Source organism: Lissotriton helveticus, chromosome 2_1 (genome assembly GCF_964261635.1).
Source record: "Lissotriton helveticus chromosome 2_1, aLisHel1.1, whole genome shotgun sequence".
Taxonomy (NCBI): Eukaryota; Metazoa; Chordata; class Amphibia; order Caudata; family Salamandridae; genus Lissotriton; species Lissotriton helveticus.
In genome coordinates this window covers 1,103,991,971-1,105,145,403 of record NC_136059.1, presented here as the reverse complement: position 1 = coordinate 1,105,145,403, position 1,153,433 = coordinate 1,103,991,971, and the positions used below count along the sequence as shown (strand labels likewise).

Sequence of the window (1,153,433 nt, the reverse complement as noted above, 5' to 3'; positions counted from 1 at the left end):
AGCCTATTGGGAATATAGGAACTACACTACAAACGCATTATGGTGATTTCGCCTATCCCTGCTTTAGAAGCAGTGACTAAGGCCAGTGTACCAAACTCTAAAGCTTTACATCCCAGTTGGATACAATGGACTATTTCTTTGACATCAGCTGATGTCACGTTTATCTTTTATCCTGCCCTCTAGACATAGGATTTTGTACAGTATGAACATGTTCATCCTCCTTCATTGTCCTTACTCCCTTTGGATGAGTACAAATCCATTAGTTACACTGATGCATTGGCTCAACCGGCCATCGGGTCCAAACATGCCTATTCAGCTGCTCGCGCTATTGTTGCTTGTTCGATTGTAAATTATGGATTTAAGTCTTCCATAGTACATACACACGCACTTGGCGGACTGTACAGTGCAATTAGCTGAGCTCCGCGCTCTGATTCTAGCTCTCGAGTTTGCGGATCCTAATGGGAATATTCTTATTATGTGCGATTCCTACTACTGTGTCCAGTCTTTTAATGACAACTTATTCTTCTGGTCTCAAAATGATTACGAGACTCAAAAGGTCACGCAATAAAGCATAAAATGCTCTGGGTTTGAGTGGCAGATCTTAAAAAATGTCTGCCGCTCACACAGGTTAGTCATACTCTTGGCTATCAGCATGTGGGAGCACATGCTGTTGGTAATTCTCTGGCTGATGAGGCAGCCAAATCTGCAGTAGCCATGTGCTCCGGTGCAGCAATTTCAAGGTCCATGACTAAGATAGATAATGAGATCCTGGCAGCTATAGGTGCTATGAAGGATGGAACTGCTTACCAGCAGGACTTCCCTTCTAAGTATTCTTATCATTTATCACTCTAACAAGTTCCTTATGCTTCAATTCCGTCAATTGGGGATCGGATAATTCTCAAGATGGGCCGCAGGCTGCCATTGATCATAGCAGCACATGAGGGTATGGTTTCTCCTCATGCTGTAGTGTATGCAACAGTGTCTATTCTACAACAACATTATTAGAGGCGTGGTTCATATAAACAAACCCATAGTTATGTGCTTTCTTGTAACTTTTTGTGACATTTGTCAACAAATCAAACCTTCTACAGTTTCACGTCCACCACAGACACAGCTATGTTTATCCGATCAGCTGTTCGGCTGTATATATCTTGATCACTGCGGTCCTTTGACTTCTGATACTGCATATATATCTTTGTTGCAGTTGATTTGTGCACTAAATTCCTCTGGGTTTGGTCACAATGCAGTGCTGATGCAGAGTTGGGAGGTGGCTAGATAGGTGGGCAGTTCTCGGGATGAATAGTGAAAGCACAGCAGACTGGAAAGTGTGGCTAGGTAAACAATTAATTACAGATAGCGGCAATACCACACTATAAACATGATCAATGCGAATTTAACAGTACAATGCGATAAACATATGTAATTCTAGGACAGTGTTGGACAGATTCAGCACTGTACATATCCATGCACAAGTCACTTTGCGCCGTCCACGCTGACCACATTGTCACCTGCGTCGCTTCCGTGTTTTTCACTCACACACTTGAGCACCTAGTACAATTTGGCTTGTTTTCAATTTTGTATACCTGCAGTGCTGATACAACGGCTAATTGTTTTGACCCCTAATCTGAATTGTTTATATAAATGATGCCATGAGCACATGCTACAATCAAATAGAGTCGCCTTGTCTCACTTTGGATAATGTTGTATTCATATCCTTACTAATTGTCTTCAAAATTATAACAGTTGGGACACCATGTGTTATATATAATTCTCTACCCCAATCCCAACACGGTTGATGGGTTTATACTCCTGTGTTGCAATACTAGTTTATTTAATGGCATCCTTTTTGCTACAAATGATATGGATGACCTCTTGGAATGGGTTGCATTCGTAGGTTCAGGTACTTTGATGGATTATCCACCTCAGAAATAATCCCGTTCCCAGTGAACAATGACAATTTATACGCCAGAAATTATTTAATTTTATTCTCCAAACATTTGTTTTTTTGCGCCTTTTGACTCTGCTTACCTTTGGAAATTGTTTGGTTCTTTTTGTCTATATCCTACGACTTGGCCAAGGGGAGGGTTATGTAGTATGGCCGTTAGGGTCATTGTCGACATTGCTAAGTTAGCATGAACTCTGCTGCCATGATGCTGCTTTTGCTCACGTTACTACATGACTTTATTATGCAAGACTCTGTTTGTGCCTTTCACATGAGAACTGTCTGTTTTATGCTTTCTCTGCCTGTTCCTGGAGTTTAGTCTGAACACGGAATACAAGGACAATAAACAATGCCCCTTGTTATTCTGTTCTGGTCAGTTCCTAGGACTTAGACAAAACATGCTACACAGATGCAGTTGCTTGAAACTCGTGCTTTGGTATTATGGGGTTGCATGTTGATTTATTACACACTTGGAGTGGGACCTTTCCAGGGAGAAGAGCTATGTTCTTCCTATGATGTAAAACTACAATCTAGGCACTAAGGTATAGGGTCTGCTGACAAAGCCCAGAGATCTTCCTTTATAAAATAAAACTTATTCTTACCAGGATGAGGGTGGTTAGGCCTTATAGTCCTTTATCCACTGTCAGTATAAGGTGACATCCCCTTTCATAGTCTATTGTCTTGCTACAATGCTAACTGTTTTAGGTTTATGTGTTTTGTTGCTGGTAGTGGCTTGTATACTGCATTTTATAGCACTATAGTTAAAATAACCTTTTTGAACTATAACAGTGACTCTGTTTACTCTTATTGTGGACAAGTACAAGTGAGTGAGCGAAAGGGTATGTCTTGCTACCGCAATTCCTGAGAGAGTTGGGAAGGTTGTGTTCTGGGTTGTCTAATCATTTGTAGCTTTTTGATTATGTAGAAGAATGAATGAGACACTATAGCTAGTCGGTTCTGGGATTTTGGTTACTGAGGCCGTAGGAAGGCTTAGCCCCTACACACCAAGGTCCTGTTTTCATGCCTGTGCATAGTTCTGTGTATGTGAAGAATCCCTCCAACAGTATCCAGGGTTAGTAGTTCCTCTTGAAGGGACTGAGAAAATAGCCAAATTATTGCTTAATTTGTTTTTTATTGCGGAAAAGGGGAGAAAAGTGCTGTGCAAGAAAGGATATATATTTTTTTTAATTGCGTCAACTAAAGGTTTGCTGTGCTTGGACCACCAACTTCCCAGTTTTCAGGAACAAGCACAGTTGTATGAGCAAATACACTCTTTACCACAGTTTCTGCATTTTTCTTAGAGGTAGTCCATTTTACCTACTTTTTGTATTTTCAACCTACTTGCAATTTGTAATGGAAACAAATGTTGAATCTATAAAGTTATACATTTTGTAAAAGTATACAAAATGAATTGAGCATGGAGTTGTTTTTGTAGATTCCTCAATGTTTTGCTAAAGAAACCAATTGTTAAAATAAAATAAATAATAAAAATGAGTAGGAAAAAAACATCTCTTTGCAACATTGCCATCTGTAACTTCTTGTCACAATGGCAGATTTACAAAAGCAATCCAGCGTTATGTCCAACTGACCATTCTAGTTGAGGTGATATAAAGGGTTTATAGGTTCCCCAAAAAATGCGATACCCAGAGCCCCCCAACTGAGCTGACATTACAATCATTTTTCATTCATTGTGTACATATTAAGCAGCAATTCATATCGTAAAATCTAAGGAATAAATAATGAGTATGAAGGAAACCTATGTACTTCTGAAGTTTACACAAGATACTGAGTTTAGGAGTAGCGGTTATTTGTACACTTCTACATTTTTGCATAATCATGCTGTTATGTGATTCAGAGTGTATGTTGCAAAATGTCTTCTTTCTTGCACACTGGCTTACCTTTGAAGCCACAAATGTATATAAATCCAAATTGCAATAACAAATTGTCTATTATTCTGTGTGCCTATATGGCTTCCAATAAAAATGGTGCCTACGTGTCTGTAACACAAAATGCCACCTGAAGACATATTTCAGACAGCTGAATCCATGCCTTTTTTTTACAAAGTTTGTACCTGCTGATTTTAGGACCTAGATCAGCTGCCTCCTTCTCTATTAAGCTATAAAATCATTGGAAAAAAGATACCAGAGTTCTATCCACATTCATACCATATGGCTCTATGTGATATAATCTAGTTGGAACTGGAGCTAAAAACAAAAGTGACCAATACTGGGTTTGAAAAGGGGGTTAATTTATCGTCACAATGATACATTTCAGAGTGGTAAAGTATACTAAAACGGTCTTATGAATTATCATAATTCATTTTTAATTTTCTCCTTTAAAGGTTTATGCAGTACTAGCTGTTGCTTTCTCTCTTCCCAGCAGTCAGTTAATAGGACAGGTGAGGCTTTGGCAGTCTCCTGGGGTGCAGGTGAAAATGCAGCTAGTTGTCAATTCAAAAAAGTATTCATATCAGACTGTTCATTTATAAGAGAATACATCATAAGAAATACCAAACCCAACCTTATAGGGTATAACAACAGATTTTTATAAAGTACTTCATTTATAAATACCCTTCAGGGGTGGGGGAATCCTATCGCCCGACGCCCGAACCATGTGGTTTTTATTGACGGGCAAGAAGATTTAATGTCTATTTTGTCCTACGGACAAGCAGACATTAAATCACGTCAAGAAAATAGGCTGTGCGCTTGCAGAGAGCCTTTGGAGCCTTTGGAGCCCTCTGATTGGCTAGCAGCCCATGACTTCACTGGGCTCTAGCCAGTGATTGGCTGGGGAGTGAAACGTCACTACTCTCAGCAAGCAGTTGAACTTCGGGACCTGCGCGAGCGAGGAAATTCCATTTGAGGTAAAATTAAAGCACTGCCAAGGCGCCCGCATTATCACTGCTAGTGTTATTTTTCCCTGCATGGATAGAGATTCCACTGAAATATTAGACTAGAACTTTAATGTCTGCCTGCTGACGGCCCGTCGCTAATGCAGCATCATTGTGGCTGCAGAAAGCGCGGGCTGACTCGTCACTTCTCTTGCCGACTGCGCACGTTTCTTTTGGTATGCAGAGTGGATTAAAAGTCCCTTTCATACCAGACGTCTGACAGTGATTGGGCAATTTCTCTCACAAATGAGCGATATCTTTCCCATTTGTGAGAGAAAATGATCAATTTGCCAGTGCCATTTTTTCGGGATTAATTTAGCCTGTTGTGCGCATTTTTTTTTTAAACTGCAAATGCCTCAGCATCGTCGCTGCAGTGTATCTTTAATAATTGTAAAAGGAGACTTAACTGTTCCTTTGAAAGTTAGTTAATTGCGGGCAGCATGAGCACTGCACACATCGCCAGTTCCAGGACTTCATGCGGGGGTTAAAAATACATTGATTTTGGAAAACGAAAGTAGCCGCCTCACTGTTCTAATGCTGACGGTGTAAAAGCTCTTTGTGACCGGGATTAGTATTTCCACTGAAGAACGCTCCCTCCATCGCAAAAGGTCATGAAAGCCTCTCCAATTCCACCACCAAGGAGGCATGTAGGGCGCCTGTGTTTTGGCTGGGCAATTAATCAGCTTAATGTTCCGGCGTGATAAAGTGAGACAGCGGTGCACTGGGGGAAGAAAGAGGCGCGAATACAGTAGCAGATTAAAAACCTCACAAGGAGAAAGTAAGAGAAGGTGGAGACAAAAGGAGAGCATGCAGTGATATCGGGCATGATCTACAGTGGAATAAAGTTATCTGCAGGCGTGTGCTTATGTGGTCGGAAGGGCGCTGCCTAACTGAGTATAAGGGGAGCAACTGTCACAGTGAGCCACACATTTTTTTACTTAATTTTGCAACTTCAGCTGCGCCGCGCTCCAAGTGTAGCAGAGAATGCCTAAGGCGGATCACAGGGAGGCACCTGATGTACCTCTAGCAGCCACTTTGTTTTTCTCTGTGAAGACTACAATTTTCGCGTTAATATTGTATTGGCGTCTGCCAGAATAATGTCCCCTCTGCATAAATTCACATATCATTTGATATTTCTCGTGCAGCTGCCAACAGTGATACACTCAGAAATAAATAAGTGTCCTTGTAGTAATGTAACTGGCGCTCATCAACGCTCCAATACGTTCAGGTAGAGTTTGCGCTATTAAACTACAAAAAAATGCATTCTTTTATTAGAAATGCACTTTCAGTGAGTCTCAAGGTCATATGCAAGTGTAGTCATGTCTTAAAATAACTCGGGCTAGAATATTAGAAACAAGTGAAATCGGGAAGTGGTGAGGAAGATATGAAGGGTACTAGCATTAAAGAAGAAAGAAGAGAAAATGCTGATTTCACTTAGCAGGAGTTCAATTCTGGTGGTGTGTTCATTTGATATGTGCTACTTTATACAAATAGATTTGCAGAGCTCTGCCAATGAACACAACTAGATCAGTCTGACTGTGTGTGTGTGTGTGTGTGTGTGTGTGTGCTTGTGTGAAACAGGGGGGCTGGGCCTCTATGAACAGCTCTGCAATGCACTTCAGTTCTGCCTCAAATAGCTCTGCAAATGCACGTTCACGTTATATTATTTAATCATAGTCCAGGGTTCTTTTGGTGATTGTATCTCTGCAGTCTTACTTGAATCATATGTTTGTGATGACTGTCCGTTATTTGTGATATGTCTGCATGCTCTGGGATAGTTCAGTGTTCTGGATAGCTGTGGCTTGTTGGCGACAGATGTTCATTATTAGTGATCATGTTGTTTTTAAAGCAGTGAGTTAAGTAAGTACTGGTTGCAATTAGTTGTGACCTTATGCAACATCCTGGTTGAGTGCAGAGTTTATTTACAGTAGTTATCTGCTATTTGTGATGTGGCAGAATTCTTGACAGTCTGGAACTATTTAGATACTCTTTGTGAAAGAGAACCTGTTCTGGCTTGATAAATTAAAAAAAAAAAAAGCTTCCATGCTTAAATTGTGTGATCTTAGGCAAATATTTTATTTCAACCAAACTAACTTTTTCTTTTTAAATAAGACTCCCTGCTTTCCATTTTTACTGATTTTTACAGATAAATACAGACAGAAAACCATTTATTTTCGTATCTGTATTTATTTTTAAATATGGATAAAAACTGAAATTGGGTGCTTTTTGAGTGATTCTAAATACACTTTTTCATGATTGCCAGGCCAATAACTGTGTGGATTGATAGGTCAGGGGTTTAAAAAAATGAACTTTAGTAAAGAGGCTAAAACAGCAGTAGATATGCACAAAGCTGATACTGAAATGTGCATATGTTCACATAAGTGCATTGATTTATCTTCTGCATGTGTTCATATCTGAAGCATGGCAGGCATTCAAGCATGACTGCATTTTTATTGGTTAAATAAATGCGGAAATATACCAGTTTCAGCTTTTTTTTCTTCATAAAACTCATAATAAATATGGATAAATTAAATACAGATAAAGTTGACAAAAAATAAATATGGATAATATACAGACAGAAATGTAAAAAAAAAAAATACCACATAAAACCAGGAGCCCTATTCAGAATGGAAGCACTAATGTTTCTCTGTCAGCCGGAACCCTTATGTTTGATGTGGCACGGGAGAAGGTGGGACAAGTGGATTTTACAGGACATGTAGATCTCGGTGGCATTTTGTCCCTTGGACAAGTAGATTATTTGGAAAATTCCACACCCCTGACCCTTATTTCAATATGTTCAAGGCTGTACACAGAACATGGTGGTGCATCATGTGTGAAAAGGTGACATTTAGTGCTCAGTGATGTGCGTGACTGTGAAATATATAAGGTGAAAGTTTTAAAAAAGGGGGGAAGAAACAATGGGGAATTGGCCAGTAATGCTTAGTTTTTTAGATAGTTCTGCGGACCATATGAGTTGGTCTCCACGCAGAGTCCAAAAGACTGGTCCAAAAGTTTCTGAAGTCGACATTTCAACCCTGGAAAGGCACTCTTAAAGTGTCAAAGCTTTCCAGATTGGTCTGAATGACAGGAACCATGTGGTATTCAGATCTTTCAAATGAGCCAAGCCAAGGATCTGTGTTATTCTGTCACGGTACCTCATCGCCTGTAGGTATTTTCCATGCCGGCTGGGTATCGTTGGTGGCCGGATTTGCCATAACGGAGCAGTAGGAATAAAAATTAGATCCCTGCTACGAGTCCCAAAATGAGAGCAGGCCTCCGAACACAGAGTGGACGAAGTTAGGGAAAATGCCCAGGACTGCTTCAAAGGGTGTTAACAGTCCCGAAAAAATCGTCTTAAATACATGTGCAATACCGCTGGTATCAGACATGTTAAAGATACGACCTAACATTTCTGCAAAATGTATTGGGCAGTTTGTTGATAATAATGCATGTATCTCTGCAGAGGACCTTGCAACTTGCAGATCATACGTCTCTCTGGACGAGGTCAGTGGCACAGTTTTTTGTAAAAGAATGGCTTTCATTCTGCTTAAAGTATCAATTCGTATAGAAGAGATGTTCAGTGAAGGCCATAGTGGCGACTCCCCGCCTGTCTTGGTTTTAGGAAACAATACTTGCATACAACAAGTGACCCTGGCTGACACAGTAACGAGATAGCTTATTCCTGGCACCATTCCACAACAGCTGTGATCATTAAGCATAACGTAGCTGCCATTGGAAAGCTGCCTGAAAATTGGATCTATCACCGCTATGGGCAAACCTTCCAGGTGGCAAGAAAGGTTATTAGAAGAACCTTTGCGGTCTCCATGTACATTAATACCCTGAAACAATAGTGTACCGCTTAGTGAGTTTTCACAATTTTTACCACTAAGAAATACTTCCTTTCCCCCACTCCAACATTTGTGTGTGTATGGTAAATCCCAGGTCAACTTAATGTATTCTTTACCCAACCTTTCATACAGGCCTGCTGGTATATGTTTTAAGCAATACTGAAACTGGAAAGTCGTCACTGGTATCGTGATGGAGCCATGTATTATCCATTCAACTGATGGTTTCTCAGAAACGGTCAATGGTAATCTCTCCAGTTTTTCTATGCTCAGCACCGTATAGTCTGCCCCCCCTCTGTGCCAATGAGATTTGTTTATCAGTAAGGTTAAATAAAGTAAACAGTGACGTAGTGTTGATTAGACACCAAGGCACATAGCCAGAACGAAGGTTTTGTAACGTCAAGCCCAACATCATTATAGAACGTAATTGAGACTGGCCATGTTGTAACATTAGCAAGTCCTGTTCCATTATGTGAGGATACAATGCTGTCCAAAGAATAAATTCTGGACGACAGAGTTGTTAACCCATTTTCAACTACAGAGAGTGATTTCTCTAGATTAATACAATCAACTTCTCATATACCTTCAGCTGTTTCCATTTTCGTGACTTTCCAAGCTTCATTGTAAGAAGCGTATATACCAGCGAATATGAAACGTTTATAACGTGGATTACGAGGACCTAGTAAGAATTCTCGTAAATCAACGCCATCTTTAAGCAAAGATAAGTGTTGTTTCATGTCTGAAAGTGTGGATCTCTGTAGCCACTCAAGGCATAGTTTTCCTACACTATAAGTTGTCATTATCCCTGGATGTTGTCTTTATTGATATTGATATTGATATTGATATTGAAATGTATTTGTAGAGCGCTCGTTCGCCCGGGGGCTTCATGGCGCTATAGACAGGAACACATCGCAACAATCAAAGGAAGCATAGAGGAGCTCATCAGAACGCTTGAGAAAAGAGCCATGTTTTGAGGGAACGTCTAAAACTAAGAATGTTGTCGCACATTTTGAGGTGTAAAGGAAGAGAGTTCCAGAAGGTGGCTGCAAGGTGGTCAAAGCAGCAACCTCCAAGACGTTTCCTTTTGTAAGAAGGGACAATCAGAAGGTGTTTATGCATGGAGCGAAGATTCCGGGGAGGGTCGTATTTTTTTAACAGATCTCTAATGAATAGGGGGCCGGATTGATGTAAGGACTTAAATAAGATACACCCGGTCTTAAAAGCCACCCGTTGCTCAACAGGCAGCCAGTGTAGTTGTTTTAGGCCTAGTCTGACGGACTGCCTCTTAGATAGATTAAGAATTAATCTGGCGGCCTGATTCTGAATCAACTGGAGGCGTTTTAACTCGCCAACCTGGAGTCCAAGATAAAGACTGTTGGAGAAGTCCAGTCTGGACAGAACCAGGGAGATGACAATCTGTGTGAGCGCCTCCAGAGAGAAAAAGCGAGCAATTTTCTTGATTTTCTTCAGCTGAAATAGGCTCGAGGACACCACTGCACCGACCTGCCTTTTCAGAGAGAGATCTTCGCTGAGGTGAATTCCTAGGCTCTTGACTGAATGCGACTTAGATGGTGGGGCTCCCATGCTGGCTGGCCAGAAACCAGGGTTCCAACTCAATGCACTCTGCCCAGGCAAGACCAGCTCAGTCTTGCCTGGGTTGAGTTTCAGGTGACTGCAGCTCATCCAACTCAGGATGTGAGACATGGTGTTTTGAAACACTACCACTGAGTCCTCGGTGTTTAGAGGAAAGATGAGCTGCAAGTCATCTGCATAGTTGAAAATGGTTACTCTGGTGTTCCTGAGAGAGTACAGCAGGGGGCATAAGTATAAATTAAAAAGCAGCGGTGACAGGGAGGAACCCTGAGGGACTCCGCAGGTGGTAGGAATGGTGGGGGCAGTAAAGGAACACAGTCTCACAGATTGGGTACGGCCAGTAATGAATGAACGAATCCAGCTCAGCGCAGAGCCCCTGAGACCAGCCTGTTCGACACGGTTGACCAAGATGGTATAGTCAACCGTGTTGAATGCCGCCGACAGGTCTAATAGCACCAAAGCCTGATGGATCCCCTCATCGGCATTCCGCCTCAGAGTGTTCTGAACTGAGACGATGACTGCTTCAGTAGAGTGAAGGGGGCGGAAGCCAGCCTGATTAGGCGCAAGATACTGTGAGTCTTCCAAAAATTGGGAGATGCTGTCACAGACATGGGCCTCCAGTAGTTTGGCACAGTACGGCAGCAAAGAGATGGGCCTATAGTTAAGGGGGTCCGAAGGATTAGCCCCAGCATTTTTCAGCAAAGGGATGAGGAGAGCTTTTTTAAAACTGGCCGGGACTAAACCCTGTGAGAGGGATCCGTTCATCATAGAGAGCATGCTCTCGGGGATGGCGGTTCCCACTTCGCGCAGGATATATGGGGGGCAGACGTCCTCAGGGGAACCCGATTTAACTTTGAGAAGGAGTTTAGATAGGCTGTGTTGGACTTGGCCCGCAGGGCTGGTTCACCCCTGAACTTTTTGCCTTATGTGTGACCCTGTGTCAGTGATTTTTGGGTCTCTGCGCACTTTCCCCTGAGTCCCAGAGTGAAAGTGCGTGCATGTAGCATGGCTGGCCTGCCCTCCCATAGGAATGCATGGGGAATGTGTGTGTCCCTGTTAGTTCCTGATGCGTGGGGAGTGCAGGCTCGAGTTTAGTATGTGTAAACTCGTGAGAGTGAATGCTGCGAGATGGTGTCTTCGGCATGTATGTGTCTAGAAGGGAAGTGCTACTTCTGGACATTGAGATATGTGTGCGTGTGCTGTGAGGGTGCTGGAGCGTGATTGGCTGGAGCTGGCTGGCATGCCAGGCTCCAGGAAGTCTGGATGGGTCTGCCCGGTGGTGAGTGGGAGATTAGCATGAGTGATGTGAGGGAGGAGTGTACCTGTGTCCTGGATGGGCTGGGTTTTCCCCACACAATGCTGGCTCCGCCCCCCCTGTGGTGTGTCTAACGACCCTAGCCTCCCCAGTGAAAGAAATGGGTGGTTGGGCCATCAAGAGTGCTCCAGAGCCAGCTGAAACTGGTTTTCCCCCCACCCTGCACCTTGAAACAAAGGATTTTACAGTATAAAGAAGGGGCTGTGTCCCCTTAGAAATTGTTCTGCTTTTGGATCCTGCCAGAGGGGGCTGTTGCTGCTGCTGGGGCCAGGAGGACCGCCACTTGGGGTGTCTCCCTGCCTGGAGACCCAGTGTGCTGGCTCTGGCCCAGCCTTGCCCCCCTGCCTGCCTCCAGACCCTGCTGGAGCCTTGTCCTGTCCTCCAGTGCTGGGGAGCACTGAGGATTCCTTGCCTGCAGCCTGAGAGCGCTGCTCTCTGCCCTTCAGCGCTGGAAGCGCTGAAATCGCCTGCCTAGCGCTTGAAAGCGCTTGATTTTGGCCATAGCGCTGTGAGTGCTGTATTTTGTCCTGGAGGCGCTTGGGAGCGCCTGCCCTTCGTTACTAGCGCTGCTAGCGCTTGGTGTGCACAGCCGGTGCCCACCCGGCATCTGACTGCCCCGTGTGGCGAGTTAGCGGCGCGGGTGCCACCCCGCTCATTGCCGCTTTGTTTGGCCCGTTTTTGTTGATCCACGAGGGAGCCCACTCCTCGGATCATGGGAGCCCGTCTGCCTGCCTAAAAGCGAGCCGCCGCGCTCCCCGCGGCGACCCGGAAGCACTGGGCCGGCTGACCAATTGCAGCGCGGCCCGAGACAGGCAACCCGGAAGTCCCGCCCCTCGCAGCAGAGAAGCTGCCGGCCGGGTCCCCGAGGCTCCCCGAGTGGAGAGGAGAGCCCCGGGACGAGAGAAGAGGAGCCCCGCCGCCCAGGAAGAGTCCTGGACCTTCGAGGCCCCGGAGGCGAAGTGTGGAGAGAGCCCCCTTAGGAGCGGGAGTTCTCGTGCAGGAGCCGCCGCCCGGGAGTGAGGAGCCCAGCAGCCGGTGAGTGAAAGCCGGCCAGGGAGAGAGGCGCGAGGTCGCGCACCCTCTCCCCCCCCCTGCCTCTACTCGAGCGGCCCCACGTGACAGCGGGCCGCTCCACCAGGGTGCACAGTTGTTTCCCGAGTCCCCCAGAGGTGGGGACTCCCACAGAAGCGCCCCACGTGGTCGAGGGTCCCCCGTGAGGGGCCCCGACGCCCACATCATTGTTGAAGAGCCCAGAGAGGCTCCTGGGGGCCATTTGTTCTTTGAGCCAGAGAGGCTCTGAGGGTGCCATTCCCCCGTGAGGGTCCCCAACAGCCCAGTGAGGCTGCACCTTTTTGGTTTTGAGCCCTGAGAGGCTCGAGGTGGCAGATTGCTTCGTGAGCCCAGAGAGGCTCATTGCCCATTTGTTCTGAGAGTCCAGTGAGGCTCCGCAGTGCCACAGTGGTGGTTCTTGAGCCCAGAGAGGCTCCAACGTTGCCCTAACTTTCCCTGCACCAGTTGCCCAGCACTTTGTGGGCAACTGCTACGTTTAGGCCCTGACATTGGGACACAGGGACAGTCACAGGTGGTGACTTGTGAGTTTGGCGCAATTGTTATTGATTTTACACCTCTGGATGTATTGTAATGCATCATGTGTTTTGTCTTTACACCCCTACAGGAATCGAGATGTGTAGGTGGTTGTTTTTCTCCCTAGTACAGGTGGTGCTAGTGAGGTCCTGTTACCAGTGATTACTGGTTGTATGCTCTACTCTTATATTGTGTGCTACACTGATTTTACTTTCTAAGGTGCTATTTCTGAAAGTATTATTTCTAAAAGTGCTGATACCCCTGACAGTGGTCCAAGTGGCCCTGTCCTGTGCAATATCCCTTGTAAATTCCGCCCGTGCCTGTTGGCACAGTGTAACAAGATGTGTGTTTTATCTGATGTATATTTATTATAATACAAAGGCTATTTTTATATAACCTTGTGTGGAGTTTTCCTTTGTGGTGGGCCTTTGGTTGTTGTTGCTGGGGTGCGTGCGCAAATACTTAGCCTACATCGCCTCCAAGTTTAGCCTTGCTGCTCGCGCCACGTTACCTAGAGGGTGAGCAGGGGTTATCTTGGCGTGTAACTCCCTTGCCCTGACTTGGGTGTGGTGGTCTCTGACTGACTTTGGCGAAAGCCCTGGCCAGCCGGGGATCCCATTTCCAACAGGCTGGCAGCATCAATGGGAGGGAAAGATTCCAGGGTAAGAGGGTTGTAGTAGAGATCAGTCGGGGGAGGGAGGGGTGAAGTGATGGGAATACTTTGCTTTATAGTGCAGATCTTATTGAAAAAGAAAGTATTTAGTGTATTGCAGAGGTCCTGGGTGGGGGCCACAGCTAAGGAGGTTCTGTCGCTGCCACTAAGACTCTCCACAATATTGAACAAATCTCTAGATTTGTTGCGTGATTGAAGGATTTTTTCGGAGAAATAATCGGTTTTATATTTCTGAATGAGTTTCTGATACTCCTTACGCGCCCTACAGTAGTCGGCTTTGTCAAGTTCTAAGTACGCCGTTCGCCACTTTCGCTCCTTTTGACGGACTTGTAGTTTTAAAGCTTTAAGATGAGGTGTAAACCACCTGTGAGCGTCTTGGGTGCGGGAGCGGGGAAAGTTGGAACAGGGGGCATGAATATTGGCTGCCTGAAGTAGCCAACTAGAAAAGGTTTCTTCGATCCCTTCAATGTCCTGGTCTAACAGGGGGAGGGATGAGGTTAAAGTGTCAATAAAGGCAGGGAGGTGAGCATGCTTCCAGAGTCTGACTTTCCCTCCTTGCTGAAACGGCTGTTTCCTGCTCACAGTGATAGTGATAGAGAAGTCGATCAGAAAATGATCCGACCAGATGCATGGAGTAATGGAGTTGATAGTGAGAGGGATATTCTGTGACCAGATCTGATCAAGGCTATGTCCTTTTTCGTGGGTGGGGAGGTGTACCTGCTGGATGAGGTTCAGATCTGAAAGAGTTTCCTTCAGTACAGCTGCCTGCCCAACCAGCTCAGTGGAGTTCATCCAAAGATTAAAATCGCCCAACAGCACAATTTTCTGATGACCGATTATCAGCGGGGCCAGGTGTTCTGCTAAAGATAAAGCGAATGTGGGCATGCTATGAGGAGGGCGGTAAATGAGGACCATAAGTAGAGATCCACTATTAGTGTCCATCCTAGAGATCATACTATCCGATCCTATAAGGTCGAAGGATGGAAGAAGAGAGAAGATGCGAGTTTTAAGAATAATCGCAGCAACTCCTCCACCCCTTTTATTGGCGGGTCTGTCCTCATGCTAAATATAATAGTTTGAAGGGACTGCAGCCAAAATATCAGGTAAGGAGTCGGCGTTCAACCAGGTCTCCGTAAGGAGTAAAATATCCGGTCGCTCGGCCTGAAGTAAAAGAAAGATGTCAATATGGTGTTTCACCATAGACCTAGTGTTTAGGTAATAGCATTTAAAGGTTGTCTCAGCCCTCGACGGGGAAACAGGGGCCGTGGAAGGGTTGGGACGCGTGGAGGTATCAACCCTGAACTTAGGAAGTAGAATGCCATGGGTGGCAGCTCGCTTTAGAACGTGCGCGGGTAGGGTGGGCCCATTGTTATCGGAGATAAAGCAGTTCAGGGGAGGAATAAGAAATTATTTGACCAGGGGTTCTGGCCCCAGGCCCCGGTCTACCGCGGACGGGCGCAGACGGGCTTGACTTGTGCGCGACTTCGGCGCGCATTCGTCGCGCCCGCTGCGCTCGTCCGCTGCGCTCCGGTGGACACATTGGTTATGTAGCCTCTGTCTCGGGGGGACTAGACCGCTAAATCCGGTCCAGCCCTACCCAAGATGGCGGCTCGCCTCACCCTCCACGCAAACGGCACCAGCCGCGATGGAACAGGGCGGGCAGCAGTAAGTAAATCAGTGCGTTTTAGTAGACGGTAATTAAACAGTGAATATCACAATAAAAATTTCTGTTTTTAAAATTATCAAAGCGCTGGCGCCGCAATCGCGCCAGAGCACCAACAGTTGCTGTCCTTTGCTGCGCGTGATTGTAATGTAGCACAAAGTTCCCAAAGAGAGCCAGGCAGCTGCCACCAGCCTAGCGTTCTCGGTAGGCTCTGTGCCGGGGGTTGTTTTGTAGCCTCTGTCTCGGGGGGACTAGACCGCTAAATCCGGTCCAGCCCTACCCAAGATGGCGGCTCGCCTCACCCTCCACGCAAACGGCACCAGCCGCGATGGAACAGGGCGGGCAGCAGTAAGTAAATCAGTGCGTTTTAGTAGAAGGTAATTAAACAGTGAATATCACAATAAAAATTTCTGTTTTTAAAATTATCAAAGCGCTGGCGCCGCAATCGCGCCAGAGCACCAACAGTTGCTGTCCTTTGCTGCGCGTGATTGTAATGTAGCACAAAGTTCCAAAAGAGAGCCAGGCAGCTGCCACCAGCCTAGCGTTCTCGGTAGGCTCTGTGCCGGGGGCTGTTTTGTAGCCTCTGTCTCGGGGGGACTAGACCGCTAAATCCGGTCCAGCCCTACCCAAGATGGCGGCTCGCCTCACCCTCTACGCAAACGGCACCAGCCGCGATGGAACAGGGCGGGCAGCAGTAAGTAAATCAGTGCGTTTTAGTAGAAGGTAATTAAACAGTGAATATCACAATAAAAATTTCTGTTTTTAAAATTATCAAAGCGCTGGCGCCACAATCGCGCCAGAGCACCAACAGTTGCTGTCCTTTGCTGCGCGTGATTGTAATGTAGCACAAAGTTCCCAAAGAGAGCCAGGCAGCTGCCACCAGCCTAGCGTTCTCGGTAGGCTCTGTGCCGGGGGTTGTTTTGTAGCCTCTGTCTCGGGGGGACTAGACCGCTAAATCCGGTCCAGCCCTACCCAAGATGGCGGCTCGCCTCACCCTCCACGCAAACGGCACCAGCCGCGATGGAACAGGGCGGGCAGCAGTAAGTAAATCAGTGCGTTTTAGTAGAAGGTAATTAAACAGTGAATATCACAATAAAAATTTCTGTTTTTAAAATTATCAAAGCGCTGGCGCCGCAATCGCGCCAGAGCACCAACAGTTGCTGTCCTTTGCTGCGCGTGATTGTAATGTAGCACAAAGTTCCCAAAGAGAGCCAGGCAGCTGCCACCAGCCTAGCGTTCTCGGTAGGCTCTGTGCCGGGGGTTGTTTTGTAGCCTCTGTCTCGGGGGGACTAGACCGCTAAATCCGGTCCAGCCCTACCCAAGATGGCGGCTCGCCTCACCCTCCACGCAAACGGCACCAGCCGCGATGGAACAGGGCGGGCAGCAGTAAGTAAATCAGTGCGTTTTAGTGGAAGGTAATTAAACAGTGAATATCACAATAAAAATTTCTGTTTTTAAAATTATCAAAGCGCTGGCGCCGCAATCGCGCCAGAGCACCAACAGTTGCTGTCCTTTGCTGCGCGTGATTGTAATGTAGCACAAAGTTCCCAAAGAGAGCCAGGCAGCTGCCACCAGCCTAGCGTTCTCTTAGATATATCTTGGATCTGGCCGAGTTACTGTAAACCCTTGTGTCTTGTTCAGGAATCTATCTTGATAGTTATTCGTGTCTGTGGGCCAGATTAACCATTTTTTCCATTCAGTATTTGTTCTGTTCTGTTGTAAAATATAATTTACGTCTACCTCCTCATCTGAAGTTAAATTACTATCAGGTGTTGGGCTTAGGTATGGACGGTGTGTTTAAATCTTTTATCTTAGCAATGCCAAGACAAGATGTCTGCTGAACAGTGTCATTTAGGAACATCATTTGTTCTAGGATGATGCAGGCTCTAAACAATGCTTCTAACCCTTGTACCTGCCAGTCTTTTGTGCCCCAAACAGTTTTTGTTTCAATGTTGTCTTTCCAAAAGTCAAAGCCTAAGGTGGACAATTAAGCATAAAAGGCAGCAGAATAAATTTGTTTAGTATTTGTCAACATACTTTTCATGCCTGTCTTATTCACATGTTTAAAGTAAAAACTTTCTGGGTTTGTAACAGTAAAACCTTTAAAATATGGACATTTTCCAAGGAACGTTTTAGAACTTCCTTTTGGAGGTGTTGGACAATGTTCCCATTGATTATAAGTTAAAACATTTCTAGGGTTTGCAGATTTATGCAAGTAATGATGGCCAAAATTATTAAAAAGTCAAAGCCTTAGGTGGACAATTGAGCATAAAAGGCAGCAGAATACATTTGTTTAGTATTTGTCAACATACTTTTCATGCCTGCCTTATTCACATGTTTAAAGTAAAAACTTTCTGTGTTTATAACATTAAAACCTTTAAAATATGGACATTTTCCAAGGAACGTTTTAGAACTACCTTTTGGAGGTGTTGGACAATGTTCCCATTGATTATAAGTTAAAACATTTCTAGGGTTTGCAGATTTATGCAAGTAATGATGGCCAAAATGATTAAAACAATACATTTCTTCATAATTGTATGAGCCTTCTAAGTATTCATGTTTTGTAAACTTTGCTGACATTTCTAAGTCTGCCATCATGTTATTAACAGTCTCAAAGTCCCAATCATCAAAAAATGTGCTAGGTCAGACAAAATCACTCAAGGAGACCTTAAATTGATGAGGAATCAGTTGTATCCCATGCTATTCCACCAGGTAGTGGGACCGCTGTGATGTTCGCTGATGACAGGTCTCGTTATTCACGATGAGATGATTTGTGTGGCTTTAGGAGTAAGTTGATGTTCTTACTTGCTGTGTCCATTTTAATGTGCTTTCCATGTATCAACTTTCCCAAACTTAACACAAGAATGAGCCATAGCAGGAGATAAAGTACACCTAACACAATCCAAAGTTCAACCCATGGTGAAACCAGATATGTATTTGTAAACTCTTGACCAAGTTCCTTTACTTTTTCCTTGAAAGATTTGTGTGCTGGAGTAGTTTCAGGTTCACTGGGATCCTGAGAAAAGTTATCGAAGTTGAAAAAATAGCCAGAGGCAGTTCTGTCAATTGTTTTAGTAGCATCCGGATTTTTCGAAATCGCTGGAGTTGCTTGTTCCCTTGACATGTTTGTATAGTCAGATGCTACATCATTGTAGACGGGAGCTTCTTGACGAACTGTTATTTGGGTATCAAGAGGCAAAAGTTTCATGGCTTTGTTGCATAGTCCTTCTTTTCTCACTGCAGGTTTATCAAAGGTGATAAGTCTTTCAGTTTGAACCTCTTGGATTGTAGCAAGATTTGTTCGTCTGCTACATCTTGGGAGTCCACTGGGCCTACTATTATTATCGGCCACATGGTGTGGTTTTACCAGGTCAATTGACACAGACCGGTTCTCCTTTTTTCAAGCAAGAGGCGGCAGTAGTACTGTTCTTGACCCGTGGATTGCTAGTACAGGTACTGGTTTTCTGTAAGAAGGCACAAATTCTTTCGTGTCCGCTAATTTCTCCTTGACCAGATACCCAATCTTTGGAATCCAGACAGGTCTTGCTGGGACAGGTGGTTTTTCTTCAGTGGTCGTTGGCTTTTCGCTCGTATTGCTTAGACTTCTTTTTATTTCATTTAAGTCCTGTGAAACAGAAAAACGATCTTTGATATCAAAGGGTTTTTGTTCCACCACTGAAGTGTGATGATCGAGATCTTCGGCCAATATTCTAGTACCAAAAAGGATTTCATATGGAGTGATTCCACCCAGAGAATTTCTTGGCAGGTTATTAGGACTACTTTGGACATTTATTAGATGTTTGACCCACCCATTACCCGATCCTAATACCCTAGTTGTTATAGATTGCTTTATGTCCCTCAGGATGGAATGGACTCGTAACTCGCAATGCAAAGCCCAATCTGGCCATGGCCTCCTTGTAAGCCCTAGACCTAAATGCAGGACCCTGGTCAGAATGTAGCGTGCCGATTGCGTATGTGCCGATAAAGACTCGCAAATCTTTTATAACAGTTCGAGCGTCAGCTGAGCGCTGGGCCACATCCAAATGAATCTTGAGCATGAATCCACTGCGACCATGATATATTTAAAATTGCCATCCCTTTGTAAGGGACCAGAGTGGTCTAGGTAAACACACGCTAGTGGTTTATCTTAAATCAGAAGGGGTGTCTGCGCTGGCCGTTTCACTGTTGAAACTTTCATTTTCTGGTATATTTCACATTCCAAAACATAGTTTCTGGTTTGTTTCCTTATGTGTGGCCACCTGTAACGTTGTTTTAATAACAAAACTGCGGCGGAAGCACCTGCATGTGCAGAGGCAAGCCCTTCATGTACCGCTTAGATTAGTCCTAACCTATGTTCCATTTTTGGGATTACTCTATCCCCCACTCCAGGGATTCGAGCAAAAGGAACATTATTCACATCAGTTATATATGAGTACTTGAGTGGATAGCCCTTTGGTAGTGTTTTACCACTGTCTTTTATTGAAGCAGTGATTGCTTGCAATTTTTCTCTGTCTATTTTCGTCTTTGAACCAGTAATAGCAGCTAAAAAAGCCATTTGCACAGCTGCCTTTGCGGCTTCATCAGCCAATGAATTCCCTTCAACGTGAACGCCATCACGTTGATGACTCAGTGCATGAATCTGCAAAAGAACTACTTATTCCCAAAGCATTTTATGCTTGATTGTGCCACCTTTTGCGTCTTTAAACCCATTCTGAACCCAGGTCTGCAGATATTCATTGTAAGACTGAACGCAGTAATACGAATCGCACACTATGAGTGTGGGGAATTCGCGATCGGTATTTTCCAGCGCCATCTTGAAAGCCTGTAGTGCAGCTCGTTGAGCTGTACAGTCCCCGAGAGATTGAGTTTTTGTGACCATAGGTCTGAATTTAACATTGTGCCAGCGACCTTTAACAATCGCGCACGCAGCACTGTAAGCTTGTTTACCCCCAATCGCGGGTTGTGCTGATCCGTCTGTATATATTATACAGCCGTAATGTTCTAGAGGTAGAATTTCAGTAGGCAGAGGACATTCTTGTTCGTATTAGAGACATTCTTGTGTCTTCAAGTTAGGGTCAAACACGTATTCAACGTCTGATGCAGCAAGATAATTAACCCATTGTATCCATCTAGGATGTAGAGCTTTTGCATTCGAATGCTAGCCTTTGTTACTGCCTCTAAGGCAGGTATAGGTGTAATGATTTTAATGCGTTTACCCTGTGCGAGGGCTCTCTCCTTTGCTACAGCAGTCTGAACCGCTGTCAGAATTTATTCTGTTGAAGTGAATTTCATTTCAGCTTTTGTGTACAAGTGTGACTTGTAAGCTATTGGTACCTTTTCACCTTCGTTAAAGGTTAGGTATGTGAATCCGCATCTCCCTGGGATGATTCAGATTACAAGGTTGCGTACATTGTCACGTGTTTGTGCGTGTGTTGTTGCCAACATGTCTGTTTGCACTGAACGCAAAATTTCTGTTTGTTTTTTAATCGAATTAGTAGGTTTGAAATCAGGTTTGATTAATTCGTAGAGAGGTTTAACCCTTTCTGCGTAATTCAGAATGTAAGTTCTTCCAAAGTTTATGAATCCTATAATTGACTGTAGGTTTTCAGCGTTTTGGAGTTTGGAGCAGAGCACATTTTTCTAAAAAATTTGCTGCCAGGCTTTTGCCTTCACTCGAAAGTTCGTATCCTAAGAATAGGACATTGAGGTGGGCAATTCGTGATTTCTTAAAATAAAATGTATACCCTTCTGAGGCGAACCCAAGTATTATGGTGTTCACCCTGTTCAAGTGCATGTCCAAATCATCATCTGTAAGATCGATGTCATCTACATAAGATAATGCCTCATCATCATACATTTGTAGTAACTCTGTTACTCTGGCTGAAAATAACCCTGGACTGTTCTTGAACCCCTGGGGGAGACGACAGAAGTGCCGATGTGTCCTCATTATTGAGAAAGCGGTCAAATGCCTGCTTTCAGGTGCAATCTTTTGACAGGAGAAACCGTTTGAAATAGCTAAAGTAGTTTTATATTTCTTTCGAACGATGTTATTCATTAGTGCTGCACTGTGTGAATTTTGTACTGCAAAAGTATTGCAACAAGAGTTTAAATGTCCGTAATCCAAAACTAGACGAAATGTATTGTCTAGTTTGGAGACAGGAAACAAAGGATTGTTCATTGACGAGGTGCATGTTTCAATCACCCCTTGGTATTCAAGTTGATCTAAGATCTCTCTGACTTGTTTTTTTTAGCTTCCTGCTTTACTGGATACTGCCTCTGAGCAGTAGGTTGATTTTTTAACTGGATTTTATGGTGAGAATCCTCATCCCTTCCCACATGATTTTTATATAATGCTGGAGCCTGGGCCACAGCCCATTTTCTGGCATAGGTGTATTTTTTATGAATAGGAATATGATTAGAGAAGGCTGGCATAATGATTTCTTCGCCATGTGGGCACTCCCTCACAAATTCAGGTGGCCAGTCTTTTTTAGCTAGAAGGATGTCATAACCCTTACATAGTTTTTCCCAAAAGAGTGCTTTTATTTTCCTAGTTATATCCCCCTCTATTCAGAGCGTTACTTCATATAACTTAAGGGGTACACTAACCCTGGTGTCGGCAGTTTCAACCTGAATGTATTCATTCAGATCCACTGTCTACAGGTGATCCTTCAGGATCCTGCGAGCTATGGTGACCTCTGCTGTGCTGTCCAGCATTGTCTGGGCTCACTCCCCGTTCTTGAGTTGTGACCTCAAGATCCTCGGCATGTCTGATTTTTAGACTTGCTTCTTTTTGGTGAATTGGGTTTTACTTATTTTTCGGAACGTGTTGATCATCTTTGGACTTCACGCGTTCTTCTTTTTGTTCTGATCGTCATCTTCTTTCGGATTTCTGCGAGGAAGTCTGAATGGTACGAGAGGATTGTGTATCAGTATCTTGATATCTATCAGGTTTTCTTATATTATCCCTATTTCTAAGGTTATATCTCTTCTCAGAGGGCTCCTTCTGAGGAGAACTTCCTCTGGACTGAGAACGCTTCTTTTTAGGAAGTGTCTGTTTAGAGTTCTCCCACTTCTTTTTAGGAGTAGTGAGATTATTTTTGACAAAAACTTTTTCAGGATTTTCTGTTAGTTCGGGCTTTACAGGTTGCCCTCCCAAACCATCTCTACCTAGTTCTTCAGAAGATTTTTCAATAATTCTGGCAAGTTCATATGGTTGCTCAGTAATATCTGTCTCTTTTAGCTTTTTGCGGTTTGCTCAGATGCTGCTTCGCCTTTAATGTTGGCTAATAGTATAGCCGAGACCTGTATGAAATCTTTCAGTAATTTCATACCAAGATTTAAGGTCGGTTCTGGACCGTATTCATTTTGAATCTGTCTCAGAACGTCTGGTATTACTGCCATAGACGGGAGACCATGTGTTTTCGTGTAGATTGAAGCAAAGACTGTACCCCAAGTGTTGCAGTCCTCTACGTGTGGTGCAATACCCATTGGTAAACAGATTGTTAGAATCCTGTGTTTCTAATGAGGTGTACTATCGGGAAATACTGCCTCTATTTGAGTCATTTTCTGGGCTAACCAGAATGGAATTTGTTCCCTTTTTGCTGGCAACTTACCGATTACTGTATGTATAGTCTGTGGTGTGATTTTGTTTTTGTTCCCCTGATGAGGGGTGTGCTGTGGAACTCTTACAGCTGGTTGGACTGTTAAAGTCTGCATGACATATTGTACCAATTGTCTATGTATTTTAATTAATTGTTTTAGCTGAGCTAACAGTTCTACATCTGTCATTCTTTCGATGTTAGGATGTGGTGTATAGCTGTCTAGCACCGGCCATGTAGCTCCTGGTCTACCTAGTGGACCGAGCCTGGTAATGTGATTTTGATGTTGTAGGGCGCCATTAAACCAGAGCAGATGCTCTTGGTAAGTTAGTGGAATTTAAACATCCTCGAAAGGAACGTATTCCGCTAGAGGTTCCTCCTTTTTATAGTAGTGGAACTCATGTGTTACTGGATTTGCTTGTGGAAAGACAATCCATGAATAGAATACCTCTGTCTGCTGATATTCATGTGCCTCTATCACAAATATTACTTTGCCACCTCTCGATGATACTTCATTATTTATTAGTTTGTAAGTTATAATTTTTCTTACATTTGCCGGGATGTGTATAACATCCGGGTCATTTTCATTAAAACCTGTAGTAACTAGGTTTTGTGTAAGTGCTGCTGCTGCAGCTCTAGCCAACTCTTCGTCACTCTCCGTCATTTTTTATGAAGGTTTGCAGAGCAAGTTTCAAGGAAATAAAGATAAGGTGCACAATATTTTGGAACACTGTATCCTTCAACGTTGAACAAAACCAAAAACTAATACATAGGATTTTTCGTCCTACTCAGTTTGAGGCAGATATTGTATCCTTTAACCCACTCCAGACGTCTATTGGAGTATTTTACGGGAAAAAGGGGTCTCTGTGAAAAGCACGACTGAGTTACTCTAGTATCCAGCGTTAAATTAGTGCCTTACCAAACGTTGGGCGCCATGTAGTGCAGTTCATTTATTCCCAATAGGCTCTGCACATTGGAATAATATATCCTGTAGATTAGACGTAGGACTGAGGTCGACTAGGTCTCTACCGTGTATACTAAACTTAATTGTGTGTGCCAGCTAGCTCAGAGGTCACTAGAAACTTTCTCGAATTCACAAGAAGGGATTAGTCTCTGACAACCGCATAAACATGACAACTTTGTTTCCCCAAGATAAAACGTATCTTCAGAGTCGTGGAAACAATAGATAGATATTTCACTCAGTCAATCGTGCATGCACCGTTTCACTAGAGGTGCAGAGAAATAGATAGACAGGCGTTTTCAATAAAAAGATTTATTGAACAGTCTTCTTTCTCAAGCATAAGAAATGAACTGCTACAATCGTAACACAGTTTGTAAAATATAATGCGTACAGTGTAAATAGTAAAATAAATTAATACTGTAAGAGCATTGGATGGTTCCTAAATCGAAAAATATATACATAAATAAAAGAGGCTAAAAGTACTCAACTGGTGCTTCTAAAATACGCCTACCCCGGTGTACCTAACCTAAGCTTAGTACAAGGGAAGAAGTAAGTGAGGTGTAGCATAAATGTAGTAACTTTTGCCAAGAATCTGCCCAAGATTTCTCTAAGGGTCTAATCAGCTCCATACCTTAGTTTAGAATGGAGAAGGCTGGTCTCGGGACTCAATATCCCAACAACACGCAAAGGTAGCTTGGAAACACTGGAGCTGGATTTCTCGGCAGGAGAAAAGACAGCGTCTCTCTCAGTGCATATGCTGGAGGGTTGGCTTCCTTTGGCACTTGCTGTAGCAGCTGTGTCGGGTAAGTAGATAGTCAAACTGCTCCAAACCACTGTGTGTTTGCTTGGGCAAGTGTGGGCATATTTATACCTTGAAGGTGCCTGGCTTGACGTATGGTTGGACATAATAAAATCATCAAAGAGTCTCAGTTCTTTGAAAACTCCATGAGTTCCTGGATAAATCAGTGCTCAAGCAAATGGAAGTCCCTGACTGCTGAAGGCGGGTTTTTCCAAGAAATCGTTGTGGATTTTCGTAACTAGTGGAAGTAGCCCTGCTGTATTTGGACTGCATGAGCTATGCCTAAATATGGTTATGATTTCTATGCCTATATAAAGATATAGTGATTTATACCTATATAAGGGCATGAATCGGGAAACTTACAATAGGGTCCTAAAATAATACATAACAGAACTTTCACCCAAGACCTCATCGCCAGCAAGCTAGTCTACAGGCAACGCACGCTATGCCTTAATCAGTGCTCAACTGATCAGAAGACTTCAGGTTATACAAAACTCAGTGGCTCACCCTCCATCTCCCACCCAGTCCTCATCACCCCACACATCAAAGATTGTACCTGGCTCCAAATCCAAAAACGAGCACTCTTAAAACTTGTCAATGCACATATACAATATTTTTCATAAGATTGACCCCATGTACCTTAACAACAGAATACATTTCCACACACCTACCAGACACCTCCACTCAGCTGGAATCCTACTTGCACACACTACCTGCATATGGAACAGCATGCCCCTGCACATCAGAGCTGTCTCCTCAGTTCTTGAATTCCACAAGAAACTGAGGACCTGAGTTTCATCAAGCCCTGGCTTGGCCCATACAGCTCTTGCTTCAGTGCCAGAATACCCTTCCAGGTGAGTCATGCACTATACTAATGAACATGAAATAAGGCAACATAAAATAGCATAGCATATCATAACATAACATATCAACATTACATTTTATTTTCAAATTCAATATTCATATTCCCTATATTTTGTTGATATGAACTAAAGAAAGAAGGAGACTGGGGATCTGAAGATGTTCATAACTTTCATTCTGGCCACCGTACTAAGATGTTTGCCATTTCATTTAAATAGTTATTGTATTTATAAGGCTTTCCAATTTTGATTCACCTTGGTTAAACAGAACTCAAGTTAAACAGGAAAGGCCATTTAACAAATATGTTTAATGCTGGGTTCAATGCCCTATGTGGTGAGTGGGTTCAGATAGTAGCCTAGTGACTAGAGGAAATGGGTAGTTTAGTTACAAGAGACTGTTCCAATGGTCCAAGCATATGTCTCTGTTAAGACTTGTTATACCTGGTATAACGTGTTATACAATATAAAAGTAGTACAGGGAAAATACATAGAGAAAAAACAGGAGACAGCGAGAAGAGAAGAAACAGATGACCTTAGTAACTGGGGAGCTTAGACAATCAAATGAAAAGCAAGGGATGTCTGCCTTCTTTCCTGGCATGACTAAAGTTTGGAATAAGGACATTTCTCATGTGTGGGCTGATGCTGCTGGTTTATCAACTTTATCTGTACACCTAGGCCTGCAAATCAGACATCTGTGCCAGTGTTCTAATCCATTACAAGGTATATTTCAAATTGGCTATCCCAATTGGGCAAGGGCTGACTTACTTATAAGTCCTTAGTATATGGTACCCAGGGGACCTAGGACATGTATGGCAGAGTGTCCATGCAGGGCTACAGCTCTGTTTGTGGCTCCCTGTGTGTGACAATGTATCAGAATCAGAAATACTTTATTTCCAAGAAATGTATTCTTATAGAAATATTACACACATTTCTCATTCATAATAAGAAGGAGCAAAGCTAAGAACAGACAATTTTAGTGAACTAAAAGAACAATTTATGGTTGTATCCTTCTGCCAACACTAGTTTTAAATTATACCATTTCAACTCTAAAAATATCAAAATGTTCTCTACCCACACCCATTGCAATCTACAGTCCAAAGTCTCACATATATTTTGAACCTTTCACAAAAAATAGTGAAATTGATCAATATAAGAATAGTTCATTCAGCCCCAAAAGCATTTTCAAGCGCAATGTCTGTTTAACCAATATGCATAGCAGCTTTCCACAACCATCCTATTAGAGTATCCACTCATTTACTTGATGGTACCTTACTGAGTATAATTACACTCATACAGACCTGGATATTAAACCCTATGGAGAAGATACTGCCAGTCTTTATAATTTGTCACAAATATTGACCAACGGCTATAGCCATATCTTGGAATTTAGGATGATAAATTAGCTCTAGCCCCATTTCCCTAGCTTGAATCCCGTATTTTCAAAACACAGGTCGAAGAATCTTTTCCCCTGCTTCAGTGAAGAATATACAATCCAGCAATAAATGGCTCACTGAATAGTTCCTACCTCTCCTACTAGAGCACTGGTTATTGTTCTTTACAACCTCAGTTTTTAATCCTGTGATGCACCACCCAAGGTCAATTCCCACCCCCAAGCACAAGTCTTAATTCTGCAAGCACTTGTCTGGAATATTATATATGTTTGTGAACACGTCCATACTTTCCGGTGAAATTAAGAAAGGAATGGCTGAGCTCTTAATTATGAGCTAATGTAAATCCTCTTTTCAACTGTTTCTATGGCACTTTGTGTGAGTGTGTGCTTCATCTGGTTAATTGAAGCCACTTCCCCTCCTTCTATATAACTCTCTGCAACATTAAAATGCTTTTGCATTATTGTCACCTGGTTCCTTTTCTCGGAGAAGGTTGTCATTATCCCCAGTAAGATTTGCTCTGACAATTTGTTGCATGTGAGCCCATTTGTAAGAGATAGATAGAAGTACAAGGGTCTGGCATTAGCCAGTACACTCCAAGCTACAGTTCTCAACTCCCTACTTACAGCTTGGATCATAGCATTTTTAGGGAGATCAAGAATCATTTCCTTCTAGCCCTTCCCATATCACTCATCTGTCCAGAGCCAGTGCCCCTCTCCCTGTAGGGCCCATGGAATCAGTTTACCCTGAATAACTTTACCTAATGGCTCCAAGGTGTGGCTGCTAAATTTATGGACAACCTTTTTCACACCATTCACTACTGCAGACAGAGCAAGCCTCCGAGTAGCCATTTGTTAATTTATCAAAGAACCATGCAAATTTCCTTTTCCTCTTAGCGAAGAAAATAGTTTTTTCTTATCAGCATTTATTGTAAGTTTATTTTCAACTTGCAACTTGGGCATTTAGTTTCTGTTGCAGCCAATGGGTGTAAGATCCATCACCACTAAATCATCTGTGTACATAAGACAACAAATGTGCCTACCTCCAACTGTGGTGAAAAACTGTGGGTAGCACACAGTGTCTAAGGAAGGTCTGCAATAAACAGACTGAATAGCAGGGTTGCTAGAATGCACCACTGTCACAAGCTCCTCTCCACTGGAATTTTCCTCGTCAGGTTCCAAAGCCCGTCAAGATCAAACGGAGCTCAATTTCCACTATGGAGCTTTATCACCCGGCCCAACAAGGCCTTAAATATATTCCTTTGCTGTAATTTGGGCTATAGTAATCTCTAGCCATCTTATCGCATGTAAGTCAACGAAGGAGCAACAAAGGTCACCTACCGACTCCATTGACTTACTTGCGGCTCCCCTTAATGTAAGACCGTGAGCCATGGTGGAATGCTTCAGCCTAAAGCCTCCCTTTTCTATTGGAATGAAATCAGTATCAAACGCCCAGGGCGCTAAGTTCTTTAAAAAAGTTTGGGCATATCATATGGATGGGTTATCTAAGAGCAAGAGCAAATGGTAGTAAACTGGTTGATCCATTGTGCCCTTTTTATGGAAGGGCTGCACTATTGCCCCCTTTCAAGACTCTAGAAGGGAGAAAATAGTTTTTTCTTATCAGCATTTATTGTAAGTTTATTTTCAACTTGCAACTTGGGCATTTAGTTTCTGTTGCAGCCAATGGGTGTAAGATCCATCACCACTAAATCATCTGTGTACATAAGACAACTAATGTGCCTACCTCCAACTGTGGTGAAAAACTGTGGGTAGGACACAGTGTCTAAGGAAGGTCTGCAATAAACAGACTGAATAGCAGGGTTGCTAGAATGCACCACTGTCACAAGCTCCTCTCCACTGGAATTTTCCTTGTCAGGTTCCAAAGCCCGTCAAGATCAAACGGAGCTCTATTTCCACTATGGAGCTTTATCACCCGGCCCAACAAGGCCTTAAATATATTCCTTTGCTGTAATTTGGGCTATAGTAATCTCTAGCCATCTTATCGCATGTAAGTCAACGAAGGAGCAACAAAGGTCACCTACCGACTCCATTGACTTACTTGCGGCTCCCCTTAATGTAAGACCGTGAGCCATGGTGGAATGCTTCAGCCTAAAGCCTCCCTTTTCCATTGGAATTAAATCAGTATCAAACACCCAGGGCGCTAAGTTCTTTAAAAAAGTTTGGGCATATCATATGGATGGGTTATCTAAGAGCAAGAGAAAATGGTAGTAAACTGGTTGATCCATTGTGCCCTTTTTATGGAAGGGCTGCACTATAGCCCCCTTTCAAGACTCTAAAAGGGAGCCCATCAGCGTTACCCATTGGATAAATCTGCTTAGGATGGACCTCCACTTCCTTGGGTCTTTTTTTAATATCACTGATGGACAACCATCTGGGCCTCCAGCCCTAGAGGCTTTCATATTACAGATTATCTCTCACAGAATTACTGCTGTCTGTGTATTAGCTATCATTTCAATATCAACTTCAGAGCTAGCCTGCATCACTAATCTATTCTCTGTGTTTCTACTTCTATATAAATGTGAACCAATCTTCTTCAATTATTTAAGCCTCTAGTGAAGATGGTGAAGTGAGAGTTACGCCTCCCAGTTTAACCTACAGTACTCCCTCATTTTATGATCACATAAGTTCTGATAGGCAGCTTTCAAGGCAAGCATTTCTGTTCTTAAATTATCTTTACAACGGGCTACCAGCACTGTAATGCCTAACACACATCTCCACACCCCCTTCACCAACACAGGCTTGGAGGAATTCCTTGTAGGGATGCGGGAGGAGAGAGGGAGTGCACTGCGCACTACACCAGACGCACCAGGAGCACCAAAGGCAAAACAGGCTTAAATGGGCTCAGATGGGCTCCTTAACTCACCCTCATTTCGGTGGCTCTGGGGTCGTTTGATCACTCCGACACCTGCCTCGGAGCATCCTCTCACTGCCTCCCTCTGTCGCCAACCTTTCCCTCCAAGATGCCCATCAAGATATCCGCAGCCGATGGAGGTGTGAGCATTGGGTATCCAAGGGGGGAGGAGAACGTTGGAACCATTAGGCAACTGCAGCAACTCGGCACCCTCCAACCAGTCACCTCAGGTCCTCCGGCCCCAACTGCAACTGGTGCCTTGTGATACTGTATAATGATTCCGGCTAGAAGAAAGATTACTTTTTCCACAGGTGCTGGGCTGATTCATGGGATGTATATTGTAAACAAGGTGCAGTGGTGCTGAAACAATTTTCAGAGTAAAGATGCTGCCATCAACATTACATCACGAAAGTTATAAGAACTCTAAAATATCCAAGCATGGCAGAAAGAACAAGGGCCGTAATTTAGTCACCCGCTTTCAGTAAGAAAGTATAGTGTATTTTGGAGCACACTGTCACAAATATAGTACTAAAGCATGGTGTGGTAGCACACTGTCATTTACAGACAGCACATTCTTCATTGAAATAGCCGCTGAATTTGTAAAGGCATGCAGTTTTACTTATAAAACTATTTAATGCACAAATGATAGTGTTTGAAAATCGGGTTTCATTGAATATTTGTCAATTGCGCATCAAGTAAAGTGTCTCAATTTGTTATGACCCGATTAAAATCTTTACTTCCATCATGCATCATAATTACAAAAAGGGCTTCATTTGTGCTTTCTTAACTGCTGATATATTGTGGACCAGTTCTGCTGTTCATTGCTATGTATTTGAATGTTATTGAGTATTAGAAAAAATGACATCCTACAGCTTTCCTTTCACACCAGCAAGACACATTCCTCTCACGGTGCAGTCAGAGAAAGAAAACTAAGCACATATTTCATTATGAAATTAGTAAGCAGCAATATGCTAGAAGACATAGTCTGACATCTGATCTCTTTCTTTGAACATAGAGCAAATGTGACAAGATAAAAACTAAATTTACAACCATCTTTTTTGCTCATTCCACTTCAGAACTCCAGCATGGTTATTGATGCAGCACTTCAAGCCCCACCTTTAAGCACCTATGTGCAAGGGGAGGCGCAAAAGTTGGTTTGATGATTTGACACCTACAATGAATTTGTGAAAGCTTTTAACTGGCAAGTCACATAATACAATAAAAGCATCTTCCCAGTACCTTTCCAGGTAATCTAAAAAGGAAAAGGTAGCATAATGAAACAGTCCTTCTCATGTCAAGTACCAAGTCTCTGGAACCACCTACCAGCTGAACTAAAACTCAGCTGAGACCTGCTCTCCCATGCATGTTATTCGTTTGGTGCAACTATCCAACATAGAATTAATTCAGGAATACATACATGTGTAAGATTTAGGCATGGTAAACTTTTATGCTAACACTAGCCGCCCGTCCCGACGTTGTCCGGGAGCAATTAGGCTTCAGGGACCCCGCCCGCCCCGATGTTGTCAGTGGGTCCCCCAGAGCCTTCCTCCATATATTGCAGTATTATACCTCTATGTTTACTTTGTATGCTTTTGTAGCAGCCCGTCCCGACGGTGTCAGGGAGCAATTAGGCTTCAGGGCCCCCGCCCGGCCCGACGTTGTCCGTGGGTCCCCCGGAGCCTTCCTCCATATATTGCAGTATTATACCTCTATGTTTACTTTGTACGCTTTTGTAACCTGCACACGTAACTTTTTCCGCCTGTAATGCACCGTTTGGCTCACTTTTTTAATGCTCCGTTTGCTTCCTTTTGCTAGCTGCACGCGTCACTTTTTCCTCCTATACCTGTATGTTTACTTTCTACGCTTTTGTAACTTGCACACGTAACTTTTTCCTCCTGTAATGCACCGTTTGGCTCACTTTTGTAATGCTCCGTTTGCTTCCTCTTGCTCACGATGTCCGCTTTTGTAACCTGCACACGTAACTTTTTCCTCCAGTAATGCACCGTTTGGCTCACTTTTGTAATGCTCCGTTTGCTTCCTCTTGCTCACGATTTTCATTTTTGCTTCATTTTTCCGTCGCTCACCTCTCCTAAATAAATAAATAAATAACCTACCTCATCTGCCGCTCACTGCGCCTGTCCGCCGCTTCTCACCGCCTGTCCGCCGCTCCTCACTGCCTGTCCGCAGCTCCTCACCGCTCCTCCCCGCGCCATGTCCGCGGTCCTTCTCTCGCGCTCCTGGACGCCGCTCCTCCCCGCGCTCCTCACGTCAGGCACGCACGTTGCTGCCGGCGCTTCTTCAAAGGGACTACTTTTTTTCGGTAAATTTTTTAAATAACGTATATTTATTAAGTTTATATAGCCTATGTCCATCTGCACACCCTGACGATTACAACGATGTATCGGGTGTGTGGATTGGCGCTGTGGTTCCCGAGTTTACCCGCCTCAAAGGTTCAAAGTTCTTCCTTTATAATAGTAGTATAGATTAATTTGCACATTTGAATAGTTTTTATTTTCTTTCCTAGGGAATAGATGCTTACATGAAGCAACTCCTTCCTAAGCAAAACTTAACATGTTGTGTTTTAAAACCACCTACCCACACACTTAAACCCTGGAATGTCATGCCCCCCTGCTTGCGAAATGATATATTTGAATGCATAGTCTGGGTGGGAAACTGCTTGCAGGTGAAATGTTTGTAATGGGCACCTATTTCTTTTTACAGCTAAGACCTATTAGAATTGCTCACAAACCCGTTGCTATCCCTTAGGATGCTATTATGTTAAAACCACCACCACAATTTCATTATTTCTGCTTGTGTGACTCTGACTTGCAACATAAACATTCTACCCGCCCTATTTATGTGAATCTTGGAATGTAATGCTGCCCTTAGAAATGGATCTGATTTGATCTGAGTGAAAACATGTTAAAACACAGGGCTGGTGAATGGGCCATGAATGAATGAATACATGAATTAATCAGTTGGCATTTATAAATCACAAACAGTTACTTCCAAAGAAGTGTCCTAGTACTAGTCAGGTTACTGAAAGCCAAATTGTTCAGCATAAAAGGTAGTGAAAAGATGACCGTTCTGCATAAGGAAATGTGAGGGCTTATGTGTGTAGAAAGATGGGTCGCAAGACGCAAGTCCAAAATGTGACACAAGTCCACCTTGCTTGGCCTCGTTTGCTTCATAAATCTGGAGTAACGCGACGCAGAAATGCAACTCCTAGTATTTACCAAAAGTAGTACACCTGGTAAGGCACCAAAAGATATGCCTTCTCAGGGGAAGAGTAACAAGGAAAAAGATCTTTATTTCTCCTCTTTACTTCCTCTTTCTATGTGTGCTGCATTCTGCAGTCTGCCTTTGTGATTTTGTGATTTGCTTTCTGCAGCCCTCTTAGAAAGAGGAATATAGTAAGCATGGGCCAAAAATCCGTTCCGCTCGTGAAATTTGCGGATTTTTTGCAATTTGCGATCCGTGAATCCTGCGAAATTGCCGCAAATTTGCTCGCGGGCGGATTTTTTTTTTATGACCAGCTCACTCAAGGGACCACAGTTACAGGCACACACGGTCACTGGAGGCAAATCTTCTGGTCCTTTATGCAGCTGCAGTGTAGGAAAAGCACTATACATTTACCCAACGAGGTAGCACTTACTGGATTAGCCAGTAGAAAGTACTCCAGTTGAGTAGAGGCATTGCACAAAACAGGTGGCATCTTCGTGGATAACTATGCAGGGCAGGATTCATTCTGGCACGAGGCTCCTGTCACAAAAATTAAACCTCAACAGGAAGCACTTACAGATATAAATAAAGCAGGTGCCCGAGTTAAAGCTCAAATTCAGTAACATTTTAATCAGCCCAAAACTGACTGGGCAAGTGTGCTTTAACCCCATATCTGACGTCGAAAATTAGCTGTAATACTTGAGGGAGGTCTTTGCATCCAAGAGTTTCTCGAGCGCAACCCAGTGTAGTTTCTGTGACCAGGAGGCTGCTTTCTCCTCATCTGCTGCCCTGCTCTCTCTCTGATCCTTTACACAAGAGGCATGTGAACACGCATAAAAGCCCCGGGTCACTCTTTCATCCATGAGTTTCTCGAGCACAACCCTCGCGTAGTTCCTGTGACCAGGAGGCTGCTTTCTCCTCATCTGCTGCCCTGCTCTCTCTCTGACCCTTTATACACTAGAGGCATGTGAGCACGCATAGAAGCCCCAGGTCACTCTTATATCCATGAGTTTCTTGAGCGCAACCCCTGTGTAGTTCCTGTGACCAGGAGGCTGCTTTCTCCTCATCTGCTGCCCTGCTCGCTCTCTGACCCTTTATACACTAGAGGCATGTGAGCACGCATAGAAGCCCCAGGTCACTCTTTCATCCATGAGTTTCTCGAGCGCAACCCCTGTGTAGTTCCTGTGACCAGGAGGCTGCTTTCTCCTCATCTGCTACCCTGCTCGCTCTCTGACCCTTTATACACAAGAGGCATGTGAACACGCATAGAAGATTGTCTAGATTCACAATACAACTTGTAAGGTAGAGTATTGAGGAAGCAAACCAAGATACTAGTTCAGACACCAACCATTATTTCAATATTGTTCTGACACAAGCCCATTTTTTAACATCCCCTTAGAATGAAGGGCCATTAATACCTTGGCATTATGAATATCTTACTGTGTATTGTGCTGTTGATATGACATTTGGAGGAGTTACTATTGAACTAGCATGATATTTCCCTTTTGTTTGTTTCTCAGGTTCTAGGCCCCAAAGTTGGAGTGATCTCAGTTTGCAAAGGCGCAGAGATTGGTTTGTCCATGGCGTCCTACCTGAAGCAAGTGACTGCAACTGTGTCTATCAATGGGCCAAACTTCATCCATGGAAACTCACTTCGTTATAAAGACATCTGCATCCCTGGTAGTCCCTACAGAGCAGAAAGTCTTTGTTTGAATGAGTCTGGGACTATTACTTTCTCGGACATGATAGGAGATTCTCAAGAGAATGAAAAGAGTTTGATCCCAGTGGAGAGGGCACAGGGTCACATCCTGTTTGTGGTTGGTGGTAAAGATGCAAACTTTAACAGCAAGGGGTTTGCAAATGAGATGTTGGCGAGGATGAGGAAGCACAAGAACATGAGAGGCCAGCTCCTGCTCTATCCAGACGCTGGCCATCTTATCGAGCCACCAGGCTCCCCGTTCTGTCCTATGTCAATCAATCCCTTCTTCCCTTTGCCTTTGATGTGGGGTGGGGAACTTGCAGCTCACGGGATGGCACAAGACCATGCCTGGCAGGAGGTGCAAAGGTTTTTAAGAACCCATCTCGAACTTGCAAACGCTTCTGTCAGCAGACTCTAGAAACATGTGACACTTGGAAATTGCAAAGGAAATGAGATTCTACTCGTTATTGCAACAAAAGTTAATGCCTTGATATATTTTAAATATAGGAAATAAAAGATATGGATACTGCAATTAAGGAATACATGCCAAATATAGTGTTCTCCTAGATTGAACAACTGACGTTTAACTAATTGTGAGCAGCCATGAGGCGACATGCTTGCACTTAGTAAAACCTCTTAAATAAAAAAATTGTATTTTTATGCGGTGTTATTCTTTTGTTTGCACATTTGAAGTTATGCATGTACTTGCTTAGAGTTTATGCCAGAGCACAGCAATTGCAAAACAGCTGTATCGGAAATGTAGAAATCTGATTAATAAATATAAAATGCACACCTTAGACCATAAAGGGTCCAGCGTGACTCTTTTTTGCTAAACTGTTCCCTTTGCACACTTTAATCAGTATTTTAGACCTTCTTTTAATTTTTTTAAACTGAGTTTTAATGAATAGGAAATAATGTTTAATTAATTTTGAATCTGTGCGAACTCATTTACGATTTATGAACTACACTTGTAAATCTCTCCTATCTCTCCGAGTCTACTACTTGGTCGGTTGGCGTTCTGTGCTTTTTTTTTATTCTTTAAGATCGTGCCTCTGGAGCTGCCATTTTGATAGTATGCTCTCTTTGCTTTTTGGCTGCCACCCGCTCTATTTATACATGACCTTGGCATGGATGCAAGCAACGGGGACGCCGCTGCTGCACTGAAGGTGCACCGATGACAAACCTGTCTGCACCTGCATGCACCCAGTTGAGACCAGAGGCCAGCAAGCCACTATGCCTAAAATCTTGTCTACACCTCAGAGTAACTTAGAGATTTCCATTCAGTGAAATATTCCCTTTGCCCCTGGTTAATAATTTAATTTAAAGAATCTGCCCCTTTCATAAAACGTGTGAAGATGTCAAATGTTTGGAACAAAGGGTAGTGCACCGCAGGAATATCACTTTTTTTGAAGTTTCTTGTGGTGCACTGTGCAGACCCATATCTACAAGGCCACTGATACTCATAAGTAAGCCCCCATAGAAACAAACTGCCTCCAGCTGAACACAGACAGGATGGAAGTCACCAAACAAACCTCACCCTACGACTACACCTGGTGGCCCGCCGAACTCAGACCCACACTCCTGTAGTCAACCTACGCAAAGAACCACAGAATAGTGACCGACAACCAACTCACCATGACTGGCCATGTGAATGCATTCTCTGTCTCCTGCTTCCACTCACTCAAGAAGCTTAAAACATCTTCAAATGGCTTCCCATCAAGACTTACATAACTGTCACTCTAGCCCTCATTGCAAGCAAGGTAGTCTACAGGCAACACACGCTATGCCGTAATCAGTGGTCAACTGATCAGAAGACTTCAGGTTATACAAAACTCAAAGGCTAGACTCACCCTCCATCTCCCACCCAGTTCCCATCACCCCACACCTCAAAGTTTTTCACTGGTTCCCAATCCAAAAACGAGCACGCTTAAAACATCTCATGTACATATACAAAGTTTTTCACAAGATTGGCCCCATGTACCTCAACAACCGAATACATTTCCACACACCTACCAGACACCACCACTGAACTGGAATCCTACTTGCACACACTACCTACATATGAAACAGCATGCCCCTGCACAGCAGAGCTGTCTCCTCAGTTCTTGAATTCTACAAGAACCTGAGGACCTGAGTTTCATCTAGCCCTGGCTTGGCACATACAGCTTCTGCTTCAGTGCCAGAATACCCTTCCAGGTGAGTCATGCACTATACTAATTTACATGAAATAAGGCAACATAAGATAGAATAGCATATCATAACATAACATATCCACATTAGATTTTAATTTCAAATTTAATATTCATATTCCCTATATTATTTTGATTTGAACCAAAGAAAGAAGGAGTCTGTGGCACATGGGGATCTGAAGATTTTCATAACTTTGATTCTGGCCATCGTACTAAGATGTTTGACCTTTCATTACGAATAGTAATTATATTTATAAGGCTGTCCAAATTTGATTAACCTTGGTTAAACAGAACTCAAGTTAAACATGAAAGAGCATTTAACAAATATTTTTAATGCTGGGCATTTATGACTAAGGCAGAAGGAAAAGGTAATGTTCAATGCCCTATGTGGTGAGTCGGTTCAGATAGCAGCCTAGTGACTAGAGGAAATTGGTAGTTTAGATACAAGAGACTGTTCCAATGGTCCAAGCATATGTCTCTGTTAAGAATTGTCATACCTGGTATACATAGAGAAAAAAACAGGAGACAGAGAGAAGGGGAGAAACAGGAGACCTTAGCAACTGGGGAGCTGAGACAATCAAATGAAAAGCAAGGGATATCTGCCTTCTTTGCTGACATGACTAAACTTTGGAGAAAGGAAATTTCTCATTTGTGGGCTGATGCTGCTGGTTTATCAACTTTAAGAGTGCATCAAGGCCTGCTAATCAGACCTCAGGGCCAGTGTTCTAACCCATTACAAGGTATATATCAAATTGGCTATCCCCAGTTGGTAAGGGCTGACTTACTTATAAGCCCTAGTATATGGTACCCAGGGGACCTAGGATATGTATGGCCGAGTGTCCACGCAGGGCTATAGCACTGTTTGTGGCTCCCTGTGTGTGACAATGTATCAGAATCAGAAAAGCTTTATTTCCAAGAAATATATTCATATAGAAATATTACACACATTTCTTGTTCATAGAAAGAAAGAGCAAAGCTAAGAACAGACAATTTTAGTGAACTAAAACAACAATTTATGGTTGTATCCTTCAGCCAACACTACTTGTAAATTATACAATGTCAACTATATAAACATCAAAATGTTCCCTACCCACACCCATTGCAATCTACAGTCCAAAGTCTCACATATATTTTGAACCTTTCACAAAAAATAGTGTAATTAATTAATATAAGAATAGTTCATTCAGCCCTAATAGCATTTTCAAGTGCAAGATGTGTTTAACCAATAGAATTATTGAACTGAAACCCGAGATGTCGGATTAGAGGAACTAGTCATAGGGTAAGGATAGGGCATCCGATCAATGCGACCAGATATTGCCTTTAGGAAAGAAAAACTTCTTTCTTGAGTCCCCTCACTCACCTGGGTTCCCCACAGTGGCATGCTTCATCACTGGGGCCATCCCAGTTCTCTACGAACTGGGGCGTGCTGCGACTTGCGGAAATACGTAGGAGCACTTTAAGTGGAAGACAATGTGTAGTGCAGAAAGTGTGGTGGAGTGGGCTACAGTGATTAAAAATACCTTGCTAGTGGGCTAAAATACTTTATTATCGCTCCTAGGTTGGTATGTCTAAAAAGGGGTTATACACGGAAAAACTAACGATAATGGGTTAGAAGTTCAGTTTAAGATCAACATGTTTCGAGCCTACCCCAAGCTCTTTGTCAGGACCACACAGGGACCAGCCCCGTGTATGCCACTCCTAATAAACCTAAATATGGAAGTAAAGAATTACCTCAAGAAATAAACGCTGCAACTAATAAAGCATGCGTGGTTATACATACGATCACAATGTATCACATAGTATGTTTGCAAAAATAGAAAAGACATGGTTAGGGGAAAGAAAGCCCCCTCTCTCTTTCAGAGTAGGTGGGTACATATATAATGCATTTCCATGCTCTAGAGATGCTCCTTAATGGTGCGTGCAGTCGTCCAGCTCAGAGTGGTTTTAACCGATATAGGTATAAACATGCTGGCTAAACCTGCTGCGTAGTGAATGGTCATACATTAAAAACAAAACATACACAAGGTGATTTACACACAAAACACACAAATAGGGCTTGAATGGTTATGCCTGAAGAGTAACACATACATTTTTGAGAGCAAAACTGTGCTTCATGGACACGCGGGAGGCGGGGTTTCCCTGAAAGTATTATCTGCAAAAAATTGCGGATAAATGGGGAGGCTTTGTTAGTGTTGGTGGATACACCCGTATTAGAAATGGTCTCTTGTCTCGCCGTACCATTCCTGTGGAGGATAAAGCACTTATTTCTGTTTTGGAAGCCTCGCTTCTGGATTCTGGACATCTACTCATCTCCCCGTCGGACTGCATCTTAGCGTGTCTGAGCGGGGGACAGAATAAATGCTTCCTGCTTCGTCCGCGTGGAGGTCTCTAGAGACTGGACCACGCGCAAAGCTTCACAAGATGGCCGCCGCCAATGGCAAAGGTGACTGCCATATTGGAAGGAATGCCATATTGGAAGGATACGCGAGTGGGCTCCGCGTTATCCTTCTATTATTAAAAAATTCCTGTATGAAAGAGGTGAATTAAGTGTTCTTAAAAGCAAAAGAAATAAATATATGTATTATATTTCTCAAATACAGACCGGGGAGTAATTAAAAACCAAAATGGTAAAGGTATATTTTTTATATATTTATATTCAAGACTTCCCTTTCATGGTGGTAAAAAGGATAATGACCAAACGCGTCATTTCAAAAGTTTAGTACTGTGAAAATGAGCACACCTGTGTATTGGGTTACTACAGAGGGTGAACGTTGTCAAAGGGTGGTATTGGATCATGTTAGCAGATCCTATGTATGGCGCAGCACAGATGTGTTCGCCACGTAGTTTTCTAGAGGGAGGATACTCACTGATTGTGAGTGTATGATTAACCCTGATAGCCGCAGATCAAGAGGAAATGTGTCAGCTATATTCAAGTGGGTCACACTCCCCCTACGTTCTGACGGCTCATGGCTATAGTGCATGTCATTTAATATTAACATTAACAGAACTGGCCCAAGGGGATGTCATCATTTAGGCCTTGGGTGTCTGTACGTAATTTGAACACCCAGCGTTGTTCTTTTTCATGTAATTGTTCTCAATGTTCTCCTTGGTTTTAATGTGTTCTAGTACCACCCACCTTTGTCTCGTTTTACCGAGTACATGATTACGATGCCTCGATGTTAATACTGCTGTTTTAAACCCTGCTGTGTATTTTAAAACTGTGTTACTCTGCGCTTTTGCACAATTCCTGTTGGCTCTTACCTGTCTCATGCTTTCCTTAGTAGTTATGTCATCGATGCATGATTACGATGAATCGATGTTAATTCTGCTGTTTTAAATCTTGCTGTGCATTTTAAAACTGTGTTACTCTGCGCTTTTGCACAATTCCCGTTGGCTCTTACCTGTTTCACGCTTTCCTTGCCAGCGCCCCGGTCCACCACGGGTTTTCCAGATTGCTGTGGAGGGCGCCGGCAAACAGTTGTTGTCCCTGCCCTCCAAGGCTTCAGAGGGTCACATGGGGCGCGACACTCAGGCCCAACCCTATTGTAAGCTTTATGGCTTTCTCCGCGCTTACCGGACGCGCGCAGCGGGCATGCACCGAAATCGCGCCAAAGTCTAGCCCGTCTGTGCCCGTCCGTGCCAGGGGCCAGGCGGGCTGGCCCCCAGCTCTCCATATCTCAAGTATGCTTTCTCTATTCCTCTCATACCTTATTGTCCCTTAAACCTCCTAGGAAACCCTACCATCACACTTTTTCCCCTGATGCCCTTCCTCATCTACACTGCTGTATGTGTTATTCTGACCACTGCAGTAAATCGAATGTCAGGAGGGTACCTTTGGATACCGGGGTGTCTGAGTCTACTCCCCTGGAGAATGAACTAGGCTTTCTTGTTGGGGGGCGTGGCTACGGAGGCGACCAAGATGCCCGCATCCGCATAGAGCTCCGCCGGTCTGGCGATTCCAGCAGCCCTTACTTGGCGTAGAGTGAGCAGATCCACATGCTACCATCTCCCCCCTGTGTGCGCGGAACTCTGCTGACGGAAAATGTACTTTCAACATGGCTGCGGCGCTCCTGGGGACGGCGATTGAACCTGATGCTACCGGGCCTACACAAAGGCATTGCCTGCATCGCGCTGGGGCCATCGGAGTCTGGGTGAGTCTTCACCTGTTTGTCAACCCGCCCGCGCGCCTCGTCCTGCCCGCTGCTGCTCTGGTGATTGTCCCCGCGCCCTGTCTCCTGGCTGCCCCTCCCTGCTGGGCCCCCGCGACCATTACGGTGGTTCCGGCCTGCGGGCCTACAGCGTTTTTCGACCCCGGGGCCCACAGTAGGTTTGAGGGCTGACCTGGAGTGCACGTGGTGCGGGTGCGACGTCCTGGGGTGGCGGAATGTCAGGATGTGGTGGTGTGTCGATGCGGTGAGGGCGATTGTGCTTTTCCCCCCCTTTTGACACCAGGGTGGCGCTCTGTGACCGGCAGGGGTGATTCGGCCTCGTTTCCCACCCTCCTCCTGTCCCAGGCCCTCCCTTGGCTGCGCCTAAGCGATTGGCACACTCGGCGGTGAAATCTGTGACCATCTTTCCCAATCTAAGAGCTGCCCCTGGCAGGGGACCTCTGTGGGCTGCTCTTCCGGATCTCACCAGCATCTTGTCGTCTCCTGACCGTGGCCAGCCACAGTGAGCCTGCACTTACCTTTTCTCTGAGGACCCGCATTGGCGCAGTGACTCCTCTTGGTGCTGCGTTGTCCTCGACGGCCTCTTTGCCCTGGTGACGTCCCGGCTGGGTCTGGCGCGCTGGTCGCTCTGGGGTCGTGGTCCTTGGTCACGATCTTGCCCACGACTGCCCTTCTGCACCCTCCAATTGGCCCAAGGACTCGACTCATCTTCAGCTGGCCGTCTCCTTTGCACGCTTGCACGCCACTAACCACGTCGCCCTCCCTGGGCACCAACTCACCCTCCACAATGGTCAAAAAAGACCCGAGACAGCCTAAACTCCAATTTGAAAATCCTCCTGGGACCTCGGCAGACCCTGCAGCGGACCCTGCCGCTGCGGCTGCTCCCCCTCCAGAAGAGTCCGATTCGAACCCACTGGCTGCCGCCATGTTGGCCAAAATGAGATCTGGCTTCAAAGCCCTGGACGCCCGCTTTGATGACCTGGATAGGAATTTTGCCAACATGAACGCGAAAATTCAGGGTCACGACCGCAGGCTTGACGTTGTGAAGTCCAGGGTTTCTGACCTCAAAGATGCCGCCTCTTCTTCCCTGAAACGACTGGAAAGAGTCGAGAAGATCCTTAAGGAAGTGGATCTGAAGAACAAAGATTTGGAGGCAAGGGGACACCGCAACAACATACGCCTTCTTGGCGTTCCGGAGACGACGGCCACTGGTCGACTGGACATGTTTGTGGAACAGCTCTTGTCGGACCTTTTTGGTAGGGACACCTTCACCGAGGGCTTCGTGGTTGAGCGAGCACATCAGTCCCTGGGCCCTCGCCCCAAGCCGGGCCTGCCCCCCAGACCGATTATCGCAAGGCTTATGAACTTTCGTGATCGGGACGCTGCCCTCCGGGTGGCCCGTGAGAAAGGTGACATCCAGTGGCAGGGCAGCAGCCTGTCCTTCTTCCCGGACTTTATGATCATGGTGCAGGAAGCTAGACAAAAGTATCAGAGCGTCAAGGCCATGCTGAGAAATTTGGGACTCCGTTATGGTATGCTCTACACGGCCTGACTCAGGGTGGACATTGATGGCAAATCGAGAATTTTTGATACCCCACACGCAGCACAGGAATTTTTCCGCGACTTCTAGAACAACAAAAGTGGTTCGCCTGGTGGCTCACGGTCACATTCCCCTCCACTGCAGACCTCACAATCCAGCATGGACCTCTTTTCCCAGTCCAAGAGTGGCTGAATGACTATCTTGTTCTATTCATTGGTTCACAATATGACTGGTGGTTTTTTGCTCGTTCGAATGCATATTTACCATTCTACTGTTTTAGTTATTTGAATGCTGGCTTGCCCGACTGGCGTGGTGTTGCCATGCCCCATGGTGAATACCTCCATGGTTTGTTTTTGTGGGAACGGTATTTGGGTAATCCTCTTTCTGGGTAGGGAGAGGGTGGGTGGTGGAGGTTTTTTTTGTGTTTTTTATTTTTATTTTTGCTGATTATTGCAGTTTGCAAAGTATGAGGATGCTTTTGAGTGCTATGATTTGCCTATACATTGACTCCATTTATAGGATATTGCTGATATGGTTGTGCTAGGAAATATGCCCGGTCCCTCCGGACTGTCATTGTTAACTTGGAATGTGCGGGGCCTGAATGATAATAGGAAACAGAGACAAGTCTTGAAGTATATGGCATGTCATAAAGTAGACATCCTTTTTATGCAGGAAACTCAATTTGGCAGACGCCACGACTGGTGGCCTAGCATCGGGGTGGGGTCCGCATAGGTGTTTCTCCTGTTATAGTTCGAATTCAAGAGTGGTTGCTATCCTTGTGCATAAGCGCATCCAGTTTGCACACTTTGCCACAAAATGCTACCCTGAAGGACGTTTCTTGATCGTCACTGGTCAACTGCTGGGTCATAGGATATCACTGGTCTGTGTCTACGGCCCGAACACTGACACTCCCTCATTTTATCAATCCCTTTCTTCCCACCTCCTTGCGATTGACACTGGGCTCTTGATTATTGGTGGGGACTTTAACCTTCTCATGGATCATGATAGGGACAGTACCGCTTGCTCCCCTGATTACAAACCCCACACCCGCCAGGCCCTTCGGGAGATCTGCACACATTATTCCCTTGTAGACGTTGAGGCACATTTACATTCTATCTGCCCTGTTTTCACTCACTACTCTGGGTTCCACAACACATGGACCTGACTAGATTACTGGTTGGTCTCCCCCGTGATTGCTAGCTGGTTGGAATCAGTCAACACTCTCCCCCGCACTCTTTCCGATCATTGCCTGGTTCTTCTCCAACTGCTTATCCCAAGAGAGGGGGTAACGAGAGATGTTGGCGCTTCCCTGGACGGGCATTGCTAGACCCCGTCTTCACCGAGGAGGTGCGACAAGCTATAGAAGATTACTTTGATTTGAACACTGGCTCTGTTGACACCTGGGCGGTCCTGTGGGAGGGCTTTAAGGCATATATCAGAGGGGTTTGCATTTCAAAACATGCAGGGGTCCTCCGAGACCTGCGCTCCACCTTAGACAAGATGGAAGTAGAGATTGCCGTGGCGGACCGCGAACTGCTTACTGCCCCCTCAGACGCCCTTTCCGCCACTCGTTTGGCGCTTTGTGTTAAATTTCGTGACACGGCGGATAGGGAACTTTAATTTCTTAATAAGCACTGCGTGGCACGGCGTTATGGAGAAGGCGAGCGCACTGGTCACCTATTAGCAAACACTCTGCGCCCCCCTGGAGCCCAAACTTGCATAATTTCTATGACTGGTCTAGACGGCTCTCCAGTACAGTCTACCCCGGGGGTATGTGAGCTCTTTCTCATGTACTATAAGACCCTCTATGCTTCCCGCCTTTCCGGGAATCTGGCCGACCAAGAAGAGTATCTATCAGAGGTTGACCTGGTGTATTTGGAGCGTTACATGCAAGAGTTCCTTCTAACCCCCATCACCGCAGACAGCATCTCAGAAGCCATTGATACCTTGCGTGGTTCTTCGGCCCCCTGACTGGACGGCTTCTCTGCCGACTTTTATAAAGCATATAAAGACCTTCTGGTGCGTCGCCTGGTTGAGGTCTATGCGGAGGCCTTAGATGTGGGCGTCCTCCCCCCTACATTTCGTGAAGCGGTGATCATTCTATTGCCCAAACCAGGGAAAGACCCCATGCTCTGTGGTTCATATAGACCGCTGTTATTGCTGAATACGGACTGCAAAATCCTAGCCAAAGTGATAGCAGTCAGACTGTCGCTCCTGATGGAATTTATTATTTCTACAGTGCAATCGGGTTTCGTTCCACATAGGTCTACGTCCCTTAACCTCCGCACCTTATTCACGGTCCTACACCGTATTGACCCCGTTACTCCGGCCGCGGCAATTTTATTGGATGCAGAGAAAGCATTCGATTCTCTTGAATGGCCCTTCTTCCTTTCTGTCATGCGCCGTATGGGTATGCCGGAGTGCTTTATATACCAGGCCCTCCGCTCGGCTGCGCCTTAATGGTATCTTGTCAGATCCCTTCCCTCTATCACGGGGCACGAGACAGGGTTGCCCCCTCTCCCCACTATTGTTTATTTTAGCTCTTGATCCCTTGGCCCGGCAGTTCCAGGAGCACCACCTCCAGCGCGGGTTGCAGTTTCGAACTGGCCCTTTCTTGATGTCCATGTACGCAGACGACATGGTACTATATGTTAGGCACCCCCTGTCTCCACTAATACGGGAAATTATACGTTTCGGTGCATTCTCAGGGCTTAATATTAACTGGCACAAATCTGTCATTTTTCCACTCACTACCAGCACTACACCCTGGTCTTTTGACTTTCCGCTGGAATGGTGCGATGATTCCGTTAAATACTTAGGAATTCATATCCATCTTGACACTGCATCGATGATACGCTCAATTATGGCTCTGGTGTCTCCGCGTTGGAATCACAGATTAACCGCTGGATTAGTATACCCCTCTCCATGGCCGGGAGAGTTGCAATCATTAAAATGGTGGTGCTTCCACGTTTTCTATATTATTTTAATAACATCCCGGTTCCCCTAATCGAAGCCTTTTTCAAGCAACTTCGCTCTCTTCTGCTTCGATTGGTCTGGGGTGACTGCACACCACGTGTCAGCTGGAGAGTCTTGACCATGCCGCCAGATAGGAGCGGGCTGGGTGTACCGGACTTCTATTTGTATTATTTAATTGCTCAATGTACCTATGCTTATTCTTGGTTCCACCCGGACGCACGTATTCCATATTTACGTCCAGAGGCAGACTTGGTTCTCCCTAGACAGCTTCTCACAATTCTTCCCACTGGCTTCCCTCGGGACCCGCGTGATATTCAAACTGTATCCACCACATGCTGAGCCTTAATTAAACTGCACAAGCTTTTAGGGCTAGATACGCTTTATTCTCCGGTATTGCCCCTTCCTAATGCCTCTCTTCTTCCCATTACGGAAGAGACACTGGTGAAGCGCACCTTGCAGAAATTTACTATCGGCACCCTCGGGGACCTTTTCCCCGATGGTCATGTATTCTCTGTGACGGAGGAAGCCCGGTTCACTGACCGCTCCTTTATGGACATGTTTTTCCTCACCTGGCTTCGCTTAGCATTGAGGGAGTGTTTCCCCTCCTTTCCTCTAGCCCCGGAGGAGGCCCCCCTCTTACTTCAGTGATACAGAGCCCAACCAATGCACACCTGATCTCCAAATTATATAAACAATGCGGAACACTTAAACCTTGTGATGACTCCAAACTCAGGGCCGAAAGGGAGAGGGACATGGGCGGGCCCATTTCTGATGAACAATGGACATATTGCTGTAAGGCCACGACGGATGCCTCTCTGAATAGTCGGCATAAGTTGCTTCAGTTTAAATTTCTCCGGCGGATGTATTTCACCCTGGCCCATGCACATAGAATAGACGACTCCCGGCCCCACCACTGCCGGAAATGTCTTTCCCCTTTTGCAGATTTCGCACACTTGACATGGACTTGACCCAAGATACATCAATACTGGTTAGACGTTCATTCTACATTGGGGGATATACTCTCTGTGCCACTCCGGCCTACCCCTGAGATTGCATTGCTGGGTTATGTCGTAAATTTCCCTAGGAACATTCGTAAGTTGGCAGTGCTTGGCTTCATGTTGGCCAAGAGGGAAATAGCATTGCTCTGGGGTAGTAGGTGTGTCCCCACTCTCCGCTCATGGTTAAGCAGTTTAGCATTCGGAAATACAAACTGCGAAGAGTTCAGTACCTTGCTCCCCCCCACTTCCAGGCCTACGGATATCTGGGACCCTTATCGAGACTACATCTCCCGGCAACGAGTGGCCCAGGAGTCCCTGACACAATCTGGCATCACCCCGACCGGGGTGGGTTGAACCCCTTCAATTTTTGCATTGGGGCAGTACGGTGCCGGTGTTTGCACCACTACTTAGCTGTTATCTTCCTGTTGGTATTATTTAATGTACGTAATTGTGCCATTGGAATGATGTTCGTTCAGTACGATGTCTTTGATATAATCAATGTTGAGATATCGTGGTGCTCTCTTTTCAGATTTCATTTTGGTCCTCGTCATTTGTGTTCATATTTCATGGATATGCTTTGCTGCCTTTCTGTTATTGTTATGATTCGATATCACATTGTAATGCTATTGCTTGATTATGCTTTTACTGTTTTAAAAAAAAAATTATTATGTTTATTCTCTTAAGTTTTTTCATTATTTCTTAATTTTTGTCATTCGTATTCATGTGAAATTTCAAATAAAGGTTTAAAAAAAAAAACACTAGGCTTTCTTGTTAATGCAAGATCCCTGATTAAAAATAACATCGCTTTCAGGGATTTTGTATCATTGAGGAAGCCATCCTGGGTATTCATTACCGAAACCTGTATTTTCGGAATCCTCCAGTCCTGACCTCGTAGAGGCAATTCCTACGGGCTATGCCCTCACCAGGATGGATAGAACAGGACGAAGAGGAGGTGGGTTGGGAATACTGCACAAAGGCTCCTCCATATGCCACAAATTTAATATCTCTCCACCTCCTCAGACTCCAAAGCCATGTATTTTTCTATTAACTCCACCCATACAGTCTCATTATCGGGTATCCTATTCTATAGGCCTCCAGGCCCTAGAACCTCTTTCAGTAAAGATCTAATGAGGTTAATAGAACCTTTGATTGACAGACCTAATCTTACTCTTTTAGGTGATTTCAACTTTCATTTAGAGAACCTGACCTCGAGTGACACTCTGTCCCTGATAGAAACCTCGAGTGCTTGTGGCCTGACCCAACTCGTGGATAGTCCCACTCATTTAGCAGGCCATACACTTGATGGTGTTTTTTCTAATGACCTTAGATTAAAGATCGGTATTCCGATTCCTTTGGCCTGGTCAGATCATATGGCGGTGCCTATTGAGCTTAAAATCCATCATACTGCCCTCTCCCATTCGGACCCCAAGAAATGGGAACTCAGAAGAAACTTCAGGGATATTAACAATGAAGCACTTGCTCCGTTTATGAATAGACTCAGTCACCTTGTTAAGAAGGACAACAATTATGCGGCAGTGGATCTCTTTAACACAATTACTGAGGCTGTAGACACCTTAGCCCCCGCCAAGCAACACTACTCTGCTAGGAAGAGCCCTTCCGCACCTTGGTTTTCGGATAGACTCAGACGGCTGAGGCAGGGCTGTAGAAAGCAGGAGAGGTTCTGGCGTGCCCACTTGGATTCTACCGAAAAGAAACAACGACATAAATTTCTCTTAAAAGAATATAAATTAGCAATTATTGAGGAAAAAAGGCCTACTTTGTTGATCTAACTGCTTCTTTGAAATCTTCCTGGGATCTTTTTAAGATCATTGATTCCCTTTCTGCTCCCCAGACGATGGGCTCCATAGTGGAATCTCAGGAGCTCTGCAATAAAATTTCAACTTTTTTCTACTCTAAAATTGCTGATATTTACAGTTCTTTGGAACTCCTCAACCGGGATCTAGATCCTTCTCCTCCTCCTTCCCCGGCCGTAGCAGGGTTTCAGGTCGTTGAACCCGGATCTAGCTTTCTCATTTTTCCTCCGCTCACTCTAGATGAGACTGACCGCCTCCTTGATAACATCAAATTTGGCTCCCCTCTGGACCCCTGTCCGTTGAAAATGCTGAAGACCTGTAGGGAGGTGGTTTTGCCCCCCTTTTAGAGGTGATGAACCTTGCAATTACAGAGGGGGGGTTTTCCTCTCTCCAGGAAATTGGCGGTCGTTAAACCTCTCCTGAAGAAAGCCTCCCTGGACCCCGGGGTCCTGAACATTTTTTGACCAATTTCTTTGTTACCGGCCCCTGCCAAAATACTGGAAGTTTATCTCAACCACCATCTTACCACCTTTTTGGAGGACTCGAATTTGCTGGACATCTCACAACATGGCTTTTGATGAGCCCACAGCACTGAATCTGGCCTTACTGTGGTGATTAATAACATCCGCTCGAAGGTCGACAAGGACCATACCACTCTCCTGGTCCTACTCGACCTTACGGCAGCCTTCGACACCCTGTCTCCCTCGGTCCTGGTTTCCAGGCTCAGGGAGATAGGTGTTGGAAGCTCAGCCCTTAGTCTCTTAGCCTCCTTTCTCCATCAAAGGGAACAGAGAGTGAAGCTGAGTGATTTTTTGTCCCCTTCCAAACCAGTGCAGTGTGGGGTCCCCGAGGGATCTTCTTTGAGTCCCAACCTTTTTAATATCTACGTGGCCCCACTTGCCAGGGTAGTGAGAGCTTTTGGGTTTGAGGTGTTGTCGTATGCCGACGACACACAAATCATGGTCTCCCTCACTCTGCCTGTGAATGACTCTGCCCTCAATTTTAGATCTTGCATGGAGGCAGTATCCCGCTGGATGATCCAGAACTTCTTAAAACTTAACGGTGAAAAGACCGAGGTCTTGATCTTCGGGGGTGGTCCCGACATTTGGTCAAAAGATTGGTGGCCGGACTCCCTCGGGGACTGCCCTCTCCCCTCCCATTCTGCTAGGAACCTGGGGGTCCTGATAGATACCTCTCTTTCCATTGACCGGCAGGTCAGTAGGACCGTGTCCACCTGTTGTGGTATCATCAGGATCCTCAGAAAGATTGCATCTTATCTCTCCCCTGACGCTAGGAAGCAGGCTACAGTGGCTCTTGTCTCCTTGAGACTGGACTATTGCAACGCACTGTATGTGGGCATGACCAAGAGTCTTGTTCATCGCCTACAGATGGTCCCGAACGCCGCAGCCAGGATGGTCCTCAATCTCCCTAGGCTTTCCTCAGTTTCCCTGGCCAGGAAAAATCTTCACTGGCTGCCCGTCCAGACCAGTATCTCCTTTAAGCTTCTTTGCCTTGCTCACTGGGCTATCTATGGCTCTGGATCAGAGGGCAGTAGGTCTCTCCTAGTTCCCTATCTTCCTAGTAGAGCTCTCCGGTCTTCCACCAAAAATCTCCTCTTAGTCCCTAGATTTGCAAAAGCAAGATGGGGAGGTAAGGCTTTTTCCACCTTAGTACCTAAGCTCTGGAACTCTCTCCCCCCTGATCTGGTAGGACAATCCTCTTTGGCACATTTCCGCAAAGAACTGAAAACCTGGCTCTTTCTAGAGGCCTACCCGTAGCCATGGATCCGGTGATCTGAGACTTGTTATTTTGATTTTGTTTTGTTGGGCACCTTGATGCCCTTGGGCTAAGTTGCGCAGTATAAGTCTTCCCTCATTCACTCACTCACTCACCTCATATTGTTAGCGGTGTGTTATTTCTCGAGTAAATGGGTGGTCATTCTTGTTGTCGCACGTTTACAGCGTATGTTACTCCGGTGTTCCACTATCCTAGTGCTGACTTTCCCAATTGTCATCCCAACGTAGTGGAGATTACATGAGCACGTGATCAGGTACACTACCCCTGTCATGTTGCAGTTTGTGAAATTCCTCAATTCCCAAGTGGTGTTGTTGTTCAGATTTACTAATCTGGTGGCCAAGGTGAGGTGGCAGACGCTACAGTTACTACATGGGTAGTGTCCTGGGGGTAGTCGGTGTAGTCTCCGTGCCATCCCCTCATCTTCTGCGGCTGCATTAGTGCGTGTGTGTACCAGGTGGTTTTTCAGGTTTTTGCCCCTCCTGTGGCTGAACATGGGTGTAGGTATGTTCAGGCCCCCACTATTAAAGGTACGCCAGTGTTTCTTGACTATCTTTGTCACTTTGTCAGATACAACGTTAAATGTGGTGATGCAGATTGGTCTCTTAGTCTCTGCGGTGTTTCTAGAGTTGTGCTCTAACAGGGCTTCTCTATGGTTATTAGAGGCTCTCTTTTTTCCTTTTGACACCAGATTTTGGGGGTAATTTCGCCATATCAGTTTTTTATTCAAATCTTAGGCCTGTGAGTTATAGTCTTGTTTGTTGGTGCAGTTCCTCCTCAGGCACAAGAATTGCCCAAATGGGAGGTTGTCTTTAAGATGCCTAGGATGGAAGCTGTCATAAATGAGAAGGCAGTTTCTGGCTGTAGGTTTAAAATGGGGTGTGGTTGCTAGTGATCCCTGTCGTGCAAGTATATTGAGATCAAGGAAGACAAGATGTGACCTGCTCATTGTGAAGGTGAATTTTAGGTAGGGGTCTTGTTGGTTCAGCCAAACCACAAAGTCAGTCGCTTATGTCTCAGTGCCCTTCCAATTGAGTAGTACATAGTCTATGTACCACTTCCACAGTTGGACATGTTGTATGTGGGGGTTGTCGTTATTTAGTATCCTGGGTTTCTCAAGGTGGTGCACATAGAGGCCGGCTACGCTTGGCGCAAAAGTGCTCCCTATACTGGTACCATTTTGTTGGCAATATAGGTTATCTTCAAACCTGAAGAAATTCTCAGTTAGTGCCAGTCTACAGCATTCTAGGACTACATGTCTGGGGGTGTGGTAGGTCCAATCATTCTCAAATAATACCTCCTCTAGGATTCCAAGGGTTTCTTTATGTGGGAGGCTAGTATAGAGTATAGATTCCAAGGGTTTCTTTATGTGGGAGGCTAGTATAGAGAGTCTCCACATCTAGGATGTGGGGTCAAAAGGGAGATCTTTTAGTAAACAAATGACTGCTTTAGTGTCTTGTAGATAAGTGTCCGTCTTTTGTATTATAAAACGTAAAAATGCGTCCCCAAACTTGGAGAGTGGTTCCAGAATGGACCCTATTCCTGACACTATTGGTCTTCCTGGGGGTTTTTCCAGAGACTTATGAATTTTGGGAATAGTGTAGAAATAGGGGGTGATGGGATTGGTGTTCTCCCAAAAACTGGCTTCCTTTTTGCTTAACCAGTTGTTTGTCAAGTATTCTTCAATGATACTCGCGATGTCAATGCGTAATCGTTCCGTGGGATCCTCTTATGTTGGTATAACTTCTTTTATCAGCTAGCAAACGGAGGCATTCGTTCCAGTAATCAGTTGTGATCTGTAGTACGATGGCTCCTCCTTTGTCCGCCGGTTTTATGGTTATTGATTTGTCATTGGACAGTTGTTGAATCGCCTCTTGTTCCTTGTTACTGGTGTTGTGAAGCACTTTGATGGTCCTAGGGTTTATCTCTGCGACCTCCTTCAGTACTGCCTTTTCAAAGGCTAGAAGTTCCACTGGGAGGTTGGTTGCTGGTGGTGTGAAGTTAGATTTCGTCTTCAGTCCTGTGTCGTTCCTTGATTCCTCAGTCGGTTGTTTGTCTTTGAAGAAAACTTCAAGTTTGAGTTTTCTAATTAATTCTTTTAGCTCACAGCAAAGTTTAAATTTGTCCATTGTGGGCGTAGGCACCAAACCCAGTACTTTCTGTAGGAATGCTTGGGGGCCGGGTATGGGGGCCAGGTGAAATTCTGTCCCCTCTGGTTCCTCATGTGACCTCCACGTGGTCTTCTGTATCTCTGGCTGTTGTTGCGGTTGTAGTTGGTGATGAAATCTGAATTGTCTGAGCCTGAATCTGATCCATCACTATCAGTGTTGTAACCCGGGTTCCTTCCTGTTGGTATGTAATCTTCCCTTGATTAGGGGTACATTTTCTCATGTGTAAAAGCCTTCTGATCCTTGTTCAGTTTCACATATTTGGTGTCCTTAAGCCCGATCTTGAATTCGGTCATTGTTTTGTTCCACTCATCCAGTCATTTTTTTAACTCCGTTGTGCTCTGATATGTTTTGAGACGGATCTCTAGTGTGTGTATCTCCTCTTTCATTTCCTCTGAGAGTCGTGTCTCAGTTTATATTACCAGTGTGAACCAATCCCTGGTGAGGTGCCAGGAGATTAGCGACCAATCTTTTTTGAAGTTCTTATCTTTTTGGAATATAAAGAGTTCATTTCTCACAATCAAACCTCTTGGGATGATGTTGGCCCCTAGGTATTCGGTCATCATTATGCCGTGAACTAGTGTTTTGATTTGGTTATGTTTTAATTCCGTTATTTCATCCCAAAATTGGCTAGCCTCATTACTGTCTCTGTTTGGCGTTCCTGCTAGAGGTAACACGGATGCAATGACTCTATGTACCTCTTCTTCCGAGAAGGTTAGTCCTGGTATTTCTGCCATGGTTGGTGTTTGTTATTTTAAGTTGCTACTCGTGTCTATATGCGGGGTGTGTTGTAAATCACGCTGAAGTGTAGGGGGGAGAAAAAAGGGGGTCCTCCTTTGTTATGCTTTAACTGAAACCCGAGATGTCGTGGTAGAGGACCTAGTCATAGGGTAAGGATAGGGCATCCGATCAATGCGACCAGAAATTTGCCTTCAGGAAAGAAACATTTCTTTCTTGAGTCCCCTCACTTTCCAGGGTTTCTCCACGGTGACATGCTTCATCATTGGGTCCATCCCAGTTCTCTACGAACTGGGGCATGCTGCGACTTGCTGAAATACATAGGAGCACTTTAAGTGGAAGACTATGTGTAGTGCAGAAAGTGTGCTGGAGTGGTCTACAGTGATTAAAAATACCTTGCTAGTGGCCTAAAATACTTTATTATTGCTCCTAGGTTGGTATGTCTAAAAAGGGTTATACACGGAAAAACTAACTATAATGGGTTAGAAGTTCAGTGTAAGATCAACATGTTTTGAGACTTCCCCAAGCTCTTCGTCAGGACCCCACAGAGACCAGCCCTTTGTATGCCACTCCTAATAAACCGAAATATGGAAATAAAGAATTAACTCAAGAAATAAACGCTGCAACTAATAAAGCATGCGTTGTTATACATACGATCACAATGTATCACGTAGTGTTGTATGTCGTTTTAGGATCTGATTGAAATTTCCCGATTCTGCCCTTATATAGGTACAATTCACATTGCCCTAACATAGACATAGAAATCATACCCTTATTTAGTCATAGCCATGCAGTCCAAATACAGGCATGGCTACTTCCACCCGTACCAAAACGTCACAACCATTTCTTGGAAAATCGGCTTAAATAGTAAGGGACCTTCCCTTGCTTGAATATTGATTTGTCCAAGAACTCATGTACTTTACAAAGAACTACTATTCCCTTCGGGTTCTTCACTGACGTTATTATGCCCAACTTTACGTCAAACTAGGCACCTTCAAGGTATAAATATGCCTTCACTTGCCCTAGCAAGACACGGTGGTTCGGAGCAGTTCGACTATCTAGCTACAGCAAGTGCCGAAGGAAGCAGACCCTTAAGCTGATACACTGATCGAGAAGCTGTCCTTTCTCTCGATGAGAATCCAGCTTCAGTGTTTCCAAGTTCCCCTTGCGGGGTGTTGGGAAATCGAGCCCCGAAACGGAGATACCAGACCTCCTTCATTCTAAAATAAGGTCTGGAGCTGATAAGAACCTGAGAGAAATCTTGGATAGATTCTTGGCAAAGAAAACCAAACCTATGCTACACAATACTTACTCCCTCCTGCGTACTAGACTTAGGTTAGGTACATTGGGTAGGTGCATTTTAGAAGCACCAGTTGAGTATTTTAGTCATTGTTATTTATGTAGGTATTTTTATGGCTTAGAAATGATACAATGCTTTTACAGTATTATTTCATAATATTATTCTCGCTGTGCCCATTATACGTTGCAACCTGCATTACGATTGTAGCAGTTCATTTCCTTAGCATGAGAAAGAAGACTGTTCAATAAACCTTTTATTGAAAAACTCCCATCTCTGTTGAAACGAAGCATGCACGATTGACTGAGTGAAATATTTATCTATTGTTTCCGCGACTCTAGAGATACATTTCTTATTTTTGGGAAACAAACTTGTCATGTTTATGCGGTTGTCAGAAACGGATCCCTTCTTGTGAATTCGAGAAAGTTTCTAGTGACCTCTGAGCTAGCTGGTACTCACTATTAAGTTTAATATATTCGATATAGACTTAGTCGACCTCAGTCCAACGTCTAATCTATAGGATATAGTATTCCAATGCGCAGAGCCTATTGGGAATATAGGAACTACACTACATGGCTCCCAATGTTTGGTAAGGCACTAATTAAACACTAGATACTAAAGTAACTCATTCGTGCTTTTCTCAGAGACCCCCTTTTTTCCCGTAAATACTCCAATAGACGTCTGGAGTGGGTAAAAGGATAAAATATCCGCCCTAACTGAGTAGGACGAGAATCCTATGTATTCGTTTTTGGTTTTGTTCAACGTTGAAGGATACAGTGTTCCAAAATATTGTGCACCTTATCTTTGTTTCCTTGAAACTTGCTCTGCAAAACTTTCAGCCATCAAAATGACTGAAAGCAAGAAGGGAGGGACTGCAGCAAATCCAGTAGCCTTTGACGTTACAGGTTTCCAAGAACCCGACCCGGATGTTATAATCATCCCGGAAAACTTACGAAAAACCATCACTATAAAACTTATAACAAATGGTCTATCATCTAGAGGTGGTAGGGTGATTTTTGTCATAGAGGCACATGAATGTCGGCAGACAGAGGTATTCTATTCATGGATTATCTTCCCTTAAGCAAATCCAGTAACACATGTGTTTCACTTCTGCAAAGAAGAGGAACCACCAACGGAATACACTCCTTTCGAGGATGTTGAAATTCCACTAACATACCAAGAGCATGCGCTCTGGTTTAAAGGCGCCCTAAAACATCAAAATCACATTACCAGGCTCGGTCCACTAGGTAGACCAGGAGAAACATGGCCGGTATTAGCCAGCTATACACCACATCCTGCCATTGAAGAAATGTCAGGTTTAGAAGTATTAGTTCAACTGAAACAACTAATCAAAATCAATAGACAATTGGTTCAATATGTCATGCAGACTCTAACAGTTCAACCTCCTATAAGGATTCCACAGCACACCCCTTATAAGCAGAACACAAATAAAATTACACCACAGACTATACAATCAGTCATTGGTAAATTACCCGCAAAAAAGGAACAAATTCCATTCTGGATAGCTCAAAAAATTACTCAATTCGAGGCAGTATTTCCTGATACTACCCCTCATGAGAAACACAGGATTTTAACAACCTGTTTACCAATGGGGATCCCACCACACCTGGAAGACTGTGACACTTGGGGTACAGTCTTTGCTGCAGTCTACACAAAAACACATGGTGTTCTGTCCGTGGTGGTAATACCGGACGTCCTGAAACAGATTCAAAATGAATACGGGGCAGAGCATGCTTTGAATCTGGGTGTGAAACTACTGAAAGATTTCAAACAGGTCTCAACAATAATATTAGCTAATATTAAAGGTGAGGCAGCTTCTGTGGCGATCCACCAAAAGTTAAGAGAATTTGAAGTAACTGAGCAACCATATGAACTGGCCAGAATAATTGAAAAATCCTATGAAGAACTAGGTAGAGACAGTTTGGGTGGGAAACCAGTTAAACCCCAACTAACTGAAAGTCCTGAAAAGGTCTTTATTAAAACACTCTTACTCTTCCAAAGAAGAAGTGGGAGACCACTAAACAAACTTCTAAAGAGAAGCGTTCTCAATCCAGAGGTAGGTCTCCTCAAAAGGAGCCCTCTCAAAGGAGGTATACCCTCAGGAATAGGGATAATTTGAGAAAACCTGATAGATATCAAGATACTGATACAAGTTCCTCTCGTACCTTTCAGACTTCCTCACAGAAATCGTAAAGAAGAGGACTGTCAGAACAAAAGGAAGAACGTGTGAAGTTCAAAGACCATCAACACGTTCCAGAAAATAAGAAAACTCAATTCACCAAAAAGGTAGCAGGTCTAAAATTCAGACATGCCGAGGATTTTGAGGACACAACTCAAGAACGGGGAGTGGGCTCAGACAATGCTGGACAGCGCAGCAGAAGTAACCATAACTCACAAGATCTTGAAGGATCATCTGGAGACAGTGGACTTGAATGAGTACATCCAAGTTGAAACTGCTGATACTAGGGTTAGTGTACCACATTAGTTATATGTGTTTTTTTTTTTAGATTAGCATTTGCTGCTGGCCGTCGCCACTGTTGGGACGAATTCGAGAGACTTCTGCTCGCAGCCGTAGTGCTTGTCTCTGTGTCTTTCCTGAAGCTGCCTGGAAGGAGAGTGCAATCCGTGCCGTGGACCCTGGGAAGAACACCTTGCTAACTGTGGACTGTAGGGGCGGGACTGCGAGTCCCAGCAGGAATTGCGCCACATCCATCTGCGCACCTGCGTCTCTTCCCGCCCCCTCCTCCCTCATCTGCTCATAACGGCTCGCGGTCCCCGCTTCGCGGGGGCCGCTAGCAGCCGTAGTGCTTGTCTCTGTGTCTTTCCTGAAGCTGCCTGGAAGGAGAGTGCAATCCGTGCCGTGGACCCTGGGAAGAACACCTTGCTAACTGTGGAATGTAGGGGCGGGACTGCGAGTCCCAGCAGGAATTGCGCCACATCCATCTGCGCACCTGCGTCTCTTCCCGCCCCCTCCTCCCTCATCTGCTCATAACGGCTCGCGGACCCCGCTTCGCGGGCGCCGCTCGCAGCCGTAGTGCTTGTCTCTGTGTCTTTCCTGAAGCTGCCTGGAAGGAGAGTGCAATCTGTGCCGTGGACCCTGGGAAGAACACCTTGCTAACTGTGGACTGTAGGGGCGGGACTGCGAGTCCCAACAGGAATCGCGCCACATCCATCTGCGCACCTGCGTCTCTTCCCTCCCCCTCCTCCCTCATCTGCTCATAACGGCTCGCGGCCCCCGCTTCGCGGGAGCCGCTCGCAGCCGTAGTGCTTGTCTCTGTGTCTTTCCTGAAGCTGCCTGGAAGGAGAGTGCAATCCGTGCCGTGGACCCTGGGAAGAACACCTTGCTAACTGTAGACTGTAGGGGCGGGACTGCGAGTCTCAGCAGGAATCGCGCCACATCCATCTGCGCACCTGCGTCTCTTCCCGCCCCATCCTCCTCCTGATGACATAGCCCACGAGTATTTAACCCCCCGTTGTTCCGCGAGCGCGGGACGCGCGCGGGACGGAACACGGGGCGAAGCCCGGGCAAAGGGCGGGCCCTCTAAGGCCCTCGTAGGCCGGAGTAGGCTGGGCTGGGCCTACTCTCTTGTGTTTGCTGTCGGTGCACTGGATCAAATCAGCCCTTGTTCTCGTCACGGGTATTAGATACTCGACATGCCATCACCAGCCTTGGACGGATCTATTGTGAAGGTGGGGGGTGTTAAAAACAGGACTCTGGACAATTATTTTTCGCGCCCTACGGGTGATGGGGATGGGGATAAGGAAACCTCTCTGGCGGAGCGTAGGGCCGAGCGCCGCCGCTCTATTGAAAATCTGAAAAATAGGCCCCTGGTAGATATCTCCATCTCCCTAGAGGGTGCCTCTTCTAACATCAGCGAGGAGCCATTATCCCAGGATGGCGTCCCGCTTTTGTAGAGGGATTGTATTATAAGCCCCTGTCTACCCATCGAGCAGGCCCTTAAGGTTACCCACCCCACCAGCCCTAGTTGTACGGCCGTTGATCTAACTTCTCAACCCATCCCAGCATCTAAAGCTAGGAAAGTTAAGCCGAAGCTAGTTGCTGTGGCGGAGTTGCATGCCCCCCCCCCCCAATAAACGAAGAAGGAAGATGAGGGGAGGGCAGGGTAAAACCAAACTCCTCCACTCCGATTTTGGGAAACCCTCTAGGCCCGCCCCAATTCCCGACAGAATGATGGTGGATGTGCGTAATTCTCCCCCCGATAAGGGTATTAATATTACGGATCCTGCAGATGCCCCCGGGAATAATCCGCCTAATGCATTACCCCCGGTTGCTCCTCTAGGGAACCTGGAATTCATACTTAGATCCTTGCTCCTGCCCATCAGTGAGAGCATAAAGAAAGTGGAGATCAGACTCACTATTCTAGAGGCTACATTAAGTAGTCTGAAACTATCGGTTACCACCCAAGGTAGATCCTCTGAGTCCAAGCCCCCTTCTACCACTCACCCTACTCCACAAACCCCTCTAGTCAACTCGGGACCTCCCTTGGTGACTACTGCTATCCCCTTTTTGCAACCTCTTATGGCTAATCTAGCCCGACCCATCATAGTAAACCTATCATTCCATCATCACAACCTTCAGGTCTAGCCCCCCCTGTGACAATCTCCGGTGGGGCTACACTCACTGACAGTATTCCCCCCCACCCCTCGAGAAATCTGCTTCCAGACCCCGGAGACCTGACCTTCCCCCCGAGGCTAATGGTTTTATGGTAGTCATGGCCGGTGTTCCCCCCCTTGAAGTGGGTGAAGGTGAGAACTTCCGTTCTCTCAAAAGCCAATCTATCAAATGGTTGAACTGGAACAGACCCCTCCCAGCGCATTTTAACAATGAAATTATCATGGTGAGAAAGGTACCTTGGCTGGGTAAAACCAGAAAATCAATAACAGGGGATTGTATCATGCTGAGTTTTCGAGATACAAGGACTGTTCTTCACATATGTGCCGGGTCGAATAGATCTCTTGATTCCACCATCCGGACTCTGCCAGTGTCTTTTTTCTTTCCCCCTACACATATGTACCATGACCAAGTCCAAGGTAATTGGACGAGGGTTGTTCGGGGGGGCAGACATTGTGGGTATACAGCACGACCGGTTTTCCAACCCCCAATGACACCCTACTATGATCACAACCGTTTTAGTTGTTTAAACGGACTGGATGGTGTAGATTGACTGCCCCCAGCCCCAGTTCCCAATCTTCCCTCCTCTGACAATGGGTCTATTGTAACGTCTGGCAGTAGTTCCTCTTCTATTCCTAGTCCTGTAACGTCCTTCATTGCCCCGGTGCTCCCCGCGGTTCTTCCTGTCTCACTGATTCCCCTAGTTGCCAACAACCCTTTAATTACCACTGAACCAGCGCCCATTAAACTTTCCCCCTGTTCTTCTGGTTTTAAGTTTGCTAGTTGGAATGTTGCAGGTTGGAGTCGGCAAACGTCGTCCTTAGGTTGGAGTGAAACCTTCTCTGACTTTGACATCTTATGCTTGCAAGAGACCTGGGCAACTACTGACATTAACCTTGATGGGTTTGTGTCATATAACAACTCGGCACTAAGGTCAGGTATGGGTAGGGCTAAAGGGGGGTTAGTGATCTTACTATCTGTGAACCTCCCAGTCTGTATGAAACCACACCAGCCTGTGGGTAACCACTCACAAATTCTAATATTAGAACATGTAAAGGGCCATGTAATAATGGTGATTAACCACTATAATAACCTGTTTGATGCTTCTAATACTGCGGGGGTGGGGGAGTTGGGTTCTGCCGTGAGCGACTTCCGAAGAGATATCCACAAACCAATTGATATCATATGGGGCGGGGATTTCAACCTTCGTACCTGTCCCCATTCATTTACTAGAATTTGTGGATACGACGGGGACAATGGGGAAAATCGGGCACATTTTGTTCACTCACCCTATGGCGATTCCCTTAATTCCCTCATGTTAAGTATGGACCTTATGATTCATCCCCCGGCTGTTGATGCTGATGGCAAACCTGCTCCAACTTTTGTAGGACTTAATTCGGCCTCTGTCATTGACCATCTATTGGCCTCCACGCACCTTGTTCCCTTTTGTACGGTCCCCATTGTCGTTGACCTTGGAAGTAGCGACCACAATGCTATTACCATGTCCATTTCTGTTTGGGGGCCATCAGCCAATAGTGATCATCTGTTAATTGAAGATGTCACCCCCTGTAGACAGAATGATATCCGTATAAAGTGGAGCCTGGACAACTCTGAAAAGTTGCAAGCTAAAATCTTAGAAGTTGGGTTCGCCGAAATTTACAAATGCTTAGATTCAGAGGCCTTCTGTGGTTGCATCATAACTAATTTTGTGGCACTAGGCATTGTTATAAAAAGGTGTCTTACTATTACTAAAGCCCGAATTAGGAAGCAAAATGTGGGCTGGTTTGATAGCATGTGTACCAAATCTCTGCGGGAACTTAAGCAGGTTTTAACTAAACTTCCCAGAGACAGGGCGGCTATTAAATCCCTTAGACTTACATACAAAAACAATCTCGTACGTAGGAAGCAAGAGCTTAGGGAACTAGCCTGGGATGCCCTGAATCAAGCATCAGTATTACGTGACAGTAGGCTTTTCTGGTCTACGGTCAACAGTCCCTTTCTTGCTAATGAAGAGCTCCCCTTACTGTCAGCACAGGTTAGTGAAGCAAATTGGGTTGCCCACTTTTCTGGAATTTTTAACCAGCCCAGGGAGGACTTTGTCAGCTCTCCTATTCTGATGTCTGAAACTAGGTTACCCTTGGATATTACCCTATCAGAGGTGGTCATTTCCATAAGTCGGAGTAAAGGGGGAAAGGCACCGGGTCCCGATGGGGTCCCAGTTGACCTGTACAAATCTAACCCGACTCTTTGGAGCCCACTCCTGACGCAGGTGTTTAATGCTTCAGTTTTGGAGAGTACACCACCTACTTGGAGTGAATCTATAATTCTACCTATCTACAAGAAGGGAGATAGAGGAGAGGCCAAGAACTACCGCCCTATCTCCCTTCTTGATTCCTCCCTGAAGATTATGAGTAGGGTTCTCCTGATGAGGCTGGAGGAATGGGCAGAGGAAAATAAAATTCTGGCTGAATCCCAATATGGCTTCCGCAAAGGACTGGGGACAACAGAGCAGTGCATTAATCTTGATCTCCTCATTGGAAAGTACACAAGAGCGAAACAGGGTTCTTTATTTCTCTGTTTCGCTGATCTTTCGAGTGCCTTTGACCTTATTGGGTATGGGTGCCCCCCAAGCAATTATTCACTTCCTGGCCCGACTTTACAATAAGCTATCAGCCCAGATTCGTTTTGGTCGGGCAGGTGAATGCACAGAGAAAATTAAGGTTAAATCAGGCATAAGGCAGGGCTGTGTGCTGGCCCCCCTGTTATTCTCCCTCTTCATTAATTCTATAGAATCGGAACTGAAGATGGTACAGGCAGATTCTCCCCAGGTTGGTGGCCACTCGGTACCAGTCCTGCTTTATGCCGATGACACGGTATTGCTCTCGCGTACTCCAAATGGGCTTCAAAAACTAATGAATATTTTTTATAATTTTATTAACGAGAGAAAACTGAAAGTTAATAACTCCAAGACTTTTATTATGGCTTGTGGTAAACGGATGAAATCCTTAATGCCGTTCCATTTTAATAACCATAAAATTGAGGTTGTGGACAGATTCTGCTACCTCGGAGTTACTTTTAACAACAAAGGGACTTGGGCACAAGAGATTTTAAATGTTAACGGTAGGATGGCTAAAAGTTCCTCCGGAATTTTTCGATTCGCAGCAAAGCTAGGGAGTCGCCGCATACCAGACATGTTAGATATCTATAGGCATAGGTGTGTATCTATTGCTCTATATGGTTCTGGTATTTGGGGCTACTATCAGCATAGGGAACTGCAAGTCACTGAGAATGGGTTCCTTAAAAGACTTCTTTGTTACCCTCGGCATCCACTGAACTGTGTCATAGTGAGGTGTGCTTGAATTACCTATCGGACTTGATGGGATTGAGACCTTTAATGGTATGGAGGTCAATTTGGGCTAAAGACGAGACTGATTTTACCAGGCAGATTATCCTAGATTGCCTCAATTTGGACAAAGCCTACAAGATCCCCTGGTTAAACTATGTCTCTTCTTCCTATAGTGATGTTTTTAATCTAGACATCGTTAATGACCCACATTGTGCTTTTACAGTATCAAAAAAGGAACTCAAAAATGTCTTTATTGGAACTAAATTTGACTTTCGCAGGGCGAAGTGCAGCTCCATGTCTACTCATGTATTTTATTATTCTTGGAAGACAAGGGCATGCCTATGTACCTTAAATTTATAACCAAGCAATCGCATCAGTTTGTTCTTACGAGGTTTAGACTTGGTATTGTTCATAACTTAGTGGCCTTCCCAGTGATGAAACTACATAGCCAATCCCCCTGTCCCTGTGATGGCCAGTCTAGGCAAAGCACTTTGCACTTTATGCTTATCTGCCCACTGTATATGTACCTTCGCCGTTACTACCTTAGACCTGTGTTTCTTAAATACTCTGTGTACACTACAGCCCAAGCCCTGAAATTGTTATTTGCACTTGATTCTGCGGATATCTGTTTTTTTTACCGCTACCTTTTTACTTAAAGCTGTTTTGCAAAGGAAAAGTCTGGTGTTTTAATACTTTTAAATATTCATACTGCTGAGTTAATGTTCTCACTGCAATGCTTGTATTGTGTGTTTTTTTATACTGTATGCTTTTGTGATTGTTTTTAGTAATCGAATAAAGCTTTGAAAATAAATAATAAAAGAATTAACACTCCGGATGGAGGGGGATATAACTAGAAAAATAAGAGCACTCTTTTGGGAGAAGCTCTCTAAGGGTTATGACATTCTTCTAGCTGAAAAATACTGACCACCTGAATTTGTCAGGGAGTGCTCACATGGCGAATACATCATTATGCCAGCCTTCTCCAATCACATTCCGATTATTTTAAAATACACCTATGCCAGAAAATGGGCTGTAGCCCAGGCTCCAGCATTATATAAAAATCATGTAGGGTGGGAAGAGGATTCTCCTCGCCATAAAATCCAGTTAAAAACTCAACCAACTGCAGAAAGGTAGTACCCAGTTAAGCAAGAATCTAAAAAACAGGTAAGGGGGATCTCAGATCAACTTGAATACCAAGGGATGATTGAAACATGCACCTCGTCAATGAACAATCCTTTGTTTCCTGTATCTAAACCAGACAATATATGCTGTCTAGTTTTGGATTACAGACATATAAACTCTTGTTGCAAAACCTTTGCAGTACAAAATGCACACAGTGCAGCACTAATGAATAACATTGTGCGTAAAAAATATAAAACTACATTAGATATTTCTAACGGTTTCTTCTGTCAAAACATTGCACCAGAAAGTAGGTACTTGACCGCTTTCTTAATTATGGGGACACAGTGTCAATTCTGTCGCCTCCCTCAGGAATTTAAGAATAGTCCAGGGTTATTTTCAGCCAGAGTAACAGAGTTACTACAAACCTTTGATGATGAAGCATTATCATACGTCGATGACATCTAACAGACGATGACTTGGACAGGCAATAGAACAGAGTGAATACCATAATACTTGGCTTCTCATCTGAAGGGAATAAATTCAATTTTAAGAAATCACCAATTGCCCACCTCAACCTCCTTTTTCTGGGATACGAGTTATCAAGTGAAGGCAAAAGCCTGGTAGCCAACTTTTTACTGAAGTGTGCCCTGCTCCAACCTCCAAAAACGCTGAAAAACTTGCAGTCAATTCTAGGTTTCCTGAATTGTGGAAGAACTTACATTCTAATCTACGCAGAAAGGGTTAAACCTCTCTACGAACTAATCAAACCTGATTTTAAAACAATTAATTGGACTCAAAAACACACAGAAATTTTGCGTTCATGCAAACAGACATGTTAGCAACAACACATTTACAGACTCGCGTAAACGTACGCAACCTTGTAATTCGAATAATTCCAGGAAGAAGCGAATTCACGTACTTAACCTTTAATGAAGGAGAAAAAGTACTAATAGCTCATAAATCACACAAGCTGAAATGAAATTCACTTCTACAGAAAAAATTCTGACAGCGGTTCAAACTGCTGTAGCAAAAGAGAGAGCCCTTGCACAGGGTAAGCGCGTAAGGGTCGTTACTCCTGTACCTGCTCTAGAGGCAGTGACGAAAGCGAGCATTCAGAATGCAAAAGCTTTACATCTGAGATGGATACAATGGGTTAATTCTCTTTCTGCAACAGACGTTGAATACGTTTTTGACCCCTATTGAAAAACACAAGAATTTCTACAAAAAGAACAAGAATGTCTTCTGCCCACTGAGATTCTGCCTCTAGAACAGTATGAATGTATGATTTATACAGATGGATCAGCACAGCCCGCAATTGGGGGTAAACAAGCTTATAGTGCTGTGTGCGTGATCGTTAAAGGTCGCTGGCGAGATGGAAAATTCAGACCTATGGTCACAAAAACACAATCTCTCGGAGATTGTACAGCTCAGTGAGCTGAACTACAAACATTCAAGATGGCCCTTCAAAATACAGATCGCGAATTCCCCACACTCATAGTGTTCGATTCTTATTACTACGTTCAATCTTACAATGAATACTTGCAGAACTGGATTCAAAACGGTTTCAAAGATGCAAAAGGTGGCACAATCAAGCATAAATTGTTGGAAAAAGTAGTTCAGCTAAAAAAGAACTACAAAAACTCACGTGATCCATACACTCAGTCATCAACGTGATGGTGTTCACGTTGCAGGGAGTTCATTGGCTGATGAAGCCGCGAAGGCAGCTGTACAAACGGCTTCCGCAGCTACAATCACTCGTTCAAAAATTAAAATAGACGGCAAAATAATGCTAGCTGTCAATGCCACAAGCAAAGGCAGCGGTGCAGCGTTACCTCTGAAATATCCACTCGAATATTCATACATAATTGATGCCAACTCCGTTCCATTTGCTCGAATTCTTGGAGTGGGGGATAGAGTAATTCCAAACAGGAAACGTAGAGTAGCTTTGATACATGAAGCACATTTTTGAGAGAGTCCAATAGATCAAGGGATCTCTAAATCTATATTAGAATTAAAGGAGACGTACTGGTGGCCAGGGATGAATGCTCACATTCACAAATTTGCAATAAATTGCCATGACAGTAACAGAGATCGCAGCACAGAACGCCGCCAGATGCCTGACTAGAGTGTAGCCAGCCCAGTACAGACACCACTGTTAAACAGCATTAGACTATCTACACGCAGACGTCCCTATGGACAAATGCGTTCCAACAAATATTAAGACAAGAATCATTTGGATGTGGCCTCAGCGCGCGGCTGATGCCTGAATTGTTATAAAATATTTGTGAGTCTTTATCGGCACATACTCAGCCAGCACGCTACATTCTGACCAGGGTCCTGTGTTTAGCTCAAAAGCTTACAAGGAAAAAAACGGGACATAAAGTAATCTATAACATCTAGGGTATTAGGCTCGGGTGACGGGTGGGTCAAACATCTAATAAGTGTCCAACTTAGTCTTAATAATTTGCCACGAAGTACTCAGGGTGGAATCCCTCCATATAAAATCCTTTATGGAACTAGAATGATTGTCCAGGATCTTGATCGTCACATTAAAGTGGTAGAACAGAAACCTTTTGATATCAAAGAACGTTTGGCTGTTTTGCAGGACCTAAATGAAACAAGGAGGAGTCAAAGCAACACATTGCAGAAGCCAACGACCACTGAAGGAGAACCACCCGTCCCAGCAAGGCCTGCCTGGATTCCGAAAATTGGGGATCTAGTCAGAGAAAAGATTGCGGACAAGAAAGAATTTGGGCCTTCTTATAGACAACCAGTACCTGTGCTAGCAATCCACAGATCAAGAACAGTGTTACTCCCTCCCCTTGCTGGGAGAAAGGAGAACAGGTTCGTATCTATCGACCTGGTAAAACCACATCATGTGGCCAATCATAAGTAGTAGGCCAAGTGGCCAAAGATGTAGCAGATGACCAAATCTGGCTACTATCCAAGAGGTTCAAACTGAGAGACTCATCACCTTTGAAGAATCTACAGTGCGAAAAGAAGGACTATGCAAAAAAAGCCATGGAACTTGTGTGATTTATTCCTATAGGTTCTGTATCGATCCCCCTATTCCTGACCCAATTCTGGTTAACAAGTTAACTAGCAGCCATCCCATGATGCAGAAAACCCCCATGATGCAGAAACCGTTATCTGATTAAGCCACACTACGGCACAGGAACGTGCTATCTGATTAGGTCATAACGCTTGCCATCTAATTAGACAAGCGATATTCCTCCAGCCCCTGATAAGGCATACGGAGTTCTCAAAACAAATCAAACCTATGACAACCTGGGAAAAACCCTGCGGCCATTGTTTTGATTTCATCGAGAACTTCAGCAAAAGAATGTGCTAACGACCAGGTCGTATGACATCCTTATTGACGTATCTATGTCCATCCTTACGTCAATCTCGGCACCTTAAAGGTATAAATATTACCGATATTGCCCTATGCAAACACACGCGGTGGTGACGAGATCGGAGCAGCCAGACTTGCCGAAGCCCAGAGCAGAGCAGACCCCGCTGGCGCAGCCCCGCCTTCCTGACGCGCTGAGAACGAGACGCTGCTTTCTCCTGCCGAGAAATCCAGCTCCGGCGCTTCCAAGCAGCCCTCGCAGGCAGCCTGGAATATCGAGACCAGAGACGAGAGATACCATCCCTCATTCATCCTAGATTCCAGGTACAGAACTGAATAACCCCTCGCAGAGAATTCTTTAGTCAGTCACTTGGCAAAACAAACTTAACTTAAACTGTAACTTTCTATCCCCGCCCACGTATTAGGCTTATATCAGGTACACTGGGGTAGGCGTAGTTAGAAACACCAGTTGAGTACGATTAGTCAAATGTATATGTGTATGTATCTATTTTATTCATTTTAAACCATCATATGGCTTAGAAACCATATCAATGTTTTTACAGTATTATTTTATACTTCTGCTTTTAATGTATGCACTTTACTTAACCATAAGTATTGCAATAATATCGATCCATTTCTCTTGTATGAGAAAAGAGACTGATCAATAAATACCATCTTTTATTGAACACGCCCGTCTCTTCCTTTTCTCTACAATCTGGTGAGACTAAGAATGCACGTACTGACTGAGTAAAATAAGTCGTCTTTTGTTTTCACACGACTCTAGAGATACACTCTTGATTAGGGGAGAGCAAAGTTGTCATGTTCTATGGTTGTCAGAAACTAAATCCCTTCTTGTCTATCCAGGGAGGTTCAACTCCTCCTTGCCTATTCGAGAAAGTTTCTAGTGAACTCTGAGCTAGCTGGCAAACCCAAAACTTTAAGTCTAATATCGACAGTAGTAGACCTAGTTAACGTCTGGTCTAGGCCTATACTATTGAAGGTATTATTCCAATGCGAAGAGCCTATTGGGATAATAGGAACTACACTACATGGCGCCCAACTCGTTTGGATAGGCGATAAAACTAACGCAAGACATTTAGAGTAACTCAGTCGTGCTTTTTCACTCCGACCCCTTTTTTCCCATAATACTCCAAAGACGTCTGGAGTGGGTGAAAGGTCATATCCGCCAGACCTCGCAGGAGGAAACTCCTATGTATGGTTCTTGGTTTAGTCAACGTTGAAGAATACACTGTTCCAAAATATTGTGCATCTAATCTTTGTTTCCGTAAGAAACCTGATCTGCAAACAAAAGAAATAACCTTCTGGACAGTACAATGTCAGACAGTGAAGGAGATAGAGAGGCAGTTAGAATAGCAACTGAACTTGCAGCAGCCGATAATGCACTGCAAGAAGCAGACCCGGATATAATAATCATCCCGGTCAACACAAGAAAATCTATAACCTTAAAACTTATAGAAAATGGACTGACACCTAGAGGTGGCACAGTCATATTCGTAATTGAGGCACACGAATATCGGCAGACAGAGGTATTCTACACATGGATAAACTTTCCAGCAGCAAATGCTGTAACAAAGTACTTCCACTATTACAAAACAGAGGAACCTCCTGATGCGTACACTCCTTTCGAGGAGGTGGAAGTACCACTTAAATTTCAAGAGCACCTGCTCTTATTTAATGGCGCCCTAAAACACAATAATCACATCACCAGGCTCGGTCCTTTAGGTAGACCAGGAGCAACGTGGCCGGTCCTAGCCGGATACACACCACATCCAGACATTGTAAAAATGCCTGCACCAGAGCTTTTAACACAGCTAAAACAATTAATAAAATTACATAGACAATTAGTCCAATATGTGATGCGGACTTCAACAATCCAACCAGCAATTAAAATTCCACAGCTGACCCCTCATCAGGGGAACACAAATAAAATTACACCACAAAACATACAGTCCTGCCTAGGTAAAGTACCAGCTAAACGGGAACAAATACCATTCTGGCTAGCACAAAAAATCACCCAAATAGAGGCGGTGTTTCCAGACACCACCCCGTTAGAAAAACACAGGATTCTGACTATCTGTCTTCCAATGGGAATCGCACCACACGTGGAGGACTGTGACACTTGGGGTACAGTCTTTGCTTCCATTTACACAAAAACGCATGGCGTTCCATCCATCTCGGTAATACCAGATGTGCTAAAACAAATTCAAGACGAATACGGTCCAGAACCCGCTTTAACTCTTGGTATGAAATTACTGAAAGACTTCAAGCAGGTCTCGGCTATATTATTAGCCAACATAAAGGGAGAAGCAGCAAACGTGGCGATCCGCCAGAGGCTAAAAGAGACAGATATAGCAGACCAACCAGCTGAAATTGCCAGAGTTTAGGAAAATCCTATGAGGAACTAGGTAGAGATAGTTTAGGTGGAATACCAGTAAAACCACAACTGATTGAAAGTCCTGAAAAAATATTTTTTAATAATAATTCAACATCACAAAAAAAGAGCTGGGATGGAAACAAACAATCCAATCCTAAAGAAAAGAAATTCCAGTCCAGAGGAAGGTCACCTCGGCGGAGAGAAAAATCTCCGAACCAAAGACACAGGTCACCCCAAAGTGACCCCTCTGGGAAAAGATATAACCTTAGAAATAGGGATAATATAAAGAAGCCTGATAGATATCAAGACATTGATACACGTCCCTCTCAATCTTTTCAGACTTCCTCGCAGAAATCGGAAAGAAGAGGACGATCAGAACAAAGAGAAGAGCACGCCAAGTCCAAAGACAAGGAACCTGCTCATCTAAAAAAGAAATTACAATTTCCAAAAAAGAAGGTAGCCAGCATTAAAATAGTTAACAATGCCGAGAATACTGAGGACACAACTGAAAAACGGAGAATGGGCTCAGACAATGCTAGACAGCGCAGCAGAAGTGAGCATAGCTCGCAAAGTCCTTATGAATCATCTGGAGACAGTGGACACGAATGAATATCTTCAAGTGGAAACTGCAGACACCAGAGTTAGCAAACCTCACAAAATATATGAAATAACATTACGTATAGAAGGGGATAAGACTAGAAAAATAAGGGGACTATTTTGGGATAACCTCTCCAAGGGCTATGACATCTTTCTAGCTGAAAAAGACTAGCCACCAGAATTTGTCAGGGACTGCCCTCATGGCGAAGAAATAATTATGCCTGCCTTCTCAAATCATATCCCAATTCATAAAAAATACACACTTGCTAGAAAGTGGGCAGTAGCTCAAGCTCCTGCTTTATATAAAAATCACGTAGGATGGGATGAGGAATCTCCGCCTCACAAAATCCAGTTAAAATCACAACCTACTGCACAAAGACAGTACCCAATTAAGCAAGAAGCTAAAAAACAGGTAAAAGAAATCCTAGATCAATTAGAATACCAGGGGGTGATTGAAACTTGCACCTCACAAATGAACAACCCTTTGTTTCCGGTCTCCAAACCAGACAATTCATATCGTCTAGTTTTGGATTACCGACACCTTAACTCATGTTGCAAAACTTTTGCAGTACAAAACTCGCATAGTGCTGCACTAATGAATAACATAGTGCGCAAAAAATACAAAACAACATTAGACATCTCTAATGGATTCTTTTGTCAAAACATAGCACCAGAGAGCAGATATTTGTCTGCGTTCTCAATAAATGGCACTCAAAAACAATTCTGTCGGTTAGCCCAGGGGTACAAGAACAGCCCGGGAGTATCCTCAGCGAGAGTAACAGAATTACTACAAACATATGATGACGAAGCATTATCTTATGTCGACGACATATACCTAACAGATGATGACTTGGATACTCACTTGAAGAGAGTGAACACCATAATACTTGGGTTCGCAGCAGAGGGTTACAAATTCAACTTTAAAAAATCCAGAATTGCCCATCTGACAGTCCTGTTCTTAGGATATGAATTATCAAGTGAAGGCAAAAGCCTGGCTGACAAATTCCTAGAGAAATGTGCCGTACTCCAAGCACCTAGAACACTAAAAAACCTACAGTCAATTCTAGGCTTCCTAAATTTCGGAAGAACATACATTGCAAATTACGCAGAAAGGGTCAAACCCCTTTATGATCTAATAAAACCAGATTTTAAAAGAACCAATTGGACTCAAATACACACAGAAATTCTGAGATCCTTACAAACAGACATGTTAATTAAAACAAAATTGGAAACACGTGATAACACACGCAATCTTGTGATTCGAGTCATCCCAGGAAGATGCGGATTCACATACCTGACCTCTAATGAGGGAGAAAAGGTACCAATTGCATTCAAATCACACTTATACACAGAAGCTGAAAAGAAGTTCAGTATTAAAGAAAACATTGTTCATGCAGTTCAAACCGCAATAGCTAGAGAAAAAGATAAAGCTGACGGTAGACATATCACGGTCAGAACAGCAGAACCAGCCTTTGAGGCATTAACAACACCATGTAATTTACCAACAATAACATTGAATCCGGAATGGATACAATGGGTGAATTCAATTACAACGGACAAAGTATACTACTATTTTGATCCAGAATTAAAAGAATTAAAAAATCTAGAATATGAAAGAACATTCCCTCTGCCAATCGACATTCTGCCCTTACGACAATACGCTTGTGTAATCTATACAGACGGACATGCTCAACCCTCCGTTTGGGGAGAACAAGCATACAACCCCACATGTGAGATTACAAAAGAAGTGTGGCGCGGAGGTAAACTAAGACCTCTATTAACAAAAACACACTCAGTAGAAACTAATTCAGAACAACAGACTGAAATATTAGCATTGAAAATGGCGCTAGATAATGCGGATCGCGAATTCCCGACACTTATAGTGTCCGATTCATATTACTGCGTCAAATCATATAACAACGATTTGCAGACATGGATTCAAAACGGTTACAAAGATGACACAGGTGCAACAATAAAGCAAAAACTGCTTTGGGAACAAATAGTTCTGTTACAAAAAGAACTACCAAAGACTCACGTGACACACTCACTGAGTCATCAGCGTGATGGCGTTCACGTTGCAGGGAATTCATTGGCTGAGACAGCCACAGCGGTAGCAACTAAATCGGCTTCCGTAGCTAGAAAAAAGCGTACAATAAAATACATTGACGGTGAAACAGTGCTGGCGGTGAAAACGTCATCAAAAGGCGACTGCTCAGAGCTACCGATCAATTATCCACTCAATTATACATACATAATCGATGCAAACTCCGTCCCTTTTGCTCGAATCCCTGGAGTGGGGGATAGAGTAATTCCAAACATGGACAGGAGAACGTTGTTAATTGCAGACGCACATATGGGCGAGGGTCTCGGACACCTCAAACTAAAAGATTCTCTGGAAGAATTACAATCAAGGTACTGGTGGCCAGGCATGAGCCTGCAGCATCACATTTTTGTAAAAAAATGCCCTAACTGAAACAGAGATCGCAGTGGCGAGAGAAACGGTATACTACCGTGGCGTTTCACTCCAGAAAGAACAAACAGTAAAAAACAGAGCGTCCGATTAACATATACAGGCTAGTTTCCACTTATAATGTAGATCCCCAGCACTCGGCTGACGTCTGGACTGTTATACAAAGATTAGCGAGTCTAAATGGCATATACGCTAGGAACATGCTACGTTTTACCAATGTTTTCACATTAGCCCTCAAGCCTGTGGGGAAACATGGCCAAATGAGCATAGCACAGCGGGATTCTTCTCACTTCCTTCCTGAGGGATACGGGATGGTGTAAAGAAAAAACCAAGACAGAAAGCAATCTATAACGGAAAGGGTATTAGGTTCGGGAGCTGGGTGGGTCAAACATCTAATAAGTGTCCAACGTAGTCTAAATAACCTGCCAAGAAATTCTCGGAAGGGATTCAGTCCGTACGAATTATTATTTGGAACTAGGATGTTAGTCTTAGATCTCGACAGTCAGACTTCAGTGGTGAAGGAAAAAAGCTTTGATATCAAAGATCGTTTGGCTATTATGCAGGACTTAAACAAAACAAGAAAAGACCTGAGCAACATAAAGTTGAAACAGCAGCCAACAACCACTGAAGAACCACCACCTGTCCCAGCAAGACCTGTCTGGATTCCAAAAGTCGGGGATCTAGTCAGAGAAAAGATCGCGGTAAAGAAGGAATTTGGGCCTTCTTACAGAAAAGCAGTTCCTGTCTTGTCTATCAACGGGACAAGATCAGTAGTACTACCGCCGCTTGCTGGTAAAAAGGAGAACCGAGTTGTATCCATCGACCTGGTAAAACCACAATCATGTGGCCGATAACAAATAGTAGGCCAAGTGGACTCCCCATAAGTAGCAGAACACCAAGGTTTGCTACCAATACAGAGGTCCTAACTAAGAGGCTAATCACATTCGAAACGCCTACAGAAGAACAACAAGGACTATGCAACAATGCAATGGAACTTAAACCTCTGAAAACCCAAATAAAAACATTTAGCAGAGACACACCGACGTACAATGAAGTAACAAACGAATATGCAAGAAACAGTAATCGTGAAGCAATTGGAACAATTGACAGAACTGCATCCGGCTTCTTCATAAACTTCGATGATTCCTCTGAAGGCTTCAGTGAATCAAAAACACAGCCATCAACAAAAACCTTTAAAGATAAAGCTAAAGAACTTTTGAAACAACTGAAAGAAACATATCTGATTTCTCCATGGATCGAATTTTGGGTGGGTTTTGGTGCATTTATCCTCATACTTTGGCTCATCATGGTACTAACTTTGGGACGCTTCATTGAGGGAAAATATGCTAAAATGGTCACAGCAAGTCAGAAAATCAACTTGATCCTCAAACCACACACATCTTCACACGTCGAGAAAAGAGAACTTTCTTCAGTCAACTTCACAGCCAATCCTATACCGGGTGGGGTAGCATGGGACAACACTGACTACGAAATCTATGGTCCGGTTGAAATCCTGAAATATCCACACCAAATCAAGATCTCATTGAGTGACTTTGTAAAACCAAGCTCATTTGCTGATGATTGGGACTTTGAAAGCATTAATAATATGATGTCTGACTTAGTGATGTCTGCTAAATTTACCAAACATGATTATTTGCAGGGTTCGACTAATTATGATAGTATGTACTGTTATAACCACTATGGTAACCATTTTCTACATAAATCTGCACAACCTAGAAATGTTTTAAATTATAATCAATGGGAACATTGTGCAACCCCTCCAAAAGGAAGCTCAAGAACCTTTTTTGACAAGTATTCATACTTTTCAGGTTTTAACACAAGTAATGCTGAAACATTTTATTTCAAATTGTCAAATAAGACAGGGACAAAGACCATGATAACAAACACAAAATTGATATATTCAGACTCATTTTTTGAACAAATGAATACTTTTGGTTTCGATTACTGGGACAAAAATGTTGAAGTAAAAAGTGTTTGGGGTACAAAAGAATGGCAAGTACAAGGTATAGAATCTTTGTTTAGAGCCTGCATGATCCCAGAACAAATTATATTTTTAAATGACACTGTTCAACAAACTACCTGTCTTGGCCTAGCCAAAATCAAAGACTTAAATAAACCGTCTATTCCAAAACCAACAATGAACAGCAATAGCTCTACAGATGAAGAGATAGACGTAAACTATGTATTAAACCAAAACAGAACACATCCTGATTGGAAACAGTGGTTGATCTGGCCCACAGATACTAATAACTGTCAAGACAGATTCCTGAACAAAACACAGGGGTTCAAATTGACCAGGCCAGACCCTAGATATTCCCAAAGACAACACCCAGGGATAATAACCACCTACAGTGTGGGCAAATTATGCCTTCAATGGCTACAAACTTCCACACTGGCAGAAATTAAGCAACACCTAACTTTACTTACTGATGGTGCTGACTTGCGTGATTTCATTATGGGACCACGCAAACAGCGTCAAAAACGTTTCATAGCAGCCTCTGTATATGCAGCATACAACGAGGCCTGGAAGGTGACTCAAATTGAAACAGCAGAAAGAATACGGGAAATTGACCGTATTAATTTGGAAAAATCACTTTCTTTAGTGGACAATGGGTTAATGACTCTGTCCTCCAGAATTTTTTCTCTGGACAGCATTGTGTCTTCAGCAATCGACATAATATCGCAAGACTTACTGTTGTTACAACACGGTCAGTCTCAATTGCGTTCTATAGTACAGCTTGGCTGGACGCTACAAAATCTGCGTTCAGGCTATGTGCCTTGGCGTTTAATCAACACAACGTCACTATTCAATATCTTTAACCTTACTGATAAACAAATCAGTATGGCACAGAAGGGTGCTGATTATACAATCCTGAGCATTGAGAAACTCGAAAGATTACCAGTGACAATGTCAGAACGACCTGTCAGTGAATGGATAATACATGGGATAATTAATATTCCAATATCTACCTTCAGGTTTCAATACTGCCAAAAATATATACAGGCTGGCATGTACGAAAAATTGGGAAAAGGGTACATTAAAACAACATGGAACTTGCCCTATTCACATGCATGTGTCAGTAATAAAGGACAGAAAGTGTTTCTTAGTGGCAATAATTGTGCGATGTCACTGAGCGGTACACTTCTGTGTAATGGAATTAGTTTGCATGGAGCCTGTGAAGGAAACTCAAATAACCTTTCATGTCACCAGCTAGGCGCACCTGCAACAGAGATAGAACCATTCTTTCAAAGACTCTATAATGGGAGTTACATTCTAATTGTAGATCGCAGATGTTGTAGTCTTGTGCCCGGGACTCCTTATCTCGTAACTACGACTGCGAAGGTCAAGTGCTGTGGACACTCATTGTTCCCCAGCTCCTTTCCAGACAGGGAGGCAAGGCCCAACTTGAAAATTACTTCTATTCGAATAGATACTTTAGGCAAAATGAAAACAGTGCTTCTTCAGACGCCGACCAGGCTCACCTCATCAAAAGAAACGTATGATCTCCTAGTCGCAAGGACGACTGCAGAGATTCACTCTTTGTTATCAACTAATTCCCCCATACATTTCGCAGAAATCCTGAATGAAATCTTAAATATTTCTGATACCAGTGGAGTCTCAAAGGTATTTAAGACAGTATTTTCGATGGCATTAACACCATTCAAAGCCATACTCGGTATTTTTCCAGATTTCGTCCATTCGATTTTTGGCGGACTTCCCCTCATTTTGGGACTAATTGCAGGAATCCTATTCTTGGTCCTAATATTTCGTTATGGCAAACCGTGTCACAGACAAAACACCTGCGACAAGGGAAGAAACAATCCGAGCCATTGGATACCGGGACCGGATATCAAAAATCCTGGGACTATCCCGGCTTAGAGACCTGAACATGACTTGGTTTCTATCATTTCGACCAATGTGGCATCGATGTGTTTTACCTGTATTAAGGTGCTTGCTATGCGGAGAAGAATGCATGTTAGACACCTGTCTGATGCTACAATCGGATGCGCCAATGGATGCAGAAACATTGTTGAGTCCAATAAAGGCTCATGCTTTGTGCTGCCCTCAACGGCTACCAATCCTGATGACGGCATTCGTGGAAGCTTCACCACTACGATTAAGGGGTAGTGAAGTTCAAGATGAAAGCAGCATCGATCAGGTACGACCTTCTGTCAGCAATACTAATCAAAACGTCAATGGAGACAATCATGCGCACGAATGCATGGTTACACCTTTTTCCGAGTTAGTGGAACTCTCCCAGGAAGCTGTTCACAGCTTTTTCGACAGTCTAAATGATATGATGTTCTCACCAGAGCAGAAATAGTGACTTTTGAGCAAGCTAGCACACGGCGTTCCCTGAATTTGGCCTTCAACTTTAATAATAAAGTCACATGAACAATTTTCCCTCCAGTTCACGGACAGCAATTTTTTCAGCAGCCCCAAAATATTTTTACAATTTTTCGGGACACTTATCTTCTGCTTAAAGTAAGAACTATTCTTAGAGAACTAAGATTTCTATTTTTAGATACTTTATAGACATTAGCTGCCCGCTGGTATGTTCATAATTATTCTTATTCTGCGATGAAATGGTCTCGAACCTTTTTTCTGTATTAAGAGCCATTTCATGTGTAAATTCTCATATATACAAATTAGTGATAATGTATAGATATGCGTGATTACTTTAGCATTATTCTACAGCTTGAGTGCATATAATACATGTGACTGCCTTTTTCCGTATATTAGATAATTTCAAAATGCATTTATGTATTTTGGGGTGGTAAGGTGTACACAATACTCTACAGTATGTTTTACTATGCCTAGATTCGTAAATATGTCCATAGTTAGCATGGAGTGGGTGTGATGTATTCCTATAGGTTCTGTATTGATCCCCCTATTCCTGACCCTATTCTGGTTAACAAGTTAACTAGCAGCCATCCCATGATGCAGAAAACCCAAATGATGCAGAAACCGTTATCTGATTAAGCCACACTACGGCACAGGAACGTGTTATCTGATTAGGTCATAACGCTTGCCATCTAATTAGACAAGCGATATTCCTCCAGCCCCTGATAAGGCATACGGAGTTCTCAAAAAAATCAAACCTATGACAACCTGGGAAAAACCCTGCGGCCATTGTTTTGATTTCATCGAGAACTTCAGCAAAAGAATGTGCTAACGACCAGGTCGTATGACATCCTTATTGACGTATCTATGTCCATCCTTACGTCAATCTCGGCACCTTAAAGGTATAAATATTACCGATATTGCCCTATGCAAACACACGCGGTGGTGACGAGATCGGAGCAGCCAGGCTTGCCGAAGCCCAGAGCAGACCCCGCTGGCGCAGCCCCGCCTTCCTGACGCGCTGAGAACGAGACGCTGCTTTCTCCTGCCGAGAAATCCAGCTCCGGCGCTTCCAAGCAGCCCTCGCAGGCAGCCTGGAATATCGAGACCAGAGACGAGAGATACCATCCCTCATTCATCCTAGATTCCAGGTACAGAACTGAATAACCCCTCGCAGAGAATTCTTTAGTCAGTCACTTGGCAAAACAAACTTAACTTAAACTGTAACTTTCTATCCCCGCCCACGTATTAGGCTTATGTCAGGTACACTGGGGTAGGCGTAGTTAGAAACACCAGTTGAGTACGATTAGTCAAATGTATATGTGTATGTATCTATTTTATTCATTTTAAACCATCATATGGCTTAGAAACCATATCAATGTTTTTACAGTATTATTTTATACTTCTGCTTTTAATGTATGCACTTTACTTAAGCATAAGTATTGCAATAATATCGATACATTTCTCTTGTATGAGAAAAGAGACTGATCAATAAATACCATCTTTTATTGAACACGCCCGTCTCTTCCTTTTCTCTACAATCTGGTGAGACTAACAATGCACGTACTGACTGAGTAAAATAAGTTGTCTTTTGTTTTCACACGACTCTAGAGATACACTCTTGATTAGGGGAGAGCAAAGTTGTCATGTTCTATGGTTGTCAGAAACTAAATCCCTTCTTGTCTATCCAGGGAGGTTCAACTCCTCCTTGCCTGTTCGAGAAAGTTTCTAGTGAACTCTGAGCTAGCTGGCAAACCCAAAACTTTAAGTCTAATATCGACAGTAGTAGACCTAGTTAACGTCTGGTCTAGGCCTATACTATTGAAGGTATTATTCCAATGCGCAGAGCCTATTGGGATAATAGGAACTACACTACACTTGTACCTCTTGAGACCCAAATAACAGTCTGTCAAGAAACGCCTGTCTACAATGAAATAGCATTTGACTATACTAATAGGACAGGTGTCCAAGTAGCTCCAGCGATTTCAAGTAATCCTGATGCAATACCTAAAAATGACAGGACTGACTCTGGGTATTTCATTAACTTTGATACATTTTCCGAGGATCCCAGTGAACCTGAAACAACGCCAGTAAAAAGAAGTTTTAAAGAACAAGCAACAGAACTTTGTCATCAAATGGAACATACTTATCTGGTTTCATCATGGATTGAAATTCGGATTGTGTTGGGTGTACTTTTTCTTCTACTTTGGTTGACTCTTGTACTAACTTTAGGAATGCTGATAAATGGAAGATATAGTAGAAAGGACACAGCAAGTAAGAACATCAACTTACTCCTCAAGCCACACAAATCATCCCATCGTGAACAACGAGACTTGTCATCAGTGAACATCACAGCGGTTCCTATACCTGGTGGTATAGCTTGGAACAGAACTGATTATGACATATTTGGTCCTGCAGAGCTTTTGAAGATTCCACACCAATTCAAGGTTTCCTTGAGTGACGTTGTTTCATCTAGTACCTTTTCTTTGATTGGGACTTTGAGACTGTTAATAATATGATGTCAGACTTAGAAATGTCTGCAAAATTTACAAATCATGAATACTTAGAAGGTTGATCAGATTATGAACAAATTTGCTGTTATAATCATTATGGTCATCACTTCTTGCATAGATCTTCAAAACCTAGAAATGTACTAACTTATAATCAATGGGAACATTGTCCAACGCCACCAAAGGGTAGCTGGAAAACATGTTATGACAAATCCCTGTACTTTTCAGGCTTTAATATTTCCAATCCAGAATCTTGTTACTTAAAATTTTTTAATAAGACAGGACTGATAAGTATGTTGACTAATACTAAGCAAATTTATTCTGCGGCCTTTTATGCTCAGCTGTATACATTAGGTTTTGACTTTTGGAAAGACAACATTGAGACAAAAACTGCCTGGGGCACGAACGACAGGCAGGTGAATGGATTAGAAGCCCTATTAAGAGCCTGCATCATCCCTGAACAAATATTGTTTTTAAATTACCCTGTTCAACAGACATCTTGTCTTGACCTGGCTAAGATAAAAGATTTAAACAACCCGTCCATACCTACACCTACACCGGATAGTAAGAACACTACAGAGGGGGTGGTCGGTGTAAAAACTATTTTATTACAAAACAGAACAAATCCTGATTGGAATAAATGGTTAATCTGGCCCACAGACACAAACAACTGTCAAGATAGATTCCTGAATAAAACACAAGGGTTTACACTCACTAGGCCAGATCCAAGATATGTCCAGAGACAACATCCAGGGATAGTGACAACATACAGTGTAGGGAAACTGTACCTTGAGTGGCTACAAAAATCCACACTCAAGAGGTAAAACAAAACTTATCTTTACTTAAAGATGGCGTTGATTTAAGGGACTTCTTGCAAGGACCTGCAAAACCGTGTCATAAACGTTTAATATGCGCTGGTATATATGCCATTTATAATGAAGCTTGGAAAGCAACGCAAGCAGAGACTGCAGAACAAATATGAGAAATTGATTGTATTAATTTAGAGAAATCACTCTATGTAGTTGACAATGGGTTAACAACTCTGTCATCCAGAATTTATTCTTTGGACAGCATAGTATCCTCTGCCATTGACATAATAGAACAGGACTTGGTCATGTTACAGCATGGTCAGTCACAATTACGCTCTATAATGCTTTTGGGCTGGACGTTACAAAATCTTCGTTCTGGCTATGTGCCATGACGTCTAATCAACACCATGTCATTGTTTTCTGAATTTAACCTTACAGATAAGCAAATCACTTTGGCACAAAGAGGAGCAGACTATACGGTGCTGAGCATTGAAAGAATGGAAAGATTATCATTAACTTTTTCTGAAAAGCCAGCAACAGAATGGCTAATACACGGAGCAATCACTCTGCCTGTCACAATTTTCCATTTTCAGTACTGTTTGAAACATATACCAGCAGACGTTTATTAAAGGTTGGGTAAAGATTACATCAAGTCAACCTGTGATTTACCAAATACACACAGATGTTGGAGTGGGGGAAAAGAAGTATTTCTTAGTGGTGCACACTGCAAGAACTCACTAAGCGGTACACTTTTGTGTCAGGGTATTAACTTACACGGGGCCTGCGATGGTTCTTTGACAAACTTATCCTGCCACCTGCAAGTTTCTCCAGCTGCAGTGATAGATCCAATTTTTAGGCCGCTTTCTAATGGAAGCTATATTATGTTGAATGATCACAGCTGCTGTGGCATGTTGCCAGGAATAGCCTATCTCGTAACTGTGTCAGCCAGGGTCACTTGCTGTATGCAAGTATTGTTTCCCAAAACCACGTCAGACTGGGAGTCGCCATTATGGACTACACTGAACATCTCTTCAATACGAATTGAAACTTTAAGCAGAATGAAAGCCATTCTTTTACAATAAACTGTGCCCCTGACCTCGTCCAAATAGACGTATGAACTGCAAGTTGCAAGGACTTCTGCAGAGATAAATGCCCTTTTATCCACAAACTGCCCTATACATTTCTCAGAAATGTTGGGTTGTATCTTAAACATGTCTGATACCAGTGGTATTGTACATGTATTTAAGACAGTTTTTTCAGGACTGTTAGCACCTTTTGAAGCAGTCCTAGGCATATTTCCAAACTTCGTGCACTCTGTGTTCGGCGGCCTGCCTCTCATTTTGGAACTCGTAGCAGGAATACTATTTTTGTTCCTTCTGCTCCGATATGGCAAGTCAGGTCACCATCGACACCCAGATTACTTTAGAAAACACTCTCCTGGCAATGAAGTGTTGTGAGCGCATGATACAGATTCTGGGCTTGGTTCGTTTAAGAGATCTGAATACCACATGGTTTCTATAATTCCGACCAACCTGGCAAGATTGCACCTTACCTGTTCAACGATGCCTGCTATGTGGAGAAGAATGTGTGCTAGGCATCTGTCTGACACTTCCATCAGTCCTGCCAACGGATGTTGATACTTTGCTTGGACCAGTAATGGCTCATGCACTGTGTTGCCCCAAGTGGCTACCAATCCTGACGATGGCATTCGTTGAGATCTCACAGACGCAAACTGCAGACGGTGAGATAAGTGAAGCGACAGGCACACAGGTACCATCTACTTTGAACATTGCTAATGCGGCTAACGCTGACAGTGATACTTCTCATCTTTGTGCAATGGATCTGCTTAACGAGGTAGTCCAACTTTCACCTACTGTAGTAGAAGAGTTCTTTACCAGCTTAGAAGATTTGATGTTTTCTCCAAACAATGTGACTGACTTTTGAAGTTGGCACACTGTGTTCTGAGGGACTCTGAATTCAACCTTCATTTTGCAAAACAAGATTCAACTTTGGAACTCTATTTTTTCTATGATCTAACTTTTTTTCAAAATGTATATTTTAATTTTTTGGGCACAAAGTACTCTGCTTAAAAAAGTAGAACTATTCATAGAGAACAAGATTTCTTTGAAATACTTCCAAGAGACTAAATTTGACCTTGTCCACAACCAAGCGAATTATATATTCTGTCATGGAATGGTCTCAACCTTTTTTCTGTATTTAAGAGCCACTTCATAAATGTATTTTAGTGATTCATTCAGATATCATTTCTAATGTCATACTATATGCGTTGAATGTAAACATTGCTTATAAAATGCGTACAGCACAAATACTCTTTTTGAGTACATTGAATTTTTTTGTATTTTGGGTGGGGTTTTAACAGATCATGTTTTGAATATATTTTATGTGCTTAGAACTTAGTAATGTTGTACATAATAAAGTGGAGTGGGTGTTGTATGGCGTTTTAGGATCCGAGTGAAATTTCCCGATTAATGCCCTCATATAGGTACAATTCACATTGCCCTACTATAGGCATAAAAATAATACCCTTATTTAAATATAGCCCATGCAGTCCAAATACAGGCATGGCTACTTCCACCGTACCAAAACGTCACAACGATTTCTTGTAAAATCGGCTTAAGCAGTAAGGGACCTTCCCTTGCTTGAATATTGATTTGTTCAAGATCTCATTTACTTTACAAAGAACTACTATTCCCTTGGGGTTCTTTACTGACGTTATTATGCCCGACTTTACGTCAAACTAAGCACATATGCCTTCACTTGCCCTAGCAAGACACAGTGGTTTGGAGCAGTTCGACTATCTACTTGCCCGACGCAGCTCGCTACAGCAAGTGCCGAAGGAAGCCGACCCTCCAGCTGAGGCACTGATCGAGAAGCTGTCTTTTCTCTCGCTGAGAATCCAGCTCCAGTGTTTCCAAGCTTCCCCTTGCGGGGTGTTGGGAAATCGAGTCCCGAGACAGAGATACCAGACCTCCTTCATTCTAAACTAAGAATATGGAGCTGATTAGAACCTAAGAGAAATCTTGGATAGATTCTTGGCAAAGAAAACCAAACCTATGCTACACAATACTTACTCCCTCCCGCATACTAGGCTTAGGTTAGGTACATTGGGGTAGGCGTATTTTAGAAGCACCAGTTGAGCATTTTAGTCATTGTTATTTATGTATGTATTTTTATGGCTTAAAACCATACAATGCTTTTACAGTATTATTTCATAATACTATTCCCGCTGTGAGCATTATACTTTGCAGCCTGCATTACGATTGTAGCAGTTCATTTCCTTAGCATGAGAAAGAAGACTGTTCAATAAACCTTTATTGAAAAACGCCCGTCTCTCTATTTCTCTGCACCTCTGTTGAAACGAAGCATGCACGATTGACTGAGTGAAATATTTATTTATTGTTTCCGCAACTCTAGAGATACATTTCTTATTCTTGGGAAACAAAGTTGTCATGTTTATGCAGTTGTCAGAAACTAATCTCTTCTTGTGAATTCGAGAAAGTTTCAAGTGACCTCCTAGCTAGCTGGCACTCACTATTAAGTTTAAAATATTCGATAGAGACCTAGTCAACCTCAGTCCTATGTCTAAGCTATAGGATATATTATTCCAATGCGCAGAGCCTATTGGGAATGTAGGAACTACACTACAGTAGTATGTCTGCAAAAATAGAAAAGACATGGTTAGGGGAAAGACAGGCCCCTCTCTCTTGCAGAGTAGGTGGGTACATATATAATGCAGTTCCATGCTCTAGAGGTGCTCCTTAATGGTGCGTGCAGTCGGCCAGCTCAGAGCGTGGTTTTAACCTATATAGGTATAAACATGCTGGCTAAACGTGCCGTGTAGTGAATGGTCATACATTAAAAACAAAACATACACATGGTGATTTACACACAACACACTCAAATAGGGCTAGAATGGTTACTCCTGAAGAGTAACACATACTGTTTTGAGAGCAAAACTGTGCTTCATGGACACGTGGGGGTGGGGTTTCCCTGTAAGTATTATCTGCAAAAAATTGAGGAAAAACGGGGAGGCTTTGTTAGTGTTGGCGGATAACCCCGTATTAGAAATGGTCTCTTGTCTTGTTGTACCATTCCTGTGGAGGAAAAAGCACTTACTTCTGTTTAGGAAGCCTCACGTCTGGACACCTACTCGTCTCCCCATCAGACCGCATCTTAGCGTGTCTGAGCGGGGGACAGAATAAATGCTTCCTGCTTCGCCCACGTGGAGGTCTATGGAGACTAGACCGCGCGCGAAGCTTCACAAGATAGCCATCGCCAATGGCAAAGGTGACGGCCAAATTGGAAGGATACGCGAGTGGGCTCCGCGTTATCCTTCTATTATTAAAAAATTCCTGTATGAAAGAGGTGAATTAAGTGTTCTAAAAAGCAAAAGAAAGAAATATATGTATTATATTTCGCAAACACAGACCGAGGAGTTATTAAAAACCAAAATGGTAAAGGTATATTTTTTTATATATTTATATTCAAGACTTCCCTTTCATGGTGGTAAAAAGGATAATGACCAAACGCGTCATTTCAAAAGTTTAGTACTGTGAAAATGAGCACACCTGCTGCTTGGGTTATTGCAGAGGGTGAACGTTGTCGAAGGGTGGTATTGGATCATGTTAGCAGATCCTATGTATGGTGCAGCACAGATGTGTTTGCCACGTGGTTTTCTAGAGGGAGGATACTCACTGATTGTGAGTGTATGATTAACCCTGATAGCCGCTGATCAAGAGGCATTGTGTCATCTATATTCATGTGGGTCATACTCCCCCTATGTTCTTGACAGCTCATGACTATAGTGCATGTCATTTAATATTAACATTAACAGAACTGGCCCCAGGGGATGTCATCATTTAGGCCTTGGGTGTCTGTATGTAATTTAAACACCCAGCGTTGTTCTTTTTCATGTAATTTTTTCTCAAGGTTCTCGTTGCTTTTAATGTGCTCTAGTACCACCCACCTCATTATGTTAGGGGTGTGTTGTTTCTCGAGGAAATGGGTGGTCATTCTTGTAGTCATACATTTACAGCGTATGTTACTCCGGTGTTCCACTATCCTACTGCTGACTTTCATAGTTGTCATCCCTACGTAGTGGAGATTACATGAGCACATGATCAGGTACACTACCCCTGTTGTGTTGCAGTTTGTGAAATTCCTCAATTCCCATGTGGTGCTGTTGTTCAGATTTACTAATCTGGTGGCCGAGGTGAGGTGGCAGACGCTACAGTTGATACATGGGTATTGTCCTGAGCGTAGTGGGTGTGGTCTTTGTACCATCCCCTCATCTTCTACAGTCCAAAGTCTCACATAATTGTTTAACCTTTCACAAAAAATAGTGACATTGATCAATATAAGAATAGTTCATTCAGCCCGAATAGCATTTTCAAGTGCAAGGTGTGTTTAACCAATAGAAAACAGTACATTTTACCCACTTTGGGATTCTAAAGTCCAATATGCATAGTAGCTTTTCACAACCACCCTATTAGAGTATCCACTCATTTACTTGATGGTACCTTACTGAGTATACTTACACTCATACAGACCTGAAGATAGTGCCAGCTGAGTCTTTATAATTTGTCACAAATATTGACCAACGGCGATAGCTATATCTCGGAATTTAAGATGATAAATCAGCTTTAGCCCCATTTCCCTAGTTTGAATCCCATATTTTCTAAACGCAAGTCGAAGTATCTTTTTCCTTGCTTCAGTGAAGAATATGCAATCCAACAATAAATGACTCACTGAATATTTCCTAACTCTCTTACAAGGGCACTGGCTATTGTTCTTAGCAACCTCAGTTTTTAATCCTGTGATGCACCACCCAATGTCAATTCCCACCCTCAACCCCAAGACATAATTCTGCAAGCGCTTGTCTAGAATATTGTATATGTATGTGAACAAGTCTATGATTTCCTGTGAAATTAAGAAAGGAATGGCTGAGCTCGTAATTATGAGATAATGTAAATCCTCTGTCCAACTGGTTTCTATGGCACTTTGTGTGATTGAGCGCTTTATCTGGTTAATTTAGGCCACTTCCCCTCCTTCTATATAACGCTCTGCAACATTAAAATGCTTTTGTGTTATTGACACCAGGTTCTTTTTCTCAGAGAAGGTTGTCATTATCCCCGGTAAGATTTGCTCTGACAATTTGTTGAATGTGGGAACATTTGTAAGAGATAGATAGAAGCACAAGGCTCTGGTATTACCCAGCACACTCCTACAGCACTCAACTCCCTACTTACAGCTTGGATCATAGCATTTTTAGGGAGATCAGAAATCAATTCCTTCTAGCCCTTACCATATCACTCATCTGTCCAGAGCCAGTGCATCTGCTCCCTATAGGGCCTGTGGAGTTAGTTTACCCTGAATAACCTTACTTAATTGCTCCACGGTGTGGCTGCTACATTTATGGTCAAACTTTTTCACACCATTTACTACTGCAGACAGGGGAAGCCTCTGAGTAGCCATTTGTTTATCCCACCTCAAATCATCTGAAAAGGTTAGCACTAGATATTTATACTCTCTTACCTGCTCTAATCTTACATTACCAAAGAACCACATAAATTTCCTTTTCCTCTTAGTGAAGAACATAGCTTTTTCTTATCAACATTTTATTTATTTATTTATTATTAAGTTTATTTTCAAGGCAGTAAGCACTTTGGGCATTTAGTTTCTGTTGCAGCCAATGGGTGTAAGATCCATCACCACAACAACATCTGTGTAGATAAGACAACTAATTTTCCTACATCCAACTGTGGTGAAAAACTGTGGGTACCACACAATGTCTGAGGAAGGTCTGCAATAAACAGACTGAATAGCAGAGTTGCTAGAATGCACCCATGTCGCAAGCTGCTCTCCAATGGAATTTTCCTACATAGGTTCCCAAGCCCGTCAAGATCAAACTGAACTCAGTTTCTACTATGGGGCTTTATCACCAGGCCCAACAAGGCCTCAGATATTTTCCTTTGCTGTAATTTGCGCCATAGTAATCTCTAGCCATTTTATCACATGTAACTCAATGAAGCAGCAACAAAGGCCACCTACCGACTCCAGTGACTTCCTTGCTGCTCCCCTCAATGTGAGACCGTGAGCCATGGTGGAATGCTTCAGCCTACAGCCTCCTTCTTCCATTGGAATTAAATCAGTATCAAACGCCCAGGCCGCTAAGTTCTTTAACAAAGTTTGGGCATAGAATTTGGATGGGATATCTAAGAGCGAGATCAAATGGTAGTACGCTGGTTGATCCATTTTGCCCTTTTTATGGATGGTCTGCACTATAGCCCCCTTTCAAGACTCTAGAAGGGAGCCCGTCAGCGTTACCCATTGGAAAAATCTGCTTAAGATGGACCTCCTCTTCCTTGGGTCTTTTTTTAATATCATTGATGGACAGCCATCTGGGCCTCCTGCCCTAGAGGCTTTCATATTAATAATGTAATGCCTAACACACACCTACACACCCCCTTCACCAATACAGGCTTGGAGGAATTCCTTGTAAGGATGCGGGTGGAGAGAAGGAGTGCACTGCGCACTACACCAGCAGCACCAGGAGCACCGAAGGCAACACAGGCTTAAATGGGCTCAGATGTGCTCCTTAACTCACCCTCCTTTTGGTGGCTCTGGGGCCGCATGCATACTCCGACACCTGCCTCGGAGCATCCTCTCACTGCCTCCCTCGGTCGCCAAGCTTTCCCTCCAAGATGCCCACCAAGATATCCGCAGCCGATGGAGGTGGGAGGGGGGAGGAGAACGATGGAACCATTAGGCAACTGCAGCAACTCAGCCCCTCCAACCAGTCACCTCAGGTCCTCCGTCCCCAACTGTAACTGACCGGTGCCTTGCAATACTGTTGAATTATACCAGTTTAGAAGAAATATGACTTTTTTCCCCATGTGCAGGGCTGATTCTGTATATTTTATACAAGGTGCAGTGGTGCTGGAACAACTTTCAGAGGAAGGATGTTGCGATCAATGTTACATCACGAAAGTTATAAGAACTCTAAAATATCCAAGCATGGCAGAAAGAACAAGGGTCGTAATTTAGTCCCACACTTTCAGTAAGAAAGTATAGTGTATTTTGGAGCACACTGTCACAAATATAGTACTAAAGCATGGTGTGGTAGCACACTGTCCTTTACAGACAGCACATTCTTCATTGAAATAGCCGCTGAATTTGTGAAGGCATGCAGTTTTACTGATAAAACTATTTAATGCACAAAGGATATTGTGTGAAAATCGGGTTTCATTGAATATTTGTCAATTGCGCATCAAGTGAAGTGTCTCAATTTGTTATGACCCGATTAAAATCACGCATCACGCATCAGAATCAAAAAAAGAGCTGCATTTGTGCTTTCTTAACTGCTGATATATTGTGGAACAGTTCTGCCGTTCATTTATATGTATTTAAATGCTGTTGAGTGTTAGAATAAATAACATCTCACGGTGCAGTCAAAGAAAGAAAATTAAGCACAGATTTCAATATGAAATTAGTAAGCAGCAATATGCTAGAAGATATAGTCAGACATCTGATCGCTTTCTTTGAACATAGAGCAAATGTGACAAGATAAAAACAAAATTTACAAGCATCTTATTTGCTCATTTCACTTCAGAACTCCAGCATGGTTATTGATGCAGCACTTCACACACCACCTTCCAGCTCCTATGTGAAAAAGGAAGGGGTGCAAAATTTGGTTTGATGATTTGACACCTCAACTGAATTTGTGAAAGCTTTAAACTGGCAAGTCTCATAATACAATACAAAGCATCTTCCCAGTACCTTTCCGGGTAATCTAAAAAGGAAAAAGTAGCACAATGAAACAATCCTTCTCAGGTCAAGTAGCAAATCTCTGGACCCACCGACCAGCTGAACTAAAACTCAACTGAGACCTGATGCCCCATGCATGTTATTCATTTGGTGCAAATATCCAACATAGAATTCATCGAGGAATACATATATGTGTAAGATTTATGCATGTTAAATTTCCAACGGGATGAAAATGTTACATACAGAACTCTTATACTAACCTTAACTTTCACATTTAAATATTTTTTCTTTTCTTTCCTAGGAAATAGATGCTTTCTACATGAAGCAACTCCTACCTAAGCAAAACTTAAAATGTGTGTTTTAAAACCACCAACCTACACACTTAAACCCTGGAATGTCATGTTCCCCTTCTTGCGAAAGAATAAATTTGAATCCGTAGTCTGAGTGGCAAACTGCTTGCAGGTGAAATGTTTGTAATGGGCACCTATTTCTTTTTACAGCTAAGACTTCTTAGAACTGCTCACAAACCCGTTACTATCCCTTAGGGTGCTATTATGTTAAAACCACCACAATTTCACAATTTCTGCTTGTGTGACTCTGACTTGCAATTTAAACATTCTGCCCACCCTATTTATGTGAATCTTGGAATGTAATGCTGCCCTTAGAAATGGATCTGATTTGATCTGAGTGAAAACATGTTAAAACACAGGGCTGGTGAATGGGCCATAAATGAATGAATGAATGAGTTGGCATTTACACATCACAAACAGCTACTTCCAAAGGAGTGTCCCAGTACTAGCCAGGTTACTGATAGCCACATTTTTCAGCATAAAAGGCAGTGAAGAGATGATCATTCTGCATAAGGAATTGTGAGGGCATATTTATGTAGGAAGATGGGTCGTACGACGCAAGTCCAAAATGTGACGCATGACCACTTTGATTGGCCTCAAGTGGCTTCATAAATCTGTAGTAACGCAACAAAGAAATGCAACTCCAATGATTTACCAAAAGTAGTAGACCTGGTAAGGCGCCAAAAACATATTCCTACTCAGGGAAGAGTAACAAAGAGAAAGATCTTTATTTCTCCTCTTTACTGCCTCTTTCTATGTGTGCTGCATTCTGCAGTCTGCCTTTGTGATTTTGTGATTTGCATTCTGCAGCCCCCATAGAAAGAGGAATATATCCCTTCCTGCATAAAAACAATCCTGCATGCAACACAGGCACCCTTGCACCATGGTGCAAGGCTTCCTGCGATGGCGCTCGGCAGCCAAAATGGCTCCAGAACAGGGAAAAGGCAATAATGTGCTGTATTCTTTTCGATATGGAGCATTCCTGCCCTTTGACTGTCAAGCAGTGTAGGAAGTTGACTTGCTGCACTCCCTCACTTTTTTATAAATATGGCCCGTGATGTACATACACTAACAGGGTTGAAAAGGATAATGGGGGCTCCAAGCAGGAACAGGGGTGCGGTTCCAGAGGGAAGCAACATGTGCCCTCCCTGCATGCATCCCCAAAGCCCAGGAGTGGCAGGGGCCCTGTTAGGGCCTCCTTAGTTGCCTCTCTGCCACCCTTTTCATGATGGGCTCACCGCTGTGAAATGGCCGGTGAACAGAAAACTTAGAATATGCTTGGCAGTGCCGCAGTGGGACCCGCCAGCGTATTCCTGCTCCTGGCTGCTGCGAGATGCTGGATGCTCGGTGGACACAACTTTCCTATGGCGATCCCACCGCTTCACTCGGGGAAACAGCCTTTACAACGCAACTTTTACCACGCAGTGCCTTTACGACGCAACTTTTACAACGCAAACCATTACAACGCATTGCGCTGGGGGGCGCTCTAGGATAGGGAATAAGTTTAATTTACTAGCCAACACCTTCCCTAGTGTCCACGGGGACTGGAGTTGGAATAGTAAATTAAACTATTCACTATCCAGCACCCCAAAGCGCTATGCGTTGTAAAGGTTTGCGTTGTAAAAACTGCATTGTAAAGGCATGCGTGGTAAAAGCATCCGTTGTAATGTCATACATCCCTTCACTCGTAGTACTGCGGGCGGGCCTGCATTGTGGCAGTAGTCGGACTGCTACCGCATACGGTGGTACTAAGGACAACCAAACTTGTAATAAGGCCCTGTGTCTAGATTCACAATACAACTTGTAAGTTAGAGTATTGAGGAAGCAAACAAAGATACTAGTTCACACACCAACCATTATTTCAATATTGTTCTGATGCAAGCCAATTTTTTAACAACCCCTTAGAATGAAGGGCCATAGGGGCAAGATGGCGGTCGCGTGGACGACCGAGTGAACTGGAGCTCGGACGCTCTCCTGGATTTTCCTCCCCCTCCTCGTCAAGATCAGGTACAGATCAGAGAATGATCCTTTTTCAAAATGTTGTGGCAGTATAGCCTTTTTCACCTGCAAAAAACTGCACGTACCAGGCATTACAGTTTGCTGCACCCCGCTCTGCTTTGTTTGATGAGTCAGCGCGGTCCGCGCTGTCTGTGTTGGTGGCGTGCTGAGCATTCTGAGCTTTTGCTGCGTTCTCCGGAGGCTCTTGCTGCTACAATGGCTCCTCCTAAGACCGTAGCTAAAGGCGCCAAGACCCGGGGGGGTCGCTGCTGCTACATTCTCAGTTTCCTCGGCTTCTGCCTCCTCCCCCCTGGTGAGGTCGAACACACCCGGCCGAGGTGGAGATGATGGAGTGCGCCGAGGAGCTAATGGCGCTTCTCCTGGTCTGCAGAAAGGTGGCGGCACTACGAGGAAGCCACAAACTGTTCCCGGCATTTTTAGGAAGCAGATGGACAAGGGTAAGAGCCTGGTGGAGGCTGAAACTACCACATCTTCTATGAATTCTGGAGAAATTACAGCGCCTATTCTAAGTAGCAATGTATCTACAGTTGTAGCAATTCAGACATTAACAACATTGTCTTTGCATACCGATGGGGGAGCTCAGGGGAGTTTGGAGGATGTAAATAGAAATTTGTGGAACAATGAGACTGTGACTCTAGCTGCGGGGGTAAATGTTTTGCAACCTGCCACTTCGCAGAGTGAGGTGCCAGCACATGGAAATACAAACCCTAGTATTATAAAAGAGCCAGTAAAAGAATCAGAGATGCCCGTGGCACCACCAACAGCATCATTTTCTGTCCAGACATCGAGGTACCATCAGGTTCTGGAGGAACGAAATTTAAATATAGGCAATCTGAATACTGATGTTAGACAACAGGCAAAACGGGATAAGACTAAGGCTCCACAAATTATCGGTCAGGTAAACAAAGACACTGCTAAAGACGTAGATTCGGGTGATTCACGGGGGAAGTTCTACTCCATGCCGGACCACTCTAACTCTTCCGAGAATGAGAGCCTTGGGGGTGACTGGTTAGATGACAAGAGCGATATAAGCAGCAGCCTTCGGGATGAAGAAGAACTGGGTCTGAGGTCTCAGTAAATAAGGGGACAGTACTTAAGCTAAGAGAAATTCACAATCCTTTGATGAAAGAGACATTGGAGTAGCTGGATTTTTAGTGTGGGATTACTTGTTTTCTCCTCAATTTGACGAAAATACAGGACAGGGAAAAAACCCCGGTAGTAATCCTGGTGAAATTGTTAGTGTGGACACGGCTTCTGATAGTGAAATCACCCTATCCACCATATATTTAAGTATAAGGGCCCACTGAGAAGAAACCAGGGCGGTGGGGCTTAGGATGCAGGGAGCCGTTCGAAAACGGCAAAAAACGGTGCGCCGAGTCGCCAAACCTTGTAGAGAGATTTCTACGAGAGTTGGGGAAGCAGAGGGAAGGATATCGCTATGGAAGATGAAATAGTGCAACAAAAGGCTACAATAGCATCTCTACAAGCTCAAAAAGACGAAACCTCCTGGAAACACACGGAATTGGAAAACCGATTTAGAAGGAACAATTTACGTATATCTTGGAAATAGCCCGAAGGACTGGAAGGCAAAGACACAAGGCAGTTTGTTATCAAATTATTTTCAGACAGACAGACCATGCACGAAACCTGGGCGTCATCCTGGACTCCTCCCTCTCCATGACCAGACAAGTCAACGCCGTCTCCTCGTCATGCTTCAACATCCTACGCATGCTACGGAAGATCTTCTGGTGGATCCCCACCGAGACCAGAAAGACCGTCACCCAGGCCCTCGTCACCAGCCGGCTGGACTACGGCAACGCCCTCTACGCCGGCACCACCGCCAAGCTCCAGAAGAGACTCCAGCGGATCCAGAACGCCTCAGCCAGACTCATCCTCGACATCCCACGAACCAGCCACATCTCCGGACATCTGAGAGACCTTCACTGGCTCCCCGTCAACAAAAGAATCACCTTCCGCCTCCTCACCCACGCACACAAAGCCCTACACGACCAAGGCCCGAGCTACCTCAACAGCCGAGTCAACTTCTACGCTCCCAAACGCCACCTCCGATCAGCCAACCACGCCCTCGCCGCCGTCCCCCGCATCCGAAGAGCGACTACAGGAAGAAGGTCCTTCTCCTACCTGGCCGCCAAGACCTGGAACTCCCTCCCTCCCAACCTGCGCCTGACCCAAGACCACCTCTCCTTCAGGAAGAAGCTGAAGACCTGGCTGTTCGAGCAGTAGCGGCACCCCCCCCCCCCCCCCCCCCAGCGCCTTGAGACCCTACGGGTATGTAGCGCGCTTTATAAGTGTCACTGATTGATTGATTGATAGAAGCCTTTCCAGAACTGAAACAATGGATATTGGAAGCTGAGCTTCAGAGAGCGCATAGGTTTCCATTTAATCAGCGAGCTAGAGGAGGTGGGGGGCCAACAGAAAAACCAAGAGCTATATTGATCTGTCTTAGCAATTTTCTGCTGCGAGAAGCATTATATGATTTAGCACAGCTGGATAGGAAGAGAAGTGGTAAAGGATGTGAATTCTTCTTTCGCCCAGATTTCTGTCAGGCTACGGTTCAAAAGAGGTGGCATCTTCGCCAACTGATTCCACTATTTCAGGCGAAGGGTGCACAGGCCTTTCTACTCAATCGGGCCAAATTAAAAATCATATATAGGGGAAAAAAAACATTTTTTTGTTTCTGAAATTGTAGCAAAGGATTTTCTGAATACAATTTGAGGGGGATTGGTTCAAGAGATAAGAGGACAATTAGCGGTTAAGCCAATAAGAGGGGGATCCCTCCTTATGAATGACTTTTGTTTTCTTATCTTTGCTATTTAATTGGTGGGGGGAGGAGCTTCTGGGAGAGTGTTCTTAATCCGCTTCCCATCACAGAGGACTCAGTCCTTATGCCTCAATTGGAAGGGGGAGGGGTGGGGTAGCTCGGGGTAGGCAAGGGGTGGTTGTGGTGTGGGGGGAGGCATTGTCGGCGTCTGATTTCTATATCGCATAATGGTTATGGTACTCATTTTTATCAGAGAGAGTATGTTTTTTTTGTTTTTACAGGACTTAATCCAGGGCTGGGGCTGGGCAGATAGGATTTGATAGTTTCTTCGCCATGACAATGATCGGTAGATTATCTATTTGTACGTGGAATGTATGTGGTGTAAATGACAAAAAGAAAAGAGTTTAGTTGCTTTTTCGGGTATGAATTAAATGTAGACAAAACTCAGATGCTTTATTCAGGTACAGATCCCCCGGTAAATTTGCCTATTGTCCCCGAAGCAACTTATCTGGGCATTAAAATCACTTCGGAAGTCGGTAAGATTCCCGACCTGAACATCTCTCCAGTGATGGAGAAGTTGAATGTAACACTGGAAAGATTAGACCATCTTCATCTCTCCTTCATGGGAGATGTAATGTGTTAAAAATGTCAGTTCTTCCGAAATTACTTTAGAATTATTCCCTTAGAATGTTCCTCTACATGTTTTATTAAACTAGAGAGGATACGTTCTAGGTTTCTTTGGGGGTATCGAAGACCAAGAAGCGCATATCAGAAAATTATTTTACCCAGACAAAGCGGGGGTTGGGGTATCCCATATTTCAAGTTGCATTATTGGGCCGCTATGATGCAATATATGGGTCCCCTTGTAGTCGGGCTAAAGCCAAAATCCCCCTTTTTCAAAGACCATAAATTTATGAATTTGAGCTGGGAGATGAGACCAACCGTTGCTTAGTTAGGTTAGTAGAGGCCCGTTATTTAAACAAAACAAAGTTTAAGATTCTAAAGGCCGCATTCTTAGTCTGGAAACAAATTATATGCAAAATTAATGTTTTAAATCTAAATGCCTATACTCCTTTTTCTTCTTCAGGAAAGCTCCCTATCATTTTCTGGGATCAAGTAACATTTAGATGGGGTCAAAATGAATTGTCGGGTTTAGGGGATTTATTCGACAAAGGCAAGTTTTTGTCATTTATAGATCTGCAGGAGAAGTATAGTTTAGGCAGAAAGGATTTTTTTAAATACCTCCAAATTCAGAGTTTTCTGACTCAGATAGGGCCAGATATTGGACAACAGTTTGAAAAAATCCCCGTAATTGAAAAATGAGGAAAAAAAAAACAATAGGTCAGATTTATCAACAACTACTAGAAATATTCCCTGACGATCTTGGCTCGTGGAACACGAAATGGGGGAGTAAACTGGGAGTGTAAATATAGAAACATCTCTTGATCTTGCAAATCAGGTCTTAATGATTGGAAGATTACAAAGTCCGCATTATATGGCCCTTTTTGATCTTTATTATACCCCTGGAAAGATAGCAAAATGGGGGGGCAACGACGGGGGATAGGTGTAACACGTGTGGACTATTGGCCGCGGACTCGATTCATATGTTCTTTTCTTGTCCTAAATTGGGGCGGTTTTTTCAAGAGATAGGAAAGTTTTTAGATACATTATTTAGAGCCCCGATTACTATTACAGGAGGATTAGTAGTGACCGGTATAGGGTTTGATAGGGAGGCTAATCTAAGATCAAGACTTACAACTGCATTTGTATTTATTGCTATGGCAGTGGTACATGCCTGTGTTACCAACGAGTGGATCAGTCCTGCCCTCCTACTTTTATCAACTGGCGGTCAAGGTTATTAGCTATGTATAATCTTGAGCTATCTATCTATAAGACTAAAGGGAGAAGAAAGAGAGCTTTGGGATGCAAAATCTGGTCACCAATGTCACATTGGATTCAATGAAATTGGAACTGATATTTGATGAAGTAAAATGTAATTTTTTGTTTGTTACTATTATCCAGTCCGCGAAACCCAGCCATTTTCATGTACCTATGGGCCTGGGGGCCCTGACAGGATGTTCTTTTTTCTCATTTGTTTCTATTGTAAACTTGGATGTTACGAATGTTTATGAGATGTACCATAACCATGCTATTCTTTATTGTGTACTATATGCCGGACTTAAAGGGTGTAAAAATCAGTAAAAATATATTTTTTTTAAAGAATGAAGGGCCATCATTACCTTGGCATTATGAAGATCTTACTGTGTATTGTGCTGTTGATATGACATTGTCCATGATGGGAGGAGTTACTATTGAACTAGCATTGTATTTCCCTTTTGTTTGTTTTCCAGGTTCTAGGCCCCAAAGTTGGAGTGATCTCAGTTTGCAAAGGCGCAGAGATTGGTTTGTCCATGGCGTCCTACCTGAAGCAAGTGGCTGCAACTGTGTCTATCAATGGGCCAAACATCATCACTGGAAACTCACTTCACTATAAAGACATCTGCATCCCTGGTAGTCCCTACAGACCTGAAAGGCTTTGTTTGAATGAGTCTGGGACAATGACTTGCTCCAACATGATAGAAGATTCTCAAGAGAGTTTGATCCCAGTGGAGAGGGCACAGGGTCATATCCTGTTTGTGGTTGGAGGTAAAGATGCAAACTTTAATAGCAAAGGGTTTGCAAATGAGATGTTGGCGAGGATGAGGAAGCACAAGAACATGAGAGGCCAGCTCCTGCTCTATCCAGACGCTGGCCATCTTATCGAGCCACCAGGCTCCCCGTTCTGTCCTATGTCAATGAATCCCTTCTTCCCTTTGCCTTTGATATGGGGTGGGGAACTTGCAGCTCACGGGATGGCACAAGACCATGCCTGGCAGGAGGTGCAAAGGTTTTTAAGAACCCATCTCGAAGTTGCAAACATTTCTGTCAGCAGACTCTAGAAACATGTGACACTTGGAAATTGCAAAGGAAATGAGATGCTGCTTGTGATTGCAACACAAGTTAATGCCTTGATACATTTTAAATATAAGAAATAAAACATATGGATACTGAATTAAATAACACAATAAGCTGTAACTGGTCGTTGAAATGCCAAACAAATACTAAAAATTGGAATGTTTGGCACATTCTGTCCACACCTGACTCCGCCCACTGATCCAATCCTTGGGTTATCCCCACCCTCGGAGTCTCTGCCCACAGTTCCCCTACTTTTTTCCCCCACTTCGACCACAGATTAGAAACCACCTGACCTGTCCATGATGACGTTCATATAGTCGTAGACGTGCACAGCGCAGATGTCTACACCTCCGCGTCTGCGCGCTGGGGTTATACAGTTAGTTTTACCTTAGGGTGGGGTCTCTGCTGCCTGATGACGCTCATCATGACATGCGCATTGGGGCTCGCGCATTAAAAAGTGCGCGTGACTCTGATGCAGGCATCTCAGAGGCCAGAGACAGGACTGGGAAAGAGAGGCCCACAGGTGAGTCTATTTAATTATGACTGGACTCCAGCCGTTTAAATTGCATGTAATGCAAATGCAATCCAGTATAGCGTTTATGCCGTGCCAAGCCAAGCAGGAGGCAATGAGACTGGCACAGGCATCCGGTTGAGACAAACAGCGTCATTGTTGTGGCTTGCTGTGTTTTGTTATGCTGGCTTTGTAACAGGTCAGCATGGCCCTACCTTCAGAGCATAATGAAAGGACTGCTTGGCAAAGAGGTGTTCAGTTATAAAGGGATGTGCGTCACATCAATATATTCAATGTATGCAAAATGTCACGCATATTAATGAATTTTAAAAAAGCTTTTGTATACGTTTTCATTTATTTTAATGATTTGCATAACGCTGGCATGACGCTTTTATGTCTCTCTGCAGCCAGGGGCCCAGAGCAGGCCCTTGCGGTGGTGTCATTCCACCTTTAAGGGCCCCCAGTTCAGCCTCCATACTGAGAATGTGTGTGAGGTATGAGAGTTTCAGGTGCCCCTCAGCTCATTTTGCTGGGGGAGGGGGGTTTGCGACACACCACTATCTGCAACTAGGTCTGTGTGACCTTCTTACAAACTGCTAACCCTCCTTCCCCCTTAACCGGCCCCCCTTCAACCTCCCTTGACCACTCGGAAAAAGCTCTTAACAAGGACAATCAAACCTACCTCCAGCTAAAAAACAATGCGCATTGGTCCGACTTTGAGCTAATGTCAGTTAGCGAGGTCTTCAATATAATTTCTAATCTAAAACCTTCCTCCCACACTGTGGACCCCCTCCCTTCCACAATTATAAAAGAACTCAACCACATCATCTCCCCTTTCTGGACAAAAATCATCAACGCCTCTCTCACCTCAGGCTGTGTCCCAGACTCCCTTCAACTAGGACAAATCCCACCCATTCTCAAGAAACCTGGGGCTGACCCTAATGATCTTAACAACCTCAGACCTATCTCTAACCTCCCATTCCTTGCAAAAACATTGGAGAAATGTGTTCTCCTCCAACTCAATAAACACATTGATGAGTTCAACCTCCTCGACACCTTTCAATCTGGTTTCAGAAAAGGCTGTAGCACGGAAACAGCTATGCTCAACATCACCGATGATATTCACAAGGCCTTAGATGAAGGTGATGCCTGCCTACTCATCCTTATTGACCGATCTGCGGCATTCGACACAGTAAACCATCCAGCCCTTCTGGAGACCCTGTCGAAACGTTCCGGCATAAATGGCACAGTACTAAAATGGTTCACCCCCTTCAGCCCTATGTCAATCAATCCCTTCCTCCCTTTGCCTTTGATATGGGGTGGGGAACTTGCAGCTCACAGGATGGCACAAGACCATGCCTGGCAGGAAGTGCAAAGGTTTTTAAGAACCCATCTTGAAGTTGCAAACGCTTCTGTCTGCAGACTCTAGAAACATGTGACATGTGGAAATTGCAAAGGAAATGAGATTCTGCTCATGATTGCAACACAAGTTAATGCCTTGATACATTTTAAATATAGGAAATAAAACATATGGATAATGCAATTAAGGAATACATGCCATATATAGTGTTCCCCTAGATTGAACACCTGACTTTTAACTAATTGTGAGCAGCTGTGAGGCGACATGCTTGCACTTAGTAAAACTTCTTAAATAAAAAAATTGTGTTTTTATGCAGTGTTATTCTTTTGTTTGCACATTTGGAGTTATGCATGTACTTGCTTAGAGTTTGAGCCAGAGCACTGCAATTACAAAACAGCTGTACCGGAAATGTAGAAATTTGACTAATAATTATAAACTGCACACCTTAGACCATAAAGTGTACAGCGTGACTCTTTTCTGCTAAACTGTTCCCTTTGCACACTTTAACCAGTGTTTTAGACCTTCTTTTAATTTTTTTAATCTGAGTTCACGTAACGACTGCACCTTATCACAGGTGCCGCGGACTTGCATTATCCTTATTACGGATGAAACACCTAGAAGGTGGACGTCGGGTCTCTGTAAAGGTGACGCACACACCTCCCACCTCCCGTTTCCAACCTTTGGAATAGCACCTCATGATAGACAAGCCCTGACGAAGTTCCTGTGGCACTGGGGGAACGAAACGCGTTGGCTGTGCCGTTTTTCATGAAAAGAATAAAAAAAGAGAAGAACTTTTCACACAAACCTCTTGCGCAACTGACTTTATTGGAGTACACCTCCCTCTTCCTATGAACATTTTGTTTCTTATACAAACTGTGGCAGCGGGTGTTGGGAGAAGTAGCACCAACCAGACCCTCCAGCTTATCGCGATTTCGCGATTTGCAAAAAAATCGCGAAATCGCGCGATCTCCGCAAATGCCGCGATATTTGCCCTAAAGCCCGCGAAATTTGCTGTTTCCGCCCGTCGCCCCCGTTTCCGCCTTAAAAGAAGGCGCGAGGCACCCATTCAGTCATTTGCGGCGAGAGAAGGAGAAGACGGCGGCCGAGCGAAGGGAGAAGACCAGCACCACACCAAGAGGGGGAGGAGAGAGCACGAAGCTGCAGCGACGACACGAAGACTCTTCCTCAGCAGAGACCGGGGCTCGGAGCAGGAGGAAAGCCGGCCGGCAAACAGAAGACAGGTAAGTCCAGTCCGTCCTACGCTGGTGGGGCCCCGCCGCACACATAGGGGAGAGCGCTGCCCTGGTGGGAGGGGGGCAGCGGAGATGTGGCCGACCGGCCCCGGGCTGCGGAGATGTGGCCGACCGGCCCCGGGCTGCGTGTTTCTGTGAGAGCGCTGGCCGGGTGGGAGGGGGGCAGTGCAGGGAGGCGCAGGGAGTAACAGTGCCACAAACTGTGTAAAGCGCTCGCACATGTTTTTATCTTTGATACTTGCTCAAGTGCCACTTTGCCTACATAACGCTTGTTCGTGTGCCTGAGTGTCTAGCACCTTTTGCAGTATTACGCCTCAAATGATACTGTGTTCTTGTAACTGCACATTTGTCACTTTTTTCTTCCTGTGCACTTTTTACTACCTCATGTATTTTTGGCTGCTCACAATTCTCACTACCTCATGTATTCTGTGTGCTCACAATTGTTACTATTACCTTTTACTTTACTACCTCATGTGTTTTTGGTTGCTCAACATTCTCACTACCTCATGTATTCTGTGTGCTCACAATTGTTACTATTACCTTTTACTTTACTACCTCATGTGTTTTTGGTTGCTCAACATTTTTACTACCTCATGTATTCAGTTTGCTCACAATTGTCATTATTACCTTTACTACCTCATGTATTTTTGGTTGCTCACAATTTGTGTTCCATTTATGTTCCTTTTGTGAAGCGCTCTGACACCTTCGGGTAAAGTCCGCGCTATGAGTCACAGTGGGTATCAGGGTTGCAAAGGGATTTTCTTGCCAGGGAAAGCTCTGAGCATTTGCAATCCCTGCCATGCTAGGAAAGATACCAAGAATATTTCTCTAATTTTACGTGTGGGAAATTTTGTATGCACCTGGGAAAATGTTTGCGGATTTTTTAAAGTTTATCTTTATTGGCTGAGCTCTTCTGTGCACACTGCCAGAAGAACACCATGGCCCGATCACAAAATAGCAAAAAATCCCGATTTGGGGAAAACTCCTTTTTGCGTTGTAAAGGCACTCCAGGGTCCAGGGGAGACACAAATATTGGGAGGAAAGAATGATGCGCTATTTGTGCACCCTGGTATACTCTACAATACCTGCTTGTTTTTCCCCATTCCAAACTGTACAGCCCCACATTGTGATGTATGTCATTCCATTATTTGTTGTAACTGTTCTCTATGCAGGGGATAGTGTTGGGGTGGGGGAGTGTGTGTGTGTGTGTGTGTGTGTGTGCGCGCACCCTGCTGCTGCCTGTGGTGTACCGGTTATGCAAGGGATGCTTGCACTGATGCTGTCTGTGCTATATCTGCTCTGTGTGTGAGGGAAGCTTGCACTGCTGCTGTCTGTGCTGTATCTGCTCTGTGTGTGAGGGAAGCTTGCACTGCTGCTGTCTGTGCTGTATCTGCTCTGTGTGTGAGGGAAGCTTGCACTGCTGCTGTCTGTGCTGTATCTGCTCTGTGTGTGAGGGAAGCTTGCACTGCTGCTGTCTGTGCTGTATCTGCTCTGTGTGTGAGGGAAGCTTGCACTGCTGCTGTCTGTGCTGTATCTGTTCTGTGTGTGAGGGAAGCTTGCACTGCTGCTGTCTGTGCTGTATCTGTTCTGTGTGTGAGGGAAGCTTGCACTGCTGCTGTCTGTGCTGTATCTGCTCTGTGTGTGAGGGAAGCTTGCACTGCTGCTGTCTGTGCTGTATCTGCTCTGTGTGTGAGGGAAGCTTGCACTGCTGCTGTCTGTGCTGTATCTGCTCTGTGTGTGAGGGAAGCTTGCACTGCTGCTGTCTGTGCTGTATCTGCTCTGTGTGTGAGGGAAGCTTGCACTGCTGCTGTCTGTGCTGTATCTGCTCTGTGTGTGTGAGGAAACTTCAGTTTCAAGAGCCATTTGGCCCAGCTGCCGCAGCGCACTGGTAAGTTTGGTGTCCTGGGCACCTGGTGAGTATCCTAAGTCTTTACTTGTGTTCTTTTGCAGAGCATCACTGGGAAGAATCTGCTTTTGCAAGAGCCAGAATTGGGTCAGCTGCCGCAGCGCACTGGTAAGTTTGGGGTTGTGGCCACCTCTGGGGAATTTCATAATTGTTTGTTTTTGGTTCTGGGGAATTGTTGTGTTCTCTGGACTGTACTGCATTTTTTTCCTGAATCTTCACCCTTTGGGCTGATTTTTTACTGTCACTGTTACTGATTTTTTTGTCCTGAATCCTGACCCTTTGCCATTGATTTTTACTTGCCATTGGGCCAGGTGCCGCTGCGCACTGGTAAGTTTGGGGTTGTGGGCACCTGGTGAGTTTCCTAACTCTTTACTTGGTTTCTTTTGCAGAGCATCACTGGGAAGAATCTGCTGTTGCAAGAGCCAGAATTGGGTCAGCTGCCACAGCGCACTGGTAAGTTTGGGGTTGTGGGCACCTCGGGGGAATTTCATCGTTGTTTATTTTGGTTTGGGGCAATTGCTGTTTTCTCTGTGGGGCAAGGGACTGCAGCTTCAAGACTCATTGGCCCAGCTGCCGCAGCGCACTGGTAAGTTTGGGGTTGTGGGCACCAGGTGAGTTTCCTAACTCTTTACTTGGTTTCTTTTGCAGAGCATCACTGGGAAGAATCTGCTGTTACAAGAGCCAGAATTGGGTCAGCTGCCACAGCGCACTGGTAAGTTTGGGGTTGTGGGCACCTCTGGGGAATGTCATAATTGTTTGTTTTGGTTCGGGGGAATTGTTGTGTTCTCTGGACTGTACTGCATTTTTTTCCTGAATCTTGACCCTTTGGCCTGATTTTTTACTGTCACTGTTACTGATGTTTTTTGTCCTGAATCCTGACCCTTTGCCATTGATTTTTACTTGCCATTGGGCCAGGTGCCGCTGCGCACTGGTAAGTTTGGGGTTGTGGGCACCAGGTGAGTTTCCTAACTCTTTACTTGGTTTCTTTTGCAGAGCATCACTGGGAAGAATCTGCTGTTGCAAGAGCCAGAATTGGGTCAGCTGCCACAGCGCACTGGTAAGTTTGGGGTTGTGGGCACCTCGGGGGAATTTCATCGTTGTTTATTTTGGGGCAATTCTTTCTCTTTCTTTGCACGTGGCTGACTGGACACGTTTTGGTCGAATTTGCACCACCCATGTAACCGTTGGCATGTTACATTTTCTATTTTCGGGCACTTAATTTGAGCTTTTCAACAATTGCTATGGCTTTTTCCCCCTGCGCTTTTCACACTGTCTGTTTGCTCAACACCGTTCGGGGACTGGCATTTACCATTGCAGTTATGGCCCAACACGTTTGTCACTTTACTTGTGCCTCAGGGTGGCATGCATTTCTTATCGTTGAGCACCGGCGCTTTCTGAACTTTCCTTTCAACAATTGCCTTTCCCCCCTTTGAGGTGTCTTTAGTAATACCAACTATCTTTGTAGGTGAGTTAACTGACTGCGCCACAACCGGGAGATCTTCTGTTTTACAAGGGAGCAACAAGCCACCACAAGAAAAGCAGAATGGAGAAGTTTATGCAGCCTGCAAAGGGTGTGAAGCACAGATCACATCTGCCCACCCAGATAACCGCAGCAGACCGGGCCAGAGACTACAGCAATGTGATGCACGCTGATGGTGGGGTGCTGTTTTGCAGTGTGTGCAATGTGGCGGTGGACCACATCCGGAAACACACTGTGGATATGCATGTGCGGTCCCAAAAACATTTGAAGCGCTGTTCAGATGATCCTGACCTTCAATCTTCGCCGAAACGTGCACGCCAGATGACAGTGAACTCGCTATTCACCAAGAGTACAGCTGCCGGTGCCGCAAACCACGAAATGATAACTGAGTGGGTTAATGTCTGCACCGCGTTGAACATTCCGCTCAGCAAAACCGACCACCCTGTGTTGCGCAAGTTCCTGCACGAGCGAGTACGGAATGGTGGAGCGATACCTGGGAGTCATCAGCTGCAAGAACGGTATCTCCCAGAGAGATATACAAGTGCCAAGAACGAGCTGAAAGAGCTATTGAAAGATCAGAAGATTAGCGTTATCTTTGACGAAACACCAGATGTCGAAGGGCGGTGTGTTTTGAATGTGCTAGTTGGAGTAGTCTCTCCGCAGGGTGACCGTCAGATCCAAACCTACCTGGTGGACACAGTCTTCCTATCCCAGTGCAACCATGGGACTGTAGCGCAAGCTGTTGTAAAGGTGCTCACAGAGTACAGCATAGACTTCCAGAACGTTGTTTCCTTCAACACTGACAATGCGGCATACATGCTCAAGGCATTCAACACAGTGTTGAGGAATCTGTACCCAAACTCCATCCACATCACCTGCTTGGCACACATCATGATTCTTGTTGGGGAGTCATTTAGGAAGCCTTTTGTGGAGCTGAATGCTTTCCTGCTGTACTTCTCCCGCATCTTTTATATGGCTGGCAGCAGAAAGAGAAGGTACCTGCACCATCTTGCAGAGAACCATGGGATGAAGGCACGGGTGGCACCTGACCCTTGCAGTACCCGCTGGAATTCTTGGTTCGCCGCAGTCCAGTACCACTGCAAGCACTTTCAGGCCTATGCTGGGTTTGTGGAGTCAGAGATGCAACTCAGCAAGTCTCCTCCAGATTCCCTTGAAAATCTACAGAAGATTTTTAACACCGACCAAAGGGAGTGCATTAAAGTCCAATTGGACATTGTGGCAGAAAAATGCCAAAGCATTTTAAACCTGATGGAGCTATTCCAGAGTCAGACTCCAGTTACCATGAAGGTATACGATTATTTGGAGGACCTCCACATGAACTTACCCAACAATCCAGTCCTCACTGTGGAGTCACTAGAGCCGTTTGTACAGACCACTGCAGGGGCAAAACTAAGCCTGGCACAGAAAAAAAAATTTACAGCCCAGCTTAATGAAGCTTTTGAACATTCATTAGAAAAGGTGGCCAAATACATGGGGGAGGCCCAGCCAGGCATACAATTCTTGAAACAAGTGCGTCTCTTCAACCCTGCGCGACTCAGCATCCTGCCTAATGAGAAGAGTGCCTATTCAGCAATCCCTGGTTTCAGCGAAGTTCCCGATCAGGAGCTTCGCCTCTACTTTGACAATGTAGGGCCAGAAGCAGTGCAGGTGTCTGTTTCTGGACTTATTGACACCGACCTCTTTTGGCGTGGGCTGGCTGACCGCCTTCCAGCTCTTTCCCAACTTGCAGCTGTGTATAAGGACTGCGTCACAAGCTCTGCAGATGCTGAAAGGAGCAACAGTATATACAAAATTATTCTCTCTTCCAGACGACGGTCCCTTTCAGAGCAATCAATCCGGGCATTATTGTTTTTACACTACAACCAGCAGCACAATACTGGTCTTGATTTGGAGTGCTCGGAAGAACTTACCGTACTTGCCCAAGATTAACATGCCTTTTAATTAAAACAAATGGGCTGAATTGTAAATAAACAAAATGTACATAGCTCCATGTTGTCAAATAACTCAAACAGTAAGATATCTGTGTTTGGTGTTGCAAAAACCACAAAATAAAATGCCGCTAAATGCCGCTAAATTTCCATTTTTGTGCCGCTAAATTTTCATTTTTGTGCCGCTAAATTTGCCTATCCATGCCGCTATATCCTGGGGGGTCTGACCAACGTACAAATTGAAACTGACGGAATTTATGTGCTTGACCTTGGTCTGCTGCTGTGCTCTTTGTCTCTAATTTTGAATCTGAGCGAACTTATTTATTATTTATGAACTGCACTGTTGTAAATCTCTCCTCTCTCTCCGAGTCTACTACTTGGTCGGTTGGCGTTCTGTGCTATTTTTTTATTCTTTAAGATTGTGCCTCTGGAGCTGCCATTTTGATTGTATGCTCTCTTTGTTTTTTGGCTGCCACCCGCTCTATTTATACATGATCGTGGCATGGACGCAAGCAACGGGCACGCCGCTGGTGCACTGAATGTGCACCAAAGACAAACCTGTCTGCACGGGCATGCACCCGGTTGAGACCAGAGGCCAGCCAGCCACTATGCCTAAAATCTTGTCTACACCTCAGAGTAACTTAGAGCTTTCCATTCAGTGAAATATTACCTTTGCTCCTGGTTATTAATTTAATTTAAAGAATCTGCCCCTTTCATAAAACTTGTGAAGATGTTATTTCTTTAGAACAAAGGGGAGTGCACCGCAGGAATATCACTTTTTTTGACGTTCCTGTGGTGCGCAGTGCAGACCCATATCTACAAGACCACTGTAAGCCACTCTGCGTGGCTTTTCATGGCCTGGTAGATATGATGTTAGGCAAAGCAGCGCTTGTGGTGCACTGCCTCACAGTCTCGGGAGGTGTGCCATGGGCATTGCTGAGGGTTCTCCCACTCAACGCCCATGGTTTTTGACGCATTGCCAGATTTACAACATACCTTAATTCAGGGAATGCGTCAAAACCATATGCCTCCCCAGGGGTGGCATAACACTTCTATTTGTGAAGGAAGGTGTCCCTCCTTGCACAAAACAGCCTGATTTCAACGCAGGCACCCTTACGCCATGGTGCAAGGGTTTCTGCGTTGGTGCTAGGCAGCCATTTGTGCATCTGCGCATTGTAAGAGGACAGGAATGTACCATGTCTCATAGCTATGATACAGTCCTGCCCGTTTCTGATGGTGCACTCTATCGATAATGTATCTTAAAACATATTCCTTGGTAAAGTGTAAACTGGAGTTTTTTCATTTGTTAGATAAAGACATTTCTGATATCTTTTTTATTTCTGAAATGCGGTTAAAGGAGGAATCCTGATATTCTAACTGCTCTTCCAGACAATATTACATTTTCCAGTCTAATAGGCTGACTCATAAGAATTGTGGAGGTGCAGCTTCTTTTATTCTCAAAAACGTTAAATCATCTATCCTTTACTGCCATGGAATCCATGGAACTGACCTCTTAGCTATAAAATTGGAATCCTTCAGTCAGTCTTTAATTTGCACTCCAAATTTCATGCTTATTTTCCCTCAGGAATTTTACGAGATGGTTTCTTATTTTCTTGCAGACCATACAAAATGTATTATTCTAGGAGTTTGCAATCACTGAGTTGATGAGGAAAATAGTTGTCAGAAGTCCCGAAACGTAATAGTTTTTTCAAACTGCTTCAACCTTGAACAATATGTGAATACACCTACACACTTTAAGGGTCATACGCTTGAACAAGTTTGGGCAGTGAATCTTTCTTTAAGAAAATGTAGCAGTCGTACCTTGTATTTGATCTGGCCACTCTCTCATTTACTTTAATCTTCAAGGGATACAACAACGCAATCCTGAATCCAGATTAAACAAATATTTCCGGAGCTGGTCTAGAGTGAGCATGGGCAGTTTTGGTACCACTCTCCTGGCTTATATGTCTGCTTCTGCTCGAGATGCCCTTTTAATGGAAAAGGAAAAGGAATTTACCCTTTGGTTACTCAAGGCCAGTTACACACACGTCCCTCTGTCAGAAATTGGGTTGTTGGTTGAATGGGGTGAAAACCCTGTTCAAGTAACAGCCAAAATCCCCATCATTGTATACCACAAAAGTAAATAAATGAACCTGTTTTCATCCTTCTGATAGCTTGGCACAAAAGCAATGAAGCCTAAATTAGAGGTAATGTGTAAAGTATTTACGCAGAACACAAACATTAACAATGTGAAAACACAACACAAGAAAAATCCCACAGCAATTTGGAAACATGGAGTACATTTTTATAAATTATTTGAACCGGTGTTATGAAACGTTAAAGTTTAAGGTGAATTCTTGAGCCTAAATCATCAAAGCGCCAACCGGAGATGTTTAGTCATGCAAGACCAGGTTAAAGTCGAAAAATATGGGCAACTGCGACAGAGCGTTGTTTGGATACAGAAGTGGAATGGGCCCAGTCAGCGCTTACCTTCAGACTCAGAATTTGTAAGAAAATTTTAGGTGTAGTTGAGCAAGGCAAGGCTGCAGGTGGTGTCCGATGAAGGATCATTATTGTCAAGGAGTTGCTGAACAAAGTTGCGGCAAAGATTTCTTCATTTGGACTTCCATGAAGCCAGATTCCTTTTTGGTGAAGCACCACTGAACAGCATTTGCTGTTGCAGAGAAGAACATTTTGGGAGCTGGGGTAGAGTCAGGGCCAACCGACTATGTACCTTGGACAGACAAATGAGCAGGTTGGTCCGGGTCTCCTCTCAGAGCAGTTTTCACCTATCTGAGCACCTTTAGGACCACCACCGAGGGTCAAAGCCTGGAGGGGTACCACTTGGGGGATAGGACTCACTCAGGCTGGGTCCAGGTTCAGGTTCAAGATAGTAGGAGAGTTTTCTGTTCCTGAGGTTATGATCAAGAGGCCAGCCAACTAACCTTTGGAGTTCCTCTGTTAGTGCTGGGTCCGGCAGTCGAACAGGTACCGGGCTGCGGAGCACACCTCTGAGGATTCAAGGCAGGTTTACGGTAGCAAAGTAGTCCTTCCAGGTGCAGCAATGAAGTCATCTAATGTGCACAATAAGCCACAGAATCAGACAGCCTTCTGAAAGTCCTTCTACAGGTCCAGAAAGTGAAATGAAGAGTGGGCCTGAGAGTCCTATTTTGATATCCGGTGCCTCCTTAGAAGTAGAAGTTTATAGAAAATTCCCTTTGAAGTGCTTAAAGTAACCGGACTTCTCTGCCCTGGCTACATGAACAATGCAGAGGTGACAAGTCCTTTGTGTGAAGGCAAAGAATACCTTATGCAGTTGCACGTGGGGCTGAACCCAGCTCCACTCCCCCATCCTGCCAGTGAAAGCTCATTCAAACACACCTAATCCCTCTATTGTGTGGCTGTCTGGGAATATTAAACAAAGCACAACTGTCTGCTACACACAGTCATGTGACCCAGGAACAGGCTGCAGGCACCAAATAGGGAAGGAAAATGTCAACTTTCTAAAAGTGGAATTTTCAAACTTGTAACTTAAAATCATTCTTTACGATTAAAGAGGATTTTTTAAAAATAATTTCCCAGACACCAAACACGAAAAGTCCACCTATTCCCAATAAAAACTTAATTAAATGTAATAGGACAACCCAACGTTGTCCTATGGGAGAGGAATGCCTCACAGTGGTGAAAATGAATTCAGGAGTTTTACACTATCAGGTGTCTTGCTTGACACTCCCAAATAAAAGAAATTCAGCACTCCCTAGCAGAGACATTCGATAAAGCAAGATAACACCTGGAAAAAGCTTCACCCACACCAAGTGAGGTACATCAAGAGACAGTTTTCAGAATAAAACATGGGGTTTTATTATGCAACACTCTCTAATCGAAAGGCTTTCCCAGATGTCAAAAGTAAACAACATGCAAATGTATATGTGCATCACAGGTTCAAATGCATGAGATAAAACACAAGCAGATAATTATGGTAAAACACATGCAAATAATGAGCACTTACAAGTCAAATAATAATAACCGATCAAAACATAAGCCGAACATAATAATTCAAAATAAAGAGAGCAAATAAAATAATAATAATGGACGTCCAATTAAAAAAACTAGCACTGTCAAATGCAAGTACTCAAAGTCAAGGAATAAACACTATCAAATGAAAGAACATGTATACACAGTATCGAAGCGTATAAAATATATACACAGATTACATCAGATAATGCTAATGAACAAGAACAAATAAATATAAATACTTCCCAGGTTGGTCACTGAGCACGCAAACAAAAACGCATGTGGATTGAACTTCATATCCATATACAATTCTCAGTACTAATGATCAGAGAAAATACCTCACCGACTGCAACATCTTCATCTTAGACCACACAAGACTCGGAGATTCTAAATCACAGTCCTGGGGTCAAGAAACTCCTCATGCTGGGAAATGCAGCACTGAGCAAACGCTTCCGTCTCTCAGGAGAAATTCTGCTTCCGCGCCAAGAACCCCGTTTTTTAAATATTCTTATGCATGAGAAGACATACTGTACATTGAGGAAACTTACTGGTGCTGGCCGTGCTCTATCCAAGCATTTCAAGGCAAAGGAGTTCTCACGTATTCTCCTGCGCTCCCACACAATCCAGCCCCTTATTTTAGTGAAGCTTGCGATAGTAGTAAAACATCTCCAAAAGTACCCAAAACAATTCTGAACATGAATAATCTAAATAACCTTGAGTAACCTGGGGCCTGCTTGTGTGTGTGCAAAACTCAAGCTAGACAGAGTCAGAAATCAATATGGAGTTTACGACACATTAAAGCTCATAGGTAAAACTTCATTTTACTATGCAAAACCTAATGCACATTTGTGCACCACTTCCTATAACACTATACTCTGAGACAGAGAAGTACATTCCACACATTTCTCTCTCTCAAGCTTTCAAACACATATCCCACATTTCCTATTCCTCGCAAGGTTAAGGCAGTGCTACTCTGTGAAATACTCCCATAATGAAGCTACAAGGAGACACAAGATGAAATCACAAGACAAAATGCAAGTGAAGAAAAAATGACATCGTAAATTCAAGAAACAGTAAATTAAAACACATACAGTCAATTAAAACAATGGTAGTCAAAGGTCATCACATGGTCCCAATACACAAGAGTGCATGTAGCAATACATTTCACGTCGGTGTACGTTGAAGCTTTTCCGATGACGTTGAGTGGGATCGCGTGTCGTTGATTGGACAGACGCGATGAGATAGATATTTGAAGATGCGTGTAGGAGATGCATAGATGTCTCTTTGAAAATCGGAAAGAAATTGATTGAAGCAGAGTTTTGAGGTATGTTCAAGAACGTAGATTGAATAGATTTGTACCATGCAAGGAGTTGCACGCACCGGGATTCTAAATTGAGGCTTTGTTGTTTCAGCATAATCACGAGTCGGGAAGATCATTTTTGGACCGCTAGCAGCGAGTGAGGGTGAGTATTTGTAAGCACATCATCGTGATAGGAATGTGGTAATTATTGGGAGAGACGTTTTCCTTTACTTTCATTATTGGTTTAGATTCAAAGTTGGAAGCTACGAATTACCAGAAGGGTAAGTTTGTTGCATGTATGGACTTCGGTAGTAATAACAGGGAATATTGGGCACTTGGTGGAGGTGTCTTCACATTTTTCTTTTATGTTCTTTTTCGTTTTGAATTTCATGGTCATTGGTTTTGGTGCAAAAGAATTGTCTATGAATATATAATGGCCCTTGCTTGTCAGTTATTTAATGCAGAGTGTTTTCATATGTTTAGATTTCAGGCCCCAGAAGAAGAGCCATTAAGGGCTCGAAATGCATCGGGCAGCCATATGAAATTGATGAAATGTTGAAATGTTTTGAATCCGTGTATTGCTCAATTTAGTACTGCTGATTGTTAATTGTTCATGAATAAAATGTACAAGTAAACGAATGTTTTTGGAAGTTCACAAAATAGGTACAGAGTTACCAAACGCATTTTGAATAAGAATAAAACTTCAGTTTGTATACATTAATTTAAATAGTGTTTTTTAATTTGAAAATTGGAAAGAATTTCCCTGCAACAGTGCACAGAGGTCTAGTGTGTCAACATTCGAGGTAGGAAGGTTTAGTTGCAGGCACGTGAGGGCAAACGTGTCACCACTGTAGCACGCATTGAATAGGTACAAAATCATTTTTTTTTCGGGATTATTGAAAGTTCCACAGCATTAAAATTCATAAAGGAGTGCTTCTCAACAGAATAATTTCCCCATTGTTACTTTGTCCAGTACAGAGTAAGCACCCAACCATGTCATTTGACACAATTTCAAGTACAACAGAGCACAGGGCAAGTACTCTAGCTTTTACACCGGAACAAGCATCTGATATTTATTCACTAATTGAAGAAGTCAAAACAGCAGACACGCAAGGGACCACCATTATACAACAATTAAAACAACTGGAATTTTTAGCAAGACGGGACATCAATCAGAAACTCCACGCATCGACGTTGGTGCAATATCACAGAGTCAAACGGATCCCACGTGGTTTAAGGTTGTCTATCAAGCCCATGCTATTTAGGTTTCATCTAAGTAAAGAATTTATGGATCGTTGGTACTCCATTTTAAATAAATGTAGTTTGGACTTGATCTTGTTATTGGTTGAAGAACGAGCCAAAACAATTAGAGACTTAGCCAAAGAAATTGAAGAAATCAAAACAAACTTAGACGAAAGAATGGACAAGGTCGACTGGGACAAAGCTCTTGAAGACATCAACATGAGACTAGAGAAACACACGAAAGAAATTCAAGAAGGAAAAATAAGGACATTTAAAAGAGATACCTTGGATTATAAATTGCAAGAAGTGTACACTTGGGCAGAAGTGTATGCCCAGCGACGAGTATATCCTAAGAGGAAGCCGAACATTTCATCTGAAGAAAGTTTGGTCTCAGATTCAGAAATGACAGCAAATAGACCGCCAGCTCAAACTCAATTGCCTGGAGAATCAACAACTTCAAAATCATCAGATACAGGAGGGGCTCAAGCCTCTAGTTCTAAGCAATCTTTTTTGTCCAATGCTGCGGACACCAGTTGCCCACCAGGAACATCAAAGCCAATAGGAAAACAAGGCGAAGCAGCAGAAAAAGCTCGCACAAGGAGCCAGAAGTAAATTTGGTGGTCAATATTTCAGACACCGAACTGACGCCACAACAGATGAGAGTTTTAAATAAAGGTTTAGACTATGTTCCAACTTATTCAACGAATCTCTTTAAAAGTGAAATTGCTCTGTTTAAATTCATGAGAATTCTACGATTGAGGCATTTTTTCAGCAATGTAATACCCAGCCAAGCTCAAAAAGTTGAAACAGAATATTTGGAGTTTCGTCCAAAATCTAAATTTCAAGCACCAGTTTCGCACAAAATCTTGGACGCCTTTGAGAGATCAGTTCGTAATGATTTTAAAAAAATTAACATGCAAAATGTGAAAAGAAAGAACCTTTCGAATCAAGACAGAAACACGTTGAAATCGTTACAAGACAACACGGAGATACTGATACAGAAGGCAGACAAAGGAGGGGCAATCGTTGTGATGAACATCAAATTTTACATTGACAGAGTTGAAGAACACGTTTCAGATACATTGACCTACCTACAACTTGATAAAGATCCCACTGAAGATCTCAAATTAACCATTCAAAAATTTTTGGAAGATTGTTTTGATTTGGGACATATTTCATCATCTACCAAGCTGTTTTTAACTGTGGATTACCCAAGGAGACCACGTCTCTATATGCTCTGAAAGATCCATAAGGATTTGAACAATCCACTGATGAGACCAATAGTAACAGGGTGCAGTACCATCTTTGAACCCCTTGGGCACTATATAGACAAATTTCTTCAACCATTCGTCCAACAGTGGCCGTCGTATGTAAAGGACACAACAGATTTTCTTCTTAAACTTCAGACAATATTAGCAGACCAGGAATGCGGCTTTGTACCATAGATGTCAAATCTTTATATACGTCTATTCCCCACCAGGCTGGTCTGGAAGCTGTCAAATGGGCTTTGCTGAGTCAACCCACCATAAGAGCAGACAAAGTTTTCATTTTAAAAATTCTCCACTTCTGTTTATATCACAGTTACTTTCAATGGCAAGAACGGTTCTTTTTACAACAGAATGGAACATCCATGGGCTTTGCAGGGGCTCCTGCATATGCGAATACCTACATGGCCAAGTTTGAGTCAGACTATATATATACTCATGAAGATTGAATCAACCATGCAGTGGTCTACTGCAGGTTTATCGATGATATTTTTGTGCTTTGGAATGCAGACAGACAATTGTTGGAAGACAAATTAGCAACCTTGAACCGACATGATGAACACATTCAATTTACACACAATATCAGCGATACTTGGATCTCATTTTTGGATGTGGCTTTACGCCTAGATGACACAGGTCTACACACAGAGGTTTTTCGAAAAGATACTGATGTAAACAACGCATTATCATGTCAAAGTTTCCATCCCCAAAATCTTAAAGAGAACTTACCTTTTTCACAATTTATGAGAATCAAGAGGATTTGTTCAACAAACAACGATTTAGATAAACACTTAGATATTCAACAGAAAAAATACATTGAAAGAGGGTATCCGAATGAACTACTGATCAAAACGAGGGAAAGCATAAAGGTGTGTGACAGAGTAAATCTGTTGAAACAGAAACCAAAGAAGACGATTGAGAGACACATTTTTGTCTCAAAATATTCCACGAGTTCTCAAAAGATAAAGAACATTATCAATTGCCACTGGGAACTTCTCCAAAAAGAGTATGATTTTCAAGGCATCTTTGATATAAAACCCATTTTTGCTTACACTCGGTCATAAAATTTGAAAGAGATTGTTAAAAGCAAGATGAAGCAAAAACAAATTTCAATCTTTAAAGGAATGAAAAAATTTGGCAATTGTGTACAATGCAACAATGTCATGGTAGGTTCATCTCTACATCATCAAACTGGAAAAACTATATCATTGTTTCATAACTCAGATTGCAATTCTAGCATGTTGATTTACTACATCAAGTGCCCATGTGGAAAATTGTATGTCGGTAAAACTGAGCGCAAATTGAAAGTGAGAATTTCAGAACATAAAAGTACAATAAGAAACCAAAATGTTAAAAGTTCGTTAGCCTCACATTTGTTGGAGGCAAAACACAGCATTGCTCAGCTTCAGTTCTCAGTTCTAGAAAAGCTTCAATCACAACCAGGAATGGATCTCAGTAAATCCCTTCTGCAGAGAGAAACCTACTGGATTAAAAAGTTAGAAACCCTGGACCCCAGGGGTCTAAATGAAAAAATAGACTTTTCGTGTTTCCTATAATAGGTTTTCAACTAGGAAGCACCTATGAAATGTGTGAAATTCTGGTTGTTTTCTCCAGTGCTGTTTATTATTTCCGATTATGTATACATTTCACAAATGTTTTCTGTAATGTATCATTGACCTGATCTCATTTGTCTTATTGATTACAGAACAGTTTTTTGAACACTTTCTTTTTATTTTTATTTTCAAAAACACGGGTGGCCACGAGCATAGGAGGTTGGATAAAGTTGTAGAAGTTCAATCCCCGGATTTCGTTCCGATTGAGCCTGTGAGAAGAGTCAGTATACGTTGTAGTTTTTCCCGATGACGTTGTGTGGAATCGCGGGTCGTTAATTGGCCATATGCGATGAGGTAGTTACGTGACGAGCATCGGTGTACGTTGAAGCTTTTCTGATGACGTTGAGTGGGATCACGTGTTGTTGATTGGACAGACGCGATGAGATAGATACGTTAAGATGGCCGACAGTATTGGTAGTAACCACAGCGTGTAGGAGATGCATAGATGTCTCTTTGAAAATCGGAAAGAAATTGATTGAAGCAGAGTTTTGAGGTATGTTCAAGAACGTAGATTGAATAGATTCGTACCATGCAAGGAGTTGCACGCACCGTGATTCTAAATTGAGGCTTTGTTGTTTCAGCATAATCAAGAGTCGAGAAGATTATTTTTGGACCGCTAGTAGCGAGTGAGGGTGAGTGTTTGTAAGCACATCATCGGGATAGGAATGTGGTAATTATTGGGAGAGCCGTTTTCATTTACTTTCATTATTGTTTAGATTCAAAGTTGGAAGCTACGAATTACCAGAAGGGTAAGTTTGTTGCATGTATGGACTTCGGTAGTAATAACAGGGAATATTGGGCACTTGGTGGAGGTGTCTTCACATTTTTCTTTTATGTTCTTTTTTGTTTTGAATTTCATGGTCATTGGTTTTGGTGCAAAAGATTGTCTATGAATATTTAATGGCCCTTTATTGTCAGTTATTTAATGCAGAGTGTTTTCATATGTTTAGATTTCAGGCCCCAGAAGAAGAGCCATCAAGGGCTCGAAATGCGTCGGGCAGCCATATGAAATTGATGAAATGTCAAAATGTTTTGATTCCGTGTATTGCTCAATTTAGTACTGCTGATTGTTAATTGTTCATGAATAAAATGTACAAGTAAACGAATGTTTTTGGAAGTTCACAAAATAGGTACAGAGTTACCAAACGCATTTTGAATAAGAATAAAACTTCAGTTTGTATAAATTAATTTAAATAGTGTTTTTTAATTTGAAAATTGGAAAACATTTCCCTGCAACAGTGCACAGAGGTCGAGTGTGTCAACATTCGAGGTAGGAAGCAATACATTTCACCCCATGACCTTTGACTATCATAACATACATATCTAAAATCAACTGTTTGAGTGAAAGCATTATTATAAAATTAAGCACACATTAAAACAGTGACATTATAAAATAATGTAACATATTACTTCATTTAACATAGCTCATGTATATCTGATAATAACTCAGCTACTGAAATAAATGTGTGATGAACAGAAACACAGAATCAAACATGATAACTTATTAATACTCCTAGTGTTGCAATGGCTAATGGCTAACCCTGGAACTTCTACTATTGAGGCATCCATATATATTTATATATATTTTGCCTAAAACAATAAATAAATCTTAAATTTATTTTCATCAAGCTGAACAATTTCTCCTGTAACACTGTGAATATGCAATACTGGATTGAATAAAAATATCCTGCATCAGTTCTAACTGTGTGAATGTACACATGCCTCCTGTTCTATTTGAAACTATATCCTTTCACATTTGTCATTTAAAAGTATGCTTGCAATCGTCATTCATCATTTTCAAGATCAGTCTAAGTTGAGCACATTTATTATGATCTGTAAAAAACAGTCTCTGCTATATCATCTCATTGGTTTCAGTGAAGGGGACATCAGCCAATGTGTCAATCTACGCAGTCAAGTAGTCACTTTAGGGTTGGGGGCTCCCGCACCCTCCTGACCCCACTCAGACAAAGGCAGCCACAAACTGGGGGAGGGTATCCTAGACACCAACACGTTGCAGTATGATCTAGGAAAGAAACAAGTATCACTCTTCTTGAAAGAAACCTTCTCTGTAAGTACGTGTTCTCCTTTTCCTACCTTCCGTGATCTGATGACAATGTATTGTGTTTTCCATCTGCAATTATCTTTGCTGGTTCTGGAGAATTATTTGAGATTTCCACCCACACTTTGGTCCCTGGGTTCTTATTAGTGGAGTCAAACACTCCATCCTCTCGCATAGTAACAAGGGCTGGGGCAGTCCCTTTCCTGACTATCTCTCCATGCACTGCAGAGTCGTGTACACCCTCGATCATTTGGCATAAGCCTAATGTCTGATCAATGTTCTCTCTACATATGGACCCTCACCATCAGTAGGACTGGTCTGTGCTGTGCATGCTGACAAATGAGAATCACAGTTTTACTCAGGTCTAGGGCAATATGCATCCCTTCATTCTCTGCCCACCTGTTAGTGGCTCTCTCTCCCAGGTGTCCACATTTTTGGTATTCCCACTTAGCCATGCCCACCAAATTAGAATTTTGCATCACCACTTCTGTCTCCAAGATTTTGGCATTTTATCTGCAAGGGAATTAAACCAGCATTCCAGAGAAGTGGTAGGACAGTGAGCTTCTTCATGAAACACAGTGGCTGCGCTTTGCAGTAACATTTCCCAAAATTTTTGCCACAACTTCTTACCCCAAAACACAGGGGACTCCTGAATTTCAGACATCTCATGCACCATCCCTGGATCCTCTATAGAGGCCTGCACGACCTGCTCATGCAACACTTCAGTTTCTTTCTGTATGTACCACTTGATCACATTTGCTTCGTGTGCATTACCTGTTCTTTATGACTCAAGGAAATTTGTCTTCCATTGCTTTAGAGAAATTTCAAGTGTCAAAATCACATTATGTCTTATTTTCATCTGCCCAGTGTCTGTCAGCTTGCAAAAACACAAAAGCAACCATATCTGCCAGTGTCTATCAAAGCACAATAACACACAAACAACTGTATCTGCCCAGTGTCTGTCAAAGTGCAGTGAACCACTGGTAACTGTTTTTAAAGGGTATAAACCACTCTCCAGCCTCTGACAACATGGTAATCCAGAAGCCTAGGAGCACCTTCTTCTTTTCTTGTTTTTCCCACATACTCTAAGTAGCATACCACCCTTGAACTGTCGCATGTAACTCAATGTCTCCTTTCTGTATTGACCACACATCTACATCATATTGTACAGCCTCTTTTGGCAAATCAAAAGCACATTGTGACTGCTCTCCCCACTCAGAATCATGTTTAAAAATAGCATTTTTTATCTTTTCTGCCTTACGTTTCTGCATATTGTCTCTAATGTAAACCAAAGTTTGTCATTTACTGGCCAGTCTGACTTGTGACTGCACCCGGCAACCGCTACTTGTAACATGCTGATTTGTTAATCTTCTTTGTAATTTCAAAAATATTCCTGCACATTACAGTCAAGGCAAAGTGCACAAAACTGTGCAACATTTTCTTGATTGAAATCACTTCAAAGAAACTGTCCAAAATTCTGTCACTCTCACTTGAAGTAATGTCCTTTTAGAGAATTAATTAAAACCACCTGTGAGCAGTGTGAATTACCCTTCAGTGGCTGTGCATTCGTTTCATTTGACTCACCCTAGCTATCTAGAAAGTCTTGTAAGTTATCTTAAGTCACACACACGGTATCTTGCTCATGCGTTGTATGGTACATTTGCAACTTGTTTTTTAAAGAATTATAGTCACACATCAGCATATTAGACTTCTTTGAAAATTCAACAAACTGCTACTGTATTTCTTTACATTCTTTTTCTAAATGTGCACATTTTTCATACATGCTACAAAAAGTACTGAAAAGAATCCAACTTTTTCTCCCTGAAGTGCTAAGCAACATTTTCTCTTCAAATGAAACGCTTTGCAAATATGTAAATATTTGTGCTTGCCCATGTCTGTTAAACATGCATAAGAGGCACCTTCCCACCCCAATATCTCAGTTGGCATCTGGGAATCCACAGCTGAAAACATTGTCTCTTTAGAAAACATTTTTCCCATTTCCCTTTTGAAATTGTACCCCACTCCTGATACAAAAATGTCTTGCTTTAGACTCCCAAATTAAAGAAATTCAGCACTCCCTAGCAGAGGCATTCGGTAAGGCAAGAAAAAACCTGGATAGGGGGCTTCAACCTCATCAAATGAGGCACATCCAGTGACAGTTATCAGAATAAAGCGTGGGGTATTATTAGTGCAACACTCTCTAACAGAAAGGCTTTCCCGGATGTAAAATGAAAACATCATGGATATGTATATATGTGTTAAGGGTGCAAATGCATGAGATAAAACACAAACAGATAATTATGGTAATACATACGCACCTAATGAGCACTTACACGTCAAATATTAATAATGGAGCAAAACATAAGCAGATTATAATAAAGAAATACTCCTAAATCAAATGCAAGAGAGCAAATATAATAATAATGGATGTCCAATTCAATAAACCAGAACTGCCAAATGCAAATGCAAGTAATCAAAGTCAAGGAATAAACACTATCAAATGAAAGAGCATGTTTACGCAGAATAGAAGTGTATAAAATATATGCAAAAAGAACAAATGATGGACGGAATGCTGAACAATGCAAACATTAACTCCCAGTCACAAAGATCTGGGTTTAATCCACTGTTCTTTTGCTCATCACTCCAGCCCGGTTTGGACCTCGCGATATGGAAATCGGTCTTGACCCTGTTACTCATGAAAACAGTTCAGCTTGAACTGCCAAACCTGGTCCTCCCTGGGATGACCTGGCCTGGCAGTTCGGGTATGGACTGTTCCCATAGGGAGCAGGGTCAAGACTGATTTGCATATGGCTGGGCTCAAAGTGGATTGGCAAAGGGAGCAAAAAAATGATGGATTTAGGCCCAGATCTCTTTACTGGGGTGAATGTATGACATTGTTTTGCATTCTGTCCATCAATTGTTCTTTTAGCATATAAAATATATACACAGATTACATCAGATAATGCCAGTGAACAAGAAACAATGAATTTAAATGCTTCAAAGGCTGGTCACTTAGAACACAGACAAAACACATGTAGAAATAAATCTATATCTATGCATACCTCTCAATACCAATGATCAGAGAAAATACATCACCGGCTCCATTATCTTCATTTTAGCTCACACAAGACAGGGGGATTCCAAATCTGTTGTCAAGAAACTTCTTATGCTGAGAAATGCAGCACTGAGCAGACGTGTCTGTCAGGAGAAATCCAGCTTCTGAGCCAAGAAACCCAGTTTTAGAATATTCTCAATGCATGAGAAAACATCCTCTACAGTGAGGAACTTAGTGGTGCTGCCTGAGGTCTATGCAAGCATTCCAAGTCAAAGACACTCTCACGTATTCTCCTGCACTCCTACATGTTCCAGCCCTTTATCTTAGTGAAGCTTGCTAACGTTGAAAACATCTCCAAAGGTGCAGAAACCAATCTTGAGCGTAAATAACCTATATAACCTTGAGTAACATGGGGGCCTGCTTGTGTGTATTAGAAACTCAAGCTAGACAGAGTCAGAGTTAAAGATGGAGTTTAGGGCAGGTTAAAGCCCATAGGCAGAATTCCATTTTACAGTGTACAACCTAATGCACATTTGCACACCATTGCCTACAGCACTATACTCTGAGACAGAGAAGTACATTCCACACATTTCTCTCTTTAATGCTTTCAATTGCACATCCCACACATTCTGTTCCTGGCAAGGCTAAGGCTGTGCTACTCTGTGAAACACTCCCACTATGAAGCTACAAGGAGACACAAAACAAAGTCACAAGGCAAATTATAAGTGCAGAAAAAATGATTTACATTCAGCATAGAGTAAATTAAAACAAATAAAGTCAATTAAAACAATTGTAGTCAAAGATCATCGCGTGGTCCTAATACACAGGAGTGCATGTAGCAATATGCCAGATCATGTAAAGCCTAACCTATATGTCTAACCTTTTAATTAGGATGCACCTTGCCCTACCCTAGGCTACCTAGGGCTTTCTTTAGGGGTGACTTATATGCAATAAAAGGGGATTTTAATGTTTGGAAAGGAGGTTTTATTGGCAAGTCAAGTTAGCAGTTAAAACTGCATTCAGGCTGCAGTAGCAGCTTGGGACGTTTCAATGGGCTACTTAAATGGGTAGCACATTAAGTGCTGCAAGCCCACTCGTAACATTCAATGTACAGGTCCTGGATGGATGGTATATCACTTTACTAGGTACTTATAGGCAAGTTAAATATGCCATTGGGTATAAGCCAAAATTTACCATGTTTTATGAAGAGAGCACACACTTTAGATCTGGTTAGCAGTGGTAGATTGCACAGAGTCCTAAAGATAACAGAAATTAATTCAGCAACATAAGAGGGTGAAGGCAAAATGCCTGGGGGAATACCACCCTAAGGCTGATAAGTCTAACACACTCTTTGTAAATCTAAAACCTTCATGCAGTCTGAGTCTTCCTTATGGTTCACAGAGGATTTCTAACTCGCTACTTTGGAGCTCCATCGATTAGAACATATAGCTGAGCACATGACAAAAGTAAAGTGCAGCTCTCCAAATGATTCTTGTCCTCCCAAGTTTATTAACGCATTTTTTTGCAGACATCTCAAGACCATTTTTGTCCCTATTAAACACCTACCTGTCTCAAGGAAGTGCACCAATGCCATTTAAAGACGCAGTAGTAGTCCCTTATATAAGAAGTAAGGTGAAAACCTCCCCCTTCTGAAACACTATCAACAAACTTCCTTGCTGCTTTTTCCCCTTAAACTGTTATTAAACCATGCACTAAGAATTGGACAAATGTAATAGTGCTGCCTTACTCTGTCCCTTTACTTTCATGAATACTTTCAAACCCTTGTCAACAAGGCAACCAGATGATATGTTGAAAACAAACACAACTGTTGAAAAAAACACAAAATATGGTAGTCAGACAAAGTCCGGGCAAGGAGTTTGACTACTACATTGAAACTGTTTAGGAACATATTTAATCCAACGTTTGTCTTAGCTCTCTTCCATAGTTTTCTGTTTTCTGTTTTTTTTTATTCTCAGCCACAGGCAGTTTTAGAGACCTTTGTTTCTAATGCATTATGTGTAGGCCTGGGCTGTGAACTCCGCTTTATTTGTGGAGTTTGCAGAGTTTTCTGCACTCCGTGCTCCACGGAGCACATGGGAGTTTTTCCCTTTATCGTGCTCGCCAATGTAAGTTGGTGAGCGTATACAAAAAATTCACTGCTAGACCACCCCTCTGCGAGATTTCTGAACGCGGGCTGCAGCAAATGGTCGCAGAAATGTTGTGACCGCTCTCATTGAGAAACCTTTTGTTCGCATTGAGGAAGCGGCCTCTCGAGAAAATCTACTCAAGCAGAAGGAAGAAGCAGCGCCCTCTTGCTCTGCGCATAGTTCAGTTTGTGCTGAATTTCCAGTGCGGGGCAAATACCAGGCGCTAAAAATACATGTGAACCACACGACAAAACGCACTCCATGGCTATGCAGAACTCTGAGTAGGCAGCATTTTGTGTCCTTAGAGTAGCTTTATTGTCTGTCTAACTGTCCCTGTCCTGACTAGATTACTTTTCTACTTTTCTAGTACTTGTCAAACCCATATTTTGACTAGATGTATGTAGGAAGGTGGATATCTGACTATGGTTACCCCCAAACTTTTTGCCTGGTGTTTAGCTGGTTTTTGACATAGTTGGCCTGGGATCCTGCTATTCAGGGCCCCAGGCTAATTGCTCTCTCCTTAAAATGGACTCCATGTACCTTAGGTACAAACACAATTGGAACTGGTTCACCTTATTGGCCCCTGTAACAGTGTACTCAGGTACCCAGGGCATAGGTGCTTCCAAGGCCTACCAGGGGCTGCAGCATGTATTGTGCCACCCCTGGCCTGGCCTCCATATTTGACACAACTGGCTGATCACTCAGCTGGGGTAAGTCGGTGTAACCACCCCTTACTTAGGTGTAGTATGCCTATACCTAACCTAAAATGGACACATATGTTCCTATCAGCCACTCCTATGGAAGGCCTCATCAATCCTGGAGGCAGAGTGCTTGGAAATATGTGAGATGGTGCTCTGGCATGAGCTGAGCCTGTCTGCAGCTTTCGGAACCATGTCCTTTAGCTGTTTCATGATACTGTCATACCATATACTCTTAAGTGCATTATAATCCTCGTGGTTAAATGCTATCTTAGGTTTGGCTTTATCAAAACATGTCGAGTAAGGTGTCATACGAATTGGAATACTACCCCCTCGCCAGTTCTGGCGACGGGGGTAGCATTCCACCCTTCTAGAGGGACACGACATGTACCTAGCCTGAACCCCGGTTAAAGTTAAACAGAGCCTCAGCATCACAAGATGGATGCTGCCATCACAGACACAAGTCTGACCTCCTGCTGCTGGGAGTCCTTCCAGCGAGGGCAGCTTGGACAAAGGGTTTCCTGCCTGGGGAGGTGCTAGCACCACCCCAGTCGGATTTTGTGTATTGGGTAGGACAGGGCTGAATAGAATCAGACATGCCTGGGGCACACAAGGTGTCCCCGTGCATAGGCCAGTTCAAACCGGTGCTGGGGCTTGCCTGCCCCAGTCCTGGCGCGAAACTGGACAAAGGAAAGGGGGTGTAACCACTCCCCTTCCTGGTTCCACCCAGAGGAGGGACCTAGTAGGTGATCCGGCCCCCCAGATTCGAATAAGAGTGGGAGCTGTGTCCTGAGACTTCAGATCATCCTGAATCAACTTGAAATACAGAAGAAGACTGGACTTCGACATTCTGCTGCTCAGAAGATGGAAGAGAATCTCCCTTGTGGCCAAGGAGTGACCACCCTGTGAACACAGGCACCAACCAGCAACTCGACGTCTGCTTTGCCGCCGCCTCCCGCCGGAGCCCGAGCCCAGAGCCTGACAAGACCCAGACTCCCAGACTTCTCACCGCCCGATCCACAGTCCCTGCAAAGAAGGGACCCGTGGAGGCACCGAGAGACGTGGGACCGGACATCTTGGAAGACCCCCGAAACGCTGACTGCGCAGCATCAGAGGCACCCTCGATGCTGTGCTTTGGGGTTTGAGAAGCCCTAACCTCGAGCAGCCCTTGCACCAAAGATCAGCCCCCCAGCATCTCCACGATCTGCGTGGGGCCCTTTTGCACTGTGCCACTTGACGCGCCATCCCGGCCACTTGCCACGTGGCTAGCAGCCATCTTGGCGACAAAACCTTCAACTTTCACTGCAGGTCTGGTTGTTCCAGACTTGCCCTTGCTCCTGTAAAAAGGAGCACCCGCTCTGACCTTGCTGGTCCGAGTAACAAGCCTTTTTTGATTCCTGCGTGGCTTGCCTTAGCCAAGGCCTGTTTGCTTCCATCCAGTTGCCGACACCGCCAACAGCGAGAAGTCTGCGTGGGACAGCTCGTGACCGACTCCTGGACGTCTTCGACCCCTTGTGTCCACGTGGCTGCAGAGAGAAGCTACACCTCGACGCCTGTTTGCACCCGACATCGCCTGGTTCCACTCTGGTTCCACGGTAGTCACTGGCTAGTGACTTTGAACATTGTCCCCTCTGCTTTCAGGTCTTCACCTCTTCAGATCCACCCTTGGATCCACCGGAACTCTTCACATCGAGCCGCCTGCAGCATCTTCAGCTCCAAGCACCATCGACCTGCGTGACGAAACCCGACACTACATCGACCCTGTGCACCCGCTTCCTGTGGGTGAGGTAACTCAGCTCCGCCAGTGTTCCCACACTGGTACACACCTCTAGGGTCTGTGTCTAAAGTTTCATCCTTCTAGGTCCCTCGGAAGGTTCCTTTTTAACTAACTTTGTAACTTTTACGCACCATTGACATTGCATTGGTACTGCGTGCACTTTCCGCACTGCACCCGAGTCCCGCGGGCCTTTCCCGACTTCTTCACTGCTAGTCCCGATCAGCTCCAGCGATTCCCCAGGCCCTAGGCCTCTTCACTTTCCCCATAGTGGTTCTTATACCACTATTTTTGTATATGGTTTAGGTGGCCCCTAGGGCTCATCCATATTCGTGCAACTTTTGTGTATTTAAACTGTGTTTTGTTTTAACGCTTGTGCTTCTGTGCTCATAAAGAGTATAGGGTATCTTTTGAGAAATAAATCTATATATATTTTCAATATATATCTGTGTGGTGTCCTTTCATTTGGTATTCAAGGGATTGTGTATGGTAAAACAGCTTGCTTCACATGCCTTTACAGAGTTTAGCCTAAGACTGCTTAGTCCATGCTACCCCTAGGATAGCTTGTCTATAAGGTTGACTTTACAACCTGCACCATAAGGGTTGCTTGGCATGGTACAAGGTGATCGCTAGAACTAGTGAGCAGCATATACCAGGCCAACTTCTCACATTGGTGAGCAGCGGATTGGGATTTGAGCTTGCTGTTGTTTTACCATTACAATCTTTGAAAATATCATTTGAAAGATCATACAGGTACCTGATAGGTACACTAAAACAAGACTAGATATACTTAAGTTCTACTGAACTTAGTTGTTGTAGAGGATAGGGAGTAGCACACCCCGACTACAACTACTAGATAGGTTTTGTAGGAAAACACAAGTGTAGGTAGATTGCAACACATCCACCACACTAGAGCAATGTCTGGAGCAGAGGGATCCACTGGACCCATCTCTGTTGAGAGTGACCCTCCAAGGGCACCATCCAAATTTGCTATCTTTCCATGTAAGGAACTGAGACAACTGTGTTCCATGAGAGGAATCAAAACAGGTCCTACTCCTACAGCAGGACACCTCAGAGAGCTATTAGACCAGTCTGAAGCTCAAAAGAACTCCAAACCAGGCCCCTCAGGGACTGGTGAGGAAGTTTCACCTTCTGAAGATGATAACCCTGATGCCCCTGCCCCTGTCATCCAGATAGATGAGGAAGACCAGACCCCTGGGAATACTCAGCCTGAGGAAGAAGAAGAGGAGGAGGAGGAGGAAGAAAGTGACTCTGATGATGGTAGAAATAGCCAGGTGTTAGTCAGCAGGCTTAACCAGGCTAACTTAAGCTTATTTGGGACTGAAGGTGGGTCCAAACCATTCAGACCCCCAAATGGACTTAACCAGGAGCATAGGAGGAGGAGGAATCACTCAGGTGAATCCAATACTTCCCATGTTTCTAGAGGTTCTCATGGCAACTCCAGAAGGGAGTTGACTAGCCCTCAGAGAAGGGAACATGAGGCCAAAATGATAGAGGCTGAACTTAGGATCCAGAAGCAAGAATTAGAAGTTGCCCTGGCCAAAGAGAAACTTGCTAGAGCAAGGCAGCCTAGAGAGAGTGGATTAGGATCCACTGGTGGCAGCACTATCCCTAAGGATAAAGACAGGTCCTATGACAATAGAAACCTGAGTACGATTGTGCCCCCCTACAAGGTTGGGGATGATATCCACAAGTGGATCACTGCACTTGAGAGAGCTTGCAAAGTACAGCAGGTCCCTCAGGAGCAGTGGGCAGCAATCTTGTGGCTCTCCTTTGAAGGTAGAGGCCGAGACAGACTCCTCACAGTTAGTGATGGGGATTCTAGAAACTACCTGGTCCAGAATAGTGCTCTGATTGATGGGTTAGGCTTAACCACTGAACAGTACAGGTTAATGTTCAGAGATACCCAGAAGACACAGACTCAGGACTGGTCTGAATTTGTTGAATGTGCCACTAAGGCTCTGGAGGGCTGGTTGCTGGGAAGTAAGGTTACAGACTATACAGGATTGTATAATTTAATTATGAGAGAGCAAATCTTAAGTAATTGTCAAAATCAGCTTCTACATCAGCACCTGGTTGACTCTGATCTGACCTCCCCACAAGAATTGGGTAGGAGGGCAGACAAATGGGTCAGAACCAGGATCAGGCCTAAGAACCAGGGTGGTGACCAAAAGAAAGAGACTACCAAGCCTCAAGAGAAGGGTGGGGATAAAAGTAAGGAAAAGACTTCCCCAGGGCCCCAAAACTCCAAGGATGGGGGTGGGTCCCAAGACACTTCTTCAACCCAGAAAAAGCCTTATTGTCATGTCTGTAAACAGGTTGGGCATTACAAAACAGACAGCTGTTGTCCCAAGAATGGCAATAAAGAGAATATACCTCCAAAGCCAGCTCCAACACCTCCTGTTACTGTCAGCAGTAATCCCCCAGGAAGTGGGAGCACACCCAGGAATCTGGGTGGGTTTACTTTTGGAGGACAGATGGATTCTGGCCTAACCAGGTCCCCTACCTCAGATACTCTTGTCTATGAGACTGGCATGGGGTTTGCCAATTTCACTGCTTGCCCAAACACTTTGAGCAAGTATAGACAGGAGCCCCTCACCAATGGCTTGAAAGTTGAGGCCTTTAGAGACACAGGGGCTAGCATCACCATGCTGGCTGAATGTCTAGTCCCCTCAAGGCAACTTTTACCTGATGCCACATATCAGGTGACAAACATTGATGGAATAGAAACCAATCACCCCATGGCAGTAGTAAATCTTAGCTGGGGAGGTGTCACTGGCCCAAAGAGAGTGGCAGTGTCATCAAACTTGCCTGTAGATTGTCTACTGGGGAATGATTTAGAAATCTCAGCCTGGGCTGAGGTGGAACAAGAAACCCATTCTAAAATGGTAAATCTCCATGGAAAGGTTAGTGGGGCCGTGATGGCTGCAGCCCCAATCCAAGATGTCCTTCCTGAAAAGGTTGGTAGGGCTGAGCAAACCTCAGCCCCATCTTTAGCTAACTTCCCTCCTGAAAAGATTAGCAGAGCTGTTATGATAACAGCTCATACCCAAACTGAGTCTCCTCCTGAAAAGGTTGGTGGGGCTGTGATGGCCACAGCCCAAACTCAAACTGATACCTGGGTAGTGAAGCCTGAAATGATGGATCACTCCACCCAAACTGAGAGCATTGAGGAGGAAGAGAAATCTCCCTCCCACCAGACTTTAGGAAAGGATCAGCCTCCTCAGGGAACTGATCTTACCCCTGATGAAGGAACTGTCCCAGAGGTTGTTAGGCCTGGCCTGGCAGAGCCTCTGATGGCAGTGGACCCTTCACAGGTGGGACCCAGTCTGGAGCAGGTAGCCTGCCCCTCTCTACCTTGCCTTAGTCAGCCCAGGGCTGCAGAGGACAAGAAGGGCAGTGAGCCCCAAAGGGCCCCCTGTCAAATAAAGCACCCCCATCAACAGATTAGGGGCACCGTAACTAGTAGCCCTAGTGAGGTGAAAACTTTAAAAACTCCTGAGGGAGCCCCCCTAAAAGTAGTTAGGGACCTCCCACAGATGGATTCTGTTGGGCACAGCCAAACCTGGGACCCCAAGGGCCCAAACCTGAGCTGTCCCTCCAGTAAGCCAACAAGAGGGACCCAGCCTCCAGCTTTAGGTAGCCAGAGGTTGACCCTGAGAGCACAGTGCAACTCAGTCAAAGAAAGAAAGGCACACATGGTGGAGAGTGATTGGAGGAAGCTGAGTCCTACAGAGGAATCTCACTTCAGTACTCCATCCCAACACCAGCCTTTAACTTTGCAAAGACACACCACAGGTAGAGATTCCCTATGGTGGAGACCCTCAGATACCCTTAGGGTGAGGGATTGCTTAGTGGACCATGAGACAGGGGGTAACCAAGCCAGAGCTGGTACTTCCTTATATGGCCACTTAGGCAATATAGGCTTACCTGGTCAAGGATAGCCTTATCTCCTTTCGTTTGGGGGGGGTTATGTAGGAAGGTGGATATCTGACTATGGTTACCCCCAAACTTTTTGCCTGGTGTTTAGCTGGTTTTTGACATAGTTGGCCTGGGATCCTGCTATTCAGGGCCCCAGGCTAATTGCTCTCTCCTTAAAATGGACTCCATGTACCTTAGGTACATACACAATTGGAACTGGTTCACCTTATTGGCCCCTGTAACAGTGTACTCAGGTACCCAGGGCATAGGTGCTTCCAAGGCCTACCAGGGGCTGCAGCATGTATTGTGCCACCCCTGGCCTGGCCTCCATATTTGACACAACTGGCTGATCACTCAGCTGGGGTAAGTCGGTGTAACCACCCCTTACTTAGGTGTGGTATGCCTATACCTAACCTAAAATGGACACATATGTTCCTATCAGCCACTCCTATGGAAGGCCTCATCAATCCTGGAGGCAGAGTGCTTGGAAATATGTGAGATGGTGCTCTGGCATGAGCTGAGTCTGTCTGCAGCTTTCGGAACCATGTCCTTTAGCTGTTTCATGATACTGCCATACCATATACTCTTAAGTGCATTATAATCCTCGCGGTTAACGGGCTTGAGAGTTAACTGGGCTAAATCAGGAGCTTACTCCTTTGATCCAAATACTCCAGAGAGTGAGATAACCATCAGCGGTGTGACCCTGCAATGGTATCCCACGACGTTCCGGTATCTGGGGATCCATATCTATCGGGAACCTGCGGATATCCTAGGCGGGAATCTGCAGCGGGCAATTGCATCCATCCGCTCGCAGATTGGATTCTGGAAAACACTGCCGCTGAACGTTCCCAGTCGTGTAGCCCTGACGAAAATGATCGTCCTGCCGCGCCTTCTATACTACTTTGCTAATCTTCCCACATATGTTCCGAACCGGGTGTTTCGGGACCTCGAGGCATTAATACGGGACCTCCTCTGGAACAAGGGCCGCCCACGCATCGCTCTGGCGAAACTATACATGCCAACCGAAGCGGGAGGCCTGGCTGTCCCCCATCTGGAGTTGTACTATCTGGCAGCGCAAATGCAGTGGGTGTCGGGGTGGCTGGGCGGGAGGGACTTGGGAGACACGGCCACGGACATTACGGTCTGGACTCAGCTACAGGTCCAGGTACTGTTCCACCCTCTAACCAAAACTCCGCGTCCATCACAGCTGCATCTTGCGGTGGCGCGCAGATGCTTCCTTCACTGTCTGCGCCTAACGCGGGCAACAACGCCATATGCCCCGGTACTCCCCTTACTGGGCACTCCGACTGCGACGGGGACGCTAACAGCCGCACAGCTTGATAGCTGGACCACGGCAGGTGTGGAAACGTTGGGAGACCTTTACTCCGACGGCGCTCTCCTCCCCTTCGCCACCCTCGTCGAAGACACGTCTTTACCGGCTGGGCAATTCCTATTACACGCGACCCTCACGCATACGCTGACCACGTCCTGGGGAGACATCACTGATGAATTACCCACCCACAACTTCCTACAGTACCTACACGTCATGAGTAATGGCACACACATAATCCACTGGCTAGCGCAAGCTCTCCTACTCCATGCACATCCCGCCACAGTGCAATTGAGGGAGAAATGGGCAACTGACAGAGGACGAGACTGGACAGATAAGGAATGGGCAATGATTTTGGTTGGTCCGGTCAATGTCCCCCGTAACCCCCGCTTTAAAATTATACAGCTATACATACTACACCGCGCCTACCTCACTCCGGACAAGATTAATAGGTACTTCTCAGTCGGGGATACGGCCTGCAATCGCTGTTCCCAGACCGGAGCGGACCTATTACACATGCTCTGGCACTGTCCTGCCCTCCAACAGTATTGGGATGGGGTGACCATGATACTGACGCATTGCACAGACGAACGAGTACCGAAAACGTGGGAAGCCTGCGTGCTGAGGTTGTACAAACGCACGCGCCTTAATAAAGTTCAGGACCGGTTCTGGGATCTTGGACTCATCACGGCGAAGCGGCTGCTCACCAAGCGGTGGAAAGCTGGCGCGCCTCCACACCTCCGGCACTGGAGCCTTTCGCTGGCAAACTGGGCCCGGGCGGAGAACGCAGCATTGTGGCGTGAGGAAACAGCTGGCCTAAGAAAATTCCCAATTGCACAGTACTGGGACGCTATCCTCCAGTCCTTTCAACAGAAATGTGTGGAGCAAGGGATTGCATGACGGACTAGGGACCAACCCCCCGCCCTCACGCAGCGACGAACAACACGCGCAGTGCTCACTCCTAGTGAGCCTCTTCCGTGCACCCCCCCCCCCCTCCCAGGCCCTGCTGTGATGCTAAGACGTGACTGCTATTATACCACTTACAATACCCCTAGGGCCTCTGGGTCACAGTCATTACACACTACGCAACTGACTGTCAGGTGGTGGCGGAAATGCAGTCTCTCCCATACCAGTGCCCTCCCGCACACTACCATAGATAGGGGTCTTCCTGCTGTCCATGGACGGAACAGTACTGTCCACTTATAACTGCCCTTCTGGATCTGACGCGCAGGCGAACCCCCTCCCGCTCACCCTACCGTATTGCCACTTGCACATAGTTGATACCCCCCCACCACATGGCTAACTCTGCCCCACTCCCCCTCTTCCTTCCATACATGCTTCCCTGTTTGCAGTTACAACTGTTTTTCCGACCACTTGGTCTCCCTAGCCCAGACCACATTCTTCCTTGCTGCTTATCATACACACCACGCCATGGGGTCTTAGCGGTCACCTGTCAGGGCTGAAGTTTAACTACCCGGCTTCGACAATGGATGCCTGACATCCCTAACGAGCTGACCAAGTTATCTGCTCTCCAATGACTACCACGCTTGCGGCACTGTGCGATTACATCTCATTTACATGCGCCCCCACACCCTACTAGGGAACGGGACGTCTTCTTCTCCTTCATGTGCCTCGCAAGTGTTCTGGCAAGCCAAGACTAGCAGACGGTCACTGATGAGCACACCCACAGCACTGAGTTCTTCTCTAAGCTAGATTAAGAGCATAAAAGAGAAAATGAAGACCTACAGACTCACAGTCGTTTTCTCTCACGTTGTATCCTTTTATTGCTGAATGCACACATGATTGCGAATTCCAGAACCAGAATTAATCACTTCAACGCCGCCGGACCTCCGGGTTGTCGGCCATGTGGCTGTGTCATTTCCTTTCTTTTCATGCAAGTGCTACGAATTTGAAGATATGGGTTAAATGCTATCTTAGGTTTGGCTTTATCAAAACATGTCGAGTAAGGTGTCATACGAATTGGAATACTACCCCCACGCCAGTTCTGGCGACGGGGGTAGCATTCCACCCTTCTAGAGGGACACGACATGTACCTAGCCTGAACCCCGGTTAAAGTTAAACAGAGCCTCAGCATCACAAGATGGATGCTGCCATCACAGACACAAGTCTGACCTCCTGCTGCTGGGAGTCCTTCCAGCGAGGGCAGCTTGGACAAAGGGTTTCCTGCCTGGGGAGGTGCTAGCACCACCCCAGACAGGATTTTGTGTATTGGGTAGGACAGGGCTGAATAGAATCAGACATGCCTGGGGCACACAAGGTGTCCCCGTGCATAGGCCAGTTCAAACCGGTGCTGGGGCTTGCCTGCCCCAGTCCTGGCGCGAAACTGGACAAAGGAAAGGGGGTGTAACCACTCCCCTTCCTGGTTCCACCCAGAGGAGGGACCTAGTAGGTGATCCGGCCCCCCAGATTCGAATAAGAGTGGGAGCTGTGTCCTGAGACTTCAGATCATCCTGAATCAACTTGAAATACAGAAGAAGACTGGACTTCGACATTCTGCTGCTCAGAAGACGGAAGAGAATCTCCCTTGTGGCCAAGGAGTGACCACCCTGTGAACACAGGCACCAACCAGCAACTCGACGTCTGCTTTGCCGCCGCCTCCCGCCGGAGCCCGAGCCCAGAGACCCAGACTCCCAGACTTCTCACCGCCCGATCCACAGTCCCTGCAAAGAAGGGACCCGTGGAGGCACCGAGAGACGTGGGACCGGACATCTTGGAAGACCCCCGAAACGCTGACTGCGCAGCATCAGAGGCACCCTTGACTCTGTGCTTTGGGGTTTGAAAAGCCCTAACCTCGAGCAGCCCTTGCACCAAAGATCAGCCCCCCAGCATCTCCACGATCTGCGTGGGGCCCTTTTGCACCGTGCCATTTGGCGCGCCATCCCGGCCACTTGCCACGTGGCTAGCGGCCATCTTGGCGACGAAACCTTCAACTTTCACTGCAGGTCTGGTTGCTCCAGACTTGCCCTTGCTCCTGTAAAAAGGAGCACCCGCTCTGACCTTGCTGGTCCGAGTAACAAGCCTTTTTCGATTCCTGCGTGGCTTGCCTTAGCCAAGGCCTGTTTGCTTCCATCCGGTTGCCGACACTGCCAACAGCGAGAAGCCTGCGTGGGACAGCTTGCGACCGACTCCTGGACGTCTTCGACCCCTCGTGTCCACGTGGCTGCAGAGAGAAGCTACACCTCGTTGCCTGTTTGCACCCGACATCGCCTGGTTCCACTCTGGTTCCACGGTAGTCACTGGCTAGTGACTTTGAACATTGTCCCCTCTGCTTTCAGGTCTTCACCTCTTCAGATCCACCCTTGGATCCACCGGAACTCTTCACATCGAGCCGCCTGCAGCATCTTCAGCTCCAAGCACCATCGACCTGCTTGACGAAACCCGACACTACTTCGACCCTGTGCACCCGCTTCCTGTGGGTGAGGTAACTCACCTCCGCCGGTGTTCCCACACTGGTACACACCTCTAGGGTCTGTGTCTAAAGTTTCATCCTTCTAGGTCCCTCGGAAGGTTCCTTTTTAACTAACTTTGTAACTTCTACGCACCATTGACATTGCATTGGTACTGCGTGCACTTTCCGCACTGCACCCGAGTCCCGCGGGCCTTTCCCGACTTCTTCACTGCTAGTCCCGATCAGCTCCAGCGATTCCCCAGGCCCTAGGCCTCTTCACTTTCCCCATAGTGGTTCTTATACCACTATTTTTGTATATGGTTTAGGTGGCCCCTATGGCTCATCCATATTCGTGCAACTTTTGTGTATTTAAACTGTTTTGTTTTAACGCTTGTGCTTCTGTGCTCATAAAGAGTATAGGGTATCTTTTGAGAAATAAATCTATATATATTTTCAATATATATCTGTGTGGTGTCCTTTCATTTGGTATTCAAGGGATTTTGTATGGTAAAACAGCTTGCTTCACATGCCTTTACAGAGTTTAGCCTAAGACTGCTTAGTCCATGCTACCCCTAGGATAGCTTGTCTATAAGGTTGACTTTACAACCTGCACCATAAGGGTTGCTTGGCATGGTACAAGGTGATCACTAGAACTAGTGAGCAGCATATACCAGGCCAACTTCTCACAATGTATACTTCCACTGCTGATGTAAGACCATGCTTCTTTACCATGCATGCTTCTTTTCTTCTCCATCTCTCTCACTCCCTGCGTCCCTACAATTACATTAATAAAACAAAATTCGTTCCGTGCCCTGCATCGCATTTTGCGATGCAGTGCACGGAACAAAATTCATTTTATTAATTTAATTGTTTACTTACCTGCAATCATCCAGATTCCGGTGTTTATCACCCCCACCCTGACCCTCCCCCGCTCCGCCTGCCTGCCCCACCGCAACTCCCTCCACAGGCCGCGGCTGTTATAGTTTAGTAGCAATTGTTAGGTTTGTAGGGAAATAGGATGGAAAGGATCTTTATTTTTTTTATTAATTGTTAATCCTAATTATTGCTTATTGATATTTAAGTATGTAAAATTTTAATTGGTTAGTTATTATTAGTTTTATTTATTAATCTATTGTTACTAGTCTTTAATATTCATATTTGTCAAATGTATTTTTTACTTTTTTATTTTTATTTTGTCAGTTAAGTGGTATTTTCACAGAAATTTTTTTTTATTTTTTATTTTTTGGGTGTGTGTGTTTTTTTGGGTTGTAGGGAGGGAAGTAAATTTAAATTTTAATGAGTTTATCTTTTATTATTTATATAGTTTTTTAGTGTTTTTATTGTATGCATTTTTTATATAAAATCTGAATAAAAAATGAATTGTTGGTAAATATTTCAAAACTTTCTAGAAAATAATTTGGAATTGGAATGGTATATATAATCTTTATGAAGTTCAGCACTTTCCCTACTGTTGCATATATTGGAACTGAAATAGTAACTTTAACCCCTCTCTGGTCCAACACGCTCCCTACCATTGTGTAGACTTGCGTGGAAATAGTAAATCAAACCCCTCTTAAGTCGTAGACTTTCCCTACTGATGCTTAAACTGGAGTGTGACTAGTAAAAGTTACCCCTCCAAATTCCAACTTTATCCATAATCTTCTTTAGATGGACAGTTTTATCAAAATAAGAGTCACTAATATTCATCAGCCATCATTTGCCAGCTGTCAAAGGAAGTTAAAAGTGTCTAAAGAAAGTGCTTGCATGAATGGCCGGCAGTCTCTCTTCCAACTGAAAAATATTTTGCTTTTTTATTTAAATAAAATTATTAAACTTATATGGTTTATTAAAGCCCAGAGAATTTTGGAGGGTACACAGGGAGTACCAGTGGATTGTGAAAGTCACAACTGTGGCAACATTTTAACAGTCTATTTAAAAAGTCCAATATTTGGATTAAAAGACTTGTGGCGCATTTGTGCCACTCCTGTTGGTAGACTGGCAGTCCATATTTGATAAACTGGTGCTGTGCAGGTGGAAAGGCAGAGTTGACGGGAGCAGCCTTTTACCAGCTACTTTGTTAACAAAGCCCCAGGCAGGGGACTCCAGTCTTTGATTGGCGGAAAAGAACTTGAATACAACTAAGGTACATTAAAGTATAAGTTTAATTTTCAAATGGGGAGGCAGAAACTCCCCCAGACTACTATGAAAATAATAGCACTGGATTTGGAAAGATTGCCTCAAATGGAAGGCGAGGCTCAGCTTGTGTCCTGCAATGACATAAAGGAATGGGTGACACGTTCTATAAAAGGGTCAATTAGGAATTATTTTCGGGCTACCAGCGTGAGAATGGATTTTTCCTCAGACAACGGTGCCCTGATCATGGTTTGGACTAGTACACCCCCTCTTCATCTTTGGAGTCTAACTTGCACAGCACCAGTCATAATTAACCTTTGACAGTGGACACGAATAACCAGCGTTGGCAATCATGCCCGAATTTGACAAATGAACTTTCAATAGGCGGTAAATCAAGTTTCCAACAAGTGGAGCAGAACACCTTGAATCCTGCCATGGCCTCCAGCCTAATTTACAATGGTGATAAACGGGACCAAGTACTCACCTCCCTGTCTCTGCTTTCTAAGATCAGCAATAACGAAGCTAGTACTCAAATGGCTGAATCAACTAATAATAAAATCTTAGTAGCTTCCCAAGTTCTGCAAACTAATGATTCAGGGAGTCATTGTGCTTCACCTTTCTCCACAAAAGTGAAACCCCCTTCAGAAACTAATTTATTGGTAAACACAGCTACAAACTCTCTACCCGTTAAGGAAGCTATGATTGGAAGTGAAAATTGTTGGGTCTTATGTTTCTTTAATGGATGAGAGTGTATTTATAAATGTAGCACATGCCACCATGACTTACGTTCCATCTTGGAATGGTGGCATGTGGAATGTTTGAGAGTCAGTTGCTGTTTGCTGTCCCTCTGGCCAGTCGCTTTATTGGATGTAACTTATCTGCAATAAAGAAGATAACTATAATTGGAATCAGCTTCTTCTTTTCATTGGCGACGATTGGGAGAACTACCCTGGACCAGCACAGATCTTTTTAAAAGATTATTTACCTTTTTGGCAGCACTTGCATTTTCTGCGGAGTTTAAATGAACTCAAAGCTGGGTAAGAACTTTAACGTTGGATTACTACGTTATTTATTGCCCTAGCAACGAAATTCTTCCTTTACTCAAGCTTGTTGCAGAAGCATTTTTAAGCACCTAGACATTCCTGTGTTTCTCTGTTTACATCTACATACTGCATCTTAGCATGGAGAAAAAAAAATTGTCTTTTCATTAAGTCTTAGCTAATATTTGTTAAGCGTGAACAAGCGTGACTTTATTTTATTATAAACAGCGTTTATTATTGGATGAGTTATCGTTTTGATTTATTTGAGTGCTCTGTGCAACCTTGAATTCAGCGTGACCTTGAAAGACAGAGATCTATACTACTATTATAAAGGAAGAACTTTGAGGCTTTGAGGCGGGTAAACTCGGGAACCACAGCGCCAATCCACACACCCGATACATCGTTGTAATCCTCAGGGTGTGCAGATGGACATAGGCTATATAAAGTTAAAAAATACGTTATATTTAAAAAATTGACATTATAAAAAAAGTAGTCCCCTCGAAGTATTTATTTGTTTATTTATTTATTTAGGAAGTTTTATATAGCGCTGTCAAGACCCGGAGGTAGCAGAGCGCTTTACAGTAATAGAATGACAGAAATCTGTATAAACATATACATAACATAAACATAAACATGAACATAACATATGTAAGGTATAAGCATTCAATGAGTGACATTGTAAGCGGAACATGGGTGAGTTGCCGAGCTTCTTTGGTTATGGGATTCACTGTAGTCACATAGTTCAGGGGTTGCTTGCTGACCCCGGTTATCCACAGCCAAGGGAGCGGATCAGGAACAAGGATTTGAGTTGCCTTTTAAATTCCACAAAAGAAGGAATAGTTCTGATGTGCGGGGGGATGGAGTTCCAGATTTTGGGGGCGTTTCCAGTGAAGGAGCAGTCCGCTGTTCTTTTCTTTCTGGTTTTGGGTAGGATGAGCAGGAAGGAGTTAGAGCTTCTCAGATTCCTGGCTTGGCCTGCTTTTTTGAGTTTATTTGCCAGGTATTCGGGTTTGCCGGTATGGAGGGCTTTGTGTGTTAGGCAGGCTGTTCTGAAGTTACTACGCATTTCTACTGGGAGCCATTTGAGTTTCTTGAGCGCTGGGGAGATGTGATCCGATTTTTTGATGCCGGTAATCCTTCTAGCTGTAGCATGTAGTGTTGTTTTGATCGGTGCCAAGTTCGATTTCGGGATGCCTGTTAGGATTGCGTTCCCATAGTCTAGCCTTGACAATACCAGAGATTGAGTGGCCAGTTTGAGATCCTTGTTAGGAATGTAGAGTTTGATCTTGTTCAACAGTCTGAGGTTAAAGAAAGCACCTTTGGCTGCATTCTTGATGTGTTTTACCATGTTTAGTTTGGGGTCTATGATGATGCCAAGAGATTTAACAGAGTCGGCTAGAGTAAGATTTCCTTAAAGCGCATCGATAGCTTTTAGCCATTCGGTGATTTGAGGGTTGTCTTCCTTGTTCGAGATGAGGAGTGTCTCAGTTTTGTCTGGATTCAGTTTCAAGTGATTGCTTGTCAGCCATTGTTGAACATCTTTCAGGACATCATTTAGTCTATGTATATCAGTGAGAGAGGAAGTTTCCAGATAGATTTGAGTATCCTCCGCGTAGAGGTGAAAGCGGATGTTGGCTTTTCTGAGTAGCTTGGAGAGTGGTTCCATATAGATGTTAAAGAGCTGAGGCGAGAGCACCGAACCTTGGGGGACGCCCTTATTGACCTGTTGGATTTCGGAGGTGAAATTCTTGATTTTTATTATTTGTGTTCGGTTGTGTATGAATGAGGAGAACCATTTGAGAACTACTTCGCCGAGGCCAGCTCTTTCTTGAAGAGCCTTGGTGAGGAGATTGTGATCCACCGTATCGAATGCTGGAGAAAGGTCAAGGAGAATGAGGAGACAGCATTTGTCTGAATCCAGAGATCCGTGGATATCATCTATGATGTTCAGCATCGCTGTTTCTGTGCTGCATCTTTGTCTGAAGCCAGACTGGAGGGGGTCTAGAAGATTGATGTTGTCCAGATGATGAGTCAGTTGCAGGAGTACACAGCGTTCCAATGTTTTGGCTAGTAGAGGGAGGTTAGATATTGGTCTGAAGTTGTTCAGGTCTGTTGAGTCAAGACCTGTTTTTTTCAGCAGGGGGGTAACTTGCCCAATTTTTAGGCAGTCAGGGACCACTCCGTTTTTTAGGGAGCTGTTTATGATGTTGCCCCATATAGGTGCAAGAGAGTGTTTCATTTTCATGATTAGTGAGGGAGGAATGGGGTCAGAGATATGAGCTGATGGTTTGGAGGACGAGATCAGCGAGATTATCTCTGCGTCTGTGATGGGGCGGAAGCTAAGCCAGGGGGTGCTCAAAGAGCCGGGAGAGAGAGCCTGAGGAGCAGCCAAACTGGTCTTATTGGGGTGTGAATTGTTGGGGTCAAGTGAAAGTTCAATTTTTGTGATCTTTTCGTTGAAGAAGTGGGCGAAATTGTTGCAAAGGTCTTTGGACGCTAGCACAGAAGAAGACAGTGGTTTGGACGATTGTTGCCTGATGATGCTGTAAAGTTCCTTCGGTCTATTTTTGGCTTTGTCCAGAGCCTCGCGGAAGAAGCTGGATTTTTTGTTTTTGATGTGGTTGTTGTATTTCCTTCGGGCTGCTTTCAGTTGATCACGAAGGATGGCCGTTGGGTGTTTCTCCACTTTCTTTCCTTGGCTCTTAGAGTTCTCCTTTCTGCGTTGAGGTCAGCGTTGAACCACGTTCTGGAAGGGATAACTCTGCTTCTTTTGAGCTTTAGTGGCGCAAGTTTGTCGAGTATGGACACTAGCTCGGAGTTGTAGCAGTCGATGAGCTCATTGGTGGAAAGGTGCGCTTTATTGGCCGGAAGAAGAGAGCTTAACTGATCATCCAGGATATCCAGGGGTACTTGAGAGAGGTTTCTTGTCCATTTGGGGGGCTCTTGCTGGGGGTTTATGTGAGGTAATGGGGTGATTGATATGAAAGAGGATCATGTGGTGGTCTGACCAGTCGACAGGAAGGATGTGGTTGATCGTGATTGATTTCTTTTGTGAGATGATAGCATCCAGTGTGGCTCCTTTGTAATGAGTCTCCTCGGTGCAATGTTGTTGCAGGTTGTTACCTGCGTTAGAACTGGCTATTTCTGGTAGGCTAAGGCTGACGCTAAAGCCAGGCAGAAACCACCATTCTAGTAAGGGCAAGGAAGTCACACGCCAAGATAACCTCTGCTCACCCCCTTGGTAGCTTGGCACGAGCAGTAAGGCTAAACTCGGAGGCAATGTGTTAAGCATTTGCGCCAGCACACAACAGCAACAACATCCTAGGCACACCACAAAAGGAACTCCACACAAGGTTATATTAAAATAACTTTTGTATTGTCAAAACATATCAGATAAAAATCACACATGTACATTGTGCCAACTGGCACGGGCAACATTCGTAAGGGATTATGTACAGGACAGGGCCACGTGGGCCACTGTCAGAATCAACACTTTGTAGATATAGAAATAGCACTTATAGAACTTAGAATATGTATAGCAAAAAGAATAACAGTTGTAAATCACATCCAGTAACTACTGGGGACAGGTAAGTAGCGCCGGCCGCGACCTGCGTGCTGACGTCAGGAGCACGGGGAGATGCGGCGTCCAGGAGCGCGAGGAGGAGCGGCGGACATGGCGCGGGGGAGGAGCGGTGACGAGCGGCGGACATGGCGCGGGGGAGGAGGTGAGGAGCGGCGGACCGTCGGGAGGAGCGGTGACCAGCGGCGAGGAGCGGTGAAATGAGGAGCGGCGGCTAAGGTAAGGCTCCGGGGGACAATGTCGGGCAGGCAGGGGTCGGGGCTGGCGGGGGACGGCGACTTACACCAAAACAGAAGGATAGAATTTAGATCGGCTGAGGTAAGGCTCCGGGGGACAATGTCGGGCCAGGCGGGGGTCGGGGCAGGCGGGGGACGGGGAGTTACAACAAAACAGAAGGGTACAATTTACATCGGCTGAGGAAAGGCTCCTGGGGACAATGTCGGGGCAGGCGGGGGACGGGGACTTACAGCATCTGCCATTGAGATTTATGCAGAGCGCCTCAACACTGGGCCTTTGTGACATCCGGGGGACAATGTCGGGGCAGGCGGGGGTCAGGGCAGGCAGGGGACGGAGCGGCCGGGGGCCCGGGCTGCTGGGCAAAGTCGGAGCAGGCGGGAGTTCATGTCGGGGCAGGCAGGGGTCGGGGAAGCCTGATTGCTCCCGGACAAGGTCGGGACGGGCTGCTAGTTTATAATAAACAGACTTTGTCCTGAAGCTTGCGCCCAACGCACCTCTCTGCACGAAAGAAAGTTAGCTTTGTGTTTTGAAATAACCAGTGTGTGTTCAGCCAAGCGAGGAAAGGAATGTCTGATTAATGAGGTTCAAGCAAGTTCAGCCAAGCGCGAAAGAAACTTAACCATCAGCTTTGAAATAAACAGTGTCTGTTCAATTTACTATTAAATTCGAGCCTGGAACAGTGTCTGTACATCCAAGAACAAAGAGGAATATTATATTAGTTTATCCTTTATTTTGTGTGTTATTCCTGTGTTTTCTCACTCGTGAAAAGAATTTTCTATGAGCCATGGATTTGTCAATTCAGTTGTGAAAAGGAATTTTCTAATGCGCCATTGCTTTGTCATTTGCGAAAGGAACTGATTTAATATCCAACAACTAAGGCATTTCACTTTGACAGCGCTGTTGTGTCATGCGCAAGGGGACAGCGCCGACACGAGAGGGGCAGTGAAAGGTACGTGGAGCCAGGGGCCTGATTTACAAGAACCACAGGAGACTGTATTGGGATGTAAGTCGTGGGTATCGTCTCCGTCGCCGACTGGCCGACGTGAGCACGCCCCATTATTTATTTACTGTCGGTCACATGACCCTTGCATCGTGACGAGGTGCTGACATTACCTCTCGCGACATTACATTCCTTCCCAACAAGATTATAAAACAACATGACTTTCAAAAACTTCTATTAAGATCAAACAGCTTTCAATGATTAAACTCCACATCATCCGCACCACCAGGTGACGGATGTTCAGCATACACAACAATACTCATGGAACAGTCTTACGTGACATAGTCCCTCAGTCTGGACGATGGCTCAGGGTTTCTTCGCAGGTGATACTGAGACAGACCTCGACCACGGTGAGAAGGACTGGCTACATCGGGGATCACCTCGGACTGACGGTCATCCAGCAGACTTGGAGCATCGGCACCGTTGTCATCGTCAGTGCGCCCAGCCTCAGCTTCATCCAAATCCACATTCTCAGGGGCACCGCTGACTGGCGTAGAAATCCTGACTTCTCGGCCGCTAAACTCCAGTCCTGAAGCCGAATCAGCAGGGGTGACCGGAGTCACAGGTTTAGCATGGAAGAGTTTGAAATGAGACACGTTGCGGGACACGGTTTCCCGTCCCGAGTGGCAATAACTCTGGTTCCTTTTATCTTCAACACTGTCCAAGGTGATTTCTCGTAGGGTAATTGAAACTTGCCAGCATGGCAGCGATTTTGTAGCAGGACTAGGTCTCCTTCCTTGATCCGGCTCTCTTTGGCACACCTACTGAGACTCACATGTGCGTGGGTCTCCTTCCGTGGAGCATCAATCCTTGGGTCATCCGGACTCTTCAGCTGCCAGCGAGGATGATGGGGTATTGTATCGGTGACGACCCGACCCATCAGCAGGTGAGCAGGTGCCACCCCAGTGGTGGCATGAGGGGTCTGTCTGTAGCTCCGAAGGAATGAAAAGATGGCCAGTTCGAGGGATTGTCTCTTGTCATGAGCGATGCGAATCACTTTGTTAAGAGTTCTCATGAAATGTTCGGCCTCACCGTTAGCTTGAGGCCAACGAGGCATGATTTGACAATGGCATATACCCAGGGCTGTAAGGTATTCAGATAGATCCTGTCTCTGAAATGGGGCCCATTATCTGTTCATAGCTCTTGTATCAATCCATGGGTTGCCATTATTTTTTATAACTTGGGTATCACCTCGGCGGCACTGGGAGATCCCACGATCTCCACCTCAGGATATTCCGGATAGTCATCGATGGCTACCAGCGTGTGTCGACCATCTGGTAGACTGCCAAAATCCATGCTCACGCAAGGCTAAGGTGACTGTGGTCGTGGCTCCGTGATGATTGGGGCAGGGTGTGGCAAATCCCCCGTAGCTTGACAGGCAGGCCACGACCTGACCATGCTCTCCACCAGCTGGTCCATGAGGGGAAACAACACTTTTGTCCGAAGACAGGACTTGGTCTTGACCATGCCCTGATGTCCCACATGGGCCAACTGTACACACCGTTCGGTGAGCGCCGTAGGGATAACTAGGCGATGTCCTCTCAGTAAGCATCCGGTCGGATCTTCGGTGAGCTCATCCTTTACGTGATGGAGGCTTTCCATTATCCTTTGAGCCTCCATGGTCAGAATTTTCCAACCCTCTTTGGCTTTGTGCCAATTTCCATGCTGGAGAATTTTCTTGGCTCTCTGAAGACATTCATCTCTGGCAGTGGCCTCGGACAGATTCTGCATGGACAGAGGGATGGGACAGGACCGGGCAGTTATACATCTGACGTATTCTTCAGTGTCCGCAGCTTCCTCCATTTCTTTGTCAGTAGCCTCGCGACGATGTCGTGATAAGTAATCCGCTGGATTGCGGGACCCCGGTTGGTATTCCACGCGACAGTTGTAGTCTTGAAGTTGTAGCATCCATTTCTCAATTCGTGGCAGGGGTTTTGTGGATGTTCCTGCAAATAAGGCCACCAGAGGCTTGTGATCAGTTCTGACCACAAACGGTTTCCCATACACATATTGGTGGAAATGGCGACACCCCATATGAATGGCGATTGCCTCCTTCTCTATTTGAGAGTACCGCTGTTCCGTTATGGTAAGGGATCTACTTGCAAAGGCTACTGGGGCCCAGTCTTCTTCCTGTCGTCATTTTTGTAGAAGGACTGCACCAAGGCCAACCGGGCCCGCATCCACGGCGATTTGAGTCATTTTCTCTGGGTCGAAGAAGACCAGTGTTGTGGCTTCAGAGAGAGCATTTTTTATATCCTTGAAGGCCTTTTCCTGAGGCGGGCCCCACTTCCAGGGGACCGAGTCTTTGGTCAGTTCCCTTAGTGGCAATGTAAGGGTGGTCAAGTCCTTGATGAATCGCCCGCAATAGTTGACCATTCCCAGAAAACTGTGAACTTCAGTCACACTGGCAGGGGCAACCGCACTCTTAATGTCTCGCACCTTATCGGGATCCGGGTTGACCCCCTCCGTGGAAAAGGTGTAGCCAAAAAACTGTAGTTTGGTCTTTAGGAATTCGCATTTTTCCCGATGCAGCGTGAGACCAGCATCTCTCAACCTTCGCAGCACTTGCGTGAGCCGGGCATTGTGTTCCGGCAGGGACTTGGCATGAATCATTATGTCATCACCGACGTTGATGACCCCTGGGATGTCCGCAATCAGCTCCTGTATCACATTTTGAAATACCTCGGTAGCTCTGGAAACCCCGAAGCTGAGCCGGGTGTAGCATCGCAGCCCCACATGAGTTGAGAACATAGTTATGTTTCATGACACCTCATCAAGGACCAGTTGATGGTAGCCAGATTGTAGGTCAAGCTTGGAGAACCAACAGGCTCCGGCCATTTCTCCAACGAGGTCATCAATTGTCGGGGTGATGTGGCGCTCATGCTTTATGGCAGCATTGGGAAGGCGCATATCAACGCAAATGAGCACTGCTCCGGGCTGTTTGGGTTTTCGCGTGACTACAATGGGGGAAACCCATGGCGTTGGACCCGAGACCTATTCAATAATCCTGGCAGCCTCCAGCTTCTTCAGCTCCTGTTCAACTTGTGGTCTCAAATGGAAGGCAATTCTTCGATGTCGCAATGCAACAGGTTGAACTGTCGGGTCTACATGAAGATGTACTTCTTTTCCCTTGAACCTCCCAATGCCTTCAAATACTTCAGCAAATTCCTCCTATAGATGTTGTATGGACTCCTGATGTACGCTGAAGGCAAATGAGGCCATGCCTAGGTCTTCGGCAGCTCTACATCCTAGGAGCATGCCCTGGCCATCCTCGGTGACATATATGTTGGTGTGGATCCTTCGTTCTCCATGGGTCACCGTCGTCTTGAAGCGCCCCAGTATCTTCAGCGGTGTTTCCTGCCCATAGGCGAATTCTACGATCGCCGATGGCTGCAGCGGGGGTGCAGGTCGCAACATGCGGTGTAGAGCCACAGCCATAATGTTAATGGTGGCTCCAGTGTCTACCACAGCCATGACTTCGTGGTCCCCTACTTGGATGTTGCATTGGGAAAGGCGTTGAGCTTTTCGCGTGGCCGCGCCGATCATGTGCACCTTATGCACCACTCTCTCTTCCTCCTCGTCATCATCCATGTCGCTGGGTGATTTGTCACCCTCCTGCACCGCGTTGACTCCCTGACGTGGCCTTATGTACTTCTTGGCCCTGCACACTATTTCAAAATGATTTAAACGTCCACAGCCTGAGCATCTTTTTCCTTTGGCAGGGCAGTCAGCTTGCTGGTGTGGTGGTCCACCGCAATATCCACACATGGTGGCTGGGGTCGTTGGAGCATTGCGTGGTGTTTTCTTGGTCCATTTCGTTGCGGGCTTCATAGTTACTGCGTTGACTGGCTCCGTCTTCCCGGGTCTCGAAGGGCCGCCTCCATGTGAGCTTCTCGAGCTTTGGACAGCTCCTTAGTACGCCCTAGAGTTAAGATTTCATCTAGGGGATTGCCAGACTCTTCGAGGATCCTTTCCCTAAGTTTGGCAGAAGCACACCCTTGTATTATCTGTCCCCTTATTTCCTCCGTTGCGTGCAGGAACCCACATGTTGAAGCTAGATTTTTTAGTCGTGCATGGTAGGTGTCCAATGACTCCTCCGGAAGTTTCCGTGCCTGGCGGAAAATAAATCGCTCATAGTCCTGGTTGGCCATTGGCTCGAAGTGAGCGTTGAGCGCATTTATCAGGGTGTGATGGTTTTTTGGCGTCGCTTCCACGATCGTTTTGGCGATGTTGTGTATGTCCTTCCCACCTAAGTGGAGCAGCATCGCTCGTTTTTGATCCTTGTGTACCTTGGTAGCCTCGAAGGAGATCTGCAAGCGGTCCACCCAGTCTTTCCATTTGGGCGCAAGGGATGACGGCGATCCTTCTACTATGAAGGGCTCAATTGGGGGTATCTGCGACATGATGCAGTGCTACGTGCGAATGCTGTGGTCCTTTCTGCACGCTTCCTGTTGCTAGGCCTTCCTGCGCTGACTTGTAAGCTGGGAGGGGCGATGTGCTTTATGCGGCACTAGTGATCCCCTCTACAGGAGGTATTGTAGCGTCGTAATGCAGCTGGGGTGCTGCCTCGCCAGTGCGCCAGGGATGCTGACTGTGGCGGTATGGTCAGGAGACGTGTATGTGGTTCCACTGTTCTGTGTACGTCTTGTGGTGTTCTCCCTTGTTGGCAATTATAGGCCTTTCTGCTCTGCCACGTGTTGGTGTGCCGGTATGGCTGTACTGATATCCCTCCCCAAACGAGCAAGGCAGAAGTAGTAGTGCTGGCACCGGTGGCCGGATCGGGAAACACTTCCTCAGTCCAGGCGAGCTGCTTAGGGGCCAGGATGCAGGTGGTGATGGCTCGCGCAATGCCCTCTCCCCGCACCGAGTCCCAAACGGTGCGGGCCAGGCACTCCGATGTGCTACATGTGCTGCGGGTAGCCGCACGTGTATTCCCCGGCCGCGCGGAGCAAATTGCGCGGTGATTGTGAAGACGGGGCCACGCCGGCCGCCTCAAGCACCACACAGGCGCAGCAGGCACGCCACCCACCGCTGCCGGGGCCGCGCTTGCGACCAGTGGCACCCCGGAGCCTTACACTCTGCAGGCTCACCTGGCGGCCACGCCGGGCCTCTTCACAGGATCTCAGCAGCGTCCCACAGGGTCGGCGGACCGGGCGCCAGACCGGGGCAGCGCCGGTAGAGGGGCACGAACGCCGCGAGCTCTGTAACACGCTCGCAGCCGCCACACAAATTTACGAGGGCACCACCCTCGTCGCCAAATGTTGTGTCGTGCGCAAGGGGACAGCGCCGACACGAGAGGGGCAGTGAAAGGGGCCTAATTTACAAGAACCACAGGAGACTGTATTGGGATGTATGTTGTGGGTATCGTCTCCATCGCCGACTGGCCAACGTGAGCACGCCCCATTATTTATTAACTGTCGGTCACATGACCCTTGGTTGTGATGAGGTGCTGACATCACCTCTCGCGACATTACAAGCGCTCACCTTCAAAAGTAAACACAGTGCGTGTATTCGTGCGTGCATTCGCGCTGTGAAAGCCATCTCTCTTCTTCAAAAGTAAACACAGGTTTCAGCGAAGGCCATCACAGCCGGCTGCGTTATTACGTCAGTGCTTTGCTTGTTTCCCAGGCAACCGCAAACATTTATTTCTTTGGCCTTTCTCCTGACAACGGATTTATGCGTTTCAAGCCTCGTTTGCACATTTCAAGTTCAAGGCATTTTTTTTACGTTTTTATGTAATTGTAATTAGCTCATGACCATGGAATAATGCTGTTTTCTTTCGGAGTTTTGGTAATTCTGTTTTCTTTCTGCTGATTAACTGCAATTCCATATTTTACTCAATTTTGAGATTATATGTGCATTTCTGTGATGCACACACTTATCTGAACATATTCCAACAGATTTATCATTGAATTTCATCGTTTTGGGACTGTTTGTTTCATAATTCACTGCAATTTTACACAATATATTTATATTGTATCCTGATTATATTTTGCACTAACCAATTTATTTTTTCAACAGGGACTGTACATTTTTCTCAAGATTCATTTTATTCGTAATTCATGTTAATTATTATTATTGTTATTTTCCATAATGCAACAATCTATTTTACCACCTCCGCCATTTCTCTCCACTCCTGGAAATCCTCCTCTTGAGTGGGAATTATGGTTTGAGTGTTTTGAGGCTTCCTTTAAGCCATTGAAGCAGATGTATTTAGGCAAAAGGAAAAAAGAAAAAAATTGCATTACTACGCCATTCTTTTTGTACTGAAGGAAGGAAAGTTTTAAAGCATCTTCCTCCTGCGGTCGTCATGGATTAGGATGACACTATTGATGAATATGCTTCAGCTTTAAAAGTTTTAGATCTTAGATTTAAAAAGAAGCGTAATATTATTATGGAAAGACATAAATTTTACATGAGAAAACAGTTACCTAGCGAATCTATTGAAACGTTTGTAAGTGATTTAAGAGTGTTAGCTGCTGCATGTGACTACAAAACTTTTCATGACGAAATGTTGAGATCAAATTGTTGAAAAAACTATTAGCAAAAAAATTCAAGAAAAGTTGCTAATTACAACTGCTGTTTTTTTTATCAAATGGCTTTAGACACTAAGACACCTACTCTAGCTATAAACAAATATGTGGTTAAAAAATAAGTCAAGTATGATAAACAAAAGAAAGTCTTTGAATGTTACATGTGTAGATGCAGGAATCATTTGGGAAAAGCTCCTTTTTGTCCTGCTTTAGACAAGTTTTGTGCAAAGTGCAAGAAGAAGGGTCATTTTTCGAAAGTTTGCAAATCGAAGCCAATGTATACTTCTTCCAAGTCAACTTCCAAACCTACCTCTAAGAAAAGTTTGGCCATTGGGGCCAAACCTGAGTCAAATTCAACTTCTGACAGTGACGATGGAAATGAGATTATGATGTTGTCTAAAATTTGTGTTACTGAGTCTCAGAATACTCCATCTACGTCCACTGGTGATGAAAGTGTTTCACATATATTAAGATTACAATTATCAAATATTAAGTGTCCTCACTGTCAAGTGGAATTTCATGGTAAAGAAATTGGTATGATTGCCGATTCAGGCTCCTTTTTCACGTTAATTGGTCCTGAAGAGTGGCGGAATTTAAAATCATATGGTGTTTCTTTAAGGAAGTCATTCATCAAACCTGTGGCTTATGGTGGTAAACCAGTTGATGTTTTAGGTGAATTTGACTGTACTTTTACCTTAAGAAAACGTTCTGTTCCAGCTACAGTGTATGTTGCTGATGATAAGTATTCACTGCTGGGTTGGTTAGAACAGAAAAACTTAGGTATTATTCTTGATCCAATCAGTGAGTCAGTCAAAATAGCTTTATTCGATCAATTACAATCATAAAAGCATAGAAAGATGCACAGTATTACAAAAAGATAAAATCTATAACATTCCATAAGCAATGAAAAATAAAATTCAGGGTTAAATATTTCATGTTAATAGTGTTAAGCATAACAGAAGAATCTACTACACAAATGAGTAAAACAATTTAAAAGCAACAGTCAATAGAGAAATAAGAATTAGACACATATTAGAACAACCGTATAAGGGTTTTTTTTTGCTTCTTACTCTGACTGCTGCAACTAAAAAACTAGCAATATTAAAAATTTCCCAAGGGCTATTCAACAACTGCAGGTACACTAAGGCTGGTCGAACATTGCAAGAAGCCCTTATTTTTATAAAATGGGGGAGATAAAACGCTTCCGTAACTGCAAGTAATGAACGCGAAACATTACATAGTGCATGGTGTCTTGCCTTGAAAAACTATCACAAGAACAGGGGCCCAAGACCTCTGGCCGGCTCCAGCCCAAGGGCTTAGCCAACAGATAATGTAAAAGGTTAAACCTCAACCTGGTCAATAAAAAACGATGTCTAGGTTTAGTAACTACATCCAGGTAGGTCTCCATCACGATAGAAGTTTTTTAAATCTGATGAGCTCGTACTGTAGGTTTTGATAGTTCAGCAACCTCTCTTTCTGTGGATGCAAGGCGCAAAAATGCTGTCTTTCCCCAACCCACATCCTTGTTACATAGATTTTCTGAGTTATTAAAAACATCGGGCCGACCCAGCTCCCTTGTAATGTTTTTTACATTACTAAGCCATGGAATCCTGCCTGCCCTGTCCAATAACATACAATCCCTAATGATTTTGCAGTTTAGCTCCAGTTCTGGGTTACACCATATAGAGATCCACTTAATAAAAGGTGACATTTTAATTACATCGGTCACATAGCCAACACCCAGTTCCTCATGTATAATATACGACGATGTAGACTAAGGCACTGAAAGCAAGCTTCTTAAAAATGTGTTTACTACAATTTGGATCTCTGGACAATTTGTGAACCCCCAGATATCAGAGCCATAACAAGCAATAGCTATACACTTAGATTGATAAATGTTTAACATTGCCTTCATTGGTTTAGCACCTAGCTTTCGTGCGAAGTCAAGTATCGAACCTGTGGAGCGAGCCATGGCTAATCTTTTTGCCCTTCTCTGTGCAACCCAGGAGCATCTCTTATCAAATAAGACGCCAAGATATGGAAATGAGGCGACCCTGCTTATTTCGTTCCCATCACAGCCAAACGTCTTGGTTTTGCTGGTCTTTTCTCCTAGACCCCCAAGCCTGTGATTTGGAAAAGTTGACGTTTAGGTCCAGTGCACCCATAAAATCAGCAAACGACAATAACAGATGTTGAAGTCCCACGGCAGTACGTGCCAATAAGGCTCATCATCTGCATAGAGCAGAGCTGGAATCAGTCGATCCCCCACACGGGCAATATCCTGAGCAGCGCCGCACAATATCAGGTCTAGATTGTGGATATAAAGGGTAAATAGAAGAGGAGCCAGAATACACCCCTGTCTGACTCCTGTTGTCACATCTATCTTCTGTGTCAGGTTGCCCATTTGGTCGTATCTTACTGCAGCCGAAAGATCCCTATGCAAGTCTGACAAAAAGTACACAATATTTTTGTCCATACCCATTTCTAATAACAGAGTCCACAGCTTGGATCTATTTACTCGGTCAAACGCCGAGGATAGATCCATAAACGCAATGTGGAGGGATCCTTTTTTGGCTACGGTGTACTTTCCTATTATAAGATACAAATTAAGACACTAATCAAGGGTGTTTCTGCCTTTCCGAAAACCGTATTGGATGTCGGACATATACCACGTTCATCAATCCATTCGGTTAATTTGTTTAGCACCACCCTTCCCATCACCTTAACCGTGGAATCAATCAGGGATATAGGCCTGTAACATCCTGGATCCCCTCGATTACCCTTTCTAAAAACCGGGACTATAATTGATGTGGACCAGGATTTAGGCAGTCCATATTGACATGCCTTGGTTGGCCAGTAACTTTGCCCATAGAAGAACATCTTTTTAAAAAGATCAGCCGGAAGCCCGTCCGGGCCAGGAGCTTTATTGCCCGTCATTTGGGTAATGGCTAAAGCCACTTCTTGTATGGAAAAAAGCAAACTGTATTCAGGTGTCGGACACAATGGCCCTGTGTTCCTCCTGTCGTTGCAACTATCATAGATATGATTAAAATGGTTAAGCCATAGTTTTTCTGAGATGTTACACTCAACAGCATTGCTCTTGAGGCCAGAGAAAAGGGGCCTATTTACTATTTCCCAGAATTTTGAGCTGTTCTTGATTATGTCAACAGACACAGACAGCAGGTTTTCTCATGCTTCTTGTTTGATTTGCAATTTGCGTGTATGCCTGGCCTGATTATACTCCGCCCTTGCCCTGATTATTAAACTCCTATCCTGGGGGTTCTGTTTCAAGGCACATATTAATTTCTGATGGGTGGAGGTGCATTTATGTTCGAACCACCTCTCTGCTTTAACAATACCACTTTTATTAGGTAAGGAGAGGGCACTGGCTACATGCTTGCATATCCTATCAAAAGCTGTGGCAATCACCACACCCCTATGTGAACTATCTTGTGAGATAGCTATCTCGTTCCCTATGGTGTTTAATAGATCATGTAAAAAAAGATCTGGCACCACTTTGGCCCATTTCAGTCTATGGCCTTGATTCTTGGTCTTAATTATGGGAACCCTAGTTCTTGAATCAACCCTTTCTGTAAGTTTTAAACAGTCTTTTAGACTGATACAAATAGGATTGTGGTCACTATAAGAGGACCACCTTGCCGTATAATCCAGGACCATGGGAATCATGGTAGTGTTAACAAATATAAAATCAATAATGGAAAACAAGCTCCTGCCTTTGAAAGAAGGGATGCTCGCTTCTGATGTATTTGGCAATGCCAGCCCAAAGTCCGCTATCATGTCCTCTAAAAGTCCCCCTTGTGGAGAGTGTTCAAAATGAATATCCAAATTGCTCCCTGGTCCCAATTCATCAAAAACCTGACACTTCTTGTAGCACAAATGAATGTTAAAATCACCAAGTAAAATAATAAGAGACTGATTAATTTCCTTCGCCCTATATTGATCCAAAAAGCGATTAAGACTGCATAACTGTTCATTTACAGAGACCTTCTGAAAAGAGTTATAAAAATTGAGAACCAATATTTTCTGGGCTTTTATGGGACTAATCTCGACCGCTAAACAGTTTTCTGTCCCTGTTTCCAATTTTCGGTGGCTACCATTCACTTTTACCGAAATCATCCTTAATAGACCTCCCCTAGCGCGACCAGCAGCCGATGTTTGGGCCGTCTCATTATAGGAGGTATACCTATCCAGCCAAAAGCTATTTTCAGAGTCCCATGTTTCCTGAAAGCCCAATATATCATATTCCTTCAGTGGGATAGTCCACCCAGGGTCGTCTTCATTTGCTTTAAGATAAGCTACATTCCAGCTTAAAGATTTCAAGATATCTGCCCTCTTTACCATTGCCGTTATTGGAGTGCTCTGGGCAGTAATGGGCTGACTCTGGGACGTCTGCGCCAGTGAGTCATTATGACTGGTTAGTCAATCATTGGTGTCTAACTAACTCAGTTGGGAAAATCTATTGGCCAGATCTAACACAGCCCCCCGGGATCTCAATTCAGGAGCTGTACCTAATATCGGCAGAGTTACATGATCTTGATTTTGGGGCTGAGAAAAAGTATATTTTTCTTTTAGCTGATGCGTACTTCTCTGCTCAATATGTGACCCATCAGGATTTACTGCAGGATTCCTCCATCGCGATGTAAAGCGCTCAGTTATGTTACTCATGGGTGGGCGATAAAAAAAACCCTGGGGAAATGCTCGAATATTGCCATTTTCCGGCGTGCCAAACTCTTTAAACAATGATTTTGCTACAATGATGTGATTAAAATTGACAACAATACAATCTCCCTCAAATGACTTTACTCCCTGTCCCACCCACCCCACCCGTCTCGTCATAATGATGTGTGATGCAACATTAACCCCTTCCTCAGAAAACTTTGAGCACCAATACTTTACCTTACGAATTAGGTCATCTGGGGATTTGGTCACGTTACATTTCAAATAAGGGACCCCTACTAACACAGCAGATAAAGGAGTTGCCTCTGGGGGTAAGCGATGTCTGCATTTATTTTCTTGTACATTTAGGGATTGATTGGGCTGCATATTACTAACAGTAACTAATGGCTGTATACACTTTGATTGTGGCCCAATAAAGTTACGAGGGACTTCAGAGAGGGGTTTGTCAATTTTAATAGCCAAATCATTGGGATCTAAGCTAGAGCTCCCAGCGTGCGCAATCTGACTTTGAGCCCCAGTGGTGGACTCTACTTCAAATGAGCCTGAAACAACTTGGGCCATCCTCCTCTGCACAATGTCAACATGCATCCCCCCTATCAACCACTTTATATTACTCAAATGCTCATCTATAGAGGTTAATTTGATTAACAACGGCTCCAAAGAATTTTTAAGAGAGTTCAGCAAGTCTACTTTAAATGTCCTCATAACAGTCTCAAAATATAATTCTGCAGTTTTATCCACAGTGATGGCGAGGTTGGCTTCAGACCGATCTTTACTCCCTAGTGGGCCACAGCACCTTCCAGGCCCGGATTCTTCAGTGTTTATCCCCGGTGTCAAACCTTTCAAACCTTTCCTACGTTTCCTTTTTGGTATGTCTCTGTTCTGGCAGAGGGAGTGGTTCCTCTCTCCCTTTCATCATGAACTAGTCCGTGACCCTGTTCTTCTGGCTGGGTGGCGAAAGTCCCTGTGACAGGAGTTTTCACCCTCTCCACGAAATCAGTGATGTAATTGACATCACTAAGTGAGTCAGTAATAATACTGTGTGGTTACACATCTATTCCTGGTACTCCCCCTATGCCCAGCTGCTCCTCAACCACATGTATTTCTTCATTTATGGCCCCCACAGCTGTCATCAAATATGAGATTATGGAGGCACAGTTCCTGGATGTTTTCGCTTTTACTTTTCCCCCCTCTGAATTGGGCGGTAGTTTTCGCTTACCCATGTTGGAGTGCAGGTGTTCGGGACCTGGCCCAGTCCAGTCTCTCCAAAACAACAATAGAGGAAGTGTAGAGGTAATGATAGAATCACCCTCCTGACTGATCTATATAAACAACGGGATTCTATCAATGTGTACAAGTGAGTAAACTTAATAATGGTGATGGTGGGTCTAAAGGTATGGCCCTTTCTTGTGATGACAAGATGAGGGCACCATGTGCTTTTTAAAATACCCCTCACACACTAAGAAGCCCCTTAGTTTCATGCTTCATCATCGGGGTCTTCCCGACCCTCTACGGGGCGGGGCATGCTACGACCTACGAACTACGTGGGAGCACTGATAGTTGTGACGATAGGCTATGTGTGGTGTAGTGTACGTGATATAAGTGAAGTGTAGGGACCTATTTAGTGATTGTAAAAAAGTTAAAATTTCCCTGGCTAGTAGAAAAAATAGAATTTATTAGGTTCTCTAGCTGGGAACGTTAAGAAGGGGTTTGTGTACGTAGGGCAAATTGCTTACTACCAGGTCGACATGTTTCGTAAGTAGTCCCCTACTACTTACTCATCAGGACCTCTGATGGTCCCTACAGGAAAAATAAACTCAGTTTTGTAATCTAAAGAGTATATGCCTATAGTCCTATAACTAGGTAGCAAAAATCGGCTACCTGGTTAGGCTTCCGGGCTTGAGTGGGCCCTTAGGGAAGCTTGGAAAAATCTGACCGGATCTGGTCTCTGTAATGAGAAAAGGGAAAAGGGGGAAGAAAAAGCACAAAGGACATGTAAAACAATGCTACATTTATCCATTCAGATGATACTCGATGCCTATTTACACAGTTATCATATTGTCATTGCGTGGCCCTATCAAGTATATGCCCGCTAGATTGATTGAATGTGCACCGGGACACAAAAAATGGTTGTGTCAATCGATGTCGCTAACAAGAAAGGGCCATACCTTTAGACCCACCATCACCATTATTAAGTTTACTCACTTGTACACATTGATAGAATCCCGTTGTTTATATAGACCAGTCCAATCTCTGCCAGGCGCGGACGGGCGCAGACAGGCCCGCCCTTGGCCCGGGCTTCACCCACGCGTGTCCCGCGCTGCTGGAGCCCGCAAGGTTTTTACAGCGCCTCCAGGCGCACAGGGATTGCGTTGGCGGCAGCGCCGGCCACAAATGAGTCTGGGACTGGAAGTCCTGGTCCTTGCCCCCCACTGCAGTAAACAAATCTTGATCCAAATAGTGAGGAACAAGTTCTTCTCAGAGATCAATTTATACCTGTTTGCAACATAAATTCTTACGATTGGATATCGGCTTTTCCCACTGTATTTTCTAACACACTGGGTAAGATCAAAGGGTTTTCTCATCAAATTATACTTAAACATGATGCTCAACCAGTGGGACACAAATCCAAAAGGGTTCCTTTAGCCATGAGAAAAGAGTTAGCCTTAGCGCTAGATTCCCAGTGCAAACAGAAAATAATTGAACCTATTGAAAGTTCAGAATGGCTTTTGCCAGTTGTTTTGGCCAGAAAAAGACATCCTCTTCCGAACATCACGGAAATGTTATGTTCCCTTGAGGATGCTAAGGTTTTTACCACATTGGATATGTCATCACCAAATTTCTCTTAAGAAGGACAGTCGTCACCTTACCTCTTTTGTAACTCCTTCTGGTGCCTATCGATTTAAGAGAATGCCCTTTGGGTTAGCCTTGGCATCAGCGGTGTTTCAGAGGGTTATGGTGTCTTTGTTTGCCAATGTACCTAATATTAAATGTTTTCAGGATGATATGTTGATTTATGGTAAAGACATGGAATCGCATGATAAAACTCTGGCCTCTGTCCTATCCATTTTAGATTATCGTGGTGCAACTTTAAAGGCTGAGAAGTGCAAATTTGCAGTTCAAGAAGTTAGTTATTTGGGTTACAAATTATCAGCAAAAGGGATAGAACCTAAGGAGGACATGATTTCTGCTATAAAGTGTTTTCCCAGTCCTCAGAACAAAGATCAACTTTGCTCATTTTTTGGTATGTTAGAGTTTTATGCCAGATTTATACCTAATTTTAGCAGTAAAACACATGGTTTAAGGTCACTCATGAAAAAAAATCAACAATTTGTGTGGTCAAACGATCTTGAGAATGAATTCCAATCTATCAAACTGGAGTTAAGTAGTGCCATTCCTTTACAGAATTTCAACACACAAGACCATTCTATTGTTGTCACTGATGCTAGCCAATATGGTCTAGGTGCGGTATTACTCCAAAAAAGGGGTGATAAAGAAGAGGTTGTAGCTTTCGCTTCACGCAATTTGAGGGGTGCTGAATCAACTTATTCAGTTGTAGAGCGAGAAGCTTTAGCTTGCTGGTGGGGTGTGAATCACTTCAGACAGTATTTATGGGGTTCTGAATTCACGTTACTAATGGACCACAAACCTCTTGTCAATCTGTTTTCGACCAAAGGTGCTGGGAATGCTACCCCACGCATAGCTAAATGGCATTATAGACTGATGGAATTTCAATTTCATTTAGAATTTATACCTGGAGCGAAGAACATTTTTGCTGATTGTCTGTCTAGACTCCCTTTAGCCACAGGACATTATAGTGAGTCAGAAGAGGAAGAATTTTGTATTGTGACCTCCTTAGCGGATTCTGATTTTGCGTGTATCTCTGAGGATGAGTGGAAGTTGGCGGTTGCGCTAGATGTGGTGTTTAAAGAGATTATTTCAATGCTGAGTAAAGTTTGGGCATCCAAAAGTGAAGAAACTGATGCTTTCAAACATGTTTTTTCTGAGTTGAATTTTGAATGTGGTCTACTCAGGAGACTGGATTTATTAGTTGTTCCATTTTCTCTTCAGAATAGAATTTTGGAGATTGCTCATGAAGGTCATATTGGTATGAGAGCAATGAAAAGGAGACTTAGGGCCCGATGTAGGTAGGCAAATACCGGTCGGAAACGGCCGAAAATACCGATTTTCGGCCGTTTCCGGCCGGTATTTGGATATTGAGATGTAGGGGCATGTTAAATTACAGAATCGGTAATTTTACCGAATCTGTAATGTTTCCGATGCGCTAAAATACCGAATTTGTAAAATTACCGAATCTGTAATTTAACATGTAGGTAGCACTGTAATCAGTGCTACAAGGGTTTAAGAGTTTGTTCTTTACCACCAACTAGAAGTTAGTGGTAAATAATGAAAACCCTTCAAAAAGCATTTTTTTTGTACTTTAAAACATGTGCCATGTTAGATCCCCCCTAGCCTTTTGGCAGTTCCAGCAGGTGTCCCTGTCTCTGAAGCCACTTTCAAACGTTGGTTTAACTGGGTGACCTTCCTGCGGGGGGTAGACAACATCACCGCAAACCACCAACCGGCCAACCATACAGCAAGAAAGGAGATGTGGGCAGCCCTAGACGCTCATCTGGAACAATAACCCCCCCCCCCTCTTTCTTCTTTCTCTTTCTTCTCTGCCTAAAACCAACAGCCAAGTAAATGTTTCAAACTGTATTGTATTGTATATGCAAAATTTTATTTTCAATAAAATACTTTGCAATAAAAAAATGTGCCATGTTGCAGACATACATGCCCTAAGGGCATGTATGTCAGCAACATGTGCACCCATGCACAATTGAGGGGTGCAACAGGGTGTCAAAGTGGCACCCTGTCCCCCTTTCAAATTCGGTAATTTTGGCATTGATTCCTATGGGCCTCAAGGCCCATAGAAATCAATGGCAATTACCGAATCGGTAAATACCGATTCGGTAATTACCGAATCATTCCGATTCGGTAATTTCAAAAGTAAAATTACCTACATTCCATTTACCTACTCTTAAATACCGAATCGGTACGATTCGGTATTTAAGAGTAGGTAAATCGAGATTACCTACATCGGGCCCTTAGAGTGGTATTTTGGTGGCCTGGTTTGGATCGTTCTGTAGAGCATTTTGTAAGGGATTGCATCTCGTACGCCACTAGTGACAAAACTCAGGTGACTTTTCCTAGCCCTGTTGAAGCCAAACCTGTGCTAGACAAACCTTGGATCAAATTAGCGATGTCATAGGTCCTATGTATGTGTTGGAAGAGAGGTCTAGATATGGTTTAGTCTTCATAGACTATGGGGCAAAGTGGCCAGAAGTAAAATTTGTGAGGGCTGCAACTACTGTGGAGGTTGTTTCTTTTCTTCAGTCATTATTTTTAAGGGAAGGTGCTCCTGTGGAACTAGTAACAGATAACGGGGTACAATTCATGGCTAAAGAATTTCAAGAATTTCTGTCTCATTGAGGTGTTAAACACATTACTACTTCGCTTTATCACCCTCGCAGTAATGGCCTTGTAGAGCACTGTAACAGAGTTATGAAGGATAACATACAATTATCTGTGGTAAATGGGTTGAATTGGAGGAAGGAGCTTTCTAATTTACTTTGTGCATTACGAACTACTCCTAATGCTGCCACCAAAGTTTCTCCTTTTACTTTATTGAAAGGGATGTCAGCTTCTTCGAAGTTAGTCAGGCCTTGGATAAGTAAAGGCTAATAGTCTGATTGCTCAGGGCAAATACATTACTAAGGAATCGATTAAAGGAAGGAAACAAGTTTGTTTCAAAGAAGGAGATTGGGGCAGCGTTAAGTTTCCTGGTTACATTGCCAAGGGCCATTCCAAGTTTTCTTGTCCCAAACAAATTGTTTCTGTTAGGGGGAGGTCAGTGATGTTAAAGGATGGTAAATGATGGAACATGGAAAGTTTGTATAAACAGAATGTGCATATTAACTCTAGGACTGAACCTCAAAATGTGCCTGTTCCTGTACATCATGGAACTGGCTCTGCACATGATAAACCTGTAATCCGGGTTTCTGAGAGAGTATGAAAGCTTCCTGTTAAATACAAAGATTATGTATAATCTTTATTCTGATTTGTGATGATATTTGTTATGTAAATATTTTGTTTCAAATGTAAAGGGGGAAGATGTGTTGGTCTTATGTTTCTCTAATGGATGAGAGTGTATTTATAAATGTAGCACATGCCACAATGACTTACGTTCCATCTTGGAATGGTGGCATGTGGAATGGTTGAGAGTCTCTTACTGTTTGCTGTCCCTCTGGCCGGTCACTTTATTGGATGTAACTTCTCTGCAATAAAGAAGATAACTATAATTGGAATCTGCTTCTTCATTTAAAAAAATGTTACCCCTCCAAATTCCAACTTTATCCCTAATCTTCTTTAGATGGACAGTTTTATCAAAATAAGAGCCACTAATATTCATCAGTCATCATTTGCCAGCTTTCTGTACATAGTTGGACGTCCTAGGTGGGAGGGAGAGGATGGACTTAAAAAATGAGTCCTCAACTCCTTGCATGTTGGGCCATTCCCCATAACCCTGCAATGTATAAGGCCACAGCCACTACTTTGCTGATATATATATATATTTAGAAGTTCCCTCAACTTGATTTCTTTGTAAATGAACGTAGCCCATTTATGGCCTTCTCCATTTGTGCACATCTGATGATTATCATTTGAGTTGACAGGTTCTAATCATCAAAAAATATCCCCAAATAGAAAAATGTAGAAGCTTCAGTCAGCTTTTGCGCTTCTGCGAAAAAAGTGGGTTTTGTCTTTGGTTTGGCCCCGGTTATCATAATGTACGTTTTGGAGGTGTTTACTCTTAAGTCCAGGTCCGCCATAAAAATGATGTAATCGTTTATAAGAGCTTGCAAGCCCTGCCTGGTTCTAGCAGTTAATACAGCATCGTCTGCATATACCAGGACCAGGAGAGAGTGGGAGCCCATCATTACTGTGTCTCTGGTGGATAGAGCTAGGCAGGATTCTACCCAATTTATATAAAGGGGAAAAAAAATGGGGCTAAAACGCAGCCCAGCCTAACCTCCAGAGTGTTGTTAAAACTGCCTGAGCACTCACCCTTCCTGCCAAAATGGACCTGGGTTTTGCATCTGCATAACGTTGCCTTATAAAACTAATAATCCATGACTCAATCCCCATCTCCTCCATGTTATTCCACAGCCTTGAGTGTGAAATGCAATCAAAGGCAGAAAGATCAACGAAGGAGAAGTACCGTGACCCCTTCTTCGCCACTGTATATTTCACGATAATAGTGTTTAAATTTAAGCAAAGGTGTACAGTACTCAAACCTTTTTTTAAACCATATTGTGTGTCTGCCATAGTGTTATTTTCTGCTGCTCATTCCTCCAGTCTATTAAGTAGAATACACCCCATGACTTTGGCAGTAGCATCCAGTATTGATATTGGGAGATAGCTTTGTGGTAAAGACTTGTTCTCCTTCTTGTAAATCATGATTATAATTGAATTTTTACCAAGAACTAGGTGGTCCTAGGGCTATAGAGGCATTATAGACATCTGTGAGCAGGGTAGCCTAAATTCAGGCGTCTCTTTACATAGGTCCACGGGGGTATCGTCAGGTCCAGGGGCCTTCCCTTTATTGGTCTCCTCTAGTGTTCTTTCCACTTCATACAGTGTCACAGATTGAAGAGGGTGGTACAGAGTCGTACTATTTTGCGGTTCTACATTTGTGTGCTGTGTGCATAGTTGGCCTCTTTTGATGGTTGCGCAACGTATATAACCAAAAATTAATTTACCCTAGCATCTTCTGCTACATGGACCTCCACCGATGGCCCTTAAAGTAGCTACTATTAATTACTCTCAGGTATAGTTTGCTATCCTTTAGGGCACTAGACCGTGTCAGTTACTCCGAGGTTGCTTCTCTAATATGCTTCTTCCTATCTGGAATCTAACTGCATGCACATCCTTTGGATTCTGTTTTAGTGCTTGCTGAAGGTGTTGTCCTGCACATGTACACTTTGAGTCAAACCATCCTCCTCCTTCGCAAGCATTGGTCGGGAATTTACTGTGGGTCAGAACTTGTTTCACGCTGCGGGTGATAGCACAATATGAATTAATAATATTGTGAGGGTCGGCTTGCGGATCAAGGCATTGGGTAATCTCCGGCATAGTCTGCAGACTGACAGATGGTAGAAAAGTAGGGGGATCAACTTTCTCCCATTTGATAGTAAACCTGTTTCTTTCAAGATGATTGAGTTAAACACTGGCTTAGTTCTCTCCATTAGCCTTGTGAGTAAGAGCATTCTGATCCCTAGCACAGCAAGGCCACTGTACCCCAAGAAAACAACCTTGAAATCACTCATTTCTGGATCTAAGGGTTCTGACATAATAAAACCTATAGTGGACTCGTAATTGTTCCTCGAAAAAGTAGGGGCTAGGGTATTACTCACATTTATCTCCCTATTTTGTATTCTCAGGTTAGTTTTATCATTAGAGTATTCAGGGCTGTGCCATATGTGTCATGAACAAAATTCTTAAGGGCTTCATCTTTTATGTCTGTGATACCACAGATTGATTTACCCGAATGTGGGCAGTGATGAGTGTTAAAATCTCCAACCCAGGTAAAGCTTACTAGGTTTTGGTGGTGATCGATGATTTCTTGGATAGCAACATCCAGGTCTGTTACAACTTTGCTTCTTGTATTATCAAAACAGTTAGTGTAAAAATAATTAATTATAAGTTCCGACCCTTGCCTTTAGTACATATTAAAAGATGAAAATATGGAGATTTCTTAACACATTTTCAGAACTCTCTACATAAGTCCCAAGCCCCCCTTTTGCCCTGACTCTCGCAGCAGGTACTGATTGTGTAAAAAAACCTAGGTGACCGTCAATGTAGTGACCTAACAATTTCCATGTTTCTTGCAGGCAGAAGATGTCAGCATCTGTTAGCAGACTCTGCAAATCTGGAAGCCCAATATTGTTTTAAAGACCTGAGATGTTCCAGGATCTGAGCTCCACCACATGTTTTTTTTTTATTTCAGACACCCCCGTACCCAGATCTGTGTGGTCCCTCACCCCTGGGCACACAACAGTCTTTATTTGTGTGAGATCATAATTTAAAGTTAGAATTTCACCCTCACTTGTTAAAAAAGTTGCAGGGGATTCCTCGGCATGTAAGTTGAATCAGTCCTGTTCGCCTAGCTCTGAGAGGGACTCAAATCTATTACGCGCCCTCCAAGACTCCTTCAAGGTTCAATAAATCTTTGCCTGTATAGTCCCTCACAATCCCCTAGTGGATTCCTCGAGTGACCCACAACACTGCCGGCAAATGGCAGGCTCTACAGGTCTATAGAAAAAGCCCAGTGGGATCGCTGTGATTTTGTTGGACTCCAGTACTGTTGTACTGCATGCATGGATGACTATCCCAGCTGTTATAGGGGAGCAAAAACTTTGAATTGCACAATCCCCTGCAATGCTTTTTGGCCCTCTACCCACCCAGCGTGCTTGCTTGACCATTATCACATCACCGCAGGTCTCGCTGACCACCTTTTGACCAATCCTTTCCCTAATCCAGTGCACACATTTGTTTTTTAATGCCCCCAAAGATTTCTTATCATTTCGGATTGGACGGACCCCTACAAGGACTGCCACATATGGGACACAGTCTGGTGATAGGTCTACTGTCTTAGAAGGGGCATTCCCAGCTTTGCCGGACCTGCGACGTTGTTTTATGTGCCTCCGGGCACGTAGTGATGACTTTCTGCCCTCAGTGAAGTCTGGAAGGTGAGGTCCTTGATGGTAAGCTGTGCAAGTGGTGTGGAGTGTGTTCCCAGCCTTCCGGGACTGGCAACGTTGTTTTATGCTCCTCCGCGCGCGGCGGTGATGACCTCCAGCACTCTGTAGTCTGGGAGGTGAAGTCCTTTGTGGTAAGCGGTGTGGAGCGGGTCATAGGTAAAATATGACCCTCCAGGTTTGAATGCCACAGGGGAAGCCTCGAGAACTACATGGAGGAGTGGTACTTTGAGAGATGCAGTGTGAGGTGAAAAAGAAATCTTTCATGACTGGGGGATTGAACTAGTGAAATCTATACCCCCGAAGTACCCGTATGTTTTACTAAACCCACCTATTGGTCAGCTAACTCAAAGTAATTTCTTAGGTGCACACCAAGTGGAAGCAGAAGGTGTGAATCAGAGGAAAAAAGAGAGCAAGAGTACTGATGATTGTACATTAGCAAAACCAGTGAGAGGTGAGATTTAGATCTGAAAAAATCATTGGGCAGGAGGCAGGGCAATTGATGAATACCACACATGGATCACTGGGCCTTATGCGGTTGCCCTGCCTTAGATCATCAAAGGAGACTATTGTTAAAGCCTATTTTTCTGGCAGAAGGAGTTCATTCTTGTGCGCATGCATCTTCGTTTTGCTTCGGTAGTAGATCACCTGTTGGGCTGGGGAGATATGCCAAATTTGTGAATATTTTAAATCAATTGTTGTTGAATACTCAGGCGACAGCCCTTCCATTGAAACATCAGTTATCAATTACATCATTCATAATAAGCATTGTTCTACCTGCTCAACAGTCGGGGTATAACTAAAATCGGATTTGGAGAAGGGTGTCCCCCAGGATGGATGGTGCTTGTTTGTCGGGTTTAAACCTCCTTAGAAAGAATGTCTTTGCATTTTAGTTGTTCTTAAAGAAGATTATGTTGAGCACTTTGGTGAGCACCCTTGCATTTTTGCATTAACCCTTGGAGACAGAGGCACAAGCAGTGCAGACCTGAGGTAATGGGAGGGACAACTCCAGTAGGCATCAAGCATAAGCGGGTATATTGGAGACACTTTGTATGATAATTATTGTGCAATAATTATTTTGTCTCCCTTTATAGTACTGCTCCATTGGTGCACTTGGAATGGCTTTAGGTATTAAAGTATTGTTGTTCACCGTATTCACAAAACAGTCTAGTGTATCTATTGTCGACCTCATATTGTGAAAATGTTTATATTGATTATAAATGTTAGTGGTTATATGATTATGTTTTATCTTATGAATGAAATTGTTCATTTTAGATTTAGTTATATCCATACACTTAGCACTTTCACTAAGGTATATTGCGCAGACTACGCAAATAATGGAAATTTGCTCATTTGTATTGTTATTTAAGTATTTTGGAAAATTTTGAGTATCATGTTGATTTTCTTTTAAATTGTTATGGTTTTAATCAACTATACAATAAACGTATTACTTACTTACTTACCCCTCCAAAGTCCAATGTTATCCCTAATCTTTAGACCGAAGCGTTAATAGTAAATCGAACCGCTTCAAAGTTCAACTCCTTCCCTACAGTTCCCTAATGTTGGCCAGAGTGTGTTTATATGGTTTTTAATATCGTTGTTTCATTTTACTATTAGGTTTTTAAATTAATATATTTTTTAGAATGTTATAAATTCCTGTTTTATATTTATTATATTATTTTAATTTATATGTCCTCCTTGTTTGCACTATGGTGTGGTAAAAGAATAAAAAATACCTTAATCCTGAAGAAATCGCGTTTGGATTCCATTTGTGCTGTGGTGTAGTCGAACTGCTGCGCTAGGGACAGGAGCTCGGCTGGGTTCGTTCCTTGTTGAGAAATATATATAAATATATACATGTGACCAAGTCCTCTGGGCAGGCGGAAACTTTATGCTGGTGGCGAAGAAAAAAACCGAGTACATTATTCACCTTAAGCTTGGGTCGGCTCTCGTTTCCTTCTCTGGTGGAGTCCTTTTCGAGGGTGGATTGCTGGAGTTGTCGGTTCGAGTGTTTGCTGCATATATAAATATATATACATACACATATCTATATATCTATATATATATAGATCTATGTATATACATTCATTAGAGTGCTATAATAAATATAAATAAAAAATACAAAACCTTATAAAATAATACAGACATTTAAAAAACGAATAATACAATTAAACAAGATATATCCTTGCCATGTATTTTTTGTGTCTGTTAAAAGTATTTATCACATTTTCTTTAAATGTAAAATGTTTATGATGTTTGTTTTGTGAAAACAACATCTTTTTTGGCATTGACACCACATAAAAGTATGATAAACAAAATATAATCTTTAATGCAAATCCGAGGTTAACACAAATCCGCATATTACACACTTTGAAAACCAGAAATTCCAGCCATTGTGTTTCAATCAATTGACTGTCTGAAAGGGTCTCACTTCAAACAGGAATGCCTTCAGAAGACTAATAGGTTAACACTGTACAATATTACAAGTCTGTTTGGTAGCAGATGCCAAACTGGGGGACAGCCTGTGCAAAAATCATTTGTGTAATTTTCCTCCATTGGCCATCTCAAAAATTATAATCGGGTGCGAAAACACACACAAAACCATGCACAAATGGTATGTGAATAATGGCTTTTGCACCAGATATAACCAAGCTACTTCAAAATATGTGAGTGTAGAAGTAACTGATATAACCTCAGAACTAAAAAGGAATACTTTCAATGGGGAAAACAGTGAGGCGTTGGCCAAACCATTTTAGTTGCTGCATATATATTACAGAAAAGAATGTTACAACACCTGGTAAATAAAATATACCCATGTGAATGTCCTTGCTTGAAACATGGAAGTGATTCAATGCAGATTGTATAAACTTAGTTGGTTGGTTTCAATATTTAAGTTTTTGAAAAGATCACAACTTCACTTATGATAAATAATAATTCTGTGATAATGGCATTGCTTTAAACATTTAGATAAACGTTCTCTTTGTAAATATTCTAGCACCACACTTGATAAGGTCAGAAATGCACTGTAGCTCCACCTGATAGATTTTCACCTAGACATCCGTTTGTAGCCTAGAAAATAACCATAACAATGGAAAATCTACATATGCAAGGATTCTGTGTGGATACTGTCTAATGGAAGATACTGTTGACATAGCAGTAAAATACTATCTCACAGGGGTTGAATAAATACACAGCATGATAGACATTTTTCTTATGCATTGTTCCCCTACTCCATGTCACAGTGTCCTCTGCAAATCAGTGCTCTGTCACTTTAAAAATATTCCCTGAGACAAAGGAGTTTTATTCCTCTAGCAGCTCTCAGGAAGCTATCCTTCCTGTATCTTTCCTTGGAGATATCTTAACAAACCACTAGTCTAGGACCTCTTGGTCTGTCTGTGCATAGATCTCGATTCTCTGATGAACTGTAGCTCATATTAAAGCTCACTTTAGATATACATTCTCCCAAAACATTCTTAGCTTTTGAACACTGCCAAAGCATTTCATCAAGTAAATAGTGCATTCAGTGCATTCAGTGCCTTTAAACCGGTCTCTTTGCTTCAAACTCGTGAAGCTATCTGTAAGGCACGGGTAATTTCTAGCCTTCCCCTAGATCAAAAGTGACTATAATCTACTATTATTTCAGTCTTAGATACCTTTTCGTTTATTAATAAGGCTTAGCTATGCGCTTTGACAGGGTTTAGTGCCTTTTTACCGTTAGTTAGGCCTGTAGGCCCAAAACCAGAGAGCAGCCATTTTGGATGGCTGTCGCATCCATTTTAGATAGCTGCCTCGTCTGTGCGAGGCGCTTCCAGAGTAAGAATAATATTTAGATCTAACCTGTTATTCGCTAGCGGGAAAACTGGCCGAGACCGGCCCTTATTAGAAGAATGTATTTTGTTCACTGGTGGAAGACGCAACACGCAGGTGGCCACTGCCGATGGCGTGAGAAGCCAGAGACTGGTACAGGAATTTGGTGGGAGTCGGCCTACGGTTGGGAATTTCCATGGTGAATGCCAGAGAGATATTAACGAAGAGCAAGGTGTAGATAGTGAGAGAGCAACGTGCGGAGCAGACCGATGAAGTTGGTCCGAGAGCTGGTGATTAATTGCTAGCTTTTACTGAAGAGGAGAATCCTGTAATACCAACATGCAGGAGTGGTAGAAACAGAGCGAGTCCAGAAGAGGGTTCGAGTTTTGGAACCAAGGCAGCGTAGATGAGGCGTAGCGGTGCAGACGTGTATTCGTGAGCCATAGTGGGAGAGCAGGGTCCCGAGCGAGTGAAGACCCAAGACAGAGAGAGAGGGACCAGCCCCGCTGCTGAGATGGAAAGACACACGTTTAAGGTGAGGCGTTCTAAGCTAGTGTAGATGACCCATAGTTAATAATCCATCTTTCCTCCTTTGTTAGGTTGTAGGTGATGGCTAATTGCAACTATAATTATCTTGCTATTGATGTGTCTAATTGTATAAATAAATGATGTTATATCCAATCCATATTTGAGTGTTGTTTCCATGACAGGACTAACCTTTCTTTTTAACCAGACACTGGCAGGTTAGCAGGTGAGTAGACCCTTCTAGCAGGTAACTGAGAAATGAGAGATTGTGTAGCCTATGGCTGGAAGGAACTCCCAAATGTTCTAATGAGATAGCTCTTCTAAATTGAGACTCGTAAATATCGTCGGTGCACCTTAGGTGTACCGCCGACCCCTATAGAACACCCCATTGGGGAATAACAGGTTCACCAGTGGGAAGTATAGATGCTATTGATCCTAAGGGTTAGGGAACCGTCTGGCGACGTTAAATGAAAAGTCTGACGACTCTAAATCAAAAGTCTGGCGACGTTAAATCAAAAGTCTGGCGTCTCTAAATCGAAAGTCTGGCGACGTTAAATCAAAAGTCTGGCGACTCTAAACCGAAAGTCTGGCGACGTTAAATCAAAATAAGCTGCCCTCCGACGCAAGAGGGGGTAGGTTGGTCCAGGTCAGCTTGCTGTGGGGCTATAACATAAGAATCTTCACAAGTTGACCTCGCACACCAAAGACTGTATAATCAACACGATGTTAGTGCTTTATAAACATTTGTTTTTTAACACAGATGGAATCCAACTGTTCTCCCAAGAAAATTTCAAGTCAGTTTTCTTCGTTTTATTCTTTCTTTTATTATTCAAAAACTCGCAGATAAAAATAGCCAACGCGTTTCGTCCGAAACCGGACTTCTTCAGGGCTTAACGCAGTGTATTTTTATGCTACACGTCCCATCCGTCTTAGTAGGTGTCTGAACAATAGGTTTTATAATTTGTGTAGTTGGCAGATCTAATAATCATCCATTCATTGAGATCCAGTCGAGAAAAAGAAGAATAAAGTATATGCCATATGTTCGGCGTCGTCGTAGCGTATGTATGCGGTCGTCTGGTCTTCCGATGAACATAACATAAGAATCATAGGATATAAAACATGGAATTCCTTAGCTATAACTCTAATTGTATAGGCTTGTAAATAAGTCTCTTTTCACCTTCTCAGGTGAGTCTTCTAACTGTCTTGTAAATAGCGGCCTGAGAAGAGTGTGTTTGCGTGACGACTGGGTTAGCCACGGCTGGTGGCTGCCTATCTTAAAAATCCGGTCGTTACACTATCCTTGCTTGTAAATCTGGGGCTCCCTCTGATTCCTGTTCCCCACCAGTCTATTGACGTAGTCAATCCCATTATTACCGGGATCGTCAATGCCTCACTTAGCACAGGTCTGGCCCCGTCTGACTGGAAAAAAGCAATAGTCAAACCACTTATGAAAAAACCTAATAAATCCACTACTGACCTTTCCAATCTACGACCAATATCCCTCCTTCCAGTTGTGGGTAAGATAACAGAACAGATGGTCCATCAAGAGTTAAAAAAATTTGTTGAAACATCGAATATCCTTCATCCTCAGCAATCGAGCTTCCGTTCTAGGCACTCGACGGAAACGGCCCTTATTGAGCTTACCGACTCCTTAAAATTTTTACAGGATGAAGGTAAAAACGCCGTTCTGATCTTGTTGGACCTAACAGCGGCGTTCGACACCATCTCCCACAAAATATTGATTAACAGGCTGAGAGATATAGGTATTACAGATGTGGCCCTGGCTTGGATAATTTCTTTCCTGTCAGACAGATCCCAAACTACCGCCCTGGGCTCCTTTCTTTCTAAGGAAAAAAAGGTTTTATCTGGAGTTCCACAAGGCTCTATTTTGAGTCATTTATTATTTAATATTTACATGGTTCCCCTCATTTCCTTAATAGAGTCATACGGCATACTTGTAACATCGTATGCCGATGACCCCCAATTGATAGTACCTCTAGACAGGAACTCCACTGACGCAGAACAGAACTTAAAGAACTGCCTGACGGACGTTTTCCTGTGGATGGAAAACAACCATTTAAAATGTAACGCCAATAAGACGGAGATTTTGCCCTTGGGGAAAAATTTCCACTTTTGCCCGAGTAAATGGTGGCCAGAGGATTCTCCCGCTCCGCCCCATTCCGTGGAATCAGCTAGAAACCTGGGGGTCGTATTTGACTCTGCGCTTTCCTTTGACCAGTATGTGAGGAATGTGGCAGGAAGCTGTTTTAGCATTTTTAAATCTTTAAAGAAATTTTTCGACTTCCTCCCCACTGACTCAAGAAAGGCGGTGGCAGTGGCCCTTATACTCTCCCGTCTAGATTATTGTAATGGCCTGATGGCCGGGGCTAAAAAGTCCACGTTAAAGAAACTGCAGAGTGTGCAACACGCTGCTGCCAGATTGGTACTGAAACTACCAAGGAAATCTTCTGCATCGGCTGCCCTCAAAAACCTGCATTGGCTACCCCTGCATAAGAGGATTTTGTTCAAAATCCTGGTGACTACCTTTTGAGCTCTCAACAACACAGGTCCGAGGTATCTTACTAGGCGATATACTCGCTACAATCCTCTCAAAAAGTTGAGGTCATCTGATGGCAACCTGATTAACATCCCTAGATTCCACTACAAAACAAAGGGGGGGAAGACCCTAACTGTCTTGGCCTCTAAGGCTTGGAATGCCAAGCCCAAAGATCTCAGACTCCTGGACCAAGATAGCGTCTTCAGAAAGCAATTAAAGACCTGGATTTTCAATCTGCCGGATGCCTATGTAATGGCTGCAAATTGGTATCTCTATAAGTATTGCACACCTTTTCAGCGCCAGGATGCTCCTTCCGGAGCGGCAGTCGCGCTCTACAAATACCGAATACAATACAATACAATTTCACATAGGGTATAAAATCAACAAGAGGAAAATCATTGAGGGACTAATTACGAGTCTGGCCATCCTCAGACGGCCAGACTCGTGGTGGGGTGGCAGTCTTCCGACTGTCAAAATGCAACCTTGGCTGCCTTGCTGCCCTGGGACTGCCTACTCCATCAGGGAACCGCCATTCCCTGTCGGTGGCGTGGCAGTCTTGAGGCAGTAATATGCTTGGCAGGACCGCCGCAGTCCCACCAAATATATTACAACTACCTGCACAGCCACTGATTTCGTGAAGGTCTTTCCTCCATGAAAACCGTGGCGGTGTGGAAAGAAAGGGCTCCCTACAGGGACCCCTTGTGCCTCACTCTGTGGAGGCACTCAGGGGAGCACAATGCCTGCAAATGCATACAAAAGTCATAATACAGTGGCGGTTCTCATGCGTGTTTGGCGGAATGGCAGTGGGGTGGTCCTGCCGCAGCACGCCAAACTTTTAATCGGGCCCTTAGAGTTTGAAAAAACTCTGGGCCTTCACTCCGCTAACTAGCATCCAGTGAAGAAAGCAACGTAGTAAATTGCTTTTTAAATATGGTATTTGAGCAGACAGTACCCCTATGCACCAATTGTAGGCCCTATCTCAGATTCGCTAAGTAGTGGTACACTATGAAGTAAAAGCAGGGAGATTTGGGACAATGAGAAGATGGAGTTTGTCCAATCTGCAAGATATGCTTCAGGTCTATGAAAAAGCGGCAAAAACACAATAAATTCACACTGCATCAAAACAAAACTAGGATCTATGACAGTTCAAAAGGTGACCAATTAAACTCCCTCTATGTTCAAATTAGTCAAAGAGCTTGGAAGCCTTTCAAGTGTATTTCCTTCTTTTCCTCCTTCCCGAGAAATGTGTTACGGACTATCTGTGTTTTTACTGAGGAGATATATCTTTTAAATCTCAGTATAACATGGCTTTATAATTTTAAGTCAGTAGGGATGAATCCTCCCTATCTTCTTCTTAAAGCTTTGGTGGAGGCTGTAACAAAAAAGGTACCTGTTATAATGAAGACTCGTGAACCCAAGTAAGTTAACTCTTCTTTATTGATGTTAGCTAGTATACACGATCTGTAAGTGCCCTCAACGGACCTTGCAGCTGTTGTTATGGCGGAATGACAGTCGGCGCGGTGCTACACTGATTTATGAAGTACCAGCTAAGCCGAGAGACCTTCGGGATCTGTGCCGTGAGTAAATGAAGGCATGGGGAGTGTGTGACAAACTCCGGCCAGCGCAGAAAGAAGGAGTGAATGCGACGTGAGAAATTAGAAATAACAATTTAAACGGGTCAGCAAAAGAATATTAATGCTATAGTAAGAAAAAGACCTGTAATCTAGAAGCTATTATAAGCCTGGTTACACGCTTGCCGAATCTATCTTCAGTTGGGAAAGGAGAAAAATTGCGATTCTGACTGACTGGAACGTGTATACTAGCTAACATCAATAAAGAAGAGTTAACTTACTTGGGTTCACGAGTCTTCATTATAACAGTACCATCTGTTTCTGACCATCAAACCTGGATTTCTAGATGACATCTGTCCTTCTCATTGGGCATTATTCCTAGGGATTGGAAGAGGAGCTTTGTGAAATTTTTATTGAAGAATGTAGGAAAATGCTCCCTTATTGTAAGGATGTGGCGTGACCACTCACCTGAAATCTCAGGATATCTGCAGGAGCGATGAAGGTGAATGCTCCCAATACCTCTTGAAACCCCTCTCAGTGCTACGACTAGAATGCTGCCACACTGGGAATGGGAGGAGGTGTGGCGCCGCAGCCGGGGCGACTGAAGCTGGAATCTGGGGCCCATGGTTCGATCCCCGGCACCGGCGGCAGGTCAGCCCTGCACCATTTGACTCTGGGCAATAGCTTGCTTAATCTTCCCGATGGCCCCCCAGCACCGGGATGCCTACGGGTAACTGTTCACGCTTTACAAATACGGGATTTACATTTACTGGCAGATCTTCCAAAAAGGGTGGGGAAGTGGATGAGTAAGAAGAGAACCACACTGCTTCTTCACTCAGCCTGGTCCAGCCGGGCACCACGTCTTGGGTCTCTGAGGAATATACAGCATTTGTGTAATACTGTAACGGAAAAAATAGTACGGATGAGTACAGTGTGGTATATAAATAAATAATACCGGATCTAGGTTTTACTGGACATAGCAATAACAGATAGCTCAATAAATAAGAGTCAAGATTCGAGGTAGTAGGAGTTTGCAGGTTTAATACAGCATAAAGGACGGGAACAGGACAACCTGCACGGGAACAGGATGGCAGCGCTGCCGGGGGCAGGATCAGGATCGGCGTAACATTTAATAACAGTGCACAAATATATATACTAAAACAGTTACATTACAATGAATTACAGTAGGCGGAGCAGTGGGTGTGGTCAATAGCAGTCGCGAAAGATAAGGGTGAAAATGGGTGTAACAGGGGCGTATACATAGACATGTGATGTAAACGTAACAGAATATGTCATAAATGGGGCGGAAACATGGAGGGGGCTACCTAAGGAGCCGGGACCTCTAACCTAATGGTGCGCGCAAACTGACAATGACGTGTTACTAGGAGAAGCTGGGGGCTATGAACTCTGTGCTAGGAGCAGAGACTGAAGTCTGGAGAGTCAGGGCGACATGTACCTAAACAGTATCTAGTATCTGATGTTTAGAGAACATGTTGATAGAATCCAAAAGTTATCGGGGTAAAGGCTAACGGACTCTAAGACTGGAGCATGCATTACTCTATATGTAGTGCGTGATGAAGAATATTAAATGATCATTAAATGCAGTATTTCTCTTACATGGAGACGTAAAGGCTAGACAATGACGGAAACTATTGATGCGATTCAGTAGCTTAGGAATGCAGAGAAGGAGGGCTGGACTGATAACTAGAATCATAACATACTCTTGGCAGACTCAGAGGCAGAGCCAGGCTGAGCCGGGCACTGTGAGGCAGGAAGTAAGTGAAGGGTCGAGGATACAGGTGGGGGCTGTATCGCTCCTCAGCGAGGGTTCAGGAGACAGGAGCTGAATCTAGTGTCTGGGCCCTTTTGAGGCCTAGAAACGGGGACTTTTCAATGAAATAACGTGCACACTGAGAAACGTGGCAACGTAACTTTACATAGGCCTGATATTCATAGTATTCACGAGAACTGGAAACTGGCATACTAGAGATGGACACAACTGTAATTGCGTCTTTAATCAAACATGGGGATACATATGCATATTTAATCATGCACACATAACATAAGATGGAGGACACGTAGGGACACAGAACATGGCAAAATTTACTTTTCCATATTCCCTCCTTGTCACTACGTTTCCATCAGGAAACATCAATATTCATGATACCATCTATCATTTCATACAGTATCATTTGCTCGTCTCGAGTTTTCTTGGAACTGGATTTAGGACGGGACTTGGGACTAGGAATACAAGATGTAGCACAAATGCCGCAAATCGCAGGGCCACATTGTAAACAGAGGCAGCAACTGAATATGATCGCTACTGCAATACCCAGAAATGACAATACTTTCCATCCCCAGGCGGAAATTATATTCCAGAACCAACCGGACCATGTCCAGGTGCCTGGATCTTGGTGTAACATATGGGCAATTTTATGGAGTCTGGTAATAGCTGAATAAACAGACGGTGCGTTATTAGGAATGAAAATGCAGCAACTAGATCCGATGACTCTACATGCCCCGCCCCTATCGGCCAGTATGACGTCAAGGACGAGACGATTCTGGAGCACGACAATTCTCATAAAGGATTGTTCTTCGGTTAAGTTACCTAGAGCAGAAGTAGTCTCAATCACTACTGCTTCAAGTGTTCTGGTTAATCTACGTATCAGTTTACTATTCACGACAGTACCTAAGTAGGGGAAGACACCTTTATTGATATCTATGTATTGTTCTAGAGCAGTTTCAGTATAATCGACAATCGGGAAATTTCTCTTGTGTCTAGTATGTACTAGGTGGGAATTCCTATGATAGTCAGGTGGGGCTAGGAAAACTGGTGGCAGTAGGAAGGCAATGTAACATGTACCATCCCAATCAAGGGGCAGACGAACATATGCGGTCTGACCACAAACAAAATAAGAATGACGTGAAGCTTTGAAAATAGATTTCCTACTGTCACTATACTTGACAATAGTAGTACAATCACTATGGCCTACATGTACGGAACCATTATTTCGGACACATAATTCACCTTTGACTGGTAATACTGACATAGCAGGTAAGTCTGGAGCAGAATCAGACTGAACATTCAGGACCATAAAATTCGAAGAATAATTACCCAAATTATAAACTTCATTTTCTAGATCTAACCCTGTTCTGTGGGGAAGACCTTGCTTGTCTGGGAAACATGTACTGTTCAGAAAAGACATATCTGTTGAGGATGACGTTAACGTGGACCATGCTCCACACGAACCATTACGTGAAAATGGATAAGGAAAGAGTGGCAGAACTCCCTTCGGTGTCTGGAAAGGGGGGAGTCGACCACACACCCAACAATTCGTGGCATTGCTGGTCTGGTGTGAATAATGTAACATGCGGATAAAGGAGTTATTACGCATAGCAAGACGATATGAGAGTTCATGAGGAGGCAGATCACTAAACGTGTGCTCTACTGTAACATTAGCAGACTTATTTACATGAGAAACTGAAAAACACAAATAAAATGCATAACTGGTGCAGGAAATTATAATGCTGAAATATAGCAGAAAACATAAAATAATAGTGCAACTTCTAGAGTTCTCACTAACTCTCTCTCTATGGGGGTCTATTATATACATGTCAGAAACCGGTCTAACCGTTTCACCTAGGGGAGGACTTAGACAATCAAACTGGCTGACTTATTTTACTAGACCTTAGTTTAAGCTTATACTCCTGCTGCGGAGTTTTCTCTAACAGGGAAGGGTTCGTAGCAATGTCTTTTGCGGGACAGTCCTTAAGAATAGTACTTTGGCAATCCTTAAGATCCTCGGAAATGTTCTTTGAAACAGGCTTCAGTCCAAAAAATCTTTTCACATGTGACAGGTGGACCCAGCCCTTCCTGCCTTCCAGCTTGACGGCAGTACGGGTGGCCAGGAGGACCTGTCGGGGTTCCTTCCAGCGAGGCTCCAGCGGACTTGAACGATCAAAATTCCGGACAAGAACCATGGATCCGGGAACGATTTCATGCGGTGCCACCTCGGTATTGTCTGGAAATGCGGCAGCAACCTGTGAACGACAAGAGTTGAGGGCAGACATCAAGGAAGCTAGGTAATCTGTCAGCATATTACTTGAAACATCGGTAATACTTCGAGGTCTAGGTGTACCCCACATGTTAGGGGGGCGGCCGAATACGACCTCATAAGGGGACAGACCTGATCTGGAATGTGCGACCATGCGCATATAAAATAAAGCAACTGGCAGAGCTACCAGCCAGTCCACACCTTTCTCTTTACATACTTTTGCAATTCGGATTTTCAGGGTCTGATTATGTCTCTCTACGAGACCGGCTGCTTCTGGATGGCGTACACAATGGAACTTCCACTGGTACCCTAACAACAGGGAAATATGTTTCATAAGCTCGGATGAGAATGGTTGGCCGTTATCAGAATATACGACTCTTGGGAGTCCGTAGCGGGGGAAGAATTCACGAACCAGCTGCTTGGCAGTGGTCGCGGCTGTGTAATCTGGGACTGGATATGCTTCTGTCCACCTGGACAAAGCGCATACAACTACGAGGACATACTTGAAACCTCGACATCGCTCCATCTGAATATAATCCATCTGGAGGACTTCAAAAGGGTGGTCAGGGGGCTGGAATCCACCTTGTTCCACCGGAACACTTTTACCTGGATTAAACTGACAACATATCATACAGGTACGGACTTTCTGCTTGGCTGCAGCTCGTAAATGCTTGTTGAACCAAATGTTCTGGATACTATCTAACATAGCTTTTTCTCCTAAATGTGCTGGACTATGTGCGGTATTGATAATGACTTGAACCATAGAATCGGGGAGAAACCATGTGGCTTTACCCTTCGTTACCCATCCCTGATCTGTCTGGACCCCTCCTTGTTCGGACCATTTCTTGATTTCCTCGGGAGTAGCATGTAACTGGATATCTATGACATCTTGAGTGGGGTCCTTAACTGTCATACATGTAGTCTGTTCTAGAGTGGATGTCGGTGTCTTGTTAACTGGAATGTCCTGTGTCTGTGCTGTAAGCTTGGCTGTGCGATCTGCTAGATCATTACCTTGAGAAATAGTGTCAGTAACTTTCGTATGTGCTTTGCATTTCATGATAGCAATAGATGTCGGTAAGTGTATGGCATCTAACAGAGCTTGAATAAGGAGACCATGCTGAATCATGGTTCCATGAGAAGTCATGAAACCTCTCTCCTGCCAGAGCACTCCAAAGTCGTGTACGACTCCGAATGCGTAACGTGAATCTGTGTAAACATTAACTTTCAGGTTCTTGGCGTGTATGCAGGCTTGAGTCAGAGCAACTAGCTCTGCTGCTTGAGCAGACAGGGTGTCAATACGGTGTGTTTCTATAACTTCAGTGTCAGTAGTCACTGCATACGCGGCTACTAGTTCTCCTGTACTTGTTCTCATACATGAACCATCCACATAAAGTGTCAGGTCGGGATCTGGTAATGGAATATCTGTCAGATCTTGTCTTGGCTTAGTCATAATGTTAACTACTTCCACACAGTCATGTGTGGCAGGATTTGAAGTAACTGACGGTAACAGTGTAGCAGGATTTAAAACGTTGCAGCGTCTGATTTCTATGTGTGGCTGGAACAGTGTCAATTCATAACCTGTTAAACGTGCAATTGTCAAGTGCTGAGTCTGTGTTCGGTTTAAAAGAACTTCCACGGAGTGTGGAACTTGTACTGTCAGGGAATGTCCTAATACTATGGAATCACTTTGTCTGATAGCTAGTGCTGTGGCTGCAACTGACTTGAGGCACGCAGGCAGAGCCTGGGCTACAGGATCTAGTGTGCTCGAAAAATAAGCACAGGGCTTGTATTGTCCTGCTTGATCTTGTGTGAGAACAGATAATGCTGTACCTTCGCGTTCAGTGACAAAAAGTGTAAAAGGCTTACTGTAGTTCGGTGTTGCTAGAACTGGAGCTTGGCATAGAGCTTTCTTTAATTCATTAAAACTAAGTGTATGTTCAGATGTCCAAGGGAGGACAGTCGATACGGCTGCCTCCTGTGTCGTTAACTGTATCAGTGGCTTAGCTAGAAATGCATACTGAGGAATCCATTGTCTGCAGTAAGAAGTGAGGCCGATAAAAGCACGTACCTCCTTCTGGGTCTTGGGCTGAGGAAGACTCGCTATTAACTGGATACGGTCAGGTGTCAACTGCCTACCCCTCTTGGACAGTAAGTGGCCTAAGTAGATCACTTGCTGGAGACAGAATTGAAGCTTAGAAGGGGACACCTTGTGCCCCATCTCGGCAAGGAAATACAAGACTGTAAGGGATGCTCGCTCGCAAGCACGTTCAGAACGGGCTGTGATCAGTAGATCATCGACATACTGGAGCAGGGCAGTGTCAGTTGGCATGTGAATATTGTCTAGTTGTCTCTTAAGTGCTTGACTGTAAATACTAGGACTTTCTGTGAAACCTTGAGGAGCTCGTGTAAACATATAGCTCCTTCCATTTAAACAAAATCCGAAAAGAAACTGGCTGTCTGGATGAATGGGGACACTAAAAAATGCGTTCTTGAGGTCTATGACTGTGAAAAATGAGGCTTCGGAATCAATGGCTGTCAATAGGGAAGAGATATCTGGGACAACTGGGTACTGGGGAATAATACATTTGTTAAGCTCTCGAAGGTCAATCAATAATCGATATACTGGGGGTGCATTTGGATCAGTACGTTTCATGACTGGAATGATCGGAGAATTACATACATTGGAGTCAGTTTCTACAACTACTCCTTGAGCGATGAGCTCGTCAATAATTTTGGATAAGGCTGTTACAGCCTCAGGTGGCAATCTGTACTGTCTGATTCGTGGTAACACTACACCTGGCTTGAGAGTCACACGATGGGGTGTGATTTGCATATAACCAACATCAGTTGGACCTTGTGCCCATAGATGCTGCGGAACATTAGACAATCTCGGATCAAAATCTCGTAATACATAGTGACCCTTGAAGTCACGTAGGAACAGTCGTATTCCCTCTGGGGAACAGCAAATAACTGCACCTAACTCTTTCAGTGTTTTAATGCCTAATACATTTTCTGGACATGACTTCGTAAGTAACAGATCAGTAGTGCGGGACAATGGACCTACTTCTAGAGTAACTGGCTTAGATATCTCGTTTACAATAGGCTTTCCTGAAAATCCAAGGGAAACATTTCTAGAGCCTGAGAGCGGAGCCCCTGGAACTTCGGCGTGACTGATGGTGGTCCTACTTGCCCCTGTATCAATCAAAAACTTTCTGTCTTTCCCTAATACTTGACTATGAACATAGGGACCCTCTTGATCTACAGGTATCTCGATGAGAGGCAAGCCTACCTCCCTCTCTAGGCTGTTTCATGAATATGGCTGATACTCTGGATACTCAGACTGCGCATACTGGTACATCTGCTGTGTAACATGCTGTGTTGCAGCAATAGGCTGCGGTGCTGGAACTGTCTGTTGTGCATTCTGTGGCTGAGAAGTCTGTGAAACTTGTTCTTGTCTAGGCGGACGTGGTCTTTCTTTAGTTTTACCGGTAGCTATATTGTGTTTCAGAACTGCACACTCGTTTATAAAATGACCTGGCTGTTTACAATAATTGCATGTCCCTTTAACGGGAACTGCAGGATGACTGACTTGATTCGTACCCCTCTTCTGACTGTCTTGTGGAATAGATTGTGCAACCAGTACTTTCATTTTCGTGTCTTTCATACGTTTCCTTTCGTGATCTTGTTCTTCTCTGATTCTATTCTGGTGATATTGAAGCATCTGTAACATCTGGGACGGGGTATTAGCTTGCCAGGTACTTTCGACTTTCAGAACTCGGTTCTTAACTTGTGGACTTGAATTCTCGACTAGTTTAGTAACAAAAAGATGAGGGTATGACTCGCTACTTGTCTTGAGGCCACTGTTGATACTAAAACATTTCTCGAATCTAGAATAAAAATCACTAGTGTCTTCGTCTTGTTTCTGTTTACAGGCTGAGATTGCATCCCAGTCTTCCTTTTTAGTGGCTAATAATCTGGGCAAAACTTGTATTAACAGTTCTGGTAATTCTTTACATTTCTCTCCTAGACCGGTACCTGGTACTCGTATCTTGTCTTCGGCTTCTAGGACTGCCCAATCGATCTTTTTCTCTCCCACCTCCCAATCTTTTTCCTTGAGTTTCTCGTATACCCCTGCGGGCAATAAGACTTTTAACATTTTAATTATATCTGGATACGTGTATTCTCCCATACGGAGCATGTCTTTTAATTCCCGGTGGAACCCTGCTGGATCTTTATCATGACAGGGAATTAACTTTTTCATCTCTAAGAGTTCCATCTTTGTAATCGGAGTGTAAACAAACACTCGTTGCATTTCACCATCTGTTGTCCTAACTGGGTGTACTTCTCGTAACGGATTCTGTCTGTCTATGTAAAACGGTTTACTTTCTGGGGGTGAGACATGAACAAAATGCGGGTTCAAAAACGTTCTATATTTGTGGCGCTGTTCTAAAATAACACTAATTAAATCGGTACCTAGACCTTTCCATCTATGCTGGAGTAACTCGTTCAGGACATCGTGTAACGGACCTGGATCAGAATGTTGACCCTCATACAGAGTAATGAGGTGCTGGATCATATACATACCCACCAGTCGTTGCTCGGCTGGGGGCAGTTTTAGAAACATTTGTGCCACTATTTCGTCTGGAAAAGTGGTAGAATCAGTAATCCATCGGACTGCTGATCGGGCTAGTTCTTGTTCATGCATAGTACTTAACTCACTGTAACCGATTCGTAATTTCAGAATGTGATCGGTAGCTTGAAATACTTGTTCCAGAGAACCTTGTTCTGGTGCTGGATGATGTAAAACTGACTTGTGTTCTAGGCGCAAATGGCGATCTGGAAATCTAGATTTTCCTACATACGCTATTCTAGTGGGATTCTCGTCCTCTACCTCTTCAGTAGAGTCATTTTCTTTCTCGATTACTTGTGCTGCTTTACGTTGTTCGTGTAACTTTAGTATTTCCTTACGAATTTTCTTGTACATACTCTCTATACTACTGATAGTCTTGTGTTTACCCTCGGCTATATTATCACTCCACCTTGTCAGGATTCTCATTTCGGCCGGATCTTTAGTCGGGTAGTCTTGTTCTCTTATTAGACAATTAATCAGAAACTTTAATATCATGAGCTGGATCTCAGCTTTCCTTTGGGACATGGCTTCACCAATACTTTCTGGATCATCCCCTGTACGGATGAAACGATATATTCTGTCTAGATCTCCTTTCATATCTGGTAGGGTGTCTAAATACCCGGTCACCCGTCTTACACGGATGGAATATATAACTGTACTATCATCACCTGCAACTGGATCATAGCGGCATTCAGTAAGAGCTCGTCGGATTTCTGCAACGGACTTATATTTGGGCGTACGCTGTAACGCACATTCATGTAACTCGGCCAACGTTCTACGTTGGTGTGGTGGCGGGGTACCAGGAGGACCTCCTCCTGCGGCCCCTAAACTGGAATCATCGACTGATACTCTTCGTACTAGCGCGGCGGGAAATTGTAATGTAGGCTGGACCGGGGGTACCGTAGCGGGTACTGCAAAAGGTGCCCCGGTGTCTGGGGGAGCAGGAATTGCCTGATTTACAGGGACTGGCGGAACAGGATTTGCATATTCTGGGACTGTGTCGTCCAAATAGGACGAGATGAAAATATCAGCTGCGGTCGGTTTGTGACGTAGCTTAGTCGGAACTAGTGGTAGCGGAAAATTACTGGATGCCTCCGGGGTCGCTTTTGGCAAGCCCTCGGCAAGAAGAGGATACATACCCTTAATAAGGGCATGCCTCTGTCTGTCTGACTGTTCTGTTTTAACTTGTTCACCTATCTCGATTAGTTCCCTTTCTTGGGCTCGTTCTAAGGATTCTCTACTTAGTTCTGACTTTCTGATTTCTTTTTCGGTTCTTTTATGAGATTCTTTGCGCCATAACTCGATGGCATCCTTCTGTGACTGTCTGGCTTTCTTCTTCCATAATGCTTCTTCTACTCTCATGATGCACTCGGCATCCCATGTGCCTGATACAGGCCATCTATACTTTTCTTCTAACTGTTTGGTATACTCTACCCATAAATCTAGATATAATATGGCACTTATGCCATGCTTTTGATACATAAAATGACCTGGACTGTCCCTAGGCGGGACAGGAACTGCTGCTTCTAGCAGACCTTTTCTGGTTTTTAACTGACGTAATTTCGAGAATAAAGGCATGACTGAACTGTAATCTAGACACAATACAATACACAACGAACACGATAACTACACTACTTTCATACCACGACATTAAAAATACATGAAGAACATTTAAAATAACAGTTCGAACAGAATACTACCTGGAATACTCAGAATACATGAATTTTCTCGAGAACAGAACTGACTAGAACAGAAACTAGATGCACTGCTGAAACAGTACGAAACTTACCGGTCTCATAAAGAGACACGTCAGGACCCGCATCCACCGAAGTGGACACTTCGTTTGTGGGTCTGTGTACCACCAACCCACGGACCAGAGTCAATTAGATTGACCCTGTCTAGATACTACCCCAGCAATGGTACTCACCGGGCAGCAAGAACGGAAGGCCTCGGACTGGACTGGACTGCTTCGACGCCGGACGGACGAACTTCGGACTTCAGTTACGGGTGGGCCTCCGGATACCTCGGACCTTGGACTCTCGGCTTGGGCTCTGGTCGGGACTCGCCGCGTTCCTCCACCGCCTCGTCTGGATGCTGGACCGCCACCTCCGTCTCCTCCGTGGGCCTGAGGGATACTTGAAGCAGAAATATCTGCACGTGCACGGTATGGTTCCGTCACGGCTGCAGAGGGTCAGGGGGCCGGCGTGGCTTCACCGGCGCGTGGGGAAAGGGCAAGTCCCTGTTCAGGCGCCATTATGTGGTATATAAATAAATAATACCGGATCTAGGTTTTACTGGACATAGCAATAACAGATAGCTCAATAAATAAGAGTCAAGATTCGAGGTAGTAGGAGTTTGCAGGTTTAATACAGCATAAAGGACGGGAACAGGACAACCTGCACGGGAACAGGATGGCAGCGCTGCCGGGGGCAGGATCAGGATCGGCGTAACATTTAATAACAGTGCACAAATATATATACTAAAACAGTTACATTACAATGAATTACAGTAGGCGGAGCAGTGGGTGTGGTCAATAGCAGTCGCGAAAGATAAGGGTGAAAATGGGTGTAACAGGGGCGTATACATAGACATGTGATGTAAACGTAACAGAATATGTCATAAATGGGGCGGAAACATGGAGGGGGCTACCTAAGGAGCCGGGACCTCTAACCTAATGGTGCGCGCAAACTGACAATGACGTGTTACTAGGAGAAGCTGGGGGCTATGAACTCTGTGCTAGGAGCAGAGACTGAAGTCTGGAGAGTCAGGGCGACATGTACCTAAACAGTATCTAGTATCTGATGTTTAGAGAACATGTTGATAGAATCCAAAAGTTATCGGGGTAAAGGCTAACGGACTCTAAGACTGGAGCATGCATTACTCTATATGTAGTGCGTGATGAAGAATATTAAATGACCATTAAATGCAGTATTTCTCTTACATGGAGACGTAAAGGCTAGACAATGACGGAAACTATTGATGCGATTCAGTAGCTTAGGAATGCAGAGAAGGAGGGATGGACTGATAACTAGAATCATAACATACTCTTGGCAGACTCAGAGGCAGAGCCAGGCTGAGCCGGGCACTGTGAGGCAGGAAGTAAGTGAAGGGTCGAGGATACAGGTGGGGGCTGTATCGCTCCTCAGCGAGGGTTCAGGAGACAGGAGCTGAATCTAGTGTCTGGGCCCTTTTGAGGCCTAGAAACGGGGACTTTTCAATGAAATAATGTGCACACTGAGAAACGTGGCAACGTAACTTTACATAGGCCTGATATTCATAGTATTCACGAGAACTGGAAACTGGCATACTAGAGATGGACACAACTGTAATTGCGTCTTTAATCAAACATGGGGATACATATGCATATTTAATCATGCACACATAACATAAGATGGAGGACACGTAGGGACACAGAACATGGCAAAATTTACGTTTCCACAACAGTTACACTTCTCCGCACGCATACACACTCAAAAGTTTAGATATATTAATGTCATATAATAAACGTGTATTAAGCTAATGCCGGGATCACTTGCACCCTCTTAATATCTCAATACAAAGGGGTGGTAGATGTGAATATAATATGATTTAGCTTTAAAGTATACTTTGTACTTTGGTTTAAAAGTATAGTCTCTTGTTCCAACAGGAGTAAGTATATCAAAATAAAAGATTCAGAGGAAAAACAAAATAAGTCAGAACTGAACAATAAAAGGACTACCATTCATAACGTGCTCTCATGTTTCAAGAACAAATATCACCATTCATAACGTGCACTGGAGTTTCCAATTTCTGAACTTGTCGCAGGAAAGTACAGCACATTATACCACAATATTAACAATAAGAAATACTGAGTACAAACACTGTTTGTTAATTCCTAAAGGGCGATAAGCACACTAAAAGTTTTTGTTTTCTTGTTTTCTTGTTCAAAAAAGTCTCATATTTGGGTGTTAGACAGAAACCATAAAAATGGCCATCAAAACCAGTGTTGCCACTTCAGAGAGTCACTGGGTAATGTTCTACACCGAGCGCGAAAGAAGTAGCCAAGCGCGAGGTGAAGAAGTCACAGACATGATGAAAAGACAAGTGGAAGAAATGTGCAGCATGTAGCTTGTCCGATCCGTGAGGAATCCGCTTGAAAGCCTGATCAAAGACGTCGGATAGGGCGTTGGCACTTGACAGCCGGAGAGATGCTGAGGCAGCAACCTGAAGCAATCCAGGAAATAAGCTGATCACTGGCATATGCAGGGCATGCCCATTTATAACAAACAGGACAGATGCTTGTAAACATGAGGCAAATCACATCCTTTCACATGAGGCAAACCACGCCCCTCCACATGAAGGAAACCACACCCCTCCACATGCAGTTGCACAAGTCTGGCCACACCCACCAATATGACAGTTGGCTATCACATGTCATAATGAAGGCAGTGCAACAAGCATTGCTATAACTAAATAAGCATTGATAATCACAGGTTGAATTAAACAAGCAATGCTACAACTAAGAGAATTCTGCAGTAGTGAATGTAGAAGCAGTATTCAAAACCCTATATAGGATAATAAAGATGGGCCAGCAAGGAGCCTAGTGGGTGGGTGCAAATGAGACATGGGGGGGCCTGGGACCGGAGCTGTTCCTTGACACTTAAGTCCATTTTTGCTTGGTTATCTCTTGTATTTGCTAAGTGATTTTTGGACTTTGGCTACTGGGACACTACTGTCCAGTGCCCAGTCCATGTGCTCCATGTTCCCTCTTCTAAAAGGCAAAGAAGAGGGCTCCCAGGGTCAGATGACTGACTTCTCTCCTGTGTGGCTACAGGGAGACAGCAAGCATTTTCCTAAAGTACCCATCTGACTAGTTGTAACTGGACATAGATTCAACCCTGCTGAGGGTCTTTGCTGGAGTAAATGCGGTCCATCAGGTTCCGAGACCCCTGGATATGTCCAGCTGGCCTTCTCCAAACCCTCTGAAAAGCTGGGCCTTGTAAAAGAAATTTGACTTCCAGACCTCCTGAGGCCCGGGACCAACCATGCAAGTCAATCCGCCCAAAGCACAATTTTGCTAGGCAAGAAATTCAAGTTGATTTTTCTTGGAGCTTTTTGCAGGTGGAAAAACATGTTTAGAGGGACCAGTAGAGGAAGTCTATCCAACTTCTGTGTGACTTTCCTGGGTGCAGGGAACAGCCTACAGCCTTTCCCTGTTGGAGGATTCTGATCGCCCAAAAATAGACTAAGAGGCGGATCTAAAATGTTATCTCAGAGCAGTCTCCTGCCATGGCAACAAAGAAAATTACTTTGTTGTCCTGGCAGACCAAATTTTGAAATGTCCGTCAGGCAGGTGGACATTTCAACCATTGACAAGAACTGCCATAAATGCAGTGCCTGCCAATGTATTTTACCTTTGCCATACAGCTCAATCAACCATGACACAGCCGTATAGCAAAGGTATATTCTACAATAATAAAATCCTAAAGCAGGATATTGTTTTTTAAAAGAAAAGAAATGCCACCATCGCAATGGGAGTTGTCTCCCATGGTGAGGGGGCCATTTTCCAGGTTTTACTGGCACTTATCACCAGGGTTTTCCTGGCGATGATGGGCAATGAAATCTACCTCTATATCCAGCCACCTAAATTAGATGGATTGACATACAGGTCAACCTCTGATGGCACTTTCTCTATAGGAAGGTCAGAGTTCAGAGCTGTGTCAAATTTGGCAGACTAACACTCCAGCATTTCCAAACTGCAGAGATACTCCGTATTTACAAAATGCACCTCTGTATTTTCCCTACCACTGGCACTAAAATTAGCTGTGATAGCGCCTACACAGGCACCCTTGCACTATAGTGCAGGAGTGCCCGAGTTGCAAGGAATTATTAATTATGTGCAGGAAGGTGTCCTTCCTTGCACATAAACAATCAATAATGGTGATCTGTTATTCTATGTGTGCTGCAAAATGCACACATAGAAGTAGCAAATTGCCATTATTTAATGATTGTTCATGTGTGCATGAAGGGACATCGTCCTGCATATAAACAATTTTGTATTGTTTTATCCTCTTTCTATGTGTACTGCAGACTGCAGCACGCATAGAAGAATAAAAAATGAGGAGAAATACAAGTATTTCACTTGTTTCACCATTCTAACACCTACTATTGCATGGTGTTAGTTTTTGTTGCTCCCTCAGATTTACACATCCTTGTTAATATGGGGCAGTGTAAAAAAACAATGGGTGTTACAGTGGAACATCCCCAGCAACACCCTTTGCATGCCGCTTTCACACAAAGTGATGCGTGTACAGGGGTTGTATTTACAAAGAGGCGTTAAGCCACAAAAAAGAGTAAATTAGGAGAAGGGCATAGCGCCACTAGAACATTGCTAAAAGTGAGGTTCAATTGGCACGATCCCCATGTACATATACCCCAGAGTATTCTATGCTGTCATTACACCAAAGGTACTTCTACATTTAAATCGGGTGGGTCGACTATTAGGTTGGCGGAAAGGGTGCTCTGTCATCATTACGATGGAGTACCATTTAAGTCAACATATAAATTAGACCCAAAGTCCAAACAAAGATATCTTGAAATCTTAACCGAGCGAAGGTGCGCAAAGTATCTGACCAATGGCTTTTCAACCACCATAATCAGTGACTTCAGCAAGTCCTTTTCCAATGCTTTGACAGATCTTTTCTTGGGTGCAATCCGCAACGTTGCCCTGCTGGTTGATTTCAACTTCCATCTCAGAGACTGTCGGAAGGTAAATTCACAATTGTTTTTATAAATGAAATAAAAGGTATTCTAAGTATGTGTAAATAGGAAGAGGAGTGAAAAGGATTTTATGCCTCTAAAGGCAAGTATTTAAACAAATATTGGATTATATAGGGGATAGCTTTTGAAATTAGTTATTTCTTCTTTCAGCTGGCAGACTTTGAGCTGGCCAGGTTTAGTCAGCACCACCTGCACAATAATGACCATTGTTTGAAATTACTTGACTACAGAGTCAATAAGAACAATATTAAAAACCAGACAGCAACAGTTATAAACTGCTAAGGGCTACTCCCTTGTAAAAGACTAAGGGCCTAATTATGGGTTTTGTGGTCCATAGTACTGCCAGAACGGTGGAGGCCTGGTGGCTACCACCGAACTGATAGTATGACCACAGTTTTAAAACTTCGGCGGTCAGACCGCCATGGGACTGCCGAAATCATTGGGGATCCGCGAACCCTCGGGAGTGGTGTGGTGGTCTGGGGTAGCAATATGCTAGTGGTGCCACTGGGGCACCACCAAAAATATTACAACATCCCTGACTTCCACATTTTCATGACAGTGAGCCAGCTATGAAAAGGTTGGAAGTCAGGAAAGTGGGGAGGCCCAATAGGGCCCCTGGTGCCCCTTTGAATGGGGGTGCATGCAGGGGGACACATGGAATGCCCCCCCCTTTGTGCATTCACCCCAGTTCCTGCACAGCGTGGACTGCAAAGTCCATGGTGAGCAGGAACTAGATTTGGCATCTCTTCACCACTGTGGTTCAGCTCACATATGAGCCTTTGAGCTGCACGGTCGCAGTGCCCCGCTCCCAAATTGCCAAAGTCAACCACCACCCACCCGCAGAGTACGAGTCATTTTGTGATATTGCTGGGCTTCCACAGTACCAGAGTCAACTGCCGCCCGCCCGCCCGGCACGGCAGTCCTGAGGTGGCGAAGTTCGAAGGTTCATATGTGAGCCTTTGACCTACAGTGCGAAGGAGTGCCAAAGTTATTTCCTGCCTCCATGGGCTTTGCTGTCCATGCAGTGCAAGAATTGGGGTGCATGCACAGGGGCAACAGGCGGCCATGTAGCCTTACTTTCCTGACCACCTCACTTTTCATGGTGGGCTCACTGCTAAGAAAAGTGTGCCAACAGGAAATTTGTAATATGCCTGGCAGGTCCACAGCTGCATTCCCAGCATATTGCTGCCCCAGACTGCTGCGCCACCATCAAGGGATCACAGATCTCCGGCAGTTACGGCGGTCCTACCACCGAAGTTCTAATATGGCAGTCAGAGCGTTGGTGCGGCAGTACCTGCCACGCCATTGCTGGTTTGGTGGTCCTGTGGACCGCCAAACTCGTAATTAGGCCTTTAATTCATTTGCTGTGCAATGGCTCTCTTTTAATGAGGAAAGAAGCATCTACAGCAAGAATTTATGATCTCCTGGATTAACTATTAATTATAAATTCCTAAAATAAAGGAGGAATAAAAAACATTTTTGGAAAACAGAGAACAGAAAAAAACAGATCAGTGAAAATATGTCTTCCAAATGATATATAGCTGGCATTTAATGGTCGGATTTTGGATTTTCACCGTTTTTGCAAAGGCCTCCTTGAAGTAGAAAATGAAAAACATGTAAAAGAGAGTAGGAAAGACCATAAACAATGCATTTGATTTCAAAATGCTTAAATACGTTTATGTGACTTTCTTTAATAAATGTGTAGAAGAAATCATCAGTTAAGGTTGGGTCAATATACTACAAGCAGTTGCCCGCCGAATATAACTGGGGTACTTCAACTAGGCTTCACCAAATGCAGGCTTTACTATGTTAATACACAGATTATATCCAGTATGTTCAAATATGCTGGAATTTCTTGGAAACAATAGGTTAGGCTCTGGACAGCAGTTTATAAACAGAATACAACCAGGGCAACTTTTTATCTTAGTAAATAATGACATTAACAATTAATCTTCATTTCTAAAAAGACAAATCAGTGCATAACCTTTTCTCCCTTTAGCTTAAACAGTAAAGCGCAAACCATGCTCGAGAGCAACAGAGCACTGAACAGGGGGCATGGCCCTCTGGAAGTTGCAATTACTGAAGGAAGGCCAAGGGTATATTCTCTGGTTGGGGGTATGCTCCTTGAAAAGATGGTCTTCAGTTTTATGAATTGTTGGAGAGTTGGTGCTGACCTGATGTTTTAAGAATGCTGATACAAGTATTAGGGACTGATGGGGTAATCCAAATAATGTCAAAGGACCTGGGTACAATGTATTAAAGACAAAAGATTTTCCCGATGTCCCTTATGTGACAAAGCCAAACAGGGGAGACAACAGATTGTGACAACTCAAATTAATTGATTATGTCACCGTCACAAATTTTCACATATATTTTAAGAGTAATACATCCTCTAAACATCACACCAGAGTGAAAAGACACAACTCCTGTATTCTGGAGACAAAATGTCATTTATATAATCTTTTTTTACATAAAAATGAATAAAGCATTCAAATGTCAATGATATTAATATAACAGTTGCTCGGAGCAAGTGAGGAAGGGAAACAGTGCTCATGTGCAGGGTGAGGGAAAAAAGTAAAAGTATCAAAAGGAATAGATTAAAGAAAAAGGTAGGCCAGTGCCCGATTGACCTGTCTACAGAACAATTTAAATGTATTCTCCCATATTATTTTATTGGATAGAGGCTCTTGCGTTCAGAATTCATCCTGCAGATCAGGTGAAGGAAAATACAACATAATACAGGTCTTAGGCTGAGGAGCATCGATGTTTCAATGCTTCTTATGAACATTATCCTTGCTCCAAGCAGAAACTCTTTATTAAACTGAATTAACCATGCATGGGTTTATCAGTTTGTTTTTTCAAAGTTACCCTGTTCCCCCAAATTATTCGCATTATTTGAAGTGAACCAGACACTGTCTTGTGTTTATGGTGAAATATTTATATTTCAGGTTATCCATTTTTGGAAGCTCTGTACTGACCAGGTCCACCATTCTGGGTGCCTCACACTGTCAGTTGACCCAATACTTTATTTTGATTATACCGTATCTCACAGACCAGACAGGCGTTACCTAACTTCATTATACTTGATTAAGGCTGTGTCACATTTTCTCAATGTCCCGATGAAGACCCGCATGTGGAGTTTCAAATTTAGCCCCTACGCCTAAGTTGGGCCAAAACGTCGACGCTCCTCAGCCTAAGACATGTACTATGTTGTATTTCCCTTCACCTAATCTGGAGGATGAAATCTGAATGCAAGAGCATCTCTCCTATTAAATAATATGGGAGAATACATTTAAATTGTTCTGTAGACAGGTCAATTGGGCACTGGCCTACCTTTTTCATCATCCTTGCAGCCAGTGTTCACCATATAGAAATAGGATACTGATTTCTCTAGTCTATTCTTTCTGATACTTTTCTTTTTTCACTCACCCTGCACGTGAGCATTTTTCCCTTCCTCACTTGCTCAGAGCAACCGTTATGATTAATATCATTGACATTTAAATGTTTTCTGAATTTTTATGTCAAAAAAAGATAATATACATGAGATTATGTCTCCAGAATACAGGAGCTGTGTCTTCTCTATGCTGTGATGTTAGGAGGATGTATTACTGTTAAAAAATATGTGAAAATTTGCGACGGTAACGTAATCAATTAATTTGATCACAATCTGTTGTCTCCCCTGTTTGGCGTTGCCAAATAAGAGACGACTGGACCATCTTGTGTCTTTGATACAAGTGTTGGGAGCATTAACAGAGAATGCTTGCATGCTATCTCTTTCATTATGACAATGTTTTGTCTCCAGTTTTGTCTTCAGCATGCGACTCCATCTCGTGGTATCCCACCGTTGGTTTGCCAGGTAAACTGGGTTTTGTGGTTGGGGTGTATATAAGCAGTACAGCTCATCTTGAACATGATCTGGATGTGGAAGGGGCATTAAGTGTGGTTCTTTCAACATGGTTGAATTTCTTTGAACCCTTTTGAATGTGACCTATATTTTAGGGGTGCTAGGGTGGTGTTGGGGAAACAGCTGAGCAGGTCCTTGTCTTTTTTCAGATGGGTGAGGGCTATGGTTTGCACTGTTCTTTAAAGGTCATCCAGGAGAAACTGCTCCACTTTTCTCGGGAGGAAAATTTGGAATCAAGATGTTTTGGTCTTCCTTGCAATGTGCTACTTCAATGAGCAGTCTGCGTCAAACTAAATCTCATAGATTTTATGTGCGCTTTGAGCTATGGAATGAATGTTTGCTGGTTTACTTAGGAGAGCCAGGTTTGAGTCTGTAGCTGTTGATGCTGATGACAAACAGAAGCAATTTTAGGCCTTGTTTCGAATTTGGTGGGTGGCTTAGTCCATCACAAATGTGACAAATACCCTGTCTGGCATATTAAAAGTGCCACTGGATATAATGCACTTGTGATGTGGTAGATGGTCTGTCACGTTTAAGACAGAGTAACCTGTATGCAGAGTCTAAACCAGGCCCACCTGTCTTTGTTGGGTTTAGCTTCAAGAAGCTACTTGACTTCCAAAATTGGATACATTAGAGTCAAGATTTGATCCTCTGTGTATTAGTGGGTGAGGATATTTTGTGTTAGATGTAGGAAAGTGGAATATTATGTGGGTGAGTACCCTTACCATGCAAAATTACCACAATGCTTCAAAGATGATCCTTGGATTCACAACAATAATTCTTAGCTCAGTCCTCGTAGAGTGGCAAAGAAAAGTCAGGCAATACTGGAGGAACATGTGTTAAGTATTTTACAGTACCATAAGGGTTTATAAGTAATTGACAAGTCCCGGGCAAAATCTAAAACCAATTTATAAAAATTGAGTATATTTTTATATAAATTTAGACATCAAAATGAAGTAAATAGCATACATATAACTGGGCATATGGATTTCCAAAGCACTAGAAAATAATTGCATTAAATAGTGAAGACATTTAGCATTGCGGTTAATGGGAAAATCTGCTAGTGACAATCGGCCACTTAGGGGTCGTGTTGTGGTGTACCCTCGCAGAGTGGAGGTCTTTAGGGTCCCAGGACCCAAGAGTCAGTTCAATTTTACCTAACCCATGGAGTCCTTGTGCAGTGGTTGTCCGGGCTGTCAGTGGTCTTTAACCCGTAGTCAACCACAAGCTGCTTTTACCATAGAGACGATGCCACCAGCAGAAAGGGGATGCAAATACACAAGAGTGGGGTTATTGCTGACATTAGTTGTAGGTGTTGTGAAAAGCCCTTTTAATGCAGTGCTGAGTTAAGGGGTCAGTTACCGTACTGGTGAAGAACAAGCCTTGGGAGCTGTAAATGTAATGAAAAGGAACTTTGATGTCTGAAGGCCCAGGGGAGTGCAGTAGCAGCTTGGAACTTTGGTCAAGGCTGGATTGCCCTTCCCACAATACACCACACCATTTACTTTCAGGCGATCTCTGAGAGGGTCCGATGGCCGTTGCTACTTTGGTTCCAAAGCATTATTTTACTTGCGGTTTGCTAGAAACTGATCCCACCAATCCAGGGGAGTCTGAGAGTGCTTCTGGCTTTCACAAGAATCCCTCACTTTGGGAGTGTTGAGTTTAAGTCAAGGATGATGGTTGTTCCCTCAGTTACACAATATCTCTTGTTTGCTTTGTGTTGGTGGGCAAAGTCCTGTAGTCGGTGACACAGGCCTCCTCTTGGTCCTTCTTTGAAGTAAATTGATCTGAGGTTCTGCTTTCAGGGGGAGTCCCTTAAATCCTGGAATTAGTGAAGCTAGGGTTATGGTAGCTATTGGCCATTGGGAAGTTGGTTCCTGCAGCTAGCATCTCCTGAGGTGACCACATTCGGTAGTGTAGGTCACATTTTTTACCCAGAGCCCCATATTTCTGCCCTCCTAATAATGACAGAAATTATCTTTAGGTGTACATATCAGGCTGCTCACACTGGAGGTGTGGCCAACCTTCCTGGGGATGTACACCTCCTGCATACCTAATTTCCCAGCTGGCCAGTATCCAAGCATGCATGGGAAAAGGGGAGGGCTGCATCTTCCTCAGGAGGACAACCTAGATGTATATCAGAGGTGATGCAGCCTTTGAAGCTCACAGCAGGGATGTGTCACTTCACTAGCCTACTTGGAAGAAGGGAGATCCGACCTCCTTCCTGCCCATGCTGCCTGGCAGGAGGTCAGAGGCCTGTCTTGGTGGCAGTTGGGGTGTGAAAACCTGCCAGCCAAAGCACATGTCATCTAGGGTACCCAGGTGGGCAGCCACTAGGTAGCCATCTGGGTCCATGCCAGCCTACCCTTGGTACCAGAATAATGTCAGAAGAGAGAAGATATGTTGTTTGACACCAAACTCAACATATTAGGTGGTACCATAATGGAGCTAGCAACTCGGGTGTGCCTGGGTGCAAGTCTCATATTATCGGAAGGACCGCCTATTTCGTATAGTGTACTTTATTGGTAAAAGCCACTATAGGGACATATAAGCTTGCACTTACATGTCTACACTCTTAGTATAATCACCCTGCCTCTTGGGCACAAGAGACCTTCTCTAGGGGTGACTGACATATACTTAAGAGCAGTGCCGTGACCCTGCCACACCTGGTGAGGACAAAGTCGAAATGGAGCAGTGAACACTATTCCTGTAATCTGCAATGGCAGCTGGCCTGCTGTCATCTGTTTACCTGGGTCACTCAGGGTGAAACAACTAGTGCTGAAGGATCTGAGTACCCTTTCCCACTCATGTCCCGAGTACCAAAGTACTATCTACCAGGGACTTACAAGGGGGGTATGGTTTTTGTCAATTGGGGATGCCGTTGACGCATGTCACTTTTAGGGTGATGGCATTGGTACCGGAGCCTTGTTAGCAGACTTCAGTGTACTGTCAGAGATGAAAACCAGCATCAAGCCATCCAATTGGGGGAAACAAGTTGGGCGACATCTGCCCTGTTTTCTTACAGTAGAGTTTGATTTTAGCTGCGTTTTTATGAAACTTAGGGCCAGATGTAGGAGCCCAAATACCGGTCGGTAACGGCCGATTTCGGCCGTTACCGACGGGTATTTGGGTTTTGTAATGTAGGGGGCCTTTGATTTACAGAATCGGTAAATTTACCGATTCGGTAAATTTACAGAATCGGTAAAATACCGAATCGGTAAATTTACCGATTCTGTAAATCAATATGTAGGTGGCACTGTAATCAGTGCCACAGGCTCTTACCGAATCGTTATTTACCATGGAATACTATTCCATGTTAAATAACGAATTCCTGTGTACATGCACATCTGTGCATGTACACCTGTGCCATGTGACACACATACATGCCCTTAGGGCATGTATGTGTGCCACATGGCACACAAACCAGAAACAGGGGTGCAACAGGGTGTCAAAGTGACACCCTGTCCCCCTTGCAAAATCGGTATTTTTACCGATTCGGTAATTACCGAATCGGTATTTGCTATTGATTCCTATGGGCTTCAAGGCCCATAGGAATCAATGGCAAATACTGATTCGGTAATTACCGAATCGGTAATTACCGAATCTTACCGATTCGGTATTTTTACCGATTTTTTTACCTACATAGCAATTACCGATTAGTAAATACCGAATCGGTAAAATTCGGTATTTACCATTCGGTAATTTGCTATTACCTACATCTAGCCCTTAATGTGCTATCTTCACAAATGGATTCTAAAGATTCCATGTAGAGGTTAGAGTTGATGGGAGAAAGGAGGGAGCCATGGGGTATTTTACAGTAGATGGGCAGTGTCTGAGACATGCTTCTCCGAGTAGCTCGTGAGCTACTGGTAGCTCTCCAGCTACCTGTGAGTAGCTCTCCAGTGCGCATTCCAGTCTACTAAATTAGAAACCTTTTTCTTGGTTGAAATAAATGTATACCAAACTTGGGAGAGTGTATTTCAGATACAAATTTTACATTTTCAGAACTCATAGATTAAGGTTTGATGAATCATTGCTACATTTCCAAAATATATTTAAAGGTGATATTTAAATGATAAATAATGTGATGTGGCATTGTGAAGACATACTTAATATTATTACGTTAGTGCCAGGTGCACTGCAGCTATGGGTGTCATAATTACCCATGCAGAGGCATTCCAAATTGACAAAGCCTTTTTACCTTATTGCTGGCAATCCTTCCAGATGCACTGAGGTGATCACTGCTGGAAATCTTGCTTATGGTTACCACTGATGTAATTGTGTCTGATGTGGTCACTATTACAACACTAATAATGTTAGTAGCTCAGGATGATTTTCATTGAACATTCATCGAGCAGATCTGAATATAAAAAAAGGTTGTAGACCCCTAGTCTGAGATCTAGTAGAATCTATTTGCTTGAGCTGGTATCTGTTGGTGAAGTAGAATGTGCTCCTGTAGCTCTGTGGGCACTGCTTTCTCATTGATTGTCCCTTCAAATTGCAGGTTGGTAATAGAAGTTGATGAGGATAGGTAGCCCCACAATTGGTTTCTTTAGTAGGGGAAGGATCTGACCTGTGTTTAAGGCATCTGGGAACATTGATTGGCCTAGGTCGGCATTGACAACATGAAGAAGGGGTATGAATGCCTCCCCTTTTGAGGCATTTGATGATGGAAGAAGGAAGGGAGTCAGCTTCACAGATGGTTTCCTTGAGAAAGTTCAGTATATTGGAGACATTCATGTGAGACACTGGGTTGGAGGGGGAGTATTTGGTAGTAAGGCAGTGGGGGTCTGGAAGTGAGTAGGCTGGTACAATTGTAAAGATAATGGGTTGCAATTTGTTGACTTTTTGATGAAGAGGCTGATGGTGATGCATTTGTTATGGGTGGGCGGAGCTGGTGTAGAGCCTCTACGCGGCGCTCCATAGTGTTCTTAAAAAGACTCTGTGGAACTCCGCTCTGCGCCGCTCCCTTCCCCTCCCAAATTAATTAAAAATTAAAAAAATAAGGCACTTACCTGCATGGCTGCCTCCTCCTCCGCCTGGGCACTCTCCTTCCTGCTCCTCACTACTACTACACTGTACATCTTGCACATGCACAAGCGCAAGACGTATAACGTAGGGTTCTTTCATAGACGAAGGATGTCGAGGAGCAAGAAGAAGAGCGACCAGGCAGAGGAGGAGGCAGTCACACAGGTAAGTGTCTCGTTTTTATTTTTTATTAAGTTGGGAGGGTGGACGGGCTTGCTAACTCCGCTCCACCACGGAGGGGGGTTTTGCCTAAACTCTGCGTCCGCAACGGAGCGTGGAATAGGCAAAATTCTGCAAACTCCACTGGCGGAGCAGAGTTACCCACCTGGGGTTAGCATTTGTCACGGAAGTATGTGGGTCTCTGATGATGGATCAGTGATTTGAATGGAGTGTTTTAAGCAGGGTAGGGTCATGTGGGAGTTTTGATTGACTCCATACCTTTTTCCTATGCTTCTGAGTGTACAAGAGTCCTGAGAGGTTTGGCTTGGTGGACTGGGTTTTCAGTGGAACATAACAGATTAGCTCTTCTATGTGTGCATTGATGCACATAACAATTGATATGAGTACTCACATTTGATGTTGTAGATGTTAAGGCGAGTATTGGCATTTGTGGAGGGCAGGAAGTGCTCTTGCAGGCGGTTTAGTTTTTCTTAGATTTTTGCAGATAAATATTTTTGATGAGGCAGAATCTTTATCTTCCTATTTTCATTGTGTGCATGATGCTGTGATGTAGTATATGTGATGGTGAAAGCAATGGCAAAGTGGTCGGTACAATCCAAGGCAATTGTTGTCTGGCAGTGGCTATTAGGAAACACTTTTAGGATAAGGGCCAGTGAGTTGTGTGGAAAAGTAGTTGGTTTAGTCCAAGGCAACAGATGTGTGTTGGTGGATATTAGAGGACACTTTTCAGAATGAGGTCCAGTTTGTTGCCTTAGGAATGTTTTGAGTTATTGATGAGTTACTCTATTTCCAATGTATTGAGAACTATGTAGAAGGCTTCCTTCATGTATTTCATATTGGTGCTGCATGGGCGGGGGGATGGGACAGGGGTTTGAAGTTTCTGAGGACTCTGCTGTAGGTGTGTTGGATAAATGCAGAAGTGGTAGGGTGAGGTTTCTTCTCGGAAGTGCTTTTTTGGTTCGGGTAGTCTATTGATCAGGTTTTGTGGTTGATGCAGGAAAGTGTCTGGAGAGGAGCTTGAAAGTCTTTGTTCCAGTAGAGTTCCTACAAATGAAGTTACAGGGTGTTTTGTGTGTAACTGCAGGTCCCCCTCCTGTTTTGACTGTGCAGACTATGTATATGATGCTATGACCATGGGAAGAGGGGACATCCAGGGTGCGTGTGGAAGAGGGTGTAAACTAGTTTCATTGATGAAAAGTGCATCTAGGTTGTGTTAGGAGATGAATGGGGTAATGTCTGGAGTGTGCATGACTGCTGAGCGTGAATTGATGAGGAATAATTGAGTGTGTTGTTAGGGTTGTGTGTTCTAGTGAGTGGTATGTGTATGAGGTCATAGACATCAGATGTATGAATGGGGTGAATGCGTTTGCATGGTCTGGCTATAAGCGTCAGAATGACGTGGATAGTTTATCAGGTGGTGGGATTCTGACCCTATGTTCTTTCAGGTTCGAACAACACCAACCTGATGATGCCCATGTCTATATCTGCCCATAGCTGGGGATGCCAGGGTGTTGGAACATTATGAAGAGTAGACTGAAATAGGGGGAGGAGGAAGGAAATAACAGGTGGAAAATAGTGAAATTACTTTCTGTAGAGTTGGGTGCATGTAAATGTAGTGATGTCCCTTTCTATGAGATGAATGCTGGAAAATCTGGAGATGGTTTCCTATTGAGATGGATGCTGGAAAATGAGGTTTGCATTACTGGCTTCTTTATTTAAAGATGACTTTGACAAGAACTAGTGATGTTACTCCCTCTATAGATAGATACTGAAATTTAGTGTTGTCAATTCCTGTAGCGATAGGGGAAGGGGAATCTGAAATACTCTAGTGGTTGAAATGGTTGTTTAGGCCTGAGGTTCACTTGCCTGGCTTTTTGCTTTGAAGTTGGTATTGGCAAAAACACAGTTCTGTCTCATCCTGAAGAGATGAATACTGGGAAATTAAGTGATGTAATTTCCTATAGAGATGGATGTTTGTAAATCTAAAGATGGAAAAACATGGTGATGGAAAGATTGCTTGAATTAGTCTCAACCACTGGTGATTATACAGGACACATTCCAGACCATCATTTTCACAAACTGTGTCATTCTAGACAGAGACTTGCCTTATGTAAATAAGTCATGATTCTGCCCTACAAGGAAGAGCTCAGTCTGAAATGCCAGGCCAAATCCCCTTCAGATGGAAACACAAGCAACCCCAGACTACTTTCAATCTACTTAGGTGTTATCAGTGAGGTACATAATGAGTCCTGAGGCATAGTGAGCACAAGTAGGAATGCTTGAATTATTCCCAACCACTGGTAAACACTTGTGCTGCATTCTAGACCATCAGTGTTTGCCCAATGTGCTGTGCTAGACAGAGACCTGCCTTCTGCAAATAAGTTGGGGTCCTTCCTCAATAGAAACAGTCTAGGATGAACTGCCAGTGCAGGTTCTCTCCATATCGAAACACAAACAACCCCAGACCATAATCAAACTACTAAGGTCTCATCAGTGAGGTACAATATGAGTACAATTACACAGTGAGCATGGAACTCATGTCTGGGAGGATGTACGTCATGACAACGCGGGCTTTTACACCGCGCTGCCATTACGACGCATCATTTACAACGCAAGTCATTACAACGACTTGCGCTGTAGGCGCTGGATGTTGGAATAGTATGATGTACTATTCCAACTCCAGCCTACGCAACAGTAGGGAAGGTGTTGGAATAGTAAATCTACTATTCCTTAGTCTCTAGCGCCATCCAGCGCAAGTCGTTGTAACGACTTGTGTTGTAATGGCAGCGTCGTAATGGCAGCGCGGTGTAAAGTCCGCGTTGTCATGGCTGTCTCCCGTCTGGGAGAACTCGTCACAGCTAGGACTTTTGCTGCAAAAACAAGGTGATGGAAGGAATGCTTACATTATTCTGAACCACTGGTTATCACTCTGGTCCCCATTCTAGATCATGTTTTTTCACCCACTGTGCCAAAGATCTGCCTAATGCAAATCTTTCTTGGTCTGCCTCCAACAGGAACGGTCGTGCCTGAACTGCCAGGTTAGGCTGTCCAGATGAAACCCTAGACCATCATCAACCTAAGCGGTTCTCATCAGTGAGGTAAAATGTGAGTCCAATGGCATAATGATATAGTGAGTCCAATGGCATAGTGGCATAGTGATGCCCAGGCCCAGGATCTGCGTCTGGTGGGCATACTCGTTGCACTTAGAACTTCTATTACAAACAAGGTGATAAAATGAATGCTTGAATTTATTTCAGCAACTGTTTTTTTTCTGGGCCTCATTCCAGACCATCATTTATCACTGTACCCTTTTTAACAGAGACTTGCCTTCAGCAAATTCATTTTAGTCCTAACCAATAGGGACAGTCTTGTCCAAATTGCTAGGTAGGTGTTTTTCTTTGTGATGTACTAAGCGCAATGGGAATGCCTAAATGTGGGTAATGTGTGTAATAACAGAAGCCAGGTACGCACATGGGTTCTTGAAGATAGATTTATTAAGCACAGGGTAAAGAAAAGCAGCCTAACAGCCACCCTGTCCCTTTCCACCACCAACCGCTAGCCGCCATTCTCCCCACACCGACATTTCCTTCCAAAACTCTCTTTTTTTAGCTTAAATATACGTATAGTAGTCAATAGAACCATAAACACCATTAAAAATTACAATTCAAGGCACAATAAGCAGGATTAAAATTGGGAGAAGAATAATCAATCATATTCAAACTAGTGCAACCATGTGGATTTTCTCTCTTATTTGGTATGGGGTAGGAAGTAAAGTTGAATAGCCCTAATTCTACCTAGCATTCCATAGCGACCTGCAGTAATACAGCTTTGACAGGTAAATATACAATGTGAATAGAATTAAAAGTGCACAAAAAGCTGGTGAAGGCCTATACAATATACAAAAGTATACAAAACATGGGAAAATGCTAATATGTTATCATAAGTACATTGCAGGTAACATCAAGCTGATGTCCAGCCTTGCGTTATAGATAAACAACAAGGTTGCATAGTCCCTTGCAGCCCAACATAGTGTAAGTTGATTTCAAAGGTTGTTATCTGGGACCTTCTTCACGATCCCTCATGATCCCCACCTGAGTCTATGGATCTGCTTTGGCAATTTAAAAATGTCCAAGTACTGTCAATCTAATGGTAAGCATTGTATTCTTTGGATCTAATGACTCAATTGGAGCTGATCTGCAGGACCTAATCTCTAGTTCATTGAATTCTTTTTCAATATGCTTCTTCGCAGTGAGGCCAGAGCCGGGCATATACAGATGACATGCAGCAATGTTTTGCTTGCCTGATGACATAAACGGCATTTCTGGTCCTCCCTTTGGCCATCTTTCTTCGAGCTTTGGAAAAACTCCAAGATTGGAATATCACCAAATCATAATGCCAATAATCTATGTTTAATCTTCAGGGTGTAAGTGGCCTCCTAGAGGGGGGACTCCCTTTGAGCATCGTAGGATTTCAGTACCAGCCATCCATGTGACTACTTGGCCCCTTTGTCTTTATCGTCCAGCTAGTTTTGCAATTTAATGGATTTATTTGCTGCTCTTCTGAAAGCTTGACCAGATGTACTAAGGTTCCTTAAGTCATATTCCCCCATTGAAGGATGATATCACACCATACTACATAAGCCAGTGTACCCTCAGCAGCTAACCACAATTTGTGGCAGCATTTAGCATATGCAGCAGGCCTGGCAAGTGACTGCTTTATCAATAAGAACTCCAGAATGACTTGGGCGGGAAATGCAGATCTCAGTAGCTGGAAGACTTGCTTATAAGATCTAATCACGATTTTATCAAGGAGGCTTGCCTCTGCATCTATCATTATTTCCGACCAATATGAGAGGGCAGGTAACAGTTTAGCCTTTATTACTGCTACCAATGACTTGAGATTGTGCCCCGAATGGATCTTGTAAGCATTGTAAAGGCATAGTCGAGTGCCTCAGCTTTTCCCTTAATCACCTCTCTTTGAGGCGCATACGTAGCCCATGCACCTATCTTGATGCATGAACACAAATATGCACCAATTGCGTCTCCGCTAAGGTACCATTTGCGTTGCACTTCAATGCAGCGATTAAGTGAGATGACTTTTGTCTTTTTACGATTTATTTCCAGCCCATTGTCCTCTGCATATGCTCCAAGGCAGTTCAGTAATCTCTGGACAGAAGGGGGATGGGAGCACACTGCTTCACCTCCCAGCACAGTTCGCCCCTTTGCATCCTGGTGAATGCAGCTCAATTTAAATGCTTACTTGAAATTTTGAAGAGTGTTTCACCAACGTTGGTGCAGGTTAGTGCTGTTAATCTCTAAAAACGAAATTCTTCTGGGGTTTGCTGAGAAAGCTGCCACAATCCTCTCAGGTCTCTGTACCTCTCCCTGGCGCACAGGTGCATCTCCAATAGCTCGTCAGCCCAGTGGCTCAAGGGAGCCTTTTTAAACAGAAGGGGGATGGGAGCACACTGCTTCACATCCCAGCACAGTTCGCCCCTTTGCATCCTGGTAAATGCAGTTCAATTTAAATACTTACTTGAAATTTTGCAGAGTGTTTCAACAAAGTTGGTGCAGGTTAGTGCTGTTAATCTCTAAAAACGAAATTCTTCTGGGGTTTGCTGAGAAAGCTGCCACAATCCTCCCAGGTCTCTGTACCTCTCCCTGGCGCAAAGGTGCATCTCCAAGAGCTCGTCAGCCCAGTGACTCAAGGGAACCTATTTAAACAGAAGGGGGATGGGAGCACACTGCTTCACATCCCAGCACAGTTCGCCCCTTTGCATCCTAGTAAATGCAGTTCAATAGACCTGAGAGAAAATTGGCAGCATTTCCAGCAACCCCAGATAATTTTTCTTTGCTCTCTAATACTGCTGCTCTCTACTGAAGACGGGCTCAACCCAGAAACACGTGTCTAGAGATATACAGCAATGTCTGCACCAACTTTGGTGAAAAACTCCAGCTAATTTTGAAGTAAGTTTGAACTGTGTACTGCATTTACCAGGATGCAAAGGGGCGAACTGTGCTGGGACTGTGAGGCAGTGTGCTCCCAACCCCCATTCTGTTCAAAAGGCTCCCTTGAGCCAGCAAGCTGACGAGCTTTGGAGATGCACCTGTGTGCCTGTGAGTGGTACTGTGACATGAGAGAAACTTGGCAGCATTTCCAGCAACCCCAGATTATTTGTCTTTGCTCTCTAATACTGCTGCTCTCTACTGAAGATGGGCTCAACCCAGAAAAAAAGTGTCTAGAGATATACAGTAATGTCTGCACCAACTTTGGTGAAAAGCTCCAGCTAATTTTGAAGTAGGTTTGAACTCTGTACTGCATTTACAAGGATGCAAAGGGGCGAACTGTGCTGGGACTGTGAGGCAGTGTGCTCCCAACCCCCATTCTGTTCAAAAGGCTCCCTTGAGCCAGCAAGCTGACGAGCTTTGGCGATGCACCAGTGTGCCTGTGAGTGGTACTGTGACCTGAGAGAAACTTGGCAGCATTTCCAGCAACCCCAGATGATTTTTCTTTGCTCTCCAATACTGCTGCTCTCTACTGAAGACGGGCTCAACCCAGTAACACTTGTCTAGAGATATACAGCAATGTCTGCACCAACTTTGGTGAAAAACTCCAGCTAATTTTGAAGTAAGTTTGAACTGTGTACTGCATTTACCAGGATGCAAAGGGGCGAACTGTGCTGGGACTGTGAGGCAGTGTGCTCCCAACCCCCATTCTGTTCAAAAGGTTCCCTTGAGCCAGCAAGCTGACGAGACTTGGAGATGCACCTGTGTGCCTGTGAGTGGTCTTGTGACCTGAGAGAAACTTGGCAGCATTTCCAGCAACCCCAGATGATTTTTCTTTGCTCTCTAATACTGCTGCTCTCTACTGAAGACGGGCTCAACCCAGAAACACGTGTCTAGAGATATACAGAAATGTCTGCACCAACTTTGGTGAGAAACTCCAGCTAATTTTGAAGTAAGTTTGAACTGTGTACTGCATTTACCAGGATGCAAAGGGACGAACTGTGCTGGCACTATGAGGCAGTGTGCTCCCAACCCCCATTCTGTTCAAAAGGCTCCCTTGAGCCAGCAAGCTGACCAGCTTTGGAGATGCACCAGTTTGCCTGTAAGTGGTACTGTGACCTGAGAGAAACTTGGCAGCATTTCCAACAACCCCAGATGATTTTTCTTTGCTCTCTAATACTGCTGCTCTCTACTGAAGACGGGCTCAACCCAGAAACACGTGTCTAGAGATATACAGCAATGTCTGCACCAACTTTGGTGAAAAACTCCAGCTAATTTTGAAGTAAGTTTGAACTGTGTACTGCATTTACCAGGATGCAAATGGGCGAACTGTGCTGGGACTGTGAGGCAGTGTGCTCCCAACCACCATTCAGTTCAGTAATCTCTGCAGGCTTTTTCTGGTGTTACTGAGCAGTAGTAGTTCGTCTGCATACAGAATATTTGATAGGAGCTGGCCACCAAGGCTTGGGCGTGAGATTTCTAGTATTCTAAGTCTGAGGAGAGGTCTGCTATATATAAATTAAAGAGAAGGGATGCTAAAACACAACCTTTTTCTAGTACAGTTTATGTTGTTACTTCCCTTGATAAGTTGGTACCATCCCCGATCTTAATCTTAACCCATGTGTCTGAATAGAGCAACCTGATGGCCCTAAAGAAATTGGGTGGCATTCCTCACCGTTGGAGTTTTGTACAAAACCTGCCACGCGGGACACAGTCAATTGGTGCCCTGAAGTCAATGAAACACATATATATAGGGGTGCCTGTGGCTTTTGCTCTACTGAGGATCAGCCCCACTGCTAAAAGATTTGTCATTCCACCAATCAACATTCCAACCCTTAGGGCGGTAAAGACAATATACACTCTACACAACATATCTCCCCCTTTTTTCTTCTACAGTATGACATGAACGTATAAACACAAAAAAGTTAACTAAATAGTTATATCTATATGAACATTATCTTACAGTAAGCAATATAAAAAAATAAGAAGCATACAAGATATCTATGAATACTTTCACACTGTACATTCAGCAACTAACTGTTCTCAAAGTCTTAAATTTTATCAGGACATTTTCTTTTTCTTTCACTTTTTCATTGAACTTGGCTATTCGACAGAAAACTAACTATCCGAAAATTGTTTACACTATCATTGACACTTTCACTCCCAACATCAGATTGTGATGATTTCTCGCTATAATTGTGGGATCTAGCCTTTCCTTCCAGAGTCAAATTCTTCATTTGACGCTTCATGATAGCCAACATTTTGTTTCCATCATTTACCTGTGCACCAAAATCCATGAACACTTTTTCACAACCATAATCCGTTTACTTCCTTGTCAGAGTTTCAAGCTTCCATGTGAACATCAAAATTATTTTACGATTCCACATTTTTCGATTTTCCACATAAAGAGCCTCACTGAATGCTTCAATCTCCTTCACAGGGTCAGACCATCTCGGTAGACTCTTTCCCACATGCATAGGTAGCTTTCTTCTCACTATGTCACCCACAGTCAATCTCAAACTTATGCGAAACCTCTGAATAGATTCACCATTGCTATTCATATTTTCCTAATATATATTATTTGTAACTTTTGTAAAAATCAGCCTCAATTTCATAAGCCTTCTTCCCTCTTAGCTAGCATTAAATCAACTTAATTCCTGGTTTCATGCCTCTCAACTTCTCAAATGGAGACAATCTGTAACTGAATTTGGTGAAGTTCTCAAAATCAGAAACGTGGCATGTAAACTTTTATTCCACGATAAACCACTCTTGGTTGCCAACTGTATAGAATCATTGACCACTCTAATACATTTTTCCACCTGACCCTTTGGTTGAGAATTATATTTAAAAAATCTCTTATGAAGAAAGCAGACAATTCTTTACCAATGAATTGTGGACCATTGTGCAGCACTTACTCTTCGGGCGTGCCTTCTCTACAAAAGACTTCATCCAAAAATTCAATCACACAATTAGTATCCATCTTCTTCTCTAGTCTTACCACTGGCCACTTTGTAAAGTAATCAACTAAAACAATGGCAAAAGCTCATTTCTTGGACAGTACAGCAAAAAGCCCAACAATGTCCACATATAACCTCCTCCAAGGTATATCATAATGTTCTATTGCCTCCACCCCAACAACACGTTTTTGCAGATTTATCACAGAAGACACATGGCACACACACCCTTACCCAACAAATATTTCTTCAGACATGGTGCCTCAACAATTTCTTTATTCAAGCACTCACAAAGTTCTTTGTTGACTCACACCCCATTAAAATGTCACATTGTTCTTCAACAAAAATCTTATAGGATCAACTTTAGTGGCATGGCCTTGCATAAACCAAGCATAAAATTATATTAGACCAAGCAATGACAGCAACTGGTCCTTGGAAATCGGAGCATTAGCATTCAAATTAGCTTCTACATAATTCTGTTTTGGCTTAATTCCACTTTCGGAAATCTCATGACTCGGATACTCCACTTTCCTCTTTTGAACTCACATTTAGACAACCTTACTATTTTGACTGGAGTTTCTCCTGTACAATAGACACACAAATTATTATCATGTTTCTCATATGACTTTCCATACACTATAATATTGTCATGGAGAGCTACAGCTACTGTTACTCATACAGATGCAGCACTAGCTAGCACAAAAGGTATCTTTAATAACTGGAACACTCCTTTTGGAGTCAAAAGTGCTGTAAGGTATTTAGATAATTTGTGAGGCTCAATTGGATGATAAGCACTTACAAGATCAGCAGTTAAAACACTGTTCTGGCAAGAGTTGACATAATTTCAAGTAAATTTGGCACCGGATACCTGTCAATCCATATTTCATTATTCAAACTACACAAATCCACAAACAAGCGTAATTCACCAGAACTCTTCACAGAAATTACCTTAGGAGATAACCATGCGGGTCACTCAGTTGGTTAAATTATGTTTTCTGGCAAACATTTCTCAACATGTCTTTGAATTTTTCCCGATAGGCTAGGCACATTCCGAACTTTATGTCTTATAGGTACTGTTCCTTCTCTGAGAATCATTTTATACTTAAAGCTCTTGGACATTGCCAATTCCTCTTGAAATAATTTAGGATACAATTACTTTATTTCAGACACAAAATCAGAACCCTGCATTGCCTATGTAATTCCATGCACTGGAGAAGATGCAATACGATCAAATTTCAGCCCAAACTCCAGTTGATGAGGCCAACCCAAATGGGTTTTTCACCATCTCCACCCTAAAATACCCTTCCACATTAATCTCATGGTATGAGTACCCACCAGGTTGTACTTCTAGAGGCAATAAATTCCTATCCTACCACAATTTCTGAAATAATGCTTTCAAGTCAAGATGGCTTCTGAAATGTGCTGTGCGATCATTAAACAAGTACACCACCTTTCACATTACTCTGTTCTCAAACCAAGATGGCCAATTGAATTACATCACATGCACTCGCTCTGCAACCCTGGAAAACTCTGCAGACAGCATGAACACTGGCATTCAAATAGCGTGAAACATAACGGTAGTAAAATGTTATTTTGATTACATTTGATTGAAATACATTGACCTTGACAACACTCACTAGTGTCAATACACAGGCAAAGCTGATATGGCATAGTGCATAGCACAAGTCATCACCAAGTACTGCACGCTAAACATTTCTAAACATTATGGGGACCGATGCTCCTGGCCAGTCTTCCTCACACTCGTCACCACCTGTATTAACGGAAGGCAGGTCTTCACACAGGTACTTGAAAATAGATTTAATAAGTCTCTGGTAAATAGAGTCAGCTTAATAACTATCCTCCTCCTTTCCGCCACCAACTGCTTTCATTCAAAACCTTACAGTAGTGAGGACTATCTACACAGTATACAACACTGTGCTCACTCTGCCACTTGACCCAACCTGCATTTGAGTAACAGGCCCTCAAAGGCCAACACCAGTCTTGGGTTGCTTGTGTTCGGGTTCAGAGAGGACATTCCTTGGCAGTTCGGTCTGGACTTTTTCAATTGGTGCAGGACCAAGGCTCATTTGCATATGGCTGAGTACCTAATCTGAAGTGGCTTGGAGAACAAAGAAAATGATAGACTGGAAGGTAAATAGGTAAATACTAGTGACTAAAATACATGTAAGAATTCTCTAACTTACATTTTTGTATTCTTCCTTGGGAAGTGAGAGATAGCTTCAAGTGGAGTTCGAGGCTATGGGGGCTTGTGTAGATTGAAAAGGTTATGTTTGAAATTAAAGCATGACAAATGCTGCATGTGAAATGTTCTAGCCTCATCAGGTCCTCAAACCAGGATGCACGCCATAATTTAGAGTGTCAATGAATATGATCAATGTTTCAATCCAGTTTCAAAATTGTTTCTATTTAATCCATAATTTAACAGACTCCATTTTCATCAACAAGTTCAATGAGATGCCAATCCGGGCTTTTCTCCCCAGCAACTGGCAATTCACCATTCCTCATGAATCAGCATCGATGATTGAAACCCAATGCATTTAGAGCAAACTGCCCTTCCTCAGGGCTAACTGCGATACAAAAGATTGCATCAAAACCAGTGGTACCCAGGACATGATACAACATGTCATTGTAACCATAATAGTTGCCATATGCATAACGTGTCGCTATAAGATGTTTACAAATAAGCCCTTCATCAAACATATCTAAAAAATAACGTCCCTACTAATGCGGGAAAATAATAAAGTATCAAAAGAACATCATTCAAAATTAAACCAACAATATTGTGCCGAAGGTCTGCAAAGGAAACCAAGCGTATTGAGTGAAAAAAATTAAACATGCGAAATACTACAGATTACGGAACCAAAAACATACTCTAAACATACCTGCAACTGTTGGTCAGACCTAGATTCATCAATCTGTTAGTAAATATTCCGTTAAAGTCAGCCGGTCTGTCAACTATTCTTAAGTTGTGTCAAGTGGTTAATTTAAAAACACGTGCCGATGCCCCGAGGCTAGTATTAGGTTGGGTGCCCGCATTGATGTTCGCGGACGACACTTTGTTGTTGTCCAAGACATCAACGGGCATCCAACGAACCCTGGGCGGTTTTGCTGGTTTCTGTGCATCAAGGGGCCTGGAGATGAGGGGCGTGGTTTCAACGCCGATCGGGATGGCCGCGTGAGCGAGTTGCTCCGCGCCAAGTCCCGTCTCTTCTCCTGAGAAATCCAGCCCCTGACGCCCGGCAGCTGAGAACGGGGGTCCGGTGGGGTCGCTGGCCTGGAGGAGAGCGTCTGGCCCCCGTCGGGTCCCTGGACGCCGCGTGGAGACGGACCTGACTGCCGGATCAGCCTCGCTGGCCGTGAAGACAAGATGGCGACGCTGACGACGTAAGGCTCCGGAAGCTGAGAGGAGAGAGGTGCGGAGCAGTTTGGAGGCTCCGGGGGGACTCGCGAGAGGCGGACGGCCGGGGGACAGACGAAGGGTGCTGATCCCGAGCGGCGGCGGTGGAAAGCGAGGTGACCGGGAGGTGGCGGCGCCCCTCCCCCACCTGATCTCCCTGGAGCTCTGGACCTGGAATCAAGCAGCGCAGACGGAGGTGCTGCGGGGCCGCCCGGCCGCTGAATACACCGCAGCGGGACCCGCTGAGGCGCAGTGAGGAGGGGCGGGCTGTCGAGGTGCTGGGGGTGCGGCCCCCCGCGGCGCTTGGTTGATCCGGGGAGCGAGCAGGCCGGGAGGTGGCTGGAGGCCTGATTTTCAAAGGAGAGCCTGCCCAATGGAAGGCGAGGGGGCGCCGGACCAGCCCCGCGGCCTTTAGACTCTGAGGAGCACTGTGGCTAAGGTGGCCGATACATCCCAGCCCGATTGGGGGCAGTTTACACACTTGCAAGGGGGGCCGCGTCTGTGCTGCAGATGGTGGGTGCGTTCACCAGCTGGACTTTACAGGGCATGCAGTAGCACCAGAGACTGCCATTTTTGCCCCGTGGTTTGCCGATTGCCTAACTTGATTCCTAAGGGGACCGGCTGACTGTCCCTGCATTGTACAGCATAGCATACACCTCCCTCCATTGGCGTTTGACCCTCCTGAGTAAGGGGGAATGGCCTGACTCTTTTGGACTTTGCTGAAGACACAGATTGCCGCGGGGCCTGCCCTGACACACAGGGGCCGCCTGGTCACCTTGGCAGGGACCCACAGGGGTCGGTGCTGCAGGGAGCTGAGGGCTCGGTCTATCCGGAGACACGGACTTCCGGCTGCTCGCCTCTTCGGAAGGGCTTGCGACATTTGGCACGGCCCTGCATGGTCTCGCTTGGCCTGGAGGTAGGGGGGCTACGCTTGCTCGGTTGTCTCGTTGGGCGACACGGGGCGGGCCTCGGATCGGATCAACCGGAGGAGCTGCCGCCGCCGGCCACTGGCAGTGGGGGCTGCTCGGGCGGTGGGGCTCCCGCGCTCAAGATGGCCGCGCAGGGAGCTGGAGCCGCCGCACCGCCGGAGCGGGGAGACGGGAGATCAGAGGAGGCGGATGGCGGTGTGGCGACAGGTCCCTCATCACAGGAACAGAGGCTAAATCTCCGCCTTGATGCGATATTGGCCGCAATCACTACCACAAAGGAAGAGCTGCGCCAGGACATAGCGCAGGTGGCGACGGGGCTTGGCCTGCTGCGAGCGGACCACGCCAAGCTCTCTGATAGAGTGAAATCAAACGAACAATTGCTCCAGGAACTGAAGCCAGCCGTGGTCACTGCGGAACATAAACTTGAGGACGTTGTTCGCCGTCTGGCGGTCCTAGAGCGTCGAGCGGAAGACGCGGAAGGGCGCAACCGACGGAACAATGTGCGGGTGGTGGGGCTTCCGGAGAAAATCGAGAAGGGTGATGCGGTGGCCTATATGGAGGACTGGTTTCGGAAAGTGGTGGCGCCGGAGGGCCTATCCCCCTTCTTCTCGCTGGAGAGAACGCACAGGGTGCCTGCCAGGCTGCCTCTGGAGGGCAGACCGCCCCGACCGATGGTGGTCAAACTGCTGCACTACAAAGATCGGGATCTGCTGATCCAAAGGGCGAGATCCCAAGGGCCTTTCCAGGTGGATAACAGCAAGGTGACGATTTTTCCGGACTACACGCAGGAGGTGCAGCGGGGCAGGGCTTCCTTCCTGTCGGTGAAGAAAGAGCTGAGAGAGGAGGGGATCCAATACTCCTTACTTTTCCCGGCCAAGCTGCGGATCATTGTTGATGACAGGACTCACTTTTTCCAAACGCCCGATGAAGCCTGGTCGTGGCTTGAACTGTATCGTGCAGGGACGGATCGGGTGCACAGACCCGCCAGGGATCGTCTGCAACCGGTTAAGGTCAGGAAATCACAGCGCATCCGCTCCCGGAATCGGCGCCAACGGGCCGAGCGAGAAGCGCAAATGCTGGCCGACAGACAGAGTGCGTTAGAGGCCACGGCGAGCATCACAGGATCGCAACGAGAGGACGCTTCCAGAGACTCGGCTTCGGACGGAGAGGGGGAGAAGACCGGTGATGATGACTCGGAGGTGGGAGGAGTGCAGGGGCCGGAGGTCACCCCACAGACATCAGATGGTATATTTAATGGGTGAGGGTTGTGGCCGCTGAACGTTTTCTGAGGACTGGAGGCGTGGACGCTCCTGACTTCTATTGGACTGCCAGGTATGGGGCTGCTCTAGCAGTGTGGGACTACGGGCGTGGGGTGGTTGCTCTGCCGTCCTGGTTTGGGGTTCCACAGCCTTCGTTAGACCCTTAAGGTCTTCTGTGGTGACGACCACAGGTTAGTGTGATGTGTTGGGAGTTTAAGGTTTGGAACGGGGCTGAAGCTGGGTTACTAGGCCCTGTCCTGGGGAGGGGGTTGACGGGTGTTAGGGGATATGTTTTTCGGGGACTGTTCAATTGCTGCTATGCGGGTGGCACTTACTGGCTGGCGCCATTGTTGGGTTTGATGCTTTATGGGGGCGTTACCTAATCTGAAATGTGTCACATGGAATGTCCGGGGTATTCGTACTATGGTGAAGCGCCACAAGGTTCATGCCTACTTAGTGAGGCGAGGCGTCCAGATTGCGATGCTTCAGGAGACTCACCTGACGCAGCAGGAATGCGGGGCGTTACAGAAGAGATGGCGGGATCAGGTGTTTGGCACGACATATTCAGCATTCGCCAGAGGGGTGTTGATATGGATTAGGGCGGGCACGCCGTTTCAGGTCACGAGTCAGAAAACGGATCCAGAGGGTCGTTATGTAGTAGTTGAGGGACGGCTGTATGGTAGGGAGGTGGTGCTGTGTAACGTCTATGCCCCCAACATTGATCAAGCGCGTTTCTTTGAAGGATTATCGCGCTCACTGGCGTCTTATTTAGCGGGCCCGGTGTTGCTGGCAGGGGATTTCAACTCCATTTCTGATGTGCTGTTAGATAGATCGCACCCGCCCCTAGTGGACTCCCCAGTGCGTCGCTTGGCGACTCATAGGCGGGACTGGCAAGATCAGTGGGGCCTGGTGGATGTGTGGAGGGCGCAACACCCCGAGACTAGGGACTACTCTTACTTCTCCGCGCTCCACGATCTACATGTACGGTTGGATACAGTGCTCTGCAGTAATTCTCTAGCGAGTGTGGTGACTCACTCTGAGTACTTATCCAGGACCATATCGGATCATAACCCCCTGTTGCTCTCTATGCAATGGCGGCTGGCGAGGTCGGCGGTCCCCTCGTGGCGACTTCGTCCGGAGACGCTGGAGGATCCGGCGTTCTGTGACACGGTCCGCCAGGGCATAGATGGCTATTTTACGGTTAATGCTGGGTCCACGGCGACTAGAGCGACTGAATGGGAGGCTATGAAAGTGGTGGTGAGAGGGGTGTGTATGGGACGGTTCCTGACTGTGCGAGGAGCAGTGCTGAATGACCTGGCGAAGGCAGAGGAAGTGTTGAGAGGGGTGGAACGGCAGAGACCCGAGAGGCCGGAGTTGCAGGAACGATTGCTGCAAGCTAAAGAGGCGGTGGCGACTGAAACGGAAAGACTGAGATGTTATGATTATAAATTGTATGCTGTCAGAGTGCATGAGGAGAGGGACAAAGTGGGCACGCTCCTTGCCAAGCTGGCTGATCCGAACCCTAGAGGGAGTCCGATCATGAGTATCAGACGTGAGGACGGGGAGGTGATCTATTCGCAGTCGGCGGTCCTGGGGCGCTTTCAGTCCTACTATACGGGACTCTATGCCAGCCACCTTGAAGCGGCTGATCGAGAGATAGGTGATTATTTAGATCAAATTACTTTACCGCTACTGGATGTGGAGGAGGCCCGGGACATGGGGGGCCCCATCACCCTGGGGGAAATTAGAGGAGCAATTAGTCATATGGCGCGGAACAAAACCCCAGGGGTGGATGGGCTACCGATCGAGTTCTACGCTAAATTTATGGACGTTTTAGCACCCAGGCTGCAGATTGTGTATGCGGAGGCGAGCCAATTGGGGCGGTTGCCGGACTCTATGAGGGAGGCGTTGGTAGTGCCGCTGCTGAAGCCGGGCAGGGATGCGCTGGATGTCTCTTCTTACCGCCCATTGTCTATGTTGACTGTGGACTACAAGATCTTGAGTCGTATCCTAGCTACCAGGCTCCTGCCGCAGATGACCTCGTTGGTGCATAGGGATCAAGCGGGATTCATCCCGACTAGGAGCACCTCGATGAATATTCGTCGATTGATCGGGGTCATTGATGATGCAGCTACGGCGGAACGGGGCCCGGTGGTGTTAACGGTAGATATCGAAAAGGCGTTTGATAGCTTGGAATGGGATTATCTGGATGGCGTGTTGCTGAAGTTTGGAGTTGGGGAGGGGTTCCGGAGGTGGACGAGGGTGCTTTATTCCTCGGCTAAGGCGCGGGTGCGGCTAGGGACTATGGTCTCTCCGGCTTATCCGGTTTGTAGGGGCACGAGGCAGGGCTGCTCACTGTCCCCTCTACTATTTGCCCTAGCAATGGAACCGCTGGCGGCGCAGGCGAGATCGGGCGTCGTCTATGACGGAATCGTGCGGGGGCTAGAGTCCCACTATATATCGTTATATGCCGATGACCTGTTATTGTACTTGGCGGATTCCGGGAGGGCGTTGGAAGGCGCGGTGGACATGTTGGGCAGGTTCGGGAGGCTGTCTGGCCTCAGGGTGAACTGGACTAAGACTTGTGTATTCCCGTTGCGGGAGACCACGCACTGCCCGCAGCTCACACGACCGGTAGTGTGGGAACCCTCATGTTTTGTCTACCTAGGAGTGCGCATCTACATTAAGGCAACAGACCTCCTTGAGGGGAATGTGGGGCGCTGCATCCAAGCACTGAGGGGCAGTATGGACTTCTGGTCCTCTCTCCCACTTTCCGTCCTGGGTCGAGTGGCACTGCTGAAAATGGTGGCGCTCCCGCGACTACTCTATTACTTTAGAACGTTGCCGATATGGATCCCGCAGAAACTCTTTCGGGAGGTGCGGTCGTTGGTGACCAGCTTTCTGTGGGGCCAGGGCCGCCGGAGGGTGGCGTTGTCTACCCTGACGAGACCCAAGAGTGAGGGAGGGATGGCGGTCCCCGACTTCGAACTATATTATCTAGCGGCGCAGCTTCAAGTTCTGACATAGAACGTGGCTAGAGAATTCAGGGGGCCAGATAACGACCGAGGGATCGGCATCCAGAGACATGTCTTGTCATCTATCGTTATGCAACAGAGACTGGCTGGGAGGGATCTTACGATGGAGGAACGGACGCTTAGATTGTGCTGGAACAGGAACCTGAAGAGGGCTGGGAAGCGCCGGCCGTATGCACCGGAGTTGCCGTTAGGAATGCTGACTGCCTTGCCTCACGGAGGGGATTGGTCCCAGTTGTTGACGTGGGAGGAACTGGGCTTGCAGATGTTGGGGGACCTTTATACGGACGGGACGCTGGTCCCATTCCAGACCTTACAGGAACAATTCGGCCTGCCGGGTGGCACCTTCCTGTTGCACGTGGCAGTCGTGGCGGCGATGCAGCGGCATTGGGGGGGGGGACTGGTGGAACCGGAGGTGACGCTGGTGTGCCAATATGTGGTGATGGCTGCGGGCACCGTCAAGGCGGTGACTTGCCTCCACAATAGAATGTTGCATGAAGGATTGGTGCCTCTGGTTGACTTGAAATCGCGTTGGGAGACCAGCATAGGTAAACAAATCCCGGATTCCGTATGGGGGCAAGTGTTACACAGGACCTGGAAGGGGACGAGGAATGCTAGGTTTCAGCAGGTGCAATTTTTCGTGCTGCATCGGGCATATCTGACCCCGGAGAGGTTACGCAGACACTTCCAGGTGCTCGATGCCGCGTGCCCGAGATGCCTAGTACTAGAGGTAGATCTGGACCACATGCTGTGGGAGTGCCCGAAACTGGGGAACTATTGGCCGGAGGTGGGAGATCTCCTGAATACTGTTACGGATAGAGAGGTGGACTTTGATAAAGCGGCGTGCCTGCTCCTTTGGTTCCCGCACACCAAAAAGACCAAAGTGACAAGCAAATTCATTGGGTTGGGTTTAATATTAGCACAGCGTGAAATCACTTGGCATTGGAAATCTAAAGAAGGGCCGTCGGTGCGGAGGTGGAGGAATGAATTGTTGAAGTGGTCTGGATGCGAGAGTGTGCTACGGATGCGTCAGGCGACTAGAACTGGTAATGAAAAAAGCTTGGAATTGGCGCGTTCCTGGGAGCTGGTGGTGCAGGCTTTAAGGGACCACATCACTGAAGGCGAGGGGGAGGATCTGGAATAGGAAGGGATTCCATGGGGCTTACGTGATTGTCTGAACTTCCTGGTGGATGTCATACCGCAGAGCAAGAAGGACTGTTAGGGCCCGCATTAGCAGCAGTTGGAGGGGGGGAGGGTATTAGGGGGGAATCGGAGGAGGGGGGGGGCTACCGCCATGTGGAAGCTTCCCGGAAACGGAGGGCCCTGGGAGGTCGTCCTAGCGCTTTCTGAGACGTGAAAATGGAGTGGCCTAGGGCTAGATGGTGGAAGGGTTGGGTTGGTTGTTATAGCATAAAAGCGGAGACGATGTTATTTCCGACTTATGGCCCGATCAGGGCAAGCACTGAGGTACCTCCAGCGTTCTGGTTACTTGAAACGCCGCCCAGCCTCCGGGATGTGGGCTAATTGGCTGTGTATTGGATTGTCATATTATCGATTGTTGGGGGCCGCCAGTGTATAAGTTGGCTTATTGAATAGTTTATTTTTGATTCTGCAATAAAAATATATTTTAAAAAAAAAAGGGCCCTGGAGATAAATTTAGATAAAACTCAATTTATGATTTTCAATCCTCCTAGGCAGACACGCCCAAATCCACATTTGTGCGGCACTCCACTGGAGCGAGTAAAGACCTTTGAGTACTTGGGCGTTACTCTTGCAGAACATCTGGAATGGGATACCCAGTTAGCAAAGGCTGCTCTTAAGTTAACCAAAGTAGTGGGGAGGATTCAGAAAATGCACAGAGTCTCTGAGTTCAAGCCTGCTGCCCCTGTCATTGAAATTTACAAACTACAGGCTAGAGCGGCCTCTTTGTATGGGGCAGAACTCTGGGGACACCAAAGGCCTATTAACCTCATGAAGGTAGAACACACATTTATGAGGAATTTATTGGGTCTTCCAGTACTCCGTTAGTACCTCTCCGTATGGACCTAGGGCTACTCCCTATTGAGGAGGAAGTGGCACTACGGCCACTAACGTATTGGAGAAGATTGTGGTCAGTGCCTGAACTTGTTTGCTATATAAACACATTTTGGGAGATCTGGCCTGCATTGAGAACAAGGAAAAGTCTGTGGCTAACACACATTAGGGCAACTTGCATTACAATTGGCCTACCTGAGCTCTGGGAAACACCTGATGCAGCTTGCCCAGCGCTACCCAGGGTTGATTTGGTTCGCCATTTTAGGCACCACAACTTATTGTCTCTCCATGCGAGTTCCACAGTGGGAAGATTGACTATTGAGTTTCTTCAAGTAAAAGAAGATTATAAAAATGAAGAATTCTTAGATTTGATTTATCCATCACTGGCCAGGAAACTTTACATGCAATTCAGGATGGGTAGTCTGACTCTCAAGGTGTTTACCAGCAAATGGGACAGTAATAAGAACACTGAGTGTCCAGTCTGTAAACACAATCTTGAAAATGAAATTCATGTCCTGTTTTTCTGCCCAGCTTATCAGGCTGTACGAAAACGTTGGGTGACACCAATTTGCAGAAACTTAGTCTTTAGTCAGTGTGTTCAAGCTTTTAGTCTTAAAGTATGACCCGCACCCTCCCATTATTTTTGCTGTCTCGCGTTTTTTTAAATGGTATGTGGCACAGACGCAGAAAATTTCTTAATGATTCAACTGGATAGTAGGAATTATTTGCATATAATGTAATGAACTCTTTCGATAACTAATCCAATGTTTAATCTGTTTTTATGACTGATGGATTAAGCCATAGTTTTAATCTTGTAAATAATGTGTATATATATGATTGAGCTTGACTTTGTATTGTTCTATGCTATTTTTTTTTTTTATCTTGTGTCATGTATGTATTTTATTCTGCACTTTTATGGTCCGTTGTGACCGAAAATAAAGTTATCGAATGAATGAATGAATGAAAAACACTTGCCACTAAAACTAACCAAGTGGGCTAAAAATAAAAAATAAACTCAAAATGTACTGTGCGTGTCATGTAACACAATAAAATAAAAATAAACAATGCTTATTAAACTCAGATTGTGCTGAAATAACCCATATGCTTTAATAAACCATGAACATAGTATTTTTAATTCCTGCAAAGTTTTAAAAAAAACACTGTGCAAATTAAAAAGCAAACAATGTATAAACAGCATTTAAAGGTGCTTATAAATGTAGTAACTACATTATTGACAATTCAAGCGATGTATAAAGTTGTCTCTCAATATTCATTGGCTGTTGAAATGTGATGGGAATTATTCCTGCTGGTGCTCCCAATACGTTGAAACTTGAAATAAATGAACCTCTGGTGCTGGTAGAATACATTCACGGTTACAACTGGTCTTTTTTAGGTCAAGCCTATAGCAGCAGAGCAGCAGCACACACGTGCTGCTCGCTCTGCGAGGCATGCAGTAATGGAGTATGGAGTGGAAGCTCCGCCCACTCTCTGCCATGTTTTTTATTGGCTTGTGTCATTGTCTTTCGTAAATGCTGCCTTCTGATTGATTATGAGGCTTATTAGTCCACCCTTATTATGGCCTTGTCGTCATTTGTACCCTCCCATGGCCCTTTTACTTCGAGTGTTACATGGTACATGTTATTTACACTGTGAGCGCTACTTTGTCTGTGCCTTCTCACTTCCTTTTCCCCTCTCCCCCTGCCCGCACTCCCGTTATCCGTGCTTCCCACCCCCCTCCTGTTGTATGTGATGCAATGCAATAGGTCTTGTGTGAATGCAAGTCCTATTGCATTGCAAATGCTTGTTAAGTACAGCCTGTGGCCATGTTTAGCCACAAGTACCTGTTCCAGTCTGCTCTCTCTATCGATCTCCAACCCCAGTACGCAGCCTTTCAGCTGCCGAGGGAGAGATCTTTGAATCGCCCACTGGTAACTCGAATCCAGGCAGACGTGTATACATCAGATCAGGTAAATGCCATCCCTGCAGATAAACCCACATTTCGAGAATTATATGTGCAGCATTACGATATAGAGTGTTATTTCCCAAACTGCACATGCATTGAGGGAATGGGTAATGGAGATGATGAAACCGATTTCCAGCCATCTGTGCTGCTGTTCAATTAAAGTATGAGGTCACCAGGTAGCTGGGTATTTCTCCCGAGGCCCTGTCCCTCTCCCTCCATCCGACTGCAAACGAGGCTTGGATTTCCCTGTAATGGGCTAGGGAGAGATGAAAACTGCCTTCAAGGCTAAACCCCTCGTGTCCATGCAGAGAAAGAGACAGGCATCCTTCGACCTGGATGCCGATGTCAAACCTAGATGCCGCGGTGAGGCGGCCTCCATGTTGGCGTCCACGTAGGCGCGCTCCAGAGGCTGACACCGGACATCAGGAGTCACCGAGGACAGTCATGGTGCAAAAGAAGGACCCGCTCACTATCCCGCCCAACACCCCAAGAGCGCTGCTGGCTGAGGCTGCTGTGGACTTTAGTACGGATGCGGGTTATGACTCGGTGGGTTGGTCATGGCAGCGTAAAGGCCGTTCTTCTCTTATTTCACCGTATGTGAGAGAGTGAATACATGTCTATTGCTCTCCCGTACTGCACAAACGGATGGGCGTCCCACAGACAGGATTTCCATGTTTAGCTGTCTGGGATTCATTGTGATCTTTTAATTTTACGTGCTAGTGATCCCGCAGTAAGGTCTTGCAGAACCATTGGCAGATTGTCAGTAAATGCACTAAACCTCTTGAAACCTACAAGCTTTGACCATAGAAATGTACAGTTGCCACGTTGGCTGACATGGCTTGGTTGTGATTTCTAGTGGCATCAGGCAGAATATTGATAATGCGTTTTCCTCCTCTTCACATTGTTAATAGACTGTATTGGTACTGTTACCTGTGCTAAGAAACCATACGTGGTACTACATTTGTGATCTGGAGTGAGGACAAAAATATGATGCATTTTTAAGGAGCCTGTTGTTGATATAGATGATGGTGAGAAGTAGTAAATCTGATAAAGCTGCTTTTAATATCGCTTAGTTCATGTGATGCAACAGCCTATGCCACAAGTGACACCTAAGTTTCTCTTTTAGTCTGTAACAAGGAAGAGGGGAGGTCTTCTGTGTCTCATTTGATGCTGGACCCTTTACGAGAATTGCACACCTACTTCCATCATTATGTGGTGAAAATGAATAAAGGAGACTTGCACTACATCACCAACAGATGCCCGATTCAGCTTATACCAAAAGTTAATTCAGGGCAAATAGTATTGATGCAAAAACGTAACATAAAACAGAACATTATCTCTTCTAATAGATGCACACACCTTCTTTACCATTATCTTTGCACCATTGTTGTGCATGCAACCACATTTAGTGCAACTCAAAACCAAATTTCTGTTTTGAAGCGGGTTCACCCCACTTCTCATTTCAAGGTGCGTATGTGGGCTGCAACATCATAAAATAAAATGAATAACGAAGTGTTGAAACTTTTCAAAAATCTATCTCCAGTCACAGGTGTGGGTTAAATCCATTGTTATTTTGCTCGCCACGTCACCCCAGTATGGACCCAGCCATATGCAAATCAGTCTTTACTATGACCCCATGGGAACAGTCCAGCCCAAACTGCCAGGCCATGTCCTCCCTGGACCTGAAACAAGTACCTGAGACCAGTTTTGGGGTAACACCACTCCTCAGCCAGGCTGGCTTTTATTAAGTGGCACTGCGAGCAAGGAATCCACGTCTTGGCATTACCTTTTTTGTGTCGAGCCTAGCGGCAGCGCACATGCACTGCTCGTTTAGCGAGGCATGCAGTAGTCAAGTATGTTGTGTAAGCCTTGCCTTCTCTCTGCCCATATTTTTGATTGGCTGGTGTCATTGTCCTTGGTAAATGCTGGCCACCCATTCATTATGAAGCTTGTTAGTCCCTCCTTTTAACCGCCCTGTCTCCAATTGTGACTGCTAATGACGACTGTATCTCTTACTTGGCTCCATACATGGTCAGCTTTATCTAGGGGGTGAGCACTATTTTGTTTATGGCCACTTATGGGGACAATGGCGGCTGCTATTTTTTTTTATTTGTATCATGAGCAATGCGCCCACTTTGGGACACTGCCCTCAGTATATTTATTTATTTATTTTAATGTAATACTTAGCGCTGCATCCACTTCTGGGACACAGCACTCTGCTTAAGTATTATTGTTTGTTACTTTTATAGTGAGCGTCGTGTCGGCTTCAGGGACACCGCGCTCTGCTTGTTTGTTTGTTTTTTAACTGTAAAACTGAGAGCGGTCCCACTTCAAGGACACTGCACTCGTTTTTTTTTTTTTTTTTTTACTTTAACAGTGAGCATGGCGCCTGCTTCAAGGACACGCGATCAGTGTTAAAATGTAAAAAGAAAAAAAAAAGAAACCAAGCGTGGTGTCCTTGAAGTGGCACTGCGCTCAGTTTTACACTTAAACATGTATTTGCAATGCAATAGGTCTTGCATTTAAGCTAGTTTAACCCCTTCCATGCTCATGACGGAACGGTTCCGTCATGAGCGTCGGTTGAGCTGTGCTCATGACGGAACCGTTCCGTCATGGTTCCATACGCTCAATGGAACGTTCAGTACAGCGCGAAAATTCGCGCCGCGCTGAAGCGGTTAAGCTATTGGCATTGTAAATCACAATGGGGCATATTAACAACAACTAGCGATATTTATCGCTAAAGGAGCTTAGCGACATTTTTTTTATCGCCAAGCATCGTCGGATTTTATTGCAGAGATAACGTGCCATTAGCAACGTTTATCTCGTATGCGTTAAAATAACCAGCGATAGCGGCGAAATGCATGAATATCGCTGGAAAACCAGCGATATTCACGCATCATCGCCAATAGGGTCTTAGCCAGAATATCCACCTCCCATTGGATATAATGGCTAAGAACTGGTCTGACAGGCGTTAGTTTTTAGCAACATTCGCGCTTAGCGCTAATTTTTTTATCGCTATGCCTGCCTTGCTAATAGGCAATAGCAACGTTAGCGACTGCTTTCAGTCGCTAACTGGTTGGATACGCCCAATTTGCATGTCATTAGCGATAAATATCGCTAACATGCAAAGCGGGCCCCAAACCGCTCGCTATCACCTAAAAGCTGTCGCTAACTGATGTTATTGACAGCTTGCTAATAGGGCGATGAAATTATCGCCGCCTTGCGGCCGCAAACGGCTGCAAAAGCGGCGGTAATTTCATTTTGCCTGCCTTGATCAATCAATCAATCAATCAAGAACATTTATAGAGCGCGCTACTCACCCGTGAGGGTCTCAAGGCGCTGGTGGGGGGGGTGGTGCTGCTGCACGAATAGCCAGGTCTTGAGTTGTTTCCTGAAGGAGAGATGGTCCTGGGTCAGACGTAGGTGGGTGGGGAGGGAGTTCCACGTCTTGGCAGCCAGGTAGGAGAAGGATCTTCCTCCGGTGGTGGTACTGCGGATCCGCGGGACGGTGGCGAGGGCGAGGCTGGCGGAGCGGAGCTGGCGGGCGGGTGTGTAGAACTTGAGGCGGTTGTTAAGGCATTCGGGGCCCATGTCGTGGAGAGCTTTGTGTGGGTGGGTCAGGAGCCTGAATTTGATCCTCTTGTTGACGGGAAGCCAGTGTAGGTCTGTCAGCTGGGTCGAGATGTGGCTATGACGGGGATGTCCAGGATGAGTCGTGCCGATGCGTTCTGTATGCGCTGAAGTCTTTTCTGTAGTTTGGCTGTGGTACCAGCGTAGAGGGCGTTCCCATAGTCCAGACGGCTGGTGACGAGGGCCTGGGTGACCGCCTTCATGGTTCTGTTGGGGATCCAGCGGAAGATCTTGCGGAGCATGCGAAGGGTGTTGAAGCAGGAAGAAGTAACGGCATTGACTTGCTTGGTCATCGTGAGGGAGGAGTCAAGGATGAATCCCAGGTTGCGTGCGTGGTCTGTGGGCTTGGGGGCGGTGCCCAGAGCCGGGGGCAATCAGGAGTCATCCCAGGCGGAGGGGGACGGTGCGAGGATGAGGACCTCCGTCTTGTCTGAGTTCAGTTTCAGACAGCTGAGCTTCATCCATTCCGAGACGTCCTTCATTCCTTCCTGGAGGCTGGCTTTGGCTGGTGGCGGGGTCGTTGGTGAGGGAGAGGATAAGCTGGGTGCCGTCTGCATAGGAGATGATGTTGAGGCCGTGTTTGCGTGCGATGGCCGCGAGGGGACTCATGTAGACATTGAAGAGGGTAGGGCTGAGCGAGGAGCCTTGGGGTACGCCGCAGATGATCTTGGTGGCCGCGGCACGGAAGGGCGGGAGACGGACTCTCTGAGTTCTGTCGGAGAGGAAGGAGGTGATCCAGTCCAGGGCCTTTTCTTGGATCCCGGCATGGTGGAGGCGGGTCGTTAGGGTGTGGTGGCAGACTGTATCGAATGCGGCAGATAGGTCGAGGAGGATGAGGGCGGCAGTTTCCCCGTTGTCAAGAATGGTCCTGATGTCATCGGCTGCTGCGATGAGGGCGGTTTAGGTGCTGTGGTTCGCTCGGAAGCCGAACTGCGATGAGTTGAGGGAGCCGTTCGTTTCAAGGAAAGTGGTCAGCTGTATGTTGACGGTCTTCTCGATGACTTTTGCGGGGAAGGGGAGGAGCGAGATGGGGCGGAAGTTCTTGAGGTCCGTGGGGTGGGCGGTGGGTTTCTTCAGGAGGGCGTAATCTCTACGTGCTTCCAGCTCTCCGGAAAGGTGGCGGACGTGAGGGAGTTGTTAATGATGTTCCGGAGGTGGGGTGCGATGATGGAGTCGGCCTTGTTGAAGATGTGGTGTGGGCAGGGGTCCGCTGGGGAGCCGGAGTGGATGGTGTTCATCACGTGGGTGGTGTCTTCGGTGCTGACGGGGGTCCAGGTGCGGAGGATGGCAGTGGGGGGCATTGGTTCGATGTTTGGGTGCGTGGTCTGGGCACCGAAGCTGTCGTGTATGTCGGCGATCTTGCGGTGGAAGTACATGGCGAGTGAGTCGCAGAGGTCTTGCGAAGGCGTGATGTCGTTGTTGCTGGCGCTCGGGTTGGAGAGCTCTTTGACGATGCTGAAGAGTTCCTTGCTGTTGTGGGTGTGGTTGTCCAGTCGTTCTCTGAAGGATGTTCTTTTGGTGGTGCGGATCAGCTGGTGGTGTTTGCGGGTGGCGTTCTTGAGGGCTGCCATGTTTTCTGTTGACTGTTCGTGGTGCCAGGCTTTCTCGAGGGTACGACAGGCTTTCTTATAGTGTTTGAGGTCGTCGGTCAACCATGAGGCTTTCTTGCTGCCGGGGTTGCTTGGCGGGGTCTTCAGTGGAGAAAGGGTATTGGTGCAGTCGGTGATCCACTGTGTGAGGTTGCGGGCGGCGTCGTTGGTGTCCGTTGTGTTGGTAGGTGGGTTTTTGCTCAGGGACGTGGTGAGCTGGTCGGTGGTGATCTTGCTCCAGCATCTTCGGGGAACCTGTTGCGGATGGTGGTGAGTCGTGGTTTTCCTGAAGTTGAAGTGGACACAGCTGTGATCGGTCCAGTGAAGTCCGGTGGCGTAGCTGAAGGAGACGTGGTTGCTGGAGGAGAAGACTGGGTCAAGCGTGTGGCCGGCATAGTGGGTGGGGGTGTTCACCAGTTGCTTGAGTCCGAGGTTGGCTAGGTTATCCAGCAGGGTGGTGGTGTTGTTGTCATTGTTGTTCTCCAGGTGGAAGTTCAGGTCCCCAAGGAGGATGTAGTCCACGGAGGCGAGGGCGTGCGTGCTGATGAAGTCTGCGATGGCTTCGCTGAATTGTGTGCGTGGTCCAGGGGGTCTGTAGATGAGAGTCCCTCTGAGGGTGGTCTTGGGGTCGGTGTGTATCTGGAAGTGAAGGTGTTCGGCGGCGGTGAGGGCGTCGTCAGAGTTAGTCGTGATGCGGATGGTGTTCCTGTAGACGATGGCGATGCCTCCTACGTTTTGGTTGATGCGGTCCCTCCGGGTGATCTTGTAGCAGTCCGGGATGGCAATGGCGATGTTGGGGACTGAGGAGGCGTTCATCCAGGTTTCCATGAGGAAGGCGACGTCCGGCGCTGTTGTGTTGAGGAGGTCCCAGAGTTCGACGGCGTGTTTGTGGACGGAAAGGGTGTTTAGCAGGGTGCACTTGAGGTGGTTGTTGTTGGCGCTTGGTCTTGCGGGCGCGGTGCAGGTCCGGAGGCAGGTGAATTTGCAGGCTTGGCAGGTGAAGGGTCCGTGGGAGCGTTTTGGGGTGGCACGGTAGCAGGCAGGTGATCGGCCGGTGTTGAGTGCGATGAGGGCGGAGGCGTCGTATCTGAGCCTGGCTGCGTCGGGGGCCAGGGGTACTGGTGCTGGGCACGGTCCAGGCGCGGACGGGTGCAGACGGGCTTGCCTTAGACGCGCCTGCTGTGCGTGTTAAGAAGGGAGCGAGGGAGGGAGGATCAGCAGGGGAGGGTCGGGCAGCGGATCAGGCGTGGGGGGGCGGGGCCGCAGGGGAGGCAGCGGTGGGAGGAGAGCGGGAAAAAACGGCGGGAAGAGGCGGGAGGGGAGCGGGAGTGACGGCGAGGCAGCGAGGCAGGATGAGCAGAGGCATTGATAATATGCCCCTATGTCATTTATTCACGTTTTAAAAAAACTAGGCATTGTCATTTACAATGCCAATAGCTTAAACTGCCGTAAATGCGAGACCTACTGCATTGCAAGTACTTGTTTAGAGGGCGCAGGCTCTCCAAAGGACAGAAACAAATTATTATTTCAGTAATGACAAGTGGCAGAATGCACACCTAATTTCAAGAGTTAAAAAAGTTTCATAATGCTCAAAGACCAAAAAATGGCGCGCAACCCTTGAGCTTGCTCAGTCCGTGCACATGTAAATAAATACATGTTGAAAATGGGAGACATTGATGTATTCTTTGGCACTCTACATTGGGATGTGCATCCTGGTTTGGGAACCTGTAGAGGCTCCAACTTTCGGCATGTATTTACACACGCACGGACGGAGGAGAAGAGAACACTTACAAAATGTTGGTAAAACCCATTTACACCAAATTCCAGTAAGCAATGTGGCCTGCCTCTTTCTCCAGCTAAAATTACAATAATCGTTTTTGTCACTTACACACTCCCTGTTTTTAGTAGATCTTATTATTTAATGTAAGTATTGCTTTAACTACTTACTCAGATTGTTAGCTGCCAACAGGATATTAATTGTTAACAAAAACATTTAATGCATGTCAACATTTAATTGTAACACAACATTAATACCTTGAAAACACTGATATTGTCAGACATTGAAGTGAAGCATCCACATGAGATGTCAATATGTCTATCTCACAGACACGATGGCCAGGAAATACAGAACCAGCATTGTGAAATGTTATAAGCAGCAGCTAGTTCCCCAAAATATATGGCATCGTGAGCATCATGTTTTAGTTGTTACACAGAGAGAGTGTTGAAGATTTGTACCGCGTATTGCTGATACAGTATACAATAATGAAACTTTATTTTTGTGGTAACTTAAAGGGAGAGCATGTGAGGTTGTGTTTATTGATTTACAGAAATGTACCCGCTATAATAAGAAACAAACTTGAACAAAGCAAACAAATCCTCATGATCCCAACAGAGCACTTGAATCCACTAACACCAGCCCTCCCCCATCACCCCACCTCAAATACTCACAGTGGAGCCTTCCATATCGCTTGCCTCTATAATACACCAGTGAATGTCAACATATGCCCCCATCGTAGCGTCACTGGGGCGAGTGATGTCCATGTCATTTTAGGATGTGGTAGCAGTGATCGGTCGTGAGACGTTGTGCATGTAGGTATTTGGCAAATGTCAGTTCCCTACACTTCAGTGCGAAGAAAGCAATGCATGGACCCCAGGTTTTCTCTAGCCACGTTTCTCTCACCTCAAGCGTAGCCGAGATCCTCCAAATAAGTGCCAAAGGCAATGGAATCACTCCCTATAAACCTGGAGTAGTATCTTTGCCCAAGAGGGCCACGGTGGCCTGTTTGGCTGCGCATATACCCAGGGCCATCGCTTTTCCTCTTTGTGGGTGTAATGGGAACGTGAGTGCATTGAGTAAACCTGAGCTAGTATAGGCTGAATATGGATTGATATCGGTGTGGAATATTTTGTTAATGCTATGGAGAACTGCTGTCCAGTATTGCTGGAGTCTTGGACTGTGCCACAGGAGATGTGTGAGGGTGCTAAGCATCCACAACTCATCAACAGAATGGGTATCTACCCGGGGACCAAGAGTGTACTTGGCCTGGAGTCAACTTTAACCATGGCCTCTCCACCAGCTGCACTTGATGCTGTTGTGCAAGTGCAACAAAATATCTCCTCCCAATGCCTTATATGAGAGCATGCAATGCAATGCATTCTCCCATCAGTTTTGCGCAACCGTGCACAATAGGGCAACAGCTTTCTGGAGCAATTTGTATAGGTCTGAAATCATGTGCTTTGGTCAGTGGTGTAACAAAACTTGAGGGGGCCTCCCTGCAAAATACAGGGAGGGTCCCTCCTCCGGGCACACTGAGGAGCTCTCAGGCCAGTGTACTGTGTTGAGGGGGCCCTTGGAGCCCCCCCCCCCCCACAATGCAGGGGCAGCGTGGGCCTTTGTTACGCCTCTGGCTTTGGCCTACTTTAGGGACATATCAGCAACAGCCGGTGATAATTATCGCTGAGCGCACTTAGTGTGCGGATAATTGTCACCGGCTATAGCTGGATTTAATCGCTGTGATAGTGCGCTATTAGCGACGATTATCTCCAAAGCGATAAAAATCCAAGCAATAGCTGCTAAATGTGAGATTATCGCTGGAAATCCAGCAATAATTGCACAGCGATCGGCGATAGCTTGATGATAGGGCAGAGCAGACTTAGTCATAATATTCAACTTCCATTGGATATAATGGCTAAGTCAGATTGAAACCAGGCGTAAGGAAAGTTGCGATAAGCGCGGTTATCGCTACTTTTCTTATCGCTGTGCAGGTTAGCGTGCAGATTAAAAGGAGAAATGTCAGTTAGCGACATTTCCCATGTTATTCTGGTGAGGAACGCCCACTTCGCATATCAGTAGAGATGCAAGGCTGGGCGTTAAGGGAAAGGGTGCTGAGGCATGAGAACACGCACTAGCGTGTCTTTGCTGATAGTGCAATAGAATTCTCGCCACTTTTCGCCTAAAAACGGACGCTAAAGAGGCGATAATTCTATTGCGGCCCCTTGCTGATATGCCCCTAAGTGATGAGCCATTTTACAAATGGGCAGGTGGTAAATTTCTGAAAAGTAGGGTGCGTCACCCAGTGATGCATCTGCAAGTAGCACATTCATTCTATCTCTGGCAGGTGAAACTGCTTAAAGGACCACAGATCATCATGGTAAACAAATCCCCAATTCATTTACAATTTGCTAGCCGCCATGCCTGGAACTCTGCAGTCTCTTGCTGGTGAGAACTTGGGATTGCCTATTATCAAGTGCCATTGGAAAAGGCATGGATGTTAGGTTCAGAGGACGAGTGGCAATATCCCAGGCGATGATATTGACCACCAGTATCGAGAAGCTGTATACTCCCCATATTCTATGTTTTTTGGGTAGCAATGGAATATTCCACACATGCATGCAGGCAATGCACTGGTCCCTAAAGCATATGTTTTTCTTGAATGCCGTAAAATGCCCCTTCACAGTATATTTTAGTTAGGTGGCTATAATGTAATGCTTGAGCCAAGGGATCCCCAATCCTCTGTCCTCTGGCGGTGCATACTGGTATTGTTTAGGTATCTCAGCTTTCTTCTTCTTCCAGACAAAGCCCTCTGTTAGTTTCTGTATGGCTAGTAATGAGCCCTGGGGTGGCTGTAGGGGAAGGACCTGCATAGTGTATAGTGTTTTCGGTAGAAGGGTCCCCCCATCTGCCACTTCTGGAAGTCCCACAGATAATGTGCAGGAGATCAGAGTACTTTTTTTTAGCAGTAGGGTCCATTGCAGAACATATTTTAATGCCTAAATAAGTGATATATCTTTGCACCCATGCAAGGGGCAGTTTTCCTGCTTTCTTGAGATATTGATCCCTAGAACCTGTGATTTTTATGTGCTCACTTAAAACTCTGACACTAGGACAAAGGCTTAGAGTTCATGTATCAGGGCTTGGAACGTGGTTGTTGGGTCTGTAAGCATCAGAAGGACATCGTCATCATAAAAGGGTTATTTTATATTCTATTTTGCCAAAGGTCACCCCACAAATCTGAGCTTGCTTGGTGGGTGGCTTCAGCAAGGGGCATCAGGTAGAGGGCAAATAGGAGTGGGGACAGAGGGTATTCGTTTACGCATTCTTCTCTTTATCCTTATGGGGCCCGATGTTGTGCCATTCACCTGTATGCTAGACTCTGGGCACACATACCCACTTAACACCGATTTCCTGAATCTTGGTCCCATTCCAGTCTTACAAAGGACCTCCTGAAGGAAGGGCCATTGGATGCTGTTGTGCGCCTTCTCGACGTCTATGGATTACAGGAAGGTTGGAATCTTATTACGTGTGGCCTTGTGAATGATGTGTAGTATGCACTTTGTGTTATCGGGACATCCACTTTCGAGGAGAAATCCCATTCAGTCAGGGCCCACCAAGTCCTGCATTTAAAGGACTAACCTCTGAGCCTTAATGACTGCAAAGATCTTCGCTTCAGTGTTGAGTAAGGAGTTTGAACTGTAGTAGGTGCATTTGGCATGGTCTTTCACAAGCTTTTGTATGAATGTGATCATGGCTAACTGCATCATAAGAGTGAGTGATTCAGTCTCTCCAAATGAGTTATAGAGTTTAGTCGACAGGAGGGCAAGCTTTGCGCAGAATAGCTTATAAAAGGCTGCTGTGTACCCACCCGGGCCGGAAACTTTTCCTGTGCGGAGGTGAGAGATTACTTCTGCTACCATAAATCCTTTGTCTAGTGTGTTGGACTGTTACGCGGTGAGATTGGTAGTGTGACCGTATCAAGGTAAGCTTGTGTAATCCCAGTGGAGGGTGGGTCTAAGGTGTATAGTTCAGAGTAACAGTTTTGGAATCCCCTCTGGAGTGTGGTTTCTGCTAGTAGGGTGGCACGCTAGCAAGCCAGATGTCCTCTGACCCAAAATCTTTAAGCCATGCCTGCCCCATATTTGAAAAGGCTCCCTTTAGATCCACCCTTTAGACCTAATGGTCAAGGCTATACTCCATCAACATATTAAAATCTCCCCCGATAAAAATCTCCAGGTTTGGAGCGGACATCTTTTGGGAGATTGCCCAAAACTTTTTTGATTGTCATTTGGGGCATACACTTTGCAAAGTGTAAATGTGTCTGATTACTGCTCCATGTGCACCACTAGCATCCTGCACAGAATTTTGGCAATAGTGTTTTGTATCTTGCCTTTAAATTATTAACCAGTACTGTAGCTACCCTCACTTCTTGTGTAAGGGCAGGAAAACAGAAGTTGTTGAGAAAACCAGCAGGTGCGTAGCTGGCTCTAGTCTTTCCTTCAGAGATGGGTTTCTTGTAGAAGACACATTTCACAGTCAGAGTATTTGAGCACATGAATCAGGAAGCCACGCTTTGCTGGGGCATTGAGGCCCAAAGTACTGAGGCTGAGGACCTTCAGTAGTCTGTAAATTTAGTCCCAATGAACCACCCAGCTAGAGCCTGCACTGGTATATTGTTTTCCATTTTGGTAGAGGATGTGAGAAAGTGCTGTGAGATGGTGTGGTCCCAGAATTTCCCCCTAAAGTTATCTACTGAACCTAACATACAACCACTCTCACAAAGTAGACTGTTGGGGCGGAGTACCGGGGATATACCTGGGGCTAAACCGGAGCGGAGAAAGGTGCTGCTGGTCCTGCACTAAGCCCTCTGGAGGCAGTTTTCAACTCACGGGTGTTTGCTTTCCCCCCTCTCGCCGCCGCAGCTGAGACCTTCGCGGCCGCAGTGCGGAGGAGGGGACTACACCCCCCACAATCCTCAGCGCCGGCAGCGGAAGCCGCGCACAGCCATCGGCGCCCGGAGGCGCATAAAGCCCCACCTCCACCTCGGCAGAGCGGGCGGAGTACCGGGGACATACCTGGGGCTAAACCGGAGCGGAGAAAGGTGCTGCTGGTCCTGCACGAAGCCCTCTGGAGGCAGTTTTCAACTCACGGGTGTTTGCTTTCCCCCCTCTCGCCGCCGCAGCTGAGACCTTCGCGGCTGCAGTGCGGAGGAGGGGACTACACCCCACACAATCCTCAGCGCCGGCAGCGGAAGCCGCGCACAGCCATCGGCGCCCGGAGGCGCATAAAGCCCCACCTCCACCTCCGCGTCGCGGGACGCGCACGGACGGCAACGGGCGGAGCCCGGGCAGAGGGTGGGCCGTCTGTGGCCGTCCGGGAACGGCTGGGAACGGGACAGGCCACAAATCTAAGGCTTTTGATTTGAAAAGATACGTTCATCTCAGGTATCGACAAAGTGTACAACAGAGGGTGGAAAAACATCAAGCGATTAGTGAAATACCGAGCAGACCATTGCAACAGCAAGGCATATATTAGCAACTGATTTAACCATGGCTGCAAAACCAAAAACCCGTTCCACAAAAAATAAACCAGCTACACCGGCGAGACCAAAGAAGGCAGGGGTTGAAAATGCTACCTCGGGTCCCCTCAAGGGCACCCCAACTGTAATAGATTTAATGTTAAAAAAGGTGGCGGGGGAGATAGAGCGAACGGAAAGACGCATATCTATGTCATTAATTACAGTCCCAATCTCACCCACGCAGGCGAGGGACGGGAATTACAGACAGATTTCCATTAGGGACACACAAAATGATTCAATTAATGAGGTCCCATGTGCCCAGTTACCCAGGGAGGATGAATCCCTGTTAAGCGCAGGGGAAATCTTATCCACAAGGAAGGAGGCTAGAAAAGGGGGGATGAAAAAGATACAAAGTCGACGCCGGAAGCTCCCGGATAGGAGTAGTAAAGGAAGAGTTTGGGAGGATGTGCCCCCCACTCCAGAACCTAGGGCCTATTTTGTCCCACCAGGCTGGATAAACGAGATAGTTCTAGATCTGCAAAAGCACCTAGAAACCTTCATAGTCAATCAAATTAAACCCTTGATTAGTAGACTGGATAAAATTTCACATGAAATCCAGAAGCAGGGTAAGGCTAAGGGCATACAAACCGCAAATCTACTATTTAATTCTAGATTAGACCCCACTGCCTTACCACAACAATCCCGACAGATAAATAATTGCGTGAGCAATGCTCAATGCAGCATTGCACAGGTACACACTGAACCTAATACACCATCAAATGGGCCACAGAAGGAAGCAAGGAAAGTGCAGGATATTGGGGGTAATGATATAACATCAAGCCAGGGAAACCCCGTGTCTAGGCCACAAGGACCCCCCGTACACTAAACTATGATTTTGAACATTACGATAGACACCAAGCCCATCTTCCTTATGTCAATCTCCCGCCGGAAGCCAGCCCGCTTACAGTTATATTCACAGGGGTCCCTGAACTCAGGATAGGGCAGAGAGAATCCCAGATGGAACTGAAGGGGAAAATTGTCAATTGGTTAAACTTTCATAGACCATTGCAGACTGAAGAGGAGGGGGAAATCCCAAATGTAAGAAGGGTAAGCTGGGTGGGCAGTAGACGAAAAGATAGAGAAGGCAACTGTGTTATTGCAAACTTTAAGAATCCAAACCTAGTACAGCATATACTGGAGAATCACAATAGGAACACCACGAGCACAATCAGGACAATGCCATTGGGTTTTTTCTACCCTAGAAAACCGGTTGCCTATCCCCCAAACCCTAAACAGGTGACTAGAGGAAGGATTGTGGACGACCACTGGGTAAGGCATAGTGAGAGCAGTGCGCAGTACCTCTCACACCAAGTAGGCCCCCAGTGGAACAATAGATATACCCCCCTTTACATGTTAGATGGGAATGAATGACTAGGGCTGCCATGTAGGGATGAAGTGGGCATAGACAATAGGGGGAGAATCAAGGACCTGGCACTTGTGGAGCAAAGAAATGCCCTAAAAATGCAAGTTCCAGTGAGCCCCGAACACAATACTAGAAGGGAGGGGTTTGGGTTTCAGGCTAGTCCACCGCACCAGGGTCCAATGGTAAGTGATGCTCGGGATGATAATATAGGAGTTATTTCCTGGAATATAGCAGGGATAGCGGGTAAATTTGAAGACCCAGATTGGAGAAAAGAACTTCAGGGCTATAGCATATTAGCCTTCCAGGAGACCTATGCAGTGGCCCCGGAACTGTACAAACTAGAAGGTTTCAAGTGCTTTTCTGTCCCAGCACAGGAAAGTAGAGCAGGGAGAGCGAGAGGTGGGTTATCCATTTATGTTGATATAACTCTAGAAGGTAAATGGACAGCCTCATCCTGGACGTCGCATACCCTGCAGGCAATTAGTTATATAGGTAGAGGGCAGAAAATACAGTTCTTTAATTTTTATAACCCAGGGCCCTCACAAGGGGATCACGTAGCACTATTGGAATTAAGCAACAGATTAAGGGAAGAGACGGAACAGAGAAGCAAGGGGGGGAGTTCAATCATTCTATTATTGGGTGATTTTAATTGTCACCTTTGTCCAAACATTTCCACTACACAAGTAGATTGGGATGCCTGCCCACTACGAAAGGGGCCGCATTTTGAGCATACACAGGAGGGTACGTTACTATCCACTATGCTAGATACCTACTCACTAGTTCACACTTTGGACATGATAGCCCAGGAGAAGGAGGATTCATATGTTCCTTCATTCAAAGGCAGAGGTCAATCAATCAATCAATCATAGCATTTATATAGCGCACTACTCACCCGGAGGGTCTCAAGGCGCTGGGGGGAGGGGGTCTGCTACTGCTCGAACAGCCAGGTCTTGAGCTGCTTCCTGAAGGCGAGGTGGTCCTGGGTCAGGCGGAGGTGGGTCGGAAGGGAGTTCCAAGTCTTGGCGGCCAGGTAGGAGAAGGACCTTCCTCCTGTGGTGGCTCTTCGGATGCGGGGGACGGCGGCGAGGGCGTGGCTGGTCGATCGAAGCTGGTTTTTGGGAGCGTAGAAGTTGAGGCGGCTGTTGAGGTATCCTGGTCCTTGGTTGTGTAGGGCTTTGTGTGCGTGGGTGAGGAGCCGGAAGGTGATTCTCTTGTTGACCGGGAGCCAGTGCAGGTCTCTCAGGTGTCCGGAGATGTGGCTGCGGCGGGGGATGTCCAGGATGAGTCGTGCTGAGGTGTTCTGGATCCGCTGGAGTCTCTTCTGGAGTTTGGCGGTGGTTCCGGCGTAGAGGGAGTTGCCGTAGTCCAGACGGCTGGTGACGAGGGCCTGGGTGACCGTCTTCCTGGTCTCGGTGGGGATCCATCGGAAGATCTTACATAGCATGCGCAGGATGTTGAAGCACGACAAGGAGACGGCGTTGACTTGTCTGGTCATGGAGAGGGAGGAGTCCAGGATGAAGCCCAGGTTGCGTGCGTGGTCTGTTGGTTTGGGTGCACTGCCCAGGGCGGGGGGCCACCAGGAGTCGTCCCAGGTGGAGGGTGAGGATCCCAGGATGAGGACTTCCGTCTTGTCCGAGTTCAGTTTCAGGCGGCTGTTCGACATCCATTTGGCTACGTCTGTCATCCCTTCATGCAGGTTGGCTCTGGCGGTGGCGGGGTCGTTAGTGAGGGAGAGGATCAGCTGGGTGTCGTCGGCGTAGGAGATGATGTTCAGGTTGTGCTGGCGTGCGATGGCTGCGAGGGGGCTCATGTAGACGTTGAAGAGTGTTGGGCTGAGCGAGGAGCCTTGAGGAACGCCGCAGATGACTTCGGTGGCCTCCGATCTGAACGGGGGGAGGCGGACTCTCTGTGTCCTTCCGGCGAGAAAGGAGGTGATCCACTCCAGTGTCTTCTCCTGGATTCCGACGTTGCTGAGGCGCTGTACTAGGGTGCGGTGGCAGACAGTGTCGAAGGCCGCAGAGAGGTCCAGGAGGATGAGGGCCGCTGTTTCTCCGTTGTCGAGCAGGGCTCGGATGTCATCGGTAGCTGCGATCAGGGCGGTCTCGGTGCTGTGGTTGGCCCGGAAGCCAGACTGCGAGAGGTCGAGGGAACCGTTCGTCTCGAGGAAGGCGGCCAGTTGCTTGTTGACGGTCTTCTCGATGACTTTGGCCGGAAACGGGAGCAGCGAGATGGGGCGGTAGTTCTTGACGTCGGTTGGGTCTGCTGATGGTTTCTTGAGTAGAGCGCTGAGTTCGGCGTGCTTCCAGCTCTCCGGGAAGGTGGCGATGTCAAAGGAGGTGTTGATGATGTCCCGCAGGTGGGGTGCGATGACAGCGTCAGCCTTGTTGAAGACGTGGTGAGGGCAGGGGTCTGTCGGAGATCCGGAGTGGATGGAGTTCATCGTGCGGATGGTGTCTTCGGTGCTGATCGGGGTCCAGGCGCGGAGGGTGGTGGTGGGGGGCGGTGGTTCGGTCGTGGCGTGCGTCGGTTGAGTGCTGAAGGTGTTGTGTATGTCCGCGATCTTGTTGTGGAAGTAGGAGTCGAGGGAGTTGCAGAGGTCTTGCGAAGGGGTGATGTCGTTGTTTCCGGCGTTGGGGTTGGAGAGCTCTTTCACGATGTTGAAGAGTTCCTTGCTGTTGTGTGCGTTGTTGTCCAGTCGTTCCTTGAATGCGGTTTTCTTGGTGGCGTGGATCAGCTGGTGGTGTTTTCGGGTGGCGAGCTTGAGGGCAGTCATGTTGTCCGGTGTTGGGTCTCTGCGCCAGGTTTTCTCGAGTGCTCTGCAGTTCTTCTTGGAGCTCTTGAGTTCGTCGTTAAACCATGGGGCTTTCTTGCTGCCGGGTCTGCTCCGCGGGGTCTTCAGCGGGGCGAGGTCGTCTGCGCAGTCGCTGATCCATTTCGTGAGGTTGGTGGCTGCTTGGCTGGGGTTTGTTGTGCTGGTGGGAGGGTTCTTGCTCAGGGAAGTAGCGAGCTGGTCTGCAGTGATCTTGTTCCAGCTTCTGCAGGGAGCCTGTTGCTGGTGATGGTGGAGCGTGGTCCTTCTGAAGCTGAAGTGGACGCAGCTGTGGTCCGTCCAGTGGAGTCCCGTGGCGTGGTTGAAGGCGATGTCCTTGCTGGAAGAGAAGATCGGGTCGAGTGTGTGTCCGGCGTAGTGGGTTGCTCCTCAACGATTGATTACATAATCATCTCTTCCTTTGCTCTGTCAAAAGTTAAGAAGGTAATAACAAAATGGAGCCCTTTTAGTGATCATAATCCACTAACTATAGATCTAAACCCCGGGGGCCGTAGAATTAATAGCATCAAAAGGGAGGGCAGCTTGCACCCTGTAGCTCAAGGAAGGCGCCTTAAGTGGACCAAAATAAACCCGCAGCAATTCTATAAAACACTAATAGTGGAAGGCGGGAAATATGTAGAGGAGTGTTTAGATCTCCAAGTAAAAGGCCCAGACCTAGTAGCCTCTTTTGAATCCCTAACAAAATTAGCGAATAAATTGCTGGAAATAAAAGGCCCCATTAAGAAACCAACTTATCCTCGTTGGTTTGATACAAATTGTTCCAAAGCACTAAGGAACCTAAAAAAAGCCCTCAAATGTAAGCCAAGGGATACGGCACTCTTGGCCAATTGTAGACAAATCTACAAAGCTAAAACAAAGGAGAGGAAGCAGGTACTACAGGCAGGGGTATGGGCAGACCTGAGAGAGGCAGGTGAGAACAGGGACTATTCCGAATTCTGGAGAATTGTGAATAGGCCCTGTTTCCAAGACAACACTGCCCCAGTTATTAGTGCAAACATCCTCCCTGATCAGTGGGTTAGACATTTTGAGGGCCTGTATAATAACATCGAGGGGCCTACACAAGAGGGATTGTGGGAAGGTGACAGGAGTGTAGACCTAGCCTTTACACTCGAAGAACTCAAACTAGCGATACAAGGACTCACACCCAATAAAGCACTAGGCCTCGATGGCACACCGCCGGATTTGTATAGAAGCAACATAGACCTATGGGCACCTATCCTAACAAGGGTCCTAAATGCGGCGGTTAGGTCTGGCCTTCCACGTTCATGGTCCACCACACTGATAGTACCCATTTTCAAGAAAGGGAGCCGAGATGTTCCTAAATGTTACAGGCTGATCTCCCTAATTGATGTTTCAGCAAAAATCCTAGGGAGGGTGATATTAAATCGGCTAACGGAATGGACCGAGGAACACCACACCCTAGTGGACACTCAGTACGGTTTTAGATGTGGTAGATCAACTAGCGACCAGTGTTTGAACTTATATCTGCTAACTGCCAAATATACCAAAGCCAGCAAGGGCACTGTTTATATGGGGTTTATGGACCTGGCAGCCGCATTCGACAATGTCAACAGAACTAAACTATGGGCGATGATGGTTACGATGGGCACAGAAGTGGAGCTCATTAACATCCTAAAAGAGCTCCATTGGAACACTACGGCGAAAGTGAGATTTAGCCCAGAGGGGGGATGTACGGAAGCTTTTCCTTGCTCAGGAGGAGTAAGGCAAGGTTGTATCCTTGCCCCGTTCCTTTTTTCCTTATATATTAACGGCCTAGAAAGCTTCCTCATTTCCCTTGCCCAGGATTGCCCAAGAGTAGGATTGCGGCAAATCCCAGTACTTTTATACGCGGATGACGCGGTGCTGCTGGCCCGTACACCGAGGAGTCTACAACGCCTGGTAAACGGTTTCGTGGAATTTATGGCCAACCTGGATCTTGCAGTAAATCTAAAAAAGTCTTTTGTCATGCCGGCAAAAAAACACCCAAGAAGCCAGTGTTTAAGATAGGGACCCATACTCTTGAAACGGTTAACACCTTTCCCTACCTGGGCCTTTTGCTGGATAGTGACATGCACTTTAAAACGTTACTGGAAGAACATTGCTCAAAGCTTGTATCCTCCAATGGGGCAATTTTAAGTTTTGCAAACAGACTGGGTCGGTGGTGTCCTGAACAAATAATGACACTTTATGCCTCAATCACCACCTCAAAAGCAGTATATGGAGCTGAGGTGTGGGGATTCAAGGACCCGACTAAATTACAAATTGAAGAAGACAAGTTCTTCCGTAGAATCCTCAAAATTCCAAAAACCACCTCCTCACTCATCGCACACCAAGAATTGGGGATGGGTTACATTTCGGATGAGGTGAAGATTAGGCCCATCACCGCCTGGATTAGAATATGGACTAACCCAGAGGCTGAACTATCCAGGGAAATTGCAAAAGACTGTTTGCTAAGGGATAATGCACTCCTAATCCCCTGGTTGAAATATGTTAATGTTACTTTGGCAACTATTCACCAGTCTCATTTGTTTCTTGACCATGCTTTGATTACAAACAATTGTAAAATGACAGTGAAGAAACTGTTACTAGAAAGCTTTGCAGCCGCCAGACTAAAAGCAGGGTCACTTAAGAGATCAGTAATAGCGCACAATCTAGTAGACAATGGGGTGGGCATGGAACCTTATCTGTTTTTAATGTATAATCAACAGGACAGATTTTTAATGTGCCGTTTTAGGCTCAATCTTTTACCTAACATTTTAGCCTACCCTTCAGGGTTTACTGTCACGATTGAGCAGAAGGGTGCCTGCGGCTGCGACAATAGGTCTCCGCAGGACACCCTTCATTTTGTACTTTTATGTCCATTTTATCAATTGCCTAGGCATCGATTTCTGGTCCACATACTTAAAAGCCAGAAAATACGACATGCGAAATCAGCCCTGTTGTTTCTACAAAAAGCAAATGATATGTATACCCTGTGCGCTATTTCAAGTTTTCTAAAAATAGCTGTTAGATTAAGAAACACAAGAAATTAACCTTAGCATGAACTCTATCGTTGAATTAAGATCCATGTACAATGTGCCCAGGCAATGTTTTTATTTAATCTTTTTTAATACAAGAATAATGTTCAGAAATGTATTTAATAATATTTTAAGGACTGTTTAACATGTATTTTTATGATGATTTTTAATTATCGAAATAAAAACGAACTGAACTGAACTGAACTGACTGTATACTACAGTATCTGGGCCCTGGGGTTGCCCATTGGGTCCATGATCCATTTTATCAGTCCAATATTTGCCAGCAACATTACATCTTCAGTTGTGTAGCTGTGTGCCTTCTGTCCCTCACTGCAGGTCTGTGTTGAATAAAAGGCAGTTGGACATAACTTCAGTCTCAAGACTCGAGATTGTCCGTATTTAGTTTATCCAAGTACACCTGTCTGTCCCTCTGTATTTCTTCCTCAGATGGTCTCTTTGTTGACTTTTTCAGTGAAATATTAGTCCGTCTACCTGTTGCCGTGGAGGCCGCTTCGTTGCCAATGGGGTCTTTTTGGGAGACCGTCTCTGCCGGTTCCAGGATTTACAGGATCCACACTGCCTCAGTGAGAGAAATTAATTCTTTGCCTCTTCATTCCAGGTGAAGAGCAGGTTGAAGGAGCTCACACAATGGTATTTCACAGCTCTGCAAGATTGTGGTGAATGTCTTTAGCTGTCAGTGGTGTTGTAGGGTGCCCAGCGCTAGTTTTTAATAGAGACATATGATGACAACTTCAAACGGAACAGAGCCCACTTGGCGGTCTGCCTCCAAAATGGCATCCTTCTGACAAAAATAGTGCAAGTATGTCAAAATATCCAGGGAGGCATTTCCAGGACCCATGAGCCTTGGTCACTCTATAGGTTCTATCTATTTGTATGGCAGCTCTGGCCAGACCATGAGATGTTGGTTGAATAGGCATTTCACGTATGCCTCAATGTCCCCCATTGCTGCCTTCTGCAGGCCTCTCCACATATGAATATTGAATTTCAGGGATCTGCTTTCTAAATCTTCCAAGTGGGCATGAGGTGTGAAGTGTTTGTCTCATAGCTCCACCAATTCACACATGAATGAGTTCAGACTCTCCTCTTTCATGTCACTAGTGTTCTCAAGGTGGAGATACACTGTCCCAGTTTCCTCATTTCATGGCACATGTCTTTCATGTCTTTCAAGATCTTCTCCCTTAGCAAGGAGATGTCCTTGTGAAGCTTGCCAAAGTTCTCCATGAAGGCCCAGGTCGGGGAGTTCTACCTCCAATGGTGAGGATCTCTGCAGGAAGGGCTTCGGGTTTTCTCCCCTGTTAGTACTCTGTTCGTGGTGCACCGCCGATCTCTTAGCTGTTGACATAGTAGGCCTGTCCTCGAGGGTGGAGTCAATTTTGGTTTATGTTTCATTGCGATATGGGGGATCTCTGGGCCCAGAACTCTCCAGTGTCCACTCAACAGCTTCACCATCCAGGGGGCCCGTTCAGGGGCAGTGGAACTGGTGGGCCAACCCATTATTTGCGTGCATATGGAGTCACGGCTCCCCACTCGCTGCACTTGTCCCTGATGGGGGGGCAGTCAGTCAACCAGGCTAATCAACTCCTTTTGAGGCCAGCTCAATAACGGTTGTCACCATTAGATGGGCAAGTCACCAACCTTTGATTCAGGAGTGCCCTCTCATGATGCTCTGCTGGCCTTTAGCACATTCCAGGTAGCAAGGGGTGAGAAAAACCTCACTGTGGTCTGGGTGCCATCAGTATTGGGGCTTGGAAGAGACCGCAAAATACTATGCATTCTCTGCCACTTCCATCCAGGCATGAATTGGCCAGGCTGTATTCACTTGGGGCCTGTCACCTCGTGAAATGGCCCTGGTGGGCCCAGCACAGTCCTCAGTAGCAGGCCACGGAGTCCCATATGGGAGAGAGTGTATGGTGTGGTTTCTCTGTGGCACAATTACCCTACACCCAAAGCTCTGTGTCCATCCAGGAGGCAGGCCACTGGTCATTTGCTTCTGCAATTTGTGTACGGATTCGTTTGTTGGCCCCAAATACAATCCAAGCAACCAGGGTCCATGAGGTGCAAGGCCTGTCGGGCCCGTCCGGTCTTGAGGTCTTGACTATGGTCTGATACTTTGTCCAGCAGCTTGTTGGATCTGATGTAGTCCTACAGTGGCAAATCAGGGACCTCCCGGAAGGCAAGACATGTTGCGTGGCTCCACTAAGTTGCAACCCATATTCTTCAGGGTGCTGTGTGAGTCCAGATTTGAGCCCGCCAGCCACAGCTCGGGCTGACTGGCATCTGATGTAGGGTCATCCTCCCTCAAAATCAGGGTCACTGTAGCTCAGCTGGTCTCTTAGGCAGTCGTTTGTTTTCCTCCAATACAGTATGGGCATCTGAGACAAAGGAAGCCTCCCTGTGAGGTGGGCGGCACCCCTCACTGGCTGCACCTCTCTGGCTGCAAGACTCTGGGCACCTATGGCCCGCACCTCATGGTGTCTGCTGAGGCCTGTCAGCTCTTGCCCGTGGCCCACTACTTTGTCCAGCAGACCCCCTGGGTCCGATGCAGTCCTCCAGTGGCCAATCAAGGAGCTCCTGGGACGTAATAGACAATCTGTGGCTCTACTGTGTCAGGGCTGCTGGTCACAGCTTAGGCTGATTGGCAGCTGCTTTAGGGCCCGCCCCCCCCCTTTTTCCAACCTCCCCGGGCTTAGGGTCACAGTAGTTTCGCAGGTTGTACTTGGCCTTAGCACCTTCCAGGGATGGGTCTTCGAGTTCCGGGTAGGGAAGCGGGGGCACTTATGTGGGAGGCCGGGCTCAAAGTGAAGGAGAGGTTCTCCTACTATAACTAAATGGACAAGCTGAGTTCATCAAGAGCTATATGTTTTTAACATCTGTTAAAACAGGATTTAAATGGTTAAGAGATTCTTAAGTGACAATGTCCAGGTGGAGATCATAGAAAATGTTAGGACGGAGAGGAAAGGCAAAAAGTTGTTTGGGGAGTTGATGATTATTAAACGTAGTGGTGTGCAAAATAATAATTTCCATGAGGAAGATATGTAAAAACTTTCCAGCTTCACAAAGTGTATTATCTTCAAAGAGTGTATGTGTAGTAGGAAATTCAAGTGGAAAAGATTTTGCAGGAGAAAATGTACCTGCTAAAAGTGTTTTTATTTTAAATGAATTTTTCAGTAAAATCTACCTCACCTGATATAAAGTGGCTCTCAGTTAATGTCTAACAGTATAAATACACGTTATGGATTTTTTAATGCAGGAATGATATGAAACCATCTTAAATAAAAAATAAAACTTCAATGGTTTTATATTTTCCAGCTGACACACAGGGCCTGATTCTAACAGGTTTTTTCTGCACACCAGAAATTAGACCCTATGCAGGATGTGCCTGACAAATCTACCTTTGAACACATTGCTTTCTGACATCATGCCTAGTTACAAAAGAATCTATATCTGCAGGTGCATCTGCACTGAGGAGAGCACATTAGTGAAAGAGAGGGCTGTGGTTTGAAAAAGCAGCTCTTTCCTTCACTGAGGGGGTTCTGGCCTTTGAAGTGCTGGCTGGCTGAGATGTCCCTCTGATCAACTACACCCCCAACCCAAGGAGTGCCTTCGGTGGAGCACTGACTGCACACCAACCCTATGTGGCTGAATCAGCGCACCTCCTCACAAGTCCTTTACCTCTGGGCCCATGTTTGTAATGTCTTACAATAAGGAGTTAGGTCCTGGGGCGTGGAGTTGGCTGGACCGTTAATACTTGTACAAAAAAGATTGCCAACCTCACATTTCATTCACTCCTTACAATTGAGGAAATCAAACCAAAATTACTATATAGTTTGTTCGGTATATACACTTCATACCTTTTTAATTTTTATTTCATTATTTTTAGGTATTTCTTGTTTGAAAAAAACACAACACATTAACACATTTGACACTTTCTACATAAATTACCTATACAAATACATCAAAATTCCACAATACATATATATACACTACACATTTCGCAGTGGCTTTTATCCACAATAAATTTGTTTTGTGTTTTTTTCAAACAAGAAATAACTAAAAATAATGAAATAAAAATTAAAAAGGTATGAAGTGGATATACCGAACAAACTATATATTAATTTTGGTTTGTTTTCCTCAATTGTGAGGAGTGAAAGAAATGTGAGGTTGGCAATCTTTTTTGTACATGTTTGTAATGTGGCACAGGTGCAAAGGCAAAATGTTCCTTCTTCTTCTCGGGGACAGGCCTTTATGCAAATGAGGGAAGGCCCCTTCATGATTGCACCGGTGCAAATGCGCACCAGCACGGTCCATGTTATAGAAGTGGTTGAACAAGCAAGTGTGGCTCCTTCTACAATACCACAGTGCTTCATAGGAGCAATAATCAGACTCAAATTACTACTGTGCCCCTGGAGCACCTCATGTAATATGTCCCCTTATGTGATCAGCAGACCAGAAATTTGAATCTTGTCAAGACTAACCCAGCCCTTTATTCTTTGGAGGTCAATAAGCTGAGGATTATTACGTTGCTAACAGTTCCGCATGCATTTAAAAGCACTTCGAAAAATGCCACATATAAAACAAAAATGCTAACTACAGGGACAGCAGAGACACAATCATACAGTTGCCATAAATACACTGAAAATAAAAACATATTTTTCCGATAGATAAATGATACTTTCTAACGTATACACTTGATGATAGTTAACATTAATCCTCAGTGACAAATGGTTAAAGTTCAAAGTCATAATTTATTGTATCCTTGATAAAAACTATCACAATGTATAGAACAACACAAATAAGAAAAACAATACAGCCAACAATAAATGAAACCATTTAGCGAAACATATTGTCCTTTATACACTCAAGGAAACATGTTAGTCGCTGAATGAAGTTGGCCTTTTTGATCCTGAGAGCAAAAAGGCACCTTGAAAAGTGCCATTTAGTTCTGTAGTGATTACTAAAATAACAGCTGCCATGAACGAATTCAACAAATCCATTTAAAAACTGCACATATTTGCAATTAAAGCATGTACATTTAGCTTGTGCGTACAACTATTCTTCTTAAGGCAGGTTTTAAACAACACTTCTTTCATTCATAACATAAGAAATTTACTTTTTGTTAAGATGTGAAAATCTAAAGCTCCTTTCTGAAATTCTTGGACACCTTCAAGATTGGTTCTACTCCATTACGGAGAAAAGGTTAAACCTTATAGGCATTTGGTTGACAGATAATAACAACTTGGAAACGTATGGCTGTAGTTTATTGGCCTTACCCATCCAATACAGTGCCAGCGTGCTTTTTTTGTCAGACATTGCTTTATGTCTGCAGAATCTGACATAATTCTCAATTGTTCAGTTGCAATTATTTAAAAAATGTTATGATTCAGTTTTGACTCCCAGTAGTCCCTGGTGGTGGATGCATATAAGGAGGCCATTGAGAATAGCAGCCAGAGTTGTCAATGGAATGCTTGTGGCAGGGTAGCACTTTCAGAGATTTTTTACTCACTACGGTTAATGCGTTGCCAGTTGTGCACTGTGACAGTTCTTAAAGCTAAGGACTGTCGGGTCAAACAAACTTCCAGCCATAGCTACTCCCTACCTTTTGACTACCTTAAATTAAATACAGATCTAAATCAATTACATTGTTCCCAAGCAAACCATTTTGACAATTTACCTGCAAAAACTTGGGAGTGGGAATAACGTGGACCTTATTACCCTCAAGAGAGGAACAAAATAATATCCTGGGAATTCTTTTAAAAGGCTCACCCTTGCCCATTTATGTGAGGCTGCCTTTCTTTAAAGATTTTACAAATGCTGATATAGGCCGTCTCTCTCCTGAAAATTAACTCCTACATATTTATAAGGCCGTACGTTTGCGCTTGCATTTCCATTCAAGGGCCATCACCCTGTCTTTTTAGGTTTTCTCCTGATTATAAGGAACGTCGTTTTATCAATGTTAGTTATGATTTTATTCTGCAGAAAGTATAACTGTATCTCTGATAACTGATGTTCCAGGCTGATGCTGGTCTCCTCTAGAAAAACTTTATCATCTGCATATTGGAACACTGGGATTACCTTGCCTCCCATTTTCGGGGGGACACAGGTTTGAGAGATCATAATCCCTGGTCTGCCACACAGAGGTTATAATAGGGCCACAAAAAGACCTCTTATAAAACATTATAAATGAATAAATAAATAAATAAATATCTATCTGTGTAGCTCCTGTGCCAATGATATTAATCTGAACCCAGGCTTCTTATTAAAGTTGGCAGATGGTGCACAATAACATAGGGCCAAAACACCAATTTTGTACCTTTTGCCATAGCGAAGGTCTACCAGTGTTGTAAATTGCATTTTTAAAGTATATGAACCCAGCATATATTAACTGAGTAACTGAGTGAACAGAATTAAACAACAGCATTGAAAGAGAGATCGCTTTCTTTATGGCACTTCATCAGATCTGAGACTCGCATGCAACAGAAGGAGATTGTTGTTAAGCACTCAGCCATTTAAGTCTTCAAGCAGGATATTTACCCTCCAAACCATATAAAGCAATCAATCTGTAGCTCTTAGGATATTCCTGGGCCCTTTCTTAGACAGAGGCTATAAAAACAAGCCTCCCCATGAGTCTGGGACAGTACCTAAATGCAAACAGTGATGGTAAAGGGTGAACAAAAATGTGTCTTGTTTAAATTTGGCAGCAGAAAATCTGTAGGGATCTGATGCATCCTGGGACCTGGATGTTGATCTCAACTCCTTAATTGAATCTTGTTTGGTAGAAACTGAACAGTCATGGTTATCCCCTGATGAAGACCACTTGCTCTACTTGCTTGATGGAATCATGTATAGTGCTTAAGTAGACAAGAGAGAAGGTCTAGAGAAGGTGATCGCTCTCTATACTTCCCATGATAAGAAAATCTGTTATCTGCTGTATCCCTTAATTTTCTGTCTACTTTTGTTTTGGTGGGCCTAAGAGCAGATATTTGGAGAAATTGTTCATCTAGGATGGTAGATAGATTGCAGCTAGGGAATTACCCTTCCATAAAATGGTTGTAACAGGCTATCTGTCCTTGTCACCTGCTTGTGGAAAGGTCTGTGTGTATTAATATATATCCAAAACTGTCAGTTCCCAAATGACAATGATTTACAATGGGCTGAATGATAATTTTTGGGAGCAGCGGAGTAGTCAATGACATTCCCTGCCCTCATTTCTACTTTAAATTATTCTGATAATGTTGATTAGTACATTATTAGCTAGTGCAAATTGAATAAAAAAGGAGCTCATATAGACCTTACACTAAACACAAGAATGTGCAGAAAATGACCTTGAACGTTACTTACTGTTATTACTCCATAATTTCAAATTGTTGTGATAATTGCTGAGCCAGACACTAATTCTACTAATGTCACTTCGTGAAGCCTACATTTATATATTCCAAGAAAATGGTAAAAAAGAATTCCATATGAGCTGGAAATTGAATGCTGAAAAAAACAGGTAACAAATCAAGCCTAACTCGAGATGATCCCAACAGTGTCATCAATGACAAGGCCACTTTAAAAAATGTTTTAAATAATTAACTGGAACTGTAAGGCTGACCAATGACTCCAATTCTCTATTCCTTGGCATTCGCATCACTTGAGGTGATCCCTCCTGCTGTATCTTTTCAAAGATGAAACCCAGTCTACACACTTCTAAAGGTGACAGTGCATAATTTGAGCCAGTGGTTTCCTATGGTCTACACTGGCACTTAATCATCAACACCAGAGCTTCTCATGAGCACCAATTAAGGACACATTCATTTTTGGTAGGCACAGGGAGATTAAGTTATTTGCCTAAGATGTTGAGCCGGCGGCCAGACTCAGACTCAAATCTGGTTTCCCATCTCCAAAGTTGGCAGCTCTGGTCATTACTCCACATCTGGGCCCACTTTCAGAGTTAGTAGTTGGATCTGTTTTAGGAGCCGCATACAGGAGGAATGGCCTGGTGCAAGCTGCCTCCTGAGGAGAGCCCCAGCACTTTTTTTTTTTTTTACAAATTAACCACTGAGGTGATATGTATTGTGCAATCCACTTATAATGGTAATTCACATACCTGTCTTGAATTTCAAGTGGAGCATCTGTATATTCTAGAGAATCAGAAGTGGACTTAGTCCATGCATGGCTTATTCCAGTTTGAAACTACTAGATAAAACCAGAGAGCTGTGGACAGGAATGTTCTGCTGAGTTGATTGTGGCCTCATGCAAGTTCAGCTGGAGATGTAATATAGTCAAGGCACTGGAGATAACGGATAAGCATCTGGTAGCAGTACACATTGAATAACTAGCATGAAAAAGAAAAATGCAGCTAGAAGGGAAGCTCTTCTCCCGAGTCCTCTTCCTCACTGATTGATAGAGAAAAATACAGCAAATCATACAAGTCAACCAGGAAGGTACCAGAAGAGGTTGCAAAAGACATGGTCAGGTCCATTGCAGATGAGCTTCAGAAGAAGGTCTTTGTCAAGAATAGGCCCAAGCACATCAAGTTCCTCAAGGAATTTGTCACATTCTCTGATGTATCAGATGACTCATCATCTTGTACTCTGGAAGAGGATCAAAGCCTAAGGGGGCATATATTGGTGGAGGTATCCTGGCATCATTGTTGAAATGCATTAGTGCTCACATGTATGTTTAGTTAAACGTATTTATAAAAGTTACAGGTGCCTAAGCAGCTGAGCCATTGCCATGCACAAATCCATCCTGGATGCCAGAAGGAAAGATGTGACTCAACTAGACAAGCTGTTGGTCCGTACTTTCATGTCTAAGCCTACCCACTTCAGGAGTGCAAGGACTCCTTTCAAGAATTACTGTCCCGTTTGAAGGGAGGCCATTCATTACTACTGATCAGGGTATTACATAGCTACAGAACGAAGGCATCCTTACAGAAGATCTACACAGTCTTTCAATTGACCATCAATCAAAGTAGTTATTGTTCGGATTGGATGGATTTCAGTTCTACCTTTAAGGCTATAAAAGGAGGACCTGGAAAAACTAGTGGAATTCTGAAAGAAGATTAAATTCTATAGGGTGAAGGCATCACACTTAACAGCAACATTTTCAGTAATGGACTGATGACTCCTGGACTAAAGATTGGATACTAACTATAAGAATGAAGCTATATAACTTTTATTCCAAGGAGTTAACTCTTCATGCTTTAGCTCTGGGAGAATATTGTCCCTCTATTAAAGGAGAATACAATTATTATTTCTTAAATGGGACAACCTATTGTCAGTCAATGAAAAATAAAAAATACATTTGTAAGCATTCCAGAAGGCATTCTGGGGCTTCAAGGCATCACCTTTCCTTTAGGGACAGACTAAGCTTCTTCTGTGATACCACAATGTACACTGCTAAAATCACTCTGCAACAATGTTTACTATGGAAGTATCAGGAGAAGTTGATATTTTTTTTTTAGAGTTTTATATAGTGCGAACTAGACCCGAACCAAATCGGGTATCAGAGCGCCTTACATAGCACCAGTTACGTTACATGAGGACACACGTTCATTTTAGGCACGGGGAGATTAAGTGATTTGCCCAGAATCACAGGAGGTTTTGGCGTCGTTACGGAGGCTCGAACCCATTCTTTGGAGGGAACTAAAAGGCTTTATTTCCAATCAGTGGGACATCCATGTATTCCCTCAGTGTCATAAATGAGAGTTTTTATCACTCCTCACAAGAACCTACAGAAGGTAATTATAAATATATACCATCGGATTTAATGAAGGTGGATTCCTTAGGGAAAGATGTTCAGGATCTTATGTTCCCAGATCTTCAAAGAAAAAATGGCCATAGACTGTAGCCAATTTTTCCCAATTACTTCAAAGGGCTATAGCGTGGTCATAGACTTCCAGAGGACAAACACGTAATTGAGAGCTCTGGATTTCAAGATGGATTCATTGAAGCTGTTTATTTCATTATTTTCAAACTGGTACTTCATAATATAGTTAGATTAGATGGACATATCGCTCCATACCCACATACACCCAGCACACCATCATTAACCACTGTTTGCTCGCCAGGAGGACCATTACCAGTTTGTGGTTTTTCCTTTCAGCCTGATCATGGAGTCTCATATTTCCAGAATTGCTCTGGCATCAGTACTTGCTTTATTCTACAATGAGGAAATATCCATCTCCATTCAGAACTCAATAATGCTTTCTTTACTTGTCTTCAGCAGAAGGTGGGACAGTGAGAACTGACAGTGATTAAAATAACTCTTTTTTGGCAAGGACTCCTCATTACCCCCCAGAAATCTATTATAACATGAACATAGAAGATCACATTCATTGTATTCAATTTCCAGATAGTGCAAATGGCCACGTTTTCTTCTGGACCATAGGCCACTGGGGCTTCAGTGTCTTCTGAAATTCCTCACGTAAATGAAGTAGGCATCAGTCACTCAGTGACTTTATTTGGAAAGTTACATTTGCATTACTGTGGGCTAGTTTCACCAACAATTGGTGACCACTGATCGTTCAGAGTCAAGGATATTGGTTTATAGCATTGGAGAATTTTGATTTAATTACTCGTTTACTAATTCATAGGCTTGGGATCAGTAGAGCCTGAGAACTTGAAGAAGAAAATACCATTCCATTCCCCCTAGCCTGTGGTAATAACAATAGGAATTTAAGTAGTGGCTCATGGTGCCACCAGGATGAAGGAGATTTGAAATCTAATTCAGTGATGTCCTGAGGAAGAGTGTAATAATTGAAATAGAAGGAGCTTATAGTAGTGTTCCAGCTTCAACAACCTTATCTCAGTGTATCAAGAACAAATGGTTGATTGTTCTGGGACAATGCAGAGTGGTGATGTCACTGCTCAGTATCCCAACCGCATAAGATATTAACCCTGGCATCAGTTGTCTTGGCTCTAGGTCTGGGAGCAAAAATGCACCTTCCTGTTTTTCAATGATAGGCATGAAGGATACACACACAATCAAATGGATAGATAGAGTGAGCAGGATTTTCCAAGTGAGCCAGAACCTCGCATTGGCTCTTAGATTGTTTCAGGCATTATGAAGCAGGTTTGACGTGTCAGGGATAGACTTGTTTTCCGGAGCTTCTGATATATTACTAATATTTTTGACACACCTAAGCAAGGTCAACAGATGCATTGCCTCTGGTGTGACTACTATCTCTTATTTTCAAGTTTATTATTAATATACACCAGGACCAAATCAAGGTTGTTCTAGAAGTGTCCTACCATTGCCAATATTGCTAACCAAGTTAATCTTCCTAATGTTGTTTCAGAAGGCAGTATGTTTAGTGTGGAGATTATCATTGTTGTCAGATTAGACATATTGTGTTTGTATATTTAGAGGATAATTCACTGAAGAATTTTCATGTTGTGAGTAGAGGCTGAGCGGACAAAGTATTCAGGAGTAGTTAGAGGGAAAACTTAGCCATCTTAAAGGGCCTCTGAGTGAAGATATTTAAGAAACATTGGGGTAGGTTTGTAAAAAACATCCTGAGAGGTAGTTTGCACTCGTTTCAATCATTAGTTTGCACTCGTTCCAATCATAGCTGTCATTAAAGCCCACTGTTGCTGCTGTATTCCAGTTGACATGCTTCTCTGTTGAATCCCTGTAATATCTGCCATGCCTAGTATAAAGAGGACCAGGGTGAGAATGAGGGACATAGGGGTAATTGCTCAATTTCCTACTCATAATAATAATTTATAATCCCACTCGGTCTCATCGCATTCCTTTTAGCTTGATCAGCCTTCCAGAATGATGCAAAGGAACTCTGTACCTCTGAGCATCTCTACTGTAGTAAATTAATGTGTATATGTAAATGTGTGTGTCACCAATAAAATGCACTGTTGGCAGTGTTTCTGTAGTAATCAAAAATAGCAATAGCTTTGTGTACATAATTAACAATTGTACTTCCTGCTCTGTTTACATATTAAGCAAAGCAATCTGATATAAAATGTTCTTTTGTTAGAAACACATACACACACTTTGGTGGCTGGCATCACATTTGCCTCTGATAATGAGAAAGAAGAAAAAATATACAGACAGATTTCATGTATATTAACAGCACATCTGCTGTTCAGCAGCATTTGGAAAATGTGAAAGTCTGAAGAACAAAATATTGGACGTGCGCCACAGCTAGAAATGCCAACACATTTGGTTGTTTGCTCGAAGATTTTGCTGTACGACGGTCACTTCCTGCAGTGTCACACGGTACCCTGGGTGCATGCTTTAATCCAATGCAAAACCTACATTTGGAAATAATACTGGGGTTTGGGTTTTTGTAACCTTTTTTCTTTGGCAGTGATTTACCATTTTGCTTATTTTTCAATATCCAACATCTCTGTGACGATGGCAGGAGACAAGGGAAGTAAATCATAATTCCAACAAACTATTTGAGAAGGTGTTCGAGCTCTCCTCTGTTTTTTATACGTGAATCTGTCGCTTTTCATTAACAAAAAGAAGAAGGGTGCCTTAGAACTCGCAGAAATCACTCGTCAAACCTGGGATCCATAAAACCACCTCTTGTTAAAACTGGGGTGATTGCTTGCTGGTGTTGGACTGCTGTAAAGTCTTTGCCAGGAGAAAATGTGAAAGTAAAATGTAGCTTTCCAGCCGTGCACAATATAGCCTTACGTCTTCTACCAGGGACGAACAGAAGCAAATTAATTATCCGAGCATGGAGGCTCTGTACTGTATTCAGTCTTTGAACTATCTACGACCGTTCTGGAGATGGTTCATTGGATAAAGTCATTGGCCTCGCTGTGCTGGATTGCAAAGATACAACAGCATTCCCATTGTAGATGATTTGAGAGGACTTCTTTTGTCATACGCCCTTTCCTAGTTACTTGAAACTAGTCTCAAACTTGAAGTTAACTCCACTCATCTGTTTCATAATTCTGCTTGTTGATGCCACCTGTTTCTTAATTGTGCATGTTGATGTACTTCCGGTCGAGTAGAGCTCCCACAGTTTCAGTGCTGATTTGCTAATGGCTCACAATGCTAATGGCCGTTCATATGTCCTGATTTAGAATATGGCGGATTGGTTCTCTGTCACAAACATGACGGATATCCTGTCCCTCTTATTGCAAATGAATTTGGATACAATGCACCTACAATAAGCCAGTCGGGCTGTCCAGCACATTTGTGATGGAGCAACTTATCCTTCCAACTATAAATAAGGTCCATAGTCAGAACCATTCAGAACATGCTTCAAGAATTCAACCCCTTTAATGGCCATCATTTTACTTCATCTTTGTGCTATTTCACCATGAAGCGGCTTCTAGGCAACATGTAACACACAATAAACTTCAAATACACACTAAGAACGTTGCATAAATCACCACTTTGAAGTGGTTACATGAGAGACAAAATCAAACAATATTTATCGATGATATATATAGCTGCGTCCTCCCTGTTATTCAAAGTGGTATACTGTTGATGTAATTACATGTGTACCACCTCCAAAATAACATCCCAGAAGGGCTTGCAAACGTTGCTGATAGTCACTTTATGATCTACTGAGCAGTGTCACAAAACAAAAAGCTGGCTTTTCTGCCCTACTTTGATATTTGTGGGTATTCCATCAGGTTCCAGAGGACAAGAAGTGCATTTCCGTGTTTACTGCAGCACCAGTGGTGTGCCCAACTCTCTGCTTGAAGATAAAAGGGAAGGCCTTTTTAAAAGACTTCCGAAAATTCGCCCCCATGAAAGCATACACAATGGGGTTGAGAGAGGAGTTAGAGTAGGACATGCAGTGAGCAAAAATCTTGAGCTTGTAGGTTTTGTAATTCTTCTGAAAGGTGGAGTCAAAGGCTTGAAAAAGGATAAACAGTTGGATGGGACCCCAGCATATTAAAAAGAGCAAGACAATCACAACCACCATCTTGGAGATCTTTGTCCTCATAGCTTCTGACCTTTCTGCCAACAGCTGCACCTGAAAGACATAAGAACACTGTGAGTTCCTGAGAAGTTGTGTTGCCGAGGACCCAAGCTTAGTGAGGGTTGATCGTTGGAGAAATGTTAATATTTGGGCAGTATGAACTGGGATGCCTGCAGCAACATGCATAGGATAATTTGTAAGAAACAGTTACAAAATGTTTTTACTGTGATAATATGCACTCAAAGGATTAGCATTGGTCTGTAAACCACCATTTACATCTCCTGAGCCTCCTAGTCTAAACATATATTCTCCCCATAATCTTGGTGGACACTTTCAGTACTGAACTCTGTACCTCTGTACCAGTGAGCCACAAAACCCTTCTGAGGAGGGATTTGGGAGGGGAAAATGGTTCATCGCTTAAATCTTTATCAGGACAACCTTTGTCGCCTTTGGCAGGAGGCAAGACAGCCCTTGAGATCAATGGCCTTCTGAGTCTGTTGTTCTCTCACAAAGGTCTTGATGGGAAGGAAAGATTGGCATGGTAGTGGAGATTTACGTATTTGCCCTTGAAATACCACCAGCAAATGAGGAAACTCCCCATAGTGAAATTAGTGCGCCCTTATGCAATATTCAGTTATAACACATAAAGGAAGATCGACAAACATTTTCCCAGATTTGCATTGTAATGGCAATTTAGGGCTCATTTGGACCATGTGGATGGCTTGCTAACCCACTAGGTAAGCAGCAGCAATAGCTACCGCTCCACTGCGGGAAGGCCACCTATCATATTTAGGGAAACCCAATTGGCAGGTATGGATATCTGTGCCTTTAAATTGGGCTGTCGCTGTGGCAGCTTGTTGAGAAGGAAACTCAGTAGACAGGTCAGATGAAAATAGGTAAGTGGCTTTATTTGCAGCAACAATACAGACCAGACTCTTCCCTCTGCTGGCCAGTAAGCAACAAACAACCAGAGAACATTCACCTTCAAAAGACTACATGGAATCTCATGGCCATTAGATTTCACTTGCCCTGCTGTGCAAGAGAACAGTGCCTATGTGTGAGGTACAATTAATATAAAGTGTAAAGCGTACTACAACACATCCCCTTCTCTCCATCATACAATAACAATATAAACTAAACCAGTGCAGCTTACAACAAATGAAGAAAACATTAAAGAGAAAGATGTGTGTTGCAACATTGTGGTTAAAACAAATGAAAACCTTAAAGAAAAACATGACAGCAAATTAAAACATTGCAATACAATAGTTGAACCAGGAATAAGAAAGGTTAACAAACATAGTCCTAAGGACTTCATATATGTAAGAATAACAGTATGTACATAATATTAACAAACATAGTCTCGTAAATATCCTGGTGGCCTACGGCCCCTCACACTTCCTCCACTGACCTCGATAAATAGGTACATCTGTAAAAGTATATGAGGAATCATTTGTACTCCCCCCCCCATTTCTGGAAACTTGTACACCTACTACCACTCACAAAGTCACCATCTTTCATCAACATATATCCACTGCACTCCTCGACACTTTGAATAGGGCAATCGCCACCTTTCTGATACGATGCAACCCAGCATCGATTCCACTGTTCACCATTTTCCAACAGAACTTGGAATTGACACATGCACACAGCTCTGAACGGCCCTTTCAATTTCATCAAATCTCTTACTATCCTGACCATTTTAATGTTCACCCAATCATCCTCAGCAATCACACCTTTTGAACTCAAAGCATCCTTCATTTGCACTAGCCTTCCAATCACCGCTACTTGCTGCCCACTCCGTCATCCAAGATGGCACCAACTTGGTACCCGGAACTTTTTCCCTCATTAATTGAAATGGGGATTTTTTAGTAGCCTCCAGCTCAGTGGTGTGATACGCCCACACCAACTCTTCTGCTCTCCCTACATCTTGTCCTCACCCCACAGCCATTTGGATCATGCCCTTCACCAATCGGTTAGCTCTTCCACCAATACAATTTTCCTGTGGATTGTAAAGAGAGTTGCAATGGTGCCTGACACCTTGTTCCTGCAAAAACGTCCCGATTTCATGAGAAACCAATTGCATACCATCATCAGTTATAAGAAAAGACAGCACACCTTCTTCTAAAAACATTTCCCTCATAATGTGAATAGTTGCTTAAGTGGTGGTCTCCTTCATACATTTTATGCACAACCACCTTGAGTAAACACCCACCAAAGCAAACCTACACTCACTATGTAGCCCACTCATCAAACCAATAAAATCAATGCACACACTATGCCAAGCTTTCCCAGGATTTATATGTCCTATGACAGATTGTGCACCAAATCCAAGTCTTTTTCCCCTCCTTACAAATTCCCCACTTCTCAGCCCATGCAGTAACTTGGTCATAAATACCCAGCCACCATATTTGTGCTTTGAGCTGATGTTTCGACACACTTTGGACCAAATGGCCCTCATTAGCCATACCTATAAGTTTGGACTTCAAACCCAACAGTGGCACACATCTATCACCTCTCAATAATACTTTATCCCCACACAAGGAAAACTTCTCCAAAATCTTCACAAAAAGGCTGACACACAACTCTCTCTTCTCTTTCCTGAAAACACCATGTTTATAACCTCCGTTAGAGTTTCATCAGCGACCATTTCTCAAAACCACTCTTCCACTAAGTAAGCACAAGCCCCTTCCAACACAACATGTGTACCAAAGCATATTCCCCTTCATCATCAACAAATACCACAGGACCATCAACAAATTGCCAATCCACCATCATTCTAAACAAGCAGTCAGCCTAAGTATTTTTCCAACCCTGAATATGCTCGATAGTGTAGCAATACTCTTGGACTCTGGCAGCCAGTTTCGCCAACCTCACTGAGCATTACCAGCAGCACCAGGCAGAAGTATTTTGACAAGTGGTTTGGGATCAGATCTCAGGATGAATTGCGTACCCCACCGATACATCCAGTAATATACCACACCCCAGACAGCAGCCAAAGCTTCTTTCTCGATAGTTGAGTAATTTCTTTCAACACTCGTTAAAGTCCTTGAGGCAAAAGATACAGTTTTTTCACAACCATTGTGTTACTGAGCTAGAATAGCACCAACACCCATTGCTCTTGCATCAAGAGTTATGACTGACTTGAGCTTGATGTCAAAAGGAACTAAGATCCCTGCCTCACAAATTTCTTTCTTTTAAATATAAAGCACTCCTCCTGTTCTTGTGCCCATGTAAACCTCTGTCATTTTCTCAGTAACAACTTAAAAGATTCTGTTTTGTACACAAACCTCTGTACAAACTTAGCATAGTACTCTATAAAACGCAAAAAGGATCTTAACTGCTCCTTGGCTTGGCGTGCAGGAGCCAATTCAATTGCTTTTAACACTTCTCTTTTTGGTTTTACCCCATCAGTCGATAAGGTATACCCCAACTACTCCACTTGCTCCTGCAAAAAAACAACACTTGTCCTTATGCAATTTAAGACCCACTCTGTAAGTCCATGTTGAGTGTGTTTTAAAACAATGTTGTGATGCTCTACGGTTTTGCCAAAAATCAATATGTTTTCTTGAAAATACAAAAAAAGTAACAAGACCTTTAAAAACTTCAGAAATCATACATTGAAAAACGCTTGCTGCCGCCAACAGTCTGAATGGCATACAAGTGAACTGAAAGGTGCATTTCATCGTTATAAAAGCTGTCAATAGCTTAGAATCCTCGTGGAGCTTGAATTGATGGTCACACGCTCTTTAAGTCTAATTTGGAAAATACTCCCTCCCCCTTTAACAGAAGAACCAATTCATTGATGTTGGGCAAGGGAAATGTATCAACCACAATATTCTTGTTCAGAGATCTCAAGTCTACACAGAACCTTAAATATCTATCAGTTTTTTTGTATGATCACTGCAGAAGATGCCCAATTGAACACCTCAACAGGTTCAATGATCCCTTCTTGCAATTTTTTTAAAATACATTTCTATACCTCTTCCCGAACAATAACTGGCACCCTCCTTATTCTATGTTGAAATGGAACAGCTCCCTTTTTGATAAAAATCTTGTGAATATAACCCCTCAACAGCACTAGTTTGTCATCGAAAACATGTTTGAAAGAATCAAAAATATTGCAATCAAATTCATTTTCCACCACCATTACCTGTGAAGGAGTTCTTTGATTAAAAATGATATGCAGATCGTACTGGTGTACCCACCCCAAAATTGGGGGACCCTGTTCTGCCACATACACCTTCCCTTGTATATCCCTTCCTTCAAATGAGGTGCTGCATCCATAAACCCCAAGATGTTGATGGTTTCCCCTTGATATCCACCAGGGGAAATATCCTTGGGTTATAATACAGTGCCACACAACTATTCAAACATCAATCTGGGAAAAATGGTGCACATGGATCCTGAGTCCACCATTAACTGTACACACTGTCCATTTATCCTACAAATTATCTTGGGCCAATTCGTTTTTTCTACCCTCAACTACATCATCTTCACCTCCTACACTCAAAACTATTTCAGTCATATTTGATACACTCAAAAAAGTTTCAGCCGCTATGGCTGCCTTCCTGCACTTGCCAGTGTCCCATCCTCGTCGCCAAATTTGTTGAGAAGGAAACTAGGTAGAAAGCTCTGATGAACCCAGGTTAGTGACTTTATTTGCGGCAACAACACAGAGTGGACCCTTCCCTCAGTTGGCCAGTAAGCAACTGAGCACAGAGAATGTTTGCGTTCAAAAGACTACATGGAATCTCATGGCCATGAGATTCCACTTGCCCAGCTGTGCAAGACAAAGGGGCCTATGCGCAAGATACATTAATATGAAGTGTAAAGCTCAATACAACACAGCTCTATTGAAGATATGGATTCTTTGCAGACCAGGTGGCATGTTTGAGGTGATGGCTCAGCAAAATCTTTTGTTTTCTGATAACAAACTTTAAAAGTGGGAGTTTGTGTTCAGGAAAGATAAATAATGGCTTGGACCAGGGTGGGCTGCTGGGTCAAGGGATTACACCAGCAGAGCCATTTAAGCATCCCCCAGTGTAATCCAGTTATTGCAATACCTCAAATTAGAGTTGATAAACTACAAGTTTAACGAAAGGAGCATTTGAGAACTGGGCTGCTGCACCAGCTCAACCAAACTCTAAACTCTAAAGGAGCACCCGTTAAAACAAAAGCACGGAGGTCCAGCAATAGGATATGCTGTTACTAGTAACTTCAATGTCTGCAGTTTTGCGGAAAAAAACATTTGTTTTTTTTACTCAGATTTGTGGTCTGCAAGATCATATTATGTGCAAAGAATGAACGTGGCTGACTGACTCTTAGTAGCACTCAAAAATGCATCTCCTGGAAACAAGTTGACAAGTAGTAGAAAGGAGCATTCAACATGCATGCATGGAGATAAGTCTATGGGCCTGATTTAGAATTGGTAAAGAGTTTACTCCATCACAACATGATGGAAAACCTGCCTGCACTATTGCAAGTGCCATAATATATAATCCACTTGTATTATGGCGGATGGGATAACCGTCACATTTGTTACAAAGTAACCTGACACCCAAACTTTGAAACAGGCCCTAAGTCTTTTATGATATGTAGTCTATGCTGGGATGTCAGAGACAAGACATCACAATGTTACATGAAATCTGATGAAAGCCAAGCCAGTAGAAGTCAAAGGCTGCCAAGAGTTTGTACATACATGTCAGTCATTCTCTACCTGAAATAATGCAAGCATTGTTTGCAGAATGAGCCCGAAGTTCACGTCTTAACATTGAAAATCTGGACCTGTTCTCCTACATGCCCCACATGCCACCAACAAGGTAGAATTGAGAGATGACTGCTTAAGGAGGCTCTAGAAGCATCCTACTATCAAAAATGCTGGTATTGAAGAGATCTGCCCCATTAGCCTTTTCTGAGCCATTGAGGAGATTGTGGTAAGTTTCCTGAAAACCTGGACACCTTTTTTGAAGATTTCATTGAACAATTGTGTTTTCATTACATTTGCAGGTACCAGAGAGGGTGAGAAAACCCCAGTATATATGCCAGGGTACATGAAAAGTGGCAACAAAGATAACCACAACAAGAATTTGGTCAGCTGTCTTGACACAGCCACCTGGGAAAAGCCTAAACTTCTCTCCATACTGATTTGTGACTTCTTTAGTTTGGTGAGAATCGATTTGCACTACCAACTAAGCCTTTTACCTATATTGGAAAGTCAGGTGCTTAGGCTGTGATACAAAACAATACAATGCTTTGAATTGTGTGAAGCTTTAGAAAGTGAGAAAGAATAGAAATAGGGACCTCTAGGGGCACAGGAAATTCCTTCTAAATAACATTTGCAAAGTGAGGTCTTTATTGGTTATTACCAACAAATGGCTCTCATGACAAATGTTATCCACAGATATCTTCGGAATCTTCTTTTTGGTTCAGAATGACAGCTCTGAGGTTGTCAGTTGATGAGTACAAGTTACCTGTAGCTGCAGAAGCATGCCACGATTGTCTTTGAGTTTCCATGTGTCCAGTGTGGAAGGACTGTGACTATTTGTACAAATGGAGCAAGTTACCACGTGCCATGTATGCAAGTGGTTTGAGTACTAGTTCCCTGAGCTCTCAATGGAAAAATATATAACTCAGAGGATGACCTGCATGACATTTAGAGCACGTTACCCTGTGCTCTAAATGGAATAGTGTTAGTCATAAGGATCAAGTGCCCTGGGAGGAGTGAGATTTAAGTACACTTGCCAAGATTTACTTTTGTAATGTAAATCCAGGGCAAATGTTGTGGTTGTATTTGCTATCCAATGAAAATTCTGATTTGCGTTGGAAAGTTGGCCAAAGTAAAACAAAGTAGCACTGTGCATCAAGGGGGTGCTACATGGGCTTTTACCCAAATGTCTACCTACTAAAAGTGGTTGTCAGGGATTTGTGCCGAGTTTGAAAACTCTTGACATTTTTCAACTTTGCATGTGTGCTGTACTCTACAGCAGACATCCAAAATGGGAGAGGTATTAAAGCATATTTTTTTACTGGAAGACTAGCCTTCCAGTAAAAAACCTATTCTTGACAGAAGGCACACACCCTTGCACGGTAGTGCAAGGGTGTGCACATTAGTGCAAGTCAGCCAAAAGTGGGCCAGCACCAGGAGAGAAATAAACAGCACAATGTCTTAGTGGCTATGGCATTGTTTTTCTCTCTTTGAAGAAACACAGTGCTGCAACTTTGATTGCTGTGATACATTGCACCAAAAGTTAGTAATTATGCTTCAATATGTCTATGCTGGGAAGGAGAAGGACTGCCTTATCTACTGTATGGATGAGGGTGATTTTCTTTTGGGTACCTTAAGCACAGTGTGAATGGGGTTGTGGATGTTGACCCAGTCCCATGTTTGTCAGTACACTCTGACAGCAGTGGAATGGTACTGTGAATACTTGTGCTTGTTATTGTTCTAGACAATTTATTATTAAGAGATTTTCATCAGTATGGAAGTTTTATGTAATTAGAAATGTGTGTTGTAGCCTATGTTTGATTTTTTTAAAACAGAATGCAAAAGTAAAGTAGGGTGTAGTTATGGAACAATATTGATTTTTCGCATCTTCTAAACTTACGGACAGAAGCTTTTCTGGTCACAGATAATACGGGCAGCGCACAAAACTTCTTGGCCTTTTTAGTATTTCAGCTACTTTGTGTTGTTTTCTAATTTGCATTTCTTTTTTCATGCCACAATAAACAGTTAGGACCAAATTTATCAAGATTTTACTCTTCACAGCAATACAACTTGCTGTTATGTATCAAATGGAGAGGGCAGTAATGGGCCATATTTACTAATATATGGACCATTCCTGCTCTCTCTCTGTGTTGGTGCACTGAGTGCAGCATAGCACCAATGTAGGCACCCTTGCACCATGGTTCAATGGTGCCTGCGTTAGGCCCACAATTATTTTTGTGCAGGAAGGGATCCTATGAGCTTTTTCACCTTTTTAAATATGCTCCAGCACACTTCAATGGTGTAAAAAAGTAGAAGAAATGAAGGTAGTTCTCCTTGTTACACTTCCCCTGGTTTACTTGTATTAGTAAATCTCAAAATGTGCCAATATACATGGGTGGTTGCGTGGAAACACCCACGCTCCGCCCATGTAACGCCTTCCCAATGAAGGGTAACACAAGACAGCTATTCGGCTATTTTTCACAATATCAATGATACATGATAAAATGTAATCAAATCCGGAATCAATCCGCAGTTGACTTGCAGGGTATCCATTAACTGCTTTTTTTAAATGCACTCTTTGTTATACCAGCAGCAAGGATTTAGGAAAAGCCAGGAACTAGGAACCATAAACCAGGGAGCAGCAGCATAGCTCCTTTGCTATCATTTTTACCTGCTTCCTCTATTCTCCCTTCCCCTTATGTCCTCTTCCACTTCTCCCCATTCTACTCCCATCCATTCCCTCTCTTCCCCTCATTTCATGTCTAAACCAGGAACCAAGAGATAGAAAGTACTGTTGTGTTTCGATTTAGATACCCGTACATAGGTTTCCCGAATCATGTCCTTATATAGGCACAACTCACATTGCCCTTATTTAGGCATAGAATCCCAGTCCTTATTTAGGCATCAGTCATGCTATCCAAATACAGGCATGGTCACCTACATCCGTCCTTCCCACGTCACGAGTTCTTAGAAACCAGACCCTTAAGCCATTGGGACTTTCCTTGCATGGATTATTTATTTCTCAACAAACTCATTTATTATGCATGAAGCGCTATACCCTAAGGGTTCATTCATGACGTCTTCCCATGCCCGACCTTATGTCAATGCTAGCATTCCTAAGTACCTTCCAGGTATACATGTACCTTCACCTACCATGGCAAACCACTGCTCGGCGACACAGCTCGATACGGCTCGCCACGGCAAATTCGGAAGGAATTTGAATCCCCACCTGACGCATTGACCAGACGCTGTCATCCTGCTCGCAGAGAATCCAGCTTCCAGTATCCTGACTTCGGGGGGTGTTAGGGATTGAGATCCGGAAAGAGATTTCCACCTCTCTCATTCTAAGGTATGGAGCAGACTAGAACCTAGAGGGACTCTTGGCATAACAAACTATAGCTTACTATACTATAGAAAACAGCACCTACTTCTTACCTCGTACTACACTTAGGTTAGGTAGACTGGGGTAGAACTATTTAGAAGCACCAGACGAGTATTAACATTTTAGTCAGTGTTATTTATGTATGTTTATATGAAATATGTCATAGCTAAAAGACCATGCTATTGCAGTAATATTTTTTCTTACTGATCAGGCTGTAATTTTTATATCAGCATTCTGTCTTGTGATTGTAACAGCTCATATCTCTTGCATGAGAAATAATACTGTTCAATAAATCCTTTTATTGAAACGCCGTCTATCTATTTCTGTGTAACTCTGAAGAAACTAAGCATGCACGATTGACTGAGTGAAACTGGTATTTATTGTTTCCACGATTCTGAGAACGGTTCCGATTCTAAGGGAAACAAAGTTGTCATGTTTTTGCGGTTGTCAGAAACGAATCCTTTCTTGTTTATTCGAGAAGTTTCTAGTGACCTCTGAGTTAGCTTGCACACAAAATAATTGAGTTTAATATACTCGATAGAGGCATACTAACCTCAGTCCTTTTTTTTTTTTCCCCTCATATACCAATAGTGGGTATTCTAGATAGGGAACCTCCTCCTCTCCTTTCAACGTTGCGATGTTCCAGCGTGGAAAATTTGATTCCAAAGGAGAATGGAGAAGGAAACCCCTTCCAGACTTAACTGTTTGCTTTATCCACTCCAAACCTTTTAAACTGGGAGGCCCTTGGTTAGGTTGGAGACCAAGGGCCAACAGTACCCAGGTGAAATCATCGGAATTACTCTCATCTGGTCCGCCACGCCACAAGGGCCGCCCAGATCTTATCTTGGCTGGAGCTGTCGCAAGCTATGTCAGATTCACTGATGCATATGATATAATTCAGGCAATTGATCAACTGCAGATCACTGAGTAAGCACGCCATTGACATCTGGCAGTCCCTTTGGGACAACAGCTGGGACCTGCTTTTCCTTACGGAAACTTGGCTGAATGACACCACAAATCCTGCCATCTCCCTTGCTCTGCCGGAGGGCTACAACATTATCTATGCAAACAGACCCAACGGTAAAATAGGAGGCGGTGTTGCCCTAATTCACAATTCCAAATGGACTCTTACCCTTCCCCCATTTGAACAAATTGATTGTATCGAAGGCCTACCCTTCAGCGTCCAAACCTCCCCCTCCTCCTCTTGCTCTGGAATTCTTATCTATCGTCCCCCGCATTCCAACACCTCTCATCTACTGGCTCTGGCGGACTATCTCATCCAGCTTAGCACACGCTACGTCAATTTCACCGCTTTAGGAGACTTTAATCTCCACGTTAATAACGATTCTTGTTCACACAGCAGCAATTTCATCTCTACGCTAGCTATTTGTAACCTAGTCCAATTAATTACCTTACCCACGCATAAAGCAGGTCACACTCTAGATCTGATCTGCTCCAATCTTCCTTCTATCCGAACCTCTCCCCCCACTCCGGTCATTTGGTCGGATCACTTCCTTATTCCTTTTGAGATTGACATTCCCTCCCACATCAGACCCGTTATCACCCCCAAATCATCAGGTAGAAACTGGAGTCGCATCACCCCTGAAACGCTCCTGAAACATCCAAAAAAAACCCTACCCCCATTGTCATCTGACCTGGACTCACAGATTAACAACCTGGACGCATGGATTAATCAGGCCCTAGATGCACTAGCCCCGCTGAAACCCACCAAAACCTTCAGGGCGGCACCATCTGCACCCTGGTACTCAGACGAGCTCCGGCAGAAAAAGGCCTCCGGTAAATCCCTCGAACGCCTCTGGAGACAAAATTACTTCCTGGATAGTAAAACCACCTATAAATTAGCCCTCAAAGAATACCGGAGAATGATCGAGAAGCACAAACGGGACTTTCTGGCCTCCAGAATCAAACTAGCCAGCAATGGCGCCAGGTAAATTTTTAATATAGTGAGATCTTTCACAAACCCCAATGCGCTGACTCGCACCCAGCCCGCCTCCCAGTCGCTCTGCGACAAACTCTCCCAATTCTTTGAGGACAAAATTGAGGCTATCTACTCCTCCTTCCCCACCCCTAACATAGAAGGGCGAAAAGAGGAACTCATCACTCCCTCGCCCCTGCAGCCTTCTCTACTCGAATTTGCCACTATATCAGAAGCTGATTCCATGGTAGAACTCCTCAAGTGCAAATCAGGCTTGCCTAACGACCCTTGGCCAGCCAAGCAATACAAAAATCTTGCACCCGTTCTTAACCCCCACCTCAACCTCATCTGGAACGACTCCCTCAGAACAGGCTGTTTCCCGTCCAAATGGAAACATGCCTCCCTAGTCCCCATCCTTAAAAAACCCAACCTGGATCCAGATGACCCCAGCAACTACAGGCCCATCTCTCTCCTGCCCGCCCCAGCCAAGATCCTGGAAAAACTGGTACATTCTCAGCTGTCCAATTACATTGAAACCAATGGGCTACTCCACGACTCCCAGCATGGTTTCAGATCAGGCCACAGCACCGAGTCGGCCCTTGTTGAAATGGCTGACACGGTAAGATGGACGCTTGACCGAGGGTCAAGGGCGGTGTTAGTGCTGCTGGACCTTTCAGCAGCATTCGACACCGTCTCTCACAACATCCTGCTGAAAAGGCTGGAGAACATAGGGCTGGGTGACGCTGTTCTGAAATGGCTCTCTTCCTACCTCTCAGACCGCACACAGCAGGTCTTCACTCCCCCGTACACTTCCCCTGCCAAACCACTTAAATGGGGAGTTTCACAGGGCTCCTCACTGAGCCCGCTCCTTTTTAATGTCTATTTCACCCCCCTGGCCGAATTGATTGCCCAGACGGGGATCAAATCCACCCCCTACGCTGACGATATTCAGCTTCTCTTCACCTTCGACTCCCCTTCCGCTTCGGCTTTTGACCCATTGAAATCCTGTCTCAGAGATATCTCAAAGTGGATGGATGCCAACTCCCTCCGACTCAATGCTGGGAAAACAGAGATCCTATTTTTTAATTCACCATCCCCTCTAGATTTTAATATGTGGTGGCCGGAAGACCTGAGCCTAGCCCCCACCCCCAAATACTCGGTAAGAAACCTTGGAGTTCGTTGGGACAACCAACTTAGCTTTAACAAGCAGGTACAAACAGTAGCAGCCTCCTGCTTCGCAAAAATCAGGACCATTAAACGACTCATCAACTACCTGCCGGCAGACTGCCGTAAGAATGTGATCCAGGCATTGATAATAGCCCATCTTGACTATGCCAACGCCCTCTACCTTGGTATCACTGCAGGCCTCTGCCATAAACTGCAGACGGTCCAGAATGCCGCAGCTCGGCTGGTGGAGAATATCCCTGCTAGGCACCACATCTCCCCCCACCTCCGCAAATTGCACTGGCTGCCCATAGCTAAAAGATGTGTGTTTAAGGCCATGACACTGGCCTTCAGAGCATCAAAAGGCAGCGGGTCGGCACACCAAAAAAACATTCTGCGACCTTATGCCAACTCCAGGACTTTACGATCCAACACTCTTCATTTCCTGGAAACTACCCATTTTAAACGTTCTCGTGCAGGTGGAAAAACCTTTGAGGTCTGCACCTCTCAGCACTGGAACAAGCTCCCTCTAGCCTTACGCACTTGCCAGACAGAATCTGCTTTCCGTAAATCCTTGAAAACACATCTTTTTTCCTCTTAAATCTGGATTTCGGACCCCGTGGCCTCTATTTTCAGAGTTCTCAGCGCCGGGACGGCCCGTTGGGGTCGCTGCGCGCTTTACAAAATTCTCAAATAAGAATAATATTAAATAAAGTAGGGGCATTTTCAGACTTCCAAGCCTTGCATATTTCTCGCCTAGCTAAAATCATTACATAAAAGATGAATTTGGACCTCATATCATTAAGATGATACTCTACGTCTAAGCCAAAAACAATCATCCTCGGTGTAATCACAAGGTGCATGCCCAAAACTTCCACTATAAATTCTTAAATTTTAGACCAAACGGGTATAAGTCGTGGGCACTCTACAAACATGTGCAGATCATCGGCAGCGGAAAATTTGCACCGTGGACAGCAATATTCAAGGATTATGATCTTTACCAGTTTTTTCGGACATATATACGCTCTATACAAAGTGAATAGATGTTTCCGTTTTAAGGGAACGGACTTCACTACTGTATTTAGCATGCTGAAAGAATCCCCCCACAGGACCGATAAGTTATTACATTGCAGACCTTCTGCCCCCCCCTACACCTTATTGAGTTCTTGTTCTGTAACTTCATCTTTCTCAATTAAGGCCTCATACCAAAAGGAGATCTCTTTTTTCCATTTCCCCTTTCTATTTACCAGGTCAAATTTAGGGTTAGATGTAAAATCCCATGATGTAGTAGACCACCAGCCGGATAGCTGGCAGTATTTAAACCTGGTAAGAGTCCCACCTGTCAGCCTAGAAGGGGAATCCCACCCCAATAGCTGTGAGTTATCAAGTAAGTCCTGCCACTGCATAATACCGGCTGCTTTGAGGGGAATCAACAGTTGGTCCTTGAGACATTCTGGTGTCCCCGGGGAATCCCATCTAGGGGCCTGAGGAGCGTAATACGGGATTCCTAGCCTTTTTCTTACATATACCCAATTTTTCAAAGCCGCACCTAACACCTTTAATCTTACCTTCTTGTAAAATCTAGAGTCCCCGAATTTAAATAAGAAGAATTCATGTCCTAGGGGAATACCATGCAATAATGCCTGAAATAGACGACCCAGGGAAGAAGTATCAGCTTTATCGGCCATTAGTCGGAAATTTTTAAGATGAAAAGAGTGGCAATAAAGGAGTATGTCCGGCACAGCAAGTCCTCCTGTTTTCAATGTTCTCCTCAGTTTTCTCCAGGAGATTCTGGGCGATTTTGAATTCCAGATAAATGATCCGATTTTCCCCTGTATTTTGGCTATATCTTTTGGACTAAAAGTTAGGGGTATTGAATTAAACAAAAAAGTAACCTTCGGTAAAATAACCATCTTTATCAGGTTCACTCTGCCAAAGATATTTAATGACAGCCCGGACCAACGATGCAGGAGTCCGCAGATATCCTTATAAACTCTATCAAGATTTACTTTAGATGTCTCTGTGATATCCTGGACCAGATGTATTCCCAGGTATCTCATCCGAGGCTTTGCTTCCGGGAGTACACCCTCCTGATTCCACTGCAAGAGCTCCGTTTTTTCTTTATTAATTTTATACCCGATATCTCCCCGAAAGCTTCTGCTTGATCAAAAAGTCGAGGGATTGCTACTTCTGGATTGGAGGTTCTGGATTGGAACATTAAAAGATCGTCCGCATATAAAGCAAATTTTAAATCTAAATCATTTATAGGAAAAGGTTTAATTAAAACATCAGATCTTAACTGACTAACTAAGGGTTCTATGTATAAGTTGAACAATAAGGGGGAGAGGGTACACCCCTGCCTAGTGTCGCGGGATATTTGAACCCAATCTGTGAGTAAGCCATTAACGAGAAACTTAGCCTTAGGATTAAGGTAAAGTGCCTTTATAGATGCTATAAAATTTGTTGGAATACCAAATCTAGATAATGCTTCCCACAGATACAACCAATTAACTTGGTTAAAGGCCTTGGCGGCGTCCATTGCTATGATGGTTGAAGGAAGTTTCCCATCTGTAGCAAAATCGAGAGCAGCAATAGCCTGAAAAGTCAGCTCGTTCAACTGCCTGCCTGGCATGAACCCTCCCTGATCCTCGTGTACTACAGATTTGATTACTTTAGCCAATCTCGCCGCCAGTACTCCTGCAAAGATTTTATTATCAGTATTCAGCAGCGAGATTGGCCTATAAGACTCGACGATCAGGGGGTCCTTATTGGGCTTCAAAACCAGCGCAACTGTGGCCTCCAACCAAGTTTGTGGGATGGGCTCATCTGCTAGATGTATTTTTTTAAATAGAGACGTAAGAACAGGAACGACTATATCAGAGCCTATTTGGTATACTTCTGCGGGGAGCCCATCTGGGCCGGCTGCCTTTCCTTTGGCCATTCTTTTCAACTGATTATGGACCTCCCCCTCTTTAATGGCAGAACTCAAAAGAGAACTATCCGCCTCAGTTAGCTGTGGAAGACAGAGCCCCTCTAGCCAATTAACTGCACCTTGGGTTGATTTATCATTATTTCCAGTATATAGATTCTGCATATATGATTTAACTTCTTCAGAGATCTGGTCATTGTCGTACGATATTGGATTGGATTGGATTGGATGCGGATTTATAAAGCGCGTGGTTACCCTGGAGCGTCCCAGCGCTGCAGAACCCAGACTACTGAAAGCAGAAAGTGGAGTTAAAGGCCCTGAGGGAACAGAAAAGTTTTTAGGAGCTTTCAAAAACGAAGAAGGCTAGATGTATTTTTTTAAATAGAGACGTAAGAACAGGAACGACTATATCAGAGCCTATTTGGTATACTTCTGCGGGGAGCCCATCTGGGCCGGCTGCCTTTCCTTTGGCCATTCTTTTCAACTGATTATGGACCTCCCCCTCTTTAATGGCAGAACTCAAAAGAGAACTATCCGCCTCAGTTAGCTGTGGAAGACAGAGCCCCTCTAGCCAATTAACAGCACCTTGGGTTGATTTATCATTATTTCCAGTATATAGATTCTGCATATATGATTTAACTTCTTCAGAGATCTGGTCATTGTCGTACGATATTGGATTGGATTGGATTGGATGCGGATTTATAAAGCGCGTGGTTACCCTGGAGCGTCCCAGCGCTGCAGAACCCAGACTACTGAAAGCAGAAAGTGGAGTTAAAGGCCCTGAGGGAACAGAAAAGTTTTTAGGAGCTTTCAAAAACGAAGAAGGCTAGGTTCAGCTCGGAGCTTGAGCGGTAAAGAATTCCACAAGGTTGCTGCATTGATGGAAAACCGCCGTCCACCTGATCGCGCCCTTTTCCCTCTGTGGACTTTGGCTCGACACTCATGGTCTGAGCGAAGGGACCTATTAGCTTTGTAGGGGAGCACTAAGTCCTTCAAAATAGGAGGACCCTTGCCTTGTAATGATTTGTGAGCAATACAGAGGGATTTAAACTTTATCCTTTCGCGGACAGGCAGCCAGTGCAGCATTCTAAGGGCTGGTTTTGCTGATGACCTTGCTCGAGTACCTGTTAGCAGCCTGGCTGCTGAATTCTGTATGTATTGTAGCTTATTGATAGTCGCTTCAGGAGCGCCCAGATATAAGCCGTTGCTGAAGTCAAACCTTGAAAGGATCAATCCCTGAATCAAAAGTTTCCTTGAGGGGGAGGGAAGAAGGGGGAGAACCTTACGAGCTGAATGAAGCAAGCCAAAGCAGATGCCAGCAGTTTTCTTGGCTTGAACTTTAAATGAGAGGTCCTGATCAATCCACACTCCCAAAACTTTTGATTTCACTTTTAGGGAGCGGGGGGTCACCCATACAGGCCGGCCAAATGGCATCAGGCAATGTTGTCAACTTATGCCCCAAGAGCATTAGCTCGTTTTTTTAGCCATTAAGTTTGAGTGCGGACTTACTCATCCACGTATGTATTTCGGCAAGGCATGAGTGAAGGGTTCCAGAACTTTGGTCCCGTTGGGTAAGTGAGACGACAAGTTGAGTGTCGTCAGCGAAGCTCACTATTTTTATCCGGAATGGAGCGACCACCTCCTCTAGTGGAGACATGTACACGTTGAATAAGGTAGGGCTCAATGAGGAGCCCTGCGGTACACCACACTGGAAGGGGATCAGACTAGATTGTGCATTTCCTTCCCAGACTTGATAGGTCCGATTGTCAAGGAAGGAAGTTAACCATGCCAATGCCATGCCTGAGACTCCGATGTTAGATAGGCGCTGAATTAAGATACGTTGGTTAACCGTATCAAAGGCTGCACTCAGATCCAGGAGGATCACCGCCACAGATCCTCCTGAGTCCAGAATGCACCTCGCCTCTTCCATAACTGCAATCAGGTCGGAAGCCTGTCTGCGAGCTCCGACGTAGCTCGTTAGATTCCAGAAAAGAGGATAGTTGCTGATTCACCATCTTCTCCGCAATCTTACTAAGTCCTGGTAACAGTGATATGGGTCTGTGGGATCCATCTGAGGCTTTTTTAAAAGAGCTTTTACAATTGCGCCTTTCCAGCTGGGGGGAACAGTGCCTTGACAGAAAGAGGCATTAATTAGACCAGTGGCAGGAGGTGATGTGGTGGCAGAAACCTGTTTAAGAATGTACATAGGTGCGGGATCACTCGGCGATCCGCTTTTCATAGCTAATAGGCTTTTTTCCACTGCTTCCACTGCAACTGGAGCAAAGGTATTCATCTGTGGACCTTGTGCATGAGACTTATTACTCAGGTCTGGAGTATCCCCTAATTGCGGCAAAGTTTGTAAAATTTTCTGAATTTTAGAATAAAAAAACACCGCGAGCTGATTACATTTCTCTCCCGAGATGTCCGGGGCCAAAGGGGGGTCAGGGATCTTTAATAATTCCTTAATGATCTGGAAAGTTTCTCTCGATGAGTTGGAGGATGTCCTAATTCTCTCTTCAAAGAATGCACTCTTGGCATTCTTGAGGGAGACTTTATAGGCTCTAATAGCCACCCGGTAGGCTATCTTACTCTGGTCCGCCCAGTCCTTCCACCAGATACGCTCAAGTCTCTTACACTTTTCCTTTGAGCCCTGAGTTCTGGGGTGTACCAGGAAGATTTGGACCCTCTGCCCTTTTTCTCAATTCTTTTCTTCGGCAGAACTACATCCAGTGAGCTAACAAGCCAGCTCCTGAAGTTTTCGTCCGCCTTCACTGGATCAGGGTCGTGAAAGGGAACAGTCTGTTCCAATTTGTGCATCCAGTTTTCAATGGATAACTTGGACCAAGCTCTATCATAAGTGTATAGAACCGGGGTTCGAGAAAGATCATTCCTGACCTGCCAAGAGAAAGGGACCAAAAAGTGGTCGGTCCAAGGGAGGGGGACTGGAGAATTAGATTCAAGCATCTGAATGTTGGCAAAGATCGGATCCAGAAGGAAACCCTTATTATGTGTGGCCTCCGTGGCGGTCACTCTCAAATTATAAGATTTTAAGGTCGAGTAGCAGGTCATTCGCTATTTTGTCCTGAGGATCATTGAAATGTAAGTTCAAATCTCCCAGCACCAGGAAATTAGAGGCAGTCGAGGCCGATACCGTCACTGTTTCCAGTAGGGAGCTGACAAATTGCTTTGGGCAGCCCGGTGGGCGGTATACCAGCAGGCCTGTTATGGAAACGGTGGAAGATATTTGTATTGCGAAGTGCGCGCTTTCGCTATTAGATATGCCAATATCCGTCATCCTACAGGTAAGGTGTTTTCTGTAGAGTATGGCTAATCCACCCCCTCTACCAATGGGCCTATCTTGAGATTGAATAAGAAACCCTGTGGGGAGCGCCTTGACTATATCTGCCTCTGAATTAGAGGTAAGCCATGTCTCCGTCAGAAACAGTATATCTAGATTACTGTCCTGGATCAAGAAGTTGATCTCTACGGAGTGTTTGGGTAAAGACCTACAGTTCAGTAAGGCCATGCGAAGATGGATCATAATTGGTGTACCCTGCATTTTTATTTGTTGGGATGAACTGCAAAGGTTACAAGGCGTATACGTATCATCTTGTCTGTGCAGGGCATGACATTTATGATGTTTAGTGGGTCTTAACTGTAAAAGGGCCTTACGCGTATAACTAATGGGGTGAGCTGCCAAATCGGGCAGAGTTGCTGGCCCTCGGCCCGTGAGGGCGCGGACGGGCGCAGACGGGCTTGCCTCTGGCGCGCTTCCGGCGCGCCATCAGCGCGCCCGCTGCGCGGACGGGAAGTGGCGTGCATTTAATGGTGCCTGGCCCTAATCGGCCTCAGCACTAGTGCGCTCACCTCACCCTCCCCTAAGATGGCGCCTGTGATTCTGCGCCGGGGAGCTGAGGTCCACCACCACCACAAGGAATGCTAGAGCGGTCCCTGGGAGCAGCGCGAGTCCCGAGGGGGACAAGGAAAGTAAGGGGCAAAGCTGCACAAGTATATTTTTAAAATAAACAAAAAGACAAAAGGTCGGTGATTTAAAAGTTACAAATAGTGCTAGATCAAAGATTCGTAAATTATTAACAAAAGTGCCCTACTCCCGGCTTCTGCCTCAGGAGTCAAATGTTCTAAGAAGAGGCGCTGGTCACCTGCACCCAATTTGTAGTGCCTGGCCCTAATCGGCTGCAGCACTAGTGCGCTCACCTCACCCTCCCCTAAGATGGCGCCTGTAATTCTGCGCTGGGGAGCTGAGGTCCACCACCACCACAAGGAACCCTAGATCAGTCCCTGGGAGCAGCGCGAGTCCAGAGGGGGACAAGGAAAGTAAGGGGCAAAGCTGCGCAAGTATATTTTTTAAATAAACAGAAAGACAAAAGGTCGGTGATTTAAAAGTTACAAATAGCGCTAGAGCAAAGATTCGTAAATTATTAACAAAAGTGCCCTACTCCCGGCTTCCGCCTCAGGAGTCAAATGTTCTAAAATATAACTCCAGTTCTCTGTACCTTTAATCCACTAATTTGATTTCTTGCTCTATCAGACCTAGCCTTCCATGCAAGGAGGCGTCCACATTTTTCTCCATAGGAGAAAATCTGTAGCTTACTTGCATCCCACCTGTCTTTAAGGATTTTATCAAGGTTGGCCTGATATTTGGCGTTTAAACTCTCCAGCTCTTTCTGTATGGCAGCCAAATTAGCCTGCTACTCTACTGAGGCCTTCTGTAGCTGTTGCTCTTTTTGTTTTATCCTAAGTAGGGAATCTTCCTCAATTTTCCTCCTTATCATACTTCTCTTTATCGATATGGTGGTAAACCACCCTCTTAGGTAGGACTTGAAGGCTTCCCATATAGTTTGGTCGGATGCACTGGCACTATTAAACCTAAAATACTCTACCATATGTTTTAACAGATCATCCTTTACCTCTTCTTGTAGGAGTATAGATCTATCTAAGGTCCATCGTCTGACTTGTGTACCCGGCGAGAGTTTGACTGTTAATTCCACCATTGAATGATCAGATAATATGGCTGGAATATGAGAAGTGGACAGGACCTCGGGGAGTAGCCCTTGATCAATAAGGAAGAAATCAATACGTGAATGATGCTTATGTCTATGGCTATACATTGAATAATCTCTATCTTTAGGATTCTTAACCCTCCAGACATCCAATAAATTAAAATCTCTCATTATATTTTTAAACTCTCTCTTTGATTTATGTAATGGAGAGGAAACGGCCCTGGAGGTGTGATCTAAACTTGGATCAAAAACTAGATTGAAATCACCTCCTAAGATAATAGGTGCATTGAGATCGATAAAACTAGTTTTTAGGCTTAACAGGGCCTCTGGAGAATCTTGATTTGGCCTGTAATATGTTGCACATGTCAGGCGTGTATTATTTATGACTAACGATGCAGTTAACCATCTGCCTGTGTGGTCGGTTTCAAACTTCTCGACTCTTATCCCACTATTGGCTCGGATAATTATTGCCACTCCTCTGGTATTTCCACTTTGATTAGAACAGAGGAGGTCCTGGATCCACTTTTGGTTCTTAAAAGCAACCTTACATTCTTGCTGCTCAAGATGATTTTCTTCTAGAAGAAAGATATGGCCCCCTGATTTATTCATAAATTCACAGATTCTGTTGAGCTTCCTACTCTCCCTCAACCCGTTCACGTTCCAGCTTACTATTTTTATTTTATTAGAGCTATTGGTCATGATAGAAGGAAAGGATATCTAATGCGCAGTTCAATCCTAACTCTTGTGTTTTCTCTATTTAAAATCTGCTTCATAACTATTTCAGACTTTATGGATACATGAGAAAACATTTTTCTCTTTACTAACCCCACCCCCCTCCACCTCCCTCCACCCCCCTTGAGGAACCTCCCTATTGGAACCTTGGCGATTGTATCGCCTTTAGAGAGCCCTATCCCTAATCTGGATTCTGCCCCTAATTAATATCAACAGTGTGGTGTACCCGCACCCCTATTTCATCTTTTATTTTTATTTTTGTTCCTGTTTTTTACATGTATATATATATAAATATATACACATATATATTATTATTATTGTTATTTTTTTTTCTTTTTTCCCTTTTATAGTGATAAGTGTTCGAATCATGCTAGCCCAGTGTACTTTCAAAATCTAATTTTTATGTTTTATTGCACAATGCATACTCCTCTCATACAATTTAGTGTGGGAGGTGACTATCATTGAGCTTCTTTCAAACTTAGAAGAAAGCTATCAACCTCCTGAGTGGATGCAAAGTTATATGTTTTATTTCTCCATACCACCCGCAATGACGCTGGGAATTTCATCATGACCTGTGCACCTAAACTTCATAATTCCTGCATCCGAGACCCCAACTCCCACTGTCTTTGAGCTGTGACTCTGCCTATGTCGGAGCGGATTAAATACTTGGAGGAGTCAATCTGGAGTGATGAATCAACGAGAGCCCTAACTAGGATCAGCTCTTTTACTGAAAACGGGAGGAAATTTGCCAAAATCTTCCTCGGGGCACTAGTATCTGGGTGACGTCGGAAGGGGTCCCTATGCGCTCGCTGAATGTCACTCTCAAGATTGATATCAGGTCTATCTTTTAAGACTCCTTCTTTCAATAGCTTACAAACTAGGGACTTCACGTCCCCATTTTCCGCTCCTTTAGGAATTTTTAGAAATGTCAAATTATTCCTTCTGGCATGGATCTCTAGACGTTCCATGTCGAGTTGCAGAGACCTATTCTGCGTTTTCAGCTCCGATATTGTTTTTGAGTGACTAATTGTAATGCTCATAACCCATTCACCGGTCTCAAATTGTGTGATACTCTGCAATTATTTTATGTCACAAGACACATCTTTCTTCATTATCACAGAAGAGAGCACCTTCAAATATGTGAGTTCAGCATGACTGCTGTACAAAAAGCTCTTTTGTTCGATTTAATGGATTAAACCTCTGCTTCATGTATAATAGGAATCTAGCCCACACATAGGGTTCACATGGCCCGACAAGCCTCCTAGTTTACTAATAGCATTATCATCAGGGTGAGGGCAGGAATATTTTTCAATTCATGTTTAAAAACTCTGAGGTAGATCTACAAGGAAGTGCTGCAGCGTGGCACCGGAAGCCCTTTGGCTGCCCCACCCTGCGGCAATTCCAAAGCACAGGGATGCAACATATTTTCAAGAATATATTCAATAATCTTTATTCGGATATAAAATATCTATGAAAGCACAGGTCAAAAATACCAGCAACAGTACAATTGTTGTTATAACACAGTATAAATACAGCAGATAAGAATGTCGCATCTCTGTGCTTCCCCCTGGGCTGGCGCACAAACTGCAGCTATGCGCTGGCGCAGGCACCCTTGCACCATGGTGCAAGGATGCCTGTGTTGTGGGGAGATTGTTTTTGTTTTGTGCAGGAAGGGGCACCTTCCTTCACAAAAGCAATCACTACAGGCATTTTGCTCTTTCAATGCATGCTGTAGAATGCAGCATGCATTGAAAAAGAAAAATACGAGGAGAAATGAAAACATTTCTCCTCGTTGCGCCTTGCTACGCCACCTCTAGGGTGGCGTAGCATTCAGACGCATCTCCAGATTTACAATTACTCGTAAATCTGGAGATGTGTCTTAGTCCATGGTTGTTTCGTTGGAACACCCACAGCAACACCCATGGAATGCCCCTTTAACGCAAAGTGCTGCTTGTGAAGGGGCCATATTTACAAGGAGAGGAAAAGTCATGCAGGGTGGCTTTTCCTCTCCTTGTAAATATGGAGGCACCCCTTGAGCCACCAGTACGTCATGAAAAGGGACGTACTGGTGGTACAGGTGGCTTCTAAATCTGCCTCTCACACTTTTAATAAGTATATTACTGAAGCATGTTGCAGTGGAGCACTGTAATTTACAAACAGCACATTGTCTAGTGAAATGGCCACAAAAATTATCACTGACATACAATTTTACTGATAAAACTATAAAGTGTACAAATGACAGGACGTGGAGATCTGGTTTCAGCAAATGTTTATCATTTGCACATCCCAAAGTAAAGTATTCAGATTTATTGTGATCCTGAAAAGCTTTGTTCCTGTCACACTTCAGAACCACAAAAAATCTGCTTTCTTAACTGCTGATATATTTTGATATATTTGTACAGTTAATTTACAAGCTATTTAAATGTTGTGTTAGAAAGAAACTGAAATCCAAAAGCCTTTGAATTCACACTCCCTGTATCCCAGGATGAGTTTCAGACAGTTCAGCTTACAAAATCCTCTTACATTGCAGTTAGAAAAAGAGGAGTAAACATAAATCTCGGGGATAAAATAAGCAGCAATTTTTAGGAATACATAAGCTGACATTTGACAAATGTCTTTAAACGCACAGCAAATGCAACAAGATAAAAACAGAATGAAAAGCATTGTTATTGCTTTTTCACCAGTTCTTTGTTAGATGGAGCACTCTCACCAGGCCAGTAGATGCTAAAAATAGCTCACACTGATAAAAACAGACAGGCCTTGGAGAGCAGCAGTAGACCTCTGTTTCCATCGGATTTTCACCCTTATAATTCTATCTATATATCTATATTTATACATTTCGACAGAGAACAAGCACCTGTCTGCATGGAGTGGGATTAGTACACCCACGAAGAAAGATATTCTGTTTTCCATCATGACTGGTAGAGACACTACCAACAAGCATCACTTCAACCTTGCCCATGGCCACAATAAATATTCCACCAGCCATAAGCATCAGATTCACATTTTCTACAGTCTGCTCACTTTCAAAGACAGCTTTCTGAAGAAGCTGATGCTGCAATTCATGACATTGCAGGGCAGTGGCAGCACCACTATATCAGTTTCAGGATCATGCAGAGTAGGAAGCGGAAAAAGTAGCTGATGTTGAGCAGGAGGTCATAGGCTAGCCAGCCCACTTTTAAATTTTGCTTTAACAGCCCCATCACCAGTTTCTGCTACATCTACTCTGCACCAACGCTGACTTACCGTAAACAAGTAATTCCATATCCAGTGCCAGCCACAATTGACAAAGTGCTAGATGAACAGTGGAACTTCAAGTGTCCCAGTCTTCTTGAAGTGACTGGCAACAGCACCGGAAGCACTAGCGGATGCATCAGCACCAGCAGTGACATTGGCACCTGCAGCTGCACCAGCAACAGTTGTAACACCAGTACTTGAAGCAGCACCTGCACTACCACAAGCAACAGTCAAGGCGACAATACTAGTAGCATTATTAGCAGTATCAGGCCCAGCAGTAACAAAATAACCACCTGAATATCTGATGACAGTACAGTCCTCGACACAGCAATACTTCACTGTGCCGGAAGTATTGACATCATGGGTCTTACCTACAGTGACATCCTTGGTGTGTAGGTGACAGCTAGGTCTCAATTAGTGGAACAGTTTTGAGGGTAAACAGCCTGAATCCATGCTAATAGTGGTGCCCAAATCTTCATACCCCTATTCCGCTTAGCCCTTCCTTTGTTTCTATAGATTGCCATCTCCAGGCTGCAGGTCGCAAGCAGCCGAGCTCTCCATTCCAAAAATGATGGAGGTAGCGGATCTATCCATGCTGATGCGACACACAACCTGAATACGGCCATAGCTACAAAAATCAGCCCTTGTATTTCGTGTGGTCGGGTGATACTGGTTATACCCAGTAGAACTTCTTCGTTGTTAATATCAACCCTACAATGGGCGATGTTTGAAAGAAAATCAGAAACTTCGACTAATACTTTAGCCAACATAGAGCACGAGGCGAACATATGAGTTATATCTGCGGTGGGAAATGCGTAGCGTGGACAGGTTGTTCCTTTCCCAGTCCCCCATTTAGATATTTTTCCAGGTGTGTAATAGAGTTAGAAGAATGTCTTACAAAATTGTGCCTGGAGTTTCATGGACATTAAGCAGGTGAGTGACATTTCATGAGCATCGAGAGACATTTGAGGAGAGATCCCCAGCCTAGTCTGCCATGCCATCCCGTGTTTATCCATATCATCGGGTAGTAATGTATTTAACCCTTCATATATCTCGCCAATTTTCGGAGTTTTAGCTAGTCTTAGTTTATCAATAATTTGACAAGGTTGGAATTTAATACGGCCACCTACTTTCTTTGATAAAAAGTCCTGCACCAGGAGGAATTAAAAAAAGTCCCGATTCGACAAATCCAACTCTACTTTTAGTTCATCTAATGTTTTTAGTCCATTAATAGAAAAAAGCACCGAGCTGTGCAACACCTGATTCCACCCATCGTTTCATACATCCTGGAATATATCTGGGAGATCCGTATTCTGTGACACGGGGTACAACAAGAATAACGACCTAAACCAACTAATTTTTTAACATTGCCCCATACTTTAAAAACATTGGAAATTGTCTTGAATTTTACCTTTTTAAAGTAGTCATCATTAATATGATGCCACAGACAGCCAGCGCTTCCGTCACCCAGGATAAGTTCCTGCGGAGTAGGTATGTTGCTATCCATCGAGTTAACCATTAACAGATTAGCGCTGTAATTTAGAACTGTAGCCCAATAATATAGTTTAAAATTGGGTAGTGACCATCCACCTCTATCTCTAGGTAAGGTAATCCATCTAAGTGCCCTGCGTGGTCTGCTGTATCCCCAAACAAAACTTGAAAACATGGTATCTATGTTTTTAAAAATCGGTGGGGAGAAATTTAAGCATATAGCTCGAACGAGATATAAAAACTTCGGAAAAAATAAAATGTTGACCACATTAGTTCTGCCCCGATGGATAAATGCAAATTATGTAGCCACAGTAGTTCCTGTTTGGTGCGATGTATAAGGGGTTTGATATTGTCTTCAACAACATTTTCAATTTTAGCGCTAATACTGACCCCTAAATATATCGCCCTAACACATATCCTCGGGTCGTTCATCATGATTTTATTGTTCAAGATTATCTGAGTTTTACTAGAATTCAATTTATATCCCGATACACACCCAAAATCATATGCTTCTTTTTCTATCAGTGCTATAGCATTATTAGGGTCACCAGTAACAACAGCTATGTCATCTGCATAAGCAATGCATTTAGTTTCTAGATCCCGTACTTTAATTGGAGGGATTAAGGCATTATTTTCTAATCTATGTATAAATGTGTCAATATAAATGGCAAACAGGAGGGGGAGCAGGGACAGCCCTGTCTTGTACCTCTAGTGATGGCAAAGCTTTCGGAGAGAGCCCCATTGATCATAACACAGGCACTCAGTTTTACATAAAGCCGTTTGATTGCTGTTATAAACATTTCACCGATCCCGCAGTTTGTCATGGCTGCACACAGGTATTTCCAGAAGACCCTATCGAACGCTTTCTCTGTGTCCAGCAGTATAAGGGCCATAGGGTCTCCTGTCACTCCTGTGTAATCAAAGAGAGAGATAGCTCTTTGTATATGATCTATTGTGGATCGTCCGGGAACGAACCCATGCTGTCGTTCCGAAACTATTTTGTGAATAATGGGGGCCAACCGTACTGCCAGTATTTTAGAATAAATTTTCGAATCCCCATTGATCAGAGTAATGGGGCGATAAGAGCCCATTTCTTTAACATCCTTATTTTTTTTTAGGGAAAACAATTATTTTAGCCGATGACCAGGACCTGGGTGGATTCCCCCCTGAAAGATATATTGAAAGAGTGATGTTAAGATGGGCTTGAGTTGGTGAGTGAATTTAAGGTAAAATTCGGTGGGAATCCCATCCATACCTGTTGCTTTTCCCTTGGCCAGGCCCTTAATTACTGATAGTATTTCCTCCCAGGTGATTGACCCATACAAGAGTTCCTGATCTTCTGTTCCCAATTGATCGGGGTGGGTAAGTCCAAATAAGTTTTAGGGTCCCCAAGTTCATTATCATCTTCATGATATAGATTCCTATAGAACCTCTGGAAGGCTGATCTCATTTCCGCTGGTTTGGATCTTAGCCCCAAATCTGGATCCCTGATTTCTTTTATAAGTGCAGATGACGTCTCTTCTCGAGTTCTCACGGCTAATTGATGTCCCACTTTTTCACTTAGCTCATAAGTTTTTTCCCTATTGATGCTTGCTCTAGCAACTGCCCTCCCAACAAATATTTCAGAGATGTAATTTTTAGCGATTGACACATTGCGCATCTCAATATCTGCCGGCCTTCCTTCCTGTACCGCCTTAATCAGTTTCTCTTCAGCTCTGCTCAGGTCAAGTTCTAGCAATGCCATTTTTTGTTTTTCTGTTTTATTGTATTCAAAGGAAAATGTCATGGTTTCACCCCTAATACAAGTCTTCAGAGCATCCCATACCATGTCAATTGAGGTAGATCCTGCATTATCTTCTAGGAAGGCTGGAATCCAATTTCTCATTAGTTTGCAATATGCGTCATTATGCAATAATGCCCTTTCAAATGTCCAAGTTTTTATTCCGCATCTCGCGGGGACATTCATGATGCTAAGCTCCAACGGGTTATGATCTGAGACAATTCTGGGTAGTCTATTGATTTGATAGGATGATCTCAGGGAGTTAGACAAGAGCATGTAATCTAATCTTACATGTCTTAAGTGAGGGTATGAGTAGTGGGTATAGCCCGGGTCCACTGGATACTTTGTGGACCAGCCATCTATTAGCCCATGGAGCATGCATAAATCTTTTAAAGCGTGAAAAACTTTTCGCTTCCTACCCTGGAATTTAAAACCTTGGTCTGTAGACCACCCATTAGGCAGATGAATATTTAAATCTCCACATATAATCATCGGAAGAGGCCAATGTGTTAGTTCATGAGAGACCTTGATCAATACATCCGGGTCGTCGCTGGTATTACCATATATGGGGTACATATTGTTAGCTTGCCTTCCCTGTTGTTAAGGTGACATTCTACTATTACAAAGCGTCCAAATGTATCTGCCATGATCCGTGGAAATTGTAACCCCCACTTTGTGCTAAAATAGCTACCCCCCTGGTCCGTGTCCCCTGCGTTGTGGCTGCTATGAGTCGATATCCTAAGGTTTTAAGTAAATATTGCTGCGCCCCCCAATATGTGTCTCTTGAAGGCAGACGACATTTGCTCCAGAGACTTTAAGACTTTTCAACACTTTCTGTCTCTTCTTTAAATCGTTAAGGCCACATATATTCATAGATAATATATTGATCTTAGCCATAGATATTTATCAAAGCCATCACCAAAAGCAATGTGGTTTTCTTAGTCTTTCTTTCTTTACGATCTCTACATATTTCATTTTGCCCTAATGAAAATACCGAGCCCTGTTCTCCCCCCCTGTCTTGTAAGCCCCCCCTCGTTCTCCCATCCCCACTGAGCCCCACCACCCCCTCCCCCCTTCCCATCCATAGAGGCACCCTAGGTGACAGAGTACCCAGGTGTGGGCGTCCGTACAATCCGTCCACCACATCCTCCCCATGCATCCCGGCCCTATATACCTGGTATGTGTGATTTGAATTATTTACGTGATTCAACCTTTCCTACAGCTCTATCCCCCCATTTTTTAATGTTTGTTTTTAGTTCTTTATTTTTTTAAACAGTTTGTGAATTGCAGCATTTAAAATTCTCCCCCCCCTTTTCTCCACTCTTAATTGTCCCACTATAGTCAAGCGATTGAAGTTACAGGTTCATATTACTTATGGTTCATTTTCTCTATATATTTTTTGCCAGTTTTCCAGAATTTCTTGTCCCGGATCTGTTATTTCTTTCAGATAGTCTTGGGCTTGGATTTCACTAATGAAGCTTTTCGTTGTGCCTTTATATATTATTGTTAGTCTTGCCGGATTTTGGAGGAAGACTGTTGCTCCAATTTTTTCAAAGGGCGTAAATATTTGCTGCATCCGCCATCTTCTCTCTACAGTGGAGTGTGCAAAATCCGGTCTGACAAAAAATTTGAACCCTTTATATTCTCTCTGAGTTGTTGGTCTGGCTAAATCGTATATTGATTCTCGAAGAAGGAAGTTCCCAAAGTTAATTAGCATGGCCCTGGGATATTGCTGTGGTTTCTGAGAGTGCTTAGGTAGCCTCAGACAGAATCGGTGTGCCCGCTGCACTTCCCTCTCCATGTCCCAGGCATCGAGTTCCGGAAAGGCAGATTTAAGAAGTTTGATCATAGATCCTTGTGGATAAGTTTCCCTCAAAACCTTCGGGAATTCCGATATACCTCAGGTTATTCCTTCATCTATTTTCATGATCCTCAACTTTAGCATGAGGTTTCTTATGATCCCATCATGCGCCTTTTCCACTTTTCGCAGCTCTGTAACATCCGTTTCCAAATTTTCTGTGCGCTCTTCAACTAAAGCCATTCTATCGGAGATCTCCGTACATATGTTTCCGCCTTTCTTAATTGCACCTTGTAGTGTTTCAATAGCAGTATGATTTCTTTGGCTATCTTTTTTAACATCCTTATGAAAGTTCTTGATAGAGCTCAGAACTTCGCTCAATGTGGGTTCTGCAGGCATTACGGCGCCCTTTGCCTTTGATCTTCCCCCTTCTGTCTCCTCTTGACTATAATGATGATTTGCTGTTTCTGCCCCTGTTTTTAAGAGTGGGCCTTTCCGTGTAGAATTTATTCTTGCTTTGACATGATCGGTATTGGTGCCTGGATCTGTAGTCTCCTCATTTGTATGATTGCTTTGCTTTTGACGTTTCGGCCTTTTTTCCCCAATTTTTTCCTAGAGTTCATGCCGTGGCCAGTTTTGTCAGATTTTCGAGAGTCGAGGGAGCCTAAGTCCTCCGGGGTTATGTCGTCGAGTATACCATCACTCGTTTCGCTCGTATCCGTTATTTCACTAGCCTCACTAGAATCACTTGAAATGGACATCCCTGTTTCGTATATATCCGAATCAGATTCCTCTGCGGTGGCCACATTGTTTACTAGCAGTCGTTGAGTCTCAAGTGAGGAGGTTGGTATACTGGTTAAAGAGAAAGTAAACTCTTGGCTTATTATTCCAGATGAATGATCCTCTTTTTCTTTAATTTGTCCATTTTGCCCAGTGATCGTTGTATTTGCCAATAATGGTGCCTTGATTTCATGCGTGGTGGGCTCTATGGTCGGGCTTCCTAGGTCCGGGTTCTGATTATTTCTCCCTGCCAGATTGGTTTGCTCCAAACCCACACCAGTTGCCATATTGATATCCTCGTTGGTTTTTCTCGAATCGCTACTTTGATTGCAAGGCTGTTTAGTGCAATTGCCAGAATTGCACAGACCTACTTTGGGTAGCGGCTAAAGATGGTTGAGATACTAGGCTGAGAGATTGTCGATAGCCCTGTATTTTTTGCCGCGCCTTTCATATTTTTAATTGTTTGTAGCCTTTGTGCTTTCTTAACCAATAGATCCAAATCAGAATTTTCCTCTATATTTCCCATCTTTACGTCCGCGTTCTCTTTCCGTTTCGTCCTTGCTTTTTTCTTCTCCTTTTGTGAGTTTTTTTCCTTATGCTTCTCTTTAGTCTTGATTCTCTCTTGACCTTCATGTCCTGTATTTCTCTCGGCATTATTCTCCTTAGCTTTGGATCCTCTTGTTTCAGGCCCCTTCAGTCTGCCCTTATTTCCTTGAGAGGCAGGCGCAGTTTGTACACTCAGGGTGCTTTGGAGGTCTGTTTTATCTTCCAAGCTTTCCAAGTTCTTTAGGCCGCCAGCATTTGCAGGTGTTGGTATTGGTATGCCCATCGGTTGTGCCCCCTGTAGACCTTCCTCGCTCCCCTCCCTTTGGTTGGGTGCAGTAGGGGCTTGTACCACTACTAGTTCTGGCTGCATCACAACTCCCATGTTATTATCGATCCCGGCGTCAGCCATATCCAGTAGTTGTGTCTGTATCGGTACCCCAATTCGCATCAAATTCAATTGAATTTTCTTCGGCCCTTTGACGCACCTGGCTGATTCTGGTGTCCTTTTTGCTATGTTTTACGTATTCGGGCCTTTTAGTTCTTGCACCGCATTTAAAATGACTTTTAAGATTGCGCTATCTGCTGCCCAAGCACTCTTCTTTCGCTCTCCACTTGTGTGTATGCCCTTCTGTAGGCAATAAGAGAACCAGCCTATATTGGCAGTATAAATTACGACTAGGAATTTAGCAGGACCTAGTTTCTTCCGTGTCTTCCGTGTCCTCCGTGTCTCCTTTCGTGACTCTTTCAGTCCTGTGTTCGTAGTACTCTCAGTTTTCCCCTTGCTACTATTCAGCCCCTTTACTTTCACTTTTCTCCTTTTTAAATATGTATAAGGGGTTTGATATTGTCTTCAACAACATTTTCAATTTTAGCGCTAATACTGACCCCTAAATATATCGCCCTAACACATATCCTCGGGTCGTTCATCATGATTTTATTGTTCAAGATTATCTGAGTTTTACTAGAATTCAATTTATATCCCGATACACACCCAAAATCATATGCTTCTTTTTCTATCAGTGCTATAGCATTATTAGGGTCACCAGTAACAACAGCTATGTCATCTGCATAAGCAATGCATTTAGTTTCTAGATCCCGTACTTTAATTGGAGGGATTAAGGCATTATTTTCTAATCTATGTATAAATGTGTCAATATAAATGGCAAACAGGAGGGGGAGCAGGGACAGCCCTGTCTTGTACCTCTAGTGATGGCAAAGCTTTCGGAGAGAGCCCCATTGATCATAACACAGGCACTCAGTTTTACATAAAGCCGTTTGATTGCTGTTATAAACATTTCACCGATCCCGCAGTTTGTCATGGCTGCACACAGGTATTTCCAGAAGACCCTATCGAACGCTTTCTCTGTGTCCAGCAGTATAAGGGCCATAGGGTCTCCTGTCACTCCTGTGTAATCAAAGAGAGAGATAGCTCTTTGTATATGATCTATTGTGGATCGTCCGGGAACGAACCCATGCTGTCGTTCCGAAACTATTTTGTGAATAATGGGGGCCAACCGTACTGCCAGTATTTTAGAATAAATTTTCGAATCCCCATTGATCAGAGTAATGGGGCGATAAGAGCCCATTTCTTTAACATCCTTATTTTTTTTTAGGGAAAACAATTATTTTAGCCGATGACCAGGACCTGGGTGGATTCCCCCCTGAAAGATATATTGAAAGAGTGATGTTAAGATGGGCTTGAGTTGGTGAGTGAATTTAAGGTAAAATTCGGTGGGAATCCCATCCATACCTGTTGCTTTTCCCTTGGCCAGGCCCTTAATTACTGATAGTATTTCCTCCCAGGTGATTGACCCATACAAGAGTTCCTGATCTTCTGTTCCCAATTGATCGGGGTGGGTAAGTCCAAATAAGTTTTAGGGTCCCCAAGTTCATTATCATCTTCATGATATAGATTCCTATAGAACCTCTGGAAGGCTGATCTCATTTCCGCTGGTTTGGATCTTAGCCCCAAATCTGGATCCCTGATTTCTTTTATAAGTGCAGATGACGTCTCTTCTCGAGTTCTCACGGCTAATTGATGTCCCACTTTTTCACTTAGCTCATAAGTTTTTTCCCTATTGATGCTTGCTCTAGCAACTGCCCTCCCAACAAATATTTCAGAGATGTAATTTTTAGCGATTGACACATTGCGCATCTCAATATCTGCCGGCCTTCCTTCCTGTACCGCCTTAATCAGTTTCTCTTCAGCTCTGCTCAGGTCAAGTTCTAGCAATGCCATTTTTTGTTTTTCTGTTTTATTGTATTCAAAGGAAAATGTCATGGTTTCACCCCTAATACAAGTCTTCAGAGCATCCCATACCATGTCAATTGAGGTAGATCCTGCATTATCTTCTAGGAAGGCTGGAATCCAATTTCTCATTAGTTTGCAATATGCGTCATTATGCAATAATGCCCTTTCAAATGTCCAAGTTTTTATTCCGCATCTCGCGGGGACATTCATGATGCTAAGCTCCAACGGGTTATGATCTGAGACAATTCTGGGTAGTCTATTGATTTGATAGGATGATCTCAGGGAGTTAGACAAGAGCATGTAATCTAATCTTACATGTCTTAAGTGAGGGTATGAGTAGTGGGTATAGCCCGGGTCCACTGGATACTTTGTGGACCAGCCATCTATTAGCCCATGGAGCATGCATAAATCTTTTAAAGCGTGAAAAACTTTTCGCTTCCTACCCTGGAATTTAAAACCTTGGTCTGTAGACCACCCATTAGGCAGATGAATATTTAAATCTCCACATATAATCATCGGAAGAGGCCAATGTGTTAGTTCATGAGAGACCTTGATCAATACATCCGGGTCGTCGCTGGTATTACCATATATGGGGTACATATTGTTAGCTTGCCTTCCCTGTTGTTAAGGTGACATTCTACTATTACAAAGCGTCCAAATGTATCTGCCATGATCCGTGGAAATTGTAACCCCCACTTTGTGCTAAAATAGCTACCCCCCTGGTCCGTGTCCCCTGCGTTGTGGCTGCTATGAGTCGATATCCTAAGGTTTTAAGTAAATATTGCTGCGCCCCCCAATATGTGTCTCTTGAAGGCAGACGACATTTGCTCCAGAGACTTTAAGACTTTTCAACACTTTCTGTCTCTTCTTTAAATCGTTAAGGCCACATATATTCATAGATAATATATTGATCTTAGCCATAGATATTTATCAAAGCCATCACCAAAAGCAATGTGGTTTTCTTAGTCTTTCTTTCTTTACGATCTCTACATATTTCATTTTGCCCTAATGAAAATACCGAGCCCTGTTCTCCCCCCCTGTCTTGTAAGCCCCCCCTCGTTCTCCCATCCCCACTGAGCCCCACCACCCCCTCCCCCCTTCCCATCCATAGAGGCACCCTAGGTGACAGAGTACCCAGGTGTGGGCGTCCGTACAATCCGTCCACCACATCCTCCCCATGCATCCCGGCCCTATATACCTGGTATGTGTGATTTGAATTATTTACGTGATTCAACCTTTCCTACAGCTCTATCCCCCCATTTTTTAATGTTTGTTTTTAGTTCTTTATTTTTTTAAACAGTTTGTGAATTGCAGCATTTAAAATTCTCCCCCCCCTTTTCTCCACTCTTAATTGTCCCACTATAGTCAAGCGATTGAAGTTACAGGTTCATATTACTTATGGTTCATTTTCTCTATATATTTTTTGCCAGTTTTCCAGAATTTCTTGTCCCGGATCTGTTATTTCTTTCAGATAGTCTTGGGCTTGGATTTCACTAATGAAGCTTTTCGTTGTGCCTTTATATATTATTGTTAGTCTTGCCGGATTTTGGAGGAAGACTGTTGCTCCAATTTTTTCAAAGGGCGTAAATATTTGCTGCATCCGCCATCTTCTCTCTACAGTGGAGTGTGCAAAATCCGGTCTGACAAAAAATTTGAACCCTTTATATTCTCTCTGAGTTGTTGGTCTGGCTAAATCGTATATTGATTCTCGAAGAAGGAAGTTCCCAAAGTTAATTAGCATGGCCCTGGGATATTGCTGTGGTTTCTGAGAGTGCTTAGGTAGCCTCAGACAGAATCGGTGTGCCCGCTGCACTTCCCTCTCCATGTCCCAGGCATCGAGTTCCGGAAAGGCAGATTTAAGAAGTTTGATCATAGATCCTTGTGGATAAGTTTCCCTCAAAACCTTCGGGAATTCCGATATACCTCAGGTTATTCCTTCATCTATTTTCATGATCCTCAACTTTAGCATGAGGTTTCTTATGATCCCATCATGCGCCTTTTCCACTTTTCGCAGCTCTGTAACATCCGTTTCCAAATTTTCTGTGCGCTCTTCAACTAAAGCCATTCTATCGGAGATCTCCGTACATATGTTTCCGCCTTTCTTAATTGCACCTTGTAGTGTTTCAATAGCAGTATGATTTCTTTGGCTATCTTTTTTAACATCCTTATGAAAGTTCTTGATAGAGCTCAGAACTTCGCTCAATGTGGGTTCTGCAGGCATTACGGCGCCCTTTGCCTTTGATCTTCCCCCTTCTGTCTCCTCTTGACTATAATGATGATTTGCTGTTTCTGCCCCTGTTTTTAAGAGTGGGCCTTTCCGTGTAGAATTTATTCTTGCTTTGACATGATCGGTATTGGTGCCTGGATCTGTAGTCTCCTCATTTGTATGATTGCTTTGCTTTTGACGTTTCGGCCTTTTTTCCCCAATTTTTTCCTAGAGTTCATGCCGTGGCCAGTTTTGTCAGATTTTCGAGAGTCGAGGGAGCCTAAGTCCTCCGGGGTTATGTCGTCGAGTATACCATCACTCGTTTCGCTCGTATCCGTTATTTCACTAGCCTCACTAGAATCACTTGAAATGGACATCCCTGTTTCGTATATATCCGAATCAGATTCCTCTGCGGTGGCCACATTGTTTACTAGCAGTCGTTGAGTCTCAAGTGAGGAGGTTGGTATACTGGTTAAAGAGAAAGTAAACTCTTGGCTTATTATTCCAGATGAATGATCCTCTTTTTCTTTAATTTGTCCATTTTGCCCAGTGATCGTTGTATTTGCCAATAATGGTGCCTTGATTTCATGCGTGGTGGGCTCTATGGTCGGGCTTCCTAGGTCCGGGTTCTGATTATTTCTCCCTGCCAGATTGGTTTGCTCCAAACCCACACCAGTTGCCATATTGATATCCTCGTTGGTTTTTCTCGAATCGCTACTTTGATTGCAAGGCTGTTTAGTGCAATTGCCAGAATTGCACAGACCTACTTTGGGTAGCGGCTAAAGATGGTTGAGATACTAGGCTGAGAGATTGTCGATAGCCCTGTATTTTTTGCCGCGCCTTTCATATTTTTAATTGTTTGTAGCCTTTGTGCTTTCTTAACCAATAGATCCAAATCAGAATTTTCCTCTATATTTCCCATCTTTACGTCCGCGTTCTCTTTCCGTTTCGTCCTTGCTTTTTTCTTCTCCTTTTGTGAGTTTTTTTCCTTATGCTTCTCTTTAGTCTTGATTCTCTCTTGACCTTCATGTCCTGTATTTCTCTCGGCATTATTCTCCTTAGCTTTGGATCCTCTTGTTTCAGGCCCCTTCAGTCTGCCCTTATTTCCTTGAGAGGCAGGCGCAGTTTGTACACTCAGGGTGCTTTGGAGGTCTGTTTTATCTTCCAAGCTTTCCAAGTTCTTTAGGCCGCCAGCATTTGCAGGTGTTGGTATTGGTATGCCCATCGGTTGTGCCCCCTGTAGACCTTCCTCGCTCCCCTCCCTTTGGTTGGGTGCAGTAGGGGCTTGTACCACTACTAGTTCTGGCTGCATCACAACTCCCATGTTATTATCGATCCCGGCGTCAGCCATATCCAGTAGTTGTGTCTGTATCGGTACCCCAATTCGCATCAAATTCAATTGAATTTTCTTCGGCCCTTTGACGCACCTGGCTGATTCTGGTGTCCTTTTTGCTATGTTTTACGTATTCGGGCCTTTTAGTTCTTGCACCGCATTTAAAATGACTTTTAAGATTGCGCTATCTGCTGCCCAAGCACTCTTCTTTCGCTCTCCACTTGTGTGTATGCCCTTCTGTAGGCAATAAGAGAACCAGCCTATATTGGCAGTATAAATTACGACTAGGAATTTAGCAGGACCTAGTTTCTTCCGTGTCTTCCGTGTCCTCCGTGTCTCCTTTCGTGACTCTTTCAGTCCTGTGTTCGTAGTACTCTCAGTTTTCCCCTTGCTACTATTCAGCCCCTTTACTTTCACTTTTCTCCTTTTTAAATCTGTTTTCAGTTGCATTTGCCGCTTTTACCACTATTTGCCGCTTAATTCCGTCACTAGCCAGCAGGGCGCGCCCCCCTCGTGTCTCCTAGCATCAGAGGACGCTATCCACTTTGCGCACGCAGATGACGTGTTGTTGGAATGTGTACAGACGGGCGCTGGCAGTGAGCGGCAGTGAATCGCCTTTAGCCTCCCGCGTTTATGCCTTTATGCAGCGAAGCCGCGGCTGCTGAGAAATCAGAGGTAGGTAGAAGATCTGCTTTCGGATAAACCCCCTCCAATTATATGCAAAGAGTGCGGCAGAAATCGCGCTTTTTTCCCAAAAAACAATTGCGGTTTGCCTTAGCCAGTGCCTTTGCCAGTATAAAAATAATAATATGTAACTTACCGCAGCTGATAATATCACCGGATTTCAGTTTTGCAGATCCCAAGTCTCAAGGTCCATAAAAAAGCTCGTAGTTTTGGGGGCACAGAGCTCAAGAGCACACGGGCACACAGCAGTATTGCAGTATCTATAGTTGCGGTAGTCGATATCCACGGGCACAATCGCAGTCCGTCAAACACCGCAATCATGGAGTTTTCACCCCCAAGTCCATATTTTCCATGCTGTATTGTAGAACCGCTTACGTGTCGAAATGTGGGCACGATGTTGATCTTAACGTTAAGCGACTCTAAGGGGGGTGGGGGGGGGGCGAGAGCTGGTCTCTAGTTTCCTTTGTCCTGCACGTACTCCGCATGTGTTCCGTCATAGTCTCCGTCTTTAGAACGTTTTTTTTCCTGAGTTCACCATTTGTCAGTGGCTGCTCGATAATAGATATGTGGTAAATACGTGGGTAGATGATACAAGTGCAAGCCCGTTACAGAAGCAGGCCCCCTTTCCTCCCTTTTCCTCGCTGCATCTTCACAACCCTCACAATCCTCACAATCCGATCGTATCTGGGGTATCTGGGGTAATTTCTGAGTGCATCCAGGACCGGGACCCGTGGGACGAAGCTGTTGTGACCTCTCATTCAGACGCCATCTTGCGTAGGCCCACTTCCATTGGAATAGTTAATTTACTATCCAAAACCTTCCCTACTATCCACGGGGACTGGAGTTGGAATAGTAAATTAAACTATTCACTATCCAGCACCCCCCAATGCAAGTCGTAACGACTTGCGTTGTAAAAGTTGTATGGTAAAGGCATGCGTTTTAAAAGCATGCGTGGTAATGACATACACCCGCTCTGAGTGTCCACCTACAGTGGCATCTCAATTTTAAGAAGTCTGCAGTTGATGCCACCTCCTTTGCATCACTGCTTAGAGCTTCACCACTGTCATTCCTATCAGTACAGCAATATCTGTTACCACCAAGCAATAAGTATCAGGAAGATAAGTGTAACCACTTGTATTATTACTGCAGTGGTGAGATCTGTGTTTCCTTTCATGCACCATGATCTACTTGGGTAGAATACTCACAGTTCCAGCCCCTACAGAGAGCGAGTAATTCTTGACCCTTGGTGTCAAGTGCTGGGTATGTTGGCTGATAGTGCAATGTTGAAATGATGCCCATGATACTTGCAAATGTACTGAGAAAGCATTCCAGACATTGTCACTAAGTCCATTTGCGGTCCTTATGAGAGGGAGATCCAGACAGCCAGCACAAAATTAAACAGCAGAACTAGCAAATCAAGCTGCATGCATGCTAGAAGATATTGATGAGGAGCATGGTGGTGGAATTCATTGCAGACATGCAGTTGGATAGAGGGAGCACTAAGCTATGCATGGTAAGTCGAATGATAGAACATGTTTAACGGTTTTGTTGTATTGTTCATACTATTATCTTACACTCTACTAACTGTGCTTCACTATTTTGCTGTACATCATCATCATGCTTTAACTGTTGCTCATTGGTTGTACATCTTTCTTTTTTTATTACTTGCAGGATCTATGGATGGGTGGCTGGAGTGTGAGTTGTGGAGGAAGGCCACAGAAGGGAATGAAGGCAGATGTGGCTTCACTCAAAAAGTGGTGACAGGAATTCATGTTCTCTTTTGTCGCAACTCTGAATGCATTGCTACAGTTATGATGGCAAGAGAGCGCAGCAGAGAGGCACAAGGGGAGATGTTGGGGCTCCACTCAAGAAGAGGCAGCTGGAATTTAATGAGGCTCTCTGACCTGCTGTCGTTTGTCTTAAAGGATCTCCAGGCAGATGGGCAAAAGAGTGGTGGTGGAAGTAGACAGCAGAGTGGAGAGATGGGAGGTGATGGGGCTCAAATTGAGAATAGATTTCAGGTCCCTGACTTCCTGTCTCTGTTCTGTTTGGTCTATGTTGTCTTCCAGGATCTCTGGATAGATGATCAGTGCAGTGTTGCAGTGCAGTGCTGATTGAGGAGGACGGCTGAGTAGACTGAGGCAAATTATTTGTGCTCGACTTGAGAAGATGTAGTTAGAATTTCATGGCTCTTCACAGTTGACTCCCCTGGTTCTTACTTTTTTTCTTGTAGGTTTTCTGGAAGGAAGCATAGAGCAGATGTGGTGGTGTAGAAAGGCTATAGCATGGTAAGAGAGAATTTGACTTGTTGGGTGAGAATATATTGTTAATAGTGGAAAGTTGAGTTGGGTGGAATGCAAATAAATATATCTCCTTCTCCATAGCTATTTCTCTCTGTTTTCATTGCCTCCTAGGAAGAGTTGCACCAGTTTTTCTAACCAAGTAAGAATTGAGGGTTTGTCTGATTCACATTACCCCAGACACCCTACTTGTTTTGCATTGTTTCAGTGTGTTTTTCCTGCCATGCTATTGCTTCACATTTTAAAAGTAAATATTTCCCAATCATTACTGGAAATTTACTTAAAAACTGTGGACAAGGATGTATTCATTGTTACTGCGCTTTTGTAATAGGATGTTTTACTTTTCTTGTGGTTAGTGGCAAGGGGAATTGTAGTAGCACGAACAGCGTGACTTAACACATCCCTCCACTTGTGGAACTCTGCGGGGTGCTGCAGAGTTTTTTCAGTACCTTGCAGATTTCCACATATAAGAAATCCAAGAACTCCTCCCAGGCCTACTTAAAATACCATGCTGTATCCATGGCAAGTCTATCTATAACTCTAAATCATTGTCTAATTTTTATATTATGGTCAACTACCTCCTTAGGAGGAATAATAGCCCCTAAAATGTCCATACCACTTGCCCAAAACTTATCTTTCCTCTTCTCAACCTATGACCCTTGGTTACATGAAAAATTCTAGGAAACAAACTAAAGCTATATAACATTAACCTACACAATATTTTGGCAAATTAAAATAAACAGTCTTCCCACAAAAATAATAAATTCCCCTCAACACAGGTTATCCCTTAGTTAGAATCTCTCCACTAACATCGTAGCTTTTGTCACATGTGCTTTCACCAACAAACTCCCACTTGGCTCCTTCCATAGGACTACACCTTACCATACACGTTTCACCTTTCTTTTCTTGTTCCATCCTCAATCTTAGATACAAACTTGAAAACTTAAATTATTCTTCTTCCTTGATTTCTTGATTTCTTCCATGGCAATCTCATGTTCTTCTTGAGTTTGTATTACCTTTATACCTTTCTTGTTGCATTCCAAAATAAAACCACCTTGCTTAATAAACACAAATAGGCAGCATCAACGTTAGTTTAAGCACCAATGTGTACAATCTCTTTTAAATACTTAGCATTGTTTATCATTTTATCATTTTCACTAATGAACACATTTTCTAGTGTCATTTTAAAATTAGTCAGATATAGAGAAAGAAACTCCTCTTAATTAAAGATAGCGTCAAACACATTACCGGAGAGTGAGTACAAAAGCAACAGTTATTCATATGTTGTCCCTTCCCCAGAAAAGCACACTAAAGACAGTCACCAACTCACATGATGCTCATGTATTCCCTGATCATTCTTGTATATACATTATCCCTTAAAACACTAACTATTTGTTTATCATGTACTGGTATTCCAAATTGTTTATTTTTATTTCTAATTGCAACATCACTAGTTATGTGTTGTGGAAAATTTCCCACAAGAGTTCATCCAATACAACATCTCAAAGTCTCTATTTTACTCTCAAGGTGCTTCTTCCTTTGTATCAATTTCAGATTCTAGATCTTGTTCATTCTGACAGAAATCATGGATCCTGTTCACTGTGAAATAATCATATTCATTTGTATCATCCTCTGATATTGTAACAAGAAATACCCACTCTGGTGAAGCATACTTTCGACTGAGAACTCTCTTTCTAGTCAATCTTTTGCCAGTTTATGTTTTCCTCTCATAAGTTTTCCACGCAAGTGTTTTCCTGTCCTTAACTCTGGCTCACAATGTTTCAGCTTACAGCCTATTTTTTTGGGGACTTCTTCCGCCCTAACTTCTTTAGTGAAGTCTATAATTCTTGAACATTCAGAGTCCTGGCTCTCATTTGATCTCAAATATTTTTCAGGGTTTCTACTGTCAATTCTTCCTACAGCAAATTTTCTTTCCCAGTGGGGTCCTTTTAATTCAGATTTTTAGCTGCCACTTATCATATTCATCATTTTGATTGGAGTCTAATTCTTCTTGTTGCTACCTATGCTTTGCTCTTTTGCATGACATTAGTACATCACACTAATCATTTTGTAAGTGGACTTTTGTATTTTCACACTCATCAACTGAACTCTTATTCACTTGGAATTGTCTCTTTAGGTTTGTCTTTAAAGTTTTAACCTAATTTTCCCCTTGATTTTTACCAGTTACAAAATAATTTTCTTTACTTGCCTCTGGATACACGCTGTGAACTTTGCCAGGACTGTTACTTAAACTATCACTTTGTTCATCAGTGCCTTTTCAACTGCGTTCACTCTCTTTGTTTGAGCAGCATGGATCCGTTGAGGCACGCCTGCACATTTGAGTCAGTGCTCTATTGGTTGTCAAGATGACATGAAAAGAGGCACTCTAATGCTCATTTAAAAATTCCTTGTGGATACAATCCTCCCTTTGGGTGGTTGGGGGATTCAATTTCAGAATTGCAGAAAGGTGTTCTTTTGCGATTTTTTGCACATCCTTTTCAATATGGTGTCAGAGATAGATAACTTATTTCCCTCGATACTGAATTTTTGTTGGGAATACAGTATGCAAACTTCTCACTAAATGATTCAACAACACAAAGGTATCAAACCTGCAATCCACTTTTGTCTTCGATGCCAGTAAAAGGTCATCGATATAATTCACTAGAACTATATTAAATGGCATTTTCAAACTCTCTAAATGTGTTTTTAAGATGTTGGAGAAAATCATAGGGCTCTCTGTATACTCTTGGGGATTCTACACCACACCAAAATTGGGACACAAAATGGAACTGTGAATCCTCATGCAATGATATTGATAAGAATGCTTGGCACAATTCTATGACTGTGAACCATTCTGCTTCTGCTGGTATTTGGAACAGGATTACGGCTGGATTCAATACCACAGTACAACATGGAACCATGATTGTATTATTCTTTCAGAGGTCTTGAACAATTCTCTATTTTGCTGTTGGTTTCTTAATTCCTATTACAGAAGAATTGCATGGACTGCCAAGAACCTCTAGATGGACTCCCTACTCAGTCATTTTCTCAAGTATTTATTTCATTCTCTCTTCAGCTTCTTTGTAAAGTCTGTACTGTCTAGATCTCAATATAATTGCATATGATTTTACCTTTATTTTTTTACTGATTCTGCTGTATTAATCAATCCAATGTATTCCCTCATGAAACCCCAACCTCTTCTCTGCCTCTAAATCTCAAACCAGGAGGGAGATCTTCTATTGTTAACACTGGATACACAACCTTTGTTTATACACTTTGGGAATGCACGACTCTCCAGAGATATTGGGAGGCAGTAGCGAACCTTATGGAAGACGTGTTGGGGCAGCACATAGATTGTAACAATAAATTGGCTCTCCTAAACGTCTGGGGTCCTACCGACCTAAACTCCAAGGAGCTAATATGGGTTACCTTGGGGCGGATGGTGGCGAAATGTAATATTGCAAGGTTGGGGAGGGCTCAGAGCCCACCGAGTATTGAGGACTGGGGTAAAGATATGGTCTGGTGTATGGTTATGGAAAAGTCCATATACGAACCCAGGGGGGGCCCAAATAAATGGACGCAGGTTTGGGGGCAATAGAACACTCACAGAGGAGAGATATGTGAACCCCTAAGATCGAGAGAAGATATTGTAGATGGGATCTGAGTATGTCTCAAAGGGGACTGTAATTATTGTCTTGTGATCACTGTGTCTTGAGTAACTTTTGCAACGTAACAATATTGCCAATGCATGTGTAACGTGATTCTTTCATCTGTCATGCCTCGATTTCAATATAAAAAGATTTATTTAAAAAAAAAATTGGATACATTTCAGCACTGGATTCCTCTGTGCTAAATTTAAAAAGTGAATCCTCATCTTGTGTTTCTACTGTAACACCGTCCTGTGCACAGTAAATAATCCAGTTCATGTTGCAAAGAAGATCTGCTCCAAGCAAGTTCACTAGACTTGAGTCACATAGAATAAATTGATATTTATCCCGCATTTTACCACTTAGAACTGGTGCGTCTGCTGAAACGTGATTTACAATTTATGCAATACTGATCCCTACAACTTGGACTTCTTTTCCCAAGAAGCGTAGGTTCAGAACTTCTACAGAACAAATTGTAGAATGGGTGACCCCCCCTATCAATCAGAAATTAAATGCAATATCTATTACCTTCTCTTTCAATATATGGGTCTGTTTGATCTACCTCCAAAACTGCTCCAAGTAAGCAATCTCCCTCTCAGGCACCGTCATTGTGAACTGGTGCCTGTCATCTCATCATTGATAACTATGGCATTCTGTGAATAAGTGAAATTATGTGGCATTTTATTTCTCATGTTTTGCTGCATTACTGGGGCTGAAGGTGCTGGCTGCAGGAATTGGCATTCAGAATGTTTTCTGATACTGCATATTTGGCATTGCATTATTTCTCTGCACCGCTTTTGGAATATTGTCCTGAATTCTGTTTAAATTCCCTTTGCATTTTCTTCCAGCACCCGAACAATCCACACAAATGAAAACTGTAGTTCTTTTCTACATTTCCCATCATACCATTTACTTCATCACCTTCCACCATCAGATTTATTGCATTTAACCTATTTGTCCCTCTTCTCATAAAATTAATATTTGAGCCCATCTGACACCTTTCAGATAGCTTTGTCTTGGCAATCATCAATTTTTCTTTTAGCTTGTTCAGGTTTTTTTTCAAGATAATAACTACTGTTCTTTGCCAATTTTAGAATCTCATCAACGCAGAAATGAAATCCCCAACAGCATTTCTCTGGATTTTTAATGCACTGACTCCTTAGGCTCCTGCGTTGTTCTCAAAATCTTTTCTCACTTTATATCCTTATTTAGAATTCATTTTTCAAGTGCTGAATCACTGCCTTATATTTCTCAGCCACGTCTGCTGATGGTGCATTGTTAGGACCCTGTCTAGGTGGTTACTGCTGAAAGGATGCTGCCCCCACCTGATATGGTCGGCCTGGCAATTCCTGATGAATCCTGGTGTTGGTATTGCTGGCCGGGCCGGGTCAGGGGAACCCTGGAATTGCTGAAACTTCAAGCCAAACACCGGCACTGGAACTGACCCGGGACCACTCGCTGATCCATGCTGACTTGCCGGTGTTGTGTAATATCAGGTATCCCCTCGGGATCGTGTATCCCCTTCGCTTCGGCAGATTCCGGACGCCCTGCCGATTAGAGCGCTCGGACGAGCCCCCAGTAGCCCCGCCCACCCCAAGAGAGAAGCACCTCGGATCCAGCAGGCAGAACCAGCAGCGCGCCGACCAGAGCTGCTGATAGAAATGCACGCATTGCAGACGGGTGATTCTTACACAGCCATAAACCCTTACGTCTTGGAGACAGAAAAGGAAATAATTCACGGTGCAGAAATTAGCTCATAATACAATTATTTTCTGGGCAAAGTCCAACTGCTGACTAAGATATTACGATCCCGGATAAAGAGTTATTTTAGGAAGCACGATAAATGTGTGACATTTTAATAATTTCAGTGAAATTATGAGTGACATTTCAACGAATATGTGTGACACTTTTTCGCAAGCAAAAATCAAGCAATTAAACATACAGGGAAACATATAAATATATGAAATTACACCCATTTGAGCACCAACAAACTCTAAGAAGTAATTGAAGTAAACTGCACTAACGGGGGTGGGGGGTGTAAAAAGTGACGGCAGGCTAATCTGCCAATCAATGCGCCCTTGCTGAGTGGTGGCCTGAGTAAAAGCATTCATAAAAACTGAAAGTAAGCCAAACATAAGCAAAGGCTCGATTTACGATATGTGTAGAGAGAAGAGCCAGTGTGGAAATCAGTATATTCAGGACAATGTCTGCAATTTAGCCACCCATTATACTACCCCTAATACAAACAACGTTATCCTCCAAGCAAAGTGATAGTCAGCAAACTCGCCATAAACAACAAGGGTGGAAAAAATAATTTTAAACATGCGGTGGAGTTAATCCAGAAACATGTGACTGCAGGCTGAGCCAAGGAATTTAAGAAATATGTGACTCTCTTCAGTTATACTATGCCCATTCACCATGTTTACTACATGAAAATGAGACCAAGCACAATGCAAAGGAAAAGTGATAATCACAATTGTAGAAAGCCCAAAATACAGTGATTGCTGCTTAAATTATCAATAAATGATGACCTTAAACCTGATGGTGCAGAACCCTCACAATCTCAATTTAAAATATAAACGATGAAAAGACTTCGGTAGTACGTCACATACAAATGTTTAAATGTACCCTTTCTTTGAAAACAAAACAAAAAAGAAAAATGAAACAATGCCCCATGCATAATTATTCACCATTTGCTGTTGTATTAGGATGACTCCTGCTTGTGCACAGAGTACAACTCGATTTTTCCAGGAGGCCTCTGATGTTTCGTAATATATGTACTGCGATTTCAAATGCTCAGGGTCATAACCAGGCGGGACAGAATACGAATGAATGATGGTCGAATATGCTAAATTCTTTTCTTACATGCTCGAAGGCACACATTTCAGGAACTAGACCCCAGCATGACTTTCGGCATGACTTGTAGTGCGCCCCCAGAGCCTCCAACAAATGAGCAGATGAATCATAATGTTCATAAACCTGCGAGGGACAGTTAAGTGTACCCCCCTGAGCCAACATGCGAAGGTCTGGATAGGAGAATGATGAGAGTGTGGGTGGGACGCAATACACGTGTGGACTCCAAAATGAAAACTAATACCCCCCTCCAACCTCATAGTCGACTTGTCCAAAGGAAGTTTGCCAGAGACGGGCAAGCTAAGAAAATAAAACCTTGCACCCGCCTCCTAGGAGGCCAACTACCCTGCATGCAGTAATCACAAGGGAAGCGCACCTTGAATAAAACAACGACGATAAGCTGCAATAGACAACTTGGAAGTGCTGTTGATTATTGTTTCATCACGCTTCGCTGCGCTCCAGTTCACCATCTATTTAAGTTCCTGACACGGTCAGACACAGGCACGCTTTCTATAGCACAGTAAGTTTGCTGTTGAAGCTCCTTGTTACAGCATGCCTGGGGGTGTTTGGGGGTCCCTAATTTGCATATGCTGTCCACTATTCTAGTGGGCACCTTGCACCAGTCTAAACAACCCTTATGGATGGTAGGTTTAAAGACAACCTATATAGAAATCTATCCTAACGGTAGCTGTGGAGAGCAGCCTTCAGGCTAAGTCTTGAAGTAATGTAAAGCAGCTTGTTTTACCAGTCTATAATCTCATGAATGACCAAATGAAAGGAGGACCACACCAGGTATATACATAAAATATATGTATTTATTCTAAACACATCACCCTAGTCTCTTTATGAGGGTAGAGGTAAAAGTACATTCAGTAAACTTATTTTGTACACAGTAAATTAGCACAATATACGTTGAGACCTAGGGGCGTACCAAACCATATATTTAGAAGGTGGTATAAGAACCACGACTGACATAGATACAAGGTCTAGCGCCTTTAGAACCGCTGGGGCCACCATGAACCACCCAGGGTAGTGACACAGGGGACCCACGGGGGACGTGCGCAGTGTCTAAACACAGCCATGAATCATCAATAAAGTCTAGGACGGAAAGTCGCGATTGGAAAATTACAGATTAAGGACACTTAGAAGAGGACTTGGAGCAAACCCCTTTAGAACTAGGAGGTTCTAGAGTCAATACCCACGGGAGCACCAGAGTACTCAAGTTACCTCACCCAGGGAAGCCGGGTGCATAGGTGACTTTTCGTGTCGGGTTTCATCGTCGATTTCAATGGCAAGCTGCTGAAGAATGCTGCCGGCGACCAAGTGGAAAGTGTCCGGGTCGATCCAAGGGTGGATCGGAGATCTGAAGAACCTGAAAGCAGAGGGGATATTGTTTGGGTCACTAGCCAGTGACCAGGAAGGCGATGAACAGATGCCCACCGATGTCGGGGAGTCAGGGCACGTCTGGTGCAACCAGGGAAGCCAAAGATACAGGAGAGTTACATTCGTGGGGACCTACCAGTCGATAGACCAGGGATTGCGAGGGGCCCTCGTGCGGAAATGCTAGAAGCAGGCTCGCGGAACACTCGTGGAGTGTAGGCCCACAATCTTTGGTGCAAAAGGTGCTCGGGCATGGACTACAAGCAGCCTAATACGCAGATTCTGGAAGCTCGGGAAGTCGATGAACTTGCAAATATGACGTGTCCAAGAATTCCGGTCCCACGTCACTCGTGAGGGCAGCGGGTCTCAGCTTTGCTGGGATCTTGTGTCGGCCTGGAGAAGTCTGGAAATCCGTGTCCTGAGTCCCAAATCCATCGGATTCCAGTGGGAGCCTTGGGAATGCAGACAGGCAAGATGCTTCTTTGGTGCCTGTTTGAACAGGGGAGTTGCTCCTTGACCCCAAGGGAGATTCTTCTGTCTTCTAGTCAATGTAGAATGTCGAAGTTCCAGGATATATGTTGCAGAGTTTCGACCATGTGTAATCTGAAGTCGTAAGGACTGGGATCCCATATTTAAGCTAAGTTAGGGGGTTGGGCATACTCTAGGGACCCACCTATGGGAGTTTCCTTTCCTTTGTCCAGTTTCATGCCAGAGCAGGGGCTGAGTGCCTCTGCAACTGGTTTGAACTGGGGTATGCACAAGGACACCAAGTGTGCCCCCAACACTGTCAGAAAAGCATTCTATGAAGGCACCTACCCAGCCCCAATACACTAAAGCCTGTCTGGGAGGTGGTTACACATCCCTGTGACAGGAAATCTATTGTCCAGGCCTCCCCTGCCAGAGTTTCGTCCAGCAGCAGGAGGTCAGACTCATGTCTGTGGCTGCAGCATCCATCTTGTGATGCTGGGGATCTTTTAAACTATTACCGGTTAGGAAAGTGTGTACATGTCTTCTCCCTCTAGAAGGGTGGAATTCTACCCCCGCCGTCAGGACTGGCGGGGGGGGGGTATGATTCCAAAGTGTTTGACACCAAACACGACATGTTTCCATGCAGCCATTCCAAAGTTAGCATTAACCGTGAAGTTATAATGCACTTAAGAGTATATGGTCTGGCTGCATCACAGAACAGCCTCAGAGAATAGATGCCGAAAGCTGCAGAGGGGTCCTGCTCATGCATGGGCACCCTCTCACACAAAACCAAGCACTCTGCCATCAGGAATGATAAGGCCTGCGATAGGAGTGACTTATAGGTTTATCTGTGTCAGTGATTAAAGGTAGATATAGGTTACCTATATCTTAGTAAGGGGTGCATGCACCACCTTACCCAGACTGTAGTAGCAGACCTGTGGTGCCCTTTTGGAAGGCTTCCCAGGGGTGGCATAACAAATGCATCAGCCCCTGGTGGCATCTGGGGTACCTATGCCCTTGGTATCCAAGGTACCATATACTGGGGACTTACAAGGATAACCCTGTAACCAATCTGGAGTGTACCTAATGTACATGTAATCATTTTAGAGAGGAAGCAGCTAGGCCGGGTCCTGGTTAGCAGGGCCCCAGCCAGACTGAAGTAAAAAAACTGTGAAACAACAGTAAAAAGTGGGGCTAACCATAGTAAGCAGATCCTACTCTCCTACACTGTGTTGTTTTTGCACTGGTGTAAAGTTATCACAATACAGCCCTCGATAACCTAAACAAGAACCTTCCCGTTGGTTAAATGCCAACCTTACGTGTTATAGTGACATAATTCATAGTTCTTTCAGTCATGTTTGTTGGGGTAAATAAAATAATAAACAGTGTAGGAACTAAAGATCACTTGCCTCCTTCCCATATTTACACTCTCGCGCCTCACCTCACCTCGACTGATGCTTGCTTGAGTTTGTCAGTACTCTTTTCTATAATTTAGTGTCATTTATTAAAGCTTTGGGGAATGGGCGGTAATATTCATTTTGTGTAAACGTAATGTCCATTTAAGTGCCAGACTGGAGCCCAGGTCATGTGTGGAATTGTGAAAGCTGCTGTCCGCATTCAAGGTAATACAATATTTAGTTAAACGTGAAATGTAAACAGAACTCTCCCTGACACTGATTACCTCAAGGGCCACACTGAACCACAGTCCCTGCTGCACAGTTATTTGTTGTGCGGGCTCGGCTGGTGCTGCGTCACTGCTCGCAGTCAGAACAGTCATCCGACCTGAAGGAAAGAGGGCTGAGCAAATAACAGTGAGCACCTCGAACTCCTCAGGCCAGTTCTGCCAGCTTGCCCCCTGCAGCCCGCCTTTCGGCTGCACAATCATTGGACATATCCTTGCAGTCAATCTCATGAAGTTGGGTCACGTGAATCAGAATGTTGGGACCAAGTAAAATGTATCCGGAGCGGAGCGCAGTTGAGTCTTCCCCCAAGCTGTGAGCACCGCAAACAAGGGCTGCCAACTTTTCTCAGACAGACACTGTGAATTAATATATTGCAGTGCTCCTGCTTGACACTGGGGAAGCGCTATAATGCTTTATGATTATTTTTAATGCAGTGATGCGAGCACTTGCCTTTAAATGCCTTAGGATCACGCGTACTGTGTGGCACTTGGCAGGGCTGCAAATACCTGCCTTTGCTTGTTTCTGTAAGCTTCAGTGCGTGTACCTTTGTTTTTCATGGCACGTTTCTGTGTGTTTGCATGTGTGCCTGTTTGTGGTTGCATTTGTGAGGGAATGCATTATGTGGATGTGCATGTGTTTGGGCACCTGAATGCTTTTGTTTTGTTTGTTCGAGTTTATGTGTGTGTGCCCTTATCTTCCACAGCAGTTTGCTGTGCTGACGTTTTCAATTGTGTGGGCATGCAATGTGAGTACGTGTGTGGTTTCATGTATGCCTCATGTACAGACTTGATTGCTGCAATGTATCTTTCAAAGTCAAGACATAAGATACTAAATTGCATCCTGAACTGTCATGTTCTGGTAAATAAGAGCAAATACAACAATCTAAACAGTATGAGTCTCATTTAAAGTTGTGAAATGGATGGAGACATGCAGGTTCCTGCTCTCCTGAAAATGAGCTGTTCCACACAAAACCAAATGAGATGCATATTAAATGTATCATATGGAAATGATGTAGATGATTGGTATGAAAAGAGTTGGAAAAGATAGCTTCCTGTTTTTATCAAGTATGTTAGTGGCTCTAGGTGTTGTGCTCACAGAGTTTCTTGTGAATTGATTGGGATTTAGCCATGAACTTGTAATAAGGGCCTTTCTTGTCTCTTGCAAAGATAAACTTGTTTTTTCCGATTTTCACTCTCTCTCTTAAGTTTCTCTGGGAAAGCCCTGCTCCTGTCACACTTTAAGGGGGTATTGGATGACTGCCTCGTTCCTAAGCATCCACTAACTAGGAATATTTTGCAATCATAATACTGACCGTAACAGGCAAAGCACCAATATATCCCAGGGTAAATTCATCCCAACCTTTTCACTTAAATTTAGTCGCACCTGGGTGGCAGCTAGCACGGTCATATAAACTTCCTACTAATACCTAATGATGGACCAAGGGAAGGAAGCAGCAGAGCTGTTTGAGAGTCTAGCGAGAGGGGAGACAATTACAACCTCCTTAGCTAGTGGTAACACTAATAAGAAAAAAGAGGGATTGCAGGAGAAATTCCAGAGATTGGAAAAATTAAGAATGGCTGAAAACTCTAAATGGTGGGATGGAGCTACTTTGGAACAATATATAAGGAGAAGTGTGGCTCAGGGGTTAGAGGCGGCAGACCCGGAAGCTGAGATTAGCCCTGGACCAGGGTTCAATTCCCCGCCTCGGAAGCTGAGATTAGCCCTGGACCAGGGTTCAATTCCCCGCCTCGGCGGGTCTTGGGCTCATAAATTTCACGGACTCGATAATTCTCGCTCCGGTGCCCTCTCGACTCAGGGGTTCACACTCTGCGACTCTGGGTAATAGCTTGCTTAATCTCCACAATGGCCCCTCGCGGCGGGATGCCTGGCTTTCACCTTGTGGATACCCTCCTGGGGTTATCTCACAGGGGAATACCAGGACGGGTTCCCTAAGCAAGCGCTTAGATACCGACCTCGGTCAGTGATTTGCGCTATATAAATACATGTACATGTACAAGGCTAAAAAGAAATCATAGGGGGATTCGCTCTCAAATACTACCTACTATCTACTATTATCATGGGAAAAGGAATTGACCTCTAACTCAAACAACTTAATGTCAATTCTAATAGAAAATACAGTTAGAAAAGTAAAGAAATTACAGACTGATATAGCACAGATATAGCTGGAGATTAAGGAGCTAGACCTTAAGGAGGCAACGGATAAGAACTACGAGATACTCAAGGAAGTTCTCAATAAACACCAGGAAGATATTAAGCAAAGGAAAGCCCACAAGCTCAAAAGAGATGAGATTGATTATTCACATGGCCGTATCTTCACATTTGCGAAAAAATATGACCATTTGGTAGAGAGGGACAACAAGAATGATAAACTAGCGGCCACGAATATGTCATCTGTGAGCTCTATCTCGACATCTGTGGAAACCATACCAAGTGAGAGTGAGACGGAAGGAGCCTCTAGTGGCAGTAACCATGATATTGGTTTTTTAAGAGAGGTGAATAGGATAAAACGGGGGAACAGGGAGCAGCCAAGACCAAAAATAAATACTGTAAGAAAACAAGGAGAGGAAATAGAGGAAAGGGTAAAGGAGCAGGACAAACAAGGGATGAGGTTAAGATCCTGGAAGAAACCGAGTCAGAACTAAATCAGATCAAGGGAGTAGAGGTTATCAATTTGAGTGACCAGATTTTGACCACGGACATGATCTTGGTACTAGAAAAAGGAATGGGTTTTTGTCCCAGGGAGAAGAGTGATATGTACAATACTATGGTTAATTTGTTCAAATTTACGAGGAATTTAAAACTAAAGAAGTTTTTTTAATGCAACCCCAAACCGAATAAAAGCATGACCACTACCATCAGTGAAATGTCTCATGATGTTATAACTATTCAAGACATTAGAGATGCAGAACTATTGTTATCTATTGCAGATGATGATCGTGACCATATGTCTATTGATGAATTATTGTGGCAACATGATATAGCTATAGACACTAGTATTTCCAGTGGTTTGAGGAACAAATCCAGATGGACTCCAATATTACCAAGTGGCAATAATGTAGATGTATTCCATAAATTGGTGACCGCGGATATGTATTAACACCTTAGACATGAGAACAAACATCACCAGAGACTTTTGGATAATCTATCTAGGAATGACCGAAGGGCCTTAAAAGATTTAAGTACACTTGACAATATTATCATAAGGGAGGCGGACAAAGGGGGGAATATTGTAGTCATGAACACTAAGGACTATAATATGGAAATACTGTCACAACTTGAGGATACAACATACTATGATAAGTTATCAGACAACCCAATGGAACCACTCACCACTCTAATCAACACGCACCTGAGAGAATGGTTGAATAGTGGCCTAATAAACCAAAATGAATACTTCTATCTCAAAATTGATAAACCGTGATTCCCTTGCATATACACCTTACCCAAAATTCATAAGAGCCTAGAGACAACACCAGGTAGACCTATAATCTCAAGCATTGGGGGGCCAACAGAGAAATTGTCACAATATGTGGACACATTCCTACAACCGATGGTTCAAAATTTACCGGCATGCATCAGAGACACGAAACATATTTTGAGTATCTTATCTGATGTGTCATGGGAGGAGGGCATGATATTGGCCACTTTGGATGTGACCTCCCTTTACACCAACATTAGGACTGAGCTGGGTATCAAAGCTGTGACGAAATTCCTGATTAAAAGACCGGAGAGTCACTGGGCGCATGCTGAAATGATAATCAGAATGATTGAACTTATTCTAGAAAATAATGTGTTTCTCTTTGATGCAAAGTGGTATAGGCAGAAACAGGGTGTGGCCATGGGCTCCAGATTCTCTCCTTTGTATGCTAATCTCTTTATGGGATGGTTTGAGGAGGAGTGGATCTGGGGCCCTAGGGGTATACCTTGGAATGAATCCATTATATTTTGGGGTTGTTATATAGATGACTGTATACTGATTTGGTTTGGAAGTATGGCAGACCTTACCCAATTTTGTGAACGATTGCATAATAATGATATGGGTATACATTTCACACACAATCCGTCCCAGTCCCACATAGAATTTTTGGACCTGAACCTCTTTATTGAGGACAATAGGATACAGAGTAACCTGTACCGCCAACCAACCTCATGCAACGCGTTACTGCATGCTTCCAGCTCGCACCCTAGGCACCAGATCAACTCCATACCTTATGGTGAATTGACTTTGGCAAGGAGAAATTGCAGCAAAGACGAGGATTTCATTGTCTGCAAAGACTACATGAGGCAGAAATTTATAACCAGAGGTTATAAATCTGAGATAATCAGAAAAGCAGAACGCAAGGTAGAGAGTATGGCAAGAAGTGATACCCTTAAAGATAAAGCACGTGATCCTAAGGCTCAGTCCCATGTGAGACTTGTAACTAATTACAATGAAGCAGCTATCACACTTAGGAACAGTATGCAAACCCATTGGAATATACTTACAAGTGACAAACCACTGAATAAGTATATTGCTAAACAGCCCCTAATTACATACAGACGAGGCAAAAACATTAAAACATTGATCAGTCCGAGTTACCCAAAACAAAGCATGAGACAACCAAACTGGTTGAAACAGAGATGTGTGGGATTTCACAAATGTGGGTGCTGCATGATAAAATGCATATGTGGAAGCTTTTAAATAGGCAGCACGATCAGGTCACTGAAAGAACGAATATATGAACATTTGAGGGCCATTAAATATAAGGATACATGGTATACAACTGCATCACATGTCAATGATTGCCCAGCACAAACGGGAAACAAAACAATTGCATTCTGTGGCATAGAACAGGTGAATCCAGACCGGAGAGGTGGCAATCATGAGTTACAACTCAGACGGAGAGAGGCTCTCTGGATTTTGAAGCTTCAGGCAGTAGAACACGGCATGAACTCTGACCACAAATTACACTACTTCCTGGGGGATTGAATGAATGAATGACTATAGTATGAATATGAGATTTTAAGTCTGCTGAATATGTACTATGTCTGTGTATTGGGGGGATTACAACAATGATTACTGAGTTTAAGAACAGTATAATGCCTGATCATTACATTGTGTGACCACTGACTCAGACGCTTATGAACAATGTAATACTGTGACGGGTTACTTACATCTGTTGACATATATTGGAAGTTGTAAATAAGGGCTTTACATGTTGTACTGGAGCAATTTATTTAGATTTTTTATGTGTCTATAATTTTTGATTCCCACCTAAAAATACTTTCCTAAAATTCCTCCTGAAAGATGTTGGTTCCGACTGATCAATGATGGTCTCACTATTAATGAGCATTGTGTAGCACCCTTTTCCAATTACTCTACAATTCAGAACATCACGATACACGGGGATACTTTTGGAATCCACTAGAATATGACAGCAGTTTTACAGATTGGGAATTAATCATACCTTAGATTTTCTATGATCATGCTGGGACATGGAGTAATAACGGATCGTGAGACCCCGGTTAGCACATGCAGATTATATTGTAGGTAATTTTACCGTGGATACGAATTTTGAACAGGGACTTTGCGAAGCGGCAGAGAAAGTCGAATAATTATAGTCCTAAAGATTTGTGATATATTTGGCTTTGCAAATGTACCGGATAGAGATAAATCCCACGGATGAGACGAAATATACTTTAGATGGACACCTAATATGGCGTCCCTCTACAAGACGCGTGACCATGGTGTAGGCGGTCTAGTTTATTTGCGTCATACCGGGTCGTGGGATACTTGAGACCACTTCCGCATTTGAGGTGCGGACTCGCTTTCACAACACGGAGACGCCGGATAAGGGTGGACGCTGCTTGGAGGTAGCCGAATACAGGTAGGTGGTGACAACACCTTCTCGTAACTGATCGGTTGATGTTGCTGATTGCAGCCGGTAACATTCTTGGCTAACGGTATCCCCGTTTTGTCTCTCGTTTCTTACATGTAGCGCTACGGATTTACAGACAAACGTGTTGGAAGCTTTATAATTCACGGATATACACAAGTGAGTGATTATTGTAGCATAGCTTTAATTGGAATGACAGAGGTTTTGGGCTGTGTGACCCAGATCAGGGTCCAAGGCAGGTTGAGAGATGTCGAATTGTTTTAGTATAACGATACGATAATTTGTAACATAGAAATTAGTAAATCGAGTATAACTTATGGAGTACGTTTCCTGATTGCATCCATTATATTTGGTTACCGATACTGAATTCAAATACGACGAACTTGCTTTTGATTTACCCGGTGTGTATTAGGCTGGGACAGAATTATAACCAGCCAGAAGGTACATTTTTGAGATCTTATGATATTTAGATGGCATTAAGATATAACAATCTGTTAGGAGGACTTATTGTCTGTTCATTTTATATGATTTAGGTGCAAAAGATTTTGCTTATGACCAACAAGGTAGGCCTGAGGTACGCCTCAGTTTTTATACGTTAGGCGCGCTGCACTTTTGTAATGAATCTCTTCTATGATTACAATTTTGCGATGCATTAGTAGACCACAACCCCTGTCCCCACGACAGTTAGACACACGTGGTGAAAATAGCCGACCAAGTTTGCTTCACTATACACGGCCATCATTGATTATACTATTCTCGGATGCACATTGCGGAGCTGAATTGGTCTGTTGGGATTTGTTACACAATTTTCCCATCTTTTAGAGTAATAGTATGCCACCTGCACTGAGAGGTACCACACAAGCCATAAGCATAATCATGTGAAATGTTGGAATATATTGTGAGATACGCCCACTATATCTAGGGCTTACACTATATCATTTGTATATGTTTTTCCAGCCCTGAGGAAGTTGTGGGTTATTATCCTAAACGACGAAAAACGTGTCAGCTGGAGTTGGAACATCTTGAATAACATTAAACAACTTTGTCAAAAGTCCATGTTGATTCTGAATGACAAACTAATCTGTTGTGATATGTACTGTGGTGTGCTAGGCTTCTTCTGTTGTAAATTATAGGATCGGCTGATCTGTATGCTGGGGTATTGGATGACTGCCTCGCTCCTAAGCACCCACTAACTAGGAATATTTTGCAATCATAATACTGACCGTAACAGGCAAAGCGCCAAAATATCCCAGGGTAAATTCATCCCGAACTTTTTCACTTACACTTTAAGTGCCCCTTCACATGTGGGCCATATAAGAGGGCCACATGGCAGCAAAGCCCAGCTATTTACAATATGCGGGAGGAATTAATGAGAAAACCCTTTCATGCTGCACAAAGCTTTCTCATATTTCAGAATGGTGGGAGCTGGTGTGAACCTGGACCTCCTTGGGCATGTGCAAAGCCAAGGAGTAGGGTGCTTTAGGTGAAACTAGATATTCAAAGGAAGTGCTACCTGTTGCAATCCGATATGGTCGGCTAATGCACCTGCAAAAGAAACTTGTGTATAATAAACAAATAATGAATTAGAATCAAGTCGGAACTACTAAACCTTGTATCGTGGTGTCTGCACTGTTCGAAGGCATTGTGCAAGTCAATTAGTCTGGCTTACTAAAGAAAGTACCTCTATGCTTTCATCCATGCAGTCACTCATCCGCACTCACATGAAAGTAATCACTCTTTATCATACCATCAAGCATCTGGCCTCACCTTAGCAACCTATGAAAACCTCATGATAGGACAGTGCTGCACAGCTCAAAAGCCCAGATCACTAACAAATGAAGAAGGTGCTAGATGTGCGTGAGGGCTCACTTTAGGAACAACCTGGACCCTTTTTATGAGAAACCTGGTAAAGTGCCTTCAGTTCAGAAACCACCTTAGAACCTGCTTTTTCAAAGATGCATTCAATGTTCACCCTTTAAAACTTAGTCACTATAAAAACCAGACAAAAATGTCCTTCAAGACCTTTTTCTAGGATGACCATTTACTTGTCTCCTAATGTGTACCATAACCAGGTGGTCCAATTCCTTTTCATCACCATATAATTCTATTCCTTTCACGTTCTTTACTTCCATAGTGTTCTAAAGTAATCATAGGGCAACACCTAAGAGCTTTGTAAAACTATTAAATGCATAAACACATCTGTCCTTTAGTTTCGTTTACATACCTAAATAAAAGGATATATGTCTTATTTGTTTTACTTGCAGTGGGGCTCAGACTCAGTAATTCAGTACTTTGCTTGATTGGCCAACAAGTGTGGAACCTGCTTTGTCCATGCACCATTCATTGCTGTCAGCCTGGTTTATAGAGCTGGAACTGCGCTACCAACAGTCATCCATTCATGGTGGTCATGTGATGACTGCTGGTGTCACTTACATAGGCTGGGCCAGTGCAGGAACAAGGAAAGTACAGGTATTCCTGCTGACAGTCCTCAAGCACTATAACATGTGACACCAATGTGTGCTGCCTCAGCCTTCCCAGAAGGCACAATTGACTTACCGTCGTTGACACTTTTCATCGTCCCTAACGAGTGTCACCATCCATCATAACATTCACTCAGGAAATCAAGGCTGAGCCCAAGTGCATGTCTGTGCAGCACCTGGTGAATGCGATGACTGGTCTGTTGGTGTTGAATGGATAGGAAGCAAGCTGGCACACAGGCACCTAATGATTGACAGCACAGCAGAGCAGTACAAAACTAAAATTATTATTTTAAATTGGTGCTGATTTTACTACTGAACTTGTAGGCTGCATGGGCTGAGCCTTATGCACAATGACAGTGCTCGGACAGGAAGAACAGAGGCGTCCCAATGACCACCAGCTTCACCCTCGTCCATGGTGACCTGTGACCCCTGCTGAGGGTATAACACTGGTGTGTCATCAGCGCAAACATAGTCATTCCACACGTGCAGCAAGTGGCGCTCCTGTTCAAGGCAGATTACATCAATCATTGTGGAGATGCAGATGCCCCATCTAAATCACGTGAAATTAACCTCCGGAAGAACGGTCCAGCATATTGTTTTTTCTTTCCAAATGTGTCCAGCTACTTCTACTGCTGCACTGTTCTGTTAAATAGCATCCTTTATTCGCATGTTCATTTCCAATGAGTGTTAATGTTAACCCATTTGCAGTTAGTAGCTTATATTTGATTTGAAAGGCTAACTCTGTCCTCTCATCTACTTGGCTGTTGATGCACTGCAAGAAAAAAGTCAGTCAGGATGTAATTTTCCTTTTTGCATTTCACAAGCCTGCCAAGTAGCACTATGACATATGATACTATCAGCCATTCTTGGCTTTTCAGACCACAGCATTGCTGGCCGTGTAGTTTTCCTTTTTACATTTTCATTAAGGGCTCATAATAATAGCATTCAAAGTGCTGCTGACTAAAATGACAGAATTGGCCCAGCGTTTTTATACATGACCTTGAGACACTTGTCAGCTATGTTTAAAAATAAAATAAAAGCAATTTATTTTGTTTTTTGTATTTTTTTGTATTTTTTTTATTGGCATTTCAAAAAGTGATACATAACAAATTGCGCCACGTCTGAGTGGCGTACCATCTCATAAAGTCACTGCATTACAGCACTCCTAGACCAGCATATTATATACATTTGTAAACCAAAAAATATATGCATTACTACAATCAGGGTACATTACAGTTGTACATCAGGGTCCTTTAGGTATTCGATTAAGAAACTCCAAAAGTTTCTTGGGCGTGATCGTATAGGCTGTTCTTCTTCGTATGTCAGCAGGGTATCTTTGCAATATATCAGGTCGTGGATCCAACATTTTACCTTAGGACTCTGTTTACTGCCCCACCCAATCGAGACCCTGCGTTTAGCCATGAGCAGAGCTATTACACAAAATGTACGTTTCAGCGCACGAACTCCCGGCAATATTCCCAATAAACATGCCAGTATTGTGCAATCTATGGGAGAGCCCACCATGTCTCCCAACATACACACCACCTTTGCCCAGAAGTCTGCTACCCCTTTACAATACCATGCAAGATGGATAAAATCTGCTGCATCAGACCCACATCGTTGGCACCGAGAGTCCTGACGAAGCCCGAATCTGTGCAATCGAGCTGGAGTATAATAGGTTTGATGTGAATATTTTACGTGAATTAGTCTCAAGTTACCATTTCGTGTCAGTAAACCCGTTATTGTGCCGGCTGTAGACCATTCCTCCTCTGTTAGTGGGTCAGTTAGACATTTGTTCCACTTCTGCAATGCTTTATCCGTCGTTGTCCCTATCTCAGCCTGTAGTGTTGTATATAATCTAGAAACCAAGTGTTTGGATGCAGGCGATGTGAGGAACAACTGCAAGGTAAATAGCACCTGAGGTTCAGCAGGGTATGTTGGATATAGTGACTTTATTGCCCTCTGCAATCTGAAATATGTGAATTTAAACAGTGGTGTTTGATTTTGCACATAATTGAAATCTTCTAGTGTCTTGAACACCCCTTCTTGAAATAAATCACCCAATTTGGCAATGCCCACACGTTGAAGTAGTTCCATTCCCACCTTCTCTTGTGTTACGGAGATGTCTAGATGGAAGTGAAGTGGCAGTTCTGGAGAGTAAAGTGGCAGTTTATTTGTTTTTTGGCCTATCCGCCTCCATGCTTGATTCGTAGTATCGATTGTATTTATATCTTGTTTGTGCAGTGGAGCCCTTTTGTGAGTTATAATTGCATCCAGTGGGACTGGTAACGCCTCGCCCTCTTCTATTGCCACATGTGGAAGATATGGGACCTTATGGTACCAATAATGCGCATATTGGGCTTGAGCACATAGATAATACAGATATAAGTCAGGTGCCTTAAACCCACCCTTCGAATACGGTAGTGTTAGTGATTGTTGGTCGATCCGAGCCGATTTGCCCGCCCAAATGAGTTTTAATGTCATTGTGTTTAGTCTGCGAAATACTGCTGCTGGTGGCGTAATAGGAATGTTGTTGAAGAGATATAGCAGTTTGGGCAGGACTACCATTTTAACAATAGCCAGCCTGTCGGCGAATGACAAGGGAAGCTGGATTCATCGTTCTATCTTGTCCTCCAGCGCCGAGACCACTCTGCCGTAGTTTGTATGAATGACCACTTCAGGGTCTCTTTGAAACCAGACCCCTAAGTAGCGTTCAGGGTCCGTCTGCCACTCTAGTGGGAAGTCGATGGGGAAGCTATGTGTACTGTCTGTTAAATGTAGTATCGCTGATTTATTACAATTAATCCTGAGCCACGACTGCCTCCCAAATTTAACGTATTCCCTCAGCAGGGGATTTAAATTTACTTCTGGGTCTCGGACATATAACAACATATCATCAGCATATAACGATATGTGAAGGGGCCGTTGTGGAAATTGTAACGCCGAGTAATGGTGTCCCTGTCTTAGTTTACAGGCCAGAGGCTCTAGAGCAATGGCAAAGAGCAAGGGGGACAATGGACACCCTTGTCGCGTGCCATGAGCAATGGGGATTATCTCTGATATGTAACCATTAACCCGTATATGCGCTGTAGGAGCCGTGTACAGTAACTTGATCCATTGCAGGAACAGCGTCGGGAACCCCATTCTTCGCAGTATTGTGTGCAGATATGTCCAAGCTACGGTGTCAAAAGCTTTAGCAGCATCCAACACTACTGCAGCTGCTTTGGTCTGGGGCGTCAGGTAATGTGCCAAAGCAAACCGAGTTCTAGTGTTATGGGATGTAGAGCGTGTGGGTATGAAACCCGATAGATCAGGTAGGACCAACTTTGTCATTAGATATTCAAGCCTGTTAGCCAAGAGTGATGATAGTATTTTGGTATCCACATTCATCAATGACAAGGGCCTATAAGATTCACAGCTTTCCGGATCCTTATCCGGCTTCAGAAGGGCCAGAATCATCGCTTCTCGCAATGTTTGTGGCAACATCCTTTTTCCATGCGCATCTCCAAGCATAGCTACTATGTGGGGGGCCAGCAAATCTGCATACTTTTTATAAAATTCCCCAGTGTACCCGTCCGGTCCGGGGGCCTTACCATTAGGGAGTGCCCTCATAACCTCAGTTACCTCCTCAACCGTAACGGGTAATGAGAGATAAGCTCTCTGTGCGTCTGAGAGCCAGACAAGCGCTGCATCGTCACAATATTGATCTATCTCGGTAGCTGTGGCTGTGGTCTCTTTCGCGTACAAAGCCCCATAGGTTTGCATAAATGCCTTTAAGATACCCTGCGGAGTACTTTGCGGGGCACCCTCTTCATCACACACCACTTGAATCACTGGTGGCGGTCTCTTGGAACATATTTTGGCCGCTAATAGTGCCCTGGCCTACCTCCCTCACCATAACTCCTCGCTATCTGGCGCTTAGAGACATATTTCAGTTCGTCCTCCGCACTTTTTTGATATTCCGATATTTCAGCTCTAATTTTCCCTAAAAGCGTGGGGTTTTGCGTTTGGGTGTATTCCTTTTCAAGCTCACGAATTTTACCCTTACGGCACTCTAGTTGCTGACACAAGTCTCGTAGAATACCCACTTGAGTGCTTATACAGACTCCCCTAATAGTAGCTTTAAATACCTCCCAGAGGAGTCTAGGGTCGTCTGTGGTAGGTGCATTTATTTTGAAGAATTCTACTATAGCTTTCCTCAGAGTTTCTGAGTACAACGGATATAGTAACGCTCTACTGTTGAATCTCCAACTAAATGGAGGGGGTACATAATGTGGGAGCTTGATCTTGAGCAGCACCGGGTTATGGTCAGAGAGGGTACGAGGCTGATGTGACACCTCTTCTACCCATAATGACACCTCCGCAGATTCCAACCAATAATCTATTCTAGACCAACTACCATATGCCGCGGCAGTATGTGTGGCTTCTAATTGTGTGGCGTTTCTCAGTCTCCAGAGGTCATGTAGGCAGTTTTCTTGCATGATGTTGCATAGTTGTGTCAGTGCACGTTTGTGTGGTTCTGTTGAGGTTGTAGATCTATCAACCTGCTAGTTAAGTGCAACATTAAAGTCACTGCCCCATATCAGCGGTACGTCAGGGAATTCAGCTATGATTTGCCAGAGAGAATGAAAGAATTCAGGGTCATCTGTGTTTGGGGCATAAATGTTAAGTAGATTAAGTATCTGCCCTCTCAAGGATCCCACAACCATCACATAGCGCCCTGCTTTATCTGTTTTAACCTGATCTACTGTAAATTGCAGCCCTTTTCGAATTAGTATGAGTACCCCACGTGAGTATGAGGAGTAAGCAGCACCATGGACAGATTCCGCCCATCGTAGGCTTATACGATTCGATGTGCGAGGATCTATATGTGTTTCTTGTACGAATGCTATATCGACATTCAGTCTAGTGAAATAGGCTAGTACTTGACGGATTTTCTTCGGGTTCTTAAGGCCCCGTACATTCCATGTCATAAATGTTAGTTTATCTGATTGTGTCCTGCTGGTCATTTCGTGCATATCTTGATATGTCCTTGCCCCTTAGTGCACCCTTTAGGACCCCTTGTTAGCTCAGAGAATGACGAGATTGCAGTGAATTTGCAATAACACCTATGTTGGAGTTCGGCAGTGCTTCTCAAATGCAGTGTATTATTAGCAATTCCCTCAAACTTTTCATCCACCCCCCTCCCACTTTGGCAACCCAATCATGCCAAAGACATAACCTAAACAAAAAAAATAACAAGTCGTAACTTTGGTAGGGGAACACCCTGTTGTGGGGTCTATCTAGGTCACACATCAGCATCCAACATGGGTGTATGTGGCCAGGTTATCAATTACATCCTGTTGTACCTGCATTTCGGCTAATAAAATCCATAACCATGGCTATTACAGCAGTCTGGTCATGGGTTACACAGTGTCCGGTTACCAATATTACCTTACGCACTACTCACTACTGATCTATAGCAACGTGCCCAATCTCTGGTACAACCCAAAATAGGTCCATATCAGCAGTGAGAGTAGTGTAGTTTAGGTCTTTTTGTCGGCTATGCAACCTCTCACCATGCCACAAATTATCTCATCGCTTCCATGATTGAGCATGAGTTCAGGGACGGTAGTCCACACTTGGGGCCGCATTGCACATAGTCCCTCTATATTTGCGACTTTCAGATGTGTCCCATGCCACATTACCGTTCACACAGCTCATCCCCAGTTACCTTTTCAGTAGGTGAAGCACACCCTCTAGCGTTTCCGCTAGATTCTCAGGCAACACAGCTCAGTACATTGTGTGTAGTGTCATTACCCACTCAGGTCGCAGGTGCACCATCACCTCTCGATGTTGCTGTATATTTCTGGAGTCCAGTCAGATATATTTCAGTCCGAGTCTTGGTGTTGTTCAGCACGTCTCTGGTCCCGTCGTCGCTAGTTGAGACGTTTAATGAACTCTTGCGCTTCCTTCAGTGTATGGCAGATGGTCGCCTTGCAGTCCTTCGAGATCTTCAATCGAGCGGGGTACAACATTGCATACTCCAGTCCCAACTCACGCAGTTTCTGTTTCATGGGTGCAAATTCTTTACGGGCCAGTTGCACGTTCTTTGTGAAGTCTGGGTAGAATTCTAATTTGTTGCCCTGATATTCGATAGTTTTCTTTTCTCTCGCCATCTTCAGAATAAGATCCCTGTCACGGTAATTTAACAGTCTGGCGACAATGGGACGCGGTGGTGCCCCTGGTTTTGGTCTGGGGGCGAGTGAGCGGTGTGCACGCTCGACGATAAATACCGACGAGAAGTGCTCCGCTCCGAATATGTTCTTGATTAGATCTTTTATGTAGGTCTCCATTTTACCAGTGTTGGTGGTCTCTGCTACTCCTGCTATGCGAACGTTGTTTCTTCGGGATCGTGCTTCCATATCCTCAGACTTAGATTTAATGACCTCGAGAAGTTTCTCCATATCAGAACATCGCTTAGTGGTGGTATGTGATTCATCTTCCACCGATGACAGGCGCGCCTCTGCCTCCACCAGGCGTTCGTCGTGCTTATCCAGCTTCGCTGCCATGTTATCCACCCTTAATGTGATAGTGTCCAATTTGCCATGCACATCCTTAGACTTTTTTGTATATCCTTGAGAACTTGCTCCAGCCCGGTGGGCGACGTAGCATCGTCTCCCATGTCAGCTTCTGATTGAACTGTAGCTCCTTTCGCAGCTTTTTTTGGACCTTCAAAGGTAATTTTGGTCTGTATCTTATCCGGTTTGCCCATCGCAGTTGTAGGCTCAGAAGCTCGTGTGCGGGCAGAAGCGGTGGCCGCCAGTCCTTTGCGTGCAGGTGGGGTAGCCCCTCTTGCCTCGTGGTATGTGGTTAGATCCCGCATTCACAGCTCCCAGCCGCAACCTGCAGTATCCCACGCCCCGTGTAAAGTAGTGCCCAGGGACTCCTTTGTATCGTCAGTGTCTCTCCCTGTTCCAAGCCCCGATTTTTGTGGTTTGCAGCGTCATTCGCTGTTGTCGCTGATCTTTACGCCTGCTCTGATTGCGGCAATATGTGTACTTGTGTGGTGGACTGCCGTGACCCATGTCGCTCCGTACTGCAAATATCAGTCCGCTCTATATGTTGCACCCCGCGTGTGAAAGTAAGCCAGCTGCTCGCCTTCAATGGACCTCAGCATGCATCACTGTGTGCTACGGTGAATAGGTCTTCCTGTGATCACCAGCACTCAACATCATTGTTTACCGTTGATACGTAGGTCAAAGACACCCGCCTCTAGATATCCCGCACATTTTGAAGCAGAGCTCGGGGCGCCGCCATTTTAGGTCTCCGAACGGTGCCATTTAAACGTTCTCGTCAAATGCAAACACTGGGGTCGCCGTTATACGTCGGTGTACCAAACGCCTTTAGACCAGTCATAGTTCCAGACACCAGGCTTTAGAGTGTTATATTCAGTGTCCGGGTATGGACAAGGTTGTGTGCCCATGTTAGCGATTCTCGAAGTGTTGCCATTTTAGTTCAGTCCCAGCCACAGCTCCGGTTTGTCGCGAGCGCCCGAGGCACTTGTTTATAAGCATTTATCAGCCCTTATTTACAGCCCCTGTGTTCATATCAGTCTCCGATCGTTGCCAGTGGCACCCTGGTGTCCTCCTAGCGCGTCTTTGTAGATTGGAAGCAGACGAGAGGGTTCTCCGGTGTCTGATCGTATCAGCCGCAGGGCGCCGCCATCTTAGGTTGCTCTGGGGTTGTTTCGCTCCGTTTCAAACAAACCCAATTATTGTTCGCAAAAGGGCACGAACTTGTCCGCAACCATGCCCAAACTGTTCACGCCGATTCCCGATCACTTTACATGCGTTCCGTGATCTCGCAAGTACACTGTAGCCGTTGATTCTCGCTGATCATAAACCTGGCCGGCGGAGCAGCCTTAGGAAGCAGCAATTCCGCTGTGCGCCATTTAGCGCCCCCCCCCCCTTGTTTTTTTGTATTTATTGAGTTTTATATAGCGCTGGCTAGACCCGTAGGTATCAGAGCGCTTTACATAAGGAACAACAGCGAGTTACAAGAATAATAATTTTAAACATTTTACACGTAAATTAAAAGTGAATGACAAATCATAAAGAGGCAGAAAGGGAAAGGGGGACAGGAGTATGAGTAAAAGGATATGTGGGGGGAGGGAACCTGAGGGAGGAGGGAGTAAAGGCAGATGGGCGAAAAGAGAAATACTTTAGACTCAAGAGTTAAGGAATCATGGCGATTAACAAAAGGTCAATGTACAGTAAATTAAAGACAGAGTTACGTTACAAGTTGCATCAGTTACAAGAGCATAGCAAAGTACAGTATAAAATCAATGTTGTGAGAGTTCATGGGAGGGAGGGAAAGGAGGAATGAGCCAAAAGCTGGGAGATGAGGAGGAACTGTGTCCAAAGTCCGGCTGGGTAGGTGACGGTCGAGGGGGATACCAGGGCCAATCTCCTTTTTAGCTGTCTAGCATCTCCAACGGGCATCAGCCATGTTGCTCAGGTCTCAGCGTTCAGGTATAAAAACAGATTAGACCCGAAGGTATCAGAAAGCTTTGCATGAATTCCACATCAGTTAGAGGAAACATATAAATATATTTGAGGAAGATGTCAAAGGAGCCTAGAGGGTAAGGGGTAGGGTAACGGGATAGGGGGGGGCGATACGACAGAGAGACGGAGGGAAAAATCTGCCCAAGGTCCGACTGGGTAGGTGAAGGCTGAGGGGGAAGTCAACAGCCCACAGAACAATATTTAAAAATCGTAGAAGACAGGATGAATGGGTGGTGGGTGAAGGGGAAGGTGGGAGGTACGACAGAGAGATGAAGGAAGGTTTGACCAAGGACCAGCTGGGTAGGTGACGGCTGAAGGGGAAGTCCACAACCCATCACCTCTTTAGCTATCTAGGAGCTCCACCGGGCCTCAGCAAGAAAGCTAGGTCTCCGCTGTCGGAGGAAAGATCAACAAGGTCAAAGTGCTGACGGGTAATCATGATGGGGATAGGTTTACGGTTAGGTCAAAGTTTGGTTTATGTCCTGGGGCACCTCCTAAATCCCTCTTACTCTACTCTTAAGGATAAATTAGCCTCAACAAGAATGAGAACAAGTCTTGAGGCACTGTTGGTTAAAAGTAGGTGGAAGGCAGGGTAACAGCGGGATATAAAAATGCTAATGAACCCGGCCGTGGGAGCTACTGGTCCAGCTTCAGTTCGTCGGCCATTTTGGTACTGTCTGCCTTAGTGCTGAAGTCACAATGGACCAACTCTAACTCTAAGTTGCAGTACTGCTGTGTCTCCAGAACCATATAGTAGCAATCTAACAGTGGAGCATGATCATGGCTACCATTCTCCCAAGCAGCTTTGACACAAAATACCTTGCTTGGTCCTCGCAATAGGTAGGGACGCTTCTCATCGCCTCTCAATTCGTTGTCCTGTGCTGCACTATATAATCAGGCCCAGCAGTCTCAAATCCATGTAGAAAAAATGAAGTGTGTGTCGTCTGTGGCTCTTCGTTGCTGTCCCCGGGGCCAACATCTTAAGGACAGGCAACCGGGTATTCCTGTTGCTGTCCCCAGGGGCCGCCATCTTAAGTTCAGGCAACCGGGTATTCCTGCACCCCGCATAGCCGTTCCTGAGGTCAGCACTTTGGCTGCCGCTAGACCTGGGACCCGGCGAGTAGGCCGTCTGCTTTACTTCTGAGGTACTCACAGCGTTGTCTTAGATTCGAGCACCAGCGCTGGGCGGCAGCCATGAGCAAGAGGAGGCCTCGCTCTCCGTCGCCCCAGAATCAGTCACTGATTATATATTTTGCACCACTGACATTACACAACAGAATCAAGAGCGCATGCTTAGCAGTGCAGAGTCTAACACAGGATGCAGGAAGCAGAGGCAGGACCTTGGAGGGCGCAGTTAGAGTGTGAAGCTTACGTTGTTTACAGCAGCTGAGGTGAGGCTAAGGAGAACGGTGCCACGAGAAGCAAGTGGCAGCACAAGAGACATATGCGGCTCACAGGTGGTCAACCCGGGGCTCCCAGTCCACAAAAGCCTCTGGAGCTATGGCCCCCAGACTGCGGCCCACTGACACAAGTCCCTCACAGCTCTTGACTTCCACATCACTGGGGGAGCACATGAGTTTCCACAGTATTTCCACAGTATTTGATGGTTGCTAATGCCAGTGATCAGTATACCTGCCAAATAACACTGCTTCACCCCACCAGCACTTACCATTCTGGTGCTTTTGTCCCCCTGCATTACCACTGAACATTAACCACCATGCCAGCTGGTGGGGTGCTTGTCGCTCCTTGCAGCACGGAGGCACAATGTCAGACAGAGACACATACTGTGCTGCAGCCAGTTCCCAGGAAGGGGAGCTTACTGCCAGAACTACCAAGACCTCCCGCATAGCTCGCAGGCCTGTGTCTGCCTTGAAGGTCAGCATAGTACCCATTGGAGATACTGAGCCTGCAAGACAACAGGGCTGCAAGTGGAGAAGGTGGCAAATCCCACATGGAGAGCGGTGCAAGCCAAGGTCTAGAGAAGCTCCAAGGAAGAAGGAAACTAGGCTGGCAGAGATTGCTGAGCTCTGGCGTGGCGGGTGGTGTGTGAGCTAAGGTAAGGTAAGGCCATAAAGGAAGAAAGGAAATGTCAAACGCTCAGGACTGAGAATGGGATCCCATAACAACTGTTCAACTCCACCTGGTCATGCTGTGGCCGCGACTATCCCCCCACCGACTGTGCTGAGCCCTCAGGAAACAGTCAACAATTAAGTTGGTACTGACAATGAGGACAAACAAACTCCAGCCCAAAACCCAAAAGGAAGCAAGAACTCACAAGGGGCCTTATTGTCAACCATGTTAAGGATTCTGCTCGGCTCACAAGAATTACTCAGTTTTCAAGCAAACAAAATGGACATACAAATTAGCCTCCTGAACACTCTAGCAATTTACGTGTGAGGCATTGATGAGAAAATTGCGAACCAAAAATTGTAAAAGAGAGCACAAGCTGACACGCAGGGAATAGGCTAGAGGTGCGGGTGCTCCCCTGTCTTAGACAAGCTCTCAACACTTCCGGTGACAATGTCGAATCTACTGGTTGACCTCAAACATGTGAATATAAACAGGCCCCTCAGAGGCACCACTTCCAGTAGAGTCAGAAGGGCTGAAGTGTGGCTACCTTTTTGGCTGCAACAATGAAGGCTTGGGGACTGCTGGATCCAACACTGGGGTAGCACCTTCACCAATGGCAGGTGTTGGACTTGGCCCTTTCTGCAGGGTCATCCCTGAACTTTTTGCCTTCCTCCAATATTCTCTCTGACCTCTGGAAGAGGTGTGGCACCGCGGCTAGGGCGACTGACTCCGGAATCTGGGGATCAGCGTTCGATCCCCGGCACCGGCGGCAGGTTAGCCCAGCACCATGTGACTCTGGGCAATAGCTTGCTTAATCTTCCCGACGGCCCCCAGCGCCTAGAGACCCTTCCGGGTGATTGTGCGCTTTACAAATGTGGGTTATTATTATTATTATTATATTTTTAATGACTGTAGGAGAGTGGGGTCTGCAATCCTATGGTCACCCCAGATTTTTGCTTTTTGCTTCACTGGTTTACGACTTTCCCTGGCTGTTTGCCTGCTAATCAGACCCACAGCCTAGCTGTTCTCTCTCTAAATTGAAAACCATGAACCTTAGGTGCATTTACCAATTGGTACTGGGCCACCTTATCAGTCCCTGTACAGTATACCATAGGTATCCAGGGCATAGGTGTACCCAGGGCCTACCAGGGGCTGAAGCATGTATTATGCCACCCCCGACGGGCCATCTAAAACAGACACAACTGGCTGCACGACAGCTGGGGCAAGGTGGTGTAATTACCCTTTGCTTTAGATATAGTATACCTATATCTAAACCTAAAATGGGCACATATATTCCTATCAGTCACTCCTATGGCAGGCCTTATCAATCCTGAAGGCAGAGTGCTTGGAATTATGTGAGATGGTGCTCTGGCATGAGCTGAGCCCATCTGCAGCTTGCGGAACCAAGTCCTAATAGCTGTTCCATGATAACGCTATACCATATACTCTTAAGTGCATTATAATCCTCGCGGTTAAATGCTAACTGTGGTATAACATTATCAAAACATGTCGAGTAAGGTGTCATACGAATTGGAATACTACCCCCTCGCCAATTCTGGCGACGGGGGTAGCATTCCACCCTTCTAGAGGGATACGACATGTATGTAACTGAGAACCCCGGTTAAAGTTAACTCGAGCCTTGGCATCACAAAATGGATGCCACCACCACAGACACAAGTCTGACCTCCTGCTGCTGGGAGTCCTTCCAGTGGGGGAGGCTTGGACAAAGGGTTTCCTGCCTTGGGAGGTGCTAGCACCACCCCAGACAGGATTTTGTGTATTGGGTAGGACAGGCCTGAAAGGAATGAGACATGCCTGGGGCACACAAGGTGTCCTGTGCATACTCCGGCTCAAACCAGTTGCTGGGGCATCCCTGCCCCTGCTCTGGCGCGAAACCGGACAAAGGATAGGGGGTGTAACCACTCCCCTTCCTGGTCCCACCCAGGGGAGGGACCTAGTCAGTAGTGCAGCCCCCTTTAGGAGAATAAAGGTAGGAGCTGGTCCCATTCCAAATTAGATTATCCTGAACACATTCTACAAGAAGAAACTCTGGACTTCGACGTTCTGCTCCACAGAAGACTGAAGAATCTCCCTTGTGGGCAAGGAGTGTCCACCCTGCACAAGCAGGCACCATCAAGCGTCCAGCGGCTTCACTTTGTCGTCTTCCCTCGAGGATCCAGACTTCAGAGCCCGACGAGACCCTGATTCCCAGACCTCTCCGACCTCACCCTACATCTGCAGCTCAGCAGAGATCTGTGGGTGCGACGAGACACGTGGGACCGGCCATCTTGAAAGAACCTGCACTTCGCTTTCAGCACGACTCCCGAGGTAAACTCAACCAAGTGCTTTGGGAACTGAGAAGCCCCAACCCCGAGCAGCACCTGCACCGAAGACCAGCCCTCCAGCATCCACGAGATCTGCGTGGGGCCCTTCTGCTTGTTTACTGCTTGACGCGTTGTCTGGTCACTTGCCGGCTGGCTAGTGGCCTCCTAGACGACGAACTTCGAAACTTCCACTGCTGGTCTGGTTGCTCCAGGCAGGCCCTTGCTCCCTTCCAAAAGAGGGGCACCCGGACCCTCCTGGTCCACTCCAGACACCGTTTCAACTCACCGCGTGGGTTGCCTTTGCCAAGGCCTGTTGACGCCGATCCCAGATCCAACACTGCCGACAGCGAGAGCCTGCGTCGGACAGCTCGTGCCTCCATCCTGGTCGTCGAAGACACCTCCTGGTCCACGTGACTGCAGAGACAAGCGTCCACTCTTCACCTGATCGCGACGACGACATCTGGTTCCTTCCTGGTTCCACTCCAGTCACTGGCTGATGACTTTGAACATTGTCCCCTCTGCTTTCAGGTCCTCTTCTTCACCTATCCACCCTTGGATTGCACCGGACATCTTCCTCCTGGTCGCCTGCAGCATCTTTTCTTCCAGGCTCCATTGACTTCAACGCGAGAACACAACACACTTTGGCACCTATGCACCCGCAGCCCGTGGGTGAGGTAACAAGAGCATTTCGGTGCTCATGGGTAGTTTAACTGTCTGTGTCCAGTTCCACAGTCGTTTTAGTCCTAACTAGTCAGGATTGTCCGTACCCACTTTTTAACGTGAACTGTACTGTCCATAGACGTTGTTACGCATCTCGCGTGTGAGTTCACACTCTGCACACACGTCCCGTGGGCCTCCTATTACTTACCTAAGGTGAAAATAGCGTAGTCCTAGCGAACCTCCAGCCTCTGGACAGCTCCATTTCCTCTATCGACTTTCACATTCCACTTACTTAGTATATGGTTTGTCGTGCCCCTAGGGCACCATTGTAAGTTTGTGCAACTTATCGTATTTTTCCTAAGAGATTTTCATGTGCTTAGCCCTCTGACCTCATAAAGAGTTCAGAGGTGTTTGTTATTAATAAATATATTGTTTATTTTCATAACAACCTGTGTGGTGTCCTTTCATCTGGTATTCAAGGGGTTATATTGTGGTAAAACAGCTGGCTTCACATGCCAAAAGAGTTTAGCCTAAGACTGCTTTGTCCATGCTACCATTATGATAGCTGGTCTATAAGGTTGACTTACAACCAATCACCATAAGGGTTGTTTGGACTGATACAAGGTGATCACTAGAACTAGTGAGCATCATATATCAGGCCAACTTCTCACAATGACTCTGGGCACTTTACCACTACTGACCAGTGCTAAAGTGCACATGCTCTCCCTATGAAAAGTGTATATGTGATTGGTTTCTATGATTGGCTTGTTTGGTTTACTGTCAGACCCCAGTAAAGAGCCCCAGGAGTGCCAGGGCTTGTAAATGCAAATACTGCTAGTGGGCCTGCAGCACTAGTTGTGCCACCCACAGAAGCAGCCTTATAAAATGTGTCTAAGGTCTGCCATTGCAGAACCTGCGTGCAGTCTGGTACTGTCATGCTGACTGGGCAAGTGCACCCACTTGCCAGTCCCTAAACCTTCCCTTAACTTCATATTAGTCACCCCTATGGTAGGCCTAAGGGCAGGGTGCATTGTAAGCATAAGGTAGGACAAGCCCTGATGTGTGTGGCATGTCCTAATAGTGAATTACAGCAATTTTAGTTTTTCACTATTGTAAGACTACCTGTTCTCATGGGCCAGAATGGGCTGCTGGAATTATTACACGCTAGAATCCCAGCGGACTCAGAGAGCACGGTAGAAAGTCAAGTTTAGTATGCCTGAACTCAGAATAATAAAATACTTCTTTTAGTAAAGTTTATTTTAATATCCTGTGTTTGCAAATACTCCTTTAGAAAGTTAGTATTTGCTTGCCTAACCATTTCAGCCCGCCTCTGCTAGGATGTGTATCTGCTGTCTGGTTTCTGTGAGTGACAGGGCTGGGGATGACAGGTGGTGAATAGAGGGATTACACCAGGATGGGTGGGGGGAGTGCCCCTTGACTCTGAATAGGGCTGTGCTCTACCACCTGAATACTGGCTCCGCCCCCTGGGGAGCGTCTGATGTCTCTGCCCCGCACCTTGTGAAGAGAGAGGGGAAGACTGTCAACAAAGAACTCCTGGACTGTACTTGTCACCACAATGCTGGCTCCACCTCCTGCGGAGCATCTGATATTCCTGCCCTGCTCACTGAAAGAAAAGCCAGAGCCACCCAAAACAAAGTGCTCAGGAACTGGACTGGATTAGGCAAAGGCCCCTCTGGCCTGCAAGAACAAAAGAAATGGTGTATAAAAAGAGGAGCCCTGCTCCTAAGAAATTAGATCCCGTTTACGCCAAGAAGAACCTCTGCCCGAAGAGAAGGAAAGCTGCATGGAGGGAGGACTACTGTCTCTGACCTGAGAGATTGACCTGTGGTGGGTGCCTTGCTGCAAGAAGGACTGAGAAAGACGCCTTGAAATCTACTTGTGCATTTTTTAAAACGATCTCCAAGGGCTTGGAAGCGGCTTGCCCCCTGAACTGAGCCCCAGGACCATTGGGCTCTCCTCCTGCCTTCGCTGTCTGCTGTGGACCTTTTGCTTTTCCCCCGCCGGAGTTGTGATCCCCAGTGCACCCCGTCCCTTCCTTGGGCCGTGACGATTTTGTGCCTGGCCGCCCCCGCCGTGTGTGAGCCCCGCTCGAGTTCGAATCGCTCACCGTATGTCCGGCTGGGCCGCCCGCACTTGCACACCTCACCCTCTCTGGTCGCATCGCACTGAGCTCATCTCGCCCCTCCCGCCGGAATCGCACCAGACGTGCTACTTGAAGCCCCGGACGGCCCGTACAAAGCGTACCTGGCAGCCCCGCTCTGCACTCTGGATTTCTGAGGGCCGCGCCGCACACCTCGAGCCTACCGTACGTTGTGTACTGGTGGCCTCGTGCAGTGCCTGCCTGCATCTCACCACAGCACCCGCAGCGAAGGTACGGCGCGTACGCCGTGAACACCGGCGCATCCCGCAATGCTTGCCCCACTCCCAGAGGTCCGCCCGCTCTTCGCCGCGTACCAAGACGCAGCCGGAGCCGGCCCCGCCCTCAGGAGGAGCCGCCAGCCACTAGGGGTGCCTACCCGGGTGAACACCGCCTGCAAACCGGACGCCGATCCTCAAAAGGTACTGTGCCCCAGTTCGTGCCCCCTGTGCACACACTCCTGACCCCGAGGTCCGCAACGACCAAACAGTAGCATTTGACTTTGTGAGCCCAGCGCAAGGAGTCGGACCAAGAGTGCACCGCGCGCACAACCCAAAGAACTACGCAACTATCTTTAAGAACGCTTGCCTGAAACAATCTTGTGGCTCATCTTGAAAACGTTATCACGGTCTTGTATTAGGCCTGCATAGAGATATATCTATATGAAGTCTACTTATTTTTACAAGCACTCGACTGGTGTCCATTTGTGGTGTATTGCTATATTACTGTATGTGGTCATAAATGCTTAACTAATAACGCCCTGAAGTTTAGCCTTGTTTGCTCGCGCCACACTACCTAGAGGGTGAGCAGGGGTTATTTTTAGGAGTAAGTCCCTTGCCATGACTAGAGGAGAGGGTCCCTGTTTGTCACAAGTGCATACCTGTGCCAACCAGAGACCTCCGATTCTAACAGCAGGCTCACCAGATTTAGACAGGACCCAATAAAACAAGGATGAACCACCAAAACAGCAGAAAGCAAGGAAGAGAGAGGGTCAAAACAAAAAGCGCCTACGGCCTAGCAGACCGGCAGCCTACTCAGCCTTCAATACAAGACTCAGGCCACACTCCGCACCCAGGGATGCAGATCTCTATGAGAAACTGACGGTTCAGGACAGGGAAGACGTTGAAACATTAATGACTACATTTAAACAAACCAGCCTTGCGAACAGATTGAGGTAAAATCCTCAAGCTCATTCGGACAATAGATGAGATGGGGAGGCCGCCTCATATAATTTAGTATCAACTGAATATATTGACCCAGTACTTCTTGTGGTAGTGACCATGCCCTTCATATTTCAGGTCAGCAAGTTATAGTGTGGGGTAGTGTGGCCTGTAGGGGTGCCCATTAAGTATGGTGGTAATGAGTGATGCATCATATTCCACAATTCCCATTTCCCCAAAACTCCAGTGTGAAGGCCCCCGCAAACGTTTGATCAACGATAAAGAGAACAGTGCAGTACAGGCCCATGCCACAGAATTATATGTAGAAAACTTAATCTGTCCATCAAAAGAAAACACAAGATGTGTAACGCCTCCGACAAAGACTCTGCTGAGTGACTAGCATTAACCATCCAACAAATGAACAACAACCAAAGAGAAATATGTAATAAAATACATGTCCTCTTTATAGAGATCAGGGCTCACGGACACAAGGGTCGTCTCCAATGATCTGGGCGTCCAATCCTCTCTCGTGAGGTTCTAAGGTGTCTCCAGTAGGTACTGGTGAGCAGTCCACACCACTTCTCACACAGCAAAGACCATACCCCACCCTTCATAGCAGATTATCTGCCAGTCATGGCGTCAACACCTGCCCCTGGGACTACTCCCAAGCAGAGGCCATTGTTGTGTAGTTCCTACAAATCTATATAGGATCTGCATGTTTAGATAACATAAACTATGGGATTGGTGTCCAGACTGATTCCAGGCACCCCAAAGGTTATGTTAGTTTGTGGACCAGCTAGCTCACAGGGCCACTACGAGCCCCTCTTACCAAAGAGTGAATAGTTTCTGGCAACTATTCAACATGACAACCCTGACCTCTCAGGGATCATAAAAACTGTACAGTACTTTTCGCTCAGTCACTTGTGCTTACTTTGCCTCAGAGAGATACACAGAATAAACGGTGGGGACGTTTTCAATAAGTATTTATTGAACCAACATCATTCTAGTATAAAATATGTCTGCTGCAACAACCATGAGACCGAAACAAATATATACGATTATGAGCACCAGTAGAGTAAAGAAAAGGTAGAATTCTACCATAGTGCTAAAACAATGACAATATGCAGGCATATAGATACATAACAGTAAAAATGCATACTCCTACGAAGCAAACCCTAAATAGATGTACCTAAGTGTACCTAGCATGTATGTTGGTTAATAGCCAAGAATCCCCATTTGGATAGAGCCAACACCATTACCTGATGTAGGAGCATGAAGGACCCCGTCTTGGTCTTGAGATGGCCATCCTGTAAGAGATCTGTGAGACAACTGCGTGCTGCAGTGTCCTGCTTGCAGGGACCTCAGCGTCTTGCTTTAGAATGTCAGAATGGAAGTCTGTCTCTCTGGTTTACCCAGTGAAGATGTAGCACTTATATACCTGAAAGGTACCCTCAGGGGTTCTTCCTAGAAGTATACCATGGGCCTGTTGGGCGAAGATGATGACGGAGATTGCCCTTATACAGAGGTATTATGAAGAAGATGAGAATCCTGCTGTGATGCTGAGAATCTTCCTGCATAATACATGAGGCAACTTTTCGGAGAAAACCACATGAGTCATGTAGCACCTATCCAGGTAAAAGGTCAGTGCCAGACCTGTTATGTAGAACAATGGGAGGACAGATGTAGGTAAAAGGTTGTGTAACTATCTAGGCCTATATTGGGGTACATTGGGGTTCATAACACCATGGAGCCATTAGTATCCTACTGTGAGAGGCACGGTCTGACCGTAACTCCTCAAAAGAGTTCTGACCATATTTCTGCACCACTTGCCCGTGCTCGCACCCTGGCCGCCTGTGCCATGAAGGGGCGGCTCTGGGTCCCCCGCTTCTCCTGCGCCTCAGTTGCAATGTCATCTGTTTACCAATGTTCCAGTTCTTTGATGTGGGCTTCGCTATTCCCTTGGCATGTAACCAGGCTCATGCGTCTCCAGGGGTCAAGAAAGAATGGGCTCACTCATCATCCATCACCTTAAGTTTAGCAAGATAGAGAAGAGCATAGTTAAGGCCTAGCTCCTGAAGGAGGTGCTTGACCATAGTGTGCGACTTGCGAAGATGCTGCATGTCCACAGTAAATTCTGCCGTCAAAGTGCCAGCGACCTTTCATCCAAAACAACTTCAGAATAAAGTCACTCTCTCTATCATTAAGATGTTTTGCAATTACTTGACTCGTATGGGCCCCTGTTGGCAGTGACCTTCCAGGTAGATAATGTGCTTTCTCCACAGAGATGAATTTGGGTACATTGCCTGTCAGCACTGTGGTCATTGGCCACTGATTGAGGAAGAGTTCTGTACTCAGACCCACCCCCCAGCATGCCAGAAATCCCAAGAAGTGGACAGTATTATTCCACGAGCCCAAATCTGCATCCTCTGATGTGAAGAGATCACCTCCACCCTCATGTCCTTCAGCTGGGTTTGTAGCTCTTGCAATGTGGGTAACATCATAGTTAATGTGGATTCATCAACATGCACATATTCCACCAGTTTCCTGTGGTCCGTACAGAGCAGGTTCACATCCAAGGAGACTGCCTTGATCTTTAACTTCAGCGTGGCTTGTGTGTCCAGAATTGCCTGCAATATCTTTTTTAAACTGTAAAGAGTGACTGTAGAGAGTGGCCCAGAGTGCCAGCCCCATTATCAGGAGGGGTGGAGTGCCCCCTGTATCCCCAATGACTGAGATGGGGTTCTTAGCAGATTTTGGCTTCACCATCATACCCACATTGTTATCAACCCCAAGTGGATGCACCAGCAGGTTCTAGACAGTGTGCCACCGCCCCTGACTCGCCACCAGGTTTGGGCCGCGGGTAAGCTCAGTGTAATGCTGGGGCAGCACGTGGTTTCTGCCAGGCCCCCTCATAGGAACTGAATGTAAAAAAAAGTTGGTGGCAACTTTAGGTGGTCAATTGCTAAAGGGTAACCCATGAAAAGAAGGGGTTTTGAGATATTACAACCAATGCAAAAGCTGTAATATTTGGCATCCCTATGTTAGAAAACTCAAGAAAGGGTGCCAGATGGCAGACAAGTACTATGCTCACTAAGCCAACATAAGACAATGTCCAATTGAATCCTGGTAATTTATAAACCTTGATACAAAATATTGATACAAAATATTATAGTCGGTATGGGCCATTAAATCTGGTATTCCCCAAAGAAACCGGATGTGAAAGTTTGCGTGATGACATAAAAAATGTGAAAAGAAACTGCAATCTGGTATAAAACCAAAAGGGATTTCCAGTTGATCAATGGCTAAAAGGTAACCCTTGAAAAGTTGTAAAAGGTGTTGGAAGACTCACGGAAGGGTGCCATTTGGCAGAGCAATACTGTGCTCACGCAGCTAACACAAGACCATATCACATTGAATCCTAGTAAGATCTAATCCAAGAAACACTTGGATACCAAATATTATAGCCGGCATAGGCTACCGGATATATATTTGGTATTCCATGTAAAAAATGTGAAAAGATACTGCAGTCTGCTATCAAATGAAAGACAATTTGAAGTGGTCAATGGCTAAAGGGTAACCCATGAAACGTAGGGTATACGAGATATCACAACAATGCATGATCCATTTGTTTGGTATCCCCATTGTAAATGGTGTTGGAAAGCAAAAGAAAGGGTGCTATTTGCCATAGAAATACCGTGCTCATCCATCCAACATAAGACCATGTCAAATTGAAAACTGGTAAGTTCTAACCCCAGAAACACAAAGGGATACCAAATATTATAGACGGTAAAGGCCATTATATTTGGTATCCCCTAAGGTAACCACATGTCAAATCTAGTGGAATCATGTAAACAATGTAAAAAGCTGCTATCAAATAAAAGGCAACTTAAAGGGGTCAGTGGCTAAAGGTTAACCCATGAAACTTAGGGGATACAAGATATTACATCAATGTGTGAGCAAAAATATCTGGTATTCACATTATAAAGAATGTTGGTAAGCAAAATAAAGGGTGCTATTTGGCATGGAAATATTGTGCTCACCCATCCAAAATAAGCCTATGTCAAATTGAATCCTAGTGAGTTCAAACTAGAGAGACACAGGGGATACCAAATATTATAGTTAGTATAGCCCATCATATTTTGGTATCTCATAAAGGAACCAGGGGCATATTATCAAGAAAGGCGATAAAATTATCGCCGTTTCCTGCCGCTAAAGCGGCGCTAATGGCCTTGATAATATGTCCTTGTGAATTCCCATAACAGCCCAGGTTAACACCAGAACCTGGGCTGCTATGGGAATTCACAAGGGCATATTTTCAAGGCCATTATCGCCACTTTAGCGGCAGTTTCCTGCCGCTAAAGCAGTGATAATTTTATCGCCTGTCTTGATAATATGCCCCCAGGTGTAAAATGTGGTGGAATGATGTATAAGATGTAAAAAGATACTGTAGTTTGCTAACAAATATAACGCAACTTCAACTGCTGAATATCTCAAGGGTAGCCCATGAATACGAAGTATTACAGCAATGTGTGAGCCATAATATTTGGTATCCCCATAGTAATCGATGTTGGAAAGTTAAAGGAAGGGTGCTATGAGGCATAGAAACACTGTGCTCACCAATCCAACATAAGACCATGTCAACTTGAATCCTGATAAGTTCTAACTCGGGAAACACAGGGGATACTAAATAATATAGCAGGTATAGCCAATAATGTATGGCATCCCGTAAAGGAACCAGATGTAAAATGTTGTGGAATGATGGTCAAAGTCTGTTATCAAATAAATGGCAACCTCAACTGGTCAATGGCTTAATGGTAGCCCATGAAATGTATGGGATACGAGATATTACAGCAATGCGTGAGCCATAATATTTGGTATCCCCATAGTAACCAATGTTGGAAAGCAAAAGGAAGGGTGCTATTTGGCATAGAAATACTGTGCACACCCACCTAACACAAGACCATGTCAAACTGAATCCTTGTAAGTTCTAACCCGAGAAACACAGGGGATAGCAAATATTATAGATGATATAGCCCAATATATATGGTATCCCATAAAGGAACCGGGTTAGGAATGTTGTAGAATGATGTAAAGGTTGTGAAAAGATACTGTAGTGTGCTAACAAATAAAAGACAACTTCAACTGCTGAATGTCTCAAGGGTAGTCCATGAAACGTGGGGGATACGAGGTATTACAGCAATGTGTGAGCCATAATATTTGGTATCCCCATAGTAACCGATGTTGGAAAGTTAAAAGAAGGGTGCTATTAGGCATAGAAATACTGTGCTCACAAATCCAACATAAGACCATGTCAAATTGAATCTTGATAAGTTCTAACTCGGGAAACACAGGGGATACCAAATATTATAGCTGGTATAGCCAATAATGTATGGTATCCTCTAAAGGAACCGGTTGTAAAATCTTGTGGAATGATGTATAAAATGTTAAAAGCGACTGTAGTCTGCTATCAAATAAATGTCAACCTGAACTGGTCAATGGCTGAATGGTAGACCAAGATATGAAGGGGATACGATATATTACAGCAATGCGTGTGTCGTAATATTTGGTATCCCCATAGTAACTGATGGTGGAAAGCAAAAGGAAGGGTGCTATTTGGCATAGAAATACTCTGCTTACCCATCCAGCATAAGACCGTGTCAAATTGAATCCTGGTGAGTTCTTACCCGAGAAACACATTGGATGCCAACTATTATAGCTGGTATAGCCAATAATGTATGGTATCCTCTTAAAGAACCGGATGTAAAATCTTGTGGAATGATGTATAAAATGGTAAGAGCTACTGTAGTCTGCTATCAAATAAATGTCAGCCTCAACTGGCCAATGGCTGAACGGAAGCCCATGAAATGCAGGGGATACGAGATATTACAGCAATGTGTGAGCCATAATATTTGGTATCCCCATAGTAACCAATGTTGGAAAGCAAAAGGAAGGGTGCTATTTGGCATAGAAATACTGTGCTTATCCACCCAACATAGGACCATGTCAAACTGAATCCTGGTAAGTTCTAACCCGAGAAATACAGGGGATACCAAATAATATAGATGATATAGCCCATTATCTATGGTATCCCTTAAAGGAACTGGATGTGGAATGTTGTGGAATGATGTATAAGATGTGAATAGATGCTGTAGTGTGCTAACAAATAAAAGGCAACTTCAACTGTTGAACGTCTCAAGGTTATCCCATGAAACGTAGGGGATACAAGCTATTACAGCAATGTGTGAGCCATAATATTTGGTATCCCGATAGTAACCGATGTTGGAAAGTTAAAGAAAGGGTGCTATTAGGCATATAAATACTGTGCTCTCCAATCCAACATAAGACCTTGTTAAATTGAATCTTGATAAGTTCTCACCTGAGAATCATAGGGGATACCAAATATTATAGCTGGTGTAGCCAATAATGTATGGTATCCTCTAAAAGAACCAGTTGTAAAATCTTGTGAAATGATGTATAAAATGGTAAAAGCTACTTTAGTCTGTATTAAATAAATTTTAGCTTCAACTGGTCAATGGCTGAACGGAAGGCCATAAAATGTAGGGGATACGATATATTACAGCAGAGCGTGAGCCATAATATTTGGTATCCCCATAGTAACCAATGTTGGAAAGCAAAAGGAAGAGTGGTATTTGCCATGGAAATACTGTTCTCACCCACCCAACATAAGACCATGTCTAATTGAATCCTGGTAAGTTCTAACCCGAGAAACACAGGGGATACCAAATATTGTAGCTGATATAGCCCATTATAATTGGTATCCCCTAAATGAACAGGTTGTAAAATCTTGTGGATTGATGTATAAAATGTTAAAAGCTACTGTAGTCTGCTATTAAATAAATGGATCACTAAAAGAATATCGACGGACAGAATATTGACCTACAGAAATATCGACGCTGGAATATCGAAGGCAAGTATATCGACATCCTATCTACAACATTGTAAGTACAAAAATATCGAAATAAAAATATCGATGTTAAAAATATCGTAATTAAAAATATAGTTTTTTTCCATAAAAAAAGTAAAATAAAGTAAATAGTAGTTAAAAATAAAATAAACATATTTAAATATATTTAATAATGTTTAAAATTATTACATAATTCATATTTCATAATAAAACTTTAATTAAAAATATGCATACAATATATAATGTATACTTACTTAATAATTTTTAATAATTATTTTAATTAATTATACATTTTAAAAAAATACTATAAATTACAGATACATCTACACACATCAAATAAAACATAAATAACAATACATAATTATATTCAACACATTTTAATAATTAAATATACTTTCAATATTTTTAAAGTTAATTAAATACAATATTATCTAAATAAATACAAAAAAAAATGAAATACATAAATAAATAAAACTACTATTTAAAGTCCAAACAAAACTACAGTAATGAAAACATTGGATAGCGTAGAACATAAAATTACTATTCCCACTCCAGAAAATTCAACAGTAGGGAAAGCGTTAAATAGCGTAGGGGTAAAAATCACTATTCCCACTCCAGAGAGTGCAACAGTAGGAAAAACGTTGGATAGCGTAGGGGTAAAAATTACTATTCCGACTTCAGAGAGTGCAACAGTAGGGAAAGCGTTGGATAGCGTAAGGGTAAAAAATACTATTCCCACTCCAGAGAGTGCAACAGTAGGGAAAGCGTTGGATAGCAGGTGGGTAAAAATTACTATTCCCACTCCAGTGAGTGCAACAGTAGGGAAAGCATTGGATAGCGTAGGGGTAAAAATTACTATTCCCACTCCAGTGAGTGCAACATTAGGGAAAGCGTTGGATAGCGGGTGGGTAAAAATTACTATTCCAACTCCAGAGAGTGAAACAGTAGGGAAAACGTTGGATAGCGTAGAGGTATAAATTACTATTCCCACTCCAGACAGTGCAATAGTAGAGAAAGCGTTGGATAGCGTAGGGGTAAAAATTACTATTTCCACTCCAGAGAGTGCAACAGTAGGGAAAGCGTGGGATAGCGGGTGGGTAAAAATTAATTTTCCCACTCCAGGGAGTGCAACAGTAGGGAAAGCGTTGGATAACGAAGGGGTACAAATTACTATTCCCACTCCAGTGAGTGCAACAGTAGGGAAAGCGTTGGATAGCGGGTGGGTAAAAATTACTATTACAACTCCAGAGAGTGAAACAGTAGGGAAAGCGTTGGATAGCGGGTGGGTAAAAATTACTATTCCCACTCCAGTGAGTGCAACAGTAGGGAAAGCGTTGGATAGCGGGTGGGTAAAAATTACTATTCCCACTGCACTGAGTGCAACAGTAGGGAAAGCGTTGGATAGCATAGGGGTAAAATTACTATTCCCACTCCAGTGAGAGCAACAGTAGGGAAAGCGTTGGATAGCGGGTGGATAAAAATTACTATTCCCACTCCAGTGAGTGCAACAGTAGGGAAAACATTGGATAATGTAGGGGTAAAAATTACTATTCCCACACCAGTGAGTGCAACAATAGGGAAAGCATTGGATAGCATAGAAATTAAATATAACATACTTATAAATAATTTTTGTATTTAAAATAAATAATAATTACATTTTTAAACAACTCAACATAATTTACGAATACCCATTATTAATTATAAAAAACATAACTACAATTGAATAATTAATTAACAATAAATTAACAATAAATACCAATAAATAGTAATTATTAAATATTAGTTACCCCAAAAAATTAAAAAAAAAGATTTTTCTAAAAAAACATTTTAATGAATAAAAATGGATTAGCAATTAAACAATAACATTATTTTTATACCAAAATATACTTTTTATAAAACATTAATTACCAATTAATAAAAACAAATTTCTAAATAAAAATAATAATTATAAATTAAAAAACTAATTACCAATTAAAAAAACCAATTACCAATTACAAACATTAATTACCAATTACAATTATTAATTACCAATTAACAAAATTAATTACCAGTTACAAACATTAATTACCAATTCAAAAAGTTAATTAACAATTAATAAAATGTAAATGCCAATTATTAATTAATTGAAAATATTTTAATTATGAATACCGAAAAATAAAAATAAATCATTACTTAATTACAATTAAAATACTTCCCACCCAATTCCCCTATAAACCCTCTACCTGCTACAGAACTTACATCCAAAAATTAATTACAATTAATTAATAACTCCTAAAAATTAATAATTCATTTACCCTTAATAAATTACTTCCCACCCTATTCCCCTATAAACCCACAACCCGCTCCGGTACGAAAACATAAAATTTGCTTAAAAATAACATTATTAATATATAAAAATAGTACACATATAATTTAAAACAAGTAAAATACTTAACAAAAACATTTAACACATACATATTAAATACATATTAAAATACATAACAAAAGTACAAAAATCGATATTAGTAACATCGAGATTAGTAACATCGATATATTTGATAGCGATAATATTGACTTCGATATTACTTACATCGATATAAAAAAATCGATATTACTTACCTTAGGGTCGATATTCTGTCCAACGATATTCTTGACCTCGATATTCTGTACCTTCGATATTAAAAACTCAATCTTTCTGTAGGTCGATATAAAAAACTCGATATTTAGACTGTGCACCCAAATAAATGTCAACCTCAACTGGTCAATGGCTGGACCGTAGCACAAGAACTGAAGGGGATACAAGGTATTACAGGAATATGTGAGCCATAATAGTTGGTATCCCCATAGTAACCAATGTTGGAAAGTTAAAGGAAGGGTGCTATTAGGCATAGAAATACTGTGCTCACTAAGCCAACATAAGACCATGTCAAATTGAATCCTGGTAAGTTCTAACTCGGGAAACACAAGGGATACCAAATATTATAGCTGGTATAGCCAATAATGTATGGTATCCTCTTAAAGAACTGGATGTAAAATCTTGTGGAATGATGTATAAAATGGTAAGAGCTACTGTGGTCTGCCATCAAATAAATGTCAGCCGCCAATGGCTGAACGGAAGCCCATGAAATGCAGGGGATACGAGATATTACAGCAATGCATGAGCCATAATATTTGGTATCCCCATAGTAACTGATGTTGGAAAGCAAAAGGAAGGGTGCTATTTGGCATAGAAATACTGTGCTCATCCACCCAACATAAGACCATGTCAAATTGAATCCTGGTAAGTTCTAACCCGAGAAACACATTGGATACAAAATATTATAGCTGGTATAGCCCATTATATAGGGTATCCCCTGAAGTAACTGGTTGTAAAATCTTGTGGAATGATGTATAAAATGTTAAAAGCGACTGTATTCTGCTATCACATAAATGTCAGCCTCAACTGGTCAATGACTGAATGGTTGCCCATGAAATGTAGGGGATATGAGATATTACAGCAATCTGTGAGCCATAATATTTGGTATCCCCATAGTAACCAATGTTTGCACTAGAAGGAAGGATGCTATTTGGCACAGAAATACTGTGCTTACCCATCCAACATAAGGCCATGTCAAAATGAATCCTGGTAAGTTCTAACACAAGAAACACAGGGGATACCAAATATTATAGCCGGTATAGTCCATTACATGTGGCATCTTCTAAGGAATCCTAATGTAAAATGTTGTGGAATGATGTATAAAATGGTAAAAGCTGCTGTAGTCTACTGTCAAATAAATGGATAATTCAACTGGTCAAAGGCTGAAGGGTAGGCCATGAAACGTAGGGGATACGAGATATTACAGCAATACGTGAGCCATAATATTTGGTATCCCTATAGTACCCGATGTAGGAAAGTTAAAGGAAGGGTGCTATTAGGCATAGAAATACTGTGCTCACCAATCCAACATAAGACCATGTCAAATTGAATCCTGATAAGTTCTAACTCTGGAAACCCAGGGAATACCAAATATTATAGCAGGTATAGCCAATAATGTATGGTATCCCCAAAGGAACAAGATGTAAAATGTTGTGGAATGATGTATAAAATGGTCAAAGACTGTTATCAAATAAATGGCAACCTCAACTGGTCAATGGCTTAATGGTAGGCCATGAAATGTAGGGGATACGAGATATTACAGCAATACGTTTGCCATAATATTGGGTATCCCCCATAGTAACCAATGTTGGAAAGCAAAAGGAAGGGTGCTATTTGGCATAGAAATATTGCGCTCACCCATCCAACATAAGGCCATGTCAAATTGTATCCTGGTACATTCTAACCCCAGAAACACAGGGGATACCACATATTATAGGCAAGAAGGCTATTGTATTTGGTATCCCCTAAGTGAACCGGTTATAAAGTATTGTGAAATAATGTAAAATATGTGAAAAGCTAATGTAGTCTGCTAATAAATAAAAGGCAATTTCATCTAGTCAATGGCTAATGTGTTACCCATGAAACATAAGGGATACAAGATACTACAGCAATATGTGAACCATAATATTGGGTATCCCCCATAGTAACCAATGTTGGAAAGCAAAAGGAAGGGTGCTATTGGCATAGAAATATTGTGCTCACCCATCCAACATAAGACCATGTCAAATTGTATCCTAATACATTCTAACCCGAGAAACACAGGAGATACCACATATTATAGGCAAGAAGGCCATTGTATTTGGTATCCCCTAAGTGAACCGGTTATAAAGTATTTATTTTTATTTATTTTAGCAATTTGTATAGCGCCTGGTGACCCAAGGGCATCCCCGCGCTGTAAGGAGATTGTTTTGTGGTATTGTGGAATAATGTAAAAAATGTGAAAAGCTAATGTAGTCTGCTAATAAATAAAAGGCAATTTCAATGGCTAATGTGTAACCCATGAAACATAAGGGATACAAGATACTACAGCAATATGTGAACCATAATATTTGGTATCCCCACAGTAATTGAGGTTGGAAAGCAAAAGAGATGGTGATATTTGGTATAGAAATACTTTGCTCTCCCATCCAAAATAAGGTGATGTAAAATTGAATCCTGGTAACTTCTAACCCGAGAAACACTGGGAATACCAAATATTGTAGGCTGTATAGGCTTTTTATATTTGGTATCCCCCTAAGGGTAGCGGATGCAATATCTTGTGGAATGATGTACAAAATGTGAAAAGCTAATGTAGTCTGCTAACAAATATAATGCTATTTCAACTGGTTAATGTCTAAAGGGTAGCCCATGAAACGTAGGGGATACGAGATATTACAACAATACGTGAGTCATAATATTGGGGATCCCCATAGTAACCAATGTTGGAAAACAAAAGGAAGGGTACTATTTGCCATAGAAATATTGTCCTAACCTGTTCAAAATAGGACCATGTAAAATTGTATCCTGGTACATTCTAACCCGAGAAACACAGGGGATACCAAATATTATAGGCGGAAATGGCCATTGTATTTGGTGTCCCCTAAGTGAACCGGTTATAAAGTCTTGTGGAATAATGTAAAAAATTTGAATAGCTAATGTCGTCTGCTAACAAATGAAATGCAACTTCAACTGGTGACTGTCTAAAGGGTAGCTCATGAGACGTAGGGGATACGAGATATTACAGTAATACGTGAACCATAATATTTGGTATCACCATAGTAAATGATGTTGGAAAGCAAAAGAAAGAGTGATATTTGGCAGGGGATGCAAGATAGTACAGCAATGCCTGAGCCTTAATATTTGGTATCTCTATTGTAAAAGATGTTGGAAAGCAAAAGGAATGGTGATAATTTGCATAGAATTACTGTGCTCACCCATAGCACATAAGACCATGTCAAATTGAATACTGGCAAGTTCTAACCCCAGAAACATCAGGGATACCAAATATTATAGACGGTAAAGGCCATTATATATGGTATCCCCATAGAGAATCTGACGTACAATCTTGTGGAATAATGTAAAAAATTTGAAAAGATACTTTAGTCTCTTATCAAAGAAAAGACAACTTTAAGTGGTCAATGGCTAAACGGAACCAATGAAACGTAGGGGATACAAGATATTACAGCAATGAGTGAGCCATAATATTTTGTATCCCCTTTGTAAACAATGTCGGAGAGCAAAAGGAATGGTGCCCTTTGCCATAGAAATACTGGGCTCATCCATCCAACATAAGACCATGTCAAATTGAATACTGGTAAGTTCTAACCCCAGAAACACTAGGGATACCAGATATAATAGCCAGTATAGGCCATTATATTTGGTATCCCCTGAGCGAACTAGACGTAAAATCTTGTAGAAAGATTTAAAAAATCTGACAAGATGCTGAAGTCTGCTTTTAAATAAAAGGCATCTTCAAGTCTCCAATGGTTAATGGGCAACACATGAAAAGTAGAGGATACGAGGTATTGCAGCAATGTGTGAGCCATAATATTTGGTATCCCCATTGCAAACAATTTTGGAAACCAAAAGGAAGGGTACAGTTTGGCATAGAAATACTGTGCTCACCCATCTAACATAAGACCATGCTAAATCGAATCCTGGCAAGTTCTAACCCAAAACACACAGGGGATACCAAATATTATAGCTGGTATAGGCCATTATATATGGTATCCCCAAAGGGAACAGCTTGTAAAATCTTGTGGAATGATGTTAAAAATGTGAAAAGATACTATAATCAGCTATCAAAGAAAAGAAAAGTTCGAGTGGTCAATGGCTAAAAGGTAACCCATGAAACATAGGAGACACAACATATTGCAGCAATGCGTGAGCCATAATATTTGGTATCCCCATTGAAAAGGATGTTGGAAAGCAAAAGGAAGGGTGCTATTTCCCTTAGAAATAATGGGCTCAGCCATCCAACATAAGATCATGTCAATTTGAATACTGCTAATCTCTAACCCCAGAAACACAGGGGATACCAGATATAAGAACCGGTATAAGCCAATATATTTGGTATCCCCTAAGGTAAGCGGTCGTAAAATCTTGTAGAACGATGTAAAAAATGTGAAATTATACTATCGTCTGCTATCATATAAAAGGCAATTTCAAGTGGTCAATGGCTAATGGCTAACAAAAGAAAAGCAGGGGTTGCAAGATATCACAGCAATGTCTGAGCCATTATATTTGGTGTCCCCATTGTAAAAGATGTTGGAAAGCAAAAGGAATGGTGCTATTTGGCATAAATGTAAATGTACTTGTATAGCGCACGACTACCCGGAGGTCTCTCGGCGCTTGTACGAATACCGCTGAGGAACCCTTCCTGGCCTTTCCCTGTGAAGTGTCCACTCCTGGGCACCCCCAAGGTGAAGACAGGCATCCTAGCGTTGTTGGGGCTGTTTTGGAGATTAAGCAAGCTATTGCCCAGAGTTGCAGAGTGGGACTCATGATTAGAATAGGCACCGAGGCAAGAATTATCAGGTCAGAGTAAATTGAGCCGAAGACACGCCGAGGCGGGAATTGAACCCTGGTCCCAGGCCAGAATTCTGCATCAGGGTCTGCCGCTCTAACCCCTGAGCCACACTTCTCCACTAGAAATACTGTGCTCACCCATAGCACATAAGACCATGTCAAATTGAATACTGGCAAGTTCTAACCCCAGAAACACAAGGGATACTAAATATTATAGCCATTAAAGTCCATTATATATGGTATCCCCATAGAGAACCTGACGTGCAATCTTGTGGAATAATGTAAAAAATGTGAAAAGATACTTTAGTCTCTTATCAAAGAAAAGACAACTTTAAGTGGTCAATGGCTAAAGGGAACCAATGAAACATAGGGGATACAAGATATTACAGCAATGTGTGAGCCATAATATTTGGTATCCCGTTTGTAAACAATGTTGGAGAGCAAAAGGAATGGTGCCCTTTGCCATAGAAATACTGGGCTTATCCATCCAACATAGGAGCATGTCAAATTGAATACTGGTAAGTTCTAACCCCAGAAACACCAGGGATACCAGATATAATAGCCGGTATAGGCCATTATATTTGGTATCCCCTAAGCAAACTGGACGTAAAATCTTGCAGAAAGATTTAAAAAATCTGAAAAGATGCTGTAGTCTGCTTTCAAATAAAATGCAACTTCAAGTCTCCATTGGTTAATGGGTAACGCATGAAAGTAGGGGATACGAGGTATTGTAGCAATGCGTGAGCCATAATATTTGGTATCCCCATTGTAAACAAAGTTGGAAACCAAAAGGAAGGGTACTGTTTGGCATTGAAATACTGTGCTCACCCATCTAAAATAAGACCATGCTAAAACGAAACCTGGCAAGTTCTAACCCAAGAAACACAGGGGATACCAGATATTATAGCTGGTATAGGCCGTTATATATGGTATCCCCAAAGGGAACAGGATGTAAAATCTTGTGGAATGATGTTAAAAATGTGAAAAGATAATATAATCAGCTATCAAAGAAAAGAAACGTTCAAGTGGTCAATGGCTAAAAGGTAACCCATGAAACATAGGAGACACAACATATTGCAGCAATGCGTCAGCCATCATATTTGGCATCCCCTTTGAAAAGGACATTGGAAAGCAAAAGGAAGGGTGCTATTTCCCATAGAAATACTGGGCTCAGCCATCCAACGTAAGATCATGTCAATTTGAATACTGTTAATCTCTAACCCCAGAAACACAGGGGATACCAGATATAATAACCGGTATAAGCCAATATATTTGGTATCCCCTAAGGTGACCGGTCTTAAAATTGTGTGGAATGATCTTAACAGATACTGTAGTCAGCTATCAAATGAAAGGCAACTTCAAGTGGTCAATGGCTAAAGGGTAACCCATTAAACGTAGGGATACGAGATATTACAGCAATGTGTGAGCCATATTTGATATCCCCATTGAAAACGACATTGGAAAGCAAAAGGAAGGGTGCTATTTGGCATTCATATACTGGGCTCACCCGTCTAACATAAGACCATACCAAACCTAATCCTGGTAAGTTCTAACACAAGAAACACATGGGATACCAAATATTATAGCAGTTATAGGCCATTATATATGGTATCCCCTAAGAGAACCAGACGTACACTATTGTGGAAAAAGTTTATATACTGTAGTCTGCTATCATGTAAATGGCTACTTCAAGTTGTCAATGGCTAATGGGTAACAAATGAAATGCAGGGGATACAAGAAATTACAGCAATGCGTGAGCCATAATATTTGGTATCCCGTTGTAAAAGATGTCAGAAAGCAAAAGGAATGGTGCTATTTGGCATACAAATACGGTGCTCACCCATAGCACATAAGAAAATGTCAAATTGAATACTGGTATGTTCGAACCCTAGACACACAGGGGATACCAAATATTATAGCCGGTATAGGCCATTATATATGGTATCCCCATTGTAAAAGATGTTGGAAAGCAAAAGGAAGGGTGGTATTCGTCATAGAAATACTGTGCTCACCCATCTAACATAAGACCATGCCATAACGAATCCTGGCAAGTTCTAACTCAAGAAACATAGGGGATACTAGATATTGTAGCTGGTATAGGCTATTATATATGGTATCCCCAAATGGAACCAGATGTAAAATCTTGTGGAATGGTGTACAAAATTTAAAAAGATACTGTACTCTCTTATCAAAGAAAAGACAACTTTATTGTCAATGGCTAAAGGGTAACCATTGAAACTTAGGGGATACAAGTTACTACAGCAAGCCTGAGTCATAATATTTGGTATCCCCATTGTACAAAATGTTGGAAAGCAAAAGGAATGGTGCTATTTGGCATAGAAATTAACCCTGGGTGAAGCACTACGCTACGCTCGCGTAGTTTGCGAAGTTTGCGCAACTTCGCACTATGCGAGCTGCACGTAGCACAGTGCGAACACGCGTAGCGCAGCGTAGCGTAGTGCAGCGGTCATTTTTTGCTTGTTGCGGTCCTCAATGTCATGTTCGCGTCCGCGAGCAAGCAAAATGACTACCCGGCGAGACTCTCAACGCGGGGAGGTCAGGTTTCTCATTGTGAGTGGTCGTGCATGCTCGCGACCGCTCGTGATGAGAAACTACCAGTTTGCGTTGAGAAAGCTGCCGCTCGAGTAAAAATCTACTTGAGCCGCAGAAAACTACAGCTCGCACTGTGCAAGATGCAGTTTTCAATGATTGCATAGTGCCTGATGCTTGTTCGCACTGTGCAATCATTGAAAATGCATCTTGCACAGTGCGAACATGCTACTATGCAGCTTGCAGTTCGTGTAGTGCGAAGTGCACTTCGCGTAGCTTCTCGTAGCACTACTTCGCGAACTACGCCCACCCTTAATAGAAATACTGTGCTCACCTGTAGCACATAAGACAATGTCAAATTGAATACTGGTAAGTTCTAACCCCAGAAACACAGGGGATACCAAATATTATAGCCAGTATAGGCCATTATGTATGGTATCCTCATTGACAACCTAACGTACAATCTTGCGGAATAATGTACAAAATGTGAAAAGATACTGCAGTCTCTTATCAAATAAAAGGAAGGGTACTATTTGGCATAGAAATACTGTGCTCACCCATCTAACATAAGACCATGCCAAATCGAATCCTGGCAAGTTCTAACCCAAGAAACATTGGGGATACTAGATATTATAGCTAGTATAGGCCATTACATATGGTATCCCCAAAGGAACCGGAAGTAAAATCTTGTGGAATGATGTACAAAAATGTGAAAAGATAGTATAGTCTGCTATCATATAAAAGGCAACTTCAAGTGGTCAATGGCTAATGGGTAACAAATGAAACGCAGGGGATACAAAATATTACAGCAATGCCTGAGCCATAATATTTAGTATCCCCATTTTTAAAAGATGTTGGAAAGCAAAAGGAATGGTGCTATTTGGCTTAGAAATAATGTGCTCCCCATAGCACATAAGACCATGTCAAATTGAATACTGGTAAGTTCTAACACCAGAAACACTGGGGATACCAAATATTATAGCCAGTAAAGGCCATTATATATGGTATCCCCATAGAGAACCTGACGTACAATCTTGTGGAATAATGTAAAAAATTTGAAAAGATACTTTAGTCTCTTATCAAAGAAAAGACAACTTTAAGTGGTCAATGGCTAAACGGAACCAATGAAACGTAGGGGATACAAGATATTACAGCAATGCGCGAGCCATAATATTTGGCATCCCCTTTGTAACAATGTTGGAAAGCAAAAGGAAGGGTGCTCTTTGTCATAGAAATATTGGGCTCATCCATTTAACATAAGACCATGTCAAATTGAAAACTGGTAAGTTCTAACGCCAGAAACACAGGGGATACGAGATATAATAGCCGGTATAAGCCATTATATTTGATATCCCCTAAGCGAACCAGACGTAAAATCTTGAGGAAAGATTTTAAAATCTGAAAAGATGCTGTAGTCTGCTTTCAAATAAAAGGCATCTTCAAGTCTCCTATGGTTAATGGGTAACGCATGAAAGGTAGGGGATACGAGGTATTACAGAAATGTGTGAGCCATAATGTTTGGTATCCCCATTGTAAACAATTTTGGAAAGCAAAAGGAAGGGTACTATTTGGCATAGAAATACTGTGCAAGAAATACCTGGCAAGTTCTAACCCAAGAAACACAGGGGATACTAGATATTATAGCTGGTGTGGGCCATTATATATGGTATCTCCAAAGGGAATGGGATGTAAAATCTTGTGGAATGATGTAAAAAATGTGAAAAGATACCACAGTCTGCTATCATATAAAAGGCAACTTCAAGTGTAACTCTGGGCGTAGTTAGCGTAGTAGCACTACAAGTAGCTAATCGAAGTGCACTTTGCACTATGCAAGCTACGTGAACTGAGTAGTGCACTGTGCAAAATGCTGTTCGCAATGATTGCACAGTGCCGGATGCTTGTCCGCACTGTACAGTCATTGCAAACGGCATCTTGCACAGTGCAAGCGGTCGTTTTCTGCCGCTCGAGTAGATTTGCACTCGGAGCTGCAGTTTTCTCAACGTGGACTGGTAGTTTCTCATCGCGAGCGGTCGCGAGCATACGTGACCACTCGTTATGAGAAACCTGACCTCCCCACATTGAGAATCTCACCGGGAGGTTTATTTTCCACGCTTGCGATCGGCAACTTGATGTTGCTGATCGCGAACGAGGAAAAGGTTTCGCCAGAATGATGATTTTGCTCGTTCGCGGTCGCCAACTTTGGGGTCGATTCCGATCCGGTAAAATCCCCGTCCGTACGAATCGTATCCGGAGCCGTTTCCGTACGACTCGTACGGATGCCGTACGACCGGACGATTCCGATCCCGATCGGCCGACCAGGACGCGATTCGTACGGTACACGTCGATTCGTACGGAAAAGCGCACGATCACCTACACACCGTACGGCGCGTACCCCCCATGATCGCAGGGGTACGCGCCGTACCCCTGTGATCATGCGGGGTACGTGCCGTACACCCAGCGTACATGGGGTATGTGCCGTACACCCAACGTACATGGGGTACGGTGCGTACCCCATGTACGCTGGGTGTACGGCACGTACCCCGCATGATCACAGGGGTACGGCGCGTACCCCTGCGATCATGGAGGGTACGTGCCGTACCCGGGGGGGGCGTTCCGTACCTTTTTCGGCACGAACTCTGCGTTTACGACTGTTTTCAGCTCCCGTAGGAAAAGGGTCGTACGGTGCGCACCCGACGCGAATCGTACTTGCTGGGTCATAAAAAACAGCCGCGAACCGTAGTGATGTCGCGTACAGCGGGTTCCGAGTGAGACTCGTACGGAGATTTGATTCGTACGGAGTCCTGTACGACTCGTACGGAGTCCTGTACGACTCGTACGGAGTTCGGCTCCTGGTACGGATCGTACTTCGTCGTACGTACGGGACGTTTACGGGTACGATTCGTACGGGGAAAAAACGCTCCGTACGACGATTCGGAGTGCATTTTACCGGATCGGAATCGACCCCTTAATGTTGAGAACTGCAACCAAGCAAAAAATGCCCGCTACGCATTTTTGCAATGAATGAGCCATAATATTTGGTGTCTCCTTACTAAGAAATGTTAGAAAACTGAAGGAAGTGTGCCAGTTTTGCAGAGAAACACTGTGCTCACCAAGCCAACATAAGACCATGTCCAAATGAAGGCCAAGATTTTTTATCCCCCAAAACCTACGGGATACTAAATATTATAGTCTGTATGGGGGATTATATTTGGTATCCCCAAAATGAATTTGATGTGAAAGCTTGTAAAATGCATTCAAAAGTACTAAAATTCACTGTAATCTGCACTCAAATAAGAGGCCATTACAACTTGTTAATTGCTGAAAGGTAAACCTTGGAAAGTAGGAGATACCACATATTATAGCAAAACATGAGCTGTGATATTTGGTGTCCATATAGAAAGAGACTCTGAAATACACAAAAAATGATGCAATATGGCTGAAAACACTCTGTTCACCCTGCCAACTTAAGGACATGTCAAATGTTGTCCTAGTAAGCTTTAACTCTAATAGCATATGGAATAGAAAAGATTACAGCCCTTATTACCCATGATATTTGATATCCCCAAAGGAACAAAAGGTGGAAGCTTTTATTATGCAATTACAAGTGCATGTACCATAATGTTCAGTATCCCTGTTGAAAGAGACGGTGCAAATTATAAACAAGGGTGTGATGTGTCAGAAAAGCACTTCAAGACCATGTCAAATCATAGTACGTTTTAACCCAAGAAACAGGGGATACCAAATATTATAGGCCATATGAGCCATTATATTTTGTAATCCCTAATGAAACCAGAAGTGAAAAGCTTGTGGAATAGTATCAAAAGTGCTAAAAGATACTGTAATCTCCTATCAAATAAAAAGCCATTTCAGTTCATTAATAACTATAAGGTAAGCCTTTAAATGTAGGGGATAGAAGCAAAAGAAATAAATGAGCCACAATATTTGGTGTCCCTGTAGAAGAAGATGTTGGAAAACACAAAAAAGTGTGTGACTTGGCAGAAAAATACAGTAGTCAACAGGCCAACATAAAACTGTTTCAAATCTTATCAAGGTAAGCGTTTACTTTTTGTTTTTTTTGTTTTTATTGATAAAGGTTGGCAACCTACAATTATACAACAGTGACACATGTGATTAGCAAATTACATCCATCAGCATGCAAATTACAGAGGTTGAAAAAACAGATATTTCAAATAGTTATGCCTCTGTCCACATTTCTACGCATATCCAGGTCCACCATGGGTGATACACAGATCTCTCCCCTGTAAATGTTCCATTTCGATCATTTTTATCCCATTTCTTCGGGCACCCCCTGGTTACAAACACCTCCTTCTTCGTAATCATACACCTACCCAATTCTTTCAGCCATACCGATACAGCAGGCGGTGCCGCGCCACACCATCCTTTGCCAGTTCTCTTTTAACCAACGTGTACCCAGCGTCACCAGTTGTTGTTCAATTTCAGTCAGGTCCGAGTCCGCCCATATGTTTAGCAGGCCCAGGCGGGACATCAGGTCTATCGTCTTTACCAATGCCGACTGCATATGGTTTGTGGCTCTATCCCAGAAACCGCGTATCAGCGGGCACTCCCATATCATGTGATAGAAGGTAGCCGGCTGCTTGCAGCCCTTCAAGCATAAATCATCCTGCCTTGCCCCTATTTTTGCTAGAGTTTTTCCCATCATATATGACCTACGGAGGATCCTGAGTTGTATCGGTCTAAATCTGAGCATGATGGCTGCCTCCCTAGGTGACATAAGAGACTCCCGCCAATCTTCTTCTTCGTTCAGCCCCAGGTCTCTCTCCCACTGCTCTTTGAGCTTGCCAAAACTGTCCGGTAAATTATTACTACGTTTTTTGTACGTCGAGGATATTGCTTTAGACTGCAGAGGGCCATCAAGTAAGCGATCCTCTAGTGGCGACGAGTCTGGTATGTCCTTGCAGTTCGGGAAGGCCGCCTGTAAGGCATGCCTTATTTGTAGGTACCTAAATACCTCCCCCGGAGCCATCTGGTAACTCTTTCGGAGGTCTTCAAATTTGAGTATTACCCCCTTCTTTGTTTGTTTGTTTGTTTATTTTTGTTTAAAAAATTTATAGAGCGCACATTCACTATGCAGTTTCTTGGCGCTAGAGGATTCCTGGGCTGGAGAGGACACAGGGGACTATAGGCTAAAAGCTTGTTGGAACAAGAAGGTCTTGAGGACTTTGCGGAACTCAATGTAGGAGGGGGAGAATCTAACAAGGGGGGAAGAGTATTCCAGAAAGTTGGCGCAAGAACCGAAAATTTCTGGCCTCCCGATCTTTTTTTCTTGAAACGAGGGATAACTAATAAAGATTTACTGGAGGAACGTAGATCTCTGGAAGGGCAGTAGTTGGTAATGGCAGAATTGATGAAAGCAGGGGCAGTGCCCGCCCGGGCTTGAAAGGTAAGGCAACCAAGTTTGAAAAGGGCCCGTTGTTTGATGGGGAGCCAGTGAAGGGCAGTGAGAAGGGGTGAGGAGTGGTGATATTTAGATAGGCCATGTACCAAACGAGCTGCCTGGTTCTGCACCAGCTGAAGGCGTTGGAGTGCATAGGCGGGAGCACCATTATAGATAATGTTCCCATAATCGATCTTAGATAAGACCATGGCCATTACAATCAGTTTGAGTGCAGAGGGAGAGAAGAACCGGGATACTTTCCTAATAATACGCAGGGTAAAGAAACAAGAAGAAACAACAGAACTAATGTGGGAGTGAAGTGTCAAATGATGATTAAGTGTGATACCGAGGGTCTTAACTGAAAAAGAGGGGGTGGAGGGTGAGCCAAGAGAGGGGGGCCAAAATGAGGGGGACCAGGGGTTGCCACTGCCTCCAGTCAAGATCAGCTCTGTTTTATCCAGGTTGAGTTTAAGGTGGTTAGCATTCATCCAATCCCGGATAAACAGCATGACGGACTGGAAGCTAGTGATGCCTGATGAAGGGGAAGAAAAATTTAAAATGAGTTGGAGGTCATCAGCATAGTTGTAGACTGTGACCTCCAATTGTTGCAGTGCAAAAATAAGAGGGAAAATGTAAAGGTTGAATAAAAGGGGAGAAAGGGAGGAGCCCTGGGGGACGCCACAATTTCACCCTGCGAGGCGGGGCAGAGAATTCAGCACGGTGGACCGCCTGGGTACGGTCAGCCAGGAAGGAGCCTATCCAGGTCAGTGCCTGTCCCCTATGCCCGCCGCCTTGACACGGGACAAAAGGATGGAATGGTCCACCGTGTCAAATGCGGCGGACAGATCCAGGAGGACCAGGGCCTGAGGGGTGTTGGTATCAAGTCCGTCCTTGAGTTGGTCCATGACCGATATAACCACCTTCTCAGTGGAGTGGCGGGGGCGGAAGCCCGCCTGGCAGGGTGCAAGGTAATTACTGTCCTCTATGAAGGAGCTGAGCACCTGGGTGACATGGGACTCAGCTACCTTTCCCAAGTAAGGGAGAAAGGATATAGGGCGGTAGTTTGCCGGGGAGGAAGGGTCGGCGCCCGTTTTTTTTAGTATAGGAAGGATTGTGGCAGTCTTGAAAGGGGCAGGGATAAAGCCATGCGTGAGGCAGTTATTCAAGAGGGTAAGGGCAGGGGATGGGCAGTCAATAAAAATCTGACAGAGAATGCGTGTCGGGCAGATGTCAAATGGGGAGCCCGACTTGACACGCCTAAGTAAAGGGGGCAAGGATTCTCTGGTCAGTGCGGGAATAGAGGTGAGGGACCGATTATTGCCTGGTGGCTGCGGGTGAGTGAAAGTGGGCGAAGTGGAGGGGATGTTGGCTTTGATGCGGACTATTTTCTCAATGAAAAACTCGTTGAGCGAGTCGCATAGGGCCTGGGAGGGGGGAATCTTGGGCAGAGTTCTGTCCGATGATGCCAGCTCGTGGACGGTCTCATGTGGCTGGCTTACTGCAGCTGAATGCGCCCCGAAAAATATTCTGTTTTAGCTGTCAAGATGGCTTGTTTATATTCACTAAGTAGGGTGATGAAGTGTTTTCTTTGGATCGGGCAGTATGCCCTTCTCCAAGCTCGTTCGGCCTGCCGTAACTCTAGTTTCTTGGCTTTAAAGCCAGGGCTGAACCACTTGTTAGCATTGTGGGTGCGGTTGATGGTAATACGCTTCAGGGGAGCCACTGGGTCGCAGGCTTTGGTGAGCCAGCGATCCAAGATGGTAGCCTGAGAGTGTGGAGCTGAGCCCGATAGATCTGGGCAGGTGGCAGCTAACGAGTTACACAGAGATGGAATATCGACTTGAGTCCAATTCCTTGCCCAGGTGTTTTTGGGGAAGGAAGGTGTTATTTTATGGTTCAAATCCAAAGAAAAGGCGAGCAGGGAATGATCCGACCATGGGCAGGGTGAAATGGTAGGAGTGGAAGTCGGGATGTTTAGTGTCCAAATCTGATCAAGGATGTGGCCCCGGATGTGAGTGGGACTATGAACGTGCTGAGTGAAGTTAAGGCTGAGAAGCAGTTGAGTAAAGTCTTTGGAAGTGGTGTCCTCGGCGGGGTCAGTGGGCCAGAAATTGAAGTCTCCCAGAACGAGGACAGAGGCACTATTGACTACTAAGGTGGCCAGTAAATCCTGGAAAGCGGAGAGAAAGCCAAGGGTTGGCTGAGGTGGCCGATACGTTAATAGGCAGGTGATTGGAGTCTTGAAAGAAGTGGACCGTACTACGAGGCAGTCAGCTGCTGGTAGCCTGGGCGATGCAAGTATCTGAAAATGGAATCCCTTGCGGGCAATGAGGGCTACACCTTCTTAACCAAGTCCTTCACTGCCGAGATGCCAATCATATCCCACATATCAAACCCTAGTTGATACAATAGCATGCCTAGTTTCTGAGTTTACCACAAAGGTGTTGCCTTGGTGAGAATGCCAGCCTATCCCAGTTGTGAGTTTGCCAAATGCCAAATTTGTATTGTGTGTTGTGTGGTCTGTGGAATGCAGTAACCAATTTAAAAACATAGTAGGGGAGCTAATTCAGATTAAAGGCCTAATGCCTACTCTAGTAAGAGCAGTGGAAATTCAGGAGGATATCGAAGAAGATGGGGAGGTCGATTTGGTAGGGGAGGATGAAAGGGCGGAGGAGCATGGAGTGGTAAGGGAAGAGGAAGTAGTGAGTAGACCTAAAGAAGAGGAACCGACAGTATATATCTCCCGTTGTCCTATGATTATAAAGAGATGTGGGGACAGGAGGACTTTAAAACAAAATATCCCGAGGCGGCGAATGGGAAAAAAGGCCCCATATAAACAGCACCCGGCAAAGCAACAGGAGGATGGGAAGGGGGCACCCCCAGCTACAAGGGCACGAGACAAGGCGGTGTGGATAGAATCTAAAAAACTAACCTTTGTAGATACAAGTGAAAGAGCCCGTAGTGCTGAGGGCCAATATGAGAGTGTAGCAGGGAAAAGTACAATAAAGAACACCAGGGTCCCCAGGAGGAACTATTCAGGATGGAAGGAGGATGTAGAACTAGAAGGTTGGATGGAATCGCCGAGACGGGTGGTTGGAAGATCCCAAACCCCACAAATAGTGGATACCTGGCTATTTCTAGAACCCTTGGGTCAGGAAAAGGGGGGAAAAAGGCAAAGAAATTAAAGCCCCTAAATTGGTCCCAGCTCCTTGCTTCATTTGCAAACTGTCCTAGTCTAAAATATGTAAGCACAGAAGATCTCAAAGAAGTAGGGATCCTAAATAACATCAGCGGGGATGAAGTAACAAAAGTCCTCCTTCACTCAGCATTAATAAAAGTTGCTTTGGAAAAAGCAGAGGCTGAGATGTTAAGGGAAGGTATTAGAATATTGAATATAGAGGAGGCGATGAGGGTGAATCAAAGGAAAACATTCCTGAGAAACCATGCGGGGTTGGGTGATCGGCAAATAAAAATTATTACATCAGGTCGGGGTACAAAGGAAGCTCTTGAAGTCACGATAATCCCCAAAATGATGATGTTCTGGCGGGAAATAGATACAGACAATTGGCACACATGGGATACGAGGAAGAGGGATACCTGAGTAATAATGATAAGGAATCTGGGTTGCCGCACAGCCTATCCATCTTGTCCTGGAATGTAAATGGTTATAAAAGAATAGCGACAGAGGAAGGGTTTAAAAATATCCTTGGGAAGACCGACATTGTTTGTCTCCAGGAGACGTGGCTGTGCGACAATACCCTAATTATTGAAGGCTTTGCTCACCATGTAAGGCCGGCAAAAAAGAATCAAGTAGGTAGGCCATCAGGTGGCCAGATGACCCTAGTATCAACAAGGATAGTGAAAGATCTACAATCCCTTCAACTTAGATGCAACTGGGCATTAGGCAGTAGAGTACTATTAACAAATAATAATGCGGGTAATGGAGGAATCTGCATTATAAATGTGTACATTCAGAAAGGGAAAATATAGGAGTATAAAGTAGAGTTGGATTGTCTAAAGAAGGATTTGGAGGGATTATATGAGATATACCCTAAAGATGTGTTTCTAATATTGGGTGATTTTAACCATAGATTAAATCCCCAAAAAATAGACTCATGGCAGAGTGACTTGTTAAGAGCCCATAGTATAGAACGTGCGAAATTCCCCCATAGTGATATCTCCACCCAAGACTCAAAGCTTGGGCAGTTGTTGGGAGCCATGGGCCTGATTTGTATTAACGGAAGGAAAGAACCAGATCGGCCCGCTAAACGTACCTTTAAAATAGGGAAGCAACTGTGCCCCATAGATTATGCATTCATTCATGTATGGTGCTTCCATCTAATAAAACACTTTGAAATACTTGGTTTACAGGGTAGTGACCACTTCCCATTGTTAATAGAATTAGAGGTAAACAGGGTCCTGCCAAGACAAAGAGTGTTACAAATGGATGTTGAATACCCAAGACGGCTTACAACCCGGATTAGTGAAGAACATTTAGAGAAATTGAGAGCTCTCCAGTTATTAATTGAGTTAGAAATCCCCCTACCAGGGGATATAATAAGACGACTGGTAGAGTGCCTTAGGATAAAAATCAAACGGGGAAACCATGGGCTAAAAAGTAAAGCTTGTGCACCTCCAGTCAATAAACCCTGGTTTGATGATGAATATCGGAATGCTAAGGCCGCTATTAAGAAACATGAAAGAGGCCTTAGGCGTAGCTATAGTGATACATCATCCATAGAATTAAAGAAAGCGAGGTTAAAATACAAGTCAACAATTAGAGAAAAAAAAATACCAGAAAGTTGGAAAGGGGCTATTGTTAGACCGATACACAAAAAAGCGATGTAAATTTCCCAAAAACTACCGCCTAATAAATCTCCTCGACATTAGGGAAAAGGTATTCTCCAAAGTAATCCTAGGCCTGCTAAAGGACTGGGCAGAGGATAACCAAATAGTACCCCCAGAACAGGGGGGGTTCAAAGAAGGGCACTCGACGGTGGACCACTGTTTCTCTCTCTGGGCCATCGCGTGGAAGTCGATAGATCAGAGGGGTAATCTATTCTGCTGTTTTGTGGACTTCCGCGCGGCTTTCGATCTTGTGAGCAGGGAGCAGCTATGGTCAACCCTGGAAGGATACAATCTACATGGAGACTTACTGGCGATTATAAAAGCCTTACACACGGAAAACTGGGCCCAGATAATCCTGGATGAGGAGGGTGGTCTATCTGGGAGGATACAGATCGGAAATGGCTTGAGGCAGGGGTGCGTACTTGCCCCTCTGCTTTTTTCCCTGTTTTTGTCCGACCTACCAGCAAAATTAAGAGAAGTAAAAGGGGCTAGCCCAAAAGTGGGTGGTAAACATGTCTCGTGTCTACTATACGCAGACGATCTAGTGATTATGGGCCTAACGCAGATAGGTCTCCAGAGAAAACTAAACATGTTCAATGAATATTGCCTAAATAAAAAGCAAATAGGGAACATGGAAAATACCAAAATGTTATGCTTCGGTAAGAACAAACCTCGGTTCCCTTGGCGTCTAGGCACAAATTTGCTTGAAAGGGTGAATCAATATAGATACCTAGGAATCTGGTTTATGAGGTTTATGTATGGGGCAGAAGTGCTTTACCTAAGTGAGAAAAAAGGCTAGGACAAAGAAGAAGGAAATATCCTAAAAAACGTATTCTCACTGCCAAAATCCTCCATGGTACAAGCTGCAAGACTTGAGTTGGAAATTACCTCTTGGGCGGCAACTGCCTGTATGGCACTAATTCACTTTTGGCAGAGCCTAGGGTCTGAAGAGCACTTAAAAATTTCCCAGTGGTGTAAAATGGAAATTGTTACTAGTGAACTGAGCTGGCCGAAACAGACAAGAGCCGCACTAAGTGAAGCATATGGAGAGTTGGGTTTAAAATTATGTCCGCAACTGAGCCACCCAAGCATAGCTAAGAAAGAATTAAGAATACTGGGAGCTGAGACCTCCCGAACATATGTTAGAGAGTACCTCTTGCGGAAAGTTTCGGTGTCACATATGACTCTGGCTTGGGAATCTAATAAACAGTACCCCTACCTAGACAGATTGCCGAGCTTCCTTCCAAGACGGGAGGTACTAAAAGTGCGAATGGGGATAAACCCCTGCTATGGGAATATTGAGATCAAAAATGTTATGTTCCATAGTAATGGTACCTGTACTTGTGCGTTAGGTAATCATTGCGACATTGATCATATTTTACTAGATTGTACGAAGTTTTTAGATTCTCGGAAAGAGATTTTATGCCCGATATTTAAAAAATATATGATCAGAAATAGGATGCACGCCGTTAGCCTTCTAGTTGAAATGAAGAACCTAGACATTGCTTGTGCTATTGGGAAATTTATGAGTAAGGTCAGGGTGTTCCTCAAGTGTACAGAGTAAAAAACTTTTATTTTATATGAACACTTGGGGTAAGATAATGCTGTGCATGTAAAAGGTAATGGTACGGCTTGGAATTCCTTGGCGGATTCTGAGGAAGATGAAAGACATTTGTATCTTACATGAAGTTAAATGAGTATTTTATGATATGTATTTATACCATGTATCTAATATGATTCTGGCTATATTTTAATAACAATTTTATGTGTAGGGTACACTTTTATGGTTGTAACCAATCAAATAAAGTTTTCTTACTGACTGACTGTGTTGGACCAACAAATCTCTGTCTCTTTGTGCGGGAATACAGGGCGCCCAGATAGCCCAAGCGATCCATCTGGTATCTGTCCAGGGCATAGTAGTATAGCCTGAGATCAGGCAAAGCTATCCCCCGTCATACCATCCTTTTGTTTGTTTTTGAAGCGCTATTCTAGGGGCCTTACCATCCCATAACAGTGTGTGTACCTCCCCCTCAACCGCTACAAAGTATGCATCTGGAATTCGGTGCGGGCAGTTTTGGAGGATATATAAAAATCACAGGAGTGCCAACATTTTAAAAAGGGCAGCACGGCCCACCAAAGACAGGGGCAGCGACCTCCAATGTTTAACGTCTGCTCGCAGTCTGGCCAGCGGGGTTGCCAAATTATGGCTGTAAAAGAGGGCCAGATCTGATGTAACGAAGATTCCCATGTATATGAAACCATCTACTGCGACCACTAGCGTGCAGTCCTTGGGGAGACGTGGCGTCTGCCCATGAAACACGAACCGCACAGACTTACCCCAGCTAATGGCATACCCCAAGTATTTCCCAAAATTTGTGAAGATATTAAGAACAGAATGTATGGACTTGTATGGGGAAGCATAAGCGTTTACTTTTTAAACAAAATATTACAGCAGTGTACAGGTATCCTGCAGAAGAACTGAATGTGAGGGTTCATTAAAAATACCAAATGTAGACCTGCTGATAGACCATGCCAAATAAAATAAAAAAACTAATTTCAAATGGTCAATGGCTAAAAGGTAACCATTGAATAATAGGAGATACAAGATACTATAGCAATGTGTAATCCATAATATTTGGTATTCCTATAAAGCAGAGTGGAAGTTACTACGAAGGGTGTGACGTGACAGATAAATACTCTGCTAAATTAGCCAACAAGTGAATAGCTTGTCATATTCTATGCCGGTAAGTGTTAACACTTGGTACGTAGGTGCTACTAAATATAGCCAGTTTGGGCCATTTTTTGGCACACTGCTAACTTAGCTTATATGGCCACGTTGTGTTATCTACTAATTTTGAATTTTTTCAAAATGTCAAATACTCAATGCTATAGTGCAAGGCAAGTGTGTGCTATAACCAGTGGAAACCAGGCTTGCCGCCATTAAATAACACGGCACCATAAGCAAACCGAATAGACAATGCATTCAACATCAAAAACCAACAAGAGATCTAGACTACTGATTTTTTTCTCATTGATTTTGTTTTTATTTTGAAATGTTTCCCTCAAATTCGTATGCACTTCTCTTGGCTTCTTAGGAAGTCATCTAGTACACCTGTGCTTGCAACAGTGCACAGGTGTACTATTGTACCTGTAGCTATTTTGTGTTTGACTGAGGTTTGCACTGCAGGTGCCTGGAAAGTACTGATTCTCTTCAAGTTGTTGACTAATGCACTGTTGATGCCCACAAAGCATATTCAATGTCCTTCTCATTTAGTCACATTACCACTTTACTTGCTATCATTTTTCACCTGTGCTGTCAAACCTAAAAGAGAAACATTTCCAGTCCCAGAATGCAACATGGTGAAATTAAAAAGTGAAGACTGCAATCTCACATAACATACAGATACTTGATAATCGGGTTACACTAGAAAAAAATATAGGTGGAAACAAGTTTGTAAAAAATAGTAAGTCCACATTAGTAAAAATCATGCCTCCATTTCCTTTATTAAGTATTAAAAAAATAGACACTTTTAAATGATTTATTCACATACATGCTGTTTTCGGTTTATATGTCAAAAGAAAACCTACAGAATTGTATACATTTGCTTTGGAGCTCTCACCTAGGCATAGCAAGCGCTGTGAATTTGAGATCTTTTGTTTTCCAAGAGTGGGCTTAGAGCCCGCTCATTGCTTATCATTCGTTGGCTTTATTGTGACTCTCTTTTGTTAGATTTTTATTGGCAAGATTCAGTAGGCTTCCTTTGTTTTTGCATGTTTGTCCTTCCACCCGGGCATGGACACACTACTTGTATCCTTCCACTGATCATGATTTTTTATCCTTACTTTTTCTATGTGTTTAAGCGCTATACAAGAGTGTGTCTTCTTCAGCTGGCTCCCTCATGTACTTCTCCCACTTATGGTTCCTCACTCATCCATGTTGTGTACCCACACTCCCTCCTTCCAGTGTTGTCCATGTTGTTGCTTGCCCTACCCATCCAACTTCCTTTTGTTTTTGCCTGCTACACCCACCTTCCCATCTGCCGTTGTTACCCATGTTGTAGCTTCCTCTACCCACTCTCCTTCCTTCCTTCCTTCCTTCCATTGTTGCAAGTTTTGTTGCTTGCTTGCTCCCACCCTCCCTCCTTCCATTGTTGTCCCCATTATTGATTGCTTCTACCTGCCCACCCTACTTCCATTGTTGCACTTGTTGTTGTGTGCCCTGCACCCTCCCTCCTTCCATTGTTGTCCATGTTGCAGCTTACAACATCCACCTCCATCCTCATTCCTGTGTTGCTTGCTTACACCCACCCACCCGTCTTCCGTTGTTGCAACAGTTATTGTTGCTTTCCTCACCAATTCTCCTTTCGTCCATTGTTGCCTGTGTAGTTGCTTTCAACACCTAACCTCCTTCAGTTGTTGCCTTTGTTGTTGCTTGCCTCCACCTACACTACCTTCTTCTATTGTTCCTTGTGTTGTTGCTTGCAATCCCACCCACCCTCACTCCTTCCGTTTTTCTTGTGTTGTTGCTTTCCCCACTCACCCTTCTCTGTTGTTGCCCATATTGTTCTGTACCTTAATCCACCCACCCACCCCCCCACTTGTTGTTGTCCGTGATGCTGCCAGTGTTTGCTTCTACCCACTCCCCCACCATGCATTGTCAATTTGCCTGCTCTGAGCCCCTCCCTTCTATCATCCATTGTCTGTGTTGCCCCACTTACTCATCCACACACCCAAGTTGCCTCCATAGATGCTTATGTGCTGCGTATGTGTGACATTTAAATGGTTTAAACGTACTTATGAGTGACAGTCAATGACCAAATATGTGACACTTAGAGTGCCACTTTCTCTTGAGTAAAACCAAGCACTGAAGTGCAAGGAAAGTGAAATGACAGTCTTTTGAGTAATGAAAAGCTCTAAACAATCTTGAAACAGCTGCTAAGTACCTCAAATGGAAGGTTACTATCACAACCGTCCTCCACTATAAAAATGTGAGAAACTCCTGGACTGGCCACTACTTACCAGGGCAGCTCTTACCCTTGCCGGACTGTGGACAAATAATGGCATTACCGTCTCTGAAAAGTGCAAAATTGTCGGGCCATGATGTAATTTAGCTATATAAACACATCTTTTCTCACAACTTAGAAACTAGATTTTAAATCTCCTTTTCTCATTGTTTTAGAGAACCACAATATGACATACAAACATGATCACCCCAAAAAGGCACAGTAACAGACAGATCACTTTGTGTTTCTCTTAATGGTTGCCCTGCCTGAAACTTACCAAATCCCACTGCTGGCCTTCTGCATGGTGACTCTCATGTTTTTTGTTTTTTTTAACACTTTATTTTGCATTTAGGTATAAGAAGAACAGTACACTGGCACAAAGTCAGTTATTTAACATGCACAGGCAGCAAAAACATACATCACAGGTGGCTCAGTCCGTGACGCATTATAACCATACATGACTTAAAGCGGATCCCCGAGAGTCCAACCTTACTCTGACCCCAACAGTCTCCAACACCGGACCATCCTGGTGGCTTACCCCAGCACGCAGTGGGCGCGCAACAACTGTAGTGAGAAGGAGAAAGTACAGCTCCTAGTGCAAGCGTGTAACGCCACAAATCTTGAGACAATTCAGCCCACTCCAGTAGGGTCTATGCCCTGTTCCTGCTGTGTGGGGGGGGGGGCTCGCTGCTGCGCCAGAAGATAATCCCTGAAAGGGCACCAAATATCCTTGGGCCTGGAGGTGGGGGGGGGGAGTGTTGTTGCGTATATGTCACTGTTTGTGGTGCAGGATGCCATTGTCCTCAGCCATGCTTTCACCGAGGGTGATGTTTTATCCCCCCAATGTATGGCTACTTCCCTCTTGGCCAGGAGTAAGCTAATGGCCACAAACCTACAAGTTTCCTGTGGGAACTGGTTAACATAACCCAGCAAGGCGATCTCAGATAGAGGGGTTATTGGAACCTTGATCATGTCGCTCACCATCTTGCGTATAGCTACCCAGTATGAATGTATGTTCGGACAGGTCCAAGCGAGATGAGCGAAGTCGGCATTTGGAGCGCTGCATGTGGTACAATGGTGTGATCTGGCAGGGTCTATCCTGTGGAGTCTTGAGGGGGTAATATACATCCTACGGAGAAATGCTGACTCTCATGTTATAGCTGCTCCTGTGTGCTGATGGTGACGATGTGGAGTAAGAGTAAGTGGAGACCTTGTACTCTCTCTCATGGATGTAGACAGGGAAAAACTCCCTGCGCATTGACAGCCTGCCACACTTGACAGCCGCCCCAGCTTTTTGAATCATTACAGCGTGGCACATGTCCCTGCCATGATATGACACAAACAGATTGCCATCCTGTGCCTTCCCACATGCGGATGCCTATTGAGAGCAGCATGTGCGACATGCGCGATTTGTTGTTTATCGTGTCACTAGGTGGGCCCCATGGGCCCGTCCACTTGCAGCGATGCCTTCCTGGGGAGTGGCAGGAGGATTTTGAAAAATACATTTTGGTGCCAGTCTTCAGTGTGCTGACACACTAGCACACAAGGTAGTACAAACAAAGCACTGTTAATGAGGGTGGTGGTCTGTAGCGATACGTGGTCTGAGAGGTGCTAACAGCCCCACTCACTCTATGCCTGCAGAGGAGCACACAACATGTAGCAGCGTAAAAACATACTTTTGCCCATCAGTTGCCGAGTCACTGGCCAATCATCCAATCACTCACTTCGTGGAATTGAATTAACTGTCACTGACGGTGGCGTGCAGGAAGCATCAGTTTTCAAAATACAACAGGGCATGTTGCAACCCTCTGGATGCATCATCACTCTCAACCTCAGTCTGCGCAAGGGGCAGTGCACAGCTGATTAGTCTCAGTGTTTTTACTACTCTGCAGGGAGGATGTAATTATCAGTGGCGGCTCCTCATGGAAGGGCTGCAGGGTGGTGGGCGAGGTGTGGGAGGGGAAGGGTGGGGGTAGTAAACTCCAGCTTAAGGCCGAACGGAGTTCTGTTAATAAATAAATAAATAAATAAAACGATTTTCATTGCGAGCGCTACATTGCATCGCTGCAAAGCACTCCCACAAGGAGCCGCCACTGGCAATTGTCTGTCAGTTTAACAGACTTAGCCATGGCATGTCACGTGGCTGAGTACCAGAGGCTCTGATTCATTGTGCACTGCAGTCTGAACCTGAGACTGCATTATTCCGTGTGATGACAATTTGTGTTCATTATTGTTAGTGAAGAAACGCAACCTTGAAGGCGGCACTGTATAATGCAGGCTCACTGGCAGCACAGTTTGCACAGCACTGCCAGCAGGCAGCCGGCTGCTTGCGCTTTTGCAATGGTCTGCTCCTATTCGCAGTTTCTTATGCCTAGCAATGCCGCTGTGTTAGGAGGTGCTATAAATGCATGGTTAAGCATTTTAGTGTGGTGATGAGGACTTCCACGCTAAACTGCATTGGTCTAACCACTGATGCATGAAACTTGGCAGAGCTGTACCTCCAGACTGAAAAAATAAAAAGGTGCTTTAATTACCAACCCCTTCACTGTCCATGGTGCCCCCGACACCCATTCATCCCTCCCTCCTTGTATCCCCAACTTTCCCTCCTACCCCGCCAGCAATTAAAAAAAAGGGTTACGGCTGTGTCATATCTCCTTTTTAGGTAAAGCCTAGAGACAGCATGCATGTGCTGCCCTGCGAAGCATGATGTATCTACAATATGGGCTTTAACCAAGGCCATCGATTGTCATTCGTTCTTTTTTGTTCCTATCAAAAATGCTTCCTTTTTATTAATGCATTGCTTGTAATTGTCCCTTCTTTGGGTACTTGGTTCAAGCCCAGGTGATTTCACTAATTGTTCCTTCGGATTGGCTATCGCGTTTCCTCCTGGTAAAGCTGTGGCTCTCCCCCGGTGCTAGGTCCCATAAAGTAAAGTAGTGCCCACGCTCCTCACCTCCAAGGCACAGTTGTAGCACTCACAAGACGCTAGGGCTGGAGCGCAGGCAGGCAATGCTGGGCCAGATCAGCAGTCAGTGGGCACTCATCAGTACAGGACAGCAGCTCCTAGAAGCAGTCATCTCCCATAAAGTGGCACTCCTCCTGACATAGCAGTCTTCACTCCAGCAAAAGCTCTCACTGGCCCTGTGGACAGCAGAAGGGTACAGATGGGCTCAGGGGCCAGCAAACAGGCCCTTGCGGCGGTACCTCCTGGCAGAGTGTCCCCTCTCGATCAAGTCCATGCTCAGTCTGAGCACATGGAGGCACAGCCCCCCTATATATACCCCCTCATCTCATCTACCAGACAGGGCTAGAACCTTCTAGGAGGCTCCTGGCAGTTCCAGTCCCAACTGTCACTGTGGGGGAGGTGTAGGGCACCCTGTCACTCCGAACACTAGACCGCGAACCCTCCTCAGGCAGGCGGCACAAAGCACACAGCAATGGCGTCCATTTTAAAAGTGACATTTTCTTCCATGGTGAAGTTAAACCTCTGGACACCATTGCGCAGCATGTATTATTTCTAGTGCAACCACAAAACATACATATTTATTGTGTCTCATTTCGAACCACCAATTCTATATTAGGTTAAAAAAACTAGGGGGAAGGCAAAAAGTTCCGGGATGACCCTGCAGGTAGGGCCAAGTCCAACACCCTCACACTTTAATATTCTTTCCATATTGATGTGTTTTACCCTTTTAGGTTTTTTAGAATGAAATCGTTTTTATTGGCAGTACACACGGCAAACAGAATACAGAGCGTTAGCGCCTACAACCCTGTGGGCCGGCAAATTAACAAACATGTAGTAGAGGGCATAGTACATGGTCCAACCAACAATTATACCTTTATGTAACACAGCAAGTCACCTACAACCCAACTTGGGCCGGCTGCGTAAGACAACCTGAAAGAATTAGCAAGCTTAACATTGTAAAGATAAAAACAATGCATGGCCCAGGGCACCACACCTGCTTAAGTAAAAGCACCAATCTAACACTTCGTTGCACATGCAGAGCAAGTCTGCCTACCTTTAAGGGATAAGAACAACAAAAGGGGAAAAAGGAAAATGGAGAAAAAAGAGAACAAATCAAAATTTGAAACATCTAAACCTAGTCCCCCCACTCCACTCTTCCTCCCCCCTGGTGAACCACCCGCTACCTAAAGCCTACACATGCGTGCCTTTAAGAAGAACAGTCCCCTTGAGAAAAGGGCGGATATGTTAGGGGCGGTCGCCCTCCTCTGCAGCGGTCCCCTCGGGAATCAATTTCAGGAGACGTAAATAGACAGGACAAGTTAGTTCCCGAAATTCAAAAGACAAAATCGCTATGAAAGGAGCCCAAATATTAGAGTATTCTATCCTAGTAAAGCCATGGATAAACGCTCCGTACCTAGTAGGGACCATAACTGGAGCAGCCACTGGGAACGGTCTGGGATCATGTCAGTCTTCCAGGCTAACAGGATAACCCAGTGCGCAGCATTCAAGGCCAGGGTAATCTGCTTGCCTTTAAGTGAATGCAAGGGGAAGGTCAAGGCCTTGGGAAGTCCTAGTATAGTGTAAGCGGGAAACCTCGGATTAGTAGTGTCAAAGGCTCTATCAATCTCATTGAGGATTGTGTCCCAATATCGTGTTAGTTTGGGGCAATTCAATAGCAGGTGAAGGAGGGTCCCGGGACTTCCGCAGCCACGCCAGCAGAGGCCATCATTCCGGGAGTTCCACTTAGCCAGTCAAGCCGGGGTATAATACCAATAGGAAACTATTTTATATGCAGTCTCTGTGTGCCCCATTGAGTGTGCAAAATGATGTGATCTGTAGAAGATGTTCTCCCACTCCTTGTCTGTCAAGGTACGGCCAATCTCTATCTCCCACCGCTTCTGTCCCACAGAAAGGGTCCCCTTTGACCAAGACGAGAGAAAGGCGTAGAACTCTGAAATAAGCCTGTGATCATCCTTTTTCTGGAAGTGCCACTTCTCTAATGGAAGCATCGGCCTACTGAGCAAGGGCTGCACCAGGGGGCCCGATGTCCAGTGGCACATTTGGGCATGGAGGAAATCGTCTGAGTCTGTTAAGTAATAGTCCTCACAGAGTACTTTAAAAGGGATATGGCCATCCAAATCAAACAACTGCCCCACTCGCTTACATCCTCCCTCCACCCAGCGAGAGCCTGCACCTCTGTCCATGCCCGGAGGGAAATCAGTATTCGAAAAGATGGGAGACATGGGGGAGGGGAAAGTGGTGAGATTGGCTCATCGAGACACCTTCTCCCATGCTAACATGGTAGGGTGAGTGACTGGTGAGGAGTAAAGACCCCATGCGTTTGACAACCTAGGTAACCAACACTCTCTCCAAATATGCCTACCAGCTACCGACTGATCCATAAATACGCAGTGTTTCTCCGTCATGGGACGGTTCCACTCCACCAGGTAACACAAAATCGAGGCTTGGTAATAATGAATGAGATTAGGAAAGGCCAACCCCCCTTCCTTCTTAGGACGTCATAGTAAGGTTTTCTGCAGCCTGGGTGACATAGGACCCCAGATAAAGAGCTCAATTTCTGCCTGGATTCGTGTGAGTGCAGTCGACGGGGGCAGCAGGGGAAGGGTGTGAAATAATTAGAGAGCCTGGGGTAGAACATTCATTTTTATCGTAGCCAGTCTGCCGAGCCAAGACAGGGGTAGCCATTTCCTGTGGGCGAGGTCTTTCCTAATGCGAGAGAGTAAGGAGGCGTAATTTGCTTCCGCTGTCCTAACCAAGCTAGTGTGCAGAGTCATTCCGAGGTAGGTAATGCCCCCCGTCACCCAGTCAAAATCAAAGTGGGCCTGCAGATCCGCCACTGTAGAGGGCCCCACAATGAGATTCAGTACCTGCAATTTTTTTACATTTATTTTAAAACCAGAGACCTGGCTGAAGGCCTGCAGAGCTGTCACTACGGTCGGCATAGAGGTTTGTGGGTGTGCCAGTGAAAAGATAACATCATCATCGTAGAGGCTGATAAGGTGACGATCCACACCGAATGGAATCCCCTGCGCCTGTGGATGGTCCCGAAGCCGCTGGGCAAAGGGCTCCATATATAAAACATAAAGCAATGGGGAGAGCGGACAGCCCTTTCTGGTGCCTCTCTCCACCCTAAAGCTTTTGGAAAGTACGCCATTGACCCAGACTTGCGCTGAATGGGCATTATAGATACTAGCCACCCACTTACGAAATGTCGGTCCTATGCCAAAGCGCTCTAACGTGGCAAATAGGTACGGCCATTGCACTCGGTCGAAGGCTTATCAATTAAGTGGCAGATCCTCTTCGTGTTATCCCTGCACTGTCTCCCCAGGATGAAACCCGACTGATCCCTGTCTATTAAGCTGGGCATAAGAGGGTTGAGCCTATGGGCTAAGATGTTCGAGAACAGTTTAGAGTCCAAATTTAGCAGGGAGATGGGGCGGTAGGAACTGCAAAGCACTGGGTCTGTCCCTGATTTGGGAATGACAGAAATTGTGGCCTGCAGCATAGAGGGCGTAAGAGTGCCTGTGTCCAAGAATGAGTTGAACAGTCGGGTGAGCACTGGTGCCTGTTCCGTACAAAATGTTTTATAAAACAGGGCACTAAACCCATCCGGGCAAGGTGCTTTCAGAGGTTTCAACCGAGATATGGCGGATATCACCTCTTCGATTCTAATGGGGGCCTCCAGTCCTTCCGCTTCCTGCCCTGGGAGGGGGGTTACTGCTGCACCTCATACGTACTCTAGAGGATCTAGAAGGCCTGAGGTCTTGGCGGAATATAGCCCCGCACAAAATGTCCAGAAGGCTGTGGCTATAGCAAGATCATCTGTCGCCTCTGACCCCTGGGCTTCTTGGATCACTTTCACTGCCTGGGCCTGGTGTTGGCAATGAAGACAGTGTGCCAGCATGCGGCCGCCCCTATTAGAATAAACATAATACTTATGCTTCAATCGTAGTACCGCATATTCGGCTCTATCCAGATCTAAGCGCTTCAGCTGTCGCCGCCCCTTCTCCAACAGGCGCCAGATACAAGGGGCACCTGTGCGCTAGTGAATGGCTTAGTGTTCCCTCACCCGGCCTTCAAGTTCTTGATGCTTCTCACGCCTGATTTTATTATCGTAGGCCGCCGTAGAGATAAGAGCCCCCGCGCAACTAGCTTAAACACCTCCCAAACGGAAGCTTGGGGAGTGGAGCCATTGTCATTGAGTTTCAGGTAATCTGTCAGGGTACTACGGAGGCTCTCCACCACTGACGGGGACCTCAGGAGAGAGTCCCGTAGCCGCCAATGAGGGTAGGGCGATTGTGTGTGTGGAAGGCTTAGTGTGAGGGTGATTTGAGGGTGGTCCGACAGATATCAGGCTTCTATAGAGGAGGCCTGAATGCAGTTCCATGAGGCATGAGTGACAAGGAAATGATCCAATCGGGCATATGTCTTATGAACCGCGGAGTAGAACGTATAGTCCCTTTCATCAGGGTGCAAACACCGCAAAGCATCTCTAAGCCCGCAATCATCCAGCCAAGCCCTCCCCTCCCCCGAAAGAGCACCTGCGCCACTTGTGCGTGAGCAAGAGCGATCTACCTGTGCATCCATAACCAAATTCAGGTCCTCTCCTATCACCACCAGAGAGTCAGGTGCGTGCAGTACTTCGGCCAAAGCATTAAGCAGGAATTTCTCTTGGTGAACATTGGGAGAATAGAGGGAGATTATTGTGATAGTGGTGGACCCTATACAGAGTCGTTCTGCGAGTAATTGCTCCAGAAGTTCTGCGACTGCACCCACAACCGAGCCTCTAAAATGCGTGGAAAGCAAGATGGCCACACCTCCTGTTTTCCGTTTCCCCGAGGACCACAATTGTAGCGGGAACGCCCTGTGTTGCATGCGATGTGTGTCACTGAGGAGGAGGTGCGTTTCTTAGAGTAGGCACACATCTCCCCGCGTGTTCTCAAGTAAAGATAGCACAGCATTCCTTTGAGTGGGATTATTAAAGCCCTTGACATTATAACTAACAATCTGAACTGTCATCAGTAGTGAAAGGACCGTTAGACGCTATAGTGAAGGTCCCAGAGACCCCGTAAGGAGTAGAGTACTGCAAGGACAAAGGGTATATGTGTAGGCAGGTAAAACTTATCTCAGCGTACATGACTAAAAAGCTCACCATAGGAAGGACCCACCCACCCCCAGAACAACAAATAAAAAAAAACTGCAGACCACCAAAACAGCACATGGTCCAACGTGAAGGTTGGGCAGTATTCAGAGGAGACTGTCAAGGAAGTAAGGGTCATCTGCACCAGGTGAACAAAACCTCCCGCACGCCCCCACCAGGCGCACAAAAGTGGTAGAAACCCCAGACACATCACCCTCAGTCATTAGCATCCAACAAATCCCCCCCGGTGCCCGTCAGGGATCAAAGAACAGCAGAACGTTCCTTGAAGATGGTGTCTGGGTCAGGGCAAAGGCGGTCAGCGGTCCAGGCGTTGCGAGGACCGTGGTTTCGAGATCTCTGTGAAACCTGAACTGCAGCATCTGGAGGAGAGGGCAACTCGTCGGGAGACAACTTCAATACTCTGCAAGCTTCAGAAATGGAAGAGACCTGTATGAGCTTCCCGTCTAGATGGAAAATGAGGCAAAAAGGATGGCCCCAGGCATAAGAAATGTTCTGTGAGTGGAGATGATTTGTTATTGGGTAAAAATCTTTCCTCTTCTGGAGTGTGCTAGCAGCTAAGTCCTGGAAGATCTGCGGAGTATGATCCCTGAAATGGAGAGGTTTTATGGAATGTCCCGCTCTGAGAATCTCCCCCTTCACTATACAGTTATGGATGCATATCAGGATGTCCGCAGGGGGACGATTCGACTGGCGGGGGGCCAACCCGATGGCATTGATCTATCTTAATGGTGGAATCCGATGAAGAGCCCAAAATCTTGCAGAAGAGATCCTGCACATAACCCACGAGGTCCCGACCCTCCGCCCCCTCCGAGATCTGTTCTTCAAATCCTCTGTGTGTGTTTGGAGGTCTAGATGTTGTTCCCGCAGTCTCAGGACTTCTTGTTGAAGCACTGTGATCTCCTCATCCCTCACCGCCGTGGAGTCTTCCAAGGCAGCAACGTGCTGTCCCAACCGCACCCACATCGTGCCTGACCTCCGGGAGAGCCGCCTGCAAATCTGTCTTGATGGCCAGGATGTCCTCCCTCTGAGAGGCAAAGAGAGACTCCAGAAACTCCCGGGTGACGGCGCTGTCCGGACTGCCCTCGCCGATGCTGAGCCAGAGCCCGATGCCCGCAGCTTTCAGTAGGAGATCCCGCACCGACCTGTCCTTTCTACCTTTAGCGGCAGCCATTGCTGGAACCGCAACCAGCGGGCAATATAGGCAACAGCGCCTGATGCCAGTAGTAGCAGCAAGAAGACCCAGCCATCCCCCTGTCACCACAGCCGCCATTGACTGCTCACACCTCCTGCGATGATATCAGCCAGCCAGCTCCTCTCCAACCCCTAGTAAAATGCTTGCGAAAGAGGATTATCAACCGGGCGGCCCAGGCTGAAATTCTGTTGTGCCGCGATGCTGTGGAATAATGTCCCTCTACTCTACCACTTGGGCCCTCCACAGGCCAGTCCCAGGGGTCTGTCAAACACTCGGGGGGCCAGCAGGCGACCCTCACCGCAAAAACCACGGAGACCCCATGTGATGTGCACCGCAGGCCTGTAACTGCCAAGGGTGGAGGCCTCCTCAGGGCGCAAGAGCACCTTGTCACGCAGCAGACCACAGGTAGGCCTCACGTAGGCTGCAAGCCAACTGCCAGCAGGGGGACAAAGAGGCACAGGAAAACAGAGCGGGCCCTCAATGGGACACTTGCTGGCTTAACGAAGTCCCGATGGCGCCAGCCACCGCCTCAGGCCCGGGGCGGCAATCTCAGCAGGCTGGCGGTATCACGTAGAACAGCGCCGCCTCTTCTGGAGTCAGGATCGGGCGCCTCCGCAGTGCTGCACGAAGCCCTGGTGCCCCGCTAGGTCCGGTGCGAGGGCGTGAAATAAGCTCACAGGCCCCCCAGCAGTACAAGGGGCAGGGTGAATCTTGTGCCGTCCGCCGTCAGGGCCAACCACTGTTTTCCAGCTCCGATGCGCCCTAGCAGGCGCAGCAGTATGGCCGACTCTTCGCCAGAGCCGTGGGCAGCTCAGGGAACTCTCGGGAAGGCTCGTCGGGGGTGGGGAACACGACCCTGTGCTCTCCGCCTCGTCCGCTGGGCAGGTCCATGGACCTCCACTGGTAAGTCCGTGTCCAGGTGTTCAATATTCAATGCTGTGGGACCGGCGGGGGCGGAGCACAGAGAGGACACGTCCACTCACTCTGCCATCTTCGCAACACCTCCCCTTTTAGGTTTTTTAATCTCTGCCATTGTTTCCCTCTGCTCTGCCAAGTACCACGCATCGAATGTTGGACTAACACATTTCAGTGTGATTCTCCGCATCACCGCACTGAAATTGAAAGTCATGCATTTGTAGCGCCCCAGGATCAAGCCAGAGTGCTTTTAGTTCTCTGTTAGAAACTGAAATCCAGGTTGCAGCGCCCTGTCCGCGCTGCTCGTGCCGGCTTTGGGCGGCTGGCTCAGCTCGTGACAAGGCTTGCTAAGGCAGGCGAGAGCAGAGGCTACAATGTAACAAACTTTATACACTTCCCCTTGACTCCGGTAATCCATTCAGGTTAACTGTGTGACTCACTTTGAGACTCGTCACGTGATGGCACCTCACAGTCCGGGCTAAAATTATGGCCAACAGCTTTTATCAAGAGACTCTTTATACATTGGCTGACCAGCTTGGTGCGAGGGGGCTATGCGGCAGTCACTGACTAATGTGACAGGCTTGTGACACATGGCCGGTCCCGTCCCAGTCTAGACAGGCACGGGATTGGTGGTCTCTTACAGGCTTAGCTGCAGCCATGCAGCATCACCTCAGAATGCATGCCGTGGCACAGCAGGAAAGGAGTCGTCAACTCAACTCCTGGAGGAGCACGGCTGCAGCCAACTCTGAAGACAGCAGCACCCAGGAGGGAGAGGGTGAGCCTACACCAGCAGCAGGTAATGGAACCCGTGGTCCCACCTTGACACTTAATCTTGCTCCACGTGGGCCAGTACTAGCTTCCCCGGCCGGTTTGGTCTTGAATTCTCATAGAGCAGGCCAGGAGCACAAGTACTCACGCACTCAGCAGGTAATGGGAGCCACAGGGATGAAAGGGTCTGCACTTAGCACCTAATCCCGCAAATGGCTTGATGCCCCATCAGCGCTTCACAGCATATAAACGGCAGTGATCTGCAGTGCCACAGAACGTAAGGGACCCTATGTGAGACACCTGCCTGCAACTGGAATCTTTACCCCACGCCCTCCAAAAACACCAGAGAAACCCATACACTCACCCCCCCTCCACCCAGCATCCCTGCTTCCATACTTCCCTTCCACAAAGGACTGCCTGGGTACACCCTGTGCATACTAGGCTGCCAGAGGGGAGTGCGGCCTACACATAAACAAGCTGGAAGGTGAGCCCTAGGAAGCAGTCACCAGGATAGATGCCGCCTCCCTAGGGCCTCAGTCTGTTGGCGCATGCCTAGCGAAGTGACTCTGGCCCCTAGCATCGACAACTTGATACTATCGTAATCATGGGCAGTGGTAATGATGCTGGTCCAACTTTCAGCATGGCCAGCAGCTTTGTCACTTACGAGCCTGTTGTTTTTAGTAGGTCTGTGACAGCTGTAGCCTGCTGGTGTGATCTGGTGCTGCGGGGTGGGGCAGGTAGTGGTGTGCCAACCGGGGCTGACAACACTCAGCTAAACTCCTCAGTTATCATTTTTATTAGGATTGATTACTGTCTTTGAAATCAACAGCTTTCTGGCTGGCTGTAAAGACTGCGCCTCACTGTCCTGAGCCTTGCCATTGCCCTGGTCTTTCTGGGGCGGTTTGCGAGTTCTAGGTTAGTGCTCTTCCATAACTGGTGACTTGCAGTAATTTTAGGATGTTCTTAGAGTTTCTCTTTCGTGAAATGGGTGTCATTTTTGATATTTATATGCTTCCATCACTTTATTACTTGACTTTGCTTTCCAGAAAGTGTAACTCCTTGTTGTTGAAATATCACTCATAATGACACTGAAATGATATGAATGTCACACATAGCAATATAAAACCTTACAAGCTATATTCCCTTCTCTGTCCTTCTCTCTCCCCATGTTTTAATTTACGTCATTCCATCTCTTTGAAAATAAAAATTCCATTCTTTCACTCCGACTTCGTGTATATGTTTCGTTTTCATTTATTTCACGTTTCCTTCTTTGTACTACTTGCGATTTGCATAAATAATAAAAAAAAATGCCATTCTTTCACTCCCAGTCCCTGCGTGCATTAATTTAATTGTCATTGATTTCACCTTTCCTTCTTTGTACTAGTTGGGATTTGCCTAAAAAATAAAAAGAACATTCTTTCACTCCAACTTCGTGCGTGTATTTATTTGCCTCTCCTTCTTTGTACCAGTTGCGATTTGGTTGGAAAATAACCATTCCATTGTTTCACTCCGTCTCTGCATTTATTTTTCATTTATTTAAGCTCTCATTCTTTGAGCTACTTTTATTTGCTTCCTGTCACGAAACGTCAAGTAATTTATAGCGTGTGCTCGGTCTGGTGTCCATGATATCGTGTATCCCTGCACTCAGCCCGAGCAGAGATCGACTGCTTCTGTCTGATCCTGCCCGGGCTGAGTTCATTCTCCGAAGACGGCCGAAGTGGAGGGGATACACGATCCCAAGGGGATACCTGATATTACACAACACCTGTTCCAACCCGGCAACAGCGTAGGTGGTTACTGTGTCAGCCACCCTGCAACCACCTTAGATTCCATCCACAAATCCCCTGGGACAACAATTCCAAACAACAAATTCAAATCTGTCCATTGCATTGGAGAGAGACTCATTAATTTATGTAACTCATCATACCACTTTGCAGGGTCTTCTCTAAGCTTTCGATAATTTTTCGTAAGGGCAAACAAATCTGCCTTGTCCAACGTACAATTTTTCATAAAGGCAAACAACTCTGCCTTATCCAAGGTACGTGCACCAGATTCCCTCTGTGTACTTCTCTTACAGGAAACTCACCCACTGTACCGTTCTTGCTTCTGAATCACTTGCTATATCCGTTCTCACTTCTGCTTTACTATTCTTCATCTTTTTCTTGTTCGCTATTCCCTTTCTCTACTTTTCTCGATTTTTGTGTTTCATTCCAGTCTTGTATTTCCTCACTCAGTTCCTTAATGTAAGCTCTTAATCTAGTGAGACCCATCTCTTTGATTTTATCATGTGTCTAGTCTAATTTGTAATTTCTTTTGACATGTTTCATCCAAGGCCACTGGAATTATGCAGCAAGGGAGGGCCAATTATGTGGCAGGGTGATAACATTATGCAGCAAGAAATGGCAAATTATGTGACATAAGCTGGAACAATTTGTGATTTTATTACTTCATCATTTTATCATTTTTAGACTTTTTAACACTGTGAGGGCATAGGTTGCACCTCATTAGTGCTGGTTAAACACCCAAATATAGCAATAAGGAACAGAAGGTTGTGATGTATTCCTATAGGTTCTGTATCGATCCCCCTCTTCCTGACCCTATTCTGGTTAACAAGTTAACTAGCAGCCATCCCATGATGCAGAAAACCCCCATGATGCAGGAACCGTTATCTGAATAAGCCACACTACGGCACAGGAACGTGTTATCTGATTAGGTCATAACGCTTGCCATCTAATTAGACAAGCGATATTCCTCCAGCCCCTGATAAGGCATACGGAGTTCTCAAAACAAATCAAACCTATGACAACCTGGGAAAAACCCTGCGGCCATTGTTTTGATTTCACCGAGAACTTCAGCAAAAGAATGTGCTAACGACCAGGTCGTATGACATCCTTATTGACGTATCTATGTCCATCCTTACGTCAATCTCGGCACCTTAAAGGTATAAATATTACCGATATTGCCCTATGCAAACACACGCGGTGGTGACGAGATCGGAGCAGCCAGACTTGCCGAAGCCCAGAGCAGAGCAGACCCCGCTGGCGCAGCCCCGCCTTCCTGACGCGCTGAGAACGAGACGCTGCTTTCTCCTACCGAGAAATCCAGCTCCGGCGCTTCCGGGTAGCCCTCGCAGGCAGCCTGGAATATCGAGACCAGAGACGAGAGATACCATCCCTCATTCATCCTAAATTCCAGGTACAGAACTGAATAACCCCTCGCAGAGAATTCTTGAGTCAGTCACTTGGCAAAACAAACTTAACTTAAACTGTTACTTTCCATTCCCGCCCACGCATTAGGCTTAGGTCAGGTACATTGGGGTAGGCGTAGTTAGAAACACCAGTTGAGTACGATTAGTCAAATGTATATGTGTATGTATCTATTTTATCCATTTTAAACCTTCATATGGCTTAGAAACCATATCAATGTTTTTACAGTATTATTTTATACTTCTGCTTTTAATGTATGCACTTTACTTAACCATAAGTATTGCAATAATATCGATCCATTTCTCTTGTATGAGAAAAGAGACTGATCAATAAATACCATCTTTTATTGAACACGCCCGTCTCTTCCTTTTCTCTACAATCTGGTGAGACTAAGAATGCACGTACTGACTGAGTAAAATAAGTTGTCTTTTGTTTTCACACGACTCTAGAGATACACTCTTGATTAGGGGAGAGCAAAGTTGTCATGTTCTATGGTTGTCAGAAACTAAATCCCTTCTTGTCTATCCAGGGAGGTTCAACTCCTCCTTGCCTATTCGAGAAAGTTTCTAGTGAACTCTGAGCTAGCTGGCAAACCCAAAACTTTAAGTCTAATATCGACAGTAGTAGACCTAGTTAACGTCTGGTCTAGGCCTATACTATTGAAGGTATTATTCCAATGCGCAGAGCCTATTGGGATAATAGGAACTACACTACATGGCGCCCAACTCGTTTGGATAGGCGATAAAACTAACGCAAGACATTTAGAGTAACTCAGTCGTGCTTTTTTACTCAGACCCCTTTTTTCCCATAATACTCCAAAGACGTCTGGAGTGGGTGAAAGGTAATATCCGCCAGACCTCGCAGGAAGAAACTCCTATGTATGGTTCTTGGTTTAGTCAACGTTGAAGGATACACTGTTCCAAAATATTGTGCATCTAATCTTTGTTTCCATAAGAAACCTGATCTGCAAACAAACGAAAAAACCTTCCTGTCGGTAAAATGGTAGATAGTGATGATGAAAGAGAGACAGTTAGAATAGCAACTGAACTCGCAGCAGCTGATACTGCTATGCAAGAAGCAGACCCGGGTATAATAATCATCCCGGTCAACACAAGAAAATCTATAACTTTAAAACTTATAGAAAATGGACTGACACCTAGAGGTGGCACAGTCATATTCGTAATTGAGGCACACGAATATCGGCAGACAGAGGTATTCTACACATGGATAAACTTTCCAGCAGCAAATGCTGTAACAAAGGTCTTCCACTATTACAAAACAGAGGAACCTCCTAATGAGTACACTCCTTTCGAGGAGGTGGAAGTACCACTTAAATTTCAAGAGCACCTGTTCTTATTTAATGGGGCCCTAAAACATAATAATCACATCACCAGGCTCGGTCCCTTAGGTAGACCAGGAGCAACGTGGCCGGTCCTAGCCGGATACACACCACATCCAGACATCGAAAGAATGCCTGCACCAGAGCTTTTAACACAGCTAAAACAATTAATAAAATTACATAGACAATTAGTCCAATATGTGATGCGGACTTCAACAATCCAACCAGCAATTAAAATTGCACAGCTGACCCCTCACCAGGGGAACACAAATAAAATTACACCACAGAACATACAGTCCTGCCTAGGTAAAGTACCAGCTAAACGGGAACAAATACCATTCTGGCTAGCACAAAAAATCACCCAAATAGAGGCGGTGTTTCCAGACACCACCCCGTTAGAAAAACACAGGATTCTGACTATCTGTCTTCCAATGGGAATCGCACCACACGTGGAGGACTGTGACACTTGGGGTACAGTCTTTGCTTCCATTTACACAAAAACGCATGGTGTTCCATCCATCTCGGTAATACCAGATGTGCTAAAACAAATTCAAGATGATTACGGTCCAGAACCCGCTTTAACTCTTGGTATGAAATTACTGAAAGACTTCAAGCAGGTCTCGGCTATATTACTAGCCAACATAAAGGGAGAAGCAGCAAATGTGGCGATCCGCCAAAGGTTAAAAGAAACAGATATAGCAGACCAACCAGCTGAAATTGCCAGAATTATAGAAAAATCCTATGAGGAACTAGGTAGAGATAGTTTAGGTGGAATACCAGTAAAACCACAACTGATTGAAAGTCCTGAAAAAATATTTTTTAATAATAATTCAACATCACAAAAAAAGAGCTGGGATGGAAACAAACAATCCAATCCTAAAGAAAATAAATTCAAGTCCAGAGGAAGATCTCCTCGGCGGAGAGAAAAATCTCCGAACCAAAGACACAGGTCACCCCAAAGTGACCCCTCTGGGAAAAGATATAACCTTAGAAATAGGGATAATATAGAGAAGCCTGATAGATATCAAGACATTGATACACGTCCCTCTCAATATTTTCAGACTTCCTCGCAGAAATCGGAAATAAGAGGACGATCAGAACAAAGAGATGAGCACGCCAAGTCCAAAGACAAGGAACCTGCTCATCTAAAAAAGAAATTACAATTTCCAAAAAAGAAGGTAGCCATCATTAAAATAGTTAACAATGCCGAGAATACTGAGGACACAACTGAAAAACGGAGAATGGGCTCAGACAATGCTAGACAGCGCAGCAGAAGTGAGCATAGCTCGCAAAGTCCTTATGAATCATCTGGAGACAGTGGACACGAATGAATATCTTCAAGTGGAAACTGCAGACACCAGAGTTAGCAAACCTCATAAAATATATGAAATAACATTACGTATAGAGGGGGATAAGACTAGAAAAATAAAGGGACTATTTTGGGATAATCTCTCCAAGGGCTATGACATCCTTCTAGCTGAAAAAGACTGGCCACCAGAGTTTGTCAGGGACTGCCCTCGTGGCGAAGAAATAATTATGCCTGCCTTCTCAAATCATATCCCAATTCATAAAAAATACACACTTGCTAGAAAGTGGGCAGTAGCTCAAGCTCCTGCTTTATATAAAAATCACGTAGGATGGGATGAGGACTCTCCTCCTCACAAAATCCAGTTAAAATCACAACCTACTGCACAAAGACAGTACCCAATTAAGCAAGAAGCTAAAAAACAGGTAAAAGAAATACTAGATCAATTAGAATACCAGGGGGTGATTGAAACTTGCACCTCACAAATGAACAACCCTTTGTTTCCGGTCTCCAAACCAGACAATTCATATCGTCTAGTTTTGGATTACCGACACCTTAACTCATGTTGCAAAACTTTTGCAGTGCAAAACTCGCATAGTGCTGCACTAATGAATAACATAGTGCGCAAAAAATACAAAACAACATTAGACATCTCTAATGGATTCTTTTGTCAAAACATAGCACCAGAGAGCAGATATTTGTCTGCGTTCTCAATAAATGGCACTCAAAAACAATTCTGTCGGTTAGCCCAGGGGTACAAGAACAGCCCGGGAGTATTCTCAGCGAGAGTAACAGAATTACTACAAACATATGATGACGAAGCATTATCTTATGTCGACGACATATACCTAACAGATGATGACTTGGATACTCACTTGAAGAGAGTGAACACCATAATACTTGGGTTCGCAGCAGAGGGTTACAAATTCAACTTTAAAAAATCCAGAATTGCCCATCTGACAGTCCTGTTCTTAGGATATGAATTATCAAGTGAAGGCAAAAGCCTGGCTGACAATTTCCTAGAGAAATGTGCCGTACTCCAAGCACCTAGAACACTAAAAAACCTACAGTCAATTCTAGGCTTCCTAAATTTCGGAAGAACATACATTGCAAATTACGCAGAAAGGGTCAAACCCCTTTATGATCTAATAAAACCAGATTTTAAAAGAACCAATTGGACTCAAATACACACAGAAATTCTGAGATCCTTACAAACAGACATGTTAATTAAAACAAAATTAGAAACACGTGATAACACACGCAATCTTGTGATTCGAGTCATCCCAGGAAGATGCGGATTCACATACCTGACCTCTAATGAGGGAGAAAAGGTACCAATTGCATTCAAATCACACTTGTACACAGAGGCTGAAAAGAAGTTCAGTATTAAAGAAAACATTGTTCATGCAGTTCAAACCGCAATAGCTAGAGAAAAAGATAAAGCTGACGGTAGACGTATCACAGTCAGAACAGCAGAATCAGCCTTTGAGACACTAACAACACCGTGTAATTTACCAACAACAACATTGAATCCGGAATGGATACAATGGGTGAATTCAATTACAACGGACAAAGTATACTACTATTTTGATCCAGAATTAAAAGAATTAAAAAATCTAGAATATGAAAGAACATTCCCTCTGCCAATCGACATTCTGCCATTACGACAATACGCTTGTGTAATCTATACAGACGGACATGCTCAACCCTCCGTTTGGGGAGAACAAGCATACAACCCCACATGTGAGATTACAAAAGAAGTGTGGCGCGGAGGTAAACTAATACCTCTATTAACAAAAACACACTCAGTAGAAACAAATTCAGAACAACAAACTGAAATAATAGCATTGAAAATGGCGCTAGATAATGCGGATCGCGAATTCCCGACACTTATAGTGTCCGATTCATATTACTGCGTCAAATCATATAACAAGGATTTGCAGACATGGATTCAAAACGGTTACAAAGATGACACAGGTGCAACAATAAAGCAGAAACTGCTTTGGGAACAAATAGTTCTGTTACAAAAAGAACTACCAAAGACTCACGTGACACACTCACTGAGTCATCAGCGTGATGGCGTTCACGTTGCAGGGAATTCATTGGCTGAGACAGCCACAGCGGTAGCAACTAAATCGGCTTCCGTAGCTAGAAAAAAGCGTACATTAAAATACATTGACGGTGAAACAGTGCTGGTGGTGAAAACGTCATCAAAAGGCGACTGCTCAGCGCTACCGATCAACTATCCACTCAATTACACATACATAATCGATGCAAACTCCGTCCCTTTTGCTCGAATCCCTGGAGTGGGGGATAGAGTGATTCCAAACATGGACAGGAGAACTTTGTTAATTGCAGACGCACATATGGGTGAGGGTCTCGGACACCTCAAACTAAAAGATTCTCTGGAAGAATTACAATCAAGGTACTGGTGGCCAGGCATGAGCCTGCAGCATCACATTTTTGTAAAAAAATGCCCAAACTGCAACAGAGATCGCAGTGGCGAGAGAAACGGTATACTACCGTGGCGTTTCACTCCAGAAAAGATCAACAGTAAAAAGCAAAGCGTCCGATTAACATATACAGGCTAGTTTCCACTTATAATGTAGATCCTCAGCACTCGGCTGACGTCTGGACTGTTATACAAAGATTTGCGAGTCTAAATGGCATATACGCTAGGATCATGCTACGTTTGACCAATGTTTTCACATTTAGCTCTCAAGCCTGAGGGAAAACATGGCCAAATGAGCATAGCACAGCGGGATTCTTCTCACTTCCTTCCTGAGGGATACGGGATGGTGTAAAGAAAAAACCAAGGCATAAAGCTATCTATAACGGAAAGGATATTAGGTTCGGGAGCTGGGTGGGTCAAACATCTAATAAGTGTCCAACGTAGTCTAAATAACCTGCCAAGAAATTCTCTGAAGGGATTCAGTCCGTACGAATTATTGTTTGGAAATAGGATATTAGTCTTAGATCTTGACAGTCAGACTTCAGTGGTGAAGGAAAAAAGCTTTGATATCAAAGATCGTTTGGCTATTTTACAGGACTTAAACAAAACAAGAAAAGACCTGAGCAACATAAAGTTGAAACAGCAGCCAACAACCACTGAAGAACCACCACCTGTCCCAGCAAGACCTGTCTGGATTCCAATAGTCGGGGATCTAGTCAGAGAAAAGATCGCGGTAAAGAAGGAATTTGGGCCTTCTTACAGAAAAGCAGTTCCTGTCTTGTCTATCAACGGGACAAGATCAGTAGTACTACCGCCACTTGCTGGTAAAAAGGAGAACCGAGTTGTATCCATCGACCTGGTAAAACCACAATCATGTGGCCGATAACAAATAGTAGGCCAAGTGGACTCCCCATAAGTAGCAGAACACCAAGGTTTGCTACCAATACAGAGGTCCTAACTAAGAGGCTAATCACATTCGAAACGCCTACAGAAGAACAACAAGGACTATGCAACAATGCAATGGAACTTAAACCTCTGAAAACCCAAATAAAAACATTTAGCAGAGACACACCAATCTACAATGAAGTAACAAACGAATATGCAAGAAACAGTAATCGTGAAGCAATTGGAACAATTGACAGAACTGCATCCGGCTACTTCATAAACTTCGATGATTCCTCTGAAGGCTTCAGTGAATCAAAGACACAGCCATCAACAAAAACCTTTAAAGATAAAGCTAAAGAACTTTTGAAACAACTGAAAGAAACATATCTAATTTCTCCATGGATTGAATTTTGGGTGGATTTTGGTGCATTTATCCTCATACTTTGGCTCATCATGGTACTAACTTTGGGACGCTTCATTGAGGGAAAATATGCTAAAATGGACACAGCAAGTCAGAAAATCAACTTGATCCTCAAGCCACACACATCTTCACACGTCGAGAAAAGAGAACTTTCTTCAGTCAACTTCACAGCCAATCCTATACCGGGTGGGGTAGCATGGGACAACACTGACTACGAAATCTATGGTCCGGTTGAAATCCTGAAATATCCACACCAAATCAAGATCTCATTGAGTGACTTTGTAAAACCAAGCTCATTTGCTGATGATTGGGACTTCGAAAGCATTAATAATATGATGTCTGACTTAGTGATGTCTGCTAAATTTACCAAACATGATTATTTGCAGGGTTCTACAAATTATGATAGTATGTACTGCTACAACCACTATGGTAACCATTTTCTACATAAATCTGCACAACCTAGAAATGTTTTAAATTATAATCAATGGGAACATTGTGCAACCCCTCCAAAAGGAAGCTCAAGAACCTTTTATGACAAATATTCATACTTTTCAGGTTTTAACACAAGTAATGCTGAAACATTTTATTTCAAATTGTCAAATAAGACAGGGACAAAGACCATGATAACAAACACGAAATTGATATATTCCGACTCATTTTTTGAACAAATGAATACTTTTGGTTTTGATTATTGGGACAAAAATGTTGAAGTAAAAAGTGTTTGGGGTACAAAAGAATGGCAAGTACAAGGTATAGAATCTTTGTTTAGAGCCTGCATGATCCCAGAACAAATTATTTTTTTAAATGACACTGTTCAACAAACTACCTGTCTTGGCCTAGCCAACATCAAAGACTTAAATAAACCGTCTATTCCAAAACCAACAATGAACAGCAATAGCTCTACAGATGAAGAGATAGACGTAAACTATGTATTAAACCAAAACAGAACACATCCTGATTGGAAACAGTGGTTGATCTGGCCCACAGATACTAATAACTGTCAAGATAGATTCCTGAACAAAACACAGGGGTTCAAATTGACCAGGCCAGACCCTAGATATTCCCAAAGACAACACCCAGGGATAATAACCACCTACAGTGTGGGCAAATTATGCCTTCAATGGCTACAAACTTCCACACTGGCAGAAATTAAGCAACACCTAACTTTACTTACTGATGGTGCTGACTTGCGTGATTTCATTATGGGACCACGCAAACAGCGTCAAAAACGTTTCATAGCAGCCTCTGTATATGCAGCTTACAACGAGGCCTGGAAGGTGACTCAAATTGAAACAGCAGAAAGTATACGGGAAATTGACCGTATTAATTTGGAAAAATCACTTTCTGTAGTGGACAATGGGTTAATGACTCTGTCCTCCAGAATTTTTTCTTTGGACAGCATTGTGTCTTCAGCAATCGACATATTATCGCAAGACTTACTGTTGTTACAACACGGTCAGTCTCAATTGCGTTCTATTGTACAGCTTGGCTGGACGTTACAAAATCTGCGTTCAGGCTATGTGCCTTGGCGTTTAATCAACACAACGTCACTATTCAATATCTTTAACCTTACTGATAAACAAATCAGTATGGCACAGAAGGGTGCTGATTATACAATCCTGAGCATTGAGAAACTAGAGAGATTACCAGTGACAATGTCAGAACGACCTGTCAGTGAATGGATAATACATGGGATAATTAATATTCCAATTTCAACCTTCAGGTTTCAATACTGCCAAAAATATATACAGGCTGGCATGTACGAAAAATTGGGGAAAGGGTACATTAAAACAACATGGAACTTGCCCTATTCACATGCATGTGTCAGTAATAAAGGACAGAAAGTGTTTCTTAGTGGCAATAATTGTGCAATGTCACTAAGCGGAACACTTCTGTGTAATGGAATTAGTTTGCATGGAGCCTGTGAAGGGAACTCAAATAACCTTTCATGTCACCAGCTAGGCGCACCTGCAACAGAGATAGAACTATTCTTTCAAAGACTCTATAATGGGAGTTACATTCTAATTGTAGATCGCAGATGTTGTAGTCTTATGCCCGGGACTCCTTATCTCGTAACTACGACTGCGAAGGTCAAGTGCTGTGGACACTCATTGTTCCCCAGCTCCTTTCCAGACAGGGAGGCAAGGGCATGGCCCAACTTGAAAATTACTTCTATTCGAATAGATACTTTAAGCAGAATGAAAACAGTGCTTCTTCAGACGCCAACCAGACTCACGTCATCAAAAGAAACGTATTATCTCCTAGTCGCAAGGACGACTGCAGAGATTCACTCTTTGTTATGAACTAATTCCCCCATACATTTCGCAGAAATCCTGAATGAAATCTTAAATATTTCTGATACCAGTGGAGTCTCAAAGGTATTTAAGACAGTATTTTCGATGGCATTAACACCATTCAAAGCCATACTGGGTATTTTTCCAGATTTCGTCCATTCGATTTTTGGCGGACTTCCCCTCATTTTGGGACTAATTGCAGGAATCCTATTCTTGGTCCTAATATTTCGTTATGGCAAACCGTGTCACAGACAAAACACCTGCGACAAGGGAAGAAACAATCCGAGCCATTGGATACCGGGACCGGATATCAAAAATCCTGGGACTATCCCGGCTTAGAGACCTGAACATGACTTGGTTTCTATCATTTCGACCAATGTGGCATTGATGTGTTTTACCTGTATTAAGGTGCTTGCTATGCGGAGAAGAATGCGTGTTAGACACCTGTCTGACGCTACAATCTGATGCGCCAATGGATGCAGAAACATTGTTGAGTCAAATAAAGGCTCATGCTTTGTGCTGCCCTCAACGGCTACCAATCCTGATGACGGCATTCATGGAAGCTTCACCACTACGATTAAGGGGTAGTGAAGTTCAAGATGAAAGCAGCATCGATCAGGTACGACCTTCTGTCAGCAATCCTAATCAAAACGTCAATGGAGACAATCATGCGCACGAATGCATGGTTACACCTTTTTCCGAGTTAGTGGAACTCTCCCAGGAAGCTGTTGACAGCTTTTTCGACAGTCTAAATGATATGATGTTCTCACCAGAGCAGAAATAGAGACTTTTGAGCAAGCTAGCACACGGCGTTCCCGACACCCTGAATTTGGCCTTCAACTTTAATAATAAAGTCACATGAACAATTTTCCCTCCAGTTCACGGACAGTAATTTTTTCAGCAGCCCCAAAATATTTTTACGAAATTTTCGGGACACTTATCTTCTGCTTAAAGTAAGAACTATTCTTAGAGAACTAAAATTTCTATTTTTAGATACTTTATAGACATTAGCTGCCCACTGGTATGTTCATAATTATTTTATTCTGTGATGGAATGGTCTCGAACCTTTTTTCTGTATTAAGAGCCATTTCATGTGTAAATTCTCATATACAAATTAGTGATAATGTATAGATATGCGTGATTACTTTAGCATTATTCTACAGCTTGAGTGCATATAATACATATGACTGCCTTTTTCCGTATATTTGATAATTTCAAAATGCGTTTATGTATTTTGGGGTGGTAAGGTACACACAATACTCTACAGTATGTTCTACTATGCCTAGATTCGTAAATATGTCCATAGTTAGCGTGGAGTGGGTGTGATGTATTCCTATAGGTTCTTTATCGATCCCCCTATTCCTGACCCTATTCTGGTTAACAAGTTAACTAGCAGCCATCCCATGATGCAGAAAACCCCCATGATGCAGGAACCGTTATCTGATTAAGCCACACTACGGCACAGGAACGTGTTATCTGATTAGGTCATAACGCTTGCCATCTAATTAGACAAGCGATATTCCTCCAGCCCCTGATAAGGCATACGGAGTTCTCAAAACAAATCAAACCTATGACAACCTGGGAAAAACCCTGCGGCCATTGTTTTGATTTCACCGAGAACTTCAGCAAAAGAATGTGCTAACGACCAGGTCATATGACATCCTTATTGACGTATCTATGTCCATCCTTACGTCAATCTCGGCACCTTAAAGGTATAAATATTACCGATATTGCCCTATGCAAACACACGCGGTGGTGACGAGATCGGAGCAGCCAGACTTGCCGAAGCCCAGAGCAGATCAGACCCCGCTGGCGCAGCCCCGCCTTCCTGACGCGCTGAGAACGAGACGCTGCTTTCTCCTGCCGAGAAATCCAGCTCCGGCGCTTCCGGGTAGCCCTCGCAAGCAGCCTGGAATATCGAGACCAGAGACGAGAGATACCATCCCTCATTCATCCTAAATTCCAGGTACAGAACTGAATAACCCCTCGCAGAGAATTCTTGAGTCAGTCACTTGGCAAAACAAACTTAACTTAAACTGTTACTTTCCATTCCCGCCCACGTATTAGGCTTAGGTCAGGTACATTGGGGTAGGCGTAGTTAGAAACACCAGTTGAGTACGATTAGTCAAATGTATATGTGTATGTATCTATTTTATTCATTTTAAACCTTCATATGGCTTAGAAACCATATCAATGTTTTTACAGTATTATTTTATACTTCTGCTTTTAATGTATGCACTTTACTTAACCATAAGTATTGCAATAATATCGATCCGTTTCTCTTGTATGAGAAAAGAGACTGATCAATAAATACCTTCTTTTATTGAACACGCCCGTCTCTTCCTTTTCTCTACAATCTGGTGAGACTAAGAATGCACGTACTGACTGAGTAAAATAAGTCGTCTTTTGTTTTCACACGACTCTAGAGATACACTCTTGATTAGGGGAGAGCAAAGTTGTCATGTTCTATGGTTGTCAGAAACTAAATCCCTTCTTGTCTATCCAGGGAGGTTCAACTCCTCCTTGCCTATTCGAGAAAGTTTCTAGTGAACTCTGAGCTAGCTGGCAAACCCAAAACTTTAAGTCTAATATCGACAGTAGTAGACCTAGTTAACGTCTGGTCTAGGCCTATACTATTGAAGGTATTATTCCAATGAGCAGAGCCTATTGGGATAATAGGAACTACACTACAAGGTTACCAGGCAACCTTTGCAAATGGTGTTCCACTGTGCAGCAACACGTTGCTGCATTTTTGGTAACTTTTGAACCATGTGGCCTAGATTTTTTTTTCTGATAACATCTGCAGATTATGCAGCAGATGATCGATTATGTGGAAAATATGGCAAATCCATAATTGTGCACAAAATGATGCAGCCTCACAATCACGTGTGTTTTCTGCACACACGGAATAAAAGAGCATGCTGATGCGACAGCGCAGCGTGTAACGTGGTTGCTCTAACCTTGTTTCTGAAATTGATTGGAAGTGCTAGATGGTGTGATTGCAAATGCTTTTAAATTGTTTTTAAACTGCACCATTGCACTTTGGCTCACAAATGACTGACCGCATTTGCACTTCTTCCTCGACCTGCAGTGCCCGTTTGTAAAAGCGGGTCCACCTTTCACAAGGTCGGCGTGCTAGTTGTTTTTTGCATGTAGGGGATAAAAGAGCATGCTGACGTGTCTGCGCAGCAGGTGCACCACCGGCGCGCCAAAGGCAAGCCCGTCTGCACCCGTCAGCACTCGGGATGCACCATGCGCCAGAACCCCTGCCTGTTTTCCCCTCCATGTCTGCACTGGGGAACAGCTACCTGCTTGCAATAATGATAAGTGCAGTAATTTCCATTTATGGGTGGGGAAAAGGGACAACCTCCCCTTTCAGAGTAACTCCTGTACCAGTGGAGAGGTGTGGCTCACTGGTTAGAGGCGGCAGACCTGTAAGCAGAGAACAGCCTGGGACCAGGGTTCAATTCCCGACGCGGCAGGGTCTTAGACCAGGTTCAACGGACTCGATAATTCTCGCCTCAGTGCCTACTCTAACCAGGGAACACACTCGGTAACTCTGGGCATTAAGCTTGCCTCATCTCTACAACGGCCCCCCACAGACGCCGGGGATGCCTGGTTTCACCCTGGAGATACCCAGAAAGGGACCATCTCACAGGGAAACCCAGGACGGGTTCCCCAGCGGTCTACAGCGCCAAGACACTTGGGTAGAGTAACAGTGCGCTTTACAAGTATCCCACATTTACATTTATTTACCTTCACCTTAACGGTCAGGGATACAACTAACACTCCCTTAGTCAAAATCTCTCCAAGTCCATCTAAGAGGAACAACAACTTCATAGACTTAGCGACTGTAGCCACCTCCATATCAGCGTACTCTCCTAAAACTTCAGAGAGGGAAAATAAATCCCACAACCTTGTTGGGAACTTGATAAACTGCATTTTGCTGAATACTAGATCCCTGTTCAAGCACAAATATGAGTCTGAGTGCCTGATGGAAACGTTTAATCCTGACCTGGTTTTCCTAACGGAAACATGGGCTGATAAAATGTCTAAGCCTGACTGGATTACAACACTACTTGCAGGCTGTGAACTGGCCAGTGTGGACAGCAAGAGGGATAAGATTGGTGGCATAGCAATTATATGTCATTCTTCTTTTAAAGCCACTTTTGAGCCTACTCAGCAGCTTGGAGTAGAAGCTATGACCTTTAATATTAAAAATCACTAACACTGTCCTTCTCTGGTCTCCTCCTCTACCGGCCGCCGGGGCCGAGAGCCCCGTTTATACAATCCGTGCAGATACTTATGGATTCATGCCTATATTCCCCTACCTTCTAAATACTTGGTGATTTCAATTTCCAACTTGAATGCGGAAATAGCGCCAATACATCCATTTGGCAGGATTCGGGCTGACTCAGATTATCTCAGAGCCCACGCACAGGGCCGGTCATACACTGTATGGCATTTTCACCAATAATTCTAACATTACTCTGTAAAAATACTGCCCATAACATGGACTGACCATAAGGCCATTTTCTTCAAACTCCCGCACCTGGAGAGAAATGTGCCACCTCCAAATATGCTGCCTCATGTTAAGACTCTTGATAGGAGCCCTCCCCTGCTAGTCTTAGACAACAATAAGGCTGCTGACAATCTTGACAGATGGATCAGATCAGAAATTGACCAGTTAGCAACAGAAAAATAAACAAACAACGAAGAAATCAAGCCTCAGCTCCCTGGCACAGTTCAGAACTTAAAATTATAAAATCAAAGTGTAGGCAGCTTGAGCACGCTTGGAGGACAGATTATAGTGAGCAGGGTGAACTTGCTTACAGATTTGCCCTAGTTGAACATGAGGAAGCAATTAAAAGTGCAAAAATTAATTATTTCTCAAACAAAATAGAGGTGGCAAAAAACTCAACTAGAGAGCTTTTCAAGACTATCTCATCTCCGCCTTGTCCAAATTGCAGCGAGAGAATCAATTCGCACCAGATTAAGCCTTCTGTAACAAAGCGGCTAACTTTTTCCAGATCAAAGTTCAAGCGGTCTACAATGTACTTGCAGGGAGATCCCCACCCATGTCTAAAATGATGCTAACAGCAGACACCATTCCTTAAAAGTTTATTTCCTGCCAATTGTCTGTTTTCTCCCTTTCAACCAGGGAGAAAGTAAATAACCTGCTACTATCTAATAAATCTCTTTTCCCGACAGACCCCAGTCCTCCTGCCACACTCAATCTGTCCTCGGACAGGGTTAGTACCCATTTGGCTCCACTCCTGAAAAACGTGATCACGTCAGGGAACTTCCCTATTTCCTGGAAGAAAGCCTGCATCAGGCCAATTCTGGAGAAACCCTCTTCAGACCCCACTGAAGTAAAAAAGTTACCGGCCCATATCTTCCTTTAGCTTGTGGCTAAGATTTTAGAAAAATCCATCAAGCAAGAACTAACCGGCTACCTATAATCGAACAACCTCTTAGACTCCACCCAACATGGCTTCAGACCACGTCACATTTTTTTTTTTTTCCACAGAATTAGCCCTAGTTATGGCCACCGAGGAGATTCGCAAACAGCTGGACTAAGGTGGAGAGTCATCTTTATCCTACTTGACCTTTCAGCAGTGTTTGATACGATCACCGTTCTAGTATTAACGCAGAGGCTGAAGGCAATAGGTATGAAAGAGACGGTTCTAACCCTACTCACCTACTTCCTTACCTCCAGGGAACAGAGGGTGTGCTGAGATAATTTTAAATCTGAGGTTTTCTCCCTCCCATGCAGAGTCCCACAAGAATCAGCATTGTCACAGACACATTTTACCATCTATGTTACTCCTCTAGCAAAGCTAATCAAAGTTCAAATTTTCTCGTTGGTCTCCTACGCCGATGACACTCAGATAGTTATATCTATTTCCTCGAGCGTATTAATGGTGGCTGGCAGATTTCACAACTGTCTGAAGCACATCATGGGGTGGATGCATCTCTATTAGCTCAAACTCAATACAGATAAAACGAAGGTTGTGGAGTTTGGAAAAGGACCATCCCTGTGGAACCAAATATGGTGGCCAGCAGAGGCAGGTCATTGCCCTGATCCGGCTACAAAGGACAGAAACTTAGGAATTATGTACGATGATCAGCTACATTTTGCAGGTCAGATCAACCTCCTTACTTCCTCCTGTTTCTTTCTCCTAAAGATCCTGCGCAGAATTCTGCCTTTTATTCCCCAGGATCTCAAGAAGATTGTAGTAGTCCCATTACTTCTTTCTCGAATTGACTACTGCAATGTGCTTTTTCTGGGCATCGACAAGCGCCAACTAGTAAAACTTAAATCTCTACAGAATGCTGCAGAGCTGGTGCTGCTTAACCTCCCTAAATACCATCCTATTTATAACAGCCTCATGGAGCTCCATTGGCTTCCGGTCCAGCAACGCATTGAATTCAAGGCTCTGTGCCTGTTGCATAAAGCACTATACAGTGGGGGATTGTTGGACATGCAGAAACTCTTCCTCTTTTGCTGCCCATGAGGGATCTTAGATCCGCCAATATAAGACTAGTTCAGACCTAAAAATTCAAAAGGCCAGATAGGCGTGAAGAAGTCTTACCCATCGGGTGGCCAAGCTCTGGAATGCGTTGGTGGTTACCACTAGACTACAACCTAACAGACTCCTGTTTAGGAAAATACTTAATGCTGGTTATTCCTCTCATAGTAAAATGGAACATTCCCCCCTCAATCAGCTCACGTTACATGTCACACTTAGCACCAAGATGACTCGGCATTTGCACGCTCTACAAATGTATTACTTACTAACTTACTTTCATTCTACTTTTATCAACATCTTATTCATCAGTGAATTCTTCCAATTTGTTATGTACTTCATTGGCACATATTGATGCTTCTTTGATCAGATATCTAATTATATCAATATTATATGTCAAATGTCTGTTTAAATCTACATTGCCCTTAAGTATTTCTCCAAATGTTATCTTCGGGATTCCAATACAGACTTATTTAGGTGGTGGCTGTATCACCACTGTCTCTGCAGCTTGCTCTATGTCACTTGTGCTAGGCACTGGCACATTGACTGACGTTTCGAAAGGGGAACTCAGTACAAATCCAATAGAAACTTGCTCTGCCCTCGTGTTTCCCCCTTCATAAACAGCAACAATAGTCAGGGTCAGTGCTACCTGTTCATCCGTGTAGGGAGGATGTCTTGAAATCAGCAAGTCGATAAAGAATTGTCACCATCATCTTCTGACTCTCCATCATTTCTTTTCTCTTTGGACTTGCCTGTCTTGCCCTGTTCTGTTCCTATAACTTTAGCAGGAAATGGTTTGACCCACTGCCTTTTATTCACTCTCCGTGCCTTCTCTTTCCTGTCCATTCTGGCCTCTTACCATCTCTGAAGGATTTCTCAATAGAGCTGCCTTTCTTCTCTCACGCTTTCTCAGTTGCTATACGACCCCATTTATTGAGCATCACACATGGTCTCCCTTAGAAATTCTGATTTCTCAAAATTAAAAGTACCCTCCATAGTAAACTGTAATCTCTCATTGTGTGCTGTATATTTAGAATACAAGGACCCTTTTAATACCCAACCTCTTCCACTATTTCAAATGCTGGTGTGTCCTCTTTTATCATTCTCGGGCCCTCCTTAAGGTTCTCCTCTTTTTATGTTTAAGATTGCTACATACTCCTCCCATGTTTACATTTACTCAAGCTCAAATCAACCAAAAAATTCAAAACAACATCGAAACAAAGTTAGTGAAAAACACCCAATTGCAGCTTAACTCTGTCAAAATTAAACCTGTTCCAGACAACCAACCAATCGGAGGATAACTAGTTGTGAGTAATCATCAATCACAGTGCAGCTCCCTGGCTGGCCAGCCAACCACAGTGCAGCACCTCTCTGAACAGGGAAACAACTACGGACCTCAAAAAACCTTTAGAAATGAATAAACTCCTTTTTTTGTTTACTCTTGAAAGGAAAATAAAGTATTTCACAAGTCAGAATCCTCAAAAGCAAAGAAACTTAATTTTGAGTGAATGAAGGAAATCCAATACCAGAATACAAGATTAAATCTTGGAACAGTCTAAAAAACTTTTGCTAGGCAAACCTCCTGATGAGCAGGCCACTTGTGTAAAATGTACTACACCCTGTGTACTCAGGGTAAGCACAGTAATTCAATTTAATCTCTCAGCCTGGAAACGTGTTACAACAAGTCCCTATCAATGTGCAAATGATGCCTTGCTCTACACACCACAATACAGACAAGGTAACATTATCTTGAGATCTTTTACCTATAAACAAATAACATCAAATGGGTACACAAATATGAAAAACACATCAAGACAGTAATCAACACTACAATTGAAGCCACAATAATTATTTCATAACTAAACAACTCACCCCAGAAACAGAAATCCATCATTATAGACCTCATGCATTAACATTTTCCCTATTCATAACTTACAATCTGCACAGCAATACAGCTTGTCACCCCGGAGGACTATCCAGCATTGATCGGGAAGTTGGCAAAACTCCATAACTCCTCCCTCCTGAGATTTAAAGGCTTGAATATTCTCCAAAAATCTTATGGGGATCCCTTAAAGAATAGGTGCTCTAAAGCTAACCCTCTGCTACCAACTTTGTGGGAGCCTAAACCCAATAATCATCAGTATTCCCAATATATTTAATTACACGAATATTTACCAGGATAATTTGGCTCCGGAATTTCCAATTGATCTAGTTGAATGGAATAAAAATATTAGACTTGAATATTCTCCAAAAATCTTATGGGGATCCCTTAAAGAATAGGTGCTCTAAAGCTAACCCTCTGCTACCAACTTTGTGGGAGCCTAAACCCAATAATCATCAGTATTCCCAATATATTTAATTACACGAATATTTACCAGGATAATTTGGCTCCGGAATTTCCAATTGATCTAGTTGAATGGAATAAAAATATTAGACGCATAAAAGACTGATTTCTAGATCAAAAATAAGTGAAAATGATTTTTATTACAGAGTTATCAAAAGGCGGTAGAAGGGGGCCAAAAGCAGTAGTACAGTAATATTGCAAGATCATAAAGCCCCTAGTTAAGCACATTCTAAGCAAACATTATAAGTGTCGGACTCATGAAGAGCACCAATAGCATTCCAGGTCACCTACAAGGAAAGGTGCAAAATAATCCCATAAATCACAAGGTCCCAGAGGTTCTAAAGGAAAAACACACACGCTAATAATAGATTCTGCAAACTAAATTCAGCATGGTATGAGCATGGTTAGGGTCGCATTTGTCAAATCAGGAACAATAACATAAACATTAGAAACTATGCTATATTCCATATATTATATATATTCCATATATTTCAATCCAGGATCTAACTTCTGCTACTGCCCTTGCTACTGTTTTTTGCTGCCCTTTACCTTAGCTGGTAGCTGGCTTCTCTGCTGGTCAAAGCGCCGGGACGCCCCTTTGCTGGGGCAGCTGCGCGCTATAGAAGTTTAATTAACATAACATAACATATTATTGTAGTACTAGCTTATTTTAAACAGTAGGGGAAATCTTCCATTGCTTCCGCTGCAATTGCACTCCCGAGATGTATAATACAAACTAACCATTTCTTGAGCAACAGCTCATAGAACTAGCACATCTTCAACAGGGCTGCTAGCTGCTGAAGTCGTTGTAAAAGATACTTTTGGTACATCATGGACACCTCATTCTCTTTGTAACACGATATTATACGACAATAATATATTGCTGTCATTCGCTTGATGCTCTGCGGAACAAGAGGGAAGATGGCTTTGCAGTGGGGCAATGACTGGGAGTGGGAAATGAACAGGAGAAGATGAACAGAACAAAAAAAACTGCATCCATTGTAAAAATAATTGCGTACTACATTAGAATGTGGCATAAATATTTATCCCATTATTTTGACTTCTGAATGACCTAGGTAACTCAGTCCAGGTAAGGTCATATTTTATTGTTTGGTTACTTAAAACCTTTACAATTTCCATATAAAAACATAATAGCAAAAGAAATAAAAATTCATATTCTAAAACCATTTAAATTAAACATGTAAAACTGTCATGAATTATATTGACATACACCGGGCAGTAGCAGCAGAGTTCCTATTCTAAAACCTTTTAGATAAAACATGAAGCCTTCTTAAATTGTATAACAAACACAGTGCAGTTTGTCAGTAAATATTTACAAAGTCAGTAAATTAAGAAGGCAGGACTCAATTTTCAAAGTTAGTTGTTAGCAGTAATAAGAGAGAAGATATGCAGTTAGCTTTAAGGGGCCACTTGGCGCCGTGATTAAGCAGACTGGTTACTTGATGCAAGACCTTTTGCCCCTGCCACATCTATGAATTGAACAACGCGACACGCTAGTTGTACATCTCCACCTCCAAAACATGCCTTCACAGCTTGTCTGCAGGATCTTATCTGCTTACTTACAAAGAGCGGCTTTAGAAACTGTCACCGTTCGACCTGTAGATTTCTGCAAATACATAGCAGATGTAAAACACTTTTGTCGGCATCCTCGCATAAGCGGCATATTGACTGACCATGCAGTAGCTTCCATGGGGAAGATGCGGTAAAGATGGTAAATTGCCCAAACTCTTTCTATTGAAGCCCGTGCCTAAGTATGGTTGTGGGGACGATTTATCATAACTGTGAACCACGAACCATCCGTGGGCTCTTTCTTTTAGTGTCGCCTTGTCTTCTGTTAATGATAACTTTTTCACTGTTTTGTTAAGAATTTGTTTAAAACAGGGATAAGTTCCCGAGGCTGCCCAGAGTTCCTTGAGTCCCAAACGGTCTATAGATGATGTCAAATAAGACCTTGCTGCACACTCATTTTTTAAATGTATTTCTTCCCATAAATATGAGTTCAATGTGCCTGCTACCAATTTTTTTTATCCTGTACCAGGCCTTAGCATAGGATCCTTTACGGGCTATTTCTTGGCTTTGCATGCCGAATTCTAGCCTTATTTGGGCTGGTGAGACGTACTTTGGTAAATTAAATATTATTCTATCAGCTCTAGACACAGTTCTGCCCAAAGTCAATGCATCTCCTCCCCTCAGACACTCACTCCCATAAGTGATATCCGGGATGAGTTTAACTTTCCAGACTTGTTGCAGTGGGGTTAGGCTAGGGCCGGCCGTTTTCTGTTTGATCAATTTTATGGCTACCACAATCGAGTTGCCTCTTCTTTTTATTGCATCTTTTTGCAGTTTGAAAGTCACTTTATTATCAATGATCACACCTAAATACTTATACTGGTCCACTACTACGATTGAAGAGTCTGCTATATGCCAGCGGTATTTAGAGGTTTCCTTTTTCAGATGTATCCTCATCACTTGCGTTTTGTCATAATTAATGGTTAGGCCATTTGATGTAGAGTATCGACTAGTAGTGTCCAATAAGCGTTGGAGACCGATGGGGTCTGGCTGACCAGTATGAGATCGTCTGCGTACAAAAGGTTGGGAAGTGGGAAGCCTCCCAGCTTAGGTGGATGAGAGTTACAAATACCCAGTTCTGTTGATAGGTCAGACACGAATACGTTGAAAAGCGTAGGGGCCAGAACGCACCCCTGTTTAAGCCCCATGTTGGTTGGAATTTTCCTGGACAGGTACTTTCCATCTCCTAGCTTTACTTGGACCCAAGTATTTGAGTGAAGGAGTATTAATTGATTTAGGAGAGTAGATGGTATTTTCATTTGCTTGAGTTTGTACCAGAGCTTGTTTCTATTGATTTTGTCGAAAGCCGACGAATAGTCGATGAAGCACATGAATAGAGGTAGATTTGCTATCTTAGCCCTGTCTATCAGTAGGGATAATGCCAGAATATTAGTAGTTGTCCCCATGCCCTTGCAGAAGCCTGTTTGGTTGATTGGTATAATTGTTTGATCTCTGATCCAGGCTGTTAAGTCGTCCAGAAGGAGGCCAGCATAATATCGGTCCAGGTGAAACTTCATCAGTTCATCAGGTATAGCTCTATGCATCATGAAAACTAAAACATCCCAATGTAATTTTCACATGATATTTGCACATTTTGCACATTTCAAAAACATACTCTAAACGTTTCCCCTTTTGATAATTCTAAATAATCACTAAAACCCATTATTAGCTTTATTTTTTAATTTACACATTAGTCTTTGAAGTCTTCTGTTTTTTAGTTCTCCAGGTATCCCCCTCCTATTATCTCATCTGTTGAAACGTCCGATCCCAATAGTCATTCATTTCGAAATAGTCCCCCAACCCCCTCCTTTTTCCAAAGTTTTAACACCTTGACCGGGGCACGAATTACGCTGCGGTGCTGGACAATTATTTATTTATAAAGTTTTATATAGCGCGAACCAGATCCTGAAGGATATCAGAGCGCTTGACATGAGGATCAATTGAAACACAAGTTACATATTACATCCAAGCATAGTAAGACACAAGCACAGAGACAATGTATGGGGTATTCGTCGGAGAGACGGGGAGAAATGTTCCCAATGTCCACCTGGGTTGGTGACGGCCGAGGTGAGAGACCAGGGCCCATCTCCTCTTTAGCGGTCTAGCAGCTCCACTGGGCATTAGCTATGTTGCTCAGGGCTCAGCAGTCAGGAAGAACAAGAATAGCAGATATTCATAGATACAATCATTACAGTTGGATAGTCGACACGGTTATGTAGTGCTGGCTAAACCCGGAGGTATCAGAGCGCTCTACATGAGGTTCCACAATGTTACAAAATTACGTCAGTTACAGGTTACATCAGTTGCAAGAAAGAAAAAAAACATTTGAAGAGCATAGAGGATGAGGTAAATGGAGCAAAGAAGAGTAAGGGGATAGGGCGTAGGAGGCAGATGCAACACAGAGTCGAAGAGAAAGTCTGCCCAAAGACCGGCTGGGTAGGTGACGGCTGGGGGGGAAGTACACTGCCCATCTCCTCTTTGGCTATCAGGTAGCTCCACCGGGCATCGGCTAAATAGCTAGGTATCAACAGAGAAACATTAAAGGAGCATAGCAGACGGGAATTAATTAGTGGGTGGGGTCAGGCGGCCCCCGGACGTCCTCAACACACACCCACTGTGACGTCGGATGGCCGGGGGCCGTCTGCAGCATGGAACGTATTAAATCATCTTGTTTATTTTCTTTTTATCACCATATCCTTTCACTGTACATGTTATTAGTTTAATAAAAACAAAAAGAAATTGCACAAATCAACATGATGATTTGAGTCTTGTGTTAATCATGGACAGGACCGATCTCATTCAAACCTTTTTTTTTAATGTCATCTTGAAACAGACATTTACTGCAAGTCATATTCTGCTGTTTATTTGAAATGTAAAATAAAGATTTAAACAAAACCATCAATGCTGCTGATCCGCAAACCACATTTCAATTTTGAACAAACCATAGGAACCAAATGAACAGCGTAAATTCAAAAATGTGCAGCACTTTATCGTAAATGTCTCCAAAATCAATAAGAACTAAGAAATTATGCCCAGTGGACTGTATGCGGAAAAGGTGGATAAATCCATACTACAGGCTAAATTGATCCTACTGTAATTTTGACAGGCTTCACTTTGTAGCAAAATATTTCACCCACCTTTGCCTTTTATAAGAATGGGTGAAAAAGGCTCTTCCATATTGAAACAATTGGCTGAGTTGTTTTCTTTAGCATCCTTAGACTGAGGTAGTCTACAACCACATAGGGTATAGTGGCTTCTGCCGCACTATGAAAACATTCCCTCTTTTCCCATTACAGACACTGAATTTCTTAGGTTCAAGGAGTTGGAATATCTTCCTCCAACCAAGATACTGAACCTGAGGTATGACCTATCTTTGGCCTTGCACCTTACAAACATTGGTCAGGGACTTATTGGCAGTTCAAAAGGGCCAACTTGCCTCCTTTGTTTCTTTTGTCTTTTGCAGACTTCTTATATAGTCCATGATCTGATATCTGTTGAGCTTGTGGTATTCAGCTTCAGAGCATTATGAAGAGGCAATACTTATGCCCCATAGGGTGGTTCAGAATCTGCAATTTGATAAGCACTAAAGATGCTAGGCTGTCAGTGTCAGGCGAACATTGTTTAGAGTAGGTGGACAGTGCAGGAAGCACATCACTCTTTAAATTGGAGTAATCATGTCTTTAGTTACGTTGTAGCCCCATATTCAGAAATGGAAGGTTAAAGTCTAGAGTCTAGATTAAGAACTCCACTGAAATGTGTTACCCTAACAAGCAGGTGATAGCCCTAAAGAATCCTGGAAGACCTGAAGTAACAGAAAAATATGTGGTCGAGTATATTATGAAATTAGAAGCAATTATAAAAAGGAAGTCAGGCCCATTGACTCAGCATGGTCTGCACATACTGTTGCCTTTGCCAGTAGGTTTTCATGGTGTTCATTTGGTTTTGGTTGCACACCCAAGATCTATTATTTGGGGAGTAGATCCAATGCCCTTCACTTGTTCAGGGGTCCCCTATTATCAATTAACAAGACTCTTTGATCAGGAATGTATTTACCAAGGTCAGAAGGAAGGGTCAATAAGTTCTTTTTAGTTTAAGAATGCTTTATTGAGAAAAAAAGTATTTTAAAGTAATTCAGAAATTATATGGCTTCAACAAAAATCAGAAAACAATAGAAAACTACAATAATGAGTTCATCAGGATGTACTAGAATTATAAACAACACAATATAATTATTGCTTGCCTTCCCACTAACTGGTACACCTAGCATGCAAACTAATATATGAATCAATAGGGTAAGCATTTTTTAAAAAGAAAAAAAAACAAGTAGATAAAAAAAAACTAAAGGAAAGAAGAAAAAAAAGAAGGCCTATTCATAACAAATGAAGATGATAGTAGGCGAAACAAGATTATATAATAAAATATCAGGAAATATGAAGAGTTCGAGAGCATGATGAACTGAGAGTAACTAATTCAAGTTATAAATATAGTTCAAAGAGGTTAAAATCTATCAGCAACTATAATGATCTTACTTGCAGGCATTGAAAGGAATGAAGTCAAGGGCATCACAAGCAATTATCTTTTTGTAATCATTTGTGTGGATGGTAAATTTAATTTAACCAATCTATCATTGAAACAGATCATATTCTACCATATAGCGAAGGTAATGCTATTGGTATTCTTCAAATACATATAACCACCTGTAGAGGAGTACCAATATGGAGTGTTACAAACATCCTGATTGTAGGAATGGTAGACCATATGTTGGGAAGAACCACCAAGGAAAATTAACATTCCATCAAATGCTAGGGGTGCTGCTAATTCAAAACATTTCTCATTGGCTGTGGATTACATATTTCCCATTGTCCACCAAGATTCTGCCCTGAGGTTCCAGTGTAGGGCAGGCTAACAGCACCACATTCCATTCCCTAAATATCGGGATTCTGCACACACCCCTGTCCTGCTCTCTCTGACTGCCTTTCTCTCACAGTCCACCCACTTAAGTGCTTCCTTCCATCACCTGTACAGATCAGGGTCTCCAACCTATTTCTAGCTCATCGTCAACTGTCTACAAGTAAGGATGAGTGCCAAGTCTGTGAACTAATAGGTTACCTTGCGAGCAACGCTGCTTCTATGGAGGCCCAGGAGACATGGTTGTGGGGTGCTTTCAAAATGCCTATCCGTAGCTTGACGTATAACCTGATGTACCATGTCCCAATAGGAGGTCAGCATGGAACAGCTCCAGACCATGTGATAAAAATCAACATCAACAGCACTCCAGTGGGGACATGCTGATGAGTTTCCAAGTAACAGGGAATGGATTTGTGGTAGGATGAGGTATGCATGTGCAAGAAATAAAACTGGGTCAATTTAAAACTAGCACTGTGGGATACTTTGGGGGTAAAAGCTAAGCTCTTTGTCCAACCGACATCATTGAAATAGGGCTTGAGGTCTGCCATCCACCATTGATGCAGCGGAGCTAGGTCCATCTAGACCCTTTCATCTAGGCCCCTTTCAGAAGATCCCAATAAAGAAGTCAACAGACTTGAGGGAAGGGATGGTTAAAATTATGAGCTGAAATATAGCAGGACTTATTTCAAAGCGAAAAAATGACGATTGGCTTAAACTTATTGACCAATATGATCTATTGTGCCTGTAAGAAACATGGAAAACAGGGTATATTCACATAAATGGATATCGTTCAATTCAAACCCTAGCTACTCCTTCACGGTCACGTAGAGCAAAATGGTGGATTACTGACCCTGTTAAGGAATACACTATGTGTGAAGGTTTATCAGACTGATGTACAGTCCACTTATTTCCATATTATAGTCTGTAGTGGCCCAGGGGAAGAGGATATTATGTTAATTAATTTCTATGATAATTATTTTGAGGGGAATATGTCACGGGTAATCGAAACATTAGAAGACGCTATGGATAGGGCCATAACTACCCATAACTACCCCCTGAATATAATATTGATGAGCGATTTTAATGTACATAGTTGCACTAAGATTTTACAACCTGTATGTGGCATGTTGGATGATGAGGGTGAGGTCATCTTACACTTTTCACACACATCTTATGGAGAAGTACTAAATAGACTTTTGATAGTTCGCAATTTGGCCATACTTAATCTGTTTGATGAATCTTCTGGTATCCTGGAAAAAATATTTGGTGACTCTATATATGGCTCTACGTTAGATTATTTGTTTGCATCATCCATATTATAATCGTTATTTAACCAGATTAGATGGAATAACCTTTTAAGCCAGGCCGAAAGAAAAATGTTATTGTCACAAATAGCCGGAAGAAATGGTACAGTACTTAAGGGGGCTAAGGTAGATAAGAACATAGTCATCCCTAAATTAATTGGCTCTACTCAATACAAAATTAAAACCTGCCTTAACATGACTAGTGATTCTGCGACTATTGTAGATGCCTTCGTCTGACTGCTAACGACAGCGGAAAGGCATCTATGTTCGTTTAATAAGAAAACACAATCTGCAGAGCAGCTTTGGCTTGATAAGTCGTGCACAAAAGCTCTTGGCAATCTACATAAAGTATTAAAAGGGAGACCAAGAGATAAAGAACTGGTTGCTTCCACCCATGCGCACTTTAAAGGACGAAGACGACTTAGACTGCAAACATTAAAAGACAATGCTTGGGCCACCTTGCATTCAGCGGCTCTGCTAAAAGACTCAAAACTATTTTGGACTGTAGTGAATTCCCCTTTTCTGCATGAGGATGCAGGTCCCGCACTAGAGTCCCACGTAGGAGAGGCTGAATGGGTGGAGCATTACTAAGGCATTTTTGGCCCTGCCCAAAATGGGGAAAGTTTAGAAGAAGCTGTTTTAAACTTGGATGTACCCACTCCTATCTCTTTCTCTATGGCAGAAGTGAAATACGCCTGGTCGCAATGTAAGGGTTTCAAAGCCCTAGGACCGGATGGGATCCCAGTTGACCTTTTCTTTGAGACTCCAGATCTCTGGGTCCCGCTCCTAACTAATTCTTTCAATGCAATCATCTCAGCGGGCCCTCCGGCCTCATGGAAAAAGACTACTATTGTCTCAATTTATAAAAAAGGGGATAAATCCCTAACTAAGAATTATCGGCCCATATCACTTTTAGATGGAACCATAAAGTTAATGGGCCGTCTGCTTTTAAATCGGCTAGAAGAATGGGCAACTGAAAATAATATTTTAATGCCGGTGCAGTATGGTTTTAAAACAGGGATGGGCACCTTAGACCAGAGCCTAAAACTAAATCTAATTGCAGCTAAATACACTTAAATTAAGGAAGGGACTATTTTGATGGGGTTTAAGGACCTCTCGGCACCTTTTGATCCTGTGTTGCATAGTAAACTGTGGAACATTCTTAAGGATATTGGGGTTGACGATAGTATAATATTATTTATTCGTCAATTGTACTCCCAATGTACAGCCTGTGTGAGGTTTGGTAGTCAGGGCTAATGCACTAGGTCATTCCCTGTCCTTAGGGGGGTCAGTCAGGCATGCGTGCTGGCCCCCTTCCTGTTCTCCCTGTACACAAAGGGTATCAAAACAGCAGTTGATCAATCCACAGTGGATGTCCCAATGATTAATAGAAAACGGGTCCCCATTCTGCTTTATGCAGACGACACAGTTTTAATTGGAAGAACGGGTTTAGCTCTGCAAAAGCTTTTAAATAACTATATATCGGGGGAGGAGCTACGCTAGCACGCAAGATGGCCGCATAAGCTCCCGGCTCCGCCGACCTCCGCCAGCAGCTGGTATATCCTGCAAGTTATCCTGTTTTCCAACCGGACTCCCGTATATATGAGGAGTGACTGACTCTGAAGGCGCAATCCCGAACTTTTTATCACACCGGATGACGGAGATACGCCGTGTTTCATTTTCGGCCTACCTGGGAGTGGAAGCCGGGGCCTCGATTTCTAACCCATCCGGGCTGGAATTGAACAACATCGGCTGTGAACCTTGGGCTTTGTCCGGTCTCCCGAACGGGGAAATAACCTACCTGTTTTAAGCGGCGATTTCGTATCCTGCCTGCAACGCACACGCCACGGCGTGACACATCGTTTGCTGCCGCCCTGTATCCGACGCCCGGAGACATAGTAAGCTTGTCGGGGGGGGGGTGCAGACGGGAGCCCCGACCAGCGGCGAAGGTGCAAAATTGTGAGGTGAGAGCGCCCGTGGTTGGTGTCCGCTCCAGATTTGCCTGCTTCCCCGGAGTAGCCGGCCTCCGGGGTCTGCATCCTGATCTGTTGCTTACGAGAGGAGATGGAGGGGATGAAAGACACACCATCGCTGCGCGCCGTAATGGCGGCCATTAGAGCGCTCCACTCACAGATCATCGTCAACTACCAGGCACTGTCGGTAACAATGGATGATCTTTGCCGGAGACCGGACAGCAGCTTTTTGCCATCATCGCAGCCAGCGGTGCCACCAACGAAACATCGTGTATCCAACTTCGAGGTCCCTGTGCAGACGCCGGATCCCTTTCGCGCTGCTGATTCCTATGAGACAGATCGCGCGCCCGTGGACATTGTCAGCATCCCTTGCTTGAACCCTATCTCGCTGAATATCACTATGGACAACCTTGACTGCCTTAACAAGATCACCTGTGACTATTGGAAAGTTTTATCATCCTTCCACGCTTTTCCTCGCTTGCTCTGTGGAGATCGTGAACTTTTATCCTTTATTTGGCTTGCTCATACTGACTTGAACTTTCATGAAAACTTTACCTCTCTCATTGTTGCAGTGGCCTGGGTTATAAGTGCTCCAGTGGACATTCGTACTGGCCAGGGTTAACTTGTGGGACTTTTTAGGATACGGGAAAATAATTTAATCTGCTGCTGGGATTGTGACCTGTGAAATGCGGGAGTCGGGTGGTATGTTTCGTACTGATTGTGCATCTCGCTACATTTATTTTGCACTTGTTTCCGGGTGGTCGCGTCTGGTGGAGGGTAAGGGAGTCCGGGAGTGTGTTTTTTGTCTCTCCTCCTCCGCTTCTTTCTCTCTTTCCGGGCGACAGGCACGCTGCTAGTGGGTTAGGCCGTAGCCATTGCAGGGGTGCAGGGTGGTGGGGGGGTTTGTTATTTTGCCTTTGTTTTGTTCTATGGCCCCTTCTTTCTTCTCTTTCTCTCTCTTTAGGGTATTCCTCTGGGCGACAGGCACGCTGCTAGTGGGGTAGGCCGTAGCCATTGCAGGGGTGCAGGGTGGGGGGTGCGGGGGTGGTTTGTTATTTTGCCTTTGTTGTGTTCTATGGCCCCCTTTCTTTTTTCTCGCAGGGTCCGGTAGCGATACTTTCGATCTCATCCTGCAGCATATGAGTGGGTGGGGTTTGGGGTGGGTGGTTATGATGATAGATTGGTAGCTTTGTTCTTCTCCCTTAGTGAACATACTGGCGCTTGCATTTTTACTGTTGGTCTATCTTGATCCATGACTGCCTTATAACGCCTACCCGCATTTTTATACCTCCAGTGTGTAGCTCCGGATATCCTGTATCTTCTTCTCTATCTTGTTTTTGGGGGGGGGGGTTAAATATAAAATGAAACCTTAGGCATATCCTTGATCTCGAAATGTTTTCAATACATCGTCTATCCTCTACCGCTGCCGGACCCATGGGTTGTCGGCTGAAGAGCTGTGTTATTGGATTTCCTGATACGTTCGCATACATGTGGTGACCGGCCCCTGTCGATGCAGGGCTACTTCTGTATTTTGTGTTGAACGATATATTAAATGTTTTAAAAAAAAAAAATAACTATATATCTTACATGGCTTCTTTGCAGTTAAAAGTAAATTAATCAAAAACTTTCATTCTGATAGCAGGAAAGCAACCCCCAAAACTACCCTCCTTCCTTATCGCGGAACAGAAAGTAGAGATTACCAAGTCCTTTTTATATTTGGGTGTATTTTTTAATAACAGGGGTACCTGGACTAACATGATATTAAACAGATGTAATGCTTTGGAAAAATGTATGGTCGCGATGTTTTCCTTTATAAAGAAAACTGGGAAGTAAGCCACTAGAGCCAATAAAGACAATCTATTCTGCTAAGGCAGTTTCTTCTGCTACATATGGAGCGAAGATCTTGGAATTTTCATAGGTTGATCATCTCCAACGTCTAAAAGATCGCTTTTCAAAAAATTATTGTCTTTACCTATTAGCTGCTCAAGTTTTACAATGCACCAGGAATTAAATGTACCATATATTTCAGATGTCATATCACTTGCCCCAGTTCTATTATGGCTAACAATTTGGAAAAGGGATACACTGGGCCTAACCCAAAGTATTATTAAGTATTGCTTGGCGTCCGAAATGGCCCAGGAGGTACCTTGGCTCAAATATGTAAGAGAAACATTAGTAAGCCTGGGCTTAGAAACTCTTTATAACAACCCTTTAAATTGCCAATCAACCCCCCAAGCTGAAATCAAAACCTGCTTTCAAACTCTTAGGGAAAATAATAGATATGTATCTAATGGTAAAAAAACTATTTAATTAAATAACTATACCTGGGTCTTCCTACTGTGCCCGAAGGTTTACACTCATATCTGTCCATGGTGACTAATATGCGTCATCGATACGTGCTAGTTTGCTTTAGACTTATCCTCATTCGTTGTATGCTGGGTTTACCTGCAGGAGCATACACAATGAGTGAACTACCAGGGTGTCCGTGATCCCATCGATGGGACTTGCAATGGGAAGTTTGGTATCAGGGAAGGGATGCACAGTCAAGGCGATGCCCCGATTCTGATGAGCAGTTCAGCTGTGATGAGCAGTTTCTGCATCATCGTCGAGGCTGCCAATGACAAGAGAAGCAAGGATCAGCACCGGAAAAAGCATTGTGCAGTGGCAGTTCCAAAGATGATGCATCGTCCCAGGATGCTGGTTGCAGCAGTGATGCAGGTCTTTTGGGATGGGTCCAATCCATGCAGCGGTGCGTCGGTTCTGCTCAGGGATGTGGCACTCAGCGGAGGAGATGCGTTGGTTCTGATCGGGGATACATCGCTCAGAAGAAAATATGCGTTGGGTAATATGCTTAGGCCGACTTTCAAAGTTCCAGGACTGGGGTGGCACCACTTGGCAGGGTAGACTCACAGATGGCAGCCTTCAGGTGCATAGGCAAAGAATTTGAAAGCCTGTAATGTCCCTGAGGCTGAAGATCAGGAGACCAGCCAACTAGTCCTTGGAGTCACTCTTTGTTCTGGGCTCAAGAGATGCAGGTTCAGTCCTTCTCACCTAGGCAAGAGGGCAGTAGGCAGCAGATCAGCAAAGCAGGAATCCATTAGGGTGCATCACAGCAGATTGGAAAGCCTTCAGTAGCACAGCAGTCCTTTTGCCTGGTAGAGAATCCACAGGTCCAGAAGTGTACTGAAGTGGTGGTGTCTGAGGTCAAGTACTTATACCAAGTTGTGCCTTTAAAGTGGAGGATACTTCTAAATGCATGCCTTTTAAGTGCACAGATGTCCTGCTTTTCCTGACCGGCTCCAGACTAACCACATGGTTATACAGGACACAGCCTATTCAGGTGTAAGTGAGGCTGGGTTCAGCTCTTCCATCCCATCCTGCCAGTGATGGCCCATCTAGGTACACCTATGCTCTCATTGTGTGTGGCAGTCTGGGAGAAATACTCCAAGCCCACTGCCAACTACGCCCAATCAGGTGACCAGATAGAGGCTGCAGGCAACAAATGGCTAAGGCAAACAAATGCCTACTTTCTAAAAGTGGCATTTTCACAAATGCAGTTTAAATTCTGACTGCACCATAGGTTCAGATTTTAAATTATGATTCCAGAGACACCAGACTTGAACCAATTAAATCTTACATTTGGAAATTACACTTTTAATAGGTAATAAGGCAATCTCAATGTCATCCTATCTGAGATATAAGTCTCGCAGAAGTGAAAAGCAAATTTAAGAGTTTTTCACTACCAGGACGTGAAAAGCTTAAAAGTAGATCCTACGTTTTAAATACATTGCACCTTGCCGTCTGGGCTATCCAGGGCCTATCCTACGGGTGACATAATTATGTATTAAAAGGGAATGTTGGGGTATGGCAAAAGGTTTATTTTTCCAGGTTGAAATGGCAGTTTAAACTGCATTCACAGTCTCTGCAATGCCAGGCCTGTAACATGTTTACAGGGCTACTTAAGTGGTTGGCGCAATCAGTGCTGCAGGCTCACTAGTAGCATTTAATTTACTGGCCCTGTTTTCACATAGTACCACTTTACTAGGGACTTAGAGGTAAATTAAATATGCAAATTGGGTATAAGCCAATATTACCATTTAGAGGAGAGATCACACACATGTTAGCACTGGATAGCAATGGTAAAGTGCTCAGTGTCTTAAACCCAACAAAGAAAATCAGCAAAAAGTATGAGGAGGAAGGCTAAATGCTTTGGGGTGACCTTGCAAAAAGGCCATTTTCAAGTGAGACTCAACAACCAAGTCAATGACGAGCTGCTGTACGTTGGCTTACAGGGCAGAAATACATGACTGATCTGGAAAGAAACACAGTTATAGGGAGAGAGACAGATGCAAAAAATAAACCAAGTGCAAGGAATCAGGGAAACACCAATGAAGGGAATGCTGAACTTGGAAAGAGAAAGACTAGCAAGCCCCAGAGGCACAATACAGGAGACAGAAAGTCAGGAACAGAGTACGGATTGATGACAAGAGAGTGAAAAGTCAGGAAGGCAGAAATAAAAGGGCCAGAAAAGCCCCGGGATACAGAAATTGAAACAGAGAATATAACACCACCACCAGGATGTGATAGGGCAGTGTTTGGAGGCAGAAAGACTACAAGGACAACGACACATCGGCAAGATGGTTTGGAAGCTTTGATTGGATATGAGGTGGGGCTGAGAATGCAAGATGTTGTAAAGATTTTTGTTATATTCTGGTGTCACATAAGGACCCCACAGGCCGCTTGTGAGTGTCATCTGATGGCAAGATAACTGAAACATGACAGTCTCCTAATATTGGGAATTGGTTTTCATGAAGCATGCACTTGTCCACTCTGTACTGGATGGAGATCAGAGAATCATCGAATATATTACAACTTTTAATATCCAGGGCCGGACTGCCCATAGCGGGCACCGCGCAATCCCCCGGTGCGCCGCACGGGTGGGGGCCGGTTTTGGGCCCCTGGGGGCTGTTTTTGTTAAAGGGCCGCAAAATCGGCCCTGCAACAAAATCAGCCAAAAACCGGCCACGACAAAGCGCTCGGCGGCACCTCCAAACCCCCCGAGTTGGGAGGGGGGTCCGGCCGAGCACTTTGCCAGGGCCGGTTGTTGGTCTCAGTCGGGCACTGTTAATATCCTTACTCATTACCTTTACTTTATCTGACGTGATCTATCTATACTTTAACAAGTTATAATTGACTATGAACTTGCGATTAGTTCATCCTTTTGACTTTGCCCTACCTTCACATCACCTCCTTCCCTAAGTCCAAAAACCATAATGCTAACCATTTAGTTCATCTTCTTTTTAATATAATTACATGCAATTCTTTTAAAAAAGACTATCCAAAAGCACATATAAAATGATTTTTGTTACGATAAACAAACACAGGTTTGAACCTTAACCTTTGTTTTTTATTCAAATTCATTACGATTATAAAAAATGTAATAATGGTATTTTCACCCTTGTACGAACTCTAATCGTATATAATATTAAACGCAAATATTTTAGTTTGATTGTTAATAACTATTATGTTATATGTTATATGCTGTTTTCTAGCACGCTCAATTACTGCCAGAGTATCCTGGCGCGGAAAGAAGAAAGAAATGCAAATGGCCATAGCAAGAGAAAAAAGCAGCCTAGAATGCAAGTTTGAACAGATAAGTTTTCAAAGCTTTCTTAAAGAGAGCAAAATTCGGATTGGGCCGAAGAGTCAAAGGAAGATCATTCCAAGCAATCGCAGCTTTCACCTCTATTGACTGGCCCCCCCAGCCGAGAGCGCCGAAATCGTGGAACCATCAGTAGATGCTGGGAGGCAGAGCGCAAAGACCGGTTGGGGAGATAACGGGTGAAGCGTTTCATTAAATAAGTGGGGCCTTGGCCATAAACAGCTTTGTGAGCAAAGGTAAGTGTTTTAAAGATGATACGCTGCGTCACAGGGAGCCAATGCAGGTTCCGCAAGTGGCCCCGGATGCTCGTTCGCCTGGAGATGTTGCATAAAAGCCTCGCTGTCGCGTTTTTAATTATCTGGAGACGGCCAACCAAATAGGCCGGTGAGCCACACAGCAGAGCATTGGCGTAGTCAAGACACGAGAGAATCAATGCTCTAGCCACTGTCTCTCTGGCTGCATTTGGAAGATAGGGAAAAATCTTCGGCAGAGTTTTGAGGGTGCCGAAAAACCCACCGGACAGTTTCATGATATGGGCCTCAAATAAAAGATCTTCCCCAAACCAAACTTCCTGATTCTTAGCTGGGACGTTCACAGAACAGGGCAATGGAAAGCCGGCCGGCCATAACGATTCTCTGAACCGGGGAAGAAACTGACCATAGAGAAGAATTTCCGTTTTAACCTCATTACATTCCAGCTGGGTAGATGCCAGCCAGTTGAAAACTGAGGACAAACAGGACCGAATCATACCCGTGTCCAGGTCAGCGCCGGGCCAAGTAAACAACAACTGTGTGTCGTCCGCATAAGCTATTATTTTGGCCCCTAGTTATTCAGCCAGCCTGATCAAAGGGGTCAGATTCACATTAAATAACAACGGACTCAGCGTTGACCCCTGAGGGACCCCCGTCGAAAGAGGCTTGGCTGAAGATGAAAAAGGGGGTAGCCAGACCTGCTGAGTCCGAGATGAAAGGAAGGAGCCAAGCCAATCAAGAGCCAAGCCAGTGACGCCGATGCCTGCCAGGCGTGACAGTAGGAGCTGATGGGGTACCATGTCGAACGTGGCAGAGAGGTCCAATAAAATTAGAGCCCCCCTGCCGCCGTTGTCCAAGCAGTCCCTAATGGCGCGGAAACTTTGACCAGAGCTGATTCCGTGCTATGTGCGGCACGGAATCCAGATTGGGCAGAATGTAAAGCCACAGATGTTTCCACAAAAGCGTTTAATTGTCAAAAGGCCATTTTTTTGAAAACCTTTGCCATAGCTGGTAGAAGTGATATTGGCCTATAGTTAGCTGGAAGTGACGGGTCTAGCCCGGCCTTTTTTAGTAGAGGCAAAAGCTTGGCCTGCTTCCAGTCGACCGGAACAGTAGCCAAACTGAAAGAAAGGCTGATGATTTGTGTGATCTCCTGACTAACCACCTCAGCGACACCACCAAGAACCCGCACAGGACAAGGGTCGGTGGGTGATCCAGATTTCAGGGATTTTACGACCGCAAGGGTATCGTCAACAGACGGCAAGATAAACTCCTCAAAAGTAATGGAAGAGGACTCGAAAGATGCCAGAGAGGAGTGCATAGTGGCTGCAAGGCTCATACTGTGACTGGTGGTCCGTAGGCTTGCTTGAATCCCCGCTATCTTTTGCTCGAAAAACGAGGATAAACCCTCACACCAGACTGCCGAAGATGGCACTGTAGGTTGCACGGCACAGGGGGAAAGAGAGCTATTAACAATAGAAAAAATGTCCCGACTGTTGTTGTTAGCCTTATCAATCCAATCCGCAAAGTACTCACTCTTCGCTGTTCTAATACAAGCATAGTAATTCCTCAGAGCAGCCTGCAGGGCCTCCTTAGCAGTGGGGCAATATGAAAGATGCCAGAGCCTTTCAAGTTTTTTACAGGCAAGTTTGAGCTCACGCAGGGAAGATGAGAACCAAGGTTTAGAAGGGGTTGAGCGGGTTTTGGGTCTACCATTCCCCTTGGAGGAACAGTCCACCCCCGCCGAGATCCAGGAATTAAAAGTCTGCACCGCATTGTTCAGCTCCTTTCCCAGCACTGGCCGGCTGTTGCTCAAGGTAGCAGATAAGATATGCAAATTAATCTTGTGAGGGCACATAGACATCTTAGCATTGGAGGTTATTTTATCGGCAGACCACGCAGATCTGATCAGCCGGTGGTCGGACCACGTGAGGGCTTCAGGTGCACCTACAGAGAGAGGAAAATTCGAGCAGATCACATCAAGTGTATGGCCACCTGAGTGCGTAGGAAAAGTTACCCATTGTGTGAGTTGAGCCAGACTGAGACACTCCAACAAAATTTTGGAGTCCGATAGCTCGGCCACCTCTGCGTGAATATTAAAATCTCCCAGAAGGAGGAATCTAGGAAACCTCAGGGCACGCTGTACAATGGCCTCAGACAGAGCCTTAAAAAAGGGACCAGAGGGCCCAGGGGGTCGATAGATCAATGTACCACCTAAAGTGAAATGGGGTGATAGGGCAAGGGAAAAATTCAACACTTCCCCCTCTCCTACCTCATCAGGGGAATCAACGTGCAAAACCCAGGAATCTTTATAAACAATTGCCAGCCCCCCCCTCTTCCCCGTGTCCGATCCTTTCTACTGAATTTGAGACCTCTGGGGATATCAAGTTCGATATCAGGGGCACTAGCGGCATTTAGCCACGTTTCTGTTATAAACAGAATATCCAAAGACCCATCGGATAATAATTCAAAAATGCCGGCTGCATGTTTGCTCATAGATCGAGCGTTAATTAAAGCCGCCAAGATTGATTGAGGAAAGTTCGTGTGATGGGTGGGCGCAATCAGCGTTTGAGCAGGGGCTAAAAAAGTCATTGATCCGTGGCGACTGGACAAAGCCAGAACAATCGGCAGGTTTAAGAGATAAAAGCTTCTCACGGGTGTAATATATCCCTGCCGCGATCGGGGTGTAACTGGCTAGGCAGCAAGGTTTGCGCCAGGCGCTCCCGAGGCGCGGAGGGGCGTAGACGTGCAGACCTTTGACTTACCTTCGCGCGCGAGCCGCGCGCCCGAAGCGCGCAACTGCTGCGCGTTCGAAAGGGCATGTTCAATTTATGGCAAGAAATAAAAATACACAGGCTCCATAGCGCGAACCTCGAAGACATGAAAATGAATAAAATCGATTTTTAAAATCAGCAAGACATTCAGAGGTTAGGTATAGCCACAAAGCAAAAGCGGGTCTGTATGGGAGCTGCCACCACCCACACTAGCCGCCAAGATCTCTTACTGCAGCTCAATTTATGGCAGAAGCTCCCTCCCCCAGCTAGAATGCTGCCACTGGTTCAGCCGGGGCCCGGGGTATAATCTTCAGTCCGAATTCTATATATCAAAGAATTTTTGGAGTGTGAAGATAATTATACTAACAAGCAATGTTATTCTAACACTGAATTTAATCCTTACTTAATTTTAAAGCAGTAATTTTTCATTGGAGTAATCATTTAAACTCTAATGCCAAATCATTGTAACACGAAGAGTTGTTTTACTGAACTTTTAGGCAAAGTGAGGGTGTACCTTAGTAAATGTAGGCAAAGTGAATATGCTGTTGAAGTAAAGGTAGGGAAGTACATTTCAGATGAAATAAAAAGTTCAAAGTAAAGGTTAGACGGTGTTTTACAAAATAACGAAAAGTTACTTAGTTTGCAATAGTGACACGGATGGAGATGTTCAGAAGCTCCTTGCAAGTGCTCTGTCGAGTAAATGTTGTAATGAATATAGCGTTGTTGCATGACCTGCACGTTGATCACAAAATTAACACTGCAAAGTTATCATATGAGGGTTCCAATCCGGTAATGGCAGAAGTGCAATTATGTGTATTATGTTTTTGTGATTTTCAATCATACTACTATTATAAAGAGAGAGCTGAAACCTTTGAGGCGGGTAAACTCAAGAAGTACAGCACCAATCACAACACCCAATACAGCATTGGAATGGGGAGTTGCAGCAGATGGACATAGGCTATACAGGTGGCCACCATATACATTAGAAACGTCAAAGAACCTTAGGGGTAAAATAGTCCCTTGTGGGCGTGGGCTTTGGCATGTGCGTGTCGGGGCGTGTTCGTGGGCATGTCAAACTACACACATTTTACTTTGTGGCCGTAACCGTTGTCAGAGGGGCGTGGGCCAGTCAAACTATACACGCTGTGGGCGTGTCGGGGGCGAGGTCGTAGCCATGTCAAAGTACACACATTATACTTTTGCGAGAGGAGCGTACCACAACAGCGTTCTCAGAGGGGCGTGCCACAAATTTTATAACAAAAAAATGGCCGCGTCATTCAGTAGCGCGCCTTTCCATTCACGAGTTATAATCACTTCTCACACGTCCGTATAGAAGACACAAGGTGCGCCGCATTCACGCACATTGCCATTCGGGTGCCGTTAATACCATATGTTGCGAAGCAACGTTTGTGGGTATAAGCGTTACCGATCTCAACTGGGGATAAACGCAGGCGTCTCAGAATTCACAGGCACACACGTCTCAGAATGCACATGCCCACACACAACGCTGAACAGCACGCACACCTCACGACGTGCACGAACGCTAATCTCACTGTGATGAGATTAGCGTTCATGCACGTCGTGAGGTGTGCGTGCCCTTCAGCGTTGTTGTGTGTGGGCGTGTGCATTCTAAGACGCCTGCTGCATTGGAAAGCGGTGGGGTAGCGTTCGGTAAAGTTTGCCGTCCTTCAGGTAAATCTTTTTTATACCCGGACAACGTCGGGATGGGCAGCTACTACACAATAAAAGTCTTCAAAGCAGATTAAAAATCAAGCAAAATACCCCACTTGAAGTATAGTCTGATTATCAAAAGTATCAAGAATATCCAATGAAAATGCATCTTGTAACATGAAATTGATCGCACAATGGAATTCATAAACAAATCACAATACCTCAATAAAGTGATAAAATGTACCTGATAATTATTGTCAACTGGTTCCACTACTGGCCTGCTCATTCTTTTCAGCATGATGGCGTAACAAACGCATATTGTGATTAGTGGCAAAAGGTACACAGCCAGAAATGTGTAGAGAATAAACATCTGTTGGTGGTACACTGAGGGGAATGCTTCCATGCAATACGTCTGTGGCCCATACCACTCCCCAGTGTCGAGCTTCTGATATATTGCAACAGGAATAGACAAAACAAAGGAACCTGTAATGTAAACATATGCATTTATCTAGAAATTCAATGAAATTACACGACTGTATTACATAGCAATATCGATCTGAAAGTCCAACATTTCATCACCTATTGCAGGTTTCCTTAGGATTTAGGGCCTAATTATTGCCAAGTCATGCAGCGCTGAGCAGGAAGTCACCATGCTGCGCTGCACTGCGTGACAGGTAAAGGGCAGGAATGTGCTGTATTTAAGGCAGTATGGTGTGTTCCTGCCTTTTGCCCTGTGCTGGAGCCCTTTTGCTTGCCTAGCGCCAACCCAGACACCCTTGCACCAGGGATGTCTGCGTTGGAAAGAGGAGTGAGTGCTTTTGTAGAGGAAGGGGCACCTTCATGCACAAAAACAATCCCTTGAAGCTTTTTCTTTTCTCTATGTTTACTGCAGAGTGCAGCTTGCATAGAAAGAGGAAAAAACGAAGAGAAATAAGCAATACATCTCACCTGGGGAGGTGTAGGTTTTTGGCACATTCACAGGTCTGCCACTTCTGGAAAATGTGGGAATGCATCAACATTCAAGGATGTTATGTGGGAACACCCATGCAACGCTCATAGAAACACTCCCTGGCTCAGAGTAATTCAATCCAGCAAATTGCACTGCGTTACATTAGAAGAGAGCGTGGCTCAGTGGTTAGAGGCGGCAGACCCGGAAGCTGAGATCGGCCGTGGACCAGGGTTCGATTCCCTGCCTCGGCAGGTCTCGGGCTCATAAATTCCACGGACTAGATAATTCTCGTTCCGGTGCCTACTCGACTCACGGGGTCACACTCTGCGACTCTGGGCAATAGCTTGCTTAATCTCCACTATGGCCCCTTGCAGTGGGATGCCTGGCTTTCACCTTGTGGATACCCTGCCGGGGTATCTCACAGGGGAATACCAGGACGGGTTCCCTAAGCAAGCGCTTAGATACCGTGTGGGTGATTTGCGCTATATAAATACATGTACATTTACATTTACATTACTCTAGATATGTGAAGCCACTTAGGGTGAATCTAGGCGGACTTGACTGACTTCATAAATTATAATTTGTAATATGACTGCTCTTTCATGATGTTGCGTGGTGCAAGGGTGACGAAAAAGGGCACATATATATGCCCCTGTGTTACTCTACACAGCTGTTACCGGCACTATACTCTGTGAGCTTCTTTTCAGGATTTTGAATGCAAACATTAACTGGAAATATCTTTGAGCTTGTGCATGTTTTTCTAACAACAGAGCTCGTAAACCCTGATAAACAATTACTGCCCTGTGCTCAACATTATGGAATGTAAACTACATCAGGGTACAGGAATACCGAAATCAATGTTTTGTTGAGCTAAGATACAGACTACTGCCCTTTCCAAAATCATGTAGATGAGTAGTTCCAAGGGTCGCAGTGTAAGGTTTTATTACCAAGACTTTTCTTGGATGTCTGGATAGGTGCGTGTTAGTGGGGTCTGGAATTGTGATATTTTTGGCACAAAATTTAATCATTTTCTGAAAAAGTGTGTGCAATTTAGCATATTCCACCAAATATGCATGCAAATAAAAGCGCGTAGCTTTCTTTGCATGCAAAAGTTACACAAGATGTCATCACGAGATGAGTTGACGCACAAAATCTATTTTTGCTGCTGTTTTACAGTTCCTACAAGATATTTCCTAAGCAAACTACTCTCTTGTTCCTGAAAATTTCACTAAATAGCAAAACCACAAAATGAAACAAACTCAATGAAATGTGCATTATCTGAAATAAACAAATGTCGATACATTTATCCCATGTAACAAATATTTTGCCTAGGCCTGGGTTAACTGTGTGTCTGTGTTTGCCTAATGCAGACTATCCAATAAACCATCCCAGCAATGGGACGCTTCCTAACATGAAGGCACTCACCATAGTAAATCATGCCTAGTAGGTCTCATCTTCCTAGTGTTGGTTGAACATGAAATACCTTGAAAAAACAAGAGACAATGGCTATTTGGCAGAACAGGACCCGTTTGTTTGATTAAACAGAGCGTCCAGGAGAACAGTTACAAGCCCAGGGTCTGAGGACTGTTTCAATTTACCATTGGTCTGACGCCTCTTTTTATACATTTCATTTTTTGCAATAAAGTGTTTCCAGAGGTCCGTGTAAGGTAAGGAATGTTGATGCTGCCTTTATAGTCATAAATTAATTGTCTAATGGAAATTATAGGTGGGACTCAACCTTCCATAGACACAATGTGGCCAGTGGGTAATGTGTCCAGATGTCCAGCATGGGGAGTGCGTGGTCACTGCATGTGCTGTGTCCTAATTGGCTGTATATTCCTTACGCCTTTATTGGGCCGACTACTGCCACCCCACCTGTGAGCTATCAATCAGTGACTTTGGGCCTATGTCTCAGACCCTGCCTGACTATGTATGTGCTAGTTGGTGTTGATGTGGAGTTCACAACAGAAAAATTCATTAATATAGTTGTGATTTTGTTCTCATACATGAATGTATTGTTTTTCATATTCATAATCAAAAGAGAGTGAGTCCTGTGGGTTATGTAGGATCTGGAAAGTACAGAATTAACCCGAAACCCTCAACCAATCTTTTCCACTGGTGGTGTATAGTGATAATAACTATGGTGTGTCATTTGGCGGCGTCATCATTGGGTTTTGCACCTAGATACTCGCTTCCCTAGGTGAGTATCACCTCCATTCGAGGGAAAGTACTGGTGGGATCCATGTGGTGTTTAATCTAAAATTAACTCCCATTATCATGTAAAAATGTTTTAATGAAGTTGAAACATACAGGGGTAAGATTAAAAAGGTAAATGGTGATGTTTGATGGACGTGTAAATCGTCCTTCACATCACAAAGTGGTGGTCAACATGTTTCAGCCTGTGTCGCCCTAAAGGGTCTAGTCTTTCATCAAGACCAGAAATAGATTTTAAAAGGTCCCTCTTTGATGGTTTCTTGTATGTAGACCTGTAAGTCTTTTACTTACGTTTCTTCATTCTGATCTACTTTTTATGAAAATTAAGTGGACTTTCATTAAGCCTGTATCTTTATAACAAAAGAGAAAAGATCATTAGAAACAGCGGCACCCAGTCTGTGTGCGTTATCCGTTGCTTTTAAAAAGATGTCATTTACTTTCTTTAAAGAGAGACCCACGTTTTGACATGTTCATTTACATCTATGCATGAATTTGACATATTCTGAATCAAATAGCATTGCATTCCATATACCCATCATGTTTCATTGTACTGTGCAAGTTGCAGTACATTTATATAGAAGAGCACCTAAATCTTAGAAGTGGCTCGGAATGTTACAACTAAAATGTAGAGAAAGTAGGAAAATGGAAGGGGGGGAGAAGAGAGATATGATGAGTTCCCTTGTAAGGTATTTTCAAAAAATATCCTCACTTTTTTGTGTACACTTGTAGTTATAATTAGTGGTTACCCCTCAATAAGTTGTATGCACAAGGACAATGTGGTAATTATCTTGCTAAAGTTTCCTGTTCTGCCTCATAGGCACAGATGAGGTGGGGGATTGTGTCAACCTGCATAATGGAGTTGATAAAATGAAACATATTATCTTAAAAGAGGAAATAGGTCAGCCTATGACAGTTTACATGTAGGGTTTCTAATCTGTCCAACATAATGGAGCATTGGTGTTCCATTATAGTGCTAAAAAGTGCCTCTTTTTGCCCCTTTATTAGTCCTTTTTGTCTCATGTTCTCAGGGCCTATCAAAGGATGTGTCATGCCTAAGCGGGATTCTGTGCAATCATGCTTACCAGACTTTGAAAGTAAAGAACATTTAGGACTCAAATGATTCAGAGAGGGCTGTGGTACTCTGCGTACTGACGTGCCTATCCCTTATTATGACTGTGTATATGTTGCATCTTTCACAAACAATATACTGTGCCCCATGGGATCTGTGTATTCATGTCAATGAAGAAGGCTTTGTGTGGAATCAAGTGCATTCAGTCATACCCATTGGGTGTTATAAGGGTATGATATATTTTGTGTTCAGGATAAGGGGGAGAATCTGCACTCAGCTGGGTTTAAAAGTACTTTTTTAGAAATGCAAAATCCCAGTTAAGTAATCTTTAGGACCAGGAAGAGCATAGCGCTCTACTGCTGGTATAAGTTGAGGGGGACTCTGTCTCGGAACTTCAAGACTTAAAAATACTGACCCACTACAAAGGACCAGGCAAGACTGATCTTTTAAAGTATACTACTGGCATGTAGGGAGATCCGTAAGCAATGGGTGGCTGCACCTCCTCCAAGTTTTGAAAATTGGGTGCGTTCTGTTAAATATATAGCCTCCTTAGACATGTTAGGTGTCAGCAACCATGACTTTTGGCTCCCGATACTTGAATGGTGTGAAAGATAAGTGCTTGATGAGAAAAGGAAAATATAAAAATAGGGGTCCAATGATTAAGTCTTCATGCCTCTACTGTTATTCTTTGTGTTCCCTCTCGGTTGAGAGTGGATGAAAAACGATAAAAGGTAGATCATGAAAGATGGAGACTTACTTCATGGGTGGTACAGTGTGAAGTCTCTACATCTTTCTCTCGTGATCGCTCAGCACATGGAGCTTGGACTACTCCTTGTAATTGTGCAAGAGATAGAGTGCACTTCTCTCTGAAGAGGCAAATGAGGAAAAAAATAATAATAATATTGTCTTACCTATGGCAAACCGATGTAATCATTAGGACTGGGTAGAGCATAGCCCTCTACTGCTAGTCGAGGGTGACTCCATCTCGGGACTTAAAACTTAAAAACAGAAAAAAATACTGCACCGCCTCTGGTGTCACAATGATGGTGGGGGAAGTCTCACAGCCATATCTCACTTACTTGCCAGTGTTTGATCCCCAGTGGTATGACCTACATCTCTCTCATCCATCCTGGAGTGAGGATGTCTAGGTTGGAGAGAGCGGTATTTGCAGCCCATAAGAGATGTTTTTTAATTATATGATCAATCTCAGCTGTAGGGGAAGACATGTTTGTATTTCTGGAAAAAAGACCAAATGTTCCTCTTTTTAAAAAATGCCTCGGATGGGATATATAATGTTCTTTCATGTGTGTGAATAGACATAGAAGTTTCCTTATTGTGTATGTGTTAAGCTGGTTTGCAAGCACTAACACAGCTAGGCTCTGGCTCAGGATACCTTCGTTTTAATTATCCCGTTTTGTCCTTTATTTAATTTTGTTTGTCACTATTATCCCCTGCTTTTAAACCCCCGATCGCATTCTTGCATTTTAATAGGCTCCTCACCGCTACTTTGGCGGGCCGGTCCCTCGCGCTCAGGATTTAGTGAGCGCCATCTTGGGTGGGTGTAGGGAAATGCTGGACTCTCCTGCGCTCTAGCAGTCAGGAGGACTGTCTAGAGACTGTTGCCGGGATTTGTATATAAGCAGGGCAGGAGGTAGGCTCTCCTTGTTTGCTAGCACTAACACAGCTAGGCTCTGGCTCAGGATACCTTCGTTTTAATTATCCCGTTTTGTCCTTTATTTAATTTTGTTTGTCACTGTTATCCCCTGCTTTTAAACCCCCGATCACATTCTTGCATTTTAATAGGCTCCTCACCGCTACTTTGGCGGGCCGGTCCCTCGCGCTCAGGATTTGGTGAGCGCCATCTTGGGTGGGTGTAGGGAAACGCTGGACTCTCCCGCGCTCTAGCAGTCAGGAGGACTGTCTAGAGCTCTATTTAAATTGGTCATAATGACGCGCAGCGTGTTCGCCGCAGCCACGCCGGAGTCACGCCAGAGTCCAGCCCGTCTGCGCCCGTCCGCGCTGAGGACGGGCTGGATGGCTGGACTACAGGTCAGGATAAGGGTGGTCATCACTCATTGAAATACTCCTTGCAAGATGTATTACGGCTCAAGCCTCCACAAGCACCTTGTTTCCATAGGTGCATTCCTGAGGACTTCCTATTATCCATGGGATGTGGCTGCTTTCAGGTAGACTTGGAGGTTCTAACTTACCTTCCCCCCCTCTCCCTTGGAGTCCTGTTCTGGTTTTAGTGCGTTGAGCGAAAATTGTTTTTTAATCAACGTTCGCTCACTCATTAAAAATAATATGGTCTTTAAGGAGCTCATATTAGAAAGGAAACCCTCTTGGGTTTTTATTACCGAAACATGGGCCAAAGACTCTTCAGGTCCAGACCTTGTTGAAGCGGTTCCCGAGGGTTACTGCTTAGCACGGGTGGACAGAATGGGTCGAGCTGGTGGTGGGTTGGCTATTCTGTATAAAGACAGATTCCAATGCCACATTATACATGTCTCTGATCCCAAGGATGTGTTCCAAGCACTATATTTTTCCCTGTCCGACTCTTTTAATCCCGCGTTTAATGGGATTCTGCTCTATCGTCCCCCTGGCCCCAGAACAGATTTCGGGCTGAAGTTGTTTCAGGTTTTGGAACCTTATTTTGGCCGCCAAAATCTCACTATTCTGGGTGATTTTAATTTTCACTTAGAGTTGTTGGAGGCCCACGACACTATTTCCCTGCTGGAAGTTATGGCAGCCTGTGGACTCACCCAACTGGTGGAAGGACCCACCCACCGAGCGGGGCACACGCTCGATGGAATTTTTTCTAACGATCAGAGGCTGACTGTAACCGACCCCTTCCATCTTTCATGGTCGGACCACTTGGCTGTTCCTTTTAATCTGACCTATCCGATCCAGGACACTATTAGAAGGGTCCCGAGTACAATGGAAGTACGAAGGAATTATAAAAATATCAGGGAAAATTCTTTCCATCCGTGGACGTCTAGTTTGTCCACTACTCAGGGGATGGATGTTCCCTCAGCGGTTTCGCACTATGATAAGACCATCTCGGAGGCCCTGGATGAACTGGCTCCTGCTAGGTCCTGTTATTCAGCCAGGAAAAGACCTTCAGCCCCCTGGTTCTCAGAACAACTAAGGCTCCTTAGACAAGAAATAAGGAGACAGGAGCGCCTATGGCATTCTAGCTGGGACCAAAAGGATAGAGAAGGTCACAAGATCCTGTTAAATAGATACAAGCTGGAAGTGATTAAGACCAAACAAGAATACTTTACGGTTCTCACATCCTCACTCTCATCTCCTAGAGAGCTTTTCAGGATTGTCGACTCTCTTACTTCTCTCCAGATCCCAGATCCGGTTGTTGCATCTCAGGAGCTCTGCAACAAGATAGCCTCCTTCTTTCAGTCCAAAATATCGGACATCTATTTTGCCTTGGAGTCGCAAAGATCCTCTACCGCTGAGCCTCCGGTGCCTGCTGTCCTGGGCTCTAATTCTGTAGAATTATTTCGGCACGTGGGTCTGGAATCCTTTCCTCCTCTCTCTTGCCAGGATCTTGAGATTCTTCTTAACAAAACTAAATCTGGTTCTCCGCTGGATGTCTGCCCGCTAAAGATCCTTAAGCAGTGTAGAGAATCCCTCCTTCCCCCTTTGGTTGACATCATGAATAGGGCGATGTAGGAGGGCATTTTTCCTCAGCAATGGAAAAATGCTGTGGTTAAACCACTGGTCAAGAAGCCCTCTCTTGACCCTGGGGTATTAAAAAATATTCGCCCCATCTCACTGCTCCCGGCTCCCGCGAAGATGTTAGAAGCCCACCTAAATAAACATCTGGCTGCCTTCGTGGAGAGTTCGGGCTGTCTGGATCTATCCCAGCATGGATTCAGGAGGGAACATAGCACCGAGTCTGCCCTCACCATAGTGCTTGATAACATCCGCACGCGGGTTGATGGGGGACAGACCTCCCTCCTGATCCTTTTAGACCTCACGGCTGCCTTCGATACCCTTTCTCCCTCGGTATTAACATCTCGACTGAGGGAGATCGGGGTTCGGGGGGCGGCCCTGGGGCATCTTTACTCTTTTCTTGATCATAGAGAGCAAAGAGTGATGCTGGGCCAGTTTCTATCTCCATCCCTGTCTGTGCAATGTGGGGTCCCTCAAGGGTCAGCGCTTAGTCCTACCCTTTTCAACATCTATGTGACCCCCCTTGCCAGACTTATTAGATCTTTTGGGATGGAGGTAGTCTCCTATGCGGATGACACCCAGATCCTCGTCTCTCTCTCCCAGTCAGTTACGTCGACTGCCGCCAATTTTAGATCTTGCATGGAGGCAGTCGGCCAATGGATGATTCACAATTCATTGAAACTGAACGGGGAGAAGACTGAGGTGATGGTGTTTGGAGGAAAGGAAGAGATCTGGTCAGTTGAGTGGTGGCCGGACTCACTGGGTGCCTGCCCTGATCCTACCTCCTCGGCTAAAAATCTGGGCGTTATGATTGATCCTATCCTTAGCATGTGCCAACAGGTCAACAGGACTGTATCGACCTGTTGGGGTATTATCCATATACTAAGGAAAATCAGGCACTACCTCTCTTTGCAGGCAAGAAAGCAACTTGCCGTCGCACTCCTGGGCTCTCGTCTGGACTACTGCAATGCGCTGTATGCTGGACTGAACAAAAGTCAGCTGCAGCGCTTGCAGGTGGTCCAGAATGCAGCAGCCAGATTTGTTCTCGATCTACCCCGACGTGCCTCTGCCACCTCTGGCCGGAAGCAGCTTCACTGGCTTCCTGTTGTGGACCGTATCTGTTTTAAGATCTTGTGCATGGTCTACAAGGCTTTAGCTAAAACCAGCCTCACTGGCATTGGAGCTATTCTGTCACCTTATAATCCTGGCAGGAATCTCCGTTCCTCCAACAGACTTCTTCTTTCCGTTCCTCGTATTCGGAAGACCAGATGGGGGGGTAAAGCTTTTTCCAATTTGGCTCCTAAATGGTGGAATGCCCTCCCTCTTGAAGTAAGGTCTCTTCCCACTCTACAATCTTTTAGATCTGCCCTAAAGACCCACCTCTTTGTACGTGCATACCTGTAGTGGTGCTTTGCAATTTTGATCTTTTTGATAGGCGCCTTGACACCTTCGGGTTTAGTTTGCGCGATACAAATTGCATAATAAATAAAATAATTAAGATTTTTTAATCTTAAATCAAGAAGAATGTCAATAAAATATACAGGGGGCGTTCATGTTAATGTTAATGGATTTTCTAGTTTTCTTCTCATGCAGGGAGTTTTTAGGGGTTATGTAATATAGTTTCTTGCCTCTTGTGGTAATGTTTGCATATTGTATGAAAACATATTTTTTCAGGAAATTATTTTTCTCATACTGCCTTGATGACTATATTTTGAGTGCTAAATAAGCTATGTTCTCATTGAGGCCACGTTCATAGGTCCTAAGTCTGTATACGAAACATTGCTCTTTCTGAAAGAGTATTGGTTCCGCATTTCTGTCAATTTTGTCCAATGTCTCTAAGATTGTCTGCTCCATATCGTTCTCTGTATGGTTTTCCGTACAGAAATGGTTGCTCATTTGTGTTGTTATTTTACCACATCCGATATTGCTGCGGTGTTAGCATATCTGTATCTTCACCTTCCTGCAGGTCATGCTTATGTATCTCAGTTGGCATGTGCACGTAATCATGTAGATAGCATGGGTGATGTTGCAGTTGGTAAGTTTTTGTGTTGTCCATGTCTAGTTGGCGTACAGATTAACGGTTTGGGTCTTTTTTGTGAGGTGGCAATCTGAGCCTGTTCTGCATGGGAAATGCCCTTTTACAGGTTGTAGACCCCATGATGTGGATACAGTTACTCTTTTTTGAGGGTGTGGTGGAGGTCCAGTGCAGACCAGATAATTCTGAATGTTTTTCCCTCATTTGTTTACAATTCTAGGTTTTGGCCATTCTAAGAAGCCTAGGTAACGATGTTCCAATGTTTTATGATGGCTTTCAAAACAAACTGACTATCCACGGGTCTAGTGGGTCTGAACAGACCAGGCAACAAGCAAAGACCTAAAGACCTGTGGGCCATATTAGCAAGAAGCCCGTTAAAATTATCACTGTTTTAGCCACAGGAAACTGCAGCTAAAGCGTCGATAATGAGCCTAATAATTTGCGCTATAGAATTCCAATAGAAACCCTGGTTAGATGTGCAGGACATCTAACCTGGGTTTCTATTGGAATTCTATAGCACATGTTATCAAGCCCATTATCGCCGCTTTAGCGGTAGTTTCATGCCGCTACAATGGCGATAATTTTAACGAGATTCCTGCTAATATGCTCAAGTGTTCCCATTCAAGCCACAAGACTGACGAAAAACTGCATCGACGTCAAAGACACTGCTGAAGAATTTACCGGGACAGTGTTAGAACAACCATTCATCCCCAGCGACATAACTGATGTGTCTAGGTTTTTGTTCAAGAGAGAAGAGAGATGGGTTTTTAAACTTCAGTTAAGCTAGGGCTTAATGATGAGATACCGTGGACCGCCTTCTAACTATACTCCATCTGTGAATTGTGACCCAAGAAGTTATGTCTGCAAACCACCTTACATATACCCTAACAGCGAGATACGGTCCCCTACAATACCAGCGAGGGCAGTGATTTTTCCCTCTCTTCTGATGTCACTCTGTATTAACTAGAAAGAGAAACACGCCTTTATCATGCAGTTGAACTAAATGTTCTACGTAGTTCATGTCTGCATACAGTGTCTATATACACGAAATTTGAGTAACAGGCCTGTATCAGCATTTTATAGATCCTTTTGTTGTTACGTATTGGTCTCCAACATGATAAATCGTGCGTCCTCAGGGCATTTCCATACATTTAGGGGGCAGTTGTGCCTGGTACTTGCCTCATGCTGATGTTTGACACGCTGATGTTTTTAAAAATTGGATGTTCTTTTTTTAACTTGCCTTCCACATACTTGCACTATAAAATTTAAAATTTAACTTTGCTCATTTGCACTTTCGTTTACCTGCCTAGCGCTCTTCCTGCCTTTCCCCCTGGTGCCACGAGGAAGCGCCATCTCGGAGAGCTGGCGGCCTAGTTCCTCTCGCACCCGTGGTTATTTTAAACGTGCGTCAGTCAGAGGTGAGCGCTATAGGGGGTAGTTGTGCCTCGTACTTGCCTCATGCTGATGTTTGACGCTCTGATGTTTTAAAAAATTGGATGTTCTTTTTTTAACTTGCCTTCCACTTACTTGCATTATAAAATTTAACTTTGCTCATTTGAACTTTCGTTTACCTGCCTAGCCTTCTTCCTACCTTTCCTCCCGGTGCCATGAGGAACTGCCATCTTGGAGAGTTGGCGGTATAGTTCCTGTTACACCCAGCACTATTTTAATGCACGCGACATGGGTGGGGAGCGGATGCGCGCCAGTGGCACGCCAGTGGCACGCCGGTGGCACGCCAAAGGCAAACCCGTCTGCGCCCGTCAGCGTCCCGGAAGCGGCCAGCGTCAGCCACGCTGCCCCGGAGCTATATAGTCAGGTAGGAGATATACAGCGGCTGCCTTACGGGCCTTAGACCCTATCTATCATTGTCATGCTGGACGCTGGGATCGAGCTGAGGCACCTAAGCATGCTTGTTATGCATGTGGGCTTAGGCTCTTACCGAATTTGGGTACCTCAGTCGCAACTGGCATATTACTTGAGCAACAGCCACAGGCTCTTTTAATCTGGGCCGCTTTGATTGACGTGCACTCACTTAAGAAACATCAAGCTGAAGTTTTTGAGCTTTCAGAGGACCATGTTTTGGACCTATTGTTTCTGACCAAAACCTGGCTCGATCCTTACGCTGATCCGATTGTCACTCTGGCAATACCGCCGGGTTATAAAATCTCCCGAGCTGATCGTCCGGTGGGGAGGGGTGGCGGAGTTGCAATTGTTTATAAAAATATGTGCGTTCTCTGTATGGAAGAGGCCACTTCTTGGGGCAGCTGCTAAGCCACTGACTTCAGCATTCGGCTCTCAGCGCATTTTACTTTAGGCAGCTCATTAATCTACAGGCCCTGGGCCCAGCTGGACCGTTTCTCCCGGCCTGGGGGGATGCGGTCAGATTTGCCTATTATATGGTCCTAGGAGACCTGAACATACATTTGGACCAGACTGGCAGTAAGGACACACAAGACCTGCTTGATGGATTACAATTGGCTCTACTTGAGCAGCAGGTTAGCTTTCCCACTCATCAAGCTGGGCATGTTCTTGATCCTATCTATACTAACTTTCCAATTCAGGTACAGGAGCCCTGTCCAGTCACCTGGTCAGACCATTTCATAACCTATTTTTCATGGGAGGTGTCCAAGATAGAGCCTTAGGCACTCCAGAGTTATAATTCAGCTTTGGGCAGAATTGATCCCGCAGAGTTCAAGTTGGCCTTGGCTGCTTCCAGACCCAGGTTGGTTGGAGAGCTCAAGGACCGGGTCGCAGGATTCTCCAGTTGGATCTTTACTACAGTTGTGCGGTAGCTCTCCCTTGCTCTACTAGATGGCTAGAGATTCGCCATCTAAGCCTTAGTTCAATCCATCTCTTAAAGATCTGAAGCATGATTGTAAAACTTTGGAATTGGCATGGAAGAGGAGTGGCTATTGTTCATCTGCTAAGAGCAAGCTTAGAGATAAGCAGAATATATACTATGCCGCGATTAAGCTGGCTAAAGGGCAATTTTATTCTGCCCGTATTGAAGCTGCCAATATTAACTCCAGAGAAATCTATGCGATTGTCCAGAGCTTTATGTCTCCTGCGGTCCAAGCAAGTGTGATGCCATCTGCACCCTCCTGGTGTAATACGCTCTCTGCTTTTATCAGAGATAAGATCTTGGCCATTCAATAAAACCTTTATACCCTCTAGTAATCACTTGGAGGCCGCTCAGGAGTGTTCATTGGCTGATAGTGGGCACTTACTGTCAGAATTTAAGCCTGTAGATCTTTTGGATTGTTTGAAACTCCTTAAAGGTTTAAAATGAGGTTCACCCTCAGACCCTTGCCCTGCGAGGATGTTGGCAACACCAGCCGAGGTTGTTAATGAGGAAGTGAATACCATCATTAATCTTTCCCTCCAGAAAGCATTGGTCCCTGAGGCTTAGAAGAAGGCCAAGATCTTGCCTCTCCTGAAAAAGCAGTCACTTGACCCCCTATGTCCAGGGAACTATCAGCCCAACTCCCTTCTCTGGCAAAGGTTTGTGAGAAGGTGGTTAATAAACAGCTTACTGATTTTGTGGAAAAGGAGGGACTGCTTCACCCAGGGCAATCCGGGTTCTGGCAGTTCCACAGCATGGAAACAGTGCTGGTCGAGGTGGCAGAGGCCATACGGGACTGTCTAGACACAGGCAGGAGGGCGGCGCTTATCCTGCTCGACCTCTCAGCTGCATTCGACACGATACCACATTCGTTGCTTCTGTCACTCTTGGCCAGGATTGGGCTATCGGGTGCTGTGTGGGGCTGGCTCCGCTCCTTCTTGGAGGGGCAGTCAGAGCAGATATGGATTCCTCCTTGCTCCACCGCTTCTCAGTCAGTTACAACGGGTGTCCCGCAGGGTTCTTCCCTTAGCCCCCTTTTATTTAATATCTATATGACTCCCCTGATATACTTAGCAGAGGTGATGGGGTCTAAGGTGTTGGCTTATGCGGATGACACCCAGCTGCTTTTCACCTGGGCCAAGGGGTCAGATTTGGTACTCCGAGCTCAACACTGCCTGTCATCTATTTTTAAATGGATGGCACAGGCACAGCTCAAGTGCAATGAGGGGAAATCAGATATTTTAATTTTTGGCTCATTCCCTGTGAATTTTAGAGAACAGCTCTGGCCTCCTGAGTTTCCACGTCCTACCTCCACTGGGCAGCCAGCAAAAAATCTTGGGGTCTGGTTCGATGAAGATCTCTCTTTCGCTGATCACATCAAGAAGCTGGCCGGTGGCTGTTTTGCTTTATTGAAATCTTTTAGATGTGTCTTCCCCTTTTGCCTCCTGCGGCAAGGCAAATGATCACCTGTGCGTTGATCTTGTCCCGGTTGGACTACGCGAATGCCCTGTTCGCTAGTATATCGGGCTACCGGCTGAAAAGGCTACAGGTGGTACAGAATACCGCGGCCAGACTACTATCGGGTCTGTTATTCAGGGACAGTGTTCATCTCCAGCTGCGACTGTACCCTTGGCTGCCTTTGGCTGCCAGGGTGAAATTTAAAATATTGATCATGGCCCACCCCGCGCTTCCTGGGCATGGCCCTCTCTATCTGCAGAAACGCGTCTCTTTCTATGCTCCTACGTGTTCTTTGCGCTCCTCGTCTCTATTCTTGGCCCAGGTCCCTCGTTTTAAGCGTCAGAGGATAGGGGTGGCTCCTTCTCTGTCAAAGTAGCAGCTGCCTGGAATGCTCTTCCTCTGGTCCTGTGTACCATCCAGGATCCAGGTATATTTAAGTAAAAACTGAAGACCCATTTGTTCATGTGAAGCCCGCTGCCATATCCTATGGTTCCGCCTTGGGACACTCACGAGTAGCCGACCGCATAATAAATTCATATAACATAACATAACATAACTTTTATACTATTACATTTCTCACAAAACACAGACCTCCTTGTTAGTTTCAGTGTAAGGAGGCTTTTTATATTCACTCGATGAGAGCATACTCTGCATTAATAATTTATATATTTACCAAAAATCTCTCTAGTAAGAGTTCGTTATAATCTTTTCTATTTTTCGGACTGACTGTAGATAAACTATAAAGAACTACCTTTTCCTTGATGCCCCTGTCATTCAGTAGTTAAAAAAAGACACACGTCATCACATCTTGCATATTGCAGACAAACGCGGTTGAGCTGTGTAAGTGCGGCACATTAAAAGAAGGCACGCCCCCTGACGTTGGTACCTCTGTTTCCAGCACAGAAGCAGCCTGGGGTACCGACGGATAGGTTAGTATCACGCACCAGCACTTGTGTTATTGATGCGTGTAAGCCTTTAAGTCTAAATGTAATCCTTTAAATTGTGAGTTTAAATTTCCTGATGCATGAGGGAGGGTTCAGGTTTCAGTCCGTGTTTGCCAGCTTTTTGTAGCATGATGCGCGTAAGCCTTTAAGTCTAAATGTAACCTTTTTCATCGAGAGTTCAAACTCATTGAGGCACGACGAAGGGTTCAGCTCAGTTTTCAGCCCGTATTTGCACAAAAATGGGGTTAGATTAGTGAACGTGAACCTGTATTACATGCTGTTTTCTCTGTTCAGTTAACGGCCGTGCATGCAGCCGGTCATTCTGATGAACGTGTGAGCAATGCAGTCTTCAATTAAATGCCATAGTGGTTGCGAGAATAAATGTTCCCTTTGTGCTACATTTCCAATACATTTTAGATATACAGCAGACATGCCATATTGCTGGTACTCATTACATCATGATAGTTTTGTGATATGTTTTAAGCTAATGACAGAGCGATATTTGAGAATTCGAAATTGGAGAGGTTCACCCGGCGAAACCAAAAACACTCTTTGTTTGACACAATGCAAGTTTTTTATAATCAGGGGGTAATGATGAGACAGGTTAGGGTAGTTGCTCCTTTTCTGTTTCATCGTTGTCAAAGCCTTTCCCTCTTGTCCGCAGAGCGGGACCTCAATTCCTGAGCTGTTGCCAGGTGAGGTGAGGTCCATTCCTCGTAAGACACAGGTAAGCAAATTTTTTTAAATATATTATTGAATCACAGAGTTTATTTGATATACGCAAAAGATGGTTACTACACCACCACTATTTGCATTGTCTAACAGAATACAAGCATCTGTCCTATTTTTCTGTTTCTCAAACCCACTCTTATTTTGTAGGTGCCTACGCATCCTGTCTTTTACAGAGGATCTTAATAACTGAGCATCAGGTTACTTGGTTGTATTTGTTCCAACCTTGTGTATTTTCATTCACAATTTTGTTGTATTACAATTGCCACTACGCAGTAGCAGAGTTTCATTGTGGTCCGGAGGAAGGCAGAGGATTAATAACATTTCTAGAGGCTGAAACATGTAGACCCAGTTACATATAAGCAGTTATTTTGTTAAAACTGCTCTTGCACTATTTTTAATTTGAATGACAGGGGATACTTATTAAATCATTTTTCTTCTGCCACCCAATTGTACTATCACTTTTCACTTCCATGCACTGCGTCCATCACTCTCTCACATACAATATCCACTCATGTGTGTAGGATCTGAAAGAGCTTCTTACATTTTTCACACTGAATTAAAAACATAAGTGAGCTCTCCATCTCTCAGAGAGAAGGTTGCAGCCCTGAGATACACCATAGTGCAACCAGGAGGAGATCCCAGATGATAAAGCATGTCACTTCGGTGAGTGATGGGAATCCGTCCTTTTCAAGGATTTTTCTTTTTTAAGAATTTTCCTTTTTTAAGGTAGTGTCCTCTGTAAATAGGAACACAGTTCTTTAGGTCTTTGCTTGTTACATGGTCTACTAGACCTGTGGAGAGTCCGTTTGTTTTGTGAGTACCTGTAGGGGAATATATCCACGCCAGGTCTTTAAATGTTCCCTTCGACCCTTTAGTCATCGTTGGTTGATATTATTATTGATGGCTTTCTCCTTATGCGGTTGGTAGCTGTGCAGTAGGCAGTGAAATATTGAGGTGTTTTCCTCTATGGGTTTGTCCTTTTGTTTCAGGAGGCTATCCCTGTTCTTGTTCTTAGCACGTTTATTGCATTTCCTTATGATATGTGTTGGCTATTATCTTTTTTCCAATTGTTCTGCCAGACCCTGGGCTTGTTTCTCTTAGTCTTGGAGATTGCTATACTTAAGCTGAATTCTCAAAAATCGGCTGTAAGGAAGTATTTCTCCCAGAAGGTGTGGATGAAAACTATCTAAGGGTAAGAGACTGTTTTTAACAGTTGGTTTGTGAAAGGTTTTCGTCCTGAGTCTTGTCCCCTCCAGAAAGATGGTGACATCTAGGAAGGCCAATTAGCTCCGGTGTGTGGAGCATGTAAATTTGAAAGCGTTCTCTCCGTCATTCAGCCAACTCATGAAATCTTGAACAGGTTGTTTGTCTCCTTGCCAGATCTGGAGGGGTTTGTTTCTGTGAGTATGTGCTTCTTCTCAAAATCACTCACGTACAGTCAGGCCACGCTTAGGGCGAATGTGCTGCCCAGCAAAGTTCCATGTTTTTGGAGATAGAGGGATCCTTCGTATTCAAAAAAGTTCTCAGTTAGTGCCAGTCTGCATCTTTCTAAGACAAAGTGTATCAGGTGATATACTCCCACTCCTCTCTAAAAATTATGTTCTCATTGGATTCCAGGGTTGCCTTTTGTGACAGGCTCGTATATAGACTCTCTATTTCATGTCCCACCAAAATATGGAGGGTTGGGTCAAAGTGTGTATTGGTTAGTTGATTTATTAGGTCCTTGGTGTCCTTCAGGTAGGTGGGTGTTCGTTGCAAAATGGGCAGAGAATTAATCTGCAAATTGTGAAAGTGATTCTAAAGTAGAGCCTATTCCACACACAATCGGCCTGGTGGAGTATGTATATTCTTGTGCATCTTAGGGAGTGAATCAAACAAAGTATGGCGTTTTTGGATCTTGTATGTAGAGGTATTCTGCCTCTTTTTTTTTAGATCCATCCGTTCATTTCCTCGGCTTCCACAATGCTCCCTATGGGACTGCGTATTCAGGGTATGCTCAGACGTGAGTCCCTTGCTCACTTTGCCACTGGATTCAAGCAAGCGGGGCTGAAGACGGACGTAATGCCAGAAACCGGTCCTCGGAAGCTTGTTTCCGGTCCAGGGAAGGCATGGCTTGGCAGTTCGGGCTGGACTATCCAATGAGGCACAGGGTCAGACTGATTTGCATATAGCCATGTCTGAACTGGGGTGGCAGAGTGGGCTAAAGAACGGTGATGGATTAAACACAGATCTTTTGACTGGGTGTGAGTGTTTGATTGGTTCAGATGCTCCGTCCATCACCACCCCCTTTTGTACCGCCTTTGGCCGCCATAAGTGTGGCAGGGTATGCTCAGACGTGAGTCCATTGCTCACTTTGCCACTGGATTCAAGCAAGCCGGGCTGAAGACGGCTGTAATGCCAGAAACCGGTCCTCGGAAGCTTGTTTCCGGTCCAGGGAAGACATGGCTTGGCAGTTCGGGCTGGACTGTTCCCATGAGGCACAGGGTCAGACTGATTTGCATATAGCCATGTCTGAACTGGGGTGGCAGAGTGGTCTAAAGAACGGTAATGGATTAAACCCAGATCTTTTGACTGGGTGTGAGTGTTTGATTGGTTCAGATGCTCCGTCCATCACCACCCCCTTTTGTACCGTTTTTATTATAAGGCCCTGATTGTCTGTTAGTTCCTTAAGTTCTTGTCTTTCCTTCTTTGGTATGTTTTGGAAAGGTTGGAAATCTTCCTTGTTGATGTTTTCAATTTCTTTGAACAGTGCTTGCTTGATGGTTATGATTTCAACAAGAGCCATCGTAATTGTGGGTTAGAAGGTGGATTTCCTTCTTAGTCTGGTGTCTCCTTCCTCCTTCTATGTTGGCTTGTCTTTAAAGTAGGTCTTTAGTTTAATCTTACAGCAGAATTCTGCCACTTTGCTGTGTAGTAGAAATGTGTCCAAATTCAGAGTAGATACAACCCCTAATCCTTTGTTGTGAATACTCATCCAACGGACCACGCACGCAACCTGGGCTTCATCCTGGACTCCTCCCTGTCAATGACCAGACAAGTCAACGCCGTCTCTTCTTCATGCTTCAACATCCTACCCATGCTCCGAAAGATCTTCCGATGGATCCCCACCGAAACCAGGAAGACGGTCACCCAGGCACTTGTCACCAGCCGACTGGATTACGGAAACACCCTCTACACCGGAACCACAGCCAAACTGTGGAAAAGACTCCAATGCATCCAGAACGCCTCCGCAAGTCTCATCCTGGACATCCCCCGCCACAGCCACATCTCCGGACACCTGAAAGACCTGCACTTGCTCCCCGTCAGCAAAAGAATCACTTTCCGCCTCCTCACCCACGCACACAAAGCCCTCCACGACCCAGGCCCCAGGTACCTCAACAACTGCCAGACCTTCTACACTCCAACCCGCCAACTACGATCGACCAGCCACGCCCTCGCCGCCGTTCCACACATCCGAAGAGCCACCATGGGAGGGAGATCCTTCTCCTACCTGGCAGCCAAGACCTGGAATTCCCTCCCCATCCACCTTCGTCTTACCCAAGACCACCTCTCCTTCAGGAAGCAACTCAAGACCTGGCTATTCGAGCAGTAGCGGACTCCCCCCCGCCCCCCAAGCGCCTTGAGATCCTCCGGGTGAGTAGCGCGCTATACAAATTTATTGATTGATTGATTGATTGATTTTGTTAATGCAATGTCATTGAGGTTGAGCACTAGTGACTGCTCGTGCTGGTTCCTGGAGCTGGTTCTTTTATGCGGCTTCTTGTGTTCATTTTTTGATCCTGGTCCTCCCATCTGACACCCCTTTTCTTCTGGCTTCTTTGGCGGTCTGGCCTCTCCATAAAAAGGCCATCTATAGGCTGTTGGAATCTGGGTGCTGGTCCAGCAACATATGGATCCATCCATCCTGCTCTGTGGGGAGGGAAGGCTTGGTAGAGTGGGACTTGTAGGTTCTTGTAAAGTTGATCCTGCCAATATGTCTGCCAGCCTCGTCCTCGTCCTCTACCTCTACCACTTCCTCTGTATCTGTTGTTGTTCTCATCTCCACTGCTACAACTTGTAGAGTCTGTGGAACTATCGCCCAATGAATCATAGTCTGATTCCTGCTCTTTCAGAGTTTTGTCATCTGGTTTTCTGTAGGGATAAATCTTCTCTTGAGAAAACCCTTTCAGATCTTTTCCTAGTTTTTCTATTCTGCTCTGTGTTATGAAGTGCTTCATTTCAGTCATTCCCTTTTTGATTTTTTCAAGGTGTTTCTTGTAAGGTGTTTTGTGTACTGATGTTTTCAGTTTATTTTTGCTTATTTGTATTTTCATCATCATGGCTCCAGAGAGTCGAGTGGCTATCTTAATTATCAAGACAAGCCTATCTTGTGTGCAACGCCATGAGATAGACACCCAGTCATTTTTTTAATGTGGGGTCATCCAGGAAGATACAGGGATCTTTGTTAACCCGTAGTCCTCTGGGTGCATTGTTACCTCTTAAGTATTCAGTTATCATTATCCGATGAATGACTGTCTTGCTTTTTCCCTCAAGTTCTGAAAGGGCCTCCCAATAATTAATTTGGGCTACTGACTGTGTGATGTTAAGGTCACTCATGAGTGGGGGTCCTGAGAGAATTGAGTCCATTTCCATAATCTGTGTATGCAATGACTTTTCTGCCAATGTGTGGTCTATAGTGTGAAAATGTAAACTGGGGGGGGGGGGGTTGGAAAGAAATAAAGCTGTACACTGCATGTCTCTAGTGTTCAGTACTTTTAGACTGGTAAATATTTTTTGCTGCTACTACATTGTAGTAACTCCCACAGCTGTACGCTAAGAGTTAGAATCAAAAGGGGGGCGAGGTAGAAGTTATGTGCAGCGGTCACTCTGCGTCCACTTTGAAGATATCCATTATCAAAGGAGATTGAGACCTCTACGTTCTATAGAATCTGGAAAGTCCAGAATTGATCCAAAATCCTCAACCAATCTTTGCTACTGGTGATGTATAATGATCACCTCTATGGTGTGTTGTTGGGCGGCATCATCGTTGGGTTTTGCATCTAGGCACTTGCTTCCCTAGGTGAGTTTCGCCTCCATCTGAGGAGAAGTACTGGTGGGATCCATGTGGTGTTTTATCTAAAATTACGTATACAGGGGTAAGATAAAAAAAGGGGTATTGGTGACATTTGACAGACATGTAAATTTTCCTTCACAAAAAAAATCGGTAGTCAACATGTTTCAGCCAGTGTTGCCCTGAAGGGTCTAGGCTTTTGTCAGGATCAGAAATAAAGGTTCAACGGGTCCCCCTCTGATTGTTTCTTGTATGCAGACCCATAATTCTTTTACTGACGTGGCTTCAATCTGATCCACTTTGTCGGAAAATTAAGTGGGCTTTCATTGAGCCTGTATCTCTAAAAAAAAAGGAAAAGGAAAAGTTCATTTAAAACAGAGGTGCCAGTCAAAGTGCCTTATCTTTTGCTTTAATAAGAAGCCATTTACTTTATTTAAAGAAAAACCCAAGTATTGATATGTTCATTTACATCTATGCATAAATTTGACATATTTTGAATCAAATACTGTCGCAATTCATTTACCCAACATATTTCATTGTACAGTGGACGCACCTTAGTCTTAGAAGTGACCCTGAATGTTACAATTAAAATGTAAAGATAGTAGAAAAATAGAGCAGGGGGAGAGAGATATGGTAAGATATGAGTTCCCTTGTAAGGTCTTTTCATGAAATATCCTCACTTGTAGCTAAAATGTTTTTCATATTAACATCGACTTTTACAATATTATCACTAGAATTTTTTTTTTCATAAAGCGGATCCTATAGGCATATAACAGATGGCTATAAAACATATTCACTGGCTCAGTGAGGCACAGTTTTTTGTTTCCCTAGGACATCCTAGAGTGCAGTCTAAATGGAAATCACTTTCAGCTGCAATCCTTTTGTGCATGGATTTAAAAACATAAAGCATTTATAAGCTAAAACAGATAAACATAACATTGACACGAGAAGACCAGGGATCATTGCACTCATGAAAATGTTAGAAAATAAATACAATAAGAGGTCTTCTTTAGCTACACCTGCTAGGGAGAATTGAACAGGTACTTTGAGAGAGATTAACAAAACATTAAAAAAAACTATTCAAATAACTACAAGGAAGTATCGAATGTGTATGAGGAAACCAGCAAGTAATTCAAGAAGGAAGGAAAGAACAGTTGTTTATCTCTGTCACTTCCTAGTATCATGAGGATATGAATATGAATCAAAAAGGGTCAAACATGATTTTCAAACTTGAACTTTTCGTTATTGGGTACATATTAATCTACAAATTTATTCCGCTTTTTCTGTGCGCACAACCCTACATTGAAGCAGTCTTTGTCTAGAAATTATTTATGAATTGGCACCTGCTTCATCAATATCTGAGGCCATGACTACACCAAGCCATAGCATGTCCCTCCAACATTATTGTTCCTCAGGGCCTTCGGGGGCTCACTTGATTCCAGTCTGTGAACATTCGTGTTCAAAAAGTTCTGTCTATGCATAACCAGTTCTTAGATCTTTCTCTCAGTCACCCGGAGCATAGATTACATCTATTTAACAAATCAAATAGGACTTGGTGCTTGGAATTTTGTACACTTTGCTCACACCGTCACCCTTCTCTCCTGCCCCTCAATGAATCCTGGCATTTTTTTTGGAGCATCAGACCACCTTGAGTAGACAATTTCTTCTTCACTGATATCATACCCACTCTGGGTTACTTTGCGTTGACTGAAAATATATCTGTTAAGAATCAGGCCGGTGAAACATTATGTCTGGGTCTGCTGTGCAGTGCCTATTCTTTAGTAAGTCTCCTTTCAGATTTCCTATGCTTGAATGTCCTCAATCTTCCCAGCTCCTCCCTAAGGCTGAAGATCATAGACTTGTAACATCTCCCTTACACTGAATATTTCTTCCCACAAGCTTGTTTGTGTCAGTATGAGGGAGATTCTTTGAGTTGCACCCTCAGTTCTCTGTCTTTTGAGGTCGTATCTGCTTGGCTCTTTGTGGAATCAATGGGTAACCAAGGTTGAGGATGAAAATGCTAGGTTCAGGTGTTGCATTGTCTCCACAGCTCTCAAATCCAGCTCCCCACAGGTCTCTCCATGGGACAGCACCTAAGCCTGTATTGCAATAAGGATGCACTTTCCCTCTTTGTGTCACAGCGCACCTTTAAACAGGTGCACTGGGTGCAAACAGGGAAAGTGCACCCTATCATGAAGAATGTGCTGCCCTCAGGCAGTCTCGGATAAGCACTGCCCTGGGGACAGCACATTCTAGTGAGATATTGAGCAGCTGAGTAAAAACTGCAGGCAGGTGCAGTGAGTTCCTGCAGCCCGCCTCAAGGAGGTTGAAGGGGGTGTCCATGGCACCACCTTTGTCTTCTCAAGAGGGCTGCCCTCCTCTATGGATCTATCACTACGCCTCCTACGGGCATGTATGCCTCTGTAGGCATGTCAGTAATATGGGGAGGGTGCAGAGTCCAAGTGATTCTCTCAGATTCATGGGGAAACACCCCATGCAAATGAGGGAATGCCCTCTGAAGATAGCGCTGGTGCTACATGTTTAACAGTATTACAGAAGTGGACCGTAAGAGTCTGCAGCCCCTTCTGTCATATCAAAGTGCCTTAGAGTGCACAAAGCGGGTGTGCATGCCGTAACGCCCTCGGGCACTTTCCGTAAAAAAGCCACTGGTCCTTTTGATTGCCATTAGAGCACCTCAGGCCATTGGAGAATCTCATTGGGTGGGTACCAATATTTTCCATTTTCCTCTGGTTTTTGGTAGAGGTTATAAACAGTCTTTTCTGAAAGGGAAGACAATCAGGGGAAGTGTTTGCCGGGAAAGTAAAATCACGAGAGATGGTGAGAATAACATTCTCCCACGGACAAACATCAGCATTTTTCAAATAACTTCTCCATCCTTTTTTAGCTGTTTTCTATGGCACGTAAACATGGATACTTTAGCTTGAATTAAAAGCATGAGACATGCTAAAAACAAATGAGCCACTACTAGACCAACAAGAAGTGACCATATGCAAGTGGAACCATCCAAGCCTCCTTGCTCTGTCTTTAACTTTTTCAACAACCTCAACTCTTTACTTGTATTAACACTGCACGGAGAAACTTGAATTAAGGGTCTGTGACACATCTTCCTTATCTTCTGTGAACAGCTGGCTTGTCCTGGCAAAAAAGTCCAGGATATTTAGTTCTCTTTCGAAGAAGATTTTTACTTGGCTTTCCTTTTATGTGTCAGGAAATCAGGATGTGGAACAAGCGTTATTAGATTAGAAAACCTTGTAAAGATATGAACAATACTATGCTGGACATTAGCATCTTGCATTGTTTTGGTTTGAGATTCACAGCTAGAGATGAGGTGTTCAAAAGAGGTAGACACACCCAATTCAGAGGAGGAGAAAGAATCAATTCTCCAATGACACGGTTGATTTAAATGACCTCTTTTCATGTACCCTTTTAAAGAGAATTCAAGGGCATGCTTGCCAAACTTTGAGGTGTACCAGGGGAGGCTTAGTTTTCTAGACACTTTCAATGTTTCTGGGTTCTTTCGGAGGGTAGTGTAGAAGAAGGGGTGTCAACTTCTGGCTCTCTTTCACTTCCTCTGCTCACAACATGTAGCAGCTGTTGCAGGTCACTGTCTTGCCAGAGAAGCCTTGTTGAGACAATGGAGCAATGCTAAAATCAACTTTTCACAGAGCGCTGCATCTATAGTTTTTCGGGCTCCAGTACCCATGTACCCATGGAAAAGATGTAGCTTCTGATAAGTGGTGGACATACCACAGACTGACGGAGAAGGCGGTTCCTGATGCCACACTTATACAGCCTGACTCCAGATCCTTCTTATGGAGGTAAGAGATCTGATGGAGGATGGGGCAGTGAAGAAGTGATTGTTAAATTGGAGCACCCCGGACCTCAAAGCGTGGCGGCTGCACCACAAGATCCCACACATCAGTCACTAAAAATCTGCAGACTGGCTTCTCCTCCTCTGCAGCAGATCTGTGCTTCAGATATATTAACATTCAGACAGTATTAGTTATAATACATTTTACTTTCCACAATGTGTTCTCTGTGTCTGAATAAAACCTGGCTTACCCCAACATTGGCACATTTGTGGCCTACTTGTCCAAATCTTGTATCCTGGGATGCAACAAAGAACATAATAGTAGGAAATATAATTTCTGATAAATCATACTGCAACACCCCACAGGTCCCCTTGGAGTTGTGGGATGAGAACCACGCCATGAAGGCTATGCATGCAGGAGGAAGGTGTGTTTTGTTTGGCTAAGATGGGTTGTATGGGAGACCGTTCACAGATCTGGACAATTCTCAGGCCTGCTGTTCTCTCTCTTCCAAGCAACCATACTTTCTTGATTAGCAAGGTCTAAAGACAGCACGCTCTAACTGCCATTTGGCCACTGTTCACTTTGGAGTGCATACAATACCGATGCAGCATGAGGGTAGAACAGGTTCTCACAACGCTGCCAGCCTACAGCATGGATTAGGCTCTGGGAATGAAGGCTTAGGAGAATATTTGATTAAGTGCACCTACAACACCATCGAAAATGCATGATCCGGGACAACAGATATGGATCTCATGCTATCTACATCGCTCAACAATGATGTGGTGAGTGCCTGTGTGATTATGCAGGTAGCTATTTTTAATTTACCATTCTAACATGTTGAACATCCATGTTAAACCAATACATTGAAATATAAAAAAAAGAAAAGCCCACATGAGGGACAAACACTGTATCTTGCAATCAGCCTGGCACGTTGCAGTTGCTTTGCTGTCTAAATAGACAAATAAATAGATAACAGGGAGAGGTTGCATGGCGGCCATGTTGTTGCCTGCTGGTATCCTCTTTTGCGTTGCAGAAACAAATCCCCTCTGGAGGGCTTTGTTTTTTAAAAGGAAAAAGAAATGGTCCTAGAACACAGAAAAGTTTCTCCATGTGCATCAGGGACAATATCCCCTTTGCCTCCCTGCATCTGCAATTCATGTTATGGTAGTCCAGGTCAGGAATAATCACTGGTGAGTGCTAAATCCTAAAAAAAGTTAGAGCACATGCCAATGTACAGTTTGCAACTTTGGGCACATGGGCTGCCAGATCAAGAGTATTCTACAGCAAATACGGCAGAGGCTCCAACATCGTTATCCCTGGAGTTATTTATTTATTTATTTATACAAGATTTGTTATGCGCATGGCTGCCCCAGCGACGAGGCGTCCCAGCGCAACCAGAACCGGCAGCGAGAACAGGGGGCCTACAAACACGGGAGATTACAGAGTGGGGAACAACCATGTTTTTAATGATTTCCGAAATGGCAAAAGATTGGGGGTCGATCGAATGCTAACTGGCAGAGAATTCCAAAGCTGCCATGAAACAGAAAGAACGACCCCCCCGTCCTTGCCCACCTCACTCGAGGGACACAGACCAAACCGTGGTGTGCGTAGCGCAAGGTGCGCCTGGGCAAATAGGACTTCAGCAGGCCAGATAGCCCAGTAGGGGCTTCCTGTCGCAGGATTTTGTGTGCAATGCACAGCACCTTGAACTGAATACAGGCTTCGATCCGCAACCAATGCAGTTCCAGAAGCACTCGTGCAACAGATTGGGATTTTGGGAGTCCCACTAACATGCGGGCTGCCGCATTTTGGACCCTCTGCAGGCGTTTGATACTAGCCTCGCAAGAATGGAGGCTTGCATGATGGTTTGGCGAACGCTGGGCGGAAAGAGACCAAGCAAAGGCCTCAGTCCTCTCAGGAGGCCAAAGCAAACAGCAGCGACAGCTCTGGTCTGCTTCTCGAATGTTAAACCAGAGTCGAACCAGACACCCAGGTTCTTTACCGTCTCCTTCGGAAGCGGGGCGGTTTCAGATGTTCAGGCCACCACTGCTCGGACCAGAGTTCCTGGTCCTTCCCAAAGAGAAGAATCTCAGACTTGCTGGCATTTAGTTGAAGGCAATTAGCCGTCATCCAGTCCGAGATAATCGCCAGATCCTCTTTGAAGGACTCCAGGTTGGCGCGACTCTTTTTAGAAAAAGCAATGACCAGCTGGGTGTCGTCCGCATACGACACTAGGGACAGACCCCTGCCTCTGGCCACCTCCGCTAAGGGTCCCACGTACTGATTGAATAGAAGTGGGCTTAAAATAGAGCCTTGGGGTACCCCTCTACACAGGACATGGTCCTGCGAGTGGAAAGGTGGCACAGATACTTGGAACGATTGCTCTTCCAGTAAAGATCGAATCCAGGCCAGAGCCTCACCCCTGACTCCGATTGTCCAAAGCCGTTAGAGAAGGATCGTATGGGACACCGTACCAAACGCGGCACTTAGATCCAACAGGACCAAGGCCGCGGATTCGCCTTCATCCAACCGACTTCGGATAGTCTCCGTAACAGCAAGAAGAGCTGATTCGGTGCTGTGACGAGGGCGAAACCCGTGTTGGGAAGGGTCGAAGATATTGTGTTCATCTATATATCTAGACAAGATGGTATTGACGTGTGCTTCCACAACCTTCGCCATAAACGAAAGTTGGGAGATGGGGCGATAGTTACCAGGGTCGTCCGGGTCAAGTGGGTGCTTCTTTAATAGTGGAATGATTTTAGCAGGTTTCCACGCCCTTGGGACAGAGGCTGATTTCAATGACAAGTTGGCTAGTTCGAGGGCCACGGGGGCAATAGATGATAGGGATTGATGAAAGTAAGTCGCAGCGATAGGATCCGCTGGCGAACCCGATTTGATTTTTGCATTTAGGGTCTCGAACTCCTGGAGCGACAGCAATGGAAAATATGTCAGGCCCCAACTCAGCCCAGCATCCAACCCTTCCAACAGAACACCCTCACTAGATGGATTCCCCATAGAAAGGCCCCGATAGATTCGCTCCACTTTCTCCACAAAGTGGAGTGCTAAGACCTCACAGTGATGATTTGAAGCCATGGGGGAAGTGTTGGGCATGCCTGCGCTCTTCATGTTTTTAAGCAGCGCAAAGATAGTCTTAGTTGGATTGGCGCTGTTCAGAATTTTATTGGCCACAAACTCAGCCCGCGTTTTGCAGATGAGCTTGTGGTAATCTTTCACTGCCTCTCGATATGCTGCTTTGGCAGAAGGCTCATAGGAACGGCACCAGGCACATTCCAGTTGCTTACAACCCTTCTTTGCCTGTGTTAGTAGGTCTGTATACCAAGGGTTCGATGGCCCATGTCTCTTACCTCCCCGTTTTGCTGGGATGCAACTGTCCAGGCACGCTACCAGCCTGTCCTGAAAGCACTCTTGTGCCTCCTCAATATCTGCAGGGAGCTGAGGTCTCAGCTCTGTCAACTGAGTGGCGAGGGACTCCTGATCCAAATTGTACCAGGGCCGTTTGGCCATGACTATAGGATGAACCACTTCGACTCTGCCCTGCCACCGCAGAGAGAATGGAATAACTGAGTGGTCAGTCCAAGTCAGTGGAACCAGGCAAAGAGTTTTTAGGCATTGTAAGTTAGAAAAAATGGGGTCAAGTAAATGCCCGGCCACATGAGTGCCCTCCAAACCTAGTTGCGGTAACTGAAAGGCTTCTAAATCCGCAAAAAAATTGGAGATCTCAGCCTTGCCTTCCAACTCAAGGTAGAGATTAAGATCTCCCAAGATAGTAACATTAGCTACTTTACTAGCTATAGGTCCAATTCTATTCACAAGGTCCTCACGGAAATTCCCATAGGGCCCCGGGGGTCTATAGATCAAAAGGCCAGGCATGGTCAGATTGCAATTAAGCTCTATTCTAAATAGAGCACTCTCACAGCACGCTATTTCTTCCTTCAACAGGCTGACGGCAAATGTGGCTTTGGCTATTACCGCTGTGCCGCCCCCTCTTCCCCCTTCTCTGTTGATGTTGTATAATGTAAAACCATCCGGGAGGGCAAGCCCTGGTTCCGCTACTGTGTCATGAGTCAACCAAGTTTCTGTGAGAAAGAGGGCATCAGGGGCCTCCGCCATGAGTAGGTCAAATATTTGTGCATAGTGACTCACCATAGAGCGGCAATTTAAACTAAGAAACTTGTATACTGTATGACCAGGAGTACATGGAGACTGCTCCACCCCGATGACCTTAAAGGTGCAAAACTTGCAAGCAAAATTCAGCTCGTGAAAGGCCCACGGTACCGCTGAACACTGAGTAGTCAACCCCAGCAGTTCTTCACGGGAATATCTACAAATTTCACCCGTGGGTAATGCAGGGGTCCTGGCGTCTGGCGTCGGCCCGGCGCGGACAGGCGCAGACGGGCTTGCCTTTGGCGCACCTTCGGCACGCCAGCGGCGCGGGTGCCTAAGTGACGTCATTTATAGTGGCAGGGAGTCAGCATATACTAGTCTGTATGCAGTACAATCCTCCCCCAAGATGGCGCACAACCTCCCTCCCTTATCCAGTGCAATCGATCCTAGAGGTGGCAGCAGCAATGCGTTACGTTTTTAAAAAGCGGCGAAAATAGCAGTGGAGATTAAAATAGTAATTCCCCCTACACAGTAATGTGTAGGGGGAATTACTATTTTAATGCGTTACTGTGTAGGGGGAATTACTATTTTAATCTCCACTGCTATTTCGCCGCTTTTTAAAAACGTAACGCATTGCTGCTGCCACCTCTAGGATCGATTGCACTGGATAAGGGAGGGAGGTTGTGCGCCATCTTGGGGGAGGATTGTACTGCATACAGACTAGTATATGCTGACTCCCTGCCACTATAAATGACGTCACTTAGGCGCCCGCGCCGCTGGCGCGCCGAAGGTGCGCCAAAGGCAAGCCCGTCTGCGCCTGTCCGCGCCGGCAGAAGTACGATTTCTAAAAGCGCGATGTTAAGCTCCCGGCTCACGCCTCAGGAGTCTGGTATGCTGCGCGGGCGCCTAAGTGATGTCATTTATAGTGGCAGGGAGTCAGCAAACACTAGTCTGTAAGCAGTACAATCCTCCCCCAAGATGGCGCACAACCTCCCTCCCTTATCCAATGCAATCGATCCTAGAGGTGGCAGCAGCAATGCGGTACGTTTTTAAAAAGCGGCGAAAATAGCAGTGGAGATTAAAATAGTAATTCCCCCTACACAGTAATTCAATTTGTGGCAGAAGTACCATTTTTAAAAGCGCGATGTAAAGCTCCCGGCTCATGCCTCAGTAGTTCCCCCACTTCTCTAGATGGATCAGATAATTTTTTTCACTTTCAGGCAAAAGGACAGCCTGGGTTTAATTTAGAGAGGTGTTGAAAAAAAACTCTGGCTTTACTAACAGATAATCTCTTCCTTTAATAACGCCAGATTGACCGAATTTTACCTGTGAAAAAAACATCTTTAACTGTAGCAAATAGAATAGGCCTTATCTTGTTTAGGAAAATAAAGTGTAATACTACACTATCAAAACGCTCCCCCCCCAGTTCTATTACAAGCTGAAAAGGGTGATTTAAGGTACCTTTTTAGTAAAAGTCTACATGTATGTATAAATCTACACTCTGAAATGGTGAGTAGTGCAAAAGTGTAGATTTGCACGTAGGTGCAGTAGTAGATTTACATGTAAATAGATTTACATAGGCGGTTGTGAGGTTGTGTACCGAAACACAAAAAAACGGAGATTCCAGGATTCCAATTTATTTTATTTATGTGTCAGACACATCCTGGACATCTCCCTTTGTTTAAATTCTGCAATTTGCTTTTCAGTACGAACCCATCTGTCATGTATTTGTTTACTCTGTTTGTTGCATACATCAAAGTGTGTAAATCCGTATAATCTCATTATTAATTTTAACTGCTTCATGGTTGAAGGATGCATCCTAGGGCAATGATGTTTAAGTTTTTGATCCTATATAGAAGTAAGCCCATAGGTACAGGGTATTTAAAAGAAGTAGTTGGCGCCTACCACACTTGCACATTACAAAGGCTCTGCCCAGCTAACTCATAAAGGGTCATGACACTAGTCTTTTGAGACCCCAGGCAAGTTGGGGCCAGGGCAAGGAGGTAGGAAATTCCAAACAGCTCTGTGGGTGAAAACATCCAGAACCTGCCCCAACTTCAAAGCTGCCACCAGGTATAAATATTATACCCTCAGACACAACTCTTCAGTACACCTCTAGACCTGCAGAAGATTGAGAAGGCCTGCTGTGATGCTCTACAAGGCCTGCTGCTCTCTTCCCTTTCTGCCCTGCTGCCTGAGTAGAAGGACAGTACCTGCATCTTGAACCCAGGACTATCAGAGTGACTTCAAGGACTAGATGGCTGGCCTCCTGATCAGAGTGTCAGGAACAGAAAAGGCTCCAACCGCCTTGAACCCAAGCACCTGGACTCCGTCTGCTGTGAGTCCTAACAACCCCCCTCCCGCCCAGCTGTGGTCCTTTGAAGCAGAACCGATGCAGCATCTTTTCGCAGCTGCATCAGAACTGCCACAGTGCTCCATATCATGATGCCGGATCTCGCATCACAATTTGCATTCTTTTCGGAACCTACACTTTATGATGCATGCCTCTGCATTGCAAGCCCCTCCTCAGCAGCATCCTTGACCACTATGCAGGACTCTGCATCGCAGTCCCACAGCTTCTTCCGAACCACAGAGGAATGCTGCATCTTCCACGCAGCACTTCACAACACAAGCTTCTTGTCGATGACATCCTTAACCTCACATCGCAGCCCGCATATTTCCACATTGTCTCTAAGTTAAGCCTGGCTGTTTTGTGCCATGCTCCCAGAGGGTTAACCACAGGTTAATTGGTTAATTTGATGTTTGCCTGTGACTTCACCCTGTGCCTGCTGCTTGAGTAGGGTGTCACTCCCCCACCCCCCTGTCACCGCTCAACCAGTAACCCAATTTCCAAAACACATACTGTGTAATAACACAGTTCTTAAATGCCAGAAGTATGTTGGAATATGACACACATCAAGGCAGCCAGTGCTAAAAGTCACAGGTGGCAATCGCAGAAAAAGCACTAGAAAAATACCATGCCTTAATGATCACTTATAAAAAAAGTAAGTATCAGAGTGAGTTTGAGAATTATTTTGCACTGAGTGGGCAATACCAGCAAAATATAAAGTAACTGGTGTTAGTCTATAGGCGGCACAACTTCCTAAGAAGCAGTGAGTTACCAGACAGTCAAAGGCAATTTTTGGGATTACACAAGTTTATTTTGACTGTATGCAGGCAAGTTGGGGTAACGTATAGACATCAAGAAATGATCACAACTATAGGAAAAAATAATAAAACTCAACTTAAGTTGAATGAAATGTACGGACCAAGATTTGCCTTTCAGCACTCGAGAACCCTCCACTCATAAATAGTGTTTATTAAAGCTGATTCCCAAAGCATCACTGAATAAATTGACTTGTAATAAATTGCTTGGTTTGGCTGTGGGGCATGCACATTCTTTCAAACCATCGCAATATGTAGAGGCTAATTCTTTCTAAAAGGCACAGGAGTGGAAACTCGTTATGAGCTTCTTATGTGGTGCTAAGCAGGTGAGGTTGCCATCCTGTGGAACAAGCAGGGTGCTAGAACATAGACAATGGCTGCATAAGATTTGGGAAACGATGGAGAAAATATTATGACATTGAAGTAGAGAGAGAAAGAATTTGAAAAGCATTCCGGCCCCCTGTAAAGCACTGCGATCCCCTGAATTCAAGGATATTACATGCCTAAATATCTCCAAGTATTGACACTGTTTGCTCAGAACCAATGGGTCTCCACAAGTCTAGAACCACAGGGCATTGATATCACAATCTCGGACACCATGCAACCGTAGATTATCTTTTTTTTTTGCAGTTTCATATGGCGCGAACTCGACCTGAAGATATTGGAACACTTTAAATCAGCACCAAATACATTACACTAGGGGGAATATTTACAAAGAATTGGCGTAGGGCAGCGCTGCGTGTTATTTTGCAGCACTGACCTATACCAATTTAAAAGGGCAGAGATGCACCATATATTACAAGATACGGTGCATTGCTGTCCTTTCAGCCAGTGTCGCCACACAATTAGCAGCCTTGCACCAAAACAGGCACCCTTGCATCATGGTGCAAGGGTGTCTGTGTTATTCGCATGATTGTTTTTTTGCAGGTAGGGACAAAACAATACCTGGAGGTGTTTTCCTCTTTCTAAGTATACATGGAAAGCGGAAACAATAGGGAGAAATAATGTTATTTCTCCTCGTTACGCCACCTCAGAGTAGGCGCACGGTTTTAACGAATTCCCAGATTTATGTCATGTTGTAAATCTGGGAATGGGTCAAAACCTTTGGGGGCTGCATGGAAACACCCACAGCAACACCCATGGTACGCTTCCCCTACGCACCCTGGTACTCATTTACTCATTTTTGGAGGAGAACAGCACCATTAGCTTTCCTGTTGCGCTCCCCTATGTCAAAAGAAAAGGGCAGATATGCACCATATCCATAAGATATGGCGCATTCCAGTCTCCTTTTACTGCGCTGGCACATACATGGCTGCCTAGCGTCAATGCAAACACCATTGCACCATGGTGCAAGGAGGCCTTTATTGAAATCAGGTTGTTTTTGGGCAGGGAGGGACACCTTCCTTCACAAAAACAACCATTACTACACCCCTGGGGAGGCGTAGGCTTTTTTACGCATGTTGTAAATCTGGGAATGTGCTAAATGCAATGGGTGTAACATGGGAGCACCCACCTTAATCTCTATGGCATGCCTCCCTATCCCAGTGTGAGGCAATACAGTGACTTGCACTGCATTTCCTCACACCATATCTACGAAGTCATGAAAAGCCACACAGGGTGGCTCGCCGGAGCGTCATTAAAAAGACGTTCTGGCAGTGCACGTGTCTTGTATTTGACGCCCCCTCCATATCTACAAGGCCATGAAAAGGTACGCAGGGTGGCTTTATGTAACCTTTAGATTTGGCTAAACCCTGTGCGCCACCGTAACATCAAAAAAGTGACATTCTGGCAGCGCTCAAGGCTTGTAAAAAAGCCCCTAAGTCCCTTTCATTTTTCATGCACGGGAGAATAGGTGATTAGTCTAGAATCACATGATATTAAGCAGAGAGTCCACAGTTTTAAAGCGGCAGCTCTGACCATAACTCCACATCTTCTAGGGACCAGGAAGGGGCAGTTATATGTTATTAATCGGTTTGGTTTATGTCAAAGCCTTCCTGACGGCCTAAGGATGCAGGTAGGAGAATGTGTTTTTCTATCCAAAGCTTAATTAAAAGAACTGTCTATAAAATAGCACTGTATAAGGACACAAGGGACACCCTACTCACATGGAACCAGGGTAATTATATTTTAGCAGGGAACAATGGTTCTCCAGCAGTTCTCCCATCATCGGCACGATTAGTTTCAAAGCTGACCCAGGCGGATTCAACATATTGAGCTATCCTTCACTTTCCTGACCTGATAACCACACCTGGAGACGGATTGTTGTTCGTCCTTATCCCTAACAAGACCTACATACAAGCAAGCCTCATAAGCTGCCAGTACTCCTCCTCGCACCAGGTGCCCAGCTAGGACCTATGTGAGTACTCTTCCCTTATTTTTCCCTTACAAAAGGTGCACACTACATGATCTTACAGTCATTCTCAGGTGTCCCTCCATTGTGAGGTCCTGAAGAGACCCCATATTGATGGTTGGGTTGAAAAGTCGTCTTCGACAACCTGAAGCAAACCATTTCCCAGCCCCCATTATTGCACTGGGAGGCTGCGAGTACTTATTGTATATTAACATGATAGTCGTCTTTGTATATTTTCTTGAAACCTTGTTTTATGTCACAGTCACAGCCTTGAAATATAGGTTCCACTTTCACTTGGGGGACCATGCACTGGATATAAAATAATGTGAATCCACATTTATTTAAACAACTTGACTTCATGAAAAATTTGAGATATGTGTTTTTTCTCTTTCTGACATTTCATTGCCTTCGATGAGATTGTGCTGTGTATTATTGTCTATTATTTGTGGATTGCCTATAAAATAGCACAGGATGTCGAAAAAACACATCCCCCAGCAGCACGAGGCCTCCCGCTCTTGAAAGCGTCAAAGGAATCACTCATCAGGTAAAAAGAAAGGCGAAAACGTCATCTTTGAACCGACTTCCAGAGTTTTATGGGAGGGGGAGGGGGATCTTGCACCTGCACCAAGCAACAACCCGGATTTGTCCTGACAATCAAAATGATGGGACCGTAGTCAGAATTTTCCTCTGCCTGACAAACTAACTTTTCTGAACATTTCAGAGAAAGTTGAGGCAGGTCATATGAGTGTACCCAAGAGGTTTTTTTTTCTCCCACTTTTTGTGTCTTTTTTCACACAGCTTACTAGGGCTGCCTGCTGGGAATCTTTGCATTTCTTCACTTTAATGTTTCACCCTCCTGCTTTTCAGATGAAATTGCCGGTGGACACCACTGTGGTCTGCTGCAAAATCTCAATCATTAAACATTGGCCAGGTGGCCTGGTCTTTCCAGCATCTACCCTAAGCGCATGATTACAGTCTTTAACATTGGCACTCAGCGTGCAGAGGAACAAATAAATCACTTTATTGCTTTTAACATAACTTTATGAAGAACATTTCCCAGAAAATGCGATAGAGCAGAACTGCGGACATCTGAATTACTGTCACTGTTGGTGGTTCAGAAACCAGGGCAGCGAGCTCGATATTCAGTGGTAAGCTTTTGTTATTGTTGCAGAAAGAAAGTTTGCTGAAAGCCCATTATGTGATTTTTAGAAGAACGGCAGGCATCTGAGACCATGTTTTTTCAATTTTGTGGAAAGCATGCTACTAGGGGTTTGTATGTTTAAATGTTACCTCAAATACTTGTACCCATTTAAAGGCCCTTGACTTCAAGTCTAATGTCCCTTTAATGTACCTGCATGACTACAATATCCTCATTACAGACAGTTGGAGTTTTGTTTTCTCATATGCAAGGCAGTGGTTGATTTCACACTAATCTCCTGTTTTTTCAATGCAAAGTCAATTCGTCTTGGCCAATACCCATAAAGAGAGAAATATATCAGTATAAATTTGAAAACAGACTAACGCAGAGTCTGCCTTTGAAAAAGAAACATAAAGTCTGGCATGCAACCCAAAAAGGTGCCTTTTCTAGGTTTCAGATAGTCCCAAACCACACAATCGACATGGTGTGAAATGAAGCAATAATGACAACAACCAATTACTTAAAAAAAAAGTCTTGATGACTGAAATAATCAACATTTGGGAATGCAAGTAAATACATTTTACTCAGTCGAAGAAACCAATACCATAAAATGTATCCCCCATGTTCATTTTCATAAAAGAAAAAACACAGAAGAGAAGCATACACATTGGAAACATTTTCAGGCAATTTTAAAAGCAACCCTTTATTCAGCAACTTTAAAATGGATGTCAGTTCAAGCAGGCTGATACCCAGTATTTAAAATTTGCGACCTAATTATGTTAGCTTAAACACACATAAATACATTTTATTTTCCAAATAAAATAAATGTTTTAACAGCTGCCACCTTTGATAAGTTTTTTTAAATCATCACAAACTACGCCATAACAGTTTATCCATAATTTTTCGTTTCTTCAACTTTGTCTTCTCCAACACATTAATTTCATCAAAAACTTAGGCTTTGATGTCATCAAGCACAATATCTTCCCTCTTTCAAACCTCCCTTAAAACAGATAACTATGTTTGATTTTTCAAGGATGGCCATTCAGATAACACAGACTCACTAGTGCATTGATCAATTTTAATACTATGAAGGAAAATCATAAAAACTATGTTTAATGCAGAGCAAAATGTGTATTTGCAAGTATATATTTTCTTTCTATAGAAATGTTCAAAAATAAAAACTAGGGGGCATATGTATCAAAGACAGTATTTGCGATTCTCAAATAGCGATTTTTTGAGAATCGCCATTTGAGAATCGCAAAATGGAATGTATGTATTATTTGCAAAAATTTTTGCGAATCCTACATAGTCCTTAATTGTGAATCGCAAGTTGAGATTCGCAAATAAGGAATTCCTTCCCATTCATTCCTATGGGCTAGGAGGCCCAACTGAATGAATTTGAAGACATTCTTAATTTTCAATTCGCAATTAGAGAATCGCAATTTGAGAATGAAATTTCAAGGGTGTCAAAAGGATACCCTGTTGCACCCCTGAAATATGTATGTGTGCACATGTGGCGCATGTATGTGCGCACATGGCACTTTGAAGAATGCAAAAAAGTGAATTTTTTAAATAAATCACAAATTACCACCAACTTGAAGTTGGTGATAATTTGTGATTCCTTAAGGCCAAATCGCACTTTTTCTGTGCTTTCTACATTGCATTTAAGTAATCGCAGTTTGCGATTCCTTAATTGCAATTGCAAAATAGGGAATCGCAAATTTTGTGATTCCCTATTTTGTGAGTGGTTTTCTTTCTCATACATTGCAGACAGCTAAATTGCGATCGCAAATGCTGAAATTCTGCGAATTTCAGCGTTTGCGATCGCAATTTAGCTTGATTCATATGCCCCTAGATCTCTAAACAAAGTGCATAAATTAAAAAGCTATCTAAGAAAGTGTTAAGACCTGGATCTTAGTAGTTATAGCATTCACAAATAAGCTGATGCAAGCAAATAGTGGGATAGAATTCAGCAAATCAGTTCATGAAGTTCAATGCAAGCACAAAACTAGCTTCAGCTAGATATCTAAAGTACAAAATGAATCTTATTCATATGTGGGCTTTACTAATAAAAATATAGACAGAAACCAAAATCTCTAAGACTCTAATCTAAGAGAGAGAGGTATACAGGCCCACTATGAAAAATTAAAAAAAAAAATGTTTTTCTTCTCAAAGATTCAAACTTTCAGTTCCTCTAATCTATCAGGAAATCATTCACTGTTTATCACATTCATACTCAGTTCATGTTTATTCATGAGGTTTCTTCCAACAGAAATCAATAGTCTCTCACATCAATGTCTCTTTTTCTAGTCTTGTTCTGGTCTCACACGCCAGTCAACCAAAAAAAAACATTTCAGACAGGGAGAAATTATCAGCACTGGCTATATGCCAAAGATTGGCAGCTGTTCCAGCACAGGATCTGGAACAAGAGCAACCAGAAATCATATTTGAGACTTATAGCTCTGTGGGCCATGACATTTTAGAGGTATGAGCAGTGAAATTGTCTATTAAAAGCAAGGACAAGACTGATGGTGCTATTAAAGAGAAAACGGATCCTGAAGCTAGAAAGGAGATGATGAGAGCCAAAAAATGGACTGGATCTCTTGCAGAGCAGGAGTCCAGCAGTGGTGGTTACAATTTGAGGGCCTACAACAAAATTAAAAAGTAAGATCGGTTTCAGTATTCTGATAGCCCTTTTTCACTTTCTGTTGAGGACTCTGATGATAGGGGGACAGAGAGAAAGGCTTGAAGAGAATACAGATGCAGAGATCAATATACGAAACAGATATTAAAATCAGTACAAAGCACAGAGCTTAGTGTAAGAAAGAAGTGAAAGTACCTGAATGCAAAACATGTTAAAAAGAAGTAGTGTGATTTTTGATAAAATACTGTGTATATTAAGAACTCTTTGACATAACAAGGAAACTCTCCAGCAGCTAAATCAAGCCAGAAAGATCTGTTAAAGACAAAGCTTGGAAGACAATCATGGGTAACGAAGGCCAAATACGAAGGTGGGTGGAGCACTTTGGAAAATTGCTGAAGCAGCCTGTTCCGCAGTCTTCATCAAATATACAGTCACCTGACAAGTACTTGCCAATCGACTGCAGCAGACTAACCAAGGAAGAATGCTACGCTTGGTCTTGTGGCTCAGTGGAATAATGCGTCCACTTCAGAGGACTGTGTTCGACCTCATGGTCACAAGTTCAAATCCCGGTGGGTCCACTGAGCCTTTCACCCATCTGAGGTCGATAAAATGAGTACCATTGAGTTGGGTAACAATAAACATCTGTGATTCAGCGCCTCTGGGTGAACGTGCGCTTTACAAATATACATGTTATATTATGTGTATACTGCAAGCCATCACACAACTGAGAAATGGAAAGGCAGCAGGACCTGACAACATTCCTGCGGAGTTGCTGAAATATCAGCAGAGAGACTTTACATTATGTTTGGAAGCATCTGGGAGGAGGAAAAGGTGCCATCATCCTGGAAGGAGAGATATCTGATCAAAACTCCCATGAAAGGTAACCTGAGTAACTACAAAAACTATAGAGGGGACATCCTTCTATCAACCCCAGGCAAAGTGTTCAACAGAGTCATCCTGAACAGAATGAAGGAACATTTTGACGCTCAGTACAAGAACAGCAAGCTGGCTTCTGCGAAGACAGATCCTGCACAGACCAAGTCACAACACTGCACATTATCCTTGAGCAGTCAATGGAATGGAACTCCTCCCACTATATACATATTCAGAGATAAATATATGAAAAAGAAAGTAAAATCAGGACAAAGCACAGAGGTTAGTGTAAAGAAAGAAGTGAAAGTTCCTGAATGCAAAACATGTTAAACAGAAGAAAGCAGTGGGACCTTCAGAAAAATACTGTGCATACTAAGAACTGTATGATGTAACAAGGAAACTCTCCACTAGCTAATGTAAGCCAGAGAGATCTGTTAAAGACAAAGCTTGTCAGACAATCATGGGTAACTAAGGCCAACAAAGAAGATGGGGGGAACACTTTGGAAAACTGCTGAACCAGCCTGTTCCACAGTCTCCATCAAATATACAGCCACCTGACAAGGACTTGCCAATCAACTGAAGCAGACTAACCAAGGAAGAAATACTGCAAGCCATCACACATCTAAGAAATTGGAAGGCAGCAGGACCTGACAACATTCCTGCAGAGTCGCTAAAGGCAGACATTGAAATAAAAGCAGAGATTCTCTACCCCATGTTTGGAAGCATTTGGGAAGAGGAAACGGTGCCATCAGACTGAAAGGAGGGATATCTGATCCAAATCCCCAAGAAAGGTAACCTGAGTAACTAAACAAACTATAGAGGGAAAATCGTTCTATCAACACCAGGCAAAGTGTTCAACAGAGTCATCCTGAACAGAATGAAGGAACAAGTTAACGCTCAGTTACAAGAACAGCAAGCTGGTTTCCGCAACGGTAGATCCTGCACAGACCAAGTCACAACATTCCTCATCATCACTGAGCAGTCAATGGAATAGAACTCCTCCCTCTATGTCAACTTCATCGACCTCACCTCAGAATGCATAAGGATTTGGCACTTCCCCAGGTTGACATGATTTTGCAAATCTGGGGCAGCCTCAAAATTCATGGGTATTGCATGGGAAAACCCACTGCAACGCCTATGGCATGCCTCCTGGTGCATAGTGAGGTGCCTCTGCAATTTGTGCTACATCGCCTTACTCAAGATTTATGAGATCAATCAAAGCCATGCAGGACAGTTTTGCGTGGGTTCATAAATCTGATTCAGAGCCCTGAGTCACACATGTTCCACTTTCTGTGGTGCAAAAATGACACAGGACTCTCATAAATAAGTGCCTATCACCTTTGCACACTAACACTCATATAAACACATGAACATCTGCCCTTCCACTCAGGCATTCCCACATAGAAAATCGATGACCCACCCAGAATCTACACTTGATTAGTTTTCTTTTTAATTGTAATTGTATTTCTATAGCACTTACTGCCCTTGACAAGGCGCTTTTTGGCGAGTCACATGCTATTCCAGAAACAAAAAGGATTGGTGGAGGATTAGTATAGGGAAATAGGAGTTAATTTGAGCAGTGGAAATGCAAGTTTGTTGGATGTATTGAATACTAAAATGGAAGGATAGAAGACGTAAGAGTCTAGAAAGTGTTAGGTGGGAGATCATAGTAGTAAGATGAGGTTTTGGGTGAGTAAAAGGAGAGATGAAGGAGGGAAGAGTCTCTAGAAAGGGATTAGAGAGATCATAATGGTAAAATGAAGTTTCGGTTGAGCCAAAGGAGGAATACACGGGGAAAGAATGTTGAAAGGGTTGTTTGGGAGATTATAGTAGCAAACTGATGTGTGGGGTAAGCCAAGGATCGATAGAGGAAGGTAGAGTCTAGAATAAGTTATTTTGGAGATTATAGTAGTAGAATGAGGTTTGGAATGAGTCAGAGAGTGGTGGTAGAGGATATATTGAGAGAGGCATAGAGTGAGACAGAATAGTGCAGAGAAGAGAATAAATGTTTTTTTCTTTCGTTCTATTGTAGGAGTAAACACATAAATATATATATATAGATAGATACATAACTACTAGAAGGGGCATACATGTATAAGGAACATAATATATCGGGATTTAAAATTGTATTGCATAAACTCAGACTTTCAAGTGTTGCTGTACTTAAAGCTAATTTATTTGTGTATTTTTGGGACTTAACCCCTTGCATGCTGGGCACATTTTCCCACTGTGTGGGCGATTTAAATAGTGGGCGGGATTCGGACGGCCCCTGACCGTCCACTGCACATACCCACTGTGACGTCAGACGGCCAGGGGGCTGTCCAAAGCTTGCAAGGGGTTAATTGTTGTATTATTATTATTTGTAATTTTATCTTTTCCTTCATATTTCAATAGTGAAGTTCTTGTAGATAAAATAGTTATAATATTTACATATTGTGATAGATAAATAAAACAGAGATCCATTGTGTCTAATCAAATAACTTATATAAACTATGCAGTGAAATAAACATGTTGAACAAAAAAGAATATTTACATATATATATATATAAACAAATATTCACACACGCATACACATACTTATATATATACATATACACACACACACATATATATATATACATATATATACACACAAACATATATACATACACAACATACAAACATATCCATATAACCATAAGTAATATATACATTTGTTATCAGGACTAAAGAATATCTATATCTTTTAAAAGCTATAGTTATGCATATTTCGGCAAATAAATAAACACATTTAGATGCATACATATGACAAAATTATAAATGTTTACATACACAGGGATATGCTGTACATTAGAGTTTAGGAAAGAGCCAACTCTTCAGTAGTCTTCTGAAGATCAGATAATTACCCATGGATCTTATGTTCGGAGGTAATGACTTCCATAGGTTGGCTGCTCGAACACAGAAAGTTGTACCACCTATTGTCTTTTTCTTGTATGGTGGGGTTTTGAGGTGAGTGATAAAGGTATTGAAGACCTTTGCAGATTTATAAAACCATAACACCCTCCACTTGTAGAGGGAGAGAGTGCAAAACTAAGGGGCATATTACCAACAACTAGCGATAATTATCGCTGTGTTGGCTTAGCGGCAATATTTTTATCGCCATGCTGCGGCGATTTTTATGGCTTAGGAACCTTGCTATTATCAAGGTTTATCTCCTAAGCGATAAAAATTGGCCGAAATGCATGAATATCGCTGAAAAGACAGCGATATTCATGCATTACCGAGCTAATGCTCTTTGCCATGCTATCCACCTACCATTGGATAACATGGCTAAGAACTGCTCAGGGGCAGGTGTTAGCTTTTGGAGATATTCGCGCTTAGCGAATATCTCCAAATTTCACTGACATGCAAAGCGGGGCCCAAGATGGTCGCTATCTCCTACTAGCTGTCGCTAACTGGTGTTAGCGACAGCTAGGTAATAGGGAGATAATTTTATCTCCGCTTTCTTGGCTTTTAAAGCCAAAAAAGCGGTGATAAACCCCCTTGATAATATGCCCCTGAGTCTTGAAGGAAACTGAAGAGTGCTGCAGGTTTCTACAAATATGGCGTAGGGGTGAAAATTAAAGCTAACTACAGTTTGCCATTGAAGGTTTCACTTGAAATGTGGCAAGTGAAAGGAGTACGGTCATGACATTTGAATTTTGACCTGAAGATCAGGGGAATGTCCTATGAATAATGACATAGGGCCAGGTGTACGACCATTTGGAATTGTGACTCACAAATTTTGAAAAATAGTGAGTCGCAATTTGCAAGTCGCAATTCTAAATGTACAACAGTGTCAGAGATACTGTTAGCGATTCCCAATGGGGTCGCAAAGTGCGAGGCTCATCAATATTAATGAGGCACTTGCATTTTGCAACCCAATTGAGAATGGCTGGCCCTCCCAGGGATGGTGGCCTGCTTGGCTCAGCATACTACCACGTCTGGGGCTGCTTTTAAATAAAGCAGTTTATTTTTTTAATGCAGCCCGTTTTCCTTTAAGAAAAACGGGATGCAATTAAACAAATGTTTTCGTTTAATTTTTTAAGGGTTGGCAGTGGTCCCTGGGACCACTGCCTGCCCTTAAGAAATATTTTCGCATGTATTTGCGGATGGGTCCCCTGGGGACCCCTTCCCATTTGTGACTGAATTACTACCTACTTGCAGTAGGAGGTATATTGTGACTGTTCTGCGACCGTAAACGCGGTCACAAAAAAGTCATACATAGGGCTCAGAGTCCCAATTGAAACGCCCCTTCCTAATTACGAGTCAGAAACTCTATTTAGCGAGTCACAAATTGGGACTAGCTAAATAGCGTTTATATATAGTCCTGTAGCGTTTTTGCATGCGCAAATGGGTCGCAGACCGCAAGGGGTTAATTGTGAGAGTTGAGGAGGACACCAATGGTCTAATGTGTTTAGCAAAAAAGGGAATGCAGGGGAATTTCTAACACAAAAAGTCTTATTTAAGACAGCCATACTATTTCCCTTGATTAGTACTCACTATATTCACTGTTTCAGGTCTGAAAGTATCCAGGATGGAGAAAACATACACATACAGACAAATTCATGAAGGAAAAATCGGCTCGCAAAGGGCCAGATTCTGCGAATCTGGCCCTTTGCGAGCCCTTTTATTGCATTTGGGATTCATCCCAAATGCAAAATTCGCAAATTCTAAAATCGCTAAATTGCAAAGAATTGCATTTAAGGAATCTTTATTTGAGATTCCTTAAATGCAATTCATGAACCATTTTAGAGACTCTTCTGAGTTGGAAGTTACACACACACATGTCCTTTGGACATGTGTGTACGCAACACCAGTGTAAATCACCATTTCAGGGGTGCTACAGGGTGTCCTTTGGACACCCTGGCACCCTTGAAATCGCTTCCTTATTTGCGATTCGCTAATTGCTAATCGAAAATAAGGATTGACTCCTCATTCAAAGGCCCATAGGAATGAATGGGGAGTCATTCCTTATTTGCGATTAGCAATTAGCGAATCGCAAATAAGGAAGATTTAGAAATTGCTATAAATTTTGCGATTTCTACATTTTGCGAGTCTTTAATAGCGATTCCTTAATAATGGTCATAGCATCATCAAACTTACAATCTGCACCCTCTCTCTGGGTCAGCTCCCAGTGATAATTAAAGTCACCAAGGACCAAAATGTGTTGATATCTCGAGCAAAGATTGCTCATTACTTGAAAAAACAAATCATTGAATAGGGGGGAGGACCGAGGGGGTGGTACACCACTACCACTATCAGACATGAGGCAGTGAGTCCGAGTTTGATCCCCGGACTTCTGCCCCATCTAGGCCTTCCTCCACTATTCTCTATGAAACCAGTGTCCTGAGGCTAAAGAGCACAACCCCTCCACCTCTTTTGTTGCTTTGCCGGTTGTAAGTCCAGGCAGTAAACTCAGGATGGAGAGAGGCCACTAGATCAGGCCCTGACGTATCATCTAGCCAGGTCTCTGCAGAAGAGTGAACATTTCAAGGCAGTGCTTGGTGAGAGACCTGGTATTTAGTAGAACGACCTTCAGGCCCGAAGGGGTCTCTGAGCACGCCTGTGAAGAATCTGCCAAGAGAAGATTCTCAGCTACTAACAACTTACCAGCTGAGACAGGGAGGACAGTCCCAAGGGACAGATGTTTCAAATTAACCAAGTCTTCCTTGGAGTAGCGCACTTTTCGGCCAGGGGTCGTGGCACCTGGCCATGGTCGGGCATGGATGGGCGCAGATGTGCTTGCCTTGGGCACGCCCGCTGCGCATGTCCGTTGCGCCATGGATATTGTGGTGCAATGGGGAGCAGAGACTAGACCGCTGTCCCTGAGTGTCCGGAAGTGAGCCAAAGCTTTCTCCACACAATCAGCACACGCTGAGGTGGACCGGAAAGTGGCTCAACAAGAAGGGGGAATGGCGGCGCAACAGCGGTGAGTGCAAAACACGAAATGACAGAGATATAGCAATTAAGAGCGCAAGTGTTTTTAAAATGACAAAAGCAATATTCGGCAATGTTCACGGTGCAGCAACATGATGAATATTTAAAAGAAGACAGTGTGGGTCAGGTATTTATTAAAAACTAAAAGGACAAGCAAAATTCACACACTTAATAGCATCCAAAAGAGTTGCACGCCAAATAAATCATGTCAGGCGCAGAGCTGTTTCGACGTTGGGCGCCCTATTGTTTGCAATGAGGAACCTTCGGTTTGCAAAGGCACTGCAGGCTTGGGGACGAAGGTCTTCTGGGTGCGACCACCACTTTGAGAGGTAAGATGGGAAGTTGGGGGTTGGTTAGGCACCGTCGGTTTGGCTACCCAAGGCCGTAGAGTATTGGGTGCAGGGATGCCTTTTGGGGTCAGATCTTCTTATTAGCTCCTGGTCATGGTTGGGGGAACTTCTGGATTCAGGCTGCAGGCGTCGGCTGGATGTTTAAGGCAGGTCAGGGGTCACCGGATCTTGGTTCAGGATTGCCAGGGGACCTCCTCCTGGTGTTTGCTCACTCGAGATTGGGCCGTGGACGGCGGGTACAGAGTGGTGCGGATTTGCGGTGTCCGGCTGGAGTCAGAGGTTGCAGATTAACAAATCTGGTGTTCACGGGAGACACAGTCTTTGTGGTTGAAGGCAGGCAGGTCCCCAGGGGTTTTTGAGGTTGCTAGCTGAAGGACACACCGGGATTTCGCAGGAGCAGGTTCGAGGTGGAGACAGGCTCATAGGGCTGGGGCCAAGTCAGTGTGCGTCTTCCTCTTGTTAGTTTCGGCAAGGCAGTTTGGTTCTTCTTCTTTTCTTGTTGTAGGTTGTTGTCTGAGGAAGCTAGGTTCAGGGTTGCCCCTAAATACTAGAATTAAGGGTGTTACAGGTAGGTAAAAAGATTGGGACCAATGGGTCCCTTCCCATGGGGTGGGTACACCCCTATTATGCCACCCTCAAGTAGGAAGGGGGCATAAGCCTTTCCCAGGTTGGCTGAGTCCCCCATCTGCATGATGGTGGGGACTGAGAGTTGAGCTTCTCCTTGCCTCCCCCTCCTGAAGGGTCCCTACTTGTGTTTCCTGCTGGTTCTCTCGCCCATAGTGGGGGTCAGAACCAGTGGAGACCAGTTGCTGAAAGCAGCAAGTGTACTGGGGAAGTTCACAAAGGTGGCAAGCCTTTGAAGCTTCCCCTTCGTGAACCCTGCCCATCCTGGGGAGGAGGCATTGCACCTCGTCCCAGGATGTGCATTGTTTTAGGCCCCCAAGAGCAGCAGGCTCTCAACCCAGGGGTCCAGAAACATGTCTGGTGGTGGCAGCTGAAAGCAGACACTCAGCCTGACTACTAGTGGTAGGTTCGTTTTCAGGGGGAATCTCTAATATGCCCTCTGTGCGCATTTTTCATTAAATCTCACACTGGCAACAGTGTGGGTTTAGTGTGCTGAGAGGTTTGATACCAAACTTCTCAGTTTTCAGGTAGCCATTATGGTGCTGTGGAGTACGCAACGACAAACTCCCAGGACTCTCAATGGCAGCCCTGCACTTACAATGTCTAAGAATGGACTTAGACACCGTAGGGGTACAGGGCTCCTGCACCTGTACCCTCACCACTGGTATAGTGCACCCAGCTAGAGGGGGGACTGATCTCTGCCAGGACAGTGGGTTGTAGGCATGGCACACAGGCTTGTGTGCCATATCGACGGTTCACTTTGTTCTGCACCAAAACACGTAGCCTGGAAAGGCAGTGTGTGAGTGTGAAGGTACAGGACCTCTAAGAGTGGCACAAGAGGTGCTGCAGCCCTTAGAGGCCTTCTCTGGTCACAGTGCCCTGGGTAGCTGTGGTACTATTTACCAGGGGCTGACCTGTGGCCAGAGATGCTAATTGGGTTTAGGCTTCAATGCAGTTTTAGGAAAGAACATAGGCCCTGGGTACCTGATTGGCAGGAGCCCAAGGCACACTTAGTCAAAACACATCAGCAATTCAGCAACAACTGGAGGTAAGCAGGTAGAAAGAGGGCACTTTCTCACAAGTGCCACTTTCCAGTGTCGGCTAGCTTCAATAAAAAATGGTGGGGCACGAAAGCGCTACACACCATAAATGTGGAGCAGCACGACCGTTGCGGCACTTCTCCTTTCCACAAGCAGGAAAATGAGGGATTTCCTTCCTGCTTGTGGAACGGAACTCCAACCAATCCAGGAGCTGCTTTCATGCTGTGAAGCAGCTGCAGGATTTGTGAGAGCAGGATCACGCATCTCTCATTTTGAGGCTGGAGGCCTGTGTCAAAATTCCCTAGGCTATTTCACAGATTTGGATTGCTGGGTCTATAGTGCACATGTCAGGCTGGCCATCGCAAGTTGGCCGTCTAATCTGACATGTGACTGTAGACCAAAGCTGACATCCTGCATTTGCAGGACTCAGCCCTGCCCCCATCCTAGTGCTGTAGACAGCATGGGCCCATGTGGTGGCAAATAAAATGGCCTGGAAATGCCATTTTATTTATTTGTGTTTGCCTGCTGCACTTGCAGGAGGCGGGGCGACGCTCCTCCACTCCTGAGGAGGAGCCGTCCATACTCTGCACAAAGGCTGAGTCTGCAGAACAGTCTGGTGAGGCATTTGGAAATCACCACAACCAGTTCAGTGTATCTATAAAATGATGTTTGTCAGTAAACACACTATTCGAAATACTACTTCAGGTTTTGGAAAATTAGGTGAAGTTTATAAGTGCACATTGTTTTTGAAGTATAAACGTGTATATATATTTTAAAGGTAAAGCACTATGCCTCCCCCTCATGCAAAGAGCCATCAACTACGTTTCTTCTAATTTTTTTATTATTATTCATAGCATGCAGCGTCATTTATAGCGCTCTTAATCAAAAAAGTGGATGTTATTCAATATTTCTGCTATTTATTTATTGTCCCTGCATGACTAAAGGGTCGAGTTCCTCTCACCTACAAGCTGCACATGTCGACAATACGAAGTCAACATTCTAATAAGAAATGCAAGATTGCTGTTACTTGTGCACTGTTATAATATAGTGATGCAGCCTAAGAAACATTTATAAAAAGACTTTTAAATTACCGCAAATGCACCTTTTTAAGTTTAGACCACAGACTGCAGAGCCCTGTTTGATCCGAAAAGAGAAGGTCTGCTCCTCCTCCCCGCCCCAAGTAAACAAACAAACTGGCGTATGGCTTCCTGCTATTAGGGCGCCCTGTTAGCATGCAGTGAGCTAAGGGGCACTTTGAAATCTGATACATGGATATGAATACACGCATACATGCTTATTATAGTAAAAACAACTCACACGTGATATTATTTTATTAAGGACTGGTCCTGTTTGCTGGCCGTCAAACCTGGAACTTTGAAGTTACACTATTCTTCCAATAGTAACCTTGACCATCTGAGCCATCTCTTTTGTAAATATTCTTTGGAAACGCCGTGCACTCTCAGAGTCCCCACTGCACTCACGTGCTGTGCCCCTCGGGTCAACGTTGGTCTAGAGGCCAGAGGCTGACTTGCAGTAGCTCACACACTACTATAGGTGCGTTGTAGCTTCTGCCTCCAACCCAACAGTGGGGCATGACAGCACTGAGAAACCTTACAACGCAGAACCAGTCAATCCCTGCTAACAACTATACCGGCACTCAGGACTGCAGTGCCGCTTGATCAATACATGTTCTTGCTTCAAAATACTTGTGCCAAAATCATAAAGATAAAAGGCCGAGTGGGCCCTGCTGGAGGGTGTGGCCTACTGGTTTTACTCAGATATTTGGTACGACCTAAAACCCATTGGGCCAACATTCTAGCTTTTCTTCACAGGTATTCTAGCCACCACCCACACCAAGGGCTCTCTGCAGAGGACCCACTCCCAAACCTAGGTACAGCTCAAGTTATTGTCAATGTGATCACAAAGACTGCCATGGAGGCTAGCAACCCTACTGCCTTCTAACTTTCAGGACTCATCAGACGAGTGTTCTCCCGTGCCCCATCCCCCAACAATCACCCAAGAATTCTGAGGGTAAACCGAGTCTCCCTCCATAGTACAGTTTCACCCCTAACTACTTGCCATGGTACACTCTCACCCTTAGCAACTAAGACGAGACCAAGGGAGTCTTCTTCCATAGAACAGTCTCACCCCTAACTACTCTCCATGGTACACTCGCTCTTAGCCACTATGAAGAATTCAATGAAGTTCAATTGAGTCAGGCGCCAAAGTACAGTCTTACCCATAACTACTCTCAGTGGTACACTCTCACCCTTAGCCACTATTACCACTTTTAAAACTTTGTTGGAGCCTAATGACACGGTAATGTCTCACTCATAATCAATGTGAAGAATTCAAGGGGTGTCACTAAAGCGGCGGTACTCAAAGTATGGCCCGCAGGCCACTTGCGGACAGCGAGGCCATCCCACGCGCCCCCGGGGAAATCAGCAGGTACAGAATCGGGCCAATTTCTGCCTGTTGTAATTCCTTGGGGCCGCAATTGCCGGGAAAAGCATGAAAGGGGCATGCAATGACATCCAGGGTCTCGCATGCTCACAAGTAGAACCTCGGCCTCACCTGCCACTCTGGTGTCACTTGCTCACCCTGCAATTGAGTTCATTCTCTGTGCTGCTGTAAAGTGCCCAAAAGGAAGTTGAATCCAATGAAGAAACCAATCGGTGAGGTTAAACATTGAGGATGTTTATTCAGGCACTGCGGCAAACCACAGGAGTGCTTCTGTATCCAACGAAGTATGAACTGTAAATCCGAAGGTTCATAGTTGGTATGCTACATTGAGAGACAGAACCACAAGCAATGCACTTTCAAAGGTAAACTTGTTTGGAATTGAGCACGCTAAGAATACACAGCATAAGAATACAGAATAAAGAATGCATGACAGGATAAATAGACATAAAAGAAATATTGTACAAGGGAAAACAATGTCTACATTTCGTAATGCAGCTCTTACACCATCTCCCTTCCATAAAATAAAAAGGAGAATCCTGTGAAGGAAAATGTGTTAAATTAAGACACATAAAAATCTTTAAATCTTGCAAGAATAGAACAATTACTCTGCAATCTGTGAGAACCTGAAAAAGAAGATGTAGAATGTGACGTGCTAGCTTGAGCCTCTTGTTACACTGTTAAAGATGGTGTTGGAAATGTCAGAGGATGCAATATCAGAGAGAGCACCTAAAGGAAAATATGAACAATCAGAATCATTCTCAAAAATGTTACACTTGGTAGTGAGAATCTTTAAAGCTTGAACAGGAGAAACATTTTCTAAAACCCTCTTGTTCCACCACCCTTTTTATCAAGAAAAAGTGAGCCTTTAGATGTTTTTAAAACCTGAACAGGTAAAGAAAATTTAGAGGCACCCTTTTTTACTCTATTTGGATTTTTAATTAAAACCCAATCACCAATTTGAAAATCCTGTGAGGTAAGTGAAAATGTAGAGTCAAAATGCTTCTTTTGAACATTTTCCTGTCTTAAAACGTTTTTTTGCATGTTGTGTTTATCTTGGCAAGCTAGACATGAATTGTTATCTTTCTTCAAAGTCTTGATCCAGTTAGGAAAAAAACTCCCATGAGGATCTCTCTTCTTGAGAAGTGTAAAGGGTGAAATACCTGTGGTGGAGTGTGGAGTAATAATGTATGACCAAATCTTTTTTTCTAAGAAAGGGTTCAACTGAAAAATTGCAGGGAAGAGCAGATTGTATACCCTCCTTAACCCCTCCCCTGCTGGTGGCGGAACCACTCCGTCATCAGCTGCGGTCGCGCTGTGCTGATGACGGAGCGGTTCCGTCACGGCCCGCCTGCGCGGCGCGGATTCCGCGCCTGCGCTGAGCGTTCCATTGAGCGGGCGGGGCCGTGACGGAACCGCTCCGTCATGAGCACAGCGCAATCGCGGCTGGTGACGGAGCGGTTCCGTCACCAGCATGCGCCCGCCGCGCTGCCGCCGCACCCCCTTAGCACTGCAGCGGAATAGCCGCCGCAGTGAAGGGGTTAATAAACCTGTTCATTCGTTCTATGAGACCATTTGAGGAAGGAGAATATGAGGCAACTTTGGAATGCCAGCATCTTTAAATCTAGAAACTCTTGCATTAAAGAGGAAGAAAAGTGTGATGCGTTATCAGTAACAATTTCCCTTGGCAAACCCTCAAATGGAAAAACTCTGCTCAAGACATTAATCACAGATGGAGTATTAGGTGATTCACAAAATTCTAAATCAATCCATTTGAAAAAGTAAGCAATATGGACAATTATATGTCGTTTATCAATAGGTAATACATCAAAAGGCCCAGAAAAATCAGTGGAAATCTTAAACCAAGCTTCTTCCGGAGCAGGTATGCAATGAAGAGGAAATGTAGTAGTCTTCCAGTGTTTATCAGAGAGTAAACACATTTGACAACTATCAATCCATTGAGAAACTTCTCTATCTAGTGCAGGCCACCAGAAATGTTCTTTCAATTTCCTGGAGGTGGCACCTACACCTAAGTGTCCCTCATGTGCATTTTGAAAAATATTAAAACAAAGTGTGGTGAGAGAAACACATTTATCAACTCGCATAATAATGTTGTTGAAAATGGAAAGCTCATCTGAGCATAAGATTTAAGTGAGGCAGGAAGAGAACGCTCCTTAGGCCAACCAGAAACAGTCATGTTTTGACAGCCTGAAGAGTGGGATCATCTTTGGATGCCTTTATCCAATCTATGTATGTGAATGTGAAAGGAGTGAAGAAGAATTCTTCAATTGAAGCAACAACACTTTCAACATTATCAAATCTTGAGTCAGAGAGACTATCTCCCAAAGGTAATCTGGAGAGACAATCAGCTCTAACATTGTGCCCCCATATGTTGTATAGTAAAATTAAATTCATGTAATCTTGATAAAATGTGAACAAGTCTGGCAGATGCTTTGCCAGTGATGTTGCTTTTCAGTAAGTGTAAGTTTGTGATCACTTTAGAGATTAAAATGAGTACCCCAGATAAAACGTTTACATTTTTCAACAGCCCAGAAACATGCAAGAGCTTCTCTTTCTATTGTGCTGTAATTACTTTCCACACTTGTGAGGGATCTGGGTGCAAAACCTATGGTGAGTTCGTTCACACCAATCCACTGGAAAAGTACAGCACCTAAATCATATTGACTAGCATCCACAGAAATTGAACATGTGAGGCCTGGAGTGAAGGATGACAAAGCAGGAGCCTCTGTGATCACTTTTTTGACAAGATCAATAGCATCATTAATCTCTTGAGACCAAACAAATTTCAATTCTTTTTGAAAAGAACAAGTAATGGTTGTAGTTTGAGCATACCCTTGAATAAATCTTGAATAATATTCAGTCATTCCTAGAAAAGATTTCAACGAGTCTTTGTTCTCAGGTATAGCAACATGAGAGATGGCCTGAGTTAATGAAAAGTTTGGTTTGATACCATTAGGTGAGATGGAATGTCCTAAGTCAACTTCGCTTTCAAAAAATGTGCATTTGTCTCTTCCTAAAGTAATACCAGCATCTTTAAATCTGGAAAGAACTTCTTTTAACATGTGAATATGTTCATTCTTATTTGTTGAGTAAATAAGAACTCCATCTTCGAACGCTTGTACAAATTTAATATTTTTTAACAAATAATCCATAAACTTCTGAAAAACACTGGCCGCTGAAGCCAATCCAAACAGCATTCTAAGGTATTTAAATGCTGCAAAAGGTGTGATGAAGTTAGTGAGATCAGTGGATTGTGAAGAAAGGGGACTCTGATGATAAGCACTACAAAGATCTAATAATGTGAACCTTTTTGAACCACTAATGCCAGTTAACAATTCGTGTATCTTTTGGAGGGGGTGCTAGTTAATAATGATGTTTTTGTTGAGAGAACGAAGGTTAGCACACAGACAAATGCTGGAATCCTTTTTTGTCACAAATACAATTGGACTGACCCATTGGGAGGAGTCAGTAGGATCAATAATTCCTTCAGAGACCATGTTGTCAAGTAAGTTTTTTAAGATCATCTCTGACACTTAATCGAATGGATCGTAGTTTATGTGAAACAGGTATTGCATTAGGCTTAAGTTTGCTCAAATGCTCAAAACTGTTAATTTTCCCTATGGAAGTACTGAAAACTTCTGGAAATTCCGAAATTATATCTTGAATTATAGGATCAAAGTTCTCAGAAACAATGGAAACTGAGACTTTGTTTAGTTGTACTGGGTTTTTTGAACCTGGAACTAATTTTAAACCCATTTTTGCAAGCTCTTGTCACCCAACAATATTCTTTCCTTTGATAGCAACATACATTTTTGTATTAATACATTTACCTAGACAAGTAATACTTTCACGAAAGAAACCCAACATGTCTATGTCTTTGTCACCATATGCTTTAGGAATTATGTCTAAACATTGTAAAAAGAAAGAAGAAGACCAATCTTTTTTTAAAACAATGTCAGAAATGATTGTGACAGGTGCGCCTGAATCTGCCATCATACTAAGGTTAAGATCACCAATTAAAACTTCACATGTGGGATCTTTAGCATGTTCGAGGCTAGATGACTGTTCATTTGAATCAATAGCTACAATTATTTTTTGTGGAAGACTTTGAGGAATTACCTCTACAGAACTGATGTTGCGACTTTGTAAGGGGGTATCAAGAGGAGTGACATCAAGATCAGAAGGTTCATGTGATATAATAGAGCTAACTTGAACCACTTGTTTGCTTCTACAAACAGATTGAAAGTGTCCAATCTTATGACAATTTGTACACTTTCTGCCAAGAGCAGAACAAATGGGGCTATTTCTAAGATGGGTTTTGGAACCACACCTATAACAAACAGTGTTAGTTCTTCTTTGAAAGGGTCTTGTAAACTTGTTTTTAACAGTAACTGCATTAATAACAGACTCATTTTGTACTAAATCAATAGGAGAAACAATTTCATTTGAAATACATTTTGCCGAGATAATAGCTCTTTCAACACTTTTAGCCATATCAATAACTTCTGATAGTGTGGGGTCTCTACAACTTAAAATGTGCTAGTGTATTGTTTGTGTGAAAACAAATGTATACAAATTGATCTCTAATGTACATATCAAGTAAAGCACCAAAATTACATTCCGCTGCCAAGTTCCTCAAAACTGAAATACATTCTTCTACTGTTTCATTAGGATGTTGTTTCCTTTTCATAAAATTTAATCTTTTCATCATTACTCTGGGTTGTTCCAAAAGCTTCTCTGAATAGTATCCGTGTAGACGTTCCAACCATCACCATTACAAGGAGGTGGAATAGAAGGAGGAAGATTATCAATAACTTGATGACCAGTAATACCTAAATGACTATATAGTATTGCTAATTTGCGTTTTGGAGAATATTCATCAGCATCAATAGCAATGATGTAACTTTTAAAGCTGCGAAACCAATTTTTCCATGCCCCTTTTGGTTTGCCAGGTAGAGGAAGAAAATGGTTTAAATAAACAATTTGTTGATTTGAAGCCATGACTGACAATTTGATGAATTGAAACTAATATATCTCCTTTCAAATGTTCTCCTCTTTCATTATAAGAATATATGCGCAAAGTAAGGAATGTAATCCAGTGAAAAATAAAGTATTTCAAAAGATGAGCACTTGAGGATAACAAAAATACTGTATGTATAATTTTAAAATTATAAAGTATTTTAAAATGCTCTCTTTTTATTTAAATTCTTCAACATCTCAAAGAATTATAAAGTTACCACTTTTTTTATGAAATCCGTGAAGAATGTGATGTTGTACACCAAGCAGACGAATCTGTTGACAGGAATTGTAATGATACTCCGATTGGTAAAGATCGTTTGCCTGATTGTGATAACGTGATGATATGAACTAGAAGGAAACAATCTTGAAAAGTATGCACAGGATGGCTGACACGTTGCGTGATAATATCATCACGTTTGAAGCATGCATAAGATTCAATGACGAGCTGTGAAAGGATACGTCACTTTCAATGACACGTTCAAGACGAATAAATCCGGAATCCTTAACAAATATGCAGAAATTGACACCGAGGTTGGACAAACATCAGAAAAAGCAGGACAAAGAAGATTTGAGCTGCTGGACAAAGTTGTGCAGGATATGCAACTACTCAAACAATCAACTGCTTTCCCTGAGATTGCCGATGCGTGATAACTGAAGAAAAGCACAAAAATGGTGAAATTGACGCTGAAGAAATCGTCGCCAAATGTAAAGTGCCCAAAATGAAGTTAAATCCAGCGAAGAGGTGTGCACGCTAAGAATACGCAGCATAAGAATACAGAATAAAGAATGCATGACAAGTTAAATAGACATAACAGAAATATTGTACAAGGGAAAACAATGTCTACATTTCGTAATGCAGCTCTTTACAGCTGCCTGTACGTGCTGCTCACAGACAGTGTGTCCTTTTTAATTTCTAAATTGGTGCCTCTAAAACAGAGCTGTTTCTGTAGTTAAATTAATGGTTTTAAGGCCTCAGGTTAGGTTTTCAGCCCAGCCCGTACTTTTCTTCCTCAAAGTCTCAGAGCAGGCATGTGTTGTAACCAGAATAAATAAAATAAGGATCCGTCAATGTCCTCACAATGAATCCATGGGCTGCACCTAGCCTTTTGTTTTATGGCATGACTACACTTCAGGTACATGGGATACTACAGGCTCTCGTTTCACAACAATGATGCTACAGAAAGTTTACAGGTGGAATTGGGGGATATGCAGTTTATACACAAAGTTATATGCCTGGGAAGCTTCCCAGCAGGATGATTTTGTATAAATCCCAGCTTTCCCAGTTTAATAAATTGTGCAATTCTGAATGAAACATTTATGGGCCTGTGTTGCGGACATTATTTCTAACACTTATTGCAGACAATCAGCTTGCTTTGTGCATTAATTAAGACAGTGTATTAATGTACAGTCATCCAACACTACCCGTCTGAGTCGTGGCCCAGATGCAGCATCAGGTCTTTTATGCTGCAGAATTCAACAGCAAATAGCTATTGGTTTTGGCACGCATTAGATAGAGTCAGAGCTGAGGGGACAGTGGTACAGTGTGTAATTTCTAATTTAATTTCTAATTTAAAACATTTATAAAGCACAACGTGCACCGAACGGTTTCTTGGCGCTGGTTTGGAGATCGGCAACAGAGGCAAAATTAACCGGTCAAAGAAGGAAGGGAGATTACACGGGGAAGGCCTGTTTGAAAAGGAGCGTTTTTAAGTCTTTACGAAAAGAAAGATAGTGGGTAGCAGAACAAAGGTGATCAGGCAGGGAGTTCCAAAACGTGGGGGCTAAGGTAGAAAAGTTGGTTCCACCCCATTTTTTACGTTTGAAACGTGGGATTTGGAGAAGGGATTTGGAAGAAGAGCGAAGCTCTCTGGTGGGGACGTATTCTTTTATTAACGAGGAGATGTACATAAAGATGAATGGGCAGAGGCAGAATGACAATACAAAGGGGAGGGACTAGGATAGGACATTATTTTACGGGGTCCAGTGTACTCGTCCAAAAGACTAGTGACACAAAGGGGTGTACAAAGTTCCCCGGGAAGAGTGACGGAGAGGGGTGTGTGTGCTGGTAAGTGGGGGGAATCCCCTAGTTGAAACTAGAACCCTCACACACCCAGCAAGCTAGGTGTCATGCTTCATCATATGGGCTCTGCTCCTCGTCAGACTGGCGCTGCAATGTCTGACGGGCTCCCGAAACCGGGGCTCCTTATCGGAGATCTTTTGTTCCCGCCATATGGTGCATGCGTATGAGAGGGCCTGGGGAGTGTGGTCGTGACGTGAGTGCTTGATTAAAAAAGGTGAGTCAGTCCACACACTGAATTTATTCTCGTGGTAGACTCCCTTGGTTAAAAACAAAGGATGGTGGTGTGTGAGGGGAGAAACAATTACCCTAAAACTCTCAGAGTAAATTGGACTGCTACCCTCAATTATTGGTCAACATGTTTCTTGCCTGATGGCAATTCTTCAGGACCTAGTTAGATCGTACCACACAGTGAAAAAAATATATACAAGAGTGAAGGGTCAAAACTTGCAGGTAGGTATACGACCTTATTTAGTCAGTAATACCGGAGTGCAGGCCAATCGGTCCTGCTGCAGTGTAAATACCTGTGGAGATGAAATTAAATTAAAGACATTATACAGGATAACTGCATTCATGAAGTTTCACCCTAAGAAAATAGTGAGCGCACACACACACACTAACCGTGCTTGATATTAAAACCCGAGCATATATATATTGTAAATACTGGCAAACCATTGATGTGATCAATTAGTCAAAGCCATAACATGCATCGGTAGGAAGTGACATGAAGAAACAATTTTGTATAGTGCTGTAAAATCAGAGGAGTGTTATCTAGGTGACCTTACCCTAAAAGGTTCCCTGATGGACCTCTCAGTCTGCTCCCGTGGGACCGGCCGGGGAGGTATGGTACCTAGTTGCAGGGGATAGTGGTTGTTTAATGAATGGCTAGTCTAATAAAATTATTAGCTGGAGTGCTGACGTCCAGGTGTAGACTAGCCAGATGGAATAAGAGACAAGGTAAGGTAGTGTACCTCCCTTTGTGCCCCGAGTACTAGAATCATCCGGTGTGTCCCCAACTGCCTCACTCGGCCAGGGCAACACCATCCAACGGGGCGGGAGCGGCCATCAAGCCCAGCGCCCGCCGCCAGCGCGCCGCGCCCTAGACCATGTGTCAGAGACCCAGCGCGAACCGGCAGATCAGCCAAGCCCGGCGGCCGCGCCCACCCACATCACCAGACCGCGCGCTGCACCGTCGTGGGTTCTACATTTGCTCCAAGCCTGGCATGTATTTACATGGCAACTTTTGAGGAAAGGGTTATCCAGTCTGCACTCAACCCCTATCGTGATAATATCACCTTATGGCGCACGTATATTGACGACATCCTGGTCTTTTGGAAGGGTGATTCTAGTGCTCGGGGCACGAAGGGAGGTACACTACCTTACCTTGTCTCTTATTCCATCTGGCTAGTCTACACCTGGAAGTCAGCACTCCAGCTAATAATTTTATTAGACTAGCCATTCATTAAACAACCACTATCCCCTGCAACTAGGTACCATACCTCCCCGGCCGGTCCCACGGGAGCAGACTGAGAGGTCCATCAGGGAACCTTTTAGGGTAAGGTCACCTAGATAACACTCCTCTGATTTTACAGCACTATACAAAATTGTTTCTTCATGTCACTTCCTACCGATGCATGTTATGGCTTTGACTAATTGATCACATCAATGGTTTGCCAGTATTTACAATATATATATGCTCGGGTTTTAATATCAAGCACAGTTAGTGTGTGTGTGTGCGCTCACTATTTTCTTAGGGTGAAACTTCATGAATGCAGTTATCCTGTATAATGTCTTTAATTTAATTTCATCTCCACAGGTATTTACACTGCAGCAGGACCGATTGGCCTGCACTCCGGTATTACTGACTAAATAAGGTCGTATACCTACCTGCAAGTTTTGACCCTTCACTCTTGTATATATTTTTTTCACTGTGTGGTACGATCTAACTAGGTCCTGAAGAATTGCCATCAGGCAAGAAACATGTTGACCAATAATTGAGGGTAGCAGTCCAATTTACTCTGAGAGTTTTAGGGTAATTGTTTCTCCCCTCACACACCACCATCCTTTGTTTTTAACCAAGGGAGTCTACCACGAGAATAAATTCAGTGTGTGGACTGACTCACCTTTTTTAATCAAGCACTCACGTCACGACCACACTCCCCAGGCCCTCTCACACGCATGCACCATATGGCGGGAACAAAAGATCTCCGATAAAGAGCCCCGGTTTCGGGAGCCCGTCAGACATTGCAGCGCCAGTCTGACGAGGAGCAGAGCCCATATGATGAAGCATGACACCTAGCTTGCTGGGTGTGTGAGGGTTCTAGTGCCAACTAGGGAATTCCCCCCACTTACCAGCACACACACCCCTCTCCGTCACTCTTCCCGGGGAACTTTGTACACCCCTTTGTGTCACCAGAGGCAGAATGAAACAGTAGAAGGAAGGGGAAGGGGCAGAGAAATGAAAAACAGAGGGGCCGGCAGACTATGTATGAGTAAAGCATAAAAACAGAATGAAAAGCTCAGTGAGGAGGTATGAAAAGATTAGGGGTTAACATGAGAGCGAGGGAGTTGGAGCAATGTGAAATATGAGTGCAGAGTAAGGGTATTGCAAGTTATGAGGAATGTAAGGGGGCTGGAGCAGAGTAAGGACAGGAAGAGTGGGCTGCTTTACACGTAAGGACTATATTGAGCAAAATATATGGAAGGTTTGTGCTAAGTCAGGGACATGGAAAAGGAAATACTGAGGGGTACGACACAATAATGGAAGCAACAGCTATGAGCTAGCAGCAGAGTGAAGGGAAGCAGTGAATTGAAGGTGTAAAGCAGAACTGCAGGAAGCACAAAGGAGCTGGGTTATCAGTAGAGTAAACCTTCAAGAGAGCAAAGGTGTACAGGCGCAATGAATGGATTGGCGCTGAAGGACACCGTAGAGCACAACTAGAGTGTAGGCTTAGAGTCGTGCGTTAGCATTCAATGAGAGGTTAGGCGTAGGATGAGGTGTTACGGCACAATGAGAGGGTAGGCAGTTTGATATGGTATGGTGAAAGCGAGAGAAATAATGCTGAATAAAGTAGACAAGTTTGGCACCAAATAGGTGTGACCAGATAGGGGTAGATTGTGATGGAGGGAGGTCCGGAGCAGCATTAAAAAGCTAAGATGTGGGGAGAGTGAATGAGGTTTAAGAAATTGGAGCCATAGTAGGTGCAAAATGACAGGCTAGGAGAATAGTGAAATAGAAGGGCCAGGGAATTACTATAAGCAGAGTGAACAGGGGTGGAACAATGAGGTTGGAGGGTCAGCTAGAGGACGCTTGTGAGCTGAGCAAAGAGGTACCGGGAGCAGATTGCGATGATATTAATAGAAAGCGGGGTAGGAACAGTGTGAGAGGCATTTATAAGATAAGGAAAGAACCAAGAGTAGGGGGAGAGGTATAATTAGTGGTGTATATTGAGGATAAAACAATAGGAGAAGAGTAAAGTTGTGACAGAGTCTCAGGCTGTGGGACGGGTCAGAAGAAAAGTGAATTATTAAGGCCAATGTGATGGACAAAGGTAGGATGGGGGTAAAGTAGAGGAATATAGCCAGCATGGAACAGTCATAAGGTAGGGTCAGAGTTAGAGCGCAAGGTCAGAGTGAAAACCTAGGATCACGGCGGACACTATGAGCAAAGTTATTGAGTGTAGGGCTCTGGGAAGATAAGTAGTAGACGTGCTGCCTGATAAATGCATTATTATGAAATGACATGCACCTACCTGAGATGATAGACATTTTAGTGATGACACTACAATACCTCTGCTGCATTGTTGGTCAAGCTCATTGACTAGGAGAAGGCAGCAGGTCTCATGCCAAACGTGTCGGTCATTGTGCCATTGTAAATGTGCATTACAGCCTAAGTACATGAATGCATAAAGTGTGTGGGCCCATGCATGCACATTACATCATGGGACCTGTTATGCATGTTCTGCCTAGGCTCATTAAGAATATGGCAGCCTGCTGTCAATGATGCTTTGCATTGCCTGGGGCTACATGCATATGGTAGTTTTCACGAGCTTAGGTGTGCACAGCAGGCTGGACAGAGGACAGGAAAGCAATCTCTGTCAATACTCTTTGCATGTATGCTTCTGAGTTTTGCTGGATGATCTTGGGGCTTGGCACTGTAAACTCTCAACAGGGTTGTTTGGAGCGACTTTAAGAGGCACAGGGGTATGAGTTGTGTCTTCTGAGAAACAAATGAAGGGTGTATCCAAGTGTCTGCGCAACTGAGGGCCCCAGAGCAGGGAACTGGGTGCTTGTCAAAACAAGGCAAAGAAGGAAATGTATGGTCAGAAACACACAGATCACTGTAAAAATAAAAATATTGACAGTGTGTATTCAGGGTACCGACATACATATATCACATTTCAAAATACAGCGCTGTCTAGTAATGTTTTGAAAAGGGGTGAATTTTTTTAGCCCAGTAGCCCCACTCCTACTAACCCCTCCCCTCCCACCGCCCCCACCCTGATCGCAAAGGCCCATCTGTGTGGCCCTCGGCCACAAGCCAGACTGCAATTTGGCCCCTGAGAAAAAGTTTGTGAATACCCGTGCTTTAGAACATGCTTGGAAGTTTTTAAAAGAAATGCTACATGTGGTCAGCGGTTGTATGTCAAAACAACGCAGGCTTTTACCCCGCATGCCATTACAACGCGGGGATTACAACGAAAGTCGTTATAACGACTTTCGCTGGAGGATGCTGGATAGTGGAATAGTTTAATTTTCTATTCCAACTCCAGCCCACGTTGACAGTAGGGAAGGTGTTGAATAGAAAATTAAACTATTCCCTATCCAACCGTGTTGTAATGGCAGTGCGAGGTAATCCCCGCGTTGTCATGGCTGTTCTCCGTGGTCAGTATTGACCCAGTCATAGGTGTTTATTTTGTTTACTTTCAGTCAGGTTGCACAGTGGCTGCGATGCTATGTAACATGGCAAAAAAACTGTTAAAAGGCCAATACATCTGGCATAGGAGAGATCGATTGGCTTGTCCATAGCTTAGTAATATTTTAAAAAGGGCTGATTTTCTTTTTACCCCAGTAGCCCCACTTTCACTGACCCCTCTCCTCCTACCGCCCCGGACCCCATTGTGCAGGCCCATCTCTGCGGCCCTCGGCCACAAGCCAGACTGTAATTTTGGCCCTGAGAAAAAGTTTGTGAGTACCCATGCACTAGAGTATCATTCCAGAATACAGTCTCACTCATAAGCACCTCAAGGTTTTTCTGAAGGGTCACCGCTCAACCACCTAGAGCTGGCCCTATCAGAAGCCTTACCTATTGGGAAAGCCTCCCCATAAGCAGTCCAAAATATCCCATACTTGAGCATAGTGTCACTGCTTGGGAGTACCATGATCAGGGCCGGACTGGCCATAGAGCCCTCCACACTGCCTCAACCATGCTAAGGTTGCAAGCGAGCCGCAAACCCTACAATCTGCCTTTTTGTACACACACACAACCGTCTAAAGCATAGTTTACCTGGCACACCATAGTGGTGGTGTTTCCAAAGGGTCTCTCTGTCCACAATGTCGATAGTCGATGAAGTTGACATAGTGGGAGGGGTTCCATTCCATTGACTGCTCAAGGATAATGTGCAGTGTTGTGACTTGGTCTGTGCAGGATCTGTCTTCGCAGAAGCCAGCTTGCTGTTCTTGTAACTGAGCGTTAACTTGTTCCTTCATTCTGTTCAGGATGACTCTGTTGAACACTTTGACTGGTGTTGATAGAAAGATTTTCCCTCTATAGTTTGTATAGTTACTCAGGTTACCTTTCTTGGGGATTTTGAACAGATATCCCTCCTTTCAGTCTGATGGCACCTTTTCCTCTTCCCAAATGCTTCCAAACATGGGGTAGAGAATCTCTGCTTTTATTTCAATGTCTGCCTTTAGCGACTCTCAGGAATGTTGTCAGATCCTGCTGCCTTCCAATTTCTTAGATGTTTGATGGCTTACAGTATTTCTTCCTTGGTTAGGCTGCTTCAGTTGATTGGCAAGTCCTTGTCAGGTGGCTGTATATTTGATGGAGACTGTGGATCAGGCTGGTTCAGCAGTTTTCCAAAGTGTACCCCCCATCTTCTTTGTTGGCCTTAGTTATCCATGATTGTCTGCCAAGCTTTGTCTTTAACAGATCTCTATGGCTTACATTAGCTAGTGGAGAGTTTCCCTGTTACGTCATACAGTTCTTAGTATGCACAGTATTTTTCAGAAGGTCCCTCTACTTTCTTCTGTTTAACGTGTTTTGCATTCAGGAACTTTCACTTCTTTCTTTACACTAACCTCTGTGCTTTGTCCTGATTTTACTTTATTTTCCATATATTTATCTCTGAATATGTATTCTCTTCAAACCTCTCTCTCTGTCCCCCTATCATCAGAGTCCTGAACAGAAAGTGAAGGATGGCTATCAGAATACTTAAACCGATCTGGATTTTTAATCTTGTTGCAGTCCCACAAATTGTACCCACCTCTGATGGACTCCTGCTCTGCCAGAGATCTAGTTCATTTTTTCTCTCTTTTCCTCTCCTTTCTAGCTTCAGGTGTGGGTTTCTCTTTAATAGCATCATCAGTCTTGTCCTTGATTTTAATACTCAGTTTTACTGCCCTTGCCTCTAAATTGTCATTACCCACAGAGCTATAAGTCTCAACTATGATTTCTGGTAGCTCTTCTTCCCAATCCTGACCTGGAACAGCTGCCAAACTCTGGCATATAGCCAGTGCTGATACTCCCCCCACCCCCGTGAGAAATTGAATTGTTGGTTGACTGGGGTGTGAGACCAGAAAAAGACTAGAAAAACTGACATTGATCTGAAAGACTATTGATTTCTGTTAAAAGAACCATCACGAATAACAATTAACTGAGAATGAAGGTGATGAACACTGCATGATTTCCTGATAGAGTAGAGGAACTGAAAGTTTAAATCTTTGAGAAGAATCTTTTTTTTTCGAAGTGGGCCTGTATAACTCTCTCTCTTAGATTCGAGTATTAGTTACTTTAAGATTTTGGTCTCTGGCCATATTTTATTAGTAAAGCCAACATATGAAGAAGATTCATTTTGTACTTTAGGTATCTAGCTGAAGATAGTTGTATGCTTCCATTGAAGTTCATTAACTGATCTGCTGAATTATAACCCTGTATATGCTTGCATAAGCTTATTAGTGAATGCTATATTCACTAACATCCAAGTTCTAAAACTTTTAAGATTTCTTTAAAATTTTTACACTATCTTTAGAGTTCTAGGGGTCCATTACGATGGCGGGCGGACTTCACCACAATGGCCAAAGGGACCGCCCGCCATAGATGCTGCGGTCCCGCCTTACTCATTAGGATGCCCCCGCCACACTGGCGGGTCCTTCCCGCATGTCTTACATTGCGGCGGGCGGTGCTGTCAGCAGCACCTGCCGCAATGTAAGAAATGCATGTTGTGCATTTGCATGCACACCGTGGCATGCACCGTTCGGTGCCTGCCACCTTGTGCATGCAAATGGAGCAGGTACCATAGGTACCCCCCATGTGCACCCTCTCCCCCCAACACCCTGGGGGCCCGCAACGGGCCCCCAAAAGCAAAGATCGCATGCATTTCCATGGCAGCAACGCTGCCATGGAAAGGCTGATCTCCGCCATCATCCTGCTACCACTCCCTTTAAAAGAATGGATGGGTGCCTTACTATACGGATCAACTAATGACGTGAGGGATATTAGATCGAATTTGTGTAGGAGGTTATTCAAAACATGCTCGTGAACAGAATGTTCAAAATGGATTCCCCTCACCAGTGGGCAGCCCAAATCAGCTAGACTTGTAGTCCTTGGGTCTCCACAGGGGTGTATGTTAAAATCCCCTGTGACCATAAGATTTTGTGAATCACTGGTCCAATGTTACCTTATAAAAGACCCCAACAGTGTGACATTACGTCCACCAGAGGGACATGATGCAGAGTTATAAAAATGTGAAATATCCATTTTGTATGTCCCCCTTCTTAAGACCAGAGACTGTAGACAAAGGCTTGTTGAGGGTAAAACCTGTATCTGGCATTCTATCGCCAGGGAGATATAAATAACAAGGCGGCCTTTTGATCTGCCAGCCATAGAGGGGGAGGCTGGCACAAAAAAGGATTTATAACCCCCCAAAAATAAACTACGGTTCATTAACCAGGTTTCCTGCAAACAAATCACCAAAAATAGTTTCACAAATGTTATGAAAATATAGGATCAGTAAACTTGTTAGCCAAACCCGCTATATTCATAGATATTAAATTATTGTCACGTACACATGAGCCCCCCCTTTGCATTGCACTGGAAAGTCCTGCTGAGGTAACGAGATCTCTGAGTCCGTAGGGGGGCAAGTGAGTCAATCACATGCCTCCATCATGGACAGTGGGGTAAACCTATTGGACAGCTCTGACGGCTCCGCAAGAAATGGGAGGTAGAGATTTAGAGACTACTCAATGACATGGAATGGGAGCAAGCGCTGGAGTTCCCCAAAAAAATGTCCCGTAACTTCCACTTCAAAAACATACAATTGCACATACTACACCGCACCTACTTGACTCCCGAGAAGCTACAACACTACTATCCCAACATGCCCTTTACCTGCCAAAGATGCCCGGAACCCAATGCGTCCTTCCTCCACATGTTTTGGGACTAGCCAATGCTCCATGCCTACTGGACCAAAATACACGCTACCTTCCTCACTGTCACAGGACTCACAGACATCATGCATGGGAGGCCTGTGTGTTGGGCATAATCAAATGCAAAAACACCAAAAGGTAGAGACATGGTTCACGACCTTAGCACTCCTTCTAGCTAAAAGAAGCATATAAATGCATTGGAGAACACCTGAGGGACCGCTGGTAGCAGCGTGGAGGCGGGGAGGTCAACAAATGGGAGGCTGCAGAAGTGGAGGCGCTCAGATCGGAAGAAATCAAAGGCATCCGCAAACACCACTTAGCTATGCAATTGCAATTTTACTTTATTCCTTTAAACAGGAAACTACTGTTACACCAGAATCCCGGGGTGATAAGTCCCCCTTAGACGAGATGCTCCATGACGGGACCAGACAGGACTCTCTAGCATAGTAGAAAAGTAGCAAAGCAAGGCATACAGGCGAGAATATGCAATACATAGAGTGCCCCCAGACAGACATTCCCGCCTTACACCAGTGCCAGAATAGTTCATGAACCATTTAGAACGTTTCAATTACTCTGCCCCTATCAAATTACACTATTTCAGACACAGTGTACCCCAGTTGAAGCGCTTAGTTACACACTGAAAAGACAGCAATAGTGATGCCACAGCATCAGCACAGCAGGAACATGCTACGCTTGCAGTACATACCACAGGCATTGTCTCAAGTAGTCATGTCTTGAATCGGTCTGTACTCTCATAATGACATAGTCGTTTAGATAACAAAAGTATATTTAGCTTCGGATGTAACAGTTTACAGAGTGTCAGGATGTAAACCTGTATGATATGTATTGTACAATTAAACAAAATGGATTCTATGTGCGAAAGTGAGAAATGCTAATAAAATTGCATACATATATATATATTGCAAAACAAATTGCCCAAAAGCAGCGAGAGGGCACACCACGGCACTTCACCATTCCAGCCTCGCTGCAGCTCGTCTTCCGCTTCCCAAAGATTTACAATCTGCCTCTGCCGACGCGTTTCGAGGCCAAGGACGCCTCTTCTTCATGGGCTGGCAGTAAATAACACTGATCACGCACCTCCGTTCAACTTGCCATTTTATTTAAAGTAGCTCCCACAGTGGGCGTAGCATCATTCAATTAGCAGCGTGATGTTTCTGGGAATTGTAGTCCCCTTGGGAGGTGCAATTTTTTCTCCTATAGTAGGTTCAGTGTCCTTATACTTAATTCACAAGCCGTTTTATAACCCTTAGTAGGGAGGGAAACTGGAAAGACGGGCTAGTTCTGCAAAAAGTACCGTGCTGCATCGGGTAGGAAGGGTTCCATCCTGCAGTCTTTCAATTTCATTGAAGCGGAGCTCCTCTCCACGGTATGAGCAGCCGTGAATAATCTTGCAAAACAAATTGCCCAAAAGCAGCGAGAGGGCACACCACGGCACTTCACCATTCCAGCCTCGCTGCAGCTCGTCTTCCGCTTCCCAAAGATTTACAATCTGCCTCTGCCGACGCGTTTCGAGGCCAAGGACGCCTCTTCTTCATGGGCTGGCAGTAAATAACACTGATCACGCACCTCCGTTCAACTTGCCATTTTATTTAAAGTAGCTCCCACAGTGGGCGTAGCATCATTCAATTAGCAGCGTGATGTTTCTGGGAATTGTAGTCCCCTTGGGAGGTGCAATTTTTTCTCCTATAGTAGGTTCAGTGTCCTTATACTTAATTCACAAGCCGTTTTATGAAATTGACTACAATTCCATGCGTGATCAGTGTTATTTACTGCCAGCCCATGAAGAAGAGGCGTCCTTGGCCTCGAAACGCGTCGGCAGAGGCAGATTGTAAATCTTTGGGAAGCGGAAGACGAGCTGCAGCGAGGCTGGAATGGTGAAGTGCCGTGGTGTGCCCTCTCGCTGCTTTTGGGCAATTTGTTTTGCAACATATATATATATATATATAAATATATAAAAACACCACACACAGCGGGATGACACACACCACCTCGCAAGCATCAGCGTGTGCAGCAGGCCACTCGTAGTCCCAAAAAGCCATATATATATATATATATATATATATATATATATATATATATATATGTATATATATATATATATATATATATATATATTGAAGCTCCAGAGTTGTACCGGTGATCCCAGGGCACTCTTTTCAGCGGGTGCAAGCTCCGCGCCGATACTCGCGGAAATTATTCCAGCTCAGGAAACGTTTCTTTCAGGAAACGAAAAAAGCGCACTCCGGGGGTAAAGCAGCAAGGTTTATTTTTCAGCCCACAAACACTTGTGCAACAGACGCGTTTCGGACGCCAAGTCCTTCGTCAGTGTTTACACAATCAACAGTCTAATGGCAACATATAAGGATTACCAACAAACTAGAAAACGGACATTATCCATATAGTGTTAACGCGGTGGCCATTTTGAAAAGGTTAAAATACCATAATTTATATACAACAAACCAGTGTTGATCACCAAGGAAGCTTCAATTCTCCCTATTCCATCTCATATTGCCGTGTATCGGCAAGTCACCGCATTTCTAACATTTTTACTCAAAAGTCCGTTTGCAGAAAAACAAGAGCAAGGCATATTGTTTTTGCATGTATCAGATAGAAAATTTCACATTAATCACCTTCGTGATACAAATCATTATTCTTAAACATGCATGCTTGTATCTTTCCATGCCTTCAGTCAGGGCTGATTTCAGCAGGATAACCATAATTAAGCCGTGTATCGGCATGTCGCCACACCTTGCCAGTATAAATATCAGATATCATTTTTGCAAAGTTATAATCATCATCTCAAAATCATGATCAAAAATCTCAAAGTTTAGGATTAGATTTCAGATACATCGCATAAAAAACTATTTCAGAGTAGAGAGCTCATCAGCATATCATCAGTATCCTGTACATATTATTTACATAGACCAATTCCAGCTCATCTGTTTAAGCACATCAATCTCACAGGTAAGTATGTCATTTCCCTAGGTGAACCATAAGTTCCTCCCCACTGTTGAGACCCATCGGTTGTTTGGTCTGCATATCAATGATATATCGTGACTCCAGTCTTCGAAGACTGAGTAATCTGTCCCCCCCTCTAGGATGCAAAGGGATGTGGTCCAAACCGAAGTACTCTCTATTACTTTGGTGTGCCACTGCAAAGTGTCGAGCTACGGGATATGCCATATCTCTGTTCATTATAGCTCGTTGGTGCTCAAGGATCCGCATTTTAACATTTTTTATCGTGCTCCCAATGTATTGGAGTCCACAGGGACAGGTAAGACAATAAACAACATAGGGGGTAGTGCATGTAATAAATTGTTTGATATTTTTCACTTTGGACAACCCTGGTATTTTGTAAGATAAAACTCGTTTGCTGTTCTCACATGCACGGCATTTCCCGCAAGGGAAGAAGCCTTTCATGTCTTTAAGGGTTGCGCTCACTTTTGGTTTTGCTGGTGTGAGATGGCTATTGACTATTGTATCTTTAATGGATCTAAGTTTCCTGAATGTCACAAGGGGTTTCATCGGGACATCCTTTCCTATTACTGGGTCCGTATGAAGGATGTGCCAGTTTTTTGTCATTATCCTCCTAAGGACATTGGCCTGATCAGAAAAAGTGGTTATCATACGAAACGTATTTTTCATATTAGAAGAGGGGTCTTGCTCTTTCTTATTCTCAAATAGATGTTTTCTTGGAATCTTGGCTACCTTTTTATAGATCTTATCCAGGTGTACCTGGTCATAGCCCCTTATAATGAACCTTGCAACACACTCCTGGGCTGCTTTTCTGAAATCAATGTCCTGTGTACAATTCCGCCTCAACCTTAGTAACTCCCCATAGGGGATACTTCGAATGAGACTAGGGGGATGGCTACTTGAGGCGTGCAATATACTATTCCCCGCCGTCGGTTTCCTGTATAGGGTTGTTTCTAACTTGTCTCCATTTACAAAAACTCTTAGGTCTAAATAGTGTACCTCTGAAACGCTTATGTCAGCTGTGAATCTTAAGTTGAGGTCATTCTTATTCAGATTCTCAACAAATGCCATAGCCTGTATGGTGGAGCCCCGCCACACAAGAAACAGGTCGTCTATATATCGACGCCATACCACTATGTGATCTGCCCACTTCTGATTGGTCCCCGTCAGGGCCACCTGCTCCTCCCACCAGCCAACGAAAAGATTCGCGTAGCTGGGGGCGAAGCAGGTTCCCATAGCAGTCCCAGACATTTGTTTGAACATTTCGGAGCCGAACAAAAATATGTTGTTTGTAAGACAGAACTCCAAACATTCTATTAGCATGGTATTATGCTCCATGTATTTTGCAGACCTTTTTTGCAAAAAATATCTAACGGCCTCTATACCTTGTTGATGTCTAATGCTAGTATAGAGGCTCGTGATGTCTAGAGTGATCAGAACATATGTGGTATCCCAAGCAATGGGTTCAATTTGTTCGAGAAAATGTTTTGTATCCCTCACATAGGATTTAAGTTCAACAACAAAACTTGCTAGAAAGGAGTCAATATAGATTGACATATTTTCTGTCAATCCTCCCTTGGAGGACACAATCGGTCTTCCCGGTGGGCACTCTAGATCTTTATGAACCTTTGGCAGGTGATAGAATGTCGGTGTGACAGGTTCGGTGTTACGTAGGAATAAAAATTCATTTATATCCAGCATCATTTTATTACGCCATTTAGTTAACAAATCACTATAGGCTTGAATGCTGAGCTGAAATTCAGTTTTGTCACTTCTTCGGTAATTCTCCTCCATTCCCAATTGTCGGAGAGATTCTCCACAATAATGTTCTCTTGTTAATAGGACAACGTTGCCCCCTTTATCGGAGGGTTTTATGATTGTCCCTTCCATTTTTGCATTGTTCACAAGTGCATCCGATTGTCCTCTATTGAGATTGTTCTTCATCTTGCAGTTCTTGTTTTTCGTTGCTGGTAGGATCCTCAATTTCATGAGGTCCTGTATCATCGCCTCAGAGAAAGTGTCGATGGCGTCATAGGGCATCTGTGGGTTAAATTGGGAGGGGGCACGAAAGTCAGTTACAGGTGATTGTTGTTCTATTTCTCTGTGTCCTCTCACTGATGGTGGTACAGGGGTGGCCTCATCCCCAAGTTCATCCAGGATGTTCGCAGTAATCAAATCTCCAACCGAAAGTATATCTGTAGGTTGTGATCCCACTTTTTTAAAAGTTCTCTTTACTTCTCCAGTGGAGGGTTTGAGTTTGTGGAATTTGTGTAACTTGATTTTCCTTGTCAGTTTAAAGAGATCAATACGTGTCTGGGTATATTCGATTTTCCTATTAGGACAGAAGGTTAATCCTAGTTGTAATGTTTCTTCTTCTGCCTCTGTCAATGTGTTTTTTGTTAAATTGATGATGGTTAGATTTTCTCCATCATTCACCATCTGTTGCCCTGCTTCTTGCGGGTGTTGTAATTGTTCGTTTTTGCCTTCCCTCTTCCTCTTCCCCTTCCAGCCCCCTCTTCGGGTTCTTCGTCGTCCTCTGGTGGTTTGACTTTGCCCCCTCTTAGCCAGGTCTTCCGGATCAGATCGAATTCCCGATGAAAAGGATTCTCGGTATTTTCATTGGTTACATCCGGTCTATCATCACCCGTTTGGTCATCATCCGTCACACTGGATTCGGAGGCGGCTGGTTCCACCGGTGGTGGTGTATTCCTCTTCTTTTTCATTGCCGCTCTTGGTGCATCGAATTTTTTAGAGAATGTCAAAATCCTACCAAGGGCGTAATCTCGCTCATCGCGTTGGAATTTTTCTTGTTTTCTCTGTCTGATTTTTGATTCATATTTCATAAGTCGTTTTTTCATCTCTGCTCTCAGTTGTTCCTGTTTTGTATGATCAGTATCTTTAGCAATCTCCTTTTCGATCAGGGCGATTTCCTCCAATGCTTTCGCCCGATCGCTCCAGGCAAATTTTACCAGTAAATCCAACTGTGCTTTACAGGACGCAGCTATAAGTTCGGCCCATTGTTCTAAAAGTCTTGGATCTGGGCTTTCGTATGCCGGAACAGTGTATATTCTCAGCCCCCTAGGGACCCTGTCGACATCCATATAATTTTGTAGGGAAGTGGCCTCCCACCACTTCCTCACTTCCCTTTCGCTGCATCTTTCCAGCTTGATAAACATATTTGCCAGGGAGCCTGATGTTGTCTTTGCTCCTGCACCGGCATTCGGTGTGGTTATTGTGCCTGGTGCTCTCTTTTTAAAAATATCAAGTGCCGCCTCCTGGCGGTCTTTCTCGTCGCACATTGTGTTTGCGCAACTGTGGCTGTACGGTTTCTCTCCGTAAAATATGCCGCTTTTACCCCCACGCTGTGCTTGGCAAAACAGTAGCTATCAAATGCTTTACGAAGGGCGGAGGAATAGGGAAACAAAGCTCACCCGTGACTGTAGCAAACTCTCTTCGTCGATCGGTGACTCGTTATCCAACCTCCTCAACTGTTCCCTTCTCCTACTGTTGCCTCGCGGTGCCTTGGTAAACATAAATTGAAGCTCCAGAGTTGTACCGGTGATCCCAGGGCACTCTTTTCAGCGGGTGCAAGCTCCGCGCCGATACTCGCGGAAATTATTCCAGCTCAGGAAACGTTTCTTTCAGGAAACGAAAAAAGCGCACTCCGGGGGTAAAGCAGCAAGGTTTATTTTTCAGCCCACAAACACTTGTGCAACAGACGCGTTTCGGATGCCAAGTCCTTCGTCAGTGTTTACACAATCAACAGTCTAATGGCAACATATAAGGATTACCAACAAACTAGAAAACGGACATTATCCATATAGTGTTAACGCGGTGGCCATTTTGAAAAGGTTAAAATACCATAATTTATATACAACAAACCAGTGTTGATCACCAAGGAAGCTTCAATTCTCCCTATTCCATCTCATATTGCCGTGTATCGGCAAGTCACCGCATTTCTAACATTTTTACTCAAAAGTCAGTTTGCACGGCTTAATTATGGTTATCCTGCTGAAATCAGCCCTGACTGAAGGCATGGAAAGATACAAGCATGCATGTTTAAGAATAATGATTTGTATCACGAAGGTGATTAATGTGAAATTTTCTATCTGATACATGCAAAAACAATATGCCTTGCACTTGTTTTTCTGCAAACGGACTTTTGAGTAAAAATGTTAGAAATGCGGTGACTTGCCGATACACGGCAATATGAGATGGAATAGGGAGAATTGAAGCTTCCTTGGTGATCAACACTGGTTTGTTGTATATAAATTATGGTATTTTAACCTTTTCAAAATGGCCACCGCGTTAACACTATATGGATAATGTCCGTTTTCTAGTTTGTTGGTAATCCTTATATGTTGCCATTAGACTGTTGATTGTGTAAACACTGACGAAGGACTTGGCGTCCGAAACGCGTCTGTTGCACAAGTGTTTGTGGGCTGAAAAATAAACCTTGCTGCTTTACCCCCGGAGTGCGCTTTTTTCGTTTCCTGAAAGAAACGTTTCCTGAGCTGGAATAATTTCCGCGAGTATCGGCGCGGAGCTTGCACCCGCTGAAAAGAGTGCCCTGGGATCACCGGTACAACTCTGGAGCTTCAATTTATGTTTACCAAGGCACCGCGAGGCAACAGTAGGAGAAGGGAACAGTTGAGGAGGTTGGATAACGAGTCACCGATCGACGAAGAGAGTTTGCTACAGTCACGGGTGAGCTTTGTTTCCCTATTCCTCCGCCCTTCGTAAAGCATTTGATAGCTACTGTTTTGGCAAGCACAGCATGGGGGTAAAAGCGGCATATTTTACGGAGAGAAACCGTACAGCCACAGTTGCGCAAACACAATGTGCGACGAGAAAGACCGCCATGAGGCGGCACTTGATATTTTTAAAAAGAGAGCACCAGGCACAATCACCACACCGAATGCCGGTGCAGGAGCAAAGACAACATCAGGCTCCCTGGCAAATATGTTTATCAAGCTGGAAAGATGCAGCGAAAGGGAAGTGAGGAAGTGGTGGGAGGCCACTTCCCTACAAAATTATATGGATGTCGACAGGGTCCCTAGGGGGCTGAGAATATACACTGTTCCGGCATACGAAAGCCCAGATCCAAGACTTTTAGAACAATGGGCCGAACTTATAGCTGCGTCCTGTAAAGCACAGTTGGATTTACTGGTAAAATTTGCCTGGAGCGATCGGGCGAAAGCATTGGAGGAAATCGCCCTGATCGAAAAGGAGATTGCTAAAGATACTGATCATACAAAACAGGAACAACTGAGAGCAGAGATGAAAAAACGACTTATGAAATATGAATCAAAAATCAGACAGAGAAAACAAGAAAAATTCCAACGCGATGAGCGAGATTACGCCCTTGGTAGGATTTTGACATTCTCTAAAAAATTCGATGCACCAAGAGCGTCAATGAAAAAGAAGAGGAATACACCACCACCGGTGGAACCAGCCACCTCCGAATCCAGTGTGACGGATGATGACCAAACGGGTGATGATAGACCGGATGTAACCAATGAAAATACCGAGAATCCTTTTCATCGGGAATTCGATCTGATCCGGAAGACCTGGCTAAGAGGGGGCAAAGTCAAACCACCAGAGGACGACGAAGAACCCGAAGAGGGGGCTGGAAGGGGAAGAGGAAGAGGGAAGGCAAAAACGAACAATTACAACACCCGCAAGAAGCAGGGCAACAGATGGTGAATGATGGAGAAAATCTAACCATCATCAATTTAACAAAAAACACATTGACAGAGGCAGAAGAAGAAACATTACAACTAGGATTAACCTTCTGTCCTAATAGGAAAATCGAATATACCCAGACACGTATTGATCTCTTTAAACTGACAAGGAAAATCAAGTTACACAAATTCCACAAACTCAAACCCTCCACTGGAGAAGTAAAGAGAACTTTTAAAAAAGTGGGATCACAACCTACAGATATACTTTCGGTTGGAGATTTGATTACTGCGAACATCCTGGATGAACTTGGGGATGAGGCCACCCCTGTACCACCATCAGTAAGAGGACACAGAGAAATAGAACAACAATCACCTGTAACTGACTTTCGTGCCCCCTCACAATTTAACCCACAGATGCCCTATGACGCCATTGACACTTTCTCTGAGGCGATGATACAGGACCTCATGAAATTGAGGATCCTACCAGCAACGAAAAACAAGAACTGCAAGATGAAGAACAATCTCAATAGAGGACAATCGGATGCACTTGTGAACATGGCAAAAATGGAAGGGACAATCATAAAACCCTCCGATAAAGGGGGCAACGTTGTCCTATTAACAAGAGAACATTATTGTGGAGAATCTCTCCGACAATTGGGAATGGAGGAGAATTACCGAAGAAGTGACAAAACTGAATATCAGCTCAGCATTCAAGCCTATAGTGATTTGTTAACTAAATGGCGTAATAAAATGATGCTGGATATAAATGAATTTTTATTCCTACGTAACACCGAACCTGTCACACCGACATTCTATCACCTGCCAAAGGTTCATAAAGATCTAGAGTGCCCACCGGGAAGACCGATTGTGTCCTCCAAGGGAGGATTGACAGAAAATATGTCAATCTATATTGACTCCTTCCTAGCAAGTTTTGTTGTTGAACTTAAATCCTATGTGAGGGATACAAAACATTTTCTCGAACAAATTGAACCCATTGCTTGGGATACCACATATGTTCTGATCACTCTAGACATCACAAGCCTCTATACTAGCATTAGACATCAACAAGGTATAGAGGCCGTTAGATATTTTTTGCAAAAAAGGTCTGCAAAATACATGGAGCATAATACCATGCTAATAGAATGTTTGGAGTTCTGTCTTACAAACAACATATTTTTGTTCGGCTCCGAAATGTTCAAACAAATGTCTGGGACTGCTATGGGAACCTGCTTCGCCCCCAGCTACGCGAATCTTTTCGTTGGCTGGTGGGAGGAGCAGGTGGCCCTGACGGGGACCAATCAGAAGTGGGCAGATCACATAGTGGTATGGCGTCGATATATAGACGACCTGTTTCTTGTGTGGCGGGGCTCCACCACACAGGCTATGGCATTTGTTGAGAATCTGAATAAGAATGACCTCAACTTAAGATTCACAGCTGACATAAGCGTTTCAGAGGTACACTATTTAGACCTAAGAGTTTTTGTAAATGGAGACAAGTTAGAAACAACCCTATACAGGAAACCGACGGCGGGGAATAGTATATTGCACGCCTCAAGTAGCCATCCCCCTAGTCTCATTCGAAGTATCCCCTATGGGGAGTTACTAAGGTTGAGGCGGAATTGTACACAGGACATTGATTTCAGAAAAGCAGCCCAGGAGTGTGTTGCAAGGTTCATTATAAGGGGCTATGACCAGGTACACCTGGATAAGATCTATAAAAAGGTAGCCAAGATTCCAAGAAAACATCTATTTGAGAATAAGAAAGAGCAAGACCCCTCTTCTAATATGAAAAATACGTTTCGTATGATAACCACTTTTTCTGATCAGGCCAATGTCCTTAGGAGGATAATGACAAAAAACTGGCACATCCTTCATACGGACCCAGTAATAGGAAAGGATGTCCCGATGAAACCCCTTGTGACATTCAGGAAACTTAGATCCATTAAAGATACAATAGTCAATAGCCATCTCACACCAGCAAAACCAAAAGTGAGCGCAACCCTTAAAGACATGAAAGGCTTCTTCCCTTGCGGGAAATGCCGTGCATGTGAGAACAGCAAACGAGTTTTATCTTACAAAATACCAGGGTTGTCCAAAGTGAAAAATATCAAACAATTTATTACATGCACTACCCCCTATGTTGTTTATTGTCTTACCTGTCCCTGTGGACTCCAATACATTGGGAGCACGATAAAAAATGTTAAAATGCGGATCCTTGAGCACCAACGAGCTATAATGAACAGAGATATGGCATATCCCGTAGCTCGACACTTTGCAGTGGCACACCAAAGTAATAGAGAGTTACTACAGTACTTCGGTTTGGACCACATCCCTTTGCATCCTAGAGGGGGGGACAGATTACTCAGTCTTCGAAGACTGGAGTCACGATATATCATTGATATGCAGACCAAACAACCGATGGGTCTCAACAGTGGGGAGGAACTTATGGTTCACCTAGGGAAATGACATACTTACCTGTGAGATTGATGTGCTTAAACAGATGAGCTGGAATTGGTCTATGTAAATAATATGTACAGGATACTGATGATATGCTGATGAGCTCTCTACTCTGAAATAGTTTTTTATGCGATGTATCTGAATTCTAATCCTAAACTTTGAGATTTTTGATCATGATTTTGAGATGATGATTATAACTTTGCAAAAATGATATCTGATATTTATACTGGCAAGGTGTGGTGACATGCCGATACACGGCTTAATTATGGTTATCCTGCTGAAATCAGCCCTGACTGAAGGCATGGAAAGATACAAGCATGCATGTTTAAGAATAATGATTTGTATCACGAAGGTGATTAATGTGAAATTTTCTATCTGATACATGCAAAAACAATATGCCTTGCTCTTGTTTTTCTGCAAACAGACTTTTGAGTAAAAATGTTAGAAATGCGGTGACTTGCCGATACACGGCAATATGAGATGGAATAGGGAGAATTGAAGCTTCCTTGGTGATCAACACTGGTTTGTTGTATATAAATTATGGTATTTTAACCTTTTCAAAATGGCCACCGCGTTAACACTATATGGATAATGTCCGTTTTCTAGTTTGTTGGTAATCCTTATATGTTGCCATTAGACTGTTGATTGTGTAAACACTGACAAAGGACTTGGCGTCCGAAACGCGTCTGTTGCACAAGTGTTTGTGGGCTGAAAAATAAACCTTGCTGCTTTACCCCCGGAGTGCGCTTTTTTCGTTTCCTGAAAGAAACGTTTCCTGAGCTGGAATATATATATATATATATATATATATATATATATATATATATTCAGCAACAAACTCCAGCACCTCCCGAACGGCAAACTGAAGACAAAACGGACCACCAGGACCTTTGGATGGCAGATTTCTTTTATTTATTCCTCATTTCCATGACACGTTGCGGGCATCAAGTGCCCTTGATCACATAAAGGGTAAGCAGTACGCTATGACTATTTATACGTTTTTTTTCTTTTTTCATTTTTTCAAATTACACACCATGTGATCCATGGACAGTGAAGAAACACTTCAGTTTTTACAAATATGCAAAACACCATGCAAAGAAATACTTTTTCATGACCTCATGTTGCGATATTCTGCAGTACATTGTATTAACGCGACCATATTATTTGTGCTTCCTAAAATAACTAGAATGCAACTATTGATCGCATTAATCAAGTGTGCGTGATTTAGATAAATAAATAAATAAATAAATAAATAAATACATAAAAAGATATATAATTATTTGATATGTAAAATCACACTAAATATGTAAAAATATTATAAAATATACATATTATCACACATTAACATTGAAAATACAATGTGCAAAGTACTGCAATTTAACTTATTTCAGCATAAATGCTTAAAAGAAGTCACAATAAATGCTTTTAATACCTGCAGAGTATCTATTGTGCATATATATATATATATATATATATATATATATATATATATATATATGCACAATAGATTTATGCTACTACTTTGGTTAACTATATTTTGCTATATGCTAATTCCCTCATGTTGTGACGTTTCACAGTTTGCTCACACCCTAAACATTTGAACAACAGCATCCCGTATGGTGAGATGCTGCGCCTTAGACGGGTGTGTAGCAATGAGGTTGATCTGAAAAAATCCCAAGAGCTCAGTAAATACAGATTTTTAGATAGGGGATACTCCTCCAAAATCATAAATCAAGCCATCTCCAAATCCATAACCATGAACAGAGATGAGCTTCTTAGAGATAAACAACTGGACAACGTCCCTAACTCAAGGATGACATCTGGTACTGGCCAGATCACCAATGATTTTTTTTTAATTATGTGCTATAGCAGACAACACAAAGCAATTCACAAGATTATTCAATCTAGTTTGCCGTTGGTGCTAAATGATCCAGTGATTGGACCCCTGCTACCGCAGAGGGTGTTCATCACCTACAGTAAAGCCCCATCTATGAAAGACAGTTTAGTCACAACCAATCCTGAGATCATCGAGAATTCACCTGGTTACAGACTCATAAGGGATTCTTTAAGTGCAAGACATGCAAAGCATGCATTCATGGCATGAACACAGATACCTATTCCACCCCGTTCAGTGGTAGGAAATACAGAATACCCAAACTATTAACTTGCAAAACTGAATATGCCATTTACGTGCTAATGTGCCCGTGTGGCCTGAAATACATAGGTAGCACAAAGCTACAAGTACATAAACGGATCCTTCAACATCTTCGCGCAATCATGAATCAGGAAAATACGTATCCAGTAGCTCAACACTTCAGGGAGTTCCAACGGTCAAATAATAAAGAAGGGAGCTACTTTGTGGTTGACGCAGTACCCCCTAGCAGACGAGGTGGAGACAGGGAACACAAACTGAGAAAGCTAGAATCTAGGTATATTTTACAACTAGATACCAAGTACCCAGGGGGCCTTAATGTCACTGAAGACCTATACACATGCTTGTAATGTGATATTTCAATATGGTCAGGCCACATGTACGTAGGCTCATTGCGGTTAGTTACCACAACTACCTTGATCTCCATGAGTTAGAAGACAGGTTTAGGAGGCATACCATTATTTCACATCGGTTATATGTATTTTAGCTGTTTATATTTATATATTTATGATGTATTTATACAAATATATATTTATTTATTGATTTATATGTATATTGCTCATTAGGTATATGTTTATTTATGATGTGGCCCAAGCACCTTTGTACAGCTATTTGCACAAGCCTAATTTGCACACTAATTCTGCACACCTCCAGATCATGGTTAGTAAACAGCACATATAACATGCTCCGGCAGATATGTCTTATCCCTAACCACAAAATCCAGACTCCTATAATAGATACTATAACATACCCACAGGTCATGGTGGTCTTAATTCCCCCTATGATATATCTAGATGAATTAATGAATGAATGCGCACTTGTATAGCGCATGGCTACCCAAGGGCATCCCAGCGCTTCTTGTGACACCTTATCATTCACCACTGCTCATGGAAAGAGAAAAGTCTTCAACTGCTTCCTGAACCTGAGATAGTTATGTTCAAGACGAATATAGTCTGGAAGCTGGTTCCAGAACTTGGTCGCATTGTAAGGGAACCGTCGACCTCCCGTCCGTGACCGTTTACTCCTGGGGACTGCAAGAAGTTGTATAATATTAGATCTAAGAGTCCGATTGGTGCGATATAATTGCACCATGGACTGAATCATGGGGGTGGGCCATCACCAGCAATTGACTTGAGGACAATACACATTGCCTTAAACCGGATTCTTTCCTGAACAAGAAGCCAATGCAACCGGTTAAGCGCTAACTTAGCAGAATTACGTTTTGGGACATTCATTAAAAGGCGGGCCACACAGTTCTGGACAGTCTGTAAGATCTTAGTGGTTCCTTGTGGCGCACCCAAGTAAATTGCATTTGCATAGTCCAGCCACAATAAAATAAGGTCCTGGACCAGCATACGAATAGCTTCAAGCGGAAGAAGAGGCAGAATCTTCCTTATCGATCTAAGAAGACCATAGCAGTTAGCGGCAACTTTACATGCTTGAACTGTGAAGTTGAGGTTGGAGTCAAACCATACGCCCAACCTCTTTATTTGTTTCTTTGGTACAGGAGGGGGGCCAAGACAACCAGCCACATAGGATCTAATTTCATGGGGGCCGCATGGCCTAGTATCATGATTCCTGTCTTGGCACCGTTCAATTTAATTAAAGACAGATCCATCCACTCAGAGATCTTCACAAGGCAGATAGACCTAGTTCAGCTTTATCTTGCTGGCTAAGGGACACCACCAACTGGGTGTCGTCAGCGTACGTGACCGTCTGGATGCCCCAGGGAAGCACCACATCCGCAAGATCTATTTTGCTACAACCATCCAATATTTTTGAAGGTCCATGCCTCTTGCTATTTTAGAGATATTTTTCACAAACAATTGAGTTTTAAACACAACCAAAATACAAGGTTTAATGACTACGGAGAATACTTGACATTTTGTACTTTTATGAGGCAATATTTGGAAAAATATGATCAACATGCAACTGGCCCGCTACCTCAAAGACAACAACATTTTGGACCCGTCCCAGTCCAGATTCAGACAAAACCACAGCCCTCATCGCCGCCACAGACGACATCAGGTGCCAACTAGACAATGGCAAAACATCAGCCCTCATCCTCCTGGACCTGTCAGCCGCCTTCGACACGGTCTGCCATCGCACTCTAAAGACATGCCTCCTAGAAGCCGGAATCCAAGAGAAGGCTCTTGACTGGACCACCTCCTTCCTCTCCAGCAGAACCCAGAACGTCTGCCTCCCACCCTTTCAATCCGAAGCCAGCGACATCATCTGTGGTGTCCCCCAGGGCTCATCCCTCAGCCCAACGCTGTTCAACGTCTACATGGCCCCCCTCGCACAAGTGGCGCGCCATCAGGACCTCAACATCATCTCCTACGCTGACGACACCCAGCTCATCCTCTCCCTCACCAAGGACTCGCACACGGCCAAAACCAACCTCCACGAGGGAATGAAGGCCATCGCCAATTGGATGAGGAGCAGCCGTCTGAAGCTGAACTCGGACAAGACGGAGGTCCTCATCCTCAAACCCACCCCCTCAGCCTGGGACGACTCCTGGTGGCCGACCACACTGGGAACAGCACAAACACCCACGACCATGCACGCAATCTAGGATTCATCCAGAACTCCTCCCTCTCCATGTCTAAGCAGGTCAATGCCGTTTCCTCCTCCTACTACAACACCCTCTCCATGCTCCGCAGGATCTACAAGTGGTTCCCGACCGAAACAAGAAGAACGGTGACACAGGCCCTCATCAGCAGCAGACTGGACTACGGCAACACACTCTACGCAGGAATCCCAGCCAAACACCTACAACAACTACAACGCATCCAAAACGCCTCCGCCCGACTGATCTTCAGAGTCCCCCGCCGCAGCCACATCACCCCCCCACCTGAGATACCTACACTGGCTCCCGGTTGACAAGCTCCTCACCCACGCACACAAAGCACTCCACAACGCCGGACCAGCCTACCTGAACAGCAGACTCAGCTTCCACACCCCCACCGCCAGCTCCGCTCCACCAGCCTCGCCCTCGCCGTTGTCCCCCGCATCCAACGAACGACCTCCGGTGACAGATCATTCTCCTACCTCGCCGCCAAGACCTGGAACACCCTCCCTACCCACATACGGCAGACCCAAGACCTACTCGCCTTCAGAAGACTCCTCAAGACCTGGCTCTTCGAACAGTAGGAGCATCCCCCCCTCCCCTCAGCGCCTTGGGACCCTCACAGGTAAGTATCGCGCTTTACAAGTACTCTGATTGATTGATTGATTGATAGAAATTTCTAAAAGTAACAATTTTTAATTTGCACATAGGCACTTTATTTAGCACATATTATGCACTCAATCACTTTTACCAGTGGATTTTGGACGTTCAGGCACATCGTAGAATTCAAGATTTGATGCTATTGTTGTATTGAGTTTAATTGATGTGCCCTATCAATGATTTCATTTTATTTTGATAGATTAGAGGCAGCTGAATAAGAAAATAATCCATTTTCCGGTACATATGACGCATGGGCATTTCAAACAATGTATTTTACTACTATCTTTTTAAATTGTGAATGTCTACAATCCAGTTTACATGTCCTTTCGTGAATTCTAATTATAGAAATTCCTCTCCTATTTTAACGTCATAAAGTACTTTACTACAATAGATAGCTACGATATAAATGGATTTTTTCTATGTCTATCACATTGCTTGTCATGTGATGCTTTTATTAGTTGAACCGTCACTTTAAAAAGGCACAGAAAATGTACCACCATGTCAAGTGAACAAGGCTTGCAAGAGCAGAAATGCGTTTTGACGACGATGGAGTAAAAACATTAAAAAATATCTTTTGCACTTATTTTGGGTCTATTTTTGGTGTCCGGCATCTTTCGAAACTCACGCATTCCGAGGCCCATTAGAGGGTTTCTTATGCCACAGTAGAATTCATGTGCATCGATGTTAGTACCTAAGACACGGACTATAAGACCCAGCATGCATTGCGCTCAATTAACCTGAGAAATCCATGGGAGGGCGTTCAACTCAACAATCATGTGGGAGTGTCTTAAGTAGCACAAACTCATTGTCGTGCCTCTGAAGAGAGCGGAAGCTCAGAAACGCGTCAGGCTATCACTACCGACACGAGAACTGTAATCAAGCTGGACTGCGGAGTTGTCTTTTACCCGAACAATGCCTTCTGGCCACCTGCTGCCGTGTGCGTCCTTACCTGTGGGTACTTGGAGCTTGATGTAAACGCGGCAGCCCAGCCGCGAAGGATTGCACTACCCCACGAAGACAGGGGGCCACGGAGCCCGGAATCTTGCCGAGCCCCAAATGTGGAACAGCATGTGAGGGATCTATGGATGACACGCATTCCGAGGCCCATTAGAGGGTTTCTTATGCCACAGTAGAATTCATGTGCATCGATGTTAGTACCTAAGACACGGACTATAAGACCCAGCATGCATTGCGCTCAATTAACCTGAGAAATCCATGGGAGGGCGTTCAACTCAACAATCATGTGGGAGTGTCTTAAGTAGCACAAACTCATTGTCGTGCCTCTGAAGAGAGCGGAAGCTCAGAAACGCGTCAGGCTATCACTACCGACACGAGAACTGTAATCAAGCTGGACTGCGGAGTTGTCTTTTACCCGAACACTGCCTTCTGGCCACCTGCTGCCGTGTGCGTCCTTACCTGTGGGTACTTGGAGCTATATATATATATATATATATATATATATATATATATATATATACATATATATATATATATATATATATATATATATTATATATATATATATTTTAGGTTTGCAAGGGATTCTGGGTAACAGAACCTGGTGAGAGCCAGTCAAGTCACCCCATCCTGGAATTCCCCGGGTGTCTAGTTTTCATAAATGTATAGGTTTGCTAGGTTTCCCTAGGTGCCAGCAGATCTAGGGTTCAAACACTACAGCTAGGCACTTTGCAAAAAAAGGGTCATTTTTCATTGTGAAAATGTGGGGTGTCCAGGTTTCATTTTGAGCCGTTTCCTGTCGTGGTCACTAGGCCTACCTATGCAAGTGAGGTACTATTTTTCTCAGAAGTCTTTGGGGAACACAGGGTAAGTGGAATTTTGTGGATCCATGCAAATTCCAGTACTTTCCACCACAGAAATGTGAGCAAAATTTGTTTTATTGTCAATTTTTGAGGTTTGCAAAGGATTCTGGGTAACAGAACCTGGTACGAGCTAGTCAAGTCAACCAATCCTGCATTTCCCCGGGTGTCTAGTTTTCAAGAATATATAGGCTTGCTAGGTTTCCCTAGGGACCAACAGAGCTAGGGTTAAAAAACTACAGCTAGGCAATTTGCAATAAAAGGGTAATTTTTCACTGTGAAAATGTGGTGTGTCCACATTGCGTTTTGCACCATTTCCTGTTGCGGGCACTAGTCCTGCCCACAGAAGTGAGGTACAATTTTTTGGGAAGATTTTGGGGAATGCACGGTGGGTAGAATTTTGTGGATTCACGCAGATTCCAGAACTTTCCACCACAGAAATGTGAGTAAAATGTGTTTTTTAGTCAATTGTTTATGTTTGCAAGGGATTCTGGCTAATAGAACCAGGTGACAGCCAGTCAAGTCACCCTATTCTGGATTCCCCTGGGGGTCTAGTTTTAAAAAATGTATAGGTTTGCTCGGTTTCCCTAGGTGCTGGCAGAGCTAGGGTTAAAAAACTACAGCTAGGCATTTTGTAAACAAAAGGTCTTTTTTCACTGTCAAAATGTGATGTGTCCACGTTGCATTTTGCGCCGTTTCCTGTCACAGGCATTATGCCTACGAACACAAGTGAGGTATCATTTTTCTCAGGAGGCTTTGTGGAACGCAGGGAGTGTGGATTTTTTTGGATCCACGCAGATTCCAGAACTTTCCACCACAGAAATGTAAGGAAAATGTGTTTTTTTGGTCAATTGTTTAGGTCTGCCAGGGATTCTGGGTAACAGAACCTGGTGAGAACCAGTCAAGTCACCCCATCCTGGATTTCCCTGGGTGTCTAGTTTTAGAAAATACATAGGTTTGCTAGGTTTTCCTTGGTGGCAGTAGAGCTAGGGTTAAAAACGACAGCTAGGCACTTTGCAAAATAAGGGTTATTTTTCTCTATGAAAATGTGGTGTGTCCACGTTGATTTTGTGCCGTTTCGTTTCGCGTGCACTAGGCCTACCCACACAAGTGAGGTACCATTTTTCTCTGAAGATTTTGGAGAACGCGGGGTGGGCAGAATTTTGTGGATCCATGCAGATTCCAGAACTTTCCACCACAGAAATGTGAGGAAAATTTTGTTTTGTTGTCAATTTTTTAGGTTTGCAAGGGATTCTGATTAACAGAACGTAGTGAGAGCCAGTCAAGTCACCCCATCCTGGATTCCCATGGGTGTCTAGGTTTCTGCAATGTATAGGTTTGCTAGCTTTCCCTAGGTGCCGGCAGAGCTAGGGTTAACAAACTACAGCTAGGCACTTTGCAAAAAAAGTGTCATTTTTCACTGTGAAAATGTGGTGTGTCCACACTGTGTTTTGCTCCATTTCCTATCACAGGCACTAGGCCTACCCACACAAGTGAGGTGCCATTTTTCTCAAAAGTCTTTGGGGAACGCAAGGTGGGTGAAATTTTGTGGATCCACGCAGATTCTAGAACTTTCCACCTCAGAAATGTGAGGAAAACATGTTTTTTTTGTCAATTTCCTTAGGTTTGCAAGGGATTCTGGGTAACAGAACCTGGTGAGAGCAAGTCAAGTCACCCCATCCTGGATTCCCCTGGGTGTCTAGCTTTCAAAAATTTAAAAGTTTGCCAGGTTACCCTAGGTGGAAGCAAAGCTAGGGTTATAAAACTACGGATAGGCACTTTGCAAAAAAAGGGGCATTTTTAATTGTGAAAATGTGGTGTTTCCAGGTTGCGTTTTGAGCCATTTCGCGTCGTGGTCACTAGGCCTACTAGGTCGGGAGACTTAGGGTAACACCAAATTATAGAGCAACTGTTATTACTTATTGACTTTTGATGCATTTCTGCCTTCCAAATGAAAGACAATGTGCAAAAAAGAGGCTAGTATGGGTGCTCCCAATTTCGGAAATGTGCAAATATCTACTGTTTCTAACCTCTATATTTTGTTCCCATTTCAGAAATACATAGGTGTCTTTCATACCGATTTGTCCATGTATACATTTTCCCAGAATAATTGCTATATACCCGGTACATAATAAAAAACCATTGCAAGACGCTGCTCAGGTATTGGCTCTGAGTTCGTTTGGTTCTTGGTGAACCTACAAGTCCTATATATCCCCATAACCAAAAAGGTCCAGCGGATGTAACGGTATATATCTTTCATACAACTCATATTTAGAAGAAGTTACAGGTGAAAACGTTGACACAAATGACTGTTTTTTCAACTAATTTACAATTTTTCCTATATTTAACTGTTAGTTTCTATAAGGAAACCTTGAAGGATCTACACAAATGACCCCTTTCTGAATTCAGAATTTTGTCTACTTTTCTAAAATGTATAGCTTTCCAGGATCCATTATTGCTTTCATACCCATTATAACCATTAACTGGAAGGTTGTTGAAAGCACAAAAAATAAGTCTGCTTGTCCCTGAAAGTTGGGAAGATGGTGATTTTAGCACCACAACCCCTTTGTTGATACCATTTGCAAAGAAAAAAACAGACGCTTTCAACAGTAGCCTTTTTCCCGATTTTTCAACAAAAAAAGAAATTGAGCTGTATTCTGGCTAATTTTTTTGTCCCCTCCAGGGGAATCCACAAACCCTGGGTACCTTTAGAATCCCCATGATGTTGGAAGACAAGGATGCAAATTTGGCGTGGATACCTTATGTGGTCAAAAGGTTACAGGGGCCTAAGTGTGTACTACCCAAAATAGCCCAAAAAAAGGCTAAGCACAGGGGGGAAGGCCTAGCATCAAAGGAGTTAAGGGATTAGCCTGTAATAGTAATCTAGCCTCCGTTAATGCAACATTCTTCGGACAGCTTAAGACTAATTTGGCACCTGAAAAAGCCCACATACACATTAGCAGCCTTACTTAAGTCACACCAAAATATATTATTTTACTGTCTAGCAGAGAACGAACAAGATTCAATGGCCTTACATTATAATAGGCTAATATGCATAATTAGAGAGCCATGCTCAAGCAATTTCGTACATTGACTATGGATCCAAGATGGTTTGATGGGGCCTGCTCACAGGCAAATATGAAGCTGGGGAAAGCTCTAAATGTACGCCACAGAATCAGGAGTGAAATCTCCCTGGGACTCTCTGAGTATAAAATCGCACTCATAAACAGGCAGAGAGAAATATACAAACAAGATTGGTAGCATTTGGAACATGCTTCCAAGGAAAAGGATAGCAAATCCTTTGGGACTTAGTAAGCATATCAGAGCTAGGAATTCCCCTTGTAACCCTCTCCTGCAAAACAATATCTTGGGAGCAGACTGGATTACCCCCTTCGCTTCTATCTACCACATTGAGGATGCACCAAATATATTAGCTATCCTCCACAATAGATTGCAGATTTACCCCCCACTTTTATTAACAGTACAAGAAGTAGAGCTGGCTATCTAACATAGCAAATGTGGGAAAGCACCAGTCTCAGATAGGGTATCTATAGATCTGTTGAAATCCATGCCTGAAATATTGGGTCCCCTTATTACTAATACATTTAATAACTGTCTATCAGTTACTATTTTACCCCCTCTACTACTACTGCAACAATTGTACCTATGTTTAAATAGGGGACCCCTATGTCGCCTACATGCTGTCGGCCTTTTTTCTCTCATGAACATCTAAAGATTACCACTGAATATCGAGCTTGCTGCCCTGGTTTCAGAACCACCAGCAGTTCCAGTAATAAAAAATGTCCGAAGTTCTGCTCTATCGCATTTTTCTGGAAAAGATTCTTCATAAAGTTATGTTAAAAGCAATAAAGTGATTTATTTGTTCCACCGTGCACACTGAGTGCCCATGTTAAAGACTGTAATCATGCCCTTAGATTAGATGCTGTAAAGGCCTGGCTACCTAGCCTATGCTTAATGATTGGAAGTTTTGCAGCAGACCACAGAGGTGTCCACCAGCCATTACATCTGAAAAGCAGGAAGGTGAGATATTAAAGTGAAGAAATGCAAGGATTCCCAGCAGGCAACCCTGGCAAGCTGTGTGAAGAGTGACAAAAAGTAAAAAGAAGCGGAAGAAAAGAAAAACCTCTTAGGTGCACTCATATGACCTGCCTCAACTTTCTCTGAAATGTTCAGTAAAGTTAGTTTGTCAGGCAGAGGAAAATTCTGACAACAATGACATCATTGGTATTGTCAGGAGAAATCCTTGTTGTTGCTTGGTGTGTGTGCAAGAAGCCTTTCTTTTTACCTGATGGGTGATTCATTTGACCCCATCAAGAGCAGAAAGCATCCTGCTGCTGGAGTATGTCTGTTTTTCGCCATGCTGTGTTCTTCTATAGAACACAGTCCTTTTTATTAAGTTTTGGAAAGAAAATCACATTCTCGTACCTGCATCCTCAGGCGGGCAGGAAGGCAGTGACATAAACCAAACAGATTTATAACATATAACCGCCCCTCTCTACCCTACGCACTCCCTCAGAGCCAGGGTAGAGGATGTGGCGTTACGGTCAGAGCTGCCGTTTTGGAACTGGGGAGTCTCGGCTCAATATCCTGTGATTCTGGACAAATCACTCATTCTCCCCGTGCTTAAAAAATTAAAGAGATGTAGGGGATTTTTGACAAGCCCCGTGCGCTGCCAAAACATCACATATTTGATGTTCTGGTTGTGCACAGGGCTTAGAAATATCTAAAGGCAGTGAAAAGCCATCCAGCGTGGCTTTTCATGGTCTTGTACATATGGAGGGGGGGGGGTCATATACAAGCCCTGTGCGCCACCATGCCGATTTTAATTACGCCTCAGTGACACACAATGCAAAGCCATAACTACGAGGCTAAGTAAAGCCACCGTGTGTGGCTTTTCATGGCTTTGTATATATGGTGTGATGCATGCAGTGCAAGTCACTGCATTGCTTCACACTGTGATAGGGAGGCGTGCCATGTGGGTTATGATGGGTGTTCACATGTAACGCCCATGGCATTTGACACATTCTCAGATTTACAACATGCTGTAAACCTGGGAATGCGTAAAAAGCCTACGCCTCCCCAGGGTTGGTGTAACAATTGTTTTTGTGAAGGAAGGTGTCCCTTTCTGCACTAAAACAACCCAATTTCAACAGAGGCACGCACCCTTGTACCATGGTGCAAGCATGCATGCGTTGGCACTAGGCAGCCATTCGTGCAGCAGCACAGGAAAATAGGACAGGAATGTGCCATATCCTCCAGGTACGGTGCATTCCTGTCCTTATTTTTTGATGTAGGGCAGCGCAGTAGGAAAGCTAATGGCGCTGCCCTACGCCAAAAATGCGGCCTGGAGTGCATCAAGGAGGCATGCCATGGGTGTTGCAGTGGATGTTCCCATGCAGCACCCATAGGGTTTGACACATTCCCAGATATAAAACATGGAATAAATCTCAGAATTCGTTAAAACTATGCGCCTTCCCAGAGGTGTCGTAACGAGGAGAAATAACATTATTTCTTCTCGTTTTTTCTTCATTCAATGTGTGCTGAATTCTGCAGCGCACTTAGAAAGGGGAAACACCTTCAATTATTGTTTTTACCCCTTCCTGCACAAACACAATCATGCCAGCAACACAGACACCCTTGCACCATGGTGCACAGCTGCTAATTGTATGGCGGCACTGGCGAAAAGAAACCTACGTATGCATGGTCTCAGAGATTGTGATGTCAATGCCCTGTGAGTCTGGACTTGTGGAGACCTATCGGTTCCCAACGCTATTTTTCAGTTAATCCTTATTGTCTATCTTTCTTTCCGAGCAAACAATATCAATACTTGAAGACATTTAGGGCAGGTAATATCCTTGAATTCAGGGGAACGCAGCGCTATACAACCCGCCCGAATGCTTTTCAAATTCTTTCTCTCTCTACTTCAATGTCATAAAATTTTCTCCATTGTTTCCCAAATCTTATGCAGCCATTGTCTATGTTCTGGCACCCTACCTGTTCCACAGGATGGCAACCTCACCTGCTTAGCACCACATAAGAGGCTCATAACTAGTTTCTCCTCCTGTGCCAATCTCTATATATTGCGATGGTTTTAAAGGATATGCATGTCCCACAGCCAAGTCAAGCAATTTATTACAAGTCCATTTTTTCAGTGACACTTTGGGAATCAGTTTTAATAAACATAACTATTTTCAACTAAGTGGACTTTTCTTGAGTGCTGAGATGCAACTCTTGGTCTGTACATTTCACTCACCATAAGAATATGAGTTTTAATATTTTTTCCTACATTTGTGATCAGTTCTTGACGGCTTAACGTTACCCCGACTTGCCTACATACAGTCAAAATAAACATTTGTAATCCTGAACATTGCTGTTGACTCTCTAAGTTAATCCACCAGGCAAGGCCCGTGCCGGGCGTTATACTGGGGCGGTGATGTCAGACAGGGGAGGGTCAGGGTGGGGGGGGGGGTTGTAAAATGCGGGATATGGACCATTAGAGGTAAGTACCGATAAAAATAAATAAAACGAATTTCGTTGCCCATGCTGCATCGCCAAATGTGATGCAGCGTGGGCAACGAAATTCGTTTTATTTATTTTTATCGGTACTTACCTCTAATGGTCCATATCCCGCATTTTACAACCCCCCACCCTGACCCTCCCCTGCCTGACGTCACCGCCCCAGTATAACACCCGGCACGGGCCGTGCGTGTAATCCACTACTTCTAAGGAAGATGTGCAGCCTGTTAATTACACCAATTACTTTATATTTAGCTGCTAATGCCCCCTCAGTTCAAAATATTTCTCAAACTCAATCTAATGCTTACTTTTATTATAATGAGCAGTAAGGCAGGGTATTTTTCTAGTGATTTTTCTGTGATTGCCACATGTGACTTTTAGCAGTGGCTGCCTTGATGTGTGTCTATATGCTAATATTCCAACATGATTCTGGCATTTAAGAACGGCATTATTACATATTGTGTGTTTTTTAAATGGGTTACTAGCTGAGCTGCGACAGGGGGGGTGGGAGAGTGAAACCCTACTCAAGCTGCAGCAACAATTTCTGCCAGGGTGAAGTCACAGGCCAACCCCAAATTAACCTGTGGTTAACCCTTTTGTAGCATGGCACAAAACAGTCAGGCTTAAGTTAGACACAATGGGGAAAGTATGCGGGGTGCGCTGTGGGGTTAAGGATGTCATCCACAAAGGGCTTGAGTTGTGAAGTGCTGCGTGGAAGATGCATCATGCATCGTGGTTCCAAAGAAGCTGTGGAACTGTTATGCAGAGTCTTGCGTAGTGGTCAAGGACGATACTGGGAGGGGCTTGCACTGCGAAGCCATGCATCATGAAGTGGAGGTTCCAAGGAGACTGCAAATTGTGATCCGAGATCCGGCATCATGATATGGAGCACTGTGGCAATTCTGGTGCGGCTGCGCCATGCTGCATTGGTTCTGGCACAGTACCTTCAGGCCCAGTTCCAAAGGTCTAGGGCTGGGGTGGCACCACTTGGCGGGGTGTTACGCCTCACGGCAGATCCAGTCCAGGTGATGGGCTCAAGTTGGTTAGCGCCTTCTCTTTCCCTGACACTTATCAGGAGGAGACCAGCCATCTAGCCTTTGGATTCACTCTGGTGGTCCTGGGTTCAAGATGCAGGTACTGTCCTTTTACTCGGACAGCAGGGCAGCAAGGCAAGAGAGTAGCAGACTTGTAGATCATCACAGCAGGCCTTCTCAGTCTTCAACAGGTCTAGAGGTGAACTGAAGAGTTGTGTATGAGGGTATAATATTTATACCTGGTGCCAGCTTTGAAGCAGGGGCAGGTTCTGGATGTTTTCACCCCCTGGGGTGTTTTGAATTTCCTACCTCCTTGCCCTGGCCCCAACTTGCCTGGGATCTAAAAAGACTAGTGTCATAACCCTTTATGAGTGGACTGGTCGGAGTTTTTATGATGTGCAATTGTGGTAGGCATTAGCTACTTCTTTTTGATACCCTGAACTTTGCCCTATGGGCTACTTAGGGCAGTCCCTGAAGGTGACGTGCATGTATAACAAGCATTTGCAATGCAATAGGTCTCGCATTTACCAAAGTTAGAGATATTGACATTGCAAATAACAATGCCTTTTATTTTATTTTCGTTTTTAAAACCTATATAAAAGGCAGTCATTTACAATGCTAATTGCTTAAATTCGCGTAAATGCGAGACCTATTGCATCGCAAATGCTTGTTAAAATATTTCATCGAAATAGTTGCATATATAAAGTCACACGTAACAGAAATTACATATTTGTGCCTAGAGGATCTATTTTTAGATGGATAAAGTACGCTCTTCCTTAATCTAGGGCAGTCCACTCCCACCAACAGATGGCAGGTAGATTTGAGGGTCATTAGTGCAGCAGGTGCAGTGACATCGGGAATCGGTGTCTGGCGAGTTTTTTATTACCAAATAGGATGACAGGAATACATATTCCTTATTTGCAGTACTGCCTGTTTACCCCCCCTCACCCCCGCCCGCTCCTTGCTAACTCTATGCATCCGTTAGCTCATTCCTTCGCCTGCTTAAATTAGTTCTGTGCGCAATCATGTCTTGCTTACACCTAAAAGTCTAGCCCTCAAAATACTGATTGGCTGCTCGATCGCCTGCGTAACAAAATACTGTGCATTGGTCACTGCCTCTGCGTGTGCACGGCATGCCCCGTTCAGTTCCTTTGCACAGATAAGCACAGAGCCCAAAATGCCCATACTCTTCACCTCTTCGTAAACAAGGAAACAAAAGCAGCAGTCCATCAGACTATCTGCACCAGGCACAAACATGAAATGTGCATGTTACACGCTGGTCTTTGCAGCAGGCACATTAACCATCCAAGCTATCTCATGATGAGTCACACCTTTGGCTAGACTGCACACGGATATTTCTAGGAAGCTATTAACCTCCAGAGTTATCTTTTTTTATTATGCTGTCTTAACTATGTACAAAAATGCAGTCTATATGTGGCTAATTAAGTAAACCAGAGCTTATTTACCCCAACATTGTTGCTATTTTTTCAGGGCATAGTTTAAAAAATGAATACATAAATTGACTGTCCGGCTCCACACCTTATAACTCTGCTGCTGGTGTCTATGCTTTATGCAGCATAATTAATCCCTATCTGGAAAACAACTAATTACAGCAAGCAACAACTGAAAGGCCATCATTTAACCTTTGCAAATAGTCTGCCATTGCTTGAAACCATGTTTTGACACTTTTTGTAATGCTTGATTCGTTTGAGCGAGCAATATTTTTTTGGGGTGTGAAATCTGCAAATTATGTAGCAGATGTTGGATTACGTGGCAAATGCGGCAAATCCATACCTATGTGGAAAATGTCATTTCTGCAAAATCGTATAATTCCATAGCAATTTCCCTTTTCAATGAGGCATTGCCTGGCCCCCTACACGCTCTGGGTGGCAAGTGCCGGCTTTAGGTCGCACTGCCAGGCAAGGCGAACACAAGAACTTAGTTATACCGGCCAAGACACCAGAATAGAGGCCACCAACTCGAAACATGGCTAAGAAACACCAGGCAATATCATACAAGGTTCAGGACAATGAGATTTATTTGAACAAAGTTTAATATTACTTAAAAAAAATATGGAACAATCAGAATAGGGCTGGGGGCAAGAGAAAATGCGAGAAATAAAGGGGGGGTGAGCGAGAGAGAGCAATAGAGAGATAATTCGAGAGCGTGAGATAGAGAAGAGATGGCATGATAGAGAGAAATAAAGGAGATAAAGAGTCCGCGAGGAGGGAAGACTAAAAGAAAGAGAAGAGCTGGTGAGAGAGACACAGAGAAAGGGAGCAAGACAGTGAAGTAGAAGGAACAGAGAGGAAGGAGAAGAGAGAAACAAGAGACAGAAAGAGAGAAACAAGAGGCCGAGAGAGAAACAAGAGAAAGTGCGAAAGAGTCTGTGAGAAAGGAGAGGGCAGATATTTAGAAAGAGAGAATGGAGAAGAGCTAGCAAGAAAGAGAGGTTGTGAGTGATAGAAAGATCAAGAGAGAGAGTTAGATAAAATGGTGAGAAGGGGCAAGAGAGAGAGAAAGAAAGCAAGGGGGGCAGTGGAGGGACAAAAGAGATAGAGAAACTATAGAGGGGCAAAAAGAGAAACAAAAGTGGAGATAGGCAAGAAAAAGAGAGTGACAGTCAGAAAGAGAGAGAAACACAGAGAGAGAAAAGGAGAGCGATCGCAGACTTGAACTCAGTCTGCCACTGGGGCACACCCTTTCTTCACCAAGGCTTCGGCAATAACTGTTGGCATCTGCGTGGGGGTTCTGATACGGCACCAGGGATTCGCCTGAGAAGTGTCTGACTCCGCCCCTGTCCTAATGGCCTTCGAGACACGGGCTGTCGGAGCATTTCCTCCTTTGCACAAGAGCACACCGTTCGAACTGCTTTCCACTTGCACAGCTCCTCTGTAGAGTTCTAAGCACTTGGTGGGGAGTGCTCCGTGAGCGAACAGCCTGTCCTTCGTGCTCACCTCGCTTGCCCAACGGAAATGTAACAAGCAGCACGACACAAGAGCCTGCCTATGGCAAAGAGGAGGCGCTGTGATACTCCAAGCTGGCAGGGGCCCTGCACTGTGCGTAGCACCAACACGGCCATCCCGCACACCATCACTATTCATGCACGGCTAAATCACAACAAACTAAAGTGGGCTCAAGTGCTTGCTAATAATGCATTACCATTTCAGGTACCTCTGAAGACTGGAAGTCTGAGCTGCTGAGCAGAGCCAGCTGGAAATCCAACAATCTCTGACTTGGATTACCCTGGCAGGCGCACAGCCCGCTGAGCTATCTTACGATCACTGTCAGAGCACAGTGGAGGGACTGGGAAGCGGGGGATTCTTTTCAAAGGCATGCGCTTCTGGCGACGTGTTCACCAAGGAAAAGTAGTAGCAAAACAAGTATCAGTTCTGTTCCTATTGTGAAGCATTCTGACACCTTCGGGTAAAGTCTGCGCTATATAAAAACGCATTAAATAAATAACTAAATAAAAAATGATACCCATTGCAGTGAGGAGTTTCGAGAGTGTGGACTTGGCGCCGTCTCTGCACATGTCATGGTGTATGCGGCGGCTACTGCCATAGCACAGGGATGCAGGGCTGCTGAAAAAAATCAAAGTGCGCACTGAAAATAAAAAGTGTAAGCAGTGCCCTGAGCTGCGGCGAAAAAACACCCGAGCTTGGGAAACGAGTGACTGGTCACCCCCAAAGCAACGCCGAATATTGGGAATACTCACTGTTACCTGGCAGCGTAGACTGCCTCTGTGCTCACACAAAGAGATACAAGAGCGCAGGCGGGCTTGCGGCCCTTGTCCTTCTACTTCCATGGCCCTGGTCTGCACCCTGTCCTCGGGCTCGGGTCGTGCGCAGCTGATATTAGAACCGGGTCCTTGTCCTACTCTCTTTCTGCGGCGGACGGGCACGCGCGCGCTCGCTCAGTGCGTAGGAGGGACGCACTGGTCCTTGTTCTCTTACGCATCTGTATAGGAGGCCGAAAGGGGGCACGCACCGGCAGTCAGACAGACGGACGGACCGAGCGCCATGGAGCCGCCGCTGCTGCTCACCGCCTGCCTCCTGCTGCTCGGCGGGGACCGCGCCGACCTCTCCGGTGAGTGCGAGGAAAGAGGGGTGGGGACATCTCACCCTTGGGGGTAGAAGCGGCGGCGGGGGGGGTGTCTGTATGTATGCGTGTATGTGCGTATATGCGCGCTGTGTGTCTCTGTGTGTGCTCGTGTGTGTGTCTCTGTGTGTGTGCTTCTTCGAAAAGCAGGGGCTGTGGCTGTGTGTGTATGCATGAGGCTTCCAAGGAGAGAAAGACGAGACAGGAGAGGGTGAGCGCGCGACCTGATCCGATTGCGGCCGGCTGCGTGCGCGTAACAGCCTCTTGTCCGCTCTGCCTAGTCCTTGAAAGCAAAAAAGCCTGAAACGATTACAAAAGACTCGCTCTGCAATCGCAGGGCGAGACCTAAAAAGGAATGTTTAGGTCTGGCAAAAGTAGTTTTTGCCTGGTCGAAATGACAGTTTAAAACTGCACACACAGGTTGCATTGCCAGGCCTGAGACATGTTGAAACGCTACTTAATGGGTGGCACAATAACTGTAACAGGACAACTACTAGCATTTAATGTGCAGGCCCTAGCTGCATATAGTACCATGTTACTAAAGACTTACAAGTAAATTAAATGTGCCAATTGGGTATAGGCCGATGTTACCATGTTTAGAGGAGAGAGCACACTCACTTCAGCACTGGTTAGTATGTGTAAAGTGCACAAGTTCTAAGGCCAACATAAACATGATCAACAAAAATGGAGGAGGAAGGTAAACGACAACCCTAAGGCTATCAGGTCTAACAGTGTGGTAAGATTTTAAACTGTAGGACAAAATGAACAAAGATTGGCACAATTATGCAACTCTCGAAATTACTTTTATAGCTAAACATAAAAATTAAACTATAAAAGATGAAACATCATTGCCCTAGGATTCATCCTTCAACCATTAAGCAGGTAAAATTAATTATAAAGTTATATACAAACCTTCAGGTATGCAACAAACAAAGTAAACAATTAATGAAAGATGGATTTGTATTGAAAAGCAAATTGTAGATGTTGAACAAAGAAAGATGACCGGGATGTGTCTGGCACATAAATTAAATAAACTGGAATCTTGGAATCTCCGGTTTGGGTAAGGGTACACATCCTCACAACCGCCTCATCTGAAATGCCTTCCAAACCCAAGGAATATAGTAGAAAACATAGGGGCCTCTTCACAATGGTAAATTTGAATATGTGCATGTATTTACATGTAAATATACTACAGCACCCAAGTGCAAATCTAAACTTTTGCACTACTCACCATTTTTTTATTTTATTTGTTTTTATTTATTGTTCCACAGTAAATACTCAAACAATACAGCTTGTTTAACAATAACACAAGTTCATGTATGGTCAACAAAGCACCCCAAATACTCGGCCTAATCTTCTTTTTGTAGTGCCCTTAACTGAAAATAAACACATTTCTAAATTAAACAAATTGTACATTTTGGCCCGCCATACCTCAAATGCAGGGGGATCAGTTTGAAGCCACTTAGAAGCAATGCACAGCCGAGCAACTGTCATTGCAACAAAAATCAGATAGCGATATTTATACAATGAAGTACCTTTATCAATTTCCGACCCCATCCCTAATAACTTTATGGCGGGAGCAATCCTCATTGGGTTATCAGTAATTATAGACATAAATTTCTCTATATCCATTATAAATCTGGACAATTTACAGCAACTAAAAAGAACATGTAAACTATCAGCATTATTTCCCTGGCAGCGGAATTTTTTTCCATCATAAACTCCCCCCACTTAAACATACGAGCAGGGATATAATACAAATCAAACACGGTCTTAAAAAATTGCACTTTCAAATTAGCAGACATTAACACAGCCTGAGATCTAACAACGTCTTCAATTAATATGTTGTGCTCTACAAAAATTTTAACCATTTAGCATTATGTTTCCCTAAATCATCAGATCTATACAATAATATTAACTTATACAGCACCCCTATTTATTCCTGCCACCTTACTGCCTCAACAAGAAGATTGGGTACAAAAAAAACTTTCTTACGAGATAAATAATCCCGAATTTGAAGAAATTAAAAAAAATGAAGATTCGATAAGTTATACAATCTCCCTAATTCTTCAAAAGACATAGGGACCCCCCCCCTTCCATACAGATCCCCTCATATTGTAATACCTTCATTCTTCCATACAAGGGCTACATTGTCCCAGAAAATAGGAGGAAGAATCTTCATAGCATTCATAGGTGTGTAATAAGATACTTTCACCAATGGACAAAGTTTTCGAATTTGTTTCCATACTTTAAAAGCACCTTCTAAAACTTTAAATCTTGTTCTCTTGAAGTAGTTCCCATCAATTTCTTTAAAAAAGCATTGTCATGCTACAGATCTTAGCAAAATCTTAAAAATCGAAGGGGCCTCTGCTACATTGACCATTTCTTCCCCAGTCAATAAAACCCGCATTTTTAACAAAAAACATACGTAAATATATAAGGCAAAATCCGGCATGGCAAAGCCACCTCTCTCCACTGGAAGAGTCATAAACCTGCTGGCTCGACTTGGTTTACCAGGGGCCCAGATAAACTTTGCACACAAAGACTGAAGATGTTGCAACTGAGCACCTGTCACTAAGCATGGGCGGATTTTGCGGATCCACGATTCACGAATTTGCGGATTCACGGATCGTGGATCCGCAAAATCCGCGGATTATGCGGATCTGCGGATTTGGGGGCGGGGCTTCCTCGAGTGTGTGGGCGGGGCCAAACGGACGGGGCTTCCATGCGAGCGCACATGCCGCTTGTGTGTATAAAAGGTCAGAGACCGATCAGAGCAGCAGATTAAGAGACAGAAGCCCCTGGTATATTTGGGAAGAAGGCACATCTGCCCAGCCTCCCAACGCTCACGATTGTTTTTAGGGCTGATGAATGAGTCACTGCATTTGCGCTTCAACTAGTTCCAGCGACCAAGTGTGTGTTACTATGCAATCGCGCCGAAGTGCGCAGGGGTCCCTTGAGTGAAATGTCCATCATAGTGGGTAAATGGCGGGAAGACGGTGCATGCCGCTTGTGTGTATAAAAGGTCAGAGACCGATCAGAGCAGCAGATTAAGAGACAGAAGCCCCTGGTATATTTGGGAAGAAGGCACATCTGCCCAGCCTCCCAACGCTCACGATTGTTTTTAGGGCTGATGAATGAGTCACTGCATTTGCGCTTCAACTAGTTCCAGCGACCAAGTGTGTGTTACTATGCAATCGCGCCGAAGTGCGCAGGGGTCCCTTGAGTGAAATGTCCATCATAGTGGGTAAATGGCGGGAAGACGGTGCATGCCGCTTGTGTGTATAAAAGGTCAGAGACCGATCAGAGCAGCAGATTAAGAGACAGAAGCCCCTGGTATATTTGGGAAGAAGGCACATCTGCCCAGCCTCCCAACGCTCACGATTGTTTTTAGGGCTGATGAATGAGTCACTGCATTTGCGCTTCAACTAGTTCCAGCGACCAAGTGTGTGTTACTATGCAATCGCGCCGAAGTGCGCAGGGGTCCCTTGAGTGAAATGTCCATCATAGTGGGTAAATGGCGGGAAGACGGTGCATGCCGCTTGTGTGTATAAAAGGTCAGAGACCGATCAGAGCAGCAGATTAAGAGACAGAAGCCCCTGGTCACAGGAACAGCACGGGGATTCCGCTCGTCAAAGTCAAAGATGCTAACGCCTCTGGCGAGAATCACAGCGGATTTTCGATGGTATATTTGGGAAGAAGGCACACCTGCCCAGCCCCCACAACGCTCACGATTGCAGTGTTTCCTGCTGAGGTTTATTTTTTGTGCCAGGACCGTCGTGCCCGAATGAACCCTGCCCTTCATATTTATTCAAGAAGACACCACCGTTTGAATAATTTACGATGGCGCCGGCAAGCTGCCAGCGCCATCCTGCAAAAGTTACTTAATTAGCTTCAACAGGAAGCTCCAACTGATAAAATAAAGCAGGCGCTCGAGCCCCTGCTTTATCTTATCTGTTAGAGCTTCCTGTCGAAGCTAATTAAGTAACCATTTGAGGATGGCGCTGGCAGCTTGCCGGCGCCATCGTAAATGATGTAGGCTTGAACTTTTGACCGCAAAATCCGCTCCGATCGCGGATTGCGGATTCTCGGTAAATTCGCGAGAGTTCGCGGATCGCGGATTTACCGAAAATCCGCAAAATCCGCGATCGGAGCGGATTTTGCACTCATGCTTACCTGTCACTTCCAAAGGAATTGATCTGAATATATATAAAGCCTTAGGTGAAATATTAATTTTAATGATGTTACTTTTACCTATTAAGGTAACATGTAACGTGCCCATTTATCAAGAGAATCCTTAACACTCTGTATCAGCGCATTCCAGTTCACACAATTCAACGAATACATCACCGACTTCATCAGCCCACATGCCCTCACCTCCGAGAACTACATTCTACTGGGAGACCTCAACTTCCACCTGGAAAAGAAAAACGACAGCAACACCACCACCCTTCTGGACAACCTGGCCAATCTCGGACTCAAACAACTTGTTCACACCCCCACTCACCTTGCCGGACACACACTCGACCCTATATTCACCTCCAGCAAACACATCTCCTTCGATCACACCACAGCTCTCCATTGGACAGACCACAACTGCGTTCACTTCAGCTACAAAAAGACCACGACCCACAACCCCCCACAACCTATTCCTCGAAGAAACTGGAACAAAATCACCACCGACCAACTCTTCACATCGCTAAACCAAAACCCTCCTGCCATATCATCGGACCCAAACCAAGCTGCCACCAAACTCACACAATGGATCACCCACAGCGCTGACGTATTAGCACCCTTGAAAAAGCATCAGATCAAACAAGGTAGCAAAAAGGCCCCCTGGTTCAACGATGACCTTAAGAAATCCAAGAAGTTATGTCGTACCCTCGAGAAAACCTGGAGAAAAAACCCAACCTCTGACAACCTGACCACCTTCAAGGACGCCACCCGCAAACACCACCAATTGATCCGATCCACCAAGAAATCAGCATTCAAGGATCGACTCGACAACGCCCACAACAGCAAGGAACTATTCAACATCGTCAAAGAATTTACCAACCCCACCGCCGGCACCAACGACATCACTCCCTCCCAAGACCTCTGCGACTCTTTATCCTCTTTCTTCCACAACAAAATCGCCGACATACATAACAGCTTTGAAAACCAGTCCGATGAACAGCCCACTCCACCCACCTCCGAACCAAAACAGCACTCTCACAACCTTTTCGCCTGGAACCCAATCACCACTGAAGACACCATCCGCCTGATGAACTCCACTCACTCAGGATCGCCAACCGACCCATGTCCCCACCACATCTTCAACAAAGCAGACTCCATCATCGCACCCCATCTCCGCGATGTCATCAACTGTTCCTTCAACTCCGCTACCTTCCCGGAAACCTGGAAACATGCCGAACTCAGCACCCTTCCGAAGAAACCCACAGCAGACCCCTCTGAACTTAAGAACTACCGCCCCATCTCACTCCTCCCATTCCCTGCCAAAGTCATTGAGAAAGCCGTCAATAGTCAGCTCGCCGCCTTCCTTGAATCCAACAATTCCCTCGACCCTTCACAGTCCGGCTTCCGAGCCAAACACAGCACCGAAACCGCCCTCATCGCAGCTACAGACGACATCCGAACGCTACTGGATAACGGAGATACAGTTGCCCTCATCCTACTCGACCTCTCCGCCGCCTTCGACACAGTATGTCATAGCACACTCATACAACGCCTCAACAACGTCGGAATACAAGGAAAAGCTCTGGATTGGATCATCTCGTTCCTCGCCGGAAGAACCCAGAGAGTCCACCTCCCCCATTCAAATCAGAGGCCACCGAAGTCATCTGCGGCGTACCACAAGGATCTTCACTCAGCCCCACCCTCTTCAACGTATACATGAGTCCCCTCGCATCCATCGCGCGCCAATACAACCTCAACATCATCTTCTACGCAGACGACACCCAGCTGATCCTCTCCCTCACCAAAGACCCAAACACCGCCAAAACCAATCTACACGAAGGAATGAAAGAAGTAGCCGAATGGATGAAGAACAGCCGTTTAAAACTTAACTCAGACAAAACGGAAGTCTTCATCTTAGGATCATCCCCCTCTGCCTGGGACGACTCATGGTGGCCACCGGCCCTGGGTACAGCACCCATACCTACAGATCACGCACGTAACCTGGGCTTCATCCTAGACTCCTACCTCTCGATGACCAGACAAGTCAACGCCGTCTCATCTGCATGCTTCAACATCCTGCTCATGCTCAAAAAAATCTTCCGCTGGATCCCCACCGAAACAAGAAAGACAGTCACCCACGCACTGGTCACCAGCCGACTGGATTATGGAAATACCCTTTACGCCGGGACCACAGCCAAACTACAGAAAAAACTACAACGCATCCAAAACGCCTCAGCCAGACTCATACTGGACATTCCCCGTCATGCTCACATTTCCAGTCACCTGAAGGATCTCCACTGGCTCCCCGTCAACAAGAGAATAACTTTCCGTCTCCTCACCCACGCACACAAGGCCCTCTACGACCTAGGACCCGAATGCCTCAACACACGACTGTCCTTCTACACACCCACCCGCCAACTACGATCATCCAATCAAGCCCTCGCCGCAATTCCGCGCATCCACAGATCCACCATGGGAGGAAGATCCTTCTCCCACTTAGCGGCCAAAACTTGGAATTCTCTCCCCACTCACCTCCGACTCACACAGAACCACCTCTCCTTCAGAAAGCAACTAAAAACCTGGCTATTCGATAAGTAATGCACCCACCCTCACTCAAGCGCTTTGAGACCCTCTGGGTGAGTAGTGCGCTATACAAATTCCTGAACTTGAACTTGAACTAGCATCAACCACCTATGACATCGAGGTTCTTATTTTAATGCCTAGATAAGTCACCTCTTTTAGCACTCAAATATCCTGCACCACAATGCTTTCTGAAGAAAGCATTTGTGTTTTGGTCACATTGAGTTTATAACCAGATACCTGGCCAAACAATATTGCTAATTGCTCGATCTCTTGAATTGCAAGCATTGGATCAGCCGATGTCACTGCAATGTCATCCGCATAAGCGAAAACAGAAAATGGAATGTCATTAACATAAAAGGGTTTAATACGAGGATTATTGTTCAACTGCTCAACAAAAGGATTGATATATAAGGCAAATAAAAGTGGGGAGCAGGGGCAGCATTGCCTGGTACCTCTAGTAATTTTCACAGCCTCTGATGATAACCCCATAGCAGTAATTCTACCAACTGGTTCAGTATATAATACCTGAAGAGCAGTCAGGAATCCCTGTCCAAAACCAATACGACGCATCAATTGCCATAGATACCCCCACTCCACCTGATCAAATGCTTTCTCTGTATCCAGTAAAATTAATCCTAAATCTTGCTTTTCCGTATGGGCAACATCGAACAATGTAATCACTTTATTTACATGGGTAGCTGTCCCACGAGAGGGTATAAACCCATGTTGGTTTACAGAAACTAGGGAACTAATAACCTTGGATAAACAATTTACCAATATCTTAGAATATAATTTACTGTCACAGTTCAGCAAAAAAATCGGGTGATATGATCCAACTAATTCCGGGTCTTTACCCTTCTTACAAGAAACCACTATAGTCGCTTCAGCCCATGATTTAGGAGCATGACCCTTCTGCGCAGCCCAAAAAGTATTCAACATTTCAACCTTTAAATCAATTTCAGAGGCAAGATGGCGCTCGCGATCGTGGACGTGTAGCTGACCGCTCCTGCCCAACCCTGCGGTTCTCGCTCTAAGAAGTAGAGAGATGGTTGTTTACGGCTTTTTCACCCTCCCGGCTGCTGTCTGTTGAAGCTGGACCTGTTTCCTGTTAAAATTATAGCGCAAGTTGATATATTGTTGCTAACGTACCGTGGTGCTGGTGATTGATGTTCAAGACGCTGTTCGGTGTAGCAGTGGGGCTCTTCTGGTGTCGGTGAAGTTTTGTGGGCGTGGCTGCTTAGTTGTACGAAGCTCACCTGCGATATACTTGGCTCCTCTATTTGTTCTTCTGTTTGTGCATGTGGAGGTCAGGATCCACGCCTGAAAATGCCCCCGAAAGGCACGCGAGGGAGGCTGAAGGAAACTGAGCATTCAGAGAAAATGGTGGATGGGACCCAGGTGAGAGAAGACAGCCCGGGCGGGCTCACTGACTCAGGCAAGAATGGTGGTATTGCTGCCGCTAAAACCAAGGGGGTGCCGATGGGGAAAAAGATTCCCGCGCTTTTTTCTGCCGCTAAGGACAAGCAAAAGGGGAAAAAGGGTGAACTTGTACTTGAAAGCGGGGCAGAATCTGGCAAATTGAATGGCGGGGGCTTGTGAATGTAAAAAACATGAATTTAAATGCAGCGGATGTAATCTAACAAAGTATTGAGTCTACTTTTAACTCTTCTAACATTGCTCATCCATCCTTGGAACTTATTTGCGCTGGAGGAATGGGAGATAAGAGAGATATGGATATGGATTCTGGTGCTTTAGGGGGTGTTCCTATTTCAAGCTTGTAGATAGACTCCCAGGGTCCTGAATAACTACAAATACCGGATTCTGAATCAGGAGATTTTTATTATCTTTCTGAGCAGTCTATGTCTTCATGTGAAGACCTGGCCGCACATTATTCGACACAAATGAGCATGGCTGATGGCTGCGATCATAGCAGCATGTTCTTGGAAGAGTCAGGGGAATGTGCCGAGTACCACCCTCACACGGTACTGAAAAGGCTGGAGCTGAATGCAAATTCCAATAAGGGTGATATTGCACAGGCTCAACATTTGGTGGAACATTTAAATGTCGAAGGGGACGGGGAAGAAATTTCCTTGATTTTGATTTATCAATCATGTCCCATCGTGAGGAAACGCAAGAAGATAGCCAAAGAGTGCAAAATTGATGTTGCAAGCTACAGAATTCTGTAAGACGCATTGCAAAATCTCATGGTGACTTTATTGCCAGGTTCAATGAGGCTGAAACTCGGATCTCTAACTTGGAGGATGATCTTACCCAACGAAAAAGTATCACTGAGAAGCTGCATGCTACCAGGGAGGACACTCAATGGAAGATTGCGAACTTAGAAACAGAGCCCATCGGAACAATTTGAGAATGCTTCAGATTCCGGAGGGGAAGAAAGGGCAGGATCCATGTAGATTCATCAGAGAGTTGTTTAAAAAAGCTTTTCCCGAGCTGACCAGAGAAATCAAACGAGCTCATCGGTTTCCTTTTAATATTCGCCTCATAGCTGGTCAAGGGGATCCTAAGCCTAGAGCCTTCCTAATTTCATTCAACAGCTTTCTGTCTTGAGAAGAGGTGTTTCAGTTATCACGACCCGATAAAAAACGAGCTGGAGGGGATGTTGAATTTTTTTTCAAGGCCGGATCTTTGTCAACACAGTGTCAAGCTCCGATGGCAGCTTTAGTAGCTGATTGCGCAATTTCAAGTTAAGGGAGCACAAGCTTACTTAATGTTTCCGGCAAAACTAAAAGTTATTTTTCAAGAGCGCACTCGCTTTTTCACTAATAAAGGGTCAGCTGAAGAGTTCTTGGGTTCTATTTAGTAAAGTTGATTTTGATATTTACCTAGGGATTAGGCATGGGCTAATTTGGGAAATTTTTCAATGCTTTCTTTTTCCATTTGCAGGGTGATGAATAACACATTACTATGTTTGTCTCTCTTTTTTCATTTATTTCATAATTTTATTTGATCAGAAAGGCCTGCTGGGGATGGCAGAAGGATACAGAAGCTTGCATCTACAGGACCATAAGTCCTAAAGCCTCGTTACAGGGGGTGGGAGGGGGGGAGAGGGGAGGGTTAGGTTGGGCACGCAGTTGGGGTAAAAAGGGGGAAAATCCACAGTAATGACTATCTTGAGGAATACAATCAAAAATAAAAATCTTGATATGGTCACAAGGGAAACTAGTATGTGCAGCTATGATATTATTTGGGTTTTGGCATTTATGGGAGGTGTTAAAGGCATATTGCTACTATGATCTCTAAAGGGATAAAATTCTGTTTGTTGAAGGTTTCTAGTCTTAACGATCTGTCAAAGAGAAAGAGGGTAGGTGCGAAACTGCGAATTATTCAGCCGGACGTGGTGTGCTTACAGGAAACGCACATACCTTGGCCCAAACGGCATATTTTAAAAGAGCTTGGATTTTTATTGATCATGGCCTCTAAACAACTCCATATGACTCGGGATGTGGCTGTATTTGCCAAGTTGAATATACAGCCTATGGGTCGTGCCCTGTCTGACAATTCAGGGCATTGGGCCATTACTGAGAATGGATTTGGTGACAGTAAATTTACTGCCTGTACCATTTATGGCTCTAATTTAGATGAGGAAGAAACTATGGAGGAACTGAATTTAGAGTTGGCTACTTGGGGACGACCCTTGGTTATCTGTGGAGATATAAATATTACCTTGGGTAACCAAGAGCTGTTGGATGGGCCACGAAGATATAAATGTCGTAAACCACATGTATTTAGAGCTTTATATCATTTAGTTAATGATCATGGGTTTGTTGAGGTTTGGGGTAAGTTAAACCCTAAGGATCCGGGTTATACATTCTATTCTTTTCCCCCTAAAAAACTAGTTCGTTTAGATTACTTTTTTGTTTCCACTTCCTCTCTAGCTGGGGCTTCAGTCCAAATGTATCCTAGGATTTCTTCCGACCATGCTCCAATTGTCTTGGAATTGAGTATTTCTGGTCGGAAGATGTTACCTAAGACTTTCTCTTTTGATCGGAAAGTCTGTTTTAATGATGAGTTTAGAGAATATATGGGTTGCTGGATGAAGGATTTTTTTGACAATAGGCAATCGACTCATATTGCAACTATTTGGGATACATTTAAAGCTTGCTTTCGTGGTAAAGTATTCAATTTTGGACTTCAGCAGCAAATGAAAATCAGATTAGAGTTGCAGGGATTGTACGACGCTTTGAGAGAAGCAGAGAGTAACTTAGCCATGGGGGTCTTACAGCAAAGCAATAATATCATGGAGTTAGAAAACTCGGTTGTTGGTGCCCGGGCTAAAATTCACGGCACGTGGAATATTGAGAGTGTACTCAGTGTATAAAAAAGAAAATCAAGGGAGAAACAGTTGATAGATGCTTGGCCTTACAATTACGAATGAAAGAGTCTTCCCGGTCGATATCGTCTTTGAAGGATAAGAATGATCGAATATGCCAGGCCCCCAGCAGATTTTGTCTATCTTTCACCAGTTTTACACCAACTTATACACACAACAGGATAAGACCGGGGTTAATGATATTGTATCTTTGGCGGTGGGAATATCATTTTTAGACCCTCAAGAAGCAGAACAGCTGGATAGCCCAATTTCAATGTCAGAATTTGAAATTGCGGTTAATAGTCTTGTGTCAGTAAAAGCGTCTGGCCCTGACAAGATCCCGACAGAGATTTATAAACTTTTTTTTCATTAGTTAACGGATGAAATGCTGTACTACTCACCATTTCAGAGTGTAGATTTATGCATACGTGTAGACGTTCACCAAAAAAATACCATTCAATCCCTTTTTTCAGCTTGTAATAGAACTGGGGGACATTTGTACAGTGTAATATTACACTTTATTTTCCTTAACAAGATATGACCTATTCTATTTATTTCTATTTAGCTACAGTTAAAGATGTTTTTTTCACAGGTAAAATTCGACCAATCTGGCGTTATTAAAGGAAGAGATTATCTGTTGGTAAAGCCAGAGGTTTTGTTCAAATATAATGCCTAAACAACCTCTCTTGAAACTGAAGAAAAATCTATGAACCCATATAGAGAGGTGTGGGAACTCCAGAGGTAAGATGGTGGAGTCTCTGCTGGCATTGCTGTTGAATAGCCTTGATTTGGCAACCCATACACCAAAGGGCCAAGCAGTGACATTGGCAGGTGCTCCACCTGTTTCAGAATTTGGCACCCACCAGTAATTGTTCCTGCCCAAGACTACCATACCATGAATTGCAGATCCAGGGAGGCAAAGAGAAATTTGTCTCTGCAATGAAAAAGAGGTTCCCAGTAGACAACAGCATGGCAGCCCACTCAACATTTAGCTTTGCTGATATTGCTGTATTCACAAAACTAACAGAGGCACTTCCATCAATGAGATCTCCACATCACCAATGCATGCTGCCATGCACCCTCTCCTAACCCCTAGCTGAGATTTATTTATGTGTCTATTTAGAGAGCACAGCAACTGCAAAGTGCCTGGTGCTTGATCCATTGTTTGTGCTTCAAGTTGGCCTTTTTTTGTTTACATTTCAATTTATTGGTTTAACATGTTTGCTGTGTTAGAATGGTTAATTAAATGTAGTTATCTGCATATTCACACAGTGTAAGGATCCCACCTCATCATTGTTGAGCCACGTAGATCAAAATAACAAAAAGGGGGAGTATAGAGGTAATGGATAGAACCTACCTCCAGTAAGACTATGTTACTTGCAATTGGCCTGTATATACTCAGCCAGTGCATAATTTTGTTCTTCAGCTGGGCATATCCTTCCCGCTTATTCCCTTCCAGCTCTGGCACCCCCGTAAGAACCACCACGAAGGGCACTGCTTCCGGTGGAAGTTCTGTTAGTGGACCCTTATTAAGTGACCCCCGTATCTGCCTAGTGCTTCCCCCCTCTGTACTAGATGTCCCCAAAGTGGCAATTCCCGGACCCCTAGATGACTTGCTGGCTAGGATGACAGGGGTAGTGTTGGATTTATTTATCAACCTAATAGAAGGTGGCTTGGGTTGATATATGTTTGTATTTTGGGGGGTTTAGGTACTGCTATTATCGGATTAGATGAGGGGTTGTGGGGACCTGTGGTGGTTTCGATAGACCTTGGAATGGTTTGCGCAACATTATTTACTACTGCCCTAATAGGAATTTCCTTTCTCCCCAGTTCCAGTTCTATTTTCCCAAGTCTTTCCTCCACCCTGTTTAATCTCTCAACAATAGCTAGAGTATAACTCCTAATAATGTGTTCAATGCTATCCAATGTAACACTAGTGTGCGCTACTTGCGGCGCAATGTCTGCCAAAATTTTATCTACACTAGCCTCCTTGTCTTCATGTGTAGTTTCTGGAAGTGGTGAAGGTGTTGTTAATATTTCTTCTTTATCAGCAATGGTTGTTATACATTGGTCGTTAACAGTAGTAGGCTTTACTTTTTTACCGAAATCAGAATGGCTCAGCTTTTGTTTATTTGGTTCCACCCTTTTGCGTCTTCTTTTGGTTGGGGGTGGGCCATATGTTTTACACGGCATAATGGTCTTAGACTTGTTTAGTGTAACTTTGCATGGCATAGGTGTTGGTGTGATTGGTACCTCAGTTACACTGGGTAAGCTTGTGATGAGATGGGGTGAAGTACAACTCACGGCTTGGTTATAGCAGGAACTGGTTGAAGGCATGCAATCTCCAAGTATAAGAGGCACACTATCCAAAGATGCTATATCATCATTGCCGTTAAGGGTCACCTCGATGGTAGAGTAGACTTCTGGAGTTAGGTCAACCAATGGCCTATTCTTCATATTTTCAATTGAACGCCGACGTTCTATACGTCGCTCTTCTATAGTTATCCAGAGTTCCATTTAACGGCACCCCAGGTCTTTCTGACATGACAATATCCGAACTAAAGACTGTTGTAGACATTGTGGAGTTTTTAAATAACGTAAATTACTGGACTTACTCAGAATTGACGGAAGGATGTACACAAACAACCAGGGGTTCCGGCCCAGTCCAGTCTCCTCAGGCCTCTGAGGGCCTAAGAGGGCCCGCCCGTTGCCCGGGCTTAGCCCCGGGCACTCCCGCGACGCGGGGGTGACACCTCTTTGAAGCGCCGCCTGGCACGCTCTGTGCCGGGATTCCCGCCGCTAGGGCAGGCGGGAGAAGTAGTTTGATGTCAAGTGCCCCCCTCCGCTCGGCGGCCGCGAAGATGGTTGAAGCGACGGGGGGAGGGGAACAAAACAAACCCAGCAACGTCAGGAAGAGTAGCCCACAGCGGGTTCAGCGGGTAAGATGAGGGTCCCAGTGAGCTTGAACAGCGTCACCCAGTAAGACTATGTATAAACAACGGGATTCTATCCTTTTCCTAACTTTTATGTTTTTATATTTGCTTGTGATGTGTGACTTTCGCTTATACCCATAAAAAGTACGGGGAAAGCACTAGGTGTTTTTAAAATACCCCTCACACACAATGAATCCCATAGTGTCATGCTTCATCATAGGGGTCTTCCCATCCCTCACCGGGGCGGGCGTGCTTCGACCTACGACTACGCGGGAGCACTTAATATTGTGTGGATAGACTATAAGTGTGATAAGTGAGGGTGATTTGAGTGGTAGGGAATGGTGTGAATAAAAAGTTAAAAATTACCTGGTTAGTAGAAAAAAATTACTTTATTCATATCTCTAGCTGGGAATGTTAAAAAGGGGAAGAAGAGAGTAAGTGTGAGTAAGTTATACTCTCTACTTGGTCGACATGTTTCGTAAGCAGTCCCCTACTGCTTTACTCATCAGGACCTATTGTGATCCCTACTGCACTCTGAGATAATAGTTTATATATATTTTATATGCCTATCATTTCACAACAAGCTGACTGCAAAAGTAGGCTGGTCAACTGAAAGAAAATGAAGGAGGCTAAATGTCCTCCTCAAAAAAGTTTACGAAATTGGTACCTGTGGAGAGAAAAGATAGACAACAACAAAACTAGATGAACACATCATCATAGCGTGGATTTAAAAAAAAAAACTAATATCATGTTGATCTTATTTTAACGCCCTGTGGTGAAAAAGTACATAGTTTGTGATATATTTTTCATGATATATTTTTCAAATAGTTGGGCTTAATTATTCAATCATATCAGGCTAATATTATGCCAATCACCCACAATATTCATGGAGGGTATTTTTTGGAAGTAGCCATCACCTTACATGCAGACACACACACTTTTGTCTGTGGCCGACACATATTCATACACACAAACTAGGAAAATTCTAGGTTTTTACAAAGAAAACAAACCAACTGGTCAATGAGGAATACATACACTTGCTTTTGTTTGCCGTGCCACATGAGCCAGTGCCGGGGTGGGGGAGGGGTCTTTGGTACTTTCAGTCACTGTAAAAAAATGTGAATCTAGTTGGCTATGCTCGAGGAATATAAAGTTAACAAAAGGGAGGTTGGAGTCCAAGCTTCCTCTTAGGGTAACTTAGCCGGGCGATTTAACGACTTGGCTAGAGTCAGACTTATGTATACAGTGATACTCCCTCATCCGTCCAGGGCCTCCGTGCTGCTCCGTGGTCTCAAGCATCTGCGGTTAGCACTCGCTATATATATGTTGCCTTATTGGATAATTGTCTGCCTAATCAATTGCACCTGGTTATTATGTTGTGCATGCTGTCAGCGTCGCATGTCGGAATGACGCTCGAAATCATAGAAAGGGAAAAAATGGAAAAACCATTCCGCCCCCAAAAAAGTGATATTATCATGTTCTTGTGTTGAATCGAAAGGTTACTAATAACAAAAATTATATTCGTTCATGTGTGGGAGCATCACGAGAATTATGTACTTATTGGGAGGCAGAACAAGATCGTGTGCACCCTTCAGTTAAACTCCTAAACAAAGAGTGTAATACCACAAGTGTGGGGTACTTGATCAGATGCCCTTGCCAAATGGAATATGTAGGCATGACAACGCGGGCAGTAAAGACAAGAAAAGACGAGCATAAGAGCAACATCAATTGCAAAAGAAGTACAACAAAGATGGCATTGCATTTCTTGGAAAAGAACCACACCTGCAGACTGGCCCTCCTCCTCCGCAGTAGATCTGTGCTTCAGATGCTTTCATATTCAGACAGAAGTAGTTATAATTAGTTTTACTATCCACAATTTATTCTATGTGACTGCTGGGTGGGATCTCCTGGGGCAGCCGCCACGCTTTGGGGTTCGGAAAACTCCAATTTACAATCACTTCTTCACTGCCCCATCCTCCATCAGATCTCTTACCTCCATAAGAAAGGTTCTCAGTCAATTCTTCTTGTGGGTAGAGATGGGAGAGGCGCCAGCAAAAGGCGTTGGCACTGAGAGGCTGTATTGCACTGCGATTTGCATATCGGAAAGTCACCACTATGGATCTGGAGTCAGGCCATATATGTGTGGTATCAAGAACGGCCTTCTCCTTCAGTCTGAGGTATATCCACCCCATATAAGAAGCTACATATTTTCCTGGGTACTGCAGCCCGAAAAACCATAGAGCCAGGGTAATACAGTGCTCTGTGAAATTTGATTTTAGAATGCCTCCATTGTCTCGTCAAGGCTACTCTGTCACCGGCAACAGCTGCCACATGTTGTGAGCAGAGGGAGGACAAAGTGAAAGAGAGCCAGAAGACGCCCTTCTTCTACACTACCTTCTGGAAGAGCCCAGAAACATTGAAAGTGTCTGGAAAACTAAACCTTCCCTGGCACCCCTAAAAGATTGGCAAGCATGCCCTTGAATTCCCTTTAAAAGGGTACGGGAAAAGAGGTAATTTAAATCAATCATGGGGTTGGAGAATTGATTCTTTCTCCTCCTCTGAATTGGGTGTGTCTACATATTTTGAACTCACCTCATCCCTGACTGAATGTCAAACCAAAGCAATGCAAGATGCTAATGTCCAGCATAGTAATGTTCATTTCTTTGCAAGGTTTTCTAATCTAGTAATGCTTGTTCTACATACTGATTTCTGACACATGAAAGGAGAGCCAAGTGAAAATCAGTTTCGAAAGAGAACTAAATTCTCTTGACTTGATTCCCAAGAGAAGCCAGCTCTTCCACAGAAGATAAGGAAGAGGGGCTTCAGATCCTTAATTCAAGTTACTCAGTGCAGAGTTAATACAAGTAAAGAGTTGAGGTTGATGAAGAAGATAAAGACAGAGCGAGGAGGCTTGGATGGTTCCACTTGCATTTGGTCCCTCCTTGTTGGTCTACTAGTGGCTCATTTCTTTTTAGCATGTCTCATACTCCTAATTCAAGCTAAAGTATCCATGCCATAGAAAACAACTAAAAAAGGATAGAGAAGTTATTTGAAGAATGCTGATGTTTGTCCATGGGAGAATGTATTTCTCACCATCTCTCGTGATTTACTTTCCCGGCGAACACTTTCCCCTGATTTTCTTCCCTTTCAGAAAAGTCTGTTTATAACCTCTACCAAAAACCATAGGAAAATGGAAAATGTTGGCACCCAACTAATGGGATTCTCCGATGGCAATCAAAAGGTCAAGTGGCCTTTTTACAGAAAGTGCCTGAGGGCACAACGGGTGTGTGCACCCACTTTGTGCACCCTAGGGCACTTTGATATTACAGAAGTGGCTGCAGACACTTGTGGTCCACTTCTGTAATACTTTTACACATGTAACACCAGCGCTATCTTCAGAGGGCATTCCTTCATCTGCATGGGGTGTGGCCCCATAAAACTGAGAGAATAACTTGGACTCAGCACCCTTCCTATATTACTGACACAGGCGCAGAGGCACACATGCCCTCTGGAGGCACAGTGGCAGGCGCCATAGAGGGGGGCAGTCCTCTCGAGAAGGGAAAGGGGGTCCCATGGACCCCCATCATCCTCGTGGAGGCAGCTGCAGGAACTTACTGCAACCACATTCAGTTGTATGTCTAACCCCTCCTGAAAATATTTAGGGATTCCTCCATGCACTGTGAAACACAGCAGGTTTTACACAGCTGCTCAATATTTTACTAAAATGCACCATACCCAGGCCAGCACTAGTCCAAGACTCCCAGAGGGCGGCACATTTAATATAATAGGCCGCACCTTCCCTGTTTGTACCCAGTGCACCACCTGTTTAAAGATGTGCTATGACACAAGCAGGGAAACTGTGTCCTTATTGCAATAAGGGCTCAGGTGCTGTCCTAATGAGAGACCCGTGGAGAGCTGGATTTGGGAACTGTAGAGACAATGCAACACCTGAACCTAACATTTTCATCCTCAACCTTGGTTACCCATTTATTTCAGTACGAGCCAAGCAGTTACAACCTCAAGAAGACAGATAACTGAGGGTAAAACTTTATGAATATCCCTCACACTGACACAAAGAAGCTTCTGGGAAGAAACATTCAGTGTAAGGTTGCTGACAGAGCAGGATACTCAGTCCAGGGAGCAGAGCGCTGAGCTGTGGAGCGGAGAAGCAGAGGTGCGGTGGAGCGGAGAGAAGCGGTGCGGATCCCGCCGAGCCGGAGTGGGAAACGGGAAACTGCGGGGAAATTGCGGCTTGGTGAGCACCCGATCTCCCGACCCCCTACCTTGAACCTGATTCGCGGTGGGTCTGACCTGCGCAACATCAGAGAAGCATTTGATCAACAGGAGAGGGGGGTGGAGGGGAACGGCCAATTGCTTGGTGTGCACCCATTTACCCGTTTCTCCGTTTCTCCCGCCCACCCCCTGGAATCACTCCTTGACTCATCTGGCTAACCATACCTGTAACCAGGAGAGGGGGGAAGAGTTTGCACGCCCGGTCTCAACCCCATTACTCACACACCTGGAGGTGAGGTGGGGCGTCGCGAGGCTGTGCTTGACTCAAGGTCAGGAGGGGGGCAGTGACACAGGGTGACACAGGGCGACATAGGGAGACACAGGGTGCGTGCGAGCGCGGCTGCCGATAGAGGCAGCTGCTGAGTAAGAGCCTGGGGAGAGACTGGAAGGTAGCTCGACTAGGTCCTTCTGACCCGTGGTCCTCCCAGTGAGCACCGCTTGCCACCACCACCACTGCGTCCTTTCTGCGCGCCCTAAGCCCTAAAGCCTAATACCGCCCAGCGGCTGCCAGCATCTAGTAGATAGTAATCAGCCATCCAGCAATTTATCATCTACAACCAAATCAGATCACCATAACCATCAATTGGAATTTTAAAAAAAATGGAAAAATACCTAAGCTTAAGCAGAAACTCCTGCAACAGACCCCACCAGGGCTCCGACAGAGGGACAAACCCTCGCCTGTCTACTTCTTAAACCTACCAGCGCACAAAACACAATAAGGTCACAATAAGGAAAAAGCAAAAAGCAAAAAAAAAAATACAGAGCAATGAGATCTGGCAGAGTTAGGCAACAACCGAAACCAAAATCCAACTCCACATCTAAATCACGGAAAAGGAAACTGGGGAAACTGGAGCCAATATCTCCATCAAATTCAAACAATTCTCAGGAAATCGTCCCAAACGCATGCAATAGAAATAATAAAGATGGCTCATCCTTGGCAGTAATGGAAACGTCGACATTAGTAGCAAATCAAAATTCATCCTCAATTCAATCGATAAATAAAAACGACCAAGTCAAGGTCCTTGCGGCATCACCTTGTCTAATTACTGCCCTTCAGCAACCACAAAGATCCATACAAACTTTATTACCCCCAGCACTAAAGTCTCCACCAATGGACTCAGATAATCTTGTAACCATTGACGGAATGCCAGCAAAGAAAAGGATATGTTCCCACCAACCTAAGATTCATGCAAAGTTTTCCTTCCTTAAAGACCCAGGAACAGTTATTTACTCCAAGACAGGGAACATTAGAGGTCTTCAATCATCGCTTTTACAAAGCGAACCTGATTGCAGCCGCATGAATAGTAGCTAAGTAGGCTCACCCAGACTAGCCAAAGTCCCCTATTCATCCAGCATTAAGGCTGCCGCTGCCATACCAATACCAACATCGCCTGAATTAAGAAGAACGGCAGCATTCATTTTCCTAGCAGACCATGAATCTACCAATTTCAATATTCCGACGTGGCGTCTACCAGAAACATTTCCACCAAAGACTGGAGCTTACCAAAGAAAGCCGAGTCCCCCGAGATAACAATCAACCCACATTCAGTAAATCAGGGTGAGACTCATCCTAGGAAGATCAGCTCATCACACTTTGTAAATCAAGACGCGTTAATGGAAATTAAGGTACTGATTCACAAAGAGGAGGAAAGAGAAGATCTATCTCCTCCCCAACTAGTTAGCAGCTCGCCAAATTCGATGAAGGAAATCTGAGACGCACGAGCAAAACCATCAACGACAACCAAAGAGCAAGGAAGTGGAATTCAACCACCCCAACTGCCAAATACACCTTAGACTCAAACCAAGACACACCAACTAAACTTGAGTGCATTACTGAACAAACAACACCAAATAATAGGTCAGCAGCGCAAACGGAATCCCAACGCTGCACCTTACTGCCGTACAACGATTCCCAATCCACAAATAACTCGTTAAACAATGACATGTCCTCTACAGCAGCACAGGAGTGGTAAGAATTAGTTGCTACTTATACCCTCAAACCATCTGAAGGGAAACCTCTCATCGACACTTCACCGAGACTTGAGAGGAGTAGCAACCCAGGAAAATCAGTCCCCGAATCCATATGGGTAACAATCGTAAACACCCTGCAACATTCGGCTACAGCCCTGGAATTCCAATCACAAAAAATGGACTTGCAGCTTTCTGTTCTGCAGACAATGGCTGATTCTATCTCAGGAATCGACAGGAAAATCGCAGAACTAAACGGTCTCATAAGGAGGGGTCAAGACGCCGTCTTTGAGGTTCAATCAATTCCACCACAACCACTATCCTGTGATCCAATTTTAGATAAATTATCATCTTTACCATCTATGTTAGGGGACTTGATAAGTTACCTAAAATCAACAGTTTTACAAACCCTGATTCCGCAAACCTCTGACCTACCTCCAGACCTTCCAGTGACACCAACAGGCCTAGTGACTGAGCAGCCGGTTGAGCAGAGCTCAGTTATCATTCCACCCTCAGTTCAAACATCATCGCCCAGATTACTGGAAACTGAGTTAACGATTACTACTGCGACTACAGTTGAACCTTCTTTAACAAATATTCAGGCCTCCAGTAAGACCCGCAGAAAGAAAAAAAGGAAAGGAAGGAATCGGACGCTAATAGGCGCAAGACAAAACATAGAAGCACAATCGAGCTCTTCTCCTTTAGCAGCAACCTATGCCCGGACTTCGATAGCCAACGAACAATTATCTCCCCTGCACAAGGCCCCCGAAAGTACTCCATCAGCGTCCCCATCGCGGTGCGTAAAACCGACATGCAACGCTACTAAGAAACTTGCACCAAAAAAATGTCAACAGAAACTTCTACAATTTACACCAACTCAATCAGCACACAATCCTTTTAATACTGAATCAACACCATTTGAAAATGCTCCAATAATAGGAAGAGAAGACACCGTCATGGCCATCAATACGGCGTCACCTCAACAACCGATATGTAAATTGAATAGTATAACCTGGAATCTGAGGATAGACAACGATCAAAGTGAGCATCCAAATGCCTTAGACACAGCATGCCCAAGTCATTCTCCTCAACCCACTCAACAGGGCTACAAGAGACCACCAACTGACTCAACATCAATTCTCTTTATTCCTGAATACACATCCCAAGGTAGGGAAGACATATTGAATAGGGGAACTATACTAAGACTCCTGCACTCATTAACAAATCTAGAAAACATCAGCTCCACTGACCTCTTGCAAATAGAGTTTCAGTCAAACACCGAGCCCCATCGCCCAGATATAACAAAAGCAACATGGCACTCATTAGAGACAGCACACAAAATCATGGAAGAAGAAGCGATGTTCCAACAATGGGGGATAGAACTGAGACTTGAAAAACGACCCCGCAATCCGACTCCTCTTCTACCTTCTATCAGACCCTTGGCACCAAAAAGCACTAACTCAATATTAAAGGGAGCTATAAGCAGCTCGCCCAGGATGTACCCCCGAGACATACAAAATCCTCATTCTGGACAAAATCAAAATCACAGTAGCTATCTTTCGCCAAAAACTGCCCACAATTGGAAGTCAATTCAACATAGAATCATCACAACGACTGTCGACAATTGACAAAAAGGGAAAGAACTTACCAACCCCTCAGTGGGGTGCAGGGATATTAGAATTTGCTCCGGGAACATTAACGGTCTAGCCAGTAGAAGGAATGGTCCTGAATTTCTACAATATCTAACTACATTTGACCTTCTACTGCTCCAAGAAACTTGGGAAGAAAAAGCATTTGAGCTCCAAGGGTTCACGTCTTGCTGCATCCCGGCAAATAAAAACTCAACCTTTGGACGAAGATCAGGAGGTCTGATGTTCTTCGCTTCAATACCAACAATAGGCGAAATTGAGGCAATCAATTTCCACATACCTCACCCAAGTGCCATTCAGGTGGTAAAGATCTCACTCCGGCTAAAGAAGCAGCTCCAGGAAGTAATTATAATTAACATATACATTCACCCTAAACAGAAACAAAAAGCGGCGGAAGACCTGGCCAAACTGCTGGAAAAAATAATGGAAGAAAGGGTGTCCGATTCATTCATCTTGGCCGGCGACTTTAATATGCTCCTTATCAATAAAGATCAAGACAGCGACCTCACCCAAGATTTGAATGCAGCATGGGGCGTGCCGACACAAGGCCCAACAAAAAATAAGAAACCAACGAAGCATTCAAAAAACTTACTTCGACATCTGGAACAACTTAATTGTGAAATCCTTTTCACCCAAGCTGCCAGCTCCGTAACCAAGGTGCCGGATGTCCGGCAAAATTTTACTAAAGCCATCAGAGAGAAAATGGAAAAAATTGTGCCCAATAACTCACGTCAAGGGAAGGGGCCCTCAAATGGGAAACACTCATGCCCAGAAATGAAAACACAAAAACAATTACTAAATCAAACATTGAGACGGATGCTAAAGGACCAAGCAAACCATAGCCTGCAAGCTGTTCTACGGGAAGCAAAAAAACAGCTAAAATGGATGAAATGGGAAAATCAGAAGCGAAGAAATGAAGACCTATGGGTAAAACTTCTTTATGAAGGGAAGCAGAAAAACAGCTCCAGGTTATGGCAAATGGTCAAAAGAATACAGAATCCTGATCATTTAGGTCAAAATTTGCATATATCAGAGGAGGTATTTACAAAATACCTATTGACGCATTTCAATTACGATAACATCACAGAAGACGTTGTTACAAAGAATCCCCGCACAAAAGCCACAAGGCCTAAAACAGAAGTGAAATCCAACCACTACACGGGCACAAAAACCCTCGAAATGTGGGAGCACGGGCCAAGAGCCCACCTAAACTTTACAAATCAAAAAAAGTAAGAAAGCCCCGCAAAGGTTCTCGAGCCAGGGCTAAAGAAAATTTTCACAGCTGACATCAGACGGCAAATAACAAGGAGGAGACCCACCGGAGCACCGGGGCCGAATGGCATACCACCTATGCTGTATAAATCAGACATGACATTTTGGAGCGCATCTCTAGCACCAGTATTCAATAGTATAAGGCTTACCCAGACTCTTCCCGAGTCCTGGCACGGGTCAGTCATCAGCCCGATTTATAAACACGGTAGCAAGAGGCATCCAAACAACTATCAGCTTATCGTCTTACTAGACGTGGAGGCAAAATATTTTGCAGGAACTATCTTGGAGGAATTGACATCATGGGCAACTGAAAACTCCATCATCCCAATTAAGCAAACTGGTTTCTGCAAAGGCCAAGGCGACCACAACCAAGTTCATGGCACTATCCTGGCTGATGGGATCAGCAAAAGAAATCAAGTCATCTTTATTCCTCTCGTTTATCACCTATACTGCTGCATTCAATCATGTGGACCGTAATAAACTTTGGCAGAAACTGGACAATTGGGGAATACCTAAATGCCTCCTAGAGGTGCTAATACTGCTCCACTCAAACACCTGTATTAAAATCAAACTCGGGGCAGGAACACACCTCTCAAAGCCCATCAGGACAACAAAAGGATTAAAACAGGGGTGCCTACTCGCACCCATTTTATTCAACCTCTCTTTAGCCGATCTACCGGGGGAACTCGACAAATGCCCCAATCATGCACCTAAATTAGGGAAAATCACCCTCTCCAACCTGTTATACGCGGACCAGCTGGTGCTGATAAGTCGGACGCCAACGGGCCTTCAACACCTCTTGAACGCAGCTCATGCTTTCTCAGCAAAGAATGCCCTTCAAATAAACTTCAATAAGTCAAAGGTCATGGCTGTGAATTATAGGAAAAAAAGGAATCCTCTCTGGCACCTGAACGGAGAAAAGCTCGACCGGGTAACCACATATAAGTACCTGGGAGTAATCTTGGACTCAAATAATACGTCTAGGGCACAACTTAACTCCTGACGAGGGAAGGCCACAATGACCTACTTGGCATTAAAATCATTATAGGCCAAACTTCCCGATCTCACACTCAAACCTCTCCTTGAAATCCTGCGTGCCAAACTACAACCGGGAGCGAATAACTTCATGGAAAGGATGCCGCATTGCTGGACACAGTCATAGCCAACTCATATAGGGCAATTTTTAACCTTCCTAAATATGTCTCTCCTGCTCAGATTCGATTAGAATTCAGCATCCTCAAACAAACATTAAAAAGGCGGAGTGTGTACGCAGCCAGCTGGCATAAGACTCGCACTGCAGAGGCTGGCTCCTTATGCTCTAACGTATGGGAAGAGTTACTTCGGCATCGCAATTCCCTGCCGAGAGACTATCTATATGAATCACTCGAAGTTCTAGGCTTGATCGATATCTGGGAAACATCAATAGATCTCTTGTCTTTCAAAAAAGTAGCCAAAAAATCAGCACGTATTATTTCAGCGATTGAAGACAAGAAGGACCTAGCAAATAGAGCGCATGGATGGATAACGCTGGGTGATTATGGAAAAATCCAGTCACAAGCATACCTCAACATTGGCATGAAAATAAAAGTTAAAGAAAAGTTCCTAAAACTACGCCTCGACGTAATTCCTATACTGCCACACCTTCCTCCCTGGGAGAGAAATAACCCTTCACAACAGTGTCGCCTGTGCAAAATCGGCAAGGAGGACATCGTCCATGTGATTTGCATCTGTCCTAGACTAAAGGACCTGAGGTACAACCTCCTACGACCATCCTTTAAACTACATGCCGTTCGGACCTGCAGGCACGCAGTCAAACTGTGCTTTACCCCTAGCAACACCAAATTGAATTGCCAGGTCGTGAAGTTCTTCGACTTAACAAGAAAGAGACTTAACAACGTTTGACGAACATTTTAAGGCTTTGAGGATAACCATGAACTGATCCCAACAAATCTCGTATTTTTAATTTAATCTAATTCGATAAGTTTAAGTATAAATGGTTTTTTAAAATGTTCTTATTGGTGTTTTTATAATTTTGTAAAAATCTTAATTAATCATGTACAAATAAACATTACTTACTTTCAGTGTAAGGGAGATGATACCCATGGTCTTCAAACACAAGTCTATGATCTTCAGCCTTGGGGAGGATCTAGGAAGATTGAGCATAGTGTACAAAATTCCAAGCATCAAGTCCTATTTGCATTGTTAGAGAGACATATTTCCGGGTGACTGAGAGAAAGATCTCAGAACTGGTTCTGCATAGACTGAACTTTGTAATCACGAATGTTCACAGACTGGATCAAGTGAGCCCCCAAAGGCCCTGAGGAACAATCATGTTGGAAGGAAAAGCTTTGGCTTGGTGTGGTCATGGCCTCAGATATTAATGAAGCAGTTTACAATTTATGAATAGTTTCAAGACTAAGACTGCTTGAATGTAGGTTTGTGGGCACAGAAAACTCTGACTAAATTGTAGATAAATATGTGACCAATAACAAAAAGCTCAACTTTGAAAAATCATGTTTGACCCTTTCTGATTCATAATCATATCCTCATGATACTACTAAGTGACAAAGATAAATAACTGTTCTTTCCTGCCTTCTTGTATCGCTTGCTTGTTTCCTCCTACACATTTGATACTTCCTTGTTGTTATTTGTCTAGGTTTTTATTATGTTTTGTTAAACTCTCTTGAAGTACCTGTTAAATGTTCCCAGGCAGGTGTAGCTAAAGAAGGCCGTTGATTGTATTTATTTTCTCACATTTTCATGAGTGCAGTGATCCCTGGTCTTCTCACGTCAATGTTACGTTTGCTCTGTTTTAGCTTATAAATGATTTAGGTTTTTAAATCCATGCACAAAAGGATTGTAGATGAAAGTGATGCCTTTAGTCAAGCAGTCTAGGATAATTTTCTGTTTAGACTGCACTCAAAGATGTCCTAGGGAAACAAAAAATTGTGCCTCACTGAGTTAGTGAATATGTTTTGTAGCAGAGTCTGCTGAATGCCATTAGGCTCAGCTTTGTGAAAAAAAAGAATTCTAGCTATAAGTGTACACACTACAAGTGAGAATATGTCATGAAAAGACCTTACAAGGGAACTCACTATATCTCTCTATATCTCTCTTCTCCCTCTTCTATTTCTCTACTTTTTAATATTTTAATTGTAAGGTTCAGAGCTACTTCTAAGATTAAGGTACTCTTCTGTAGAAAAGTATACAGTTTGCACAGTACAATGAAAAAATGACGGGTAAATGAAATGTGACAGTGTTTGATTCAGAATATGTCAAATTCATGCATAGATGTAAATTAACATGCCCATACTTGGGTTCTTCTTTAAATAAAGTAATTGGCTTCTTATTTAAAGCAACAGATAATGCACACAGATTGGGCGCCCTCTGGATCTAATTAACGTTTACTTAATTTTCCGACAAAGTAGATCGGATTAAAGTAACTTACGGGTCTGCATAAATTAAAACATCATAGAAGGACCCTTTGAACCTCTATTTCTAGTCATGACAAACACGACAATACGGGCTGAAACATGTTGACCACAGATTTGTGATGTGAAGGATAATTTACAGGTCTGTAAAACGTCATCATTTCACCTTTCTAATCTTACCCCTGTATACTTCACCTTCATTAAAAAATCTTTTACAAGATACAGGAGGTAATTTTAAATAAAGCACCAGACGGATCCCACCAGACCGTTTCCTCGGATAAAGGCGGTACTTATCTAGGGAAGAAAGTACCCAGGTGTGAAAGCCAATGATGATATTATCCAACAACACACCATAGAGGTGATCACTATACAACACCAGTGGCAACGATTTGTTGAGTGCTTTGGATTAATTCTGGACTTTCCAGATCCTATGGGAGTACAGCATCCAAGACACTTCAACCTAGAATGATGCATACTGGCACTAACTGAGGACTTTTTTGAATATGAAGGATCACTCTATCTCCAAAAACATGGAACTTTGATGGGCAGCACATTCTCCCCAAGCATAGCCAGACTGTACGTGAGTGATTTTCAGAAGAAGCACATACTCACAGAAACAAACCCCTCTAGAGAGAAGATTTCTTTTTGAAGGTTCATCTTTGATGTGTTTATCATCTGGCAAGGAGACAAACAATCTGTTCAAGTTTTCATGAGTTGGCTGGATGACCAAGACAATGTTCTCAGATTTACATGCTCCACACACCGGAGCGAATTGACCTTCTTAGATGTCACCATCTTTCTGGAGGGGACAAGACTCAGGATGAAAACCTATTACAAACCAACTGATAAGTACAATCTCTAACCCTTTGATAGTTTTCATCCACGCCTCCTGAGAGAAAAACTTCCATACAGCCAATCTTTGAGAATTCGGCTTAACTGTGGCAATCTCCAAGACTGCAAGAAACAAGCCCAGGGTCTAGCAGAAAAAAAGGAAAACAGAAAATAGGCAACACATATCATAAGGAAATTCAATAAACGCGCTAGGAACCAGTACAAGGACAAAGCCATAGAGGCTAACACCTTAACATATCACTACCTACTGCATTACCTCAGGGACCTTCGGGACCTTAGAACGGCCAAAACCTAGATTTTCTAAGAAATTAGGGAAAAACATTCCGAATTATCTGGTCCACCACACCCTCACAAAAGAGCAACTGTATCCACATCATGGGGTCTACAACCTGTAAAAGGACATTTCCAACGCGGAACATGCTCACTATGCCACCTTACCTTGGATAGTTGACATTTTTGAATACAGCATTCATTTCTATACCTCGGTGTGTGGTATGTCATTTTCTTCCTTTAAATTGTTGGTGTTTACTACAAGTAAGTTGTGCTGCTTGAGTATCTTAAAGTAATTTATATACCCCAACAGAACTAATTGTTTTTGTTTAACACTTATACCAAGGTGCTGAGGTGACACCGGGTAGTCCCATTATTGTTGCTGATATGTCTCAGTTGGTATTAGCACGTAATCACATAGATAGCATGGGTGATGTTGCAGTTGATATGTTTTCCTATTGTCCATGTCTAGTTGGCGTCCAAAACGCTTTGGGTCTTTGCTGTAAGGTGACATTCTGAGCATGTTCCGCATGACCTGCAGGAAGGTGAAGATATGAATATGTGAACACCGCAGCAATATCAGGTGTGGTAAAATAACAACACGAATGACTAACCATTTCCGTATGGAAAACCATACAGGAAGGATATGGATCAGATAATCTTAGAGACATTGGACTAAATTGACAGAAATGCAGAAACAACACTCTTTCAGAAAGAGCAACATTGGATATACAGACTTAGGACCTATGAACGTGGCATCAATGAGAGCATACCTTGGTTAGCACTCAACAAGCAGTCACCAAGGCTGCATGAGAAAAATAATATCCTGAAAAAATATGTTTTCATAAAGTATGCAAACATTACCACAGGACGCAATAAATTATATAACATACCCCGTAAGAAAAACTCCCTGCATGACACGAACACTAGAAAATTCATTAACATGAATGTCCGTGTTTAATTTATTGACATTTCTCTTGATTTCATATTTTAAAAATCTTAACGCATACATAATAAGGGAACTTCCATGTCTATTCACGCACATGAAAGAACATTATATATCCCATCTGAGTCATTAGTTAAAAAGAAGAACATTTGGTCTTTTTCCACAACTATGGACACGTATACTCCACACCTGAGACTGATCATATAATTATGAACCATCACGCATGGGCGCCAAATACCCCGCTCTCTAACCTGGATATCCTCACTCTAGGACGGATGAATGAGACATAGGTCATACCACCGGGGAGCAAACAATGGCAAGTAATTAGGATATCACTGGGAGTCTTCCCCCACGACCATCGTGACACCAGGGGGTGGGGTTGTATTTTTTGGGATTTTTAAGTTTTAAATCCGAGATGGAGTCTCTCTCAACCTGTACTGGCAGTGAAGCTCTATGCTCTTTCGGTCCTAATGATTACTTCGGTATGCCAGAGGCAGGACAGTATTTTTAAGTCTTGAAGTTCTGAGATGGAGTCCCTTTTGACTTGTACCAGCAGTAGAGCGCTAAGCTCTTCCGGGTCCTAATGATTACTTAACTGGGTTTTTGCATTTATAACAAATTACTTTTAAACCCCGCTGAGTGCAGATTCCCCCTTTTTCCTGAACACAAAATATATCATACCCTTATGACAACCAATAGATATAACTGAATGCACTTGGCGCCACATGAAGCCTTCTTCAATTACATGATTACACAGATCCTGTGGGGCACAGAATATTGTTTGTGAAATGCGCAACATACACACTAAGGGATAGGCACGCAGGTAGGCACTGTACCACGGCCCTGACCAAAACACTTGAGCTCTAAACTTTCTTTACTTTCAAAGTCTGGGTAGCATGATTGCCCAGAATTCCACTCAGGCATGACACATCCTTTCATAGGCTCTGAGAACATTAGCCAAAAAGGACTAATTAAGGGGCAAAAAAGAGGCACTTTTTAGCACTATAATGGAACACCAACACTCCAGTATTTTGGACAGATTAGAAACCTTACATGTAAACTTTCATAGGCTGAACTATTTCCTCTTTTAGGATAATATGCTTCATTTTATCAACTCCATTATGCAGGTTGCCACGAGGACCCCACCTCATCTGCGCCTATGAGGCAGAACATGAAACTTTAGCAAAGCAATTACCACATCTTCCTTGCGCATACAACTTATTGAGGGATACTGAAAAGAAGCAATTGTAAAGGTAAAGCAAACTTCTTTTATTAAACTGGCCAGACCAACAGGGCCCTGTCTCCTTCTTCCCTCTGACAACTGTCTTCCCACCATTCCAGAACCCCCCTTGAACTCTGTTTCGATCACGTGCTCGAAACAGAGACCCCACGCATCTTCCTTCCATACAATGACGAAAGTAAGGAATCAACCATAAAAGTTTACATTAGTACATGGTAGGCAGGAAAAGAGATTAGCTCTGGAACAAAGAAAAAGAATCACAAAATCAAAATGAAAAGGTGCATGATACATTAATAACGTATCCGTGTGAAACACAAAAATTATTGTAAAACATTGCAGTGTAATTGACAAAATACCCTACAAATCTTAAACCTAGAGGCATGGAAATATAAAAGAAATTAATGCAAGACATATTCTTAGAATTTTTAAAGCAACTTAGAAATTCTAGATGGTACACGATAAACCTCATGAGCCGGAGAATCTTGAAACCTATCTCCTCCAGACCCAACGATATGACAAGACTTAGGAACAGAGATTTTACTCTTGTTTCACCATCTGACATCATCTAATTAGGCTGTACAAAAGGGGGTGGTGATGGACGGAGCATCTGAACCAATCAAACACTCACACTCTGTCAAAAGATCTGGGTTTAATCCATCACCGTTCTTTAGCCCACTCTGCCACCCCAGTTCAGACATGGCCATATGCAAATCAGTCTGACCCTGTGCCTCATGGGAACAGTCCAGCCTGAACTGCCAAGCCATGCCTTCCCTGGACCGGATACAAGCTTCCTAGGACCGGTTTCTGGCATTTCAGCCGTCTTCAGCCAGGCTTGCTTGAATCCAGTGGCAAAGTGAGCAAGATACTCACGTCTGAGCATACCCTGCCAACTTATAGCGAACAAAGCTGTACAAAAGGGGGTGGTGATGGACGGAGCATCTGAACCAATCAAACACTCACACCCTGTCAAAAGATCTGGGTTTAATCCATCACTCTTCTACCCCAGTTCAGACATGGCCATATGCAAATCAGTCTGTTCCCATGAGGCACAGGGTCAAGGCTGATTTGCATATGGCCATGTCTGAATTGGGGTGGTGTGGTGAGCAAAATAATGATGGATTGAGGCCCAGATCTCTGTACTGGGGTGAATGTATGACATTGTTCTGCATTCTGTCCATCAACTGTTGTTTTTACATTTGTCACCCCGAGTGGGATGGGTATGCTCAGACGTGAGTCCCGTGCTCTCCACACCACTGGAGTCAAGCTATCGTGGCTGAAGACGGCTGATAGCCAGAAACCGGTCCTAGGATGCTTGATTCCGGTCCAAGGAAGACATGGCTTTGCAGTTCGGGCTGGACTGTTCCCATGAGGCACAGGGTCAAGGCTGATTTGCATATGGCCATGTGTGAATTGGGGTGGTGTGGTAAGCAAAACAATGATGGATTTAGGCCCAGATCTCTGTACTGGGGTGAATGTATGACATTGTTCTGCATTCTGTCTATCAACTGTTGTTTTTGCATTTGTCACCCCGAGTGGGACGGGTATGCTCATATGTGAGTCCCGTGCTCTTCACACCACTGGAATCAAGCTATCCTGGCTGAAGACGCTGATAGCCAGAAACCAGTCCAAGGATTCTTGATTCCGGTCCAAGGAAGACATGGCTTGGCAGTTCGGGCTGGACTGTTCCCAAGAGGCACATGGTCAAGGCTGATTTGCATATGGCCATGTCTGAATTGGGGTGGTGTGGTGAGCAAAAAGATGATGGATTTAGGCCCAGATCTCCGTACTGGGGTGAATGTATGACATTATTCTGCATTCTGTCCATCAACTGTTGTTTTTGCATCATCTAATTTCACAGCACCTTTATTGATTTTCACAACAGTCTTAAGATCAGAGAATTTGGCCTCTCCCTTGGAAACAATCCTGGAATATGTTACTCTTACTCAATCACCAAAGCATACTCTTAATTCCTTAGTCGCAGATTGGATATATTTGTCTTGAACTTCAACCCTTTTTCTGACTACCTCCTCTATTTTTTCCTCAGGAAGTTTGAACTCTCCCATCCATTTCCTCGACATTTTGGAAGAGGAAAGGCGTCCTCTAAACAAAACAAAAGGAGAAACTGCAGTGTCAGCATTAGCAGTGGTGCACACTGCCAACAGTAAATTCTTCAACTCTTTTTTGCAATTAAGACCACTGGCCTTGGACAGTTGTACATTGTCTTTTATCACCCTATTACATTTTTCTACTAGGCAATTACTCCTGGGGTGATAAAGAGAAGTTTTAAAGTGTTTTATACCCATACATTCTATAAATTCTTTAAACTGTGTAGAGGTAAACTAACAGCCGTTGTCAAAAAGTAATTCATCAGGAATTCCTTCCCTAGCGAACAATAATTCTAGAAACTCAATGATACAATCAGTTGTGGATGACTTCACAAAGTTAACTTCAGGCCAACGATTGTAAAAGTCAACAAGTACAATGCCATACTCAGAAAAACCATTGGCAGACATGGACATGGGACCAATAGCAAGCTTGGACCAAGCTTTGAAGGGGATCTCAAGCGCTTCCACAGGACCAGGAAAAGTCACCTGAGATTCATCACTGATGGCACACAGCATACAATCCCTCACAAACTGTTCCACATTGTAGTCTAAACCAGACCACTAGAAATTTTCCCTGATCCTCCTTTTCATGGCATGCATGCCAATGTGACCCTCGTGAACTAATGCAAGAACTTTGTCATGTATGGCCTGAGGAACCACAAGCAAAGAAGTTTGATACAATAGTCCATTGACAATACATAACTCATCAAAAACATGCTAATATTTGCTGAGGGAGTTGTCTCTAGAGTAACTTCCAGACCAGCCTTCATGCACTAGATTCATCACTCTCTTTATTTCTTCATCTAAATCTTCCATTCTTGTTCTGTTAAAACGCCATAAGAATTACACACAGTATGACATATGATTTTGGAATCAGTATCTTTCTCATCATCCAGACAATTGGTTACATCACAACTAGATAACCTAGAAAGACAATCTGCCAACAGATTTTTCTTGCCAGGGACACATCCAACCACAAAAGTGTGTTCTAACAACCTGTATTGCCATTTTGCAATTTTAGGATTTGTCCTGCTTCCACCCTCTGTGGTGAAAAGATAAACCAAAGGCTTGTGATACACCTTCACAGTGAATTTAGAGCCCCACAAATAATGCTTAAAATGGACAATACCCCATCAGCATGCCAAAGTTCACAACTCAATCCTCCGGACGCAAAGGCTATGATTTCATGTTTTCCTTCTCTGTGTTGCATAAGCACTGCACCTAAACCTCTCTGACTGGTATCAGTCATGATAATAGTATGATCTTTAGTATCAAAATGTTTTAGAGGAATGGCATGTGCAATCTCTCTTTTAATTAGATTGAACACTTTTTTACACTCATTGTCCCACATGAACACAGGGTTTTCTTGAGGAGGCCCCTCATGTGGTTAGTTTTAGCAGCCCAATCAGGCTCAAACCTTGCATAAAACTCAATGAGTCCCATTAAGGATCTCAGTTGATCTTTATCCTCAGGAGTGCTTAAAGTTTATATGGCATGAACTAAACTGGACTTGGGCTCCACACCCTCTGCGGACAACTTATATCCTAAATAGTCTACGGTGGGCTTATTCAATTTGCATTTATCGATGCTTAGAGTGACACCCTTGCTATTTAAAACTGATAAAACAGAGTGCAATATTTCATTGTGCTGTTGTTGACTGGTGCCAAAAACCAAAACTTCATCTTGAAAGGACATCACCCTGGACATACCCTTGAACATGCTTTCCACAATTCTTTGGAAGACCGTGGAAGCAAGTCCAAAGGGCATGTGTTTGAACTGGAACAAAGCATCAGTAGTGATAAAAGCAGTGTAATGTCTGGAATCGGGTGTAAATCAATTTGGTGGTAGGCAGAAATCATGTCCAATAGACTGAACCATTTTCCACCTTTTTCCACCCTTGAGAGTGGATGTCATTTCAACAATATTAGGCAAAGGGTGTTGATCTACCCATATATGTTGATTTAAATTGCGTAAATCAACACACATGCGAAGGGTACTATTGGCTTCCTTGGCCAGTACAATGGGAGAAACCCAATCTGAAGATTCGATAGGTTCAATTTTTCACGGCTCACGGCGTAGCCGCGGCCGGCCATCTCCGCAAACACACACGGAGGCCGGAATACTCACTTCCGGCCGGAAGTCGAGGACCCGGTCTAGTCCCGGGCAGCAAGCACAGAAGCACTTCCGGGGGAAACGCTTAACTCTCGCATTTCCCGCCGGCTTGGTGCTTTGGATCCTGATTCCTCGCTGAAGCCTCGTCTTTGGAAACCTGCCGTTCCTGCTGGGGACAAGAGCCGAGGGAAGCTCTACTTAGCATTCGGAGACAGCGCCCGCCTGGAGCATTTTGGTTACACGTGCGGAGTTACTGGAATACTTTAAAAGCGTAGGTGCGCTTTGTTTGTGTCCTTTCTGACACCAGGTTGGGTTAGTCAGGAATTAGCACCTTCTGGGTCACGCGCGCAGGAGCGCATTTGAGAAGGAAGCTCAGCCTGAAAACTGGGGCTGAGAAACTACGGACAATTGCAGTTTACGCGCAGAAGCGCTTTTCTTTCATTTGCACTGGGGTGCCATGCGCAGGAGCGCTTTCTTTTGTTATAGCTTGTGCAAACGCGCAGGAGCGCTTTATTTTTGTTATAGCTTGTGCAAACGCGCAGGAGCGCTTTATTTGTGCAACTTTGGAGCAACTTCATTAGTTGGACCTAGGGAATCACGCATAGGAGTGACTTCCTCTTGCCTTCCCCTTCGGCGCCGAACGTATCCGGAGACCTGCTTTCCTATGAAGAAGCGGTGAGTCCACAGAGGGTTGCACGGTCCGTGTGTGCTTGTAGGGGGTGGTTCCATTTTGGGGTCTGTTCTTGATCTTGCCTTTTTCTTGGTTTCCAGTAGACACCGGAACGCCCCGCCAACTCCACGCTTTCCCTGCCCTACACCCTGGCTCCCATCCCTGCGTCCATCTCATCCCTGCTGGGTATCGCCATTCCACGAGGGTCAGGTGGGAACAGGGACGGGTGCTCTTGTCGTCTCTGCGGAATCGCGTCACAAGCAAGGTAAGACTTGTGGGGCACACGACAGAATCCAAAGCCTAAGTTAACCATTCCGCCCAGACGACATGGGCGACCCAGAGGTCACTCTGCAAGACATCGCAGTCATGCTGGCTGCCATGCAAACAGAGAATCACGCCTTACGTCAGGATATAACGGCCCTACAGGGTCAAATGGCAGCCGGGGTCACCAGTCCTTGGGGTACCACTCCCAGCCCCAGAACCAGCCTGTTGAGACAACCTACATTCACCTTTGGGGGGTCCTCCGCCACCACCAACCAAGAAACAGCCATCCAGGTTGTCACTCCCCATCCTGTGCAGTTGTCACCACCCGAACGCTTCTACGGTGATAGCACCAAGTACGGGATTTTCATACATCAGTGTCAGCTGCATTTCATGGCAAGGATTGCGGCTTTTCCAGATGATGCCTCCAAGGTCGCCTATATACTGTCGTACATGGGCGGGGACGCTGCTCAGTGGTCCATTTCCTTGGTGGAGAACGACGATCCCATGCTGAACCACTTGCCAACGTTTAAAGAATCCATGCGGCGTATGTTCGCTCGTCATACCTTCGTGCAGGCAGCAGACAACGAGTTGCTCGGTCTCAAACAAGGCACTCATGATTTGCTCCATTACATTACCATGTTCAACAGGCTGGTCATCGAGGCCCACTGGCCAGAGGACAAGAAAGTATCTGTGTTCTATCGAGGGTTACGGGATGACCTGAAGGACCTCATCTCGCAGTATCCCGATCCGCCCGAAGCTATAGGCACTTTCATTGACATGGTGGTGAAAATGAACTTCCGACTACAGGAAAGAAAGACCGACAGGGGAAAAGGTAACGACAACCGTCTCTTGCCCATTGGGGACAAGGGCGTTCAGAAAGCCAAAGAGGAATCTGCTCCCCAGGGAGAAGCGTCCGAACCCATGCAGATCGGAGGCATAAGAGGACCCCTGACCAGTCAAGAACGGGAAAAAAGGAGGAAGCAGAACCAGTGCCTATATTGCGGCAAAAGCGGCCACTTCGTACGGGAATGCCCTGCTAAGCCCTCAAGACCACGAGGCAGAAGGCCGTTCGTGTTGCCCATCAGCAAGGGAGACAAGACGGGAAACGAGACAACCCAGTGGACACAGGGGTCCGTCTTCTGGGTTCTTCGTCTTGCACATCTGCGATCCCTGTGGTATACGACGGTAGTCATCACGTCGGCATGGACGTGTCCTTACGGAATCTGGCGGGCAGAACCTGGGTGGTGATCGCCATGTTGGATTCTGGGGCGACAGGCTGCTTCATCGATACAGCGTTTTCCCGCGCCTTGGGCATCGACACAGTGACGAAGGCCCAACCTGAACCCGTCAAGGCCGTTGACGGAACGGACCTTACTTCCGGCCCCATTCGACACCGAACAGAAACCTTGACGATGGTCTTCTCAAACAACCACACCGAGTCCATAAGTTTCGACGTCATAGACGCCCCTCAGTTCAAGGTGATCTTGGGTTTGCCGTGGTTGGTGAAGCACAATCCCCGCATCGATTGGGTGACCAGAACCATCCACCTAGAATCGGAGCACTGCAGTAGCACCTGTTACGCAGAGGACAACCCGGCAGGTCCTCGTTCCATACAGGCACACTCGTTGCCTGTAGTAGGAATGGGAATGGTTTCCCAAGGAACCATTCCGAAAGAGTATAAGGACCTAGCGGAGGTATTCGATAAGAAGGGAGCCAACACCTTGCCACCCCATCGATCTTTTGACTGCCGCATAGACCTGATTCCCGGCTCCACGTTGCCATGCAGCAGGATCTACTCGCTCACAGAAAAAGAGAACATCCACCTCCGCTCCTATCTGGACGAATACCTAGACAACGGCTTCATACGTCACTCCAGATCTCCGGTTTCCTCTCCTCTTTTCTTCGTGTCAAAGAAGGAAGGGGATCTAAGGACCTGCATCGACTTTCGTGCGATGAATACCATCACTGTTAAAAACCGGTACCCGCTACCGTTGATAACCAACCTCTTGGACCAGGTCAAAAACGCCACCATTTACACTAAACTGGACCTTCGGGGGGCTTACCATCTTGTCAGAGTCCGGAAGGGTGACGAATGGAAAACTGCCTTCCGGACGAAGTTCGGCCTGTTCGAATACCAGGTCATGCCTTTCGGACTCTGCAACGCCCCCGCCGCATTCCAGTTTTTTATTGATGAGGTGTTGAGAGACTTCATCGACGTCTTTTGTATCGTCTACATTTACGACATCCTGATTTATTCACAAACCAACGAAGAGCACGTCCATCACGTACGTTCAGTCCTACAGCAACTGGAGAAACACCGTCTGTACGTGAAGTTAGAAAAAAGCCTGTTTCACGTCACATCGGTTGAGTTCCTGGGGCACATCATCACACCGGCAGGCATTCAAATGGACAACAAAAAAGTGGAAGCCATCCTGTCTTGGCCTACACCAGAGTCTGTGAAGGGCGTCCAACGGTTCCTCGGCTTTTCCAACTATAATCTTCGTTTTATCACAGCCTTCTCTGAGATGGTGGCACCCATTACGCGCTTGCTGCGCAAGGGAGTTCGTTTTGATTGGGACCAAAAAGCAGACGACGCCTTCCAGGAACTAAAGAGACGGTTTACCGTGGCCCCGGTTCTGGTGCACCCCGACACCGAGCAGCCTTTCATTGTAGAGGCTGATGCTTCTAAGGACGCCATAGGCGGTGTGCTCTCACAACGGAACTGCGAGACGGGCCGACTGCATCCCGTGGCCTTTTACTCCAAAAAACTCCAACCCGCCGAGCGCAACTACACCGTGTCTGATCGGGAACTACTAGCCATCAAGACCGCGTTCGAGGAATGGCGACACTTCCTGAAGGACTCGAAACATAAAGTGACCATCTATACAGACCACAGGAACCTACAGTTCCTACGATCAGCACGTGCCCTCACAGCCCGACAGCTCCGATGGACCCTATTCTTCAATGAGTATGACTTCGTGATTACGTTCCAGCCAGGGAAAGACAACGCCAAAGCAGATGCGCTGTAGCGGCTGGCTGAAACGGAAGAAGACGCCGAAGACCATGAACCTGTCTCCATCTTACCGGAGAAACACTTCCAGGGCATCATCGCTCCTGTTCGTTCCGGCGGCCAGGCAGAACCAGACAACAGACGGTCCGATCCCGTTGTCCCGACAGGGGACGTAGAAGGAGGGACAAGAGACCAAACACATCTACCCGGGGTACCCGAACAGAAGAAGGCCCTTTACTCGTGTCACGATCATGTTCTCTCCGGCCATCCTGGGTACCACAAAACACTCGATCTCGTGCGGAGGCAGTACTGGTGGCCATCAATGGTGACGGATACAAAGGCACACGTGACGAACTGCACCGTTTGCCTTTTTGGCAAGAACAGATCCGAACCATCGGTTGGTCGTTTACAGTCCATTCCTGTGCCTCCTTTTCCATGGCATACCATCTCCATGGATTTCGTGGTTGAGCTCCCGCTCACTAAAACAGGATACACCACGGTTCTCACTATCGTGGACCACCTCACCAAGATGGCACATTTCGTTCCCTTGACGAAGCTACCCACGGCGGCCGAACTGGCCTTGATCTTCGCACGAGAGGTGGTTCGTCTCCATGCATCCCGTCTGTGGTCATAACGGATAGGGGATCGCAATTCGTGTCCCGTTTCTGGAAGGAGACATGCAGGATACTCGAAATGGACTTACGTCTCTCCTCAGAATACCACCCCCAGACCGACGGGCAGGCCGAAAGAACGAACCACACCATGGAACAATATCTCCGTTGTCTACTGCTTACAGTCGAGAAGGAATGGTCCGAAGTGCTATGGATGGCAGAGTATGCGTACAACAACAGCAAGCATTCGGCCATCGGCATGTCCCCTTTCTTTTGCCTCCATGGACGCCATCCCCGCATGTCGGCATGGGAAGAGCCTCATGACAGCCACTTGCCCACCGTGCGTTCCTACCATGAGACACTACGCGAACTCTGGCAAAAGGCACGGTTCGAGCTGGCCAAGGCAAAGGACACCTACAAGGAGCAGGCTGATACTCACAGACAAAAAGAACCCACGTACCGCAAAGGTGATAGCGTGTGGCTTTCTATTCGGCACCTGAATGTGCATGGGCCCAAAAAACTGTTGCCACGTTTTGTAGGTCCCTATCTTATAGAGAGAGTTATCAACCCTGTGGCCATGAAGCTGTCCCTGCCTCCACACATGAAAATCCATCCGGTCTTCCATGTCTCCCTGCTGCGGGCGGTCCAGTTGGGCGGCTCCCTTCCGTCTCCCCCTTCTCCGGTGGTGGTGGAGGGCCATGTTGAGTATGAGGTAAGGGCTATCTTGGGGTCCCGTCGTACCAAGGGCAAGCTGTTCTACCTTGTGGACTGGAAGGGGTACGGTCCCGATGAACATTCCTGGGAGCCCTTGTCCCATGCTTTCCATCTAAGTCATCCCCTGTGTCCTCGCCCTGTCTCTCTTTTCTGACTTCGGGGGTGGCTTGGGGGGGTTCTGTTCTGGGGGTGGGTACTGTCACGGCTCACGGCGTAGCCGCGGCCGGCCATCTCCGCAAACACACACGGAGGCCGGAATACTCACTTTCGGCCGGAAGTCGAGGACCCGGTCTAGTCCCGGGCAGCAAGCACAGAAGCACTTCTGGGGGAAACGCTTAACTCTCGCGTTTCCCGCCGGCTTGGTGCTTTGGATCCTGATTCCTCGCTGAAGCCTCGTCTTTGGAAACCTGCCGTTCCTGCTGGGGACAAGAGCCGAGGGAAGCTCTACTTAGCATTCGGAGACAGCGCCCGCCTGGAGCATTTTGGTTACACGTGCGGAGTTACTGGAATACTTTAAAAGCGTAGGTGCGCTTTGTTTGTGTCCTTTCTGACACCAGGTTGGGTTAGTCAGGAATTAGCACCTTCTGGGTCACGCGCGCAGGAGCGCATTTGAGAAGGAAGCTCAGCCTGCAAACTGGGGCTGAGAAACTACGGACAATTGCAGTTTACGCGCAGAAGCGCTTTTCTTTCATTTGCACTGGGGTGCCATGCGCAGGAGCGCTTTCGTTTGTTATAGCTTGTGCAAACGCGCAGGAGCGCTTTATTTTTGTTATAGCTTGTGCAAACGCGCAGGAGCGCTTTATTTGTGCAACTTTGGAGCAACTTCATTAGTTGGACCTAGGGAATCACGCATAGGAGTGACTTCCTCTTGCCTTCCCCTTCGGCGCTGAACGTATCCGGAGACCTGCTTTCCTATGAATAAGCGGTGAGTCCACAGAGGGTTGCACGGTCCGTGTGTGCTTGTAGGGGGTGGTTCCATTTTGGGGTCTGTTCTTGATCTTGCCTTTTTCTTGGTTTCCAGTAGACACCGGAACGCCCCGCCAACTCCACGCTTTCCCTGCCCTACACCCTGGCTCCCATCCCTGCGTCCATCCCATCCCTGCTGGGTATCACCATTCCACGAGGGTCAGGTGGGTACAGGGACGGGTGCTCTTGTCATCTCTGCGGAATCGCGTCACAAGCAAGGTTAGACTTGTGGGGCACACGACACAATTACATTTTTAGCACAAGGCTTATCCAATTCTCTCTTCAATTCATTGCGTAAAGCCAAAGGTACCCTGCAAACTTTATGTACAATGGTTTCTGCTCCATCAACCAATCTTATGTTGTGCTTCAATCCCTTGAACAGACCAAGTTTTCCATTGAAAACCTTAGGATACTTGGTGTCCCAAGAATCTTCTTTGATTGTTTGAATACAGATAAGGGGGTTGTTGGGATCAAGTATTATACCTAGACTTCCTTGATCTTGCCAACCCAACAAGGATGAGTCTTCCTTGGCAACATATATTTTTCCTTTGCACTTACTGTCTTTGAAGCATAGATTAGCCTCAAACTCACCTAAAACATCAATGACGTTTCCACCATAATCAATGGCTTTTACGGTGGATAACCTAAAAGGAGATCCTTGATTTTGAATGAATGTTCAATGAAACAGAGTCCACAAATACTTTAACATCCACACCATTAATGTTCACAATACATAAAGGATGCTCACAAGTTGTGACTCTCCAATGATGCAGATTTGTTCTTCTTCGCTGGACAATGACTCTCCTTCTTTACAAGGTTCTAGGTTGAAAACTTTTCTTGAAGGTTCTGCATTGAATGATCTTCTTCCAGTGGACCTGCAAACTCTAGCAAAATGACCTTTTTTTGAGCACTTTGTGCATGTAACATCAATAGCAGGACATGTCTTGGCATTGCCGAGATCAAAAGAACTACCACAGTGGTAACATTCCTAACATTTGTATGTAGGTTCTGAAAAGGACTTATCACTTTCTTTATTCTTTTCTTGATGTGGTTCTTCATTTGTTTTTTTGTACTTGCTTTTGACAGCCAAAACAGCATCAGAATGAATTTTGGAATCAGAAATTGTCATTTGGCCAAATATGCTGTAGTGCTTTCTATCCTTGTAGCTATCTCTACAGCTTTTTGTAAAGTAAGATCTGGCTTGGATAATAAGGCTTCTTGAAACTTTTTACTGTTAGTTTTTCCTCCAATTGATCTCTAATCATTTCTTCTTCAAACGTGTTATAGTTACACGAGACAGCCAACATTCGTAGTGCGCCTACATAAGTAGCTGCTCTTTTGTAAAATGTATGTCTCTCCAAAGTAACATTTTTGCAAACTTTAAATATTATGTCCAAGTACTTGATGGCTGTGGCATATTCGTCCTCAACACAATCACCTTCACCTTGAATTATTCGAACAACCACGTTAGGAATGTGTTTGTGAATATTGCGACCTTCTGAGCCTAAACAATGTCTTAAAATTGCACATTTCTTTTTATGTGTAAAAGAATCACAGTTGACAGCATCAAGGTATGCCTCAAAGCCTTCCTTTAATCTTTACCAGTCTGTTTCCGGGGATACTGTATTGGGAATGAAAGGAGTAGGTGGAATTATGGATTGTTGCATGTTGAAAGTAGAGCACAGAATCAAATATTTGTCAAATATATCCGGCACACTGAAGAGTATGTTAAAATTGCACTGAAGTTGAATGAATTGCTGAATTATTTTCTCCTATGTTTGTTTCCTTTTTTTTTCTTTAAAAACAGTTTTTATATGAGAGTGTGTATTACTGAGGTAAGTAGAAATAGGTATGTGTGTCACCGTTTGCTGCATAAGTGACACACAAGTAATACATGTTTTTAAATTGAAGTGTGTGTATTACTGATAAGACTTGTAGGAAAATGCCTGGATTTAAAAATGGCTGCCGCACATGGTTCGCGTAACGTGTGTGTGCGTCGTAAAGGAAGGTCAGGCAAGTCAGGCAAATGGCGGAAAAATGCCTGGATTTAAAATGACCGCCGAACGTAGCTTGCAAAACGTGCGTGCGCATAGTAAAGTCAGGCAAGTCAGGAAAATGGTGACTGCTGTAGCAGAGGGAGCTCGCAGCAGGAGCGTGTGAAGGTAAACACCGGTGCAAGAAAATGACGGGCCGTCCGATGTGGAATCGTAGGAGAAAATAATTAGTGAGACTAAACCTCACCTCACTTAATGGAGTAGGAGCTGATGAAGACATTTAGTAGCAGGTGGAATCTAGTCCCCGTCTCCGGCGCAGAAAACAGCATACGCGTGGGACTCCTGCCGGCAGCAGCTCATCGCCACTGAAAAGAAGCAATTGCAAAGGTAAAGCAAACTTCATTTATTAAACCGGCAGGAGCAACAGCAACACAGCCTTCGTCTCCTTCTTCCCTCTGCCAACCGTCTTCCCACCATTCCCGAGCCGGCCTTGAACTCTCTGTCTCAAGCAGGTGCACGAGACAGAGACCCAACAGGTACCCACTAATTATAACTGTAACTGTACACATTAAAATTAAGGATATTTGGTGAAAATACATTACAAGGGAACTCACCATGTCTCTCTTCTCCCCCCTTCTATTTTCCTAGTTTCTCTACATTTTAAATATAAAATTCATAGCCACTTCTAAGATTAAGGTGCTCTTCTATACAAATGGACTACAACCTGCCCAGTACAATGAAACATGATGGGTAAATAAAATGTGATGGTATTTGATTGAAAACATGTCAAATTCATGCATAGATGTAAATGAACATGTCAATACTTGGCTTTTTCTTTAAAGAAAGTAAATACCTTCTTAATAAAAGCAACGGATAAGGCACACAGACTGGGTGCTCTTGTTTCTATTTATGTTTCCTTTTCCCATTTATTTTAAAGATACAAGCTCAATGAAAGCCCACTTAACTTTCCAACAAAGTAGATCGGAATGAAGACACATAAGTAAAAGACTTACGGGTCTGCAAACAAAAAAACATCGGAGAGGGACCCGTTGAACATCTATATCTGGTTCTGTCAAAGACTATACCCTTAGAACATGCTTGGAAGTAAAAAAAATGCTACAGTGTGGTCAGCATTGACCGTGTCATAGCTGTTTTATTTTGTTTACTTTCAGTCAGGTTCCACAGTGGCTGTGCTGCTATGCGACACGGCTGAAAAAACAGTTAAAAAGCCAATAGATCTTGCATGGGTGAGACTGATGGCTTGGCCAATGCTTTGTAATGTTTTGAAAAGGTGGGATTTTGTTTTTTATCCCAGTAGCCCAGCCCTCAATGACCCCTCCCCTCCCATCGCCCCGCCCCCATCATGCAGGCCCATCTGTGCGGCCCTCGGCCACAAGCCAGACTGCAATTTTGGCCCCCGAGAAAATGTTTGTGAGTACCCATGCACTAGAGTATCAGTCCAGAATACAGTCTTACTTATGAGCACCTCAAAACTCTTCTGACAAGTCTCTTCTTAACCACCTGGAGCTAACCCTATCAAAAGTCTTATCTTTTGGGAAAGCCCCCCATAAGTAGTACAAAGCATCCCATACTAGAGCATGGCCTCACTCCTTGGGGGTACCATGATGTCCTCCACACTGCCTCAACCATGCTAAGCTTGCAAGCGAGCCGCAAACCCTACAATCTGCCTTTTTTACACACACACAACCTTCTAAAGCATAGTGACAACCACCATGGTTCCCAGTCCTGCCATATGCAGCTCAGGGTCAGAATTACCTTAAAATGTCCACACCTTTTCATCTCCTCTGCAAACACCACCAAAAGAGCATCATAAAATCAATTAAAACAAAGCCAGCACATCTGATGGGGTTCATGCACAAAAAAGCCAGTCACCAGGGGCCAAGTACAAAGTCTGTTAAAGGCTGTTAGATACAAACAAATAAATATGCAAATATTTTTTAATTTGTATATTTATTTGTTTGATCTAACAGCCCTGAAGAAGTCCTGCACTAGGACGAAACGCGTTAGCTGTTCTGTGTGTTGAATCATTAAAACTGGACGCTGTGTTTTACCTTCGTGAAATGAAAATGGATTAATAAAAAAGAAAAAGAAAAAACTGAAGAACTTACTTTACCGAATATGGACGTTATATCTGTCCTTCTTGATCAAGTTCCGTTGTGTGGTGCAACGGTGCTTTTGTTTTTGAATTGTTAGGTTCCTGATGGGAACAAGCACTGTGACGGTGGGTGCTCTTCAGTGTGCACACAGGTCCCATCTAGTATAGAAGGAACAAAACTGAAGGAGTGATAAACAGGTTAGGTGCTGGCTATCAGAAGGTTCCTCTGTCAGGTCTTTTTGTTTATGTATGTTTTACCCTTCATTAGCACTAACCGGCTCTGTAAATCCATTTAGATAGGTTGTTTATTCACAATATTGATAGAACTGAATCATGCCAGGTTTTAAAGACAGACGGCAGGAATTAGCCCAGGACCTATTTGCCACTGGTTTCAAACCAGTAGGCCCAAATGGTAATGTTCCAAAAATAGAGGGCCTGAAAGTGAAGTTCCAAAAATAAAAAAAAACACAAAATGTCCCGATGGTGGGACAGACGCACCCTTGAAAAATATATAGAAACTGAGAAGATACCCTGGGGCCTCAGAATCTTAATTTTCCTGACATTTGAGGATCTTGATAAGGAACAACTGGAGGATTTGGAGGGAAGCTTCCAGAATGCCTCATTTAACATGATGTGCATTCTGATCAAGAATGCAGAGAAGAAGGGTTCCAAATTACAACAAGAAATTGAGGAACTGGAGAGAGAAATAGCAACTTCTGAATTAAAAGATGTAGTTAAGATAAAACTATGCCATCATGGATAAGATCATTGAGGGCCATCAAATCTACTTAAGGGACAAGAAGGTCAAGAAAATTAAAAGGGATGACAAGGACTATAAAGATGGGAGAGTTTACACCTTCTCCCACAGGTATGATAATGTTAAGATACCTGGTGAAGGTAAAAGACCACGCGAAGAGACACTGGAATCGACCTCTGCCAGTAGCGTAACCTCCCTCTCATCTGTGGCCAGTTAAGTAGCTACGAACGACTCAGTTGGAGTGGTGGAGACTGAAAACAGGCTCAATAATTGTTTATTAGACATGGAAAGCCTTAGATTGAGAGCAAGATCAACGCCAAAAGACCAAAAACTAAAAGGTAGGGGAGGAGATGGCAGGAATACAAACAGAAACAAAAAAAAAAAAAACAAACCAAGAACCAGTGGGCAGAGTGACCAGATCAAAGAAAACGGGGAATTAGAAAAGTCAAATGGGGAGGGAGGCATTGAGGAGAAGAAGTTAAAGATTGTGAATTTGTCTGATAGGGTGATTTCCAAGGATGATGCCTCAGTTCTAAGTGAAGGACTTGGTTTCTGCCCGAATCATATGGGGAGTGACATTGATAAATTTGTTGATTTATCGAAATTTATCAGATTGCTAAAATTGAAGGATCATTTTTTGCGCAAACCTCCTATCTGTGCTAAACCCTTGGTTGAATATGTTCCGCCAACTCACACTGTAAATGAAATAAATGTCATTCAAACAATGATGTCTGTTGAATATTAAACACATATTGATATTGATCTTATTAGAAATCAATTGAAAATCATGGAGGATGTGTCTATGGATAGCAGCCTGAATCCTAAGTCGAAATGTATCCCTTTTGGTACACTTCCTAATATAGATATATTCAGAGACCGGGTCACACAAGGATTCCATCATTTGTTAGAACACCCTATTCCCCTCAACCTGACAAATTACAACCTCACGGCTGCTGAGAATGCAGCTTTAAAAAGACTTAAGACTGATCCCACAATTGGTATACGAGAGGTGGACAAGGAGGGAAATGTGGTCATAATGGAAAAGAAGAGTTACATGAGGGAAATAGACCGCCAATTAGCAGATAGTTCCTGTTATACCAAACTTCCAGGGAATCCCATCAAGACCCTAAGTACATATATAAATATGAGACTTGTAGAATGGCGAGAGGTTGGTCTTTAAGTGAGGAGGAGTGCAGATATCTAACAGTCCTGGAACCAGTTTTCCCTTGTATCTACATTTTGCCTAAAATCCACAAGGGGAGCTCCTTTCCACCAGGCCGCCCTATTATCTCTGGTGTTAACTCACCTACGGAAAAACGGTCTGAATATGTGGACCATTACATACAGCCCCTAGTGCAAAACTTACCAGCTTATATAAAGGACACCAAAGATATCTTGGGAAATTGGTCCAAAACCTTAATCTTTGTGACTCTGGACGTTACAAGTATGTACACATTTATCAAAAAAGAATTTGGGGTGAAAGCACTACAATTCTATCTGGGACAAAGGACGGCAGACCATTATTCACATAATGAGGTTTTGCTTGAAATGACTGATATTATTCTGTCAAAAAAAAATCCTTCATGATTCTGAATGGTTCCACCAAATTAAAGGCACAGCAATGGGCTCCAGATGTGCTCCCGCTTATGCCGGGCTCTTTATGGGCTGTTTGAGCGGGAGCATGCCTTGGGCCGCCATGCGACAAGGTGGATGGAATATCTGATTTTCTGGGGCAGGTACATCGATGATGTAATTATGCTCTGGGATGGACCTGCCCCAGAACTCATGGATTACCATGCTTATCTAAATGATAATCCTTTCAACGTCAGATTTACCATCATTCACAGTAAGGAGAAAATTGACTTCTTGGATGTCACTTTCTTCATACAGCATAATCAGATTCACAGCAGCACACACAGAAAAAGTACTGCCTGCAATAGCACATTACATTTTCAGAGCTCACTTTCCCAACATGTGTTTGACAACATCCCTTATGGGGAGATGAATCGCATGAGGCGAAATTGCAGCACTGAGGAGACCTTCTAACTGAACTTAGGGGAGACGGAGAAGCACTTCCTAGATAGAGCTTACCCAGAGGATACACTGAATAAACCACACAGAAAAGTGATGAAAGTCCCTAGGGCAGCCACCCTGACAGCAAACCTGAGGAATAGGGCCAAAAAAGCTCCAATTGCTTTCAATACACAATACAATGATCGCAGTAGCGGGGCATATAATATACTCAGAAAACATTGGCACCTATTAGTGGAAATACCAAGCCTATATGATATGCTGGCCACCAAACTGAAGGTGTCATATAGGAGGAGACAAGATCTACTAAATATGTTGTCTCCCAGTTATGTGACTACTCCCAAACCTCAAACTTGGCTTACGACTACAATGACAGGGTTCTACACATGTAGTAAGTGTAGTGTCTGTATGCTGGGTAGGAATAAGACCAAAAACTTCTGTTTTAACACTAAATGCAGATACACCATAAATCACCTGATTAACTGCAATTCCAAATATGTGATTTACAAATTGGGCTGCCCATGTGATAAGATTTACGTACAGGAGCATGTGCAAGCTCGTCGCAATGAGGACCTCAGATATCCCTTCACCTTTCCTATGCAAGAAAACCACACAGATGATGAGGATTTCTGGTTTATGGGGATAGACCATGTCCCTGCCCACCCAAGGGGAGGGAATAAGGAATTGGCCATAAGAAAGAAGGAAGCAGGGTGGATTTGTAGATTGCGATGGGTCAAATTAGGTCACAATAGTGAGAATGGAATGCACTACTTTATATAAGAACATTACTCTGCATGTCCCTGATTTTGCCTGTGTAAACACAAAATTGCTACCTCTCCCTCCCTGCTTGATACACTTGGAATTATTGCAAAAAAAGATATAAATGAAATGGTGCTAACTGTCTTTTAATTGCAATAATCTGGATAAGAGTCATGTAACTGCCAATCTAATGATGACTGTCTAGGCCCACCATGAATGAGGGAGTATATTTATACAATCCCGTCTCCCACATTTCTGTCCTTTCTTCTCCCCCTGCTCTTCTCCCCGTCATTTATCTGTCCCTATTCACTACCTTACTATTTTACCGTACTATTTGAATTAGTTGGTAGTTGCGTGATCTTACTCTTTACCTCGGTTGTCCTGTATTTGCCACTTTTTCTATATTTCCGATATTGCTCCCATTTTTGAATGGGAAGGCCGTGGACACGAGCTTGCTCAGCCAGCCTGGAGAGTCTAAGGCTGATGGGGCATTCTCTGCAACTTATTAGTATTTGGATTGTTGTACAAATCTAGGTGTATAATTATTTTGTGTTATGAGATACTTTGTGCAGCTTATTAGAATTCAGATTTTTTTAAATATATAAATGTAGAGTTACCCTGCTTCATTATTCTTTTAAATAGAGTTTAAAACCCTGAGGGCATATGCATAGCCTTTACCCTGTTCTATTATACTCTTATATGGAATTAAAATACTGAGAGCATATGCATGCTCCTCACGATCTGTGGTTTGACTTAATTAAGCCCCCAATACTTTCGGGCGATACTGTACCTCTTACCCTCTGTGATTTTTGAGTCCAGGTTCCATCCATATCAACATAGGCAAAGATGGCTGACACGCTGCCACCGCTATTGAGATACTGTTTGTGAATCGGTGAGGTTGTATCCTTGAGAACTTCAACTAGGTTGAGAGATATTTTCTCCTCCTAAGGTGGGTTGAACTAACCAATATGAACCTATTGGAATCCCTGTGGTCGCTTGCGCCGTAAATGTTATCTATGGGCACTGGCTTTTGGAGTTGTGATATTGACCGTCATTATGCGGATTATTTTAGGAACGTCTCTTTATATTATGGCAAGTTTGGATACAGATGATTAGTATAACTTTAGTAGTTGCTGGCTCTTTAAAATATACCAACATTAGTTAATCCAGGATATATCATTTTCATCACTATAAGATGGCTGCCACTTTAGAGTGAACCACATGACCTGAGTTGGGATGCCCCCTCCACTTGACGCAGGTGTTCCGGCTTCTCTAGGTTCCCGGCGTTATTTAAACAAGACGCGGATACAATTGCGGTTTCCTACCCAGTCGTGTGTTGCTGTTACGTCCCACAGCGCCATTGTGAACAGAGACAGCTTTATCTTGGTAAGTTGTATGCGGTCATGCTGTTACTTGGGTTATTTAACCGTTGTGATCCTTTGCTAATTGCCGAGATGGATGTCCCCGTTATTGTATGTTTTCTTGCTCCATACTATTGTTTGGGAGGTCTAAAACCAACTATTATTTGATTCACGTGGATCTCTTGATTCTTTCCTTTTTCGTTACGGTTGAAGTATAATCACTACGCTGAGTGTCTCTGTGACCTGCATTTGCCATCTGTGACCCGTTTTGATATCATTATAGCCTTTTTTCATGCATCGGGAGAGAGGTGGGGAAGTAGGTTAGTCGTGTGGAATAGATGTGCATTCTCAAAAGGGGTCGGAGATTTAAAGACACATGAATACAAGCTTTAGCTGACATGTTTTAACTACATGGTAGATACAGTTTCCGCATGTTATGTTGTGATTTAACGTCTACGGACAGCTGTCTAATTTGGTGACTCACTTCTTTTATAAGCTGTTGTTTTCCTGCCTATTTGGTTTGCAGCTATTCAGTTGTTTGCAATGGGACATCCTCTCTGCTCAGATGCATTATAGGTAAGATGGCATATACGAATAAAGGTGTTCGGGGTTTCAAGGAGAAGTTAGACAGCTCATAGCCCTCCTGACCAAGTTTGATATTGTTTTAGTCAGCTTGCCCAATTGAGCTTTGTACCTTGTGACATTAAAAGGATTTTATTGATCAGAACAAATTGTTTCCTTGCAGGTCTAGCGGTGTTATCTATTGTACAAGTCTATCCTTCATCAGGGGGTGTCACTTCTTTTACCTCTAGGCCTTGGTGTGATATTTTGAAAGGTATGTGCTGATCTATTAGGTTGTCTTATCTTAGCATGGTATTATGTAAAATGTAATGTTTCTAAATCAAGTTTAAGCAGAACTGCTGTTAATGATATTTGTTATGCCCTATGGGGTGCTTATGTTGGATTGATACTATTCCTTTTTCACTTTAGATAAACTTCCACAGGAGTGACATTGAGCACCAACGCAATATAACCCGGCAGAGTTGGGCATCATTTTAGTGAGACGTGCCTTTTAGTTATAACTTTGTTGCCTTTAAATAGACGGCGGTATTCCTTGATATAATGTAAGTGTAGAGAATATGGGATTTGCTATGCCAATACAGCTCTATTGACGCCACTACTGCCAAATTTCCAACTCTTTCTGATTGCTGTTATTCACATTGTAGATTCCACCGGATGGGGAACAGCTCTCCATTAGGGAATCCTATGACTTAAAAGCTCATGGAGGTGTTGGACTCCACCATCATCTAGTGGTGGGTACTCATTTGCCCTTTGTTTTCATTAGTTTCTTGGTGTTTTGTTGCCTTCTTTGTCGACCCCTTAATATGGGGGGTTGGCTTATGTGACTAAGCTGTGACATTCCAATCTCTCCTTTCGGTTATCCATCCTATGTTGGATTCTGTATATATTGGGTTCTTGCCATGACACTATATTTTCTCTAAATTCCTGGCTGTTCCGCCCCTTTTGCCTCCAAGCCCCGATGGGTAATTTCACTTTGTTCTCTTCCTTTCTCCTGTTGTTTTGTAACCACTGACAATGGATTACAGTGTACCCATATTATATAATGAAGTGTGGACAATATGATGACTCTGGAGATAGGTAAAAATGAGGTTGCTTTTGTTAATTCTGTCCCAGCTGGGACCTTTGATCCTCATTCTTAGCCAATGAATATCAAGTATTGATGTATCGTTCATTTAATGTAAATAGGAACTTTTATATCTGTTTAATATTCTGTTGGTCTGTCTTTGTTGTGTATAATGTGGAAATATGTAAAAGTAGTGAGAAGATTCTATGGGTTGGAAGTTAGCCCATACGTTTCTATGTATAGATTGTTTATATTTGTTGTAAGTGGTATTTTTATATTTGTATATTTATTTGTTTGTATCTAACAGCCCTGAAGAAGTCCTACACCAGGACGAAACGCGTAGGCTGTTCTGTGTGTTGAATCATTAAAACCAGACGCTGTGTTTTACCTACGTGAAATGAAAATGGAATAAGAAAAAAGAAAAAAGAAAAAATTGAAGAACTTTCTTTACTGGATATGAACGTTATAACTGTCCTTCTTGATCAAGTTCCGTTGTGAGGTGCACCTGTGCTTTTGTTTTTGAATTGTTAGGTTCCTGTTGGGAACAAGCACTGTGATGGTGGGTGCTATTCAGTGTGCACACAGATCCCACCTAGTATAGAAGGGACAATACTGTAGGAGTGATAAACAGGTTAGGTGCTGGCAATCAGAATGTTCCACTGTCAGGTCTTTTTGTTTATGCGTGTGGAAAGAGATTTGAGTTTCTGTAGCGTGTCCAGCATAAGGGCAAAACGAACGCAAACAAATATAGCTCTCTTCTATTTTGAATCTCTGCTGTCAGACAATTACTTCAGGCTGTACTGTCCAATGCAGATCCATCCTCTCGCTCCCTTTCCAACACCGGACCCTTGCATGCGCCTGTAAGAGCCACACTCCTCTGGGAGCTTGCCGGGCAGTAGCGTGACACCAGTGGGTGCATTGATTTGGACTGCATGCGTCCGGCTCCGGCTGCTTTGCCTTTTTTCAACCTCAGATGCTCTGCTGTGCTCATGGTCGCATATCTTATGAGATAGCGGGCTCTGTGGCACCGTGGAAGTGCAAACCCAGGCCTGTCACTGGTTAAGTAGCACTAACATGACTGCAGAGTGTTCTAATAGAGAGCTGTAGCCACATATGGAGGCCACTGTTTTTCTAACAGAGCTGTATGTATGAGTGTGCATTTATGATGTGGAGCTCATTGATCACCAACTAACCCTACATGCACAGTTTGTACGTTTTTTCCTGTTATTCATGGGTCTGATCGTGTGCTGCAAATGCAATGCTGTTCATATTAAATCCTGATGGGAAAGTGGAAAAAGAGGTAAAACAATACACAAACACTTAGAGGTGAGCCATCCCTGACTTTGACTCTACACTGCAGTCACAACACTGAAGGCAGTTAGAACATATGTGATCAGCATAAGAAATACCATAAGGTCAATATAAACTAAATAAACACAACCACATTATCAGACTATGTAAATCTAAACTTGGTTCAGTGTAGAATTGGAGATGGACACTGAAGCCAAACAACAGATCACAGGACAACATGACAGACACAGTGCGTACACAAAGATATTCTTTTTAGCAAATCAATCAAAACAACTCAATAACAAATCTAAGTAAAGGGTACATGCTGCCTTACCTATCCAAATGCACAAACTGACGACCATGGCCACACGAGGGGTGCGGTGCCGCAACGAATGAAGAGGGTATACTGTAGCGTAACATCGGTCAACACTCATGGCTGTGAGGGTAATGCAGGTGGCCTGAGCAGTGACCTAAGGATAGGCACAGAATTTCCAGTGACATAAACAACAAGAAGGGGATCTCTCCATTCAACAAACATTTATTTCAAGAAAGCTAAGTACATTCAAATTGATAAAATTATACTTTCATGCTTCTCTGCAGACCTTTTACTAAAAGGTGCCGTCTGTCAAATGGGATTCTCTAAACCAGTGATATGATGTCTAGTCACTTTTACCTAAATGACTTTGGTGTAGTAGAGAAAAAGCAATATATTTCACTGAATTACTCAGAAGCAGGAAGAATTGCAATAGACTGAAGGACGTACATTTTACTAACAGATACCTTGCAATTTCCATAATATTTTCAGCTTAAAGATCAAGGCTCAGTTTCAGTAAAATGTTGTGAAATTGACAGGGCCTTCCAAAAGGCATGATTATACAAGAAGTGACTTAAAAATATATTCAGATATGGCCTTGACTAGTTAAAATTACTTCACTAAATAGTAAGAGTCAAGACGTGCCTTTCAACCTATAATAAAGCATTTGGTGGTGAGCTCAGCTCCCCTTTTCTACAACTACTAGCACTGGTCAAATATACCTATATTCAACTTAATCATGAAAGGCATAGGGCAAATAACAAGAAGAGAAGAAAACCCTAGGGCCATATTATCAAGAAAGGGCGATACATTATCACCGCTTTTATCGGCAGGAAACTGCCGCTAAAGCGGTGATAATGGGCTTGATAATATGCCCTTGTGAATTCCCATAGAAGCCCAGGTTCTGGTGTTAACCTGGGCTTCTATGGGAATTAACAAGGGCATATTATCAAGCCCATTATCGCTGCTTTAGCGGTAGTTTCCTGCCGATAAAAGTGGTGATAATGTATCGCCCTTTCTTGATAATATGGCCCTTGGTTCCTGAAAACATTTGTTGGAGTACAATCAGGGGCCCCCATACCTATTCACTGCTTCTTCTCACAGGGACCACGCATTTTTGAAGCAAAGCACCTGTTTCAAATGAACTCATGTGATCTTATCTTAGGAATATATAGTGACTCTATCTTTTCCACAGTATACAACAAGTAGGAAAATGTTCATTCTATATATTTTACACCAGAATCCGCATGCTTTCCATAGTAGAAATCTAATGCTCTTAAATAGTTTAAATAATGTAACTGTAGGAAAATTCAGTGCAGGTTTTCAGGCTTTTAACACTTGTCAATATTGAATCTTATCCCAATTGCTACATTGAACTCACCTATTAGTCTCTAGTATATGGTGCAAAAGTCTATCCAGGGCCGGTAAGTTAAATGTCAATAGTGGACGGCAGCACATATTGTGCCACCACTAAACTGACAATACAAAACATGAGTGCGGGTTTTATTTTTATTGTGTTGTGTTTTCAAATTCTAACTGTTGTGGTTTGCACACTTGTTTCAGTTAGGCCTGTCTACTCTGTGCCCTAGCTACCAGGGGTTAGGCTCTTGTTTAAGTTACTGAAACCTTTAGTAGACCTAACAAGGATAGTGACATATTCAATTGTGGCAGACTAGCATCCACCCCATTTAATATTCCACTTTCTCACAGAAACCTATGTTTCACTGTTCCAAAAATGTATTTTATCTGGCTGTATATGTTGCTTAAATGGCCACACTAAAAGTGTGATCTAATTTAGTATTTCTTTTAATGCCTCATCCTTGGTATCTCTTGCACCATTGTTTACATCATAATTATGTTTGCCTGAGATATCAAGTTCTACTTTCATAATAGTGGCCACTATACAGTGTTTCCCAAAGGTAGGAAATGTTCCAGAGCCATTCTAACAGGGAAGAGGAGTTATCTGGTTTGGAGTAGATGGCTATTCCAGAGTCATGAGGCTTGCAATACGAGAAATCTACCTCCCATGTCGGCATGCTTGAAAAAAGGTGCGGAAAAGCGTGTTGTACTGCATTGCACTGTTTTGACTTTTTGAATAGTCAAATCGTTCGGGACTGAAGCAATGAAGAGCTGTCATGAAGAAATGTGTTGGTCTTTCAGCATTGTGTAGCTGGTGTTCCCATAATCCAGTGTAAATAGTACTGAGCCTAGAAACGTTGTCCACGTACCACTGTGCCCGCTTGTATAGCATGTTATTCAGCAGCAATATAGGGACAAAATATATCCCTTTGCTCTTTTTACTTATTTTTGTGTAGTCAATTAAGTCACCATCCAAGTAGATTGTTAGGCTTTTGCTGGAGGCAGCAAAGATAAATTATTCACAGAAAAACATTGGACAGTGGTGGTTAATTGGGGTAAAGGGGGTCGGCTCTGGCCCAATAGTAGGACCGCAGTCTTAGCTCTGTAAAGACTGAGGCCACTTCTTTCTATCTGCTCCTAGAGGAGGAAGTTGAGGCTAATAAAAGTATGGACACATTTCTCAATGCTGGACAGATCTAAAGGTGGGTTTAATTTGGCACTTTGCTCTTTGAAGGAGTGGACAAGGTCTCTGGGTATGATCATGAACAGGTGCATGCAGTGATTGAAAGGTGGCAGAGAATGTGAGTTTCTCTCAGAAAAAGCAGGTGAGGGATATTTTATCAGTGAAAAACGGGCCCTTTTGGCTTTCTGTTTGCAGTTGCTCAGGAATTAGCTTAAATATTGTAAGGAAGTGCTATTTGGCGGGACATTGTAGCTTTTCCTTTTTCACGGTGGTCGATCATGTTGAAATCCTCTTTTCATCCTACGAAGGCACTGCCTGGATTAATGTGTTCATTATGTGCTGTCACCAAGTATTGGACTTCACAGGCTAATGTAATTCCATACATTAGGAGAAAACATATTCTATCCCAATGGAACTTGAGCATCATTGGAAATCATGGAGAATTAATTTAGTATATGCAGTTTTAACAACAATGGTATTCTGGATTGTTTTTTTCAGAAAATACAAACTATAATTTGTTATTCATAGAAAGCTGCCATTATTTATTCTCTCCTATTTTTAGGTCGAGCCCAGAGTAATCGCACATGTGCTGCTCTGCAAGACTTGCTGTACTGGAGTATGGCATAGAAGCCCTGCCCAATCTCCATCCATATTTGTCATTCGCTGTGTCATTGTCCCTCGTAAATGCTGACTTATGAGTCGTACATAGACTTGTTAGTCCCTCCTTAGTACTGCCTTGTCTTCATTTGTAACCTCGCATGGCGACTGGCACTTTTCTTTGGTTGACACGTGGTACGTGTTGTTTTGTCTGTAAGCACTCTTTTCTTTAACGAGTTTCTCTTCGTGCAGGCAGGGGTGCCCTGCTTCAGCTATCCCAGCCAGTGTAGCCACTCCCTTCCTTTCAGTGTGCTCTGAGGCTCGGGCAACCACTCACTGGAGCTGTCCAACACAGGAAGAGGCTGGAGCGGGGAGTGTCTCCCAGGCAGACACTCGCCCCGCACTCCCCCTCCCATTATCTTCATTCACTGTGTCAGTGCTCATTCCCTTCCTGAGCTAGTACATCGCTATCAGGGATCCAGAGCATGGCCAATTAATCACGCAAACGAAGTTGCTGGACTTCGCACAAGACAAATAAACTAGATAACTCATTGACCAGACCTCCACCCATATCCAAGAGCAGTATAAAGTTATTTATTATTTATTTATTTATTATTTATTTTATTTTATTATAAAGCGCTAACAATCATCCGAGTTGGATATCACGGCGCTGTAATTACTAAGGTGCGTGAAGCAGTTGGCATGGGTCGAGTTGGATTAATCTGGATGGGGAAAGAGGAAAGTTTTCAGATGTTTCCTAAATGCCAAGTGGCATTCTGTAAGTCGGAGGGCCACAGGTAGTTCGTTCCACTTGGAAGCAGCAATGTGGGAGAAGGCTCGCTCACCCATCCTGGCTCTCTTTACCCGAGGGGTTCTGGCACGTGCCGAGAATTGAGAGCGGAGGTTCCGGGTGGGAGCGTAGAACTGGATCCTGTTCCTGAGAATAAGTGGGCCTGTCTTATGCAGTGCTCTGTGTGTTATACACATCATTTTAAAAGTTGCTCTTTGCTTCATCGGCAACCAGTGGAGGTCATGCAGGCAGCTCTTGGCTGAGTCAAATTTTCTTTTCATGCAAATAGCTTTGGCCGCTGCATTCTGCACCATTTGGAGCTTGGTGAAGAGATAATCAGCCATGCCTAAGAACAGGGAGTTTCCATAGTCCAGCCTACTCATCAGGAGAGACTGGACTAGGATCTCTCTACACTCTGTGGGGATCCAGGGAAATACTCTTTTGAGCAGTTTTAATATAGCAAAGCCTTTGCCGCATATGGCAGCTACGTGGGTTTTCATGGATAGTGAGGTGTCAATTGTTATTCCGAGATTCCTTGCTGTTGGTGTCGGGGCCGGTGGAGTCCCCAGGGCTTCTGGCCACCAGCTGTTGTTCCATAGTTGAGTGTGACCTCCAAACAGCAGGATCTCCGATTTCTCTGCGTTTAGTTTAAGGCAGTGTTTGTGCATCCATTCCGCCAGTTCAGAAAGACAGTTGAGTAGCCTGTCTTTGGGGTTGTTCCCCTCATCCAAGATTACAGTTAGTTGGGTGTCGTCGGCGTAAGAACAGATTTCGACACCCCACTTTCTGCCTATTCCAGCAAGGGAAGACACAAAAACGTTGAACAATGTTGGGCTTAGCGAGGCCCCCTGTGGGACCCCGTATTTGATGTTTCGGCATGGGGATGAGAGCTTGCCCATGTGCACTGATTGCGTTCTGTCCGATAGGAAGGACCGCAGCCATCCCAGTGCTTTGTCCCTAATGCCCCTCGATGCTAGGGTTTCCAAGAGCAGGTTGTGTGGGACGGTGTCGAATGCCGCCGAGAGATCCAACAGTTTCAGGGCAACTGTTTTGCCCTGATCTACATGCATTCTCATGTTATCCAGCACGGCCAGGAGTGTAGTTTCCGTGCTGTTATTGGCCCTAAAACCAGTTTGTGTGATGTCCAGCAGGTTGTTTGTTTCGAGAAAACTGGTCAGTTGTCTGTTGACCAGTTTCTCTAGGACTTTTGACAGATAGGGAAGTTGGGATATGGGTCTGTAGTTGGCCGGGTTGTTGGTGTCTAAACCTGCTTTTTTTAGAAGGGGGGTGACTGTGGCGTTCTTCCAACTGGTTGGGAATTCTGCCGCTTCTAACGAGTGATTCAATAATTGAGTCACTGCAGGACAGATTAGTGGGGTAAGTTGCCGAAAAATATGGTGGGGGCATGGGTCCAGGGGGGAGCCAGATTTGAAGCTACTAATTATTTGTAACAAATCATTCATTTTCTTGTTGTTTCCGTGTAAAGTCTCCGGAAGCAGATAAAGCCCACCTTGTACTCTTTCTAGTGTTTTGATGACATGCGGAAGGATATCAACACTTCATGACGCTTCTCGTGACTCATCAATAGAAATCGCGAAAATAAAATACTATAGTCTCGTATTTTCATTTTAAGAGCAGGAGAGGGGAGCAGCCGTTTACATCTATTGATAGAATTAGTTGTGAAAGCCTGTTCTCTAGTTAGGATAAAAAAAATGCCATTTCCCAAAGATGTTTCGCTGTGTGTGACGTAAGCAACCGGAGATGCTGTGCAACATGATACCAATGCAGGCTGTCCGGGGTCCACGAAGGAGACCCGCTAAAAGGGCGGCCTATTTAGTGCCACAAGAGGCACAGGAGGCAGCCTCCCAGTGTTTGGGACCCTCAGGGGTCCAGGTGTGCAGAGTCACTTCTGGGGAGAGGGGGTGAGATACATATACCTCTCCCCGCCCACTGGGCGCCCTCTTTGCCCACTACCCCGACGCCGTTTGGTTCATCCTTGTGACGCCGTCGTATCTTGGTCCGCCGTCGGTTCTGTCTGTGTTGTGAATAACAACATGGGAATTAGGTTGTTTCTTGAAGTAATTTAATCATTAGGAGAAACACAGGACGATCCCTACCAGACGCAGCTGGTTAAACAGTAACTGTCCACTGTGTGATGACCTCACATAAAGAATGCAGGTACATCATAAGTACCATGACACAGTCTAGAATAATACAAGCTAGTACATTATAACATATCTCCCCATCTTACACTAAAACACATTAAAAGAAAACAAAGGTAATAAAATCAAATAAAAATCAAACAGACACTATGTAATCTTTAAGATATTGCGGAGCTCTCCTTTCCCCAACCTTTCTCAAAACACAAGAAGATTCAACTACATCTCCTGTCCTTCCATCATCACGTTGTCTCACCTCCCGATCTCAAACCACCCCCTTAGATCTCTCACAGACCCTATTTCCACAAAAATCTTCATCGCCCATCATCATCCAAGGTGACCCACCTATCTTTTCACATTCTCCCTCCATATCAAACTTACACCTACCATTCTTCCTTTGAAAAAGAGCCACTCGCCTCAAATTCCAGGTCCGACCATTCATCAATCTCACCCAATTCCCACCAACAGCTTTCACTTTGAACGGACCTCTGAACTTATTCAGAAAATTAGTGTTGAGACCAGGCTTAACCTTAACCCAAACACCAACATTGATAAAATATTTATCATTCTTATTTAATGATGAATTCTCTTCTTTTCCTTTTATTTTAGCACGCATCCATGCTGGAAACAATTTTGTGCCAGCCACTCTACCACGCATCATATCAAAGGGACTCAAACTTTGTTTACTGTTGTCCTGTAAGCCCTCAACATCTCAGACACTGCAGTCACTACATCCATATGTGAATTATAAGCCAACTGCATAGTACCTTTTACCATTCTATTCATGCGCTCAACTAAGCCATTGCCTTGTGGGTTGTATAATGAGCAACAAGAATGCTTGACACCAACTGAATTTAAAAACTCTTCCATCTCATAAGATCTCAACTGTGTACCATTATCAGATAAGATAACCGAAGGAAAACCCTCCCTCTTAAAAATTTCAATTAAAACAGCGATAGTGGTTGCAGTAGTTATTGAATTCATAAAGGCTACTTCAATCCATTTCGATTTTACATCCACTAAAACAAGAGCAAACTTTTGAGATTCTGGCAAAAACGCAAAAGGACCAATAAAATCAATGCAAACCTCCTCCCATACTTTTTCCACATTGGTAATAAGCATTTGGTCACTTGAACTTCCTAGACCTACTCTCAAACGCTTTTCAGATTCTCTACAAGCTTCACACTGCTCCACCCATTCCTTTGCATCTGAATCCATATTTGGCCACCAATAGTTCACCTTAATCCTTTTGATCGTCATGGTTTGCCCCATATGTCCTTCATGTGCCAAACCAATCAACCTTCTGCCTAAACCACATGAAGGCACAAACTTGTCATTTCTCATAACAGTACCATCAGGAGTTACAGCCAACTCATCTATAACCTTCACAAATGGTCTCACACCATCAGGCAACGAACCTTCTCTCCTGGCACCATCCTTGATAATCCTCACAACGCCCAACAAAACAACATCCTCCTGCATATGGGTATACCACGTATCACTTTGTATGGCACCTGCATAAGTCTCCACAGCATCATCCACATTCGCCACTACCTCTTCCGTCTTTAAATCAAGGATTTTTTTGCTACAATCTGGTAAACGCGACAAACAATCCGCAACTCTATTCTTCCAACCTGGCAAATACTCTAATCTACAATCAAATTCTTGCAACTTCACCGCCAACCTAGCCAATCGTCCTGAACAATTCTTAATACCACCTGGTTCTAAAACTTTCAACAAAGGTTTATGGTCAGTGCGGAGTATGAACGTACTACCCCATAAGAACACCCTAAAATAATTTGTGGTCCATGCCGCTGATAACGCCTCCCTCTCAATTACAGCATAATTTCTTTCAACTTCGGACAACGATCGTGACGCAAAGGTTACAGTCTTCTCTTGCTTCCCATGTTTCTGAGCAAAAACTGCTCCAATCCCAACACCACTCGCATCTACAGTTAACACACACTCCAGACCAGACACAAAGGGAGTCAAAAAACCAGCATGCGTGATATCGTGTTTCACTAACTCAAAAGATCTCTGCTGTTCACTATTCCAATCAAACTTCCTTCCACGTCTCAACAATTCCCTCAACGGCTCAGTCTTTCTCGCAAAATCAAACACAAATTTTGCATAATATTCAACTAGTCCCATGAAAGACCTCAATGAATCTCTATCACGAGGGGCCTTAGCATTGACAATCGCACTGACAAAATTTTCTGTAGGTTTAATCCCCTCACTTGTGACTAAATGACCCAGGTATTTCACCTCCCTTGTCAAAAATGTATACTTTTCCCTACGCAAGGTTAAGCCAGCCCTATCTATACATTCCAGGACTTTTTTTAAGGAGATGTTATGCTCTTCCTCAGTCGCCCCAAACTCCAACACATCATCTTGGAACACCACAGCTTTTTTCACCCCGGAAAGAACTGAACTCATCAACCTCTGAAACACGCTTGCTGCTGAGCATAGACCAAACGGAAGCCTACAAAACCTAAATGTCCCCTCACCAGTAATAAATGATGTAAAATTTCTTGACTGGTGACTTAAAGTGACCTGATGATACGCACTTCTCATATCTAGTTTTGGAAAAGTGTGTGGGCATTGTCGTCCTCCCAACTCTTTCCCATTCTGTCTCTGGCTCCGACCGCGTATTGGGGCCGGGTCACGCTTAGCAGGGGTTCTGGGCTCGTGTGGTCCCCGGGCCCCCTGGCCTGGTGGTGGGTTGTGCGCGTTACGTTCTGTGGTGCTTGGACGTTACTTAGCTGTTTGCAAGACCTTTGCCCGTCCGTGCTGACTGAGCTCCGATTGCAAATCCTGCCGATGTCGTGCAAGGCTGGGGGCCGGTCCCATGATGAGGAAGACTGTTAATCATTGTGAAGATTAGTAGAGCGCCTGCCCCACTGCGGCTAAGAGAGCATCGGGCGGGAAGCAACATGAGCCCGCGATTTGGTCGGGCTTGGCTTCTGGCATAGCTCCGGGAGTGGGCGGTCGCGGAGCGACAGTGGTATTGGGCGGTGTGGTAGTACTTGAGATCAGTCGACAAACAGCAATTGAGGCGAGCTGGACGAGCACTTCGTGAGGTGTGGCTGGATACGACTGGGTCACAGGTTTGTCCCGTTCAGACCCCGTACTGCCTGGACATGCTGTCCAACCTCACCGGGTTGTAGTCGTGAGGGTGTTGAATGTTGGTGCAGGCCGGGGGGGGCCTTTGCTCGGGCAGACAAGCCTCCTTGTAGTTGGACGACTGGGGGCAGAGGGTATTCAGGGTTCTCTGATAGCAATTATGTGGGGGATTTGGGGCCGGTCCGGTGCCTGCTGCTGCCTGATTGATGCAGATTTCCCGGCTTGCGATGGGGTTAGAGAGCTATTTTGTGGGGGCCCGCAGCCTGGTCAGGTCAGGGTCCGACATGTTTGTCGGGCAGGTGGGAGACCTGCCAAGGGTCAGCTGAGGGTGAAGGTACAGTTGGCAGTTTGTGAGGCCCCTAGACGGCCTTCCCATATGCTTTTCACTGGCCGGAGTTAAGTGGAATCTTGCTTGCGTTTTGTCCGGCGTGGGAAGCTCTCACCCAATTGTTTTACCCTACTTTCTATCATAACCGGCAGTGGTGCACCTGGTGTGCTTCTGTGCAGTGCACTCGTTTTATCTCCATTTTGTATTATTCTGTACAGCTGCCCTTCAACACGCGGTGAGAGCGTACAGTCCTGTTAACCTCACCATCTTAATAAACACTTGTCTTGCCAAAGGAGCTAAATGTAGATGTATTTGGCCATTGCAACCGATATTAGCTACATGTAACGCCTCTCAAAAAGCGCCCTTTTACGTCTGATGGGGTTTTGGGGGGTTTTTCTCACCAATTTCAGATCTGACGTAGCTGCATAGATTGTCGAGGTGCATATGGCTCATCACCAGTGTTCGGGCGTCCTTGCTTGTGGTGTGTGCGTAGTGGGGCTTGTTGCTCCCAGTGTTTTATATGTAGAGTGTTTTCATCCTAGCGTATGGTGGAATGGGGTGGTGCAGCGGGAATTTTGAATTTGAATTTAAAAACATTTGTAGCGCGCGCTTTTACCTAGCGGTTTCTTGGTGCTATTCTCTGGGTTTTATTTTCCATGCAGAGGTGTTCTCGAGGCTCACGAGGCCGAGGGGGTCGGGCGCATGCTGGGCAGTGTGCGGCCTCCTGCTCCGTGTCACGGAGTGTTTACTGTTTAGTTTGAAATGGAAGACAGTGTAGATGCGTGGTTTAAATACCAGCTGGGGGTGAATTTTGCTGGGTACCGGACGGGACATTGAAGTGCCCGTGGCACCCGTTTTTCATCCAATTTCAGTTCTGGCTGGGGTGCTGCTGGCGGCATTGTAGTGTTGAAAGAGAGCAGAGATGGCTCAACATCGTTGTAGTTGCTTGACTTCTTGGTGGCACACCGTATTCCGAGTCAGTTGAGGACTTGTGCTTTTCCAGTGAACATTTCTCGGGTAGTTGGGCTGTGCGCTGTAGCCTTACAATGAAGTCGCAATCTAGGACAAGTCCTTGAAAGGAAATTCAGAGGTGGCCTAAGATCTTGTATCACGATGATGCAGTGTCTTTTTTACCTACCCTTTGTTCGCCCTAGTCTCCAGGCCAAGGTATGAGAAATTAAGTACATGAGGACTCCATGTAACTGGTAATACAACTTAGATCTGGCTTACCTCGGTGTGGAAAAGGTAAAAAAAACACCGTCCCTGGGGACATCCCCCATTAAGTTGTACATTGTTTTTCAGGTGTTGATTCTTAAACTTAGGCAGGGTTTATAGACAATTGCCAACGTGTAAATCATTTGCCTAGGCTCTTCAGTATTGTTACTTTCGCCTCTGGTGTTTTACGGGTTGAAAAGTTTGTTCTTATTGCTCTAAAACAACGGTTTCCACTCAATAGCACAGCTCTGAACTTTACCCTTATAATCGTCGCTGCACAGTACAGTTGTAATGGACATTACGAGGCTTGGTCATTGCAAGTACGCCTCCCTCGTCATCTCCAATATAGTACCAAGGTCTTGGAAAAAGAATGTTGCAATCTTTTAGGTTAACCCATCGTCATAACGGCGGAACTCTGGCTTGAGTGCGACCTTGTTACTTGAGATCTTAGCAGTGCACGTTAGGATTGGAAATTATGGCCCCACTTGATGCCAGTGTATCAGGTTCTGTGCCTTTTGGATGCAAAGGATTGTTGAAAGGACAAGGTCTGTCATCCGAACAATGGGGGGGGAACAACATGGCGGGGTCTAATGCTGACCCGGCATGCCGCCTAAATGTCACACAGTGAAGGTATGCGTTTTATGTGTGTTGCCCTAGCCAATGCTTAAAGAGAAAATGAGTATCGCATGCAGTATGACACTGTACTGAGGTAGAACTTTTTTTTGTTCACTGCAGTAGCACAAAAGAGGATATTGGGAACAATACAAATATCCTGAAAATAGATCCTGCTGTTCCTACATATCCCCAGCTTAGAATGCTGTATTGGGCAGCCAGCAATAAAGAATTCTTTAGAATGTTTCACCAAATAGGTCAATTGGTGATATATTGTTGGTCATCTTGTGGGGTGGTCAAAAAGTCCAGAGCTGAGCACGCATATGGATGTCCGTACTAAGGTGTGTAGCGAACCCAAAACCGAACGAGAGACCCAAAAATTCATAGTAATATAAAGGTATATAGTGCAACTAGGTCGCCTGCTTTCTAAATGGATTAACATTGTGAGGTACAATGATGACTATTTTGATCAATTATTTTCACATAAGTAATATACAATTGGTTTTGTATACTGCAGGGGGAAGGACTCTAAACACTGTTACCCCTGCGAATATAAGTACAGGGATACACCCTTTACAGATCTGAACCTGGCATTAAGTTCCAGCCTCATTACGGTGAAATCCACAAGGTGTAAAGTCAAACTTGCACATCCAACTGAGCTGCATTGGCCGACCAATGATAATTTACAGCTCAAGTTTACCTGGGCTAAATGTGACTGGGTGGTTCCTGGTGCACCACCAACGCTTATGACAGTCTGCCACCAGTGGGAACTGTCTGGCTAGTTTTAGGGATGACCACTAAAACATGCATTGAGTTATTCAAGCACAGTAAAATTACTATTGCCTGCAGCCCAAGCCATTCTTTAGCTTTGGGGGCCTGGAATAGTTGGACTTGTCAAACTTGGATAAGTGTCAGGGTTAGTAGTTGTGATGTGACTAGGAATGGCAGCACAGCAGGATCAATGTGTGGGGCAAACTGAAGTGGCTGCCTGACGTCAGTCCTAGCAGATAGTTGAACAAGTGTCAGGGTCAGTAGTTGTGATGTCAATATGCTTGGGAGCACTGTAGGAGCAATGTGTAGGGTAAACTGAAGTGACCCCCTGACATCAGTCCTGGCAGATAGTTTTATACAAGAAGCAATTTACGTGCGTAATCGGTGAGGTCTTTGGGGCACAGCTGGGCCGATGTTAGGTCAATGATATTTGGGCGGGTCACATGCCCTTCCTGCCCGGGCCTCGAATTAAGTGCGCAGTTACATGGGCAGAGCTCCTTGTTGTATCTGACTCGTGAATGGGAGTTTTAAGATGGCACAGCTTAGCACAAGACCTCAATATACCTGCCCCTTATTGCTCAAGCTTTCATTGCCTCATTATGGTATTTAATTATGTTGTGTGTGGTAAGTTTTGGGCAGGGAGACTCAGGCCAGTCCCCACCCTTTGGTCGACCAGGACATCCTGCACAAACTCCTTCAGCGGGGATCATTGCAGGGATGGGTCATAGGGTTCAAAACTTGTCAGCAGGGACACAGCAACCCCTTAGTTGCACTCTGGCAGGGGAATTAAAGCTTCCCGCAAGTTTAATTTAGGATTATGATAGAATGCCTTATTAGGAGGGGCCCAGTGCGGTCCTGCCATTGTCTATTTTTCAATGACTGGAATTTGGGCCACGTCCATAGAAAGAAAACAAGTGTAAAGGAATAGCAGTGCATGTGCATGGGCACACTTAGCAGTAAAGCCAGCATTCATGAAGAACTGGTGGGTGTCAGATATTATGTGCAGTTATATCAGGGAGCTGTGGCTATGTTCCAACAGTGTGAGGTTATTGTGACTGTCATGTTTTGATTCACAGCTTACTATACGTGTTATACAATAGTGTTTCGTAACCTGCAGGGGAAAGGACTCAATCAACTGTCAACCTCCAAATAGAGTCACAGTGATTCACACTTCAGTCGAATTACACATGTGCTTGAACTATGAACTGATGGATTTATCTCTGCACACATTATCTTAAGTTGTATCACAACATCACCATCTTTAGACGCAGGGCCATTGGCATTTGGTGAAGCAGCAGCAGGTTGCACAGACCTTGGGGCCGGCAGTCACCTCCCATATACCTCCTCCATCCCAGCCCACACTTAGTCCATTCCGCTCCACTGCTTGTCTGGCTGATACAATTGCCTCTTTCTGGTATTCTCTCTTTGGCACATTCGGGCCATGCATTGTTTGTGTCTTCGCATGAGGGCCTGCGATTGGTTCCGCGTTAATTTCCCTATTTGGTGTCTATGCCTAGGAAAGATCTGATAGGACACTGTCTCCACTCCAGTCTCATAATTGAATTTGCCATTGTGGGTCATTAAGTCATGTAGATCTGTTATTTGGGGCAGCTACAGCGCACCGAGCTTTCGGTTAGGTGCATTTGATTCCATCAACCGAGGCCACCTATTGACTCCAGGGTGGGTAGATCTCCTGTGTATTCACCACTAGGCTAGACGTAGGGATTGCAAAGTGGGTACGGCATTCTCATAGGGTTGCTGGCCACCAGCCGTGCCCCGGGTATGCGTGCAGTACACTAGTTACCAGTAATTGAGAGTGGTTCCGTCGAAATCCAGGAACAGCACTTTACATGCCAAGCATCTGAGGGGGGGAAAGTGTTTGGGTGCAGTGTAAGAGGACACTGCCCATTGGGGGTTATCTGCTACCACTAATTCATCTATGCATTGGACAGGCCAGGAGGTATGACAGAAGGCATGATTATCTTCAGTAGAGCGTGGTAGGAGTCAGGCAGTATTTGATACTGACAAGTAAATGGAAAGACAACAGACCACAATCAGACGGCAGCAAAGTTATTGACCGGTTACATGAAATAGAAATGCTGACACTCCATCCTATATATTTAAATGAAATCAAAGTATTGCAAATAATTAGAGAAATTTTGATTAGAGGTGAGGCACATGGCAGGTGCCCTTTATAATTGTGGGTTTTTTTAAATACAGGTGTAAGTTGGACCACCCGATTTCTTTTAACTATTCCTGACGGTGGGGAAACCATAGCTCCTGTGGTTTTAACTATTTGGATTCACGAAACAGGTACCCTAAGACATATGTAGGGATGTACGATTGGAAATACATTGGCAGCAGAATTGAACACTAAAACTATGCATTTATGTTCTTTGTCTTCAGCAAAATCAAGGAGGCGGAGGCTCCTGGTTTCTGTTCCCTCGTGCATCGGTTTAATTCCTTAATAAATGGGAACCAAGAATAAATAGACATTAGGTAGAATTTTTCTAATATTTTCTAAGTACAGCCGGGGTATATGAAAGCCTTTATCAGAGGTTAAAATTATGCATATTATTTCATCCAATAAGGTGGGGCAGCCTAGCCAACATTCTAATATCCAATGTAGAAGTTAGCATAAACTGAGAATATAAGCCTTGCACAAGACATCCATTTAGACTCTCTCGTTGTTGACAACCCTTTTACATGTCATTTCAGGCAGGTCGGTACGGGCCCCTATGTTGAGTGTCCCATTACTGATGTACTCAATATAAACATCTGGTTTAACTACAGGGAGAGATTGATTCCTCCTTCATCTCACCAATGAAAGGGTGGGTATTTGCTATTGTGTCATAACGTGTGTATGGACAATGATTGATAGTAAATGCAGAATGTGAGTGAGCTTGGTGAATCAAGAAGTATGGATAGCACCATTGTTGGAACAAAGAATGTAATGTGGAAATCCATGGTCTTTTTAGATATAAAGAAACTCGATTTTAATGTTATCTTACATGAAACGTTATGTTAAATGTCAATGTAGTTGGACATCATGTTACGCAATGAATATTTGTGAATGAAAAGATTAGTTTGAAATATCAATTTGTCTTTCTTCTATTGTTATTTTTTAGATCAACTTTGGGGAGATTTATAAAAACTATTTGTTAGACTGAAGAAGGTGGGGTATTATCAGATACCACCGAAACGCGCCGCTTCTGTGTCTACGAAAACATTAAAAACAACACCTGGTCTGAACATAGATGGTTCAGTTAACAAATTGGAAATAACATCTAGTGGTGATAAAAGAAAAGATTCCTTTTGTATACATTGAATGTGATGTAAGAATATCTATACTGTATCGTCTTCCAAGTGCTTTCAATGTACAACAGTTGTTGCTTTGATGTTTAGAGAATATTTCTCTAAAGTTCTCCCTCATTTGTGCAATCTCATGTTTTTAAAGTGTGTTTTTTTATATTATGCTTTGAGAAAAGATCTCTTATGAGAAAAGCTTTTTTAGTATATCAGAATTTTTAATATACAGTGAGAAAATAAAGATTCAGGATTTTCTTATATTATGTTATGGTTTCTAATTGGTGCTTGCTAAGTGAGTTATGATTGGAGGTACTAAGTGTGTGGTGTGTGCATAAAAAACAGAGCCCAAGATCTATTGTTTATAGTGCTTCCTATTGGTGTCCTATCCCTTTGGCTGAATTGGACCCCTCTCTTCTAATTTGTGGTGCATAGAAAGGTGTGCAGTGCTCCATTAAGGGTGTTAAGCAACCTAGCATTTCTTATTTTGCCTGGATCAATGGTTGGGTATATGGTCTTTCGTGCATCTTCAGGGTGGCACGAGGGGCGGAATGCAGGAATCAAAGACAGGTGGTGTTTCCACCACTGAGTTTATTCGATTTTGGGGCCTAGGCTAGCGCTGGAACAGCTTGCTGAAGATAGCTGCAGCACAGACCGGGTAGTAGGGGGTGTCTCCCCTCCTAACAGTCGGACATACACTTAAGAGGCAATGAGTTTTATTTCCTGGGTAGGAAGGCACTGCTGTAAGAAATTAAGTCCTCCATGCGTAAGATATCAACTATTGAGGGCATGTGAGTTATAGGGGTCAAGGATAACCCCTTGCTTAGTGAAGCAAGGGACCCGGTCAAGGGAGGCCAGGAAGCTTAGCGCAGAAGAGTTAACCGCGCCATGCTTAAATTCACTGAACAAGAGTAGACATTATTTGGCTGGGATACCCAGGCATCCACTGGACATGCTTGCTGAAGAAGCTGCAGCTGAGTCTTGGGGGGGGATTCCTCCTCCTAATGTGCGGGTCATACACCTGGGAGGGAATAATCTGATATCTCTGGGGAGAAGGGCACTGCTTCAAGCATTGAAGGTCAACATTTGTAAGTTGAGCAATCAGGTGGGGACCTGTGAGATATGATGGTCTGAGATAACGTCCCGGCGGGTGTGGCAGGGCGCACAATCAAGGGAAGCCATGTAAGACTCTCACAGTAAGGTTAACAGTGCCATGAGGAAATTCACTGAGCAAAGGGGGTTTGGCTTCATCCGTCATGGGTTACTGTACAATAAGGCCACAGGGTGTTTTGACGAAGATGGGGTACACCTGTCCAGAGTGGGTATGGACCTGTTCCTACTTGACCTGGGGGAGGCCTTAGAGACAGCAGGGTTTAAGTAAGGAAGGCTATCTTGGTGGGGGGCTCTGGGGTGGAGGTGGCCACACCCAGGGCTGTGGAGGAGTTACAGGGCGGTCCAGAGCCTGTAAGGTACATACAGGTACCCTCTGCAGGAGCACAACAAGAGTGCAAAGGCCAAATATCCACAGGGAGGTCCTCGCGTTGCACTCTGGAGGAGCGACGGCGCCCGTTACTCCTACGGGCGGTTGTGGACCTGAGCAACCGGGGGTTGCCTGTCAGGCTCCACTCCCTTATGGGGCGTGAGCAAAGGGGTGGCTGTTGGCCCACCGGTGGGAGGGGCCTCCCCTCCCCAAAAATATGGCAAACACCGTTGGACAGGGCCACGGTGTCATTTGGCTCATCAGGTGGCAGGCGGCGAGGGGCTGCCTGCCTTTGAATCGCCCGTAAGATAACCCACCAATGTTGGCATATTTGTAATGCTAATAAACCTGCAGCAGTTTTCTCCACAAATAAGGTGTCTTGTCTGGTTATTGCTCTAGGAGAATGCTGTATGGGGAGGGTGAGTGTTTGCGGATATTGGCACTATGCCGGCTGCCCGGGGTCCACGAAGGAGACCCACTAAAAGGGCCGCCTATTTAGTGCCACACAAGGCACAGGAGGCAGCCTCCCAGTGTTTGGGATCCTCAGGGGTCCAGATGTGCCACGTCACTTCCGGGGAGAGGGGGGTTAGGGGTGAGGTACATATACCTCTCCCCGCCCACTGGGTGCCCTCTCTGCCCACTACCCTGATGCCGTTTCCCTCCCAACCGCATACCCGGCATTCAAGCAGGGTATGGGGGGGTTTGTCTAATGTATTCTTTTGTGTTTGAGGCGGAGTTACAGGGCAATCCAGAGGCTGTAAGGTACATACGGGTATTGCAAGGGTTCAAAGGCCAAATATCCACAGGGAGGTTCTCGTTTTGGACCCTGGAGGAGCACTTAGTCCTACCGGCGGTTGTGGATCTCAGCAACCGGGGGTTGCCTGACAGGCTCCGCCCCCTTATGGGGCGTGAGCAAAGGGGTGGGCTGTTGACCCACCGGTGGGAGGGGTCTACCTTCCCCAAAAATATGGCAAACACTGTTGGGCAGGGCCACTGTGTCATTTGGCTCATGAGGTGGGAGGCGGAGAGGGACTGCCTGCCTTGGGATCGCCCATAAGATAACCCACCAATGTTCGCATATTTGTAATGCTAATAACCCTGCAGCAGTTTTCTCCACAAAGAAGGCGTCTTGTCTGGTTATTGCTCTAGTAGAATGCTGTATGGGGAGGGTGAGTGTTTGCCGATATTAGCACTATACTATGGGGTTTGGCAGAGGGTGGAAAGGCACAGGCAGGAAGGTGGGGGAAGGCTGCAAGTGTCTTCTGAAAATCACAATACCAGACTTGCTTTTCAACAACTCATAATGAACCAAACAATAGCTAGCTTCAGGGAACCCAACGCGCTAAGTTGTGAAACTAAGCTCAATATCCCACTTAACCCCTTCGACGTTCATGACGAGCTCAGCTCGTCATGAGTTACGCCTCTCGTACGCTCATGACGAGCTGAGCTCGTCATGAACCGCGGGTTTTTTAAAAACGTAGCGCACAGCGGGAAAACGCTTAGCGTGCATGCGGTTAAACCTTTGTTACAGCCACCTTAAGGTGCAACTTATTGTAGCTTTAAAAAGACCTGCAAGTAGGCACTACGACAATAACAAGGATGCAGATATGTCTGTTCAAAGTGGACTTTCGTGTTTTTTAAATTATTTTATTTAACACTGAAATCGGAAGTGTTAGACCAGCAGGTCTATTGTTTGAGAGCTAGGATTCCTAACCGTTAGTGCATTTTCTGTTTCTTGCCAATTACCCAAACACCATCTCTTGTTCTGAAGGGTAGAATGATATTGAGTTACTGTACCAGACACGAAAATCTTTGGCCAAGCCTTGACGTGGATGTATTGGGGTGGGGGCTTTTGGGTTGTGGGAGGGAGTAATAAGATGAGAAGGCTGCGGAAGTAGGTTTTGTTCGACACATCAATACTCAAAATATGGCCTGGGGGCCACATGCGCCCCCCCTGACCTTAACATATGCCTCCGGTGTACAGCAGCACTCAACTGCTGTGTACTAGAAAGATACTAATAACAAGCATCTGCAATGCAAAAAGTCTCGCATTTACGCAAGTTTGAGCAAATGCTACTCAAACAAGCATTTGGAATGCAATAGGTCTCACATTTGCGAGGGTTTAAGCTATTGGCATTGTAAATGACAATGGCTTTTATTTATGTTTTGTGTTTTAAAACATAAATAAAAGGTATTGTCATTTACAATGCCAATAGCTTAAACCCTCGCAAATGTGAGACCTATTGCATTCCAAATGCTTGTTTGAGTAGCATTTGCTTCTGGTTCGCATCTAATTTACCATCCTAGGATGGCTGCTGTTCGTTTATTTGAGAATTGAGCATGCCTGCAGGAACAATATTCATTTAGTTAGGTATTTACTTCATTTTTCATCTTTCACTAGCAAGCCTGTGATAGGAATCTTAGGCCATCTCACAGAGAATAATATGGAGCCAATGGGGGTTGCATCAACAAGAGTAGGTGGATAACAATCCAAAATCAATGTTGAGATTCATAGGCCATTAGGGTACATTTTATTTTAGAGTTTGTCTGAACAGATTGGCCTTGGACAGTTTACTAAGCTCGGAGATAGGGGTCAGTTTTCGGAGTTCTGGTGAAAGGAAGTTCAAGATTGTTGTGTCTGCTCCAGAAAAGAACCGTTTTGTGTCATGGAGGTTCCGAATTGAAGCACTTTGAGGAGTGTGTCATGACCAATGTTCCCTCTAATCTTTTTACTCTGTGTGTGGCAGTTTAACGTCTGTGTGCGCTGCAGGCAAGGTTTATGTGTGGCAGGAACCAGACCATGCATGTGGGTGAGGTGTCAAAAGATAGGGGCCAACATTAGAGTGAAAGTACCTATGGGGTTCTTTTACACAAAGTGTAATAAAAATAAAGAAAGAAAGAAAGCATTTGTAGCGTGGCTCCTACAGTGAAAGCGGGCCCGCTGTGAAATTAAATAAATAAATAAGCGCAGATACTATAGTTAAAGCAGACCGTGCAACAAATGAGAAAAAATACATGAGTAAATGATATAATATAAAAGGTGGCGGCGTGCTACGACGTCGTGTGTGGAATAGGGAAGATCATGAAAGAAACCCACTAGATAATGCAGACTGTATACCAACATGAGTGAAAAGTACACTTGTTATGGGAGGTTACAAATGCTGACAAGGCAATACCAAGGAGGGGCTACTAAGCCTATTCACGAATGAAAAGCAACAATTATAAAAGGACAGTAACAGGAGAAAATTGAAAAAGATGGGTGGCAAATGGACGGCGATTCTATGCCATACCGCAATACAGCATGCCTCACAGAGCAGCTCATGTGCTGCCCAGGCTCGACTTAAAAAAAACAGTCACTTGGCCTAAAATGATGTGATGCTGTGTGAAGAAAATGGGCACACGTGCCGGCTGGGTCCTCAGGGCACTGTATCTAATTTGACCCCCAGGGGCGGTTCCTTTTAAAGAGCTGAGGAGCGTTACCCGCCTGCTGCGACTCTCCCCAACCCTTTAGACCTTACCATTGTTACTACTTTATAATTGTCACAGGCAGTTAGGTACGAGAGCTGTTCTAGTGGCGAATGTTAGAGTTTCAGGGCGGGGTGGGACTGATGGCAGCAGCAGGATTGGGGTGATTTTTTAACCGCATGCGCGCTGCGGATATTTTCGCGCTGCGCGGCTTTTTTGAAAAAGCCGCGTTACATGACGAGCTGAGCTCGTCATCAGCGTGCGAGCGGCGCAACTGATGACGAGCTGAGCTCGTCATCAGCGCCAAAGGAGTTAAGTTGACTGTCCAGTGCACATGTCTGATTGGCCGGCCGTCTTGTGACGGCCAGTTAGACATGTGCAATGCACACTGCAAAATGCGAAGCTGTTGTTAACCTTTTGTTTAACCTGTTGTTAACCTTTTGTTTGGGGAGAGGGGTTGGCCTAACGGCTAAGGCGCTCGACCTCGGACCTGGGGATCTGGGTTCGAGTCTTGGTAACGACGCCAAAACCCCCCTGTGATTCTGGGCAAATCACTTAATCTCCCCGTGCCTAAAATGAAAGTGTGTCCTCATGTAACATAACTGGTGCTATGTAAAGCGCTCTGATAACTGATTCGCTTCGGTTCTAGTTCGCGCTATATAAAACTCTGCAAAATAAAAAAATTAAAAATAAATAAACCTGCCAGGAATTGCAGGCAGAGGGACCAAGGCTCAAAAGGACCGCTCGGTTAGCCTGCTCAAACTAATCCTGTGGCTTCTCTCATGCTGAGAGCAGCTCCAAGATTGGTTTGGTTCACGATGATATGAAGTCAACGTGAACCACCTTCCGTTTCCTTCTACCCTGTGCACGTGTACTGCACACCACCTGGGCCTTCGAGTAAAGCAAGGGAGCTGGGGGGAGGAGAAGAAGTGATGGAGTGAGGATCTGAAACGGCGAGTGCGGGCAGTGAGCAAGGCTGGGAGCAGTTGAGGAGCCAGAAATTGCTGCACTCACAATGCTGCCAGTCTGACTTTGGCCTCCGTGTGGTTGGCGTCCTCAGTCTCCCAGACTAAGCTGGAACTTCAAGACAGGTAAGCGCTAATAAAGAAACAGCTGTGCAATTGCTTTTATTCTGCTTTGAACATATCCAAGGAAGGTGGGTGTTGATATCAATGCTCCGAGGTGCATGATCACTGTGTCTTGCCGCATTAAGCAGTCGACATGTGCTTGGGGCACGTCCTCACAGAACAGCATTTAACAAATAATTATGTTTTTTACTTTTAACGAACTTCCGTGTTTGCAGTGCGGGTTTCTGTACTTCTACCTTTGGGAATCATTATTAACGATTCCCCCACCTGACAGAAAATGTGTTCTTCTTATCTAGCAGCAATCTTTATTCTGGGACATTTCGTTTCTATTTTCCCAGTAAGGGACTGAAAGTCCCAGAATGCAATGCACAGGCTGCTCCAAAGGTAGGAATGGATGATGGTGTTAGATCGGGTCACTTGGCAGCTATGCATGTGATATCTCTACACATTATCAGTCAGAGGCGCTCTAAAATGACTGCTTACCCACCTACTCCTGAGATTAATGGCAGCGCTGTTTGCAGACTCTGCAGCACATGTTCCCCTTGTGCCCTCTTATGTGTGAGATGTCATTGCCTTGGGAAATTCCCCTTTATCACCCATCTGCTTGGCAGGCAGCTGGAAGGGGTCCTGTCAAGCAGTCTGGCACAGCACCTGGCATGTGCTCCTGCAGAACTTGAAGACCATGTCATGTCAAATGCTCAAGGAAGAACAAGCGCAAAACGAAAAGCTTAGAAAAAAAACTGATTAAAAAAACGAGCTATGTTTTACAAAAATAATTCAGGGTAAACTGTTTACATTAAAGAATTTTCCTCTTACAAGGTTTATGATTGTTTGAGCACAGAATTAACTTTTCTTGATGGTCCAGTTACATCATTTTCATAAATCTTTTCTTAAGCCAAGCATCACCTCATCTGGATCAGACACAGGAACCTATGTGCTTTCAAGCTGTTCCACCTGTGGCTACCATTTAAGCTATTCTAGTGCTAGGTGGCAATGGTCTTGACGCTGCGTGCCAAGGGTCTTGGTTTTGGTGAGCACCTCTCCATGCATAATTTTTGGCATCCTCACTTCACCTACTTTGTTTTACATAGAGCATAACTGTACATCCATGTTTCAGAATTCAGACCTAGGGACTGTGTGGCTGCCTTCTTGTGCCATGAACGTTTGAAAGAACTTTAATGACGCACCACTTTCAAATGTCACCAGCCACCACTGATGACCCCAGGACCTGATTTTCATCTTTCAAGTTTAACCCAGAGTAAGAGACAGAAATGTGGGAGGGGGAAGAGGAAAAGGACAAGACAGTGATGAGGCCAAAAACCAGGGACGATAAAGAACCTGAAAGAGTGAGAAAAAGAGACAAAGTTTAGGGTGGTGGAAGAAAGAGGCATGATGTGGAATCAAGACCAGTGAACTTGTAAATTATGCAACCCAAGCATACAGCAGTGCCAGAGACGGGTTCACAGAAAACGTTGTGCCCCTGCACAAACCCCCACATGCATCAAGCATTTTTGTAGTCGCAAACGGTGCGATTCCTTAAAATCGGCCGTTTGCGAATGCAAAAGTGCTTTTTGGGATGCATGAAGCAATTTTAGAATTCGTAACATGTTTGCGAGTTCTAAAATTGCGGGTGCTTTTAAGAAGTCGCAGATGTGCGATTTCTTAAAAGCAATGCATCATTAAATTTAAAACTGTAAAATCGCAATTAGGGTGCCAAATTTACCGAGTGGTTGAACCACTCGGTAAATTTGGAAAAAGTGTTTAAAAAGCTGAAAATGTTTTTTTTTCAACATTCATGTTTCACACACACATGTCCTTAGGACATGTGTGTGTGAAACATGATGCGAAAAATACATTTCAGGGGTGCATGGGGGGGGGTCCTTTGGACCCCCTCCTGCACCATGAAATGTTCTAAGTGCCACTCGCAATTTGCATTGACTCCTATGGGCCTTTTGGCCCATAGGAATCAATGGGAATTGCGAAAATTAACTTAAGAATTCGGTATTTATTTGGGATTCGGTAAAAATTGCGATTTTTACCGAATCACAAATGAATACCGAAAATAATGATGCATAGCATTTTGCACTTCTTAATTTGCGATTCCTTATTTTTCGCAAATTAAGAAGTGCAAAATGTCACAATGATGCATGTGGGGGTTACTGTGTTTTTTACATCAGGGAAATATATAATGCGCTTTTGTGTGTCTAAATAGCTAGAAAGAGTTATACATAAAATTTACTTTAAGTAGATTCAAGGACTCTGCGAGACACTGCCAAAATGACGTTGGCAAAATATAGTCTTTAAAATGTGATTAAAATGGCCAAAGTGAAGTTAAATAAAGTAGGAGGATCCATAGATGTTTGACTGTTGAAAAACCTCAGCGCAATCTAAAACTGTCCCAAGAAACCTGCAGCTGCCGCAAGAGAACAATGCTCACTGTCCTTAAAACACATTCAGGCTGATAAAAGTAAGAAAAGAAAGGCACGAGGGAGCCGTAGAATTAAAGCAATTCAAGATTGTATAAAGAAGCAATTGACAAAGAGAACCGGGGAAAACTGACAGCCCACAAGGCTGTACCGATATAAGAGGCTTGCAAGGAATGAGGAAGGGACGCCGAAAAGTTGGATGAAGCCTTGGTTAAAAAGGATGATTGACACAGGCTGGCTACAGCAAGGAGAAAGAAAGAAGCCTCTTAATATTCATACCTGGTAATATACGTAAACATACCTGCAACACTTCACAAACTCTCAAACTAACACAGTTCATTCAGCCTGCCTCAGCCCTTATCATTTTTATTTATTTAAGACACTTATCCTAGATCAGGCTCCATAGAAAAGTAAAGAAGTATAGAGATCAATTTAATTGCAGCATCATTAGCACCTCACACTTCGGATTCTGTGCATAATAACTATTTATAGCACTCCGTCTCACTTTTGTTGCAATTCGTAAAGCGTTACTGTCCTTTTCCAAGATGTAAAGGAAGTGCAGAAAGTCCAAAAGCACGATGTGTGTTTTACAGGCCATGCTTTTGGACTTGCTGCATGTCTTTTCTTAATAGAGCGCGGCTGCGGGCTGATTGTGGGCCTTTGTGAAAGTAGTTCTGTTAATTGCAGCACTGTCATGTCAAAACAAATATTTTCACAGTGACCCATAATCATTCCGCAGCCGCACTTCATTAAGAAATGAAATGCAGCAAGTGCAGCAGCCACTTGCTGCTGAATGCGTGCACAGGCTGCCGTAAAACGGACACTTACCTGCCACTCTGGCGGCGCAAAGTTCTCTTGAGGGATGGGCTGTGTGCGCGCTTCACACAGGACCGTGCACACTCGGATGCAAGAGGTCTGCGCGCTCGCGTGCGTGCACCTTACAGGGAGCACTGGGTCATGACTCCTGCGTTTTCTTGATCTGCCCGATGGTGAGCAGTTTGGCTAGGAGTATTGTAAATAGCTTTACAGAGTAGATAGCACATTTTGAAATCTATTCTGGTACTGATAAGGAGCTAGCCGGGGTAACTGAGTATATGGGTGTTCTGATGACATTTGCTTGGGACTTAGGCAAATATTGAGACCTAGAAAAGTATTGCCTTGAATAAGGCAATAGATGGTATGTCTGGTGGTGACTAGTGAATTGAGGATGGTTTTGAGATGACTTGTTTTAATCAGCATGTGTATTTTCTTCAGAGTATAGAGATGGAAGTTCACTGCTGTGGCTACCTTGGTGATATGTGTGATCTTTGCAAATACTGAGTCCACTGTAAATCCCAGGGACTTAGCAAAGTGGTGAGTTTCTGGGAGAACTATCCTATATTGAAAGACTCAAAGAGAGCAAAGTCAACTACGCTCTTGAGAGGTTGCAACGTGGTGGAATTAATTTTTTTAGGGATTTAGATGAAGAAAGTTCTTCAACATCCTATTTTGTAATAGGCATAGGCAGTTTCTCAGGTTGATAATGTGTTTACTTCTTGAGGTTTTTAGTGATATTGACATAGGCATATTGGTGCTAGGTGACACCTAAGTTGTTTAGATTCAAACATAATGGCTCCATGAAAAAGTTTGAATAAAGTGTGAGCTACGATTAAGCCCTGAGGGACACCACATCATTTTTACAGGTTTGATATGTGGTCACTGATCTTCACAAGTTCAGATCTTGCCATGGAGGCCCATGTGATGTTCCAATGTTTGTAGTAGCCTACCATGGTCACTTTAGAGAAGTGTCTAAAAGGTCTATCAGCACTGTCAAACATGCATCTCCTTTTTTGAGAATACGAATTTACATCCTACAGTAGTACATCTAGGGTCAAAATCACAAGCTACACTTTGTAGTATGTAAAGTATAGTAAAGTTTAAGCTTTTCCTATACCTATATGTTCGACGTTCTTAGCTGTGACTGCGGAGTTTCAGCACATGTAAGCATACATTTTAGTAGTAAATGTAGGAGGGACACAATGGAGTGGGTGGAAAAAGCAGCAGAATCCCTAAGAAAGGGGATGGGGGGGGCGTGGCTAGCAGCCGGCGATGGCGGCAGCATAAAGGACAGGCTCCGTGGTTAAGGCGGCCTCTCCCACAATCCGACTAGTAATCCGATGTCATTTTCGATCTCTGCAGGAGAGACCCAGAGCCCAGGACCGGGCGGGACAAGCGGCGGCAAACTACAGGAAAATCCGACATCGGGGAGCGGAGTTCTGGCGGAGCTTCGGCGTGACCTGAACTGCGGGGAGAAGCCGGGGACTGTCCTTCCAGTGCGGCACAGCAGGAAGTGGAGCTGAACCGGGCGACGCACACCGGAAGCGCCCGGCCAGAGACTGTGGTCGCGGAAAGTGCACCGATCTCCGGAGAATACACCGGCCGGAGTGGGCACTGCCGAGAGTCAGGGAGACAAGGGGTGAGGAGGTGAGCCGCCATCTTGCCTCAAACGGACGGACCGCGCCTCAGACGGCGCGGAGAGTGTGCTGAAGAGGCGTTGACTGCTCCCTGAAGTGCCCGCATTACCCCCGGACTCGGAGGGCGCGGCGGCCACGGGTGGCGGACGCCGGTGGAGACAACTCAATCTCGGCATGTGACTTCAGCTGCCGCGGTACATACTCTGGTTCGAACGGCATAGGAGACCGCCGGAATACCGGGGCAGACGTCTGATGCACATCGGGGCCCCGCCTGCAGAGGCCGTGTCAATGAGGTAATTGGCGCCGAAGGGGACACTTGGGACATTAACTCTGCCATTGGACTGCCGGGGCATATGCCTGGTTCGCGGTGCCACGGACATTCCGCATTAGCGGAGACAGTGGCGCAACTCAGACGCTAACCCCGCTTGATAACTGCAAGGCGCGTTAGCGTCGCGGAGCGGCTGATTGACCCGCACGGACGCGGTGAACTCGTGGTGGAGGATATCCTGGGTTCGGGGACACCATAAAGAGCGGCTGCACATGAGAAGGTCGTGAGTTACTGGTGGGTCCGGCCTCACACATCAAGTGTGCACCACCGATGTAAGAGGGAGCAGGAGGACGCCTGACACCCATATAACATGCCGTGACCCATGCAATCCAAGACACTCTAACATCTGCCCTGGAACCAGGTATCTACTATAACCCTGGGCTCAAGAACTGGACAAGACCAAAAGTAAAGTTTAGGACACGCCATATAGACCCGCCCAGTCAAAGTGGGTTGGTGCCAACGCGCAGTCCTTGAATCGCATTTAATCCAGGGCGGGGGAGAAGCCCCCCCCCGGCCAAGTATACCAAAGCGAACCGCAGAGCTCAACGTTGCACTCAGAAGGGACGGGCACGGTCTTCAAACTCAGGAGTGTCCAAAAGCCGAGGAGGCCGCCGGAATGACGGGAAGGGGCCCGAAAAGTGGCACCACGCAGACCCGAATTGACAGATATGCGTGCGACAAGCCCACCTCCTCCCGGACGACCGGAAGGGAGCCGGCTGGCAAATCCGTAGATGCATCAGGGGGCAAGAAGGCAACACTGGACGATGTGATGCAAGCCTTGGCACAAGTACAGGTAACTGTGGGCTCGATCTCTACCGAAATCAGGTTAATCAGAGCTGACTTCCATAAAATGACAGAGAAGGTCAATGCAATGGAGATAGTGACGAAATCATTAGTGGAGGATGTGTCGGAGCTGCAGTCGGCTGTGGAACGGTTATTGACAGATAATAAAGTACAACGGGGGAAGCTCGATGAGCAAGAAGGGCGCTCCAGACGGAACAACATCCGTATAATCAGCGTACCGGAGTCTGAAGGTGCGAGAGCTATGGACTTATATGTGGAAGGACTGATCAACAATGAACTGAAGCCGAAGGGACTGTCCACATTCTTCTCCGTGGAGAGGGCCCACCGTGTCCCGGGTGGCCAACCAAAACCGGGCGCGGCCCCGCGGCCCATTGTTGCCCGGCTATTCAACTTCCGGGATAGGGACGCCCTCCTACGGGCAGCTCGAGTTTCCCCCCCTGTCAGGATCCAGAACTCTACACTGGCCTTCTTCCCGGACTATACGGCGGAGGTCGCACGCAGGAGAAGGACATTCTTCGAGGTGAAGAAAGAACTTAGAGCGAGGGAGATTCCATACTCGATGCTTTTTCCGGCCAGGCTGTGGATAGTGGCAGAAAACAAAACATGGTTCTTCGACACCCCGGAATCCGCGCAAGACTGGCTGGAGGGATGGAGAACGACCACCCAACCTCGACGATTTAACCGGACACAAAAGGGTCGCAAGGATGGACGTCACCCGAACTCCCAAGCATCAGGAGGGGGGCTGGAGGAAGGCTCACCTTTGAGAGAAAGTGTGGGCGAAGAAGATAACGAGGAACATTAACTTCCCGGTACAGCGCTACTGGGAATAATGTACTACCTGCCTAAGGACTGCCACTGGACACTGGGCGATGGGCCTCCGGGGAGAAGATTGAGGGGCCGCTGACTCCGGAGAGTCCTTCACCCCAGCGCGCAAGTACACTGTTGTGGGGATGGGGCAAGCACTCTGCTAAGTTGGGGGGTGGGGGGCGGTTAGTTTTGAGTCCGTATAGCAGGGGGGCAGGGAGGGGGGAAGTTACGGGAAGGGGTGTTGTTATTGTTATGGACTGTTTGACCGACAAGGGTACAGGTTTGACTCAAGACAACAAGGCACAGCACGATACTATCACTGCAAAACATCACAAGCCATACGAGATGTCACGCGAAAATGTGACTATATTACATACACCTACCTCACCTCAGATCAGACACACTGCCTCACATGGGGGTCAGTGGGCTCACCCCCGGGAGAGGTCCATCCACAGAGCAAGAGATACACTAATTCCAACTGTAGAAAGGTGGCCCCAAGACAAGCCAATGCCATGGCCGATTTAGATCAGACTGCCCCGACGGCCCCATTACAGATCATGTCTTGGAACGTCAGGGGATTGGGAGACAAGATTAAAAGGGGATTGGTTCTTCAGGGGATTAAGAGATTGGGCCCGGCCCTAGTCCTTCTTCAGGAGACACACCTAACTGGCACTGCTCGACAAGCACTGGACAGACGGGGCTACCAAATGATAGCACATGCTGAGTTTACCTCGGGGTCATGTGGTACAGGCATATTGTTACGAAAATCCTCGCAATTCATACCACAGTCCACTAAGGTAGACGATCAGGGCCGCTTTGCGGTGGTTCATGGACAATGGGAAGGCAAGCCGCTGAATGTGGTCTCGGTCTACGTCCCACCGGCACTTCATGCAGTGGCGTTGCCGGACCTCGGCAGGTTCCTCTTAGAGCTTCCGGAAGGCGATTTAATTATAGGGGGAGATTTCAATGCAGTACTACACGACACACATGATAGGTTCCCTGCGCGAGCGCAAGTAGCTGGCCCCAACAGATTCAGTAGTTTCCTGGAGGCACAGGGTTTGGTAGATATCTGGCGCCAAATGCACCCAGAAGAACAGCAATACACCTACTACTCCGCAACGCACAACAGCCTGTCTAGAATAGATTACTTCCTCACACTAGGAAGTGGTCTCCTCACCATAGATGATCCGCAGATAAAACCAAGGGGTATTTCGGATCATTCGCTGCTCACTTTGACACTGTCAAGTCAAGAAAAGATTCGTAGGAGGCTATACCCGATCTATCCAGGGTATCTTAAAATACCATCCATTAGTAAAGACTTAAAGACGGCGACCCGACATTACTTTGAGGAGAATCTGATCTTGGTCGATTCCCCTTCGATTCTGTGGGAAGTATACAAGGCAGTACTCAGGGGACAAGCCATCGCAACGATCTCAACCTATAAGCGAACTCGGGGGAGAGAGGTTTTAGAGCTGGAATTGGAGCTCGAAAGAGCAAATGCAGCCCATATGGCGGACCCATCGAACGACACACTACATTCCTTACAACTGCGTCAACGCCTCCACGATGACCATCTGAGGCGACAGACAATGGCAGACATTGCAGCCACCAAATATAGAGTCTATGACATAGGGGACAAGGCTAGTAAGCTCCTGGCTTGGCTGGATAGGAAGAAGGGGGGCAGCAGAAGTATATTACAAATTACTGACGTCCACGGGGTGGTGCATACACGGCCTGAGGAAATAGTGGACGCACTGGCTGATCACTTCAGCGAGGTGTACACTCCGACGGTAGTGGTGACGGAGGATGAAGCGCTGGACACCCTCCGTGACATATCACTGCAAACACTAACAACAGATGCGGCGGAGGACCTTGACTCCGACTTGACAACTGAGGAGATTCAGTTGGCTATTAACGCAATTCACTCGGGCAAGGCTCTTGGTCCGAACGGGGTGCCCATTGAATGGCTTAAAATAAGGTCTGAATCCCTGAGTGGACCCCTTCTACGGATGTATGTGGAAAGTAGGGAGAAAGGAACGTAGCCCCCTGACCAGCGGATGGCGACCATAGTGGCTATTCCGAAGCCGGGCAAGCCGCCTAACGAATGTAAGTCTTATAGGCCTATATCGCTCCTTAACCCCGAAGCTAAAATGCTAGCGAAATTGTTGGCGAACAGGCTGTTGCCATACTTAGAACAATTGATCCACCCAGACCAGTCTGGCTTCATGCCACATAGAAGTACGGCACTGAATCTTCGTAGAGTGCATGAGGTACTGGCGAGAACGCCATTGTTGACGGAACCGGCAGCAATACTGTCATTGGATGCCAAAATGGCATTCGATATGGTGGAGTGGAATTACCTATTTGCGGTACTTACCCGGATGGGGTTCGGACCCAATTTTGTCTCCTGGGTACGGTTGCTATACACTGACCCCGTGGCGCGAGTGGTAGCGAATGGCCACATCTCTCGTGAAATACACTTGGCACGGGGGACCAGGCAGGGGTGCCCACTATCGCCCATCCTCTTTGCGCTGGTTCTAGAGCCATTGGCAGTCACCATTCGGAAGACGCCATTGTTGAAGGGAATTAGATGGAATGATAACTGGGAGGACAGGGTGTCCCTGTATGCCGATGACATGCTGATTTACGTAACGGAACTGGACAGCAGTATCCCAAATCTCCTGACACTGTGCGACACACATGGGCGGGTGTCTGGATACACTATTAACTGGACGAAATCGACAATCTATGAATTGAGGGGCCCGCTTCTGACTCTTCCTGAGTCTTGCCCTCTGGAAGTGGCTACCACCTCATTTAAATACCTAGGAATATATATCACCCGTATGCTACAGAATTCTTTAACTGTAATCTACAACCTCCCCTCATTCGCCTGCGCAAAGACGTAAAGCACTGGAAGGGTCTTCCGTTGATGCTGTTGGACAGGGCAGCCTTGTTTAAAATGATGGCGCTGCCGCGTTTTCTGTACGTACTTGAGAACTCTCCGATTCTAATACCTCCAAGTTATTTCCAGAAGGTGACTGCTGTGATATCGGGTTTATTGTGGGGTGATCGGCCAGCCCCTATAGCACACGCAAAACTTAACAGGAGCTGGTACGATGGCGGGATCGCCCTACCTAACATGCAATTGTACTACTGGGCGACTCAGCTTAAGATTCTCAACCAATGGGTACACGCCCCGCAGGACGACCCGGCATTTAGGGCTGATAGGGCCCAATTGGGCACAAATAGCCTACTAGCACCACTATACCATAAGGGTACTGCAGCGAAATTAATGGGACCCACCAAGCATACAGTCATGCTGTGGTATAAGTCATGATGTGGTGTAACCCCGGAGAGTGGTGTTCACTCTCCGGGGTTGTCACTGATGAGCGTTCTAGCGCTCCAGCTGAGTGGAGGGACGCCTATTTAAAGCTCCCTTCAACGCGCAGCAGTATCGCGCAGCGGGCGCGCCTTCGCTGCGCCTGAGTCACGCCAGAGTCCTGCCCGTCTGCGCCCGTCAGCGCTAAGGCATCGCGGGTCGTGGCAGGACTCTATGCCCCTTCCTACCATTATGCCATTACCTATAATTAGGTATCAAAGGGAAGAGCTGTTGGCCATTCGGGGATTGTGCACTGTCTGTGATCTCCCCCCAGTGGCCCCAACTTGTGGCCCCTATCGTTGCACCTGTGGCGTTTGGGCATTGGACACTCCGTCGCGCATTTGTTCCTTGAATTTACCAGCTGGGCAGAAACACATGCCACGGAAGCGGGATCTTGACATCTGGAATTTGAATGTCAGGTCACTGGTTAAACATTATCAGGAGATATATGATCTCCTTAAAACAGAGGCCCCTGACGCGCTCTTTATGACCGAAACGTGGCTGCAGACTCGGACTCCTCCATACTGAACCTCGCTTTTCCCCCTGACTATACTATCTTTACGCTTAATCGGGGTACGAGAGGAGGGGGAATTGCGATGGCTGTTAAGTTGTCTTACCCATGTGAATGGAAAGCCCTTAAACTTCTCGGATGTGAATGTGCTCTGTTTAAAATTTCGTTTAATCATCACTTCACCTTTTCAGGCCTTTTAATTTACCGCCCTCCGGGCTGCGATGCTGCCTTTAGGGCTTCTCTCCCGGATCTAATTAGTACGGAGGCATTAGGATGTGCGAATTTTAATGTCCTTGGTGACCTCAATCTCCATTTGGACTGTCTATCTTTGCCCGCTATTCGGAGTTTTTCTGCCGATCTAGAGGCCTTGCAGTTTTTCCAGCTGGTGACCTCTCCTACACATCGAGATGGCCACATACTTGACCCGTTTTTTACCAACTTAGAGGGTATTAGAGTACTTTGTCCCATTCAGTTGATTTGGACCGATCATCTGCTGGTGAAGATGGTTGTCCCTATGTCCGATCCTCCTTTTATATCTAAGGATAAAACAATCCTTAAACGCCGTTGGAATAAATTAAAACTGGAAGACTTTTATCGTTTTTTGGAGAAAGCGCCCCTGGGCCCGGTCATTAATGTCGATGATGGGTACGGCGCTTTCTGTGTGTGGATTTCTCGCGCTCTGGACTTTTTGATCCCTTTGGTATGGTCTAAACAGGGCGCTAAAGAGCATAGCCCTTGGTATGACGATACCTTAGCGTCCCTTAAAAGAGCCTGTAGGCAGGCTGAACGGCTTTGGAAAAAATCATTTGATCCTGAGCTTAAGGCCTGCTACTTTGCTAAAACTAAGATCTACCACAGAGCGGTATGCAGAGCCCGTGCAGCTAATTATGCTCAGGAGTTAGCCCTAACCCCTCGAAACTTATATTTAAGGTTTTAAAGGACTTAGTGGCTAAGAGGACAACGGCTGTAGAAATATGTTCAGATTCCCATTGTGAGGGTCTGGCCTCTTTTTTTCTCGAGAAGGTGCAAGCCATATATCAAACCTATCCTATGGTCTCGTCCAATTTAGTGCGAGACAGCTGTGTCGTGAGAGATAGTGAGTGTCTCGACACCCTGCCTTCCAAGACAAGGGAGGCTTTTGATCACTTGAGTTTAAAAATTAAGTCGGGCTCTCCTGCAGATCCGCTTAAACCGGCTCAGCTTAGGACTATGCTGCCGCTATGCTGCACTCCGGTGTTGTCTTTAATCAACCTGTCATTATCCTCAGGTGTAGTGCCTACTAGGTGGAAGCAGGCCATAGTCACACCCATATTGAAGAAGGCTACCCTCGATCCTCTCAAACCTGAGAACTACCGCCCGATCTCCTTACTTCCCTGGGCCACAAAAGTTGCTGAGGCCCATGTGAACGGTATCCTGGCAGACCATCTTACCAGAGCTAACATCTTAGACCCAACTCAGAATGGGTTCCGTGCGGGCCACAGCACGGAGACGGCCCTACTTTCCATGGTCGAACATCTGCGATCTGTGCTTGATGCGGGTCGGACAGCAGCACTATTATTATTAGATCTGAGTGCCGCGTTCGACACTGTATCGCACGGGATCTTACTTCAGCGACTTGAGGAAGTAGGAGTCAAGGGCTCTGCCCTATGCTGGTTTCTATCCTTTCTTACGGATAGGTCGTTCCAGGTTGCGATTCCACCTGGCAAGTCTAAACTGTACCCGTTGTCTCTGGGGGTCCCACAGGGGTCTTCGTTGAGCCCCACTCTTTTTAATCTTTAGGTGAGACCGCTGGCTGTGGTCGTCAGGCAATGGGGCCTGACGATGGTTTCATAAGCTGATGACACGCAGCTGGCGGTCACGTTGAGTGGGGACTCTAATGTGGAGGCCCTCAGGTTCCGGGACGGCTTACGGGCAGTGGCCAATTGGATGAACTCTAACTGTCTCCAGTTGAACACCAAGAAGACAGAGGTCATGGTGGTAGGCAAGCAAGTGGGGTTGTGGGGCGACGACTGGTGGCCTTCTGAACTGGGTGTGACCCCCTCTCCGGTATCGGAGATAAAAAATCTTGGGGTTTGGCTTGATCCAACACTTAGTTTTATCTGCCACACCAAGAGGGTGGCGGCCTCTTGCTATGGCGTTATTAGAGGACTAAGGCCTATAATGAGATTCTTTGATGCCCCCACCAGACAGCTGGTGGTTCAGGCATCAGTACAGTCTCGACTGGACTACGCCAGCTCGCTCTTGGCCGGGATAAATCAGGCTGAACTTATTCGGCTGCAGCGAGTTCAAAACGCTGCGGCCAGAATAGTAGTAGGTTTGCCTAGACGGTGCTCGGTCTCTAAGACGATGCACTCGCTTCATTGGCTCCCTGTAACTCAGAGGATTAAATTCAAGGTTCTCTGCCTGGCATTTAAAATCCTCAAAGGTATGTCTCCCCAAATTCTGGCGAATCTTTTAATTCCTTATGTCCCTTTGCGGACTCTGAGATCTTTGGGCCAGAACTTGGCAGTGGTTCCACGCTTCAGGCTGAGTAGAACTGGCGGCCGCTCCTTTCGAGTACTGGCAGCGAAGTGGTGGAACCTTCTCCCTTCTGAGACTCGGGCAATTGATGACCTTCTTCAGTTTAGACGCGCTATCAAAACCTTATTGTTTGTCTAAATTTAGGTTCTTCTCTGCGCCAGACTGATGTTGTGTTGTGTTTGCCTTCTCATAGCGCCAGGACGCCCCTTTGCTGGGGCAGCTGTTGCGCTGTACAAATATTAATAACATAACATAACATAAGACACAAACGAAACTCAAATGGGAGGGAGTCATATCGAAACTGACACCACTATGGGACACGAAGGCGCTGGGACACTTGAGACGTACTAAGGGATTCGCCCAGTGGGATAACATTGGGATATCAACGGTGGGTGATATGTGGTCTAGAGAGGGGGTGGTCCCATTCTCACACCTTCAGCAGCACTATGACATGGGCCACACAGAACTGTTTAGATACGTACAAATTAGGCATGCTCTACAAGCGGCTATCCCGCCGGATACCACACTCCCGGAGTCCTCACCGCTTGAGGACTGTTTACTTACGGACTTTATGCAAGAGGGCGCGACCTCCTTGACATACCGAAAACTGCTGAATAACCTGCCCGACCCACTAGGGAAGCTAAGGGAGAGATGGGTGGAGGACATCGGGGATATGGACGAATCCGAATGGAATGCAGCTATAGCATCTCCGCGTGAGGCGGGCTTATCGGCTAGGTTCCGTCTGGTGCAATTAAAAATCCTACATAGGATATATTATACAAGAACTACACTGCACAAACTACAGAGAGCAGATCATCCATACTGTCTTAGGGGGTATGGTGAAGAGGGCACGTCCATACACTTACTTTGGGGATGCACGGGCCTCATGGGTTACTGGCAGCGGGTGCTCCGCACCATCGCGCAAACATTAGAAACCTCACTAACACTGGACCCACGTGTGTGCCTGTTAAATGTGTGGGGACCAAATGACTTATCGTACTGTGGTAGGTTGTGGACTACAATAGGTCTAATGACAGCCAAACGTGACATTGCACAGAAATGGGGGGCGGCGGAGCTCCCCACCTTGACGCAGTGGTGCAGGAATATGGATACACTTATGGTGACAGAGAGGGCGGTGTATAAAGTGAGAGCCAACCCGCGCAAGTGGAATGGGATATGGCAGCCATGGAACACTTACAGGGGGGACATATGCGAACCACTACTGGAGGACGATATTGATAGTTCCGATGATGAGGCGGACGCTGATTGATTGTTTGGGGGTACCGACAGAGACACTTATGGTAAACGACTGCCGTATAAGGTACACGATGAGCGCTGGGGAGGGCCCGGTCGGGAGGGGGATTGGACCCACATATTGCTTAATGGTAGGATGTTTAGTAGGGTGGATTGGACAACGGTGTGCTGAAGAAATGTCGTATGTTTTACTATTGAGTCACAATTTGAGTTTTGTTCACATAAAATACAAAAGCAAGATGATATCACATCCGTGTATAGAATGATTTTAGAAACCCAGTACGTCAGCATATCCGTAGATTACAAGCAGCGGGAAATGAACCGGACGCCTGCATGTGTGAAGTTCATAAGCAAAAGTTAAAGCCGGCCCCAGGGTTGTAGGCGCACGTATGTACTGTGTTGGGAATCTCAATAACGTCTTGCAATAAAAAATAAATTAAAAAAAGAAAGGGGATGGGATCAGGAAGGAGTAAGAGGGGCTTGAGGGGTTAGGGAGGTGTTTAGGGAAGGATGCCACACACCCACACAAGAGTAAGTCAATTGCTTTATTCTGAGGGTGGAGACATCTAACTTACACTTTTTTAATACGTTTACACTAATAGTTTGTGAATATCAAAAGCACTAAAGTTACCGCAAAGAGTAAACTTACTAAAAGGAGTAACTTACCTTTGTGAATCAGGCCCTTAGTGTTGATGGTTTGATGCTGAAACCAGCTACATGGCTGGATTGGTAATATGCTATGTCAAAATGACCTTCCTTAATTAGTTGAGAACATTTCTGTCTATGGTTTTTCCCAGGCGAAGTAGATATGAGCCTAGACATTAAATGGGTAGTTGGGTAGGGTCAAGATTATGCTTTTTGGTTATGAGGGTGATTTGGATGTTCTTCAAGGAAGTTAGGTACATGCTGTGACCTAATGTGACAGGTCATGCTTGAGGTCTTGAAAGATGGGACCATTGTCTGTGATCATTTTTGCTGGGATAGTGCAACAAAAGTACCCTGTGGGCCTTCAGATAACTGATAGATTTATCTAGATCCTTAATTGAGATAAAAGTATGAAATATTTCAATGTATTTAGGTAGTGGGGGCAGTTTGGGCTCTCTTGCAAAAGGCTCCTTCCATTCACAGCACTCATTTGTGGCAGTAGCCATAATACTGGCCAGTAAATTCCTTTTCTCAACAAGAATTTCAACAACTCCCAGAAACATCCTGTGCTTCACCGCATACAAGAGGTTCAGATTTGTTGAAATTCAATGTTGTTTTTTGTCCGATGATGGGAGCAGCATTGTATGTGAGTTCTAAGATAGAACTTACTTCTGTGTGCCTTGTTTTGCACATTACCTGAACCTCATGGTGCAGACCTTTCTAAAAATAAATGCAGGAATTGGCAGCCACCTAATAAGTACAGTTTATGTTGCTTAACAGTTGACATGAGAATTTGACTGAACATATTAGTTCACTTTCTTGAACCTACCAATTTGTTAATCTTAATATCCATTTGAATTGTGAACTAAATGGGAACGTGAACAATCAGTCTCGATTTCCGTCTTTGACATTGTTTAACTCACCAAACAAAATCAGTATGTGTACACACCATTTGTATTAGTTGACAAATATATTGTACACACCATTTGTACTAGTTGACAAATATATCAGTCAGGAAAATTGTTACAAAAAACAGTGAGTTGTGTTTTGTGCTTTTTATTGCTTTTTTAAGGCTCAAATATCTTATTACATCTGAAAATATTCTCAAAGGCAAGTCATTATTCCAAAATGTTGTTGTAGAAGTGGCACTAGGGTAGATAACTGGGCAAATAAATATTTGTGTCAGAAATTGCCTAATGTGGTCGAAAGTCCAAGGAAGTTCGATGAGGGTAGTCACATGTTATATTATGTAGAGCCTCTCAGTTTCTATGCCACAGTGTAGTCTAGGATATTGCAAGCTTTTTGGGACAGAAACCCGAGCCATTTTTTATGCACCTTAAGGTGCCCTGCTGGGATTAATTAGGTTACAGTAACTGTACCATGCATCGTTGCAGGAGAATCAGAAATCTTGCAAAGGTGAAGATTGCCTTACATTGTATGTACCTAGCGCAAGAGCCCTGTCTGTATACGAAGTCTGGAGGAATACGTATGAGGCACGTGAGAAGCGTGGCTCAGTGGTTAGAGGCGGCAGACCCGGAAGCTGAGATCGACCGTGGACCAGGGTTCGATTCCCCGTCTCGGGCTCAAAAATTCCACAGACTCGACAATTCTCGCTCCGGTGCCTACTCGAATCACGGGGTCACACTCTGCAACTCTGGGCAATAGCTTGCTTAATCTCCACTATGGCCCCTCGCGGCGGGATGCCTGGCTTTCACCTTGTGGACACCCTGCCGGGGTTTCTCACAGGGGAATACCAGGACGGGTTCCCTAAGCAAGCGCCAGGATGCCCTTTGGGTGACAGGTTTGCGCTATATAAGTACACCTACATTTACATTTACATTTACATCGTTCTTGCACCACGCAACATGGTCCAAGAGCGACGCAACTCAAAAATGAAAATTATGAAGCCATGCAAGGCAACCTTGCATGGCCCTAAGTAGCTTCATAAATGTCGAGTAAATTAACAGCGCAAATTGCAGCATTGCCTTACCCTCCACCAGGTAGGTGTTCAATGGGCATTGTGTGGTTTTTCCCACCCATGGTTTTTGTCGCATTTCCAGATTTACCAGAAGTGGTAAACCTGGGAATACGCCAAAAAGATGAGCCTCCCCAGGTGAGGCGTAACAAGGAGAAATATTTTCGTTTCTCCTTGTTACTTTCTCTTTATAAGTGTGCTGCATTTTTCAGCACTCATAGAAAGATGAATTTGCCTCTAAGGGTTGCCTTTGTGAAGGAAGGTGCACCTTCCTTCACAAAAACAATCCTGCATGCAACACAGGCACCCCTGCACCATGCTGTGCAGGTGTAAAGGTAGGAATGTGGCGTATGCTTTAAACTCCAGCACATTCCTGCCCTTTCCCTGCCACGCAGTGCAGCACAGAAAGGTGGCAGCTGCGCTCCGCTGCACTGCATGACAAATCTAATTAAAATGCCCCTAGATGTGCCCCGCGTAAAGCTGAGAAGGGAGCATAACAAACACTTTCCACTGTATGTCGCAATCCTCCCAGCAACAGCGACAGTTTATAGAACACCCTTTGGTGACCCAGAGATTGCAGTCTTTGACACTGAACCTACTGCAATTGTTGGAATAGTGATACTGAGCATATCACTGCCTGAGGAAGATCTCAACATATTCCCATGTTGAAGTCCAAGGGTGTGAAATTCCCTTGTGCATTCAGTGTTACAGAAGGGACCTTGTCTCTCCATGTGCACAGGAAACTATTGCAAGGGACACCTGTCTTGTGTCCAGCACAGCCTTTTGTTGTAATGCTTTTCCTATCTCAATTCTGCAACCTACACCATATAGATTTCAGTCTTATTGTAGCCAGTCTCCCGATATTGGGAGGCTTTAAACTAGATTCTTTCTGATACACCGGATTTGCAGAAATGAAAATCAAAGTTAGGGAAACTAACCTAGACAGAGAGAGAATGATGCACAAATATTAGAACAGAAGATGAAAATGATAATCAGATGCATTACAGATGCCTCAAAATGGATAAAACCGGAATACACTTGAGGGAATAGTGAAAATGTATAGAGATCTGAAATACATTTAAAATCAAATGATTTTAGAACGTTGGGAAAAGGTATAGGACTAGAAATGACACACCATCTCATCATAGAATTACACCAGACCAAGTGAAAATATCAAGGAATACATCTCCAGATAATGCGCATTTCCTTTCATTTGTTCATAATTTGCTGAGCCAAATTTTGCCACCATTAAGTTCAAACTGTGCTGTAGTAAGAAGGTTAGTATCCGTGTGACTCCACTGGTGCTATTAAGAAGTGCATAATGTAACTCAAGATTGAAGATATAATAAACTCTAATTGTATCCCTAGAGAATAACTCCTAAAGGACAGTCTCAAAAAAGATTATAATGGCCCACATGCAGCTATCAATTTTGATAAATTAAGTGTTTTACTAAAATTGCACCGAACCAACAGTACAAAACAAGAACATTACCAGCGGCTCAAAAAAGAGCAGATAAATACTGTATCTGCTAACCCAATAAAAAGGCTTGTTTATCTCGTACTTCATTTTCTGTTCTGGACTAATTCTTCTGTAAAAGGACATTTGTAGAACACCACCATCTTTTGCGTGATGTACTCCCAGACCTTTGCCCTTTCTGCTTTTCTGGCGTTAGAACTCAGTGCACTTTACCCCAGCTAAAATGCCTGTGCTCCGCCTTTACACATGGTTGAATTTTCTTATTCCTAATTCGCCCATTTAAAGCTTAAAAGTGCCTAGTATAAGGGGTAGAGAGTATACCCGGGACATGGAAGTTAAATGCCACTAGAGGACTGCAGCACCCATTGTGCTATCCGCTACAGTGGCAGGCAAACTTAGCTTCAGGCCAACTATGCGTAGCCTGATGGATGTAGTGGAACCCTTTTTGAAAGGCAAATCCTTCCTTTCAATAATAATGCTACCTTTATATACTCCTTTCAACCCACAAGGGAGGTGTATAGCATTTATAAACAGGACATGTAGCAATTTCAAGGTAAAGTATCCTTACAGTGACTAACACCCAAAAGCTATTTTCACTGTAGGAAGGATCTGGTTGGCCCACAGAACACAATTGGAATCAGTATTAAATACTACTTCTGCTAATTGGGGGTTGGAACCAATTAGAAATATGATTACACCACTCTTTTTAAAATGTATAAAAGCTCAACCTAATAGTGGCATTGAATGTTTAATAAATATTAAAGAAAAGTAATTTTTCAATAAATTACCTTTTCCCAGCATGAATCTCCTGTGGGCTATTCTGCATTAGTTTCCCAACAGTAGTCCAGTGGGCGATTAGGCCAGATAAGATGTGAAAACTGCTCCCAGAGCAACGACAAAGGCTTGTGGGTTTGGATATGTTTTGTCTTCCCTTGGCAGGAAGACCAGCTGAAGTGTACTTAGGAACTTAATTTGATTCAAAGGACCCCACTGTGACAAGCAAATTGTAGGTGCTACCAGAAAAAATCCTAGCTTTTGTCTTTCTAGTTCATCTGACAGGCAATAAACCCAGAAGAAGGAAATCTGCCCCAGAACTGGTTTGAAGTGACCTAAAGAAGGGTACTGGTCATTACCCTGACCACCCCCCTGCAAGAGCAGACAGGCTCTACACAAGGGGAGACGGGGTTTCTCATCTTGGCTTTCAGGAGTGAGAGGGGATGTGGGATGGTTTGCAGTAGGGTAAACAGGAACTGCTGCATAAGGGGACATGGTAACCCCAGGGAACTTCAACACCATTGGTTAGGGAGGGCGGGGGAGTCACCCCCGCCCACTGGCTAGTGTCAGGCTTAAATGTTGGATATCTAGGCACCCCCCTCAGTTGACTTTCTGGATCTGCCGAAGAACAGAAGAGGACTGGAACTGCTGTCTGTAAACCGCAGAGGAACCTGAATGATTGTCTCTGCTCTCTCTTGAGTGTTGGACAAAAAAGTAGATGCCAAGGGTAGCAGCCGTCCCTTGTGGATACAGGGCTACAAAGAACTGCAAGACACATGTGCCCTGAAGATCTAGCTGACCAGTAGCAACTGTACCTGAACAGGATTGTGCAGGCGGTCTCTGCTGGTGTGAATCTTGAACCCCAAGTGCTATTCTTGAGATCCTGGGACCCTTGACTGTGTATGGGATTTAGAAAATATTTAGGCTTCCAGACCTCCTGAGAACCAAAGCAAACTACCCAAGTCTATCTGGCCAAGACAGAACCTCACTGGGCTAAGAAATCAGAGCATCTTCACAGCAGCAAATCCTGTTCAGCAGACCCTTGGTGAGAAGGTATCCGGCCTCATGGAATTCAGTTTCTGATACAACTGTAGTCTTTCTGTGCTGAAGGATTCTGAGTGCCAAAAGGTGTCAAAATCCAAAGGTAAAAAAATGTGACCAGACAAAGCACTAAAAGTGTCCCATCTGCAAGAGCACTTTCCTGTGTGTGAAATTTTAACTACCCCCACTCAGGAGTTTTGGCACCAAAACCAACAGCTTTAGAGGTCCCTCACCCAAATCTTATTGAACTACGCAAAAACTTCCTCAGATACAGTCTGCTGCCTTGCCCCACTGAATGACTTCCAGAAAAAAGACTAAGGGTTTCATTTAGAAAGAATTTGCATAGGGCAGAAGCGCAAATCTTTTTGCTGCACTGCCCTCGCCAATTAAAGGGCAGAAATACACGGTATTTACAAGATTGGTGCGTCCTTGTCTTTTCTGCCTGCGTCTGTGCCATCGCACAATTTGGTGCCTAGCACCAATGCAAGCATCCTTGCACCATGGTGCCTGGGTGTCTGAGTTGTTACTAGGATTGTTTTTTTTGGGGGGGAGCGGACACCTTCCTGCACAAAAACAATCCGTGGAGGTTTTTTCCTCTTTCTATATGTGCTGCAAAATGCAGCACATATAGAAAGAGGGAAAAAACATGGATAAATAAATATATTTCCCCTCACCTGGGTAGGCATACAGTTTTGACGCATTCTCAGGTTTACTGGTCCTTTTAAATCTTGGAATTTGTCAAAACCCATGGGTGTTGCGTGGGAACACTGCAATGCCCATGGAACACCCTCCTGACACAATGTAAGGCTACAATCAGTGGAGGACCTATGGCCTCCGGGGGCGGACCCTGAGCTTTCTGTCCGGTGCAGGTAAGAGCGAGAGGGGGGTGGTGGTGGTTTACTGACATCCTGCTCACCTACACCACACCAAAAAGAGGGTCGCCTGGGGCGGACGGCTCCCCAATCTACACCACTGGTTACACCATATCTACAAGGCCATGAAAAGACACTCAAAGTGGCTTTGTGTAGCCTCGTAAATATGGGTCTGCACTCTGCACTGCCAGAGGGTCACGAAAAAGTGATGCCCTGGTGGAGCAAGAGGATTGTAAATTAGTCCCAATGTAAAATCTCTGGAAAGGCCAAACCTGGTTAGTATATTGACTGGGGCTCCATTGCGTTCAACCTCAAATCGTACCTAGGTTCTGGCCTACTGCTACAATTGACTACCATTGATGCTTTGCTATTTTTGGTGCTGGTTTTACTTAAAAACTTTAAAAATTCATATTATTTTTTCCATTTTGTTGTTTTGGTATCATTTTATTTATTACATTTTACTCACTTTTACTGATTCCGTCTATCAAATGTATTGCTTGGTGTTTATACTTTATTACTGTTTTGGTACTGCATAAATACTTTACACGTTGCCCTAAGGTAAGCGTATCTGCTATTTGCCATGGCTGTGGGGGAGTTGAGCTCAAAGTAAATTGTGATGTTTCCTTGAGGTGGGCAACCACCCACTCCAAATAATGTTCCATTTTCTTTCAAGATTGCTCTCAAACATCACATCAGTAACTGCATATTGTGAGTCATTAACCTATCAAAAGTAGTTTTATTCACATTAAACACATACCTGTTGAAGATAGTTGACAAATCTGCACATGAAGTCTCCAAACACCCAGCTTGGCAATGGGTATAAAGTGGCAGTGAAGGGCACACAGCAAACTAAGAAGATAATGTCTGTGGTGGCGAGGTTAGCTGTGAACGGAAGAGTGCAGCAGATTAGATAGGTGTAAACAAAATCTGGCACTAAATAGTAAAACACTCAACACATAAGGCTTTGTAAGCTGTAAATGTACTGGGATGGGCTTGGAGGGGGCAGGTCCGGGGATGGGCTTGGGCATTCAGCCCATTATACACACCAGCCATGAGTATGCTTCTGAGGGCTGAGGCAATGCTATGTGCTAAACACTGCTCGTGAGGCTCTCACCCACCCCCCCCGAAACATCCCTTGCTGCCAGTGATTAGGTTAAAAAATCCTCCCCGTCACATGGACATCCACTGTGAGCTGCCTCAATTCAGGAGGAGAAAACCCATTCTAAGCAGGAGTTTCTAGCTCACATTATCATCCACTGTGTAACATTAACTCTTCACCAGGAGACCATGTGAACAGGGCTGATATAGCGTGAAAGATGGTGACACTGCCTAAGGTGGCATGTCTGTACGCTATAAATGGCCAAAGCAGTTTATAAGAATATTGGTACAAAGTCTGACATTAACTCGAGAACAAATGATAGAAAGGGCAACTCTGAGAGCCAAGCCATACAGCAAGTGCAGCCATGATGTTATTGTATCCTCAGTCAGGTTTAAAGAGGCACTCGACCAACAGTTTGGAAGAAATGAAGTGGGAGAGGCTCTTAGTAAAGATAAAATACTTAAGGCCATGCGATTGTTCTACCAGACAGTCCACATTTAGCCATATGTAACATAACTCCCCTAAGGAGAGAAGGCTTTTCCCCGACACAATATTAGGCCACGTTCGAAAACAGAGAGTAAACTCTTCGAACTGTTACTTTGATGCTGATTTGCAGGACACACTGGCAATATTTGTGCTGAGTATTTAATGGACTAAATATCATCTTCAAAAATATTTTTTTCTAGATATTGTTTACAAAATTATTCCCTGGTGCCGTTTAGGCATCCTAGCACAAACGCATGCCACCTTACACCATGGTGAAAGGGTCCTGTGTTGTTAGCAGGATTGCTTTGTGCAGAAAGGAAACCATTTCTGTACAAAAACAATCCTAAGAGGCATTTTCCTCTTTTTATGTGTGCTGCAGAATGCAGCACACATTGAAAGAAGAAAAACAAGATGAAATAAAGATATAACTCCTTGTTACGCCGCATCAAATAAGGCATAAGGATTTGGCGCTTCCCTAGGCGTACATGGTTTTGCAAATCTGGGGCAGCGTCAAAATCCATTTGTGTTGCTTGGGAAAACCCAACGCAACACCTATGGAATGCCTCCTGAACGCAGAGTACGGCAAAAAGCTGCCTTGCCTTAATCCATATCTATGAAGCCATCCAAAGTAAAGCGTAGTGGCTTAGCATGGCTCCATAGATATGAATTTGCAATTTGCGCTGCTAGAGTGTCACAAAAAGTAACGCTCAGCAGCGCAAGGGGCTTGTGAATAAGTCCCAAAGGTTCTGTCAACAAAGATTTTAAAGACTGCAGCCACCTTCTGTAGGTAAGGTTGACATTTGACTGTTTTGGAAATACCCTTTGAGCAACTTAATAACTTTGCCCCTTTTTTTCCAATGTATGCTAGTAATGAGAACTAAGTTAAAACTTAATACCTTGAACATGCTAAATTTAGCATTGATTGCAATTGACCGACCCCATACCCTGGTGCTCCCAACTCTCAATCCTCTGACATACACTCTTAACCACGCTATCGCAACTGATGGTGCACCCACATACAGGACGTAGCATATGTAGCCATCAAAAATGCAGAACAACTTATGCAAAGCATTCACCACAAACCGTCTCATACACAAACATACACACAGACGTAATAGTGGGCATCTAAGGCAACACATAAAAAACATAATGTTAGGAATGGGATATCTGGTTGTCTGAGTCTGCAATCTGTACAAGCAGGAACCACCTCTCTAGTCAGGGTAAGCTAGATACATACTGAAAGATACTGTGCTTACCCTCTGGTAGCTTTGCAGTGAGGCTTATCTAGAGAGGCAATCTGTACGGTATTTGCACAACACACACACAATAACAAAATGAAAACACAACAAAAAAACTCCACACAGGGTTAGAAAAATAGATTATATTTTTATGAGTAAAGCAAGATCAAAATGGCAAAACCAAATAAGTAGGACCGGAGTTATGAATTTTTAAAGATTAAATCAAAATCTTATGCTTAGAGTCAAATAGTGCTTAGAGGTTAACCCCTTCTCCGCTCATGACGAGCTCAGCTCGTCATGAGTTGTGCCGCTCGCATGCTCATGACGAGCTGAGCTCGTCATGTAACGCGCCTTTTTAAAAAAAGCCGCGCAGCGCAAAAAAAGCCGCCGCACGCATGCGGTTAATAGAGGTCGCGCCAGACCAGGGTAAATTCAAAGTTCAGGCACAATGGAGGGTAGGCCGGCCACAGTACACACAGGTCCTGCTGGAAAAGTACCTTGAATGGAGCAAGAGTCGACATTGAAGACTCGATGCATCAGTTCTGATCCATGTAGGCGATGAGGGCTTCTCCGACGTACGACTCTACGGTGCAGGCACTGTGTCGTCTTCGTGCCACACTATCTATTGTCATTGAGCCGAGCAGTCCATTGAAGCAATGGATTGACTCCAGTGTAGTTGTTGAAGGGCAATGAGTCAGTTCCGATAGGTGCAAAGCCGTCACTGCATCGATTTTGATGGTTCTGGACAACAAAAATAACCTTTCAAGGGCCCAGGACTGGATTGGCATCACTTGGCCCGGCAAGACTCACAGATGGCAGAATCCAGGTGCTGTTGCAGAGTTAAAGGATGTCTTTGATATCCCTGAGACTTCAGAACAGGGCGCAAGCCAGCAAGACAGCAAGCCCTTGAAGTCACTCTGCATTCAAGTGAGATGGGTCCAGTCCTTGTCCTCAGCAGGGCACAGATAAGCAGGCAGCACAGCAAAGCAGAAATCGGTTGTTCCAGAGCAGCAGACAAGCAGAGTGGCAGAGTCGTTCACAGGTCCAGACGTGTACAGTCTTGATAGGATTGGATACCCAATACTTATACCCAATTGTGCCTTTGAAGTGGGGGGTGACTTCAAAAAAGGGTCTTTGAAGTACCCACAGGTCGTTTCCTCCTAACCCTGGCTCCAGACAATCAGTAGGGGGTAATCAGTCATTTGTGTGGTAAACAGCACACTGCCTATTCAATCAATCAATCAATCAATCAATCAAAGCATTTATAGAGCGCGCTACTCACCCGGAGAGTCTCAAGGCGCTGGGGGAAGGAGGGGTCCTATTCAGGTGTAAGTGTCAGCTCCCCCATCTCTTCCTGCCCAGGAAAAGCTCTCAGAATACAGATGAATTCAGATGAGTGCTCAGACACATCTAATCTTCCTGTGCTTGCGGCTGTCTAGAGGGAATGCAGCTGTCACATTACTCAGATGTGTAGTAAAGAGTATTTATCACTACCATTCCAATTTTATAAAACATGATGCAGCTACTCCTTTCTAATCAGGAATTACAGCAAAAAAGTGAATTAAGGATTTCTCAATGCTGACCTATAAGAAGAGTAGGCCTCACAGTAGTTAAAAACAAATTTGAGTGATTGTCACTACAAGGACATGCAAAACATAACATTACATGCCCTACCTTTCCTTATACAAGACCCATCTCTATGGGCGACCTAGAGCTTACCTTAGTGGTGACTTATGTGTAATAAAAGGGGAGTTTAAGGCTTAGCAAGTAGTTTTAAATGTCAAGTCAAAGTGGTGGAAAACTGCACACACAGGCCTTGCATAGGCAGGCTACTTTTCAAGCCATAAAATGGCAGCAAGGTTAATTAGCACTGCACTACCCAGACTTTTCACAGTGTATTACAGCATGTGTATTGTCCCCCTCAATTTACCAGCTGCCACGCAACCACAAATTAAGTACAATTTAAACAAAGCGATCAGAGGCAACACAAAATGGTATAACAATGAGTCAAAAGTCAATAATCAGTTATTCCCAGATGTTCTTAGTTGCACGTTGCAATTATTTTTATTTCTTGTAACTAAGAAAATCTGGGAAGAACTGATTACTGTCTTGTTAGACCTGGTACCATTGGTGTGGGTCTCCCTTCCATTTTTTGCAGTTGCCTCTTATGTTTTTGCTGGTTTTAGATGCTTTTGGGCACTGTGCCACTGCTTTTCAGTGTCACAGAGCAAGTGCTCTCTATGGTAAATTGATGCATGGATTAGTGACTCCATGATTGGCCTGTTTGGTTTACTTGTCAGTACAGTACATAGTACAGTGCACTGCATGTGCCCAGGGCTGGTAAATCAAATGCTGCTGGTGGGCTTGCAGCACTGATTGTGCCACCCACTGGAGCAGCTTGTAAAGTGTATCTCAGGCCTGCCATTACAGAGCCTGTGTGCAGTCTGATACTGCCATGTTGACTTGGCAAGTGCACCCACTTCCCAGTCCCTAAACCTTCCCTTTTTTACATATTAGACACCCCTAATGTAGGCCCAAGGGCAGGGTGCATTGTAGGTAAAAGGTAGGACATGCTCTGATCTGTGTGGCATGTCCTGATAGTGAATTACAGCCATTTTCGAATTTCGCTATTGCAAGGCTAACTGTTCCCCATAGGCCAGAACGGGAAGTTTGATTATAACATCTTATAATCCTAACTGACTGAGGGAACATGGTAGAAATAAGGGTTTAGTATGCCAGAATGATAAAATACATCAATTAGTGAAGTTGGTTTTAACATTCCGTGTTTGAAAATACCACTTTTAAAAAGTAGGTATTTTCTTGCCTAACTATTAATGGAGCAAGGTTTCATACGTAACAAAACTTGCTTGTATTCAGCCCTCTCGAAATAACATGTAATGTGTTAACCAACATGTCTGTCTTCATTAATAACTGCATTTCACAACATTTCTAGTATCTAGGGGAAGATTGCTTATGTGGTTTTACTAACAGTAACCCGAATGCATTAAAATGGCCGCCTAAAACTCGGGAACTCTACTGCCCATATGGGGAGAGCGCTGAGAAACCTCCAACGGTGGCATTGAATTTGTGCCAAAGACTGTCTTGCTTGAAATGTTCCTGGGAAGATGCCCATTTGACCCCACAAGAGGAAGACAACTTACCAAATTATTTTGACATTGTATATTTAATAAAATAATATTGTTGGGTGGAATAGAAGTGCATGGGAAAATAAAACTATTGGCTGGAACATTGATCAAATACATTGAGTGAAAATGATTTCATACTGGTATGGTGTGATGACCTCTCCTCGCCTTTCTAACCAATCAAATGAAGGGAAAGCGCACATTTGCAACACTGGGGGTGGTACATTGCACTGGAAAATAGTATAACTAAGGTAGGCTTAGTCAGTTAGTTTGTCCGACTTGTCACAGACCTGTCACTGACCCAATGTATGCTGAGGGAGAATCAAGAGCAGAGTGCTAGTCAAGCACTCTGTCAAAAGAATCGGAAGTTTACTGAGGGAGAAGATTCAATGACCCAGTCGGGGTCCGAGTGTTAGCCGCAGAGAGGGGTGTGACGCTGGCATTGCACTTAGCTGAGGATACCCGCCCTGACCTGTACCTGTCCTGTCCTGTTGGCACCTGATTAGTCAGGAGCCCTTTCTCTTGACCCAGCCTGTGGCAGGGTTGGACCTCACACCATTCTGGGTAAATATAATCTGGGTGGGTATGTCCTTGTACCGTTTCCCTTTCTCACCCTTCCCAGGTACCAAAGTCTAAAATCTTCTTTAAAGTCTTGCAGAACTATTGCTTTAATAATTATTTTAAAGTCTATAGTTTCACTATTGGGGCTGTTAACTCACAAAATATTGCATAGGTAAAGTGTTTAAACTTTCCCTGAGTCTGTGGTTATTTCATGAAGGTAAATATTAAGAATCTTCCTATTATTCTAAATCTCTTTTTCGATCTTTAGGACTTAAGAATACAGGTGACAAGGATTTGGTAAGTCATGGTGTACAGGTAAAAGTCCTAAAAGTGAATAAAATCTGATAGGCAGGAAGTTAAGCAGGATTACCGGTTCAAGGTGTCAATGTTTATGGGCCCAGGTGAGTATGATGAATTGAGCTCGAAATCCCGCACGTCATCAGTATTTCTTTGGTAGCAGAGTAGTGGTTCGGGTTTAGTTAAGATAGGTAGTTAGTTGTGTATTGGTTTATATTGATTTTATATTGATTTATGTATTAACTAAAACTTGTTTGTATTGTTATGTGTTGTCTGGAAGTCCCCGGGGATATTGAATAGCGGGTGGTAAATGGAAGCCGCACTGCAGTGAGGTTACTGGCCTGATGAACTAAGTGCGTAAAGTTAGGTAGAACTTGGAGCACTGGTTAGGGATTATTTTCTTGTGTAAAAGTGAGAGTGACTGTTAGCAAAAGAGTTCGCTGGTGAAACTTTAGTCTTATATCACCTAGAAAGGGTAAGTCTGTAAGAGTAACAGGTTCCTTTTTGCTTGCGTGAAGAGTAAGCGGAAGAGGTTTTACTCATAGTGTGTGAATGGTAAACGGAAGGGTTTTACTCACTGTGAGAGAAATTGTCTTTTCTTTGAATTTAGTCAATCAGGCATGGTAGCAAACGTTTCTATGTTGTTAATTAATTAAACGTGCGTTTAAATTGAAAAGAAAATTGAGTAGTTGAATTACCTTGTAAAAGAGGCAACCAGTTGCAGGTGTTGCACTGACGTCCATTGAGCCGCACTGGGATTGGTTGATACAGCTGGTGTGTAGTCGTGAGAAAATTGTAAAGGAGGGGTGAGTGCAGAGAGCGAAATCACGTCACGAAAAAAGCAGCGTAAGCATTAGTTCGCTGGTTTTGCAAAACAATTGTTGGTTGGTCACTGAAAATAAGAGACGCGCTGGTATTGGAAAAAAGGTAGTGAAGTAAACAATTGATTAAACAGCAATAAGTGAAAATCTTAGTGTCAATACACAGAGGAAATTATATGTGGCATTTACATCCAGCAGTTCCAGGAAATCTTCCAGATAGACAATATTTACGGCTTGCCTGAGAACAAAGTATTAGAGGAAGACCGCATATCATGTATGGTTTAAAAAGAAAAATTTCATTTTTGAAGAAAATAAAGAATTATTTCAAGAAAGATAAACCCATAAAAATGAGAGAAGGTATTATTATTCCATCACCGAAAACGCCTGCATCATACATGATGACAGAAAGGGGTTACCACACTTATGTATGGTTAGAGAACTGGATAGAGTACACGATAAATGATGGTATATTGGCATTTCCATAATATGGTACCTTTAATGGTAGGATTTTGCCCAATTTGTGAACTCGCATGAATGAATTCGACTCCAGGCCAAGATTAACACAGTATGAAGCTTTAGAAGAGTGGGAGACTGAGGCTTTTGAACGAGACAGATCCCGGTGTGACAGGAACCTATATATATTTTACCCTAGATTTCCTAAAGAGACAAGAGATAAGCAGATGAAACAGTGGAGACAGTCTATGTTAGTGGAAGGATTATATCCTGTATTTACCACCGAAGAACCATCCGGAAGCAAAAGTACAGAGAAGATGAGAAATCTAATGACTAGTAGTGGTGATTCAGAAGATGATTATCTTGAGGATTTATTAATTAAAAATCCACCACCTTATCAGGAAAAAACAAATAGAATAACTCCCTGTGATCGGTTTTTAAAACCACATTTGGTTCCTCAGATTGTACCTGAGACTAGTATAGAAAAAGTGTTACAAGAAAAGGAGAGAGAAGCAATAAATAAACAGCGTAGTGAATTAATTCAGAAAATAACTCAATTGAATACAAGTCCTGAAGCACTAACGATACCAGTAACTATAGGTCCCGTTGTTCCCTTATATGGAGATAAACAAACTAGTCCTAATATTCTCGTTCTGACTACACCCATAGTACAACCCAGAAAAGAAAATATATTAATTGATGACCAAGCAAGTGAGTGCGAATCAGTAATTTCATTAATGGATTTGCCTACAAGAGAACCAATAAGTGATTCATTTAGAAAAGTTAATCCTGGATGCTCAAAAGAGGTACAGATTGAAATGTCCAAGGGAACGAAAAATGCCACTGTAGTAACCCCCGAAGAAATAGAAAGATGGTCCTGAGACATAGAAAAGCCAAAATCTCAGCCAAAAGTATTAGACATCTTCAAATTAAGAGTGGAACTATAAGAAATGATAGTTGGAAATGTAGGATTAGAGAGACTAAATACCTTCAGTGAAGAGGAATTGTTATTCATATGTAGAAGCATCACTCGAAATACCAAAATATTCCATGAGAAATTAATGAATTTGGCTTCAGATATGGGAATTGACATAGGTAAATCTAAAGGATTGCAGAAACCTTACAAAGCTGAATTTTCTGACAAATAATTTAGAGAACATGAATGTGTCAGGAAGAAAATTTCAGATAAAGGAATTATCGTCATTGTTACAAAAATGGGGAGACTTAGACAGATGGAAGGCAAGACGGACAAAGAAAAAAGAAGAAGCTCAGGCAAATCGAACAACATTTGAATACTTAATGAAAGAAACATAAAAGGATAGACTACATACTAATAACAGGCCTACACACACATCTAACAGAACACACTGACATTGCACCTAGATTACTCTCAGACCACTCATGCATCAGCCTACAGCTGAGCGGGTGCCACAGCAAAGACATTCCCCGTAGGTGGAGGTTTAATAGCGTCGTCCTGCCAGAACAAGAAACCAAAAACCAAAATAGAGGAGGCCATAAAGGAGTACCTTACGCATAACGGCACACAAGGCAATTGATGTCCAAGCAAGTGAGTGCGAATCAGTAATTTCATTAATGGATTTGCCTACAAGAGAACCAATAAGTGATTCATTTAGAAAAGTTACTCCTGGATGCTCAAAAGAGGTACAGATTGAAATGTCCACGGGAACGAAAAATGCCACTGTAGTAACCCCCGAAGAAATAGAAAGATGGTCCTGAGACATAGAAAAGCCAAAATCTCAGACAAAAGTATTAGACATCTTCAAATTAAGAGTGGAACTATAAGAAATGATAGTTGGAAATGTAGGATTAGAGAGACTAAATACCTTCAGTGAAGAGGAATTGTTATTCATATGTAGAAGCATCACTCGAAATACCAAAATATTCCATGAAAAATTAATGAATTTGGCTTCAGATATGGGAATTGACATCGGTAAATCTAAAGTATTGCAGAAACCTTACAAAGCTGAATTTTCTGACAAATAATTTAGAGAACATGAATGTGTCAGGAAGAAAATTTCAGATAAAGGAATTATCGTCATTGTTACAAAAATGGGGAGACTTAGACAGATGGAAGGCAAGACGGACAAAGAAAATGGAAGAAGCTCAGGCAAATCGAACAACATTTGAATACTTAATGAAAGAAACATAAAAGGATAGACTACATACTAATAACAGGCCTACACACACATCTAACAGAACACACTGACATTGCACCTAGATTACTCTCAGACCACTCGTGCATCAGCCTACAGCTGAGCGGGTGCCACAACAAAGACATTCCCCGTAGGTGGAGGTTTAATAGCGATGTCCTGCCACAACAAGAAAACAAAACCAAAATAGAGGAGGCCATAAAGGAGTACCTTACGCATAACGACACACAAGGCACTGATCTCAAGATTTTATGGGATGCACTTAAGGCGACAGTCAGAGGCACAATAATAGGAATAAAGGCCAAAATCAACAAAAACGCTAACCAACAACTGACCCAACTCAAACAGGAAATCAAAAGACTGGAGATTGTCCATGCCAGAGTCACACAGAACACTAGCACCCTAACAGAGCTCACTAAGAAAAAATACGAGTACAACAAAATATTGAGCGAGAGGGCGGGCTGTGGGTGAACAAGTATAAGGCCATTAATCTCTGTGAAGCTAATAGAGTGGGGAATCTCCTAGCCTCCTACCTAAAATACAAACAAAGACAATTCACCATCTCTTCAATCACCGACTCACACAACAACACGCACAAAAGACATAAAGAAATCCTACGAAGATTTCAAGAGTTCTATCAAGATCTCTGCAAAAATGATCAGGCCTTAGACCAGGAAGGGTTTGTAAAATACCTAGACAGACTAGACCTCCCAAAGATAACGAATGAAGAAGCTCAGAAACTAGGACAGGAAATAAGCCCGGCAGAGATAGAGATGGTGGTCAAGCTCCTAAAAGATAACAAAGCACCTGGGCCAGACGGGTACATGGCCACTTTCTACAAAACTTTCCTAACGCACCTGAAATCCACAATTAAAAAGTTGTTCAACCACTGTGCGGAGGAGGGATTCGTTTCCCAATCCATGTCGGAGGCAAACATAATTGTAATCCCAGAGGAAGGCAAGGACGTACTACTGCCCAAAAAACTACTGACCCATATCTTTAATCAATGTGGATTGCAAAATATACGCTAAAATCCTGGCCTCAAGACTAAATACTGTACTACCAAGAATAATAAGCAACTCACAGGTAGGGTTCCTAAAGACTCGTATGTCACACGACAACACCAGACTCCTATGCCACATACTAGAACGCACCTCCAAAATAAACGAGCCAGCAGTAGCTATCACACTAGATGCCGGGAAAGCTTTCAACAGGGTATCTTGGGACATCCTGGAACAATGCATGCGGGCATTTAACCTTGGGGACACATACACACGGAAGGTAATGGCACTGTACGGGGACCCCAGAGCACGCATTGTAGTTAATGGGTCGGTCTCGGATCCCTTCGCTCTACAATGCGGAACGAGACAGGACTGCCCCTTGTCCCCCTCGTTATTCTTGCTGGCCTTGGAGCCACTGATTAGGGATATCAAGGCTAACGAGGAAGTAAGGGGGATCAGCATCAACGAGGTGGAAGTCAAACTAGCCAAGTATGCGGACGACATCCTCAGAGTGACAGAACAACTCACAACCTCCATCGCGGCCCTCATGGAAACCATAGGAACATATTCAAATCACTCAGGGTATAAACTTAACAAGGACAAGTCTGAGTGCAAACCCATCAACATCCATACCACTAAGGACACATTGGTGGGATCAGGATTGGCATGGCAAACGGGATTCATCAAAAACCTAGGGGTACACTTCGGCAACGACCTCAAATCTACACTAGACCAAAATGAGAAGCTACAGTTAGACAAAGACACTTCTAGAGTCCTGGTCCCCCAAATGTATAACATGGTGGTGTAGAATAGAAACAGTCAAGATGATGATCACCCCAATGATTAACTACCTGCTGAGCCTGCTTCCACTCCTACTCACTGACTACTTCCACCGCAAGATGGTCAAGATGATTAATACATTTCTATGGCAGGGCAAAAGAGCAAGAATAAGCTTAAAATAATTAAGACTAGACAAAAGACTGGGCGGATTAAACCTAGCAGACTACAGAACCTTCCAAACTCCATTCCTAGCAAAACAATGTGCCTACTGGTTGTTACCCCTTCAGGGATATACGCCGGTATGACTATTAATTGAGCGAGCCATCCTAAACAACCTAGATCCACTGGTACTTCTAACAGCCAATAAACACACACACGCTTCCAACCCAATATTCAAAAACACAAAAATGGCCCTTCTGATAATAGACAAGAAAAGGGAGTACAGTGTAAAGAATTCGAAATGGGAATACTTGTGGCAAACACCAAGATTAAGTTTAGGGGCAAACCCCTATCCATAGAGACATGGAAGACGATAGGAATCTCCTACCAAGCCCAGCTAGAAGAGGGGGGCAGCCCCGTCACATTCACCACGCTAAAAGGGAAACATAGACTACCAGACATCAAGCTATACAACTTCCTAAAAATCAGAACAACCCTGACAAAAGCAAAGTTAGCACAACACAATCCGTCAATTATACAATACATGTCGAAACTCAACAGAATAGGCCATCAAGTATCACATCTTTACAAGGTCCTAGCGCCACCAAAATTAATGATAAACCAACGGCATACTGGGCAAAATAACTTGCCACCACACTTAGCGAGCGTGAACTGAATCTCCTCTGGGCCTCCACCTCATGGAACAAAATCTCCCCAGTACTGGCTCAGACAAAATTCTGGCCACTACACAAAAGTTACTGGACCCCAGCTCGCCTAGCGGCACTGGGCCTCAGGGAAAACAACCTGTGCTAGAACTGCGACAATGAAAAGGGGGACCTAGCACACCTCATCTTCTACTGGCCAAAAATTAAAGGGTTCTGGGAGAACATATTCACTTTCATAAAAAAAGCGCTGGGGTGCACACTAAAACCAGAGTTCTCTATCCTTGCCACCGCGTTGATGACCGCAGAGCTTGATTCACTGCACGACAGGGAGCTGTTAGATTTCCTTCTGACAGCAGTAGTGAAAATGGTACTTTTCAAATGGAAGGATGCCTCAACTGGGTGACGTACCTCAGAGGCGCAGACGTACCGCCCTGTGGAACTCACCCTGGAGACCAGCAACCAGGGGAATGTGGGCATCACTGGACGAGTACCTGGACCCCTATGAACCCCCGTGAACCCAGCTGGAGACGGGCGCTTGCCCAAAAAGCACATCCCCAAAGGCCCAGAACAAAGCCACGAATTAAATGATCTTCTTGTATAATATCTCCTCCTTTCTCTCTTTTTTCTCTCTTTTATTCTCTTTCTCTTCCCTTTTAATCCACTCTTATTCTTATAGCAAGACAGTGGAAACTTACCTGTATCCTTGACAAGGACAGCCAGTTTAGGCTGTTACCCTGTAATGGTAAAGCTATGCTAACTATGTATAAAATTTTAATAAAAAACTTTGAAATAAAAAAATAAGAAATTGAGATGGTCTGTTTGACATAGTTGTCCCTGCAGATTTATGGACAGAATGCAAAATTACTGTAGATTGGCCTAATGATGAATACCCTAGAGTTCCAAAGACAGGAGCCCCATCAGATGACGTACTGAAAAAATATAATCAGATATTTGAAAGGAAAGGTGCCCCCAAAAAAACCAGATTGGAGCAAAAGAGACAGAACAACCCAAAACAAGGATGAATTAGTACATGCATACTATGAGCGTCTTTTGCAGGTGTACAAACAGTATAGTGGGTTGGAAAATATTGATAATAAGGACATGACACGCTTTATATATAGTTTTGTGTCAGGTTTAAAAGCCAAAATATCACAAATGATTAAAGAGCATAAATTATGTTGGAAAGTAAAACCTATCAATGAGATTCTCAAGTCTGCCAAATACTGTGGAGATGAAATCAATAATAAGCGAAAGAAATTAGAAGAAAAGGTAATGTGGGCACAAGTAAAATTAGCAGAACAACAGGAACTCCAGATAAGCCAGCAGGCAAATAATCAAAGTGAAGGCAGTGGGGGTAAACCTAGAGTGAGAATGAGCAAAGAGGAGGCAAAGAAAAAGTTTCCCTGTCACAGGTGAGGAAAATTGGGGCATTGGAAAAACGAGTTTAAATTTATACAGAATAATAATGTCCAAATTCAAAACTTGAATCCCCAGACGCAGAATGAAGTATCACTGAGGCAACCGCAGCAGGTAATACAAAATCAGTTACCCTCTGCCCCTATGCCAGATTTTGTGAGTCAAGCCAAATACAATGTGGACACCGGAATACGGGAAGGAAATGGTAAGAAAAATACAGTAACACCACAGTTTCTTTTGCAACACACAATTTTTGAAGAAGATACTTTCCGTCAGCGCATGAGAGGGGGGGAAGAGGAATGCGTACTTGGCGCATTCTTACCGGTAGATCAGTCAGGTCCTTATGTTGAAGGAAAGGTTGAGGGAAATTACATCACCTTCTTGCTGGACACTGGTGCTACCCGTTGTACTGTGAGAACAGCAGACATCCCAAACCTACCCCTCTCTGGAGAAGCGATCCAAGTAGTTGGCATTTCTAAAATCAGATTAGGACCCCTAATCACAGAACCAATGGAGGTGTGTATTGGTAATTGTAAGGAGATGCACACATCTGTTGTGTGCGACTCCAGTCCTGTAAACTTGCTGGCAAGAGATTTACTGTGCAAAATGAATTGCATAATCTTTTGCACCGCAAATGGTGTTGAAATTCAAACTCCAGATGAAGATGGAGTGTAAAAATCATGTTAGCTGAACAAGAAACTGAAATTAAAAAGATGACCCAAAAAGATTTACCAGAAGAGCTTCAAAATACCGTAGACCCTGATGTATGGGATTTTACCGGAAAAGAAGTAGGATTAATGGCAAATGTCGACCCCATAAAAGTGACAGTAAAGGAAGGTGCAGTTTACCCCAAATACCCAACAGTACAAAATGAGCCCAGAAATAAAAGCAGGTGTTGCAGCAGAAATGGAGAGCTTGGTTGAGCAAGGCATTTTAAAAGAAATAATGAGCAGTCCATGTAATTCACCTATAATTAGCATAAAGAAACCAAGCGGAAAATATAGGGTAGTCCAAGACCTGAGAAAAATTAATAAGATTGTCGTCCCATGTTGCCCAGTGGTACCAAATCCAGCAGTGATTTTGTATCAGATACAATGGAGTCCAAGATGGTTCACTGTAATTGACTTATGCCATGCCATTTTCTCTATCCCATTGCACCAAGACAGTAAATTGTTATTCTTGTTTATATTTGACGAGCATGTTTATGTTTGGAATCATGTTCCTCAGGGATACACAGAAAGTCCATCGATCTTTAATCAGATTTTGAAAGTATGCCTTGAATCTTTGGGATTGCCCGGACAATCTGCTTTGGTGCAGTATATAGACAACCTACTGGTTGTGTCTAAAATGCAAAGAGAGTGCATTGTTGATACAATTGCATTACTGAATCATTTGGCTGAAGGAAATTGCAGTCCTGTAACACGTCAGTCAAGTATCTGGGACATCAGATAGAAAGAGGGGTCAGAAAAGTGACTTCAGAAAGAATCAAAATTATTCGAAACATGAAATTACCTCAGACGCAGAAAGAGATCAGGATGTTTCTTGGAGTTGTAGGTTACTGCAGTCAGTGGATTGTGGGATTTGCAGTACATGCAAAACCCTTGATTCAAATGACAAAGAAACAGGGCCCAAGATATAGTTGAATGGGACAATGAAAGCATGACTGCTTTCCTAAAATTCTGTAATTGCCTGTGCGAAGCCCCAGCATTGGGAATGCCAGATTATTCCAAAGAATTTGCACTGTTCTGTGATGCAAGAGACAATTGTGCTCTTACAGTCCTAACCCCGACCCATGGCCTAATGTGACGTCCTGTGGCGTATTTCTCTGCCACGTTGGACCCAGTAGCATCAGCATTACCAGGGTGCCTAAAGTCTGTCGCTGCAACTTGTGTGAGTCTTGAGTAAAGTGAATCCATTGTAATGGGATACCCTGTAACTGTGTATGTTCCACATGCAGTTGTGATTTTGCTAACACAAACTCGCACACAATACCTCACTCCTAGTCAGTTAACTAAGTATGAGCGAGTCATTTTAGGTGCAGAAAATGTGACAATAGCCAGATGTACTATCCAGAATCCAGCAACCCTGTTACCTAATTCACAGTTTTAAGAGGTGAAGGAAGAAGTCAAACATGATTGGGTCTTCCTCACAGAATACAGTACTAAACCACACCCAGACATACAGGAAGAACCATTAAAAGATTCAGAATATGAACTATTTGTAGAGCGCTCATGCATGAGACATGAGGAAGAAGGATTGAGTGCTGCTTATGCTGTGTGCACATTGGCTGGTATAGTCGAAGCATACTATTTGCCAGAAGTTAATTCTGCACAAGAAGCAGAATTGATTGCTTTAATGAAAGCGTGCAAAATTGGGAAAAATTGGAAAGTAACCATTTACACTGATAGTCAGTATGGCTACCGGGTTTTGCATGACTATGGCCAACTGTGGATGCAAAGGGGGTTCATGAGTTCTTCAGGAACCCCTATTAAAAATGGCCAGTTTGTAAAAGAATTACTTGAAGCAATTCAATTGCCAAAAGAAGTGGCCGTGGTCAAGTGTGCTGCTCACCAATCTGGAAATGACAAAGTGACAGCTGGTAATCGTTATGCTGACCAAGTGGCCCAACATTATGCCAAGTACAAAATGGCAGTAAACAAGAAAATTATGCATGTGGAAACAGCTGCAAACTTATGCTGCTACAGGGTGTAAGAACATGGGAGGAAGTGAGAGATTTACAAAATGAAGCAGAACAAAAAGAAAAGAATGAATGGGAGAAAATAGGTTGTCAGAGAAGGGCTGAAGATGGTGTCATAATTTACGTGGATGGGAGACCTGTGTTACCAGACTGTATGCTTGCTCCTATGGCTAGGATGTACCACGGGGACGCACACATAGGTAGAGATGCAATGATAAGACTGTTCAGACAGGATTGGTTTCATGCAAGGTTCAGAAATATAGCAGAGAGTCTTTGCCAGAGATGCTTAATTTGTCAACAAATGAATCCTGGTAGGAAAACTGTAGTTTGCCCCGGGAAAATTGGAAAGGCAGAAGGTCCATTCATAAGACTCCAACTTGATTTCATTTAGTTACCTGCTTGTCGAGGATTAAAATATGTCCTTGTCATTATTTGCATATTTTCCAAATGGGTAGAAACATACCCGACCAGAAGGAATGACAGCTTAACTGTAGCCAAACTCCTGTTAAGAGAGCTCATTCCGCGATTCGGTTTTCCAGTAACGATTGAATCAGACCGATGGTCTCATTTTAACAATGAAATAATTTGATTAATTTGTGGAGCATTCAAAATTGAGCAACAGCTGCACTGTGCATACCTCCCAGAGGCTTCTGGAGTGGTAGAACAACTGAATGGCACAATCAAATCGAAATTGGGAAATATGTGTGAATATACCCAAATGGAATGGCCTGATGCCTTGCCTCTTGTCCTGATGGGACTCAGAAGCATACCAGACAAGAAAACAGGCTTGAGTCCCCATGAAATACTCATGGGAAGGGTAATGAGGCAAGCATGTGTGCCAGGACACAAGCTGTTGAACATATCTGATGATTTGGTATTGGAGTACTGCAAAGAGTTGGCTGACCAAGTGCGTTCTATCTCTCACCAGGTTGGGGAAGATGCAGTGGCCAGACAATCAACTCCAGCACATCATTTGAATCCAGGTGATTGGGTAGTGATAAAACAAGACACCCGAGAGTCGTGCCTAGTACCACGGTGGGGAAAACCACACCAAGTAATATTGGTGACCACCACAGCTGTAAAGTGCAAAGGGGTTCCAAACTGGATTCATTCCAGCCATACCTAAAGAGTGACATAACCTGATGAAGCAGAGGCTGAAGGTTTTACAGCTGAAGGATCCCAAGAAATCGATCCTGAAGTAGCTGATGAGGAACAACCGAGCACAAGTCAGGACGAATGGATTCCAGTAGTTGACATACCTGAAGTGACAATAGGAACAAGGAGTCAAACATATTTAGATAGTCAGAGTGATAGTAAGGATGAGACAGGAATAGAAGAACGCACTCAGATTATGAAAATCAAAGACAGTATCAAATCTTAGGAGGACCAGATGAGGAAATGCAATAAACTCAGACAGAAGAAAACAGCAACAGTCCTCCTGAATCTGAGGAGGGTCAAATAGGTACTAGAGAAAATGCTCAGGCAGAAGACAGAAAAGAAATTACAAGACCTGGGATGGACCAGATAGGTATAGAAAAATGTGTCAGGAATAAGAAGGAGAACAAAGTCAAAGTAAAAGCCAAGCCCAACAAACTCCTGAACAGGGTCAATTAGTATAGAAGAATCCATCCAGGCAGAAACGACAGAGGTAATTAGCCCTGGACACGGTCAGATAGAGAGGAAAACAAAAGACGAAAATGAACAAAATGTGCCACAACTGAACAAAAACAAAAGAACATTTGGAGAAAATCAAAGCACAGTGCCAGCGAAGAGACTCAGAAAAGGGGATGCTTTGCCTAGATTTGTCAAAAGATTGAAATATCGCCTTAAGACAATAAATGAAGAACCAGACCAAGTAGACAAATTAACAAGTCAATCTGGACCATCAACAGAGAAACCAAGAAGAAGTCCACGCTTGAAAAGACCGAATATTAAATGTAAAGGTCCCGAATGGACCTATGTGATACTTGAAGACTTTGAAAATCTGAAAATCAGTGGTGAAAGTGATGAAGAACTGATTACTGATCCAATTGACAAAGATGTGAGACCAACTTGAAATTAAGTTCACAGTTGTATTCTGTGCAAAAGTTACAAAGACGTGCTGAGTCTCTTTAGTAAAAAAAAATGGCTGATAATAGAGTTGCTGGAAAATCGAAAAGGAATTGTATAAATACAGGTTGTAGAATACACACATGTAGTATATTGATTGAACTCATAGTATGGCTAGGACTAAAAATATAAATTCTTTACTTGATGGCTGCTAATGAACGAAATGACACTAGTACACATGGAAACCTTCAAAACAAAACAAAACAAGACAGAGTAGATATAGAAGCACCAGATGAGATAGAATTACAGCATAGCAACTTTAGAAACTAGACGGATTTAAATGTCTTTGCTAACTTGTTAGTGCAGTATGTAGAAACAATGGAAATTAGTGATTGCTACGTCTGTATGAAATTACCGAAATCAGTAGCAGATGAGTTACATATCATTACTTACCACTGACCTATGGTATTTCATGTAGTATTTTATCTTGCTTGTTTTATAGAACTGGAAAATTACAGTATTATTATTCTAACATAGATGTGTTTTTTTTCCTGAAATTCCTATACGTAGAAACATGAACCCTGTCCTTAGCAGTAAAGACTCACAGTTTATGGGAGGATTTTTCTTAACAATGAAAACAATAGATATAGCTGAAGCACACAGCGAAAATTTAGCATGGAAGTTATATGAACAAGAAAAGGTGTTTTTGAATTTAGTAGAGAAGAGGAGACAGGATTTCCATAGAAAGGCCAATGAACCGAAACCCAAGATACCCAAGTAGGCTGAAAGGGAGGATCCATTTGCAACTGGCAAGACTCATGCTGCTATGTCCCTGGATTTTGAAAAGAAGGGGGAAATCTGTCTCCTTAGGTTAAAAACAGAATATAACATTGTATTCATCGGTTCCAGTGAATGTGAACACAATTTCCTGATAATTGGGGGTTGAGGACTAAAAGGCGGAGCTGATCTAGTATTCCCTGGAATTTATTATATTTGTGGGAACAAAGCTTGCTTTAACTGCCTGATCTTTGGTATGGGAGTTGCTTTTTCGCAATAGTATTCCCGAAGGTATACCATGTAAAAAGAATCACTGCAAGCAATGAAGACAATAATGAACTAACAAGATATAAAAGAGCTACTTTTTCAGAAAACGTAGGTGATATATTTAGTGCATTAATACCTTCAGTGGGAGTAATTCTGAATACTCAAGAATTTGTAAATTGTCTACAGTGGTGGATCGCTTATCGACTGACACTGCTGGAGGATTCTTACTGATTAATACTGAATTAGTTGCGATAAGATCAATGGTATAACAAAATCGACTTGCTCTTGATATATTATTGGCAAAAGAGGGCAGAGTCTGTAGAATGCTGAAGACGCAAGATTGTTGCACTTACATACCTGATAAAAGTATTGAAATTTGAAGGCATGTCAGAAATATTACTCATTTGGAAAAAGAATTAAAACTACTGGAGGTTGATAGTGCATGGAAGAGACTAACTGATGGTCTCTCATCTGTAAATAGTTGGTTTTCTAACGTAGGAAAAAGTACTGAAGGTAGAATACTGATACCAATAATGGAAATATCCCTATTGATATTAGTGATAATGATTTGGTCCAAATGTCGCAGAAACAGAAAGTGGTATGCAGTAAATGAGAAAAGAAAGAAGAGAACATTTGATTAAATTCAGCTTGAAGAAATGAAAGGGGATATTTACAAAAGAATGAGGGGTTTCCAAAAGAATAGGGAAAGAAGAAACTCCAAAACAATCTAAGAAATTGAATTGGGAGAGTGCTGAAGTTGGCATCTGGTTCCGTAATTAGTGATGTATAGAATACCATCAAAGAGGGGATTGATGGAGCAAGGTTTCATATATAACGAAACTTGCTTGTATTATGCCCTGCCAAAAAAACATGTAACACATTAACCAACATGTCTGTGTTCATTAATACCTGCATTTCACGGAATTTCTAGTATCTAGGGGAAGCTTGCTTATGTGCTTTTACTAACAGTAACCAGAATGCATTAACATGGCCGCCGAAAAAACGGGAACTCTACTGCGCATGTGTCTGCCACACATTCCCTTTTGGTGGGAATTCTTGCAGCTGTGCACTAGTAATAAAGATGGCCGCTTCATGTCTCACACATTTATGCACATGCTCCTGCTTAAACTAAACTTTGTATGTTCTGCTTAACTATTAATGCTATAGTTAAAATAAAGTAATGTGGTTCTAGTAGAAATAAGTGGTATACAGTGAATTCATTTATTTAAGCATTATAATGTGTCTCTCTTTGACTTTATTATTGGCTCGTATTTGGGCCTGAAAGTGATTGAATCGCCATATTGAATTTCCATTGCGCATGTGCGGGGAGCACTGAGAAACCTCGAGCGGTGGCATTGAATTTGAGCCAAAGGCTGTCTTGCCTGCAATGTTCCTGGGAAGCTGCCCGTTTGACCCCACAAGAGGAAGACAACTTACAAAATTGTTTAACATTGTATAATAAAGGAAATAATATTGCTGGGTGGAACAAAAGTGCATGGGAAAATAACATTATGGGCGGGAACATTGATCAAATACATTGAATGAAAATGATTTCATACTGGTATGATGTGTTGACCTCTCCTCGCCTTTCTAACCAATCAAATGAAGGTAATACACAAATTTGCAACACTGGGGGGGTGGTACATTGCCCTGGAAAATAGTATAACTAAGGTAGGCTTAGTCCGTTAGATTGTCCAACTTGTCACAGACCTATCACTGACCCAATGTATGCTGAAGGAGAATCTAGAGCAGAGTGCTAGTCGAGCACTCTGTCAGAAGAATCGGGAGTTTACTGAGGGAGAAGATTAGATGACCCAGTCGGGGTCCGAGTGTTAGGTGCAGAAAGGGGTGTGACGCTAGCGTTGCACTTAGCTGAGGATACCTGTCCTGACCTTTACCTGTCCTGTCCTGTTGGCACATGATTAGTCAGGAGCCCTTTCTCTTGACCCAGCCCGTGGCCAGGGTTGGTCCTCACACCATGCTAGGTAAATATAATCTGTGTGGGTATGTCCTTGTACCGTTTCCCTTTCTCACCCTTCCCAGGTACCAATGTCTAAAATTATCTTTAAAGTCTTGCAGAAATATTGCTTTAATAATTATTTTCATAATCGAAAAGTCTATAGTTTCACTATTGTGGCTGTTAACTCACAAAATATAGCATAGATAAAGTGTTTAAACTTTCCCTGAGTCTGTGGTAATTTCATGAAGGTAAATATTATAAATCTACCTATTATTCTAACTCATTTTTTCGATCTTTAGGATTTAGAGTACAGGTGAGAAGGATTTGGTAAGTCATGGTGTACAGGTATAAGTCCTGAAAGTGAATAAAATCTGATAGGCAGGAAGATAAGCAGGATTACTGTTTCAAGGTATGAATGTTTATGGGCCCAGGTGAGTATGGTAAATTGAGCTGGTAATCCCACGCGCCATCACTATCCAAGCCTGCCTCTGCTAGGTTGAGACTTCCTTGTCTGGCTTTTGAGTGACAGGGGCTGGGGGGATCCAGGAGACTGGGCGAGTCAGCACATGGCTGAATAGACCTATCTGCATGTAGAGTGGGGGGAGGAGTTGCACCTGGGCCTGAACAGAGCTGTGCCTGCCATCCACAATACTGGCTCCACCTCCTGTGGTGTGTCTGATGACAGTGGCTCACACTGTCAAAGGAAAGGAGGGGTCCTGTAAACAAAGTGCTCCAGGACTGCACAGAACTGGTTTGGAATAGGCACAGACACTCTCTGTCTTCAGAGACAAATTATTTTGATGTACTAAAGGGGGAACCCAGACCCCAGAACTTTCAATCACTTGTGGGAATCAAGACAAACCTTTGCTGAGGAGAAGAACCAGGAACCTGAGGGAGGAGGCTACCCCTGTGCTGTGTGTTTGGCGGTGGGCCTGCAGTGATTGCTTCATTGCAAAAGAATGTAAATGTGTAAATGTATTTGAGCTTGTAAAGCGCACTGCTACCCGTCCGTAGGTTTCCTGGCGCTATATAACTCTGGGGAACCCGTCCTGGCTTTCCCTGTGGGATGGTCCCTGCTGGGAGTCCCCAAGGTGGAGCCAGGCATCCCCGGAGTTGATGGGGCCGTTGTGGAGGTTAGGCAAGCTAATGCCCAGAGTTGCCGAGTGGAACCCCTGATTAGAGTAAGCACCGAAGCGAGAATTATTGAGTCCGCTGACCCAAGTCCACGACCATGCCGCGTCGGAAATTGAACCCTGGTCCCGGGCCGACTTCTGCTCCCGGGTCTGCCTGGTCTGCCGGGTCTGCCATCTCTAACCAGTGAGCCACACTACTCCACAGAAAGGAGAAGAGGACTGAGTGTGCTTTTCATCAACTTGAAGAAGAATCTCCAAGGGCTTGAACTTGAGCTTGACTCCTGCCAGAAGTATCAGAGATGCAAGACTTCACCAACTAGCTCCCCCCTGACTTCCCTTGCTGGGAATTGAAATGCCTGCTGTTGTGCTGGGCCTTCTGAGAGACTGCGTGTCGGTGGGAGCTGGAAGCGTGACTCAACGATGAGAAGCGTGTCGCTGCCGCAGCAGTTGCCGTCGCATCGCCAAGGAAGCATGCTGCCGCTGCCACCATCGCATCACCGAAGCACCTCGCATGACCGGAGAAGCATGCTGCCGCTGCAGAGGTTGCCGTCGCATCACCGGAGAAGAGTGTCACAGGGCCTGTTGTGGCTCAGAAGATCATCGAGTCGCCGCCCGGCAATCGGGCGTGCATGCATTGCATCAAAGTTGTCACATCGTAACCAAGACGTCATTTTGTCGCATCGCACCAGAGAAGAGTATTGCATCAAGGTGCCATCTTGTCGCATCGTCTGGAGAGCAGTAAGAAACCGATGCATCACCTCCCCACAAAGTAAGGAAGCGAGCATCAACTCCCCTGCTCAGCAGTAAGGAACCGATGCATCCACTCCCCTGAGTGTAAGGAACCACAGCATCATCTTCCCTGTGACCCTTTTGTTTGTTCTGTGTTACGCATCCAAGGTACATTGAGAGTAAAGGGTCACATTTACAACTTGAGAGAACTGAGCTATTTCCTACCATTTTAAAGTCTATTTTTGAGCACAGTATTGTGGATTTTTGTCGTTTGGTGTTGAGTTAAGTCTATATAAAGATACTTATTTTTCAATACAACCTGTGTGGTGTCCATCTGTAGTGTTCTCACTGTATTACTGTATGTGTTCACAAATACTTTACACACTGCCTCCGAGATGAGCCGGACAGCTCATGCCAAGCTACCAAGGGGGTGAGCAGGGGTTATTTTAAGGAGTGTAGCCCCTTACCCTAACTAGACGCAAGAGTCCTTATTTGGTCAAAGGTACCTACCTCTGACAACTAGAGACCCCCAAATCTAATGTGTCTTTTGACTCATTGTTGTACCATTTGGTGCCTCTCATCACTTTGTTAAATTGAAAGACTACCTGTGTGGGTGGCACAATTAATGCTGGAGGTCCACTAGTAGCATTTAGGTAACATGCCCTGGGTTGATGGTATTCCACTTTATTAGGCACTTACAAATAAGCTAAATATGTCATTTGTGTATATACCAATGTTACAATGTTTAGGGGTGAAGCACATGCACTTTAGCACTGGTTATCAGTGGTAAAGTGCTCAAAGTCCTACGGCCAACAAATTGAATCAGCAAAGAGATGAGGAAAGCAGGCAAAAGGTTTGGGGGTAGACGACCCTAAGGATATTGCATGCGAAGTATGCATTCTGGTAGGGACAGGTATCATATCTACTGGATATACAAACGCACATAAATGCCACTACTCTTATTTTGCTCTGAAAAGACCCAAACATATACATATATATTTACTGGAATGTTAGCAAACAAACTAAACAATAACTTGGGGATGAGTAAAGCCCTCTCAATGGTGTCCTCAGCTGCCTTACATACCATCTACAGATACAACGTATGTTAAGAGCAAAAATCAGTCAAGAAAGAGTTGGGGAAAATGGAGTCCAGCTGATGATAGTGAGGAGACAGTGTAGTGGAATGACCATACACGACCTGTGGCTGCAGAGCTGACCAAGTCTAGATGGGAAAAATGATGGCACAAATCATTTAGCCAGATTGAGGCTTGAAAGACACATGCTGCCTCATTTTCTCAGTGTGAGCAGGAGCCTGTGTTGCACTGATGTTGACTTGCATTTCAGGTGCATCAACAGAGGAGGGCTCTTGTAGTAGCTGCGCTTGGTGGGAGTGCAGGTAGAGTGATCACAAGCACACACAAGCAGGAGATGCTGCATTGATGTGGCTGGAGGACAAGAGGGTACTGCAGGGCCTCTCCTCACAGCTCCCTCTGAATTGAAGATGGCAGAGAGCAGCCCCAGAATGCAGAGCACAGAGCCAAGGAGAAAGCGCAGGTAGGATGGGCCCAATGCTTGCAAGGAGAGAGTAGACTCTTCCCTCGTGGGTCTAGGTGTATGTACACGTAATAAGTTAAAGGAACACCAACCGAGGACCTGAGCAATCGGGGCATACCTCCTGCATATAAGTGGGGTACAATGATGAAAGCTTCGGCCATCTCCCGGCCAAGACATTCTTGTGGGGGTCCTGGTTCTGATTAGTAATCTGGGTACAAACCTGTTTGACTTTTCCTTTCTGGTAGTGATCCAAAGGGATTTCAATGTTTGTTTGGATGTAGAATTAGATAGGTCATCAAAGAGGTGGTCAGCAGGGCTCCCAAAAGTAAGGATGGCTTTAAAGAATATAATGATCGATTTCACTTTGTGTGAGGTGCGATGTACAAAAACAAGTGCTAAAAGAGAGTACACAGTTTTTAGCAACAGATACGAGCTTCACCAGTATTAATTACCTTTTGGTAGGCACAACATTGCTGTGCGATATCAAGGACATCAGGCATATCACTGTCCATTGCTCTGATCACTCCGCAAACCTCCTAGAGGTAAGACTATCTATCACACAGATCCATCCCAGGTGGATAGCGAATAGCATTCAATTGTCAGACATGGAAGTACTGCATGTATGAATGGAAGAAAGTAGAATTTACTTCAGTATCACTTTTGGATCAGCTCCTTCAAGAATAGCATTAGGATACATTTAAGGTGGTAGCCCAAGGGATTCTCTGAAGCAGGGGTCCATTAAAAGAAGGAGACTGCATGAGGAGGTGGTTCGAGGAAGAGACTGGGCCGTTGGAAAGAGAGATATTGTCTCTACCTTGGATGAGGGTATGGAGGCAGTCAAGAAGAGGTTGTCTGAGAAGAGTGAGGGATTTACTCAGGATATCAAGTGAAGGATCAGAGTGAAGTGGCAAGCCAGTAAGCTAACTCACTTTGAATATGGGGAGAAGATTGGCAAACGTCTAGCCTGGAAGGCGAGAGCTGGTAGAGGGTAAATAATTATATGGAGACTATGATAGGGGTTGAAGATGTTAATACGTATGTAGATTCAGACAGGATAGAAGAGAGTTTCCCCAAAATGTTTGAGGATTTATATTTGGAGGCAAGTAGTTATCAGAAATCGGATGTGAGAAAGTGGTTAGTGGTGAAACAGCTGCCAGTCTTGTCTAGTGAACAACAAGATCTCCTGAGGGATATTACTGAGGGAGAAGTCTTCTCACAAATTAACAGAACTCACTGTGAGAAGGTTGCAGGCTGAGATGCTCTTCCAGGAGAATTCTTTATGTCCTGAAAAAGATTATGGTTCCAATATGGAAAGATTTGTTCAATGAGCTGCTGACAGATAGTTCCTCTATTACTCCATCTTGGAACAAAGCAATAATTACTTAACTTCTGAAACCTGATAAAAAAAAACAAGAAGGTGGATTTGTACAGGCAAATATCTGTATTAAATTATAATTATAAGGTCTTTGCTGGAATTCTATCCAGAAGAAATTCTATGGTACTGAGTAATATTTTACATCCAGATTAGAAGGAATGTGTGCCAGGTAGGCTGTTGCACGACCTTACCCATTAGTTGATATCATAATCCATATGGCAACTGCAAACTCAGGCCCACCGGCTAAAGTAACAATTGATGCAGCTGAAGTGTTTGATAGGGTGTGCTGTGCCTTCTTGCAAGAGATTTTAGAAAACTTTAGCCTCCCATCAGGGTTTATTGTAACCCTGGGCGGGCGGCTACGTTCCGTGCACGGAGTGTGCGTAGTGCCGGCTTCTACGCATTTTGCGTAGCAGGCGTAGAATCCGGCACTATGCACACTCCGCAGACGGAGCGCAGCTGGCCGCCACCCGCCTCCCTCCCGCCCTCCCTAAATACTTTAAATTAATAGTGTAAAAGAATTAAAAGGCACTTACCTTGCCCGCCGCTGCCCGCCGCGTCCCTGGGGCTCGCTATCTTCATTGCTTCCGTCTTGTGTATCTAATGCGCATGCGCGAGCGGCCGCGCATGCGCATTTCTCACGAGAAATGCGCATGCGCGGTCGCCCGCGCATGCGCATTAGTACACAAGACGGCAGCCATGAAGATAGCGAGCCCCGGGGACGCGGCGGGCAGCGGCGGGCAAGGTAAGTGCGTTTTAATTCTTTTCCACTTTTAATTTAAAGTATTTAGGGAGGGCGGGAGGGAGGCCTGCGGTGCGTAGTGGGGCTACGCGGAGTGCGGAGACGGGCGTAGTTTCTCGCCCACTTCACGTAGCTCCACGAAGCCCCACTACGCCCACTACGCCCAGGGTTATTGCTGTAATTAAGATTCTATATACAGCACCATCAGCACATATTGTGGTTAACGGGAATCTGACAAGGAGCATTGACATCTTGGCTCGGGGATGCGGCAAAATAGGAAACACGCTCGTGGATATTATTAGATTTGAACATTAATGTCTTGCAGATGATACAATTGTTTGTTTTGAAGTGAACCTTTAATTATGTATTGATTTTCATTTATTTTATGAAATATTGAACTGAAAATATATTTGAATTAAGACTGGGCCGTAAAATCCGCTCTGCTCTCAGAGTTTGTGATTTTTTGGTAACTCTGCGTTCAGCCTAGAACACAAAGTTACCGAAAACTCCCAAATCTGTGGCGTAGCGGAGTTTTCCCTTGTTTGCGCTTTCAAATTGCGTTTTTGCGCATGTGATAGCGACTTACTGGGATCCTTGTGTTCGCCGCCAAGCTTTCCTATCTGTTTGTGTGCGCCACAAGATTTTGGTAGCTGGCCCATGATACCGCGAGGGTGTGCGCTTGCGAACACGTCATTCGGACGTGCCATCGGGCATCCGGCGGAAGTTTGGTGGAGCACGCAATGCCGAACATGCAAAATTGGCAATCTGGAGAAGAATATCTCTCGAGCAGCATAAAACCTTCTAAAAAATGATGATTTGGATGTAAAAAAACTCCTCAGATTGACATTTGGCTGTACTTTTTTGTGCATGGAGTCCTTTTTATTTTTTTACATTTTTTTGGGCTAGGAAGGAAGTGACCCGGAGTCTCCAGCTTCCTGTTCCTGTCCAGCAGGCTCCTCCCATTGCTTTATCCATGTCCTGTTCACTTTTAATTTGGATTTGGAGCTGAGAGGATCAGTCTTTGTGTCTGCTGCATCATACATAAGTGCATTTGAGGACTTTTGGATTTGAGATTTCACAAGTAAGTTGGTGTTGTTTGTTTTATTGGGGCATTGCAGTTGCTGCAACTACAATTCTTGCACTTTTCATAATTAAAAAAAAAAAATGTATTGTGGGTAGCCAGTAGGCCCAGAGCTAGCCATGGGCGCATGAAACAACTGTTTCTGTGGCGTGTGTGTAGAATGTAAACATAATTTAGGGCACGGATGGCATTGGATTGAATTGAAAAATGTGTATTTTTTGGGGTATTTCACTTTTTGGGTGTGTATTAAATAAATCCATTGTTTTGTGTGTGTGGTGTGTGGTTGTTGTGTACCTTGCACACCTTGTTTAGCCCTGTGGATGTTCTTTTTTTATTGCATTTTATTGCATTAAAGCTGTGTTGTTTAGAATGCCTCCTTTGCCTGGCCATTATAGGCCTTCAGTTCAGTGTTTTCCAGGCCTCCTGCTTTTTGTGACTGTGAACGACCATGTGGCTGGTGACCATTTTGTAGTGGTAGTTTAGAAGTGTGCTGCGTTTGCCATATAGGCCTGCATGTGTTTCCTTTGTTCCTTTTGGCCTAGGCTTCTTGTTGTTGTGGGCCTGGCCATGTGGCTGCGGAGATTTTGAAGACAGGCAGTGTGCTTTTGCCATAGGCCTTCATTGTCTGTCTTCCCTTTCTTGTAGTGGTGGACCTGGTCATGTGGCTGGTAGCCATTTTGAAGCCAGGCAGTGTGCTTTAGCCATAGGTCTGAATTGTCTGTATTTCCTTTCTTGTTGTTGTGGGCCTGGCCATGTGGCTTGCGGTCATTTTGAAGCCAGGCAGTGTGCTTTTGCCATAGGCCCGCATTGTCTGCATTCCCTTTCTTGTTGCTGTGGGTGGCCTAGCCATGTTGATGGTGGCCATTTTGTGGAGCCAGCCAGTGTGCTTTTGACATAGACCTGCATGCTTGTGGCATAGTCTGCCAATAGGCCTTTCAGCCAGCAGGCCTAGAGCTACTCATGGGTGCCTTATTTAGGGCATGGATGGCATTGGATTAAATTGCAAAATGTTCTTTGGGGGTACTTCACTTTTTTGGTGTGTTTTAAATAAATGCCTTTGTTGGATGTGTGCATGTGTGGTGTGGTTGTTGGATAACTTTCCAACCTCTTTTAGCCCTGTGGACCTCATGTGAGTGACCATGTGGCGGGTGGCCGTTTTGAGGTAGTAGTTTAGTAGTGTGCTGCTTTTGCCATATAGGCCTGCATGTCTTTCCTTTGTTTCTCTTGGCTTACTGCTTTCATCCCCTTTGCCAGCTGTAGCTCCCTGAATGACGTGATGCGCAAATTAATTCCAAATAGGTTCCATTTCCATTACATATGTATTTTAGTTTTTGTTCTTCTTCTTTCATATCCTTCCTGAGTGTACACAGTAAACCATGAAAGCCCAAAGTCTCACAAATGGCTACACTATTATGTTTTCTTTATGACTTAAACTAAGTTAATAAAATATAACAACATAACACTAACAAGTGTGACTAACACACACTAAATTATATATTATATTTTGTTTGTTTGTACTAATAGTAATTGAACCACAACAACAAATGCAACATTTCACTGATGTTCTTCTGGCTTCTTTGCTTTTAGCTGCACAAAAAAACTGATGAGTAGGTGTCATCATCATCACCCGATGTACTGCCAGACCGAAGTCCTGCTGCACACGACGTCACTTGACATGTGACCACAGACATCTCTGCAACTTGCGCACCTGTGTCCTGCTGACATCGGAAAAGATGGCCCCAAAGAAAGGTAATAGATCCTCCAGTACCAATAAAGTTGCCAGTGAGAAAAAGGAACAGAAGATGGAAGTGGCACTACCACTTACCATGACTGTTGTGCTGCCCACTATGTTTTTTGGGAAACAAAAAATTACACCTGCATCTGCGGTGTCCGGGGTCCAAGCTGGGAGCAGCACCTCTGCATCAACGGGCCCATCCCACCAACCTAGGCCCAAGCCTATGAGTGTTGCAGAGGTAGCCAGTCTACTTTTGCCAACACCAACGAGCAGTGATGTTTAAATGTCATTATCGCAAAGTAGTACCCAATCAACGCAGGTGGAAACTCTGCAGATAAGTGGACAACAACAGCTGGAACAACAGACGGAACAACAGCCGCAACAACAGCCGCAACAACAGCCGCAACAACAGCCGCACCAGCACAATAGTTGGGGCAGTTCAGGAATTCGAGCTTCCTGCAGACGAAGAAAAGCAAGCCACTCTTCCAGAAGGTCCATTGTCTTCCAGTTCCCCAGCAAGGAAAAGGAGGGCTAGTCCATCAACTTCTTCTTCAAGCCCCCCTTCTGATTATCTAGATACCACTTGGAACCCACCAGCTCAGCCTGAGAGTGAAGTACACCACACAACAAGGCTAAGGAAAAAGAAAGGTTCCAGAAAGCCTTAGAGTTATGGAGGAAGATATAGAAGAGGAGGATGATGATGAGCCAGTCATCTTGAAGATCACTCTCGCCCCAGTGGAGATGGAGACCAACATTATTATTACCCTAACCCAAATTGCTGTGAGGGATGTGGCACAGATACCACCAACACTTGTAGCATCAACACGACCTCTAGCTTCCATATTTGCATCTGCAAAGGCCTGGCAGAGACCTACATCCAGCTCAACCACTACCTCAGTAGATAGTGGTACTGTAACTTTACAGAGTCGAATTCCAGTCACACCGTCCAGTTCGTCCGGCATTGCAAGTGGCACCCCCAGCAGCACAAGAAAGTTCACCTCCCCAGTTTGGGACTTCTTTTTAGTCAGCATTAACGAGGAGAACGTTGCTATATGCTCAATTTGTCGACATGCTGTTAGTTGGTGTAAGCTTGGTACAAACTATGGGACCGGAGGCCAAACAATCCAATTGAAAAAACACTATATGATCCAGTCGGAGGCGCACCTACTTAGCGTACAAAAAAAAGTAAAACTGCTCCCATTGCTATTGGTGGGGATGAAGAAGTAGAAGAAGTGAAGATATGATCGCGGTGGAAGGTGAACAAGAGTGAGACATTTTCTCTGGTACACAAAGTAGCCCTGTCCTCATCAGTGCTGTGGTACCGCCCACATCCACAGCAACATCTCAGTGGCACCATAGTAAGAGTCAGGCTGAGACACCAAGGTAACAGAGTACTGCAATGAAAAAAAGTGCGTTATTGTGCCTAACTGGGTTTAAGAAGTCACCTGCATCAGCTGCACCAGAAAGGAAAAAAATCCATCCTACCAGTCAGAGCATGCTTTCGTTGGAGAGGCAGTACGAACGCAACCACCCAATAGCACGTTTGTCCAATACGAAGCTGGCTAAAATATTAGCACTGGACCTTTTCCCTTTTTCTTTTGTGGAAGGGGTGGGTATCCTTGAATTTGTGACAGCCATCTGCCCAAAATGGAAGGTTCCCAGCCGGTCCTATTTCGACAGAGTTGCTGTTCCAGCACTACATCATGATGTGCTGGAATTGCTTGGACAAGCTTTGAAGCAGAGTGCTGTTCACAATATCCACCTGACAAAAGACATGTGGACCAGTTGCCAAGTCACTGATTACATGTGTCTCACTGCACACTGGATCTCTTATGTAGGGGTTAGAGAAAAGATATCTGAAGCAGGTGTTGTTGACACTGCTGAGATTTTTATTGCTACTTGGAAACATGCAACTGTAGCCATGTTCGCCATGGAGAAATCTCATCCTGCTGCAAACATTTTGGAAGAGTTTAACAGCAAGGTCTTTGAATGGCTGCCCCCAAGAGGGCTTAACATTTATTTTGTTGCCATGGATAATGGCAGTCATATAGTTAAGGCCATGCAGGATAGTGGCTACTTCAGGGTCTTGTGTTTGGCGCACTGCATTAAGATTATTGTTCAAAACTTTCTGAAAAAATAAGCCAGAGACTGCAACTTACTGACCACCTGCAGAAGAATATGCACACATTTCAGCCATTCTTTTAAAGCCCGGAAGCAGCTGAGGATCATTCAATGTGAGCTTAGAATGCCAATCAAAGCTCTCATCCAGGAAGTGCCAACACATTGGAACTCAACTTATTACATGCTTGATCAGTACAGACCAATCAATTAGTATGTCATGCAAAGAATAAGGGATGTGACTGTGAAAGGCATAAACCTACAGATGGACCAATGGGACCTAGTTAAATGCCTGACAGAGATGCTTCTTCCTTTCGAGCTCCTCACATGTGAAATCAGCAAGGAGGGCTGTACTATGAGCCAAGCTATCCCATTAATCCACATGCTAGAGCAACAGCTGAAGGAGGTGTCTGAAACGTACACAGGTGTGGAGGAAAAAATAATGCATATGAGTTGGTGGAGAGCTTATCCCATCGCTTAGCGGAAAATACAAGGGTGCAAACTCGTATTGTTTCAGCAAACCATTACATTTGTGACACAATTCTGGATCCACTGTACAAATCGACACTGAACGCTACGACATTAATTCCTTTTTCAGAATTGGATGTTGCCCAGTACAAAACTTGGATAGCTGAGGCGGCCAGTGACTTGGAAAATGAATGGCTGTTAAAGGCCCGCTACTCAAACCCGCAACAAGTACTGCAGCAGGGCATCCTGCGTCAAATTCAACTTCAGAGCCTGAGGGCAGTGCATTTGGCTCAGAGCTGTCACCAACACTATCGACAACAGCAAGAACCAGATCATCAGCCCCAGTAAAATCGGCACAGGATTGGTATTTACAGCAAGGGCTTGCTGGGTCCAGTGCTGATGCAAAGACAAAAGAGGCCCAGCAAAGTGGAGCACCCCTGAACATTGAACCAATGGTCCAGGCTGATCTGGATGACCCAACAGAGGTCTACATTGATCAAAACCCATTGCTGCATTGGTATGGGAAAAGGGGCCAATGGCCAGTGCTCAGCAGACTGGCGATAAACTATCTGGCTTGCCCTGTCGCAAGTGTCTGTTCTGAGCGTGTTTTCAGTGCTGCTGGTGCCATTGTAACAGTGAAAAAGACCTCTCGCACCAGAACGTGGAGAGGTTAACTATGATAAAAATTAATCAGCACTTTATACCACCGAATTACAAAATACGTGAATCAACGCAGGTAGATAAGGACAGCGACTTAGGTGATGGAAGTAGTGTCTTAGATGTTTACCTACTTCCGGTTGAACCACCAGAGTTTGAGGACGAGCCATACTTCCCTGACAACTAGGCTTTGCATTTCATACTTTCTTTCTTCCTTATTTTACTTTTATTTGTGAGTGTCTCAGTCTTTCTGGTTCGAAACTTCGAATCACAATAAATCCATCACCACAGTCTTCAAGTCCTTTTTATTTCCATACTGGAGTTGCAGCTCTGTGCATTTGACTTAAGTCCACTCCTGTGAGTCCTGCTCCAACCTCCTGACTCTCCCTAAATCCATTTCCCTCAAGCCAGAAGATGATTGGATAGTACAAAAAAAGTTGCCTCGTCTAGTCCTTCCAAAAGAAGTGGAACATGATTATTACTGTAGCTATTCTCCTTTCAAAGCCGAGAAAGACTGTCCCTTAACCTAAGATGAGAACAAGGAACAGGTAATGATGACATGCATTGGACGCTGACTCTGAGTGATTGGTGTTTGTGTTGTTGTTGTTTGTTGTGCATGAAGTGTATTCATTGTGTACTATTACTTAATCTACACACTAAAAGTGACTCAAGTCAATGTTTCCCTTCTTGTTGTTTAGTAACAAAATTGTACTTCTACTGCAGGCCGATCCATTGCATTTTTGAATTTGGAATCAGGACTCATTTGGTACACTGCAAACTGAGTTGGACAACACCATGATGATGACCACAGTGACATAATATCTTTGCAATCAGTCAGTAGGATCGGAGATGATTGATGGAATAACTCAGGGCGTTTCATGAGTGGCATAAAAGGTAAACAAGTCAACAACAACCACGGCAGACAAACCTGTCTGTGTAGTGGTGGAGTCGAGTAAAGTAGTGGTGATATGACTGACAGCTGTGCATTTCATTGATTTAGTTACTTACTTTGGAAAATGCTATGTTGCTCTATATGTGACATGTGTGCTCGGTCTGGCTGAGTCAAAATCTAAGCTAAGTGGTATATATGGGCAAATTTTGCGGATCTGCGGTCCGCAATATTCATGCGAAATCGCAAACAAAACGCAGATTGTTTTGCGATTTGCACTCTACTCAACTGGAGTACTCTACTGGCTAATCAGTAAGTGCTACCTCGTAGTGTAAATGTATAGTGCTTTTCCTACACTGCAGCTGCGTAAAGGGCCAGAAGATTTGCCTCCAGTGACCCTGTGTGCCTGTAACTTTGCCACCGTGCCAAAAGGCGCCGAGGTCCCTTGAGGGAGCTGTCCATCATAGTTGGGAAAGGGCGGGAAGACGTTTAATACCGCTAGTGTGTGGTGCGGGGCTTCTATGCGTGTCAACATGCCTCTTGTGTATAAAGGTTCAGAGAGCGAGCAGGGCAGCAGGTGAGGAGAAAGCAGCCTCCTGGTCACAGGAACTACACGGGGATCGCGCTCGAGAAACTCATGGATGCAAAGACCTCCCTCGAGTATTACAGCTAATTTTCGACGGCAGATATGGGGTTAAAGCAAACTTGTCCAGCCTCGACTGTGCTCACTAATGTTTTGGGCTGATTAAAACGTTACTGAATTTGAGCTTCAACTCGGGCACATGCTTTATATCTGTAAGTGCTTCCTGTTGAGGTTTTAATTTTTGTGACAGGAGCCTTGTGCCAGAATGAATCCTGCCCTGCATAGTTATCCACGAGGATGCCACTGTTTTGTGCAATACCTCTACTCAACTGGAGTACTTTATACTGGCTAATCAGTAAGTGCTACGTCGTTGGGTAAATGTATAGTGCTTTTCCTACACTGCAGCTGCGTAAAGGGCCAGAAAATTTGCCTCCATTGACCCTGTGTGCTTGTAACTTTGCCACCGCGCCAAAAGGCGCCAAGGTCCCTTGAGTGAGCTGGCCATCATAGTTGGAAAAGGGCAGAAAGACGTTTGATACCTCTAGAGTGTGGTGCCGGGCTTCTATGTGTGTCAACATGCCTCTTGTGTATAAAGGGTCAGAGAGCGAGCAGGGCAGCAGATGAGGAGAAAGCAGCCTCCTTATCACAGGAACTATACAGGGGTTGTTCTCGAGAAACTCATGGATGCAAAGACCTCCCTCAAGTGTTACAGCTAATTTTCGATGGCAGATATGGGGTTAAAGCAGACTTGCCCAGCCTCGACCGTGCTCACTAATGTTTTGGGCTGATTAAAACATTACTGAATTTGAGCTTTAACTCGGGCACCTGCTTTATTGATATCTTTAAGTGCTTCCTGTTGAGGTTTAACTTTTGGCCCACAGGAAGAACTTACAGAGTTAAGGCAGGTGCCCGAGTTGAAGCTAACTTTGTAACCATTTTAGAATGGCGCCGGCTAGCTGCCAGAGTTGAAGTTGCAACTTCAACTCTGGCAGCTTGCCGGTGCCATTCTAAAATGGTTACAAAGTTAGCTTCAACTCGAGCACCTGCCTTAACTGTAAGTGCTTCCTGTGGGCCCCAAAAAAAATCAGCCCGCGAGCGGATTTGTGGATTTTCCGGCAATTTCGCGAGATTCGCGGATTGCAAAATTGCCGAAAATCCACAAATTTCGCGAGCGGAACGGATTTTTGGCCCACACTTACTAAGTGGAGGTTGGGTAGGCACCGTGGGCCTGCTCTGTGTTGTTGCTGTTGTAGGTTAATGCTAAAAATAGACAAAAGAGTAGACATGATTTAGCCACACCGCTCTGAAAGTGTTTGCACTCCTCCGTAATTTATGTTTTTTTTTCTCCTTGATCCTTTTGTTTTTCCATCTACACTTACAGGCCAGCCTTTACCCTGTGCTAAACAGAGAAAAGTAACTCACACTCACCTACCAATCTGCATCTGCCAGGCAGGCAGTGGCACCCAAGATTGAGGGAAGCAGTGTCCATGAAAGGGAGGTCCAAGGGGAATGCCGAGATGCAACTCCCCAATTTGATCAGGATAACATACAGTAACACTTTAGTATTAACTTTCATAATCTTTTAATTAATTTGATTAATTTTTCTCTTCAATCGTTACGACTGTGTGTTGTTGTTTGTCCTCTGCTTCTAATTAAGCCATACAGCAATTCTTTATTTTTATTTGCTAGCTTTAAAAAGTAAACCCGGTACAATAGAAGTAAAAATGTATGTAATTTGGGTCTCTCTGAGGGTAGACAGGCATGGCAAATTGCACAGTAATTAATAATATACTGCTGCCCTGAGCTGTCTACTAGTCTAGTTAGTAAGTAAGACATCATTAACCATCAAATCATCATCATCATCATCATGCATGCATTTCCTTTTTCTCCCTTGACAGATTTATGAATATGATAGTCATTTGCCAAGATTGTTTTTTGCTGTTTGTTAATGCATAGTTTTTTTCTTTGTCAAACCTTTCCCCAAACCCCCTTCCCAACCATTCATCAAACCCTAACCCTCTTCCCTCGGGCTGTTCGATTTATATTGAGGTGTGACTAAATTAAATGTACATCAATAATTGATCACACGCTTGCTGGGGCAGATGTGGTGAAACCAACACTGATTCAATTTCAAGGCAGGGCGAGGATATTCTTCTGCTTGCCCACCCATGCTCAGCATATTTGCAAGTCAATTTTTTGTCCAAAGGAACCCAATCCATCATAATTAATTGTTGGCATCAATTGGATTCACCATCCTCCATTTACAGCACTGTTAAGTGTCTCGACACAACTACAGTTTGTAACTTGCTGTTGTACTAGGCTATCCCCGCCACCATTATGTTTTATTATACTTTAGCATTGCTAATCAACATTATTATGGTTTATTGTTTGGCAGTATTCTTGTTTACTATACTGTACTTTATTCTACTACTCCTTCCAGAGTCTCTTTCAGGTAACTGACTCTCTCATTTTCTTTTTTTGCAAATGCTTCTGCCAGTGTCTAATACTACCACCACAACCATGGCATCTTGGGAAACCAAATCATCATCACCATTAAGCCATCGCTGTGCTAAGTTTAAACATCAATCACAGGTAAGAGAAATTTGGAGGACGCATAATTAATAATGGAAATTAATTCATTAATTCACAAACCCACACCCTTGAGTCTAGTTGCAGAATGCATAGACTAGGAGGAGAGACTGACAGTACTAGTAGGACAAGTCACTCAGTGAGGGTATTGCATCAATCTGGAATCGTATGTTACAAAAAATCGTCAGAATATTTAAATCAAACACTGGCTGTGGCCCTGCAGCAGTAAAGGAAACCATGTGATGTAAAAGAGTAACCCTCCCCACAAAACATTTACATCATATGTAAAGTTTAAGTATAAATATAATGTATTCCCCTAACAAAAATAAACTATGTAAAAAATAATCCCACAACACCTGACCCACCCCTCTCCCTAACCCCAACCAATGTCCTAAAAGAATAGTCCAACCAATGTCCGTTCAAAAATAAAATTGTCCATATAACCACAACTTTTCCCCAATGTGTGCCCAATGCCCACTCACCAAAAAAAGGAATTAAAAAAGGGCAATCCAACGGGATCTCTCTATCGGCGGGCTCGCAGTCGCCAGTTAACCGCTACTACCTCTTGCTTTAGTTCCTTTACCTGTTCCTCTATGCGTGCAATTTGGAGGAGCATGCAGCGCTTAAAAGCTTGGCAATTGCAGTTATAGGGGGCAGCATTGCTGGATGTAGTGTGGCGGGCAGCTTCCAGACCGTGGTGTTCTACCACTCGAGGGGCCTGGCTGGGGCCTGGGGCCTGTGGGCATTGGAGGAGGCTGCAGCTGCTGCCGCCTCCTCCTCCTCCTCCACCAGAGTCATCAGCTTCCGATATTCATTTTGGATGGCCTCCAGCTTCCAGCGCCGGGCCATGGCTGCCAACTCCTTCCTGTCCGGTTTAGATGATTTTGTTGGTATGGAAGGAGTTGCCATATTAAGAAGAAAAAAGCAAAAGAGTAGAACAAATTCATTCTAAACATAGTGGCACAGTAGCACTAGCAAGCACAGTACATAACATTTGTGATATTCATCCTCCCACATCCTCGGCCTCTAACATTTGTGTGAGTTTCAGGCATTATACTAGCACCATGGACTCACTTGAGTAGAACACCAGTCTTCTTATTCTCTATTCCTTAGATAAATTAAGTAACCTTGTTGTAGCCAGCATGCCAGCTCAGTCAGCTTGCGCCTAAGAATATACTGGTCATGATGTAGACTCACGTCAGTTTCATTTACTAATGTGGGGAACCTGACTACTATACAATCATCTTATTTTTCTGTTATGGGTGGCACTGGCCTTACTCTGTTACATCAAGGGCAACTGCTCAATTTCACTTTCACCCTGCCCTGTCTACTATACTACAACAAGGCAGATGATATCTGCCTCCAAATGATCGTTGCTTATATATGGGATGACATTAGGTACTTTGTTTTGATTGATTGTGTAACCATGCAGCCGATAGCCCACCCAAGGCAGGCTGACACAGTCAAAAATAAATTAACATAGGTAGCGAGTGTGCCTCGGAGTCGCAGGGAGGCGCTTGATAACAACATACATACACAATATATATGCTGTGCTTGCAAACTACTGTGAGTCAAGGGAGTATTCTGAAAATACAACTTCTAATCTCCTTGGCTTTGCTACTCTGGCACGTTTTTTTTTCTTTTACATTCTCTTGAAACTCCACCTATGCTATCTATGCTGAATACCACACAGGCAACCATCCATTCAAAGTAAACATGTCTATCATTTTTCTTAACCTTTCAACAAACCCTAGTTTGTTTCACCAACAACAAACATTTTTTTTAAACCACCACCCATGCGTCCTTTCTTCCTTGCTTGCCTTTGAGTTTGACCCATGAAACACCCTGGAGGATTCTTGCTATCCACTCATACAGTTTCACCCACCCAGGCTGGCCTCTTTTTTCCACCTTCCACCTTCAACCAACCATGCATCTGATTCCTATCAGCCACCTATGTATGCATCCCACACATACTTCTCTGCCAGTCATATTTATTACATCTCGCCCGTCCTTCCTCCTTCCATCCACCTCTCCCTTTTCGTTCAACCCACCCATCAAGGTCATCTGAACTGACTCTCCATAAAATTTTCACAGCTGAGTTGAAGTCTGATAGAAGAGGCCATTAGTTACTCAACTACTCCCGCCGCTAATGCTATTGCTCTAATGCTTAGTAAAGGGTGTCTTTTTCAACCTTTGTTCACAACAACTTAGTCTCTCTCAACTTACACAACATCCTTGCAGCGAGTGTGTAACTATTGTCAATAAGTAAGGAATATAAGTATAACTTACCACCGCACCCACTGCTGCTGGCTTACCCACCCCTGTGGCAGCTGCCGCATCCACTGCTCCCTCCTGGCTGGCGTCGCCTGCCCTGCTGCTGGCCTTGGTACTGGTGGTCGTGGTCGGTACGCCTAGAAAAAAACATTACACATTTTTTAGATGCCATATACACCTCCCCTATTTTTCACTAGCAAGATTGAAAAAAAGTTAAAATAAATACATATACCACATACATCACTACAAATCGGGTACTAGAGTAGACTCTCCTAGTAGTAGTATGTCCTATCCTATCCAAAAATGGTAGGACATTTTGCTGGTGGGAATTGTCGAAAAGCCTCTCAAGATTAAGAAGACTAAAAGAGGACAAGCTAAAGGACTAGACTCAGTGGCTAGGGCTATTGGTGAATCTGAGTTTTAATAAAACCTTTTAAAAAAGAGTGGCCAACTGGGCAGGCTTAGCTACAGACAGACTAATAATAATAGTTTTACAGAGAGTCATAGCAGAGGTAGTTAGAGGCAGGGATAACAAAAATTTAGAAACAGATAGTCTAGATCGAAGAAGATTTGGTAAACAATTGAATTAGGAAACGGAAATGATAGTTCGGAAAAAATAAGGTGCAGTAAAAGTTATGGAAATGTCATTAATAATATTAACAACAGGAAGACTTACTGGGGCCAGCAGCAGAGCCCTCAGTAGAGGAGCGGTCCTGGCGTTCTCCAGCTGCTCCCGCCAACTCCGACCCAGTCTTCTTGCCCCTGAGTGCTGATCATATAAGATGTAATAATGAAAGAGACAAATATTGATGATTGGTGTGAAACAAATAAAATATTTTAAAAAACACTTATAAATTGTTTTTTGTAAACAACAATTGCAATAAAATTGGCCTATCTAATCTGATCGACTGGTAGTATCGCAGAATTCGCGGACTGTCTGATTCCAGAATACTACGCTTAAGTACCACCTAACCTATCCCACCTAATGAGACGGGCCAATTGTTCACTAAGTCTGCATTTCAATTTATTTTAGTCCTCAAAAATGCATAGATGGAGGACACATGCATACATTTTTGCATACACCAAATTGTTGGTTGGTTGCTTCTGATGTTCTGCTAAGCCTGTTACTCCCTCACTAAACAAACTACAAAAGGTTCTACTAAGGACTGCAGTAAGCAGCACTCAACTGCACGTGATGTGACGGAGGATGCGTCGCGAAGACCGCTTAAAAATTACCAACTAATACTAAGTAAATAAACTACCTATCCACCACTATCTTAGTGACAGGAGGACAAAGGAAGGACTAGAGTTTCTCTAGTATTACCTAACTTAAGTTCTCCTAAGTAAATTCTTACATAATCAGCCCAAGTGAGTGCAAAGTTGCAAACAACAAGGAGTGCCGAGCACCTGTGTCTAGAAGAATAACAATCACAGAAGATTTTTAAACTTAATTTACCTGCAATGTAAGCAGCAGTATTCTTGCTATTAGGAAAAACTAATTATATTCACAATAACAGTAACACAGTCTAGAAAACACACAATACTACTAGAATTAGCTACTCCCCAAGCCCCACAACCTCGAGACCTAGTAGGTCCAGCAGGTCCTGCTCCCGGTCCAAGACGTCGGACCACCAGTGGGTCAGCTGGTTATGGGTGCGCTGGACCCCAGAGGACCAAACACTGCCCGGCGCACCCTCGCCCACCGGCGGTGATGCTCCTTGGTAGCCTACCCGGAGCCAGGATACTGCCTGCTGCCAAGGTCAAAGGGAGGTGGCACTGCACAAACAAAATAATGGTGACCGCCTCGCCAAAAAGGGACCGAGCCTGCACCCCTGGCGGGCACAGTCTGCCGCAAGGCAGGCAGCTTTTTGGCACAGGCGCCTTGCCCTTGGAGCCAGTACCCTTTCCCTTAGACATGGTTCTGGAATGGGCATGGGACGGAAAAGAAAATTTAGCAGGAAAAGATAAATTTAGGGGAAGAAGTAGGAGAGTAAAGAAGGAAGTAATATAAAACAGTAGAAACGTTTTTAAAAACACAGTAAAAGTAGAAGTAAAATGCAAAATAAAGACTTAGCGACAGAGAGGGATAGATAATAAATAAAAAAGTTCAGAAAAACAGTGTAATAAACAAAGGATTGAAAAGATTGGACAGGGTTTGAAAAAAGGCCCCAGAGCCATGCAAAAGATAGGAAAACAAGATGACTGTGCCCATTGGCGACCACATGGTGAAGTTCATGCGATATATCCCCCGAACACACCGCGTTCCCGAACATCAAAAACATCTCGCGAGCATACACAAGAGTGCACGCGAGCATGCAGAAACAAGCAAATCTGCATGGTCGCGTAGCAATGCATAGCATCACAGAATTTTTGTGCATCTTTGCGTAGACTCGCGTACCGCGGCTTCGCGAACTTTGCCCAGGGTTAATTTGAATGTGAACAAAATATTGTTTTGAAGTTGTGTACAAAAATATTTATTCCTGATTAATTGATTAGTTTCTGTTGAACCCTTCGGGGTCGTTATGTAGTGCGCTTCAACAGTGAGGTATCATCACTCAGCCTCACGCTTTTCAACATCTACATGGCCCTCCTCGCCACCATCATCAGACAGCATGAGCTCAGCATCGTATACTATGCCGACGACACCCAGCTCATCCTCTCACTCACAAACAACCCCGATGACACCAGATTCTGTTCCCAGGAAGGTATGAAGAACGTGGCAGCCTGGTTGAAGGACTGCTGCCTGAAGCTAAACTCATAGAAGGCCTAGGACCTCGTCCTCGGGCCCTGCACCTCCGCCTGGGACAATACATGGTGGCCCTCCACCCTAGGGACCCACCCACCCCTACAGACCACGCTTGGAACCTCAGCATCATCCTCGACTCCTCCCACTCTATGAACCGCCAGATCAATGGCGTCGCCTCCACTAGCTTCAACTGCCTCCGCATCCTCTGTAAGACCTTCAAGTGGATTCCCCCTGACTGCAGAAGGACCGTCACCCACGCACTCATCACTAGCCAACTGGACTATGGCAACACCCTCTACGGCGGAATCAACAAGACTCTCTTGCACAGGCTCCAGACCATCCAGAACACTGCACCATGAGCACATGACCCAACACCTATGAGGCCTCCACTGGCTCCCCATCTTCAAACCCCTCACCCACGCCTACAAATCCCTGCACAATTTCGGACCCAAATACCTCAACGAGAGTGTATCCTTCCACGTACCCAAGAGGAACCTCCGCTCAGCCGACCTCGCCCTGGTAGAGGTCCCCCGCACCTGCAGAAACAGAACAGGCGGGAGAGCCTACTCCTACATAGCGGCCAAAACCTGGAACGTACTCCCTGTTAACATCAGATGCTCGCCAACCGGGCACTGGTTCAGGAAGTACCTCAAAACCTGGTTCTTCGACAGATCCGTGGCCGCCCCCCCGCCCCCCTTATCGCATTGAGACCCTCACGGGTGAGTAGCGCGCTTTACAAACCCCCTGATTGATTGATTGTATGCAGATTCCTGGGCACCAAGCTTAGCGGACACACCTCTGAGTGCCATGCTAGCCAACCACTGCATTTGGTATAGGTAAGCCACTCCTACGGCAGGCCTCACAGCTCAAAGGTAGGGTGAACTATATTCATGTGTGGGCATTTCTGCCTGAGTGGATGTGTCCCCGTGATATCTCAGTTCACCCTTAGATATTACAAGTGCACATGGAAGCCATGACAAGTACATGGGCTAGACACTCATGATTATGAGTTCCCCAACTATATGATTTCTTCACTGCACCCCAAGATGTTTGACATGACACGCCTTGTCTAGATAAATCTACAATGATGCCAGTAGCGGATTTATCAGACAATTTGCCTAGAGGGCACCTCAGTAGTACCCATGGGCGTCTGCAGGTATGTATGTATGTATGTATTGCGATTTATATAGGGCACGTATCACCCGAAGGCATCAAGGCGCTTGCCTTGGGAACCCGTCCTGGTATTCCCCTGTGAGATAACCCCAGCAGGGTATCCACAAGGTGAAAGCCAGGCATTCCGCCGCGAGGGGCCGTAGTGGAGATTAAGCAAGCTATTGCCCAGAGTCGCAGAGTGTGAAACCGTGAGTCGAGTCGAGTAGGCACCGGAACGAGAATTATCGAGTCCGTGGAATTTTTGAGCCCAAGACCGTGCGAGGCGGGGAATTGAACCCTGGTCCAGGACCGATCTCATCTTCCGGGTCTGCCGCCTCTAACCGCTGAGCCACACAGGTGGGGGTAAGGGGGGGTAATTCCCGATACGGGTCCAGTGACAATGTGGTATTATCACTCCGGCATTGCACATTGCTATAGCGGAAGCCCATGTGTTCTGAGCAGGGAGGCAGCCGCCCACCTCCCTCCACCTGGGATGAACACCATCCTGAGCTCCATCACCCTCATCTCCCAAGGGTCATCGTATCCTCTGAGTCACCAGCGCTCGACCTCACTTTCAATTCAACGTTATCATTATTTTAAATCAAAGACTTATTTTAGCCTACATAAAAATACTACTAAACATAATGTTAGTGAAACATTTATAGTACACACACATAAAACATACAATGTACAGAGTACTTACTATCAACGTCGAAAGCTCCCTGCTGCTAGAATACCAATATGCATTTTAATTTATCCTTTAGCAGTATTGATCCATGTACGTGTCACAACTTCATAGTAAGTAGGCCCGGCCGCCAGTTTTTCAGCTTTTCAATGCTTAGATTGTTATGGGCAAGGTGAGAGCGCAAAGATTTGAAGGCAGGGAGTTAAACTGTTCCCACAGCGCCTGAAAAACACGATCATGCTGGCATGACCTGAACATGGAAACGTCCAGAATCAATTAGCAACGAGTGGCATCATTAACCCTTGGATGAGTGTGAGGCTGTGTTCTGAGCTTTGGAATTTAATTTATTTTAATTTTGATATTCGAATGGAGCCAGCTAAGACCAGTAAGGGCTGAGATATGGTGGTCGAACTTTTAGCTGTCTGTCAGAAGTTAAAAGTGCTTGAGCAGTGGCGCTCTTTTTTAACTTGTTGTTTTTTTATTAAACACCATACCTCACATGCAGACAAATATAAAAGTTATTTTAAAAAATCCTTTTCGTGCAAGTGGGGCCTGCTTCAGCTTTCATACTCTCCGACTAATAGTTTCTGAACGGGCCCCATCCTTAGGTCCAGCTATAATATGTTGCAATATTAAGTGTTTTGCCGCCATTTCACTGCAAGCGGTTGCGTGTCTAAGCCCTTCTTGAAATTTTGGGGCAGAATCCTAAATCAATATTTCACCTGGCCTACACTTCACTCATAATATTAGCTGCACAGCACATCATCCACATACCCTAACGTTTCGCTCTTTTCTATGTGTGCTTTGGGGGTTATTTCTGAGGAGCGCCTCTTCGGGGAGTTGCAGCTAAAGCCACTTGTGTTGACTACATCTCTGGGAGTACTGTGCTGGTATTAGGTACTCCATTGTTATTTTACCTTTTTGGCGGAGGTCGATATTAATGTTGTTTGGAAGAAATAAGTATTGGTGTGAGGCTTACTCTTTATGTGGGTCTTTGTTTGTGTGAACTGTAGATCTTCTGTGACGTTGTGGTGGTTGGGCACTGTCTGCAAATATACATTTTTCGGGGCAGTGTCAGTCATATGTATAGAGTGACCAGATGACTCTCACCAGGGCACACCTTTTCCAGTTTTGATTAGCCATACCAGTGCATTCTGAGAACTGTATTATCGGTTAATTTTAGTCAACCAATTGGTCGAACACACTAGCTAATAATGTAAAAGCAAAGCCTAGATCTGGAAAAGTCATGCTCCCCGTAACTTGCAGGCATCTTGTCGCCTTACATATGTATCACCAACGGGCAGTGTCTCAGAAAGGAAGAACTCTTCCTTGGTGTATTTGAGAGATGCAGTTCTTTTGAAGAAGTGTCTGCAAAGCGCTATGCTTCTGTTGGGATCTGTGTGAGGTGTCACTATTTTGAACAAAATGTAACCTGCAGCTCCATAGGGGCATTGTCAGTGTGAAGTGCAGCTCTTTAGGCAGGAATGGGTGTGGAGACTACGTATGTGTATGTATGCAATGGTGTCAACATGGGGTGTGCATGTGTGAATCCACTTCTCTAGCACAAGCACCTGGAGAAGTATCTCTTTGGGATCAAACTAATTGGCTTGTCATTGAAGGACGAAAAGGAGCAATGAAATCAGCATAGACAAACGATAAAGTTGAATAAAGTTTGTGTTATTACTGAGACAAGAAAAAACTAAAAATAATTTCCCACCCCTTTGGTTTTTAAATTAATAGAACGGTCAACGAAAAACTAATACATCATACCATTACCATCTACTATGCAATAACCAAGCCTGCATGTGACTCTCAGCTGTCTCTCTCACCACAGCACTTTACCTAGTTCTTTGGGTTCTAGACCCTGTCCACTTTGCATTGGCATATTGGTCTCCTTTTAGACACCTTCTTCACACTGATCTTTTAGTCCTTTCGGAAACTTACCAGTATCAGGCAAGCACTGCCATATCTCAGTGACTACAGGTATTTATGTCTGACCCGGACCCTCTAGACAAATTAAGAGGTAGAATATTCACTTGACTGGCAACCTCACCCCCTTTTTGTTAAAACTAAAAGCAACTGTATTTGTCCATCTCCACCTTATTGTCATCCCTCATCATTCCCCAGCAAGTCTTGCTTGATATGATTTATTGCCTCCGGCCCTGCCTCTTTAGCAGATTACTTTTCTCCTAAATGTATCTGTCAGGCCTGGGCATCTGTGTCCTTCCTTTAGCAACACCAGAAATAGCTGGGGCTACCTCATAACCCCCCGCTCCATCTACAGTACTTTTTTACTCTCACCACATCACCTTTTTAGTAAGTGACCTCAAAACACAGTTTCTGCCCTAGAATGAGGAAGGCCCCTGAACAACGTAAAATACGGCTTCAAGCGCATCCTCCATTTTCTTGCCCACCTACTCCTAGCTGAATGTAACTCTCAAGTCTCTCACAACTCCATCTCACCAAACCCATGAACTCAATTTTGTCCATCCTTATTGTTTGCCTTTTGGTCTCTGCCTCTGTTCTAAACAGGTGTGCATTGGAGGATATGTAGCCCTTCCACTTCCATGTTTAATGACTTGCTGAGTACACCTAAAACCTACCCAATTATCAGTCCCCTGCTTTCCTTGTTTCAGTTTTCCTGCACCTGGCCTTTACTTCTGCACTGAGATCTCCCTCTCTTTCCTTTCCACAGACTCTAAAGAGGAGGTAGGCATTCTTCTGTCCATGTTGAAACCTGGCTTTCCCAATGACTTGTGTAAATGTAATGTAAATTGATACTTGTATAGCACACTACTCACCCACAAGGGTCTCAAGGCGCTTGTACGAATACCGCTGTGGAACCCATCCTGGCTTTCCCTGTGAGGTGTCCACTCCTGGGCACCCCCAAGGTGGAGGCCAGGCATGCTTAGCGTTGTGGGGGCCGTTGTGGAGATTAAGCAAGCTATTGCCCAGAGTTGCAGAGTGGGACTCCATGATTGGAATAGGCACCGAGGTGAGAATTATCAGGTCCATGGAATTTTGAACCCAAGACCCGCCGAGGCGGGGAATTAAACCCTGGTCCCGGGCTAGACCTCTGCACCAGGTTCTGCCGCTCTAACCATTGAGCCACACTTCTCCACACCATTGAGCCACACTTCTCCACACTTGTGCTGTGTGGAAATATTAAAAGGAACATCTACTGCCAGTGTCTAGGAAATTGCCAATACTATCAATACATTGTTCACAGCTGGACTTGTCCCCAAAGTTTGGAAATCCAGTGTTGTTAGCCCTCTGCTTTCAAAAGATGGTTTGGATGTTCCAAATGTTTATAACTCTGATCTCATGGTGCTGTTACCCACTTTGGAAAAAAAGACAAAGCAAATAATGTCTGAACAACCTACCGACCATCTTGAAGAATACAATGCTCTGGACACTCCTCTGTGAGTTTCTGTCCAAGTAGATAGATGGAATCAGTCATGGCTTTGGTACTTAATGAGTTGCTTCATTAATATTGTTTGATACGATGTGGCTTAGCGAGGCTGATCCTACTAGCTCTTGAATTTGACACAATCGTCCACTGTATCATCATTGAAAGGGTTGCTGATGTGGATCTCTCTAGAACCACATCAACCTGATTTAGAATCTTTCTGTTTTTTTCTGGCCATTTTTAGTTTTTCCCTCTGTTTCATTGTAGTTGCTAGGTCGTCTGTTGTGGCACCTCACAAGATTTTTCTCTTCCCCCTATGGGTTTCTTTGTTTATTTAAGCTCTTTGCCTTATTAGATTTTTTTAAAATGTATTTAATACTTGTGATCAATCATGTCGGAGGATGGTGATGAAGTTAAAATTGTGGCCCCCCCGGAAACATTTCTGCGGACGCCCATGGAGGTACCCCCAGAAAACCTAGCAACTACTAGTGTGTTCACTGACCGGTCTCTACCAGCCAGCAGTCATAGACAGGTTTCCAAGAATCCAAGGTACCCAGAGCCAACAATAGAGCGGCACCTTGCAATGTATTTTCAATGTGTATCGAGTGTAGGGCAATTCTTATGCAAAATATAAAGGGGGGAAAATGGGTATGAAGGAAACCTATGTATTTCTGACACGTGTGAGTTTAGGAGCAGTGGTTATTTGCACATCTCTGAATTTATGGTACTCATACCACCATGTGATTCAGAGGGCATTTTTCAAAATGTGCTCTTTCTTACAGACTGGCTTACATTTAGAAGGCTCAAATGTAGAAAAATCTAATTGGTATCCACAAATGTCATAATATTCTGTGTTCCCATATCTCCTGATAAAAATGGTACCTCAAGTGTGTTGGCAGACCTAGTGCTAGCAGCAGAAAATGGTGCAAAACTCAACATGGACGCACCCCATTTTTAAAATTGAAAATGTGCCCTTTTTTGCAATATGGGTATCTGTGGATTTTGGGCACTATCCCAGCCGGCATATAAAGAAAACTATCAAATCTGTACATTTTTTTAAAGCTAGATACTAGGGGAATCAAGGGTGGGGTGACTTGCTTGGATCTCACCAGGTTTTCTTACTCAGAAGCCATTGCAATCCGCAAACGCTGGCTCAAAACACATTCTACTCACATCAGTGCAGGAAAGTTCTGTACCATCCAAAGTTCCCACACCTCACAATTAAAATGGCACCCCATTTGTGAGGGTGGACCAAGAGACCACCACACAAAAGGTCCTAAAGTGCTAAGTGGAGAGATCAGCACTAGGGCAGCTGCGGTATTTGAGGCCATGCTGGGCCGCCACCCATAGAAACCTACCAACCACAGACATTTATAAAAACTAGACACCAGGGGAATTCCACTGTGGTGTGCCTTGAATGAATCCCACAAGGCTTTCTTTCCGAATGTCCTACAAAACTCAAACTTTGACAAAAATCAGCCATTTTCCTAACATTTCTGTAATGGAAACTTCTGTAATTAGGAAGAATGTTCAAAATCCTACCACCCAGTTGTCACGAGGTGGGTCACGAGGTCCCAAGTGAGTTGGGAAAAGATAAATATAATGAGGACTGGTGGTATGTCTCTCCTTCCAATGGCCCTCTCGTTTCCCCACAGCACAATAACTGGCTAGACACTTTGAACACTACAACAGATGAAGTCACCAAAATTCAATACTGCTCCTTTAATCAGAGTCCTTTTCTGGAAAGACCGGCCCCCTCATGCAACGTCACCACCCCCTGGCCAATAAGGGAGGAGGAAATCAGGAAGCTGGTGCCCGCTGATTCCAACAGGAGAGAGTCGAAGAAGACGAGCGAGGTGGAGTACAACGGAGGCGAAGGACGGACCACGGAGTTGGCGGAGGCGGAAACAGATGTGGACCCGAGAGGACCTACTGATACATCGGGAGGCCAACGACCCTGCACCACATCAAGCCACACACCAGGAGGAGCGTGGCTATCACAGATATGCAACCGGTTTGCAAGTTGGGCTGGGAGGAGGGACCGGACCAGTAACTAGGGCGGTGTACCTCCTCTATCATCTTCCTATTCACCCGTACCCAGAGACCGCTCACCTTTTTTTCTAAATTGAGTACTGCAGCGTTTTGGTGGTCTCTCACACCCTTACCTCTCCATGAGTAAAACAATATACTTACATGCTCTTCTCCATTTGTTTTGTTTTGGTGCTTCCAAACCATCGGACCTGCGAGCTACCCCAGAAGGCCGGGACTGACCCTGACGATAAGGAGCGGAATATTTAAGCACCCCATGCAGCAAAGAAATTAACAACTTATCTATGGATATTTTTGTTTATGTTTGAGACTGGCTTCTCGAAGGAGAAAAGTGTTTGGGAAAATAAAACCTTCACTCCCACGCTCTGGTTTGGTCCTTTCTCTAACCCGCTACAAGTGGTGGAGAATGCAGGCATAAAGCTATCCATTAGCCCAACAAATATGAAAGCCCTAATCCAACACCTAATCAAAGGACAGGACAAGCTGGGATGGGCCGTGGCACTGCAGATGTCGTCACCCAGGCCGACCGTGATGTTTTTACTGACCACATCGCTGCCCAATTGGAGGGGCTTCAGAAACAGATGACTGACGTACCTACCCCTCCATCACGAGAGCCCAGGAGTCACACCCCAAACCCCTCCGGGGTATTGGTACAGAAATACGTGGCTGGGGAGGACCCAGACACATTCCTCCTCAATTTTGAAAGGGCGGCTAAGTCATGTGGCTGCCCATAAGAGAAATGGTCTTTCTTCCTCACACCCCTTCTAACCAGGGAGGCACAAGCAGCATATCAAGTGGCAAACGTCACTGGCAGTACACCCTACTACGAAATCAAGGATATTATATTAGACCACCTAGGTCTTGATGCTGAAGCGTATCACGTATGCTTCAGGAAAGAAAAAGGTATACGCAGAGAGAACCCAAAGACCCTATTTTTTCGGTTGAAATCAGTTGCAGACAAATGGATGCGACCCCAAGGGAGCACTAAAGAAGAAATCATGGATCGCCTATACCTAGAGCAATTCCTTGATGCCCTCCCCTACAACACCCTCCCCTGGCTTGGCCAACATAATAACCTGACTACTGATCAGGCGATCGAGATGGGCAAAACCTACTCACGGGCACAATCTAAAAACCCCACAAGGGAAACTGAAAAGCATCTCAGACCGGGGCCTGGAAAGACAGACAGACATCTAAAGACTATACCAGAGCCCCTGAAGATACGGCCACAGAAAACTGGGATGCCCACTTTCAAAGGGCCCCAGTGCTTCGATTGAGGTGACTGGGACCACATCACCGGTGTTTGCCCTCGGAAGAGACCTCCCCCCGATGAACCCATGAAAGTATGATGCATACCACGTTCCGTCATCTACACCGCTGAGTTGGGGAGCGCGTTCAATGTGAGTGTCCAGGTGAACGGGAGATTTGTCAAGGCCCTCCTAGACTCAGGGTGCAACAGTCAGTGATAAGGAGCGCTCATGTCCAGCCCAGTCAGATAGTCCCAGACACACTAGTCCACATAAGGTGTGTTCACTGGGATATAATGCCACACCCGGTCGCATCAATCTCCCTCACTCCACACAAAGGGTCTACATATAGTGTCAGGGTAGGGGTTTTGGAGAGGCTACCCGAAGGACCTCATTATCAGAACAGACAACCCAGAGTTCTTAGACATATTTTTGGGGAACATTAAACAGGGCAAACCCATTGAAGGAGCTAATACAGAGGAAATTCCCCAACCAGCCCTCAATACTCCTGAACCTTGGCTCTTCGATAGGAGCTTTCGATTTGCCCAATCAAATGATGCAACACTTAAGAATGCATGGGAAAATGCCCAGGACAACAGAGATAATCCAGTAGTCACTTCCCCGGCTTACTTCTTAAGGAAGGCCTATTATACCGACAGGATGCCAAAGAAGACCCAATCCAGCTCCTAGTCCCTACTTCTTTCAGAGAACAAATATTGTATTTTTCGCATTCCCACCTTACGGCAGAACACATCGGTGCTAAAAAGACCACCCAAAATGTGCTGCGTCATTTTTTTGGGCCTGGAGTCTATAGGGACATAAAAAGCTATTGCCAATCATGTGATGTCTGTCAAAAGAGAAATACCCATAGGCCTTCACAAGTTCCCTTACAACCCCTACCCATTATAGGCTCCCCATTCGAGAGGGTGGGAATGGATTTAATTGGTCCCCTTCCTAAAACACAAAAAGGCAACCAATATGCCCTTGTAATAGTAGATTATGCCACACGATACCCATAGGCTTTTCCCCTCAGGGCCTCCACAACACGTAACATCAGTGAGAAACTGCTAGAGCTGTTTTCCCGAGTATGTTTCCCAACGGAAATCTTAACAGACCAGGGCACCCCGTTTGTTTCCCGACTAATGAGGGAGGTTTGTAAGACCTTGAACCTCCGTCATATCAAAACCTCAGTTTACCACCCGCAAACAGATTAGTCGAAAGGTACAATGGCTCCCTGAAGAGGACGCATAAGAAAATGCTTGCAGTGGAATGTAAGGAGTGGGCTCAACTCCTTCCCCTCGCCTTGTATGTACTGAGAGGGAAGGTACAAAGCAGTTTAGGCTTCGAGATGCTGTATGGGTGTCAACCCAGATCACTGCTTGATATGACAAAGGAGGCCTGGGAGACGAAGGAGGCAGAAGAAACGAGAGGGATGCTGGAATACACACAAAGGGTAAGATAAAAGCTAGGAAAGCTAAGAGATCTGGCATATTCCCACCTAGAACGCAGACAAGAAAAACAGAGAGTGATATATGATAAGGGGAAGAAGAGGAGGACCCTGTCTGTCAACGATGGGGCATTGGTTTTACTCCATTCTTCCACAAATAGATTTCAATCAGAATAGCTAGGCCCCTATAAGATAGTGGGTATGGTGGGGAAAACATCATATAAGGTACAGATCACCCTGACCAAGGTCCAAACATATCACATTAACATGCTAAAAATATGGCTTGGTCCCCTACCAGAGAAAACGCTTCTTACCCTTCCTGCCATTCTCACCATTCCCACCATCCCACCTACTCTTGACCAACTAGTCATCAATGATGAACTAACAGAAAAGGAAAAGACCTCCCTTTGATCTGTTCTTGCCCCTTTTTCTGATCTTTTTTTGGACTTTCCAGGAAAAACCTCCCTCGCTGAACATGCTATTGAGCCCCAACCAGGCAAAATAGTAAAACAATGCCCCTACAGGATTCCAGCCGCCAGGAGGGCAGCCATAGAAAAAGAAGTCTGGGACATGTTGCGATTGGGGGTCATTAGCCCCTCATGGAGCGAATGATCCTCACCCATAGTAATGGTCCCCAAACCTGATGGCACCACCCGCTTTGTATGGACTTTAAGGACCTCAATTCCATATCTTCCTTCGATGCATATCCCATTCCCCGAATCAATGTACTCATCGAAAAGTTGGGGGAAGCCTCATATATATCAACACCAGACCTGACCAAATTATATTGGCAGGTCTTACTCCATGAGGAGGATCGTAAGAAGACTGCCTTTGCCACTTCCGATGGGCTCTAGGAGTTCACGGTCCTCCTATTTGGTTTACACGGAGCACCAGCCACCTTCCAACAGCTCATGAACACGGTGCTCCGAGAACACACTCTTTCTCCTCCGCCTACCAGGACGATATAGTGGTGTTCAGTCCCACTTGGGAGGATCATCAGAACCACATGTGAACCATCCTACAGGCCTTACAAGAAGCGGGCTACATATAAACTCCAAAAAGTCCTGGGAAGGGTTCCAAAAGGTTAAATATTAAGGTTACATGTTTGGCCATGGGATGATTGAACCCCAATCAGAAAATATAAAAGCCATTGTAAAGACCCCCTTCCCCACCTCCAAAAAAAGAGATGAGGGTCTTCCTCGGGCTGATAGGCTACTACCGCCACTTCATCCCTCTCTTTTCGGAGGTGGCAGCCCCTTTAACCGATACCCTGCGGAATGAGGCGATGCTTCATAGCATATTACATCCCTCAAGAGAGATGATGGTAGCCTTTCAGAAGAAAAAACATTATTACCTCTAGCCCGGTTTTGTCTTTCCCTGACTTTACAAAACCATTTATCCTTCACACAGACACCTCAAATGATGGGATAGGAGCTGTTTTGTCCCAGCTCTCGGCAGAAGGGATAGAACACCCTGTACTATATATCAATAGAAAGCTATTCCCCAGAGAGAAAACATATCCTACGATTGAGAAGGAATGCCTGGCCCTGAAATGGTCAATAGAGAAGCTGAGGGATTATCTTGAGGGCCACCAATTCACCTTGTATACAGAAAACACTCCCCTCCAATGGATGAGCAGGAACATGACTCATAACCCCTGGGTACTGAGATGGTTCCTCACCCTACAACCTTTCTACTTTCCGGTAAAACAAAGAAAAGACTGTGATAACTGAAGTACGGACTACCTCTCCAGAGTTTCTCCTCTCCCTGATCAGGAGAATCATGGGGGGTAGGTGTGTCACGAGGTGTGTCACGAGGTCCCTGGTGAGTTGAGAAAAGATAAATATAAGGAGGACTGGTGGTATGTCTCTCCTTCCAATGGCCCTCTCGTTTCCCCACAGCAGGATGAATGGCTCGACACTTTGAACACTACACTAGATGAAATCACCGAAATTCAATACTGCTCCTTTAATCAGAGTCCTTTTCTGGAAAGACTGGCCCCCTCTTGCAACGTCATCACCCCTTGGCCAATAAGGGAGGAAGAAATCAGGAAGGCGACATGGGCTGATTCCAACAGGGGAGAGTCGAAGAAGATGAGCGAGGTGGAGTACAGCGGAAGCGAAGGACGGACCACGGAGTTGGCGGATGCCAAAACAGACGTGGACCTGAGAAGACCTACGGATATGCCAGGAGGCCAACGACCCTGCACTAAGTCCAGCCACGTTCCAGGTGGAGCGTTGCTATCACAGGTATGCAACCTGTTTGCGAGTTGGGCTGGGAGGAGAGCCCGGACCGGTAACTAGGGCGGTGTACCTCCTCTATCGTCCTCCTCTTCACCCATACACAGACACCGCTCACCTTTTTTCCTAAATCGAGCACTGCTGCGTTTTGGTGATCCCTCACATCCTTCCCTCTCCACGAGTAAAACAACGTACTTACACGTTCTTCTCCATTTGTTTTGTTTTGGTGCTTACAAACCACAGGACCTGCGAGCTACCCCAGAAGGCCGGGACCGACCCCGATGATAAGGAGCGGAATATTTAAGCACCCCAATGCGGCTAAGAAAGGACTGATTTACCTATGGACATTTTTGTTTATGTTTGAGACTGGCTTCTCGAAGGAGAACAGTGTTTGGGAAAATAAAACCTTCACTCCCATGCTCAGGTTTGGCCCTTGATTTCTCTAACCCCCTATTCCAGTGTTCTCCCACTTGCACTGATAATAACGCTGCCCCACCTATGTGGCTGGGCCTAGTGCCTACGACAGGAACCTATAAAACCAAGGTCAATTGGAGTTCCACAGTAGGACTCCCATTGACCCTGGTTTTATCGGTTCCTGTCACTAAGCCCAGCCATAAAAGTGGAGCAGCAATTTTGTCGGGACAATTGGGGCAATGCCAGGCAACAGTAAATTCCCGAATCCTTGTGGATTCCAGAAGATTACGCCACGTCTAGTGGGCTTTCTAATCCCCCTCCCCCGGTAGACAAAGTTGGGGTATCCTTCCTAATTAGAACAAGTTTCTTATCTACACTAAGATACTATTGCCCCTACTGGGGCGAGGCTATGGCTTGATGCTAGGGAATGCTGCCCCATCCTTTTGTTTGTTTTGGTGCCATTTTTAAATCCATATTGTCTAGTGGTCTTTCTTCTACCCAGGGCCAAATTAGGGCAAAACCCTCTGTCTGACCCTCGGGGAGCTGAAATACTGGCTTTTCCCTTTTGGGGTATGGGTAAGGCCAATGCCAGAGCTCATCACCCATACCTCTTTCATTTGCCCCAAATGTAAAATCCCTGGTGTCTAGTGGGATTTCTACCCACCAACAGGTCAGGTTTGGGGCAACCTCCCCAACTGAGACAAGCATCCTATCTGCCTCTGGGGGAGAAAGAGACTATTGCCCCTTCTGGGGCGGAGGTATGGCCCACATCCAGGATAGGTCATTCATCCTTTTGTTGTTTAGGTACCATTTTGAGATCCTTGGTAAATACCTGATCCATCCTCTGGGGGCAGAAAGTCTTTTGGGCACTGGAATCGGGGGCATCATGTGTCCATGCCCGGGGGGACCTCCCCCTAAAGAATACGACATAGATGCAGTCTCTGGTGTCTTGTAAGCTTTCTGCTAGCTGGGGGAGGGGCAGATTGGGGGTGAATAACCCTATCCACCCATACAGGGGTGCGGAAAGTCTATTGAACCTGGGTGATAGGGAAGCACAGGCCTATGCCCAGTGGGGCTGCTCCCCCAAACAATACTGCATGACAGCAGTCCCTGGTGTCTAGTGGGCTTTCTATCACCGGGCAGGCACATTAGGGATGAATGCCCCTATCCACCCCCAGGGAGAGCAGAAAGTCTATTGGACCTTGAGGTGAGGTAGCATTAATGCAGTCCGTAGTGTCTAGTGGACTTTCTGCTTCCCATGAGGGTGGCAGATTGGGGGGTAATTGCCCACATCCACCTCCAGGGCTGCAGAAGAACTGTATGGGCCTTTTTTTGGGTAGGAGCATGGTCATGCCCATAATGAACAAACCCTATTCCTATATTCTTTTCTACAATTTTTTGCTAGTGTTGCTAGTGCTAGGGGTCAGATTGGAGATAATCACACCCATCTCAGTTAACTTTTTCAGGGGGGGGGATAGCACAAGCCCTTACCTAAGTGCCTCTTCCCCAAATCCCTAGTATCTAGTGGGTGGATCACCACATGGCATCATTCTCCTGTGCAGATCACCAAACAGGGATCCACTGGGCAGAGATACTATTAAAAAGGGGAGATTCTCCCCTTTCCAACGATACCCATTCAAAACAACCAGTCATAGGGGGGAGAAAAGCTGAGATATGTCCCCAAGCACTGATGCAGTGAAAGTAGAACATGCCTATCGGCTCGTTTTACTTTCATTTTACCGTAATGATGTCAGCATGCCCTGCACACCGATCATCATTAAAAAAAGAAGCATCAGGCTGCTTGGGAAGCTCTTCCACAACAGCCTGACCTAAAAATAAAATAAAGCAATTTTTATACCCTTACTACTGTTGGCCAATGGCCGACAGATGAACTGGGAAGGCAGTGCTGGCGTTGGCCCTTGTTCACGCTTAAAGGGTCAAACATCAAATAAAAAACAATATGATAGTATATACAGAGTTCTTTAAAGATATAACCATGAATCTCGTGTTCAAAAATCATAATTCTTCATGATGATTGAGAACATTGATATTAAGAAAAACAAAAAGTTTAAATGGTGCTAGTTTCAACACTAGGGGCCCGATTACGATTTTGTTCGGAAAGCATTCCTACTGACTCTGTTCCGGAATGCTTTCCCAATGAGTCAACTGCGAGCTTTCCGAACGACGGAGTACGATGCAATGCACGTAAACTCCAACCAAATCGTTCAAAGTCCGATCCGTCCGACCAATTTGCTCGGAAACAAGGCAGATCCAACCGAGTCATTTGGGAACGCTGTAACATAGCATTGTGGGCATGAATCAGACTCTGTTCAACCCGCGAACAGATGACTATGCGTACGATGTGGTCTTTGAAGCATGCCGGTTCGTGACAGAAAAGGCAACTGAGAAGTGTCAAATATTAGGATAAGAAGCATTTGCCATGCCCAAAAAATATTGAAAATCATTAGCCACACCCACCAATTAATAAATCTATATAAGGGCAAAACAGAAGACCATGACCCTTTGCAACAACAGAACTGACCAGAAGACACCAAAATAGCCACTGATCCACTGCTCCCTGTTACACACACACATACATCAACCACCCAACAAGTGCCACAAATTTTTGGGGGAGAAAGGACACCCTCAAATAGGCACTCCTTTACCCATTCACACTCACCCACACCTTCACACTTTCCCAAACCTTCATTTTCACCCTCACCATGCCCCCAAAGCAGCCACGTTCACAGTTAAGGAGTTGGAAGTACTTTTAGATGAAATACTCAGAGTAGAGCCATAGTTATTTGAGAACCAAGTCCAACAGATCCCCCTGTCCCAGAGAAATAGGATGTGGGAGAGGACGTTGACAAGGTGAACGCTCAAGCACCTTGCCTGAGCACCATGGACGATATCAGGAACAGGTTCTATGATGTGCGAAGGAGGGTCAAGAAGCCGATTGCAAGAGAACACACCTCAAGTCAGCGGACTGACTGTGGCCCTCCTGCACCACCCGTGCACTTCACTTCCTGGGAGGAGAAGGTGGGTGCAATCCTTCTGCCAGAGGGCATCTATGAAATACCAGGAGCACCAGAGCCTGGTGAGTACCTACTTAATGGTCTAATAATGTTGTCAAGTGCACATCCTCACACATCACTGTCAAGGATACAGTGATACAAATTACTGTTAGCAAAGCCATAACAATATGGAGCAAATGAGCATGTGGTGTGTATGCCAGTTTGACAAACAAAATACCTGCAATGTCAGAGTAAATTTAACTATGTCATAACATGTATAAACATCTAACAAACTCGCAGCAAGGCCTTGTGCTCCAAACAGCAGTTACCACTGTCAGCCAGCTTGCCAGCACAGTTTCACTCACTCACAGGGAAGCTCAATCACAGGAAGGTTGTGATGGCTGGAAAGGTGGGTGTGGGTACAGGCCTCATGGGAGATGTAGTCACAGATATCCTCCTCCCACATAGCCCAACAACCCCACCTGGAAGTATGCTTTCCTCAGAGTGAGTGGAAAAGTACCGGCAAGATGGTTGACACTGAGGACTGGTGTGAGGAGCACAAAGCGCTAATGGAAGCTGTGTGCAAATCAAACAGCAGGCCCCAGTGTCAACCATCTTGCTAGTGCTTTTCTACTCACTGTGAGGTAAGCACAGTTCAAGGTGGGCTTGTCGGGCCATGTGGGGGGAGGAGTATTTGCATTGACTTCAACTCCCATCAGGCCCTGTCCCACACAGACTCCTCCCACCCTGCCCAAACAGCATACCTGTGACTATGCTGTCCTGTGAGTGAATGGAAATGTACTGGCAAGATGGCTGACACTGGGGACTGGTGTAGGGAGCACAGGCCCTGATGGGAGTTGTGGGCAGAAGCAAACAACAGATCCTAGAGTCATGCATCTTGAATGTACATTGTACTCATTGTTAGGATATCAAACTCCCTGATGGCCTGGTTGGGCTGCCTGGGAGGAGGACTGTCTGCCCTGCCTATGTCTACTATCATGCCCTGTCCTCCACACACCTTTCTAGCCAGCCTAAACAGAACACCTAGGACTATGCAGGCCCTGAAAGTGAGGCAGAGGTTTCAGCCGGTGGCGGAGTCTCTGCCACTGGCCGTAATCTCCACCACTGACCAGAATCTCCACCATCGGGCCGGAATCTCCACCTTTGGGCCAGAATCTCCACCAGTGGACCGGAATCTCTAGCCCGAGTGCGGACATAAAGTTAGTATGAGTAAGTGCATTCTGTGAATACCAAAATGAGTGTGTGCATTCTGTGAATACCAAAATGAGTAAGTACCATCTGTGAATACCAAAATGAGTGAAAGACCATCTGTGAATACCTAAATGAGTGAGTGCCTTCTGCGAATACCAAAATGGTAGTCAGTCTAGGATTTTGTAGTAAGTTAGTTCAGTGAATCAGGCCCACTGTGTCTTTCATGTACCCACAGGGCAAGCTGGGAACTCTTCAGCACCAAACCAGGACAGCCAGTCCCAGACTCTGGTCAACCCTGAGCTCTCCTGCGTTGAGATCTCTCCACATTCTTCGGATGACAAAGAACTACCTGACCCATCGGGTGTGGGTCAAACCACAGAAGCAGCAGCAGTAACACCAGCATCGTCTGAGACCCCTCCCACTTCAGCAGCCGACATCTAGTTGATCCCTTTTGCTAATTTTCCCATGCACTCATATAATATCTTAAAAGATTGTAACAAAATGTCAATTAAAGCCATACAGCACAGAATTCTTGTATGGTGTCTTTTGTTTTTTAATACAGTTTGTACAGCACAGCCAGCCAACACATATTTCGTCAGGGAAACAGGTAGTTTCCTGACTCTTCAGGGCTGGGAATGATACAAAGGTAGTCTATTAAGAGTTGGATACAGAATGACATATTGTTGGAGAACAAACTCATCCTTAGTTTTATGTGGTTAAAAATCACCCGACACGCGTGAAAACCAATTGCATAGAGAAACCCATCGTATTGTGAATGTGGGAAAACCCCACAGTTGTACACTTTAGGAAATGCACTGCATTTATTTTTGTAAGACAGTGGCGAAAAATATACTACAAAATTTCAAAATTAATGTGGTATGTTACACATGAAATCTAAAGCACACACACACCAGGTAAGAGCTGCTATGGCTAGACCAAAATTATCCCAATTGTTGGGAAAGAGGAATGGACAATGTGCCCATAGGGCACTTAAAGATTAATGGTGGATCAAAAGGGTCAAAGAGCAAATCAAATTTGGCCAAATACCTGTATTGTAGTACCAATGATAGGGGGCGTCTGTAGGGTGACCAAAGGGAAAGGAATGAGCGCCATATTAATGTAGGCCCATGAGAGGAAAGGAATCACATAAGGCGAGGTAACACAACGGGAGTCAAGAAAAAGTAAGCTCTTACCACTTGACCGGTTGAAAATTCTAAAGCGGTTGGTGTATTCAAAGAAGTTGGTCTACAATGGTGATGCTGTACGAGGACCGTAAATAAGGACTAGGGAAATCGAACAGAGAATCTCACTGTCTGAATGAGTCATGTGAGTAATTAGAATGAAAAGGAAATCAATGTTAGAAATACCTGTCCGATGCAGGAATTATATGGGGTCATCAGTAGAAATAAGACAAAAAGGACAAGAAAAAGCTATAAGAATGGAGCCCACCCTTCCCAGGTAGCACCATAGCCTACGCTTACACTTACAGACACCTACGATTACTAGCAGAGCGCCATACTTCCTGTATACTAAAACCTTGTTCACACAGCTTCAACCTAGCTGATCCCTACCCTCACAGACACACCAGCCCGAGCTAACACCGAAAGCACAGCAACACCGGGGCACTCTGGAGTTGGCGGACAACACCACCACTGTCAACGAGGAAGGAGGCTCCGTGGTGACTGTGCCTGCACCAACTGGTCCTGCTTGGGTGGGTTGGGGTGGTGGGAGGGGCCGTGGGGACATGCACCAACATGTAGTTAGATGCTGCAGATGACCCATACCTATCCAGGATTCTCAATGCATATGAGGGTGGCACAGGGTATTTTGGCCAGGTAGTTGAGATCCTCAGGATCATGCAAGAACAGCAGGTAGCCCATTATGCAAAAGTGGACAACTCCATGTCAAAAATTGATGACCTCACAGCGGTGCATAGGGACGTTCTCACCTGCCTTCGCCAGTTAGCCACCAACATGTCCACTCCTCCCCGTGTGCCCACAACATCAGGTGTATCAACATCTGCCCATACCACAGGGAGTGATGTGGATGCTGGAGGAGCTCCCCCTGCACTGTCGCAACTGCCGGCACCTGAGTGTCCCCCCCCAGAAAAAGAAAAAGGGTTGTCAGAAGAAGAATACAACATGAGAGACTGATGGCTACGCCTCACCCCCAGGAAGTGACAATGTGCTCCTGATACCATCCATTGTGTGCCAAGCGTTCACTTTGTTGACTCTCACTGAACGCTCCCACATTAGCTGGAGTGTCTTAGTTGGACTTTGGACTTAAATAACTGTGGATTTACTTGTGACAACTTCATCTACAAACACTACCAACTCCTTTCTGCACTTTGTTGTTCCAGTTTTGGTTGATCACTCCCCCATCAACTCATTTGTCATCAACCAACCATGCACTGAAATAAAGCAGTTTGCACCAAATACTTGCTCATGTCATGACTTTTAAACACAAATGTATACGTTGAAATGACGCACTGAAGATCAAAGCTGAAGGTGTCCACAAAATTGGGCAAGTAATCAAATCAGTAATGTCAACTACTAGGTTGGCAGTAGATGTAATCAGTCACAGCATGATAGACAGACACAACCAGGTCTTCACACAACCCATTGTACATGGTACTGATGCCACCGTAGTCTACTGTCAGCATACATGTCCCCATCTGCAAACACCAAAAATATTCATTGTTACCAAAACAGATCTCCATGGAACATCTTTTGTATCAGGACAGCCTGTGAATGTGTGCAAACAGACAAGACACACCTCAATGTGGAACACAGGTTTATTTAAATAATACAACCTTGCACCTTGACAAAAACTGCACTCACATCACACAGTAACAAATGACCATCTATTCAGAAGGTGTCATGGACTAGGGATGTCCACCTCTGTTCACTGTTGGAGTATGGCACAGGATCATGGCTCTGGTGTGGTCACAACTCAGCAGTTAACATGGTGAATGCTCCTGGAAAAGAGAAACACACAATTGATTCAGGAACTCAGGAATGATGTAGCTTAATGTTGGAAACTGTCTCAGCTAAAGCATAACAATGCCAGTGAGAACACAAGCTGTTACTGAGTCCAGCATTGTCCATGTCACAAATGCGAAATTGGATTTGGAAATTTGGTCCAAAACTATTGAAGAATAACATACATAACATACTCAGCAGCATATGTCATACACATAGGACAACAGCAGCACACAAATGAACATTTTGGGGCTAACTCCTCTCATTCAATACTCACATTTAGGTGAAGAAGTTGTAGATAAATTGTTGTCGCATATCCCACTCATCATCCTCGTTATCACTGGCATCATGTCCCAAGTCTGGTTCTTCCCTTGCTGGTGGCTGCTGGTCTCCATCACTCAGTATAAGCGTATTTCCATCCGGATTGCAAGGTTGTGGAGCATGCATGCTGCTGTGATAATCTTGCTCACCTTCAGGGAGCCATATTGTAGTGCACCTTCTGTGTGATCCAGACACTGGAATCTTGTCTTCAGGAGACCAAATGTACACTCAACCACTCGCCTAGTCCTCCCATGTGCCTCATTGTAACGAATCTCAGCTGAGGTGACAGGGTTCCGGAGTGATGTCAGCAACCAAGGCATGTTGGGGTATTAAGTCTCCTACATTGAACACAGAAAATACTTCAGTTGCCTGAAAACAAAACACAATCTGGCATACAAGCCAAACACAACACAAACATAAAACATAACTGTTAGAACTGGGATTTCTGGTTGGCTAAGGCTTGCGCCAAAGCCAGGCAGAAACCACCACTGTAGTCAGGGCAAGGGAGTTACACGCCAAAGATAACCCCTGCTCACCCCCTTGGCAGCTTCGCACGAGCAGACAGGCTAATCCCGGAGGCAATGTGTAAAGCATTTGCGCACGCACACAGCAACAACATCCCAGGCACACTACAAAAGGAACTCCACACAAGGTTATATAAATATAACTTTTGTATTGTTAAAACACATCACATAGTAATCACACAATATACATTGTGCCAACTGGCACAGGCAATATTCACACGGGATTATTTACACAGGACAGGGCCACGTAGGCCACTGTCAGGATCAACACTTAGCATAAATAGCACTTATAGAACATAGAATAAGTGTAGCACAAAATAACAAGTGTAGAACACAACCAGTTACCACTGGTAAAAGGTAGGTACACACTACGCAATACTAATCACTATAGGCATAGATCACGCAGGGACACAAACTCACTAGTATAAACTATAGTAGGCGAAACAACCTCCTAAGCATGAAAACACATTTAGAGGTACCACAGGCATAACGGTTTGCACATTACGCATAATTCACATTGGGTCTAACCAGTATAAATACAGTAGGCAATCTCCTCACTAGTCTAAACACATTAGACCCTACCCCCTAAGCATAACTCACATTTAGGGGCGTAAATCACAGTGAAGCACAATCTCACTAACACAAACCTCCATAGGTAAAACCATCTCTAGCGGTATCAAACACAGGGTGCGCAAAACATTCTACACACAGTACATTTCCTAACACCCAAAGCATTGGCACATAATTCACATCAAGGTCCAGGTTGCGCCACTGCGCCAAAACCTAAACGTTGCAGCTGCCTACTACTTGCTGGGCAGCTGAGGACAAGAACAGGGCCTAAACGCTGCAGCTGGCACTAAGTGTTGCGCAGCTGTGGAAGGCCAAAGTAGGGGCGAAGGAGTGCCACTCACTCCTGAGTCCAAAGACATTTCCCTAGGAAGAAAAACCTAAATGGTGCAGCTGCCCACTACTTGCTGGGCAGCTGGGAACTCAAAACTGCGACAGGGGCCCTCACTGACCCTTAGGGGCGAAACTGCGTGAACTGCTGGAGCCCTCTGGCTCTAGAAAAACATATTGCGCGTACGGTGGAGCCCTCTAAGCTCTGAACACACATGTGCCCTCTGAAGCACTCTGGCTCCTCAAAGAAAGAAACGCCCCCAACGGTGGAGCCCTCTGGCTCTAGGAATAATGGGTCCAACCCATGAAGGAGCACTGTAGCCCTGAAAGTAAGAGGGCCTCCGGGGGTGGGGCCACACACCAGCTCTTGGCATGCCCGGGACCATATAACGCATGTCACACACGTTGGAGCAGCCTTCTGCAAGACGGGGCCGCTCTGAAGCAAACTTCCCACTGTGGGGCCCACGGGGGTTCTCAGGAATCAAAACATGCCCCCTGATGGAGGTCACTGGTGCTCAAAAGTACTCAGGCCCAATGTAGGAGCGGCCTGCAACAGCGGGATCGCTCTATTCCCTACACTCCCTCAAGCGAGCCCCCTCTTCTCTCCACTCACCGGCTGATCTGTGACTGGACTCGGCCTCTGGGGGCTCCCCCCTCGCTCATGGAAGCCCCGCCGCACGATACTGGGTGCCAGCATGGAGTTCCGCTTCACCCGGTCCCCCGTCTCGGGACCGGGACTTTTTGAATGGAGCCCGCAGGGCTCTGTGAGGCTTTTCCCTGGCCGCGGGGGGAAGCGGAAGTGATGCGCCCTGGGCCCGCCCTGGGTCAGGCACGGCCGTCTGACTTCCAGGTCGGGCCGGTACTCAGACGGCCGCGGAGGGCTGCGGCGGCGATCACTTACTCGGGGCAATAGTGAGGGGTAGGCTCCCTCTAGCAAAAGTAACCATTGGGGTGGGCACCCGACTTAAGCAAATACAAGCCCCATAGAGCGGGGTAGGCCCCTGCCATTAGGAACACGAGCACCACAGACACGGGCAAAATGCAGGGTAGGCACCTGCTTGAAAACATTGAAAATAAGCGGGGTGGGCACCCGCGCTGCTATTAGCAACTGCAGCAATGGGGGGTAGGCTCCCTCAAGAGAAGGAGTAAATTAAGGTAAAAGCGCTCCCAGGTGCTAAGGATAGAGACACTCAGTTCCAAAAGAGCAGCTGGAGCAAAGATAGTCCTAGGGCAAGGAACAGCCCCTCCAGTCATTCCAGACCAGGCAACAGGGGCCCCAGGCAGAAGTCCTCAAGAAATCCAGGGGCTGGGCAGGGCCCAGGGAGGCAAGCCTTCCCCTGGGCCCCAGCAGCAGCACGCCCCTGGTAGATTCAAGTCAGGTAACAAGAACATTTTCATGGGGTCACAGCCCCTCTTTTATATACCTAAATCTTTTGTCTCAGGCTGCAGGGCAGGGGGAGAACCAGTTACAACTGGTTCTTTAGCACTTTGTTGTGCTCAGCCCCTCTCACTATTCACAGGACAGGCTACGGTCATCAGTCGCACCACAGGGGGCGGAGTCAGCATTGTGTAGGGAATACCCAGCCCTATTCAGGTCCCAGGTGCACCCCTCCCTCACATCAACATGCAGATCTCTCCATTCACCACCAGGGCAGACCCATCCTGACTCCTGGAGCCAGGCAAACCAGCCATCTCCAGCCAATCACAAGCCAGACAGCCAATTCACATTCACTGCACAGACATGTCAACTTCTAGAAGTGGCACTTCCACACCAGACACAATAAATCTGCGCACATCATCGCGCAGCATTTAATCACACGAGTTTGCACAAACCAAACTCGACCCTGCACTCCCCACACATCAGGAACTACCATGGACACACATATTCCCCATGCATTCCTATGGGAGGGCAGGCCACTCACCACACATACACAAAGAGCTCACGCACTTTATACTGTACGACAGTGAAAAAGTGCACAGAGGCCTAAAACCACCAACACCAGGTTACAGAAACAGGCTAGGCAAAAGCAAAAAGTTTCGTGGTGAACCTGTCATAAGGGCCAAGTTCAACAATAACCTACCAACAAGAAAGGCATACTCAGGTTGCAGCTGAGACATCACCTGAGGGATGGCACTACTCCTCATGATGTACGCGTCATGTGCTGTTCCATAGAAATGTGCACACAAGAGTGGATCACCATGTTAGCCAGACATACCACCAGGACATTAATTGAGTGGTAATGTTTGCGGTTCCTGTAGGTCTGCTCATTGAGCAATTGACATGTGGCATGCGCCCCAATGTCTAGAACTACCCCTTGATAACTGTCAACTGCCTAGGTGTTGGGAACCTTATGTATTGGTCCAGGAAATATAACAATGCTTCCAAAACCTCATGAAGAACAAGGCTCAACATGGTATGGGACATGCCACCAGATATTGCCACAGTATACTGGAATGAACCAATGGAAAAGAAATCTAGGGCTGCCATCACCTTCACCTTGGGGTTAGCGCAGTGGGATATGGGCATCCAGGCTGCAAATATGGTGCCAACTGTTCAGCAAGCTCCACAATAAGTGGCCTGGTAAAGAAGAAACTACAAATGCAATCCCGTTCTTCCATGGTTTGGAGGTCAAGGAAGGGCCTTTAGGTTGGAGGTTTTCTGTGATACCTATGTGTAGAGTATAAACACAGTTGATGTCAGTTTACAACGTATGAAGCTACATGCATTGAAACTCATGTAACATGATATCTGGACAAAATGAAGTCTCAGGACATTGGAAATGAACCTTGATAGGATAAATGTTGAGCCAAGATACAAAGCACACAATTAGGTCCCTTTCCAAACATGCCACCATGCCATTGTTACACAGCAGTGTGAGTGATGTACTGTAAATAGTCACTTGTGTCTGTAACCATACATGTGAGCAACCATCACATACTCAACAAACCCAAACACATTAGCCAAGAAATGGGTTTGTGTTTGACAGCCATCACATGGTTGATAAGTACACACAAAAGGATCACGTAATGCCAAATATATTTTACACATAATACAAACAGTGGGTCACCATTAGAAATCTGTACACCATATCACAGGTTGGACATTGTCATGATGTCATGTCTTACAAACATGTACAATCACATACACTGACCATCTACTACGTAGGGGTGGCATTTAGTTTGAAATCATCTACGTAAGCCACAACAGCAACTCACATAACATACACAAGCTGATATGGCTGCTAAATGTCACAGTGCAAAAATTCAGAATTGACTGTGTTGTACATCACTCAGAAACAGCAGATTCACAGTCAGAAACTTCCCCCACTGCACAGTGGGTCACACAATCACCAAAGCAGTGACTGAATATGTGAGCCAAAACATGTTTTCACAAATTATCCCCTGGGACTGTGACCAAGCCTAGGAGGATAATCTAAGAAGTGTACTCTCAAAGTTGTAATGGGACTCACAAACAGTGTGTTGTGTACCCCTCAACGTTAGCTCCTCATGGGAGTGTGAGCTATCAATTCAAATGTATAATATATCATGAAAACACTGTCCCCACACATGTAATACACCAGAACATTTTCAATTGTCCTAGTGTCTGCCCTTCTGACTGATTAGTGGAAGGACGCGGGAGCCGCATCCGAACCGAGTCTGTCACACCCGTTAGCTGTTGGTCATCATGATGAACAACGCAGTGAGTATGCAAAGGACGCAGGAGCCGTTCCAAACAGAGTCAGACACAGCCATTGGCTGGCATGGTGACAGACGCGCATTTCATGCTTGAATCGCGTGCGAAACAACTTGGTAACCTTCCATCATCAATGTCTCTTAGTCAATAGCAGGTCGATGCAGTTACTTTGAACGTCGCTGTAGGCATGTCGGATGCTAGCAATGTTATGGATCGGACAGATTTGTATAATGCGACCGAGTCGGACCTATTGCTTTATCTGCATAGAATTGAGACCACCTCTGCTGTACAGATACAAAGTCTATTTAATTCCTACAGACCTCACTTGCCTGCAGTACCTGCACATTACATGCATCTCCCTATCTCTCTGCTGCTGTCTCCACATCCTCTGGGAGCTACCATGGCACGTACAGTGGACAAGGCCCCAGCATTCACATAAGAGGAAAACCAGGCCCTGCTGGACAGCCTCCTTCCACTGTACAGGCAGCTGTATGGCACACCAGAGGAGCAGGGGAGTGATGATTCCACTACCTTTTCATTGGACATTTGCAAAACCATGCACTGCTAGCATTGGGAATCTTAAGGGCAAGCATGCAAATAGAGTACCTGTAAGTTCTGCTGTGTGTAGCATTGTGTTTTCTGGCCAGGTACACTGCTGTAGAAGTGTGTGTACAGGGTGGTGTTGACTTCTCAGCACTGCTCACACGGGATGGAGGGATCATTGCACACAGGAAAAATGCCCATAATGCCATTTGTTCACCGCTTAGACATTGTTGGCAATCTGATCCTGAACAATGTGCAAAATTGTGTGACTGAAACATGTAGCATGTGAATTAAGGGACTGTCACCATGTCATTCTCACCGGTCGGCTCCCATCAGAAGGCCAAGATGTGGTAGACCATCGGCCCGACAATTCCTTCAGTGGTGGTCACCTTCCCACGTGTCTGCCACTGCCAGAGGACGTGGCAGGACCTCTGGGGCTGGACGAAGAGGATTGCATGGGTCAAACTAGACCTGTCACCTCCACGCAAGAGGGGCAGAAGCCGGACCCTAACCCTCCACATGCTCCAGATTCTGACAGTGGTCTTCCCTGAGATGGATGGGCAAGTAGGAGGTGAATATGTGCATTGTCACACACCTGTGTTCAACAGGCAATTTGCAGTCTCACAGCCTGCTACCCCTGATGATGTAAGTCATCCAAACACACAGTTCTGTCTCAAAAGATGCATATGCACCATGACTAGTAAATTCCTGGTTGTGCCCCTTTCCATCTGTGGCATGTGGGTCACTTATGTCCAGGGTACTGACTGTAGTCCCATGCTCATGTGATCAGCACAATCTACAACAACATGTGCATGGAGATGACCTTCATGAGTTATGCAATTGGCTGACATGTCAGCACAGTGACTAATGTATGACCTGAACTCAGTGTGGTTCAAATATATATATATATATGCGTAGTATGTTGCAAGTTGAGCACACAAGTGTGTGATGCCAATGCTATACATCCTGGCTGCAGGTGACACCAATGTGGATGCCTTGTTGCGTTCATCTTGCTCATTGTGCCAAATTTCTTCCTCAGCAGTAGTGCTCAGCATAATCACATGTATCCCATGGGCCAAGGAAGGTATGCCAATTCCGGGCATCTGTGACACTGGCCTATCACATGTTTGTATGTGTTATTCCATTTTTCCCATAAAAATGAGAGTATACGTGTCAGACTCTGTTACGTGACAATCTTTGACAGACACAGGTGGTCACTGTTGGAAACAAGGCTACACTTCAAATGTATGATTTTTGTTTCACATACACAACTGTTTATATGTGTGTAAAATCTCTTGATTAAGTGGAAAGAAATTACCTAGGCGGCAATTGTAAATTGCTTACACAATGGTGGCAGGACAAAGACTAAGAATGAACAGTTTCAAAGTAATCACTAGAGTTTATTACAATAACAAAAAAACAGCATATATCATGAAGCAATAGTTAAAAATGTACGTTCCATAGGAGATGGACATACATAAGACATAAACATTAAAAATTCCTTGACATTGAGGAATAAGTTGTGTGTCGACGCGTTTCGGCAACCAGCGCCTTTCTCAAGACAAAATACAACTTTCTGAAAATAAAAACATAGTTTAGTATATAGTTTAATCTGTTCTTCTATTGTCGATAATTATACTATATGAAGAGCAATCAAATTACAGTTTTAGTCTCAATTTACATTCAATTTAAATTAAAACCTATATGGACAATATGTTCTTTATTAATAAGGAGAAACTGTACAAACATGCTAAGTCCTGAGTTAATAAGAGCAAAACTGATGATCTAGTAATAGAGACCATATATAACGTAACCTCTGTTATAGCTCACATGGTTCTTTCACATTGCTTCATGCCAAACAATTTGATGAAGTAAGACATGATTGTTACATGATCTGAATCATTAACTTATTTTCGATGAACAAGGTGAAACAATGAATTGTTTCTTGGTATGATTATAAAGAGGATAATGGTACAATCTAAGAAGCAAAATTAATTATTTATTAATAAATAGACATTTCCAAATACATATCCGAGTACCTACAACAATTATTTGGGATTAGACAGAACTATAGATCAGCTGTAGAAGGACAGATGAAGGGAAAAAATTGAATAAGTTGAGCGAGAACAATTCTTATCACAATTGCTATTTAGTTCTTTGAAGGTACTACTTTAAGTTGCTATTTAAATTAATAGTAAATTAGATCACTAAAAAATTCATTTTCTGTCTGTGAGGAAGATTATTATCCTTTCCCGTGAGTATATTTATAGAAAAGACCCTTGCGGTTCCACTAGTTCTGTAACTCCCTAAAGCAGTACTTTATTAGATGTAAATTTGAAATTATAAAAATTATCGATTTGACTTACCTAAAACTAAAAAGGACTAATCATAATGATAAAATATGTCGACGGTGAGGGGTTCCATGTGATTCTTGAAAAACGGATTTCACGTGTCTGATTGAAAGTAGTTCTGCAAAGGTATTAATAAAAACAGAACACATTTACTACTGCAAATAGGCAAGACTATCACTGAAAGGTTCGACTAAAAAGAAATAACAAACCTAATGTGGTATGTCTTCAGTTATTTTGTTCGGATAATCTTTTTAGGTACTCCGATTTTTATCGCCAAGGTATGTGGCCTACATGAATAATAGTACAATATAATATTAAAAACAAGGACTCAGGACATATTAACGAATATTCTGAGGTTTGACTTTTTATTTATAGAATGAATATGAGCTCTCAGGTGGAATATTAATTCTGAGGGACGCCCCTTACCAATTTTTGAGCGTTAGGTTACGTTGCCTCCACAGTCTATATATTTTCACTTGGTTACAGATCCCTAAGATATCGGCATCGTCTAAACTGAAAAGAATAAGATGCAAGATATTCAGTATTCTATTTACAAACAGAAGCGATCAGTTATCTATGTAAACCTAGTTCGATTCTTACCAGGCTTCTCGTGGACTTGTGAACACGTATATTAAAAGAATAATGCTTGCGTTGAACTCGATACAAGATTAATAGTCAAGCGCAATACCAAGCCTGAAGAAACAAAACAAGGGCCTGATTACTAATTAATTAAATATGAGCATAACGATAAGAATACCTGTCTGTATGTCCGGATAATATATTTTTTTTAAAACGTACCTAAACATTCGGCTCTTATAGTCTCCGCAGTATAGCGTGTTCAGATATGGCCGTGTTTTTCAAATTTGACCACTTGGGTTAATGCCTGCCGAATGACAAATAACAGTGCAATATTTTAAGAGAATTAGTTTTCTGAGAGCAGGTCGTCTATTAGTGCCTGTATCTGGGCGTATAGCTTCTAACTACCAGTTTCTCCAACGTACATACCTTTAGTTTTTGAATGAAGGCGCGTGGAGGCGAACGACTATCTCGGACGGAGTTCCGTGATGAAATGGAGACTAGGCAGATTTCGCGCGTTTTTATGTTTACACCGGTGAAGCTAATTGGACTCTTCTTGACGTAGCTAGGGATAGTGAAACGCGAGAAAAGACTATAATGCGGCGTGGTCGGAAAAGTATAGCGAATGATAACTGTTCCCTTTGCTGAAATAGACCTTATTATTATTGGAAAGGAAAGCTTTTAATGCGAGTGACCAATGTGCAGAATAATTAATAGCGCAAAAGTGACATTGACAAGATTCTTTTTTTCTTATATGTGAAACAGTCCTAATCCAATTTTTAACTGGCTACAAGGGAACATATATATTTGTATCCCCCCAACAAGATATTCTTTCATAACTGTATATTTAAACAATCGCATTCTCCCATGGGATTTCACTGTTTAATCCCTCACGGAAGGTGTTAAGAGAAAAAATCCAGAAGACTTCGCGTTTCTTTCGGATCGCTTCACCTCCTTTATCATCAGATGTATTGATTTTTTCTAATATCCGCCAAGTAAAATCATTAGGACCATGTCAATGGTCTAGGAAATGTTTCACAATTGGCGCAGTGACCTTTTTGGTTCTAATCGCGGAACGGTGTTCAGTTAGTCGTGTCTGAATTGCGCGGGCTGTTTCACCCACATACCCCAGTGGGCACGGGCATTCCAGGAAATATATTACATTTGAAGTTCTGCAATTGAACATCTCTTGATTATACATACTTGTGGCTTGCTCATCCATGTGCATGATGTATTACTTTCAAAATGATTGATTTCAACTGTGCATCCTATTTTGTTAGTGAGTTCACAAACACTGATGCTGAACAAGAGCAATGTCAGCTTGTGAAAGTGTGCAAATTGCGTCTACCATGTATGGGACATGCAGACTTGGCACCTACAGATGTGGATTGAAGTAGTCTAGACAGGATTGGTACACAGTGTTGACTGGAATCATGTGATGTTGAGGTTATGTACTACAAGTCCATACAGATGGTGTACCCAGACAGGCCAGTGGCATAGTGTACCACATGAAGCATTGTGAAGATGCAATCATTGGTTTTCAAATTGTGTTAGACATTGTCTAAATATTTAACTGTTGGGCTGTATACAATGTGCATGACATCCTGGAGAATCTCCTTATCACTGTGAATGGCTGACACAAGACAGTGGGTCAAGTGCCTCTCACACTAGCTAGGCCTATCACCTTTTTACAAAATGAGAATCAGATGTGTGACCTGGCAGCAGAATACCTAAGACACTGGACAAATGTGCATTATCACTGGTATCTGTGTGAAATGAGTCATGCACTGACTATGGAAGCTGGCTGTATTGCAGGCTGAAAATGTTCCCAGTTAGGCCATAGCCATGACTTTACAATTTGATAACTATGGATTGAAGAATGGTTACCATGTCACATTTCAAACATGTGCATGCCATTTGCAGTGTCAGTTCAAAACTTCCTTGCAGGAGATGAGGCAGGTATGTCATAACACAAGACTGTCAGCAGCATTGCAAATCAGACCACATGCTACATAGTGTAGGACTTGACATTGTGGTTGTGGAATTTGACATTGATCTAACCGATGTTGCACATGACATCATGTGTCTTGGAACCAAGGTTAACTGGCAGACTGGCAAGGGCCATGTGCACATATGTGTAATGAGTAGAATGCTGTAGTCATAATAATGTATAAATGTATATGCTTGCTCTGTGATGATTTGTGATGATACCCATGTGTCAAGTACATGCGGATGACTTATGTGAATCTATTTGTCATACTTGTTCACAGCATCAGCACTGGCTACCGGAGGAGGCAGTGCCGCCTACCAAGGGGAAGCAGCTAACTGGCAGACTGGCAATCATCATGTACACATATGTATAATGAGTAGAAGGCTGCCATCAAAATTATGTATATGCTTGCTCTGTGATGATTTGTGATGATACCCATGTGTCAAGTACATGTGGATGACTCGTGTGAATCTCTTTGTCATTCCTGTTCACCGCAACAGCACTGGCTGCCGGAGGAGGCAGTGCCACCTACCAAGGGGAAGCAGCTTGCCAGACTGGGTCCATTGTGGAGGAGGAGTAGGAGGGACCAACTGGCACAGAGGGTGAGGGGTGCCACACTGAGGGCAGCTCCAGATCACCATCAGAAGGAGCTGCTGAAGATTACTCCTCCATTGATGACTCCCTTGAGGTGGTGGGTGAGCCAGGATTGGTTCAAACTAACTCTGAGCCAGCCACCACCATCTCCACCCTCCCAGCTGCTCCCATGCCCAGTGTCCATGGCTGTTCCCATGTCATGGAGCATGTCTCCTTTGGGCCAGGCACCGCACCCCCTGCACCAGTCTTCCCTGCTACCCTGAGTGCGGAGGCCGTGGATTTGCTGAAGCAGATCGCTGTGGGGCAGACATCTGTGCTAAATGTCCTCCATGCGCATACCAGTCTTTTGACACAATTGGTGTCAACATGGAGGACATCCACTCAGACATGTCCGCCCTACAGAGATCGAATCAGGCACTAGCCTTCACACTGACAGCAGCAGTGTCCATGATCCAGCAGTCCCTCACCCCTCCTTCCTCTTCACCATCCACGGTCCCAACTACCCTACCTGACCCAAGCACACTCAAACATGCACGTGCACACACATCAACATCAACATGCAGCACACAACCCCCTACACACAACTCCAAACACACATGCATGCACACTCAGGGGACTGACAGCACACAGATCAGGGAGAGGCCGAAACAAGACAAACATGCATCCACAGGTACTCCGCATACCTCAGATCCCTCTGCCTCCACAACCCCTAACCTTGACTCTCCTGCACCCCCCTCGGCGCAGAAGCTATTCCTCTGTGACTCTGGCCTCTTCCCCAAAGACCCATCTGTCGCCCCTCCCAACTGGAAGAGCAAACCCCCTCTGACCTGACATCCAAACCTGGCCCCACCCCCCAGAGGAATAATCCAAAGCCCTCCATGCAAACATTCCCCAGTCTACCAAATCCAAAAGCCCACCACCAACCCATGCTTCCCTCGCCCAAAAAATGATCCTTTCGATCCAAGGCCCCCCTTCCTAAATATCCAGAGTCCCTCCCTATCACAGGTTTACATATCCACAAATACACCATTCCAAAGAAAGCCAGGCCAAGCCCCTCCCCCTCTCCCATTAACAGTCCCCCTTCAACTGCCCTCCTCAGTCAGAAACTACCAGTGCAGTGGATCCCACCTCATTCTAGCCCATCCACCCCTCCCGATCGCCTCCCGTCCACAACCCAACACAGTCTTCCCTAGTCCGGTACTGTTGGTGCCTGGCATGCCCCCAGATGCCCTTCCCAGGGGAGGTGTCTGCTTGCGGTTACAGTGCAGGCAGGTGATGGAGGGGGATTACCCCTGATCCCCTCATAGACTTTAGAATTATGGACTGGCCATTGACATTATGTTTGAGTTTCACATTATTGCATTTTCATGCTGAATAAAGCATGTTGAAAGTACCTTACTGTTGATTTCTGTGTCCCACAACTTGGTTATAGGTTAACTGTCACTCATGTACAATATTTGTGGTAGGTATACAATGATTTTGTTATGTCATGGACTGCATGTGGTCCATGGAGTATGTGACCTATTACAGTATGTATACAAGTCCTCATAGTTACATTTGCAGGGTATCATCCATATCATTTTGGGCCATGAAGTTGACATGACTCTGCCAACTTACCATGTTTTCATTTCACCTCTGCACATAGTTCATGTTGCCATATGTTGAAATAGAGCAAGTGTTGCAAAGTGCAACCATTTATGAGGGAAATACATATCACCTCTCCACACCACTAATACATCGTCGATGTATCTTTTCCACCATCTAATAGATGAGTGAAATGGATTGTCCGGGGTGAGCACATGTTGCTGTTCAAATTGGTGGACATATAAACAGGCCAAGCTGTGCGTGAAAACACTGCCCATGCTCGTGCTGGACTTTTGCAGGTAGATCGTCTTCTCATAGCGAAAAAAGATCTCTTTCATGGCTAATCTAGCCAAAGCCATGATAAAAGGTACTGGTGTTATTGTGTCTAAATTACACTCTTCAAGAATAGAAGTAACCACTTCAAGGGTCTCATCCTAAGGGATGGAAGTGTAGAGAGACTCTACGTCGAACGAGACCAGCTGGTCTCTTTCCGAATCAAAATCAATTTCTGGCAAAGCTCTGGGAACGTCCTTAGTGTCTTGGAGGTATGTAGGGATCTTTTGGACAATCGGCCTCAGAAAATAGTCCACAAATGTGTATAGTGGTTCGAGGATCGATCCATTACCTGAAATTATTGGTCTTCCGGGAGGTGGCCTCTGTTGTTTATGGACTTTTGGGAGTATATAAAAGTATGGCATAACCGGATTTTCAATCGTCAGGAATTGAGCTTCTTTCGAGGTTATCCATCCTTCCGCCAGTCCCTCTTCCACTACACTGCGGATCTGTTTTCTAAGATCATCAGTGGGATCTTGCTCCATTGGCCTGTACGCTTGTCTGTTGTTGAGTTGGCGCAGACACTCAGAGTTATAATCGCAGCTGTTCAAAACGACTGTTGAGCCCCCCTTGTCCGCTGGTTTAATGATAATGGAGGGATCTTTGGAAAGGGTCTATAATGCTGCATTTTCCTCTCTTGAGAGGTTCTCAAATGATTTTTTCTTGGCTGTCCATATCTTCGAGACATCTTCCTGTACTGCGCTTTCAAAAGCCAGAACCTGAGGAGGGATTGTATGTACAGGGACCTGAGACTAGAAACACGGTACCTTCACTTCAGGAAGCGGCTCAAAACCCATCTTTTTCCCCAATGATTTACACCTACTCTAAACATTGATCCCCGGTCCCCCCCTTTCCTTCTTCAACCGTCCTTGAACCGGCCCAAACTAAAGAGATAGGGTGCCTAGCGCTGGGATACCTTAGGGTGACTATGCGCTCTACAAAATAAAATAATAATAATAATAATAATAATAATAACAGGGGGCTGGAATTTGGATTTTAATCTCAGTCCCGTATTCACTTCTGATACATCCAGTAGTGGAGGCGTAATTTACAAAAAATGTCACCAACTTTTGTTACCATCATTGATCGGCTGTCGCATGGTCGTCAATAAGTGCCTATGGACTCGATCTTGCTCCATCAGCACAATCGTGGTTAAATGGTCTCGATGATCAAGGGACCAACCACGTGCTATGGGAGAACAAGATAATAGGACTGATCATTAAGTTCACTTTTGATGGTTATCCACTTTTGAGCAATCGGGATTGAGTACTGTGGTACTATATGTACGTTTTTTCATGCACACTGACCCATTGTAATTTTGTATCTTTTTCTGCTATCCAGGGTAACTAGGGTACCCACTCACAAGTTAGATTTGAGAACAGGATAGCTAGCCACACGTCGTGCTGCTTTAGACCCCTTGTGTTCCTTTTGTGTATTGTATATTGAGTTGGGGACTTGAACCAGGAGTGGTCTTTAAATATTGGTATGTCCCTATGACCCTCTCCTCCTCGTTTGTTATCAGACCATTTATGAGGGGAATTATCAGGAGAATGACCAACTTCCACGGGAGCGAAGAAGAATCCCTCCACCTCCAGGACACAGAAGCAAGAATGCGAAATATAACACACACCTGTCTACTGTCCCCTAAAAGTATGAGGGAATAACCCAAGGAGTGTCCACCACTCTCCTCATACGAGGGGGTCAGCTGGAAACAGAAGGAGTCTCAGGTGGTGGTCCAGGCTAGGAAACAAAACCAAGTTATAAAACGTAATAAGCCCACGGTTACTCTGGCCACAATTAATGAAACATTGACATGCGTGATTATTCCAGGTAGTCTTACCCCAACTGCAGGTCGGGCGTGCCTTATCGATGAGTTCAGGTAAAAGGGAATGCTGGAGGCCCAGGAACAGGCCAGAATATGCAGAACTCACGAAAGACTCACACACCAGATACAAACAAACAATAAAGGGAGTGAGGTGCACCGACCGGCTGTAAGCGGGCTGGTACAACGGAGCAGAACACACTCAGGAGGAGAGACACCCGGCCCCTAGGGGTGACCAGGGCGGAGCGCTCACTCTCAAAAGGGTCTCAAACAACAGTGAAGGAAATGGAGTGGGTATGACCACAAGGCGGGAGAAAAAGAAAGGAGACTAGCAGAAGACGCCCGCAAAATGCGTGAGGAAAGGTAGGATAGTCGCAGGCGCTTGCTCGCGCACAGACAGAGAAATGCTGAAGAACGGCAGAATCTTTCACAAAGATCATATGAAGAGCTGGATTCAGCAAAGCATAGTGGCAGCTTATTCAAAGGCAGGAATATCTCCAAAAATAACCGGAGGGCTCTGTAGGACGCCAAGGAAGACGCGAGCAGGAACCAGGAAGTGGAGAGGGGGGCGTGGTACCGGAAAGTAAGCCAAGCAACGGCTACTCTCTGCTGCGCCTCTTTACTCGCGTTAGGGAGCGTCCACAAATGCCTTGAACTCAAGTTTAGGGTTATGGGCTAAATATCGAACTACCTGCAATCCCACATGTCAAGGCTTCTAACTCCGAACAGTACCCCTCCTCAAAGGCCTATTCCCAGGACCAGGCTTGGAGGGATGGAGTCTGTGAAATTGTCTGATCAATCTGGCTGCATGTATGTTTTCAGCAGGCTCCCAGGATCTCACTTCTGCGGGGTATCCTACCCAATCTATGAAGTACTGGAGTTTGCCTCTAGATTTCCTGGAATCCAGAATTTTATGTACTTCATATTCAGATTCTCCATCGATCTGTACAGGTGGGGGAGGGTTTCAGGGACAATGGGGGGTATGTATTTTTTGATTAATGAGCTGTGGAAAACGGGGTGTATTTTCATGCAAGGGGGTAGTTGTAGTTTCAAGGTGACAGGGGATATGATCTTTTCTATTGGAAAAGGACCTATAAATCTGGGTTGAAATTTTTTCGAACCTTCCATTCTAAGATTTCTCGTAGACAACCATACTTTTTTCTCCTATCGTGTGCATGGGTTCTGTTCTTCGGTGTTTATCAGCTTGTTTTTTCATAGCCTCTTTGGCTTTGCCTAGCTCTGTCTTTGCTGATTCCCATACTTCCTTAATGAGGGCATGGTGTTCGTCTAGTGCGGGCACAGATGTTTCCTCCTGTTGTAACACAATAGGAATCATTCTAGGGTGTTGTGCATGCAAAAAGAAAAAAGGAGAGACATGTGTAGCGGAGTGGATAGAATTATTGTAGGAGAATTCTGCCAAGGGTTGAGCTTGAACCCAAGAGGATGGAAGAGATGTTAATAAACACCGCAAGAACTGTTCTAATGTTTGATTAGTCCTTTCTGTTTGCCCATCCGTTTGGGGGTGATAGGAAGTGGAAAGTCTGTGATCGATACCCAGAACGGAACACAACCCCCTCCAGAACTTTGAGACAAACTGGGGACCTCTGTCAGAGATTATGACTGTGGGTAAACCATGTAGCTTTACTATATTGTTCAAGAAGACAGACGCTAGCTCTTTAGAGGAAGGTACTTTCTTCAGAGGAATGAAATGTCCCATTTTGGACAATAAATCTACTACAACATATACTGTGGTATAACCTTGACAAGGGGGTAAATCAGTCATAAAATCCATACTTATAGTGTGCAAGGGTGATGGGGGTATGGCTATGTGTCTTAAGAGCCCTGTAGGTGCGCAATGCGAAGCCTTTTGGCGTGCACAGGTTGCACAAGCTTGTACATAAGCTAACACATCGTTGGACATAGATTCCCACCAAAACCATCTGTGACATAGTTCATTAGTTTTACGCCTGCCAGGATGACCAGCCAAGGGGTTGCTATGACACCATTCTATGATCTTTTGTCTCAAGGTGGAAGCAGGGACAAACAGTTTGTCTTCATGATAATAAAACCCTCCTTTGATGGTGTGTAGGGGATTGTGCAACCAGTCTTCAGGTGACAAGTCTAGGAGAAGTTCCTTGATATCTTCAAGGAGGTTGTGGTCTTTTTCCCCCACCCCAAGGATCTTATATTCAGGAATTATAGGAAGTGGTTGTTCCTCATCGGTACTTTTGTCCTGACCGAGACGCGACAAGGCATCAGCTTTTCCCTGCTGCGTCCCAGGACAATAGGTGATCAGAAAATCATATTCGCTAAAAAATAACAACCACCTCATTTGCCTTGGCGTGAGGGCTCTTGCAGATTTAAAGAACTGAAGGTTCTTGTGGTCTGAATAAATGGTGACCACATGGGGGGATCTTAATAAATGATGTCTCCGCTCCTGAAAGGATAGCTTGATGGCCAACAGTTCTCTTTCTCCTATGGTGTAATTTCTCTCCGAAGGTAATAAGGTCTTTGAGAAATACGCTATAGGATGCATTTGCCCTGTCTCAGTGTCTCGCTGGGAAAGGATACCCCCTACAGCATATTGAGAGGCCTCCGCCTCCACAAAAAATGGTTGTGTGTTGTCGGCGTGATGAAGGATAGGAGCAGTGGTGAACTTGTCTTTTAAGTCACAAAAGGCTCGTTCTGCTTCGGCCGACCATATAAAGGGTACCCCTTTTTTCAGAAGCTTTGTTATTGGGGTAATAGACTCAGAAAAGCGGTCAATGAATCTCCGATAAAAATTGGCGAATCCTAGAAAAGACTGTATTTCTTTGACGGAGGTAGGACTTTTCCATTTAACCAACGCCTCCACTTTCTTGGGATCCATCTGAAGGCCACTGGGTTTGATGGTAAAGCCCAGGAAGTCCACTTCTGTAGTGTGAGACACACTTTTATCAAATTTGGCGAATAACTGGTTTTCTTGCAATTTGTTAAGGATTTTTCGGACATGTTCCACATGGTCGATTTCATTCTGAGAGAATATAAGGATATCGTCAATATAGATGATGACAAAAATATCTATATATTCTCTCAAAATGTCATTAATGAAGTATTGAAAAGCCGCTGGTGCGTTACACAGACCGAACGGCATGACGCAATACTCATATAGTCCAAATTTGGTGCGAAAGGCGGTTTTCCATTCATTGCCCTGCTTTACTCGTATCAAATGGTAAGCACCCCTGAGATCGATCTTGGTGAAGATTTTTGCTCCTTTAATCTGGTCAAGGAGGACAGGAATCAGGGGAAGAGGGTATTTGTTTTTTATAGTGATCTTATTCAATGCTCTGTAATCCAGGCATGCCCTGAGCCCACCTTCCTTCTTATCGATAAAAAACAGAGGGGGAGACACGGGTGAAGTAGAGTGTCTGATAAATCCCTTGGCAAGCATCTCATCTAAATAGTCTTTCAGGTAATCAGTTTCTGAGGGATTCATTGCATAAATACGACTGCAGGGCAAATCTGCGCCGGGTATTAAGTCGATTCTGCAATCATAACTCCTATGCGGAGGTAATTTGGTAGCTTCTTGTTCACTAAAGACGTCTTTATAATCCGAATACTGATCAGGTAATCTCAGGTCTGCCCCTGTTTGAACGGCACAATATAACGGGAGTTCTGGTTCTCTGGCCTCTTGGTAACAGTGAGACTTTCAGTACGGGGATATCAAAGTGACGGTTCTTTTTACCCAGTCTATTGAGGGGTTGTGTACCTGTAACCATGGTACTCCCAATATGACACCGAAATTTGGAGCGTCTATTAAATCAAAAACAAGACTCTCAGAGTGACCGTTATTAAAAACAATAACCAAAGGCGGGGTTTGATAACTTATCAACCCAGAAGATAACTCGGACCCGTCCACAGCCCATATGGATTCAGGCTGTGGCTTAGCGACAAAGGACAGGCCCAGTTGTTTAGCGAGCTTGATGTCAAAGAAATTCCCAGTAGCTCCGGAGTCTAAAAGGACAGACATGTTGTATTGTTTATTACTCGTGTAAGTAAGGGTGATAGGTAACATAAAGTGTTTTACCACTAGTAGTTTGTTGGTAGAGATCTGCTGGGGTGTGTAGCTTGAGGAATTGACCTCTCTGTTCCTCAAGCTTTCTAGTTTTCAGAACTAGAAAGACTGCTGACTGATAGTCTTGGTGTCTTAGGGCGCACTGGACAGTCTTTAGCAAAATGACCCCCTTTACCACAATACAAGCATAGATTCAGTCTCCTTCTCTTATCTTTTTCTTCTGTGGATAGAGGTCCGCGTATTCCCCCTATTTGCATGGGTTCAGGGGTATCTTTCGATATGGGCTTCTCGGTTCTGGGCAATAACAACCTGGGTACAATACTGCGATTCTTTTCCCCTTTTCTCTCATGCAGTCGATGATCCAATTTTATTACAAGATCGATAAAGGGGGCACAGTCTTCCAGTGGATTAACTATTTGTGAGAGTAAGTCCTTTAACTCATCACATAACCCACGGTAAAACAAGGAGGTTCGCTTATCTTCTGGCCAATGCGTTTCCGCAACTAAACGATTAAAATTAGTAATGTAGGACAGGAGGTCTTTGGAACCCTGTTTAAGATTGAGTAGCTCTGTATCGCTGGCTTGCATATACGAATGTTTAGCGAAGAGGCTTCTCATCTTCTCCGTAAATTGATCGAGATCGTATAACAAAGGATCATTATTCTGGACCATGGGTACTGCCCATTCCGCTGCATTACCCGCAAGATAAGAAATTATGAAAGCTACTTTGGCAGAGTCATCGGGAAAGGAGGCTGCTTTGCATAAGAACTTGAGTTGGCATTGGTTCATAAACACGTTATATTTGGTGCTATCCCCTGTGAACCTTTCGGGCATTGCTAAAGGAACAGGGCTAGGGGTATTCACAGTGACATGAACAGGGGAAATGGTAGTATCACCACTAGCCCCTTTTTCTGTTTCTGGAGGAGCTAGAGTAAATCTGGCAGGTTGTATATAACTTTTGCGGGATTTAGGAATTGCACCTGTCTCTCTCTCGCCTGTTCTTAACTGATGTACCTCTGCCAGTAATCTGCCTACTTCTGACTGAAGGGCCACTAATGCAGCGGTGAGGTCCTCCATGGTATGGGCCTGGAGGTCAAGGTTAGTAGCACCCATAGAAGAGTCAGGATTCATCTTCGCTCGGGGGAAGGTTATTTCGTGGGCTTGGCTTTCTGTCTGGAGAATGACCAACTTCCACGGGAGTGAAGAAGAATCCCTCCACCTCCAGGACACAGAAGCAAGAATGCGAAATATAACACACTCCTGTCTACTGTCCCCTAAAAGTATGAGGGAATAACCCAAGGAGTGTCCACCACTCTCCTCATACGAGGGGGTCAGCTGGAAAAAGAAGGAGTCTCAGGTGGTGGTCCAGGCTAGGAAACAAAACCAAGTTATAAAACGTAATAAGCCCACGGTTACTCTGGCCACAATTAATGAAACATTGACATGCGTGATTATTCCAGGTAGTCTTACCCCAACTGCAGGTCGGGCGTGCCTTATCGATGAGTTCAGGTAAAAGGGAATGCTGGAGGCCCAGGAACAGGCCAGAATATGCAGAACTCACGAAAGACTCACACACCAGATACAAACAAACAATAAAGGGAGTGAGGTGCACCGACCGGCTGTAAGCGGGCTGGTACAACGGAGCAGAACACACTCAGGAGGAGAGACACCCGGCCCCTAGGGGTGACCAGGGCGGAGCGCTCACTCTCAAAAGGGTCTCAAACAACAGGGAAGGGAAAGGAGTGGATATGACCACAAGGCGGGAGAAAAAGAAAGGAGACAAGCAGAAGACGCCCGCAAAATGCGTGAGGAAAGGTAGGGTAGTCGCAGGCGCTTGCTCGCGCACAGACAGAGAAATGCCGAAGACCGGCAGAATCTTTCTCACAGATCACACGAAGAGCTGGATTCAGCAAAGCATAGTGGCAGCTTATTCAAAGGCAGGAATATCTCCAAAAATAACCGGAGGGCTCTGTAGGACGCCAAGGAAGACGCGAGCAGGAACCAGTAGGTGGAGAGGGGGGCGTGGTACCGGAAAGTAAGCCAAGCAACGGATACTCTCTGCCGCGCCTCTTTACTCGCGTTAGGGAGCGTCCACAAATGCCTTGAAAAGTTTAGGGTTATGGGCTAAATATCGAACTACCTGCAATCCCACATGTCAAGGCTTCTAACTCCTAACAGGAATGCAGAATATGTTTGTGATGTGTAGCAAGTCACCTGTCTTATCAATACACAACCATGTACACAAGGTATTGGTCCTTAAGCTATCATGTGACTTGACAATGTAGGAGCCATATCTGTGCCTCCTTTTGATCTGTTACACCCCTGCCAATTACAAGCTTGCCACAGGTGGCCTTCCACTGCAGGGAATTTCCCTCATGGCAGTATGACCATCTGTGACATAACCTGAGCCCGTGGTGTGTGTGAGGTGAGCAAGAATCTGACAGTCTTCAGACCCTATGCAGATGTTCCTGTTTGACAAGGTTTCCATGGTCTTACTAATCCAGTGCTTTCTCTTCCCAATGTGAGTCATGCCTTCCTGCTTTTGTCCAGCAACATCATGTTGATGTTGTTTTTTGTCTGAGCGTGCTTTAGCATCATGTATTCACCCACAAACCATTTGTAATAAAGCATGAGATTTGTGTGTAGGCTGTAATTTGTGCTAGACCACAAATGTGATTTTGAGCTATGCTTGATGCTCTGCCTGGTCACACTGATCTGGCCTGGGGTGCTGTGATGTATGCTGTTTGGTCCTGTGCTCCATGTGTTAAGCTAAGTAGACTGTGTGTGGCCAGATGTGTCGTGTGTCCATCTGCGATGCATATGCCACTGGAGCCTGTGTCACAACTATGCTCTTCAAAGCCACACAAGGGAGTATGCTGGAATGTTAGTGGAACCTAACTGCAGGTGTGTTTAGCAAGTTGATATTGCATGTGATGAGCTTGATTTCCTGCTTCCATACTGCGCAAGGTATGGTTGGAATGTGTAGATGTTATAGGATAATATCCAGCAGGACAAGGTTGGATTTTTGCAGGTGATGAGAGCTGTGGTCTGTGGCACAATTGTGCAATTGGGCAGTGAAGTTTGTTGATACTGTGCATGCGTCCATGGGGTTCTTGCTCATGGAAGTATTTTGTGGATGTGACAGGAACACATTGAGACAAGATTTAACTAGTCGTATGTGACAGAGTGGGCAAGTGTATGTGGAAGTATATACACCAGAAGTGTTATTTCGGGTGCTGGATGGTGAAATGTGAGGTGTTGTAGTATGTTGTGTTCGAATCTGCAGATGCATATTTTTCTCGAGTGACAAGTGGTCGGACTTGTGCCGATATGAGTGGGTATATGGTGATATGCAAATGACTGAGTACACATCCATTGAGCTATGTATGTTTCTTGTTGTGAGATGTGGTGATGTGTGGAGTGTGCATGTCAGGGTGTGCAGTGATGATCCACGTTATGGCATGAGTGCAGTCCAAGGCATCACTGAGTGTGCGACTGGTGAGGTGATGGGAGTGGTCCACCTGGCATGTTATGTATGACGTCTGCTGAGGAGGGGATGTGTACTGTACATTGTGTGCATGTCATGCATGTGAAAGGCGTTATGCACATGCTGATGGAGAGTGGTTCTGCCAGTGCAGGTATGAATGAGATGAGGGCAGCGCACATTTGAGTTAGGACGACTCAGATTGTAATGGTTTTTGTAGTGGGCCGGAGCTCATGGGCAGATATGCTTTTACATCTTGAATAAGGGGGCTCATGATCTGCTTGTGTGTCTGTTAGTAATGAAAGTGAGAATGTACTGTGACCTGGATGTTGGAGGGGTGATACCTACATATGTTGAGTTGATGCAGTCCTTGTGTTGAAGTTGAGATGTGCATATGTGTTCAATATGTGTATGTGAGTGGGCAGAAACAGTAGCCAGAGTGAATCTGTGTATGTGTTTGCTGAGGCTTGCTATTTACCAATGTATGCACATGGATGATTGTTGTGATGGTCACTTTAAGGACACTGGTGTGTGCTAAACCTATTGGCATCACAGGAGGAGTAGCCTTCACCTAGCCATGGCTTGAGCGAGTCGAGTGTGGGCATAAGTGACAAGTTACCCTTTGTAGTCCGTAGTGGTCACTGATTGGTTAACAATTCCCTTGTATGATGCTCGGGGATGGAGGTGGTGATTGCCTCTGATTTTAAGTCATGATGTTGGAACATTGACTGACATTCCATTGCTTACGGAGTAATTGGCACCTCAAGTGAATGGGCAGGGATGTGTGTTGTTATATCACCTGTGCTCAGACTCAGGGCCAGAATGGCCATAGTGGGCACCGGGTATTTCCCCAGTGGGCCGCCAGGGAGGGGGCTGGTTTTGAGTCCCTGGGGGATGTTTTTGTTACTGGGGCCTGCAATCTCAGCCCCCTGTAACAAAATAGTCCGAAACTGGCCCTAGAAAACAGCTCAGCTGCACCCCCCCTGCCCTACAGGGGGGCCGGCCGAGCAGTTTGCCAGGGCCGGTTTCAGTTCCCAGTCCAGACCTGCTCAGACTAGTCCAGACACACACCCCCACACTTCCCAGTAGACTTCACATGCATGAATATTCATGGCATTCTGACTTTAAATGGCCAACATGTGGGGCCACTAGGGGAGTGGATTCATTGTGATGACATCTCTGGTTTTGCTGAGGATAACACTCTGCACTGTGAGCAAACTGCCATGTGACACTGGAACAGTTCACACATTTCCATAGGTGTTGGCATTGTCAATTTCTTGGTAGCTGCCATCTGGGCCTGTGAGACGGCAGGGAGTCTGTGGGGGGACAGCTGCCCCGTCCTGAGACACCCCCCAGAGAAATATGTATCCAAAGAGCAGACGGAATATATCATTCACCAAGAGAGAGTTAAAGCCTCATCTGCAGGGCAGTAATTCCTGTTTTCATTCACTTTTGCTACCTCTTGTATTTTGTTTGCTTTAGATACTTGCACAATTGCCACCATTGCCTCATGTTACGTAACGTTTGTTCTTGTGTTTTCAGTGGCTGCCTTTTATTATGTTATATTTTATGCCAGTATTATACCTCTACTTGTACTTTGTACGCTTTTGTAATAATCACACGTCACTTTTTCCTCTTTTAACGTACTGTTTGCTACCTCTTGTATTTTATTTGCTCTTGATTCATGCACACTTGTCACTATTGCCTCATGTAACGTAACGTTTGCTTTTGTAACATGCTCACTTGTAATTTTCTCCTCATGTATCATTACTGTTCCTATTGTGAAGCGCTCTGACACCTTCGGGTAAAGTCCGCGCTATATAAAAACGCATACAAATAAATGAGGGCTACCAATAAGAACTGGAGCTTGGGATACATATGTCTTTGGTGTGGGTCTCCTTCATGGATTTTGAGACAGTGTTAAAGTACAAAATGTGGCCAAGGTAGATTTAATTCTGCACATGTCCACCATCCTCACAAGATGTAGCCATTTACACTATCTTGTGGATAGCAATGTTGATTGTGTTTGGAGCCACAGATTGAGCGCCCTCCCCGGCATCCTCACCAGGGTTGTCAGATTCTCTTACAGATTTGGCAGTGCATTGAAGCCTCCAAAGCCTTTTGGTGTATCCTCTGTCCAGAGACTCATGTGTCATCCAACTTTTCTGCAGTACACAGTCTACATGAGCAAAATGGCATAAGTCATTAGCTGCACATACTTCAGCTTTAGTAGTTTTGTGCAGACTTGTGTGAATGACATGCACCAAAGTTGACAGTGTACATGTTCTGATTACAGTTGTGTGCAGCTCCACCAGGCCACACATGATGACTGTCTCCAACATTGTTGTTGGTCCATGATTTTCTCCATTGCAAGTAGGAATGTAGTCTGCAGATGTGGCACTGACAACTGTAACACAAATACTTTTGGTTTGTTGTAATGGGAGGTTCATAAATAATTTTTTTGTGCTAGTATACGTGTGTGCTGTTGGGTTTCGTATCCTGTGTGCTTCAGTGTACACAGCCTTCTCACAATGCCAGCCTTCTGTGAGCATGTGAACTCCTGTTGCCCTGTGAGGTTTGAGTGTGTGTTGTGGTCGACTGATGCTTGGACTATGTGTCACATACATATGTATAGGTCTGGCACTTCCTGTTTCTCCTAATATATAGTGGGCTGGGTGTACCTACCTGATGCTAACATTCCCTCATTGGTCATACTCAACATGCTATGGACCCATGGTCAGATTTGAATCACAATGATGCCTGGGCACTCATGGAGTTCTTGTCATATATTCCCTGTTCTTTGCTGTCATGGTGGCCTCTGCAATGTCACCTGTTGATGGTGGTTCTAATGAGGGAAAATGCTGCTTATCAGGGGGGAGGGTTTTAGACTGTCCCATAGTGACTTTGCTACGTGCAAGGCCCCTACCTCCAATACAGCCTCCCTGCAACTGCCATTCCCTGAAAGTCATGGTTGGGTGTGTGAGAAGACACTGCTACTTGCAAGGCATGTGACACAAGGCTCAACAGTGTGTCTGCTCCAAAGTCTAGCCACCATCATCAATTTGCAGCACAGCAGCTCAGAGGACCAGATGCTGGCACCACAGTGCAGTGGCCTGTTGAGGACTTGGGGAAGTGAGTCAGTCTATGTTGTGGATGTTGGAGGCCGCTCACAGCTTAGGCTGCAGGTGACCCTGGTGGACCCGCTCATCGACAAATGCCTGATTGCCAACATTGCCAATCCAAAGGATATCCAGGACACTTCCTGATTAGACTCAACACAAATGGCTCAGTGGATTTCAGTTCCCTCCGTCGTGTGTGTCAGGCCAGGCTAACATAGCTTCCACACTCACACAGGTTGATATTGATCTGATGTGTGTGGCTGGCCTGTTGTCTTTGTGCATCAGCATCTGGGTATTTCACCTGTATTTGAGGGGCACAGAGTGGATGTCGCTCCTTGCTTTTTTCTCTCCTGGTTCTGGGCCTCTAACAACTACACTCTGGCAATTCCTTAAGCTTGCCAGACAACGTTAATGCCACAGAGTAGGACTGCATTTCATTTAAAGTGATAATTGGCTTTGATTATTTGGTATTTGTAGCAGCTTGTACTCAAATTGTGAATTGATGCATTTTGGATGGTATTATGGTATATTGTCCAATTACACATTGCTGGGAGTGTTAGCCCCCTGTACCCCAGATTGGCTACACATGGCTGTGTGTATGTAACCCCCCAAACAATGCTTCCTTGTACGTTGCTGTGGGTATTTGGCCTGCAATTGTCCAAATTATCTCCACATGGCAGGGGGTTTGATCCCCCACAACCCCCAATTTGCCCCTGCAGTGTAGGGGGTTACCCCCCAAGCCCCATATTGCCTCCACATTGCAGGAGGGTTTCCCCCCAAACCCCATATTGTCTCCACATTGCTGGGGGGTTTGCCCCCCAAACCCCATATTGTCTCCACATTACTGGGGGGTTAACCCCCCAAACCCCATATTGTCTCCACATTGCTGGGGGGTTGGCCACCCAAATCCCATATTGTCTCCACATTGCCGGGGGGGTTAGCTCCACAAACCCCATATTGTCTCCACAGTGCTGGGGGGTTACCCCCAAACCCCATATTGCCTCCACATTGCTCGGAGTGTTAGCCATCCACCCCCTATGGGCATTAGATTGCTGGGAGTGTTAGCCATCCATCCCCTTATAGGGTAGACAATGCTGGAAGGGTTAGCCATCCACCCCCTATAGGGTAGACAGTGCTGGGAGTGTTAGCCCTCCACCCCCCTATTGGGTCGACAATGCTGGTAGTATTAGCCATCCACCCCCCTATGGACATTAGATTGTTTGGTGTGCTAGCCATCCACTCCCTATAGGGTAGAGAATGCTGGGAGTGTTAGCCATCCACTCACCTTTAGAGTAGACAATGCTGGTAGTGTTAGTCATCCACCCCCCTATGGTCATTAGATTGCTGGTTGTCTTAGGCATCCACCCCCCCCACCCCCATAGCGTAAACAATACTCCAAGTATTCCCCCACCACAATAGTGACTGTTGTTTCTCACAAGATGTGTGTAATGTTGCCTTTCGAAGGGTAGTGGCGTTTTTGTGTTTGGTAGGTGTCTGACTTACCGTCTGTGACATCCCCATCAGTTGGGGGTTGTAGTATTGGCCATAGGAGTAGAGAATGGATATGACGTGAGCGATATGATACATGGTTGCACCGTCTCATTAGCAGGAATCTTGTTGTGGCACGCATCAGAGCTGAAATACTCCCCTTCTGGATGCTCTGACGTGTGGGTAGTGGCGACGGATTCTGCACATAGGAAGTACGCATCGCATTTGGCCAGTCGTAATTGGGCTGGGAATATGCCTCCGTACGACTCCATTCAGTATGTACGGAGGCCTCGCGTTGGGAAAATGAAGGATTCTAAGTAACCGAGTCGTTCGTTAAGTAAGGGATTTTGAGCATCATACTTCATCATTTGGAAGAGGCGGCTTCCAGTACGAGTCGGTCATAGGCTTCGGCTCCGGAGGGCTCTGGGAAGGCCTTCCTGACAGGATCACAATCGACCTCTTAAAACAGTCATACATCTATATAAAACAATGACATTTATTGCACTGAATTTAAACAGGGGTTAAAGTTTATGGGGTTGCTAACAGTGACCTTTAGAGACTGGAAATTTACAGTTCAAGGTGCTATATAAACTTTAACTCTCAGCTTATTTTTTCTTATGTAACCTTAACTTCCACTACCACAATGCGCTCTTTAATCGCCAAACGTGTTTCCTTGGTACAAGGTGTCCAATATAAATAGGTACACCTACAAAAAGTTACACATAGATGAAATCCAAAATTTCAACAACAAAATGGGGAACCCAACACAATACTCAAAGTATTATCATACACTGATATGTATAAGGTGCATGTTTCAACATATGATAACACACAACAATCATACAAATAACACAATTTGTCATGTATTGATTGTCTGTTGGTTTCAACCAAATATCATTCCCTACAAAGCAACAATAACGCCATCACCATTTTATTGCCACTTCACCGACTCAGTCACACAATCAAGCATTATCTTGCACAGTTATCAAAATACCTTATCTTGTATCCATATCGTATTTCCACTTATCATGCATAATGGTGGTGTTGGAGTTATGGTTAACGAAGTATAAACTGGGGATGGGGAGGTTCCATTCCTGTCTCTCATTTTTCATACAGATTAGCAATTTCTGGTCTCGAATATTAGAGCCTAACATATAAAGGTAAACTTACACGTTTGTTTACGCTTATGCTTTTTCAGTATTCACAAAACTGCATTTTAATAGTAAATTTATGTGTGTGGATACTCCACAGTTGGCCCATGAATGGCAAACTTCCCCAATTGTGGGTATTATGAGCAATTGGTGTGGTTCACTTTGGACCAAAAACCACTGACGAGGGAAAACCACAGAAATTGAAAGAAACTGCCATAATTCACCAGTATTTCTTGTTTGAATGTGAAGTGAATTTGGTAATTTCTTTAGCTCAATTTTGCTTTGAAAGCTAATTGAGCAAAATTATGAATTTAATCTGAATAACAGTTGGTGTCTGCCTGTATCATCTTTTATCATGTGAGGCCTTATTTACAGTTTGGTAGACCAGGTACTCTACCAAATCGCTATGAATATCCTCTTGTTTTCAGAGTGCCAATGACTATAATGCACTTCTGATAAGGCCGTCAGGATCTCTGGCACATTTTTGATTGAGCACCCTCTCCACCAAATTCTAATTAAGTCCCTAAATCATAGGAAAAGACTTATAAGTAAGAAATGGTACCGAAAAGTGATGGGACTATTGAGCGTATTCAGAAAGGCATTTTGGAAAATGTAATTAAACCGTGAGAATTTCAAGGTGCAGGGGCTACGCCAGGTCTTGAGGTCCTTCTTGAATTGGGTCAGCGACGTGGATTGCCTGAGGTGGCAGTGGCGGTGAGGTAGGAGAAGGATCTTCCTCAGTTTCCGGTCTTGTGGATCCAAGGAATGGAGGCTAGTGCGAGTTTGGTGGAATAGAGTTGTCTGGCAGGTTCATGGAATGCAAGGTGGTATTACAGGTATTATGGTCCTTCCTCGTGGGGAGCTTTGTAGGCATGTGTGATGACCTTGAAGGTGATTCTCTTGTTGACTGGGAGCCAGTGGAGTTGTTGGGGGTATTGCATGATGTGGGTGCAGCGGTGGATGTCGAGGACCTGTCTGGCTGTGACATTTTGGACGTTCTGATGTTTTTTGGTGACGCCGGCGTAGAATGTGTTGCCGTAGTCTAGTCGTCTGCTGGTGATGAGTGTGTGTGTGGCTGTTTTTCTGGATTCTGTGGCTTTCCATCTGAATGTTTTTTAAGCAGGCAGAGTGTGTGGAAGCAGGGAAAGGAAACTGCGTTGATTTGGTGGTTCATTGTGAGTAATGAGTCCAGTTTGATGGCAAGGTTGTGTGTGTGGCCTATTTGGGTTAGAGGGGAACCCAGAATGGCTGGCCACCAAGAGTCATCCCAGGCTTAAGGGGTGGGTCCCAGGTTGGGTACTTCAGTCTTGTTTGAGTTGAGCTTGAGGCAGCTATCTTTCATTCAGGAAGCAATATTGCGTCCTTCATTCCGCTGTGGAAGTTGGTTACGGTGCTTTTAGGTTCATTGGTGATAATTAGAGGTGGTGATAGACTTTTTGCCCTTACAAACATTTCGGGGACAATTCACGAATGGAAGTAAAAGTATGTTAGAAAGTACTCCTATAATCCAAGGCCATTCCCCTTTTTACACCTATTAATCCTCCAACTTAAAACGCACCCCTCCTGAGGCCAATTTGGGCCCCGGGGACCCCAACCCCTGGGGCATGGCCACTTTTTTATTTTTAAAGGAGAGGGGCTGTGTGGCCCCCTCCTTAAGCCTCTATTGACCCCAGAGACCCCATCCCCCCGGGCTCTGCCTCTTTTTAAAACAATTAATATTGAAGGGGCCGCGTGGCCCCACTCCTGGGCAACTTCTGGCCCTGGGGACCCCTTCCCCCGGGTCGGCTCTTTCTGTGGGGGACCGTGGGGGGGGGCACCAATGCACCCATGGTCCCGCCGGCTCCCCGCCTCCTGTGGGAGCCAGCATTGCTTCCACATGGGGTGCTGCTGAGATGCAGCTCCCCTTGTGGAAAAGCAATCTTCTTTGAATTTTGGAAGAGAGAGCAGGAAACCTGCTTTCACTTACAAAATCCAAACCAGTTTTTTCTATGACAGGGATGGAGCCACACGGCTCCCGCCCTGCCATAGCAAACAGCAGTGTCCTGGGGTGGGCAACCCGGGAAACTGCAGGAGTTGGCCCTGGGGGGTGGCGGTCCCTAGGGTGATCGATCAGGGCAGTGTGGGTGGGGTGGGACCCCCACACACATTGTTTAATAAATAAGCCCCAGGAGGTGGCGGTCCCGGGGTTGCGTAATTTCAGTTTCCGATCACCCAGTCTCTCATTTTGTTCAATATGGTCTATTCCAAAAAAGCACATTTTCTTTCATACGCCAAATGGAATCAAAGTACATAATCCGTAAGAGAACTAAGACCCCGAGAGGGATGAACCTTGACGAGGAACTCTTTGTACATTTGTAACACAAACTTGAAGAATAGCTTTGAACTCAAAAAAGTGACTGTCGGTAACATAAACCAAAAATCTTTAACATCATGTAATACAATATAAATGAGCAAATTATTAAGTTCAGGTACGAGAATAGCCACGTGTCATAGTTAATATGGAAAATAACAGGTACTACACCTTAAGTTGACATAAAACAGATACACACAACAATGGTTGGCATGTCGGGTGATAAACAACTGCATCAATGTGTAAAAATCATCAAAAAATGTTTTGATTTACAAGGTACTACACCTATGATTTAAAGTTGAAAATTTGCAAAACGCTATGCAATTGTTTCAGGTAAATGTGTCGTGTAAGATAATTACTAAATCATAATTGCTGTCACAAAAGGTGTCTCTGACAATGTAAACGTATAAACTACCAATCCCAGAATTCCATGGGATGGGTTTGAATCGCAAAGCCTTAAAAAACAGAAGAAAAAGTAGTGCCACCTACCGCGAGAAAGGGCGTGTGCCCGAAACGCGTCGATGTGACAGACTGCCTGTGGAGTTTGCCTAATAAATCAGTGATTTACAGTTCCTGAGTGCGGCGTTTACTTTTTGGGAAAAAAAAATATATATATATATATATATATATATATATATCACCAAGGTACATGTGTGAATTTAGGTATGGAAAAGTTCTATCCAGTTGAAGACATCCGCCGAAACGCTTTGACCGTCCTTACACATTTGCACTGATGGTATTTTTAAAATAAAGTACCTCTAAAAAAGAAGAAATCATCGTGGACTCGGTGCTGTGGAGAATCTGGTTCGCTTCGCTGACGGGAACCTTGTAGGGTTCTTTTGTTGAATATATATATATATATATATATATATATATATATATATATATATATATATATATATATATATACATATATATATCACCAAGTTACATGTGTGAATTTAGGTATAGAAAATCTCTACTTGCTAACCTTTTGATATTTTGCCCTCAACATCCTGGGTACGATATTTCGTACGATAAATATTCCCATCTCGATATTCTGTGGGCACACCTTCTTGGGTTTTCCCTGCAGCAGTTCCAGCTTCCTGAGTCTGTGTGTGCTGATTCACTCTCCAGATATAGGGCAGACGTTCCACATAGATAAGCTGAACAATATCCATTCCATTATTTTTTTCCCAGGTAGATGAGGCTTACTCAGTTACCAGCCCCTCTTCACTGTCTAGTTTTTGGATTAAAAGATCCACAGTCAAGCGCTCTTCTCACTGCTTTAAACTTCACATAATGTAACGCTTATTTGCAGTGTTTACAGTGCAAAATTTAAAATTGCTTTATTTATGAGGAATTTTCTTAATTACAATATCTTTTTGCTTATGCAAGATGAAAACTATGTTTTTTTTGTATGAGTTTCCACTGACAACCGCACATTTTTTTTGTAATCTTCGGTGCTATTATTTCAAGTCTCTTTGTAGAATTTATTACTCTTTGAAGAATGGTCCTTTTCATTGGATCTTATTGGAATTTGATCTAATTGTTCAGGTCATTGTCTGTTCCTTCAAATTAATTCACAGAATTGCTACTTATACTACATTGTTTATGGGGAAAATAAAATCTACTTGATGTAGTGTTGAAGGTCCCCCATCTCTCCATCGTTGGTAGACTTCAACCCCTTTAGTATTCTTTAGGATAATATGGAAGAGTCAGAGCAAATTGCCATTCCTTCAAGAAGGAACTGCACCATCAAACACTCCTCTTCCCACTCCTAAGCGTGTGTCTAAGTGGTCCACCTTTTCGACACTTTCACAGGCAAATAAATGAGTCAAAAAGGGTCCACCCTCACCGTTTATATCTCCACCACCAATATCTATGCAGTGAATCCTTGAGGAGATATGAGCGCTCAAACCATGCATGAAAGAAACAAATGTGCGCCTTCAGAATTGTGATTTGTGGTCCAATATGGAAAACAAAATTATTCAAATAGAACATAGAGTAGACTCTTTTCAAACTTTTGTGAACCAGGTACCTTCCAGCAATGTGGAGATTTTGTATCTCAAACAACAAGTGGAAAAGCTTGAGAATCACAACAGATACAACAAATTGTATATGGTCTGGCAGAGGGACTCGAAGGCTCTACTCCTCGCTCCTTTTTTTAATCCTTTACTTCCAAAAGTTCTTGGTTTTCCTGAACCTCCAGCATTGAACAACTAAAGAGCACATAGTCTGGCTCATAACTCACGAAAATCACCTTCGTCAAACAAACCAAAAGGCATAATTTTCTATTTTTTTAGTATACTGATTTACTAAAAGTTTTCACAGGCGGCAAAACTTAAAGGTAAAATATATTGGCATGGATCTGCTCTTTTCTTTTCTCAAGAGTAGGCTAAGGCAATGGCAGATAGGAGGATGACGTTTTTTGGACGTGAGAACTGCGCTTCGGTGTTTGAATTCCAGATATTGCCCTTTTTTATCCTTGCTTCTTTAAGATGACTTATAAAAATAAAACAACAAACTATGAGGATTCTGTTCTTCCAAAACAGTTGTTGGGTAATTGTAGAGAGGAGGAAATGGAAGTTGCCGATTATCTACCATTTGAATATTTTGTTAAACTGTCCTTAAATATATTTTTCTTCTTTTCTCAAGTTTTACTATTGTCTTATTGTATTTCTTTAAAAAATATTTTCTTTCTCTCATATTCGGTGAGGTCTTCATGGTGTGATCTTTAATCCGTCTGGATGGTGTTTTCTTTTTCCTGTTTTCATCCTGGAGTTTCCCGGTTGGTTGTGTCATCTTCCTTATGTGGCTTCACCACCCTTGTTCTCTTTTTATGTTTTTGGTATGTCTTTTTGTTTATTCTTTACATATTTATGTCTCTATCTTTTCCAGTTTTTTCTCAAATTCAAATCCCTTCATATGACTTTTTTCCTCGAATTTCCATATGTATATTATGTATTTCTTGTCTTTTTTTCTCCTTTCTTATTGTTTTCTTTCCTTCTTTCTCTATTTATTATTTATTTCTTATTATTTCAAGAACATGTTATGTTTTCTCATATACTACCCCCTTCTATCGATATATTGCTGTTTCTTCTTGTGATAACTCTTATTATATATATGATATTAATGCACTTTGCTGAATTTTGTTATTTGTATAAGGTTTTAAACTTGTTATTTGTTATATAGATGGCTTTGTGATTTATATCTTGGAATGTTAAAGTTTTAGGATCACCTATAAAACGCCAAAGGGTTCTATCACAAGTTTCTGGTCTAAAAGGTGACATTGTTTTATTGCAAGGATTTTCATGTAACGGGGGCGCTAAGTGGCGCTGGACCGTCATGGCCGCGCTGTAGCAGATCTCCCGCCATTCCGGGCGGATTATCAATCATAAACCCCATCCTCCTTGGCAGACAGATCCTACAAAATCACCATAGGGTAGTGGAAAGAGAACTACTTTGGAGCTGGAGGACCACTCTCAGATGTGGCGGTGAGCTGTGGGACTAAGGGCGCAGCAAGGAGAAAGAAGACCTGGACGGCCCTGCCGGCTTGAGAAATCACGTGAGGCCGAGGCTTCAAAGGCCTCACTGTGGAGCTGTGTGCCACCCTACGCAGCTCCAGGAGACTAACGAACACAGCTGGGCAGCAACACGAGGCTGATTCCTACAGTAAGAACTCTGAGGGCGTGTGCACGGGATGCTCGGGGATGGATCTGGAAGTTCGATGCAAACGCTAGTTGGGAAGAGACCGGCAGAGGGGCCCGTGACCCGGCGACAACAGTATTGAGAGGCAGGAGCGGCTGGAAGCGCCGGAGGCTTCCACACTGACTGCACGAGGGCCGCGGCAGAAACCAGCAGAGCGAAAGAGGACAGGCATATTTGGGCACTGGGGGCTGCCCGGGCTACGTAGCAGGCCCCGGGCGCCATTTTGAGAGCCCAACAGTAGCGAGCACCCACGGCCCAGCATATCTACATGAACACCGCGTTTTGGCGACTGAGGGCTGGCTGCCTCCCTCTACCCTGCATTACTTGGACTTCTTGACTGCATCCTGCTCACATATCTGTCCCCGGGTGCTCAAGCCACTGCCTCAGTCTAGGAATAGAGGACTGAGAAGCACTACATGGGGACTTGTGAGAACATATTAGAAGGGGAGAAAAGGAGGTGAAAGTAGCAGTGCCCACCATATCTGCTCCCCGGCAGTGCATATCCCAGATACACGCATTCAGACGACAACAAGCCAATATGGGGAGAACGGAGCCCAAGCAGGCGAAACTTTCATTCGACGCGTGCAAAGCGTCCGGCTCCAGCTCCAAAGACCGCACAGAGGGGGATCCCCCGGAGACTAGAGATGAGGGGTGGAAGGCGCTACTGGTGAGGATGCAGTAGAGCCTCACCTCCATTGATTCTAAAATGGACGCCATGATTAATAGGCTGGAGGCAGTGGTCGCGAAACTCAATAAACATGAGGAGCGGCTCAAGGAAGCGGAACACAGAGTGTCCGGGCTGGAAGATGGAGTGCGGGCCAGTAAACAACATGTGCTGCAGATGGACAGACTGCTCAAGGCCATTGCAGACAAGAATGAGGAGTTGGAGGCCCGCTCTCGAAGAAACAACGTACGAATGCTGGGCCTAGCGGAATCTACAAACACTGGAAGACTTGAAGACTTTATGGAACGACTGCTGATTGACCTATTCGGGAAGGATTCCTTTTCCACACACATGGTCATCAAAAGGGCCCATAGATCACTGTCCGCACGCCCCCCCCCGGGAGCCCCACCGCGCCCTGTGATAATGCAATTCCTGAACTATCGCGACAGAGACACGGTGTTGCGCCTGTCACACGAAAAAGGCGAAGTGTGTTATGAGAATACCACCCTAGCCTTCTACCCCGACTTCACTCAAGCCATGCAGGAAGCCCGTCGCAAATTCACAGCTGTGAAGAAAAAGTTGCAAGCTCAGGAACTCAAGTATGCCATGCTCTACCCTGCGAGGTTAAGGATCCATCACCGTGGGAAACCATGTCTTTTCAACTCTCCTCAGCAAGTGGAAGAGTACCTCGCACGCGACCGCAGATCGATGTCCCAGGAGGAGGATACTCCGCATTGCTCCCGGTCCTACTCACCATTGTCAGAGCCCGGCTGATAACAAGTACCTACAAGAGACGCTACTTACAACAATATGGACACTAAGAGATCTCTGGACGCGACACCGTGTGGTGATGTAGCTCTAAAATTTGTTAACTGTTTGATCTATTTGACCGCCCAGACACACGACTCCGTCCCGCCAAACCGGCCGCTTGGCTTATGGGGTTGTGAATGGGTGAGATAGAGAGGCTGAGTGGGTGTGGAGGAAGCCCCTAGCGGTTCCCAACTGAGGGTATTCCCCCCTTTCTTTTGTTTCGTTCTTGTATAGTTTGCATTCGCAAATGCAGATGCACATTCTTGGGGCAGTTGGCAGGGGGGGGGGGATGGTTGTTCCTGGCAAGTTGGGGAAGCCGGTGTGGGAGGTGAGGGGGGTGAGGGTGGCATGGGATGTCCTATATGAGAGTGCGAGACAAGTGCGACCAATGCTATAGGCAGAATGAGTTGGATGGTGGTTATGGCTAATGACAGTAGTGACGGAAATGCTCTTCACATTGTCTCCTGGAACGTGAGAGGCCTGAATGACCCCAGGAAATGCAGGCAGGTGTTTGGATATTTGGATCGACATCATGTCCATGTGGCCCTGTTACAGGAGACCCACCTTCCACATGGGAGTGAGCCCCGGTTCGCATCACGATGGGCCTCCCATAGCTGCTTTGCATCATACTCCAGCTATTCTAGAGGGGTGGCCATCCTCATCAAGCGTGGGGTTAGGTTTATTGCAGGAGGGATGGATACAGACCCTGATGGGAGGTACTGTGTGCTTTGGGGTAGGTTGCACTCGCATGATAGTGCCATCGCGAACTATTATGGCCCAAATGTAGATGACACCCACTATTTGCTTACACTACGAGGCAAGTTACACACGCTCGGATCCAAGTATGTTCTCTGGGGCGGGGATTTTAATACTGTGGTATATCCCTGACAAGACCGCTCCCATGCAGCTGCGACACACTACAACTGCACCCAGCGCACCCTACAGGACATTATAGAATCTGATAACTTACTGGACACATGGCGGTACAAGCATCCCACACGGTTGGAAGGGACACATTACTCAGCAGTACACAACACTTGGGCCAGATTAGATTATGTGTTAGCAACGAAGGGTATGGCGCTTTGGGTTAGTAGGGCGATACATCTAGCGCGAACCTTTTCTGATCACTCCCCTGTATTAGTGACCATGACGCCCCCGATAGATCTACCTCCCTATCTCAATTGAAGACTGAACCCTTTGCATTTGCAAGACGCTGTCTTTAGAGCAGAGATAGAACAGGAAATTACTGATTTCTTCCCTAGAAATATTGACTCTTGGCCAGTTTGAAAACGGTATGGGAGGCGTTTAAAGTGACAGTGCGGGGATGGTGCATCTCTAAGGGAGGGGGCATATTGAAAGACCTTGGTCGCGATTTAAATAAACTGGAAGGTGAACTGAAGGAGCTGGAGCAAGCAATAAACGTGGGTGGCGAGACGGGGGAGGTAAGAGCTAGCCTACGAGAGAAAATTACGGAATACACGGAAGTGGCAGAGAGAGAATGTAAATTCCGGGGGAAACACTGCGTGGCTCGAGTGTGGAAGGGCCTTGGCTGGAACGGTGCATACCCCTAGATTCCATAATTATGTCACTGAATTACAAGACGAGCAGGGACGACTACAGAGACACCTTCCTGGCCAAATGTCTACCCTGGTGGAGTATTATAAAAAACTTTATACGTCAAAGAGGACGACCCCACTAGACCTTAAGGAATAATTTGAGGACACTGCACTAGCATGGCTAGGGGAAACGCAGCAAAACATTTTGGCTCTTGATTTAGAGGTTGATGAAATCACAGAGGCTATCATGACCATGGCGTCGGGGAAGGCCCCGGGGTCAGATGGGATTCCCATAGACTTTTATAAGACATATGTGTCCATATTAACGCCCACATTGAAGGCAGTATTTTATGAAGCACTGGAGGAAGGTTGCCTGCCCACGACCATGAGGGAAGCCCAAATAATGTCATTGCTTAAACCCGGAAAGTCCCCAGACCTTTGTGATTGGTAATGGCCCCTGTTGCTCCTTAACAGCGATACTAAAATCTTAGCAAAAGTGTTAGCTACGAGACTGAACTTGCTCTTGGAATGTTTGGTGTTGCCTGTTCAGGCGGGGTTTGTGCCAAACCGAGCTACGGCTCATAATCTACAGACTCTCCTGGCTGTCCTACAGGATATAGATCCACACAGCGCTGTGGTGGCTGTCTTTTTAGACGCCACCAAAGCGTTTGACTCCGTAGAATGGGATTATGTGATGGGGACGCTGACACATATGGGGATGCCGGCTCCCTTTATACACTGGATTTGACTGCTCTATATGGAGCCATACGCCAGGGTTCTTCTTAATGGCTTCCGCTCGGAGGCATTCTCGATTACTAGGGGGACGAGACAGGGGTGCCCACTCTCCCCTGTACTCTTTGCTATAGCCATAGAACCCCTGGCTGCGAAATTGCGGCAACACCATAACCATAGGGGCTTCATATATCCCTCTAGGCAATTGCTGGTGTCCCTTTATGCCGATGACATTACACTATACATACATACATAAACCACAGGATAACCTTAACCCAGTTTTATGGGAGATTACAAAGTTTGGGGCAATAGCCGGGGTGCAAATAAACTGGAGCAAATCTGCAGTCTTTCCCTTGACTGATTATACACTGGCTCACCGATTGGATTACCCGCTAACGTGGGAGACAGAAGACCTTAAATATTTGGGTATTCATTTCACCAGGGACAAAGATGCACTGCTGAGGACGAATTATGGGCGAGCCATGGATAAGGTGACGGATAACATCTCGAATTGGCTTAAGCTACCCCTCTCGATGGCTGGAAGGATCTCCTTAAATAAGATGGTCATATTACCAACATTTTTATATTTATTCATAAACATCCCTTACCATCCAGGTGCCTATTTTTTTCACAACACTTAAAACACAACTGGTGCGTTTCATGTGGGAAGGTAAGCAAGCACGATTAAAATTGGCCACTCTTATGCTGCCGTACCAGTTCGGTGGGTTTAACGTACCCGATTTTGAAGAATATTATTATAGTGCGCAGGCCCACTTCGCGGTGTATTGATTTCATCCTCCTCCGTTTAAGCCCCATCTTGCGGTAGAGGATGGCTATATGTCCCGACATCAAGGTATGTGTTTACACCAGCCAAGGAGAGAGGCGGAGACCCCTCCACTGTTGATTGCACTATCAGGGCGTGGCAATGGCTGGCGCGTGCTGAAGGGGTGCAGCTAATGTACCCCCCTAGGGTGTCCTTACGACATTGCCCCTTGCTGCCGGTGACAGGCGAAAAGATATGTCAAAACTTGTTAACCAAATTACAGTATAAGACTTGGGGAGATTTATACATTGGGGGTGAATTCCGCACAAAAGACTAATTTTTCGGAGAGTATGAACACTCATTCATGGATCTATTCCTATATACCAGGCTCAGACAAAGTGTTCGGGCCAAGACCCCGGAATTCCCAAAGGAGCCAGAGACTTTTATATCCCTCCACTTGATGTTACATACAGATGCCACTGCACATGTTACTTCTCTGTTGTATAAACGAGTGCGCACTACACCCCCCCATTCACTAGTGAGGGCCAGACGGGAATGGGATATGGACTTGGACACTCCCCTGACTGATGACCAGTGGGAAATGGCCTGCCTTCAGACTGACGTGATTTCTGGAAGTAGCAGGTTGCGATTGTTACATTATAAATTTTTACATCGACTATATCACACCCCAGCGAAGTTACATAAGCTTCACATCAGAGACGACGACAAATGCTTACGATGTAGCCAAGGCCAGGCAGATTTTATGCATTTGGCATGGGGCTGCCCTCAAGTCGCCACTTTCTGGGTGGAGGTCTTTACGGTTCTAACTAAGATGCTGGGTATTCCCATTGAGCTGACTCCCCATCGAGCATTACTGGGCTTGGTTGGGGATATAAAAATGCTGCACCGCAAATTCCTGGCAATGGGCATACTGTTGGCTCGACGGCAGGTGGCCTGCAGATGGTGTAAGGGCAGGGCACCTAAATTCAAAGCATGGATACATGACATGTCCACTTGGCAGGAGTATCCTCATGTATACGCAGACCAATTGCCGTTGAAGTCTCGTCCCAGGGATATTTGGGGATCCCTGATGTCTTATTTATTGGACCAACACACGGAAGATGAAACAGTTGAAGCTATTGAGGGGGCCTTGCAGGGGGTGTGAAGTGGGTATGAGAGTGTTTTAGGAATGCTGCTGTGTAGATAGTTACAGTGGATTGGGGTTGTACGGGAGATGTGGGTGGTGGGGTGATCCTGCTGACCCAAAGTGACCATATGCTAATGGTCCTGGGACATTGACTCGCATGTCGAGTATACATTCAAACTTTGAACTGATTATTGGACGCTTTGGTCGAACTTGTCAGTATTTTGGTTGTAATTTTGGGGGATTCATGGGTGGTAGTTGGGGAAGGGGGGGATTGGGTAGAGATGGAAGAGGGTAGTAAATCGTAAGTATGAGCCCAGAGTGGATCACTACTTGATACTGTGCATTGTTTTGTATCTCAAGATTTATTGTACAATAAAGACAAAAATACAAAAAAAAAAAAAAGAATTTCATGTAACTCAGAAGGAAATTCTAAATTTAAGCGTCAATGAGTTGGACATATTTTTGCTTCTCCAGGTTCAGGGAAACACAATGGTGTAGCTATTCTTTTTCACAAATGTTTACATATTCAAATTAAAGGTCAGGATGCTGATGATGAATGTAGATGGGTTTCTGCTTATTCATTAGTTAATAAAATACATATGATTATTTTTTATTTATGTGCTCTTATTAACCCGGTTTTGTCTAAATTAATGATATATAATGATGATTATTTATTAGTTGGTGGAGACTGTAACATGTTTCTTGACTCCATTATTGATAGACGTTCTAAATCTAAATTCATCCCCTCATGTGTACATTCTCAATTTATATCAACTAGACATCAAACTTGTTTAAGCCTGTCGATTATGTGTAGCCTTACTCTTCAAGAATTTATTTTTTTCTCTCCTGTAAATTCTTCTCAACCTCAAATTCATTACTTGTGCATTTCTAAATCAATTACACAACTTGTATATCACTCTGCTATAGGTTCCATATTAATTTCAGACCATTCTCCTGTCTCACTGGATTTAGATTTACTTTGACATATTCAGGGAATTAGAGGATGGAGATTCAACAATTCTCTTCTTTTGGATCCTAATTTTACAAATGGTTTTAAAAAATGTGTTGACACATTTTTTCCAGAAAATGAAACCCCAGGTAGTTCTCCTCCGATTATTTAGGAAACTTTTAAAGCTGCCTCTAGAGATTTCAATATTTATTTCGTAGCTCAGAAAAAGAAAACCACTTGTAATACTATACAATCACTTAACCTGCGTATTAAACAATTAGCGCATTCTTTTTAGTCTACAAATTCTAAATCTTGCCTTGAGGAACTCATCAAGGCTAAAATTGCTTTTAATACATTTTCCACTGAAATTGTTAATTCGTATTTGCTTAAATCTAGTGAAAATACTATGACGATCAAAACAAAGCAGGTACATTTCTTGCTAACAATCTTAAGAATAAAAAAGATCATACCAAGATTGATTCTCTTCTAACTTCTACTAAAATCGTTGCTCATAAAAATGAAGATATTCTCTTAGAATGTACTTGTTTCTTTCAAAATCTTTATACTCCCGAATCTCATTATCAGCGAGGATATTCTTCAATACTTCCTCCATTATTCCTCCCTCATCTCTCAATGTGGATTTTGCCCCTTTAGATGATGATATTCAGATTATTGAAATTCTTATGGCTGTTAATGCTATTAAGAAAGGAAGGGCGTCTGGGGTTGTTGGGTTCACTATAGTATTTTATGCTAATTTCTCTAAACTTCGACGTCCTGAACTACATCAATTGTTTCTTTACTTTATCTCTACCCAGAAATCTGGTGGATCTTTTCAGGATGCTTTAATATGTCTTATCCCTAAAAAGAAATAAAGACCATACCTTGTGCAAAAACTATAGGCCTGTTTCTTTAATCACTTTAGACTATAAGATACTTGAAAAAATACTTGACCTTTGCTTGGATATTTTATTACTTCAATTAATTGGAAAGTAGCAATTTGGTTTTGTTAAAGGTTGGCATTTATCAGATAATACCAGAATATTTTTTAATGTCCTAAGTAAATCTAAGACATATAAATATTATTTGGCAGCAGTTTCTTTAGATGCTGAGAAAGCTTTTGATAGAGTTAGTTGGTCTTTTATTTTTTCCACACATTCCCGGTTTGGTTTGGGCTTGAAATGTATCAATTATGTTTCTTTGCTGTATTCTTCTCCCAAATCCTCTATTTTCAACTAATGGACTTATATCCCCGTCATTCTATCTTCATAGAGGTGTCAGACAAGGTTGCCTCCTATCTCCCCTATTGTTTATTCTTACCCTAGAACCCTTCTTAAGAAAAATTCAGTTGAGCTCACATATTATAGGCTTTCTCTATGGCTACAAACACTTAAAACTTTCACTTTATACGGATGACATCTTACTTTTTATTTCACAGCCACAAACTTCTTTACCGGCCTTTTTGACAGAAGTTGATAACTTTGCTTTTGTCTCAAGTTATAAACTAAATGCTGATAAATGTGAAATCCTTTCTTTGAATAAATTATGTTTTCATGCAGGTTTTACTTCTTCTTTCCTCTGGAATTCAGATAAAATTAAATATCTTGGACTGTGGTCCAGTGCTTCCATTAAATAAACTGTCACGTTAAACCTAAAAAAAAATTACATTCAGTATTAATTTTATCTGCACCTCAATGGCATTTCCTAATTTTATCATAGTGAGGTCGTGGTGGGGTCGTTTAGGTACTATAAAAATTATGTTAGTACCTGTAATATTGTTTCATTTATCCAAAATTCCTATAAATATTCCTCGTTCTCATTATGGGAAACTATATAATAGCTTATCAAAGTTTTTATGGCACAATAAAAAAGCTAGAATATCTATGTGTAAACTCAAAAGACCTAAACATATGGGAGGGGTCAACTTTCTGGATTTTCATTCTTCCCATAACGATTTCTTTCTTAAACAATCTTCCTTTATGTTATCAGAAAATGATTCTATAACCTATCCCTTATGGGTAGATCTAGAAAATCTTTTTTTTCCGCTGTTTTTTAGGAGTATGTCTCCCATTTCTCATAAACCCTTATCATTATCTCTTATCATTATTTATTCCTTCTTGTTAAAAATTGTTGTGAGGACTTCCAACCAATTTTCATGTTTTATCAAAGTAATAAAACTCAGTTTTTAATTTCATCAATTTGGTATATTACATATATTACGATCCATGAGAAATCAGTTTTATGAAGACATTGGGTGGCCAAAGGACCTATATGGACTCATCAACTTTTTCAAGATGAGGTTTGTGTTCCTTTTTCAGTAGCTCAAACTTTTTCCTTTCTCTCCTCATATCAATCCAACTACTTGTCCTTAATCTCTATGGTTCAATCGTATTATAATCAATTACCCCCCTAATCCTATGCTCATCCCTCCAACACCAAGTATGAAGTCTATCTTGTGTAGTTCTAATTCTGTGTCACAAATTTATAAATAGTAAACTTCTTTTTCAGTTACTTGAGCTAAACAGAGGTGGAATGTTACTGGAGTTTGATTTGCAAACTTCTTTCCCAATTCTAGTATGGAATAACATTTGGACTAAAATAAGGACGTCTTCTAGAGCAGCAAATACCACTCAAACTTTGTTTTTCATTTATAATAGGCTTCTAATTATACCTGCTAAATTACATAAAATGAATTCCAATATTCCCTCTACCTGTTGGTCATGCAATGTTTCTCCAGCGAATCTTAAACACATGCTATTTGAATGTCCTCCTATTCATAACGTTTGTATATGAACCTGGCAACACATAAACACTATTTTTCACTCACATGTCCTATTTTATTTAACTCATATTTTCCAGGGAAGTATTTCAGTAAGTAATCTAGTGATTTTTGTATAACTTATTTGCTCCTTGCGGTTGCTTGTGGTTGCTTTTCAATAGATTACCAAGTCATGGAAGGATGCGTCTTCTGTATCTTTTCTGGCATGGTGGCATAAAGTCGGCTATAATCATTGATTAGATACAGCATTTGCTCGATGGTATATAATTTCCCCCCTCCCTTTCACTCCTTTCGGTTTTTCTCTCTTATATCTCAACATTATCATTATACGATTATTGAGTATTACATTTCTTATTTTATTGTGTTTTGCATATTTACCAAATAAAAGTCACTTTTAAACTTAAAAAAGAATTCCTTTGAGATTGTAGTTAATCAAGAGCTTATCTTTCTTAATCCATCAAGCATCTTGCCAGTCTTATGTATTCACTACAGAAAAGGAGGCACAAATCTTTGCAGAGAGCTCTATCTGGCAAATAGGAATTCTTCCAGCTGACATGTTTTCTTTTCTTCTCTTTTTTAAAACGTTAATGCAATCTTTAAGTGGCTTGGTTGCTGTTTCAGAAATGGATATACAGCTATCCCAGCCTTGTCTGTAAAATAGAAATCTATTTTTTTGTAACTCCAGACAGCGTGGTGCTGCCTTGAAAGGTAAATGAGGTGACCCCTTGGAAGCTGGGAGCCCTAGGTTAGAGCCCACTTTGCCCATGCTTTAAACCATTTCTGTGCCTAGGTACGAGAGCCAGTTAGAATATTTTTACTGGCAAGTTTTCACACACATCAATAAAATCACTAAAACATGTATTTATCTTCAAATTGCAAATCGCCTAAATGGAATCCCAAGCAAAGAAAGACAGCAAGAAAGGAGCATCACTTCTGTGGAGACAGGCAGTGTACAAGAGGTTTGGGTGGGCACTAGCATGTGCTGGAGAACAAATTTTGCTCTTTCATTTGTAGGGGTGCATTATAATCGTGGGTCATTCACACCTACATATAATCCTTTATTGTGTTCACTTAGGCCATTAGAAAGTGAACTATATTAAGATGAAAGGTGAAGTGTTAGGGATATTTTCAATGTAAACGTAAAAAAAGTTATGTTGCAACTAAGGGCCCAATTAGGATGCGGTTAGGAAGGTCCCCTAACGGCATTAGCTCTGTCCGAATCATCTCAGGAACGTGTCTTTCCAACTGAATCGGAAAGGTTTCCAACCGACCAAGTACGATGTGAGTTAGGCATTAGAAATATCTCAATCCAAACCCAACGACATTTGGAATGACCAAGCCGTACAGAACAGAATCGTACTTCTCTACGAGCCGCGTTTCTGAACGAGCAAGTACGATGCTGGATTCGGACAGCCTTTCCGAATCGTGCTGTCTGACTCAAATCAGCAGTCAGAATCAGACTTTGGGGGCCCGTAGCCTTTCCAATTGGGTCCATGGGGAGACCCATGAGTCCCCCATTACCAGCCATGTACAGTGTGGCTGGCACTAAGGGTTGCCCACCACAGGATGCCCGAGTTACCCCAGCCACTCCTTTTTTCAATGGGAGCCTATGCATTCGGTCAGAACATAGGCTCCAATTGAAGTCAAAGGGAGTCTGACTCAATCATGTTTGGAAGCATCCGGATGCTTCATAATCGGTCGGTCGGCCTCTCCCGATCTGAGTCAGTCGGAAACCATTCGAGAAGCGATTCAGTGGTAATGCTTTCCTAACGGCATCGTAATTGGGCCATAAGTGTGTTTATGGTTTAAATCTCTTTATTGAAATTTTAAACATACACAAATATAACCATGCAGGTTTAGCTGTCATATCATTGACATTGCGTAGCTTATGGCTTAAGAGGCCAAGCCAGGTCCGCAAGCATAACATTGGGCTTGTACCAAAACAGGAAAACCTTACATGAAATGGAAATGAAAATAGGGGAAAAAACTTTGTAAACCCCCCACCACCTGCCTCCCTCACCACCCCCTCCCGTGTTCCATGTCCACTAACTAAGCTGTCTGAAACTGTACTTGGCCCCAATCACTTCTCTGTCTGTTGTGCATCAGAGAGGGGCAGTAGGCGGAGGTATCGGGGGCAGGTGACTTCCCGGAATTCAGAGTGTAAGAGGGACAGAAAGTGTTGCCACAGTTCAACATATTTGGACCCCACTCCTGCTGTTGTCAATGTCAGCTTCTCCATACCGAGAACATGCCACAGGCGACTTAGCCAGCCTGTGAAGGTTGGGATGTGGGAAGTGCACCAGTGTGTGAGTATTTTTGCCTCGCCGAACCTAGCGTAATTGCCATCTGGCGGCCTCTACGGGATCGTAGTGGATAGGTCCGAGGATTTGGAAGGCCCAAAAGGACATATGCTGGGAAACATGGGATATCTGTTATGAAGTGTTTATCCACTTTGTCTATCACCTGTTTCCAATAAGGCTGGATATGTTCGCACTCCCATAATAGTTGTACCAAAGTGCCTACCTGGTCACAGCCCCGCCAACATGTCGCCTCCCAAGTAGGGTCTTTTGAGTGAAGACGCTCTGGGGTATAATACCAGTAGGTTGCTACCTTTGTGAGGGTTTCAGTTAGCCCCATGTGGTATGCTGAATGGCAGGCCCTATAGTATATCCTCTTCCACTCTTTGTGACTGAGTGTTCTGCCTAGTTCCCTCTCACCGCGCGCCCAGCCAGAATTGTAAGTGTGAGCATGTCTGGCCTGCAGCATCTTGTACAAATCGGGGAGTAGCTTTTTATCTGATGTGCAAGTGATGAGCCACTATTCATAGGTGGAAAGACATCTATCGGCTTCAGAGTGGACCTGATCGTGGAGTGCCCAATACGGTGCTTGCAGATAGCCGAGTGTCTCTGTTTCAGGCAGCCCATATTCCTGTTTAAATTGATTAAACAGAATAACTCTGTCCACACCATACATATGGTACTGAAATTGGCAGCCAGAGGGTCTCCATCTTGCAAAGGCTACTGTGTCCGGGGTGAAGTCGGGGTTGTCCATCAAAGGGGTGAGCGGAGATGGAAAGGTGGTGAGATTGTGCTTGATATTAGTATGTTCCCATACAACTAGGGGGACTCGTGTACTATATGAGGCATATAAATTGGGGGGTCTATGGCGCTTGCGGAGAAAAGGGATTTCTTGTTAGGGTCTGGCAGCTACTGCCTGGTCCTGAAACAACAAGTGTTTCTCCGACTCCCAGCGACTCCACTCAACCAGATGACGCAGTTGGGCTGCATGGAAGTAGAGCCGGAGACCACCCCCTTCCGGAGAGAGCGTCGCTAGCATCTGTTTCAATCGTGGCTTCCAACCATTCCAGATAAACTGAGCAAGATCTGATTGCGTCTGCTGTATCCAACCTGGAGGCGATCGGAGAGGGATAGTACGGAACAGATAGAAAATCTGGGGTAAAATGGTCATTTTGACCACTGCTATTTTGCCTAGTCATAAGAGAAGATAGTGTTTCCACTGAACAAGCTTTCGACAAATCTTCTGTCACAGGTGTGCGTAGTTGGTGGCAACTACTATCAGGAGAGGGGAAGCCAATTGAATCCCCAAATATGGGATCGTGTCCATCGCCCATTGGATGGGAAGTAGGCCCTGAAGACATTCACGGGTGGGCCGCGTCAGGGAGACATCCAAGGCTATCGACTTATCATATTCACCTTAAACTCTGCAACTGTGCAAAGACTTCCAGGCCTGCTAGGCACGCTGGTAGTGCGCGACTAGGGTTAGTTACATGATATCAAAACATCATCGGCATAGAGACTGATCGTATGAATATAGCCGCCAAATTTAATCCTGGTGATCGCTGGGTTATGCACATCCTCTGGGCCAGAGGCTCCATATAGAAAGTAAAAAGAAGGGGCGACAAAGGGCACCTCTGTCTTGAGCCTCTCTCAATGGAGAATCGGGGCGACGTATGTCCGTTCACACGGACTGTAGCTGTCCGAAACTTATACCAATTCAAGATGTACGTGCAAAATGTCTCTCCTATCCACACTCGCTCCAGAACCTGCTCTAACTAGGGCCAGTGGACTCTATTGAAAGCCTTTTTGGCGTCGATAGCGAGCATCATATATTCTCTCTGTGTACGCGTGGCTTTCTCGATGAGGTGCAGGGAAAGTTTCGTGTTATCAGAGATTTGACATTCTGGAATGAAGCCTGCTTGATCCGGATCAATAAAGCCAGGCATATGGGGTGCAAGGTGGGCAGCTAGGATCCACATATACAATTTGCGATCTATAATTAGAAGAGAGATAGGGCGATATGCTCCACACTTGGTCTTGTCTTTCCCAGGTTTGGGGATCACTGCTATGGAGGCCTCTAGGAGGTCTCCTGGGATCGCCCCGGGGACGGTGAAGGAATTAAAAAGCTGAGTGAGGAGAGGGGCAATCAGGGCACAGAATGTCTTATAAAAAACAGCCGAGAGCCATCCAGCCCATTGGCTTTTGCCAGTTTGAGGCAAGCGATGGTGGCAATGGCTTACCTCGACCAAGCTAAACAGAGGTACTTAGACAAACGCAGAGAATATCATAGCTCCATCAGGCGTGCTAAAATAACTTACTTCTCAGCTAGGATAGGAGAAGCAAAAAACTCGACCAAGGAGTTGTTTAAAATGTATAAAGAGATCTCTCTCTGCAGCTAATCTGCTGACCCGTCCTCGGTTTCGGAGGAATCCTGTAACCGTATCGCTGCTTTCTTTTCTGACAAAGTGGCTACCATCTATTCCACTTTTTCAGGGGGAAAGAAAAAGGGAACTGAGTTCAGAGAAAACACTCTGGAGGTTGGGGGGGTCAACAGGCTGGACTATTTCTCCACTCCATCCCCCGACGGGCTCCAGCAGATATGCCGCTCCATTAAGTCAGGATCCCCCCGTGATCCGGCATCACCTGAACCTCTTGGAGAGAGTATTGAGATCCTGGAACCTTATATTAGGGATGTTCTGGATCTTTCCTTTAGATCCAATACTGTACCTAAAAGTTGGAAGCAGGCGGTAGTCCTCCCTCTTCAAAAAAAAAACAATCTTAGTTGGGACAGGCTAGATAATCTCCGCCCCATTTCACTCCTCCCTTACCTGGCCAAAGTGGCAGAAAAGGTGGCAAACCTCCAGCTTATGGCATTTGTTGAGCAAGCCAACCTGCTTCATTCTACTCAGTTTAGCTTCCGGTCCCACCATTCCACGGAATCTGAGTTGCTTATGGTCACTGAGACCATCAGGCAAGGGGTAGATGAGGGTCATGCTTTGGCCCTCATTCTACTTGACCTAAGCGCAGCGTTTGACACTGTAGCACATTATACTCTGCTACAGTGTCTTAACAAAGGTGGAGTCACGGGGTCAGCGCTGAGATGGATTCAATCTTTCCTCACCGACCGGGGTTTTCAGGTCAGACTAGGGGAACATTACTCGCGTATGTTCAATCTTGAGCAAGGGGTGCCTCAGGGCTCGGCCCTGAGCCCCACCCTATTTAACCTTTATGCTTCCCCGGTAGCTACCATTGTGGAAAGCTATGGTATCCAACTAGTGTCATATGCCGATGACACACAGCTGGTCATCTCACTGTCACGGGCACCTGATGTTGAGGCAGTCAGCTTCAGTGCTTGCATGCAGGAGCTTGCATCCTGGATGTCTGACAACTGCCTGAAGCTGAATGGGTCCAAAACTGAAGTGCTCGTGGTTGGGGGTGGTCCGGATGTGTGGTCCTCGGCATGGTGGCCTGCTTGCTTGGGCTCCACTCCAGTGCCCTGCCAACAGGCGAAAAATCTTGGGTTGATGTTTGACTCCGACTTGTCATTTGCTCCCCAGATAGATCGGGTAGTTGGGATGTGCTTCGGTATACTCAAGGGTCTACGAAAGATCTTGGACCTACTTCCTGTGGGTGCCAGACAAACTCTGGTGCATGCCTTGGTTACATCAAGACTGGATTACTCCAACCTCCTCTATCTGGGAATAACAGCTAGAAGCATTAATCGTCTCCAGGTACTTCAAAATGCCACAGCCCGGCTGGTGCTGAGGCTCCCAAGAAGAACGGCCTCTAGAGTCTCTTTGAAATCCCTCCAATGGCTTCCGGTCAAGGAGAGGATTATTTTCAAAGCACTATGTATGTGTCATCTCATCATCGAGGGCAAGGCGCCCTACCCTCTACAACGCCTTATCACTCCCTATAGACCAGGACGTAGGCTCAGATCCTATGGCACAGGGCTATTAGCAGTCCCCAAAATTCATAAAGCCCGAATGGGGGGCAGATCCTTAAGGCTTCTCGCAGCCAAGAGCTGGAATATGCTTCCGATGGAGCTGCGTCTCGAACCTTCTGAGGGAAAGTTCCGCAGAGCTCTCAAAACACATCTTTTCCGCTCAGTACTGATGTAATCTCCCTGTTATGGCCCCTTCATTTCTCTCTCTCAGCGCGGGGACATGCCGGTGCGCGTAAGCCATGCGCTTTATAAAATTCCTAAATAAATAATGACCTCTTCTGTTTGAATATCTCTGTCGAGATAGTCGTCCCGAGCTTTAGTCAGAGCTGGCAGGGTGACGGAATCAAGGAAGGCGGCCTCATCTGAGCTCTACAGTGGGGAACAGGCATAAAGGTTTGCTTAAAAATCGCGAAACTCCTCGGGGATGTCACAATCCTCCGAGACACGTCTACCATCCTCTCAGCAAATCTCCTGAACCCCCTGTTTCGGTCGGGTCTCGCGTATTTTATGGGCGAGAAGGCGCCCGCACCAGAGGGGCTTCCGTCCTTTGGTGCATCTGTTCCAGATCGCTAGTTTGTTGGGTGAGTTCTTCCCGCTTGCTCCTGTGCTCTACATTGTCTGCTGCTGAAATGGCTATCGACTCTCCCTGAATGACTGCCTTTAGTGCTGCAAGGGCAGGAAGAACCCAGAGAGTCCGCCTCCCCCCGTTTCGATCCGATGCCACCGAAGTCATCTCCACAGGGATCTTCACTCAGCCCCACCCTCTTCAACGTCTACATGAGACCACTCGCAGCCATCGCACGCCAACACAACCTCAACATCATCTCCTACGCCGACGACACCCAACTGATCCTCTCCCTCACCAGAGACCCCGCCACCGCCAGAACCAGCCTACACGAAGGAATGAAAGACGTCGCCGAGTGGATGAAGAACAGCCGCCTTAAACTGAACTCAGACAAGACGGAAGTCCTCATCCTGGGACCCTCGCCCTCCGCCTGGGACGACTCCTGGTGGCCTCCCGCTCTGGGCACCGTTCCCAAGCCAACAGACCACGCACGCAACCTGGGCTTCATCCTGGACTCTTCCCTCTTGATGACCAGACAAGTCAACGCCGTCACCTCATCGTGCTTCAACACCCTACGCATGCTCCGCAAGATCTTCCGATAGATCCCGACCGAAACCAGGAAGACGGTCACCCAGGCACTCATCACCAGCCGACTGAACTACGGAAACACCCTGTACGCTGGAACCACAGCCAAGATACAGAAAAGACTCCAACGCATCCAGAACGCCTCCGCCCGACTCATCCTGGACATCCCTCAACGCAGCCACATCTCCGGCCACCTGAGGGACCTGCACTGGCTCCCCGTCAGCAAGAGGATCACGTTTAGGCTCCTTACCCACGCACACAAGTCTCTCCACGACCTGGGCCCCAAGTACCTCAACGACCGCCTGACCTTCTACACGCCCACCCGCCAGCTACGTTCTACAAGCCTCGCCCTCGCCGCCTTACCACGCATCCGAAGAGCCACCACCGGAGGAAGATCCTTCTCCTACCTGGCAGCCAAGACATGGAACTCCCTTCCCATCCACCTCCGGCTGACACAGGACCATCTCGCCTTCAGGAGACAACTCAAGACCTGGCTATTCGACCCCTCCCCCAAGCGCTTTGTAAATGTAAATGTAAATGTAGTATACTTGTAAAGCGCACAGCTGCCCCAGCAACGGGGCGTCCCGGCGCTGTATAACTCTGGGGAACCCGTCCTGGCTTTCCCTGTGGGATGGTCCCTTGCTGGGAGTCCCCAAGGTGGAGCCAGGCATCCCCGGAATTGGTGGGGCCGTTGTGGAGATTGGAGATTTGAGACCCGTCCGGGTGAGTAGCGTGCTATACAAATGTTATGATTGATTGATTGATTGGTTGTGTTGGTGTTAGCATTGTGGGAGAGGTAGCCGGTGATGGAGCGCTGTATACGTTAAACCACTTCCACGCGGTGCAGTAGAGTGTCATGAGACGCCATACCCTGGAGGGCTGTTGTATGGGTGGGAGGGTGAGAGTGGTAATTACCGGTGTGTGATCTGCGAGAGGTAGCAACTCCTATTTCGATCCCCGTCGCTAGTGCGTGTATGGGTGTGGATGCCAAGAGGTAAAGAGGTAGTCTAGCCTAGCGTAGGTTTTATGCACACTGGAGTAATAAGAGTATTCTCGACTTTGGGCGTGGAAGCTACACCACAAGTCTCTTAGACCCAGGTAGTGCAGACGGGCCAGTCCCTCTGTGGAGAGTGCGCCTGTTTGATGTGTGTGTTGACAAGGTCTGTCCATAGTGTTATCAAAAACTAGGTTCTAGTCTCCCCCAAGGAGGATGTTGCGATCTGTTGTGGCTGTTGCTTCAGTAAGGGTGGAGTGCAAGAATTGTTCTTGGCCATCATTCGGGGTGTATAGGGAGCCAATGGTGAATGTTAAATTACCTAAGGCAAATCTATAAGCCAATGGTCTACCCCTTATTTCGGCCTCCTTATGTAAGATGTCCTCTTTAAACTGCTGAGCCACCAAGATAGCCACCCCGGCTGATTTAGCTGGGCCTGAGGAAAAAAATTGAGCTGGAAATTTCCGGGACCGGAGGCGGTGACAGTCCCTGGTTACGAGGTGTGTTTCCTGCACTAGAAAGATATCTACTTGGGCGTTTTCCAGACACGGCAGAACCGCCTTATGCTTTACTGGGTTATTAAGACCCCTCACATTTAAGGCAAGTATTTTAAGCGTGTTGGCAGGCATTCACGGTGGCAAAGAAACTGAAGGCATAGGTAAAGTGACGTTACTGGTACTACAGAAGTGAGGAGCGGTCGTTTGTCTCAGAGCACCATAGTTGTATGGGTCTACGCTATCCCTGAAAGGAAAGTGGATAAGGAACACTGGATGCTCCCAAAAACAATAACACTTGAAGAAAGAGAACAGTAACGTATTGTCCATCATCCGTTGGTGATTGGAAATGAGGCAAGTTGGGGTAATCTACAAGGAATCGGGAAGCTCCCCTCTCACCAGTGGCCCAGGGCACGAAACAAGTTTGTCAGCCGTCCAACAGTAGCTACAAAGTTCAGCCAGGTTGAGATTTGGACAGTTCCGCGGAGACAGTCTTAAGAGCTGACTGCTGGCCCTTTGTTATTTCTGCAGGAGGAGGCTTCTTGGGGCGACGTCTTCGGCCCTCCTGGTACCATCGGGGCTCAGAGTCATCCACGTCAACTTTAGGGCCCTCTTCACCGCTCTCCTCCACGGGGGTTCCATACCCAGCAATCGACAAGCCTCTGACAAGGAGCGTAACTGGTACAGTTTGTTGTCCATGCGGACCACCAGACGAAATGGATGGCCGCAGCTATAAGAGATATTGCGTTGCCAAAAACGTGCTGTGTCGGGCTTGAAGGTTCTACGTTTTTGCAGAGTGAGTGCTGACAAGTTCTTGTACAGAACTGGGGTCGGGTCGCAAAACATCAGGGGGTGCATTTGGAGCGCTTTTTGGAGGATATCTTCTTTGGTGCGGTAGTCCTGAACGCATACCAGGATGTCCGACGGCGGAGCCGACAGGGCCTGTGGAGGGCCAACTCTGTACACTCACTCTTGGCGTAATTCCGCCACGAGAGGTCTACCCAGGATGTGATTGAAGAGCTCCCTTGTGTACCTGAAAAGGTCCTTCGTGTCTTCGTCCATCTTCACTCCTCAAATCCGGATATTGTGGCACCAGGAGCAGTTTTCTAGGTTCTTGAGGTGCGGCTGAAGATCTACCTGCTGATCATGAATCCTGAGGACCTCCTGTTGCAATGCCGCTAGCTCTGTGTCCCTCTCGTCGCTCTTGTCTTAGCCCGTAGCCTGTTGATCAGCCTGTGCTTTCGCAAACAAGTCCTTCAGGGTCCTGTCTTTGCACCCCCGGGAAGAGGACATATTGTGCCACAAAGTAAATCCAGAGGAAACCCTGAGCTGGCTGGAACGGCTCCCGCCCCCAGCCGTGCCCCCCTTCAACACACGTGGTAATGCGCAGTAGCTGGATGCCTCCCTCCCCCTTGCCAATGGGTGCCCGGTCCCTGAGAGTGCCACCTCCGAGGCACCAAATCCACTTCCTCCGGGGATGCCGGGCTCTGTGGTGTCCGACCGCTCCTCAGCACATGGTGCAATGCATCATGGGATACAACCTGTGAGTTTGATGAATGGAAGTTAGGGACAGTGATCGGGGGCTTCTACCTTGCCTTGAGAGAGAGCATCTTAGAACAAGCTCTCTAGCTTTATGCTACTCGACCCATCTAAACATGAAGTGGCTTCTTAGGAAGACTTCACAAAATGACACCTTAATGGATCTCGCCTTGGGAAATGTTAGGTAGGGATGTCACGCTAATTGTAGTGTTGGGACAGATTAAAACTTTACACCCAAAAGCTTCCAATGAAGGTGAATCCTGATGTATGCTGTGTTATCTTCTGTATTCTGATCCCCAAATTGATTATTCAATGCATGCTCCACGACCTTAACTTCACAAGTAGGTTTGGCTTTGTATTAGTTCTAATATATTTCCACACTCTAATTTTGAGGTGCCTCTATGTCCAACTGTTCTTGGCTTTGTACTAAACTAACTAAGCTTGATTGGGAGCCTGTGATTCTTCAGAGTGATATTTCATTGGAACTGCAATGATTGATTGGCTAGTGATTTCTCTCCCCCCATGCTTACATGTAGCTAAAAAGAGTCATCTACCTGGGATTCAAGAAGGCCTGGGCAGTAAATTCCGTTCCGTTCGTGGAATTTGCGGAATGTGGGTAATTTCGCATTCCGCGTAGAACGCGAAATTGCCCAAAATTCTGCGTTCCGCGACTTCGCGAAATTTTTTGTTTGTTCGCATTCTCAAATGCATGTTCACGAGATATTTCCCCCCGAGCACGCAAACAACGATTGCGAACAGTAAAAATAGCATTGCGAACAAGCAATTCCGCGTGTTCACGGAATTTCTGCTAGTTTGCGGAGATTTTTTACCGTTTCGCGGAGATTTGCGTAACGCGATTCCGCAAATTCCGCCCACCACTAGATTCAAGAGCAGATCTAGAACTTGGAACCTGGCTCCCTCAGTTGGTAGCAGTGTAAGATGGTTCTCATAGGAAGTGTGGGAGGGGGGAATCTAGAAAACTCTAGAAAAGCCTTAGATCCATAGAGCCCAAAATGGAGCCCAATGATCGAGAGTGGAGAACTATGGACTTTGGCGGAAACCGATGGAGATTGATGGGACGGCAGGAACAGCAGCGCACTGAGGAGTGAGTATCAATAGGGATGCGTTGTGTGTTAGGTTGCAGGAGAGTGTTGATTGTGTGATGTCTGGCAGAGTTTGTGAGAAAGTCGAGTGAATGTGGTTTCAGGCCAGATGTGGTCCAAGGTTTGTGATTTGAGTTTCAAGCCCTGAAGTGACTTAAAATCCCAGGATATATTTAATGGTGTCGAAGACACCGATTTGTTGTGATTGTCTGAACGCAGGTTTGAGGAGTTGTCGTGACACGTCATTGGCAATTCCACCCAAGAGACAGAACTTTGTGTGAACGGAATGTGTGAGAATCATATGGTAAACCTTGTGTTCAGGGGTGGGCTATATTGATTCAGGTGATCGGCACAGGTCCAGGGTAACTGTGTTTGAATATCTTGAGTGATTGAATTCTATTGATCTTTTAGAAAGGCAGACGATTACGGAGTTGTGATTATGTGAGTGAACAGAAAAATTGTGAAGGAGGGTGAGCCGCTGCAAGGGAGAAACAATTACATAACAGTGTGCTGCGCTGTGATAAGGCAGTTGGTGTAACACCACGCTGGTATTGGCTGTAGTCATCAGGAAGTGGTAATTGAGAAAACCTTGTTGGTTGAAAGAAAATTTTACTTAATCATCGATGTTTTAGGATGTTACATGATCTGTTCCAGGGAAGATTGGGGAGTGGTTACTCAAGTGGGTGAGGAAGCACCACCCAAGGATACTTCAGCATACTATATGGCAACAAATGTAGGACTCCATACTATAGTTTGGCTTCAAAATTGGGCGGCCAAAATCACTGAAAAAGAGGGAGGTTTGGCTTTTCCACAATATGGTTCAGTTCGATTGGAGGTGTTGTATCAGTTTAGGGGAGTGATGTCTTCACTACAGCCTCCCCCTAGACCAACACAGTTTGAGGCATTAGATGCGTGGATGTGAGCAGCACAGGCAAAGAACAGGGAGAGATTCAATGGGAAAATAAAAACGGCCAAGAAGAGATATCAGGATGCAGGGGGCGTGGTTTCAGCGCCGACCAGGATGGCTGCGTGAGCGAGTTGCTCCGCGCCATGTCCCGTCTTTCCTCCTGCTGAACGTCGCCCCGGGTCGCCTGGCGGCTGGAATCGTGGTCCGGAGGGGCCGATGACCTACTGAGGAGCGTTTGACTCCGGTCGGGACCCTGGCTGGTGAGCGCGGGCGGACCTGGTGCTCGGCTCGACCTGGCGAGCAAACAAAGCAAAGATGGCGGCGCCGACTGCGTGAGAGCTCCGGGAGCGGAGCGGTGTGGGGCACCGGAGCAGCTGCAGGCTCCTGCGGGGCATTCGTGCGGCGGCAAGCAGAGCGGTGGGCCATAGGAGCGGACCCCGCGTTGCGGAGGAGGCCGGCGGGGATTTACCGGCGAGTGTGACGCCCCTCCCCCACCCGATCCTAGGACGGCAGGAGAGCGGAGCCTGCAATTGCGCTGTGCCGGCAGAGGCACTGCTGGACTGGGAGGCCGCCCACCCACTGGCTGGCCCGCAGTGGGGGCCGACGGGACACAGAGGTGTGCAGTGAGCTGGTGGGGCACTGGGGGGGCGGCCGCCCAAGGCGCCTGGACATCCCGGGACACGGGCAGACTAGGAGGTGGCCGTCAGCCCGGTCCATGGCGGGGGACCCGCCCGGTGGAAGGCAAGGATACGCCGGGCTGACAGCGTGGTGCTGAGCCCCACAGCGCATGGTGCATCACGGGGGCCAGTGTTGCCGGGGGCATTGAGTTCGGCTTGCCCAGGGACTCGTCTGATTCACTGGCCGCCTCTTCAGTGGAATTTGCTCCCCCTAGCCCTGGTGGGCCCTGCGGGCGTTTTATGAGTGACTGTGGGGCAGCGAGGAGTGCACTTCCGGACTGGATATTGTCGGATGATTGTGCATGGGGTACGGCTGGCGCCGCGAGCTCCCGCTTGTCCGGAGGATTGGTGTGCCGCACTAGTTGGGGTGCTCCGCTGGGCGTTTCTGGTGGGCCTAGCCTTTGTCCGAAGGGGCTGCTCGAGTAGCTGAATACCTGCGCACAAGATGGCCGCGCAGGGTAATGGCGACGCCGAGCCATCTGGTAGGGGAGGCCGGAGGCCGGAGGACGTGACTGGCGGTTTCCCAACGGAGTCCTCAACACAAGAACAGAGGCTCAACCTCCGCCTTGATGCAATCTTAGCCGCGATCACTGCTACGAAGGATGAGCTGCACCAGGATATTGCGCAGGTGGCGTCCGGGCTCGGCCTGCTGAGGGCGGACCACGCCAAGCTCTCTGACCGGGTGAAATCCAATGAACAAATGCTCCAGGAGCTGAAACCGGCGGTGGTCACGGCGGAGCATAAACTTGATGACGTTGTCCATCGACTGGCGACTTTGGAGCGTCGGGTGGAGGACGCGGAAGGACGCAACCGCCGGAACAACGTGAGGGTGGTGGGGCTTCCGGAGAAAATTGAGAAGGGTGATGCAGTGGCCTACCTGGAGGACTGGTTCCGCACAGTGGTGGCGCCGGAGGGCCTATCCCCCTTCTTCTCCCTGGAAAGAGCGCATAGGGTGCCCGCGAAGCCTCCCCTGGAGGGCCGACCGCCCCGACCGATGGTGGCCAGACTGCTGCACTACAAGGATCGGGATCTGCTGATCCAAAAGGCGAGAGATCGTGGGCCCTTCCAAGTAGACAACAGCAAGGTGACAATATTTCCGGACTATACGCAGGAGGTGCAGCGGAACAGGGCTTCCTTTCTGTCGGTGAAAAAAGAGCTGAGAGAGGAGGGGATTCAATACTCCTTGCTTTTTCCGGCCAAGCTGCGGATTATCGTTGACGACAAGACTCAATTTTTCCAAACACCCGATGAAGCTTGGTCCTGGCTGGAACTGTATCGAGCAGGGACGGATCGGGCACACAGGCCAACCAGGGATCGAGAACAACCGATCAGGGTCCGGAAGTCGCAGCGCATCCGCTCCCGGAATAGGCGTCAACGGGCCGAGCGAGAGGCGCAAATGATGGCCGATAGACGGAGTGCGTTGGAGGCCACGGCGAGCATAACGGGCTCGCAGCAAGAGGACGCCTCCAGGGGTTCGGCTTCGGAGAGTGAAGGTGTGAAGACTGGCGATGAGGACTCGGAGGTGGGGGGAGCGCAGGGGCCGGAGGTTACTCCACAAACGTCAGATGGTATCTTTAATGGGTGAGGCTTGTGGCAGCGGAACTTTTTGTATGGCCTGGACGCTCCTGACTTCTATTGGACTGCCAGGTATGGGGCTGCATCGGCAGTACGGGGCTATGGGCGCGGGGTGGTTGCTCTGTCGTCCTGGTTCGGGGCTCCATAGTCCCCATCAGACCCTTAAGGTCTTCTGTGGTGTCGACCACAGATTAGTGTGATGTGTGGGGTGTTTGAGGTTTGGAACGGGGCTGAAGCTGGGTTACTAGGCCCTGTCCTGGGGAGGGGGAGGGTGGGAGTTGCGGGGTATGTTTTGAAGGGGTTGTACAATTGCTGCGATGCGGGTCACATTTATTGGCACGCGCCACTGTTGGGATTGATGCTCTATGGGGACGTTACCTAATTTGAAATGTATCACATGGAATGTCCGGGGTATTCGTACTATGGTTAAGCGCCACAAGGTACATGCCTACTTAGTGAGGCGGGGCGTTCAGATAGCAATGCTTCAAGAAACTCACTTGACACAGCAGGAATGTGGGGCATTACAGAGGAGGTGGCGGGGTCAGGTGTTTGGCACGACTTACTCAGCATTTGCCAGGGGGGTGTTAATATGGATCAGAGCGGGCACGCCATTCCAAGTCACGAGTCAGAAGATAGATCCGGAGGGTCGTTATGTAGTGGTGGAGGGACGGCTGTGTGGAAGGGAAGTAGTGCTGTGTAACATCTATGCCCCCAACGCTGAGCAGGCCCACTTCTTTGAGAGCTTGTCGCGCTCACTGGCGTACTACTTGGCAGGCCCTATCCTCCTGGCGGGGGATTTTAACTCCATTTCGGATGTGCTGTTGGACAGGTCACACCCGCCTTTGGTGGACTCCCCAGTGCGCAGGCTTGCGACCCATAGACGGGACTGGCAGGAGAGGTGGGGCTTGGTGGATGTATGGAGGGCGCAGCACCCCGAAACTCGGGATTACTCCTATTTCTCAGCGCTGCATGATCTGCATGTTCGATTGGATTCGGTGCTGTGTTGTGAGTCTCTGGCGAAGGTGGTGAGGCACACTGAGTACTTGTCTAGAACCATCTCGGACCATAACCCACTGCTGATTTCGGTGCAATGGCAGTTGGCGAGATCGGCGGTCCCCACATGGAGACTTCGCCCGGAGACGCTGGATGACCCAGTGTTCTGCGACACGGTCCGACAAAGCATTGACGACTACTTCGCGATCAATGCTGGGTCGACGGCGACCAGAGCGAATGAATGGGACGCGATGAAAGTGGTGGTGAGGGGGATATGCATGGGCCGGTTTCTGACTGTGAGAGGAACCGTGCTGACTGACCTTGCGAAAGCGGAGGAAGTGCTGAGAGGGGTGGAACAGCAGCGTCCAGAGAAGCCGGAGCTGCAGGACAGCCTGCTGCGTGCTAAGGAGGCGGTGGCGACTGAGACGGAGAGATTGCGGTGCTATGACTATAAGTTGTATGCGGTGAAAGTGCATGAGGAATGTGATAAAGTGGGCACGCTCCTTGCGAAGCTGGCTGATCCGAGCCCTAGGGGTTGTCCGGTTCTGAGTGTGCGACAGGAGGATGGGGTGGTGGTTTGCTCGCAGTCAGTGGTCCTGGAGCGTTTTCAATCCTACTACACGGGTCTGTATACCAGCCACCTCGAAGTGGAAGCCACGGACATTGGCGATTATTTAGATCAGATCCCTTTGGATGAGGAGGAGGCCCGGGATCTGGGGGGCCCTGTCACCCTGGCCGAAATCAGAGGGGCGATTAGCCATATGGCGCGGAACAAGACCCCTGGGGTGGATGGGTTGCCGATCGAGTTCTACGCCAAATTTATGGAAGTGCTGGCGCCCAGGCTGCAGGCTGTGTATGCGGAGGCGAAACAACTGGGGCGGTTGCCTGACTCTATGACGGAGGCGCTGGTTGTGCCCCTGCTGAAACCGGGCAGGGATGCTTTAGATGTCGCTTCTTTTCGTCCGTTGTCTATGCTGACTGTGGATTATAAGATTTTGAGCCGAATCCTGGCCACCCGGCTCCTGCCACTGATGACCTCTTTGGTGCATAGGGATCAGGCGGGATTCATCCCTCCAGGAGCACCTCGATGAATATCCGTCGGCTGATTGGGGTCATTGATAGTGCTGCCTTGGCGGCTCCAGGCCCGGTAGTGCTGACGGTTGATATTGAAAAGGCGTTTGATAGTTTGGAATGGGATTTTTTAGATGGTGTGCTGTTGAAGTTCGGGGTTGGGGAGGGGTTCCGAGGCTGGACAAGAGTGCTCTATTCATCGGCTAAGGCGCGGGTGCGGCTAGGGACATTGGTCTCCTCGGTTTATCCGGTCTGTAGGGGCACGAGGCAAGGCTGCTCGCTATCCCCTCTGCTCTTTGCTCTAGCGATGGAACCCTTAGCGGCACAGGCGAGAACGGGAGTTGTTTTCGACGGGATTGCGCAGGGACTTGACTCGCATTATATATCGTTATACGCTGACGACTTGTTACTGTACCTGGCGGACGCTGGAAGGGCTCTAGAAGGCGCGGTGGATATGCTGGGCAGGTTTGGGAGGCTTTCAGGCCTCAGGGTGAACTGGACTAAGACTTGTGTGTTTCCGCTGCGGAAGACCACGCTCTGCCCGCAGCTCACGAGGCCGGTAGTGTGGGAACCCTCTTGTTTTCTTTACTTAGGGGTGCGCATCTACCATGACACGGCGGACCTCCTTGAGGGGAATGTGGGGCGCTGTATTAGGGCGCTGAGAGGCAGTATGGACTTCTGGGCCTCTCTCCCGCTGTCTGTACTGGGCCGAGTGGCACTGTTGAAAATGGTGGCACTCCCGCGACTTCTCTATTATTTTAGAACGCTGCCGGTGTGGATCCCCCAGGGTGTCTTTTGGGAGCTGAAGACGTTGGTGACTGGCTTTCTCTGGGGCCACGGTCGCAGACGGGTGGCATTGACCACCCTGCTGAGACCCAAGTGTGAGGGAGGGATGGCCGTCCCCGACTACGAGTTATACTATCTGGCAGCGCAGCTCCAGGTCCTGACGCAGAACGTGGCCAGAGAATTCAGGGGGCCCGAGGATGGCCGGGGGGTCGGCGTTCAGAGGCATGTCTTGTCGTCTATCGTGATGCAACAGAGACTGGCCAGTAGGGAAGTCACGATGGAGGAATGGACAATCAGATTGTGTTGGAACAGGTACATGAAGAGGGCTGGGAAGCGCCGGCCGTACGCCCCGGAGATTCCGTTGGGAATGCTCACTGCCTTACCGCACGGGGGTGATTGGTCCCAATTGTTAGAGTGGGAGGACCTGGGCTTGCAGATGGTAGGCGACCTCTATGTGGATGGGACGCTGGCCCCGTTCCAGACCTTGCAGGAGCGGTTCGGCCTGCCGAGTGGTACCTTCTTGCTGCATGCGGCGGTTGTCGCGGCTCTGCAGAAGCACTGGGGGGGCGGATTGGCTGAACCGGAGGTGACGGCGGTGTGCCAATATGTGGTGATGGCTGCGGGCACCGTCAAGGCGGTGACCTGCCTACACAATAGGATGCTAAACGAAGGTCTGGCTCCGTTGGTCGAGTTGAAATCGCGCTGGGAGGCCAGCATCGGTAGGCCAATCCCGGACTCCGTTTGGGGTCAGGTGCTACACAGGGCCTGGAAAGAGACAAGGAATGCGAGATTCCAACAGGTGCATTATTTTGTGCTCCATAGGGCATATTTGACCCCGGAGAGGTTACGTCGTCACTTCCAAGTGCTTGATGCCATGTGCCCGCGATGTTTGGAACCTGAGGCAGATCTTGACCACATGCTGTGGGGTTGCCCGAGGTTGGGGGACTACTGGTCCGAGGTGGGGGACCTCTTGAATGCTGTCACAGATCGGGAGGTGGACTTTGATATGGCCACGTGCCTGCTTCTCTGGTTCCTGCACACCAAAAAGACCAAGGTAATGAGTAAATTCATTGGGTTGGGACTGATACTGGCGCAGCGAGAAATCACTTGGCATTGGAAGTCTAAAGAGGGGCCGTCTGTACGGAGGTGGAGGAATGAATTGGTGAAGTGGTCGAGCTGTGAGAGTGTGTCACGAATGCGTCAGGCGACTAGAACGGGTAATGAAAAGAGCTTGGACCTAGCACAGTCATGGGAGTTGGTGGTGCAGGCATTAAGGGACCACCTAACTGAAGGCGACGACACTGATCAGTTATGAACAGGGATTCCGTGTGACTACTTGTTTGTTACAACTTCCTGATAGTTGTCAACCTAGAGCAGGAGGGGAATGGTGATGCCCGCATTAGCAGCAGTTGAGGGGGAGGGTTCAGAGTAGGAGTTGTAGGAGGGGGTGGTTTGCCGGCCAGCGGCGACCTCCCGGAACCGGATGGCCCAGGAAGGTAGTCGTGTTGATTTCGTGATATGACATTGGAGTGGCCTAGGATTGGATGGAGGGGGTGGGTTGGCTGTTCTGGGATAAAAGCAGACACGAAGTGCTACACTTGACCTGTGTCCCGAATAGGGCATGCACCGAGGTACCTCCGGTGAACTGACTCATTCACGCGCCGCCCAGCCTCCGGGATGTGGGCTAATCGGCTGTGTATTGTGTTGCTATCGTGCTGTATGATGGGTACCGCTGGTGTATGGGTTGGCTTGTTGGTTGTGTTTATTCCTGATTCTGCAATAAAAATATATTTTAAAAAAAAAGAGATTTCAGGATGCACAATGGGATGCACAACTTAAAAGATGGAGAGTAGACACCATTGATGGAGATAGGTTGTATCCAATGCTGCTCAGAAAGGGAGGTACTCAGGATAGGAGTGGAGGAGATAACAGAAATGATGGGAGTGATACTGACGACAGTTTGTCAGACAGATTATTGGCAGAGTGTCTTCCACCATATAATCCACATTCAGAGGAAGGAAGGCGAGACCTTGCAAAGGCAGCAAATGTGGAAAAAGTAGCAATATCCCAGACAGGCCTAGCACATGGGTAGTGGGAAGAATTTCAGCAGGAGTAGAAGCAACAGGGATACTGGTGTTAGGAAGTGCAGAGTCAAATGGAGTCAATGCTTTCTTATGGTTGCAGAAAGCCCTTACTGTACCGGTCACCATCAGACCTGTAGTCTCTGTGTACAATTTCAGTTTAGTGGAAAACGCTAGTCACCAACAGCCAAGGTTATAAGAAAAAATTAGCTCTGGGGGAAATGTGACTAAGAGCTGGAACAATCTGTTGTTAGTGCCTATAGAATCTAGTACCCCATTGCCAGCAACCCTGGATCCTTCAAGAGTAGGTGTTGGGTCTAGTACCATACGGTCTCTATCATTAGCAAACTCAAATTCAGATTTGAGGATGTGGGAAACTCCAGTCAGGGGACCCACGGGAAGGTTCCCAGAAGCAGGCGCCAGTCAGGGAATCTCTGTAAATTAGTATGTCTTATAGACCCCACCTAGCACAGGGGTAGTGGGAAGAATTTCAGAAGGAGTAGAAGGAACAGGGATACTGGTGTTAGGAAGTGCAGAGTCAAATGGAGTCAACGCTTCCTCATGGTTGCAGAAAGCCCTTACTGTACCGGTCACCATCAGACCTGTAGTCTCTGTGTACGATTTCAGTTTAGTGGAAAATGCTAGTCACCCACAGCCAAGGTTATAAGAAAGAATTAGCTCAGGGGGAAATGTGACTATGAGCTGGAACACTCTGTTATTGGTGACTATAGAATCTAGTACCCCACTGCCAGCAACCCTAGATCCTTCAAGAGTATATGTTGGGTCTAGTACCATACGGTCTCTGTCATTATCAAACTCAAATTCAGATTTGAGGATGTGGGAAGCTCCAGTCAGGGGACCCATGGGAAGGTTCCCAGAAGCAGGCGTCAGTCAGGGAAACTCTGGAAACCAGCATGTCTTATAGACCCCACCTTCAGAGAAGTGGCAGAGAAATCAGAGCGGTGATAGAAAAGGACAAAGTAGCACGTCAAGTCAGGGTACAACCAAGGCCGGATTAAAGGCAAAATTGCTAGATGTAGAGAGACTGAGGTGGATAAAATATTTAGTGGGGCCTTTGGAGTGGACAGAAATTTGTGAACAAGATGAGCTATTGTTTGTGGCGAAGGATGTCACCGATAAAGGGAGCCGAGCACATAATAAATTACAGAATTGGCCCAAAATTATGACCTGTCCAAAACGAAAATGTTACAGCGAAACCACAGGTTGAAATACAGTGATCAGGAATTGGAAGAGAAAAGGATAACGGGTCTGAAAACATACATTCGAGAGTTCTTTCATTTCTGTAGTAACTAATATATGTTTTTTATACGAAGTCATTCTCATTTTATATGTTTTTACAATAACAGTATTTAACTAATGTATTATATGCCAAAATTTGCAATGGTTTTAATTAACTGAGCAATAAAGATTTACTTACTTACATTCGAGAGTTGATCATAGGGATACATGCATGGAGCATGCTTAATAAATGGGGTGAAAAATGGTCAACGTAAAAGAGCATTAGGAAGGTAATGAGAGAAATGCCACCTCCTGGAGGGGAATACCAGGAGTTGAGGCTTACCCACTGCGGGAGGTGCCTAGCGAAGGGTATGTTCATGTGCCTCGGAGCAGGGGTGATTTAGCAGGACTCACAAATGACTTTCCTGGGCTGAGGGAGATCGCTTTATGAAGATTTCAAAGGTGTTGTGGATTGATTTGAACACATTGATATTATGGTTCCTAATGACTTACGGTCAGCTTGTAAAATTGCTTTTGATTGGTATTCTGCTGTGTCAGAACTGGCAAAATTCCATTGGGTACCTAAGGAGCAGTACCCTCAAGAAGCCCACCTTCCAGCAGCCATGACTCAAGCTTAACTGCACTGAGTATCAAAGTGGCTAGATGGGGGAAAGGGAATTAGAGTGGGTACTGCGGGGAGGGAGACCTGGAACGAGACGTTGTCCTTGATTAACTTTCCTTTCGTGCTTCGCAAACTATTTGACTATATTTAACATGGGTTAAGCAATGACAAAATACCTGTAAAAGAAAAGCAGGTTATGCATAGACCAGTTGTGTACCTCTTCTCAGGCTTCACTGACAATTTCTGTTCTTATAATTCTCAAGGATATGTTATGGCTAAACAAGCATGTTTCAAAATGAACCACACATTCATATAAAGAGCCACTTGGCTTTTAGATACAATGTTTCCATAATGATGTGCTTTAACCACTGTTAAATATCACAGTATTACTTCAAACTAACTTTTTGCAATACACAGCACGTTACATTTGCTAATGTGGAAGATTAGTATTCAAATGCCCAAGGGAGTGCTTCAGCGATATGTGTCAGTTTTCAAAATATGCGAATATCCAGGAAGCGCTTCAGTGCGATGTGATACAATGCCAAAGTCATCAGGTATGCAAATGCCCCCAAGAGCGCTTCAGCGTGATATGCCTAAAATGCCAGTCATCAATATGTAAATGTCCAAAGAGCGCTTCAGCGTGATGTGCCAAGTTGCCAAAATCACCAAACATGTAAATGACCAAAGAGCGCTTTAGCTTGATGTACAAAAATGCCAAATTCACCAAACATGTAAAACAGTGCCAAAATGACCAAACATATAAATGACTAAAGAGCGCTTCAGCGCGATGTACAACAGTGCCAAATGACCAAACACGTTAATGCATAAAAGCATTTCAGCGCGATATGCAAATTTCTTACAAAATGCAAAATAACAAAAACAGCACAAAGTTCCTTTCACGCTGCTGTTGGTTAAGAAAGGAACAATCCTACCTGATTGTAGCTGAGAGAGGATCCACAGCCTGGGAAAAGGAAACAGAAGTCTTCTTGCTACAACCTGAATCTTCTTTCAGCAACCGGAGAACAGGAACAGCTGCTGCTCAAGCTCAGGGTTCTCAATAACCAGCAATGAGAACAGGGTGTGGCCCTTATTTAAAGGTCTCAGGAAGAAGCTTCTAGAACAGGATGTGGTCCCTATTAGCTTCCTGATTCCAGCGCACAGGTAAACCACTGGAGCTGAGTAGGGACAAGTAGCCTTGATAACATCATAGTCTGCAACAAGCATTGGCACAGACAAGTGGCAAAGTCACAACAAGCATTGGCAAAAAACAATAGAAAACAGTACACAGGTGCTATACAAAGTACACAAGGAATCTAACGTGGCAGAATTATGACATGCTGAACCAGACAAAGATCCCATAACTCAAGGTCCTTCACCTTTTGTTATGAAAAAGTTTGAACAGGTATTTACAAAGTTGCAGTCTAAAATAGCTCTACAAGATATTGATTGGGTTGAAATAGATAGGATGACCAGGAACAATAAACACCAGAACATGCTTAATATGAATGGCTCTTGCAAGCCTTCAAGCAATACAGCAGGTTGGACACTCTTGACCCTAAAGATTTGGGACAGTTTGCTTCCAAGTTTGTCCTGGGACTGAGATTGGAAATCAGTGTTATGATTAAACAGCATTTAAACTCCTGGCAAAACAAGTCTGTAGATCAATTCCTACAGCATGCCAGACATTGCAGAGATGAGGTGGATTCCAAGCATAAGAGAATAAAGGGCGAGTTGATGTTGGTCCAGATGAGGAATGCCAACAGAGCAGATCAGATGCAGAAAAATGGGGAAAACTTAGGTCAGAATCAGGGGAACAATCAATGAGGGGTTAAAAATTTCCTAAGCAATGCTGGACAGGGAAAAGGAAAGGTACAGACCCCAAGATAGGTATAGACATTACCACACTAAAGAAAACAACTGCTTGTCATTATTGTCACAAAATCGGGCATTGGAAGCGTGAGTGTCGAGCAAATCAGTTGTAAGAAAGAGAGCTTTTACAGGTGCCCACTGTTATTAACACTGTGTTAAGGCCCAGTAGACTTAGAGGTAGACCAGAGTGCACCCTTTGTGGAAGGAATATGTAGGCAGTCAATCCCATTACATTCTTGATTCACACTTGTGCTACCCATTCCATTTGTGAGATCTGCAGTAGTCCCAAACCTACCCTTCTAGGGACAATTCATCCAAGTTGTCGGAGTTGCTAATAGTAGAATGACCAATCCATTGACAGAAAAAAAAACTCCGAAAATAGGAACTTTCCAGGATTTACACTAATTTGTGGTGTGAGAGTCAAGTCCAGTCTGTTTGCTAGGACGTGATCTCTCATGCAAGTTGAATTGTACCATCTATTGTACACCCAAGGGAGTGGAACTACAGACTAATGAAGATGACAGTGCATTGAATTTTGAGAACCAGAGCCACGGTGTAGGCATGTTACCGATACTAACAGTGGATGGCATGCCATGGGACTTGAAAGACCCTGTCCCTCCCATGATGTGGGACTTCGCAGGGAAAGAGATAAGATTGATTCAAGGGGTTGAGCCAGTTCGGATATAGATCAAACCGAATGCAGAACTTCCAAGAATGCCCCAATACAACCTGACCCTGGAAACAGAGGCAGGGATTACCCCTGTGGTTGATTCCATGACTTTGCAGGGCATCTTGAAGGAGACAATAGGTAGTCCATGCTATTCACCCATAATGGGGATACAGAAGCCAAGCGGCAAATATCGCATAGTCCAAGATTTGGAAAAAATCAATGCAAGTGTGATTCGATGCTGTCCCGTGGTACTAAATCCATCTGTGATCCCTTTCCGGATTCCCTGCGAGGCTGAATGGTTTACCGACATTGATTTGTGTCAAACGTTTTTCTCCATTCCACTGCATGAGGAAAAGCAATTTGTAATTGCTCTCTGGCTGGAGAATTGTGATTTAACGTGATGTCTTATCCCACACGGGTGTAAGGAAAGTCCATCTATCTCTAACCATATTTTAAAAAGGAATCTCAAGAGCTTGGTGCTGCCACAGAATTCTGTGTTTGTGCAGTACAGTTATGACCTCTTGATTGCATCAGAAATAGAAGAGGCTTGTAGGGACGATACCATCTCTCTATTGAACCATTTGGCAGAAAATGGACACTAGGTGTCACCGAACAAATTCCAGTACTGCTAGACTGAAGTTCAATATTTGGGTCATCACATCAAAAAAAGCAAGAGAAAGGTGTCTCCCGACCGAATTAAGGTGATCATAAAAATGAATGCGCCTACTACACAAAAGGAACTCAGAATGTTTTTGGGAATGGCCGGCTGCTGCTGACAATGAATTCCAAACTTCTCTTTGAAGGTAAAGCCTTTACAGAGACTGACACACAAAGCTGTGAGTGATCCAGTGCCATGAGATAACAATTGCTTGGTTACCTTCTTGGAGCTGAGAGAATGCCTTTGTGAACTCCAGCTCTGGAAATGCTTGATTACCACAAAGCATTTTCACTATTCTACTGTGAAAGGGAGGGTTGTGCTCTATCTGTACTCACCCAGACACATGGGGTGTCTATAGACCAGTGGCCTATTTATCAGCTACATTAGATCTTGTAGCTTCAGTGTTGCCCAGATGTTTCAGATCCGTTGCTGCGACAGGTGTCAGCATTGAAAAGTATGAAAGTATTGTGATGGGTCATCCTCTTACTTTTTATGTTCCAAACTCAGATGAGCTCCTGATGACGAGAACCAAAGCACAGCATTTGACAAATAATAAACTTACCAGATATGTACAAATCTTATTAGCTGATAAGAACATTAACGTGAAGAGGTTCTCTCTGTTAAATCCTGGCACCTTGATGCCTATTCCAAATGTTGAGGAAGATTGTGAGGACACTGACTGTCTGGATGTGACTGAACTTTATACCAAACCAAGAGACAACATAGTTGATGAACCACTGTCTGAGTCTGATGGTTCATGCTCAAGAGATAATGAGGGTTCCCTAAGAGCAGCTTTTACTGTATGTACCATATCTGAATTTATGGAAGATACTTGTGTAAAAGAAGAATACTCTGCACAAGTAGCTGAAATCTTTGCTTTGACCCGTGCATGTCTTGCTTCCATTCAAATCTGAATCAACATCTATACTGATAGCCAGTACGGTTTTGGTGTGGTTCATGACTTCGGACAGCTATGGGCACATAGGGGGTTCTGAACTTCATCAGGATCTCTCGTTAGGAATGGGGAATATGTAAGGTAACTGTTAGAAGCCTTACAGCGACCAAAGGAAGTCGCGGTCGTGAATTGTACTGCCCGTAGGAAAAGGGGAGATTTTGTGATAATGGGGAACAAAAATGTGGATGAAGTTGCCCGCTTTTGAGCAACTCGTGCATGCATTTTTTATAAAATAACTGTTTTTATTGAGTTCTCAACACAATACAGTAATACCGCGCACCACTGGTGGGTGCACATTTACCGTAATTTTACAGCAAGGTTGCTGTCCACAACAGTCAAAAGATTTGTCATACAGTGTCCATGGAGGTTGGGAGCAAAAAGGCATTTGCAGATACAGTGTTCAATCAATCAATCAATCAATCAATACGTTTGTAAAGCGTGCTACTCACCCGTGAGGGTATCAAGGCGCTGAAGGGAGGGGGGTGCCACTACTGCTCGAATAACCAGGTCTTGAGGTGTCTCCTGAAGGTGAGATGGTCCTGGGTCAGTCGTAGGTGTGCGAGGAGGGAGTTCCAAGTCTTGGCTGGCAGGTAGGAGAATGATCTTCCTCCGGTGGTGGCTCTGCGAATCTGTGGGATGGTGGCGAGGGCGAGGCTGGTGGAGCGGAGCTGGCGGTGGGGGTGTAGAACGAGAGGCGGTTGTTGAGATATTCGGGGCCTATGTTGGGGAGTGCTTTGTTTGCGTGGGTGAGCAGCCTGAACGTGATCCTCTTCCTGAGGGGGAGCCAGTGCAGGTTTCTCAGGTGGGCGGATATGTGGTTGTGGCGAGGTATGTTGAAGATAAGTCGTGCGGAGGCGTTCTGTATGTGCTGAAGCCGTTTCTGAAGTTTGGCTGTGGTTCCTGTGTATAGGGCGTTCCCGTAGTCCAGTCGGCTGGTGACGAGGGCCTGGGTGACCGTCTTTCTGGTTTCGGTGGGGATCCACCGGAAGATCTTTCGGAGCATGCGCAGGATGTTGAAGCATGAGGACGAGACTGTGTTAACTTGCTTGGTCATTGTGAGGGAGGAGTCCAGGATGAAACCCAGGTTGCGAGCGTGGTCCGTGGGTGTCGGTGCGGTGCCCAGCGTCGTGGGTTACCAGGAGTCGTCCCAGGCAGATGGGGATTGTCCGAAGATGAGGACCTCCGTCTTGTCCGAGTTGAGCTTCAGACGGCTGTGCTTCATCCATTCTGCGACATCTTTCATTCCGTCCTGGAAGTTGGCTACATTAGTCTTTCAAATATTGCATAATGTGTTATGTGACAGGAAATGTTTGCATTCATTAGATAACTTTGGCATAAAAAAGGTTTATTACACTAGCCTGGTCATACACATCTCACATGGTGTATGTGGTCATTCCATGTGGCTGTTCACACAGATATGTAAGTAGGGGTCCCAGATATCATTTGGACGGGAAGACATTGGCAAAAGTTCCGCATAGGATGTTAATGGTTCTTTACCATATACGAGGTCTGTAAGCCATTTCTTGAATTAAGGGGCATGCCCTTGCCCCATCTACATGCTACTCTCCGCTTTGCCAGCAACAGGCCCAACGCAATGAACTTTTTTTGTGCTGTTAGTAGGACCTCTGTGTATCCTAGTAATGCCAGGGTCAGGGATGTGGGGATAAGGGATTCGACCATCCTCGACAAGGTGGTCAGAACCTCCTTCCAGTACTTATGTACCTCCTCACACTGCCATGAAAGGTGTAGGAACCCCTCTCCTTCCTGTTGCCATCTATCACAGCAATAGTCGGCTCTCAATTTATATCTATATAGGTGTGCTGGTGTGTAATATACTCGATGTAGAAATTTAAAATGTATGGTCTGCAAGCGACTTCTTGCAGTGATAGCGATTGTTTGACTGCAGCAGTATATCCATTGTTTGTCTGTTAGCTGGCATCTAAATCTTCTTCCCAGCTCTTCCTTTTGTTTTGTGGCGCATTTGGGCGTTCTAATAACGCAGTGCAATAAAGTCTGGAAACCGCGTGTGCTGGTACCGACATCTGTAGCAAAGCTTGTAAGGCATCAAGCGTGGGGGGTTCTTGAGGGAACTCAGGGGTATTGGCTCTCATCTCATGTCTAAACCTAATATATAAAAAAAACTCCAACGGCATGACGTTTCCACGACTTACGAGTGCTGGTCTTTCATTAGAACCCTCTCATGATAGAGGTCACCCCAAATGTTTAAACATCTTTTGCGGAGCATGTCACTGCATATGGTTTCATGGGTGACTGGCGGAAGGGATGATATGGAAGCGGCATCAGTGGTGAATATTGCAATGGTTTGTGTGCTGTTTTAACTAGTTGAGCCCATGCAAGATTAGTGCAGGCTACTGTGGAGTGGGTAGTTTCTTCTCCAGAGAGTCTCGCTCCTAGAAAGGAGGTTGTGGGTATAGGGGCCATGTATCCCTGCTCAATAGCTAGGTGTGGCATGAATATTGGTGGGTGGAGCCAGTTTACTGTATGGTGGGCTTGGGCACATAAGAAATACAAATCCATGTCTGGGGCCTATAAGCCACCTTGTAAGAATGGTTGTGTAAGAGTCTGCCAGCTCACTCGGAGTTGCTTCCGCCCCAGGCTAGTTTGACAAGCTGGAATCGGAGTGTGTTAAAAAAGGGCCGGCCACGGTGGTATAGTATCTTGAGAAAGAAATATAGAAGTTTAGGTAAGATTATAATTTTTATTAATGAGAACTGCCCTGTTAATGATAATGACAGAGAGATCAAGCGAGCTATCGAGTTTGTAATCGAGTCTAGGGCTGTTCTGTAATCCGCTCGAAATCTTATTTACGAGTTGCACCATTTTAGCGAGTAGTCTAGGGGAAATTCGGGAGTGTTTGGTGTGAGGGAGAGTATATACGATTTGTCCCATTTGATGTGAATCCCTGAGGTTGCAGAATCGGATGAACTCCCTTAGATTGGGGTTTAAGCTTGTTCATGGTTCGCGGATATAGAGGGTGATATCGTCAGTGCACAATGAGACTAATTTATGCTGTGAGGGATATCGTATTGCATATTCTCTGTGGTGTTGACAACGTTTGGCTGCAAGAAAGGGGAGAGGGGGCATCCTTGACGGGTACACCTCGAGATTTTGAACGGGCTCGAGTAGAGACCATTTATCTGTGTGACAGCCAGAGGCTGGTTATAGAGTTGTGCGATCCAGGACAGGAAGTGAGATGGAAGACCCATTCTGCTCAATATCACAAAAATATAGCCCCATTCCAGGGAATCAAAAGCCTTTGTGCGATCTAAAAAGACCACCACCACTGATAATGTAGGGTCTATCAGCCAGATTCATCAACCAAAATTGCGATCGCAATAGCTGCGAATTAGCTATTGTGATCGCAATTAAAAGAAAAGCAATTCATGATTAGAAAAAGTAAAAAATTGCGAAATCGGTAAAAAAAATTGCGAAATCGCAAAATAATTTGCAGAATCTAGGAGGAACCCCTATAGCGATTCAGATTTAGCGAGAATCCATGGATTCTGCGAAATATATTGCGAACTCGCTAAATAATCGCTAACGCAATTCATGAAAACTCGCAAATAGCGAAAAATCAGAAAATCGCTATTTGCGATGCGCAATTTAATGAGAACCCAAACCAGGTGGTAACCATGAAGAATTTTTTATTTTTTTTAAATTAACTAGCCACAGGTGCAGGCCTGATCAAACACACTTTAGGAGAGACAGTAGGAGCATGAGGACTCTCAAAATGCCAGGACTCTACATGGTGGTCAGGCAGCGAAGGCTCCAGGCTGCAGCAAGGAACAGAAACAGGATCCAGGAGCGAATATTCCGCCAGCGGATCACCCTTCTGGGCCAAACTGCAGAGCAAATCTACTCCAAGTACCGCCTGAATGGGGCAATGATCACTAAGCTGATCCGGGACCTAGACCCCCTGATGCAGCACCCAACAAGGAGGACCAATGCCGTGCCCACCCATGTCCAGGTCTTATGCAGCCTGCACCTCCTGGCCTCCGGAAGCTTCCAGGGGATAGTCGCTGTTGCAGGGGGGATCTCCCAGAGCACCATGTCTCGCTGCCTAAGGAGTTTCCTCGAGCTAATGCTGACCCGGCTACACCATTACATCACATTCCCGACCACCCAACAGGACTTGAATCAAACCAAGTTTCATTTCTACCACATTGGGCAATTCCCACATGTAATAGGATGCATTGACTGTACCCACATCCACATCTGCCCACCTGCACAAACAGAATACATGTACCGGAACCGCAAGTCCTACCACTCCCTGAATATCCAGATGGTGTGCAACGCTAAGACAATCATCATGGATATAGTGGCACAATACCCGGGGAGCACACATGACTCCTTCATATTCCGGCACAGCGGCATGCACACACGACTGGCCAGGGGAGACTTTGGCAAAGGACACCTACTAGGTAAGTACACATGCCACCAAATAGTACACTGTGACCATGTAGCTGCGCATAACAGGCACTCACCCTCTGCTCCTTTCATTCAGGTGACAGCGCCTACAGTCTCCGTGAGTACCTCCTCACCCCATACCTCAACCCTGCAACACCACAGCAACGGCATTACAATGCGGCACACATACACACAAGAAATTGCATTGAGAGGACATTTGGGCTTTTGAAGAGCCGATTCCGCATACTTCACAAGACTGGTGGAACCCCTCAAATACGAACCTGAGGTCTGCTGCCGCATCGTGGCCATGTGTGCAATACTCCACAACATTGCTACCAAGCGCAGGATACCTGTAGAGATCTCTGGCAGTGAGTCGGAAGGGGACAACCGCCCACCTGCACATGTGCGTCTTGCACGCGGAGAGAATCCTGCAGAAGGACACAGACGCCGCCACCAGATCACTATTAACTGTTTCTAGTGCACCCACTCCCCTCACCCAACACTTCACTCATGCATGACAATTGAAATAATGACATGAGTCAGAATAACTGGTACTGAATATATATTATTGTTTTTTTCACAATAAAGTGGCATTTTTTCTCATAGTTACATGAGAGCTATATTGAGTCATACGTCCCCATGTATGTGAGGAGGGCATGCTTGTCTCAGTAGCATTGCCCTTCATAGTACAAAATAAATAGTCAATGGCGCCTCCGGGCGGATGCTCCCAGTCACCTTTCCACATCTTCCTCAGCATTTGCCCGTGAGGCAGCAGTGGGCCTGGTGCTGCGGCGGGGTACTATCACCAGTGGCACCGATTGGCTGCTGTGGCTTGAATTTTCCTCACTTGCGACATCCCCCACCTGCCTGGCCATGGCCAGTTGCCTGCAGACCCTGCACTGCAGTTGTAACTTGCTCCAGTGCCCTAGCGACATCCTGGCAGCATTGGACCATTTGTACTTGCATGGCCAACGAGCGTCGTGAGAGTTGGGAGGTGGCATTCCCTATGATGTGGTTCGACCGCATGTACGCAGACAGGCGAGTCAGCAGCTGGCGGTGGCGGCGCCGGTTGACGTCCCGCTGGGTCAACATGGCCTGGGTGTTTTCCTCCACTGCAGCGGTCATCCTCTCCATTCTGTCTGAGAGCTGTCCCACATTCCTAGCGGTCTTGTGCAGCTGTAGGTCAATGGCTGCAAGATGACGGGCCTGCTTCTGGTGTATGCGGAGCATACGGCGCTCAATTGAGAGGCCAGGTACCCGCACATTCACCCCCCTGCCAGCACGTGATGTTGTGTCGCGCGGCACCTTCACCAGTCCGCTGGACTGTGTTCTCACAGTGGTAGTGCGCCGGGTTTGTTTCCGTGCTGCAGCTGTTGTTGTCAGTGCCACTGGCATGGGCCTCACACGCTGTGGTTGTGGCTTGCCTGTTGTTGTTGAGGTGGCACTGTCCACAGGGGCAGGTGGTGGTACTACTGCTGGTGCTGCAGCTTGCCCTGATGGTCCTGGTTGAGGGGAAGGATGGACGTCTCCCTCGGTGTCCTCAGGATTGTCATCTATTTGCAGGGCCTCGCTATCAGTGCTGGATTCTTCAGCGCCACGTGTGATGTAAAGTGGACGTTGATTAATGACATGTATCTTGCACAAGGAAGGTAGCTACATGCATGCAGGCTACCATTCCCTGACTGGCTGTAGGATTGACTCTCACTGGACAGGTCTGGCTGTATGGGGCTAGATGGAAATTGTGGTTAGACTACATGTCCCACAATGCAATAGGGCTTTTCTGGTGTGCATGGGCTGCATGACTGGGGTTTCTAATGGGTTGCTCTGGGGTCATGGCCATTGTTAGGGGACAGGGCCGCAGTCGCATGGCACTTACCTTGGGAATCTTGGGTGGGTCTCGAGGAGTCCAGCTTGGTTACCCCCACGCATGCCTGGGGATTCAGGGTGTCCTCCACAAGGTCCTCCAGGGGGGTGTTGGGTGGGACAGTGGCCTCTCCTCCTCCTGTTGCGACACGCTCCCCCAGCCTCTCAGCAATCCTCTCCTTGGCACGCCCACTGAGGTCGTACCACCTCTTCTTTAATTCTTCTATGGAGCGCTGGGTCACTCCCACGGAATTTACTTTGGCGCGGATGCGCATCCAAATCCTTCTTGTGTCTGCCTCAGGCACCCTCCTTGAGTCCTTCCCAAAGAGCCGGTTGTGGTCTTTGCTCACTCCCTCTATGAGGTATTCCCATTCTTGCTCTGAGAATTTTATTTTGCGTTTCCTTCCTGAGGAACTGCCTCCTGCTGCTTCCTGGGACATTTTCTGCAGTGGGGTGTCTCCTGATTTTGAGCTGGAGGTGGTCTGGAGTGGAGCTCTGGACAGTGCTGCTTCCACTTCAGGCTCAGTATGCAGAATGAGGGTGGGAACTGCCTGCTTCCTGGTTGTGATGTCATCACTGTGCTCGAAATGCGACTTCCCGTTTTTGCGATCTCGCAATTAGCGAGATCGCACTTTGCGATTTCGGTAATTGCGAGATCGCAATTTCAACAAGGAAAACGGCCGATTCTGCGATTTTTATGCGATTTTGGGTAAATCGCAATCGGCAATTGCGGCCGATTGCGATTTGCTTTTTTTATTCGCAATTTTTCATGAATCCCATTCTGCGATTTCTAAATTGCGATTCGGTATTTCTCGCAATTTAGAAATCGCAGAATTGGAGTTTGATGAATCTGGGGGTATATCTTGTAATAATGCAAAAATAGTGCTCTGGTTTTGTGAGGTTGCTCTCTCGGGCATAAAGCCCACCAGGTCGGGCAATACCAGTCCCTCCATCAGCAAGGTTAGCCTGTTGGCCAGTACTTTAGCCAGAATCTTGGTGTCGCAGTTAATTAAAGATAGAGGTCTATAGGCCTCGCATGTGGTAGAGTCATTACCTGGGCTTAAGGAGGGAAATAATCATAGCTTGTTGCATTGACAAGGGAGAGTGCCACTGTTTTTAGATTCTTCATAGACCTGTTTTAGGATGAAACCTAGTTAGTCAATATAAAATTTATAGAAGTGAGCAGGTAGGTCATCTGGGCCCAGGGCTTTGCGGGATCGCAGGTTCATTATGGCCGCCCGCAACTCGTCTTCCTCAATATCAGCTGCCAGAAATTCTGATCCAGCCTAAGGCTTTGTCCTCAAGGTAGGGCATCATGTCGATTTGGCCTGTTCTATGTGTACTATATAGCTATGACTAGCAGTCAGCAAGGGTGTTAAGTATCCTTTTAGAATCTGGTTGCATCTTGCCTGTCACATCTACTATTCCGAGAATGTCATTAGTAAATCTGGGTGTTCAGGTTATCTCTGCAAGTGCTTGCTGGGTCTCTCTCCCTCGCCATATGCTCGGGCGCAGTGATATTTGGAGCGAAACCGGGGTCGCGTTCCACTATGGCTGAGTATTCTATCAGCAATTCTATGAGAGGTGCGTGCCGCTGGGGCGTTGGAGTTTCGGCAATGTGGGTCTCTGCGTCTTTAATGTTGCGTTCTAGTTTTGGCAATGACGTCTTGATATCCCATAGGATTCCCCCTCCTTTTGCAATGCAGAGTCCCCAAATGCGACCTTGAAGCTGTCCCAGAAGCAGGCTAGCTATCTATGTTTATTGGGAAGTATTTGAGGATCTCTAGTCTCATTTCTTCATGACTACCGTTGTCTAATAGAGCAGTGGGCTGGAGCCTCCATGAGAGGTGCAGGGATTCATTACCTGGAGGGGATAGCTTAAGTAGGACTGGGGAATGATCTGAAAATGTACGAGCTAGGTCTGTTGATTCTCTCAACCATGTACCCAGACCTCTTAAGAGTACCCAGAAGTCGATCCGGGACCAACTAGAGTGTATGCTAGAGTAAACAGCGCCCTCCTTTTGCATTGGGTGAAGGACTCTCCAAGCATCGAGCAATTGGTGATCTGCAATAATACCATTTAGGTGCTTACCCACTTTTAAATACGGGGTAGGAGCAGCATGTGAGCAGTCAGTTTTGAGATTCAATGCTATGTTGAAATCTTTTTCGCATATGGGGTGTGTGGATCCAATGTCTAAGATATGGCCCCTGAGCTTGTCGAAAAGCGTGCCATTGTCTACATTGGGTGCATAACAATTAACAAATGTGACAGAATGATCCGTCAATCTGCCCCACATCATACAAGACCGACCCTGCATGTCTTGCTAGGTACCGACTGGGCATTAATTCTCGTTAGCAACAATTAGGATTTCTCGTTAGCAACAATTAGGATGGCCGTCCCACTGGCAAAGGCAGAGTAGGAGGAGAAGCCTCTGTGGGAGCCCGTTTCCCAGTAAAGGTGGGCGGTGTCTAAGGATCAAGGTGTGTTTCCTGTAACATTGCCACCTGTACATGATGTCTGTCTGTCTAGATAACTAAGGATTTCTCTATGCTTGCGGGGATCTCGTAGATCTGAGTTCAATCTATGCATAGCCATATATCGAAATGCACAATAGTATCTGCAGGAAGTTATTACATCTGTTGACACAATAGCTTACTTCGGAATCTGTACCCACACTAGTGTTGGCGTATGCATGCCTCTTACGTGCAGCGTTGCTGTATTCAAAAGTATAACCCCTTTGTCCCCGTCACCCACACCTACGGCCCAATCTCGCAGGCGAATACATGCCCCCCCCATATTCCCAACAATTACTCAAACATGAGTCAGAACTTAGCGGGGTCTTTGAGAATTGATGGATCATAGGCTGTGAAAAGGAAGAGGTGAGGAGAAGAGAGTAAGGAGAGAGACATAAGAAGACATATAGCAGCATAGAAGAGACAGAGTGGAGAGAGGAATAGGGCAAACCATTGCATTGTCTATGGAGCTCCCACTGGGGGTATGCATCGGAGAGGCGGGCACTCCACCTTGCGTGTGAGAGGGTGCCCAGGAGATCATTATTGGGCGGCTGCTGTTCTGTTCCCGCATGAAGCTGAGTGGGCAGCATCTATAGGCGTACTGTTAAAGTTAGTGTATTGGCGGTGGCAAGAGAACAATGAGTTGATGATAGGGTCATTGATGGGGAAGACGACTACAGAAAGTGCATGAGATCTTCAGTTATTCCTCCTCTGATAATGAGAATGGCAACCTGGGACCAGAATCGTTGCCCTGAGCCAAAATCAAGCAGCGCTTTCTGGTTTTTGGAAGTCCTGCGTCTGATGTGGGGTATTAAGGATGAGAATTTTCGCTTGGTAGGAGAAACAGAGTTAGGTTGGATAGAGCATAGAGTAGGGAATATTAGCTTGCTGGAGTTTGCGCTTTACTTGATCACATTTCTTGTGAACTTCTTGTACTGCCACAGTAAAATCGGGGTATATAGAGATAGTGTTTCCTTTATAAGCCAGTTCTGGCTTGTCCCTTGCGAGTCTTAAGATCTTGTCTCGATCTTTGCAATTGATTAAGTGCCCAAGTATTGGTTGAGGAGGCGCGCCCAGTGGAGGCCTGGCAGACAGTGAGTGGTTGGCTCTCTCCACCACCAGTATTTTGGAGAAGGCTACTGCACCGAAGAGGTCTGCCAGCAGATGTTCAATGTACTCCTCCATACAGCCAGTGGAAGTGGATTCTGGAATCCCCAATATTCACACATTGTTTCTGCGTGAGTGCGCCTTCAAGTCCTCATTTTTGGCTGAGATGATTTTAAGGAGTTTTTCAATACCTTGGAGGCATTCACCTCCTGACGAAGTTGTGTCCTCAAGAGCAGATATTCTCTGTTTAGTTTCGGTTATGCGGCCATCATGTTTCTCTAATTGTTGTATTATAAAATCCATCTGCATACTCATTGAGTCCATTTTGGAACTATAGATGTGAGGCTTTGCCGTATAGTTAGCAGGAGGGTTTTCATGTGATGCGTCTATTGGTGATGATGAGGCTGGGTGTTCTTCCCAGCGATTGACTCAGTGTCCTCAGCAGTGGTACATGTGGATATCCTCACCTCAAACTGTATTTTTGTATGTTTGCCCTCCATTCTGCCCATTGTACCTGCAGTGATGTGTGCCCAGTGTGTCCAAAACGTATACAGGAGTATGGATGGAATGGAGCTCAAAATAACACAATTATAGACCACAGTAAGAGGGGACGAGGCATGCGCGATCCTTTATTTCCATTCAGGGTGTGACGACCTCTGCCATAATTCCGTCCATGTCTCAATTATCTCTGGGTGCGTGATTTGCGCTTTCTTATAGGACAACATGTGCAGTAATCAACAAGAGCGCATGCCGCTGAGGTATCTGGACTCAGCCCGCAGTATCTTTTTTCGTGGTCCCGCTGTGGCAGATTCGCAGCTCACTCCTGGGCAACAGCCTTCAAGTCGTGGTGCGTCTGTTTCACTGGCAGTAAGAGCCCAGTACCAGCAGATGCCCTGAGTGCCACAACCCTCCGTTCAGTGACTCGTGGTCTGAGTCGTTAACACCTCAGACCCCTGCTTATAACCGCAGAAAGCAGGTGGGCAAGTATTTAAGTTTGCAGCCTTCAGTCCGAGTGGCCCTCCACCAGGCCTCCCCGCAGTTAGCCTCACCTCACAACAGGAGCGCCGCCACTCGCAGTCCGCAGCCTCTTGTCCCAGGTAGGCAGCGCAAGACTAGCTCGGTGATGTCCAGCGGTGTAGGCAGCGGAGGCTCTCATGCACGATGGTCGAGTCTGCCTGCACTGTAATTGCACATTGCTTTATGTAGGCTAGCAGACTCAGCCATAGTCGAGCAATGGCTTGCGTGCCAGTATCATGCCCAAGTTCCTCCGCCACTCGTTTCAATGGGGCACAGTAATCATAGAGGCCCAGAGAATTCTGGCCCCTGGATCAGCGACTCACGGAGGCGAGTCACCAGCACTCCAGTCCCCCACCAACAGCCACAGAGAGCATGTGAGTAGATTTTAGGGTTGTGGCCCACAGCCCAAAGCTGTCCCCGCCAGATCTCTTCAGTAGTCACCCTCACCTCGCAACCAGGATAGCGTTGTCCGGGATCAGCAGTCATCTGTTCCAGGGATGCAGCTCAGGGTCAGGTCGGTGTTATCTGGCGCAGTGGGCCGTGGAGGCACTCGAATGAGATGGTCGGGGCAGCCTGTTCAATAGTTGTACAGAGTTTTATGCAGGTTTCACTAATCTCCTGAGGCACAGCCGGGAGCTACGTTTTTCTTGCTCTTTTTAAAATTTAATTGTCTGAAATACTTTTAATCTTTGTTTACTTGCCTGCCACTCAAGACCCCTGAACAGCGGATTTAGCGCTGCAGCGGGCGAGGCTGGGCTTGATTAGAACTGCCGCCTTCCTCGCGGTGCACAGGCCACGCCCACTCACTTAGGCCACGCCCCTTTCGCCAGAGTATTTAAAGCGCTGACAACTAGCGCTGCTGGTTTCACTAATCTCCTGAGGCACAGCCAGGAGCTACGTTTTCTTGCTCTTTTTAAAATTGAATTGTCTGAAATACTTTTAATCTTTGTTTACTTGCCTGCCACTCAAGACCCCTGAACAGCGGATTTAGGGCTGCAGCGGGCGAGGCTGGGCTTGATTAGAACTGCTGCCTTCCTCGCGGTGCACAGGCCACGCCCACTCACTTAGGCCACGCCCCTTTCGCCAGAGTATTTAAAGCGCTGACAACTAGCGCTGCTGGTTTCACTAATCTCCTGAGGCACAGCCGGGAGCTACGTTTTTCTTGCTCTTTTTAAAATTGAATTGTCTGAAATACTTTTAAACTTTGTTTACTTGCCTGCCATTCAAGACCCCTGAACAGCGGATTTAGCGCTGCAGCGGGCGAGGCTGGGCTTGATTAGAACTGCCGCCTTCCTCGCGGTGCACAGGCCACGCCCACTCACTTAGGCCACGCCCATTTCCTATTTCGCTCTTCCATCAGCATATAGGATGTGTCCATACCGGAAGCGCAGCGGACGAGCGCAGCGGGCGCGCCGTTTGCGCGCCGAAGGCGCGCCTAAGGCTAGCCCGTCTGCGCCCGTCCGCGACCATACGCGGCCCGAGGCCCGTCCCCCTGGCCAGACCACCATAGACCGGTGCGGGATGGTAACCTATACGAAGCAGACGTTACTTCATCTGCGCAAGGTGCTTCCGCCGGAATGCCCACATACGCTGCATGTGGAGCAATGGCCTCTGAAGTGTGAGGGTTGCGGCTACACTATCCACAGAGACCGAGAGACGAGTAAGGAAGGTAATGAACTTTCTGCCATACTATTGAACTGTCGATCGTTGAAACGTCATAGCATGAACATTTATGACATGCTGATGGATGACAACCCTGACTTAGTTTTTTTGACAGAAACATGGTTGGATGAGCAATCCCTCCCTGATATTATAGAGGCCCTTCCCTCCGGCTATAACTTACTCCAAATCAATAGAGGGATTCAGAGGGGGGGGGGATAGCTATTGTCCATAAAACCGAGCTGCCATGTTCTCTGGAACCGGCTGCCATTAATAACTGTGAAGCTGAGCTATTTTCCATCTCGGTTGGCCCTAACTGCACCATTAAGGGTTACCTTATTTATCGCCCTCCTGGTGTGGCTACCGCGTTCATTGAGAGTCTCCTGGAGGTTCTAACGCAATCTGCTTTACGCCATAGTAAGTTTATGATTGTAGGAGACCTCAACGTGCATTTGGATGATGTCAACTGCAGAGAGGCTGTATCCCTGATTAATTCGCTTAGACCTCTGATGTTTGTTTTGGCCGATAACAGAGCCACAGGAAAGGACACATTGCTGGAGTTGCGTCACTTTTGTGACACACTCTAGCAATGCGTCAATTTTGCGCCATACAAATACGTCAGAAATACTGACGTATCTGTAACTCCTTGCGCCATGATGAGTCATACTGTAAATATGACACATCATTGGTGTCGCAAGGAGGGCGCAATGAAAAGTGACGCATCGCTGTTTTCAGGCAGCGATGCGTCCCTTTTCATTACGGAGGCCCCCAGTCTTTAAGCTTCTGAATAAATATGACTATTACAAGCAAGAAGAGAGAATGGGAAAGCAGTAGGTTCCACACTGTACAGTGCTGAACTTTGGAGTTTTGACAAGATGGAATCTCTTTTGATTTCAGAGAACATGTCCCTGGTTTCTCTACCCCAGAGCACGCCAGTACCTCCACTAAGGTTGGACATGGGCAGAGTCCCCATTTCTGAGAGGGCTATGCTATGCCCCCTTTTGTATTGGTTGTGTGTAAGATCCACACATGAGTTGTCTTTATATGCTGCTTCCCTTAAAGAAGTCATTGCACTTGGTCGCTCCAGGAAGATTGGTTGGATCCGTAATCTAAAATCCCTGCTAAATGCAATAGGTCGAGAGGGCTATTGGGCCCCAAACAATTCACCACTGCTACCCAGTAAAGGCATAATAAAGAAGCATTACTGGGATTGGGTAACACAGGGCTTCCTCGCCAGTTCCTAATGGGGTTGCCTAACTATGGACTTTATGAACTTTAAATTGGTTGTTCATATGAGCAGTATTTCAAAAAATTTCGTCACTGCAGGATAGGAAGCTATTTATACAGTCCAGGTTTGGCTCCCTTCCTTTGAACTTGTTTCCTGCTTCTTGGCGACAGTCACCCACTACTTCTCAGTTTTGCCCTAGCTGTCCCATGGTAACGGAATCTATTGCCCAGGTCTTTTTTGCTTGCCCAAAGTACTCCTGGCCAAGAAGAAAATGGATGAGGCCGATCTGCAAGCAACTAGGCACTCGTCATTATGCAGAAGCTCTCAATATCTTAAGATCTGACACAAGCTTGCATTATTGTCTGCTCTGCTGAAAAGTTTTTGGGTCATATGTGGGCACTCAATGTAAACTTGAGACTGTTACCCAGGCTGACATCTTGTTAGCTGAAAAGTTCTATAAGGCACTTTGCTGATTAATCTAAGTGATATGGTTTATGTTGATCTGTTGGTGGTAGATAATGTTTTTTGCTGCTTTAGAGCCTTATGTATATTTACATTTTGTAAATTTTAAATTTAATTTTAGGCCCTACCATGTTGGTATTTTATAAACAGGATTTTAGTGTATTCCTTTTTGTACTTTTATGGTCCACGACCGAAATAAAGTTTTATGATGATGATGATGATGAATTGGAAAGTATTTTGTAACTTTTGCTACCATAGACACAACTTATGCGCATAAACAAAACTTGACATGTACATTATCTGAGATAGAAAACACATTTTTAGATCAAGTAGAAGATAGACTTAGAGGAATAACAGTTAAACTTAATAATAGAGGGGATATTTTCAAATGGACCAAGAAAGAGTTAGCTCACAAGTCTAAGGGAGGCTATGGTCCAAAAGGTTTAGATCAGGAACAGTGAGGGAAGCTTTGCATTTGGCAGGTACAGACATACTATGATACCATTTTTGTAGGGCATTGTGCATGCGAACACACATTTTTGATTGATGCTTTTTCAAAGAAGTTCCTACTGATGCTTTTTCAAAGAAGTTCTTACAGGATGAAGTGCAATTTGTGCCAATGTGTATTTGGTGTGTCGGAAAAATGTGCATGTCCGATTGCCGAACAATTAGTATGCCACAAGTTATGTGACTGTTGTATTTCCTATGATAAACCATGTGGGGGATTTGAAGAGCTTGGAAGGGAAGTCACCACACAGAGAGAAACATGGTAACAGTTCAGGAGAGATTGTAGGAGATGTGTTTGGAGAAATGATACCTAGTTTGGGAGTGGTCTAAAATGATTTCAAAATCAGAAGGTTGTCAACTATAGTGGATACGTTGTCAGTCAATACAGCTCAGTCATTGTTACTCATAGATGGAGAGATGGTCTCAATAAGAGCTATGGTGATGCCAAACTGTCTTGCTTTAGATGTGTTCTAGGCAAAAGAGGGTGGACTCTGTAAATGGACTGTAAAATGCTGAGGGTTCAACAATGCTATACTTAGTCCCCAAACCATAATAAGGATCGGAGGAAATATATAGGTAACATCACTGAGATGGACTATGAGATACAGGATTTGGCAACTGAGGGGATTTGGAGCAAAGTTGAAAAAGGGTTTGGAAAGGTTGGAAGTTGGTTTGAAAATATTGGGAAAGGAATCATTGGTTATATCCATAAGCCAATAGTAATAGTTGTAGTTTGTGTCATCTTGTTGATGGAAACAGTGAAGGCTTACAAGTGGCATCACTCAAGACGAGCTGAAAATTCTCTTAGAGAACAAGTAAGGAGAATGGAGAGACTGCAGGACAGTCACTATGAGAATCTTAAGAGGTAAGAAAGATTTCGACAGAGGAGACTGTCTACAAGGTCTCTTTAGGTTGGTTCTTTCTACAGGGAGTTGTAATGTGGGTGTGATGACATTTGTCCTTATAGGGGGGACATTTAGAGTACAAATTTAGCTCTTTCATTTGTAGGGGTGCATTATAATCGAGAGTAGTCCGCACCTACATATAATCCTTTATTGTATTAACTTAGGCCATTAGAACGTGAACAGTAATAACGTGAAAGGTGATGTGTTCGTGATATTTTCAATGTAAATGTGAAGAAATTAGCATTGCTACTACGTATGTTTAGTTGAAAACCTTAACATGTAGAATTCGTATCTATTGCTCAGACGTACTCACACAATTGATGAGCTTATGCAACTTGCTAATTTAGATGTGCTCAGTAAATAATGTTAATTTTATATGTGTATTTTCATGAGACCTTGTGCCGGTTCTTATGTTGACTGATTTCTGTAGGCCTGAATTGTATTTTCCCCCTGATAGCTCTCGCATTAGATTTAGAATTTCATGTGCATGTTGGATTTGTTCTTTCTGACATTTCTGTTGCAGGTGGAGAATTCATCCTTGCTAGTTAGAATAATGTCTGTGTTTTAGGAGTTAGGCTTCAGGAGGAGCTTGGGAATCAAGGCCATCCTGCCAAGGCATAGGAGCTACGCTGGCTAGTGGAAAACTACCCATGAGTAGGTGGCTTGACTGGATGGTGTGATGCTGCAATGCATCTTGGGATACTACCTGTGAGTTTGATGTATCAAAGTTAGGGACAGTGTCTGGGGACTTCTGCTTTGCCTTAAGAGAGAGAGCATCTTCGAACGAGCTCTGTAGCTTTATGCTTTTTGTCCCATCAAAACTTGATGAGGCTTATTAGGAAGACTTCACGCGCTGACACCTTAATGGATCTTTCCTTAGAAAATATAAGTAGCGATGTCATGCTAGTTGTAGAGTAGGGAAAGACTAATGCTTATACCCACAAGCTTCTAATGAAGGTGAATCTTGACATACATGCTGTTATCTTCTGTATTCTGATCCTCAAACTGATTATTCGGTGCTGCACTGACCTTAAGTTCACCTGTGAGTTGACTTTGTATTAGTTCCTATGCATTTCTACATTCTCATCTTGAGGTGCCTGTATGTCCAACTGATCTTGGATTTGTAATAAACTAACAAAACTTAATTGGGTGTCTGTGATTCTTCTGAGTCATAGTTCATTGGAACTGCAATGATTGATTAGTTAATGATTTCTCTCCCCCCCATGCTTTCTTGCTGATAAAAAGAGTCATCGACCTAGGGTTCCAGAGTAGATCTAGAACATGGAACCCAGCTCCTTCACATGTGTAGGATGAATTGTTCATACTGTGCACAGAGACCTGTTGTAGCAACATTGTGCAGGGCCAATTTGTTTCAAAGCCAGAAACGTAATATGGCAGAAAAAAACATATCCTTATGAACAACTTAATCTGCTTCACACTTACATGCCCCTATGCCCCACCAATCCCTGTCTGCATGATGTGGGTTTGTTCATTGGTATGTTACCAGAGGAAGTAGGTAGTAGGTTGCCTGGCTGCATGGTTCCCCTTATTTATTCATGAACAGATATTAAGAATTTTACACTGACCATCAGAGAGCATATGCTTATGTACATGGCTTTTTATTAACCAGTTATCTAAGCTATATTGTCAAGATTGCCAGACATATTTGAATACGTCAGTATATGCCAATTCGAAAAAAGTTAAAATGGACAATTATGATGCCACCTGTAATATGGGTGTGTATCTGCAAAAGGTGGCAAAGCTGTCGATGCCCTGTATTAAAAGACAGTTAATGGAAGAATTCCTCTGTTATGTGAGCACCTGTGATACAGAGTGAAATGGGGGTAGGGTCTGAGAGCATGAGGGTGGGGCCTGAGACCTGCCAAAAAATAACAAAATATTCTGTGGACATTTTGTTGTCCTTTCACCTTCATGTCTTCAACTAAATAAAAACAAAAGAAATTAAAACTAAATGCAAGTTAAAGTGATCAATTGTAAATATGCCCTTACATTATGAAAGAAAATATGTTTAATGCGGCAGATGTCTGTGCATGTAACCAGACAGTCCCAAAATTGTATCCTAGCTGGAGCAGGAGGGGGTCGTCACAAGAATTTATAATGCTACCAGTGACTAGCCTGCTAGTGAAAGCACTGTCAATATGCAAGTCATTAATTTAAACATGTATTATTCACAGAACAAAATAGACTGCTTTTATATGTGCAAAGAAATTTAGCTTTTAAGATAAAACAAGTGATTTCAAAACATATGTAATCCAGTACTTGTATAGCGCACAAACCACCCCCGAAGGGGTCTCAAGGCGGTAGGAGCCGGTGGGAAGATTAAGCGAGCTATTGCCCAGAGTCGCATGGTGCTGGGCAGACCCCTGCCGCAGGAGCCGGGGATCGAACCGTGATCCCCAGCGTCCAGCGTCAGTCGCCCTGGCCGTGGCGCCACACCTCTCCCCATGTGTTTAGTAGTACACAATTAGATTGTACTGTAAGTTACCATTAGAAGGTTACACTGCAGGAACTCTACTGAGAACACCATTATATTATCACTCAAACTGAATACATTTTTGTCCCTGAAGCCTCAAACGACTCCATTAATTAGAGACATTTTGTTACTCCCAAGCATCATTTGCTTTTGCTAATTAACCAATTACACACATGTACAATTATTTCAGGTAGCTGGCACCATGGTGAGATGGCTTGTTTCTTCTTTAGATGTCTACCTCTCCCATGGCTACATAGTGGAGGAGACCCACTCCCTTTCCTTTTAGCCAGAGGCAACTCAAGGCCAGCATTAACCCTGCAGGACATCGTTTTTAACAGAACATAAGGGAACTATTTTTCTAAAGATAAACAAAATAGGGAATGTTCTACCCAATGTCTTGCCCACTTCAACCACTGCACCTGAGGCATAACAAAATGAAACAAGAAACAAAAGAAAACAAACATAAATGTCAAGTGCCCCTATGTCAATAGTAACACCCTTATACAGTTCTGACTTTTTACCTAACAGCATGCTGAACTGTGAGACTTGCAGTTTCACTTTTAACAATGAACAGATGAGCTCAAAAATATCAGCATGTGAAAAGCCAGGCTTGGTAGCAGTTCTGACATGACTTATTCAGCTATGTCATACTGAAGGAGGCCTAAGCAGCAAATTCACATTGAATTATAATGTAGTAATAAAGGATGTTATTGTTACTTAAAACAATGTTGTTCGTTTATTGTCTGTCAGGAGGATGAATGGCGAAGTCAACATGTGGAGATTTAAGTCTGTGATCTTTAGGTCACAGGCATGGTTAGGCACATCAGCATACAGTGTAATGATTCTGCTTGGAGATTGATCAAGCTCCAAATGCATGAAGAAAGCCTAGAAACTGGTTAAATTATCCCCGCAGGTGGTAATTGTTACACTTAACATCCTTGGTGTGGTCTTTCTACAAACTTTCTGCCTACTCCCCTTCTGTTTTCTGAATTTTGCTTTGGTTAGCTTTAGGGCTCTGTGCATTTTACCACTGCTAACCAAAGCTAAAGTTCTTGCGCTCTGTCCTTTAAACATGATAACATTGAAGTATACCCAATGGGCACATTTAATTTACTTATAGGTCCTTAGTAAAGTGATACTACATGTACCCAGGGCCTGTATATTGAATCCACGAGCAGGCCTGCAGCATGTATTGAGTACCCAATAAAGTAGCCCTTTAAAATCTGTCTCAGGTCTGCCATTGCAACCTGTATGCAGGCTTAAACTGACAATTCAATATGTCAGAGTAACCCTTTTGCCAGGTCGAAAAATTCCTTTTTAATACAAATAGGTCACTCCTAAGGTAGGCCCTAAATAGCCCACAAGGTAGGGTGCATTGTATTAAACAAGTAGGACATGTGTTTTTAAGTTTAAAGTGGTCTTTCACTACTGCAAGGCCTACCTCACTCATGGATAGCATCGGGTTAGCTTAGAACATTTAATTAATGCTAACTTTTGATTGGGAACATTTAGGAATGCCACATTTGGTCTAAAATGAATGTAATTTAAAGTCTTCTGTAATGGTAAAGTCAGATTTGAAGTCATGATTCTGAAAATGCAATTTTTAGGAAATAAATCAGAGAAGCAACAGATTCCCTCTAAATTTCACTTAACAATATGAACCTTAAGTGGCTTAAAGATTGTCAATCAGTACAATCACAGACAAATAAATGACAATATAGGTTTGAGTCCAGTACATATGTCCTTTTTAAATAAAATGTCTCAAGAAAAACGTATTCAAACACGGTACAACAAGGATCAACGGTAAACAACAACTATGCTCAGTGAAAAGTGATCCCACAGTGCAAATAGCTGCAAAGGTGAAACCATTCGGAGAAGACGATAAAAGGTGATCAAAGAACAGGTACTAGATACTATAATGGTCCAATTACAGGGCTGATAAGACCAATTATTAATTTTCCAAACAAACAAAAATCCGTACATTATTTTGTTTGGTCTGGGTGGGCCAAATCTGTAGTACAATATCTTTATGCTCCAAAATGTCGATGGTGTTTTGACCCACAGGAAATTTGAAGGGTCAGTGATCAGTTTACAGGGCAAAAGGTAGATACTATGGATTAAATATAGTACTAGTGAGATAAAAAAAAAGAAAAATATATGAAGGACAGACTCAGATAAGATTTATGAAGGAGTTAAAAGTTACCTGTTATTTGGCAAAAAAGAGACATTCCCTGAAACAGATACATGAAGAGAAAATTTGCGATTATGAAAAGGTGACTGGCAATGTGAATGTGCAGTGCTCAAAGCTTGTGACTTACCAATAATGAGCCTGAAAAGATCTTTCATTTTAAATAAAACAATAGAAATTGTATGCAGATTGGTAAAAATGGCAATTTGTGTGAAATTTGTTAGGCTGTATGTAAATTTGGGGTGATTATGATGGCGGTGGACTTATGGCCGCCCGCCACCCTATCGGACAATGGGATCACCCGACTTGCTGTCAGTGGCGTCGTCTGTGTGATTACAATGTGACTGCCTCCAAGGCAGTCGCGCTGTCTATCTTTTGTATTGTGGCGAGTGCTGGGTACTGCAGCACCCACCACCGTACAAAAAATAGAAAGGAAACATATCCCTGCACTACATGGCAGGCACCATGGGGTGCCTGCCACATGGTGGTGGGATATGTAAGGGGCACCATAGGTGGCCCCCAACACCCACATCCAAGGGAAAGGGGGAAGGGGAGCTGGCTACAGGCCCCCAATGTCCCTTTCCCCCAACCCTTTCATGCTGAGTAAACTGCCATGAAAACGGCTGCTGGGGAAGGACATCATAATCCCTATGGCGGTACCTGACAGGCACCGCCACTATTGTAGGGATTATGGCTGCCTACAATGCACCGTCGAGCTGCTTGAGCCCATCGGTTGATTGGCTTTCGGGCTTTCTGACCGCCATATAATAATGGCAGGTTGAAAACATGCACATGATGGTGGTGGGACCACCACTGACAGGCTGTCATTGCAATTGGCCCCCTAGTCATTTGTGAATATTTTAGTGTCTAAAGATTTATCATAGACAGACCAATTGTGGCATTTGTATTGTCCTACAGGCAGATGTAAACCTAATAAGGCTGCTCTGGTATTAGGTTTGGGTGTCCAAGATATAGCCCTAACCAAGTGGTCACTCAGATTTCTACTTCTCCGAAAAGTGAAGAGAAGAGGTTCCTTTAATCAAACCACAAATAGTTAATATGTTACAATTATTTTTATAATCTTTGGAAATGTGTCCGATGTTAGACTGAAGGTTGTGACACAGGCCATGTGTTCAATGGTACTATGAGTCTAAAGAAAAGTAATGATTTTCATGGGCAATGCTAACCTCTTTTCAAAGCACTTGAGACAAGGCATTTCAGGTATCCTCTATCGATCAGTCTCTTAGAATGAACAGCAGGCTCCCTAAAATAGTCATCTTTCCATTTAGAGTTCCTTCATATACTAAGAAACTGGCCAAATGGTATGTTGTCCCTAAGATCTCATGGATGGAAATTATAGTAGGATAGAAGGGTATTCCACTCAGTTGGTTTCCTATAAAAGTCTTTCCCCATTGACCTTCTTCAACACGTATGATAATGTAAAAACATTGAAAAGGATGTATCACTAAAACAGGTGTAAAATGCAGATGGGCATGGCTTTTGTTCAGCCCTGTCATACGATCTGTCAGTTCATCAATGGTCCCCTCCAAATCATAATTAAATCGAGTCCTTCAATTTGTGTGATATTTGTATAGAATGACTCGATATTTAGCCTCTCCAGAAAGTCTTGTTATGGGTCAAAATCAAAGTTTTGGATCTGATTAATCAGATCCATGCTGTGTTGTATACATGTGTTTGTTAATAGTACATGGTCATTAATGAACAGATACTTGCCAAAAGGTTCAAGGACTGAACTACCTCTGGTAACCATGTGCCTCCTTTTGATGTCGGTCAGAAAGCCTCCGACCTGTGGTTGGAGGCTTTCCGACCGACATCTTCGGTTTCACTTTCGACCGCTATATTACAATGAGGCGGTCGGCCAGTCAGAACCGGCATGTAATCCCTTAAGGACAGCATTCCAGCTATCAGGATTATGATGTCAGTTTCCCACAGGCTTTTCATGTCGGGCTTTCTGACTTGAAAAGCCTGTTGGAAATGACTTTGGGAGCCCCGGGCAGTGCCCCCATCTCCCTGCAGACTCTGGTTGGGGGCCAAAGTGGCACCTAGGTGCCCCCCTGTAAATCCCTGTAATGTGTGGCACATGGTGCAGGGATTTACACAAATACCCATTTCTCTATGGGAGCTTGTGCTGCGAGCAGAAACCAACCGCAGCACAGGCTCTCATAGAGAAATTGGAGTTTGCGATCACACTATGTGCGGTCGCATTGTAATTTGGTGTTTGGAACAGCCATAAACTGTGTCGGGTGGACGCAGCGTACTAAGGCCCCCATGTCTTTATGGTGGCTTAATACTACTCTTATGGATTTGTGGTCAAATATATATTCATGGGTGTTCATTGAGATGAATTATCCAAAAAACAAAATTTGCTGGGACTCAAAAATCCTTAGGTTTCAGCATTTTAGTAATTTCATAGATATGTTTTTAGATTTGTTTAGTAGGGTCACCTTCCTGTTCAGTAGATGTTAAGAACCTGTTTGACCATACCACCCCCTTTTATAACTATGTTGGTATAGTTTCTCAGGGGGTTAAGAGCAATTCTTTCTGCTTTTGTTATATTATACAGGACACACTCAAAGCAGGGATGGAGAAATACACTCACTGAGCAAGATTTATTCAGGAAGAGCTATTTTTAGGTACTACTCTGGCAAGTTGAAAATCCTCTAACATCAGGGAAGACAAACTGACTTTTGACCTCTGTCTCTGAAAACAGAGCAAATGTGGCAAGATAACAAGATTTAAAGGCATCTTTATTGCTCACAATGTGAAAGAGCAATACAAATGCCAGTAATCTTGTTATATTGTCAAATTTGCTGGCTTTCAGAGACAGAGGTCAAAAGTCAGCTTATCTTATTACGTTTATTTTTCTTTCTGTGACTTTAGTTAGAGGATTCTATAAAGTGAACTGTGTAACAATTGAACTGTGCAAAGAATGTTAAATGAAAAGCTGTAAAACACCAGGCTTTTTTCTAACACAATACTGAAATAGCTAAGAGAACTGTTCAAACATTCCAAATATATTTCACTAGTTCTGAAGACCCATTTTTGTAATTCTGTGGTGATGTGCAAATTGTTTATATTTTTGCTGAAACCCAATTTACAAATATTGTTTATGCTCTATTATCAGTAAAAATACATGTTAGTGGGATGTGTTGTGGCCATTTCAATAGAAAATATGCTATCTGTAAATGACAATGCACTACCACCTCATGCTTTGGTAATATATTTATGAAAAGTGAGTTTTTAAACATGAACTGGGAAGCATTGCTGCTTCTGCCCAGATGACAATGCTATAGGTGAACTAAGAGGCAAGCCAGGAATCATGTGTAACCTAAATATTGGCTTGATTCTTGTTATACACAGAGCAAACATTTAGTCTAATAAATAAAGTTTTTTTGCACAGCAGAAATAGTGAACTTAGGTGCTCTCTTATTTGATAATAAAGAAAAAGGCGGCTCCATCAGACAAAATATTTGCCTAGGATCACACAATTTGAGATCAGTTCACGGGCCAAGTGTATTACAGTTAGGTCGAGTAGATTATTAAAGTTACTAGACCTGCAGGTCGAGTAACATTATTATGATTTTTCGAGCCCTGTCAAAGGTTTCCTTTAACTTAGCCAGATCACTAAGGAACAGTTCTTCATATGTGGCTACCTGGCTTGGCATTGAGAGACAAGTAGGATTAAAGGGTGATGGAGGGTGCATTCCTATGTTGCCTTATGTGTGGGACTAAATTTAGCTTGATAGAAAACATGAAGTGTGATTCTTCAAACTAATCTTTGTAAGTCTTCTTGGATTTGGAAGAATCACTTATTTCGGTTGGTAAAAAAGTCAGACTCTTACTCAAGAAGTTAATCTTTGCTGAGCTTAATGCATGTTTTGACATTTTAAAAGGGGAGAGTAGTGTTGGTAACGCTCATATATGGTCTCCCACACAACATCTCTGGTTCTACTGTGGAAACCCCTATTGGTAATGCTTTCATTGTGTTGTTCAGTCACCCAACTGCCCATTCTTTTATCACCTTTTATCCTCCTATGTCTAGTTTTTCATCTATTTGCACTGTGTGATCACTTTTCAAGGAGCACAATTGTTGTTTACTGTTGATCCTTGCTGTACAGTGTATGAATTTGAACTTCTTGATACATTTTATATATAAATGACGTATTCAATGGACTTAGGTCCATATTGACATTTATTTGTCTTTGATTGTACTGACTGAAAATCTTTAAACTACGTAGGGTTCATAAGGTCAATTGAAACCTAGATATATTATCTTGCTTCTTTAGTTATTGTATACCCTATCCTCTCTAGGTATATGGGTTGCTTCTGTGTTGTTATCAACTTTTAGGAAGGTGGCATTTTCCTGTCCTAACCATGGTGTGCCTGCAGCCTGTGTCCTGGGTCACTTGGCTGTGAATAGCTTGACAGTTAGGCTTTGTGGGAGACAAAGAAGTAATAGGTGTTTGGCAGGATGGGCAATCCTGCCAGGATGAAAGGGGCTGAGCTATTCACTGCCCCACTTACATTTCAAAGGGCTGCCTCAAATGCATTCACAAATAAACTTGACACCATTCTTTATCACCCTTGACTACATGGAGCCTGGTCAGGGGAAGGACGGAACTTTCCAGAGCCAGACATGGGGGTAAGGTTGAAGCTTTTCCCACTTCAAAGGCTAGCACCAGGTGTAAATATTGGACCCTCAGAGCAAGTCTTCAGTACTTTGTTGGGCCTGTGGACAGTATTGAAGAAGGACTGCCTCGTTCCCCAGAGGACCAACCTCCTCCTGTTACCAGAGGACTGCCCTGCTGCTTGAAGCCTACCTTGTTCTCCAGTAGACTGCCCTAGTGCTTGAGGCCTGTCCCGCAGTCTGTGAAGGAATACTGGTTCTGCTCGAGGCCTGCTCTGTAGTCTGCGAAGGAAGACTAGACCTGTTCCCTACATTCCAAGCCAACCTGAGTGACTCAAAGGATTAGTGGGCTAACCTCTTTTTCTGAGCTACAGGGACACAACAAGCACCAGAAGCCTTCCTGCAACTGCCCAGCTGACCTGCTTCACCTAGACCTGCCTGGACCTGCAATTTGACGTGCCTGAACCCCACTGGCCTCTACTTGAGTGAGGTCCTGATCCCCAAGAGGTGCCTCCCAGTCCCTGGCCTCTTGACTGGCATCAGAGTGTATTAATCTGTGAAGGAAAGGAGAATTCCTGAAGTTTTGAGCTCTTCACAACCACAAATGTGCTCGTTCTTGCTGAGACTCCTACACTCAAACTGACCACTAACTTGAAGCTCAGGTAAACTCAACTCTTCATGCCACAGCGACTGCCAGCAATGACCGGCAACAGGAGATCTGCACTGTGCACTACAGCAACAGCAACCCTCTGTGACCGCCAACACGAAGCTCTGGCAAAAACCACTTGCGACGCCTGAACATATCTTTGCGCTACAGCTAGGACAGCCCACGCAGCCAGTTCTGCTCTTTGTGCTACAGCGACAACCTTCCACAGCACTCTCCCAGATCTTAGCAGCCTCCTCCACTGCTAACAGAGCTCTTTGAGTCAGCATTTGAGAAGGTAACTTTTCAGCAGGAGTAAACTGGCCCCTGTATCTAGCCATAGATCCATCGTGATCAGCCAGAACATGCGACTTTCCTGTAGTCTAGCACAATCAGAAGACCACTAGTTGCACCTAGAGCTTTTAGGTAATATATTTGTGTAAAACTTTAAAACTGCATATCTCCAGTTCTACTGATTGGATTTAACTTATTTTGTATCATTTTAATTTTGTAAATGTACTCTGTTTTTCTAAATTGGTGTGGGATTTTTCCTTGTGTTCTGTTTTCAGTTTATTAAGTTTGTGTGCTGCATGCATACTTTACACTTGCCTGTAAGTTAAGCCTGACTTCTTATGTGACAAGCTTCCAGAAGGATAAGCACAAGTTCATTCAGCAACTTTTCCGGTTCACCCTGACAAGAATTGTAGTTGTTGAATGAGAAGGGTTTCACCCCTCAATCAATAGCCCAATTTCTTACAGTGATAACGATGATAATGCACGATTTTTAACAGCATGCTTTACCTGGGAATCCCTAGATTCTTTAACCTGTTACTTGCACTAACAAAAGACAATGTGGAATTACTTGAGTCAAAGTGTTTTACATTTTTTACAAATGTAAGTGAAAATGTGGGCTATAAAATGCACTTTTGACCACATCATTCTTCAAACTTCTACAGGAGGAGGGCCACCTTAAGAAGGACTTTCTTGTTCGCTCCAATCAGGCTATGGGAATTGTTTTTACACACAGTGAATTGCGCCCAGTGGAGGAAGTTGGTGGCTCTAGTGGGAAAAGTGGAGAAAACAAATGAAGCACTGGTACCCAGTAACTCACTCAAGGACGTAGTAGCCCTAAATGCTCTAGTCTCCTCAAGTAGACCCTGCCAGGATTGCAGAAACTACTTCGGTGAAAAAGGAATGCCAACAAGGTGGTAAACATTAGATATAGAAGACAGTATGGGAGGAAGTCAACCGCACTTTAAATTATGCCCTTCAGAGTCGAACCACACTGTACTGACAGAAAATGTCATTGGTACGTTGGGCTTATATCTGTAATAATAATGTAACATACAGTGACATTTAGCTGTAAGTACCAGCAGTGTCTCCTGACTAAATATAATGACTAGTGTTGAGCACATTTGATTAAGCCTTAAATTGCAGCTGTAGACAATGCAAGAGTGAATAAACTGTTTGCCTTTCTGAGTTAAAATGTTGAAGGTCTCACAGGTCTCAGTGAAGAATGTGGTAAAAAGAAATAACAAGTATCTCCAAAAACTTGTATATGCATACTGAGCAAAAGAGAAATGTCAAGTCATGTCAATATCAACCCCGGTAAAGGGTGCTTGTTAGGTAGCAGACAAAATCATAATTTCACAGCTGCTTTCATATGAAAAGTTTAAATGGAACATCAATTTGAAAGTATTGGAATAAAAGGTGTTAGGGCTTTAACATTACGCAGAGAAAAATGCTCCTTTCTTGCAACGGAGGTGAATTACCTAGGACACTCCATCTCTTCTGAAGGTGTCAAACCCAAGAGAGATTTACTGGCATCTCTAAAATTGGCTCCCATTCCCATTAACAGAGACCAACTGCGCTCATTCATTGGATTAATTGAGTATTATTTCAAGTTCGTGAAAAACTTTGCAAGCAAAACTGAACCCTTGAAAGTACTTACGAGGAAAGGTGTCAACTTCAGTTGGGGAACTGATCAGCAAAATTGTTTTGACAACATCAAGCTCGAAATCTGTAATGCAGGCATTTTGGTTCCTTTTGATGTTAACGCTAAGACTATTGTTACTGTGGATGAAAGTGACACTGGCATAGGTGCTGTATTGACTCAGAACTATGGTACCTCTGAAAAAACTGTGGCGTTCAAGTCCCGCACCTTGACTTCCATCGAATTACATTACTCTGTCATAGAGAAAGAAACCCTAGCAGCCACTTGGGGTGCCGAATACTTCAGGACGTATGTGTGGGGGTGCAGGTTTCTCCTGCGCACCAACCACAAACCATTACTAAAAATCCTGTCACCAGGTAGAACAGGGAAAGGGTCAGCTAGGCTTGATCGCTTAGCCTCCAGGTTACAGGAATATAATTTTTACATTGAGTTCATTTCAGGCTGGCGCAATGTCCAAGCTGACTGTATGTTGCGTCTGCCCTTAGACTGGAAAGAAGTGGGCAAGAGTGGTGTATCTAAGAGTGAGAGAGATGGAGCTATCTCCAGTGTTGATAACGTGGTTAAGTGGAGTTGTGGTGTAGTCAGTAAGGAAGAATAGGCAGAGGCCATATCCCAAGACGAAGTCCGCAAAGGAGTCCTCAAACTCATTTTGAAAGGCAGAGGTAGGGAGAGCACTTTGCCCATTAGCAATGCTGTCATTGATGAATTATCCATGCTAATCAGGTTGTCATGCGCAGCGATAACATAATTCCCCCGTTTGGCATTCGCAAAAGACTTTTCAACTTAGCCCATGAAGGACACCTAGGCCAGACTATAACTAAAAAATGCTTGAGGAATGAATTCTGGTGGCCAGGCATGGATAGTGAAGTGGTTGATTGGGTTGTGAGATGCAGCGAATGTTGTGAGTGTGAGAAGAGACTTAAGGTTGGACCACAATCTGTCCTGAGTTCGATCCATGATCCCGGGGTAGTTTGGCACCGCATTTGCCTTGATCTCATTGGACCTATGCCAGGTGTTCACCCCAGTCAGAGATTTGGCATGGTCACAATGTTCACTCTTGATGGCTTATTGTTTATCTCCTTCCTGAGATTACCACTAGAATTACCATTAAAGTACTGCACAATATTTTCAAAGAGGAAGCTTTTCCCACTGTACTTATTACAGACAATGGCACTCAATTAACTTCAAATGAAATGGGGGAGTTTCTTTGTGAGTGTGGAGTTAAACATTCCCTCACCACATTGTACAACCCTCAATCTAATGGGATCGTAGAAAGAGCCAACCGTATGGTTAAACGAGCTATAAGTCTAGCTCTCACCAATAATCTTGACAAAGATAAAACCTTAAACGAATTAGTGTGGGCTTACCGCACCACTAAGAATTTCACCACTGGAGTCGTTCCCTTCATTGCCATGCAAGGTAGAACCATCTTCAAAATTAGTACCTCCATGGGTCAGAGAGTTGTTAGAAGGGAAGAATGTGAATGGAAGTGGTAAGAGTACTCCCATGCACGCATTCTCTCTTGGACAGACCCATGAGAAGCCATTGGTTAACCTTCTAGTGGTTGACTGGGTCAAAGTCAGATCTGGTTGTTGGGTCAAAGGTATATGCAAGTTCCGTGGTCCTTTCAGAGTTCAGGAGGTGAATCCTTTTTATGTTGTGTTGGCCAATGGAGAAAAATTGAACTTACGGAGAGTAGCTAAGTATCGCCCATGAGACCAATCTCCCAAAGCCATTGTCAGAAGGAATTCATGTTCTGGTTACATGTTAGCTCATGATCATCAATTACTCAACAGTGCCCGCTCCGGTGCTGAGATGAGAGTGCCAGGTCCCAGTGGTGACAATTTGTTTACCAGGCAAAGTCCCAATGCAGATAATCTGGAGTCTCATGGTCCTCAAGACGCTTTACCATGTCAAAGACCCTTGCAGGTCAGTAGACTTCCCCAAAATTTGCATTATTGCATGGTGGGGTGATTTGCCACCTGCATCGTCTTCATCTCTTGTTTTCAGTGAGATGGTTGTGTTGTTTTGCTCTCACTGCTTCATGCTTTTCTCCCTTGTCTCTCTGCTCCAGACCTTCCCTCACCCTCTCCTCCCCTTTTTCTGTCAATTCATTTGCTCTACCTGCGTGTAGAAGAAAGGGGGGTATGTTATGATCTTGTTGTCACTGTGGCCATGCTCCTCGTGCCACGGTGTTCTTTCGAGAATGCCAATGTTATAGACTGTTGACAGTGTGCTCGCGTCCTGTTAGTTGAGCGGAGGCTGGCTGAAGGATGCGGCGAGCTGGTATTATGTGTGTCATGACCAATGAACCTGTGGAACTGACTTCTTGTCTCCGTGTCATGTTGTGATCACAACATTTTCCTGGCACACATTACCCGGGGGCAGCAATGCAAAATCAACTTCAAATCGTTGCCACAGAAAGTGAGGCAAAATATGCTGTAATGCCTATGGTGCATTCCTGCCCTTTCCTGCCCTTTCCCTATCACTCAGTGCAGCTAGATGACTTACTGCGCTGCGTGACTTCCTCAATATTTACAAAATCTCAGTGAAGGCAAAATAGGTCCATGCTGTAGCTGCATCCCCTTTGATTAAGGTTTACATATCTGTTGAACTATTTCCATCACCAATGATTCACAATAATGACGTGCACCAAAAAGCAGAAAATAGTTAGCAACTTGCCAAACCTTGAGAAAACCCTCACAGTGACATTCCTGTTCTCTCCCGTCTCCTTTCATGTGGGTATATTCATATGGGGAGTAAAGCGCAGAGAAAAATGTGTGCATTGCACAGGAAAAATGAAGCAGTGTCTATGGGTGATAACAACAAACTGGGGACCTCATTTACAATATTTTACAGTACACAGAGCCCCAAGCCTTCCTGCTGCACTGCCCTACTGCAAAGGAAAAGGGCCGGAATGTGCCATATCTAACAGATACAGTGCATTCCTGTCCTCTTTCCCTGCTCTGGTGCTCAATTGGTTGCTCAATTAGTTGCCATGTGCAAATGCAGGCACCCTTGCACCATGGTGCAAGGATGTCTGCATTGTAGGGATGATTGTTTTAGTGTAGGAAGCGACACCTTTCTGCACATAAAAAATTATTTCCTCTTTCTATGTGTGCTTATACTTGCAGTACACAAGAATAGAGGAAACAACAAGGAGAAATAATGTTATTTCTCATCGTTGTGCCCCCCATATGCCTCATCTGGGTATTCAGACAAAATATCGAGTTTAAAATATCTATGTACAAGAACATTGGGTCAACCATGAGGGGCCTGCGACGGGGTGCAGGGATGAACGCAGACTCCCATTTCCCAATGGGAGCTTGTGTTAAAGCTCTAATTGAGAAATGGGAAAATGCGACCGCACCATGTGCAGTCGCATTGTAATTAGGCGGTGGGGACCGCCAACCAGAGGTCGGCCAGTCCCGTTTCCGCGACGGTATCGCGCAGACCTAAGGCTGCCCGATATCATAATAAGGACAATAGTTGTTTAAAATATAATGTTTTACATTATTGTTATGTAGTTTAGCTTATATTTTAAAAGTATATGATGCCATTTTTGTATAATTATTGTTTATTTTTTAGTTTATCTGTTAAGTTTTAAGTAGTAAATTAGTTACATTTTGTGTTGATTAGTTCTGTAGTGGGTTGTGGGTTGTATAGGGGTCTTGGGTGGAAAGTAATTTAATTATAATAAATGTATGATTATTTTTTCTTTATTTATTTATTTTATTGATATTTAATGTTGTTATTTTTTTAAGTCAATTCTATGTGCAGGTTGTGGAGTTTATAGGGGTGAAGGGTGGGAAGTCATTTATTTTTAACTAGTTATTAATTAAAATATTGTTAATTGTGTATTTTGTTTGGGTACACGTACTGTTGTAGGCATAAAGGGTGGGAAGTTATTTATTTTTAATTAATGATTTGTTTTGCAAATTACTATTAATTAATTAATATTGATTGCGGGAGAAGCGGAGGAGAGCGGGACGGGGTTCCCCCGCCCACTGGAAGGCAGAGCGGCGGGGCATGAAAGCAGAGCCTGGGGCTTTCCTCCCGAAGAGGGCCGTGGCGCCAGAGGGAAACGACAGACCGCTGTCCTGAATGCCTGAAGCACAGCTGCTGGTGCGTATGCTTGGGACTAGAGATATTTATGGGCTGTGGTGCACAGGCGGACACGGAGGACAGTGAGTGATCCTTTGCCCGTGGCGCGTGGGATGCCCCAATCTGAGCAGCTGGTGTACATGAGGTACTGCGCTGTATAACTGAACAGGCGCACAGCTTTATGGCCACATGCTGACTTGCTAACTGAAATGGTGCTCCGTGAATCGCGACCCAGAGTGACTAGGACCTAATGAGGTGATTCTGCCCGCTTTGTGGATCACACGTGCAGAGGCTGGATGAGCAGGACGTCGCCAAACTCAAAACCAGGGCACCATATTTAAATCAGTGAAGCCCGTAATTGTAATTGTTGTCACCTTTTGCCTTTGCCGGTTGCTAGTGTTGGAAAGGAGGGGGCCTGAAGTGGAGTCCGGAGCCAGGACTCCAACCCCCAGACTACCCTGTGGCCTCTGACGCCACCAACGATGCCCTCACGCAGCGCCAGAAGGCACGATAAAATCCTTAGCGGGCCTGTCCTTGCCCATTATAGCCTGGAGGAGACTGGGCTGGGCCCCGCTCTAACGTGGTAATTTTACAAAGGTACTGTTTGCTGTTATATTTGTATTTTTTGTTCCTTCCTCTCCTTCTGAGTACATTAGTACTTGAGCCCCATGATAAAAAAAGTGGAAGGGACCGAGGGAGAAACCGGGAGGGGGTATTGTTGGAACACTCAATTCCTTTTTACCGAGGGCTACATCAGTATTAGCACATGAAATAGAATTGACTGAACGCCGGTTGTCCTCGGAACCCATTCCTCAAACAAGAACGTACTTAGGGGGTGATATGTCTTCCAAAACCCTTTTCAATCACCTTCAGTAGTCCAGGATGCGGTAGCTGAGCCATCTATGGGAGTGATACCCCAATTGCCTACTCAGGGGACTACTGCAACAAGACATGGGGCACTGCTCTAACAAAGCCTGCGGGAGCCCGGACTGATATGTCAGTGAAGAGAAAAAGGGGTTGTGGGACAAAGAGGCTGAAATCTGCAAAGGTCTCCAGATTAATAAGAACAGGGAGGAGCGATGAAACAGAAGCTCTCCCTGGTGGAGTAAATTCTGCCCGGCTCTCCAACCAAATTGTAAGCCCCTTGATGAATGAGGATATGTGTCATAAAATTGCAACATTGGTGGCAAATATGTTGAATCCCATTTCACTCAGATTAAGCAAGATTGAGGAGAAGTTAGCCTACCTGGAGTCTCAGGCTACACACAAATTTTTTTGTTGCCTTAGAGGGAATGCATACCAGGACTACCCCCCCCCCCCTTGATTCTGAGTCGCACATATTATCATCTCCACGCTGTTCTCAGCTGATGATTGTACCTCAAAAGAAGGTCTCTCCATGTACTGGTTTGGCTAACCCCCTACATCCTAATTCTAAGTCTGATACCAGTACTATCTCACATATACAGGCTCCTCGACAACATTCTGATACCTCTTAGGGGGTTCGGCTAATCAATATACTAATTTTGAACTCCATACCGGTATTACCTCGCATGCTCAGGCCCCCCAACAACATTCCGATACCTCTGAGGTGGGTGTATCAGGGGAAGTTACAACAAACAGGGAGAGGTATCAGTCTAACACAGTTAGTGCAGGTCAGGAAACATCTTCACCAGGGAGGAGTGGGCGAGCTGACCAACGGAAAGGTAATAGATCCAACGAGGGAGATGTGGTTTCTAGATAACAGTTTTTACATCTCCCCCCCAGCAGCATTTCCTTTTGTATTAGTACTAGGGAATGTACCCCCATTGAGGGAGAGCCAAACAGAATCCACAGAACAATTAATGGCTGAAGCCCTTCATTGGTTAACGTCTCATCTTAATGAAGTGGGGGGCAGAGTTAGGTGTTTTTAAAATCAAATGATTGTGGCCCGAAGGATAGATTGGGTGGGGCCTGTAAAGAAGAATCTGATCGGAGATTGTGTGGTTCTGAATTTTATTAATGGACTTGTGGTGAGATCCCTATTACAGCACCTGGGTAAAGTCCTGTTTAAGAATTCCCAGATTACTGTTCTATCACTTGCCTATTTCTATAAAGCCTCGGATATACTGGAAACAGGAGGTAGAATTCAATTGAGGGACCCATTGGATTGGAGGAATACATTGGGTACTCAGGGGGCACAGAGTTTAAGGCTGGAGAATAGATTTGCAGCTGTAACCGCTCTTGAAGCATGTGATTGACTATATATACCTGATCCAAGGAATCAAGTGGAGTGCAAGATCCAAAAGCTGTTGACCCCTGACAACAGAGTGAGACCAGTTATAATGGAAGGTAATACTCCATGTAATGTGGGTTTTTGTGGAAGTGAGGGGGTTGTGAATTTATTGCTGGCACCTATGGAAAAAGGAGATTCTTCCACGAACAGGGAGACTGTTCATGGACTGATAAAGACCTGCGAAATAGGGCAAAACGTGTCAACAAGGCTAGAGACGGATACCATGTTAATTGACAGTAACATACAAATTATATCCACTTTATGTGCGATAGAACTGTCCAAGGAGTCTGTGGTGAGATTAGCTTCTTGGAATGTTGCAGGACTGACCAAACATTTGCCTGATTCTCAATGGGGAGAATTCATAGACACCGTTGATGTGGTAATCGGGACCGCCAGCCATAAGGGCGGGGGTCCCGTGGGGAGTATTAGGATTTCCCCGTCACAGTGGCGGGCACATCCTGTATTTTTAGCATTGTGGCGGGCGGTGCTCTATGCACCGCCCGCCACAAAGCTTCTTGAAATGTTGCAGGACTGACCAAACATTTGCCTGATTCCCAATGGGGAGAATTCATAGACACCGTTGATGTGTGCCTATTCCAAGAGACCTGGGCGGTCATTAGGATGGCGGGCGGACTTTGCCCGCCCGCCATCCTCGTGGTAATAGGGACCGCCCGCCATGGCGGGGGTCCCGTGGGGAGTATTAGGATGTGCACATCCTGTATTTTTAGCATTGTGGCGGGCGGTGCTCTCTGCACCGCCCGCCACAATGCTAAAAAAGCATTTCAGCATTTGCATAATTAAAGCAGCAGGCACCGCGCGGTGCCTGACGCTTTGATTATGCTAATGCAGGGGGATACCACAGGTACAACCCGTGTGCACCCCCGTACTCTCCATCACTCGGGGGACCGGAAGGCGACCGGGGCGGAAAAGTGGCGGGCGGTGTTTGCCTCCGCTGCGGTCCCCCCACCATTGTAATGTGGCGGGGGAAAGCGTGGCGGGCGGGCATTTATGTCGGGCGGATCGCCACCGCCACCATGGCGGTGGCGATCCGCCCGACATGGTAATGGACCCCCTGGTGTCTTGCACCGGCTCACAGAAATGGGTATTTATCTTACTGTGTTAATGCAAGCAAGAGAACAAAAGGAAGACCCTCAGGAGGATTGGGAATATGGGTGAAGACTTCGCTGGGGTGTACTATTGGAACTCTGCCATGTAGCTCTAAAGATAGCCTTGCCCTTCGGCCTAGGTTTCCCTCAGGATTGTCTATTAAACTTATAAATATTTAAAATAGGGTAGAGGGCAGGAATAGTGAGACACAAGTAATTTATGAACTAGAGCACTAACTCCTGAACTTGTGTTCACAAGATCCAATATTGATGGCAGGAGATCTCAATACAACGTTTGAGCCAATAGTGGCTGCTCCCCATGATTTAACCATTGACTTGGATAACCAACGGGGTATTCCTACTTTGAATTTACCCAATGTAAAATGGACACCCAAAGCCAGTCAACTTCTGGCACTTACCCTTGAGTATGATCTGAGGGCCACTAATAGCGGGTGAAGCTCGGACGGCCGGTTAAATTTACCTTTAATAGATTAGTCCATTGCAACAGAATCGATTATTATTTAGCCCAAGTTGACTTATGGCCTGCTCTCATAGACATGGAGGTGATCGATCGCTCTGATAGCGATCAAAATGTACTTAGTCTATCGCTGAGGGTCAAGGAAACATTCCTCCCTGAGAATATGGGGCATAGTGATATCGGTGAACTTCGTCCTGCAAATAGTTTGCGAACAATCAAATGGAATTGGGTAGTTAAAAATCCTGAGCTATTTACTACTGTAAAAGGACTTGTCAAGGCGGACCTTAACCTCTTATCTGCACTCCCCACTAAACTGAGAAATGAAAAAATTGCCCCATACACATGAGAAGAAAGGCGAGATAATTAGAGACACTTTGGGTAAAGATAAACGGAAGAAGAACCGTAGTCCCAAATCTGAACCGTGGTTTACCAAGGCATGCGGAGTGTCAAATGGAGAGCTTCTGGATGCAATTAAATCTAAATCCCAGGCTCAGATTATGAAAGCTAGAGCCTGTTATAAGGAGGTTCTTAAAAATGCAAAAAAAGAGTGGGAAGAATCACCGTGGACAGATTTGCATGATGTCCTGGTCAATAGGGAAACCAGGGAGTTTTGGAAAAGTGCTGCCATTGTGTTCAGGGGTGCGAAACCTATATTGGATTTTTGCATTCAGCCAGAAGAGTGGGTTGCACATTTCAGTAATTTATATACAGATACATCCAGAACGTTTAATGAGAGAGACCCTGTAGCTGTGGGGTAGGGAATGCTTGAATCTAACAAGCTCCATTTCTCTCTTAGGGAGACAGAAGTAGCAATTAGCTCCAGTATCTCTGGCCGTGCTCCAGGTCCGGATAGGATACCTAGTGATATATTCAAAGAAGATCGTAAAGTTTGGGGACTTTACATCAATCTACTTTCCAGTAGTATCCTTTCAGGTATGGATATACCTCATTCATGGAACCTATCAGAAATTGTGACTGTTTTTAAAAAGGGAGATTGTGCCCTCCAGGCGAATTACAGGCCTATCAACATAATTGACTCAATGCAAAAAATTGTTTAAAAACAGGTTCTTGCATGCCTACAGGAGTGGATTAGAGAGGAAAACATTATCTTTGAGTGGTAGGCTGGTTTCAGGGAATATGTTAGTACTTTGGGCCAAGTTTTTCGTTTTATGTGTATTTTTTGGAGAGAAGTCACCATTTGCAAGGGCAAACTTTATGTTGCCTTAGTTGATTTACGTACTGCATTCGATATGGTACCAAGAGCGAAACTGTGGGAAGTTTTGGAAAGTATGGGAGTACCAGCCCCTCTTCTCAGCATATTAATAAGTCTCCATGCCAATACCCAGGTCCAAGTAAGATGGGATGATAGAGGTGCCCTAACAGAAGCTATACATATTGATAGGGGAGTTAGGCAAAGGTGTGTGTTGGCACCTACCCTGTTTACCCTCTTTATTAATGATGTAATTGAATGTCTGAGCAGGCATTGCTGCGACGCTCCAAAAATCAGAGAGCAATGGGCTCCAGGTCTCCTTTTTGTGGACGATACCCTACTCATATCCAAGACTCCGCAGGGGCTGCAGCAGCTCTTGGATGACTTTCAGGAATTCTGCCTGAGGCGTGGGCTGGAGCTTAACAGCTCCATAACAAAATGTATGCTCTTCTCTTCCAACTTGAAGGCTAAATGCATGAGACAATTGTATGTGGGTAGAAAACCACTAGAATTAGTTAAAGAGTTTGATTACCTTGGTATCAAACTCACCCAGAATATGAGTTGGGCCCCACAATTGGCTAAAGCACATACTACCCAGCTATACCAAAACTGCACCTATTGTGAACATCCAAGGGAAAAGATATCTAGAATGCTGGGGCCAGCATTGGAAATCTATAATACTAAAGCTTTAGGGGCAACCCTTTATGGTGCAGAACTCTTCGGTTGTTCAAATTGTAATATTCTTTTGATTACTGAACATACGTTTTTTAGATCTCTAGTGAGTCTCCCATGTCTACTCCACTGAGTCCTCTTTACTTGGATTCTGGTCAGAAGAGGGTGTCTCATAAAATTAGTTTGCTGGTAGTTATGTTCTGGCACCGGCTGTGGACTACTGAAGCACTTGCCTCTTATAGAGTCGGGCTTCTGGAGCTAATGATAGCATCTGGTGTGGACAAGATCCCTTCGCTGTCTGCAGTTAAGAACCCGCTGGGTAAACTGGGTTTGGCTGTAAATTGGAGTGAACCAGAAACTCTGAGTCAGATAAATAAATCCAGCCTTAAACGATGTATTGGGGTATTATTGAAAATTACCTGATATTCAATTGTAAGAGGTCACTTCCTATTGATTTTATGAATTTTAAACAATCTGTTCATTTTGAGCCCACATTGATGAAATTGTGCCCCCAATAGCGAGGAAACTGTATTTACAGTTTAAATATGGCTATCTTCCTCTAAACCACTTTAGAAGAAATTGGACTAGAGAAGGGGAGCTTGGTGAAGAAGAGTGTTGTCCCTGTTGCCTAGGGACTACTGAGACTCCTGATTATTTTATTTTTTTGCTCCCTTTACTCCCAATCTCGACTTAAATGGATAGCTCCCCTTTGTAGACATGTGGGAGTAAGGATATACAAGGAGGCACATAGAGAAATGAAGACGAACAAGACATGCATGATTGTTTTTTGTGTAGCAAAGTTTCTAATTGCCCTATGGATAAGGTGTGCTAAGTATTCTTCTGAAAGCAAGAATGCAATGGTACCTATGATGTAACACATCATTTTAATTTTTTTAACGTTTTAAATTCCTTTAAAAAAAAAAAAGTTGCAATATATGCAATTGGTGATTCTGTTTTAAGGAATATTCATGAAATTTGTTTTTATAACCAATAATGCAATTGTATATTTATGCTGCTACTAAGTGGAACAATTTCCCTATTTCACAAATACTAGCACACTTTGATTAATTAATAACATCTTAGACAGATTGTGATTGTTAATTTAGGGTGTTATATTCTATTTGTATTGTGTGTTTGTTATTGTCTTTTTTATGGTGTACTTTTATGATCTGCGGGGATCTAAATAAAGTCTTTGAATTGAATTGTTAATTGTTTAATCAATTTCTTCTGGTTGTGGGGTTATAGAAGTAATTTATTTTTTATTAATGAATAATTAATTACTAATTAAAATAATTAATTATATAATAACCATAATAAATTATGTTTAATTGATTCAAAAAAGTTTTAAGGTGTGGGTTGTGGGGTTCATAGGGGCAAAGGGAGGGGGTAAATGATTTTTAATTAATTAATAATTAGTATTTTAATGTTATACATTATTTAATTAACAATTGATTGTTTTAATGGTATATATAGGGTTTATAGGGGTAAAGGGTGGAAAGTTATTTAATTTTCGTGACTTTATATTCAGTGTGTAATAGATAATATTTGTTTAATTGATAATTCATAATGTTAATTGTGTTATTAAACTATTTGTTGTCGATTATATATATGGGTTTTGGTTTCTGAAGGGGTATGGGGTGGGAAGTAAATTAATTATAAATAATTAATAATAGTGTGTTGTGTGTTTTGTGGGTATATATTGTGGCAAGTATATTAATTATAATTAATTATAAATATTTAATTAATAATTGGTTTGTTGTTTAATATTTATTTTATATTAGGAGTGTAAATATTTTTTTATAAAATATATTTTTGAGTGCAGGTTGAGAGTTTTGTGAGGTTATATGGTGGTAAGTAAATTAAATGTATGTAATAATTTTTTTGGTAGAAAAACGTTTATTGTATGAAAATTATATGTTAGCCTCTGCGGCCCGACAGGATCTTCCCTGCTCCAGGAGTCCCGAGACACCCTAGGGGGTGAGTCCCAATGGGGCCAACTACAGTGCACAAGGAGCCAAGATTGTTGGAAAGGGGCCTGGCCACGACTCGTTGCCAGATCATTTAAGATGGCAAGAGATAAGAAACCCAAATAGTCGAAGCAGGGAAAGTTAGATTGGTTCAGCAAAGTACTCCATGCGGCGGCAGGAGCGGAGGATGTCTTCCTCCTCTACCAGATAATGCTGCAATACTGCAGGCAATCCATGCATCTAGAGAAAGCTTGGAGGGGAAATTGGTGGAGCTACGCTCAGAGGTCACACTGCTGTGCCATGACCTGCGAAAGGTCTTCGAAAGAGTTACAGAGGCGGAACACCACGTCTCGTAACTTGAAAATACCTCCCATGCCACGCGGAAAGACATAACAGGATACCTAGATACAATGAAGGAAGTGGTCTGGAGGGTCGACGATGCTGAAAATAGGGCCCGCAGGAACAACCTTAGATTCATTGCCTTTCCGGAAAATTCAGAGCGAACTGACCCAGGCCAGTTTCTCCTGAAGTTCCTAAAGGACAACCTTCCAGAGACACAATTCTTGTCCCTTTTTGTCATAGAGAGGGATAACCAGATGCCCAATGTTTGTCCACCACCAGGGGCTCCCCCTAGACCATTGATAGCCTGTTTCTTGAACTTTTAAGACAGAGATCTAATACTGAGGGAGATGCAAAAGAAGGGGAAGATTACCTATGAGAATACACAGGTGATGGTGTTCCCGGAGTATGCATGCGATATACAGAAGCTACAACGAACCTTTGACCCCATTAAGGTGAAACTGAGAGCACTTGGGATCCAATATATGCTGCTGTTTCCAACTAAACTCAAGGTTCTGTTTCAAGGCACCACACACATTTTTCTGACTCCAGAAGAGGCATGGTCATGAATTAAGGAACGGCCCTGGCTGGGGTGCGAGACACCCCAAGCTGCCACTCTGTTCGCAGAAAAAAGGATGGGTTCCAGTCAAGAAAGACCTAAAGAAAAACATCAGCGTCGTGTATTGAAACTCCGGACTTCAACTGTGGGAACACCAGGAAGAGCTCAGAGGTCTAGAGACAGTAAGACCTACATATCAGACTCAGATAACGCCCCCGTCTGGGACAGCACAACACGAACTCGGCAGCGATCAAGTGACAATGCTAACACTGAACTCTCAGAAAGAGAAGAATCTGCGGATGCGGATAGTGAGCACCCACTTCTGGAGAGTATACAACGGTTGGAGGCTCCAGATCTGACCCCGCCGGGGGGAAGTACACAGCAACTGCAACCACATAGCAATGGCGAAGAGGAATGAGGACCAGAGGCCGGACACCTGCCAAGAGACAGTAAGATACTCCCTGGGCCTGGCAGACTTTGTGTGACTTTGGCCTGACACAGAGAAGTATACAGTGTGTTGACATGGTTTTGCTGTATAGTTGATTGTATTGCGGTGGGAGGGAGGGTTACAGACCTCTTGGTGGATTACCAGTACTAGAGTTGTCCTGTTGACAAATTGAGGGACGGCATGGGTGCCACAAGAGCGTAGGTTGGGGAGACTGATGGACTCCAATCAATGTTTTAGTCTTGATTTTTTGGGAGGGGGCGATGTTCTTTTCAGTTAGTTCGCATGAATACCAAGAGTGTGATGGGGAAAGGGATGTGGACACTGCTCCGGAAGAGGGCTGGGATTTGAAACCTTTTTTGCAATTGCTGAGGGTAGTTACACAATATTGGCATGGAATGTCAATGGGTTAGGAAACAAAATGAAATGGGGTCTGGTTTCTCACTATCTTAAAAGACTCAAACCAGACATAATATTTCTACAGGAGACACACCTAATGGGTTCACATTGCTCTTTTCTGGGAAGGGGACACTGCACACTTTGGCACACGCGGGATTTACCACAGGCTCAAGAGGAGTTGATATTCTCATTAAAATGTCGCCCCCCTTTTGTGTGACTCATCACTAGGTGGACCCAGATGGGACGAATGTGGCAGTACAGGGAACTTGGAATCGTACGACGTTCTTACTTGTTAGTGTCTTAGCTCCTCCACGCCTGCAGCAACGTACACTGGATAAACTGACAGAGCTCCTTTTGCAGTCTGGTCCTGCCATGCATATTATAGGGGGGACTTTAACGATGTGAGTGAACCCTCTTTAGATCGCACCCACCCACGGCCTGGATCCTATGATCCCACCCCATTAGCACAGTTCCAAGCGGCCCTAGGGTTGACCGACCTGTGGAGACGGCACCACCTGACCACACGTGCCTACTCCTATTTCTCAGGGGCTCACAGGGTGTTTTCGAGAGTGGACTCCCTCTTCGCTCCAGCAGGAGAGATCCACCGTGTAGAAAAGATGGAATACTTATCTAGGGGTATCTGCAATCACTTGCCGCTTCTACTAAAGGTGGGGCAAGAAGGGGCGGCCAAGGAGCAAACTGGAGATTGAGTGTGTGGGCCTTGTGAAAAGACAAACGGGTCGCTAAAGAACTTATGGGGGACTCAGAGCTCTATTTTAAGGAAAACAACGGCTCAGTAAAGTCGGCTGTCACTTTATGAGAAGTGTATAAGGCAGTGATATGGGATAGAGCACAAAACATCATGGCCCATAGAAAACGATGAAAACCACAAGAGATTGCGGCCCTAGAAAGCAAGCTGTTGCATTTAGAAGGAAGTGGTCCTGCCACCTTGAGCGAGCACACTCCTCACCAACTCGAAATACTAGAAGAGAGTACCAGGCGTTGGTCACGCAAGAGGCAAAGGCTCACCAACTAGCAGTTCAACTCCGGCTATACGAGACAGGAGATTGAGCAGGTAAAATACTTGCATTGCTTGGCAAGAAGGAAATGGAGTCAAGATCGGTAATGTCCATCCAAGAATCGGGCCATATTCACGCCACTCCCCAAGATATAGCAGAGGCTTTTGCACGGTATTATACGGAACTCTATGCAGCTAGACCTCAGGTGAGCGAGGCACAAATAGCCCACTACCTAGATACAATTGTGCTTCCTGTGCTCTCCCAGGAGGAGTGGGACAGGCTTGAAGTATCAGAGCCCATTGGCCGCCAAAAATCTGGGAAAGCCCTGGGTCCAAATGGACTTCCGGGAGAATTTTTGAAAATAAATAGCAGTCTGCTGGCCCCACAATTACTAAATATGTTTAAGATGCCAAGAGAGCAGGGGATCCTCTTAAAAGACCTCCGCACGGTAACAGTGGTGGTAATTCATAAAACAGGGAAACCCCCTGATGACTGTGGGTCCTATCAACCCATATCACTGCTTAATATAGAAACAAAGATCCTGGCCACTATCCTTGAGACACGCCTCTTGACGGCTATCACCCCCCTGATACACAAAGACCAATCAAGATTTATGCCAAAGTGAGCCACAAGCTTTAACCTGTGACGACTGGCTAATTGGATGGACACTGTTGGGAACCAAAATAATCCCCACCTGCTCCATTCGTTGTATGCCGAAAAGGCATTCAATACTATCCACTGGCCCTTTATGGCATGTACATAGGAGAAATTTGGTTTTGGGCCAGCCTTTCCAGATTTGTTGGCGCTCCTGTACAATGATCCCGAAGCTACAGTCTGGGTCAACTGAGTCACCTCGAAGACCTGGCCTATTCAAAGGGGTACTAGATAGGGCTGCCCTCTATCTCCCCTACTGTTTGCCCTTATATTGGAGCCCTTGGCCTGTGTTGTTAGAGCATACCCCGATCTGGGTGGTTTTGTAGATGAATCCCGCCTTCTGGAGGCAGAACGCATATCGTTGTAGGAGGATATTTTGCTCTACGTTACGGACCCAGCCATGACTCTCATCACAATTTTGCACATCTTTGAAGTGTATGGCCATCATGCGGGGTATAAGATCAACGGAGTAAATTCACCTTGTACCCGGTGGTTGGGGAGGTGGAGCCCCAGTTATACCCGAGTTGCTTACGACTATTCACAGAGGGGTTTACCTACCATGGGCTCTATATTACCACAGAGGTAGAACCGAGGTTAAATCATAACATCCGATGGGGTATTTCAAGTTTCCAAGAAGATGTTAAGAGATGGAGGAAACTCCCCTTCACGTTTAAGGGTAGGGCTTCCATGTACAAAATGATCACGCTCCCCCAGCTGCTTAATGTGTTGCAAAATACCTATTGTAAAATCCCGGAGACTGTGTTCATGAACTTGAACAGTGAGCTACGCCTCCTCCTATGGGATGGGGCCCACCCACGCATAGCTCTGCAAATGCTGCAGCGGAACCCATATAATGGGGGTTTGGCCCTACCAGACATTAGGCATACCATAGAGCGGCCCTTCTCATAGTTGCTAACTAATGAAACCACGCTCCAAGCGATCATCCCACATATAAGTTGGAAAGACTGCATTTTAGAGAACATACACAATTACATGACATCTATGGAGGTAATGGTGGCAGCCGGCTCTTACAAGCTACCCAAAGAGTGCTTGAGGCGTGGAAAGGTGTGGAGAAATAAATGAAATGGGACAGGAAACCTACCAGGAAGACCCCTCTGTGGGAGGGTACACGACTTGCAGAGATTGGAAAATTGAGAGGCTTCATGCAGTGGGATTTAATAAGGATTTCTAAAATAGGAGATATAATAGAAGGAGGTGCATTGGCCCCATTAAGCTTGCTTCAGGCCACATATCAGCTCCATGACACTCAGTACTATACCTATCTTCGCCTGAGACATGCTTGGCGGGATGAGGGGCTAAATGCAAAGACGTTGCCGGAATATGCCCCGCTTGAAGGCATACTCTAACAAGAGGAGATTCCTGCCAAGGCCATCTCGTTCACATATAAAACACTAATCAATAACATCCCTGACAAACTGGGTCTACTTCGGGCTAAATGGAAACTTACCACTGGCCCAATGGAAGACATTGACTGGGAGGCTGCTCTCATGCACCCACGGGAGGTGGCAATTAAACTGAGATTACACCTTATCCAACATAAAATCCTACATCAGACCTATTTTGATAGAGCAGGGCTACATAATATGGGAAGAGAAGACACCCCGGAGTGCCTGAGATGCAATACAGAGTGCGGTACATTTATACATACCCTCTGGGAATGCAGTCAGATAAAACGTACTGGCATAAGATTGTAAGGGAGCTTAATAATATATTGAAAGTCCAACTTGAGATGGATGCTAAGTTTCTCCTATTTGGAATCCCTTCTGATGTGGATCGGCCATGACATAAACTCATGGTGGCTAATTTGGGGCTGGTGGTGGCCAAGAGGGACATAGCTAGATACTGGGGTGCACACCAACTTCCTACACTGAAAGACTGAAATGAAATGAAATTTAATTTGTAAAGCGCGTGGCTGCCCGAGAGCGTCCCAGCGCTAACAGAAAAGAACAAAGAGCAAACTGAAGAGGGTACCATTACTTAGGGGTCCTTGGGAAAAAGAAATGTTTTAAGAGACTTTCGAAATTTGAGATGACAGGGTTCTGTTCGAATCCGGCAAGGAAGGGAATTCCAAAGCTTTGCCGCATTTACAGAGAAACGGCGTCCCCCAGTGCGCACCTTCCTAACTTTGGGAACCTTGGCCAGGTTTCCGAGGTCAGACCGAAGAGCCCGAGAAGACTTATAGGGGTAGATCAAACTCCTGAGAATCGGGGGTCCTTTACGCTGGAGAACCTTATGGGTAATACATTGCAATTTAAAGGTGATTCTTTCGCATATTGGCAGCCAGTGGAGTGCTCTCAGGACCGATCTGGCCGAAGATCTTCTTGAGGCGCCAGTGAGCAGCCTAGCTGCTGCGTTCTGAACCCGTTGAAGGGTATTGATGGTTGCTTCAGGAGCTGCTAAGAACAGGGTGTTGCTATAATCCAGTCTGGATAGTATTAGCCCCAGGATTAGTAATTTCCTGGACTGGGGAGGCAGGAGTGGAAGAACTTTCCGCACAGACCGGAGAAGGCCAAAACATATGTGGGGCCATATATTCGTTAATAAGAGTAGGGCTCAGAGAAGAGCCCTGAGGGACTCCACACTGGAGGGGGGTAGATTTGGACAGTGCACTGCCTTCCCAGATCTGAAAAGATCGATTATTCAGAAAAGATGTAAGCCATTGCAAGGCCATGCCTGCTACGCCCAGTCTCGCGAGACGGTGTGCTAAGATTTCATGGTCCACCGTATCAAATGCTGCACTTAGATCCAGGAGGATCACGACAGCGGATCCTCCTGAATCCAAGATACACCTTGCCTCTTCCGCCACCACTATCAGGGCTGTATAAGTGCCCTGCCCCGGGTGAAAGCCCGTTTGGGAATTACGCAGCAGCTTATTGTTTTCGAGAAACCCGATAAGCTGCTGGTTAACCATTTTTTCGGCAATTTTGCTAAGGCCTGGTAGCAGCGAGATCGGGCGGAAATTGGCCAGGTACGAAGGATCAAGCCCCGTTTTTTTTAGAAGGGTTTTGACCATGGCCTGTTTCCAACAAGGTGGAACGACCCCGCAGGTGAATGAGGCGTTTAGAAGCTCAGTTGCTAAAGGGGCAATGGTATCTGCAATCCGCTTAAGGATATACATTGTTGCGGGATCAGACGGGAAGCCACTCTTCAGGGATGATGGAACCTTACAGAAGTCTTCCCTGGAAAAACAGCTGAAGGAGTCCAGCGAGGGACCAGAAGTAGGCGCCAGGTGAGTGTCAACATCAGGAATAGGAGGGTTATGTGGTAGACTTTCAAGGATTCTTTGTATCTTAGTGTCAAAGAAATCCGCTAGCTGGTTGCATCTTACTTCTGTGCATTCCTGGGTGCTTAATGGAGAGGGTACCTTAAGGAGTTGTTTAACTATTTTAAAAGTTTCCCTAGATGAGTTCGATGACAGTTTGATTTTATTTTCAAAGAATGCCACCTGGGCCTTTTTCAGATAATTTTGTAAAGTCTCAGGGCGGAATGACAGGCCGCTTTGTTATTGACAGCCCAATCTTTCCTCCATCAGCGTTCCAGTTTTTTGCATATTTTCCTGAGATCTCTGAACTCTGTAGTGTACCACGGTGATTTAAATGTACTACTTTTCTTTGTTACCTTTTTAAGGGGTAATACCGTATCCAGGGACTTGTTCAGCCAGTTACGAAAGCTTATATCTGCCACCAACGGATCTGGCTCTATCGACGGGGCAGTTTGTTTAAGTGTGTGGGTCAAACTTTCCAGGGATAGCTTGGGCCAAGCCCTCTCTAAAGTGCGAGGTAGTGCTACACGTCGCACATCCATACAGGTTTTCCAGGAGAATGGTACTAGGAAATGATCGGACCAGGGAATGGGAAGTGGGGGGCTAGAATTGAGCTGGCTAATATTTGAAAATATCGGGTCCAAAAGGGGACCTTTAACATGGGTGGCCTCTTTATTTAAGAGATTCAGCTCGAAAGATTTAAGATTAGAGCAGAGGTCCATGGCCACTTTATCATTCGAGTCATCAAAATGTAGATTTAAGTCTCCTAGAATCATAAAATTAGATGATGATGCAGCTGCAGCTAAAGTAGTGTCCAGGAGAGATCCTATAAAGTGTCTTACGCAGCCCGGCGGGCGGTAAATAAGAAGTACTGAGAGAGAATTATTAGGCGTTATTTGAATACTGAAGTGGAGTACTTTATACATACATACAGTTGAACAAGTGACCTATCAGGTAAGGGGAAGCCCTCGAAAGTTTCAGTAGATATGGGCTCCCTGGATAGAATATTATGATTTGGACATAGGAAGGGAGGGGGAGGAAGTGAATTTGACGTCGGGAAGATCGAAGGGAGAGCCTTGACAAGTGCAATGCCGGACCCATTGTTGGTAAATGGGGATAAATCTGTTGGGTCCCTCGGCTCTTGTACATATGTGGTGTTTGAGCTCAAATGCATGCTCTGTTTTGGAGGAAATGTGGTTATAATATTTGCCTTAAAAAGAAGGTTACAGCCTGACTTCCAATTTGTATTGTGTATTCATGACTTGTTTGATGGTGAGTTTAAATTACAAAATATAAATAAAAATATTCATAAAAGAAAATTTATTTGTAGGTATTTGTGTTCTTTTTTAACATTGTAATGTGTTTTTATTTTGTAACTTTTTAAAATTAAATACATTTGTATATTTTTTCAAAGTATTTATATTTTTATTTGAATTTGTTTTTTAAGTAATTTTATTTTGTTTAAAATGATTTGTTATTTTTTGTTGTTGTACTAATTGGAGTAGGAGTAGGAATAGTAATTGTTACTACTCCATAATCCTACACTTCCCTTACAGTTGTAGTGACACTAGTTTAGGAAAATAATCCAACACTTTGCCTACTGTTGTACCTGCTTGAGTGGGAATAGTGAACTTTTACCACTCCGCAAATCCAACACTTTCTTTACTGTGGCACTCATTGGAATGGGAATATAACATTTTACTCCTCTGCAATCCAACACCTTCCCTATTGTTGTACTGACTGGAGTGGGAATGGTACATGTTATCCCTCCTCAATCTCACACTTTCCCTATTGTTATACAGGCTAGAGTGGACATAGTTTTGCAACTGTTGTTTTGATGCGAGTGGGAGTAGTACATTTGACCCTTTTGCTCTGGAACAGTTTTCCTTCTGTTGTAGTGTCTCAAATGGTTATCTATATATATAAAAACGAATGTCTGTCTGTCTGTCTGTCTGTTTGTCCTTTATGCATTACTACACCATTCATCCGATCGCCATGAAACTTTGGTAAGTTGTTGAGTACACTCCCGCTAAGGTTTCTGGCATAAATTTGTTTTAAACATCGGCCCCCCAGGGCCCTCATAATCTTTTGAATACTGATGTACGCACCTAACGGAAAAACAACAAATCGTGTATCCTCAAGCACTCGAATAAATAAATAGAATTACACTCCTGCGAACGTTTCTGGCATACATTTTTTTAAAATATCGCCCTCCAGGGCTCTCATAATCCTTCGAATACTGATGTACACACAAGAGAGAAAAACAAAAAATGATGTATCCACAAGCACTCGAATAAATAAATAGAATTAAAACGACACTTGAAATGTTTTCCATATTAAAATGAATAAGTTTCAATAAAAATGACACAATGTAAATTGAAGGTTATCATAACGCGTTTCCTAGAATTTCCTTTCTTCGGGGATCGCAGCAACGCGCGACGGGTAAGCTAGTAGTAAATAAATCTGTAATTATTTTTACTACTATTGTATTTTTTGGAGGAAGATTTGTAGATTTAGTTTTTTAATTTTTGCATTGTATGAAGTGGCAATTGTAAAAAAAATTATATTTATTATTATAGTTTGTGTTGTTTTAAATACATTGTAGTCAGAATAGTATATGTATTCACATTTATATTTTATTTTTTATTGTTTATTGGTATAACATATATTATTGTCTTTTTGTTTATTTAAAATTATATTTTAAATTATTGATGTTTTTCATTTGTGAATTATTGTTTACTAAATTTTTAGAATTTCAATGTGTTTATTTTTGTATTTAATTGTTTAAATAAAATATTATATTAGTATATGTAAATATATATATTTTTTATAATATTACATCATTTGACAATTTTGAAACTATAATATGAATTCAAATTAAAAATGGTCTTTAAGTAGATATATGGAATATATATATATATATATATATATATATATATATATATTAACTATAATATATGTATGTTTAACTTTTTTTAATTGATTAAATCTGTTATATTTGTTGAAATATATATTAAATGTATTTTATTTTTGAAAAATTATGATTTATATTATTAAATATTTATGAATTAATTGTATATATATTAAAAACAATATTTAGTAAGCTTTTATACTTATCGTTATAAAGATATGATGAAGATATTTTAGTCATTGATATTTTGGTCGTCATATTTTTCACAATATTTTATGGGTCTATATTCTGTCAGTGAACCCCTCCCCTGGGGAGGCATCTACTTTTGTGACATTCCCAAGTTTATAACTTGTAAATCTGGGAAAGTGTGACATGCCATGGATTTTACCTGTGAACACCCACTGCTTCACCCATGACACGCCTCTCCAACCTAGTATGAGAAAACGCTGCGACTTGCGCGGCGTTGCCTCACTCCATATCTACAATGCCATTAATAGCCTTGCAGGGTTGCCTTAAATGGCCTTGTAGATATGCTAAGCCCTGTGCGCCAACGAAATGTCACAAAAAGTGCTGTTCCGACTGAAGAGGTGCGTAAAAGAAACTCTGAAGCTGTGCCCCAGAGTACAATGTGAGTATTTCAGAAAAGAGCACCGCCCAGTTCAGTACACAATATGCACATGTGTAGATGCGCTTTAGAGCTCTATCATTATTTCAAACTTTGCAATGCACATTAACTTTGCACACCTGTTGACACATGGAAGCCAAGTTTTCAGTTTACTTATGTGTGACATTTAATTGCTTTTTATGTCAAACTTTGAGTGACAGAGTAAGAAGAATCAGTCAGTTCTGTCTATGTAATTAGATGAAATTAATAAATTAGCCCATTTCTTGAATTTACTTAAAACAAGTGCAATGCTCTCAAAAAGCATATGCAATGTCACTAAAATAATTCCATATCTAACATGTTCACCCTGGAAACATTTTCTTATTATAGCGCAAGGATGTTGTTTGTGCCATAAGGTAGGATCTCCCAGAAAAACTCCTGCCCTTTTATGATCATCATGTGTGATTTCATCAGTCAGTACTGTCTCTCTAGCCAGCATAATATGGCATTCTAGGAGTTATGGTCTCACTTTTAATGTTAGCTGTTGGTTGGTAAATTGTATGGTCAAGGAGAAATGGTTGGGGTTCTGGGTGCACTACAATAGCTCCTAAAAGCCTTTCAGTAGTTGTGATGTGCTAAGTTGCAGTATCATCTTTGTATCATTTTCAATAATTATGGATCCATTTGTATTGCTATTAAATTTAGAAAATGCTTTTTTGCACCAATTTTTGCATAGAATTCAAAGTTAGGTGATTGCAAGAAGTGGGGAAGGGTCAGTGGGAAAAAAGCACAGAGGATGAGCCATGCAGGCTACAATGATTCAGTGTAAGGCCCTATGATGACGATTGACCCGTTACCACATGGCACAACCTAAAGATACATTTTTGAACACAGGTGATGGTCACAGGTAGATTGTTAGAAAATGGGTTTCTGGTTGGCAGAGGTGTGCAGGAACCATAATCCTACCCCGGGTGAGTGTAGTACATACTTAGGTCCCTATTACGAGTCTGGCTGTATGAGGACCGCTAGAATCATGGTGGCTCGGCGGTGGCGTATCCAGCCACAGCCGCACCAGCGGATCCACTGTCCGATTATGACTTGGGCATTTGGACTCCGCAGCAGTCAGAGGCTGCAATATGCTTGGGAGACCACCATGGTCCCACCAAGCATATTACAATTTTCCTCTCCTCCAGGATTTACTTGGAGGTTCTTCCTCCATGTAAACCATGAAGGAGAGAAAACCAAGGGGGTCCTGCAGGGCCCCCTGTGCCTCAACCACATGTGAAAGCACACAAGGAGGCATACCATATGCCCCCCTGTGTGCATTGCGCATAGGTTCCTACACGGCATTGACTTTCGAGCACTTTAAAAGAGGCACAGCCATAGGACCCTCATGCCACTTGCCCACCAGATAACTTGAAGGTCGTAATCATTTAACCTTTGTCAGAGCGGTGGCACAGCGGTTTACTCCACCACGCCACTGCTCCACCGAAAAGTCGTAATCTGACCTTAAATGTTTATCTGTGTTCACCCTCTGGTAGCTTGGCACAGAGCAGTCAGACTAAACTAAAGAGGCAAAGTAACAGTAACACAGTGAAAAAACCACACACGTGCTCCACACTAGTTTAGGAAAATTGTCCATATTTATCTGAGTAAGACCAAAAACAATGAAAATCCAACATACACAAGTCAAGTTATGAATTTTCGAAGGTAAAATAAAAAATACAGTGCTTTAGAAATCAATAGCTCCAACTGAGTTGCACTTGATTGGGTCAAATCCAAAAGTTCAGTCTGACCCTGATGGAGTGCAGGCCAGATAAAGGAGTCACGCCGATTCACAGTACCTTTGATGGGTCAAAGTTCAGGACGATTTGTTGAGCAAAGGAGGAGATGTGTCGCTGTCGAAGGCGATGCATTGTTTCTGAAGTCGTACAACATTGTTGATGCGTCGATGTCAAGAAGCGATGTGCATCTGGCCCATGCATCGATGTCAAACCACTGGGTTGCATGTGGTTCCAGGAACAGTGTATCCCAGACATTGGCAATGCGGTGTCAGGAGCCCACGCAGCAGTGGTGTGGCGGAGGCACTGCATCAGCAACGTTGGGCTGTGTTGTAAATCATGGTCATTACGATGCAGTTGGCGAGCAGTGTCCACTGCTCCGTTGCAGGCAGCAGCGATCCATCGGTATCACAGGTAAACATGCTGGTTCCGATAGATGCTTTGGGGGTTGATGTATTGGCTTCTTTGGTAGCAACACCAAACACTAACTCCCAAGGGGCCAGGACTGGATTTGGTACCACTTGGCAGAGCAGGACTCACAGCAGAGGAGCCCAGGTGCTGGTAGCAAGATACATGTGGAGTCGTTGATATCCTTGAGACTTCAGAAACAGGAGGCAAGCAAAACAAGCTCTTGGAAAACGTTTAGAGATGCAGGATGTAGAGAGTCAAGTCCTCTCCCTCCCAGGCAAGAGACTGCAGGCTAACACAGCAATGCAAGCAGCAAAGTAGCAGCCCTTTTGGTAGCACAACACTTCCTGGTAGGGTGTCCTTAGTTCCAAAAGGGTTCTAAGTATATGTCAGAGGTCCAATACTTATACCCATGTTAGCCTTTGAAGTAGGGAGCCTTCAAAGAAAGGTATTTGTAGTGCACAATACCCTGCCCTTCTCTGTCCTGGCTCAAGGCTCACTACAGGGGGATATGCATACCCTTTGTGTGGGGACAGGCACAGCCCAATTCAGCTTCTCGCTCTCACCCTGAGCTCAGAAAGACCCATCAGCCTGGTGATAGCTGTGGCATATGAACTTATGTTTGGAACTAGCCGTGTAATGGAATTAGAATTGTAAGTGATGACTACACCTGTTCTGAATGTGTATGGTCAAATGAGACATCGGTAAGCTGGAGCTGGAACTGGAGCAGACAGACCTCTGAGGGATGGTTACCTGGAGAGTATATCTCAATAAAGGTTCTTTCAGTTTACTACTACAGGTGGTTATTGGCATTTTCTCATTGGCAACAAGTGGAAACAAATTCAACGGAGAACCCAACACCAATTTAATAAAGTGGTGAAATGTTACTTGGGGCACTTGTTGCAGAAGGCTGGCCAGGAGACAAGTATATGGGAAGCAGGACCTCTCCCTATCCACCTTGCATCATTGTTACTGTTCTGGTGGGTTCTGGACCCTGGGTGAGTGTAAAGTGTTGATCCAGTGGTGTGGCAGTGCTCACAGTTGCATGATCAGGCATGAAAGTACAAACAAAGTAATATGGAGCGAGAATGTACGGAGGTGCAAGCAAGTTTGCAGCAGTGCAAGTTTACATGGTTTTGTGATGAGGGCTGTACACAAGGCAACCGGCTGCTCCAAGAGTGTATGGTGGCATAAGCAAGATTAAAGCACCACAACTTTGATGTGTGGTGTGCACAAGGTTACTGTCTGCTCTGCTTGTGGCTGTCTTGTGTCTTTCATCTGGGTGGTCTGCATGTGTTCATGTTGCCATGCTCACACTGGCGGCCATCTTGAGAGGATTTCGGCCATGTTGGTTGCCCTTTTACTTACTTCTTCGTGTTGTTGCGCATATCGTTACAGTCATGTCGGTGCCAATCTTGAGAGGATCTGACTACACTGAATGCGTTGGAGCAGCGTCTGTCACGGATCAAGGAGCCAAGAGCTCCGAAATGCGTTGGGCAGCGTTGTTGCACAGTTAAATAGATATACTTCAAAAAGATTGGAGCTGCTGTGTTTTTTTCTTGGCATTTGGTTTATGGACTAAATCGGAAGCTTTTCGTAGAGGTTGGATATATATCTCCAACATATTAACATGTTTGTGTTGGTTTTACACAATGATTTTAATAATCGATTTCACTTTTATACAATAGTATTTAATTTGTACTGCGTATTATGTTTACAAATTTAAAAACAACGGGATGAGGTTGCAACATATTGGGTTGTAAGTTTAGACAGCCCAAGGTCTTTATAACTTACGTATATATTATGACCTCAGGCGATCTTTAGTCTGTTTACATTGTTCAATGCACGCTTCAAGCACTTCAATTTAAGAATTTGGGTCCCATAATGCAGTGGCATCATGTAATCAAGGCCTGTTCAGGCGGATTGTTGGCAATAAACTGACAGCACAAGTTCTTCAGGGTCTGTGTCCGTCTTTTCCAATCTCAGGGAACAGTACAAGCAGAGTTACTTGCTTATGAATATATTATAGTTAGGACCTTGTTTCAATCCAAAAAGGTTTTTTTTCTTTTGGCAATATCTTTGGTGCCTTATGACGAATCTTCGCAAAATTTTCCAAAAAAAGGTTCACTCAGGTTAGCCCCTGTCTTAAAAGTTTAAGGGGTGATTCGTCAAGCGGGGGGCTCAGAAAAAGGGGCGGTCCAAAAACGCATTTTCCCCATGTTATTTTCCGTAGGAACTTTAGACACGGCTACAGCCCAAACTGCTGAACAAAATTTCACCAAATTTGGCAAAACAATAGCTCTTGGTCCAGAAAGCAACTTTTTTTTCAAATGGTGTAAATCCGTTCAGTAGTTGCTGAGACATTAAAAAAAAAAAAATTATATGTCTGCGCACCGAGGAGGAGTTGCGACTCCTCCCGAGCACAAGCTGACTTCTGATTGGCTGCCAACACTCCAAAGCAGAATGTGTTGGCAGCCATCCTGTGACTCGGTAACCGAGTCACAACAAAAAGAGAGAAATGAAGAAAAGAGGGCAGGGTAGAAACACCATGACCCCCTAGGCCTGCTCAGTGGGTCCCACAGAGACCCCCAGGCCAAAAAAAAGCATTAAAAAAAATATAATTTTGGCCTAATTCGTGCTGGGTTATTTTAAAAATGAAGCGCGGTCTGCCACGCTTTGTTTGTTTCAAGCCCCAGGATGGGCCAGGTCCCGAGGCAATTCTTAATTATGGTGTGGGGCACAGCCCTGTGCACCGCCACCTCCCTGGGGCTTTGTTTATCATATGTGGGGGGCATGTGGCCCCCCTGCAGTCCTGGCACTGCCACCTCCCCAGGGATTTGTCCAGAAAAATGTGTGAAGGGGCTCCAGCCCCCCCCACACTGCCCCGGGGGCGCAACCTCCCTGGGGCATTCCTAGTTATGTGTGGGGGCCTAGTGAGCCCCCAAGCCCTGGGGAACGCCACCTCCCCAGTACTTAACTATATCTAAATACATTTGGGGGGCTCCTGCCTCACCCCACATGGCCCAGGGTACCACCATCTCCCGAGGGCATACACTAATTTAAATGCTGGGGTCCGCAGCGGACCCTGGCCCCGGGGACCACCACCTCCCCGGGACTTTGAAGGGAGCCTACTCTTGCTTCAACAAAGCAAAGCAAAATGCTTTTGGGCAAGGGGAGCTGCATGTCAGCAGCTCCCCTTGCCCAAAAGCAATGCCGGCTCCTGCAGGAGGTGGGGAGCTGGCTGGGACCATGTGGGCATTGGGGCTCCCCCCACGGTCCCCAATGCTAAGATTGGGCCCCGGGGCTGTGGTCCCCGGGGCCAGAAGTAGCCCGGGAGGGGGTCCACGCAGCCTCCTCCCTTTATTTAAAAAAAAAAGAAAGGCCGGGCAACGGGGGATGGGGTCTCTGAGGCCAAAATTGGCCTGGAGGGGGGCCCCAAGGCCCCCCTCCTCACTATAAAAATAATTTCAAACATTGCCAAGCCCCAAGGGGTGTGGTCCCTGGGGCCATTAGTGGCCCAGGGAAGGGGGACCCCCTTCCCTATAAATATATTTTTTTAAAGAAGCCATGCCTCGAGGGATGGGGTCCTCAGGGCCAAAAGTGGCCCACTTCCCTATAATACATATTTTTAAAAAGGAGGCCATGCCCCGGGGAATGGGCTCCTTGGGGCCGAAATCGGCCTCAGAAGGGAGGTCCCCAGGGCCACAAAAATACTAAAAGAAGGGGGGCACACAGCCCACCTTCTAAATATATATGGAAAAAAATGGCAACTTGCCGGAGGCCCCGCCCCCTCCCTGCACCACTATGCAAAAGTGTCCCCTGGTGCGTTCCAAGTTGGGGAATTAAGTCCCCTTGAATACTGAGAGTCCCTCGGGGCCAACTAGCCCACCAGGTACCGCCAGTAAACACCACACAGGTGGATTGAAGAGATGTGGTCCAAGGCTACGCCCCTTTTTACACCACTCCGCAAACACGCCTCTTGGCGCACTGCTGTTGGGGCGATGAGGCCCTCTTGTGTCCAGAGGACCTCCGGACACAAGTGGACTTCATCACCCGAGAAGCAATGCGCCAGGAGCCGTGTTTGCAGAGTGGTTTAAAAAGGGACATGGCCTCGGAACACCTCTCTTCTGTATGGTTCTTACTGGAGGTACCTGGTGGGCTAGTGGCCCCCCAGGGACCCTCTGGAATGAAGGGGACTTAATACCCCAACTTGGAATGCGCCAGGAGGCGTGTTTGCAGAGTGGTGGGGATAGGAGGTGTAGTGTTTGTCCACCTCTCAGCAATCCCACTGTGTGGGGCTTACTGGAGGTAAGAGGTAGGCTAGTTCGCCCCTAAATGACCCCCAGCAGTGAGGGGGACTTCAATCCCCATCCAAGAGTGCACCAGGGAGCGTGTTTGCAGAGTGGTGAGCAAAAGGGCGTGGCCTGCTATGAGAATTTAGCAATCCTTCTGTGTGGTACTTACTGGAGGTAATAGGAGTGGTAGTTGGCCCCAAAGGATGTCCTTGGGGGCCAACTACCCATCTTGTTACCTCCAGTATGTTCCACACAGTGGGATTGCTAAGACGTCTTCAGAGGCCATGTCCCACTTACTCCATCTTTCTGCAAACGCACCTCCTGGCAGACTACGGGATGGGGGATGAAGTCCAATTTACTCCTGAGGGACTTTGGGGGCCAAGAAGCCCTCCTAGTACCTCCTGTAAGTCCAACGGAGTGGAATTCTTGAGTGCTGGTCGGAGGCGCAGCACCCTTTCTCCACCACTTTGCAAACATGACTACTAGTAAAGAAGTGTTTGCAATGTAATAGGTTTCGCATTTGCGAGAATTAGCGCTATTGGCGTTGTAAATGTAAACGTTTTTTACTAATGGTTTTTGAGTGGATGTGTGTTGTGTGTAGTGGATTTATGTGGTATGTTGTGAAATGAAATTATGTGGATAGAAAGTATGTGGTATTTAGTGTACAGGAATTATGTAGAGTGAGATTATGTTTTATGGAGAGTAATAATGTGTTGTGGAGTGGTAACGTCAGGTTTAGTCTTCCTTGTTTCCATAGAAGCTCAACTATGAACTCAGTGAGACAAAAATAAGGAATTACTGAGGAGCACTTGTGGACCTAGTCAGAGGTATGAACAGGGCCACTGCAATTATGCGACTGTTTGGCTGCACCAACTTTCGCACAATTATACATATTCTGCATTAGCCACATAATTCATCAGCTCAAATGGCTCAAATGTTATCAAAAATGCAGCGACAAGTGTTACAGTGTGGTGGAAGGCCCTTTGCAAACCTAGAATGGTCACCTGTTACTTATTGCTAAATGAGGGTGCTAAATTGGTACTAATGGTGTGCAAAACACTCTTGCTTCCTTCTGTGCCTCTCTTGCCTCTTTCTCCATTTCTGTTGCTTCTTTCTGCGCATTTCTTTTTTTTCTGCACTTCTCTTGCCTCTTTCTGTTAATCCCTTCTAATTTCTGCACCTATCTTCCCTCTTTCTGCACATCTGTTGCCTCTATCTGCAACTCAACTTGTCTTCTTTCTTTAACCCTCTTGTTTCTTTCTGCACACTTTTTCCTCTTTCTGACCCTCTCTTGCCTTTTTCTGTACCTCTCTTGCATCTTTATGTACCCTTTTGCCTCTTTCTGCACTTCAGTGCCTTCTTTCTGCACTTCTTTTGTTTCTTTCTGTACATGTCTTGCTTCTTTAGCACCCCTCTTACCTCTCTCTCCACCCCTCTTCGCTCTTTCTGCACTTCTATTGCTTCTTTCTGCACGTATCTTGCTTCTCTCTGCACCTCACGTGCTTGTTTCTGCACCTCCACTGCCTCTTTCTGCAGTTCTCTTGCCTCCTTCTGGACTTCACTTGCCTCTTTCTGTAACTCTTGTGCTTCTTTCTACACCTCTCTTGCCTTCTTTTGCACCTTTGTCAGTTCTTTTGCACTGCTCTTGCTTCTTTTTGTACCTCTATTACACATTTCTGCCTTTCTGCACCCCTTTGACCTGTTTCTGCACCTCTGTTGCATCTGTCTGCACCTCTGTTCCCTCTTTCTGTACCTCTTTTGCCTGTTTCTGCAACTCTCTCGCCTCTTTCTGCAGTTCTCTTGCCTCCTTCTGCACCTCCGTTGCTTCCTTCTAAATCTCTCCTGCCTCTTTCTGTACCCCTGTTGCTTCATTCTGCACTTTCCATGCTTCTTCATGCACCTGTGTTGCTTCTTTCTGCAACCCTGTTGTCTCTTTATGCACTCGTATTCCCCCTTTCTGTACCTTTCCTGCCTGTTTCTGCATCTCAAGTGGCTCTTTCTGCACTTTTCTTGCTTCTTTCTACACCTCTTTTGCTTCTTTCTGCACTTCTCTTGTCTGTTTCTGCACCTCCCTTGCCTCTTTCTGCACTTCTCTTGCCTCATGTACCCCTGTTGCTTCATACTGCACTGAACAAACTTCTTTCTGCACCTGTCTTGCTTCCTTCTGCGCCCCTGTTGTCCCTTTATGTGCCTTTGTTGCCTGTTTCTTCAAATCTCTTGCCTCTTTCTGTAGTTCTCTTGCCTCTTTCTACATGTCTATTGCTTCTTTCTGCAAATCTCTTGCCTCTTTCTGCACCCTGTTGCTTCATTCTGCACTTTCCATGCTTCTTTCTGCATCTGTCTTACTTCTTTCTGCACCCCTGATGTCTTTTTCTGCACTTGTCTTCCCTCTTTCTGTACCTTTCGTACCTGTTTCACTTGCCTCTTTCTGCACTTTTTTTGCTTCTTTCTACACCTCTGTTGCTTCTTTCAGCAATTCTCTTGCTTCTTTCTGCACTTCTCTTGCCTATTTCTGCACCCCTCTTGCCCCTTTCTGCACCCGTCTTCCCTCTTTGTGCAACTCTCTTGCCTCTTTTGACAACGCTCTTCCCTCTTTCTGCAACACTCCCGCCTCTTTTTGTACCTCTGTTGCTTCTTTCTGCACTTCTCTTATCTCTTTCTGCACCCTTTGTACCTCTTTCAGCACCTCTGTTGCTTCTTTCTGCACTTCTCTTGGTTCTTTCTGCACTGCTCTTGCCTCTTTCTGCATCCCTCTTGCCTCTTTGAGTACCTCCTTTGCTTCTTTCTGTACTTCTCTCTCCTCTCTCTGTACCCCTCTTGCCTCTTCCTGCACCTCTGATGCTTCTTTAGGCAACTCACTTGCCTGTTTCAGCACCTCTGTTTTTTTCTGCGGATCTCTTGCCTCTTTCTGCACCCCTCTTTTCTCTTTCTGCACCTCTCTTGCCTCTTTCTGTGCCCCTGTTCCCTCTTTATGCACCTCTCCTGCCTCTTTCTGTACCTCTGTTGCCTCTTTCTGCACTTTTCTTGCTCATTCTGCACCCTCCGCGCCTCTTTCAGCACCTCTGTTACTTTTTTCTTCACTTCTCTTCCTTCTTTCTGCACCTCACTTCCTTCTTTCTGCACCTCAGTTGCCTCTTTCAGCACCTCTGTTGATTTTTTTCTGCAGATCTATTGCCTCTTTCTGTACCTCATTCGTAACCCTGGGAGTAGTTTGTGAAGTAGCGCTATGCGTAGCTACGCGAAGTGCACTTCGCACTCCGCGAGCTATGCATAGCTACGCGAACAGCGTAGTGCACTGTGCAAAATGCTGTTCGCACTGATTGCACAGTGCCAGATGCTTGTCCGCACTGTGCAATCAGTGCAAACAGCATCTTGCACAGTGCAAGCGGTCGTTTTCTGCCGCTCGAGTAGATTTCTTCTCGGAAGGCAGCTTTCTCAACGCGGACTGATAGTTTCTCATTGTGAGCAGTTGCGAGCATACGCGACCACTCGCAATGAGAATACTGAACTCCCCGCATTGAGAAGCTTGCCGAGAGGTATATTTTCCCCTTTCGCGATCGGCAACTTGATGTTGCTGATGGTGAATGAGGAAAAAGTCTCGCTGGGATGTAATTTTGCTTGCTCGCAGTCGCAACCTTGGCGTTGAGGACAGCAAGTAAGCAAAAAATGACCGCTGCACTACGCTAAGCGTGTTTGCACTGTGCTACGTGCAATTTGCATAGTGGGTAGTAGCGCAAACTTTGTAAACTACGCAAGCATAGCGTAGTCCTTTGCCCAGGCTTACTCACTTGCCTCTTTCAGCACCTCTGTTGCTTTTTTCTGCAGATATCTTGCCTCTTTCTGCACCCCTCTTTTCTCTTTCTGCACCTCTCTTGCCTCTTTCTGCACCGTTCCCTAATTTTGCACCTTTCCTGTCTGTTTCTGCACTTCTCTTGCCTTTTTCTGTACCTCTGTTGCCTCGTTCTGAACTTTTCTTGCCTCTTTCTGTATCCCTTTAGCCTCTTTCTGTACCTCTGTTACTTCCTTCTGCACTTCTATTGCCTCTTTCTGCACCGTCCTTGGTTCTTTCTGCACCTCACTTGCCTCTTTCAGCACCTCTGTTGCTTTTTTTCTGCAGATCTGTTTCCTCTTTCTGCACCCCTGTTCCCTCTTTCTGCACCTTTCCTGCCTGTTTCTATACATCTCTTGCCTCTTTCTGTGCCTCTGTTGCCTTTTTCTGCACTTCTCTTGTTCGTTCTGCACCCATTTGCACCTCTTTCGGCACCTCTGTTACTGCTTTCTGCACTTCTCTTCTTTCTTTCTGCACCCCTCTGACTTCTTTCGGTACCTTCTCTCGTGTACCCCTCCTACCTTTATCTGCACCCCTCTTGCCTCTTTTTGCACCTCTGTTGGTTCTTTCTGCACTTCTCATGCCTCTTTCTGCACCTCTCTTCCCTCTATCTGCACCACTCCTGCCTCTTTCTGTACCTCTCTTGCCTCTTTGTGCACCTCTCCTACCACTTTCTGCACCCCTCTTGCCTCTTTTTGCATCTCTGTTGGTTCTTTCTGCACTGCGCTTGCTTCATTCTGCACCTACATTCCTCCTTTTTCACTTCTCTTGGTTCTCTGTAAACCTATGTTGCTTCTTTCAGTTTATTTCATCAATTCTCTTGCCTCTTTCTGCACTTCTCTTGCTTGTTTCTGTACCTCTCTTGCATCTTTCTGTACCTCTGTTTCCTCTTTCTGTACTTCACCTGCTTCTTTCTGTACCTCTTTTGGTACCTCTCTTGCTTCTTTCTGCCCCCTTCATTTCTCTTTCTGCACCCATCCTCCCTCTGTGTGCACCTCTGTTGCTTTTTTTGCAGATCTCTTGCCTCTTTTTGCAGCCATCTTTTCTCTTTCTGCGCCTGTCTTGCCTCCTTCTGCACCCTTTGTGCCTCTCTCAGCACCTCTGTTGCTTCTTTCTTCAATTCTCTTCCTTCTTTTTGTACCCCTTGTGCCTCCTTCTGCACCTCTGTTGTGTCTTTCTGCATTCTCTTGGTTTTTTCCACACTGCTCTTGCCTCTTTCTGCATCCCTCTTACCTCTTTGAGCACCTCTTTTGCTTCTTTCTGTACTTCTCTTGCTTATTACTGTACCTCACTTGCCTCTTTCAGCATCTATGTTGCTTTTTTCTGCAGATCTCTTGCCTCTTTCTGTACCTCTCTTGCCTCTTTCTGCACCTTTGTTCCTTGTTTCTGCACCATTCCTGCCTGTTTCTGGACCTCTTTCTGCACTTCTCTTGCTCTTTCTGCACCCACTGCGCCTCTTTCAGCACCTCTGTTGGTTCTTTCTGAACTGCTCTTGCTTCTTTCTGTACCTCACTTGCCTCTTTCTGCACTTCTCTTGCTTCCTTCTACACCTCTGTTCTCCTTTCAGCAATTCTCTTGCCTCATTCTGTACCTCTCTTGCCTCTTTGTGCACCTCTCCTACCTCTTTCTGCACGTACCCCTATTGCCTTCTTTTCACCCCTCTGCTGGTTCATTCTGCAGTTCCCTAGACTCTTTTTGCACCTCTGTTGCTTCTTTCTGCACTGATCCTGCTTCTCTCTGCACTCCTCGTGCCTCTTTCTGCACTCCTTTTGCCTCTTTCTGCACCCCCTTTTCTCTTTCTGCACCCCTCTTGACTCTTTCTGCACCCCTGTTTCCTCTTTACGCACCTTTCCAGTCTGCTTCTGTACCTCTCTTGCTTCTTTCTGTACCTCTGTTTCTTTTTTCTGCACTTCTCTTGCTCTTTTTGTATCCTTTGCACCTCTGTCAGCACCTCTGTTGCTTCTTTCTGCACCCCTCCTGCCTCTTTCTGTACTTCTTGCCTCTTTGCACACCTCTCCTACCTTTTTCTGCATCCCTCTTGCCTCTTTTTGCACCTTTGTTGGTTCTTTCTGAGCTGCTCTAGCTTTAGCTTTCTGTGTACCCCACTTACTTCTTTCTTCAGCTCTGTTGCTTCTTTCAGCAATTCTCTTGCCTCTTTCTGTACTTCTCTTCCTTCTTTCTGCACCCCTCCTGCCTCTTTCTTTATCTCTCTTGCCTCTTTATGCACCTCTCTTGCCTCTTACTGTACTTCACTTGTTCCTTTCTGCACCTCTCTTGCCTCTTTCGGCCCCTCAGTTGCTTCTTTCTGCACTTCTCTTGCCTCTTTCTGCACCTCTGAGGTAGAGGTAGTTTTAATCCCCCTGCCCTATTATGTAGTAGGGCCTTACAGGGGAGTTCATGCCAATCACAGGGGTACCCCAAACCATAGTGTACCCTAGGGTATGTAGGTATTTGCACTGTATTCTAAGTTATTTTCAGCCTAGAACAGGTTCCAGGCCTGGTTAGTCAGAGTCTGTTACCACCAGCATCAGTGAGCAAAACGTTGAGGGCACAGAATGGCTTTGCAACAAGGCCTCTTCTGCACTTCTTTTGGTTCTTTATGCATATATTAGCTTCTTTCTGCACTTTTCTTCATCTTTCTGGACTTCTGTTGCCTCTTTCTGCATTTATTTAGCTTCTTTCTGCGCCTTTCTTCCTCTTTCTGCACATGTCCTACCTCTGTAGGCATAGTTAGAAATCAGCATTTAAAAAACCTTTGAAATTTGCTGATAAAAACAAAGATTTCATGGACGTTATTGTTAGAAATTAGCATTTAAAAAACCTTTGAAATTCACTGAAAAAAATCATAGGTTTCACGGACGTTATAGTTAGAAATGATCATATAAAAAACTTCAGAAATTAACAGGGATGCTATAAATAGTTGGACATTTCACTTGTACAAAACCATATTATTCGGCCGTTATAATTAGTTGAGCAAACTATAACTCGCGCCCCCACAATGCACTGCTGATGACGTCACACATTACATCACTCATGACATGGTCAGTGACAACACTCATGACATAACTCATAACATCTCAAATGACATCACTGAAGACATCATCCTCTTAATATTTGATGCAACTCCTCACACCCTAATATAACCTTTCCTTTATCCACTCTGAAATACAGACTACCATCCTCGAGACCATAGATACACCAATGTCAGTTGGTACATACCCACTCACTGATTTATAGTCAGTCAGTCAAAAGTACTTTATTCGACAGCCAAGAGCCATAAAAGCATACAATATTATAAAAAATACTCATTCCATCTGAATACATTATGTAATCAAATCATCCCGCATTGCTATTACAGTAATTGTGTTAAAAAACCTTTAAAAGCTATATCATATAAAGTGCATCTGTGCTAGAATAGTAAACCAAGTCAGTAGGTAATATCACATTTACAAATGCAAGGCATTATTTAACAAAACATATTTGAACCAACTAATAACACAAGATTGCTATTGCAATGATAGTCTAGTCCTATGTCTAATGGCCCGATTCAAAAGCTTGCGACCCCAAAACAAACTGTAGGTGAGGCTAACATTTGTAGATAGAGCAGGGCCGGCCTCACTTGATAGTCTCTAAGTAAAGGAAGAATGTGCCGTCTGCGCAAAGAATCATAATAAGCACAGAAAAACATTAGGTTCAGGGTATCCTGTTCCGAGAAGTTATCATAGGTGCAGGGTTTTAGTGATTCCAGTTTTGAGTATCCTCTCAGAAATGCCAGCAACCAGGGAACCATATTCAGACAAAATCTTGTCAAGACAAAACAATGGTTTGGTTTGTTGACATAAGATAAATATGGTTGCAGCTGCAGGCCCAAGCTCAATGTAACAAACCTTCTCACCGAGTGTTTAGCTAACTCAACTTCCTCCCTGAGGCATTGCTGCCTATCCATGAACTGCTGTTTAAAATCTCTGATGGCGGTCTTGCTCAAGGGCCTTGGGGTAAAAAACTATTCTGGAAAACCAAGACATCTTGTCTCTTCCTTTATGTATTTCAGTCAAGGGATGTGTAGGACCCACTCTAGCGCAATGCAATCCGAGAATATTAGTTGGTTTAAATTTGGGGAAGTTTGAGCCCAGATTCTGAGCCAACCGCAATCTGGTCCGAAATATAGCCCACCTCCAATTCTTCATGCAGACTGTAGACTGGGGGAGCAACAGGGACCCCAAGAAGTTTGCGCATAAAGTTATTCTCTGCCACTTGTATAACCTTCACGTCCTTGTAGCCCCAAATATCACATCCATACATAACCATAGGAATACATTTTGCGTTATGGACCTTCAGTAGTGCAGGGAGGGGTTTTGACCCTAGTCTCTTTGCAAAGTCCAGAGTGGCCTCTGCTGCTCTGGCTAGGACATTCTTTTTAAGTGTTCGTTGCGCACACCATGCACCTTTGGTCATGAAAGAGTACCTCTAGGTATGGGAACGTGGATACCTTAGTTAACTCATCCCCATTACAGTAAAATTTGGCCTTGGCCGCCTTTCAAGAGCCTAAGGTTATGGCATGAGATTTCTTAAAATTCGTGGTTAAGTCTATTGAATTCATAAAATCTATAAAACAGTGTAAGAGTTGTTGCAGGCCCCCTGCAGTTCTAGACAATAAAACTGCATCGTCGACGTACAGGAATGTGGGGATTAATTTGGTGCTAGCCCTAGGTATGTCCTTGCAGCATGATAATAAAGTGTCCTCCAATTTGTTAATATATAGCGTCAATCGCAGAGGAGCCAAAATTCAACCATGCGGGAACCCCCTTCCTACTGGCCAGGAGTCTGTTAGACTGCAATCTTCATAAAACCGTACTGCGACTGTGGTGTTAGCGTGAGCAGTATGCAGAAAGCAGATCAGTTCTGCATCTAGCCCTATATTATGAAGGATCAACCACAGCTTAGACCTATCGACAAGGTCAAAAGCTGAGGTTAGATCCATGATGGCCAGATGCAGGACCCCTCCCTTGGCAACGGTATACTTCCTGATCACCAAATGGAGATTCAGGCATTGATCTAGTGTCCCTTTCCCCTGCCTGAATCCATATTGGAGATCCGAAATAATATTGGCATGATCAAGCCAGGCTGTGAGGTGATCCAGAACTACCATACCCATAATTTTGGATGCAGAATCTAAGAGCGAATCTGGTCTATAACATACTGGGTCGTTCGGGGGACCCTTTTTAAAGATGGGGACAATTACTGCCTTTGCCCATGACGAGGGGAAGCCATAACCACAAGCAGCATTAAAAACATGTGTTGAAATCTTGGATTTGGATTTGGATACGGATTTGTAAAGCGCATAGCTACCCATGGGCGTCCCAGCGCTGTCAGTCAACCTATGGTTCCGGAGGGAGAGGAGTATTATGGGAAGAGCCATGTTTTTAGTTGTCTACGAAAGGCCAGTAGGTTTTGTTCTCTTCGGATGGAGAGTGGAAGGGAGTTCCACAACTTTGGGGCATTGTAGGAGAACAGTCGCCCAACCCCGAGCGGGCCTTTTGTACTCTGGGGACGCTGGCCAAGGAGAGGGAGTCTGATCTGAGTTGCCTGTTGGACTGATGGGGTTTGACAAGGGAGCTCAGAATCGGTGGACTTTTGCCATGCATTATTTTGTGTGAAATGCAAAGAGTCGTAAAGGTGATTCTTTCCTTAATCGGTAGCCAGTGTAGGCTTTTGAGGGCTGGTTTGGCTGAGCATCTAGATTTGGTCCCTGTTAAGAGTCTGGCGGCGGCGTTTTGGGCGCATTGCAGTCTGTGAATGACCGATGCTGGAGCCCCTAGATAAAGGGCATTTCCGTAATCCAATCTGGAGTTCACCAAGCCCTGCATGAGCAGTTTCCTGGATTGGAAGGGGATTAAGTGGAGGATCTTCCGCGCTGTTTGAATAAGGCCGAAGCAAGTGCCTGTGGTTTTTCTGGCCTGGGTTTTAAAATTAAGCTCTAGGTCCAACCGGATACCAAGGCTTTTGACCTCTGGTTTGGGGGAGGGAGGTGATCCCATGCAGCTTGGCCATAGGAGGGATGGGGGAAGTTTGCGTGGGTTTCCCAAGAGAAGGATCTCTGATTTCTCACCATTCAATTTAAGGCGCGATTCGCACATCCAGTGGGCGATGTTCTCGAGACAGACTGCCAGGTTGTCTAGGCTTTTACTCGACTGGTTGATGGACACTACCAGTTGTGTATCATCGGCATACATAACTGTTTTTATGCCAAATCGGGTTATAATGTCTTCTAGAGGAGACATGTAGACATTAAAAAGTGTGGGACTCAGGGAGGAGCCCTGGGGGACCCCACACTGGAGCGGGAGCGCTTTAGACTTAGCTGTGCCATCAGACACCTGAAAGATTCTGCCTTCTAAGAAGGATTTGATCCAGGACAGGGCCATGCCGGATACTCCTACCATGCTGAGCCGATGGATGAGGATAGCATGGTCTACCGTGTCAAAGGCGGCACTCAGATCGAGGAGGATCACTGCCACTGATCCTCCTGCGTCTATGCAGGTTCTTGCCTCTTCGACCACGGCTAGTAATACGGTGTCTGTTCCCTGTCCTGGTCTGAACCCAGTCTGGGATTGGCGCAGGAGTTTGTTGGTTTGTTGGATTCCTGCCCCTGCCGTTTTTTGCCCTATTTAGTGTGTTTTGTCGTTCAGTTTTGCCTGTTTCTTTGTAATTGCACTTCCCTGCCCCTGCCTCTTTTTGCCGTATTTAGTGTGTTTTGTCGTTCAGTTTTGCTTGTTTCTTAGTAATTGCACTTCCCTGCCCCAGCCGTATTTTTGCCGTATTTAGTGGGTTTTGCCGTTTAATATTGCCTGTTTCTTTGTAAATTGTATTTCCCTCCTGTTATTTGCCGCCGTTCGCCCTCCCTCCCCGCTTCCCGCCACCGCCGGTAACCCCGCCCCTTTGGCCTTCTGTACCCTCCCCGCTCCCGCCTCCCAGCTGCTCCGCCCACCCGCGCACTTCGCCATATATGGCGACCGTGCGAACGCGCAGCGGGAGCGTTGATTGTGCGCCGAAGGCGCGCCAAAGGTAAGCCCGTCTGCGCCCGTCCGCGCCTGGACCGCGCCCAGGGCCAGGACCCCTGGCCCCCACCGACGGAAGACGACCCGACGAACCTACAACGCCGCCGAACTCATCGCACTCAACACCGGCGGCATCCCGGGGTGCCACCGAGCCACCCCGAAGCACACCCACGGACCCTTCAGCTGCCACGCCTGCCAGTTCTCCTGCATCCGGACCTACCCTGCACCCGCCAAGCCGAACACCAGCAGCAACCACCTCAAGTGCATCCTGCTCAACACCCGCTCCGTCCACAGACACGCCATCGAACTCTGGAACCTTCTCGACACCACAGCCCCTGACATCGCCTTCCTCACGGAGACCTGGATGAACGCCTCCTCAGCGCCCGACATCGCCATCGCCATCCCAGAGGGCTACAAGATCACCCGGAGGGACCGCACCGCCAACCAGACGGGAGGAGGCATCGCCATCATCCACAGAGACACCATCCGCATCACGACCAACACCAACGACACCCTGACCACCGCCGAACACATGCACTTCCAGATCCACACCAACCCGAGGACCACCCTCAGAGGCACCCTGATCTACCGACCCCCGGGACCACGCACACGATTCAGCGAGGACATCGCCGACTTCATCAGCCCGCATGCCCTCCCCTCCGCCGACTACATCCTCCTGGGGGCCTCAACTTCCACCTGGAGAACAACAGCGACCGGAACACCATCACCCTGCTCGACAACCTCGCCAACCTCGGACTCAAGCAGCTGGTGTCCACCCCCACCCACCTCGCCGGACACACACTCGACGCCATCTTCTCATCCAGCAAAGACATCGCCTTCAGCCACGCCACAGGACTCCACTGGACGGACCACAGCTGCGTCCACTTCACCTTCAAAAGAACGACGATCCACCACCACCAGCAACAGGTTGCCCGAAGAAGCTGGAACAAGATCACAGCCGACCAGCTCACCGCCTCCCTGAGCCAGCACCCTCCTGCTGGCTCAGCGAACCCCAGCCAGGCCGCCGATGACCTCACGAAGTGGATCAGCAACTGCGCGGACGAACTCGCCCCGCTGAGGACCCCGCCCAGCAGACCCGGCAGCAGAAAAGCCCCATGGTTCACCGACGAACTCAAGAGCTCCAAGAAGAACTGCCGAGCCCACGAGAAAGTATGGAGAAAGGAACCAACAGTGGACAACATGAACACCCTCAAGCTCGCCACCCGGAAACACCACCAACTGATCCGCGCCACCAAGAAAAATGCATACAAGGACCGGCTGGACAACAACGCACACAACTGCAAGGAACTCTTCAACATCGTGAAGGAGCTCTCCAGCCCTAACGCCGGAAACAACGACATCACCCCGTCGCAAGACCTCTGCAACTCCCTCGCCTCCTACTTCCACAACAAGATCGCGGACATACACAACAGCTTCAGCATCCAACCGACGCACGCCACAACCGCAGCAACGCCACCCACCACCGCCCTCCACGCCTGGACTCCGGTCAGCACCGAAGACACCGTCCGCACAATGAACTCCGTCCACTCCGGATCTCCTATGGACCCCTGCCCTCACCACGTCTTCAACAAGGCCGACGTTGTCATCGCACCCCACCTGCGGGACATTATCAACACCTCCTTCGACACCGCCACCTTCCCGGAGAGCTGGAAGCACGCAGAACTCAGCGCTCTACTCAAGAAACCTACAGCGGACCCCACCGAACTCAAGAATTACCGTCCCATCTCGCTCCTCCCGTTCCCGGCCAAAGTCATCGAAAAGACCGTCAACAAACAGCTGGCCGCCTTCCTCGAGACGAATGGATCCCTCGACCCCTCACAGTCTGGCTTCCGAGCCAACCACAGCACCGAGACCGCCCTCATCGCTGCCACCGATGACATCCGAGCCATGATGGACAACGGAGAAACAGCGGCCCTTATCCTCCTGGACCTCTCTGCGGCATTCGACACTGTCTGCCACCGCACCCTAGTGCAGCGCCTCGGCAACATCGGAATCCAGGAGAAGGCACTGGAATGGATCACCTCCTTCCCCGACGGAAGAACACAGAGAGTCCGCCTACCACCGTACAAGTCAGAGGCCACCGAAGTCATCTGCGGCGTCCCTCAAGGATCCTCGTTGAGTCCCACCCTCTTCAATGTCTACATGAGCCCCCTCGCGGCCATCGTACGCCAACACAACCTCAACATAATCTCCTACGCCGACGACACCCAGCTAATCCTCTCCCTGACCAACGACCCCGCCGCCGCCAGAGCCAACCTACACGAAGGGATGAGAGATGTAGCCGAGTGGATGACGACCAGCCGCCTGAAACTGAACTCAGACAAGACGGAGGTCCTCATCCTGGGCTCCTCGCCCTCCGCCTGGGACGACTCCTGGTGGCCCCCCACCCTGGGCACCGCACCCGAACCGACAGACCACGCACGCAACCTGGGCTTCATCCTGGACTCCTCCCTCTCCATGACCAGACAAGTCAACGCCGTCTCCTCGTCGTGCTTCAACATCCTGCGCATGCTACGGAAGATCTTCTGGTGGATCCCCACCGAGACCAGGAAGACTGTCACCCAGGCCCTCGTCACCAGCCGACTGGACTACGGCAACGCCCTCTACGCCGGAACCACCGCCAAGCTCCAGAAGAGACTCCAGCAGATCCAGAACGCCTCAGCCAGACTCATCCTCGACATCCCACGAAACAGCCACATCTCCGGACATCTGAGAGACCTGCACTGGCTCCCCGTCAACAAAAGAATCACCTTCCGCCTCCTCACCCACGCACACAAAGCCCTACACGACCAAGGCCCGAGCTACCTCAACAACCGAATCAACTTCTACGCTCCCAAGCGCCACCTCAGATCAACCAGCCACGCCCTCGCCGCCGTCCCCCGCATCCGAAGAGCGACAACAGGAGGAAGGTCCTTCTCCTACCTGGCCGCCAAGACCTGGAACTCCCTCCCAACCGACCTGCGCCTGACCCAAGACCACCTCTCCTTCAGGAAGAAGCTCAAGACCTGGCTGTTCGAGCAGTAACGGCACCCCCCCTCCTAGCGCCTTGAGACCCTACGGGTGAGTAGTGCGCTCTATAAATGTCTTGATTGATTGATTGAGAAAGAGAGATAGTTGGTGGTTGACAATTCGCTCGGCCACTTTGCTGACGGCCGGAAGGAGAGAGATGGGTCTGAAATTGGATAGATCCGTGGGATCGAGGTGGGGTTTTTTAAGAAGTGCCCTGACTGTGTTTTTTTTCCAGTTGGTTGGGACAGTACCCAGTGTCAAGGAAGTGTTAATAAGGTTGGCGAAGGGGGAGGCAACCGTAGTGGAGACCAGTTTTAGTTTGCTCATAGGAGCTGGGCCAGATGGAGCCCCGCTCTTCACTGATTGTAGAGTGGTCAGGAATAGTTCTGTGGTCACCTGAGAGAATGTTTGGAGGCATGGGCCTTTGAACAGGAGGGGGCGGTAACGGGGAGTGGTGAGGAGTTGGGAGGAGGGAGGGATTTGAGGATATTATAAATTTTTGTTGAGAAGAACTCAGCTAGCTGGTTGCATCTGGTGCCCGATGGGTCTAGTGTGGGCAGAGGGTCTGAGGTTTTGGTGAGGAGACGTACGATGCGGTAGGTTTCTTTGGCCGAGTTGGCTGCAGCTTGTATTTTTTGCTCGAAGAAGGTTGCCTGGCTGTTTTTTATGCAAGTTTTGTATTGCTTCAAGGCAGACCTATAATTGTTTTTGCTTTCAGTGGCCCAGTCCTTTCTCCAAAGGCGCTCGAGCTTTTTGCACTTTTTCATAAGTGCGCGTAGTTCTTGAGTATACCAGGGAGACTTAAGAGTTCTCTTTCTACTAGGGAAGGGTTTGACAGGAAGGATGGCGTCGAGGGATTGATCAATCCAGCCATGGAGTTGAGTGTCTGCTCTAGAGGGGTCTGGGTCAAGCACAGGTGTGGTAGAGGCGAGTGCTTGCACCCATGAGGCCGTGTCCAATTTTTGCCACGGACGGGATGGTGCTTGGGGGGGAGGTCTCACCGGGGTTTCAGACAGAAGTTGAAGCTTAAAGGGAATTAAAAAGTGGTCTGACCAGGGGACAGGGAGGGGTTGTTCACTTCTAGACTTGTGAGGTTAGTAAAAATGGGGTCCAACAGGTGGCCCTTGGAGTGGGTGGGCTGGTTGCCATTCAAGTGGAGGTTAAGGGAGGCTAGGTCTTTTTTAAGGTCTTCGGCGGTTTTGTTTGTTAGGTTGTCGAAATGGAGATTTAGGTCTCCTAAGATCGTAAAGTTAGGAGACAAGCAGGCAAGAGAGGAGGTGGTTCCCACCAGGGAGTTGCAAAAAAGTCACTGTTGTCCTGGGGGACGATAGACTAGTATCCCTGAGAGGGTTGTGGATGGGGGTAGGTGGATAGAGAACAGGGCGTATTCGCAGTCCTGAATTGGGCTGTCCTTGAAGTGGCAGGGCAGAAAATCTCGATAGATGATCGCTATTCCGCCTCCAGCCCCGGAGGATCTGTCCTGATGCTTGATGAGGAAGCCCGAGGGTAGAGTTTGAACTATGTCCGGGTCTGAGTTGGAATTGATCCATGTCTCGGTGAGAAAGAGAATCTCGATCTCGGAGTCTTGAAGAAGCATGTTAATTTCTGCTTGATGTTTCGGGAGGGATCTGCAGTTGAGCAGGGTCATCTTGATCCAGCGTGGTTTGGGGGGGTAGTCGTGGAGTAAGCCTATATGGACAGTTTGAACAGCAGGAGTGTCCATCCTTAAGATGGAAGATGCTGCGACAGGGAGCGGAGTTAGAGTCCCTGAGATTGAGGAGGGTTTCCTGAGTATACATCAGAGGTGAAGATGTGACTGGGGCAGGGGTCCTGGGCCTCGGGCCCGGTCTGGTGCGGACGGGCGCAGACGGGCTTACCTTAGGCGCTCCTGCTGCGCTCGTCCGCTGCGCTTCCGGCAGAGGCACATGATTTATGCGGGAGGAAGGGGGTGGAGTGGAGTGGGCGTGGCCTAAAAAAGGGCCGTGGCCTCTGTCCTCGCCGGTAATGGCATCAGGAGGTGTGTTGGGGCAGGCTTCGCGGCAGCGCTAGGATTCGCTGCGCGGGCCAATCAGGGGCGAGCAAGTGCCCTGAGGTGGTATCACAAGCGGGAGAGTTAAAAACACAAGTTATTAGTGACAATCAATTTTTAAAATTTACACAAATAGCACTCCCGGCTTCCGCCTCAGGAGATAGGTCGATTCTGGTTTGTGGCGCTTGTCTGTCAGCGTCTTTATACCTGGCGGCAGTGGGCGTGGCCTAAAAAAGGGGCGTGGCCTCTGTGCTCGCCGGTAATGACGTCAGGAGGTGTGTTGGGTAGGCTTCACGGCAGCGCTAGGATCCGCTGCGCGGGCCGATCAGGGGCGAGCAAGTGCCCTGAGGCAGAGCGGGTGAGTTAAAAACACAAGTTATTAGTGACAATCAATTCTTAAAATGTACACAAATAGCACTCCCGGCTTCCGCCTCAGGAGATAGGTCGATTCTGGTTTGTGGGGCTTGTCTGTCAGCGTCTTTATACCTGGCGGCAGTGGGCGTGGCCTAAAAAAGGGGCGTGGCCTATGTCCTCACCGGTAATGGCGTCAGGAGGTGTGTTGGGGCAGGCTTCGCGGCAGCGCTAGGATCCGCTGCGCGGGCCGATCAGGGGCGAGCAAGTGCCCTGAGGTGGTATCACAAGCGGGTGAGTTAAAAACACAAGTTATTAGTGACAATAAATTTTTAAAATGTACACAAATAGCACTCCCGGCTTCCCTCTCAGGAGATAGGTCGATTCTGGTTTGTGGCGCTTGTCTGTCAGCGTCTTTATACCTGGTGGCAGTGGGCGTGGCCTAAAAAAGGGGCGTGGCCTCTGTCCTCGCCAGTAATGGCGTCAGGAGGTGTGTTGGGGCAGGCTTCGCGGCAGCGCTAGGATCCGCTAGTGACAATCAATTTTTTAAATTTACACAAATAGCACTCCCGGCTTCCGCCTCAGGAGACTGATTCTTGGCACAGACTTTAGGGTCAGCCTTATAGAGATCAGCTGGAAGCCCATCAGGGCCAGGCGCCTTTCCGCCTGATGTTGAAATAATAGCTTTATAGACCTCATCTGTCCCGAAGTGGAGAGGGGTACTAGATAGTCCAGGAACTGTATGTCCCACTGCTTCTGCTAAATTGGTATTACTATAAATATTGCCATTTCTCTGCAGGTATTATACAATCCTTGCTAGAGATTGACACATCAGGAAAAAGGGGACTGTTAACTAAAGACCAAAATATAGAGCCATCAGACAGGACGGTAGCTTTACTAAGCTCCTCCCAGGCATGCACTCTTAGTTGTTTTTTCCTCTCATGAACTGCTAATTTGTATGCCTTCGTGCAGCTCCTAGTTAGTATTGGGTCCCTCGGTGTTTGCTTGACAGCCTTCATTAACTCCTTTGTGGGTGGCTGAGCATGTATCATCCAACCACCTTTTTAGTTTTGGGCATTTTACTTTGGTTTTAATCACTAGATTAGAAGCAGCCAATTTAATTATGGTATCAAAGGCATCTAAAGTAGCTCTGTCATGTAATACCGGGTCCATACATACTTGAAGTTCCGAGGCACAGGTAGTATACAAATTCTCCAAGAAACTCTCCGGGGTGATCTTTTACCACCTGAACCTTAGTGCTTGGTCTTTAGTACTGATATTTGTATTAGTAATTTGGTTCGCAGCCCCCCCCCTTTTAAGACAGACGTGAGGAGGAGAACCAGTATTAAAGGGTTGTGGTCTCTAAAACAGTTACAAACAACGTTAAAACTCTGTACAGTCGGAATTAAGAAAGCAGATAGGAAAATATAATTAATTGTACTTCAGCTACCATTACCTACGTAGGTGGGAACCAGGGCAGAATTATCTGGTTGCTGTAAACAATGCATTTTTTTAAATTTTGGCAAAATTCACGCTGGGGTCGCGAATCCCACCGAAAATATTTTAAAAAATGAAGCGCTTCATTTAACTGAGGATCCCAGGTGGACCAGGTCCAGGGGGCATTGCCCAATTCCTAATTTAAAAATTGCGGGGGCCCATGGGGTCCCCGCAGCGCCGAGGACCAGCACCCCCGGGGCTTGATTTTTAATGTGTGGGGGGTCTCTAAGGGCCCTCCAAGCCCCGGGGACCGCCACCCTCGGGGCATTTCTAAATTATTTGCCGGGGCACATGGCCCACCTGCAGCCCAAGGGACCACCACCCCGGGGCTAGTTTTCAAAAAAATGAAATAAACCTGTGTGGATTGAGCCCACCCACATGCCCCGCGGATTGCCACCTCCCAAGCACTTATAAATTCACCTTGAACTCTCCTCGCAGTACTTTAATCATCCAGTCAATACCCATGTAGTCATGCACTGATCCAGGCACTAATACATGCACTGCTACAATCCCTGTGTACTACCCATGCAGTCCTCTAACCATCTACACAATTCTCATTAACTCCTTCATTTCCCCTGGTAGTACCAATGCAGTCCAGCAATCACCCTGTCACTCCCTGTGCACTCATCCAGTCACTCAGTCAGTACTATGTACTAATCCAAACACTGCCAATACCCAAGCAGTGATAACTTGACTAAGGCACTCTCCTTGCAGTATTCTAATCTTTCAGTCAGTAGCTATGTACTCATGCCATGATCCAGGCACTAATTGATCACTGTTACAATCCCATATGCCCTACCCATACAGTCCTGTACCCACTTACACACTTCCCATTTGCTCCTTCAATTCCCCAGGTAGTACCCATGCAGTCCCGCAATCACACTGTTACTCCCTGTGCACTCCTCCAGTCACCCAGCCACTACCATGTACTAATCCAAACACTCCTCCAATACCTAAAGTAAGCATGGGAATAAAATCCGGTCCGTTCGCGGAATTTGCGGATTTTCTGCAATTTCGCAGTCCGCGAATCTCGCGAAATTGCAGAAAAATCCGCAAAATCGCATGCGGGACGGATTTTCAAAAACTGAAGTACATGAAGCACTTACAGGGTTACAGCAGGTGCCCAAGTTGAAGCTAATTTCTTTGTAACCATTTACAAAATGGTTACAAAGAAATTAACTTCAACTTGGGCATCTGCTGTAACCCTGTAAGTGCTTCCTGAGCGGCGCCTCCAGAGTTGTTGCCTACTTGCAACTATTCTCTGACCCTGCTCTGACCCTCGAAGCAGGGTCAGAGAATAGTTACAAGTATGGCACAATGCTCCAGGCTGTAACAAAAATTAAACCACAACAGGAAGCACTTACAGATAAGGAAGCAGGTGCCGGACTTGAAGCTCAAATTCAGTAACACATTAACCAGCCCCCGGTTGAGGCTGGGCAGGTGTGCTTTCTCCCCATAATCTACAGTGGTGAACCAGAGGGTGCTGTGATGAACCAAAAGGTGCAGTTGTGAACGAGAGGGTGCTGTGATGAACCAGAGGGTGGCAGTGGTGAACCAGAGGGTGGCAGTGGTGAAACAGAGGGTGCTGTGATGAACCAGAGGGTGGCAGTGGTGAACCAGAAGGTGGCAGTGATGAACCAGAGGGTGGCAGTGGTGAACCAGAGGGTGGCAGTGGTGAACCAGAGGGTGGCAGTGGTGAACCAGAAGGTGGCAGTGATGAACCAGAGGGTGGCAGTGGTGAACCAGAGGGTGGCAGTGGTGAACCAGAGGGTGGCAGTGGTGAACCAGAGGGTGCTGTGATGAACCAGAGGGTGGCAGTGATGAACCAGAGGGTGACAGTGATAAACCAGAGGGTGGCAGTGGTGAACCAGAGCATGGCAGTGATGAACCAGAGGGTGGCAGTGGTGAACTAGCGGGTGACAGTAATGAACCAGAGGGTGGCAGTGGTGAACCAGAGGGTGGCAGTGATGAACCAGAGGGTGGCAGTGGTGAACCGGAGGGTGGCAGTGATGAACCAGAGGGTGGAAGTGATGAACCAGATGGTGGCAGGGGTGAACCAGAGGGTGGCAGTGGTGAACCAGAGGGTGCTGTGATGAACCAGAGGGTGACAGTGATAAACCAGAGGGTGACAGTGATGAAACAGAGGGTGGTAGTGGTGAACCAGAGGGTGGCAGTGATGAACCAGAGGGTGACAGTGGTGAACCAGAGGGTGGCAGTGGTGAACCAGAGGGTGGCAGTGATGAACCAGAGGGTGGCAGTGGTGAACCAGAGGGTGGCAGTGATGAACCAGAGGGTGGCAGTGATGAACCAGAGGGTGGCACTGTTAAACTGCCCGGGAGCCCTGTGGGTGTGAGCCCCCGCACTGCTGAGCTGCCCAGGGGTTGTGTGTGAGCCCATGCGCTACTGAACTGCCCCGGGGCCCAGTGGGTGTGAGCCCCCGTGCTGCTGAACTGCCCCGAAGCCCTCTCAGTGTGAAAATCATTCGTGCTCAATTGCTTGGGAGCCCTCTGGGTGTGAGCAAACATTGTGCTAAGTGCCCCCCTGCCCCCAGTACATATATACCGCACAGCACCATTATGCTCTTGCACCATGGAGTCTGGTGCCTGGATGCTCTTGATCCGTGTAGGTGGTACCACCGTCTGGTGCAGTCAAAATGTAAAGCCATAACTTGCTACACAGCACCAATAAACACGTGTCCCCCCTGGCACCGGTATGCGCATGTACCAGGCGTGGAGCAACCGAATGCCACTGCACCCTACTGCCCAGCGCCAGCATATGTCTGTACGGGGCAGTTTAGTATGAGATGGGACATTGTCCAGCAGCAGCAGCTGCATGCGCCTGAACCCACTGAGCAGGATCAGAATGGCTTTGTACCAACACGCGCAGCAGAGCTATCTTGCACATCTGAAGGATTCTGGGGTCCTGTGCCAAATGTATTTTTGCATCCATGAGTTTCCCGAGCACCATCCCTGTGTAGCACCTGTGACCGGGAGGCTGCTTTCTCCTCATCTGCTGCTCTGCTCGGTGTCTGACCCTTTATAAACAAGATGCATGTGAACTCGCATAGAAGCCCCGCCCGTTTGGCCCTGTCCACCACACACTAGTGGTATGAAACGTCTTTCCGCCCGTCCCCACTATAACGGCCAGCTCACTCAAGGGACCTCGGTGCCTTTTGGCGCGCTGGCAAAGTTACAGGCACATGTGGTCACATATTTGTGCAAGTGGCACAAAAGTCCGCGAGTTCGTGGGAAAATTCACGAACTCGCGGATTTCTGGGGCATTTCGCACAAATTCACGGACCGTGAATTCACAAATTTCGCCCTTACTTAACCTAAAGCACTTATAAATTCACCACACACTCTCCTTGCAGTGCTAAACTTATCCACTCAGTATCCATGTACTCACACAATGACCCAGTCACTAACACATGCACTGCTGCAATACCTTGAGGACTACCTATGCAGTACAGTAATCTCCCTGGTACTCTGCTTTGACTCTCATTTGCTGCACCCTTACTGTTTCTCGTGCATCCTGCCGACTCCTGCCCGGGGCTCTGCCCGCCCGCCTCCCGCCGCCTGACGCCTCTTCCATCACGACGTCTGGCTGTCGAGTGGAGCGTGGGAGGGTCCAGAGACCACAAGCCCCAGCATTCCAAGCAGCGCACACCACAAGCTTTGCGCGCCAGGAGGCGCTCAAATACAGCATTACCCCGGTCGAGGGGGGGAACTCTGCTTTGACTCTCATTTGCTGCACCCTTACTGTTTCTCGTGCATCCTGCCGACTCCTGCCCGGGGCTCTGCCCGCCCGCCTCCCGCCGCCTGACGCCTCTTCCATCACGACGTCTGGCTGCCGAGTGGAGCGTGGGAGGGTCCAGAGACCACAAGCCCCAGCATTCCAAGCGGCGCACACCGCGAGCTTTGCGCGCCAGGAGGCGCTCAAATACAGCATCACCCCGGTCGAGGAGGGGGAACTCTGCTTTGACTCTCATTTGCTGCACCCTTACTGTTTCTCGTGCATCCTGCCGACTCCTGCCCGGGGCTCTGCCCGCCCGCCTCCCGCCGCCTGACGCCTCTTCCATCACGACGTCTGGCTGCCGAGTGGAGCGTGGGAGGGTCCAGAGACCACAAGCCCCAGCATTCCAAGCGGCGCACACCGCGAGCTTTGCGCGCCAGGAGGCGCTCAAATACAGCATCACCCCCGTCTCGCGGGACGCCGGGCGAAGCCCGGGCCAAGGGCGGGCCCGTTCAAGCCCGCTAAAGACCGGGTAAGACTGGACTGGGCCACGTCCCTTGCATTTTTTATTATTCCGGACTCCCTGTCAGTGTATCTGTATTGACTTTCTTTACGTATCGTTATCTAATTGGTGTATCCTCTTACTCTTAATATCATATCACTAAACTATAGCAGATTTTGTCTAATCATGAATAGAGGCACCAGAAGTAAAACGGCGTTAAGCACTGCACAGGTAACAGGCCCTATAGATCTCTTTATCACCCGGACTAACGAGGTGATAGACCAGAGTATGGTTCTGCTCGAGCGTCGAGTATCCCATGAATTGGAAATAGCTAGAAGATCTTCCATGGGGCTCCTTGCTTCTGCCCAAACCCCCATCCACCAGGGGCCGATTACCCCCTTACTACTCCCACCAGAAACTACTGTAGAGATACATATGGTTCCTAGTGTAGTGGATCTCTCTGCTACCCAGTTGTCTCTTGATTCGCAATCAAGTGAAGACTTGGAAAAAACCTCCGATCTACATCTGATACACTCCCATGCAGAAACCCCAACTAAAAACGCTAAGGGTAAAAGGGAGGGAGCGATTGCAAAAAGGGCTGGGGGGAAAAAGAATACTTCCATTTCTAATATACCTATACCCCCTAAGAACATTAAAAAAATTGCTCCAAATCCTTCTCTTCAAAGCTCCACAAATGACAACAACAACCCCCTATTTAACACCACTGGAGCAGTCGAGAATTTAACTGGTATGGGAGCAACGGGGGGAATATGCAACACATGTAACTCATGCACAGTTAACAACCAATTGCTTTTAAAGAGTGTGGGGGAACTCTTTAAACGTTATCTACATCCAGTTGAAAAAAGTCTCATGAACATCGAGAAACAATTAGCAAAATTGAATACTCCACCGTTTTTTCAGAAATCACTAGGCCCGCTCACTACAGGGGGGGGGGAACTAATGCTATCTGTACATTAGCTCAACCAGCACAACCCGACACTCGAGTAAAACCTATACCAACCCCAAAAACTGTAAACAGGCAGCAGACACCCGCACAAGACACATTACAAATTATTCCACTAGACGGGATGGCAAAATCAAACCACGCTTTACAGACCCCTCAGGCATCCATGGGTTTATCCAAAGGTCCAACTCAGGTTGCCAAGCCGAAAGTGACATCACCCATTCCTCCGAAGGGGTTGGCCCCGAAACCATTGGGTGCAGGGAGAAAGGGAGGGAGGCCCAGGCGTCCGACACACTTGCCACCTGAGGTGACCCCATATACTGTCATCCTTACCGGGGTCCCAGAGCTGTCGGACAACATAGACGAACGTCCCTGGTCCCTCCGTAATAAGGTTTTGCAGTGGTTGAGCCAGAATAGACCTCTTCAATCAGCAAATACTAGCAGAATCTCTACGGTACGTAGAGTACCATGGATTGGAGAATCCAAAAAAAGCATACAGGGCGATTGCATTATAGTCAATTTCGATGATCCTTCCACGGTTGACTATATTTGCTCCTGGCCTGCTCTGGATAAGAAGGGTGGGATTGACACACATCGCCTGTCCTTCTTTTACCCACCCTCGGATTTATATGATTATGGAGAACCTCCGAATTGGGAAGAGGGCCCAGACTGGTCTTGGAACCAGGTGGGCCATTGGAATAGACATAGAAACAGAAACTGGTCTAGAGACTGGGCACTACGATCTTGGTTCCCCAGAAGAGAACACTTTAACCTGGAAGGATGGGGAGGATTCCCTAGAAAAAATAGATACGACTGTTAAGAAATGGTCGATTGACCAACAGTGTATACACAAGGGGTTTACCAGGCACCTAGTATCTCTCCCGCTTTCCTGGCTCCAGACTTAGACACTACTCTCTTAATAATAACCAGACTCCCCTCTATACTAGCTCCACATTGACAAACATTACCACCATTCTGAGTCAAACATCAGCATCTCAGACCCAGTTACCCCCTCAACATTTAGCCATAGATCCAACTGTGGAGGGTCTCCCCACCATTGACATCAATGAGTATACTGACACATTGCTCTGTGATAACATAATCATTGATACTCTGGACAAGTCACGGCAAAATGCACCTACCATCACGAGCTCATCTCAATTGAAAGATGGTCCATCTCAGGTCAAGAAGAGAGTTAGCCTGACATTAACATCGTGGAACATCGCAGGTCTCTCCAATAAATCCAAGGACCAAACCTTCTTAGCCTTTGTAGATAAATATGATATAATATGTCTACAGGAGTGTTGGGACCGAGAGGCGACTCATGTACAGGGCTTTAGTACCTTTTATACCCCCGCCATTCAGGGAAATCGAGGTAGAGGATCCGGAGGCCTGTGCACGTATATTTCCAACCTGACTAATTTGGCAGTGAAGACATATGAAATAGAGGGGTTTAAAAACAGAGAGTGCAAACCACTGCAGGGCTTTTTGTTAAAAGGGAAAGGGCGGTGTACTCTTTTGATCAATCTATACAATAACGTCAAGAAAGTGGACGCCAAAGTACTTATAAGCGAGCTGACCTCTATCCCAAATAAAGGAGTAGGGGAAACTGATTGTATCCTTATAGTTGGAGACTTTAATCGCCATTTATGCCCCCATGGTGATTCAAAAATTTGCGGTATAACAAATCTAAAAGAGGAACCTTGCACGCATTTTGAACACACTGTATTTGGCAACTTGTTCAACCAACTTATTCATGACTGGGATCTAGGATACGCTAATGAACTGAGCGAGCCTATGGTCGCGTTCCAACCTACATTTCACGGCCGAGGGGCGGGTACCGTGATAGATTTTGTGTTGATGTCCAATAATAACCAGGGCATCGTAAAAGGGTTTAAAACTGAAGAACTAGCCATGAGTGACCATTTCCCAATAGGCGTCAGCCTTGTTGCTGGCAGTCCTGACAGCCATGAAACTAGTACATCTGAAAGACTATATCGTTATAACATCTCCCTGTCTAGAAAAAACGGCTATGCTATCAAATGGGCCAAGGTCGACTCCAAAAAATTCCTAGAAGAGGTTATCAGCAAAAATCGAGAGCACTTTATAACATGCTTAGAGCAAAATCCTAACCCCCATTTGACTAGAGTGGCATATGATAAGATTGCTGCCACTATAATTGATAAATTAACGAGGAAACAAAAAGTCGGAGAGAAATCCAGATTAGCCGGATGGTTTGATTCGGCCTGCACTAAAGCCCATAAAGCTCTTTTACAGTCAATAAAGATCTTACCGAAAGATACCAGCCTAGTTAGAGCTGCGAGATCATTCTATAAAAAGACATTACAATATAGGAAGAATGAACTCAAAACCTTAGCTTGGGAGGCCCTAATCAAGGCCAGTGCCCTTAGGGACAACATCTCTTTTTGGAGAGAAGTCAATGCCCCTTTCTTTGTGGAGAATAAGACCGACTCCCTGGAGATCGCCATACCCGAAGACGTATGGGTTAGTCACTTCACGGCTCTGTATAAAAAAATGGTGATCTAGCGACGTCAAACTATCACGTGACTTCGCCACTTTCTGATATACCACTACAGTCTGAAGTACCAACCACCACGAGCTCCTTTCCCTTGAATATTGCTTTCTCTCTATTAGAGGTTGAGCAAGCCATTCGAGAGAGTGCCAACTCAAAAGCTCCAGGGCCAGATGGAATACCTATGGATATATTCAAAGAAAACCTAGAACTCTGGGCCCCACTTTTGACAAACGTACTGAATATTTATAGTCAAACAGGTTTTCCTGCCACATGGCACGAAGCCATTGTAATCCCTATCTATAAAAAAGGTTATAGGCAGGACCCAAAATCTTATAGACCCATTTCACTCCTTGATTCCCTGATGAAGGTAGCAGGCAGTGTATTATTGATAAAACTGCAAACCTGGGCCAAACGTAAATGGATTCTTTCTAAACTCCAATATGGTTTCAAGAGTGGCCTGGGCACGGTCGAGCAGGGCCTAAATGTGACATTGATTATGAATAAATACATGACTGTCAAAAAAGGGAACCTGTTTTTGACGTTTGTCGATCTAAGCTCGGCTTTTGACTGCTTAGATCACAATCTGTTATGGAACACCCTGACTAAGATGGGGATAAATTCACATGTTTTGAACTTCATTAAGGAACATTATAGAGATGCAGGAGCCACGGTACGATATGGCAAAAATGGAGAACGAACTAAAAAGTTTCCCATAGAAAAGGGCGTACGGCAGGGCTGTATTCTTGCCCCCTTTCTTTTTAATCTATATATAAACGAAGTAGCAGATTTTTTAACAAATTTCGAAGTTGATTATCCTAAAAACAACGGCGAATCGGTACCATTACTTTTATATGCCGATGACGCCGTTATTATGTCACGAACCCAGATAGGCCTTCAGAAGGCTCTAACTGTTTTTTCAACCTTCATGAGTAATAGAGGGTTGAAGATCAACATGGGTAAAACTTTCACCATGTGTTGTACTTCAACAAATAACTCTAAAACTGACTGCAAAACCTTCGTGAATGAAACAAATATAGGCTTGACAAAACCATTCTCATACTTAGGCAGTACTTTTAACAACAGGGGAACTTGGTCCACAGCCATCACCACTCGCAGTCTGGCTTTCACCCGCACCATAGGCGCACTAAAACAATTCGCCAAGAGAATGGGTGGGAAACCAGTCGACTCTCTGCTTAAGATCTACGCAGCGAAGTGCGTCTCAACCGCAACATACGGTGCAGGCATATGGGGGACGGCCGACTGCACACAAATTCAAATAGTGGAAAACGCTTTTTTTAGGTTTCTGCTTGCAGTCCCAAGATCTGTCTCCACGACCATATGTCACAAAGAATTAGATCGAGTCCACATCACAGACATTATAAAGATAACCCCAGTCATGTTGTGGCACAAGATATGGTCTTCAAAGGACACAGCTTTTAGTAGGGAAGTTATTCAAGACTGCATGAGTCAATCAGCTGCTAGTAAGTTCACCTGGCTTTCCTATGTCAAAAAATGTCTATATTCTATTGGCCATCCAGATTTGTATATAACACCAAGTACTTGCACGCAAATGCCCAAGAAAGTTCTAAAGGAAATCTGTCTCACGCTATTAGAAGATAGGCGGTGGTTTACGGATGGTAATAAGTCTACGGTCATCTCCCACTGTCTCATTTCTCATGGGCCGGGCTTACATCCTTACCTGGACCCGGCATTCTCTAGTTATTACAGAATGCTATTGACACGGATGAGAACAGATTGTTTTTATAGGCTGATATCTTTCCCCGCTACAAATGACTGGTCTGCTTCCCTAATTAAATGTCCTTGTGACGACATATCAACCCAGTCAAATATTCATTGCATTTTCTTTTGCAAATATTATGAGTGGGGTAGAAAGCGTTATCTGCTACCCATTCTTAAGATGTGGGGATTGAGGCAATGTAAACCAGCCTTGATTAGACTTTATCTATTGCAAGATGAACTTACCATATACGCAGCTATTACATTTTTGAAATACGCAGTAAGATGCAGACGGTTTAATGTTAATAAATTGTTTGTATGTTTGTATTATACTGTACCTTATTACACTCTATAGTACATTTCAAACAACCTAGGTCCCTTTTGCTTAACTTTTGTAACTTTTTTAACTGTCTTAAGAAGAATTGTCTTTTTACATGTTTTACCAAACTTTTGAAATATTTTTAATACTAGGAAGTTGATAGTAATAATGTGCTTAATGTATGATATGGATGTACTGTTTTTATATCTAATGTGCTTTTATGGTTATTTTCTACAAATACCGAATAAAGCTATCTTTGATTGATTGATTGATTGACCTATGCAGTCCTCCAATCACCCAGCCAATCCTATGTGCTCATCCAATCACTGCACCCAAACCCAAGCACTTATAAAATCACCATGCACTCTCCTTGTAGCACTCAAATCATCCAGTCACTACTCATGTACTCATGCAATGACCCAGGCATTAACTCATGGCAAATATAGAGGAGGTCATGCTAATCATGGGGGTACCCCAACACATAGTGTTTGCCAGTGTATGTAGGTGTTTTCACTGTATTCTAAGTGTCTTTTAGCATAGCACTGGCTCTAAGCCTGGTTAGTCAGAGCCAGTTACCACCAGTACCCATCAGCAAAAAGTTGGGGGCACATGAGGACTTTCTGCTCCTCTGTTGGTTCTTTCTGCTCATCTCTTTAATTTCCTGCACTTTTCTTCGTCTTTCTGGACTTCTGTTGCCTCTTTCTGCATTTGTCATGCTTCTTTCTGTGCATTTCTTCCTCTTTCTTCACATGTCTTACCTTTGTAGGCATGGTTAGAAATTAGCATTTAAAAAAACCTTAGAAATTCACTGTAAAAACCATAGGTTTCAGGGACATTAAAGTTAGAAATTAACATTAAAAAAACCTTTGAAATTCACTGAAAAAAAACATAGGTTTCAGGGACGTTTTAATTCGAAATTTTCATTTAAAAAACCTTTGAAATTCACTGAAAAAAACGTATGTTTCAGGGACGTTATAGTTAGAAAGTAGCATTTAAAAACCTTTGTAATTCACTGAAAAAAACATAGGTTTCAGGGACGTCATAGTTAGTTGGAGATTTCACACGTACAAAACCATAGAAATTCGGCAGTTATAGTTAGTAGACCTAACTATAACTCGCACCCCCGCAATGCGCTGCTGATGATGTCACATATTACATCACTCATGAGATGCTCAGTGATATCACTGATGACATCTCAAATGACATCACTGATGACATCATCCACATGATCATCAGATGTACCTCCTCATACCCTAATAAGACCTTTCATACACTCATTCTAAAATACAGACTACCAATATCGAAACCATAGACAGAGCAATAGCAGTTAGTACATACCTGCTCAGTGATAACTAGGTTTACACACACATATCCACTCATTCAACCATACAGTAACTCATACATGCAGTCACTCATTAATACAGCACTATCATATGCACTCATACACCTATACATACACTCAGACACCGCCACTCATACTAACACATACTTACTCTCTTATACACTCACTGATACAAGCGCACACTCATCCATACAGCCATCTCACAATCACTCACTGTCACATATAGTCATTTATATACTCCGACGCTCACATATCCTGCCTTTCACATATGTAGTTACTCACATATATCCCACTGAGACATCTATTCACTCACCAACATACCCATACACACACTCACGCACCCATGCAGTCCTTCACATATGCACTCTTGAACCCATACACCCAGTGAATCACCTACTCACACACCTATGCACAGAGTCATCCACCGCCCAACCACTCACACAGACACTCAGGCACCCATACAGACACTCAGACCACCAATCAATAACCCACATAGACAGTCATGTAGCTACTCACTAACCCATGCAGCCGCTTATACACCAACTGACAGACTGATACAGCTATATACACAGTTTACTCACTAACCCATGCATTCAAGAAGATACGCTTAATCAGTCAGTTATACAATCAGTCACACACCTACTAAATCATCCAGTCAGACACTTATACACCCACTCATTCATCAATACACCTTGGCATATATATATGTTAGCGCTGACTTCAGCCTATGTAGAGTTGCTATTGACACTCACTGTAGTGATGAATTATGGGAACTGGAGTCCGGGACATTTGGGCTGCAGCTGTTTCCTATCGATAGTGACTTCAGCTAAACTCCCGCCCAAGGGAGGGCCGTGTAGCATTTAAAGAAGGGACTAAGGGTTGCTCCGTGCTAAAGGCATCTGAAGAAGGCAAAAACTGCCGAAATGTATTTTGCCCTGCACTCTGTGAAATAAACGGCTGCCTGAATTTCCCCTGCTGTGTCCTCTGATCTTTCCTTTGGAGCGGATCGTTTTTTCTTCATATATATATATATATATATATATATATATATATATATATATATATATATATATATATATATATATGTATATATATATATATATATATATATATAACCTACTGGCGGTCGCCAGTAGGTATATATAGTTAGGATTTTTTCTCTATGGGATTTTTGAAAATTCTATGTCTAATAACTTTGGCGTTTGTGGACGGAATTGGCTGAAATTTTCAGGAAAATGGCACATTTTGTTTCTGAGCAGCCCTTGAAAATTTGGGGGGGGTCGTCAAGGGGGGCCGAGAAAAAAGGGGGGTCCCAAAACGTGTTTTTAACATTGAGTTTTCCATAGGGCGGTTGGCCTCACTTTTAGCCCGAACGGCTGAATGGATTTGCACGAAACTTGGCAAAATTGTAGGGACTGGTAGCCCGATGTGCCTTTTGTAGGTCTCAATATATGTGCTCCAGTGGATTTTGAGAAATTAACGTTTAAAAAAAGATATATATCTGTAACAGCGGACCTGGCAGCGTCCCAGGACGCGTACTTTACGCGCAACGGAGCTTTGTGAAGCGAAGCTGATTGGTTCTCCGGCGTCTGTCAACATTCCAAAAAGTCCGTAGCGGCCGCCATCTTGTCTCTCGGTAGGATCGAGAGACAAGAGGAGGTCAAAACAAAGGGGGAAATAACTATAAGGGGGCATAGTAGATCCTCGCTGACCCCCTAGGTTTGATGTGGAGGTTTTAAAAGGGCCCCGCGGGGCAAAAAAAAATAATAATAATAATAATCGAACGGCTGAATGGATTTGCACGAAACTTGGCAAAATATTAGGGACTGGTAGCCCGATGTGCCTTTGCTAGGTCTCAATATATGTGCTCCAGTGGATTTTGAGAAATTAACGTTCAAAAAAAGATATATATCTGTAACAGCGCTCCGCTTCGCGTAACGGAGGTTTGCGAAGCTGATTGGTCATTCTGTCACTGGGCTATAGTTGGGCTACATCTGGCTGATATTTGGGCTACATTTGTTTTTTTGTGTGTCTGGCGGCCATCTTTGGGCTACATTGGGCTACATTGGGCTTCATTGGGCTACATTGGGCTACATTTGGGCTCCAACATATATATAGGCCAATGTAGCCCAATATATATTTTTCAAAGTTAATTTTCGTAAAAACCACTGGAGCATATATCTTGAGACATAGCAAAGGCACATCGGGCTACCAGTCCCTACAATTTTGCCAAGTTTCGTGGAAATCCATTCAGCCGTTCGAGCTAAAAGTGAGTCCAACCGCCCTATGGAAATGAAGGAAATGAATGGGTAATTTGTAATTAGCAAATAGCTAATCGCAAACTAGGAATGGTAAAGAATCGCTATTTATTCCTTAAAGTTCGCTATTTAGGAAATGCAAAAAACTTTGATGATACATATGGCGGTTCATCTCTAACAAGATAAGAAGCATAGGGATACATTTATGATGACTGGCGCATCACCAGGGATGTGTTAGTCATTCTGTGCCGCTGTTCCGCACCTATGGTGTGCTGCATTTACAATGCGGCGCATCATGGGGCAAAAACAGCGCAGATGCGTGATGTATCTGTGCCGTAAAGGTGGCGCATTGCTGGAGTTGTATCGCAAGTGTGATGAAGCTGCAGCAAGGGTCGGGGGTGCCCCTGTCGCAGGGTTTCTGTTCTCACACAGAACTGTGGACAGAGGATTGGAACCTCGGCGAATTAGGGTGTCCCAAAACTCACGTTAGTAATCAAAAACTCCTTAGCAAGCTAGGTACAGTGTCACATTGGATATAACAAACTCTCAATGTTTAGACAATCCAGAATATGAACTTATAGTACCTCAGGATACGTGGAACTCATGAACAGTTGGTCGTTATATATTTCTTAGAAACCAGAACATGGAGTTAAGAAGAACACATGTGTATTTGAAATGTTTATTTACTAATGCCGTCTTCTCAGGCGTAGTACCTTAGATAATACAAGTACACATATTATCAGTAGCAAAATTACCAGCATAGTTACTAGTACATAAAAAGCGAATGGTGATAGTATGTTAACATGCTGTAAATGAATAAGAGTTAGCAACACTTATAAGCAGCCGCGGGCCGTGGAGGGAGTTACGGTGAGGCAGGGAGGCGGGGAGGGGGAGAAGCAGGGTGGAGAATACAAGTACACATATTATCAGTAGCAAAATTACCAGCATAGTTACTAGTACATAAAAAGCGAATGGTGACAGTATGTTAACATGCTGTAAATGAATAAGAGTTAGCAACACTTATAAGCAGCCGCGGGCCGTGGAGGGAGTTACGGTGGGGCAGGGAGGCGGGGAGGGGGAGGGGCAAGGTAGAGAGGGCTCCACCCTGCTTCTCCCCCTCCCCGCCTCCCTGCCTCACCGTAACTCCCTCCACGGCCCGCGGCTGCTTATATCTCACCCTCCCTAATACACATATTATATTATTTGCTAAGAAGGTCTCTTTGTGTTGGTTTAGGGCGTGCCCATACTTTAGTGTCTTAGATTTGAAGGAATCACATCAGCATACACCAGCTCTCTCTTCATGTGAACCGCATCAAGTGTTGTGTATGTGTGTTCGGCAAAGCAATATAAAACCCGCCTCATGCCCAGAATTGGCAGAAGTTGCACTTATGTTATGAGTATGAAGTCGTGGAGATCAGACCTCATAACAATTCTGTATCGTGTTGTTCTTGAAACTTTAGCACTCGCTGTACAGATATAGTTTAACAAGCAAAGCAGATAGTAGAGCAATAACATATTATTCTCATGTAAACCACGATGAACTACTAGGTGGAAAGCTAAAGCAACAACTAAGTGTCGTGTGCAGAAGTTGCAAAAAAGGAAAAATGGCGTTTAAACCGGTAATGAGCCCATGCTAACTTAACACGGTGTAAAGATATCCAGGACCTAGATGACACCTCCCCATGATCCGGAAACGAACTGAATAAGATAATAGAAGTGCCATCTCATGAGAGCAGATTGCAAGTTTATATGTGGACGGTCCGCAAGGTAAAGCATTAAAAACTAGGAAAATTTAATGCTAAAGAAAAATAAAACAGCGAAGTACTTTATCGAGTCTTAAGCCAATAGGCAAGGTAAATAATAAAAACTTGACAAATAAGTCAATGAATTGTCAATGAAATGCTAGTACTCAGCATATCAAACATGAAAAAGGTCTATGACATAACTGTGTATGCAAAATAAGCTGCAACAGCCTCCAATAGGAAGTCACCGTCTTCATCCGAAAACAGTTCAGCCATCCAATTTAAAAGCGGAAAAGAACATACGTGCTCTCCCAGCACCGGATCCTCTATCACCATCAGAGGACAGCTCGGTGGGTTTTCAAGAAAGCTCTGTTCCAAGAAAGACTGTGCTGCCGCCAGTAAATTCCAGGGACCAAGTAGTCCATGCATCAATGCCACAGCCATAATCCTTTCACCAGGACAAACCAACTCGTGAGTAATGATAGGAGTCATCAGCTGATTAAAGTCGACGTCAGGAGAAACCGGTCCGCAGAGACACAAATCAATGGCCCAATCGAAATCACAGGTCAGGCAGTGAAATACAGGCTGGACACAGGTGAAGTAGGAGAATCGAAAAGATAATCCATATGCCGTGCTTAATATCGCCAACGGCATTGTGCCATAATATTCTAGCATGCGATTGCGGAACAGTGTCAGCAGCTGCAGGGTGGGAGGTTGCATAGGAGGGACATCCATATTTAAAAATGTAAAAAAGCACAAGAGCGTCCGCTGGTAATGCAAGTAAAAATGCCAATCCACGAACCAGAGTGGAGAAAATAGAATGAAAGGAAGCAGGGATGACTCCAAAGATTTTCTCAAATGAAGTCACGAGACCACTGGTAACAACTTTAAAAAAGTGCGCCAGGGTCTTTGTGGAGGATGCGTTAAAGATAGTCGGAACCATCTTGCTGAAATTGAAAGGCAAATCTGAATTGAAAAGGGTCTGCACCTCTGTACGGGTGTTCGCTATGTGAAGCACGAAAGTTTCACGGGCCGAACTCAAGGCCACCTCTCTCTGAGACAAAAGAGCTCTTATTCTTGTCATGCCGTTGAAATCTGTCCCAAGGTTGGTATTTGTGGCCAGATTGAAAACTCCCTATGTTCATGTGTGGGAGGAAATAGAACATTTCTGCAGCAAATAACCCGTTCACTTACTGTTACGATAAAAGGAATACTTTTAATTAACTCAGAACAATCTTCATTATTGAGCATCAAATAACTACCATTTTCCAACAACTTGAACGTGGGGATGATAGCAGGAACTGGCGTGCCTTGCAACACGCAAGCCATATTTGGTCGGTGTTTGTTGCATGAACCGTGTAACTGTATGTGCCTACACATTAGTGAATGATCTGGCGTCTCAGTGCATTCCTCTCCATTCAGATAAACTTCTTGATCATCTTTGAAACATCTGTATGTGTATGGAAGCGACCAGACCTCATGAAGAAAAGCACTACCTAAAGGTTCATAACGACCTATTGGTATATATTTCATACAATTTGAAAACTTATATAAAGCAAAAGGCAGCGTTATTAAACCGTGGATAAGGCACGTTGCCAAAAAACCCGCAATCCTCTGCTGATGATGTCACTGAGCATGTCATGAATGATGTAATATGTGACATCATCAGCAGTGGATTACGGGTAATAGTATCTCTAGTTTACTCCCCTATAGCTGTCTTTCTTTTAACATAAGTGTCTGTTTCCTTCCCTTATACTTACTGTTTTTGGTTCGCTTCTGGTTCGCGTACCGGCGAGCGAACTGGGAAGCGAACTAAGAGAAATAGAGGTTGGCACAGTTCCAAATATTGTACCAATTTTTTAATAACGGGGAGGTAGTTCTGAAAAGAACTTTTTTTTTATTGTTTTTGTTGTTTTCTATTTTTTTTATTATTTTTCGGAACATTTTTTTACTTTTTTTGAATTTTTCTGAACAGTTTTATATTTTTTTGGGTTTTTCTTGGAGGGGGCAATGAAAACGATTCATTGTAAAGGGCTCAACAGGAGCAACAAAACAAAAAAAGAAGTATTTATTATTTTGGGCGTTTCGTACAAACTTGCATATGATAGTCAATAGCTCTGTTGATCAGAGTGATGCTTTTTTCTCCGTAGGAAATGAATCCATCGCAAAATACGCAGATGTGTTTTACTTCACCAAATTTCATTTGTATATTTGGCACCATCTCCCTGCCCTCTGGTCCCGTTACTTCCGGTACAACAGATCTTCTGGCCATAATAGGGAGATTATCTAGGTCGTTCCGAAACTGTGCAGCACTGTAGTTGTTAGGATGCCACCTAGTCATATGGCGATGCATTGTGTAGTTTCCGAAACTGTATTTTTTCTCGGTTCCTCTGGACAGTCTATCTTGACATATAAGGCAAGTTACGTATCTTGCATTTACTTTTTTCTGACCTTTGGGAATTTTAAAAAATTGCCAAATGAAGTTTTCTTTCCGGTGAGACGTCCTGGGCTGCTCAGGCAAAAACTGCCTCTCTTCGTGCTCGTCGTCCTGTTCCTCTTCTTCTTCTTCTTGTTGAATTATAACTTGAGCAGGTGGTCCACTCTTCCTTGGATGTGGTGGAGGTGGTGGGGAAGCACCAGCTGAAGCTACTAAAGAAGCCATTGCTCAGTGATCACAAAGGGTCTTTCTCTCACAATGATGAAAGTCAGAGTGAGGAAAGAAGGAGGGATTTTCATCATTTGGGAAAAACAAGAGTTCTCAACCAATCAAAAGTGTTCATTTTAGATTATATGACCTAGTCTTACATCATTAGGAAACCAAAAGTGAAATGAACCAATGAAAAGTGTTATTACCAAGTCACATGACTTGCTGTGTTTACGTTAAGCGCTTTGCAGGGCCTCCCGGTTTGCTTCCAGAAACCTGCGCTTTGCGACTCGCTTCGCGTACCAGTTCGCTAACGTAGCACGTCATATGACGTATCACGCGACAACGTGAAACGTCATGCGGACGGGAGGCGTCACGATGTTGTTTTCTAACGCGGCACTTGCGGTAAAGAAACGTTTACCGGCTCGCGGTCTATTTCGCGGCATCAAGGTCAGCTAACGGGAAGCTTCCCGATTCGCGAAGCGGGAACGAAGAAAAAAAAATATTTAAAAAAAAAATTATTCATAAACATATAAAATATATTTTTGGATTTAAAGAAGAATACATTTTACAGCTACAGATATTAGCTGTTAAAAAACCAATGAAATTCACAGAAAAAACCATAGGTTATAGACCATATATAGTTAGGAATTAGCATTTACAAAACCTTGAAAATTCACTGAAAAAAACATAGGTTATAGACCATATATAGTTAGGAATTAGCATTTAGAAAACCTTATTTTACTCACACAAAACCATTGAAATTCCATATATAATTAGTTGCACTAACTATATATTGCGCACCTGCAATCCACTGCTGATGATGTCACATATTACATCATTCATGACATGGTCAGTGACATCACTGATGACATCACTGATGACATCTCAAATGACATCACTGATGACATCACTGATGACATCTCATTTGACATCAATGACCACATCACTGATGATATCATTCATGTGACAATACAATGCATCTCCTCACATTTTAATATAACCTCTGTTTCACCCAGTGTTAAAAAGAGAGTATAATTTTTGAAACCATTGACACACCAATACTAGTTACTACATACGCACTCACTGATTGCTACGTCTACACACACCTTCACTCATTCACCCATACAATCATTCATACATACAATCACTCATCTTTACAACACTATCATATGCACTCATACACCTATACAGACACTCACAGTCTGCCACTCATCCATGGAGTTACTCACACACCTAGTCAGTCCTGTAAAGAATCAATGACACTTCCATTTTCTTGTCTATACAGTTAAACATAGAGCACCTTACATTTTCAAACATATACTAACACATACTTACCTTCTTATACAATCATTGATACAAGTACAGATTGATCTGCACAGAGTCACACACCTCCCAGCTAGCCACACACACACTCAGTCTCCCATACAAATACTTGGGCAATCAATCAATAACCCATATAGTTACTCATATAGCTACTGATCAACACATGCAGCAGTTTACAGAACAACAGACATAATGATGCACAAATTAAGACAGTTTAGTCACTAACCCATGCAGTCAGTGAGACACATTTAATCACTCACTCATACAGTCAGTCATGCACCTACTAAATCCTTCGTCCAGACACTTACACATCCACTCATTCTTCAATATGTAAGACATATTTAAACTTTATAGAAACAAAAAATCACTGGATGTTGTTATCAGTGATGTCATCAGTGATGTCATTTGAGATGTCATCAGTGATGTCATCAGTGATGTCACTGACCATGTCATGAATGATGTAATATGTGACATCATCAGCAGTGGATTGCGGGTGCGCAATATATAGTTAGTGCAACTAACTATATATGGAATTTCAATGGTTTTGTGTGAGTAAAATAAGGTTTTCTAAATGCTAATTCCTAACTATATATGGTCTATAACCTATGGTTTTTTCAGTGAATTTTCAAGGTTTTGTAAATGCTAATTCCTAACTATATATGGTCTATAACCTATGGTTTTTTCTGTGAATATATATATATATTACCTACTGGCGGGCGCCAGTAGGTATATATAGTTAGGATGTTTTCCCTATGGGATTTTTGAAAATTCTATGTCTAATAACTTTGGCGTTTGTGGACGGAATTGGCTGAAATTTTCAGGAAAATGGAACATTTTGTTTCTGAGCAGCCCCTGAAAATTTGGGGGGGGGTTCGTCAAGAGGGGGCCGAGAAAAAAGGGGGGTCCCAAAACGCGTTTTTCCAATGTTAATTTCCATAGGGCGGTTGGCCTCACTTTTAGCCCGAACGGCTGAATGGATTTGCACGAAACTTGGCAAAATTGTAGGGACTGTTAGACCGATGTGCCTTTGCTAGGTGTCAATATATGTGCTCCAGTGGATTTTGAGAAATTAACGTTCAAAAAAAGATATATATCTGTAAGCGCGCTCTGGGCAGCGCTCCGGTTCGCGTACTTGACGCGTAACGGAACTTCGCGAAGCGAAGCTGATTGGCTTTCCGGTGTCTGTCAACATTCCAAACAGTCCGGAGCGGCCGCCATCTTGTCTCTCGGTAGGATCGAGAGACAAGAGGAGGCCAAAACAAAGGGGGAAATGACCATAAGGGGGCATAGTAGATCCTCCCTGACCCCCTAGGTTTGATGTGGAGGCTTTAAAATGGCCCCGCAGGGCAAAAAAAAAAGAATTTTTTTATTTTTTTTGCGTGGGGAGCGCCCGGTTCGCGAACCGGGAAGCGTTCTGGGGAGCGTACTATAAGGAAAAAAGAATGATAGACTTTTCAAAAACTGTATGTTAATTGATTGTTGGTTTTGTTGATTATTTTTTAATTTCTTTATTTTTTAAGCAATTATTTATTATTGTGATTGTGTTTCAAAATTTAATAAACTTTCTAACATTTCACTGTCTGAAATGTCATTATTTTCATTGAACATAGTTTGTAATCTCTGAGGGTGTAAAATGTCCTCATTTTGAAGGAGGTCATCTACTGCTTGCACACATTGCAGTAGTTCTTGGTCCCAAGTTTCATCCATAAATTCTATATAATTTGGATCAATTATTTCTTGGCTGCTCTCTTGCAGGACAATTTGAAATGAAACTTTGTGTTCGCCTTCCATTTTGCCTGAAATTTGGATAAAAAAATATATATTAGTAGAGATAGGGCACTGTTGGGATTAATTTTAGATAGGCAGTTTTTATCAGTGAATTTATCTTTGGGCAGTGTATAGTATCAGAGTGGAAGTAGGAATATAAAAAAGTGTATGTGATTTAACGTAAGTAAATTCATAATTATACAAGAGAAGCCTAACTCCATCCATAACTATAACAGAGAAGTCCATCTAAATTTATAAGTACTACAGAGGGATAGTATATAACTAACAGAAAAAGTTTACTATATTAACTTAAAGTGCACAATATACTTCAGTTTTTAAAATAACAACTTACCTTTACAAAGAAGTTGAAGTGATTAAAATCCAATTGAAATGTACAACAAGAAGTAGTAGTCAAAATGGCTGTGTTTCCTTCTCTTCCTTTATATATATTCAGGTATATAACCAATCAAATGTCAGGTAAAAAAAGTAGAAAATGAAAGTAACATTTTCATTGGTTGTCAATTCCAACACTTCAGATGTGTTTTGTGAAGCAATTTACCTCACGGTATTTAGAGAGGTCTACAGGCTAAATGGCTAAATGGAATTTCAATCAAATTTGTGAAAATGATAGGGATTGGTATGTAGTATGAGCTAATCTATATTTGGTGAAAGTGTCTCCAGTCGTTTTTCTGTAAATTACTTTCCCACCTTTTTTTGATGGAGCGCTTCCCGGGGAGCGCCCCAGTACGCGAACTGGCGAGCGCCCCGGTACGCGAACCTGAAGCGTTACGGGAGTCCACCATTTTGTGTTTCGGTCGAATTAAGATACAAGATGGAGGGCAAATAATGTTCAGAATGGGTAGAAGGGGGCACGGTAGACTTATCTTGACCCCCTAGGTTTTCTGAGGGTGGCTGAGGAGGCTTATATGTGCGGAAAAAAAAAATTAAAAAAATGTTCGCGAGGTTAGCTTCCGGTTCGCGTACCGGGTAGCGCCCCGGGGAGCGTACTTTGTTGAAAATTAGTGAAAAAAGTTAGAGTAAAATAATATTTGTGAGTGATCAGATGTAGGGTAGCTCTGAGAAGAGCTTTTGGGTTTATGGTACATTTAGGTACTTATAAGTAGGTACCAATGCACAGTCTTAAATTCAGAATGAAAATTCTGTTGCCCTCATCTGAGAAGTGAACTCCATCTCCTCTGTAGATATCTTGCATGTAGTTACGCAAGTTATTGTTGTACATGGAGCCCATTCCATGGTCTCTCATGTAAGCTGAAACAGATTTGTTTACATGCTTCCTCGACTTCTCAATTTGTGGACAAAATTGGTTTGACCACCTCCATTTCTGTCTTTGGCATATATTTGAATATACCAAGGCAGTTTGAGGAAAAAGTGCCATCGATTGCTCAAAGGTGTCCTTTAAAAGCATTTCCAGACCTACCCCAGTCAAAGTGCCCAAATCATTACCTCCACAGTGCACAATTAACAGGTCAGGTTTTGGCAAATGCATAAAGGTTTTCACCAATGGTATCAATTGGTGACATTGTAATCCTCTGTAGCCAAACCACTTAATTTCCACATCTTGTAAATTGAGGTTAGGTAAATTTCTGTTCTCAGCATACCTCTGAGCCCAATAGATGTAACTATGTCCAACATTCCAGACAGAAAACATGGTGAGAGAAGGTTCTGCTGCAGTCAGATGAAGTGTGGCAATGAAATGGCAGTTGAAAAAATAAGAGTTTAAAATGAAAAAAACTGTGGGGTTTCTGTGTTAATGAAGCAGTAACAGTGATTGGTGGATTTTGATTGCTGAAAACAGAAAGTTAGGGTGCATGGATGAGTTCTTTGAAAGATGTATTTTGAATGGTCAATAAAAAATCATTAAATGAAAGATTGCACTGGATATGCAGGTGCACTGAGAGTTCAGAGTTCAATTGAAACATTGTTGTGTGAACTTGCAAACACCAGAGGTCTTCCAAGAGGTGGTTGCTATGCAAAAAAGGCAGAGAGGGCAGAGGGGGGAAGGGTTTTGATTTGAAAAAAGTGAGGGAAGAGTTTTGATTGGGTGACATGAGAGATATGTGTGAAGAATTACAGCATTTCTGTGCTTTTGATAGCTGCAGACTCTGGAGTGCATACCTTTTGCTCTGCTGAAGACAAATTGGTGTGTTTCTGAGACTGTTTTGAAACTCATAAAGTATTTGCTAAGGTGAGAAAATATTTATTTAATTTAGATTGAGAATAGTGTGCTTTAAGGAGAAAATTATGAAGAAAGTTGTGTTTTTAAAATGTTGCTTTGTCTCAAGTGTTTTACAAATAGATTTTGTTTCTTTGAGAAATTGTAATTGGAGAAAATGTGAACTATTAGTACTGACAGGGTGTTTTTGTGCATAGGAGCTGTGCAAAGTTTTCAAATTATGACTTGAAAATCGTTTTTGAGGAAAAGGAATGGTTTTAAAATTTATGACAAGGACATAATGGTGTATGCTTCTTTATAAGGCATTTGAGTGTCTCTGATGTTATTTTTCCCATTTTAATGTAAGACCTTTCCCCGTGGTGCAAATTCCTTGTAAATATGCTCCCACCTGTGCATGGCAAATTTAGATTTTGATTGTTTGAGTTACATAGCCATGTTAAAAGTGACCCAAACATGCTGCAAAGGCAATCAAAAAACGCTTTCATGTGTCTTAAGGACATTTTAAGTCATTTCCCCATGTGCAGTGTTTTCAAATTATGACTTGAAAATCGTTTTTGAGGAAAAGGAATGGTTTTAAAATTTATGACAAGGACATAATGGTGTATGCTTCTTTATAAGGCATTTGAGTGTCTCTGATGTTATTTTTCCCATTTTAATGTAAGACCTTTCCCCGTGGTGCAAATTCCTTGTAAATATGCTCCCACCTGTGCTTGGCAAATTTAGATTTTGATTGTTTGAGTTACATAGCCATGTTAAAAGTGACCCAAACATGCTGCAAAGGCAATCAAAAAACGCTTTCATGTGTCTTAAGGACATTTTAAATCATTTCCCCATGTGCAGTGTTTTCAAATTATGACTTGAAAATCGTTTTTGAGGTAAAGGAATGGTTTTAAAATTTATGACAAGGACATAATGGTGTATGCTTCTTTATAAGGCATTTGAGTGTCTCTGATGTTATTTTTCCCATTTTAAATTAAAAGACCTTTCCCCGTGGTGCAAATTCCTTGTAAATATGCTCCCACCTGTGCTTGGCAAATTCAGATTTTGATTGTTTGAGTTACATAGCCATGTTAAAAGTGACCCAAACATGCTGCAAAGGCAATCAAAAAACGCTTTCATCACCTGTGTTTCCTAAGTTTACGAATGACATTGTGCAGATGAAGTTTAGGTCTGTCCATGGACACAACAGAGGTCTGGCCTTTGTTCAAGAGTGAAGTGGACATCACTTACTTCATTGGTAGGCGTTTACATGTATTATCTCCTCTGTATTCTGCAACAAGCGTAACTTTGATCTGCAACCCTGAGTAGGCCTCACCTTAAACAAACCTTTGGATAGGTCACACCTTATCGTCATCCTGAATTAATCATTTAAAATGCTAGGGACAGATTTATGATAGGTGTATGCCTCTTTTGCCCCACTGTGCGTCACTTTTGTGACGCAGTGGCGGTGCAAAAGATTTTCTATGTGGCGACAAAATTACAAATTGATGCATTTAGGCAGATGTGTCATGCTGTAAAAAAACCGTGCCACATGAAACCGATGCAGCAGTGATGCAAAAGGTGCACCATGTTGCAAGACAGGCCTCACTTGGGGCCATATGTATCAAGCTAATTAGCATTCGCAAAGGCCGAAATTCTGCGAATTTCGGCCTTTGTGAATGCTAATTAGACAAATGGTATGTATCAAACAAGTTTGATGCAAAATAAGGAATAGCAAAATTTGCTATTCCTTATTTTGCGATTGCACTTAAGGAATTGCAAATTTTGCGATTCCTTAAATGCAATGTATCAAACAAAAAATATGCAAAAAATGCCATTAAGGATTTGCAAATTACCACCAACTTCTAGTTGGTGGTAATTTGCGAATTCTTTTCAAAAAGCTTTTTTTCCAAAAAACCAAAGGTGCCATATGACGCCCATACATGCCCTTAGGGCATGTATGTGCGCCATATGCCCCCAAATTTCTTTTTCAGGGGTGCAGCAGGGTGTTCTTGAGACACCCCTGCACCCTTGGAAAAATTCCTAATTTGCGATTAGCTAATTGCTAATCGCAAATTGCACCTTCATTCCTATGGGCCTCCTGGCCCATGGAAATGAATGGGTAATTTGCAATTAGCAATTTGCTCATCGCAAATTAGAAATGGTAAAGAATCGCTATTTAATAGCGATTTTGTACATAAATACCGTTTTGCATTTCCTAAATAGTGATTCCTTAAAATTCGCTATTTAGGAAATGCAAAATAGTTTGATGATACATATGGCGGTTCATCTCCAACAAGATAAGAAGCTTAGGGATAGATTTATGATGACTGGCGCATCCCCAGGGATGTGCCAGTCATCCTGCGCCGCTGTTCCGCCACCCATGGTGTGCTGCATTTACAATGCGCCGCACCATGGGGCAAAAACGGCACAGATGCGTGACGCATCTGTGCCGTAAAGGTGGCGCATTGCTGGAGCTGCATCGCAAGTGCGATGCAGCTCCAGCAAGGCTCAGGGGTGCCCCATCTCCACAATGCTGCGTCAAGACCTATGCCTGCTTCAAGCAGGCGCAGGGTTTTGACGCAGCATTGTCCTATCTGATTGTAAATGCGGCACACCATGGGTGGCAGAGCAGCGGTGCACGTTAACTGGTGCATCCCTGGGGATGTGCCAGTTAACATAAATCTGCCCCTTTACATTTAAGTATGTGCAGGGGACACAGAGTCGGTGAGGCTTATCCAAGGTTAAGAAGAGATGAGTCCTGTTCACTGAAAAATTGGACATAGGCTTCACCTCCTCAGCATCGCTGGACATGGCTAAATAATAGCTGCAAAATGTTACTCTTGTTAAACAATTTTACTATTATAATCTCTGAGATTTGTCTCTTACTCTGCAACATCTCATTGTTGTTATCTTTCTTTAAAGATAACGACAACATCAACATGAGCGACAATCAGCAATCAGTTGATTTCGACCTCATCATTGAACTCGTAATTGAAACATCAGTGGATGTTGATCCCTTGGATGATTTAAATCCTGAGGATGAAGAAGAACATGATGAGGATGCAGATTTGTCAGAATTGTATGACATAGGATGGGAAGCTGACGTGCTTGAGCCTATGGAACTATAAACATTTATTTTAAAAATTTATAATAAATGAAAAGTAAAAATGTAAACCGTTTCATTTAAAAATAAAGACACCTTCAAAAACAGGTTATGTGTAGTGTCTTCAATAAAATATTAAAATATGCTCATAAAATTAGATCAGATTCACATATAAAACAGCACAGGTAAAATGAATATGAATTCCATTTCTTTTCTGCTATTTCTGTGTTCTAAATTTGCCAAGCACTAAAAAATATTCTATGTAAAAATGTCAAGTAGTGTGTTAAGTTTTTGATGACTGTTATTGATTTACTGTTTGGTAATAGTGGTTAATAACATTTTTTATTATATTTTACCACAGATTCAACTGCAGATCATTTCAAGATTTCAGCATGCCAACCAAAGAAAGACTGAGAAAGGCTGCAAAACGTCAAAGACAGCAGGACCATGAAAAAATGCAGCAGTCCTCTAACAAAAAGATTTGTCAAGTCACCAAGAAAGCACCGGGTAAGAGTACAAAAACATTCATAAGAAATATCTGTAGTAAAAAAAATATTACTACAGAAAATGTTTCAGTCCAGAAAAAGAGAAGCAATTTAAATGGAAAGGAAAGGCCAATGAAAAATGTTACTGCTAGAGCAAGAGATAACTCTCTGCATGATAGTAGAAGGAAACAACAGTTTAGGGACATTCGTAAACGAATGTTCCGCAACAGGATAATTGGCAATTTGTTAAAAAATATTAAGAAAGGTCAACAGAAAGTGGTTTTTTATAAGAGAAAAAAAATAGTTGAGAAAGTTATTGATCAGGCATTTGAAATTAAACGTAGGTTATTTATTTTGATAATCAATAGAATTAGGAAGCTAAACAAGGCAATTTATGATTTCAAAAGAAATAGTAGATGGAAGAGAATAGTTAATCGTAGTAATTTTTGTGAAGTTTTTTCTGGAGAATGGATGCATAGTTCAAGTTGTGAGGCATTTTTTAATGAGGAGAGTTATTTCCAGGATAATGATTTGGTGCATGCAGTTGACACCAGTGGTCGAGCTTATGAAGTGAAAGATGGTTGTCCAGTTGAAAAAGAAAAACTTGTGACAACAGAGACAGAAGAGGTGTTAGGTAATGAGGTTTTAGGAGGACGTCCTAAGGGTCCTTGTACACCTGGAAGTGTAGTAGTATTTGCAGTGTGCGACAGGATTCCATCAATTTGCTTTGTGATTTTGTACGGACATTTAATAAGAAAAGTTTGAAGCAGAAAATGAAGTTGTTGCAAGAATTAGATCCTTGCATAGTGAGAGAAGTGACAGGTTTGCATGGTCATTCACTGGCTTGTCTTTCCAGGAGAGTATGCCAGAGTGTTTTTCATCATTTCAGGATGCTAGCAGTGCATCATAATAAAGTGAGGAAATTAGTTAGAATGTTGTATTATGCTAAGAGTCCAGCAATTATGCTTAAACAATTATGCGCTGCTCTTTTGCATGGTTCTGAAATAGATGTGAAGAATATATGTGAAGAAATTGAGTTTTGTTACTTTGGAAGTAAAGAGGAGAATGTTGAAATTGACCAAGAAGAAGAGGGTAATGTGGAAGATAGTGTACAGGTTTCCAGTACAGATAAGTTTCAGAGGGAAATTGCGACGTTTCAGGTGAAATCAAGTGAGAGGCCAAATTTCATTTGTGTGTGTTGTCGACGCACTTATTATAAGAATCAGACTAAGTTAGTGGATTTATATGCAAAAAGTGAAAGGGAAAATAATAGTGAATGGAAGGATTTCACAACATACTTGATGGTAGAAAATTGTTTTGATTTGGGATTGGATCAACGTGTGTGTACTTATTGTTGTAACAAATTAAATCAAAACCAGATGCCTGCTAGAGCTCTTAATAATACACTGGAATTGGTTGAGATTCCTTCTGAATTGAAGGATTTAAATACTTATGAATCTATTTTGATTCAAAGTATCCATCCCTTTCAGGCTATTGTAAGAATGGAGCCAAAGACAGGGAAATTGCCTCCATCAGATTTACAGAGAGGATTAAAGGGAAGAGTTGTTTATTTGCCTCTAGATTTGAAGAAAAACATTAACACAATCGGAGTAGAAAAAGTGGAAGAGGAACCTCTGGTTATCTTAGTTAATGGGGTTCCGACAAAGAATAAGAAAATATGGCAAGATTTAGTGGATGTTAGGAAAGTCAAAAAGGCAACATTGTATTTGAAAAAAAAAAAAAATACTATAAGAATGTATATGTTGCAGAAGAGGAAGTAAGTGAGGAAGAGGATAGCGATTTGTGTGCTGGTCAAATTGAGAAAGTAGAACCCTCTACTAGTGAAGAAATATATGAACATTATAGTGTTCATCCTTTGCATTCCAAGGAAGTCATGGGGAATTCTATTGAGTTGTTTCAAATGAAACAAGCCAAAGGGAGTCCCATTAGTGTTTGGGAGGAAAGTTTGGAAGCTCGGTGTTTCCCACAGCTTTTTCCAACAGGTCAGGGAGGAAGATATGATGAGCGACCTCATCAAATTCCTGCTTCTGTATACCGGACTTTGCGATTGTATGCAGGAAATGCTAGGTTTCGACAATGTATTCCCTATTTGTTTCATCTCCTGTTTGAAAGCGATCTGTCTGGGCTGTCATATGCAGTGAACCACATCTTGAAAAGTGGTATACACATGCAAAACATCTCGGCAAGTGACTTTATGGATAAAGTCAATGTCCAAGACAGTATTTTAGATTGTCACCTGATTAATCTAATGGCGTTTCAGAGTGGTACTAATGAGTACTGGTACCGTCGTCATGGTGATTTAAAATGTATGCTGAGGAACTTAGGAACTCCCACATGGTTCCTCACTCTGAGCTGTGCCGAGTATGGCTGGGAAGACTTACTTGAATTTCTACGAGAGGCAAATGGAAACATCGAAAACATCGAATTCAAGACACCCGGAGAACTGTGCTCTTTGGATCCAGTCAATGTATGCAGGTACTTCAATCATAGATTTGAAGCTATGATGTCTTTCATCATGAATAAGAAGAATCCACCTCTTGGAGAGGTGTTGGATTTCTTCTGGAGAAAGGAGTACCAAGCAAGAGGTGCTCCTCATATACATATGCTGCTGTGGATCAAGGATGCACCTAAATTTGGAACGGATCCAGAAGACTCAGTGATGAGTTTCATACAACAGTATTCTACGTGTGCTGTTCCAAACGCAAAGGAGAAGAAAAGCCTAAGAGAAAAAGTTCTACGTTTCCAAAGCCATCGATGTGGAAAGTACTGTTGTCGTAAATTCCGAAACAAGGACAAGTTCTACACCAAATGTCGTTTCGGCTTTCCACGACCGGTGATTTGTAAAGGAAGAGTAAACAGTTTGATGTCTTCGCTGCGACATAATGTGATGAAGAAATCACCTAAAAACACATACAATTTGAAGAGGAACGAAGAGTCCAAGTACATCAACGACTACAACCCGGTGATTTTGTCCATGTAGAATGCTAACATGGATATACAGTTTGTGGCTGATAACTGTATGGCTGTGGCTCGGTATGTGACATCTTACATCACCAAAAAAGAGAAGACAGAATTGAAGGATATGTGGGAGGACATTTCCCATGAAAAGAGCCTCAGTAAGAAGTTGTACAGTTTCAGTCTGAAGATGTTGTCGCATCGAGAAATCAGAGCTTACGAATGTTCTGACCGGTTGTCTTCAGCAAGTCTCTATGCCAAACCTAGGAGTATCGTTTGGGCGAGTCTTGGTCTTGCTGCAACGCGTAAATCGAGTTCTGAAACCTGTGCGGGAAATTGAGTATTTGGCGGAAAAGGAGCCAAACAGTACCGACATTTTGAAGACCAACATGTTGGATACATATTATCCAAATCGAAGCAGTCACCTCGAGAATGTTTGTCTGTATGAGGTTCTTCAAAATTACATATTCAAGAGGAACATCAAAGAAGATACTGAGAAAGGAGTGTATGCTGTAATTGGAAGTGAGGGATGTCTTGTCAAGCAAAGAAAATGCCACTTGGTAAACCATCGAAAATTGAGTGGCGAATCTCCTGAAGAAAATGAGTTTTTCTATTTAGCACTTTTGCAACTTTTCAAGCCTTGGCGTGCAGAAGAGGAACTGCTTGGAGATTTCCTCTGTTACGAAGACTCTTTCACTGCCGCCAAGGAGACCATAGAATGTCCTGCTTTTCCCAAATATGTAGAAATGTTGAATGCGGAAATCGAACAGGAAGCAACGATTGCAGCCGAGATTGCCAGAGACAGTTCTCAGGACAGTCAGAGTTCTGCTTCATTGAGTCAGGATCCACTAGGAGGACCTGTTATCGAAAATGAAGCTGCCACTGCTATGAATGAAGTGGAAAGAGCCATGGCACATGCTCAGGAGGATGTGGTTAACTTAGGAGAGTTGGAAAGACAACTCAACGTTGAGCAGAGGAAAATATATGACGAAGTTACCATGCAAATTGATCATGGATTAAGTCATGAGAAGAAAGAGTGCTCATGTACGTCATTGAAGCCTGTCCGACTGTACGTGAGTGGAGAAGCGGGAACTGGAAAAAGTTTCCTTATTAAAGCAATTTCATGTTATTTGCAGGAAAGGACTGAGTCATCGCTGTCTTGTGTTGTCACCGCTCCAACTGGACTGGCAGCACATAACATTAAAGGGATTACTTTACATTGTTTACTGATGCTGCCAGTGGAGCATGACAACAAATTACAATATCACAAGCTATCTGGAGATGCTTGTTGTGAAGTTTCAAGAATCTTGAGGAAAATGAAACTTCTTATCATTGACGAAGTAAGCATGGTTTCCAATGTCATGCTTGCCTTTGTGCATTTGAGAATGCAAGAAGTTCTCAAAACAGAGTATGATGTGTTATTTGGTGGCAAACACATCATTGTTTTCGGAGATCTTCTGCAGCCGACACCAGTGAAAGGGCAACCTGTGTTCAAAATGCTCACGCATGAAGATACCAGGAAGTGCCTAGGGAGCATTGGCAACGTCAATATATGGTTAAACTTCAATTATGCTGAACTGCATGAAAATATGCGTCAGGCGAAGGATGAAGTTTACAAGAATATTCTACAAGATGTTAGAATTGGAAAAGTGACCGAGCATGGGAAAGAAGCTTTACATGTACGATTACTGTCAAATTTATATCCAGAACAAGACGTTGTGCCTGAGAATATTTTTCAGAAAATTACTGAGAAAAAATCTGGAATATGTTTGATGCCAACTGTTGCAGAATGTGCCAAATTCAACAACAAAATGTTGCATTTAGAAAAGCAAGAGATTGTCAAACTGGAAGCTATTGACAGAGTAGAGCATATGGGATCAACAATTATTTTGTCTGAGAATTTGAAAACAAAATTGGATTCATTAGAGAAGACTATATCTAAAACTGCAGGTTTTGAAAAGACTCTGAATGTGTGCTTAAACTGCCGTATAATTTTAAGAAGGAATTTACATGTTGAAAGAGGTCTGGTAAATGGATCAATGGGTAATGTTGTTGATTTTGTGAAATACAGAAATAGAGATGGAATTGAATTTTTAAAAATTAAATTTGATGGCATTGAGGAAGTACAGCTAATTGGTTGTTGCTCTGCTAGATTTTTGCTTGTAAAAGACTTATATGTTCGCCGTAAGCAGTTTCCTGTTTGCTTGGCATATGCGGTGACAATCCATAAATCGCAAGGTTTAAGTGTAGACAGTGCATTGGTGAATATTGGCAGTTCTGTGTTCAAGGAGGGTATGGCATATGTGGCATTGTCACGAGTTAGAACTTTATCGGGATTGTACTTGATTGAGTGTGATGTCACAAACATTTGTGCGGATCTAGATTGTGTTAAGGAATACAATAGGTTGAGAAGAGAGTATGCGCCACATTTGCCTCAATATCCTTTGTTTGAGAAACGTGTGGTAGGCCGGAAAAGAAGAAATGCGACCAATACTAGGGAGGTTGCAGCAAAAAGACGAAAAGTCGATGAACCTGAAATTATAAGCAGAAACAAAAAGGATTCTGTTGAAGATGTTGTTGGTTTTCAATTTGAAAACAGTTCTGGTGTCAACTGCTATGCTAATGTAGTGGTTAATGTTTTGTTTTCTCTAGAAAATGTAAAAGAAGAGATTGTGGTCAATTCTGATCAAAGATTTTGCAGTTTGTTAAATTCTGTGTTAGAGAAATGTAGCACAGATAGAACAAAAATAGAAAGTGTGTCTGAAATTCGAAATCTGTTAGACAGATGTTCAGGCCAAACACAATTCTCTCAAAATATTCAGCAAGATTGTCAGGAGTTTTTAATGTATATACTTGATGTATTGCATGCTGAAGGTGTAGATGTAGATCACCTGTTTGGGCTTTCTTACCAATGGCAGCATGACTGCGAGAACTGTAGGGTATCAAGTACTACTAGTGTAGACTCAGAAAGATTTATATATTTAACTTTGCCAGACAGTAAATCAGTCTCTTTTAATAAGCTAGTAAAAGCAGCTGATCACAACATGGAGTGTAGCCAATGTAAATCTGAAATGATGTCAACTTTATTTATACGAACATATGGCCAGTATGTCATTTTAATGTTCCAACGATGTAGGCCTGATGGAACAAAATTGACAACTTTAATTAAAATTTTTGTAGCTTCACAGTTGTCAATATCAGGAAGGACTTTTGTAACTGCAGCAATTATATATCATGACGGTCCTTCAATAACATCAGGACATTACACAGCTTATTTAAAGTCTAGAAATGGCTGGTCATTCTGCAACGATTCTGTTTTAATTTTCAAAAACAAATTGCCGTATGACCTTAAAAATTCTTACCTGGTGTTTTTAAAACCAAAATTTTAGGGAAAGAATCTCGGGATGTGCTCTGAGGAATTTCAAGAAGTTCTAATGGCTCCTACACGATTTGGCCTTGAGGATAAGTGTACTACAGAGACATAACTTCTTACCATAACACTGGACGTCATGGAAAAATAACTGCACTTTGAATGAGTTCAGAAAAACTGTTTCTTTTTATAAGCAAATTGAAGCAGCCAATCAAAACATGGAGTAGAGGGAATGTAAGTCTGCAATGCTGTCTACTGTTTTATATTGCTTTGTGATTAAAAGTGATGTAGAGAATTAAATAATTGTAGTAGTCATAGAGGTAGTGTAAGTCTGCTTCATAGTAAGCAGTATCAGTGACATAGGAAATGTAGTACATGAGTGAGGAAGAAGGGGAAGATATTACTAGTCCAGGATTGTGAAAATGATCTTCAACATTTTAATTCTGAAAGTTGCGAAAATGCAAAATGACGGGATTGGCTTACAAGAAACCCAAGAGTTATAAATGGCTCTGACATGATTTGGCCTTGTGGAAACGTGTGGTAGAGAGCGAGAAGTCATCTATTGTATGTAACATGTTTTCCAAAACGATGGAGGTTTTCTTTCAGAAAGTGGCGGGCTGAAAGTAATAACAGCACAACAGAGTGTAAGCTGTTCATAGGACATCCTTCGACGTCATGGAAAGTAAGTTAACTTTAAGGAGTTCTGAATTCTGATTTGTTATGTTGTATGGGTTTTTTAAACACAATCATTTTGATTGTGTTTTTTTTCCCCCGCTGTTATATGATGAATACCTTCAAGGCACTGTTTTTAGTGAAATTTGATACATTCTGAGAACAGCAAAAATAAACAATTTAACATGTATAATTAATTCTGTACTGTTTGCATTTATGATGTACATTTAGAACTGTGTAGGAGGCATGGAGAAGGAGAGGCTTCTGTAAGTGTCAAAGTTGTTGCATACAGTGCTCACATTCTACGTAGTCTTTCATATGATAGACTACATTCCCACAATGAGATACTTAAGCAAAGGAAACACAGGTAATATGATTGTGGAATGAGCAAAAAAATTGGATGTTTTTCAATTATATTACCTGTGTTTCCAAACATTACACATCACATTGTGTAGATGAGGTTTTGGCCTGTTCCAGGAGACAGAGGAGGTCTGACATTTGTTCAAGAGTGCAGTGGACATGACTCACTTCGTTGGTAGGCCTGCACATGTATTATCTCCTCTGTATTCTTCAACAAACCTAAATTTCATCTGCAACCCTGAGTAGGACTTACCTGAAACAAATCTGTGGATAGGTTACACCTTATCGGCATCTTGAAACAATCATTTAAAATGTTAGGGTCAGATTTATGATGGCGGTGCGCCTCTTTTGCTCCGCTGTGGGTCACTTATGTGGAAAAGATGCACCATGTTGCAAGATAGGTTTCAGTTCATCTCCAGCAAGATACCATGAGTTTGAAATGTATATAATTAGCACTGTGTAGGGGGCATGCAGAAGCTGAAGCTTTTGTAAGTGTCAAAGTTGTTGCATGCAGTGTGCATTTCTGGGTACTGTTTCATATGCTGGACTACATCTGCACTATGAGATACCTAAGCAAAGGCAACACAGGTGATGTGATTGTGAAATGAGGAAAAGAAACTCCACATTTTTCAATTACATCACCTGTGTTTCCTAAGTTTACGAATGACATTGTGCAGATGAAGTTTAGGTCTGTCCACAGACACAGAAGAGGTCTGGCCTTTGTTCAAGAGTGAAGTGGACATGACTTAGTTCATTGGTAGGCTTTCACATGTATTATGTCCTCTCTTCTCTTCAACAACTCGAAATTTCATTTGGAACCCTGAGTAGGCCTCACCTCAAACAAACCTCTGGATAGGACACATCTTATTGGCATCCTGAAACAATCATTTAAAATGTTAGTGTTTTGCGACACTTTTGTGAGACAACAGCAGTGCAAAAGATGCACCATGTTTTAAGATAGGCCTCACTTCATCTGCATCAAGATACTGTTAGTTTAAAATGTATATCTTTAGGACTGTGTAGGGGGCCTGGAGAAGCAGAAGCTTCTGTAAGTGTCAAAGTTGTTGAAAAACTGTTTGTCCTTCAATCTTTTCCCTTGTCTTTTCTAATTTTTAAATACATGTTTTAATATTTTTCAAATGTTTGTTCTCTCTTTCACAGATTGAAAGTATAAAAACAAAAAGTGAGTAAGTTAACGACAATTATAAGGTAAATGTTTTGTACTCTTTTCGTTACATTTCTATCACATTCACCTACTAGTAGTTCCACAGCTTCATTTCTTTAACCCTCAGTTTCCTGCCTTTGCTACTTCCCTCATTCCTTTCTCTATTACCTACTTACTCTACTCCTTCCACTCCTTTTCTCAGTCCCTCTCTTCTCATAGTTCCTCACTCTTGTTCACTCACTCCGTCTCTATTACTCTTAGTGTCTTTGACTGATCACTCTTTCACTACTTGTTTATTATGCTTTTTCTGTGTAGTTGAAGCACACTAAGGGGCATATTATGAACACAGCCAATAAAATTATTGCTGTTTTTATTGGCAGAAAACTGCTGCTAAAGTGGTTTTAGCGGCAGTTTTCCGCCGCAAAAGCGGCTTTAGCGACACATTTCTGCCGATAAAAGCTGCAAAACTTTTATTGCCTATGTTGATGATATGGCTCTATGTTATTTACATTTCTTTGCTGTTTCAATTAATCTTTTTCTGTTATTTTTTCTTTTCTGTTTTCTGTTTTTTCTCTCTGTTATTCCACATGTTTTAATCTTATTTTGAACATTCACTCACATTCTCCAAGAAACTCTTCTTTGTTATTGTTCTACTCTCTTTTTTTTCTTTCACTTCCTTATCTATTTTGTTTTTCACAATTATACCCTCTTCCATCTTTTCTTCGGTAAATAGATCTATTAAACAGTATTTCTGGTTTACTCCCTATAGCTGTCTTTCTTTTAACATTACTCTCTGTTTACTTCCCTTATACTTACTCTTCTTTTTAAAAAAAAAAAAATTTTTGGTTCGCGAACCGGGAAGCGAACGGGGAAGCGAACCAAAAGAAATGGAGCTTGCCAGAGTGCTAAACATTCTAGCAATTTTTTTTGAAAGGGGAGGTAGTTCTGAAAAGAACTTTTTTTTTAATGTTTTTGTTGTTTTATATTTTTTTTTATTTTTCTGAACATTTTTTGTTTTTTTTGTATTTTTTGAACAGTTTTATGTTTTTTTTTGTTTTTGATGGAGGGGAAACAACAAAAAACAGGCATTGAAAAGGGCTCAACAGGAGCAAAAAAAAAATTACTGTCTGGGGCGTTTAGGGCAATTGTGATTTTCATAAGCTTGGTTGATTAAGGTAATGCTCATATTACCACATGACAGCAATGCACCACAATACAAACAGGTAAACTTCATATGAACAAAGTTCTCCTGAATGTTTGGCACGGTTTCCCGTGCCTCTGCTCCTGTCAAAGATATCTGTGATGTTGACCTGGCCACAGGAGTTGTTGTTGGGTTGTCCTGCAGGTCACGCATCTCTGCCCGGCTGTAGTTCAATGGATGCCACCTGCTCATGTGACGATGCATGGTGTAGTTACCGAAGCTATACTTTTTATCAGTGCCTCTAGATAACTGATCTTTACAAATGAGGCAGGTGACATACCTAGCATTAACTTTCTTTTGCCCTGCAGGGAGTGAAAAAAACTGCCAAATAAAACTGGTTTTCCGATGAGAAACCAGGGGCACCTCTTCTCAGAACTGTGGTCCTTCTGTCTCCTCTTCCTCTAGTTCATCCTCTTCCTCCTCTGTGTTGCTGATGAACTGGGGAGGTGGTCCTCTCTTCCCATGAGGAGGTGGAGGTGGTGGTGGGGGTCCACCAGCTGAAGCAACTAATGAAGCCATTGCTGAAATAGCAAAAAAGGTCTTCCTCTCACAAAGATGAAAGTCAGAGTGAGGAAAGAAGGAGGGTTTTCATCATTTGGGAAAAACAATAGTTCTAAACCAATGAAAAGTGTTATTTTTAGGTCACCTGACCTAGCCTTACATCATTATGAAACCCAAAGTGAAATGAACCAATGAAAAGTTTTATTAACAAGTCACATGACCTGTTACGCTTATGTTACGCGCTGCGGAACGCGCCCCCGATCGCTTCCGGGTCGCTGCGCTTCGCGCCTCTGTTCGCGCTCCGGAGCACTTCCGGGTGCGCTAACGCGGCGCGTCATAAGACGCATTACGCGACAACGCGATACGTCGCGCTTTCGCGACGCGCCCCGGATCGCTTCCGGGGAGCTGCGCTTCGCGTCTCAGTTCGCGTACCGGAGCACTTCCGGGTGCGCTAACGCGGCGCGTCATAAGACGCATTACGCGACAACGTGATACGTCGCGCTTCCGCGACGCGTCACGATGTTGATTTCTAACGCGGCAGTTGCGCAAACGGAACGTTTACCGGTTCGCGGACTGGGTCGCGGCATCAAATTGACCTAACGGGAAGCTTCCCGGTTCGCGAACCGGGAGCGAACAAAAAAAAATATTTAAATTTTTTTTATTAATAAACATATATAATATATTTGGGGATTTAAAGAAGAATACATTTTACAGCTACAGATATTAGCTTTTAAAAAACCAATGAAATTCACTGAAAAAACCATAGGTTATAGACCATATATAGTTAGGAATTAGCATTTACAAAACCTTGAAAATTCACTGAAAAAACCATAGGTTATAGACCATATAAAGTTAGGAATTAGCATTTAAAAAACCTTATTTTACTCACACAAAATCATTGAAATTCCATATATAGTTAGTTGTACTAACTATATATCGCGCACCCGCAATCCACTGCTGATCATGTCACATATTACATCATTCATGACATGGTCAGTGACATCACTGATGACATCACTGATGACATCTCAAATGACATCACTGATGACATCACTGATGACATCTCAAATGACATCACTGATGACATCACTGATGACATCACAGATGTCATCTCAAATGACATCACTAATGACATCACTGATGACATCACTGATGACATCTCAAATGACATCTCAAATGACATCACTGATGACATCTCATTTGACATTACTGATCACATCACTGATGACATCATTCATGTGATATTATGATGAACCTCTTGAGACTCTTATATAACCTTAGATACACTCAGTGTAAACATACACTCACAGACTGTCACTCATTCATGGAGTTACTCAGACACCTAGTCAGTCATGCAAAGAATCAATCACACCTCCATTTCCTCAACTATACAGTTATACACACCTTACTTATTCAAACATATACTAAAACATATTTACTCACTTATACAATCCTGGATACAAGTTCACAATGATCCATACAGCCACTCACACATTCACTGGCTCTTATGCACAGTTATTTATATATGTCAACTCTCACATGTACTGTATTTTACATATGTACTTACTTTGACATGTAGCACTGAGATATCCATTCACTCACCAATACACTCATGCACACAGTCAACCGCCCATACAGCTGTTTCCACATGCACTTTTGAACCCATACATCTAGTGAATCAACTGTTCACACATCTATGCACAGAGTCATACACCTCCCAGCCACCCACACACACACTCAGTCTCCCATACAAATGCTTGGGCAACCAATCAATAACCCATATAGTTACTCATATAGCTACTGATCAACACATGCAGCAGTTTACAGAACAACAGACATAATGATGCACAAATTAAGACAGTTTAGTCACTAACCCATGCACTCAGTGAGACACATTTAATCACTCACTCATACAGTCAGTCATGCCCCTACTAAATCCTTCATCCAGACACTTATACATCCACTCATTCTTCAATATGTAAGACATATTTTAACTTTACAGAAAAATACAGTCACTGGATGTTGTGATCAGTGATGTCATCAGTGATGTCATTTGAGATGTCATCAGTGATGTCATCAGTGATGTCATTTGAGTTGTCATCAGTGATGTCATCAGTGGTGTCACTGACCATGTCATGAATGATGTAATATGTGCCATGATCAGCAGTGGATTGAGGGTGCGCGATATATAGTTAGTACAACTAACTATATATGGAATTTCAATGGTTTTGTGTGAGTAAAATAAGGTTTTTTAAATGCTAATTCCTAACTATATATGGTCTATAACCTATGGTTTTTTCAGTGAATTTTCAAGGTTTTGTAAATGCTAATTCCTAACTATATATGGTCTATAACCTACGGTTTTTTCAGTGAATATATATATATATATATATATATATTACCTACTGGCGGTCGCCAGTAGGTATATATAGTTAGGATTTTTTCTCTATGGGTTTTTTGAAAATTCTATGTCTAATAACTTTGGCGTTTGTGGACGGAATTGGCTGACATTTTCAGCAAAATGGAACATTTTGTTTCTGAGCAGCCACTGGAAATTTGGGGGGAGTTGGTCCAGGGGGGGCCGAGAAAAAAGGGGGGTCCCAAAACGTGTTTTTAACATTGAGTTTTCCATAGGGCGGTTAGCCTCACTTTTAGCCCGAACGGCTGAATGGATTTGCACGAAACTTGGCAAAATTGTAGGGACTGGTAGCCCGATGTGCCTTTTGTAGGTCTCAATATATGTGCTGCAGTGGATTTTGAGAAAATAACGTTCAAAAAAAGATATATATCTGTAAGCGCGGACCGGGCAGTGCCCCGGTACGCGTACTTGACGCGTAACGGAACTTCGCGTAGCGAAGTTGATTGGCTCTCCGGTGTCTGTCAACATTCTAAACAGTCCGGAGCGGCCGCCATCTTGTCTCTCGGTAGGATCGAGTGACAAGAGGAGGCCAAAACAAAGGGGGAAATGACCATAAGGGGGCATAGTAGATCCTCCCTGACCCCCTAGGTTTGATGTGGAGGCTTTAAAGGGGCCCCGCGAAGCAAAAAAAAAAATTTTTTTTTGTTTTTTTTCGTGGTTAGCGCCCGGTACGCGAACCGGGAAGCGTTCTGGGGAGCGTACCACAATGAAAAATGAATGATAGACTTTTCAAATGCTGTATGTTAATTGATTGTTGGTTTTGTTGATTATTTTTTTTATTTTTTTTTTTTTAAGCTTTTTTTATTGTGTTTCATAATTTATTAAACTTTCTAACATTTCATTGTCAGAAATTTCATAATAATCATGGAATATAGATTGTAGTCTCTGAGGTTGTAAAATGTCCTCATTTGCAAGGAGGTTATCTACTGCTTGTACACATTGCAGTAGTTCTTGGTCCCAAGTTTCATCCATAAATTCAATCTCATTTGGATCAATGATTTCTGTGTTGGACTCTGGAAGGACAATTTCAAATGAAATGTTTTGTTCACTTTCCATTTTCCCTGAAATTTGCATAAAAAAAATATATATTAGTAGAGGTAGGGCACTGTTGGGATTAATTTTAGATAGGCAGTTTTTAACAGAGAATTTATCTTTGGGCAGTGTATAGTATCAGAGTGGAAGTAGGAATATAAAAAAGTGTATCTAAATGTATAAGTACTACAGAGGGATAGTATATAACTAACAGAAAAAGTTTGCCATATTAACTTAAAGTGCACAATATAATTCAGTTTTAAAAATAACAACTTACCTTTAAAAAGAAGTTGAAGTTATTAATGAAAATCCTATTGAAATGTACACCAGGAAGTAGTAGTCAAAATGGCTGTGTTTCCTTCTCTTCCTTTATATATATTCGGGTACATAACCAATCAAATGTGAGGTAAAAAAAGTAGAAAATGAAAGTAACATTTTAATTGGTTGTCAATTCCAACATTTCAGATGTGTTTTGTGAAGTAATTTACCTCACGGTATTTAGAGAGGTCTACAGGCTAAATGGCTAAATGAAATTCCAATCAAATTTGTGAAAATGGTAGGGATTGGTATGTAGTATGAGCTAATCTATATTTGGTGAAATTGTCTCCAGTGGCTTTTCTGTGAACTACTTTCCCACCTTTTTTGATGGTGCGCTTCCCAGGGAGCGACCCGGTACGCGAACCGTTGAGCGCCCCGGTTCGCGTACCTTAAGCGTTCCGGGAGTCCACCATTTTGTGTTTCGGTCAAATTAAGATACAAGATGGAGGGCAAATAATGTTCAGAATGGGTAGAAGGGGGCACGGTAGACTTATCTTGACCCCCTAGGTTTTCTGAGGGTGGCTGAGGAGGTTTATATGTGCGAAAAAAAAACATTTTTTTAAAAAATTTCGCGAGGTTAGCTCCCGGTACGCGTACCGGGTAGCGCCCCAGGGAGTGTACTTTGTTGAAAATTAGTGAAAAAGTTAGAGTAAAATAATAATTGTGAGTGATTAGATGTAGGGTAGCTCTGAGAAGAGCTTTTGGGTTTATGGTACATTTTGGTACTTATAAGTAGGTACCAATGCACATTTTTAAATTCAGAGTGAAAACTCTGTTGCCCTCATCTGAGAAGTGAACTCCATCTCCTCTGTAGATATCTTGCATGTAGTAACGCAAGTTATTGTTGTACAGGGAGCCCATTCCATGGTCTCTCATGTAAGCTGAAACAGATTTGTTTACATGCTTCCTCGACTTCTCAATTTGTGGACAAAATTGGTTTGACCACCTCCATTTCTGTCTTTGGCATATATTTGAATATACCAAGGCAGTCTGAGGAAAAAGTGCCATTAATTGCTCAAAGGTGTCCTTTAAAAGCATTTCCAGACCTACACCAGTCAAAGTGCCCAAGTCATTACCTCCACAGTGCACAATTAACAGGTCAGGTTTTGGCAAATGCATAAAGGTTTTCACCAATGGTATCAATTGGTGCCATTTTAATCCTCTGTGGCCAAACCACTTAATTTCCACATCTTGTAAATTGAGGTTAGGTAAATTCCTGCTTTCAACGTACCTTTGAGCCCAGTGAATATAACTATGACCAACAATCCAGACAGAAAACATGGTGAGAGAAGGTTCTCCTGCAGTCAGATGAAGTGTGGCAATGAAATGGCAGTTGAAAAAATGAGAGTTTGAAATGAAAAAAACTGTGGAGTTTCTGTGTTCATGAAGTAGTAACAGTGATTGGTGGATTTTGATTGATGAAAACAGAAAGTTAGGGTGTACAGATGTGTTGTTTGAAAGATGTATTTTGAGTGGTCAATAAAAAATCATTAAATGAAAGAAAGCACTGGATATGCAGGTGCACTGAGAGTTCAGAGTTCAATTGCAACATTGTTGTGTGAATTTGCAAACACCAGAGTTTCTCCAAGAGGTGGTTGCTATGGAAAATAGGCAGAAAGGGCAGAGGGGGAAGGGTTTTCATTTGAAAAAAAGTGAGGGAAGAGTTTTGATTGGGTGACATGAGAAATATGTGTGAAGAATTACACCATTTCTGTGCTTTTGATAGCTGCAGACTCTGGAGTGCATACCTTTTGCTCTGCTGAAGACAAATTGGTGTGTTTCTTAGACTGTTTTCAAACTCAAAGTATTTGCTAAGGTGAGAAAATATTTCTTTACTTTAGATAGAGAATAGTGTGCTTTAAGGAGAAAATTATGATTTATGTGGCGCAAATTGCTTGTAAATATGCTCTCACATGTGCATGGAAAATTTTGATTTTGAATGTTTGTGTTACATAGCCATGTTAAAAGTGACGCAACCATGCTGAAAAGCCAATAAAAAAATGATTTCATGTGTTTTAATGACATTTTAAGTCATTTTCTGATGTGCAGTGTTTAGAAATTATGATTTGAAAATCGTTTTTGTGGAAAAGGAATTGTTTTTAAATTCATGACAAGGATATAATGGTGTATGGTTCTTTATAAGGCAATTGACTGTCCTTGATGTTATTTTTCTCATTTTAGTGTAAGACCTTTCTCTGTGGCGCAAATTGCTTGTAAATATGCTCTCACATGTGCATGGAAAATTTAGATTTTGAATGTTTGTGTTAAATAGCCATGTTAAAAGTGACCAAACCATGCTGGGAAGGCAATCAAAAAACGCTTTCATGTGTTTTAATGACATTTTAAGTCATTTTCCCATGTGCAGTGTTTAGAAATTATGATTTTAAAATCGTTTTTGGGGAAAAGGAATTGTTTATAAAATCATGACAAGGACATAATGGTGTATGGTTCTTTATAAGGCAATTGACTGTTCCTGATGTTATTTTTCTCATTTTAGTGTAAGACCTTTCTCTGTGGCGCAAATTGCTTGTAAATATGCTCTTACATGTGCATGAAAATTTTAATTATCAATGTTTGTGTTACATAGCCATGATAAAAGTGAACCAACCATGCAGGAAAGCCAATCAAAAAACGCTTTCATGTGTTTCAATGACATTTTAAGTCATTTTCTCATGTGCAGTGTTTTGAAATTATGATTTGAAAATCGTTTTTGGGAAAAAGGAATTGTTTTTAAATTCATGAGAAGGACATAATGGTGTATGGTTCTTTATAAGGCAATTGACTGTCCCTGATGTTATTTTTCCCATTTTAATGTCAGACCTTTCTTTGTGGCGCAAATTGCTTGTAAATATGCTCCCACCTGTACATGGAAAATTTTGATTTTGAATGTTTATGTTACATAGCCATGTTAAAAGTGACCCTACCATGCAGGAAAGCCAATCAAAAAACGCTTTTATGTGTCTTAAGGACAATTTAAGTAATTTTCCCATGTGTAGTGTTTTGAAGTTATGATTTGAAAATCGTTTTTGAGGTAAAGGAATGTTGTTAAAATTTATGTGCGCCATATGCCCCCAAATTTCTTTTTCAGGGTTGCAGCAGGGTGTTCTTGAGACACCCCTGCACCTTTGGAATAAATTCCTAATTTGTGATGAGCAAATTGTTAATCGCAAATTGCACCTTCATTTATATGAGCCTCCTAGCCCATGGAAATGAATGTGTAATTTGCAATTAGCAATTTTCTCAAACAAATTTGGAATGGTAAAGAATCGCTATTTATTCCTTAAAATTCGCTTTTTTGGAAATGCAAAATAGTTATATGATACATATGGCGGTTGATGTCTAACAAGATAAGAAGCTTATGGATACATTTATGATGACTGGTGCAATGAAGTAGAAATCACTTACTTCATTGGTAGGCCTTTACAATAAATTATCTCCTCTGTATTCTTCATCAAGCGTAACTTTAATCTGCAATCCTGAGTAGGCCTCACCTTAAACAAACCTCTGGATAGGCCACATCTTATTGTCATCCTGATTTAATCATTTATAATGCTAGGGACAGATTTATGATAGGTGTATACCTCTTTTGTGCCACTTAGAAAACATTGTCCATGGGGAAATGACTTAAAATGTCATTAAGACACATGAATGTGTTTTTTTAAAACGTTTGCAATTTTTTTGGGTCACTTTCAACATGGCTATGTGTCTGAAACAGTCAAAATCTAAATTTGCAATGCACAGGTGGGAGCATATTTACAAGGAATGTGCTTCATGGGGAAAGGTCTTATAATGTAATATGGGAAAAATGACATTAGAGATACTGAAATGCCTTATAGAGAAGCATACACCATTATGTCCTTGTCATAAATTTGCAAACCATTACTTTTCCCCAAAAACGATTTTCAAATTATATTTTGAAAACACTGCACATGTGGAAATTACTTAAAATGTCAATAATTCAAAATTTGTGATTCCTTAAATGCAATGTATCAAAAAAAAAATATGTAAAAAATGATATTAAGGATTTGGAAACTACCACCAACTTCTAGTTTGTGGTAATTTGCGAATTCTTTTCAAAAAGCATTTTTTTTTTTTAAAAAAAAAAGGTCCCATATGACGCCCATACATGCCATTAGGGCATGTAGGTGTGCCATGTGCTCCCAAATTTCTTTTTCAGGGGTGCAGCAGGGTGTTCTTGAGATACCCCTGCACGCTTGAAAAAAATCCTATTTTGTGATGAGCTAATTGCTAATCACAAATTGCAACATTAATTCCTATGAGCCTCCTAGCCTATGGAAATGAATGGGTAATTTGCAATTAGCAATTTGCTCATTGCAAATTAGGAATAGTAAAGAATCGCTATTTATTCCTTAAAATTCGCTATTTATAATATGTAAAATATTTTGATGATACATATGGCAGTTCATCTGTAACAAGATAAGAAGCTTAGGGATAGATTTATGATGAGTGGCGCATCACCAGGGATGTGACAGTCATCCTGCGCCACTGTTCCGCCACCCATGTTGTGCTGCATTTACAATGCGGCGCAGCATGGGGCAAAAACGGCACAGATGCGTGACGCATCTGTGCCGTAAAGGTGGCGCATTGCTGGAGTTGTATCGTAAGTGCGATGCAGCTCCAGCAAGGCTCAGGGGTGCCCCATCTCTACAATGCTGCGTCAAGACCTATGCCAGCTTCAAGCAGGCGCAGGGTTTTGAAGCAGCTTTCTCCTATCTGATTGTAAATGCGGCACACCATGGGTGGTAAAGCAGTGGTGCACATTAACTGGTGCATGCCTGGGGATGTGCCATTTAATATAAATCTGCACTTTAACATTTGAGTATGTGCAGGGGACACAGAGTCGTTGAGGCTTATCCAAGGTTAAGAACAGATGAGTCCTGTTCAGTGAAAAATTAGACATAGGCTTCACCTGCTCAGCATCGCTGGACATGGCTAAATAATAGCTGCAAAATGTTACTCTTGTTAAATAATTTTACTATTATAATCTGTGAGATTTGTCTCTTACTCTGCAACATCTCATTGTTGTTATCTTTCTTTAAAGATAAAGACAACCTCAACATGAGCGACAATCTGCAATCAGTTGATTTTGACCTCATCATTGAACTTGTAATTGAAACATCAGTGGATGTTGATCCATTGGATGATTTAAATCCTGAGGATGAAGAAGAGCGTGATGAGGATGCAGATTTGTCCGAATTATATGATATAGGATGGGAAGCTGACCTGCTTGAGCCTTTGGAATTATAAACATTTATTTTTAAAATTTATAATCAATAAAAAGTAAAAAGGTAAACCGTTTAATTTAAAAATAAAGACACCTTCAAAAACAGGTTATGTGTAGTGTCTTCAATAAAATATTAAAATATGCTCATAAAATTAGATCAGATTCACATATAAAATAGCATAGGTAACATAAATATAAATGTCATTTCTTTTCTGGTATTTCTGTATTGTAAAAATGGCAATGACTAAAAAATCTTCAAATTAAAATGTCAAGTAGTGTGTTATGTTTTTGATCACTATTACTGATTTACTGTTTGATAATAATGTTTATTAACATTTTTTATTATATTTTTCCTCAGATTCAACTGCAGATCATTTCAAGATTTCAATATGCCTACAAAAATAAGAGAGATAAAGGCTGCAAAACGTCAAAGACAGCAGGAGAAAAAAAAAACGCAGCAGTCCTCTAACAAAAAGATTTCTCAAGCCATGAAGAAAGCACCGGGTAAGAGCTCTAAATATTTCATAAGAAATATTTCTAATAAAAAAAATATTAGTACAGAAAATGTTTCAATCCATAACACGAGAAGTAAATCAAATGGAAAGAAAAGGACAAATGAAAATGTTACTGCTAGAGCAAGAGATAAATCTGTGCATGATAGTAGAAGGAAACAACAGTTTAGGGAGATTCGTAAACGAATGTTCCGTAACAGGATAATTGGCAATTTGTTAAAAAATATTAAGAAAGGTCAACAGAAATTAGTTTTTTATAAGAGAAAAAAAAAAGTTGAGAAAGTTATTGATCAGGCTTTTGAAATTAAACGTAAGTTATTTATTTTGATAATCAATAGAATTAGGAAGCTAAACAAGGCAATTTTTGATTTCAAAAGAAATAGTAGATGGAAGAGAATAGTTAATCGTAGTAATTTTTGTGAAGTTTTTTCTGGAGAATGGATACATAGTTCAAGCTGTGAGGCATTTTTTAATGAAGAGAGTTATTTCCAGGATAATGATTTGGTGATTGCAGTTGACATCAGTGGTCGTGCTTATGAAGTGAAAGATGGTTGTCCAGTTGAAAAAGAAAAACTTGTGACAACAGAGGCAGAAGAGTTGTTAGGTAATGAGGTTTTAGGAAGACGTGCTAAGGGTCCTGTGTACACCTGGAAGTGTAGTAGTATTTGCAGTGTGCGACAGGATTCCATCAATTTGCTTTGTGATTTTGTACGGACATTTAACAAGAAAAGTTTGAAACAGAAAATAAGGTTGTTGCAAGAATTAGATCCTTGCAGAGTGAGAGAAGTGACAGGTTTGCATGGTCATTCACTGGCTTGTCTTTCCAGGAGAGTATGCCAGAGTGTTTTTCATCATTTCAGGATGCTAGCAGTGCATCATAACAAAGTGAGGAAGTTAGTTAGACTGTTGTATTATGCTAAGAGTCCAGCAATTATGCTGAAACAATTATGCGCTGCTCTTTTGCATGGTTCTGAAATAGATGTGAAGAATATATGTGAAGAAATTGAGTTTTGTTACTTTGGAAGTAAAGAGGAGAATGTTGAAATTGAGCAAGAAGTAGAGGGTCATTTGGAAGATAGTGTACATGTTTCCAGTACAGATAATTTCCAGAGGGAAATTGCGACGTTTGACATGAAATCAAGTGAGAGGCCTAATTTCACTTGTGTGTGTTGTAGACGCACTTATTATAAGAATCAGACTAAGTTAGTGGATTTATATGCAAAAAGTGAAAGGGAAAATAATAGTGAATGGAAGGATTTTGCAACATACTTGATGGTAGAAAATTGTTTTGATTTGGGATTGGATCAACGTGTGTGTACTTATTGTTGTAACAAATTAAAACAAAACCAGATGCCTGCTAGAGCAGTTCATAATAATCTGGAATTGGTTGAGATTCCTTCTGAATTGAAGGACTTAAATACTTATGAATCTATTTTGATTCAAAGTATCCATCCCTTTCAGGCTATTGTAAGAATGGAGCCAAAGACAGGGAAATTGCCTCCATCAGATTTACAGAGAGGATTAAAGGGAAGAGTTGTTTATTTGCCTCTAGATTTCAAGAAAAACATTAACACAATTGGAGTAGAAAAAGTGGAAGAGGAACCTCTGGTTATCTTAGTTAATGGGGTTCCGACAAAGAATAAGAAAATATGGCAAGATTTAGTAGATGTTAGGAAAGTTAAAAAGGCAACATTGTATTTGAAAAAAAATAATAAATACTATAAGAATGTATATGTTGCAGAAGAGGAAGTAAGTGAGGAAGAGGATAGCGATTTGTGTGCTGGTCAAATTGAGAAAGTAGAACCCTCTACTAGTGAGGAAATATATGAACATTATAGTGTTCATCCTTTGCATTCAAAGGAAGTCATGGGGAATGCTATTGAGTTGTTTCAAATGAAACAAGCCAAAGGGAGTCCCATTAGTGTTTGGGAGGAAAGTTTGGAAGCTCGGTGTTTCCCACAGCTTTTTCCAACAGGTCAGGGAGGAAGATATGATGAGCGACCTCATCAAATTCCTGCTTCTGAATACCGGACTTTGCGATTGTATGCAGGAGATGCTAGGTTTCGACAATGCATTCCTTATTTGTTTCATCTCCTGTTTGAAAGCGATCTGTCTGGACTGTCATATGCAGTGAACCACATCTTGAAAAGTGGTATACACATGCAAAACATCTCGGCAAGTGATTTTATGGATAAAGTGAATGTCCAAGATAGTATTTTGGATTCTCACCTGATTAATCTCATGGCGTGTCAGCGTGGTACTAATGAGTACTGGTACCGTCGTCATGGTGATTTAAAATGTATGCTGAGGAACTTAGGTACTCCCACATGGTTCCTCACTCTGAGTTGTGCCGAGTATGGCTGGGAAGACTTACTTCAATTTCTACGAGAGGCAAATGCTAACGTAGAAAACATCGAATTCAAGACACCCGGAGAACTGTGCTCTTTGGATCCAGTCAATGTATGTAGGTACTTCAATCATAGATTTGAAGCTATGATGTCTTTCATCATGAATAAGAAGAATCCACCTCTTGGAGAGGTGTTGGATTTCTTCTGGAGAAAGGAGTACCAAGCAAGAGGTGCTCCTCATATACATATGTTGCTGTGGATCAAGGATGCACCTAAATTTGGAACGGATCCAGAAGACTCAGTGATGAGTTTCATCCAACAGTATTCTACGTGTGCTGTTCCAAACGCAAAGGAGAAGAAAAGCCTAAGAGAAAAAGTTCTACGTTTCCAAAGCCATCGATGTGGAAAGTACTGCCGTCGTAAATTCCGAAACAAAGACAAGTTCTACACCAAATGTCGTTTCGGCTTTCCACGACCGGTGATTTCTAAAGGAAGAGTAAACAGTTTGATGTCTTCGCTGCGACATAATGTGATGAAGAAATCACCTAAAAACACTTACAATTTGAAGAGGAACGAAGAGTCCAAGTACATCAACGACTACAACCCGGTGATTTTGTCCATGTGGAATGCTAACATGGATATACAGTTTGTGGCTGATAACTGTATGGCTGTGGCTCGGTATGTGACGTCTTACATCACCAAAAAAGAGAAGACAGAATTGAAGGATATGTGGGAGGACATTTCCCATGAAAAGAGCCTCAGCAAGAAGTTGTACAGTTTCAGTCTGAAGATGTTGTCGCATCGAGAAATCGGAGCGTACGAATGTTCTGACCGGTTGTCTTCAGCAAGTCTCTATGCCAAGTCCAGGAGTATCGTTTGGGCGAGTCTTGGTCTTGCTGCAACGCGTAATCGAGTTCTCAAACCTGTGCGGGAAATTGAGTATTTGGCGGAAAAGGAGCCAAACAGTACCGACATTTTGAAGACAAACATGTTGGATACATATTATCCAAATCGAAGCAGTCACCTAGAGAATGTTTGTCTGTATGAGGTTCTGCAAAATTACATGTTCAAGAGGAACATCAAAGAAGATACTGAGAAAGGAGTGTATGCTGTAATAGGAAGTGAGGGATGTCTGGTCAAGCAAAGAAAATGCCACTTGATAAACCATCGAAAATTGAGTGGCGAATCTCCTGAAAAAAAGGAGTTTTTCTATTTAGCACTTTTGCAACTTTTCAAGCCTTGGCGTGCAGAAGAGGAACTGCTTGGAGATTTCCTCTGTTACGAAGACTCTTTCAATGCCGCCAAGGAGACCATAGAATGTCCTGCTTTTCCCAAATATGTAGAAATGTTGAATGCGGAAATTGAGCAGGAAGCAACGATTGCAGCCGAGATTGCCAGAGACAGTTCTCAGGACAGTCAGAGTTCTGCTTCATTGAGTCAGGATCCACTAGGAGGACCTCTTATTGAAAATGAAGCTGCCACTGCTATGAATGAGGTGGAAAGAGCCATGGCACATGCTCAAGAGGATGCGGTTAACTTAGAAGAGTTGGAAAGGCAACTCAACGTTGAGCAGAGGAAAATATATGACGAAGTTACCATGCAAATTGATCATGGATTAAGTCATGATAAGAAAGAGTGCTCATGTACGTCGTTGAAGCCTGTCCGACTGTACGTGAGTGGAGAAGCGGGAACTGGAAAAAGTTTCCTCATTAAAGCAATTTCATGCTATTTGCAGGAAAGGACAGAGTCATCGCTGTCTTGTGTTGTCACTGCTCCAACTGGACTGGCAGCACATAATATTAAAGGGATTACTTTACATCGTTTACTGATGCTGCCAGTGGAGCATGACAACAAATTAGAATATCACAAGCTATCTGGAGATGCTTGTTTTGAAGTTTCAAGAATCTTGAGGAAAATGAAACTTCTTATCATTGACGAAGTAAGCATGGTTTCCAATGTCATGCTTGCCTTTGTGCATTTGAGGATGCAAGAAGTTCTCAAAACAGAGTATGATGTGTTATTTGGTGGCAAACACATCATTGTTTTCGGAGATCTTCTGCAGCTGACACCAGTGAAAGGGCAACCTGTGTTCAAAATGCTCACGCATGAAGATACCAGGAAGTGCCTAGGCAGCATTGGCAACGTCAATATATGGTTAAACTTCAATTATGCTGAACTGCATGAAAATATGCGTCAGGCAAAGGATGAAGTTTACAAGACTATTCTACAAGATGTTAGAATTGGAAAAGTGACCGAGCATGGGAAAGAAGCTTTACATGCACGATTACTGTCAAATTTATATCCAGAACAAGATGTTGTGCCTGAGAATATTTTTCAGAAAATTACTGATAAGAAATCTGGAATATGTTTGATGCCAACTCTTGCAGAATGTGCCAAATTTAACAACAAAATGTTGCATTTAGAAAAGCAAGAGATTGTGAAAGTGGAAGCTATTGATAGAGTAGAGCATATGGGATCAACAATTATTTTGTCTGAGAATCTGAAAACAAAATTGGATTCATTAGAGAAGAGTATATCTAAAACTGCAGGTTTTGAAAAGACTCTGAATGTGTGCTTGAACTGCCGTATAATTTTAAGAAGGAATTTACATGTTGAAAGAGGTCTGGTAAATGGATCAATGGGTAATGTTGTTGATTTTGTGAAATACAGAAATAGAGATGGAATTGAATTTTTAAAAATTAAATTTGATGGCATTGAGGAAGTACAGCTAATTGCTCGTTGTTCTGCTAGATTTTTGCTTGTAAAAGACTTATATGTTCGCCGTAAGCAGTTCCCTGTTTGCTTGGCATATGCGGTGACAATTCATAAATCGCAAGGTTTAAGTGTAGACACTGCATTGGTGAATATTGGCAGTTCTGTGTTCAAGGAGGGTATGGCATATGTGGCATTGTCACGAGTTAGAACTTTATCGGGATTGTACTTGATTGAGTGTGATGTCAGAAACATTTGTGCAGATCTAGATTGTGTTAAGGAATACAATAGGTTAAGAAGAGAGTATGCGCCACATTTGCCTCAGTTTCCTTTGTTTGAGAAACGTCTGGTAGGCCGGAAACGAAGAAATGAGAACAATACTGGGGAGGTTGTAGCAAAAAGACAAAAAGTGAATGAACCTAAAATTACAAGCAGAAACAAAGAGGATTCTGTTGAAGATGTTGTTGGTTTTCAGTTTGAAAACAGTTCTGGTGTCAACTGCTATGCTAATGTAGTAATTAATGTTTTGTTTTCTCTAAAAAATGTAAAAGAAGAGATTGTGGTCAATTCTGATCAAAGATTTTGCAGTTTGTTAAATTCTGTGTTAGAGAAATGTACCACTGATAGAAGAAACATAGAAAGTGTGTCTGAAATTAGAAATCTGTTAGATAGATGTTCAGGCCAAACACAATTCTCTCAAAATATTCAGCAAGATTGTCAGGAGTTTTTAATGTATATGCTTGATGTATTACATGCTGAAGGTGTAGATGTAGATCAGCTGTTTGGGCTTTCTTATCAATGGCAGCATGACTGCGAGAACTGTATGGTATCAAGTACTACTAGTGTAGACTCAGAAAGATTTATATATTTAACTTTGCCAGACAGTAAATCAGTCTCCTTTAATAAGCTAGTAAAAGCTGCTAATCACAACATGGAGTGTAGCCAATGTAAATCTGAAATGATGTCCACATTATTTATACGAACATATGGCCAGTACGTCATTTTAATGTTCCAACGATGTAGGCCTGATGGAACAAAATTGACAACTTTAATAAAAAATTTTGTAGCTTCGCAGTTGTCAATATCAGGAAGGACTTTTGTAACTACAGCAATTATATATCATGACGGCCCTTCAATATCATCAGGACATTACACAGCTTATTTAAAGTCTAGAAATGGCTGGTCATTCTGCAATGATTCTGTTTTAATTTTCAAAAAAAAATTGCCGTATGACCTTAAAAACTCTTACCTGGTGTTTTTAAAACCAAAATTTTAGGAAAATAATCTCGGGATATGATCTGTGGAATTTCAAGAAGTTCTAATGGCTCCTACACAATTTGGCCTTGAGGATAAGTGTAGTTCAGAGACATAACTTCTAATCATAGGATTGGACATCATGGAGATGTATGTGCACTTTGAATGAGTTCAGAAAAACTGTTTCTTTTCATAAGCTAATTGAAGCAGCCAATCAAAACATGGAGTAGAGGGAATGTAAGTCTGCAATGCTGTCTACTGTTTTACATTGCTTTGTGATTAAAAGTGATGTAGAGAATTAAATAATTGTAGTACTCATAGAGGTAGTGTAAGTCTGCTTCATATTAAGCAGTATCAGTGTCATAGGAAATGTAGAACATGACTGAGCAAGAAGGGGAAGATATTACTATTCCAGGATTGTGAAAATGATCTTCAACATTTTAATTCTGAAAGTTGCGGAAATGCCAAATGATGGGATTGGCTTACAAGAAATCCAAGAGTTATAAATATCTCTGACTAGATTTGGCCTTGTGGAAAATAGTGGTAGAGAGCAAGAAGTCATTTATTGCATGTAACGTGTTTTTAAAAACGATGGAGGTTTTCTTTCAGAAAGTGGCGGGCTGAAAGTAATAACAGCACAAAAGAGTGTAAGCTGTTCATAGGACATCCTTGGACGTCATGGAAAGTAAGTTAACTTTAAGGAGTTCTGAATTTTAATTTCTGATGTTGTATGGGTTTTTTAAACACAATCATTTTGATTGTGTTTTTTTTTCCCCGCTGTTACATGATGAATACCTTCAAGTCACTGTTTTTAGTGAATTTTGATACATTCTGAGAACAGCAAAAATAAACCATTTAACATGTATAATTAATTCTGTACTGTTTGCATTTATGATGTATATGTAGAACTGTGTAGGAGGCATGGAGAAGGTGAGTTTTCTGTAAGTGTTAAATTTATTGTATGCAGTGCTGCACTTCTACGTATTCTTTCATATGCTGGACTACATCTGCACAATGAGATACCTAAGCAAAGGAAACACAAGTGATGTGATTGTGAAATGAGCAAAATAAATTGCACATATTTCAATTACATCACCTGTGTTTCCTATCATTACGAATCACATTGTGCAGATCAAGTTTAGGTCTGTCCAGGGAAACATAGGAGGTTTCTACTTTGTTGAAGAGTGCAGTGGACATGACTCACTTCATTAGTAGACTTTCACAGATATTATCTCCTCTGTACACTTCAACAAGTGTAAATCTCATCTTGAACTCTGAGTAGGCCTCACCTCAAACAAATCTCTGGATAGGAGACATGTTATTGGCATACTGAAGCGACACTTTTCTGAAACAAGAGCAATGCAAAAGATGCACCATGTTTTAAGATAGGCCTCACTTCATCTGCATCAAGATACTGTTAGTTTAAAATGTATATCTTTAGGATTGTGTAGAGGACCTGGAGAAGCAGAAGCTTCTGTCAGTGTCAAAGTTGTTGAAAAACTATTTGTCCTTCAATATTTTCCCTTGTCTTTTGTAATTTTTAAATACATATTTTAATTTTTTTCAAATGTTGGTTCTCTCTTTCACAGATTGAAAGTATAGAAATAAAATGTGATTAATTTAACGGCAATTACAAGGTAAATAGTTGTACTCTTTTCGTTACATTTCTATCACATTCACCTACTATTAGATCCACTGCTTCACTTCTTTAATCCTCAGTTTCCTGCCTTTGCTACTTTCCTCATTCCTTTCTCTATTACCTATTTACTCAACTCCTTCCACTCTTTTTCTCAGTCCCTCTGTTCTCATAGTTCCTCAGTCTTGTTCACTCACTCCATCTCTATTACTCTTAGTGTCTGTGAATTACTTTCCCAACTTTTTTTTTTTTGGACCGCTTCCCGGGAAGTTGCCCGGTTCGCAAACCAGCAGCGTTATGGCAGTCCACCATTTTGTGTTTCGGTCGAATCAAGATACAAGATGGAGGGCAAATAATGTTCAGAATGGGTAGAAGGGGGCACGGTAGATGTATCTTGACCCCCTTGGTTTTCTGAGGGTGGCTGAGGAGGACCATAGTTCTTCACTCTTGTTCACTCTCTCTGTTTCTATTAATGTCACTGTTTATGACTGATCAAAAAAATGTTTTTTAAAAAAGAACAGTAACTATAAGGGAAGGAAAGAGACAGTTATGTTAAAAGAAAGACAGCTATAGGGAGTAAACTAAGGATACTGTTACCTACAATCCACTGCTGTTGATGTTACTGACCATGTCATGAATGATGTAATATGTGACATCATCAGCAGTGGATTGTAGGTAACAGTATCCTTAGTTTACTCCCTAGAGCTGTCTTTCTTTTAACATAACTGTCTGTTTGCTTACCTTATACTTACTGTTCTTTTTTTTTTAAAATATTTTTTTTGGTTAGCTTCCGGTACGCGTACCGGGTAGCGCTCCGGGAGCGAACTAAGAGAAATAGAGGTTGGCAGAGTTCCAAATATTCTACCAATTTTTTTATAATGGGGAGTTAGTTCTGAAAAGAACTTTTTTTTTTATGTTTTTGTTGTTTTATATTTTTTTTAGTATTTTTTGAACATTTTTTTACTTTTTTTGTATTTTCTGAACGTTTTTAAATTTTTTTTGGTTTTTTTTGGGGGGGGGGGAAACAAAAACGATCCATTATAAAGGGCTCAACAGGAGCAAAAAAAAAAAAAAGAATTTATTTTTTGGTGCGTTTCGTACAAACATTAATATGATTTTGAATTGCTCGCAAAATCAAAGTGATGCTACTTTCTCTGTAGCAGATGAAAGTGCCACATTCCACGCACACTTGCTTTACGTGCCCAAACAACATTTGGATGTTTGCGATCATCTCCCTCGCCTCTGGTCCCGACACCTCTGGAACCACCGATCTTCTTGCCATTGGGAGGGGATTTTGTTGTTCGTCACGTAGCTGGGCAGCACTATAATTATTTGGGTGCCACCTACTCATATGCCGATGCATAGTATGATTGCCATAACTGTATTTTTTATCAGTGCCCCTTGACAATCTATCACCGCATATACGGCAAAACACGTAGCGTGCATTCACTTTCTTTTGCCCCTCAGGAATTCTGTAGAATTGCCAGATGTAATTCTCCTTTCGATTGTACCTCCTGGGCTCCTCTGGCAAAAACTCATGCTCTTCCTCCTCTTCCTCCTCTTCCTGTTCTTCCTCTTCTTGCAAAATTACTTCTGCAGGTGGTCCTCTCTTTCTTGGATTTGGTGGAGGTGGTGGGCTAGCACCAGCTGAAGCTACTAATGAAGCCATCTCAAAGTCTCAATAAAGGGTCTTTCTCTCACCAAGATGAAAGTCAGAGTGATGAAAGAAGGAGGGGTTTTCATCATTTGGGAAAAACAAAAGTTCTAAACCAATGAAAAGTGTTCATTTTAGATCACATGACCTAGTATTACATCATTAGGAAACCAAAAGTGAAATGAACCAATGAAAAGTGTTATTACCGAGTCACATGACCTGCTATGTTTACGTTACGCGGTCGGCGCCGCGCCGCGGATCGCTTCCGGTTCGCGTACCGCTGCGCTTCCGGGTACGCGAACGTAGCACGTAATATGACGTATTACGCGAGAACGCGAAACGTCATGCTGACGCGAAGCGTCACGATGTTGTTTTGTAACGCGAGAGGTGCGCAAAAGGAACGTTTACCGGTTCGCGTACCGGGTCGCGCCTCCGGATTGAGCTAACGGGAAGCTAACCGGTACGCGTACTGGGAGCGAAACAAAAAAAAATTTAAAAAAATTGTATAAAAAACATGTAAAAAATATTTTTCTTTTTAAAGAATAATACATTGTAAAGGTTTTGATATTAGCTATTAAAAAACCAATGAAATTCACTGAAAAAACCATAGGTTATAGACCATATATAGTTAGGAATTAGCATTTACAAAACCTTAAAAATTCACTGACAAAAACCATAGGTTATACACCATATATAGTTAGGAATTAGCATTTAAAAAACCTTATTTTACTCACACAAAACCAATGAAATTCCATATATAGTTAGTTGTACTAACTATATATCACGCACCCGCAATCCACTGCTGATGATGTCACATATTACATCATTCATGACATGGTCAGTGACATCACTGATGACATCACTGATGACATCTCAAATGACATCACTGATGACATCACTGATGACAACATCCAGTGACTGTATTTTTCTGTAAAGTTAAAATATGTCTTACATATTTATGAATGAGTCGATGTATAAGTGTCTGGACGAAGGATTTAGTAGGTGCATGACTGAATGTATGAGTGAGTGATTAAATGTGTCTCACTGAGTGCATGGGTTAGTGACTAAACTGTCTTAATTTGTGCATCATTATGTCTGTTGTTCTGTAAACTGCTGCATGTGTTGATCAGTAGCTATATGAGTAACTATATAGGTTATTGATTGGTTGCCCAAGCATTTGTATGGGAGACTGAGTGTGTGTGTGGGTGGCTGGGAAGTGTATGACTCTGTGCATAGATGTATGGATTCAAAAGTGCATGTTGGAAACAGCTGTATGGGCGGTTGACTGTGTGCATGACTGTATTGGTGAGTGAATAGATATCTCAGTGCTACATGTCAAATTAAGTACATATGTAAAATACAGTACATGTGAGAGTTGACATATATAAATAACTGTGCATAAGAGCCAGTGAATGTGTGAGTGGCTGTATGGATCATTGTGAACTTGTATCCAGGATTGTATAAGTGAGTAAATATGTTTTAGTATATGTTTGAATAAGTAAGGTGTGTTTAACTGTATAGTTAAGGAAACGGAGGTGTGATTGATTGTTTGCATGACTGTCTAGGTGTGTGTGTAACTTCATGGATGAGTGACAATCTGTGAGTCTGTGTTTACACTGAGTGTATCTAAGGTTATATTAGAGTCTGAAGAGGTTCATCGTATTATCACATGAATGATTTTATCAGTGATGTCATCAGTAATGTCATTTGAGATGTCATCAGTGATGTCATCAGTGATGTCATTTGAGATGTCATCAGTGATGTCATCAGTGATGTCATTTGAGATGTCATCAGTGATGTCATCAGTGATGTCACTGACCATGTCATGAATGATGTAATATGTGACATCATCAGCAGTGGATTGCGGGTGCGTGATATATAGTTAGTACAACTAACTATATATGGAATTTCATTGGTTTTGTGTGAGTAAAATAAGGTTTTTTAAATGCTAATTCCTAACTATATATGGTGTATAACCTATGGTTTTTGTCAGTGAATTTTTAAGGTTTTGTAAATGCTAATTCCTAACTATATATGGTCTATAACCTATGGTTTTTTCAGTGAATATATATATATATATATATATATGAGAAATCCTTCCACAAGAAAAGGCAGGAGCCCAGAGGGGAACAGGTAGGAAAAGCTTTATTCCTTCAAATACAGCTCCAGTGGCGGCGAATGCATTTCGGCGTTTCGCCTTCCTCAGCGCCCAACACCGGAATAGTCATCACAGCTAGTTGTTTCCATTGCTTCTGAAGTAGTTGGTGTAGGTCAGCTCCTCCCCCAAACAAATGTCTGTCACCTGTTGCAGCCTCTCATGATTGACGGACCACAACTCCCAAGATGCTCTATTTTGTCTGCAACTCGGGTCGGTGAAAAATAGGGGGAGAGTTCAGAAATGATGAAATCTTTACAGCGGAACCCACAAAAGCAGGACACGATGACACACTAGACTGTCCTGAACTCGTAAAGCCTCTCCTCTGGCCCCCTCGTACCGTCACAGCCACTGAACAGGAAGTCGTGTGAGCAGGGGCTAAATGCGTGCAGCAAAATGCCCTGAGAGAAGTGCGATACTTCAACTGCTCGAGTCCTCCTGTGCCAGGGGCGGGTACCGGACACATTCCATCACTGGAATAACAAGAAAAGCCGGGAGGCATGCCAGTAAAGTCCGGACCCAGGAGCGTGACGGGGGCTGCTGAATTGCGCTGCTGGCGAACGCAGGAATGTCTATGAGAAATCCTTCCACAAGAAAAGGCAGGAGCCCAGAGGGGAACAGGTAGGAAAAGCTTTATTCCTTCAAATACAGCTCCAGTGGCGGCGAATGCATTTCGGCGTTTCGCCTTCCTCAGCGCCCAACACCGGAATAGTCATCACAGCTAGTTGTTTCCATTGCTTCTGAAGTAGTTGGTGTAGGTCAGCTCCTCCCCCAAACAAATGTCTGTCACCTGTTGCAGCCTCTCATGATTGACGGACCACAACTCCCAAGATGCTCTATTTTGTCTGCAACTCGGGTCGGTGAAAAATAGGGGGAGAGTTCAGAAATGATGAAATCTTTACAGCGGAACCCACAAAAGCAGGACACGATGACACACTAGACTGTCCTGAACTCGTAAAGCCTCTCCTCTGGCCCCCTCGTACCGTCACAGCCACTGAACAGGAAGTCGTGTGAGCAGGGGCTAGAAGTGCGATACTTCAACTGCTCGAGTCCTCCTGTGCCAGGGGCGGGTACCGGACACATTCCATCACTGGAATAACAAGAAAAGCCGGGAGGCATGCCAGTAAAGTCCGGACCCAGGAGCGTGACGGGGGCTGCTGAATTGCGCTGCTGGCGAACGCAGGAATGTCTATGAGAAATCCTTCCACAAGAAAAGGCAGGAGCCCAGAGGGGAACAGGTAGGAAAAGCTTTATTCCTTCAAATACAGCTCCGGTGGCGGCGAATGCATTTCGGCGTTTCGCCTTCCTCAGCGCCCAACACCGGAATAGTCATCACAGCTAGTTGTTTCCATTGCTTCTGAAGTAGTTGGTGTAGGTCAGCTCCTCCCCCAAACAAATGTCTGTCACCTGTTGCAGCCTCTCATGATTGACGGACCACAACTCCCAAGATGCTCTATTTTGTCTGCAACTCGGGTCGGTGAAAAATAGGGGGAGAGTTCAGAAATGATGAAATCTTTACAGCGGAACCCACAAAAGCAGGACACGATGACACACTAGACTGTCCTGAACTCGTAAAGCCTCCCCTCTGGCCCCCTCGTACCGTCACAGCCACTGAACAGGAAGTCGTGTGAGCAGGGGCTAAATGCGTGCAGCAAAATGCCCTGAGAGAAGTGCGATACTTCAACTGCTCGAGTCCTCCTGTGCCAGGGGCGGGTACCGGACACATTCCATCACTGGAATAACAAGAAAAGCCGGGAGGCATGCCAGTAAAGTCCGGACCCAGGAGCGTGACGGGGGCTGCTGAATTGCGCTGCTGGCGAACGCAGGAATGTCTATGAGAAATCCTTCCACAAGAAAAGGCAGGAGCCCAGAGGGGAACAGGTAGGAAAAGCTTTATTCCTTCAAATACAGCTCCGGTGGCGGCGAATGCATTTCGGCGTTTCGCCTTCCTCAGCGCCCAACACCGGAATAGTCATCACAGCTAGTTGTTTCCATTGCTTCTGAAGTAGTTGGTGTAGGTCAGCTCCTCCCCCAAACAAATGTCTGTCACCTGTTGCAGCCTCTCATGATTGACGGACCACAACTCCCAAGATGCTCTATTTTGTCTGCAACTCGGGTCGGTGAAAAATAGGGGGAGAGTTCAGAAATGATGAAATCTTTACAGCGGAACCCACAAAAGCAGGACACGATGACACACTAGACTGTCCTGAACTCGTAAAGCCTCTCCTCTGGCCCCCTCGTACCGTCACAGCCACTGAACAGGAAGTCGTGTGAGCAGGGGCTAAATGCGTGCAGCAAAATGCCCTGAGAGAAGTGCGATACTTCAACTGCTCGAGTCCTCCTGTGCCAGGGGCGGGTACCGGACACATTCCATCACTGGAATAACAAGAAAAGCCGGGAGGCATGCCAGTAAAGTCCGGACCCAGGAGCGTGACGGGGGCTGCTGAATTGCGCTGCTGGCGAACGCAGGAATGTCTATGAGAAATCCTTCCACAAGAAAAAGCAGGAGCCCAGAGGAAGGATTTCTCATAGACATTCCTGCGTTCGCCAGCAGCGCAATTCAGCAGCCCCCGTCACGCTCCTGGGTCCGGACTATATATATATATATATATATATATATATATATATATATATATATATATATATATATATTACCTACTGGCGGTCGCCAGTAGGTATATATAGTTAGGATTTTTTCTCTATGGGATTTTTGAAAATTCTATGTCTAATAACTTTGGCCTTTGTGGACGGAATTGGCTGAAATTTTCAGGAAAATGGCACATTTTGTTTCTGAGCAGCCCATGAAAATTGGGGGGGGGTTCGTCCAGGGGGGGTCGAGAAAAAAGGGGGGTCCCAAAACATGTTTTTAACATTGAGTTTTCCATAGGGCGGTTGGCCTCACTTTTAGCCCGAACGGCTGAATGGATTTGCACGAAAATTGTAGGGACTGGTAGCCCGATGTGCCTTTTGTAGGTCTCAATATATGTCCTCCAGTGGATTTTGAGAAATTAACGTTTAAAAAAAGATATATATCTGTAACAGCGGACCGGGCAGCGCTCCAGTACGCGTACTTTTCGCGCAACGGAGCTTTGTGAAGCGAAGCTGATTGGTTCTCCGGCGTCTGTAAACATTCCAAACAGTCCGTAGCGGCCGCCATCTTGTCTCTCGGTAGGATCGAGAGACAAGAGGAGGCCAAAGCGAAGGGGCAAATGACCATAAGGGGGCATAGTAGATCCTCGCTGACCCCCTAGGTTTGATGTGGAGGTTTTAAAAGGGCCCCGCGGGGCAAAAAAAAAAAAAAATAATAATAATCGAACGGCTGAATGGATTTGCACGAAACTTGGCAAAATTGTAGGGACTGGTAGCCCAATGTGCCTTTGCTAGGTCTCAATATATGTGCTCCAGTGGATTTTGAGAAATTAATGTTCAGAAAAAGATATATATCTGTAACAGCGCTCCGCTTCGCGTAACGGAGGTTTGCGAAGCTGATTGGTCATTCTGTCACTGGGCTATAGTTGGGCTACATCTGGCTGATATTTGCGAAGCTGATTGGTTCTCCGGCGTCTGTCAACATTCCAAACAGTCCGTAGCGGCCGCCATCTTGTCTCTCGGTAGGATCGAGAGACAAGAGGAGGCCAAAGCGAAGGGGGAAATGACCATAAGGGGGCATAGTAGATCCTTCCTGACCTCTTAGGTTTGATGTACCATTTTGCCAAGTTTGGTGTAATTCCGTTCAGCCATTCAGGCTGTAGACGTATGTAAATGTCCTATGGAAAATTGCATGGGGAAAACACATTTGAAAGTGTTGAAATTTAGAACCAATTAAAATGTTACTTTGGTTTTGTATTTGTGTGTGATGAAAGTTAATTGGTTATGTATATATGTCAAATGAGAGGAAACCACAGCCATTTTGTGATACTACTGTCTGAGGTACATTTGTGAGGAATTTTTGGGGGTGAATTTCTGGTGTTTGATTTACACAGTACTAACACTTCTCCTACTTTTAAAAAGGTGAGTTGTTAATTTGTAAGGGGAACTATGTTGTACACTTGAAGATAATTTGAAAAATGTTTTCTGTTATTTATTTGCAGTCCTTCTGTTATACTAAATACTTGATAAAGTTAGTTTTATATTATGTATTACTAAAAACGATAAATGAAAGTGATTATTTTTTTCTGCAATTTACAGCAAGCAATTTCAAAATAAAATGGCTCACAATGAAGAGACCGTGGCAATTTCTTTTGAATTGTCCACTACATTGATTGAAATTGAGAGCACCAATAATGAAATATTGTCACAAGGAGGAGATGACTTGTATGATTCCATTAGATTGATTGAAATGGACAGCACCAATAATGAAATATTGTCACAAGGAGGAGATGACTTGAATGATTCCACTACATTGATTGAAATTGAGAGCACCAATAATGAAATATTGTCACAAGGAGGAGATGACTTGTATGATTCCATTAGATTGATTGAAATGGACAGCACCAATAATGAAATATTGTCACAAGGAGGAGATGACTTGAATAATTCCACTACATTGATTGAAATTGAGAGCAGCAATAATGAAATATTGTCACGAGGAGATGACTTGAATGATTCCACTACATTGATTGAAATTGACAGCACCAATAATGAAATATTGTCACAAGGAGGAGATGACTTCAATGATTCCACTACATTGATTGAAATTGACAGCACCAATAATGAAATATTGTCACAAGGAGGAGATGACTTGAATGATTTTTTTGATCAATCTGTTGATGGCGAATTTATCGAATGTTTGGAGGCCATAGAGTTACAAGAATCATCATTGCAGACTTTTCATGAGGAAATTGCTGATGAGGACATGTTACTAGTTCTTTCAAATTTAGAAAATTCTGAAGAATAAATTTATATTTAGAAATCAAAAATTGTTTGAGACATTATTCATTTTTATTTTTAATTTATGAGGTTGTAGCGAAGTGATTGTAGTATAAAATGAGACTTATAGTATAGAGTGCAACATTTTTATGTTACATGGTAAGTTTACTCATATTTACTTCCCTTCTGCCACTATATTATCTCCAATGTGTATTTGACATCTCTTCTTCATCTCCGGCCTCCTTTCTCTCACTGTGTGTCTCCGATGCATCTTATCGCTGCTATTTTGTGTAATTACAGAAGAGAGTAAAATAAAATAGTTCGGAACGTGAAAAGGGGGCAAAGTAGAGTACCCCTCACCCCCTAGGCCTTTTCAGGCGGTCCCAAAAGGATCAGTTTCTGCTTTCCTGAGAGATTATGGTATGAGTTCCATATACCACAATAATTTGCATTACAACATGCAAGATATCTATCTCCTATTACCAACTTTTGGAGATATTCGCGCTAAGCGCGAATATCTCCAAAAAGTAACACCTGCCCTGAGCAGTTCTTAGCCATGTAATCCAATGGGAGGTGGATAACATGGCTAAGAGCATTAGCTCGGTAATGCATGAATATCGCTGACTTTTTAGCGATATTCATGCATTGCGGCCGTTTTTTATCGCATTTGCGATAAACCTTGATAATAGCAAGGTTTATCTTCGATAATTTCTGACGATGCTTAGCGGTAAAAAATTCGTTGGTAAGCATCGTTAGCGATAAATATCGCTTAACTTTGGTAATATGCACCAACGTCTGTTAACGTTCGATTCGAAGGAAATGAGGAAGTGTTGAAAAACATTGTTTGCGCCATCTTGCCTTTTTTGAAATGCCACACTTTTGTCGTGCACGGCAGCCATTTTAGATGCCTTGACCAGACCCACTCTCTGCACGCTGTCGATTCGTAGCATGGCTCCCCACCCTCGCAAGCATCTTCCCCAGGCACTGGTCACCCCCGCTCTCTGTCTTATGCATGGGCAATAAACCTCCCCCCATCTGCGCTGCTCTTCCCTGAGAATCACACTCTGTGCCCGCCCGACACCTCCCTTTCGCCCTATTCACTACCGCACCCTCTGACACTCCTTTTCCTCTGTGTCCGATTGTCCAGGCTATCAGCTAGCCCTGCAGATGTAGTTTATGGCTCCAGCTGTAAAGAATCACCCTTCTTCAAAGGAGTTATAGTAGATCAAGGCCCACACCCGATGAGATCCGTCACACCACACGTGTTCCTACTATCTGAAAACCATCCTGTATTGTGATTGGGGAGGGGACCGAGCCTGAAGCGGAAGATTCCAGGAATGACTCTTTGTACATCAAAGTTTTTACAATTATGTGTCACATTAAAAATATATAGCACTCCAACAAAGTAGTAGGAATATAAAACTTTAATAACATATAAATATATACAACAAAACAAAAACAGTAAAAACATTTAAACAACGAAGAGACCGTGGCAATTTCTTTTGAATTCCTGATGAGGACATGTTACTAGTTCTTTCAAATTATGAAAATTCAGAAGATGTTGCCTGGGGGTGGGTCGTCAGTAGCAGTCTGTTGTGCGAATAGTTCCAAGGCAGCAGAACGCGCTGAAATCTAGATGGCACGAAAGTGATGTCTAGTAAGTTGCCGCCCAGCAAATAACGGCGTGGGGCGCCGCGGGGGGTGGATTGTCAGTAGCGGTCTGTTGTGTGAATAGTTCGAAGGCAGCAGAAAGCGCTGAAATCTGGATGTCACGAAGGTGATGTCTAGTAAGTTGCCGCCCAGCAAATAACGGCGTGGGGCGCCGCGGGGGTGAGTGAGTCCAGTAGGCACCACAGCTATTCTTACCGGCATTGCAGAATTACTGCTGGGGACAATGCCTGTGCTGCAGCAGGGTCACAGCAGAAACAAAAAGGATTCTGTTGAAGATGTTGTTGGTTTTCAATTTGAAAACAGTTCTGGTGTCAACTGCTATGCTAATGTAGTGGTTAATGTTTTGTTTTCTCTAGAAAATGTAAAAGAGGGGGAGGCAGTCCAAAGTTCCGTTAAAAGGGCAAAGGAAAGGATCGGTGGTTTGAACTATCAGTCAAAAAGGGGAGGGGGTGCAACAATTTTTCCTACCGGGTCACACTGTGCTTTCACTGGAACTGAGGTCTGCAGGATTCTAGTAATTCAAAGTGAGGCTGGCGCCACCTTACTTATTGAAACGTATACTAACACATATTTACTCTCTTATACAATCCCTGATACAAGTTCACAATGATCGATACAACCACTCACTCATTCAGTGGCTCTCATGCACAGTTATTTATATATGCCAACTCTCACATGTACTGTGTTTTACATATGTATTTAGTATGACATGTAGCATTGAGATATCCATTCACTCATCAATACACTCATGCACACAGTCAACTGCCCATGTAGCTGTTTCCACATGCACTCTTGAACTCATACACCTAGTGAATAAACTGCTCACACATCTATGCACAGAGTCACACACCTTCCAGCCACCCCCACACAAACTCAATCTCCCATAGAAATACTTGGGCAACCAATTAATAACACATATAGCCTCTCGTATAGCTAATGATCAACACATGCAGCAGTTTACATCACAACAGACATAATGATGCACAAATTAAGACAGTTTAGTCACTAACCCATGCATTCAGTGAGACATATTTAATCACTCACTCATACAGTCAGTCACGCACCTACTAAATCCTTCATCCAGACACTTATACATCCACTCATTCTTCAATATGTAAGACATATTTAACTTTACAGAAACATACAGTCACTGGATGTTGTCATCAGTGATGTCATCAGTGATGTCATTTGAGATGTCATCAGTGATGTCATCAGTGATGTCATTTGAGATGTCATCAGTGATGTCATCAGTGATGTCACTGACCATGTCATGAATGATGTAATATGTGACATGATCAGCAGTGGATTGCGGGTGCGCGATATATAGTTAGTGCAACTAACTATATATGGAATTTCAATGGTTTTGTGTGAGTAAAATAAGGTTTTTTAAATGCTAATTCCTAACTATATATGGTCTATAACCTATGGTTTTTTCAGTGAATATATATATATATATATATATATATATATATATATATATATATATATATATATATATATATATATATCACACTCCACACTTTCGCCGAGGAAAAAGTAAAGAGACCACAGCAGGGGGGTGTTGAGAAACCGGCTTTATTCCATCACACAGGTAAATGGCAGCTCTCCTTCACCCACTACAGGCGAATGCATTTCGGCGTATTATCTGCCGTCCTCAGCGCCACGGGTGTAAGTGAATCAGGAAGGTTCGTGTCTCTCGGATATAATAACCTGCCCTTCCTGATTGATTGCACACAGTCCTGCTCCTTAAAGGTGTATGCCTAGCGCAAGCAGCCCTGGTAGTCCGTTATTTTTGCTGCGCCTACCAGTCCCAAGATGCATTGTCCATCGTTTGTTATTTGGAGGCTGTTGCGTGGAGCAGGTACATGAAGTTGCAGGGGGAACCGTCCTTCCTCCCATGCTTGTGGAACACGCCGTCTCCTCACCTCCCCTAACCGCTTTACCCCGCTGTCATCAGAAACACTTTGGGCGGGGGCGAGGCTGAAATCAAGCCTAGCCCAGCGTGAGGCTGGATGGCCTCTACACCGCCATATCACGTCCCGAACCAGCAGGGGGGTTCTGGTGATTCCGGTAACCCGGATTGTATCCATGTTTGACCAGCTGTACCAGAGCCAACTTAACAAAGCGGGGGCCTCTTTGTGCGTAACTGGAACCGGCGCTGAGAATATCACACTCCACACTTTCGCCGAGGAAAAAGTGAAGAGACCACAGCAGGGGAGTGTTGAGAAACCAGCTTTATTCCATCACACAGGTAAATGGCAGCTCTCCTTCACCCACTACAGGCGAATGCATTTCGGCGTATTATCTGCCTTCCTCAGCACCATGGGTGTAAGTGAATCAGGAAGGTTCGTGTCTCTCGGATATAATAACCCGCCCGTCCTGATTGATTGCACACAGTCCTGCTCCTTAAAGGTGTATGCCTAGCGCAAGCAGCCCTGGTAGTCCGTTATTTTTGCTGCGCCTACCAGTCCCAAGATGTAAATGTAAATGTACAGGAATTTATATAGCGCAAATCACCAAGCGGTTTCTAAGCGCTTGCTTAGGGAACCCGTCCTGGTATTCCCTTGTGAGATAACCCCAGCAGGGTATCCGCAAGGTGAAAGCCAGGCATCCCGCCGCGAGGGGCCGTTGTGGAGATTAAGGAAGCTATTGCCCAGAGTCGCAGAGTGTGAACCCGTGAATTGAGTAGGCACCGGAGCGAGAATTGTCGAGTCCATGGACATTTTAGGACTTAAGACCCCGCCGAGCCGGGAATTGAACCCTGGTCCCAGGCTGACGTCTGCTTCCAGGTCTGCCTCCTCTAACCAGTGAGCCACACTTCTCCACATGATGCATTGTCCATCGTTTGTTATTGGGAGGCTGTTGCGTGGAGCAGGTACATGAAGTTGCAGGGGGAACCGTCCTTCCTCCCATGCTTGTGGAACACGCCGTCTCCTCACCTCCCCTAACCACTTTACCCCGCTGTCATCAGGAACACTTTGGGCGGGGGCGAGGCTGAAATCAAGCCTAGCCCAGCGTGAGGCTGGATGGCCTCTACACCGCCATATCACGTCCCGAACCAGCAGGGGGGTTCTGGTGATTCCGGTAACCCGGATTGTATCCATGTTTGACCAGCTGTACCAGAGCCAACTTAACAAAGCGGGGGCCTCTTTGCACGTAACTGGAACCCGCGCTGAAAATATCACACTCCACACTTTCGCCGAGAAAAAAGTGAAGAGACCACAGCAGGGGAGTGTTGAGAAACCGGCTTTATTCCATCACACAGGTAAATGGCAGCTCTCCTTCACCCACTACAGGTGAATGCATTTCGGCGTATTATCTGCCTTCCTCAGCGCCATGGGTGTAAGTGAATCAGGAAGGTTCATGTCTCTCGGATATAATAACCCGCCCTTCCTGATTGATTGCACACAGTCCTACTCCTTAAAAGTGTATGCCTAGCGCAAGCAGCCCTGGTAGTCCGTTTTTTTTGCTACGCCTACCAGTCCCAAGATGCATTGTCCATCGTTTGTTATTTGGAGGCTGTTGCATGGAGCAGATACATGAAGTTGCAGGGGGAACCGTCCTTCCTCCCATGCTTGTGGAACACGCCGTCTCCTCACCTCCCCTAACCGCTTTACCCCGCTGTCATCAGGAACACTTTGGGCGGGGGCGAGGCTGAAATCAAGCCTAGCCCAGCGTGAGGCTGGATGGCCTCTTCACCGCCATATCACGTCCCGAACCAGCAGGGGGGTTCTGGTGATTCCGGTAACCCGGATTGTATCCATGTTTGACCAGCTGTACCAGAGCCAACTTAACAAAGCGGGGGCCTCTTTGCGCGTAACTGGAACCCGCGCTGAAAATATCACACTCCACACTTTCGCCGAGGAAAAATGAAGAGACCACAGCAGGGGAGTGTTGAGAAACCGGCTTTATTCAATCACACAGGTAAATGGCAGCTCTCCTTCACCCACTACAGGCGAATGCATTTCGTCGTATTATCTGCCTTCCTCAGCGCCATGGGTGTAAGTGAATCAGGAAGGTTTGTGTCTCTCGGATATAATAACCCACCCTTCCTGATTGATTGCACACAGTCCTGCTCCTTAAAGGTGTATGCCTAGCGCAAGCAGCCCTGGTAGTCCGTTATTTTTGCTGCGCCTACCAGTTCCAAGATGCATTGTCCATCGTTTGTTATTTGGAGGCTGTTGCGTGGAGCAGGTACATGAAGTTGCAGGGGGAACCGTCCTTCCTCCCATGCTTGTGGAACACGCCGTCTCCTCACCTCCCCTAACCGCTTTACCCCGCTGTCATCAGAAACACTTTGGGCGGGGGCGAGGCTGAAATCAAGCCTAGCCCAGCGTGAGGCTGGATGGCCTCTACACCGCCATATCACGTCCCGAACCAGCAGGGGTGTTCTGGTGATTCCGGTAACCCGGATTGTATCCATGTTTGACCAGCTGTACCAGAGCCAACTTAACAAAGCGGGGGCCTCTTTGCGCGTAACTGGAACCCGCGCTGAAAATATCACACTCCACACTTTCGCCGAGGAAAAAGTGAAGAGACCACAGCAGGGGAGTGTTGAGAAACCGGCTTTATTCCATCACACAGGTAAATGGCAGCTCTCCTTCACCCACTACAGGCGAATTCATTTCGGCGTATTATCTGCCTTCCTCAGCGCCATGGGTGTAAGTGAATCAGGAAGGTTTGTGTCTCTCGGATATAATAACCCGCCCTTCCTGATTGATTGCACACAGTCCTGCTCCTTAAAGGTGTATGCCTAGCGCAAGCAGCCCTGGTAGTCCGTTATTTTTGCTGCGCCTACCAGTCCCAAGATGCATTGTCCATCGTTTGTTATTTGGAGGCTGTTGCGTGGAGCAGGTACATGAAGTTGCAGGGGGAACCGTCCTTCCACCCATGCTTGTGGAACACGCCGTCTCCTCACCGCCCCTAACCGCTTTACCCCGCTGTCATCAGGAACACTTTGGGCGGGGGCGAGGTTGAAATCAAGCCTAGCCCAGTGTGAGGCTGGATGGCCTCTACACCGCCATATCACGTCCCGAACCAGCAGGGGGGTTCTGGTGATTCCGGTAACCCGGATTGTATCCATGTTTGACCAGCTGTACCAGAGCCAACTTAACAAAGCGGGGCCTCTTTGCGCATAACTGGAACCCGCGCTGAAAATATCACACTCCACACTTTCGCCGAGGAAAAAATGAAGAGACCACAGCAGGGGAGTGTTGAGAAACCGGCTTTATTCCATCACACAGGTAAATGGCAGCTCTCCTTCATGTCATGTGATCAAGGCTGCGGTGACATGGCCGAAACGCGTCATGCTGGTGGCAATGGGGAAATAAAACCAGATAGAATTCAATTTCTTGTCGTCTGAGTGATCTGTACCTGTGGGGAGATTTCGGCGATTGAGGCTGAAACACAGGACCTTTGGACTTCATACAATTTTGGCGGAACGCGGCCGTTGCCACCTTTACAGATCCTCCTCTCGGAACGGGCTGCCGGGCTAAGCGACCGATCTCGTGGAAGCGACTCTTTGACCTAACCCAGAAGGAGTAAGCAAGTCGACAGCCCCCCGTGCCTGTGGAACAGCGGCAATGAGCAGAATCGCTGGTGGACGCGTGGTTTCCCTGTGAGAACCTAGCTGGAGTCGGAGGAACCTGTGGGACTATCAGGAAGTCTATGCGGTAAGCCGGTGGGGGCTCGCGAAGACACACACACACGTGTGCAATCACAATTGTGCGGGTGAGAGGATATTTACGCCGTTAAAGGAAAAAACACCTGAAACGCTATTCATAGAGCATTCTAGGAGGAGTGGATTGTTTGTTTCTCTGGTTGCATCCCCATGTAAATTTGGGGTATGTCCCCCGGGATCCTATAGCCCTCCTATGTCGAGGTTCAATGAAGTTCATACCATGGTTTGGTTGTAAAACTCGATGATTTATTGAGTTACAAATCCATTATGTCAAACTGACGTTTATTTTTACTCATTCCATTCATGAATAAACATTTGTGTTTTTATGCGTTATACATTTCGCTTCTCCCAATGCATTTCGGCATGTAGAATGCCTTTTTCCAGGGAATAGTTCTACAAATCAAAAAACGAAATAATGCAACATTTACTATCAGTTTCCCAAGTTATATATACACAGTTCATCATACATAGTTCTTAATAATCCACATCGCTTACTTAAATGGTCTATTTCACATAGACTTTAATCTCGTGACTACTGTAACAAAGATAAACTGAGGAAATGCTGACCAAAACGATGTTTTGTATTTAAAAATCAATTCTCATACATGAAGGGTGTCGGAAAATTAAATGCGTGCCCCTCTATAACTGAAATTAGGTGCTTTTATTCAAGAAACCTGAATACATTTATTCACAAAGCCTAAAAAAGATTAAAGGTGGCAAATTGCCGTCTAACTTCTCGAAGGTACCGAGGCTGTTACGCACTCGGAAAGGGAGGCTTACCTAGAGATGTTTGTGTTTCCCGCGATGAAATCTCCTGCTCCGGAAGCATTAGGTGCAATGCTCCGGAAGCTCAAGCTTTAAAGGTTAGAATGTATGTGTTTCCCGCGATGAAATCTCCTGCTCCGGAAGCATTAGATGAAATTCTCCAGAAACTCAAGCTCTAAAGGACGGGTGTTGCTAGGTAACGTACAGAGGCTGCCGTGATGGTGCGAAAAAAATGGTGAAACCCTATGTTGACAATCTCGGTTGTGAATAAACGAGTGCTAATGATGTCTATGAATACTGTACTCGATGATGAGAAGAAAAAAAGTGATGTGTGAAAAAACGATAAACATGTGAGTTATCTGGTGAAATTTAATAATAAATACCATGTGGCGCTAAAAAGTGTCTGAAAGTGTGATGTGGCTTCAAAAATACTCTGTGAACACTGTATGATGTCAATTCCCGTTATACCAATTGGAAACTAATGCTCTTATATACATGCTCACCCTTCACTTCTAAGGAACATCACACGTGGTTACAGATAGCAATTAAATTCCATACGGTCATTGAGGCCGTGTGGGGTCATGCTGTTCAATAAAGAGATCCAATAATTTTCTCTTTGTAGTAGTCTTTTTTTGTGGTCTTGTCCTTCTCTTCTGTGAACATTTTCAAGAACACAGTGTCTGAGTTGGCTGATATTGTGGTTCATTTCAACGAAGTGTTGGGCCACTGTTGATTTCAACTGTTTAGTCCTGATGTTGGACTTATGTTCATTGAGTCTTGTTTTGATTTTTCGGTCGGTTTGTCCGACGTATATCTTTCCGCAAGGACACTTTAACATGTAGATTACACTAGTTGAATCACACGTGGCGGTTGCTCTTATCTGAATTTTATTGCCCTTCATTGGATGATTGATAGTTGTGCCTTTGATAACACTGTTACAGTGGTTACAGTTCCAACAGGGTATTGTTCCCTTGTGACTCATTTGCTCTCTGGGTGAAGGTTTCAACCGTTCACCTAAATTCTTAGCTCTAGTGTAGGCAAAAATGGGGTCCTCATCAAAGATATGTTGAAAGTCTTGTTCAATACGCAAGATTTCCCAATGTTTCATGATGATATTTCTGTATTTCTTACTTACTGTTGAATATTTTGAGACTACCGTGACAGATTCTTTAACCTTGGGTTGTGTCTTGATCAGGAATTCTGTTCTTGTTTTGATCTTAACACGTTCTTGGGCCTGATGGAGGATATGATCAGGGTACCCTCTTTTTCTGAACCTATGTATCATGTCTGTAGATTGTTGTTCCAACATGCTTGGGTCTGAAACTATTCTTTTGACTCGTAAAAGTTGGCTGTATGGTAAATGTTCTTTTAATGGTTGTGGATGGAAACTTGAGTAGTGCAATGTATTATTTCTATCCGTACTTTTTCTGAATAGATTCGTCTGGAATCCCGTTGAAGTTTTTGTGACTCTTACATCCAAAAATGATATTGACTCCTCTTGTATTTCATACGTGAATTGGACTCTTGGGTCTATGTCATTCAGTTGTTTCAATTGTATTTCCAAGGTATTTTTGGGACCTGCCCACAGTAGAAAGATATCATCGATGAATCTTAGAAATAATTTAGTGTGATTTTTCCAAATTTCTTTATTCAGAATATTATCCTCTTCGAATCTACTCATGAAGATATTGGCATACGCGGGTGCTGCTGAATTTCCCATCGATGTTCCAGTTTTTTGTTGATACCATTGATCGTTCCATGTGAAATAGCTATGAAATAGCGTAAATTCCATAAGTTCCATTAGAAATACCTTAAAATTGCTTTCCAAATCTGTCCTCAATAAGCAGTACTCTATGGCTTCTATTCCTTTTGAATGAGGTATTGAGGTGTACAATGCTGTAACATCAATGCTGCATAATAGTATATCATCCATGTTTATTGGCCCTAGCATTTGTAACTTCTGAAGAAAATCGGTGGTATCCTTGATGTAGGTTTGTGTTGATGTAACGCTTGGTTGTAGATACTTATCCAAGAATTTTCCGATTGGTTCATGTATGCTACCGACCGTAGAGACTATCGGTCTGCAAGGTGGAGCCATTAGATTTTTATGTATTTTTGGTACCAAAAAGAACTTTGGGCTTCTGGGATGTTCTTGTGTGAGGTATTTTTTTGTTTTGTCTGTGATGATCCCCTCTTGTACTGATTTCAAAAGAATGGTGTCGATAATTGCTTTAAATTGTATCGTTGGGTCTCCTTCCAATCTGAAATAAGTCTCTTGGTCCGAGAGGTGCAGAATAGCTTGGCTGTTGTAGTAAGAAGTGTCCATAATTACTATTGCCCCTCCTTTGTCCGCTTTTGCACTCGTTATATCAGAATTCTGGGCTATGGTCTTAAGAATGTTCATTTGTTTCTGAGTGAAGTTTTTGTGCTTAGATGCTCGTTGCCAGTTCATTTTGTTAATGTCGCTTTTGACCAATGTCTCAAATGTGTCCAACGTTTTATGAGATATTGGAGCCATGTATGCACTTGTGGGTCTTAATCCTCTCAATTGATCTTCTGTTGTCTCCAGGGGTGTTTGAACTACATTGCTGAAAAAGTGACGTAAACGTAGCTTCCTCATTAATTTAAAGAAGGAAATGTCAATCTCAAGTTTGTTAGTGTTAGACGTTGGAACAAATGATGTTCCCTTTTGTAGTGTTTGAATCTGAATTTGACTGAATTGAAAATCCGAAATGTTAATGACTAGACTTTCGCTTATTTTAGTGTCTTCGGTTTGTCCTTCTTGGCTGTGACTGTCCGTGTTTGAGGCGGTTCTTTTGTTTTTTCTTTTGGCCCTCCTGGGTCTTCTTGTCTGTCTTGGCCTAATTCTAAAAAAGGATCTACGGATGTTGATGGTGTTTCCACGTTTCTTTGTGGTATGTTGGTCGTGGTTTCTGTTCTGGCTGGTGGGTAACGATTAGCTCTTTTTTGTTGGTTGGAAGTGTCTCCTTCTGAGGAGGAGGTGTCGGTGTTGGCTGTATATGGTTTGTTTTGGCGACGTTTGGCGTATATGTCCGCCTACGTGTAGACTTCTCCCATCTTGTAGTCGATGGTGTCCCTTCTTAGTTTCCTTATCTTTCGTTCACTTACTTCAGCTGTGTGTTTAGACAACTGCACTTTGATGTCCTCCAAGATTTTAGTTAATTCTTCCGGTGCGTAGCTGTTTTCGAGTTCTGTTTTTACGTTACTAATGTCTCTGGCTAGTTCTTCCAAAATACTTGATAATTCTTCGATGATTAAAAGTATTAAGTCTAGTGAGCATTTATTTAAGATCGCAAACCATCTATCCTTGAATTTTTGAACATTTTTACAAAGTGAGGGCTTAAGTGGTATCCTGAGGCCTCTCGGTATCCGTTGAGCCTTATGGTACTTGATCATAGTGCTCGCATGCAGGCGTTGGTTTATTTCTTTTTTTGACAAATAAAGTAATTGCCTTATGTTCTGTTCCTTAGTGCGATCGGTGACGATGTCAGTTGCTTCTTCGTTGATGAGAGCATATATCCTGGAAACTTCGTCCTCCTTGTATGCGAATGTTTCGGCTCTATTATCTGTCATGCTGAAAATGTCCTCATGTTGCATTTTCACGGTTGAATGTGCTCTTGAGGGTGTGTAGCCCTTTGTGGCTCAGATGAATCGTACTACTAAATAAAAAATAGGGCGCACTGCTTTTTTTTTTTAAACAATCTTCTAGTTTGTGAGGTTCTCCGGGGTATCACTCTCCGCTACGAGTGTATAAAGTAATCCTCTGGTTGCATCCCCATGTAAATTTGGGGTATGTCCCCCGGGATCCTATAGCCCTCCTATGTCGAGGTTCAATGAAGTTCATACCATGGTTTGGTTGTAAAACTCGATGATTTATTGAGTTACAAATCCATTATGTCAAACTGACGTTTATTTTTACTCATTCCATTCATGAATAAACATTTGTGTTTTTATGCGTTATACATTTCGCTTCTCCCAATGCATTTCGGCATGTAGAATGCCTTTTTCCAGGGAATAGTTCTACAAATCAAAAAACGAAATAATGCAACATTTACTATCAGTTTCCCAAGTTATATATACACAGTTCATCATACATAGTTCTTAATAATCCACATCGCTTACTTAAATGGTCTATTTCACATAGACTTTAATCTCGTGACTACTGTAACAAAGATAAACTGAGGAAATGCTGACCAAAACGATGTTTTGTATTTAAAAATCAATTCTCATACATGAAGGGTGTCGGAAAATTAAATGCGTGCCCCTCTATAACTGAAATTAGGTGCTTTTATTCAAGAAACCTGAATACATTTATTCACGAAGCCTAAAAAAGATTAAAGGTGGCAAATTGCCGTCTAACTTCTCGAAGGTACCGAGGCTGTTACGCACTCGGAAAGGGAGGCTTACCTAGAGATGTTTGTGTTTCCCGCGATGAAATCTCCTGCTCCGGAAGCATTAGGTGCAATGCTCCGGAAGCTCAAGCTTTAAAGGTTAGAATGTATGTGTTTCCCGCGATGAAATCTCCTGCTCCGGAAGCATTAGATGAAATGCTCCGGAAACTCAAGCTCTAAAGCAACTTCATTGAACCTCGACATAGGAGGGCTATAGGATCCCGGGGGACATACCCCAAATTTACATGGGGATGCAACCAGAGGATTACTTTATACACTCGTGGCGGAGAGTGATACCCCGGAGAACCTCACAAACTAGAAGATTGTTTAAAAAAAAGTAGTGCGCCCTATTTTTCATTTAGTAGTACGATTCATCCGAGCCACAAAGGGCTGCACACCCTCAAGAGCACATTCAACCGTGAAAATGCAAAATGAGGATATTTTCAGCATGACAGATAATAGAGCGGAAACATTTGCATACAAGGAGGACGAAGTTTCCAGGATATATGCTCTCATCAACGAAGAAGCAACTGACATCGTCACCGATCGCACTAAGGAACAGAACATAAGGCAATTACTTTATTTGTCAAAAAAAGAAATAAACCAACGCCTGCATGCGAGCACTATGATCAAGTACCATAAGGCTCAACGGATACCGAGAGGCCTCAGGATACCACTTAAGCCCTCACTTTGTAAAAATGTTCAAAAATTCAAGAATAGATGGTTCGCGATCTTAAATAAATGCTCACTAGACTTAATACTTTTAATAATTGAAGAATTATCAAGTATTTTGGAAGAACTAGCCAGAGACATTAGTAACGTAAAAACAGAACTCGAAAACAGCTACACACCGGAGGAATTAACTAAAATCTTGGAGGACATCAAAGTGCAGTTGTCTAAACACACAGCTGAAGTAAGTGAACGAAAGATAAGGAAACTAAGAAGGGACACCATCGACTACAAGATGGGAGAAGTCTACACGTGGGCGGACATATACGCCAAACGTCGCCAAAACAAACCATATACAGCCAACACCGACACCTCCTCCTCAGAAGGAGACACTTCCAACCAACAAAAAAGAGCTAATCGTTACCCACCAGCCAGAACAGAAACCACGACCAACATACCACAAAGAAACGTGGAAACACCATCAACATCCGTAGATCCTTTTTTAGAATTAGGCCAAGACAGACAAGAAGACCCAGGAGGGCCAAAAGAAAAAACAAAAGAACCGCCTCAAACACGGACAGTCACAGCCAAGAAGGACAAACCGAAGACAATAAAATAAGCGAAAGTCTAGTCATTAACATTTCGGATTTTCAATTCAGTCAAATTCCGATTCAAACACTACAAAAGGGAACATCATTTGTTCCAACGTCTAACACTAACAAACTTGAGATTGACATTTCCTTCTTTAAATTAATGAGGAAGCTACGTTTACGTCACTCTTTCAGCAATGTAGTTCAAACAACCATGGAGACAACAGAAGATCAATTGAGAGGATTAAGACCCACAAGTGCATACATGGCTCCAATATCTCATAAAACGTTGGACACATTTGAGACATTGGTCAAAAGCGACATTAACAAAATGAACTGGCAACGAGCATCTAAGCACAAAAACTTCACTCAGAAACAAATGAACATTCTTAAGACCATAGCCCAGAATCCTGATATAACGAGTGCAAAAGCGGACAAAGGAGGGGCAATAGTAATTATGGACACTTCTTACTACAACAGCCAAGCTATTCTGCACCTCTCGGACCAAGAGACTTATTTCAGATTGGAAGGAGACCCAACGATACAATTTAAAGCAATTATCGACACCATTCTTTTGAAATCAGTACAAGAGGGGATCATCACAGACAAAACAAAAAAATACCTCACACAAGAACATCCCAGAAGCCCAAAGTTCTTTTTGGTACCAAAAATACATAAAAATCTAATGGCTCCACCTTGCAGACCGATAGTCTCTACGGTCGGTAGCATACATGAACCAATCGGAAAATTCTTGGATAAGTATCTACAACCAAGCGTTACATCAACACAAACCTACATCAAGGATACCACCGATTTTCTTCAGAAGTTACAAATGCTAGGGCCAATAAACATGGATGATATACTATTATGCAGCATTGATGTTACAGCATTGTACACCTCAATACCTCATTCAAAAGGAATTGAAGCCATAGAGTACTGCTTATTGAGGACAGATTTGGAAAGCAATTTTAAGGTATTTCTAATGGAACTTATGGAATTTACGCTATTTCATAGCTATTTCACATGGAACGATCAATGGTATCAACAAAAAACTGGAACATCGATGGGAAATTCAGCAGCACCCGCGTATGCCAATATCTTCATGAGTAGATTCGAAGAGGATAATATTCTGAACAAAGAAATTTGGAAAAATCACACTAAATTATTTCTAAGATTCATCGATGATATCTTTCTACTGTGGGCAGGTCCCAAAAATACCTTGGAAATACAATTGAAACAACTGAATGACATAGACCCAAGAGTCCAATTCACGTATGAAATACAAGAGGAGTCAATATCATTTTTGGATGTAAGAGTCACAAAAACTTCAACGGGATTCCAGACGAATCTATTCAGAAAAAGTACGGATAGAAATAATACATTGCACTACTCAAGTTTCCATCCACAACCATTAAAAGAACATTTACCATACAGCCAACTTTTACGAGTCAAAAGAATAGTTTCAGACCCAAGCATGTTGGAACAACAATCTACAGACATGATACATAGGTTCAGAAAAAGAGGGTACACTGATCATATCCTCCATCAGGCCCAAGAACGCGTTAAGATCAAAACAAGAACAGAATTACTGATCAAAACACAACCCAAGGTTAAAGAATCTATCACGGTAGTCTCAAAATATTCAACAGTAAGTAAGAAATACAGAAATATCACCATGAAACATTGGGAAATCTTGCGTATTGAATAAGACTTTCAACATATCTTTGATGAGGACCCCATTTTTGCCTACACTAGAGCTAAGAATTTAGGTGAACGGTTGAAACCTTCACCCAGAGAGCAAATGAGTCACAAGGGAACAATACCCTGTTGGAACTGTAACCACTGTAACAGTGTTATCAAAGGCACAACTATCAATCATCCAATGAAGGGCAATAAAATTCAGATAAGAGCAACCGCCACGTGTGATTCAACTAGTGTAATCTACATGTTAAAGTGTCCTTGCGGAAAGATATACGTCGGACAAACCGACCGAAAAATCAAAACAAGACTCAATGAACATAAGTCCAACATCAGGACTAAACAGTTGTAATCAACAGTGGCCCAACACTTTGTTGAAATGAACCACAATATCAGCCAACTCAGATACTGTGTTCTTGAAAATGTTCACAGAAGAGAAGGACAAGACCACAAAAAAAGACTACTACAAACAGAAAATTATTGGATCTCTTTATTGAACAGCATGACCCCACACGGCCTCAATGACCGTATGGAATTTCATTGCTATCTGTAACCACGTGTAATGTTCCTTAGAAGTGAAGGGTGAGCATGTATATAAGAGCATTAGTTTCCAATTGGTATAACGGGAATTGACATCATACAGTGTTCACAGAGTATTTTTGAAGCCACATCACACTTTCAGACACTTTTTAGCGCCACATGGTATTTATTATTAAATTTCACCAGATAACTCACATGTTTATCGTTTTTTCACACATCACTTTTTTTCTTCTCATCATCGAGTACAGTATTCATAGACATCATTAGCACTCGTTTATTCACAACCGAGATTGTCAACATAGGGTTTCACCATTTTTTTCGCACCACCACGGCAGCCTCTGTACGTTACCTAGCAACACCCGTCCTTTAGAGCTTGAGTTTCCGGAGCATTTCATCTAATGCTTCCGGAGCAGGAGATTTCATCGCGGGAAACACATACATTCTAACCTTTAAAGCTTGAGCTTCCGGAGCATTGCACCTAATGCTTCCGGAGCAGGAGATTTCATCGCGGGAAACACAAACATCTCTAGGTAAGCCTCCCTTTCCGAGTGCGTAACAGCCTCGGTACCTTCGAGAAGTTAGACCGCAATTTGCCACCTTTAATCTTTTTTAGGCTTCATGAATAAATGTATTCAGGTTTCTTGAATAAAAGCACCTAATTTCAGTTATAGAGGGGCACGCATTTAATTTTCCGACACCCTTCATGTATGAGAATTGATTTTTAAATACAAAACATCGTTTTGGTCAGCATTTCCTCAGTTTATCTTTGTTACAGTAGTCACGAGATTAAAGTCTATGTGAAATAGACCATTTAAGTAAGCGATGCGGATTATTAAGAACTATGTATGATGAACTGTGTATATATAACTTGGGAAACTGATAGTAAATGTTGCATTATTTCGTTTTTTGATTTGTAGAACTATTCCCTGGAAAAGGGCATTCTACATGCCGAAATGCATTGGGAGAAGCGAAATGTATAACGCATAAAAACACAAATGTTTATTCATGAATGGAATGAGTAAAAATAAACGTCAGTTTGACATAATGGATTTGTAACTCAATAAATCATCGAGTTTTACAACCAAACCATGGTATGAACTTCATTGAACCTCGACATAGGAGGGCTATAGGATCCCGGGGGACATGCCCCAAATTTACATGGGGATGCAACCAGAGGAATACTTTATACACTCGTAGCGGAGAGTGATACCCCGGAGAAGCTAACAAACTAGAAGATTGTTTAAAAAAAAGTAATGCGCCCTATTTTTCATTTAGTGGATTGTTTGTTTCCCCATTACATTATGTCTACACCAGCGGAGGCATTAAAGAACCGGGAGGCATTGGCGGATGCCATGTTCGTAAATCTCCCGACACTGAGAATGAATAAAGAGCAAACGGAGGATGGTAACTCTACCATTGATTTAAAAGGCAAACTGAAAAAAACTGGAAAAGTTATTACGGACTGAAACGACCAAGTGGTGGGATAAGCGCTCTCTTGAGAAGTACAGAGAAGTGGGAAGAGTACCGAGGGGGTAAAGGGTGCTCATAGCACCATCATTTGAGAACCCTAACCCCCTCACGCTGAAAGAATGGGCCACAAACAACCTGGAGGCTTCAATGAATATGATAAGCATACTTATCAAGTATGCTGAAATTGACAGGAATGGCATTTTAAAAGAAATAGAACAATTGAATATTGAGCTGGATAAACACGAAAATAAAGATTTCATAAAAAAAATAGAGGTGAAATTGATGCCAGATTAGTGAATCATCAGGAGACCATTATTTCACGCAAACAATATAAGTTTGCCCGGGACAAACAAGATTATGAAACGGGCAGAATATTTACGTTTGCGCGGAAATACGATACTATGAAGAGACAAGCTCCTACTCCTAAAACTGCCGCACAAACCACAGATAATAGACTAGAGGCGGGGAACTCTGAGACGGAATTAAGTTAGTGTTAACTCAGATGATGATATAGCAGGGGCATCCAATCAGGCGCAAATTCCAACCCACTATGCGCCATCCAAGGAATTGGGTTTTTTAATAGAAGACAGATTCAAAACTTTGAGACCATGGACTAAGCAGCAGCGGAAAGTAAACAAAAGCATAAAAACAAAAGAGGTAACGAAAGGAGGAAATGCAGGAGGGAGAGGCTTCACCAAGAGAGGCAGCGGGAAGAAATGGAAGGCAATTCTAGCGGAACTACCATTGGTGGTGAATCAGGAGTGACAACTGATCCCGATAGAGGACTTAACCAAAATCTGTCAGAAGATAACACAGTGGTGAATCTATCCGATGTTACTCTCTCCAAAGCGGAAACACAACTATTATCTTTGGGCCTGTCTTTTTGTCCGAAAAATACCTTTAACTATGTAAAAACTCGGATTGACGTGTTTAAGTTCATTTGAAAATTAAAATTAAAGAAGCATTTCAAGCTAACAAAAGTCCAGGATAAAGCTACTAATATCCTTCAAATGTCTCAACCTTATAATAAGTTCCAAGTGTCAGACACCAAAGCATTACAGGTCGCAAATGAACTGGCCTTAGAGGATGATTTGGGTGAGGGGTCAACATCAATCAACCTTGCACTACACACTTCAAATTACCCTCCACGTTTATCCCCTTAATGCCCAAGGATGCGATAGATACATTCAGCGACATGGTAATAGAAGACCTGAAGGGGTTACAAACCATCGAGGCTGGGAGAACTAAAAGACTCCAATATATGGAAAAACAATATATCAGTCTTATGAAAAAGCTCAGGAACAATTCCAACCTTATAATCAATAAAGCTGATAAGGGAGGAAATATTGTTATTTGGCCACGATCCCTTTACATGGAAGAAGCTGAACGACATTTGGACGATACAACGTGTTACAGAAAAGGGAACTTTAATGACATTAGATGCTTGAAGGACACAGTGCATAAGGAGCTTAACCAATGGAAAAGAGAGGAACTTTTAAGCAAACATGATCATGCTTTTTTAAAGAATGATTTTCCAGTAACCCCGACTTTTTATCTCATTCCCAAAATTCATAAGCTAATAACCCCAGTACCTGGGCGTCCAATCATTTCAGCCCAGGGAAGTTTGTTGGAAGCAGTCTCCAAGTATGTGGACTACTTTCTCCATGACTTTGTAGAGAAACTTCCTTCATTCATCAAGGACACTGGGCACTTTCTCACTAAACTCAAGGAAGTTGAATGGGAGCCAGATCTTGTACTTTTTGCCCTAGACATTAGTACATTGTATACCAGTATCCAACATGCAGATGGGCTTAATGCTGTCAAGTACTTTTTGGACCAACGTAACATCATATTTAGATAACATAATGCCATGTTACTTAGAATGATGCAACTTTGCTTAATGAATAACTATTTTCTGTTTAACAGGGAAATATACCAGCAGCAAAGGGGTGTGGCTATGGGGGCATGCTTCTCCCCAACCTATGCATGCTTGCATGTCGGGTGGTGGGAGGAGCATGTCCTCATGGGTACACGTACACTAAGGTTCTCTGACAGCATAATACATTTCTGGAGGTTTATAGATGACATTTGCATGGTATGGAAAGGGTCACTGGAATCTGCAAGGGACTTTGTGGATGTGATAAATAAGAATGATCTTAACCTCAAATTCACGTCCCAAATTAGTACAACCCTTATCCAGTTTCTTGATGTAGAAGTCTATGTTAATAAACACAAACTTGAGACCAGGCTACACAGGAAAAGCACAGCGGGTAACGCTATTTTACATGCAAAGAGTGCCCATCCTGGCCATCAGATTAGAAGCATACCCTATGGAGAGTTCATCAGGATGCGTAGGATATGAGGCTCTGAGTCTGAGCTGGAGGCCTGCCAAACTGAGGCATACAAGAGATTTCTGGCCCGTGGCTACGCACGAAAGGAACTCGAGCAATCTAGGGAGAGAGCCAACAGCAAAAGCAGAGAGGAATGCCGGTCAGGCAGTATTGGCAGTAGACATACAGACAGAAATCTAGACCATGATAAGGAAGGAGAAAGACTGTGCCTCATCACGACTTTTAATAACGAAGAAAGGAAAGTAAGGGGGATACTAAAAAGACATTGACAGCTGCTCAACACTGATATCAGTTTAGCGCCATTGATATCAGATGAGCCATCAATCACCTTCAGGAGGGCCCCTTCTATGAGGTATTCCCTTGTGAAATCGAGTCCTGAAGTAAGAGATGTGAAGAACTGGTTGCCCAACAAACCGGGCTTCCACAGGTGCATTTCGTGTAGGGCATGCAAATTTGGTATTAATACCAGTGAACACTGCTCTGCCTTTAATCCCAACCCGATTCAAATCAAAGGGTTGTACAAACGCCGCACAGATTTTGCGGTTTATGTACTTGAATGCACCTGCGGGCTCAAATATATAGGCAGCACGAAGCTCCAGGCCTTTAACCGTATCCTCCCTGCGGGCAATAGTAAATTCGGATGCTAATTATCCAGTTGCTGCCACTTTGAATTGGTCCATGCAAGAAACCTAAATGACTTGAAGTATTTTATAATCGATGCAGTACCAAAAAATATAAGGGGAGGCAACAGGGAGAAACAATTAAACAATTGAGGCAGGCAAGTATATCCTTCTGTTAGACACGAGGATCCCTAATGGGATGAATACAGGGGAGGACTTACACAGTTTCTTATAGAGTATGTATTAGCTGTGCTGTTTTACTGTGTTCCACCTCAATTCATGAGTTGTAGTCTTGTTTACTCCTGGCTGTGACCTAGTTGCTGAATTTAACATCAATTTCCACATATAGGGAACCATTTACGCAGTCAGCACTAAGGTCTAGCGTGTTCAGTTGCCTCTCCAACATTCCACGATTCTGGGTACTGATAATTTGAATCAGTTAAAACTATTCCAGTTTCGAATTTTGCACTTCATAAATCATGCACTTGCACTTTTAGAATGTAAACAGTTGATTCTCAGTGTCTAGGAATTACTCTTAATCTTAGTGATTTTCACTGAAAGATGGATTATGTAATTTTGATATTTTGATATATTGAGACATTATGTCGTTATTATCATTGGGATCATGTCGTCCATCCAGATGTTTTTTACTGAGACAGTAGGATTTTTTTTATGCGTTTAATGGTATTTTGATATGACATTTTAATATACTTTTATCCAAGAAAATTTTAGAAATTGCATTTTTGCACGATTTTGCACCTTAATTGCACATGCACTTGCACTTCAATTTTTATTTTTTGTCACAGAAAACATCAGAAGGTAATAAAAAGCTATTATAGACTGAAGCCGTTAAATCGTGGGAACCCAGACATGGCATGTGATAAGATGTGAAGGTGGGTACAACTCAGATAATAAAATGAGATGCCACATGGTCAGCCAACCATACTGTAATGTTTGTACATATGGTGGTAGGAAGGATGTTATACATTTTTAGCCTCCTAACTTTCAAGTGCACATCGATATTTATTTATATTTATATTTATATTTGCAAAACTTTATTATTTATTGAGATATCTATTGCGATTTTTGCACATGTATCTGTCTTCCACAAATTCTCAATATGCTTCGAATTAGTCCTCTATGTCTATACCTCAGATGATCTGTGTTGAACTCACTTTCACAGTATTTAAGCACCCTTATTGGCCCTTTCCGGTCATGTGATCAAGGCTGCGGTGACGTGGCCGAAACGCGTCATGCTGGTGGCAATGGGGAAATAAAACCACATAGAATTCAATTTCTTGGCGTCTGAGTGATCTGTACCTGTGGGGAGATTTCGGCGAATGAGGCTTAAACGCAGGACCTTTGGACTTCATATATATATATATATTTTCGAGGTATCACAGGATACAACAGACAACATCAACAGATACGGAAAATCCTTAACAAGCATTGGCCTTTGGTTACCCATGATACTACCATAGGCAATAGTCTCCCCAAACAGGTTTCCCTTACTTTTAGTAGGGCCCCTTCGCTACGTGACCATCTGGTAGTCACTAACCCCGAACCTTTTGTTAAATCTACCTGGTGGCAAGAGAACAAAGGCTTTTACAGATGCAAGATCTGTAAAGCCTGTCTCCATGGTCGAAACACAAAAACCTACAAAGATGGCTTCACCGACACTGAATACAGCATTTCTCAGGTTTTAACATGCAAAACCGAATATGCAGTGTATATTTTGGAATGTCCCTGCCTATTGAAATATGTTGGTAGCACAAAAAATGCTGTCCACATACGTATTCTTCAACATCTACGGGCCATCTCCAATGGTGATAACCTATCCGGTGGCCCATCATTTCCGGGAATTTCATCAAAGTAACAACACTGGCTTGAAATATTGGGTGATTGACTCCATCCTGAATAGCAAGAGAGGGGGTGACAGGGATGCGAAACTTAGGAAGTTAGAGACCAAATATATTTTACTGTTGAATACCAAGTCACCAACTGGCCTAAATGTCACGGAAGATTTATATACGTGTTTGCCTTAATCAAGGAATTATATTTACCCATTAACAACGCAGGGGCCTCCCGCATTGAGCCTCATCTGCAGTGATCACCCGGCTGGGGATTACTGGATGGGAATCCAGTAATGTGTGGAGGGGGGATGAGATTTGTCATTAAAAAGAAAAAAGAATTTTCAATTTGAATGTGCTGCTACTTATGAGAAGTTATTGTTTTGAGCACACGTTTTTAATATTTTTGACTGTGTTAGGTCCTTATACCTAGTCAGTCTATCAATATTATTCACAATGTTAATTCACTTATGATTTTTTACAAGGATTTTAGAAATTTATAATTTTTCGTTTATTGAGGGTAGTGATATCATCATTGGATCATATGGGGTAGAGTACATTTGAACATCCCCCTGGATAAAGTACCAAGGACATGATGCATCTTCACACATATGTTACTTTATTTCCGGTCCCTCTAACTTATTGATCATTAGTGACATAGATACCTGGTTGTCGGTTCATGAAGATAGCCAGTTTAAGGATTTTGCACAAATTGCGGAATTTGCACATTGAATTGCTAATTTGCACATTTACTGCGGAATTTGCACATAACAATGGGTCTATTTGCACTGTTTACATCGTTATATTATGCATTTGCACTCTATTATAAAACTACTTTGTCACTGCCATTTGAACCTAATACAAAGATATGGTTATTCAGATCCTTAAGTAGAGGGGTACCTGGGAAATTTACCTGATTGGACGAGCAATATAGGTACATAATGTAACCTCTCGACTTATAAGTATTTGACTTTGAATTCAATTAGATGTGTGAAAAGAGCGTAGTCTGGTTATATATTTTTACATTTGTATACATATATATATGATCACAATATTGTATTTACTTGTCTCTTAACCCTCTTTTTAGTATTGTACTATTACGAAAATATAAATCTTGCTGGGCAACTTTTATTATAATATAATTCTAAGCTCTATGCCCAAGTATTGTACAGTTATATACACGTGAATTATCATCTAATCACCATTGTTTTCTATGTCCTTGTTGTAATTCACACACGTGACGTCAATACAATCTTCACTGCCACTTTAAAAGATTGCACCCGATTAGGAAACATTGTCATGTGAACAAGGCTCGTGGAGCCGAAACGTCATTGACTTACCTGCACTGAAATAAAATAGAAAAGGAAACTTCACTGGTCCGTGTCCGAGAGCTTTTTTGCCCTGGCTGGTGTTATCCCGGAGCGAGGCGAGGCGACGGAGTACAAAATATATATATATATATATATATATTACCTACTGGCGGTCGCCAGTAGGTATATATAGTTAGGATTTTTTCTCTATGGGTTTGTTGAAAATTCTATGTCTAATAACTTTGGCGTTTGTGGACGGAATTGGCTGAAATTTTCAGAAAAATGGCACATTTTGTTTCTGAGCAGCCCTTGAAAATTTGGGGGGGTTCATCAAGGGGGGGCCGAGAAAAAAGGGGGGTCCCAAAACGTGTTTTTAACATTGAGTTTTCCATAGGGCGGTTGGCCTCACTTTTAGCCCGAACGGCTGAATGGATTTGCACGAAACTTGGCAAAATTGTAGGGACTGGTAGCCCGATGTGCCTTTTGTAGGTCTCAATATATGTGCTCCAGTGGATTTTGAGAAATTAACGTTTAAAAAAAGATATATATCTGTAACAGCGGACCTGGCAGCGTCCCAGGACGCGTACTTTACGCGCAACGGAGCTTTGTGAAGCGAAGCTGATTGGTTCTCCGGCGTCTGTCAACATTCCAAACAGTCCGTAGCGGCCGCCATCTTGTCTCTCGGTAGGATCGAGAGACAAGAGGAGGCCAAAGCGAAGGGGCAAATGACCATAAGGGGGCATAGTACATTGTCGCTCACCCCCTAGGTTTGATGTGGAGGTTTTAAAAGGGCCCCGCGGGGCAAAAATAAATAAAAATAATAATAATCGAACAGCTGAATGGATTTGCACGAAACTTGGCAAAATTGTAGGGACTGGTAGCCCGATGTGCCTTTGCTAGATCTCAATATATGTGCTCCAGTGGATTTTGAGAAATTAACGTTCAAAAAAAGATATATATCTGTAACAGCGCACCGCTTCGCGTACTTTTCGCGTTACGGAGCTTTGCGAAGCGAAGCTGATTGGCTCTCCGGTGTCTGTAAACATTCCAAACAGTCCGTAGCGGCCGCCATCTTGTCTCTCGGTAGGATCGAACAGCTGAATGGATTTGCACGAAACTTGGCAAAATTGTAGGGACTGGTAGCCCGATGTGCCTTTGCTAGGTCTCAATATATGTGCTTCAGTGCATTTTGAGAAATTAACGTTCAGAAACAAGATATATATCTGTAACAGCGCTCCGCTTCGCGGAGATAAAATTATATGTGTATTACCTAGCTGTTGCTAACACCAGTTAGCGACGGCTAGTAGAATATAGCGACCATCTTGGGCCCCACTTTGCATGTGAGTGATATTTATCACTAATGACATGCAAAGTGGGCATGCCAAGATGTTAGCGACTGGAAACAGTCGCTAACATCGCTATCTCCTATTATCAACTTTTGGAAATATTCGAGATAAGCGCGAATATCTCCAAAAGCTACCACCTGCCCTGAGCAGTTCTTAGCCATGTTATCCAATGGGAGGTGGATAACATGGCTAAGAGCATTAGCTCGGTAATGCATGAATATCGCTGAGTTTTCAGCGATATTAATGCATTGCGGTCGTTTTTTATCGTATTTCCGATAAACCTTGATAATAGCAAGGTTTATCTGCGATAATTTCTGACGGTAAAAAAATCGTTGCTAAGCATCGTTAGGGATAAATATCGCTTAACTTTGGTAATATGCCCCAACGTCTGTTAACGTTCGATTCGAAGGAAATCAGGAAGTGTTGAAAAACATTGTCTGCGCCATCTTGTCTTTTTTCAAATGCCACACTTTTGTCGTGCACGGCAGCCATTTTAGATGCCTTGACCAGACCCACTCTGTGCACGCTGTCGATCCTTAGCATGGCTCCCCACCCTCGCAAGCATCTCCCCCAGGCAGTGGTCACCCCCGCTCTCTGTCTTATGCATGGGTAATAAACCTCCCCCCATCTGCGCTGCTCTTCCCTGAGAATCACACCCTGTGCCCGCCCGACACCTCCCTTTCGCCCTATTCACTACCGCACCCTCTGACACTCCTTTTCCTCTGTGTCCGATTGTCCAGGCTGGTCCTAGGGTATCAGCTAGCCCTGCAGATGTAGTTTATGGCCACAGCTGTAAAGAATCACCCCTCTTCAAAGGAGTTATAGTAGATCAAGGCCCACACTCGATGAGATCCGTCACAGCAGAAGCGTTGCTATTATCTGAAAACCATCCTGTATTGTGATTGGGGAGGGGACCGAGCCTGAAGCGGAAGATTCCAGGGATGACTCTTTGTACATCAAAGTTTTTACAATTATGTGTCACATTAAAAATATATAGCACTCCGACAAAGTAGTAAGATTATAAAACTTTAATAATTTATAAATATATACAAGAAAACAAAAATAGTAATAACATATAAACATTTTTAGGGAAAAACAACGAAGTAGCGGTCGGCTGTGCGAATAGTCCCAACGCAGCACAACGTCCAGATTTCCGGCGTGGGGCGTCGCGGGGGGTGGGTCATCAGTAGCAAACTGTTGTGCGAATAGTTCCAAGGCAGCAGAACGCGCTGAAATCTAGATGGCACGAAAGTGATGTCTAGTAAGTTGCCACCCAGCAAATAACGGCATGGGGCGTCGCGGGGGGTGGGTCATCAGTAGCAAACTGTTGCGCGAATAGTTCCAAGGCAGCAGAACGATGGCACCAAGGTGATGTCCAGTAAGTTGCCGCACTGGTTTTGGTATCCTACAATGCTGCTCCGAATAACGGCGTGGGGCGCCCCGGGGGAGGCGGCGTGAACGGGCCTCTCCAGGTGGAGTGTCATCTGTTGTAGTGGGGCGCCCCTTTACCGTTTGAGTTGCCATTCCGTCCGTTTTTGGTCCACTGTGTCAAAAGCCGCAATTCAGCTGAGTTGCGCCCACTCTTGCGGTGCAGCGATAGGCGGCTGTCACAGGACTCTCAAAATGGCGGCAGGCTGTTTCCTTTTTGGGCCTGGTCCACTGAAATGGCCCTGGGACACCTTGGAAATCGGACGCTTGTCTGCTAGGTCTTGGACCCCATTCTCGAAAGCGTCCCCTCCGCCTTGAGAATTCATCAAAAGTTTTGGGGGCTCCGACTCCTGCAGGCTTCTGGTGGGGAGCGGCTGCCATGATTGCTCGCGGAATGACCACGACTGAGCTACGAGATGGTGGTGCTCTCATGCTGACGCCAGCTTCAGTCTGAAACATCCAGAAACAAGGTGGGGCTTTCATCGTTTGGGAAAAAAAAAAAGTTTTCATCCAATGAAAAGTGTTGTTTTTAGGTCACATGATCAAGCCTTCCATCATTAGGAAACCAAAAGTAAAATGAACCAATGAAAAGTTTTATAAACAAGTCACATGACCTGTTATGCGGCTTAGGGTGTAAAATGCGGAGAAAATACGTTGGCACGTGAGGCGGCGTCAGTAGCGGACCGATGTGCGAATAGGCCGAAGGCAACACAACGCGCCAAGATCCGGATGGCACCGAGGTGGTGTCCAGCAAGTTGCAGCACTGGTGTGGCCATCCTACAATGCTGAAAGTCGGCGTGGGGCGCCCCGTTGGCACGTCAGGCGGCGTCAGTAGCGGACCGATGTGCGAATAGGCCGAAGGCAACACAACGCGCCAAGATCCGGATGGCACCGAGGTGGTGTCCAGCAAGTTGCAGCACTGGTGTGGCCATCCTACAATGCTGAAAGTCGGCGTGGGGCGCCCCGTTGGCACGTGAGGCGGCGTCAGTAGCGGACCGATGTGCGAATAGGCCGAAGGCAACACAATGCGCCAAGATCCGGATGGCACCAAGGTGGTGTCCAGCAAGTTGCAGCACTGGTGTGGCCATCCTACAATGCTGAAAGTCGGCGTGGGGCGCCCCGTTGGCCTGTGAGTTTGCGTCAGTAGCGGACCGATGTGCGAATAGGCCGAAGGCAGCACAACGCGCCAAGATCCGGATGGCACCGAGGTGGTGTCTAGTAAGTTGCCGCACTGGTGTGGCCATCCAACAATGCTGAAAGTCGGCGTGGGGCGCCCCGTTGGCCTGTGAGTTTGCGTCAGTAGCGGACCGATGTGCGAATAGGCCGAAGGCAGCACAACGCGCCAAGATCCGGATGGCACCGAGGTGGTGTCTAGTAAGTTGCCGCACTGGTGTGGCCATCCAACAATGCTGAAAGTCGGCGTGGGGCGCCCCGTTGGCCTGTGAGTTTGCGTCAGTAGCGGACCGATGTGCGAATAGGCCGAAGGCAGCACAACGCGCCAAGATCCGGATGGCACCGAGGTGGTGTCTAGTAAGTTGCCGCACTGGTGTGACCATCCTACAATGCTGAAAGTCGGCGTGGGGCGCCCCGTTGGACTGTGAGATGGCGTCAGTAGCGGACCGATGTGTGAATGGGGCCGAAGGCAGCGCAACAATATTTTCGGAATAGAAGACACCACTAGGCGCTGAGATTCCAAGATCCGGATGGCACCGAATTGGTGTGTAGCAAGTTGCCGCACTGGTGTGGCCATCCTACAATGCTGAAAGTCGGCGTGGGGCACCCCGTTGGCCTGTGAGTTTGCGTCAGTAGCGGACCGATGTGCGAATAGGCCGAAGGCAGCACAACGCGCCAAGATCCGGATGGCACCGAGGTGGTGTCTAGTAAGTTGTCGCACTTCTGTGGCCATCCTACAATGTTGAAAGTCGGCGTGGGGCGCCCCGTTGGCCTGTGAGATGGCGTCAGTAGCGGACCGATGTGCGAATGGGGCCAAAGGCAGCGCAACAATATTTTCTGATTTGAAGACACCACAAGGCGCTGAGATGCCAAGATCCGGATGGCACCGAGGTGGTGTCTAGCAAGTTGTGGCACTGGTGTGGCCATCGTACAATGGTAAAAGTCGGCGTGGGGCGCCCTTTTGGCCTGTGAGATGGTGTCAGTAGCGGACTGATGTGTGAATGGGGCCAAAGGCAGCGCAACAATATTTTCTACAATATTTTCGGAGTAGAAGACACCACAAGGCGCTGAGATGCCAAGATCCGGATGGCACCGAGGTGATGTCTAAGTTGCGGACCGATGTGCGAATGGGGCCAAAGGTAGCGTAACAAGATTTTCTGTATGGAAGATACCACTAGGCGTTGAGATGCCAAGATTCGGATGGCACCGAGGTGATGTCTAGCAAGTTGTGCCACTGGTGTGGCCATCGTACAATGGTAAAAGTCGGCATGGGGCGCCCTATTGGCCTGTGAGATGGTGTCAGTAGCGGACTGATGTGCGAATGGGGCCAAAGGCAGCGCAACAATATTTTCTGACTGACACCACAAGGCGCTGAGATGCCAAGATCCGGATGGCACCGAGGTGATGTCTAAGTTGCGGACTGATGTGCGAATGGGGCCAAAGGCAGCGTAACAATATTTTCTGTATGGAAGATACCACTAGGCGTTGAGATGCCAAGATTCGGATGGCACCGAGGTGATGTCTAGCAAGTTGGTGTGGTCATCCTACAATGCTGAAACTCGGCGTGGGTCACCCCATTAGCCTGTGAGATGGCGTCAGTAGCGGACCGATGTGCGAATAGGCCGAAGGCAGCACAACGCGCCAAGATCCGGATGTCACCGTGGTGGTTTCATAGTTGAGAGGCACTTCATCTGCAGTGGGGCGCCGAGATCCGGATGGCACCGAGGTGATGTCTAGCAAGTTGCTGTACTGGTGTGGTCATCCTACAATGCTGAAATGTAGTGGGGCGCCCATTTACCGTTTCAGTTGCCATTCAGCTGAGTTTCGGCTGCTCTTGATGCTACAGCGACAGGCGGCTGCAAGAGGACTCTCAAAATGGCGGCCTGTTCTTTGGATTTGGGCCTGGTCCACTAAAATGGCCCTGGGACACCTTAGAACTTGGACGCTCGATTTTTTTTTCCTTTCCTGTACATGCAAAAAAAGGTAAATGCCCGGTACGTTACACGCTTCATCTGCCACGATGAACTCTCCAGAGGAACCGAAAAAAAATATAGTTGTGGTAACTATACCATGCATCGTCATATGGAGAGGTGGCACCAATTAATTATAGTGCTGCATAAAAGAGAGATTTGGAGGAGAACCCCTGACCTGCTAGTACATTCATCAAAGAAGTGGCACTGAGAGCTTCAGAGGCAAGGGAAACGGTCCCAAATATTTAGAAGAACTTTGGAAAGATTAAAATGACATGTTTAGATTGTGGTAAATTAATTTCATGTGGACAGATGAGTGTTACTCTAATAAATACAGCATATGAACATCATCATAGTCGATGGTTGGTAGAGACATTTTGACTATATCCTGGACCTGCCCGTCCTCGCCCAAAATGGCGCCGGAATAAATGGGACTCGTAACTCCTTGTTGTGTACTGGTTGCAGAACCTTGAAATCACGAGATACGTATGCAGTTTTGAAGCACATGGCGGGCGGGGACGAGAATTGATTGAATATTTCGACATCCCTATTGATATTAAGTTCTGATGTGTTATTGATTACTGTACTGTTGAAAGTTCGAATTAACGTCACCCATGGTACTTGCCCGCAAATGTATATCTAGATAATTTTATTGTAACTGGCCCTGTCGTATTTTAATTATAAAATGTACGTCCACCGATTCCGTAACTGTTAGACACCTTAGTTCTTGCAACCTAATGGCCCGCCCGTTACGTTCCTCTACAGTGTAAATGTCTATTCATCATATACGATTACAGTTTGCTCCGTGGCAGGCCCACGTGGTTATAGGCTCGTATTTGTATAATGAAATTTTCACAATAAAGGTTTTTAAAAGAAAACATGGTAGTAGTATATACATTGGTAAAGTTTTTAATAATAGTCACTGTTTTAGAATCATTAAAAGGCAAGTGAAATAAAGCAGACCAATTACATGAAGGGTAAAAGGTATAATACGAAGGAACGCAGTAAAGATAAATGGTCAAGGGCTGTTGTGTTTTCTATTCCTGCAACATAAAGTGATCGATAAGAATCTCATATTCAGGCGTATCGGCGACTAAGACAGCAGGTCGACCCTCTTTTGCTCAACGGCTCCGTCATGGGACGAAGAAACGCTCTTTTTCTCGAAAAAAGAATATATTTTACTTGCAGGACAGTTGTAAAATTTCCGGGAAAGTACATTAGCCTGGAACATTATAACATATATTTAAGAAAAAATAATGTTCGGAAGTAATTAAAAGCGTAATTTTTAGGTGATATGACCAAGGCTTTCATCATTAGAATAAGAAAAGTAAAATGAACCAATGAAAAGTTTTATTAACAAGTCACATGACTTGTTATGCTTACGTTACGCGCTGCGCGCCCCGGATGACTTCCGGATGCGCTAACGCGGCGCGTCATATGACGCATTACGCGACAACGCAGGTCCAGAATATAGTCAAAATGTCTCCACCAACCAGTGGTCGAAACACAACCCCTTTCAGCAGGCTAAATAGTTCTGTTAAATGACAACAGAAGGGACAGGCAACAAGAACCATCAGTCAAAGAGGGGAGGGCTAGTTCTTCTCTACCGGGGCGCTACCGGAACTGATCGAATTGGTAGTCTACAGTGTTTCTGGATGTTTCAGACTGAAGCTGGGGTTAGCATGAGAGCAGCACCATTTCGTAGCTCCGTCGTGGCCATTCCGCAACCAATCATGGCAGCCGCTCTTTATCGTTATTTTGGGCGGGGTGGGTGGCGGAGCCGAGCTGTTTTGCAGCCATCATTGTGTGGAGTTCAGTTCATCTCACTAGTTTTGTATTTGTCATGAGGGGTTGGTTCTAATGTTTCTATTTTAGCGAGGTCAAAAAGAGTTCCCATTAGTGGCCTACTGATTTTGCTCGATTCCTTTTCTTTTTTTTTACACGATTTTTCGTTATCTGCAAAGACTAAACAGAGTATTGCGACTCTGTGTTTGTTTGTAAATAGAGAATGAACCAAAGAGAACTAATTCTAAAACAGTAAATACTTGGATAACAATCAATCAAATGGAGAGAGAAGCAGGCACGACGGATTACAACGGGGGCAAAGGCCTGCGTTAACTACCTTTCACTATCTGCAAAGAGAGAGTACTCCTAATAGAAATGAGGGGGGGGGGCACCATTCAAAGCAGATCAGTGTGCATAAACACGAAAATGTTTTCACTTACCACGTACTTGACATTCGACAGCTTATGATATTTGCTATTAAAAAACCATTGAAATTCACTGAAAAAACCATAGGTTATAGACCATATATAGTTAGGAATTAGCATTTACAAAACCTTGAAAATTCACTGAAAAAACCATAGGTTATAGACCATATATAGTTAGGAATTAGCATTTAAAAAACCTTATTTTACTCACACAAAACCATTGAAATTCCATATATAGTTAGTTGCACTAACTATATATCGCGCACCCGCAATCCACTGCTGATCATGTCACATATTACATCATTCATGACATGGTCAGTGACATCACTGATGACATCACTGATGACATCTCAAATGACATCACTGATGACATCACTGATGACATCTCATTTGACATCATTCTTGTGCTAATACGATAAACCTCTTCAGACTCTAATATAACCTTAGATACACTCAGTGTATACAGACACTCACACACTGCCACTCATCCATGGAGTTACTCACACACCCAGTCAGTCATGCAAAGAAACAATCTCACCTCCATTTCTTCAACTATACAGTTAAACACACCTTACTTATTGAAACATATACTAACACATATTTACTCTCTTATACAATCCCTGATACAAGTTCACAATGATCGATACAACCACTCACTCATTCAGTGGCTCTCATGCACAGTTATTTATATATGCCAACTCTCACATGTACTGTGTTTAACATATGTACTTACTGTGACATGTAGCATTGAGATATCCATTCACTCATCAATACACTCATGCACACAGTCAACTGCCCATGTAGCTGTTTCCACATGCAGTCTTGAACTCATACACCTAGTGAATAAACTGCTCACACATCTATGCATAGAGTCACACACCTTCCAGCCACCCCCACACAAACTCAATCTGCCATAGAAATACTTGGGCAACCAATTAATAACACATATAGCCTCTTGTATAGCTAATGATGAACACATGCAGCAGTTTACAGAACAACAGACATAATGATGCACAAATTAAGACAGTTTAGTCACTAACCCATGCACTCAGTGAGACACATTTAATCACTCACTCATACATTCAGTCATGCACCTACTAAATCCTTCGTCCAGACACTTATACATCTACTCATTCTTCAATATGTAAAACATATTTAAACTTTACAGAAACACACAGTCACTGGATGACGTCATCAGTGATCTCATCAGTGATGTCATTTGAGATGTCATCAGTGATGTCATCAGTGATGTCACTGACCATGTCATGAATGATGTAATATGTGACATGATCAGCAGTGGATTGCGGGTGCGCGATATATAGTTAGTGCAACTAACTATATATGGAATTTCAATGGTTTTGTGTGAGTAAAATAAGGTTTTTTAAATGCTAATTCCTAACTATATATGGTCTATAACCTATGGTTTTTTCAGTGAATTTTCAAGGTTTTGTAAATGCTAATTCCTAACTATATATGGTCTATAACCTATGGTTTTTTCAGTGAATATATATATATATATATATATATATATATATATATATATATATATATATATATATATCCAAAATGCCGCGTCTCCACCTAGCGCGCAGAACTTCGCAAAGGAAGGGATAGCACGGACACGGACCAAGTAAGTGCTGATAATTTATTAGTGCAAATTCAGCCGCATGACGTTTCGGCTCTGAGGAGCCATGCTCACATGACAACGTTCTCAATAAAAAAACGCTCTTTTAAAGTGCCAGTAATTAATTGTAACAGTGTCACGTGTGAGGGCTGGGAATAGACATGGACAAAATACTGGAGTTTAAATGCCTCAGCAGAGACATTGCACGAGTTAGTATCGACATTATTACGATATTTGACACAATGTAAAACAATTGCAGTCGAATACTGTGATCTGTGTGTCTAAAAGGGATAAACAACACATCGTAGATTATGCAAATATATGGGCAAATTACAAGAACAAATCATGATAAAATACCTGTGTTATCTACACTACTCAATACGGTTAGTATAGCGCAGTAAACATACTATTCAAATAGAGATATATCCTACTAGATAGCAATTCAGTGAAACTAAAGTGCTAATGCCTCAGACTAGGTGCAAATCACGCAATAGTGCAAATACTTTATCCTTAGGAAATACAACTCCTTGGACTCTTGTGCAAAATACGCAACTGTGCAAAGAGCTTATCCTTATCATATCGACAGTCAAAAGTGCAAAAAATATTGGAGCTGTGCAAATTTTGCAAGTTTCACTTATTGCTTATTATGTGCAAATAACATTTCTAGTGGATCAAAGAACGTTAAAACTGCAACAATGTTTTTGCCATAATATCGATAAAATCACGTAAAAAATTCATATCATATTTCCATCACAGTTCTTAATTAAAAAAGCCCATATTCATAAAACCCCATAAGGTGTCTTTTCAAATAACCCACTTTGATTGTCCATTAAGTGAAAAATTAATTAGTGTGGATAAAAATATGTATCAATCATCTTAGAAATACGACTAATAGGAAATAAGGACCCTCCTAGTCTAAAAGATGATATTTGCCCTTCTTTCAATGGACTTTACTCATGTAAACAGCAGCAGCTAAGACACATTAAAGAACTGCTTCAAAAAATCTCATAGTATAAATAGCCTATAGTTGTTCAATATGTTGCTAAATCCCCAAACTGTATCAAATACTGTGGTTTCCCAGCTGGGTAAAACCTAAAGGTAGGGTGCTCAAACTGCTCTTACCTATATAGGGATTAGAGAAAAATAGTGGTGATGGCCTAATTCAAGGTGGGGCTACTTATGGGAGGCACGTGTACATGTCCTCAGTTACATTCAGCCCCACTGGGGCCTTGGTGTCGAGTAAGAGGATGTATCGGGTTTCCAACCTCCTCAATTTGGCCTCTCTATCTCCGCCACGCCTGCTAGCCTTGACTGCATCAATAACGAAATATTTTAATGTAGTATTCACACTCTGATGACAGTCACGGAAGTGCCTCGCAACCGGATACGTATTGTCTCCATTTGTGATGGCCCTTAAATGCTGGAGAATACGTTTATGTACTGGTAGCTTGGTACTTCACACGTATTTCAGCGAGCCGGGCATTGCAATACATATATTGCGAATTTGGTTTTACACGTTAAAACCTGAGTTATAGGATGTTGTAGGCCACTGAACCCATCAGTATAAGTTTTAACATTAACACCATGGTTGCACGCCTTACAGGTTTTACACCTGAAGAATCCCTTGTTGTTCTGCCACCACGTGGCAGAACAACAAGCTGAATTTATGTGTAGGGACTGGAAAGCCCTTGGGCGGCTGAGAACTACTAATGCAGTATTTAAGGTTGCAGACAGTTTTTCCCCAGATTATCAGGTTGATGAGAACTACGCTTTATTGTGTTTTAGGATTACCACGAGGGTTGACTCTCTTGCCCCGCTAAAAAAACACAGGTACAAGGGCAGAGCCTTGGCTCCTTGGTTTAATGATTCTTTAAGGGCTTTAAAGCTAGCCTGTAAACAGGCCGAAAGGAAATGGAGGCAAGGCTATACAGACTCTAGCAGACTGCTCTGGAAAGCTAAACTTGCTGAATATAAAGCCCTGATTAAAAAATCCAAAGTAGACTACTTCTGTTCCACGATTTGTACTGCGGCAAACAGCTCTAAGAGCATTTTTCACATTTTGAACGGTCTAATTAGTCCTGACTGTTCTAAAAAGTCAACTCCCCCTACGCAGGCTCTCTGTGATAACCTGGCTTTGTTTTTCAAAGAAAAAATTTATGCCATCATTCATGATCTTAGTACCACTTCCGACCCGACCAGCTCCATTAGTCAAGGGGATGGGGGTGCAGAGGTCGGGGATGGGTACCCTGGTTGGCAGCCTGCTGACATACTCTCGGAGTTTCCCCCCATTACGGAGGAGGACCTCGGCAGGCTGGCTCGGGGTATTTCATCAGGATCACCTCTGGACCCTATTCCTCATAAAATTTGGAAAGACTATGGAGATGAACTATTTCCTACTCTCTGTAGGATCTGTAATCAATCTCTGGCTAGTGGCACTGTTCCTGCATCCTGGAAAATTGCCCTGGTATCCCCACTTTAAAAAAAATCTTCCCTGGATCCGGAATGTCTAAAGAATTATAGACTGATCTCCTTGTTACCGTTCCCTGCAAAAATCGTTGAACGTTGGGTGAGCTCGCACCTCTCTAAACATCTGGAGCAACACCAATTTCTGGATGAAATACAATTTGGCTTTCGCCCAGCCGATGGGACCGAAACGGCTCTGCTCACTGCCATGGATGATCTTCGAATGCGTGCAGACAGATGTCAAGCAGCAGCTTTGATTCTGCTTGACCTGTCTGCCGCATTTGATACGGTAAATCATGTGATCCTCCTGAAAAGACTGAGTGAGGCCGGGGTGGGTGGTGGTGTCCTGCAATGGTTTCTCTCCTTCCTGCTAAACAGAAAGCAGGCGGTGTGTCTCCCCCCTTTTCAATCTGCATTCTCCCCGGTGCCACATGGGGTACCTCAGGGTTCGGCAATTAGTCCGATATTGTTTAATATATATCTGAAACCCTTGATTGCATTGATAAAGTCTCATCGGATCAATGCTATTAATTACGCAGATGATACCCAAATTATTCTATCTTGGGAGGGTGAGGAGTCGATCCCGCTGGAGACGTTTCATGATTATTTGCGAGACACGGCTGGCTGGCTACATAACAACTCACTGCAGTTCAACGCTAGCAAGTCTGAGGTGCTGTTCTGTGCCGGAAATCGGATTCCTCGCCCTTTTCCAGACAATTTCTGGCCTCCAGAAACATCCAAAAAAACTCAACCGATCACTACTGTTCGCAATTTGGGCGTTATGCTGGACAATAAGTTGAGCATGGAAGCTCAGGTGGCGAAAACAGTGTCCTGCTGTTTTGCCCTCATTAGGTCTCTTCGAAAGATCCTACCGTTACTTCCCTTACAGGCCCGGGCTTTGGTAGTCAGGTGCACCATTTCTGTTAGACAGACTTCAAAGAATCCAGTCCGCTGCCGCCAAGCTGGCTCTTGGCTGGCCTAGAAGATCCTCTGCCTCAGACGCATTGGCTGAACTCCATTGGCTCCCGCTTAGACAGAGAATATCCTTTAAATCCCTTTGTCTGGTTTTCAAAGCCCTTCATGGGCTCGGGCCTAGCTCTCTGCAAGCTAAATTTGTTTGGTACACCCCAACTAGAGCACTTCGCTCAGCAACTGCATGTTTGGTGAGAGTACCCAGATTTAAGAACACTAGGGCTGGGGATAGATCTTTTGGAGTCGCTGCTGCCAAACTCTGGAACAGTCTGCCCTTGGAGATTCGTCAAACGGAGGAACTTCTCCTCTTTAGGAAACGTGTGAAAACCTGGCTGTTTCCGAAGGTTTAACCTGTTGGGATCTTTTTCTGTCACATTCCTCTGTTCGCCACCTTGGATGCCTGTAAGGTGATAGTTGCGCTTTATAAATCTCCCATATAAATAATAAATAAATAATTAGTATCCACTAATTGGTCTCTGAGGGAGGGCACCCTGCTGTATGTTAACGACACCCTCTTAGGTAAAGTGGCACCATTAATGGGTCACTCGTCACAACAGGCCAATTTCTGTTTACAATCTTGTAGATCTCTCTGTGTTGCTTACTATAGCCAGTGATTATTCTGAAGCTTTTGGCTTCCTCAGTCTTCCTAATACTCTCAACTGACTCTGCCGCAGGTTGGTCCCTGTTGCTGCTTTTGGTAAGGAGATCCTCTCTAGTTCTGATCATGGATTTAACTCTGGCCTTCTCAATTAACTGTTCTGTGTAACCCCTTTCAAGGAAACGAGCTTTACTCTCAAGTTGAGCCCTCTCTAGATCAATGGGATTGCTGCACACATGTCTCATGCGCAGCATCTCCCCATAAGGGATACTGGAAACGAGGTGTGTGGGGTGTGCACTGGCCGCATGTAAAATGCTGTTGCCCGCGTTGGCTTTGCGGTAAACTTTGGTTTCTAAACGTCCATTTCTTATATATAGCTCAGTATCCAAAAATGTAACTGAACTCTGACTGAGTGAAGCAGTGAACTTACAGTTAAGATCATTTTGATTGATGACATTGATAAATCTTATAGCATCTTCTTCACTGCCCCTCCACACTACAAGCAAATCGTCGATGAAACGATACCATCCTACTACATTATTCTGAATTACCTGCTGGTGTGTGGTTTTGAGGACCAGCTCCTCCCAAGCTCCCATGTGCAAACATGCGAAGCTTGGGGAGAAGCTGGCCCCCATCGCCACTCCTTGTAACTGGCGGTACAATAGTTTGTTATACATGAAAATGTTGTTAGTCAAACAAAATTCCAACATGTACAAAAGCATCACATTATGCTCACTGAAAAGGGGGGTACGTCTCGATAAAGAATGTTTGACCGCTGACAGCCCATCACTGTGCGTGATGCTGGTATAAAGGGCTGTAACGTCCAGCGCAATCAGCCAATCACCTTTCACCCACTCAATATGTCAGATTTTTTGTAAAAAATCCCCAGTGTCCTGTACATAGGACTCAAGTTTTTGCACGTAACCTTGCAGAAAATAGTCTAGGTATACTGACGTATGTTCCAACAGACTGTTCCTCGCAGAGATGATAGGTCTGCCTGGGGGATGTGTTGGGTTCTTGTGCACTTTGGGAATAAAATACATTATGGGTGTGACTGGGTTGTCGTTTTTAAGGTATTTGTATTCCGACTCACTGATCAATTTGGTGGATTTCCATCTTGCCAATTGTTGATGATATTCCTTTTTAATTGAACCCAGGGCCTGGACGTTAATGCGTTTGTAGCATTCTCGGTCATTCAACTGCGAGTACGCCTCTTTGTCATAATTTGCTCTTGTCATCAGGACTATATTTCCGCCGTTGTCACTTCCTCGGATTATAATATCTTTTTCTTTGGTTAGACAGGTTGTGAGGGCTGTATACCGCTGTGAAAGAGCATCATGCTTTCTTTTGGTGGTAGACACATTCCTCTGCAAGTCCTTTAGTTGTATAACAACATTTTCGTGGAAAATATCGATGGCATCTCTTGGTAACACCGGGGTGAAAATTGAGGGGGGTCTGAATAGGGTTTTTGATGATATCCTGTTCCCTATTTCATCTATTTTCCCAATCTCATCTGTGGCTGGTATAGATTCCTCATAACCCACCCCCTCTGTGTCCCAAAGCTCCGTGATAGCTTCCGTGCCTTGAGAAGCAATACTCATTGTCCCCTCATTACCACTTTGCAAGAGTGTTGGTCCTTTGGATTTGGCTTTAAGTGCATACAGTTTTCGTAGCTTGAGTTTCCTAACCGCTTTGTAAAAGTCACATCTGAGTGCGGGATAGTTAAAGTTGCATGGAGGAGCAAATGTTAGACCCAAGTTCAGTATTTCCTCTTCCTTAGATGTTAAAATAAGAGAGTTTAAGTTGACTATCGTTTGTTTTTTGATTCCGCTTATTCCTGCTGGCTGGCAGATCCCTGCCCACCGCCCCTCTTCCTTCTCTGATATCCGTCTTTTGGACGCCCTGTGCCTCTGGCGCCGCCTAAAGTTTGCCCACTGTTTGCGTAATTTTGCCGCGTTCGGGACCTTAGTGTCTGAAGTCTCTCCTGGCACAAAAAACGTATTTCTTGTCCTAACGATGGTTTCGGGATGACCCCCGCTTGGGCTTGTTTCCGGCGTGCTGTATCAGATTCCATTTCCACGTCAGAGCTGAGGGTAGAATTACATGAGTCAGCCTGTCCTTGATTCTGTCGATTCGGCTTGGGTTTAGACTGAGGTTTGGTCGCCCCACTTCGCATAGCATCATATTTTTGGGAGAACGTGAAGATTTGGCCCAACTCGTAATCACTCCGATCACGCTGAAATTTATATGTTTTTCTAGCTATGATTTTGGCTTCTTCCTTCTTCAAACGTTCATTCATAGCCTTTGTTAGTTTGGCCCTCTCCTCGTCTTCCCCCATCGTTTCCAATTGCTCCTGAATAGCTGCTATCTCCGTGAGCAGTTTAGCTCGATCTATGTCCCATACTTGATCAATATCTGGACTTGGTGGCGCGATGCCTCCAGGTTGCACTCCGCCCACTCCCTCATTAATTCAGGATTGGGGTCCTCGTAGGTGGGGGCTGTTAATATGCGTAAACCTTGAGGAATCCGGTTTACTTCAATATATCTTTGTAACGATTTTGATTCCCACCACTTGGATTGTTCACTTCTGGATTTCTTTTCCAGAATTTTGAAAAGATCTTTAAGCGCTGTGCTGCTGCTGTTGCTGGCGCCATCATTGTTTCTCCCCCGGATGTTAACAGGGAGAGGAGAGCTATCGGAAAACATCGTAACTGCTAATGCATCCCGATCTCGAACGCTGTCAGACGACATATTTGCAATGCTTAGATGTTAATATAAGGCGTATAATCTGCCCCGATATAATAATTGGCAAGCAGTGCGCCTATGCACTTTACTCTTCACCCGCTATGCCGTTCTTGTGTCTTACTTGCAAACGAGACGATAACTGCCGGTTCCTTAATCACCCGGTCCGCCACCTCGTATACCAAAGTTCATTAGATCAATCTCAGCTGCAGCTATATATATATATATATATATATATATATATATATATATATATATATATATATTACCTACTGGCGGCCGCCAGTAGGTAGTTATAGTTAGAACCTACTTTCCATAGGAAATCCACAACATTCTATTTAGAATAACTTTGGCACCGGTGGACGAATCTTCATGAATTTCTCCAAGAAAATGGCCTGCTCGGTTCCGCTCCTTCACTGAAAGGTTAGGGGTGATTCGTGAAGTGGGGACCGAGAAAAAATGGGGGTCCCTAAACATGTTTTCCCCAGGTAAATTTCCATAGGGACCTTTAGCCAGGGCTACAGCCCGAACCGCTGAATGGAATTACACCAAATTTGGCAGAGAGGTAGAGTTTGGTTCGCAGATTGTGCTTTTTGTTAAATGGTGTAAATCCGTTCAGTAGTTTCTGAGAAAATTACAAGTAAAATCATAGCAATATCTAGAGACAGAGTTCTACACGCAAACTGAGATCCGTTCAATTACGAGCGCGAGCTGCATGCTGATTGGCTGTCAACTGTCTGTCAACACTCGAAACCAGGAAGTGTTGGCAGCCATCTTGCGCCAGAACCAAGTCACAAGAAAACAGTAAAACAAAGTTGAGAAATAAAGAAAGGGGGCAGGGTAGAAACATTCTGACCCTATAGTCTTGCTCAGGGGGTGGTACATGGATCTTTAGGATAAATGTTTATTTTTTTTCAAATAAAAAATCGCGGGGTACTCGTGCAGTAAAAGGTGAAAAAAAACTAGAAGTCCGTTTTATTCATTAGGTCCCGGGGGGGCAAATTACGGGGGCAATTTTTCTGCATAATGGGGACTTGTAAGGTGCCCGAGCACTGGGGAACACCACTCCTCTGGTTTTATTTTGAAGTATGCGGGGGGTTACGGTCCTACTCCCCGCAGTCCCGGGGAGCGGAACCCCTCGGGGTTTTCTCCCTCCCTCTCTCCCCATACATGCCGCGAGGAACACCACCTTTCTGGGGCAATAATATGTGAAATGACCTTCCAGGTGGCGGTCTAACGGAAAGCTGTGCACCCCGGCCGAGCCTACCTCCTGTCCCTGAGGCTCCGCTGAGGCGTGCTGCTCGAGAGTTGTGGCTGTGGGGCGGCCTGGCTTTGCTCTGCTGCTGTGCTTCATCTTCCAACACTTCCGGCTGGCCGGGCTTGGCTCCGCCGGTCGGGAGAGATTCAACTACAGCCCCCAGCAGCCCTGTGTTCAGGACGCCTCCCCCACCATCACTGCGCAGCGCCAGGAGGCGAATAAAGACACACCCACTGCTGAGGACCGGGTGGCGGTCTAACGGAAAGCTGTGCACGCCGGCCGAGCCTACCTCCTGTCCCTGAGGCTCCGCTGAGGCGTGCTGCTCGAGAGTTGTGGCTGTGGGGCGGCCGGGCTTTGCTCCGCTGCTGTGCATCATCTTCCAACACTTCCGGCTGGCCGGGCTTGGCTCCGCCGGTCGGGAGAGATTCAACTACAGCCCCCAGCAGCCCTGTGTTCAGGACGCCTACCCCACCATCACTGCGCAGCGCCAGGAGGCGCATAAAGACACACCCACTCCTTCGTCCCGCGAGGACGCCCGCGGGACGCGCCGGGCTAAGCCTGGGCAAAGGGCGGGCCCTCTGAGGCCCTCAGAGACTGAAAGAGACTGGTCTGGGCCACCCCCCTTGATTTTTCTCCTTGGCCATTAAGGTAACTCTCTTGTACGTCTGACTGTTACGACTAGCAGTTGAGAATAGCCCTGATGGAGGGTAAAAGTAAAAGTAGAGTGGTGGTAAAAAAACTCCCATGCATACACGTTCGTTTACAAGAAAACAAACATTGGTACCACCTCCTTTACCCACCCTAACTGCTATCGATAGAATGTTACAGCAAACTATTGGGGTTGTGGTTAATGCCATTGAGAGCACGGAGAGAAGACTCTCACTGCCAGCGAGCATGTGTTTAATAACTCAATCGCCAAATGTGGCTAGCACATTAGTTGATATTACAAATGAAACATCATTATCTCATGATTCCCTTTTGTTTAAGGGTGGGCGTAGTTCGCGGAGTAGCGCTACGCGAAGCTACGCGAAGTGCACTTCGCACTACGCGAACTTCACGTAGCACTACGCGAGCTGCGTAGTAGCATGTTCGCACTGTGCAAGATACATTTTCACTGTTTGCACAGTGCGAACAAGCATCCAGAACTGTGCAATCATTGAAAACTGCATCTTGCACAGTGCGAGCTGTAGTTTTCTGCCGCTCGAGTAGATTTATAATCGAGCGGCAGCTTTCTCAACGCGAACTGGTAGTTTCTCATCGCGAGCGGTCGGGAGCATGCACGACCACTCACAATGAGAAACCTGACCTCCCTGCGTTGAGAGTCTCGCCGGGATGTCATTTTGCTTGCTCGCGGTCGCGAACATGATGTTGATGACCGCGAACAAGCAAAAAATGACAGCTGCACTATGCTACGCTGCGCTACGCGTGTTCGCACTGTGCTACGTGCAGCTCGCGTAGTGCGAAGTTGTGCAAACTTCGCAAACTACGCGAGCGTAGCGTAGTGCTTCGCCCAGGGTTACTTTTGTTACAATCTTTTGCAGGTCTACCTAGAAATGCCCAAAATCAATTTGTTGTACCTCAACATTTAGAACCATCTATTACCTGTGTCAGGGATAGCAGACTGTCTTTAACACCTGACTTGACAATAAGTGTCACACCGCAGCCTACAATCTAGAATGACGCGTCTAATGATCTGGGGGATTTAGATGGCTGTGACATCAACGGCATCACTCCCACTGTAGAAACGAGTGATATCAGTTTGGTAAGCAGCGAAACTGATTGTGGGTCTGTTCAGCCTAAAATTAAACCTACTTTGGGTAGGAAGAGCCTGATAATCAGTAAGCAGGATAAGGCATTTAGACGCAAAAAGAAGAGAGCCGTACAAACTCAGGTAGACCGTGAGAGGGAGGGTGAGAAACATCAAAACAGTGGAAACATGTGCCCAGAGGAAGCACTAACTCCAACTAGTGTTGAGGGACTGATGCAATATTTGGAGAAAACCATAATAACCCACATTGCACCAGTGACAGAAACCCTAGAAACCCTTATTAAAAAAGTAGAGAACTTAGAAAAATTGGGTATAGCTAACCTGGATGTCTTAGAACAACTGGGTACACAGGTTAGGTCCCCTACAACTAATGTACCACCCGGAAAATTGAACAAAAATACACCATGTATAGTAAACAGAACCTCTACTGAGACTGCCCCGGCGGTGAACTCTGCAGCTACTATAAGTGGCAGCAAGAGGCCTGCAACCATTTTTCCCAACACAACAAATGGGGTGAAAGCCGTAGGTGGTCAGAAGAATACAGGCGATCATGTCTATAATAAGAACCCGTCAGCACCCAGGCGTCACAATAATAATATCATTCCGGCCACAATTAATTTACCACCGGAATGTAGACCATATGTGGCGATCCTTGCTAACGTACCCAAATTATTGCCTACCCAATTTGAAAATCAAGACACTTTAAAAAATAAAACCTTGCACTGGTTGGTGAAAAACTGTGGCTTCCCAATACGTGGGGCCAGTGGGATCATTTCTACTCAGAGGGTAGGATGGGTGGGACCAAATAAAAAGGAGATAAATGGGGATTGTATAGTTATAAACTATAGGACTACTGAATGGGCGAGAGATTCGATATTACACGCACCCATGCCATCTAATCAGGAATATAATACCACCTTGTTCCCACTTGATTACTTTTATAGGAATCAGTCAGGAAGGCAAATTACCCCGCACCCATTTCAGCACCCAAGAGCTGTACATATTAACCATCCAAATGTACCCCCCACTCCGGCCCAACTGTTCAATATATACGATAATATTGCAGTCCCAACTTACAATAGATTCCAGGTGTTCAACTCATTAGAGGAGAATGATTGACTGAATGCATCATTTACGGCCACACAACCTGAGATCATTGTATCTGGTGATAAAGTAACTTTGGTAAAAGAGTTGGGGGGTCAATGCTGTGTAAGAGTTGAAACGGAGCAAACCTTAAATGTGACCAACAATGAATCAAGCAAAGATAATGATGTAACTATGACGACTGTCAATGCTTTACAAATCACCAATAGGATACCTAGTATAGAAACATCATCATTATCTAATCACTCTGAGGACACAAGAGACAATCATGTTGATTCCCTTGTAATTACCACCTGGAATATAGCGGGAATTGCTGCTAAACTAAATACACCGTTTTGGGACAACTTTACTAAACAGGGTTATGATATAATCTGTTTACAAGAGACATGGCACAGAGAACAAATACAAGTTGATGGTTACACCTCTTACAGCGTGACAGCAGTAGCCTCTAAGGCTGGCAGAGCAAAGGGGGGTCTACTGACATTGGTTTCTACAAAACTAACAGAATTTAATGATGGAGGATATATGGTGGTGGGTGAGCACGCCTCAGTTTTACGCTTAATACACAGTAAAGGCAGGGATCTAATTATTGTGAATTTTTATAACAATATTGTGGGTCCTAATCGGGATAAGATCATCCCTGATGTTGAGTGTGCAATAGAAGCAGCAATTGCGCGCTCAAATAACAGAACTGTGATACTATGGGCAGGAGATTTTAACATCAAAGCATGTAGTCAAGCCCGAAAGGGGATCTGGGGACATCGTGAAGAGTACCCGGGTGGTGATAACATCTTCTTTAACCATTTCCCAAACAGTAGCTATGGTAGTGCACTGAACAATCTGGTAGCTAAATTAAATCTGGAGCTATTAGAATGTGTAAAGAATAAAAAAAACGAAAAGTGCCCCCGTTTAGAGGGAGGGATGCTAACTCTAATATTGACCATATTCTGGTGACTAATGGCTCTGTTTACTCCAACGTCTGGGTAATAGAGCAGCCCGTGAGTGACCATAATAGTATCTCAGTGGAACTAATGGGCTGGGGCCCAAAAACAACAGTATATGGTAGGCCCGTCCAAGGGATCACGGCCGAGAGACCAAACGGCATGAGGATCAAATGGACCAAGATAGACCCTAATAAACTGACGAAGGATATCATTTGTAAATGTAATATAGAGATTGAATATTGCTTAGCACCAAGTGTGACCGCGCCCACCTTACTCTCTAACTTTTTAAAAATAACAAGTACCGTTGAGAACTCTTTGGCCGTAAGAAATAGAAAGCCTAAAAGAATCAAAACTGTGTGGTTTGGTAAACAGTGTGCCCAGGCTTTAAAAAAATCTAAAAATAGCGCTGGATGATAAACCAAGAGATAAAGAAAGAGTCAGAGAAGGACAAATTAATTATAAATTTGCTTTGATATCTAGGAAAAAAGAGTTGCAAAATGATGCTTGGTATAAACTAGATAGGGCTGCTGACACTAAAGATCATAAACTATTTTGGGAAATTATTAATGGTCCTTTTTTAAAGAATGATAATATTCCCGAAGTTAGTTCTCATGTTAGCTGCCATGCCTGGATCGTTCACTTCTCAGAGATTTTTAACTCTGATATTAATCTAGATGGGTTGGTTTTTAATGCAGATGCATTGTTATGCCCTAAATGGCAGAAAATGCACCTATTTTTAACTTTGGATGAAGTTACAGAGGCAATCAAAAATAGTAAGGGTGGGAAAGCACCTGGGCCTGATGGGGTACCCATGGACTTTTATAAACATGAAATAATCCTATGGGCCCCAATTTTAACACGCTATTTTAATGCTGCAGTGGAAGATACTTTGCCACTGACATGGGGTCAGTCAATTATTGTTCCCCTCCATAAAAAAGGATCTAGGTCCGAGGCCCAAAACTATCGACCCATCTCACTCCTGGACTCGACAGTTAAAATCCTTAGTCGAGTCCTATTAGTGAGATTGGAAGCCTGGGCTGAGGAAAAAAACATCTTATCCCCAGTCCAGTATGGGTTTCGTAGGGGGATGGGTACAATAGAGCAGTGCGTGAACCTGGAACTCATAGTCGGCAAGTACACTAAAGCCAAAGCTGGTAATCTGTACCTGTGCTTTGCCGGCTTGAGTTCAGCATTTGACCTGGTGGAACATACACTGCTCTGGCCTACTTTACTGGAGATGGGCGCCCCTACTGAAATTATCCATCTGCTTGCCCGGCTGTATAACAGTCTGTCCAGCAAAGTGAGATATGGAAGAGATGGTGAATGTACCCCGTTTTTTAAGATAAGGAGAGGTATTCGGCAAGGATGTGTACTTGCCCCTCTACTGTTTTTGCTTTTTATTAATCAGGTCGATCAAATTTTAAGACAGACTAATGCAGATGCACCCACCATTAATGGTAACCCAATCCCAATCCTTTTATACGCGGATGACGCGGTCCTCATCTCTAGGACACATAATGGACTGCAACATCTAATTAATCAATTCCATCTTTTCATTGAAAACAGGAAGTTGAAAGTTAATAAAGGGAAGACGGTTACAATGGTATGTGGTAAGAAACTGAGAATATGTAAGCCCTTCTTTTTAGAAGGGGAGAGATTAGAATCTGTCAGTAGTTTCTGTTATTTAGGTATTACCTTTTCAGGAGATGGGAGATGGGTTAATGAACAAAAAAGTGTCCTATTTAAAATGGTTAGGAATACAAGTTGTATTTTTAGATTTGCTGCAAAATTAGGGGGACGTAGAATTCATGAAATGATATCTATATTTAATGCAAGATGTATATCTTCAGCCATATACGGAGCCGGAGTATGGGGATATGATGCCCAGAGTACCAAACTGATTCAACGTGAGGAAAATGTGTTTTTAAAACGTTTAATCAGTGCACCAGCTACGGCTTCAATTGAATTAACATACAGGGAACTTAATATGAATCATGTTAATGATTTAATTGTTTTACGTCCCCTGTCCCTTTGGCGCTCCATTTGGGCAAAGAAGGAGACAAAGTTCACCCAGGATGTAATTAATGACTGTATTAAACTTGATCGTCGATCAACTATTCCCTGGTTAAGTCATATACAATATTGGTACATGACACTTTATGGCCTAAACATCTTCAAAGACCCTGTAACTAATTTTGTACCATCGAAGCGGGAGCTTAAAATCTTATTCCTTAAACATACAGCTGGGATTAGAGCGGAAAAATATGCAAAACAAAGTACGTTCAATCTCTATCTGGAATATAATATCAATGAAGGCTTCCAACCCTATCTTAGCATTGTTAGTACTAACTCTCACCGTTTTGTATTGATCCGTCTCCGTCTGGGAATTGTGCACCACCTTGTGGCCTTTCCCGCGGTTAAGAAACCCGCTACCTGTCTGTGTCCTTGTGACGGCAAATCCAAACAGAACACTTGTCATTTTATGGGGAAACAACCTTAACCACGAAGTTTTAATTACGAATTACCTGAATCACGAAGTCAGAACCACGAACAATCCTTAACAACGACTTTCCAGAACCACGACTATTTTAAACAACGAACGATCTAAGACTGCCAAGGCCTGACATTCCACATTCCCAAAACTCCTTTCTCCAGAGAAACACTCTGCATGGTACGTCACTACCCTTCGCACCCCCTGACCTGACAAGCTCATTGACCCCTGGCATGATTCACTCAGCACTGCAGCCGTCAGGCAGGTGGGCTCTGAGGAGCACAGGGTCATGCAGTCAGCTTTCATCCTGCCAGCTTTGTAGCAAGGTCAGGAGGCACTGCGTTAATAGAAATGCTCGAGTGTCAGCCAAAAAGGGATGATGGGGGGCGTGGGGGTCTCCCCCCACAAATACAATGTTTAAAATAATCTATTGTAAGAAATGTAATAAAAAAATGACAAACATTATGATTTAAAAGAAAAATATGGTGTCAATGTGTAATGAGCAATGTAAATATTTTTTCGTGGTTTAGGAACTAGTCATAAAAAAAGTAGTGGTTTGGGGAGTAGTGGCTAAGGAATTCGTGGTTTGGGGAGTAGTGGTTAAATCATACATCCCATTTTATGCTATCCTGTAACTTTTATACCTTTTATAGAAAATTTTATTTGAAACCCATCTTTTTAAAATATAATACGCGTGGTATACAACAAGCGATGCAACTGATGTTCAATCTAGAGACCCCAGATGTATGTTTCCATGTGGCCACTTATATTTTAAAATGTATTTCCGTAAGAAAGTCAATTATTATATGAATTTATTCAATAATGCTTTATCATTTTTAAGTACTTGAAATCTGTGCTGCTAAACGTATTGTGTATTTTTGGTAGGATGTTACTGACACTTTGCACTTTATCATGCTAACCATGCTAATTTGCACACATATGAATATTGTATAATTGCTGCTATCATCTCTGTTGAGCACTGAAAGAAGCTATACTGTAGTGAACGTAGAAATAACTCTATAATTATTTGTGTTTTACTTTTTGATAACATTTTGTACATATTTTAGCGGAAACGTGTCCCTAAAAATCTGATATATATATATGTTGTTTTGTTACTATGTCTGTTGCTATATGGTTGTATTTTTACATACCGAATAAAGCTTCTTTTGACTTTGACTTTGACTTTGACCTTCCAGCTCCAGGTACCTGCACTGTCTGGGTTTTTTTATTAATGTTGGGAGGGTGGGCTTGATAATACGTCCTTGTTAATTCACATAGAAGCCCATGTTCTGGTGTTAACATGGGCTTCTATGGGAAATAACAAGGCCTTATTATCAAGCTCATTATCGCCGTTTTATCGGCAGTTTCCTGACGATAAAACGGCGATTATTTTAAAGCCGGTCCTTGATAATATGCACCTAAGTTTACTGGTCGAAAAAAGAGCTATATTTCTATGATAGTATGTAAAACTTTCAGTTTTTTTGTGTGCAGCAGTTTTACTCTCTAAGCATGCGCAGCCTCGTTTCGAAACCCACATTTTTTTTTTCAAGTTCAACAAGCAAACCTTTCTTTATTTCAGGTATTAAATTTGCCTCTTTCTTTTCCCGGTTCGTGTGTGTCATCCACTGCTGTACTTTTGTAATATATTAATAATCATATTTTATCTATATTTATTTGAAACGTACAGCAGGGGAAACTCTTAAGCAGCGATATGGCTAAATGGACTCCAAAAGATGTCCGATTGGTAATCTGCAAAACAAAAAAGAAAATTAGAGTTTAGAATTATGTAGATGTGAGTAAATGAGCTGAAGCATTACAAGTCAAGGTAACTCTACGGTTTTACGTGTGCAGTGTGCCTGGTACCTTTCACTTCTGTTATAGTGCCGCGTTCAAGTGGAGTCTATATGGAAGTGCCTACTGCGTTACTGACACAAAAGTGGCATAACGGGATTTTAAATATGCCGACTTATTGCTAATGCATTGCTATGAAGGCTTTGTAGATCGAGGCCTCTGTGCTTACCGTTGTATAAACACTGCGGCCAAACACTTCAGGCAGTGGAATTCACAACTTTAGTTGGGCTGTTCTTCTACATGTGCAAGTAGACAGCAGTGTCTATAAGTTTAAGAGAGAAAGAGAAAATATGTCACAGAGAGTGAGAGAGAGAAAGAGAGGGAAAAGAACATTAAAATTGTCTCGCAGAGTCTGGAGTTGAGATCTTTTTCTTGAAAAGTCAGACATAGATTTACAAGCTCCTTGCGTCACTTTATCCATGTTAAAAGTGACTCAAAAGTGGCGTAATAAGCTTGTAGATCTGTTTGTCAGACTGTTGTAACCTATCTGTTGTCACTGCTCTGAGGTAATTATAGGTTTTACACAGAGAAGCTGCTGTACACTACGCACTCTCTCCTTTCACAAATAAAGGTAACACTACGGTTTTACGAGTGCAGTGTGCCTGGTACATTTCACTTGTTATAGTGCCGCATTCAAGTGGTGTTCATATGGAAGTGCCTACTGTGTTACTGACGCAAAAGTGGCATAACAGGATTGTAAATATACCGACTTATTAGTAATGCATTGCTATGAAGGCATTGTATATGTAGGCTGCTGTGCTTACCTTGTATAAACAGTGCGACCACCGGAGTTCACCACTTGACTTGAACTCTGCTTCTATACGTCAAAGTATATTCAATACGTTGCAGACAATTCCATTGCTGTTGCTCGACAGGCCGTGATTGCTTCTGAAGGATGTTTGGTGAAGGAAACAAAATGACATTTTGATTAATCATCGTAAACGGAGTTGCGAAACTACTGTCAAAAGTGAATTTTAATGTGGGTTCTTAATATTCCGTACTTAGACTGTTGCAGCCCATTGAGTCGCAGAGTTTGGAGTTGAGAGTTTTTCTTGAAAAGTCAGCCGCAGATTTACAAGCTCCTTGCGTCACTTTCCTCATGTTAAAAGTGACAGAAAAGTGGAGTAATAAGCTTGTAGATCTGTTTGTCAGACTGTTGTAACCTATCTGTTGTTACTGCTCAGAGGTAATTGCACATTTCTACACAGTGAAGCTGCTGCAGACTACCTATTCTTTCCTTTCACAAATAATTTGATGTTGTTTCGGAAACAAAGGGACATATTATCAAGCAAGGGCGATACATTATCGCCGCTTTTATCGGCAGGAAACTGCAGATAAAGCGGCGGTAATGGGCTTGGTAGTATGCCCTTGTGAATTCCCATAGCAGCCCAGGTTAACACAAGAACCTAGGGTGCTATGGGAATTCACAAGAGCATATTATCAAGCCCATTATCGCCGCTTTATCGGCAGTTTCCTGCCGATAAAAGCGGTGATAATGTATCGCCCTTGCTTGATAATATGGCCCCCAATTCTTTGTCACCTAGTGCCATCGGGGTGATTGGAAGATGGTGCTCTATGTGTGGAAGAAGTATTCGCTGTAATCAAGACAGTTAACTACTTCAATTCAGATAAGGTTGTATACAGCAGAGTGGAGATAGTAGCGTCCAAAACTTAAAAAAAGAAAGAGAAACGATGTGAGAGAGTAGGAAAGAGAAAAAAGGACATTAAAACGTGGGAGACACACACGACAGGGGGGTGTATGTTAAGCCAGAGGCGCCACCACAGTCAAAATTTTTTGGCGGGGGGCTTAAGTTCAAGCAAAAAGAAGAGTGGAGCTGCAGGGGCTGCAAGCGGGGGGGACATCAAAGCCTCATTAACAAGCAAAATGTCTTTAAAAGACCTGTGACGTACTCGGGTGCGACTGTGTGTGGGTGCAGGAAGGTATGTCATCCTAGCTGAAGCCTCGTTAGCCCAATGTGTGTTTTGCGTGCCTGCTGTATACTATAGATTCTCTCCTTTTACAGATAACTTGCTGTTTCAGAAACAAGCTTCTTTGCTCACCTTGTGCTATTGCCGTCGTCCTTGTTACATAATCCTTCGTGAAGTTGTACATCTAAAAGAAATTAAAAGAAAGATGTTATGATTGGTAATTGTTGCTATATTAATTTGGAGTTAGATAACATTGCACTTTTATAGACGTTCATTGTCATTTTTCTACGTACCAGGGGGCATATTATCAAGGACCGGTGATAAAATTATCGCCGTTTTATCGGCAGGAAACGGACGATAAAACTGCGATAATGGGCTTGATAATTTGCCCTTGATAAATCCCATAGAAGCCCATGTTCTGATGTTAACATGGGCTTCTATGGGAAATAATAAGTCCGTATTATCAAGCCCATTATCGCCATATTATCAGCAGTTTCCTTCCGATAAAAGGGCAATAATTTTAACACCGGTCCTTGATAATATGTCCCTGTTTGTATTGTGAATATATTCTGGACATTTCAGCGATGATAAAAACGTTGCTGATATTGGGAACAAAATGAAACATGTAAATTAATACATTATATAGGAGTGTGTTCGTCTAAAATATTAAGTCGCATTTTTGTATGTAGTCAGCTACAACCCTTTGACTCCTGATGCGTACTCAAGTGTCACTGCTCACCTTTTGTGGAAACAACAGTTTCTTCATGATGTAGTCACAATCTCCAACAAAGTAGTCTCATATATGGTGCCGAGTCTTGATATCTCTATGGCTAACGACATACTCGTGCTCCCATCATCATCATCATTATCGCAGGTTCTTCACCCGCTCAGTGCTTCGGGCACCACTAACTCAGTGACCAAAGAGGCCACGCATGTAGTAGTGGGCCCCTTGTTCAGTGCTTTGGGAACAACTCTAAAATGGCGTACAACATGTGCTCTCCGTCTTTTTTATAGATAGGGTTACGTGTGTAGTGACGGATGCGCTGAATGGGTGTGGTGTGGGTGTATACCAGCCATGAGGGAGTGTGTGTGTCGTTCTGACAACTAGACCTGCAACTAAGAAATCACTATAATGGAAGTTTGGGCCTTGCACTTGTGTTGTGTTTTCCTGGTAGCGTAAGAGTGGCCTTCTTTTTTCTATGTAACGTTTGTAGCCTATTTTGTGACACATTTTATTGTACAATGCTTTTCAAAAACTAGTTGTGGTAGGGTGCTTCCAAATTAAACTGTGTACTCTGCTTACGAGTTTGTTGAGTGTAGAAGTATATATATTTTTTTTTATTTTGTATTCTATCATAATTGTGCTGACTTTTCTGCTTTAGCGTGCAGTACTATATTATTTTATAAAATGTATAACAAACTGTTGAAATCATGTTTGAAATTAGAATGTAAGCATGTAAGCTGCTCTCTGTGAGGAATAGCAATGCCGGCTCCCGCAGGTAGTGGGGAGCCAGCTGGGATCGTGGAGGCCTTGGGGCTGTTCCCACAGTCCGCACCGTTAGATTTGAGCCCCGGGGGATGGGGTCCTCGGGAATTATAGAAAATTTGTGATGAAGGCTATTTTTTTTCATGGTAGATTTATCGTACGCGTACCAAGCACGTATGGACGACGTACAGCTGGAATATTGGAAGTCGTCCGGTAAGCGTACCTAGCAATAAAAATAAAAATAATTTTAGATATTTATGAAGTGTATTTGTTTATGTGTTGTGTGGCTCTAAAAAGAGCCGTTGTGTTTATTGGGAGATTTTAGTACCTACAAGTAAGTACCGATGCAGAGTCTTAAGTTTATGAGGAAGAGTCTGTTCCCCTCATCTGTAAAATGAACACCATCTCTCCTATAGATGCCATGCATATTGAAACGCAGATTGTTGTGGTAAATGGACCCCATTCTATAGTCTCGGAGAAAGGCAGAAACAGATTTATGCACGTTTCCTAGCTTTTTCAATCTGTTGACAATAGTGGTTGGACCAGTTCCATTTCTGCCTTTGGCATATATTAGAATAGACAAAGGCAGTTTGGGGGAAAAGTGCCATCAATTCTCTAAAGGTGTCCTTCATAAGCATTTCCAGACCTACCCCAGTCAAAGTGCCTAGGTCATTGCCACCACAGTGCACAATTATGAGGTCAGGGTGTTGGAGATGTAAAAAGGATTTTACCAATGGCATCAATTGGTGCCACTTTAATCCTCTCTGTTCAATCTATTTAATGTCTCCGTTTGGTAATCCTAGGTCCTTGTGAATTCTTTTCTGTTGTGCGTACCTTTGACTCCAGAAAATATAGCTGTGTCCCACAATCCACACTGCAAGCATTTTGAAGAGAGGTCTGGATGCACTCTGATGGTCTCTGTAAATGAAATGGCAGTTTGAAAAGCAAGATTTTTCTAAAATGGTGGACACATGCAGTTTTGAAAAAAGAAAAGAAATGATTGGTTGTTTGACAACATTTTACAGAAAACTAGGATGCATGTTTCTGTTTTTTAAAAGCCTTATTTTTATTGGTTAAGAAAAACTGATAGAAAAGAACGTTACATATGATAAGCTGGTATATTCTCAAGTCAAGCATACTTTCTGTTTTAATTTGCAACAATGTATGATGAACTTTTCACCTGTGTGTTGAGTTAGGTGTTCCCTGAAGTGTTTCTATGGCAACTGGCAGATTGTGGAATGGGAATGGGAGAAGGGTTGAAAGTTTTGTCAGTTGGAAAGGGTGCAAAAGTTCAAGCAATATAAATGTGTGTTTCGTTTTGATTTTAATGTGGGAATAATTGTGATTTTTTATTTATTTGTATATGTGTGTAGATTGATTGGAAAAGTGTGCTATTTGCTATAGGACTTCCTGATCCCGTAGGACTGCTTAGGGGGATTTACAATGATCCCCAAGGTCAAAATCTTTGATGGCCTTTGTTGAGCCTTTGGTGGCCCTGGGGAGCACCATCTCCGAAGGCCAGCTCCTGTAGTGTTATTCCTGGGACTCTGCTGTTTTCTATGGTTGGTCGAGAGTTCTCTTTGAAGTAGGAAAGCAGATTGTTTTTCGTCTGAGAGACCAGTATGTAAGCTGGTTTCTCTGACCCAAAGCAATTCCTGCTCCCGAAGGACGCAGGGAGCCGGCTGGGACCGTGGGGGATTTGGAGCTCTCCCCACGGTCTTGAACATTATATTTTAGCCCCAGTGGATGGGGTCTCTGGGGATTGTAAAAAATTTGTGATAGATATTTTTTTTTTTACGGTATATTTATTGTGCGCGTACAGTGCGAATTCTGAAAGTTGTTCCATAAGCGTACATGAGCAAGAAAAAACAATGAAAAATAAATATTTTACAGATATCTATCAAGTTTATGTGTTTATATCTTGGTTGCTTGTAATGAGACCTTTTTGCTTTATTGGTACTTATAAGTAAGTGCTTATTCATAGTCTACATTTGTTGAGGAGTAGTGTTTTATACAGTGATGAACTTTTGACCTCTGTTGACAGTTGACTTTTGCATGATTTGTTGGGGGTAGGGTGGAAAGTTATGTCAGTTGGAAATGTTTGGAATGTTAAACCAATAGAAATGTGTGCTTTGTTTCGAATTAATGTGTACAGGATTTTAATTGGTTGTTTAGATGTATGTCCGTGTAAAATGAGAGGGAAAATGTTCCATTTCATGGTTCTGCTGGAAACACTGAACTAGAGAGATTCTGTAAAAGAATATCCACTGTGTGAGTGGTATTCTTCTTACTCTACAAATCAATTTGAAAGGTGAGTTGATAAGTTGTATGGGAATGTGTGCGGTGCATCTTTGTACATTAAGGAATTATGGGGTATATCAAGACAGGCGATAATATTATCGCCGCGTTATGGGTAGAAAACTGCAGATAAAGCAGCGATAATGTTATCGCCTGTCTTGATAATATGCCCCTATATTCGTCCGTTGTTAAAGGTTTTATAGTAGTAAATGTGTTTTGCTATATTGCATGCTGTTATTTTTTTTGTTTAATATCAGTTTGTGCGTCTGTGTACATTAAGGGGTTATGGGCCATATTATCAATAAAGGGCGATACATTATCGCCGCTTTTATCGGCAGGAAACTGAGGGTAATGCGGTGATAATAAGCTTGATAATATGTCCTTGTGAATTCCCATAGAAGTCCAGGTTATGGTGTTAACCTGGGCTTCTATGGGAATTCACAAGGATATATTATCAAGACCATTATATCCGCTTTAGCGGTAGTTTCCTGCCAATAAAAGCGGCGATAATGTATCGCCCTTTACTGATAGTATGGCACTGACGTGCATATTATCAAGGACCGGTGTTAAAATTATCGCCGTTTTATCGGCTGGAAACTGCCGATAAAACGGCGAAAATGGGCTTGATAATACGTCCTTGTTAATTCCCATAGAAGCCCATGTTCTGGGGTTAACATGGGCTTCTATGGGAATTAACAAGGGCGTATTATCAAGCTCAGACGCGGCCCGTGGAGGGAGTTAAGGTGGGACCAGCGGGGCGGGAGAGGGGCAGGGTGGGGGGTGATTAACAAAGGAATCTGGATGATTGCAGGTAAATAAACAATTAAATTAATAAAACAAATTTCGGGCCATATTATCAACAAAAGGCGATACATTATCGCCGCTTTTATCGGCAGGAAACTGCTGATAAAGCGGCGATAATGGTCTTGATAATATGCCCTTGTGAATTCCCACAGCAGCACAGGTTAACACCAGAACCTGGGCTGCTATCGGAATTTACAACGGCCTATTATCAAGCCCATTATCGCCGCTTTATTGGCAGTTTCCTGCCGATAAAAGCGGCGACAATGTATCGCGTTTTGTTGATAATATGCCCCTTCGTTCCATGCCCTGCATCGCATTTTGTGATGCAGGGCGCGCTATGAAATTCGTTTTATTAATTTAATTGTTTACTTACCTACAATCATCCATATTCCGTTGTTTATCACCCCCCACTCTGCCCCTCCCCCGCCCTGCCTGCCTGCCCCACCACAACTCCCTCCACGGGCCGCGGCTGATCAAGCCCATTATTGCCGTTTTATCAGCATTTTCCTGCCGATAAAACGGCGATAATTTTAACACCGGTCCTTGATAATATGCCCCTATATTTGTCCCTTTTTTCAATAATTTGTAGCCTCTGTTTTTTTACTTCCCTTTACTTCCCTCTCTCTCCTCTTACTCCTTTCTCTCTCTCGGTACTACTGTCTTCTTCTTATATTGTACTCTGTGCTCATATTGTCGTTCTTTGTGTTTATATTTTCTTGTCTCTCCTCTTATTCCTTCTGTCTCTTCATTTTCTTCCCGCTCTCTTCTTATTTCATTTTTTTCTTGATAGTCCCTGCTCTGTCTTCTGTCTTCTTTCTCATTTCTCTCCCTCTGTATATAGTCTGGGCATATTTACAAGCCCCTTGTGCGTCTTTGTTGTTTTATTGTGTTAGTTTTTTTGATTTAATAGTGGCAGAAATAATGTAGTAAAATGCATTTGTATTTGGAAAATGAGTCAGTGTTGTTCACTGATATGTAGTAATTATTTACATGGAATATGTATAGTCCGTTAAACGTTTTTCAGTAGTAAATGGTAAAATACATGATCTAATTTTTTTAGTGTAATATCACACTGTGCATGTGTGTACATTAAGGATTTTTGGGGCATATTATCAAGGACTGGTGTAAAATTATCGCTGTTTTATCAGCAGGAAACTGCCGATAAGACAGCGACAATGGGTTTGATAATACGCCTTGTTAATTCCCATAGAAGCCCATGTTAAAACCAGAACATGGGCTTCTATGGGAATTCCTACATAACAAACCCTAAACCGGGAGTAAGGGTCAAAGGGAATGTTTAAAGACCTACCCAGATATAATCCCCAAATCTCAATATATTCAACACAAAAAATATCTGGTGGTCTAGGAAGATAAAATACTACAGAGACATGAGATTAACAGACAATCAAATCATTCGTCACACTACAGGACCCGAGTCACTATAAGTATTGACACGAGAATGATTCTATGACAGAAGAAGACCCTGAGGAGGGGAGAAAACAACAAGGATTTCCATCAACTGCCCTTCGTGGCCAGTGTCATCAAGGCACTGGCCACGAAGGGCAGTTGATGGAAATTTGTGTTGAATACTTCTATGGGAATTAACAAAGGTGTATTTTCAAGCCCCTTATCGCCGTTTTATTAGCACTTTCCTGCCGATAAAACGGCGATAATTTTAACAGCGGTACTTGATAATATGCCCCTATGGGGCATATCATCAAGCCTGGGCATTAAATTTATCGACTGGAAACTGCCAATGAAATTGCGATAATGGGCTTTATAATATGCTCTATGGAATTCCAATTGAAGCTCATGTTAGATGTTCTTCACATCTAACATGAGCTTCGATTTGAAATTCATAGAGCATATTATCAAGATCATTATCGCCACTTTAGCGGCAGTTTCCTGTCGATAGAGTTGCGATAATTGTATCACCCAGGCTTGATAATATGTCCCCATATTCGCTCCTTTTTGCATATTTTCTACACTCTCTTGTCATACTCCCTCCTCTCTTGTCTTACTCCTTGCTCTCTCATTATGCTATTTTCTTTTTCTTAAATTCTGTTCTCTTTTTATACTTTTTTTCACACTTGCTCCTATTTTTGCATGTTTGTCCTACTGTTTATATTGTCTGTTGTCTTTATATTCACCACTGTTGTCATAGTTGTTACTGTCTTCTCCTAGTACTCCCTCTCTGCTTATATGGTCAGTCTTCCTTTATATTTGTCTTTTCTCTATGTTTTTGTCTCTGTGTCTTTTTACATTCTTTCGTCTTTCTTCATATATACTCTTCTGTTGTTATATTATATGTTTCTTCTAATTCTTGCTGTTCTTTGCAGGTATTCCCTATTGTTTTCTCATACTTTTCTTTTTCTTCTAATGTCTGTTCTCACATTTCTTCTGTCTTTTCTTATACTTTGCACCCTCTACTAATATTGTCGTCTTTTCTTATTGTGACATTTCTCTCCTCATTTTACCCCTTGTTGTTATACTGCTCCCTGTTTTCATATTCTCCTCTCTCTTGTTTTACTTCTTAATGTGTCCTCTTACTACTGCGTTTTTCTTATATTGCCTTTTGTCCTATATTCCTTCTCTCTGTGTTCCTATTTTCCACTGTTTCTTCGTATTTCTTTTCTATTTTCATTTTCTGTCCTCTCTGTTTATACTTCTTAAATCTGTTCATATTGTTTGCTCACATCTGTTACTGCTCCTTGATTCAGTGTATACACTCTGCAGCACTTTCCTCATATTCTCTGTCTTTTCATACTGACCTCTCTCTCTATATTTGTTTGTCTTGTCATACTTCTGCCTCTTTCGTCATGCACTTTTCACTCTTTATAATCCTCCATCTGTTTATACTCCTTCTTTTCACCTCAGATTGCATCCTCTGTTCTTGTTTACCCCTTTTTTCCTTTTGCTCCGATGTTTGTGCTTTCTTCTGGTATTGTTCTCTCTGTCCTTATACATACTGTCCTTTGCTAGTATTCCTTTTTTGTTCTTATAGTTGCGTATCTTTTCACATATTCCTTCTTTTTTGTTTAGAGTCTTTCGCTCTCTTCTTATAGTGCCCCCTCTGTCCTCTTACTCTCTTTTTTCTTCTTATATTCTTTCTTCTCCTCATATTTCCATCTTTCTCTTCATACTCTCCCTTACCTATTCATACTTTCCAGTTTATTCATACTTCCTTTATTCCGTTATATTGCAGTGTCTGTTTATACTCCCCTTTTTGGTTAGATTTTCCCTTGTTTCATACTCCTTCCTCTTTTGTTGTAAGTCCTTTTATTTTTATAGTCCCATAGTCCCACGCTTGTCCACATAATCCTCCCTCTGTTCTTGTAAGTAATATAATAGAATATTTGATATATTTATTTTTGTAATGTCATATATATTTTTTTATTATAGATTCGGTTTATCGATACTGAAAAAACTATGATGCCTACTAAGTTTCAAAAGCGGAAACAACGAAAGAAAGGTGTGTATTTGAAGAGAAGTCATCAACAAGATTTACATGAAGAGCAATGTGTTAACAAAGAGAAAGAAAGTGCTGGTAAGACAAGGAACACTTTTTTGAGGAAAATATTAAAGACTAAGAGTAGTGTGCACAAACAGAAAAATTTTATTAGTGTATCTGCAACGAAAAAGAAAAATACAAATAAAGAGAACGATCATGGAAAATCAAGTGCAGAGAAAACTTTGAATAGTAAAAGGAGGAAAAACCAATTTTGGAAATTAGGAAAAAAATGTTTTATAATAGATTTGCTTCAAATTGAATTAAAGAAATTAAGGTATGTAAGAAAAAAACATTATTTTATAAGAAGAAGGAAAGGTATAGAAAATGTAGTTGAGAAAGCTTTGGAATTGAAAAGAAAATTGTTCATTTTAGTAATCAATAGAATTAGATCTCTAGATAAGCCAATCCATTTAATGAAGGCCAAAAGTAAGTGGAGAAGAGTGTTTTTTTGGGTGAATGGAAACATAGTTTAAGTTCTGAGCTTTTTTAATGAAGAAATGTATCTTCAGAGTAATGATTTGTTGCATGCAGTTGACACTAGTGGTCGTGATTATGTGGTTAGAAATGGTTGTCCTATTGAGAAATAGAAAATTGTTCCTAGAAATGCAGAAGAGGTGTTAGCTGGTGAAGTTTTAGGGAGATGTCCTAAAGCTCCAGTGTACACTTGGAATTGTAGTAGTATTTGCAGTGTGCGGCAAGAATCTATTGATTTTTTACACAATTTCTTACGTAACTATACTAAGAAAAGTGTTCAACAAAAGATTAAGACGTTGCAAGGACTTGACCCTTGCAGAGTGAGAGAAAATACTGGTTTGCAAGGTAATTCTCTGGCTTGTCTTTCTAAAAAAAGTATGTCGAAGTGTTTTTCACCATTTCAGGATGTTAGCAGTACATCATTCTGAAATGAGGAAATTAGTGAGAACATTGTATTATGCAAAAAGTCCAGCACTAACGTTAAAAAAGTTGAACAGTGCTCTTTTGCGTGGATCTGTATCAGATGCAACAAATGTTTGTGATGAAATTCAGGTTAGTTACTTTGGTCCTTAGGAAGACAGTGCAGAAACTAAGACATTAATAGAAGAAAATGTGGGAGAGAATGTAGAACATTGCAGTGTAGAAAATTTTGAGCAAGAAATTATAAAGTTTAAGGTGATTTCAGGTGAAAGGCCAAATTATTCTTGTATCTGTTGTCGCCGAATTCATTATAAAAATCAGACCAGGAGTGTTGATTTGTATTTAAAAAGTGAAAAGGAAAATAATAATGAGTGGAAGGATTTTGCAACTTATTTGTTGGTTGAGAATTGTTTTGAATTGGGTTCTGATCAGCGAATTTGTAAATATTGTTATAACAAATTAGATGAGAACAAAATGCCTGCTAGAGCTGTGCATAATAATCTTGAGTTGGTAAATATTCCTTCTGAACTGATGGATTTAAATACCTAGGAGTCTATTCTTATGCAATGTGTGCATCCATTTCAGGCTATTGTTCGTATGGAGCCTAAGACAAAAAAATTGCCTCCTTCAGATTTACAGAGAGGATTAAAGGGAAGAGTTGTATATTTGCGTCTAGACTTAAAGAGAAATATTGAAACTATAGGTGTAGAAAACGTAGAGGATGAACCTTTAGTTATTTTTGATAATGGCGTTCCTACTAAGAGAAAGATAATCTGGCAAGAATTAGTAGATGTTAGGAAAGTGAAAAAGGCAACGTTGTATCTGGTAAAAAATAATCAATATTACAAAAATGTGTATGTGGGAGAAGAAGAAATAACTTTACAAGAAGATAGTGACTTGCCATCTGGACAAATTGAAAAAGTGGATGTGTCCAGAACTGAAGAAATCTACGAACATTACAGTGTTCATCCACTGCATTCCAAAGAAATGATGGGGAATGCTATAGAGTTATTCCAAATGAAAGAACCAAAAGGAAGTCCCATTAGTGTATGGGAAAAAAGCTTGGAAGCTCGTTGTTTCCCTCAGTTGTATCCTACAGGAAAAGGAGGACGATATGATGAACGACCTGTGCAGATTCCTGCATCTGAATACCGTACACCAAGATTATATGCAGAAGATCCAAGATTTCAACAATGTATTCCGTATTTGTTTCATCTTTTGTTTGAGAGTGGTTTGTCTGGACTTTCTTATGCAGTAAACCATATATTGAAAACAGGTGTACATCTGCAAAATGTTTCGGCAAAGGAATTTATGGATAAAGTACAGCAGAAAGATAATGTTTTGGAATGTCAGCTGATTAATCTGATGGCATGTCAGCGTGGTACTAATGAGTACTGGTACCGTTGTCACAGAGAACTCAAATGTATGCTAAGGAACTTAGGAACTCCTACATGGTTTCTTATTCTAAGCTGTGCTGAATATGCTTGAGATGATTTACTTCAATTTCTTCGAGAGGCAAATCCAAATAAACTAAATATGAATACAAGACACCTGGAGTATTGTGCTATTTGTATCCTGTTAATGTATGCAGGTATTTCAATCATAGATTCGAAGCTATGATGTCTTTTATCACCAATAAAAAAATCCTCCTCTTGGAGAGGTTCTGGATTTCTTTTGGAGAAAGGAGTATCAAGCGAGAGGTGCTCCTCACATACATATGCTATTATGGATCAAAGATGCTCCCAAATTTGGAACAGACTCAGATGATACTGTGTTGTCTTTTATTGAAGAACATGCTACATGTGATGTACCCAAAAGTACACAAGATAAGGACTTAAGACAACAAGTATTACGATTCCAAAGCCATCGTTGTGGGAAATACTGTCGTCGAATGTACAAATCTAAGGACAAATTCTACAGCAAATGCCGTTTTGCATTTCCACGACCTGTAATATCGAAAGGAAGAGTGAACAGTTTTATGTCATCTTTGCGACATACTATCACAAGAAAGTCTCCCAAAAATACCTACAACTTAAGAAGAAATGAAGAGTCAAAATACATAAATGACTATAACCCAGTCATTTTGTCCATGTGGAATGCTAATATGGATATTCAATATGTTGCAGACAATTACATTGCTGTTGCTCGATATGTGACATCGTACATAACAAAGTCAGGAAAGACGGAATTGAAGGAAATGTGGGAAGAGATTTTCCACGAAAAGAGTCTAAGTAAGAATTTATACAGTTACAGTTTGAAGATGTTATCTCATCGAGAAATTGGAGCGTATGAATGCTCGGATCGCTTATCATCTGTAAGTCTATACTCCAAATCTAGAAGAATCATTTGGGTGAGCCTAGGTCTTGCTGCAACACGAAACCGAGTACTTAAATCTGTACAAAAAATTGAATATTTAGCTGAAAAAGAGCCAGAAAGTACAGATATTGTGAAAACAAATATGTTGGATACATATTATCCAAATAGAAGTCATCGTCTTGAGAACATTTGTCTCTATGAAGTGCTGCAAAACTATATTTTTAAACGGAATATTACAGAAAACATCAATAATGGAATATATACCGTGATTGGTTCTGAAGGATGTCTAGTGAAAGAAAGAAAAGGACATTTGATTAATCACCGTAAACTGAGTTGCGAAACACCTGACAAAAGGGAATTTTACTATTTACTCTTTTGCAACTTTTCAAGCCATGGCGTTAAGAATTGGAATTACTTGGCGATTTTGAGAGCTATGAAGATTCCTTCAATACAACTAAAGATACTATAGAATGTCCAGTTTTTGCTAATTATGTGAAAATGTTGAACAACGAAATTGAGCAAGAAGCAACAATTGCAGCTGAGATTGCTAGAGATAGTTCTCAAGACAGTGAAACTTCTGCTCCGTTGAGTCAGGAACCACTAGGAGAACCAATTGTTCAAAATGAAGCAGCAACTGATATGGAAGAGGTGAAAACAGCAATGTATCAGGCTCAAGAAGATGTAACGAACTTAGGAAACTTGGAAGAACAACTAAATCTTGAGCAGAAAGAAATATATGAGCAAGTGAGAGAACAGATTCAGCATGGATTACTTCATGAGAAGAAAGAGTGCTCTTGCTCATCATTTGAACCTATCCGTATGTATTTGAGTGGACAAGCTGGAACAGGAAAAAGTTTTTTATTTAAAGTAATCACAAGTTTTCTACAGAAAAGAACTGAGTCGCATTTGTCTTGTGTTGTCACTGCTCCAACTGGATTAGCAGCCCACAATATAAAAGGAATTACTTTACATTGCCTATTAATGCTACCAGTAGAGCATGAAAACAAATTAGAATACCACAAGCTATCTGGAGAAGCTTCTTGTGAAGTTTCAAGAGTGTTGAGGAAAATGAAACTTCTCATTATTGATGAGGTAAGCATGGTATCAAACTTAATGCTTGCCTTTGTGCATTTAAGAGTGCACCAAATTCTTAAAGCAGAGTATGAAATATTATTCGGAGGAAAACACGTCATAGTTTTTGGAGATCTTCTACAACTTACTCCTGTAAAAGGACAACCAGTGTTTAAAACACTGGTGCATGAAGATACTAGAAAGTCTTTGGGAAGCATTGGAAATGTAAACATTTGGTCATATTTTCAGTATAAGGAACTTATTTCAAATATGTGACAGGCAAATGATGCTGATTATGGAACTATTCTTCAAGATATAAGAATTGGAAAAATGACCGAACATGGCAAACAAGGTTTACAGAGACGATTACTTTCCAATTTGTTTCCAAAGGAAAATATTGTCCCAGAGAAAATATACATGAGAATTGCAGAAAACAAATCTGTTATCTGCTTAATGCCAACACTGCATGCATGTTCTATATTCAATGAAGAAATGTTAAAGTTGGAAAATGAAGAAATTATAAAATTGGAAGCAATTGATAAAATGGAACATGAAGGAATCACTATTATTTTGAGTGAAAAGTTGAAGAGGAAATTGGATTCTTTAGAGAAACGATAAGTAAAACTGCTGGTTTGGAAAAGAATGTGTATGCATGTGTAAACTGTAGGGTAGTTTTAAGACGTAATTTGATGAAATTGCTGAAGTACAACAACTTAGTCGTTGTCCAGCTCGATTTTTGCTTGTAAAAGAGTTAAATGTCTGCAGAAAACAGTTTCCTATTTCTTTGGCACATGCGGTGACCATTCATAAATCTCAAGGTTTAAGTGTAGATAGTGCTTTAGTGAATATTGCAAGTACCGTGTTTAAAGAAGGTATGGCATTTGTTGCTTTGTCTCGAGTCAGAACTTTATCTGGATTGTAATTGATTGATTTTGATGAGACAAAGGTTAGTGCAGATGCAAATTGTGTGAAAGAGTATAATAGGTTAAGAAGAGAATATGCACCGAATGTAGGTCAATATCCAGTATTTGAAAAGCGTGTGGTATGTAGAAGAAGATTTGAGAATATCTTTAGTGAAACTGTAGAGAAAGAAAAATACAAGATGAAGTTGCACCTGCAAGCAAAAAGAGAAAGGACAGTGTTGAAGAGAATGTTGGTTATAGGTTTGAAAATAGTTGTGGTGTCAACTGCTATGCTAATGTAGTTGTTAATGTTGTTTTTTTCTTGAAAGTTTCCAACAGCAAATTGTAGAAAATCGGGACAAAGGATTCTGTTCATTGTTGAATTCTGTTTATGAGAAATGTAGTAGTGATAAACGTAAAATACAAAGTGTTTCTGATATTCGAAATGTTTTGGACATATGTTCTGGTTGTATTCAATTTACGCAGAAGATTCAGCAAGATTGTCAGGAATTATTAATGTTTATGCTTGGTGTACTGGAAGATGAAGGTATAGATGTTGAAAACCTTTTTGGCCTTTCTTATAAATGGCAACTTGACTGTCAACACTGTTTGTTTACATGTAGCACTAACATAGACACTGAAAGATTCATATATTTGACTTTACCTGACTGTGAATCTGTGTCTTTTAACAATCTAATTAGAGGAGCAACTCAAAACAGGGAGTGTAGCCAATGTAAATCAGAAATGTCATCAACATTATACAAAGATATGGACAGTATGTTATTTTAATGCTGCAATGTTGTAGAGCTAATGGAAGAAAATTGGAAACTTTAATAAAAAATGTTGTAGCTGGTCATTGTTCAATATCAGGAAGAACTTTTTTAGCTGTTGCAATTATTTTTCATGATGGACCTTCTACCACATCTGGACATTACGTTGTTTATTTAAAATGTCTGAAAGGTTGGATACCTTGTAATGATAGTCAATTATTTTTTAGCGCAAAGTTTGCCCAAAGAGTTACCAAATTCTTATCTAATATTTTTAAAAGCAAACTTTTAAGATCAAAATGTGCCCTTTGGGATTACTGCTGTTAAGGTAGATTAGTCTGGTGTTGTAGAGTATTTTGTAAGTGAGGGTGAGGAGCTTGAAGGTGATCCCTTTGTTGATATTGAGGCAGTGTGGGTGTATCAGGTGGTGGGTGATGTGGCTGCAGCAGGGGACATTGATGATCACTCAGGTGGAGGTCTTTTGGATTTGTTGTAGTTGTTGTAGGTGAGTGGCTGGAATTCCTGTGTGGAGTGTTTGGCAACAGTGTAGTCTGCTGCTGATGAGGGGCTGTGTCACTGTTCTTCATCTTTTGGTTAAGATCCACTTGTAAATGTTGCAGAGCGTGTGGAGGGTTTTATAGCAGTACGAGGAGACGGTGTAGACTTGATTACACATGGAGAGTGAGGAGTTGAGGTTGAATCCTAGGTTGTGGACATGGTTGGTAGGTGTTGGTACTGTTCACAGTGTAGTCAGGTAGCAGGAGTTGTCCAAGGCTGAGGTGGTGGGTCTGAGGATGAGTACCTTCATCTTGTGCAAGTTTATGTTTACAGTGCTGCTCTTTATGTAGTTGGTGACTTGCTTCATTTTGTTGTGGACGTTGCTTTTGGTGGTATGTGGCTTCTTGGTGAGGAAGAGGATGAGCTGTGGTTGTTTGTGTAGGAGATGTTGTTGAAGTTGTGATGGTGGGCTACTTGTGTGAGGGTGGCCTTGTAGATGTTGAACAGTGTCGGACTGATGGATGAGTCCTGGGGGACCCGTAGTTGATGTCGGTGGTTTTGGATCAGAAGTCTGGGAGGCGGACGCTCAGGATTACTATTGAACAACTTCCAAACAAAGGATTTGATGCATACTATTTGGCCGTAAGGAAAAGTATGTAAAACCATTAAGGACTTTTTGTTGTGTATTTTGTCAGCATATATTTGTAAGTAAAATTATTTACAGTCGATGAAAATTAATCATGTTTTGCTATTTTATGATTGTTTGAGATGTGTCATATTTACCTAAGAAATTGCTCTTAGAAAAAAACATTTAAGATATGTTTTATTTCTATTTTTTAAATTGTTATTGAGAATGTTGAATGTTTTTTTAAGATAATCTTATTGATTGTCTACTTTTTTACCCGCTGTTATGTGATGAGTACTATTGAACTCACTGTTTCTAGTGAAATTCAATATATTCTGAGAACAGCAAAAAAGGCAAATGAAATGGTTTACAAATTATTTTGTGTTGTAAAATATATATTGTAACTGTATTTTTTTGTGTCTTCCACAGGTGATAATTTTATAATATATAATTTTTGTATTATTTATTATGCTTAAGGTAAGTACAAGTAACTGTCAGCCGCGGCCCGTGGAGGGAGTTGCGGTGGGGCAGGCAAGCGGGGCGGGAGAGGGGCAGGGTGGGGGGTGATAAACAGCGGAATCTGGATGATTACAGGTAAGTAAACAATTAAATTAAGAAAAATAATTTCGTAGCGCGCCCTGCATGGCAAAATATATATATATATATATATATATCCTACTGGCGGTCGCCAGTAGTATGTTATAGTTAGGACCTATTATCCATAGGGAAACTGCAACATTCTATTGCCAATAACTTTGGCGTCGATTGATGAATCTTCTTGACATTTTCCACACTTTTGGCCAGCTCAGTTCCTCTCCTTCCCTGAGGGTCATTGGTGAAGCAGGGGCCGAGAAAAAATGGGGGTCCCAAAACGTGTTTTCCCCATGCAATTTCTCATAGGACCTTTAGCCACGGCTACAGCTCGAAAGGCTAAATCTAATTACACCAAATTTGGCAGAGAGGTAGTCCTCCGTTCCGACTTGTGCCTCTGGCATATCTGGTGTCAATCTGTTCAGTAGTTTCTTTGAAAATACGGTTAAAATCATTTATATATTTATGGGTGCGGAGGATCCACGGATTGTGCGAGGATTGGCCTCGTAGGATAAGTGCATCGTTCCGATCACTTGCTGAATTCTAATTGGCTGTCAAGTGGTTGTAAACATTCGAAACCAGGAACTGTTAGCAGCCATTTTGTGCCTCGGTAGAAGCGAGGGTGAAGAAGTCTGTGAAATATGTTGGTAAAATGTGAACAGGGGCAGGTTAGACATACCCTGACCCCATAGGCCTGCTCAGGGGGTGACATAGGGACCCATAGTGTGGTAAATAAATAAATAATACCCTATTTTTGACTAGACTTATAGCATAACAGATAGCTCAATAAATAAGAGTCAAGATTCGAGGTAGTAGGAGTTTCTGCAGGTTTATTACAGCATAAGGACAGGATCAGGACAACCTGCATAGGAACAGAGTGACAGGGCCCAGCAGGACAACTGGGGCCCAGCAAGGGAAAAGAGGCCCAGCAGCTGCTGGGGCTAGGTCTGGGATGAGCGCGCTAACATTCAATAACAAAACACAGGCATATATACATAACGCGAACACATAGCATTACATTGCAGTAGGCGTAGCAGTGGGTGGAGCAGAAGGCGTGACGCGTAGCAGTCGCGAAAGATAACAGTAAAAAGAGGTGTAACTGGGAGTATACATAGACATGTGATGCAAACGTAACAGAATATGTCATGAATGGGCGGAAACATAGGAGGGGGCTACCTAAGGAGCCGGGACCTCTAACCTAATGGTGCGCGAAAACTGGCAATGACGTGTTACTAGGAGAAGCTGGGGGCTACGAACTCTGTGCTAGGAGCAGAGACTAGAGTCTGGAGGGTCGGAGCGACATGTACCTAAACCCTATCTGGTATCTAATGTTTAGGGAACATGTTGATATAAACTAGAAGTCATGAGGGGAAAAACTAACTTGATTCTAAGACTGGACCATGCATTATTCTACATGTAGTGCGTGATGAAGAATACTAAATGACCATTAAATACAGTATTTCTCTAACGTGGAGACGAAAAGGCTAGACAATGACGGAAACTATTGATACAGTTCAGTAGCTTAGGAATGCAGAGAGGAGGACTGAACTGATAGCTGGAATCATAACATACTCTTGGCAGACTCAGAGGCAGAGCCGGGCTGCACCGGGCACTGCGAGGCAGGAAGTAAGTGAAGGGTCGAGGATACAGGTGGGGGCTGTATCGCTCCTCAGCGAGGCTTTCAGGAGACAGAAGCTGAATCCAGGGTCCGGGCCCTTTTGAGGCCTGGAAACGGGGACTTTATAATGGAATAGCGTGCACACTGAGAAACGTGGCAACATTACTTTACATAGGCCTGATATTCGTAGTATTCACGAGGACTGGAAAATGACATATCAGAGGTGGACACAACTGTAATTGCGCCTTTAATCGGACATGGGGAATAACATATGCATATTGGTCATGCACACATAACATATGATGGATGAGGCGTAGGGACACAGAACATGGCAAAATTTACTTTTCCACATTCCCTCCTTGTCACTACGTTTCCATCAGGAAACATCAATTTTCATGATACCATCTATCATTTCATACAGTACCATTTGCTCGTCTCGAATTGTCTTGGAACGGGATTTAGAACGGGGCTTGGGACTAGGAATACAAGAGGTAGCACACATGCTGCAAATCGCAGGGCCACATTGTATACAGAGGCAGCAGCTAAATATGATCGCTACTGCAATACCTAGAAAGGACAAGACTTTCCATCCCCATGCGGAAATTATATTCCAGAACCAACCGGACCATGTCCAGGTGCCTGGATCTTGATGTAACAGATGGGCAATTTTATGGAGTCTGGTTATAGCTGAATAAACAGACGGCGCGTTATTTGGAATGAAAATGCAGCAACTAGATCCGATGACTCTACAGGCCCCGCCCCTATCGGCCAGTATGACGTCAAGGACGAGACGATTTTGCAAAACGACAAATCTCATAGCAGATTGTTCTTCGGTTAGGTTACCTAGAGCAGAAGCAGTCTCATTAACTACAGCTTCAAGGGTTCTTGTTAACCTACGGATTAGCTTACTATTCTGGACAGGTCCTACGAAGAAGAAGAAACCTTTATTGAAATCTGTATACTGTTCTAGAGTAGTTTCAGTATAATCGACAATTGGGGACTCCCTTCTATGTCTAATGTGTACTAGATGTGTGTTTCTGTGATAATCAGATGGGGCTAGAAAAACAGGTGGCAGTAGGAAGGCAATGTAACAGGTTCCCTCCCAATCGAGGGGCAGACGGACATATGCAGTTTGACCACAAATAAAATAAGAATGACGTGAAGCTTTGAAAACAGATTTCCCACTGTCACTATACTGGATAACAGTAGTACATTCACTATGACCTACATGTACAGAACCATAACTACGGACACATAATTCGCCTTTGACTGGTAATACTGAAATAGCAGGTAAGTCTGGAGTAGTATCAGACTGAACATTCAGGACCATGAAATTCGACGAATAATTACCTAAATTATATACTTCGTTTTCTAGATCTAAACCTGTTCTGTGGGGGAAACCTTGCTTGTCTGAAAAACATGTACTGTTAAGAAAAGACATATCTGTTGAGGATGACGTTAACGTGGACCATGCTCCACACGAACCATTATGTGAGAATGGATAAGGAAACAGTGGCAGAACTCCCTTCGGTGTCTGGAAAGGGGGGAGTCGACCACACACCCAACAATTAGTGGCATTGCTGGTCTGGTGTGAATAATGTAACATACGGATAAATGTGTTGTTACGCATAGCGAGGCGGTATGAATATTCGTGAGGAGGCAGATCACTAAACGTGTGCTCTACTGTAGCATTAGTAGACATATTAGCATGAGGAACTGGAAAACACAGGAAAAGTGCGTAACTAGTGCAGGAAATCATTATGCTGAGAAATAATATGAAACTCAGAAAAACGATACATTGGAGTGAACTTCGACTGACTCTCTCACTATGGGGTCTATTTTATACATGTCAGAAACAGTCCAACCGTTTCACCTAGGGGAGGACTTATACAATCAAACTGACTGACTTATTTTACTAGACCTGAGCTTTAACTTATACTCCTGCTGCGGAGTTTTCTCTAATAAGGGAGGGGTTGTAATAATGTCTTGTGCGGGACAGTCCTTTAAAACAATGTCTTGGCAATCTTTCGAATCCTGGAAATCCTTGGAAATGTTTTTGGAGACTGATTTCAATCCATTGAAAAGTTTTACATGAGAAAGGTGGACCCACCCCTTTCTGCCTTCCAACTTGACGGCAGTTCGGGTGGTCAAGAGGACCTGACGTGGCTCCTTCCAACGTGGTTCCAGCGGACTTGATCTGTCAAAATTTCTGATCATCACAAGGGAGCCTGGAACGATCTCGTGCGGTGCCACCTCGGTATTGTCTGGAAATGCGGCGGCAACCTGTGAACGACATGAGTTGAGGGCAGACATCAAGGAAGCTAGGTAATCTGTCAGCATATTACATGAAACATCGGTAATACTTCGGGGTCTAGGAGTACCCCACATGTTAGGGGGGCGGCCGAATATGACCTCGTACGGGGACAGACCTGATCTGGAATGTGCGACCATGCGCATATAAAACAAAGCGACTGGCAGAGCTATTAACCAGTCCACACCTTTGTCTTTACAGACTTTTGCAATACGGATTTTCAGGGTTTGATTATGTCTCTCTACGAGACCGGCTGCTTCAGGATGGCGTACACAATGGAACTTCCACTGGTACCCTAACAAAAGGGAAACGTGCTTCATGAGTTCAGATGAGAATGGCTGGCCGTTATCAGAATATACGACTCTAGGGAGTCCGTATCTAGGGAAAAATTCACGAACCAACTGCTTGGCAGTGGTCGCGGCTGTGTAATCTGGAACTGGATATGCTTCTGTCCACCTGGACAAAGCGCATACAACTACAAGGACATACTTGAAACCTCGACATCGCTCCATCTGAATATAATCCATCTGGAGGACCTCAAAAGGGTGGTCAGGGGGCTGGAAACCACCTTGTTCCACCGGGACACTTTTACCTGGATTAAACTGACAACATATCATACAGGTACGGACTTTCTGCTTGGCTGCAGCTCGTAAATGCTTGTTGAACCAAATGTTCTGGATACTGTCTAACATAGCTTTTTCTCCTAAATGTGCTGGACTATGTGCGGTATTGATAATGACTTGAACCATAGAGTCGGGGAGAAACCATGTGGCTCTACCCTTCGTTAGCCATCCTTGATCTGTCTGGACCCCTCCTTGTTCAGACCATTTCTTGATTTCATCGGGAGTAGCATGTAACTGTATATCTATGACATCTTGTGTAGGGTCCTTAACTGTCATGCATGTAATCAGATCTGGAGTACGTGTCTGATTAACTGGAATATCTGGAGTCTGTGCTGTAAGCTTGGCTGTGCGGTCTGCTAGATCATTACCCTGGGAGATAATGTCAGTGACTTTCGTATGTGCTTTACATTTCATGATAGCAATAGATGTCGGTAAATGTATGGCATCTAACAGGGCTTGAATAAGGAGACCATGCTGAATCTTGGTTCCATGAGAAGTCGTGAAACCTCTCTCCTGCCAGAGCACTCCGAAGTCGTGTACAACTCCGAATGCGTAACGTGAATCTGTGTAAACATTAACCTTCAGGTTCTTGGCATTTATACAGGCTTGTGTCAGAGCGACTAGCTCTGCTGCTTGAGCGGACAGGGTATCAATACGGTGTGTTTCAATAACTTCAGTGTCAGTAGTCACTGCATACGCGGCAACTAGTTCTCCTGTATTAGTTCTCATACATGAACCATCCACATAAAGTGTCAGGTCAGGATCTGGTAACGGAATGTCTGTCAGATCTTGTCTTGGCTTCGTCGTAATATTAACTACTTCCACACAATCATGTGGGTCTGGATTTGAATTAACTGATGGTAACAGTGTAGCAGGATTCAGAACGTTGCAGCGTCTAATTTCTATGTGTGGCTGGAACAGTGTCAATTCATAACCTGTTAAACGTGCAATTGTCAAGTGCTGTGTTTGTGTTCGGTTTAAAAGAACTTCCACTGAATGTGGGACTTGTACTGTCAGGGAGTGTCCTAAAACTATGGAATCACTTTGTCTGATAGCTAGAGCTGTGGCTGCAACTGACTTGAGGCACGCAGGCAACGCCTGGGCGACTGGATCTAATGTGCTCGAAAAATAAGCACAGGGCTTGTATTGTCCTGCTTGATCTTGTGTGAGAACAGATAATGCTGTACCTTCGCGTTCAGTAACGAAAAGTGTAAAAGGCTTACTGTAGTTCGGTGTAGCTAGAACTGGAGCTTGACATAGGGCTTTCTTTAACTCGTTGAAACTAAGTGTATGTTCAGATGTCCAAGGGAGGACAGTCGATACGGCTGCCTCCTGTGTCGTTAACTGTATCAGTGGCTTGGCTAGAAATGCATACTGGGGAATCCATTGTCTACAATAAGAAGTAAGGCCGATAAAGGCACGTACCTCCTTCTGGGTTCTGGGCTGGGGAAGACTCGCTATTAACTGGATACGGTCGGGTGTCAACTGCCTACCCCTCTTGGACAGCAAGTGTCCTAAGTATACCACTTGCTGGACACAGAATTGAAGCTTCGAAGGTGACACCTTGTGCCCCATCTCGGCTAGAAAATACAGAACTGTAAGGGATGCTCGCTCGCAAGCACGTTCAGAACGGGCTGTGATCAGTAGATCATCGACATACTGGAGCAGGGCAGTGTCAGTTGGCATGTGAATATTGTCTAGTTGTCTCTTAAGTGCTTGACTATAAATACTAGGACTTTCTGTGAAACCTTGAGGAGCGCGCGTAAACATATAGCTCCTTCCATTTAAACAAAATCCGAAAAGAAACTGGCTGTCTGGATGAATTGGAACACTGAAAAATGCATTCTTGAGGTCTATGACAGTGAAAAACATGGCTTCGGAATCAATGGCTGTTAACAGGGAAGAAATATCTGGGACAACTGGGTACTGAGGAATAATACATTTGTTAAGCTCTCGTAAATCAATCACTAATCGATATACTGGGGGTGCATTCGGATCAGTACGTTTCATGACTGGAATGATCGGAGAATTACATACATTGGAGTCAGTTTCTACAACTACTCCTTGAGCCATGAGCTCGTCAATAATTTTGGATAAGGCTGCTACAGCCTCGGGTGGCAATCTGTACTGTCTGATTCGTGGTAACACTACACCTGGCTTGAGAGTCACACGATGGGGTGTGATTTGCATATAACCTACATCAGTTGGACCTTGCGCCCATAAATGCTGCGGAACATTAGACAATCTTGAATCAAAATCTCGTAATACATAGTGACCCTTAAAGTCACGTAGGAACAGACGTATTCCCTCTGGGGAACAGCAAATAACTGCACCTAACTCTTTCAGTGTCTTAATGCCTAATAGGTTTTCTGGACATGACTTAGTAAGTAACAGATCAGTAGTGCGGGACAATGGACCTACTTCTAGAGTGACTGGCTTTGATATCTCGTTAACTATTGGTTTTCCTGAAAATCCAAGGGAAACATTTCTTGAGCCTGAGAGCGGAGCCCCTGGAACTTCGGCATGACTAATTGTGGTCCTACTTGCCCCTGTATCAATCAAAAACTTTCTGTCTTTCCCTAATACTTGACTATGAACATAGGGACCTTCTTGATCTACAGGTATCTCGATGAGAGGCAAGCCTACCTCCCTCTCTAGGCTGTTTCATGAATATGACTGGTACTCTGGATACTCAGACTGTGCATACTGGTACATCTGCGATGTAACATGCTGTGTTGCAGCAATAGGCTGCGGTACTGAAACTGTCTGTTGTGCATTCTGTGGCTGAGGAATCTGTGAAGCTTGTTCTTGTCTAGGCGGACGTGGTCTTTCTTTAGTCTTACCAGTAGCTATGTTATGTTTCAGAACTGCACACTCGTTTATAAAATGACCTGGCTGTTTACAATAATTGCAGTTCCCTTTAACGGGAGCTGCAGGATGACTGGCTTGATTCGGACCCCTCTTCTGACTGTCTTGAGGAACAGATTGTGCAACTAGCACTTTCATTTTCGTGTCTTTCATACGTTTTCTTTCGTGTTCTTGCTCTTCTCTGATTCTATTCTGGTGGTACTGGAGCATCTGGAGCATCTGGGACGGAGTATTTGCTTGCCAGGTGCTTTCGACTTTTAAAACTCGGTTTTTAATTTGTGGGCTTGAATTCTCGACTAATTTGGTGACGAAAAGATGAGGGTATGACTCACTACTTGTCTTGAGACCACTATTAATACTGAAGCATTTTTCAAATCTAGAATAAAAATCACTAATATCTTCATCTTGTTTCTGTTTACAGGCTGAGATTGCATCCCAGTCTTCTTTTCTCGTTGTCAATAATCTGGGTAAAACTTGAATCAGTAATTCTGGTAATTCTTTACATTTATCTCCAAGACCGGTACCTGGTACTCGTGCCTTGTCTTCAGCTTCTAGAGCTGCCCAATCGATCTTTTTCTCTCCCACCTCCCATTCTTTTTCCTTTAACTTTTCATACACCCCTGCGGGTAACAGGACCTTTAACATTTTAATGATATCTGGATAAGTGTATTCTCCCATACGGAGCATGTCTTTTAATTCTCTATGGAACCCTGCTGGATCTTTGTCATGACAGGGGATTAATTTCTTCATTTCCAGAAGTTCCATCTTCGATATTGGAGTGTATACAAACACTCGTTGCATTACGCCACCCGCCCCTTGGACTGGGTGGACTTCTCGTAACGGATTCTGTCTGTCTATGTAGAATGGTTTACTTTCTGGGGGTGAGACATGAACAAAATGCGGGTTCAGGAACGTTCTATATTTGTGGCGCTGTTCTAGAATGACACTAATTAAATCGGTACCTAGACCTCTCCATCTATACTGGAGTAACTCGTTCAGGACATCGTGTAACGGACCTGGATCAGAATGTTGACCCTCATACAGAGTAATGAGGTACTGGATCATATACATACCCACCAGTCGTTGCTCGGCTGGGGGCAGTTTCAGAAACATTTGTACCACTATTTCGTCTGGAAAAGTGGTAGAATCAGTAATCCATCGGACTGCTGATCGGGCTAGTTCTTGTTCATGCATAGTACTTAATTCACTGTAACCGATTCGTGATTTCAGAATGTAATCGGTAGCTTGAAATACTTGTTCTAGAGAACCTTGTTCTGGTGCTAGATGATGAAAAATAGACTTGGGTTCTAGACGTAAATGGCGATCTGGAAATCTGGATTTTCCTACATACGCTATTCTGGCGGGATTCTCGTTCTCTTCCTCTTCAGGATCAGAGATACTTTCTTTCTCGCTTACTTGTGCTGCTTTACGCTGGTCGTGTAACCTTATTATTTCTTTACGAATTTTCTTGTACATACTCTCCATGGCACTGACGGTCTTGTGCTTACCCTCGGCTATATTATCACTCCACCTTGTCAGGATTCTCATTTCGGCGGGATCTTTAGACGGGTAATCTTGTTCTCTTATTAGACAATTGATCAGGAACTTTAATATCATGAGCTGAATCTCGGCTTTCCTTTGAGACATAATCTCGCCAATACTTTCTGGATCATCCCCTGTACGGATGAAACGATATATTCTGTCTAGATCTTCTTTCATATGTGGCAGGGTGACTAGATACTCGGTCACTCTCCTTACACGTAAGGAATATAAAACCATAGTATATTCGCCTGGAACTGGATCATAGACACATTCGTTAAGGGCTTGCCTGATTTCTGTAACAGACTTATTACTTTTAGGAGTACGCTGTGATGCTTGAGCATGTAATTCGAGTGCTGATAAACGCTTGTGTGGCGGCGGGGTTTGAGGAGTAGCTCCTCCTGCGGCCCCTAAACTGGAGTCGTCTACTGAGGCTCTACGTCCTGGCAGAGTGGGAAATGGAACTGTAGGCTGGACCGGGGGTACCGTAACAGGTACTCCGGTGTCTGGAGGAACATGAATTACCTGGTTTACAGGGACTGGCGGAGCGCGAACAGGATTGGCATATTCGGGGACTGTGTCGTCCAGATAGGACGAAATAAAAATATCAGCTGCGGTCGGTTTGTGACGTAGTTTGGTCGGAATTAATGGTGGCGGGAAATTACTGGATGCCTCTGGGGTCGCTTTTGGCACTCCTTCGGCAAGAAGAGGATACATACCCTTAATAAGGGCATGCCTCTGTCTGTCTGACTGTTCGGCTTTGACTTGTTCACCTATCTCGATTAATTCTCTTTCTTGAGCTCGTTCTTGGGATTCTCTACTTAACTCTGACTTTCTGACTTCCTTTTCCGTTCTTCTATGCGCCTCTTTACGCCAGAACTCGATGGCATCTTTCTGTGACTGTCTGGCTTTCTTTTTCCATAATGCTTCTTCTACTCGCATGATACATTCAGCATCCCATGTACCCGATACGGGCCATCTATACTTTTCTTCTAACTGTTTGGTATACTCTACCCATAAATCTAGATACATTATGGCGCTTATGCCATGTTTCTGATACATAAAATGACCTGGACTGTCCCTAGGCGGGACAGGAACCGCTTCCTCTAACAGACCCTTTCTAGTTTTTAACTGACGTAACTTGGAAAATATAGGCATGACTGAACTGTAATCTGGACACAATACAATACACAATAAAAACACGAAATCACATCGCACTCATACCACAACATTAAAATACATAAAGAACATTATAAATAACAGTTCGAACAGAATATTACCTGGAATACTGAGAACAGAAATAGAACAGATTTTCTCGAGAACGGAACAGACTAGAATTACTGGATGCACTGCTGTAACAGTACGGAACATACCGGTCCCATAAAGGGACGCATCAAGACCCGTATCCACCTAGGTGAACACTTCGTTTGTGAGTCTGGGCACCACCAACCCACGAACCAGGAGTCAATTTAGATTGGTCCTGTCTAGATACTACCCCAGCAATGGTACTCACCGGGCAGCACGGAACGGAAGGCCTCGGACGGGACTGGACGACGGACGACGAACTTCGGACTTCAGACTTCAGTTACAGGTGGGCCTCCGGATACCTCGGACCTTGGACTCTCGGCTTGGGCTCTGGTCGGGACTCGCCGCGTTCCTCCACCGTCTCGTTCGGATGCTGGACCGCCTCCTCCGTCTCCTCCGTGGGCCTGAGGGATACTTGAGCAGAAATATCTGCCACTGCGCAGAAGAGTTCCGTCACGACTGCAGAGGGTCAGGGGGTCGGCGTGGCTTCACCGACGCGTGGGGAAAGGGCAAGTCCCTATTCGGGCGCCATTATGTGGTAAATAAATAAATAATACCCTATTTTTGACTAGACTTATAGCATAACAGATAGCTCAATAAATAAGAGTCAAGATTCGAGGTAGTAGGAGTTTCTGCAGGTTTATTACAGCATAAGGACAGGATCAGGACAACCTGCATAGGAACAGAGTGACAGGGCCCAGCAGGACAACTGGGGCCCAGCAAGGGAAAAGAGGCCCAGCAGCTGCTGGGGCTAGGTCTGGGATGAGCGCGCTAACATTCAATAACAAAACACAGGCATATATACATAACGCGAACACATAGCATTACATTGCAGTAGGCGTAGCAGTGGGTGGAGCAGAAGGCGTGACGCGTAGCAGTCGCGAAAGATAACAGTAAAAAGAGGTGTAACTGGGAGTATACATAGACATGTGATGCAAACGTAACAGAATATGTCATGAATGGGCGGAAACATAGGAGGGGGCTACCTAAGGAGCCGGGACCTCTAACCTAATGGTGCGCGAAAACTGGCAATGACGTGTTACTAGGAGAAGCTGGGGGCTACGAACTCTGTGCTAGGAGCAGAGACTAGAGTCTGGAGGGTCGGAGCGACATGTACCTAAACCCTATCTGGTATCTAATGTTTAGGGAACATGTTGATATAAACTAGAAGTCATGAGGGGAAAAACTAACTTGATTCTAAGACTGGACCATGCATTATTCTACATGTAGTGCGTGATGAAGAATACTAAATGACCATTAAATACAGTATTTCTCTAACGTGGAGACGAAAAGGCTAGACAATGACGGAAACTATTGATACAGTTCAGTAGCTTAGGAATGCAGAGAGGAGGACTGAACTGATAGCTGGAATCATAACATACTCTTGGCAGACTCAGAGGCAGAGCCGGGCTGCACCGGGCACTGCGAGGCAGGAAGTAAGTGAAGGGTCGAGGATACAGGTGGGGGCTGTATCGCTCCTCAGCGAGGCTTTCAGGAGACAGAAGCTGAATCCAGGGTCCGGGCCCTTTTGAGGCCTGGAAACGGGGACTTTATAATGGAATAGCGTGCACACTGAGAAACGTGGCAACATTACTTTACATAGGCCTGATATTCGTAGTATTCACGAGGACTGGAAAATGACATATCAGAGGTGGACACAACTGTAATTGCGCCTTTAATCGGACATGGGGAATAACATATGCATATTGGTCATGCACACATAACATATGATGGATGAGGCGTAGGGACACAGAACATGGCAAAATTTACTTTTCCACAATAGGGCAAAAAAAAAGTAAGAACGTGTTTTTTACAAAAAAAGTTGCGAGATGCGTGAAGAATCCACGCATTTGGTCGCTGAAAAAAACAAAGCATGTATTTTTGAGATATATATATCAAGCTTATGCGTATAGATGTTGGGTGGTTCTACAAAGAGCCCTTGTGTTTATTGAGAAATTTTAATAATTAAAAGTAAGTACCGATGCAGAGTCTAAAGTTCGTAGGATAAGCGCATCGTTCCAACCACGTGCTGAATTCTAATTGGCTGTCAAGCGGTTGTAAACATTCAAAACAAGGAACTGTTGGCAGCCATTTTGTGCCTCTGTAGAAGCGAGGGTGAAGAAGTCTGTGAAATATGTTGGCAAAACGTGAGCTGGGGCAGGTTAGACACACCTTGATCCCCTAGGCCTGCTCAGGGGGTGACGTAGGGATCTGTGGGGCAAAAAAAGTAAGAAATTTTTTTTACAGAAAAAGTTGCGAGATGCGCTTAGGATCCGCGCATTTGGTCACTGAAATAAATGAAGCATGTATATTAGAGATTTATATCAAGCTTATGTGTATAGATGTTGGGTGGTTCTACAAAGAGGCCTTGTGTTTATTGAGAGATTTTAGTAATTACAAGTAAGTACAGATGCAGAGCCTAAAGTTCGTAGGATAAGCGCATCGCTCCAATCAAGCGCTGAATTCTAATTGGCTGTCAAGCGGTTGTAAACATTCAAAACCAGGAACTGTTGGCAGCCATTTTGTGCCTCGGTAGAAGCGAGGGTGAAGAAGTCTGTGAAATATGTTGGCAAAACTTGAACAGGGGCAGGTTAGACACACCCTGACCCCCTAGGCCTGCTCAGGGGGTGATATAGGGACCCGTAGGGCAAAAAAAGTTAAACATTTGTTTACAATAAAAGTCGCGAGATGCGCATAGGATTCGCGCATTAGGTCGCTGAAAAAAACGAAGCATTGATTTTTGAGATATATATCAAGCTTATGTGTATAGATGTTGGGTGGTTCTACAAAGAGCCCTTGTGCTCGTTGAGAGATTTTAGTAATTACAAGTAAGTACCAATGCAGAGTCTAAAGTTCATGAGGAAGACTCGGTTTTCTTCATCTGTAAAATGTACACTATCTCTTTAATAGATGCCATGCATATTGAAACGCAGATTGTTGTGGTATATGGACAATATTCTATAGTCTTGTAGAAAAGTAGAGAGATGTATTCACATGTTTATTCACTTATGTGCGCAGATCAGGTGTTTCATACTTCCCCTATCTCGACGACTGGCTGTTGAAGGCGAGCTCACCCCAGGCTGTTGTCTCCCACCTCCAGACTACGGTCGACCTCTTGCACCTGCTGGGGTTGTCTATCAACATGCCAAAGTTGCACCTGTGCCCCTCTCAGAAGCTCCTCTTCATCTGAGCGGTTCTGGACTCGGCGCAGTTTCTGTTTTTTCATTCCGAACAGCGGGTTCGGGATATTTAGCCTCGGATTCTGATCTTTACGCTTTTATCCCGGGTCTCGGTCAGGTTGACGCTGCGGCTCCTGGGGCTGAAGACCTCCTGCATCCTACTAGTGCATCACGCAAGGTAGCATGTGAATAAATATAAACATAGGCCATACAGTTTGCCTCCCGTAATACACAAATTTCAGGGGGTGGTGGTTCCCGGGGCTTGAGGGTGGTCATTGAAGCCCACATACTTGTAATGTTGTAGGGGGGGTTGGATGCGAAAGTGGTGCAAGGGTGTTGTAAATCTGGTACACAGTGTTTTGTTTTACTTTGCTTTCCTTTCTATGATGTAGAATATCCTGGGTAAATATAACGGTTTTTGTACAGCCAATAACTTTTGACCCTACCCCCAAACGGTTTTCTGCCTGTTACCATAGTAACAGTTCATGAAACACTTACGTGAGCACAGAGGTTAAAAGTTCACCACACTATGTTGCTAATAAGTTAGCCTCAGAATTATACTTCAAATTATAAATATAATTTCAATTGATGACTACTACCCCCACAAAAAAAAACAGACGTATGTACATTTTTTATTAACTTTTATTAAAACAATAACTGGAACTATAACTAAAAGATAACAATACAATAAATAACTAGAACTATAACCAACTAAACAATATAATAAACAACATATAATATGGAGATAGTAGTTAATCTGCAAAACAAAAAGAATATTAGTGTTTAGAATTAGATTGATTGACTAAAAGGGGTCAAACATTACAAGTCAAAGTAACACTTGACGATATTTATATTTCTTTAAATCTTTGCAGTGTGCCTGAAATGCTTCCACTGACATTGTACATGCAGACTTTGGTCCACCCTTTTTATCAATTTTTGTAGTTTGGAATATAACGTCCTACCTCTGTTATCCATGTCCTACTTTCTCCTTTCAAATTCTCTTGTAAAGACCTTAACAACAATTAAAGGGAACATTTTCTGCATATTTTTAATAAAGCATTTGACACAATGCATAGTGACACCATATTTATTGAATGTTTTGAAATTCATTTTCACAAGTCTTAAAAAAGGTGAATGCAAGAAAAGTTACTTGCTGCATATGCAAGACTGCTTTCAAGAGGAGACCCCAATAAAGAGGACTGGTGTGGAACTGCCAGTATGCGGAAGCAGTTGCAGACTAAGAATCCGGTCAGCTTTGCAAGGGAAGAGTTTAGGAATTTGAGAGAGGTTCCTCATGCTTCATGAGGAGGACCAAGTACCAGTGGAGCAACACCGTCAACCTCTACTGCACAGCCTAATATTCGTCCCCAATTTGGAACCCTTTAAGAAAAAAAGTGAGAAGTTTGGGAGCTCTGTATGTCATTCTAATACCTAATCATCCTTTAGTTATACAGAGATCTACCCTGTATCAGACTCATCCGTACAAGTGTAAAGTGGAGCTTATCTGCCACCCAAAACCCCTCAAGTACTTATATCCATTACTTTTTAACTTCGTCGAGTAGTCGTATTGTGAGTATTTACCTTAAAGTTGTCAGTCAAAAATTTGTGAATCTCTCTGGCTTCATACAACTAGTTCATGCCATATTTGAGGCATCAGTGAAATGAATTGGAACAGGAGGATATTCTTTCTTCAATGTTGGTAACTTGCTGCTGACTTAAGTAACATTGTGGTAACTGAAAAAAGAGTTAAAAATGTATATGTTGTACATATGTCGAAGCTTAATTTTAATGTTCATAAACACAATTGTTCTCAATAGGATTGGGGATGAAAAGTAATCATCAGAGGTTGTATTTGGACGGCAAAATAGGAAATAGTATTGCATTATACAAATGTTAGGCCGAGATGGGTCACTCAATTCTTTCACAAACTCCTGGGCTTGTTCTGAAAGGACCCTTTTTGGGCTTTAATGATCTAGAAATTCAGAAATAAACAGCAAGGAAAATTACAGGACAAGTTTTCAAAATAAAAAAATTAAAAACAACATTTTTGCTTTGTATTTGAAGTACAAGCTGAAAACGTGTAATGAGCATTTAAATGAGAAATGGGTTTCAGAAAGAAACGTCTATAAGACTATCACAATGCAGATTTATCTTTTATAAAAATATTTATAGAAGCAAGATAATATATAACTCATACATTGTTCAATTTTAAATCACATATTTGGGCAGTAAAATCAGGAGGACATGTTTTTTTTCGTTTGGTTGATTTCAGAATGCCTACGAATTCTAGTAAACCATGACAATAACACAGTTATCCGTCTGCAAACACATCAAATAAACAAATGCTTATGTCAGAATGGTTTTCGATCATGAAATGTTGAAGACAAACCTGATATTTCCATTAGGTCCATTGCAATTTTCAGCTGATAACATATGGAGAGCAGTCAGTGGATCTGGTGTGTCGAGTTGTTCACCACCACGTGGTATAGTGTATGGGCAGGACAGATTGTGGTGACCAGTACGTCTCATGGTTGAGATATCTGTATAATGAGATAGAACAGGGGGCAAATTAAGTTTAAGGTTATTAAAAAACATGGAGAGGATGCTAAAATACAACATTGACCAATCGATTACATGTGCAGTGCATGGGGAGGAAGCAGCACGTGACGCACTACTTAAAAAATTATATGCGGCAGGATTAAGTGATTTTTCCAGAAACATCGCATACCAAGGCAAAATATTTAACTTATAAGAGATGGAAACCGTGCTAAAATACACTTTTGCCGAAAACATTACTTTTTCAATGCATGGGGCACGTGACGCACTACTTACAAGAGAAAAACTACATCGCATTAACTTGAACAGCACATGGCACACTGCTGTGGAAGCGGCCACGTGGCGCTTTGTAAATTAAACAAACGCCGCAGGATTAAGTGATTTGCACAGACCAAAGGATAGCAAATCAAGTTTAACATTATTAAAAAATATGGAGATTGTGCTAAAATATAACTTTGACCAATCGATTACATGTGCAGTGTATGGGGAGAAGCAGCAAGTGGCGCACTACTTAAATAATGAAAAGCGGCAGAATTAAGTGATTTCCCCAGAAACATTACCTACTAAGGCAAAATATTTGAGGTATAAGAGCTGGAAATCGTGCTAAAATACACAATTGCCGAAAACATTAGTTTTGCAATGCATGGGGCACGTGACGAACTATTTACACGAGAAAAACTACATCGCATTCACTTGAACAGCACGTAGCACAGTGCTGTAGGAGCGGCCACGTGGTGCTTGGCAAATTAAACAAACGCACTAGGATTAAGTGATTTGCTCAGAAACAAAAGTTACGAAGTCAATTTTAACGATATAAAAAAGCAGGAAAGCTTGCTTAAAAAAACATTGTCAAAGCGAACATGAATTTGCATTTAGGCGGTATTTAAAGATTGTTCTGATTAATTAATTTAATCACTCTTAAAAAAAGTGCTCACCTGCATAGAAGTGGATACGAACACTCTCAATGGCTGTGTCTGCGGAATAGGAAAAGTTCAAGAAGGTTGGCAGCTTACAAATGCTTTGCAGAAGGATGATTGGTTGAGCATGATGTCACTGGGTGTGAGAGCTGTGATTGGATATGTTGTAATTGAGCATGCGCAAATAAAAAGAAATACGTTAGGAGTACATAGCCAGACTGTGGGACGTATTGTGCGCATGAATAACATTAACAAGCATGCACTACCACAAACATGCATGCGCAAAGTGAAGGCAACTCCCACGGGGTACATACATAGATGGAGTTAGGATGTCCCTGTGGTCTTGAAGTGGCTTCTGGAGGGAGGCTTTGCAGACCTCCTCCATAAAATAATAATATATAATTCGCCATGCCCCGGGGGCTGGGGACCCCGGTGCAAGGAATTGGGCACAAGAGGGGGGCCACGCGGCCCACTTCCCATAAAAAAATTGAATACGTATTCTCTGCTTATTGTCATTGTACCATAAGCGCACCCTTCTGATCACACGCTGAAGGCTAATTGGCTGTCAAGTGGTTGTCAACATTCGAAACTAGATACTGTTGGCAGTCATTTTGTGTGTCGGTACAAGGGAGGCTGAAGAAGCGTGTGAAATGTGTGTTTAAAACGTGAGACCTCTAGGTCTCCTCAGGGGGTCCCACAAGGTCTCCCAGGGCCCCTATTTTTTTCGGGGGGGAAATGGCGGGGGGCGCATATGATGAGCGCATTCTAGCGATATTTTTTTTTTTTAAAAGACGTGGGCTTCCGCCCATCTTTGGTAATTTGTATTCTTTCAACTGTTTAGAGGAGATGCAGCAGTGCTGTATCTTGGATCCACCACTGAGTAAGAAAAGCTAACGATAACAATATTTATCTCCTAAGTGAATTTCCTCCCATAGGATAACAGTGATGTACTCTTTAAGAAAGTTAAAGAAAATGATTAAAATAATAATCTCAGATAATCTCTTGTCATAATATTTATATTAAATATATATAAATACGTTTTTCAACATTGAAAAAATCACGGAAGTCGCGCACACACCGCGTCTGATATGTATATGACGTCACGCGCTACCGCGCGTCCGTAAAGTTGCGTTATACGTGCATCTCGCATATGCGCAAGGCGTCGCGCACAAGTCGCATAGCAACTGCGTGGGAAAGGTTGTAACCATCGCACACCATTCGCGGATCCTAGACAGTGACCCTAAAATGGCGGACACGTTTCGCGCAATAAATGAGCAGGGTGTTCATAGGGTGCGCAACTGCAAAAAAAAAGAAAAAAAGAATAAAAAGAATTTAAGTATATTATAAACAACATAAAATAATGGAAAAAAATATTTTTTTCTAAAAAATGTAATTAAAAAAGTGTAACTTACAAAATAAAAAAAATAACATCTACAAATAAAAAGATTAAAAAATGTAGTTAGAAAATATTTTAAAAAACAATAAACATATTTACAAATTAGCATTTAAAAATCTTTGAAATTCACTGAAAAAACATAGGTTTCAGACATGTTATAGTTAGGAATTAGCATTTAAAAAACCTTTAAAATTCACTGAAAAAAACATAGGTTTCAGACATGTTATAGTTAGGAATTAGCATTAAAAAAACATTTGAAATTCACTGAAAAAACCATAGGTTTTAGATAAGTTATAGTTAGGAACACTTGGCTCAACTGTCTAGGCACTTCATGTTAATTTGTTGTCTCACCCTCCCCTAGAGCTTGGGCCAATTGTCCAGCCAGGCCTACTTCGGGGCCCTCCTTTATCTCACCTTAGTCTTACAAGGCCCAGTAAAATGCACTCTTTTTTAGGAATCTTTTTCTAAATACTAACACTCTCAAAAAGTGTTTTTTCCATGTATTGTGCCTTTGATAGGAGGAGGAGTTTTCTGAGGTGGGAGTATCAGGCAAGTAACAGTACGCAGCTTCCCTCGTTACCAGCCTTCAGAGAGAATCTCTCTTCATTACTACTTCCACCTAGCCCAGACTCTGCAGCGCACTACGGGCCCGATTCACAGAACTAACTTAAGACAAAATCCTAAATGTACTACCATTTTGAAATTCACATAAGGCACTTACTCATTTTGGTATTCACAGAAGGCACTTACTCATTTTGGTATTCACAGAAGGTACTTACTCATTGATGGGTTAGTGCCTTCTGTGAATACCAAAATGAGTAAGTGCACTTACTCATTTTGGTATTCACAGTAGGCACTTACTCATCAATGAGTAAGTGCCTTCTGTGAATATCAAAATGAGTATGTGCCTTCTATGAATACCAAAATGAGCAAATGGTAGTAAGTTTAGGATTTTGTCTTAAGGTAGTTCTGTGAATCGGGCCCTAACTTCCAGGCATGATTATCCACTTTTCTACCATCCCTCTCCCGTGCACCTTATCTCACAGCTGACCTTGGGCCCCAGCCCCATATCAACCACCATTCCGCTCCACTTTCATTATTTCCAGTAAAAAATACATTAGTTAAACCATCCTCAAGCTTAACACATTGAATATAGCAGTAAATATAATTAGCAAAATAAACAAAAACAGAAAGGCCATGACAGGGTCAGCTTTGACAGGGTCAGCTTTAGCACTAGTGCAAAAGTCTTTTTTGGCGCCCCACCAACGACCTCTTTCACCACAGATACCATTACTACCAGCCTCCAACACTGCCTTTCATCTCTTTGTAGCCCCTCTGTCATATGCATTTCTTTTGTTGTTTAGCGCTACTCATAGTGTAGGCTGTCACAGTACTCTACATCACAAACACATTAGAGAGAGACAATGAATCATACAAGTATTTAAATCAGTTTAAAGGGAATGTCACATAGGCCAATGTAGATTACCAAGTGTAGGAATCACATGCCATTCATACTGGTGGGCAGTATATTTCAAGAAGGTTTGGTCTGGAGAAGCAAAAACTCAGGATTTAAAGAATACCCCAGTGGTTGCTGGTTGGCTTTACTGATACAAATATATATCTGCCCAAGCAAACTATTTTTAGCAACATTAGAATAGTGAAAGACTGGTAAAGTTCTAACTATATTGCAACACAAAACAAAAATTTGAACAATGCCATTCAGTTTGTATGCAGCTCTTTGATAAAAGTTCATATGTCACTGTCCTATGTCAGGATTGTAACTTTTGAACTGCAAGTAACAAAAGGATCTCTGTGACAAAGGCAGTAACCAACTGAGTAATCCACTTAAACTACAGTTTATCTGCACTTCAAAACTTCCAAAAGACAAACAATTGCTCTCCAGCAGGATCATTAATCACCTGAGGTATCTGGACATTTTTAGTGTTGTCTTGCATGTGTGGCAGAGCCAGTCATAATAATGATAAAAACTATTTAAATGAAGCATACACCAAGTATGTGTCTTGCTGGGCTTTCACATATTTTAAAAATATTAACAAATAGCCACACATTCTTGAAGCATACACGAAGTATGTGTCTTGCTGGGCCTTTTCAGATTTAAAAAATATGAACAAATTGCCACACATTCTTGAAGCATACACAAATTATGTGTCCTGCTGAGCCTCCACAAATTTCATCAATAAGAACAAATAGCCACACATTCTCTTGCTTGTTCGGTCTAACACTGCGTCAAAGCCCAAACTGATAAGCAGATGCAGGCGTAAAGTAAGGTGTATCAGGATAAACAAACATATTTTCTCCAGCGCTGAACAGAAAATAAAATATCCACACAGCAGGAGGGTACGGAAAGGTTACCAAGTGCAAAAGAAAGGATTTGTCCCCTTCGCATACTCCTTTTGTACTGGCACAAGTGGGTGGGATACAGCCCTCCTTTCTAAGAGGAGATGCATGATTGGGGGTGCCTATGAGAAAGAGCCCAGAGCCAATCACGCAACTCCTAGAACAAGATGAAAAATACCATTTGGAGGAATATTTTTAATTAAAGTGGCCATTTTCTATTGGACTTCATGATGTCACTTTAAGATCCAAGGCTCATGTTGGGGTGGGCCAGGTTAATGTTTGGGTGGGCCTGGCCCACCCGCTAGAACTGGGCTTGGCTTTATCTGTAATCACAGCAGGCAATCCAGTGATGGGTGCTGCTCAGCAGTCCTGCCCATGGTTAGAGCAGTGGACGCGGTAAAGTCAAGCCAACAGCTCCTTTCTCAGTCACACCAGACTCCTAGATTTAGTCTCTCATTCAATCCTCCCTCTTATTGCTTCTCTCTTTACATATCTCGATCAATCTTTTCTTTCCTATACTTTTCTCTGTGTTTTCCACATCCTCTTCTCTCTGCTCCTCTTTATAGCTCTACCAATCCCCATCCTCTTCTCTCTTTATCTCTCTCCGTCCTCCCTCATAACTTTACCTCTCCTTCTGAGTGTGTCACTTCTCCTTTCTGTACCTCTTCTCAATCTCTTCTCTAAGTTATTTTCAGGTATCCCTGTCCTTGCTTCCTTCTCCTCCTCTGTTATTAGGTTTCAGCTGCACACTGCTTAAACTGCGTTTGTGACATCTGTATTTAATAATAATCTTAAAGGGGGCTTTCATCCCGCCTCCTTGCTTTCCTGGCTTTTCCTTGCTTGCTGTGCTTGCCACTTAATTTTCCTCCATTTCTTTTGGCTGCAACATACTCTTTTCCAAATTTACCTATGCTTGTTACTGGGTTCCTCATGTGCTCCTGTTGTCAGTTTCCCAAAGCTGAAGTACTGTTTCCATTTGCAGTTTTAAAGCAATTGTTTTTGTCCTCAAGCCATCATTTCTCTTCCTCTATCACTCTTGCGCTGGTTTTAATTTTTCCCACTTTTTCATTCATCCTGATTGTGTTTTCTTCCCGCATTCTTAGGTCAAACTTCCGTTTTCTATTCAGTCTGTCTCCACGCCACTTATCTTTGGCAGTCTTCCAATGCAGGCTTGCACCAGTCCCTGTCCCTCGCCCACCTTCCTCTCAGAGCTGCTAGAAAATGCCCCCCACTATCTTCATGTTAGCTCCTAGCATGAAAAGACAGCTCCCATTGGGTTTATGGGCCCATGAAAGACTGCCCATTTAAAAATCTCAGTGCCTTTGAGGCAGGCTCCTTTTGTTTTGTTTGGCCATTGCAGGAAACAACCATCTGTTGTACTGCAATCGGAGCTGATTCCTGTGGCAGCTTATGCCCCAACTGCCCCGATCCCCAATTTAGAACACGCCTTCGTCAGGGGGCAGGTTTTCAGGGTGCTGCAGGGTGGGGGCAGGACCTCCGGGGAGTTGCCGGTTTCTTTTTTATTAAATTATTCTTATTTTATGGGAGGGGGCTGTGTGGCCCCCCTACCGGACCTATTCTGGCCCCAGGGACCCCATCCCCTGGGACCTGGCCTGACCATTGGGGACCGTGGGGGGAGCCCCAATGCCCCCATGGTTCTGACGGCTCCCTGCCTCCTGCGGAAGCCGGCATTGCTTTTGCACAAAGGGAGCTGCTGACATGCAGCTCCTCTTGTGGAAAAACAATTCTGCTTTGGTTTTTGGAAGCAAGAGCACCTTTCCTGCTCTCGCTTCCAAAAACCAAAGCAGAGTTCCCACCCTGTCATCGCAAACGGCAATGGCCCGAGGGTGGGCACCCTGGGACAGTGCAGGAGTCAGCCCTGGGGGTGGCGGTCCCCAGAGCCATCAAGGGCTCCTCAAATGGGGGGCCACATGGCCCCCTCAATGTGCATAGCCCCATGGAGGTGGTGGTCCCTGGGGTTTGGGGGGCCTATCAGGTCCCCCTGCCTCTAATTAATCAGAGCCCTGGGGAGGTGATGGTCCCCTAGGGCAGCGTGGGGGCAGGAGCCCCACCACACTTTTTAAAAAACAAAACCCTGGGGTTGTGGGGGTCCCCAGGGCTGCGAAAGGGGCTGCAAGCCCCAGCATTCAATAAACTAAGCCCCGGGGAAGTGGTGGTCACCGGGGCTGCGGGTCCTCCACAGAACCCCATTAGTTAAATAGGCATTGTCCCTGGGACCTGGCCCACCTGGGGGCTTAAGAATAACATGGCGCTGGAGCCCGCGCTTCATTTTGTCCTGTATCTTTCTTGCCCGCCAGCATGAATTCAGCCGATTTTTTTAATGCTTTTTTTGGCCCTGGTGACCCCCTGAGCAGGCCTATGGGGTCAGGGTGTTTGTACCCTGCCCCCTTTTCTTGTTTTTCACCTTTTTATTTACTCTTTTCTTATGACTTGGTTCTACTGAGTCACAAGATGGTTGCCTACACTTTCTGGTTTGGAGTGTTGGCAGCCAATCAAAGTGAAGCTCGTGCCCGGGAGGCGTTCTGACTCGGTGCTCAGATATCTAAAGTTTTCTTTTTTAATTACAGTGGAACTACTGAACAGATTTACACCATTTAAAAAAAGGGCGCTTTCTAAACCAAGAGCTACCCTTTTGCCAAGTTTCGAGTTTATCCGTTTTGCAGTTCAGGCTGTAGCCTGTTCCAAAAATTCCTATGGAAATGACCTGAATGTGGTGCCACTGCAGGGGAAGTCAATTCCAGTAAATAGCCCCTACACAAATTGGTCCAGGCAAAGGGGGGCTCCAGAAGCATGGTGTCTGTTGGTACCCCAGCGAAAGATCAACTGATTTCCTTGATGGGTAACCCCATGATGGGGGTCTAGAGGGGGTAAGAACCATGCACAATATAGAAAGCAGTATACAAAACATTCAGGCCACCCAAGCTACTCAAGCTATTCAAAGAAATCAAGACACAACCAAAGAAGTAAGCGAAGAGACGGCAACTGGGAGTGCAGTAATAACAACAGCAACGACGACAACCAACAAAGAAGATGACACCACACCATCGCTAAGTTTAATACTACAATTACTAAAGGAGCAAAGGCAGGAAGCTCAACATCACTACACTCAAGTTCTAGAAAATAATAGCAGAGTGCAACAGTCTTTGCAGGAGATGACAAGCAAGCTGGGAGGTCTAACTAAAGATATTACAGAGTTACAACAGAGGGTCACGAAGACCGAGAAACAATCCATTCGCACAGATGAATTTGCAAAGAAATGTGATGATCAAATTACATTGATAAAGACTAAACTGGAGGACATTGAAAATAGACAACGTCGACAAAACCTAAGACTTTTTGGTATCTCTGAAGGCTCGGAGGGGGCAAACCTGAGGGCTTACACGGTGCAACTGTTTCAAAAGGCCTTCCCTGATCTTTACGACTGGGATTCGAACTCTCAGTTGCAGAGGGTTCACAGATTGCCAATATCTCAAAAGAACAAAGGCGGGCAATATCCACGACCGATAATGATTTATTTTGGAAGCTTTTTACTGAGACAGGCAGTTGCATTCAGGGCTCGACTTAATTCACCAGTCAAGGCTGGGGACGTTAGCTTTTTTGTTAGATCAGATTTAAGCAAGGCGACCATGGATAGGCGCTGGAGGTTACGTCAATATATTGATCCAATAAAAGCACTTGGAGCCCAGCAATTCTTACAAGAACCCGCACGCTTGAAAATCTTTAACGATGGGCATACGTACTTCTTTGTTGGAGAAAAAGAAATTGAATTGGCTACTGCTAAGTGGCAAACTGGGGCTACAGAGCAAAAGTAAATATTGACTATAAGCATAAGAATTTTTGTTTGGTATTCTGCATTACTTTTTCTGTATATTTGAGCTGAACAGCAGACTATAGTTATGGCTAAGCAGAAACAGAGTATTTTATATCAAGTCTGTAGAAGAAGCCTGTGGCATTAATGTAGGTGGTATATGTAAGGGTTATGCAAAGTCGATACTTCTGTATTTGATATATTGCTGATGTATTGCTCCCTCTCTCTTCCTTACTTAGCACAATTTTGTTTCTTTTCTTCTCTTTTTCTTTCTTTGTTTTGAACAACTAGAATGGCCAGAAGGGTAGTAACTGTGGTTCAATTTAAATATTCATTTTGAATAAATGTTGAGGAATTGATGATATATTTTTGTGAGGGTGGCGGGGGCGAGGCTCATGGCTGAAGCTCGCTAAGAGCTGCTTTGCCAACAGCAACTGGTTAAAAGGGGGGATCCTCACTCATGGGACAGGAAGGGGTGATGGTGTTCTTGTCAGGTATGGGGTAGGTGGGGAGGGTGGGGAGGGTGGAAGAAAAGAAGGCAAAAAAATGAAAAATCATCACTAGGGCACAAAAGGCTTAAGATAATTAGTGGGGTGCAACCTAATTTTGTTAATGGAAATGCAATAAGAACTGATATATTTGATGTGACAGTAGAAGGAGAGGGGGAACTGCTAAAATGCCAAAAATTTAATCATGGATAAGTTTAAATGTATAGTTTGGAATGTGGCAGGTTTAAATAATACAAATAAACGTAGACTAGTCCGGGAAGAGTTGAGAATGTATCAACCCCAGATAGTAGTCATAACAGAAGCTCATATCGCTTACAAAGACCGTAATTTGCTAAAACATTTGGGGTACAAGGTTATCATATGTAATACTCACTCAATATCTGCGAAAGGGGCAGCGATCTTAATAGATAAAAGGTTTAATTGCAGAGTGTTTAAAACCAAATCGGACAAGCGAGGGAGGTGGCTATTATGCAATTTGAGAAGCGGAGTAAAAAATGAGTGATTTGTGCAATATATGGCCCCAATGTGGATGATTCTGCTATTTTTGAATATCTTAGTATGGAATTGTTAAACTGGGAGGGTGAAAAACTATTCATGGGGGATTTTAATTGCATCATAGATTACGGTGTAGATTTTTCCGGGAAAGGACGGACTCATAGAATGCGTAATACGCAGGCGGCCATACTTCAACTGGCAAGATTACACTCCGTCAAAGACCTATGGAGAAATAAATATGCAACTATACTAGGATATACATTCTTCTCAGCTCCTCATCAATCTTACTCAAGAATAGATATGGCATGGGTATCGGAGGGTCTAATTAGAACAACAGATATGGAAATCTGCCCCCGTGTAACATCGGATCATAATCCTATTATTTTAGTATTTAAAGCCGATATAGCAAAGAAGGAGATTAGACCTTTTTCTTTCCCGAGATACTTACTGACAGATGGTGATTACTTGGATAATATTGTGCGGGAATTAGAAGATATTTTTATAATTAATACAGGGACAGCTTCACCAATAATTGTTTGGGATACAATGAAATCATTTGCCCGGGGTCTTACACAAAAATATATTTTTTCTCAAAATAAGAAACGTAAAAACGAAATGGAGCTCCAACAGCATTCTAAGAGATCTCGAATTGCAGCACGTGGAAGCTGTGAAAAAAGGCCATATAAATCAGGAGACTCTACTCCTAGCAATAATTGACGCTAGAGTGTTAGTAAAGAAATTTATAAGAGACAAAATGGCCATAAGCTATAACAAATGCCGACTTGAAAAATATGAATATGGGGAACATATAGGTCAGGTATTGGCCTATCAAATAGCAGAGGCAAAAGCAAAAACAAGCACATTGGTTGTTACAATATGTAGCAGCCCGCACAGTCCTGACAGATTTACTGAGCCTCATTCATGAGTGATTCTGAACTCTTCAGCCAAATCTATAAAGTCCTGTGCTATTTAACACCAATCGCTGCCTGGGATACTTTAAGGAGCTACAAGCTACGTGGCCTGGTGCTTTGTTCGAGGCTGCGGTGGGTGTTGAAATTTGGCACCCAACTGTCTCATGCTTCCAAGTGAGTACAGAATATGTCTCTTCAGACTGGATGCCCCTGCTGAGATTCAGCACCTCTTATCATTCCTGTACCTTTGTCAGCTGCAGTGATGTATTGCCCGAGGGGGTCCTAGTTTCATGGATTCAGCAGAAATGCCTGGACAAAGCTTCCCTCTTGGGTCCCAGCCATAAGGTGAATGTCACCGAAGTGCTCCGGCTGACCAGGGTGCAGATGGCAACCGGGTCTCCTCCCACATCCACCTTACATGCTCTGCTGCTGAGGAATCTCAAAAGATATTTGCTGCCATAAAAACCCCCATTAAACTATGGAGTACACCAAACTCCAAGTGATCATCTTCCTCGCCATTCTACAAGAGTGCTCTTGCAGAGCGTGCTTCTGAATGTGTTCCTTTCCTCTGTAGCAGCCCATTCTCTCCAGGTGATCTGCACCTTTCGAATATGGCTGCCATAGTAGATATATTAGTCTCAGTCATCAGGGGCCGTCTGCTACTTGAGTATGGGTGCCGTATTGGAACAGGATAATCTCATCCATTACTGGCATACCAGTGCGGGCCTGTTTTGTTCTTTTCTATCTCCATCGCTCTGCTCTCTGTATGGTGGTTGCTGTACGGGCTTCAGACACAAGCTAAGATGTTCTTGAACCTGCACGCCCAATATTTCTATCGGATTCTCTGAGCCCTTCAGTTTCAATGATCCTTGTTCTGATGCCACCCTCCCCCTGGTAGCCTTACTGGTCCTTTTACTAGCCCACCCTACCCCTGTAGCCTCTGTGCTCCTCGGAACCAGCCCCACAGCTTCTATGCTCCTCTGAACCTCCCCCATAGCCTTGGTGCTCCTCTATTCCTCCCTGTTGCTCTGAGCATTCTCCAACAGTCCCCAATCCTCTATATGCCCATTAGTTAAGGGCACAGTGGAGCTCCGTGGAATTCTACTGAGTTTTAATGCAACTCCAAGGAATTCCGCATAGTGCAACTCCACGAGCTCTGCCCACCTTAATAAAAATCCCTGCTGTAGTAACAGAAAACGAAAAGCAGGCCACATAAAATAAAGCCAAATGGAAAATTTAACAATCAGACGAATCTAATGATGATGATAAATTCATAAATGAGCTTTTGAATTCTAAGCCTCCTCCCTATACACGCTGAGTGACAGATGCTGCTCCTATTACTGTGGGAGTGGACACAGGCGCTGAGGGATTTAAAGTGGGGTTAAAACTTCTACTTTTACTGGGGAGGTACCAAGTGTACCAACCGAAATGGTGATAACAATAGTACCTAGTACAAGTAAAGATGTATCAACTGAAACTCAGACACAAGTTGTTGCAGCTGCAGGAGCAGTGACAGTTCAGGTTCTTCCTAAAGAAATTAGACATTTTGAAAATTGAATTTGGTAAAATGCTACAACATAACATAGATTTGAATAGGTTGTTGACTTACAATGCTGATGAAATTAGATATCTGATTAAAAGAAGAAGTCAGATGTACAAATATTGCACATGATAAACTAGAGGTACTGGCTGATGAATTAGAAGTTGACATCAGCAAAATAAAATGTAACATTATAAAAATGGATTCGACACATGATGTAATTAGGGAAATGGGTGTAAGTACTCTTAGAGCTCATATTAAAGTTGTAATTGAATAAAAATAGCAATTGGAGTAATTTGAAAAAATATTGAGCAATATGGAAAAAGGGGACAACAAAATAAAAAGAGGATAAAGGTAGAGTAAGAAGTGTTGGAACTGATTCAGGGGTTGGAGTAGGGACAGTTTTGAAATTTACTTTGAGAGAAGTTCATGGAGAGAATCTTGAATATGTACCCAGGACTTGAGCCGATTTATATTCCTTACACATAATGTCCTGAAGTTGCAAGAGGTGTATGATGGTATGATGAAGATATTGTGGACAGATTTGGATCTGTTGTTTGAGATTGTGGCTACTGGTAAATTGGTGTTAGAGAATCTGAGGTTCTGGTTGGTTGACCGTTCGAAGAACAGGCCAGAATTGTTTGCAGAGACAGAAGATAAATATAGCACTGTGATTAAGTATTTGAAAAAATGAGTTCCATAAAATTTCAAGAACCTCGCAAGAGCCAAAGGAGTCAGTGCATTCTTTTTATGAGGGACTAATGCACATTTACAAGAAGTACAGTAGATTTGAAAAATCCAAAAGGAATGGGATTTGTGGTTTCGTATCAGCATTCATAATGGATTGAGACCCAAAATTAGTAATCAACGAGATCTGGATGCTGGAAAAGAATAGTAGCGATTACTTTGTAGACTTGGCAAAATAAGCTCAAGGAGAAGCTGATGATTGCTCAGACAAAGACATTTTTGGAGCAATTTCATATGTTCTATCAGCGGCTTTACTCACTGGCATGGGCTCAAATTCAGGCAGAGATTGATGGGTATAATGAGGATAGTAATATACCAGTGCTAGATGCGGATGAGGCAATTACAATTGAGGATACAATATCAGTGGAGGAGGTTGAACGGGCGATAATGACACTACCAACAGGAAAGGCGGCGGGAGATGATTTAATACCTTTAGAATTCTGTAAGTCTTTTAAAAAGATACTGCTGGAGCCAATGAGTAGAGTCATTCAAGCAGTGGCAAGTAGTGGACAAATACCAAAAACATGGAACAGAACATAGATTATATTTTTTTCAAAATAGGGCAAACCACCTACAGAACGCGGATCATATCGACCAATTTCTCTTATTAACACTAATGCTAAGATCCTCTAAAAAATTATTGCAACTCGATTAGCTCCACTAATGCCTCATTTAGTCTCAGACATACAGCGTGGTTTTATTATGGGGAGGGACACTACTACTCACGTAAATACAGCTATAGGAGCGTTTGACTTTGCAGATAAAAAGGGGATTGAATTTGGGATTATATTTTTAGACGCAGAAAAAGCATTTGATCGCTTTAAATAGGATTTCTTATGGGCAGTACTGTCAAAAATTGGCTTTGGTACTCAGTTTATGACTTGTGTAAAGGCCCTATATTGGAACCCGCATGCTAAGTTATCTTATGGAGGACTATGCTCTCCTCTATTTCAGATTCAGTGTGGGACAAGGCAGTGTTGCCCTCTGTCCCCACTGTTATTTTCTCTGTATGTAGAGCCATTTTTGTGCTCATTAAAGAACTGCATACATATTAAAGCATTGGAAGCGGGTACTATTAATCTTAAAATTACGGCTTACGCCGATGATATCGCGGTTTATGCAGTTAATCCGAATGAAGCTATAATAAATATTGGGGAAGAAGCAGAAAAATTTGGCAGAGTTGCAGAGTACAAACTAAAGGAAAAAACTCAAGTGCTCACAACAGCTAGGCTCCATTACTCTAACATCGTCTTAATAGCTTCTATGACCTATTTGGGGGTAAAATTAGCCGCAAAGATTAACCAGATCATTAATTTAAACTATGAACATCTTCTAAAAGAAACTATCAAATTGCTAAAAATTTGGCATAGACTCCCTACAGGATTGATAGGTAGATGCAATTTGATAAAAATGAAAATCTTACCCAAATTTCTATTTTTATTTCGCTCTGTTCCTTTGAAAATCCCTAATGTATTTTTTTACAAACTTGAGGGTGCTTTCAGTAGTTTTATTTGGGGCTATAAAAAAACAAGGAGAGAGATTGAGCTGCTCAAAGCTGGTTTTGAGCAAGGCGGACTGGGCTTCCCAGACTTTAAACTTTACTTTTGGGCTTCTTTTACAGATCGGTTTCGACCTTGCTCGGTCTAGGCCAGAATGACTCTATATTTACACTTATGTTAGGAAAACAGAGAGAATTTTTTTTATATGGAATCAGAGATCCAAACTTTAACAAAAGAGTAAAATTTAAGACTATTAAAGACATTGTGTATATCTGGCAGGCAATGGCTACAAGGTGCAAACTACCAATATTTAAAAAGCATTATCCAATAAGGGGTAAACCAGCTTTCCCTGCTGTGTTTCATGATCTAGAAGGTACATTCTGGGTGACTTACGGAATAACTAGCTTGGGTAATCTATATAATGATAAAGGGCGCAAGTTATTCAAAGACTTGCAGCTAGTTTATAAACTCCCAGATCATTGTTTGTTTAAATACATGCAGATCAAAGACTATCTTACATCAAATGTGGGAGCAAATGAAATTAAACAATCAGATATCTGGGACTGCATTTATGGGGGGAAGTCCAAATCTGTTACTGGCTCAATGTATGTTCATTTACATAGTTTTAGGACAGAGGGTAGTGTAAAACTGGCAGTACAGTGGACACAAACATTAGGAACAATTGTTACACCGAGAATGGTTGAATAGGTTTAATGTAACGTCAAGGATTCAGTTCACTCTGTTAGCTTACAGCTCCAGCAACTACGCACTACTTGTAGGCAATATTATACCCCTAAAATAATAGCTATGTGGGCCCAGGGAAACAACGGGGGATAAGGTAAACTGCCCAAAATGCGGGTTATTTGCGGCCAACTTGAAACATATGTTTAAGGAATGCCCAAATTTAAGGGGATATTGGAACAAAATCGAACAAATACTTCATCTTAAACTAGGAATGGGTCAACCGCTCACAGATCTCAAAATTATGTTGACATAAGGATAATGCTCCAGCAATAGCACATCTTTTTACAATTTTGATGGCTGCTGCCAGGTTGGCTGTTGCTAGGGTTTGGATCACTGATACACCTCCTGTGGCAGAGGATTGGTGGATGATTATAAGGGATATTTGTGGTTTAGAAGCAGCTCTGGCGAAGGCAAGCGGAATTAGATCAATGGTTAAGCTAGAGAGGCTATGGGGACCATTGGCAATGGATGGAATGTAATATGGTTTATCATGTTACTTTACTCTAAGGTTACTCTAAGGTTTTTTACTTTGTTTATTGCATATATATCTTACCACTCCATACATATTAGGTTATTGTTTAGGTCTAATGATTATTTATGTGATTTTCCGTATGATGTTAAAAAATTATGCTAATGTTTAAATGTATGTATATTGTATAAAATATGCCCTTTATGATGATGAGTAAAAAAAATTATTTAAAAAAAAAAAGGAAATGAACATTGGAAAAACGTGCTTTGGGATCCCCCCTTTTTTCTCGGCCCCCGCATGACGAATCAACCCAAAACTTGACTGGAGCGGGCCACTGGTTTTGATAATATCTCCATCGTCGGCGGGTCGCGAGCAGCCATCTTTTGCAGCACCCGGACATATACTTCCGTAATACCCGACTTGATTGAACGATTTCGATTGAGTGGATTTTTTTAACCACGAAGGGAACATGGCAATCGGTCATTGAACCGTTAGAATATTGTAGCAGACAACGTTAACGATCACAACGGGTAACGCTTCGGTCCCGCATATAGAAACAAGCTCGTATTAGGAGCAGGCGATATCAGTTCAACGGCTGCAGGACGCCAGCAGCTATCTTCTGCATTGCTCTGTTGATCACAGACGTAGTACCAGTTATATTTCATCGAATTAGAATTTTATCGAGTGAATTACTAACCACAAGGGGTGTTTGGAAATCGGCCATTGAAACGCCGCTAAGCTGTCATAGGCAGCCTACAAATATTTATCGGAAACCTAGCAAGAACATTTTAAAGTAAAGAGGCAAACCTGGTCGTCAGATAAGATCGTAACGACTACAATTAGTATACGGAAATTGTGGCTCCTGAAGAAGGCGTTTCTTGTAACGCCGAAACGCGCGTCGAAATATAATCATTGCCACTTATATTTTACCTTTTGTCAATTGATGTGAATGTACTGTATTGAAATTGCTTAACTTGTTTCTTTATTGACTATTTTAATGTATATGTTAGCAGGACATGTTATGGCTGCTTTTTAATATGATTTTTATTAAATGAATCAGATTTCTTTCAATTGTGTTGTTCCTTTATGAATTTACCTTTCCCTTTCATTATAATTTGTCAATATTGGGTTGCGATATTCACACAGTTTGAAAATTTCACAAACATTCGTCAAACAGGTGCCAAAGATATTGTCAAATGAAAAAATGCTTTTTCTATGGATAATAGGTCCTAACTATAACTACCTACTGGCAACCGCCATTAAGTAATATAATATATATATACTAATAAGAGTTTTTTGATTTACCATTATCTTTGGCGCCCGTTTGACAAATCTTCGCACAATATATGATGCACCCACCCAGGTGCTACAGAGGGGTATCTTAATCCTTTCACCAGATACAGGTTGGCATTGTAACTTTAAGGCATTTGTACAAAGCACTATTCAGTAATACAATGCCTCTAGGCAGTGGTATCATGACCCACTCCAACACTGCTTTCACAGCTTAAGTAGAGGTGTTGTTGACGCATCCGTAAAGTTGCGTTGTGCGTGCATCTCCCATATGCGCAAGGTGTCGCGCACAAGTCGCATAGCAACTGCGTGGGAAAGGTTGTAACCGTCGCACACCATTCGCGGATCCTAGACAGTGACCCTAAAATGGCGGACACGTTTCGCGCAATAAATGAGCAGGGTGTTCATAGGGTGCGCAACTGCAAAAAAAAAGAAAAAAAGAATAAAAATAATTTAAGTATATTATAAACAACATAAAATAATGGAAAAAAATATTTTTTCTAAAAAATTTAATTAAAAAAGTGTAATAAAAAAAATAAAAAAATAACATCTACAAATAAAAAGATTAAAAAATGTAGTTAGAAAATATTACAAAAAACAATAAAAATATTTACAAATTACCATTTAAAAAATCTTTGAAATTCACTGAAAAAAACAGGTTTCAGACATGTTATAGTTAGGAATTAGCATTTAAAAAACCTTTAAAATTCACTGAAAAAAACATAGGTTTCAGACATGTTATAGTTAGGAATTAGCGTTAAAAAAACCTTTGAAATTCACTGAAAAAACCATAGGTTTTAGATAAGTTATAGTTAGGAACACTTGGCTCAACTGTCTAGGAACTTCATGTTAATTTGTTGTCTCACCCTCCCCTAGAGCTTGGCCCATTTGTCCAGCCAGGCCTACTTCGGGGCCCTCCTTTATCTCACCTTAGTCTTACAAGGCCCAGTAAAATGCACTCTTTTTTAGAAATCTTTTTCTAAATGCTAACACTCTCAAAAAGTGTTTTTTCCATGTATTGTGCCTTTAATAGGAAGATGAGTTTTCTGAGGTGGGAGTATCAGGCAAGTAACACTACGCAGCTTCCCTCGTTACCAGCCTTCAGAGAGAATCTCTCTTCATTACTACTTTCACCTAGCCCAGACTCTGCAGCACACTACGGGCCCGATACACAGAACTAACTTAAGCCAAAATCCTAAATGTACTACCATTTTGAAATTCACATAAGGCACTTACTCATTTTGGTATTCACAGAAGGCACTTACTCATTTTGGTATTCACAGAATGTACTTACTCATTGATGGGTTAGTGCCTTCTGTGAATACCAAAATGAGTAAGTGCACTTACTCATTTTGGTATTCATAGAAGCCACTTACTCATCAATGAGTAAGTGCCTTCTGTGAATATCAAAATGAGTATGTGCCTTCTATGAATACCAAAATGAGCAAATGGTAGTAAGTTTAGGATTTTGTCTTAAGGTAGTTCTTTGAATCGGGCCCTAACTTCCAGGCAGGATTATCCACTTTTCTACCATCCCTCTCCCGTGCACCTTATCTCACAGCTGACCTTGGGCCCCAGCCCCATATCAACCACCATTCCGCTCCACTTTCATTATTTCCAGTAAAAAATACCTTAGTTAAACCATCCTCAAGCTTAAAACATTGAATATAGCCGTAAATAATTAGCAAAATAAACAAAAACAGAAAGGCCATGACAGGGTCAGCTTTGACAGGGTCAGCTTTAGCACTAGTGCAAAAGTCTTTTTTGGCGCCCCCACCAATGACCTCTTTCACCACAGATACCGTTACTACCACCCTCCAACACTGCCCTTCATCTCTCTGTATCCCCTCTATAATATGCATTGCTTTTGTTGTTTAGAGCTACTCATAGTTTAGGCTGTCACAGTACTCTACATCACACACACATTATAGAAAGACAATGAATCATACAAGTATTTAAATCAGTCTGAAGGGAATGTCACATAGGCCAATGAAGATTACCAAGTGTAGGAATCACATGCCATCCATACTGGTGGGCAGTATATTTTAAGAGGGTTTGGTCTGGAGAAGCAAAAACTCAGGATTTAAATAATACCCCAGTGGTTGTTGGTTGGCTTTACTGATACAAATGTATATCTGCCCAAACAAACTATTTTTAGCAACATTAGAATAGTGAAAGACTAGTAAAGTTCTAACTATATTGCAACACAAAAAAAAAGTTCTAACAATGCCATTCAGTTTGTATGCAGCTCTTTGATAACAGTTCATAGGTCACTGTCCTATGTCAGGATTGTAACTTTTGAACTGCAAGTAATAAAAGGATCTCTGTGACAAAGGCAGTAACCAACTGAGTAATCCACTTAAACTACAGTTTATCTGCACTTCAAAACTTCCAAAAGACAAATAATTGCTCTCCAGCAGGATCATTAATCACCTGAGGTATCTGGGCATTTCTAGTGTTGTCTTGCATCTGTGGCAGAGTCAGTCATGATAATGATAAAAACTATTTAAATGAAGCATATTTTGCTGGGCCTTCACATATTTTAAAAATATGAACAAATAGCCACACATTCTTGAAGCATACACATAGTATGTGTCTTGCTGGGCCTTCACATATTTTAAAAATATGAACAAATAGCCACACATTCTTGAAGCATACAAGTATGTGTCTTGCTGGGCCTTCACATATTTTAAAAATATGAACAAATAGCCACACATTCTTGAAGCATGCACAAAGTATGTGTCTTGCTGGGCCTTCACATATTTTAAAAATATGAACAAATAGCCACACATTCTTGAAGCATACACAAAGTATGTGTCTTGCTGGGCCTTTTCAGATTTAAAAAATATGAACAAATTGCCACACATTCTTGAAGCATACACAAAGTATGTGTCCTGCTGAGCCTCCACAAATTTTATCAATAAGAACAAATAGCCACACATTCTCTTGCCTGCTCGGTCTAACACTGTGTCAAAGCCCAAACTGATAAGCAGATACAGGCGTAAAGTAAGGTGTATCAGGATAAACAAACATATTTTCTCCAGCGCTGAACAGAAAAGAAAATATCCACACAGCAGGAGGGTACGGAAAGGTTACCCAGTGGAAAAGAAAGGATTTGTCCCCTTCGCACACTCCTTTTGTACCGGCACAAGTGGGTGGGATACAGCCCTCCTTTCTAAGAGGAGATGCATGATTGGGGGTGCCTGTGAGAAAGAGCCCAGAGCCAATCACGCAACTCCTAGAACAAGATGAAAAATAACATTTGGAGGAATGTTTTAAATTAAAGTGGCCATTTTCTATTGGACTTCATGATGTCACTGTAAGATCCAAGGCTCATGTTGGGGTGGGCCAGGTTAATCTTTGGGTGGGCCTGGCCCACCCGCTAGAACTGGGCTTGGCTTTATCTGTAATCACAGCAGGCAATCCAGTGAGGGGTGCTGCTCAGCAGTCCTTCCCATGGTTAGAGCAGTGGAAGCGGTAAAGTCAAGCCAATAGCTCCTTTCTCAGCCACACCAGACTCCTAGATTTAGTCTCTCATTCAATCCTCCCTCTTATTGCTTCTCTATTTACATATCTCGATCACTCTTTTCTTTCCTATAATTTTCTCTGTGTTTTCCACATCCTCTTCTCTCTGCTCCTCTTTATAGCTCTACCAATCCCCATCCTCTTCTCTCTTTATCTCTCTCCCTGTCCTCCCTTATTACTTTACCTCTCCTTCTCAGTGTGTTACTTCTCCTTTCTGTACCTCTTCTCAATCTCTTCTCTAATTTTTTTCAGCTATCCCTGCCCTTTGCTTCCTTCTCTGTTATTAGGTTTCGCCTGCACACCTCTTGCACTGTTTATATAAAATCTATTGTTTTTAATAATATTCTTAAAAGGGGCTTTCATCCCGCCTCCTGGCTTTTCATTGCTTGCCACTTAATTTTCCTCCATTTCTTTTGGCTGCAACATACTATTTTCCACATTTACCTATGTTTGTTACTCGGTTTCTCATGTGCTCCTGTTGTCAGTTTCCCGATGCCGAATTACTGTTTCCATTTGCGTTTCTGAAGCAATTGTTTTTGTACTCAAGCCATCATTTCTCTTTCTCTATCACTCTTGCGCTGGTTTTCATTTTTCCCACTTTTTCATTCATCCGGATTGTGTTTTCTTCCCGCTTTCTTAGGTCAATCTCCCATTTTCTATTCAGTCTGTCTCCACACCACTTATATTCGGCAGTCTTCCAATGCAGGCTTGCACCTGTCCCTCGCCTACCTTCCTCTCCGAGCTACTAGAAAATGCCCCCACTATCTTCAAGTTTGCTCCTAGCGCGAAAAGACAGCTCCCCATGGGTTGATGGGCCCATGCAAAGACTACCCATTTAAAAATCTCTGTGCCTTTAAGGAAGGATCCTTTCATTTTGTTTGGCCATTGCAGGAAACAACCATCTGTTGTACTGCAATCGGAGCTGATTCCTGTGGCTGCTTCTGCCAAGTCACAGTGGTGGGGTGGGTGGGGGTCTGGAGCTGAGTGAATAAACATATATAAAACGACTTAATGCAGATCAAACATCTTCTCCTTGTACCAGACGCAGGAACGCACTTGCAAAGAGGGAGTCTCAGGTTTCATTAAAAACTCAGGACATATTAATGACTCTTTCGGATATAATACAGGCTGGCTAGTTAGCCACTCATGGGCAGCCATCTCAGATGCCATGGATTTATGAAATGTCACATAGCGTGTGTTGCCCAGGTAACAAAAGTCTCCCTCTCTCCAGCCCGCAAATGGTTTACTCGCAACTATCCTGCCCTCTGAAATTACCCATTCTTTAAAGTTTGTTCGGATTGAGTAAGAGGGCCTCACAGTCTGGTAAAGTAATTGGCTAACCAACATTAAATGGTGAGAGGTAACATAGGGGGGAGCATTGCTGTGGTAATCATTTTCTTGTACAGCTCCAGTGTGTATTCAAAAGGGAGGACCCGTACAGGGAGATGTTGATTATATTCACTTCCTATGCATCTGTTTTTTATACTCACGCTATATAATGTTAATAAACATTATTTGGAATGGGGACAGGAGTGCAAAAATAGGCGCTAATGGTAGGTAGCCACTAGCCAAACAGGAGAATTAACAGTTGCCGAGATAACAAGGAAACAATCTCTTACTTTCAGTCACTGCTTTCAGTCTCCATTCCAGAGCTCATCACGGCATGAAAAAATGCTATGCCCACTGCCCAGAGGAACTCATGGGTAGCGGCAGGGGCGGAAGCAAACACAATGCGGGAAAATCTTAGATGCTGCTTTGACGTCAGCCAAAGAGCCTGATCACGTTGCGTAGATACACATAACCAATCCTGGAGGTGTTCTCATGCCGAGAAAAGCACCAGTATTTGTAGCAGGCTCACCCAGCACTTTTCTGACTAGGGAACTGTGTGTACAACCTCCCTGCCTTTAAAACGGCTCGGAGTGGTGTAGTCTTAAGTGCACATGTCGGGCGGCCGGAGCAAAACAGCCGGCCAATCCGACATGCGCACTCCGCACTTTAGTTTTTATAATTTCTGCTGCCAGCCGCCAATTAGGAATCAACCCCGCCCCCGCCCTGGAGCTCGAGCTAGAACAGCGCAGCGCTTCATAAAAGGATAATGCATTTATTAATTTACATTTGCTGCTGCGTGCTGCTCGCAGCACTCGGGGGGACAGGCCCACGCCCTAGAGAAGGAATCACCAACTGGCCACTTCATCGAGGGAGGTCTGCTGTGTGTCTTTATTGCTGTGCCTCCCTGTTACTTGTTGGTGCTGTCTCTCTGCTTGCTTTAATGTAAGTCAGTTCCCTTAGCTATCTGCTATTTTGCCCATGTCTTTCAATGCAGGCAATACGAGAATGGCACATGTAAAACTGCAACAATATGTAATCAAAACTCTTGGTTCAGATATGGTTCTTTCAAAAACACTCATTCCTGTTTTCGTCTTAACCATGAAGCGTGGGGGACAACACGCATCACGAACCAGCACACAACTGTAGGGATAAGCTCCTAGGACGTTTGCATGTTTTGCTCCCAGTGCTAAAGCGTCGTTCATGGAACATTCTTTCAATCCCCTCAGTGGTGTCACTAAGGTTGGTGTCACCCAGTGCGGGTGACTCATGGTGTCACCCCCTCACGACTTTTAGCACCACACAGACTTCTAGGCGTCAAGAGGAGGTGATGGATACTAGGGGCCGCAGCCGCTGTCTGGCAAAATATGATCGCCAGAGAATCACCTTGGTGGGGCTCTGCCCTCATGTGGCCAGTCCAAGAGCCCACATGACATGATCAGCTGACCTGCCCATGTGTCGCCTGATTCCAGCAGAGTTGCACTGTCTTTAAAAGACCAGCGTTGCAAGATCTGTCAGACTCCTCTGCAGCCTCCATTGATGACCATAGACTGGCGTCTCAGAGGGCATAAGTCAGTGCATTCTCCCCAGGCCAAGTCTTGAGAGGAGCCCCTGCTACCTACTTAGACGCTAGCAGCAGAGCCCCATTAACTGAAGCTTCAAATGGGTACTCCAAGCACTGCAATGACAACTCAAACTCTAGACAATACTTGCAGTAGCCCAAAACTACTCCGAGCCTAGGACCCTACCTACAGTGCAATGCAAGAGCACAGCAAGCATCGCTAAGTCACCATGCAAGTCCCGGCATTTGAGACCTATACGTTATCAAAAGAGGATACTCCAGCCCTTACGGGAAGTCACCGCCTCATGTCATGTCCTTTGTAGCACTTTCTGTGGATAGCTTTTTATCCCTGAACACGTTTATTGCGATGGGACATGTAGTTTTCTTTTACACGTCATACAGAATGGACACAATACAAATCCAGAGCAAACACAAGTAGAGGATGGCTGGAGCGCTAAAACTTTTCAGACACTCACCCCAGTCACAGATCTGGGTTGAATCCATCATCATTCTTTAGCTCACTTAACCACCTCAGTTCAGACTTAGTTATACGCAAATCAGTATTGACCCTGTTCCTCATTGGATCAGTCCAGCCTGAACTGCCAAGCCAGGTCGTCCCTGAACCGGATACAAGCATCCTGGGGCCGGTTTCTGGGTAACACCCTTCATGAGCCAGGCTAGCTTGAATCCAGTGGCAAATGATTCTTGAATTAACTCCCCACTCCCTTGTGCTTATCTCCTCTTTCTCTACTTTTAAGATTACTCTAAAACATACATTCGTAAACAAAAAGGAAAGATTGCTGACTCTTTCATCACTTCCCATTTCCAATACTACCCCATCCTTCAGTTATATCCACAGGACAACCATATCTTTTTGTAAATATAAATCTTACAAAGGTACAGATAAGCAGGTCCCAGTACAAGTATCATTGCAGCAAAATCATAGTGTCACATTAATTGACATAACATGCCGCCAGACCCTTCAGATATCTCAGTGGAAGTGACATCAACCTTTTCACCCTGATAACATAAAAAAGTGGCTAAATTGCTCGCACAATAAGAATTTATGTAGTGGATAACTTCAAAATCTTTCAACATTAGGCAACTGCAGTACCTGAACTCTCACAGAGGAGCATTGTGGGCGCAGATGGAAACCTGGGTTACTCCTAAATGTATGGCATGAGTTAATGCGCTGCATAATGCCGGTCTATTAGTTTTTTGGTAGTGCAAAAACATTTGTGCATCTGTACCCCATGGCATATTAGAGAGTAGGGAGGTGGCACAGTGTTTCAGTAAAAAGAAGTAGCTAGGCAGTGACCAGGGTTGGAAATCATACCTTTCACAAGAGTCCTTTCTGCCTTTGGAGAAGACTGATGTGTTAGTCACAAGTGCCAGAATGATACTGAGTACCGTGGCCTCCTGGTGCTTGGTCAGTGGCAAGTATGGGTGTGTCAGGGTTGTAGAGTAGCACTGAGTAAGGTAAATTCAGTCCCGGGTAAGGCAGCTTTGTGGCTCCAAGGCTTTTGTATCTAAGGCAGCTTTCAGTTGTATGAGCAGGAAATGACATTTCGGAAAACACAGCAAAGAATTCCCCTTCCTGTATTCCCACAACGGCGCTCATACATATCCGTGACCAAACACCCTTTCTTGGGGTGCACCACTTCTAACATGCACAAAAAACCACCAGCAGTTTAAATAATGCATTGCAAAGCATACATTGCGTTCCGTTGCGTCTATGCTATGCACTCTTGCACTTAAAGGCACTTACTTAATTTCACATCTCTCTAAGGGTGAGATCACAAAGTGAACCACACAAAACCATGACTGAAATACCTCAAACCATCACGCAACCACTACCAAGCACACACACCTCTTTTTCACATTTATGTTTTTGTGAACAGAGGAAGTATTTGAAATACTATACATGTTTACTTTGTAATTATTGTTCATAAATGTGGCCCCTGCCGCTGATGTGAGTGTAGTTCGGCTGCTTCCAGGTTCAGAACCTTAAATTGATTCATCGGACAGCTGCTGCTCCGCCCAAAACAAAGCCCAGAGGAGATTTGCACATTTAATCACGACCTCGCTCCACGCGGGTGTACACAGCTCCTCTCTTGTGCCGAGGCCAGGCGGCGCTGCTGTGCAGCTGCATAAGGGCAGAGCCCGGGAGCTGATGGGGTGTGAGTGTTGGGGGGCCTCACAGAGCCTTACACCGCTGCCGAACCAGGAGTCACTCCAAATTTAATAACCCCCGCACAGGGCCCACTCCGGAAACAGACATGCTACCAAAATCACAGCCAACTCAAGTTGTAGTTTGTTGTGGTCGTTGTTGGCCGCAGTTTTATTACCATAATATACCAACTCATTTTTCTATCTCCTGGGCATCACTTTTATGGCCAGGGTCATAAATCATTATCATGGCATATCATAAATCATGTGTCATACATCATCTGTATGTCATAAATCATTGGGGTCATGATAAATCGGACGTCATAACTGATTAGCGTCGCCTGTCATAAATCATTTGTCATAAATAATTTTGTTGGTCATAAATCATTTTTGTCGGTCTTAAATCATGTGTCTGTCATCACTTATTTGCATATCAGAGGATCATACATCATGTGTCATAAATCATTTGTGTGCCATAAATCATGTGTGTCATGGACCGCCATAATGTGAACATCATAAATTATTTGTGTTACATTGTTGTCACTCATTTGTCATCCATCATTCTTGGTCATAAATCATTTGCTTGTCATGCCTCCTCTGCATATCCTAGAATCGTGAATCACCATGACGGTTTTTTATTCCGCTCTCTTATAGGCGTATCTCCTTTCTTGCCACTTTTGTGGTCCAACTTGTTCTGTTGGTTTCCACAGCCCTTTGCGTGTGGGGGTTAGCCTCTCCCCAGAGTTAGGCCCCAACTCACGACCTTGCTACTCCCCTTTTGTGCCCTACTGTCCGGCTGGGTCTGGACTGCGAGCGCCGTCTCTGTCTGCTACCCTCATTTTTCCGGTCTACTCACCCTGCCGTTCGGCACCCCAGTGTGAGTGGCCCTCCTTCTACACACCGCCCTGTTGTTGTGCCTCCATAACCATCCGCTGAACCTCTCTTATCCGCCAGCACTATGATACTGCTGGCACGTAGGTGTGGGTGGGACTCAAAAATCCTTCAGCGCCGCTCCCCAGCTCCACGATTTAGTGATGAGGTGCAGTATGGGGAGCGGCGTCTTATACTCCCCCCACAATCTTCCCGCCATGAACGGGCAGTTCTGCCATTTGGGGGAGGGCCAAACCTCACCTGGCCCCCCATTGGCCAGGTGCCTAGGCGCCATCATGGTGCGAGTTTTTTGGCGGGCCGAAAGTGCCCCCCCCCTTTTGCTTTGGGCGCTTCTTGGCAGCTAGAACCGGATCCTTCCCGGGCTCTGGTGTCCGTTATGGCGCCGGCCCTCAAGGCCCCCTTCGGGGGCGGCCTCTGCAATTACATATTAAAACCTCCGGTGACCGCAAATAGTCTGTCAAGGCGTCACCCCATGGGATGGCGTCACCCGGTGCGGTCCGCAACCCCTTAGTGACGCCACTGGTTGCATGGCTTCGCATGTGCTAGTTTGTTAAAGCGCGTTACGGTGCAGACTGCAGTCCATGTGGTAATTCGGTAAACATCTCGAGGGAATCTCACTGGCGGATTGGCTGATGATTGTTCGCAGATGGGAATTCAATTTCTCCAAGGCCATCCTTCCAGCCGCTCTCTGTTTCTGGTTCCTTCCTACATGTTCTCACAAGCACTGTAAAATGAGACGCCCTTGACATCTGAAAGACAGTGCCTGAAACACGCTGTTTATCATTGCTAGGTTTGTTAAACAGAAAGTAAGTTCAGAAGCAATGCTTTCCATTACTCAACATTTTTTTGTTGTGTGGTTGAATCGCTCCAAGGTTAATGCAAAAAGAAAGCTTTTTTGGACCGATTGTACATTAATCCCTATCTTTACATTCCTCTGCTGTTCTCCTGCGGGACCTTTCTTAAAGTACGTTTGTTTATTATCTTGACTATACTACTTAAATATGTTCTCTTCATGCAGCTTTCCCCCTCCAACCAATGCAGACAGTTGTACATTTTAGGGGAGAATGGTTGTGGGTCTGCAGTAATTGCATATTCAGATATCATGGACTGGCCCACTGGCGCTGGTACTTGGCTTTGGAGGCAAGTAAGATAGTCCTCGGAGCAAACACCTTTTACCACAGTATTATGAAAGCAAGTTTGTGGATTTATAATATGTGTCAAAAATATTTGTGAGTATTTGTTGTATAGCACTATTGCATTGTGTTATTGCTGTTTTCTTTGCTGCAGTATGCCCTATTATGCATTTTTGTACTATTATTTTGCCTTGTGTTCGCTTGCGCTTTGATTTATAACTACTTTACAGATGTCAACAAATGCACTTACACTAAAAGAAGCACATGCCTTTATAGTTCCAGTAAAAAGCAATAACTTTCTCAGGTATTAACCCCTTCGCTGCTAGGCCTTTCCCCCTCTGTGCTAAGCTTTTTTTTGGCTATGTGGGGTAGATTGCGATTAGGTCCCTGTAACTGTTTGACCACATAAGGTATCCACGCCAAATTTGAGCCCTCTTCTTCCAACATCATGGGGATTCTAAATTACCTGTAAAGTAGGGCGGTGCCTGATCCACTGAGCGGTTGCCAGGTGAGGTGTGGAGTACTCCCACGCAAAGACGGGTAAGTTCAATTAAAACCTTTAAAAAAAAATATATATATACTCATATGACAAGTACACTATAAGTACAGGATACAATAGTATCAACATCATCAATATAGCAATGTTCAAATGATGTTAACTGCACCTGTACTTTAACAGCAACTCACTAATGCATGGTCATCCTAGTGAAAACATGATTTTTTCTGTTTTTATAGGAATGGGTCCATTATCCCTGTGATACATAACCCCAATGAAGATACACAGGTGAATGTAGGTTGTATTGAACAAACCTTCTCCTTTTTCATTTTGAGACCTTTCTATTTAGTTGTTTCCCACATTTAGACACTAGATTGCAGTAGTGATTACATCGGTTTAGGTCCTGACGAAAGGCTGGATTTGTTTAATCTATAGTCAAAAACATGTAGACCTGTCATTTGGATTGACCTTTTACAGTTATTTTTTCAAAACTGTATACCCACTGTTTTTAGTTTTGACACCAGGTTAGCGTTTATTAAAGTTGTTGAGTACCCTGGTAGCCAATTTTAAACTATTCACTTTTTCACATTTCACTCATATGCACTGCAATTACCATCATTACCACTTTGTAACTAGACTCTTGTTTCATCATCGGTGGGACAATAGAGGTCTCCGAGGTTGGCCACTACTTTTCTATTTTTGCTAGCTTTCTTCAATTTTGGGGAAGGCTACAGCCCTTGATTGCATATGGATCCGCAGTTAAGAGGATATCCCAGATGATGAAGTATACCACCTTGGTAGGTTGATGGGATTTGGGTCCTCATAAGGGACTATTACATTCTTAGTTTGTTGCTGTTTAAGTATCTGTATTCAGACCAGCAGGTTTTTTTTAATTATTATCAAGTTTCGTTTGGGGAGAAAATACTATTCGGTCTTTAAATATTTCCCGGGACCCCCTGTTAAGATTTTTGGTGATACGTTTTGAGCAGCTGCTGCTGCGGGTCCAGACTGATACTCTTTAGTGTAAGAGTAAATAAGTGCCCTCTCTGTCACGTTTTTAATTTTAACTCTTGACCATGGCTGAATTTGCAGGTTTGTCCTTTGATGACAATGTATTACAATCAATTTTGACAACTAATCCTAGCATTCTAGATGCTTTATCTGAAGTTATGAGTAATCCACAAGATGACAGGAGTACTTTATTAAATTTAAAGAAATCACATTCTCGCACTTTTAACCATGGCGCCATAATGACGGAATATCTCCGTGGGAATTGTGCACCTACCGGTCTCATTGTTATACATGCTCCTTGACTTTTTCTGACGGACAATTCTTTTTTGAAGGATTGGTCACTAATCGCGTGGCGATGTACACGCGATTGGTTGAACCTGATCATTAGTACGGCGAAAAGGTTGGCTGACGCCATTCTCATTGAGATTCAGATTGTAGAGGGCCAGATAAAAACCACCATATCTGGCACACTATATTGAAGGAATCTTGACGAGACTAACAAATCTAACAAAGAACATAAGGATACCATCCTTTTGACAAAAATAGAGAAGTTTAAGAAGGACTTAGCTCGCTTCTCCTTGGAGAAGGTATATCCTTATACGAGTGAGAAGCATGTACCTCCAGAGTTCAACAGACGAGGGAAACATTATGGCTCAAGTTATTCCAATCCAACAGGTTTAATCGCAGGCGAGGGACTCAAGGCCAATATCAGCAACAAGGACCTTGGTGGCCCCCAAAACCTTGGAGTTATCCACATCCCCAGTTCCAACAACCAATGCCTTAGTTTTCACCTCAACCACAATTCTTTGGTAACCAGCCTTTTTTAGGGCAGGGCCGAGGACGAAACAGAGGCAGGAGAAGAGGATAACCCCAAGTACTTTGGGACACGGAACCGTCTCTACCGAACACTCGCAGCAGGAGGGGTCAGCAACAGGGAGGGACGAGCACAGACGTGACGATCTAGTGCTCAATTTGAGCTCTTGCCCACTCACTGCTATAGAACAAACGGTCTTGAATAGAGGTTTGGGTTTTGTCCCAACTAAAGGTGACCCGCTCCAATTGAGATGCAAGTTAGCGAAATTCTTTAGGCAAATACGCCTACATTTCTTTTTTAAAAGCAGAGAAAGAGAGACAGGACAATCATTTGAAAAACTTAGTCCAACCAATACGGGCTTGAAGACAGCTTTTACTTTTAATCCACCGGCACATCTGGTACCTGATCAAGTCCTGTTTTTTGAGAAAGCAGTGACTCATGACATTATGACTCTGTGTGATACCAAGAGTAAGACGTATCAAAATGTACATGCGGTAGAGAAACAAGCTCTTCGCACGTTGGCTAATAAGCCTTTAATCACAATAAAACCTGCTGATAAAGGCGGAGCCGTCGTGGTCATGGATACTGATACCTACCGTACTGAATGTCTTAGACAACTAAATGACACCAGATCTTATCGCCTTTTGACGATGGATCCTACTCCCAGACTGACTACTGAAATAAGAGACCTTGTAGAAGAGGCAACAACTGAAGGTTGGGTTACTACACAAGAAGCTCGTTTGTTGATTGCTAGCCATCCTGTAATGCCTTACTTTTATGGTTTACCTAAATTTCACAAGACCCAAAGACCACCACCAGGTTGCCCTATTATATCGGGGATTGGGTCTTTGTTGGAGCCTCTCTCTACTTTCGATGACCACGTTTTACGTCCTTTGGTCAAAGTAATGCCCACTTACCTCCATGACATGAAAGATATATTGCGGTTATTACCAGACATCAATTTTGACACTGAGGCTGACTTTCTTGTCAGTTTTGATGTTGAATCTTTGTACACTTGTATTCTACAAGAGGAGACCCTGGAAGCAATCAGAGGTTTGTTGGACGTTAAAAATCTAGATACCATCACACCGGTATTGGAGTGGCCCTTTACTCCATCTCATGTCAGTGACATCTCTAGGTTTTTGTTTCTGAAAGAACAAAGATGGATTTTCAAGCCTAAAAGTGAGAGTCAGGGGTTAAACGATGAAATACCTTGGAAATACCTTGGGTGACACTGTAGGAGCCTTTATTCAAACATACATTCTTCTGAACTTGAGCCATGTTTTCCTTAATTTCATCTGTCTTTTGGAATTGGAGTTGTACTGCTTCTCCGCTCTTGCATGCTCTCGATGAGGAATTGGTTGTATCTTATGATTTAAGACAATGAGACGTGGCATGATGTACAAACAGGATACTAACTCCTTTAGCCACACATTTTGTGCATTTTGTTTAAATTATGTAGTAGTTCGGATTATATCTCCCATGTTTCTGTGAACTCTTTATAAAACTAGTTTTTTTTATCTTTTATCTTTTAAATATATCTGCTAATACTTGGCACTGCAGAGTCATGGGTCAATATGGATCCAGTAGCAGTATGGTTGAAGATGTAATTTGTACATTAATGCCACTACACATTTAGGCAAAATACATTGGCCTCTTTAATTCACTAGAGTTTCATTTTGTTCTTAACATTTTGCAATTATGAGTGACATTACGTCTAGGGACAAGCATCTATAAACTGTAGACTACATTTCCCGGCATACCATGCTGAGTAAACAGAGATATTGACCCTTGCTGGTACGCGTGTTTTCAACTAAGACGCGGCGTACGTGTGACACGTTGCGTTACGTTTCTTTGATTCGTCACTACCGTTCCAGTACCGGAAAAGGGGTGACTTTCTAGATACGAACCACAAGAGTGCAATTAACAGCCACTAATTACGGGAAATGACAATGGCCGGGTCCGCATTTAAGCAGTGTTGTCGGTCCGTCGGGTCACCTCCCATTCCGCCAGAGTCCAGTCAGGGGTCCCGATGGACAGGTAAGGAGCAGCTAGGCAGGCTGCTCTCTCTGCCTCTTTTTTTACTTATTCACCGTTTGATTTCAAGCTTCTTGGTGCGCGGTCATAGCAGTGAGGCTTCCTATCTGGGCAATCATTGATCCTCATTTGATTTTCTAACACCATGAGAATTTTGTGATTGTTTTCCATGATGGCGAAGAGCGTGTGTTAGCTATATGACCACTAAGAATAGCTTCCCATGTTCTTCTTTTTTAATACTAATGTGTAGTTGTACACTAGTACTACAATGTCCATATGATATATGTAAAGATATCTTTTAATGCAATTTGGGACATTGTCCTACATCTCTTAGTTGATCATCATTCTTGACTATAATTTTCATAAGACTGATGTTTAGAAACTATATTGTGAAATAGTCCTGTGTGACAGTAATTGTGATAGAAGGAATATACCCACGAATATATGTTTTGACACTACCAATTTGGTTCATCTGAAAAGAAAGGACTCCTGGCTCTTTAGACTATGTTTGGAGTTATGCTTGATAGATTTAATGATGACAGGTAGCCACTGTTCAGTGATCTTGTACTCTGACCGTGGTTTAATGTACATTCTTTACCTGTAAAATAGGGCGGAGCCTCATCCACTGAAACGGTTGCCAGATGAGGTGAGGAATACTCAATAGAAAAGGTAGTGAGCCACACTTGTATAAACTGCAAGGTAAATCGTATGCCAATGTTTTTAAACTTCTTGGGTGCACACGAGGTATCCCCCTCTGGCCTGAAGGGGGTGGAGTACACAATGAAAAGAAGCACTAAGTGTAAATACTTAGTGTCCTTCGGTGGCGCACCATGTAGGTTGGAATAACTTTATTTTCAATTGAACAAAAAATTCCGAAATAAATTCGTAGAGCATCCAGTAGGATTTTTTTTTATCTAATTCTCATCTGTAGATCATCAGGAATGATACTTCTCAAATATGATAATTCAACAATCGTGTGTTTTCTTAATAATGCGACATTGTTAGACCATCTCAATGCATTTCGGGTCGGAGACCTTTCATCAGGGGACTAGTAGTCCTGAAAACAAATGATTCACAACCAAAATTCAAGTGGGGAGACCTTCTGGTAAATACAAATAAGCAAATGACAATGCGTGTAGATGGTAGTGAAAAAAATGGTGCATCTCATACCACTGATGTCGAGTGAAAAGTAAAAGATGGATCCCAGAAAAAAGACCAAACAAAATGTGTGCATTGTAATGTAAAAACATCCGGATGACGATATGGTTGTGCGCTTCAAGAAATTACCGAGTGGAAAAAGTGAAGGTGAGCGAGAGGGCAAGAAGCATGCTAATTCTGCCACATAAAACAAAAGGTTGGTGCCGTATAGAGCATCTACTTAAAAAAGTACCGTGCCCTGGCCTGAACACGAGCCGAATGGATGGTTCCTACCTGAACTCAGGTCAAGCAGGAAACCTGCTGTGTATTAGACAATGATCGAAGTCTGTGAATGAAAAGGAGTGTCAGACACTGAGCCGAGTCTAAAGATGAATAAAAGTTAACAGCTGCACGAAGGCGCTTACCTTGGTAGTCGCGGTCCGCCGTTCTGGTGTGGAAACGGGCAAAGTTTAAATGTTCGGCGAGAAAACTGGGATTAAATGGCGTCATAGTATAATGCGCACAGAAAGCAGACTAGCGGAGTAGGGGGAATGTAAATAAACACAGGGATGTACCGCGTTGCTAAAAGGTCAACATAGAAAGCGGACTATCGGGAAGAGTAAGGTGGGCGCCATAAATGAAAACGGCGCTGCATGTCAAAAACACAATAAATAGAACAGAATGAAGAATGAAATACAAAAAATAATGAGTGAAAACTTCCAATGTGAAATCCATAAAAATATCAGTGTGGAAGGGGGAATCAGTAAAAAATTCCGAAATAAATTCATAGAGTATCCAGTCAGAATTTTTTTATTTAATTCTCATCTGTAGATCATCATGAATGATACTTCTCAAATATCTCCGACCCGAAATGCATTGGGATGGTCTAACAATGTCGCGTTATTAGGAAAACACATGATTGTTGAATTATCATATTTGAGAAGTATCATTCATGATGATCTACAGATGAGAATTAAATAAAAAAACATTCAGACTGGATACTCTATGAATTTATTTCGGAATTTTTTGTTCAATTGGAAGTAAGGTTATTCCAACCTACATGGTTTGCCACCGAGGGACACTAAGTATTTACACTTAGTGCTTCTTTTCATTGTGAGGAGTACTCCCGCGCAAAGACGGGTAAGTGCGATTAAAACCTTTTTTAATAAAATATATACTCATATGACAAGTACACTGTGGGTACAGGATACAATAGTATTGACATCATCAATATAGCAATGTTCAAATGATGTTAACTACGCCTGTACTTTAACAGCAACTCAATTATGCATGGTCATCCTAGTAAAAACATGATTTTTTCTGTTTTTTTTAGGAATGGGTCCACTATCCCTGTGATACATAACCACAATGAAGATACACAGGTGAATGTAGGTTGTGTTGAACCAACCTTCTCCTTTTTCTTTTTGAGTCCTTTCTATTTAGTTGTTTGACACATTTAGACACTAGATTGCAGTAGCGATATCATCTGTTTAGGTTCTGACGAAAGCCAGGATTTGTTTAATCTATAGGCTGAAACATGTAGACCTGTCATTTGCATTGACCTTTTACAGTTATTTTTTCAAAACAGTATACAAACTGTTTTTAGTTTTGACACCAGGTTAGCATTTGTTAAAGTTGTTGAGTGCCCTGGTAGCCAATTTTAAACTATTCACTTTTTCACATTTCACTTATATGCATTGCAAGCACCATCATTACCCATTTGTAACTAGTAACTCCAATGTTGGCCAATACTTTTCTATTTTTGCTAGCTTCCTTCTATTTTGGGGAAGGCTACAGCCCTTGATTGCATTTGGATCAGCAGTTAAGAGGATATCCTAGATTATGAAAAATACCACCTCGGTGGGTTGATGAGATTTGGGTCCTCATAAGTCAGTACTTAGACCATTACATTCTTAGATTGTTGCTGTTTAAGTATCTGTATTTCAGACCAGCATTTTTAGGTCTCGCCTGTCGATGCGCATGCGCATCGAGCTTGCGAGACTATTGCGGCTTAACCACTCTTTAACTAAGAAGCAAGGAATTGTGGCGATTCCTTGCAGTGCCCGTGACTTTTAAGCTCAATGCGCATGTGCATTGAGCTTAAAAGCGCGTGCACATCAGTTCCCTCAGCCGCAATCGCCGTCTGTTCCCTCAGCCGCATTCCTCCGACACCTTTTGAAGTGAAGCTTAGCTTCACTTCAAAGGCCCCGGCTTCTTCACACCCACATGCCGCTCTCCCCGCTCCGCCCCCTCCCCTGCCCGCCGTGTGCATTTCTCCTACACCCCCTCCCCACAGCAATGCCCTCCGTCTGTTTTACAATTTGAAGAGGTAATCGGAGTCTCAAAGAGATAAGAGGGATATTTGGATCCATGTCTAGTGGTGAGGAAAAAAAGAGAATTGATGTCAGCGCATGCCAGTGGCGCCGCTATAGGTTCCCTCGTCTCCTGTTTCCCTCTCCTCCTCCAATCTTGCTATGATTTCTCTCTCTTAAGCTTCTCCCTTGTGTGTAGAGTTCATCTCCCTTCGGGTTCTCTCTCTCCTCTCGACCATCTGTTTCTCTCTCTCCTTTTCTCTCTCCTTTCCGCTTCTCGTTGGTCAACGATTCACTACAACCCGCTCCTCTCACACACAGGATCGCCTCTAGCTTTAGCTGCGTTCCTTTGTTTCTCACACTTGTGTGACCCCCTCCTGCACTCTCGGGCCCTGCCATTCACTTCCCTCCCCCGCCTGTGTTTTCCCATAACTTCTCACCAGCAATGCTTCTCACCCCTTTTCCTCTCTGCTCCTGTTCTCACGCTCCCTTCTCCGCTATCCCATGGATCTGACACCCCCCACCCCCCCACTCACCCTTACTCCATACTTCAGCCTCCCCCTGCACACACACAGCTATGCAGTTTCAACTTTGCACCCGCGAGATTCCCCCGCCCCCAACCCCGATATCCCCAGAACACCCTTCTACCCTAGCCCCTTCAGGGGTTCACACATCTCACGTGCTTTTTAACCTCACCCCTTGCCCCCCCCCCAATGCTCTACCCATCTCCACTCTCATTCTGCCCGCTGTCTCGTTCTCTCTCTGTCTCCACTCACAGACGCGTCTCTGCAGCCCCCCCCCGTGTTCCCTAACACTCTCCCCACCCTATCTGGGAGTTGTTCTTGGCAGCGGCGGCTGCAGCTGAATTGCAGGAATACTTTCCTTTATTTAGGAGCAGCCAGGGGTTGGGAGCGCAGCTTCTCACATCTGGAACTCATTGGCACCCATTTGGACACAATGTGTTGGCCATATATATATATTTTGATTTTTTTTAACTCTTTATCGGCCGCGGGCTACGAACGTGAAGCCAAGAGCCACGTGTCCGGGAGGGCGCGGGTCAGAGGTCAGGCCGTCTGACTGTCCTGTGATATCACTGAAAGACGCTGTTTGTATATTTCTTATATAGCACTGGCAAAGCGCGATTGGGAGGAGGAGCACTGGAGGGAAATAACAGACGCTGTCAGCAGGAGGGATTCGACGTTATTTTGGGATTTAATCAATAGAGCTAGGCAGGGTAAAACCCAGCCTTTAGCAACCCATATAACTAGCCTGCAATGGTTTAATCACTTCTCATCTCTATATGGCGGCAGTGAAGATACAACTGGCCCCTTGGTTGCTTGTGGGGAGGGAAGGGAACCTAGCGGGGAGACTGAGTGCTTATTCACGGCCTCTGAAGTAGTGGCAGCAATTAAACATTTGACCCCTAAGAAGGCAGCTGGGCCGGATGGGATCCCTGGGGACCTTCTGATCGCTGAACCCCTAGCCTGGGCCAATCTTATAGCTACCATAATGAATTTGTTAGTAAAGGGACACCCCGTGCCAGATTCATGGAAGGGTGCCGAGGTGGTCACAGTGTATAAGAAGGGGGCAAGAGATGACCCTGCCAACTACAGACCGATCAGTCTGATAGACATAATCCAGAAAGTGGTTGGCAGGGTCATTATCTCCAGGGTGGGCGACTGGATGGAGGATGAATGTATTCTCTCTCATCTGCAGGCCGGATTTCGCCAGAGGGTGGGCACGATGGACCAGGTCTTTCGGCTGTTTGGGATCTATTGGAAGGCAGTTACCATCAAGAAGGGCAGCCTGTATATGGCCTTCATAGATCTCAAGACGGCCTTTGACCTGGTCCCCCGTGCTAAACTGTGGGAGATTCTGGAAAGTATGGGCTTCCCTGGCTCACTCTTGAGATTAATTGTAAGACTCCATGAGGGGACATATGCTAGGATCAGATGGGGTACACAGGGCCAACTGACAGACAGGGTACCTGTGAGGAGTGGAGTCCGTCAAGGGTGTGTCATGGCCCCGACTCTCTTCTCCTTGTTTGTGAATGGAGTGGTGGACCATCTGAGAGGAGAAGAGACGGATGCCCCAACCCTGGCGGGGGAAAAGATTCAGACTCTGCTCTTCGCTGATGACACCTTACTGATAGCTAAATCCCCGATAGGCCTGCAAAAACTTTTGCAGCGATTCACCTCATTTTGTACAGATAGAGGCCTAACCATCAATACCACCAAAACCAAACTGATGGCCTTTTCGCCCTCCAAAAATTTTAAAAATAATTTTCTGCTTAACGGGACCCCCCTGGAGTTGGTCGAGGCATTCGACTATTTAGGGGTCCGGATAAATAGTCGAATGACCTGGAAGGATCACCTGGCTAAAATGCTATTGGGCCACAAAAGAGTGTCGGGGGTGACCTTGCGAGAGTACCGGGCATCAATTAGTAAACCAGTGTCTCCGGTAATGGCCATCTACGATGGCCAGATACTCCCGGCTGCATTATACGGCTCCGAATTATGGGGGTTCGACAATGTTAATGAGCTAACCATAGCAGAAAATAAGCTTTTGAGAGATGTGGTGGCCCTCCCTGTTTCCACCCCGCTGATCCCCCTGCGGTTAGACCTTGGTAGACGTGCCTTAAAGGATATAGTGAGGCTGCGCCCACTGCTCTTTTGGGTCCGCCTAAGAAGGACTAAGGAGCTGGCCAAATATGCCGAAGGTCTGGATGACCTAATTTTATTAGATACTGGGTTCAAAATTGGCTGGTTGAAAAATGTGAGGCTATTAGTCTCCCAATTGGGTTTGAGAGATGTATGGGAGTCCCAAGCTCCCCCGCCCAAAATGGTGATCAAGAAACTATATTGGGATTGGGTTCAGGCCGAAGCATCACGCAGTATAACAGGGGGTTCACTTACTGAGTGTTTTCTTGAGTTCAAGTGGGTAAGGAAATTTGAACCCTTTTTTGACCTTATAACCAAGCCGCTAGACAGGGGCCTCTATTTAAAATTAAGGTACGGCACCCTCCCGATACACAAATTTACTTCAAGATGGTCCAATCAGGACGGCCCCTCACGATCTTGTCCCGGCTGTGCGGCTCCCAAAGAGTCTGTGGCCCATCTCCTTTTTGCCTGCCCCGCGTATAAAGTGGCTCGGAAAAACTGGCTGAAACCAGTTTGTAAAGGATTGGGGATGAGGTGCCATCGTTCGGCCCTACGAGTGATTTCAACGGATCTATCATCTACCTCATTGATATGCGGGGTGGCAAAGTTTTTAAGTAGTGCCTGGCTTACTAGATCAAGATCTCTGGGAATGATTGCAAGGCCACTATCTACTCAGAGTGGAGTTATCTGAAGCCACCTACTCTGAGTGTCCGGAGTACTTTTGCCCGTGGTCTTATTAATTGTGATAGTGTTCAGTTATATTTTAATTATGGTTAACCCATGTTGCTGTTAGTACATCTTGATGAAATGTATTTTACAATGTATATTGTTGTCTTTTATGGTGAGCAATTTTACCGAATAAAGATTTATATCATATTTCTTTGTGTTATTTTTGTCAACTTCCTCGTAATATAGTGGTACAATTTTGAATTTAGTGAACCAGGTCTCCCTTGGAGCAACAGGGAAGTGGGGAGTTTTAAACTCGTCACCCCTGCAGAACCGAACAAGGGGCCCTCATCCGCCATCTTAAAACCTGGTCATGGGTCAGTGCCATCTTAACTCAATGTGGCCCGCTACCAGCATCCCGTCATGTCCTATTATTCTCACTAGTACATCAGTCTGGTTTCATTGTGCACTCAGGTGCGTGGCGTTCACTAGTACATCACTATGGTTTTTTTGTATCACAATCAGGATGCCTCACCCTCAACCCCTCACCCTCAACCCCTCACCCTCAACCCCTCACCCTCACTCACCCTCAACCCCTCACCCTCAACCCCTCACCCTCACTCACCCTCAACCCCTCACCCTCACTCACCCTCAACCCCTCACCCTCACTCACCCTCACTCACCCTCACCCTCACTCACCCTCACCCTCACTCACCCTCAACCCCTCACCCTCACTCACCCTCACCCACCCTCACCCACCCTCACTCACCCTCACTCACCCTCACTCACCCTCAACCCCTCACCCTCAACCCCTCACCCTCACTCACCCTCACTCACCCTCAACCCCTCACCCTCACTCACCCTCAACCCCTCACCCTCACTCCCCCTCACTCACCCTCACTCACCCTCACTCACCCTCACCCACCCTCACTCACCCTCACCCTCACTCACCCTCACCCTCACCCTCACTCACCCTCACCCTCACTCACCCTCACTCACCCTCACTCACCCTCACCCTCACTCACCCTCACCCACCCTCACTCACCCTCACTCACCCTCACTCACCCTCACCCTCACTCACCCTCACCCTCACTCACCCTCACCCACCCTCACCCTCACCCACCCTCACCCACCCTCACCCTCACCCACCCTCACCCTCACTCACCCTCACCCACCCTCACTCACCCTCACCCTCACTCACCCTCACCCTCACTCACCCTCACTCATCCTCACCCTCACTCACCCTCAACCCCTCACTCACCCTCACTCACCCTCAACCCCTCACTCACCCTGACTCACCCTCACCCTCACTCACCCTCAACCCCTCACCCTCACTCACCCTCACCCTCACTCACCCTCAACCCCTCAACCCCTCACCCTCACTCACCCTCACCCTCACTCACCCTCAACCCCTCAACCCCTCACCCTCACTCACCCTCACCCTCACTCACCCTCAACCCCTCACCCTCACTCACCCTCACCCTCACTCACCCTCACTCACCCTCACCCTCACTCACCCTCACCCTCACCCTCACTCACCCTCACTCACCCTCACCCTCACTCACCCTCACTCACCCTCACTCACCCTCACTCACCCTCAACCCCTCACCCTCACTCACCCTCACTCACCCCCACCCTCACTCACCCTCACTCACCCTCACCCTCACTCACCCTCACCCTCACTCACCCTCACCCTCACTCACCCTCAACCCCTCACTCACCCTCAACCCCTCACTCACCCTGACTCACCCTCACCCTCACTCACCCTCAACCCCTCACCCTCACTCACCCTCACCCTCACTCACCCTCAACCCCTCACCCTCACTCACCCTCACCCTCACTCACCCTCAACCCCTCACCCTCACTCACCCTCACTCACCCTCACTCACCCTCACCCACCCTCACCCACCCTCACCCACCCACCCTCACCCTCACTCACCCTCACCCTCACTCACCCTCACCCTCACTCACCCTCACTCACCCTCACTCACCCTCACTCACCCTCAACCCCTCACCCTCACTCACCCTCACTCACCCTCACCCTCACTCACCCTCACCCTCACTCACCCTCACCCACACTCACCCTCACCCCCACTCACCCTCACCCACACTCACCCTCACCCTCACTCACCCTCAACGCCTCACCCTCACTCACCCTCAACCCCTCAACCCCTCACCCTCACTCACCCTCAACCCCTCACCCTCACCCACCCTCAACCCTTCACCCTCAACCTCTCACTCACCCTCACTCTCACTCACCCTCACTCACCCTCAACCCCTCAGCCTCACCCTCACCCTCACCCTCACTCACCCTCAACCACTCACCCTCACTCACCCTCACCCCCTCACACTCACTCACCCTCACCCTCACTCACCCTCAACCCCTCACCCTCACTCACCCTCAACACCTCACCCTCACTCACCCTCACCCACACTCACCCTCAACCCCTCACCCTCACTCACCCTCAACCCCTCACCCTCACCCACCCTCAACCCTTCACCCTCAACCCCTCACTCACCCTCACTCTCACTCACCCTCACTCACCCTCAACCCCTCAGCCTCACCCTCACCCTCACCCTCACTCACCCTCAACCCCTCACCCTCACTCACCCTCACCCTCACTCACCCTCAACCCCTCACACTCACTCACCCTCACCCTCAACCCCTCACCCTCACTCACCCTCAACACCTCACCCTCACTCACCCTCAACACCTCACCCTCAACCCCTCAGCCTCACTCACCCTCACCCTCACTCACCCTCAACCCCTCACCCTCAACCCCTCACCCTCAACCCCTCACCCTCAACCCCTCACCCTCACAACACATATTGTGTTACAATAGGTGTCACATTTGCGAAAGATAAAACTATCTAGAGATGTAGCATAACGACCAGAGCTGCCATATAAGTCACGTAAATACAAAACATGTTGCATTCCAAATGCTATAGGTGTCACTCATCCATTTGCAAAACGAAAAATGTCAAACTCTTCTATTGCTAAACCTATTGCATTTTCAATGCTTGTTTTTGTTTATTATCAAGTTTCGTTTCGGGGAGAAAATACCTTTCGGTCTTTAAATATTTCCCCGGGACCCCCTGTTAAGGATTTTTGGTGATAGATTCTAAATGTACCCAGGGTTTGTGGATTCCCCTGGAGGGGACCCATAAATCAGCCAAAACACAGCTAAATTTTGTTTTTGAGGGGACAAATTGGAAAAAGTGCTGCAAATGAAAGCGTCTGGGTTTTTCCCTGCAAATTATATCAAAAAAAGGTTTGTTGGGCTGAAAGCACCATTTTCCCAGCATATAGGGAATGACAGACTTTTGTCAGAAAACCAACATTTTTGACACAATTTTGGCATTTTTCTGGGACATAGCCTATTTTTGCTATTTTATGTGCTTTCTAACCTCCTTCCAGTTAATGGTAGAAATGGGTATAAAAACAAAAATGGATCCTGGAAAGCTATGCATTTTAGAAAAGTAGACAAAAGTCTGAATTCAGCAAGGAGTTATTTATGTAGATCCATCACAGTTTCTTTATAGAAACTCACAGTTAAATATAGGGAAAAATTTAAATTATTTGGAAAAAACAGCATTTTGTGTCAACGTTTTCACCTTTAATTTCTTCTAATTATTAGGTGTTCACCAAACATCCCTGTAGTGACTACTAAAGTATTACACAGGTATTAGTTGGTTGTATTGTTCCAATTAATTTGGTTATCTTTAATGTAAATTCTTACTCACCTATATTTTGCAGTCGTAGTAACATCCAGGTCCTGAGGAAGGCCAAGATCGATGTATGATCAAGAATGGCTGAAACATGTAGATCCTCTTCTTGTTTTGACCAGCGCGCTCGCACATCTTATCAGACCGCTGCTTTTAAACTTTGACATCACGGGATACCCAATAAAGTTGTTCTCTCCTGGTAGTCAATTTTAACCACTCACTTTACACACTGCATCACACACTTTCACCACACTATTCCATGCTCCATTGATCTTAGGAGATCTAACCATTAGGATCATTCTAAAAACATCTGTGAGCTCCTCCTTAAAATATACCCAAGGAGTTGCAGCTTCTTTGCTGCACTAGGTCTGCGGCCAAGAGGTGAACCCAGATGAAGAAGCATGCCATTTCGGTGGGTAATAGGATTCTGTCCTCTTAAAAAGGACTCCTTTAGTGCATTTTTCCCTGTTGATTGGCTCATTGTACTGCTTGTATCCTTCTAAGAGACCCGCGGATTCTGTGTTTTGGTATATATGGAGTGGGGACTGATCGGGGCAGGTCTTTAAACTTCCCTCACACCCCTTTTTCTAGCTGGTTTTATATCACTTCTAAGAAGGCCAACGCGTCTTCCAGGGTAGTGGCCCTCACCCTGAAACAAGGCCGCCACCGTGACCGCCGGCCTCCTCGACACAGGCCCCCTGTGAACCCAGCAGAACAGCACCGCAGAGTTATGTCTGTACAGACTACTGCCTTCAATGCTCACTGTGGACAGCAGGGCTCACAATTCAGATCAAGTCACGAGTGCAGATGACACAGTCCAGTAGGCAACAGACATTACTCCCAGTGCGGCCCTCCCGGACCACGCATTATCGCTGGCTGTGCACATGCTGAGTGCTTCAGGTGTCACTAACTCTGTGCAGCTCAAGTGAACACCACATGGCTGTTGGCCCTTCCTGACCACTGCCTCTAGCCTACACTGCGGTCAGCAGGGCTGACTCCCATCTGGTTTTAGAAGAGAGCATTTGATTGGTTCATAAGGTTTCCCATTCTAACAGTTGAAGGATCCCACCCATTTTAGTCATTCTCTCTGCAGCTTCAAAGGAGAAACACGTATTGTGTTTTTGCAGCTAGTTTGTACATTTTTTGGGTGTTTTTTGGAAAGATTTAGAAATGTCTTCTTCCAATCCTCATCAAGAACATACTTCTGATGAAGATGTGATATAAGAACCCCCTCCAAAAAAAGAGACCAGATCCACCGTGTGGACATTTTTCACCATCCCAGATGGTGAAAAGAGAGACAACGCAAGGAAGGTGAGTTGTAGTCTCTGTCCACGGATTTTGTCTAGAGGTAGTGACAAAAAATACTCTTGTGGCACATCGAGCATGTACAAGCGCCTCCAGACAATACACCCCAGACATTTGGCACGGGAGAGGATGCAACGTGCACAACAAAATAGGCAACAAGGTGACCAGGGAGATGGTCTCAGCACTTCAGGACGGTCAAATACATCATCTTGAGGGCCATACATACGCTGTTGGCCCTTGCTAACCACTGCCTCCGGCCTACACTGCGGTCAGCAGGGCTGACAATTCAGATGGAGTCACGATTGCAGATTACGCAGTCCAGTAGGCAACAGACACTGCTCCCAGTGCGGCCCTCCCAGACCACACATCGTCGCTGGCTGCGCACACGCTGAGTGCTTCAGGTGCCCACTAACTCTGTGCAGCTCAAGTCAACGCCACGTGGCTGTGGGCCTTTGCTGACCGCTGCCTCCAGCCTACACTGAGTTCAGCAGGGCTCACAAGTCAGATAGAGTCAAGATTGCAGATGATGCAGTGCAGTAGGCAAAAGACATTGCTACCAGTGTGGCCCACTCGGACCACGCATCATCGCTGGTTGCACACACACTGAGTGCTTCAGGTGCCACTAACTCAGTGCACCTCAAGTCACCACCATGTAGCCTAAGTGAGTAGGATGACTTCATAAGTGAATAGGATGTGTGCTGGTGTGTAATGTCAATATAGGTGTATAAGTATATTTGATAGTGTTCTATTGATCATTGACAGCATGTATGAGTGAATCTATAGGTAAGTGATTAGATGTGTGTGTAGATCTAGGAATCACCGAGTGGGTTTTTAGAAACTTGTATTGGGGTGTCAATGGTGTGTCAATGGATTCAAATATGGTACTCTGTATTTTACAGTGAGTGATGAAAGGTTATACTAGTGTATGATGAGGTGTATCTGATTGTCACGTGGATGATGTCCTCAGTGATGTAATTAGAGATGTCATCAGTGAAGTCACTGACCATGTCATAACTAATGTAATATGTGAGATCATCAGCAGTGGATTGCGGGCGCGCGAGTTATAGTTAGCAGAACTAACTATAACGGAGGAATTTTAATGGTTTTGTACGAGTGAAATGTCCAGTTAACTATAACACCCCTAAAACATATGTTTTTTTCGGTGAATTTTGAAGGTTTTTTAAAGGCTAATTCCTAGCTATAACATGTCTGAAATCTATGTTTTTTTCAGTGAATTTCAAAGGTTTTGTAAATGACAATTTTTAAATGTAGTAATTGTTAAATTTATTTTTTTGATACTGATTTACTACATTTATTTAAACTATTTATTTTGAGATATTCTTTTAAAATTACATTATAATTACATTATACATTACATTACAAAATATACTTTCTCAGAATGAATTACTTTAGTTTAAATACTTTGCAAATAGGCAATAGACTTTTAAGTACAGTAGTTACAGGTGTTGCAATGAGCAACATGATTTCAAACACAATGCAACATTGAGCTCAATGGGGATTTCTAGTTACATGTGATTAGTTACTTTATGGATTACTTTTCTAACCACACGACTGGATCCTAGATTCAGTCCTGGGACATCTCCTATAAACAGTTGAGTAAAAGCGTTTTGGTTATAGTAGTGATTTTTAAGGAATATTATTGTATTTTAAAAGTTGACATTTAGAAACTTTTTCACCTAGAATCACCAATGTTACCCTATGGAGGGAAATTCACTTGGCAGGTAAGTAGTGTTATTGTTCCTTTTTCTTACTCAGTGGTGGATCCTGGATCCAGCACTGGTGCATTTCCTGTAAACAGTTGAAAAAATGTGTCATACAGGTGATTTTTAAGGAATATTTGTAGTTTGTAAACATCGACACTTAGAAACTTTTCTGGTGAACATTAGACAATGGATTCCTATTGCAAGAAATACAAGTTACTGGTAAGTATGGTTAAAATTACTTTTCAGGGTCAGTGCTGGCCTAAAAGATGCAGCACTGGTTTCTCTCCTGATAACAGGTGAGTAAATCTGAATTCGATGTTCGGATGATTTTAGGTGAATATTTTAAAGTTCCAAAACTCCACACTTAGAAGAATTTCCAAGTGAAACCAGTCAATGTTAGCCTATGGAAAGAAATTCAAGTTACTGGTAAGTACGGTTAAAATTACTTTTCAGGATCAGTACTGGGCTCAAAGATGCAGCACTGAGATCTCTCCTGATAACAGGTGTGTAAATCTGAATTCGTAGTTCGGCTGATTTTACTTTGGCCCACTATATATAGAGCCACTTTCCTACACCATCCCCTCCCTTCACCACTGTGTAAACACACCATGTGTCCGTTTTAATTTGGGAGATTAAGTACCCTTGAATCCTGAGGGTCCCTGGGGTCCAAGTAGCCCACTAGGTACCTCCAGTAAGCGCTACAGAGCTGCTTTGCAGAGAGGTGTAAAAAGGGGCACGGCCTGGGCCACCTCTCTGCAACGCAGCGCAGTGGCGCTTACTGGAAGCACCTGGTGGGCTAGTTAGCCCCCAGAGGCCCTCAGGATTGAAGGGTAATTATTTCCCCAACTTAAAACACGCCACAGGGCGTGTTTGCACACGTCACCTCAGGCCCCGTCCCCTCCCTTCACCCCTGTGTAAACGCTCCCTGTGTCTGTTTTAAATTGGGGGATTAAGTCCCCTTGAATCCTGAGGTCCCCTGGGGGCCAACTTGCCCACCAGGTACCTCCAGTAAGCGCCATGGAGCTGCGTTGCAGAGAGGTGTAAAAAGTGGCGTGGCCTCTGGATACCTCTCTATAACGCAGCTCCCTGGCGCATACTGGAGGTACCTGGTGGGCTAGTTGGCCCACAGGGGACCTCAGGATTGAAGAGGAATTAATCCCCCAACTTAAAATGTGCCACGGGGCTCTTTTGCACAGTGGTGAAGATAGGGGGCGGGGTCTGAGGTTATATGTGTGCAAACATGCCCTGTGGCGCGTTTTAAGTTGGCAAATTAATTCCTCTTCAATCCTGAGGTCCCCTGCGGGCCGACTAACCTACCAGGTACCTCCAGGTACCTCTAGTAAGCGCCACGGAGCTGTGGATCCCCTGGTGTGGATTTTGCTGATTGAAAAAAAATAATAATAAATTGGGTTGCCTTGGGGGTCTTTGTGGGACACCCTGAACAGGCCTAGGGGGTCAGGGTGTTTCTACCCTGCCCCCTTTTTGCGTTTTGCTTGTTTTTTTATTTAGGTTTCTTGTGCCTCTGTTCTCCCGAGGCACAAGATGGCTGCCAACACTTCCTGGTTTGGAATCCTGCGCGGCCATAGATATATATGTATTTTTAATTGTGATTTTCTCAGGAACTACTGAACGGATTTACACCATTTAAGCAAAAGGTACGAGTCTGAACCAAGGACTACCTCTTTGCCAAATTTGGTGTAATTCCATTCAGCAGTTCGGGCTGTAGCCGCGATGAACGGTTCCTATGGAAAATTGCATGGGGAAAACACGTTTTGGGACCCCCCTTTTTTCTCGCCCCCCACTTCACGAATCACGCCGAGACAGGATAGGAGCGAACCAGAGCGCCCCACCAAAATTTATCAACCGGCGCCAAAGTTGGGGGCGTGGCTTGCCAGCCATGAGCACGGACATGTGCCGCTACAGCTCCGGCGCTGATCGGGGCAAAATCCTTACAAATGTGCCTTGGAGACCCCTGGGGGAACTAATTAGCAGACCGGAGGTGTGCTTCCTTCCCCTGCCTCCCTGGACACCGACGGGAGAGCGGAGAAACGGCCTGCAACAACGAGCCAGAAGCGGTGCGGCCCTCAGTGGAAGTGCAGAGTTGGAAGCCGGGACCCACAGTGCGAGGTGCAGCCGCCCAGCCTGCAGCATAGGCCACCGGAAGTGTCGGAAGGCTCCCAACCGAGACTACACGGAAGGCGGTGGAAGACTTGGGGCGCGACCGAAGATAGTCGGAGGGCCCCCCCCCAGCGGTGACCGAGTGCAGAAGTGAGGCGCGGAGTAGGCGCCGCCAAAGGGACAGTCGGGCTGCGAGGCAATCGGAAGAAGCCGGTCACGCGAGGACACTGGCGGGCGGTGCCCCGTGGCACGGAATGACTGCCGAGTGGAGCTGCAGCATCGGCGCTAGAGGTGAGGGGGCTTCCTCTCCGTATCGCCACCCCCTGGCCCTGGGATCTCCATTGGCCTCCCTGCACTGAAAGGATACCGGAGGCGCTCCCCGGTGGGGGGTTGATTACTGAGCCTGCACGTAGGCCCGTGGGGACCTGGTTCGCCCCCTGGAGAGAGGCGACGCATAAGGGGAGATAGGACATTGCTGGACACAAACGGCGGAAGCCGCTGGAAGGTGATCTCGTCCACCTCCCCCCCATATATCCTTAGGAGGTGCGCAGGATATGGGGCATTACGGCCGCGCGTCCCTGAGGTGGCCTGCGGAGGTGACTGTGTTCGAGGCCGACATATCTGCCGAGACGCCCCTCCGTCCTGCAGACGACTGGCCTGGGGGCCCCCACCCGGACTCTATCTGGTGGGGTGCCGCTGAGGTGGAACCTACCCGGAGGACTAGACACGGGAAGTCGCACAGGGCCCACCACTGAGGACTACAAATATTGCCAAGCATTGGGGACTGAGACTACCGTGCCAATGGTCCATAAGGGGGTGAAGCAGGCAGAGAACCCCGGAGGACTGCCGACGGCCACCACAATGCCACCAGCCACCGAAAATGAGGCGCCGCAGCAGCCTGGGACGGAGCGCCAAGCGGAGGGACCTCAAATGGATAAGTTGGACATTATCCTGAAAGAAATCAGGGATTCCAGAGTGGTCCTGGAACAACAGATGTATGTATGTATAAACCATTTTGTAGCGCGCTCTGTTACTTAGGAGTATCCTGGCGCGATAGGGCAAAGGCAGAAGAAGACAGAAAAGAATCAACTTAAATCACACTCCTAAACAGATGAGTCTTAAGATTTTTCTTAAACTGGGCCACACCTTGCGTGGATCGTCGGACAAGAGGAAGGGCACCCTGATGACGAACTTGTCCCTTTTGAGGGCGGACCATGGTAAACTGGCGGACACTGACAGAAGGCCATCTGCCTGATTCCACGATGCAGGCATTAGTCGTCACCCTGCCAAAACCCGGGAGGGACTGCCTGGACTTAACGAATAATAGACCATTGTCCATGCTAGCCACGGAATACAAAATTCTCAGTAAAGCGATAGCTCAGCGGTTGCAGCAGCACCTCCCGACTCTGGTTCACAGAGACCAATGTGGGTTCCTACCAGGCAGGAGCACCTCTATGAAAACACGTCGGCTGCATGCGCTTATGACGTCCACTCCACATGACCTGCATAGGGCGGGTTGCTTAGTCTTAGATCTCCGGCAGGCCTTTGCTTCCCTAACCTGGTCGTTCATGTTCTCGAACTTGGAGAGGTTCGGATTCCCGGCCTCCCTCCTGGCACGGATCAGGTTTCTCTATACCGCTCCCACGGCTAGGGCGCGAACAGGGCGACATATTTCAGATAAATACACAATTCACCGTGGCACTAGACAAGGGTGCCCATTGTCTCCGCTGTTATTCGTGCTGGCTCTGGAACCCTTGGCCATTGCCCTAAGGGCTGGGATGGAGCAAAGAGGGATACCAAGTGGTGGCACTCTGCACCTACTGTCCATTTACGCGGACGATATCTTGTTGTTCCTCAGGGACCTGGAGGCAGATCATGCCCCCATATACAAAATCTTTGAGAGATTCTCTGCAATTTCGGGCCTAACTATAAACCCCGAGAAGTCCACTGGCTTCTATTTCAGAGTCACTCCGGATCCGGGTGTATTATGGTTCGGCACCAATGTCATCCCGATAGCTCTTGACACGTTCAACTATCTGGGGATTCAGGTCTATAGACAGCAGAAAGATCAGATCGAAGGGAACATTAAGAAAGCCATAGCAAAACTTCGAGCCTCTGTGGGGTTTTGGACGGCGCTACCCTTATCAGCTATGGGCAGAATTGCGATCTCCAAAATGGTAATGCTCCCCAGACTTTTATATTTCTTTGTTAACCTTCCAGTGTTGCTGCCACAATCTATCTTTGACGCTCCTAATTCCCTGTTAACCACCCTGATCTGGGGGCGGGAAGATGACGGATAGGACTATGTAAGTCACAACTGGGGACTAGAGCCGGCGGATGGGAGCTCCAGATTTCCGGGGATACTATTATGCTAGCCAGCTCCAGTGGCTTTCCTATTGGATGGCGGGACGGAACCTTTACGAAATAGGTTACAAGACTGACAGACTGAGACGCGGGGAGCTGCATGCCCTGCTCCTCCCCAGAAGCCGCATTCCTGCGGAATGTCACCCACTTCTCCACACGGCACTGAAGATTTGGCGAAAGACCCTAGCATTATGTCATCTACTATGTGTCTGTCCAGCAGACATGGACCAGAGGAGACAGTATTTAAAAAACAAAATTCAATGATCTGAACATTCGCCTGTGCAGGCAAGTTGTGACGTGCTGGCTGGAAGGGACCTCCATAATCTTGGCCTGCCGGAGAGCCAAATACATGACAGAGGTAAGAAGACTTTTACGGCAAGCCGACCCGGAGTAAAGTCAAGAAGTAGGACCTACTCGGCATGGCCACAGCTGACCCATCAATACAATAAATGGACCGAATGTAAAATCATTAAGAGACCATTTCTAGTTAGTAGGTCCCTAAAGTTGGATTGAAACATTATACTTTTCTGAATTACCGTGCTCTCCCTAAATGAACTTGCCTCATTTTAGGGCTTTCTTTTTATCATGTAGGGTGTTTTCGTTTTTTAAACTGTAGTACTTATCTTGACGTTACACAGTGCCTACTAACTGATAGTTCGTGTTTTGTGTTTTCCATTCAGTAGAGTGGGAGACACTATACAATAGTGAGTTAAAGTGCTATCATGGTTTTAGCTAGGAAAATTATGTTTTTAGCAGGTATCTCAAAAATGCGTCTCATAACATTTTGTACCGAAGGATAAGCACTTGCACTTTAGCAGATATCTCAACAACGCGTTTCATAACATTTTTGTACCGAAGGATAAGCACTTGCATTTTAGTTAAATAACTAACGGGACTGTGTCAATGTCATTTGGTTTTACACTGTGAATGTAATGATAGACCTTTATATATATTTTTCATCTCTATTGGTGTGGGGATTTGTAAAGATTTTAATTAATCATACAATAAACTATAACTGACTAACTGTATGTGACAGCTGGAGTATATAAATGACTATACATGAGAGTCAGTGATTATGAGAGTGGTTGTATGGATGAGTGTGTACTTGCATCAGTGATTGTATCAGAGAGTAAGTATGTGTTAGTATCTGTTTGAAAAAGTGATGTGGGGTGTGTATAACTGTATAGGTCAGTAAATAGAAGTGTGATTGATTCTTTACAAGACTGACTAGGTGTGTGAGTAACTCTGGATGAGAGGTGGTGTGTTAGTGTCTGTATAGGAGTATGAGTGCATATGATAGTGTTTTATTGATGAGTGACTGCATGTATGAGTGATTGTATGGGTGATTGAGTTAATGTATATGTAGACCTAGGAATCAGTGAGTGCATATGTAGGAACTGGTCATGGTGCGTCAATGGTTTCAAAAATGGTAATCTGTATTTTACAGTGGGTGTATCAAAGGTTATATTAGATTGTGAGGAAGTGCATCAGAATTTCACGTGGATGATGTCATCACTGATGTAATTTGAGATGTCATCAGTGATGTCACTGACCATGTCATGAATGATATAATATGTGATGTCATCAGCAGTGCATTGCAGGGGCGCGAGTTATAGTTAGCTGAACTAACTATAACGGCAGAATTTCTCTGGTTTTGTACAAGTGAAATGTCCAACTAGCTATAACGTGCCTGAAACCTGTGGTTTCTTCAGTGAATTTCTAAGGTTTTAAAATGCTAATTTCTAACTATAACGTTTTTAAAACCAATGGTTTTTTCAGTGAATTTCTAAGGTTTTTTAAATGCTAATTTCTAACTATAACGTTAATAAAACCTATGTTTTTTTCAGCGAATTTCGAAGGTTTTATAAATACTAATTTCTAGCACAATGTCCGTAAAATCTATGTTGTTTTTAAGTAATATATTTTTTTAAGTGTATACTTTTTGTAGTGAAAAACTAACTGTAACAGCAGTCTGTTATAAGTTATAATTTAACAATATTTAAAACTTAACTAGCATTAATTAACATCTTAGTGTGGAAAAAGTGTGACGCAGCAGCGATGATACCTGACTTCTAAAAACAGCGTTCACAGTTCGATTCCCGGCTCCGGCACCACATTAGCCCACCACTATGTCACTGTGGGCAATACCTTTCTTAATCTTCCCGACGCCCCGAACGCCGGACACATCTCTGGAGGTAGCTGTACACTATACAAATACTGACATTTTTTAATTTAAAACCATAGTGATGAGAAATATTTGCACATATATTTTTTTCTTCTATTCTGAACGATATTTTCTTTATATCTTCTGTTTAAAAGTACGGCAATTAACAGATGGTTTTAGTCACGAGAAAGGAAATGACACGGTTTTCCAGGTAACAATTTTTAAGCTCTCCAATGTATGTACATATTAAGGATCCAAATCGAACCCTTTACCGCTTCACATTTTTGTAACTTTTCCCTAATTAGTGGACAAGTTAAACAGTGAGAATGTGAGCACGTGTCAAATGTTAAATATGGCATCTAAATGGGCAATGCCACATGTTCCTTCCATAGACTACTCAATAACCAAAAAGTATATAAACCACGCCGGTTGATTGATTAGTTTTGTTTTTGCGAGTTATTTATGCGTGTCCATTCTGTAATGCAGGTTCCGTTTTCTACCGTCGGATTCTTCTTTTGCGACAACAAAACATATTACGAAGATGTAAATTGTTTGATTATGGCATACCAGATATTTATAATACGTAGCTATTTGTGATTATTTAAAGATTTGTATTTAGAAAAAAGTGTTATTGATTGTTTTTGCCATTTATATGTAACGTCAGCAGCTTGTATTCAGAAACAGACAGAATATAGAAAACACTGTCCTTTTCTAGCTCCTTTGAGTATATAGTGTGGCTTTGTATATTATAATATTGACACTATACTTGACCTCAAAGGTGTTGGTGACCCTTGGACGCGAAGACTAAAGATTTATATGTCACGTCAGCAGCTTCTGATTCTTACTCTGTTTCCCCCTGGGATCATATAGTGTGTGTGAATTGTAATATTTACATTCATACTGCCCCAGTGTAGTTTATGACCCGTCAACGCGAAGAAGAAAGATTCCGAAATCCCAGAGAAAAGAAGCTTTGAACATATTCACAGCTGGAAAATATTTCATTATTCATCTTGTTTTGTGTTCGTGGCTTTATTTTTCTTTTCCTATTGTCTGGCATCAGTGACACTCTGTATTGTAGTACAGTGTCATTTTTTCAGACAACAAGAGTTGGAGATGTGTTGGCGCCAGGAGTAAACCATCTGAAATACAGCCTACTGACCTTTATAACTTACTTGATCAGATATTTTTACAGTGAGAATATTTTTGGGAATTGCACTTTAAAAAAAGATTTTTGCATGGATACTTTCTAACTGAATGCCTTTGATAAACCCTACATTTCTGAATAATATTTTGGTATTTCTCTTCTTCTCTGTTGTGGTTCCTATTCGCCTTCTCCCTATAGAATATATAGGAATAGTAGTGTATATTATACTACTATCCTATATGTTCTTAAAGGAGTATGTGATCTCTTAGTGGAGCAGTGAGCGACCTCTAAGCACTACTACAGAACTTTTCAGAGTGCTACAGAATAGAAATTGTAAGCATTTGGATTTTTTGTTGTGGTCCTTATTCTTATTCTCCTGTGGAATTCTATAAACTCACCCTGTATATTTGAATACTGTTTCTTTATAGTAGTTCAAATGGGTTGGAGATCTCTCTGTGCGAGAAATTACCAACATATTCTACAGTTATTTCCATTGATAACTTACTACCTCACAGATTGTAACACTGCTGTTTTATAAAATAGTAGTTGCTAAAAAAAATTGTATACATGGTGCTTCATTTAATGTTTTGATAAAGCATACATTTCTATGTAATATGACGTCATTTGTGTTTAACTGTTTTTACTTGTTATTTTTGTTGTGACCTGAAATGATGAAGTGCAGGAGTGTTTCTTGAAGCACTTCTTTTCTACTTTATCTAAAAGTAACTGATGCCCTTTTATATTAACAAGAATATGGGGCCACACTTTTACAAACTAGAGGCGACAAAAAGAAGGAAGGGTGTCACCACACTTAAGGAATATTTTATGAATTGCGTTTTTATTTGTCACCCCTCTGATATATACAGCTTCACTTTCCTAAGAAAGTATATTTGTGATTGCTTAATAAAAACCGTTTCAAACCTAGACTGAAATTTTTGCAGCACAACCACACCTCTCCGTCAGAAAAGTAAGACCGCAACACACTCTGTTATTTTCCCGCCGTGATTTGTAGGCCCCACGCAAATTATATAAATGGCCCTTAAAATATATAAAAAACGATTTTTACCTTCAGAGTCCCTGTCCACCACCTTGTGACCACTGTACAGAGTTAATAGTGTTCCTACCCTCCCCTCTACTACTTTTTTTTCCCATACTCCTTTGAAGTACGTCACAAAATGGCGGACAACAGTGAACAGTTCCTAGCCAATAAGGAGCAAACTTGTAATCGGATCCCTTTAGCCAGAAGATGTCCATGGTGTTCTGCAGAGGGGGAGGGAATGGCTGCCAACACTTTTAATGCGTCACAACCAATGAACATTAAGCTTCGGAAGGTCCTGCTTGGTACACGTTACCCAATCAGAGGTCCCTTCTACTCCGCGGAGGGGAAAGGAATGGCTGGCAACATTTCTAATTTCAATGGTTTGCAGCCAATGAACATAAAGCTCTGGAAGGTCCTGCTTGGAACATGTGAGCCAATCAGATGTCCTTGCTACTCCGCGGAGGGGGAGGGAATGGCTAGCAACACTTCTACTTTCAATGGTTCACAGCCAATGAACATTAAGCTCGTTGTTGGAACACCTCAGCCAATTAAGCGTTAATTTTGTCCTGTGCACAGGGACAGAACACGCCTTGCCACATAATATTACATTTCCTCTAACAACGTGACACTATCTGTGATAGAAGTGAACACCGCACTATAAGTAAACATTACTGCACATTATATTAAAGGAAGGCCGCAATAAGGCACATTGTTCTTTTTCCGATATGATTTCCACAAGCCTACTGAACATTGCCGCAATACCGCACATCGTTGTTTTGTGGATGTGATTTCCAGTGCCTATGCAACATTCACACTACCTGTGTCTGCACCCTACACACTGCTTGCCGCAATACAGCGCATTGTTTTCCCAACAGGATTTCCAGAGGCAACGCAACCTTGCCGCAATACCGCGCACCGTTGTTCTGCAGACGTGATTTCCACGGCCCATGCAGCATTCAAACTCCCTGCCTCTGCACCGTACAGACTGCTTAAACTAAGTCCACAGTGTTGCTACTATACCCTCTTATACACTTTTTTCTCTTTTTTCCTCCTAGTACTTTGAACTGAGTCACAAAATGGCTGCCAACACCTCCTAGTTTCAACCGTTCACAGCCAATGTGCCGCAAGCTCGTGCTCGTAACGCCTCAGCCAATCAGATGTCAGAATTCTCAAATATCAATATCTGTAATTTTTTATATTTCTTAAAAACTACTGAACGGATTTACACCATTTAACCAAAAGAATGCTTTCTGGACCAACACCTTTCTTCTTCCCAAATTTGGCATAATTCCGTTCAGCAGTTTGAACTGTAGCCTTGTCTAAAGTTTGCTATGGAAATTGCATAGAGAAAACACGTTTTGGGCCCCCCTCGTTTCTCAGCCCCCCCCTTGACGAATCCCCCCCCCCCATGACGAATCCCCCCAAACTTCCAAGATAGGGGTTGATCTGAAAAAAGATTTTTGGGTAAAATTTCATATAGATTCGTCAAACAACACCAAAGTTACAAGCAAATCAAAAAATGCTATTCCTATGGAAACTTTGTCTTAACTATAACTACCTACTGGCGACCTCCAGTAGGTTATATATAGCTATCTATCTGTATATATATATATATATATATTATATATATATATATATATAGATAGATAGATAGATAGATAGATAGATAGATAGATAGATAGATAGATAGATAGATAGATAGATAGATATCCATACTGAAAAGTTGCCCACAATGAGGAGACCACTCGACTCCGTATCCTCATGCAGTGAGGTCACAGCCTGCTCCTGATCACCAGGCTGGCAAAATGCAGCTACCTTGGCTCTACGCGTTTTGAAAATACATTATTGTTCACGAGCCTGAATAACACCGCAGCAGCAGCAAAAGTTTGGAACAACTGCTCTTTATTCAAAACAGACCCTGCCCCTCTGAGCACGGTGTGTGCTGTGTTGCATGATGGTATTAGCAGTTCAAACACTTCAGTACTACCCAAGTGGGTGCTGCTGTTGTGGAAAAATAATGTCAAAATGTCCCCCAAGTGGGTTAATGTCAGCTGGATAACAGCACCTGCTGCATTACAAAGAACACTCACTGGCAAATGGAATCGTCCTTAATGCGGCGCTGGTCTTTCCATCGCCGCAGGTCCGTACACTACGGCGGGGCTTCCTGGCGACTTGGACCAAGATCTTTCCAGACTACTTCAACTCAAAGACTTTGCTCTTGAGTAACTTCGCTGACTTCAACTCAAAGACTCTGGTCTTGAGTTACTTCACTGATGATTGCTGGGGAGTCCTTTTGCTTTCCCCTGACTTGTCCTACCCAACCAGCGACACCCACCTGGGTATTGAAATTGAGCGCATAATAGACTTTATCCTTTTTAGTAAATTTACTGACACCTGCTGCTGAGTCTTTGACTTGCACATCAGTGACTCCTGTAATTCCAACCACAGGATTAGATCCTTGTAGATCACATTTGCAAAGGAGCCCCTGAGGCCCGCATTCAGCATCATTTGGGCTCTTAAAACTGAACACCATTTACTGCATGTTTTCACCACTGCTTGGGTACTTTATACTGAACACCATTAACTGTGTGTATCACCCGGAACCATTTAGCATAATTATCACTTGTTTAGATCAATTGGAATACAATGTTGAATACTCCATTTAATGCTTTCAGGTTGTCATCCGCCACCCCCTTGTCCTGAAGAAGACCCACTATGACCTTTACATAGCAGATTATCTGGGTTGAAACGTGGACGTATACATATGGTTCAGTTATTCTCAAATCTCTTGGCTCAAATTAGCAAGCAAAAGTGATGCCCATGAGAAACATTGTTCTCCCTCATCCTGACCACCTTGTCGTTATTTTTCTTGGTAAACTGTACATATTCTCACGTTGTATATATGATATCCACTGCACCACCATCACTGAGCACTCTAAATCACTTTATTACTTGTCACCTGTAAATGTATTCACTTGACAGCCTCTTCAATTTTTGTATACACCTTGGAAAGCCTCAAATCATATAAAATAAAAATGTTGCAAACATCCACTAGTCTGTGTTTGTGTTTCAACTACATGTAACATACATGTTTTTTTTCTAAAAGTAATTTTTAACTCTTTCTGTGATTCTGTACAATGTTTAATTTGTTTACATTTTTGATTCACTGCTCTGATGTAAAGTGATTATTGCCTCCGACAGATCACTGTAGCTTCAGAAAACATTATGACGTAATTGACTTAATTGAAAGTGGAGAAAAACATTAGGCTTTTAATTTTCATAAAAATATTGTTTTTTACTAAATGTCTTCCATTACAAAAATGACTGTCCCAGGATGCTTGTTTCCGGTCCAGGGAGGACCTTGCCTGGCAATTCAGGCAGGACTGTTCCAGTAAGGCACTGAGTCAAGATTGATTTGCATACGGCTGGGTCCAAACTGGGGTGGCAAAGTGAGCTAAAGAATGATGATGGATTCAACCCATTTCTGTGACTAGGGGTGAGTGTTTGAAAACTTTCAGCACTCTATCCATCATCTCCTTGTGTTTGCTTTGTTCGCCCTAGGTTTTCATGGTATGCCCAGACTTGGGTCCCTTGCTCACTGTGCCACTGGATTCAAGCTGCAAAAACAACAAGTGATGGACTGAATGTGGATCAATGTCACACACTCCCCCAGTCAAAAGATCTGGGCCCAAATCCATCGTTTTTTTGCACTCCACACCACCCTGGGTTAGACAATGGCGATATGCAAATCAGCTCTGACCCTGTTGCCCCATGGGAACAGTCCAGTCCGAACTACAAAAGCCATGTCCTTCCCAGAACGGAATCAAGCATCCGAGGACCGGACCGGTTTCGAGGTAACACCTCTCTTCAGCCCGGCTAGCTTGACTCCAAGTGGTGTGGAGTGCCTGGGACCCACGTCTGGGCATCCCCAGCGCACTTAGGGCGGCAATTGCAAAAACAACAAGTGATGGACTGAATGTGGATCAATGTCACACACTCCCCCAGTCAAAAGATCTGGGCCCAAATCCATCGTTTTTTTGCACTCCACACCACCCTGGGTTAGACAATGGCGATATGCAAATCAGCTCTGACCCTGTTGCCCCATGGGAACAGTCCAGTCCGAACTACAAAAGCCATGTCCTTCCCAGAACGGAATCAAGCATCCGAGGACCGGACCGGTTTCGAGGTAACACCTCTCTTCAGCCCGGCTAGCTTGACTCCAAGTGGTGTGGAGTGCCTGGGACCCACGTCTGGGCATCCCCAGCGCACTTAGGGCGGCAATTGCAACAAGTGATGGACTGAATGTGGATCAATGTCACACACTCCCCCAGTCAAAAGATCTGGGCCCAAATCCATCGGCCCAAATCCATGGGACTGGACTGTTCCCATGGGGCAACAGGGTCAGAGCTGATTTGCATATCGCCATTGTCTAACCCAGGGTGGTGTGGAGTGCAAAAAAACGATGGATTTGGGCCCAGATCTTTTGACTGGGGGAGTGTGTGACATTGATCCACATTCAGTCCATCACTTGTTGTTTTTGCAACTGGATTCAAGCTAGCCTGGCTGTAGAGTGGTGTTGCCCCAAAACCAGTCCCAGGATGCTTGTATCCGGTCCAGGGAGGACCTGGCTTGCCAGTTTGGGCTGAACTGTTCCATTAAGGCACAGGGTCAAGACCGCTAGGTGGCGATCGCGTGTGCGGCACCAGAGAGCAGAGCAGAAGCTGCACCGGAGAGCTGAAGCTGCGCCCAAAGCGTGCGGCGTGCGGTGTATAGCGTGCCGGCCCCTAGGACTGGGGGAGCCCTGCCCGCCTGCCGACCGACCACAGCCGGAGCCGCTGGAGCAGAGCAGAGCACCTGAGGGAGCTAGAGAGACGGTGAACGGAGCGGAGCTGAGTCTCGCCGGAGTGGAGCTGAGGCTCTGCGGAGCGGAGGTGATCCCCCTCAGCCTCCCTACCTCACCTCACCTCGTCTCCCCCCAGAAGAGCGGCAGCATAGAGTGGCATGAGAGCTGCTAGACTCGTAGGAGGTGAGTGCTGGAGCAGGAGGTGAGAGCTGCCGCAGCGGGTGCCGCAGCAACGGCCAGGCAGAGTCCGGAGGCTTGAAGGCCGTCGCACTCCTGCCTGCATTGTATCCACCTCAGCCCCCCACCTCAGTCTACCCTGCGGACCGCCTCACGAGGCATCAAGGGGCCAAGCGCAGCCAAGCGGCCACCCCCATGCGCAAGGCGCAAAGAAGGCGCAAAAGAATTGAAGGAGTCAATGAACACGGCGCACGAGAGACCAGTCTCGGCTGCCAAGCAGTAACATTAGCAGCCACCCCTACCTCCACGCCCACACGCCGCTTCATCTGTTCTTCCATCGTGGCAAGGCAAGGCAAGGCCATACCTCAGCGAAAGCGAAGCCCCGGAGTAAACTGTTGACCAGCGGCAAGGCAAATACCAGGTGGTCACTTGGTCATGGGGGCCAAAAGAAAGGGCCGCCAGGCGACATCCCCGGAAAAAATCCCCACGACTCATTCACCGACCAGTGAGACAACCCGATTGACAAGGAGTAAATCACTAACTGCCACCCCAAATGAAGGGGCCTCAAGAGGCAGACCAAAGAGGGACGATTACAAACTTTTTCAAGAAAAGGGATCCCCCAAATAGCAACCACGGCTGCAGCGAGACTACTACCTCTGGCACCCAAGACCCGGTTCAAGACTTCAGCACACTCAGCCACAGTGGACGATTGTCCAACTTTAATTGCACTCCTAAAGTTGTGATGCCTCTCTGTGAGGAACCCAGGGCCGCCCAGGAACAGGCCAGTGCACAGGCCGGTATAGCCCATGGTCAACCACACCCAAGGCTAACAGCAGGACAAATTTGGGCAAGTTCTCCCCCCCCCCAGTCCACAGATGAGACACAGGACATTACGACCGACAAGATCATAGCCACAGTCCCAACTGAAAGTGGTCCTACCGCAACTACAATAGTGCAAATCCACCAGTTAAAAGCCTCTGGACCATCTTCTCAGAATTCGGGTTCAAGCATCACTCAGCACGATCATGAACACGAGCTTAAAAATCTTAATTTAACGTTACTCCAACCAGATTCCCCTGCTTCAGTGCTGCCAGCCGCCGGGGAGCTCCCAGGCTCCTTTCTTTATAATCTTGAACAAAAGATCGAAAGAACCCTCAATCTAACCCCCATTCCACCATGGCCCAAAGAATCTCCTTGGGCCGACAAAACGAAAGCTGAGAATCTAGCTCGCAATAGCAGTACAGACACGAGTACAGACAACCCATCCCAGCTGGAGACAAACAGTGACTCCTGTGGCAATCCACAAGATGGAACTACAGATAGACCTCCTACAGGCAATAGCGGGGCGATTAGCAGATATAAGCTTCAAGGTGGAGGCCCTGGCTAACAGGATCTCCCAGCACGAGCTCTCCAACTGGGGGGCCTGCTCTTGCCGCTGCTCAGACCTCATCGAGAAGTGGGCTTCTCTGCCTGAGGTACTAGCTGAAATAATGGAAATAGCGAAAGGGAGAATTGCGGCACCAACGTCGAACGACAAAGAAGAGTGGGCAAAGTACAACAGACACACCCCGAAGGCGACACAGACTCCATGGGCCCCAACGGGTAAGAATGACACAGCTGGCAGCGGCAAAAGTGTAGAGCACACGGCCATAAAGTCGGTCAGCAGCTCACCAGAATCCTTACCCGCCCAAAGCCCATACAACAGGGACAGTGAAGACACCGGAACAGCTAGGCCGGAAGATTAGGCAGGTATACCAGACACGCAGAATCCCCCACTGTCAAGGAGAGCAAAAAAGAAGCTAAAAAAGCAACTGAAAAATATAAGCTAAAAGTGAGACAACCACAGCTATTGAAGCTCAAGTACCCACCTTCGAAGGAGGGGACAAAAGCAAAAGCAACTCAGCTGTATCCAATATTTACTGATAAAAACTGGGGCAAAAGGACTCTCCAGGTCTCCCCACCAAAGGGAGAGCAACACAAACAAACCACACCATCAAGTCCCCCCAGCTCAAAGTATGAAAAGTCACCAGCAATGCAAACCACCCCCACGGTAAATCAGCCGATGGCTGGAACAAGCCTACCAGCGCCAACATGGCCCTTGCAGCCAACTCCGTCAATATCCATGCCACAAGGAGCGATTCTGCATCAACCTCAAACAAGCCCCCAGCTCTCAAGTAGGATCAACGACGACCAAAACAAGAGGCCGCAAGGAGGCCCGGCCTCAACCCTCCTAGGTAGTCACAGGTCAGCGCCCACTCCAGTAGAACCAGCCACAAAAAAGGGAGGTGGGGCCCAAAATTGGAATGCACTCGCAGCCTTCTATGAGGTGGTTCTCACTCCAAGATTTTCAAGCACAGGACGCCATGACATTCTGAACCGGAGCAACCTCCTACGTCTTTTCAAACATCTGGACACCCTGGAAAAGACACAATCAGGGGATATAGAATGGGTGAAATTCGTGAGTTTGAAAGGGGACACACATGGAGACTCCACCATGGTGGGTTTGAAGATTAAAGAAATACAGCAAGCCATCAAGCAAAACTCAGCCCTACTTGCGGAGTGGGGCATTGAAGTTCAGATATTATCACCCCCAAAATATCCACTTGTTCTGGTCCCAGACAGCGGGAGAAAGGCCACCCGATCTGTCCTAAAAGGGACAACCAGTTTGGGTCCCCCAAACAGAAGCCAGACGGGCCATAGGGCACCCACAGAAATCAGAATCCTATGCGAAAATGACCAACGAGTCATACACAACATCTCTCCCACCCCTGAGCAAAAGGGACTATGAAGCAGGAGGACACAGCACTCCTAGCCACAACAAAAGTCTGCCCCCCGCGGGGACGTCAGGCTCGGGACCACTGCGAAGTCTCATCTAACAGTAATCCCCTGGAATATAGCAGGGATTAGCAAAATCCGCAACAATGAAAACCTGAAGCAGTTCCTGGAATGTGGAGACCTAATTTGTCTCCAAGAAACCTGGGCCTTGACCCACACCCCTCTGGCCGGGTATTACGAATTCCAAGTACCGGCAATGAAACGAAACATCTTCGGTCGTCCAGCAGGCGGACTATCAATTTTCATAAAACATGAGTGTGCCCTTGAAGCTACTTCAATCAACGCAAACATGCTTGGTCTACAAGCGCTACAGATAAGGGGTCCGAGTCTAACCAAACATCCAATCCATCTGCTAGTACTAAACTGCAACATTAACCCCGTACAGACTCTAATGAAAGACCATCTGGAGGCACTGGCATCAAATATGGAGGACTTGCTAAACAAATAAAAATGTTAGACGATTTGGAAACCCTTCCCCGAGGATAGGAAAGGGCGGCTCTCCTGCGCGACCTTTTTCTCAGCTACAAACTGACATCAACTCATGCACAGAAAACATCTCGCTCGAGTGCCTGGCAACCTCAGCCCACTTTTCGGAACGTGTCCAAAATCGATTACATCTGGATAAGTGGAGTACTGGCAGATAGAATGACTGATTTTGAAAGTTTGAACCGGCAGGATAGCGACCATAGGCCATTAAGAGCTTCATTCCAGCTGGTCATACCGGCCGCTACCCTACCCACCCATTGGGGAGTCAAGTGAGGAGGAGACACAAACCGTCTTGCGGAGAATCAAGTGGACAGACAAGACAGAGGGGAAACTTCAATCATGGCTGTGTCAGACACAGCAAGGGAGTTTGCTTGCATTTGATCCTCCCAAAATAGGATGGGTGCAAATCATTGCGGATTTACAAAACAAACTCGGAAATCCCAAACCACAAAACTCAATGATAAAAGCGCCTCTCAAGAACCGGAACACCTGCCCTCAGGAAATACGGGAACTTAAACGACTCCTGCGCAAGGCTCGCGCAACAAAGAAAAGAGGGGGCAGCCAAACAGTAGGGCCTTCAACATCTGAACTGAGGGCCTCCCTAAGGAAGAAGCTAGGGGAATTTAAAAAACAGACATGGAAAGCAAATGGCTAAAAGTTTTCTTCCTTCTCAAACAAAAGAACCTGGCACGACTCTGGAGATTCATCAATCAGCTGAGCAACCAAGGGCCAACGAGAGAAAACGGGGTAGCTGAAAAAGATTGGATCCAACACGTGAAACAGCTTTACGAAACAGCCCCCAGTCATGAACCTTCGACAACGGACAAGGCGGAGCTAACTGAGGATGTCCAACAGTCCTGCCTCGAGCCAGAAGCAGCCATTTCAAGCCCAGGCAACAACACAAGGGGTAGTAGCTCCCCGGCCGACGTTGATGTTACTACACCAACCTGGACAAACACCAGACAGGTCATCAATACCATCAAGCGGATGAGGAATGACGGTGCGCCGGGGCCCAATGGGATTCCAGCGCCGGTCTTTAAACAGGCATCAGAGTTCTGGGCATCACTCTTAACTCAGCTTTTTAACCACACCTACCTGACCGCTACAATCCCCGACTCTTGGAGGGGCTCTATACTGTTTCCCATCTTTAAAAAAGGTGACCGCTCAGAGCCGTCGAACTACAGGCTCATCGCCCTGCTCGACTTGGAGGCCAAGGCATATGCACACCTATTACTCAGCGACCTAGAAAAATGGGCTGAAGAGGAAAATATAATACCAACGTATCAGACTGGCTTTAGGGCCAAGGCATCTACAATGGACAACGTCCTGGCGCTAGCACATCTTTCAGCCAAGGCAACCTTGAAGAACCATCCCCCACTATTCTGCTGCCTTGTGGATTACAGCACAGCATTTGACAAAGTGGACAGAAAACGCCTATGGTGGAAATTAGAAAAATGGGGGATAACATCGCCAATAGCCTGACAGTCAACCAAGGGAAAACTAAGGTCATCATTTTCGGATCCTACCATCAGAAACGGCAAGCACAGTGGCAGCTGGGAAATGCTCAAATACCCTCTGTGGCCTCTTACAACTACCTGGGGGTCTGGTTCTCGGAACGGGCGAAAGCAAATGTCCATCTTAATCAGCTGACTTCGAAAGCCAACAATGTAACACATTTGCTAGGACAACTAAGCCAGAACCTGATCAGCCCTTCCGCTAGCCCAATTCTGATAGCCTTAAGAGCAAAGCTTCTTCCTGCAATCTCCTATGGACATCTGGCATTCCCTGGGAAGCTGGACGCACTTCTCAACTCTGCTCAAGTTAAGGCTTACAAGTCGGTGTTACATATACCTAGGTCTGCAAGAAGAACCAGGCTGAGACTGTAGCTTGGCCTAGCAAGGCCTGATGTGATCGGCCAGGGGGACCTTATCAAGTTGTACCTAAGGATATTAAAGGCCCCGGATAACTCTCTAAAACACCACTTGAGATACATCTTTGAAGACCCAGCATCGACATGGCACACTAGGCTGGGAATTGCAACTAAAGCGCTTAAGATAGTGGAAGAAAATCTTGTGCGGCAGGATATCACGCTGAACGTTTGGAAGAGAGCCATCAACAAACAAGTGAACGAATTCTCCTTTGAACTTGATTATAAATCCCTTCGCCGTAGCCCTAATCTGGAACCCTTAAACCACACACGGTGGGCAAAGCACAATCATATTTAAGCGAGGCCATCACAACACAGGCCCGAAGCAAAAGTCTATCCATGAGGCTGATCACGCTCTGGATAGCGGACTTCAACCCCGCTTGGGCCCTAAGAGGGGACTCCATATCCTGCAGGCTATGCACGTACAAAAGGGAATCCTGGCTGCACCTTCTCTGTTGCTGTCCCCATTTCAAGAACGAACGCTGGCGACTGCTGCGCCCGATCTGCCTCAATCGGAGCATAACAACAAGCTCTGAAGCATCAGCCCTGTGTTTGTCAACCACCAATACTATGTTTCTAGCGAGATCAGCGAAATTTGTTCACCAAATTAGTTTAGCACTAAAAACCCATAATGAGAGTATTTCATCACTCAGGAGGCTCACCTCAAAAGCAACTGATCAGAGTTGAAGGGCACTCGTCACGCAGTTTCACTGACAGTGCCACTTGCACGCCCCCATACGGAAGAAAGTTTGGACTTGTCCCAACGCATACAATGGCTGGGAAAGGCCAATCAATGGGACTAAGACTGTGGGAGCTGTATCCTTCTTTCTCATTCTGTTTTTTATACCATCTTTTTAATTAGCACAGGCGTACACCTTTTTTTTTTTTTAAATAAGCAAAGAAGTTTTTTTTTTTAGAATTACTGTTCTCTGTATTTTCTCTTTTTACTGTAAAGATTTTAATTAATTGTACAGTTAATAAAACCTTGAAACCTTGAAACAGGGTCAAGACTGATTTGAAGATAGCTGGGTCCAAACTGGAGTGGTGAAGTGAGCTAAAGAACGATGATGGATTCAACCCAGATCTGTGACTGGGGGTGAGGGTCTGAAAAGTTTCAACACTCTGTCCATCATCCCCTTGTGTTTGCTACATCTCACTCATGGACAGAGACTGGGCTCTATAAATATGTCACTAACATAAGGGAGCCATACGGCTAGGAGGGATGGAAGAAATTCTAAACATTCTCTGGAGATGGCATTATATGCAACAATATAACACACATATTTGATTCTAGGTGATCTGATGCTTGTTTGTGGGAGTGTGAGGAGACGTGCTCATTGCCACACACATTGTGGGGTTGTCCTAAAATCCACAGCTTTGAAGCATAGTCCTTGACAAGGTATTTAAAATAAAAGATATTATGGTTGCATCCCAAGCAATGATTATTTTACTGAGATGGATATCAGAGTACAAGTGGGGTTCGTCAAAGGGTAGCTGGAAACTGGGTCATGCTATTCTTGCATGCAAATAGACACTGCTTGGCAGGTGGAAAAAGACAGACCCCCACCACCCCACCCCCGTAGAGCTGTGTTGGTAGCACTGACTCTCGCAAAAGGTTGGCATGAAGAAAGTAGCACATTTATTTGCAGAAACAGGGCAGGAATTTTCAAACAAATGGGCTGCAATGCAGATTTTTTTCACAGAAGATTACATATAGCTCACTTTTCTGAGGAGTCTGAGGTACAGCAGAATTTGTCTCCATGCCAAGATCGACTCCTGCTTCTGTGGGAACTTTAGCTCCTCCTCGGGGTTCACTGGAGGGGTCAAATAGCAGTAGCATCAAGTCACAGGTCTACCAAAAACAGGATGACTTATTTGCTTGATTTGCAAACAAGGTCCACAGTGAAGGCCACCATTTGGAGATCAGGTCAACTTTGGCTGTACTCCCAACAGCAGTCAGTAACTTCTGGGTGCTCTTCACACTAAGAACAGAGTTGGCTTCTCCCCCTGGACAGTCTTTCCAGGCTCTTTCCTTCCTTCCTTGAGCAGGCAGGCAGACTCCTAGGTGGAAGGGAGACATTCAGCTTCTCAACCACAAAGTGAACACTCATGCCCCTTCACCCCTGGGAGACTGGCTGTAATAGAGACATTAACCCTGGTGACACAGGTGTCATTGGAGTAGTCTCTAGAGCACTCCCTTCCTTGGTTATGAGGAACTTGGAACAGGAAAAAAGTGAGGTAGTTTGGGTCTCACGTTAATACACATTTTCGAGATAGAGAATATGAATCCTCTGCCTAGGGTTTCTGAACCAATGTGAGGGGCTTTAATTTTCAGATGTTATTTACATGCTGTTCCTCAGACTAAGCTTTGTGCAAGGTGATGTCTCTGACAGCAGGTAGCAATGGGGCTGGCTCCGAGCAGGACTATCCAACACATAAGCACAATGAGATGTATTATCTCTGCAGTTGGCTGTCATCAGACTTTCTGGCACAGTAGTCAGTGATAAGAGGGCAGGTCCTGCCTAGAAACCTTCTCTCATTGAACCACAGAAATTGCAGTCCTACCCCTCATACCTACCAAATGGAAGTGCTGAGGAAGCCTTTGCTAACAAGATCCTAGTTTAATTTTTAAAGGTATCCCTGTCCCAATACTCCTCCTTTCATTGTCTGGATCATCACACTTTATCCACAGGAATGCAGGCACTACACTTCCACTGTCTGGGAAAAGCTGTCCTCATCCTCCATCGTGCGCCATGCAACAGCACAGCAGGCAACATGGACCCCACTGGTCCCAATACTCAAACTCCTATAAAGATAGAGTTAAACTACCAACCATATGCTACACATTCATTACAAATGCATGCACTTGACATACACCCTAAATGACAGTGCAAAGATCCAGCTTTTGCATACCAGTGCAACTATACACAATAGCAGCCAGTAAATGTGCCAATTCTTGACACAGAGAAAAGGGTTTGGTCACACTAAAGATTCACAAAACATGGGACACTGTACAACCACATTATGTGTTGCAGAAAGCAGTGGACACGAGCAGGAGTCCTATGCTTGCTATGAAGGTACACTTGGTGTTCTCTGCCATGCCACAAAAGAGGTTCTGGATCTCACATTACCTGGGACACGCCTATGCCTCTGGGTACATGCTAAGCTAGCATTACAGAAAACGCTATAATAAAAGTAAGGATACCAGTTTCACAAGCAGTTGGGCATTCAGGGTAGCGTTATGTGCTCATTTACCAAGCAGGAGACATTCCTGTCCATACAACATGTTGTTCTACTGACTATGTGATGTGGCAATTCTTGGGTAGGGAGACTGTATGTAAGTCATTTTCTTGTTGTTTTCTGAAATTATAATGAAAAAACTGAAACCCTAAACTGAGGATTTTCTTAGCTTAAGCACGGAAGAATTGGAAGGCTATAGTATTGGCAAAAAGACAATTATAAAACTCTTTTCACCCTCAATTCAGAATACTCAATGTTGTTGTTTACCTGCAGTTGTTATCTAGTTTCTGCCTTTGTTCTATTGTTCCTCTGAGGGTGTTAACTGTCTCATACTTTTATCTTTCTTGAAGGTTGTTCCTTACTGATTGCTCCTTCATGCATGACTGCTCCTGGTCTTTTTCTTTTTCTCTCTGGATTGATTTGTCTTATGTCATAGGACAGTAAAGAGACTTTAGCTAGATAGCTTGTACATTTTAGTTGATACCTGTTATTGAATGTACTTCATTGATGTCAGTGATGATGATTTTCTTGATTATTGCTGCAGGAATGATGCAATAAAGAAAAGGTACATAGTATGCTCACCTTATTGACTTTAATCAATTCTTAGATTTCCTCTGTGCTAATGCTATAATATTTCCTATTTGCACCTATGCACAAATTGACTCACGCTTAAACTTCTTCCAGTATATAGCTGAATTCTGTGAGAGCTCACATTGAATGGTTGTGGCTATTTCATACTCTGGTTACTGGCAAGGTACATGAACACCCGCAAACATGGGAATTTGTGAATATTTACAAACTGCTGGCAGTACTTTTTCTCCTGAAATTTACTTTACGCCAGCATCTCCACCCAGCTCCCCAGAAGACACTAGACCATACAGAACGCTGCAGCCAGACTCATCCTGGAACTCCCCAAATAAACCCACATCACCCCCCACCTGAGAGACCTCTTGTATCTCCCCATCCTGAAGAGATGCCAGTTCAAGATCCTCATGCACGCCTACAAAGCCATCTACGACCTAGGAACTACCAACATCAACCATCGACTGAACTTCCACCAACCCACTAGACACCTGCGCTCCTCTTCACTCACCCTCGCACACACCCCCAGGATCAGTCGCAGCGGTGGCTGCTCCTTCTCCACATTGTCGCCAAAACCTAGAAATGCCTTCCCCTCCAGCTCTGTACAGCCTCCTCACCGGCAGCTTTCAAAAAGAGACTCAAGACCCGGCTCTTCGATGGACACACAGCACCTAGATGCAGCTAGGAGTGACAATATTGCACTTTACTAATGCTGTTTGATTGATTGACTCCTATCAAGTTCAATGGTAAGCACACATCCAGATTGGGAATGGAGAGGGAATAACCAAAATACTGCAGTGGTTGAGAGAAAGTGGTTTCTACATAGAAAAAATCATTCTCCCAGGTGAAGTAAAAGAAATGTTTCCATAGAACAGCACTGATACGTTGTGTTCTCAAACAATGAAATATGCGCATGTATACATTAGTGTGTGCAAGATACAGACACATGTGTGGGTACTACTGCAGTGTTGTAAAAGATTCCACTAAGGAGTTCTTCTAGAATTCTTTGACAAGTTCTGGACATAACACAATGTTATGTAAAACTCAGCCAGAAGTCTGTGGGGTCAAATTACAAAAGATCATTCTTTGACTATGTGTTTGCTAAGAGTGAATTATTCTTGAAATGAATTGATTTCCAGGCATTATTCACAAAGTATTTCTTTTGAGTAGTATTGATGTACTCCACATTTAGTGGGGAGATACTCTCGAATTAACAGGAGTAAGGCATGCTTATTCACAAACCTGCTTCACAAAACTTTTTTTCAGCGCAAAAGTATCTTACTCCAACAAATCGACTGGATGTCCGCCAAAATCTACACATATAGGATCCAATCACAAATGTCTTTGCAGACCAAGATTTAACTGAGCTACACAAATGCCCTGAACTCAGCATAATGCCACGTTTTGAATGTAAAATATAAGAATTTGCAGGTGAGAAAAAAACTACACACATCTTTTATTACAGATTTAATATTGTTATGAGAATGCTTTGTTAGAGAAAATGTGTTCCTCGTTGTGAGTTGTGTTCCCTCCAGATGCTCTGAGTAGGTTAAAGGGTAGAGTATCTTCACTCTGCGCCACTGCTGCAATACATTCAAAGGGAGAGTAAATGTAAATGTAAATGTACAGGAATTTATATAGCGCAAATCACCGAGCGGTTTCTAAGCGCTTGCTTAGGGAACCCGTCCTGGTATTCCCCTGTGAGATAACCCCGGCAGGGTATCCGCAAGGTGAAAGCCAGGCATCCCGCCGCGAGGGGCCGTTGTGGAGAATAAGCAAGCTATTGCCCAGAGTCGCAGAGTGTGAACCTGTGAATCGAGTAGGCACCGGAGCGAGAATTGTCGAGCCCATGGACATTTTAGGACTCAAGACACCACCGAGCCGGGAATTGAACCCTGGTCCCGGGCTGACCTCTGCTTCCAGGTCTGCCTCCTCTAACCAGTGAGCCACACTTCTGTAGTAGTGGTACTTCTCTGGAGCAAGCAAGTAAGTACTCTAAATAGCTGCACTTCCCTATTTCCATTGAGAGGACTGAGTTAATGACGAAGATTTACTCCCATTAAGAGCAAATGTAAATGCATCCAGGGTGAGAATGAGGATGACCATTGTCATAATTGTTGGGGGCTATGGATAGGGCGTACTCCAAAGGTAAAAAGAATGTTCCCGTGGAGAAAAAAAATAAAGCTAGCAAGTACAATTCCACTAGGACGCCACCCATAAAAGTGATAAAATATAAGTGTTACATTTATGCATATAAAAATAAATAGCTTGAATTACTATAGAATTCCAGAACTACTAGAAAATTATACCTGTCAGTGCTTCCAAGGCGTATTCTATTAATTGTCTGCAAATTGCAAAAATGTCTGAAATATAATTTGGATAAGACTATGGGGGTTAGTTCCCCTTTTTTATTAGGACTGGATATGGCGCAAGAGTGAAATGTCCATGTTGAAATTCAGCCTCAGAATTTAGGTGGAAAATTACAAACTTGGGAACCTGTGGGTATTAATAAATATATCCACACTCTGGATATGCTCTAAGAATTACACGTATTATTGGTTGGAGTAAGTCCACTAAAATCCAAAGGGAACTCGTTGCAAACTAAAAAAAAATGTTTCCTATATAGAAAAGACATTTTAAAAAATAATCTTATGTAAATGTACACCTGCTGAATTTGCAGATGTGTTTATGCATAGGGGTGTTATTGGAAAGCTGAGACTCGTGCAGCTTCCCAGTAGGACTAGTTTTTTGTGAATTACAATTTTTTAAAATGTATATTTGCTCCAAGAAGAGAAGTAAATCTACCCGATTAAATTTTCATTGTTTTGGGAATCTGGCCCACTGAATACTACCTGCAAGTTTGTAGCATTAAAGTTAACCTTGTCCTCAAATGCCTCTAACCCCCCCGCCCCCTAAGCAGCTCTCCGACTGCTATAATTGTTTACGTGTCAGAAAAAGCATTTAAAGGTGCAAATTCGAATTTTAAATGACTGACATGAATTTTCACACTCAGATTGGAATTCGCGAACATAACCACCCAAGTCACTAAAGAAAATGGAACACAACTGGGACACCTTTGCACACATACTTGGAGCGCTATCTTGCAATTACTTATGCGAATTATACAACCCTGATTTTGGGGTGGTCTCTACGAGCAGGCAGGTGTCTTAGAACATTACAGAAAGGTGCGGTCCAGGGGAAGGGAACCCCCGGCGAATGAGCTGTTCTCTCACCTATGTAGAAGTTGGTGACCGTCCTCATCTGCCGATGCTTGGAGATCACGTATATCACCAGGGAGTTGCCCACCAGCCCCACCAGCATGATGAGTGCGAAGAAGAGTGGGACGAGCCAGGCGTCCACCAGCAGCGGGGGGCTCTGCGCCGCTGCTGCTGCCGGGGAGGGGGCTCCATCTCTGCAGGAGAGGGGCAGGGGCAACGCAGACCGCCCCCTATCGGACTGATCCACTGACTGCTCCAACCAGCCGCTCGAGGCGTTGAAGTCCGGGCCGCAGGACTCGAGCACGTGAAGATGTGACGATGAATTCCAGGGAGTGGGCAGCACGGTACCCCCTGCCGCATCCATTCTCATCCCCCGGAGCCTAAAGGGTCCGACCAAAGGCTGACGTAGCGCCTCGCCGGTGGGCAAACGCTACGCAGACAACAAGTGGCTCGTGGCGCCCCACATCTTTGTTTCAAGAGCAAACCGTGCCCATCCCTTTAAAGTTTGTACTGCACATTACTTTTCTCAAGAAGCACCTGTTGCTAGTCTGTCTGCTTTACATCCATTGCTGCAGCATGAGAAAAAGAGGGAAATTACCCATCCGTTGGAGACTCTCGAAATGAATTCCAGCTAGTTTTCGAATGGCTACGTTCACAGCTCCGACTCTACCTTAGGTCCACCTCCGGCATTCCCAGAACATCTTGTTTTACAGCAGCCCACGCAGTGCGCACTTCGCTCCAGACACAGCGAGAGATGTCAGCAGCTCTCCCTCCAAGCCCGGCGTGGTCAGCTGCGTTCCCACCTCACTTCTTGCGCACGGACTGAAAGTTGACTTGCTTGAACGCCTCCTTCATTGCTTCTAAATCACGATGTAGAATCGCACAACGCTTGACGCCTTCATGCCCTTAAACATTCACTTTTCATTGGCGCTTTTCTTATATAGCCCGAACCTAGCGCTAACAAAATGGGGGCTCCGAGAGGATGAGGTGCGAAATCTAGGGCGAAGCGTTGGATGTGAGCGCAGAAGAGAAGCAGCCAGGAGCCCCCGACCTGGCCCCTGCAGCCAGCAAGGCTTCCCGCTCAATAGCCTGGCTGAAGTGCATGGCCGTGGGATGAGCTCCTCATGCGTCTCTCTCTCAGGAGATGTGAGAACGTGGTAATTGAGTTATCTTGCCGCTTTCCTCTGCGTTGCACGTCTGGCTGCTCGTAATAGACCACTTTTCAACTTCCAGCCAATCAAAGGGCGGCTTTAATTGGCTACTCTACTCCATCTTTAATGGACATTTTTTCGCAAGTGCAGTGGAGCTTAGAGGGTAGAAGCACAGATCAGAATTGTTAAATATTAACCACCCGGAGTATATTTTTACTTCGCTTTAACGTACATGGTATAGGTTTATTGGACAGACTAGTAACAATGCCTAAATGCAGTACCGTCTTCTCTACCTTACGTTTGTTAGTTATCTCAGATCACAATTCCGCCACTAGGTACTGTGAATTGAATTCACTCATCTTTCCGAAGAGATATGCTCTATTACGACCACACGAAATATGCATTAAGGGAGGCTCACATTAAGTGCTAGGATTTATTTCATTATGCGGCACGAAGGACACATTATGTAGCAAGGAGAGACGAATTGAGTAGCTCTCTATGTGGTTTATTAACAACGGTTCTCGTAGGTTTCGTTCATAAACAGTTAACAACTATCAGCCAGATAAGCTTTATTTCGGCTCACGGCTCAAAGCCATATTAGCAAAATAAAAACAAAGTTCAATTTAATATACTTTATTCAGCTAATATAACGATAAAAGTCGGCAACAATAAAAACATACAGGTAAAAATATGAGCAATACGAATAGTGCGACCATAAGAATAGAACAAAGCACAATAAAATCCACATAAAACTTACAATAGGAGCACTGCCACTCTATATCAAATAGGTCTTAACTCATGACTAGTTTTGGGAAGAATTAAATTCAATTAAAGTGTACATTTCTGTATTCATACAGAGACTCCAAAGCGGCATCAGAAATTGGGAGAATCTAATTTCAACCCCCTCGCCCATTTAAAATTATATTAACAGTTGTTTTAGAGACTCCTGTATTGCGATTAAAAATCTTCCTATTGCACAAACAACATTTAAAAATCTCATATTTATGAACAGACTAAGAGCTTGATCCCTATTAATAATTTTATAAGTAAAAAAAAGAGGTTTTAAAAACTCCTTCTGTACATCTACGAACCACAAACAGTCCAACAAAATATGTGGCCCACTGTATTTTACTTGTAGCCCACATGTAAACAATTCCAGTTCATTTCTCGTTGCAGTTTTTATCTTCCTGTCCGCATTACACGGGTTGAGGCCAACTCAAAATTTCAGTACTACGTTTCTAAACATAGGACTTGGTAGGGTCTCAATGTAAGGGAATATATGATCATTGTTCGCCTTTTACCAGGAACTGGGTGGACGATTTGCTCCCAAGAAAAAAAGAATCTTCTCCTCAAGCCTTTTTAATTATAATAGCGCATAGCTCCTGTTTGGGTATCTGCTGCCCTAACTTCCATTGTTCTGGCTCTGGCGATAGTTTAACGCAAATTGTAGCTACCTAATGTCTAACTTTGGATGCCCAATTCAATTCACTTTCCTCTATTTCTCTTTTACGTAGGTGAGATATTTTAAAGGGTCCCTTCTCTACCTCAGCGCCAATTACAATGTTGTTAGGAAAGTGTTCCGAACGAATTGGTATCAGACTCGTTTCTAAACGATATACTCTGTGAGGAACATGGCGGCGGCAGGCTAACGGCTGCTGCGGAGCTCCTCGCCTGAACACCACAACTTGTTTTACGATGGATTTTCTCCAGTTCAGAGGCTGATTTTTAGAGCTTTAAACGGTGAGGTCAGAAAACATTTGGTTTGCTTTTCCATTCCGCAAACACTTAGTTTGTTTTCCTTCGATCTTGTGTCTCCCGGCAAAAAACGCTCCAGGGCACTAGGACCCGGACACGGACCCTGAGGGATCACGCCACGGCATCACGTTCTGCGCTACGCTCGGCTGGAGACAGGAGAGCAGAGTCGAGCTGGAGGCAGCCGCTGTTCGCTGAAGGCTGTTGTGTGTCCACCGATTGCCGATTCCAAAAGCACAGAAGGAGGGCTATTTTACAGCAGGAATCACTGGCAGCGCTCGAGAGGAGCACTCATCTTTCGTGTGAAAGGTCCTGTCTGTTGGGGCTCTTACTCATTCTTGAAAGCACAGAAGAGTGAAGCTGCCGGTAAGGAGGTTTCAAGAGCGGGGGCCTGCATGGAGGCAGATGCTCTGAAAAAAGCTGCAAATCGATCCTGCCAAACCGGTGCCAGCTTAGTAGTTTCTGTTACAGAGAACACAGAGGGACAGAGACGTCCATCAGGCTCTGGTGCTCCTTGATTTGTCGGCCGCGTTCGACACGGTTGACCATACCATTCTTGTCAACCGTGTCGAGCAGGCCGGCATCAGGGGCACGGCTCTGAGCTGGCTAGAGTCTTTCATCTCAGAACGGACCCAGTCAGTCAGATTAGGGTCATTTACAGCTCCAAAAATTGTTTCCACCTGTGGTGTCCCTCAGGGATCATCTCTTTCCCCACTCCTTTTTAATTTATATTTACGTCCTCTACTGTACTCCCTGAAAAATCACAAAGTTACAATCTTCAATTATGCAGACGACCTGCAATTGGTCTTTACACTAGACTCCTCTACTGCTGTGGCAGACTTTCAGGACACCATGTCTCATATCCAGAAGTGGATGAACTTAAACTATCTCAAACTCAACCCGGGCAAGACGGAATTAATCCTGCCCGGGAAGAGCGAGATTAGTTGGGGTCCCCACTTCTGGCCACCTAACATGGGTATTCCACCTACTAAATCCCACACAGTTAAAAGTTTAGGGGTGACCCTCAGTGAGGAGCTCTCACTAAAAAATCATATAGGGACGGTAGTTTCAACGTGTTTCTTTCAAATGAGAAAGATAAAGAAAATTTCCCAATTTTTAACTCACTCAGCCTTGATTCAGGCAATTGCTGCTTTAATTTTATCACGGATTGATTTCTCCAATAGCCTGTTTCTTGGCCTTCCTGTAGGGCAGATGAAGAGACTGCAATATGCCCAAAATCAGGCAGCTAGGCTCATTTTTAAACAACCTAAATGGCAATCTATTAGATCAGGGTTGGAAAAACTCCACTGGTTACCAGTGGCTCAAAGAGCTAGCTTTAAAGCTGGCTGCATTATCTTTAAAGCCTTGCAGGGCAAAGGCCCGAAATTTATTCGGAATTTAGTTTGCAAATATATCCCTCCACGAAACCTTCGATCTGCTCAACAAGAGCTACTGATAATCCCAGCATACAGGAAAAAGCGTCAGGGCGGCAGTAGCTTCCAATATCTCGCTCCGCTCCTATGGAACTCCTTGCCGTTAACCCTGAAACAGAGTAGGGATCTTCTTGATTTTAGGCAGGCATTTAAAACTCTGCTCTTTAGACAAGCTTATTGCAACTAAATTAGGATTTGACTTATTCTTGCTTAAGTACTCAAAGCTGTGTTGTGTTCTAAAGTTTCAATAGCGCCATGAAGCCTGTGGGCGTACGAGCGCTCTATAAATAAATAATTAACATAACATAACATAACATAACAGAGGGGGGTCCTACTATCGGGTCAAAACAGCCTGAGGGGCTAGCATCCGGTGTTAGAGCTGTGGGCACAAGAAATCGGTATCAGTTAAGGTCAAAACAGGACCTGAGGAGGCAGGGGGTCTGGGACTCAGGGGAGACAGTTGTAAGAGAGGGGCCAACACCGTTATCCCCTTATAAACAAAAGAAGAAGGGGGAGTTTAGAGAGGGGGGACTGTGAAGAGTAATAAGCAGCCTCTAGCTCAGAGAAGCACCCCCTCGCTCAAAAGTTACTTCAAGATTATGGAGCAGGCAGTTAACTCGAAGGAAGGCCCTTCTGAAAAATCAGGTGGAGGGACAGGAGTAAGAGCTTTAGATACCAACATAGAGGCAGCTGAAGAAGAGGGTGAAGTTTTAGATGGAGTGGTGGAGGTAGGAGAGGGGTCTAACCAATCGGACATGGTGTCTGTCCCCCCCACACTGTCTATTCTACCTTTGAAAAATAGGTATGCCGTATTGGAGCTGACTACAAATATGGAAGGATTAAAATCTACTGTATCTACTGGCCCAGAACGTGATCCTGTCTCGAACATTGTTTCTTTGGGCAGACAAGGGTCTCCCACCCCATACACAACATTAGTCTCAGCAAATTCGGCCCCTGTTCCACCTACAGCATTATCCATAGTCCAGACTTTACCGGATTCAGGGAGCCATACTACTTCTCAAACCCCCCATACAGCCCCACCTGATCCTCTATCTTACCCCCTTCTTTCCTCTATTAGTACTTCTAGTACTATTAGTGTTGCACATGACTCTATCTTAAACACCAGAGGTAGGCTTGAGGAAGCTGTAGGTGGGGAGGAGAGGGACAGACTTGGTTGCTTATTTCAATCTCTCAGGGAGGACCTGATGGATAAGTTTGCAACCTCTGAGAGTAACCAGAGAGGGCTGTATTATAGATTTGATAATCTAGAGGCCAAAATGGAGGGGATAGCAGCTCGAACCAGTGTGTTAGAAAGTAAAGTAACCTCGCTTTCAGAAACATCGTTGGAAAATTCTAAGGACATTGATGTTCTAAAGGCACAGAACCGTAAACTCACAATGGACATGGAGAGATTGGAAATGCAGAGTCGGCGAAACAATTTAAGAATACTTAAGATCCCAGAAGGGGCAGAAGTGGAGGATATTAAGGGGTTTGTGTGCAGGCTATTACGGGAGGACATATTAAAGGACCGGCCAGATATAGACTTAGAAGCTGAGATCCAGCGTGTGCACAGAGACCCTTTTAGGTTACATCCGGACCGTAAAGCCCCCAGAAAGATTTTGGTTTATTTCCAGACATATACGGTTAAGGAACTAATCCTCAGTAGGTGTCTTGCACGATCTTCTCTTCATTACTGTGCCAATCCCTATCAAATTAGATCTGACATAGGGGGGAAAACGGCCCAGAGGCAATGGGAGCTGGGCTCCAGGATGCCTGAACATCGTTCCCTGGGAGCTCAAGTTCAAATGAAATTTTCTGCCTTATTAAAAATAATGTGGAACAATAAGATGCATAACTGTAACTACCCTGAGGAAGTAGATGAATTGCTAGATAAAATGAGAAAATAGTTAAGAGGTACTAACTTGGGCACATAGTCACCAGCTGTATATAATGAGTAAAACAGGGATGGGGGGGTTGGTACTTTTTTTTTTTTTTGGTTTTTTTGTTGTTGTTTTTGTACGGTAAAGCACTAAACTAGAGGGAGTAAAGAAAAAGATGGGAAAGAAGAAAAAGAAAGAAAATAATAAATAAAAAAGGGAAAAGAAGGGGAAAAGAGGGGCAAAAAAAGAAGAAAAGGGGGAAGAAAATAAAAAAATAAAAATGAAGCTGCATGCTGGTGGTTGGGGGGATCTAAATAGTTAAGGTCAAATATATAGAGCACGGGAAAGTAAACGTTTTCAGGTAGGTCTGGTGTTTCTAGGGTGGGGGGGCTCTTTAGGGCGTGGACACGCCGAACAAGAACAAGGAGGGAGGGTTCCTCGGGGGGTGGGGTGGGAGGGGTTTCAGGGGGGAGGGGGTAAAACATTTAAAAATGTCCTCATATGCCAGAAGTTTTTATTTTGATACGTTAGAAAGTCAACGCAGGTCACAACGAGCTATAGCTACACTAGATAACAGGTTTGGCTATGGCAGCTAGTAATAAAATATTATCCTGGAATTTAAATGGGATAGGGAATCAGAAGAAACAGCAAAGAGTATGCAAATTCTTAAAAAACACTGATGCGCATATATATCTCCTACAAGAAACCCACCTTGAAGCAGAAGCGTGTGGTCAAGTTTTCTCTAAACTTAGGTGGGTTCAGGAAATCCTGTGTTCTAAGCAGAAGGGTTCTACGAGAGGAGTAGCTATTATTGTGAGGGCAAATAAGGGTATCAGGGTGCAAAGCTTGGGAACTGATCAGACTGGGCGATGGCTGGTGGCAGTCCTTTCTATTGGCAGCTTCACCTTCTTAAGTGCTGTTTACTATGGTCCCAATGAAGACAACCCCGGGTTTCTTCAAAAATTAGAAGAGTATATGATACAGCACACAGTTCCAGTTATTTTGGGAGGCGACTTTAACCTCATATTGGATCTCCATCTGGATCGCACCTCTAAGGCAAAATACAATTACCCTAACAAATCCCTGTCAGCCCTGAAGAATATTATGAAAGACTTTAACCTACAGGATGTTTGGAGAGTTAAGCAAGGGAATCTTAGGGAATACTCGTTCTACAGTAAGAAATATAAACAATACTCTAGAATTGATCTCTTTCTCTTAGATCAAGCCTTTCTGTCAGATATTATTTCAGTATCCTACATTCCTGTAGGTCTGTCTGATCATTCGGTCGTTGAGCTAAAAATTAATCTCAAAGTCATCCCGTCATCATATAGATGGACTTTGGATAGAATGATCCTTTTAGATGATGAAAATAAAAGTTAAATTAAGGGAAGCCTGTTGGAGTTCTTCTTATTCAATGCGAGTACAGCTCCAGAACAAATAGTCTGGGATACGCTTAAGTCCTTTTTAAGGGGCATTCTTGGGTCGCATATGGCATTAAAGAGAAAACTTATGAAAGAAAAAGACAGATTTGACCTTGAATTGATCAAAACAAAAGAACAACAATTACAGTTAGCTGTATTGGAAGATAGATGTAGGATCCCACAACTCGAAAAAGAGCTGTTTGAGTTACAGATAGGTTTTAAGGCACATGCGGATAAAATAAACAAGGATAGGTGGGAAGTGAGTAAACTCAGAAATTTTGAATATGGAGAGAAGTTTGGCTCTCTTCTCGCCTGGAAAGTTAGAACGGAGAGGAGTAGGAATAATATTAGCACGCTAATCCAGCGGGATTCAGGTTTGCCCTTAATAGAAGATGCTGAGATCAGGAGAGAGGCCAGAGGGTTTATGGAAGAATTATACCAGGAGCAGAATAGTCTGGGGGCGGATGAGCTAGAACATTGGTGGGCCATGAGAGAGTTACCCCAGTTGAGTGAATCGGATAAGAATATTTAGCTACAGAGGTTACTGAGGGAGAGGTACGGGCCCAGTTGAAAAAGATGGCTAGGAATAAGGCCCCGGATGGATTGCCGACAGAGCTGTATAAGGACAACGTGGAAGAAATCCTAGCTCCATTATTGTCACTACTTAATAAAAATTTTATACAGGGGGAGGGCACCCCAGCTGCTTGGTCAGAAGCAACCATCACTCTGATAGCAAAGCCCAATAAAGACCCCAAAAATATAGAATCGTACAGGCCCATTTCACTTCTTAATTCGGATTTAAAAATCTATTCAGGTATCCTAACGTCTAGACTGGCAAAAATAATTAAGTCCATCATTCACCCTGATCAGCGGGGGTTCATACCAGGGCGTCAACTGAACGAACTTACTTTTCAAGTTGTAGGAGCAATGGATATGGCAATGGAGAGGGGGCTGCCGCTGGCCATTGTTGCGATTGAAGCTGCAAAAGCCTTTGATCAGGTTAATTGGCTCTTTTTATGGAAAGCCATGGCAAAGTTTGGATTTCCAGATATATTTATTAGAGGGATTGATACGTTGTATAGGGGCCCCCGAGCCAAGGTATTAGTCAATGGTAGCCTGACTGAATGGTTGGACATTTCGAGGGGAACGAGGCAGGGATGTCCCCTGTCCCCTCTCCTTTTCGATATTTATATTGAGCCCTTTGTTTGCTCCCTGAGATCTGACCCAGTGATCCTACCTTTCAAAACTGGGGAATTGGTTCTTAAGACAGCACTTTATGCTGACGATCTGCTTCTCTACACATCTAATCCTGAGCGGGCTATCCCTAGGTTATTTGAATTTGCTGAGGACTTTGGCACGGTCTCGGGATATAGGATCAATAAGGACAAGACAGATATAATGAACTGGAATAACCTGGCCCCGATACCGGAAGCCAAATCAAAAATCAGATACCTGGGAATTCAGCTTACTCATAATCTAGATGATGTCACTAAAACCAGTTGGCAAACGGTGGTTAAGGATATAAGGAAGCTCTTGACTAGATGGAATACTCTACCTCTTAACATCTATGGTAGAGTTAACCTAGTCAAGATGATAATTTTACCAAAAGTTACTTTCTTATTTAACTCTATTCCTTTACACTTTAATAAAAAAGATATTTCTAACCTTCAAGGAAGGATTGGTTCTTTTATTTGGGCGGCTAAGTCCCCTAGAATTGCCTGGCAGAAATTAAGAAGGGGGCTGAAACTGGGCGGATTGGCTCTTCCTGATTTACTTTTTTATTGTTATGCTTTTCAATTTAAGAATTTCAGACTCCTGGCAAACAAATTAGACTCTTCCTCACATGGAAGACTTTTCCAGGCCATGCTATCAGACTTGCCACAAGGTTTAGAGTTTTTTCTTTACAAATTTGGGGACCAGAAGTTTTTTAAGAAGGTTCGCCTGAAGCTTCTTAAGACAGCACTTAACATCTGGAAGGCAATCCATAGAATTTTGGACATACCCTATTATCATTTGCAAGCCCCCATATGGGACTCCCCAGGTACACCAGACTGCCTATTAGATCGGCTGGCTCTTCCTTTGAGAGCTGCAGGTTTAACCAAGTGGGGGGACCTGTGTTATAATTCCGAACTATTAAGTTGGGAATCTCTTTCAAATTTAACAGGGGATTCCATTTCCAGGTTCAAATTCTATCAGCTGTCTTCTTGGTGGGGTAGCCAGTGTTGGGCTAATGAGGACGCGATCCCGATTTTGGAATTTAATAATAGGGGGACAGAAGGAAAGGAGAGGTGTCACTTTGGTACAATGCATTGGTGGGGGCGAAAGAGGAACTAGGAGCTGAAACCATCAAGCTTTGGGATAACCTCGTAACTCAAAACTCTGAAGAGATGCTGAAGGTTTGGACAGACTCATTCACAATTTCCCAAAAAATCATAAAACCATCTAACCTTAGAAGGAACCATTTATTCACAGGATATAGGGTTTACTGGACTCCTGCGAAATTGTCAAGGATTTTGGCAGAAGAATATGTCTGTTCAAGATGCAGGTCCCCAGGCGCAGATGATAGACATATGTTTGTTGACTGCCCTGAAATCATCAGTTACTGGGACCAGGTCTGTGGGTTCCTAGAAGAGGTTCTATCAAAACCAATCACTTGTTCCCCCAGATTGATATTTTTTGGTCTCCTCCTGGACTATAATGTTAGTAACAGCATATCACAGTTTATCTTTTATGTTATTGTTATAGCCAGAAGGGAGATCTGCAGGGAGTGGAAATCTGTAAGTCCTCCTCGATTTGCAAACTGTCTTAAGAATATTATGGCTGTTAGTCGTTTAGACCTACTGTGTGGAGGGGAAGTACTGTTAAGATCTGGTCCCAATTAACTGCATGGTCTGAGAGATAACGGACAAGGTATACAAAATGTCCAATGATTATGCAAGAGGTTTAGTGGTCCTGTCCTCCCAAAGGGACACGATACATCATGAATGGGAGTGGGATAAGGAAACGACCTACCTCTGGGTGATCTCCGTTGGCTATCCACGGGATCCAGGGCTGGAACAGCTAGCCCGTGTTAGTGGCCCGGAGAAAAGCCCATCTAGAGTTGACAATTTCTGGTGGCATTTATGAATTATTTAAAACAAATAAAAAAAATATAAAAAAAGACTCGTTTCTAAACAAATCGGGTCCTTCAAGTCCAGGCGACCAATTACAATGCTTCCCAACATCGTTCGGTCGTGCTCGCATTGACTTCCCATTGAAAAAAAGGGATTGTTGGGGAAAACCTTGCACCCTGTGGCGGGGACCCAATGGTGCCTGCCACATTGTACATGGTTGGGAAGAGGGATCCCTTGAGTACCCCCACAGGTCCCATTCATACATCTCAGGGAGAAGGGGGGCCCACAACAGGCCTCCAATACAGATTCCAACAGCCGTTTTGTGTCAGGATGACTGAATCGAGATGGCTGTCCAAATTGGTCATTGTAATCACTTGTTTGGAAACCATGTCCATAGAGCTGTATGAATCGGCTCCTAAAGACTCAGGCTGTCCGAATGCCTTTTGGAACCAATTCGGACTGTTCGGACAGTTTCCGGGCACCATAATCGGACATTGGGAAATGTGTATGAATTGTTTGGAAACAAGGGTTCCGAATCGGATTCTGCAAAACCGAATCCCTTTCAGAGCCTTTCCGAATGACATTGTAATCGGCCCCTTAGTCTCTGCCAAAAATGTAATGTAGCATGCAATCCCTGATAGTTCCAGGCTGTAAGTTAGCATTCTATTTTCACGGCCTGGATCATAGTTGATGGAGGGGAGCAAGGAGCTGTTTCACACATTTGCCCTCCTCAAGATTCCAATCCAATTTACCGCCAAAAGATAGTACCTCCACTCTGTATTGGAATTGTGGGCGGACCATTGGATTAAAGGCTGATAAAATTGGGTGCAGAGACGGGCCTCCATATTTCTGCTTGAATTGTTTTAGGCCCCATACTGTGGAAAGTGCCTTTGCTTTTTGTGATTATATATGGTTGCTTTAATTTAATTTGGTACCCAACCACATCCGCAAATATTTATATTTTGTCCACCACCTCAACGTTGACCTCTCCCAATTGCCAGTTAAAAGTTCACTTTCCTTTCCCCAGTGTCATTCTTTTAGTCTTTTCCAAATTGACAATGAGACACTTCTTTAAACAATAATCATAAAAGACATCCAGTTTCTTTTGCAAACTCAATTCTGTCATGCCCACTATCACTAAATCATCAGCTTATAGCAAACTTGGGATGTGGGTCCCCCATCTTAGGGGTTAAACCCCCAGCATTACGTAAAATATTTGGTAAGTCAGACAGGAACAATGAAAACAATGGAGGGGCCAGAATGCAGCCCTGGGGTAGTCCATTCTTTATCAGTATTTTCTTTGATATGTTCCCAAGTGTGTCTAAGATTACCTTGCCCCAGTTCTGAAAATGCATTTCCTGAATAAGTGAGAGTCCTGCCATATTGATAGCAAGCCGCCCAACATATTCTACAGTAACTTACAATCAACCATGTCAGAGGCGGCTCGTAAATTGACAAAACAGTAGAACAATCTGCCTCGTAATTCAGTTACCTTTTTTGCCATTGCCCATAGGCTAAGGCTATGGTCTATTGTTGAGTGGCCCTCTTCACCTTGCACTGACGGAATTAAGTTATTCTGCTCTACCCAGGCCTTTTTTATGCCTAGCAGTATCTTTGAAAATATTTCCCGCCCCACATCCAGCAAGCTAATAAGGTGCTAATTCTGGGGCTGTGTGCCATTTTTCTTTTTATATATTGGTCTGACTATCGCCCCTTTCCAACTATCCTGGAAAATCCCAGAAGTGAAGACATTTCGGAAGATGACATTTGAAAGGCTAGCACACCAATCCACTTCATTTTTTAATATAATTGCTGGTATATTGTCTGTCCCTGCTGCTTTAATTAATTTTAGAGATTGGATGGTTTCTTTTATATTTTGGAAAGAGAAATGTAGCTCTATTTCTTCCCCAACCTTAATCATGTTTTCCAGATCCTCATCTAACCTGTTGCTGTCATAGAGGTTGCTCAAGTGATTAATCCGGTCATCTTCTCCCATTAAACACTGCATTTCCCCTTGCACATTTCTTTCCCACACCAATTGCGAGAATTTTCTTATGTTATTTGTGACTTACATCATCATCATCATGAAATCTTTACTTCGGCCAAATGCCATAAAAGATACACATATATAAAAAACAGTAATTTCATAACAATACACAATGTATAAAAACAACAGTAATTCAAGGGTGAAATTTGATTCAATGCATCAGAAAGAAAAAAGATACAGTCTCAGCAGTTACAGATGCCATACAGTATAGCAAGCAAGAAAAATTACAGATACAAAGGGTCAGCATGTCCGTGATATAGTAACTATGTATCACTTTCCTAATGCTTTAATTAGAGACATTCGCTTGCGCCACATTGTTGTTAGAAATTGTGACACTGCAAAAACAATTGGTCTAGTTGTGTTTGTGTTTAAGACTCCAAAAGCATGCATACAATACTTGAATCCCAGGTTTTTACACAGGGGCACACGCCAGTACTTCCTGGACTTTTCATAGGCTGGACAGAAGAATAGAACCTGGAGATAGTTTTCCCTATCACAGTTACACCCTGGACATTTTTCAGTTCCTGCTGGAGACCACCTGTTGGCAAAAGCTCGAAGGGGTAAAACCCCGTATCTCCACTGTATGTACAGTTTTCTTGCCAAGATAGGATAAATTTCATCCAGGAATTCTTCAAATGTATAAAAGTCTTTAATAGTTAAAAACGAAGCAGTTAGGGTACCGATTGCAGAATTGGACAAAGTAGCAGTGTGATTATTTTCATAATAAATCTTGGTAAGGTTTTTTCGAGTGATCCTACTGGCAGCGTTCCCCGGGTCAGTCCACAGAGCATGCAACCCTAACCTTAAACATTCATTCTTTATGAATCTGATCCAGGGAATTCTCCCAGCCCCAGGGAGTGTCAATAATTCAGCTAATTCCTGTCTGTAATTTGCAAGCTCAGGGGTCACCCAGAGCCTGCGCCAGAACCTTAGGGGTTTAAGCGCTAACACCTCATCAATAGGCCTAAGTCCTAAGTCAAGCCTTAAGGGCAGAAGAGGAGTGCTAGAAGGTAGGGCCAGCAGCTGCCTTATGAATTTATTTTCAGTCCTAATTGATTCAGTCTTCAGTGAGTAACCCCATAACTCCCCACCATAGACGATCGAACCCCTCGCTTGCGTCTTATATACCTCCAGGGGTGGGGCAACCGGTTTGTTGGAGGAAGTATTAGATAGTTTCAAGATGCCACCAGCAAGTTGGGACAGCCTTAATTGAGATTGACTATCTGTGGGCCCCACGTCAGATCCTCATTTAGGGTAACCCCCAGATAGTCAAAAATCGATACCCTTTCCAGGCTTGATGCACCCAATCTTGGATTTGGGCGAGTAGTTACTGGGGGGTTAAAAATCATGAATTTCGTTTTAAGTGAATTGATCTCCAAGCCCCTCAGTCGGCAAAAATCATCAAAACCATCCAATGTACGCTGGATCCCCATTGGGGACTTAGACAGCAATAGGGTATCGTCAGCAAACATGATGGCAGGGACTCTACTACCCGTCAACTTTGGAGCATCATTGTTCTGCAATCGATTCAGGTGCGAGATTACCCCGTTAACATAGAGGCAAAACAGGGTCGGTGCGAGCTCGCAGCCCTGCCTTGCCCCCCTGTCAACGGGGGATCTCGCCGACAAAGCACCATTTTTCCCACATCTGACTTGGGCGAAATTCGCCTCGTGAAGCCTCATCAATATTGTCAGCAGTGGGATTGGTATGCCCAGTTCGAGGAGGACAATCCATAGTTTCGCCCGTGGGACTAAATCAAAGGCCGAGCGGAGGTCGTGAACACCATATAGAGGCTGCCACCCTCTATATTTACTGTTTTCCAAAATAATAATAATAAACGAAAAATGTGGTCCATAGTAGAGGTGTTCTTTCTGAACCCCACCTGATAAGGTCTTAGGGCCTCATTTATGAGGCCTTGCGTCAGTTTTGCGCATTTCCGATGCGTCACTTTTTGTGACACATCGGCGGCGTAAAACATGCCTCCTGATGCGCACTATTTACAAAGTGACGCATCTAAGCAGATGCGTTACTTTGTAAACCCCTGCACTACATTATACCTGCTTCAGGTATAATGTATGCAGAGGGGGCGTTCCCCCGCAAAAAGCCTCGTAATAGTGACGCAGTGAAATCTATGAGATTTCACTGCGTCACTTTTAGGACGCTGTTGCGTCAAAATCTTGCGCCTGCCTCACAGCAGGCATAAGACTGATGCAAGCCCTTTCACATGGGGCTTTCCCCATGTGAAAGGAAGCATTGCTGAAGTTGCGTCACTTTTGTGACACACTCCAGCATTGCGTCACTTTTGCGCCTACAGATACGTCAGAAATACTGACGTATCTGTAACTCCTTGCGACATGATGCGTCATATTATAAAAATGACGCATCAATCATGTCGCAAGGAGGGCGCAGTGAAAAGTGACGCATCGCTGTTTTCACGCAGCGATGCGTCACTTTTCATAAATGAGGCCCTTAGGATTGAGTGCTCCTCTATCCAATCCTGCAATCAATCCAGGATTAACCTGGCAAAGATCTTCTGTGGGGTATCTATGTGGCTGATGGGCCTGTAGTTGGATGGGAGCAGAGGAGAACCCTTTTTGAAAATAAGGACTATTTCCGCCCCCAGCCAAGTGCAGGGCACCATCATACCTCCCAGGATTGCATTAAAAAGGATCAGGAAGTATGGTCCCCATATCCTCGGTTCCTGCCTAAAAAGATCACATGGAAGTTTATCTAGGCCGGGCTTTGCCCGAGGCCAATTTAGAGATTGCATTGGATACTTCAGTAAGCGTGAAATCAGCCTCTGTCTCAACATGTAAATTAAAAACAGGCTGTGCCCTCATTAACTCAGGAGCATTTGACTGGTCCTCACTTTGGTACAGAACCCGAAAGTGGTTTTCCCAAACTTCGGGTGCTATATTTGATTCAATGGGCTGTTTGGGTTCCCCCGAACCATTGTTTTTTATTGCCCAGAACTCCCAGGGATCTTTCAGCTCGATTCATCATAGTCCCAGTTTGCGAGTCCTTAATAGCGATCATTAAGGAATCGCTATTAAGGACTTGCAAAACGGGATTCATGTAGGAATGGCACAAAATATTGTGATTCCTACATCATCCTTATTTGCGAATAGCAAATTGCTATTCGCAAATAAGAATAACTTCCCATTCATTCCTATGGGCCTACAGGCCCATAGGAATCAATGGGGAGTTATTCCTTATTTGCGATTAGCAATTTGCTAATCGCAAATAAGGATGCGATTTCAAGGGTGCCAGGGTTGTCCAAAGGACACCCTGTAGCACCCCTGAAAAGCAAATGTACACAGGTGTTGCGCACATACATGTCCAAAGCACATGTGTGTGTGTAACAAGCAACTGAGAAAAATGCACTAAAGTACTTTATTCTATTTTTTCGCTATTTACCACGAAGTCAGACTTCATGGTAAATAGCGGCCAAAAATTGCGATTTTGCAATTTAAAAATGGTTAATGAATTGCATTTAAGGAATCTCAAATAGAGATTCCTTAAATGTTATTCCTCGCAAATTTGCGAATTTGCTATTAGCCATTTTTGCATTTGAGATGATGAATCCCAAATGCAAAAATTGCGCTTGCAAAGGGCCAGATTCTCAGAATCTGGCCCTTTGCGAGCCGTTTTCGGCTTGATGAATCTAGCTGTTAGTATCTTAGTGCAGAAGGTAGATTAGCCCACTTCTCATAATCCCACTCCTCCTTTGCACATTTCATAGTTTCTTTGTAGTGTGTTCTCCTGGCTTTAATTTAAATTTTGACAGTATTCTCTTTGACTGCCTGAATTAATTCAGACTTGGCCTTCCTACAAAGTGCATTATACCATGACTGCTGCCTGGCCCTTTTGCTCTTCTTTGTTCTCTGAGGATTAAATACCTCAGCCAACTTGGAAACTAGATCCGAGTGAGACGCCTGCAGTTTGTTGTAGTAGTCTGAAAAAACTGGTTGCTTGATTAGCTCATCAACCTCAGCAAATATGTGGAGATCAGCAGCATCCCCAGGAGCCGAGCTGCTGTTCCCCCTGGTGCCGAGCGGACCAAGCTCTAGAATCAGCGGGTTGTGGTCACTCTCAGCTCGCGTAACTACATTATAATCAATGACTAGTGGCCACAGCCATGTTTCTGTCAGAATGTAGTCCAGGCGTGACATCTGGCCCGGTTTGATAAAGGTGCACTTTGCTGGTTTGTCGGATCGAGTGCGCCTGTTACAGACTCGTAAGGAGTGATTTAATGTTAGCGCCGTAATCTGTATAGCCAGCAGTGACCATGCTCTCGGGGATGGAGCCTGAGTCGGTGGTATGGACCAATAATCGTCTTCTGCTGCCAGGACATCATTCTTCAAACCCTCCAGCGGCTTGAAGTGGCAGTTTAAATCCCCCCCAACCATCAAATAAATATCACTCGGGAGGGTTTGCAAGAAATTAGACAGTTCTTCAATAGTCCTAGACTGTCTGGCTATACTCACAGGACGGGAGTACACATTTATGAGGGCAAGCTTCAGATGATTAGCCCATGTTAAGACTACACATTGAACATCATTGGAATGAGTTACTAATGTCGTGGCAGTGCATCCCAGATGGCAGCCAACCCACATAGTAAGGCCTCCCGATGGTCTCCCTCTCCCACCCCAGAGTGCTGGCACATGGAATGAGGCAAACCCCGCCAATACTGCTCTTCACGGGCCCATGTCTCTTGAAAGAGACACCCATCGTTCTCGTCTACAAAAGATCCCCAGTTAGGGCAGGCCATTTTATTTGGCGGGCCAGCCACATTCCACGACAGTATCTTGACTGTTCTTGCCTTCCTGTCCTGATCAATACTCAGGGTCAACTCATTCGAGTCACCCTGTGCAATTGCCGTGTCGTAAAGCACAGTGCCCGGTGGGCAGCCTTCTGCCGGCATAGTAGTCAGTGGGCTGGTTGATTTCTTTGGTAAAGGTTCGGGATCGCTTACAATAGGTTTCTGCTGGATAGTATGAGGGGCGAGGGAAGCTGTCTCCAGCATGCTTTGTCCTGTGCTTGTGTTATTAGACATATTAGTGCAGATCTCCCTTGTCCTCTTCCATCCTTCAACCCTCTTTCTCCCTATGGGTGCCCCACTAGGGTCTACATCCCCATACTCCAGTCAATCAACCATGTCGAGACAGCTGTACCTATTTTGGGTACAAATATCTAAGGGTACAGATAAAGCTCCATGCCTCTCCCTATTATATCCCATCCTTACACAAGACCCCACCGTCTTCCAGTTCTGATCAATGAATTGCCTTGGACGGGCGGGACAAGGAGGATAAAAATATGACAGTGGCAGGGATTGTATTACTGACTCATAGTCAGACTGCACCCACCCGCAAATGTTAGATACCGTGCGTGCATCCCTAAAATTTAACAACACAGTCTCCCTAATGTTCTTAACTCTATGCCCAACCCAGGCTACCCATCGAACTGACAAGATTTCGCTGCTGATGTGGGCGGGAAGTGGTCTATTTTTGCTCAGCCAATCTATAGCCTTGTTTTTTAGGGACTGATGGGATTCTACTCTGGTGCTAGAGTATTCAGGTACCCCTGCTAAGACCACCACGTACAGACTCGATTCTGGGGGTAAGTCAATTCTGATTTGCACACTTGAGGCATTGCTTACGTTCCCATGATTAGCTACAGAAGGCAAGCTTGCCGAAGAACCAACAGGAACTACTTTCGCTGGACAAGTAACCTGTTCGGAGGGTAAATCAGAGGATATTACAGGATTTTGCAACATAGCGCCCCCCTTTTCAGCTGAAGCTTGGACAGAGCTCACACTATGTAACTTAGCACATTCCATAGTCTTGGTTGTAGCTTTTTCGATGGTTGTCAGTTGTTGCTCTATCCGTGAGAGTCTCAATTCAAACGGCTTGAGTGCAGTATCGAGAAGAAGGCTGAATTTTGCCAAGAACAAATCCTCCGTTGATGGTAGTGTAGTTACTACATTTGACCCCCATGGGTACTATTGACGGAGTCGGTAAGGGTGCAACTATCCCACTGCCTGTAGCCTTTACGGTCTCCGGGGCCTGTCCTGCTGGCCCCGGAGCAACCTTCTACATGCATTTAGCAATTTTGGGCTTTCTAACGCAAGTAGCTGCGCCCCCACGCTTCCTCTTAGGTATAGCCCCTTCCATTCTTCCTCTTAGCTGACGGATGGTGGGATCGTTCGATCCGCCAGCTCCCTTGTTGGATTCCAATGTCATTGATATATTGTTATCTACTGCTGGCAGTGGCTGCATTACCATATCTAGAATGGATCTTCCCGCACCATGGATAGTGTCACTAATAAAACTAGAATACAACTCATCCCTATCAGGTAGCAGAGAGCGGCGTTCTGGGGTACGGGCATTTGCAAGGTGACCCAGCGATGATGTCTTTGTGAGGGCAATATCTAGTGAGATCCGGCGCTCAAACAGGGTTATCTCATGATCCAGTAGTGTGTTTGCCCTCAAAATAAAACCGTCCAGGGTCCCTGCAGCATGACCTCCTGTCGTAGTTTTTTTGCTTCTGCTTTCGTGTCCCGCCATTACCCTAGTACAGATGTAAGTAAATGGGACAGGTACTTACAGTCACAATGCGGCCTTCAGTGTGTAATCCAGGCGTTAAGGGGGTGGCCCGGTCCGGTCTCCACCGGGCTGCAACTCTCCGCGGAGCGGGGGCCGCGAGAGGCTTATGAGGTCCCGCCGTGGGAGGGCGGGAAGAGGCACACAGCTGCGAGGAAACACGGGCTGCTGGTCCTCGCAGTCCCATCCGTTTACAAACTGCCCCAAAGTCCAAATGTCAGCAAGAAGCCACTACGAGCGGCACCCTAGTGAATCACAAGGTTTGCAATCTCAAGAGGACTTTGTGCATGAGGCCGTATATTCTCTCCCTCTATTTTCTGTCAATGCTGCCTTTCACTTCAAGCATTGTTTGCCAATTTTTAGTCATATATTCTGATTTCCTTCCCTTCAACTTATTTTTGTACTCAAGTTTTACCAAGTGGAGACTATTCATTGTTACCTCATCCTGTTTTTTTCTAAACAGTCTTTACCAGTTTTGTACCCTCAATTTTATGCCCCTACACTCATTAATAAACCAACCATTTCTTTTACTCCCTTCTCATAACCACCTATCTTGGTCGTAGATCCTGATTATAAACGCTCAACCGCGGCGGCAATTTTGCCGCGGTGCGGCGGTTTAGCACAGTGGGCGGGGCCGCGACGGCCAACGGACGTGCGCAGCACTACGAAGGTAGTGCGCATGACGGCCGTTGGCCGACGCCAGCAGCGAAGGTTAGTTGTACCCTTAAACAGTTTACCACCTGCTCAATCACCTGATCATACCATATTAGTGCATTCTCTCTTTCCTCTGGTTTACAGAGAGAAGTATAGTCAGTCATCAAATCGTTAACCAATTTCAAACTATTCTCGGTTATACGAGTGGGTATGCATCAGAAGAGGGGTGACTCTTATCTCTTTTCAACCCTTGTTCTATCCAAAGTAATACTCTTAAGGGCCAATGATCACTGCCTTCACATTGCAGCACTTCGAACCCTTCTACTTCAGTAAAGTGCCAAGCATTTATGAAAGTGTAATTGATTGGGCAGCTCTGGTTACCTATGCAAAAAGTCTTTTTCGCGGGGCAGTCAGTATCTAGACATTGGTTAGCACAAAATAGCTCTATAGATCCTAGGAACTTTGCTAGGGATTCATCTCGTGCAGAACCACCTGCACTAGGAAAGATAGCTGGGGGCACCTGTGCAATGTTTAATAGATCATTAAACAATTTATCGCTAAAAGAGGGATCCAATTTATGGGTAAAATCCCCTAAAATCATTATTAATTGTGTTACATTTCCAGATCTTCCTCTAACAGTCCCAACTGCTCTTCATAATCTGTTATAGACCCTGGCTGTATGTATAGATTGACTACAATTATTTGTCTTCTTGCTCAGGGGCCACTATAGAGCTCTATCTGACTAGCTAATGGCCATCGACATTTCACTTTTTACCTAGTTACTTTATTGGCTATTCTTGATGATATTAATGTAATCAATCAGTAACCCTGAGGGGTAACCTGGGCCAATGAGCATTGCCTCTTAAGTAAGCATATAAAATCTATTTACTGGTTCAGGTGCCTCGCACAGCCAAGACTCCTGGAAGCACATCATTTCATAGCTTCCCAATATCTCTCTGAGAGTATCTTGGGTTAACTGTCTTCTGTAGCCCCCTATATTCCTTTCAGCATCCGTAGGCCATGCAAGTACACTGTTTCCTAGTCCAGATTACTCAACCGTTCCATTATATTAACATCACAACTTGTTATTGAGTCTGACAGGGATTCAAATTGGTTGCTCAGTAATGGTTGTGTTACAGCATTTGCTATGGTTACGTGTAGACTCCCCTTGCTTCTATCAGTGTATATTCTTCCATGCTGATCCTCTGCTAAGCCATACTGTATTTGATCTGGGCCTAATCCTGAGTGCAAGGTGAGGGCCCCATGTTTCCTGAAATTACTCCCCTCTATACTCAATTCACCAACTTGCACAAGTCTTATCCCTTTCTTTTCCAGTTCTTCGGCAGCCCATACCACTATCTGCTTCCTTCACACATTCAGAGTAGAAGAGAACTTTTGTCACCTCATTTCCATCCAAAGTTTTTGTGAGGCCTATTTGCCTTATATCACCAAATGTAGCATCACCCAGGGTAGGACATTTACCCAGTACTTGTAATAGGTGTGAGAGATTCAGGGGCTTTAACTTCCTCTGACATTTTCTTCCTATCCTTCTTCCCTATGGTTCCATAAATAACCATAGACCATCCCTGTTATTCTGAATAAAAACCACCATTAAACATATAAAAATATAAAAACAATCATCATAAAACATTGTATTTACAGGGTAGATTACAAACATTGGCAATAATCTGTCCCTTACTCATGCAGTGAAGTCCCCCATTTATTTTGATCAACTTTAGGTAATAGAAAAAGTTAGCAGTTTATCAGGTTTCATGTAATAAAGTGCATTGTGCATCTTCAACCTTTCCTGAATAAGCCACACCAGGGCACTAAGTAAAATAGTACAATACAACAACACAAAATCACTAATATCATTTGGTGGAGGGGGAGGCAGCAGACTTTGTGGGGCACCCTCAAATCCCCTTGCCACTAGCTCTGCCCGCTTGTGCTGTCTGAATCTCCACATACCCAGCAAGAATCTGCTGACCATAATCCAATTAGCGTAGTTTCATCGTTTCTCAAAATCCTGGCAGCCCCTTGTTCTCTTTGATTCCCAGATTTTGAAACATCTGAACAATCCATCTTTTCCTGCATTTTTGGTAGATGGGACAGAAGAAAAGGAAGTGCTGAACCATTTCTATAGAGGCCCCACACGTTAGGCACTGGGATTCCTGAGCGTTCTTATGATTGGCCTATTTAACTGTATAATAGCTAAGTGGCAGATTTCCATACCGAAACTCCATGTACAGTTGTCTGGCTAATGGCGGTTGGTTCTCATCCAAGAAGATTTCCTTCCTGTAGGAGTCTTTAATGGCCAGAAAAGTTTCTACCATAGAACCACCACTCAGTTGAGAGTGCAACACAGAGTCCTTGAATTGCTAGTACATAGTTTTAACTAGAATCTTAGAAATAGCCCAAGATTCACCAGGTGTACTCCTCAGGCCGTCAAGCCCCATTTCCTGAAAGGTGTCTTTAATATACCTGATCCATGACATATTAGTTGAACCAGGTATAGACAGTATTTCTTCCAGACCTTACGGTTTGAGGAGAGCTCCAGGGTGAGCCGGACTCTTCTTCAATAGAGTAAGGGACGCAGCCCTACCTTGACCTTAACTGGTCTGACCCAAGATCTAACCTGAGCGGAAGCAGCGGAATGCTTACAGGGAGCCCAATTAACAGCCGCACTAAGTGTTTTTTTAACCGCTGTTAAATTCCCAAGTTAGGCTCATGTATCGAAGCAGCTTATTTTTTTTACATTGGCCTCACAAATAAAATTTCCAGCTGTGACCTTTTACACACATTTGCACACATGACAATGGTGGATTAGTTTCTCTGAAACTACACTTGTTTTTACATCTAGCTTTGCACAACATTATCACAATGCCCTGAACACCATGTACAGGGTTGAGGAAAATGATATTTTGCCTGACCAAATATGACCAAATATGTCCACTACATATACCCTATGTTACATGTCATGTGCATGTCACCCATGCATATTTCCCGTAGTGGCCTGAATCACTAGGCCTCTGCAAACATGTCCTGCAAGTCAAGGCATCAAGTCTCCCAAACGTTAAGCTAAAATGAAGGCCCATGTATTTGCATTTTGCATTGTGCTCTTTTAAATAAATATCGTACTGGTTGAGCCTGAAACCACTTTCTGAATTAATGTTTACATGACTCCTGACACACTGAAGCTGCAGTTACGTCCCTCCGACCTCGCAAGAGGCCTGCCAAGACAGTATTATTTATGAATAACAGTTATCTGAGGAAAAGTACACAGAACCCGTCCGAGGGAGATAGGCCTAGCCATTCTGTCTCCATATAAGTAAATCACAGTGCTTGCACCCATAGTAAGCTCATGCAACGAATAAATATGCCCTCTCTGTCTTTTAGTGACAAACAACCTTTGCTTCTTTTGCTTGCTGACTCTAGATATCAGTTGTACTAGATGTGCTGGTCGCCTTGACATAAAAGATCTCTCTGCTAGGTTGAAAGTCAGCCTCCACCCAGTTACACGTCAATTGCACGTCATGCTCAAAGTTGCACAATTAGGACACAGTTCGAGCTGGTCATGCAAACTCCTCCTCTGTGTACCACCCACCTATGACACCTACCTATCACCTACCTATGACTCATCAAAGTACACACCCTCATGCACACCCACATGCTCTTATCTCATTTTCTGTCTTGCGCCTGCTCCTATGTACAAGGAGTGAAAAGTATATAATATAATGTTTTGTTATTAAATGTTAGAAGACTCTTCCTGAACCTCTGTGGTGATGGAACATATTCTCCCTTTGACTCGAGTTATTGGAATAAAGCCCATTTTAACTCAGATACCACCGACTCTGCTTCTCACTTGATGCATGCTAATTGTTAATGCCTAGAAATTCAGCCAGGGTAATATTTTATTTACCACATAATTTGGTGCCCGAATAGGGACATATCCCTTTCCCCACTCGCCGGAGTTGTGGGTCTAGTCTTTGCCCCCTTCTACAGCCGTGACGGACTTCAAAGCGCACCAGCAGGTCTTCCTGCCACTCCCTCAGGCCCACGGAGGAGGACGGACTGCGACCAGGCATCCATGTGAGGCGGTGAGGAAAGCGGATCGTCTCAACCAGAGGCCCAGCCCGTGAGAGAGCAAGGTCCGAGGTCTCCAGAGGTCCACCTGTTCCAAGGCGCAAGCGTAGTCAAGTCAAGTTTCCGAGGCCTTCAAGTTTCAAGTTCTGCTTTCCCGGTGAGTACCACTATGGGGATTGCATCTAGTTTCAAGACGGGCTCATTTTAAATGAGAACGGTAAAGACGTGTCCACGGTTAAGTTAAACGTGGGCCCGGTAAAGACGTGTCTCAATTTTTTGAGACCGGTATGGTTGTACTGTATTTTCAGTGCACAAACTGTTTTTCAAGTACATGTTTAACTCTCTGTATCAGTTTAGGTTGTATCTGTATCTGTTTCAGTGTTTAAATTGTTTAGTGTGAATGATTGTTGATTGTTACAGTCTATTTTTGTGTATTGTGTTTCAATTGTATTGGTTTCTGTTTTCAAGATTACGTCAGATAGGGACCAGAAAGGGTATACTAGAATAGACAGTTAAAATCCGGCCTAGAGACACACCTGGTCATTTTATGTATAATAAGCATGGGCTAAAGGCCATTTGGAAAAAGAAGTCAAGACCCTCTCAGAAAGACGCCATTGAGTTATGGCGCAAATAGTCACATAGGAGAACAGAGAAAGAATTCAATAAAGCAGAGAGAACTAAACAAGCCAAGAAATGCCGTTGTTAACTGGAATTTATCCCGTTCTGTCAGAAAAACTAGCTAAAGTGACCACCTCAGAAAGACCCAGTAGGCAGAGAACGCCACGACCTGTACCCTTTAGAGTATGTAGAATTAAAGCCAACAACATCTGAAGAGTTCATTTCCTTGTATCTAGACAAGTCCCTTCTGGACTGCGAAAGTGCCTTGTGAGTAACTAGTTGGTTTATTTGTGAATTGCGCTTTGTGCTTAAGACTTGTGAATAGTATGTTACATCCATGTGTGTAACGCCTTGTGAATGGCTTGTAGTTGCTTGTGAATAGCGACTTGAGATTAAGACTTGTGAGTAGTTTGTTGAATTTTCTTAAGTATAGCTCCTTGTAAATATGCCTTGTGAATAGCGTGTCATTTTTGTGACTTGTTGAGTTTCTTGTAAATATGGCTTGTAAATAGCGCCATGTAGTTATGGCTTGTGCAGAGCATGTTATCATCAGGTCCCTAGCCATTACGTTAGGCAGGAGAGAGCTGGATCTCTTTCAAGTGCTTAGAGAAAATGTTTTGAAGATGTGCGTATGTGTTCTGTGATACCGTGGAGAGATGAGTTCATGACTTTCCCATGTACTGCAGTCATTGGGGAATGATTGTGCTTCGGCTGCCAAAGAGTTAATATCTTTTATTGAGAAGGCAGTATTTGTTTTAACAAGGTGTTGAGGGATTCTGGCGGTTTTTTTTGGGTGTTTGCGGGGGGGGGGGCGTGTTTTTGAGCGGAAATTCGTACCCGTTCCAGTGGAGGGATTTGGTTGCTTTTTGGTGAGGATTTAGGGAATAGCGTGAACTACTGTGATGCAAAATCTGAAAAGGATCTGAGCTGTGGAAGTGGTGGAAAAAGCATGTTGTGTGCGGGGGTGCGATTTGCCATGTTATCCAATGGGCGTATTCAGTTTGCAGATTGAATGGTAAAATGTTGCATGGAGGGTAAAGGAGTGTTTTTGTGAAGGGTTTTGTCTTGGAATACTTGATTTAATGTGTTTAGCTCAGAGGACGGTAAAGTTGTAAATAAACCAGTCGGATTGAGATAAGGGTTTTGCACGGAGGGTGCTTAGATGTTTTCAGGGTTGACAAGAAAATATAAATCAGATCCTTCATAGAATGCGTTTTTATTAGTGTAATAGAACAGTGTTTTTTGTTTAAATAGGAATGTTTCTACAGGATATTTTTCCCAATGCAAGCTGCCCTTTAGAATAGCGTGTGAATGTTAGCACACTCACTTAGGAAAATGGCTCTTTGTAAATTAATGAACGTGGCCCTTTTTGATAGCTACAATACACCTATGTACTTTGACAGGCTGCTTCAATTAATATGTGCAGAGAACAGTCCCCACTAAAATTAGAAAACATGGCCTTTTGAAAAAGTATGAATCTGGCCCTTTTAATAGGTAGAATAGAAAAGCTGACACACTTACTTATGAAAATATTGGTTATGCAATGCAGAATTAAGAATTTCGACATGTTATTTTCAAAAAAGTAAAATATGGTGTGTTTCCATGCCATGATTGTTTTGTTCTGTTTATTGTTTCCCTTGCAGCTAGTAGCAGTACAGAATTATTTTAAAATGCTAGCATGTCACTTAGTTACAAAAAAATATATATGTCTTTATTAATTTACTTTTTACCACGTTTTAAAGTTTGCTTCAGTTAAAGTTAGAAAAGCTCTGGCCTGGGAAGAGATATGTTATGACGTACAAGGAATGTGTTTTTGACCTTGAGACACAGTCCGAGACCGAGATGGCCTGACTCCCAGTAATTGTTTATGTAAAGGGAGGGCTACTCCCTCTTGGAGCGAGCAGTGCCTGTCTTATTGGCCATCCTCCAATTCTTTTCCGCGGACAATTATTGGCTGTCCTCCAGCTGAGTCAGGCTCTTCCTTGCAGCCAGCTTAATTGACTTCAGATAAAGTCACGCTTGCAAATGGATAGTTATTCCCCCAGTAGTGTAAACAGAATAATTGGCAGGAGTCTTGCTCTTGCAATGAGTTCAGCATCTGGCAGTCATTCAATTTTAGATCTCAGTGTAGCCCGGCTTGGAATTGATTCAAAACTCCGAGCGCGAACATAATTCTAGAGGGAGGGGCTGTTTCTCACAGAGGCTCCAGCCTTCTGTCTATGACAAGATTACTTTGGTTTTATTCAAATACATTTTGAGAACATATTGTAGGTAGTATGGTCATACTATTACCAGGATTTAGAGTAGGATTTATTGTAAAATTGCAGAGGTTTTGGATAGAGGTTCCCCAATATAAAATAGTGCTTTTGAATTGAAAATTCATTTTTCTTTATTTATTTATTTCTATGTCATTTATTACTGCTAGATTGATGACAGTGAGCCCTAGCATTTACAGTCAGACACTAAAGACAGCTAGACAGTATTCACATGCCTGCCAACACATAAACGACATTCTAATTACAGCAAGATCAGAACCAGACTGTGACATTGCATCTCTGACAGTCTTGTACTTTCTGTGTAAAGCAAGTGGTGTACAACGCTTGCTTTCCAAGGAGGGTACACCAGGTAGACAGCTAACACAAGAATCATACAGCTCATTACTAACCTTTCACAGCCCAGGACACAAAAGGAAGTACGTGCCTTTATTGGCCTCACTTCTTACTGTAGGCAATGGATTCCCCAGTATGCATATCTAGCCAAACCACTCATACAGTTAACTACACAGGAGGCAGCCATTTTGACTGTTCTCCCTAGGACACAAGAACACACCTTGGCATTTGAGGAATTAAAGAGGGCATTATGTCACGCGCCGGCTTTAGCGACTCCATGTCACAGTAAACATTTTATGCTTTTTTATTTTTATTTATTTTTACATTTGACTGTAGCGAGACTGACAGGATATGAACTGACATTATTTCAACCACACATAGAGATCAGACGTTGTAACATTCTGAATCCTGCAACGCTTTTGCCCTCAAGTACAGTACATGCATCACCACATGACTATGTGGACGTAATGAATAAACCAAGACAAGACCTGACAGATATTGCACTTCTAAACCCAGACCTGACACTCTATGTAGATGGATCATGCATGAGAACAAGTACAGGAGAATTAGTAGCAGCGTATGCCGTGACCACAGAAGTCATAGAGACACAGAATATAGACACCCTGTCAGCACAAGCAGCAGAGCTCATTGCTCTGACACAAGCCTGCATAAGAGCAAAGCACTTGAAAGTAAACATTTATACGGAATCACAATATGCCTATGGCGTTGTTCATGATTTCGGGGTCCTGAGGAGGAAGAGAGAGGTTTCTTGACCTCTCATGGTGCCAAGATTCAGCATGAGCCAGCTTATTCAAGCCCTGTTAGAAGCCATACATTTACCTACAGCCATTTCTATCCTGAAATATAAAGCTCATACCAAAGTTACAGACACCATTACCCAGGGTAATAGCTCAGACAGCACAGACACCACCAGACACGACAAGGACAGAGGTACCATTACTGACAACATGTATGACAGTCAGGGATCCCACACAAGATGTACTCGACATACAGACACATGCCACCACAGATGAGATAAAGAAATGGACTTTACAAGGAGGGATCCAGACTAACCAAGGTTAGATGACTAAGGGAAAAAGCACATGGTTTCTTTCAGGTTCTATGGTACAAGTAATCATAAGCCCAACACATAGTCCCGCACACTTGGGAGAGAAGGCAATGCTAGACAGCTTACAGAATATTTGGTTTAACAAGCACCTACGTGCAGCAGTGAAACAGAAAGTGCGAACATGTATGATCTACGAACATGTATGATCTGTTGTCAGTTCAATCCAGGTAAAGGCATTCCGGTGGAACTAGGCGGATTTCATCCTCCTGACCACCCTTTTGAGGTTCTCCAGATGGATTATATCCAAAATGGACAGATGTAGAGGAATCAACAAACATGTCTTAGTAGTTGTGCACTGTCTAGATGGACAGAAGCATATCCAGTTCCAGATTATACTGCTGTTACAACAGCCAGACAATTAGTGCGCAGTACTTCCCCAGCTATGAATCACCTCATGTGATCTATTCCGATAACGATCAGCCATTCTCCTCTGAATTAATGAAACAAGTGTCACTTCTGTTAGGAAAGAAGTTCCATTGTGTCAGACACCCAGAAGCAGTAGGCCTTGTAGAAAGACATAATCAGACCCTCAAGACAAAAAATTGCTAAGATCTGTACAGAAATAGGCGTGGATTGGATGGTTGCCTTGCCGGTTGCCCTCTTTTACATGCGTATGGTAGCTCATTCCAGAACAGGCCTATATCCTTATGAACTTATGAACTATATGTGGGGTACGCCTATGCCTAAAAATGAAAAACTAACTGATGTTGACAGTAACATGCTGACAGATTACCTGGCTTCCTTGATTTCTGCACTACTCTCTTTTCATTCACAGGTTGCTGCCGCCTTCCCTGACAAACACCCAGGTCAAGGAACATGCCATAGCACCAGGAGAATTTGGACTCCTCAGGATCTTTGATCGTTTAAGTCCCCTTGAGCCACATTGGAAGACGCCGAAGTTGGTGGAAGGACGTAAAGGCCGAACTCACCTTCATCACTATTTGGAACTTTGGAATTTCGAAACTTTAAAAAAAAAAAGAACACTGACCTTTGCTAGAAAATACCCCTCAGCAAGAGTATAGGTCTAGAGTAAGATCTAGTAAGTCAGACGTAGTTTAATTGTTTAAGCCCACCCGGTGGTGAATCGGTTAGACTCGATTCTGACATGCATAAGATCACAAACAAGAATAGTAAAAACGAGAATAGTAGGAAGAGAGATAAGAAGGAAAAATACTGCAAGAGAATACGCAGTAGATGTATAGTTACCTTAATCATTCTTTTTATTCTGTGCATTGTTATAATTGGTGTTAGTTTATTGCTACATGTTTTCTTTCCCATTTCCTCACATATACACTCTTCCAGTAACAGCACCGCAGAGCACACATTTAGTGACCTGCCTCCCCATGAACTGTCATATCGACTTGCACTACGTAACAATACATTTATTCGAATGTTACACCATTCTCATCAGACCAGCAATGCGACCGATTGCTGGGTATGTGGCCAACTGTCTCCTTATCAAGAAACGAAGGGAGTCTTGCCCTTCTACCCTTTACTGTTCTCACACAATGGTTCATGTGGAGCATGGTTTGCTCTAATGACCTCAATAGATAGAAGGTACATAGCTTATCCAGGTGGCTGGATATACGGAAACCTGAATAAAGTAATGAATGAAGCATGCTTTCCAGACAAAGACGGATTCCCCCAAAGAAAGGGATCCGATTTAGAGAATGAAGAGTACGAACAGGGAAATGCATCTGTTAATTTTATAATGTTAAACGTTCAGCCCAAGCAAAATACAGGTCCACCGTTTATATCAGTCCTGCCAGTAAAAGGTGATTTATGTGTTAGTAAGAAAGGCTCAGTACATATGGGACACAGCGAGTGTAACACTGTAGTAGAGTTTGATGATAACGGACTATCTTCTTTCAAAACATCACGCCATACCTATTTCATTTGTGGTCAGACAGCCTATGTACATCTGCCCTTAGACTGGGGTGGGACTTGTTATATAGCATTCTTATTGCCACCCGTTTTTCTAGCCCCCTCAAATTATCATAGAGATTCACAACTAGAACATGTTAGACAAAAGAGAGAGACAGATTCTGCAGGGATCGATCAGACTGAAACAGCATGGGAGCAATATACAGATTTCAACAGAGGATTCTTTTTCTTCATAGGTCCCATCCAAAACAGTAAACTGATACGCAGGTTAACAAGGACTCTTGAAACAGTTGTAAATGTAACTGCATCTGCCCTGGCGAACTTAACCCAGGAACAGTCTGCTATTAGACTTGTCGTTCTTCAAAACCGCCTCGTTCTAGACGTCATCTTGGCGGATAGGGGCGGAGCTTGTAGAGTGATCCGATCTAGTTGTTGCATTTTCATCCCAGATAATGCACCATCTGTGTACGAAGCAATAACAAGACTCCACAAGATTGCTAATGCCATACATCAAGATCCAGGCACATGGACTTGGTCCAGTTGGTTCTGGGGTGTAATATCTGCATGGGGATGGAAAGTTATGTCCTTCCTAGGAATGGCCCTACTTATGGTATTTGGTTGCTGTCTCTGTCTGCAGTGCGGCCCGGCGATTTGCAGCCTGTGTGCTACTGCCTGTATTCCCCATCCACGTAAACAAAGAGTTAAAGATGAACAAATGATTCTGTATGATGAACTATACGGTCTCATGAATATAGATGTATCCTAAAGGGTTATGTAGGGAACAAGGAGGGAATGAGGAAAATGATATTTTGCCTGACCAAATATGACCAAATATGTCCACTACATATACCCTATGTTACATGTCATGTGCATGTCACCCATGCATATTTCCCGTAGTGGCCTGAATCACTAGGCCTCTGCAAACATGTCCTGCAAGTTAAGTCATCAAGTCTCGCAAACGTTAAGCTAAAATGAAGGCCCATGTATTTGCATTTTGCATTGTGCTCTTTTAAATAAATATCGTACTGGTTGAGCCTGAAACCACTTTCTGAATTAATGTTTACATGACTCCTGACACACTGAAGCTGCAGTTACGTCCCTCCGACCTCGCAAGAGGCCTGCCAAGACAGTATTATTTATGAATAACAGTTATCTGAGGAAAAGTACACAGAACCCGTCCGAGGGAGATAGGCCTAGCCATTCTGTCTCCATATAAGTAAATCACAGTGCTTGCACTCATAGAAAGCTCATGCAACGAATAAATATGCCCTCTCTGTCTTTTAGTGACGAAAAACCTTTGCTTCTTTTGCTTGCTGACTCTAGATATCAGTTGTACTAGATGTGCTGGTCGCCTTGACATAAAAGATCTCTCTGCTAGGTTGAAAGTCAGCCTCCACCCAGTTACACGTCAATTGCACGTCATGCTCAAAGTTGCACAATTAGGACACAGTTCGAGCTGGTCATGCAAACTCCTCCTCTGTGTACCACCCACCTATGACACCTACCTATCACCTACCTATGACTCATCAAAGTACACACCCTCATGCACACCCACATGCTCTTATCTCATTTTCTGTCTTGCGCCTGCTCCTATGTACAAGGAGTGAAAAGTATATAATATAATGTTTTGTTATTAAATGTTAGAAGACTCTTCCTGAACCTCTGTGGTGATGGAACATATTCTCCCTTTGACTCGAGTTATTGGAATAAAGCCCATTTTAACTCAGATACCACGGACTCTGCTTCTCACTTGATGCATGCTAAATGTTAATGCCTAGAAATTCAGCCAGGGTAATATTTTATTTACCACAGGGTCTCATTTCGAACTACGTACAAATGTCATCACTATCTTTGTCCACAGGGTGGCAGGGCTATATGCATATTTGTAACATCATTAATCTAATCACACATCTCAAGACTGCTTTGTAGCATAAAAGTTGAACATCCTGATAGATATGTAGAGGAGGTACTTCCACTGACACCGAAGGTCCTTGCATGTTGAGAAATCACCACACAGTGGTCTGACATCTCGTGAGGAGTGTTCAGTTCGTGACCAAGACAGGGTTCTTCACTCTATCCCATCAGGTAATGGTGTTGAATCATCCCTGGGGGGGATTCTTGTCTCTACACCTTCACTCACTTTAGGTACACCTAGAGTAGAGTTCACATAGTAGGAGTACACTAGATTACTGTCTTGTTTATATGCCTGCATATATACATTGTTTTAGCACAGTGGTAGAACTATATTTACTATTTATGCTTTTGGTGCTTGTAATCACGTTTATCTGCTTCTGTCTACTAATCATTGCAGCACACGTATTTTATGCAAGAATATCGTTGGTTCAATAAATATTATTAAAAATGTCACACTCTGTATTCTTCGTACATTTCACTAAGAATAAGTAAGCACAAGTTGACTGAGCAAAAGGTTCTGTTCTTTTTCCATGATCCCTGAGGGGTCAGGGCGGTCATGTTCAGTGGTTGCCAGAAACTATTCGCTCCCTGGTAGGTTAGGGGGATTTACAGTGGCAATGTGAACCAGCTGGTCTATAGGCCAACATATCCTGCGATGGTGTTCTGGAATCAATCTTGACACCAAACCGTTAGTTTATGCTGTCCAAACAATGCACAGGTTCTACAGATTGGTAGGAACTATACAACATGGCGCCATCAAAGTTGGTTAAGCTCTTACATAACAGTGAAATCTAAGTAGTTCAGTTGTGCTTTCTCAGAGACCGCTACTCACATTTTAACCAGAGACGTCCGTAGTGGGAAGGGAAACAAATCCGCCTCTGCTGAGTAGGCATACCCTATGTATTGGTTGTAGGTTAATAAAGCTTGGAGGATTAAAGGTTCCCACACTGTGCACACCATATCTCAATAAAAAATTGGCTAAATACTACTGCTGTAACAATGACCGAGCAACTAGACGAGGACGTTGGAGAACAGTTAGTTGGACTAAATAGATCAGAAAATTACAGACACACACTTACCATGAAATTATTACAGCACAGCCTCCTGGCAACAAATGGTGAGGTTATCTTTGTGGTTGAGGCACAAACACCATTCAGGACAGAGGTATTCTTTCTTAGGTTAACTTCTTGCCTGCATACTTACACACAAGGTTATTTCATGAATACATTGAAGATGAACCACCTGATAAAAAAATAAACAAAACCAAACATAGTCACAGGGTGGGTCTCCTCAGCAGGAACACACCGAACGAAAATACAATTTGTGAAACCGTGAAAATATTACAAAGCATGATAGGTATAAGCTTACTAATACACGTTCATCTTATTCCTTTCAGGAGACATCCGAAAAGCATTCGGAGAGAGTCGGACTATCAGAGTATAGATCGGCAGAGCGAGTCAAGCCAAAAAGAGAGACACATCGCACTTCGGACTACATAATTAAGCAGGAAGACAAACAAAAGACTTCAAAACCTTTATTTAAAAAGAAGAAGGTAGCCAGGATTAAAATGCTTCTGAGTGGGTAATGGGTAGTGACAATGCTGGACAGCACAGCAGAAGTCACATAACACACCGGAACCTGATGGATTTTCTGGAATTAGTATTCAAGCGAGTATATCACAGTGGAAACACCTGATACAAGAGTAAGTGTCCCACATCGTTTACACAAAGTAACACTCCAAATAGAGGGGGACATACAAAGACAGGTGAAGGATCTCTTTTGAGAGGACCTAACATATGGTTACAACATTATGTTGGCTGAAAAGGATTGGCCACCGGAGTTTGTAATAGATTGCCCAACGGGGGAAGAAGTAATTTTACCTGCTTTCTCCCACAACATAGCAGAATCAGTTAAAATTATGTACACGCAGGAGTGGGCATCAGCTTTAGTGCCTGCTCTATACCGCAATCATGTTAGGTGTGACCATGACTCTCCTCATCTCAAGATCCTGTTAAAACGCTCCCTCAACCACAGAGACAGTACCCAATTAAACATAGAGCAAAGAAACAAGTCAGGGAGATACTTGGTCAACTTGAATAACAGGGTGTGATAGAGAATTGCACCTCTCCTATGAATAATACCTTGTTTCCAGTAATGAAACCTGATAATTCATATTGTCTAGTCTTCGATTATAGACATTTAAATGCATCCACAGACACATTTGCAGTACAGAATGCACACAGTGTAACACTGATAAATTAAATTGTGGTGAAAAAATACAAAACAACGCTAGACATCTCAAATTGATTTTTCTACCAAAATATAGTGCCTAGGAGCACATATTTGACAGCAATCTCGGTGCTAGGCTCCCATCTCCAATTATGTCGATTTTCCAAGGGTTATAAGAACTGTCCTGGGTTGTTTTCAGCCAGGATAACAGAGCTACTTAAAAGTTTTGATGAGGAGGCATTGTCTTACATAGATGACATCTATCTGATGGACGATGAATTAATGGAACACTTGGCCAGAGTGAACCACATAATACTTGGGGTTGCTTATCTGGGATACAAATTCAATTTATAAAAATCAAAAATTGACCAACTCAGTGTCCTATTTCTAGGGTTACAAGTTGTCAAGTAAAGGTAAAAGCCTGATGGCACAATTTTTAGAAAAAAGTGCACTGCTTCAACCTCCAACAAGTCTGAAAAGATTACAATCTAATTTAGGATTCTTGAATTTTGGCAGGACAATACATTTTGGATTTCACAGAAAGGGTGAAACCTTTCTACAACTTAACATACTATTATTCTACCTTCCCTACAATCTGACATGATAGCTTACAAACATTTACACACACGTGTCAACACGACCAACCCGGTGATCTGCGTAGTCGCTGGACCAACCGGGTACACCTACATTACTTTCAACAAAGGCGATACAGTACCTATTGCATACAAATCACATTTGTACAGGAACGCTGAAATGCATTTTGTGGCAACAGAAAAAATTCTCACAGCAGTATATACTGCTGTAGTGAGAAAGAGAGCGCTAGCGTAGGGGAAACGCATAATTGTTGTGAATGCGGTACCGACCCTAGAGGCCTTTACAAAGGCAAGCATTCCGATTGCAAAAGCATTGCAGCCATGCTGGATCCAATGGGCTGACTCTCTCACTCCAACAGATGTAAATTACAGATATGATCCTAAAGTACAAATACAAGCATTCCTGCAGTACGAACAACAATATCCTGTGCCAAATGAAATGATGCCACTAGATCGATATGAATGTATAATTTATACCAATGGATCTACACAAATGGCCAAAGGTACGAAACAGCAATATTCCACAGCATGCATAATTGTAAAAGGGCGCATGCCGGACAGAAAGTTTCTTCCTGGGAAAACACACACAATCTCTAAAACACTTTAAGGCTCAGCTGGCAAAACCAAACACCCTGATACTGGCACAACAAAATACGGATTATGAATTTCACACACTCATAGTGCGTGATTCATTTTACTGTGTCCAGTACTATAACAAATATTTACATTATTGGGGCCAGAATGGATTTAGGAATTCCAAAGGTTGCACAGTAAAGCTCAAGATACTCTGGGAACAAAGCTGAAAGAAGGCCTGCTACAGGCTCATGTAGGCACTTTTTCGACAATGTAATGCAAACATCCGTCGACATTGAGCCTGATCAACTGAAGGGACTACGTCCCAGAAGCACTTTCCTAGCACCAGTTACACACAAAAGCCTTGATACATTTGAGACCCTAGTTAAGAACGATTTAACAAAACTTAATTGTCAACTGAGATCCAAGAACAAGAACTACACCATCAAAGAAATTAACATCCTCAGGTCTATTTCAACCAACAACGAGGTAACCTGCGTCAAAGCGGATAAGGGTGGCGCAATTGTCATCCTCAACACTTCTTACTACGACAGCCAGGCATCCCTTCACCTCTTGGACACCAACACATACCTGAAGCTACAAACCAATCCCACTATACAATTCAAGGAGAGACTAGACTCTATTTTGAGTAAAGCACATGAAAATGGGGTGATCACTGATAAAACTATGAAGTACCTCACAACGCAACATCCTAAAAGTCCGAAGTTTTTTTTGGTTCCTAAAATCCACAAAAATCTTCACACACCACCATGCAGGCCCATAGTTTCCACGTGCGGCAGCATCCACAATCCTGTGGGCAAATTCTTGGACAAATACTTTCAACCGATTGTCATCTCCACACCAACCTTCATAAAAGACACAACGGATTTTCTTAATAAACTTAATTGTGTAGTATTAGAGGACCGCAGCAATCTTCTACTGTGCACAGTAGACGTTACATCTTTATACACATCCATCCCCCACTCCATGGGAATCGAAGCAATAGAATATTGTTTACTCAGGACCGAATTGGATAACGACTTCAAAATTTTTCTAATGGAACTATTAGAATTGACCCTATTCCACAGTTATTTTGTGTGGAAAGAAGAATGGTACCAACAGATGACCGGAACATCAATGGGCAATTCGGCAGCACCTGCCTTTGCAAACATTTTCATGCACAGATTCGAGGAGGATCACATCCTCCGTAAGACCACATGGACTGACCATCTCAAAATGTTTGTGAGATTCATAGATGACATTTTTTTAATATGGCAAGGCCCTGAAAACATTTTGCAAACAGAACTTGCTTTACTCAATTCTATTGACCAACAAATACAATTCACCCATGAAATACAAACAGAATCCATAACGTTTCTAGATGTCAGGATTACTAATACCACCACCGGATTTGAAACCAGTTTATTCAGGAAAAAAACAGATAGGAACAATACCTTACATTATTCAAGTTTCCATCCGCAGCCCCTAAAAAATCATCTGCCATACAGTCAACTCATCAGAGCCAAAAGAATCACATCCGACACCAACCAGTTTAGTCAAGAGATTCAAACCATGACATCACGATTCAAGTCCCGAGGGTACCCACACCAGATCCTCGAGCAGGCCAAACAGCGTTGTGCAATCAAATCAAGAAGTGAACTACTGACCAACACAGCACCAATCAAAAAGGATTCCATCACTATTGTCTCTAAATACTCTACAGTTAGCAAAAAGTTCAAACAGATCATTAAAAGACATTGGGATATTCTCAGGGTTGAACCAGATTTCAACAACATTTTTGACACTGAACCCATCTTTGCCTATACAAGAGCCAAAAACCTGGGGCAGCTGATCAAACACTCCAATCGCACCACCACTGAATTCAAGGGTACAACTCCATGCTGGAATTGCAACCACGCTCACAGCGTTATTAAAGGAACAACTATCAATCATCCCATGAGAGGACACCAAATCAAGATTAGAGCGACGGCGACTTGTGATACATCCAACGCAGTTTATATGCTGAAGTGTCCATGCGGCAAAATTTATGTTGGACAAACAGAGAGAAAACTTAAAATACGATTAAATTAACACAAGTCCAACATCAGAACCAAGCAAACCAAATCTACAGTTGCCCAACACTTCTTGGAAGCAGGTCATGGTATCAGCCAAATGCGCTACTGCGCTTTGAAAACAATCACCAAGGAAGAAGGCAAAGACAATCATAATGAACTGTTAAGGAGAGAGAACTATTGGATTTTTGCATTGTCAAGTTTGAAGCCACATGGTCTTAATGATCGTGTGGAATATTCATGTTACTTATGAAATGTATTATATATACAGACAGTTTCCAGTGTGTGAATAATGGATAGCCCTGTTGTTAAATTTTTCCTTATATAGGTAATGTTGTTTAAAAGATGAATCATTTATTATTTTCTTAAGAGTTTTTTCTGAAGTGTCTTGCGATAAGTTTACGTTTTTGTACTTTACCCACTTTAAAATCATATGAGTATAGTCGACTAGCAGCAACAGAGCCCGTTTTTTAACAACCCACATTATTGTTATTTTTGCGTGAGTTCCCTTTAACTTACTGATCCACCTATTCAACCCACATGAACTTTATTGAGAGGTTGTTTCACTCACTCACATTCAGCCCCGCGGACCAATTTCCACCATTATGATTAATTTTAGAATTTATATCCCATAAGGCTCCCATGGAGGATTGCAACATTTCAGTTCGAAACGCAGCCAATTTTTCGGGCTTTTAATACAGTCTAATACGAAAAAGTATGTTGCTTAGCAACATCTAGGGATTTAAACACATCAGGGGTTTAGCCACGCCCAAACCCAGCATGGGAACAGCCGTACCTTTGTTTACATCGTCGTCCATGCACGTCACAGAAAGCTTCATTTCCTACTGTTCACCTAAAGTTTATTTCACGATTTGTCTGCATGAGCACTCTTTTAAATGGTTAAGCGCAGTCACGGCATTCTTGGCCACTTCAACACTTTTTTTCGTTTTTCACCCGCCATTAGTCCACCGCCCCCAACCCGCCGTTGTTTACACACAACCACGGGTTTGCACACCAATCTGAGGCACATTAACGTTCACGTTGCCCCGTTTTATCACAGCTTTTGACTACAGTCAACCATGGGGTTGAGTATCGACTTGAGATACATTTTTTGACGTTCACGCGACACATTTTTTAATGTTTACGTGGCACTGTCTTTTCACAGCACTTGACCATAGTTAGTTAACAAGCACTTTTTGCCCCATAGAGGCTCTTATGAACTCCCCACCTGCGTTACGAGTCGCTAGTGAAAACTCTTTTGCACATTACTGTGAGTACAATTATTGTTTTCTTTGTTGACAGAAAATACATCCCCAGAAGAAGGCATTCATGATATGCCGAAATGCATTGGGATTGTTTGAGTGCATTATTTGAATTTGGAGGACTATGTAAAAGCTGAATATATCGTTGTGAATATAACAAGATGGATTAAATACAAGCATTTTCCAAAACAAACATTCTTCATTTATTTTCTCACATTTATTAGTGAAACCTTCATATAAGGACATTCAGGAGCCCGGGGGATACTTCCCAGTCTTGGGGAGTGCCACCTCAGTTGCACAGGCTCATGTTAGTCATACATTGAGTCATCAACATATTGCCGTTCAGGTTGAAGAGAATTCAATGTCGGACGAAGCCACCAAGGTGACAGTATACACTGCTGCCGTTGCTGCAATACCGTGCTCTAGCACGAGGCTAGACGGAGCAACTATGATAGCTGTCAGTGCCACGTGCAACAGCTCAGCCCTGCTGAAAGGCTTTCCAGTCATGTACTCCTACAATGTAGATGCATAAAACATTCCGTATGCTCAAATTCCAGGAGTGGGGTTAAGAGTAATATAAAACACTGAGCGCAGATTGGGATTGATACTAGCTGCACACAAGGGTCTGGGTTCAGCTTATACAGGAATCAGTGCTACTGTTTCCCTACTAAAACAATGTTACCAATGCCAGGTCTTACTAAACAGACCAAAGAACTTTGTCCTCAAATGCGACATCTGCCAGCAGATAAAGGGGTTTTGACACGCAGCCCACCAGGCACCGCCCGTTAAAGTCGGTATCAATTGCACAGCCTCAACCCTCGAGCGGCTCTTCAGAACACGGACCGTACAAAAATTCTACCGCATCCACAAGACCCATCAAACCTTACTCTCCACCCGCACAATTCTACCTCTCGTGCCGGTACATTCTTGAAACGCGTCACACTTGGGTCAAACTCATTTATACAGTTGGTAAGCTGCTCCGGAGGGTGATTGAGGGTCCGCTGGGAGATCATCACGACCAGCGAGCAGACTGTTGGAGCACATTACTTCGGCATCCTGAACTTCAGAGGGGACGACCCGCCATTTGTTCTTAATTGTGGGTTTATATAGCGCTAGAATCAACTCCCGGAGGAGTATCTCCACGCTTCAGGATGGCACACTTCACCAGGGGCACCGCAGCTTGATCCTGGACACTATAGCTGTCGATCTGCCCTGCTCCTACGTGCTTACACAGTGCCGAAGGCGGTTTACTGATTTCAAAGATATCACCGGAGCAGGAGACAGACCGTTGGACGGCAACATTCAGGGACTGGAACATCGTGGATGAAGATTCACCCTCCTGCTAGGACCCACAGTAGAACCAGAGGCAGCCTGCAGATCCACGGGACTCCCAGGGAACACCGCTGCTGCAGGTACTTCACCCTCCCCCCTTCTCCAGGGCACGAGCATCCAGGAGTCGGTGTTCGTGCCTTTTTTTTCTTCTTTTTTTGTATTCCTCATATACTAATAAGGGCGTTCTAGGTGGAGAATCCCACCCTCTCTCCTCTACTCAAGATGTTCCGGCTCCATTGTTTGAGGCCTGAGGAGAGAGAGAAAGGGAAAGCTCCTCTAGTAGCTACTGTTTTCTTAATCCACTCCATTCCCCTCTATCTGGATGACCCTGTGATGGTTTGGAGGCAAAGAACCAACAGTGTCCAGGTGAAATCATTGGAATACCCTCATCTGTTCCGCCATGCCACAAGGGCCGCCCAGATCTTACCATAGCTTGTACTATCACAGGCCATGTCAGACTCGCTTGTGTAGATGATATGTTTCAGGCACTCTGAAAAAGTGGGGGCATTCTCATCTTTCCAGGCCCTGCATATTTCTTGCCTTGCCAAGATGATAATATAGAAAATAAATTTGGACGCCATATCGTTAGGATGGTAGTCTATGGCTAACCCAAACAGAATCATCCCCGGGGTAACCACTAGTTGTATATCTAGATCCTCAGCCAGGAAATCTTGTATTTTAGTCCAATAATTTTTTTACATTGGGCATTCTACAAACATGTGAAGATCATCAGCGGCCAGCAGTTTACACCTTGGGCAATGATGTTCTAGACTCGTGATTTAAACTAATTTTTATGGTGATATATACACTCTGTGCATTGTGAATAGATGATTTCTTTTAAGGGGGGCTGACTTGACCACTGCGTTGAGCATAGTGAAAGAGTCCACCCAAAGGTCCTTCAGGTTGGTAAAGTTTAGACCCATGACGCTGCCCCACAGTCTTTGAAGTTCGGGTTCTGTCACTCCCTCTGCCTCAATCATGGCTCAGTACCAGAAGGATAGCTCTTTCTTCCATCCGCCCTTTCTCCTTACTATATCAAACTTTGGATTGGATGTATTAAAATCCCATGAAATAGTAGCCCACCAACCTGACAGCTGATAGTACTTGAACATAGTAAGAGTTCCGCCAGTCAATCCAGATAGAGATTCCCAATCCAAAAGCAATTAATCCTTTTGCAAGTCACGCCAGTATGTTATTCCTGCTAATTTAAGGGGCCATGATAGCTGATCCTTGAGGCAATCTGGTGTCCCTGGAGAATCCCATATCGGGGCCTGGGGCACATAGTAGGGAATTCCCAGCCTTTTCCTAATAAATATCCAATTTTTCAGGGCCGCACCCAGGATCTTTAACCTCACCTTCTTATAGAACCTTGGATCGCCGTACTTAAACAAAAAGTATTCATGCCCTTGTGGGATCCCATGAAGTAGTGCCTGGAACAGTAAACCTAAGGAGGAGGCATCCGCCTTATCTGCCAAAAGTCTAACATTTTTTAAGTGGAAAGAGTGACAATAAATAAGTAGATCCGGCAGAGCTAACCCTTCTGTTTTTAGATTTCTCCTCAATTTTTTCCAAGAGATTCTTGATGTCTTCGTATTCCAGATGAAAGAACCAATTTTCCCAATGTACTTTGGCTATGTCATAGGGGCTAAACATTAATGGTATTGAATTGAAAAGAAAAGTGATTTTGGGTAAAATGATAATTTTAATCAGGTTCACTCCTCCCAAAGATTTTCAGTGGGAGGCCTGACCAGCATTGCAGAAGGCCACAGATATCCTTATAGACTCTATTTAAATTTATTTTAGATATCTCTGAGATATCCTGAGCCAGATGTATTCCAAGGTATCTCATACGCGACTTTACACCTGGGGCCACCACCTCCTGGTTCCATTGCATAATCTCAGTTTTTCTTTATTTATTTTATAACCCGCGATTTCCCCAAAGGACCCCACCTGATCAAATAATCTGGGGATGGCCTCTTCCGGGTTAGAGGTGAATATGGAGAGAGATCATCTGCGTATAGGGCAAATTTTAAGGCTAGGTCTGCAATATTAAAAAATGTAATCAAAGAGTCTGATCTCAGCTGACAAACAAAAGGTTCAATGTACAAGTTGAACAACAGCGGGGAAAGAGGGCACCCTTGCCTAGTTCCACGCGATATACGGACCCAGTCCGTAAGGAGTCCGTTTATAAGAATGTTTGCCCTAGGGCTAAAATAGAGTGATCTGATTGGTGATATAAAATTCTCCGGAATTCCCAAACTAGATAATGCCCACCATAAATCCGGCCAGTTTACTTGGTCGAAGGCCTTAGCGGCGTCAATAGCTACAATAGTCAAGGGAAGTTTTTTATCAGTAGCGACATCTATGGCAGCAATAGCTTGGAAGGTTAGTTCGTTTATTTGCCTGCCCGGAATGAAGCCTCGCTGATCTTTCTGTACTATAGATTTAATAACTTTAGCCCATCTTGCCGCCAAAACCCCTGCAAAGATCTTGTAATCAGTGTTTAGCAACGAGATTGGCCTATAGGACTCAATAGTTAAGGGGTCCTTATTAGGTTTCAAGATCAGAGTGACTGTGGCTTCTGACCAAGTTTGTGGAATAGTCTCACCTGACAGATGTATCTTATTGAACAAGGTCGTAAGGACAGGGACGACTTTATCAGAGCCTATTTGATAAATCTCTACCGGGAGCCCATCTGGGCCGGCTGCCTTTCCCTTGGCCATTTTTTTAATCTGATTATGAACTTCACCCTCTTTGATGTCTGAACTCAAAAATGCTCTGTCTGCCTCTGTTTGCTGTGGTAGTTCGAGCTGATTTAGCCAGTCTTCTGCTCTTCGAGTTGGAAAGCCGTTCTCTTCTGTATAGAGATTTTGCATAAACAGTTTTGCCTCATCAGAAATCAAATCATTGCCATGGGAGACGACCCCTGTGCTACGCATGATTAAACCCTTGATCTGGTTTCTGACCCTGTCAGACCTGGCCTTCCAGGCAATAAATCGTCTGCATTTTTCCCCATAGGAGACATTTTGCAATTTACTTGCGTCCAACCTATCTTTAATTATTTTATCAAGAATAGCCTGATATTCGGCCCATAAGGAATCTAGCTCAATCTGTATAACAGCTAGATTAGTCTGCTGGTCTAACGAGGCCCTCTGTAGCTGCTGTTCTTTTTGTTTTATTTTAAAGAGAGAATCTTCTTCCACTCTTCTTCTGGATTTATTTCTCCCGATCATTAAAGTAGTTAGGAAACCTCTCATACAGGCCTTAAAGGCCTCCCATACAGTTTGATCAGCTGCGGTACCACTATTTATCAAAAAGTACTCGGCTACCTGCATCTCCAGATCGACTTTCACCTCCTCTTTTTAAAGTATTGATCTATCAAGAGTCCACCTTCTTAGTTGATCTCCCTGCTTAAGCTTGATCATTAATTCCACCATAGAGTGGTCCGAAAAGAGGGCTGGGATGTATGATACGGTGTCAACTGTAGAGAGTAGTGCTTGATCTAGGAGAAAAAAAATCGATTCTAGAGTGGTGCCTGTATCTACGGCTATAGAAGGAATAATCTCTTCCATTGCCATTTTCAACCCTCCAAATATCCAGTAGATTGAAGTCTTCCATGATGTTTTTAAGCTCAATTTGTGATTTACGTGGAGTGGTAAAATTTGGCCCTGGAAGTGCGATCCAAAGTTGCATCAAAGATCAGGTTAAAATCTCCACCCATAATAATGGGTATTTCCAAATCCAAGAGACTGGTTTTTAGACTTAACAAAGCCCCTGGGGAATCTAGATTGGGCCCATAGTAGACTGTGCATGCCAACCGTGAGTTGTCTACAACTAAGGATGCAGTCAGCCATCTGCCTGAACAATCAGTCTCATACTTCTCTACCCTGATCCTGCTATTTGCACGAATTATGATAGTCAGTCCTCTAGTATTTCCTCTCTGATTGGAGCAAAGGAGGTCCTGAATCCACCTTTGGTTCCTAAATGCTGCCATGCACTCTTGTGACTCTAAGTGAGTTTCTTCTAGGAGACAGATGTCAGCCTTTGATTTGTTCAAAAATTCGCAGATTTTCCTACCTTCCCTTAACCCGTTAACATTCCAGCTTACTATTTTTATTTTATTAAATGTACTTGTCATGAGAAGGGATATCCTGAAGAAAACTTAAAACTATCCCGGATCTTTTTCCTACTGGGGAGTTGCGCCTTGTTTTTCTTAGCCTTTCAAGGTTATATGAGGAATATTTTTTCTCTTTATTACCCCCACCCCCCCTGCACCCACACACCACCCTTGAGGAACCCCCCCTTTTGAACCTTGGTGATCTTGTCGCCAATTGGGAACCCTTAGTTCTGACTTAGGATCTGCCTCTGTGTCAAAAGATATAAGGAAACCTATAAAACTAACTGTGCCCACTACTAGTTATATAAGTGAAAGAAAAGGGAACAAACAACACGACAAAATATATGTATTTTCCATTTTTTTTCCTTCTTTGATTTAGATACTTAAGTGTTTACTTATATTTCTGAAGTGTTTAACTACCATATGTGTTCTATACTAATATTTAGTCTATTATTCCCTATTGCGATTACCACTCCCAATCTTATCTCGCTTCCCCCCCTTCTTTTCAAAAAGATAGGCAGTGATAAACTGGGTGCAGAATATATGATATGTGAAATCCTTTTAGTAGCCCTATCATAACAAGAAGTTCTAACGTTGAGTCTCCTTCATACTGATTAGGAAAGTGTCGACTTCCTGAGGAGAGGTGAAGTTGTATGTTTTATTTCTCCACACCACCCTCAATGCCGCAGGAAATTTCATGAACACCAGGGTTCCCTTACATCTCAAGTCTGACATTCGAGACCCCAGCTCCCACTGCCTTTGTGCTGTAACTCTGCCTACATCAGAGCGAATAAGGTATTTAGTGGTGTCTATCTGGAGAGAAGGGTCCACGAGGGCCGTACCTAGTATCAGCTCCTTTACTGCGTAAGTATGAAAATTGACCAGTATCTTTCTTGGAGCGTTCCTATCTGGATGTTGCCTAAATGGGTCCGTATGTGCCCGCTGTATTTCACTCTCAAGATTGATGTCTAGTTTATCTTTTAGCACTCCTTCTATCAGTAGTTTGCAGACCAGGGATTTTACATCTCCATTTTCCTCCCCTTCAGGTATTTTCAGAAATGTTAAATTGTTCCTTCTGGCATGGATCTCTAATCGTTCCATGTCCATTTGCAGTGACCTGTTCTGTGCTTTTAGCTCAGTTATATCTCGTGAGTGGGCCTGGGAAACTTGGGAAAGGGTAGCAACTTCTCCTTCCAACACCTCCGTCCGAGTGCAGATATCGTCTAGTTTATTCTCCAGACTGGTACACTTCTCGTTGATCTCCTTCTGGTTCCCCTCGGAGATTTCAAATTTGGGGAGTAATTTCTAAAGTAGATATTCGCGTAGGGATTGGAGGAGTAGCTCGAGCTGGGACTCATTTGTTCCCTTCTCTGTTGCTTGAGCCCCCAAAGAGTCTATTGCAGAGTTATCGCAGAAAGATCTAGCTATGATCTGGGAACTACGCTCTCGAGATAACTGGGATAAGGAACCCTCCTCTGCCTCCAAAGTAGACTTGGGATCACCTGCACCTAAATCTGTCTCTGGCTCGGAAAGCAATGGGGAATACCTATTCTCAAGTGCAACTGATACATGAGGAATTACGAGGGGAAACACCTGCTTACCCATCTTATCTGTACTGGCAGTAGGGGTAGTAGTAGTAGGAGGGGCCTTGGGGGCAGTTACTTTTTCCATTATTTTGAAATAAGACTTCAGTGAGGGGGCGGGTTTTGATATATTTAAGCAATTTTTAAGTCTCTTAACCTCCCCTGTCTTGCTTCTCTCTCTCCTTTCCATCTTTTTCTGTCCTGGGGTTAGAGGGACCAGCCCTTCTGCGCAGCCGGCAGAAGGGAATAGCTGCTCCCTCTCAGGCTGGGAACGGAGAAGGTTTCTATTTCTCGCCGCTGGAGGGGCGGACTGTACTTCAGATGGCTGTTTCCTGGCTTCTCCGCCTTCTCTCCCTCCAATACCCTCTCCCACTACTTTTTGCCCCTGATGTGCCTTCTGCCTAACAGGGCGCTCTTCAGAAGTGGTTGTAAGGGGCTGCTCTGACTCAATGTCCATCCCTTTGTCTCTCTCGCTGCCAAGCCACGAGTAGCCTTGGACCAGCGCCCAGGCAACAGTCCTCCACAGCACCCACTAACTTCAGGAGCACTGACACCAGCAGCGCCAACAATGCAGTATTCGCCTCTCCTCCCTCGCACCCCGTCACTGACCGTGCATCTGTAGTCATAGCTCAAGCCCGACTCACGGCACAATTCAAGGGTCGGAAATTGATCCTCTCTGCCGCCGCCCGGATTCTACACCAAAGCCTTGCTCGTCGTCCACAGTAGGCACCGACTCCCCCACCGAGCCCCTCCTCCTCCTTCACCTCTGTCAGCGTCTCTACACCCATCCGAGACTGCCCCTGGTTCCCGCAGCTCGGAGAATGCCGGTTTTGAAAACAGGGTAAGAAATCAACATACATGGGGTAAATATTTGGCAAGCTAATCGCGGCACATAATTTCTGCACTCTCACTGCTTCCTAGCTGCGCGTGAGCCTCAGACGGACACAGACATCAAGCGGCATCTCCAGTCAGAAGCGGAGCTCCTGCAGCCGGCGTCAGCCCGCCACCTTTTTCCTCCCCCTCTCGACCTGTTCCTCCCCCTCTCGACCTCGGTGTTCCTGCCTGGATGGATCAGTTATTGGGATCGGCCCTAGATTCCGCTTGTGCATTTGGGCTAATAATTGAGTGTAGTGAAGTCTGGAGGTTGATAATCGCTGATTTAACAAGCGCGCTTAGCGCATGACTCTTATGATGGTGCACCAGAGCGCCGATTAAGGGTATGGGGAACCAAACTGAGAATTGTCATTGAAGGTCGGAGCGCTGTGATAAGCACGTTATATAAATAAACTCACTTTGTGCACGATTCGCAGGATGTTGAGCACCAGATCACCGAATTGTGGTATGGAGTACCAGACTTTCTGCGAATGGGCAGCATAAGACCCCCATTTTGTTTCTTCCACTGTATACAGCAGTTGTATTCCCCCCATCAAAATGGCAGACATAATGACCTAATTAGATATGGGTCTACCCTCCCGAGTCCAATTCAGGAGAATAGACATAGGACCTCGACCCACTAATCATTGCTAAACAGTAGCAAAGGACCAACCACTACTATTCAACTCCATGGAAAGTGACAGAGGACTACACCTAGTGAGGCCCTTATCATTGAAAGAGCGATAGGACTACATCGCAGATCATTACTATCACAGGATAATCAAGCAGCCATCTTGGAAGGGCTACTTTACCTACTAATTATTTCAGTACATATTCAGATTCAACCTACAACTCAGCTACTAGGACCTATTATTAAGCTTTTAACCTACAGGTCTCAAACTTGAACAACATTGAGGGCTTAAAAGCACTGTTTTTGTAAAAGAAAGGACAACCCACTTCAGGGGTAATGAAGATAAAACTACATCATTAGGGGACCCACCATTGGAATTGGTGAGATATTTCACCTCTAGTCTTAGTCATCGGTAACTAATAGGGCAACCAACTCATGCAACAGGATCTTATGTCCAATCTATGCAGAAGACAGCCATGATTCTAAACTGGTTATATACTTGCAAGTGTGAGCTAGTCCTTACTATACAAGATCGGAGGCCAGTGTGCGAGGCCCCTCCCTCCCTGAAATAGCTATATTGCTGAGAAATGTGGCTGAGGTGACAAGTAAGTGCAGAGTACAAGGATTACTGTGGCAGCGTCAGCACTAACCTGGATCCTGTAAGTGGGAATCTGATGGGAGAGACCAGGGTTTGTGTGGGTCTACGCTCCTGGACCTTCAGCAGGAAACCACAAGGAAGTCTTGAGCACAGTACTGAGAGCCCTGGGCTGACTGGGGGCATCTACGTGTTCTTCATGGGGGTGAGACTGACCTGGGCCTCTACGTTTGGCAGGCCACTTGGAGGAAAGGGAGCCCGATGGGCATGAAACTGATCGCCATTAGGCTCCTTGGACACTCTGCGCAAGGTGCAAATCCCTGTTACTTCCTAGGATTGGGGTAATATCCGACTGGCCTGCTGATCCGGGGATACTGGACCACTGAAGGGGCAAGGCAGACCCCTGCCTGACCCCAAGATGGCTGCCATAGTGGTCCCCTCCACGTTGTTGTACTTCCCTGGGACAATAATTGGACATTGACCAGACCTTTAACCTATCCCCTTACCTGCCTACACATCAGGAATTGAACCTGCGGAACTTACCCCAGACTGTTGAGACCAAGCGATTTGGCTGATGCCCGGTAGAGCTACCAGATAGCTAAAAGAGGAGATTGGTTATGGACTCCCTCCCCCGCGACACCTACCCAGCCGGACCTTGGGCAGATTTTCCCCTTGTCTCTATGTCCTATCTCCCTCCTACCCCTTTACCCTCTTTCCTTACCCTTCCTCGCTCCATCCACATTGTCCCCTATGTTCTTTAAATGCTTTTCTTGCTACTTATCTAACTTTTAACTGATGTAAATTGCAACATTATTGTTCCCCATGTAAAGTGCTCTGATTCCTCGGGGTCTAGCCAGCGCTATACAAAACTCATTAATTAAATATGTTCCCATTTAGTACTCTTTCTCTCTTTGTCTACTTCCCTAGCTCCTATCCCCTCTCCCCTGAATCTCTACCCTTGCCTGCTACTCTGCCCAGCCCCCTGTCCTTTGGCCCTTTGAATAAGTACTCCTTCTCCCCTTGTTGGGGAAAGATCCAATATTTATACTCTGGAGTCTCAGCGAACCTGCTGAGAGAGTCCACTGCGCCAAGGGAGCCACTCACACTTGAGGTATGGTATGGCACTCCTTCCCAAAGCACTCCCTCTCCCTTTTTTGGGTAAGGATCCAGTATGTAGTCCTTGGAGTCTCAGAGACCCCTCTGAGAGAGCCCACTGCGTATAGGGAGCCTCTCGCAACTGAGATAGGGAAGTGATATCACTTCCCCTGGGATCACAGCTTACTGGACTTTGGACGTTGCTTTGACTCATCTACCAGTTTGTGTCCCCGTCACCCTTCCCCTCCTCTTCCCATGCTGTGTCTCTCACCCTCCCCTCCTCTTTCCCGCCTTCATTATCTGTTAACTTCCCCTGCTCCTACCCACCTCTGCTGAATCTCTCCCCTTGCCTGCTTTTCCCCTTACGTATTTGTGCTTATTGTTTATCTCGACCTTACAAGTAACTATGTTGCCATGCTCTAAGAACTGTGTAACCTTTGTAAAGATGTAACCTGTAACTATGATCTGATACTCATGTAATGTGCTCCGATACCTCCGGGTCTAGCCAGCGCTATATAAAACCTTTAAAATAAAAATATCACGTCCATCACAAACACATTTATTGGTCTCAGATAAACTTCTTGCATGTGTCTATTTGGATCACTGCGGCCCTTTATACTCTGACAGGGCTTCCAAGTACATCTTGGTGGCAGTAGATTCATGCTCTAGATTCCTGTGGGTTTGGCCCAAGGGCTCGACTAATGCTCGAACTGTTATAAAGGATTTGCGCGTCTTTATCAGCACATACGCAATTGGCAACCTGTATTCAAGCAGGGTCCGGTGTTTAGCACTCAGGATTATAAAGAAGCCACTGGAAGTTTTTTTGTGGCCTTTCAGTACTTCTTCCCTTATCATCCCTAGGAATATCAATCCTTAACAGCAAGGGTATTAGGCTTAGGCGGCAGTTGGGTCAATCACCAATATGGGGTCCAGAGGGTACTTAACAACATGCTAAGAAAATCCCTGGGGGGTCGTACACCTTATGAGCTCCTGTTTGGGGTAAGGATGTGGGTACCCAACCTCAATAGTGTCAGCTGAAACACCATTGTATCTCAATGATCGTTTGGATGTTTTACAGGACCATAAGGAATACCGAGCTTTACAAAGCAACGTCCAAGTAAATTGCACCACCACTGGGGAAGACCTGCCAAGGTCCCGGAGATTGCTGAATTGGCAAGAGAGAAAAATGTAAACAAGAAAGGATTTTGGCCAATTTACAGAGCGCATGTACCAGTCCCAGCTGCCGAAGGAATGAGAACTGTCCTTCCACCCCTTGCCAGTCACCGAGAAAAAAACGTTTGTCTCGATTAAACTGATCAAACCACACTGTGTGGCCAATTCTCAACAGTAGGCCACGTGGGCTCCTGGGTAGCCATTCCACTCCTCTCGCTACCATACTGGAAGTTCAGATGAAAGCTTTAATAAGAACTGATAACTCCACTTTCTAAAGAAAAGCTGTGAATGACAATGAAATGATGCTTCTCCTATTGAAACAATTACAACTGTACAGTCAACAAGTACAGAAATTTCAATTAAAAAGAATTGACGACCTCTATGTCAACATGCCACAGATCGAGTCATCTCCCAGTTCTACAAAACCTGCTAAGCGGCCAAGAATAGACCAGATGGCGTCTGGCTATTTCGTGCATGATAACAATTTATCATCGGATCCAAGTGAACCTGAGCTGACGACACTGCATCTACCTTTAAAGCTTCAAGTTTATGCTTTCTATCTTTGGCTGAAAAATACTTACTTCGTAGTTCACTGGATGCATCTATGGATTACTATTGGTTTACTTTTCCTGGTACTTTGGATTGGTAAAGTGACTGTCCTTTTCCTACTTCCTTGTAACCATGACTTCTGTTTAACTGGTTTCTCTATGCCTGTGTGTATATGATCTCAGGTAAATATGTGCAAGCCAAAGGTGGGACAATCCCTATGGCTTTTATGGACTTGTCCAGTGTTTTTGACCTGGTTGACAGAGAGAAGCTCTGGACAATAATGGGAAAGGCCAGAGTATCTCCAGCATTAATCAACCTTTTGACTAGACTGCACAAGGGGGCGAAGACACATGTGCAATTTGATGCCTATAGAGTTTGTACTGCTTTTTTTCCAAATAAAGGTGTCAGACAGGGCTATATTTTGGTGCATTTTCTTTTTCTTTTTTATATAAATGCCCTAGAGAAAGAATTGACATCATGAGGCAAAGATCCACAGATTGGGGGACCGAGTCTTCCCGTGCCTCTTTACCCAGATGACGTGGTACTTTTAGCTCATACAGTGGACAGGCTTCAACTGTTACTGGACATCTTTAACAACTTCATGAGGGAATTAAACCTGAAAATCAACCACACGTAGTCCTATACCATGATCTGTGGGCCAAAAAAGACCCCTCCCGGCCTCCTGGGGATACTGTTCTCTTTTGACATAAAATGGGAAAAACTCTTGGCCTCAAGAACAGGTAATATGGAGGGGGAAATAGGGCCTATATTCAGTGTTTCAAAGCAATTAGGCCACAAGCCAATACAGGAGATAATTGCCCTGTATAAAATAAAATGTGTCACCCTGGGAACATACGGGGCAGACAGAAGTGTGAGGTTATACCTCACCTGGTACAATACAAACAATTGAGAACAAGATTTTCTGTAGGCTGTTAGCTACACCACAGAGTATAGCCAGTTTAATCACCCAATTGGAATCTGGCTTTTCGTTCCTTGAAGACTCAGTTTTAGTCACCCCTCCTCTCCTTTGGACGAAAGCTTGGTCTTCCCCGTTTTGTTCATTTTCCAAAGATATTTTGGTGGACTGTCGAAAACTAGAACAAGCAAACGCCATTCCCTGGTTTTCCTATATTAAAACATCTTTCTTGGACCTAGAACTGCCTCACTTTTTTCTCCTACCAAACGAACTTACTGGCAGTACAAAAGACGTGGTAAAAACTGCATTCTATCAAGATAGAACCCAGACTAGACTTCACAATCAACATTCTTCAGTTACAGTATTGTGCTATTTAGGTCTCAAACAAGAACACGCTATATTTTTTGTGTTACCAAAATAGAACATAGGTTCTATCTTACCCATTTTAGATTAGGTATGGTTCACTTTTTGGTAGCGCACCCTCAACAGTGTTCATAGTTTTATAGTTTACCACCTTGTCCATGTGATGGTATCACACAGCAAACAGTTGCCCACTTCTTGCTTTTAGTGGTTTCTACATTTAACCAAGAATGTCTTTTTTACAACCCATCCTACAGTCTTTTGGTGCCAGATCTCATAGCACTTTTAATATTACATGAATTTTGTACGTGCACTTTGAGTATTGACCATTTTAACTTTATAATGCAGTTTTTATGATTGATTCTTATTCTTAAGGGTTTTTACTTCGTTGGCATTCTTTTTTAACATGTTTTCGCTCATGCAGTGTGTTTTTATCATAAATGGACTCATGCAGATCTAAGTAAAATTGAGTGATCAATTGTTTGAGAGTTAGCCGTGTAGATATCCTGGGCAATTTAGTGGAACTTTTATGTGTCCTCTTTGTGGGCAATTTCCAGGTTTTGGTTTTCTTGGTTTTTGTCTTAACCATATGGCACTTTTTTATTAATAGATGGAGAATAACAAATTTAACTTATCTTATACATCTTGCACTGTGATCTGCATTTTATTTTATTTTACATTTTAATTTGTGTACTTTTATGGTTCATGGAACCAAAATAAAGATGATTGACTAACAGACTGATCTGTGTGTATATTTTCACTGAAAAAGGGTACATTGAAGTTATAGTTAGGCATGGTAATAAGTTCTCATGTAATGTTAACAAATTAGAAATCCACCCAAAAATTATAGTTATAAATGGTAATAATATGTAACTTCATGTTAAAGAAACCCTAGAAATTCAATGAGAAAAAGGTTAATGCAATTTTATAGTTAAGCCTTAATATAAAAACTAAGGGGCAGATTTATGATGACTGGCGCATCCCCAGGGATGCGCCAGTCATCCTGCGCCGCTGCTCCGCCACCCATGGTGCGCCGCATTTACAATGCGGCGTACCATGGGGCAAAAACGGCACAGATGCGTGACGCATCTGTGCCAAAAAGGTGGCGCATTGCTGGAGCTGCGTCGCAAGCGCGACGCAGCTCCAGCAAGGCTCGGGGGTGCCCCATCTCCACAATGCTTCGTCAAGACCTACGCCTGCTTCAAGCAGGCGCAGGCTTTTGACGCAGCATTGTCCTGAAAGTGACTGAGTGAAATCTTATAGATTTCACTCAGCCACTTTTGCGAGGTGCACCTGCCCCGGAACGCCCACCCTGCGCCGGAAAGCCTCCTGATGGCGCAGGGCTTTACAACGTGACGCATCTCCTAGATGCGTCACGTTGTAAATAGGGCGCATTGTTTGCACCGCCGTTGCATCAAATAAAGTGACGCACCGGCGGCGCAAGGCCTTCATAAATCTGCCACTATTATTTTAAAATAAAACAACACTGATATTCACCATTTATCGTTTACTGACTTAACTATAACTTGTTTTTCTGCAATGCACCTTTCATGACTTCACATATTAAATCACTCATGGCATGTTAAATGACATCGCTGATACTCTCATTGGCAGGTTGTGCACAGTGAGTGTGAGGGGGTGGGGTGTTTAGTCGCATAACTGTGGTTTTAATATGAAGTAGGTATGAAGAGTACAAAATGGTGTGCAATAAAGGGTGGAAATCTCACACTAATTTACATGTCCTATAATGGTGAAGGTCAATATAAAATGTGGAAATATTTGATAATACTGGCATGTTAGATATGAAATTAAGATTCCAGAAACATCTGCATGCTTTCTCACATGAAAACAGGTTGAAGTCCTATGGCGACCTTGACAGTTAAAAGCAATAGTATGTTTGACAGAAAGGCTCAATATTTTCCTTTCTGAACACATCAGCACTGAACATATAGTGGTGAGGGTTCCAATTACGACCGATGTTGGAGTATAAGTTACAATGAAATTGCGCATATATTGATTTGTTGTAACCATTTGTTGGACAATGTCCCAGGGCACTGAAATGAATTTTATCTCAATTGTGTAGCACAAACCCCATCCCTGAAAAGAAAGAAGGAATGTTACAATATTGTGAGTCGTGAGATAAAGAATCTAATCTCCAAAAATTGCATCACCCATTGCTTTAGATAGCCATGGCATGACCTAACATACATCAAAGGAATAAATGCCAACCTTTTTGTTTTGGGTTCTATTGGCATATCGAGGATCACCGAGTGAATATTTAGTATGTTTGAGGTTAGATGCATGGTATGAATTTGAAGTTTTAGATCAGTATGAGATTTGTGAGCAAGGACTGTCAAATGCATTATTTATATTATGTGTCATCTGTAAAGGGATGCTGTTGCATGTTTTATAACAAATTGAAATATTATAAAGAGTTTAGTAAATGGATCAATTGTTTTTATAACATTAATTATGGGTATGAGTCATTGAATATTTGTGCAACTGAGATTTTCATAAAAGGAATACAGGTTTAGTTGGAGTTCTTGTGTTATGTTGACATTTATGAAACACTTAACCTTGAGCCTCATGGTTTATAAATGTAAATTATAACTATAACTTTATAATTTCTCCAGTTCAGGTAGTTTAAGTTGGGGTTGTGTATAAAGAAAAAAATAAAGTTTTCCTAACTATAACCTGGATTTTTAATTACATTTTAATGACTTTTATTTTTTTTATAAAAATGTGTTTATAGTAATTGAGTATTATTAGGTGCAGTGTTGTAGAGAATTCCAAAGGACAGTGTGGTACAGTATAGTGTCATAGACTCTAGTCTTGTGGATTGGAATACAGTGGAGTTGAGTAGTGAAGAGTGGCGTTGCGTATAGGGGGTAAAGTGTTATATGGTGTAGTGGCGTGGTGTGTCATATAGTGGAGTGGAGTATTGTAGAGTGTAGTGTCGTGTTATACGGTGGAGTTGTGAGTCGTACAGTACAGTTGAGTGCTGTACAGTGGAGTATCATCAACTGTAGTGTTGCGAAGTTGGAGTGGGTTGTTGTTGAGTGGCATAGAGTTTAGTAGTGTTGCAGAATGGCAAAGAGTAGAGCAGAGTGCTGTACAGTGCAGGGTAGGGGCATACAGTGTGGTATAATGTCTTACTGTGGCATAGAGTGTAGTAGAGTGCCATAGATTGGTGTTTTAAAGGTAGAGTAGAGTGTTGTAGAGTGGAGCGGCAAACATTGGAGTGTTGTACAATGGAGTATAGTGGGCTAAACTGTTCTGTAGTGTAGTCGAATGGAGTGCCGTAGGGTAGAGTGTACTAAAGTGTAATGTAATGGAGTGTTCTCTCAAATAGTACAGTGCAGTGGAGTGTAGAACACTGTAGTGACGTAACATACAGTGGAGTAAAGTGCTCTAGAACCGAGTAGCGTGTCATACAGTAGAGTGGTTTGGCGTGTTGTAGAGAGTGTGAAGCAGTCGCAGAGTGGAGTACAGTGAGGTGGAATAGAATGGAGTGCAGTGTTGTACAGTGGAGTGGGCTTGAGTAGACTACAGTGTGGTATAGTGTGCTGAATTGGAGTGGCATATAGTGTTGCAGAGTGTAGTGACAATCAGTGTTTTTAAGTGGAACAGCGTACAGTGGAGTGGCATACAGTGGAATAGTGTAGAATGGAGTGCCATGGAGTGGATTGTCATCCAATAGAATAACATAAAATGTAGTGGCATACAATGGAATGGCATACATTATAGTGTTGTAAAGTGGAGTAGCTTACAGTGAAGTTACGTATAGTGGAGTGTCCTTGACTGGACTGGCATACAATGGAGTGGGGTAGAGTGGAATAGTATACAGTGGAGTGGGTTACAGCAGACCAGCATATAGTGGAGTGCCATTAAGTGAAGTAGCGTATAGTGGAGTGGCATACAGTGGAATGCATAGATTGGAATGGTATAAATTACAGTGTAGTAGAGGGACTAGCATAGAGTGGAGTAGCATGCAATTGAGTGGCATACATTGTACTCATATACGCTGGAGTGATGTACAGTAGAGTAGGGTAGGGTAGAGTGAAATAGCATAGAGTGGGGCGGTGTAGAGTGGAGTTGTATACAGTGAAATAGCATTGAGTAGATTGGCTTAGAGTGGAGTAGTGTCCAGTTGAGTGTCATAGACTGATGTGGCATACAGTGGATTAGTGTACAGTCGTGTGTAGTACAGTAGAGTAGCATACAGTGGAATAGCATAAAGGGAAGTGGCTTAGAGTGGAGTGGTGTAGGGCTGAATGGCATAGGGTGGAGTGGTGTAGAGTGGAGTGTGGCAGAGTAAAGTGACATACAATGGAATAGCTTACCCTGGAGTGGCATACAGGGGAGTGGCGTAGAGTGGGGAGGCATACAGTGGAATAGCGTACAGTAGATTAACATACACTGAAATACTATATAGTGGAGTAGCGTACAGTGGAGTGGCATACAATGGAGTGGCATATATTGGAGTGGGGTACCGTCGAGTGGCAAACAGTGGAGTGGCATAGACTGGATCATTGTATACTGGAGTGTTGTAGATTGCATAAGCATTGAGTGGAGAGGCGTATATTAAAATAGTGTACAGTGTAGTGGCATAGAATGTAGAGTGGTAGAGTGTAATAATATACAGTGGAGTCGCATAGAGTGCAGTGGCGCAGAGAGGAGCGACATAGAGAGTGAGGTACAGTGTAGTTGCATAGAGTAGAATAGCATAGAGTGGACTGGTGTATCCGGTGGAGTGGCGTAGAATGGTGTGTGGTAGAGTATAGCAGCATAAACTGGAGTACTGTAGAGTGCAGTCACTTAGAGTGCAGGAGTGTACAGTGGAGTGAGATACATTACAGTGGCATAGAGTAGAATTGCAGTAGAGTGGTGTAGAGTGGAGTGGTGCAGAGTGGAGTGGCGCAGAGTGGAATAAAATAGAATGGAGTGGTGAGAGTGGAGTTTCCTACAGTGGAATAGCGTAGAGTGGAGTAGTGTACAGTTGTGTGACATAGACTACAGTGGCACATAGTGGAGTGGCGTAGATTGAAGTGCTATAGAGTGGAGTATGTACAGTGCAGTGGCGTACACTGGAATGCTGTAGAATGGAGTATCATACAATGGAGTTGCATATTGTGGAGTGTCCTTGACTGGATTGGCATGCAGTGGGCTTAGGTGCAATAGTATACCGTGGAGTGGGGTACAGCGGACTAGTGTACAGTGGAGTGCCATAAAGTGGAATAGGGCATAGTGGAGAGGCATAGAATAGATGGGCATACAGTGGAATAGCATAGACTTGGTTAGAGTACTGTGCACTGCTGTAGAGAGGAATAGTGTACTGTAGAGTAGCGTACAGTTGAGTGGCAAACACTGTAATGGCACACAATGGAGTGGCTTTTGAAAGAATAGGTTAGAGTGAAATAGCATAGAGTGGAGTTGCATACAATAAAGTAGCATAGAGTAGATTGGCATACAGTGGATTATCATACAGTGAAGTAGCGTACAGTGGAGTGGCATACAGTGGAATAGCATAACGTGGAGTGGTGCAGAGTGGAGTGGCATAGAGTGGAGTTGCGTAGAGTAGAGTGGGATAGAGTGGAGTGATATACAGTGGAATAGCATACACTAAAGCGGCGTACAGGAGAGTGGCATGGAGTGGAGATGCATACTGCAGAATAACATACAGTAGACTACCATACATTGATATAGCGTGCAGTGGAGTAGCGTACTGTGGAGTGGCACACAGTGGAGTTGCGTACACTGGAGTGGGCTTCAGTGGAGTAGCATTGAGTAAAGTGGACTGGATGTGTTGCAGTCATGTTATCAATGATACCATAGATCATGTCACAAGTGATCTGCTATGTGGTATATTAGTGTGGTGGTTCTTTAGTATGGCTAAAAGTTGTAAAGAGGCATTGATTGAAGTGTTTTAAAGTTGAGTAGAGTGGAGTGCTATGGAGTGGCATGGAGTAGAGTGCTGTCGAGTTGAGTTGAGTGGTATTGTGTGTTATGGAGTGGCATGTAGTGTTATGTAATGAAGCGAGTCTAGTGCTGTATAGTGAGAGGGTATAGAGTTGAGTTGAGTAGATTGCTAGAGTGGAGTATAGTTTTTGAGTGGTGTGGTGGAGCTGTAGGCTGTAGTGGTAAAAGTGGAAAAGTATGTCTGAGGCAGTGCAGTGGAAGAAGCAGAGGTGTATTTGTGAAAAAAATGTGGATGGGTGTGCATTTGGCTGAGGTGTCGGAGTGTGGTTGGAGTGTTGTTAAGTGCTTAACAGTCCCCTAATGGGGGGAGGGTCTGAAATAAAACGGATGTCAGGAGGTTTCCTCGCTGTGAGAATCGAGAGGTACATGTTATAGTGGTGGTGTGGGTGTGTGCATTTTGAGTATGAGAAAATTGTAGCTGTAGGCTGTAGTGGTAAAAGTGGAAGAGTGTGTCTGAGGCAGTGCAGAAGGAAAAAGCAGAGGTGTGTTTGTGAAAAAATGTGGATGCATGTGCAAATGGCTGAGGTGTAGTAGTGTGGTTGGAAACTGCAGATGTGTAGGGTTGTTCATTAGAAAGATGAGGAGAGGGAAGGTTGTAGAGTATTGTGGCTGAGAGTCGTTGGTGTGGAGGTGTGTACTTGAGGGAATAGAAGTCAACAGCTAGGCCTGAGATTGGGAGATATGAAGGAAAGTGCCTGAGAACAGTAGATGTGTTTCTTGAAAGCAGCTAAAGTGTAGATGTGAAGGAGAGTCCCTGAAAAAGGGTAACATTTGGAGGGGTGCGCCACAGAGAGGTAGAAGAAAAGAGACCACCTTAGGATTGGTAGATGTGGAGGGAAGTGGCAAATGTGTGCCTAATACATGAAGTTTGTGAGCAGGGCCTGCATCATGTACTAGAGTCAAACAACCCATATAGTACCACATTATTATTGATAAAGTATCATCACTTAAAAGTATTGTGACCTAAATGTTGATTATTAAAATATCATGAAGGTACATGTAAAACAATTCACTATATTTAACTCTAAATAATATATCCCATGATAATATATATTTTTTCAAGGTAGATACATGGAGGTTAAGAGTAGTAAATCTATACTTACTTTCACAATATTTTGATCGTCAATGTTTGGCCATGACATTCTGGTAGGGGGGTTTATCAGTCTTTGAAATGCTGACTTGTAACTACTAATTGCAACATTTATAGGGAAAGGGGACAGAGACCCATTCCTGAGAAGATGCCTGACTTTAACTGACCCTCTTTCCAAGTGAACCTGCTATTGTGATTTGACAGCATCAACTGTTACACTGCAACCTAAGCCCATTACTAATTCATCATCATCAAAATCCTTATTTGACTATTAAAAACAGCCATAAAAGCACAGTTAATATAATACATAAAAATTGGCGCATATTGAACTCCGGAAGAACATGGCGGCCGGCGAGTAGCGGTTTGCGGAGGCACCTGAAGGTCAGGAGCAAAAGTTAATAAGAACGAGTATCCAAATGCGAATCTTCACGGAGACCTAAGCCTGGGACTAAACAAGCTTAATGTTAAGTTTATTTACCGATATTAAATCGATATTCCAAGGAACCTACAAGGATCTGGACCCGGGGCTAGGTTGAGAAGACGCATTGTGTTACCCCTGCAGGTCCTGTTGATTTCAGCCGACTGCGGCTCTGCGGTTCACGGGTCTGCCTTCTGTCTTCTGTGGTTCTGGGGGCGGGAGCCACTGAGGAGCTCGGCGTGCTCTGGTGGAGCTGAAAATGGCGGCTGTGGCTATGGCGCCCCAGCTGTTCCAGGACATCAGGCTGGTAGGGATTCCGCGGACGGAGTTGCAGGGAGGCTGCCGAGGCTGAGTGCGGTGTGGAAGCCACTCTGGGCGCGTGCTTCCCAGGAACTGGATCGGGGGAGGAGGGCCGTTGCAGTGCTTCCCTTCCAGGGAGGGAGAGGAAGGGGCAGCACAGCCGTGGGAAAGCTGAAGCAGTAGCAGTCACAGCTCCCCAGCAAAGCGGAGGGGGAGCAAGTACGGAGAGCTACTGAGGGGGTGTGTGAGGTTGAGAAGCGCTGTGGAGTCTCCGGAGTGCCTCGGCTTGGCAAGAAGGGTAAGACTGAGTGGCAAAGATGCGTAGAAAGTGGCTGTATGTCAACAAACTCACCTGGGGGAAAACCAGGTACTCTCTCAGGAGCGCTAAGTTAAATCCACACATGGTTGATTGTCAAGGCGGTGGGGGCTCAGAAAAATCGGGTAATCAGCATTCTAAACTCAGCAAAAAAACAGTATTACAGAATAGAAATGCAAAAGATCTAAGTGTAGCAAAACTTAGATCTACCAATAAAAAAAAGAGTGCCTCTGCGTTTAAAGACTCTTGTTAAGGAATTGAAAGAGAGATTCTCTACTTCAGAAAGCAATCAAGTTGATATTAAAAAATCATGTGAAAAATTAGAAACTAAAATTGATTCACTTGCTACTAGAACAATGGCGTTAGAACTCTCTGTAACTGAACTAACCAGCCAGATGGAAGAAAATAAAAAAATACCATAGCAGCATTAAAAGGAAGAGACCTAGAAACACAAGATAAGTTAGAGTCATTAGAAAATTCTCAGAGGAGAAACAAAATACATCTGCTCAAAGCTCCAGAAGGAGTAGAAGGGACTAAAATAAAAGAATACGCAGCAAAACTAATAAAGCAAGCCACTCATGTTGAGTGCTCTGAGGAGGCTTAATAGCAGACATGCAGAGAGTACACAGGGAGCCTTTTAGGCTCAATTCAAACAAAACAAGGCCAAGGAAAATCCTAGTGCATTTTCTGACGTATACCCTGAAAGAGGATATACTTAATAAAGCACTGAAATTAAACTCTCTGACTGTAGAAGATATAACATTCCAGATCAGATGTTTCTGCTATCACTGCTTTAAGGCAATGGGAACTGGGTAAATTATTGGAACCGTTAAAAAAATTGGGTGCTACCGCACAACTAAAATTCCCAGCTTCATTGAAAGTAATGCAAAAAAAATAGCATGAGGATTTTTAGAAGTGTCGAAGAGGCTGAGTCTTTTTTGCAGTCCATTTCAGGGGGAGGGAAAGGAATAGAAAAATAGTAACACCCAGGCTATGGATGTTTGCAAAAGATTAAATAATTAAGCTCCTGACCTAAGAAGAGGTGCCCCATAGGCCTAGGTAGTGGCCATGGAGGAGGTAAAGGGGGGTTCTTGGGAGGGGTCTCACAAAAGGGGCGGAGGGGGGAGAACTGGGAGAAAAAAAAGTTTAGGTCCAATTTGTCAATTCATCGCAATAGTTGTTTTTAGTAGGAGTAGAGATCAAAGGAATGGTCTGCCATGTGGTTAATCAGAATTTCAGGCTAAAGGGGCTCTCCTGGAATCTCAATGGTTTAAGGACAAAATATAGGATGGAAAAAATATTCCAATTCTTAAGAGATACACTTGAGCAGATCCTTATCTTGCAAGAGACACACTTGCTGCAGAGTGAGTTAAAGTCTCTTTGCAAACCTAGGATATGGATCCAAAGTGTTGTATGTACTTCATAGCAACATTCAACCAAGGGAGTCGCTCTAATTTTATAGAAAAACCCAGCCATTTCTCCCCAGTCTACCTCTGTGGATAAAATGGGGAGATGGGTTATTGCCAGGATCAAATGTCATACATTCAAGTTTACAGTGGCGGGGTATTATGGCCCGAATATGGATGATCCAGGACCCTTCAGCGGTCTGCTATCTGAACTTTTAGATTACACAGACCCACTAATATTGGCTGGAGATTTTAATGTTGTCCTGTATCAGACTCTTGATAAATCACAGAGAAGTAGAGCTATCTTTAATCATAAAATGGCGGTTCTAATTAAAAACACAATGAAACAACTTGCCTGGTATGATGTGTGGAGGAACAAAATGGGCAAGAAAAGAGGATATACCTTTTATAATATGAAACATAATCATACGTCAATAATAGATTATTTTCTCTTGAGTACAATGCTAAAGAAATGGGTTCAGGACCTCAATCATGCAGGGGAACATCTTTCTGATCACTCAGTTGTTTCTCTAACTCTTATGATACCAGTCGGGCCAAGCTCCAGAAGGTGGACGGTGGAGCGTGCCATCTTTCTGGAGGAAGAAATAATTGAAAAACTAACAGCAGAAACAGAGGCCTTCTTTCAAACAAATTTGGGTTGTGCCCTGATACATATGGTTTGGGATGCATACAAGTGTTTCTTAAGGGGTCTAATTACCTCCATACAGTTTTCGGGACAGAAAAAATACAAAATGGAAGTTGAGGGGATAGAAAAAGAAATACAAATAATTGAGAACCATATTAACACACAGCAGAGCGTTCCCCCAGACACTAGTATGTTAGAATGGATACAATCTCTTAGATCAGACTTGGCAGCAGTCCTTGATCTAAGGCTGAAAAGAAAATGGCAAGCTAGCAAACTAGCTCATTTGGAATATGGAGAGAGTTGTGGGAAGCTCCTGGCATGGAAGACTAAGCAAGATTTGGCAAGAGGTATCATCAGTGAGCTAAATTCTTCCATTCCAGGAGTCACACTTGAGACCCCAGACGAAATCAAAAAGACCTTCCAGCTTCATTTTGAGGAAGTATAACATGAGGATCTGAATGTTCAAACAGGAGAGATAAAAGAATGGCTGAGTCATACCCCCAATAAAAAGATCCCCGATGATAAGTCACAGAATATGGATCTACCGATTTCTAGGTCTGAGATTGTGAAAGCCATTGATTTGGGTAAAACTGGGAAAGCCGCAGGCCCGGATGGGTTACCTGCGGAATTTTATAAAGTTTTAAGGGATGCTCTTACCCCAGTTTTGACAACACTATTTGCCTATATTTTTGAAAAAGGAGATATTCCTCCGTCATGGAATGAAGCCCCGGTCTCCCTAATCCTTAAACCCTCTAAGTCACCAAGGTCTTGTGATTCATACCGACTCATCTCTCTGCTCAATATTGATTACAAGATCTACGCAAACATATTGGCAGAGAGGCTGAATGGGGTAGCAGAGAATCTTTTGCATAGGGACCAAAGGGATTCATTAAAGGTAGAGGTATAGCCGAACTCACAAACAATTTAATATGGCCAATAGATATAGCTACTGTATACAAACTCCCATTAGCCATCATAACGATAGACACTACAAAAGCTTTTGATAGAGTCAACTGGGTCCATCTAGAATATATACTAAAAGAGTACAACTTAGGAAAAAACTTTTGCAGGTCAGTCTCGCTGTTTTTCCAAAAACCTATGGCAAGAATTTTATTGAATGGGAACTTGTTTGCTCCTGTCAAAATTCAGAGAGGCACTTGGCAGGGGTGCCCCTATCCCCAATGATTTAAAATTTATATATCGTGCCTTTTGCTGAAAAAATTAGACGGAACTCAGGTATACAATCTTTCAGATTCAAGGATTGGGACAAAAAGGTTGCGTTATATGCTGATGATTTAATGTTTTTTACTCCAGACCCAAATGTCTCAACCTAACTGATATATGATGAAGCAAACAGGCTTGGTAACATCTCGGGATATGAAATTAACTCCACAAAAACTGAATGTATGGTATGGAATCTGAGTACTTGTACCCATCCAATAAAGAAGGTGATTAGGTATTTGGGTATACAGATTACCCAAAACATCGTTGAGATTCCAGAATTAAATCTTCAAAGGATCACCAAGGAAATACAAACCTCCTTGTTGGGTTGAGCTTACCTGCCTTTAACTCTGATAGGCAGAGTTAATTTAATAAAAATGATGCTTTTGCCTAAGTTAATTTTTTATTACAGAATATCCCCTTGTCATTTAACAAAAAAGTTTAAGATCTCTTCAGTCCAAATGTAACACCTTTATCTGGGCCTCTAAAGCGATTAGAATATCGTGTTACGTAGGAAAAAGCACAAGGGGGGCTTTGCCTACCTGACTTAGTTTTATATGGTAAAGCTTTCTCTTTGAGGGCAGGAAAATTACTTTTGGGTATCCCAGATGATTCGGATGTAGGACCTATGTTTAATGCGATAATTTTAGATGTTGAAAATGGAAACCAAGGTTTTTTATATAAATACGGGGACCCGAGATTTTTCAAAAAAGTGTGATTAAAAATACTACGCGAACTTGCTGGTACTTGGGCAAAGGTCAGAAAAGCTCTGAAGATCAGTTATTTCAGTGCTCTTGCTCCCATCTGGAATGCTCCAGGATCACCTGGATGGACCAGAGATTCCATGTCAACTCCGCTGATAGATGCTGATTTTCGGTGCTGGGGACAATTAGTTTCAGATGAGTCTTTGCTATCATGGGAAGAGCTGACTTTACCTACTGAAAATAGGCTATCAAAATTCAAGTACTGGCAATTAAGAAGCTGGCATCAGAACATCGGGCCAGAGGTGGGCATAGCAAATGAATTAGAAAATGCACTCTGGAATAAAACTGGGAAAAAAAGGAGTTATCGTCCATTTATTAGTTAATGCTGGACCTGGAGGAAGGAGAATTTATTCTACCAACGGAGTAGTGGGGAGAGAGCTTGCCCGGCGTTCATCCTGAAGATATATGGCAAGTATCTCTTGACATTTTGTATACTACAGTACAGCCTGCATATCTGAGAAGGAACCATATTTTCTGTGTTCACAGGGTGTACTGGTTCCCCATAAACTCGCAAAGTTCTCAAAAGGTCCAACACCAAAATGCCCGAAGTGCCTTCTTGCCGAAGCAGATGATATTCACATGTTCTTGAATTGTCCCATGCTACCACATTTCTGGGCCGAGATGATAAAAGGTATTGGAGATATGTTGGGTATGAACATTCAGGTAAGCCAGCTTTTAGTGTTTTTTGGCCTGTTACCAGAGTAAAGATGCTTTCCAGATGGGAAAACAAGTTATGCTTATATTTGATCCTGTTGGCGAGAAGAGAAATCTGTAAAAAGTGGATAAAGGATATCCCCCCACATTCCTAGATTGGGTTATTTCCATTAAATACACAAAGAAATTAGATAGAGTTAAATTGGAGAAAAAAAATATTAACGACAATAGTGATAACAGATCAGACTTTTGGTGTCTGTGTGAGGCTTGGTTAACCACTCGCGATCGGTAAACAATTTGGTCCAATGATTAAGCCTTTACACCTGTCATACATGGTTCTGTAGAGTGCCCAGGTTTCAGAACAAACACACAGTGAGGTTTTGTGTAAAGCATCTCCAATTAGCTACACAGCGCTCCAGTTGGTGCTATTGAGAGGGAGGCCACAGGAGTGATTCCAGCAGCTCTGTACTATCTACTGGCGAATGAGGACTTAATAAAAATAAAAAAATGTAAAAATTAGCGCATATTCAAAAATACTGCTAAGAAACAAGGGTAACTGCAGGAAGCTAAAGGCTTCTTCCCTTGTGGAAGATGTAAAGCCTGCGCCTATAGCAAGCGTACATTATCATACGAGGTTAAGGGCTGCAAGCAAGGGAAGAGGATTAATAAGTTCATGTCCTGTCATACACCGTTTGCAGTTTACTGCCTTAAATGTCCCTGTGGTTTAAAATACATAGGGAGTACTATCAACCCTGTCAAACTAAGTATCCTGGAACACATGCGCGCCATTGCGAATAAAGATTTCTCTTATCCAGTGGCTCGCCATTTTTCCATCAAGCATAAGAGCGATAGAAACTTATTACAATATTTCTGTCTGGATTCGGTATTAGAAAATGTGAGAGGAGGGGATAGGCTGCAGCGATTGCGGAGATTGGAATCCAGATATATTGTAGACTTGCAGACCAAGGTTCCTGGAGGTTTAAACAGTGGAGAAGAACTGGCAGTGCACCTTGGTAGCTAAATTTACCAATAGGGCAGTGATGCAAGGGGTAATGTGACGAATGATAAAGTACTTCCCTGTGTAATGTCTTCTCTGAAAGGATTAGTAGGTTTACATTCTTCGGGTCGTACTGTTATTAATTTAACCCTTATGCCCTGTGTTTTTAGTCTTGTTGAACTCCCGACATGTGGTATTTTTTGGTAATTGAATGCAGATTGAAATGTTTAACTTTATGACGAGATCGAAAGTTTTGTGATAATTTATTTTGATTAGTTCTGGGCTCAGTTTTTGGTCAAAACAATTCCTTTTCTTATTTATGCAGGCATATTGACATTAATTATGCACAGATATGGAGAACTGTTTGGGCAACCGATTATGGTTGCCAATCGCCGATCCACGGCAAGATTGTATGAAGTAAGCACATAATTGGGGTGATACTCTCGAATATGTTAAATGCCATGTTAGGCTCACGATGAGTATATTAGCGATATGCTGTGTTATGTATAGTAGCAACATGGCGCACCCTATCTAGATAGATGCCAGTTGTCCCTCCTTTGTGCCAATGCCTTGTGCCTGCTTTCAAAATGGCGCCGCGCAGCGCGTTACTTTGTATGTGACACCGAAGAAGGAAGTCCTTTCCGATACGCGTCTGTCTGTTTAATTAAACATACTGTTCTGCTGAAGATTTCCGGGAGTGCTGTTTTCTTTCCTACTGACTGGGGAGGAATTTGAGCCTACATTGAATACGCGGTGTACCAACGCGTGACAGCACCCGCTTTAAGAGTGCCTCGCAACTTTGGTGCAAAACGAGCGGCGATCGGCGATATATATATATATATATATATATATATGGCGACCCATCATCTCTGCCCAGGGGAGCTTATTGGAATCTATTTCTAGATATGTGGACCAATTTTTGCATGAATTCGTGGAAGACTTGCCATCCTTTATTAAAGACACTGGCCACTTCCTCTCCAAAATCAAGGGTATCGATTGGGAAGATGATTATGTACTTATTGCTTTAGACATAAATTCTCTTTATACAAGTATCTCTCATGGGGATGGGATTAATGCGGTTAAGTACTATTTGGGTAAACGTAGTATTGCCTACAGCCAACATAGTACCATGCTGTTGAGTATGCTGGAATTGTGTCTGACCAACAACTACTTCCTGTATAACAGGGAGGTTTATCAACAGTTGAGAGGAGTGGCTATGGGGGCATGCTTCTCCCCCACCTATGCATGTTTACATGTAGGGTGGTGGGAGGAGCATGTCCTCATGGGTACACTCGCCAATCCTAATTGTATTGTGCATTTTTGGCGCTTTATTGATGATATCTGCATGGTATGGAGGGGTTCTGTTGAATCAGCTACAGAATTTGTCAATAAGATCAATGATAACCATCTTAATTTGCGTTTCACCTCTCAGATCAGTACCACTCTTATTCAATTCCTTGATGTGGAAATTTACATTTCTGAAGGAAGGCTGCATACCCGTGTCTATAGAAAATCTACAGCGGGCAATGCGATATTGCACGCTAGCAGTTCGCATCCTAACCATCTGATTAGAAGCATCCCTTATGGGGAGTTTCTCAGGATGAGGAGGATTTGCAGCTCTGAAGTTGATCTGGAAAGGTGTCAAAATTAGGCTTTTGTAAGATTCTGTGCTCGGGGGTATGATACCTCACTATTACAAGAAGCGAAAGATAGAGCAAATCAGTTCAACAGAGATGATTATCTTGCCTCAGTTAATGTAGATGTCACTCCAAAACCATTGAAGAATGAGGGAGAGGAGTTGTGCAATAATATCAGTTTGATAACGACTTTTAATGGTGAAGAGAGGAAGGTGAGAGGATATTAAAAAAGCATTGGCGGCTTTTGAAGACAGATATCAGTTTAGCTCCCTTAATACCGGATGAGCCCTCGGTTGTTTTTAGAAGAGCACCGTCCATGAGGGACACTTTGGTCAAATCCAGCCCGGAGGTAGTAATCAAACCTCATCGGATATCAAATAAATGTGTTTTTTTTAAGTGCATCTCTTGCAGAGCATGCAAGTTTGGTGTGAACACCAGTGAGTACCACTCTGCTTTTGACCCTAACCCCATTAAGATCAGGGAGCATTTTACCTGTCGCACTGATTTTGCGGTGTACGTGCTCCAATGTACATGTGGGCTCAGGTACGTTGGGAGCACAAAATTACAGGCCTTTAACCGCATCCTGCAACACCTGAGAGCCGTTGTTAATTTGGATGTTAATTACCCTGTCGCACGACACTTCGAATTGGTCCACAACAAGAATTTAAATGACCTAAAGTACTTTATCATCGATGCTGTGCCCAAAAACATCAGGGGGGGCAACAGGGAGAGAGCCCTAAGGCAACTGGAAAGTAAATACATCTTACTTTTAGATACCAGGATTTCCAATGGATTAAATACGGGGGAAGATTTGCATTGTTTCTTATAATTATGTATATTTACAGCAGTATGGAGGCTCTCCCGTATTTTCAGTTTTCAGCTAGTCTTTTATTTAGATGCAGATTGTATGACTGTATCATCTTATCTGGATGGTTCTGTTGCTGTTAACTAATGTCCATTGACATAGGGCTCCGGAGACCCCCTGCAGGGTGTTTGCACATCATTTGAGGTTTTTCTCTTTGGTGGTCCCTCCGTTATAGTAATCAGTTTATGTATCGGTAGGGTGTGGAAAGGGTTAACCACTGGCCTCTACCCACAGTTTTTCTCCAATTAAAATTGGGCACTATGCCATAATGTTGCTTTGTCTCAAGAGTATACTGTGTTTATACTAGTTTTCAGAATCAATATGTTATTCTGACAGACATTTGAATGTTGGCGTCATGTAACTCTTCATAAATTGAGGTTTGATAACGTGCCGTTACAAATGCATTCCCTTACACATATGAATTTAATTCCCCCTTTTTTTAAGGTTTAATAGAATTTGCACATTGCACAATGTAGCACTTTATTATGTCATGCACTTGCACTTTTTCGGATTGTCAAACCAATTCAGCTTTTGGATCAGCATCATACATATGAATTTTGTAGTATGATACACATAACGTTTTTTGGATGACTTAGACAGGATAGAACATGTATATTGAAATTAGAATAGTTGTTCTTGAATTATAAATATTTTAAGACATTGTGTAAATATACTGATTTTTTTGTATTGAATTCACCTGGTCCACATTAATATGTGCAAAAAACGGATGATGTTTTTGTAGTATATCTTTTATGTCTATTCATTGCTGACGTTTTTACAATCTGAGAGCACACAGTATATAAGTACACTTATTGGTTCCTATGGTCATGTGATCAAGGCTACCGTGACGTAGCCGAAACGCGTCATGCTGGTGACAAGGGAGCAATAAACCACCTTTGAAGATATCTTGAGCGCTGTTTTGTGGTCTGTACATACATTTGTCGGATCGGTATTCAGAGCCGATTAGTAGGAGTGTGGAACGGATATATATATATATATATATATATATATATATATATATATATATATATATATATATATATATATATATATATATATATATATTCAACCACTCCCGATCCTTCTCAGTAATCGGACTCCGACACAGGAATGAGCTTTGGCATTTCAGCTTAGTTTATTTTCTTTGATATATATATATATATATATATATATATATATATATATATATATATATATATATATATATATATATATATATATATATCACGGCTACTTTCCTTTTCGTCTTTACACAAAGAAAACAGCACTCACGGGAGTAGGATCAGCGTTTTTATTTTCGATCCTCTGAGCACCAGACGCGTTTCGGCTCCTGCCTTTGTCAGTGGTACACTGACGCGCCATTTTTTTGAGTTTTTAATACCCCTCACGTGAAACAATTTAAACGAGATAGAAACAGGGCCATCTCCCAAACATAAGCGCCATATTGGAGTGATTCATTATTTGCATCACCATCTATAATGTTATAGAAAAACGCTGATCCTACTCCTGTGAGTGCTGTTTTCTTTGTGTAAAGACGAAAAGGAAAGTAGCCGTGATAATAGCGAGGCACGCCCCTTGCAACACACACCCGTGCTTGAGTGCATGACTTGGCGTAACGAGGAGCAGCAATATATATATATATATATATATATATATATATATATATATATATATATATTACCTACTGGCGGTCGCCAGTAGGTATATATAGTTAGGATTTTTTCTCTATGGGATTTTTGAAAATTCTATGTCTAATAACTTTGGCGTTTGTGGACGGAATTGGCTGAAATTTTCTGGAAAATGGAACATTTTGTTTCTGAGCAGCCCCTGGAAATTTGGGGGGGGTTTGTCAAGGGGGGGCCGAGAAAAAAAGGGGGTCCCAAAACGTGTTTTTAACATTGAGTTTTCCATAGGGCGGTTGGCCTCACTTTTAGCCCGAACGGCTGAATGGATTTCCACAAAACTTGGCAAAATTGTTGGGACTGGTAGCCCGATGTGCCTTTGCTAGGTCTCAATATATGTGCTTCAGTGGATTTTGAGAAATTAACGTTTAAAAAAAGATATATATCTGTAAGCGCGCTCTGGGCAGCGCTCCGGTTCGCGGACTTTACGCGTAACGGAACTTCGCGAAGCGAAGCTGATTGGCTCTCCGGTGTCTGTCAACATTCTAAACAGTCCGGAGCGGCCGCCATCTTGTCTCTCGGTAGGATCGAGAGACAAGAGGAGGCCAAAACAAAGGGGGAAATGACCATAAGGGGGCATAGTAGATCCTCCCTGACCCCCTAGGTTTAATGTGGAGGCTTTAAAAGGGCCCCGCGGGGCAAAAAAAAAATATTTTTTTTTTTGTTTTTTTTGCGTGGGTAGCGCCCGGTTCGCGAACCGGGAAGCGTTCTGGGCAGCGTACTATAAGGAAAAAAGAATGATAGACTTTTCAAATACTGTATGTTAATTGATTGTTGGTTTTGTTGATTATTTTTTTATTTTTTTTATTTTTTAAGCAATTATTTATTATTGTGATTGTGTTTGAAAATGTAATAACATTTCTAACATTTAACTAGTTTATGAATTACATATAAAAATGATTAAAGACTCAAACAATTTTTTAATATTACATACAATTTTATTTTTCGGATTGTTTTTCAAAATTTAATAGAACGTCTAGCATTTGACTGTCCGATATGTCCTCTTGTTGAGTGAACATAAGTTCCCACATTTGACCGTCATCATAATGAAGTAAATGATCCACAGATTCTACACATTGAACTAATTCATGGTCCCGTGATTCATCCATGAAATCTGAGTCATCATTGTCCTCAATATCTTTTTCTGTGTTGTTCTCCAGAACAATTTCGAAGGAAACATTCTGCTCACCTTCCATTTTATTGCTGTAATTTGCATAAAAAATAAATATATCAGTAGAGATAGGGCACTGTTGGGTTTAAGTTCAGACAGGTATTTGTGAGTTTATAACAGGGAAGTAATCTATGGGCACTGTATGGTTTCAGGCGTGAAGTAGTACTATTAAAAAGTGCCTGTGAAGAAGCCTAAGTAAATTCATAATTATACCACAGAAACCTAAATCAATCCATAATTATAATAAAGAAGCCTTTCTCAATGTCTAACTCTTACAGAGGGATAGTATATAACTATCTGAAAATGTTTTCAAATTTATAAAATAATATCTCACCTTCTAAAAAGAAGTTTAAGTTGTGAGTGAAAATGATCTTGCAATGTAGTTCAGGAAGTAGTAGTCAAAATGGCTGTGTTTCTCTCTCTTCCTTTATATATATTCAGGTACATAGCCAATCAAATGTCAGGTAAAAAAAGTAGAAAATGAAAGTAACATTTTAATTGGTTGTCAATTCCAACACTTCAGATGTGTTTTGTGAAGTAATTTACCTCAGGGTATTTAGAGAGGTCTACAGGCTAAATGGTTAAATGGAATTTCAATCAAATTTGTGAAAATGGTAGGCATTGGTATGTAGTATGAGCTAATCTATATTTGGTGAAATTGTCTCCAGTCGCTTTTCTGTAAACTACTTTCCCACCTTTTTTGATGGTGCGCTTCCCAGGGAGCGACCCGGTACGCGAACTGGTGAGCGCCCCGGTTCGCGAACCTTAAGCGTTACGGGAGTCCACCATTTTGTGTTTCGGTCGAATTAAGATACAAGATGGAGGGCAAATAATGTTCAGAATGGGTAGAAGGGGGCACGGTAGACTTATCTTGACCCCCTAGGTTTTCTGAGGGTGGCTGAGGAGGCCCATATGTGCGAAAAAAAAACCATTTTTTAAAAAATTTAGCGAGGTTAGCTCCCGGTTCGCGTACCGGGTAGCGCCCCAGGGAGCGTACTTTGTTGAGAATTAGTGAAAAATGTTAGAGTAAAATAATAATTGTGAGTGATCAGATGTAGGGTAGCTCTGAGAAGAGCTTTTGGGTTTATGGTACATTTAGGTACTTATAAGTAGGTACCAATGCACAGTCTTAAATTCAGAATGAAAATTCTGTTGCCCTCATCTGAGAAGTGAACTCCATCTCCTCTGTAGATATCTTGCATGTAGTAACGCAAGTTATTGTTGTACAGGGAGCCCATTCCATGGTCTCTCATGTAAGCTGAAACAGATTTGTTTACATGCTTCCTCGACTTCTCAATTTGTGGACAAAATTGGTTTGACCACCTCCATTTCTGTCTTTGGCATATATTTGAATATACCAAGGCAGTCTGAGGAAAAAGTGCCTTCAATTGCTCAAAGGTGTCCTTTAAAAGCATTTCCAGACCTACCCCAGTCAAAGTGCCCAAATCATTACCTCCACAGTGCACAATTAACAGGTCAGGTTTTGGCAAATGCATAAAGGTTTTCACCAATGGTATCAATTGGTGACATTTTAATCCTCTGTGGCCAAACCACTTAATTTCCACATCTTGTAAATTGAGGTTAGGTAAATTCCTGTTCTCAGCATACCTCTGAGCCCAATAGATGTAACTATGTCCAACAATCCAGACAGAAAACATGGTGAGAGAAGGTTCTCCTGCAGTCAGATGAAGTGTGGCAATGAAATGGCAGTTGAAAAAATAAGAGTTTAAAATGAAAAAAACTGTGGAGTTTCTGTGTTAATGAAGCAGTAACAGTGATTGGTGGATTTTGATTGCTGAAAACAGAAAGTTAGGGTGCATGGATGAGTTGTTTGAAAGATGTATTTTGAGTGGTCAAGAAAAAATCATTAAATGAAAGAATGCACTGGATATGACGTGCACTGAGAGTTCAGAGTTCAATTGCAACATTGTTGTGTGAACTTGCAAACACCAGAGGACTTCCAAGAGGTGGTTGCCATGCAGAAAAGGCATGAAATGGCAGAGGGGGGAAGGGTTTTCATTTGAAAAAAAGTGAGGGAAGAGTTTTGATTGGGTGACATGAGAGATATGTGTGAAGAATTACAGCATTTCTGTGCTTTTGATAGCTGCAGACTCTGGAGTGCATACCTTTTGCTCTGCTGAAGACAAATTGGTGTGTTTCTGAGACTGTTTTGAAACTCAAGTATTTGCTAAGGTGAGAAAAGATTTTTTTAATTTTAAAATAGTGTGCTTTAAGGAGAAAATTATGAAGAAAGTTGTGTTCTTCAAATGTTGCTTTGTCTCAAGTGTTTTACAAATAGATTTTGTTTCTTTGAGAAAATGTAATTGGAGAAAATGTGAAGTATTAGTACTGACAGGGTGTTATTGTGCATAGGAGCTGTGGAGTCTTTTCAAATTATGATTTGAAAATCGTTTTTGAGGAAAATGAATGGTTATAATATTTATGACAAGGACATAATGGTGTATGTTTCATTATAAGGCAATTGAGTGTCTCTGATGTTATTTTTCCCATTTTAATGTAAGACCTTTCTCTGTGGAGCAAATTGCTTGTAAATATGCTCCCACCTGTGCATGGCAAATTTAGATTTTGAATGTTTGTGTTACATAGCTATGTTAAAAGTGACCCAACCATGCTGGAAAGGCAATCAAAAAACGCTTTCATGTGTCTTAAGGACATTTTAAGTCATTAACCTATGTGCAGTGTTTTCAAATTATGATTTGAAAATCGTTTTTGGGGAAAAGGAATGGTTTGTAAATTTATGACAAGGATATAATGGTGTATGCTTCTTTATAAGGCATTTCAGTGTCTCTGATGTCATTTTTCCCATATTGCATTAAAAGACTTTTCCCCGTGGGGCACATTCCTTGTAAATATGGTCCCACCTGTGCATGGTAAATTTAGATTTTGACTGTTTGAGTTACATAGCCATGTTAAAAGTGACCCAAAAACTTGCAAAGGCTTTAAAAAAACACTTTCATGTGTCTTAAGGACATTTTAAGTCATTTCCCCCCGGGTGCAGTGTTTTCAAATTATGACTTGAAAATCGTTTTTGACGTAAAGGAATGTTGTTAAAATTTATGTGCGCCATATGCCCCCAAATTTCTTTTTCAGGGGTACAGCAGGGTGTTCTTGAGACACCCCTGCACCTTTGGAAAAATTCCTAATTTGCGATGAGCTAATTGCTAATCGCAAATTGCACCTTCATTCCTATGGGCCTCCTGGCCCATGGAAATGAATGGGTAATTTGCAATTAGCAATTTGCTCATTGCAAATTAGGAATGGTAAAGAATCGCTATTTATTCCTTAAAATTCGCTATTTTGGAAATGCAAAATAGTTTGATGATACATATGGCGGTTCATCTCTAACAAGATAAGAAGCTTAGGGATACATTTATGATGACTGGCGCAATGAAGTGGACATCACTTACTTCATTGGTAGAGCTTTACATGTATTATCTCCTCTGTATTCTTCGTCAAGCGTAACTTTCATCTGCAATCCTGAGTAGGCCTCACCTTAAACAAACCTCTGGATAGGACACACCTTATCGTCATCCTGAATTAATCATTTAAAATGCTAGGGACAGATTTATGATAGGTGTATGCCTCTTTTGCGCCACTGTGCGTCACTTTTGTGATGCAGCGGCGGTGCAAAAGATTTGCTATGAGGCGACAAAATTACAAATTGATGCATTTAGGCAGATGTGTCATGGTGTAAAAAACACCGTGCCACATGAAACTGATGCAGCAGTGATGCAAAAGATGCACCATGTTGCAAGACAGGCCTCACTTGGGGCCATATGTATGAAGCTAATTAGCATTTGCAAAGGTCGAAGTTCTGTGAATTTCGGCCTTTGCGAATGCTAATTAGACAAATGGTATGTATCAAACAAGTTTGATGCAAAATAAGGAACAGCAAAATTTGCTATTCTTTATTTTGCGATTGCACTGAAGGATTTGCAAATTTTGTGATTTCTTAAATGCAATGTATCAAACAAAAAATATGCAAAAAATGCCATTAAGGATTTGCAAATTAACACCAACTTCTAGTTGGTGGTATTTTGCGAATTCTTTTCAAAAAGCTTTTTTTCCAAAAAACAAAAGGTGCCATATGACGCCCATACATGCCCTTAGGGCATGTATGTGCGCCATATGCCCCCAAATTTCTTTTTCAGGGGGTGCAGCAGGGTGTTCTTGAGACACCCATGCACCCTTGGAAAAATTCCTAATTTGCGATGAGCTAATTGCTAATCGCAAATTGCACCTTCATTCCTATGGGCCTCCTGGCCCATGGAAATGAATGAGTAATTTGCAATTAGCAATTTGCTCATTGCAAATTAGGAATGGTAAAGAATCGCTATTTATTCCTTAAAATTCGCTATTTAGGAAATGCAAAATAGTTTGATGATACATATGGCAGTTCATCTCTAACAAGATAAGAAGCATAGGGATAGATTTATGATGACTGGCACAATGAAGTGGACATTACTTACTTCATTGGTAGGCCTTTACATGTATTATCTCCTCTGTATTGTTCATCAAGTGTAACTTTGATCTGAAATTCTGAGTAGGCCTCACCTTAAACAAACCTCTGGATAGGCCACACCTTATCGTCATCCTGAATTAATCATTTAAAATGCTAGGGACAGATTTATGATAGGTGTATGCCTCTTTTGCGACACTGTGCGTGACTTTTCTGATGCAGCGGCGGTGCAAAAGATTTCCTATGAGGCGACAAAATTACAAATTGATGCATTTAGGCAGATGTGTCATGGTGTAAAAAAAACGTGCCACATGAAACCGATGCAGCAGTGATGCAAAAGATGCACCATGTTGCAAGACAGGCCTCACTTGGGGCTATATGTATCAAGCTAATTAGCATTCGCAAAGGCCTAAATTCTGCGAATTTCAGCCTTTGCGAATGCTAATTAGACAAATGGTATGTATCAAACAAGTTTGATGCAAAATAAGGAATAGCAAAATTTGCTATTCCTTATTTTGCGATTGCACTGAAGGATTTGCAAATTTTGCGATTCTTTAAATGCAATGTATCAAACAAAAAATATGCAAAAAATGCCATTAAGGATTTGCAAATTACCACCAACTTCTAGTTGGTGTTAATTTGCGAATTCTTTTCAAAAAGCTTTTTTTCCCAAAAAAAAAAGGTGACATATGACGCCCATACATGCCCTTAGGGCATGTATGTGCGCCATATGCCCCCAAATTTCTTTTTCAGGGGTGCAGCAGGGTGTTCTTGAGACACCCCTGCACCCTTGGAAAAATTCCTAATTTGCGATGAGCTAATTGCTAATCGCAAATTGCACCTTCATTCCTATGGGCCTCCTGGCCCATGCAAATGAATGGGTAATTTGCAATTAGCAATTTGCTCATTGCAAATTAGGAATGGTAAAGAATCGCTATTTATTCCTTAAAATTCGCTATTTAGGAAATGCAAAATAGTTTGATGATACATATGGCGGTTCATCTGTAACAAGATAAGAAGCTTAGGGATACATTTATGATGACTAGCGCAATAAAGTGGACATTACTTACTTCATTGGTAGGCCTTTACATGTATTATCTCCTCTGTATTCTTCATCAAGCGTAACTTTAATCTGCAATCCTGAGTAGGCCTCACCTTAAACAAACCTCTGGATAGGCCACACCTTATCGTCATCCTGAATTAATCATTTAAAATGCTAGGGACAGATTTATGATAGGTGTATGCCTCTTTTGCGCCACTGTGCGTCACTTTTGTGATGCAGCGGTGGTGCAAAAGATTTGCTATGAGGCGACAAAATTACAAATTGATGCATTTAGGCAGATGTGTCATGGTGTAAAAAAAACGTGCCACATGAAACCGATGCAGCAGTGATGCAAAAGATGCACCATGTTGCAAGACAGGCCTCACTTGGGGCCATATGTATCAAGCTAATTACCATTCGGAAAGGTCAAAATTCTGCGAATTTCGGCCTTTGCGAATGCTAATTAGACAAATGGTATGTATCAAACAAGTTTGATGCAAAATAAGGAATAGCAAAATTTGCTATTACTTATTTTGCGAATGCACTGAAGGATTTGCAAATTTTGCGATTCCTTAAATGCAATGTATCAAACAAAAAATATGCAAAAAATGCCATTAAGGATTTGCAAACTACCACCAACTTCTAGTTGGTGGTAATTTGCAAATTCTTTTCAAAAAGCTTTTTTTCCAAAAAACAAAAGGTGCCATATGACGCCCATACATGCCCTTAGGGCATGTATGTGCGCCATATGCCCCCAAATTTCTTTTTCAGGGGTGCAGCAGGGTGTTCTTGAGACACCCCTGCACCTTTAAAAAAATTCCTAATTTGTGATGAGCTAATTGCTAATCGCAAATTGCACCTTCATTCCTATGGGCCTCCTGGCCCATGGAAATGAATGGGTAATTTGCAATTAGCAATTTGCTCATCGCAAATTAGGAATGGTAAAGAATCGCTATTTATCCCTTAAAATTCGCTATTTAGGAAATGCAAAATAGTTTGATGATACATATGGCGGTTCATCTCTAACAAGATAAGAAGCTTAGGGATAGATTTATGATGACTGGCGCATCACCATGTGCCAGTCATCCTGCGCAACTGTTCCGCCACCCATGGTGTGCTGCATTTACAATGCGGCGCAGCATGGGGCAAAAATGGCACAGATGCGTGACGCATCTGTGCCGTAAAGGTGGCGCATTGCTGGAGTTGTATCGCAAGTGCGATGCAGCTCCAGCAAAGCTCAGGGGTGCCCCATCTCCACAATGTTGTGTCAAGACCTATGCCTGCTTAAAGCAGGCGCAGGGTTTTGGTGCAGCTTTTTCCTATCTGATTGTAAATGCGGCACACCATGGGTGGCAGAGCAGTGGTGCATGTTAACTGGTGCATGCCTGGGGATGTGCCATTTAACATAAATCTGCCCCTTTACATTTAAGTATGTGCAGGGGACACAGAGTCGGTGAGGCTTATCCAAGGTTAAGAAGAGATGAGTCCTGTTCACTGAAAAATTAGACATAGGCTTCACCTGCTCAGCATCGCTGGACATGGCTAAATAATAGCTGCAAAATGTTACTCTTGTTAAACAATTTTACTATTATAATCTCTGAGATTTGTCTCTTACTCTGCAACATCTCATTGTTGTTATCTTTCTTTAAAGATAAAGACAACATCAACATGAGCGACAATCAGCAATCAGTTGATTTCGACCTCATCATTGAACTCGTAATTGAAACATCAGTGGATGTTGATCACTTGGATGATTTAAATCCTGAGGATGAAGAAGAACGTGATGAGGATGCAGATTTGTCCGAATTATATGACATAGGGTGGGAAGCTGACCTGCTTGAGCCTATGGAACTATAAACATTTATTTTTAAAATTTACAATAAATGAAAAGTAAAAATGTAAACTGTTTAATTTTAAATTAAACACACCTTCAAAAACAGGTTATGTGTAGTGTCTTCAATAAAATATTAAAATATGCTCATAAAATTAGATCAGATTCACATATAAAACAGGACAGGTAAATGAAGAAGAATTCCATTTCTTTTCTGCTATTTCTGTATTCTAAATTTGCCAAAGCACTAAAAAATATTATATGTAAAAATGTTAAGTAGTGTGTTAAGTTTTTGTTGACTGTTATTGATTTACTGTTTGGTAATAGTGGTTAATAACATTTTTTATTATATTTTACCACAGATTCAACTGCAGATAATTTCAAATTTTGAGAATGCCAACTAAGGAGAGAATGAGAAAGGCTACAAAACGTCAAAGACAGCAGGTCCATCATTTACAGCAGCAGTCCTCTACAAAAAAAAATCGTCAAGTCACCAAGAAAGCACCGGGTAAGAGTACAAAAACATTCATAAGAAATATTTGTAGTAAAAAAAATATTACTACAGAAAATGTTTCAGTCCAGAAAAAGAGAAGCAATTCAAACGGAAAGGAAAGGCCAATCAAAAATGTTACTGCTAGAGCAAGAGATAACTCTGTGCATGATAGTAGAAGGAAACAACAGTTTAGGGACATTCGTAAACGAATGTTCCGCAACAGGATAATTGGCAATTTGTTAAAAAATATTAAGAAAGGTCAACAGAAAGTGCTTTTTTATAAGAGAAAAAAAAAAGTTGAGAAAGTTATTGATCAGGCATTTGAAATTAAACGTAAGTTATTTATTTTGATAATCAATAGAATTAGGAAGCTAAACAAGGCAATTTATGATTTCAAAAGAAATAGTAGATGGAAGAGAATAGTTAATCGTAGTAATTTTTGTGAAGTTTTTTCTGGAGAATGGATGCATAGTTCAAGCTGTGAGGCATTTTTTAATGAGGAGAGTTATTTCCAGGATAATTATTTGGTGCATGCAGTTGACACCAGTGGTCGTGCTTATGAAGTGAAAGATGGTTGTCCAGTTGAAAAAGAAAAACTTGTGACAACAGAGGCAGAAGAGGTGTTAGGTAATGAGGTTTTAGGAAGACGTGCTAAGGGTCCTGTGTACACCTGAAAGTGTAGTAGTATTTGCAGTGTGCGACAGGATTCCATCAATTTGCTTTGTGATTTTGTACGGTCATTTAATAAGAAAAGTTTGAAGCAGAAAATGAGGTTGTTGCAAGAATTAGATCCTTGCAGAGTGAGAGAAGTGACAGGTTTGCATGGTCATTCACTGGCTTGTCTTTCCAGGAGAGTATGCCAGAGTGTTTTTCATCATTTCAGGATGCTAGCAGTGCATCATAATAAAGTGAGGAAATTAGTTAGAATGTTGTATTATGCTAAGAGTCCAGCAATTATGCTTAAACAATTATGCGCTGCTCTTTTGCATGGTTCTGAAATAGATGTGAAGAATATATGTGAAGAAATTGAGTTTTGTTACTTTGGAAGTAAAGAGGAGAATGTTGAAATTGACCAAGAAGAAGCGGGTAATGTGGAAGATAGTGTACAGGTTTCCAGTACAGATAATTTCCAGAGGGAAATTGCGACGTTTCAGGTCAAATCAAGTGAGAGGCCAAATTTCACTTGTGTATGTTGTCGACGCACTTATTATAAGAATCAGACTAAGTTAGTGGATTTATATGCAAAAAGTGAAAGGGAAAATAATAGTGAATGGAAGGATTTCACAACATACTTGATGGTAGAAAATTGTTTTGATTTGGGATTGGATCAACGTGTGTGTACTTATTGTTGTTGCAAATTAAATCAAAACCAGATGCCTGCTAGAGCAGTTCATAATAATCTGGAATTGGTTGAGATTCCTTCTGAATTGAAGGATTTAAATACTTATGAATCTATTTTAATTCAAAGTATCCATACCTTTCAGGCTATTGTAAGAATGGAGCCAAAGACAGGGAAATTGCCTCCATCAGATTTACAGAGAGGATTAAAGGGAAGAGTTGTTTATTTGCCTCTAGATTTGAAGAAAAACATTAACACAATTGGAGTAGAAAAAGTGGAAGAGGAACCTCTGGTTATCTTAGTTAATGGGGTTCCGACAAAGAATAAGAAAATATGGCAAGATTTAGTGGATGTTAGGAAAGTTAAAAAGGCAACATTGTATTTGAAAAAAAATAATAAATACTATAAGAATGTATATGTTGCAGAAGAGGAAGTAAGTGAGGAAGAGGATAGTGATTTGTGTGCTGGTCAAATTGAGAAAGTAGAACCCTCTACTAGTGAAGAAATATATGAACATTATAGTGTTCATCCTTTGCATTCCAAGGAAGTCATGGGGAATGCTATTGAGTTGTTTCAAATGAAACAAGCCAAAGGGAGTCCCATTAGTGTTTGGGAGGAAAGTTTGGAAGCTCGGTGTTTCCCACAGCTTTTTCCAACAGGTCAGGGAGGAAGATATGATGAGCGACCTCATCAAATTCCTGCTTCTGAATATCGGACTTTGCGATTGTATGCAGGAGATGCTAGGTTTCGACAATGCATTCCCTATTTGTTTCATCTCCTGTTTGAAAGCGATCTGTCTGGACTGTCATATGCAGTGAACCACATCTTGAAAAGTGGTATACACATGCAAAACATCTCGGCAAGTGACTTTATGGATAAAGTCAATGTCCAAGACAGTATTTTGGATTCTCACCTGATTAATCTCATGGCGTGTCAGCGTGGTACTAATGAGTACTGGTACCGTCGTCATGGTGATTTAAAATGTATGCTGAGGAACTTAGGAACTCCCACATGGTTCCTCACTCTGAGCTGTGCCGAGTATGGCTGGGAAGACTTACTTGAATTTCTACGAGAGGCAAATGCTAACGTAGAAAACATCGAATTCAAGACACCCGGAGAACTGTGCTCTTTGGATCCAGTCAATGTATGTAGGTACTTCAATCATAGATTTGAAGCTATGATGTCTTTCATCATGAATAAGAAGAATCCACCTCTTGAGAGGTGTTGGATTTCTTCTGGAGAAAGGAGTACCAAGCAAGAGGTGCTCCTCACATACATATGTTGCTGTGGATCAAGGATGCACCTAAATTTGGAACGGATCCAGAAGACTCAGTGATGAGTTTTATACAAGAGTATTCTACGTGTGCTGTTCCAAACGCAAAGGAGAAGAAAAGCCTAAGAGAAAAAGTTCTGCGTTTCCAAAGCCATCGATGTGGAAAGTACTGTCGTCGTAAATTCCGAAACAAGGACAAGTTCTACACCAAATGTCGTTTCGGCTTTCCACGACCGGTGATTTCTAAAGGAAGAGTAAACAGTTTGATGTCTTGCTGCGACATAATGTGATGAAGAAATCACCTAAAAACACATACAATTTGAAGAGGAACGAAGAGTCCAAGTACATCAACGACTACAACCCGGTGATTTTGTCCATGTGGAATGCTAACATGGATATACAGTTTGTGGCTGATAACTGTATGGCTGTGGCTCGGTATGTGACGTCTTACATCACCAAAAAAGAGAAGACAGAATTGAAGGATATGTGGGAGGACATTTCCCATGAAAAGAGCCTCAGCAAGAAGTTGTACAGTTTCAGTCTGAAGATGTTGTCGCATCGAGAAATTGGAGCGTGCGAATGTTCTGACCGGTTGTCCTTAGCAAGTCTCTATGCCAAGTCCAGGAGTATCATTTGGGCGAGTCTTGGTCTTGCTGCAACGCGTAATCGAGTTCTCAAACCTGTGCGGGAAATTGAGTATTTGGCGGAAAAGGAGCCAAACAGTACCGACATTTTGAAGACCAACATGTTGGATACATATTATCCAAATCGAAGCATTCACCTCGAGAATGTTTGTTTATATGAAGTTCTTCAAAATTACATATTCAAGAGGAACATCAAAGAAGATACTGAGAAAGGAGTGTATGCTGTAATAGGAAGTGAGGGATGTCTGGTCAAGCAAAGAAAATGCCACTTGGTAAACCATCGAAAATTGAGTGGCGAATCTCCTGAAAAAAAGGAGTTTTTCTATTTAGCACTTTTGCAACTTTTCAAGCCTTGGCGTGCAGAAGAGGAACTGCTTGGAGATTTTCTCTGTTACGAAGACTCTTTCAATGCCGCCAAGGAGACCATAGAATGTCCTGCTTTTCCCAAATATCTAGAAATGTTGAATGCGGAAATTGAGCAGGAAGTAATGATTGCAGCCGAGATTGCCAGAGACAGTTCTCAGGACAGTCAGAGTTCTGCTTCATTGAGTCAGGATCCACTAGGAGGACCTGTTATCGAAAATGAAGCTGCCACTGCTATGAATGAAGTGGAAAGAGCCATGGCACATGCTCAGGAGGATGCGGTTAACTTAGAAGAGTTGGAAAGACAACTCAACGTTGAGCAGAGGAAAATATATGACGAAGTTACCATGCAAATTGCTCATGTACGTCTTTGAAGCCTGTCCGACTGTACGTGAGTGGAGAAGCGGGAACTGGAAAAAGTTTCCTTATTAAAGTAATTTCATGTTATTTGCAGGAAAGGACAGAGTCATCGCTGTCTTGTGTTGTCACCGCTCTAACTGGACTGGCAGCACATAACATTAAAGGGATTACTTTACATCGTTTACTGATGCTGCCAGTGGAGCATGACAACAAATTACAATATCACAAGCTATCTGGAGATGCTTGTTTTGAAGTTTCAAGAATCTTGAGGAAAATGAAACTTCTTATCATTGACGAAGTAAGCATGGTTTCCAATGTCATGCTTGCCTTTGTGCATTTGAGAATGCAAGAAGTTCTCAAAACAGAGTATGATGTGTTATTTGGTGGCAAACACATCATTGTTTTCGGAGATCTTCTGCAGCTGACACCAGTGAAAGGGCAACCTGTGTTCAAAATGCTCACGCATGAAGATACCAGGAAGTGCCTAGGCAGCATTGGCAACGTCAATATATGGTTAAACTTCAATTATGCTGAACTGCATGAAAATATGCGTCAGGCGAAGGATGAAGTTTACAAGACTATTCTACAAGATGTTAGAATTGGAAAAGTGACCGAGCATGGGAAAGAAGCTTTACATGCACGATTACTGTCAAATTTATATCCAGAACAAGATGTTGTGCCTGAGAATATTTTTCAGAAAATTACTGAGAAGAAATCTGGAATATGTTTGATGCCAACTCTTGCACAATGTGCCAAATTCAACAACAAAATGTTGCATTTAGAAAAGCAAGAGATTGTGAAACTGGAAGCTATTGACAGAGTAGAGCATATGGGATCAACAATTATTTTGTCTGAGAATCTGAAAACAAAATTGGATTCATTAGAGAAGAGTATATCTAAAACTGCAGGTTTTGAAAAGACTCTGAATGTGTGCTTGAACTGCCGTATAATTTTAAGAAGGAATTTACATGTTGAGAGAGGTCTGGTAAATGGATCAATGGGTAATGTTGTTGATTTTGTGAAATACAGAAATAGAGATGGAATTGAATTTTTAAAAATTAAATTTGATGGCATTGAGGAAGTACAGCTAATTGGTCGTTGTTCTGCTAGATTTTTGCTTGTAAAAGACTTATATGTTCGCCGTAAGCAGTTTCCTGTTTGCTTGGCATATGCGGTGACAATCCATAAATCGCAAGGTTTAAGTGTAGACAGTGCATTGGTGAATATTGGCAGTTCTGTGTTCAAGGAGGGTATGGCATATGTGGCATTGTCACGAGTTAGAACTTTATCTGGATTGTACTTGATTGAGTGTGATGTCACAAACATTTGTGCGGATCTAGATTGTGTTAAGGAATACAATAGGTTAAGAAGAGAGTATGCGCCACATTTGCCTCAATATCCTTTGTTTGAGAAACGTGTGGTAGGCCGGAAACGAAGAAATGTGACCAATACTAGGGAGGTTGTAGCAAAAAGACGAAAAGTCGATGAACCTGAAATTATAAGCAGAAACAAAAAGGATTCTGTTGAAGATGTTGTTGGTTTTCAATTTGAAAACAGTTCTGGTGTCAACTGCTATGCTAATGTAGTGGTTAATGTTTTGTTTTCTCTAGAAAATGTAAAAGAAGAGATTGTGGTCAATTCTGATCAAAGATTTTGCAGTTTGTTAAATTCTGTCTTAGAAAAATGTAGCACTGATAGAACAAACATAGAAAGTGTGTCTGAAATTCGAAATCTGTTAGACAGATGTTCAGGCCAAACACAATTCTCTCAAAATATTCAGCAAGATTGTCAGGAGTTTTTAATGTATATGCTTGATGTATTGCATGCTGAAGGTGTAGATGTAGATCAGCTGTTTGGGCTTTCTTATCAATGGCAGCATGACTGCGAGAACTGTATGGTATCAAGTACTACTAGTGTAGACTCAGAAAGATTTATATATTTAACTTTGCCAGACAGTAAATCAGTCTCCTTTAATAAGCTAGTAAAAGCAGCTGATCACAACATGGAGTGTAGCCAATGTAAATCTGAAATGATGTCCACATTATTTATACAAACATATGGCCAGTATGTCATTTTAATGTTCCAACGATGTAGGCCTGATGGAACAAAATTGACAACTTTAATTAAAAATTTTGTGGCTTCGCAGTTGTCAATATCAGGAAGGACTTTTGTAACTGCAGCAATTATATATCATGACGGTCCTTCAATAACATCAGGACATTACACAGCTTATTTAAAGTCTAGAAATGGCTGGTCATTCTGCAATGATTCTGTTTTAATTTTCACAAAAAAATTGCCGTATGACCTTAAAAACTCTTACCTGGTGTTTTTAAAACCAAAATTTTAGGGAAAGAATCTCGGGATGTGCTCTGAGGAATTTCAAGAAGTTCTAATGGCTCCTACACGATTTGGCCTTGAGGATAAGTGTAGTTCAGAGACATAACTTCTAACCATAAGACTGGACGTCATGGAGAAATAAGTGCACTTTGAATGAGTTCAGAAAAACTATTTCTTTGTATAAGCTAATTGAAGCAGCCAATCAAAACATAGAGTAGAGGGAATGTAAGTCTGCAATGCTGTCTACTGTTTTACATTGCTTTGTGATTAAAAGTGATGTAGAGAATTAAATAATTGTAGTAGTCATAGAGGTAGTGTAAGTCTGCTTCATAGTAAGCAGTATCAGTGTCATAGGAAATGTAGAACATGACTGAGGAAGAAGGGGAAGATATTACTAGTCCAGGATTGTGAAAATGATCTTCAACATTTTAATTCTGAAAGTTGCGGAAATGCCAAATGACGGGATTGGCTTACAAGAAATCCAAGAGTTATAAATGGCTCTGACAAGATTTGGCCTTGTGGAAACTTGTGGTAGAGAGCAAGAAGTCATTTATTGTATGTAACATGTTTTTCAAAACGATGGAGGTTTTCTTTCAGAAAGTGGCGGGCTGAAAGTAATAACAGCACAACAGAGTGTAAGCTGTTCATAGGACATCCTTTGACGTCATGGAAAGTAAGTTAACTTTAAGGAGTTCTGAATTCTGATTTGTTATGTTGTATGGGTTTTTTAAACACAATCATTTTGATTGTGTTTTTTTTTCCCCGCTGTTATATGATGAATACCTTCAAGTCACTGTTTTTAGTGAAATTTGATACATTCTGAGAACAGCAAAAATAAACCATTTAACATGTATAATTAATTCTGTACTGTTTCCATTTATGATGTACATTTAGAACTGTGTAGGAGGGATGGAGAAGGAGAGGCTTCTGTAAGTGTCAAAGTTCTTGCATACAGTGCTCATATTCTACGTAGTCTTTCATATGATAGACTACATTTCCACAATGAGATACCTAAGCAAAGGAAACACAGGTCATATGATTGTGGAATGAGCAAAAAAATTTACATGTTTTTCAATTATATTACCTGTGTTTCCTAACATTACACACCACATTGTGTAGATGAGGTTTAGGCCTGTTCCTGGAGACAGAGGAGGTCTGACATTTGTTCAAGAGTGCAGTGGACATTAATCACTTCGTTGGTAGGCCTCCACATGTATTATGTCCTCTGTTCTCTTCAAACAACTCGAAATTTCATTTGGAACCCTGAGTAGGTCTCACCTCAAACAAACCTCTGGATAGGACACATCTTATTGGCATCCTGAAGCAATCATTTAAAATGTTAGTGTCTTGCGACACTTTTCTGAGACAACAGCAGTGCAAAAGATGCACCATGTTTTAAGATAGGCCTCACTTCATCTGCATCAAGATACTGTTAGTTTAAAATGTATATCTTTAGGACTGTGTAGGGGGCCTGGAGAAGCAGAAGCTTCTGTCAGTGTCAAAGTTGTTGAAAAACTGTTTGTCCTTCAATCTTTCCCCTTGTCTTTTGTAATTTTTAAATACATGTTTTAATATTTTTCAAATGTCTGTTCTCTCTTTCACAGATTGAAAGTATCAAAACAAAAAGTGAGTAATTTAATGACAATTATAAGGTAAATGTTTTGTATTCTTTTCGTTACATTTCTATCACATTCACCTACTATTAGTTCCACAGCTTTATTTCTTTAACCCTCAGTTTCCTGCCTTTGCTACTTTCCTCATTCTTTTCTCTTTTACCTACTTACTCAACTCCTTCCACTCCTTTTCTCAGTCCCTCTCTTCTCATAGTTCCCCACTCTTGTTCACTCACTCCGTCTCTATTACTCTTAGTGTCTTTGACTGATCACTTTTTCACTACTTGTTCATAATGCTTTCTCTGTGTAGTTGAAGCACACTAAGGGGCATATTATGAACACAGCCAATAAAATTATTGCTGTTTTTATTGGCAGAAAACTGGTGCAAAAGTGGTTTTAGCGGCAGTTTTCTGCCGCAAAAGCGGCTTTGGGGACATATTTCTGCCGATAAAAGCTGCAAAACTTTTATTACCTATGTTGATGATATGGCTCTATGTTATTTACATTTCTTTGCTGTTTCAATTAATCTTTTTCTGTTATTTTTTGTTTTCTGTTTTCTATTTTTTCTCTCTGTTATTCCCCATGTTTTAATCTTATTTTGAACATTCACTCACATTCTCCAAGAAACTCTTCTTTGTTATTGTTCTACTCTCTTTTTTTTCTTTCACTTCCTTATCTATTTTGTTTTCCACAATTATACCCTCTTCCGTCTTTTCTTCGGTAAATATATCTATTAAACAGTATCTCTGGTTTACTCCCTATAGCTGTCTTTCTTTTAACATCACTCTCTGTTTACTTTCCTTATACTTACTCTTCTTTTTTATTTTTTTTTATTTTTTTTGGTTCGCTCCCGGTTCGCGAACCGGGAAGCGAACTGGGAGCGAACTAAAAGAAATAGAGCTTGCTAGAGTGCTAAACATTCTAGCAATTTTTTTTGAAAGGGGAGGTAGTTCTGAAAAGAACTTTTAGTTTTATATATTATTTTTTTTTTTTGAACATATTTTGTTTTTTTCGTATTTTTTGAACAATTTTATATTTTTTTTGGTTTTTTTGGGGGGAAACAACAAAAAACAGGCATTGAAAAGGGCTCAACAGGAGCAAAAAAAAAATTACTGTGTGGGGCGGTTAGGGCAATTATGATTGTTGTAAGCTAGGTTTATTGAATTGATACTCATGTTGCCACATGATATCAATGCACCGCAGTGCAGACAAGTAAACTTCATATGCCCAAAATTATCCTGGATGTTTGGCACGGTTTCCCGTGCCTCTGCTGCTGTCAAAGAAATCAACGAAGTTGACCTGGCCACAGGAGTTGCTGTTGGGTTCTGTTCCATGTCTCGTATTTCCGCCGGGCTGTAATTGAGTGGATGCCACCTGCTCATGTGCCTATGCATAGTATAGTTCCCATAACTATACTTTTTATCAGTCCCTCTTGATAATTTTTCTTTGCAAATGAGGCAGGTGACATACCTCGCATTCACTTTCTTCTGGCCTGGAGGCATTGAAAAAAACTGCCAAATGAAACTGGCTTTCCTATGGGAAACCCGGGGCACCTCTTCCAAGAACTGTGGTCCTTCTCTCTCCTCTTCCTCTATTTCTTCCTCTTCCTCCTCTGTGTTGGTGATGACCTGGGGAGGTGGTCCTCTCTTCCCATGAGGAGGTGGTGGTGGTGGTGGGGGTCCACCAGCTGAAGCTACCATTGAAGCCATTGCTCTAGTATGAAATAAGGTCTTCCTCTCACAAAGATGAAAGTCAGAGTGAGGAAAGAAGGAGGGGTTTTCATCATTTGGGAAAAACAATAGTTCTAAACCAATGAAAAGTGTTATTTTTAGGTCACCTGACCTAGCCTTACATGATTATGAAACCAAAAGTTAAATGAACCAATGAAAGTTTTATTAACAAGTCACATGACCTCTCACGCTTATGTTACGCGCTGCGGAACGCGCCCCGGATCGCTTCGGGGTCGCTGCGCTTCGCGCCTCGGTTCGCGTACCGGAGCACTTCCGGGTGCGCTAACGCAGCGCGTCATAAGACGCATTACGCGACAACGTGATACGTCGCGGTTCCGCGACGCGTCACGATGTTGATTTCTAACGTGGCAGTTGCGCTAACGGAACGTTTACCGGTTCGCGGACTGGGTCGCGGCATCAAGATGAGCTAACGGGAAGCTTCCCGGTTCGCGAACCGGGAGCGAAAGAAAAAAAATATTTTTAAAAAAATTATTAATAAACATATAAAATATATTTTGGGATTTAAAGAAGAATACATTTTACAGCTATAGATATTAGCTTTTAAAAAACCAATGAAATTCACTGAAAAAACCATAGGTTATAGACCATATATAGTTAGGAATTAGCATTTACAAAACCTTGAAAATTCACTGAAAAAACCATAGGTGTATGTCCTACACTTATTTCCATGCTCTGTGTAACTTTATTTAAAAATAGCACATTTTTTCACACAAACTAATCACACGTGATCAAGGCAAGTTGCCGAAACGCGTTGTGTGAATAAAACTGAAGTAATAGCATTCTTTGGATTGTGGTGTGGTTACTGAGAGCGTACAGATATTACAAGTGTTTTGGAACTTATGCTAACCGGCGTGCTTCACCGGAGAGTACGCCACTTTTCCATGGGTCACAGCGTTGCAGCAGAAGCAGCTTTGTTTGGAATATATATATATATATATATATATATATATATATATATATATATATATATATATATAATAAACAAAAGGAAAACTATATACCAAGTGATAGTGACCAAGAGAATAGATGCATATACAACCAATACACAGTGGTACAGGTTAAAACTGGACAAAATCTTTAAGTTTCATGGGCATGTTCTTGGCACATGAGCTTCTTCTCACCTCCACCACATGTTCATTATTCATTGGTTGGCTATTACACTGTACCTCTTGATTACCCAAATCTGTGGTGGAAATAAGAGTCTTGTTACTATTATCACAAAAATTACTGGAAGCCTGAACGTTCAGATCAACATTCTGACCATCATTCATATCACAAGGACCATCAATCCATTCACAATATACATTTAAATTACTGTAGGAATAATCCATGCAAGGTATTACCTTTTCCTTCAAAATTCCCGTACAATCATCACTCGTACTCACATTAGACTTCTTTTTGACCTGAGATTTACACACTGAAATACGTCTAAAATTCCATATTTTCCCAACTACTACTCTCACAGCTTTGCTGCAAAGTTCAATAACTTTCACTGGAACAGACCATTTAGACAGCTTCCTGCTTAACAATCCACCAAATTTAATACGTACCATGTTTCTCACTCTAAGCTTTGACTCACTAAACTGATTCTTTAAACTACATCCCATTATCTTTACTTGGTACATCATCTTTAACATGCTCCCTGACTTTAACAAAATCCATAACAGTGTCATAGGAGTTTTTATTTTTTAATCACCAAGGCATGAGGTTAGATCCAGGTCTTTTGCCATGCAACTTTTCGAAAGGGGACAGACCTGTGATGGAATTAGGTGTCATACAATAATTCAACAAAGTAGCCCTTAAAGCTTTCCTCCACTGCATACCACTCTTAATAGCTAGTTGAATGGACTCTTCGATAACTCTATTGAAGCATTCTAACTCACCATTAGCCTGAGGGTGATAATTGGACACCGTCTTGTCTAACATACCACACCTTTTAAGAAACAATTCTAGTTCCTTACTAACAAATTGTGGACCATTATCAGAAATTATCTCCTCAGGTAAACCTTCACGACAAAAAATGTCATCAAGAAACTTGATGACCTGCACTGATGTAATTTTATCTACAATTTTTAACTCTGGCCACTTGGAAAAATAGTCCACAACTACCAAAGCATACGTATCCTTACCAAGGTGGGTTCCAAACGGACCCAAAATGTCAATTCCTAACTTCCTCCAGGGACCCTGAGCATATTCAATAGGAGAAATATTTGCAGTCAAAGGTTTGACAGATTTGTCACTCTTGGCACAAAGAGAACATTCCCTAACCCATTTGTCGACCATGCCATCAACACCAGGCCACCGGTAGAATGCTCTTATCCTTCTTTTAGTAGTGGACATCCCCATATGACCCTCATGGACCAAGACACAAATCATGTCTCTAAGATTGCATGGCGGTACAATTTTGTCTCCCCTCATAACTATGCCATGCAAAAACATAAGTTCTGCATTGATTTTGAAAAATGAGGCTAATTCCCCACTCAACTTCCTCTCTTATGGCCAACCTTTAGGCAAAAACTTCTGAACTTCACTCAAAATACAATCTTCTTGCATAGCTTCATTCCATTTTTCTTCAGAAAAAGTTTTAACATCATGTTCCTCTAGCCAACCTCTATTGATATCATCCATGGTGTAGGCTACATCACATTCATCCACTTCCTTGATGTTGCTCGTATCAAATAAAGGTAAACGTGACATTCAGTCCCCATGAACATTGGTACGACCTGGAATGTATTCAACTGCACATTGATATTCCTGCAATTTAGCAGCAAGTCTCGCTAAGCAAGCTGTCAGCATTCTCCCTCCACAAGCTGCAAGCATATTGATTAGAGGTTTATGATCAGTTCTTAATCGAAATGTGGTTCTCCATAGATACTGACGAAAGTGTTGAGCCGCCCAAGTACAAGCTAGCAATTCCTTCTGAATAGTAGAATAATTACACTCTGAATCTCGCAGCACTCTTGAAGCATGCAACACAACATATTCAGCAATACTATCCTTTTGCATGAGTACCACACCCAAGCCCACACTACTGGTGGCATCCACTGACACAATGCACTCCTTGCCAACAACATATGATTTTAAAAATGGAGCACATACAATTTCGTTCTTGAGTATTTCAAATGCCAGTTGTTGATCTTTTCACCAAACAAATTGCGCATTTTTCTTTAATAACGGTCTTAACGGATGCACCTTGGTAGAGTAATATTGAACAAATTTACCATAAAACTCAGTTCAACCAAGAAAAGACAACAATTGTTCTTTAGTCACAGGCACAGGTGCGTCAGAAATACTCTGCACATGATTGAGTTTGGCCCTAATGCCTTCGCTTGAAATCTCATGACCCAAGTACTCAACTTTGTTTTGTCTAAATTTACATTTTGTAAATTTCAGAGTTAATCCTTTATCTTGTACTCTTTGTAACACATTTTCCAAGTTTTTATCATGTTCTTCAAACGTTCCTCCAAAAATAGAAATGTCATCTTGGAAGGCAATTGCTCCCTTCCTACTTTCTAACACTTCTTTCATTAGCCGTTGAAAACTGATACAGCACTCGCCAAACCAAAAAGGCATTTGTAAAATTTGAAACATACCTTCTGGCATCACAAAAAGTGTTAAACATTTAGATTCTTCACCTAACTCCACTTGATGATAAGCACTTGCTAAATCAATGGTGGAGAAAACAGAAGCCCCAGATAACGAAGATATTTATTCGTGAATGTTAGGGAGAAGATGTTTGTCAACCCAGATCTCTATGTTTAAGCTGCGTACATCCACACACAAAGGGAGATCTCCTGAACTTTTAACCTGAGACCGCGGCACGAATTCTGCAGCGGTGCGGGGGATTTAATGAGTGGGTGTGTTTCAGATGGCCCCCGGCTGTCCTCCGCATATGCCCACTGTGACTGTGGATGGCGGGGGGGCGTCCGACGCACCAAACGGGTTAATGGATAAAACATTGGGAGTCACTCACTGTGAAGATTCTACAAGTTTAATTATTTACTTATCCATCAAATCGTTCAACATGATCTTAAGTTTGTCTTGATATGCCAAAGGTACGTTTCTCACTCTATGCCTAACAGGAATGGCATCATCCTTACGGATATTTTTATGTTTAAAATTAACATATTTACCTAGAATTCCATCAAAGAGTTTTGGAAATCTTTTCTTTATACTGCTACGAAACTCGTCTCTATTAGTATTAACAACATAAACCGGTGGAGTGGTGTTGGGGTCCAGCCTTATGCCCATTTCTTGTTGATAAGGCCATCCCAAGATAGATACTCCTTTAGTCACCACATATACTTTCCCTCTCGTTCTCCTACCTTCAAATTCCAAACCTGCTCACATAAAACCTTCCAAATCAATGTTGTGACCCGAGTACCCACCGAGGTTGAATGTCAGGTGAAAATAACTTCTTCTCACCCCAAACCTCGTTAACTATCTTCTTACCAATAATGCTGTACCAAGCGCATGAGTCAACCATCATAGATACTGGTTTGCTAACAATTTTCACCGTGCATCTGGGAAAACCTTTGCAACTGATGTCACCCACACATAGTAAAGAGTTGAAATCAGAAGAGGCTTCTTCTTCATCATAAGTAATATGATTGACTCTTTGAAACGATTTGCAGACTTTCCTAAAATGACCTCTTTTCTTACATTTCACACACACTTTATCCAAAGCAGGGCAACCTTTGAAACTTCCTACATGGACTACCATACCTGTAACAAAATATTGCATTTCTTTTCCCATAAAATTTGTTTTCAAAAGTTTTGACATCAGCATCCTTTTTGACAGGAAAAGTTTGTTTCTTCTTATGCCCCATCTGATTCCTTACAACTGAAACCTCAGCTCTAGTTTCTTGTACTTTGACACTTTGACTTGTAATCTCGCTAACAAATTTCTCGGATTGTTCAATATCCTTAGCTATATTAATTACCGCACATAATTCATAATTCATAGTCTTTCTTGAATCTTTTTACTCTTAGTCTTCATCATTATTTGGTCTCGTAATACTTGCTCAGAAGTAATAGTTTCAAGTGCACAAGACCCAGCTAATGTACATAAAGCAGATATATAGTCTTCTATGGACTCCTCTTCTTTCTGAGCACATGAATAACATTTGAACCTCTCCATTACAATGTTAATTTTCTTTCCAAAATGAGTATTCATTTGTCTGATTGCCAGATCAAAAACATTAATATCGCCCGCATTCACTACTGGAGGAATATTATTAAATTCTTTCAAACTTGCACAACACTCAAACAATGCTTTAATAATGCAAATTTCCTTTTGGCAGAGCACTCTTCTTTCTCCAAAACTTCTACTTTTGCCAAAACATGAGATACCACAGAACCCATTCCATTTTTGGGTCTCCTGCTACTTGTAAAAAATGAGGTTGTGTTTGCAATGTTAGCCATAACTGCAGCAAAACAGAAATTGTTACTAAAAAAAAAAAAAAAAAAAAAAAGAAATTGGTCAAAATTAAGATATAGAACACAAATATTTAAAGTTAATTACAGGCTAGCAGGATCCAATGACGTTAAAGACTTTCGTTATTCCAACTGGTGTGCCTGTCACCGATCAGTACAGGCAAAAATGAGTACACTGAAGACATGAATAATTTTTTTCCCAAGGTAAAATGGCCGCCAAAACTTGTCTAAGCGTGCTGATGTCACCGCTGGACGGTCCAAATCAAAAATAGACCAATCCAAGATGGCCACCATCAAAGATGTGATTGACAAGCCAAGTCACAACACGAAGATTGCGGTGAATGACCTAGCACAGCGTGGGCAGAGACTGCCCAAACTGCTGCTGATTTGCCGAAACAGTCAAAAATTGGTGTAAAGGGCCTCACGGCACTCCAGACTCTGTGGACCACACCACCGATAATGTCTTTTGAACAGTAAAACCGGGACGGGCTGATTCCTTCAAGAACATCCTTCCGCTGAAATTGAACAAGTAGGGTGAGCGCTAACTCCTTTTCCTGCTTGTCGCCAAATTCATATGGGAATGAAGCACTGCAAACATTCGGTGAATTGTAGTAGGTTTATTTTAGAAGAGAAGGTAGCTTAACAACCACCATAGAAGCACACACACCGTTGACTAACTGCCGTAAAGAATCGTTACTCCCTGGAATCCTCACGTGACATTCCTAGTGAGGAGTCCACGCAAACAAGTAGAATGCTACACAAGCATTTTTGTACACCTAAAATGTCCAAACTTGATGAGGTTTTAAGGAAAGTATATAATCTATTTGCAAATAAAATTAACTGGTGTACAAAAATATACCTAAGTGCAATTTTAATTTGGATAGTGTCTGTTTCTATGTGGAAACACGTTTCAGGTTATTGGCAAGGATATATATCAAAACAAGGGGGGGAGTAAAAGTGGTAACCTGGGTTTGTCCTCCAAAATGATTTTTTGTAAAACAAATGGGAGGACAAACCCTCCGCTGAGGAAAACATTTATTTTCTTGTGAAACCCTCACCCACCTGGGTTACTCATTGGTGGCATGCTTCATCATTGGGTCTATCCCGTTCTGCTGTACAGTGTGGCGTGCTGCTACCTACGGCATATGCGGGGGCACTTTAGACGAATATATGCTTATAAGGAGATGTGTTTAAAAAGGAGTGGTGGTTTTGTGCTGGAATATATCTTAAAAATACCTTGCAAGTAGGTGTATCCTATTTATTCTAACCTCTCGTTGGTATGAATAAAAAGGGGGAAGAATATTAAATAAAGTTTGTCATGTACCTAATTTCCTAAAAGGTAAACATGTTTCAAGCCATGCCCCTTCAGGCCTTTCATCAGGACCTGGGGGAACTAAACTCCCTGGAGCCATACCTATAGCATCACAATGGTTGCATATTCATTGCATGCTAGTGAAAGGGTACAAATACAGTTACCACCTGACTGGAGATCATTGTCTCTGTTTTTGTGAAGACAAAGAGGAGAGTTAGCCTTAACAGCCATGTGGATGCATACTTGCACCTTTGCGTTAAGTAGAAACTCTATTTTTGTAGTGAGTGGATATGTGACTTTGAAAACATACTGTCAGTGGGCACTTCTAGTGTAGTCCAATTGAAAACAAACCGTGGTTTTAGGAAATATTTACAAGGACACACACACAAATATATATGTAAATAAAAACAATGAATCACACATCACATACATGTATAATGCTTTGATATAGCATCATGGTTCCTCCGGGGGAAAGGGAAAACTGTAGTCACACTCTGTAGTCCCTTTTTTTCAAGGCCGGGTTCCCATTTTTTAAATATTTATTAGCAAGGATACACATAACATAGTGGACTGCATTAACATAAACTAAGTTTGTGTTCAAGATTCCATGCCAGCGTATCAACATTGGCTGTAACTAAAGGTGAAGAATGTAACATAGAAAAAAACAAATGTATAGGTAACTGTAATATTAAAAAGGAATAGCTTCTTGCTTGTAACTACAGTTTTGGACTTGATGTATTTTATACATTTTTTGATTTAATGAGTCCTTTTGATATAATCTCTCACTTTGTGTAGTCTTAAATTCAGACAATGCCGCCCAGTTCTTTAATTTTTACAGCCGTTACCCGATCCATCTACATGCTATTGTCTGACCTTGTTTTTACAGTGTGCCATAAAAACAACAAAACAATTCCTATAATTTAAAATACTTTGATTATAATACATGGATTTTCCATACATAAATGTTATCTCTCTCTAGTCATTTTGGGCCATATGTATCATTCAAAATTGCGATCGCAATGTAGCTAAGTGAGATGTATTAAGGTAAAACTGCCTTGCAAAATAAGGAATCGCAACATTTGCGATTCCTTATTTTGCGATTGCATTGCATTTAAGGAATCGCAAATTTTGCGATTCCTTAAATGCAATGTAAGAGGCACAGAAAAAGTGCAATTTGGGCTTAAGGATTAAATTACCACTAACTTCAAGTTGGTGGTAATTTGCGATTTCTCTGAAAAATTCACTTTTTTGCATTTTTAAAAGTGCCATGTGACACACATACATGCCCTTAGTACATATATGTGTGCCACATGTGCACACATGCACATTTCAGGAATGCAACAGGTTGTCCTTTTGACACCCTGGCACCCTTGAAATTGCATTTTCAATTTGCGATTCTCTAATTGAGAATCGCAAATTGAGAATGTCTTCCCCTTCATTCCTACGGGTCTCTAGGCCCATAGGAATGAATGGGGAGGTATTCCTTAATTGCGAATCGCAATTTTCAATTTTCAATTAAGGAATATGTAGGATTCGCAAAATTATTTGCAAATCCTACATACATATCGTTTTGCGATTCTCAAATAGCGATTCCCAAAAAATCGCTATTTGAGAATCGCAAAACCAAACTTTGATACATATGGCTCTACCTACTTAACTATATAATTTTAACTGGAATTTTTAAGAAACTGCGCATATGTTTGTATTTTAAAGTTTTTAGGATTAATATGATTTTATGTGCATTTTATGTAGAATACTTTTTATGCAATTTTTTGTACTGATGAAATAAAGTGATGATTGATTGATTGATTGAATGATTGACTCAGTTCTTTTGTCTGGCACTGACAGAAAAGTTCGAAATTTTTTAGTAAATGCATACAAGGGCAACTGGTAACCTTAGAAAGTGGTAGGGAGAGCGAAGTGCCCCACCAATTCCCAAAAGACAAAGAAAAACAGCCCATCCCTCCAAAAGCAAAAAATAAAACAAACCCTTCAAATGCCTAAAATAAAGCTACCACCATGCAACATAAACACAAGCTACATCACTGCGCTGCTGTGAGAAGTTGGCCTGGCATATGATGTCCACTATTCTAGTGAGCACCTTGCACCAGTCCAAACGACCCTTTTTGATGGTAGGTTTAAAGTCAACCTTTATAGAAAGCTATCCTAGTGGTAGCTGTGGATAGCAGCCTTCAGGCTAAGACTTAGAGGCGAGTTAAGCTAGTTGTTTCACAAATTATAATCTCTTGAATGATCAAATGAAAGCACACCACACAAGGTATATATCAAATATATATGTATTTATTCTAAACACAACCCCTCTGGACTCTTTATCAGGTCAGAGGTAAAAGTACAATACAAGGAACTTAATTAGCATACAATAAGTTGCACAGTATACGTTATGCCCTAGGAGCCACACAAACCATATACTAAAATAGTGGCGTAAGAACCATGTGAGAGTTAGAAAGCAGGCCTAGGGCCTATAGAACCGCTGGGGCTACCAGGAATCACCCAAGGTTAGGATGTAGGAGGCCCACGGGGGGCGCGTGCAGTGTCTAAACACGGATCACCATTGACTTTCCATACAGAACAAACAAGTTACAATTTTAAAGATTAAGGGCACTTAGAGGTGAACTACGATGGAACCCTTTTAGACTAGAACACTTTGAGAGTCAAGACCCACGGGAGCACCAGAGTACTCGTGTTGCCTCAGTCAGGGAAGCCGGGTGCATAGGTGACTTTTGGTGTCGGGTTTCGTCGTCTATTCCTATGGAGAGCTGCAAAGAAATGCTACAGGCGACCAGAGGAAAAGTGTCCGGGTGGATCCAAGGGTGGATTGGAGATGTGAGGAACCTGAAAGCAGAGGGGACAGAGTCTAGGTCACTAGCCAGTGACCAGGAAGGCGAGGAGAAAATGCCAGCCGATGTTGGGTGATTTCAGGTGAAATAGGTGAAGCTTGACTCTTCAGCCTAAACTCTCAGACTATCTTTCCTTGGACTCCAGAAACAACTTGCGGTGGCCCTTGTCTCTTCTCGCTTAGATTATTGTAATGCACTATATCTGGGCATAAACAAGAGTCTGATTCAACGCCTGCAAGTTGTGCAGAATGCTGCTGCCAGGTTCGTTGTCAACGCCCCTAGACGCTCTTCTGGCTCGGCCATAAGAAAACATCTCCATTGGCTTCCGATGCTGTCCAGGATAGATTTCAAGGTTTTATGCCTAACTCACGGTGCCCTTCATGAATCCGGTGCAGAGGACATTAGGTCCCTTGTATCTCTCTATACCCCTGGCAGGGTCTTGCGCTCTGCCAACAGGAACCTTTTGTCCACTCCCCGGACGAAGAAGGCCAGATGGGGAGGGAAGGCCTTCTCTGCTCTTGCCCCGAAGCTCTGGAACCACCTCCCGGATAAGCTCAAGGGCCTTGCATCACTTGATCAATTTCGCGGAGCCTTAAAGACCTGGCTCTTCATCAAAGCGTACCAGTAGTTCCCTTTTCCGTCTTGTGCATTGTTTCCAGCTCTTCCATCCTATGCGCCTTGATGCCCTTGGGCAAAGTTTTGAGCAATACAAAACTATTTTCATTCATTCACTCATTCAGCCACGAGGACCAAGAGGCGTCGATGCCAACCAGGAGCTGGATTCAAGCTGTCCCACAAAGGATCTAGCTGACTACAGTGTCGGAATCCGGATTGGACCCAACAAGCCTTGGCAACAGCAACCCACGCAAGTTGGCAAGATTGGCTTTGGTGCAGACCAGCAAGGTCTGAGGGACTCCTCCTGTGGAGAGGAGTAAGAGCACGTCTGGAGCAACCAGGAAAGCTCAAGAAACAGATGATTGGCCTTCGTGGGGGCTCACTAGCCAATGAACTAGGAACCGCAAAGGCGCCTCAAGCTGCGGTGACGAAAGGGGACTCACGGGTCACTCGTGGAGTGCTGGCCTCTGTACTTTGGTGCAAAAGGTACTTGGGGCAGGGGCTTCAAATACCCCAATACACAACTTTACAACTTTGGAATTCCTCAGGAAGTAGGTGCAGTTGCAAAAATGCAGGATGTCCAGGAGTTCCGGTCCCACGTCTCTTGTGTCAGCTACGGGTCTCAGCTTTGCTGGGAGCCCGGATCAGCTTCAGAGATGTCTGGAAGTCCATGTCCTGTGTTGCAGATTCTTCGGGAGCCTCGAAAATGCAGACTGGCAAAGATGCAATTGTTGCCTGTTTGAACAGGGTGGTCACTCCTTGACCACAAGGGAGATTTCTTACATCTTCCAGACGATATGCAATGTCGAAGGTCCAAGATATATGTTGCAGAGTTTCGTCACGGGTAATCTAAAGTCCTAGGGACTGGGGTTCTTTACTTATAGTAAGTTTAGGGGTTGGACTAACTCTAAGGTCCCTCCTGTGGGTGGACCTGGGGAGGAGGTGGTTACACCCCTTACCCTTTGTCCAGTTTTGCGCCAGAGCTGGGGCTGAGTGCCCCAGCATCCAGTTTGAACTGGGAAATGCATGGAGCACCTTGTGTGCCCCAGGCAGTGTCTGAAAAGCATTCACTGAATGCAACCCACCCTGCCCCAATACACTAAAGCCTACCGGGGAGGTGCTAGCACCTCCCTGGACAGGAAACCTATTGTCCAGGACTCCCCTGTGGGAGTTTCGTCCAGCAGCAGGAGGGCAGACTCGTCTCTGTGGCAGCAGCATCCATTTTGTGATGCTGGGGCTCTGTTTAACTTTAACCGGGTAAACCAGTAACTACATGTCTTCTCCTTCTAGAAGGGTGGAATGCTACCCCCACCACCAGAACTTTGCACTACATGTTTTTATAAAGCCAAACCAAAGTTAGCATTAACCGCAAGGATTATAATGCACTTAAGAGTATATGGTGAGGCTATATCATAGAACAGCTATAAGGAGATGGTTCCGAAAGCTACAGAGGGGCTCAGCTCATGCTAGGGCACCCTCTCACACAAAACCAAACACTCTGCCTTCAGGATTGTCAAGGCCTGCCATAGGAGTGACTTATAGGTTACTATGTGTCTATATATAAGGTAGATATAGGTATACTATATCTAAGTAAGGGGTGCTTACAGCACCTTACCCAAGTGCAGTCCTGTGGTGTCAGTTTGGAAGGCTAACCAGGGGTGGTCCAATACATGCTGCAGCCCCTGGTAGGCCTCTGGGGTCCCTATGCCCTGGGTACCTAAGGTACGTTATACAGGGGCTCATAAGGGTGACCCAGTAACCAATCTGGTATGTACCTAAAGTACATGCTATCAATTTAGAGAGAGAACAGCTAGGCTGTGGGCCTGATTAGGAGGGCCACAGCCATACTAAAGTGGAAAGACCAATGAAACAGCAAAAAGTGGGCGTAACCACAGGAAAGAGACCCTACTCTCCTACACATGCATTACGCTAACATTTGAAAGAAATAAAATAAAAGTAAATGGTACTTACTCACCGGCTACGTGTCCTCCTCAGCGATCTTCTGCAGTCTGTGGCACAAGTCAAAAAGCAAACTCCAATAATCAAATCAGTCGCTGCTTTTGTGCTATTAACTAGCATGAAAGAAGTGCCAAGAATGGATGGGGGGGTTGGCTAGATGCTCCCTGAGGCCCTGGAGGCCTGTGCTTGCTTTCCACCCAGCTGTCTAACACAACTCCGGTTGGAGATCTTCAAAGGGCACATGTCAGGCCGGCTGTCTGACGTCAGCTGGCCAAACTGACATGCGCACTTTGGAGTGTCTGGCCACTGCTCCAGTCCTCAATGCTGCCAATCAGCAGCAGAGGACACGCCCGCATTTCTCTCAGCTCGGGAGAAATCTGTGGCGCGCATCGGTAAAAAATAAAATGGGAATGAAATAATTTAATTGCCATTTTATTTTTCGCATTCACATCTCGTTGCGGGCGGGGGGAGGGCACTCCTCCGCCCGCATGAAGTAATTGCTGCGGATTGCATACATAAACGATCCAAGCCAGAAAACATCATCACTGGTAAATCAAATAGTCTGGCCCATACAAAGTGCATCCATACCTAGACACAAAATACATACACACATACAAACCATATAACTATGAAAAAGAACAGGTACGATGGACTTAAAATACACAGAACTTAAGCAGAAATCTGAAACCAAATCAAGCATGAGTTGGGCACTTAGGGCCACATGTATCAACATTAGGAATAGTGATTATCTAATTGTGATTTTCTGCGAATCACAATTAGGTATCACTATTATAATGTACGAAACTCATTCGGCCACAGGCATCATTGTAGGATTTTGCATTTCCTAAATTGCGAAAATTAAGGAATCGCAATTTAGGAATTGCAAAATCCTATGCATCAAGAAATCCTAATTTTTTTTAGGATTTCTTAATTTTCGGAATTTGCGATTCCTTAATTGCGAATCGCAATTAAGGAATGGCATTACATTGATTCCTATGGGCCTCTAGGCCCATAGGAATCAATGCCGTTTTGCATTTCTTTTTTTTGGAATTCGCAATTTGTTGATGCATTGCAAGGGTGCAGAGGGGGGTCCAAAGGACCCCCCCCTGCACCCCTGAAATGTATTTTAAAGTGCATGTTACACACACACATGTGTGTCTGTAACATGACACTTTCCAAAATGCATTTTTGTGCTTTTTTAAAGATTTTCGCAAATTAACACAAGGGTCAACCTCGTGTTAATTTGCACTTCCTATTTCAAAATTCTCCTTTTTTTTAAAATTGATGCATTGCATTTAAGGAATCGCACAAATGCGATTCCTTAAATGCATTCGCATTTTTAGGAAATGCAAAAAAAAGCGAATTTTGAAAAATTGTTTCATGCATCCCAAAAACTTATTTAGGAAGCGCAAAAGGCCGAATTTACCGATTCACACCGTTTGCACTTCCTAAATAGGTTGATGCATGTGGCCGCAAGAGTTTCATTTAGCGATTCCTAGGAGGTCGCATATCAACCTACCTCATTAATATTAATGAGGTAGGATGCAATTGGTGACCCCCTAAGAATGGCAAAAACGCCAGGGATGGTGGCCTGCTGGGGGCTTTTAAATAAGCAATCATTTTTTTGAAAAAATACGGCCTGTTTTCCTAAAAGGAAAATGGGTTGCGTTTAAAAGGCAAACATTTTAAGTTTTCTTTTTATTTTTAATCAGCAGGCAGTGGTCCGTGGGACCACTGTCTGCTCTAAAAAATGTTTTCGCCACCCTTAGGGACCCCTTCCCATTAGCAAATGGGTTAGCACCAACTTGAAGTTGGTGGTAAAATGCAAACGTTATGCAACCACTTTCACAGTCACAAAACATTCATACATTCCGCTGCAATTCGGTATTTGGAAGGGATGCCCTATACACGTTCCTTCCAAATACAGAATCGCAAACCCTTTGCGATTCAGTATCAGGTTACCGAATCGCAAAATAGGATCTGATACATATGCAAAGCCTTTTTTGCATTCACAAACGGGCCGCTTCTTCGAATCATTCATTCATGCGGCCCTTGGAGTGCAAATAGCAACAGGTAAAGGCACACAGACAGGAGGAAACCAAAGCTCAAATAGAGGTGGTTACATGGGTGCATAAGCAATGGCGATTGCAAGAGGGTAGAAGGAGATGCCTGCACGAGGACAGCAGCAAGCAAGGAAGGTCAAGAAGACACTTGTAGGCTAGATATGAGTGGGGAAAATCCACAATGTGTTTATCATATTAGAGTAACACGGGCACATCATCGCCGGTTTGTGAGATGAATTCAACGACACTAGAAAGCAAGGGAAAATAAGTTATCTCACATACTTGCACCACCACGTTGTTTGCCCAGACCATGGGATTTATCAGCATGTGGTCATAAGCTCATGGCAAAAGAACTCCATATGCACCTTCTGAAGATTTTGTCTCTTTCACGGCTTAACTCGTGGCATTTGGCACATCATTTAATCAATTGTAAGTTTCATTAACCCCATTTCATTTATGTTGCTGGTATTTGGATGTAATTGAATAAAAATAAGCAGCTGTTGAGCACTTTTAAGCTAATATGCATTACACATGGAAACTGTAATTTCCTTTTTTCCTCTACATCTTCCACAAATTAAAAATACATTTTAAAAAATGGCAAGTGACTGAGGTACAGCACATTAAATAAAGCTATCTAAAAAACAAACATTTTGTACATTTCTGGTTAATTGGGCACATTTTGTAGTAAATTTAGATGGAATTAATTCACATCATAAGGGCATGCAGTTCACTGTATAGCATTTTATCGCCAATGTTGAGCCATTAGGTGTTTGGTATCTAGCCTTGCTATAAGTAAAACTAGCATGGCACAGTTATTATTATATTGCAGATTTACAGAAACTGAAGGTTAAATGATATTGTTTATAAATCACTCAAATGTCTGACCATTTTTGGAATAGAACTGACGAACATCCGAAAAGAGGAGTTACAAATGATGAAGTGTGTGCCCACCACAAATGTTTAGCTTGGGGGTGCCTACTTAATTTTACACTCCCATAGGGCTGAATTAAAGGTTGCGGTGTTATCGTAAGAAATGGGGCATTATTATTACTTGCAACATCAATATACAGTACAGCAATTCTCTTTCAGTGGGGATGCAGGTAATTTTCTGCCTTACCCCTCAGACCTGATTAGTAAAAGTTCTGTTTAACATGTTTATTTTTCAGATTTTCAATGATAGTGACATGCAATACAGTAGTCTATAAAAGCACAGAGTCAAGAAAAGATGATGAGCCGGAACACTCAAGCACCACTGACATTGTTCCGTTCCCTGCCCTGTGCTCGAATAGCATTCTCACCATTGATAGGGATCCCCCATGCACACATTGAATCAAATAAGTCTCATTATAAAAAAGAAACATACCTCCCTCACCCATCCCCCTTGCTTCCGATCATATACAGTAATGTCACATAAGGACATATGCTCAATAAAGGCACAATATTGTACTACAAAGGTAAGCAAATGTAATAAAGCATGACTAGTCTAGCAACAGAGTCCTGGGTCCGTGATTCACTCACCACTTCCCCTGCAGCTCAATAACCTTCTGTATGTCAATCTCATATGAGGGTTCCAACAGTATTTGCGTCATGGCAACCCAGGCCAGCAGGGCTGCAGCAGCATTCTAATCTCTGCGAGTTTAATTCATGTGTTCCTCTTCAGTGCATGCCCATTCAATAAGGTCCTTTTTCCAAGCATCTACTTTTGGGGGCTGAGGGCTGATCCAATGGATCACTAATCTCTGTTTTGCCACAATGAGCCCCAGTTGCACATAGCTCCTGCTCAGAGCTTGTTTTAAGGTTATTGGGGAGATACTGTAGCAGGTAGCTAAGAATCCGTTGGGGGATGTCTCAGCCAGTACCATGCTTAATACAGGACAGAGCATCTGTTGAAAAGATGTAACAGCTGTGCAATACCATATAATGTGGAGGAAATCTGCTGCCCTTGTGGCACAGGGAGGACAACAGTGCCCCTTATCCGAGTAGATGAAGTGAAGTCTCTTAGGGGGGGAGATACACTATATGTAAGATAATATACTAGATTTGCTTGAACCTGGCACAGAACAATACCTGTCGGACTACAACTTAATTTTTGACCAGTCCTTAAGGGTTATTGGGTCTTCACAGACTCTCTGCCAGGCCACTTCCACATGAAGCAGCGGTAATCTTCGGGAAGCACGTAGTCACCTGTATATATGTTTGATTATGAAAACAAAGCATGTGCGGTTCCTGAGAGGGTGTCTAGGCCTGGAATGAGTGATAGAACGAGGGTAGTACTCCTTTTAGTAGCAATGGCCCTCACACATCCCTAGGGGTGTCATGCTTTGTCATTGGGCAACTCCTCATTGGGAGCGGTGCTGCAATGCCCAATGGACCCCTCAAGTGGGCTCTTTGCCAGAGGTCTTTTTTTCTTTATTGCCGATTAGAGTGGTGAGGGTAAATGAGCAAATGTGAGTAGAATGGGTCAGAGAAGTGCATATACAAATGGCTAAAGGGACTCAGACAAGAAACCCATTTTTAATAATAGGGTCTCTTTGTCATGGCAAAAAATGGGAATCAAGCATAAAATAGATGTAATGGTCAATTTAGCTTCAAAGGGTATATATCAACAGTTCAGCTTGTTTCATGCCTATTATAGTCCTGGAGGATCATAGCATTTGGTCAGGACCAGGGAGGCCTGATTCTACTCTAACAGGGATGAAAAGATGTGGTATATGTACATCATTCCCTGTATACCTTACATGAGAATTTGGTATCTCGCCTGGGTAAGGACCCAGCAAAATCCAGTTAAGGGTCCCAATCGGACTGTACAGGACGTGAGCACTGCGCATGCCATTTGAGCGAGTGAAAGTGAGCTGCGTGACATGGACGCAGCACATGGACTCCTGGAAGAAATATTAACATCTAGATTAGACCACCATCTTGATCAGCGCAATTTTCCCTACCAAGGAAGCTTTAGAGTGTTCCAGAAAGAGATTGAGTGTTGGAGGCCATTGGAGCACCTGCCTCATATTCAGGTCAAACGCTGTTCCCCATGTGTGTTGTGCATGCCCAGATATTTAACGTGTTCCACCCTCCAGGGCACTCCCATTGGGGGAAGCCGGTCCACAGGGACGGTCTGCAAAAGACCCAATGAGAATAGCATCAATTTAGCACTATTAACCTCTAGTCCCGAATACTGCCAGAATTCTCTCAAAATGTAGAGCAGTAAGGAGTTCAATTTATCAAACTTTTTCGGGTATATCATGGCATCATCAGAATAAAGAAACACTAGAGTTTCCATTTTGCCAACCCAAATACCTCAACCATGTAGAGCCTGCCCGAGTCTACAGGCTAGGGGCTCCATCGCAATGGCAAAAATAAGGGGACAACCCTAACAGGTACCCTTTTGGAGGATTATGATCTCAGAGTCAGCCCAGCCCATCCTAACCCTGTCTGTGGGGGAGCTATACAGCAGCTGGATCCGTTTAATATAAGTGCGACCCAGTCCCATGCTCTCAAGCACCTCCCAGACCTTATCCCATCTCACCAAGTTAAAGGCCTGTTTAATATCAAGAAAGGCAAGCACATAAGAATTGCCAGCCAGCTCCAGGGCATGCAGCTTATGGGTCAGTCAACACAAATTATGCAATGTATTCCAACATGGGATAAATCCTGATTCATCTGCATGGAACAGATGTGGCAGGTGTGGGAGTAATATATCTGCAAGAGCATGACTTAGGACCTTCTGATCCACATTTAACATGGAGAGAGGTCTAGAGTAAGACATCTCGAGTGGGTGTTTACCAGGTTTTGGTAACATTACAACTAAGGCCTCCCTCATAGAGTCCTGGAGAACACCTTCCTCCAGGGCCAAAACATACACAGATAATAACTTATTTGTCAGGATGTCAGGATAGACCTTGTAAAATTCTGCTGGGAGCCCATCACCTCACCAACTTCAGTACCTGCTCCGCATTTAAGTTTTACAAGCGGCGCATTCAACTGTTCATGAGCATATGAAGAGAGAGCAAGCAGGGACAGCTCCAGGAGGTAGGTAGGGAGCATACCATCTTCACATACTATGGTGGTTGGAAGAGGTGTCAAGGGGATGAGAACTTATAGTTTGGAGGGAAATGAGATTACTATGTTTAATACTTTTCAACATCTGGGAGTGCTTTTTTGATGAGAGGGGTTCTAGTGTTCCCCTCTTGAGAGCCAAAAGGAATGTTTTAGTGAGGTCACTGGTTTCTATGTTTGATTTTTTTGTTTATAAATCTTTTTATTAACAATCAATATAAAAAGGAAATAAACCAAACAAAACAGAAGCATCAGGTGAAATACAATATCAGCGGCGGACAAAGACACAGTCCCGTTTATACCAAATATTAAAAACAGTATATAAGTATCAGGTCATGGGGATTCAAGCGCATCTACTACTACCTGCCGCGCCGGGGGCTCACAAATCTCTCCTCGGTAACTATTCCAGGTCCCCCACACCTTCCCCCATTTCTCTGGACAACCTGTGGCCACAAACACCGACCTCTCCCAAAACATACACCAATCCAGGTCTTCCGCCCACTTAAAAACCCGGGGCAGCTGACTGGCTCCCCACAACTGAGCAATATTTTGCTTCACGATCATACAAGGCAGAGTTACCTATTTCTATGTTTGATTTTGCTAGCCATCTAGGCTGAAAACTGATCAAGGCCCTCATTCGGATTTATCAGTCAAAATGCATCTCCTTGGTTTCATATGGGCATGAGGTTTGGGGCTATAAAATAGCCCCTGATCTCCAAACCATCGAGCATACATTTTTAAGACATCTCTTGGCAGTGCCCCAATTCACTGCTTCTTATGTGGTTCACAAAGAGCTGGAGATGGGCTACATTTCCAACATACTGTCTATTTGCCCCCTGTTAAAATGGTTTTCAGTTTGGACAAATGTTAAACTGGAGCTTAACAGGCTTATCAGGGTTATTTTGAGGGACTGTATGTGTTTGGATAAGGCCAAACTTATCCCTTGGCAGAAGTACATTAGAACTACTTGTCGGGAGCTGGGGAGCCCTGAGCTATATGACCATCCAGAAAATATGAGTAAAGGAGATATGCTAGAGCGCAAGCTGATAGAGAAAGTCGGGAATGAGTACGTCCGTGCACATATTATTATCTCTACTTTCGGGTTCATTGAACCTTACCTTACTTTTGTCAATAACGTGCAACATCGTTTCCTGCCGACCTAGTTGAATCAACTGCATTTGCTTTTAGCTGATCCTGTAGAATTGAATACTGTTGATAATTTCACTCCATGTTGCTGTGGCAATTTCTCCGCTCTGGATACTTTTAATTTTGTTCTGTTTTGTGACCTCTTCCATGATCCCCGTTGCAGTTGCAGCCAGCAGGCGTGTGGGGGGTCACAGGGGTCGTGCGTGGGGGTTCATAAACATTTTTTTTTAAACGTACCTCAAGGCCGGGTCTTGTGTCTTCTCTGCTCCCGCTCTCCTGCCTCCATTAGGAACAGGAATCGGGCAGCAAGGGTCCCTCCTCTAACCAATGACAACACTGCAATGCAGCGTTGTGATTGGTCTGAGTGCCATGACACGACGCTCAGCCAGGGGCTGTAGAGGTGGGCATGTCCTCAATGCAGCCTGCATGGAGAAGGGGAAACTGGGCATGACTGGTTTGGCCGACCAAACAGTCATTGGGCACTCAGGAGTGGGCAAACCACTCCTTCCTGCCCTGCTTCGTGAGCAGAGCAGACCTGCATGCCCGCCCACCGGCAAAGGAAAAACAAAATGGTAATAACTAAAATGTATTACCGTTTTATGTTTTTGCTTCTCAAACTGCAAGAAAGAAGTGGGGCAACGCTTCTCCACCGTAGCGGAGGGACTACCACTGCCCCATAGACAATTTTTTCTTCCACTTTTGAAAGGGCAACAGGTTATGCAGGCCAGATCAGCTTTGTAACCCAACAAATATGTTTCTCTTAATGTAGCAAGGTTTTTAATTAAAGTGGTCAGGATTAGGAAAAGCAGTGAGTGACTGGTTTAAGTCTTTTATTACTTCTGTACTTATGGTAATTTTATAAAGTATTTTAGGCATGTTACTTTTCTTATTGTATATTATGTGCTTATATGAAATGCATTTTAAATAACCTGGTGCTATCAGAATTGCAAATATGATTTTTTTATTTTCAGATGGTCTATATTGTCCTTGGCTGCTGTTGAAGTATTTCCTACAATTGTTCAGCATTTTATTCAGATTGTATGTATCTTTTATGTTTTTTAATTAACCGATTGAAGAATATTTTGATGATGACCGCGATGGAGGGTCAGATGTGTGCCAAGATTGGTACTTCCTGTTGTACTTTTATTCCTGGAAGTGATCTCAAGAACAAGACTCTCGCTCTTGCCATCCAAGCACTGCTTACTAATCACCACTGGGTATGGGCTCCCAAGCAGCAAGGCCAAACCCTGCCTTATATGTATCACAAAAAAGATGCCAGCGCTGCTAATCCTAATTCATAGATTATTTATCTTACTCACACACGAATAGAACAATATGTGAGAAGTATTTGATCTTTTGAATAAATCTTTTAGATTTGCATTTTATTTCAAAGTTTCGTTTTTCATTTAGTTTTTTTTTACATTTAGATATTTCAACAAAACATTAAAAAAAACATAACAAAAACAAAGACATTTACTGATTATTATTGCTCCTCCCTTCCGGACTCATTCATGCACACTATCACTAAAGATCTTTTTTCATACATACTTCACACACATTCATCCTCCTAACACACTAATAACAAAAAGCTGTATTTTTTTACAATTTATATACAATTTATGAAAATAAACCATAGAATCACATTAGAAAGCATAAATCGCTGTGATGGAAATATCGTTGGATTTTCTTATGGTTTCAATATGACAAAGTCATATAGCAAGGTCCTTGTTGAAATATCTAAATGTAAAAAAACTAAATGAAAAACGAAACTTTGAAATAAAATGCAAATCTAAAAGATTTATTCAAAAGATCAAATACTTCTCACATAGTGTTCTATTCCTGTGTGAGTAAGATAAATATTCTATGAATTAGGATTAGCAGCGCTGACATCTTTTTTGTGATACATCCAAGCACTGCATCATATACAAGGTGAAATAAAGAAGGAGGGAGGTGCCCTGAGCAGGACTGGTTTCATAGTATTTTTCTTGGATCCCCCTATGGGTGTGCAAACTTTTCACGTCACTGCTTCCAGTTTTCATTGGGGTACTACTGTTCTGTGGTTTCCTACAAAGGTGGGTTTCCTACTATAAAAACGCAGTCCTCAAATTCCATGAGAATACCCAAGGACCCTAGCCAACCCGCAGCCTCTTGAGTAGATTCATTGAAGTAGACTTTATTCTCGTTTTAAACTCAGAGTTTTGCAGGGAAGAGTAGACTGTATTTAATATTCTGTGCACTTAATTGTCGCTTGACAGCCAGGAATGATTTCAAAAGGTCTTGCACTTACCTTGTATATTCTAGAAATATTTTGATAGCTTTGTCTCCGTACAGAGGGGATCATGTGCCCATACATTTTGAAGAATAGTATAATAGTTAAGAAACCTTGCAATAAGAGTCCGAGGTGGAGCGTCAGGGCGAGGGGCGGGTGCCAGGGCGCGGTACGCTCAATCAATGGAGAATACATTTGAGAGTCCTTTAGATTGCAGTTCAGTGGTAATCCATAGTATGCAAAGAAGTATGGCGTTGGGCCCGCCTCACACTCACGGAAACCGAGGAAGCACAGGTTGTTGTGTCTTAAGCTCTTTTCTGCATCCCCCAGGTGCTCCTCTATGAACGTCGCACTACATTTTAGGCCCTCCACTGTCACCTGGAGATCGTTAACCTGCGGCCACAAAATACCTCCCCCTCATTGACCGGCACCCTACCTTTCACTGTGCGTAAATGTAGATGGATGTGACTGACATCGATGGCCTTGGAGTGCATCTTAGCCTTGAACACTGCTCTAGAGTCACATATGGCTGTGCTTATATTGCGCTGCCTTGTGCAAGGTCTTGCTAGTCAGGATCAGGATAGGCCCCTTGTTCTTCCGGGTTAGGGTCCGGAACTGGGATAGTATATCACACAATTCTATCAGCCTCTTCACCCCTGGACACCTTATCACGCACCATCATGAAAGGCAATGGAGGGTATCACTGCACCTGGGGGAGTAAGCAGATAGCACAGAGTCACAATGACGTATCCGCTGGGAGCAGAGGGGCCACCCCTACATGAACAATTCCTAGGCAAGCTAGGCATAACCAGGGTTCCCCCAGTCGAGCGCACATGTCTGCAGGTACAGATATGGCAACAGAGTCCCACTGTCATCAATCAAGGCTTCAAGGTCCACCAGGGCCAGCACCAGAGGGCAAAAGGCAGCACAGGATTCTTCGTCGGGTGAGGACCCTCTAAGCAGCCCCCCATGGGCTCTGTCAGCCACAACAGGGAATACGCCTTTATGGAGGTGTGGTGTGGGCTGCAGGGGAAGCCACCCCAAGAATTCCAGTCAAACTCTCTTGTCACGACTTACTTCAAGGCCATCACCGGCTGGCCCTCAGCCACAGAAATCGTGCAGTCAGTGGTGGCAAGTATTTCATTGCCTCCCTCACCTGTAGCAATTTGGGATGGGGGCACCATTGACACAAGGCTGGGGTTCTCTGCAACACGTTTCACAAACCCTACTGCATTCACTACCCTCTGGAGGCTCTACCCTGGCACTGCCATTCCGGAAGACTGTACTGCAAGCCTAGGTCTTCAAAGCCCGCCCAGGGCTGGCACCAGTGGTCAAACAGCAGCACTGGTCTCTTCGCCGCATGGTGGACCTCCAGGCAGACCCCTGGGAACATACAGTCACAATATGCAGGTTTCCTGAGTCTAGGGGGACGCAGTGGGCTCCACTGGCAGAGCCGCCCCCTAAGATTCCAGGTGACCAAATCTCAGTACAAGGCCCTCACCGGCCGGCCCCCAGTCACAGGGGAAGCTAAATCGGCAGCAGCAAGTATTCTGTCCCCATCACCTGTAATGCTGGGGGAGGGGGGGAACTCTGTCCTTATGCAGCCAGCAGGCCTCAAAATCTGGTCACACAGCCCCTCCTCACAAGCTGCCCTCTGCAGACCTCATGCGGGCATCACCATGCTGGGATTCCGCATCGCTGGCCCCGCTCTCTACTGGGTCCCACATCCAATTGTCAGAGGCAGCCCATCCCTCCAAGCCAGACCGCCAGCACCTCCGAGCTGCCACAGCAGGGGTGGTAGGTGTCTCTTAACGTGAACACCGCAGCTTGCAGCAACGCTAAACTAGCCCGCAGTCTCACAGGGTTAATCCAGGCTGCTCACACGCATCGCTGGTGCCCCGTGTCAGCCACATACGATTATTCAGGGAAAGGACAGTTCTCCCGGCCACCAATAGTCTGTGCAGAACTTATGGGAGAGAAATAGGCTGAGATGGAGCAGGATACAGGCAGGATAGTTGACCACGGGGCACTTCTAGTTTACCATGTTGCCTGTCCACGCCCCCTGCTACCTGAGTAGAAAAAGTTAATCGATGTTTCCCTTATTCTGTGAAACCGGCTGCATTTGAATTTCCTTTTATAAGGAGTGATAATAGGGAGTACTGCACCTGCAGATATTAAATAAACTGTCCTCATCAAGCTGAGGTATATCAATAAATTATTTCAGTTGTGCAACACAGAAGCAAAGTGTTGCTTCTCAGGATATGTTTATAAATCTTGTATGTGCACTGCTCAGTAGATTATTCTGACTAGGGACAAATGCATTGATTTTGGAATTTGGTATTCCAGGAGGATATCTTCAGGCATTTGGTAAAGTACATGTCCGGTCTTCAACATTCCCACATTGATATTTGAATTTCAATTAGTAATTTTTATAATTCTGAAGGTCCTAAGAGATAATCTTGATTGCTTAGAAGATGGAATTGAAAGGTGAAAGGTTTATAACATGAACTAGCATCGTTCTGACTGATGGCCACAATAGCAGCATAAATATGTTTTATGGAACTCATCATCCTGAGGTGCAAGGAAGATCCATTCAGAGTACTGCATAGGTTTCTTCAAGCTCCAGATAGGTCTATTTAAAAGGCAGACTTGAAAAAAAAAGAGCACCGAAAAGCCACGTACAACCCAGAAAGCTGCAGAATATGGGGAGTGTAGTCATTTTAACAAAATAAAAATGCCTATGCAAGGATAGGAGTAAATTATATCATATTTTAAGAGAGTAGTTGTAGGCTGTGAGAGAGGATAGGCATGAATTGTGAGAATTATATCTCGCTTAAAATGGAGATACACCTGAGATACATGCGCACATTCTGTAGACGTGGTATTTGAAAATATGGTATAATTAGCAATAACTGTATGTTTTTTATGTTTTGACTCCAAAAACGCTGTAGTCATAGAACAAATCATCAAACTTATAGCGGTTGTTGTCGATGGGGGACATTAGTAATAACTGCAATACAATCTGCAAATTACATAAATTGAAAAGGAGAATAGAAAAATAACTGATGCAGATGGTATTGTAAATATTAACAGTTCCAGATACAGAGCTAGAACGAAAACAATAGGAGATAAAGACTTGACGAGAGCACAGCTCAACAAGGAACAGTGCAGAGAGCATCTATTTAATGCATATATACCTGCGAGAATATCAGCAGAATCATCAAATATTAGTAATTTCAAAGGAACTTTAGACATCTTAATTCCCAACTATAAAAGACCACATGGCCCAACCAAAATGCCCTACTCACCTCAAAGACCAGAGGCAGCGCTCCCGACAGAGTAAGCCTAACTGTCACCAACTGCTTCTAGAACATTCAGGTGACAACACTCCACGCGTCGAAGGGACTGGCAGGAGCAAGGGGTTAGGAAGGTTGGAAAGTGAGGAAAATAGAAGGCAAGGATGTACTTTACAAAATTATCCGAACTATACACAAGGGGCCTAGGAGTTTGTCTTGACCCGTGGTCGAACAGGAGTCTAATGGCTCTGACTAGCCATGGAATCAAAGGTTAATCAGCCAAGTGGAGATTGGATGGATAGGACTTATCAGGCACAGATGCACAGATTAATTTATTAACGAGCTAAGATGAACACTCTGCTGAAACAAAGGGCAATGCAAAAAATGCTATCTACCATTGGACACAGCACCACTTCCAACCCCTGCCCCTCAAGTCATGCAGGGGTACTTTTCTGTACTGAGAGCTACTTATCATCAATGAAATGCATTGGGAGCTACTAATATTATTAGCGTTGCATAATTTCACCTTTTTCGTATGTGTAAAAATTCAACCAAGAAAAAGCTTTCTAATTTAATAAGCTGGGTTGCACACAGGTGAGCTATTCAGAGGTAACTGGAGATCTACGGTAGCTCAGGAGCTACTGGTTGGAGATCCCTATGATTATGCAGATCAGTAGCAACAAAAGAATGCGTCTGAAGGGACATGGGGAAAGAAAACTGATGTGTTGTCCCTCAGCCCAGCCTAGATGTTGGGTTGCTTGTGGAGCAATACGTGCAGAACCTAAAAACCCGCTAGAAGAAGTGTTATTCCTTTAAAATAGCAAGCATATGCCTATCAGTTTGAGAGACACGTCTTAGTTCTAATGTCTAGTGAAATAACAGTCTGTGCAGAGATCTGCAGAATATGTGATTCAGAGGTGGGCTGACACTTGGCATAGAGAATGCAGTATCTGCCTTTGCATGAATTCTATATATTCTAAAAAAAACAGCAATGTTCTAAATTCTATTCAGATTTCTTTGATGCACAATCTTCCCTACAGCTGTTGGTCATAAGGAATTACAATGCCACCAAAAAGATCACACTCTCTCCTCTTGGCTTCTCTAAACACCAACTGGCATATTTATGAGAGCCCTGCGCTACTTTTGCACCATGTAAAGTGGTACATGCAGGATACAGGCCTCTCATAAAGATTTCTGAAGCTTCACAAAGCCCCCCTGTGTGGCTTTGAGTGCCCTCATAAAGCATGAGTAAGGCGACACAGCCCAAATCACTTCATCATCTTACTATGTGCCCAGGAGGCATTCCTTGGGTATTGTGGTGGGTTTTCCCACACAATACCGATGGAATTTGACGCTGTCCCAGATTTACAAAGTGATGTAAACCTGGGGAAGGACCAAATCCATAAGCCTCCCAAGGTGAGGGGTAAGAAGGAGAAATATGTTTATTTCTCCTCGTTATTCCTCCTTCCATGTGTGCTACATTCTGCAGTACAAATAGAAAGAGGAAAACGCCTGGTAAGATTGTTTTTGTGCAGGGAGGTGCCCCTTGCTGCACACAACAATCCTGACAGCAAAGGAGGCACCCTTGCACCATAGTGCAAGGGTGCTAACGTTGGCGCTAGGCTGTCAAAACTGAACCAGTGCAGGCTGAAAGGACAAAAATGCACTGTATTGCTTAAATATAGCACATTCTTGCCCTTTCACCTTGACGTATTTAAAAGAATATGTCTCATTCGTGCGTTTAGCCCGATGCTTGGGCCATTTTGGATTCTTAGTGCCAACGCAGGCACCTTTGCAGCATGGTGCAAGGATGCCTCAATTGCAGGCAGGATTGTTTTTGTGCTGAAAGGAGCAACTTCCTGCATCAAAAGAATCCTGAGAGGCATATTCCCCTTTCAATGTGTGCTGCAGAATGCAGCACACAGAAAGAGAAAGTAACAAGGATAAAAAAGATATTTCTCCATGTTACGCCTCCCCTGGGAAGGTGTAGCATTTTTGCACACTCCCAGGTGTGCCAGTTCTGGTAAATCTGGGAATGCATTAAAATCCATAGGGGTTGATGGGGAACACCCTTGCAGTGACCGTGGAATGCCTTCCCAAGGCAGAGTAACACAACGTAGTGATTTGCACTGCGTTGATTGCTCTAGATTTATAAAGCCACTCAGGGTCATGCAAAGTGGCATTGCGTGGCTTCATAAATCGTGTTTTTGAGCTGCGTTGTGCATGCACCACGTTGAGTGGTGCAAGTGCGACCGAACTGGCTTCATGAATATATATATACTAAGACATTAATTATGAGTGGTTCAATATAATCTCTGGTATTTTCCCCCATCATATTTACCATTCTCAAGATTACTGGGATTTTAAATGGGTAGGGATAATAAGTATTTTTTTGGGGGGGGGCAACATGCACAAATCGGATTTTTGTGCTTATTCCCACATTTTTTCCTTCAGTGTTCTACCCGCCGACTTCTACAGCTTGCAGCAAGTGAAATCTTCAGTTGAAATATCACTCGCCAGTAGTGTGCCCTCTAAACATGAGATTTGCATGGTCTGTTAACTTCTGTTACAAGCTTCATAGGAATTATCCTGTGGCTCATGATAAGGATGGGTAAGTATATGGTAAAATATTTACAAATCTTCTTTATCCCACTCTAGTGTTTTAGTTTCTCCCAAACACCATGGCCTTATTCTGGGAAACAACAGTAGTGAGCTTGCAAATCTAGCCTTTTCCATTTTGAATATTTAGTCCCAAGAGTGCCATCCAATGATCAATAGGAGCTGTTATCATAAATTATTTCACTTTTTATACTGGCATGTAAAACCAAAACAAAAAATACCAAAATAAATCGATGTATCATAGTAAAAAGAAATAAAAAAAAAGAAAAATGCAGGCGCTCACACGCGCCATAGATTTTTATTTTTATACTGATTGAGGCCATTAGTCAGGCCTGGCTTTGAGCAGCTAGTATGCTTCTCTTTGAAGCTTTTGATTTGGTTTTGAACACTGTCATTATGGTCTTATTGGTCACAACATGCAGATTGATGCTGGCATTTTAAATCCCTATTCCTCAAGCCTATCAGGTTCTTTTAGTAATTCACTGCTTTTCCATTACCGGCTGTGCAACTGCATCAGCAAAAGAAAAAACATGTACAAATACTTCAAAGAATAACTTTTAAGTCCTAGGAATCTAAAGGCAAACACTACCAAAACACTCGAGATCAACAGCTCCTATTAATAATAATGATTTGTCTCTAAGCAGTGGCTTATCAGTAGTCGGCCCCCTCCGAAGTTGTGAATGGAATCTAGTGAGGAATTTCAATACAGATGATTGCATGGTTGTGCATAACTATGGGCCTTCTGTTAGAGCGTGACTGAGAAAGAAACCAGAGAATTGAGGCAAAAACCTTGGCTTGCATAACGATATTGGAAGTGTGAAAAAAAGGATTCTGTTACAGATCTGGAATTTTCTTCCCACAAGCTAGTTCATGGGATAGAAATGCGGTCCTATCCAAGAATTTGCCTGTTCTGGTATCACAAATGTTGAAGCATTTTAAGGTACTAGCTTAAAAGCCCACATTTAGGTTGTACATTAAACTAATAACTTTGCTGTACATAGAGGCACCAACAAATTATGTAAATTCAACAGTCAGCATAGCCCAAACAAAGTAATTGTCCACACTTGGAACGTACACTGAACAGTTGAATAATGCATGCGCTTCATGGGGTCACATGTGCCCATCACAAGTGTCCACAGCTGCTTGACTTACTTTCATGTATGTTTTAACTTGAGGAGTTGGGCCTTTACTTGAGACTAAAGTTGGGCCACTTAAAGTGTGCAAACTGAAATGTACCTAGACTGAAATTATTCACCGCACAACTTTCTTTTTAGGTTCAGGCTTGTGATTTCCTGATACTTTTGGTTTTTATTTTACCGCAGTTCTTTTTTTCATATCAAACTCAATTAGATCACATGCATCACAGCAAATATAAGCCCACTTGGGCTTTACCCGATACACAATTACAATTCTACCTTCGGAATTAGGCTTTGTTTAAAACACAATTATAGTTATACTTTCAAAGGTAAACGTCGTTTACAACGCAGATTTTACACTGCACGACCTTTACCACGCTGCCATTACAACGCAAGTCATTACTACGACTTGCACTGGATGGCGCTCTTGGTTAAGGAATATTGTGATTTTCTATTCCAACACCTTCCCTACTGTTACGTGGGCTGGAGTTGGAATAGAAAATTATAATAATCCTCAATCCACGCCCTCCAACGCAAGTCGTTGTAACGACTTGCGTTGTCAAATCCGCGATGTAAAGTACTGCGATCAAAATGGTCGCGTTGTACTATCATACATCCCTTTCAAAGGTTTTTCACGTTGCACAAAACATGTACTCCACATTTTCCTGTTATAAAACATAATACATATTGAAAAGGAAAATTCATAAATATAACAAAGGATTTTTTTAAAAAGAATACATTTAATGAACAAGTCTTGAATTTTACAAACTAGAGTCCATACATTTTTCTTTGATCAGATAGGACTCATGAATGACGCATTGCAAAAAGGGGTTCTATTCTCTGCTTAAATTTACAAGAGAGGCCCCAGGATTAGTTAGTAGTTTCCTCAAGCTGCAGATTCAAACTTTTATTTTTTAGACTCCCTCGAAGCGGTAAAAAGTTGACGCGTTTCGACCTCTTCAATTTGAGGTCCCTGCAGGAGCAAGGCCGGTTTAACTCTGAAATATATAAAAAGGGTGACATTTATCTCCATAACTGCAATGTTTGCATTTTTACACTATTTATCCCCAACACCTTTTAACTCTCCTACCTTTTATCTGTGCAATACTCTGATTTTGTGGTAAGTTTTGTACAGGATGTTCCTTTTATTTCCGTAAATCTGGTTAGTCTATTTGAAAATGAAAACAAGAGACTTGCAAAGTTCCAGAGAGTTGTACCATCATACTTGTTTGGAACGAAAACGGGTATGCTTTCACTTGTGTTTGTTACTTTGCTTCCTAATAGAGAGAGATCAGGGTAATTTTAAGTGAGCCTCTCTGTGTCACATGGGTTTCAGGCTGCCTAGGAGTTTTGAATACCTTTCAAACTGTAGCTTTTCGACACCTGATTTCAACTCAATATCCAGCCAGCTTCAGGTGCGGATTTTGTGTACCCTGCAATTGGGGAGCTGTATCTCTGCAAGTTGACAGACATTTGCAGTTGATTACCTACTTCCTTTCATTCTTGTTTTTTGTTTGGTATGTCAGTTATTTAAAAGCGTGAGTCCTCAAAATGCTTCATGTTTTAATTAATCCCTTAACTGCTTAAAATGGCATATCATTTTTGATGTTACTTATTTACAATTTTTTTCTCTTTTTTGTCCATTTTGACAGTACTTTCCAGAATCATTCTGGTTAGGGTAGTTTTCTAATGGAGTGTTTTTTTCATTGTGTCATGCACTTTAAAACTGGATTCTTCATCTTATTTACACCTTCCTGTTTACTTTATTTTCTGCATTGTGAAGCAGTTCCTTTCTTTTTGGGGGGTTATTTTCATAGCCTGTGGATCGCCGACATCTCATTTAAACCTTCGGTGGTTGTGTTGAAACGTAAAGTAAGATATGTTTTTTTCTGGGCCAGTGTCTGCTCTGTGTCTACTCCTCTTGGATTTGTTTGTATGGCTAGCAGCACAGTCCACTTGAGGTCATTTTCTGTATGGCCTGTTCACCAAAAATGTTCAAGTAAGGGAGCAGAGGTTACTGTTTTACGAATCCTTGCCTTATGTTGAGTTATTCTTTGGCATATTTCTTGGTTTGTTTTCCCAATATCGAGTTTTTTACAAGGAAAAATAATGCAATAGACCACATTTTTTTGTATGGCAGTTTGAAAACGCAGTGTGCTTCCATTTGATATTGTCCAATTGGAATTCTGAGTCTTCTATGGTTTGATCACACGTTATGCAAGTGCCATATTTTTGGTGCGTTTGTAGTGGTGGAAGTTGCCACTGTTGTTGTAATTTCATCTTTTGTTTTCCTTGTACATGTGCTCTCACCGGTTGATTTCCTAAATTTGCATTTCTTTTCAGTGCAATCAAGGGTATTGAGAATGAATCATCAATTTTGAAAGTCAGATAAAAATGTTGGTGTATTTTCTTCTTGAACTGGTTTGTTTGGGGGCAGTATGTAGATAAACACACTAGTCTGATGGAGTTTTAATTCTCTCTTGTTGTCAGGAGTGATTCTCTTGAGGTATACCAAGCCCTTTTTATGGAATGCTTGAGTAATTTATGTTTCTTTTAGTTTCTCCTATAGGATAGCTGCATGCCTAAAATATTCATATTTTCATGTACAATATCTTCAGATTCGTAAGAATTGACCATATGGAAGATTACTTTTTAAGTTACCTGGGTGGAAGCTTGAGTAATCCAAAGAATTATTTTTGTCAGTTGACTTTCTGAAGAGTGTAGTTGTTATTTATCCCTTTTTACCCATCACTTCAACATCCAAGAATGTCTAGTACCCTGTTATTTCACCAGTCAAAAAACACTTTCAATGTATTGGCTGACCCTGACCAAATACAGAAAATGTTGTCAACAAATCGGTACCATTTAGTTACATTGCTGCAAAAGGATTATCAGTGTAAATGAACTTCTCTTCAAAAAAGTGCCATGAACAATATCACCATCTCTGGCACAAACGAAATATGCCATGGCAGTTCCTTTTCTTTGGCTAAAAAATGTATTTTCAAATTTGAAATATCTTTGCTTTAAAGCAACTTTGGCTAGTTCTAAAATGAACCTGTTCAGACACTTGGTGCGGTCTAGGTCTACTTTCTAGGAAATATTCAAACATCTCCAAGGCAGCATCTTGAGGGATCTTTGTGTAGAGCAAAACTACATCACATGTTACTAGGAGTTTTCGGTAAGTTTCAAATTTAGTGTTCTCAAATTTTGTTAGTAAAATCAGAGGTGTCCTGGATGTAAGAAGTGACTCTTGTAATGAAAAGTTTCAAAAAGACATCAACATTTTTTGAGAACGGCTTATGGACTCAATCACACCCTGAAACTATAGGCCTTCCAGTGGGGGGTAGGGGGGATTTTTCATTCTTGTGTATTTTCGGCAGGAAGTACCTCAGTGGAATTCTGGGGTTTGTTTTTTCAAAAATTCGAACTCTTTTGGGCCTATGATTTGCTCATCGAATGCTGTTTGAAGTATTTTGGAAATCTCCTCCAAGATATTTTTAGTTGGGTCCATTGGGATTTTCTGACAGCATTCATACGCCCAAATGACTTCGAATTTCTTGAATAAACAAACCCCAGAATTCCAGTCATGTACTTTCTGCCTTAAATACAGACGGATGAAGCTCCCAGGGAAGGCACATAGTTTCTGGGTGCGATTCAATCCTGGAGCCAATCTCAAAATACTTTGATGTCTTTTTTAAACCTTTCATTACAAAAGTCACTTCTTACATGTGGGACACCACTGAGTTTATTTACAAAATTGAGAACACTAAGGGTGTGATTACGAAACCGGACAGACCGACCTCAGATCAGCGGTCCCATCCACCTAATAACGATGCGACTGAACACTGTTCGGTTGCATACTCCCATTCCTCTACAGGAGCTCGTGCTACGGCAGTGAACCTGCTGTAACACAAGCTCCCATAGAGGAATGGGAGTCTGTCTTCATCCTTGCACCATGTGTCAGGTACCTCAGGATGCCTGCAAACCGGTGCAGGGATGAACAAGGGGGCAACATCGATACCCCCAAGCCCCCAACCGGAGGCTACAAAAGCAAGGGGGCTCTGCTAGGGGCCACCATACTCACTCTCCGACAGGCTTTCCATGTCAGAAAGCCCGACATGAAAAGCCTGCTGGAGCGTGAGTATCATAATCCCAAGGGAGGAAAGGCCTCCCTTTGGGATTACGGGCCAGCCTCCAACTGGCTGGCGGTTGGAAATTAAACAGATTCAGATTCAGATTCAGATTCTTTATTTCCTGCATAGTTACTTAAAACTTTTGCAATATTATTACATAAAATACAAAAATAAAAATAAATTAACAAATTCATCAGTATGTGTATCTATTAAAAACAAAATTTAAAAACCCTTATTGGGAACATCTTTACCAGTATTAAGACCAAGTTAGTTGTAGGCATTGTGTGGGACTTTGAGTGTCTTACTACTATGAGTTACGGATACGTGTTATTTTTGTCCAGCCATGGGATTCTTTGCAGGTCATCATGATTGTTTTAGTCAAGTTATCACGATTGTTGTGAGGGTTAACCCTTTACTTCTGGAAGTATGTTCTTGTTATGGTCTGGTTAGGGACATCTGTTTTTTAGCATTGTGCAGCACGGGCCGTGTTCAGTTTCCGCTGACTTGGGCATTTTTTGTTCAGCCAGCATAAGGAATTTGACCAATCTACAATTTAATTGTGTATTTCATGGATTAAAGCATGCTAACACTGCTTGTCTCCTGGTCCGAAAGCCTTTCTATCTGAAGGGTTCTTTAAGAAGCTGATTCCATGCTTGGCGCAGGTCCTTGCATAGGCAGATTAAGTGTAGTATCTCACCTCGATCGGTGTTGTACAGCCTGCACGACTCAAGTGCTAGCGGCCTTTGCCATGGTGGAAGGTGCTGAGCGCATGGAAGGATTCCCATCCTGTGCCTCAAAAAGTTCATTTTTATGGACTTCGAGTAGCCATGGTTGAAATACAATTGTGGAGCCAGTGTTTCATAGGAGTTAAGGGTCATCCAGGCGTGCGATCTGTTTGAGAAGGTTGCTTTGCCTTCCACCAAAGAGATTTCTTTTAAGGATTTCCAGAACAGTTTCTTGAAATTGGAATAGCCGATTTGTGCATTCCAAAGTTCTGTGAGTTGGGTAGATTCTAGGGCTAGTTGTAGGTAGATTCTGGCTTGGGAATGCTCCCTGTGCTATATGTCCTGCCATAGCAGATACTTTAACGTATTTGCAGTGGCACTTCTGATCCTGTGCAAGCAGATAGTGTACGCACCATGCCTAGCTAGATCTTGCTGTTGAAGACCAAACTCCAGCCTTATTTGAGCAGGTGATGCGTAGGATGTAAGGCTGAACAAGATTCTATATGCTTTGACCTGTGTGCTTTCCAACTCTTTTGCATCTCTTCCCCGCATTGCCTCACTGCCATAGGTAATTGAGGGGAGTAATTTGGCCTGGAGTACTTTCAAAAGCAGAGTCAGGGTAGGCCCCATCGGTTTGCTTGCAAGATTTTTTATTGTTAAGGCAATCAGCAAACCTTTCCTTCTAGCTTCCTCTTTCTGAGTCAAAACGTCCCATCCTTGGCAAATGTCACTCCCAGGTACTTGTATTCTCGAACTGGGACAAGTTTTGTACCGCCAAGGAACCAGCTTTTCTGGAGGTTCTTTTTATAGTATATTGATATTTTCCATGTCTTGCTCAAGTTTATTTTTAGGTTGTTTTCTGAGGTGTAGTTCTGCATTGCCGTCAGTAGACGCTGGGGATCAAAATACGTGTGACTGAGCAAAACTACGTTATCCGCATACATGAGATTTGACAGTGTTTGCCCTCCAATCCTTGGTGAGTGGGAATTGCAGGCATTGAGTGCCTTTGGAAGGTCAGCCATAAACGGATTAAACAGGGTAGGGGCAAGCACACAGCCCTGTTTCAGACCCTTTGTTGTAGGAACCTTTGCGGAGATGTGTGTGTCACCACCTAGTTTCACCAGCACCCAGGTATCCGTGTGCAGAAGTTTTAGCATGTTTAAAGTGTGCTGAGGTATGCCCCATTGAGCCAGTTTTATCCATAATCTGCCCCTATCAACGTTATCAAAGGCAACGCTGAAGTCAATTTAACATAAATGTAAAGGTATTTTTGAGGTTTTGGCTGCATCGATTATTAGCGAGATTGTGAGGATGTTTGTGGATGTACTTGCCATTTTGTGGAAGCCGGTCTGATTCAGCGGTATTATAGAATTCATCTCCGTCCAGTTTGTCAGTTCCTCTAATACAGTGCCCGAAAAGTATTTTGCTTCATTGTCTATTAAAGCTACTAGGCGATAGTTATTGGCCTCAGCTTTATCACCTTTTTTGTGGATTAGCACTATAGTTGAGCCTTTCCATGATTCCGGTATTCTATTTAACCGCCTATCTTCCAGAAATAAAAGATACAGGATATCTGCCCAGTCCTTGCGCTTAGCTTTAAACAGGATATTCCGTTCAGACCCGGGGCCCCTTCCTTCCTCCTTTTGGCTATCAGTTTCTTGATTAAGAGGGGCTGAGAGCAGTTGTCTGAAGTGAGAGGGCTGTTTTTTTTTAGCTGCGGCTCCTGATCCCTCGTCCCCGAATTGCTTGCTCCATCTGGATGACGGATATCCTGCTTTCAGCCCTTAGCATTCCGGCACTGTCGGTCTGATTGTTGAAGTGAGTGGTAAGGAATTTTACCCAGTTTGCATCTGAAATGTGTGACCCAATACCCTTATGGTTTGGGTGAATAATCCCATTCACCGTCTTCCAGAAGCGGGCACTATTGTTACTGTTTGTGTTGTATAAAAGTTTTGCCCAAAACACATTCTCAAGTTTGCTGTTGATGTTTCATTTCAGACTTTTTAATTTTGCCCTTTGCTTATTCAAGAACGCTCATGCAGTGGTGTTCTCTGGGGATCTTCTCAGCCAGCTTAGTGTTGTATTTATTGATTTTTTGGCGTTATTCAGCTGCAGTCTCTGGTCCTTCGAGATTTTATTTTTTTCCCATGCTTTCTGGGAGTTGTTTTTTGTTTCTGCATATTGATCTAAAAGCTTGTCCATGAACTGTTCCCAGAGGCCAATTTTGTCTTCCGGGCTGAAAGTTGGCGAATTCAAGAGTTGAATTGCTGCTTCGGCCTGAGAGTTTGTATTATTTATTGTGCATTTTATCCTTCTTAGATTGGACTTGGAGATGCGCCCCAGAATTGCATCTGTGCTGATTGGTCTAGCTGTGGTTGCTGTTATTTGAAATTCTTGTGGGCGATGGTCGCTTTCATCCTTATCCCCCATTCTGTACCCAAGTGTGTATGGGAAGAGAGCAAGGATTACAAAGGTATAGTCCAGTATAGTGTTGTTTTAAGAGAATAGTAAGAGTCAACTGGTGGAGTGTCGTCCGAGAATCTTCCATTTAAGGCTCGCAGATTTAGGTGTTCTAGTTCTGCAAGTAGGCAACTATTGCAGTGATTCTTCTTTCAATTCAGTGAATAACTTTGTGTAGTGATATTATGAATTCCATTTTGTATAGCAACTTCCTCTCCTTTTGACGAACCTGTAAGATACTGGTTAGGTCCCCTGTCAAAATGAAGTTCGTATTTTCCATCAATGTTGCGAACTTTGCTACTTGATTTACAAGTTCGGTTGAGTCTTTCACTTTCCGTTTGGGGTGAACATATGAGTTAATCAGGCACACTTCCAATTCTCCGTCCTCTGTAAAGATCGATAATGTGACTGCCAATATAGCGTTTGACGATGAATCCATAAGAGTTAGTGAGGGTATGCTTGTTGATGAGACATAGGTTGCCAACCCACCAGAGCAATGGCCGAATCTGCTCATCCTTTTTGCTGGACTCGCAAAGTGAATGTAGCCCTCAATGTGCTGGGGAACCGTGTGCCAGGTTTCCTGTAAGAAGATTATGTCAAAATTTCTGACGTATTGCTGGAAGTTAGGTTCCTCAATTTTTGTTGCTAAGCCGTTTATATTCCATGAGCATAGTCTAAAAGGGGTTCCTTTGTTCTGCTGTGTCTTTAAACTTGCTCATCACATCAGTGCTCCTCTGAGCATAGGATGATGGTTCGCGATATTGATTCCTTATTCAAGCCTTGGGTTGTTATAGCAGCTGCCCATGGTGCCGTTTTTTGTTGATCCCAATCCGTGTTGGCGCTCTGTTGGCGGGATCTGCCCCGTGCTCCTCTGAGTACACAGTTTGAGTGTAGTTGGTGAGTGTTTGGTGCTGGGCTTCCGTCACTTAGTAATGGCGATGGGTAGGCTGGTTGTTGTAAAGGAACAATTTCTCTGCCCCAGCTTTGAAATATGTCCAGTTCGGCTAAGATTGCCTCTGCAGTTTCGCTTTTGGTCCACGTTGTTTTTGTGGCCTCTAAACACCGAGGGTTGGTAGAGTGTATGAATTCTATAGAGAGTAGATCTGCTGACCTTATGCCAGTAAGATTAGGTATTGACCCTGTTAATCTTAGAATGTTGCCCGAGGTCTCTTGGAGGTAAAAAGAGGGTAAAATACCAGGGGCCTCATTTATGAGGCCGTGCGTGAGTTTTGCGCTTCCGATGCGTCACTTTTTGTGACGCATCGGCTGCGTAAAACGTGCCTCCTGATGCGCACTATTTACAAAGTGACGCATCTAGGTAGATGCATCTTTTTGTAAACCCCTGCGCTACATTATACCTGCGTCAGGTATAATGTATGCAGAGGGGGCGTTCACCCGCAAAAAGCCTCGTAATAGTGACGCAGTGAAATCTATGAGATTTCACTGTGTCACTTTTAGGATGCTGTTGCGTCAAAATCTTGCGCCTGCCTCACAGCAGGCGTAAGACTGACGCAAGCCCTTTCACATGGGGCTTTCCCCATGTGAAAGGAAGCATTGCTGGAGTTGCGTCACTTTTGTGACACACTCCAGCAATGCGTCACTTTTGCGCCTACAGATACGTCAGAAATACTGACGTTTCTGTAACTCCTTGCGACATGATGCATCATATTATAAATATGACGCATCAATCATGTCGCAGGGAGAGCGCAGTGAAAAGTGACGCATCGCTGTTTTCACGCAGCGATGCGTCACTTTTCATAAATGAGGCCCCAGAACCTCTGCTGCCTGGTGTTTTCTTGGATTTGCTGGCGGCAGTAGATTTGCTGTGTGTGGCGGTTCTGATTGGAGTGTGCTGCAGGTATTTCTTTGGACTGTATTTCCATTTTGATACTTGGTGGTTCGGCCGTGGAGGTCCTAAGTATAGGCTTATCTTTGCTTGGCGTGGGGCAGGATTGTTTTGTGACTTGCCCTTCGTGCTGTGCCTATCTGACCGGGAGCCTCCAGCTGGATCTTTCATTGGGCTGTACAATAGGCCCATAACTTTCTTCCGGCAATGGCTCCAGGTTTAACTCTGCTGACCTAACTGTCATCCCCCAAATTTCTCGACTAGGCCCATTGTTTGAGGTAAAATTGGTGATGATGTTTTTGTGATTTATGTTAGATATCTTTTGGGCTTTCACAATGCACACTTCTTCCATTGGTTCATGTGAGGGCACTGAGTTAATGTGTAGAACCGTTGTTTCTCCCGTCAAGTATTGACATTGTAATTGCTGTTTATTATGACCACTATCTAGGATTGTTGGATGAGGAGTGATAGTAAAAGCGTGTTTTCCCCCTTCTTTATGATCCTTGCTAGCCCTATGAATGATACTGTGACCGTTATCTTCTCCCATTTCTCTTTGTGCCCTAGTTTCACGTGCCTGGTGTGCGGCTTCTTCTTGATTCATAGAATGATTGGGGGTATTTTTAGCCAGTTGTGTTTGTTTTGCAATGCTTACATCAGCTAAGTTACTCTTACGTTTGTTGGCTTGATCTGAGAATATGGGTAAATAAGCTGTTGCACTTTGTGGGGGGGCTTTTAGTTACGCCCCTTCCTTTTCAGTTGGCGGCGTTGCTTTGCATTCAGTTTTGGAGATCCGCAATATCTGGGGCTGCCCTTTCCCTCTGTACCTGCCTTGACATTTCCTCTATGCGTATTGCTGGTTACTTGGGCATTGGATGGTCCCTCTGAGGTGCTGGAATCGCCCAGGGGTTTTTGTTGTTTTCCCTACTTTTACACTTTTGATATCCTTGACCAGGCTGCTTAGAATTGTGGGCAAAGTCTATAATTTATCGATAACCTGATTGCAATTGCATCTGAGTTAGGAATTGGATTGTGCTCTTGTTATCCATTCAAGTTTCCCAATTTTTCGTCGATACCAGCGGTAAAAACTGCCAAAGTGTTCAGTAATATTCGTTGGATTTCCATTTTCTCAGATTAAAAATGCAGTGTGTTAACAGCCAATTGTATTGTGTTTAGAAGTGACGCCCCAACCCCCGTGTTTTGATTATTTGTTTGCGCAAGCTTTTCTGCACCCTTTTTAGGTTGATCTGTGGGGTGTTTATTCTCAGAGGGTTCTGTGGTGGTGACCTCACTTTGTTCCTGTTCCTTTTCTTTTTCGTGCTTTGCTGAATAGGTTGCGAGCAATTCTTCCCATTCTTGTGTGGTCAGATAGGACATTGACGCCCTCCCATCTTCTATCTGATTTAGATCCTGTGTCCATGCTCCCATTCCTATTCCTCCAATGTGTTCAAGTAAGCATCCTTGGTCAAGGGGTGGCATAGTTGAAAGTGATTTTATGCTTGAAGAGTCCATTCTTTTGATGGGGTTACTATGATTGCTGGACAAGATGATATTTATGAGAGTATCATTGGTAGCATTGACTTGCTCAAAGTCCATTCTCCTCGTAGCTCCTTTAGTGTCACTCTCAGCTTTTGTTTTGTTAATACCCCCGTCCTCATCCCTAGTATCTAATTTTGGTAGAGATTTGGGGGTGTCATAAAGCTTATGTTTCGCAGTAGGAAGCTCTTGAGGGCTACACTGTTGACTGATTTTTGTTGGGGAAGGTCCTAAATCCCCAGGTGCGCCTGCCGGAGGAACAATTACTGGCACCTGGCACTGGCACTTGATCACCAACATGGCCATCTCCTGGACCCTATCTTCGCCAACTGGGAAGGCATCACTACCTTCCCTCCGGTAAAAATAATCTGGTCCGATCACTTTGTTATTCCTTTTTCAATACATAATACTCTCATAAATAACAATATCCCTAAGCCCCCTTTTCTTAAACGAAGAAACTGGAAGAAATTTGACCAAGAAACCTTTAGACTTGCTCTCCAAAAAAATCCTCCCCTGCGAAGTAACTCTCTCCAAGAAGCCTATGATAACTATGAAAATTGGCTGTCCAATGCCATAGATGAAATAGCCCCCTGGACATTTAAGCCCCCTGTCAGGCAGTCTAAAACCGCTCCATGGTTTTCTGAAAAATTAAAACTAGCCAAAGCCAGGTGTAAAACGCTAGAGCGCAATTGGAGAAAGCATTATAATCCTGAAGATAAAACACTTTATAAGACTGAACTCCATAAATACCACAAACTAGTGAGATCAGAAAAAAGTTGCCACCTCAAAAATAGAATTGCCTCAGCGGATAATCCAACAAAAGAATTGTTTTCAATCTATAGAGAACTTACTATTCCTATTAGATTGGAAACTCAGGACACATACTCGAAGGAGCTATGTGACTCTATTGCTGATTTTTTTGTCAACAAGATTGACAAAATCCACGCCACCTTTATAAAAGATGAGTCTAGTTCTAGCGATTCGGCAGAAGTTAACAATTGCAACACGAGGACCTTTGATCTTACGTGTTTCATCACCTCGGAGAAACAAGAACTACTCAGCATCGTTAACAGCATACAATCTGGTTCCCCGAGTGACGTATGCCCACCGACTCGCTGCAGAGGAGTCATGGAGTCTACGGTCATCGACTACAACCACCAAATTGTATCCTTGTCCTTCGAGGAATGTAAGGTACTAGACACCTGGAAAATCGCCCAAGTTATCC

At 43.8% G+C, this 1,153,433-nt stretch overlaps 2 protein-coding genes across 3 annotated transcripts in view; one reads left to right on the top strand and one right to left on the bottom strand.

The window, feature by feature from the left end:
- Window positions 1-35,709, top strand: part of LOC144818458 (bile acid-CoA:amino acid N-acyltransferase-like) — a 295,075-nt gene extending 259,366 nt beyond the window's left edge. For both annotated transcript variants that reach the window (XM_078675917.1, XM_078675918.1), the window contains exon 4: window positions 34,725-35,709. In XM_078675917.1, the coding sequence (XP_078532043.1) occupies window positions 34,725-35,321 (597 nt within the window). In that variant the 3' untranslated portion in view covers window positions 35,322-35,709. The remainder of the gene's footprint in view (window positions 1-34,724) is intronic.
- Window positions 35,710-250,449: 214,740 nt separating this feature from the next.
- On the bottom strand, window positions 250,450-1,024,195 carry LOC144820205 (G-protein coupled receptor 54-like). The gene is made up of 5 exons (XM_078677813.1): window positions 1,023,847-1,024,195; window positions 600,899-601,023; window positions 557,421-557,556; window positions 409,666-409,904; window positions 250,450-250,800 (listed from the first exon to the last, which is right to left on the bottom strand). The coding sequence occupies exons 1-5, from the start codon at window positions 1,024,193-1,024,195 to the stop codon at window positions 250,450-250,452; spliced, it is 1,200 nt and encodes a 399-aa protein (XP_078533939.1).
- Between the last annotated feature and the right edge of the window lie 129,238 nt (window positions 1,024,196-1,153,433).

Excerpts from the sequence above, each read along its gene's own strand:
- LOC144820205 (XM_078677813.1), bottom strand. The coding sequence starts at position 1,024,195 with ATGGATGCGGCAGGGGGTACCGTGCTGCCCACTCCCTGGAATTCATCG. Across the intron at positions 557,557-600,898 it reads TTGTCAACTATCTTCAACAG|GTCACTGCTCAGGCCACCTG; the intron begins GTATGTGTTTAA and ends GCCTATCCTTAG. Across the intron at positions 250,801-409,665 it reads CAGTTGACAATAATTATCAG|GTGCAGCTGTTGGCAGAAAG; the intron begins GTACATTTTATC and ends TATGTCTTTCAG.